Source organism: Equus caballus, chromosome 10, assembly GCF_041296265.1.
Source record: "Equus caballus isolate H_3958 breed thoroughbred chromosome 10, TB-T2T, whole genome shotgun sequence".
In the NCBI taxonomy this organism is placed as follows: domain Eukaryota; kingdom Metazoa; phylum Chordata; class Mammalia; order Perissodactyla; family Equidae; genus Equus; species Equus caballus.
Window position 1 is genome coordinate 78392610 of NC_091693.1, and position 1050296 is coordinate 79442905.

At 37.1% G+C, this 1050296-nt stretch overlaps 1 protein-coding gene, 4 long non-coding RNA genes and 1 pseudogene across 11 annotated transcripts; 4 read left to right on the forward strand and 2 right to left on the reverse strand.

The window, feature by feature from the left end:
- Positions 1–23301: 23301 nt before the first annotated feature.
- On the forward strand, positions 23302–27572 carry LOC138915841 (uncharacterized). The gene is made up of 3 exons (XR_011422196.1): positions 23302–23375; positions 26612–26741; positions 27238–27572. It is a non-coding gene; the product is annotated as an uncharacterized lncRNA (long non-coding RNA).
- A 1088-nt stretch (positions 27573–28660) lies between these two features.
- On the forward strand, positions 28661–950421 carry NKAIN2 (sodium/potassium transporting ATPase interacting 2). 7 transcript variants are annotated; one of them, XR_001379336.3, is made up of 8 exons: positions 28742–28932; positions 456924–457061; positions 529937–530017; positions 788994–789194; positions 923123–923183; positions 943682–943763; positions 944409–944497; positions 947964–950421. XR_001379336.3 is itself a non-coding variant. In XM_001504216.7 (7 exons), the coding sequence occupies exons 1-7, from the start codon at positions 28879–28881 to the stop codon at positions 947971–947973; spliced, it is 627 nt and encodes a 208-aa protein (XP_001504266.1). In that variant the 5' UTR covers positions 28661–28878; the 3' UTR covers positions 947974–950421. The 7 variants fall into 7 exon arrangements, 3 of the variants coding, with proteins under 3 accessions (XP_001504266.1, XP_070079837.1, XP_070079836.1); XR_011422191.1 differs by lacking the exon at positions 28742–28932 and adding an exon at positions 455637–455729; XM_001504216.7 differs by lacking the exon at positions 944409–944497 and having other exon boundaries at positions 28661–28932.
- Positions 65776–97781, forward strand: LOC138915838 (uncharacterized). Its single transcript, XR_011422193.1, has 3 exons — positions 65776–65916; positions 95376–95487; positions 97651–97781. It is a non-coding gene; the product is annotated as an uncharacterized lncRNA (long non-coding RNA).
- LOC138915840 (uncharacterized) lies at positions 295500–297614 on the reverse strand. Its single transcript, XR_011422195.1, has 5 exons — positions 297532–297614; positions 297200–297228; positions 297055–297110; positions 296238–296329; positions 295500–295774 (listed from the first exon to the last, which is right to left on the reverse strand). It is a non-coding gene; the product is annotated as an uncharacterized lncRNA (long non-coding RNA).
- Positions 788786–869008, reverse strand: LOC138915839 (uncharacterized). Its single transcript, XR_011422194.1, has 3 exons — positions 868933–869008; positions 792057–792151; positions 788786–788873 (listed from the first exon to the last, which is right to left on the reverse strand). It is a non-coding gene; the product is annotated as an uncharacterized lncRNA (long non-coding RNA).
- An 11204-nt stretch (positions 950422–961625) lies between the features above and the next one.
- On the forward strand, positions 961626–962391 carry LOC100073004 (protein lin-28 homolog A pseudogene; annotated as a pseudogene).
- The last annotated feature ends 87905 nt before the right edge of the window (positions 962392–1050296 follow it).

Below are 1050296 nucleotides of genomic sequence, written 5' to 3' on the forward strand. Positions count from 1 at the left end.
CACCATGGCTACATCTTTCATGTACCCATTGTATCAGCACTGGGGTGGCCAATGACAAAGGCTGGTTGATGTCAACTGGCTGAATTATTTTGTCACATTGGATATTTAATATTTTCTCTAACGTGGGTGCTCTCTGGAGGGCTTAAATAAGTGATACAAAACACTTCAGTCCACTCCCACAGGCCCATCCACATGCCTCTTCCCCAGACCTCATTGTCCCTGATCTCCAAATCTTTCTCCTTCCTGACAAGTTATACCCAACTGGTCATAGTTCCGTAGATTCTAAAGTCGGACCAATTCTCTTTCCTTGCAAGGGGGATGACCAAGTGTACCATCAATCTGCCTAATCGGAAGATTTTCCTTCACTGTTGTCTTTCTGCCCCTCCCCTGAGCAGAGCTGGACTGTAGCTACTGCTCATTTTCAGCTTGTAGACGTATAACAAGCCCACCCATCCTTATAAGAGCTCAGTAATTTTCCTCCTGTTATTTGATCTTATAGGAACCGCCCACCCCAAGTGGCCATAGATGTTAGCCAAGGGAGAGGTGCCAGTGTGACAATGGTTGGTGGCATGGGAGTCTGGGCCGCCTCTTTGTACCTTTTACTTTGCCTTGGGGCTCTGCTTATGCCTGATCCTAGATGTACCATTTTTATTTTACAGTGAACTGCTGCTAGGCTAGCTGAACTTATGCCTTCCTCCATCTGACAATATCTAGCTCAAGATAGACCGTTCTTGCAGCATAGTCACTTGACGTCTGATGGTGGGGTGCTTCATCTTAGGATCCAGTAGCAAACCAAGGGCTCTTTTTGAATGGTATATAATTCTTTTCTGTAGATGACATGGCTTTGCTTCAGAACTTTAGGTGTTTACATTGTAATTCTTTACTAGAACTTTCTATACTTCCACATGGTATCTTTTCCCATCACAGATGCCTCTAAAACTATAGATGCTGCTGTGTCATATGGCTCAAATGCCAGGTCTGCTTGTACTCTTACCCGGGTCTACCATAGAAAACTTTCTTGGTCTGGGCCCAACTCAAAGCTGGCAGGCTTCATGTCACCTCTTAGTAAGGCTAGAGAAGAATTCCCAAGTGAAGAATATGCCACCTCCAAACCCAAAGAAACCTACCAGGCATTGTGCCTCCTTCTTATTGGTGGGAATTGCTAGACACCACATTTTTCTTTACTTTGAAAATGATGTCTCAGAATGCCCCAGACCACTTCACTACTAAAAACTTCTCTCATGTGGAAGTCCTCTGATTCCTCATAAGTTCTCCCTCCTGAGTCCATTCCTTTCCCTACATTTGCCCTCAGGGAACTCACTGCTGTCAGCTTTTGTCCCTATCATTCTCCTTATCATAGTCACCTAGACACTAATGAACTCTATATTGCCAAATCCATTGGTCAGTTCTTAGTTCTCATTTTACTCAAACAATCAGCACCATCTAACACACTTATTCGCTTCCCATCTTCTTGAAAATTTTTCCTTACTTGCCTTCAGGACACTCTTTCTTAGTTTAATCATCTATGAGTTTACTGTTCATTCCTTATCAGTCTCTTTTGTCTATTTCTTCTCATCAACCTGATCTCTAAACATTGGGAAGCCCCAGGGCTCCCCAGTCAAAGCACTTTTCTATCTATACTCAATTCCCAGGTGATCTCCTCCAATTGCATGGATTTAAGTACATCAATAATTTGATAACTATCAAATTTTTAAATTCTTTTGGGGAATTCTCCCATAAATCCCAGCCTGAAGTATCCAACTGCCTATTCAACATCTGTACTTGAATATATAAAAGACATCTCAAAGTGAAAGTATTCAAAACTAAATTTTTCATTCTGCTTTCTGAGTCACCACAAAAGGCATTCTCATTCTTCTGGCTGCTCAAGCCAAAGATCTTTGGGCTGTCCTTGAATTCTCTTTTGTCTTACATTCCACATCCAATCCATTAGAAGTTTCTTTAAATTTCTGCTTTGAATCAAACCTGATATATGAATATTTTCTCCCATAAGTATCACAAACATCCTGGCCAAGCCACCATCATCTCTTGCCTGGATCGTTGGGGAAACTTCCTAATTGGTCTCGCATCTTCCTTTCCCCCTGCCTCCATGGCCCATTATGTGCTCTGAAGCCCGAGTGAGCCTTTTACAACATAAGCTAGTTTATGTCCCTGCTCAGATCAAATTCTTAAATGGCTTTGCATATTTGGATCAGAATAAAATTTAAATGTATCACTATAGGTTACAAAGCCTTACAGGATTTGGTGCCCCACTGTGTCTCTGAACTCACCTCCAAACTCTCTTTTCCTTGTTTTCTCTGCTCTAGCCACAGAATTTCTTGCACACAAGTCTGCTTCTACTGCACGGTCTTTACTCTCGTTCTCTCTGCCTGAAATTTTCTTCCTTAAAGCTTCTGAAGTCTTTTTAAATGTGTCTTTATAAGAGATGCCTTTCCTGGCCATCTTACGTAAAATAATACCCCATCTCTCTTTATCGCCTTGTGCTAACTTATTTCTCTTCATCATGACTACTTCCACTTGATGTACATTTATTTATTTACAGCGTTTCCTCCTTATTTACTATTTATTGCTTCTCCTTTCTAGACTGTAAAATCCACAAAATAACTGATCTTCTCCATTCTGTTTACTATGGAGTCATTATGCCAGAAGCAGTGCCTGGCATATAGCAGGATATTAATACATATTTGTTGAATAAATGAACGAAAATAATTTTATGATTATTCAAATAGTGAACTAAACATAAACTTCCTTTCAGGAATGAAAATGAAATGTGCAAAATTCTATATAGGTGTATTTTATTGTGTGATGATACATATTTTTATTTAAGAGTATTTCTTATATTTTGATTTTATTGTTTCTTATATATTGAAGCATCAAGATAAGTAGATGAGAGTTTTAAATTTGTCTTTCACAGAAAAATTTTTCTTTTTTGCTATATTACCCTTTATGCAGTAAGTATAATATTAAACCTAGTCTATCTAATTATAATAAGAAGTCTTTCTAGATTAGCAGTATTTCAGACTAAGGAATTCCATGGCTATTGATATTTTCAAAACACACTTTAACTTCTCAAGGAACAGCTAGGTAGATATAATATATTAGCAAGAATTAACCACACTGTTTGATGTTTCCTTAGACTAAGAGAAAGATAAAGAAAATGAAGCGTAGAAAGATAGAGCATTAGGTTAAAAGTGGTGGAAAAGAGGGGGAGATGATGAACCACACATTATATCTCAATTCTAATTAAGAATGTAGAAATATAGATGAAAAATAAAACTAAAAAATAAAGGAGAAGTTTAATTAAAAATCGTAGCTCAGAATATCAAGCACTTACTATGTGCCAAAAATCTGTGAACTGCTATTTTAGTCCCTTCTGGCTGCTATAACAAAATCTCACAGACTGGGTGACTTATAAACAACAGAAATATATTTCTCACAGTTCTGGAGGCTGGAAATCTGAGATCAGGGCACCAGCATGGTAGATGAAGGCCTCCTTCTGGAGCACAGACTTCTGTGTCTTCACATGGCAGAAGGGTTAGGGAGCTCTCTGGTGTCTCTATAAGGGTACCAGTCCCATTCATGAAGGCTCTATCCTCATGACCTAAGGAACTCCCAAAGGCCCCACTTCTTAATACCATCACATTGGGCATTAGGATTTCAACATATGAATTTGGGGGACATGAACATTCAGACCAAAGAAAATGGTATACATACATACATTTTCTAATCTAAGACTCATGATCACTCCATGAGGTAGATGCTAATACCCTCTCCCATTTCAGAGATGAGTATTCTGAATCTAAGAGAAGACAGTGAATGGCCCAAAGCCAAATCAGTGTTGTCAGGATTCTCAGCCAGATTTTCTCACTCCAGAGTCGTGTTCTTTACCACTGTGCTGGGAGATACAGTGGGAAATTCTGAGCAGAGTCTTGGGAGCAGCAGCCTGTCATGTACTGAATGTCATGTTACTTCAGAATTTACTCTTAATTGGGCATTCCCTAGCTAAGATCTTGCTGGAGCATTAGATGCTTACCTGTGCTCTAACTATAGCAGTTCTTTGAAACTGATGATAAAGGACATTACCCTTGATTATAAAGAAGAGACAGCTGGAATTTATTTTATTTTTAATGCTATGTAATATATTTGAAACTGTTGTTATTCTAGCTGACGATGCAGTAAAATATTTTTGAGCAAATCCTTGAGTGGAAGTCCTGAATATTACCATAGTTCAAGCGGGTTAAGAGAACTGCTCAGAAAGAAAAGAAATACAGCCCTTCCCCCAAAATTAGAAACAGCTGGGTAATGAAGCTCCGATAGTATCTGTTCCATTTAGGCATTTAAATTTCCTAAACTTCCATTTAGGCATCTATTTTTAACAATGGAATACCAGAACAAGAAAGACGAGATTGGAATTAAAACGCCTTTGGAAAGTTCCTTCAATGTGCAAAGACCAACACTGAGGGCTTTGGGCAACACAAAGAAGTAAGATTTGATCCCTGGCCCTCAAGACACCTTATTCCATAATATTAATCTTTGAACAAGCCAACCTTATTACACATGCATAGAGTGAATCCACGCTGGTCCTTGGAAGGGATTGCATTGTGATTCGAGGCCTTATAAAAGAAATGATGTTGTGTGGCATGGGCAGCTCCAATCATTTATGGTGACATAAGTCTTGATGTATAGCACAACCTATTTTGTGTTGTTTTTAGTCTTACAGTTTCAGGCATAAAGCATTAGCCACATGAGGTCACTGTTGTTCATACATGAATTATAACTATGGTATAAATCTTAATTCTCCTGGGTGAGTGGTCTTGGGGTCTATGACTCGAATAAACAATGTGTGTATGGTGAGGGGTGAATAAAATATTGTTCAAAGCATACATTAGAAATTCCTTTAACTTAGTTATACCTCATTAAAATTTAAGGAATTATTTTATGGATAAATCAGCAATTATTTTCAATAAATTCAGAACTAAAAATTTTTAGGGTAGTTTAAGAAAAAAGAAAGAAGATTTAATAATGTGCACAAAAGCTAATTTTGCCCTTAGAGTCATTTTGAAATTATCCACGTAGGAGACTCTCATTTAGTCTTCACTGGTGGTTTTTAAAGAGCCTGCTAAGTTTCATAGTTTTCTATGCGGTCAATTATTGTGGAGTATCTTTAGCAATATAAGAAATAAATTATTTAATATTCAGATAGCATATTTTAAATCCATGGGGCCAAAATATTGATCGTGGAAAAATACTAATTGCTGACATAAGTTGTTACTTCCTCATAGTCTGAGGTCCATTTTGAATTAAGTCACTTCAGAGTTATTGAGTTAAACAGTGGTTACAGAAATGCTAGGCTTTCCAAACAATGAAACATCCTGGAGATAGTGTATATGTACTAGAGGATGTCATAATTGTGTGTGTGTGTGTGTCTGTGTGTTCCTATCTAGTTCTTCCATGGTGCCACCAAAGCTGATCTTGTCAAGGTCACCTACAACCTCAATGATACTAAGTACAATGGACTCTGCTTAGCCCTTTTTAGTTGATCTCTCAGGAATATTAGACAGAATTGACCACACCCTTGTTCTTGAAATTCTCTTTTCTTCTGCTTTCTATAATGCCACCCTCTTCTAATTCTTCTCCTGCAGTAGCTGCTCTCTGTCTGTGATACTCAACATCTAAGTATTGGTATTTTTTAGATCTCCTTTGAATCCTCTCCTTATCTCTCTCAACTATCTCCCCGAAATGATCTTATTCATTTCCATTTACAAAATACCATCAATATGCTGATGACTACCTAATTTATATCTGTAGCCCAGTTCTTTCTTTTCAGCTCCAGACTAGCATATGCAAACCGTCTAGTTAACAGCTCCATGTAGGTGTCATATAGACATTGTACCTCAGCACCTAGAGCATTCCTGGCAAATAGTGGCAGCATAGTGGATATTTCTTGAGTGGATTAGTGTGTGAGTGTGCATGTGCACTCTGTGTGCACCAGCTAGGGTACGAGTTATTTGTGTTGGGGTTACCTTAGTTCACTTATGTATTAAGACTACAAGAAGAACCATATAAAATGAAATTCTAGCATATGCAGAAGAAAAAGTCCCTAACGATCTTCTCTATGTCAATATTTTTTGAAGATCTTTGGTAAATCACAGGAAAGATGCTATCGCATCATGTAAAACATTGAGAGTCGTTGGAACTGTTAATTGAATTTCTTCCCAAACTAGGTCACTTTTTCACATTCCTGTTCAAATTTTCTAACATCCTTTCCCAACTCTGTTTTCTCAGCTGCCTTCTAGAGCTCCGCTGTGAAATGGGGTTCTTTATTCCGTATACCCTCTCTCAAGCTTCAATGAGAAAAAGGGCAAATATTGTCATAGCCTCACTAAGATGCTTGCATTCTTATCACAAATATTTCCATTGAATATTTGACATCTGATTATTTCTTAGGATACTTTTTAAAAACAAATTCTCTGATTTGATTCAGTGGAGACATGAACGATGAGATCTTCGTGAAGATTAGATATATAAAGAAAAAAGGGAAGATTATTTATTAATAAGAGTATCATCCAGTATTTTAATATTAGTATCCTGTGAGATAAAACTAATAGAAATGTGAAATAGAATAAAATGGATCTGTCGCTTCTTCAGGGTATTTTCAATGTTAGAGAGACTACCTACCTATTCATTTCTCTTTTTATGATTGGTAGGCTAATTAATTTGGAAGAGCTATATTTGGCAAGCCCTTATTAAACTAGGAATATGTCGTCTTGATTGTCTCTTTTATGGGACCAGAGATGACTAATGAGAAAAATATACTAACTTCAGATTTTGTTAAAGTTTTTCACCTAATGAGTTCATTCTGGCTGGTTAATTCCAAGACTTATTTCAGTCACTAACTTTTCCACTTCCTGGTACTGTAAATTATGAAATGTTGAGCTCCTTAGCTCTTGCTACTCTTCCACAAGGTTCAATTCCAGCCTCTTTCTATTTTTAAGTTCTAAGCATTAAATTTTCATCTGTTACAACATACACTGAAGTCATGTTTTGTGTAAATACTTGGAAGACTGATTGACACTCAGGGGCAAAAATTATAAAGGCCTCATCATTGACTACTATTTTGTGTTGTTTTAAATACCTACAATATTCCTGGATATAAAGTGAAAAATAACATATAATAAATATTTTGATTTGGAAAATAACTTATTCTTTTCCTGTTGGTTAATAAATCTACTCTCTTACAAAGAGGACCCTTTTTCACCTTTCAAACCAGTGCTGTCAATTAGAGACAGAACATAGAACCTGGCGTCACAGATAACAGCTGTCCTTCATGGCATTTTTTTTTTTTCTTTAGTCTCAGAAATTACTGTTAACCTAACTGGCATCCAATTAAAGGCATTGGAGACAGCAAAACTTAGAATCTTCAGAGGTTCTTGATTATTAACACCAGTGTGTGTATGTGTGTGTGTGTATGTGTGTTTGTGTGTGTGTGTGTGTGTGTGTGTGTATTTGCCAGCGTGTTTTAATGCATATCCATGTCTGTTCATTACAAGTAGAAGAAACAAGCAGATGTTATTCCAACAGAGCTATTTTCTCTCTCTGTGATTTCTAGATCTGAGATGCCTGATTTCTATTTTAGTGTATAATCAAAATTCATATGCTGTGGTTGCTGTGAGATGTATCATATGCACTGCGGTAAATTCTATTATTATTCCCAATTATATGTTGCCCTCCCTGTACGAGGTTCTACCTCCATGCTCTATTGACATTAATTTGGCCACGTGACTTGCTTTGGCAGTGATGTTGCCACATCCTACCAAGAGCTCTGAGAGCCGTCATGTGGTTCTGCCATTGATCTTCTTTTTTGTCCTGCCAGCAAACAAAGAGTATTTAACATTAGTGAGCTTTTATTTAAACTGAAATATTATTGGAATACTAATAACAATACAGTCTGCTCAGAGCCTGACCCTTCAGCCTGGGTCCCAAGTAGAAAGCCTGTGCAATCAGACTGCAGCTGACCTGCAGTGGAGACATAACTGAGTAAGAAATAACCTTTTATTGTTGCAAGCCACTGAGAGTTCCAGGTCATTTGTTAACACACAATAACAGTGAAAGCTGAGCAATGCATGTACATAAACTTCAGCATAGTAGGTTATACCCCAAATAAAGTGTAGTCTACTATATCTGCTTAATTCTCATGACAATAAACATATTAATTAATATATTTTATGGTTTCACATGTTTAATATTAAAACAGAATGTAGTGAACGTGGTAGCACGCAGGAACATTTTATAATTCTTCAGATCCCAACCCTTCTCCCCGAAGCCTTTCAACTGAGAAAAATCATCCAAAAAAGGGAAAAAGTCTTGACTTTTCAAACATTTACATACTTTCCTTTTGTTCCTTAATTAGCCTTGCTCAGTTGCTCTCAAACAACGCTTCAAATAAGAACTACTATAAGAGGCATGTATACAAAAAGTAGTGTAATATTCTTTACGAGTGGTTTAGAGTTTAACTTATAACAATGTTGCAACCTCTCTGTACTACACTGGCACAACTAATATTTTGTATGTTGAGTCAATTTAGTCAGCTTGAGGTAATTCTTATAACATGTTCAATTTAAGAAAGCACATTTTCAGTTCTCAAAAAAACCAAAGTTAGTTAAAACCTAGTATTATATGCTCCAATGAAGCATAGTGTCACATTACGCTTTTTATGTAATTATCTTCCTAAATTATAATTTGATTTCTGGAATTTGAGCCAGAATGTCTCCATTGTCCTTTACCAATTTGACTAAGGTGACACCAGTTGTATGCATCTTAAAATTATTGAAGCAGATTTTCTGTTCATATGCAGAGATATGCTCATTGGTACTACAGAAGGCACAAAGAAGTAGATCTTACATACGTGCCAATCGATGTTCTTTAGAAAGCAATAACTACCAAACACGTCTCCCATATCCCTGCATAGCACTTCAGTTCTGTCAACAGCATTCTGCAGTTGTTTAATATTTAAAATAATAAGAAAGTGAGATATTTGAAGATATATAGAGCTTAATTTTAAAAGAGAGAAAAAATACTACAAAAAATAATCCGTAGGAAATATCATGTGGGTGGCATAAATACACTAATGAGAGATAGCTGAGTGAGAAAAGGAATGAATGAATTCAAAATTGAGCTTTGAAGGCTGGGTTGGACTTCAATAGATGGATATGAAGGGTGAGCAGGAGGGCCCCTGTGTGATAATTGTGCTCTGCCACCTCAGTGGCCTTGGTTTGTCCTCTTTAAATGAAGAAGAGTATGGGATTTGTAGGTATTTGGACTCTATCAATCATTCATAACTTTTTGGGTCAAAGACCTCTAAGTATTGAATGACCATATAACTTGTCAAAACTGAGGTAATTTTGAGAATTAAAGGGGGGGGGTCATTATTAATAATTATCCTGGGATAACAGGCATCAGTTAGATTTGCTTTGGACACACTGAGATTTCTGGCCAACCTCCTTGGATAATCTGATAAAAGCTCTAGATGCTTGATTGGGAATCCTTGATTATTATCTACTCTCAATTCTTTTTTTTTTAATAGGTCTTTTTTTTCCAGGTATATTTAGAAATATACCCCCAATTTTTGAAGAGTTCCCCCCCCCCAAAACTTGCCTTTTCAAATTACAAATTACTCCGTTTTTAGTGGCTTTGAAATCAACCACACAGAACCTTTGAATTCCAGGGCTTTTCTTGTTGATTATATGGGGCTGGTCCTACAGCTAATTATGGTAACAAATGAAACCCCATCCCCTGTTCTAAGAGCATGGAGGATCATGTTGTCTACTGCACCCTTGATTTTAGTCCAATGAGCGTGGACTTTGCAGTCAGAAAGACATGTATTCAGGGCCTAGTCTTCTACTTATCTGCGAGCCTGTGGGTGAATTATTATTTTCTCTAAACCTCAGTTTCTCCGTATATAATATAATGTTCTTGTGAAGATTAAATTAAATGAGAGGTGTTTGGTGCTTAGCATAATGTTAGTGGAACATTTATGTCCATGTGCAATATTTTATATTATTAATCTCATTACTTACCAGCAATTCTCTAACTCATGATGGCAAAGACTAACACATAAAATATCCCCTAGCCCTGACTTTTCTCCTGAGATGCATACTCATATATCCAGCTGCTTACTCAATACCTCAACTTGGTAGTCTAAAAGACACTACAAACATATGGAAATGAACAGAACCATTTGTGTAGGATAAAGCAGAACTTGATCCTCCATCAGTCTTCTCTATCTCTGGGTATTGTTCCCCTGTTCACCCAGGTGTTCAGGATAAAAATGCAGGAGTTATCCTTGATGCCTAGGTCACAACTCTACTCACAGTCTGTAAGCCAGTCATAAATAAGTACTATGGACTAGCTCCCTGGATTTTTCAAATCTGACCACTCCTACTCCCCTACAAGCACAACCTTAAAGCAGCAGTTATCTCATGTCTGAAACACTGCAATTGAGTCTTATCTGCTCTCTCTGCAATCCTTTCAACCAAAGTGGCCAAAGTGAAATTTAAAACTCAATTCATTCCACAACTAGAAGGACCTGCAACTAAGATATACAACTATGTATCTGGGGGTGGGTTGGGAAATAAAGCAGAAAAAAAAAAAGATTGGCAACAGTTAGCCCAGGTGCCAATCCTTAAAAACAAACAAACAAACAAACGAAAAACCTCAATTCAGATCACATTCATTTCCAACTGTAACAATATATTCTCATTTCATTTTGAATAAAATCTTTTTTTTAAAATTTTTTAAAATCATTGCCTACAAGGTCTTCTTTCATGATCCCTGACCTGCCTACCTCTCTTAGCTCACTGTCTCCTGCTTCTTGGTTCTAGAACATTCTTGTCCCACTGCTTGTCTTTCTGCTCTTTGTATTTGTTAAGTGTGTTTCCTCTCAGGACCTTTGAAGTTTCTATTTCTTCTGCCTGGAATCATTTTCTCCCTGGATACTCTCATGACTACCACCTTCACATTTTTAGGTCTCAGGTCAACTTTTATTTCCTTAGAGAGGCCTTCCCTAACCATCCTACCTAAAAAACGATGACCCCATCCTTTGTGAAACATTTTTATTGTGTATTTTCTTATCACTACCAGCTACTAGCCTGTGAATGTGTGTTGCACGTGTTTATACATATGGCTTATTGTTCGTTTTCCCCAGTAGAAAGTAGATGCCATGAAGGCAGGGACTTTGTCTTTTTCACTACTATATTCCCAGTATCCAGAATGTTCTTGGCATAGTGAATGCTCAAAATATAGTTACTGAGTATATGACTCTTTGCTTCCTATTCTGTTTCCCAAGCTTTGCTGGTTATCTTCATGCACATGCATTCACCAAGGCTTCAATAATAGTGTGAAGAATAAAACACAAGCCCTTGCCCATGACACATAGACCAAAGCATAATGCTGGAGAAATAAGCAACTGAATTAATGTCACTTGGTATTGACGTAGGCCTAATAAATAGTGTTTATTGAGAAATAATACAATAAGTAGGGTAACTTAAAGCCAACATAACACCTTTATCAGTGATAAAGTTGATATTGGAGAGTATATGTGCAGGAAGGTGAGATTCCTAATCCTGAATTAGACAGTCTTACTTAACAATCCTCAGGCATGGTTGAGTCATCAGCACCTCCCCATGCAGGAGGCTGTATGTAAAACTGACAGCATGGTGTGTGTGCAGATTGGCTCCTTAGAGTGAGGAATGGCAGGGCTGCATAGGTCCAGTTTCTCCTTTTGAATTTGCCACTCAGATTAAGCCCCTTCTTCTCCCCTGCAGAGAAGTGAATGAGAGGGCAGAGATGGGCAGCAGTGGCATGATCATGGAGCTCTCACCAGTGGACAAAAACATAAGGCGTGGTGAAGAAGAACCCCACAGTCTATGACTACTATTGTAAATTTTTTAATGTACATGGTTTTATTAGATTAATGGTCATACATTACCTTTCCTCATGCTTAACTCTTTTTTTTTTTTTTTTTGCTGAGGAAGTTTCACCCTGAGCTAACATCTGTTGCCAATCTTCTTTTTTTTTTTTTTCGCTTGAGGAAGATTATCCCTGAGCTAACATCTGTGCCAGTCTTCCTCTATTTTGTATGTGGGTCACTGCCACAGCATGGTTGACAAGTGGTGGGTAGGTCTGCACCTGGGACCTGAACCTGCGAACCTGGTTGCTCAAGTGGAGCATGCTGAACTTAACCACTACATCATGGGGCCGGCCCCCATGCTTAACTCTTCAAAATTTTTTCCACTAATCATGAGAGTAAAGGAGATAGACCATAGTGTTTACTATTCTAGACCAAGATGAAATGGCCATAACTTTATAGAAAATTAATAACTATTAATAACTTTTGAAGACATGATCCTTGAGAATTATCATAATGACTAACATTTGCAATGTATTTTGTCAACATTTTAATTCTATAGGCACTTATGTGGCAGCTGAAATGGAGAAATGACCCATTTTTATTGAAAAATTATTGCCTATTATGACTAAATTTGGAAGCTCTGCATTCTTTACCCAGTGTGATAGCAGACATTAAAACGGTCATTACTAAAAGAAGGTCTTAGCTTCAATTTTCTCTCCTCCAAACGTAACAGAATATATTGAACCTGTAGAAGTGTTTTGAGCTCAGTGTGAACCTATGTTATTAGTACTATTCTTCCAAGTTTAAAACTAAATGGTTCCAAAATGTTTTTGGAATTTTATACTACCTTAGTTTTGAAAGATTTTTAGCACCTATAAATGGAGATTATCACTTATGCCTAATGAGTGATTAATAAAGAAATCGGTACAAGGTAAGTTATAGGGAGTAAATGGGGAGTTTGCTGAGAAGAGGCTATGACACATTACCTCAATTTCATCTCTAGAGACAGATCGGTACCATGATGTTGACCCTGCTCTTTTTGGCCATTTTGTGTGTCCCACAGGTGCTCCTCAATATCTCCTTGACTTTATTTCTCTGTCAGATGGCTTCTCCTAAATAAACCTCACATGGTTACATCTCTTTCTCTTTCCAGCCTCATGTTCAGGTCCCATTGTGAGTCTCATCAATTACTTCTGTGATCCCTATTAGCTAGATCAGGAATTATTCCCAGTGTTCTTTACCAAGCAGATGTAGAGCAACCTTCTCTGAGCATGTCTCTCCTCCCCCTCAGATTACAACAAGATGGTGAATTTTCTCACTCTGGGCATACATGATATCCATTTTATCCCTTATTTTATCTAATATTTAAAGTGAGGAAAGTGTGAAACAACAGGACCACCTGCCAACAGATAAATACTAACCTAAATACTAAGTTGGCCAACTAAATACTGACTTGAAGACCCTGGAATTTTTGCTGAAATTCCCCAAGGTACTGGCCACTCTATTTGAATAAAGAGATTGTCACCAGACCGTGAAAGGAACCCTAGAGAATAAAGACTTGTTTAAGAGCACAACGAATCCAGTTCTTGGTGTTCTAGGACTGGAATCCAGTTCTGGTTCCCTAGAGATGACTGCACTGTTTAAAGTCAAGTGGTTTAATGTGGCTACTTACTTAAGAAAAGCCTTAATTACCAACTATCTCAGGAGAAAATCCCAGGTGTCGCAATTAAAATACTAAGTGTTCTGTATGGCAGCCTCTCTAACATAGGCTGTCTATTTTTCTGGATCGGGATTTGAGCACTGAAGCAGTGGAAGTATAAATGATGCAATGACTCTATGCAGACTCAGAACCATGGGAAAAAGCAGCATCTGTTGGCAACACAAATTCTGCCAGAAAGGATCCTGGGTACTAGTGTGAGTTCAGAAAAACATCACCAGTGTGTCTTCAGTTCACAGTGTGTGGTAGGTGTTGGTTTGAATCTGACCTTCTCCACGGACTGTGAGTGAACTTATGAACATCCTTTGTAGGAATGAGGCTCTGTTTATTTGCCTACAGCAAACATTGTGGTGCGGTGTGGTTAGCATGCTTACACGTAGAGGGTAAGTTTCAGCTTGATGGACACTCAGGTGGAACAGTTCTTACAGTTTTCATAGTTTAAAAATAGTTCTCTGGCCTCAGATATCTCAGATGGAGGCTGACATCTGTGGGTCAAGTGAGCTGAATCCACTGTCAAGAGCTGGGAACAGTTAGTACAGCAGATCCCCCTTATCCATGGTTTCGCGTTCCGTGATTTCAGTTACCATGGTCAACCACAGTCTGAAAATGTTAAATAGAAAATTCCAGAAGTAAGCAATTTATAAGTTTTAAATTGCATGTCATTCTGAGTAGTGTGATGAAAATCACGCCATCCTGCTCAGTCCCACCTGCGACGTGACTCATCCCTTTGTCCAGAGCATCCAAGCTGTGTGCACCACCCACCCATTAGTCACTAGTAGCCATCTGGGTTATGAGATCAACTATTGTCGTATTATAGTGCTTATGTTCAAGTAACTCTTATTTTACTTAATAATGTCCCCAAAGCGTAAGAGTAGTGATGCTGCCAATTTGAATATGCCAAAGACAGACCGTAAAGTGCCTCCTTTAAGTGAAAAGGTGAAAGTTCTCGACTTAATAAGGAAAGAAAAAAATCGTATGCTGAGGATGCAAAGATCTATCTAGGGTAACTTTTGTTACAGTATATTGTTATAATTGTTCTATTTTAATAGTGGTTATTGTTATTAATCTCTTACTGTGCCTAATTTATAAATTAAGCTTTATCACAGGTGTGTATGTATAGGAAAAAACATAGTATATATGGGCTTCGGTACTGTAAGGGGGTAAGAGAAAATAGGAATGCAAAAATTTTAAAGGGATATATCTGTTTTGCTATAGTTTATTTTATAGTGCCCCATAATACTGTGCAAATAATTACTACTCTGAGGTCTTGGAACTTTTTACATTATTTCATGTAATTTTTCCAGAAATCATATGATGTACGTACCATGTTATTGTCCCCATGGTATAGATAAAGTTACACACGGCTAGAAAAGTTAAATGAGATGACTGAAGTTGCATAGATTATAAACAGCAATGGGGCATTTGCATGCAAGGCCGGCTGACTCCAAGGTCCCTCTTCTATATGTTACCCCAGTTTGGCATTTGCATTGTTTCCTAGAAGCTCTGTGCTAGAGTCAGAGAACCGGACTTTGAGCCCTACTCTGACTCTTCTAACTCCTTGATCATCTTCAAATTGCTTAATCTCTTTAAACTTCAGTTTCCTGACTTATAGAATGGGGATGATGGTATCTATTTCAGATGCAATTGTGAGAAATGAGTGAGAATGTATGGAAAGTGATTAGCACAGCACTTGGGACCTAATAAGCCCTCAATAAATACTACAAGAAAGAAAGAAAGAAAGAAAGCACTAAAAACTATAAGACTTTGATGAAAGAAATTAAAGAAGGCACAAATAAATGCAAAGATATCCTGTGTTCATGTATCACAAGAATTAACATTGTTAAGATGTCTATACTACTCAAAGCCATCTAAAGATTCAATGCAATCCTGATCAAAATTCCAATGGCATTTTTTATAAAAATACAAAAAACAATACTAAAATTTCTATGGAACCGCAAAGACCCCAAAGAATCAAAGCAATCATGAGAAAGAAGAACAAATCTGGAGACATCAGATTTCCTGATTTTAAACCATACTAAAAAGCTATAGCAATCAAAACAGTATGGAACTGGCATAAACACACAGACCAATGGAACAGAATTAAAAGCCCAGAAATAAATCCTTGCATATATGATCAACTAATATTTGACAAGACAGTGAAGAATACTCAATGGGGAAAGGATAGTCTCTTCGATAAATTGTATTGCGGAAACTAGAAAACCATAAGCAGAAGAATGAAATTGAATCCCTGTCTCACACCACTCTCAAAAATTAACTCTAAGTGCACTAACAACTTAAACATAAGACCTGAAACCATAAAACTTCTAGAAGAAAGCATAGGAGAAATGCTCTTTGACGTTGGTCTTGGCAATGATTTTTCTGGATATGACACCAAAAGCACGAGCAACAAAAGAAAAAATTAATAACTGGGACTACATCAAACTAAAAAGCATCTTCACAGCAAAGGAAATCATCAACAAAATGAAAAGGCAACCTACCAAATGGGAGAAAATATTTGTAAGTCATATATCTGATAAGGGACTAATATATAAAATAGATAAAGAATTCATATAACTCAGTAGCAAAAAATAAAAGAAATAAACAATCAGGTTAAAAATGGGCAAAGGAAGGGCTGGACTGGTGGTGCAGTAGTTAAGTTTGCATATTCCTCTTCAGCAGCCTGGGGTTCGGACACCGGGTGCAGACATGATACTGCTTGGCAAGCCATGCTGTGGTAGGTGTCCTACATATAAAGTAGAGGAAGATGGGCACGTATGTTAGCTCAGGGCCAGTCTTCCTCAGCAAAAAGAGGAGGATTGGCAGCAGACGTTAGCTCAGGGCTAATCTTCCTCAAAAAAAAAAAAAATTGGGCAAAAGAACTGAATAGACATTTTTCTAAAGTAGACGTACAGATGGCCAACAGATATATGAAAAGGTGTTCAACATCACTAATCATCAGAAAAACGCAAATCAAAACCACAATACATCACAGCACACCTGTTAGAATGGTTATCAAAAAGACAAGAGATAGGGGCTGGCCGCATGGCCGAGTGGTTAAGTTGGCGCGCTCCGCTGCCGGCGGCCCAGTGTTTCGTTGCTTTGAATCCTGGGCGCGGACATGGCACTGCTCATCAAACCACAGGCAGCGTCCCACATGCCACAACTAGAAGGACCCACAACGAGGAATATACAACTATGTACTGGGCGGGCTTTGGGGAGAAAAAGGAAAAAATAAAATCTTTAAAAAAAAAAAGAGATAAGTGTTGGTGAGGCTGTGGAGAAAGGGACATGGTACACTGTTGGTGGGAATGTAAACTGGTGCAGCTATTATGGAAAACAGTATGGAGCTTCCTCAAAAAGTTAAAAATAGAACTACCATATGATCCAGCCATTCCACTTCTAGGCATATACCCACAGGAAATGAAATCAGCATCCGGAAGAGATATGTGCACTCCTGAGTTCATTACAGCATTATTCACAAAAGCAAAGCCAAGATATGGAAATAACCTAAGTGTCTGTCAGTGCTTAAATGGAAAAAGAAGATGTGGTGTAAGGGGTCAGCCTGGTGGTATAGTGGTTAACGTCGCGTGCTCTGCTTCAGTGGCCTGGGGTTCACGGGTTCGGATTCCGGGTGTGGACCTAGCACCATTTGTCAAGCCACACTGTGACAGCATCCCAAATAAAACAGAGGAAGACTGGCACAAATGTTAGGTCAGTGACAATCTTCCTCAAGCAAAAAGAGGAAGATTGGCAACAGATGTTAGCTCAGGGCCAATCTTCCTCACACACACACACAAAATTAAAAAATTAAAAAAAGAAGATGTAGTGTGTATATATATACAATGGAATATGATTCAGCCATGAGAAAGAGCAAAATCTTGTCATTTGCAACAACTTGGATAGACTTTGAGGGCACTATACTAAGTGAAATAAATCAGACAGCGAAAGACAAATACTGCAGATCACTTATAACGCAGAATCTAAAAAAGCCGAACTCATAGAAATGAGAGTAGAGTGATGCTTCTGAGGTGCTGGGAGCTGGGGCAAATGAGGATATGTTGGTCAAAGTGTACAAAGTTTCATCTATGAGATGAATACGTTTGGGGGAACTAGTGTACAGCAGGGTGATTAAAGTTAACAATTCTGTAGTATATACTTGAAAGTTGCTAAGAGAGTAGATCTTAGATGTTCTCACCACAAAAACAAAACGGTAATTATGTGTGGTGATGGAGGTGTGTGCTAAGGCTATGGTGGTAATCATTTCACAATATGCAAGTATCAGATCAACACGGTGTGTACTTAAAACTTACACAATGTTATATGTCAATTATATCTCACTATAAAGCTGGAAAGAAAAAGGAAGACAGAAAAGGAAAGAAGGAAGGAAGAAGAAACATAAGATTGGGTATAAATCAAATGATTACTTAATTACAACAAGGAGTTCATCATTCAGAGGAACTCTGGTAATAGTTTTTTCTAAAGCAAATATTACTACCTAATTTTGACTTAAAAATCTGGCTTTTCACTTTTTTTTTGAGTGCCATATTCATTTTCCTTGTTTCACTTAATGTGCTATTGTATTGTTTGGACTCAGAACGTGCAGGAAACTAGAAGCCACCGTAGCTTCTGTGATGCTGGGTCCCTCTGTTTTCAGGGGCGGCTGGTCTTCTCTTCTGTTTGACTCCACAATGGGATCTTAATCAGTAAAAGAGGGAGTGAAACTTGGCGATAGGACACAGGGTGTGGTCTGCTTTCTACAAAATCACAGAAAATAAGACTTGGATGTTCATAATCACAAAATATCTTTATATTAATAACAGTTATGCCAAAACACGTGTTTTTAGTTTATGAATTTTGTGGTAACCTACATATTAAATATTTGAAATAGTGAATATTTTTGTGTAGGTAACCTTGAAAATACTTTGTGACCTGTTGAGAACTATACATTTTTAATTACTACCATTACCCAATTTTACTGACCGTGACTACCATTCTACTTCATTAATCTTTTATCTGTAAAAATATAGTATGACTTTTTCTTCCTGTACTTGAACATCCAAGATACTATAAGCATGTGCTACTTCCTCCCTTCTCAAAGAAGAAAAGAAAACTCTTCCCAAAGTTCATTTTCACTTGTTTAAAATAAAAGTTGTTCCTTTAAGATCTCTTTACAGAAATCACTCTTTAGTTAAAAAGATTTCAAGCATAAGACAATATGACAATTTTGTCACCATGCAAAATGTGAAAACTGTAATTAACATAAGGCATTTCACAAAAGTCTGTGACAGGATAAATGCCACTTGGGCAATCAAATCCTGAAATCCTGTAGGAGAGAGAGGGAAAAAAGCACTTGGCATTCCATCTTCATAGGAACCATGAAATGTCTGTCATAATTTGCTATTACTAATTACTATAATCCTGCTAGAATGAATACAAACAACTCTAAGTACTATAAACTCCCAATAATTTTTATTGTATCTTAAATTAATTATACAAATATTTTGCTGGCTTTGCTCTTTTTCCCACAACATAAACACATTCTTTAGTGCATTATTCTAAAATGGCACTCTTTAGTCCAACATTGATACCTAATTACATATTGTCATTCAAATACACACATTTGATTCGTATCTTTTCTCCAAATAGTCACATTTTTAATGGGAATGTATTAAAAACCAAATAAGTTATGTGTTTAAATATATTCACGTCTTAATACATTTAACCGTAAGGCATCATGAAGTTATTGAGAGACGAAAAATGTGTCCCATATTTTAGTTAGAAATGAAGCTCATGATATATTTGGATCTGAGTATGGTGATACATATGTGACTATAACAATTGATAGGAAAAGTGGGGTTTTGGGGGGTTTTTCTTTAGTGAGGAAGATTGGCCCTGAGCTAACGTCTGTTGCCAATCTTCCTCTTTTTGCTTGAAAAAGATTGTTGCTGAGCCAACATCTGTGCCAATCTTGCTCCACTTTGTATGTGGGATGCTGCCAGAGCATGGCTTGATGAGCGGTATATAGGCCCATACCTGGGATCTGAACCTGCTAACCCTGGGCCGGCGAAGTGGCTTGCACGAAATTAACCACTACACCACCAGGCTCGTCCCAAAAGTGTAGTTTTTAATTCTTAGAATTCAAATATTAAAATATTTGCCAAAGATCTGTAGAACATCAAATCCATCACATACATTTACACTGGCAAAGGGTTGAAAAAAAGAGAGAGAGAAAATGGATTTATCTAATATGTGAGATTAAAAATACTTCTAGATATCCTGGCCTTAGTAAGTCACATGGAGCAATGACTTCTGGCTCCAGTTTTTGGTGGCTGTCTACAGCTATACTCTCTTCTTTCCAATCCATCTCATGGTCAGCTGCTAGGTGAATCTTCCTGGGGCACAGCTCTTGTCATTCCTCTGCTCAGGAACTATAATGGGCTCCTTATTGCCTACGGAATAGAGTCCAAACTCTTCAGACCGACATTCAGTCCTGCCATTCCAGCAGCATTGCCCTCTGTTCTCCTCCAGGCTCCCTACATTGCAGCTAAACTGACTACTTGTGTGATTCTTCTGCCCCTGAGACTTGAGGCAGATTAAATACTCTGTTCCTGATTGACCTGGTGGCAGTAACTTCCCCTTGACAGAACTGCCATAGCCCTCAGTCCTCGCCTCTACTGATCGAAGACTCAATAATTTTTCTTTTTGCTGTGGTAATTTTTAGAATCTCTCCCCACCTTCCCCCCTAAAGGCAATATCTGCGTTTCACCCAACTTGCAGCTGTTAACAGGTATAACGTGTTTGTTCCCTTTCTGCTGGCTGCTCTCTCCCTGCACCCCACTCTCTGTTATTGCCTCCTCTTGGAAGGAAGAAGATATCATTCAGAGGAGGGTTCTGAGCAGGCAGGGAGAAGAAAGGGAAATTCACCACTTTTGGCCACTGGAGGGATGGTGGAAAATAGATGAGTGGCAGAAGAAGGAGGAGCAGACAGAGGGGAAAGGATTTCTTTGTCTCTTCCCAAGCTGCTGGTTGAGGTTGAAATTCTCACATGGTGGGTGTAGACTGAGGGCAAAGTCTAAAGGAGAATTGTTTTTGCCACATTTCCCACCTTCAGGACCCCAACGTGGGGCAGCAGCATCAGAGTAAAATTGGCAAGTTGACGTGGTTGGACAGAGTGAAGGCCTGGGTACAGTTCTCCAGGGTCCTCAGGACTCCTAAGTCCTGTGAACAGCATCCAGAAATTCCCTGTGGCCCCATGGAGGAATCTTGAGTCAGGCTGGCAGGTCTGGCTGGAGACATACAAGGACAATGTTGTGATGCCCAGAGAGGTGGTTATTGGCCTGAACAGTATTATAACTAAAGAGAATTTTATTATGATTTTAAGTTAGCGCTTACATGGTTTTGTTAAAAAGGAATATGTGAAGACAAAAATACTATGGAAAGGGGGAATCAGTGGCCATGCCACCCTCACTATGACCATTATCAGAAGGTATTAAAGGAAGACCCAAACTTACTACAAAATGCCTGGGCAAAGCCCCTGGGAGTATCTCAGAATTCCTGGTTCTTTACTGGAGAGTAAAGAAATGGATGGGCAACAGAGCCTGAACAGATCTACAAAGAAGTGGCTCTATACTCCAGCTCACTGCAAAAGAAGGTAAAGCCGACACACCTGCCTCCTTCATCCGCGCCCTGATTTGAAAAGGATAATTTAAACATGCAGTATCCCACTAAAGAATTCACTCTTTCTCCTTCAACAAAAGAAAACAAACATTTGATTAGAATACCATATTTAAATTACTGAAAGTCTTAACTATAAAAAAAGACACAACTGTGTTTAGGGATTTATTTTTCTTTCCTCCAGAGCTCAAAACATGCCACTGTGTAAGGATTTTGAATTAATCCTATTATAAGTAAGTTCACTGCATCTACTTTCATAACATTTCTCTTTGTCACTTTCTAATATTCTATTAAATTGGTATTTATTAGGGTTGTAGAAGGATAAACTGGGAAAACACAGCAAATACTAAATAAATTTTTCAGTAACTACATTATCTGGAAAGATACTTTGAAGCTGTGTAATAAATTTTAATTACATAGAAAAAAATGTGGAGTACATATTAATATTGCCTCACTAAAAACTAATCATTTGTTTAGTTGCATTCTATTGAATGGCTTAAATACTCTATTCCTCATGTCATAATTGTAGGAAATGAATTCCAACTTTTAACTTGTTCTTGAGAATGTGAACTCGTTTGAATGGATAGAATATATTCTCTCTACTTGCCTTATCCATGTGAAACCCAAAGTCAAATTATTATTATTCTTATTCTGGTTAATTCAGAGCAACACTTTCTTTTATATTCAATCAGCTGGTTTCTCTGAGATACTAGTATAAAGGTAACTTTTTTATTGTGACACAATAGCATTAACTTCTAAATTTTAATTTTTACCGATTTTAATTTTCAGGAAACAGTAAGTTCCTTTTAATTATGATTCAGTTGTTACAATGGAGGTTTGAAAACATGGCCCTCAACTTCGTTGACATTCCAGCATTAAGAGGTGTTGATCTAGGTCTTTCTCCTTCATGTGGGGTGGGTTTGTGTCTACCTTCTAACTAATAGACTGTGGTGAGTGTGGAGCTGGGTGACTGGGTGATAAAAGGCAGTGCAGCCTCTGCCTTGTTTGCTGGAACCTGGTGCTTGGAGCCCTCAGCTGCCATGGAAGAAGTCTGACTACTCATAGGCAGCCATGCTGTGAGGAAGCCAAGCTGCAGGGAGAGGCCCCAGGTAAGTGATCTGCTCGGCAGTCTTGGTCTTCAAGTTCTTCCAGCCTGTATGCCAGACATGTGAGTGAATGAATCCTCAGGCGATCCTTGCTCCCAGCCATGGAGCCATCACCAGCCTTGGAGTCTTCCCGGCAAAAGCCCCAGACAGTGTGGATCAGAGACAAATTCTCCCCACTGTGCCCTCTTCGAATTCCTGACCCACAGAATCCGTGAGCATAATAAAAATCATTGTTTAAAGCCACTGTCATGTTTGGAGTAGGGTGTTACACACCAATAGCAACCAGGACTCTAGGCTTATCCTTACACTTATTTCCCAGTTCGTCATGTTTTAAAAAAAATCAGCATAAATTAGAAGAAAATATAAAGATAAAAATGTGGCTTTTCTAATCTCTGACAAACGTTTTTATTCATAAAATTCCAAGTCTTTCTGTAAGATAATTTGCTAAAATAATGTTTATAACTAGGCCTTACATTTGTAAAATAATTGTATTAATATGCCTTAGAATATCCCATATTAAGTATGATTGAAATGTTACCAATATTCAAGTCAATGTATGCAACATATCACCGGCAAATAGGTAGAAATCTCAGCATATTCATGGCACTTTACTTGATATTGTAGGTAAAACTTACATAAATTACAAATGAAAATAATTTAATTTAGAAGGATATGTCCCAAATGGTATTAAATACAAAAACATGACTGGGTAGGCCTTAATTATACCTACAGCTGTGGTCTCTATCATGGCATAATTTGTCCTCAGCTTATCAACATCTCTTCAATGTTTTCTCTAAAGGCCTGGTTTTTGGTCAAATAGATAAATGGGCTTTTATTGCTAAGGTTCTATATTCTACACTGTAGAATCTGTATATTCTATACTGCAGAATCTGTCAAAGGAGAATATTATTAGAAATGGAATTGAACTTTTGAGAGAAATCATCACAGAAAGGTGAGAGTCAATGTGATATAGTTATAGGCCACGGTCCATGTTAGCACACTTACTATGTATTTAACAAATAACCAGTGCACAAAAAATGCAAATTAAAATGGAAGAGGGGAAAGTTTTTTAAAAAAATGATAATATCCATTACTGATAAAAGCCTAAGGGCAGTGGCAAGCACTTTCCCTACAGATATAAATTGATAGAACCCCTCACAGGAATTTGTTATTATTTATCAAAAGCATCATAATTTTTCTTACTCTTTGACTCAGAAGTTCACTTCTAGGAATTTACCATAAGGAAATTAATGATAACATAGGCAAAAACATACCTATAAATTTAAATATTGTAAAATTTTATAATATTGAAACATTGGAAGCAAACTGTATTGGTTTTCTATTGCTGTTATAACAAATAAGCACAAATTTAGAGGCTTAAAATGCACATATTAATTATCTTACAGTTCTGTAAGTCAGAAGTCTGATGTGGGCTCAGTCAGCTAAAATCAAGCTGTGGGCATGAATGCATTCCTCTGGAGGCTGTAGGAGAATTCCATTTCCTTATCCTTTCTAGCTACTGGAGGATGCCCACATTTCTTGACTCATGCCCCCTGTGTCCATCTACAAATGCAGCAATGGTGGGTTGAACTTCTCACCTTGTATCTCCCTGACCCTTCTTCCACTTCTTCCATTATCCTCTTCCCCTTCCCTACCTCCAGCTGGGAAGGGTTCACGTGATTAGACTGGACCTACTTGGATAATCCAGGCTACTTTCTCCACCTCAAGGCTCTTAATCACATACTCAAAGTCTCTTTTGCCATGTGAGATAATATATTCATAGGTTCCAGGGATTATGGTGTGGACATATCTGAGGGGCCATTCTTCTCCCATTACAAAACCTCTATGTCTAAGAAAAGGATATGAATTAAATAATTGGGATACTTGCTTATGCTGGAATATCATATAGTCTTTAAAGATAGGTTATATGCAGAATAATGATAATTAACAATCTTACATGTTAAATATGTGCTACGCACTTTTCTAAAAGCTTTACATATATTGACATTTACTTAATCCCCCCACCAAGCCTATGATATACATGCATTATTACTTCACTCCCTTTATAAAGGACACTAAGGCACAGACAGCTAAATGATTTGTCTAAGGTTACACGGCAGGTTAAGTGATAGAGCTTGGAATATGAAGTCAATCTGGCTGCAGAATCCATGAGCTTAATAGTTAATGAGTTGGATGTATGTTATTGACCTATTATTAAGTGAAAAAAAGCAGATTAAAATATATTACATATAATCCTATTTTTGTAAAAAAAAACCAAAAGGGTTTGTGGGGAAATGACAGAGAGATTATCCCTAGATGAAAGGATTATGAGTGATTACTTTTTTTCTTAAATTTATTTTTAAAATACTATTATTTTCCAAACAAAAATAAATCCAATTTTTAATAAAGTAGTCACTGAATTAAATTTGTTGGTTTTGCGATTGTGAAGATAATTGGGGCCTTTCTGTTTAAACTACAATGCACGGAGTAAAGCTCAGAGTGAAATTGCTCAGAGGTGTTACAAAGTGAGGCTTGAGATTTGCTCTTGCTGAAGTGATGGAATATTGAGCAGAAGGCCCCTCACTTTGTGGCTGTGTACCTATCGCAGTCCATGAGTTGTTTTGAGAGATAAATGAGATAATAGGTGTGAAATAACCTTGCAAAGTACTTTAAAGCAGGATGCCAAGGTCAGCCAGATGGAGAGGTGTAATATGTAACACATTCTCCCTACAGAAACAAGATAATTAACAATAGTTATGTCACCAGACAGTCAATGAAAGCCTGATGCAGCTGAATAGTGTATGACTTTAATTCTAATAAAGGTGCAGTCGACATTCCAGTCTGAGACATCTCTCTGCATCATGCACTTCTATGGGACAGCTGGGATTCTCTTTATAGTCTTTTCCACTGAGGCTCCAGGGATGATAAGAAATGGATGGGAAGGGCATGGCCAACATAAGGATCTGAACTGCCTCCCTAACTCAGGCACCTTTTCATAAATCAGGCATTGCCTCTCCTGTATCTGAAGGATGTGACATGAATTTAGTTAAGAGATCAAAGAATATCTCAATAAAGCTGGTGGGGAAAAAAGAGAAAAAAAAAATGTGTGGTCATTCTAAATATTTTTAAGTCATCACCTCTGTAGGAATTTCAAAAGAGTGACAGGGAAGTGTAGTAAAATAACAATAAAGGAGTACAGCACCGTGGTTTGGAAAGCAGATTCTGATGTCCCGTGGACGTGCCTTCACACTCTAATTCCGCCACGGAGAACATGTGCACCCGTCATCAAGATACTCGATTTGTCTAAATCTTACTTTCTGTATCTTTGAAACGAACATTGCACCAACTCATCAGCTTTCTATGAGTAATGATGAGACGATGTACGTCTAGCGTAAGGCGGTGGATGCGCACAGGACGTGCTCCACACTGAACCTGTGTCTGGTTCACTGTTCTGAGAATACTGTGCCAGTGACGCCAAATCAGGAATGAAAGCCCTTGCAGACTGGCTGCTGTTGCGATTCTCAAGAGGCAGCCCTGATTTGAGTGAAGGGGTTTGTTTCGGAGGTGAAGGCAGGAAGCACTGGTAAAAGAGAAGGGAAATGAGGCAGGAAGGAAAGGAAGCTATTTCAGAGTGCATGAATGAGCGGGTTACCACTGTGGGCAACTCCGGGCACTATGGGCTCAATCTGGTGAGGAAGTTAATGGTGTAGACGACGGCAGTCTCAGGGTTCCCCATCTCTGCGTTGAGAAAGCTGGCGTATTGATCCACCAGCTCCCATCCATTACTGGGCGAGGGTTGTCTCAGGGCGGCAACTGCACTCTCAGTCAAGCTCCTCCGTGTGGCCAGAAAAGGCTCGTAGACAGATAGTCCCAAGTGCTTGCAGAAAGAAGGTGGGCATGTACTGAAAGGTACCCATCCAGAGACCAGGGACCACTGAGAGTCAGCTACACACAGCATATGCTTTCCTTCTACCTATATGTGTCTAGCCTAAAGACTACTCAGGCTGTTGCTGGTTGCAGGGAAACCACTGCAAGGCTATTGATGGATCCACATAAATGCATTGTTGCTAGTATGAATTTAAAAAAGCAGTACAATGTATTTCACAATATGGCAGCAGCTTCTTCAATATTCAGCATGAACTTACAGTTTTCTTTTTGTTTGGCAATACAAAATACCTGCATCCCTAGCAGCCACTGAACAGCTAACGTGTAAAGACAGCAAGTTAACAACTAAAAGACACATCTGCCACTAGATACCTCTGGCTTCAGTTTCACCAAAGGCTGTGGAGCAGCTATTGCTTGCGAAGCCCTGCTGCGGGTAAGAGCATATACTGGGTTCTTGTAATTTCATTAAACATTGAAAAGCACTTTTCAGAGAAGCCCATTTACAAATGGGGCGAGTAAACGCCAGCATTCTCATTATAGTAATAAAATATCCACATTCCATAAATATAACAAATCAGATTCCTTTTCCGCTATGATTGACAAACCATTTCTGAAAATTCAGTTCCAGGCTTCTAGAGACGCGGATCTCTATGCCCTATTCACTTTCGTTACATTTAGTCATTCTGCTAGGTCGCAATATTTACTCAATGAAAGCAGTCCTTTGGGATCCTTATTTGTGGTTGCCAGGATAATGTTATCCTACACAAATGTCATTTTCTCAGCGGGACCAAACCCCACTTGCTACGGAAAGCTCTTTGCTTGATGTGGTTTCATCAGTCTTAATCTCTTAAGGGGGTGTGGGAAGATGCTTGCTATTTACTTTCCTAAACCGCTCTCTTTTCTTATCAATCTCGGCACTTCACTCCAAGGACACAGTTCCCCGGCGGTTCTCGGCAGAACACCTTCACTTCCTGGGACAGTTAGTCAGGAATGCTGTCACAAGAAGCCCGGGGCTAGAGAGGAAACTTAATGCTCGAATCCTGAATACCGAGGCCCCAGGGGCCGCCACCTGAGTCTGCGGCTCCGCTCTTCAGCTTTCGGCCCGCAGGTGGCAGCAGCGGGCTCCGAAGCGTGTCTCCGCAGGTGACTCGAGCCCGAGCCCAGCTTCTGGCCGGCGCTCCGGCGAGGAGGCTGGAGCATCCACCAGAAGGAATGCGCACCGGACCCGGACGGCCCGTGAGAATGAAGTAATTGAGGGCTAAAATTGCCTTTGATCCTTTAATTTCTTGAGTGAAAACACATAATAGTTTGAAGCTGCAACGGCAACTCCTTGCGTCGCTATCCCCTCCGGTTCCCAGTTTCCCCACCAACTCCAGCAGCCACCCGGTCAGTCCCTTTTCCCGAGCAGGGTCGGCTCCGTGACTCTCCCCGCTCCGGGCCCTGCAGATGCTCGGGAGCCGGGGGCTGGGCTGCTGGAGGAGAGTCGGCCATACGGGCCCCTTCCATCTCTCTTCCGACTGCTCCGCTACGCGGACTCTCCAGCGGGTCGGGACACCTAGGCGGCACCCCTGTTTCATCACCCCATCCCCCTTCCCTAACCCTCCTCTTCGTCCCTTCTCCCCGAACACACACACGCACACATGCGCCTCGCTCGCGCGAGTGCTCCAGGCTCGGCGGCGGGAGCAGGACCCACACGAGCCCAGCAAGCCAGGGCCATGCCGCCCGGACTTCGCGCCCCGCGGTCCCCAGCGCCACCACCGCTACCACCACCACCACCACCACGGCAGCTCCTTGCTGCGCAGACACCTCAGCCCACGGCCCCCTCGGTGGCGGCCTGGGCCGGGCGGGGAGAAGTTGAGAGCAGGGGGGGCGGCGGGGAGCAGGTGGAAGGATTTGTGGCAGGAGGAGGATGGACCCATCTGGGCGAGGGGAGGGGCGGCGGCGCTGCAGGACGCGGCGCGGACCCGGCAGCACCGCGCGCAGCCCCCGCCGCCGCCCGGGACCGCGGAGCCCGGCCGCCCCGCCCGGCCCGCGCCCCGCCCCCGCCCGCCGGGCCCGCCGCGCCGGGCGCAGAGGAGCCGCGGGCGGCGCAGGGAGGCGGGCAGCGGCCCGCGCGCGCTTCTGCCGCCCCCGGAGCCGGCGCGCGGGGAGCGCGGGGCGAGCGCGCGTCGGGCGGCGGCCGCGCTGGGGGGCGTGGGGCGAGCCGGCGCGCCGAGCGGCGGGGGCGCCACTTCGGGGCCCGATGCCCGAGGGCGCGGCGGCGCTGCGAGGCTGCCGCTGCTGCCCCTGCGGGCCCCGGGCGCGTCTCCGCGGGCGGCGCTGGCCGCGGCGCGGCGTGTGCACAGAGCGAGTGAAGGTATGTGTGGCGGGCGCGGCTGGAGCTGCCGCCGCCGCCGCCGCGCCAGCAGGTCCTAATGCCTGTCCCTTCCCAGGACGCTGGCGGCAGCAGCCCGGAGCCCCCGAGCCCTCGGCAGGTTCGCCCGTTCTTCCCCGCGATCTGATTGGATAAAGTGGGGGCTCGACGGTGGCCGACGTGGGACAGTCTGGCTGTGGCAGGGGTCTCGGAAACCATGGGTTATTGCAGTGGCAGGTGCACGCTTATCTTTATCTGTGGCATGCAACTGGTAAGTGACACTTGGGTCCTCTTCTTCTGTAATGTGCCTTTGAGATAGTGGGCAGGGGAGTGCAGTCAAGGGTCTGCCATGGATTGGAATGGAAGGAAAAATAAAAGAGAAAAGGTGACAGATATATTGCCTATATTTAAAATGATTTCGGGGAGACGCACTGTGGGGTACAGGAGAGGTGAGCCTTCCACCTCCACCTATTTCTGTCCGTCTGAAGACAGTTTGGCAGGTGCGGGTTAAACTTGTTGTCGTTAATTTCTTTAAGCAAAGCAAGATTTAGCTCTTGTTCCTGTATGCGTTGCATTCTTAATGTAACAACGTGATTGTCACCTGTAATTTATTATACAGGTGTTAAAGCAGAGAAATATGGAATTTTTGTCTTTTCTTCCATTCAGTAGTTTTTACAGTATCTTTGCTTCTTCGTTGACATGTGTTATTTTTCAAGGTGTACATTGTCTTATAAGTATAATGCTCTAACAAGCCACTATGTAGGGCTGATAGTATCCTTACAGCAGTCTGCTCTAGAAGCCACACTGAGTTTTAAAAGTATGTAGATTGAAGAGAAATTACTTAGATGAACTCAGCAACAGCATCGGCACGGACTGAACCAGTAGCCTTTAAATCACAATTATTACACACAATTCCAAGGAAAATGTGTTATCTATGTAATTGCTCCTAAAATAGATACTGTTGTCTGATCCCATAGGGTGGAGAATTGTATGTACTTTCTGAGGAATGTTGTACAGTTGCAAAGAGGCAAGGAGCCAATAATGGCAAACATCATGTCTCTGAATTTAAATTCCCTAAGGGCAACAGAAGGAGGAACTGAGGGTAGTTTAGAGGTGAAAAATATACCACTGTATGTAGTTCATTGGAGGTGGGAGGTACCTGCTCACTCCTGTTATCAAATAGCTTTCCTTGGAAAGTATAAATTAATCTGAGTAGCCACCCACACTTCCAACAATCCTTTCCTAAAGGATGAAAGGACAACAAGACTGAAGGAGATTTCCGAGAGTCGGATCAGTAAAGTGATCAAAAGAGCAAGGATTTGCTGTTGAAACTGGTAGAAGAATTCCTTAAGTGTTCCTCATTGTTTATCAGTTGTCGTGAAACCCAGGAGAGGTGGTGGTTGTTGTTTGGTTTAATATTTTAGCTGAAGCAGTGCTTTTTTTGCATATTGTCTTAGGATGTTTTTCTTTCCCAGGAAAGTTATCTGATGATGCATAATTTCATCTGTGAATTACTTAAGGCACTTGGTTGTAAGAAAAAGAAAATGGAGCTGTAAATATAATTTTAAGAATATAATATTTTCTCAGTGATGTGTAAACCAGTTTATTTTTCTGCACCACATATTCATTTATGTTTTGGAATAAAGCATTTTTACTCTTAGTGATAAAGCTAACCAGAACAATGAGAGAGTTTACTTTGTTAAACTGCCAGTGAGGCCAAGTATGCCAGATTGTATAAACATTTTCAAAACATTCTTATTTTTATATATGATTCAGAAAAGAATACATTTGCTGATTCACTGTGTAAAAGCATAAAACTGTGAGAATGAGTGGGTGGGTAAGAGCATTCTTATGCTCTTTTCAGTTTTAAATTTTAAAAATGGTTTGACTTTTAATCATTGAACATAGTAGGGCTTTATTGTGGCAATGTAGGCGTTAGCTCTATATGGCATTTTGTGTGAGAAATACAAAGTCCTCAAGAACTTAGACAATTTTAGAAAAACAAATATACAAGTGGGGAAGCTAAATATACAAAGTAGCATGATAAGGCTAAAGATGTGTGGGGTTGTGTGTGTGTGTGTTCGTGTTCGTGTGCATGCATCCATGCAATGATGCATTGGAGAAGTGTTACATCACCTGTGAAACAGGAATTTTGAATCAAGGCTGAGTTCTCCAGGAAAACAGAGGTAGCTGGAACCTAGGAGTGCTCAATCAAAGCAAGTATACATTTGAAGCCTAAGGAGTGTTTTATGCTCTATGAAAATCATGTGATTTTTCCCATTCAGACTTTATGTGCCACCAGGCTAATATAATTAGCAGCCATGTTAATGCAGATGCAGAACAAAAAACAAAGGATAAAGAGCATTCACTTGGTTTGATAGGGTGAAATGATCCCATTTAAAGGGCCTCAGAGATTCCTGGTAATTGTTGCTTCTTAGAAGTATAGTATTTAATTTTAAGTAAAATAATTCTGTTGCAAATTAATAGTTGCAAAGCAATGAACAAAAAGTAGGTAGGTGTATGTATCTTCCTTTGCTCTTGATAGATCTTTAAAAACTTTTTGTGTCTTTGAGCTGTTATGAGTAAAGATTGTTTTATAAGTAACCAAGTTTCCAGAGTAAGTTTTGACTCATGTACCATTCATTGATACAAAAGTTCGCTCAGTTTTGTTTACTTATGAAATGTTTGGTGTGCATTCTTGTAACATTTGGCATGGTTTCTTGCAGCTGTACAGAAAAACCTTAGATTTGTTAAAATTAATTGAAGCCAAAGAGTGTCCAAAATAGAAACTTTAGTTTCTTTATTAAGTAACTTTATTAACTTTCTGGAAATATTTATCTCCAATTCTGTAAGTAGAGTATTTATATTTTAATTGGACATAAAGCAATATTTATACCTCTATCAACTTGCAACTAACCATAGTAGAAGATGAGGTAGCTTTTGGTATTGTGGAGATGGGCGCCTTATTCATCAGGTTACTATCAGAGCAGACACAACGTTTTGATCATTTAGCGAGTAATGGACAGAGATAGAAGCTCTAGAGAAATTTGCCTTTCAGGATTCTATATCTTTGCTTTTAATTTTGTTACATGTGCATTTAATTTAATGTTTGTCAGACTACAAATGTACATAAACATGCATTCTTTTACAAATCAGACAGTGAGTTTCTAAGACAAGACATTAGAGTTTCATCCCCTAGAGATTCAATACAAAACTTCCATTTTCTGAAAAAGTATCTGGCTCTATATATCATAAATTAAAATCTTTGAGTTGTATGGTTACTGTCACTTCAGATTGTATGGTGATTCCTATGAATAAGGGGTGTGATCTTTGGAAACAGATTGCTGCATGTGCAGAGTCCAGAGTTTAAGCTTATAATCTCAAGAAGGTAATTTTCTTTTTACCATTGCTGTCCCTAATACTCAGAAACTGAAGATTTCAGATGGTAACACAAATCTTCGCTCCATCTGCGGTGGTAGATGTGGTGGTATAGGACAAGAACAATTTAACTTCTTATTTGCAACTTTCAGGAGCTTGCAAAAGAATTTTAGGTTTTTTATTCCCCCCAACGTTTGATTGAATCAAAGAGTACTTTATATAAATGTTGAAAAACTTACTCAGATATTTCTCAGTGAAAAATCACTCAGTTATAATAGGGTAGAATGTAGCTTATTTTAGATTGAAAAGACAGCTTTGTTTTCAAGTAAGGAAATTCAAAATCGCCCACATTTTTGTACATCAGACTCCTATGTGGCACAAAGTGTATGTGCCATAAACTAATGAAAGAAAGTGTAGATTTACATTCAACAGATTAACACTTGAAAATGTCATTCTTGCCATGAGCTCTCTGGAAGGCTAACTTGGAGCAGGTGCAAGAAACAATTAGATTAGTACACGTGTGTGCAGCTGTGTGAAGTACATTTGAAACAAGAGTATCAATTGCTTTCTACTGCACAGTTACTAATCATTTTCAGAGGTACACATTTATTAGAGAAGGCTGTGAGTGCACTGATGGGCTAAATAAAAACAACTTTATTATTATGGAGTATTTCAGTGGTGTCAATCATGATTTTATGCAGTGTTCATAGTTACATGCTCTAATTACTTTCCAGAAAATAAAGCATTCACATGAAGTGGCTTGAAAAGTGCAGGTAGATTCTTATGATTTTCCTAGGATTCTTCTGATAAGTTTGAAAGTTCTCCAAAAGCATAGAACTTTACCGATCACAAACCCTCCCTCTCAGAGAATTTAAAATTTTAGATTCAAATGCCATTGATGATAAAATTTTGAGGTTGTTAACTGATCTGATTCATGGAGAAGACTGAAAATTTCCATATAATTTTTCAGAAATTTATGATGCAAGAACATGCTAAGAGTTTGCTAAGTTGTAAAATGCTGATACCTTTGTTCTTTTTAAGTGTTTTCTACTTTTGCACCCCGACATCATCCTGCGTGTCGTTTTTCATTTCCTTGTTCATTGGAATTTCGCACTTCTCGGCTCTAATGTTTACCGAGAAAGGTGGAGACCCTTCTTCCAGTATCCAGCTCTCTTTCTTGGTTCACAAACCAAGTGGCAGCTTCTTATTTTCATACACCCAAAGTTTCAAAGAGCCAGTCTGCGCCGAACTGTTCCCCTGCTTTCTCCAATAAAGGCTTTGATGGGCAGCGTCCCCTGTACAGATTGCCAGAGCCATCTCTGGCTCAGGGCCCATATGTGGACACTGGCCCAGAAATGCCAGTAGGCATTGCCACTTCCTTTTCTCTCTGATGCTGCTTTACTTGGGGTCACATTCTCTACTTGCCCAGTCAAGAATTTCAGAATGGGAGCCAGGGACTCCTTATAATACAAGGTCTTTATTTCTCAGTCTGTTTCTATTTTGTGCATGTGTGTGCTTGTCGAAAATAAAATCTGAGACAGAAGCACATTTTAACACTTCAATTTTTATACTGGAAATAAAAATATTAAAATTATGGCATCAGTTGCATTCAATAATTGTATATGTTACTAATGGCTAAAATTTCAATGGATATATTTCAGTTATGTTATTTGCAGAATTTTGAGCAGCTCAGTGTAATTTTTCCAAAAGTGGTTTTGAAACTAATATTGCTAATAATGAAAATTACTCTTTTTCCATCTCTTGTGACACTCAATTGTCAGAAATCAAACACGCAGGAGAAATAGTTCTATTCTTTTTTCCACCTGTATAATGAACTTGCCCAATTTTGGCACCTTTTTCCCCCATAGAAACTTGATTGATTATTTCCAATATAATAAAATACATAGGCCATCAAGATACGATGTATCTAGCGTTCCTTTCCCCACCCCCTGTAACAACAGTGGAAGCAAGGACTTTGTTTACACCTAGATCATTTCTATAGAGAGGAAATAAAAGTGTATGAAATATTTGTTCCCACCAAGCCCAAGAAATTGAAGGACATTTAAATATTATGAAGCCACAAGATAAAATTATATCATTTTCTTTTCTCCAGATTAGGGTGGAAAGTGAAATTTATAAACTGGTTTTCTTTTCTTTCAATATTTCAGGTGTGTTTAGATTTGAAATCTCTTACTGTTTAAAGAATTACTTCCTTCATCTTCCTGAAAGCAATGTTTTCCTTTTTTTTTTTCTTCAACTCTGAAATAGGCAGTGGGTCTAATTGATAGAAATAATCATAACATTGAATTCTATGCAAGCTGTAGAATTTCTTATTTATATTCAACCTGGGTTAGGAATAGGGTAACTTCTAATGCTAATAATTTTTATCTTTTAAATTACTTATGGATCACATGCTAACTTTGATCCCTGTAAAAACTCTTTTAGAAAAGTTACAATGAAGCTGATTTTAAGTGCACTTTGAAAAAACTAGTTTTTCTATTTTGTGTGTTTTTATACTTAGTTTTCAAGTATTTTATACAGCTAGATTTCAAGAACATAGCAATTTGTATTTACTGAAAGCTTGTTCTGGTCTGTGTGGTAAATGTGAGCTTATTCGCTGATTCCTTTCCAATAATCCTATGAGGTAGGGAAATAAATGTTAGTATCCCCATTACAGAGGAGGAAATGGAGGCTCTCGGAAAGTTTAAGCGACTTTCTTAAGTCACCTTCTAAGGAAGTGGTAGAACTTGGATTCAAACCCAGGTCTGTCCGACTTTCAGCCAGACTGCACCTGTGCTCGTGTGGCTGCACTGCATCCTTCCACATAACATAAAACGTTACTGTTGGTAGCTTATGTTTATTTTACTAACAAAGGCTGTATCTACCTACTGATGTCTGGTTGACGCAGTAATTAACGCCAGACTAAGCAGGCTCAAGAATTTCTGATTCAGTAGGTCTAGGGTGGGGCCTAAACCTAGAATTTGCATTTCTAGTGACTTCCTAGCTGACATTGATGCTGCTGGTCCAGGACCAGGTTTTGAGAACTACTGGCCAAGAACATAGGTGTCTTCACTTAACAGTGTTGCATGAATGCGGGGACCTGTTTTTGAAATTCTTCAACTACATAATTAGCTCCTTTCTTCCTTTGGCCTGTTAGTGATGGGAAAGACAACTTTTCTTCAGGACCAAGTATGCCTATTCTGCCTTCTAGCTTCGTCCTATTTAGAAGTTTAAATAAGGGAGAAGGAAGATCTTTTCACAGCATTTGTGTGTTTGCAATGAATAGAGATATAGAAAAATATGACAGTGATTCCGTGCCTCTAGTCTCTACCCTCTGTGCCTGCTAATGCTGGAGTTGAATTGGCTCCTTCAGCTGCCTCTCTTTACTAGCCTCACTCCTCAATCTAAATTTCTCCCATAGTTTCTCACTGTGCTAAGCACAGCCCTGGGAGATAGAGAGTGGAGGGGAATATGCTGAACAAACACTGAACTAAGTTAGAAGGCAGATTTTTCTATACCTAGTCAAGTGCTTCTGTACTGGACAACTGGATAACTGTGTCTTTGCTCAATCCGTTTATATTCCTGGGTGCCATTTCCTCATTTGAAAAATGGGGCAAATAACCCCTGACCCATTTACCCTATAGGATGCTTAGGAGCATCTGGGGAGAAAATGTGCTTAAAGTTGACATGCAAGAGCTTCATCAACGTGAAGCTTTGTTGTGGTGTTATTTTTGATCTCTGGAAAATCTTTGTAATTACTAATAGTTTAAGGTTTCAGAACTGTTCATCTAGTGAGACTAGGAGTAGTTCTAGGGGTGTTTATATATCATTTGACCACTGGCCCTAGTGGCAATGACTAGTTTCTTTATAGAAACTTTTTTCTTTATCCATCCATCATTTTTGGGGGGGAGGAGGGCTCTATGAATAAGGATGGTGCAAATGGTTTGAAATAGATAAAACAATATGCTTATGTGCCTGATAGACCTACTCTAAATCTTCATTAAGAATTGAACCCAGAATTCACAAATCAGTCAGCATGCTCCTTCAGGCCAGTATTTCGAAAACCATGTTCTGTGGGGGCTTGTTCTGCAAAATTCTCTACTAAACATGAGCTCTGAGGGTAGGTAAGTGGCGGGGTGCTGCAGGCTTTATCCTGTGTCCTTCCCCCTATGGGTCTCAATACGTTAATATATTAGCGGCTCCTAGGTCCTACAATAAAGAACCCCCCCCCCCCAGCTGCTTAATTCCACTTAACTCCACAAATACTTACAAAGTGCCTGCAATGAACTGAGGAGCCTCTTTTTCTGATATCCTTTATTAATCTTCCATGGAACTAGTATTTTCAGGAACACTTTTCAGTGACATATTACTCTAGGCTAATCAGGCAGTCTAAAAGTCAATAATATCAAATCATCTAAACAATATTTTGGCTAAAAATTCCATATGAAAACTCCTATCAAACAGGTGTCAAACAAATAGTAATACATAAAGATGTTTCAGAATATCATATTATTATGACAGTTAAAATAAATGAGGAGAACTTTGTTTTTAGATACAGGACTATTTTTTATGTTTACTTGAGTTTCTTTTTTTTGGTGAGGAAGATTGGCCCTGAGCTAACATCTGTGCCAGTCTTCCTCCATTTTGTATGTAGGACGTTGCCACAGCAAGGCTTGGTAAGCAGTATGTAGGTTCGTACCTGGGATCCAAATCAGTAAACCCCAGGCCACCAAAGCAGAGTGCCGGAATTTAACCACTATGCCACTGGGCCAGCTCTTGAGTTTCTCAAAATTATGTTTCAGCCACTAAAATCACAACTCTTAACTTTGAAATTCAGTCAAGTCCAGTTGCTGATGTTGCAAGGAGGATGCCATGTTGCAATAGGTTTTTAAGCATATTTGGAATTTCAGAACATGGGAGAGGGCATCTGCAGAAGCACTTTCATTTCAAAGCAGTGGATGAGGAGCAATGTCTGTATCCTACATCTAAAATCAAACTTGCTCTTCCAGCATCATACCCTAAATGTTTGCCTTCATCTTCATACTGACTTTTGTTTTCTAATCAATGGGTACACTCCAAAACAGTAACACATTTAAAAACCCCAACAATGTTGCATTCTTTGAAAACAAATGGGTCTTAGTTTGGAATGGAGGAATCAAATCTCTCCTGTTAACAGAAGTCTTTGTGTGCATTTGTATGATGCTTATTACACAACAGAATAAGGAGGTGTTTCAAATCCTGTAACTGACAGCTGTGTGTCAAATGATGGACGGGTCAGTGTGATGTCTGAAATGTTCAGTGGTAGGGAATTCATATGACCCTACTCTATATGGGTGTCCACTCATAGGGAATACAAGGCGGATCTCCCTTTTTATAAAGGACAGTGTCTGATGCCAGTGAGAAACAAAAAATGGGGAGAACCTCTGTAGGCCCCACTGAGAGGAGAACATTATGTCCTGGTGGTGTGCTGCCTTCTGTGGTCTTGGCCCCTGGTGAAAGACTCTGCTGACTGCCTTGGGGTTGAGCCCCTGTTACGGCACCTGCAGTGGTGGGAGGCAGCTTGCTCCTGGAAGTTGTAGTTCGTCCCTGTGGGCGCAGTGATCCTGACCTCAAGCTCTTAATCTGTAAGATGGGGATCATGGACCTTATCGGAGATGGTGTATCCAGGTGCTACCTGTTTGCTCTGCTTGATTACTCTGCGGTGCAGAAGTGAGATGAGGGCCTCTGGATGTGTTAACTCCAGTTATTGGGAGCAATGAGTGAGCTACATATTTGAAAGCTTTAGAAACTATTGTGGATTTGATAATACACAGGTGGTATGTAAAGAACCCCGGTCTCTTTTTCCCTCCCTTCTTTTTTAATAAAGGTTGCTCACAAATTTGATGATAGTGAACCTATAACTTGTGATTTTCTAAAATATTGGAGCTATGTATAGAATTATGTATTTGTTACTGTTATCAACAAGAATTAATGAAGTTTTGTTTTTGTCTGTCTTTTATAAGATGTGGTTCCATTTTATTCAGTCAAGGATACTAGTTAAATTATGGCTGTTTGGTAGCATTTATGAACCAAAGTTTTGCTTTTCTTTTGGCCTAGTATTAAAGACTTCCTTCTTTCTTTTACAGGCTTGGAAAAAGGGACGGGTGGCTCACTCTTGAATATCTTAACAGTTCAAAAGCAAGTAATGCTACTATACATAAAATGATATATATATTTTTAAAGGACATTCTAGTAAAATCTATGAAGTTAACTGTGAATTCATTAGTGAGTTTTCTCAAGAATGTGTTTCTGATTTTATCTAACACATTCCTGAGAAGTTCCACAGGCTCTTAGAAATATGGGACACTGCTTTCCCAGTTTACCATTTTATGGAGAATCTTGGAATAGATTTGTTTTGTTTAAAAAGCAGCCCTAAAACTCAGGCAAATGGCATAAGTTTAGTTTACATTTGGTAAATGTAAATCTTCTAGCAACAGTGTTTGGTGACCTTTAATTACATGCCTCTCTTATTTTAGTCTTTAAAGGGAAACCTCTTGGTTTTCACTTTCGTTTCACAGGAGTAAGGTAAGGGTGATTGCTCTGTTACTGCACCTACTTTGACTCAAGGGTTTTGGTAAATCCCAGAGTGGCCTAAAATCTTAGCTTTTCCCTTAAATTGTGAATAAAAATGTTACATATCAAACTGTAATGGGAATACCTGGATGAGAAATGTTAGCAAAGGCATCGACAGAGGCAGTGGTCTCAGTTTATAGGAGAAATGTCGACTATTAGGTTGAAAAGTCATTCTGTGACATTACAGTCTCTTTTGCAGAATACATCACTCTGAAAGTCTTTCTGATGTAGTTTGAGCGGAGCCAGTGGATGGGCCCATTGCTAGTCATGTGCTGAGACCCAGGTGTGCACAGGGCTCTGCCCTGGGGTGTTGGGAGAGGGAGAAGACCCAGTAAAACTCCAGGAATGAACCTGGAGGTGATTCTGAACCTGCAATGCTGTGTTCCAGTTATGATCGTTTTAAAATGAATGAATGAATGAATGAATAGCGGGAGGAAATTAAGTAATTACTAAATCAGCTTCATCAAGTAGGATTTATGAAATGTCCACACATGAATAGCGTAATGACATGTGCTGAATAAATTAAGTGTATGTTTCTACCCTTTTGGCAATTAGGATATGATCTAACTGAAAGGGATGTCAAGCTGTGTTTCTGTCATAAACTGATCTAATACCTAGTGGTTGTAATAATTGAAGATTAGTTTAAATTGCAACCTGATCCTTATTATTTGTTTATTTACTAAGCCATACTACTTATTTAATATGATAATAGCTAAAAATGCTTTACTGTTCTCTGTTCATTATGTGCTAGAAGATCACATTTAACCTTACCGTAAATAAGATCGGTGTTGGTCAGAAATAAATGTTGTTGTAAACTGGGCCATCCTGGTTCATTTTTTTAAAATGCAAATTCATATAGTTTAAATTCATATCATCTAGCTTTATTTAATGCAATTGATACAACATTATTTAGCTATTCCAAAGGCTCTATTAGATCAGAATATAAATAATAAAGTGAATTCTGTCCTTATATTTCATATCTCCAGAGTAGTAGTTTTTAACTTTTTTGTGTGTCATGGGCTCTTTTGAGAATCTGTTAAAATCTGTGAACTTTCCCACCGGAAAAATACCCATACAACTTGATGGGATTCACAGATTTTTAAACCTAGTCCGTGAAACTTAGATGAAAACTGTTGATAAATTTTTTCTTTACTTTTGGTCTACCATTTCATCAAGAGATTCTGCTTATCAACAATTTTAATTCAGTTACTTTAAATTTGTGGAACATTTGAAGAGATTATATATATATTTGATATACATTATTTCTAATATATTGTAAAGATATTTACACACACATACGTAAGTGCCTGTATATGCGTGTGTAATGCAAGGTGTGAGAAACAGTGTAGAGCTGGATAGCACAAACTTGACCTCTGTCAGGGAGATGAAATGAGATGTGTAGACATCTACAGTATAACACAGACTAATTAGAACTGTAAGAGAAGTAAGAATAAGTATAAGGAGATTTGGAGAAGCTATCAGTTATGTCCTCATAGGCTGATCACACAAGGTAGGAAGGGGTGCTATACGACAGGTAAGATTTCTCTAACTAGAGACTGGAGAAAAGAGAATCCCAGGAGGAAGAGGTGATAGCAGCACTAAGGTGAGAAGGCGAGAGCGGATGTGTGGGACAAGGAAGAGTCAGATGTCCTGGCAAGCAGGGCGGCACTGGGAGGTGAAGCAGAGAATAGAATGGGTAGGGGCACAGTTTGTGGATGGACTTGAGTACCTTTAGAGGGAGTCTAAACTTTATAGGACAGGATATGCCTCTCTGTCGGTGCTAATTCTCAAAGTGAATGGCCCAATTCCCACAGTAGGATAAGAAACATGATGTGAGAAGGAGGGCCCGAGGTTTGGAGCAAGCCCTGTGGGGAATGGAGGGCAAGGCAGCAGTAAATTAAAGGATTGCTAAATTGCATCAGGGGCTTAGAGAAACTGGGTGGCGTGCATTTGTAAAGGAACCAATTACTTCTCCTTCATCCCCCAACCTTCTAAGAATTGGAACGGAAAAGCAGAAAATGGAAGTTTGTTTGTTTTTAGGTTGAACAAAACTGAGGGTTTGTGAGAGCTCTCAGATGTCTTTGAGAATAAAATGTCTGAGTCCAGGTAGGACTGGGTGGGAAGGAGTGATGTCAGAATGGGGAGGGGTAGTTAGGTTACTGGGATGCCATTGCAAACTTCTGAGAAGGAGGAGGTGGGTCCATCAGAAGGGAGATAACAGAAAAGGTGGGAGGTGAGGTGGTTGTGGTGAGAGAGGACAGCTGGAGAAGTTTAGATCTCGGAGGGGAGCACCGCCTGTGTGATGCAGAGGCCCTTGATTAACCACTGAATCAAGTGGAGGGTTTAGCTATCGAGAAGGATGGGAGGCAAAGAGGCCCAGCTGTTAGAAGAACCATTGCTGTGTATTTTGGCTTTGTTAAAGATCAGAAATAAGGGACTGAACAGGAACACAGTCAGGAGGGAACAAGGGTGTTGTGGGGATTGTAGATACTGGGGAGGATTTGTGGAGAATTTGGGTTCAGCTGGAGATTGGAGCTGGAAAAGAAGGATGGTTGGGACAGTCTGGAGGCAGCTGGAGCAGGGAGGATGAAATAGGAGGACTGGAAATGTTTGTTCAATGAGTGTGTGATTGAGTGATCAATGAATGAGAAAGGTAGGCTGCAAGCATAGCACTTCCTCAGCTTCAGCGATACTGCCATTTGGGGCTGGATAATGCTTTGTTGTGGGGGCCTGGCTGTTTTGTGTATTGCAGGATGTTTAGCAGCATCCCTGGCCTTTGCACACTAGATACCAATGACAACCAAAACTGACTCTGGATGGTACCACATTGCAAAATAGCCCCCTTGCTGAGCTAAAGCAAGGTGCTAGAAAGAGCACTTAGAAATAACAGGAGGTTGTCTTCCTAACAGATTTTGAGTTGTCCAGAGGACAGTGGAGGCAATCGTGAAGGGAAGCCTTGAGCTGTGGACCTGTGAGAGTCATGCCCTGCACTCTGTGGTTCTGGGTCTCAGTCATCGGAAGCTTTCTAAAAATCCAACACCAGCACCCCTGCCCCCAGCCCCTTGACCTAGGGAAATAGAATCTTCAGGGAAGCAACCTGGCCATGTAGGCATCTTGAAAACTCTCTAGATGATTTTATTGTGCTTCCAGACAGGTAGGTAGTAAATGAGGAGAGCAGGATGGTGGATTAGCTGCTAAGTAGGCATGGGAAAAACAGGAGGAAGGAAAAAGGGAGTTGAGAGGTAGGTTGAGACCTACATTACGCAAGGAGAGTGCTGAGTAAGCCTTTGTGGGAATATCGACTGGAGAGCCCATGTTGGATCTAGATTTATTTGAAAGCTACTTTTTTATGGTCAATTTTGTGCTCAATCAAGCCTTTACATTCTTGGCTGTTTTGCTTGGTTTAGTTTGAGCCAGGTGGATGTTATCTAAGACTTGGTGAATGTCTTTCCTTTGGTGCCAGTAGATTGTGGATGAATATTTGACTCTTTTAATTTGTCCTCTTCCAAATCTGATAGTCTGCTAAAATGTGTATACAATATATATATCTTAATGAAATGTCTTAATTAAGAAAGATTTCAGATAAGCAATACATATTAATTATGAGATACATGTGTAATTGTTTACATGAAGAGAAAGACATGAGACGTTTTGGATCAAATTATGAGTTTTTAATTCAATAATGGAGTTGGATAAGAGTTAATAACATGATTGTAAGTGAAAAAGTAAATATTTTTTAAGACTAAAAAATTTGGAAACTTTTTCTCTTATGGAAACATACACACACAAATTATAACCATTGCCCTTTAGGAACTTACAATTAAAACATACTTAAGCTATTTAGTATTCCTTAGGTGATTCCCCAAACCCAAGAATATTCAACAGCATTTTAATATTTGATATCCTGATTCACCAGAAGGCTAAGTTATTGCTAAAGAAGTCTAGTAAAACAGCAGAGATTTATCTTTAAAATTATCCTATCTTAGACTGTATGATTTCTCTTGGTCCAACTTGATCTCGTTTGGTAACTCAGTCTTTTGGTGGACTCTGATTTGCATGGTTGGAGGGAGAGGAGTAAATTACATGACTTCTTGAAGGTCCTTTTAGCTCAATGATTTTCTGATTAAATCTTGCATTTTTTTTTCTGGGTGATCCAGGCTAGAAGGTGCATTTGCAGCTTCATATTTGTGTAGAGATCAATTAATAGGTCACACCATACATTTTTCTTTAGCATGGTACAGGGTGAAATAGCAGTAATAGAGGCAAAAAAAAACCCAAAAAACAATGCACACCTTGATAAACTTAGAACCCAAGGCATGTGAAACTTTTCTTCTTTGCAGTTATGTGCAGTCCTCCTCAACGTGAACTTGGGTCCTCTGAGAGTTTTGGTGTGCAGGGTGTGTTTATGTCTGTGTGTGTGTGTTTAGTGGGTGTAGGATGGGAGCAAGGGGCAGAATGACAATGATGCTGTTCCTAGGTGTTCTTAGGTGTTCCGGATATATGTGAGAAGAGGGAAGTGGGTTTTCCTAGAATATACTCTACACTTCTTAGTACATTGTTTTTCTGGTTATGGTAGGTTTTCAGCAGGTCATGTTAACTGGATATCTGTGGCCTTCAGCGTGAAAAGCAGTAGTCCTCATGAAGCATCTCTGCAGAATGGAATAGAGAGTGAAGAAGACTACTGTATTCAGATGAAACCAGTGGAAGTTTAGGTAGACCAGATTTTCAGTTATCCCCCACTGGAATTGAGCCAGGACACACATTAGTGCATGCTACTTTCTGTCTAGCCTAATTAAAGGATTGTTGAAAGCTAACAATGTTGGCCGACTTGCAAAAGTCAGTGCTTGCTGAAATTTGTAAGTTATAAGTGCTTAACAGTATGACCTGATTTTTATGCTGGGGTCATCTTATTAATTAAAGTTTTCCAATCATCTAATTAGAAAATAGAGTCTGAACTGAGTCTGGAGGATTCCCAGTCTTACTTGCTAATTTAAAGAAAAGTGGAAACAAAGAAGACCAGCACTCAATTAAAGCAATGCAGCGGACAGCTAGATTATGGACGTGCCTTCAGAGACGCCCCATACCAGTGGGGTAATTATTTAGGTTGCACTTCCAGTAGAGACATTAAAAGGACACCAGTGAGTTAGCTTTTAAACGTAGAAATCTGTGCCAGCCCCCAAATTAACTCTTGGACTAGAATACGAGTGCATAATGGAAAGCTGGGAGGCATGACCAACGCTACCAATTTAAGCTGAGCAGTTTGCTCATTGACATTATGCCTTATTTTTTTCAGATTGAATAGTACTGTTCAAAGTAGCAGAACGAGAAGGAATAGTCTGATAACATTTTAGATGGTTACCTGACACTTAAAAACATCTTCTCTTAAGAAAAAAAAAAAGATAAAATATTCTGTGTGTTTTCTAAAGGCAAGGTCCTGGAACTGAGATATCATATTTGGGTCCTTAGTAGCCTGGAGTTTAGTTGTCATCTGTGTCTTTATAGTCACACCATGCTGAGAACAGTGCTATATCCAAAATAAAGAAAAAAAGCTTTGAAACATTTTATTAAACATCTGCTATGTATAACCCACTGGACTAAGCAGAAGGTATTAAAAGGAGGAAGGACAAAAAGGATGTGGCCAATGCCAAAGATCTGTGGGTCGGTGGATATCTGGCAATTGAGTAATTAATCGTAGTTTCTCATTCTCCCACTTAAGTAGCCAAAGTTGGCTCGATATTTCTCTGCTGGCGTTAGGCAATGAAGTATTGGTACAAAGAACTTTTTAAAAAAAGAGCATATCTCTTCACAATGAAAGAAAAAGGATAGGAGAGAAATTTTAATTTTTGTTGGAAATTTTAAAATAAGCTGCCTGTGTTCTAGGTGCTCTTGATCAGTTCTCTAGACACGCGTTTACGTATACATTTCCCATTTATGTGGCAGCAGTAGAGTACAGCGTTGTGGGACACGAATGCTCCCTCTGCCTTTCCTTGCTGACCATCCAGATGCTTCACAGCTGAATAAATCATGCCAGCATCCAGGGAGCTGTGCCAAGCCAGAATCTCTCCATGATCGTCCTTTTGTAGACCTGAGTATAGATCATGGGTTGACCAGAGGTACATATTTATTGATGTGTTGTATCTGAATTGAATTTTTAAAAATTTGATACTTGCTTTGAAATTAATTAGGATATTGTTGCTAACCTTTTGCTATTTAGCAGTGCCTCCTCAACAATTTTTATTTTGTTTAAAGCCTATAAGAAGATGCTACCTGACTTAATGTTTAAGACTTAAAATATTATACCCATTCTTCTATCAGAAACTTTTAAATAATACATATCAGATTAAAAATTGCATCTTTAGGCCTTGCTCAAGAAGCAGTTAGAAGGCATGTATTACAAACCATAGAGGGAAAAACATCCTGGCTGTTTCACAATGATCTGGCCTCAAAAACAAAGCAGCTGATGGTTTACACCAGAAACATTGCTCAGGATTCAGTGGGGCCATTGCTGCTGTGTTTTTAATGGGTAATATTACATGCCCACCAATCACGTTTCACTAGATCATTATGTAAATTGACAGTTTACAAGAAAATAAGGAACACTGACCTGAAAGAGAAGTGAGGCATTTATGTAGCCAATGGGTATTCACATATATACACATATATGTACATATATACATATATATCTCATCAGTCTTTCTTTTCATTGAGAAATTAAAAGAACCCTTTCATGCAACATGGCTCCTTCTGTGTTAGATCAGGCATCTTATTTTTAGTTTGGAAGATGAAAGCATCTGGTTCAGGCCAGGTGCTGATAGTACTAATGTTGATGTAAGATGCTGCTTGGATGGATAGTGCAAAGGGAATCATTGTCCCTTGATTTGATCATGCTGGCTCTAAATATATTTTTTGATCTGGCGTTTGACTTTGCATTGTACTCAGTTGGAAATCACAAAGCCGTGCAGCTGCAGAGTATATATAGATAGAGACCCTGTACCATTACTTCACACACCCAGCACTCACAATATTAGCAGTCTTTGTCAATGGAAGATTCTGTTGTGTCACCAAAGCCAGTTATTTTTCTTCATTCTGTAGGAGAGGCCTATAGTTTGAACTCATAGTGGGTTTGGGGAAGGAGGTAGGGGGTGGAGGCCAGAGGCAAGGAGTGGGGCTGTGGGAGGATTAGGGAGCCATCAAATTAAAAAATACTATTTTCTTATAAGCTCTCCTTGACCCTTGAATGTGTATATGGAAAAATGGCTTTTAGAATCTGATTAAGATTTTTAATATTGTTCTTAAAGCTGGTAAGAGTAAAAGGGCTGAGCTATCTGAAAACTAGGGAATACACAACTCAGTTATAGAGTTAATTGAATTTGAATATTTTTTCATTTCTGCCATCCTTTTTTTATATTGATAATCTTTTTTTTTTTTTAGAGACTATATAATTGAAATAAAATAACCCCTTAAGATAAATTAACTCTTTAAAAACCTTATATGGGGGCAGTGGCCTAGTGGTTAAGTTTGGCATGCTCTGCTTCGGCAACCCAGGTTCAGATCCCAGTTGCAGACCTACACCACTCATCTGTTGGTGGCCATACTGTGTTGGCAGCCCATATAAAAAAGAAAAAAAGGGGAAGATTGGCCACGGATGTTAGCTCAGGACAAATCTTCCTCAGCAAAGGAGAAAAAAAAAACCCTATATGGAATTAAACAAATATCGCTCCTGTTACCACATTAGGAGATAATTTACCATATCCAGTCAAGTGATTTGCACAAATGTCCTAATTCTTTGCAGTGGGATAGCTCTGAAAAAAATTGCTCCTAGGCTTCTGACAACTCATTTTTATACCTCTCTTGTCTCCTGATCTTTCTTCCTAACTTTGGGCATTTCTGAAGACCTAGTTCTTTTTGCTGTTCTTTAAGTTTTGCCATTGGAATTATACCTTTTGGAGTTGATAAATCAGTTGGTCAATAAATATTGATTGAATACATACAATGGGACTCATACAGAGCTTGATGTTATGGAATATGTAGGGGACGAAAAGTTTTCTTCCACCCTCTAGGGTCCCTGCCTGGGTCTGGAAATTAAACTGACAAAGACAGGTTAATGGGAAAAAAGCATAGGAATTTATTTTTATGTGAGACAGGAACCTTCATAAGGAAACAAAGCCCCGAAGAAACAGGCCTGAGTGTGTTTCTGCAAGTTTTGATGAAAAGTGGGCAGTGGTGTAGAAAGGTTAAGGAGTACGAGGTAAGCCTAGTAAACTGGGGGACACTTAGCCAGGCCTGTTCATTAGGATTCTTCTTGGGTCTCTTTGTCTTAGGAGATAAGGATGCTCCTTTCCTCCGGGTATAAGGAGGGCATCTCTCACATGAGGGTTTTATGACTTGTTTCAGGGGAGAAGGGTCAGGGCAAGGTCAGAGGGACCTTCCAGCTTCTACTGTTTTCTCAAACTCCTTCAGCTTAAAATATTCAACACGCAAGTGCTCTCTTTAGGAGGTAGCATGTCCTGAAGCCCATCAAATCCAAGGAAGGAAGATAATGATGTGGAGCTTTCCCTCTGGTCAGCGAGATGAGAACGGTGAGATCTTAGGGGAGGTTCACTGATGTGGTAAGTCTACTTGAGTGTTGAAGCATGGATAAAATTTACATGATTCCACATCAAAGTTAAGAAGGGAGGCATGAGGCTGGGTTGATCTGAGACGTGACTCTCCTGTTTAGATTGAAATGTTTATGTAGGTGTAGTGGGGGGTGTGAATGGACAGTTAGAGTTAGTTAAGATGATGGATTCTAGAGTGTAATGTAGTTTTTAAGAGCTTAGCCACTGGAATCAGATTCTCAAATGCTGACTCTACAATTTATGTCACCTTGCACAAGTAACCTCTCTGTGCCTCACTTTCTTAATCTGTACAAGGAGGGTGATAATAGTATTTACCTCATAGAGCAGTTGGAAGAATTAAAATGATTAATACAAGTATAATGCTTAGAACAGTCACTGGCATGTGTTAAAATACTCAATAAATGCAACTTTTGTCATCATGAGGAGTTTTCAAATCTGATAAAGGAGTTTGAATTTTATGCGACAAGTAACATACAGCCAAGGTGGTTGCTTTCTTATGTGGTGACATGTTCAAAACAACATTTAAGGAAAAATAGGTAGAAGATACAGGACCATTTCACATGAAGGAAGGCTCCAGTCGGGGAGGCCACCTCTTAAGCTATTGTAGGAAATCTGAGTTTTAAGATAATGAGAGTCTAGGGTAATAGCTGCAACAAAAATGATGATAACAAAACAAAACCCTGTAGTTTCTTTACAAAACACTTTTGACGTAACTACCTCTGCTGATACAACAATATCTCCAGTTCAGGTGTGAAGAAATGGCAACGTGGTGCTTTCTTCCATCATGCGGTGAGAGTGAAAATGGAGAGTTAAAAAGCTGATATCACAGGATTTCAGGGAAGTAATTGTTGAGCTGGGGTGACAGAGGGGATAGTTGCACAGAGTGGTTTAGAGGGAGCCTGGTCAGAGTACTCAGGGGGGCGGTGGCGGAGTGACGTTGTTGGGAGATAATCAAGCTGGGAGAGGGAACCAGTGAAGTGAGAATGAATAGGAGCTTGGTTTGAATTCTTTTGCACTTGAAGTGACAGTAGTGAGGTGATAGAAATGTCCCCCAGACAGTTGCAGAATTTATTTAGAGGTCAAGCATAGCAACTCAGACTTGGGTCTTTTTTAAAGAGTGGGAAGCAAGAAGAGGGCTGGGGACCATCTTTTCAGAAATGCCACTCATAGGATTGGAAGAGGAAAAGAAAGGAATTATTGAAGAAGAAAGAAAAGAAGTACTTGGAGTGGCTGGAGAGGGCCCAGGTAGTGTTTCATCAAAGGGTGACACCAGGGTAAGGAGAAGGCCTACCTAGAAGGGTAGAGCGTTGAAGAGAAAGCTGAGGAGGAGGAAGCTGGGCATGCATTTGGATTCAAAACTCGGGGAATTTTTGATAAAGCAATTTCATTAGAATGGGGAAAGGCAATGTGAGGGATTTAGGAGGAAATAAGTAATCAGGAAAAGAAGGCAACATATATAGAACATTTCTTTAAGAAGTTTAAAAAATGCTGAACTAGGAGGGAGGATCCTTGGCTTTCATTCTGGATTCGCCATTAACTGCATGACCTTTGACAATTTGTCCGTTACTAATAGAATTTATCTACACATAACTGAAAGCACTTATTTTTAAATTTAGGAAACACTTTTGACCTTTTTGATAGTCTTAATGCATATAGTTATACGACACTGTCAGGATCCTGAAAGGGAGTGAAAGAGGCCTCTGAAAAGCCAAGCAGACGATGTCACGAAGTTCATGCTTTACAGCCCACGTACCATTAAATAAGCTAGAACCACAGGCTTTTACTGAAACTGCCTGTTCTTGGATTGGAACTAATATATGTGAACATGGTTATCTGGTTTTATAAACCACAACAGACCATTTGAAGGGGCAAGGTGAAGAAAGAGCTTCGTGGCAGGTACATTGGTGGCAATAAAGATTGCATTATCTGGTAAAAATCTAAGAGGGCAAAAGAAAAGTCTAGCAAATAGAAGAATTAGAGTGTAGCAGTTTGGGGACATTTTGGGGGGAGTCAGCTCCTATTCAGCTGCCTTGCCTTTGAGGGCATTATGATAGGAGCTTAAAGTAGTCTGCTGTGTAGAAGTTACTGTCCCATAATGCAGTTAGCGGGTGAAGGGTTTGAGTTTCACGACTACATCTCCTGATCTGCAGTCAGGAGAGCAGGCCGGCTGCCTTTCTGCTTTTCTGCCTGAATGAAAAGGTGGGTTGTGCTTTGACTCAGAATGCAAGGAAGTACTTGAGATGCTTTTTGAGAGATTTCCAGTCATTAAGGCTAAACAAAATTGATTTTTAAAGAGGTAATCTTCCATTATCTGGGAAATAGCAATTCTATTCAAAAGGTGTTTCTAGCTTGGAATAGGTGATTGATACTAGGTAATTGATACAGTTTATCTAAAATTCTGTTTTCAAAGTATAATAACATTGACACCTATTTTGACACAAAAATAGGTACCAGTGTAACATCCTAATCTTGAAAGAATGCTCTCACCCAGTCCCAAATCTGCCAACTGTTGCATACCATTCTCATTGTTGACAATGGATAATCTTGTTTTTTGCTTAGATATCATTAAAGGAATGGGTTAAAATGGGCATATTCAACTACCTTAAACCAAAATTTCAAGTGGAGATTTATTTTCAAAATTACTTAAACTTATTTGTTATATTTTTTGGTAACTTTGGTCCTGTCCAAACACCTTATCTTGCCATCTATTAAAATCTCCCACTGTGTGTGTTTCAAGATTTCCTTTGCTTCAAAAACAATGATAAAAACCCTTATGCGGCATTTTGAATGATATGTGTTTTCAAACAGCACCCCATCTCCTTTGGAGAGATGGAATAAGTATCATTAAAATGGTAACTCAAATCAGCCAAAGCACTTTTTTGGAAGATTTAGATTAAAAGTGATTAAGAACTGCTGTGGTTTGCTGATAGATGGTATTTTGTATTACGTTAATTTCCTCATTTAAAAATAGATGACTGCTTTTAGTGCTTGAGGAGAACATTCAGGATCTCTTAAAATGCATGGATTTAGTGGGGTGATCCCATTATATGGTGTCTTTGGCCTGAAAAGAAGGAGAACACTGCTGACACAAGACATCCCAGCAAGGCCACTCTCTCAGCATCAAGAGATCCATGACAAAGCCTGCAGGAGAAGGAGAGATTTGTCAGCTTTTGCCTCCAAAATTGCCAGGAGAAATTTGAAGAATAAAAATATAACTAGTTGAGAATCCCCAAAATGTTGTTTTGAGCAGAACTGGTTCGACGCTTGATATGGAAGAGTGTTCATAATCTTGCCAAGAGATCAGGCAAATTGAACAAATGGTTCCTGGCCTAGATGTCTACTTTGCCCCAGAACAACTCTGGAATAACTTCGGAGCTTTTACTCATTTGCTTAATTTAGGGTTTGCTGGAACATTTCTTGCGTATGTATGTACCAGATTATAAAAAACCAATAAAATTCAACTACTTGAGAGATTGTGTTTTTAATGAAGTTAGTACCAGCCAATCAAAATTATCAAGTTGTTCAGTAGATTAGATAACTTTTTTCAACAAATATGATTTAAAAGAATGTGGAATATAAGAAATTATTTATATGTGCTTTTTAACAAAGATATCCTTTGCATTTGAGCATTTTTTATGAGATAGTGTTATGATTATCGTAGTAAAAACTGGAAATATTAAAAGTATTTCCCAAGGTCTTTCATGGTTTGAAAGGGCAAAGGTTAAATCTAAAGCAAGAAGATGAATATAAAGGAAGAGAAGAGGAAAAAAAACCCAGCATTGTTGCCTGTTAAAAAGTTTTGAATTATAGAATTAGTCTTTGAAAACATCACAGGATAGCAGCCTCATACTTTATGCATTGCAAAGGCCTATTGGAATTGTTACTAGAAATAAAGTTGAAGTAAAAAAAAAAAGGATAAGTTACTAACAACTTTAAAGATATTCTTGAATTTTAAAATATTGATAGGTAACATGTGAGCCTAGTTAATCCCATATGTATTATCTTTAAACTTTGGGGGGGATTTCTGATATTTAGACACTGAGGCAGAACACTGGAGCTCCTGGGGCTTGCCCTCCCAGTCTGCTGGTATGTACTCGACAGTTCCTATTTGTTATTATTGCTGAAGAAACAGCAAATGTTTGTTCTGCTGTTGTAAATTCTGTCGTGTTTCTAGCAAGGAAGTGGGAGAGGTATTTGTGGGGCACAGAAGTGGTAACCTGGAGGATGAGCTGGACATATTCCATCAAAAATCTTTGGGCCCTGACAAGTCAGAGTCGATATATTGCAAGGTTCCCTCTCACAGCCTTATATACTGAACATAGATTGATGCCTCAGCAGTGTGCTTGGCAGTTTGCAAGATGTGGGGAAATCTAAGACAAGTTAACATCCCTAAAGAAGTTAGATATTCATTTAATTCAGTAGTTAGTCATCTGTAGATACCTGGAAAGGCCTTGGGAATTGAAATGGATGACCCACTGTGTTTCTAGCACCTCACCTAAATTATTTAATCTGTGCTTTAGGATAAGCATATGGGGTAGGTATTGTTAACTTCAATAACTTGATAACTCTGAGTTAGTTCTTTATCTTTTTTTAATTTTAAATACCTATTTGGAAAATGATTAAATCTTATATTTACTGATTAATATGATGCTGTATCCTGGTTATACATGGAAGATCGTTCAGACCAGCTCTCTTATTTTACAGTTGAGATTCTGAAGGTGTAGAGGGGTGAAGAGACTTCACCAAGATGATTTTGTTCCTTTATTATCTTATTAATAAACCAAATATGGCTACTGAAGTTGATTATAACAAGAGAGATTAATTTAATGAAAGATTCGAACACTGAAAAGAAGTATTTTCTCATAGCAGCTCTATGGGGCATCTTGCTGTAGCCACCGTGAGGTACATGGTAAATTCCTGCACTGGCCCTGATGCTCCCTGTGGAAAGAGTGGACAGGAAGAGAGATGTTTGCTCTTCGACTTGATGCTCGATGGCCCAGCCTCTTACCCTTAGGTTAGAGATTTGAATTTAGAAGCAATTAAAAAGTAATCTTTATTTTCAAGCTACATATATTATCGGATTATCTCTTATGGGTCTTACTTTTTCCTCTGAACATTTTGTGAAAACCCTTTAAAGTGTAATTTTACTAATGGCTGTTTGCATCAAGAAGCTACAATTATAAGAAAAAGTAAAGTTCTAAGTACTTTATTAGAATTTGTCATTTTCCCTTTTTATTTCAAAATTAATTCCATTAAGATCTTTTAAGTAATACTGTCACAGATGAAAATGATCTAGCCAATATGTGTTGTGTTTTGTGATGGAGATGTCATTAGGGATATTTCTGTAGAAATGTCCAAAAATGTGTGTGAGCGTGACTATCTCTTCAAACTATTAAAGTAAAATGCTCATTTAGTGGATAAAAGGCTAAATAATTGCACGAAGTTTGTAATTTTTACCTCAGATAATTTTTGAATTACCAAAAGAAGAAGCTCAACGTTTTGCTAAATGAAACCTGCCATGTCTCTTCTTTTGTAGCCTAAAAGCAAAGACTTTATTTAATTTTCTGCGAAGTTTTACATTGAACTAAAAGTATGATAGGCAGATGAGGCACTGGGGGAAGGGTGAGGAGATAATTGTGATATGCTGTTATGATTTATAATGGTATAAAATAGAAACTTGCAAACTCTCTTTTCTCTATTTTTTATTTAGAACACCCTGCTTCCTTTTGTAATAAATGTTGCTCAGGGAATCTTAATGCAGGTACCCTCCTGTCTTAAGTGACTGTTGGAAGCTTTCTCTTGTATATGTAAAACTGGAAGGAATCTGAAAAGCAGATGTAACTAATGGCCCATAAATATCCTGTTTTCACCGACTTCTGAAGGTTAGGGGAATAGTGGTAAAACCTTTAGGCTTTAAAAACAATTTAAAATCAAGAGATTTGAGTAGAGGAATAAAACATCCTTTGTTTTTTTAAATCTTCTACCTTCTAAACTTTGGTATGAAAATCTAAGCCAGGGATTTGTAAAATTGTTTTACCCCTGCAATAGTCTTTACTATTTTTTTAAAAAAAGCAGCTTACTTTGAAGGCCACCCCCCAGTCTGCTTAATTAACTTTGTATTTTAGCACTTGCATAAATATGCTTGAATTACTTCAGTAAATCCCTTAAACAATTTCCCATTCTTTGAAGTAACTCTTGATGTTTTGGTATTATATTTCTTCTACTTTTCTCATCTCTCACTCTTATTCTTCCATTAAACTTCCAGAAAAAGGGGTGGAATCATTATTTTTCCTTTGTTCGTTCTTCTTAAGCAGCTCATTTCTTCTTCGCTGAGAAATACCACTATTCTCCTAAGTAATAAAATGAAAAAATTAAATTTAAACCCTTATGTAATAAAGTTGCATAGTACTATTTAATTTTAATTCAATTACAGAAGAACTTAAAAAATGTGTTCACACTCAGACACTTGTGGAATTAGGAGATCAATAGGAAAGATGACATTTCCCTGCCACTTTCAAAAGAAGCAGGATGATAGCAATATTCTGTGAGGTCTAGGATTTGATATCACCCCCTTTACAAGCTAAAGTTACCCTGTTACTCTTTCATGGATGCTATTAGAAGACATGAGACTCCTGGGTCAGAGACAAAGGAATTCGTTATTCACAGCACCCCAGGCAGCATGAGCTTCATTATATGAATTAGATCCCCCAGTGCCCAAGTCCTAAGGTGGGAAGGATGTCTCCATGGGCCTAGATGGATGCTATCCGTGCAATACAACTCCCTTTCCCAGGCTCCCTTTCAGGTAGGAGGAGGCCATGCACCTGGTGATTGGTTCTGGCCAGTAGGTGATATAGGAAAGTTATGTGATTTCTCACCAAGACAGTGGATATGATAACCATGTTTTGAGATGCAGAACGACACAGTGCAGAGAGGCTGAAGGAAAAATTGTGAGAACTTCTGATTATTTTCATCTCTTTTTAAAGGAAATTTCTATTTTGCATGACTTTATCATGTATACATATGTTAGTGTAGTGAATATGGATATAAATAAACCAATTTACATATATGAGATATGAACTCAAGTAGTTTTAACTGATGGGTATGTATAATAAAAACCATTTTGAAGACAGCCTACTCAAAGGGTGATATTTTTCATTAAACATGTTTATTGAGTACTATGTGCTTGGCACTGATCCTAAGTAGTTAGGAAGTAACTAAATTTGATGTACAGAACAGACAAAGATTATTAACTGCCCTGGTGATGGAACTTACTTTCTAATGGGGGAAGACAGGAAATAAACAGTATGTATTATGTAAGTATATACTAGAAGTGTAAGTGCTATGTTAGAAAGAAAATGAGCAAGGTAAAAGAGGTGAAGTTTGCTGTGTTTGCCATTTTACGCAGGGCCATCAGTATGCAAAATTCTTTGCCTGACGTAAAAGACCATTCTAGAGTCAACCTGCCAATTCAGTGTTTACTTCATGTTTGTCGTGAAATTTCATTTCTCCTTTGATTTTGCTTTTCCCCTTCTTTGGGATTTTGCTCTCTTCTGCACGTTCTGTCAAACTTTTTTTTTTAACTTTTGTGGTCCTGTTCAAATATCCCCTCCTCTGTGAACCCTTCCCCGAGGCCACCAGCTTCCCTCTGTACTTATCAAGAACTTAGAACTTATGACACTGGCTTATCATTATTTTCCTGTCTCTATCTCTAAACAGCCTCTTGAGGGTGGACACTAGCTCTTATTTGCCTCTGTATTGCCTGGTCCAGTCTGTGTTTGTTGAACGCACAATTTTTGAGTCAGTGGTTAAACTTAACTGAGGTGCGTAAACAGTACTCCAAAATTGTGTTGGTGAAGTTCTTTTGAAGCTGTAGTGACACTGCTGACTGAAGAGTGTTTATATGGATAATTTATACAGTGCAGAACTACTCAACTAACAAAAAATTTGAGTTAACAACAGCTTACAAGAAAGTGTTTGGCACTCGGGAAGAGTTTTCCCTTAGAAATGAAGCACGGTGGTTAGATTGTTAAACAGCTCATAAAAGCCTGCTTAAAATCACAAACATGGAGCAAAATTCTGATGTTATTATTTCTGTACCTTCCTCTGCTTAAAACCATCAAACTGTTTCTCATCACTTCTGATAAAGTCCAAAACTCTTCATGCAAAACCTCAGGGTTCCTGAATGCCCTGAGCCCTGCTTAACTTTTGGTCCTCCTTTCCACCTTACCACATTGTCACTCTTTCACTTCCTAAAATCTCTCCAGCCTCCTCACATCTCAGGAGCTTCATGCTGACCCCAGGCCAGGAATGGTCTACCTACCCGCCCTCGCTCTAGCCAGCCTAGCTCCTACTAAGCTTTTAAGGCCTCAGCTTGAAAGGTCCTCTGCAAAACTCTCCCTGACTTTCAGGCTTGGTAGGGTCCACTGTTAGAAGTTATCATAGCGATCTTGCTGAGAACTAGATAAACATTGCATCCATGTGCCTCAGACTGTGCCTGGGCATGTAGTAGGCGCTCAATAAATATTCATGGAGTGAAAATAGGAGTGTAGGAAGGCTACTTAACTATCATTGAACAGATGATACTTCTGGATACCAGAAAGCATTTAATTGCTGTACCTCTACGTCTATGAGAAGAAGATAACTTTATCCTTCTGAACCTGCATAAGTGAAGTCTTCTCTACTATGGAACTATCCAAGGGTCTCTCCCTCTAACTGTATTTTCTCCTTAAGCAATGTCATCCATGCCAACAGCTTTAATTACACCATTACCCAGATGACTTGCAAATTAAAATCTTCAGTCCAGAGTTCTCCCTTGAGATCTAGATCTGTTTATCTAATTGTCTACCTAACAGCTTCCCGTGGATGTCTCAAAGGCACGTCAACCTTCATGCGTTAGTTGGGATATTGCTAGCTGTTGTAACAAACGTGGTCCAAAATTCCAATGGTTTAGCGCAATAAAACTTGGTTTCTTCCTCACGTAACAGCCCAATTCAGGGTTTCTGGTGAGCAGGCTGTCTTCTACATGGTGATTTAGAGAAGATGACTCTATCCTTCTTGTAACTTTACTCTCTTTTTAAGGCTTGTAGACTTTTGTATGAGGCCAGTGGATGGGGAATGAGGAGATGGAAAAAGCACACTCACTTCTTAAGCTTTGTGGCCCAATACTATTTTACGTACTCCACTAGTAAGAACCCACCATGTGGCCCCAAGTAGATGCAGAGGTCTGGGAGATTCAGTGCTTGGTAGAACAGCTAATTCCCACAAGAATCCCTACTATGAAATGTCAAGTGCAAATCTTTGGCTGATGACACATTTAATATGACTAAAATTCAACTAATTTCCCAAAGTAGCCAACAAACAAGCAAAGAGACGGGTAAGCCCTGGACCTCTTCCACTGTTCCTTATTTCAGATAAGGCCACATTTCTGCATAGGCTGGAGATGTAGATAGTGTTTTTGCCATCCTCTTTTCCTTAGCGCTTTTATCGAAGAGGTCTATAATTCGTCTACTGCTTTGGTTAGTGACCAAAAGTCTGGGGCAATAAAGACTTTAAAGGTTATTGCCCAGACTTTTGGGCAATAAAGACTTTAAAGGTTAAGGAAATGAGATTCAGAAACCCCAGAATCATCCGTGACTCGTCCCTCCCCGCCATGTGCAGTGATCACCTGGTCCTGTGATTGGGCCCTCTAAATCTAGATATTGACTGGCCATTTCTCTCCTGCACCACCCTTCTTGTCTGGGTCACGACATAGCCTCACTGTTCTTCCCTGTGTCCTCTGGCTCCCCTCTTGTCTTCCTTACACAGCGGCCAAAGCAAACGTTTAAAATGCAGATCTAATCGCGTTATCCCGCTGCTGTTAACACTTTAAAGCCATCCTCTCGCTCTTGGCGTAAAGGCAAAACTCCTTAACATAATTTACGATGACACGCATAGCCTGGCTTCTACCTCGGCTCCCCCTCTGTTGCTATTTTTTCTTTTCTAGCCACAAGGTCTGCTGGTGTTCTCCCTGCTACCCTCTGCCACAGGGCCTCACCTTCACAATGCTTGCCTCTTTTTCTCACCTAGTTAACACTTACCTATCCTTGATATCTTAGTTGTGCGTCACTTCCTCTGGAAAGCTTTTCCCAACCTCCCACATCGGATCAACTTCACCCATTTAAAAATTTTAAAGCAACTTGTGTTTCTCTTTTGTAGCACTTATGACAATTACATTTTCATGTTTCTTTGTGTGATTATTGGATTAATATCTGTGTCTGCCACTGGATTTTATTTTCTTAGTGGGCAAGGACTCTGCTTTGCTCCGTTTTCTCTCACTGGCTATATTCACAGTACCTGACAAATGATCAGTGTTTAATAATTGTTTTTGAATGAATGAATCAGTGAATGACAACTGAATGAATGATTTTGTATATCAGGTGGTGTTATCAGCTCAGGCTTGAATGGGCATTATCTCCGCAGGTATGTAGAGAGATCCATGAAAGAACTGAGACTATCCCTGATATTTTTGTAGCTACATGGTTTTTGTAAGTTGCATATTTAAGATTTCTTTATGGGACAATGCAAGTCTTGCAAAGGTTAGAGAATAAAGACCAGAAATGAATTTGTTCTGCTTAGAGATTTATATTAGATCTTTACGTGCTTAAAACTTTCCTTTTTTTCTTCTTCTCCCTGGGTTTCCTAGCAACATACATTGCCATTACAGTGGACATTCTACAGATAATGATATCCTTAGTGTCTTTTCTGAAGTATTACATTTATCTATCCTAAAATAATGTACTTGCATTTGCATTTCTTAAATGTCTGACTATGTATGTATTATGTATATATGCATATGTATATATACACATATTTTCATATATGCATATACATGCATATTTATAATATTTGCTTAAAATAGTATCATATATGCATATCATGCAATATTTAAATCTTTTGTACCTATGATTCCCAAAAGTCTCCTTGGCAATCACATATTTATTTTTAAATTTCTGGGAGAAGTTATTCCAGTGTCTAAATACTTAATCTTAACTTTTCTTTTGCAAGATAGCCACACTATGTTTTAACTATGGTATCATAAGTATTAGATTTTCGTCTTAAGTCTTCTGATCAAATGTTTGGCTCTGAGGTCTTTATAAAGAATATTTCCAATATCTTGGCCTTTTGACTACATTTCCATGGTGCCTCTCGGACACTATAATGAAACAAAAATCTTTTTCTAGATGTTTAATCATTTTGGGGTTCAGAAAATACAGATTTCCATAGTAATAACATCTTTGGCATTTATATACTCTTTTGCATCTTCCATTCATTTTTATTTTGATACAAAAAGTAAATAAAAGCATGTGGAAGGTGATCACTTGCTTTTTCCCTGTCTCCATAATTGACGTTACGTGTTTATCGTTTGAGTCTGAAAGAATCAATATTGTACAAGGAAGCATGGATAGCCTTTCTCATTAAAAGAATTTTCTTTTAACTTTTCAGGAGAGTTTAGAGATTCAGAATGAACTATAGTACTTGTAAACTCTATTCTTTGTTTTTACAATGTAAAGCTCTTCTTTATTTAGACGGAATTCTATGCTATGTAGAAATATAATCAGAGTACTCCTTTTTGTGTCTGATTCATGTATTCTGAACTTAGAGCACTGAGTGATTGTATTGCTTGCAGTTCTCCGTGACTTGATGCTGTTCACTATGTCTGTAACGTTGGGAAACCCTCTAGCTAACTGTACTCAGAGTAAACTGGGCCCAGACCTGTTTCCTTTACTTAGGGCATCACATGGACTGAGGTAAAGACATCACATGGACTGAGGTAAAGACGTCACATGGACTGAGGTAAAGACATCACATGGACTGAGGTAAAGACGACATCACATGGACTGAGGTAAAGACGACATCACATGGACTGAGGTAAAGACATCACATGGACTGAGGTAAAGACGTCACATGGACTGAGGTAAAGACGTCACATGGACTGAGGTAAAGACGTCACATGGACGGAGGTGAAGACATCACATGGACTGAGGTGAAGTTCTAAGGCAACTGATAGTTTGTTTATATGAAGATAATTTGTAATCGTTGGTAAGAAATAAGGAAGAACTGAAATGTAAGTATTGTTATATGTATATATATATGTACGTGTGAATATGTAAATATATGTTATATATAGCTTCATTTAAACTGGATAAATGAAATAGTAATATTCTATTTTAAATTCATTAAATCATCTCCCTGACTTTTCCCTGTATCCACTTTTATTTAATCAGTTGCCATTAGTTTTGAATCCTAAAACAAAAATAGAGACACTTGAAATTCCGCCCTCCCATGTTTGTTAATCAAACTGATCAATTTATTCAGGCTTAGGTTCTCAACCTAAGTATTTTCTTTTTGTGCATAGTTCTTAAAGCGTCCTGTTCATTATTGTTATTTTTTAATAAATAGGAAATGAGATTAAACCATCTACCTATCTACCTTTCTGTCCATCTGTCAAGAAAGGTTGGCACTTACGTCCATGGATGTGCTTTCCATTTATGGCAAAAGAGTGACCTATTTTTTGTTCTTTTTCACAGATATTTTTCTAGTACATAAGTAAATGTGGTGTTTACTCTTCAATTTGGAAGGGGCTCTCCATTTGTAAGCATAGAAAGACATCATATTGCATAAATGCATATATTCTTTATTTTTTGGGTTATGATCTTGTAGCTGTTTTTTAGGCTTGACTTAAATGGAGTGAACTCACATATAAGTTCACCTATAAGACAGTTGGTTTATCTTCTGCTAGGATTAATGGACATTCTATATCTCTTGAGGTATTATTTCATTATAATTTATTTATTTTTCTGTCCCAGCTACTGAAGTTTCCCATATCTGGCTTCCCCTGAGGTTCTGATTGCTTAACATTCTGTGGTTTGTTTTCACCCTGAATCTCTGTTGTGAATTGTATATATTTATAAGCATTGAGCCATATACTCATCTATAAAATACTGATAAAATATGCATCTTCCCTACTTTATTGCTGGAAGAAGTGAACTGAAATAACACACTATAGCACAAAGAATAAAATAAATATCCATAAGATAATATTAATATTAATAAGTGATTGAATAAATGAATGGAGAGAAGGTACAACTCTAACTTACAGAAAAATGTCATAATATGTCTATAGATACTCCTTGTTCTGGGACATGAAGCTTAATTCCCTCCTCTTGAATGTAGGCTGGATACAGTGACTTGATTACAAAAGGTAAAGTGTGGATAGAGAAAAATAGTAAATTTATAGTAGAGAAACCTCTACTGTAAAGGTAGAGGTACATGATATGTTGATGCCCCCTGATATGATGTGATGAGAAGAGCACTTTACCTCTGTGCTATTTTTCCCCTAAACCCAGAACCCTAGTCTAAGCATGAGAAAAATATCAGACCAATCCATATTGAGGAACTACAAAATACCTAACCTGTAGTCTTCAAAACTGCCATGGTTATGAAAAACAAGGTAAGACTGTTACAGGTTGGAATGACGGTAAGGAGGTATGATGACTGAATGCGGGGAATCCTGGCTTCAATCCTGGGACAGAGAAAGATCAGTAGTGGGAAAACTGGTGAAATCTGAATTGAGTCTATACTTTAGTTAATAGTATTATACTAACATTAGTTTCTTGGTTTTAACAAGTGTCCCATGGTTAAGTAAGATGTTAACATTAAGAGAGGCTTGGTGAAAGGTACACAGGAACTCTCCTATCTTTGCAACTTTCCTGTAAATCTAAAATTCTTCCAAATAAAAAGTTTATATAAAAAAGTAAAATGAACACCTCAAAGAAACAGGACCACCTCTGACTTATTTTTCTGTCCCCACAGAAGACGCATCTTAAAATAATCTTGATAAGTGAATGAATGAATGTTGACATATTAGAAGATGGTGTGAGAATATTAAATATTATATAGATATGATTTATTGTTATATTTACTCATATTATAAAAGTAGTATATGTTCATTATACAGATAGAGAAGAAAAATCATCTTTATTTTGTTTTACCATCTAGAAATAATTACTATTAACTGTCTACACTTAAAAAAATAGTATGTATTCGTATGCATGTTTTAAACATTTGAGTTAACGCTGCAAATTTGAATTTATACCTGATTTTTTTTCATTTAGAATTATGGCATCATTACCATATTCTTGGAGAAAGTGATTTTTAAGAGTGTATAACTGGATGCAAAGTGTCAAAGAGGATGTCTGTTATTTGCTTCCAGATCGAGCGCTCTCGGCAGCCCCCCGCCTGTTTCAGCTGGTGGGGTTCTCCCCTTCCAGTTGTCAGACCAGGCATGTGGGACCCATCCTGGGCAACTCTCATTCTCTTCGACCCACATTCAATCATGGAGAGATTGTGTTTTCTCTACCTTCAAAATATATCAAGAATCCAACTACTTCTCGCTTTTCCTGCTACCACTTTGGTCCAAGCTCATCATCCTTCCCTTAAATGCTTGCTCGATTTCTACCCATGTGACACAGTCTATTCTCAACAGAGCAGTCTGAGTGATTGTGTTACAAAAGGTCATGTCTTTCCTCCATTCACAGTCCTTCGTTGGCCTCGCTTCTCACTCAGAATAACACCAAAATCCTTACTACACTCTTGACATTCTTCTTTCTGAATTTCCCCCCATTTTTAATATTCAGGTTAGTGTTGGACTACTTTCTGCTTAGAGGAAATCTGAGATAGTTTTCATTTCTGTTCCACTGTGAAAAATTCTGTCCTGTGGAAAGTGATGTGAAAACTGCCTTTCAATGTATTCTTCAGTATATTCAATATATTCTTTCAAAGATGTCCTTGTGCTTGGAAATAGTGGCACTGCTTGTGGGAAGTTTTGTAGATGGAATGTGTTTTCGATTTTGAGAAAAAGAAGTGTATGAAAAAAACCAATGCAACTATACATGTTGCATAGGCTCTTGAGAAAGAAGCAAGACTGAAGCAATGGCAGATAATAGGAGAAAAGGTTTACCACAAACAGGACTTTCCAGAAAAGATTGCTAGAGTACCTAATGCAATGATTTGTAGAAATCAAATGCCAAAAGTTTGTTGCATGAATGCAGCAGTGATTTTTAATTTTCCTCTTTATCTCTGAGATGAAGAAAACTGGATTAAAGTAAATATGATGTTTTAATAAACGAATAAGTAGGTGCCAAAGTCCTGGAGTCAACCTTTTTGTTTCTAATATATATGAGAAATTAACTGAAATGATTTTGAATGCTATTTCATAAATTCTCGCCTTTATGCATCTACATTTTTAGGCTTTTATTTTCTCATAAATTCTGAGGGATGATTTATATAATTTAACAGTGTCCTTGTCCTTCCATTGTTGATCAAGAGAGCAGTAAGCCAGTCTTTGATATAAAAGTTATCATCTTATTCATCCTGCTGCTGTCTGAATGAAGTCAGTCATTTTTTATTTGAGCTACGTCAAATTTCAACTCTCAGGAAGGTTTTTGATTTTATATTTGGGAAAAAAAAACCCTCTGCAGTGTAAAATGCCATTTGATAAGAAATAACTAATATATTTATTTCATTTCCTGTACAGAGTAACAATAAGTGTGCCTCAGGCAAAACAGTCTATCAACAGAGACACAGTAAGCAAACACAGCAGCCCAAGGAGGGGTTGTTATGCTAAAGCAGTGTTTTTATTACAGTTGTACTCAAGGGGGCTGAGGATCTGGGAATCTTTTTTAAAGAGGTAATTACCTTTTAAATGTACATTTGAAATCAAGTGTCTTTCAAAGAAAGAGTGAGATTTCTTTGAATCTATGTGCCAGAAAAAGGCAATTTACCTCCCAGGGTTAGATTACAGAATTCATTCTTTCTTCCTTTGCATGCCTAAGGATGCTGCTAGCAATGTACTTCCCTGGATGTGGATGAAGGCCCTGTCTCACAAAGTAACCTGCAGAATTGCTGGTCATGCATGGCTTCCAGCTGCATCTGCGCTACAGTCACTCTTGTCATGCTTCAGGCAGAGCAAAGAAGCTCAGGAACTGAGGGCTGCCACCATCCTCTCCTGCTCAGGGGGAGAGGACTCTGCAGGTCCTCTTTGGTCAGCTCAAGAGACTGGCAGGACAGAGCACACCCTCACATCTTCAAGTTGAAGAAGGCAAAAGGGTCTTGGAAGGCCATAATGATACTTTGAAACCTGAATACTCAAAAAAAGAAAAGGCAATTAAAAGGCCGTTTGAAAGTAAATTTTCCAAGTTGTGAAATTTATAATTAATATAATTCTTTTGTAATTTAAGAGAAATACAAGGAAGTTAAAATACTTAATAGACTCCTCGTGTAAAAGTTCTACTTTTCAATTTGACTTGATTTACAGAATTTCTCCATTTGTGAAAATATTGATGGCCAGCAATCTTTAGATGCTTAAATGTGTCTAGAGAGAGTATGCATGCCAATCCTGTTCTTTTCTGTAGGCTTATACCTAAACAGTACAAAGTGTGCATGTATCTCTTTGTTTTGTTTCATTATTTTAAAGTTCTCAGAGTTCATACTTCCCATTAGCAGACCAATCTTCTAACTGGGTTTTTCTTTTTTTTCTTTTTTTTTTTTTTTTTTTGCTGAGGAAGATTGGCCCTGAGCTAACATCTGTGCCAGTCTTCCTCTATTTTGTATGTTCTGCCATAGCTTGGTTGCCACCGAGTGGTGTAGGTCCGTGCCTGGGAACTGCGCCTGGGCTGCCAAAATGGAGTGCACTGAACTTAACCACTAGGCCACAGGATTGGCCCCATAACTTTTAAGATTTATTTCCACATCGGCTATTAAACTTCACCTTTGCCCTACTTTACTTTTCTCTTAGCACTGCTGTTAGCTAATAATTCTGGTTTTAATAACTGAATAGTTGAAAGTATTTCCAGGGGCTGGCCCCGTGGCCGAGTGGTTAAGTTCGTGTGCTCTGGTGCAGGTGGCCCAGTGTTTCGTTTATTCGAATCCTGGGCGTGGACATGGCACTGCTCATCAAGCCACGCTGAGGCAGCGTCCCACATGCCACAACTAGAAGGACCCACAACGAAGAATATACAACTATGTACTGGGAGGCTTTGTGGAAAATAAGGAAAAAAGTAAAGTCTTTAAAAAAAAAAGTATTTCCAGTCTCATCTTTTATTCACAAGGTATTTACTGAGGGCTTAATAACAGGGAGAATATAGGAATGATTATGAAAAAAGATGTTCCTGGGCTCAAAATATCATTTTTCAAAATGAGAAGACTCTTAAAGGATATAAGCAAATTTGCTTGGAGAAATGTTTCAGATGTCAAGAAAAAAACCACTAAGCATAACCCCCTTAAAAATAAATTGACCACTCAAAAACTTTCCCTGTCACGTGTCCCTGGATGTGATTGAAAATAAATTGGTTTATTACACTTTTGGTTTTTGTTTTCCAAGTTTTCGATTAAATAGAAGTTATTTTTGACATAAACTTTTGGGTAATATAATGGCCTCTAAAACTTGTTTCTTCCGTAGTTTCTTTATAAATTGTAGAATTCAATAAGTATGGCAGGAACTGTAATTGACAAATGCTTGGTGTGTATGTGCATGACTAAGTATGTATGTTTATGTATGTTTAGTTATGACTATGATCCAAAGAGTACTTAGGCAAATGCTGTATTCTTTATATGATTATATTATGTTTCTAAAAATACTGCTTTTTTAAACTATGAAAGTTGTATTTATACAATTGCATATAAATTATATCTCTTGTGCCAAAAAATTATACAACACATAGGAAAAAAATGAAACAGGCAGTTTTTCCTTTTACTCAGAGGTGGATTTTTGAGCTCACAAAAATTTAAGCAAAAAACTCACCTACTTATACCAAAAAGGGATGTTAGATTGAGGGTAAACTTTTAATTGTTTTAGCCTGGTTATATTTTTATAATTCCAACTAATTGCATGTATAATTATTGTCATTCTCAAAATAAAGAACATGTGAGTCATGGATGCCACACATCTAAAATATATTTGAAGTATTTTTCCTGCTTTGAAATATACTTTATTACTTTTATAGTACTTAAAAAATATGAATGCATTATATAGGTTTTTATTAAATATCTGAAATCTACTGGTTTTGGGATTAAAAGGGGAGAAAAAGTGTGCAGTAAGACTTCATTTCGTCATCCTGGGATTTGTATGTGGTAGATCCCTTCATTAATTTTATTTGGTACTTTAATAATTTATGTACTGCTCTTCAATGTTTCCTGTAGGGCTGTTAGGAAAATATTCAAAGTATATTCTAGATAGGATTTTACAGCTTTATGCAAAAGGAAGATGAATTATTTCTTTTAGGTCATTAAAATTGTTACTGTTCTTTCCATTTCACAATTGGCTGAGTTGCATACCAGCAGAACTTCTTCCCTTTGTGTGTTTTAAGTGCAGTGGCAGATCCAGTAACAATCTCCAAATTTGGCCGCCTTTGGACCTTAGCACAACTGCTCTGTTGCATAGGCGCTAAGAAAATTTCCTGGTTTAAGAGATGTGAATAGAGCAGAACATGTCACAAATAGAAGAAACAGAAGAAGAAGAAGAAGGGAAAAAGAAGAAACTTAAAGCTTTTTTTTTTTGGACCAATCTTTGGGAACTTTAATGTCACACTCTCATTGAGACCAATCTGCAGGTAAGATCATCTCATAACAAGGTACTTTAGATTTTCTTAATTAAATTCTCTTGGATAGAGTCCAAAATAAACTGGCCTAATACCAAACCCTGCCCTGTAGTGAATGTTGTGATGGTGAGATGTAAGAGTATAGTGTGTGTTTTTTTAAGTCCTAATAATTAAATGTGAACAAATAAGGCTGAAAGGAGTGGCCTGCCTTACAATGCTGTATAATACAGCTCCTTTGAAAACCAAGCAGGCTTCTGCCCTTATCACTGTAGGGAAGAATTCAGTTGTGATGGGAATTCACACCTCGATAACTTTCTTTTATGACGTCCATCCATCATCAACAGAAAGACTGTACTCAGTCTGAGGAGGTTTCCCAGATGTGACATTCTGGGTAAGGCTCCTTGTCTCCGGAAGACAGTAGTGCAACCAAGAGCCAGAGGAAGCACTTCCCTTCATCAATGGCTGAGACAGTCCTAAATAACCCTGAACAGCCAGGCTGCTGAAGATTTTTAGAACATTTCAATCATTTTCATCACCAAAAGGAAAAACAACAGAACTAACAGTAGCAGTAGCCAAGGGATCCTCTATCATCGTTAAGACCTGGCTTGAGTTTTCTTGGATCACTTATTGTGTAACCTTGTCAGTCATGCATTTTTGGAAGCCACTATAGCGTGACTTTTGCAGAATGAAAGATGCAGGATGTGTTCAGAAAGCATCACTGAGGGCTCAATTTTATTGGCCACTAAACTGTTGGATACTGTTAGCAGATAATGGGCAGATTCCATAATAGATGGAGGGGAAGTCTTAATTAGCCCACTGTGATTTTCGGAGTATCTGTCTACCAACATGAGTAGCCATCCACTTTCGTTTTGTTTCCCTACCTCTAAGATAGTAAAATAATGCTTAGAAGACAAGCAAACCCTATTCAATTAATTTAGAGACATTATACACAAAAATGAATTTTGGTATATGTCTTAGTCTGCTTGGGCTGTCATGACAAAATACCACAGACTGAGTGGCTTAAACAGCAGAATTGATTTTTCGTAGTCCTGGAGGCTGGAAAGTCCAAGATGGAGGTGCCAACAGATTTGCTGCTTGGTGAGGATTTTCCTCCTGATTTGCAGACGGCCTCTCCCTTGCTGTGTCCTCCCGTGGTGGAGACAGCAAGCTTGGGTGTCTCTTCCTCCTCCTATAAGGGCACTGGTGCTAGCAGATTAGGGTGCCAGCCTATGACCTTATTTAACCTTTGTCAGCTCCTCTCAGGCTCTATCTCCAAATGCAGTCACATTGGGAGTTAGGGCTTCGACATAGGAATTTTGGGAGAACACACACTTTCAATCCATAACAGTGTACGATTAATTAGGAGAATATATTCTTTTGGACTTCTTGGGAGTGTCACCACTTCAGTGTCTGGACGTCCTTGGCAGTGATGACTGATTTAATTCTGTTTTTCAATTGTTCTCTCAATTTAACCCCCACCTAGAGGATGGATTAGCCCTGCCCTGTGCTAGAACATCATTCTTGTTCAGAAACTAGGAGCCTCTGGAGACCTGTAGGCTGGTAGTTTAGTGAATCCTTGAGACTGTGTGTCTGGAGTTTTGGGTCTGAATTTCTCCTCCCCTTTAGGAATGAGCCTCCTCCTCTTGTCTGGTCCAGTCCTATATGCGAGACCTAGTAACTAGGTCCTGGTCTTGTGTACTCAGTGTCACAATCCATGCCTGGGTTTACTGGTTTCTTGGGACACAGGTTTTTTATTTTTACTTCTTTATTCTGGTAACAAATATACGTTGTTGTTCTCCTGTGGGCCACTGTGCTAGGGGTGAGAAACACAACTGTGAATAAGAAATTCAGATTTCCCTCCTCAAAATCTCTCTCCTGATGTAACACTAATATCTTATCTGCCTGAACTGATAGCTAACTAGGTAATTTATTTTTGTAGTTACTTTCTGATGTGGAATAGATTTAAATAGGCAATTTTAATATAGTATGCTAAATGTTAAAAAGGAGGAGGTACAGGATGATATAACAAAATGGTAAGATAGCCAGACTTGACTTGGAGAGTTGGACAAAGTTTTTTGGATAAACTGATATTTTGAGTCTTGAGGATGAAGAGGAATTAGACAAAGAGCTGGGAGGCAAGTGATTCTAGCAGAAAGGACTGGATATACAGGACATACTGAGGACCTGCATGTCTGGCTAACACACAGCTTATGAGGGAGGAATCAGTTCTCCTTGGTTTTCACTAAGGTCATCCAGATATTGGAATTATGAATTTGAATCCCCACTTTTGTAGGTTTATTTCTCTCCACTCTGCATCTGTCACCAAAATCCCCTTTAGCTGCTAGTCTCTACCAAAACTCTATTACTTGCTTCCCCTTAATCTTTCCTAGGTGGCTAACACATGTATATGTGTTTTCTGAACAGACAAAATAACTTTCTGGCCATGTAGGCTTAAACTAACACCAGGGCACATGTTTAGGGGGAATGGGACAGCATAATCATTCTGCATGGCCACATATATGCTTACTCATGAATGGCATGTCTGAAGAAAGTAGCCAGTCTAGATTTGATTGCAAAGCTTGCATATTTATTCATACCACACTAGTGGTGTGGAGTCTTAGTATTGGAAGGGAGCTAAGAGGTCATCTGATTCCACCCTTGCTGTGCAAGTCTAACAGATGCAATAATTCCTGGGGTACAGTTTTGAGTTTTTCTGCATCATCCTATGGGTGTCGTATATATACATTCAATGTTAGAGATATGCTCTTTATCAAGAATAATTTCTGAATATTACTCAGACATAAAAAAGGAGGAAATCTGGGGCGCTGGCCTGGTGATGTAGTCGTTAAGTTTGCATGCTCCGCTTCAGCGGCCCAGGGTTCATGGGTTCAGATCCCAGGTGTAGACCTACACCATTCATCAAGCCATGCTGTGGTGGCATCTCACATACAAAATAGAGGAAGACTGGCACAGATGTTAGCTCCAGAACCAATCTTCCTCACCAAAACAAAAAAAAAAAAAAGGAAGGAAATCTTGCCATTTGCAAGAACATGGTTGGACCTTGAAGACATTATGCCAAGTGAAATAAATCAGGCAAAGACAAATGCTGTATGATCTCACTTATATGTGGAATCTGAAAACAAAACAAAACACTCATAGATACAGAGAACAGATTGTTGGTTCCCAGAGGCAAGTGGTGAGGGTAGGGGGCGAAATGGGTGAAGGTGGCCAAAAGGAATGAACTTTCAGTTATAAAATAAATGTCATGGGGATGTAATATACAACTTGGTGATTATAGTTAACAACACTGTATTGTATATTTGAAGGTTGCTAAGAAAGTAGAACTTAGTTCTCATCACGAGAAAAAGAAAATTTGTAACTGTGTGGTGATGGATGCTAACTAGATTTATTGTAGTGATCGTTTCATGATGTATATAAATATCAAATGATTATGTTGTATACCTGAAGCTAATATAATGTTATATGTCAGTTATATCTCAATAAAGAAAAGAAAGAATTCTTTCCAACTAAGGATCCTTTGAGGAGATATTTGCTGTTGTAGGTAGGCCTGTGGTGAAATCTCAACAAGTAAGCTCACCTAGATTACTTACTTTGAGTGACAGAGGGAAGATCGAATGAAGGAATTAAACATTACCCAAGAAGAAATCTGTGTTAAGATGTTAATTGGAAAACAGCTTTAAATCCCAATTGAATAGATACCTTTTGATTTTCGAGGGGTCATTTTAGGCTTTTGAGATAAATAGATGTCTAAGTGGGATATTCTGATTATAGGTTTATATGCTTGAAGTAAAATCAATGTATGTGCCTTTTTTTTTTTTTTTTTTTTGCTGAGGAAGATTGACCCTGAGCTAACATCTGTTGCCAATCTTCCTCTTTTTGTTTGAGGAATATTGTTGCTGAGTTAACATCTGTGCCAGTCTTCCTCTGTTTTGTATGTGGGATGCCGCTATAAAATGGCTTGATGAGCGGTGTGTAGGTCCATACCCGGGATTCAAACCTGCAACCCCTGGGCCACTGAAGTGGAGCCCTCAAGCTTAACCAGTATGCCACTGGGATGGCCCCTGTGCTTTTTAAAAATTTGCTGATAATTAGATCTGAATACAAATACTATCAAATGTGATATCTTCTATGACTTAAAACAATTCAATAATATAAAGAATCCAGTCATCTGTAATCCTTTGAAAAAAGGGATGAAATTCAAATAGCTTAAAAGTCTTTTGACAGGAAAACTATGATAACTTTCAAACATTTCATAAGTAGACATGCAGTCATGGAAAAGAATAATACAAAAGTGGCATGAGAAATTAGAGGTGCAACAGTTTTTGCTTTATGTGATGTATTTTCCTTTTATACTTATGCCAAATACTGTTTTATCTATCTCAAGTGAATTAATTACCTATTTTGTATTTCTCTTCATTTTGTTGATTTTTATTATATACCTTTTACTTCTGTTAGTTACAGAGAATAGGCCATATCTGTGATGATAAAGGTTTTAAATAAAAAAACTAGTTTGACAAAGTTATATAAAACTTTGGTTCCTATTGTTCAACTTATACATGAGCTAGTTTTTGTCTTTTTTCATCAGCCTCTTCCAATATTCTCCTTCTTCCATGAAAGCTTTACCAAGTCTCTCTGACTCATGCTAATCTCTCTCTTTGAATTCTCCCCACTCTAATTTTTTAGCTATGCTTTTGGAAGCTTACATTTTTACTTGAATGTTTTATGTGCACCTTATTTTCCTAACTAGAAAGGAGCTATCGTTTTTTGCCCTGTTAATGTGCTAAACTTAGAGCAGAACTCAACTTGTATATGCTGAGCTGGAATCAGACTTTTAACCCTGTCATTTCCAGGTTTACATACACCTGTGGATGTTTACACACACAGGATGTGGTAGGAAAGGCTGTGAAATTGTCTTGAATGAATGGTTTTCCTGCTGACTTAACTCCTCTTAGGCGAAAGATATTGTCCTCTTCCTGTTTCCCCAACTAGGGTGGTTGTTTGGCCTCATTGCTTAAAAAGTAAGCCCAATGCTTGCTTCTATTCTTACCTGAACATGGAGCCAAGTCAGGGGGAGCTGTATGCAGCTGTGTACTGTTTTTATTTAAAATCTCTACCCCATGGGCTTTTCTTGAAATTCTCTAGTCTAACTTATAGACATCTGTTCTATCTACAGACATCTGTAGACTTCCAATCCTTTGTGGCCTATGTTTTGCCTTTTAGAGGTAATATTATCTCACTTGGATGAAATAAGTGGGATGTTAATAGGAATAAAAAATGATTTTTATAGCAACAGTGCATCAAAGGAAATTAGGTTGATACAGGATGTGAGAGGAGCAAATTCTTCAGCAAAAAAGGTAGCAAGCAGTATTTGCACATGGACTCCTTGTCATTTCAGTATCTTAAACCCATGCTTCCTGGTGAGGGAGCTAATGGAAAATACTGTTGGAAATCTCTTTCCTAGAGGCATTCCAATTCCATTAACACACACACACACACACTTCTGTCTCTTGATTATTCTTTCATTCACAAATATCTATTGAGTGCCCACTCTTGTGCTAGGCACTGTACTGGAGGGGGGCATACAAGGATGAACTTGACCTTATGGATCGTTCAGTCTAGTATTGTGTGGGATGGTTAAGAACCGAGAGAAATTGTTGACTAGTCACAAATTCTTTACCTCAGAGTTCTATACTTTTGGCTAAAAGGCTAATAACTCTAAAATGTGCCTGCATTTCTTTCTAAATCAGCCTGGATCGCCATTATCAATGCATGTTTTATCCACTATAGTGAACAAGTGTACTCTCCCAGGGAACACGTACAAGAGGAAGCATATTCCACAGTCTTTGAAGGCATTTTATCACAAGCTGATTTCGGAGAATTCTCGATATATACTTGCCAATTTGCTGAAAGGTTGTGGAAAGGGATTGAATCTTATGGTAGTAATGATCTCTTTCTCCTTAGCTCATATTAAAACATTTCAACCAGGCAGAAAAAAAAGCAATGTACATAAATAGTTGCACAGTTCAACAAAGCGATCTGAAAGATGTTAGTTTTGTTTACTAGGCAATTTTTTAGAACAGTTTTAGGTTTGCAGCAAAATTGAGAGGAAGATGCAGAGATTTCCCATACACACCCTGCCCGCATTCTTGCATAGCTTTTCCAACTATCAGCATCCCCCACCAGAGTGGTACATTTGTTACAGTTGATGAACTTACATTAACACATAGTAATCACCCAAAGTTCATGGTTTACACTAGGGTTCACTCTTGGTGTTATGCATTCTCTGGGTTTGGACTAAGTTATAATGACATGTATCCACCATTATAGTGTTAAATAGAGTAGTTTCATTGCTTTAAAAATCATCTGTCCTCCACCTATTCATCCTTCCCTCTCCCCTAGGATGTTGTGTTTTGATGCATCAAACCAAGTGGCATGTTTCTTGATGAATGGAACTCTGTGATGGAGTTAGAAGTTGTGTTCTGGTTCTATTATTTATTGTTATGTGACCTTGAGGATAGCACATAAACTTTCTTAGGATTTATTTCCTCTTCTTTAAAATGATTAAAATAAATACCATTTTGTCTCATAGGGATGATATTTTAAAGAATAATTTATAAGCTGGCAGGAATTATACAAATGTATTATTGTTTTTAACTGTTGGACCAATTGTTACTCTAACCTCTATTTTAATGTTAAAATTGATAAATCTTTCATTCAGACCTGTCAGTCTAAAGAGTGGTTCTCTTTACTGGCCACTTTGAGGATCACCGGAAGAGCTTTTAAAAAGATACCATTGGCCCTGTGGCATAGTATTTAAGTTCAGCAGCCCAGGACCATGGGTTTGGATCCTGGGTGCAGACTTACTTGACTTGTCAGCCATGCTGTGGTGGTGACCCACAAATAAAGTGGAGGAAGATTGGCACAGATGTTAGCTCAGGGCTAATCATCCTCAACCCAAAAAAAAAAAAAAATTACCTAGGTAATTCAGATGGGATGGAGCCTGGGAATCTCATACATGTATTTTAACACTCCTCGGTGATTCCACTGTGTAGTCAGGGTAAGAATTGCTGGTTTGAATGTCAAGTCTTTCAAATATAAGGACTTTTATAAATGGCCAAGCAGCAACATACCAGTGCCTAGAGCAATGAACTCCGTCTGTAGCCCAGAAATAAATAGCAAATATTCTTTATCAGACAGCCGTCATAACAGTGGTGCTGTTAGATGGAGGTGAAAATACGGCCTCAAAGAGTATGACACTCTGGTTATGAAACTATATGCATCAGTGCCTGGAAACATTTTACTTTTACCTTGTGGCTAAAAGATGAAAGATGCTTTAGAAACCTGTACTGGAGTATATAGCTTGGATTGATAAATAGCTGAAAAACAGTGGGATACTAAAGAAGAGAGAAGGAATCTGCAGAGTGATGCCAACTTTCATATGACATTAAAGTGTGAACGTTTGCACACTGTCACAGTCCATTTAAGGATGGGGATAATTTACCTGAGACCAGGGGTGTGTGCTCACTTTCAGAGTGCACGTGCATTTCAGAAGAGACAAAATTCCAGAGAGTTAGCAATATTTCTTCAGTATGCTTCATACCAGCATCCATATTTGACGAGAAGGGACTGCAAAGCGCAGCCTCTCTGCTCATGTTGAAGAGGTCCCGCTTATATTACTCTGTAAAGAACAGAAAGGCTCTAGGACTTAGTGACATGTCTACTGAATTATTCAAGCTAAATGTTTAAAATCGTACAACATGGCCTCTCCTGAAGTTATTAAATTATTGAAACCTTTCAATAATTTCCCATTTTCTATCAAATAAGTTACAAGCCCATTTTCTTGACACTTAAGGCCTTTTGAGATTTTGATAAGTTGATTTCCCTTTACTTTGCTGTACTTGTTCAGTGAGTCCTATCATCTTGTGTAACTGTCTCATTCATCTTTGTATCATTTTCAATCACTGTTAGTAATAGTAGAAATAATACTAATAATAGCTACCTGTCTCCAGAAGCTGTTCCTGAGATGAGATTCATGTGAAAATGATATATTAGGAAGTGTTTCTAGAGAAAAACCACTAGCAGGATGGGGAAGTAGACATGGAATGGAAGGAAGATAAGCAAGGGGGAGAGATCCAGGAAGATCCCAAAGCGGGTGAGGGTAACATGACTCAGTCTTACAGGATAGCTGACATCTCAACAGTGTGAGGTGCATCACAGAGTTGTCCCAATTAGGAGGCAAGGGCACTGGATATTTATATGTCTTCATCCCTTTCGTCATTGGCTAAGGGCTGAGGGTAGGAAGGTGGCATAAATTCTTTGGTGCTTGCCTCTGTCAGTGGGTGTAGGCAAAGCAGTCCTGGCAGTCTTGTGCATAGGCTTCCAAGAAGGAGCTGCAGACACTGGTGTTGGAGCTGAGGGTGCACTTGGTGCTGGTGTGCAGGAAGCTGGTAAAGGGATCCAAGGGGATACAGGCAGAGATGCCATATTCTTTTAACTTGTGTGTTACATTACTTCTTGGATTGGAAGCTCCTCGAAAGCAAATCTGTTATATAATTTCTTTTCTATCACTAATCCCTATAACACCTTATCCAAAATATTGAAAAGAGTGCCTTCATAAGTATTTATTCAGTGATTGAATGGATGAGTCAGGGTTTATTTTTCCCTCTTTTTCATTCTTCAAACGCTTCTTTATATCTGTGCCGGTCCTGAACATCAAGTTGCAGAGCATGTGCACTGGGAACTCTATTGGATGTAATCAGAACTGTCTCACGGTACTCATTACAGAACACCTCCCTGGGCTCGGTCAAACAGCAAGGATGGCAGGAATCCAGATTAGCTGTTATTTAGGGAGCTGACTGGAGATGCCTGAGGGTAAAAAGGACTAAATCATATTCCCCTACATAACTGAGAAGGACCAGAAGACAACTGCTGATAACAGCACTTATAAGTTGCACAGTGATTTTTTTTTAAGTTAAGGGCCAATGATGCGTCTGCAAGTTAATGTCACCCACGGAGACGCATTTTGAATTGAGACAATGGGTAATCAAAGGACGTGGTACCCATGTTCATTGTGGGAACACCCTTTTCGCTGCGTAGTTGCTGTAACTCTTCCTTGCATGAAACACTCCCATTGTATTTTAGTAGAAGCTCCTCCTTCCGGGAGTTTGCTTCAAACATTTCTAGTCTATTTCAGAACTTTACTATGCATACACCTTGTCATGGAAAACTCCTACAGGAATTTTGGGTGTGTAGAGTAGATGTGGTGCTCCAGATAACTCTTTGGAATCAAGAATGGAACAAGTCGCATGTGTGCTATTAGACAGTATTAATTAAATTTTAAAAAGTTGCACCATCTTTTAGAGACTTTGAATGATAACACCAGGCATTCTGTAGGCTGGTATCATTATCATCATATTGAGTATCATCATTGATGTATCCTAAATAAGCACTATGAAGAATTCATAGCCCAAATTTCTTTACACTATGCACCACACAGTATGATAAGTAAAATTACATGTTTTAATGTGAATGGCAAAAAAAACTTTTGATCAGTTTCCTACAACTGGTTGGTTTTACTCTGGGAAAAACAAAAAAAGATTTCTATTGTGACGGTGGGAATTTAGTAATTACCCCTGTGAAAAAACATCTTACTTCACCTTAAGCTTACTCAACGTGAATGGATATGTGCCCAAGTTTCGTAAATGCAATGCCCTTTTTATCTGTAATTCACAAATCTACAATAGAAAAACTCCATGGTATCATCAGCCTGCAGGCAGACTACATAGTAAAAAAATTTCTTACTAAGAATCGCTCAGTATTTCTCAAGTGAAGTGGTCACAAAGAAGAAAAAACCTGTAGGAAATTTAATGTTAATAAAAAGGAAAGAAGAGGGTTAGACCTGACATTCCATTCATTCATTCCACAAACATTTATTGTGCTATAATGAAATCTTGGTTATTGCATTATCAGATAAGTGGAAACAAAGCACTATGTTAGAAACACTAGCCTTTTCATTGTATTGCTGAAAACATAAGGAAAAAAATAAATACAAGTGACACTCAAGTACTTGGAGTAATGACAAAAAGGAGAATATTCAGTAGAGAAAAATCAGACTCTTAAAATAATTCATTCATGTGATTTCTAATGTTTATCTGCAGTTTACCTCTGGATGGAATTGTAGAGGAAAATTTTCCTTTTCGTGTTTTTCTCTTAGAGCAGGGTAAAAGGGGTTTAAAGGTGAACCGTGAAGGAAATTTAATTTCAAAGATGTATGGGAATCCATGCTTTCAAAACAAAATTTGAAATATACTTCGCCATGCCTTTTTATGCCGTACGGAATCCATCATTTATAAAGCTACTGATTCTGACAGTGCCTCTCTGCAACATAGGACATAATGCAGAGCAATCAAAAGGCATTTTAATTTTTAAAATGCTCTCATCTGCTTTTCCATTGCCTTTGGTAGCTTATACAATTTTAGAACATATGCTGCATGCCAAGTTGTCTGGCTTTATCTTCTCTATAGAGGAAAAATGTCACACAGCAATGCTTGACTGTTTGCAGGAAATGGAGATTTTCCATGGATCAAACTTTCTATGGATATTAAAGTAGTAAAAATTATTATTATCAGCTAGCAATTGCTATACTTAAGTACTTTTTTTTTTTTTTTTAAGATTTTTTTTTTTTTTTTTTTAATTTTTCCTTTTTCTCCCCAAAGCCCCCTGGTACATAGTTGTATATTCTTCACTGTGGGTCCTTCTAGTTGTGGCACGTGGGACGCTGCCTCAGCGTGGCTTGATGAGCAGTGCCATGTCCGCGCCCAGAATTCGAACCAACGAAACACTGGGCCGCCTGCAGCGGAGCGCGCGAACTTAACCACTCGGCCACGGGGCCAGCCCCTATACTTAAGTACTTTTTATGTGCCAGGTGCTATGCCAAATGCTTTACATACATTATCACATTTTATCCTCAAAGCATCCTTATATAGTAATCATCAATATCCCCATTTTACAGATGAGGAAGGTGACACTCAGAGTGCACAGGTAACTTGCGTGAGGTCCATGATCTTAATCGAGAAGAGCTGCAGGTCCGAGCACCTGGGGGAAGCTTCATGGTCTGGAGAGGGTGTGTGACTTTCCTGCACTTTTCTGGGATAGAATCATAAGGTCATTAACTTCCTTAGATCTTCAAGCACTTCCTCTAAGGATGCTGAACACTGAGGCAGATCTCAAGTAGCTTTGATCTTCCAGACCTTTCCTTGACTGGGCCGGGACCCAGTGACTATTCCTGTTTTCATCCTGGCCTAAACCTGTCACTGAAACAGAAACATTCTTTTTACTGTCTTTGGAGCAGCATTCATACCTTTACTTAGTCCAGAATGTCATTGTAGTCTAAAGTCAAAGTCAGTAGGTAGAGATGAGTTTGGGAAGTGATAGAATAAAGTATGATAATTATATAAGGAAATAGTACAAATGTATCCCTTTACATAAGCAAATTTTATCTTATGCGAAATTTGCATTGTCTGAAATCCTTATTAATTACTCCATTGCTGTAGGTTTTTAGCTTGCTATATTTATGAATTTTCCTAATAGGATTTCATCATTAATTTTGATGAATTAAAGTACTGTAAACAAATATTATTTCCCTTTTATCACAATACATATTGCTGAGGCAAACAGTGGAAAATATTCCTGGATGTTTTAAAGTCTGACATTTAGAAACTGGGTGGCACATAAAAAAATGCTGTCAAGGTGACTTCAGATTTCCTGCTGATTCTGGAAACCAATTCAAATAATAAACATTTAAATTCATATTTTTATATGAGTGTCATTTAAAATGGCTTTGACTAGTGCAAATTGACCCAGACGTGATGTACGGAAAATGATATTATTTAATGCTCGTTCTTTGTGGTTGGAAGTCTCCATACTTCTCAGAGCACCAAATTTGCTACCCATCCTTGTCAGACTTTTACAGACCAGCCAGGGTTACTCCAGTTTCCTGGTTGCCACCTTTATTTTGCTGCACGTGCTACGTCTGAGAATGATGGAAATGAGATAGATATGCTGGTGTTATTGCATTAAGGAGGCAGTTCCTGAGTGACAAGACTATTTGTGTACCAAGCACATAAATAATGCCTGACAATGTCTGAGTTCACATGGATTCACCACAGAAAACCTGCGTAAGTGCCAGGGAATTAATTGCATTGCTTAGACTTATTGTGAGATGATTAAAATGATGGCGATATTTTGAGAAATTTTAGGTTGCCCTTATTAGTTGTGCCCTGCAGGGTGTAAATGTATTTTTAGCAATTATCAGGGTTATGTCACTTTGATGTTTTACAATTAAGTGCATTTTATCCTTGCACAATATATTTCAAGATTTTATAGTTTCAAATGACCTATTATTTAAAGACACCAAATTGGAAATAACGCATAAAATGTTGCCTATAGCCAATGATTTCTTTAGAGGTTTTACTTTTTCACTTATCATAATGAGCTGTCAAATTTATATGGCCTGTTTATTTTAGACGTTGGAATAAAACCTCTCCCTTTTTTTCCCCAGATATGTAAGACTGATAATGTTTGAGAATTAAGTGGAAGTCTCATAATTTTTCTGAAAACTTTGTGATTCTATAACCCCAACATTATAGGGTTATAAAAAATGTCATTGTTAAACTGAAGCACAGTCGGGAGTATAAAATAAATTTTATTTATGTTTTCACCTCCAGTCTCACAGTGCTTGCAATCTAAACTTGTGATTATCTGATTTTCATTTATTCCTGTTTTAGTGAATGGGAGTTAATAAGATGCTCTTTGAGATTATCGTTTGATATCATGAAAATTATTAAAAGTGACATTAACATAGAAGTATTTCTTTTTTCATAGATTTACTCTGTATTATAAAATCTATAAGAACTTCAGCTGTTTTTTAGAAAAAATGCTCATAAACAGAATCTTGCCTCGGGGTGCCTGGCTTACAAACCATTTAGGGAGAAATTGTTCATGCTTTTTGCATATGTGATAATTGTTGGACAGTGCAACCAAGGGCTTTTCAATGTGTATGTTATTTACTTGTAGTCTGTAGTGGTTCCTAAGGAACTATAAGCATGTAAAGTTGTAATTATGAAATGAAAAAATCCATACAGTTCTTTAGATAGTTCATAATAGCACCAATGTGTAACCACGCAATTATATTTTTGTAAGGTTACATTTACTCAATAAGGCCATGGAGATTTCAAAAATTTCTTTTTTAAGTTTACAGGAAGGCTAAACCCAGAGAAAAATTTATGTTGAACCAGAGCATATTGTCAAATTATCATGGATATACCTCATAAGACCTTATGATAAATTTTTACCTGAGTAGACTTTTTTTCAGTTCCTCTGCGTATATACCCAGAAGTGGAATTGGTGGATCACATGGTAGTTATATTTTTAATTCCTTGAGGAATCTTCATACTGTTTTCCACAGCAGATGCACCATTTCACATTCCCACCAACAGTGAGCAAGGGTTCCATTTCCTCCAGAAGTGTTTACAAGTGTCTTTTGGTACATTGATGCATTCCATTTTCTCTGATTCTATAAATGAGATTGATTATGTATTTATATTGCTATTATCAGGTTTTGGTATTATATTTATGCTTACCTTAAAAATAATTTGAGGAATTTTATGTATTTTTCTATAGTCTAGCTACTTTAAATAATTTTGGGATTATCTGCTCTTTAAGGGTTACAATAGAATTCTTCTCTGTAAAAGAAAGACATTTTTTATGTTCAGAAATTGATTTAACACAGGACAAAGCACACATGTATCTATATAGTATAGCTCTTCTGAAAGTTCAACATGCTTAATAAAGACATGTTTAAATAACTGTTTCTTAGGAAAAAAGACCACACATATTGAAGCACAGAGCTATCAGTTGTATTCATCAGACACACTGCAGGCCAGAAGATCAAAGTTTCTGCTTTCATAATTTCATTTAACCACTCCAAAATGTAGTCAGCTGTCCCATATGTCAGTACAATTGTATTTGAAGAGTGAGAATGACATGGATTATTGGCCTGACAAGGCTAAGCTGCTAGACAAAGACACATCAGATTTATCTGATGACTTGGAAAGATAGTGTGAATGTGTTGTTTCTTCTGTCGTTTTGAGAGTGTGTTAGGGAGATATGAAACTGATAAGTGAAAAGTATCCACTCTTGGGGAGAAAGGAACTTAAATGTATTTCCATATATTATGTACTAAAGTGTCCTTTACAGCTTTATCTTTTTAATTTTCTAAACCTACTTTACTCATGAGGAAATTGAGGCCAAGAATATTTAAGGGGAAACATAATTTGCCCAGATACATGTGTACATTTAAGGGAGAGGATAACAGGGAGCTATAGAGGAACTCAGGCCAGATCTCATTAAAGTGTAAAATATCCCATTTAGATCTATGCGGATAATTCTCTCCTTCGTGGTCCAACTCAAGAGTCTAGGCTAATGGACTTCAACTCAGACTGTGTGGATCAAAATCAGACCAGATTGGGCCAATATTGGCAAAAAATGAGCAGGAAATGAGTTGAACACGGTATTGAGGAGGCAGGGTTGTGGAGGCAGCTGACGTCAGTATCAGGAAATTCTGGAAAACAGTGGGTGTTGTGCCAGAAGATTAATTGAGAGCAGGACTGAGTAAGCAACCTTGGTAATGAGAATTACCCTAAGTGCTCAGATAGGCAAACTCATTTTTTTGAAAGACATTCTTACCCAAAGGATAAGATTTTATTGATCTCTCTTTATAAGCATAAATATAAATATATATATGTTGTGTGGATATATATGTGTGTGTAGGCATATATATAGATAGTTACTATTACTTTTAGTTACTAGAATGCTAGTTTACTGTCTTAAATGAAGAATTATCACACAGGACTGATGACATTGTTTAGTATGTGTTGTTGAGTAATATAAGAAATGAAATTGCAAATAGAAGCTTTTCTTTGAATCCCTATAAGAATTCACTGTCATAAGAACAGAAATACAAATTCTGTGTGATAAGTGCGTCATTCCTGTATCTCCACAGGAAACCAAATCATAATCAAAAAGGTATATGATGAGTTGGATAAATCAATGGGAATAGTCATGACAGAAATGCTCCAGTGGGCCCACTGAGTTCAAAGACACACCAAGCAAATTTTCCATGGACCCGTAAGTTGCAGGACCTCATTTTAAAGAGCTAACCCAATTCAGAACTTGACAGATTTCCCCAAGTCTTGCCCAGCAGCATTTTCAAGAGCATACTGAGAAGGACTATTTTTGTAAGTGGCTACCCATTTGTTTTGTGGTCCACACCCTATGTCATCTGTAACACTCTCACATTCATCATGCTAGGAGAACAGTGATCAGCTACATGTTGGCCTGTCTGCTTTTGAGAAGCAAATTTACTTGTCAAAATGACCCCTTGTATTTAGTTATGATCACGGAGTGTCTGATTTAACCTTAGCGCTGTACTGAATGCCCCAGGAGAACATGGTATCTAGTCCTGAGGATCTCACCAAACATCAGCAGAACATTTCCATGCCCACAAGCAGAGGCTGGAGAGAGATTCATGTGAATTAAAAAATGCACCCATCTCCCTCTGCAAATGTTTCTCAAAAATGAAAAATATGCCAGGAGGTATCCAAGAAATGTGTAACCTCCAGAAAAAGTAAACACAGGTTGACAGTGTGGGTTTGATTGAGAAGCAACTACATCAATGTGTTCCAAAAATTTTAAATAGTAGTGTACGTAATAATCTGTAGCAAACATCCCAGAGCTTTCCATGTATGAAACATGATCTTTCTCTCCTGGCTCTCGCTCACACACTCTCCTCTCTCTCTTCCACTTCTCTTCTTATGTAATGTCTCTTTGCTTCTAATTCAATCCGGTGAATGTTTGCTTCCTTGAGGAAGCCTAACAGAAATAATAGCATTTTTGGAGTGCCTGCAGTGCGCCAGGCACATCGCCAGGTGCCTTCCCGACGTCTCCACTCCTCACGCCAGCACTACCAAGCGGGTATTCTTCACAGATGGCCGGTGTGGGGAATGGGTGGCTTAGAGAGGCTAGGTGGATCCACACCGACCAGCTCTCAAATCTGTTCTTTCCGCAGTATGTCACCACCTGTACCTATTAAAGTGCTTGGGACAGATGATGATTTCCTTGTAAGTGCTCAGTTCACAGCACCAGAGCTAAATTTTCTGCGTACTTTTCATAAATACTTCTAATAAATCGTGACCAGAAAAAGCAAAGGAAATGTAAACTGAAGTCAGAAACAAATAAGAGGAAGTCCATTTTATTTCAGTAGCATTTCCTAGACGTCAGGAGCACAGTTTTCTAAATATCTGTTCAGGGTCTAATATTATATTGTTTGTGTGTCTAAAATTAAACCAATCTATAAAGGGCAGTCATGTAAAATGTTTTCACGTATTTCAGGTTAAAATTTTTGATGTGCCATAATATGATGATGTTTCATTAGTTTATAGCTCTGTTGATACACTATTGGAAGACATTTGGAAGTGATAAAAGGCAGATTTGTCATTCTCTTATAGAAATAATAACCCAAAAGTCAAAATGAATTTTATTGAGATTCTATCCATAGGTAACATTAAAATAAGTATTTCTGTCTCTAATCCTGTCATTTTAGGAGGAAAATTTAGAAAATATGTCAAATAATTGAATAGTTAGATAATTCATTTCATTGTTTATCTATGTAGGAAACACCAGAGTATGAAATGTAACTTCTAAGTTTTTCATCTCTGTATTGTCCTCCTAACTGGACTTTAAGCATTATTATATCACATATTTTGGGTTAAATTTCCCCTTTTTAAATTTCTCTTTATTTTATTTATTTATTTATTTATTTTTGAGGAAGATTAGCCCCAAGCTAACAATTGCTGCCAATCCTCCTCTTTTTGCTGAGGAAGGCTGGCCCTGAGCTAACATCCATGCCCATCTTCCTCTGCTTTATATGTGGGACACCTGCCACAGCATGGCTTGACAGGTGATGCACAGGTCTGCACCTGGGATCTGAACAGATGAACCCCAGGCCGTGAAAGCAGAATGTGCGAACTTAACCTCTGCACCACTGGGTTGACCTCTTTCTTTATTTTGATACCTGATAGGCATCAAAATCTTATTTGTACTATAACATTTCCAATTAACTGTGTATTACAGAAGTGAGGAAAATTAAATAAATAAGGCTAATAGATTAAAAATGCATGCATTTGATAATTTTATGTCCCTTATAAATCTGTATATCTGGGAACAACCATGGAAATATGGTTCTATTAGGAGTAATATTACTACCTGTGTTCTCCTAGAAGTTGTAATAAAATCAAGCAGTTTTTGATCCAGATTCCAGCTCGATCACTTACTACAATGCCAGTTGTCCATCTTCTGGAAGCCTCAGTTTCCTCACCTGTAAATGGGAGGATATTTAGCCATTCGTTACAGTGAGGAGTGAATGACATACATAAAGTGCTTAGGAGGGTGCCTAGTTCTCCTGCCTGTCAATGGAGCTCAGTATCTCAGAATTGTCATTAACATGCCTTTCTCCAGTGTCCCTGTAGCTAATTCTTTGCAAATCCAATTTTCTAATCTATCTTAATTCTCTCTCTCTAGCCCACTTTGATTATCATTAGTTTATTTCAGACCCTTATCACAGCTTGCCTGGACTTTGGTAACTGCATCCTAATGAGCCGTCCTATCTCCTGACTCCCCCATCTCAGTTCATCGTCATTGCTGTTAGATTACTATTCATAATGGGTAAACACCAATACCCTTACCTTGTTCAGATTCTTTCTGATACAGTCATGTGCCCCATGACAATGTTTTGGTCAATGATGGACTGCATATACAATGGTGGTCCCATAAGACTAGTACCATGTAGTCTAGGTATGTAGTAGGCCATACCATCTAGGTTTGTGTAAGTACACTCTGTGATGTTCACACAATGACAAAGTTGCCTAAGGATACATTTCTCAGAACATGTCCCCATTTTTAGGCGATGCGTGACTGTACTGTCTTTTGCCTATTGAGCTCAAAGGTAGTATTTTAGCATCTGTGGCCCTCTACAGTATGACCTTCCAGTCTGTTCTCTACTGCTCCACTGCATATACCCTATGGTCTAATAAACTGAGATTTTTTCTATTCCTGCCTATTCTTCCTATTCCTTCTGTTTTCTCCTGTGGTTCTTTCTGCTCACAACATCCCTTCTTGCAATCCACTTCTCATGACCTATTTCCATATTGAATCCCACAAGTGCATGCAATATCATCATCTTTGAACCCTCAGAGTCTTTGGCTTCCTTTCCCTCATGGTATGTATCTTATCTTTTTCTAGTGTGTATTGTAGTCCATCATGTGTCTCTCTTTTCCTCTTATTATACTGTAAAGCCTTTGTTGGATAAAGTCTTAGTCTTATTTACCATTGAGTCTCTGGGAGCTTCTGAGGCAGTACACATAGCAGGTGGCCAATGAGTAACTGTACAATTGAATAGCTGTATCCTCAAATTCTCTCTTTTCCTGTTATTAGTCCTGTGGGTTTCTATAGGTGTACAAATCATGATTAAAAAAAGCTTTCAAAATGGTCATTTTCTAATGCCACCTGGCCTCCGCAGGAATCCACAGGGACAAAGATATAAAGTCAGAGCTCTGTGGAGATGGAGGGGGAGGAGTTATATTGAAAGAGCTCCTAAGGTGGGAGTATATATTAAAATTGAATAATGTGGATTTTTATTTTCTAACTGGCTTGGAATAGTTTGGAGGCTGTCTGCCGTGGTTTGCCCTCGTTAGGTTTACAGGTAACTGTAACAATTAATACCATAGTTTGGACTTCAAACTTACTTACTTATTCCCCCTTACTTTTTATTTTTACTTCCAAGTGAAGTTTCATTTTGTACCACCTTATTTTTATAGACAATATTTATGAACTTTCCATTTGTACTAACAAATTGGAGAATTAAGGTAAAGAGGGATGAAGAAGTCTTCTGACCCCTTCCTGGAGTTTCTGGTGTATCGTTAGTTAAGTTGCGATCAAATGATCTCATTACTTAGAAGATTGTTCATGGCTGGGGCATTAACTGACAGAGAAGCGGATTTGTGTTCAGGCCCTCTTGGCCTCTGGGCGGTGCTTGGGGTGGAGTTGGTACATTCCTCAGCACCTTTCCTACCTGTTCCTCATGGGCCTGGAAGACCAGCGTCTCTGCCCCTGCTCTGTGCTAAGGGCAACAGTGCTGTGTGCAGAAGGCAAAAACTCTCTCTCCATCTCATAAATGCGGGCCTATCTTCCTGTCCTGTCTACCTTCACCTTTTCCATCTGAGCCAGGGAGAATGATGCTAATTCACTAAAGCCCAATTATTCCTGCCATAAGAATAAAGCTGTCCTAAATCAAATCACATAGTTATGAAAGATATACTTAAATGAAGAAAAGATAGTTTATGTATTACATTTTGTACACATTTTTTCCTTCTTTCAGCTATGAAGATCAAAATATGAAAGAACGTTTGATAATCTTTTGAAGACCGATATTACCTCCTCCAATCTAAATTTTCTTTTTTTGGGGTTGTTGTTGTTTGCTTGTTTTGTTTTTCTTTTGTTCCTCTTGTTGAAAGCCTGAGGAAGGCATAAAAGAAAGTTTTGGGATCTGTCAGTCAGTATCTCTCAGATCACTACATTCTTGTTTTAAATTTTATAAATGATGAGACTATAATTGGTTCCTGTGTTATGAGCTTTATATTGTAAATAAATAGGCAGGACAACATGAATAACTTACAGAGTGAAATTCAATGGTCCTGATTTCTCTGTTTCAAAATCAAATAAATCGTCTTTTCATCTCTGGATTCTTGAATTCATTCATTCACAGATGTTTATTAATTGTCTTCCACATACTAAATACTGTTGTAGGGCCTGGAGATATAGTAGTTTAATAAACTAGGTCCCCACTCTTACGGAGCTGTCTTACTCCGTTTGGGATGCTATGACAAAACACCATAGACTGGGTGGCTTATAAACAACAGAAATTTATTTCTCACAGTTCTGGATGCTAGGAAGTCTAAGATCAGGGCACCAGCAGATTCAATGTCTGGTAAGGGCCCTTGTCCTAGTGACCATTTTTTTCTCTGTCCTCATGTGTTGGAAGGGACAAGGGAGCTCTTTGGGGTCGCTTTTGTAAGGGCACTAATCTCTTTCATGAGCCTCCATCTTCATGACCTAATCACCTCCCAAAGGTCCCACCTCCTAATACCATCACGTTGGGCATTAGATTTCAATATATTCGCTTTGGATGGACACAAACATTCAGACCATAGCAGGAGCTTACACCTTGTTGGGCAGAGAAGCCATAAATAAATATGTAACATGGCAAGAGGATAGAAAGAGACTTGGAGGAGGGGAGCTGCAATTTCATTTCAAGTGGTCAAGGCAACTGTTTCTGATAAGGTGACATTTGAGCAAATCCTGAGTGAAATGAAGGAAGGAACCATCCGGATATCTGGATGTTAGCAGAGGGAGTGATAAATGCAAAGGCCCTGAGGTAGGAGTGTGCATGGATAAATTAAAGTTTTTAAAATATAACAAGAATAAAGATTAGATAAATTGAGCGTATTCGCTATTTGAGTGCTCTATATTTGCCCCTGAAACTAAAAAATATGAAAGCTGAATCTCAGTTAACCTCCTGAAAATTAATTGGTTATGTAGAACAATTAGTAAAAGCGTTATATCAACCTTTAATAATTAAACTTTTGCGCAGCAATATCCTGGTTAATTATCCTTGCTTTTGTTGAGGCTTTGTTGCATTTTTATGGTCATCTGTGCTCCAAGAATGCTTTCACATTTTCTCTGTTCCTTTTAAAATTAAATTAAATGAACTGTCCTAGAAAAGATCAAATATTCTTAGGACCCTTTTTGTCAAAAAAAGAAAAATATTCTTAATAATCTCTTAAGGTCTAACGCGGCTTCTTTCAATGTGAGCAATGCATGCTATTGACAAATTAATATATAAATTGTCTATTGTATCATTTATGAAATAAGTCTCTTGGAAATTTTGGTAATTTAATCTTGTTGCTTGAACTTTTTTCAAAGTGATAAATATTGCAAAAGTTTGCAGAAAATCATTAAATGTTAATAAAAAGCTGTATCTGAAACTATATCAAGATAAGATGTCTTTAATTTCAGTTCATTCTGAAAGAGTCCTGATGGAAAGACAACTGTAGAATGGCATTTATTCCGGTCATAAACATTTTTACACTGTCTACTTCTTAAGCTATATGGAAGTCTCTTCCTCTTTAGCTCTTTCTTATAACCATGCTTTATTTTTTATGGTTGATTCATAACAAGAGTTAGAGGAGAGACAGATACATTCTATTTCACTTATTTTTGTTATATATTTTATTCTATGTAAAATGTTTCCAAATCTTTAATGTAATAAGTCCACAATTTGCTTTTAAAAATAATAATAATACCAATACTCTTAGGAATGAACTTCAGAATTTCATATGCCTTAATATGTATCAGTTAGGTAGCTTCCCAGGGACCATGTGGTTCCATGATTCTATGTTCCAAGGTCAAGAGTGGTTGAGACAATCAAACAAAGAGAAGAATGGCTTTGTTGAATATTGAGGAAACAAAAATGCCTGAATAAGTTATAGTGAGGGAACATTTACAGTGTGCAAATCACTTGAAAAGCAGAATTATGCAAGGCAAGATTTTCAAAATTTTTAATTGTACAATGTTCCAAAATGTTTTATGAGATAAATAATCTAGCTCTCTTTGCAAAATAGTAGAAAATGAATTGCTCTCAAGGGTACCTAAGAAGGATTCTATAGGCGGTTTTGGAGTCTTGTTTCCCTAGAATAACCCAACAGTTTGATTTATTGCTTGGGTAAAGCTGACTTTCCCCATGGCAGATATAACTAGAAGTAAATTTCCCCCCGGGCGTTTCACTCAAGGCCTTTGCTCATTCAGTTTCCCATTTCTCCTGTACCCTCTACTTCTCTATCATATTGACTCTTTTCTTTCTTCGCTCAAACTCTATCCTCATCTGACTGTTACCCTGTCTCTCTCCTATCCTTAGCAGCCAAATTCCTAAAATAATAATTTACACTCATTGTTCTACTTCTTCAAGTCCCTTTTCCTTCTTCAACCTATCATAATCTCCTTCTTCCCAGACACTCCAAAGAAATGTTCTAAGGAAACAAGCTAGGACCTTAATTAGCAAACATGGTGTGTGTACTTGTAGTAGTTGGCTCTCTTAGTGTCTGGGCAGCCTTTGAGCATGGACTTCTCATGTTAAAAGTTGCTCTTCTCCCTTAGTTATTATAGCATTACTTTCTTTCTCTTGTTTGCTCCAGCCTCTCTAGGTTGCTTCCTTTTAGCTTTGTTAAAAAATTAATTCGTCAGCCCATAAATTTGGTATTCCTTTGACTTCCACTTTTACCACCCCACCTTCCCTATTTATAAAATTGTCATACTATCCCATGGTGATTTTTTTTCATAATTATACTTTCCTTCATACCCTATACATAACTAACTCCCCCATTCCTCTCTAGACCTTTCATTGTGAATGCTAGAGTGTCATCTACCTATTGCCCAAGCCGGAACCCAAGGAGACATCTCAGTTGTCTTTCACCATCTATATCTAGTCAACTGTGAAATCTTCTTGACCCTGCCTCCTGTAGATCTCTTGACATTAGTTATCTCTCATCTTTCCTCTCCCCTGTTACCCTTGGATCTTATTTATTCCTGCTTGGAATATTATACTAATTTTTCTTCATATATAATTCCCTATCTTAAAATCTGTTAATGGCTATTTATGCCGGTAGGAACAAGTCCATGCTTCTCAGCAGAGTATTACGTCATTATTTGGCTATGTTGATTCTTGTCTTTAGTCACTTTACTTTGATTAACCTTTAGAAAGTCCAGTGTATTGGTTGATCAATTAAGAGTAAAAGTTGTGAAATCAGATTACTTAGTTCAAGTCTGAATTATGGGAATTGTAGAAGTTGTGTAGTCCTTCCAAGCCTTGGTTTCCTTATAAAAAAAATCTGAGAATTAAAAATATTTACTTCACCTCTTGTTAAATGAATGCTTATTAGTATGCTTGGTACATAAATACTCAAAAATGTTAGCTATTGTTAATTATTTGTGGTTTCCAGGTTGTTTTATACTATTTCAAAATGTGTGCCTTTGCGTAAACCATTCCCCATTCAGGAATGCACTTTCTCATCTTCACTTTATTATTCAAGATTTAGCTCAAGCATTTCCATTTCTCTGAAGCTTTTTCTAAGCACCCTCCATCCCAGTTCCTTTCCCCTGCCCCACGCTGTAGTTCAAATGAGACCTTTTGTGGTATTTGAGCATCCTTCTGTTATTCATTGTTATACTGAGTTCTAGCTGTTGGCGTACTCCAGTCGTCTTCTCTGAGGTTGTAAGCTCCTTGGGGGCAGATGTCACATGCATTTCTTGCTCTCCAGCAGCGTTGCTCAGAGTCTGCTGGTACTGAGTAGATTCTCAATAAAGATTTGAAAAAACAATGACTAACTGATGGAATAAATTAATGAAAGTTTAGGTGATATATACCTACACACACACACATATATATATATATGTCAGGAACATCGTTTCCTTGTTGGTTTGCCATTAGAAGTGTTTTAATATTTATTAATTGTTTTTTTAAGTTATCAAACCATTTATGATATTTTTCACAAATACAATGTAGTCACGAGTTGAGATTTTCCGTAAAACATACACAGGGTTTGCTAACAGTATCACTTTTTTGATTAATGAGAAAAGATGATTAGAATGGTGTAGAAATTAATCAATTTCAAAGTTATTTATAAATCTCTGCCTTTACTTTGTATTACATGAATATAAGTAGGGAAAAGTTTATTACAAACCAAATTACCCCGTTGGTTTCTTCGTTTAGGGTCTTTCACATTTTATGTAGAAATAGTTGCTTCACCAAATGTTCTACTGTACCTTGTACTCAGAACTCTGAGTAATATTAGGAAATAATAATAATGATAGAAAACATCTGGTCAGTTCTTGTTTGATTTTGTAGATAGTGAATAGTTAAAAAAAAAAAAAGAAAGAAAGAAAAGATAGGATAAAAAGAAAAGAAAACTACCTGCTAACCAAGTATCACAATTTATCAGGAGAAGTTTTCTGTTTTCTTGTCCCAAATAAAGTCTGTTATTGATTGGTCTTTAAATCCTAAATGTCCAAAGAACTAGAAGATCCTGAAGAATTAGTTCATTTGATCCTAAATCTAAAGCACTTTAAAGACAAATTGAAAAACAGGAATATGTGCTTTCAACAAAAGGGAAACAAGACACCATGGAAAATGAAATTTGCTTTCAGTGGCTTTGTCATTAAAATCAGTGACTGTACCTGCTAAATAGCCCTAAACTTGCCCATTCCTAACCCTTAACTGACCTTATCAGAAAGCATTCATTATGTTCAAGTCTGAAAAGATAGTCTTGCTCCACTGAGGTTATTGCATTGGTCACTAGCTGTTTACAGCTGTAAAATCTGGAAAAGGTGATAGATTTGTCGTCCTTTAGTCTAATCAACAAAAAAATGAGTGGGTTCCCTTCTTCAGCCCTTATAAAAGCCCCTTCCAGAATGCTAAGTTCATGCAGTTGTGAACTGGTTTGAAAGCTGAGTTATTACCTTGTTACACTTGCATCAGTCCTGAGTTACAGTTTGTATACAGAAGGAGTAGGAAGAACCCCTGTCATTAACGGGGAGCTGAACAAATTGCATAGTTCAGCATCTACAGGAACCCATTTTAAGTCACCCAGTTTGATTCATATTCCCCCAAGTCCTCCCAACAGAAAGCACTCTGCAATATTTTCTGTTTATTTTACCTACAAAAAACTCCCCCGACAAGGGACTTGTTCTCTACTCATGGCACCCACTTAGCACAACAAGGCATTTGCTTATGGTTGCTTATCAGCAAAAGTCAATACTTCAAAAGATAACCCTGGTAAAAGCAAAAGTATAGACACTAGCTTTTAAGACACTGCTGTAAGCCATTCTTTTGCATAGGAAGAAGAGATATTATATTTATGGACTAGTGTTTTGACAAAACTTGATAATCTCTACAACATTTTGCAGTGAGTAACTAGAGTTGGCAATATAATATGGTAGTGGTAAAGAGCTCAGATTCTAGATTCATCAATTTTCAGTGAATTCAACAATTATTTTTTGACTCTGTTATGTGCTAGATGCTCATCTGAGCACTGAGGATATGACAGATAAAGAAAAGAGACAAAAATCCTTGTTCTTGTGGAACTTACGTTTAATTGATGAGACAGACAATAAATAATAGAAATAAATGAACTGTGTAGTGTTTGATGGAGAAGTGCTATGGAGAAAATTAAGGACCCAGGAATTAGGGAATGCTGGTGTGTGTGTCAGGGAGAGAGAATTATTTTCCATTTCAAGTGAGGTGGTCAGGGAAACCCTCCTATGATGGTAAAATTTGTACAAAGACGTGAAGGAGCTGGGACATTGAGCTAACTGTATTTCTGGGGAACAAGCATTCCCACCAGAGACAACAGAGATCTCGCCGCCGTACTTTCTGGGTGTGAGATTTTGAGCAAAGATTGACGTTTTCTAAACCTTAGTTTCCTCTTCTGTAAAATGGGGACAATTGTAGTACCTGCCTCAAAGGGATATTGTGAAAATTAAATACTATATGCGTTCCAGCTACATAAGAAACACTGGATGAATGTTAGGCACATTATGTTGTTATTTGGAAATCTAGAGTTTCTCTTTCAGATCACTTTATTCAAAGCTTTTATCTATTGATTAGTGCCCTGTAGGGTTCCTTGTTTGAATTAATCAGCTATAATAGAAAATATTTTACTCTTTCCAGTAGATGTAAATAAATATTAAATGCTCAAATGTTAGATGAGGGAGAAATTGCCCAAAGCTCTTTTTTCTCTTTTTTTAATATTTCATTTTACCAGTTATATATGTACATAAATGCAAGTCTTTTTTTCTCAATTACTGTCCCATTTCCCAATCTTTAGAAGCAACTACTTTCAACTCTTTTAGCTATTTCTTTTGATACTTACTTTCATATATTTAAAGAACATGCTTATGTTGCTGCTTCTTGATTTTTCAATTTCATACATTATTTATTAATTTCCCACTATAATTAATGAGGATTTGGCTCCTTTATGCCGTCGTATGTGTACAATTTTGATCTCTCCATCTTACCAATATAGTTATATTATGCTTTCGGTTAGATAAGTATTTAGTAGCTATATTATTGTGTATAAATTGCTGTTCATAGCTGTTCAGTGAATATTTTTTGTTTTTTTATGCTTTCTGTTCCTTTTAGTTAATAATTGTCTTTTTCGTTATTGATTTATATCGTTTGTTTACCACTTCACCGCATGTGCTTCTTCAGAAATAGAAGTTTCTTGCAATATGTCCCAACACTTTGGGTATCCCCTCAGTTTCTTCTTGGAGAGACATTCCAACTGGCTATAGTCAGCCTCAGAGCCAACCTTGGTCGCCATCACCTTCTGGAGATCCTCTTTGCCTCCTTTGTTCAGTCAGATTGTTTCTGGAATCCCAAATATTCCTTCTCCTTATTTTATCCTCTTGTTTTAATGGAGTATACCTCCAAAAGCTTCCTGGGAAAAGGTGCATGAAAGATATATTTTGATACTTTTCATGTCTGAGTGTCTGTTCCACTCACAGTTAATAGTTGCCTGAGTATAGAATTATGGTATGGAAATAATTTCCCCTTAGGATTTTGAAAATATTTTTTACTGCCTTCTGGCTCATAATATTGCTGTTCAAATGTCTGATGTCATTCTGATTTTTGAAAAATTAAACATTTTGTTTAATTTAAAACATATAAATGTCCATTCATTTGCCAGTATTTTTCTTTGAATAGGAATCCCTGATTGAATTTCTTTGTCATAGTCTCATATGAAACACACTTATAATGAATCATCTATAATTTGTTTCCTTTTCTTTAAAGTGGAGTGAATCCTAGATTTTCTATGTTTCCCTTTCCCGCCACCTTCTACCGTTGACGTGTCCATTCCCAATTTGATGTGTTTTTAAGCTATGCATGTTGTTACTCCCGACATGCCCACCGTGCTGTGTGGTTTTGGTAGCATCACCAACATTCCCAGCCATGTTTAATATTAATCTGTTTCATTTTCCATTTTGCTTTTATTATTTGTCTTAGGTTGAGTTCTCCTGAAGCAGACCCTGGGATGAGAATTCCTGTGAAAGCAATTTATTAGGAAGTGTTCCCAGGGAAAACTAGTAGAAAATTAAAGAAGTGGGCCTGGAGAGGAAAGGGGGCCAAGAAGGGTGTGATATTGCCTAGGGAGTCCCCTGAGGAAGCTGTGGAGAGAGTGCAGTGCACATCTCGGAGTTATTCTAGTCATTAGACAGGGAGCCATATTGTTTACATCCACATCCTTTGGTCAGTACTTGAGGACAGCCCCAGGAGGACACGAATTCCCAGGGCTGAGGCAAGGTGTGATCTTGAAGCCTGAAGTAACCCTGCTGTGAAAAGCCGTGAGTGGTGATGTTGAGACTGAAAGTATACCAGGAACTGGTGTTCACAAAAATGGTCTAGGGATGCGAGGACATGTGGTCAGACCTCTGACTGCATCTGCTGCATTATTTTATTAAAAATAGGTGATAAGAAGCATAGGTCTTATGACCCCAGTACCTCTGACACAAAGATGGTATTCTTTGAGCATGCTGAACGTGAGATTGCTTCAGTCTCAATCAGACATTCATTGCCCCTAAATCACTTGACTTCTATATTCAATTATGGAGGAATAAAACAAACTAAGACAGTTTATCAGTGCTTGCTACATTATCAAAATTGCCTAAAAGTTGCATGTAAATAATTACAAGACTCTAATATTTTTAGCTTTCCAGGAAGTGAACCCTTATACCATCTAACATTATTATTGGCTAGTCATATATTCTTCTATCATCCATCTTCTCAGGACCATCTTATTAATTCTCTCAAGTATTTGTTGAGGACTTACCTTGTGCTAGGCGCTCTTTGGTGCCAAGTTAACACTTTGAACAAGATGGAAGAGGCCTCTGCTCTGCAGGTGCATACATTCTAGTGGGGAAAGACAATAAATAATGAGTAAAATGAGAATATTAGATAATGATAAGAACTGTGAAGAAAATAAAGTGGAGTCAAGTGATTATTAATAGAGTACCAAAGAATTAGTTGGATGTTCGAGAGACCTCTTATGCTAAGGCATGAATGATAAGAATGAGTCAGGCATGGGAGATTCTGGGGAGAATCCGGGGAGAGGGAGTTCAGGTGTTAAGGGAGGAGTGAGCTTGGTTGTTAGAGGATCTGAAAGAAGGCAGTGTGCTGAGTGTCAGAGCAAACGGAAGAGATGAGGCTCACAGTTACGCAGGGCCAAATCATGAAAGCCATGGGGATGGGTTTTGTGTTTATCACTTTGCTTTAAGAGTCATGCAAAGCCACTGGAGGGTTTTTAAGCAGGGCAGTGGCATGATCTGCTTTATATTTTTGAAGATTCCCCTGAACATTTTATGGAAAGTGGGGACAAGACTAGAGAGAGGGAGAATGTGTATAAGGGCATCTCTTTAGTCTAGACTGAGAGATGCTATTGAAGTTGGAGATAAATAGGCAGATTCTGAAAATGATTTTGGAGTAGAGTTGACCAATCATATTGATGGGGACTAGATAAGGGGCTGAGGAAAGGGTGACATTAATAATGACTCCTAGGTGTTTGGCAGGAGAGACTGAGTGGATGCTTGGGCCGTTTTTTGACCTTTCCTCATGTCTTTACTTATCAAGTACAAGTGGTTATAAGCAGTGTTGTTTTACTCTTCATAATGCCCAGTGTTTAACTGTAGGTAAATGTACGCTATTCATCCCTGTCCTCTTTGTATTTTGTGACTAGTGATTTTTGCCTTTTTCCTGTTTTACATTTTGTTTGGTTAAAGTAATTTTTTATATGAAGGAGGAACAAGAAAAAATACGTTCATATCCTGCCATCTGCTCCTTTTTAATGCCTCTCAAGAAAATTCTCCAAGGGAATGCATTGTCTCATTGTTGCCAATTTCATTGTCAGACAGACCATTAAGATCCTAGGTTTTAACGCTGACCTATGGTGTGGCCATCAGAAGTGGCTTATTAGATACTTCTTTTTCCACTGTGGAGAACATCTAACTGTGCATCCTGCTGGGCCTTAAGGAGAGAAATGCTCTCCTTCTCTCTTTTGATGCGGCTAAAACTTGGACGGAATTCCTGAATCCTAGTTTGTTACACAATTGTATTGTATTGTATTGTATCTGTAATTCACTAGCTTCATAAACCATTTCTGATATAAAAATCACGTTACAAACATCCCAGATTGTCTGGTTTATCTAAGTAATGTCTTGTCTTTGAATGCTAGACCCTGATTTCAGAAGCACACCTATCTGTTTACAGTCCTGACTGGGAAAAGTCATGGTTAGGGGAAAACGGAGATTGTACACCAACATTTCTGAATGCACTTCAGCAGCCATGTGAGTTAGCATAGTTCTTAATACAGAGCCTGAAGGCGCTTATTTTGGCACTCAGTGAAATAATTTCTTAGAAACCAAAAAATATTAATGCAATTTAAAAGTGTAACTCATTGCTCTAGAAATGTATTTTTTCAGAGTTATTGATTCTTGTTACAATGAGATACAACAACATTATACTGAAAATGGTTCATAAAAATTGAGTGGGTGTATAAAAATATTTTTGTTTCTTTTGATTATAAAAACATGTCTACTGTAGAAAACTGGAAAAATATGTAAAGTTGTGAAGAAGAAAATAAAAACAATTTGTAATCCTGCTGTTAGAAAACAACTACTTTGACCATTATTGGGTAATTCTTTGATCTTTTCTCTCTATACATATATATACGTGGGTACACACACACATCTATATAAAATATATGAAAAGTATTTATGACTACATATAGAGTTTAAGAATTTGAGATCATAGTGTTTACATTATTGATCCCACTTTTCCATGTAATTATAGATACATGGGAAAATTTGATGACTGCATTTTGTCTTATATGTCAGAATACATTTCATCAATTTCTCTATTTGGGGCATTTAGGTTGTTTCCATTATTTTTAGAAATTCAGATTTTTCTACTATAATAAATGAATGCTGAAATGAATACTTTTATGAATACATAATTAATAGCATTTCTGATTATTCCTTAGCATAAATTCCTAAAATGTAATTATTTGATTAAAATGTATGAACATTTTAAAGGTTCTTTTTACATATTGTTGAATAACTTGTATATGTATGAAAACATAATATATTTTGTTAATTTTTGCCAATTGATGTTTTTTAAAATATGATTTGCTTGTTTCAATTTTCCTTGCTTTGATTATTGGTGAGGTTGAACATTTTATTATATAAACATATGTATTTCTTCTGTGAATTGCCCATGGATGTTCTTATCCATATTTTTTATTGGTGTTTTTAATGGAATATAAATGTTTTAATTATTGATTTGTAAGGAGAGTATACCTTTCTCATATTTATTTTAAAATTATTTCCTAATTGAACTTTGCTTTAAATTTTTTTTTTTTTTTTTAAAGATTTTATTTTTTCCTTTTTCTCCCCAAAGCCCCCCGGTACATAGTTGTATATTCTTTGTTGTGGGTCCTTCTAGTTGTGGCATGTGGGACGCTGCCTCAGCGTGGTTTGATGAGCAGTGTCATGTCCGTGCCCAGGATTCGAACCAACGAAACACTGGGCCGCCTGCAGCGGAGCGCGCGAACTTAACCGCTCGGCCACGGGGCCAGCCCCAACTTTGCTTTAAATTTTGTCCAAAATATTCTTGATATGTATACATTTTAAGGTATATGTAATTAAACCTATTTGCCCTTTCTTTTGTGATTTTACTCCATATTTTTATTCTTAGGAGACTTCGAAGTATGAAAAATATTTACTGGTCTTCTATAGCTGTATTTAAAATTTTAATCCATCTAGAATTGATCTGATTTATAATTTTGGGAACTCAAAAACAGTATTTTATTTATTTTAATTAGCAAACTTCCCAGCATCATTTGTTGAATGATCTAACCCTTTGTGAAATTGTTTTTATTGTTGTTGTTACTGTATACCAAGTTCATATATATTCCCAGGAAGTTCAGGGCAGTCACTTTTGTTCTCCTCTTCTGTTAATTCTTACATATGACCATATTGTTTGAATTATTTCAGTGTAGACATATGCACCCTCCAGTCATTTTTTCTGATATGTTTAGCTATTCTTTGTGAATTTAGTCTACCAGGTAAATGCTGCTGAGATTCTTATTTTTCTCACTGAAATTTCATTAGATTTTACTGGAAATCATTAGTATATTCCCAGAAGTCTGCCTGCTTATACATGTTTTCCACCCCCAAATATGAGATATTTCTCCATTCTTGCAAAATTATTTTTAGATTCCTCTGTAAAATTATATTTTATTCAAATATATGTATCCCATTATTTTTTGCTAGAAAATTTTAGGTTACTTGTGACTTTATAGCTATTTGTATTAGGAATAATTCGATTACTTCTTTAATTGATTTTGCGTATATATAGGGTAAACATAAAGTTTTGTAATTTTAACTTGTTCTATTTTCTTGCTGATTTAAATATATGATTTTTTTCATTTGTTTTTCTTGTATTTACAGGTGTAAAAATTAACTGAAGATACCAGTAATGTTATCTTCTCATTTCCAGTACTTCTTATTTCTGTTTCATGTCTCATCGCATTGGCTAAAATTTCTAGAAAATTATCAAATGATGACAACAAGAAAAGTACTTTTATTTTGTTCTTGATTTTATGGAAATGCATATTTTGTTTTCTCTTTTAGTATGCTACGGGCCTACAACTTGTTTAAAATATAATAAATTATTTCTTTTGTTTCTTTTTTCCTAGGTAGTATTTTTAAAATCAAGAATGCATATTGAGTTATTCAATGCCTTTTTAGATTGTACTAATTTGTCACTTTTTCTTTGAATTGTAACTGTGTTGTATTTGATTAGCAGATTTTTAAATGTTACATCATCCTTGTGTTGCTAGGATATTACTTACCAGGTCATGGTAGCTGTTGATTTTAACGTATTATTGAATTTTGGATTGCTTATATTTTATCCACATATTCATTTATAATCAGAATTTAGATGGGCATATAAAGTGTATGAGAAATAGTTTTCAGGCCAACTACCATCCATTTTTAGTGGTAACAGGTGTTACCATGTTGAGGAGTATTATGAGGTTGCAGTTTTGGTTCCATGGACTCTGTAGACAGTGATAGAATGGTGGTGGGTTGTGACAGAATACTCTGTAGACTGAGTTCTGAATTTGCCTTCTGTTTTCCATTCATGTTCTGCCCCTCCTACTTCTCCTTCTCCTCTCCCTCTTTTCCCTCTTCCTGGACCTTTAATGCCCCTCTTCCATCCTTCCTCCCCATGCTCTCCCCTCTCCTCCCCATGCCAAGCACACATAATGTGCCCTTGCCTACCTAGCAAACCATTATTCCAGATTTCATTTCAAAACAGCTTCTCCATGGAAGCTTTTCTTGACCTCACTAATAGGGATGCTTTTTTCTACATTCTCCAATTGTGCCTTTGTTTTTTTTCCATTGCACTGCTGAAGTTTGAGTGGCTTATTATTATTTTTTTCTAGAAGACTCGATTGTTTTCGTCTTTTAACCTGTAAAGCCTAGAAAAGCCTAGTATATACTATTACATGCAGGTAATTTTATTGTGAATTCATATTAAATGCATTTTTCTTCTAGGCATTGGCTTGCTTCTTGGGCACTGAATTGAACTGTTGGTACTAGAAAGTCATTATAGTTATGCCATCAATTCAATATCAAATGGAACTCAGTAAAAATAATCCAGACTGTTTTTCTGAATATGCTTCATGTCTGTTGCTCAAACAGATGTGTTGTCTCTTTATGAAGTCTGGTTATCTTTTAACAAATACATAGAAGCAAAGGACATAGTTAATCCAAAATGCAGAATTTCCTGTTTTATCCTTCATGCTTTGTGTCACCCTTATCTTGTTAGGGTGAAGGCTAAGCTGTAACAAAGAAACCCTGAAGTACAATGGCTTTAAGAGCATGTAAATTCTTATTGCTCATCTAATATTCTTCAAGGGAGTGGTCCAGGTTGTTGACACAGCTCTGCTCCTTGTGATCATTCAGAAACTCCAGGTTCCTTCTACCTTGTCTTTCCACCATCACCTCAGGGTATGGTCCCAGCTGGAGTATGAGCACCTCAATATTCTGGCTAAAAGGAACAGGAGAGACAAGAGGGGGAGCAACATAGGTCCAGAAATGGCACACACTTCTGCTTCATTCCTTTAAGTAAGATGGGGGCACTTGCAAAGAGGACTTCACAATATAGCTGGGCAGCTGTAACGCCATTGCTGGTGAAGAAGAGAATGGAATTCGATGATCCTCTATCAAACCCCATCGCACATCTCTTCTCAAAGACTGAATATTTGACAAGGAGAGTGTGGACCTTAGTGTATTAAAAAGAAATCTAAAGAGATGGAAGCATAGAAAGTTTATCATTGACTTTCTTGCAAGAATAAAAATTATGCTTATATAATCTATCTTGGTATGCTTTTTATGAATCACAATAAAAGTTGAAGTGCTGGTTTACAGAAAGTATAACTTTGGGCAATAAAGATAATTAGTTTACATTTTTTTCACCTCATTTTGCATCTTCAATCCCTATTTTAACGTAGAAAGTTATCTTTGACAGAATGGTAAATATTTCCTGAAAAGCATCTAATTTGAAGTGGTTCTTTAGTCAGCTTTAGTGTGAATGGAAAGAATTACCAGATGTGATTCTGCAGATTTCCATCAAAGTCACGTTAAGGGATGGCAGGGCTGTGAACAAGAAAAAACCCCAACAGGGACTGCTAATGGTGTGCTGAGTTGGCTGTGGCTAGGGATTTCATTCTAAAAAATGAGTCAAAAAAATAGAAACAAGTTTTTGTATATGAAGAATAGTTTCATCTCTTCTGACCACTGAATGGGAACGCAATGAGGGCAAAAGGAGAAGCAATATAGTATGTGAAATGAAATGAAGCTGTTTATGGTGAAACCTGATGTAGTGTATCTAGTGTCAGAATTTGGATTACTCAGTAGGGAACTAGCTTGCCTCTAACTCTATGAAGAGATATTTGCCAACCAATTGCATAGAAAATGCATCATCTTTCTTTCTTAAGGAACTGTTTCTAGAGTCTGTTTTGTGCGTTTGCCCATTTTAAAATATTTCCTATTTGTGCATTTCGTAAGAATGCTTCACTGTGATAATAAAAAAAATTTGCAGTTCAAAGTATGAAATCATATTAGGATAGTCCTCTAGTAACTAATATGACAGAAATATGAGACTGATGTTTAATTCTGTAAACCGCTTTCATGATATACATATATATATGAAACAAAAACATAGACATGTTAGATTGTATATAGACCTTCTGTCATACACAAGGGAGCTAGAATAAGCAGGATACTTTTAAACTTATTCTGTAGATCTTTAATAAGATTTTGTGCTTAAATTCAGTATTACCGTTACTGTTATTATTTATAATGATATTATTAAAATTCAATATACCATATTATTAAAATAGAATCTACCATATTTTAAATTTTGGATTAGCTTTTATCTGATGAACTGTATTTGAATTCACACACAAAATGCATAGACTAAATATCTATGCAGTTTTTTTCAGAACTTAGATTATTAAAACTTTTCATGTTGCTGACATACATAATTGGTAATTTCTACCATCAGTAAAGACTAATCTCTTCATATTATTGAATGTTAACTTTTAGTTCAAGTTTTTGCATAGTAAAATATATCAATTACATACATTTAAAAAATAAGATTATATGTATGTATTGTCATAATTTGGTTAAACTCAGGTATAAGGCATTCTGGGACTTAGGGCATTAATTATGAAAGAAATCGCTACTTTGGATACAGTATTAAAATAGATGACTTGTGTGTCCTTTTTCATCCTGAAAAAAATGTTCTCTCAAACTACTTTAAGATAGGGGAAATAATTTCCTTTTAGTTTTTAAGGATCATTTGTGAATCTTTATGTAAAATGAATAGAAGTAAGTAATTTACAGGTGCTGTCAATGAATTTGAATGCAAAATATTTTGTATATTATTGTGAACTGACTTTAATAATATACTGTCTTAATTAAATGAAACTTTGTTTTTATTCAATATTCAGACCAAATTTTGTGATGTGTGTATGTTTGGTGGATGTCTTTAGAAGCTTACTTTTGTGTTTAAAAAAATGCAGAAATCATTCCTCCAATTAAAAAAGTCAATTTTCTGTCATATTCCTAAAGTAATTGTGTAATTGGTGGTTTGATAAGTGGAATCTTATAGCCCAAATTTGTTGTTCGTTAATCATGATGATTTGTTTAATGATATTCAAAAAGAGCTCCCCAAAGCCTTGTGAAAGTTAAAATGAAAACTTTTGTTTAAGGAAGGAGAAAATCAAAACGAAACCAAATATGTAGGTGTAGTTCCACTCTACATGTCTGTGTCTCATGTTCATTAAATTTAAAATACTTTAAAATCAGTCAGAAACTAAGCCAGTGAAACTGAGCCTTTTTTGTGTTGTCTGGGTTGTGTGCATGTGCATGTGCATGTGTATGAGCATATATAAACACACACATATGTATTCCTTCCTTGTAAGGAAACAAACATAGGAATTAAGAAATAATTGTAAAGACTGAATGTAGATAGTGAAAAGATTTTTTAAACCAACTGTGTGTGTGTGTGTGTGTGTGTGTGTTGTCTGTAAGCTATGGGCTAACAACTTTCCTGAAAGAATCTTTTACACTTTTGGTTACAGTTCAATTAATACTCTAGGGATTTGGCTTGAGTGAGAGAAATTTAGCCATGAAAAGGTAATGACAAAATTGGTGGCCATTTCTACATTCCTGTAATTCTGATAATCTGTCTCCATGCTTTCTAGGTTAACTATGAACAGACAATAAAAGTAATTCATTACAAACGGTTCATGCTGGTCATAATATTAGAGAAGGCATTTATTCAACTCAGTGTAGAGACAGGTGACTAAGTCTGTGACAAAATTAACGTGGTATTCTCTTGTACTTTAGATTACTATTATAGCTGAGTAACAGACATTATCTTGATTATCCCCTGATCATTTCAGTTGTTTTAACAGTGTCTACATTTCTATAAAGTTGATTGTATTAAAAGTACAGCTTATTCTGTTGATTATCTATCCTTGTTCCGTATGCCTATTAGACTTCTCTTTATCTCAGGTGCAGATAAGAAGCAATGGTAACCTACTCAATTCACAAAGCTTGGTCCAATTTTTTTTTTTTTAAAGATTTTATTTTTCCTTTTTCTCAGAAAGCCCCCAGTACATAGTCGTGTATTTTCAGTTGTGGGTCCTTCTAGTTGTGGCATGTGGGACACCGCCTCAGCATGGCTTGATGAGTGGTGCCATGTCCACACCCAGGATTTGAACCAGTGAAACCCTGGGCCATTGAAGCAAAGGGCACAAACTTAACCACTCGGCCACAGGGCCGGCCCAGCTTGGTCCTATTTTAAGTGACAAAACGAAGTGATGATGTACTCATAAATCATATTTTTAAAAACCTCTGTTTTATTTTGTGTCTCTTAATAGATTTACTCACATAGCAATGTGTTACCATTTTTCTTATGCATGTTTACCCCAAGCCCTGTATTCTGGATGTCTTTCTTTCTGAACAATGTCAAAAGGTTCTAGTCTGATTTCACTTTTTAATCAGGCTGCAAGGACAGTTGGCTCCTGATAGGATTACAGGGTAGCCCTGTATCAAATTTGCTTCTGATTAGCAGATACACAATTTGGCCTCCTACAGCTCTGGTGTTTATCTCATATCAGTTATTCCGATAGTCCCTCTGCAAAACTATATTTTAATCATTTCTGACATATTGGTATTGAAAAGGGCAAACAAGATGTTTAGGTGGAAATTGCTGATCAGATTTTGTATGTTTTAATTTTCTCAGAAAGTTTTAGTGTGGAAATAGGTAATATTGAACTTGAAAATACTCAAGTATAAATAATATGTTAGGAAAATGACCATAGGTACCAAGTTTTAAGAGCAGTTAGCAATGAATCTCTAATTTCTAAATTCGAGGCAAATATATTTTCTCTGATATAAGTACAGCCACTGTCCAAAGGAAGTAGAAGAAAGAGACGTTTGGATTGCTGAGTTATACAATATTGTCTTCTATTAGTTTTATAGACTAAGTTGGCCAGCCAATCAGAGGTCCTTTTAGTTTATCATTGCATCTTATTTTCTACGAATGTTGCATTTTGCAAATGAAAACAAGAATGGCAACCAAAAAATTGGTACTTTTTTCAGTTTGTCCAGGGCAGAGTACTTTCCTGGATTCTTAATCTGTGGTGCTGTAGCCACATCAGCCAATGACGAGTGGAAAACCCAGCTGAGAAAGAGCAAAGGTCAAAAGAAAAAAAAATAAAACTCCCAGTAAAAAAAAAATGTCTAGGATTCAGGAAGTTGAAAGAAGAGACAGTAAAATGATTAGTAAACAGATGAAAATGTTTAAATTCACTCATAATAAGACAGGCAGGTTAAATCTTTTTTACCCATAAAATTAGCCAAGATGAAAACATACTCTTCGGTGATGGTGAAGAACATATTTAGCAGCTGGTGAAAGTAAATGTCCACATAACCTTCAAGTTGACAGTTTGGCGGAAATTAATATAATCTTTTAAGATGTTCACAGTTTTTGATAAAGGTGTTTTATTTTTAGACACCTTTATTTATTTATGTGATCATAAGAGGTTTTTGTTTTTTGAAGATTGGCCCTGAGCTAACATCTGTTGCCAATCTTCCTCTTTTTCTTTTTTCTCCCCAAAGCCCCAGTGCATAGTTGTATATCCTAGTGGTAGATCATTTTATGTGGGATGCCGTCACAGCATGGCTTGATGAGCAGTGTGTAGGTCTGCAGCCGGGATCCAAACCAGTGAACCCCAGGCTGCCAAAGCAGAGCATGCTAACTTAACCACTTGGCCATGGGGCTGGCCCCTAGAAACCTTTCTAATGAAAAAATACAGATAATTATTTGTTTATAAATGTATGTCAATAGAGTACTATATTATTTCCACATGACAACATAGTTTGCAGCCATTAAAATGATATTTTGGAAGAATATTGAAGAATTGAAATATGCCCAGTATATAATGTTAGATGAAACAAAGGCATCAAATATACATACTTTAGGGGGCCAGCCCAGTGGCGTAGTGTTTAATTTCATGTGCTCAGCTTCAGCTGCCCAGGGTTCACAGGTTCAGATTCTGGGCATGAACCTACACACCACTCATCAAGCCATGCTGTGGTGGCATCCCACATCCAAAAACAGAGGAAAATTGACACAGATGTTAGCTCAGTGACAATCCCTCTCAAGCAAAAAGAGGAAGATTGGCAACAGATGTTAGCTCAGGGCCAATCATGCTTACCAAAAAAAATTATATATATGTATATGTATGTACATATATTAAATATATACACACGTTAGGATCTAAAGCCTGTACAAATACATGTACATAGGAAAAATATGGAAGGAGGGGCTGGCCTGGTGGCATAGTGGCTAAGTTCACAAGCTCCACTTCGGCAGCCTGGGGTTTGCAGGTTCAGATCCTGGGCATGGTCCTGGCACTGCTCATCAAACCATGCTGTGGCAGCATCCCACATAAAGTACAGGAAGATTGGCACAGGTGTTTGCTCAGGGCCAGTCTTCCTTACACACACACACACACACACACAGAAAATGTGGAAGGAAAATAGAGAATGTTGACAGGCCTATGTTTGTGTTTGGGGTTATGAATTTCCTGCAATAAATGTGTTAATTATAGTATAATAATGAAAATTGCATATAGAAAGAAAAGTGAAAACTCAAGCAAATAAATAGCTATTTTTCCACCTAGAACATATTGAATAGAAAAAAAGAGGAAGTATATAAAGTTAATTTTTGATGGAATTATCAACAAAAATAGCCAATCAATGTAATAAAAAGCAAAATCAATCAGTTGGTCAGTTCTTTCAGAACAGTAAAATATTTTGTCAGTTGACCCAATGAAATTATTCCTCAATTGACTATATCGACTAGCTGTTTTGCAGTTGTGTAGACATGTTTTTGGAGACAAAAATATTGCTGGAAAATACTTAGTCAGTGAAAGTTAATAACAGGCCACAGGAGAGAACTTTAAAATGAATCCTTGTGCTTCAGTGAGGTGATATATTGTAATGCAGATTATATTGATTTACTGCAGATATCCATATCAAATTGGTGTTCCCTTCAAGTGAGCTTATATATTAATATCTGTATATTATAAAAGTCAGAATGCGAGTTTGTTTGATGTCATTTTCACAAACAACCAAGTGAAGTTAGACTGTCATTGGATCTTTAGATTTTTTCCTAGCATTACACAGAAATTCATTAACTAATTACATTCTCTCAATTTTTTATCTCTAGTGTGCACTTAAAAGAAGAATAGGAAGTTCAGGACTTCTGACTCTAAGCTACTTGCAATGATGATTCTGTGCTTGTGACATTTAGTGCAAGTATATTATCCATTCACAGGGTCTGTACTCAGAGGTGACATGCTGTAGTTCCCCGTAGTTACAAAGAAGCTCGCTCTTGTCCTCTCTGGCTTTAGAGTTTGGCTCATTCACATAGTTTCTTTACACTGACACTGTTTTAGGACGCTTATCTTTATGTTGAGTAGCCATTTTCAACCCTAAAACCAAATGGAAAAATCAGGAATAATTACTGGAAAACTGAAATTCTTAAAGGGCATTAATTCTAAAGCAGATCATGCTCTGTCCTTGTCTGTGTATCTTCCGCTTTTGGTGTCTTCAGTCTACATGCCCAGGCTTTTGGCACTCTGTTGCTCATGTTCTTAACTGTTGTAAATATATTGAAGGTCAACAGCTCTGAATTATAGAATTTTAGAGGAAGAAGAGATCTTAATGAAGACCTTTCATTTCCTTAATGAGGAATAAGAGCTCCAGAGGATTTATGGAAGTTGCCTAAGGTGAGATAGAGGTAGTGACGAAAGCAGAATTAGGCCTTTGTTCTGTTGCCCTGTTATCCATCATTTCCTTCTTTGAGAGGCTGCAAATGAAGCGTCTCAATAGCATAGTGATTAAGACCCTGGAATCTGGAGCCAGGCTTTCTTGATAAAACTCTGGCTCTATTCCTTGCTAGCTTTGTGACTTTGGGAAAATTACTTAACCTGGCTGTCCATCTCATTTGTACAATGAGAATAAGAATACTACTCATTTCGTAGGAGTAATTATGAAGATTAAATGAGTTAATATTTGTAAGGTGAATAAAATAGTGCCTGGGATAAACTAAGTGCTCTATAAATGTTTTTTAATACTAATACCAAGAGGGAAACCAGTCTAGACAGAGAGGACACATTATCCCTGATGCATATATTTCACTTTCAATATTGTAGCCAATGTTTTAATAATACTAGTTTAACATAAAGGAAATATAGGCATCATATAACAAGTTATAAAGATTAATGGAGATCATGTATGATATCTTTACCTCATATCTTCAGCTCTTACGTTTTTCAAACACATCCTCTATTTTTCTATTGCTTAGAAATACTTTTCTATTGGGCCTTTTTTGAATTGACAGTTTTTGATAACAAAGATAAAATGTTAAGTCTTACCAGAAAATGTACACAGGGACCATAGGGAAAAAATGCTGAGCTGTGTCTAAAAATTGATGATGCTTAAATTTTGGTCTTTTATAAATCAGCATTTGAAAATATTGTATTTTAGTCTTTAGTCTTTCCTTTCAATAATTCCTGAGAGATATGGACATAGCTATTAACAATATGCAGTCAATACTAAAGTTCTTATCTAATACCTTAAATTTATCTAAGAATGTTCTTGTTTGAATAAAAAAATCCCTGATCTTTGTTTCCTTTGGTTTGAGGACTTTCTACCTAATTAGAAGCCAAATGATCCCTCTATATTAACTCTTTTTTTTAATGATCTCTATTTGCAGAGAATATTTTAGGGGGAAGTTTTCACTGTTTTTCTTAGCGACTGTCTACACTTGAGAAAAATAGCTTCAGGCTTAACATTTTCAGTGCGTGTTTGAAATGGTAACTGCACCGTCATGCAGCCTTTGCATTCGTGAGCTATTTTCAGCTCTGGCTGCTTTTAAAACAGAGTGGAGAGTGTAACAGCAGCTACCAAAGGGCGAGCTGGATCGTGCACTTTCAAGTGTAGACCTGGCCTTAGAGAACAACGTGCCGACTGGCATTGGAAGGATAAGACACAGAAGAGATATTCTTTTCTGTATTTTAATGCTTTCTCAGCGCCTTGAAAGTGATACTTGACCTGTATATCATAAATCCAAACCAGAACGTTTTAGAAGAGTCATTTATCTCTCAGCATTTCATGCTTCCATTGCATCTCATGATAGTGCATATCATCAAGTTATTAGTTAGACTAAGTGCTTCCTAGAGGGCACTGTGAGTTGACATATGTGAAGCTAGTTGATCTGAATGGCATATTCTAAATGAGGTGTTTTGCTTAAGTGACTAAGAATGGTTTCAGGGTGACCATTACATTTTGCCCTTTTCTACCCCAGAATGACCTGAAATGGAAGACAACGGGGTTCATTCTGTTGAGAATGAACCTCTTGCTCTGCCCAAATTTAGGTTTGCTGGCATTTATTCCAAGGACCAGAGAGAGGAAAGAAGAGTCAAATATACAGCTCATTTGCTAAAGGTGATGTGAGCAGGCTGTCTCTATGTGGATAAAATACTGAGAGGATGCAAGGAAGAAGAAGAGGAAAAAAGAATTTTGGGATGGTGAGGAAATACTTTTGTCCTACATCTTAACTGTGTGTCCTGTATACCTCAAGTAAAAAGGACTCAAAGGAAAGGCTTATTTCAGGCTTCTCTTTGAAAGAATAGTGTGCACAAAGGAGAACATGGTTAAATAAAACACTGATTAAGTCATTAAGTTTAAAGTTACGTCAACTCATGAGAGTTGAGAATGTATTAGAGGTTAGAAGGCATATGATTCACGCTGCCTCACTGCCATGGTTTCACCTGTTTTAAAATGAATTCTGTTTCATTCTTGAATTTTTAAACAAACCTGGACATAGAATTAACACAATAAGGATTTTAGTTTCCTCTTAATTTTGAGATTGGTTCCTGCTATTTTTCTTCTCATTTGTAAGCCACAAAGATGACATCATTTTTATGTCACATAGATATATATATGGCTGCCACTCATCTATATCCCTTCATTGATAAAAATCTTGCCACTCTTCTGTGGTTCAGCCCATTTTCTGGTCCATATTTAAAGTCCCCTGCTATGATTACTGCAGATCAGTTGGATGTTTTTGGCCTCAGATACCAGAAGCTGCATCTCACAATGTCTTAAAAAATAGAGCAGTTTATTACCTCACATGAAAAGACATTCACAGGTAGAGTGGGTTTTTTGGTTGAGTGATTTTGGTTTGAGTATATCCTCAAGGATTCAGGTTTTTACTTTCTTTCTGCACTGTCGTCTTTGGGGTTTGTCTTGTCCTCAGAGGGAGGCTCCTCTTGTAGTTATAGGACTACTCCAGCAAAAACTACGACAGTGTATTCTCTGTTTATAGTGTGGGGTGGTGAAGTGGAAAGAGAGAGAGATCATGGAGCATCTTTCAGGCCCTTAAGAGCCTTTCATTTTGTCTGATTGCATCCATCCTGGACCAAAATCATGGTCCAGGGAAATGGGGAAAACCATGGGCCAAGTGTCTGACTAGTCAGCATCACCACTGAGAGCTGTGAATTTAGCTAGGATTTGAGTAAAATGGAATTCTTTAGAAAAGAAGAAAGAAATAGATGTTGGGTAAGTAATCATCAGTGTCCATCTTAATTAGAAATCTTATGTAAAAAACAATGTAGACCACTTCATACCCATGGATGGGTTATGAAAAAAAATTGGTAAATAACAAGTGTTGGCAAGGATTTGAAGACATTCAAACCCTCATGCATTACTGATGGGAATGTGGTGTAGCCAGTGTGGAACATTTTGGCAGTTTCTCAGAAAAGTTAAACATAGCATTACCATGTGATTCAATAGTTCCACTGCTAAGTATATACCTAAAAGAATTGAAAGCAGGGACTTAAACAGATACTTGTACATCAATGTTTGTAGCAGCATTATTCACAAAAGTTAAAAGATGGAAATAACGCAAGCGTTCATCAGCAGATGAATGGATAAACAAGATGTGGTGTATAATACATTGGGATGTTATTCAGCCATGAAAAGGAATGAAAGTCTGAGACAAGCTCTAACATGGCTGAACCTTGAAAATGTTATGCTATGTGAAATACACCAGACACAAATGGACAATGGATGGTTCCACTTACATAAAGTACGTAGAATGGGCAAATTCATGAAGCGGGAAGTAGAATAGAGGCTCTTAGGAGCTGGGGGAAGGGACAAATGGAGAGCTGTTTAATGGGTACAGAGTTTCTGTTTGAGATGATGAAAAAATTCTGGAAATGGTGGTGATGGTTACACAATATTGTGAATGTACTTAATGCCACCGAATAGTACATGTATAAATGGTTAAAATGGTAAATTTTGTACTATGGATATTTCACCACATGAGAAAGGTGTACAGAACCAATGTGAGATCATGTATTGGTCACTTCAAGAGCTTATGAATAAGCATCAGAAATCAAGAAATTAGTTTCTTCAAGAAATTAGTTCTCCTTATCCCTGCATACCAAGATAAAGAGCAACAAAATTTGGAATATTGGTCTAATGTCCCTCAATGCTTGGTGCTGATTTCCAAAGACCAGCCCTCAAAAGTTGGTGTTTGTTCCCCATGAGAATCTTGGTTTCTTGAGGCTGGCCCCGTGGCCAAGTGGTTAAAGTTCTGCATGCTTCGCTTTGGTGGCCTGGGTTTGTGGGTTTAGATCCTGGGTGCAGACCTACTCCACTGATCAAGCCATGCTGTGCTGGCGAACCACATAAAAAATGGAGGAATCTTGGCACAAATGTTAGCTCAGGGCTAGTCTTCCTTAAGTTAAAAAAAATAAAAGGAGGGAATTGGCAGCAGATGCTAGCTCAGGGAGAATCTTCTGCAGCAAAAAAAAACTTGGTTTCCTTAGCCATGTAAGGTTCTGATAAACTTTCTAACTTCAGGCATTCCTATAAAACAAATGTAACCACAATAATAAACTTCAACAATAAACACAGGGCAAATTAAGCTGCGTCTTTCCATGAGTTTCTAGACTAGTATTTATTCTCTTAGTCATTTATTAGTATTTATTTCTTAGTCATCATACCGATAAGTTAGAAGTTGAGATATAGAGGAAAATGCCCAGTCTCTCTTTCTTGCTTTGTATTTTGAATGAAATAAGGAATAGGTAAAAAAATAAAATGGAGATGAAAGTAAAAGCCTTATTGTTGGTTGTCAGGACCTACTTTCTCCCATAAAGTAGGACTCTGGTAAACTGTATGATACAGTGAGGCTTCCACCCCAAATCCAGGTGGCCTATTAGCTGCTTTGGAACAGATTTGTGGGCCAGCCCAGCTTTTCAGGCCAGGTTTAACCTGACGCACCCAACCGGCCTCAGGAAACTTGGAAGGCAGAGAGAATGGTGTTCTTTCTTTTTTCACAACAGGAGGTCCTGCCCAGGTGCGCCTAAAAGGTAAAGAAAAATAATGAGTGGCCTGTTAGACCTGAACACAGGCAGGTCAAACTGCTTTCTGTACCTGATCCTAGCTACGCGTGAGCAGTGGCCTTTAACACATGAATGCCGTCTACCAATAGAATCTGATTTGGTGACTGTCAGACTCTTTCCAATCAGATTAGCTGCTAATCCTTTCTTGGGGAGGAACATGCTTCTTTTTACACTCATGGAGTGAGCATGGAAACAAGTCTAGATTTTCATCTCTCAGATGAAACTTGCACTTTGTTGGGGTGCACGAGCATGTGCAGACCTTGTAAGTGTATGTAGCTAGTAGGCTCTCCACCCCAATATTAATTCTCATGCAACACTATCCTAAGAGTGAGGGTTCCAGATGTCATTTACTTCCAATTTATCTCCTTGGTGTTGATGGAGCTCAGTCTTCTCGTATTGTTTCTGAAATAAAGTTGGACAACAAGCCGAAGGCGAAACAAACTGAAATTCTGTGAGCTAAATACGAAATCACTAAATGAATTTTGATTCTTTATATTGGATTTAGGACGTCCTTATCTGTCTCTGTTTTCAAACAATTTGTATACAAAAATGTCTAGCTCTTATAGCTCTTTCACTGAAGCTCATTAATATAGGACAGTAGCTTCTAAAAGATTCCCTCGACTCAGACTTCTTTTTCTTATTGTATTGAAAACCAAAGACATGTATATTATAGAATCTTAAAGCTCTAAGTGATATCAGTTATCTGGTCGATCCACTTATTTTAAAGGATTAATCAACTGATGCCTACAGCTTGTGGGTGACTCGTAAGCCCAGTGTCATGTGGCTGGTTGGTTGTAGGGCAAATCCTGGGATGTGGGTTATTTGTCCCTTTTAATTAGGATTTATTCAAATATTCAAATAAAGGAGAGCGGTGATACCCTTAGAAATATAGAGCTGTAAGGTAAGATCATCCCCATATCTTGGCTCTCAGGCCATTATCTTCTCTACAAGTGTAGATTTCTGGCAGAGATTATCTCAGAGGGAGGACACCCATGTGGCCAGGGCCTCACTTTACAGAAGGCCTAGGATCTTAAATTTAATTTTCACCTTAATTTTCTTTGGGTAGCACAAGAATGTTGCCTGACATTTTTAGGTCAAAAGTGTTAATTTGTTATATATTTAATTTGTCCACCTTTATTTTGGCATTTTTTTTCAGTTTTTCTTATCCCAGTTATCTCAAATACGGGCATAGCTGGAGTCTCTGGGGAGCCCTGAGTGGTTCTGTCCATGGCTGTTGGCCACGTAGCCCACATGACCAGGCGCGTGTTGCTCACTGGGGGAGAGCAAGTTGTGCTGTTTGAGTGCCCTCACTATCAGAAATTCCAGCTGTTCAAACCCTAGCTTTCTGAATCATAAGAGGCTTTCAGAATCACTCAGGACTCAAGAATAACTGAACAAAAGCTAGAAACCATTACCTTGGCAGTGAAACAGCAGAAATGGAAACAGCAGAGAAGAGCACAGGTTGTGAAGGTTAGAGGAGGTTCGCTGGATGCTGGATGTTGCACAGATTGGCTGTCTGTGTTTTCAAAGGACCTGTGAAACCTGAGAAGCATTCAGGGATGGGGTGAGGCAGAAGCTACCGAGAAAAGAAAAGCAGAGGGGAAAAAGGGAAGAGAGTGTGTGAGGAAGAGCAGCAGTGGTGGAGAAAGAACCAGTGGGAGGGATAGCAAAGAGTGGGCTCTCTGAGGAGATGAACTCCGAACACCAGAAAATTAGCCATTTATTCCCCAGGACTCTGTAAAGGAATACCATGTGTCTACAATGGGATATATGGAGGGGGGAGGGGAGCGGGGGATGGAGAAAGAGATTCACCCGAACTTAATCTCTAAGGTCAATCAAAAGCCATGGCAACCATAGGAATTCTGCACATTACACAAGGTGAACTTGACTGAGGCATTGTAAGTTGTGTTTTGATACCATTGTAATGTATCAATCAGGCTAAATTGATTGGAAAAAAAAGATCCTCTTAAGTTACCTGGGCGGGGTTGGGGGGGGCGGTGAGGAAAGAGGCAGTGTATTTTAAAGAAAAATGCAGAGTGGAAGTGGATCTTTAAAGTCCTTGGGGCTCAGGGCATCTTTCCTCCTCAATGTGTTTCTCCTCCTCAGGCCTGGCCTTTTCTCCTCCCCTCTCCTCCTCCTCCTTTTCTTCTCCAGCCTCTGTCCCACTACCTCCCTCCGCTGTTCTGTTGCCTCCTTCTCTTTTTCTTCCCCCTTTCCCTTCTTCTCTCTTGGCAGTTCTGCCTCTCTCTCTGCACATCTAATTCATTCTGTTTACCACCAGGTGACTTCCTCCCCCTCCTCTCCGTATCTTTACTGGTCCCTCCAAACTTTGGATTACACGTGGCATTGTTCCACCATTAGCTCACTGCTGACTGGCACAATTTCTTGGTGTTTCCCTTTATTCATTTTGAAAACAAAGAATCCCAATGGCTTAGCTCACCCTTTCAGATCTACCCACAGGCTGTGTCATGTGCTAGACTTTGAATCAGCTGTCCATGCCTCTGGTGCTGATTTTTGGGCCACTCATCTAGGGGCAGGGTCAGGGCAGGGTCACAGTGGTGTGAAATGTGGATGCTTAGGCAAAGGAGACTGTGATTGGGATGAGGAGTTAGGAGAGATCCTTTGACATCTCTGTTGCAGGCTTCAGCTCAAAAGTGTTGTAAGATGATGAACATAAATGCAGTAGAACAGAGCTGTGCTATAGTGTTATAGAATACAGTGTGGGACAACACAGATTCCATACTTCATCTATCAGAGACAAGCCCAGACGCATAAGGAAGTTGTGTTAGCTGTAAAAGAGCAAACAATCGTTGGACTTGAGAGGTTGATGAATCACTATAACATTCGTTCATCTCGCTTATATGATATCAAATCTTAGAAAGGCAGCTGTTCACATTTTTTGGTGCCTGGTAAATCATCTCAAGCTGCTGCTGATTCAATATCATGCATATGACAAAATTAGGCAAGTCAACTGTGTGTTACACGAGTGGCTCATTTCGCCTGATGTTCTATTAAATTTTCAGCTGCATCTCCATCTCAGACACGTAACATTAACTGATGTTCATAATGATAACCCTGAGTCATTAAGGAAATGTTGTATTATGTCTGGTACAGTACACTTGAGACATAAAGAGATACAATGGAGAAAGAACTAAGGCTTACTGCATACCTGCTGAATTACAGACACAGAGAGAGGTGAGCTGCTTACGCTGTTGCCCCAAAACAGCAGAATCCTGGGATGCAGGTACAGTTTTCCCTATTTCACAGCCAAGAAAACGTGTTCAGATAGATCAAATTGTCCCAAGTCGGGTGAGGAATCCAAATCTGTCTTACTCCAGAACTTGTGCTCTCCCCCTTATGCACCACAAATTTGTTCAATTTTTTTAATAAGAAATTTTCAAGTTGGAATTTAAGTGTGTTACTCTTAGCTAGCTGCCGTCAGCTAGTCGATGAATCAGACCCGAAATACCCACAAAAGAAAGAAGAGAACTAACGTTTGGGGACATGACCATGCACGATGATTTATTACTCTGTGAGCTATGTACTATTATCCCTGAGTTATGAGTTGAGGAAATTGAAGTTCATTGAGGCAAAATGCCTTGCCCAAGGCAGCACATTTAGAAAGCTATGGCTTTAGTCTCCTTTACTGGCTTCTCTTTCTCAATCCACTACTTAAATGTTAGGTTTTTTTAATTCTGACCTCAGCTCTTTTTTCTTCTCCTTCAATATACTTTTTTGGGGCAGTTTTAGATGTAAAAAGTTGGAAACATATAACTGTAGACCCCACCTCTCTCAAGTTCCCTACCTAACTTAATACTTCCTCCTTCAAATCCTATGGGACACTCAAACTCACAATATGTAATTCATTATTTTCAAGTCTCCAGATGTGTCTCCCACCCCACATTCCTTGTATCAGTGAATGGTCCCAGTTTACCAAGCAAGAAGTCTATGCATCTTCCTGCTTGAGTCAACAAATGCTGAGTGACTACCCACTGTTATCTTTGATATTCATCTCCCCTTTTCCTATGCCATTTCTTTAGTTTAGGCCAATCCTAAATGGCTGCAGTAGTCTTATGAGTTTGTCTTTCTCAGTGCCATTAGAGTGATCTTTCTGTTGAAGAATTTTGATCATCTTGCTTTTTGCTGACAGTTCTTCACTGGCTCCCTGTAGCCCAAAGGATAGCATCCATACGTCTTTGCATAGTACACATGATCCTTCATAACCTGGTCTCTGTTTGTGTTTCTCATCTTACCACCTGCCACTCACTCCAGCCTTCATGATGGTGTAATAATTTTCAGATATTTATGGTTCTCTGGACATAACAAATATTGTTGCAGTTTTCCAACTTTTCCTTTGTTATTCCCTTCACCTTCTGGTTCACTTTGCTATTCAGTAAGCTCTCTTTCAAATGCTATTTGATTTTTAAGCCATTCCGTTTCTTTTCAGGACTGCTACTACTCTTCATTACACTTCCAAAAAGCGGATATCTTAGTGTAGTGTAATTACATATGGACCTTGCATCCTTGCCTGATAATAGTGAACTGAGATGCAGTATGGACTGGGGTGGTCCTACTGTTCTTTGTGGCAGGCATGCTTTCTGATTGATCAGGCATCTGTTCTGAATGGTTGGTGGTCATGCCAGAGAGTTGTTAAATATTTTAAATGTCAACTCCAACTTACCGCCAAGCAGTATGTGGCATAAAGAGGGTGATCAGTAATACCTGTTGATTCTTGAATTATGAATAGTTGAATGCCTGACTTACGGCTAGCTGCAAAGCCCCATCTCACCCCCTTCCTCTCACTATCTCTGGTTGTACTGCACCGAACCAAACGGGTCCTTCTAACATATCCACCTGAGCTGGTTCTGTACTTTAGCAAAACAAAGAACAAATGTATCTCATGTCAAGCTCTCACTTATTTGGAGAAAGTTTGCGTGTCTTGTGGAGGCTTCATTCTTAACAAACTAATATACTCATTTCCCTCAGTTATTTCTCAAAAAATTTTAAGACCTCATACTGACCATAGATTGTCCTCTAATTATCCGAATTTCCACTTACAGCACAGGAATGAGAACTAAGAATAGTAAATCATTGCAGGATGAAGTAAGATGATTGGTTCCCGTGAGTTGGAAGGGCACTGGCTGATATTGATGCAGGCTTGAGGACTCCGGCTCCCTTCACAACTGTATCACATTGACTTGTGATCGCTTAAAGCCTGGGGTTGTATTTTATTTTTTTCATATGAACAGCTGTCAGATCAGGTGATTTTACTCCCATGCTTATACAATTGAGTCTTAAAATCCAAAATGCACCACTTTAATTGTGTCCCTGCCCATTTTAATAAATAAATTGATACTTCTGATGATCTCATCCTGCATACACCTGTGCTCTCCCTCCTGGTTTGACATTATCTGCAGTTTGACAAGTGTGTTTTCTATATCTTTCTTACAAATCACTGATGAAAATACAAATAGCTAAGTAAAACACAGAGCCCTATGTTACAGCACTTTTTCTCCAACTTCAGATGATTTATTAATTAATATTGTTTGCGTACAAAATGTTTGAGTAGATTCCTGACTCTTGGGGTGTTTTTTATTTCTCCCTGTCTCATTCCTCTACCTTGGCAACAAGATATAATTAGAGACTTAATTCAATGCCTTGTGTAGAATAGAGAGTACCAGGTCTGCAAGTTTACTTAATCTCTCAGTTTACCTGCCCTTATTGGATAAGCATCGTCGTCGTCGTCGTCATCATCATCATTCATCTTTTGCAATCGATTTACATATGTAAACCCCAGTCTTAGTTGTTATCTGGGCCCCAGTGCTACATCTCAGAGTGATTTTTCACTTAGATTAACCTTCAATTCCATGACCTGGAAGGTGCAAGTTCTCTCCAGCTTCCTCTTGAGTCCCAGAGGAGCCCACTCCTATGGCCTCCTCTGCCTGTCTCCTCTCAGCTACCTTAATAAACTCAGATGCAAACTAATTTCAACAAGATATACTCTTATTATTCTGAGATTTCTGTCATTGCCACAAAGTTTCCTTATGGGTCAGAAATAAATTTATGGTAGACATTTCTTTTCCTGCTGCCTCTACATATCAATCATTTTTCTGCAAAGAAAGTGAAAATGTATTGAATGGGAAACTTTGAAACATCACACAATTCTGTTTCTGTGTTGTGGGCATATTTCATGTCTTTGAATGGCTACTTTTGTTCATTCCCGTGTTAGGAACAATGAACTGTTATTATAACTGGTGTAAAGCAAGAGTTTCCAAGATACAGTTAATTGGTAATTTTAGAGAATTGAGAAAAAGAGAGGTTAAATTGATCTTCACTTGGGTACCATCCTTTCTTTGCCCTGAGAAATGAAGAACTTTAGCGTATCAGGAGGCTGATACTACTTTTCTTGATATGGCCTTAGTTATGATAAATAAGGCTTTATTTTAGTGGGTTGTTAAATTTTAGGAAAGTAAAACTGTATAGAATAGTGTTTGTAGAAGCATAGCCTCACGTTTATCGTCTGGAAATGTAAAAAGGTGGTAGGTAATTTAAATACTGAAGGACGCAGTTTATCAAATGGTAAGTTAGGTGCAAAAATGACCTTGTGAAAAGATGACTCTGTTAATGGAAGCCTTTTAGTAAAGCCACTACACCCATGTGGAAATAGATCAAACTACACAAAACTACCTTACTTGGGACGAGATGGATTTGATAGTGGACATGAGTGGCCCTTAGGAATGGAAGCTTTTGTGTTTGTACTGCCTCTGTGCATCAGTTGGTCTTACCCAACATAACCAAAGTAAAAAAGGCCACTAAAAATGTTTCATTTTATTTTGCCTTTAAACAGGAATTCCTACGTCTAGTGTAAGATAGATGCTTCAACTACTTCAATCTATATATTGTTGATATTAATATATTGCCTTGCTATTTTCATTTTAAATGTCATTCTAAAGAGTATAACCTCTGTAATATTGATATTGAAACATCGCTATTTCCAGTCATGCAATTAATCCTAATTAAACATTAGTACAAAACCTGGCAGATCAGGAAGTTTTTAGTTCCATCTTGAATATTATGATTGCAGAATTAATTTAACAAGCCTGTTTGGGGATAATACATTCCAAGAAGAGATTTAAAGAAGCATCAATTTATTCAAAGGGGTTATATCTGCTTCATATGCATTCTTCAGTGGTATTCAGGAAACAGCTGTCAGATAAATTATAAAAATACATGATAAACAAAACCAACTCATCTTTTTAATTGATTTTAATCTGGCTTCATCTAGGCAGCATAATGCTCTTCACTCACTGATAGTAGGGTGAATAATACGTGTGCAATTACTTTGCAATTCACCACGACTTAAAAATACGCAGAACCTTCATCTATTACTAATATGGTCTAATGTCCATAGTGGCAAATTATTGGTGGGAGCTATTGAAGATCAACTGATAGTCATACTGCTTTGTTCAAATTTAATTTCAAGAAACAAAGGAAGATACTTGATGACTGGTAGTAATAGCAATGACTTATGGGAAATTGCAACTGAATAATTTATTGATTGATTGTGACTGAAAGTCATTATCCTCTGATGGCTGTTCGAACAGCTAATGTGAAACAATGCAACTGATGTCTATCATGAAACCTCTGCCATATTAGCTCTTTCCTAATTGTTGCTTTTATTCCTTGCAGCTGAAAATGGAACATAAATGGAAGAGTCATGACTGTAAACTTGGTTTTTTGCTGATGGAGGAAGTGCTTTTCAGTTTTCAATGCCTGCAAATTAAGAAGGAAAAGATTTTATTTAGTTACCGAAGAGATATTCAATATTAAATAATGAGGAATATCAAGGTTCCTTGGTCTGACGATGTGCTTTGTGATATTCAACATCAGAGGTTAGCACAGTCTCTTCTATATAGGACGTAATTGAGAGTGGCCCGTGGTATTGCTATGTGCCACATAAAAAGAGAGAAAGTTGACTCTGGCAGCTCTCATTATCATTTATTTATCTGTCTTTCAAACTTAGTCCTCTCCCTCACTTCATAGCAATTGGCTAGATTTCTCTTGAATTTTGTACCGCTTACTGCAAACTATCAGGAATACAGTAAAGCTTCAGGGTAGGATTCATAAGGTCGACCTAATTATCTTGTTATATCAGATATTGGAAATATGCACAGGATATAATCAATGTGTAGTAATGTCATTTACCTACTTAATTTTAAACACAGTTTATAAACACTAATTTAGTTACATTCTATCAATGTGATAAGAACTCATGCATTAAAAATTGTCCACTGATGATTTTTGCTATTAAACTGTACAAAGCTATTTTAATCCATTATGGAATTTTCTATAAAGACAGCAAGAAACAATACATTAAATGTGTCAAATTTAGGAAGTGAATGTTGACAATTTTTGTTTTCTAACAGATTTGGTCCATAATGGAAGTTTATCAAAATGTCAACATATCAGGGTGCAATGGCAGGTTAGTTTTGTATTCCTGTCATCTTGAAATTGATCAAATGTTTATTGCCTGCCTGTCTTGTGTGTAGAACTTGACCATTATCATAAGCATAATATAGGAGACTCAACTATTAGGTCTAATTGGCTGTTTCTCAGGTTGCCCTCCTCACATCCTTGCAGTTTTCAGCCTTACTTTAATGATTTCTCACAATGCACAAGTACATCTTGAATATGACACTTCTGCAAAAGGGTTTTATAGGGAGTATATGGGGGAAGAGTGTGTGATTAAATAGTTAATAGGCTTTTCACTCAGTGAACATGTCCATGAACCTGATATGCATTTGTTTTGACATCTCAGAAATGACGTGCTAAATGACTTCTCTTGGTTGTTGATTAGCAAGACTCCATCTAAAATTTTCCATCAGATTTTTCTCCCCCTCATTTGGATGTAAGCCTAACTAGCTGCTGAACTGGAGATGAGAAGGAGAGAATGGGTTGGTGGGGGCAACCTGGTTTGACCTGTTGTTGGGGTGAGTACTGTAAATCCTAATCCATCTGGGCTCAAATGACCAGCAATTCTATTTTTTTGGAAATCAGTAGTCATGAAATGAATCATAATATGTATATATTTATGAATAATTACTGGAGGGGCAAATTACTATTTTATACTCTTAAAAATCCAAAAAATGGGAAAATTGCTAGGAAAATTTATCCACTCCTTTTATGAGAAATGTTTGGATTCCTATCAAGAATGTAAGGTTCTGAGATTTTTGTCCTACTTTCAGGCCAACAATTTAGCCTGCAACAGTTTCATGGCACTTGCCAGCAAGAGACATGACTCTCCTGGATCAGAGACAAAGAGTTTATTACTCACAACACAGTCAGCAACAGGAAAGTTATTATCCTTCCAGGTGCTTTGGGGATGATGTGAATAGGTCCAGTGTACATAGTTGATTTGTGTTACATCTGAGGAAACTTGAGTTTAGGGAACCTGAATCTTTTATAATGGATACTAAGCAAATCTGCCTCCACTTTTTCTGGAGAGAGCCATTGTCTTGACTATACTGGGCAGTAAGGAAACTTGCCTTCTGTTCTCGTGGGAGACACTTAAGTGCATCTTCTCAAGCCATTTGCTCTGCTCTCAATATGTACAGAAATGAGAGAGACCTGTAGAGATCTAGCTCCTCATGTACTTGCTATGCACTAGTGATTGTGCAATCTTATGGCAAGATGATGACCAGGACTGATAAGGCTCTTGATAAGCTTGCATAAGGTATATGTTTCTGACTCAGATAAAATAAAAAGAATATATGGTATGGAAAACAACACCAGTGGAGATGAATGTGAGCCAGTTTTACCAATAAAATTTTCTAAATAGTGTAACTAAGGCAAGAATATCTTTAACTCCAGGTTGAATTAGTATGTACTGCCATACATCAAATTTAAGAGTGCTCTTAATCTTTGACTATACATGGAATATATATTTTGATCTCATATTGTTAGTTTAACATGTATATCATACATATACAAATTAAGATTGCTTTTGGAATTGTTTTCTACCTTTCAAACAATGTAAAATTTTTTTTTAAATTCCTGCTACAAATGGTTGTGATTTTCCTTTAACAGTCTGTGTTAAAACTAAAAGTGCTGAAATTCAAATTGTTATAAGAAAGGATCATTGTCAAATATTTTTTGAATTTTATAGTAATAATTTTGTCTGTATAAAATTTCCCTTGATCTTATTTTTTCTGAATTATTTTAAAAAAGTTTGTTTGGCCTCCCATACCTTTGCATAAACCTTCAGTGACTTTGGTAAATTATATCCTAGTGAAATTATCCACCTTAATTATCACCACTTTCCAACCACAGATTAAAAAGCTTACCTGCACCTAAAATATCTCCATTACCACATTCCTTTAACCTCATCAGACTTTTATCATCTCTCAGGAACTGTCTGTGTTAAATGAGGTTTTATAGTCAAATTTGATACATGCCCTTTGGTAGGTTATTCTGGAAATTTTTATTGTATTTTATGGTAAGATTTTATATCAAACTGTAATAACTTCTCATTTACTCAAAATTTTTGGATAATATAGTATTCAGGTTAAATAAATGTCCTGGTGGGCTGAAAATTGTTGACACGTATAGCACAACATTTGCAATACATTCATAACAAATTTTAAAAGGACTCAAAGAAAATTAAGTACATTTCCTCTTCCATTGCTTCTAGTCTCTTATTATGAAGAATGGTAATTTCTAAATAGTTTTGAAGATTTAAAGTATTTGACAAAATCTGCACCCACCCAGTATTCTATTTACTATTAGCTCTTTTTTCCTATGAGTATGGTTACTGTCATGTTTTACTTTGAAATGCCTGAATACAAAATTCATGGGAAAAAATACTGGTTACTTCTATTTTGTGTTTATTAGGGTTTTGCATGAATAGGACTTTTAGTGAACCAGATTTTCCTGTATATATTTTAAGATAAATTTGTTGCAAGTATTTAAAATTAATAGAAATGTATAATGTCATAGAACTAGAAGAGACTTTAGCAATGATCTAGCCCAACATCTTCATTTTACAAGTGAGGAATTTGGGACCCAAATAAATTAACAGACTGACTCATCGTTTTCCAGATTGTTGTTTAAAGAACTGATGCTAGAATCTCTCAGTTCATTGCTCTTTCGTAACCATATTACGCTGAATCTAATATGACATTAATTATAAGATGTACCATCATTTCACATATCGCTAAGAAAGAAAAAAGCACTTTCGATAAAATTATGACAGTTTCATCAGTGATAGTCCCACTCAAATCGTGAAAACATCACCTCTGTTCCTCATTGTTTTGAAACCTTTTTTCACGTATTTGAAGGGATTGGGCAAATTTGTCCTTCCTTGAACTGCACTGAATGGTGTGTGAGGCAATCCTTTTGCACAAGTATCAGTAACAAAATATAACACAGCTTCCTGTAACTATAGCTACCTTTCTTTCTCATGTTTCATAGAGCACATGTTTGTTGCCTTGCAGGAAAATCAGTAATTGTGGTCATCCATCCAATGAAGAATATTTTACTAAGACCAAATTTATGTCCTGTCCTTTGTTGCCATGCATTTCAGAAAAAAAACAGTAAATTTTTGTTTCAGTGATGAATCATGCTATAAACATTTTTAAGATATTTTAAATAGCAATTAAACTCAACACATTGTACCAAATGCACGTGGCTCCATTAGGAGGAAGACACTTTGCTTAGTTGTGACCAAGAGCAGGTAATTGCAACTATGTAATACCTGTCCCTTGTGTTTGTCCTCCCAGCATTTGAAAGACAGTATCAATTGTAAGCAGCATCTTGATTTTCAGAGATGTTAAAATGTAAAATAATAATAAAAAAAATCTGAGTCTTAGAATTGGTGAAATATAATACCTCCTTAAGATTTGCTAGAAGGATACTTTAGAATATTTCTTCTTAAATAGTATTTGTGCAGAAGACTGTGATTATTTATCTGTAAAGGCTCTTTATCTCTTGGTAGCACATCCAAACAGAGAAACACATATGGGACTCTTGATTACATGCATATTCCATTATATTTTTATACTTTGCAAAATCTAATAGGTTGCTTAGTAAATGCTCCTTAATATACATGTTCAAAGTTCTGACTTAGTGTTTGGTAGGGTGCTCTTATCTTAGAAAACTTATTTACATGTAATGAATGTCATAAATGGCCATGGATTTTTAAAATTGCGAGTGGTTTATTTGCCATTATTTTTCAAAATTGAAATATATTTCAAATGAACATAATTTCAAAATCATTAAACCATTCAAAGTGGTTCCTAGTTATATACTGTTTATCTGAATCATGTTGTTAAATATTCAGTAATAAAGGGTTTGATTAGTTTTTTTTTTTTTAATTCCTTGGTTTGGAATGTACTGAGTCTATATAGAGGACAGGAATTTAATTTCAAATAAGTTTTCAGACTGTTTCTGGCTCACCAAGTCGTAATTACTATTTTGACAGTTATGTCTCATAGACATTTATTTTAATTGCATATGTTAGCAATTCATTTTGGCATGACAGTCTCTGCCATTGTTGTGTTGTCGAATATGCTTACAGAAACTATGTCAGAAATTCAACATGTGGAGAACAGTAATTAACCTGAATCATCAATTAGCTTTTGTGAATACAGATGTCCTATGTTGTTTTTTTCTTTTTTAATTAAGTAAAATCTCACTAATCCCGACTGTCTTTCCTCACTCCCTGTTTCCAGCCCTCACAAAGTCGTCTTAATTTACCTCCTAAATACGTTTTGAACCTGTCCTCCTTTTGTCTCCACAATCACTAGTGTATCTTAACATTACCTCTCATCTGGGTTCTGCTTGTAGCCTGCTGTCTCCCCCACAGCCACTCTTGCTCCCTCCAGTTCATTTTCCACCTTGCAAACAGAGAAATGTTTATAAATGTAGGTCATACCTGGCCATACCTACTTGCTTGAAGTGATTTGGGGGCTACTCCATAGGAAAAGACTAGCATCCTTAAGAGAGGCTACAAGACTGTGCACGGTCTATTCTGCTACCCTCTCTGAGTCTTATCATGTGCCCTTGTCTCTGTCTGCTAGGCAGAGTGACCTGCATCCCGTACCTTGAACGTAGACATGCTTCCTCCTCCACAAGGCCTTTACACATGCATTTGTTTCTCCTGCCTAGAGTAATCTTTTCACCCTGCCTCACTTTTCTTGGCTGGCTCCCTTAGCTTGCACGTCAGGTCATTTCAAACATTACCTTCTCTGACCACCCAGACCAGAATAGGTCTTTTTGTTGTGTTCTAGTAGAGAATTGAACATGTCCTACATCATTCTCATCACAGAGTGTGAACATATATTTTTTGTGTTTATTTTAATAGAGTGTCTGTGCTGGACTATAGTGAGCTTTACAAGGGTACGGATTCTGTCTGTCTTTTTACCACAACATTCCCAAGCCATTGGCACAACAACTGGCAGACAGTGTGTGCAATAGTTACTTGTAAAAAAAAAAAAAAATGAATAGCTCTCCTATAATGGAATGATAATGGGTGATTATTAAGTCTGGGCTAAAGTGAAGTTGACATTTTTAAAGAAAAGCTCCCCACGAAAAATAACATGACCAATGCAGTGGTCCTTTTAAATGGTCTTTGAGGAGTTTAACAGTACATAATTTGGAAATGCTCTGAAGTAAAAAAATGTATCTTATCATTTGTGAGTCAGACTCCTTATATATTTGGTTGGGCACTGCCACTTCCTGGCTGTGTGAAGTTGAGCAATTAATTGCCTTTCTGAATCTGCTTCCTGCTCTATCTGCTCTAAATATTTCTCTGGCTTGTTGTAAAGAGAAAGCAAGTGGGGTGGGGTGTGAACAATAAAGTACTGCTTATAAGGTTTAACTATTTGAGTATGCCAAGTAGATTCGCTGGCAGCCATTAATTTGATTTTTACAATGTCCTTGAAAATAATTTCTAAAATGCCTTTAAAATGTTCTGCACTTTGGATTTTCCGCTAATTAAAAGTAGCCTCCTTTTAAGTAGTCTAAATTCTTAGGTACTTTAGTATATCATGTGTATTTGTTGTATTAACCATCGTTTGTATTGAGGGCAATACATTCAATGCATACTTTCAAATTTAGAAGTTTCAGCTCACCTGAAGAAGAGTTCATAATATAAAATAACTTTTAAGTCGAGGCTCTTTTTGCTGTCATAAAAAATTCTTGTTTATACTTTTTAGCTCGCTCTTGTAGTTAAACGGTAGTCTTGTCAGTAGATTACAAAGGACATTATTAAACTTAATACAGTGACCATTTTAATAACATATGTATTCAGCCCATATGTTGATCAGACTTTTAGGTAGGTTGCCATTTTTATACATATGTACCCATAATATACATATTTTCATATATCTGTATTTAAGTGTAAGGGGTATATACATACTTTTATTTTAAAACTTTAAACACTTTTGAGAAGCTGCTTCTGATTCTTTCCATGCTGTGCCATTATCTTATATACAAATTTGGAGAACAACCATTTGGAGTGTAATGGTCAAGCCTATCTTTGATTAATGTTTATCTTTAGGTGTTTTTTTTTTTTTTTTCTTGTTTTTGGTAAGAAAGGTTGGCCCTAAGCTAACATCTGTTGCCCATCTTCCTCTTTTTGCTTGAGGAAGATTGTCACTGAGCTAACATCTGTGCCAGTCTTCCTCTATTTTGTGTGTGGGACACTGCCACAGCATGGCTTGACACGCAGTGCATAAGTCCGTGCCTGAGATCCAAGTCTGTGAACCCTGGGCCACAGAAGCAGAGCACATGAACTTAACCATATGCCACCAGGCCAGCCCCTTTATCTTTAGGTTTTACAATAGTATTTTACAGCTGTAAGCACTGTCTTACATCTGTATTGCATAGAATAGTCATATATATATTCTCCTCCTCCCTGTCCAAGGGCAAATTTTTCCAACAGAGCATCAAACAACCAATTTGGTAGACACTTTTCACTAAGTTCAGTCTGTGTTTTGGACTAAAGTTTATAGCCCAAATTATGAAACAGCAATTTAGATGCTACGTAAGATTAGCTATGCTTCTCACCTCGTGGATGGTCTGTATTCATTACAGCTCAGTGACTCTTCTCCAAAATATAGGGAGATAGGTACTTTTCTTGCTTAGTAAACCACCTCCCATATTTTATCTCTAATTATAATAATTAGAGTGATTATAGGGCTTTTTATTGCTGAAATTAGTAATCTTTTTCCTATGTCAAAGATGTTCTTAAAAGAAATATGGGACTAATGACTGGAATTCAGACATAACACATATTTTGTAATACATAATGGTTTATGTATTTGAAATTTGTATGTATGTAATAATGTAATTTATGATACTTTAGTACATGATAGCATTTAATCCTGAGTTCATTTCAATTTTAGTGAGTTTCTAACAGGTTTCCAGCCTAAATTTTGCATCAGAAATGCATTTGCTTTGCTCCAAATAGGATGTATTCTTGTTTTTGATAAGATATTAAGTTCAAATGTGTCTCTTTTAATTAATGTTGTATTGACTTTTGCACATTCTCTCATGAATGTCTGTTAAAAAATCCAGTAACTAGTGTGCTTTAGCTTAAGGCTACTTATTAAAGACGTTGTGCTCTTATTTGTTTTTATTATCCCTAAGGTGAAACCTGTAGGTTTCTTAGTCATTGCATTCAAGTCTTCTGAAACTGCTGAATCCAATTTTATAACACCCTGCCAATGCAGACCGGTATGCATTGTTCCTTTTCCGGTCATGGTGGTTAATTTCATGAAAATATTATTGGAGAAGCTAAGGGTTGGGGGAACCTCACATGTTCACCTGGGTTGAATTGCTTCCCAATTCATCCAACATAACTTCCTAACATGCCAGGCGTGGTTGAGAATGGGGTGCTCTATAGAGATTGATTAGAACCGTGAAACATGAAAACTAGTAGTGCCTAAAGTCAACCATTTAATTCAGAAATGATCAGAGAACCATATTTTTATTGACCATACTGGAAATAATTCAGGGAACATTTTGTTCTTTTACAGGTGGTTGGAGTTCCTGGAAGAGTAGAGAAAGTAGTTTTGTTTCACTTGTATGATTGACAATTTTATATGATTATAGATTAATCTTCATAAATATAATTAATATCACAATTCTGCCTGCCTCTAAAATGAAGATTTTGTAAGACATAGTATTAGTCAACAAGTAATATTTGCTATTCTAAATGCTTTTACATATATATTTCATTTCATCTTTATAATAACCCTCTGTATTAGTCTGCTTAGGCTCCCATAACAAAATACCACAGACTGGGTGGCTTAAACAACAGAAATTTATTTCCTCACAGTTCTGGAGTTTCCGATATCAGAATGCCAGCATGATGAATTTCTGGTGAGGACTCTCTGGCTTGCAGATGGCCACCTTTTTGCTGTGTCTTCACGTGGCCTCTTCTTTGTGCACACATGGAGAGAGACAGTGAGGTCTGTGGTGTCTCTTCTCATAAGGACAGCAATCCTATTGGACTAGGGCCTTACCCATGTGACCTCAACCTCAATTACTTCCTTAGAGGCCCAGTCTCCAAACAACCACACTGGGAGTTAGGGCTTCAACATATGAATTTGGGGGGGACACAACCATGCATTCTATAACATCCTCCAAATGAGGCTCTATTATAAGCATCTCCAGTTTACGGAAAAGGCAATTGAGACGCAGAGAATTTGGTGATTTGCCAAGTGTCATACAGTAGCAATTGGTAGAACTAGGATTCAAATCCAGGCCAGCTCATTCAAGCCTCATGCCCTTATCTGCAACTCTATCCTCTGCATTAGCCCGAGATCACATAGAAAAGGTAAAAAGAGTAAAGATATTCTGTGATGTGAATACCAGATTAAAAAGAAGACTTGGAAGACAGATTTCCTACTTAGAGTTATAGGGCTTGTGAAATTTCTCTAATCTAGAATGAGCTTGATCATGCTTTCTTAGTTTTTTGTGTGTTCCATCTCTTTTGGTTAGTTTTAAATCAGCCTTCCTCAAAGTAGAGCCTGTTAACAGATTCTCAAACCCAGCTCACACGCACTGAATCAAAATTTCTTGGGGAGTGGCAGCTTGAGCCTGCGTTTGTGAAGAGTTCCCCAAATGCTTCATATGTGTTCTAAGGTTTGTGAGTCACTGCTCCTCAAAGAGACATCCAGTTTGGGTAGGTGACATGTTCGAAGATTGACCCACGTTTGGGTGAGGGACTGGTCATGTTGAAGCTCTTGCTCAGCAAAGAAAGGTTGACACTCACCAAGCTCTTTAAAGACAGCTCTCCAAGAAAACGTATTCTGCTTTTAGGTAATCTAAACACTGCCAGCATTTGCTCCTCATGTCTCTTTCACTGTTTGGCTTGAATATTTTCCCAGTTCCATAATTTGGCTCCATTTCCTGGTAGCCATCTAGATATATGCATTGTCTGCCATGCCTTGATGGCACCCACTCCCATCTCCCTGTAAAGTCCACTCACTTTACCATATGACATCTTTTCTTTCTTACAAGGATATCATGCACTGCTTCACTCAGGACAGACTCCCTTGTCCTCTTCTTTCTAGCTTTGCTCTTCCTTATGACCTAGAGAGTGGTAAGTTGAGGAGCCCTGACAGGCTGACCTCACTCAACATTATTTGAAAGCCGAATTCCGACACTAGGTTACATATGGATTGCTTACACTGCATGGAGCGCTTATTCTAAGATACACTCTAAACAAAGTTCCACAGTCAGTTTTGATTGGGAAACACTTCACTTGGGTCTCCATCTTGGAGATAAACAGTGCCCTTTTAGCATAGTAAACATTCCAAAAAGAAAATAACTAATTCAACGTAGTTTAACCCACCAATCTCCAAACTTATTTGATCTCAAACTCATATTTTCTGCATAATTTTGTTGATGTTCTGAGGAACTAATGTGAACGCAGTTTAGGAATAGTTCACTGCACTGGTGTGCATTGGTTCACTGGGGGAGGCTTATTTCCCAAACGTATTTTTTTTAAATTCCCAGAGCTTACCTGGGGCAGAGGGTTGGGGTGATCTCTAAACAGCTCTGGAAAATGTTACCGCAGCGAGTTTAATAGATTAGCTAACAGAGTACAGAGCAATGAGAACTTTCCCCAGGGCACATATGTTTTGAGGTGAGAAGGGTAGCATGAAAGAACTTGAACTGAAATTTTGGGTGTAGCTGGGATGATTGTGGATGTTCTGCGTTAATGCCAGTATACTTGGGAGGGAAGAGATGAATGTAGGATTCAGAAGATTGGAGAAGATGAAAGAAAACATGGATATGAAGATAGGGGATTTAAAGGCAGATTTTATGTCCTTCACAAATTCTGTTAGCTGCTAACCTTGTCAGGAAGGTAGAGAATAGATATGTACGTATAGTGGTGTGTGTGTGTATGTGTATATGCATGCACACATGTGTCTATCTATAGATTTTTAATTTACTAAAATGAATCATCTCAGGGCTCTAAACTTAAGATATAATATCAATGTCATAGTCTTCTCTAAAGTGTTTTAAAATTGTGAAGTTACTGAAGAAGAAATGGCCTGTTACCCTGCTGTGTGTGAAGACAAGAACCCGGTCATAAATTAGAACAGGTGGGGCTTTTATTTTTACTTTTACTTTCAAGTCTGTCATTTTTATTAGTGTTCTTAGAACCTCTTTCTCTGAAGACAGACTTTGAAACTTTCTGTAAAGTTTTTTAAGAGACAGACTCTTTAATAAATTGAATAAAAGCAGGTAAGCTTGGTTTTCATCCCTTTTTCGTTTTTCCATTAGCATAAATATAATATACTAGTAAAATCATGTGTGCCTCAGGTTGGGACTATAATGCTTGCATCCTCTATAGGCAAATGTAGTTTTTTGAAGTAGACATAAAAGTATGTGTCCTAAGTACACTCCCTGAATTTTAGCTTAAAATCACAAATCATCTGTAGAATGTGTACTTTAGGCAAAAACTCTAATAAATTAATTTGTATCCTATCTAAAAGTTTATAGTAAAACTGAGCAGAAATTTCTCCATATTTGCATTTGTGTCATACCAATGTGTAACTATATAAGAAAACCCAATACTAACCTAAATGTTCCATTTGGCACATTTCCCTTCTGTGAGAGTCTCCTCCTACGTCTATTTCCTTGTCCACTTATATTCCTTTCCACCTTCCTCCACGTGTCTCCACACTATCACTCTGCTCATCAAAGCCTGACCTCAGGAAAGGAGCTGATAGGCGAGTCATAATAGGTGTTAATATCTGATAAGGCTGAGCACATTACAGGAGGAGTTCATTATATTTTATTAATGTTAATCCTTGATTCCGAGTGAATTAAGTTCTCTTTGTAAAATTTCATCCACCAGCCATGTTGAGGAAAAGTAAGCCTGCAGTGGTTTGATGGAGCCAGTTTATACCATCTCACAAGAACTGATGGTTAAATTTTGTGGAGTTATTATAGCTGGCTGTTAAGTACAGCCATTATTAATCATAATTAAATTATATAAACTTATAATTAGGTAAATATATATTAAAAGCAAAGATGATACTCAAAGCTTATTATGTCCTAATTATGCTACTATGTTTCAATACTATCTATGCTCTTGAGGATATTTTCGTCTATTGTATGAGTGGTATGTGTAACTGCACAGCTTGTCCAAACTCCGCTCAAGTGACTTTATATTGGTAGCTTGAAACTGGCCGTGCTAGGTATATTTACACTATGGAAATTAGCAAATACTCCAAATCAGAGTTTGGTTTATTGTTGTGCTGATTGTCTAGACTTCAGATAGTCCTGGAGAAAATGTTAACCGTGTAGACTAAACTTCAAAGTGTCCTATAGCTATAGGTTTTACATTATTTAATAGCACAAAAATTGAAGAAATATTCTTTTAGTATCGGTAAACTATTAACCAATTCAGCCAAGAAGTTGCTCATGTCATTGTGACACAAATTTTCTTCATTTCACTTTCTCAGTATTCCTTAAAATAAGAGAAAATATCAACCAGCATTCATGACGGAAATACCCTGTTCATCCATTGCAACCATAGGTTGGCTCCTGTGATGGTTAATTTCATGTGTCAGATAGGCTAGGCCATGGTATGCAGATATTTGGTCAAACATTATTCTAGATGTTTCTATGAAGTTATTTATTAGATGAGCTTAACATTTAAATCAGTAGACTCTGAGTAGCAGATTGCTCTCCACATCAGATAGAGGTCACCCGTTAGATGAAGGTCTTAATAGAAAAAGACTGACCATTCCTGAAAAAGAGAGAATTCTACCAGCAGACTGACTTCAGACTGTGACATCAACTCTTCCCTGGGTCTCCAGCCTCTTGGTCTACCCTGCAGATTTTGGGTTTGCCAGCCTACACAATTGGGTGAGCCAATTCCTTGCAATAACTCTCTCTCTCTCTCTCATATATCTCATATATATTTTATACAAATATATGTATATATATTTCTCTGGAGAACTCTAATAGAGCTACTGATTCAAGACTTTGGCAAAAACCAACAAAATAATTGTGTGAAAATCAATTGGCAATATGGAATTTGCATTAAATATTAGTCTTTTTAAATTATTTGTGAATTGTGTGCTACACATTCTGTATATAACTAACATTTATTGTAAACTTACATATGTATATATATGCACACATATTTCTTTCTCAGAGATCCAGGTATTGAATATTTATCTGTAAACCACTGATAAGGGTGTGCATGAATCTTCTTAATCCGATTGTCTCTGTGTATGTGAGATTTGCTAAAAGCTGCTTACTTTTCATGTTTCCCCAAATGTTTATCAAACATATTTAATATAGGGAAAGAAAAACCATCCTTATCCATTATTAACATTAATTGAAGGACAGATTTGAAGTTTTTGTTTATTAAATGTAGAACGGCTAATAGTAACTGCATCGTATCTTTTCATGCAAACCTCTAAAAGTGTTTAGCCATGGTTTAATAAATATAATATTTTCACGAACAATGCTATTGGGATTCTTCTACAAAGGCAAGGTTCATGTGTAAGTAACTGCAGGTATTCAGTTTTCAAAGCCTCTAAAAACACTTGAACATTGAAACCAACATGGCATTTTATCTCCTGAAAGAGACAGAGTTGAGTGGATTCCACAGTTGTTTGAAGTATGCAGTTTCATAATGCCCCAGCATTTCAAATTCAAGATTTAATAATCTCTCACCTGCTAAATCATCATATGCCCTTTCATAACAGGATGCTGTAGTACCATTCATTTCAATGGCAGCCGTGGGATAATATGGTCTTAAGCCATTGAGATTGATAAAGAACCAGCAGAGCATCAGGGGGAAAAAAAAAAAGGAAGATTCTGCCTGGACTTAATATGTTTTTGCTCCTTCAAAAGGCAGGAGAATATTAACTTTAATTTATTCAGTTATGCGTTTTTTCCCAACCTGCAGCATTACATAATGTGGAAAATAAAATAAAAAGAATAGGTATGCAAAATAGTAGTAAGCCCTTTGTATGAACAGTGCTTCCTTAATGTTCAGTTATTGATTTTCTGTGTGTGACTTGACTTTGCAATTAATTTGATAGAAAGACAAAATCAATGTGACATAAGATTTACATAAGGGCTGTTTCCTGTTTGATACAGATTTTATACATTTCCAGAGTAGGTAGGTTTGTCTTTGCAAAGCAGTTTAAACAGAAATATATGAAATCAGTGGCAATAACAATGTGGCAGAATAGGTACTTTATTTCTAAAATGGTGATAATACAGTCCTGTTTTCTAATTGCTACTTTCTAGCAACTGACAGGTTTTAAATTGGGCTGATTTTGGGTGCATACTCCTGAAACCCTGTATGGATCTTAAACCCATACCTAGGGCCAGTGCTACTTGAGATCTGTGTGAAGTGCTGTGAACAAAATGTTTCCATTGCTATTATTTCATTTTAGATGCACAGAAACCTAGGATGCAGGAGAGGATAAGTAGCTGTCACCATTCCCTATTTTACATTTGAGAAAGCTGGCATAGAGTGATGAGATGACAGTCTGAAACTAAGGTTTCTTAATTCTCAGTCTTACCCCAACCACCCAGTCCACATCATCACCGTTTTCTCCTCTACATCCCAATGAAGAATAAGAGAACAATTTGGATTTTTTAAATCTTCCTGTAGTACCTACATTCACATTTTGGCTACATCTATGCAATTGTGACCAGGTTCGGATAAGACTAAAGTATTTGGTTTCATTAACCCCATCTGTCTATCAAGATGACGATAATGAACAAAGGCAGGAAGTTAGCCACATCTGTGTCATTACTCAATTACTCACCTTTAGAAGTTGTAAAAAATGTGATAATATCATTGAAAAATAAACCAGAGAATAAAAATATATATCTACAATGGATGGTGTTTGTAATCTAAGAGCACTTTGGTTCTTTTCCACTCCTGCTCACCAGGACTTGGAACAGGACTGTGTGGTGAAGAGGTAGGAAGAAATGAATGGGCAGCTCAAGATTTGTTCTGTTGTAATAGTATTTGCTCATAGATGAGGATAGAAATAAGAACGGATTTTCAAGACAGAAGGAAAACATCAGAAATTATTAGCTTAAACGAGAAATGAGGGTACATAGGAGAGAAACTCAAAGAGGAAAGGAAGTCACAGCATCATAGGGATTTTTAAAAGTCAACCAGACTTCGGAATGCCCATCTGCAGAGCACTCCCTTCTGTAACAGCCAAGGGACATGCACGTAGCTTTGGGGCACGCTCTACCTTTGGAGACAGCCCCTTCCATTGTTGGACAGCTATAATTTGTAATAGTTTTCATACATTAAAGAAAAACTCTTCCTTCCTATAACTTGCACTTAATTCTCTGATTTTAGAGTAACTTTCTGGCTCTGGAAATAATCAGCAAATGATTTGTGTATTTGATTCATCCCCTCAGTCATAGTTAGTATTTAATGAATACCTATAACATGTTAGGTATTATGCAGGTGTTGAATGTACCTTGCTCTGGTTCCAGAGGACAATCTTTCACATATTTGAAGTCCTATAGCCCCGAAATTATTTATTTTGTTTCTCATGTGACAGAACTCCACGTCTTTCACTGTTCTGGTCTCTCTTTTCTGCTTGCATCTAGTTTGTCACTAGTTTGTGGAAAGGGGAAAATGGGGAAATTCCTTATTTCATTAACTACTGTATGTCTTCTTACTGCAGGTGGCCACATAATGTGTATCACATATGAGAGACTCAAATTCTATTATCTCTTTGTGGCCATTATTCCATTGTTTTGTTTGTAAAATTGCCAAATATTGACGAGGTTTAATGGTTTATAAATTATTGAGTGCTTTTGTTTCAAGGTGTATGACTATTATTCAGTGCCCATTAATTTATCTCAGAGTTTCTGACCTTTGATCTTCATTACAGAGACACCTGTATAAATGTTTTCTTCTTTTTTTAAAATCAGAATGAACTTGTCCAGCAAATTACTTCTTTTTTATTTCTTAAGAGGCTGCATATTTGAAAAATTTAAATATTCTTAGCTGTCAGGCAGCTTATTTAAATAGTTAAATAAGTTTCCAAACTCCTCAGCTATTGAGTATTATTTTATTTAAATTCACACTACGTGGATTCTACAAAAGAATATCTGTGGAAATGAGACACGGAGAGCTTACAGTCAGGCTATGAGAATAAATCCTTACCTGGATTAAGTCTCATCTGTGTGAGTTGTCAATTGTCGGGGAATGCACTGTTTTACATATGACAGTTCCATTGGGCTGTGATAACTTCTTGGTGCTTATCGATTTTTGTAAAACTCTATCCAGATCTAAAAGCCCATAGACAGTAAACTTTTAGATTAATATTTTAAACTCGTTATAATTTTTTCAATCTTCCCCTTGCTGGGTGCCTAGTTTTAGCATTTCCCTATATACAGCTTTTGGTCAGTTTTGGGGCAGGGAAAGAGCAACCCAGATTTTAGGATAATGCGCTACAGTCATAAGGTTGGTGGGGCTCCCTTTTCTCACCTTATATAGATTATAGTGTGTAGGAGTCCAGTCTTTGTTGTTTGCTCATTCATGTTTTTAAATTATCCCCTTGTTTTGAGAATATGTGTTGGATATAAGAGGTGGTTAGGAGGTAATTAGAAAACTAATACTTTACTGAATTTGTCTCTTCTTACTTTATTGAAATGTAAAGCATAATTTACTTCCTTTTTTTTTTGGTTTTTAATATTGAAGAAATTTACTATGATACAGTTAGAACTCAGCTTACTTGCTGTAGATTTCAGATCAAATATTGTATAATTATTTTTTGTCCTACGTTGGGTTTATTCTTAGAACGTGCTTAGCTTCTTTCTGTCAGTGGTGTCTAACTGGAGAGGAAGTGTAGCTTTATGGCTAAATGTGTGGGCTCTGGAGTCAGAATACTTGAGGGTCTTCCCTGCTGGGTGATCAAGTCAAGCTTAATGCCTTTTGTATTTCATTTTCCTCTTCTGTTAATGGGGTCTATAAGATTAATTTATAGGGTCATAGAGTTATTGAAGGGATTAACTGAAATAATAGATATAAATAGCCATGTTAATGTTAGCTACCATTATTACTTTGAGGAAACAACTTAATTTTGGTTATGGGAAAAATAAACAAAGTAGATAACTCTGACAATTAAATAAAGCCTGTGGATATTTTGGTTTGTATTAGAGTTGACAGTTGTAACTTTTACTATAAGCTTTTTTTTTTCCCCTAAATGATTCTGAAGATGCTGTTTGCTTGCTTTGTAGGAAATGAGTTTTGTTTTTGTTTTTGGCATTCATCATATTACTGTCTCTAAAGAAAGCCTTTGGTGCATTTAACAGATCAGATTTTTAATGTCTATTCATGGCAGGCAGACATATCCACATAAATCTGACCGTATCTGAGAAAAAGAATTTGCTAAAGCTGGTACCATGTTGATTTTCAATATCAGGAATCTTTTCAAATGTGAACCTTATTTTGATGGTTTTAAATATATAAATGCTTAAGATTAAGTGTAGCTTTGACAATTAAAAATTTTCCTGTCAGGCATCTTTCCATTCCTTTACAAGTGAATTGGAGAAATGCTTTTGACAATGTTTTAGGCCATTGGGTAGGTGAGGGTAGACTCAACCTTGACTCTGTGTGTGAGAACAGGCTGAAAGTAAGCTAGCTTTCTGATAGCCAACTCACCTTGTAAAATTCCATCAGAGTAGTAGTATTGTCATTGAGTCTTTGCTCTCTGCCCTGACTTCACTTTCATGATTTGGTGGTGTAAACATCCATTTTATATTTAATTTTGCATATATGTGTATAGAATATCAGAAAGAATGTGGAATTCACTATCTGTGTGGCTTTGAGTAAGTCACTTAACCATTCTGAGCCTGTTTTCTCTTCTATAAAAGAGAAATAATCTTTCCCTTGTCACATATCATAGATTTTACCGTAGAGATCAGAGCTTTATAATTTATAAGAAGTGATGTGTTTATAAAATGATGTTATTCTGTAGAACTCGTAGTCTTCTGCAGAATTAGTTTACTGCGCAAGGACTGACTTTTTGCTGTAATGGAGATTTAGCATCACAGCAGAAAGAGAATTGGGATGAGAGTAAGGAGGACTGGATCATTTACTTAAGTTTTGTGTCTCCCTTTCTTCCTCTGTTGAATGAATGGATTGAACTTGATGATGTCTAAAGGTTCCGTCTAGCTTTAAGTTTTAAATATAACATAATTTCATGGTATCTTCTTAATTTTTTCTGGGAATTGTTTTTTGTATAAAATCATAAAAATGAAGGAAATGCTTTTGCTCTTTGTACGTACTTCAAAAAGGAAAGAAACTAGGAGGTAATGTGGTATATTTGAAGATGATTTTAAGTTTATATATATGTGTATATATAGCAAATGTATATGTTTTATACATATGTTAATAAGCTTAATAATTAGCTTTGATTAATAAGTAAAATATAATTATTATATTATTTTCTAATTGAATAAAGTATAACTAAGGCTAAAAGAAAGTATGTTTAAAACAGAATATAAAATTTCAACAGTATTTCATTCAGAAGGGGATTTTCTTTGATTTTCTAATTACTTGTGTGAGTGACCATAATTTCTATTTTTGGTGTTACAATGGGTGTGTTTATTTAAAGCTGTAACTTTCGTCGTAAGTATAATGTAATTTGTTAACTGAGTGAATTATTTGACCTGCAGAAGAAAGAAAAGAAACAGTTGGCTCATGTTTTTATACCCAGTGCAAATTTTGAATATAAAACATTGTTATAAATAATCTGTATTCAAGAAAAGAACCTCAGGATCAAGCCCCAAATAAAAAGGCACTGGATCCAGAAACACTAGTGATATCTTAGGAATGTCCAAAAGCTATACAAAAACGTGGATTTGACTAGAACTGTTTCCAATTTGCACTTGCCTCCTAGGTATCTGTTTGGACCTGCTTATGAATAGACTGACAGATTTGTGAAGGGGCATTGGTTTTGTTTCAGAGCAGTGTGGAGCATTTGTGGATAAGCCACACCACTTCCCTGTTCTGTTACACTGCAAGGTGTTCTCTGTAGATTAAAAAAAATGTCGTAAAGATAAAATGCAAACTGGTGTTTATTGCTTTGGTTAGGTTTGCATATGAAATAGTTCTGGAATCATTACTCTGCATTATTGAGAGTGCAGGGGACATTTTTTGGTGACCCTTTTTCTGCTCATATCATTCCTTGTTTTCTTCACAACTATCCAGCTGATCTCTCGTTTTCCTCATTGATTCTTCTTTTCTGTTCTCCTCCAAGCACTGGCAGTACACAGACTATTTATCCTTCGTTCTCTTTGCTTCTTCCTCTGTCCTGCTCAGGCATACTCATGGGTGTAGTCACAGCTGTATGAAATACTGGCTTCGTTATGGAAATCCAGGAAATTATTCACAACTGTCTTTGGGACATTTCTCTTTTAATGGCCCACAATTATCTTTAAGCAGCCTGTGTTAAACCTAGCTCTCTCTTTACTTCCCTGAATTCCTGCTGCACTGTTTCCTAGCTCAGTTTCTTAAGCTAAAACCTTGAGTGAGCTTCGTCACTTCTCTTTCTCCAACCCCTCCACCAACACTCTTTTCGCATTCTCTTTAGAGATAATATTGCCCCAGATTTGCCCCTTGTCTTCATTTTCAAGGTCATTACTTTTCTCCAGATTATATAAAGGTTTTCCTTATCTAAATTAGTGGCCTCCCAAAAGCTCTCCTTACCACCAGTTAATCTCCAGTCAACCTTTAAATATGCAATCAGATCAGTTATAACCTTGGTGCTTAAAAAGTCTGTTTTGTCACTTAGTCTTTAAGGATCTTTATAATCTGACCCAAATCCATTTTTGATGTTCATTTTTTTCCCGCTCTTGGACCTCTCGTTTATCCTAATGTGGAAGAAGCTGCTAAATGGTCTATGAGAATCTATTCTGTTCATCCTGGGCACAAGGCAATACTCTCAGCACTCTTTGCTGTTAAGATGAGGCAACATGATTAAGTTCCTGGTAAAGAAATGAGAGCAAAATGAACATGTAACACCTCTGGGTTTCTACTCTAAGACATTGGATACAATCTCTTTTCCCTTCCTTCTGGCTGGAATCTGAGGCAACCATTTTGACCATGGAGATGACAATGGAAGAAACTGTAGGGGAGGAAGACAATTCCTCTATCCTCTACCTTCTGACTGGTCTAAGAATTAAATTGACATGGGACACAATAACAGGAGAAAATCAAACAAAACTTTATAACATGTCTACATGGGCAAAACCCAGAAAAATGGAGTAACTCAGCCGGAATGACCGAAGCTGCCACCTTAAAGAGACAGAGACATCTTCAGCTAAAGAGAAAGAAGGATGTTGTGGGTAGTGGTTTGGGACTTCAAAGGGGAGGAAGGCAATTCCCATGGAAGTAGAAAAGCAAATGTTTGGTAGACAGAATTTTGGTGAGAATGGGCTTAGCAAGGACCCACACGGTTTACTGATACCCAGAGTTATCTATGGTGATGGCCTGTCCTGGGGACACACCTTCTACTGTAAATGTGTTTAGGCAGTTAGAGGGGAAGGTCAAAGTTTCTTTCAGTCTCCTGTCCTTAAGCAAAGAGATTCTGATTCCTTGCAGAACCTAATTGCCTCAACGATTTCTTGGGACCGAGCTGCTTTCCCCAACCTTAACTCTCTACCTTGGGGTGATTATATGGAAGTGAAATAAACTCTTTCTTTAAGCCACTAAGTTCTTTGTAGTCTGATGTAGTCTGTGGTCTCCAAACAGTATTTCTTAATGTTTCATATAAACATTCTGTTTTGTCCCTGGGAATTCCAAATCTTTGCAGAATGGAGATAATCAAAAAGCTTCATAATAGTCAATGAAACTATCTCCAAGTACAGTAAATCTCTTTTTGTAGATATGCTTATCTTATATTCTGGTCAAGAATTACCTCTATTTCCATGGTGGGAGGATTGAAACTTTAACCTGGCTCCTGGGATGCTGAATTATGTTAAACATCTCCAGCTCTATGTTCCATGTGTTAGGATATCATTTAGTATATGTGATGCTGAAATAAGCACATTAGAATATCATTTAAATTGTTTTAATAGACCAAAAGGGGATATGGTTTAAGCAAGAAAGATGCTTATTTCTTGAGTAGAAGTCTAAAACAATATACAGGAGGATAGAGCAACTCTGTTCTACAAGCTACTTCTTCAGTCTTGTGGGTCTGCTCCTCTTGAGTATATTGCTGTTGTTCGCATGGCAAAAATGTGTCATCACCACTACATTCTGTATTCAGTTAATGAGAGGGGACGAGGAATTGGAGGGACCCAAGAATTCTTACTAAGGCCATGACCCATAACTTGTAGAATAACATCTGTCCAAATCCCATTGTTCAGAACTTAATCACAGGGCCACACCTACCTGCAAGGGATCCTGGGAAATGTAGTCTTTAATTATGAGACCATGGGCCCAGTTGAAACTTGGCTCATTCCATAATTAAAAGGAAAAAAAGGATGATGGGTATTGGGGGAAAACTAATGGTATCTGACACACTGCGTGGCTGTGTATAATCTGTAGAATTACCTGCTAGATCTCTCCAAAATGGAAATTATTTTGTTTTCTTCTAAATATCCCTTTCCTATGGTCCACTTGATCTTGAGAAGCAGCACCAACATCCACCTAGTCAACAAAATAAAAAGCCCATAATACTCTCTTATGCCTCATACCCACATCTAAGCCGTGGAACGTCCTGTTGATTCTATCGGTCAACATCGTCTTCACTCATTTCCTTTCCCTTCCTCTCTGCAAAGATTGCAGTATAAGCCATCATCACCGTCTTTCTCTTTGACTATTACAGTGGATCTCTACGTAGTGTCGGTCTTTTATTATTGTGTTCCTCGAGTCCATCCTTCAAAACCATAATGATCTTTCTGAAATTCAAGTGTGATCATTTTACTCCTCTGCTAAAAGCCCTTTGATGGTTCCTCATTGTCTATGAATTAGAGTCCAGAATCCTTAGCCCAGCACTTACTGCACTCCATGGTCTTACCCCTTATTCTGGAATATTTTCATCCTTAGCACTTGTAATCTACACTTTAGTCCTCCTGTGGCAGTTTTATAACTGGCATGCTGATAAAAGCTTTGATGACTTCGCTCACAAATTTTTCCCTCCCTGAAAGTCCTTTCTTCCTTGGTATCCCTGGCAGAAAACCATCTTTTAAGGCCAATCTTAACATTGTCACTTTTTTGAAGACTTTTCTGACTCCTGTGTGCAACTAGATTTAACCAGTCACTCATTAATGCCTATGCTGTCTCTTATACTTTACAGCTAGGATGAGTATTGATCACATGCATGTCATGGAGGCAGAAACAAGATTAAGGTTGTACAGATATTTCTGTTATAATATTTTTATATCATACAGGTATTAATATAAACAAAGGATTTTTTTATATGTCTGTCACCTGTGTTTGACTGAAAATTCCTCGTGAGAAGATTCTGTCCCTTAATCATATTTGTGGGCTCAGAAATTAACATAGTTTCTGGAATATAGTAGATATACAATAAATGCTTCTTTAAAGATTTAAGAATATACTCTTAAATAATAATGCTGGGAAAGTGAATTAGTGCAACCAACTTGTTAAAACAGGTTGGCAGTGTTTGCTAAAGTAGAACATAGTCTACCATATGACCCAGCATTTCATTTCCACTCGTGTATCCAACATAAATGCTTGACCATGTGTGCCAAGAGACATGGACTTAAGTGTTCATAGCAACATTGTTTCTAATAGCTGAAAAATGAAGAATAAAGCCCAAATATCTATCAATATTATAATGGATAAAAGAAATTGGGGGATGTTTATACTATAAAATTTTATACAGCAAAGGAAATGATTAAACTACAGCTACATGCAGTAACTTGGGTGACATTCCCAAACACAAAAAAGGCAGAAACAAACAAAAATGCCTACACTGTATGACCCTATTTGTATAAAATTATAAAACAGAAAGTACAATGTTAGAATCAGGGTAATAGTTTCTTTATCATAAAAAAGAGAGGGCAGTGACCAGGAAGGAGCATGAAGATGTGGTTCTGGTTTACTGACAATGTTATATATGTCCTGACCTGGTAGTTGGTTGCATGTACACTTTGTGATAATTCGTTGAACTGTATTTTATACTTTAGCAAAAAAGTTGGAAAATGAATGACTGAAAGATTGATATGCTACAGTGAGAAAAGATCTAGACTGAGTCGGTTATAATTTGTTGCCATGGCTCTTTGGATGGGTGTCCTGGGATAGCCCCTCTGAACTTCACCTTCTCTTGCAGAGGATGAAGATTGATCTCTAGTCTCTAAGGTTCATTCCAGCTCTGGCATTCTATGCAGAAATTAGAAAGAGATGAAAGGACTCTATTTCATGTCTTTTTTGAGAATGCCTTATGCATTAGCTCAGGTCAGATTAAAAGAAAAAAATTCCAATTTTTTGCTATGTCCATACTTAAATCAAGTCAAAGTTCTGAGACACTTTGGCGATACGCAGCCTAAATGAGAAATCCATTATAAAGTATTTACACTGCTATTACTTTGATTATACTGCAGATCAAATAAGGTTCCCAGCTGGCACAGTGAAAGATGTGCACATCCTTCACTGTAGCATGTAGAGCACACATTGTGTGGATCTTTATCACTTGTAGTCTACAAGTGATTGTCTGTGAGGAATTTTATGATGAGAATCTACTATAAGTAGAAATCGTCAACCTCAGTAATTTCAGTCCATCCAGTGTTTAAAATCAAGACCAATGTACAACTCCCCAAAATTCAAATGAAAGTGAAATAATTGTCCTGTGACTCTGGGTCATGATGACAGTCAACCCGGTTAAATCAGTTCCAAATTTCACCTCATATTTTCAAATAAAATGCAAGTTGAGATAATTTTACTAATTAAGAAAACATTCTCAATTATTGGATATTTTAGAAACATCAATTTTTGGCCAGAATTATTTCTATAATTATTTTATTCATAATATTTTTTTTTTAAGATTGGCACCTGAGCTAACAACTTGCCAATCTTTTTTTTTGCTTTTTCTGCCCAAATACCCCAGTAGATAGCTGTATACTTTTAGCTGTGTGTCCTTCCAGTTGTGGCATGTGGGATACCGCCTCAACATGGCCCGATGAGCGGTGCCATGTCCGCGCCCAGGATCCGAATCAGCGAAACCCTGGGCCGCCAAAGCGGAGCACAGGAACTTAACCACTCGGCCACAGGGCCGGCCCCATATTCATAATATTTTAAAGAATAGATTTAGCCAGAGTGTATTTTGGTTTGAATTATCCAGATTACATAGTTATTCAGTCTACTTTTTCTCAACTTTCCATAGTCCTTTGTCCTCATAGACCTTGTCCATGTCCTTTGTCCCCAATTCCTTGTTTTTAAATTTTATTTTAAATATTTAATATCATCTAATACCCCATTCAATTACACATCTCCAAATGTTTGTCCTCAATTCTAATTGGGGGTAGAATGTGTAATAATCCTGCTCTTTTGGTTATAATGTACACTGAGTGATTAGACCTGGTCTGCTCCTATAATCTAGACTATATCTTAAAGGAAAATGTTCTTTAAAATTCTTGAACACTAGTCAGGTGAAAAAATTACTTTTTCTTTGTTAAAGATTTTATTTTTTTCCTTTGTCTCCCCAAAGCCCCCCGGTACATGGTTGTAAATTCTTCGTTGTGGGTCCTTCTAGTTGTGGCATGTGGGACGCTGCCTCAGCGTGGTTTGATGAGCAGTGTGATGTCTGTGCCCAGGATTCGAACCAACGAAACACTGGGCCGCCTGCAACAGAGCGTGCGAACTTAACCACTCAGCCAGGGGGCTAGCCCGTGAAAGAATTACTTTTAACTTTGAAGTCTGTGTTTTGAATCCTGCAAACATTGCTTCTGTGGTATCTTGTTTTGTACAAGTCATGTATTAGATACACAATTTAGTATTATAAATCCCCTAGACTAATAGAGAAGAGAGGAATCTTCCCTTTGTATATGTTTGTAATACTTCCTTCCTCTTTCAGTCAGTCAGGAAACATTTATTGAAAAACTTCTCTGCAGACACTGGGAAGGACAGATCAAGAATAAGGTGTGTCTCCCTGTCTTTGAGGAGCCTCTAGTCAGGCACAGATAAGACTTAGAATCAAAACAACTAGAGAGCGGAGCAGCAGAGTATGCAGTAACATGAGGAAGAAAATATAAGGATAATAGAAATTCAGGAAGGAGTATGATTATTGGGTATGGTTACAGTCTTAAATCTTAGGTGATTTTAAGAGGAAAACACGTTCTTAAAAATAACTCCATGTATTCTGCCTGAGAGGTGGGGTGGGTGTTACAGGCAGTGTGAACACACGGAGGTGGTCAGAAGTCCTATTGATCTTTTCTTTGTAGAGGCTCTCACAGATGTTGTTCCTTTCTCTCTCAGCAGGCGAGGTTACCTGTTAACGCACTGAGACCATCAAAGCTTTCTGGTCTGACTTCCCTCATCTAAAACAGTTCAATACAGCATCTTCTCCTCATTTACATCGCTCTGTAGCCTCACATGGTCTTCTCTCTTTCCTGCTGGTCTTTGAGGAAGAGGTATTAGTATTTTAATTCTTGGTCCCTTTTCTCTCCATTCTAATACTATCCCTGAGTAACCTTTCCAGATTCTTCCCTTTCTCACTCTCCACTGAAGTATTTACATGACACTTTGGGATTTCAAGAAACAGTTTGGTTTATTTATTGGCTCATTTCATTTTGACCTTTACTAGACTGTTTGATATTTAGCTAACAGTGGATTGTAAATATATCCTTAATATAAGCTCCCTGAGGGCAACATTTATGTTTTCATTCTTGTTTTCCCTTATGTACCTTGCACATAGCAGATACATTTTGTTGGATTAATAAGAGACTACACGTTTGTTTGTGCTTCATCATTTTTTTCTTTTATCTTTCTTTCCATCCATCCATCTGTCCCCCGATTATTCAAAGGATTGTAGGTGGTCAAAAAAATAAATAAAACTTTAAGATACTGATAAAAACAAATACATTTTTAAATTTATCCTTATTTATCTTGAAAAAATTTTTTCACTTGATTCTACTAACCCAGCTCACCTCTGTTCTATTTAACTTCACTGCTACCAAGAACATCTTAAAAATGAGCAGTACAATTGCAACCTCATTTTATCACTGCCCATTCAATCTTTAAACTCTCTCTAGTGTGACAATTTCTGAAAAGCTACTCTCTGGAAACTGCTTCCTCCAAGGTCACTTATGATATATACTTAAGAATTTAAAACACTTTTATCCAATCGCACTCTCTTGGCATAAGACACCATTCTACTCAATTCTTCTTAAATACATCATCTTCTAGCTTGGTTTCACTGAGAGTTGCTCTCCGAGCTCTTCCCATACCTTTGGTGCCTCCATCTGTCTCAAGTACTAGCTGTTCTTTTCCTCCTGCTTCCTAAGCAGTGATGTCAGAGAAGGCTTAGGCATTTGTGCTTGCCTTCTTCATCTGCTTTCTTGCCTTTGTTTAATTCCATACAGAACCTCCATGTCCACAATGGTAGCCAGATTTCCCTTCAGTTCCAGTGTACGACTGTCCAACAGGACAATGAACCATTACTCTGCAATGTCTCACTCCCTTTAAAAGTCAACACACACATTGAAGAGACTCTCCTTTCTCCATTGTATGTTCTTGGCTTCCTTGTCAAAAATTAACTGTCCATAGACGTGTGGGTTTATTTTGGGGCTCTCGATTCTGTTCTATTGATCTGTGTGTCTGTTTTTGTGCCAGTACCATGCAGTTTTGATTACTGTAGTTTTGGAATGTATTTTGAAATCAAGGAGTGTGATACCTCCAACTTTGTTCTTTTTTGTCAGGATTCCTTTGGCTATTTGGCGTCTTTTCTTATTCCGTACAAATTTTGGGATTCTTTTTTCTATTTCTGTGAAAAATATCATTGGGACTTTGATAGGGATTGCACTGAATCTGTAGATTACTTCAGGAAGTATGGACATTTTAACTATGTTAATTCTTCCAATCCATGAGCATGGAATGTCTTTCCATTTCTTTATATCTTCTTCGATTTCTTTCAACAATGTTTTATAGTTTTCAGTGTATAGGTCTTTCACCTCTTTGGTTAAATTTATTCCTAGGTATTTGATTCTTTTTGTTGCAATTGTAAATGGGATTGTATTCTTAATTTCTCTTTCTATTTTGTTGTTAGTGTATAGAATTGAAACTGATTTTCAATAAATTGTTCTGGGAAAACTGGACAGCCACATGCAAAAAATGAAAGTAAAGGGGCTGGCCCAGTGGCGCAGTGGTTAAGTTCGCACGTTTTGCTTCGGCAGCCCGGGGTTTGCCAGTTAGGATCACAGGTGCAGACATGGCACCACTTAGCAAGCCATGCTCTGGCAGGTGTCCCACATATAAAGTAGAGGAAGATGGGCACAGATGTTAGCTCAGGGCCAGTATTCCTCAGCAAAAAGAGGAGGATTGGTGGCAGATGTTAGCTCAAGGCTAATCTTCCTCAAAAAAAAAAAAAAAGTAAGTAGGTTATTATCTTACTCCATACACAAAAATTAAGTCAAAATGGATTAAAGACTTGAATGTAAAATCTGAAACAATAAAACTTCTAGAAGAAAACATATACAGAGGCTTTTCAACATCGGTCTTAGCAGCATCTTTTCAAATACCATGTCTCACCAGGCAAGGGAAACAAAAGAAAAAGTAAACAAAGGGGACCGCGTCAAACTAAAAAGCTTCTGCACAACAAGGGAAACCATCGACACAATAAAAAGACAATTGGCAGGAGATATTTGCAAACCATCTGTCTGATAAAGGCTTAATATCCAAAATATATAAAGGACTTATACTTCTCAACAACAAGGAAACAAACAACCCAAGTAAAAAATTAGGCAAGATATATGAACATTTTTCCAAAGAAGATTTACAGATGGCCAACAGGCACATGAAAAGATGTTCAACTTCACTAATTATTAGGGAATTGCAAATCAGAACTATAAGGAGATAGCAACTCACACTGTCAAAATGGCTGTAATTAATAAGACAAGAAGTAACAAGTGTTGGAAAGGATGTGGAGAAAAGGGAACTCTCATATACTGCTCGTGGGAATGTAAACTGGTAGAGCCACTATGGAAAACAGTATGAAGATTCCTCCAAAAATTAAGAATATAAATACCATATGAGAATACCATAGAGCTATTCCATAGAAATACCACAATAGAATACCATAAATAGAATACCATTTCTAGGTATTTATCCAAAGAACATGAAAACATGAGTGTGTAAAGATATATGCACCCCTATGTTCATTGCAGCGTTATTCATAATAGTGAAAACTTAGAAACAACCTAAGTGACCGTCAGTGGTTGAATGGATAAAGAAGATGTGGTATAAATGCACAATGAAATACTACTCATCTATGACAAAGATGAAATCTCACCATTTGTGACAACGTGGATGGACCTTGAGAGTATTATGCTGAGTGAAATCAGTCAGATGGAGAAAGTCAAATACTGTATGATTTCACTTATAAGTAGAAGATAAAAACAACAACAACAACAAAACAGATAGATACAGAGATTAGATTGGTGGTTGCCAGTGGGGAAGGGAGGAGGGAAGGGGGTAAAAGGGGTGATAGGGCATATATGTACAGTGATGGAGGATAATTAGTCTTTGGGTGGTGAATATGATATAGTCTACACAGAAATTGAAATGTAATGATGTACACCCGAAATTTATGTTATAAATCAATGTTACCTGAATACAAAAAAAAAAGTCAGCATGTGTAGAGTGGAGACCTTTGACTTTATGTTTCCTTTGATAGCATTGTTGTTAGCCAGTCACAGAGGTTTAAACATTTGGAGACATTTTTTATTTCTCCCTTCCTTTCCCTGCCATTTTGAGTCACTAGTGCTTTCTTTAGATTCCCTCTTCCTTTAATTACTTCCTTTCTTCTCTCTTCCCTTTGCACTCACCCGATGAAGGGGCTTGTTCCTCACCTGTCTGGGATAAACATCTCCAATGGACTCCCTACATTTCTCTTACTCCTGTCAGGCCTCTACAGATTAAACCTCATGAAATATCTCCCTCTTTAGAATTCTTTCCTGTCTGTCCGTTACCTACATCCAGCAGTTTTCAGCTCTGATCACAATTATCTGTGCAGGGCCATCTACATAATATCCAGGACCCAGTGCAAACCGAAAATGTGGAGCCACTTGTTCAAAAGCAGAGAAAAAGTAAAGGAATTAGAATATAAAATTTCTTCTGCTCTTCCATGGTCTCTCTCTCAACTTGACATGGTGTTTTTTAATTTCTATTTAATGTTCTGCCAAAGAAAGAAAAATTAAAAATTAAAATTATTAGCATGGGTTTTATTGTTCATCTTTATATTGCACAGTAACAGTTTTAAATGCAAATATAAGACCATTTAACTCATATGCAGAAACTTTGACAATACAGAGTTTGTATTTTGTACATGCATATATATTTCTTTCCCACCAGGACAATGGAAATGCTGCACAAAACTAACTGAAATGTTTTTAATTAACTTTGATACATTCACATTTTGGTACCACTCTCACTTGGTTTACAGATGAAGAAGGAAAAACTGAAAGGGAAAGAAACTGTGGGTTGCCCTATTTTTCTTTTTCCTTCTGTGTCATCATTTTCAGTGTAAATGGTTGGCCAATACAGAGAAGTAGCACAAGGAAGAAAGGATGTGACAGGATCCCTTGGTCGTTTCTGTTGCTTAGAATACCATTGCTTTTTTTCTGCCTTCAGTGCAAACTCTGGTTCCAGCAGAAAGCATGGCCCCTGGGGAGCTGTCAGCACCCCCATTTCCTCACTCAGTCATAGACATAATGAGCTTGCCTTGTATTCCCTTTGAGTCTTACTGTGTTCCACACATTTTGGGTCCACTGGAATTCTGTGCTCGTGGGCCACTGTGAATACTATCTATGAATGGAGTGACAAGGCATGGCAGCAGAAAAAAGGTTAATGATAAAATTATTAAGAATTTCATGATGGCTACAGCAGAGTATTAAACTCAGTACGGGGCCCTGAGACTGCATAGGGCCCATGAGGCCAGTACTGTATCTGTGGATTGTTTTAAAAATAGTCTCCTGTCTCAGCCTCTGTGAATCAGAATCTCTAGAGTGGATCCTAAACTTGTATATTTGAAATTCACAACAACAACAACTTTGCAAGTGATTTTTGTGAGCCTATGTAAAAGCCAACATTCCCTTAGGCTAGTATTCAAGATCTTTATAATCAGTTTCTTAAATACTTGCTTAACTTTTTCAAAAACACTACTTTGAGCCCTTGTGTGTGACCCAGTGGGACTATTTGATGTCTCTGATTGTATGTCCTGTTTTGGTTTAGCCTGTATTGCTCACACTATTATCCTCTATTTCAGTGCTCACTCTCTCCTCACTAATCATGGGAGTTGTACCATCCTTTCTCTCAGACACATATCAGAGCCTAACTTCTCTGCTGAATCTTCCTCTACCACTCCAGCCCATGGCGAACACTCCTTTTCCTTGTTTTTTGTAGGTCTTATGTTTTAGGCCATTTATTTTATGTGCAATATTCTACAGTGTGCTATTACTCACCCTCTTATGTGCATGTTCTTTCTTCTTCACCAGCTTCAGTGTGCCCTGGCTTGTGGTCTTCTACTGAGGTTGAAAATGGCCATGCTGGGGTCTAAGAAGTATGATTGTTCTTAGAAAATCTTAGAGAATAAGTAAGTAATAAATAAGCTAGCTTCTGTTTCTAAATTTGATTGGACCATAATACTTTTCAGAAAGGGATTTCCATTCAGAATTTATTTTTGTCAGTCACCATATCAGTGCTTTAAGATTAACTATTTTCTGAAATTTAAATAAAATCATTGAAACTCATCTGAAATGTGATGCCATAGCTGTGCTGTCACAAGTCTCTGTATGAGTTGTTAAATCTATTTTCTACAATTTTTCCCCCTCTGAATCACATTTGAGCTAAAAGACAGAATTTTTAAACAAAATTACAAAGCTCTTTTCAATGAATTAAAAAGGTAACTTTATCAGGCTTGTTTCTGTAAAGTTGATTTGGAACGAGAAAGAAGCTGGTATAATTGGAAGAGTTTTCTTTTATCTTGGTCATTTGCTGAAAACAAGTGGTAATACAGAGAAACTGTATGCAGTGATGTCTTCCCTGGGAAAGAAATACGAAATTATGAGGCTGTGTCCAAGTGGTTGGCTTATGATTTCTGTGTGTTATCAAAGCCATTATTTTATGAAGTGAATTTGAAATGTAAGATCTGTTTCTCTCAAACACACACACCTATGTGCATGTGATATTCTTATGATAAATTGACCAAAGTCATCACATTTTTTGATAAACTATCAGTAGATCTAGATAATTTCTAAGGCCATTTTCCAGTTTAAAAAGTTATTGATGATTCTATAATTATGTAAGTATATGAGTAGATTTTTTAAAACTTAATCCAAATGAAAATCTTATTACATGTCATTAGAGGAAAGGATTCTTTTTCAAAAATCACAGTTAGAAAAATAAGTTGGATCTTTATGTATCAGTTATCTAATGTCATTTAATCATATAAATAAAATATCTCAGAGTTTTAGCAGAGTTAATACAGGGTCCTCCTGTAATCCAAATATTAAATTTAATTGTCTAACTATGTAAGTTGTGCTGCATTTATAATCATCAGAAGCATCCTGCAGATTCTGTCCTGCTATTTTCTTTGGCCATTTCAGAAGATTGGTGGATAGCCATTCTTGCCATGGCTGTGCTTTTGTTCATCCATTTTTTTAGGGGGGGAAACAGATAAGAAAAAGAATAAAAAGAAATACATCCTTGCCGTGGCATTTCATGACATTTCTACATTTGAACATCTGGAAAGCCTAGTGTGACAGTGACAACCACATTGAGAAAGCTGCCGACTGCGTCCCCTATCACAAAAAAATAGAGTCACTAAAAGCACCACTGTAATTCTGAAAAAGCTCCATACATTTCCTCCCCACTTTGGCCTTAAAGAGGGAAAGAGAAGCCACATTTATTTGGAAGATGCATTCTGAGTATTGTACATCACACACATTGGAAAACAACAGTTACAAAGAAAAAAACATGCATTATAGGAAAAGAAGAGAACAGCTGCAGAACTGGGTCTAATTGCAGATCCTGGGTGGATTTGATCATCAAATGATGACTCTGCATAAACTAGGAGTAAAATAACAGAACATTAATTACTCTTATTATTGCTTTTATACATTGAGATGTGGGACAAAATAAATGCATAAAACATTTTAAGAACAGAAAGCTAAAGGAAAATAAGATTTCCTAATTGGATATCTGCAGTGGTGATGAAAAGATGTCACAGGAAGAAATGAGTCCTAAAATAATATGCTGACAGAAATAAAAAGTGATATATCTACAACGTGCATTCATTTAAAGAAGTTACAAAGTGAGTGGAAGTAATGATGTAAAGATAATCTATTAAATGTTTGAAAGAAGACAACATTCACAATGGGTCTTAGTCTGTTGGGGCTGGTATAACAAAATGCCACAGACTGGGTAGCTTATAAACAACAGAAATTTATTCCTCCCAGTCCTAGAGGCTGGGAAGTCCAAGATCAGAGTGCCAGCATGATCGCCTTCTGGTGAGGACTCTCTTCCTCCTTGATAGCGCTCACCTTTTTGCTGTGTCCTCACCAAGTGGAAGGGGCTGGGGAGATCTGTGGGATCTCTTTCATAAGAGCACTAATCCCATTCATGAGTTCTCCGCCCTCGTGACCTAACAAACACCACTGAAAGGCTTCACTTTCTAACACCAACCATCACATTGGGCATTGGGATTCCAGCATGTGAATTTGGGGGGACAGTAGGCGGACACAAATATTCAGACATCGCACAGGGAAATAATTTGGTTAATTGGCAGGAATTAAGACTTCTTCTTTTAGGGCTAATTATGCTAAAGTATTGTTAATTGTGTTCCAATAAGTTTTATGATTTACCTCAATAAATTGTGCCAGAAATTTAAGGCTCTATGATTCAGTGAGCAATGAGAGGGAAACAAAATGAATTGATATTCTAGAACATGGTCTTTCATATTATTATTCTAGAGGAAATAACTCCTCAATCCATCAGTTTTTCTGAAATTAAAATCTCTTCGTTGAAAATGAGCATCCTTGTATCATTCCTAGAAGCTGGAGATGGGTTCCAGTTAAGTACTGGAGAAATCATGACTAGCTCAGTGACCACTATACTCTGCTATCACCCCTGTAAAGCAGCCAGTTCTGATGTCAAGGAGCAACAAGCCACCATCACCGTCACCGTCATTACCACAAAAGGCTTTGCTATTCTGACACTAGGATCACGAAGATGGCTGTTACGTTGATTTTTCAGTAAGGGTGTTTTAACGTGATGGCTATATGGACCTTGAGAAGCCCCAAGTCTAGTCTCTGCCTCATACCTCAAGAATCATCTTTGAAACTATTCTAGAAAGTTAAAATCATTCTTTGAGCTAGAGCAAATTTATTATTAAATGTAACTTCGCTATGACCGGAACTGTTTTGGTTTCCAGAACAGGTTTTGACTTCTAGGAAAGGTTGGGAGTTGTCCAGGATTTCTCTATTGATAGGGGGCACAACTGGATCTTGAATCTAGGTATTCCAATACCAAGTAAAGTAATCTTTCATTTACTTTTCTAATTAAATTTGAATACTTTCTTTTAGAACTTGACACATAGACTGCTCTTGGGGAATCAATTATTCCAGTTTATATAATGAAAACATTGAGAGTATACCATTGCATATGAAAACAAGAATGACATTTCCTAGGAGTCATTTAGTCCCCACCTAAGGACCAAGAAATATTTGGTGGTTTCTTACATTTCACATTATAAAGACACAGCTATTCATGAATATAGACAGAAAATATCTACACTTCTTTGACCCATTGACTTTGTAGCTGGAGATGGCATGAAGTGGTAAACTCTGTTAATTGCTAACTTGATACTCATTTCCACTGTCCTCATTCTTAATAGAACTCAATTTGTTTTGGGTGGCAATGTGCCCAGCACAAGCAATGGATTATTATCTGTTTCAGTTAATCTTGACAGTTCTTTTTCTGATTTGTACAGCGTTATTTGCAGCTAGAGGCGTCCATGTGATCCTGTCTGGTTGCTGTAATGGTTTCTCAAAACAGTGTTTTTCTATATGAAAGGGATCAGATAGGGCCAACACTGTCCTTTATGCTCCCCAATTTTGTGTCTTGAGCATGAGTCTGATGCACAGAGCTTCACGAAGAGACAGCATGTGGAAAGGCCAAGAGAATCCTGGAAATCTCAGCCTTGATGCCTTTTGAGTTGGTGAACGAGAAACAGCAGCCATCTCCTTCCTCCTAGTCTTCTTTTGTGAGAAAAATAAACCCTGATTTGTTTAAGCTCCTGTTAGCTGGAGTTTCTGTTGCTTATAGCCAAAAGCATTCCTGTCTAAAATCACATGGCTGAGAATTGAATAAGCTCATTTCCGATATGAGGGGCAGAGATAAAAGGGAAAGGTTAAATACCATGAAAACACACTCCAAAGACTGTTTTTGATTTCTTACAAGTTTATTGGAGCATTGTGTGCTTCACTGTGATTGCCTTTACAGTTCTTCAGTCAAGTGCACAGAGATGGAACAATCTGCAGTTGCCATGAGACCAGAACTCATGTAAAACAGCAACTCTTAAAGGCTATAGCTCCTTTTTTAAGGTGGACTCCGAGGATGGCCTGCATTTACTAACTTTTGCAGACCTACCTGATACCAGGAAGCTGGGAGAAAGAGTCCATGTATGGAATCATGGAAAGTTAGCATGGAAGTTGTCTCAACTCAGACAGGCACTGCTGAATATATTAGAATTTGTGTTAGTGAAGTTAGTAAAGGAAGACTGAGCATTGGCTGTGCAGAACTGACTCATATGGAGGGGTAGTTCTCAGAGAAACAGTCAGTGATCTCTCTAAATTATCCAAAGAACACAGTAAAGTTCAGACTTATCTGTCAGGAAATAAAATTTTGGTGGCTAGGATAAGGCAGAAGGAGGTTCCAAGAAGCAGGCAATGCTTCTAGAATGTCAGGTGGGCATTGTAGCTGCAGTTCATTTTCAGAGAAGATCACCTGGTAGACTTTGAAAGTTTGGACAAAAGCTTCTCTGTCATGGGAGGAAGAGTCTGGAAGGATCTAGGCAGGATGTTAAGGCTTGGACCAAGAGAGTTTGGGATCTGGATCAGTCTCCAGTCTTGATGAAGTCATAGAGTGCCAATCAGGAAACTGAACCAGAATCGAAAGATCAGTTATCTGAGGAGGTAGTGGTGGTGGGTGGCACTTACCACACAGGTGCCCAGTGTTCAACATGGTGTAGGTGGTATTAGTACACAGAAGCAAATAAATTCCTTACCCTGTGCTCTCCTCGAGCTGAGAATTGTAACACCAGAGGGGCCATTTCTGGGTCCTCATAGCCCATTTCCTGGGGGGAGTACATTTCATGAAATAGAGATGCTAACTCAGCACTACTTGTGGTCATTTATGCTTAGACTTTTGGCTTTCATATATTTTAAAATGTGACCCATGGACAGACCTTATATGACATGCCAAGACATAAATTAGAAGTGAAGCGAAAATCATATGGCCAATAGCTAACTTTCCTGCGAATGCTACACTGTGATGTTTTTATTTTATTTAATTTTACCCTATTATTACATGGGGAAAAAAAAGATCTTGATCTGCAAAATTGATTCTATGACTCACTAATAGATCAGGTCCTGCAGTTTGAAAGCCCTGGCTTGGTTCCCCGAAGATTCGTTATTCATATTCAGTTTTGGTGTTCTCTCTTCGGGTTTCTTTAGTTCCTCAAGTCAGGATTCCTCCAGCAGCAGTTCCTTCCACCTACCATTCATGCAAGTGTTGTCCCAACCTTTTGGGCTCCAGTGAAGTCAGTGGTGTATTTCATAATGCCAGAAGGCTTTCACCAATCCTGAATGTCCTGAAGATCATTGTCTAATGTTTGCCAACTGTTTTCTGCAAGGCACTGGGAGCCATCTTAACACAGGCATGTTGCCAACCAGCGTTGTGTACTTTGTTTTCTGCTGGAAGGTCTAGCCTGTATTTGTCAGTCATTATTGGCCTGAACTGCTTTCAGAACAGAAAATAAGTAGTAGAAAGAGACACAACAGTGAGAGAAACATACACTGAAGAAAATATTCCACCCAAGATAAAGTTGTAAACCGCTGTTGGCTGAGAGTGTTAGCTGCCTACTGCTCATGGGCCGAAACCTACAGATTTAGTCCACCAGGCTAACTGCCATTGGCTGAAATCGTGCAAAAACACTTAAAGCACGAGAAACATTCACATAAGCTGTGTACTACGTGGATTACGTGTATACACACATAGATGGTTTTTTAGGAAGGAATTTCAGAGGCAAATATTAAAATTAACCAGCACAGCAGCATTAAGCAGAATGTTTATTTGATCTGCCCTGCTGTTCCATAACTTCTGGGAACAACATCTCCAGGCACTTCTTAGTCGCTTCAGAATGCACAGAGGAGTCTGGATAAGGAAATAGTATGAGAAATTCTCTTGCACTTTTCTTTTTTCTGTCATATTTTAGGCATGCACCCATGAAATGTTGCTGTGTGCCTTGTCTTCTTTCCTCAAACCCTTTGCAGATTCTATCCTCAGGCTTCAGCGTCAGCCTGAAGCTGCACTTTACCCTGGTTCTGCAAACCAGCCCCAAAGGATCAGAATAAGATGTAGCACTGTAAAATAGCTAGTTGACTTTTGCTAACATCATCATTTTATGTCTGTGTATAAAATTAGATCACTTTATTTTTTACATATTGCTGATGAGTCCTTAGAGCAGTTGTCCCAATGGTTTCATAGTCTGAAATTTGTTACTGATCAGCACACTAGAAATTATTTTTCCTTTTATGAAATGAAACGAAAACTGAGCATGTTGGAATAGAATGTTCATTTACCTTCTAAATCAGTGCAGTAGGAATAACCAAACTGCTCACTAAGATTAATAGAAGACATACTATTAATGAGATTTTATAACTAAATGAAAACCAATAAAAAAGCGATAGTTTTCTTGTATGTAGTTCTAGACAGTGAAGAATTCCTTAAAGAGCCAGATAAAATAAGATTAAAATAAATATTTAAAAAATATTTGTCACTGGAGTAAAGTTCTGAATTATACTAATGAGATACTGTTTAGGGATTTCATATTCTAAAGTTGTATTCTTTGATTTTTACCGTGACACAAGACTGAATTTTACCCTGGAGCTCAGTATTATTTCTGCCATGTGTTCATTTCTTGCATGAATGCCTCGTTTACCTTCATGGAGACTCTGCTGCAGGTGGAATGAGAGCAGTACCTGTTGCTGATATTTTTGTTGGCCGAAGCTGAAGGACAGCTCAGGGTCTTGCATAGCTCTAGGGTTTTATGACTACGAAGGCGATTTCGAGGTGTGATTTGTCATCCTGGCTTCTTAAACATTATCCTATGAGCCATGATTTACATTAAGAAACTTTCTCAATATCTTTGGAACAGTCGACGTCTGTTGTAAAGGCCTCACTTTTTATTTGAGACTTCATTGTAACCACTACTGAGTTCATTCCTGTAGGAATACTTGTTTATATAATAATTGAGTCAAGTACTCTTACTAAACTATTGCTAGGTTTTAGCTGCTGTGTTATAAACTATTTTTTCTCTCTTAAAGCAGCTGACTTATTACATCTTATTCAATCCCCTGTGCATTACAAACCTTATGGCCATAGAATTTACAATGTGGTTTCTTTCATTCAAATGCATTTACTTTGATAGTTTTAATAATTACACATTTCCATCAGGGGTATTTGGAAAGGAATACAGTTGACAAACTATTGTAATAGGATGATAGTCACTGGGCTTACAAAAAAAATCCATGGTTATACCTGAGCTATAATTAGTAAGTGTGTACAATACATCTAGAACTTTCTAAGGTGCTTATCACCTATTAAATACACCTATTCTTTCTTCAAATACTTGTAAATTGGGACAGATATGTATGGCTTGCTTTCTCCCTAAATAGTAAATCAGTGCTTAAAAATATGTTTCTTATGACTTGCATTATTATTTGAGTCCTCCAGGAAAAAATATTGATGCAAAGATACGATAAAACCATCTTTAAAAATCCTAATATTCCTCTGGAGGTGATTCTTACTTTGTCCCCTTATAGAAAGGGGACATATTTTGGAGTAGGCATTCTTGGGCTCAATTCTTTTGTTTTTTTTTTCCTGGCTTTATTGAGAAATAATTGACATATAATATTGTGTAACTTTAAGGTTTGCAGTGTGTTGATTTGATACATTTATATCTTGGAAAATGATAGCATTAGCTACTACCTCCATTCTGTCACAGGGTTACCATTTCTTTTTTTGTGATGAGAACATTTAAGATCTTCTCTCTGCAGTATTATTAGCTGTAATCTCTATGCTATACATAGATCTCTAGAACTTGTTAATCTTATAACTGGAGTTTTGTAACCTTGGACCGATATCTCCCTGTTTCTCCCAACCCCCAGCCCCTGGTAACTACTACTCTACTCTGTTTCTCTGAGTTTGGCTGTTTTAGATTTCATGTATAGTGAGATCATACCATGTTTGTCTTTCTCTGCCTGACTTATTCAGTTAGTGTAGGTGCCCTCAAGGTTCATCCAAGTTGTTGGAAATGGCAGGGTTTCCTTCTTTCTCATGGCTGAATAATATTCCATGGTATATATATACCAAATCTTCTTTATCTGTTCATCCGTTGACTGACACTTAGGTGGTTTCCATATCTTGTCTATTGTGAATAATGCTGCAATGAACATGAGAGTGCATATATCTCTATAAGATCCTGATTTCAGTTGCTTTGGATATATGTTGGGCTCAATTATTGACTCTGCTCTAAACTCACCCTCAGTATTACAGTTTGAAAAATGAAAATAATGCCCACCTCACTGGGTTGTTGGGAAGATTTTAGAAGAAAATTTGTGAAGTATCTGACTCACAGTAGGTGTGCAATAACTATTAGTCTTTCCCCATGAAAAGAGTCAATAGAATTTTAATAGTTATTTCTACTTCATTGAAAATTAGACTTTAATGTAACTGAGCCTCTTTGGTTATTCCATTGTTCTAGGTATTCAGCTGAATTGAATAGCTGGAAGAGCAATTTGGAAATGCTTTATGGAGGTCAAAACACTTTAGCTGGATAATACCATTTTCTTTCACTTATCAAATGCTTAGTTTTGTTGTAATAGCTTTAAAAAACAAAAAACAAACACAAACACTCTGTTCACAGGGCTATGTTTTTGGACCTTGTTGAATTTAAGTATTAACCTGTCAAATATCTTTGAGTGGCTCCTTGGATAAATATTTGTAGGCACTAATTGATTCCAAGGGGATTCTTTGAAGTTCGCTCTATAGTCCTGGGGGATAACTCCAGTTTCTTTCAAAATTTGCTGGGCCTGAAGCAAGAGAAAAAAAGGCAAATGTCAGCCCTTTCTTCTTTTCCCATACTTGTGCCTTCCTCTTGTTTTTCATTTATGGGGTGCCTTTTGCCCAGTTTCTAATTCAAGCAGCAAATTACCAGCCTTATCACCAGCCCCCATTCCAGTTCATCCCCGCCCTGGTAAGATTTTGACTGAAATCACTCTTCCAGAATGGTAGATACTGTGGCTTATCCCGTGAGGATTATGAAATTCCCACTTGAACCCCTAATCAGACCTTAGACTTTAGAATCTGTCCCTCTACCTCAAAGGAAAACCCCCAAGCCAGCTTTCTTCTAGAATCCCAGCTCTGTCCTTTTGGCACTCTACCCCCTCCCCACAATGAAGCCTTATGTTTTGGTCCCTCATTCCTTAACTAGTTCAGGAAGTTGCCTAGAGTCATGTCTTCATAGTGGTAAAGCCTTACTACCAGCCGTCCTTGGGGCTAATATCACCCCCATAATTCTAGCCTTATCCCATGTCCTCCTCTTACTGACACCTAATAGAGAACCATGCGCCTACCCTACCTCCGCTCAGTCTCGGTTGCAAACAATTTGATAAGGAAAAACATAAAACCTGAGAAATCAGTCTCTTGTTTAATAAGAGAATGTTCTTTTGGATAAAGAGAAACCATGAAGCAACCACTTGGACATTCTGTTTATGCAGATACAGGGCGGTAGATAGCAACTTCTCAGGATTATTTACCACACCTTGGTGTCTTCAGAACTCTTTCACTGAACTCCGTAGCTCAAGGTCATAGTGCTAGATTTGGATAGATTTTTGATTTACCTTGTTGGGTTTGTTATGTTTATGTTTCCATCACCTTGTATCTTAGGGATAAGAGCAATATCATATGTGTTTTAGAAAATGTCAGATCATGCACACACACATATGCATATATAAATTTGTATGTGGAAACTTCAAGGTTTGTGAGCCATATTTTAGATATTTGCACAGAGTTATAAAGGAATGGTCAAATAGTATTAGTTCATAAATTGAAGCTATTAGTAATGCTGAAGATGATAAAGCACTCACATTGGACTCTACGTTTTTCTTCCTCGCTTATTTTGTCCTGGATCAGTGTGAGAAAACAATTACTTTGCTAAAATCCCTTGTTTTGTTGGTCAGTACTATTAAACTTCCTAATAATGGTATTTATGACAGTATCCTAAAGCTAGCACAATGTAGAGCTTTATCTTCAATATCTGCAATTTTCTGTTACTGGGTTTACCAGGGACTCTCGGAGGTAAAAACTGGTCCAGCCCCTTCCATTGTGGAGGCTCCTGGTGTATTAGAAAATAAGGAAATATCCAGTATTCTTATGAAAATTTTGGTGTATTGGCAATTTTAGTATGAACACCTCTTTCATTCAATTCATTTCAGTATATCTGTGACTCTATGGTGAATCTCAAATAGAGGTGACATCAAAATCTAAATCTGAGGTCCTTCGAGAAGGTGAAGCCCAAACTCAGTGGCCCTTTGGCCCCTCAGTGTTAGGCCTAGCACCCTAACTTCTTCCTCAGTGATTGTGTGACTGTTAACATGTACCCTCTGGTCTCTTCAGTTGTTCCCCAAATCTGTCTGTACCTCTGAGGTCAGGTTGGTGACTGTGCAACTGCCACCAGTGTGTGGTACGCCCTGTTTTAGTGTGTGACTCACTGCCTGCCTTCTTCCTCTCCTTGTGTCTCAGCAAGTAAAACTTCATGAGTTGTGTTGCCATGAGTTGTTCTACACAACAAGTGAATTTCTCAGATAATTAATCAATTATGTCAGATAGAAACTTTTAATAACATATACTTCAAGGGAGAGTAAACCGTATTTAGAAAGTTTCACCCTGACTCTTGTTGCGTAAGTCATAAAGAAATTCACCATGGATGACTGAGCCTTCAGCACAATTTCACCCTTAAATTATTAGACTGTAATTTATGGTAACATCTGTTTCGGATACCATATCATTTCCTTAAAGTGCATATTTTCCTTATGTCAATATCAAGTTCATTCAATTTTTATTATGGTGTTGGAGAATAATGTATAATTAGTAACAGTTATTTCAAAATCTGTAACCACCTGTATGGTCTTATTTGCATAATAAAAAGGGAGGGTTGTCAGCTGCACAACAACATTGCTGTATTCTGGTAGGTTAATGAGGAATTTAGTTGGTGAGTAGAGAAAAGTAAAGTATTTCTCATGGAATTAAAAAGAATCTTACATTTAAGTAATGATTTTAAGAATGAATGCCTGTAATTTCAGTGGCACACGTCACTAATTTCCCTGAAATTGTATTTATTGTCTATATTTCTCCCTTAAATGTTGACTATATAAAATATTATTAAAATATATTTCTTGGAAATACTTTTCTCTAATATGCATGATGAGGTAGATGTGCTTTAAGTGAAATTTACACTTTAATTTTTAAATCTAATTTTACAGGGAGCTTCAAACTCTCGCTGCGTTAATGAAATTATCACCGTGGAAATTTTACAACATGTTTCCCTTAAGGAACTTGAAGTCTTTTCACCATTTTCAGATTATTTGCCTTAAAAATTATATAATGTGACTATGTATCACATATCTGACGGTTATATCATTGATTGTATTGTGCAAAGGAAAACCAACTGGAATTTGGGGCAACCTGCTGAATTGCTGCCAGCCCTAAATGACAAACTAACTGTGATAGAGTGAAAACCTGTAAATTCTGTAAGCCAAATTGTCTAGATCCCTGAGAAATCTCTATGTTGATTTCCTTTTTCAGTTCCCCATTTCTCGATGTTTGGTAAAGTGTGAAAGTTCAAGCCCGCTGCGCCTATGTTCTGAGTGTCAAAGGGAGAGTGGTGTCATTAGTCAAAACCATTGATTGGCAGTCCCTCCCTGCTGGGAAATGATTATTCAGGTGCCAATCTTGGAGCTTCTAGATGTCATCATACCCAGGAAAGATGAGCTTTCCTGTGGAGTCTTTACAAAGCTGTTGTATATCCGTTCCCTCCAAGCTTGTCTTCCTACACTCAAGAACAGGGTGGAGTCTGAGACCTTGGGAGTCACCTTCACCTTGACCAAGTGCCTTTAGGGGTCAGTACCCTGATTGAAGTGGCTCCATACTCAGTTATTCTAGCCCTTCATCTTCAAGGTCAGAGCTCTGACCTAGAAAGCATGTTATAGCTAATATATATCAAATGTATACAGTCTTTGGACTTCTTCTTGATCTGACTATGACCCCGTCAAGCTTAAACTGAACATATGTGTCCATGTTTATCCATGAAAAGCCAGATTATGTGAAAAGAACTTTCACTTGGGGAGAGAGAAGGACCTTTTAAATGTTATATTTGTGTAAAATTAACTTGTGTTCATTCCTCTCAAATACTATTTCATGTATCTTTTTCATCTTCTCTCTGTATGTTACCAGAATATTATTTAGATCCTGTGTTGCAGGAAGCTTTAATCCAAAACACTGTTAAGGACTTAAGAGCATACATCTGGTGTTGTCTACTTCCTTTAGCCATAGCCAGAGAACCACAGACACGGGTTGTTAAGGCTTTAAGGGTCCTTTATCTACTCTCTCCCGTTCCCCTTCCTGATCCGCCACAGCTGCCTCAGCCCCAGAACCTCCCAGACGCTGAGTCCAGGGTCTCCAGGGCCTGCCTTTGGCTTGTGTGCTTTGTTGGACATCACACTGCTTTGTCCTTTTCTGACCTTGCATCTCAGCATTTGAGCCCTTTTGTACCCAGGAGCCGAACTTTCTGACCAGGGAACAGGGAGCAGGAGAGTGCATTAGGAACTTTCCAGTGAAAGAAGCTGGAAGCAGAGAAGAAAATAGTGATTTCTGGAAGTCTGATCCAGGACCTATGTGCTATGATCTGTGGGGTATACTGAGGGGGAAAAAGCATAGGTGGGGAGAGGACAGAGAGAGAAAAAGAAAGAAGAGAGGAGAGAGAGGTATATGTAGAGCTGATAAAACACACCGATATTAATTCAATTGGCATTTGAGAGCAAACATTCATTGTGTGACACCTTTGTGGTTATAGGTAGAAGAGTATACAGCTGACTCTCAAGGAGATACTGAAGAACTGAAGAAAAGTCAAAAACTTTGTATGGCTATGTAATTGTAGAGCTGAATATATTGATTAATGAGAACCGTTCATCATTTGTGGCTAATTGTCATGCCTCAGACTAAGGATTATGTATATCATGAATGCACTTTATTTCATTGTTACACTAAACTCTGTTCATATATACTCAATCTACTTCAACTTTCGTGTTCCATTGTTCAGAACTTAAATATGTAGGGCATTTTGCATGAGGCACCATTCATTCTTTCAAATTCATTACTAAAGTAACTAGGTAAAGAGTACTGGTGAAAGCTACAATAATTCAACTATGTATTCATGTTTTCCCTTTAAAATTACTGTGAGGTTAAATTTAAACATTTGTACTTAAAAGCATTATTTCATTCATAAAGTTGATTATACTTAAATATGAAATGCTTATGTATTTCTTTAAATATACTGGGATGCTTGGCTTGGAAGGAAGGAAGGAAGACAGGGAGGCAACAAGAGAAAGACAGTGTGAGAGGGAGGAAGGGGAAGAGGGAAGAGAGAGGAAGGAGGAAGGAAGGAAGGAAGATTGATGAGTTCGAACATGGGAATATCCCCTCTCTTGCTGCCTCTTCCTTCCAGCTCTGACTCATCAGATTCTCTGAATTTCCTGGGAGTACCTACAATTCCGTCCAAGTTGCAAGTTGAATCAGGAGAAAGAAAAGAGTGCACTTCAGATCTGATATGACATTTATTAGTGTTTCACTGAAGAGATCAGGCTACCGTATCTGTGGGTCAGTGCTGAAAGAATAAAAAGGAATTCAGCTAAAGATTTTTATGACTCTGTTGTCAAGTCTTTGTAATCAATTATTTTTTAATAGATAAAACTTGGGGTCACATTTGACTGTGGAAGCATAGCATACTATACAAACATATTATCAGCCTATAGACAAATAAAGTTATTTAAAATGTTCAACTTAAAAATAAATAAGTAAATATCACAATACTGAATCACTAACTCTCCTTTATCTTTTCAAAAAATGTCACACTAGAGCTGCTTCTTTAGAAGGTGTCTCAGCCTTAATTTTTGTATCATCAGCACCTGGCACAGTGCTGGTTCCATCATGGAAACTCAAGAAAAGTACATTGAATAAATGAATGCAATTACATGATGTATACCTATGTTTTTCAATAAATAGGGCATTTTTGGTTAATGTTATATTTAACAGGTCTAGATCAAACTAATTACTTTTGAAAAATTATTTAATTGTAAGGAGTGATTATATATCTAATAATTATCAAGGGTCTTCAACTCTTCAACATCAGTTCTTATTTCCCTGATGTAATGTGTGTTTTCAGTTTAGATGTTTACAAGAGTGTCCATGTGGTATGTACTTGAATTGCACAAGAGGTATGATGTAGTTTGTGTTACAATTTATTCTTAGAGGAATTGTGTCTTTAAGATGACATTATTTGTTAGTATCTCAAAAAGACAGTTTATTTCTTAAAATAAGAAGAAGATAAGACGTTAAAATGCAATTTAAGGGGCAGTCCCCGAGGCTGAGTGGTTAAGTTCTCGCTCTGCTTCGATGGCCCAGGGTTTCACTGGTTGGAATCCTGAGAGTGGACATGGCACCGCTCATCAGGTCATGCTGGGGCGGCATCCCACATGCCACAGCTAGGAGGACCTGCAACTAAAAAATACACAACTATGTACTGGGGGGCTTTGGGAGAAAAAGGAAAAAAATGAAATCTTTGAAAAAAAAAACAATTTTAAAATTTAAAGTTTTTTCTTTACATTAAACCTGAGTATTTTTATTACATGATTCTTTTCACTGAAATTCTAGTCATTTAAAATATTCAGTGTGGGCATAATGCTGTTATGGTTCAGTTGGATTGACTGTTTTATAGAAGAAAAAAATATAGGTAATATTTGCAATGTACAATGTGTCATGATACTGGTAGTATTTTTAGAAGTGAAAGGGATATTTGCTGCTAGTATGTCTTCCTTTAATCATAGCTATTTTCTTTCTAAACTTCTGACCTTGAAAAGGCAGAAAGAAGAGAGGTTTTAGGGTCTCAGCTTCCCAATAGGAAGAGAGGTTTTCGGGTCTCAGCTGCCAGTAGCTGGGAAACGGGCCAGTGTAGGAAGGTACTCTTATGTAGGAAGGCACTTTTAGGCCCCTCTGAGTCCTGCTGTACCTGTGACCTGGGAAGTTGAAAGAGAGCTTTTGTAGGGAAAAAAAAAATAATTTGCGAGTCATTAAAAGAAGAAATAGGTTTACCAAATCTGAAACTGTGTACTGTCCCATCCATTGTGCTCATCCTCATGAAAGGTGTGAGCAACTCTTGTGAGGTGAGACCCCCCCAGGGACAGCAATATCTATTCTGTTCACCTCTCTCCCACAGAGCCATCTCTCACTTCCTGGCCATCAGTGCCCTGGTGGAGTACTTGATATCTGAGTTTCCCTGAATTTTGGATTTAAAGTTCCTCAAGTGGGAGTCAAAGTTCTTTCAGAGTAGCTCCCTTCTCTGTCCAGTTATCTTTCTCTCCTGACCAGCTGATGTAAGACATACCAGATTTAAATAGTGGCCCCATAGAAATTAAACTCATATTTTTCCCATGGCTTGTGAGGATTTACTTGGCTTTGCCTGGCCCACCAGCTCCTCCCCCAGTGCCACCTCCAGTTCTTACTATGACCCAGCAAGAAATCATTGAATAAAAATAGGAAATCTACTAATAATATTACATTGTACAAATTTATTTGATGACAACTCTAAACTCCCTTCATCTATTGATCAGCATATCCTATTGGCTCTACCTTTAAAATATTTCCCTCATCCAACTGCTGCTTTCTATATGCACAGCACTTATCTTGGTCCAAGCCATTCTCATTGTCTTTCTCCTGGACTTCTGCAGTAGCCACTCTTTCCATGCCCTCTTCCTACTGCCTGTCTTCCACAGTGTAGAACAAGTGATCTTTTAGAAACATAATCAGATCATGGCATGCATTTGATGAGTATCCCTTGGTGGCTTCTAATTATACATAACTCTTTTCTGTGGCCTACAAGATCTTTGAAGACTCCGCCTCTGCCTTCTGATCTCACCTCTTAACACTCCCTGTCACTCATTCTAGTCCAGCCGGGTGATACTGCCATTCTTGCCATAGGAACATTCCAGTTGTTGTTCCCTTGAACTAGAATATTCTTACCCTAGACCTTCACTTTGACTCTATTCTCTACTCAAGCTTTCCCAAACCACCCTATCTAAAAATAGCACCCTGTGTTCCATCAGCCTATATCACTTACCCTATTTTAGTTTTGTTTAAAGCACTTGCCTCTAGCTGATATTATCTATTTCGTCATCTATGTAATTCTCTTGAATGCAAGAGTGTGGGATGAATTGTTTTCCTTACCCTTAGAGCTTACAAGAGCGCCCTTCATGTAATCAGAGCATCAGTAAATATTGTTGAGTGAATGAATGAGTGCTTATTCTTCATAAAGTGGAAGAAAAGAAACTATTACACATGAGAAAAGGAATTCCACATGGCCAATAATTTCCTTGGCAATTATTGGTCATTGTTGTTGAATATGTGCCTTACATTAATGAGGCATTTTCTTTGAGACCAACCCCAGTAAAGCTTTGACTCCTAGGTAATTGACAGATTTAGTCAAGTTATCAGTGTGAATATTTGGGGGCTAGGGACTGGGAAGAGAAGATGATATAGGAAAGGAAGAGTTTATGAGAGGGAGTTTATATATACAGTAAGTCTCTGGGTCTAGAAAATGAACCAAGCTTTGCCAGGTATCTACATGAAAGAAAGAATTAGATAGAGGATGGCATTCTTCCTTTGGGACCATTTAATGCGTTGATGCTGCAAGCTCCTGAGTTTGCCATGGCTAAGGAGTGAACCTATCTCTATAAATGTCTCCTTTAAGATGAAGTTGTCCTCTAGCACACAGCGGATTCAGAAGGCACTGAGCCACAGGCCTGTGGCTTCCTGCATTTGCCAGCCTGCACTGCCAGGAGCCAGTGACTGAGGAAAAAAGGAAGAGAAATGAGAAGCAGAGACTTAATACTGGTAACCACTGTACTCACTTTTCAGTGCTTATTTCGAGAAAGTGGGTGTTGTAAAAACAATTTCTCATATGTCCCTGAACGCAATATTCCTTCAGTTTCTATTGTGATTGCCAAATGGGTATATTTATACTCCTTTCTAAATGAAGAAATGGATTCTCCAGCTCAGATTGGGTTTTGTGTTTCTTAAATCTGTTAACATCAGGCATAGAGCAGAAATATATTAATTGAACTATGAAATTACTTGCTAAATCATTATCTAATTCAGGTTTCAAATGACTACAGTGGCTAGGGAAATGAGACTTTTTCCCCCCAAAAGACATATTATCTTAGCTCAGGCAGCTATAACAAAATACCATAAACTGAGTGGCTTATAAACAACGGAATTTACTTCTTACAGTTCTGGAGGCTGGGAAGTCTAAGATCAAGGTGCCACTGATTTGGTGTCACTTCCTGGTTCACAGATGGCCATCTTCTCAGATGGTTGTGCTCTTACATGGTTGAAGGGGCAAGACAGCTCTCGGGGGTCTTTTTTATAGGCACTAATCTCATTCATGAGGGCTCTACCCAGATGACCTAATTACCTCCCAAAGGCCCTACCTCCTAATACCATCACACTGGGGGTTAGGATTTCAACATAAGAAATCTGGTGGTGGGGGGGAGGTGATAGAAATTTTCAGTCTACAGCACATTTCTCTCCTGATCTATCCCCCCCTCCTTCACCTTTTATGTTATAGGCATGGATAAAAAGTAATTCATAGTCAGGAGCTGTGGAAATTCAGGAACTGAGAACATGTGCCTTTCTAAAGAGATAAACACTACAAGCCCCAGCTGATTATTGTCATGTGGGTTTACTGTGATGAAAGATTATATAATTTTTAACATAAACCGGAAATATTATGTAAAAATTCTATATTTTAATATAGGCATCTAGTTATTCTTTTAAAAGACATTTGCAGGTCAATACTAGGCAGCTAATCAAAATAAAGACACCTGTGAACTGCGATTGGCTTATGGTCATCATTTTGCTATCTCTAATGGAAATCTAATGGCATCCGTCTTTTGTGTTGGTCCCATCCACCTGCCCACCACCGCTTATGCACTCCCTAGGCCCTTGCTGTTGTCATTCACCTTGTTGAGGGACCATTCCTCCCCCAGATTTTCTCTGTTGCATCTCCCTGAAGTATTCAGCGAGGTTTGCATCAATAAGCAGGCTTTCGTAGGAACTCTTTCTATCCAGATAGTTCCTCCTACAGAGTGCTCAGCTGGATCTGGTGAGCACAAACCGAGGCCCTTCCTCAGGTATGTACTTCCTTGAACCATTCTTGAAATGAGATCTTCTCATGATTTCAACTCCAAGATCCTCGTAGGGTGGCCTTTTGAGTAGCTCTTCTCTTCCCAACCCTGACCCCTCCATGTGCTCTCACGTGCTCCTGTGCCTGGGCCACAGGCATTTGCCATGTTTATTTATTAGGTGGAAGCAGGAGCCCAGCCTTCAAGGTGAAAGTTTGTATATGGTCAGAGGCCCACGCTAGGTGCTATAGACCCTCTTGCTGCAATGAGCATTCTTTAGACTCTCTAGATGAGTGAGAGGCCTATAAACAAAGGTGAGAAGTGGTGAGGAGAGGGTTACTACAGCCCTTAATGGTTGTTTTTAGAGATTACCAGCCTAAGCGATACTGACAAGATCTTTTGGAGTCAAGGCAGAGAGAAATGTCTTCAACTGTAGTTCATAATTCAAAAATGAAAAAAAAATGTTCTGAGTGGCATTACCTAGATTGACGATCTTTTCCAAACACTGCGCTGGTGGTGTTAGAGCCACATGCTGTGGCAGATGCAAAGCAGGAGATGCGTGTGTCTTTCCCCTCGTGCAGTTCTGTAGCCTACAGTCGTAGCTGTTCCTCACGGTGATCAGAAATGCACGTTAGCCACTGTAAATCTGCAGTGACATTCTAGTAAAGACAAAGCAGAAGGAAAAAAACCATAGTGCTGTAAACGCACTGACTTCCCTCCTGTGTCCCATTTTCTACAACAAGAACAACAAAATAAGTCTTAAAACTGTACATAAAGGCTTCTTTTTCGTATACTGCTATTCTTGATTCATTAAATACTTTTGCGGCTGTAATCAAACTTGTTTAAAGCCCACGTGCTCATGGACGAGAAAAACACTTTAGAAGAAATGTGAACAATCAAAGCACAATTGCCAGCATATTATTATTGGCATTTTTCAGCATAATGCAGTTTCTGTTCTAGTCTACTCCCCTTTCTGAACATTTTATGGCTGTAGGCATATGCAAACACAAATCCCTAATAGAATTCTTTTTATCTCAGTGTTTGGGCTATATGTACTTATCAGAATATTCATAATATTGGATGCTTTGTAAAAACCATTTTATTTTTATGGCTGAGGTTATATTCAGAGATGATGGTTTGGACTAAGAATGACCGCTGCAACTTACCATTTGTGAGATGGTATAATCTGTTTTCTCCTTTTGAGAAGAGAGGATCTATTTTTAACATCTACTAATAAAGCTTTTCCCATTTTCTAAAACTTCTTATATTATTGTGTTGATCTTGATTAGTGTTGATGTTGAACTTCTGTAGTGAAAGATTGAAATAATACTTCACAAATTTTAGCTTTACACCAACCCAAATATCAGGAAAAAATAAAGGTGGTTATAAACCATCCTCCTGCCCCTCCTTACCACATAGTATCCTATCCTATCCTACTCCATTCCATTCTCTGTACAAACATACACACACACACATACACATGAGAGTATGAACCCTTGAAAAAACTGTTTGCATAATTCTGAAATAAAACTTCTACAAGATCAGTTGTTCAAGAAGAAACTGGTTCTTGAAAGTTTACACTAAATTAAGGATCCCATTTAAGTACATGTTCAAACTCTTTAACACTTGTTGGACCAGCAGGCAAACTTATTCTAAAGTTCTGTGTGTCACAACCAGTTCTATATGTAAGAGTAATATATATTCTTAGAGAAATACAAAGGAAGAAAGAGTATGAACGTAGGGTGTGATTTAATTTTAAGTAGGTAGTAAATACAAGAAAATAATGGGAGTGATCTTGATGAAAGTATGATCAGATTTATAATTTGCTTAAAGTTATAGCGGCAAAAATGAAACATGTTAAAAGATTCCTATTCTTTATAGTTACATTATGTCTCAGCAACAGGAGGGTCAGACAATGGGTTATTACGCAGTAAAAAGACAAAATGAAAAGAAAAAATGCTTGCCTTTTATTGGTTATCTCAGGAGCTATAAACTTTTTGTCTTTATTCAGTGCTATGTATATTGAAGACTATTACTCTTGTATTTAAAATGAGGGGTTTAGTTATTTTTCCAATAAAAATAAGACGCTTATGGATATTTATTGTACGTGTGTTTGTGTATATGAAATTGGTAGATACAGTGTAGCTCTTTTTCCTGTTAATTAGAAACTTATCTATTTCAGAAATTGGCTAATATAAATAATGAATTTTATGTTAATATCATTGCCCAGCATTCAATCACTATATTATATATCCATATGATATATATGTGATTATTATATATAACCACAAAGTTATACTAATATGCATGTGTGTATATATGATATGTATATATATACACACACACACGTGCGTATATGTAACTTAGCAAAACATGGTCTAAAGACACCATTATTTGACCCACATTATTCAAAAACCGTTAGTGACTAGAGATTCAATTATTTTAAGAATATATAATCAGATGATTAAAGTATAATTTTATAACATAGTTGAAGTATGTCAGTATGAGCTTTGTTAAAATTAGTACTTTATTGAGACAGTAAAAGATAATAAAATGAAGAAAAACATTAAATCTCATCAACAGCTGAGATGTTCATATTGTTACTTTATCCCATTTTATCTTGGGATGTTAGTAAAAACAAAAAGATAAAATTATTTTCGTATGCAACCTAACCATTTTATAATTAATCTTAAGACAACTTGAAAATAAACATCTTATTTAGTTTCTATGCATGAAAATCTATAACAATATCACATCAATCAAAAACTTAATGTTTATTTTCAAACCCTATTTACTCTCAAAGAATATCTGGTTTTTCATTTGAGCGTTTTGAAACACATATTGCTGTAATGGTATATTTGATGCTGAGTCTCACCGGTCATCACTCTACTCTGGAATTAATGTCTGAAGAAAAGTCTCTGATGGAGGCATTAATGAATTTTGGGAGAAAACATCATCTTTTCAAAGTCAGATATGTTCCCGTTTTCTTCTCTCTCCGTATAAAGCTGTTTAGGAGCAATGATTTTTTTCCTGAGTCCTTTATAACCTTATTTATATTTTCGGGTTCTACTGTCTTAGACTTACAGATTCTCTAAGACGATAATCGCTTGTGCATAAACACTTCTACTTTTATCATTTTTCAATCTCCTCCTTTATTGCTGGCTGACAGATACTGAATTTCACTTTTTGTCACGTATATTGGCTTACTGTTATTTTATTCTTGGTGGTTGAAGCTTACAGTGGTGGGTGGCCTTTACTTTATTCAGGAAGACATTGTAGAAAGGGAGGAAAAATAATGATGTGACTGATAGCATCGAAGGCCTAGGCTCACACACGTACCCCAGTGCCGTCCTCCTCAGGCCTGAGGCCTTGCGCAGCCTAATCCACCGCTTATTAAACACACTCCTTAGGTCACCTTTTGTCTCTCCCTTTTGTCTTCCAGGTAATGTTTAATGTTTTTTTGGAGTGAGGAAATAAAAGGGGAAAAGGTGAACTAGAAAACCAAAGGTTAAATTCTCCCCTGCAAATCCTCACAAGAGAAGTTGAAGTGACTTTTTGAAACGAATGGTGCCCCCTTTGAACACACCTCAAATGTTATTGGAATGTTTCTACTTGTTACAGGGAAGTTTCGAGAGAAAAAGCAATTGTCCAGAGAGGTATCATAGTGTGGTTTGGATCCTGGTTCTGACTCCTCGCTCCATCCCATCCCTTAGCACTGTGACCTTAGGCAAGTTTATTCACCTCTCTGTTATAATATGAGCATAATAATTAGACCAATATTACAGTGTTGTTATGAGGATTAAATAAATTAGTACTAATAAAATGCTTAGAAGATATCCTGCAACATAGTAATCATCATAGATAGATAGATAGATGGATGGATGGATGGATGGATATGAATAGAAAGTAAAAAAGGAAGCAGATATTCAAGGAAACTTCTAGCATACCAATTTTGAAGTTCCAATACTAGCTTCCCCAAATAGTCCATCTGAATTCTAAGAAGGCACTCAATATTGTTGATTAAATATTTAAATTATGTTTATTATAGTTAGTATATTCATTTTCAGATAGGTCAAATTTATAAGGCAACTGAGTTGTAGTGTTATGTGTGGTGTGTACAATTTATAGTGCATTTGGGCCCCTTGTATAATCAACATGTACTATTCATTTATGCCCATTTTGTAGGACTAGGAATATAATGATATTTTAAATTATTATACAGGTAACATTGTTCTATCTTTGCCTTTATAGCATATTGTTGATCATATCTCTGATTTATTTGAAAAATGAATCTTTGTTCAGGAACACAATATCCAATTACAAAATTACTCCTCGGGGAAAATACAAGCTGTTTTATGGTGTGATTTCCAAGAATGCATTGTGGTGCGAAGTAGAAATTACCTACATCAATTTTGTTTTCTTTTATTTATTTGAAAACCATCTCTGCCGTCAAGTTTTACCTTCTTTGTTCGAGTAGCCTAGAATTTAGTACTTAAGTCAGCGTTTCATCATTCTTATACAGCTGTCCATTCATCCCTTGATCCTTCTGTTGCCTTTTCTTGAACCTCCTCTAGTTTCATTAGACTTAATATCAATTTCCGGTGTCAGCACCAGTGGATTGCTTTAGAAGCCTGTATGAATGGCCTCTGATGGCTTTAATGTAAATCCTAGTCATCTCAGCTCAGATGTAGAAAATCTTTGCTTAAAAGTGATCTCTGCTGTAAAGACATAAGTTCCCTCTCATCTCTATATCGTATCTCAATTTCCTCATTTCATACAGAAATGACATGGGGATGTAGAAAGGGTGTATAGAAGAGTTCCAAAAATGATTAAAGGTTTGAAAAATAATTTTTAAGTGAAAATGTCAAATGGATTTGGAGTGGTGCCCAGCCACTTCCCTGTACCCACATTTATCCATCTCCATCTAGCTCTCCTTACCCCATCTGGAAGCTCAGCTTCACTCCTGTTCCTGGAACCAGGCCAGCCCACATTGAAAACTAAATGAGCCCTGCAGCCATTTCTTACCTAACAGACCCAAGCTAGACATGTTTCCTGGTCAGGTCCTATTATCTGGGCTCTTGTTTTATTCCTTTTGCTCATGTTCTCGCCTTGTACCCATCACCAGTCTCCTATCTTTTTGTCTGAATTTGAGTCCTTGCCTAAATTTTTTGCCCAGATAACCATTTTTCCCTGGATTTTATGGTTTATTGTTACTTCTTCCCTGTTTTCTGCTGCCGGTCTTCCGTTTATGCAGCGTATCTGTGTGTCTTTAGCTTCCACTTCACTCAGTGTTTGCAATGTTGTGATAGCATGTGTGGTCTTTTTTTGAGAGATGCCTCCACCCCCTGCCCCTGGAACTCCCTGATGTGAGATCCTCCTCAGTCCTATCCTGGTCACCTATGTCATTACTGAATCCAGAAATGTCCTAAGATAACCAGAGATGCAGAAAATCAAAGCTGCACTCGGATAACTTGGTTATCAAGAAGTAGGGAAGACAAACTTTTCAGCAATAGGTGACTTTTAATTTATAGTGAAATGCAAGATTGGAAGTGTTCTTACAGCATTTGTAGGTCTAGTTTAAGAGAGTAGAACTAGAAATTTTGGCTTGAGAATCGTCACTCTTATCCTATCACGTTAAGCCTCCTCGCTCCGTGCTCAGAAACCTCTGTCGTCTCCCCATGTTGTCAAGATTATGCTCATAGTTCTTGTCAGAGTATTTGAGACTCTGTGTGATCAGTATAAATTCCTTGAAATCCTTCCATGCTTCATTCCTCTCCTCATATCCTGTGATCCAGCCAAACTTGACTTCTGCTTTCTTTCACGATCTCCCACAACAGCCACTTTCGTGCTTTTGTTCATTTTGTTGCTTATGCTTAGAATTATCCCCTTATTTCTGTCTATCAGAATACCAGAATACTAGCTTTTGAGGCAGATTCCAAACGCTGCTTTGTCCATGATTCATTTCCTCTTTTCTCCAATCAGGGGTGAGCTCTTTTCCTTTGAATTCACATTGTAATTTGTCTTGGCATCTCTTGTTGAATCTATTCTTAAATTTTGTCTTGTATAATTGATATACAATAAAACCCAGTCTAATTCATTAGAGGGGCTCAAAACATTCATAAATGCTAAAATGTTTAAAATGTCAGCACACGTTATTGTGAGATTAGTACAATAAGTGTAGGCAAACCTGAGTGTAGCTAGCTGGCTGGCTCATAATTTCCAAGGAAGTGCTGGCTCTTAAAACCCACTCATCCCATCTTGGCTGTGGTTTGGTGCCACCTGCTGGTCAGGGTCCATGAACGCTTAAATATCAGTGGGGATGATTCTGGGTCCACTGATTGGCTGGAACTTCCAGGACAATGGTGGCAAATTCAGGAATCTTCTCTTTGGTTAATGCCCCTTTTGTCAGCCTGACCCAGGGACCTCTGCCTGGGAGAAGCCTGGGAATGCATGGGCCCTCCTCTACTTTCCCATTTTCTGAGACTCAGTTGCTTGCCATCTGTGACCTAGTCTTCTCCTTGCCCTCCGCATTTATGCAGTCACCCCTTCCAAAAGAGAAAAAGTTTAATTCTAAGCATGTCCTTCCCTCACTAGTTTGAGGAAGGAGCTCAGGCAATGTGTAGGAGCCAATTGCCAATTATTTAACATCCTAATTTGCTTTCCCACCGAGGTACCTTTTCGTAGGATTTTACTGCATATGTATTATATGTTTCACCGGGGCAGAGGGTTATTTTTGTGATCCATCAGTAGGTAGCACAGTGAATTGATACACTTTGTGCTCAATAGTTTGCTACTTGGATTGAAGTTGAGACTGACTGAGCTCTCTAAGCAAAAGAGTTTATAGGTGTTGGGTTTTCTTAGGAAGAAGTATAGGAAAAGCTAGTGATGTCAAAGAAGCAAGATATCACAGTTCATTTGTTTGTGTAGCAAAAATACTAAATATACTTGAGAAAGTCACATAACTTTTAGCCTCAAGATCATCATCTTTAAAATGCTAATGTTAACGCCTACCACAGAAGGCTATTTTCCACTCAACAAATATTTATTGATCACCTATCATGTACCAAGTGCCGGGTATTAGGAATACTTCCGTGAATACCACAGACATGGTTCTAGATCTCATGACGCACTTCAGTTTGAAATAGGATTATTTTTTACTTTAACCATTAAAATGTTAAGGACATCATTTACATACAAATTATAAAAATCCTTGTAGTTGGAAATAATAAAAAGAATCCTCTAGCTTTTAGGAGTGCTCATTATAGTAGTATCTATACTTATATTCCCTTTCACTAACCCCCAAAAAGTATTTGTCCAGATAGACATAAACACAGGGCTGCTCTTATGAGTAACTGGAATAGGCAACACTTTGCTGTATATTTTGAGAAGCACTGGGGTACCTTTCACGTAATTTCCCTCGAAAAGCTGCCTTATCTACCTACTCTGTTAGCTCAGACTTCACTATCAGAAATACACTGTGTGTTTGAGTGTGTACATGTGTATATTTTAAACCACTGCAACTCTGAGAGTTTTCTTTGAAATAGCAAATACTCTTCAGAGGATAAAACACATTAAATTATTATTAGTTATGAACATAATTAATTTCTCTCTTTCTTCTCTTTGAGGCACCTAGCTGAGACCACTGGGCAGCCAGCTAGTTATGGGCTAAGCACTGGGGCAAACACCATTTCTGTTCTTAAGAAACTTAAAAATTACTCTCTTTTTACTCTGTTTTATTTTTTGTTTCATTGTCCTATCAGTAATTTCACTTTTCATGCCCTAATTCATGTTTGAAATATACTTGGTCAAAAATGGTACTGGGAGAATCTTAACTGTCACTTTTCACCTCCACTTAAAAGTCTATGTGGGGCACAGAAGTTTAATGTGGCCAATGTGTCATCACCCAATGTTAACATGACAAAAAAGTCTCTCTTTCTCTCTCTCTGTAGACACACACACACAACACACACATATATACACACACACATACATAAATATATATATATATACACATATATATGAAGACAATATTACGTCCTAGCACATATGTTCTACTTATAAGCAAGATGTAGGATTGAGATTCCTCTCTCTTGTATCAAGCCCACTCTCTCAATATGAACAAACCATTCTGAGATATTGAAAGTGCTGTGAGGAATCGGTGTGCTTGATCTCCCTCACATCACAACGCTTAACTAATGCGACTGTAAAGTAACGCTCTGAGGGTTCACGCAGGAAGAGAAGAGGGTTCAGGTGCCTCTCAGGATGTGAAATGATGAATCCTGGATGTGCATTTTCAACAGATGGACAGGCATTAAGAAGGCAGCCCCGAAAGGCAGCAGGTGGGGAGGCAGTGGGAGAGCAATGCCACTTGCAGGAGCACTTGACATTAATTACACCTGTTGGAATCCTTGCCCAACCTTTTGTTTTCAAATGTGTTCTCAGTGTAATCACTGTGAGGAGAGGCAGAAAAGAAAAGCAGCTGAGGGTTGTAAATAGGAAATGGAGCCTCTATACTGTAGGAACAAGAAAAAGGAGGGAGGGGTCTTCTCTGGCTTCTGTCCTCCTTTTGCACACAGTCACCTGTGCAAAAAAAGGAGCCAGGGGTGCGATTACTTGTAGTGATCCCGATGATTCCATCTTGGGCTGAGCAGGACAATTTAAAAGTTGAAAGTTTGAAGCTGGAGTGTGCATGTAGTACTTCAGAAATTAGACATGTTTCTCTGTATCTGAAGATTCAATAAATACATTTTTCATTTTGTATCATCTGAACACATTTTAAAAATACTTCTTTGGGACATTTGATGATTTTTTTAATGCTTAGGATTCTTCATTATTTGTGCCTGTAGAATTGGATCCTGATTTCCCCTGGCCTGTGTCCTTGTCCGCCAGCACAGCCTGTATCTTCTGCTACAGCACAGCTCACACTTAGGCTCCGTTCAGAATACACTGCATTTGACCGTTGCCTGATACTGCCTGGGTGCTTCTTGTCTTGGCTCAGGCCCTCCTTTCTCTCTGAAATGTCTTTGTCTGCCTTGCAAATTTCTGCTTATCGTTAAGTGTCAACTCAAGGGTTAAATCCGGGGTGAAGTGTTCAGTGATTGTCCCAGGCTGACCCAAGCCTTCATCCTCCCCAAAGTCAGAAGACCTACATTTGCCTGTAAAGTATCTGGCCCCTTGCCGTGTCCTGGGGCTGCCTCTCGCCTTCTCCCTTGGGCTGTGAACTCTACAAGGAGAGTCCTATTTCTCCTCTTCTGTAAGTCTCCTTGCTACCTCCCTCCCAGCTCTTCATCTCCCACTTCATAGTGTCTGAATAATTCTGACTTGAGTAAAGATTAGATTGCCTTCACCTATAGGTATAGGCCCCACCCTCACAAAATAATATTAGGAGTATCTCAGTATCTTCTGAAAAAATAAGATATGGCTTTCTAAATTATCAACCGTCTTCAGGTTTTTGCTCACTTTTCAAAAAGGCTTACCGTGACTACTGCTCTATTAAAAGTGGCAACCACCGCCTTCCTCCTTATGTTAAAGATTTATACATGGTGAGAGTTTTGCTCATTATGGTATGAAATGATGTGAAAAAGAGTGTATTTTCCTAAGGAGGATGGGGCAGAGTTAAAAAGAGAGATCTACTGAAATGAAGGAAAAAGGTAATGGAATGGAAATAAATATAATTGTGAAGAAATGAGTATCGGTTAGCAACACATTCAGCTGCGAGTAAACAGAAACTTAACTAATGCTAGAGGTTGAGCATTCTCGCCAACAAGAAGACTGGCGCACGTTTATGCACACATAAATGATGGCCTAGTTGCACCAGCTCAGTAATGTCAAAGCCAGCATCTGTGCCCCTTTTTTTGGTTATTCCCTCATTGTTTCAAGATGCCTGCCAGAGCTCCAGATAGCGTGCCCGTATTCGAAAGGTAATGGAAGATGGCGAATTACACAGGGACCTTTCACCTTTCTCAGGAAAACAAAAGCCTTACCAGAATCCACTTTGCAGACAGCGGCCAATGTCTAGAGGGGCAGATGTGTGTCCTGTGGCCTCCGATGGATGCAAGGGAAGCTAAAGAAAAGGAAGATTTTGCTTTCCCAGGCTCTGTAGTGGAGCGAAGAAAAAGAAAATGGGATTTGGAATGGGCTTGGGGCTACCCAAGCAGCAGTGTCTGCCACAAGAATAACAGGTATGTAAAATGAGTTGAGCAAAGTAAATAAATTGAAAGAAGATGTTAATTTATAGAAGGATATGTGAGAAAAATGAATAATTCTATCATAGGATGAAATAATGTGCATGGATAAAAATGCATAGACTAGATAAATATATATATGTGTGTGTCATAATACATAATATCATAACAAATATATCATAAATACATAATATCAAAAACAATGTAGAGTGATAAGAAAGCAGACATATACAACATTATACTACTCATATAATTGAAAACACAAAACAATACTGATTTTTTAATGAGTATGTTTAGGTATAAAAGTATAAAAACAGACTGGAAGCTACATACCAACTTCAGCCTGATTATTGCCTTCATTGGGAAAGAAGAAGATAATGGGGAGAGACACAAATGGGACTTCATCTTTATTTGCAAATTTACATCTATCATAAAAAAGTGCATGGCTGGTGTGTATGTGGGAGTTCTTGTATATGCTACCTTTTCATGTATTGTTAAGAAAAACCGTCAAAGGAACTGAGTTGAAATTTAGTTATATTAATGAGAAGAAATTCAAAGGAACATAAAATGAAAACACAGGTGGAGTCTCATTGCCACATAGACCTTGGACATTGAGGCACAATTTAACATAGGAAGCAGTATGAGTGAGCAAAAAGACCCAGAGACAGCTCTTGACTTACATTTGAACTTATTCTTTATGAGAGATAAGGATTTTGTGTGAGATTTATTTTTTCTCCATTCTTTAGCAATCTTGATCTTTTAAGAATATTAGCCGTTTTGTAATAAGACATGGTTTAAAAAAACCTTTACTGTTTGAGTAACAAGCTGTGGTGATCATATGTTTTTTGAAGTATTAAAATTATTCATATATTTGATTCATGTTTATTAAATGCCTACTATAGGCCAGAAGCTGTTTTAGCTTTGGGACTATGGTATAAACAAAGCAAAAGTCCTTGTTCTGAGGAAGATGATATTCTTGTTGATGGAGATGGATAATAAGGGTATACATAGTGCATAAGTGGTAATAAATCCATGAAGCGAAATATAGTGGGTTATATGAAAGTAAAATATTTTCCCAAGTAATAATTGTCAAGAATGATTTTAATTATATATGTGTGTTATCTAAAATATATGTTAATTATAATAATTTTAACTGCCATATCTTAATACGGGTTTGTATGTGCTTCAGTGGAGTTAGCTCTTTCTGATTGCACACACAGTGCTTGTTCTGGAAGTACTCCTGTCCTGTTGAGATGAACACATTCTTTGCTTTCTGGTCAACCTCTTTGTGTTAGTTTGGATGGAAACCTGTGCTTTGATTCCTACACGTTTAATATTCTAGGCTGATATTCCTGAAGTACTGTGGTAAGAGCATCTCCCTTAGGAAAACTCATTGTCCTCATCATATTTGTATTAAACAGTCATTGGATAGAAAGTGCTAGTTGATTTGGGGAGAGCTCACAGGATTTTCTTATCAATTGTCTCCTGCCTCCTGGACGAGTGAAATGTAATGCGATCCAGACAGGTTATGTGTCCATTTTTCCACTAAGTTTAGCTCTGCTGTGTGAAGATTAATATGGTTGAACGTTTACATATTCCTGTAAAGGCTTTAAAAAGGTTAAAAAAGGGCTTTAAAAGTTAATTGTATTCTGGAGTGGTCTGGACAACTAATCTACATTATTATCCAGATTTGATCAATGTGAATTTTCAGTATGTCTTTGATTTTAGGTCATCACAGAACTCAAGGGGTTCTTGTGACAAATAGCATAGTAGAAGGTTAATTGCAAAATGAAAAGGTCTTAATTCACTGTGAAAATTGGCACTAGAAACTAAGGTTTAGCATCTGAGTAACTGAGAATACTGCCACTTAGCCCAGTGTCTGGAACAGGGATATTATTGAATGAAAAAAATACATAATTGAACTGTGGGACTCTTTGGGTACTATAGAAAGTTCTATCAGATATCAGCACAATGTTAGCTTGGAGAAGTCCCTCTTGACCCATTAATATTGGTACAACTTTGTTCCTACTCAGAAAATATCCATCAGTGTTAAAAACCCACAGACGTTTTCCTAAGCCCTTAGGATATTTCCTGCTATTTAGGCCTATATCATTTAATCTTTGACTTCCAGATACAGATCTTTTTCCCTGTAGATCATAGGACTGTAGATTTTGGCCTATCATAGATAGATATACAGTTATTGTGAGGTCTATATAGGTTATAGAACGCACATACGGTGCTCAGAATAGTGCCTGATACATGGGCAGGACACAGTATCTATAAAATTAATATTATTAATCAAATACTTAATACTATCAAGATCAGAGATCAATATATTTTATAACTGTTATATTTGCTGCCAGATTTTCTTGTTCCCCAGATACCAAAATAAATATTGTCTCTTTGAAAAATCTAACATTTAAAAAATTGCCCCAGGAGAGTTCCGGCTTCATCTTTAAGCAGTCTTCTCTGTGCTGTAGTGTGATCTGGGCAGAGGAATGTTCTCTCCCAAATACATCATTTCTGTTGGAAATCATGATGTCTGATTTCACCATCAGAACTTATTGTTTTCTATCTCTGCATGCCCATAGTTAAACTAGACATACCCCCGAAAGCTAACAGCTTGTTATTGGTAGTTAAAGACAGCAAGTTAAATAAAATATTTCTGCAAGAATGAGAGAGAGAGGGTAGTATTTGAGATATGATTTGAATTTGGCGTGGGAAAGAAATGGGGGAAGATAACAGGAGAGAGGGAAGAGACATTAAAAGGGCAGAAGGGAAGGCACAGAGCCTTATATAGCCTCCATCTTTCTTGTGTCTGGGGAAGGCCCTGGCATGTCTATATAGAGGAGAAGAAGATTACTGGTTACCAATGGATGATTCAAGTTGAAGATTCCTAGACGTCACATTCAAGGGTAAATATCAGAGTTTATCACCATAGCAGGAGTACAGTTTGATTCCTGGGTTCCTATCTATTCATAACTCTAGATTCACAGTTTTTATTCATGGGATACTATGAGTTGGTTTACCATATTTACGAATCCAGCTATTCTGTTAGATTCTTAGCCAGAAATATTTGGAGAATTGTTAAAAGATAGAATTTTCCTTATATAGTTCAATGTTGTGATAGATTCAGAGCCCTAAAAGTAAAATAAAATTGTTCAGAAAGAAGTCCCTGAAACCTAATTGTTTTTTTTAAGGAAGAGGCTAATCCTAAAAAGTTAGGAAAGAAAAAATTTCATGGAAATGTTTGATATTATAGCTAATAGACATGAAACTTTTACATTGTGAGAAAAAAAAAGAAAAGTGAAAGTAGAAGTGTTTTCATATAAATGATGAAATGAATCTGTAGTGCCTATCCATTCATCTATAGATCTATTAGATCAGAATGAGAACACCCTGATAGAGACAGGAAATTGAATAGGTACGTTATGAAGCATTATAGGATGCACAAAAATTGGTTTGGATCTTCTACAGCTACTGAGGTGAATGCCATTATAACTTCCAAAATTAGTGATGCTGAAATTCTTCTAAAAAGGATATTTTTCCTTAAAGATGGGAAAAAGTCAAGAAATAACATCTTTTTCACATGAAACTTTGAAATAAGGAAAGCAGTAGGCTTTATGGATTCCTGCTGTGTTTCTTTTTCCTTTAGATTATGTATGTTCAAGGGGAAATGACTGTACCAGTTTAAAATCTACATGGTTTTTCCAAGCATCTTCTTTTAGTGGCTTCGGTAGAGGCTGTGAAGTTTTCAATGGAGACTGTAGACTGTACATTACATGTGAGTACAGTAATGCAGCACTCAATGACAATTCAGTCATGATGGACCACATATATGACGGTGGTCCCCTAAGATTGGTACCATATCGCCTGGATGTGTAATAGACTATACCATCTAGGTTTGTGTAAGTACAATCTATGATGTTCACAGAATGATAAACTTGCCTAACGATGCATTTCTCAGAACATATCCCCATCATTAAATGATGCATCATTGTATTAGATTCTGTGAATAACAGGAGACCAAAAAACAATGTCAAAATGTAAGTCTACTGTATGGGCACATTGGTTTGGGACTTTTCTGCTTGTGTAGGGAAAAGATTGGCCATTTGAATTGAAGAATGTGCTTTTCAGAATAATCACTTCTTTCCAAGGAAAAGTTAGTTGATGCAGAGGTAAAGATTATGCAATTGAGGTAGAGTGCATCAGTGGGGACCCCTAAAAGGGAATTGATATTATGGCAGACGTTATCTTCTGTTTTCTAAGTTCTAACAAAAAATTCTCGTAGAACTTAGAGAAGACTAAGTCCGTTGCCTGTACACCTCTTACTAACATTTGTCTTGCTTTTCAGAGAGTGTGTCCTGCGGAAGGTAAGAGAAAATGAAGCATTCGTAATGTGTATAATAATGAAATGTTGGTGTGCTGGACCTCTGCAGCTCCCCATCATTAAAGAATTAATCTTCTGGACCTGAATCCATTTATTTTTTCATTTTAGCTTATGTTTAGTTATTAAGAGGAAAACTTTAAAAAAGGAAGTAGAAAATAAACTTATTAACCTTTCTTGCCATCAACTCATTCCAAGTAATAGGGAAAACATTGACCTACTCCTTAGGTAATCTTTCTGTAAGGTTAAACAAAAATAACATAACATAGCATAACATAAATAAAATAACAAAACAAAGTGAAATACTTTTAAGAAGTAACAAGTGGTGAATAAACTAGGTTTTGAAGATATATTATAATATATTTTTAAAGGGAACATAAATGCTCATGGAATCCACTGTTCAATTTATGTTTCCTTTTTCTCCCCTGAATATGAAAGAAAAAGTACAAAATTTTCTTATTGCATGTGAGTAAGAAACTGCATAAATGAATCACACCATGACTAAAAGATCTTCTCACGTACCGAGAGAGCTTTCTGAAGCACTATAACTTAATTATGGATTAAAAAGTACCCTTTTATAGAAAGAATTTTTACAAAAGTTACTGGTCTAGACACCATTTATTAGTCAGGTTTTTCCAGAGAAACAGAATCAATAGGATGTGTGTATAAATCTGTATAGAAAGAGATGCATTATAGGGAATTGACTCATATGATTATGGGGGCTGCTAAGTTCAAAATCTGCAGTGTGGGCTGGCAGGCTGGAGGCCCAAGATTGCAATGGTGTAGTTATAGTCCACAGGCAGTTTGCTGGAGAATTCCCTCTTGCTCCAGGAAGCTAATCCTTTTGTTCTATTCAGACCTTAAGCTGATTGGATGAGGCCCTCCCACATTACCTAGGAGAACAATCTGTGTTACCCAAAGTGTGATGATTTAAATGTTAATCTCATCCAAAAACATCCTCCAAGTTGACAGCTAAAATTAACCATCACACACCGTATATTCACAAATGGTCGAACATTAGGATGCAGTACCTATATATGCAACTTTATTGGAAGCAAAATTTTATACAACAAGAATGAGTTTTAAAAGCAAATTATACTGGCCCGGTGGCACAGCGTTTAAGTGCACACATTCCACTTTGGTGGTCCGGGATTCGCTGGTTCGGATCCCGGGTATGGACATGGCACCGCTTGGCAAGCCATGCTGTGGTAGGTGTCCCACATGTAAAGTAGAGGAAGATGGGCACGGATGTTAGCTCAGGGCCAGTCTTCTTCAGCAAAAAGAGGAGGATTGGCAATGGATGTTAGCTCAGGACTAATCTTCCAAAAAAAACCCCAAAATAAATATAACAGCAAATTGAACTAAGTATATAAAGTTGTAAAACTTTTCCCCTTCTGTTATTTCAGTGTCTTTACTAGTGCATTTCAGTATCTAAGGATTTAGAAGAACAGATAAGAAGGTGGCAAAGACAGTGGTGATGTTCACTGTCCTCCATCTACTTGACCATTCTCGTCTGACTTTCTCCAGTTTAGAACAATCAGAAAAGAGATATGGCTCCAGAATATTAATATTCTATTCATAGGTGTCTCTTAACGTTAACGTTAATATTGACTTAAAATGACGGCAGTCAGCTTTCTATTAGTGATTTAAAAATTGAAAAGAGATGAAACTAGTTCAGGCTTATGAGGACTGTATATGTAAGGGTTACATTTTAATCAAATGATTCTCTTTTTCGAGAGGAAGGCTAAAAGTCAGTGGTGGAGTTGTGAGATGTATCTCATTTAGGAAAAATGTGCTAACTAACATGTAAGATGAATTTTCTTGCTAATTACCTCTATCCTAGCCAAAGCCTTTTCTCCAGCAGTTGATTTAATGAATGTCAGAGTCTTTCTTCTGTAATCCTGGTCATGTTTGCACTCAGACATCCTTGGGCAGTCAGAGCAGGAATAACAATGGGTTATGTAGATAACCTAAATTCAGAATGTACTTTCCTTGAATAGAAAAAAAAGTGCATCATTTATATTTCTTTGTCAAACACTTGATTTATTTGTCTTTCTTTTATCTTGATTCCCATTGGATGAAAGCACATATTCATATTTGAATTTATTTGAACAAACTCTTAAATTTCACAGATGGGCAATATATTGAAGGGAACTTTTAAAGAATGTAGCTCATGTATTTTGAGGAGGAGCATTCCATACTAGATGAGCATGATAAGCAAATACAAAAATGTCTGTGTCAATTTAAAATAGTAAAATGCTGCTTTTCACTTACTGATATTTACCCTTTTTTGTATTATCATTAAAACAACCTTTGCCTTTGCTTAACTCTCCACTATACGTTTATTTAAAAAGCTTATCTTGTAGGAATTGGTGATTTTTGTTTGTTTACATTAGATGCATACCAAATAAGATCTTGAATTTACTTGTTCAATTGCAATTAGACTCCGTTGGTTTTCTCACATTATATTCAGATCAATACAATGAAGAATTCCAGAGGCTTGTTGGATTCCAAAGAATTTGTTTTTCAATGATGATTAAAGTATAAATTAAACAAATTGCTAGTCCGTGTAGCATTTTTTCCTCGTGAATTATGAGTCTGTAAAGGCATTCAAATTTGCAACTTTAAATCATGTTAGAGTTGTCAAACTTCATACTTTGGGGCAAAATGTAAACAGAGTGTGTCCTGTTAACAATTATTAATATGATTTCAATGCAAATTCAAGGGTCTGAACAGTGAACGTTAGTCCTAACCACCTGTGTTGATACGTAGTATCGAATATGCAATTTGTCTTTATATTGTCTCCCAGAAAACAAATGCATTATTAAACAACTTAATCAAAAACAAAAACTAGCACTAAGGGTTTTTTCCTGTTTGGTTTTTAATTTCTAACGTCCAAATATGCATGTGTTTGTGTATGAGTGAGTAAACACACACACGCGTTACGCATACACATATATGTTGTGAAGGCTTGTTCACAACTGATTGACTTGCTTCTACAGGGCAAAGTATACTGACAGTAAATTCAAGAGTTCAGTACTTATCAGGCCAATTAGCTTCATGGTTAAATAGCTATGGACTGACTGCTTTCTCATTCAAAGATGGCACATTTTTGTTTTTTAAACTTTATCACAAAGCATTTCTATGTAACTGAGTAGGACTTTATGCTATGGGTACAGGGAATCATTGTGTTTAAGCAAGGGTTTGAATATGGACTGAACCTTACCGTCTCCTTAGGAGATATACTTAGATAAAACAAATATAATTATTTATCCTTTCCAGGCATAAATTCTGAACAATCTTGTTTGTGCTATTGCCTAATATTGCTACATAAAAAGTAGTACATATTTTGCATCTCTCTCTCTCTTTTTTTTTTTTAAAGAAGGATCAAACATCCATTCTGATTTGAGCTGGGCAATGCTTAACTCTCAGAAAAGCTTACTTATTTTTTAAAAATATTATTTTTAATACCAACTTAAAACCTTGTCATTAGAAAACCATAATTTTAAATTATATTTTGTAGGTGCTGGCAAGGTGATTATGTTTATTATCAAATGACTGAGCTCCAGTCTTTCAGGGCAGTGTATTTGGGGCGTGTGGGTGTACACATGTGTGAACAAACATTATGAATTTCTTGCCTAAATTATCTACTACGCTACAGGACAGGCCCTAAGACTTCTTGGGCTTCATCAGAATTCTGAGATGTCTAAAAGTCTTTAGTTCTGTTAGACACTAAATGATGGCAGTGCTCAAATCCTCTGTAAATGCAGTAGTTTATACCATCCAGCGTTCCAGAAAATTATCTCTTTAGCTGTTTCTTTAGTTTTCATTGAAGATAGCCAGCTTACCTGACTAGGACCAAATGCAACTATTATTAAAACAATAAAATCCCATTGCACTGCATTGTTTTGCTCTTCGTCTGTTCTATGGGTTGAGCTATGATCCTCATTTCCTTTTGGAAATTTCAGTTAATTCAAAGAAATGCTTAACAGAATGAGGTTTTAGTTTGCTGTACCTCCTTAAAACCCTTCTGAGCTCAGCCTGGTTTGAATGGGTAATGAGGACAAGACAGTAAAACCTGAGAAGAGGAAATACCTCCTTTGTGTTTATACATATATATATATTTTTCTCTCTGTAACGTAAATGTCATCCAGTTATCTCCTGCAACTATCTACAGAACTGTTAGTCAGTCAGCATCATGATATAGGTCTTAGATAGTGATTGGTCTATTTAGTTTTGTGAATATTTACATATTCAGAAAGCTTTTAATAAATTGGGAATATTTTTTAATTTGATGTTCAGATAGACTTTTTGTATCCTTGGAGATGCTTTGATAAATGCTGTTAGGTTTTTGATATGTTTCATTATAGAAGCCAGAATACTTCTTGCTTATCATAACATAATAATAATAATAATAAAATATCAATAATAACACCTGCAAGAGTAAAGCAGATTTTCCAGGCATCCCCTGAAATGAATGTCTCTTTTGAAGATTGGAGGCTGTGAAGCTGCTAATGAGATATGGAAAGGGCATTTTGTAAAAGTGACAGCTTATTTTAATCAAAAAGGTCATGCATGTCCGATAGCATTATTGTTTTCTGAAGTGGCTTGACTCTGCCTCAGTCAGTGAGAATTAAGATTTCAATTATACATCACTAATGGCTAGGACAGAGGGTGAGCGAGGTAGAGGTTTAAAACCTAAGCGTTTCTGAAACGTCGTCTTGATTTACTCGTATCACTGCTAAGTACTCTAAATGCCTGCAGTTTCTACCATGTCACTAATGCCCAAGAGTAATGACACGTTAGAATTACAAAACAGAAGGCATTCTGCAATTCGGGAAGCAGAGTTGACTTCCACACAAGACTTGAATACTAAAATGAGTGTCATCTTTGAGAAGGAAAGGCTTTTGAAGGATCAAGTTGATTCTGTTTAATTATTTAAGTGATGCTTAAGGGATGTTTATTCTCTGTTGGACTTCTGATCTCTCAGTGGACTTTCATAGTGTGGAATTAGGATCCAAGAAGAATGAAGTGAAAGAGAGATCCTGGGATTAAGTGGGATGTTCTATGCTTCTGTATCTTTTTTGTCTGCTTATCCTTCCCTTCATATCTCTGTTCATACAACTGCTGAACAGGGTATAGTCTAATGGTGAAGAACCCTTTATTATATGCATCTGATAATATGTATGCAAAAGTTTTAATTTATGTAGACCATTTAACCAGTGCTAAAGGTATGGTGTCATCTAGTACTGGGCATTATATCTACACCAGAATAGTCCTGATCATCTAGAAATGCAAATCAAAACTACATTGAGTTGTCACCTCACTCCGGTAAGTATGGCTGTCATTAACAAGACAGGAAACAACAAATGTTGGAGAGGATGTGGAGAGAAGAGAACCCTTGTACCCTTCTGGTGGGAGTGCAAACTGGTGCAGCCACTGTGGAAAGCAGTATGGAGTATCCTCAGAAAATTAAGGATAGATCTACCATAGGATCTAGCTATCCCACTGCTGAGTATTTATCCAAAGAACTTGAAAACGAAAAGGCATAAAGATACATGCACCCCTATGTTCATTGCAGCCTTATACGCAATAGCCAAACTTGGAAGCAACCTAGGTGCCCATGAAGGGACTAATGGATAAAGAAGATGTGGTATGTATACACAATGGAATACTACTTAGCCATAAGAAATGATGAAATCCGGCCATTTGTGACAACATGGATAGTCTTTGAGGGTGTTATGCTGAGTGAAATTAATCAGAGGGAGAAAGTCAAATACCGTATGATCTCACTCATAAGTAAAAGATAAAAGCAACGACAAGCAAACACATAGAAACAGAGATTGGATTCGTGGTTACCACAGGGGAAGGAGGGGGAGGGCAAAAGGGGTGATTAGGCTCACATGTGAGCGGATGGTATATAATTAGTTTTTGGGTGGTGAACATGATGTAATCTAAACAGAATTCGAAATATATTATGATGTACATCCGAAAGCTACATAATGTTATAATCCAATGTTACTGCAATTAAAAACATTAAAAAATAAAGCATAAGGTAAAAAATGACGAAATGTTAAAAGGAAACAAAAAACAAAAAACAGAATAGTCTGATCATCTAGAGAGCCTTTCGGGCCAGGAAAAACAAGATATTTTCCAGGTGGGCTCATGTTCTTCCACCTGCCCCCAAATACTGAATTCTGGTTTAGCTTGGGTCCTCGCTAAATGCATACCTTCCTATTGGCCACTATCTGGTCCCAGTCACTTTGGCTCTTTCCAATGTGGGAATCAAGCTTAATGTCCTCGGGAGAGGGAGAAGAAGTATACTCTGCTCTACAGCCTGTGGAGTTCTAGCTCATAATATACTTCTCTTCTAGGACTTGGCTGGTGCTTCTTCTAATGGCAGAAGGACTAAAGTCACAGGAGGGTGAAATATTGTCAAAATCTGCTTCATTGATAGAAGAGCACTATGCGTTGAGAGAGTACTGAACCAAATAAGAGGGTTAAGTCCAAAACACCATGATTTTCCTGTGATATGTGTATGTGTGTGTGTGTGAGACAGAGAGAGAGGGAGGGAGGGATGGAAGGATAGAGCAAGCAGGCAGGAAGAAGAAGGTAGGGAGGGGATGTTTTAGGGGTCAAGATCAGCATGTCTTACTAGGTTAGTATTCATTGAAGTCGGTCAGTATCAGCATGGTCTGGGGGTACCGATTACAAATATGAGGAGCACTGGAGCACTGCAGTATTGTGTGAAAGGTGAAGTTAAAACTATGTAACCTTTTTGATAAACTTGAGACATTTTCTTCAGGTTAGGTCTATCAAAAATGTTAATGGTATGTGACTTAATTTCTTTTTCTAAAACAAACTTCCAGGTTACTGTCCTCTAAGTTTCCTGACATTTGCAAAGCTATTGGCTCTGATTTGGGTGCTGGAGATGCAGAGATGCATAAGTGGCAGACCCTGGTCAACCCTCAGAGGAGCTGATACCCAGGGATTCCTGGACTATAAAATTATATCCTTAGATTAATATTGTATTTGTTGGTTTCAGACTACAATGGATACTGTTATAAAAAACAAAATTTTGTAGATGCACAAAGAGGGTAGAGTTGAAAGTATCAAAGAAGGATTTAGAGAGGTGACTTTTAGGTTGACTGTTAGGATAGATTTAACTGTATAGGGTTTATATGAGGAAGAATCAGGTTATGATAGTTCAGTTTGTGAACACAGCGTGAGGAAACATGGAAAGGATGCCAATTCCATTTCAGTTGTGCCTGTGTATGACCTTGGTGTAAATGGGAGTAGGAAGGGGGTTGGGTCTGGGGCTACCAGAAGATGGAAATATGAAAGCATACTAAGAATAGGATTTTAAGGGCCCAAAGTAAGCTAAGGCATTTGAACGTGGTGTATAAATAGTGGGATCTATTAAACATATTTTTAAACCAGAGGTGACCATTACTGTAAATGAGAGAGAACGTGCAAGAATGATAAATTTAATAGCAAGATAACGGTTTTGAGATGAGAGAATGGTGGCCAGTGGCAGGAGACAAGTTAGAAGGCTATTGTAACAACTCAATAAGAAAAAATAGAAGTGTCTGGTCAAGGGTCATCAATGTGGAAATTGATGCATTTTGGCCTCTGATGCATATAGTCCATCCCCTCACAGAAAGAATGCATTTGGGCCCCCATTTAACCCCCAAAATGAAAGAAACTTCCTCCTTCCCATTGTCTCTTGTTCTCTCCCTCTCCTGTTCTTCCCCTTCTTCTTTTCCTCCATTTTTTCATTTTTTTATTTTCATTTACATATTGTCACTTAGTGCCTGCTATGTGCCAGGCTCTGGGCATGGGGAAGGGAGTGGATTAAAGGTAATGCCAGAAGGTCTAGCTTGGTGAAGTAGTGGGGCTGTTAACTGTGACAGGGAACATTCTAGGAAAAGTAACAGTTCTGCAGCAGGGAATGACATGACTTTGAATCTGGACAGGTTGATTTGGAAATGCCTGTGGGACTTTGTTATTGAGATGTCCAGCAAGGAGCTGAAAGAGCTCCCTGACATCACTGTGGCTGTGTGGGATGACGGTCTGCCTGGTGAGCCCATGAACTCCTGTCACAAGGAAGGGACATGACTTGGAAAGATGACCTTAGGTCAGACATGTTAGATGCAACTCTGATGGGGGGTTATTAGTGATCTTGAACCAAATGAGATACAGTGTCCTTCTAACCATACAAGTCTATAAGTCTACAGACTCGAGTGTGTGTGTGAGAGAGAGACAGACAGACAGACAAACACACATACTGTGGCTTCTTTTTCTTGTTTTTGACCATACCTCATAAGCATTATTACATCCACTGATGTTTTCTGTATCATTTTCTTAACTTCTTAGCCTCTAAAATGAATCATGTCTGGACTACTAAGGATATCCTAATACTCCCTATTTCTGCACGACCCATTGACTTCTTTTCTAATTAGCAGATATTTGCAGTATTTGCAAAACCTAAGTATCATTTGGGACTTCATATTCTCAACCAAATGGGGGCAAATAGTTGAGGATAAATTTTCTATTCACAATATTATGTGTTAAGATATTCTGTAATAATGAAAACGCTGAACATTTTATGCACATATTCTTAATGATTTTGTTTTTTGGTAAATTTGCCACTAGTAAGAAACAAGAGTGAACCTATATTTTGTCAGAGACTCTCGATTCTTTAAAGTGAAGGCTCAGGTGGTTTAATTGTTATTAATGTTGTTACTCCTATTAATTCTTTAGCTCCTGCTTTTAAAATAGTAATTATACTCAAATTTTTGTGTATACTCCTATGGATCTCCAAGGCTTTGGAAAATGTGTGAAGTTGTATGCTATTTATAACTTCAACATATGTATAAGTACAATTCGCAACTTATGTAAGATTCTAAAATGTGGCGCTGACCTACGCTGTAATATCAAAAAGAAAAAAATGGTGTTGGATCTGCCATCTTATTTTTAATTTGTACATGTACTTCTGAAACTGTGTGCCTCCCACTCATGAAAATTAATTTTAGATCCTGTGAGGTTTTTCACTAGATTAGGTTCGAGTTAAGCAGTATAAATGCCTTGGAAAGCTGTCACTACCATTCAGTTAGCTTTCATGAACTCGGCAGGTGGGTTAAGATGTAAAATTATGAATATTTTACACTATTCAATTCTCATAGTTCTGTGAAATGAATCACTTTGGTCATTACTGAGTGATTCATAGCAGTTGATATATGTATTGATTAAGATAAATATAAATGGCTTTTTATAATAGTAAATAAAAGAAAATGAGTTAGTGTTTCATAAATAAAATAAAAAGATAAAAATTAAAATAACCCTATTGATGGAAGTATAAATTGGAAGGAAAACTTTTGGAGAAAAATGGAATTCTATAAAGTTAAAAAATGAGTTAGATCTATATGTACTGACCTGGAAAAGTTTATGACGTCCTATTGGTGAAAATAACCACAACATATATGGTGCAATCCCACTTATAAATATATTTATATGCATCCAAAATCTGGAAAGTCACACAGGTACCACACTGTTAGCATTCTTTCATTCAATAAATAGTTAGTGAGTCCTAATTAAATACTAAGTATGTAACGTAGTGGCAAAGGGATCTATTAAACAGTTAATAAAAATAGACTGTGCTGGGTTCTAATATGTTTGGTTTTTGTTTTTTTGCTGAGGAAGATTCACCCTGAGCTAACATCCATTGTCAATCTTCCTCTTTTTGTGTGTGAGCTGCCACTACAGATTGGCTACTGACAGACGGGTGGTATAGTTCCGAGCCCAGGAACCCAACCCAGGCTGTCAAAGTGGAGCATGCCGAGCTTAACCACTAGGCCACTGGGGCAGGCCCTCTGGTATGTTTGGTTTTAGTTGAGATTGCAAGGGTTGCATATGGGAGGGACATTAGTAGTTTAGACACCTGAGAAGACATTCCTGAAAAACTGATGTTGAACTGAAACCAGCAAGGAAAGGAAGAATTAACCAGGGATAAATTATTTAAGCAGAGGGAATAACATCTAAGAAAGCCTACAGGCCAGAGAGATTTAATGTATTCAAGGAACTAAAAAACTTAGGTACAAGTGGATTGTAGAGTGTAAGAGAGGTTTACCTTTGAGATTGGCGTTATACACGCAAATTTACTTCCTATTTTGTAAATTTCTAATTTTTTTAATGAAGATGTTTCCATTACAGCATAAAGAATTGAGAAACTAGCTAAAACTATCACAGAGAAAAAAATGAAACACATTAAATGGGATACAGAAAAATAATAAAAGACAAAAGAAGTTGCAAACAATTAAGTCGAAGAGTAAAACAAAGGATAACATTATGTATTACACTGAATTGAAGCAAACGGTGATTTTAGAAGATGAAGATACTCCTGTTAAATAGACTTAAGTAGAAATATTAAATAAAGCAACGATGCAAATCTTTTAAAATTAGACTCCTATTGTAGAAAGGCCACAGGCATATTTGTGTCAACGTAGCTGTGAAATATTTAGCGGAGCTTCCTTTCATTGATTGTTTTAAGGCTTCAGCTGCACAGGTAGAAATCTTGGGGCAAAAGCAGGACCCTATAGTCTAGTTAGTGTTTCGCTTCCTCCATCACTTCCAGTCAATATTCCCTGTAATCCCTTCCAAAGATACAAGCCAGCTCTAGATCAGTGGCTCTAAACCTTGGCTCCATCTTAGAATAACAGAGATTTTAAAAATTTCCACACTCAGTCCCCACTTCAGGCATTGGGATCCAGGAAGCAGATGTTTTTATGCTCCCAGGTGGTACTCCTGTGCAACGGGGACTGAAAAATCACTGCTCTAGGAAGGTTTAGCCTCTTAACACCTTCATTGTATAAACAAAGTTGCCTAACAGCAAATTCAAGGGACAGCATCACTCCAGTGGATGACTCCAAAGAGCTGAGTCGGAACTAAGAATGAGGGACCAGCCCAGTGGCTGAGTGGTTGAGTTCGCGCTTGGCTTCGGTGGCCCAGGGTTTTGCTGATTAGTTCCTGGGCACGGACATGGCACCTCTCATCGGGCCACGTTGAGGCGGCGTCCCACATGCCACAACTAGAAGGACCCACAACTAAAATGTACAACTATGTATTGGGGAAATTTGGGGAGAAAAAGCAGAAAAAAAGAAGAACTAAGAATGAGAGGTCTCAACATTCATTGACCAGTTTGGTGGTGAGGTTGTCTGGGGTGTGGCCATTTGAAAGATGTTATATGCTGAATGAAGATACAGTCTTTGGCGGAGAGACATTTTCACTATAAAATAGAGGAGAGGTGTAAGGTTAAGATAATATTAAGTATATTAAACTTAAATTCTTTGGACTCTCAGTTTTCTCTTTTGTGAAATAAGACTGTGAAGACTTTATCATGAAGTTGTGGCAGTTAAATTAGAATGTTTATATAGTCATGTGTTGTCCGATAACAGGACTACCTTCTGAGAAATGCATTGTTAGGTGATTTTGTCATTTTGTGAACACCACAGAGTGTGATTACCCAAACCTAGATAGTATAGCCTACTCCACACCTGGGCTATATGGTACTAATCTTATGGGACCACCATCGTACCTGTGGTCTGTCGTTGACTGAATCATTATGTAGCACATGGTTGTATAAGCAAAGTGCAGAGTGTAGTTTACTTGTAGTTCAGAGGCTCATAAATAGAATGAGAAATAGAGAAGTAGAGAATGTCTTTTGCATATCTTATTTGTCAAATGTATTATAGCTTTAATTTGTGGTTTCCTTCAAGTAAGTTTATTTTCCTTTTAGTGGACACTAGTGGGCTTTTGTTCACAGTATAGAGCCAAAAACAATAGATAAATAGACAATGTACATATTATCCCGAACAAGTAGAGGAGTAGTGCCCTTTTATACTTTTTTGAGGGGATTTGAATTTCCCTAATGATCTGTCTGTAGGATGCATTTATATTAGTTTTCTATTGCTGTATAACAAGTTGCCACAAACAGTGCCTGTAGGAGGAGGTCATAGAGGAGGTGACCACAAAGTGACTCCTGAGCTGGATCTGGAAAATCGGAGGATTTTCACCCACTTTCCTGTCCTTGGAATGTACATTCTGCCCACAGTTCCCACACTGGGAGCTGTTCCAAGGACGTAGTCTTGAGAGAGTAATGTGTTGCTAAGACCATCTGGATGGTGTATGTGACTGCACCCAGTTGAGGCCTCTATATAAGCTTCTAAGATTCTGGCAGCAGTTGTGGAAATCTACTCAGCTTGTGGCTGCTCAAGACAAGCCTCGTACGTAAGTTTCCTTGCGTATTATAACTGCTACTGACCAATCTGGAGTGGTCTGCCTCTTTCTTCGGTCTCCCCTTCTCCCACCTTCCCACCCCCATATTCAGGGGCCAGTTTGCAAAACAACAGTGTCTTAAAATACCTGTTTAGGGGCTGGCCCATGACATAGTGGTTAACTCCATGTGCTCCACTTCAGCAGCCTGGGTTTGTGGGTTCGGATCCCAGGCATGGACCTATACTACTCATCAAGCCATGCTGTGGTGGCAACTCCCTTACAAAATAGATGAAGAATGTCACTGATGTTAGCTCAGAGAGAATCTTCCTCACCAAACCAAACAAAACAAAAAAAACACCCCTGTTTATTATCTCACAGTTCTGTAGGTAAGAAGACTGGACTGTGAGGCTGGTTTCCCTTCTTAGGATCTCACAAGGCTAAAATCAAGGTGTCGGCTGGGTGGCATCATCATCTGGAACTCAAGGTCCTTTTCCGAGCCCATGTGATTGTGACTGAGTTCAGTTCCTGGCAGTTATAGGGCTGAGATTTTTGTTTCTTTTCCAGCTGTTAGCTGGGGCTGCTCTCAGAGGCAACCTGCATTCCTTGTCAGGTGGCCCCCTCCAGCTTCAAAGCCTGTGACTGAAAATTTCTCTTTCATGCTTCAAATCTCCAACTTCTCTCTTTCTCTCTGATGTCTACACCTAGATTTAAAGAGCTCATGTAATTGGCTAAGACCCACTGAAGAGAGTGGCACTTTCTTAAAGTGAGCTGTACCAAATAACCTAATCATGGGAGTGGTGGCCCATCATATTCACAGGTGTCTGTCATAACAAGGATGGAGGTGATGATTAAGGGTTGGGTTGTTGAGGATCATCTTAGAAGCCTGCCCACCCCCTGCGTATAAAGCTGAGTGGACTGTATCACATGGTAAGGTGATTTTAAAGCAAGGAATGAGAAGAATATCACTAGTTCATTTTATCACTGAGTATCACAGTCATTTGGTATGGTATATAGAGGTATCGTTGGAGACGGGAGATCAGCATTGATTTAGTTCCTGTAGGAAAAATAGGGAAAAAAGCATAGAAAGATATTTATTCATAAATTAAAAGTATAAACTTTTTTCCATTATGATTTTGGTACCTAGCAAAGGCTATGTGCTCTCATATTTTTTATTTTCTTCTCTTTCATTCTTAATAAGTAAAATTTCTCATACAGTTTAATCTCATGACAAATACATGCTAAAAGTACAAACTGAGAATAAGCGTACCTAAAGGAGCTTCATCCCACAGATAAAAATCGACACACATTTGTTGTTTTCTTGTAGATTGTGTTGTTTGATATAAGAGACCAACAATAACTTGTTGGTATGCTCAGATACGTGGAGTGTATCTCGTGGAGTGAGTTTCTGGATTTAACAGAACAAGGAAAGCCTCAGCTTGCCGCCTCCTAAAGCTGGGAAACCGCTCAGCACTTGCTTTAGGTACTTGGCTGCTTTCTTAATTCCCTGTAACTCTTTGAGAAATGATGGTGTTCGTAGCCAGGACACAGTGTTTAGATCTGAGCCAATTTTCTGTTTCTCAGAATCCAACTAAGGAAATAAACCTTGTAGTTGTCTTCCAAACAGTATAAATGAGTGAATTAATGGGTATTACTAGTAATGTATTGCCTTGTTTGGCTAATGCAGTCTTGCTGTGTAAAATAAAACAAATCATGGTATTCTATGGAAGATTTCTGCATAATCTGTATTAAACCTGAATAAATTGCCATAGATATTTGAAACATTACTGTATATATGTGTGTATAGAGGGTGTGCGTGTGTTTATTTACTGATGATAATAGGAATTTCCTTGGGAGATCTTTCATTGAAAGCTATTTGATTCAGATCTACTGTGTCTTCTATTTTTACTTACTAGTATACTTTTAGGAGAATTGAGCATATCTAAATGTAATATAAATTGCCATCATGCTATTGTGCAGTGGACTTTAAACTAGAGTGTGCATAACTCCAGGGTTATTTGAGGATTTCCCACTGGTATCTAGACTCAGAGAGCTTTGAGGTTACCAAAAAAAAATAGAGAGAGGGAGAGAGAATTTGTTTGTTTGCGGTATTGACAGTATTGCAAATCCATTTGCAAATCAAATGGTTTACAGTTCTCTACTTTAAGCAAAATTGCAGAAGGGTCTAATTGAGTTGTCAGCCAATATATGATTAAAATAATTTTTGATGAAAGATCACTGACTTTTGATATTTCACTGAGAAGGAGTTCAAGGAATTGAGTGACATTGTTATATGGAAGGAGTTTCTTTCATTTCTATTTATTTATTTATGTGAACAAAGAATCTCCACAGTTACAGTAATGAAAACAAAACAAACCAAAAAAAAGGAAAAGTGGGAGAAAATTGACGCTGGGTGCTGTCTTCTTTTAGCAATAAGTAATAGTCCCTCATGGAATACATGAAATTAATGGGAAAAAAGCCAAATCTGTCCAACTCAGTAGGAGATTCTTTTCCAGTAATTGTGATCTCTGTTTAATAATTATTCACCACAATTTTAAGTGTTTTTGTTTTAATAATTGTACTCTTCAAATAATTATAATTCAACACAAGAAATTTTTTTTACACTTAGTCATATGGTCACAGGGAATCTTTTTAAAGCCATTTTTATAGATATACGTTTGTCACAGAGAACTGTGATCAATAGAGAGACTTTCAAGCATAAAACTTCTTATATTAGCATAAAATTCAGTGGGGATGGAAATATGAGTTCAAAAAGAAGTAGGAATGATAGGAAGTTTCCAGCTGTAAATAAGATCCTGTTCATATAGTTCTCGCTAGCATTTACATTACTCTGGATTCATTAAAAGAATTGTGTCAGTTTTATTCCAAAACATCAATAGTTTTCAGATACTATGACTTATATCCCTTGCTATTTAAACTTACCATGAAAAAATTAAATGTCAACCTTGAAGTGTATGAGGGGTACATAGTTTTATAAAATTATTTTAGAAGGGTGCATTGGGTTTGAAGACTAGTGCTTTTGTGGAAAGGACTGTCCATGGGCCCATTGGTTCTCTCAATGCTCCAATATGGGGTTTGTATATAGGCTAAGGCCCCAACTGGCTCCGACATTGACAGTAACTCTCGTTCCTCTGAACTCCTATGGCCCTCTCTGATCATCCCAAACATTTGATGCTTTTTGTGTGTCTGATATTGTTGCTTCAAAGTTTTGGTCATATGTTAGACTGGATATTGGCCACACCTTGGGCGAGCTCTTAATACACCATCAATACAATGTCACAGTTGGTTTCAATGAAATAATTAACCAGCTGGATTTCAAATAGTAAAATAACATGTTTCATTAAATGTAAATACAATGTCTTACGAGTCATAAACTTAAGGTAATGATAATAGATATCCAGAATGTGGTCATCTATATACATATTGTATGTTTTAATAACAAAGTTAAAATACATGGTACAAATAATAGTAGTGAAGAAAGCAAAGTTCTTCATTATTCTTAATGAGACAGAAGACTAATTTGAGGTGGTTTTTATTTGAGGAATATTAATTTGTTTTCTTTAATGCAGTTTAAAATTACAATTATAATATTGATGAACGGATGCCTAATGGGTACCTAAACACTTGATTCCTGTGTTTCCTGAAGGGTTCTGCAGTTTAGAACTCATCCTGCTATTTGAAGTCAATTACATAGAGATGGCCTTTGAAGTCACGGGCAGGAATGAAATGGGGTAGGTAGTGTACTGTGAGAACAGACGTTAGGTCTTCTGGTATTAAATAATGGTGGGGGAGGAGAAAAGAGTCCTGGAAGGATCCTGAGAAGGATACTTAGAGAAGAAAACCTGGAGCATGTGGGGACTGACAACAATAGGAAGAGATGGTGCCATGTTATGTTTAGCAGTTAAATGAAATGAGGAATGAAAAATGAAATGAAATGAATGAAAAATGTCCACTGGCATTTTTTTAACTTAAAATATTTCCAGGGGCCGCCCAGTGGCATAGTGGTTAAGTTCATGTGCTCTGCTTCAGTGGCCCAGGGTTCTCCAGTTCAGATCCTGGGCATGGACCTACACACTGCTCATCAAGCCATGCTGTGGCAGCATCCCACGTACAAAATAAAGGAAGACTGGCACAAATGTTAGCTCAGGGACAATCTTCCTCAGGCAAAAAGAGGAAGATTGACAACACATATTAGCTCAGGGCCAATCTTCCTCAACACACACGCAGAATATATATATATATATTTCCAAAGACATAAAAAAATTCAAAGGAGGAGGAAAACTCATTTTCTGTAGGTTGGATAGATTAAGAAAAAGGATTTAGGGATAGTCTTTTGTGGTCAGTTTTGTTCTTTTATGTCATACTTCTAGTGAGAAAGAATCAAAAAAAGATCTTTTTGTTTTTGAGGAAGATTAGCCCTGAGCTAACATCTGCCACTAATCCTCCTCTTTTTGCTGAGGAAGACTGGCCCTGAGCTAACATCCATGCCCATCTTCCTCTATTTTATGTGGGACACCTGCCACAGGGTGGCTTGACAGGCAGTGCATAGGTCTGCATCCAGGAGCTGAACCAGTGAACCCCGGGCCACCGAAGCAGAACGTGTGAACTTAACCGCTGCACCCAAAAAAGATCTTTTTAAATGGTGTCTGGTATGAGCTGTATTTCTGGGTGGAGGAGTGGTGATGGTGAAAGTGGAGGTGGAGGCATGGAAGGGAGAGGGTAGAGAAGAGGCTGAGATCTTTTCCATTGACCTTGCTTCTGCATCCTTTTGTTTTCTTCTCTCTTCTCCCAAGAGAGAGAATGATGTCCATGAGAGAGAGGGGACAACATACTTTCCATGGGCAAAGGAACCTATCATAACAGGTGGAAGCAAGAAGGGATAGGTAAAGGCGTAGGCAATACTGTGTGGCTGGAAGAAAGAAATTTCCTCTATTTTCCTGTGAAAATGGATAGTTCTATTTTCTTATGAAGTATGAAGGAACTTCTGCTGAAAATGAAGGGCGGGGGCATTCCAGGGAGTCAGAGGTTGAAGACAGTAGAAAATTTTGGAAAACGTCTGCAAAGTGGGGGAATGCATTGATCAGAAAATATAGCAGGGCTGCTGGACTTAATGGATAAAAATATTAAAATTTTAATCCAAATCTTGAATCTTCCTTGAGGAGTAAGTAAATTAACTTAAAGGCATATACTAATATTCAATCAAATCTGAACAGATATTTATTGAATTTAAGATATTATTGAATGTTATGATTTGAAGGGATAAGATTAACTCATGAAAAGGTACATAGAAAACACAGTGATTGCCTTTATGAACAAAAATCGCTTAAAGCAGATCAACTATGAAACATTTAATGACAGGCAAATCTGGGACTGGAAGAAACAAAGCTTAGAACAGGTCAAATGACCAAAGAAGGTGATCTTTATTAAGGAGAGCTAAGTGGAATTACTTCCAGATACATTGTGTCCCTTGTTTCTATGTTGTTCCTCTGTGGTACCTAATTAAAGGCCTGTTACTTTTGTCTGCCTCTAAAATAAGCTGTGTAACAAAATTATTACAAGACCATAAATCTTAGTCATACTAACGGGCTGTGAGGCCCAGGTCTATAGCTTACCAGCTCTGAGAACCCAGACAAATTGCATCAACTCTCTAAGCCTTTTTTCCCCATCTAGTAAAAGAGGGGTAATCGTATACCTATCTGATTGGGTTGTGAGGATTAAAGAGGATAAATTACATAACAAGCTTAGTCTACTCCATAGCATATGAAAGCACTCAATAGTTGTAACATGTTGTTATTAACTTGCTTCATAGGGTTCTTAAGGCACAGCGGTATTCACCTATCTCTGTGCAAATCATTTTCTGTCATTGTTACACTGTGCTAATTAATCTAATTCATTTTGTTATAATTAATAAGTGATAATACAACTGGGGTATGAAAAACTCATCTTGATAGTTGCAAGGGACTCAACATGGTAACAGCTATTCACTTCAGCTGTCTGACCAGCTCTAGATGAAGATCAACAGTAGTCTATAAATTTTAAAATTTTATAAAACATGTTAATGAATTTAACGTTTTGTTCCTTAGTATATTGAAGAGGACACTTTCTTTTCAGGCCTCAAGATATGTGTGGGCATAACCCATAATATGTCTTTCATTGGCATCTAATTTGCTTACTTATCATCCTTAAATAAAACACTTAAATATTTGACCCTTGCTGTTGACAATATAAACACCACGGATTAAATGAGAGCCAAACAGGCAGTTATTTTGACAATCAGTGCTTCGGGGTGATCCACGTCTACTGTGCCTTCTCCTCAGAGTTACATTGCTTGTAAATTTTATTTATGATTCATATAACGTTTTATGTTCCAATATTTTTCGAAAGGACATCCTTTATGTCCATGTGCCTGCCCTCAGTTATACTGCTAACTGTCCATTTTGTATTAAGGATCACACTGAAAGTAGTTTTTATGATATTTCTGAATTATGAAAGAATTTCATTCCTTTTCCTATGGGGCTGTGCTGTAACTGAAATATATTATGGCTGTGCAGTATGCTAAGTGTAGTAAAAATCATAATTGGGGTGGCCTTCCATGGTATTGAAATGGCTAATAAAACTCACTTTGTCTTGGCCAAGTGGAGATTACAGGTTTAGAACCAGAATGCCCACAGTCACCTCGGCTACTTCCCCAGAGAGAGTTCAGATTGTTGGAAGGTTTTCTATTGAGACTAGAATTTGTTTGTCCTTGGGTAACAGTGGCTCTAAATCTGGTTGTTCTGCCCACAGGGCTCCTTGAGATAAATCTCAGTTTGATGAAGGGAGAGGGATACAGAAACCAGGATTTTTGTTCAGATTCTGAGATACATCACCGACCTGCTCAGTGTACCTCTGGGGACACTGAATAGTGCATAGAAAGGCTGTTTTGTTTTTGTTTGTTTTAAAAATCAATTTGCTCCTAAACTTCCTCAAATATTTACCTCTGTGGGTGGAAGGGAAGAATTTTTATCCTCTCAATGTTGCCTTGGGGAGGAAACATGTCTGGGCTCTCTCTAGCCCGAAAGGGAAAGTAGGATTAGAGTGTTGAATCTAGACGTAATTTAGCACTTTACTGGAGGTTGTGCTCAGCTGCTCTGTACGCAAATAGTAAGGCTCTCACGACACTCTCCCCAGGGGTCAGTGAGCTCTCCACTTACACCAGGGAGAGAAGCATAATCCAGTTACAACTGCTGTCCTCTCACAACCTCCCCGCCCAACACCCAGTAGGCTGCCCCCACATCAGCTACAGGTGTCTTTCTCCTGCCTCATCTTCTCTATTGCCTTAATTAAGAACAGTGTATTGGGTGTTTTTTCTTTTTAAAAAGAATTAACGTTTGATTGTTAAATGTGATATCTGTTCGTACATATGTTAAAGAGATACACCTTTTACAAAGGTGTGTGCTAGTGTGTTACATGTAGAAATAATTTGAAACTGGTGAACTGCATTAGTCTGCTTTGTTATAACAAGGTCCCTAGAAACTACACTTTGCTGTTACTTTGTATTATAGCATATTGAATGAGAACTAAATGTTATGCCTACTTTTTAAAGGTGAAAGCCAAACATAATGAAGGACCAGTTTGACAAAGAGAGTTCAAATTCTGTTGTTTTGGTTTTTTAGCTCTCTAAATGAAAAGCTCAAGATAGGGAAGGGAGTTTTGTTAGTTCTGTTAACATTTGGTGAATATTTACCATGTGTCAGGCAATGTTGACAAGACTGGGAACCCAAAGAGAAGAAAGACAAGAATCCTATCCTTGAGGATTAATGATTCTTGTCTACTTAAGGGGTTTCCTGAAGGATAAGTAGAATAATTTATGTAAGGCACCAAGCCTGGTATGTGGGGTTGCTCAAAAAAAAGTAAGTTCTCTTTTATCCCTTTACACTACAAGCTCCTTAATAGCAAACTCACTGTTTTAAAGATGATGCAATTTAAATATGATCAGAAATGAGTGAGTAGTCACATGAATTGGCCCTTTTTGATGTAGTCAGCTCCATCAGATAGAGGTCAAAATAACCATCTTTGCTATAAAGTAACTCTTGTAAATTTACAGAAACATTGCTAACTCTTTTGTAAATTTATAGAAAGATTTTGTTTATAAGTCTATTGAGGAATTTCTTGCTTGATGCTTTAATAGTTACTAAATACTCCAGAAGTTGGTGATTTAAAAAAAAAAATTGAATGTCTCTAATACAATCAGTTGGCTGAGTGTACCTTATATTTCTGTATTCATTATTATTGTTGTCATTGTTCTAATTTTTACAAAGCATTAATAAGATTTATGGTTGAAGTCAAGTACCAAACATACTCAAATGAATTTATTTTGATTTTTCAACAAATTAGTTTGTAATCTTGATAAATGGGAAGGTTTCACTTTTAATTATAATCTTCATGGATCAGTGAGATCTAGGTATAAAATCTAAAAGCTTGTATCTTGACAATATTTGAAGCAACAGAAGAGTGTATCAAAAGGGAGAACAATCAACATGTATAAATAGGTCAATATAGATGGATGCCTGTCATTAAATGTTTATTTATTTTGAGGAAGATTGGCCCTGAGGTAATATCCAATGCCAATCTTCCTCTTTTTGCTGAGGAAGATTGGCCCTGAGCTAACATCTGTGCCCATCTTCCTCTATTTTATACGTGGGACGCCTGTCACAGCGTGGTTTGATGAGCGGTGAATAGGTGCCTGGGATCTAAACCAGAGAACCCTGTGCTGCCTAAGCAGAGTGCACAAACTTAACCTCTGTGCCACCAGGCCAGCCCAATGTTCAGTTATTTTTAATCCCTCCTTTTGTCTTTCCTTCCTTCTTTCTTTTCATCTTTCTTTCTTGCCTGCATTGGCTTCTACTGAAAGATAGAATAAATCTCAGATCAGTTATTAAGGGTAAACAGTAAACAAAGCTTTTTTTTTTCCTACTAAGGCCTTCAAGACTTGCTCATTAATGTTGACTGTAGCCTGCTAGTCTCAAAAAATTTCAAGTAAATATTATGCCATTGTACTCTTACATAATAGATTATTTTCCAATCGAGAAAATGGTTTCCTTGGTAGTTGGAAATTGAAAGTTAGCTAACAATCTTGTAATATGTCATACAGTCATGCGCCACGTAAAGTCAATGATGGACCACATATATGGTGGTGGTCCCATAAGATTAGTAGCATATAGCCAAAGTGTGCAGTAGGTTATACCATCTAGGTTTGTGTAAACACTCTCGGTGACATTCATATGATGACAAAATCACCTAACAATGCGGTTCTCTGAACATAGCCCTGTCGTTCAGTGATGCATGCCTATAGTAGGATTAATGTGCAAAGAAGAACACGTGATGGCAAACTTGATGTTCCAATTTGAATGCTTAAAGTTCAAAAGTAACATTTTCTTAAAGAATTTCAAATTATCAATTAGTAAACAAAGTCTTAAATATGATCTTTCCAGTATTTCAGTGCTAAATGCCTTTGCCTCATTTGTGTCTGGGGCATCTGAAAATGGTTTGCTCTTATTGACATTATGGGTTATGGAGTCTTTCTCTTTAAATCTAAACTCGATTATTTGAGATTAGCACATGTGAGAAATTTCTTAAAATGTATAGCTTGTCAAATCTTTGAAACTCTTTTTTTCTTAAAAGAAAGATATTTATTATTCTGATTAAGAGACCCTTTGAGCTTCATTTCAGTGTATGACTACTTAGTGTGACAGATGATTTTATCTTACTAACGTAGTAAAATTCAATTGAACCATTTATGAATGGAGACAGAGCATTTTGTTTGTGAATGCATTTTTATACTGTCATTTGAAATAGTTGTTTAGAAGTGCTGACTTCTATTTTGTTTAAAAGTATGTATATTTTTCCTTGAAAGAATATTGGAGATTTGACATAATTGAGCTACGCATATCTGATGCATAGCAACTTTCAGCACACAGCAACCATTTTATCAACCGTATCAGTAAATCTAATATACTGTGTGATCAGAAGATAAAGGTATTATATTAAGGCATTTGAATAAACTTCGATTTATTTTAGGCTATGTGTTTTCAATAACTAACTCTAGCTTTCACAGATATCATGCATTAAATACAATCTATTTCAAGCATTTTCTCGTGCAATATTCCTGTGACTATTCTCTATAAACATGGCCAAATGGAACTAGCCTATAAAATGTGTTTCGTTTAATTCATTGCTACCCATTTATGGCTGCACCATGTGGTAGGAATCCAGAAACATCAGGTCTGCTGTTCTTGTAACATTCAAGTGGCCTCCAGGTGATAGGCAGGGCCAACTGTCTTGGCCTCCTGCCAATTCACAATGGTCCTTTCGACCAGCACCACTTAGCAAATTACTTGGAGGCAGTGAATGATCTTATGTGGAACAAGAAAGGATTTTACAAAGGGGATATTTTCAAGTTCTTCTGTCTTTGAACCAGGATGTGTCCCTAGCTGGAGTCTGTTCTTTGTTGAAACAATAATTTGCCTTTTGGCGTCTCTTGATTTTTTCACATGGAATGATGAACAGTTGTGTACACTTGTGTGTCCCAGTCCTTCATCCCAGTTCCCTCTACACTCCACACCTGAGTTAAATTTCGTTTTGTTTTTTTACTATTTATTTTTTGATCAAGTGCATTTTATGTTAATTAGAATTGTGGATTTTGCTCCTTAAATAATGCACATTAGTTTGGCTTTGATTTTTCAGTATAACAAAAGCAGGGGGGAGAAAAGATGACTTACCAAAAAATATAATTTGATAGTATAAACAGATTATTTAATACTGAGTTTCTCAGTTATACATTCTCCTTTTACTCAGAAGAAATCCCCCAAGGGAAGGATATGTATCGGTATATTCTTATTAAGAATCTTTATGTACTAAGATAGTAAAGATTAATAAGCATATATAGGCAATGTCAAATTAAACAATGAAAAATATGTCCTCTTTTTGAGGTGGAGGAATTTGGCTCTTGCCAATTTGGTTCCCTAAAGCAATTAGAACTGGAGAAAGCTATGCTGTGTTGTATGCTTTAAAATGAAAAACTGGAAAAAATGATTACTTCAGCAATTTCAAAATTAGGGGCAAATCTAGATCCTGAAATCAAGATGTATTTGGTAAGAGTAGCGTCCAATAAGATAAGAATAAGTTGAAATTACACTGCGTTGAGAGAGCGATATGGGAAGTTCCACAGAATTATCATGGGTAAAATCGTCAAATGTAAGGTTAATTCTTACGGGGTGTTGGCAGTGACATCTATTGGGAAGCATTTTAAAGAGTCATGGTCAAATTAGACAGTTCTTGTCTTTGAGGAATTTATAGTCAAAATTGATAAAACGTAAAAATTTTTATATGACAAGGCACTTATAATCAGGGCTATAAAAATGGCAACAGGTAATGTCACTAATTAAAGGCAGTTATAAAAATTTGGTCATCTGTGGCCTAAGCCCTAGATCCTTTGAACTAGCGGTATTCTTGGTTGGTTTGAGTTATTAGATTTCCTCCTGAACTCTATAGTGGTCCAGAATCAGACTATATTTTGGTGGGGGTAGGGGTGATGACATCAAAACGATGAGATGAACGCTCCACAATTATTTCTGACGTCTGCTTTCAGTTTACATTTTTCAAAATTAAATCCCTCTGATTTTTGACACTGTCTTCATGATTTAAGACTTCATAGCTTTAATTTTATTTTAATAAACGTAAGCTTTTCTTTGATTTTAAAAGCTAGGCATAGGCTCCTAAAGTAAATAGTTCATTAATTTTTATGTCAGTCCTGGTGCTATTTACATGCATACAAATGAAACTAAACTACCTCAGGGAACTTGTAGAGGGTCGGTTTCAAATCCATGAATTAATGCAAGTGGTAAGGTTACATCATTTGGGTATAAGCTATCAGCTTTGGAGAATAGAGAATAAGCAATCAAGGTAAAGTAGCCTGAGTGCCTGCATTATTTATGAAAATGAGATCCTGATATTTATATTCTAGGGTGCTGTTCTAGGAGATGGAGCTACTTATTTTGTGCAGGTGCAGTATAAAGGTCAGTGTGTGTCTAGGATCGGCCTGACATGTGGGCAGAGAAGCTATTCTGCTTCATTTTTGTTCAGAGGAAATCCACAGTGCTTTCTTCTGGCTCACTATATTTCTAATGTTTATTGCTACCGTATCTGAAACCCCTGCAAGTCGAGAGCAATCATATTTCATCCATTTTAAGGTGTCATCAATTCAAAGATGCATTATGTTCACTATACCACTAAGAAAGGAAGCGTACTTCCAATTAGAATATGACTTTTTATAAACTAAAAGATCCATCCCAATTTCAACGATGTTAAAATGTGAAAAAAAAGTCACCTTAGTGCTGATGAAATACAATATGCTTTTATTTTGTCAAGACTGCTGCTGGCTTGGAGGTAAAGAGGTAAAACTTAAGTACTACTTCTAGAAAGCTGTTTCTTGTGGACGGGGACATTACCTTCCAGGAATGAGCGGTCAGAGACTATCTCTCTCCCATTAGCATGTTAGAGAGAGAAATGTGGGAATATTAGAGCTTTTTCTGGTAGGGTGCTTGGGATTTCTGCCTGTCTATCTGTGTCTTCCTATATTTTATTTAACTGCTGCCACTGAGTTTTGGTGTGATCCAGATAGGCATAAGAACACTTAAGCAGGATCTCACATACTCACTTTATTAACATAATGTTTCTTTAATTCAAAATTTATTTAAATTAGAAGATAATAGTGCAGGCATTCTTAGTAGAATACCATAATAAGATGGATTTCTAGGAACCTAGTTAATAAAGAAAACCAGCAAAAACCCTGATCTCATTAACATTTCATCCTGTTCTAAAAACCGCTTTCTTAGCAACCTCAAAGTGACAACTGGTGGCTTGGTAAGGATATAGTAACGAGGAATAACTTCTCTATCCTTAAGAGACTCAGAATTCCGATTCTTGCCACACGTATGTCTGCTTTGTTAATTAAAGCAGAAAGTCCACAGACAAACTGTAGTGCCCGGAACTTGAATTTTAACAAATGTAAATGAGCCCAAAGTGAGAATAATCAGCTGAAGTTCCAGGATAGAATATTTGTCTTGTACTTACCTTGGAATTCATCAGCTTTTACTCAGCTATAACAGAGCCTCAGGAGTAAAGATGAATAGAATAAAATTATGCCAGGAAGTTGGGAACTAGCAAATCTATTCCATAAATACTTTGGATTTTAGTGTAGTGAACAATATAAATTCCATGAAGCCAGAGGAAAGAAGACAGCCTTGTCATCTCTTTTCCATTTTATTTCAACCCCGTGGGTACTAGGTTTTTTTCCCCTATGTGTGTCTAGGAATCTGAATTCTTAAATTATCTCCTAAAAACATACTCTGTAGGATTTATAGCCTTTAAATATAAAGATAGATTGTGAGCATGTTATTCTCACTAGGTGATGGGTTGCATCTTTTTAACCTAAACATCCCTGAATTGCCAGTAGATTTCTTTCACATTGGCGGGCCAAATCCTGTTATTTGTTGTTTTTGTTGTTCATTAGGAAAGGAGTTCAAAATTGCACCAAAAGGACAGTATGATTATTGTTAGTTAGTGGCATTACTACAAGGTGTGCCTTCTCTCATCATTGTGATTCCTTGGTTAATTGTCTCTCTGCTCCACTAAACTGTAAAATCCATAAAGGTAAGTACTTGTTCATTGTTGAAGTAAACACTGAATCACCATCACATAGCACAAAACCTAGCACATAGTGGATGATCAGAATATTAAAACGTCACGTGACTTGGTTTTAATAGCATTGGCATATGACAGAACCTCTCTTTAGAATGGTCTAGAGCAGGCCAAATTGGAGAGGCCATCTAGTGGTGCTGACAAACTCCCATTATAATCTGTTTTTTCATTGCTTTTAGTGGAACTTTGTTTCATAAATTTTATTTTTCCTTCACTTCCCATTCACTAAAGGGAATAGCTTTGGAGTGTCAGATTAGAAATTGCACTATTTAAAGAACTAATCAATTCTGAAAACTGACTGACTAACGCTGTGTGTACGTAGAGAAAGTGAAAAATGAGATGAGCAATTTTGTAGTAGATCTGAGCTAGTAAGATCAATTATATGAAAATTGCAGTTATCTAGGACTGTTGATAGTTGATCTAACTTCATTTTCATATGAATACTCTCAACAGTAGCAAAGAGGGCAAAGTAGTATACTATTTCTTAAAAAACTGACACCTTCCTACGTAGAATCTCACACACTGCTTTTCATTTACAGACATCTTGGTTTTTTTTTTTTTAAAGTCATAATGAATCAATGTATTTTCTAAAATACTCTACTAATGTTCCAACTAAATAAAAATATATGGACTTATGGATAATGGTGTCAACTCTTATGAAGTAAATGAGAATTTATTTAGGTACTAAATTGATATGTCTCAAGGAACTGTTGCTTAGAACGGTGAACAGTGAGTCATGCACATAAAAATCAAGTGAATTGTGAAAGGAAGAGTGATACAAATCAGTATTTATACCACTTTCTAAACAGAATGTATAAGATGTTCTCTTAGGTGCTGATTTTACTATATATGCAAGCATAAATGCACATTGCAAATACGGGTTAGTTACTCAAAGGAAAACATTATTTTCCGTGTATTAATTAAGATTGTATTGGTATTGCTACATTGAATCATAGTCATTGTTAGTTTGAATACAATTGGATGCAATTTATTCATTCAATAAACATTTATTGGACCCCAGTATCAGAGTGCTACACAGCAGTCATACAGAGGCAAATTCATGTCCTGAAAGAGCCTCTAGTTAAAGAAGGATATATTTTCATATTTGACTTCCAATAAAAATGTTAGTCTATAACAGTAATAACCAACTTCTGTCTCTCATTATTTGTACATTCTGCCTCCAAAATAGACACTTTTTGGGGGCACCTTCTAATTGAGTAAGATACTCCAGGTTTATATGTTGCCTGAGTATTGTTGGACATTCCAAGACTGTAATACATGATTGGGGGTAGAGGACAAACACTAAAAAAGGTGATAACAATATAAAGTGGCATATATTTAAAAAACAAATAAATAGTTAAAGAAGAAAGAGACAAGAAAACTTTGTGCTGGTGCTGGATCACTGAAAAAATCACAAAGATCCAGGTCCTCCTATTTATTTTTTAAACTCATTGTCCTATCTGTCTCTTTTCTTTTTCCCCACCATCTACCTAATCAGACTTTCATTTTCTTCCTGAATTATTTCAGTAGAGTGTTATCCTAATCGTTAATCCACTCTGCGTATCATTGTCAAATGAGTCTTCCATGGCTCTGCCTTACGCTGGAGCGTAGGCTCTACCTGCTTTACTTTGGCATTTAAGGTAATTCAAACCTGGCCTGGCTACATGCTCATTCTCATTTACCTTTGCTCCATCCGGAAGAAAGTGCCAAATTTCTTTTCTGCTTATTGCAAAAAAGAATTAAGAGTAATCATGAAAAGTTTAGTGAGAGAGAATTGACAACCCTTGCAGTATTATACTGTATTTGAATTTGCAAATCCCCTGAGGATGAGAAGGGGCCTCATAAGGATTATAAATAGACTTTGGCAAGCTTTGAACTGCCCACACTGTGCTCTAAGCTTTGAGCAAAGCTCTGCTGGCATGATGAACCAGCTTCAGCTCTGATGTGAGTTATAAAGACGCAAGGATGAGACAGAAGTTTGGAGCATTGTGTTAGCCAAGTAGGTACAATGAATTCATGATTAGACTTTCTCCCCACACCACTTTCATTCCTCAGAGGATAATTCTGATATTCTTTCTTGACCCAAAGCAGACAAATTCAACTGATCTTCTTTAGGGAAATGATGTTTTATTATTTAAAGGAACAAAATTAGGCACAAGGATTCATTTCATTGTCAGCCATTTTTCAGAAAGTGGTAACAGCAGGGATGTAGATAGAGATCCAGAATCACATTTTCATAGGCTTACTAATTGATGACCTAAGTGTGAACACTTACATGTGTTATATTTTTCTGAAAAGCACTCCTGATAGTCTGGGACTATCTTATATATTCCAAATTAATATTTTATTCGTGCCATGGCTATAGATGCATACAGATGATATTAATATGTACTCAAGATTAAAAAACCCACATTTCACCTTTGATAGCATCATCATCTTCTACCACTTGATGTTCTTGTCTTTGGTAATGCTAGACTGTTTGGAACATTCTGATGGAATGTGATTGTTCACCAAATACTTTTCTAAGGAGTACTTAGCATGTCTGCTACTGTTTTACTAACTGGGTGTCCTATCTGCCAGGGACATTGATAAGACATGGGATTTTGTGCATACCAAGACAGGGCAGGTGTAGCAAAGTGAGTGGGAATCGCCCAAAATATACCCAGTAGGGCCAAGTAGATTGGCTGTTGGGGGACGATAACTGCCCGCAGCCTCTGCCCGCTGAGCTCAGAGGTACAGAGAGGTGCAGTAGACAGTGTACAAGGGACACAGTGTTCTCAGAGCAGCAACACAGCTGCAGGGGCTCCAAATGGGGCAGCTGGGATCCCAGTGGGAGAATGAGCTCAGCAATGGGAAATACAGTATTAGATCCTTCTCCATCAGTGAGGCAGACCATCACCATCAGGCTTTGGCCAGAGCTCCAGACTTCAAAGGCAGCATGCAGAAACCAGACTGGAAATTGAGACAGGAAATTCTAATACTGATTAGAGCTGAATGTGCACAGAGAAAATGTGTGGATTTTTGTGTGCATGTCCATAATTTGTGTGGACTAAAACACTGAGCTAATTCCAAAGCAGGTAATAACATCTGCTAATTATTTTCTTAGTCACTAACTTTATTAGATAAATGATTTTCCAAACTGGGTAATGAGCCAATCTTGGAAAACATTATTTGGATGCTATGCCCATCTCGAGTCTCCTTCGGGGGCCTGTTGTAGCCATCTGGATAGTATAGTTGTGGTACTGTTCCGCTGAATGAAGAACCAATCAGAATCATGTCCTTTTATTCTAAAATGTCTGGTTATATGATTGATCTTCAGTGAAGAGAAATGAAGCCCAAGAGGACTCAGGTACGTTTCTGAGAGAGAAAATAACTTATTTGAGTAACTGCCAGCAATAAAATTCTGAGAAGGAGGGAAGTTCCAAAGAAAAAAGGAGGAAAAAGAAGGAAAAGGGAAGCTCGGCAGAAAAGAGAGAGGAAGTGAAATAACTGAATTTTCAAGATTTTTTTTCAACCTCTTTTTTCCAAAAGTAAACTAAAGACTGAAAGAATGTTCAGGAAAACAGAATAACCTATTTTCACTTATCTAATTCAGACAAATGAATTCTTCCCTAAATTCCTCTTAATATTTTTTGCAAAAAAAACGTATAGAACAACTACAAATATTTACAAATATCTAAAACATACTACTATAAATGAATTCTTAGAATCCATTTAACATATGTTTAAAATCTATTTAAATTGATATATCTTTTTATGTATACCATATGCTATGTTATAGTATTTAATGTAATATGTCTCCTAGGTATGAAATATTTAATATTTGTGTTCGTGTCTTAAATATCTGTCCTTTTTATGATTTTTGCATCAATTCTGGCAAAATGCCTACTTTATTTGGAGATAGCATAGTCATTTAAGTAACAAAAATAAAACTGTAGACCTATGTATTTCTATTGCTGACTCCAATCATTTGTTTCCTTGAGGGAAATTCCTAATTTAGTGTCCATCAACATGTGAAAAATAATTTTAGTTCTGATTGTGGGGGATCATAATTTACCATCACCAAATGTGTCCCTTTAGCTTGATTATTTTTAAGAACAAAAGACTCAGAAAGAAACTTTGACCTGCCCCGTAACTGCCTAAAAGAATTTAAGATAGAAGGTCTGTTCAGGAAGGAACTAATACCATAAGATAATTATCATATAATATAAAATAGGTGTGATAGACAGAAAGGCATAAGCAAGTCCATTTTTATCAAAGTTCTGTCTCTCAGATCTAATTGTCTATAGATGGCCCAACAAACACTTATCAAACATTTGCAGTTCCATCTCCATGTGAATTGCCTTCCTCCCATTTGAAGTCCCAAACCAGTATCCTGAACATCCTCCTTTGTCTCTAGCTGAAGATAGTATTTAAGGTGGTGATTTTGGCTGAGTTACTCAGTTTTCCTGGGTTTCTCCCATGTGTATGTGTTGTTAAACTTGGTTTGACTTTCTCCGTTATTCTCTCTCACGTCAGTTTAATTCTTAGACCAGCCAGAGGACCTAGAGAGTAGAGGACTAAGTCTGCCTCCCCTACCTGATAGTGTGGTGTGGTTATACCAGGGTGGCAATGCAACAAGATTCAGGAGACCTAGTTTTTGGTATTGTATCTTTATTAAGATTTCAACGACTTGGGCAATCTGTCACCAATCTCATCAATCCCTCCTCAATCATAACTGTTCCTTCTTTTCATTCCTACTGTCGCCCTTGAGACAGACCTCTGTCACCTCACCATGGGATTCCTACCAGAGACTTATAGACTCCTACCAGTTCCTCTGCATCTTTTTCTTTCCCTGCTCATCCATCCTTATAGTCCAACAAGGTTAGTCTGTTCAAAGCACCGCTGTTTTATGTTGTTGGTATAGAATTGACTTTAAATAGTATTCTGTCTGTATACCATAAAAGCCTCACAGGGTTTAAGAAAGAAACTCGGAGGTGCTACCAAGAGGAGGATGGTTAAGAAGATTTTAAAAAAGAAGTGTACTTTTCACAGGGTCTTTAAGAACAAGTAGAATTCACACAGGAACATATTCCAGGGAAGAGCAATGTCATGAACAAGGTTTTAATACTTCTGGCTTTTCCCAGCTATGGTGAGCAAACGGAGATTGAGGTCCCAGCATTTGTGGGAGATAAAGTTGTCACGTGGCTCTAATCTAGATGGTGCAGGGAAAGGGCTGTCGTGCTGAATTGGAATTTCATTTTGTAAGCCTTAGGGAGTAGAGTCCAGGAGGGATGTCTTAGTTAGTACTCTTTTACCTTCCAGTGATAGAAACACAACTCAAATCTAGCTTAAAATGTAAAAGGGGGAATTTTTATTAACTTACCTAATTGAGAAGTTTAGGGGAGCATTGGCATTAGGGCCTGCTGAACCAAAATGGCTACATGTGAGAACACTGGAAGTCAAGCTCTCCCTTTCCTCTACTCCCCTTTCCTCTGGGACCCAGCAGAGTTAGGCCCTTAGTGCTTGCCATACTGAGCTGCTGTTTTCTAACTATTCTAGCAAAACCCCAAAGGTTGCATCTAACTGGATCTGGCAGGATGTAGGGCTCCAATGGTTGTGTGCACAGAACCTGAAGTTTCGGGTGGGGTCTGGACATAACAGTCAAATGGGCTAAGAGGAGAGCAGGTCTGGGCTCCTCCAAAGGAAAGAGAGCTTTTATGAGAAGAGCAGTGTGAACAGTGAAAATCAACAGAAGTCATTCTAGGTTTCTCTGCTGAATTCTGTAGTAAAATAGCTGTGGTTAACTGACCAAACGGTGATCTAGTGGTTAAGATCTGGTGCTCCCACCCCCGTGGCGCCAGGTTCGTTTCCCCATCAGGGAACCGCACCACCCATCTTTCGGTTGTCATACTGTGGCGGCTGCATGTTGCTGTGATGCTGAAAGCTATGCCACTAGTTTTTAAATACCCGCAGGGTCAGCCACAGTGGACGGGTTTCAGCAGAGCTTCCAGACTAAGATGGAGTAGGAGGAAGGACTTGACCACCCACCTCTGGAAAAACGGGCCATGAGAACTCAGAATAGCAGAGGAGCATTGTGGGATACAGCACTTGAAGGTTAGAGGATGGTGCAAAAAGTCTGGGCAGAGTTCTGCTCTGCCCTACACAGGGTTGCTAGGGGTTGGAATCCACTCGATGGCACCACCAACAGCTGCCCTAAGTAAATTTGGCCATTTAGTAATAGTTAGATTCTTCTGGTAAATTTCTGTAGTCTTGGTTGGTTAGAGATAAGTGGGCTATATGCTTCCCACACCTCTGCAACTGCGGGGTTGCAACCAGCGAAGCTTCACAATGAAAGCAACCCTCAGATTAAATTCTGCTAAATGTACAAATATTTATTGTCAAGCCGTCACAAAACTGTGTTGCAGTCCTTTGTCCTAGCTCAGGGACAGCTGCACTCTCTGCCCACAGGCGCCTGGCTAGCACCCTGCACTGAAGGTTTTCTCTGAGGCAGATGCAGTGATGTCTTTAGGGCAGGATTAACCAGACTTCTAGCTGTCTGTTGTGTGCCAGTCTCAGCCTATTGACAACCAGTGTTGTGACTGGACCGGCCCTTGCGGTTCTCATTATGACTGCAAAATGCCCTCAGCAATAACCATCAGGAAACTTTGGGGGGAAAAAAGGGTTTATTACTTACAAGTCCTGGAAATTACATGGCACACCTGGGGCCTCACAGTGAGAGGGAGAGAGGGGGAGAACAGAGCCTGAGGTTCTGCTTTAATTGGGGTCGAGGGTGGGGGGCCTAGGGTTACACAGACTCACTCTCTATTGTTAGATTTAAAATGTAAGAGTGAGAATTTAAAGCCTGGGAAGAGAAAAAACAAGTGGCTCAGTCAGTTATGGAAATCAACCAAGATGTCTAGAACAAAGGAGCCTGGGAGTGGAAGGAGGCTTGCTGGTGAGGCCTGGCTCTATCTAGTCCTGTGGCTGGCTTTGTGTTTATTGAGATAGCCATCTTTGAAATGGATGCCTGTGGCAATCAAAGCACTTGTATTGCAAAAAGAAAGCCAGTTGTCAGGGTTTATACTACACTGGGTCAGGTGACAATGGCATTGTGAAAGTGGAAGGGTGCAGGACTAAAGGGGCTCCATAGCTCAACTTGTGGTAATATTTATTACGTGGGAGTTTGTCAGACTGGTGGAAGGGCAGATCATTCTAACCAACTGCTTATATTGGACACCTCTTATATCACCAATAAAACGCATTTTTTTGCATCCTTTATACTCTCTGGTGTAGTTGTTGGTAATGATATTTGAAGTCTTTAGTTTTACTATCTTAGAGTTTATTCCTGTTCAGGCCATGACAAATGCTAACCACCCTTAGACTATGGATTAAAGATCATTAAAATACACACATCACAGTTTAACTCTATTTTATCAAATTGTGGTTAGTTGATCATGATATCAATTCAGTGGCTCATAACCACCTTTTTGAAAATAAAACTATAGAAAAAATCAAAATAGAACAGAATAGGATTTTTAAAACTAAAACGTTTAACCAGTGTAAGGATTGTTTTGTGAAACTTTAGTTTCATGTTTCAAAAATCTTGTTTGTCGTAAATATATTTTTGGTGAGTTACTGTTAAAAATGTTGTGAAAACCACTAATTTAAAGCATGTAGGCATTTTATTCCCCTGTTTTGTTACTGCGATAGCTGCTGGGTGGAGTTTAGTAAATACTTATATTTTATCACAGTTATTTTACAATATGTGTTTTTTTGGTTAGATCTCAGTGTGTTTGTATTGTATCTATAGATTATTTTTACACAAAGTGCATCTCTGAATTTATCATAGAATACATAGGGAATTGAATTTACTTAAAAATTATGTTTAAAAGCCGTTTTGCTGGAAGGCACCTGTTTCCTCTCCTCTCTCTCTCGCTATACCTGTGCCTCTTCCTCCTCCTCTCCTTTCTTTCTTCACTAATAATTATTGAGTGCTGAGCAATTTACATATATTACCTCATTTAATCCTCTTTCCCTGAAGTGGTTATTATCCCCATTTCACAGATGGGGATGTTAAGGCACAGAGACGTGATAGTAGCTTTCCCAAGGTCACCCAGTTAGTATATGAACCAGCTGAAAGTTGAACCAGGCAGTTGGACTCTATGGACTGTTATCTTTATTGACTTTTCTTCAGATTCAAAAGACCAAGTTGGATTATTGTGTCAATGCTTTTCGAATCTATTTACCCTGAACACAGAAAACACAGGGAAGGAGAGTGAGAGCGCTGGGGTGTCTCCATTCCACTGAGCTGTACTCTACCCTGCCAACTCCTTGTCCTCATGTCTCTGAGGCTTTGAGTTTGGGGATTATAGGGGAAAAGGCAAAGAAATGAAAAGGAGATAAAAGATTGAAAGAGTTGTGCACCTGATAATTCAATAAAGAGCAAATAGACAGTGGCATCTAGGACCATGTCCTGTTTAAAGCCCCTGTCGACCGTCCCCTGGTGGCCGTGCTGACCCAGATATGACCCGTGAGTCAATTTAGGGCGGAGGGTACAGTCAGGATGAAGAACACTGGCTTTTGTTGTTTTTTAAACTTGAGCTCTCCGATGGCTCTGCTTCGGTCAGATGCTTTACAATGATGTCAAAAAGGGAATGTGATCTTTCATCTCGCCTGTACTCGTCTTACCTCCACTCTGCATTCCCACTGCCTGCCAGCCAATGGTGTGTTTACAGCTTAGTTCCTTTTTTCTTAACAGCTAAAGAGCAGAATTGTTGTCCAAACCAAACAAAATGTAAACACTTTTGTTCAAAGGGAGCCAGATAATTGTAGGTCATGAGCTCTTTTATAAAAATAGAACTCTAGTGTACTTCTCTTTGTAAAATGTTTGAGAATCATTAGTTCAGTAAGTGTGTGGATGTGAAAGGCATTGTTGTATCTTTTCTTCCCTAAAGAACTCAATCTGCCCCAGAGTCCCATGGGTCGGAGAGGAAATGACATGTGTGAAGCAGTTGCAGAGAATCAGAACAAATCCCATTACGAGGCCTTAGAGAAGACCAGCTGTAAGTCAGTAATTCAGCAGTAGCAGGGACCGTGGCAAAGTGTGTTCGCTTGGAGGCATGTTTGTGAAAACTTCTGCTGATCCCCTTGCTTCTAAAGGAGACGTTCAATAACTAGAAACTGGGTCAAGCTTTAAATCTCATGTTTGTCATCCTGAAAAGTGACCCTGATAAATGGCTGTCTTGGCAACAGACAGCATGTTGAAACTGACACTTGACCGGCCAGATCAGGTAAACTTGTTAATGCACCTGGGTGAACAATAGCATGGTTGATCCTTACATGGACCCTATGGGGGTCTAACCAAGATGTGTCACTGCTAAGAAATAGGCACATCAGTGTGTTGCCAGTCTCTGTGGCTAGTCTTGGAAAAAAGGTGATAAACCTCTCATGAGATTTGGGTATGTGCTTTAAGATGATTTTTCATGTTTCTGCATGTAAAAGAAAATTTTATATTAAAATTAAAAAGAAACAAAATAGATTGCTGGACTCCATTTGATACGTCAAAATTAATATTGATCACATTGAACAATGGTAACCCTGAAATACAAAACTCTGTTCTTTCCCTCTCTGGTTTAATTTGAGGTGCCTGTTTCTCATATTCACTCTCTTCAGTTTCTCTCTCTTCTTTATCTATCTCTATCTCTATCTGTCGCTCTGTCTGTGTTTCTGTCTGTCTCTGTCTGTGTCTGCCTCTTCTCTCTATCTGTCTCTGTCTCTCTGAAGAGGAAGACTGCCCAATCTACTTATTTATTTAGCTATCTGGCTGGCTCATATTTTCGATTGATATTGAGAACTTAAGTACATATAAATGGCAGGCAGTCCTCAGAGCTGATTATTGCATGCTAAGGAAGATTCTAAGTTGTGAGTAGTCTGCTTTATTGCTTATGCTACCAAGAAAATGGCACTCCCTTCACAAATGCACAGAAATAATGCTGAACGGCAACTTAAGAGGACCTGTCACCCCTGCCACTCGACACCTTGCAGCGCCTTGCCCCCCTCCCTCAGGACTGAGATCTGCAGATTGTTCTTTTCCCAAATGGGCACTTCTGACTTTCACTGTTTACATTTCCACTTGTCTTTACACCTCTGGAAACAGAAATTAGCTTATGGTTAGGTGTAGCCATTTTATATGCAGACTTTTCTAATTCTAAAGTTAATTGTTCTGGTTTTTTAATAAAACAAATAATAGGATCAATGTGAACGAACCCAGGCAATGTGTGGTACTGAGTAGTGTTTAAAAACTATTCCTGATGGTTTTTTGAAAGTGTCCATTTTGTTGTGTATGGTGTCTGTCTTTCTCACACACACACAAACACACACACACACGCACACGCAATATGGGAGCGTTTGCCCATAAGTCTTGCTAACAACAGTCAATGTGTCCTAACATAAATAGGCATGTGTAATTTAAAGGGGGATGGTGTGCCTTTTCTATGTTTTCTCAATATTCAAGAATTTAAGATCGGAATCATAGGGGCTGGCCCCATGGCCGAGTGGTTAAGTTCACGCGCTCCGCTTCAGCGGTCCAGGGTTTCGCCAGTTCAGATCCTGTGCGCGGACATGGCACCACTTGTCAGGCCATGCTGAGACGGCGTCCCACACAGCACAACCAGACGGACACACGACTAGAATATACAGCTTTGGGGAGAGGAAGAAAAAAAAAATCAGAATCATAATAGTAGTAGTACTATATAAATATATACTCATTTACTTGTTATTGTCTAATGGCAGTTCTCAAAGTATGATTTGTGGAGCTTTCAGAGAGTCAGGAAGGTCAAACTGTTTTCCTCATTATACTGAGACATCGTGTACTTTATTCACCTTGTTGAGCTTTGTGCTCACAGCACAAAAAGTAATGACGTTACAGTCCCCTTAGGGTGAATCAAGGCGATGGCACTAAACAATGCTAGTCGTTCTGTTCTTTACCACCCATGCACTCACAGTGTGTGTTAAAACAAAAAAAGCAAGCTTCATTTAAAATCCTTGATGAAGCAGTAAAAGCTATTAATTTTGTAAATTTTTAACCCTTGAGTGAACATCTTTTTAATATCTGTGTGACGAGATGGGAAGCATGCACAGAGCACGCTGGCTGTGCACTGAAGTATGATCGTTGTCTGGAGGAACAGCACTTGTGTGGTGTCTGAATTACAAGCTGAACTGGACATTTTTTTCCGGGCAACACCACTCTTACTTAAAAAACAATGACAAACCATGATTGTTTAGAGTTGGATATTTTCAGACAGTTTCTTGAAAATGGATAAAGTGAGATTCTCACTTCAAGGAAGAAAACTGATTGTAGTCAATGATAAAATTCGAGTTTTCAGTTTTCAAGTTTTAGAAAACTTGTCTCTGCCATCGTGAGTCTGACAGGTTCCCAAAACTTGAGGACTTTTCTGATGAGACAGACAGTAATATTAATGAATATGACTTTTAAATATTGTTTAACAAAATGAGTCAACGTTTGGAAAATCTGCATAATTCAGCAAACTATTGTTTTCAAATTACCAATGCAGGATATTACAAAATTATTTATGGGCAAAAAATCCATTCAAAGTGCAAGATACATGAATTGATTTTAATATTGAAAAAATTGTATTGATAATGGTTTCAGATGTACATTACAACTTAACTTTTAAACTACAACTTTCATTTTTTGGTGTAGTATAAAAAATAATGAAAGGTTATTATAATTCTCCTCCCTTTCCCAACTATTTACATATCTGAATGAAACTAGATTTTCTGCATATTCTTCAACCAAAATGGCACATGGAATGGAGAACGAATATGAGAATCAGACATTCTTTCATTAAAGCCTACCATTTTAAGATATACAAAAAAAATATAAAAATGTAACTCTTTTGTCATTTTTTTAAATTTTGGAAAACAGTGTTGTTTTTCATAAATATATTTTAACGTATAATAGGTTTATTTTTGTTATTTTAAAATAAATACATATTTAAAATTTTCTAACTTCTGATGTAAATATCAATGTATATAACTTACATAAACGTCTTTTGGATCCTCAGCAATTTTTTACACTGTAAAAGGCTTCTGAGACCATAATTTTGAGAACAGTGGTCTAATATATCATATTGAAGTAATTGATTTTTTAAATAATATAACAAAGAAATTAAGTTGATTTAACAGGAATATACGAAGTCAGATAATCTTCTATAGAAAGTGATATTGATACCAGCCCTGATATCAGTTCCCCTACATTAGACCCAGCATTTATGGGGTCAAAACCAAAGCACTCATCCCCTTTCCCCGCTTACTCCTTAGCTTCCTGGCACCAGAATCCACCATCCACCACAGAGGCAGACAACCAACGACATTCACATGCAGAGTCCCTTATCTTGCCATCCTCCTCTCTTCAAGCAGCCTTACAAGACCAAACCCTGGTTGGTGGGAAAGCTCCAACTAGCAAGGCCATAGGCTCCCCATCTCTACAAGCAGCCACATTCTTCACAACGTTTAAAACCCCTTGCCTCCTATTTTTCGAGGAGATGAGATAAATTTGAGGGCTCACTCTCATCTCCTGGCTGACGTCACCTGAAATAAAAACTCTTTCCTTCCCATAAGCCTGGCATTCTGGTTTTTATTTGGCCCCTCGTGTGTGATGGGTACCTATGTTTTTAGCCAGTAGCAGTATCTTGCCATAGCTTGATTATGCAAAATTTCTTCAAAACAATTTCATCATCAGTCAAAATGTCTAGAGCACCAGTCTCTTAATTCTGCTTCTCTCTTTTTCGAACCAAAGTCAGAGTGCATCAAATAAATAAGATTGGCATCTATAGGATACTGTGGTCTTGATTTTAAATGAATATCCCAGGTTTTGATTTAGCCTCTTATGGAGCCCAAACTACAAAATCTGTTCGTTTAAAATTTCAAGGAAGTACAATTTCTTAGGTGAGAGACAGACATTCCCCTCTGAACAGGGTGGACCACTGCACTTCTAATTGAGAGGTTGCTGTCTGAAGAATTGAAGGAATCAAAGGGACTTTGTAAGATGACCTTCCTCTCCCCTGAGAACAGATCAAAGTTAGCCCTGGACATTTTTTAACTGACAAGGGTCCTACCTACTCTGAATACTGGTGGTCAGTTAAAGTAAAAGAAAGTTGTAATAGTAACTGCGTGATCATCACTTCAGTAGTTCATAACTATGGCCTTGGTGAATTTTTACACTTTTTTTCTCCATATTTTAAGTGGTAGGTAATATAATTATTTTGTATGCTTTCCTTGCAGATTTAAAAGATGGTGCCAGGGACAAATTGTTGAGAAAGTTGGGTGTGTCATAATAGATTCCTTTAGAGTCATATTTATACCATAGTGTTGTAGACAAGAGTCTTACCTAGACTCAGACACCAGTTATGTCACGTACTAACCATGGGCAAGTTGCTTAAACTTTCTTTGCTTCAATTCCTTCACCTGTAAAATAGGGATAATAATAGTTATTCAGAAGAGTGGCTTTTTGGAAATTAAAGTATATGTCTGTATGCTGAGAGTAGTGACTGGAATGTAATAAGGATCAGTCAAATTAGCTTGTGCAGTTATTGGTATAGAGGAAGCATTTATTATCTTATGATTCTTTGTGTTCTTAGAAACTATTTGAAAACAATGGAAAATGACTGCAAATGTTTTTTTTTTTTCTATTTTCTGTAGTATAGTTTTAAATCTTCAGGATGATAGATATCACCATTTCTTTCTTTACTCTCATATAATTTTTATTGACCCACTTACTGATAAATTTTTAAGGAGTAATCCCTAATTACTAGCTCCACTTTTTTTCTCTTTTAACTCTGATTCATTGGTTAAACTATTTTTGACTAGATTCTGCTCATAAAACTGTATGGCTACTGCACTTACTAAGGTCTTTAATGACCACCTATTTGCTGAATCCAAAAACTACTTTGACATTGGTTCAGAACTGTTTGGCTTCTCTCTGCTCCTCATTGAGCATCTCCTCCTCCTTTGGTTCTCCTGTGTGTCTCTCTTCCTTCTTAGTGTTGAATGGAGTCTTTCTCCACTCCACCCACCCACCTTGATGATCTAGAGGCCCAACTGAAGTCATCTTTCATTTCTGTTTTATATATTCCTCCTGAATGATACTGTCCATCCTTTACTTTTTGAACTATCCTAGTCAAAGTGTTTACTCTCTGTCTACACTTCTGTCCCAACTTCCTTTTTTAAGCTCCAGACTCGTATTTCCAACTGATTCCTGGTCTCTGTCTGAATATCATCCATGTACCTCCTAGTCAACATGTCCAAAACCTAAATCATTATTTTCCTTTCTCAACTTTGTTTTATACCTCAGTCTTACTGACATCATCATGTACTGAGCCTCCTAAACTTGGTTCGTCTTTTTTCTAACACTCTGCAAATGCCCTCACATTTAGTGGGTCATTGATTCTCATAGATGGAATTTATACTTTACAGCTTTATTTCAAATCAGTCTCCTCCTCTTTTTCATTGGCCCTGCTTAGCTTAAGCCTTCATCAAATTCTGATTAAAGAACTTTCTAACTAGTATGTTCCTATCACCAGACTCTTGCCTTTCAAGTTCAAAATCCACATTGCTTACATCAGGGTGTGTTCCTTAACCGTCTGCTCAGATCACTCCCATTTTATCAATCTCAGTTGGCTGGCTTCTCATTACATACAGGACAGAATTCAAACTGTGACAAGTTGTATGACAGCCTGAGCCCTAGCTTATCTGTTCAGCTTCATTTCTTACTCTTCCTTCTTTTTATACAGGTAACTTATCTTTTTAAAAAAGAAAAATATTGAAGTATAATTGACATGGAATGAAGTGTACATAATTAAAATATATTATCTAAGTTTTAATATATATATGCAGCATTAGAACCATGACCATAATCAGGATATGGAACTTACCCATCACCTCAAAAAGTACCTTCCTTTGTGTGTGTTTGTTTTCCTATCCTCTCATCTCTCCAATCCCCACCCTTGGATAGTGACTGAGATCCTTTCTGTTACTATAGAGTAGTTTCTTTCTATAGAATTTATGTAAATGGAATCATATAGTATTGCTTGTTCTTTTGCCTGGCTTCTTTCACTCAGCATAATGATTTTGAGAGCTGTTCTTATATTGTACCTATTAACAGTTCATTCTTTTTTATTGTTGAATAATATTCTATTTTATGGATATACCACAATTCGTCTATCCATTCATCTGTTGATAAACATTTCACTTATTTTTAGTTTGGGGATTTCAAAAAATAAGCTTTTATGGATATTTGTGTACAATTCTTTTATGGATGTATGCTTTCCTTACTCTTGAGTAAATACCTAGGGATGGCAGGCTGGGTCATATGGTAGATGTATGTTTTACTTTTCTATGAAACTATCACGCTGCTTTTCAAAATGGTTGTAGCATTTTACATTCCCATCAGCAGTGCATGAGAGTTCTAGTTACTCTGCCTCTTTGTTGACACTTGAGATGTTCAGTCTTCTTAATTTTAGCCATTTAAATAGGTGTGTAGTGGTACCTTATTGTGGTTTCATTTGCATTTCTCTAGTGACTAATGATATTGAACATCTTTTGTGTGTTACTTGCTGTATACTTTGTTTGGTGAATTGTCTAATCAAATCTTTTCTCCATTTTTCATTGGAAATTTTAGTCTAAAATTTTTACTGTTTTTCGTATATTCTGCATACCAGTCTTTTGCAAATATTATATCTTTTCATTCTCTGAATGATGTTTATAAAGAAAAAGTATCGGGGCTGGCCCAGTGGCCATAGTGGTTAAGTTTACATGCTGTGCACTGGTGGCCCAGGGTTTGTAGATTTGGATCCTGGGTGCAGACCTACACACCACTCATCATGCCGTGCTCTGATGGCATCCTGCATACAAAGTGGAGGAAGATTGGCACAGATGTGAGCTTGAGGGCAATCTTCCTCAAGCAAAAAGAGGCAAATGAGCAACAGATATTAACTCAGGACCAATCTTCCACACCAAAAAAAAAAAAAAAAAATTAATTTGAAGTACAGTTATCACTTTTTTCTTTTATAGATTGTGCTTTTGTTGTACTATTCAGGAAATCTTGGCCTAACCCAGAATTGCAAAGATTTTATCCCAAGTTTTTGTCTAGAAATCTTTATAGTTCTAAGATTTAAATAGATATGCACATCATTTTTTGTATCAAGATATGAGAAATCTAAGGTGAGGTGAGTTGTTAGTAAATGGGGTTTTTTTTTGTAAATTAAAGTTTCATTAGTAAAGAACATATTTAAAACAGGCATCCCGGATAATTTGTGTGGTAGGCAGAATAATAGTGCTCCAAAGGTTGGCCATTCCCTAATGTCCAGAATCTGTGAATATGTTACCTTCCAGGCAAGGGGGAATTTGCAGACAGGATGAGATTCTGGACCTTGAGATGGGAAAATGATCCAGGTGGGCCGAGTCTAATCACATGAGTCCTTAAGAGCAGAGAACCTTTTTCTTCTTAGGTGAGGGAGAGATGCAATCACGGAAGAAGGATTAGAGAGATAGGACCTTGCTGGCTTTGAAGACAGAAGAAGGGTCTTAAGCCAATGAATGCAGGTGGCTTCTAGAAGCTGAAAAAGGCATGGAAAGGGATTCTCCCCTAGTCTCCAGAAAGAAGTACAGCCCTACTGACACCTGGATTATAGTCTGTGGGATCTTGTCGTGGTTCTAACCTATAGAAATGTAAAATAATAAGCTTTATGTTTTTTAAGTCACTAAATTTGTGGTAATTTGCGACAGCAGCAATAGAAAACATAAAATTTACATATTCTCATTTTTAGTCTTTGTTCCTTCTATTAAACAGACAAAAACCTACTTTTACTTAGCAAGTTTTTTCTGTTTCAATGAATAATAGAGTAGTCTGAAATGAATATTCATTGTATTAAAATTAGAGAACAAGGATAAAAGCTTAAACAGTAAAATAGACCTCATAGAAATCCTACCACATAGAGATAATGTCTACCTACAAATATATATATATATATATATATATATATATATTTAAGTGAAAATGGCAACATATAGAATATACAGTATTGTAACCAGTTCTTTTTATTCAATAATGTGTTGAGACCATCTTTCTATGTCAGCCAACACAGCCAACATAGTTCTGCAAGTTTCCTCAACAATGCTTCTAATGTTGGGTATTGTTGTCAACATTGTTGTCAATATTCTGCTATTATAAAAAGTATGTAAATTTATTACCTTTAATGTTTAGAAGTTTCTTTTTTTCTCTTCCTTCCTTCCTATAGTTTGTTTTTACCTGATTAAAAATACATATTTATTAAAATGCTCTAGAAAAAATTTCAAATTTATAAATAAGAAAATAGTTACCTTTGGCTGTTGTTAACATTTTGGTATCAAATATTTTGAGTTTTTGTTTTCGAGCATATATTTACATAAGAAAGTTTTAGTATGATTGCTTAACAAACTGTCATCAGTATTTGTATGTCATTATTTTGAAAGGCTACATATTACCAGCCATCTAAACATTCCATTATTTGTTTAACGTATCTCCTGCAAATGGATAATTTTTTCCATTATATTCGATATTTTAAATATTTCTGAAATCAGTAGTCTTGTGTGCATAAAAGTATACATACTTTATACTTTATCTGATTTTCTTATGATAAAATTTTTAGAGGTAAATTTTCTATTTCAGTGGGGTGCATAATTGGAAGGACTTGGATTCACATTACCGAATTGTCTTCAAGGCAGTTTTAATTCAGATCATAACTAGCAGAGTATGAAGGGCGGGCGTATGCTGTCTGCCTGCTCAAATACCATTTCTCTCACTTTCTTTGCCTATAGAATGCATATTATATTTGGGTTTTGACAACTCAGGGAAAAGGATGCTTTCCCTTTCTTGAGGATAAATTCTGATTGGTGTAAGTCAACCATGGTCAATCCTCTTCTCTTTGTCAGTGAATGTTTTAGAGATGGGACCATAACCTCGTTGTGCCCAACTCTTCTTTGGGGGGGCGGGGGGGGGGGAGATTTCTTTGCTTTTCAAAAGGGAAACAGTGAGCTCCTCTTTCCCTCTCCAAATCTTATTATATTTATCTGTATGTGTGATAGTTTTTGTAGGGTTTTTAAGTTTAATTCCTCATTCCTGTAAATTTTCAAATTGAGTCCCAGCTTCTTCAATCTCATCACCATGAAGTCAGAGCATGCCTCATGCTTGAGAGGAGCTTATTGGGTCATTTCATAGTTCATTAAAAGAACCACATTTTTAATGGTTCAGCTGAGAATAAAAACCACCATGAGGTGCTGCAAAGCCCTTCTGTAGGTTTAGCCTAACTACTTAGGCCTCTGATTGCTCATAAAATCATTAGCTGTGACTGGGCCATTAGTAATGATAACATCTCCTTTCATATGTACATCAGTCCAGAGAAGTTCAGTTCATTTTCCTCTCTGCACCTCCTACAAGAGTCAGTATCTATGAGCTCTTCTCTTGAGAAAGTACTGTTCCAGGTGTGCTTTTAATCAACCGCCTAAGTACACCGGGGGATGGTCCACCATCTATAGTGACCAGCACTATGGACTGATGTGATTACCCAGTTTCTCTCCTGGAATGCGCTGTGTAGCCCTGTGGGTGCACCTGGGCCCTCTCTCTCTCTCTCTCTGTGTCTCTCTCTGTGTCTCTGTCTCTCTGTCTCTCTCTCTCTGTCTCTCTCTGTCTCTCTGTCTCTCTCTCATCTTCCCCACCTCTCAGGGTGAGGTCGATCTACACTGCTGAACTTCCTCTCGTCCACATTTCCTACCTTTCCAGTTGTTTTATAAATCTAAGACTTTTTTCTTTCCATCCAGATATTTTCAATTTTGATCTGTGTGTTCAGTGATCAATTTATAGAACAACTTGCAAATTAAAAAAAAAATCTGCATGAAAATTATTTAGATCTTTCCCAATTTTTACGTTTTAAATTTTATTTTAAATTTTATAACAAAACTTTTTAAGGTAACAGTTTAGGGAATATTATTTACCATTTAATAAATGGGGTAAAAACTGCCAATATTAAACCTCTCTTGGCAAATGTCACATGTGCAAAAGACCCCAAATATTCCTTTATGATTATTAATGAAAGGCCAGGGAATCGTGGGCAGGTTTTGTTGTAAAATTTGCAAGATTAAAACTCATGAGGAAATTTGTTAAAGCCTCCAGAAATTGTACTGTCAAGAACTAGTTAAGCATAAATATAATAATGTGAATTGCTGGATTAAAAAAAAAAAATGCATTTATATGCAATGCTTGACGTACCTTGATTAACTTGGAAGTTTAGCGCATGCCTTCCCTGAAAGCAGTGATCAGTTTTTGCTCAAAATAGATTGAACTGCCTTATGAATTCATGCCACAGTCCACAATGCTAATCGGTTTTGAAGAAGCTGAGATTGTATTTTTAAGTTGCCTTTGAAATACAATTTCTTTGCCAAACTTTCTTCCTTCAAATAATTTCACTTTCTCTGAGGCTCCTTCCCTGGACTGCAGGCGTCTTCTGTATACGTAAATTAGCCACCCCAACAACAGCAACAACCATCCCTCTACTATAGGGACGACTTTTTTTAAATTTTTTATTCGCCATCTCTTTTGTTGCCGGCATAGTTTTAAATCTTTCTCACGCTTTTTCTCATAGTCCTTACAGCAGCTATGTAAGGTTAGTTCTTTTGTTTCTATTTTACAAATTAAGAAAAATACCCAAAGACCAGAGATTCTGATTAATTAGGCTGCCTAAGGTCTGCATTGGAGTCAGTATTTGAATGCAGGTGCGCACTGCTGCAAATGCCCACTGCTTGTGTTAGGGTTAGATGACGCCCCAGGACTGTAACGTGTCCATCGAAACATCACACCCACCCAGTCTCGTACAGTTTTCCACCATAAAATGTAGCTGATTAGTGACATGTGTTTTTCCCTTAAGATTCCTGCCTTTGTCTACAGCTCTTAAAATGTTAATTTGTAGTGGGAGTGCTTGATTTTTCGGAACATAATTCCTGCCTCCCTCACTATGAGAGTGGAAAGAAAGCATATTGAAGAAAAATGGAATCGTTTTTGGCATCTGAATCATGAAAAGCTCTGAAATTTTGTTGTCTTAAAGGTGTTTGATCTTGCAGTTTCATTTAGATTGTCAGGTTTGAAAACATAAGATTTTTTTCTCAATTCTCATGAGTCTATTTTCAAGAGTAATAAACTGTTCTTGGTCACCGGTACCTAATGTATCATTTTTGTAGGGAAAATAAGGTATCTTAGTAAAAATTAGTAAATATCATGGCTTATCTTATAGAAAAAATAAAGCTTTTAGATCAATTTCAACATAAACATATCTGTTTGGAGGGAACTGTGCATCTAAAGTATGAAAATTCAGTTGTTTTTTTCATCTGCAGTTAGATAAATTCATACATTAATGTTATCAAACTGTAACATTCTTGGTATGATCACAGTAAAAAGTTAATTGTCCTCCCACCCCTGGTTGAGATAACCTCTTTTGTCCATTGTAACTTAACAAACTTTTTTTTCATGTTAAAGATATTACACCTAGAAATTCATTCTGGTGAAAAACAATGTTCAGTGGAAGCTATTAAAATATGATTTATTAGTGGCTATTTTTTTAGTAAACTTGTGTAGTCTAGGTGCTGTGGAAGATAGGCATCTTATTGCTTATTCATTCTCTTAATACTATTGTTCACTTCAGCTTGAAATAATATCATTTTGAGTGATCTATTCTTCTTCAAAACATTTGAACAGAGAAGACAGCAAGAAGCAGAGATGACTTTTTTCCCTGAGACCCTGTGAAGTGTACATCTATGCTCTGCTCTCCATGCTTGTTCTTCTTTGTATTTCCAAAAGGCAATGTGAAAATGGGTCATTCTTTCTTGGTGAAGAAGTAATATTTTTCCTGCCAAAATGAATGGATATCCTATCATTGATCAATGTCCTTTTTATATTAATATTAGAACAGAGTTTTGAGACATTTTTATTGGGTCCATTCTCTTAGCATCATTTCTCCCTATGGAGGTTATCCAAAATTGGAGATCGGGGACAACACTTGCTGGTGTGCTAACTTCTATGTGTATCTTCAGTATAGGCTGAAATAGAAGTAACGTAAAATCGGAATTTCCTGCCTCAACCTCTATATATTTCAGGAAAGGGCTCGGTATATATTACGTTGCAATATTTAATCTTTTGAAGGAGGATGAAAAGCAACATAAAGGCTCATCTTATATTGACTATTAAGTGAATTAATGAATTGAGTTCATTCAGGAAATGCTTCTTGAACACCTGCATTCTGGATACAGTTGTAAGTTTTGAAGATAGAGCATTTAAAAAAAAGGAGATGACAATCTTTCCTCTCATAAGCTTAAAGCCTAGTAGGATTGTTACCCATATTATGTCATTTCAATTTGTATAACCGATTTCCCATGTTACTTCTCTCAATATTTCAATGTTATACACCATAAATACTATTCTCTCAAATCATCAGAAAGTTTCTCTTCTAAAAGTGACCCAGGAAGTCAAGTTTTCTGTTCTTTTACCTTGCATTTTTATAGAATTTTGGGCCACAGAAAGATTTATTTTAAAAAGAAAAAGCAGGGTCTGGCCTGGTGGCATAGTGGTTAAGTTTGCACGCTCTGCTTTGGCGGCCCAGGGTTTGCTGGTTCGGATCCTTGGTGCTGACCTAACACAGGCTGTGTGGCGGTGTCCCACGTACAAAATAGAGGAAGATTGGCACAGATTTTTGCTCAGCGACAATCCCCCTCAAGCAAGAACAGGAAGATAGGCAGCAGATATTAGCTCAGGACCAATCTTCCTCACCATAATGAAAAAAACCCAATTTTTAAAATTTTTTGCTTTGTAGGTTTGCTCTATAGGCATGTATCTTGCATGCTTATGCTGGGAAATTTATTCAGGAATTGTCCTCCACTCCCCATTTTACTGCCTTAAATTATATCATCTAGATTTGCCTGAGATTTCTTCGAAAGTAAATTGAGCATACGTAAAATATAGTCATTTCCTGATCGTACTCTTTAACAGGGTAGATATAAAACAACTGAGTTCCAATTCTAGTGGGTCTAGACATTTTGACCATGTATTTATTTTCAAAATGAAAAAGAGATAAATGACAACTTATTCCGTTCTTTTCCAATTACAAGCAAGGGTTAGAGAAGCCAGGTTCAGTCAGCTAAAGATGAGTTATCTACAAATGAGCCTACTTGGAAACAGATTAGCAATTTAAATGACTAAGTTAATGAGATCCAATTATAGCTAATTTGCCCATCCCTTTCTTTCCCTTGCCCTCCCACAGGCTTCAGAGTGTGAGTGCCTTGCATGAATTCCTGGGAGCAGGCGGGGAAGTTTGCAGGCCAGGGGAGTTTGAAAGGAAAACAAATACAGTCACATTATTACACCTGCTGCAGCTGTATGGGCTCTGCTACGCATACATACATATATGTATATACACATATATTTCAGTTAAAATATGTGTATATATACACATACACATGTGTGTATGTATATATGTGTGTACTTGTGTGTATTATATAATGTATATTTACATGTGTATGTATGTGTATGTTAGGTATGATGGGTATATACACATACACAGTCATACTCCAAATGATACTCTGCTTGTTTTCCTTTCTCATCTGTCTGGCTCACCTTTTCCTAACTATTCCTTCAGTTTACACGTTTCCAAGTCTGTTGGCATACTGCCCATTCTCCTTAATTTTCAAAGCTTTTCCCCCTTATTTAATTTAGCAATCCCCTTCCACTTTTCAAATACTATATAATCCTGCTTTGTGCCTTATTGTTTTTTACTTTTTTGGTGAAGAAGATTGGCCCTGAGCTAATGTCCATTGCCAACCTTCCTCTTTTTGGTTGAGGAAGATTGTTCCTGAGCTAACATCTCTGCCAATCTTCCTTTATTTTGTATGTAGGATGCCACCACAGCATGGCTTGATGAGTGGTGTGTAGGTCCACACCCAGAATCCAAACCCATGAACCCCAGGCCACTGAAGTGAAGTGTGCAAACTTGACCACTACACCACTGGACTGTCCCCCTTTTGTTCGTTCTTATATCAACATATATATTTCTGAAGTGTTGCTCATTGATGTTAACAACATATCATTGTTACATTATTTAAGAAATGGTGTTTCATTAATAATATATTTAAAAGAATGTATGAGATTCTAGAGAATTTCTCATTATTGCAGGATAGATTAACTTTACATTGAATTTTCTCATTATTTCTGCTAAAATACAGATACTATTTTGCCAAGCACTATGTTGCTCAAAAAAAGATACTTGTATGCTCGTATCACATTTTCGAAACTGAAAAGTTCCAGGATATGGAGCCAAATAGTTAAGGGATTTGGGCTAGCCGTTACCGAGGAAAATTAACCAATTTGGCTTTTAGAATTTAGAAGTAACTTCTATAAGCAGAGTACCAGATGGGATACGGACAGGAAAGGATTGATACGGAAAAGCCATCTGAAATTGATGTTTAGAGATGTAGTAGAACAAAGTATAATATCCTTAAGAATTGTTAGGAAACAATTAAAATATATTTCAGATTAAAACATAAAGAATGGGATTACGGGGTACAATTAATTTTTAAAAATGAGATAGTGATTATTTGTCAATGAAAGAAACTATGTCCTGTACTCAAACAGTGTCCAGATGACTTTTAGTACAAGAAGAGAGTTTCAAGCTTTCTGATTTTGTAATGTGAAGTATCATTTGATTCAGTCAATAGGTTATATTCCCGATTCAGGAAGTGATAAACACATCATTTAATTGTGTTGTATATTCCATCGCTTGTATATTAAATCAAGCCTAACAGCTTAGCCCTCCAAAAGTTTACTAGATAGAATAGTTTATACATCTAGATCACTTATATTTAACGTTATTGAGTGGCGTTTATAGAACGATGTGTAATGAATTAGAACGCACAGAGAGTGAATTGTAGAAAAACATAACTGCTGAATGTGGGGGTTTCCCCTTCTATGTTGCATAGTCAAAACAAGCCCTCTCACACTGGAGAATACATTTTTAAAAATAAGGAAGGGGGAAAATTAAAATGGATACTAAACAAATTAATGCAAGGAGATATATGAAGTAACATATGGAATTTAATATACACTCATTGACTTATTTTTATGCTTAAATTACCAATTTTAGATAAAGCAGGCTTTAAGATGGTCAGTTGTTTATGTGACATTGTACATGATTATCAAACAATAATTAGGAAACTTAAAGAAAATCACAACTCTGCCACTTCAACAGCGTACTTTTCCTAATTAAATTATTCAAGTATATTTTATGATAATTCCTTACTAGTACGCATCCATTTTCTAGATGGCTCGTGTTAAGGATAAGCTGTCTTGCAGCTGTGTGGATAGTAGAGCTAGAGTACAAGGAAATGCATTTTCTGTTTTTTAAGGAAGATTAGCCTTGAGCTACCATCTGCTGCCAATCCTCCTCTTTTTGCTGAGGGAGACTGGCCCTGATATGTGCCCATCTTCCTCTACTTTATAAGTGGGACACCTGCTGTGGCATGGCTTGACAAGTGTGTAGATCCGCACCTGGGCTCTGAACTGGCGAACCTTGGGCCACCGAAGCGGAACATGCGAACTTAGCTACTGTTCCACCAGGCCCATTCCAGGTGCATTTTGCTTTAACTAATCCAAGGCCAGTTACTTGGTAGAGATTTTGTTCCAAACTCAATAATACAGTCTCATTTTTCTCTCCATCTGTCTCTTCGGTTTGTTTCTGGGGTTAAGGATTGGAGGTAGCCATTATTTTTCCATTACCCATTTCACAGATCCTACTATGTATTGATCACCTGGGACGTGCAATAGATGCCATAGGAGATTCGGGTCTGTGATTCATGAGGATCTGTTCTTGTCCCAACCTAATGTAGCCACAACTCTAGAGAAACAGTGATGTCACAACAGCATAAAGGCCCCCTCCCAGCTTCTTAGCAGCAAAGTCTAGATAAGAAGCAATACATGTATAAAACAAACAAAAAACAGAAAAAATGAATACCCTAAATAAGTGACCCTATTCTCTTTCTTTTTTTAAAGCAAGGCTTTTTCTTTTTAAAAAGGTCAGTCAAACACATCATTAATTAGGAAAATGATGTCTTCATATTTGTGTCTCTCTGACATTTGAGTAACCAATATAATGGATCCTAGGGAAGCTTTTTTCCATAGTATGTCAGTTGATTGTTCACAGTAACTCGTTCCCAAGATTACCTTGTTCTTCAATTTTACTTGCCTTTTATAATCAGAAAGCTTTGATGCTTACCACCATGTCATCTGTGGATAACCCTAGATATTTGGTGTAAGCCTATAAAGGAATGGCAAATCTGGGACCTCCATGCAACTGCTCCCGTCTCGTGCTCGTAGCAGACCTCACCATCAATCATTGCTTTTACCCCCAATGAACTGTACAGGTGCCGCCGTTGTTCCTGACCTTGTGTTCAGACAGCCACTACTGATCCGTGTTAGTGCACACACACACTAAAACCTGTTTCATATCCCTTTTCTGTAAACTTGTTAAACTTTCTCATCCTAAAATTAAACCAAACCCTAACCCCACCTTGTATTTCAGTTACTTCATGTCTCCTTTCCTTAGCTAAACTTCTGGAAAGAATGTCTATACCAGCTCTCCCAACTCCTTCACTTCACATTCACTGCTCAAGCCATGGTGGCCTACCTTCTGTGTCCATGGCTCCACTGAAACTGTGCTGGCAAGTCTCAGGTAATCCTGAGACTGGGCTCCCGTTCAGCTCTTATCTTGCTGCTGTTGTGTTTATCCCTCAAACTCTCTTCCTCAGCTCCCTCCCACTGTCACTTCTGTTTTTCTTCCTGCTTGTCTTCTGGCAACTCGTGAGCTGCCCACTTCTTAACAGTTGTTTCCCTGGGATGTCCTTGACCCATGGTGGATCTCACTTTTCACATGTCCTCTGTGAATCTCTCTGAGGGTTTTAATTATTACTCATAGTTTGAAGACTCTCAAGTCTACATCCTCTACCTTAGCCTCTTCTCAGATATTTTTTTTGTCTTGTTTATCAAAATTCCTGGTGGCCGTATCTTCTCAGAGAACGCACAGGAAACTCACATGTAACATTTACACCTCCTGTAGTCTCCCTTTCAGAGAACACCGTCATCATCCGGTCAAGCCTGGGTTGCTACAGTGGCCATCACTCTTTCACACATTATTCTTCACCTCAACTGAATCAGCTGTTAAGTTTCAAATGAGTTTCAATTTTCTTAATTCTGTTCCCTCTCTCCATTTCTTGTCGGCACTGCCCTAAATCCTATAAACCTCCTAACTTGTCTCTTAATTTATCATTCTATCACCCTTATATTTGCTAGTGCAGCTAAAGAAAAAATACATGTATCTTCAATGAAAACCCAAACATGCCATTTACCTAATCAAAATCTTTAAATGCCTCCTTTACACCTATAATCTAAAGGCCAATCTCCTTAGCATAGAACACACAGCCCTCAATGATTCACTTCTTACCTAACTATATCTTTGGGTCTTTAGGTAAAATGGCCCTGGAAGGTGTGGTGTTCTCTGCACAAACCATGATGTTTCATGACTGTATTTTTACACATAGCACTATCCAGAATACCCTCTCCTGTTTTGCCAGTCTAACTTCCACATCCTTTAGGATTCTCTATATGCCTCGTCTACTCTATAAAACTTTCACTGAGGTCTCGATTTAGACTAAAGTCCTCTTCTCTGAACCTACATAGCATTTTTTGCAGCGGGTTACGTCATACTCATATTCAAAATTTATATTGAAAAAATATTCAAAATTTAAGGTGCCGATTTCTTAATCTGATTCCCAATGAGGAGTGAAATAATAGGACTTGCTCTGTCACATCCAGGATTTAAGAGCCGGAGAGGGATGGTTATTAAGTAGGACAGCGGTAAGTGACACTTTGGAAAGACAAAGAAGCACATGGCCAGTTCTTCATATTATTCAAAGTTGTAGATCTGGTAAAGATTTAGATCAAATCTAGCAAACCTTTTTTGGTACATACTGTGTGCTGGACCGTAAGTTAGATACTTTTAAATATATTGTCATGTTTAAACCTCACAAAAGCAAAATCAACCTTTGTTTAGGTTAAAGAAGTGAGATTTTATATTAAATTGAATCAAGTAAGCAGGCAACTAGGGATTCTTTAAAATCTTTTACCATCTCCCCATTCACTTAATAATTATGAACAGAAACTGCGGACTATCCAGTTACCTCCACAAAACTTGTTTTTGGATCTTCCTTGAATCTTACTCAGTGGTTCTCAAGATGTTGAATGCAAAATCATTAGGACCGCAATGGTGTCCAAGATGTTGTATATTGGATTTCATGGATGATTTAAGGAATTTACAATGATAATTTTGTATCTAGGTACCAAATGTGCTTTCTTTAGAAACTGATCTCACTTAAGATGAGATGCTAATGAACACGTTAACTCTGCTAACTGTCAAAACTAGCTTTGGGGCAGACAACTTCAAATATGTTATATAGGATGTTCCTGGAGTATGTGAACATATTCTTGTTATTTTTTGAGGAAGATTAGTTCTGAGCTAACATCTGCTGCCAATCCTCCTCTTTTTTTCCTGAGGAAGATTGGCACTGAGCTAACATCTGTGCCCAGCTTCCTCTACTTTATATGTGGGATGCATGTCACAGCATGGCTTGACAAGCGGTGCATAGATCCACACCTGGGATCCAAACCAGTTAACCTCTGGCCACCAAAGTGGAACATATGAACTTAACCACTGTGCCACCAGGCCAGCACCATGAACATATTCTTATGTAGTTCTGTATCCTCAGAGCCCGGCTGAGTGCCTGAAATGAATTAAGTCTTTGTTCAACTGAACTAAACTGGAGGTCAACACTACATGTATCTGAAATGGAAAAAAACCACCTGCTCTCTTTTAGTGATTGTTAACCAGATAATGATTCTTTGGCTGTTTCTAGTTGAGTGGTGGTTCTTAATCCTCTAGAGGAACCAACCAGGTTCTCTGGTGTGTGTGGTGACAGAGCTGGCTGAGGGCTGGAATGAAAAGAAGTAGGACTTTTTAAATCATCTTCTGGAAGAAAGAAACAAGCCGAAACAAAAGTTGAAGCTGAACCATGTGTAGGTGTTACGTTGGGTGAATGGAGTGGCGGTAGGGGTGGGTGAGTTTAAAGCTAGAGGACAAATACTACTATACTGGTATGTATGTTTCAGTACAATAGGACAGGTCCAGGAAGTAATCATTCCGCTATGATCTTCACTGGTCTGTCTCTGGAGTTTTGAGCCCATCTTTTTAAAGATCTTTAGGAAGAAATTGACGCTTATCTGCCAGTGGAGTTTTAGAACTTTATCTAGTGAAAGTAATATCTTTCTATCTACCTTTTAATTTGTTGTCATTTTTACTATTATTTGATAAAAGTAAGTAGGTCGGCAGGTATGTAGATAATTCATTTATATTGGCACGTTTATTAAAAGCCTGGGGGAAAGGCACTAATAATATTAAATTTTCAAGGGCAGAGACTACAAAGAAATGTAAAAATAATCAAGATTGCCATGTTAGTGTAAGAGTGGAATAACAACATTTTTAACATCATTTGATTTTTCCCAATTGAAATATCATAAAAATTTAAAAAATAGAACATTCAAAGTGGAGATATTTTTCCTGAAAGGTATCCTATTTAATGATTCCTTCATTGTATTGTCATGGCTGCAAACCAATGAATGTTATATTGCAATAGTATAACGATATTTCCTTCAGGGAGTGTCTGTTTGCCTAGTGCCTTATTTTTGTATATAATACTTTGTGTTAGTTTGATCTCTAGAAAAAATCAATAAAATGCCATTGACTAACAACACCCAGCCTGCATGTTTTAGTAAACGGAACCACTTTGCCTATTGCTGGCGTGATAGACACTCTTTAATGTAAAATGCTGAGCCAAAGGAAAGAGAGCTTGCTTCTCTTTCTTTTAGCAAAAATGTAGAGAATACAAAGTCAAGTGATTCACAATATGAAAAGTTGAAAAAAAACATTCAAAATTACTGGATGCATTAGCCATTTACAAGTATGCAAGAGTAGCATATTGTCTGGTTCTTGGGGAGTTTAAAATGGATGAAAATTAGTGTTCTATTATGTAGAGTTAAATGTGTTCCATTAAAGCCTTAAAACAACTTGGATGATTATGTAAAAACCAGGTTAGTTTTTAAGTACCTGATAGAACGTATCTCAGTAAAGATTATTTTGCCCTTGTCTTGTTAGTTATAACCTTTAGTAGGTAATCCTTAAAATAAATTAGTGATATACGAAAAGATGGAAGAAAGCCAACCATTGTGTTTCAAGCGGCTACTTATTCAGAGCCCTTGGACATCAATTGTATCACGTTATAAATGTACATTCTAACTAGCATCCAGTGTAACATAATCTGAGAATTGGTTAACAAAGGTTGAATCACATTTGGGATATTGAAAGGAAAATTGATGAACAGATTGTTGATGTGTGATTCCATTCTCACTAAGAGAACATCATCTCATCAAAAGAAAGAAAGCCCTTTGCATTATTAAAAGCCTGTTCTGTAACACTGTTGGGAATTTCATTGGGTCATGAATGCTGGCAGGTTGTCAGGGAAACAGGAATAATGCAACTGAATGCATAGTCTTCTTGCGAAATGGTTTTAGCATTGCTCCTTTTGATTGTCTTATGGCCAATCTGGAATTTCTAAAAGTAACGTTAATGGTGAAGAACATATTTTCTAGTTTAACTTACGTATACCTCTCTGTTGATTTTGTAGTAGTAAAGATATTTCTCTAGGTTTAGAGTATTATGCTTATAATCCAAAAGGAAAATATTTTTTCACAACTGAAATTTGAAATTTGTGTTTTGATAACTAACAGGATGTGCTACTTACTCATTTTTGATAATGTGTTACTGACCCATTATCATATAGTGATTAAGTTTCCTAGTAGTTGAAAGTTTCTGTTAAAGTCAGGCACATTCACATTCTCATGACCCCTTTTTCTAGTCACTGCTGTTTAAAAAGACGCCTGGGGCGGGGCGGGGGTGCGGGCCGGCTCCGTGGCCGAGGGGTTAAGTTCGAGTGCTCCGCTGCAGTGGCCCAGGGTTCGGATCCTGGGCGCTGATATGGCACTGCGGCGTCCCATATCCGACAACCAGAAGGACGTGCAACTAAGATATACAACTGTGTACGGGGGGGTTTGGGGAGATAAAAGCAGAAAAAAAAAAAAGAAGATTGGCAACAGTTGTTAGCCCAGGTGCCAATCTTTAAAAAAAAATAAAAAATAAAAAGAAGCCTGGGAGAATCTACATCCAATGTATTTTCTCTGAGAAAAGCTGACTTTCTGACAGCAGGATTGGACCCCCAGTAGTAACCATAAATATGTGAAGACAAACATCCAATAATGCTTTACCACAGATGTTTATAATGATTCAAATCAACAGAATGACAAGAAAATAGAGAAATTAGGCCTCTCCTGCAAGAAACTAATAAACTTGAAGTGGAAGAGGGCTATAAAATGGTGGTTCATAAATTAGGATTTGATCTTTCCAAAACAAAACCAATAGTCTGACTATAAATAGTTAAATGCTTAAAATATGGGTCTAAGAGCATTGCATGTGAACTAAGAAAGCCTTGACATTGAGTTATATCACGTTTTGTGGATATAGCAAATTTATCTTGAGGAATACTTTTTTCCTCAGCTTGCTTAAGCAAACCTTTAGCATCCCTTTAATATATGGAGGATGAAAGAATTATCTTCATCTTCTGGCATTCAGAACCCTGCATCAGCTCCCCTCAGAGTCATCCGCATCTCTCTCCTCCAGTTTCCCTGGACCTTGTTTTTTCAGAGATGCTCTGCTCTTTCCCAGCTACTCTGCTTACTGTGTGATTCTCTGCAAGTTCCTGCTTCATCCCTATGTCCCTTTGCTTCATCCTTGACTTGGTCTAAATAATAGTGGCTGATATACAGAAGTGATTAATAACTACTAGCCAGTGTTTTTATTATCATTCTTAACTCTGAATTGATTCATGCTGCTTCTGCCCTAGATGCCCCACATCCCTTTTGCCACCATTCAAAGCAATATCCTTTTAAGTAGTGAGTAGAACATTTTTATTTAACATTGTGCACAAGAAATTCAAGACTGTATTTTTGATAATGGTATTCATCAAGACTGTAAATTCACTGTGTTTTAGGACTGCTTATGAGTTGGAAATAATGTGTGAGGTTCCCCTGTGATAGCAGAAAGGGCAGACCAGGTGTCACAAAGGAACTTGTCAATCAGGAATATTTGATGACATAATGGGAGGGAAAATAACAAGGAGGCTAGAAATGTGTTTTTAAAAGCATGCCATTGTGATAATGTAAAAACAGCTTAGAATTACTTGGTATTAAAAGAATAAATAATGGATATTGTCTCTTCCTTAAGACTGATATCACGTGGATACTGTGTAATTAGGAATTCTCTATTACACCTCAGCCCACACATTATATCCGTAATATCATTGATCTGATAGCCACAAAAGCCACATTGTATCTGGCAGGCAGGAGTTTTCTAGAGGCCTGATCTTCTGGTAGGAAATCTCAGAGTACAGGTGTTGGGAACATGATCTTGACTTTATTTTCTTGTTTACAAACTTGTATGACCTTTGAATTTTTATTTTGGTTTGATACACACTTATTTTCCTGTTAGACTCAGTTAACAATATTTTTCCTGGTTTTCCTCACCTCTCTCCTTTGCTGAAGTTTAAGGGAGATTGTAGATTTTCCTAGTTGTCATTCCCATTTCGTCTTCTCTATAGTCTAGTCCAAATATTTTTATACTGTGTTTGTTTAAAAGTGAAAATAGTGGCTTTACACCCAGCCTAAGCGGATAGTTTCTTGAGAAAGAAGAACCTTTCATCTCCTTTTTCACTCTGCATATAACAGACACTTATCTTTTATTGAGGGGATTAAATGAGCAGTTCCTCAGCTAATCTCTCTCTTATATATGTATTTTGATTCCTTTACAAACAAAATATTTTACAAGCCCAACAGCAGTAAAAGAAATTCCTGACCTTGCCTGTTTTTGAAAGACTGGGAAGTTAAACTACACCCCATAGCAATCAGGCGTCAAAATCATTTCTTTTCTACTTCAAAAGTGTGTATGTGGTTTTTTTAAACTGCTAATGAAAGCATTACAAAGATTAGCTTTTGAAGTGGCAAGCAGCTTTCATTTATTTTCCTTCTGGTATTCCCTCTGCCTCCAGCTAAAATTTAGAACCTTAAAAATGTTGCTCTTTGGTGCTAAATTCAGTTGATGTTCTATCAAAGTGCATTTGGATTATCAAAGCTTCCTTCTTATCTTGCAGCTCAGTATTCCTGAGAGAACACGAGTCAGGTTAGAATTGACAAGCCTGTGTCTGGTACTTTCAAACTAGGATGTGCTCCCTTCCCTGCCGCGGCCCTGCCCACCTGCGCTGGTTAACTCTTTCTCCTATTGCCAGGCGGAGAGATGGGCGCCCACATTGTGATGGTCAGGGAGGCAGTCTTCACTTCCAGAAGGCCCAACAACAGCTTCAGCCCTTGTTAGAATGGGAGAGAGTTGCACAGAAATTACCAGCAGGAAGAGATACACGATGAGATGAATAGATCCATAAAACTCAGGAAATTCGGAAACTTTTTGCTGTGTTGTCAAGAAGGAGGCTTACTTTTCTGGTCCCTGTTATGACTTCTGAAATGGAAGAATTTGGACCCTGATCATTCCAGTGATGATTTTATATCAATTGTCTTTCTCTTCTTGAATCTCATAAATTAGCAGCAGTGAAATTTTTCATACTGTTTCATATATTATTTCATAATATTTCACAAATGTCATTTTTTTCTGAATCCCCATAGTTATTAGCTCCTAAAAACCTGTGTAATTTAGGGTTTCCCAGATGCTGTCTCCTTCTAAAAAAATTTCTAACACACTAAATTTAATCATAGAGCGAAATCAGATTAAACCAGTGTGGGGACCTGAGGTTGGCCACCCCAAGATATGTCTCTTTGGCATCAGGATTATTTGAGGCTGATTGCTTTTGATAAACTGGGACAGGGAAAGAGGCTCTGAGGAATGAAACTTGCCCTTTGTTAGGACACGTTTACATCTGTAAGGTAAATCTCTATCTGTAAAAGGTGCCTCCCTCTCTGTACCAGGAAGAAGAAAGGAGATGACCTTCTCTCTAAAAACTCTTAATCAATACCAAAGGCAAGGACTTAAATCTGCATTTTATTGTGCTTGTCTGGTAACCTCCTGTAACTGACTTCCCTCCCCCTGCCAACGTTGGCCTCTCCTTAAAGATTAAGCATCTTTCTTTGGGCTGGGAACCAATTGCAGTGCTCATCTGTGACCCCACCCCAGCCTGAGGCAACACACCTGGGACAGCAGACCTATCTGCCGTTTCCATCAAGAGCTGTGCTGACAGAGCAACCTCGTGACTGTTGTAAAAGGGACATTTCAATCATATGTGAAACACCCTGTTTGGGGGTATATAACCACTATGTGCACCCCACTTCTTCGGTGCCCTTTCTTCCTTCGGGAAGAAAGGCCTCGGGCCATGGCTCCTCATAAAGCTTTGTTTAATTTTCTCTTGCTATTCTGTCTCATGTGAATTTAATTCGTTCTCCGGCCAGACGAACCCACATTTGGGAAGAGGAAATGTCTTCCTCCCCTACACCGGTCTTATGTCCCACATGCATCAAAGAGCATCTTGAGGCTGATTTGGAAACCACATGCTCTTCCTTGGAGGTTTTGGTGATCTTTGGGTGTCACATTATAGTAACATTTATCCAAAGACTAGAATAGCCGACTGGGCTTTGGAATTCTGAAACTTTCTGGGTGTGTGATAAGATGGGTAAATTTCTGTAGAATAATGGGAGCAAAAGTCAACTTTAAAGGTGTGCTGAATGTATGAAAGGTCCTCAGTTGGGCAGAAGTTAGAAGGGCCAGCAAGACCAAACGGATGTACTTGAAAGCAGAGCTATTTTGTGAAAGTCAGAATCATGATTTTCGTGAGTTTTCTGGTGAGGCCTGAGTCTTGGATGTGTGTGTCCTCTGCAGGGGTAAGAATCATGGGCTTGGTTGTATTGACACTGAAAATGAGGGTTGAAAAGATCCCTCCTCTTTATGATCTTGAAATCAACCAAGCTGACCACAGATTTCACATTAATTTAGGTGAGGCTGAAACACGATGGTTAGTTTAGTGAGATAGCCCGCAATTCAGCTGATGTGTGAAGTTTCATTTTTATTTGGTTGTTGATCATTATAGACTCCAGCTTCCACTTGGAACTGACCAAGACACTTAAACTACATACTCTTAAGCGGAAATATGAGATCCAAGAAGGACTGTATCTAAATACTGGCATATTTAATAACTTTATGTTTTGTACTGTAAGATTTGAGGTAAAATTCAAGAAATCACTAGTGGATGCAGAATCCTGATTTTTAGCAGAATATCTTGGTAATGCATTTTCTACTTTCCCCACTCCCTCTTCACCTCCCCCATACTCTCCTCTTCTTCTCACACATGTGTCACCTCCTATTGATGTGGGATCGGTGAGCCGAGGAGTCGAAAGAAAGATTTCTTAGACTCTCAAGATCTGGCATCTGGCAGTAGTGCTCTTTTATTTAGAGAATAGTGTGGAATAGCATGGGGACAGGACCCATGGGCAGTCAGAGCTTCTGCTGCCGCCGCTTCTGCTGCCCCCACTGGCATGGGGACAGGGCCCATGGGCAGGCAGAGCAGCTGCTGCTGTCCCCGCTGGCATGGGGACAGGACCCATGGGCAGGCAGAGCTGGTGCGTGGGGACAGGACCCACGGGCAGTCAGAGCTCCTGCTGCTGCCCCGAGTTGAGGGTTAGGGCTAATTTTATAAGGCATGGGTACGTGACTTATTTTTACTGGAGAAAAGAAAAGATTATGTAAAAAGTCATTAAATGATTTCAGTGCAGATGGGATCTGGTTATTGTGCAGTCATATAACTTTAGATACGAATCTGGCCATATAGATCGGCATGTAGGTGAGGATGCCCTGGGCTTCTCTCCCTGGGGCAGTCCTAATTCATACCATAAAAAATGTCCACTGGGTCATATAGTTTGGCATGTAGGCCAGGTCACCTTGGGCTTCTCTAGCTGGGGCAGCCTTAATCCACATCACTATGAATTTAGTTTACAGTTCCTGTACCATAACTGACTTAGATAAGAATAGATTCAAAGGCAGTTTCTGTGGTATATAACTTTAATGAAATGCACCCAAGAAGTTTCATTTTAATGGGTAGGTACATAAGATCTTGGCACCTTTATTTAGGACTATGTACACATTGATACTTTTTTAGTTCCATCAAAAGCAAATTAACAGAAGGGTTCAATATTTTATAAGTTGTTGCACTTAGAATCAAGGGTGTTTAACCAGCACTGTCTTCCCTCCCTCAGGAGATCTCTGACAAGTCTGACAATTTTAAATTGAAGACTTCTTTCAGACAGGTTTTCATGGTCATGAATAATAGTTGGGATCCTTTTTATTCTCACATATGTTGTGTTTCTCATTTAAAAAGGACATTCTTTCATAAGTTTTTAAACATCTGTTAATTTTAAAGTATTAATGCATGCTTTTTTAAAAAATACAAGCAAGTTGGCTAAATATTACCAATAAAAATAAAAAAAAAAATTGGAAATACCAGCACCTAGAGATAACTCTCTATATAGGCCATTATGTAGGTTCTGTTGCAGCACACGATCATACTGTTTTAATTATTGTGACTTTATAGTATTAGTTAATATGTGATAGGGCAAGTAGCTTGCAGCAATCTTCTATTTCAGATATTAAGGCTGATTTCAAGGGTTTTTAGAATTACCAAAAAAACGATTTCTGTTGATTACTGGGAATGTGTTATACAGTCATATATGTATGTGTGTAAATATGTATATATATTTATATTTTGTATACTTATAATATTGAACCTGGTCATTCATTCATTCATTCTTTTACATCTTACATCTTCATATACACTAGATACATTTATTCTTAAGTTAATCCTATGTATTTGCTGTTTTAGGTTGCTATCATTAACTGAAAAATATTTTTTGGTTTTACTTATATTTAACCATTCGCTTATTTATTTATTCAATTAATATCTATTGAGTGCTTTCCAGAAATTGGGCATTTAATTGTAGAGAAGAGGCAATTCTCTCTATTTTTTTTTTTAATTGCAGTAACATTGGATTATAATATTATATAGCTTTCGGATGTACATCGTAATATATTTCGAATTCTGTGTAGATTACATCATGTTCACCACCAAAAAACTAATTATAGTCCATCCCCTCACATGTGAGCCTAATCACCCCGTTTGCCCTCCACACCCTTCCCCTGTGGTAATTGTAATTGCTTTTTATATATTAGTTGTAAAACCTGCCCGTTGCTGAAATTACATCGTTTTAAAAATAGGCTTTTGGTTGTTTCTCTTAAGCTGTATATTTACCTACACTCATAGCTTCTACAAAAAAGAAAGAAAGAAAGAAAGAAAAAATGATAAATTTGTCTTTCTTTTTCAATTGTCTTTATCTTTTATTTCTTTCTATAGCCTGATTGCAATGACGACTACTTCCCAAACAACTGTAATATTAGTGGATATCCTGACTTTAAAAAGAATGCTTCCTGTTATTCACAAGGCGTGACCGTGGGTTTTGTTTTGAGATACACACATATACATCTCCAGCCTTACCCTGTCCTACAACACGTGCACATATAGTGTAAGCGTGTGTTTGTGATCTAGGTCAGGTATCCATTTGTTCCTACTTTGTGAGAGGTTTGTTTCTTCTCTTTATCAGGACCTAGGCTAATACATGCCATTTCTTAACAGGTTTCCTAATGGGGAATCATCCTTAAATTTTTTAAATGAGCCTGACTTGATCACATTTTATTAGTCTTTTAATATATTGTGCGATTATATTTGCTAATATTTTGTTTATGAGTTTCATTAATATTCATAAGTGTGATTTATTTATGGTTTTCCAATTCCTTACTGTTTGCCTTTATCTTTATTATATGTCCTTTCTGCTTTCCTGAGGTTCATTTTGTAGTTCTTTTTAAAATTGTCACATTATATACATTATACAGCTATTTTAATTTTTATTAGTTTAATAAATGTGTTTAAGGCTATGAACTTTCTTCTGTATGCTGCTTTAGCTGTATCTCACAGGTTTTTGTATTGGGGTGTTTTTTTGATTTCCTCTTTGCCAGACTTATCTCCGACATAATTTTTATATTGCAGACATTCTGATTTTTCTTGTTTTTTGTTGATTCCTGATTTATCGTTAGTTATTTTTATTATTATTTGTTAATTTTTTAGCATACATTTGCTAAATATTTACCAAGCCCAAAATTCTGTGCTAAGCCTTTGCTTGATGATATCACTGAATGCTCCCCAGACATCTGGGATATAGGTGTTTTCAGAAAGAAACTCTGGGACTTACTCTATGGCATTTGTGGTTAAGCGCGTGGCTCTATCTAGGTTTAAGCTTCCTCGGTTCAGATCTTTAAAGCCATATAACCTGGAACAAGTTACTTAACATCTTTAATCTCAGTGTTCTCATCTCTGAAAAAGGGACAAAAGTGGTACTTATTTTAATGAGATGAAAATTAAATGATGTAATGTAGGTAAATAATTACCATAGAAAGTGTTAGCCATTATTATTCTGGTTAATGATATATAATTACAATTATAATAATACATAACAAAATAATTTATAATAATAATAATATGTATTTGTCCAAGGTCATAGTCAATGAGTAGTAGAGAGAACCAGAGCCTGATTGCAATGTTCAGGGTCTTACGGTCTGTGTTGTACTATTACTGCTGGGCTTCACTCCCAGTTTGCTATTTTGTGTACTTTTATTCATTTGGATAGTTCACAGATTAGGAGGTGAATTTGTAATTCTGTGTAAATAAGGCCACATGGTAGGAAGTCATGTGAATATACTTTTGATTGAGCTATTGTTATAGAGCATCCTCTACTTTATTGTTATTTCCATATCTGTTGTGCCTTCGTTAGACTTTGACTCATAAGTGTAAGCACCACTCCTGTCAATATTATGAACTGAATGGCTAATGCTTTTCATGATAATTATCTGCGTATCATCTTATACTGTTGTGAGGACATTGAGACCTTATGGGTATAGAAACTGAAACAATAAAGGAGACTTCCACCTTTTAGATTTGTGTTGGATAAGCAGAAATCCTGAAAACATAAGGCAAATTGAGTTTGTTCAAACTAAAGCAAATACTTACATTTTGTTAATTTTGTTGTATTGACATTCTTTGGGATTTGCTATCATTCAACATTTTAGCTCTGCTTTCCTGCTTTGAAATACAAACATTATTGCAGATAGATTAGGTTCATATCAGCTAAAGTGAAGTGAGATTCTGTTACAATTCAGAGGCTGAATTTCTATATTTGTGGTGAGTTTGTTCATTTTGCTAGTTTTGCTATAAAGTATTTACACTGAACAATATAAAATGGCGTTTTTGTTGCTATTAATGAAGAAGAAATATTGGCTGTCAGATCTATGCAGAGAATGAATAAAAAGGAAAAGGAAACAATTTAGGACTTTGTTCTTCACTTTTCACAATCTTTCAAATTGGGTAAAGATGAAGTCATTGAAGTATAATAAATGAAGTGTAAGTATATATATTTTAAATTAATAAAACTTTAAATTATTTAATAAAACCAAGTTAATTTTTTATCTAATCAATAGGTATTCATTGATACGATTCCTCTAAGGAATAATTTGTTTCCTGAAAATTGGCTCTTTTTTAGTTAGTTAAATCATTTGCAGGAATAAATAAGGAGTCCATGCTTTTCCTGACTTGGACAAACTAAAAAATGTATTCTTCTTTTTATGTTTTTTTGAGGAAGATTAACTTCAAGCTGACATCTGCTGCCAATCTTCCTCTACTTTATATGTGGGACGCCTGCCACAGCATGGCCTGACAAGCAGTGCATAGGTCTGCACTCGGGATCTGAACTGGTGAACCCTGGGCAGCCAAAGCTGAGCTTGTGAACTTAACTGCTGCGCTACTGGGCTGGCCCTCCAAAAATATATTCTTGCTACTTCTCAATTCTAAAAAAAAATGGAATAAATGAAAAGATTCCTTTGTTTTCACCATCTGAAGGATGTTGAGGAATCCCATAGTGATAATGGAAGGGACTGGTGTTGATTACATTGGGCTTACTGCTAGAAAAGAAAGCTTAGATCCAAAGTGTGGCTTAATTATTGCTCATAGGCTAGAGTGTATGTTAAATGAAACAGAAGGGTCCTTCACTTTTCCCCAATATCCTCTTGTGTCCTTGCTTATGTACTCTGTATACAGTGAGTCAATAGTCACCTGCTTGTTGGCCACGGCATTTGAAGCCCGAATAGAAAGAAGCATGTTCAGAGGAACTTACAAGGATAGCGCTTGGCAGAAGTATTAATACCTCTCCTGACTGGGCATATGGTTCCTAAAGCTCCATAGCATATGACAACAGAGTCATGTTAATGGGTGGCCCAGCCACTAGCTGCCCAAGCCTCCAAAACATAGTTACATTAATTAGAAAATAGAAGCCCAGTTAATTCATGTTTCCTCATTCTAGTCCTTACATAACTCGGGAAATGTAAATTGGGTTCAGTGTTCACTTCACTTGTGGTAGGGGTAGAAAAGATCCACAAACTGATCTCTGAAGCATATATTTACTCCCTGTCTATCCCTGCAAATTTGGTGCTGCGTCTGTAGGGCTTGCCCTAATTCTGGGACCTGAAAGTTCACAGGGAGCAGAAATTGACAGTTATAGCCCACAGAAATCTTGTGCATGGTGTAGAGCTGGTTAACAGGAATAAACTGTGTGCTCTCTTTTTCTAAATTTTTGAGCATTTAGAAAACTATTGAGAATCAGAGTAAATTTTAAAAGTAAACTGAAATACCTACAGTGTCCAAGTGAAAGCTAGAAAAACTATGTTTTGAAAAAGACTTTTGCAGTCATGTCTACATATATTAGACTTTTCCTTCTGAGAGGAATTTCTCATTCTGTTTGGATGAGTGGAGAAAAGCCTGTGAAATGAAGTTAACTCCAAGTAGAATAACTTGCTTGGATATATGTAGCACATGTAATAATTCTCTTATTTTGATGGAGAATTAAACATTTTTAATAGAAAAGTCTCTTTTTTACCTGTCTCTACTAAAACATTAAGTAAATAGCTAAAGGATATTAATTTGACCAGGTGCTAATTTAGAAACTTTTCAGTGGTCCACCATCTAAGTTCTACCCTATATGACAGCAACTAATCTAAAATTTGTATTTCCTACAGATATCAAAGCTCTTTTAAAAAGGTGAAAAAGTAGGAGGGCCTGGTGGTATAGTGGCTAAGTTTGTGTGCTCTCCTTCTGCAGCCCAGGGTTTGCAGGTTCAGATCCTGGGCACCGACCTACACACCACTCATCAAGCCATGCTGTGGTGGTATCCCATATACGAAATAGAGGAGGATTGGCAACAGATATTAGCTCAGGGATAATCTTCCTCACCACAAAAAAAAAGAAAGAGGTAAAAAAAAAAATTAACTTTGCCTATAAACTCACAATAAACAAGATGTCCTGTAGCCTTTTGACAGTCAAGATCCACTTTGAGAATATTTAAAATAATACCTCTTAAAACAGAACATGCTGAGACACCTGGCAGACCAAACAACCAGATGGTAGCTGAGATCATATGTCTTTAGAATTATGGTTTTTAAATATTATAGAGTTTGGAGAAGATTTTTAGCAGATTGTCTTATATTCCTTAAATGTTCAACTCTCACAAATCTGTTTTGAGTACCTAGGCTGAACAGGACAGTGTATCAGGCACTGACAATATAAGGAAGAATGAGGTGTTCTTTTCTTGAAGATGGAGCATTTGGAGTGTTGTCCAACCATGGACCATATACATCATTAAACACTGACTTCCCTGGTGAATGGAAACATAGTTTACTGCAAAAGGCAGGAAATGTAACTAGTTCTCTGCCCATTATTGTCTAGACAAATATTCTAGATGTAAAACTACTGAGCCACCGTGGTATGGTGGAAAGACACTTGGATTGGCAGTCGAGCCCCTGCTTTCAGTCCTTTATCCGTTACCTGTGACCCTTAGCAAATTACTTAATATTTTTCAGCCGTAGTTAGATTACAAAGGAAGAAGTTAATATCTCTGGGATTCCTTGTAAAACGTTCAGGTTCTGATTTTTTTTGCCTTATAATTGCATTAACCAGCAGGGCTGCAACTCCTCCTTATTACATAGTAGGCTTATACAACATGGTCCAGGTATTTTAAGGAGTCACTATTTATGATGAAATTAGTTTTGGAACAAAAGCAAAAGTAGTCATTTTCAACTATGGCAAAGTTCTAAGGCTACTACGAAAGAGGACAGAAAAATTCCCCAAATATAAAATCTGTAGAAACAACTTCCACAGAAATCACATTGGGATTATTCTGATCTGCACCCTTATTGCTCTCCCATCTCAGAAAATGCTCACCTCAGGAGTGTCAGGACCTGCCTTTTGCAGTAGTTTTCCCCTCAGTAGCTGCTGCCGCTTGGCTGTGGACATTTCTTTTAGTACTGGACCTATGAGTGACCAGTCAGGAAGACTGGAAATTCCCTCTGAGTACTGGACCCCATTCATCGCACTGCTGTGTTGGATCCATGTCTGTTGTGATGCCCCAAACACTGCTGAAGCTCCAGGCTCCATTAGGGCTCTCTCAGTGCTCTTTCTCTCCTATTGCTTGTGCATTAAACAAGGTCATTCACTAGACAGAATTTAAATGGTGTGTTTTGACCTCCTACTTTGCAGGTCAATTGCTTTGGCAGAATACTAACCTTTCTCCTGAGTGCTGATCAGTTATCTGTATTTTCTGCAACATCCTCAAATTATCGCTGAAAGATGTTAAGGCTGGAATTTTCTCACCTGCAATAGAGAAATGAAATCAGCAGTAAACTTCATTTCAATATGTAGAGCTGGAGTTGAGAACACAGTCACTGCAAGGAAAAGAATAAGTCTTTTGCTCTTCACCCCACTTTGACTCCCTCAAGCAGCCTGAACTGGGTTTTCTGATTCTTGGCAAGAGTAGAGACTTTGCTTTCATGCTGGGAATAATGCAGCTGAGTTAATTTTGTAGGTTCATCAAAAAGCTGTCTCTCCATTAATGAAGCTCTCTCTTTTATGGCACCATTCAGCTTTAGATATAGTTATTTCTTTAAGTCAAAACCATCCTGTTAGAATATATGATATATATATATATATATATATATATATATATATATATATATATATAGTATATTCTTTGGTGTATGTTTCTGATTTTTTTGTTCTTGTTGTTCTCTGGTCTGGTATCATCTTATGCATATCTTTGGAGCTGAATAAATACTGAGTGAACGAATGAATGAATTAATGAAAGAAGGCATGCCCCCTTGCCATGGAAAAATGGAAAGGTTTTGTGGAATTTATGTAATGACATATAAATAAATAAGAACTTGTTTATTTTCCACTTCCAGTTTAATATTAAACACATTTGTATGGAGAGGAAATCTTTACAGATTTGGTTATAAATACAGTTTTTACTCTCGTTTAGAAAACAGTTGGTGTCTGCCCTTGTATAAGAGATCAGTGAAATCCTCAAAATTAAACACTTAATGCTCATCAAAGAGAAAACAAGGACTGTAGCCTAGTAACCTTTGTCTGCATCGGAGGATTAGAAATGAGGCTAAGTGGTGATTCGTGGGGACAGTGATTATGTGTTTCAGCTTATTCCAATGTATAAATGACATTTAAACCATGTTCTGTAATTTGAAATTGATACATTATGGTTTTAAAAGGTTACTAACAGTAATCCTTATCAATCTCTGGCCCTTTCAGTAAATATCCAATGTTTAGCTTAATAGCTTAATGATCTTTTGATACAGTATTAGAGACATGTGTGAGTTTAAATGGAAATAATTATGAAATCCACAAATTTTATTTAAGAATTGGATCTGTCTGGAAATTGAAACTTGTAAGTCTTTTGTGAATCTCTGGTTTAGCCATCAGGTACAGAATAAATTAACTAATTAAACATTCTAATAATAACTACCTCAGTTCCAAAGAGGGAAAAGAACAATGTATTTCACAATTTTTTTTCTGCAGATTTTCAGGAATTTGGATTCCATAATAGGTCTGATAAAACCTGATTTCATTTGTGGGATTAAATGTATTGGAGTAAAGTTTTCTTAAAAATGAATCAATCTGTTTACACATGTATGCAGTATCCTAATATATAAATAATACCTTTCTTTTTGAAGTGAATTAAGAGAAAAATGATCCTACCTAGTTTAAGTCAGTCAGTTATCTGAGTCCTTGGTTAAAATGATGCTATTTCACAAATTATATTCCCAGAACACTAGTATTCCACCCAAAAACGATTCCATAATGAAACAAATTCTGTAAGTGAAGAATAATGTTACTACTTCTTGGAGAGTCCCAATGCACATTAACTCATTTAACACTCTAACAAGTTCTCCATTAAAGAAAGTTATTCCCCTTGCTTAACCCAGAGTTTCTCGAACTGTCTTGAGCTCTTGACCCTTCTTGATCCTTCCTAAGCCCTTTTAACATTTCTCATTACAGTAGGTTTCAGAGGAGGAGAGTTTGAATTAAATGATAAAGAACAGGTCTTACACATTTGCTTAGTTTGTTCTTTCCTACACATTTGGTAAAGAAAAAGTGCTCTTCAAATATAAGAAAGGTGTTTTTGTTTTTCTTTGAAAATTTTATTTTTTGGAGCAATTTTAGGTTTACAACAAAATTTAGAGACTGTACAGAGATTTCCCATGCATGCCCTGCCCCCTCCATATATGCAGAGTCTCCTCCATTATCAACATCCCTCACTAGAATGGTACATTTGTTACAACTAATGAGCCTACACTGACACATCATTATCATCCAAAGTCCGTAGTGTACCTTAGGGTTCACTCTTGTACATTCTGTGAGTTTGGACAAATGTATAATGACATGTATCCAACAATATGGTATCATACAGAGTATTTTCCCTGCCCTGAAAATAGAAGGGTGTTTTTTTATTCAACTTTGTGCCATGAACACAGCTTCCAAATCAAAAATATTTTATGGAAAGGGAGAGAGAAGAGAGAAAGACAAAAGGAGGGAGACATGGAGGTAAAAGTAATGTGCGGGTCAGGTAGTCACTGAACCAAGAAAGAAATTTCAGAGCCCTGTCTATAGCAGTGTTTCTCAAGATATGATCCCTGGACTAGCAACATGAGCATCACCTGGGATCTTGTTAAAAATGCAAAATCCCAGACCTACTGAATCCAAAACTCTGAGGGTGGTACCCAGCAAGCTGAGTTTCAATCAGTTGTCTAGGTGATTCTGATGGATGCTAGATGTTGGAGCCCACTGGCCTACGGGTGTAATGCTATGAGAAAAGATTCTGCTACCTGGCCTGAGAGTGCAGACTGTTAGCTCTCTACTCTCTCCATGTGATGAGTGGCTCTACAACCCGATCTCTGAAGTGCTTGCTGGAAAGCTGGCAAGGAGTAGAGTAGGGTAGTCCTGTGGTGTCTGTCATGATGACAGAGAATATATCAAGCTATTCCAAATGCCACCCCTGCTTTATAAAAAGCACATTCTTTATGTCAGACAAGACAGAGCTCATATGACCAATCTTAGGTTTGCAACAAAACGCCAACACCTATACTCCTTCTATTTCCTCGAGAGATACTTTCTGGTTAACCCTTTACAATCTGATTACTGTCGTGGAAGACCGTCAAGATAAGTTCAATTTGTGAGGTAGGAGGTCTTTGAATTTGCCTGGAGACGAATTTTCCTTCTTATAGAACTGTGACTGCACTGCTCAATGTGGTACCTCCCATATCGCTGCCCTTTCCTTAAAACAGGCTGTATTTGCAAAACAGACTCTATAGATCATCTCCAAATCCCATGTATTGGACCCTTTGTTGAAAGGCGATCTAAGCTTACTTTTCCTGTATCTGCAATAATGTGGAGAGAGTGAAATATAGAGGAGAATAAAGAAATGGGGAAAATTCACTCTATAAATGAGTAGTTAAAGAGCAAGCTCCATGATCTTAATGATGTAAGAGAGTTGTCACGGGCCACACAGTACCACACTGAGGAAAGCAATGTTATAGGACACAGAGCTTCTCCTCTGCCTGCCAGGATGTGCTTTAAGAGGCTCTGCTGTAAATCCAGGCAACCCGTTTGTCATCCACTCTTAAAGACTCAATGAATGATACCAGCTCTGGCGCCCAAGATATTTTGGAGAGTGACCAATTCCTTCTTTCAGCAGACAGCAGAAGCAGTGTGTATAATACCCAACTAACTCTTGGCACTAGATTTAACAGGGATAAAGAAAAAGTGAAGACCTTTGATCAGCCTGTCTTCTGGCATCTAGCAATATTTACCTTATTGCTGTATAAATTATCACAGCAGTGGCTTGCCTAGGAAGAGGTGTTACTTCTCATTTTCGTAGACCCAGAACACCTCCCTGGGTTCTCAGGATCCCAGGCCTGTGAAGCAATTACTCACTAGGTCCAGCTGGACTTAACTTTGTGCTTTCGATGTATTTGAGCACTTTCAGAGTAATATGGCCATGAATATCAATTATATAGCTTTAGTCGTGGGCATCCTTCATATCTTTGTAGGATTAAACCTCAGACTTTCTGATACACTTGCCTCAATAGCTTCCAGTCTCCTCTCTGACCTTCCTACCCCCATCAGAGCACTTCCACACCATCCATCTGTGCATGCTTTCTTCCTGCTTCTGAACAGGGATATTTCCCAATATACTCACAAGCATATCAAGTCACATTCTAACTGTAGGAATCAAACTATTTTTGTAGCCTATACTAAGTTCTTACTTTTGCCTCTTTTATTTTCATAAACAAACCTGTTGCTCGAATGGCTTCTTTTGTAGAATTGAAGAAAACTTATTTCATAGACTCCACTGCCATTACCCAGAGATTACTATTATTTAAGTTGTTTTCCTATCATTTTTTTCTGCATACACACTCACATACATTACATGTTTGAATGTGATGTTTAGATTGGTATGCTGCTTGTTTAGCTTAATATTATGCATTGCCTGTTTTCTCATATATCAAAAAATCTTGGTGAATAGACTTTTAATGTCTCTGTTTCCATCATATGGATGCATTTCAATGTTGATTGAAGTTCCTGAAGATGTCTCTGAAGTGCTGATCCTAAAGACCCTGATGAATCATCAAGGAAAGATTAGATTAGATTTAGTAGTATTTGTGTTTATAATATCTCTTTTTAAACCACCAATTAATATATGGTGTGTAAGTCATATCAAATATGTTAAAAAGCATATTTAGGGGCTGGCCCGGTGGCATAGTGGTTAAGTTTGTACATCTTGCTTTGGTGGCCTGGGGTTCGCAGGTTCGGATCCTGGGTGCAGACCTACACACTGCTCATCAAACCGTGCTGTGGTGGCATCCCATATACAAAGCAGAGGAAGACTGGTATGGATGTTAGCTCAGGGACCATCTTCCTCAAGCAAAAGCAAAGAGGAAGATTGGCAACAGATGTTAATTCAGGGCCAGTCTTCCTCACACACACACACACACACATAAATCATATTTAAATAGCATTTTTGGTAACTTAACAATATGACCATACAAAATTAGAGTCTTGGCAGAATCATCAATTTCTATCAATGTTCAAAACATTTTGTGGATTTGTGCTGGTTTGGTGATTGCTTGGATTATAAATGTTTCAAAGGTAAATATTTAAGAAACAACAATAATAAAGCTATTTTCTTAAAATAAAATTAAGCACATTTTTGACATTTTGTAATTCCAGAAAATGAGGTGTTTTTTTCACTGAAGAGAATATCTAAGATTAATTAGAGATATTTCAAGGAAACTTTACAGAGTGAATCTTTGCACTGATTGAAAGGGACAAGGAAAAAAGGACAGTCTAGAATTGTGGTAATTAATTCATTGTTACTTTACAGAAAAAACGAAAGATACTAAGTATAGACAATTAAATATAGATGTCTACTATTAACTTACATCCTCAACAGAAGTAATGAGTGTTCATTAAGTTACGAAGACAAGAATAAAAAAAAATATATTTAGGTAGCAGTAGGAACACAAAGACTGTTAAGTGTCTAAAACTTAGGAAAGCATCAAAAGAAGGATCAGAAATGACATGAGAAATATTCAGATTAGACACCTGTCTTTCTGTAGCTGAAGAATACAAATCTTTATGACTTTTCTAATTATGTGAAAATAGGATTTCCAAATCAAGGAAAATATAATGGAACAGTCGTTCAAAATATTGTATAAAGAGAAAATGATTTACAGTTTGATTGGGAACTTGAGTTTTTGGTAAAAAATGAATTGACCCTTTCATCATCCCTGACACATATTTTGAATTCTAATGGGCCCAACTTCCATCACAACCTTTTCTTCAAGCCCTTTTACTTCATAACACTTTAAAATTCATTTTAAACAAGGAGAGTTGAAGGAATGTAAGAAAGATATAGGAGTAAAGGGTGAAAATAGTATCGTTCAAGATATATCTTCTCAGATGCAGGAATGTGAAACCGAAAGGGAAAAGAGAGCCCTGAAGCAGGAAGTATGATGAATGAGAATGCTTGTATTATCTGGTATTTGACAAAGATAAAAGAAAAATTGACTATTTGAGTTACAGATTCTATCTTGATATGATCACAAGGAGACACTCCTTAGAAAGCGAAATAACTCTTTAAGATGAGTATGTGGTTGCCAGTTAGATGGGGTGGGAGAAGACATTCCAGGAGGGGACAATACATGAGAGAAGGAGAGAGACAGAAGCAGCCTGTGATGTACAGGATTTGAGGCAGCTGAAATACCTAGAGTTGGTAATATAATGTAGGCATAGTGGTTACGCCACAGAAAAGTCTGAGCTCCGATTGTAAAGGCTTTTGTGTGACATAATATGGACTTGGGACTTTCCAATCTTCAGTGGGGAGCCATTGTAGGCTTTAGAATAGGGAAAACATATGATGAGGTTTATGTTTGGGGAAAATTACTCTGATAGAATCATTCAGGGAAGGGAAAGAGATCTGGGTTAGAGTTACAGCATTGGAAGTAATCATTATCTAGATGGTAAAAGAAGCTATGAGGGTGGCTGAGATGGTTCCATGAATGTACTAAATCAGAAACGAAAAGCAAGACAGAGCCCTGGAGATCACCTGCTTTGTGTGTACACAATTATAACAGGCTTCTGTATAACTGGTATAAAGAGAATGAGGAAGACTTCAATATTTCAGGAAGAATTTTCTGCACTGACTGCTGTTCAGACAGTATGAGTAAACATTTCTTTCTGACTGATCAATCTTTCCTTCCAGGAGTGGAAAATATGCCAGCATCTACAGAAGACTGACAGTTACTTTGAGAATGCACAAGAGAATAAAATGCCTTGTGGGCTCTAAATTCTTACGGATATTTTTGAGTCTCTGTGATGTTTATCAATTGATTGTAAGCTATTTTAATTTTTAATGTAAAGAATTATTGGAAAGTTCAACTATCAATAGGAAAGTAAATGCAATGTTTTTTTAGACACACGGCAAACTACTTAATGCTGTTACACTAATTTTCCTAAGTGCATCTCTCAATCATGTTAGGTATGTATACTGGACTCTAGTGATCATTAAAGGCTGGAATACTTAATGAATTGAACGTGACTTATGGTATGAATTTATCAAATGTTCTTGAAGAGAGTATATAGGAGCTGTTTGAAAACATATTTTTATTGTGCTTATTGTTTTAGACTCCAGTTCTTTTTATAAGAATCTATAATTATTTATTTATTTATTTGCTGAGGATGATTAGCTTTGAGCTAACATCTGTTGCCAATCTTATGCTTTTCTTTTCTTTTTTTTTGCTTGAGTAAGACTGGCCCTGAGCTAACATGTGTGCCAGTCTTCCTCTACTTTTATATGTGGGTCACCACCACAGCATGGCTGACGAGTGGTGTAGGTATGCACCCAGGATCTGAACCCACAAACTCAGGCTGCCAAAGCGGAACACGCTGAACTTAACCACTATGCCATGGAGCTGGCTCCTATAAGATCATGTAATTTTTAAAGCACACTTTATTATAGTCAATAATGATTTCTAAATTGTAATGGCCTTGGCAATTTTTGAGTCAAGTCTCTGTATTTTATTTTCATAATTATAGAAATACTAATATTTAGAATTATAAGGAAGAACTTTTACACAGAACTCTTTTTGAGTTATATGCTTGTTTGCACATGGCCTAGCATAGTTTCTTGCATATAGCAGATGTTAAAAAATGAATACTAAGGGGCCAGCCTGGTGGCATAGTGGTTAAGTTTGCATGCTCAGCTTCAGTGGCTTGGGGTTCACAGGTTTGGATCCTGGGTGTAGACCTAGCTCTGCTCATTGAGCCTTGCTTTGGTGACATCCTCCATAAAATAGAGGAAGATTGGGGCTGACCCGGTGGTGCAGCAGTTATGTGCACACGTTCCACTTTGGTGACCCAGGGTTCACCAGTTTGGTTCCCAGATGCGGACATGGCACCGCTTGGCAAGCCATGCTGTGGTAGGCGTCCCACATAAAAACTAGAGGAAGATGGGCACGGATGTTATCTCAGGGCGAGTCTTCCTCAGCAAAAAGAGGAGCATTGATTGGCAGCAGTTAGCTCAGGGCTAATCTTCCTCAAAAAAAAGAAAAAAAAGAGGAAGATTGGCACAGATGTTAGCTCAGTGACACTCTTCTTCAAGCAAAAAGAGGAAGATTGGCAACAAATGTTAGCTCAGGGCCAATCTTCCTGAAACACACAGATGCAAAAATGAATACTAAATGATTATGAGAAGTAGGGCCTTATACATTCTCAACTGGAAACAATGTATGGAAATATTCCCCAATATATACCCGAGGTGCAAGGAAGGCTCTGGAAGTTCCTGTGACCCCTCCTCTCAGACTCTTCCAGATCTCTCCCAACCATTGCAAAACTCCCCTGGGCTTCTGAAGAGTACCTGGTGGCAAAGTCAATAAATGTGGCCGCTTTATCTATCTATCCATCAAAACCTCCATCCACCCTTCAGTCAGAGTGTATTCAATACTATGCCAAACAGTGTGCTAGTCGGGATCTGAAGAGTGAAATGTTGCCCTTGACTGCATGGACTTCATAGCTTTTGGAACATTTATACATTGAAGGAGTAATTATAAGGATGATGAGTCTTGCCAAAGAAGAAATTCATGGGGGTAGTTTATTAACAAACATATAACAAGGGGATTTTACTTAGTCTGAATGATCAGGGCACTGGATGAGGTGTCTACAGAAGGAGTAAACTATATGATCTTGCGTTCAGTGAACTTAAAGAGAACACCCTGGGGCACATCCTCCAGTGGCATAATAAGCAGGGTCAGTATCTGCATCACTCTTCCCCAGTCTTGATATGTTTGCTCCATTACTAAGAAATGTACGTTACTGGGTCAGCAGGCTCCCTTCAGCCTGGCTTGAGGCTCAGTGGGTTTCCCTGGAAAACTCTGCTGTACACAGAGATTGGCAAATGGAGTTCATTTTGTGTTCTATAACCTGACTTTCCCCAGTCAGTGTGGTTAACTAAGTTAAATTGTGGTCAATTTGTGCCCTTGCCCTTAGCACAAAGCTAAATTTACTTATTTTTACAATCATCTTTATTCCTTAGTTTAAGTAGGGCTATTCATCCACTTTTTCATTCAACACTTCTTAAATATAATTCATTCGAAAGCATTTTAAGTTTCCCTATCTTTCTACAACTTGAGTGGTTCAAATGATGCAAAGTCTAAAAGTTAGGACCAAGACTGTGCAAAGCCAATTGTACCTATTGACTCAGTGAGAGGTTTTAGGAATTTTTGAGATGATTAAGATCTTTATATACTTATTCTTTTGTCCCTTTGTAGTGGGAAGAAGAAATACATGTCAGTCAACATATCTTAAATATCAGGGATATTCATTTTAAATAATTTGTTTTACCAGGTTAAATGTATAGCATATAATAGTTGTGAATAGAAATCCATTTTATTTTACAAGCTATTTAAATTACTTTAAGCAAATTCTTGTGGCTAAAGCCTTGTGTTTTGTACATGCATTTGAACAGTACTATTTTAATGTTAGTATGGTGAGCTTTATAGACATTTTTGTCTTCCTAAACACCACCTCGGAGCCTCTCTGTGTGCATTAGGATTAATTAGGTAATGTCTCCCTGGTGGTTAGAGCTTTGTGGAGGAAGGGAATGAGCATTGTGTTAAAAATGATTATCATTGACTTCAAAGACAGCTATGTGAGAGTTCAGAAAGAGCAATTTTTTATTAATAGCGACTCATAAATGCCATTGAGAAATAGCATTGTATGATGTTACAAATGGTCGTTTATTCATTTGGCCTGTTAACAATTCTGTTAATAGGACAGTCTCCTTCTTTTCTTTCTCCATTAAATATCTTGGGGAAGAAACTAGGACTTTGTGGTACCAAGATTCAGGTTGAGGTGCTATGAAGGGGACCAAAATAATTTGATCAAATTGGTTAAGTTCATTTAGGAGAATGGAATGACTTTAGCCTTGTCCTCCCTGGAAGCATTGGTTTAGTGGTATCCAATAAAAGGCCAAAAACAGATAAAGCTTATAGAATTGATCTTCTTACAGGTCTAGGGGAAGTGGAAGTGGTGTCACTAAAGTAGGAAGCTCAAAGCAGTCAAAAGTGGCACATGATAATGTCACTCCCAGCCCCTACTGACTGCCTGGTGGTGGTGGGGAGAGCAGACCACCAGAGTAGGTGGTGAATTATAGTCCATATCTCTCTAAGGTATATTTAAAATGAGGCAATAATGACAATTAATTTCAATAACAACTTTCTTTCTATAGCACTTTGAATTTTACAGAAGTTTCACACATATATCATTTGACACTCAGAATAACTCTGTGAGGTGGGTACTATTATGCCCATTTTAAAGATGAATTATCTGAGGCTCAAATAATTGAATGATCTTTCCACATATATCTGTATCCACAATCTGTAAAAGGCACAGGTGGGATGGGAACCCCACTTTTGTAAATCCAGTTGGGTGCTCATTCCAGTACACAGTTCAACGATAGCGCTCACACTTGTAGAAGCTAGAGCAAGTGGTAATGTGAGCCTATGGCACAACGTATTTGATCTAGTGACATCTTCATGTTTATTATCTCTTTGTTTTCACTGACTTCTTCTTTATAGCAGCCCCCAAAGCTTGAGTTTATAAGAAAGCCTTCCTTTCCAAGTGTAATTCAACTACCCTTGAGACATACTGACTCAGTAGTCCTCCATTGTTCTATTCTGCAACTCATTCATTAAAAAATAAGTAGCTGTAAGTTTATTGTGTTATTATTTTATCTTGAAGACACTGCAGGAATTGCTTAATTATATGTGTCGTATGTCCTAACTGATTTATATACTTTCCCTAGGTAGAAGATGGTGTCAGCTTCTCTTTGAAGTGACTGTTAAGTTTACAATGTCTTTTCAGTGAAAAACAATATAATATTTTTCCCTCATGTATTTTCAGATGTTAAATCCTTTAAACACCAGGTGTATATTAATAATGGATAAAATAGAGCAGTGTATTATTTTCATAGTTTAATTTGTTTGAACATTTGGTCCTTTAGAGCATGAAATATTATAAGGAAAATGACCCTCACAAATAAAAAAATGTTCAAAAGGGAAAAATGAATAAAATTTCACAAATAAAACAATGTACACAAAGAAACCTATGCCGTGAATGTTCACTTCAGTATTGTCTGTAACAGTGAAACATCCACCTTGCATGTCCATTAGTTGATGAATGGATTGGTAAAACATGGTAAAATCATATAATAAAATAAGATACAAAAATAAAAAGGGATTAATGACATCCATATTTTATCAACATGCGTGGAGATTATGTGAGTTTTAGTAAAAATAGCGAATTTCACAAGAATACATAAACTGCTAAACTCTGTAGATTCAAAGTTATATATAAAACAAACATACACAAAAATATCACATATACAAACCAGTAGTATATTTTTCATAGGTAAATATAGATATACAAAGTAGGCAGTTTGGGGGGGTGTATATTAAATACATAAAGTAACTGTCCATGGAACGTGGAATTGAGGATGGAGAGATAAAGGGAATACGCAAGAAAGTCCTTATTTTGACATCTGGTGATACAGTGTCACTAACTGAGGCTTATACTTGATTGAATCAATACAGTTTTGTGTACATAATTTGTAGGCAATACTCAAAATCTAAAAATGGATATTTGATTCATAAACAGTAAGGCTGAGTCTATGTAACCATACTAATAGCAGCTTAGGTAGCTATTTTTATCATCATCACTTAAAATAACAAGTCTTAAGCAAATGTCACAAGCCATGGCTGTATTGATCTCAGAAGAAAGGGTTAGAATTACATGCTGATACTTTGTACCTGACCCCAAAAGGCTACTTTCTTTGTGACTCCTGCGGTAAGATGGAATAAATCCAGGCCCTTTTGCAAGTATTACACAAATGTGAAGAAACATGCCCCATTAGGAAAACAATGTCCAGGAGCATAGCTTTTATATATACACATATATATGTATATTTCTAAGCACTTGCTTGAGTGCTTTTTTAATGTTTCTATTGGAAAGCAAAAGTTACTGGAAAGTAGAAACTAGACAGGATTTTTATTAAACAATTAACCAAAAGAAACTTCAATTATTGGTAAAGGACAGCCTAATGCAAAAGTTAAAAAAATTAATAAAACATACAAATTAATACATACAAATTAAAACATACAAATTACCTTTTCCCAAAAGTACAAAAATGCAAGCTTTACAAGATAAGCTGTACAGAAAGGATAAGCTATTTGTCGAGAATCTCTAACAGATAGGAGAATATGGTAAGTGTCCAAAATGATTCACCAAAAAGTACTTAATGATATTCAAAGAATGCCAAAGATCATTTTCAGTTAACGTGAGGATGAGGAAAGGCAGGAAAAAACATCTCATAATAGAACCATGTGTGAGATAGGCCTTTATATATGGGGCTTAAATTCGTTGATTCATCTCTGATTCCAGTGGTGTGAATGTGGGAAATAGAGAAGAGTGAGCCAGTGAAGGCTCAGAAATTAGAATGGAGGCAAACTGAAGAGAAGGGGAGGGGGAGGGGTGGACAAAAGCGGGTGGGAGTCAGGGACCAGGAGAGAAGGGAGAGGGAAAAGTGGAATGAATGAGGTGAGAGAAGGAGCAAAAATGATTGACTTGTTAAATTTAACATCTGGGGCACTGGCCAACATGTATATGATATACAGTAAGCAGGTAAAAACGCCAAACAAGAGGAGAAAGCTCACAGCTCAAAATGTGAGGTGGAATAATGGTTGAAAGCAAGAGACTGCACACTTTTAGTTATACTTTCTTTGTTTCTGACGTCAGCATTTCACTGACCATTAAATACCACCTGTCTTAGACCAGAACCCTGGGCAATGGGCTGTTTGCTACACCTTGATAGGTGTAGGGAGAATCCTTGCATTATTAAATTCCTGTGTCCTTGACATAGACAAGTTATGATCCTGGCAATCCCCCAAGGAGAGGCAGTGTGATGTTGTTTAACCAGTGCTCACTGCTTGATCATTTGTGTGCATCTAAGCCACAATGAAGGCCAGGTTCTTCAGCAGTAGATTTGGTCCAATGAGTAATTAGATCATTTTTGTTCTAGAAGATGGTTTCCTCTCTGTAGTAAAGTTTGGAATGGATGCACGGATGAGCATATGAAAGTGTTTCTAAAAGGCTTGAGGAGGAAAATATGTCCAAGAATCATGAAATGTTTAATCTGGATTAGTCTGGCAGTTATGAGATTCTAGGAACGGTGAGTTCAGTATGTTAGAATTGTTATTCTTCCAGATTTCAAGCCCCTGAGGATGGAGAAAACAACAGGAAGACATGCTTACAAACGTAAGGGTATTGGAGATGGTACAGCCTGTTTATAAGGAAGGAAAGAAAGCATTATAATCAATTGATGGCATGAATAGAAAGAATTAATATGTGTATTTGGTAAAGCATTTTAGATATATTATTTATGTTGTCATCACAAGAGCACTCAAAAGGGAAGTCAAGCTGAGAAAATCATTGGGGTTTGGATAAGGGCACATCGGATACAGGTGTGGGGATAGGTTTCAAGACACAGGTCTGCTGAGTCAAAGCCTTGTTTTTCCTGTAACTTCACATTACCTCTTAAGGAAACGTTGCTGAAAGAATACAGATGAGAGATCTTGTAGGGAATTCTGCTATGTCATTGGCCTGGAACACGGGTAGAAGAGGCCTGGGGGTGGAAGATAGGACAGAGCTGGATGAAAAGAAGTGGTGGGAAATGGTAGGATTTGTGCCGAAGGCTATGGTAACAGTAGACATGGAAAACAGTATTGAGAATTCGACAGAGCGGGCTTTGTGGTAGAGGAAGAACTTGTCCAGGCAAACAAATTTCATTGTGAAAGTTTTACTCAGACAGTAGCTATTAGAAATTGGTGAATATATTGCAGGAGTATTTCTGAGTTCTTCTAATCATGTCATAATGTTATGGGATAAATGATCAAACTATAATAGTTAGCCTGGATAGAGAAGAAACCTAACATACCAATATCCACTGCCTTTAGTCCATTGGTAACATTCAACAAACATGTCACCTAGTGCCTTCTCTGCCCAGGGTTCTGAGAATAGCATTTTGTGAGTTTTGGACAACTTCTTCCCTTCCCCCTTCCATTAGCCAAAGGGTCAGACTTGGGGATTTTGCCTCTCAGTAAACCTGATTCCCTGTGACTCAGATCCCTGGGCACAGATCAAGGAAGGAATGGGCTCTTTATCTACAGTGGACACCTCTTTACATAAAGAATATGTCAATGTTCCTTATTAATTTGCCATTGGATATTAATTTTCAGGTAGAATGAATAATTTACAAATTTTGCTTAAATTCAGGTGAAATGTATTTCAAATATTATTTCATCTAGAAGGTCTTCTATATTGCCCATTTAAAAAAATCCTGCCATCTGAACAGAATTATAGTTTTCTTTCATTATAAGGAGGTGAGAGAAGCAACTTGCATTCTAAATTCCGCAAAGGTTTTAGTATCTCTTTCCCCTAAAATAAATACCACTGCATTTAGTTGCTCTCTCATGAAATTACAAAAGGCAGCATTGAACAAATGCATAGTTTAAAATATAATAACACCATGGCACTACTGAATGAGTAATATTTTCTTTTCAGATACTAGTGCCCTGGGAATCTTTTAAATAAGAAAAACAATAATTGTATCAGAGACTGAAAAATCTATTAGTTTTATGAGGTTGAAATAAAAAATGGGCAGATGATTTGAGAATTAGATGGAGGATATTTCATGGTTGCTTATTTTTTTCTAATTATCCACTGCTTTTTTAAACTCAGCAAGACAGTTCACCTTTGAATGAACTCCTGTCTTTCGTCCTCAGAGACTAGACATTTAGGAAAACTGGGAACAAGGGTCCCCTTAGTCAAGTCATGGCAGCTCTGGGTGGAACCCCTGATTATTGGATAACTGTGCAACTCTAGCATGATAGAGCACAGTTAATCACCATGACCTTCAGGCCCAGGAAGAATGTGAAAAATTTAGTGGAGTATGGGGCATTTTCTCTCATTTAGACTGATTTTTAGAAAATCACTTTGCTATTCTCTCCTTCGTTGAAATTAACAAAAATGTGCATCATTTTCATCTATTCTAGAATATAAATGCCAGGAAATGGGATATTCAAAAACGAAAGGCAATGTGAATAGCCTAAAATACCTTAAACTAGATGATCTAACATGTCAAGATTTGACTATTATGGTTGAAATTGTCTTCCATTTTTCTATTAACTCTCTCCCTGGTTAATACCTTTCCTCCTATCTGCATAAAGCAGGATAACTGTCTGAATATAACATTTGCTGTGCTCTGATTTTGCGTGTTTGTTCCACTGATTTCAGGTAAGCTGATCCATTGCCCACATTTCTGCAAGTACGCGACAGATTTTATGCCGAAACACAACCTTGCAGTAGATTTGGCTGAGCAATGCAGGGTAATAAAAGTAATGATGCCATTGAAATCCCTTTAGCTTTGTGCTGATGCCTGGAAACTCTCATTTATTTTGTAGTGCCTTTAATTGAGAAGGTTTTTTTTTTTAATTTCCACACAGTAATTGGTACTACAGTTTTTTTCTCACATTAAAAAAATAATAAAGCTATGTATCTTGTTTCTTGATTCTTAACACGGATTGATAGTTTGTGATTTACATAAAGTTTTATTTTTATCCATTTATTTTGGTATTATTGTCACAAGAAACTTCAAGATCCTCTTTGAGATAGCCAAGGAAAAGATAAAGGCCAGTTCTGGTGACATTTATATGTATGCAAGATTGAGAACTCACCTTCTGCAATTCAGGGATGTTTCTTTCCCTCTTTGCAGTGCATAATACAGACTCTCTAAATATAGGTGAATAATAAATGTGTATCATTAATAATTAATAGTATTGTAACAAAACATAGTATCAGCATAGTCCTCTAAGACATCGATGGGTACACGTTGCCACTTTAAATAATGGCATGAAAGGCAGCGATGCTCTCTGAGATGGATTTGCCATAGTAAATGAGTTAGTGTTACTGTATATATTGTGTTCTACATATCCAGTTATCAATAATCATCTTCAGGCCTCTCAAAGGGCAGCACAAGCAGGAAAAGAATAATTGCCACTCTTCATGGAGCCAGCTTATTGATGAGGTGGACACAAGTAATATTTTTAGCCTGCTGGCTGTCCATCTGTAAGCAGTTTCCTGAAGCTGTCACTTCTCCTTTCTCTGGGAACTGTTATGGCTTTGTCTGCCCAAGGAAAATAATGAGATCCATCTATCAAGAAAAAATAAACAATAAACCCTATACCTTCCAATTAATTTGTTTTCACCTGTGTTTACGTATGTGCATTCAGTTAACTATCCATCATGTTATATGCATGTCAAGAAGTACCTTTTTCAAAAGGTTGAATCCATTAACCCTTTTGCTAACTAAATATATAGGCACCCCTTCCAGCTAAATCAGAAACTTGTAAAAATCAATCCTTTTCGAGAGCTCATAAACACTCACTCTGTCTTTCCCTTGTGCGCCCAGTGTTGATAAATCTGCGAGCTTAAAATGAACCAAGCAGGTTGTTCTCATTCATCCGTCCAAACTAAGTGCATGTTTTTCCTTAAGTGCATCTTTGATTTTAATGCCCCCCTAACATTTTCAGAAATTGGTATGGAATGAGCAACTTAAATCAACGGCTTCAACTTGATTTGGTTTTTTATTTGTTAACAACAATTTAGTGGAAAATGGAAGTGTATGTCAACAATCAAATGGCATCTTTTTTCTCCTCTCTTAAAAAGTATATGTTTTTCCAAATAAGACACTTAAAAAAATGACTCAGGCAGTAATTTGTTCATGGGATTTTGTTGACATTTATAAACTGTTTGAGCTCCACTGCTGCCTTGTTGCTGGCAAGAAGCTTCAAGAGTGAAAGTGGTCCTGGAATTAAGTACACTCCTTTTTTATCCATCTGTACTATCAAAATAGACAGCCACCATTAAATAAACACTTGTCAAATGCTTTAAACTGTGAAGGATTGTGGCAGAGTATACTGAAAGCCCCCAATTTAAGAACAACCTGTGTTCCAAGAATTCATTTGTAAAGAGAGATGTTTGAAATATAGAACCTCAGCTCTTCAATATGGTGGTAAAATTCCCACTTTAATGCACCAGCACTATAGAACATCGTAGATATAAGAATGTAGAGTAAGTTATCTGGATCTCGTTTAACCTGGCACCATTTCATTATAGATAGGAGGAGAGTGAGAGAGAGAATTAGGAGTTTTCTCACAAGACAATTGCAAAGAAAACAACTGTTCTTCTGGTTGTTAAAAGAGAAATACAATGAAATAAGAGAATAGGTACATTTCTACCTAGAAAGCCAGTGCTTAGGGGAAAAAAAGAGATTTGATTTGAGGAATATGAAGGGAATAATTATGTTTAGAAATTCTAAAGAAAAGTAGAAATATTTGGTAATTATAGAGGTTGAAAGCACTGTTCTTTATTCTGTGCAATCTAATTTTGGGTTTGTTTGTTTCTGGTCCTAGGCATATAACCAGGTTATAATTATAATTTTGATAGAGGATGGGAGAAGAGGGCATGACAAAAGAAAGCAGAAGGGAGTAACGAAGAAAGAAAGAGAGACTAAAAATATGTAAGAATTAGAAAAATGATGAGAAGGAAGAATGCCCATTGGGAGGGTGAGAATGAAGTGTATTGTGGTATTACTTAGCAATGTGGTTAAGATGGTGGACTCTACAAGTAGACTTTCTAGCATGGATATCTTGGGTAGTGAGTTCCTTACACTTGCTTCTGTTTATAACTCTATTTATTCATTGCAAAACACACATAATACTAGTATATACTTCATAGGCTTGTTGTGAGGATTGACTGACACATAGGAAGTCCTCAGTAAACGTGAGTGACTGTAAGGGTCACCATCTAATTTATCATCTAAATGGGAGATTCATCAACCTACAATCCATGGACCAAATCCAGCCACCTGTTTTCCTAAGGCCCATGGGCCAAGAATGGTTTTTATGTTTTTAAATGATTGGAAACAATCAAAAGAAGAATAATATTTTGTGATACATTAAAATTATATGAAATTCAATTTTGGTATCCATAAATAAAGCTTTATTGGAACGCAGCCACATCCATTAGTTTATGTATTGTCTGTGGCTGCTTTTGTGCTGTAGTGGCAGAATTTCATTGCCATCTGGCCTACAAAACCTACAATACTTGCTCTCTGGCCCTTTACAGAAAAAATTGGGCAACCCTAGTCTAAACCAGAACATAGGTGTGAGTGAGTGAGGGTACTATTGATAATTTGTGGTAACAGGTATAAACTGAGAATATCCTGAGCGAGCCAGTAAGTACGGTCACCTTCAATATAGTTATTATGCACAGCAAGAGAGAAACATGTTAGAGTTATGGGTGGTGAAAAAACTGATGAATCATTTCATGTAAATGATTGCAGCTAGAGTAATTTATTAAAGTGTAAATCTTACTGTTTGTCTCCTTGTGTTAAATTTTTACAAGTGCTGGTAGAGTAATGTGCAAATTCATTCTATACAAGGCCTTATGTAATCTGCTCTCTACTTAGCTTCTCCAAAACCTTCCTCCTTTGTTCACAGTGGTCTACTTACACTCACTTTTCTGTTCCAGCCAAATATCAAGCTAGGCACTATCTTAGGGCCTTTGCAATGCTCTCTGCCTGGAATGCTCTGCTCCAGACTTTTGCAAGTCTGGCCCTTCAGTCTGTTTAACCCTATTCAACCTGGCATCCTCCTCCATTCCATTATTCCATTTTATTAGCTCCTTATAACTGCCACTATCAGAAACCTAGAACTCAAGCTGCACAATAGCAGGGATTTTTCCTGTCTTCCTGGCCTTTGTGGCTAGGTCCAGGGCCTGCCACAGTTCCTGACATGGAGTGAAAGCTCAGTCTATGTGAATGCATCCTCCTGACTCCGTTGCATTGTTGTCACTCCTTCTGTGCTGAGCACATAGGTGGTTCCACCCACTGCTCTTCTCATCCTGCACTTCCAACAGGTCTTTGGCTCTAGACGGGTAGTTTGGCATTCACACAAGTCTAGGTGTTTAGTCTGGGTGGATTCTGGGCACAGACTATCTTTTTGATTGCTTTGTTCTTACCATTTTCATATTTTGCTTTGTGTTTTTTTTTAAGTCACCTGCGCTTTTTGTGTATAAATCTTAGCAACCCTTCTCTGTCATGGTGCTTCCAGAGCAGGCCTCATTTATTCATCATGTACATCCCTCAAAGAATAAAGAGGAGCACAGCACCTTATAATACAAGTAGCTTCCTTTGAGCTTATGCTTCATTGTTTTTAATTATTAGGGCTATCAGAGGTTCCAAGGTTAGGGTATAATCTACTTGTGGGCAGAGGCCATAACTTTTAAACTGTTTTTCCCTTTTTTAAATTTTTATTTATTGATTGATTTTTTTTGAGGAAGTTTAGCCCTGAGCTAACATCTGCCACCAATCCTCTTCTTTTTGCTGAGGAAGACCGGCCCTGAGCTAACATCCGTGCCCATCTTCCTCTGCTTTATATGTGGGATGCCTGCCACAGCATGGCTTGATAAGCGGTGTGTAGGTCCGCACCCGGGATCCAAACTGGTGAACCCTGGGCCGCTGAAGTGGAATGTGGGAACTTAACTGCTGCGCCACTGGGCTGGCCCTTGATCTGTTTTCCTTTGTATCCAGCACAGCACTGGAGCAGACAGGGACATGTGCTCAAGGAATATATATGAATGAAGAATATGATTAACTCTCTATTACACTCCGTGTTAACAGAATAAGTGTCAGGAAAAACAATCATAATTGCTGATAATGTTAAAATCGTTTGGCTTTCAGAAACATCCTTTAATCCTGGCACCCCAGCCCTGTGCCCATCACAGGCTTCTCTTCTTTGCATTTTTGTTAGGTTGGTAATCAAGTTAAGAAGAGTTACATCATCTCAGCCTCTTTGTGGTTGTTAGCAATCAATGGTGGAACTTGAGAAAAGAGGAAAAAAAAGTTTCTCCTGTTTGTTGGTTTGCAAACTGGCCCTCGTACATGGAGAGCAAGGAGAGGCTGAAGAGGCAGACCACTCCAGATTGGTGAGTGGCAGGTTTAATGAGCAAGCGAACTTCCATAGGAGCCTTGTCTTGGGTGGCCACAAGACGAGTAGATCTCTACATCTGCCTGCCAGCATCTCGAAAGTTTATGTAGAGGCCCTAACTGGGTGCCGTCACATGGACCGTCCAGATGGTCTCAGCACCACCTTACTCTCTACAGACTATGAAAACAGCTCCTAGTATGGGAATGGTGGGTGGAATTCACATTCCAAGGACAGAGGAGGGGATGAGGAACCTCTGATTGCCTGGTCCAGCTCACGGGTCAACCGGAGGTCAAGTCCTCTCGATGACCTCCTCCAACACTGCTCTATGTGTCCCCTTGCCCTCCAAATTGAGGCTACATAGAAGAGCAGACAGAAAGGCAGGATGGAACGATGAAGTCTCCTCCAACTCTGGCAGAGGTAAGAAGAAATCCTGTGGTCTGTTTTCTACACATTTGGAAATACACCTAACCTTAGAGCTTCCAAAAGAGAACTGGAAACCATTCAACAGAATGTAAGTTGCATGAGAGGGAGTATGTCTACCTTGTTTAACAAATTGTTTGCTATAAATCTGGTGCCTAGAACAGTAGGGAGTCGATAAATATGTATTGCATGAAAGAATGACTTTCACACTTGCTTCTTTGCTTACTTACTCATCCAATAAAGTTTAGCAGGTTCTGTAGGTAAAAATTAAAATTTCATCTTCAATGTTTAATTATAAAACTCTTCAAAGCAGAGCTTTAAAAAATATGAAACTTAGCAAGAGAAGAATTAGGAAATATGCAGCACAAGGTTTTCTCTGGGATGTTGTCAAATGCTTTGGCATGAAAAAATTCATCCACTAAAAACAAAATGTCATCCAGCAATGGAAAAATACCTCACTGCAAGAAAAACTTGGTTGAAAAAAAGAGCATTGCTATAATGATTAATGAAAATATGGCTTTTTATTGTAAGTACATGCAGTTTAGGAGAAAGCTTTCGGTATATATAACACATTGAAAATAAAAGTTCATGTGATTTGATTAAAGAGCTCCAACCTTTGAAAGATGGTAAATAATACAGTGTTTAGGAAATTGCTTTAAATATTTATTTCTCTGATTGGCTAAGATTGCTCGCAAATTACTGCACATTTTAGGTATTGAAAGAACAAGGCTGAATAACACATGCTTCTTCAAGACAAGTAGAAATCCAACACCATTTTTATGCTAGAGATAGGGGGAAATCTTCTTAATAGTGATAACATTCTCTAGATGTTTATAACGATTGGTTCCTAAACAGTTTAGAATGTTATTACATAATCTTTTTCGTTAACGTTCAAGCTATTTTATGGGGAAGGTAGAAGCGAGGCATCTTTTCAAAACTTTCTCAAAAGGTCTTTAGTCTTTCTCTTTGCTAAAAATTAGATAATGCATGTGATTCTGTAGTGGGGATTCCATTAACTGAGATATAACCTAAATGAAGAAAACCTTCTTACACGATTAGTGTCTTTTATGAAAAGGCAAGCAGGCTGTGTATTGAAAGAAAGTAAAAGGAGAATTGTTCAAATATTCCTTCCCTTCCTACTCTTTGGATGCTTTTATGTTTTAATAATTTTTTTAAAAGGTAATTTAAATATTGGGAGATGTGCTGTCCCCAAGCACTATCTACAAACCCTTCATGCTGCTCACCCTACTTAGCAGCCTTAGACTATGAACGCTGTGGCGAAAGAAGAAATGTAGAATAAAAATCTCAGAAGATTATTTTCAAATATTTTACAAATAATACTCATTCAGTTAAGAAAAATTTAGAAATGATGTTTGTATTAATCCCAGCCTTTTCAAAAAACATTTTTCATTGGTTTTTCAGGATTAAGCTGAGTGAAGTGGGGTTGGAGACAAGAGGGTGGAGAAAATCACAAAGTATGACTACGGGTGTGTTTCAACATAAACAGTGCGGAAACTGGAACACTTTTGCTAATGGAAAACAAACAGTCCACTCATCCTTTCACTGGAGGGGAGGAAAACCTCTCCTTTCTTTCCTTCTAGGTTCTTTGGCTGGCCTAATAATTAAATTGACGTAAGACAGATTGATTATCAGCAGAAAAACAGATTTAATTTTGTATGTACAGGAGTTCATAAAAATATGAGACTCAAAGAAGTGGCCAAAGCAGGCAGCTTTTATATCTTGTAGACAACAAAACAATAAATTTGTGAAGAATTGACAAAGCAAAGGGGTTTGGGCTTGGGGTAGTTGGTGAAGAAGCAGCAAGTTTTGTTCACACAGTCTTCCTGCTCCTGAAGTCCCTGTCTCTGGCAATAGGTGCATGGAGGTCACTCTCCACATGAAGAATTTATTTCCTGCTTTCAGGCGGACAAAGGAGGATTAGAATGTCCTTCTTACGCTGGCTATATCTTAAGTAACTTTTATTCAAAATAATTAATATGCCAAAATGACATATTTGGAGGTAGTATGTACTGCTCCCCCTCACTTCCATCCAAATAAAACCACCATTATAATTTTAAAAGTTTCCTTCAATCATTTATCCAAAGTAGCTTTGTCCATTATAATGATATGTAAATAAAAATATAAACATACATGTGAAATTTGCTAGCCTGTGTTTTTCAGTTAAGATTATGGCCTAAATTATTTTTCATACTTTCCATGAAATATGATCTAAAGACCAAGACTTTTGGATCAAGATCAAGGTCACTATTGGTGTTAGCTTATCTTTCTAATGAGGAAAGACCATATATTATTATGTAATCCTTCTAGTGTAGGGTATTTCCTTTTCACCACTTTTTATCACTGTTATAAATACTGTGACAATGAATGGCTTTCTGTTTGTGCACATGTGTATTTCTCCAAAATATTGTATATTTTCCTTAGGACAGAGTGATTTGCAGGAATGGGTTGTTGTTAATGACCTCTTTAAGGCTTTTGATACATAATTCCAATTTATATTCCAAAATTTCTGTTATCAGCAGTGTAGGATAGTTAACTTATTGGGTTCTTATGTGCCAGGCACTCTTGTGAATAAACTTTTACATTAATTAGCATATTTAATTCTCACAATAGTCCTTAAGATATATGGCATTATTGCTCTCATTATATAAAAAGAAATTGAAGAATTGAATTTGAAGAAATTGTACCCCAGAGACGTTAATTAACTTGCCCAAGGATGCACAGTTAATAAGTGGTAATAAAAGTACCAGTTTCCATGTCTTCCTTAATAGTAGACAAAATATATTACAATTTATTTTTGCAAAGGTAATGGGAAAAATAAAAGCTTTATGTTGTTTAACTATCATTTATTTGATTAGTGACAGGTGTTTTTCTTTTTTTCTTCCACTTCTTTTCTCCTACTGGATCAGTTACTTATGGCATAAGATTGTTATGTTGATATTGTTAAATTGTGATTGTTAAATTGATATTGTTAAATTGATATCTGTGAAGGCTAGCAAGTGTTAAGCATGGTCACAGCCATTTAGTGAATGGTGGCTTTTAATGTTATTTTTAGCTAGCCACTGAGAGAATTAAGACAAAAATCCAGAACCATGTATCTAGTTCACTATCTTTTCTGTTACACCACTCTTTTTCTTATTAAAAGAAAATCAGTCTTAGTTCAGTATATTTATTTTGTATCTAATTGCTCCTGAAAGTAAGATAAAGGAACATGTAGTGAAATGTAATTTCTGGAATGGAATAGAGTATTGTAAACTTTTTTGATCTCTCATCCCTAGCAATAAAATATAGTCTAGCACACACTACAAATATATGTATAGTTACTTATACTGTGCTAACATATTATGTACTTATAAAACATAATATTTACTTATAAACAGATTATATATGAAATATGTAGAATTTCATGTGTGAAATAATATTTTAAATAATCATTTTATATGATTGGCAAATGTTACAAAATATTTATGTTTTTGCTAAAAATTATGCATATATTTCATAAGAGTCATATAAGGTAAGATTTTATAATTTTTACCTTGTATTCTGATAGACAAGGAACTCCTACTACCTCTGGGTTTTTTTTTTCTTCTTTTTCATTATTTGCTGTCACTGGCTTTATTCATATTGCTTTCAATCTGTGAAGTTTTTTGCAGAAATATTTGAGGCCATTTTTGAGGGTGGGGTTAGTCAAAACTAGAAAATGAAATCTCCAAATCCACTTCTCTCAGCATCAATAAACTAAAAAATTCACAATAGTCTAGACTTTAAGAAATTCACTCTTCTCTCAAGATATTTCTAGGAAGATGATGTTGGACATCTGGACCAAGTGAGAATGCCAATTTGGGTATAAATATTTTAGATATAAATAAATAGTAAATGGTGGGGACCATGGGAGAAATGTGTGGTATTTAAACACATGTGGTTTAATAAAGTATGGGTATATCTTATTTCATGAATTTAAACACATGAGCTTAGCATATATATGGTTGGGGTGGCAGAATTATTTGAATGGTCTGAGAGCCCAACGTGGGGCCACGTACTCTAAGGGAGATGTCAGCAGTCCGTGTCAAGGTACAGAGGAGGGATGCTGATAGAGCTTATGGAAGGACTGGGGCCTTCTCTCGCCAGGTGGTCCTTGGGCATTTCTCAGACCTGGGTTTCAGTCCAATCTCTGGCATTTAGAAGATTATTACCTTGGCAGATTTTAAGCCTCAGTTTTCATATATGCACAAGTGGAGGTATCTTCCTCATGGGGCTGCAAGAAAATATTACATTATATAAGTAGATTGTTTAGAGCAGATTCTAATGCATAGTAAGCCCTGAACCATTGTTGTTGTTGCTGTGGGCAACATGGCATGGAGTCAGACTACCAGGGGGTTCAAATCGCCACTCCACAAGGATCACGTGTGAACCTTGAACCCAGCACTTAACCTCTCTGTGCTTTGTTTTCCTCACCTGTAAAAAGGCGATAATAATGATACCTACTTCACAGGATTATTTTGAGGGTAAAATTCAACAATTTCCTGTATTTGGGAGTGCTTACAAGTGCCTGCCACTCGCCTCGTCAACACTAAATGTTTGCTGTTACTATTATTATTGTTTTAAACGTCAGTCACTAGGATCTTCAGATAGCTTCCAGTAGTAACAGCCTAGGAAGAAAAACAGTCTTTTTAAATGTGGTTTATCATATTCTCTCCTCTCCCTCTCTGGTTACACAGGATGGTACTCATAACGTTGCACCTGGAACTTTGGTGGTTTATATTCGATTATCTGCCTGCTTTGGACCAATTTTCTGTCTTCAGGCTTTACTCTGGAGGTTGGTCCCTAACTTCAGTGCTTAGCAGTCCCTGATCCTGAGTTAATTGTTCTTTTCAATGAGCAGAAAGTGAGACAGATTTAGAAAGTGAACTGTGAAAACCCCATAGACTAACTTCTATGTGTTTTTATTTTCTGTCTTCCCTTAAGCACTTTTAATCACAGCCTTACACAGAGTCCAGCCTTTCATCATTTCTACAAAAGTAAAGATCTTCACAGTATTTCCTTTAACTTTCTAATCTTCTCCGCCAGTTGCTTTTGCTTTTCTTTGTCTCTCATCTTCATGCCTGTCAGGGGAACACGCATGCACACACACACACGAGACACTTAGAAACAGAAGAGCTCCCATGGCTTCCACGTGGTTTACTCTGACTACACGCTAACTAGCTTCCTTCCACATACAACATCCACATGCACCAGCTCCCCGTACCCTGCCCTAGTAATTGCCAAGCCTGTCTCTTCTATCTTACTCACACGTCATATTATATACAGTTGCATATTATTGATTTGAATTCATTCACTTTTAAGTTCTTAAACACCAACTGCATAGTATAAATAGCTTTCATAGTTTCCATTAATAGAATAAAGTCAATGTGTATATGTATCCATGTGTGTATTTGTAAATACATAAACATGTATCTGTATATATCTAACTGCATATATGTAACCTCTCGAGTGTATTTGGAAGTGAGACTATAGGTGAATGTCTAGATGGGAGGAATACAGTGTAGGATGTGAGGAACAACGTAACCTAAGTTACATACGGCTTGGCTTTGTACTATTAGCATTCCGAACCATCTCACCTTTCTAACTGCCTTCTCTGGCTCTCAGTACCCAGGAGTATGAAATATTTGTCCCAATGAGAACGATGCATAAGGGTGTGACCTCTTTCTCTGTCCCCATCACTTTATTAGAATGTTATTTTTCTGAATTATAGGTATATTTGGGGCCTACAGATAATTATTTTTATCTTTCTGTGTCCTGAGCCATGTTATCAACATGGCACCCTTTGGCTCTCCTCTCTTGTCACTACATCTCCCTCCTTGTCTGGCTGTGGCTCCTGATTGCACGGGCAGGAGTATGCACATCTTTCGCTAATTAATTGCTTCGGCAGAGCAGTAAAGTGTACTTACCTAGAGTGCACTTCCAGCAGGCGCTATAGATTTATTAGAAAAGAGTTACGGATCTTGATTCATAGCTCATATATGCATATGCATAGTAGAATTAGAATTGAGTCTTTATAAATAGAATGTTAATGACCTCTCAGTAATAACAGGTCCTAAGACTATTATAAATTTGAGGACTAGAGACAGCAGGGCTTAATTGTAAAAATAAAATTGTAACATATGATTTAGCCATATGTGTTTATACGTGAAAAGCTTGTTATTTAGAATGGTTTCCTTTTGCTTCTGTATCCACTTTAATAAGCAGGAAAGCATATAATCCTTGGAGTGCAGAGCATATTGTAAGGATCCTATCTCAGAACACATTGATGCAACTTGAAAGTGTATTTCAACTGTGCTGCATTTTTGTTTGTGTTAACAGCAGCAAATACACTCCTGGCTTGAGAATATCTTAAATGCAATATGCCCCTTTTTTGTCAGTCTAAGCCAACTTTCGTAGGCCAGAAGAGTATCCTCTCTTTGGCTGATGTGTGAAACGTGACAGAGGCATCTCGTAATGGGCATTTTCCACAAGCATCACATGCCAGGTTTCTCCCAATATTTTTAATCTGTTTTCTTCTCAGCTACTCAGCTCCTTTCAGCCTCTTCCAAGATCTCTCTAGAGTCTGAGGCAGACTGACAGAGCAGGTTGGACTTTAGTGCTACAGCTGGGCATTCCTCCTAGAACAGACCCAGCAGGGATAATATTACTTTTGAATCATATCTCTTATGCTCAACCCTCTCGAAGGAAAACATTGATGTAGGTAGCATCATATCTCACTGCTTTGTGAAGACCATTCTCCTAAGTCTGTCTATATTTATGCCTCCTTTTGTTCCTTCCCTTCCTTTTCACTCTGCAGTCTTTCCTATTTTTTTTTTTTTAATACCACAGTCCGTTATGAGAAATCCTGATTCTCACTGTACTTCACTTGGATGTACTCATTATAGCAACAGAACAAATGCTAGAAATAGAAGTCTGAGGATGAGATACCTAATTACTGAATTACAATAAGAATCTCTAAAATGAAACAACACAAAAACGCTTTGTACTGAACTGTGTTTGTTGGACATTTCCCCAACTGAAGTTTTCATGCGGTTGTTTTGGAATAGCAAGGCCTTCCATTGTGATCAAATTCTCTGTGTGGCACAGTGGGAAAGCGTGAACTCTTGGCTTCAGATTTCCAGTCTCCTATCTAGCTGCACTTATTTTTTTTTTTTTTGATATATAACTTTGTATTAGTGTAAGGTGTACAATATAATGATTTGATATATGTATATATTGCAAAATGATCACAATAAGTTTAGTTAACATCTATCACTACACATAGCTATAATTTTGGGGGAGGATAAGAACTTTTAAGATCTGTTCTCTTGGCAACTTGCAAATATACAATACAATATTGGTAACTGTACTCACCATGCTGTTGTGTTACATCCCCAGAATACTTATCGATCTTGTACCTGGGAGTTTTGACCTATTGACCACCTTCACCCATTTCCCACCCCCCAACCTCTGGAAACACCAATATGTTTTATTTCTATGAATTCATTTTTTTTAGATTCCACATTTAACTGAGATTGTACAGTATTTGTCTTTGTCTGACTTATTTCACTTAGCATAATGCCTTCGAAATCCATCCATTTTGTTGGAGATGGCAGAATTTCCATCTTTTTTATGGCTGAATAATATTCCATCGTGTATATATATATATATATATATATATATATATATATATATACACACACTGCATTTTCTTTGTCCATTTATCTCTTGATGGACACTTAGGTTGTTTCCTTGTCTTAGCTATTGTAAATGATGCTGCAGTGAACATGGAGTACAGATATCTCTTTGATTTCATTTCCTTCTGTTATATACCCAGAAGTAGAGTTGCTAGATCATATGGTAGTCCTATTTTTAATTTTTTGAGGAACCTCCACGCTGTTTTCCATACGCATTTCTTCTTGAAAAGACAAGTTCTTCAGGTGTAATCCCAAAATGATGATATCCACCTCACAGAGCCAGTGTGTGCATTAAATCAAATCCATTCATTTATCCAGATATTTATTAGGCACCTATTTTTTTTGGCAAGTATATAAGTGTGAGAGGTCACAATCAGGAAAAAAACAAAATCTAGTTGGGAAAATGGACATATAAAGGGAGAATAATAGAAGTGTGTGCCACTCACTGTTATAAACACTTTACATTTACTAACTCATGCAATCCATAATACAACTTTATAAAATAGGCACTGTTATTATTCTCAATTCATATGTTGGAAAACTGAGGTTTATGGAGTTTTAGTGACTTACTCAAGGTTATGTAGTTAATAAGTGGAAGATTAAGGATACAAACCTAAGTGGTCTGGCTCCACCACCCAATCTCTTGAATATTCTGTTAATAATAGTTACACTAGAACAAAATGAGTAAGAGAAATGCAGTTTCTTACAGCAGCGCTTGAGTTAAGGAAGATGATATAATTTGCAAGATACATAGTGTATGTTAATAATTCTTAGTCTCTTTTCCTGATTTTTGGTAGCCTGAGTTTGAGATAAAATATAACATTTTGTGTGTCAATGGAACTTAGACTTAAAATAATTTAGCAACTCTAGCTCAGCCAATGATTATGAAAGACTATTCAACGAGCCTGGCTTTCAGTTTTTCCTCGTATTGGTGGTTGTATTTCACATGTCAGTAATGTCCTCCAGGAAGGTGCATATTCCATCTTTGCTCATTTTGGGAGAGCCATAGGAGAGCCCAGCTGTATCTAATAGGGCAGTTAGTTGGTGGATGTGGGCAGCATTAAGGAATATTTTTCAACAGGAGGAAAAACATTTTCTTGCCCACTCAGCTTTTGAACTTACTTTTGAAGGATGATTTAATTCTAAATTTGGGGGACGGGGACCAACATAACCAACCCATTTATTGTTTTCCAAGGGGCAACACGGCTGGCATTCCGAGGGGAGGAAAGGAGGAAGCCTTCCTTGAGAAGGGACCTTCTGCGAGATGAGGAGTCAAGTGTGAACACTCTAACCCATGTCATCTGGTCCATGGGCCTGGGTGGGAAGTGACACAACTTGGAATATCACAGACTGGAGTCAGTAGTGTTAGTCATGCTTTGCTACCGCAGTGACTCCTCAAAATTATTCTAGCTCCTCTCAACAGAGACCACGACTTTTTTTTTTTTCTGTTTCCTTTTAAAATTCTGTTTTTTGTACAGCAAGCACTACATTTTGAAAACATCCTTGGTTGCCTGTTTCTTGCATTTCAGGAATTCTGTGTCACCATTCTGCAAACACAGTTGACCACCCAATCAGCTGTCACTGTTTTATTGTGTATGGAATTTCATCTTTATCATTTAAGTTCTTTTGCATTTTATTATCTCTTTTTTAACGTTTCCTCGTAGAAATTGCTCACAGTCAACTCAATTCCATGGAGCAATGGCCTAGCAAAATTTTCACATGTGAACATACCTTCATTTGAATTGTATGCTAAAATCCCTGAGCTTCGGGAGAAGTTTGAGTGAGAGGCTGTGAGTCTGGCTGCCTCGGCTACCAGGGTCATCCACCTGGGGCAGCTGGCCGGTTAGTCTGGCTTCTGTAGTCACGCCAATCAAGAGCATGCAAAATAAACCTGGATTCAAGTCATTCAGGAAAGCAACCCCATTCCATTTTTATAACTGGGTGTGAATTTTCAATTGTGTAGTCCAGAGGAGCACAGTGGGAAGATGGCTCTAGCACAGAAGCAGCTCCTGGCGTCTAATTAGACAGGTGACCTGCAGCATGTCCAGATTGGGTCTGTGGTTTGCCCAGTCCCAGCCTGTGGAGATATGGCTCAATTGTTGATGAATGGAGGAGAGCCATGCATAGAGGTGACGTCGCTATTTTTACTCTCTGAGTCCCGCTAGCAGGTGCCACCTGCCTCAACCAAGGGCATCACTGATGGCAGTGGTAGCTCAGCAGCCAGCCAGGAGGCATCCTGCCCCTTCTGACACTCATACCAAATTCCAGATGGTCTCTTGTGAAGCTGACCTCAGATTCCATGCCAGGGTAAGCTGTGGCCAGACATGGTTGTGTCTGTCATTTATGACATTTTCTACATACTTGTCAATTTCCTGCTACAAAATGTTATTGAGTCCAGGATTAGGAAACAGGAGAGCAATTATTGACATTATTTTAACCTAACAAATCAGTATCTACTTACATTTTACCTTCGGCCACACCAGTCGGCTCATGTCTTTCTTTTGAGGGCAGAAGCCTACATTTCATTTATATCTTCTCACCTGTAGCAGCCACAATGCTCACTGCTTTCCTTCGGCTAGACCACTTGTGAGCTTTCGTTCTATTGATTGTACACACATTTTAGGAAACTAATAAATCTGTTTTTGTCCAGAGCATGACCCCAGGCCTTCAACCCTTTCTAATTCTTCCAAGCAGTCATTACTGTTCTGGCCATGCTCAGTCTCTTACCATCAGCCAGAGGCTTGTATAGTTCTCTATATAATGGATTGACTTCCAACTGGCTCTAAACTCCTTGAACTTGTTTTTACTCCTGCTTTTTATTCTTCGAACTTAGATGTGTTTCTTCATTCTGGATGTGAGAATGATTTGATAGAGACGTCACTAACCAGTGTGGATTGGTTTTCCTCCCATGCCTTACTCTAGCTTATTGTTAGCCATTCTAAGAATCTTTGGCATTTAATTCTTAGCCTCCTGTCCTGAGTGGCAGTTCTGGAGTGGATTAGAACTGGAGAAGACTCTAGAGCCATGTTGCTGAGATTTGGCTTCCAGCTTTGTCCATTCCTCTGAGCCCAATCTGAATATATCACACCTATGTTCAAACACCTACCAATGACTCCCATTGCTTATTAGAAATTTCATTTTCCCATAGCATTCACAAGCCTCCACAATTTGGCCATTACCTTCCTTCCCAGCCATATATACTATTTCTTCCCTCTATCTACCCCATATACCAGACCTCTTGGCCATTCGCTTTGTTCCCACTGTCCTTCCTGCCCGAATGGCAAAGACTCACTCTATAAAAATGCCAATAATTTCAGATTTTCAAGGAATATTTCAAAATCTACCTTCTCAGTGAAGTATTTTTTTATTCACCAAACCATGTTTTATTTCTTCCTCCTTTGACCTGTGCCCTCCTGTTGTTGTACTTACCATGGTCTACTTAGTATGTTTTTATTTATTCATTTTTCGTTGATCCCTGGTTTCATGGAATGGACATTCTTGCCTTACCTCAAATCCCAATTAAATTCTAAATTCCTTAAGCACGGGAACAATGTCTACATCATTTTTAGTCCATCTGTACTGATCGTACTAGGTCATTTTCCTCAGGAAATACCCTCTGAAATGGAGATTTGTTTGCAGGTAGATTATTGACTAGTCCTCTTGGAAACAACACTTGTGAGGGAGTGAGGAAAGCAGAATTGAGCACAGGGAACAGTTGAACAAAAGTTCAAGTGATGAAGTTGCAGTAAAGGTTCAGCCAATCCCAGCGGAGCTCTCCAGCATGGATGATACTTCATTTTCCCCACACTGAGACCAGGAGGCTAGACTCTTCTCCTCCCACCTTGGCCAGTCATTGGATGAAGCAGGCATCCAGGAAGGAGTTGTAACACTGGAGAAAGCAGCTCCCTTCGGACCAGGCCATTTCTAAGAAGGACGCAGCTCTTAGCTCTCAGCTGCCAAAACTCCCAGCAGCAGCTAGGGGGATGAGCATTTCAGTCCTGAAGGTGGGCCAGTGCAGCTCACCCACAGCCTCCACTGCACAGGGACCAAGACTTACAGATGGCCAAGGCTCAGTGAATATTTTACCAAACTGTATTTAATGTGATTCGGAAATGTCTTACAACTTCTAAGACTTTATGAAGCAATCTTCGTATACACAAGTTTGGCCATGACCTATAGAGGCCACAAAAAACCTCTTGTTGCTCTGCCATCCCCTCTTTCAGCTATTCGCCTACAGGAAGTATTCCATTATTTTTAATTTAAAAACAACAGTTCCTTATTTTAACTTATGCCCCAAATCATGTAGATAAATTTACTGAAAAAGTGATACTTACCTCTTTCTACCGTGTGTTTTGATCTTTGCAATGGCTGTCATGCTGTGTATGTCTCCAATTTAATGTCTTATTATACATCCCAGTGGAACTACTATCCTCTACCCCACCCAGTCAGAGAAGGATCCAGATTTTGTGGGGCTAAAAGACTAGATGATTTGGTATCCCTCTTTAAGAAAAGGAATACATGGGGCCTGCCCGGTGGCGCAGCGGTTAAGTGTGCATGTTCTGCTTCTCAGCGGCCTGGGGTTCACTGGTTCGGATCCCGGGTGAGGACATGGCACCGCTTGGCATGCCATGCTGTGGGAGGCATCCTACATATGAAGTAGAGGAAGATGGGCACGGATGTTAGCTCAGGGCCAGGCTTCTTCAGCAAAAAGAGGAGGACTGGCAGTAGTTAGCTCAGGGCTAATCTTCCTCAGAAAAGAAAAAAAAAAAAATGAAAAGGAATACAAAGCTATTTTGCCTTTGGACATTTTATAAAATATTGTGTTGGGGTCTCCAAGGATTCCTAGGTTTGATGATATGCTTGGAAGACTCATAGGACATCAGCATTTAATTGTACTCCTGCCTTCATGGCTAGGATATGTTACAGTGAAAGGACACAAGGCAAAATCCACAAAAGGAAAAGGTTCATGGGACAAAGTCCAGAGGAAGCCAGGCACAAACTTCCAGGAGTCCTCTCCTAGGGGAGTCACATAGGATGTGCTTAACTCTTCAAGCAACGGATTGCAATAAGTGTGAAATGTTGCCCACCAGGAAAATTCATTAGACTCGGTGCCCAGGTCTTTTATTGGGAGGCTGGTCACACAGACACACTCTGCCTAGCACGTGCCAAAATTCCAAACTCCCAGAAGGAAAGCAAGTGTTCAGCATAAAGCATTTTGTTTGTACAAACAGTTTAGGTGCAGTTGAGCCACTCTTATCATTTATGGAATTGTGGGAGCCCTCCCCAAATCTAAATTCCCGGGTGCCAGCCAGTGGCCAACCTTGCAAGCAAGTCTTCCCAAGGCTAGCAGTCCCAGGCCTGCCAGGTTAACTCTTTCCTGTACATGTCAACATTTGAGCCCATTGCTGGGCCTCCTCCTATGGCCCTGGAATGGGCTGGTGCAAGTGAGGGGCCCTGAAGCTGAAGCTTTATTGGCTTCAGTGTAAGTGCCTCTCTGGTTCCAGCCATCTTGGGACCTTATGTTACCTAAACTCACTAAGTTCTTGCTCACCTCTGGCTTTTGTGTGTGCTGGTCTCTTATCCTGAACCACTCTTGCTCCTTTCCTCACTAAACCCTTATTCCTCATTTAGCTTTCACCTTGGGTGTCACATCCTCTTGGAAGTCTGTGGATCTGTGTTTCTGATGTACTTTGCCTTCCACTGCGAACCCATAGTGAACTGAGCTCTCCTTAGTATAGTGCTTTGCATTGTGCATAGTAGTCACTTAATCACCTCCCTCTGTGCCCCGTGAGACTGGAGCTCCTTGAGAGCAAAACCTGTTTATCCTTCACTTGTGTGCTCCCATGTCTAACACTGTACCTGGCTTAGAGTAGACTTACATTAATATTTGTTGAATGATGTAGTTGCTAATATTGACCAGGGTTACCAAAGCGCTGCAATTAGTCCTCCAATAGATATTAACTTAAATATTTGGGTTATATTCTGAGACGTGTTACATACCTGTGTTAACAGTGCAATGAGGAAACCTTCCGCTCCAGTCCTCAAGGCTTTAACTCTATTGGAAAACCTCTAGGCAGTCTCCCTTAGCAGCAAGTCATCAATTAAAAAACACAACAGAGTCACAAGGGAATTATGTGACCCATATAGACTTGCTGATGAAAGGCTTGGGTAGATTTTCATGCATCGATGTATGCCATGAGAAGGAAGCTGTTTGATGTTTCCCTTTTTTGGTAACATTTATTTTTCATGTCTGTGCATAAAGCATGATATCTTAATTGGCGTTAACCAAAGTTAGATTCATTTTATTATATTTTCAGAAAGCTCTGAAACCTGTTGTTAAAATAGGCATTATTAACTTTGTTGTTGTAATTTTCAGATGCATTTCAAGATCTGCTGTAACTCAAGCCAACCTGCTGAGAATTCTGTGACTCAGCGATGTGTCATGAATTGCTTCTATAAAACTTGAGGAAGTATAGCTGTTTAAAACTTCCAGTCTTGGCACATGGAATACATACACACACTTGTGTCTGTCTATATTTGTTCATACACACAACAGATAGAAGTGGAGGGAGCCGGCTCTGTGGCCGAGTGGTTAAGTTTGCACGCTCTGCTCCGGCGGCCCACTGTTTCGCTGGTTCGGATCCTGGGCATGGACATGACGTGGCTCATTAGGCCATGTTGAGGTGGCATCCTACATATCACAACTAGAAGGATCCACAACTAAAATATAAAACTATGTACTGGGGGGATTGAGGGAGAAAAAAAAGCAGGGGGAAGAAAAAAAGATTGGCAATGGTTGTTAGCTCAGGTGCCAATCTTAAAAAAAAAAAGAAGTGGAGAGACCATCCATATATTGTATATCCCACAGGCAGGCTGTATGTGGGATTAACATAAAAGATGCCGGTTGAAGTTGCAGGTGGGAGTATCTCTGTAACTCCCAGAATTAGCTGCCAACAAACAGTAGAATTGAAAACATATTTCTTGAATCTAGTGTTCATAGTTTGGGTTAGAAACAGTTCATTCTGAAACAATTTATAACTGGAGGAGATGAGAGGATGAGGATTCAGCAGCAACAAGAAAGTTTCCCAGGAGAAAGAGTATTAAAAAGTAGAGGCAGATGTCAATCCTCTGAGCTGGAAACCGCGACTCAACAAATGGAGCGATAAGATGCTTGGCTGGAGAGGAATGGGAAGGAGAGTTGAGAGTGATTGACATTCCCAAGGGCTCTTTTCATTTGTTTGTTTCAAAGGCCTTTTCTGGTGGCATAGATAATTACTGGATTGAAGGTCTCTGTCTTGCGAGGCTGTTTATGAGCAGATTACTAAACAAAGGAGAAAGTCAAGAGGAGGTGGAGAGGAAATCCACGCTATGGTGCTGTCTGCACGTATGCTTCGGACAGAACATCTGAAGGTGAAAACTGGATTGTGTAACATAGTGGACGTTTATAATATAGAAATAATGGAAGTTTTTCTTTTATAAAAATTTCTTAAATGCCTTAAGACCTCACTGATATGGAGTATTCTTGCATGTGAGATGGTAATCAAGAAAACTGAGCCTTCTGCATTTGGGCTTAATCCTTGAAAAATCTCTTAAATGTAAGCACAGACCTGGACCACAGGGGTCTGGATTCACATGCTGACTCTACTGTCCAGCGGCTTTGTGACCTCACACAGGTTTCAAACTCTCTTACCCTTGATTGTCTCCTTCATAAATAGGAGATTAGAAACCCATTCTCAGATACGGCCAGGCAAAGACTCAATGAAATCAGTAGTTAGTACGCACCTTATAACTGTTTATTAAATGAATGTATATAAAGCACTTACCGCATAAGGCACTTAGTACTAAATAACGTTAAGTTGTCATTTGCCTTGTTAAGTGAATTATACTTGAGACATCTTCGCTTTTTCTTGATAACTCAAAGCCATCACTCTGAGCATCAGTTACTGTTTTGTGCTGCAACGATCAAGAGCCTCCTGTGTGGTTGGAATACATTAGGACAATTTGCGTGTAAGCAGGCACATGTGTACGTGCCCACACATACCCGGTGGCCTTTTGAGTCTTTGGATCTTTTCAGTGATTATTCTTTCACACAGGCATTTTATTTTTGTCAAGGTTTTTGTATCCATCTTCTCATTATTCTATTTTGCTGCTTAGAAGCTGCCGTTAGCTTGGAAATCATAGAAGAGACTTGAGAGAAATGTGTATATGCTGAGAATGAGCACTTTCACAGGAGGTGAGTGAGAGGTTCAGTTCTGATTCAGGTGGGTGAGGTTTTCTGCATAGTCCACAAGATAACTGTTTGATCTTCTCCGTGGCCTTTTATTTATTTATTTATTGGCCCTGAGCTAACATCTGTTGCCAATCCTCTTCTTTTTTTTTTTTCCTCCCCAAAGCCCCAGTGCATAGTTGTATATCCTAGTTGTAAGTCACTCTAGTTCTTCTATGTGGGATGCCACCACAGCATGGCTTGATGAGCGGTGTGTAGGTTCACACCCAGGATCTGAACTGATAAAATGCCAGCTGCCAAAGTAGAGTGTGTGAACTTAACCACTTGGACATGGAGCCGTTTGTGGCCTTTTAAAATGACTGATTCCTGGGTTTAGAAAATTTCATCAGTGCAGTAGCCAAAGGAAGCAATTTAAAAGTTTAGTTTTCTTTCTATTAGTGCAATGAATATCATATGCCAAATTTTTAAATTCTTAATTCAATTATATATCATTAGGAAAAACAGAAAGTTTAATTATGGGAAATACCTTACCATTGAGGTTAATTTTTCTTTTATCTTGCATTTTACTCTTTGTGACCATTAATTCCATTTTTGCCTCAGTCCTCTTAATCCCATTTTCATCTAGGATATTTATTGTGGGAATAGAATATAGTTCATTTCTTATCAGGTTTGTAGAGTAGTACCTTTATAAAAGGGGCTGGGGACCAGACCTTGAAGATGTGAATTAATCAAGTATTCCCATTAAAAAACCAGCCATTTTAGTGTAATTTGTCTGCATGAATGGGCTATTTTCTGTATTTTTGGACTTTTGCATTTATTACTTTTGATGAAGATTTGGCCTAGCTGAAAATAATCTCCTAAGGATTCACTGTGCAGCAGTAGAAGTTAAATCTATTTTTAAATCAAGAACTTATTAACATGCTAACTATGTGCCAGCCACTGTTTTTAACTCTTTACCAATATTAACCCATTGAATCTTAGAACAACCCTTTGAGACAGATGCTAGTACTGAACCCATTTTATAGATGAGGAAATTACAGCACAGAAAAGTTAAGTACTTTGACCAAGGTCACAGTTAATAAATGGCAAAGCTGAGTTTGAACCCAGATAGTCTAACACCACAGTCCACGCACTTAATCAAACCTGAGAACTATCTATATGGAAAAGCAAATTGAAGACCTCTTATCTTCCTCATGTCATAATCTTAGTCTAAAGAAATTCTCTTGATCGTTTTTTGAAATTCCTATGATATTAAATATTTTCACCAGTTTCGAAAATAGCATATTTATTTTACCTATGACACATTAAATGAACAAACTGAAGATAAGCACATATTATTTCTGTGTGTTTGCAATTATAAACCAAGTAAAATGGAGATTTTATATATTTTGAAATAGTAGTAGATTATAGGTTTAAATCTTGTATTCCTAGTATAATTATCATTTCTTAAGTTAATGAAAATGTTGAAGTTATTTGTGCTGGCAATTTTAACAAAAATGTATCCTGGATTACTTTCCTTCTTCCTTCTACTATCTGTGTTGTTATTTTTTGTTACTTGTATGTCTTTAGCAGGCATCAGCAGTGGGGGCAAAGAAAGTGGTCAAACTTCAGAGTACTCAATTTTGACAAAACTCAGTGGAATTGGTGATAGATTTTTCAGTATGAGGTAGAAATCACTAGCAAAACATATTTTGGTTTTTTATTTTGAATTCTATTCTGTCCTCCATGTGAAAGTATAGAGTTTTTTTGTTTTCCCTCTGTGTGTGTGAGAGGCAGAGAGAAAGAGGGATACATATAGTCAGATAATAATGTGATCGCTTGAAAAAATTAACTGTGTTCTAATTTTTCATATAGCTGTAGCAAGATATAGTTTACTGACTTGTAACCATCCTCAATTTTTTTTCTTTTCTGCATAGCAGTCCCCCTAAGTTGGCATATAAATAGATAACAGGCTATTTCAGTTTAAAACTTCTTGTTCTGGGCATGCTAGTTATTTTGCTCAGCTTATAGCACTGGGGAGGATTAATAAAAGCATAATTTACCCTAAAGTGACAGCCTCCTGAGACACAGGAAACCTGCCTTTCTCCTGTCGCTGAGAGAAGAAAATACTCCAGGCAAAATTAAAGGTAGTGGGCTGAGAGGAAGGAACTGCGATTCAGATGGAAAAAAACACACAAAAATTTGTCCTCAGAGAGAAATACTGGGAGGAACAGGATTACAGACCTAGAGGGGAAAGGAAGCTTGGGCACTAAAGGATTAAAGAAGCGTGAATGAGACATTAACGCCCATAGGGAACCTGTCTGATAGAAAAGCTGAGACAGGAGGTTTGCTCAGCAGTCTTCCGAGACTCCACGGCCGTTCCCCACACTGGGCATCTTATCTGAGTCAACCTAGGCTGAGGTATTTTTCCCATCCTTCCTTGTAGTTCTACATCTGTAAGTCGAAGATACTGCTGAGATTTGCCACAGGTATTTGCTGAGTTCTTCAAGGTCTGACTTAAAAGGCTGTCTTGTTCCTAGAAGACTGGAACTGGGTTAGTTGGTCTCTTGCCATTTCTTCTAGATCTACCAGTCTAAATCCACTCAAGTTACACCTTTCATTATTTTTTGCTTAAATACTTCTCACGGTCAGTGATACTTTGAAAAATTTGAATATCACTTTTTACATTTTCTTCCTTTGTATCTTAAATATTTGTCTGTTTTTTTGTTTGTGTTTGTGTTTTTTTGGTGAGGAAGATTGGCCCTGAGCTAACATCTGTTGCCAGTGTTCCTCTTTTTGTTTGAGGAAGATTGTCACTGAGCTAACATCAGTGCTAATTTTCCTGTATTTCGTGTGTGGGACGCCACCACAGCTTGACTTGATGATTGGTATGTAGGTCTATGCCTGGGATCCGAACACATGAACCCCAAGATGCTGAAGCAAGCATGAACTTAACCACTATGCCACCAGGCTGGCCCCTTAAGTATTTGTTTTATCAATTTCCAATTTATGTATATTATGCATATAGACTGTTAGTGATGATGTTTGTAATAATCTTCCAACAGCTATAAAATTACTTCCATTGAGTTTATACCAAAAATCATTGTAACAACTAAATTCCTCAATAAAAAAAGAAAGAAAAAGGAAGAAAATAAACTGAAGATAATTCACACTTTAATTTAATGACCCTTCTTGTACACAAGCACACACACACAACTACTAGCAAAAACATTTTTCCCAGCTCATTATAGGAGGCTGTTTATACACTTTCCCTTCTTCCTTATATTTCTTTTCTTTTTTTTTTTTTTTGAGGAAGATTAGCCCTGAGCTAACTACTGCCAATCCTCCTCTTTTTGCTGCGAAAGACTGGCCCTGAGCTAACATCCATGCCCATCTTCCTCTACTTTATATGTGGGATGCCTACCACAGCACGGCTTGCCAAGCAGCGCCATGTCCGCACCCAGCATCTGAACTCGCAAACCCTGGGCCACCAAAGCGGAATGTGCGCACTTAACCACTGCGCCACCGGGCAGGCCCCTCTTCCTTATATTTCTGTAAATGAGAAAAATATTTTTGAAATAAACGTTCTGGGAATATGAATTCTTGACATTTTTTCTAATACCATATTGCCAGATATGTCATATTGTTGGAAACTTCAGAACTATAATACCATGTCCTATTGTCACAAACATCAGAAAAATCGGGAGGACTTGTAGACTGAATTTTTGATCATAAACTTATTTCATCAGTGTAAATATCACCACAGTAATGAAACTGGATTGCAGGGCAGTTGGTTTCAAAGATACATTTTATTCATTGGCATGTGATAGTGTTGGTAAAATAAAACATAAATTTCCTGGTCTTAAGAAAGAACCATTTAGTTTGATCTTAAATGATTTGTGTTGCATATTGATGTTCTTATATGTCACTTTTACTTGGAACTCTATTTCAAACATTTTTATCTGCCAAGGAACCCTTGGTGACTGAGGAAGTTATTTTATTTACCAACATAACTGCAGAAAATATAAGGTACGGTGTTTCTCTATAGTAATGAAATCCATTTTGTGTGTAATTGGTGGAATCAGAAGTAGGGTTATATTGCTAGTTTACTAAAATGTTCATATTTCATTCATTTAGATTTTAGGTAAGATTTGCATTTGTTTTTATATAAGAGACTCTGTTTCTGCTCTTTACTCAAATTGAATGGTGTTATCTTTAGAGTGTCTAAGTATAGTCCTTATGTATAGAACTTGCTAATTACTCATAAATTCTGTTTTCTTTTGCAGATACATTTTGCAAAAGGAACTTAAGGAGAAAAATACTTATTACTTTTAGTAAAACATGCTATAATTTAGTCAACTTGAGTTGAATCTTCTAGCAGAGTCATAAATTTTTAAATATACTGTGACGGTTATTGAAAATACTGAGAATCAAAATTGTGACTCTTCAAGGCCAGTTTGCAGTATCAGTAGACTTTGAGGCATTTACTTTAGAAAATCCAGTTAAAACATGTCCTATTACAAGATGCGGAATATAAGGCCCCAAAATGTTGAATGATGTTTTTGTTGAATGATAATGCTAGTTGGATCAAATACAATTACTTTTATGTTAAATGTCTTTAGCCATTATCAGTAAATTAAAAACCTGAGCTAATCAGCATCTTGAGTAGCTCTATGAAGATTATAACTAGGCAAATAGAACATAGAGGTAAGTATGATCCAGCTCCTGACCCCGTGCGGGAGAGAGAGAGAAAGCCAAGGCTAAGTGTGAGTAGGTTATGAGAAAAGTGTTTTAGGAACTCACAGAAAGAGGCAGATAATCCAGCTTTAGATGCTGGGATGGCATGGCCGACACCTTGGCCATGAGTGGTGAGAGAGACAAAGGGAACCCCAAACTGGATTCTGGATTTTGAGTTAGAGGCAAGGACTGGATCTGAAGCATTAGTCCTCTAACTCTGACATTAGTAATCTTTCCACTATATTTCTATGCTAAAAATCAATGAGAATCAAAGTATTATCATTTGAGATATTTACTAGTTCCTTTTTTCCCAGTTACTTAACATTACAAGATATTGATATGTGTACAATTTTCTTTGATTTTGAGAGTCATTTAAATGTGGACAGGTCCTATTGCATGTGAACATAATATAAAGATATGATAATTGCTTCCTAATATGGACTTGTATACACTTCAAATTGATGAATCCATGGCATTTTGCTTGTTTGTTTTGTTTTCCCCTATGGACTCCTTTTATTATTCATTCATTGAGAAATAGAACTTTAGATAAAAAAGCTATTTTATTAGAACTCAAAACATTTAGAAAGATAAGTTACGCACCTGTTCCAAATATTTGCTTTTATTAAATGGCCAATATAAACAAATAAGATATTCATTAGAATTCTTCCAAGTTTAGGGCGCCAGTGTCACAAGTTTTTAGAATCCAAATTTCAAATGACTTCTTCTTATAAGCCAGCGTCTACAGATTTTCTGTATGATATTTGTATCTGAATAGGATCTTATAAAATAGACACCCACCTAATGGTGTTGAGAATTGAACAAGCCACACCCCCCAGATATGCTATTTATACAGTCCATATTAACAAGTAGCTATTTGTGCAAGTGAAAATACTTAAGATTATTATTTAGTGTTTATTATTGTAACAAATGACCATGGTGCCTTTCATATGTATCGACTATTTATCTTAAAGAAAAGGTCTTGTGAACGTGAAAGAAATATATTTGGAAGAAAATTAGATTGCTTTTTGATTTTGATTCCTGATAAACTCATACTAGAACACACACCTCTTTATGAGAACTTATATCCAAAAAGGAAGTTAATATTATATATTACATACATTATATATAATAATATATGATATATATTTGTTTTAATTAATTTGGATTATAATAAGTTGAATTCAGATTTTTATTAGTGTGTGACTTTGGGCAAATTACTTAACATCTCTGAACATCAATGTACTCATCTATAAAATCATATATTTATAGAATTTATTCATAGGGCTGTTTCTAGAATTAAACTAAATAATTTATGCACGACATCTAGTAGAGTACTTGGCACGCAATTGTGCTCAACAAGTGTTAACTAGTCTTTCTATCATTGTTATCATTTTCATCATTACCTTTTTAAACATAAAAATATCAGTAAATACTATCCGTGTATCTATTTTATTTTTCTTTTGGTGGAAGATGATAATGGCTGTTTTAGTTTTTCTCTATATCTCAGATTTCCATGATATAAAATTTATATTTAGCAATGGATTCCTTCCTCAATTCTTATCCTCCTTATATGCTCATAAGAATTTTTAATTGATATTCATATGTAGGAATTCCAAATCAATCTATTAATCTTTACCAAAGTGTTTGACTCTTCCCTTCCTGTTCTATGCAAAAGTTTGGTTGGGACCAATTCTCAATTAGAATATTTGCAAAAAAGGCAAAAGTCTTTTCTCAAATGTGCTAATGCTCCTTCAGTCTAAGAGAGACTGTGATGACAGTCAGATCTCAACTGACATGAGTGTAACGGCATTTTTAAAGGCCCCAAGGGTATAGGGAGCAGGATGTTTTCACAGAATTGCAAGTTCCAGCATCACTGTATCCTAGAGTGAAAAGCAGGGCACTACAGAGGGGCCAGATCCAAAATGACCTCAGAAAACATAAGAAAGGGTTTGAACTTGATCCTGAGAGCAACAGAGACCAATTGAAGGCTTTAAGCAATGAAGTGACAGAATTAGATTTTCCATTTAGGAAAGCAATTTTTGCTGCCCTAGGATACCGAACTAAAGGGGCAAGGATCCCAGTGAGTAGATTATTACAATCATCTGCGTGAGAAGTGATGAAGGCAAGGATTAAAGTGGTGACTGTAAAGATATAGAGGGGTAGAGAGTTGCTAGCTGGTTAGGGTAGTTACATTTGGGGTGAAGTAGGTGTAGTGGATTTAGATGATCTCAGGTTTCTGGCTTGCGTAATTTGGTGGGTATGTCCTATACAAGAGAGGTAAAAGGATATGGAACCAACTGGAGTGGCTGGAGGGAATGAATGCTCTCAGTTTGGGATATTATGTCTCTCATATCTCTGAACAAGAATGTATATTCTCATGTGCAACTTTTGTGGACAGTATTAACCTTATATTTTGATAGAGCCTGAGAGTTTCCAGAGAGCTTTCACACGTGCTACCTCATCTCATCCATGAGATACTATGAGAAAAGGGGGAGAGAATGCTCTCCATCCACTTGTAGAAATCAAGGCTCAGAGATCAAACACATACCATCAGTGTCTAGAACTGAAGTCTAGGTAACTGTACTATAATCACACAAGAATTTTTTGGGACAAAAAGAAAGCTTACTTAAAGAGAATGTAACATGATTTACAAAGCTCTTCTGTCTTCCTAGCAAAATAAAAGAAAAAATAGTTCTATGCTTAAAAACTTGCTAATCTTTCTGGGAAACCCAAAGAGAATTTTTCACCAAAAAGCAGTGCACAGCAGGTAAATGCTATGATTATATTTGCTCAAAGAGTTTAAAATTTGTTAAAGGGAGGCTCACACCAGGATCTTACATGTCAATTTTCTGCATGCGTTTTATAAGTGAATTAGAAATGCTGTAAATAGTGTATTTTGTAGTGAAAAACTGACACAGTGTCATCCTCAATGATGAGAAAGCAAACTCATAAAAAGATTCTTTTTTTTACTAGATTATGATTATAGTTCAGTAAATTATTTTATGCTCATCAGCTGGAACTCGCATTTATGTGTCAATGTGTCTATGTATAGCTCTGATGCAGAACTGGATGGGGCGTAGGCACGTTTGAAGAATAGGCAGCAGTGGCCTTTGCATCTGGCAGATGCAGACTTAGGCTCAAATCCCAGATCTGCCCATGTCTGGCTTGCTATCCTCGGCGTATGTTTCACTTTTGTTGGCCTCCATTCTTCACGTGTAAAGTGGAGATAATAATACTTTATATGGTTCTAAGAGGATTAAATACTATACATTTTCATGCGTGTCACCACTATATATTGAGGGACAACTATGTGCCAGGCACTACTTTAGATGCTTATGATGCTTAAGTGGATAAACCAGGATACCTGCCCTTCTCAGGGCTTACATGTCAAGAGCTCCACAAAGTGTCCAGCATGAATGCTTAATATATTTTAGTTGTGAATTAGAGGTTGTGAAGATTTAGCCAATCTGCTTTTACTTACATGGAGAGAAACAGTTATTTTTAAAAATCTCGTCCATCTCCTATATCTCCCAATGACAAGAATTTTTTTCTAGATGCAAGTACAAAACTAAAGCCATTGTGTTCTTTCTCCTGGGTAATCTGCTTTCACACTAAACACTGTCAGTGTTCTTGCATTTTAAAGGTAAAGTGGCTTTCAGATCCCTCAGTTTTCAAATAGGATAAGGATTTTTATTATTACAGGTCATTACTGTTATACTGATCCAATCACCACTTCAGATTTAAAGAACTATTTCATTCTCAAAAGGCCCTATAGATTTCTAATTATCCATTATCATAGGTATTTTCACATCTGCTCCAAGTGTTGCCTTACCCCTCTGTAGCACCCAGCTGATATAAAAATTTCTTGATGATAATAGTTGGACTTTTGTGTTTGAAATATGACTTATTACTGTACTGTGCAGTCATTTGGCAAAATAAACTATATAAATTTCAGATGACATTTTCTGTATTTATATTGCTGTCTGGCTCTCTGATTTTCTGGAGAAACCAGTGGCATTAGACATGACAGTAAGTTGCTGGTGAGAGCTAAGTAACTTTAAAACATATTGCAAGCAGTATACCTTTTTGGTATAGATATTTCTTTCCTCTTCTTGTTTTTCTTCATGTGGATATTGTATATATTTTCCTTGTTTGTTTTTTTGTGGACTAACTATTACCAAGTGTGTGTAGGACAATTTAAACTCTTCAAAGTAACTCCAAGGAATATAGTTAAAATACATTTGCTGAACATCTGTGCAGATCCTGTGGACAAGGGATAAGAAATGAATACTATGAACAACTCTGTGCCCCAAAATTTGGTAACCTAGATGAAACAGACCAATTCTTTGAATGACGCAATTTACTAAAACTCCTGCAAGAAGAAATAGACAACCTGAACAGTCCTATATCTTTGAAAGAAATTGAATCAGTAATTAATAACTCTCCAAAACAGAAAGCATCAGGCCCAGATGGGTTCACTGGTGAATCAACCAAACATTTAAGGAAGAAATTATACCAATTCTCTGCAATCTCTTTCAGAAGATAGAAGCAGAGGGAATACGTCTATTAAAAACCAAAATTACAACCAAGTAAATTTGAAGATCTAACTAACTTTATTCAACTGTTTCATGAATTGAGCAGCATCCGGTCTACTTAGTAGAGAGTTACTCCCAGGAGCTGTACAAAATGGAAGGCTCTCTAGGTAGAAGGAGGGTTGCATAGGAAGTTATTAGCAAAAGAAAATAAGAGATTGTTTCAGGCCAGGACATCTTCTTTTAGGGGGAAGAGAAGGCCGGGGTTTTATCATGCAGATTACCTTTCTAGTGCTAATCAGGAAATTTCAGATTGGCTGTTAAAAATGTCACATTCCTGGAATAAATTAAAACTGTAATTAAATCCCGGTTTGCTGTTATTGTGGGGGTGACTGATTTCGTGTGGGTCCTATTACTTCTTTTTTAACACTTCCTAACTCATTCTATGGGGCCAGCATCACTCTAATACTAAAACCGAAGGGATTATAAGAAAACTACAGACCAATATCTCTCATGAACATAGATGCAAAAATCCTCAACAAAATATTAGCAAATCAAATCTAACAATGTATTAAAAGTATTATACACCACAACCACGTGGAATTTATCCCAGATATGCAAGAATAGTTGAACATTTGAAAATTAATTAATGTAATCTATCACATTAACAAGCCAAAGAAGAAAAAACACATCATCATATCAGTAGATGTAATAAAAGTATTCCAAAATAGGAATAGAGGGGAACTTTCTCAACTTGATAATGAACATCTGCAAAATCCTACAGCTAGCATCATACTTACTGGTGAGGGCCTCAAAGCTTTCCCACTAAGATCAGAAACAAGGCAAGGATGTCCCTTCTCTCCACTTCTCAACATCATACTGGACGTTCTACCTAATGCAACGAGATTAGCAAAACAAAAGGTTTACAGACTGGGCAGTAAGAAGTAAAACTGTCTTTGCTCACAGATCTCCTGATTGTCTATGTAGAAAATCCAAAAGAAATGGCAAAAACAAACAAACAAACAAGCAAAAAAAACCCTGGAACTAACAAGCAGTTACAGCAAGCTTGCAGGATACGAAGTTAATATACAAAGGTCGATCACTTTCCTATATACCAACAGTGAACAAGTAGAATTTGAAATTAAAAACACAATACCATTTATATTAGCACACTCTAAAGTGAAATACTTAGGTATAAATCTAATAAAACATACGTCTATTTATATGAGGAAAACTACAAAACTCTGATGAAAAATATCAAAGAACCAAATAAGTAGAGAAATATTTAATGTTCATGGATAGGAAGACTCAATATTGTTAAGATATTAGTTCTTCCCAACTTGATGTATAGATTCAATACCATGTCAATGAAAACCCAGCAAATTATTTTTTGGATATCAACAAACTGATTTTAAAGCTTATATGTGGAGACAGATGATCCAGAATAGCCAATATAATATCGAAGAGAACAAAATCGGAGGACTGATGCTTACTTCAAGACTTACTATAAAGCTATAGTAATCAAGACAGTGTGATATGGGTGAACAAATAGCAAAATAGATCAATGGAACAGAAGAGAGAGCCCAGAAATAGACCCACGTAAATATAGTAACTGACCTTTGATAAAGGAGCAGAGGCAGTTCAGTGGAGAAAGTGTTTTTCAACAAATGTTGCTGAAACAACAGGGCATCCACATGTGAAAAAATGAATCTGGACATAGACCTTACACTTCACAAAAAGTAACTCAAAATAGATCACATACCTTAATGTAAGACACAAACTGTAAAACTCCTAGAAGATAAGATAGGAAAAAATCTAGATGACCTTGGAATAGTAATGATAACTTTTTAGAAATGATACGAAAGGTAAGATCCATGAAAAAAATGTTTCATGAGCTGGACTTCACAAAAATTAAAAACTTTTGCTCTGTGAAAGATAATGTGGAGAAAATGAGAAGAAAGGCCACAGACTGGGAGAAAATATTGGCAAAAGACATATCTGATAAAGGACTATCATCCAAAATATGAAAAGAACTCTTATAACTCAACAATAAGAAAATGAAAACTCTGATTAAAAGAGGGGCAAAGATCTTACCAGACACCTTGTTAAAGAAGATGTACTGATAGCAAATAAGCATATGCAGGGAAGCTCCACATCATATGTCATCAGCGAAATGCAAATTAGAAAGCAATGAGATATGACTATACCTCTATAAGAATGGCCAAAATCCAGAACACTGAGATCGCGAAATTCTGGTGAGGATGCGGAACAATGAGAATTCTTATTCATTTGCTGGTGGGGATGCAAAATGGTATGAGTTTGGAAGGCAGTTTTATTATTTCTTACAAAACTAAAACATGCTTTTACCATACACTCCAGCAATTGTATTCCTTGGTATTTACCTAAAGAAGTTGAAAATATGTGTCCATACAAAATCTGCACCTGGATGCTTATACCAGCTTTATTCATAATTAACAAAACTTGGAAGCAACCAAGAGGTTCTTCAGTAGGTGATGGATAAAAAACTATCGTACATCCAGACAATGGAATATTGTTGTGTTAAAAAGAAGTAAGCTATCAGGCCATGAAAAGGAAACTTAAATGTATATTACCAAGTGAAAGCAGCTGATCTGAAAAGACTATACAGTGTATGATTCCAACTCTATGACATTCTGAAAAAGGCAAGACCATAGAGATGGTAAAAAGATTAGTGGTTTCCAGGGGTTGAGGGAAGGCAGGGGTGAATTGGCAGAGCAGAGAGGGTTTTTGGGGTAGTGAAACTATTCTGCATGACTATAATGATGTACACATGTCATTCTACGTTCGTCCAAATCTGTAGAATGTATGACACTAAGAATGAACCCTAGTGTAAACCATGGACTTTGAGTGACAGTGATCTGTCCATGTAGGTTCAGTTACTGGGACAAATATACCACTGTCGTTGGGGATATTGGTAATGTTGGAGGTGTGCGTGTGGGACTAGGTGGATATGAGAACTCTGTATTTTCAGTTCAGTTTTTCTGTGAACCTAAAACTGCTCTAAAAACATAAAGTCTATTAAAAAAATAAGAAAAAAATCTCCCACGGTTGCTTATGTAATAGTAGTGAAAGAGTTCCACATAAAAATCTTGTATACTGTATTCACCTCTAGTATCTTAACCAAATTAGTATACCTCACTAGCCGTGGTAGACATGAATAGTTGGCATACAACTTCCTTTGGGGGAAAATGTTTTAGCTGTACTCTGAGAGCATACACAGCTGAGAATGTTAGTTAACACTCTGAAGATTTTATTACAGTGGAATCACTCAATTATCATATCCCAGTGGAATCCAAAACTACCCAGCTTAAGTATTTACCACAATTATTAGAGAGTGTTTATATTACATGCATTCTCATTTTTGCTTTCAGGATTTCTTTCAGAATCAGCAGTATATATTAGAGTCCCACATTGTTAAAAGCAATTGTAGTAAAGCAGACGAGTAACGTAAAGATGTGAAAGGTCTGTATGGTGCAAAAATGTGTCTTGTAGAAAAATAAATCCGGTTATTTGCGGAAGACAATCTTTCAGATGTCTCTGCCACAGAAATAACAATTCAAAACACTGACAAGTAGCTCAATTTAGGGAAATGGAAAATTGGCATTGATCTGAGAACTCTCTTTATCAGTCACCTGTTAACTCACTCACCAGTTTGGTTTCTAAAAAGTTTTTCATTGTTCTTAAAACATGATTTAGCTCTCACCTGTTCAATACACTCATCTCTGGTTACCATTGTTTCCTTTAGCAAGTAATGGAACCTGATCAAAACAGAAATCTAGAAAATGCTCACTGGATTTAATGATTTAAGGAGAGTCTATAGGAAGAAAACAATATTGATGTATTGATTGGCCACATAAGATAGTGAGTTGATTTACATATGGTACATTATTTATTACCATTTGTTTGTGTTGAACAAAAGCATCTAGTAGGATTTGTGTACTAAAATCTTCTGAATTCTTGAGTTTATAAAATTCACAAATAAGCACCTAAATACGTTGTCTATTTTGTTCGTTAGTATTAGAGAACTTTATTCTCATATAACTTCATCTTAGCGAAATGGTGAGAAATGTTGGTGTAGATTTTATCTATAAGCCGTTTGTAAATGCTTTAACCTTTTGAAAAATATCCTCTTCTTCCTCAAGAAATGTGTAAAATCATGATGAAAATGCTTGAAGTTGGTTGTGATATAATTTGGATTGAGTATAAAAGAAAGTCAGTCGATCACCATTGACTTAATTGAATATATCACCTATTTTGGGACTAATTTCTTTTGAAATTAGACACTCAGGTTAGTTTCTCTCAGCTTAATTGGTAATGTGTACTATGCTTGATTGAATTAACTGCAGTGCGTCCTTGTAGCCCACTTCTTCAAAACCGGCTGTAGATAACCATATGAATTACCTTGAAGTCACCATGCTAATGCAGAGGGGCAGAGTTAATTTAAGACAGTGTATGTTATTTTTATTTTTAAACAAATGGTGTGCTTTTTATGTTGAATTTTAGCAGAAATATTTGTTGCTTAACTATTTGAGTAGATAAGTTGAGATTAAAGAAGCAATCTGAAAACTTTCATATGAAATGTGTTAACTCTCTCCGTCTTTAAATGGAGGGTATTTGAAAAAAATGCCCATGACGTACTCTATGTTGATCCAATGAAAGTATTAATTTATGTGCTTCTTGTAGAATTGTGAAGTTAGTGACAAAATTTATCAAATAAAGGCGAGCTATTATCACTAAGTTGTTGCTTACAGAATATATTCAGCAGGAGCTACAAAACAAGTTAGATCAGTTGGTGGTTATCTTATTTTGCTTTATTCATCAATTGTGTTCAACAAGCATTTACTGAGAACTTAATTTGAACAAACCACAATTCTACCTAGCAAATTAGGGCCAGTACTATGAGTGAGCCTGAGAGTTGTGGACTTTCCCCTTGAATTGTTTAGCATCTAGTAATTCAGTTGACATTCGAGGGTCCCTGCTGACAGACATTGCTGTCTTGTTTCTTTGAATTTGTTCTATGTCTTTGTAATCTGTCTCTTAGCACTTGTTTCATTTACCTTTGTAACCCTAGCGTTTTAATCCAAACCCTATGCTCCACCACATTGGAGCACCACCACTTCACCAGTAGATCACGCATCTCTATTTCTCTATGCTCTTATTTAAGTAGTCCCCTCTCTTTATACTCCTGCTCCCTTCTCCATGCAACCAAATCAAGGCACAGGGTTAATGAAGGTAAAACTCTGCAAAGAATTCCCTAACACGAGCTGCCTGCCTTTCCCCCTAGAAAGAATAGATTGGCCATTTGTCTGGGTTTCTGTATGACTTTATCCATACACGTTTAGCACATTCCATGATAATAAATAACACATATACCTATATACTAATTATCAGCCACTAGTGTTATCTTGGCTAATTTTCAGTATCGCCTAACGCAGTAAATGCTTTTATCTTCTTTTTATGGATTTGAAATCTGAATTACATAGAGTTTATGTAAGTTTCTCAGTCTTATCCAGCTGGTAAAGTAGTTGATCATCATTCAAACCCAAGAACTTGCTTTCAGACTCGTCCCTCTTAACCAGCTTGCTATTGTACATCTAGAGACTATATTATAGGTAGTCACATATGTATACACCATTACGTCTTTCTTCCCCCATCTCAATATTGATTTTCATGAGTTCAGAGACTGTATTTATATCCCTGGTATTCACAGTACTAACCAGCATTTAATAGATGCTTTGCAAATACAGAATGATTGTTGAATTGAGACGTTCCAAGTTTGCCACGTCTTCTAAGAATGCTTTAGTAATCTTGTTCTGAGACACTTATAAATATTTTGCATGTACCTTCAGCTCTTCTAAACATAACTTGTTTTAGAACTTCTGGTTGAAGTCAAAGTTTTGGTATAAGGACACAGAAAGAGGTCAGATGACCTCTAATATAAAAGAAAGTGACTTCAGGGTATTATATCCTAACAGGAAACAGTTAGCATGTGCGTGCGGTGAGGTATAAACTTTCTGACTAAAATAATTTTGATGTAGGGGCTGGCCCCATGGCCGAGTGTTTAAGTTCTCGTGCTCCGATTTCGTGGCCCAGGGTTTCACCCGATCGGATCCTGGGTGCGGACATGGCACCACTCCTCGAGCCATGCTGAGGCGCCGTCCCACATGCCACAACTAGAAGGATGCACAACTAAAAATACACAACTATGACCAGAGGGGCTTTGGGGAGAAAAAGGAAAAATAAAACCTTAAAAAAGAAAATAATAATTTTCATGTAATTGGATGATAGTTATAGGAAGTTATAACACCTCTTGAATAAATTAATAATGAAGCTTTCACTCTCTTCTGGATGGTGTGAAAATTGTCCATCTGGAGGCAGGAGTCAGATTAAGTGACAATTGCTCTAGTGGTTGAGACCAGAGCCTCCAAGTCAGCATGCATCTTTTTCAATCTAAGCTCAGTTGTATATTCAGAAACTCACTTAACTTCCTTGAGCCAGGACCTGGCACTTATTAACTATGCAACTTACTTAATTCTCTTAATGTCAGTGAAACCAGGATAAAGATACATCCTATCTCAGGTTTTTTTTGTCAAGATTAAGTCACGGAACACTCATAATGTGCTCAGCATATTGCCTGCTCATATTACTTGCTGAACTATAATAATTATTCAGTGTATTTACCTATAAGATATAAATAATAACAATATATACCTCATAGAGTTAGTTGAAGAATTAAGTAAGATAATGAACATAAGACTAATGAACATAAGACCTATAACACTATAGCTGATGTGTACCAAGCTATAAATAAATGGTAGCTATAAACCATTATATTAGCAGATAAACATCCATAAGTTCTTCCAATTGCACACTCCTTTAAATCTAAGTCATAACAACTTAATAGCCTATTACATTTTAAATACAGTTTTGAATTGGAAATTAGTATAGCACATTACTATGGCTGTTGATATGGTCTATGTGACCAAGACTCAAAGTAAAAAGACTAACAAATTGAATGTGAAATAGGCATTAAATGGATTTTTAGTAAAGCATTGTGAGGTCTGGGAAAGCTGTATGCTACATAAAAGATTGAGACCACATTATAATCCACCAGGCCAAAGTGGCAACCCAAGGCTATAAATTAGGAAGATTATGAAAGCAGCAGGCATAAACACTTGACTTTCTACTTGGACAACATAAGATTTGATGGCAAGACTTTTCTTTTATTGGCATATTATAACTTATCCATATGCTTATATCCATATGTTTATATCAAACAATGTGAATGTGTAAGTCAAAGAGATGGGATTTGAGAAAGTAAAATATAACCATTGGTAGAGCTACCTATATACAGATAATGAGAAAACTGAGTTTCATATGGATATAGTCTCCAAACATTGGTTTTCCATCAAAGACAATGGGGAATCTGAAAATAATATTTTTTCCCACAAATTGGCTGAATGTTTGGAATCGAATATCATTATCAAATTCTGAATCATTTACTGCAAGCCCATCAGCTGCTCTCCTTACAGAATAGGACTGGCTGAAGCATTGTTTTCCCCTTACTAATAAGTAGTCTCCATACTTGGGCTCTCTTCTCATTTGGGTGGTCCATTTAATATCAGGCTGCTGCCTCTCACAAATAATGTTTACATCACGATGCTTATTTCAGTGGTTCCCTTTTTCTGGTGCTTTGAAGTCCATCTTTTCTACCTTTTGCATTTCCATCCCTTTATTCTTTCTTTCCCATATCATAGCCAAATCTTCCATTCCTTCTCACCTTGACTTTCTGCTTCATTCAACAATCTCACATGCAAACTCATTCAGGGCATTTTATTCCCTTCCACCTAACACTCTTCACATCTTTGCATTTTAATTTTAAATTTCACTCTTTGGCTTTTAAAATCCTTTAGTCTTCTTCATGTCTGTACGCCATATGCCCTTTCACTCCAAGTACTTTTGAAGGAGTCAAAATTGCATTTAAAAGCTTAAAATTCTGATTGCCCATATTTTATATTTTATGTCTTGCCCATGGTGTGAGAAATTGAGAAGAACATCTTTGTGGTTGGTTTCATCTCCAGATATAATGAGAACATGCAGAGACCGTCAGAGTTTAGAAAATATATAAGGAAAAATTTTCTGTAAAAGTATTTTTAATGATCATTATAATTTAACATCTTTTATCTTTGCTGCTGATTTCAAAAGGATTTAAAGGTAATATTAAGGAGATTTTTTCTGTAGTCCTTTTCTTTATGGAACACTACGTTAGATTTTTTTTTTTAATTTCACTCTAGACTGCCACTATATAACTATCTTACTCAAGCTTACATTAATCAACTTTCGAGTGACCTTGAATAAGCTTAATTAACCTCTTTTGGTCTCACTTTTTTTCCTGATAGGGTTGGATGGTGTATAAATTCCTTTTTAGCTCTCAAATTGTCAGCCTATTTAAATGAAATTCTTCCTGCATGTGGAGTTCATCTCAGTCCTGGGAGTCTGCATATTCTTGGCTTACCAGCGTGAGTTATCAAGAACTAGAAGAACTGAAATAATCACCTGAATAGGGCTGATCTGAGTAGATAAACTATTAACCATTTCCACATCATCAGCCTCTATTGTCTTCAGCACAGCAGCTTGATTAAAGATCCTCCCCCACCCCCCACTGATTCTTCTGTCTATTTAATGCACTTAAACTTGCATCATTTTGTTTTCTTTTATCCTCACTGCTTGCGGCTTCCTGCCAGTATGAATTTTAAAGTCTTATAGTCCCTAATTCTCATCTGTTTAAATGTTATAAATGTTGTGCACATTTTAGCTGCATGATTCCCTCTGGGCATTTTTTTAAACCATTGAATTCCTCCTCCCTCAAATCTAAAAATTCAAGTTTGCTTTGCTATATGTGTCTATGGAAACATGGATAAATATAAGATAGAAAAATACATGTACAGTCCAGGTCAAGAGGAATCTGATCCTTATCCACCTTCAGATGAGCTGCTTATTGTTGTAATGATGCTACCAAGAGAATTGGGGTAAATATGATAGTGTGAGAGTGTGAGCTCTAAAGCCACACTAGCTGGGTTCCTGTCCAGGATCCACTACCTACTAGCTATGTAACCTTGAGCAAGATGCTTAACCTCTATCTCATAAGATTGTGTTGAGGGTTAAATAAACATGTGGTAACGCAACTAAAGTAACACCTAGTACATAGTCAGCCTTCAACAAATGTTAGTTATTATTATTAACATATTCACAGATATTTTTAGAGTAATCCTTTAAATAGACAGTGAGGAGAAGATAGCATCTTTATTTCTCCAAGATTCAAAAATATGTATACTTTGATGTACCTAATATATGAGTTTTAATAAATGAAATTTCACACAAAATTCATGGTTCTAGCAAAATTTATAAATGAGAATATTGAATTTATTATTTCTTTTAATCTATAAGCACCCTAAAGAATAGGGCCATGTAAAACTCTATAAAGGAGACTCCTATAGCTATTAAGATGAGAACACCCGCAGCCTCACACCTGCAGCCTCATTCCTGCTCCATCGAATAATGCATCTCATGGACCATATCAACAGGAAAGAACATCAAGGAAAAGGATTGTTTTCAGCATCATCTGTTTTTGTGAGATGTTTCTTATCTTAAAGAAAGGAATTTAAATATAAAAATCAATGTTTATGTGATTTTAAGGACCTGACTTTAACTGACATGCAAGTCATTTGATACATGGAACTGAGCTGTTGTCTTTCTCATGCTTTACGCTGTCTGGACGAAAGTCTCGATGATCTCAGTCCATCCCAGAAAAACAATGATGCAAGTCTGTCATGTGGCACCCAATACCAACGTGGCTTTAAGAAGTATTTATCTTCTCCTCTTGTGAATATTTACAGTACTTCTTATTTCTACTAACTCTCTGCCACTGAACACTCTGTCTAAGAACTAGAGACTTATTCGCTAGTGGTTTCACATACTTAAGGTGCATTCCCTCATATAGATTAAAATTGAGGACCACAGCCTTATCTTATATCTCCTTTCAATCTCTCTTATTTCTGATCCCAATTCTGGAACATTTTTAAGTTGATATTTGATGTGAAAGATTGACCCAGTAATTGTGTCTTTGATGTTTCTTACTCCCCAGACCTTCTGTCTTTGCGTTAGTGCCTAGGACAATCACAGGGTAAGAAATCTACAAACTCTACACTTTAGATGTTTTTCTTTGTGTTTTTTTTTTTTTTTTTTTATGAAGACTAAAAATGAGAGCAGAAGGGTTAAAAAGATCACAGATCAGCTTTGAGAGCTTTCTGAGATTTTCAGTTTTTATTGGGCAGGAACTACTGGGACTGGTTTCCGATCACATAGTTGAACGTCTCATGCTTTCTGTCATTTGGCCTTCAGTTCTTTGGGCACCATAACTCAAAGGACTCACTGCCTGCTGATGTCCCCCATGCCAGTCTATGTCAATGTGGTTTACATAGTGAGGCAGTTAGGAGCTCAGTTTCTGGAATCAAACAGACCTAGGTCAAATTCTTATACCTTTTTACATCCTTCACTAGAGGAACCACCTCATTCCTCTATAACATGCCAATCTTCCTTACTTGTTATAAAATTGTGATCCATATGTTTATGAAAGATTTGAGATTTACTTTTTGTTACATATAGTTAGGATTATTGAGTTCCAGACTCTTGTCTCCGCTTATTGTCTGTGCAAGTATGACTGGGGTGCTTCACTTCCTTAAGTTTCAATTTACTTCTCTGAAAAATTGAGACATTAAAAAACCTACTTAAGAGTTGTCCTAGTCGGTTCAGGCTGCTATAACAGAATACCATAGACTGGGTGTCTTAACAACAAACATTTATTTCTCACAGAAGGAGCCTGGAAGTCTGAGATCAGAGGACCAGCATGGTCAGGTTCTTAGTAGGGGCCCTCTTTTTGATTTATGGACAGCTACTTTCTTGCTGTACCCTCACATGGTGGAGAGAGAGTGAGGGAGGGAGTGAGCCCTCTGGTCCCTTCATCCCGTTATAGCAACACCAGTCCCATCATGGGGACTCCGCCCTCAAGACCTCATTCAAACACAGTTATCTTCCAAAGGCCCCACTTCAGAATCACATCACATTGGTGATCAGAGCTTCGACATATGAATTTTGGGGGGACACAAGCATTCAGCTGATAGCAGTAGCATTATCATAACAAGTGTGGTGAAGAAGTTAGAGATTCTTCTTCAGAAGTACTCTTAGGTGATCAATGTGGTTGAAAAATGACTGACCTAGATGATGTCATGTTAACCCAACAGTTCCATGAATAACTGAGTCATGATAGAGTAAACAAACATGGTGGCTAGATGCTTTTGAACTTTTTAACCTATTTAGATAATGTTCAGACTGACATAATTCATTTCATCTAATGCTACAAATATTGGCAGTTTTTCTTGTTTCAAGCATACACTTGTGAATAAGACCTATTCAGGTCATAGCGGAGCAGGAGACCTACATACATAGAATCTTGTGATGTGTTCTGAATCCATATAAGGCTTAGAGTTCTCACCTAAAAATTTATACATGGCTTACATGTATTTACTTTTAATGAAATGTTAGTATGTTATTGTAAACATCTATATATACCACATTTCAAAAGTATACATATATAGAATAATTTAAACAGAATATGGATTTTGTTCTTCTTTGCAGCCTAACTTTAATATGATATGTATTCATGTTATACTCAAATGTATTTCATATTCTACATAATTTTGATGGAAATACCAGGCCTAGAATTTTTCTCATACTATATTCCACTTACCTTAATAAGTATACAACCCCTATAAGATAAACTCTATGAATATACATTAGATATCTCCCTGGGGCCTCCTTTTTATTTTATTGCTTTGTAATACAATATGAAGTGATCATATTTTTCAACAAGCTGGTTTGCAGTAAACATCAACCTAACTCATTCCCCTGGGTACTGTTAAATATACTGTTATAACAACTGGGATAATTGTTGGAAATCAGAATCTAAAGTTGCATTGTCTTTGTAGCCGTGCATGCAGGTGATAGTGTATATGTGTGTATCTCTGGGCCCAGGGATGTCTTTGCTGTGACTGATTTGAGAGAATATCTTATTAACCTAGGAAGATCAGGAAAATTATTCTTCTGTGAGCAAGGAGCAAAGAGTGGAAAGCAAGACCGTAGGAAAACCTGGGAACAAGGAAACATTGATCTAATGAAGTGAATAGTAGTTTTCTCATGAATAAGTAATTACGGCATCTATTTGCTACTCTTTTTGATTGCGAGAACTGAGGTGAAATATTACAATTCCAGGATTTTCTTTGCATTTCCTATAATGTGATATTCTCCAAAATATTGTACACAATGGCCTAATATTATCAATCAAATGGAATTGTCAAAGAGTAGCCATTTCCTTCGCTTCCACTAGCTTGTTGAAATCCATCTGGTCATTCTGTGGCCTAATTGGAAAAGTTACTTCTCAAAGTGATACACATCTGGAAAGCATGCTGTTTTGATGTTTTAATGAACAAGTCCATGAATGGCTCTATAAACCACTGTTCTGGGATCCTCACTCCTCACATTTCAGCTCTCCTAATTCTAAATCATTTTTACTTACAGTTAAATACCATCCTGTTCTACAACTTTGATCATATTATTTCTGAAAATCCTTCTTATCTTTTGAAAAATTCTTCCTCATCTTTTAAGGCTTACTGCATGTTCGTCTTCCCCAGGAATCCTTCACTGAACTGCAGACTGGGCTGTAGATACCTTTTTTTTTCCTTTACATTTTACATAATATTAAAATGATCTATTATTATGTGTTTGTTTTCTACACTAGGCTTTTTAGCCCAGCACCCAGAGCAGTTTTTTACTCATATTTAGTTTCAAAAAATGTTTCTTGAGCTGAATATTATTTAGGAAAATAGATGAACTCCCTGACAGAACAACTAATAAAAAAGCATGTTTTGTTACTGATAATTAATTATACTTGAGATCAAGATCAAGGTTAACACAAGAAATTTCAGTAAAGTTATCTTTAGTTTTTCTTCTAGAATGTAAGTAGTAATTAAACTCAAACTGAAATAAATGTAAATTTCATTTTTAGGTAGCAAACTAGAGCATTTTCCAAATTAGATTATCCTAGTAGATAAAAACTAGCCTATCATTTCTGCTATTTGCTGGCGTTTTTTATTCATAAGTGACCTGATTGCTCAGTTGTTATCTGTGTACAGGTAGCAAGTGTATTTCCTTAAAGCAGAACTGTGGGCAGTGATGAGGCCAACAGCCTGGCTAAACTTCAGAATAAATGAGAAGTTGATAATCCTACACATGGAAATGCTGACCCATGAATTGGCCATAGCCTTAGGCTTTGGGCACTAATTTTTAGAATATTAGCATATTATATTTCATTTGTGCAAAGTTTCCACAGGAAAATTGTAGAGTGAAAGAAACCTTACTGCAGAAGGAACTAACCTGGTCTGGTTGGCAAGGTCAGGGAAGAGTATCCTGCAAAGCTAATAGTGAAGCTGAGTCCTAATACCTTGGATATTACTTGACAGGATCTCAATCTGGCTGAAGGATGGACTATGCTATCATATTTTTCCTGGGTTAGTCACCTGTGAGAGAGGAATGATTTGGCTAGGTCCATGAATCCTTGCAAAGGATGAGACCAAGGGGATCTGGAGCATGTTAGCCTGGTGAAAGGAGAAAGGAATGTTTTAGCCACGTGAGAAGATCATGTATCCTGGACAGGATGACTGTGTTATCTATATTGTTTCTACTTTGGTTAATTGCTTCCTGATAATATGCATTTATTAGAGTATCATTTTTGTGATGCAAATAAAGAATTGCAAAGCATAAGTTTCCACGTTACTTAGTATGTAATAAGTGTAAGCTTCTTGAGGACAGGATCATACCTTATTTGAATTTCTCATATGTGAGGAATGCCTCAACAGGTTCAACTGTTGTAGACAAAATAGAGTGTGCCCTATGTGATTCCCATTGGAGTATAATACTGAGTGATATATCACATTCAATATCTAGTTAATAATACGTGTTTCATTGGTGTTAAACAACTGCTTAGGACTGGATTTCAGGATGGTTTTGTAAGAAATGGCAATCCAATTAATTCTTTAGTGCAGTTAAAGAAGTCGTGTCAACAGAAAAAAAAATAGAATGTTTCCCCGTTAATTACTATGTTTGAAATAAACCAGATTCTTTTTTTTTTCATTGAGTTATTGATAGGTTACAATCTTGTGAAATTTCAGTCGTACATTAATGTTTGTCAGTCATGTTGTAGGTGCACCACTTCACCCTTTCTGCCCACCCCCTACCCCACCTTTCCCCTGGTATCCACTAAACTGTTCTTGGTCCATAGTTTTAAATTCCTCATATGAGTGGAGTCATACACAGATTATCTTTCTCTTGCTGGCTTATGAAATAAACCAGATTCTTTTTGATGAAAGATGAAACTGCTAAAGTTATGCCTTGTTTTATCATAAAAGCAACATGAAATAAATGTCAATTTCAGTTTAGAGGATATTCCAAATAATATACTCCTAGTTTAGTTATTAAAAAGCTAGAAGAGGGGCCAGCCTGGTGGTACAGTGGTTAAGTTTGCATGTTCCACTTTGGCGGCCCTGGGGTTCACCAGTTTGGATCCTGGGTGTGGACCTATGCACTGCTTCTCAGGCCATGCTGTGGCAGCATCCCACATATAAAGTAGAGGAAGATGGGCATGAATGTTAGCTCAGGGCCAGTCTTCCTCAGCAAAAAGAGGAGGATTGGTGGCAGATGTTAGTTAGCTCAGGGCTAATCATTCTCAAAAACATTTTAAAAAGCTAGAAGAAAAAATATGCTATTTCAAATAAAAAACAGAACACATATACAATAAGTGATATTTTTATACTTTTATGATTATGAGCATAAGATAATTAATTGATTATCTAATATATAGCATGGCCTTTAGGGATGTTATCCCATTTAATTCTTATAATAATGTGAAATAGAAATATTATTGTTATCTGCCTTTTTAATATGAAGACTAGAGATGTCAGGAATTTAAGCAACTTAGTCACGACTACACAGCTTCTAAATGTTAAAGATGAAATCTGAATTTAGGTTTTCTGACCCCCAAAGCACAGGCATTCCTTTAATCACCAAATTATACTCTCCCTAGATGGGAAGAACTCAAAAAGCATACATTGATTGGATTTGACACATTTTTTAGTTTTAGATACCAATATAAAGACATTATTCAGTCTTTGCACCTTGTTATTTTTATAAGCATTAAAAGTCAAATCCTTTCTTGCCCAATAAACAGCTATATGGAGGTAATGCCACTGAGAAACTAGCTAGAAGGGAATGAGATAGGGGTGGGGTGAAGGGTGGGGCAGGAATTTTGCCTCCCAGGAGACATTTGACAGCGTCTGGAAACATTATTGACTGTCACAATGTGTGGGAGGAGGGGGAAAAAGGGAGGGGAGATGCTACTGGCCTCTAGTGGGTAAATCCCAGGGATGCTGCTGAACATCCTATAATGCACATTATAGGCCACGACAACAAAGAATTATCCAACCCAATATGTCAATAGTGCTGAGGCTGAAAAACTGGGTTAAAGCCTTCGTATGGAAACTACACTTCACTGGATTCTTTCTGTCTTGTTTGTTCTGATTTGAATTTCCATTGGGTTAAAAGATCAATTACTACCAGGATTGGTGCCTTCTAAGATACTGATCGTCTTCTAGAAGAGACATCTTAATTTTTAAAGACCGTCGTTCTTGTGATTGGATTTTAAATCAAGAGCAAGTTAAAGAAATGTTCTTTTACATGTTAAAATTGAACAGGGTTTATTCCTTACTGCAGAAATTTCTTCCTCATTCACTACCTGACAAAGCCACTTATTGTTTCTCATAAGATTTCCTGATCCTTGAGACATAAAGGGATGCTTGAGTGCTTCCCTTGAATTAGCAGATTTTTGAGTGTGTGCAAGACAAGAAATGAAGTTAGAAAGTAATTTAAATCTAAAAAGAGCACTATTAATGAAGTTTATGTAGAAGGAAGATGGTTTGGGAGATACTATTCTTTAGAAAAAAATTAGTTTTATCGTGTTTAAAAAGTAGATACAGATATATAAAATTTACTTTTGCCTTCCAAACGTATATGTGTAATTCTTATCATTGATATATATTGAATTTAACAAACATTTATTTAGTACCTAGTGTTTATAAAGACTCAACAGACACATATTTGACAACATCTTCAAATGGCAACATCTTCAGCAGCAAATAGAATAGTTTATGTGAATATTAATCTCAATCTGTAATTCAGACATGACTCTTTTTAAGATGTGATTGTATCAATGTTAATATGAAAGAAGAGGTTTTCTCTCATGCATTTACCTCATGTGATAATCCCAAAAAGTATAAATAAAAATCTGTTGTTGCTGCATGGATGTTAATGTCACAACGTGACAATTTAAAGTAGGCAGTTCTGCTTTTTTAGAAGGAACCAGTAAATTGAGCTGCGGGCTTCTGATAGTTATGGGGTCCCTGGACTTCTGGCCCCTCCTTTGTCTTATAGAATCTTTCCCCTAACTGCCCTGACCAACACCATCCCCCCACCATGCACGTGCACACACACACACACACACACACACACACACACACTCACTATTCTCTGACATATTGATTACAACTTCTGCTTCCTGCCCCGTGTCACAAACCTTCCCTGAGGCAAGGGAGCACAAAGAGGCTGGTTGTCTTCTTGGAATTTAGGATGGGGACAAAATATGAAAAGAAGACGACAAGGTTTTATCTGAATGAATTATTCTGCCGTAGGTGATATATTTACTGGTGTAGTAGGATTGCTCATATTTTATCAGTGTTTTCCCCCATTGATATAATGATCTATCCTGATGCCATCCATTCATTGTGTAGTACCCAAAAAAATGCATAGTAAATCCATATGTAGTATTTCAAAAGCAGTGAGTAGACAGTGCCAATGTGTGAGAGAACTGATCTAAGAGACTTTAAGGTTTGACATTTTAGGCCCCCTAAGATGGCCACTTAGACATTAAAGTATGCAGGACTAATGCAGCCCTCTGGAGTCTGGAAAAAAAAAGAAAAATGATGGTTTGTCCTGAAAGTTGGTGATCTCTGAAAACCTGCCAGATGCCTGAGGAAAAGTGCTGGGAGAATCTGGCCTCCAGCGTAGACCCCGCCAGGATGTGTCGGTGACCATTCTGCTTTAGGCAGCAAGCTGGCAGGAGGAAAGACTATCATTTAGGGATAATAGCTCTAAGAGTAAATCCTCCAGGAAATCACAAACATCCAATTAGCTAGACCATTGCTGAGCACAGAATGTCAGGAGTCATCATTTCTATTAATTTCTTGTTATGCTTCTTGACAGAGTAGTTTTTTCTCTCTACTTCACTCTATTGGGACTAAGAACCAACCTGCCTTTCAGTTTGTTGTGAGATAGCTAAAATGCGTATGAGCATCATGAAACGAGAGCACTTGGGATGGGGTGTAAACCAAGATGTAACTCAGTGTTCTTGCCAATAACTTACTGAGTGCTACAGTGACGGGTTCGTGTATCAAAAAGTCAGTGACCAACTTAGGGTGAGTCAAGCAGCCGTGGGTTTAAGGCCTGGTGAGCCCTCAAGCACAGGTCCCAAATGTGGACAAATAAGCAGAGAAGAAACGTACTTGCAAGGCAGGGCAAGGACTGAAGGAAGAGCATTTGGCCACCAGGCAGTCTTGGTACAGGTTCTGTAGAGCAAAACTTACTGAGTCCCTGTTCCGGAAGCTGTCAGTACCAAGATATTGAAGTAAACAAGGAGAGTATTCAAGTTCAGCTAGGCACTCAGGATCTGGGCAGGTGATATGACTTTTTCTAGGAGATTTGACAATTTTTGCACAGGATCCAACTTCAAGGAAGAAATTGGCGTGTGCCAGGCCGACTCTTATCTGAGAGGAGGTAGTGGATGGAATGGAGAAGGAAGCGAGCCCTCAGAACCTGGGGAGTGGAGCTGCTCAGGTACAGGGTCAGGAAAACACAACGTGGTGTGGAGGAGGGCTGCCGTTTCAGTGGTGCAGGCCATCTGGGTCACCTTAGCCTCAGCTGGCCATGGAGAAGCCTAGGCCTAAGCTTGGTGCCAGTCCCTGTGGCTGAGCACATCAGGCCTGGATCTGGAAATCTAACTCCATTCCAGGCTCCAGTTTCCATCAGAAATGAGGGCCAGGAGTTTGGATGTGGAGGGGTGCAGGAGGTGTTAGCCTTTCTTGGAAACTGGGAATGATTTGATCCAAAGGAAAATGAAGGTGAGGTGCTGAAGCAGACACAGTCTGGAGGTGGGCTGACTCTCCGGGTGAGTGGTGACAGGATACCCCAAGAGGGAAGATTGTGATTACAACACAAGGCACTTCTGATGTGCGTTGGTGGGTGTGTGTTTCTGTATTGATCGACTGATGCTCAAACGAAGCGTGTGACTGTGCACAGAATTCCCCGAAGCCTGTCCTCTTTTGTGAGTGTATTGTGCTTCTTCAAAGAGCCTTTTAGAACTCTTCCACATCGCATCGATTGCTTCCTTTTAAAAAATCCTGTAATGCAACTGGAAAAATGTAATTGAACATTTAAACAGTCCTTGCTTAATAGTCTTTCATTGTTTCAAATGTGTAACTCTTGTTTTCCTAGAACATTGGGAGGGAGGACTGTCCTGTTGCTTTTGTTTTTCTTGTGAGAGCCCTAACACAGTACTACGGCTAGTTGTGATCAAAACCTCCTTGTTTTTTTGTCCATCAGTTATCTGAAGAATTCTGCACATTGCCTGAGAACTGTTATTAAGTATGTGACATTGTACTCAGAAAACAGTAGTTTGGAAATCTGTGAACTGAAAGTTTTGATCCTAAAACTGTATAAATTTCTGTATGACTTGAACAAATGATGATTACTAGGTTATTTAGCTGTAAAATAAAAATGCTGTAAAGTGTTTGTGGTCAAAATTGCTCCTTTGGGGCCGGCCTGGTGGTGCAGTGGTTAAGTGCGCATGTTCCGCTTTGGCGGCTTGGGGTTTTGCTGGTTCAGATCCCGGGTGCAGACATGGCACCACGTGGCAAGCTATGCTGTGGTAGGCGTCCGACATATAAAGTGGGGGAAGATGGGCATGGATGTTAGCTCAGGGCCAGTCTTCCTCAGAAAAAAGAGGAGGATTGGAAGATGTTAGCTCAGGGCTAATCTTCCTCAAAAAGAAAGAAAAAAAAATTGCTCCTGTATAGAACAGAACTTATTCAGGTATCTAGATAGACTGAAACGAGAGGAAGCCAGACTTTGCTTCCAGTCCCACTTTGAGTAATGTCATGTAATATACTCTACACAGCAATTTGATTGCATGAAAAATATACTGTGAATCCAAATAAAAGGACTTTTTTTAAATATTACCAACATATGAGATTTATTTTGAAGAGTTTATACGTATTCATATTCACTTTTCCAGAAAACCAATGAAAGAGTGAGCTACATCGCTGTCCTGTGCAGTATGAAAACCTATGTCTGCATTGTCTTCTAGGGTCTATTAATTTAACACTTCACAGCATTTTACTATAGTATCTTTAGTAATATAAGCTCATTAGAACTATCTGGTGACAGATATTATAGAGCTAAAGAATGTCTTACCCTGTCATTCACGGCATTATTTTTCTAATAATGACTGAATTTATTTGAATGGCAACTATTAAATGGTATAATTTTAGAATTAGTGAAATCATTATATTACATCGTAAAACAAGCATTTGTTGACAGTGAGGCATAAAAATGTTTCCTTATTTTTAAAATGGTAAATAATGGAATAATAAAGAAAGTAGAAGTGACCTAAGCCATTTTCTCCTTTTTTAGTCATATGATGATTTTTTTAAAAAATCTGAACTCTGTGGTTTTCCTTTTCACTCTCCTCTTTTCTTCAGATGCAGTAATATGAAGCAGTGAAGGAATGCTTCTCATTCTAATGTATATCCTTTTTTTTCTTTTGCCTAAGTTTTGGATTGATTATCTTCATGGAAAAAAATTTGAATTCAGCTTGAACTCTGATATGCTCATTTCAAATGTCCTGAAGTTTTCAGAGAAGTGCTCTCTTTGTGTTGCCAAGATTGTTGAAGATAATGATATACTGGTGTCCTAAAAGTTAAAATGAAATGCTCATTTTAATGTTTTTCCTCATCAAGAATGGCATGTTTTTATGTTTCTATAATTTTTCATTTCAAGTTAAGAATGAAAAATCTTTTCTAGTGATAATATATGAATTAGGAAATTATGGATATTTTATGATTTCTTCTTTAGGATTTATATACAGTTTTTAAATTTCCACAATTCATGTATATGCATATATGGATGTAATATACGTATATTGGATGTAATATCCATATATATTGCATTAATGTTAAGAAAAATAAAATTTACTTGAGCTCTTTTGAAAAGCTTCTGAAATACACGGAAGAAAATATAGTATTGGAGATTCGTGAATAACTATAGGGCTCATACTAATGATTAACCCAAGAAATTAATTTTGTTGTAAATGAGATTATTTCTTATCTTTGCTCAGTTTTATAATTACTGCACAGCATTAATCTACAATAGCCGAGGGATGCCACTAGCAGTTTTTCTGTTGTAACGGGATACCCGCTGGCCTGAGCTATGACATATGTGGCTAGTGTGTAGGGTAAAGCAACAGTCTCTCCTCAAAATCCATTTAGATGCACTGATTCACCTGGAGAGTGAGACCCCTCTGGCAGTGGAGGAGACTTGACTTCTATCCACAGTTGGAGTTTGTTATATACAAACATATCTGATGCACTGTGGTTGTGAAGTACTGTGAGAAAAGCAGGGTTGCAGATGGGGGAACATTCTCTGGAAAGAAAGAGGTCTGACCTCGTCAGCAGGATGGTATAGCTTGTGTGGCCACAGGTGCAACCATCGAGACAGGTCTAAGTGTGTGAGCAAGAAAAAAATTTCCACACTTTCTGCATATGAATCCAAGCAAATCTGCTTAATCCTAGCACGGTCGCAGAAAGTGTTTACGTTTCAGAGGGGCTCTTGGCACGGGAGCAGTTGACAGAGGTTTGCCTGGTCTAATAGGTAGAGATCTGCACTTTGGTGGGTATAGGGGCTCAAATAGAGCCATGGGGGCAAGACGGAGTTCTGGTTTGGCTAGAAAGAGAGAATGGCAGCATCAGTATCTTTGCATTAACAGTGATGGAAAACCAGTGGGGGCAAAGGTCTGTGCATCAGTGGTTGTCTAGCATTGTGCTAGCAGAGAAGGGTCAACAAGACTCATAGTCAGCCCAATGTAGTTGGGCAGAAAGAGACACGTGCTAGAGTCTTGAATCTCTGATCTCTGGAGAGGCACAAAGACTTCTGTATTTCAGGGTAGACTGATGTTTTATGAAAAGAGGGATTTCAGGCACTCAGACTCCAACCTCTTCACTGTCAACCCTGGCAACCAACTATTTAATTCAAGTATAACCCAATCCCATCAAGAGTTATTTAACTTAGACGTGTACAAGGTTTTCTTATTTATTTTCTTATTCTATTTTTTACTTTCTTATTTTAGTATTTCATAAAACCAAGTCATCAGATTGCAAGGGGAATTCATAAGGACAGAAAACATAATTACTTCCCTTACAATTACATCTGTCATAATGGCAAACTCTGTTGAATACTTGAGATTCGTTATCTTACTTTATCATTTCCACAGCCTATGGGCAAGGTCTTATTTTATGTATGTTTTATAAATGAGGAAACTAAGGCAGAGGAAAGTTAATAACTTGCCCAAGATCCCACAGTTAGTAAATGGTAGAACAGGGATTTGAACCCAGGTGTTGCATGTGCTCAGCCACATTAAGCTCACTACTGGGAGAAATATGTGACACTAGGACATGTTATATGATTATCACATGGCATATTTCTTTGAGCTTTAGTAACAAATATACTGCTGTACTCCTTGAATATGTTAAAGTGATTTATTTAAATCGAACTTCCGTCTGAAATTCCCTGTTCTATAAGCTGGTGCCAAATTACAGTGACATTAGTTAACATGATTGAATAGTTGGTGGATTTTAATAGCTGTGGATTGATCATATGACAACCTGGAATGAGTGGAGAGGTTGAAAACACTGAGAAAATCTTTCTTCTTTAAGAGTTTATGATTTTTTGTTGTTGTAGTTGTTGGGGAAATTCCTATATTTATTATTGCAGTATGCTTTAATTAAAGGGCAAATGAGACCACTTACAATTTGTATCTGAGATATACTGAGATAAATTCATTTAATAGTATCAATACAGCAATTGATGAATGCTTTGACTTTATACTGTGCTGAAAATCCTACTTTGATAAAAACTTATAGGGTTGATTTTGTACTGTAGGAAAGGCAGAATGATTTAAGCTTAGCAAATAAATCCAAAGCAAATTTTGATTATTCTATCTAGATATTTCTGAGAGATTATTCTCTCTCAGAAGTAAAGCCAACATTCCTTCATGATTTACAAGGTTCTGCAAAATCTGGTTCCACCCCATCCCTCTCTGATCTCACATCTAACTAATTCCTTGCTTACTCAGCTCCAGCCACACCTGATGTTGCTTGCTTCAGGCCTTTGTTTTATGTTTTATGACTGCCCTTCGCTCTGTCCACATCAACATTTTAATAAGTAATAGAAGAACACATTGGAGGGAGAGTGATCCTATTTATAGATCCATTCATTCATTCACTTACGCATTAATTCATTTTTACTGAGTACTTCTTAGGTGTCAGACATTATTTTAGGCCACGGAATACAGCAGTGAACAAAATGCAAAACGTCATTGCATACATGAATTTTTACACTAAAATGTGAGACAAGAGCTACCAAAACCCACAAAATGAACAAATAAACTATATAGCACGTTAGGGATAGGTACTATGGGAAAAGCAAAGGAAGTGGGATAGAAAGGGCTGAGGGTTTAAAATTTTGTGTATAGTTGTCAGGTAGAGCAAAGAGTAGGTGACATGTGATGAAGACTTCACAGGTGAGGGAGTATATTATTCAGATACGTGGGGGAAGAGCAGAGGGAAAATTCAAAGGCCTGAAGCAAGCAACATCAGGTGTGGCTGGAGCTGAGTAAGCAAGGAATTAGTTAGATGTGAGATCAGAGAGGGATGGGGTGGAACCAGATTTTGCAGAACCTTGTAAATCATGAAGGAATGTTGGCTTTACTTCTGAGAGAGAAGAGTCAATGAAGGGTTTGAAGCAGAGGTGTTATGTGACTTGTTTTTTAAAGGATATGATTCCGGTTGATAGGTAGAAAGCAGTGTAGGAAAAATAGCTTGTAGAAGCACAGAGATCTATTACAATAATTCAGGTAAGAGGTGACGGTAGCAGTAATTATGCTCAATTTATGGATATTTGTTGGCTTATTATTAAGGTAAAATTTACATACAATGTAGTTCACAAATTTTAATTGTATAATTGGGTGAGCTTTGGCAAATATGTACACTCATCCAGGCAACTGCCCAATCTGGTTATAGAAGATTACCATGATTACCATGGCTGCAAAGGCCCCTCATTCCCCTTTCCTGTCAATCTCCATGCCACCATAAACAACTACTGTTATGATTTCTTACTCCATAGATTAATCTGGCCCATTCCTTTGTGTGTGTGTATGTGTGTGTGTGGTAGGATCCTACACTTTGTAATCTCTTATGTCTGGCTTCTTCTTTCAGCATCATGTTTTTGAGACTCATCTACATTGCTGTGGATACCAGTAGTTCTATCTTTTATTGCTGAGTAGTATTCCATTGCATGGATATACTACAATTTGTTTATTCATTCTCCTGCTGGTGTACATTTAGATTATTCTTCATTTGTATTTTCTATGAATAAAGCTATTACAAACATTCTTGTATGATTGTTTTTGTGGGTATATATTTTTCTTTCTCTTGGGTAAATACTAAGCATATAATTGCTGGTACACAGGATAGGTATATATTTAATATTTTAAGAATCTTCCAGTTTTTCAAAATGTATTAACATTTATACTCTTACCAGCAATTTATGAGATTTCCAGTTGCTATGTATCCTTGTAACATGTTGTGTTTCTCACTCTTTTTAATTTTAGCAATTATAATATGTGTAGATTAGAGTTTCTTTGGGGTTTTAATTAGCCTCTTCCAAATATAATTTTATGGAGGAGTGAATAGGATCTTATGATGGGTTAGGTGTGGTTATGAGAGAAAGAGTAGGGTGAAAAATGACTCTAAGGATTTTTGGCCTGATTAAATGAAAGTTGTCTTGTCTGTTAACTGAGATGGGAATGATAGAAATAGGAGAAGATGGGAGGAGGGAAGGAATATCAAAAATCTAGTTTGGAGTATGTTAAGTTGATATTCCTGTTAGGTAAATTCAGGTGGAGATGTCAAGTAGGAAGTTGGTGATAAAAGTTTAAGTTCAGGAGAGATGTCTCTTTGGACGTCATCAACATCTAGGTGATACTTAAAGCCATGTAATTTGATGACGTTGCTAAAGGAGTTAAATGTGAGTGGAAAAGAAATGAATTCTAAGTACTAAGCTGTGGAGACCTCCATAATTGAATCTGTTAAAAGACACCAGGAAAGACTTTGAGATGAGGTAGCAGAGAGGAAGCAGGAAAACCTATGAGAGTGTGGTATTCTTAAACCAAGAAAGGAGAGTTTTAAATAAGAAGGGAGTGATGGACTGTGACCAGTGCTGCCTAAAGGAATGACAGTTGCAGCTATGGTATTAGGGGGACAGGAGATAATGGTCAGAGAGTGAGAAGCTTGAACTGATAGTATATAGGGTTCCGTTTATTAATAATGGAAATGTCTGGGCAATGACCATTAGAACAATTATTCTGTTAGGATGAAGGACACGATCGCAGGAAGAAAGGATCTTAAGGGACAGAAAGGCCAGTGTGTTTGGAACAAATGATACATGGTTTGAAAAAGTTTAAGTATAAACAAATTAATGACAAGCTAGAATAATAGGTTAAATCTATCAACATGTCATTTAACAAGAGTAAAAAGAGTAAGTTCTGAGTTTAGGTCTAATATACTAAATGCACAAGGAAAGTCATACTTTAATATTAGACTGTATCTACAGAACTTAATGATTTAGTTGACCACATACTTACTTTGGTTTGCCAATTAGATTATCAATGTTTTCCAGTAAAGTTTCTCAGAAACAATTTGCCAAAAATGTAGTTAATCCTAATCTGCATTAAATAATAGCAACCAAAATAAAGAAGACTGCTCCACTTTAGCAAAGGTAAGCAACACTTAAATACCATGTTCCTTCACATATTCTGCATAGAGCATATACATCAAAGGAAGAGAGACTAGAATTATGAGAGAATTCCAAACCTCGTCGCGTGATTGTAGTGTTGCCAAACAGACATTTCCATATACTTCCCTTAAGAAAAAGAAAGACATTAAGGAAAAACAAATGAGTGGCATTTAATAGTCCCACTTGAACAGTAGTGATGAGACAATGTAGCACTGCTTCAACAGCAGAGTAATCCGGGAAAAAGGTTTGAAATTGAAAAGACTGGAGTTAATTTACAGTGAAGGCTTATATTTCATGGATTCTAAGATACCATCAATTATCAAATATACCATTATTTTAGATAGCAAGCTGCCATTAAAACTATGAATGCCTTAACTTTCAAGACCCATCCTGATTTTAGAAATGTTAAAATATGCAAAATATGCAAAAAATGATTTATAGTAACTAAAAACTGTAGTCTCTCAACTTCTTGTTTTTAACAATGTTGGTGTCTTAGTGGGCTGTGTATCTTTAAAATATCCCATATTGGCAGATAACTGTATTATTGAAAGCACAGACTTTTCTATGGAATATCAAATTTTTTTTTCATACAAAAGCTATATTTTGGGGGCCAGCCCGGTGGCACAGCGGTTAAGTTCACACACTCCACTTCAGCGGCCCTGGGTTCACCAATTAGGATCCTGGGTGCGGACCTATGTGCTGTTTATCAAGCCATGCTGTGCAAGGTATCCCACATGTAAAGTAGAGGAAGATGGGCATGCATGTTAGCTCAGGGTCAGTCTTCCTCAGCAAAAAAAGAGGAGGATTGGCAGTGGATGTTAGTTTAGGGCTAATCTTCCTGAAAAAAATTAAAAATTTAAAAATTTAAAATTAAAAAAATAAAATAAAAGTTTTATTTTTATTACAGTCTGAAGGATAGCTATATGTTTTCCCTACATAATTTTTCAAAACCTTTAGCTCCTTGAGATCAGTAACAAATAGCTTATTGGGCTGATATCAATTATCCAGGCAAAATTTTATTCCTCACTTTTTGCACTGAGGCCATTTCTTTTGACCGTTAGTAAGAAAATGGAGAGTATATAAAGAGTATGTTAGAGAATACCGTGTGTCCTTAATACTCCATCTGCAGTGCCCTCAACAAGTTTGCACTGAGAAGTCCTTCTGGCTGTTGTAAAGGAGTTCACACACTTCTTGTACCTTCTGGTTTATGGATGGATTTTGTCAGTGCATTCCATCTTTATTATCAAAAGATCTGCCTTCAGGTCATATTAGACTGTCATGGGAACAGCACACTTCTGAGAGGTTAGTGTAATGTTGATTAATGTGGTATCGTGTTGTGACTTATGTGATGATAGTGCATTATCTCTTAAAAATAGCTGAGTTAAGGATGTTTTAGCTTTAATTCAGGCTCTCTTATGAAAAACTGTAAAAACTTGGCTGTAAAAATGCAGTTGAATGAACACTGTTTTTGTGTGAACATCTAGTGGAAAGCTGGATTGGAGCCGTAAGTAATTTCAGTGGAGAAGAAGGAAGTAGCACTTCAAGAAGTAGCTGTGAAGCTACTAACAAAAGCTAACACCAAAACACGTGGTGACTTGTAAGCTTGATGGTTTTCCAATTACTGAATGCCAGCTCCATGTCATCATAGCAGCACCCATCCAGTGGAAAGATTGGACTAAAGGAAAATGGTGAAGATCCAGGGATTACTTAATCTCAGTAGTCACTACTTCTTAATTATTACTTCTAGTGAGTGAAGCAGACAGGTATTCTTTCTGAAAAAACACTAAGTAGGACTTAAATACAGACTGCCACATGGAAGTATTTCCGTAGGAGAATGTGGGAGCGACATGAAGCTCTGTTTCATTTCTTAAAGTGTTTAGTATAAAATGCTTTCTTGATGTGAACTATTTACCTTTCTAATTCTTCTTCTTCTTCTGCTTCTTCTTCTTTTTTTTTTTTTTTTTTTTTTGGTGAAATGAGTCGGTGTATTTATTATGTGAGGTAAAAACAGTGAAAAAGTAACAGAAAATTCCATGGCCACTCTCTTCCTGACCCCAAGTTAACGATGTGTGGCTTACAGGGCTGGCAGTTGTTCACACTGCAGTAAACTCTGCTAGAGCAGAGATACCATACCGTCTCTGAGCATAAGGTTGGGTGGTTCATTTCTATTCCAGGCTGGGTCAGAACATGTATAATGATATCGATGATGTTAGCTGCTTTGAGAGACAAGAGCTGCATTTTGTGTTACAGACATATTTTGTAGATGAGAAAACAGAATTGGGGAAGTCTTGCCAGAGGTTACGTATCTAGTAAATGTCATAGCATTACATTTTCCTGCCTTTCTACCTCTCCACGTTTTTTTCAGTTTTTTTTCTTTTTACCTTTTTACCCCCTTCACCCATTTCTTCCCACCCTCTCTGACTCTGGCAACTCCAGTCTGTTTTCTGTATCTGAGTTTGTTTTTTTAGATTCCACATATAAGAGAAATCATATGGCATTTGTCTTTCTCTGACTTATTTCACTTGGCATAATGCCCTTGTGGTCCATTCATGTTGTCACAATGGCAAGATTTTTATGTCTGAATAATAATCTATTCTGTATATATACCACCATTTCTTTATTCATTCATCCTTTGATGGACACAGGTTGTTTCCATGTCCTGGCTATCGTAAATAATGTTTCAGTGAACATAGAGGTGCATATATCTTTTCAAGTTAAATGTTTCCATTTTCTTTGGATAAATACCCAGAAGTAGAATTGCTAGATCATATGGTAGTTCTATTTTTAATATTTTGAAGAATCTTCATACTGTTTTCCGTAGTGACTGCACCAATTAATGTTCTCACCAATAGTGCATAAAGATTTCCTTTTCTCCACATCCTCACCAACACTTGTTATTTCTTATAAGAGCCATTCTAACAGATGTTGAGGTAATGTCTCTTTGTGGTTTTGACTTGCATTTTCCTAATGATTATTGATTTTCAACATCTTTTCATGTACCTGTTGCCCATCTGTTTGGCTTCTTTGGATCTTTCTGCCCACTTTTTAACTGGATTGTTGGGAGTCTTTTTCCTCTTGAGCTGTGTGAGTTCTTTATATATTTTGGATATTAGTCCCTTATCAGATATGTGATTTGCAAATATTTTCTTCCATTCAGTAGGTTGCCTTTTCATTTTCTTGACAGTTTCCTTTGCTATGCAGAAGCTTTTTATTTATTTTTTATCTTTTTAATTGTTTTTGCTTTGGAAGATTAGCCCTGGGCTAACATCTGTGCCAATTTCTATTTTGTATTGTGGATGACTGCCACAGCATGGCTGACAAGTGGTGCAGGTCTGCACCCAGCATCCAAACCTGTGAACCCAGGCCACTGATGCAGAGAGTGCTGAACTTAACTACTACTCCACAGGGCCAGCTCCCAGAAGCGTTTTTTTTTTTGATGTAATCCCACTTATTTATTTTTGCTTTTGTTGCTTGTGCTTTTGGTCAGATTAAAAAAATCATCACCTAGAGCAATGTCAAGGAACTTACCATTTATGTTTTCTTCTAAGAGTGTTACGGTTTCAGGTCTTAAGTTCAAGTTTTTAATCCATTTTGAGTTAATTTTTGGGTATGGGTAAGATAGTAGTCAAATTTCATTTACCTTTCTAATTTCAATTTTCCCATCATGGTAAAGATGAGATGGGAGGTGGGGGTAAGTCAGCTGTTTTTTTCCAATGCTGGATTAGCAGTGAATTCAGTTTGGGTTAAGGTAAGAAAATGTTTCATAGAAAAATTCTCCGGGTAGGTACAGTAGAATAACTAATGCCAATGTATTTGTATACTATAGTGAGGCTTCCAGAATGAAGTTCAGCAGTACCAGATTACTTACATCTAAGCAAAAGTCGAATCAGTTCCTCCCAGCTAATCTCTCTGAGGCATTTGATGGTCTCTCTCTCAACACTTCAGATTGCCTAGGAAGCAAGCCACAGGGCTAAATGGTCAGCACCATCCTGCGTAATTTATTTGGCAGTAAGACAGAGAGCTGACCTGAACATCTGCCTGTGCCGTAGTCTATTCTGATTTTAGTATCATCAGTATAATTCTGTATTGGCACCATCTTCCCTTCCACTTTGTGTTGCAGTGCCATATAAAGCTGCCACTATCGCAGGTACTCAGTCCTAAATCTCATTGGATCTCGATAGAAAAGTCCTTAAAACCATCAGGACAAGATGACCATGGCTTAGAGGTATTCTAACTAACTTAAGGAATGTGATTCTCTTTCTCCTCAAGATACAGCCCTGTGAGAACAGAGCTGCAGATTTTTCCAGCTGAGGTCTTTGTGGGGTCAGAGTATTTTCTTTCCTTCTTGTTTTCTGGAGGCTTACACTGAACCCTGGGGATGGGGCCTGATGCAATCATAGGAATCGATTCCTGTGACGGGGCAGAAGGGCCAAGCATCTTTTCTTTCAGGTCTTTTTCTATATAACTGATACTCTTGTTTATTTATGTCCAATCTTAATTTAAAAAAACATGAGGTATGGCTAAAATAATGCGCACATTGCAATAACACATAGTGAATGAAGAAATAACATAAAGTGAATAAAGAAATCAGGCAAAAAGGAAACTACCCTAGGAAGTTAAAATGAAACCAAGGGTAAATTTGGTAAGTTGAAAGGTGTGCTCAGTAATGTGAGTTAGAAGATGGCAGTTTTAGCTTTAGAATTTCCAGCTTCTAAAAGGAAAGAGAAAACAAATTATTTGCAAGATTTGAAGCGATCAGGCTATTAATGCTTACTAATTCCTCATGAGGAAAAATAAAAAACACCTTTTCCTGTACTCCAACTATAGATATATTGTCCTCCTAGGGAGCATTGTGATAAGGTTAACATTCTCAACAATACCTCTCCAGTGATTACAGTAAAAATTATTACAGGCGTTTTTCTTATTATCTATATTTAATGTGAGCCTGTGGGTGACAGGAACATGGAACTCAGTAAAAAGTAATTGTCTGAGGGTCTGTAAAGAGTGATCTCTAAGGACAAAGGGCTATGATTCTATGATTTTGTTCCCAGGATAAAAAATTAAAACATCTAGAGCAGAAGTTGGCAAATTTGTCCTATACAGGCGGGAGTAAATATTTTTGGTCTTGTGGGTCATATGGTCTCCATCACAACCATTCAGCTCTGCTGTGGTAGCATGAAAGCAGCCACAGATTATGTGAAAATGAATGGGTGTAGCTGTGTATCAATAAAACCCGATTTACTGAATCAGACAGTGAACCAGATTTGGTTCATGAACATAGTTTGCCAACTCCTGATGTAGAGAAATAAGGACTTTATTCATTTCAGAGTTTCCTCTATGTCTGTGATTCGTCAGAACAAAATTTTAAGAAGCATTAGAAAGCAAGGATTAGAAATTAAAGTATGTATGTCTTTCAAGTTGAGGACCTGAGACAAAAATTCTGTTACCACGTAAAGGTAACATAGGGTGTAGTCTCCCGACCAGAAGGCTGGTTGACATTTTCACTTGAAAAGTAAATCATTTAACCAGAGCCACCTCACGCTTGAATAAGGGAGGTTGAGTGAGTACAAGCAATCAGGGTTAACATTCCCTGCCCCGTCCTTAATTTTACATCTTACAGAAGAACAAATGTGTACTCATTCCTGGGACATTGAAAGTGTACTAATAAATACAGTGCACCCAGGAGTGGCCAGGTGTGGACCTTGGTTCTGCCACCAGCCAGTTCTGTGACTTGAGCAAGTTACTTTGCCTGTCTATAACTTGACCACCTTATCAGGAAACTGGGTGTAACCATTCCTTCCTCACAGGGTTGCTATGAAGCAAAATAATTAGCCATTAGCTGAGTGATTCATATGCATTAATAGATAATAGTTTGGGCCCTGAAGTCTATGTCTGAAATTGTTGGCCAGGGGACTGTATCCAACATATAGATGCTTGATTGGAAATGCTTAATTGACCCTGCAAAACATGGGCCATATAAGCATCTGAAATGCAAATATGAAAAAAAATGGTGACTGTACATGAAAATATGGATTTTAGGGAAAAGAAAAAGAAGTAGAGAATCTGGCTGCCTCAGGCCTGCAGTATGAGATGGAAAGGGTCAACTGCCCATGTTAGCAGGGGGTGTGGCCTCCATTTGCACAGCCCCCACCAGCACGCCTTGTCTCCCTGATGCTCAGGCTGGGCTCTGCTGCCGTTCGTAATCCACATTGTCCTGCTGCTTTCCTTTTGCAATGCCCAGAAGAAATAAAACTTCTTCTTGGTACCATGTCTACATCTTTTCTTTTCCTTGTCTACACCTGGTCCACTTCATTTTTTACATTACTTGCATGGTTCTCATTAGGACCCCAGAGACTGCTGTCTTAGAGAGAATGTAAATCAAGTAGTAGGAGTTCTGTGATAAAAGAGGTCTATGGTTAACTAAGTTTAGGGTGGCTGAAAGAAGCCAAGAAATAGGTGTCTTTCCTGTGGGCCTCTCATTATCCTTTCGTATATTAAAGTGTAGTTTCAGTCTCTGAGATAGGAGGGTATGCTACAGATTTCTCGAATTCATTTAACAAATAAAAAATTTTAAAACGATCATCTTTAGTTTTAATGCTCCATGCAGTTGAGGCCACTTAGCCATTACCCACACTCTTCCCATAGAAGAAGGTTTGAGAAACACTCCCGTTAACATTCTAACTTGTAATTTTAAGACAAACATTCTAGATAAATTTGTTGCAAATAGTATCCACTGATTGCCTGATGACTGAACCTTCTCTATAGCATTGCTAGATAACAATAGTATCAAGAGTAATATACATAAGATCAATGGAATACTTATAGGCAATGGATAAGTACTTTGCTGGATTATCTCATTTAACCCTCACAGAAATCCTTTGAAGTGGTTTGTCTTATCCCTATCCTGCAAAGGATGAAAATGAGGCACAGAGAGGCTAAACAACTTGCTGAAGGTCACATAGCTGCTAAGTAAGGCAACCAAGACCCTTAGCCCTCATTCTTAGCTGATGGACTCCAATGTCTTGGCTAAATGCAGTAAAAGTTGGAGCATATGTGCCCCAAATTATATCAAAGTTAGTTTGATCTTGGGCCATGTTTCTTTCACTCAATAATTATGTATAAAGGTAAATTGCCTATTGAGAATAACTCGAGCTTTAAGTATAAAACTTTAATAAAAGTAGAGAAGTATATGTTATTTTTCATGTCCTTTTTTCCAGGACATGTATCTGGCTAATTCAGTAGATTCACAGAATTGTGATAAAATTTAAAAAGAGGTTGTGAAACAAAGCTACATTACAATTTTGACATGTGAAAACAATGAGATTGTTTCTAAAGACACTGATACGCCGGACCTCTTAAGGCACGGATATCTTATATCAGTCCCTGAAGGTCCTGATTAGCCTCAAACTGCTCCTTATTTAAAGCAATAAAGGCCAAGAAACATCAATAAAAGTTACACATAATTTCATGTTTCTGAAATCTTCTCTGCAAAGTGATAGAAATTTAGCAGTGCTTAATAAAGAAATAGATATGCCTTAATTCCCCTTGTCCCCATGTCATTGTTGTCCACATTTCCCTGGAGTCTCGTGTATAGTTTTGCCCCAAGAAGTACCGACTATCAATTTACTACTGGAAAAAATATGACAGAGCATTGGGAAAATGTTCAATGAGATCTAACAATGGTCAATAAGTTAGAAGAAGACATTTGTTATTCAGTAGATTGACGGAGAACAAATACACAAAATAATTATACTAAAATATTATCACCTATAACTGATGATTAGTACTGTGTATGGATATATACACGAATGTAAATATATACGTATATACATACTGCATTTCATTGATACTGGGATGCTGTTAATTATAATATGCACCACTGATGCAATCAAAGATTTTGGTAGAGAAGATAAATATTGTATCCAACATGCCAAATTTTGTAAGATGCATTCAGATTCCAGAAACTATAAGAATTCAAGTGTATCTTAAGATGGAGTGTGGCTGAGATGGAATTGATGGACTGTTGACTAATCAGATGTGGGGGTTGGTCAATGAGAGAAAAGTTAAGGTTCGTTCCAGGTGGCTGGGTGTAGGTCAGGGACTGGTGGATCTGGGAAGCAAATTGAGGTCGTAGTATGCTGTGAAGTTTGTTTAAGATGTTCTTAGTAAGTCTCAAGTTCAAAGCCTTGTTGAATTAGTTGGGGTTTCCTTTAAATGGGTCACCCTCTAATCGTGCCCTATTTGTCCCTCTGGTGTATTTACAGGTACTGAAGATGGATGGGCATCATTAGGTATCTCTTATTATATTATCCCACAAATATCTTAACTGTGAGTTTTTCAGAGTAATATTTTTCCATTCATGTCTTCAGGGTGATATCTATTTGAAGAATTCATCACCATGCCTAAATGTTCACGTTTCACTAATATTATTCCATTAAATCAAAATATGATTTTCTTCTAGAAAAAAAGGTTTTTTTCTTAAATAACATGTGTTTTTCTGGTTTTGAAAATGATTCATGGTGGGGCTGGCCCCGTGGCCGAGTGGTTAAGTTCGCGCGCTCCGCTGCAGGCGGCCCAGTGTTTCGTTGGTTCGAATCCTGGGCGCGGACATGGCACTGCTCATCAGACCACGCTGAGGCAGCGTCCCACATGCCACAACTAGAAGAACCCACAACAAAGAATACACAACTATGTACCGGGGGGGTTTGGGGAGAAAAAGGAAAAAATAAAATCTTTAAAAAAAAAAAAAAAAAAAAGAAAATGATTCATGATAATTGAAGACAATTTGGAAAATTTTGTATAAAAAATATGACCTAAAATCACCTTAATTACATGTATATTTTTAACTACTTAACTTGAAATGTTTCTACCCTTTTTTCTTTACAATTTTTTTCATATAAAATTGAAATTGTGTAGTATATATAGTTTTCAATTCTTTCCCACTTAGAATGGACACCATTAACATGTCATTATTTTAAAAACAAGGTATTTAATCTGGATAGATAAGAAAGCACATATGCAATAGTTTTATCAATAAAATAATTGTTTATTTCACATAACTTAGACTCATGTATCCATCTTATTAGACTGACTTCAGAGAGGAGAGTTTTATAGTCTGTAGTTTTAAGGAAAATGTATTGTTATATATAACTCAGCAAGAGGAAAGAAGACCTAATTATCATACCTCTAACCTTTCACTATATTGCGTAATGTATTATAACATCACAAAGGACAAACTTAAACTCTAATACTTATATCGCTCCTTCTATTTATTGACTCCACAAGCTACTAGGCCTTTTATAATACCATGAGCTCAGGTGGCTCCAGATATTTGCACATTTGAACAAGTTAAATTGTACAAATTACAACTGACAATAACACTCCAAAATTCTGTAGTGTTTCTTAAAAAACTGGTGATTCCCTACAGCTTCAAATCATTTTCAGAAATCTCCTTAAACTTAGGTTTTCCAGACCATCTTGGGCCATTAACAATCAATAAGAATATTCCGAATTGATAAAACTCTTCAAGTCATAAGTCTCTGCCCTTGATTGAAGAAGTTTTCATAGCATCATAATTCATTATTCTCTTCCTGAATGTATCCAATATCCATATTCATGTTTAAAAAAAGAAAGAAAATAGGTGAGTTGCATAGAACTTTTCTAAATGAATTTTATTAAGGTGATTTATAGTACTGATCATTGAGCCCATGATTTTAAACTCTATTTTCATAAAAAAGCAGGCAACATATTTCAAAATAAGCTTCCTTTTTTTGAGCTTGACCATTTAGAGCTATCTCTAGTATAAATGTATACTGTAGTCCACTGGCTTATCGGGATGCCTTGAAATCTACGGTCTTCAATCATTGGATTAATATGTTAAAGTTCACCTTAAAATTTGTGATGCTGGGCAAGAAATAGCTTCCCAGTGAACGCATGACTGACTACCTGCTGGAAGGCTGCTATGACAGGCTCCAAAAACGCCGAGTGGGGAGATGGGCATTGTAGAGCATGGAAGGGTAGAAACAAGGAAGGCTCTTAGGGAAACATGGTTATGTTGGTGACAGAGAAAGTAGATGTAAATAACTAGGGAGACTCAAAAGGAGCCAGAAAGAAATTCCGGTATGTAAAGATTAGCTAATTTTTGTTTTTCCTAGAAAAAATATTCTTTAAAATACTCTTTTCTTGTGGTTTTCCATTTTCTGGTGTTATGCCCTAGATATATTATGGAAATCAAGAGATTTTTGCATAGATGTGTCTTTGTTGCACATTTATAACAAAATCTAAGACTGTCATTTCAGAGATTATGGATCAATCATCACACAATTGATGAGAAAAACTATCTAGGATCCATTTTTGAGATTGGATGGTGATAAATTAAAGGGAAGAGTTTCTCATTTTAGTTCGGATAATGACTTTGTGGTCCTAGTTATGCTATAATGAGGTTATGCTATAAGTATGCTATAAGTAAAAGTTGATCTCTTGCATTATATACTACCTAATAGCAGGGACTGTGCTCTTGAGCATGTGTTATCCTTTCTTGTCTGTAGTTGGTAACTCAAAAACACTCAAAACTACAAGGAGATGCCATTGTATTTTAAGATGAAATTGATTACCTAATCAATGTTAAGAGATGTTGAGAGAGAGAAATCTAAGACTTGACTTCAGTTAATTGGATTCTCTAGTTGGTCTCACGATGCAGGATACTGATTCATCAATATCACTAGCCACTTAGGACGAACTGTCACAGCCCTCCATGCGTATTACTTTATTACTGTCTTTCACGTTTAGAGGATGCAGTTATGATGCTGCCCTACTTGATCGGCCTGAAAATGTTCACAATTTATTGATTTTTTAAAAAAATTCACAGAATCTATTAATCTCATTTTTATTCATTTCCAATTGCAAGAAGGATGGATTTAATTAAAATATTACACTGGAAGGTGCTTTATTTTTGTTTATAGTTGGGAAAGAGGAGATTTTACAGCATCCCCATTTGTCTATCAATATATACAGCTACATTGTCTTTTTCTTTATTCCAGTAGTTACATCAATAAATCACTTATTTTTAATGTCATTTATAAAGATTATGTAAGTTATTGCATGTCCAGTTACAAAGCAGAATTAATGGAAAATTGTTCATGGAAACTTGAATCATCTAAAGTATATCCAGAATTTGAAAATGACAAATCTATTATTTATTCTGAATAATAGTCATGCACTTTAATATAGCTACAATATTTTTTTCTTCAAGATGTAGTCATTCAGCCTGATTGTTTGCCCAGTGGAAAGGGAGACAGATCTTAACCAAGACAAGAATGTGGATTTTCAGAGATGCCTTCTATTCAGTTCTGCATATAGGCTAATTTCTTGCCTTGTGAACCATTACATAAAATAGAATTGAAATAATTTTCACTTTGGTGTCTGTCTTTGTATAGTATTTTTCTCCTTCAATTCCCATATGCATCACTGCGTGATTTAGTAAATATTGTTCTTCTGAGTCACGACGTGCAGCTGATATCTGCTTTGAAAGTATTGTGGAGGTGGAAGCTGATAGCTCTCGACTTCTTTATCCTTGTCCACAGTTTGCTGTCTTTTTCAGTGTTGCCACTATCACCTTCCTCTCTGTACTTCCATCATAAATAGAGCTAACATGGAGTCAGGTTCTGCACTATTCAAATAACAGATGATAGGCACCTTGTATCTATTCCCTTGTGTTGCTAAAACATTCCTTTTCATTTAGGTTGATCTTTGAGACTGGGAGCTTCTACTCATTTGAAGATCATCTATAGCTAAGTCATTCCATCTTTTAGCTGTAACGATGTTCTACCTGCCTGTTTGTCACTTCTAAATATTTTTAAATAGCAGTGCCTGTAAAACATATAGAAAAAGGTTCTTTCCGTAAAAAGACAAGTTATGTGTAACAGTATATTTGATTATTTTGTGAGGGTTTTACAGCAACTTCCTATAATTGAGTCACATGTCAGTTTTCTGTGTGGGCACATGCACACACACGTGCATCCAGCTGCGCACTGTGTGTTTGGCTTATTTTATTTTACCTGTGTGATAGCATTACCCACAATGGGCCTTTGTCTATTCCTCTTTATTCTCTTCTATAAATCTCAGACTACTCTTTAATCTGTGTTTACGAGCTATCAATTTTTATTCCCTCCATATTTTAAGAAGGCCAACATAGTTAAGTCAAGATGACTAGTGGCGTGGTGGGAAGCAGTATGGGCTGGAAGAATTAAATCGGGAATAAATGATTCCCCTTCAGAGCCATCTTTTTAAAATAGCCGGTTATTATGAATAAAAACCAGAATTATTAAACATTTCTTTAAATTTTGTAATACAGATATGTACCCTTCTACTTTCTAATTCACAAGTTGTCTATAGTATACTTCAGCATGCATCAGCAATTTGAGAGAATATTTAAATTCTAGAACCTTTGACAGAAAGGTGGGAGTCTTATTTCATATGCTGTACAGTGTTCGATTTAGTTTTTACAAAAAATACAAAAGAAAATCATTAGGAAAAATCTATGTCTTCTTCCTCTTCTGGGAACATTCTTTCCCCTTCCTACTCTCTTCTGATAGCACTGCATTCTCAGGAGCGTTCACTGTGGTGGCGGCTCTTTGCTCTCCTGCCTCCCGTACTGCTGGGCATCAGGTGGGGGTTGGTATACTCCTATCCTCCATTGCCATTGCCTCTTCCAGACATTCCTCTCTCACTCCTCCACAAAAGTATGCAGCTGTGGGTGACCTACTGTCATATGAAACCACCCAGTTTCCTTCTTTTTCACCCCGAGGTCACATTCCTCCATAGTCCCTGCAGAGTATAGCTGTTGGCTCACTATCTGTCTTTTCAGCGCTACTCGTGTCATAATTATTGGTGATTTCAGCATTCAGAGAAATGACCCGTGCAATTATCTAGCTTCACAGGTAGACCTCACTGACCCACTCTCCTCCGATATCTTGTCCTTATCCAAACTCAGGAACTCACTTCATGATCATATCCTGCAACTACTCTGTATTCTCAATTCCAAACTGCCTAATCTCCCAGCCACAATACTATCTTTCCATCTGCTCCCTCTAGGACTCCATCTCCAGAATGCTTCCATCACACCAAGAATCTGAACCCACAGACTTTTTACTTCTCTCTTCATCTTCTTGTCCTGCCTTTGCAGCAAAGATGCAAGTTTCCTAGTCCATTCTATTTCCTACTTACTCAAAAGATTTACATTTTTTCCTGATTTTTCAAAACTCAACCATCTCTTCCTCCATCTACCATCCCACCAGGCCAACTTGTTCTTGCCTCACTGAGAAAATTGAGGCTATCACAAGCTTCTATAAGCTCTGTCATCATATTTAAACACCTGTCTGTGATTGAGCTGTATCTACTATTGACGAATTGTCCACACTCCCTCCAGAAGTCTACTAGAACTCACCTTGCCTACTCAAGGACACTGCTCTAGCAATTAATTATTGCCCAGTCCTCCTTTACAACAGATGAATTCAGTGCATTACAATGTTAGTTTTTAAAAATCAAGATCAGTTTACCTACTATGGAGGATGAAATAAGGTATATGTTTTTAAGTGAGAGGAATATGTATGTTATGTATATGTATATGAGAATATGTATTATATAAATAAAATCTAAATTACTTGTTATAGACATATTGCTTAGCATCAGTGATGTGAGAACTATTCAGAAATGGCTTCAAGAAAATAAGACTTGATCTGGACATTTATGGATGGAGAGATTTGGATATATGGAGAGAGAATTAAAGCAGCCATTCCAAGCAAGAGACACAGCTTGAGCAAATGTGCAGAGGTGTGAATGAGCTTGTGTTACCAGGGGTCAGAAAGGAAGCCTGACTAACTAGAATAGAGGCTTCATGAAAGAGTTCAAAAGGAGACATGATAGGAAAGGAAACTTGGATTCTGCTTAATGATGGCCTTGAATTCCTGGATGAATTAAATACGAGATGATAGTAGAACGTCCACATGTAAATATCTACTAATGAATTTGGTGTTTTTTGAGCTGAGATTGGAGAATAGGATACACTTAGATGCATATCTCCTTTGGATTTCTACTTAATACTACCTGAACTGAGTTCATGCATCGTATCTCAGGATTAAGGAAAAAGACATGTCAGCGGCATGGAGGCAGGTGGCTTGGTGAACAGTGGGTAGGGCCTGATACACCAAACTTCTACTCACTCATTAAGTGAGATGCAGGAGGGACAGACCTAGTTGGCACAGGAGGCGGCCCCGGTGAATGGCCCAGAGCTCCAGTTCAGTTTACATTTCAGCCTACCTGGGCTTCAGGGTCCCAGGAGGAGACCACAAGCCCTGTGAGAAGGGACTCGGCCTTGTAATTGAAGAGGTTGATGGTTACCATTTCATGTGATGATAGCATGCAGACCTGAGAGTCATTTTTCACCTAACAAACCAGGTCCCTTAACTCACCTTCTGTGGCTCTATCATTAGCATAAAAATCTCACAGCCTAGAGCACTGTTGTCCAGTAGAACTTTCTTTGATGATGAAAATGTTCTATAATGTATGTGGTTGTTGAGCACTTGAAATGTGGGTAATGAAACATTTTAATTTACTCAAATTTATATCTAAATTGTCTCATGTATGTATTGGTTCCTCAATATGGTAAGGCAACTCTAGAACTAAAGTCTAGCTAACATTTAATGAGCAGGTATCATGTGCCTGGCCTAATCTAAGAACATCACCCATACTAACTCATGTAATCCCCATAAGAATCATAAGCCATTATTGTTTTCCCCATTATAGAACTGAGAGAACCGGGGCAGAGAGAGGTTTAGCATAGGGAGGAAATGGCAAAATTGGGATTTAAGCCTGGACAGCATATGCACAGAGCTTAAACAACTATGTCTTCTTGTCTTTAAACCCTAAATTGATCTTGCTCTTTTTCCTTTCTTGCTCACATTCATTCATTTATTTGTGTATGTTTATTACCGTGTCTGTTTATCCATAAAATATGTTAGTTATTCCTCTTGAGGCTTTATATTCTTCCCACTTCCCACAGCCTCTAAAATAGCACAGGCTCACTGAATGTGTAAATCACTGCATAGCTTCCTGATCCTCATACCACTTGTCCAAAGCCGTGCTTCTAGACTTTAGTGTGGACCAGAAGCACATGGGATGCAGGAGGTTGTTTGATAAAGGAGGTCCGCGGTGGGGCCTGATAATTTGCATTTCTACAAGGCTCCAGGAGATGCTGATACTGCTTGTGGCCTAGTGGCCACACTTGGAGATCCACTGCCCTAAACCACTTTGCAAGTCTGCTGCTAGGCTAATTGACTTTCAAATAGAATTGTTAATACTTCTCAAATTCTTTCAATGAAAGACATAGTCTTTCATCATTATTTTCTTGCCGTGTATGTTACACAAATAGTATATGAATTCTCTTGTTGCCAAGAGGTAAAAATCCAATGAAAAATAATGAAGGAAAGGACAGAAAAAAGGAAGAAAGGAGGGAGGGAGGGGAGAGGGAAGAGAAAGGGAAGGCAGCAAGAAAAATAAAGAAAAAAGAAAATGGATTTATGTCACCACAAGTTCAGATAGAGATCATCTCAACCCCTCTAGGATTCATGCAGAAGTCACAACTGGTACCTGCCAGGACAGATCTGGCTACAAAGTTATTGTGATCAGAATAATATTTGAAAAAATCAAACTTAATTGTTCGTGTTTGGCGTATGTCTTCATTCTCCCCACATATCCCACCAGTCCATTTTGTTTTACATGTATTGCTTTGCACTTTTATATCACCTCCTTGTCAGTTAAAGTCTTTGAAGTTTGCTACTCCAGACTTAGAACAACAAAAAAATGGCATCAAGACTTGGCCACTCCCCATCTCTTGGTTTTTCCTTCTTCCGAGTAAATTTTATTTTCACATAGGCTATCTGGATATGGTGATGATTATGGCCTTTTTCAGCTTTAGGCTTACATGAATTTTAGTCTCTGCAATCTCAGTGAAAAGAGCATCACTTTTTTCTAATAGACCTAGCAAAGGTCCATGATGAATTCTGATTGGCCCGGCTTTAGACACGTACTCACCCCTCTAGGATGACTGTTGCTGGGGGAGAGGTGTAGACCCTAGAGGGAGAGTGTAGGAAAGCTGGTACCCAAAGTAGGATTAGGGTGCTGTTACCCACGCAAGGGGAGCAGGACTCTGGATAAACAAATGCACCAGGTGTCCACTCTAAAGGATATGAACCTAAACCATATTTTGAACTGTAACTTTGATGATGTTATTCTTTTCACCTGAAATACAATGACCATATACTAAGCTCATCAGATAAACCTATCCACCATTCATGGTATATCTCAAAGTCTTCATCGATAAAAACTTTTACAACCCCTGAGTGAAATTGATGTTTCTTACTCTTTCAACCACTAAATACTTTCTTTTAAAATCTCTCTCATGTGGACCAGATATAAAAATAAATTTGTATTTATATATTTGCTTTCTCGTGCTGTATTTCCAAGCATTTGTAAATAGGAACAGCTTTAATGCATTACTGCATGGTATAAGTGTAATAGGTGAATTAAATATTTGCATTTGTTTTTCATTCAGTTTTTGTAGAATGTTGATCTCTTGTGTGTAAATCCAGCACCTAAGATCAATCTCCTTGCCCATTTTTACTTTCTTTGAGTTATTGAGGGCAATAATCACCTGTCTTTTAGAATGACATTTTCTAAAATGATTGTGATTGCGTTTATATCAAAATGTATAAAATAATTATTTGGAGAACAGAAAACAGTTTAATTTGTGTGTTCCAGGAAATGATGGCTAGAGACTGGTAATAGGTGATCTTATCTGGGATGTAAAATGGGACAGTTCACACACTGCTAAACCAAGCTGCTTGTTCAGTTAGCAACAAGGACACTTGCACACCAGCACTTGTGCAAGGGTCCTATCTTGGCCTGATTGATGTCTGCCAGGTCTTATTACAGTTTGCTGAAGACTATCAGTGCTGACAAAAGCATACTAAGAGCTGTGCTAGTTATTATGTTCAATGAATTTTAGAACATCTTAAAATTATGAACCAGAATTCCGTTACCCTCCACAAGAAAGCCTTATCTGAGTTCTGTTTTAAAATTAGATCCTCCACCAAACCATAAGTTAGTAAAAGTAGCAGCTGTGTGAGATAACGATTTGTTGCTTAAAAGCTAGTTTATATTACTCAGTATCCTTTGTGTAAGGATTCACATGATGGATCACTTTTAGAAATTAACAGGCATAGAGAAGATGATCTCTCCAAATTAACTGGGATAGATCTTTAATTGGAAAAATAAAATTTTACCATCATAGTTGATAAAAAGTTCAAAACTGAATTTAATGTGTAAATAAAATCACTAAATCACTCTGAGATTTGTGAATAAAAATCTTCTCCTTTATGATTTTTTTAATCAACTGTTTAAGGGTCTTATTGTAATTTTTTTTCTGAGAATTACCTTGAATCATATTCATCTCATTCTTCCTTAAATAGACTGAAGAAATCAAGAGAAGAGTGGAGAACAACAGTGTTTGGGAGAAGCAGGGTATTAACACACCCTTCCCTTCCTCTTGAAAAATAAAAGTTGAGGCCCCAAGTAAAGTTTATTAAAATAAAAATTTTACAGCCAAAAATATGGCTTAGTTTTAAGATCTGTGATTCATAAGCTGACATAATTTCAAGAAGTTAAGATCTCACTAATGTCTATTTTAATCACTGGAAAACCGAATCTGGGAGAGTATCAACTGTGAGCTTCAGCTAACACTTCCTAGCTAATGTCACAAGTAAAATTCATTGAAATAAGAAGTAGGAACTTCAGAAGGAAACTGGCGATACTGAAAGTCTTTAAACTGAAACTAGTTATAATGGAATATTAGAATGATGAAACACAGCAAAAGCGTCACATGTTACTATCAGACATCAATCTTTACCCTGGAGATCTTCCTTTTGCATAATCTGAAATGTTGCTATGGTTTCAAGTATAATATCTTTATTTTGGCATCAAGAATAATGCAAAATACACAGTATGTAGATTGCAAAGTTAACGACAGTTCTCTGAATAACTGAAAAGCATAAATTCACAATACGCATCACATTTATTCATCATTTGAAATGTTGGCAATTCTCTTGGTGTGAGACAATTTTCTATCCATTATCAGATGCAGGTAAAAACATTAAAAAAAACATGATCTCTGCAGTGAGTTTTATGAGCTCAGTTATTGCAAGAATGATCCAAATAGTGTGCCACCTTTTTTACTCTACCAGTTCCTATCTAGAGTGGGTTAATGGAAACAGCATTTGGGAATGACCGCCATCTTTTTCGCAACCAGCTGTGTGACGTAGGGCCAGGACACTCTCTGGACCTTAATTAGCTGGCCTCTAAAATGAGGCGTTTGAACTAGCTGACTATTACATTCCTATCCAGCTCTAAAATATAAGGTTTATTTCTGTATTATATTTTTATTACCCAAATAATTTACATTCATTGTAGAAACATTTTTAAATTCCAAAATACAAAATTAACAAATAAGGGAAGGTTATCTATAGTTCCATTTGGCAATATAAAATGTTTTGATTGTATCATCCTTCTAGCTTGACTACAATTATAAAGCATTCCTGTAATGAATTTGCTTCTGCAAATCAGAGACTCAACTCTAGTCATTAACAATACTTTTAAAAATGTGGAGACGAGAGTATGGCAGTTCAACCTAAGATCTTCAGCTTTTTTATTTTTTTTTTATTTTTTTTTAAAGATTTTATTTTTTTCCTTTTTCTCCCCAAAGCCCCCCGGTACACAGTTACATATTCTTAGTTGTGGGTCCTTCTAGTTGTGGCATGTGGGACGCTGCCTCAGCGTGGCTTGACGAGCAGTGCCATGTCCGCGCCCAGGACTCGAACTGACGAAACACTGGGCCGCCTGCAGCGGAGCGCGCGAACTTAACCACTCGGCCACGGGGCCGGCCCCTAAGACCTTCAGCTTTTATAATTTTTCCTACAGAATATATTTCTTCAGTTAGGACAAAACTTGTAGTGACCACGGCTGTGTGAGATTACTGGTTATGTTGGACTGAGTTGACTGAGCAAGAGATCATTGGAAATTAAGCCACTAGGGAGACTGTCCTTAGCATTTATCATTCGAAGATATCAGAAGGCATTTACCTTTATTGAATCAGAAATAGGAAAAAAAATCAAGATGTATGACTTTAGTTTCCTGGGGTGAGTGAAGATTGCCTGTGCTTATTTCAGGGAGATTTACAACGAAAAGAAAATACTTTTGCTCTAAACTTCTTGGACTGTTAGCTTAAAATGTTTCAGCCAGTCTAGCCCAAGAAAAACAAAGAAGTAGTCTTCATAAAAGTTTATTTCATTTTGTAGTGGATTTGAATTTTACACAGTTATAAAAAAATCAAATATGGGAAAAATAAAATATTAACTGTCAGGAAGCACAGTTTAGCTTGAGTCTGCTTTGCTACTCTGAGAAGGAAAGCCTAATCTTGCCATTGATAGTAACTTAGTTGCTTCTGGTTGAAAATTCAGTCAATTTTGGAATAACATGGTCAGTTCATATTCTACTTTCTTGCTCATTCTCCCCTACCTGCCCTAGGAGCTTCTGAGTTCCAGAGAGTTTTACTACACAATATAGGTGTGGAAACTCAGTTTTGCAATTGATTCTTGGCTATCTTCTCTTCACTGCTGGCTTCTGCTGAGGTGTGATTCATACTATCAGATCAAGGATGGTTCCTTATGTTCCTGATGCATCTATTACTGAGATGCAGTTCTCACCATAGCATCCATTTCTCAGGTCCATATGCACCATGTCTTCTTGGACCCAACCTCAATGTCTCTTCAGATAATTTTGGTATCTCAACCAGTTCACAACTCCCCTGACATCTCAAAATTCTCGGCTTTTCTCCCTACAGTACGTTGGTTTGTACAGGACATGGTAAGGCTATGTTTGGGCCCTATCTAGGCACTTTCCTCAGGCAATGATTTTCCACCTTGTAGGTGCCATGTTAGTTGCACGTTCTCTGTAAGACTTCCAGATCTCACACAGCATCCTGGATGACTATTCTATGCTGAGATTACCCCAAAACTTATTGAGACATATACTGGAGTTTCAGTAGTCCTGCCTCACCTCTCTGTTGGGATTCTGCAGTGGATGGGGCCCTGGGATCCAACATCAGAAATCATATATATCCTGTAAACATCACTATATATTCTTTTCCTACTCACTGGTGAAATTATTATCACCTTTTTCTTAGGTAATCATGAAGTCCTTCCCATCCTATGTTTTGGCTGTGATTACCATATTTTAAGTCTTACAGCATAAATAATACAAAAACAAAACACTTTTTTCTCTCAAGTTGTTTTCTTATAATTGAAAACCATAGCCTTTAAGAATATTTGGCACTTCTACTAAATACTTTCCCAAGTCCTTTAAAGAGTGAAAAAGCCCAAAGTGTGTTTATTGTTCTCATTTTATCAGCTCTTCCTGAATGTGGTGTCTCTATTGACAGAGGATGAGGGAAGGGAAAAATTAATGGGAAAACCCACACAGTTGGATATCAAAATGTTATGCTGCTGGAGGTAAATTTACATATTCAATAAACGTTTGAAATAATATCTTTGCGTTTTAATTTGACTTATTTTCATAAAGAATTTAGATTTTATGATTCTTATTTTCAAGAATGGAAACCCAATTTATTATGTTGTGCCTAAAGGGAGAAAGAAAAATAATTAGATCATAAATTAGGGGGTGCCTATTTTCTAATTATAGCAAATCTTATCATTTATAGAGCATTCATTTTTTTCTCAATTACTATTTTTTCATTTTATAAACATTATAACAATTAAATAAAGCAGATAATTCCCTCTTCCATTTTATCAATGAAAAAATTTTGGAAAAAGAGATGAAAGAGTTAGCCAAGATGAGTCAACACATAAATGGGAAAACAAGGATCCAAATCCAGACCTCTTGACTCCAAAATCCATGGACTTAACAGTTATGCTGTGTTCTGAGAGAGTGACTCAACCTACTTCCTTTTATCTCATTATGGAGTTTCCATGAATCTGAGGAGCAAGGACAACATCTTACATCTTTAAAATCTCCATAGCACTTATCAAAGACCTAAGCACATAAGTAAATACAAATATATGTTTAAGCAGTTCCAGAATGCAGTGTTTTTAAGTTAAAAAAAAAAAAAAGTATTAACAACCGCTCATGATTAAAATAAATTCTTAAGTTAAAATAAATAAATATACTCTTTACGTAGAGGAATCTCACAGAGAACGTTGAGGAAAAATACAAATTGAAAATATGATTCCACTTCAGAAATTTCAAAGCTGGTGAAACTAACCATATATTATTTAGGAATGCCTACATAAGTGGAAAGAAAACTATCGAGGAAAGCAAGGGAATGACTAATTATTGAATTCGGGAATATGCTCTGTGACCGGGGAGGGGGTGGGGAGGACTCAAAGATATTGTTAATGTCCCATTTCTTCAATCGGATGATGGTTACAGTGGCATTAGACTTCTTTTACCTTTTAAACACCAAATATATATTACATATGTTCTTTTTATGAATGATGTATTTCACAATAGAAGGTACCATTACCACCCAATTACTTGTTTACTAGAAATACCTTTCAAGATTTTGTAGGATGGTGGTAGCACTTGCTAGGCTCTTTGGCTACACTCTCAGTTGGGGTTTCTCGACCTTGGTACTAATGGTATTTTGGGTTGGATACCTTTTTGTTCTGGGAGGCTATCCTGTGCATTGTCCTATGGTTGGCAGCACCTTTACTGACTAGATGCCAATAGCATCCCTTCCCAAGACTTAAAATCCAAAAATGTCTGCAGATATTGCCAAATGCGTCTATGGGGCGGGGTGGGGGGGTGGTTTAGGGGCAAAATTACCCCTGGTTGAGAACCACTGCTTTAAAGTCTTGTCTTCCCTGGTAATATTGTATTTTCACTGATTTCAGTATGTTTGTAATGCACTCTTTCACCCCCCTTCATTATGTGGTCGTTCTATGTTAGCAAGGATGGAACATGCTGGGGATTTTTAGAAAACACTCTCTCTAACCTTTTCCAGCACAATGTGTATTCATCCAGGATCCACTGAAAAGTGTGACCTTCAGATCCATCATCATGAGTGTTGAGGTCATCCTCACTGACCTGAGAACAGTAAACAATAACAAGTGATTGCACGGATGGGTGTCTGCAGTTTCCCTTCTGACCCGTGGTAGTGAAGGGTCACTTCTAGAAACCAAGCTCCCTCATACATGAACAGGTTGCAAATTCAGAAGTGGAAGCCAAAAATACTACACAGAATAGTGCTAAGACCCAATTTCTGCCTAGAACAAAAGAGATAAAAAGACTAAAATAAATGCTCAGATGAAAGGTTTCTTTTCCAATAAGATTCTAAAAAAAAACCTTGAGAGTTGATTACACAACCTTATATATTTTGAGATTTAATTAGGTAATGTCTGGGAAAAAAAAAAAAAAGCTGAGCTCCACAAAGAAAGATGCTATGAAAGTGACTTTTTTATTAACTCTGGTAATTTTGAAACATCTCAGTGATTCGTGTTTTCTGTTGAAGCTTGTTCATTTTGCCTCCACAAGCTAGTGCTTTTAATCCTTCAGTTTAATTGGCCATTGCTTGCACTAGTAAAGCTATCAGTAGGAAGATATTTTGAAGTAATGAAACACTTAAATTTCAGGGTTTTTTTTTTTTTCATATAAAGGGCCATGAATATTTACATGTATACGTAAATCCCCCTCCCATCTCAGAATAACAGAACACAGGCCCAAAATACCTACCCTGGACATAGCTTTTCTCCTCTCTGTAGTTTCTACTGCAGCTTCCTCATATTAGCTAAGATTACAATATTTGATACAGATATTCTATAATCATTCCTTTTTAATTTTTAATTTCTGCTCTCTGAATAAGTGTCCTTCTGCCTGGATATATTTGAGTAAAGACCTTTATTTGTTCATTCAAGTCCTTTAAACATTCAACAAACCTCTGCTAGACATTTAGTTTCTGCAAAGAAATATGAGATAGATGTAACGTTAGAGAAATTGCATTTGTGTGATTAACATTTACATGTTTTATTGAGATATAATTCACATACCATGAACTTCATCCTTTTTGTCATACAATTCAGTGGTTCTTAGTATATTCACAGAGCTCTTCAACCATCGCCACAATCTAAGTTTAGAACATTTTCATCACACTGAAAAGAAACCCCATGTCTGTTAGCATTCATTCCCCATTTCTCTTCCTCTATCCACTGGCAACCATTGATCTACATTTCTGTCTCTAGAGATTTGTCTATCCTGGACATTTCATATAGTTGTAGTCATATAATATTTGGTCTTTTCAACTGAATTCTTTCATTTAGCACAATGTTTTTAAGGTCCATACATGTTAAAGCATGCCTCAGTACTTCACTTTATTTTTCATGGTAGACTAATATTCCACTGTATGAATGTGCCACATTTTGTTTATCCATTCATCAATTGATGGATGTCTTGTTTTTTTCCACTTTTTAGCAATTATGAATAATGCTGTTATGCATATTTATGTACAAACTTTTATATTAGTATGTTTTCATTTCTTTTGGATATATAACTTGAGTGGAATTGCTATGGTAACTGTGTTTAACGATTTGGGGAACTGCTGAACTGTTTTCCAAAGTGACTGCGTCATATTAGATTCCCACTAGCAACATTGAGATTGACGCTTGCTGTTTTTCTACATCCTTACCAACAGTTATCATGTTTATTTTGATTATAGTGGTGCTAGTGGGTGAGAAGTGGTATCTCACTCTTGGTTTGGTTTGCATTTCCCTGACAATAGATCTAGACCATCCTTTCATGTTCATATAGGCCATTTGTATATCTTCTTTGAAGAAGTGTTTATTTAGATCTTTTCCCATTAAAAAAAAATGACTGTCTTTTTATCGTTGAATTTTAAATATTCTTTATCTATTCTGGAAGCAAGTCCTTTATTAGCTATGTGATTTGAAAATATTTCCTCCCATTCCGTGGATCGTCTTTTCGTTTTCTTGATGGGAACATTTATAACACAAAAGCTTTGTTCTTTCTTTTATCACTTGTGCTTTTGGTGTTATACCTAAAAAACCATTGCCTAATCCGAGATCACAAAGTTTTCTTCCTGTGCTTTCTTCTGAGAGATTATAATTTTAGCTCTATGATCCATTTTGAGTTAATCTTTTGTGTATGGTGTAAAATAGCAATCCAGCTTCATTCTTTTGCATGTGAATATCCAGTTGTTCCAGAACCATTTGTTAAAGACTATTCTTTTCCCATTGAGTTTTCTTGGCACCCTGGTCAAAAATAAGTTTGCCATAAATGGAAGGGTTTATTTCTAGACTCTTGATTTCTTTCCATTGATCTGTATATTTATCGTTATGCCAGTACCACAGCACCTTGATTACTGTAGCTTTATAGTAAGTTTGGAAATCAGGGTATGTCAATTTTGTTCTTCTTTTTCAAAGCTCTTTTGGCTATTCTGGGCCCCTTGCAGAGAAGTATTCTTTTCATGAGTTTCCATTATATTTATACTTGGGGAAAGTCTATGATTTAAAAAAAAAAAAATCCAGGACTACAAAACATAATGGATTAAAAAGTGAAAGTCTCCTCACTCCAGTCACTCAGACGTGGCTGTTCACTGGAAACCACTAACAAACAGTGTATCATTCCACAAATTATAAATGCATGTATTATTTTATAAATGTTTTATTGTACAAACTTTTCTGTAGTTTGCTTTGTGAGTTAACAATATAACCTGGGGCTTATGCCACATCCCAATCATTACTCTATTTAAATGGTTGTATGGAATTCCATTATAATGATGAATTACAGTTTGTTTAACCAGTTCCCTAATGATTGATATTTAGATTAATTATGGTTTTGTTTTTTATGTTTCCTTTTTTTGTTGTTGCTATTACAATCAATGCTGTAGTGAATATGTTTAGTGCAAATATCTGTAAATTTGTACAAGCTTATCAGTAAGATCAATTACTAGAAACTGAATTCCCAGATCAAATATATGGGCGTTTTACTTTTGTAGAGATGCAGGCTAGTAACACTCGTGCAAGCTTTCAAAAATTTACACAGTTTCTCTATACCTTCACTAACCCTATATATTATCAAATTTTGTTGGTAATTGTAAATTTGTAGGTAAAAAAAATTTTCATTTTTGTCTGGATATACATTTAATAGAATATAAGACAGAGCATTTTAAATTTGTGTCATTTGTAATTATTTTTCTGTGTAATCTCTATTCTTGTTCTCTTTCTGTATTTCTATTGGATTAATGAAATTATTGATTTACAACTGTTTTTGTATATTATTGAAATTAGCCCTTTTTCAGGTGTTTCTTTTGCTTTGGAAAAATAGTAATTACTAATTTACTCCTATCAACAACTCTGTCAAGTAAATATTATTCCCATCCTATTAAAAATGAGCAACCTGAGTGTTAACCTACATGTGCTTCTATAAATGAAGGAAATCTACTCAGAATCTCAAACTTTGGGTAGGACACTGCATTCCACAGTAATATGTATGTCGACTTTTACTTTCACGAGCACTATTGTCTCTTACTCTTGAATTTGAAAAGCAATATCATGTTGTGAAACATAATTCATTTTTGTGAGACAAATTAAAGATGATATGTATCTCAGAATATGTTTCTGAGAATCTTTTCCTTTAAATTTCTCCTCATGGTCTTTTTTATTATGGAATAAACAAAGAGTAATTGGGCTGCTCAGGTAATGTAAATAAAGAAAAGTATAGGGAGAACCAATCTGTTAGAAAATGAAGAATAAAATCTATCACTTAATCAGCGTAACTTCTCTAATGGAATCTTCAGATCATCCCAAACAGAAAATTGATTACCCATGTACATTTGGCCAGGGTTGTAGTGAAGGAGGGAGGAGGAAAACTTTGTCAACCATTATAAGTAGCCAGTAGTTACAAAATTCAAATATATTCTTTCAATATTAACATTAATCAATTTTACCTGATTTTTAGTTTTTTCATTGAGGTATAACTTACATATAGTATTGAATACAGATCAGAGGTTTCCAACTGATAATTTTTACTTATGTATATGTCCCAATATACATATCCCAATAAGATTCACCACCTTTCCAGATCCCTCCTTCACCCTCACAGGTATATTGCTAATGGACATTTGGATTATTTTCAGTTTAGGGCTATGATGTTGGGACATCTGTACTATTTCTGATGGGTATCCGTGTAGTAGTGTAATTGCTGGGTCACAGGGGTAAATATATTTAGCTCTAGGTGATAGTGCCAAAGAATTTCCCACAGTACTCTCCCAACAGCAATGTATGAGATTTCCAGTTAGACTGCATTCTTGCAAACATTTGATATTGTCTACCCTTCTCATTTTAGCCATTTTAAATGATGTGTCACATTATCATATTGTATTTTTATTTATTTCCCTGATGATTTCTGATGTAAGTGCTTTTTAATATGCTTATTGGCCATCTGGATATTGTATTTCATGAAGTATTTGATCAAGATTTGCTGACCTTTAAAAATATGGTTGACTGCCTATATATTGATTCATCGGAATTTTTAAATACATTCATATATGTGAGATATGCATCATTTATTTACATATTTTTCCTGTATTGATGTTTGCTTTTTTACATGACAACTCTTAGATAACAGAAATTTTTAATTTTAATAAAGTCCAATTAATCATCTTTTATTGTAGTTAGTGTTTTATCTATTCTGTTTATGAAATCTTTGTTTGTCCAAGACCATGCAGATAGTTCCCTATGGTTTCTTCTAGAAAACTTATTATTTTATCTTTCACATTTCAGTTTATGATCTGTCTCACTTATTTTTGTGTGTATGTGGTGTGAGATAGACTTTATTTTTTTCCCAACAGATCTTGACTGATCCAACACCTTATATTAAAAAGACCCTTTGTCACTGAATTACTATGACACTTTTGTCATAATTACAGGTGACTATAAACATAAAAGTCAACTTCTAGTTTCTCTATTCTGTTCCATTGGTCTAATTGTCAGTCCTTGCACCAACACCGCATGATTTAGCGTAGCTTCCCAGTAAGTCTTGAAACCTGGCAGTATATGTCCTGCATCTTTGGATCTCTCTTTAAAGGTTGCAATGGAATTCTAGATCCTTTAACTTTCCACATGCATTTTAGAATTGGATTTTCAATTTCCACAATAACAAGAACTGCAATTTCAGTAAAAGTGAAACAACTGGTATTTTGATTGAGACTTCATTGAATTTATGTATAGCTATAGTAAGAGAGAAGTAACTTAACATTATTGAGTATCCCAATCCATGAGCAGGTTATATTCCTCATTGTCTTTTTCAATTTCCTTCAGCAAGCATTTTGTAATTTTCATTTTTGCAGTCTTATACATATTCCATTTCACTTATTCTTCAATTATTTAGCACTTGTGTTGTCTTTTATTTTGGAATATTAAAAAATTTCCCAATAATTTGTTTCTGGAACATAGATATGCTCTTTATTTTTGTATATTTATTTTGTTTCCAATGACCTCATTAAATTCACTTAATTCTAGTTATTTATAGATTCTCTTGCAAATAAAGCTAGTCTTGCTTTTTCAAATCCATTTGCCTTAAATTTCTTCTTCTTAACTTATTGCACTGGCTAGAAACTGCAGCATAATATTAAATAGATATGGTGTTAGTGTGCATTCTTGTCTTATTTCCAACCTCAAGGGGAAGGTTTAATATTTCACTTTTAAATAGAATATTATCTCTACATGTTTTTGTAGATATCCTATATCACATTTAAGAAGTTCCCTTATATTCCTAGTATTTTTAAACTTTTTAGCATGATTGAGTGTTGAATTTTATCGAATGATTTTTTTGTACCTATTGAAATAATAATATGATTGTTCACTTTTATTCTGATGATCTGGCAAATTGTCTTGATTAATTTTCAAGTGTTAAATTTTGTAGTTAGGGAATAAGACTCTCTTGGTCATAATGTATTATCCATTTTCCAGCTAAGTTCCATGAAATATAAAATGTTTACTTTGATAATAAATATTAATACTTCATTTGAATGTTATTACTGGGCATTCTTTAAAAAAAGTCTCTCAAATTAGGAGAGTGCAAAACTTATCTGTCACTCAATTCTGTTCATACTCACACTTTCTTACTTCTTCCTATAAGCAAGGTGATTCTTATGCTCATTTTTAAGGCTTAAAGTAATTCCTAATCTCCACTGACAAATGTTTCTTGGGATTGCAGTCCAGACCATGCAATTACGTTCTTTGGATTTAATGCCAAATTCTAGGACCTGCTTGGAAATCACATTCTTAACTGAAAAGATTATCTGACAGATTATAATGTACAAATAATATTAATATCTGTCAGATAATAATATACAAAAAGGGAAATGTTGTAAATTCACATAAAAATAAATATTCCAAATTATTTGTGACAGTTTTTTGGTCATAAAAGAAGTAATTGGGAGAGATTTGTACCATTGTGATCTTTAATAATAACTGTAAATAACTTATACATAATACTTTGTCACGTGGCAGGCAAGAGATTGTTTCAGACATAAAAATGTGGAAACTACATGATGAGTTATGTATTCTGGCATTTCAAAATTCTTGATAGCTTCAGATTAGAGGCCATTGGAATTTAAGTCACTAGGATGTGAGATATTCTTGAAAATATGGATTTTTTTGTTTGTTTTCTTTGTCTTGGCTATCCCAACATCCAGCAAGTGTCCAGAAGATTGCTCAAGAAATGTTGAATGAATGATAGAATGAAAAGATTGGTGAAGGAGGAGCTTGGAATTTATAATTTGGGAAATCAGGAAATGGCAATAATGAAAGTCTCCTTCTAAATCAATGATGAAAGCATATACGTATAATGTCTGCTGTCTTTTTTGCTATGCGGTGTCAGAGAGGCACTTCTGATATGATTTAACAATTGTATGATATGGAGATAAATGGAAAAAACAATTTGAAGGAAAATAAAAAGCAGATTTATGCTACTGACTTCTGAATTGGGAGAACTGACATATGATGATAACAGAGAAACAGATAATTGATGCATAGTGAGTGGAAGATTACTAAAGCTGATATTTTTAAGTGTACAAGGCAATGGGCATAAATGAAAAGATAAAATGGCATGAACTCATTTCATATCCCCTCCTGTGCCTTTGGTTTTAAATCACTCCTTGAGGTCCTTTGAACAAGGCCTTAGTAACAATGAGAAGCCCAGAAACACAGATATTGAGAGGACGTGGATGGGAAGAAAAGGAATAATAGGTCTCACTTTTCCTAAACCTTATGTCAAATCTGGTGAGTGAAGTGAAGGGAGGTTGAGTTGCTTCTGAATAGGAGTAAAAGGTTATTTTTGACAAGATGTGCATTGTGAGCCAGAAGTGCTTTCTATTTGGGAGAAATATTTTAGAATTTTAGATGCACTGGGGCAGGGACCAGAGAAGAGGAAGTAGATCACTATGCACTAATAGATGACTAAGTTGTAAAGGAGATCATTAAACGGAATGGGCTTCGTGTTTCTTTCCAATTTATGCAGCTTTTTACCAGGGTAGAGGAGGCAGGTTTGAGGGTTTGTATCCATGATGCATGCATGCATAAATATTTATTGAACACCTCCTCTGTGCCAGGAACTGTCCTAGGTACCAGAATTTCAGGAGTGAGGAAGACACACAAGGTCTCTCGTTTTAGAGAAAAGATAAAATAAATCATCCAGGATAAATACATGAGCAAGATAATTTCTGAGAGTGAAACATGCTAGGAACAAAATTAACAGAGTGATGCCATAGAGACTGACAGTTAGGGACTACTCTAGCTTGGGTACTCAAGGGAGTCTTTTTCTGAAGATGTGACTTTAATAATGAAGCATGAATAGTCAACCACATAGTGATCTGGGGTAAGAGTGTGCCAGACAAAGGAAATAGCAAGTTCAAGAGCACCAAGGTGTTGTTTAGGGACCGAGAGAAATCCAGTGTATCTGGAAAAATATGGAGTGGGAGAATCATAGCCCTGCTTGAGTTTGCAAGGTAGGCAAAGTACAGAAAGATCCCAGAGGGCCTTGTGACCACTGGGAAGAGTTGGAATTCTACCTTAAATCAAAGAGAAAATTATTGGAAGACTCTCAACAAGAAAGTGAAAAATTTCCAGCCTACAGTTTTAAGGATCATCTGATTGCCTTGTAGAGAAGAATGCAGAAGCGGAAGTGGGGAACCCAGACAGTCACAGTAGTACACATGAGAAATAATGATGGACTGACCAGAGTGGTAACAGAAAATGTGGAGCTCTTCCTGGGATGTATATTAGAGAAGCAGCAACCAACAATTGAACTTTTAAGCCACTTAAGAAAGTTAACCAAAAAAATCAAACAACCCGATCAAAAAATGGGATGGAGACATGAACAGACATTTCTCCAAAGAAGATATATGGATGGCCAATAGGCAAATGAAAAGATGTTCATCATTGCTGATCATCAGGGAAATGCAAAGCAAAACTACACTAAGATATCACCTTACACCCATTAGAATGACAAAAAATATCTAATAGTAACAAAAGTTGCAGAGGTTGTGGAGAAAAAGGAACCCTCATACACTGCTGGTGGGAATGCAAACTGGTGCAGCCACTATGGAAAACAGTATGGAGATTCCTCAAAAAATTAAAAATAGAACTACCAAACGACTCAGCTATTCCACTACTGGGTATCTATCCAAAGAGCTTGAAGTCAGCCATTCCGAAAGTCCCATGCACCCCAATGTTCATTGCAGCATTATTTACAATAGCCAAGACATGGAAGCAACCTAAGTGCCCATCAACAGGTGAATGGATAAAGAAGATGTGGTACATATATACAATGGAATACTACTCAGCTGCAAAACAGAGCAAAATCATTCCATTTGCAATAACATGGATGGACCTTGAGGGAATTACGTTAAGTGAAATAAGCCAGCTAGAGAAGGATAATCTCTGTATGACTCCACTCATATGAGGAATTTAAAAATGTGGACAAAGAGAACAGATTAGTGGCTACCAGGGGAAAGGTGGGGTGGGGGGTGGGCACAAAGGGTGAAGTGGTGCACCTACAACACGACTGACAAACATTAATGTACAACTGAAATTTCACAAGATTGTAACCTATCATTAACTCAATAAAAAAAAGAAAAGAGAAAAAAAAAGAAAGTTAACCAATTAGTTTTACTTTGCTCTTTGTTTTTTTGTGTGTAATAATTTTTATATCTGACACTGTTCACAAATGAAAAGAGTAATCCTATCAGAGATAGAACTATTGTTTTCTTTTTGAGGGGTCGGTGAGGTTGTTTTCACCTTGACCTAGGGAGCCATTGTTGAAATTAAAATCCTCATTCTCTCATAAGTGTCATCTCGGTGAAGGGCCAAGCATCCCTGACACGTGACTGCATGAGGTTATCAACTATTTTCCCCTTAGCATCTTATTTACTCTGTTCTTGATCATATATGTTTGCTTTCTAAACTTTCCCATTAGTGGCTCTAACACTCAGCCTCTTGAGTTTTTTATTTTTATTTTTAACAATCTAGCTAAAAGGGTTGTGGCTCTCTCAGATTGTTTATGTTGATCTCATTAACGTAAATGGAAATTGAACTAATAGGGGCGTGGGGGATTGTTCCGTTTCTTTTAAAGCTGTGATTCCTTCTGGTAGTTGCTTTTTTTTATGTTAATGGATACCACCTGCTTACCGTTTTAAAGTGGGCTAAGCACTGAGAACAATTTAATTAGAGATCAAAGTGATCCATTTGTGTCCACTTTTGTTCAACCTGCCTACATTTGTAGTTTTGTGCAAAAGCCTGAATATTAAAATTCCTGTACAGACGCCTATATGAAGAATCTATCTAGCTATTTTTTTCTACTTGTATTAGTTTGCTAGAGCTTCTGTAACAAAATAGCAAAATGGGTGGCTTAAACAGCAGAAATTTATTTTCAAACAGTTCTGGAGGCTAGAAGTTCAAGATCAAGGTGCAGATGGCACCTGGTCTTTTCTCTGTGCACAGGTATCCCTGGCGTCTCTCTTTGTGCCTGATTTCCTCTTTTTGTAAAGATACCAGTCAGATTGGAATAGGGCCCACCCTAACAGCCTCATTTTAACTGAGTCATCTCTCCAAAGGCCCTGTTCCTAAGATAGTCACATTCTGAGATGTAGGGTTAGGACTTCAAAATATGAATTGGAGGGGACACAATTTAGCCCATAACCCCACTTAAAAATGGAGTGAAACAAGTTAAAGGTGTGATAGCTTGCAGGAAAATTTTGTTCAATCAAAATGGGTTGACCAATCCCAGAATGCTATTTTTCAATCCAAATAATGAAAATCTCTAAAGATTTTGATGAATAGGGTGAAGTTATGCACTCAACTTTAACTGATAACATTCACTATTTTATTCCCTCTCTATTCAGACATGCAGAGCACCTTGGGATTTAACTCTAAGACTAGCTCACTTACTATTCAACTCCCCTTGACTACTGAAGACCATGCAATATCCTGTTGGACAAAACAAATCTTAATCTCACTGTATTTATAGTCCAGAACCTTTCCTACTTGCCAGATTCTCACATTGCATAGAACCAGGTCATCAGATACAACTGTAGTAGCTATTACAGAAGTACCCAACACGTGTCCTGTGTTTGAAAGAAGCATAAACTTTGGGGGTCAGAGAGACCTAAGTTTATATACCAACTGTGCCACTTGATCTTAGGCATCAGTTTGCTCATCTGTTAAATAGGCTTGTTGGTACATATCTCAAAGGGTTTCGTGAGGATTAGTTAAGATGCTGTTAATGTCAATCCTGGCACAGGTGTGTATTCTCCCTCGATTTTAGAGCAAATAGAATGAAAGGATATGATAGACTACCTTCTTCTACTCAATTAATCACTCACTTCTGATACAATTTCCCCTGTAGATGTTTCCATATTTGTTTATCCATTTGACTTACAATAATATAAAAGGACCTCACGTTTTTGCTAGGCAATTCAGCAGGGTTCAGTGTCCCAGAGACCTCCAGAGACCTTTATCTTTCAAGTTTGTCCTAATTCCACTGTATACAAACACTGTATACAAAATCCTTATGTGTTAATCATTTATTGCGTTACCCTAAGGAAAAATTTCTTGATTGTGACAGGATGTGGTAAAACCACTCAGGAACACTCAAACCCAAATCAACTAATATTTGTCTAGTGTCTTATACTGTACATTTTTTTTGCCTATTCTCAGAAATGCCTGCCCTCAGAGAGTTGCAAGTCCTTGGCAAAGCAAAAACAGAAGGATGGGAGAAAGTGGATCATGTCCAATTTGAATAGTGAACTCACCTGTTGGTCTCAGAAGAGTAGAATTGTCAAAATTGAGGAACCAAGAATCATAAGATTTGAAATGGCCTCAGAAACCCAAGAGCAAGAGGCTGTTCTTACCTGTCAAGTTTTAGTTATTTAGGCATATCTAAATTATGCCTATGGAAGAAAAATGTAAATAAAGCTGACCATGTAATACAGCTGTCCAGCCTCTGAAGCTGCAAATCCTAAACCAGGACCGGGCAATGGGGGAAGAGTGTTCCTTTTCCACAGTCAGCCAGGGTTTGCCCTCCCCTCTGTCTCTCTTACTGCTTCTTTTTGAAGCCTTCCTGAGAGTTGGGACTTGGCAAGGGTGTTTCTTCTGAGTAAAACATTGAGACTCGTTTGGCAGGGGGAAGGGTGAGGCCATAAACACTAGCTTGCATATCCCATCAGAGTACGATTAGGAAAAGTCTTCCTTCAACGTAATATACCTAGTGGGAAATCTATTCAGTTGGGTGAGGTGATCTGCAGCGAAAACAGGACAGAGCCGTAGAGGAGGAAAAATAAGCCCTCACTTTACACAGCAGTCTCTTCTCTTTCACACTAAATGCTAAAAGCAGCAATCTATTCTCAATGCCACTCTGGCGCTCAAGCCAAGACCCAATTGCTCCCAAGTGCGCTTGTATATTGCAAGCTATCAAGAGGGTACAAGAGTAATTCTACCCGTCAAATATATTCAGGTTTTCTTTTGGAACAGCTGTATTTGGGAACAACTCTATTTCCCACATTAAATATATGCATTATTATATGTTACATACTGTATATATGCATATATTAAACTAGGCCTCTGAATACATTTCTAATTTATGTACGAGATCAACGTTCATTTAAAACCAATGTTTTTGCATACATTCCAGTTACCAGAATAACCAATTTGAGTAATTAAAACAAAGGATAGCAATGTTATTATAACCTACCTAATCTAGAAATTTCAGATTTAGGAGAAGAGTGGTTTATGTAAGTATATCTATGCATGTATATGAATGTTTTTATAGAATTTTGGGGAAATATCTGAAATTTCAATTTTATAATCAAACTGCAATGAAATTTTAGTTTTATCTCTAAGGTATTTTCTTTTCCATAGGAGTTTTACATGAACAGATAGAAATTCCTTTATTTGAATTTCAAGATCCAATTATTGTCTGGTAAAAGTCATTCAGTAAGGACTTTCTTAGGTATTAAAATTTCTATATAATGATTATTAATTGAAAAATTTGGGGGGGGATGGTCACCTCCCCTCTGAACTATTATATTTGCACTAAATGAGATTGTCTTTGAAAGGACAGTTGAAAGTTGTCTGTATATTATTAAGTTGCAGACTATCACATTAATAGAAAGTCAGTCCAAAAACAAGCTGACTTTATTTTGTAAAATTTCTGCAATGCATTTTAATGATAATACTCATACCATAATAGCAATGACACGAAGGTTTCACCTTTATAAACTGAAACCCTAAAGTTTATAATAATTGAAATATTGAGAAAAAAAAGCATTGACATGGACATGTTGTATAAGAACTTTGAGAACGTGGCTCTGTGTTTTAGATTTTAAAATTATTTGAAGCTTAACAGGGACTCCAAGTGTGTTGGGCTAGCCTTAGAAAATGAAAATTAAAGTGTATTTTAAATTGCTTTTCTTTTCGGGAGAGGTCAGAGAGATCTGGTGTTAGATCCCGCTTGATTCTTTACTTAGTTTCAAGCAAGTCAGATAAGTCTTTAAGCATCAGTGTCTGTGGTGAGGTGGTGATGTTAGTAGATACTTCCTCGGTTTGTGTGGGGATTAGTTGAGATGGTCTATATGTGAGTACTGACACACATGGTATGCACTCTGTAGGAATAAGAGCAATTAGAATGGGTGAGAGAGAACTACTATCCTCTATCTGATTTATCATCCATTTATAATCTAATGTCCTCTAGATTTTTCTATTTTTGTGACATCAAGAAATAGATACTCACTGAATGATGTAGTATTCAACATGAATGGATGAAAATTGTTGTTGTTATTTTTACCCTGTTGAGGATAAAAATTGGTACAGATACAGTACAGCGTAGAGGAATTGAACTATGCATGTGCATAACAGAAAGGAGCAGAAATTACACTGGATGGTAGCTGCAAATAACATCTCACTTTTTCACAACTGCTCAGGCATTCCAGGTGCAGAATGTCTATGATACTTGGCAATGTAGACTTCATTTCAAAGTGGGGTTGGTGAGGCACGTTGATCACAAACTCAAAATTGCCTTGGGCCAGACAGGTCACAGAAAGAAGAGTCGTCCTAATGAAAAGAGCAATAGGAAGTTAAGGCCAAACACTGAGTGCCAGATATTGTAGCCTGTCAATTTACAGCCCCTGGAGTAACACTTAGGGCTATTAGTAGTGTGGTACCTTTTTAGGAATTCCTAAGTTTAAGCACTTAGTACGGTAATATGCCCAGACATGAAGTCCTTTTAGGCAGAGTCCTAATGCACATAGATTTACTATTTAAATAAGAATACTCTTATTCCAGTAGAAATAAATTTTGCTGTCCAAGTCTGTGTTGCGGTTGAATACTGTCTAGCTTGCAGTATCCTGGTTTTCTGATTCTACCCTTGTTACACAGTTGATTTCTAAAATGATGATCACATTTATACATCAAACAAAATACACTGTCTTTGATCTTTGCACTGTTAATATTGGAACACTAGTTTGTGCTTCAAAATCACATACTCGTTGATACAAAATGCTTCTTAATCTATGTGAATTAGAATAAGTTAGACATTTGACTTCTAAATATATATATTAAAAAAAAGCAAGCAAGTGATTCTTTTGTTTTCAAGGAAAGAAATATACTATAGGTAGAAAACAAACATATAAAAATTCCTGGTAAACATGCTCAGAGTATAAGGAATAATGCTGCTTGATATCTGTTAGTGAGTCTAAAACATGTCCATAAGAAATGTATTAAACAGTTAAAATCAGTTTTGTAAAAGGCCAACGAGAATGTCTCATTGGTATTCTTTTTATTTACTATTCTATATTTTTATGGGAAATATTTTTAAAAAGCAAGAATTTTCACACCTATACTCCTAATCTGGGATCCTCTAAAATTTTCCCATATGATTATGTTTCTGAACAGCAAAATATCCTGACATCACATTGAAGAAATTTGATGATATTGAAGGTACTCTAAAGAGGAGAAATAGAGATAATTAAAGGAATGAAAAGTGGAACCTGTGTGTGAAGATTAAAGGGAAATTGGGTCATTTAGTTTGGAAAGAGATAAAAGTGAGGTTCAGTTACAGGATGGCGTTAATATTGAAGAGAAAGAACAGTTAGGCTCCATTTATACAAATGATAGATTAAGACAAAATGAACTGGAAATTGAAGGAAGACAAATGGAATGAGCAGGCTATTATAAACAACCTTGAAGTCATTTAGAATGAACCGAATCCTTATTTCTACTTTGACTCAGTCAACGTTGGGTGGTATTTGGACATGTTTTTCCCCCTACTATCAGTTTGTACAAAGTAATGTATGTAAAAGGTTTTGTAAATTGTAAAAGAGTTTTGTGAAAACTCATAGAGACAGAATTGTAGAGGAGATTATAAGAGATATTTTGGTGCACTTATTTCAGCACTTCAAATCAACTTTTCAAGTAAACTCTTGATATATGTTCATATTATGCCATGGAAATTAGAAACCCTACAGCTAAATGACGTATGTATTGAGGCACACCAGGACACCATAGAGAACTCACAGAAGCAACAGGGATTTTTTTAAAAAAATTAAGGAAAATAGTGAAGCTCGACATCTGTTAGACACCACACAAACTACCACCTCCGGGTAGTTTACAGATTTAATATAAGAACACAATAATTCCTTTTGATGCTATCGTAGTTTTGAGAAGCTGGGTTTTCAGTCATTTCTGAGATAAAAATCCAAGTACCATGGGAAAATCAATGTGGAACAGGGTATAAGGGTGGTCGTGTCTAATCTGAGTCCAAGGTTTAAGAAGTCCCACAGCGCCCCATAGGCACATGCATACTGTTAGTGAGTAAGTGTGGTTAAGAATGAAGTAGAGCATATTGTTTTTTCTCTCATGTACGTGCGTTACTTTTTCAAATGGCCACTAAGGTGTTAGATTATAATTATTCATTAAGTTGTTTGGACTTTACTTATTAAACTGAGCTGTTATGTTTTTTTATTTATGTGAAAAAATTATAAAGCACAAAGGTCACTGTGAAACCACAAAATTGAGAATCTCTATTATTTTCTTGTTTTTGTTTTAAAGCAAAATGCGCAACTCATACTCTTTATAATATGCCTACATTGATGAAAGTATGGTTTGAACTTAATCATTGTAAATTTGTGACAGAATCTGAGATTTAAGGCCATAATTTAATTGCTTGCTTAAACTACTTCTATGATCAGACAGTGCCCTTTCTAGTCAATTCTGTGGGATTTTGGAGACATTTCTTATTAATTATAGTTAATACCTTGCAAAATCTAGATGCCTTTATTACTTCTTTAAGGCCAAGAATTTCATAGGTGATAAGAATACTTTAGTTATAGCCTATGTCTTATATCCATGCTGTTATCTTTGTGGTATTAGCAAAAAGCATTTATTATGCTGTTATCTTTGTGGTATTAGCAAAAAGCATTTATTAGGACCTTATAAAGAAATGTAAACATTTTGAGATATATAAATATGCTTTGAGATATATCAAGACACTTTCTTTAATAATAGCTCTTTCAATTAGGAATGGAATGTCCCTTGAGGAAAAACTAGAATCACTAATTATAGGCTTAATAAAATGTTGCCAATAGGCAGGAATATTTAACTCTGAATTAAAACTTCCAGTGGTGAGAAAATAAGAAAGGATGTAATTCTACAGTTTATTTAATTTCCTCTTTTGTTACGTATTCCCAATATGCTGGGTTGTTAGTAAAATGTAGCCTCTAACTCTCAAAGTCAGTTTATGTGTTTTGACTTTAATGATACATCACAGATTCATTTATTTTTATTTAATTAGTTGGGCTCAATTTTGAGTTTCTAAAATATTTCAATGTAATGTTTCTCAAAGTACATGTGACCACAGGGATGTACTCCTAACCATTTCCTTCGCTTTTAAGAATCCAAATCCCATGTGTTGCTCACAGGAAAATCAGACATTTATTCTGCTTCGATATCAAATTACTTGTCATTACATTTGAATCAGAGGTGAAGAGTTTGAAGCAAAATCTAATTAGTATCTGTCCTGCCTTATAATATTTTTTCAAATTGAACATTTAAAATTTTTAATAATAGCAGGTAAGATCCTATTACATCACTGTCACTTTGAGTTCTTATTGCCATATATGCTGGCCGTAACGCTCTGTAAATCCTTATAGGGTAACTGGGAGACTAATGGCTTAAAATGGGTCGTGTGCAGCTGCCCAGTAAAGATGCTGTCAGAGTAACCATACTTTAAATTTCTAAAAATGGTTTGGCATTTCAGGGTGTTGTGACTGTAATAGAATTATTTGAAATTTCATTTATCCTAGCTTAAGTAATGGTTCAGAATTATGTAACAGTTGAACAGGAATACTGTTGTGTGTATACTGAATTTCAAAGAGAACTTTTTTGGCTATACGTGGAATATTAAAAGTCATTAAATTACAATTACCTATGGGTTATAGATCATTTCTCCTTATGTAAAAAATATTAAATAAAGTATGTAAGGAATAAAAATCTGTTACATTTGTTTTTATTTTTTTAATTTGTGGTTGCACTCTAGGAATTACTTATCTATCATAAACCATTCTTTGAATAATATTAAGTTCGTAGACATTCTCTGTTTGTTGATATTTAGGTATAGTGAAATCAGCCCTGCCACCAACACTTTATTTTGAAATGAGAATCAAGCAGAATAATTATAGTGAATAATAATAGCCTCTTGTAAATTTTATCAAATGTATTAAAAATAATTTCCTTAGCAGCCTTGTCATTTAAGGGTTAAAGGGTGGAAGGACTTCCTAGAAGAAACCAAATTAGTTTCCACATTCAGGCTTCTCGCTTTTCCTCTCGTGGACTCTCCCTTCCTGTAAATCCTAACCTGGTTTGCTTCCTCATTTTATTCAGATCTCAGCCCTAATATGACCTTATCATCTAATAGTTTCCACTCTCCTCTCTACACTCCATCACTTTACTCTGCTTTATCATTTCCTCACAGCAGTATTTGGCAATTATTTAAGTGTTCCTTTGTTTATTTTCTATTGTGTGGTCCTCCGTAATCTCCAGGACAGGAATTTGTCTTGTTCAGTCCCTGGCATATAGTAGGTATTCTAGAAATATTTGGTGAGTGAATGATTAAAAGAGGACGCTGTGTCATTTCCATATATAGCTGTCTTTACTTAACCTAGCTTGGATTTATCTTCACTAGGTGGAAAGCGTGCAGGGGCAGATATCCCTGGTATGTGGCAAAAGGTGTCCCACCAAGACAAAACCATTAAATTTAATAGCTAGAGTTGGACAAGGAAAGCTTGCAGTAACTCATTATACAACGTTTCTCTCTATCACACCCTGCTCACACAGAGAACTGATTTTATCTTACACACGCAGATCTATGGCTTCTTGGATTCGATAAAATCCTTTGGTGTTTTCTGTAAGTACAGTGAATTTTTTCTTGAAGAAGCCACAATTTATGAGCAATATGTGCATTTAGACCATAAAAATATAATTGCAAAGAGAGCAGTGTGTTTTAGTTCCATGGATGTTCTTTATACACATTTGATAGTATGTAGAGTCTGGATACCTAGCTAAGCTGACTAGCTAATCCAGTGACATCTTTTGTCTTTTTCAGTAAGCTGATTATTTGCTGATAGAATTATTCATAATTAAGTCATAAATTCTTCATAAGCTTTCCCTAACTCAGAGTGGACCTATTGACCGTGGTGAAGGAAATCTGATGTAATTTCTTCAAGAGCTTTGTCACTGTCTTTAAAAAAACACATCTTCCACAACTAGAAGGACCTGCAACTAAGATATACAACTATGTACCAGGGGTGATTTGGGGAGATAAAGCAGAAAAAAAAAAAAAAAATTGGCCACAGTTGTTAGCTCAGGTGCCAATCTTTAAAAAGAAAAAAAAAAAAAAAAAGCACATCTTGGGCTGGCCTAGTGATTAAGTTTAGTGCACTCTGCTTTGGCATCCCAGGTTCCATTCCCGGGCATGGACCTACCTACACTGCTCAGAGGTAGCCATGCTGTGGTGGCAAACCGCATGTAAAATAGGGGAAGACTGGCACAGATGTTAGCTCAGGGCAAATTTTTTCAGCAGAAACAAAAGCAAGAAAACCTACATCTTCATAATGCCAGACTTTTTTTCTTGGACAATCTGACTTTAGATATGTCAGAGAGAAAAATAATAAAATAATGACTATCACTTGATTAGCATTTTCCACTAAATATGTTTTAGCACAATTCCCATAGCCTTGTCCATGTCATTGAATATTATGCCTGTTTGTAGATATATTGTCCAGGAACTTTATTTTCTGTCTTGAGAGCTAATTCTGGTGTCAGAAACCCACTGAGATTTTTCCCTGGGTTTTGCTCTCTAGCGTATCATTCCAATTTTAAAATTTTAGGACCTAGAGATTTTCATCTCTTCAGTTTGGTCATAGTAATTTGAAGTGAAATGGCAAGGTTTGACATAAGAATGAAATATATAGGTTAGAGAATTTATTTCTAGAGTTTATTGAGGTCTTGTCTAGAATAATTTCTTTCCTAATATGAGGGGTTTTGCGGGCAATTAGAAAACTAAGATATTTGCCATAGTACTACTAATAAAACAATGTTAGTTTTTCCTAGGATAGGACCAGTTTTATTAGAGAAATTGACCAAGTCTTTTTTGCCTTATGAAACACTGATTTTAATATTTTAGCTTTTGAATTCTTTAAATGATCTGTACGAGGTTTTAAAAAACTGTTTTATGGAATACACTACTGGATTTTGAAATAAATGTATCAAAACCTGTATTTTCTTAGGTGAAATGGAATGGAATAGGATAAGACAGAATAGAAGAGAACAGAACATGGAGAAGGGGAAATAGGATAGAATATCCTGGCTGCAATCTAAACTGTATTTCTTCTTGTGAGTAGAAGTCAAAAAAGGTCAAAAGCCTAGGCGAATCTGTCTAAGATGGAGAATCATTGCTTGGTTCCTTTCCGTGCTTTAGATTTGCCTTGAATTCAGTCCAAGTTTAACTTTGATATGTGAATTATATGTGTATACAGCAATTTATTTTCACTTGCTAGAGTTCAAGTCAATTATAAAAATCACCTTGATTTTCACATTCAGAATTCAGTTTCTGTTGTTTAATATGTCGTATGGGAATAATTTGGAAACAGCAGAATTTGGCTGAAGCTTTGATTTCTTATGTTATACCACATGAGCAAGATGGCTTCTTCTAAAGATATTTTTGGCATTACATACATATACTTTCAGAACTTTTCATTTAAATGGCTAAGTGACAATTATATTAGCTCAACCATCAGTTGATTTTATAACTAAAGTGGAATATGATTGGGACTTATCTTAACATCTCCTCTAAAACTCTGTTTAAATGGATGCCAGTCTAGTCTCAAATAATGACATATTTCCTATTCTCTAGTTGCATGATATAAAATGCAGATACAATTATATTAGGCACTCTCTTGCTTTTATAAAAGCGTGACTAGCCTTTAAATGTAAATTGAAAGTGATTGGGTTGATTCTTAACATTCCTTGACATCAACCTTGTTCTGTGCCTTCATTTTAACATACATTAGTGTAACATACATAACATTCACTTAACATATATTTAGCATGCAATATGTATGTATTAGCATACATAACAGACATTACATATATTACTTTTGATACATGATTGTGAGTTTGGCTGGAAATGCTTTTGTCTTCCACTCTCCAGCAACTTTAGGCTACTACTCCAATTACAGTTATAAAGTGAGCTAACCTATCCCTATCTCAAAAACTTGTGCTCTCAAAGCTTAAATGTCATAAAAAATTGAGCCTTAAAGAAGCAACAAAAAAAGTTATGCATACAAAATACCAAATTGATTCTTAGCAAAATGGTCATAGGCCCTTTGGAGAAATTTCAAATAGAAAGCTGCAAAGGCACAAAAGGAGGGATATATCTTGCTAACACTGCTACAAATCCATTTCTTTCTAAAATTATACTTAAAGTTGAATTTCAGTAAATATTGATTTTATGATAGCCATAGCAAGTATTATTTTATCATGTTTTCTTGGAAAGTATAGGGAAAATGAAATAATTTGAATATTTTCCTTCCTTATGATATAATAATAATTATTATTATTTTAGCTTCTCAAGGCTAATGCAATAGAGTAGAGCAAGCAATATTAGCTTCCCATTCCTCAGTTCTTTAAACTTCTTCTGAGAATGACATCATGATAATTGATTATTGGTTTCTAAGGTGATAGCTATTCTTATAAAAGTATGGTATTAAGATGTTCAGGCGGAAGGATTTGATTCTGTTCGTTTTTATTTCTAGCATGCAATAGAGATTTTGTTTATCTGGACATTTTAAGGCCAGAAGGGATATTATGCTGAAGTATTTATGTCTTATTTCTACATTCTGGTATCATTGCAGCCTAATATGTATTAAACAGAGGGAAATTGAGCATGGGTGTTTATAGAATTTAAAGAAATGTTTCATATGTGCAAAATGACATCTATGCTAAACAAATAAATAAGTATACTTAGCAAAGCTTCTTTAAAAGAGCTCCTACAAAAGAGAGGTAATTCTACTCCTCAACTCATGAAATGTCACAGAATGTTGGCTTTGGAAGGAAACTCACAGTTTGTCCATCCCAACTTCACACCAAAAGCAGATTTCAGCTCAAAGGATTAGTCATCATTTTAAACCAAACTTCATCAAGTACGTTCTTAAATCCAAGGCAAACTTCTAGATTCATGGAAAACAAAGTAAAAAAGACACACTCCCTACTTTGCAGTAGTGTACTGGGCAGGATAGGCTAACTACTATAAAAGGCAACCCCATAATTTCAGTGAGTTAACACAATAAATGTTTATTTCTTGTTACATTGGATCGGATGTAGTAAACTGCTCTACAGAGTTCTGGGAGCCAGCATCTCTATGCCTTTATCTGATTCCTATAATTCTAGTCCTTTCCACTAGGGGATGGGCAAGAAGAGAGAGAGGAGGATTGCATTAGGAGGTGTTTAAAGGCCAGACTTAGAATTAGCTACCACTTCTGCCCACATTTGATTGGCCTGAATGTTGTCATGTGATCATACCAACTAGCAAGGGAAGCAGAGAAATGTAGGTAAGCTTGGTACCCAGGAGGAAGGAAAATGTGTGTGGTGATAAATTAGTCTCTCCTCCAGGGACTTTACAGATTACTGCTATCACTGAAAGATTATCCCTCTAGTTTTGTTTTGACCACGTACATGTCACCACTTAAGTTAAGAATGAAGAGCCATTTATGTGTGGATTTGCAATTAAATCTGAGGATTTTAATAAGAATTCCAACTACTTAAATGATTCTTCTCTTGCTTCGTCAGTACCTGTATCTGACTTATTAAAATAAGGCCATTTTCAGTTGAAACGATAAATAGGAAATGTTTTCTTAAGTGTCGTTATAACTTGGGTTATTAAAATGTGGGTGCTGAATGGTATTCACACAGCTGCTTTTCTTTGCTCTTTGAATTCTACTAAGAAGCAGTTATTGTGTGACTCTCATCTGATAGACAACTATGAAGTGCTTGTATAAACCTGTAGTTCACCCTGGGTGGCAGATAAGCACTCTCCCTACTGGACAGCACATCTGTAAAGGCGTGTTATCATTTGTCAAAAGAAAAACCAAACAATATTATGCTTCAGGCTAGGAATGTTATAATAGCCAAAGTCAATATTAAGACAGTTGAGATAATATTCCAAAAAGATTTGCTTAATTCATCTGGCATAAACTTAAATAGTTGAACTCTCCAAACGTATTCAAAAGTTAAAACAATTGCGTAAAATGTATCACAGAAGCTCCAACTAATACAGATTGCCTGTGCCTAAAGGGAAAATGAGAATTGCATGCATTTGGGATCTGATCGGTTCACACATTTCAGTGACCACCCGCTTAATAGATACAAGTAACGTTACCTTTATTCAATGGGAAGTTAATAATAGAAGTATTTCCATACCCTCAATCTTTCACTGTTTCCCTTCTGTTTACAGAATGAACTCCAAACTCTTTAGTTTTTCATTCCAGATTTTCTTCAATCTGGCCTCACTGGCTTTTCAACATTATTTTCCAATCTGCTAAATAAACTTGTTACTCTACAAAAACTGTTTTCCCAGTGTATTTATATTCTCTCTATTTTATCACATGGATATATTTATGTTATCATAATCTGTTTTTTAAAATTTCTTGTAAGTATTAAGGCTACTGCTTCATGATCCTCTCTCACCAGAAATTCTGTAGTTCATAGCTTAGGTTTCAGAAATAGTCAATCTTTAACAACTAGCTCAACAAGTTTTTGTGTGTGTGTGTGTGAATTCTTTGGGATTTACTGTATATAGGATCATGTCTTCTAAAAGAAGGGATCATTTTATTTCTTCCTGCCCAATTTACTTCTTATTTCTTTTTCTTGCTTCATTGTTTTGGCTACAACTTCAATACAACGTTCAATAACAATGGTGAGCACAGACATCCTCTTCGTGTTTCTGATCTTTATGAAAGATGTAATGCTTTTAAATAGTTTTGTCAACTGAAGTATTTTCCCTTGTTCTAGATTTAGTAAAAATAAACAAAAAATAATAGCAGCTTTATAGAAGATAGGATAAGCATAAAGATTTTGGGCATGTTAATACATAATTTAAAAACAAATTATGTCTGTGTCAACATGATATAATAGAGGAAAAATATTGCATTCTAATTTAACTAGAATTTGATTATTAGTGAGGGTGAATATCTTTCATATGTTTCCTTATGTATTCTTTGGTCAGTTTATTATTCATATATTTGTCTATTTTTCATTTTTCTGTTTGTCTTTTTTCGTTAATATGTAGCTTATAATATTAAGACTATTACCCTTTGTGTATCCTATATCTTGTAAAGGTGTTTTTTAGTGTGGTTTATATTTTAGTCATTTTTTCTTTTTAATGCTTTTCCATATAGTTTTTAAACTCTGTGTCATCAAATTTATCCTTCACTTTATTGTTTTGGCTTCACATCCTGTGTTAAAGTTTCTATCTTGGTAAAATAAAAAATGAGTGATATTAGGTTATTCTCCAAAATATTTTTGGAAATTTTACAAACCCTTACAAGAGAATGCAGGAGAATTTTAGACCAATTACACATCATAAATTGTCAGTAACATTAAAAAAAAATTGAACAGTTTTGGTGATCTTGGAGATAAGTAAATTCAAGAATAGACAGAAGCAACACAAATTTTATTTCATATGTAAGGTTTAGACATTTCCTTATAAGGGAAAAACAGAAAATGTTGAGCATGAACTGGGCAATTGTGGGTTTAGAGTATGGCAGCTCCTGACTCAATGTGATTTCCTTAAGACTGACACTTCTGGTGTAATCCTGACACAGTTCTGGAAATGGCTACCATTGGTATCCTTCATTGTGGCTCAGATATTGATTTTCAGAACTCTCATTAAAACAAAGAGTTATGACATGAACATATTATCACTCATATAACATACATCACCAATATATCATACATTATTACAGTTATCCTGAGAAAATAGAACATATAATAAAAGCTATTCCTTGTTTAGAGACTGCTGCATACCAGACACGATTTTAAGTGTTTTACACATTAACTTTTTAATTGTCACATCATCCTTATGAAGCAGATATTATTAAATACCCCTGTTTTATGGATGAGGAAACTAAGGCAGAGTGTGGCTGAGTAACTTTCTCAAGATCACAGAGCTAGTCCTCTAAAGAACCAATATTCACAGTGGGCAGTCTGGCTCTAGACTTTACGCTCTCCACATGACTAGCTAGTTTGGATTGGAAGAGTAATTCGGAAAATATTTTTAGCACAATGTGCTCAAAAAGAAAAGATCCAATTCTGACTAGAATACAATAATTTGAAATTCAAATTTCAAATATAGTACAAAACCAAGACCTTTAAATAACCTGTACCAGGTATAGTGCTATGTTTGGTGAGGGAATGCACATTTGCTTCAGATGGTGGCCGTTGACCCAACGCAGTTAAAATTAGCAAAGACCGTAATAGTGTTGACTTGCAAATAAAAATAAAATAATAACATAAAAAATTCCAAGATCAAGAATTCAAAACCAAGATGAGAGATTAAGGTACTAAGCTCTCAGGCCACCTTACATCTCTCGTTTAAATCTGAACATTTTGGCTGAACATGTGTAAGCAGTGAGGGATTTGAAATCAGGAAGATGTGAACTCAAACACAATGACTTTAAGTTGGCTAATGTCTTAAAGTGTTATAGCACCTGTCTTTTGCTGTAGGATCAAATAACAGAAAGGCATGCAAAAATGTTGTACAGAAATGCAAAGCTCTATGCAAGTGTAATTACTTTGGTAATTAAAGTTTAAATCAAGAACCGGAGAAGTTACAAGAGTATTGTTGAGGGGAAAGGGAGGGAGGAAGGAAGTAGAAAAACAGTGACCAGACAGCAGAGGGACCACAGGGAGTAGAATGATTCAAGGTGCATTTTCTCCATTTCATAGATTACCCAAGGGTAGGCCCTGGATATTAGGTCTTTTATCCAAAGTATTACTTTCTGAGGGGAATTGTTACTGTGACTGTTGTATTTGTTTCTTTTCCTGTGAAGCATTGTGCAAACATCAGAGAATTTTCTATTAGAATCAAAGTACTCCTCCATTGGAAATGTTCTTAAATAATGGATGGCACTTGAAGATGTTGGTTGTCATTTTTAACAATTAGCTATGTCTAATTTTGGCAGTAACTGAACTTTTATTTTCTATGAGAGCTTGAAACACTACTCGATTTAGAGCAATAAGAGATTTAAATATTGCACGGTGCTTAGAGCCACAGATTCTGAATAAATTTCCTACTGCCCTGGATGACACTTTTTTCAGATGGATTTTTCTCCTTTCATAGATATGTAGGCAGATATATAAGTAGGTATGTAGATAGATTGATTGATTTTAGGTAGATCAATCCAAGTAAGATATAAATATCCAATTGAGCTTTATAATAGCAAATCACTTTATAATCACAAATATTTAAAATTCACTGCTTCATTATGAATTACAACAAACAGCCCATAATAGTTACTGTACTGCACCACAGAAAGGGACTTTATCTTATTCAACTGTGTATTCTTTGAAGTTACCTGTAAAATATTTTTAACACAGTAGGTCCTCAATAAACATGTGCGGAATTGGATTGATTTGTTTTTTACTGTTATTATCCAAGTGATTTTTATGAAATTAAATTTACTTACATTTTTTATTTGGGAAATTTAAATTCTGAGTGGTTTTCTTTATAAATTATCACCAACTTTTCTCACTGTAAGATCAGAGAGGAGACATCTATATCCAGATTTTAATATTTTGGACTTGAAACTAATAGGCCTGCTTGAGAAGATAATACAAAGGGCAGATGGTAATTATATTTTATTTAGCAAACATTTATAATGGACACTTATGCCAGGCACTGTTTTAAGCGCTTTAAAAATTACTGGAAAAATGTAGATCAGGCAAATACATGTAGAAAAGCATTCAGCGTATGAGAAATCTGAAAGTATCCTCGATTATCTTAGTGTTTATAGAATATACCTATTAGTAGATTCTGTGTTATTTATTACAACGATGAAGTCTAGACATTACTGGAATCAAAATGTTAAATATGTGAAAGAGATATTTTTGCGAGATGGGGAATTAATCATTATCATTTTGTTTTAACACCAGTGCACTTATTCATGACCTTTATCTGCCTTTGGAAAATATAGATCGACAGTTATGACTGTCTACCCTATGGGAAATGTCAAGGTAGGAATCTCCTGGGTGGCTTTCACACTGGATTTAAGTGATCAGAGATCCTGTTTCTATAGGTTTTGGCATAAAAGGGGCTGAATGGGTATACAATAATGGAAGGGGAAAATAGACATCAGAACTTGCAGTCATAAGGAAAGTGTGAATTTAGGAGTGAAGTAGTGATTACACCCCCATGATCTTATTCAAATTCACACACACACAAATATAAATATTTTTGTTTATATTTATTACTAATTTAGTACTTGTATATTTTGTTTGTTCTCTACTTGTTATTACTAATAAAAGTATTGCAACAAGTTGAGATAATTTATGTCAGAAATATTATCAGTATCAGAGTAAATTATTAGACTTACTATAGTCTCTGTATTGAGCATGTTAATTACAGTTGAAAACTTAATCCTTGAGTGTATGTTTCTTTCTTCTTTTTTCTTTTTTCTTTTTTGGGGAAGATTAGCCCTGAGCTAACATCCACCACCAATCCTCTTCTTTTTACTGAGGAAGATTGGCCCTGAGCTAACATCCGTGCCCAGCTCCCTCTACTTTATATGTGGGATGCCTGCCACAGCATGGCTTGATAAGCCGTGCATAGGTCTGCACCTGAGATCTGAACTGGTGAACCCTGGGCTGCCGAAGTGGAACGTGAGAACTTAACTGCTGTGCTACCAGGCTGGCCCTGAATGTATCTTTTTTGCATGGCAAAATTATCTCCTGTTATGTTCTACAAAATAGGCTCATTATTTTCTCGAGATATAAGTTTATATTTAGTAATTGATGGATAATCATTAATTTTCATGTTAATGTTTTTTAGAATTTTCTCCTAAAGTTCTTTTCTTAAACACTTTCTCTTTTTCCTTTGAAACTGTAAATTATTGATGTAGCATCTTTTGATGGTTTTCAAGAGTTCATTTTATATCCATCCTAATTAACTGAGATGCTAGGTTTCATCTAGGAAGTTGCATGTCCGACAACTTTTTCCACATAACCATAAAATATCAGAATGTGGTAGATTATTTCATTTGCAGGTTCCTGTATCTCATTAGAAAACCCTGTTAGTTTTTTGAGATTGAGATTTTACACTGTCACCTTCAGTACAGAAAATGTTTTTTAAAAATGCATGTTTGATTGTCATTTAAAACTGCAGAAATAGTGATGAATACAGACATCTGCCAACACACATACAGATTGATAATGACTTTATTTGTACTTTGGCCTAATGCATATCCTGTCAGATCATCACAACAAGAAAAGGAAGAGCTCATCAGACAGTAAGAAATGGCCAGATGCTCACAGAATGATGAAAAGCCATTGTCTCTTATCGTTTCATGTTCAAACTATGCAAAGACACTATTTTACTACAAACTTTAAAAAGAATCTAACTTAGTAGACTTAACTGCTGCTTCAGGGATATGCCAAGCATCCTGGTCTCAAAATGTCTGCGTCTCTTCAATTTCCATGTTCATCTCCTCTTTTCTGTCAGCCTTCCTGCCACAAACAAGGGGCTATCTCTTCCTCGGAATCCTGAAGCTCTCAAAGGCTCCCAAAGCATTTTTGTGACCATTTCCTCACATTTCATTTTCTGCCCATGTTTACAAATCTCATCAATAAATTCATGATTTTTAAACCCTTCCTTATGTTTTAGTCTATCAAGCTCCTTCTATCAACGTTTTGTTTTTATGTCATCCTGGGCATCATCATCAGCCAGTTAGCTTTGCTTTACCACCACCTGAAGACTTTCTTCATCCCTTGATCCTCCACCACTGGTATCTTAGTTGACAACTCCGAGTATCCTTCACTGTCTATACTCTCCTTCCGCGAGGCAGGCTGCCCTCCTTGAGTGTTAAGAGAAGTGAGAAGACTTTACTAATGAAGTCACCGTGAACTCACTTGTTTTCATGATGGATTGATTTAATTCTGAGGAGAGAAACAACTTATATAGGTTTATACTTCAACAGTCCAGCCTAAAGAGATGTCCTTTTAATTCTGGAAAAAAATCTAAGCTCAAACAACACGTTTTTATTTAGTACTAAAATTAAAGGGATTGGACAAATCTAGAGTAAATCCTTGTTAAATATAGACTTACATAATTATATTTCTTCAACAACTGTTAACCACGGATTTTAATGGACGGAGCAGTAGACTGGGGACAAGGGAATTAATTAGTAGAAAATTGAATTAATTATTACACAATGTACATCTATTTCTATCATTGGTTAGAAGAACAAATGAAAGTATTTTCTTCTTATTAAAATTTATGACATACTAATTCCCCTATCTTGAAATACATCATTTACTCCATGTGTTCATTAGCTTCCAATATAACAATTTAAATGTAAAACATATCTATATTTTGGCTATTCCAGGCCTTTTACTTTGGAAATGAAAATTCATAGCAAAATGCTACTATATTTAATATCTTCACCTTGAATTGAACCATTTCACATTGTGGAACTCTCAGATATATTATTATCCTACAGTAGTTTTGTGCAAGTAAATTATTCGTTTAATTAGTACTGTATCTAAAACAAAACATTTTCAATTTTCACATAATGCAGTTTTAAACGATGAGCTCTGGTTCTCTGGGGAATTCGTCAAATTGTAGAAGTCACAGAAGTACTATGGGTCAGCTAGAAAGCCCTAGGGATCTTAACAGAAAAACCGTCTCCCATCGAATCATAAAAATAAACGCTGATACAAAGAATATCCTTTATGCTCAAAGAAAGATGAGCTTCATATAATGAGCAATAAAAGATTGTATCTAGTGTCTGTTATGTTTTTTCTGCACTAATTGCTGCTATAAGAAATCTGAAAAGTCTAATCTGTATGATTATTCCAATGAGCACATTTGCTTAGGAAGTTATTCTAGAAAATTCAAGAATGTTGGAGTTCTTCTCCCTTCATATATTTCAAAACATAGGCATTTTGCATGTGTAAATATGCCTGTTATTTGTATACAATATATGAAAGCTCTTAATGATAGTCCAAAGTCGTCCAGCTTCTTCTTTATATGGTTAAAAGTAGCAGTTTGTTTCTTGAGGCTCCTCTTGTTTGGAGTTAAGTTTTATGAGTTCCTTGTATGACAATATTAGATACTATACAGAAATGATACCAACGTCAAATAATTTAGCGAAGACATATGAAAATGCAAATGGCAAACATTTCTCCTTGGATTATAATTCTCTGTTGAAAGACAAATAACACTTACTACTATGTTGTTATTTAAAGCATTTGTGTGTTGCCTAAAATAAGTACAGTAGAAGCTCAGAAAAAGAGGATTGGAAAAGTACCCCTCCATCATGAATGTGAGGGTGTGTCAGGGAGCCAGTGGTGGAGGGAGGGAACAGTGAGGCAGCCTCTGAAGGACCTGACACTTGACCTATGGAGATGGCTGGGAAAGAACAGAATGATATTTTCATGTATGTAGATTATATGTGTACTGTTAAGTGTATACAGACCTGAAGACAAAAATGATAAAATTATTAAAGTCTGTGACAGTCCTTATCAAGCAAATTAAGCGTTTGAAAGTACGCACCTATCTTTAGGAAATCTAACTGTCAGATATAAATATATGTGTTTACTACCCCACAATATTACTTCATTGAATTTACTGTGCTAAAAAAGGTTTATTTAGTGTTAAATTAATGTGCGTCCTGTGGAGAATCTATGTATCTATTTTTAATTAGGTAGGTAAAAGCTTCAAGGAGACTTTACAATAAAAAATATTTGACTCTGTGGAAACAATATGAACAATGTTAACTGTTGGGGGCACTGACTCAGGGCTGTGCATTTCCGAGCTGTTCTGTTAAATGTTATTGAGGCTGACTTTTTTTTATCCTTTCAAGATATGTTAAAGAAAAAAAAAGCATTTTGACTGATGAGAAAAGTACTGAAGTTTCCCTTTAATTGTTATGTTGTTGTTATTACTTAAACTGCGCTCTGTAGATTTACTGACGAAACAATGGTTTCTGGGAGCTGTCTGGGATTTATCTATTCTATACCCTTCCATGTAGCTTTATTAGAGCATAGATGACTAGAAAAGCCTTAAGAATTGTCTTCTTTTACTTTGTTTTAGTCTTCCTTTGTTTAGTGGAGTCCTTTAATCTCTTTCTTCATGTAGACTTTACTGATAATGCTCAGTAACCTACCGTGGATGGATGAGAGATGACTTCACGACCTCCCTTGGCATTTTCTTTGATTTTTATACCTGCTAGTCATTCAAAGATGATTCAGAAAAAAACAACATGATTTGTAAAGGTGCTCCTTTTTATTATGGATCCTTCAATATTGTGCTGTTTTAAATTTATGGATAGGTAAAACCTTGATGTCTCTTCATTAAGTGTTTACCCCATTCTATAGCACTCTTGTTTATTGCAGTGACTATAATCAAAATGGGTAGACTGGGAAGTTTATGATGAGATGAAAAAGTATGTTCCTAGGAAGTGAAGGAATGTGAGGGGCTGGCTCGGTTGCACAGTGGTTAAGTTCGTATGTTCCACTTCTCGGCAGCCCCGGGTTCGCTGGTGCGGATCCCGGGTGCGGACATGGCACTGCTTGGCAAGCCATGCTGTCGTAGGCATCCCACATATAAAAAGTGGAGGAAGATAGGCATGGATGTTAGCTCAGGGCCAGTCTTCCTCAACAAAAAGAGGAGGACTGGCAGCAGTTAGCTCAGGGCTAATCTTCCTCAAAAAAAAAAAAAAAGGAATGTGAAAATAATGATCAAGGGTAATAAAACTTGTGTGAAAAAACTAAGTGAAATCTGCAGGCTTTTCCTTAGAAAGGCCTAGAATTGCTGAGAAATAAAAGCAGAAACCATGAAGCTGTGATTCTTCAAGTATAATCATTCTGCCACTTGCATCAGAATCATCAAGGGCATTTGCTTAAAAACTGAGGATTTTGGGGCCCTACTGCAGGTGTACTGAACCAGAATTTCTGAAGGCAGGGCGCAGGAAACTGTAGTTTTAACACCCTTTCCAACTAAAGTTTGAAGAACACTTTTCAAAAAGCATATTTTTTCACATCAAACAGCTTAATCCCACTTTCTGTTTCACTGTCATCCATCTCACTGCCTGCCTCTCTTTTTTAACCTCAATTTGCCATCCATAGTACTTGCATGTGGAATATCCCACACAACTCTCCTTATCAAGTTCAGTTTTCCTCTGCCCAAACCATCTCTCTCCTCTTGACCCTCCTTCTAAGAATTTTCACTAAACCATTTTGAATTTTTGCTCTGTCAAGGAATATCCACAGATCCTTAACGACTTTCCAGATTGTTTTAGTTATGTGCTTTCCTTAACCAAGAGGTTATTCCATGAGAATAATACCATTTGATCTCAATCATACTCAAAATGAAGTTGCATATTCTTACCTGTCTCCTGTGTCATGGAACCAATAGAGAGCCATGGCTTTCCTTGTCTCCCCACCATAGATTCAATAACCTTATTCTTCTACCTTACTTCAAATAATGTACAAGTAATATGCAGCCATTGCAGAAAATAAAATTTCTTCATAATTCTAAGGTTAAGAGTTAAAAACATGTTAAAAACTTGATTCTACACTTTGCCTGAATTTGGTCCTTATAGCCTTGAATCAGGATTGAACCAGAGAAGCAACATCAGTAGGAGAAACATCTTGAGAGATTTACTCCAAAGAATTGGCTCACCTGATTGTGAGAGCTGGTTAGGCAATCAGAATCTATAGGGCATGCTGTCAGGAAGGGCAGACTAGAGCTCTTGGGCACTGACTGAAGCCTCTGTCCACAGGGGAAATTTCTTAAGGAATCCTCAGTTCCGCCTTTCAGCTGATTGAATCAGGCTCACCTAGATTATCCAAAATAATCTCCCTACTCAAAGTCAACTGATTATGGACTTTAATCACATCTATGCAATGCCTTCATAGCAGCACCTAGATTAGTGTTTGATTGAGTAACTAGAGACTGCAGCCCGGCCAAATTAGCACGTGGAAAAGACCATGGCAAACAACATGTACATTTTTATTTGATATAGTGCTTTCTGTATTGGTGTTTGTAGTAAATTGTTTCCTAAATAGAAGTTTTTATGTGTCTGAGATACCTGCTTAAGTTTATCCTTTTTCTGGGAACTATTCCCCCAGAGAATACTGTAAGCCTAAGATATACTGGTGAGCCTATTGGTCAATAGTTGATAAAATTTATAGCTGTGTTTTCAGTCTTTTAATGGCTCTCTCAAAGTCATCAAAATCCATACTTAAATGCCATGTTCAATATAATTAAATATTTAACAGTTATAGAAAATCTCTTAAGCTTTGTCCTGATTCCTCCCATCACAGCTTGGTTAGGGAAACGTGACTACTTACAAAGAGCTTTGGACAAATTTTAAAAAGCATTCTTCCTGAAGGATTTATAATAACTTGGAGAAACATTTTAACTAAACATCAGATTTCCTTGTACATAACTGATTTAAAGGACAACCTCATTATCATTTTTATTGTCAACTGAAAGCATACACACTTAGGAATTTTTTTTTGTATTAACGTGCTCACGTGAAGGAGAAAAAAACATATTTTGTGCTATCAGAAATCACCCGAGTAACAAAACATGAGATTGTCGAGAGGAATATAATAAATTAGTAATATATACGTATAACATGATTTTGCTGTGAAAAATAGGAATGGTTTTTCAAGGGGTTGTGCTCTGAACCAGCTGTGTCCTTTGACAATTTAAATAAACAGAAACCCATAGAAATGGAACTCCATATTGGACCAAGATTCTTTTTCTTAATATTGCAAAAACAATTGCTAACTGTGCAAATGTGATTATCCATTTTAAAAAAGAATGCAAAACACTTGGTACAAAACTGTCCTGGGACAAATGAATAATGGCAAAATGCCAGAAACAAGTGCGTCTTTCCTCTTTTGTGGTAATTACTGCCCTCCGAATGTGGCACACGGAGAGAGGGAAGCTTTTCATCATTGTTCCCCCAACTCAGACATAGCAAAACAGAATGTCAGGCACACAATGAGCGTTCACATTATGGACACTTGGTACTTTGATGTCTATATTATCTTTTGGAGATTATTCCTTTTACTAAAAACAAAAGAGGATTGGAGGGCAGGTTTCCTAAAAGCGGTAATTATGCAAAATGTATTAACTCTTGTCTCCTTGTTCTAAAACTCCCTGCACATGCACACAGAAACATAAAAGTGTGTCTTTGGTGGAACTGGTAAACCATTAAGAACTTCCCCTGTAGACGCAGGTGAGCTCTACCTCTGGTGGCTTTTTCTTCAAGGAAACCACTCCAATTCCTAATGTGATGTGGAGTTAGCCAACCCACCTGTTCGTTCTAAGCTTCAGTTTGTTTATTCAGGAAATATGCTTAATTGTTAGATATCACAGTGTTATCTGAGGCTCAAATGAGAAGAGACGTGGAAAGCACTTTGTGAATTATAAAACACAACACAAATGTTAGTCATTATGTTAAGTAATTTTAACCGTTCAGATGAAAAGGGAGGTATTCAGAGTTGTATGCAGATGTTTGGCATCATGTAGACAAACAATTTGAATGATTAAATTTCTCACTCTTCCTTGGAAACTTGACATCATGTAACTGTTTTGAACATACTGGAACATCTTGTCAAATAGTAACTAGTCTGGCAGGTTGTTCTGTGAAGACATTTGTTGAAAGATACGTTCTTTTTTTTCCGGTGGCTCTATAATTGACATTTTTGAATTTCCGCTTGCATTAAATATCTTCAGTATGGCAATGTTTTTGGAACTGCAAATTGTTAATAAGTGTATACCCAGATTGTTAATAAGCATATATGGCGTTAAGTGATTCACTGTAAATTCAACCAGAAAATATCTATCTTCTCAGATGACAGGGCGCCAGACAAGAAAAATTGCATGTAAGATTAAGACATTAAGAGAGTTCATTTTTGGCGCTTCCTACCCTGCCAGTTCCACCCCACTGTTAGTTAGATATGTGGTCAATTTTTTAAATTCTTTTCTTAACAGACTTTATTTTTTTAGAGCAGTTTTTAGCAATTTTTTAGCACAGCAAAATGGAGCAGAGAATAAAGAGAGACCCTGTGTACCCTCTTTCTACTCAACGTGAACAGCTTCCCCCACCATCAATATCCCACACCACAGTGGTACATCTGTTACAGTTGAACCAACACTGACATATCATCATCACCCAAAGTCCATAGTTTACATTAAGGTTCACTCTTGATGTTGTACATTCTGAGTTTGGAGAAATGAGTACTAACATTTATCCACCATTATAGTATAACACAGAATAGTTACACTGCCCTAAAAATCCTTTGTGCTCCACCTATCTTCCCTCCCCCTTTGCCCCTGGCAACCTCTGACCTTTTTACTGTCTCCATAGTTTTGCCTTTATCAGAATGTCCTATAGTTGGAATCATACTAGCCTCTTGGAATCACGTACCTTCGCAGATTGGCTTCTTTCACTTGGCAATATGCAGTTAAGATTCTTCCATTTTTTTCATGGCTTGATAGTCTATTTCTTTTTAGTACTAAATAATATTCCATTACCTGGATGGACCACAGTTTATCCGTTCACCTAGTGAAGGACATCTTGATTGCTTCCAAGTTTTGGCAATTACAAATAGATCTGCTATAAACATCAATGTGCATATTTTTCTGTGACATAAGTTTTCAATGCCTTTTCGTAAATACCAAGGAGTGTAATTGCTGAATCAAATGATAAGAGTATGTTTAATTTTGTAAGAAACTGATAAACTGTCTTCCAAAGTGGCCACATCACTGTGCATTCCCACTAGCAATGAATGACAGTCCTTGTTCCTCGCCAGCATTTGGAGTTGTCACTGTTCTGGATTTGGGCCATTCTAATAGGTATGTAGTGGTATCTCATTGTCATTTTAATTTTCATTTCCCTGATGACATATGATGTGGAGCATCTTTACACATGATTGTCATCTGTATGTATCTTCTTAGGTGTCTATTAAGTGTGAGGTGTGAAGTATTTGCTAAGATCTTTGGCCCATTTTTTAATGGGATTGTTTGTTTTCTTATTGTTGAGTTTTAATTGTTATTTTTCTATTTTGGATAACAGTACTTTATCAGATATACCTTTTGCAAATATTTTTTTCCCATCCATGGCTTGTCTTCTCATTTTCTTGACATAGTCTTTCACAGAGCAGAAATTTTTGATGTTATCAATTCTTTCTTTCATGGATCCTGCCTTGGGTGTTGTATCTAGAGTCATAGCCATGCTTAAGGTCATCTAGATTTTCTCCTGTGATATATTCTAGGAGTTTTGTAGTTTTGCATTTACATTTCGGTCTGCAACCCATTTTGATTTAATTTTTGTGAAGAGGGTAATGTCTCTGTCTAGATTTATTTTCTTGCATGTGGATGTCTAGTTGTTCCAGTACCATTTGTTGAAGAACAATCTTTGCTCCACTGTATTGCCTTTGCTCTTTTGTCAAAGAACAGTTTACCGTATTTATGTGAGTCTGTTTCTGGGCTCTCTGTTCTGTTCCACTGATCTATTTGTCTGTTCTTTTACCAATATCACACAGTCTTGGTTACTGTAGCTTAATAGTAAGTCTTGAAGTTGCATATTGTCAGCCCTGCAACTTAGTTCTTCTCCTTTAATATTTTATTAACTCTGCATCTTCTGCCTCTCCATATACTACGATCTGAATGTTTGTGTACCCTCAAATCTGTATGTTAAAACCTAACCCCCAAGGTAATAGTATAAGGAGGTGGGACCTTTGAGAGGTGATTTAGTAATGAGGGTGGAGCCCTAATGAATGGAATTAGTGCCCTTTTAAAGGAGGTCTTAGAGATCTCTCTTGTCCCTTCCACCACATGAAGATATGAGAAGTCTGCAACCTAGAAGCGGGCCCTTACCCGACCATGCTCGTCCACTGACCTTGGACTACCAGCCCCCAGAACTGTGAGAAATAAATTTTTGTTGTTTGTAAGCCACCCAGTTTAATGGTATTTTGTTATGGTGGCCCAAAGGGACTGAGACACCATATAAACTTTACAATCAGTTTGTCGATATCCACAAAATAACTTGGTGAGACTTTGATTGGGATTGCATTGAATTTATAGATCAAGATGGGCAGGACTGACATCTTGACAATATTGAGTCTTCTTATCCACGAACATGGAATGAATATCTCTCCATTTATGTAGTCCTTCTTTGAGTTATTTCATCAGAGTTTTGTAGTTTTTCTCACACAGATCTTGTAGCTGTGTCCATTTTTAAAGTGGATATAAAACTTTCCAAAAATAAATTTGTATCTAAGTTAATGCAAAAAGATTTGAAAGCTTACTTAATTTTCTATATAGAGTTATGTATATTAGCAATTTCACAAAATCTGGAGCAATATGTAATGTTATACTTTGAGCATTCAGGTAAATGTCTAAAATGAGTTTTTAAATCTCTTTCAGTCTGTGTGTGGATTATTGTGTTATATTATATTTGTTGTTTTTCACTTAGTCTAATTTATCATTTTCTTTTTTTATGATTATTGTTTTTGCTGTCATTTCTAAAAATTTTTGCCTATTTTAAGACTCAAACACTTTGTTTAGGTCTGTGATGTGTTTCGTATATGGAAAATTTTGGATTAGAGATTGAAGTTCTTCTTTTTTATCCCCCCATTGACTTACCCTGAGATTTCTATTGAAAACCAATTGGCTGTGTATGTGTAGGTCTATTTCTGCACTATTTATTCTTCTCCATTGACCTTAGATTAATCCTTGTGCACATACTGTATACTAGTATTACGGTAAATTTTAAAGTCAAGAAGACTAAGTCTTCTAATTTTTTTCTTTTTCAAAATTATTTTTTCTATTTAACGTCCTTTGGATTTTAATATGAATTTTAGAATCTGCTTGTGATTTACAAAAAATCTTATAGAAATTCTAACTAGAATTGCATAGAATATATAGTCTTCCAGTCCATGAACATGGGGTAGGTAAGTCTTCATTTATTTCGGTCTGTTAAAATTTCTGTCAGCAATGTTTTGTAGTTTTCTTAGTACAGATTTTTCATATCTTTTGTTAAATTTATCATAAGCATTTCTTTGGTGTTACCATAACTGATGCTTTTTACTCATTTTAAAATTTTATGTTGCTAATTTATAGGAAGGTAATTGGTTTTTGCATATCAGCTTTGTATTCTGCAACCTTGTAAACTTACTGGTTAATTCTAGTTGTTATGTTTTTAGTATTAGGCTTCTTTACAAAGGTGGTCATGTCTTCGGAGAATAGAATTTTGTGTTTTCCTTTGCAATATTTATGCTTTTTTCCCCCTTGCCTTACTACTCTGGCTAGGATCTCCAGTATAGTATTGAGTAGACATTGTGAGAGCAGATGTCCTTCTGTTGATCTTAGGAATGCATTCAGTCTTTCACCATTAAATAAGAGGTTAGCCTCTATAAATAATAAGAGGTTATTTATTTCAGATGGCTTTTGTAAAATTGAAGAACTTCATTCACATCTATTCATTAGTAGTTTGCTGAGATTTATTCATGCATAGTTTTGAATTTTGTCAAATGCTTCTCTTGCATCCATGAAGATGATTATGTTATTTTTCTATCATTTGGCTATTTTGGTAAATTGCGTTGATTTTTTTTCCATTTTTAAGCCAACTTTGCATTCATAGAATAAACCACACTTGGACCTGATGCTTTATCCTTTTTGAATATTGCTGGATTCTATTTGACAATATTTTGTTGAGAATATTTGTGTCTTGTTCATGAGAGATATTCATCTGTAATTTTCTTTTCTTGTAACATTTTAACAGATTATGGTGTTAGGGTCAATCTACATATCTCCTACTCTTTTCTGTAAGAGTTTGTGTAAGAATGATATTGTTTTTCCTTAAATGTTGTGTGGAATTCACAAGAGAGACAATCTGTGCTTTGAGTTTTCTTTGTGTAAAGATTTGTGATTACAAATCAAATTTTTGTAATATGTAAGGCTGAGATTTTCTATTTCTTCTTAGTTTTGGTAATTTGTCTTTTTTCCCCCCAGGTGATCTTCCATTTTATCTAAATTATCACATTCATTGACCTAAAGCTGTTCATAATATCCTCTTATTGTCCTTCTGATATCTGTAAGATCTGAAGTGGTATTCCCTCCTTTCTTCTCATATTAGTAATTTTTGTTTTCACTCTTTTCTTAATTAGTCTTGCTACAAATTTATCAAATTTGTTAATATTTTCAAAGGACTCACTTTTGCTATGTTAATTTTCTCTATTATTTGTCTGCTTTCTCTTTCAAATGAAGCTCTTAATCAGTTCTTTCTGTCCACCTACTTTGGGCTACTTTGCTCTTCTGACTTTCCTCTTGGAGTAGAAAATTGGTCATTGCTTTAAATTTTTCTTCTTTTCTGCGTTAGTCTTTTAAGGCTGTAACTTCCTTCTAAGCACTTTCACAGCATCCTAGAATCATTGATATGTTGTATTTTTATTATCGTTCCATTGGAAGATTTTCTAGTATTTCCTTGGGATTCCCTCCTTGATTCATGCATTATTTAATAGTATTTTATTTGTAAATTATATGATGGTTTTCTAGATATCTTATTGTTAATGAGTTCTAATTAAATTCTGTTTTGATCAAAGAACACATCAGTCTTTTGAAATTTATTGTGAATTATTTTATGGCCAGGCATATGGTCTATTTTGGTGAATATTTTCTTTGTACTTGAAAAGAATGTGTATCCTGCTCTTGTTGCATGTAGTGTTCTATAAAAGTTAATTAGGTCAAGCTGATCGATATTCTTGTTTGGATGTTATATATCCTTACTGATTTTTTGTCTACGTATTCTATCAATTGCTGAGAGAGGAATTTTAATATCTCTAACTGTAATTGTGATTTTGTCTGTTTTTCTCATTAGTGCTATCAGTTTTTGCTTAATGCATTCTGAAGCTCTGTTATTAGGCCTATGCACATTTAGGGTTGTTACATCTTGATTAAGTGCCACTTTTTTTCATTTTTTCCTTATTCTCTGATAATATTTTTTGACTTGATTCTAAATATTAATATAGCTGCACCATTTTCTTATGCTTACTGTTTACATACTTTATCTTTTTTCTGTTCAACATATCTGTTTATTTGTATTTAATGGGCTTTTCTTGTATACAGGTTGCAGTGTTATCTTCCTTTTTTATCTAGTCTGTCAATATTTCCCTTTTAATTAGAGTATTGCTACATTTACATTTAATTGATGCAGTTGGATTTAAATCTGCCATGTTATCATTTGATTTTCATACATCTCCTTTGGTCTTTTATTTTGTTGCTCCTTTCCTGCCTTTTGGGTTAATCAATACTTATTCATATTTTATTTTATGTTCTCTATGTTCTAGGTCACAAATGGCTTGAGTATTGATTGAGATTTCCGTAACACACCATGTTATCTTAGGTCTTTTTATTTCTGCATGCACTATTATTAGATCAATTTACAAGATATAATTAATAGGGCTTCCATTTTCCTACATATAATGTAAGGGAAGGAGAGGAGTTAAGAATTACTTTCAAATTTTTGGTAAGCTCTCATGCCATTTCCTGGAATAGGGCATAGTGGAGAATAAGAAGCAAGCATTCTTGGACTTAATTTTTTACATACACGGTTTGAGATGCCTGTAAAATATTGGAAACAATGGGGTACCTATGTATAAGGCTGTGGAAATGAGAAGTGAAAGTTTCATGTTATTTGTCTTATAATTTTATTGGACTTTTTCATTTTGCACTTTTATGTGTGATAATATTAAAAAAGGTAATAAATTTTTATTATTCATGTCTTATTCTCAGTGTTAAATATTTATAAAAATTAATTTATAATTAATGTTGAACAATAATAATAGGTGTTTGCTGTATTTATAATTTTCGTCTTTATCTTTCTCTGAGAACATTTTTAAGGGTAAATCAGCCTCTACAAATAACGTGCCCCTGTTCCATAATGACTTTAGAGCAAATCAGTTCCATTTTAATTGTGTTCAATTTTGTGAGATCTCATTAAAACCAGATCAATTTCTATAGAATGCATCCATTCTTAAGATTACTTTGTCAGGCTTAAACACAACAACTTGCATTATTTTCTTAAAACTAGTTAACTCAATGGAGTGGATACAAGTTTGAATCTCTTTACAATGAGAAAGAAATTCAGTGCTGTTTTCACTCCTATTCACTATCTTGCCCAAGTGATAAAGCAAATGTTCATGCAAACACTTGCTCAGCATTTGATTTGAGTTGCACATGCAAACATATATTTCTTGAAAGGAATCCTGAAGGCTTCTCATTTGCATAGGAGTAAACCAGATCTCAGAGTTGAGAGATTTTCCAAAGACAGAGAATCACTGATAGTGCGAGACTTGGGTCAAGCGAGGCTTTTGCACTCTCCCTCTTCTATTTTATTTTCATAAGTTTCTCAATGGAAAGGTTAATTTTTGCCTGGTCTCAAAAAGCTGTGATGGATCCATGAGCTATTGAGTTATTGGAGTTAATTTGCTCCTTCATTAAATAACTTTGAATGACTATTATTTGTGTTTGTGCGTGTGCTTTATATTCAACTCCCAGTGCCTTCCCTCTCGGCCTCATTTCTTGCTCCTATCTAAATGCTGCCTCCAGGACCTACTCCCCTTTCCTCTCTTCTAATTTGCTTCTTCCAGTTTGCTTGAGAAACATTAATATTAACCCTATTCCCCCAATATATGATCTTCCTTTAAACTTGTATCATAATTTCTTTAGTCTTTAATGAAGAGACATACATATCTGTCACTAAGAACAATTATGGACTTAAGAAAAGCTGTTGCTTTCTAACAAACTGATGATTAAACTTGGCATTCCCTGATTTGAGATTCCAGTCTTGTTATATTCAAACATATTTTTAAAATACCACCTCATTCTCATTTATTAGTGACTATTTAAAACAAGCAAAGGGTTATCTTGATCAAATAGTTATCTTATCCAAGTAAGTGAAACTTGAAATGCAGTGCTTGATTGTCTCTATATGTTAACAAAACATTAGTCATAAATAACACAACAACAGCAACAATTAACATATGTTGAATGCTTTCCAGGTGGCAAGTACTGTATTTATTCATCATAACAACTCTATAAACCAGAAGAGTACTATTATAGTCCCCCTTTTATAGATCTAGAAACTGATGCTTGCAGAGATTTTAGAAATTATCGTTGTAATTCATATAGTATATAATACAGTCATTATTTAAATCGATTTGGTCTTACTTTTGAGCCTGAGCCTTCAACTGCCATGTGCTACTCCCTATTAACCTTGGAAAAGGTTTCAACTTGTGTGTTTATACTGTATGCCCAAATTCTCTCTGCTTTGTATCATTGACCTTGACCTTGAATGGTCAAGGTGATAGGAGATATAAGCTTTGAGTAGGTGTAGGATCTTAGATCCATGACAGTTTACTGCCCTTCCCATAAGCTTGTTACCAAAATCAAAGTGGGTTCACCTCGGGGTGAGTTAAACAAGACCCTCCACCAGAAGTAGTTTTCTCACAAGGTAAAGTATATTTGCAGCAAATAGGAGACCATGCAGAATCATTTCTAGAGCGATGGCATCCCCAAAGGGAAGCAAGGACCTTTTATTTCTCATGGGGAATGAATATTTAAAAGCAAGAGGTGGGTATGCGCTTGCTCAGGCTCAGTTGGAGAACATGCTTCCACATACACTGCAGGTTACAGTAAGAAGATCTAAGCTCCTCCTGGAGAGATTTTAGCATTAAAAATAAAGCAAAGGTCATAGGCATAGCTCTTGTGGTGAGGCTTGATCTGGTTTAGGGTGGTTGATGATTGCATCTCCTTAATGTAACAAAAGGGAAAAAGACAATTTGGAAAAACACTTACATGCTTCCAAACCCCCACGAGTTCCTCAGGGCAAGTAGTTGGTAATGAGCCTAGTGGGGTTTTTTTTTGGCTACCCTTTACCCAGCCACAGTGCATTTTCGTTGTCTCTCCCCTGTGTCTTAAGGCTTTTTGGTTTGCATGAGAGAAGAGTCCAGAGAACTGCAAGGCATTTAGTGCCTGCACCCACAGCTGCTGAAGACCTCCTCCAGCCTGCCTGCCCACCCAAGGGGTCTCTGCAGACTCCTGTCCTGCCCTGAGGCTTTCTACTTAGCACCAGGTGCACACTACTGGAGAGAGCCTGCAAATGATGTTTGAACTCCCCTGGTGTCTTGTGTCTCCAGTTATTCCAAATGGATATGTTAGCTCAGACTTCTTGGACTCTGTTCAAATTTTAGCTCGTTTTTTCAGTCTCACTTTTGTGGGAGCCCCTGCCTCTTCCTTCCGTACTTTTTGACAGGCAAGGTAGTTTGTGAGTCCTGTATCTCCTTGGAGGGCCTTGTCCCTCTTTGGAATTCATTTTTCTTCATTGCATTATGAGTACAGCTTTCTGATGGACTCAAGAAAATTTATCATTTTCTAGTATATCTGCCCTATTTTCGTTGTTTAGGTGGGAGGCACACTTTTACAACTTTTTATCTCCTAAGTGGAAGTCTACATCCCCCCTTTTTGTAATATGCTCTTTGCTTATAAATATATTCTAAGCAACATTCCTTTATAATAATGAAGTGGAGTGTCCCACAACTTATTTCATCAGCATGGTATTTTTAGATTTACTTTTCAAAGCCTCCTACTAAAATTTTAGTTAGATGACAGGATTATACTTTGCACAAATAGCAGCAATGACAGTACCTCTTCTAAAAAGTGGCTGTATATAATCAAAAAAAAAAGGAAGGAAAAGAAAAATCCATTCCACTAGTAATAAGCCTCCTTCCAAATGAGTTGGTACAGTGTGGTCCTTTAAAGAATTGTGAAAGGCCAATGTAAGATCTGGCTGTGGTCCCATCCTCGCCCTCTGCAGTAGATTTCTCGTCTGGAATTCACATTAAGCTTTCTGCTTCAAGGATGACCGGTGCTCAGGGCTCGCATTCATTCTCACTCCTAAATTATGTGATGCTTCCTTTCCTCGTTTGACATCTTCAAAGTGAAAAGTGTCATTGCCAGGGAAGCATGAAGATATAGTCAGTCCCAAAGGCTGTCTTGGAAAACTTACAGAAAGGTCTGGTCTTGTTGGAGCAAAAAATAAATGTAAGGGAAAAAGTGTTGATATGCGTTTCTACATAAAGAATTTGATTTTCTTAATTGTTTCATAATGTTAGTGACGATTCAACCAAACCAAATATGTCTTTACGGAGAAATATAGTCTTGAAATAAATATTCTTTATTACAAATCTTGTTTAAATATTATTGTTTCACATTCTCTAATCCTCTTTTAAGTGATTTTAAAAATGTAAGTAAGGATAGAATATGTGAGGAAAGTTAGTTAAAAAAAATCAATAAAGAGACCCTGTTCACAATTAACCAAGATTTGAATGTTGCATGTTTTATATAAGCTCTGTCAGATTTTCAATATTCACCTCCAGACGACAATTGAATAAAGTGAATTATAAAATAATTTGTCAATGAACGCTCACTAACTCCTTATTTACTTTCATTTGCCTAAGGCAGCTGATGCTCAGGAGAAGCCTTCTGAAACCATATCTACAGTCATTTCCTTAAACTCAGGAATATTTTTTATAAGAGCATAAATATTTAAACTTTTCAAAGCCATTCATCAATTTGAGGGGAAATCCCATCTATCTCGGATATGGAGTAAGAAACAAAGAATGTATTGCTCTAGGCAAAGGATTTCAGCTCTGTTTTGTTCAGTCTCAGTCCTTCACAATGAAACCTCTCTGATTGAAGTGCTGTGAGTTCATCATCAGACATTTATATTGAACAAAGCCCTCAACATGCATTCCTAAAACAAGTATATATGGCATTTCTCCACTTTTCCTTTAAAACATGCTATATTTGTGTCGCCCGTCAATTCATAGGTATCTTAGATAAATTTCGTATGTACATTTCCTTTTCCAAGAATTAAATTATAAGAACAGCACAATAAATTGTGCCTCGTCTTTTCTCAATGGAGCTTGTCCAATTATTTGAGTGCACTGTACTTTGAAGTTCATAATCATTACCTTCTTTTTTATTCTAACTTTCAAAAGTGAAGACCTGATTACTGCCATACGACTTGTGCAAATATTCCACTTTGCAATATGTGCTGCATATAAATGTGCGGTTTGTATAGTAGGGGGTAAAATGGGCAGCCTCCCTGCCATCTGTGTGCTAATTAACCAGTGTCGAACACAGTCTTGTCATAGGATAAAGTCATCTTCATTTCTACAGGGTGCAAATTATGTTGCCAAGAGGATCACAAGGACAGGGTCAAAGTTGGCTGTCAGCAGTGGTTCTTGGTTTAGTTTGTGCTTTGAAAATTTATGGGAATTTTCGAACAAAACATAGATTAAACTGTACTTCCATATCTAATTACACACCTACATAATAAAGTTGCAAGCATAAAAAAATAGAAAATACACAGCCTTTTCATGTTACTAGTACATATTTTTAACTGGATTCTTTCCTTTGGTGTCTTATTTACTCTAAGACTTACATATGTGGGGGAGGGGCTAAATATTACATTAAATGTACATAGAATCATAATTAAAATGTCTGTATCAATGGTTCTTTTGCTTTTTGACATGGAAAATATATGAACCAAAGGCTCAATCAAATAGAGTTACCTTTATAAAAAGAAGGTATTTGTAATTTTAAATATAGTGACCCATGAATTGACTCTTTAGTAAGACAAAGAATAAAACTTAAACACTTTAAGACATATATTAGTGTTAAAATTCAAGTCAGCTTCAATAATTCTAATTAGTAGGAATCCTAGCAGGAGAAGTACTTAAGGGAAATTAGTTACCTATTGTTGTTAACTATAATTTAAAAATTTAGTAATGTTTGGCAATGGAACACAAATGTATGCACATCTCTAACTTATGCCCTAGTCTGCCAATAGTACTAAATAATTGAAAATGAAATATCGCAACATTTTGCACATTATGTCAACATAATTACTCTCATAATTAAAACCTCAGAAGAGTTGGAAGGATAACACTTTACTCCTGTGGGCATACATAGAGATGCAATATTATTGCTCACGTCTTTTCAAGCATGTGCTACAAAGACGGGAAAAATAAAAGAATAATCTTCAAATGGTAGCTAAGTGGTCTGCCTATATTCTTAGGTGATTTCTTTGAACCAAAGTGTTCTCAGTTTGGAACTAAAAGTTTATTGCCTTAACCTTATTGGTTGTATTTTATCAACAAATGTGGTTAGCTGTAATTTTCATCTTACTTGTAAGAAATACTCAAGACTATGTCTACTCATGGGCAAAGTGGCAGTGGTATGACTGGAGAAGCACACAATAGGTGCTCAACAAATGATTCATTCTTTAATGAATGAAAAATATTTCCAGATCCAGCAAGAATCACAAGAGCTTCAGGAGAAACTTATGAGGTAGTTACATGTAGTGTTCTTGTAGGCTTTATATAGATTTTCTTAGCTGAAGACACGGAAAGGAATAAAAGAAAGAAAGAATTGTTGGTAGTGATTTTGGCATCTAGAAGATGAATAAAGATTCCTGTGGAATGTCTAAAATAACATTATAGGCATGTGATGTATTTGTTAGCTGAAATTTTAAGTTGACTCTGTCATATATTATATCTCTGTCATGTAATGTGTCATGTCTGTTTAAATGTTCAAAATAGAATATGAAAACAGAATTTTAGGTTTTATTTAAAACTTCACTTCCAGCTCCAGTCATCTATTTGGTACCTTAAGAGTTAGTAAAATACTTCCCCTACAGAATATAAGTATTATCATTATCATTAGAATTGTATAGATGGCTAATTTGGTTTGTGGAGGGGTCACATGGTATTGGAGCATTATTTATTATTCCAGCCCTTCTACCCATGAAATTATCAGTGATATCTGTTGTCTGATTTGAGAATAGAGAATAGCTGAAGAAGGAAAAACCATACATGGCCTTAACAGGCTGTTGTCCTTGAGAGAGCCATGTTAAAACTATGTTTTTCTGCTGTTTCATGGGAGTCTTGAGTAGGCCATCATAGGCGCCAAAATGCACCGCACCCCCAGACTTGTGCTCTCTAGGGGCTAACTCTCAGGTGAAATTCAAAGTATTAATTATGAAATATTCTAATTTTCTTATCTTTTCTTCGGAGAATTTTAAGGCAAATTTTGCCCATCATAGCCCTGATAGCTAAGTCTAAATAAGGATGTACAAATTGAAAGGGCAGTAGAGCGTAGGAGTGATGTGCCATGGCTGAAAGAGTGCTTTGGTTCCAAGGATACATCTGGAAATTTCTATTACAGAATATCCAAGTTATGCCCGCTAACAGCAGTGGGGCAAGCATTTTCTGAAAAGGTCATAGTGAGAATTAGAGAGAGGATACAGTATGAAATCTGAGCAAGTTATAACTATTCACAACATTATACACATCCTTTTTTTTTTGAAGTACCAATTTAGTAGGTTTGAGCACCATGAAAAATGAGATATCCAAAAAATAATAAATTGAGCCAACTTTTAAGATGACAATAAGATCATTTAATAGACGTGTAACACTGCCAACTGTTTTTGCAAAAGGATTGCCTCACTTCTGAGTGAATACTAAACTCACAAGTAAGCATCCAACAGGAGATCAATACTATTTTGTGGTGTGCGTACTTTTGCAGCATCTGTTCCAATACAAAGATAAATCCAGTGCAAACCATGTATTTAACTTTCTGGCCTGGCATCCTATCCCACTGCTCTTATTGCACCTGCACTACAGACTTCAACAATCTTGTGCCTGATTAAAGAGAAATCAGTTGCTGATGCACACATTATCTATATTTGTCTCAAGACTAATGAAAGCATAAGACTAAACACTAGTTCTAAAGAGACATTCTGCCTGTTGTAAAAGTTTACTGTAGTAACTCACTGAAATTTAGTGTAGGAGAAAAATCATGGAAAAAGAGGTAAATAAAAATAGCTTCATATTAAGACATGATATGTTGAAGAAATTATTTCGGTAGAGAAGGGAATAAATCGCACACATAACCAAGTACTATTGAAGTTATAGCTACCCTTAGTTTTTCCATATTGATAATTTGCCCTCACTTAAAAGCAAATATATCATTTAAAACTGAAAGTTATCTTCAATAGCATCCTTCATACCTCTGAACTTATCAGACACCAAAGCATAGAATAGGTAGGAAAGGACAGAAAAGGCCAACATATAAATTATTACCATTTATTAAGTGAACTCTGTTTGCCAGCAATTATAAATATCAGCTTATTTAATAATCATGCTAGCCCAGTTACACGGATATTATTAAGAAACATGAAGGGAAAAATAAAACAAAAACAGAAAACAAAGTAAGTCGAACAAATATATCTGGTTATACGTTAAAATTTTTTATTAAAAGTCAAAGATGTAGAGGTGGGGACAAAATATATGCTATTTATGCTATTTTCAAGACATTTACCTAGTAAAATGACAAATGTTAAATTTAAATGATACATGTATATCAAGCAAGCACAAATACAAAATGAAAGGTGGACATATTAATATCAGATAAAAGAATTCAAAGAGAACGGTATTAATTATAATAAAGAGGATAATTCTGTATTGACAAAGGAACCATCTACACTGGAGAACAGTTACAAATTTTTGCACACTGAATAATATGGTATTGCAATAACTGGTTTTAAAAATAAGATAGAAATAAAAATGGAAATTCTCAGAACCGTAATGGTAGAGGGAGTTTCAAAGGCTCCACAACTTGAAAGATCAAGTTGACAAAAGAAATGAAATAAAATACTTAAATAATTTTAAATATATAGTGAATAAGGTTGAATACATAAATACATTTTAAACTGTGTGTGTTAAGAATAATTCTATTTTTTTTTTTTTTTTTTCAAGATTGGCACCTGGGCTAACAACTGTTGCCAATCTTTTTTTTTTTTTTTTTTCTGCTTTATCTTCCCAAATCCCCCCTGTACATAGTTGTATATCTTAGTTGCAGGTCCTTCTAGTTGCAGGATGTGGGACGCCGTCTCAACGTGGCCTGACGAGCGGTGCCATGTCCGCGCCCAGGATCGAACCCTGGGCCGCCGCAGCGGAGCGCGCGAACTTAACCACTCGGCCACGGAGCCGGCCCCAAGAATAATTCTTTTTTTAAAAGAATTGTCAGTGGAAAAAAAAAAACAAAGATGTATCTATTAATGGAAGATAAGAACACCTCAAAAGTTACGTCAGAATGAAAATTGTATAATCACACATCACTGGCAACCATAAATTAAAACTGAAAATTTAAAAAGTAGCTTCAAAATAAGTTGCATCCAATAATGTAAAAAATAAAAAGAGCACTTTATTAACTAATATTTATCTTCAAGAATTATTAAAATCTAACAAACCCTCTGATATTAAATTAAGCATTTTTATATGTCAAGAATGGTCAAATATTCACAATTGTTTATAGTTTAACTCAATCCAAATCGGATATTTAAATTTTTTAATATGCAATATTTTTAAAACACAGAAAAGTCTAAAACATAATAGCATAATGTTATCACAAACTTACCACTCAGATTTATATAGTGACATTTGGACATATTTGCTTCAGGTAGCTTTATTTTTAAGAAATAAAAGATTAAAGATACATCTAACATCCCCTGCTTAACCTCTTTCCCTTCCCTCACTCCCCTATAGCTAAAGCAGAGTAGTGTTGGCACGCAGTGCAACAAATAGACCAATGACAGTCAATATAGCATCTAGAAATAAACCATTTACATGTGGGGGCCAGGAACATGGCAGATCTCTTAGGTTTTTCAATCAGATGGACTCTTTTAATGATTCACTTTAAAGCCATAATTAACAAGAGAAATAAGGATCAAAGAGATTATTCCTTCTTTTGAATAGCATATTAAGTGTAATTATTATTAAAAGTGGACAATAATGATGAGTGTTATTTACACATACATGTACCTAAAAGCAGACCTGATTCTTATCTTGCCTTATTTGGACTACGTGGTTAATGTAAGAAATGGGACAACTGTCCTAACAACAGGATGTGATGAAACTGTCAGAGTGCAGTTATTAATCAGGAGATATGCTCTAATATCAGATTGGGTGTCTAATGTGACTTTGAAATTGTTCGTGATTAGATTACCGGCATATTCCAGTTATCAAAATGAAATTTCACTTGGACAAGTATGATATGGAAATCATGAAATTCAAATCCAGGTTATATCTAGTGATTACCAATCGCAACTAATATAGAGTGTTTCTTAATCCTTTGGAGAATAGAGTTCCTTAGTATAACATTATAATAATGCAGACTCCTTGCTAAACAACTGTAGGAAATTCTCTGAAAGAGGTTTTTTTATGTCAATACATTTACTCATATCAAGCACATCAAGCAGTTATCTTTTATACCTAAAAAAGAGTCCCAAATGCCTGTACATCAAATTTTAGAGCTTTAGTTAAATCATTATTATTGTGATGTTGATTCATTATATAGACAGCAAAAACAAAAAGAAAGAAACATCCTAAGTAACTGTTTTACAATTACATATTGTATTTTATTAGTCAATTCATTTGAACATTCCCCAAAGGATATTTTGAAAATAGACCGTAGACCAGATACCATGCTAGATGGCGGTAGTTATGAAGATAAGTAAGATATGGACTATATCTGAAGAAGGTCACAATTTATTTTGTTCTATCCGGTGATTTGATTTTATGGGAATTTTCAAAATCTGTAGTAGCCAGTTTTTAAAATGTTACACAGCAGTTATAGGATACTCTGAGTTATTCTGTACTTTTCTGTTGCTAAGAAACAAGGTCCTTAAATTGGCATCTCTTTGGTAAAGTCTTACATAATTCTTATGTAGTGCATTGATGGTTCCCTATCTCATCCTTCTGCATCTTCCTCATGCATTTCAGAATCCTTATTCTATCAAAACTTCAAGCTACTCACTTCATGTTTATCTCTCCAAAAAGCATCTCAAGCATTTGATTTTTTTTCCCTAATTCATCTATATCTTTTAACCCAATCATCAAAATAGACCGTTCCTTTCAATTTAATAGTCTATGTATAAATCTATAAACCAAGCTAATATCCTTTTTCACATTGAGTGGCTACTAGGTTAACTTGTAACACTTCTAAAGATATTTACATTTAAAGAGTATTCTTTGTGACATCATGAATTAACTCAAGAGCATGGATCTCCACAACAGAAAGTAAAGAGGGAAAGCCATTAGGAAGATATCTTTGGGCTGAAGTCTGACAATCTCTTCAGAACGCAGTCCTCTTTCATGTATGAATATATCCAAGCTTGCTCTACAAATTTGTTTAAGTAAATACAAATACCTGCTCTGCTTAACAAAAAGTGCCTTTCATGTTCCATACATTTCTTTTTTAAAGAACAGACATAAATTTATCTATAATATACTTTAGTATGCATGTAAAAGAATTCTACAAAAAACATAAATGTTTTGCACTAGAGCAAAACACATATTGCTCTTCTAACTCTGATTTTCTTGGGGCAAGTGGTCATAAATAGTCGTGGCCTATAAACTCTTCTGGAAACCTGCACACAAACCTACAATTCTTTCTCAATTACGGTAATTGGGTGATTAAGACATTTCCAGTGGTGTCTGAGCACCTCCAGCACTCCTGTCGCTAAGGTTCAAGTGTAGTTTTCGATGTGTTGCTCCTTCATTGTTAAGCACAAGCCCATGCCCAAGGAGTTTACCATATACTATACTAGTGGTTTTTTTGTATATTTGTTTGTTTCTTTTTTAATACGGTCAGCTTTGATCTCACTGTTGTAAGGAACAAAATATAAAAAATAAAATAAAGATTAAGAGTATGAAACAAGCTTGAGAGTAGTTCTTTACTTAGAGAACACAGATACTTTAATAAACTAGAAGATTTTCCGATTGGAATACACCAACTTTCAAGAATGCCAAGTGTCAGAGATTGTTCTTTAATATACTACACTCTACCTACATACATTGTGGTGTAGGCTTCCAATAGACTTGAAAACAATTTAAACACTATTGAGTATTGTGTTTATTTTTAGTTTCATATTATCATTCTTTTTTTCCTGAACTTAAATCATCATCCACAGTAGCAGAAAAAATATTTACGTGGATTCATATCCCCTACCTTCCTCTCTTCAGTCATATTCCTACTTCTGCTCACAATTCATATTTTTCTAATTTTTGTGCCTTTTATCTTTAGCTCTTTTTCTAACATACCCTTTTAATGATGATCTAAAGAAGCTAAGTTTAAATGATAAAAAATAGAAATCCATAAAAATAGCATCTTTTTGTTTTTACTAATAGTCATTTGGCCAGATTGGCTTTTGGCCTCAAAAATATTAGATTGGATCTCTACATGATATGGTGATAATATTTCACCTAGGCTCAAAATATGGGATTAGCATCTACCATCCTCTCTCTTCATTAAGAAAAATTGTGAATTTGGGACTAACACTCAATAGATATGTCAAATATATGTGGTCAGGGAGCACATTTCCGATTAAACTAAACACATTGAATTAACATATAACCTAGCTCATACAAGTGCCCGGAAAATGTTCTCAGAATAAATGAATAAGCAAAGATCACTTAAAAATAATAAGGAACTTTATTATAAATCTATTAAAGGCAATCTATCAAGGAGCTCTCATCTCAATCTCTTCTTAATTTTAAGGATGCTTAAAATTTGTTTAAGGATTCTAAACTTTATTTGTTCCTTGGAAACTGGTGACTATTTAGAGAAATAAATAAAGTGTGTGTTTCTAAACAATTTCTCTCAATTACACTCCATACGGGTAGTTACATCCTTCTCTGTGTTGCCACATAATTTTCATATTTGTGCTGTAGCGTTCATTTCATTGTTCCATTTATTTTCTTAGGAGTACTTCCTGGACAGGCCCTCTATTTTATTTATTTTTTTTTCATGCCTTCTACAATGCTTGGCATATAACTGTGCTCAACAAATATTTTAGGAATGAATGAATGAATAAATGAATTAAAAAACATTGATTCTTCCTAATTGCATAATTTACCATGTTTTTGTTTTGGAAAGACAATAGTGAAAGGACTATCTGTTTTACACTAAATAAAAGAAACCCTATTGTGTTTTGATTTTAGTAAAGTCAATAAATATTTGTTACCAAGACAACAATGTAAACAGAATACTACAGAATAGGGTACAAATAATTTTGCATTAATTGCCCAATTGCAGTTGTAAACAATGAAAAAGTTAATTATGTTGAAGTAACAATTATCTTATTCCATACAGTTGTTTTCTACAGAGTGACTCAGCGGCCAGTGAACATTAGACTTGTCTTGGATACTTGCTTTTGGATAATTTACTTAATTTATGTTTAAAATATCAGAAAAACCTGTGTAGAGTTTTTGTCTTGATGGCTGTTCCTATGTTAACTGTGGAGGGTACAACATGGAGAACAGGAGCTCAAGCGGTAGACTGCAATAGGCTTGCTTCATATTCTCACTCCGTTGCTAGGCTGCTTGCTGTGAGATCTTGGGTAGCTTATTTAGCATCTCAGACTCAATTTCTTGGTCTGTAAAACTTAATATTAATAATACATTATGAAGTAGTTGTGTGGGTCCAAGATGTAGTCCAGTCCCTGGCTCGTGTTAAGCACCTGATATAACTCAGCTAGTAGTACAGTATTTGTTGTTGTTAATACGTTAAACTGCATTAGCAAACAAATACCCCACATTCTTCAATAGAAATTTAGGTTATCCACCTGATGCCCACTGATGCGGTGAAATCTGAACAATAGAATACAAGTTTTTATTTAGTGTGCCAGAAAAGTGAATGATCCATAGCTTGGTCTTCTTTTCATACACTGATAGGTTTGCTTGGGATTTTTTTTTTTTTTGAGGTTTATACAAATTTTCCAATGTCTTAGTGACATGTCTATGTACGTTACATATTAAAAAGATTTTATATAATTTCAATGAGTAGATAATTAAATTGCAACAACACAATATATCATATTATGTTTGTTATACTATATTTTTAGCCTACATAAAATTTAATTAAAATATATCTTTATTTCTGTAAATTTTTTTGTGGTTTTCTGAAGAAGTGTGTTTGAATGGAAACGCCAATATATATTATTCCCCTGCATGCATGGGGAAAATAATTTAGAATATGATTAGAAGGTGTTACCTTGGTAAATATGATTAGAATAATAGAAATGTTAGAAGCTGATCAATATTTATTGAAATTTTCTTGACTCTTCTCCAAAATAACAAAATTTTGCCAATAAAATGATCTGATTTCTCACAGGATATAATATCCTCCCTCATGGGAAATATATTTAAAAAGAGCTTTGCACATAGAAAGTATTCAGAAAATGTGACAGAACTGAAATAGATTTGATCTTTCAAGTCATTAAAATATCTCCTAACAAATTGCTGTTTTCCTGACCCCATGTAGTTCTGTTCTGGAATAATAGAAATGATCGACATGTCAGAGTGCTTAATATTTGCTAGACGCTATCAAACACTGAGTTTGGCAGTGAGTAAGATAAGGTTTTATTTTAAATTAATTCATTTAAATATTTGGTAGGATGATTCTGGTAGATCTTGGAAATGTCTGGGAGTTCTTTGTCCCCTGCACACATAACCAAGAGCCTCTTTGAGGTCTTGGGGGTACAATAGCCTGTTGCCAACAAGATGATTCACCAGCAAATAGATTAAAATTTGAGTTTAGATAGAAAATCTAATACATTCAATCAGTGAAAAGAGAGGATGGCTATTAATACTTGAAACTGTGGTTGATCTTTGGCTTTTTGTCTGCACACTGACAAAATATTTTATGGAAAATATAAAAAGTCAAGAAATTGTGGGGGCTGGCTCTGTGCGCTCCGCTGCAGCAGCCCAGGGTTCCGATCCTTGGCGTGGACATGGCACAGCTCATCAAGCCTCGTTGAGGTGGTGTCCCACATCCCACAACTAGAAGGACCTGCAACTAAGATATACAACTGTGTACCGGCAGGGTTTGGGGAGATAAAGCAGAAAAAGAAAAAAAAAAAAAAAAGAAATCATGAGCTTTGCTTAAGTAATGCCGAATATGCACGTGTTTCATTTCCAAATATCAATTTGATATGTTCACTTTTCTTTGGATGATGGGTATTGTTCAAATATAGTCTTAGTCAATCTTAAAACTGCTTGACATAATGAGTGGGCTTTCTTCTATTATGGATTATTTTGTGTTAGTTTAACTTGGTTTTGTGGGATTTACAGTTTATTAGATGAGAAAATACTATAAGCATTTGTTTTAATAAGATATGAAAAATAAACATGAGAATACATTGCTTTTAAAAAGTAAATGTAAATTCAAATGAGTTTTTAGACCTAGTGTAGCTCTCTGGTGACATTTGCAATGACTTGCCTAAACCATTCATTATAATCACTTTATCATTACTTTTGGTTTTATTTTAAGCACAGTTTTTTTTTCTTAATTGCCCTGACTATTTTTGTTTAAAAAGTAATATATGCTTCTCTTTTAAATTATTTTAATGCTTTCAACTGAAACCTTCAAATAAAGGGGAAAAAAAGGGATGCCTTTACAATGTAGTTTATGAAGCAGAAGCCTTCGTAAACAATAGTCATTATAGATCACACTCAGTATCATTTGGTCGGTCTTGAATCGCATCTCAGTAATACTAGTTAATGGAGCCTTAGAGGGGTTTGCTTTCTGGCATTCTCTCCTAGGGAGTGGTCCTGTGCAGCTACCGGGAGGACAATATCACAGTGCAGCCCTCTGCAGATCTGTTCAGTATCAACGAAACACAGTGGGTATCTGTAACAAACCATTTGTAGACTCTCATAGGCATCATTTTAGATCTCCACAATTCTAAATCTGAAAATCTTGTCTTGTTACATTACAATAGTTCAGAATTCAAATATATTTTTTAAAAAAAGATTTAGTGTGAATATTGAGTCAATTGATCATTAATTTCTCTGACAAATCTCTTTTTAATATAATGAAAGGCATTGGGCCATGAATTAAAATTGCCCTTACAGTGTTTGAAGTTATACTTAATTTCGTGATTATTTTACTCAATATTCATTTGCTTTAATTATTAGACTCAAAATCATGAAACTTCAACTTTAGCTTTTCGTTAAAGTAGTAAAGACTTCAGGAATGGTATTCGTGAATTATCAAGGAAAGAAGAGAACAAAAATCAGTTTACTAATAGCTCTCCTCTAGGCATATTCTTGAAAGAAACTGAACTACTCCACATTTAATTCACTAGATATCCTTGCATTTTTCTTTTCTTTTATTCAGCCTCCTTCAAACAATAATGCCTCTGCCAGTGGGTCTTCTCTCGTCCCATCCAAGTCCTATCTATCTTTTCAAATTCAGATCTCAAATCACATCATTCTCAATGAGACAGTTAGTGATCTCCCCAGCTGTTGATAATCACCTTCTCTGACTTTCTCATGGCGCAGTATCGAGATTGCTCATGGCATGTACACATTTTACCTTTCATTATAGTAATTTACATAGCTCTTTCCTTTCTCTATTTTGGATTTCTTGAGGGCAGATTCCTTATTTTATAAATCTACTTTGGATATTCAATAAATAACTGTTGAGTTCTGAATAAATGAACGAATGGAGCTGTATTAAAATTAAATTTGTTACAGGACTCTTAGTTAAATACAGCTGTATACAGACTTTTTTTTTTTTAAAGATTTTATTTTTTTCCGTCTTCTCCCCAAAGCCCCCCAGTACATAGTTGTATATTCTTCGTTGTGGCATGTGGGACGCTGCCTCAGCGTGGTTTGACGAGCAGTGCCATGTCCGCGCCAGGATTCGAACCAAGGAAACACTGGGCCGCCTGCAGCAGAGCGCATGAACTTAACCACTCAGCCACGGGGCCAGCACCTGTATACAGACATTTTTATTTTTATCCTCCCTCAAAAAACTCCATTAAAATTAGAGTAAAGAAATGAGAATCCTAACATTAAAACCACACCCACCAGAACAAAGACAATAGATAAGAAATGAAAGCAGAGGAGAGAGAAACAGATTTTTGAACATGGAGTTTATAGAAATCATAATAGATTATCAGAGGAAGAAACCTTCAAAGTAAGTGCCAATATTGCTATTAAGTATTTAACAACTGACTGTCTAAAAAGTTTGTGCATGTGTATGTGTGCTTAAGTTTATTATCGGTACAGTTTACAAATAACAAAACAATATACAATAATAAGTAGTAATAAATAATAATAAATATATAATATACTTTTTGTAAAATCCATATAATAATTCGATTCTCACAGAACATCTTTGTTGATTTTCATAAGATTCTGGTATCTATAGTCAATCTATTGTTACAAATGGTATACTGGTCTACTTCTGATAAGAATGGGGTTGACATATATGTTTAGATGAATGAGTAACATGAAAGTTAAATAATGAATGTGTTTGTGGGAACTTGACTGTTTTAATAATAAAGTGAGCAAGTTCTTTGTTGAATTGGATAATAACTTTTAAATACTAGAAGAATATTTCCTCAATTTGTTGTACTAGCCACAACGTAATGCTACAGATATGCTAACATTTTAAGTTTAATCTGCATTATTAACATTTTCTCCATCACATTTTTAAATCTAGACGATTGACAAAACAATAAATCAAGCCCAGTTTCTAGCATTTGCCAATTTCCATGTTGTAAATACTCCCATCATGGCCAATTTCAAGCTCTGATGTCACTGAATGTGAATTTGGGAAGAGATATGAAGTAGCTCGCCGTTATGTAGCATTCTCCACCATACGGATGCACAGATGTAAATAATAGTAGTAAAATGTTAGTAAAATAATTGTGATGAGTTTAGAATATATATTTATTCGAATGTGTACTTACGTTTTAATATAATGTATTTAATAGTACATTATATAATTTGATTTGTAATAATTGCTGTGTTTAGCAATGAACTTGCAAAATTAATGAAAAATTAACAATTAGATCTCACAAAAGATCAAAACGTAAACATATTTGATCTCAAAGTAAATGGGCTTGAGGGTGGGAAATAAACAAGCCAATGTTTTGAAAGTCCTTTCAAAATTCTCTTCCCCTACCCCAATACCCGACCCCAGTGGCCACAGGCAGACATTTATCCATGCCCTCCTTGCGGAAGCAGGCCCTTGCCTATGTACATTAAGTTTTCTAGAGCTTCTCTCTTAAGTATAAAGACTCAACCAAACGCAGGCAGTTTTAAAGAAAAGCATTCAATATGTGAGACAGAGATAAAGATAAATGACAAACAAAAAACAAACTCACAGGTAAGAGAAAGAAGGGAGAAAACTCAGGAAAGAGAGATAGATGTGTTTGCATGACACAAGAGAATGATGGTGTTGAAAAAGCACTAATCATAGCACATAAAGAAATTTTTTTTTTGAGGAAGATTGGCCCTGAGCTAACATCTGTGCCCATCTTCCTGTACTTTATATGTGGGATGCCTGCCACAGAGTGGTTTGATAAGCAGTAGGTAGGTCTGCGCCCAGGATCCAAACCTGCAAACCCGGAGCCACCAAAGCAGAACGTGCAAACTTAACCACTGTACCACCCGGCCAGCCCCACCAAAATTTTTGTTACTAAGAAAATAGGAAAAACATTTTGGAACTCAAATATTATCACCATTTATTTTTTAAAGATAAGTAGAATCTTTGAAAAATAAATCAAATCTCTTGGAAAATGTAACCAAGTGAGATGAAAAATCGATAAAACATAATTTAAATTAGAAGACCAATCAAGAAGATCCAACATCTAGTTTACGGGAATTTTATACAGATCAGACAGAACAGAGAGAGTGATTTTCACACAAATAACACACAAAAGAATTCATGATTTGAAGAATAAGATTCTGCCTTATGAAGAACCCAATCTCCATGTGCTGCATATTACTGATTTAAAAATTGTACACATCGTGCATCATTTTGAAAATTCAGAGCCACCAAATCTTAAAGATGTCCATAGGAAAAAGCAAAGACAAAAACAAAAACAGGTGTGATTGGAAATAAGAAAGCATTAGGTTTTCCACTGAATGCTACAAGTCAACAAAACGAAATTTTTAAGCTTCTAAAGAAAGATTATTTCAATGCAGAATCTTATACCAGTTTAACTGTCATTAAGAGTGAGAGTGTAATAAAGATCATATTTAGGGTCTTAAAATTTTACCTATATCACGTCCTTTCTTAAGAATGCACTGGAGGATCCCAACAAAATCATGTAAAAGAACTAGAGATCAAGGATCTAGAAGAACACTCCCAGAAGGCTGGTTAAAGATAGTCCCCAGACCCCACCAGAAGTACCCAGTCTAGATAAAGAGCATGAGTGGGAGTAGGGGTGTTTAGAGATGTGTGCCAAAGTTTGAAAAGAATTAGGTAGTGGAAGCCAAGGAGCAAAAAGCAATGAACTCCAGGGAGAAAAGAAAAAGTTTCCCTGGAGGAAGTATAATTATAATATATTCTCCTTATTCACTATTCTATATTTGCAAATTTGCCTACTCGCTACAATTTATTTGTAACTCCAAAATCAATACGTCCTTCATAGACATATGCAGAGCAGCAAATTTGAGTTGCCCGCCATGCACATTCCCAGCCGAGGTCAAACAAGGTGACACTCTGCCTGTCACCTTCTTTCTGCTCTCATACCATGCATGTGTCCTTTTCACTGTCTAGTTAGTGCCGCACTGTTTGCATTTTATACCTTTTGTTTGTGATTTCACTATTTCAAATGGCCTCCAAATGCAGTGCGGAAGTGCTATCTAGTGTTCCTGAGGGCAAGAAGGCTGGGTGTGACTCATGGAGAAAATGCAGGTGTTAGATAAGCTTCATTTAAGCACAGGCTATAGCACTGTTGGACATGATTTCAATGTTAATGATTCAAAAATATTATTAAATAAGGTGTCTTTAAACAGAAACACACATAAACAAGGTATGTGTTGATTGATTGATGAATATATTGTGAAGAGAGGCTCACAGGAACCTAAGGCTGTATTGCACCTCGGAGCACTGGTTCAGTATTCACTCAGCAGTGTTTGCAGCTAGTTTATAGAACATAATTGTCATCAATGATAAGAATTCACTGTATATGACTCTGTTTGGCCTGGCAATGAAGAATTTTTGTTAATAAATTTAAAATTTATAAGTTTAACATTAATATGATCAAAGTTTGTTATATAACCATATTGGTAAAATTTTACGAGGGGAGGCAAAATAGGAAGTAACTGAGAATGTCTAAAATTAATATCAGGAATAAAACAATATAAGTATATTCTTTATGATTATGTAGTTAAATACTAGCAGAAACAACTGAAGACTCCAACATGATGGTTTATGGAAGCAAACTGGGTGGTGAGCAAGAATCAGTAATATAAAAATATAAGAATCTGTAACAGAAATTTTGATATTGCATGTGATTTTAAATCATGATGAAGTGTTTACTTATCTTAAATTAATTAATATTTTAAAAATTAGCAGTTTTGATAATAGAATTAAAACTTAAAGGCCAACTACACAGGTAAAACACTTTAGATTTTAAAATAAAGATTCTTTTTTAATCCATGATAGAAAAGAAAAATCGTTCAGGGTTTGTGTGTGTGTGTGAGACTAAAAACCATCTGTACGATGTTATATGATTGCATTTTTATTTTATTGGAGATTAAATATTGATTAAAAATGCGTGTTTCTGGATTTCTTGTATTTTCTTTATTAACCCAAAAGTATGTTAGACATTTGCTACTGTGAAAGCATGACTAGTTAGATCACTTTCTTGTCTTAGAATTTCAATTTACATTCTCAAATGCATGAATAAATGATTCTACTGAATTTAGTCTTTCATTGCGTCATGTATTACAAGGCAATGTTGCATCTTGGCTGGCAGATACATATATAAAGCTCACATTTACACTAAGATATTCTTCTTGCCCGTAGTTTCTAAGATATACATAAAACTAACTCAATTGAGCTTTACGTAATACCACTAACACTATTTCTATGGAATAAGAATAGAGAAATAGCTTGGTTGAAGCTTCTGAAAGCTACATATCCAGAGGAGCAAAAGGGAAAAGAGGAAATTTTCTAGTAAAAGATAATTGGCAAAATAATATATAAAAAACCAGAAAAGGCATTATGGACTTGCAGAATGTTCTAAAAATACCTCATTCAATAGTACATCTTGCTAGTTGACACACAATTATGTTAATGTAGTAGAAGTTGAAGAGTAATTTAAATATAATTAGGGCTTAAAAGATAAATGGCAAAGAACATGGAACTTGTTATCCTGTTTGTGAAGTTTTTTTTTTTCCTAAAATGAAAAATAAAAATAAAAGTAATCTGCAAATGAAAATCCTTGCTGTATTTTCAATTTACTTTGAGTTTATACTTGCATGGCTGATAAAGATGATGAAACAAATGAGTTTCATTATGAATTTATTCTCTAATAAATGACACTTTTCAACATCTTGTTTTGCAAAAAAGAATGAAAAACATTTCTTTATTCTTACCAGAACACCTTTTCATTGCACATTCATTTTCATCCAATGTTTACAGCACGTCTGGAAAACAACAAAATAACTTATTAAATAAGGAGAAATTTGGTCTATCAACCACTAATTGTTAAAAAATAGTATAAAAAATCACTTAGTTGATATTTATTTATTTTCACTGGGTTTATTGACTGCTTTTTAGGGAATTGACTTGTTTTGACATAATCTGTGGTCAATTTTAATATGTCATAGAAAAATTGAATTAGTCAGATCTATGAAAAATCATCTACTCTGACTTTTATTTCTTCAAGGTACAGGGAGATCAAGTGTAACTCCTGGTGATAGCTGTAAATTGGATATGCCAACTAATCCTTTTCTAGAACTCTATTTTAGATTTTTAAAACTATTTTAGACCAGGGGCTGGCCCCGTGGCTGAGTGGTTAAGTTTGCACACTCCGCTGCAGGCGGCCCAGTGTTTTGTTGGTTCGAATCCTGGGTACGGACATGGCACTGCTCATCAAGCCACACTGAGGCAGCGTCGCACATGCCACAACTAGAAGGACCCACAACGAAGAATATACAATATGTACTGGGGGGCTTTGGGGAGGAAAAGGAAAAAAGTAAAATCTTTAAAAAAAAAAAACTTAGACCAATTTATTAACTCATTCAGCAAACGTTTATTGAATATGCACTATAATTCAAGAATCTGCTAGGTGTAGAGGATATAAGCAGAAGATAAAGAAAATCATGAGTACTACTGTGTTAATCGTGCTATGATGGGGTACTATGGGAACTTATAGGAAGGAAACTGCCTGAGTCCTAAAGGCTGACTTTCAAGTAGAGAAGATTTTGAGGTTTTAAAAACAATAACAGTGAAATGATTCAGGGACAGGATATTCCTATTTATTCATACGTCCTTATTTACGATCTAAATTGAACAAGAGATACTTGAACAAATTAAAGAACATTGTAAAACGTGAGGAAATACAGAATAAATTGTAAATACAAAAGATAAAGGAATGCAAAAAAATAGTATATATTATCTTTTGTTTCCTAAGCATCTTTCCATGACTTTAGGTATGTACAGCACCAATTTTAATGGCTCTCTACTATAACATCCTGTTTTGTATGCCTCTTCATTTATTTTATCTTCCTTTTTTGTTGGCTATGTAAGTTATTTATAAAATTGTACTAATATAAATATTTTTGTGATGATTAACATATGTATATGTATACATATGTACAATACATATCTTTTTGTACATTCTTGATATTTCTCTAAAAGAAATTCATAGAATATTAATGATGTCACCAAGGAATGTTTGGTGCCTGTTTAATATCTTGGCATATTTAAGGCTCTTCATATATATTGATGAATTGCTTCTAGTAGGTTTGTTGCAAATTACATATAAAGGAATTTTAGCGATATATGTATGTGTTGTATTTTTATGACTGATCTATAAAATAAATAATCTTTCTTAGTGAGAAACCAAAATAATTAACATAAATTTCCTTTAAACAAATGTGTCTGGGTATGATTCCAACCAAGTGCTAAGACCAGAAGCTGTTCCTGGGAAGAAAATTAGCTTTTACGTAAAAAGATAGATAATGAAAATAAAGAGTTGCCAATGCAAGTTTTTGTTACTTAGCAAAACTGACTGGTATAGAGCACTCTATATTAATATCACAAAACAGGCTGTTGGGTGTAAAGCGCCATAAATAAAGCCAGAAAGTGGATCACAGAATTCCGTGACCCTCAGTTTCATATGTGTAGAGGCTGTAACCATCTGGAATTATGACGCCATCTTTATCTTATTTGCTCTCTCTTATGTTAAGACACTCATAGAAAGAAGCCATTCTGAGGAAAATACATGTTATAAAAATGCCACTGTATGTGGTTAGAATTAAGTAGATTTTCATAGTTAGAAAGAGTGAGCATTCACTCTAGCTTGCACTGGTTGGCTGAGGTTACTCTATTTTCTCCATATTGTCTTTATATCAAAAAACTGTTTTCTGTGAAAAATGTACTCAGGGACAGGAGTCAATCAGATCTCTTTTTGTACCTTTTCACTGAGGAATTAATATCTCCTTGAGCAACATTTGTTCCCTTTCACTCTGTCTAAGTCTGGAAGGGAGACAAACCTCAGTTTCTGTTTTAGCATTATATATTTTCATCAGACAACTAACTTCTACCTGTCCCATAAAGAATTATATGGATAGGCAGCTGGTGATGGATAATATAGGTCCAGGAAGTTAAAATAAACTTGTTAGAAAACCTGTATTACGATGCAAGAGCAACAAGCAAAGGCAAGTGTTTGTTAAGGGGCGAATTCCTTAGGGAGAAGCCAGTACAGAGGCAGTCTGAATATAGAAATTTGCCGAGCTGCCAAAGTTGAATATCAGTTAGGCCTTTGAAACAAATAAAGATGTTCTACCCTCATTAAATATGGAAAGCATGTTAGGTACAGAAGAGTAGTTATCCCTGATTGCCACGAAACTCCTTTTCTAATAAGGAAAAGGCAAATACACTCCTATGGGATAAATCACTGGTGTTTTTGTGTTATTTCCTTCTTCTGTTAAGTTCCATATTGTTCCATGTGGAAAGAGACAAGGACAAGATTTCTGTACTGTCCGGATGGGGTGGGTTTGCAATCATGACTTATCTATGTCATTGCCTCATTTAATTCAATATTAGTTGCATCAGTCAATAAAAAGAAGCATAAAATATTGGCCTCATGGAGATTACACTCTGGTTTGGGGAAAACAGACAATAAAGTACCTAAAAACTGAATAAATCATTAAATCATTGACTAGATTCAATACATACGTACACACACACATACATAATAAGAGAAAATGTGCCAGATGGTAACTAGTGATGACAAATAAAAATGGCAAGCAATAGGATATATTGGAGAATATGAGGAAGCCATTTGGTATAAACCTAATTTGGCCTGACCTTGTCTTTCCAAAAGGGCCTGACCGTGGCTGTTGAGCATGCATTGTATATCTGCTTTAGATATTCCCTATGGCAAGAACAAACCCTTGAGATAAAGGTGCAACTTCCCTCCCCCTCCCAACGTTGGCATCTTCTTAAGGATTAAGCATCTTTCCTTAGGCTAGAAACTGATTGCTGTGCTCACCTGTGAACACCCAGCTGGAGACAACAGACTTGCCTCCTGCTACGCCCTCTGAGATAGCAGACCCACTACATGCTGTGTCCATCAAGCGCTGTGCTGACAGGGCAATCTTGTGACTATTGTGGGAGGGACATTTCAATCATATGTGAAACGTCCTGCTTGGGGGTATATAACCACTCTGTACACCTCACTTCTTTGGTGCCCTTTCTTCCTTTGGGAAGAAAGGCCCTGGACCATGGTCCTCAGATTTCAGCTCAGAATAAACTCACCCAAATTTTCATTTATTGATTGGTTATGGATTATTTTCATCGACAGTGTTATGGATAAAAGTAAAACCGAGAAGAGTTGCAAGAATTGGTGGGAATGGATGCAAATTCAAATTGAGTAATGGAGATGGGGACATTTGGGTAAAGACCTGAAGGAGAACAGGGAACGAGGCAAGTGAACACCTAGGGAAAGTGTGTTACAGGCGAAGGAAATAGTAGGACCACAGACCCAGACCTGGAGGTCCGGTGAGAGCTCTTAGAACTGAGCTCTGCTTACTCCCACTTTACGAGGTCAAGTTGATGAGATAGAACCAGCAAAGGAGACTGATGTGGAGAGGCCACTGAGGTAGGAAGAGACCCAGATGAGTGAGTTGTACAGAAAGTCAGGTGAAGGAGGTGCTACAAGGCAGAGTCATCATGTCACTTGCTGCTCAGTCTTGTAAAATATGGACTGAGAATTGACCATTCTGCCATGTGGCAATCATTGATGATGACAAGAGCACTTTTATTCCATGGTGGGAGTGAAAGCCTGACTGATACATGTCCAAAAGAGAATCGAAAGAAAGGAATGGGAGAGAGTGAATATAAACAATTTTGAGAAATTTTACACCATAGAGAAAGAGAATAATTAAGTTGTAATTGGAGGGGGAAATGAGGACAAGAGTGAGTTTTTATTGTTGTTCTTTTTTAGAGGAGAAATACGGGCATGTTTGTATGCTAATGGGAAAGGTCCAGAAAGAGGAATACTGTTGATGATGCAAGAGAGAGGGCAAGAACTGCTAAAGCAAAGTCCCGGAATAAGTGAAAGAGAGGAGACCTGAGGGTGCGCATCTTTCTACCAGTTGGATATCCCTTCCCCACCCTTCCTTCACTCTTTGCTTTTGTTCTCTTATTTACACAAGATATTACTATTGTAAAACCATGTGCAAGAATTTCATTAAGTATTTTTCTGAGATTTAATTCTTCTTAGGGCTTGATATTGACAGATAAACAGACAAAGCAATCTTCTGTTTGGGCCATTTTGAGGGTTCTGTACAAAATATAAAGTTAACTTCAGTTTCTTGGTTTGTTTCTTTTGGCAACTCGCATGGACGAATTAAACTCAATAGTGTTTTATTTTTGTAACTCCCATTTAGACATTCTTCCCAGTGAGATTTAGTTAGAACATTTGCTTCCAGTGAATCATCTGCTGACTTGGGATAGTTACCACCTTTCACTTGATATCAAAGACAATGAAAATATTAAGATCTATAGAGGAATACAGAATGAGAATGTTTACTGGCTGTATAGATTTATGTGCAGAAAAGAATGCAGAGGGAAAGTGTTTAAAATGAGATGGTACATAGGGAGGGTATAGTGTTGTTAGTCTAATTTAGATATATAACTATAATTTTAGGAGTATGGGATTTTGGAGGGTTTTTTCCTGTTTGTTTTGTGAGGAATATTGTACCTGAACTAACATCTGTTGCCAGTCTTCCTCTTTTTTCTTGAGGAAGATTGTCCCTGAGCTAACATCTATGCCAAACTTCCTGTATTTTATATGTGGGATGCTGCCACAGCATGGCTTGATGAGCAGTGTGTAGGTCTGCACCTGGGATCCAAACTCGTGAACCATGAGCCACCGAAGCAGAGCGTACAAACCCAATTACTCTGCCATAGGGCCAGCCCCTGCAGTTTGTTGTTTTGTTGTTTGTTTGTTCGTTTTGAGGAAGTTTAGCCCTGAGCTAACTACTGCCAATCCTCCTCTTTTTGCTGAGGAAAACTGGCCCTGAGCTAACATCCATGCCCATCTTCCTCTACTTTATACATGGGACACCTACCACAGCATGGCTTTTGCCCAGTGGTGCCATGTCCACACCTGGGATCCAAACTGGTGAACCCTGGGCCACTGAGAAGCAGAACATGCGCACTTAACCACTGTGCCACTGGGCCAGCCCCTGGAGTTTGTTTTTAGTTAATACTCCAATCTGTCGTAGTCAAGAATAAGAGACTGTTGGAAAACTAACACTTCTTTTTGTGCGTCTGTGTGTATGCATACATGCACTGCCACATACATGCATACATTATTGTGCATACATTCATATGTATGTGCACATACATGTGTATATAGCTGTATTTATATTTTGAGTGGGAGACTACTGATTATTCCTATTGGTTGAACTAATTAAGTGTGGTTCGTAGATAACTCTCTGTTCCATAATTGAAGCTAGTGATGCCAAACATTATAATTGTACCAAAGCATAGTCATACCACAAATAAATTATTTGAGCCAAAGTCGCTATGAGAATGGTTCTGCTAATGTATATAAGAGACAAGTAATTTAAACATATATTGATTAATGAAGACTGTTTTTGTGTTTTTTCAAGACGTAAGTTTAGGAAGCCTAAGACAATAAAATTGTCTGTCTGAAAATTGCATGTTTTCTCATTCTTGTGTTGTTTCTAGGTGCTGCTAAGCAATCTGTAACTTCCCAGAAATAGCCTAGATTCATTTACTTGGGAAATATTGTTCTGGAAAAAAAGTCATTGCAATTCTGATTGATGACAAGCGTAACAAGCAGTCTCTCAGATGCCTCCTTTTTGGCCCTGAATAAACATACCTCGAGAATGATTTTTTAATTTCTTCTCTGTCCAAAGGTTTTAAGGGATCTTGGTTTTTTTTCACATTGTATGAAAATTGTTTCCCTAAGACGTGGATCACTGGCATTAATAGAAGTGGTATCTTTCTCACTTTTCTGAAATCTCTATAAGCCTTCAAACCATTTTGGATATTTAGGTTTGAACAATTCCATTTTAGTGTTTGTGACTATTGGGTATAGTATTTTAGGATGTGGTCATTCCTTGAGCAGGAATAAAGGCTAACTTGGGAGTAGAAGCTGTTTTTCTCATAATCCTCAGTCAAATACTACAGTCAAGTATTATGGTGGCCCCTGAGGTAACTAAGATGGTGAAATTAATCTTCTAGGCTGATATGTGTGTCCTGTAGCTACAACTATCTGATCATCCATTCATTTTCATTCTATACATGTTTATTGGGCATTCACTATGGATTGCTTTGTGTTAAGAGCTGTCTATTCACAAAAATTAGAGGTGAAATTATAAGATGTTCAACTAAAATATTTCTGTTTGTTGTAATAAATTTTCTCTAATTAAAGCTTGTAACTTTGAAAACTTTTAATTTACTTTGCAGAGGCCAAGCTTCTTCAGGAAAGGATTTTTAAATTATCCTAATGTTACTTTTTATTTTTTAAGATGGTATAAAATGGCAACAAATTTTTATTTTTTGAGAAAGATTAGCCCTGAGCTAACTGCTGCCAATCCTCCTCTTTTTGCTGAGGAAGGCTGGCCCTGAGCTAACATCCATGCCCATCTTCCTCTACTTTATACGTGGGATGCCTACCACAGCATGACGTGCCAAGGGGTGCCATGTCTGCACCCAGGATCAGAACTGGCGAACCCCACTGAGCGGAACATGCACACTTAACTGCTGTGCCACCAGGACGGCCCTGGCAGAAAAATTTTAATTCCATATCTGTGTTTGTCTGTTTTTCTTTCCTAGTCATTTCTGATCCCATGTCTTTATAAACGTTTCATATTAAGCTATTTTTCTTGATTGTCTGAAATCATAAGAATGTTTCTGTCCTACTTCACTGCTACTGTCTGCCCTCATTTTCTAAAGAAATCCATTTTAAACTTTATTTTTCTCTCAGGTATCCCTGCCCTTCAAGCAGTCTTTTAGAATTATTGTTAATTTCAACTTGAGTTAAGGATCAGAAAGTAAATTATTCCTCTTTAGTCCTTGTCATTTGGAATCTTTATGACATTACAAAGCATATGATATTGTCAAAAGCCATAGGAATTTTTTAAAAATAAAATTGAATATGAAAATATATGTATAAATGTATAAAAACTTAAGTTAAACTTATTTTTATTGGTTATTTTCAAATGTGTATAACATCCCTATAAAAATATAAGCATCTCTAGTTTGCAGAGATTTTTTTTTTTTGTATTTCAGTTGAAGAATTTCTTGTCCAGATGCCCAAATACCCCCAAGACACAGGAAGAATTATGTCACACCATCCAGAAAATCCTTATCAAAACAAAGCTCTTTTCTCTGGTGGCATGAGATATGTGGTATGATGAGTGGTTCTATTTTGCTGTTTGTACACTGGTCATTCTAGCAGAGGCCATTTATTAAGGAAACAGATGGGGAGACATCAGTTATATTTTGTGCTTTCTATTTACTATAAAATGTTGAGACTTGGAAAGCAGAATTTAAAGTAATTGAACGTGTCAAAGAATAAGTCAGGTAAGATAGGAGAAAATGGCGCTCTTAATTCCAGTAGAGGTAAAATTTGTTTTCCTACTAATAGCTTTGGAATAACCTTTAATTTGTGTTTTTTCCTATGTAAGTTATTAGGTCTGTGTCTATTTTGTGAAGTTTTTAAAAATTTCTTTGATATGAGCTTAACAGTTGGTGGTCTTCCAGGAGCCAACTGTTTATTTGTTGGATGTATTGATAGGTTGTAAAAGAACTCCCAAACTAAGATGTCTTTGAGTAGTAAATCAGTGGAATTTGACATCACTTATGATCAGAATCTTTTTGGTTGTTGTTGTTGATAGCAGTTTGTATACTATACAAATTTCCAAGAAGTACATTTTTTTTAAATGTTTTATCCCCTGCAAAAGTGCTCCAATTTCAGTGTTGAACATTTCTTCTCTCAGCTTTTCAAGACCTGTATTCCCCTGTTAAGAGTTCTATTGTTGAGTCATTAACAGCAGATAATGGGTAAGTGCTATTGTGAAAGGCACAGTTTTTCCCCAATGTTTAGATCTAATTCCTGCCCATTATTATTTTGAGCCTCTGTTTTCTCTTCTTCCTCTCCCTCCTCTTCTTCTTCATATTCTATATTTATTTTATTATTTTTTGACTTGAAGTGTTCCTGCATCTCCTTATCTGACAAACGGTTGTCAGAGAGTCTAGACGTTGGTAAGGCAAAGAGCCAATCTCTTTCCTTTCTTGACCACGAGAATGTGCGGTGTCTTCTTTTAACAAATACGAATTGTTTTCAGTAATGCTAATAAATCTGCCAGGAAAGATTTTAGGAGGTATTGGGGTGGTATTTCAATTTTATTTATTGTGTTATTACTTACGATGAATTTAGCACTTACACACGAGTCTTTTTGTAAGAAGCACTTTACAAATATCTTTGAGTTCTCAGAATGACCCTGTAAGAAATAGAAATAGAGAATTTATGACCTCCGTTTCACAGGTGAAGGTACTGAAACCACACATTTTTATTCTTGTGTGTTTAGCTCTTTCAGAGAAATGTCTCTCCAAGTTTGGGAGATGCACCATTGCTGCTCTCCTAAAGACCCAAAACAAAGGCTAATACTCCTCTGAATCGGGTGGCCTAGAGTTAAACCTCCTTTCTGAGTGTATTTATGCCACTAGGAGAGACTCAATCACACATTTCTAGTCAGATCCTTTTCATGCTGATGGTGGGCTGACTTTCCCTGCATTTTAGATCCTGTATAGCTGATGCTTTTTCTATGAGATGGTCAATGTGTTTGATTTAAAAGAAAGTAGAGCTATAACTTTGCTGTTTTGCAAAACCACTCTAATATTGAAGCTGACATTTACATTTACACACACTTCTCCAAGGATTTCAGTGCCTGTGTGTTTCTGTAAGCTTTGTGACTATTTTATCTTTTAATCTGTTTTTTATTGTAAAACATTTAGAATATTTGCAGATCCAAGCACTCTTAAATTAAAGGAGTGGTATTAATATTAATGTTATGATTTTAGATTTAGAGAGCATTCTTCTCTCTAATAAATAGTCATAAACTACCCAATTTTCCAAAAATGCCACAAATTTCACTGATATCCTCTTTTCTTTAAGGACTTGCTATTTTGGGGTAGACTCAGTTTCCCATGCACCTTTCCCAATCCATCCCTGTAGTGAGGAATTCAGGCTCAGTTCTGACTTCTTAGATCACGGAAGGTAATGCCTCATAGTCGAGAGAAGGGGGACCTTCTGAGCCAACATGGAATACACAAGTGGAGGGAGACAAATAAAATAGATATGAGACTAGCCATGGTGGTGGCCAATTACCTGGCTCCCACTTGCTGAAATCTGTACTATAGTCTTTTATAAGCCTGTTATATACTCAACAGTACTATTGAGTGTGAGCTCCTGCATTCTAGAAAGCAAGTCTCCTGCCCACTGTGTGTTTACTACAGGTCTAATGCCAGCCTTTACTTTGTTTCACTAAAGTCAATCTTTAATATGCAACAAAATAATTTTAACATTAAATGGCATTTAAAAACTATTCACCAATGCCAAGTAATATACAATAGAAAAAAATATATAGTGTCTATTGGCTAATATCATTCATTCTACGATGGATGACTTTTTATCACAAGAACATAGTAGGCAAAGACATTCTAATAAGCAAACCCCTTATATTACAAGATGAGAGATCATATTATACTATTAGTCAAGTAATAAATAGAGCACAGTTGAAAAGGTGTTTCTTAAGTCACTGTGGGCACAAAGTTAGGGAAAGATATGCACTGATAGGGAGGTATCCAGAATATTTCAAACTATTTTCTACACTAGCCTAGCTCAGATGAGGGTATTTAAAGATACGAATCTTCTGACTGGCAGAGAAGATGGAAGAAAAGTAACAAAAGGTAAAAGAAATGGGAGAATGCAAGCATGACATGAGTTAATAACTCACAAATAAAAATGAACTTATATGACCATGGCAGGCAGCTATTTAGTATCAATTCAATCCAAACGAATTGAAAATTTATTTTACCTGGTCTTCATAGTGTATGGACCACCTGCAGGACAATCTCTAGTCTGGGGCCTTAATTCTAAGTTTATCATGAAGATGTTTTGTCATAATGTATAAAATCATATAATTTGTTTTCTAATAGTATATTATATTCACATTATTTCCAAGTATTTTCAAAAATATATAAATAAGCATGTATCTGGAAAGAATATTCAAAAATACATAAAGAAAGACATTTATTCATTTCTTAGACTCTACCTTCTCTGTCTTCCCTCTTTTATCCTCCATAACTAGTTACAACAGAGCATTTTAGATATCAAAATTCCTTAACTCCATTTTTTATAGGCAAACATGATTTAAAGAAGAATTCCGGGGTTCTTTAAATGTCAGCATTCAAATATTTTCTGCCCTTTCCCACCTAATTTCTCAGCTTGGTATTAGACATGCCAACCATAGAGCCGGCTGATTTCCCATCCCAGTCCTTCCAAGCAGCCTCGTGACCCAGCTTTTCCTCTGGGTGTGATTGACTAGACTTCAGTGGAAATATAGCTCAAGGGTGTTTCATCCATGGATTGCTCAGTGACCTATAAAATGGCCTGGTCTGAAAGATTTGTTGAATGAACTAGAAAATGCCAAGTGAATGAAATGGTTATTAGTGGGAATTGAGGTTGAAAGGAACGATATAGAGAAGAGCCATAATAGAGCATCAGCCATGAAAAATCATGACAAGCCTAAGTGCTAAGGAACTAAAGAACTAAAAATAAGCAGAATATTTGGGATAAAGAAAAAAATATATAAATTCAGAGTAAAGAATAAGGCAATTGGAATTGAGAGAAAAGAGCAGATTCTTAAAGAGAAGCTGAGGCACGCGGCACTAGAAGCTATGTGATGATTACGAGAAGATACTGGTCCTTAATCCAAGTTTGTGTTTATCCTTACAATAGTTCCCCCTTCTCCTGGTTAAATCTACATTTTTCTCTCTGAAATTTGCTTACATAAAATATTCTCCGATAGCCCTGCTTGTAATTGCATGACTGGCATGATTTTCGAGGAAAACTAATCCTGTTTTGAGAAGACTGGAAAAACTGTCTTGTCATAAATTCTGTTCCTCCCAGTACTTCTCTCAGTCTCCTTCTTGTACAAATTTAGCCTCGTAGACCACTCCCCCAACCTTGTAACTAATTTTTGACAGTTGATGTCATTTGTGTTATGTCTGTGTGTTATACATCGCCTATTAAACTGTAATATTGGTCCTTCTTGAGCTAATCATAGAGGACAAAGGTGTCTGAAGAGAAAACAGAAGTTCTCACTATATTTAATTTTGAGAATTCTACACAAACCATCATTATGTAACATCATAACATTTTCTGCACTAGCATTAAAACACAATTGGCTGAGTCCACTGACTCCTTGACAGGATGACGCATTTGCCCTCTCCCACCTGTGTATCCAGGTGTCCCAGCTCTGCAGTTCTGTTCCCTGCAGTGAGCCCTGATGGTGACTGTGATGCTGCCAAGGCAAGATGAGTGAAATCTTGCCTGTGACCCATCTTCCCATTCGAAGGCTTTAGAAGGAGCTGGCAATATGCTTGTTTCCTTTTCTTTGTCTCCCTTTCCTCCGAATTCTCTCTTACATATAAGAAAACGTGGTGAAAATGGGTCCAAAAAAGCTATCTTTACTCTCTTCAAATTTTAAGATATGATATACTTTGACTCTGTATAGATTTTATTCTCCATGCCCTCAGGAACTTTGTAACTTATGAGCTTGTTATTTTTATACGATGTCTAATCTAATGCCCAGGAAAAGTATAGGGATCTCCAAAAATTTCAAAATAACCTAAATGAGATCTTCTAAAGCCTACCTGTTTATACACTAAATTATGCTCGCTCCCTGTACTACGTGAACACCCCCAAATCTTTCAAATAGAGCACTGTTTATTTTTAAAGTATTTTCCTCAACTATTTATCAATACAAGCTTTACTTTGAGTGGTTGGTTCTTAATATCATTCACCTTTCCCTCTGTGCCTTCGGCTCTGTAGACCATTCCCTTCTTCAAAGTTATCCTGGAATTTAGATCATGTCTGTATGCATCCCAGGACTTCATCAGGCCAACCTAACTTGCCCACATTCTCTAGCTCTTCCTCTTGTCTGGTTCTTTCTTACTTTTCAGCATCAGATTTGTCTAACCATTTCTGTCTCTAAAGCATCATTGAATCTGAACATGACATTCCAGGGCTATAATTCCCCAAAACCTAGTTCTTCCTCCCTTCATGTAAATCTTTCCTAATATGCTATTTTTTAATTTTTTTTTTTTTTCTGAGTAAGATTCGCCCTGAGCTAACATCTGTTACCAATCTTCCTCTATTTTATATGTGGGTCACCACCACAGCATGGCCACTGATGAGTGGTATGGGTCCATGACCAGGAACTGAACCCAGGCCACCAAAGTAGAGTAGGCTGAACTTAACCACTAGGTATTGGGGCCAGCTCCTAAAATGCTATTTCTTTCACAGTCCTTTTTCAAGCAATTAAGAATTTAATTGGACATGAACTTTATTAATCATCTGTTTGGGTTCAGCATGATGTTAGTTGTGTCCTTAAAGTCATTGATGTGTGCCCTTAATAATCAGAAGGATTTAGTAGGGAAAAAAGAAGAATTCCAAATTAAGCAACCAAAGAGCCCAATTAGAGGTACGTTATCAAGTGCTAAATTCTACTGTACATTTCATATGTTCCTTAAAAAGTAAGTACTATATCCTCCTTTACCTCTTCCTGTTTAACCTATTGCCCATCATGACTGTAGCCTTGGAGCCAACGCACGATCTGGATGTAATGCATGTTTCTGTATGTACTGATGCAATGTTAATCATTCACATACTTCATGTTCATTTTTGTTAAACGTTTTTCTTCATCTTCCATCAGTGTTGTCTGCCTGAGGTAATAAGCTTATATGGGGTCTGGCCACATAAGTTTTAGTAACTGTGTAGACACACTTAGCTCAGTGCCCCCCACAAATTCTAAATCATATTCTGTAACTATCAAAACAGTGATACAGATTTTAGATTTTATTGATTAAATGAGAAATGTTTGATTGCCAAGTTTTCATTGCAAGTGCAGACTGTATTTTTACACGTATTATAAGCTTTAAGTAGCATTAACTTCAAGAAGAGTAGTTCCCCGGTAATGCCAGTCTTTCCGTCATGCCACTTAATAAGGCAGAGTTGTGATGCTGGCTACCATTCAGATGGTGACAGCTGGCTGAGAAAGCACACAATGGAATTTTCCATCTGTTCTCTACTTTCTATCCAAGGCTTAAAGGGCAGAGTGGGTTTTGTTATATACTCTTCAAACACTTTTCTCCATTTAAACACTATTTAAAAAAAACTTTATACTTTAGCTTACAGGAGGCTTACAAATCTCGCAGGTCAAAACCACGTGCTCATCTTTCCTCACCTTTTTTAAGAAAGCACACCGGTTTATTCCTTCTGAACAGCTGAATTCTGGCTTGGGCTTTTATACTTTATCTATGGAAAATATCTCACCTCTGACAGTTTTACAAAAAGCAGAATGTAATAAAGAATAATACATATAAAGAGGACCAGTATACTTCATACTCATTGAATTGTTAAATGCATTAAAGACAGCCTCTCTTTGTTATTATTAATAGTTTGAAAGGTTTAGATTTTGATGGTACTCATTGTGGAAGCAAGATTATAATACTAATAAATAACATAATTTGTGATAAATAGAGGGCTGCCAGTTTTAAATTTTGCATGCAAGGGAAAATATTGTATATTGTGGATGGAAATGGTGACTTTTTGAATTAACATTTTAGTTTTTTTCTATTTACTTTTCCATAAGTATTTTGTCATACAGCCTATTCTGTGCCATTATAATGCAGTAATGTTTAAGAACCATACAAGAGGCAAAAAGTATGTAATTATAAAATTTTTGTAAGGAAATTGCCCTCCTTTCCCTGAGTATTTGAGAACTACTCCTGACTGGCAAATAGTAAGGACTATTTTTTTTTTCCCACCCTCTACATTTTTTTAAATTTTTTTTTATTGAGGTTATGATAGTTTACAACATTGTGAAATTTCAGTTGTATGTTATTATTTGTCAGTCACCATAAAGGTGTGCCCCTTCACTCTTTGTGCCCACTCCTTGCCCCCAAACCCCCTTCCCCCTGGTAACCACTAGACAGTTCTCTTTGAGGTAAGGACTATATTTTAACATATTTAATAGCAAGTGACTTTTTCTGAGTGAATGAGTTAAATCTAGTAATTCCATTTTTCTTCAATATTTATTATATACTTAATATATACAAGGCAATGTCCTATTTGTGATATAATATGCAAAGTTAAATATGTCTCTGTGTTTGAGGAGCTCACAGAGTTTCTAGAATGGAGGCATGAATAAGAAAATAATGCAAATAAGGCAGAGCAGACAAGTCGGAGTTAAACTATGTCCTAATGGTTCCCAAACCTGGATGCCCAGAATGATCAGCTGGGGAGCTTATTAAACATACAGATGTCTTGGTTTTGTCAAAGGCAACTCTGATTCTGAAAGTCAGGATTTGATGAGGTTAGTTTAAAAGGTGGCCCAGATGATTCTGAACAGAGGTCCATACAAAGTTTTTGAGAGAGCCAGAATGCTAGGGTAAGAAGTAAAAATTCTGTTCTTGATTTGGTGAGCACTGGGAAGACACTAAAGGTTTTTGAAAAGATAAATGATATAATAACATATGAGTGCTTTTAGAAGATTCCTCTGGTGTGAGGAAAGATAGGTTGTGGAGCTGAAAATGCAATGGAAAAGAGGGACATGTGACATAAATATTGGACAAGTCAAATTCTTAGGGCTTCGCAAGAAGTTGAGTGTGTGGGACCAAGGAAAATTGGGGTATAGTTGACAACAGTTTCTACTGGAAAAATAAAGGTGTTGGAATGGGCAGTGGAATAATAGACATAGGTAGTCAATTGGCTACTAGATTTGACCTAGAACATAAAATTGGTTTTGCATATGTGGAATTTAAAGTTCTAAAAGGCCACCTGGACAGAAGTGTCTATTAGGTATTTGTGATCACAACTCTGACACTTAAAAGTGAGAAAGATTTTGGATGATCCACCTGTTTTCTAGTTTAAAATATAGAAACAAATGATCTCTGAGAGGAAATACAGAAAGAGAAAAAATTCAAATGAAGAACTTTGCCACTATCTCCATTTTGCAGTAGGAGGGGGTAATGCATGAAGAAGGAGATATTAACCTGGTGGAACCAGCAGGGAAGTGCTATGGTGGAGGTAGGTCATGGAAATTAGGAAACTGGGTATAATTGGCAATGTGAAACACTGAAGACTGATCAAGGAAGATGAGACTTAGAAAAGTTCACACTTGCTGTTCTAGAAGTCGGTAATAATTAGAGGAAGGACATTTTTCATTTGAGAGCCTGGAACAAAAATTGCATTTGATTAAGGAATGAGTGACTAGTTAGCAAGCAGAGGCAAAGGTGTAGACAGCATTTATCTTCTGTTGTATTTTGTTGTGGAAGGGAACAGTAGGACAAGAAATAAATGAAATGCTAGTGAGAGAAAATATAACTGAAGGAACTATACCCGTGAAGGCTAGATATATGTGATTGTGTGTGCGTGTGTGTGTATTTTAAGGACAGCTTTCCAATGGAATAGAGTATTGGAAATGTGGGAGGGATACTTCCACAGAAACAGCACTGAGTGAAGAAAGGAAATAAAAATACTAGAAAAGTTTGACTAAACTACATTAAACATTATGGGGCTTGATTGACAATACAGCAGTGTCCTGAATGTATGGGACAAGAAGTAGATTCTTAGGTGATATTTTGAGCTTCATAACTAACTGAAAGATGATGCTCTCTTAAGAGTAAGGAGCATAGAAGAGGATTGCATGGAAGAGAAAGATGATGTGATGCCTTGAGTGGTGGGGTTTTTGAGGTTCCGTGAGGGCTTCTGTAAGTTATATCCAGGAGACAATTAAATGTACTGCTCCAGGGAATCAACATGCTGGCAGAGACTATTTAACAGTCGTTTGCAAAGAGGTATGATAAAACAAAGCAACAGAGCAGCAGGAAAGAGAGACAGGGGAAAAGGTTAGTAGCATCTCATTGTTTTCTGACATCTGAGGGGTAAATGGTTGAAGGCGAGGCAGAGGAGAAACTGGCAAGGAGCAGGAATAGCAAAGAGGAAATCCTGGAGATGCGGAAGAGAGCTGAGAGAGGAGAGATTTTAAAAAGATGACAGTTTTTCATTATAACAAACATAGCTAAGACATTAAGAATAAAGGAAAATTTAAAAATATATAATCTTATGGTTTTTAATGGGTACCTTCACGAAAGTTGTTTTAATTAAGTAGGAAAAAAGGAAAGAAGACTAAAATAGATTACAGGATGAGTGTTAGGCAAATAGTAAATGTGGAAGCCAGTTAATATTATAGAGTATTTTTTGAAATTTTGATTGTGAAAAAATAGAGAGTAACATGAAAAAGGAAGGCTTTGAAATATAAAAAATATATGTTAAAGAAAAGTTTAGAATATAGCGAAAAATCTTCAATAATTCTACTACTGCGATGACATCTTCCAACTCTATTAAATGTTACGTTTGCTTGTATGTGTCAGATACATTTTCATTTTTATTATAGTAGTGCTTTTTAAAAGATGGTATTAAGTAGGTTTCACAAAGGAAGATATCTTACAAGGAGAAATTTATAGTAATTTCTCCATGGAAAGATTTTCTCAAATATAGGAAAGATGAGAAGGAAAAACTGAGAATGAGAAATAAAAGATAAGAGTGCGGAGACGGACAAAGTTCCCTGAAGAGATTTGATGAGAGGTCCAAGGAGAGAAGCGGGAGAAGTAAGCTTGCTAACAATTAGGATGTGTTCTGAAACACAAGGTAAAGAAAACACGAAGGGGAAGATGTTGGAATTGAGAAATATGAGCAGTTCGGCAATCAGGATATTGGGAATGTCATCCACATGGGTCTTGAAATCACCAAGATTGCCGCCACCACAGCCTTCCATAAATGTTGTTATTGTTTGATAATAATTGTTTGTGTGGGAAGAACTACAAGAATCCTCCGATCAAACTCAGTGTTTTATTGATTTGGCTTTCCTACAATTACTCTGCTGCAGAAGAACAGAATCCTAGATTATTGGATAAGGTAAAGCTTTCAGCAATTTTAGCTTGACTGTTTTTGCTTTTCTTATCTATAGTAGACTTTGTCCATAGAGTAACCAAGTTATGTACAGGGAATTTTACAATCACATGTCAGATTTTGGTCTCAAAGTATTATTCATTTCTCAAAATATTACTATAAGTCTTTGTGAGAAACAGCATATCTTGTTATTTACAATGGTGATAATATGAAAATAGTTTTAGTAGGCCATAAGCATATCCATTGCCTGCAAAAGTTCCCTCCCAACCTCTTTATTTATTGTTATTTATATGTGTGTTTGTGTGTGTGTGTGAGATAAGATCTACTCTCTTAGCAAATTTCTAAGTATTTAATACAGTATTGTTAAGTATAGGCTTTATATAGGACAGTAGATGTCTAGGAATTACTCATCTTGTACAACTGAAACTGTGTACCCTTTGACTAATACCTCCCTGGTCTTCCTTCTCCCTCTGCCCCTAGCAATCATCATTTTACTCTCTGCTTCTATGAGTTTGACTATTTTAGAGTCCTCATATAAGTGATATCATATAGTATTTGGCCTTCTGTGTCTGTCTTATTTCACTTACCATAATGCCCTCCAGCCTCATCCACGTTGTTGGAAATGTTGAAGTTTCCTTCTTTTTTAATCATGAACAATATTCCATTCTATGCGTACATCACATTTTCTTTATCCATCATCCTTCAATAGATGTTTAGTTTGCTCCCCTGTCTTGGCTATTGTGAACAATGCTGCAATGAACGTGGTAGTGTGGATGTCTCTTCGAGATCCTGATTTCAGTTCCTTTTGGATATATATCCAGAAGTACTGCATATAGACCAATGAAACAGAATACAGAGTCCAGAAATAAACCCACGTATTAATCGTCAGCTAATCTTCTACAAGGGTGCCAAGAACACACAATAGAAAAAGGATAATCCTTCCAATAAATGGTATTGGGAAAACTGGATATCCACATGTGGAAGAGTGAAATTGGACTTCATCTTCCACCATACACAAAAATCAACTCAAAATGGATTAAAGACTAAATTTAAGACCTGAAACCATAAAACTCCTAGCAGAAAACATAGGGGAAAAGCTCCTTGACATTAGTCTTGACAGTGATTTCTTGGGTATGATGTCAAAAGCACAGACAACAAAAGCAAAAATAGACAAGTGGGACTGCATCAAACTAAAAAGCTTCTACACACCAAAGGAAACTATCAACAAAGTGAAAAGACAACCTACAGAATGAGAGAAAATGATTGCAAGCCATATATTTGACAAAGGGTTAATATCCAAAATATGTAAGAAACTCCTACAACTCAATAGCAAAAAAACAAAAGCAAATAACTTTTTAATTTAAAAATGGGTGAAAGGATTAAATGGACATTTCCCCAAAGAAGACATACAATGACCAACAGGTATATGAAAAGATGCTTAGCATCTCTAATTATCACTAATTATCAGGGAGATGCAAATCAAAACCATAGTGGGATATCACCTCACACCTGTTGGGACGGCTGTTATCAAAACAACAAAAGATAAGTGTTGGAGAGAATGAAAGCCTGGTACACTGTTAGTGGGAATGTAAACTGGTGCAGCCACTATGGAAAACAGTATGGAGGTTCCTCAAAAAATTAAAACTATAATTACTCAGTTTTTTAAATCCATGGTGCAAACATTCTGTATCCATTCCTGCTTCATATTGGCTTCATCTCAAAGTGTGTTTTAATTAAAGTTCTAATTCTTGGAGCATTAATTAGATGGAGATAAGCTAGCGCATTTTCAGTTTGGAAACGTCTCAAGCTCTTTTTCCTCTGTTTGTTCTTGGTCAATCCTAGTGACATTTTCCTGTGTTCTTTTTCTCATCTAAGTGTGTTCCTCTTATCTTTGAAACCTGTTAGTATTTTGAGAGACATTTAATCCATGTGGTTTATTACCTTAGCTCTTACACATCCCATTTTATCACTTCGGTGTATCGTAAAAGTTCTTTGATTCCAAAGATACTAAGCAGCTTAGTGAGTATTTAAAGAATCTTACTCTGGGAGAAATAAAATTTGGCAATTTATGCCAATTCCGTAATTTTAGCATTTTGACTTAATTTAGTACAGAATTTAGAATCCACAGGAGTGGTATATATGTATTTATGGTTTCATTAGCTTCAGATCTTGCAGTTTAGCTACTACAAGTTACTAGGCTATTTTCATTTGCTAAGAATAAAGAGATTCTTAGTATTCTCAGCTTCAACTTGTGTTTGCCATTAGTTGGCAGGTTAACCAAAGTAAAAAATATCTTTGATGCTTCAGTAACTGATATTCAGAAAAATAAAATTAGCTTCCTCTGAAATCCAAACATTTACCAAAGTGTAATACAACATTGTGTCAGGAATTGGAAGAACATGTCTACGGTTTAATGGTTGCGACTTTCAACTCACATAGCTCTGAGTTTGAATCCCGTCTGTGTTATTTGCTAGTTTTGTGATCATTAGCGTGCTTTGTGTCCTTTCTGTACCTCCATATCAAGATCTGTGAAAGAGGCATGTTAAGAGTACCTCTCTCATAAATTTGTTGTGAGGTGAATATGAGATGATATATTTATTTAAAGCAGAGTTCAGAACATAGGGCTTAACGAATGTTAACTACTGATAGAATTTATATTAGCTGCTTAAAAGAGTACTCGCAAAATGATGGTTGGTAAAAGTCCGAGATTATGAAATGCCGTTTCCCCATGCATCTTGCATTCAGCACTCCTCCTCAAACCATTTTTTGTTGTTATTGTTTTGTTTTTTGGTATCTCAAAACTGCTGTTTCCTCTGCTTTAGTCATCATTTCAGTTTTCATCGCACTTCCTTGGAGCTAATAATAACACTATTTTGTGTTCCAATAATTTAGGGGTTTCTTATTTGTGGTCTGTTCCTACTGCAGTTCTTTCTCCACAGTGTCACTAGCTTGATCATTTTAGTGCACATATTTGATAAGTCACATTCTTGTTCAAAAGCCACTGATGCCCCTCCATTTTCTGTTGAATGCAGTGTCTATGTTTACCATGGCATTCAGTATCACCCAACCTGACTCACATCACCATGACCCATCCCCCCTGACTGTTTCTCAAGGGCCAGTCACACTGGATCTCCAGGCATTCCTCCAAATCAGGATGACTTTTGACACCTCTGAGCCTATGCCCAGCCTGCCTCCCCAACCCGTCATTCACTTATCCTCATACCTGCGTCTTATCACCTCCTTGTCTTTGTGACTAGTGTTTTGGAGTAATCTACACTAGTCAGCATAGCCTCAACTCCTCTTCTCTAAAGGGATGAGTTTGAGGGGCTGCGTGGTGGATTTGGAGGAGGATTAGAAGGATTTAGGATTTTGGAGGCAGCATTTTGCATCCTGGCACAACTGCCCATTTGCAGATGGATCTTTGGGAAACTAGAGCACTAGTTCTCTCCACTGTAAAAGGGAGACATCAACTTTTTTTCCCCACCTTATGAGGTTGTTCTGGGGATGTGGTGCTGAATTAATTTTCTGCAGGCCTTTTTTTTTTTGAAGAGGAAGATTGGCCCTGAACTAACATCTGTTGCCAATCTTCCTCTTTTTTTTTTTTTTTTTTTTCTGCCCAAAGCCCCAGTAAATAGTTGTAAGTCCTTCTAGTTCTTCTTTGTGGGATGCTGCCACAGCACGGCTTGACTAGCAGTGCATAGGACCTTGCCCAGGATCCGGACCAGCAAACAACGGGCTGCCAAAGCAGAGCGTGCAGACTCAACCACTATGCCACTGGGCCAGCCCTTGAATTAATTTTCCTTTGCTGCTCTAACAAATAACACAAACTTAATGACTTCAAACAACATAAATTTGTTATTTTATAGTTCTGTAGGTCAGCATTTCAACAGGGGTCTCACTTGGCAGGGCCAAGTTCCTTTCTGGAGGATCAAAGGAACCATCCATTTCTTTGCCTTTTTTAGCTTCTAAAGGCCTCTCTGAGGTCCTTGCACATAGTTCCCATATTTCAGAACCGGCAAGAATGTTTTGTCGTGTCATTCTCATGCTGCCATCTCTTCCTGACCACAACCGGGAATGGTTTTCCACATTTAAAGACTCATGTGATTAGCTTGAGCCCGCACAGAATCCAGAAGAACCTCCCCATCTTGAGGTCCTTAACATTAATTACATCTGCAAAGTTACTTTTGTGATGTGTGGCAGTATATTCACAGGTTGCAAGGGTTGGGTCATGGACATCTTTGGGAGCCATTATTCTAGCTACCATAGGTGCTAAATGATGCATCAGCATGAGCAATTATTAATGACATAATGAGGAGCGAAAATGTTTGCTGTTTCTTGCCATGCTGCAGGATGTTTTCTTCTTTTGAGGAATATAAGAGTTCGGAATTCTGTGTTTGTCTGTTTGTGCTTAGACATTTAAAAAACATGATTTTTCTCTGAAAATAAACCAACAGATATTAACTAATAACAAGAAATAATAATGAAGCTAAAAAGCTATTGTTATTGTTCTCTTTTCTAGGACTTCTATTCAACCCCATAAACTACAGAGTTTAGCTTAGTTCCTTTAACATATAAAATAATTTGAATGAGCAAGTGCTCAGATCTGTGTGATATTGTTCGATCAGTATGTGAAATCACTTGGGTTTATACTCATGTGAAAAGAGGATTCTTCTGAAGACATGCCATGGGTGAGTGGAGGATGGCCCCGCAGTATGGAAGCAACAAGAGTGGGATGTTTCTCTTGTGTGTAACAACACTCCCTGCGGATAGAATCTAAAATGTACACTTATGTGATGGGCCCACTATTCCCCCTTTTTTGTGGATTAAATTATATATTAATTTCAAACTATCATAAGCATGTTTTGTATGCATTCAGTAGACTAAATTTTATCACATCAGTTTTCCTTTGCTATAATGCAAGCATCTTTAAATTAAGGGTTTACTATGCCATTAATTTTATTGAAGTAAGTTGGAATATTCTTCTAAGGTAAATTAAAGAAGTATAAGTTGTTATAATTGAAATAATGCACAGAGCACTTGAAAAAAATTACCCCTTTTTATGATACCACTTTTTCTATAGACTTGGCTTCATTAGAGTGATGAAGAATTTCCTGTGAATATATGTAAGAGAGAGAAAAAGAAGAAGAAATGAGCTCCAGAATACATTTTAGTTTATGGACCATTATGTTTATAAAATCCTAACAAGGAGGTTTTTTTCTTACAATTTTGGTGCTCAAATGATAGATTAGGGTTCAGGTAAATTTTTTCACTTATCTTCTCTTGGCCTTAGTTTCTTTATCTTTAAAATGGAGTGATGAGAAGAATGGTTTTTGAATTGCTCTTCCACTTAGATCTGATGTCTGGTACTTGGGCAGAGCTCACTCAGAGCAGTTTTCGCGCATGGATGTCTCCTACTGTTACGTGGTTAATTAGTACACCTGTGGGTTTTTAAATTAATCTTGCTATTCCCCCTTTTATCTCATAAGTACTTTGCTCTTATAGTTCAAAAGTGAGTTAAGTAATTATGCTTATGATTTATTAAGCCCTAAGGATTTTAAAAAAGCTGCTTCTAAGGCATGTCTTTATGCTTCAAACACCATCACAAATTCCTTAGACTCTGTTGAATATTTATTATTAAACTATAAACTACTTTATGTTTAGCTATAATTTTATACATGTAGACGTAATTTGCCTATAGTAGATTGAAGGGTCAAACTATATGGCTATCCTAGTGTAACGCCACTGAACATCTAACAAGCACATCCTAAATCCTTATTGACAATGCAGTGCTCGGCTGTACAGGCATGCTTCTTGTCATATGCGCTTGTGATTTAAATTCTAGAGATAAATTAATGAACTGAGTCTGTTTACAGACGTCAATGTGCTAACACTGGACAAGGAAAGGGAAAAAATTATAGGAAACTTCCTCTTGCGCTTGACATTATATAACCTCAGAGCACAACCATCCCTTCAGAGCATCCTATTCTGTATTCAGATGTTGGGAAATAAAGTGAGAATGGCAGGCAAATAGATTAAATGCTCTAAAGACAAGATGAGGTACAAACTCAGGTTCTAATTTCCAGTAAATAGTGAAGGAGGAACCGTTTGGTCTAGTTCTTAAGGCAAGGTATTGTGAAGTGTATCAGGTAAAGCCAGAGCCCATCAATACACAATTAGCTACAATTTTTGAGAATCTACTATGTAGCTGTAACACCTCTATAAATGAGTTAGTCTAATCTGAGAAAAGTGTGTTTCAGACACTAAATGATGGTTTCAGGCTATAAGGTTTGCCTGACATCAAAGTACCTGCTCCCTCCTTTTTCAAAGTAAATGGATTCTGCAAAACAGAGGTCATTACATATATCAAAGGATGTCCTTGATACTCAGGATGGAAGAGACTGCTGGTAGGTCAAAAGACAAGACTCTCTTTAGGGAGAGGTATGGGGGTTTAGTCACATGAATCCCACTGTGTTGGATCATTAAAGCAATGTTTTATGCATGTCTGTTCATGTTCCAGGTCCTCCTGCTAAGAAGGTAGCATGTGGCTTCCATTTCCACTAGTATGATGGATTAGATTACCCAGACAACTCTTCTTATCGAAATAATAAGATGCTAGATGTAAATATTTCTAAAAATCCATTCAAAAATGCACTGCTGTGACAACACACACACATACACACATACACACACACACAAGAAAGAATCCAAGAGTATTGAAATAAATTAATTGGAACTTAGAACTCTGGGAGTTGAGTGAGCACCAACATTGCTTTCATCCTGAAAGTTTGTGCTGGACTCTCAAGAACTGGGATTTCTATTTTAGAGGCTGCCTGGGGCACAGAGGGCAGGAGTTAAAACCTAGAGCTGGCCAAATGTAGGGGATCTAATATGAGATCTCAACAAAAAGCTGGGAGCCCAAAAGACTGCCCCTTGTATGAGAGTGATTGAGTACCAAGCCCTGTCACATAGAAGGAGATAGCAAAGAAACTTTCCAGTCTTGACCTTGATACAGGATAAGCAGAACAGGTGCACTTTGAGAATCATAACCACAAACTTTGTGGGGCTGAGAATTCATAATAAAACAAAGTTTTATGTCACTTTTAATCCAAATAATTATCTGTTTGTGTGGGAGGGTAAATCTCAGGAGAGAATTTAAAGTTATTCTTGGTTTGTTATTTCCCAAGCCAACAAGAATAAAACATACAATTCCTTTAACAGTGATTCAACTTTACCCAGGTTTCAAAGAATTTCCATAGATCCAGTTAAAAGAATAAGAGCAGTTTATAGAAAACACCAAGTAAACAAGATAATAGAGAATGTACAGAAACAAGCAAGAGAAGAAGACCCATAGAGAATTCAGATATTGGAAACCACGAAATATGAAATACATACATTTACTTTGTTTAACAAGGGACACGAGACTCTGAAGAACAACCCAGCAGACTGAAAGAGAATCAAATAGAATAAAATTCAGATATAATATTGAAGTTAAAAACACAATAATGAATTACAGCAGGTTAGACAAAGGTAAAGATCTAAAATGGTGCCCAGGAAAATTGATTCAAAGTAATAATGCAGAAAGAAGTCTACAGACACATGAAAAGATGAAAAATAGGAAAGAAAGATAAAAAAATAGGCAGGATCAAGTGAGAGGTTCTCATTTATGACTATTCAGAGTTTCAAAGGCACTAATAGAGAGAAAGGGGAATAATGGGTAAACATTTAACTGAATTTTTGAAAGACCCCAATCCTAAAATACACAATCCAAAGAATTCCAAGTATAAAAAGATATTACAGCTAGACATATCATAGTAAAACTGTAGAATCCAGAAGATGTTTAAAACCTCCAGAAAAAAAGCATATCATGTAAAAGAATCAGTAACTTAATTGATGTCAGACTTTTCGATAGCAACAATTAAACAAGAAGATAGTGAAATAGCATTTTCAATCTACTGAGAGAGAATCGTTATGAACCTGGAATTCCATACCCAGCAAAATGATCCTGCTGGCATTAGGTCAACATGAAGTTCTTTTAAACAACAAGGACATGAGAATATCTCAATAAATTATACTCACTGAAGGAAGGTCTGAAGGAAGTACTCAGAGAGAAGGAATACAACTGCTGTTGGATAGTCTGAGATTGAAGAAGGTGGTGTGAGTAACGCTATGGGGAAATATCTGAGTAAATCTAAGCAAACGTTGAATGAATAATCCATAACTCATGAAGGGGAAAAAGAGTAGAATAATGGACAAAAATAGGACATATGTTGGAAAGAGGTGATAGGAGGTCTTGGATTCTAGGGGCTTGGTAACATCTAAAGGAAAGTAAAGATATTCAATTTAAATAATGATAAATAAAGGATGCATTCTAAAACAGCTAAGGTAATTATTAAAAGTATAGACACAGGGGTAAACTTTCGAAACAAGTAGAAATAAAAAAATGGAATGAGGAAAATTCTAGTGTTTCAAAATAGGGCAATAAATTTAAAAAGAGAGAAATTGAAAATATAAAACAACTTTGTGGAAATAATAACAACAGCAAGTTTTTAGAAATAATAATGTACAGAAGTTGACTAAACCCTCTAGTTAATAGAAAAATATTGTTAGATCAGATTTTTTTTAAAATTCAGCTATTCTAGCCCAACTTCATATATAAAGAGACAGAGATGGAAAGTCAAAGGATAGAAAAACGTATACCATATAAATTGTGTCCAAAAGAACAGTGACATATCTGTATTCTTAGCAGAAAAATATATTTCTATTTGGCAGAAGACTTATAAAAAGAAAAGGCATGTCAAACCTAGAAAAAGTTATTTCAATAACGTCATCGCCACCACAACAAAAATATTAATTTCCCAAATATGTTAACATCTTCTATGAAAATACTAACACCCTGTAGAAAAATGAGCTAAAGAAATGAACAAGCATTTCACAAAAGAGGAAATTAAAATTGTTAATAACCACCTGCACGGATATTAAATGGAACCCTTTGGAAAAATGTGTGCCATTACCTGAAAAATATTGAAGGTTTGTATGTCTTATTGCCTAACAATTCTACCCTTAAATTTAAAGCCTATAGGAATTCTTGCACCTATGAAGAAGGTATGTTTAATAATATTTATGACAGTAACATTTGTAACAGTGTGTGTGCATATCTGCTCATGCATGCTTATACACACTCACACAAATTTACACCAAAAACTGGAAACAACTCAGAAATCCATTAGTAGGAGAAAGGAAAAATAAATGTCATGTTCATCAGTGAAAATGGATGGAAAAAAACTACAGCTAAATGCATCATATGACCAATATAGAAAGCATAATTTCAAGCAAAAAGAACACATCGTAGAAGAATATCTAAACTATAAATCATTTTTATAATGTACAATACAAGGTTAAACTAAAATATATTGTTTAGTGATATAAACATAAGTGGTAAAACTATTTAAAAAGGCAATGGAATCATTATCATAAATTTTAGGATGCTTGTTACCTGAAGCAGGAAGACGAAATAATAATATGGGAGAAGGGTAGGCACATGGGGATTCCTGAATTACTGTCTATATTCAATTTATTAGTCTTGATAGGCATTTTTATTATTTAAAATATATATGTACATGTATACTTTATATTCATGCATAGCATAAACTTCTACGTGTAATTCACAATTAAACATGTACTAAAAAGTGTGAGATGTCTAGTACGTTCCACATTTATCAGAGAGTAGGATGGAAGGAGATTCAGTTGCTTCTCTTCATTCTTCACTGTGGTGCCATGGTTAAAAACAGAATCTCAGAGACCCTGGGTTCATTATACTACCTTTATGACTTTCGGCAATGACTTAGCTTTTCTGTGCTTCATAACCTTATCTCTCAATTAGGGATAATTGTAATACCCAATTCATGAGGTTGTTATGAGGATTACATGAATTTATATTCGTAAAGCATTCAAAATAATGCCTCAGACAGAGCAACAACTCTGTAAGTGTTGGTTAAATAAAATGTATGAAAGTAAATTCCTTTGTCTTCCTTCCAGCAACTGTAACTATATGCATCTCAGAATCCATAGGATCACAAAGATAGGGAAAATAGTGACAAATATTTTAATTAGTTTTGTATTGAATGTATAATCAATTTGGGGAGAATTGACATCTTTACAATATTTACTTTTTACAGTTCATGAACATGGTCTATCCCTGTATTTATTTAGAATGGTCATTTCTCTCAGTTATGTTTAGGAATTTCAGTGTAGAGGTCTTGCACAATTTTTCATTACATTTCTTTCTAATTATTTGATAAAGTCATTGCTATTGAGAATATATCTTTTACCAAAATGCCATTTTTAAATGTTGCTGAATATAAATACCATTTGCTTTTGTATACAGCAAATTTGCTAACTTCATGTTCTAAATCTAGTAATTATCATAGATTCTTTTTTATTTTCTGCATAAGAAATCATGTCTTCTGCAAATAGTGATAATGTTATTTTTCTCCAAATAAAGAGATTGGAAAAATAAGATGGGGAAGGGGTTACATTTTTAGAGCATTCCTTGCAGCATGAAGATTCAGTATTAGCCCATCTCGGGTAGTTTGTTAGTCTGGAGTCTGCTTTAACTCCTCCCTAATCCAATAGTACTCTACTCCTTAGGGTGAGGGGGGTGTGTTTGTGTGTGTGTGTGTTCAGATCATTACTGTTATTTACTCTGAAAATCAGAAGAAAGCCTTCTCTACTCCCTGGTTAGCATTTCTTATAAAATTTGCATGATGAACCATGGACACTATTTGAAAGGCTGCCATAACATACCTGTTTTCTTCTAGCATATGTTAACTCACTCTGTGACTCTGAAATTGTTTCTTCTGTATCATCTTTTCTTTAATGTTAGTTGTTCATGTGCAGCTGTTATTTTATTAAGCATTCTACTTTCAATTGAAGTAATTTTCCCAGTCTAGCAAATTCGCACTCCTGTTTTGTCATATATAGCTGATGTTGGAGGGCAGCCCTAAGAGACAGACATCTGCCAAACATTGTACTTTGGTTTCTACAGACTCCTTTTAGGAAATGGTGAATTGCTTTCTTCCTGTTTTTTTTAGGGGACTGGAGAGTGCTGCGGTGCTGTGTATATTGATTTGTAGTTCTTCCTTTTCTTCTGTAGTTGGTTTTTATTTCACTGTAAAAGCCAAAATAATGGGAGTTTCCAAAAAAAAATGATAAGTATGATAAGTATAGCTATGGTGCAACCCAAGATAATGATTTTCACTCTGAAGATGTCCTCTGTGAAGGATTTGGAAGTCTTACAACATTACTTCATCGTTAAAAGGACACTGCAATTTGATGCAGTTTCCCACCAAGCACTGCGTCTCAATCCTTAGCTTTAAATATTGATATTAGAAAGATTAAAAGTGAATAGTGAAATGCTTTAATAAAAAATATTACAGGGGCCAGCCCCGTGGTCGAGTGGTTAAGTTCGTGTGCTCCGCTGTGGTGGCCCAGGGTTTCGCTGGTTTGGATCCTGGGCGCGGACATGGCACCACTCGTCAGGCCACATTGAGGCAGCGTCCCACATTACCACAGCTAAAAGGACCTGCAGCTAAGATATACAACTATGTACCAGGGGGGATTTGGGGAGATGAAGCAGAAAAAAAATTACAAAACAATAGTACAACCTAACATACATCTCATCTCTTCACGACCATCTAATTATTCCTCTAATGTGGTCACCTCTATTTATGGTCATCTTTTTATTGTACTTAATAGACTTTCTCATTAAGTCCCTTGACTGCTTTAGTCCTCACACTGAATGGAATTCTCCTAAAATTGAGGCCAGATGATGAATTAGGCCCCTTGGCTCTGATAGTGTACTAGTAGAATCTAGTTGTCTAAACAGCTATTCCTGTCCAGGTGCATCATTGTGCTCCCCTCCAGGGTGATAATTGCTCGGACCACATTGTGGCTCAATTCTTTATAATGCCCATAACGGTGCTTTTTCAAGGAAAGGATTGCATATTTTAGTGCTGTGATAAAATGCAAGAAGGCATGCTGCTGTAATGTTGTTGGCCCCATCTTGCGTACAGCTATGAACATTTGTATTTATGACAGCCATTTCACACTTGTATTTTTGTGAAATGATGAAATGTTTATGTGCTCATATACCAGGATTTGTGAATCTTCCACAGTCTGCTAAGAATAAAGAATACTTGTCTAATTTCAAATATTTGTTTGAACAGTGTCAACTTGTGGGTCTAAGAAACAGAGGGGTTGTCTGCAGCCTCACTCTGTAAAGATAATATGCATGTTAATTCATGCTGATGTTTTGAACGAGGCACAGCTGCTGGATAACCATGTAATCCTATCTCGCAGAGGATGCTGCATTTTCATGCAGCCAGTCATGGAGCAATAAAAGGAAAGTCTCCATTTTATATATTTGTTGCAAACAGAAAATAAGAGAAAGGGAGGCTCACCTGTAAATACTAAATGAGAGAAATCCCATCACAGTCAGTGATCAGAATGTTCAGAGTTCTTTGTGTTGCTCACTGATACCCAAACAGACCACATGAAGCTCTATTTGCTCAAACCGTAATTGAAACCATCACCCTAGCCATAGTGAGTTATAGGATGCTTGCAATAAAAGATACTCTTATTTGTCCTTTGGTTTAGAAATCCCACTCTCTGTTCTGTTTTCCCTTTTTCTACCCAAGTCATAGACACTGTGTGGTGCTGGTGTCTTCTGGGCATCATTTTCTTGCTCCATCTGCTGCTCTTCAAAACCTTTAATAATCATAAAGGAGCAGCATCCCGTTTCTTTGGAAGCCCCTCTCTATTGAACAAATGGATATGGAATGGAAAGTTCATTTTAGCTATCTAATTAAATCACCTTTTACAAGAGTAATTACCCCGTGGAGTATTGACATGCTACTCTATTTTCAGCAAGTAAGTTGGCAAAAAGGAAAGTTTAATCATTAAGCTCTGAGATCATCATTTGGGCAAAATACTTTGAAGGTACGGAAATGCAGCAAAAATCCAAAAGGTCTTCACCCACAGATACAGGTCACAGATTTGTCTTAGGAAAACTGCATTGGTTGCTGATGAAGGGTGGTTTTCTTTCACGTATTTCTGTGAAAAATGAGATAGTGCAGAGAGCCCTTACATGCCTATGTATAATTCATACCCTTGCTAAAGAATGTGAGGCTGTCTGATCCGTCTTAAATGTAACCACCCATCTTTGCCATTTCTGAGCCCTTAGAAAGGTAACCCAGGAACTAGAGGGAAACTGACAATCATTGATAATTTCGTGTAACTTCAATACCACCACCAGAAAAAGAGAAAAAAGGAAAAGAAAAACCATATCCTAAATCTAACAGCTCCATCCCACAAACATTTTGTTTTCTCTAATAGCTTAGCATGACTATCAAGAGTATATAGTTTTGGGAACTAGAAAATCTTGGTTTTAAATCTCTCCTTAATGTTTGGTCCTGTGCAATTTACTTAAAATATCTGTACTTCAGTTTCTTCATGTGTGCAACAAGTTAATAGCCTATCTTTTAGGATTCTTGAGGAGTAAAGTGGAGGTAAGATATTCCAAGGTTTATGTGTGGCCATGTCAAGAGGATAGAATTCATCTTCACATTATTTTTTCCATAATGTCTTTCCTCCTGGGATAAACCGTGTCTCAATTAGCATTTTTCTTCTGGATAAAGAGTTACATGAGAAACAATACTCAGCAACATACAAAATCAATAAATTCTTTTAGAAGTAAGAGGAAAATAATCTTGTGCTGGAGATTGCCAATGCTTTTCTCTTAGGCTGTGTCACTGAATGGATTTCTTTTCTAGAGGATCAATTTCCACATCCCTGATCAGGGTGGTCATCCAAAAACTCCAGTCCATTGTCAAGATGGATGAAAGCAGATGACCAATGAATTTAGAGCTAATGTTTTTTATCGCCTCCTTTATGCTATAGTCAACTAACCAAAGGGTAAAACACTCTCCGCGAATCTCGACCCTCAAGCCTTGGTTGCTCTTGTGTGCTCTTTTTGAAAATGCTCCTTTGACAGAAACTCCTAATGATGGAGCCAGGTTCCAGGTCTGTGGTTTAAGATTTGCTTCAGGGATCAAGCTGCCCAAACTTCCACAGCTCTTATGGGCTCAGAGTATGGAATTCATCCTTCACATCACCTAGAACTAATTTATTCACCCAGTATTTTCAGAAAACTGAATTTTCTCTTGGAGTATACCATATTATTTAATTAGAATTTTCATAATTATAAAATTAGAAATTATTAGTGTCAATGAAAATTCCTTAATTTTCCTGAACCATTTATGGAAGTCCATTTGAAATACAACATGACCAAATGTGATTTACCTAAGACCTAGAAAGTTCTACTCTTGTTTCCCACATATGAGAGAGAGTAACAATATGAAATAGTGTCTGTGTTAAAACCTAGCAATCACTTTAAAGCACTCGCTAGGTGCCAGCACTCCCCTGTCCACCTGACATTTAATTCTCAAACTGTCACATGAAGTAGGTGCTACTGTGATATTCTTTTCAAAGATTATAAAAACTGAGGTATAGACAGAGGAATTACAGAGGTCAAAGTGACACAGTTGCTAGACGGTGAAGCTAGGTTTAGAAGCCAGGCAATATGCCTCCAAAGTCAGCCTCACACAGCCCTGTACATTTGTATATTTTAATTATTTGGTTGTTTCATTATGCCCTACTTCAAAAGGAGGTGAAAGGTCAGAACTTGCCTTGTGGAAGGGATCTTTCTTCATTCACTCTTCCATTTTTTTTCAGTGCAAGCATTAGATTAATGTAAAAATAGTCCAACTATCAAAGTCATGATTTTATAAAAGGCTTTATTTTCTTAGTTTCTTGTTTCACTACATCCAGGGAACTACAGAAATCAAAATAATAACTTGAAACTATGTAATATATAATAGCATAAAATTGACAACACTTGAATCTGTACAATGCAGAAGTTAAGAACATAACTTTGGAACCAGTCAGGCCTTTAGGCAAGTTACTTTACCTCTCTGGGCACCAATTTTCTCAACTGTAAACTGGGGAAAAAATAGTTCTCCCTACATGGGATTGTTTCAAAGAAGAAATAAAGTAGTGTACATGTAGCATGTATGAGTCTCAGATGAGCAAGAGATACTTTCTTCACTTTCTGCAGAAACCCCTGAATTTCCATTGCATATTTATACAATTCCATTGTATATATATACTCAGCCATAAAAAATGACAAATCGTGCCATTTGCAACAATATAGATGGAACTTGAAGGTATCATGCTAAGTGAAATGTCAGAGAAAGAAAAATACCATATGATTTCACTTATGTGTGGAAGATAAACAAACACGTAGATAAGAAGAACAGATTGGTGGTTCCCAGAGGGTAGGGGGTAGGAGTAGGGCAAAAGGGTACAGGGGTACATATGTACAGTGACGGGTAAAACCTAGACTGTTGGTGATAAACACAATGCAGTCTGTACAGAAGCTGGAATATAAACAATATTATAAGCCAATAAGACCTCAATAAAAAAAACTCTGAATTTCTTTTTTTGAACTTTCGTTCTTCCCAACTGGTGAAAAATTTAATCTTAGTCATTTGGGGAGAGCTCCCCTCCATGCATCCTGGTCAAGCTTTCAGTAAGTTCTGTAGGGCCAAGGCATTGTGAGAGCAATGGAATTTCCTCTAATATGTATGATGTCATTAGTATAATTGGATAATTTAAGTTTTCTCAATCTTCCGTAAAGTACTTTGCAAACCCAGATTACAGCCCATGCCTGAGGTGGGGTGCTTTTTCTGGACACTTCTGTCTTCTTCTCTTTCATAATTCCTCAAGCTTATACACAAAAATAAAGTTTTGTGGGTCCATTCTGTGAGTTAGACATCCTAATGCAGGCATATTTCTGCCTTCTGACAAAGTATAATAGATGAGATTAATGATTGATATTCTTTATTGATTCTCATTGGTAATGATTTTGTTGAAAATAGTGAACAAAGTGATTAGTAATGATCAGATAGCTAGTGAAGAATTAGAACAGCATCTACATATCACTATAGTAGCAAGCAAATACCCTTCCTAATTTTTAACACTTGTTATTATAAAAAATATTTTGTTAATATTATTGAGATTTATCCAGACCTTCAGCAGTCTATATCAAACAATTGCAATATCTCAAGCACTGTTCTAGGCACTGGGTATATGTTAGTAAACCAAAGAGAAAAATCTCAGCCCTCATGCAGCTCACATTCTAGTGGGGAACACGGGAAATAAACAAGATAAAATGGGAACATACATAGTATGTTAGAGGGTGGTAAGTACTAAGGAGACATCATAAAGCAGAAGTGGGAGGTTTGGAACACGTGACGGGGTGCGATTATAAATTTAGATAAGGTGACTAGAAAGGTCTCAATGAGGAGATGAACTTTGAGTGAATAACTGAAGGAAATAAGGGAGTGAGTCACACAGGTAAGGGGAAAATAGTTTTTCAGGTAGGGAAGACAGAACATGTAAAAGCATTGAGGCAGGAGAATGCCTGCTGTGTTCAAGAATCAGCAAGGAGCCCAGTGTGCCTGCAGTGGAGTGAGTCCAGGGAGAGTCACAAGAGATGAAGTCAAAGAGGTGAGAAGCAGGTGGTGAGGCAGATAATGCAAGGACTCAGGCCAGTACATTTATTCTGAGATGGAAAGCCACTGGAGAATTTTGAGCAAAGGGGTGACATGATCTGAGTATATTTTAAGAGGAGCATGCTGGCTTTTGTCTTGAAAATAGACTGCAAGGGAACAAGGGCATGTAGAATTTCTCTAATTGATGAGCTATTACAGAGAAAATTTTAATGTAGTCAAGACTCATTGAATTATAATTCTATAAATTCTCCTTTTGTTTTACTGCAATCTGAGAATTTTGCAAAATGAAATTCTAACTTTTACGTTTCTAATTATATCCACTCAACACTCAATAATTGTGCTGAGGGTAATATGTGTGAGATGCATTTTTTGGCACCAACAGTGATACCCTGATGAACCAGAGAGAGGTTCAAGAAATTCATCTTTCAGAAGCCATGGTAGAACATGTCAGTATGTAGACTTCTAGAACATTGACAGTGAAGGGCAATGTAAAGGATTGGCTATGGTGCTGTGGTTTCCAGGTCTCTGATGAAAACTCTTAGGCCAGAAATCTCATCCATAAATATTTCAGATGTGAGAAATAACCAAATAAATCTGTGGCCCAATATGGTCTTGTTTTATTTCTCTTTATTTTTTCTTCTCTCCCTCTCTTTTTACTATCAGAGGAAGCTAAGCATGTTGATGTCTATTGTTGGCAGCTTTAATTGCAGAGTTTGCCAAATTGCTAAATTTGCAAATGACTAGCCACATTCCAATTTGGATTATCAGGGAATGAACACTTCAATAGGACTAGTTACAACTGCCTTACATCTTTGCATCCTTAGAATCATATGGAACTACCTAAGTAGCAACCTAGCTGAAGGTCAGGGTTATCAAGATGTGGAAGCACCGCAGCTGCTAAGTGGCAAGCATTCTACTTCAGTAGTAATTAAGGTTTAAATGGCAATTTGTGGGGAAACAGCCTTAATATCCACGCTCTCTTCTTCCCTACTCAGCTGGGCTAAGTGTCTCGCTTCTGTGCTCACCTAACCCCTCTGTGTATAACCATGTTGGTGGAATGTATCAAAATTAACTGAGAATGTGTCTGTGCCACTCTGCCACCTCCTTGAGGGCAGGGCCATGTGTGGCTCACACCTGTTCACACTCACCGTAGTGCCTGACAGATGTTAGTGTTCCATAAATGTTTATTTGCTTAAACTGTTGAACTGGCTGCTCACATGGTACTTAAATGAGTTTCAAATGGAAAACAAATAGACATTGAGTAAATGCTTTCGAGACCCAAATATTTACCAGATTTCAGGCACTTATCACCTAAGGATATATCAAACTCCATTCTCATCATGGAGGATGTCACAGTCCAGTGAGGGAGAGAGAGCTGAAAACTCATAGTTGCGACACAGTGGGATGTGACTATAAGAAGTTTAAGAGAAATGGCCAGCCCAGAGGAGGGCTACTCAGCTCTGTCAAAGCCATGATGGGATTCACTGGAAAAGTTTGATCAGGATCTTGAAGAGTGGATATTCTTTGTCTGGTAAAGAGGAGAAAGTTTGTTACAGAAAATGTGCACAGGATATAGAAAGCTGTAGAGATTTGAGATAAAATGTGTTGTCAGTTCTTAAGATAAAATTTAGGCTGTGTTTGTGAGCTTATTAAGTGAGCGAGATGAGAACTTCAGCTGGAAGCTAAAAGAGTGAAATGTGAGAAAGAATTTGATTGTATAGATTTAGTGAAACCAGATTAAAAGTTATAAAGAAATAATGAATGAAGATTGCATTTTAGAAAGGTCATTTTGGTGCCATATGGAGGAGAGATTAGAAAAGGAAGAGACCAAATGCTGGGAGGCTAGATAAGTTAATAACAAGCTGGGATGGATATCACATAGTGTGGTGTTGTGGCTGGAAATATGGACTCTGGATCCAGACTGTCTGGACTGGACTTTTGGTCTCCATAACTTTGTACAAGTTACTTAACTACTAAGTGCTTCAGTTTCTTCATCTATAAAACGGGTATAATAATGAAACCTACATATGGGGGGATTGTAAGTATTAAATTAAGTAATGCATGTAAAGAACATGACACATAGTAACCACTTCAGTGTTGTTTATTATCATTAATATCTCATTCAAGCATCATAAAAACCATACAAGGGAGATGCGTTATTTATACCCATTTTACAGATATGAATACTAAGTCTTCTAGGGTATAAGTTGGTATGATGACTAATTAGTGCATTTCATATATTTGCATATTAAATACACATGCAACAGGTCATAAGACAATGGGGAAACACTGGTTTCCTATCTATTAATGGATTTTGAATTTACTAGACTTATTAAAATCATGCAATTGTGAAGCTCTCATTCTCTTTAGTTTTGTTCTGAATTCAGAAGATTAGGATAGAACTGAAGCAACCACATGGCACATATAGAAAATAACATTTGGCATTATAAAGCCGGAAAGTATAAATAACATTTGTTCATTGTCCGGGCTCTGCAGGGCCAACCCTCATCCGCCAGACGCAGTACCTATATTTCACCTATTGATGGAAGTGGCACTCTGTATGTACTCGTAGTTTCATAATATGGTAATGTTGAAACATTTTACAAAGTTACCTTCTTGTCGAGAAGAAAATAAAATTCATCATGTCGTTAATTTCTAGGCTTCTATCAAAGTAAAAGCCCAGATAAGGTCAACATTACAACTGGTTTATAAATCATATCACCTATCTTACAGTATCTGTTTGTTTTCCATTTGTTTATAATAACAGGTGTCAACACCATCTGCCAGCTTAACAAATGTTCTGTGTTCGCCATGGTTCTTTAAGACATGTAGATCTTTGTCATACTACTCCTCAGACATGCACAGTATCACTTGGTCAATAACGAAATTCGAATTCGAGAAGCATCTATGCTTTATCAAGTAGTTCATGATGGGTGAAGTTTATTGTTTCTGATGTGCGGGCAATAGAAGACAGCAATTTTGAAGCAGCTATCAGATGCATTTTCAGGAATGTTAAGAAGGAGCTGATAAAAATATGTCTTTGTACACAATGAAGGAAATAGATCACCTTGTGGATTGTTCCTAACTACCTGTTAGTATTTCTCCTAGCCTTTGACGTTACAAGTTCAATCTACTGCATTTCCTCAGCTCATATGGGCTCAAGATGTCACAGCTTCACAGAGTAAAAGTTTCTTTTAATTTTCAGAAAGTCAATTTATGTGTATAGCAAAGAGGAAGTAGAATGTCAAAATTTTCAAAATTGGAGAATTATATTAAAAATTAGACATTCATTTGGGCCCGCCCAGTGGCATAGTGGTTAAGTTCACACACTCTGCTTTGGCAGCCCAGGGTTGGCAGGTTCAGATCCTGGGTGTGGACCTAGCACCACTCGTCAAGCCATGCTGTGGTGGCATACCACATGAAATAGAGGAAAATTGGCATAGATGTTAGTTCAGCGACAATCTTCCTCACACACACACAAAAATTACACATTCAAGTTTTATTTAATAGCAACTGGTTTAAACTCTCCTTTTAGATCATGAATCTCATAGCTTCTAGAATGCAGATGCCTCACTTCCTCAACCATTTCTATATTCACCTTTGTCAGGGCCCAATCTGGGAGATGTCTTACTCAAGTCAAGCGCTAAAATGCTGAACACTGTGTACAATGATAAGCCATAGTTGGCAAATATACATCAAACTTTAAATATTGATTAAAAATTATTAACTTTTTACTTATACATTTCCAAATCTCAGTTTGATTTGTGAGAGCAATCATGTTACTTTTCTAATCAAAAGTAAGCCTAATGTGGAAAAAATCTATCGTTAGTTATTCCAACTGGCCATTTACTTCTGATGAAATTGCTCTATAAAATAGATATAAAACCTCCAAGATCACAAAATCTCGATTACTGTGGAATGCAAAAACTGATGCTACTCAGTAACCCTAGAATGGTATGGAACCCTCAGTGAGGATAGACGCTGAATAGCAGGTTGGGATGACTTACCATTTTTGTACTTTTTGAATGTTAATAAATTCCTTTTATGTTTTTATTTATTTCTAGCTTTATCAAGATATGATTGACAAAAAATTGAATATATTTAAGTTATTCACCATGGTATTTTGATATAAATACACCTTTTGTAATGATTACCACATCAAGCTAGTTAGCATATCCATTGCATCACAGAGGTAGCACTTCACTTCACAGTTGCTATTTGGTAGATTCTTGAATAGGTCCAGCATCAAAGTATAGTTTTCAATTTTCAGTTGCTATTGCTATTTTAAAAATGTACATCTTCTTTAGTGTTGACTAATATTTAATAGCAATAATATTTGTACTTTCGTGTGCCAGCTACATAAAGTGGTGAATAAAACACAGTTCCAACCTTTAATATGTTTAGATTCTAAATGCAAATCATGTCACAATTTATACCTTATAATTTGCATGATCTATTTGTTGATAGAAGTCACTGTGGAAATGTCACTTTTTTATACAGACAGGTCCACATGCAAAATATGTGGACATATAAACTGCATGTATATTATATAATAGGTAGATAGAGACATAGACATTGATATAGAAATGTAGATAATAGAAATAAATCTGTACATATAAATTTCCAGAATTCATTGAAACCTATGGTGTTTGGTTCTCTTTTAGTAAATGTATTCAAATATGCTAAAATTAAGAGAAAGATAGCACATAATTTTCATTATGTTAGTTAAACTTTACATCATGTTTATGTTTTAGGTTTATATTTGTGAATTCTCAAGAAATAACTTGATCCATGATTATTTCCAAAAATACAAACAACCTCTGGAACATTTTATAATTTTAAAATTATCATAGCCTTAGATATATTAGACTCTAAATATATCATTTTCTTATAGTTTATTTCCAATACTATTGTATACCAAATTAGTCAAAGTGACATCAATGCAGGCTTTGTAGCATATATCATTATTGTAAACATACCCAATTTTAAAGTATAATTCAAACTTAGAACTTTCAGAATGGATACATTGAAAGAGATAGCCTAAAATTGTCAACTTATTTTGTAATAAGATTATAGAAGGGGGTTGAGAATAATTTTATTTGCCTTTTATGAAAAGACCCATGGTTATTTTCTTACAGAAAACCCATCTGTACAAGTAATTAGTAGATTGCGCTTTACTGACCAGGCTGCTTCTAATTCCCACCATGATGCTTCTTGATTCTCTGTGCATTTATAGGACTCTAACTACATGTGAGAGTGTAGACTTTGCAGGGCCAGCAAGGAGATCAGTGCCTTGGAACAACTGGGAATGGGAAAGTGCAGGAGAGTGCAGCACCTTGGTGACATCCTGCTGGTAAAAGCTGAGTGACTCATGGTGGGCGTGGCAGAGCTCAGCTGGAGCTCAGGTGCTGGAGTCTGGGACTGACATTGTTTTCTTCAAAACAAAATGTGAAATGTGATTGTCAGTGAAGCAAATAAAGCCAATCAGAGAGAATGAACAAAACAAACAGCGACGATAAACCTTGAGATGAAAAAGGAAAAGTGGTAGTAAATGCCATGCTTTTGAGACTCGGCCACATTTGTTATTGTTGACTTGATTGTTCAGAGTGAAGCACAATATCTTTTGCATAGTTTAATGTAATAGCTTTTTTGACTCTAAGTCATAATCTGTGACCCATAATACCCGTAATGATACTTTGCATAAAGGAACAGTTTAAAGATTTTTATTGACAAATAATTTCTTATAAATTTTCTCTAGCACTTTTGAGTATGATCTCTCTGTTAGGTAAAATTCTATGTATATGTCTGGCTTCTTACTGTATTTATGTAAGGGATGCTATTATATCTATATCTATATCTATACAAACATGTACATTTTTTTTTTTACTTACTCTGGTATTTTCTCCTAACTCTGTTAAATTTGGTGGTATCTTTAGACTGTTTTTCAAGAGTTTGAAATATACAACAAATTTAATTGAACTTTTGCCAATAACATTTTACTACTTGGCCAATCTCTTTCCAAGATATATGGTTAGTTTGAAAAAGAGAAGACATTTTCAAGGTATCGAAGGCTTTTATACAGACTCAAGTTACTTAAACACTGTTTAGCTCAGTAAGGTGAAATAACATAAGGGAGAGAGTATGGCCTTCAGTCATCAGATATAATTTAAAATCCCGTCTCCATTACTTACTTTCCTTAAATAAGTTATTTAATTTTCAGATTAATCAGTTTCTCATCCATCAAATAGGGATTCTAAGATCTACCTTTCATGATTGGACAATTAAATGAGATACCAACTATGGTGTCTGATAAACACGTATATATTTGTATGTGTATATGTCTAAGTATAGACACACACACAATTTTTGGTCTTAATTACCATATCTTTAAAATAAAAGGGAACAAGCTACTTACTTGTCCTTTTCAAGCCCTTATTTCTCTTCCATGATTAGCATACTTGAAGATTTAAGAAACTTCGACCTAATTAAAAGGGAATTATGTAAAGACCACATGGACATTTCAGCATTCTTTAACTCTTCCAACTCTAGGAAAAGAAAATATTAAATCCCAAGAAACCTTGCTACCAAATGAGTCTTTATGGCATATTTTGAAATAATCAGATTGTCAGAACTTGGAAAACAATACAGCCCTAAAACCTGATAGTTATTCCTGCTGAGGTTATCAAACACAGAGCAAATGGATGTAAAGTCCTGATTAATTGTTTATCTATGGATCCAAGGAAAATAATTGACAACTTTCAAAAAGTTAAAGTCATTTTCATGAAGGAAGCCAAGAATGCTGACTTACTACTTTTCTGGCTTCTATTTGCTCCAGGGTATGAGATGTTGGTCAGAGTTTATCTTTCCTGAACACTGTCGTGAATTAGGATCTACAGAATCATTTGAATCCTCTAGATTATGGTGTAATGCAGTGGATATGTTACTTATTTTATATGTAGAATTGCAGAAATGTGTTGGGTCCAGAAAAATGATACAGTTCTGTCTTTAGACATTGGGCCAATTAATCCAAAATATTTTTTTAAAGCAGTGAATTATAGAAGTAATACTTGACACATTTTACTTTAACTCAAACTGTAAAAGACTCTTCTTTTGATCTAGGACTAAGGACTCTTCTTTGTGCGTGGAATCAGTGGCTGGAGTTTGACATTTTCCTTTTTTTCATTAAAAAATCCATAATTTATTGTCTGTGGATTTTTATGTGTTGATTTCTTTACAGTGTAATAAGAACTTAAGGACTTTAAAATCATTTGGAAAAAGAGTCCTTTTAGATTTTTATCATTGTTTTTCCGACTATCGTTTAGAAACTCACTTTTGTCCCTTTATATAGTCTTTCCAATATGTTAAACTTAGATTTTATTTTTTAAAAAATTATATTTTTGCACTCATAAGTTAATTGCATATGTAATAATTGAATTATGTAGTGATACATGTTACAAGTACAAGTGACGTGACCAGGTTTGAGTTTGTGTTTACAGCAAGCAGTGTATAAAATATATACTTCAAGTGATGGGAACAGATACATGTAGACTTACTCTACATAAGCGTGCAATTCAACTAACAGAGCAAGAGCATATGAGAGTAGTCTGGGAAGCCTACTGCTTATGAGCAAGTTTTACGGAACTTCTACTGCTTGATGTTGAACTCAAGACATCAGTAGAATATTCACATTTGTAAGTAGTTCTGTGTTTGGGACAGCTCATAAGTAAAATGGACCACTGAAACATATTTAGCGTCCTAAATTTCTCTCCAGATAATAGCATCACTTCAGAGGTATTATCTAGTTTTTTCCACATTGCCAGTGGCATGAAACTGCATGTCATTGGGAGATAGAAGACTGATAACCTTGCAGCAATGTGGGTACCATACTAAGGGCTACATAAAGTGGGAAAAATTCCATTACTTAAAAATTTGTATCAGGTGATGTTTTGTGTGGTTTCATCAACTTTATATCAATGAATCTACTGCAAAGAAAATGTTTGATGAGTTAATGAAACTAAGGAGAAAAAATCGTTCTTGAAACAAAGTATAACTAAGTATGTATGTATACATTTGTATCTATAATGACATTAGTACAACATATATACACATATATTCTATATATATATGTATTATGTATGTATACATATTTTAATATCACCTGAGATGTGATATAATTTGGTTCAAAACTTGGATTCTTGACAAATCATTTTTATCTATAAACAGTCATATAACCTTGAGCAAATTAATCTCTCTCTTGCTTCAGTTTTCTAATCTTTAAAAAGAAGATGAGGGGCTGGCCCTGTGGCCGAGTGGTTAAGTTCGCACACTCCGCTTCGGTGGCCCAGGGTTTCCCCGGTTCAGGTCCTGGGGGCAGACATGGCACTGCTCGTCAGGCCACGCTAAGGCGGCGTCCCACATGCCACAACTAGAAGGACCCACAACTAAAATATACAACTATGTACTGGGGGAATTTGGGGAGAAAAAATAAAATAAAATAAAATGGGGATAATAATATTGCCTACTTCATTAATAAGCTATCTGTAAAATGCTTAAATTGCACTATAAATAGTAATAGTAGTATATAAAATATGTGTGCGTGCACACAGAGAAACCATGTGTGTGATATAAGAGTGCTTGTAATGCTTTGAATTTTCAAGTTTAAGGTATGAAATACATTTCGTAGCTTGACAGAATTTATCGTTTTGAGCCTGTACCAGTTATCTATGCTACATTAATGTAGTCTCTGGTAAAACTCCTAAAGCTGATAGAGAAATATCATCTCTTATTACATTCACCCACGGACAGACACAGACATCTTCTGTCAACAGGAAAACAAATATTATGACTGCCTCTTTTCAGAACATCTCCATATCTGTGTTGAATTCAATAATATGGTTACATGAAAGGGCACAGACCACATGGTATTCACCATGCCAGAAATAGCATACCTCATGACAAATTCTAAAATGTTCCTGTAGCCATCTGAAATGGTATTCTCTAGTATTCTTAGTTGCAATTTCTGATAAAACCTACTGCCACAGTGACTGCCAGTACATGGTAGTAGTCTTGATAACATTTCTGCTTTCATTTCAACTCTTGATTGGCCGTTAGCAGTCACAGTAAGTGAGGCTGTCATTCCATCTCCTGTACTTATGAAACTGAATTTTATGAAAGAGATGTAACTTAGAGTTTGAGAGGTTTGATTGACATCTTCCATATGGCTGCCTTACTGTAGTCAAAGAGACAGTGCCCTGACATCTCCTCTGGGGCCTTCATGCAAGGAGGGGAAGAGGAGATGGGGGGGAAGGCGACAGGAAAGACCCCAGAGTGCAGGACACTGTGCACCCACTTCTGGGCATGCTTCCACCTTCAATCCTGTTAAATATACAGTGTCTGCTAAACAGGGAACATCAACCATGGTAATGACGTTATTAATTCACTGCCTTAGATGAGGGGAGGCCAGGAGGATTGGAGTGACATTTTACCTTGCTTTGAATTCACAAAATAAATATCTATATCGAGATACACCGTATTTATTAAGATCCACACTGAAAACTGCCTAGACACTGCTTCTCTGATAATGATATATGAGGAATGTTTTTGGACTCTTTGTCAGTTTTTCAGAAAAAAAAATCTGCATTTTTACCTAGTTGACAAATTTCAAATTCTCCAGATGGCAGCTTTAATATGTTTAATATGATTGTGCTGTTAAAAAATAGCAATAGAGTTTTCTCTAGAGAAAAGCCATTTTCTATGAGAAAGCAATACCATATGATACATGAAAATAAGAATATTGCAAGCTATTTTTGTTTTTTGGCTTTTACTGAGCTCTCGATGAATAAAAAATCAGTACTGAACAAGTAGATACTGCTGCTGATGAACTTAAGCAGTTTATTCTACCCAATTCCTAGAGTCCCTTATTAAAATATAGTCAGCTCACCCTCATCTGCTTTTCTGTATATTGGTAATATTAGCCACATCATGATGTTTTTTGTGTAACACTTGCTGCGTGAGCAGTTGGAGGTTTGGAAATGGATCAGAGCCAAATATATAGATCCACAGCAGGCATGTCATTTGAACAACTACACCTGGGCCCCCTTGAGAGTTTTGAGAATTTCTGCCCTAAGAACGATTTCAGATATTAGCATATCTCATAGTGTAGGACTGATTCTCTCAATGTGAAAATTGTCTGATTCATGTCATCACTTCTTCCCAATCCCGCACCTCACTACAGCCTCAGACAGTGCTTTGCATTGCTCAATACTTACAATATATTATCAGTGCTTGTAGAATGCCTGGTTTAAAAGTCATGCATGGCTGGGGCTGGCATAGTGGTTATGTTCTCGTGCTCCACTTTGGTGGCCCAGCGTTTGCCGGTTCAGATCCTGGGCACGGTTCTGTGCACTGCTCAAGCCATGCTATGGTGGTGCCCCACATATAAAATAGAGGAAGATTGGCATGGATGTTGCCTCAGGGCCAGTATTTCTCAGCAGAAGGAGGAGGATTGGCTGAGGATGTTAGCTCAGGGTTAATCTTCCTCAAAAAAAAAAAAAATCCATAGCCACAGTCTTCTCAACATTAAACATTTTCTTCCTGTGTTATGAATACTTAACCTATTTGTGTATTGAGTTGACCTCGAATCAGTTAAGACTTGGTTATGGGGATACTGGAAATTCAAGGTCAAATGGACACATTAAACTTCCTAGCTCATGCCTGTCATGTGCCTTGAGTGAGCCGTGAAAACTGCCCAAAACAGCTGTCATTTTGATGTGTTCTGATTCTTCTGGAAAGTTAGATTTCCACTGAGTAAAATTAGAGACTCTGTGGAAAAATCAAAACAGTGATCCATCTACCAAGAGGACCTGGACTGTGATCTTTTTAGCTCATTTCAGACGAGTACAGGGAGACTTTAAACAAATGAAAGTTTGCCTACTAAGGTATGAAACTATTTCGCGGCACAACTGATAAATGTCATTTTGTTGTGACTTTGCTGGATTGTTAGTCTATTAACTGCATCAATAGCATAAACTTTCAGTTTATTTTATTTTCAAAAAAGCTCTGTCCTAACTGTAAACTTGTCTGTAGAGTGAATTGCACAATTTGTAGTAATAGAGTAATAGCAATAATAATGATTATTTTAATGGGTTATTGTAATGATTGTGACTTTTCAAACCATACAGCTATATATAAAAATAGTTAGTGTATCTTTTTGATCTTTTATCTTGTGCTGAGACCAATGACCTGTTTGTTTACTTGCTTATTGAATTAAGGAAATATTTGGTAATAAAGTAGAAATAATGCCCTTAAAACTTTTGAAAAAACACCATAAGGTCCTAGTATGTTTAGGTGTGAATTGTTTGTGGTTGCAAATATGGACATTGAAGTTAGAATACTAGCGTTTGATCCCAGCTCTACAGTCATGATCTTGGTCATGGCATCAATTTCCTCATCTGTCCAGTAAAGGAAGCGACAGATAATCCTTGTAGAATGTGTGATTTAAAAGTAAGCATTAGCTTAAGTAACATTTTAAAGTGCTTATCATAGTGCCTGGGATATAATAAGCACTCAATCAATTCTTAATTATTATTATATCAGAATCCAGACTCACTGTCTATTCAGTCAGAGGGCACAGATTTGTGTATAATAAAGAGATAAGTAAAAATTTTTTAAATCCCCACTACTAAAAATCAAATAACATTTAGTGATTACACACACACACACACACAATTTGGCATAAGCACAACATGTCAAAAAATCGTATGACTGGGTAAGTTCAGTTCAACAACAGTCAAAAAACATTTTTATTTTTGCTCTAGTGTTAACTTATTGTGCTACTTTTTTAGAAGGCTATTTTCTATTTCTTAAATCTAGTATAATATGCTAGTCATCAACTTGTCTTTTGATAGCATGAGTATTAACTATGAAATGGTTATAAATTGCTCTGCAGAATGAACAGCTGTGAGAATAATAAATGATTCTGTTATCACAACAACTATAATATTAGCTGGCATATTTAGAGTTATATATAAGTGGAATTATTACACAAAATAGTGGGAAATGTCTTAAAATACTCTATTATGTGGGTCAATTACATAACTCCATTAAATTCAACCTCAGAAATATGTGACTGACCTCATTTCAATAAAGATCTGTTAAGAAATACCATGTACGCTGTTGCAGTAATGTAGCTAGTAAGAAAATGTACTTTTGTAAGAAATGCAAATACTTGTTTTTATTTAGTTCCTTTGACTTTATACCAAATGTTCTCTAGTATTTTCTTGAAAATCTTTACTGTGCTTATATATATGGAGACAGAGTTTTTCAAATAAATGTTGATTTTTGTCACATTTGAAAGGTGTAAAGAGTGAAGGAAATTCACAGAGGAAATAATGATGTTTGAATTCTGTTCTTTTACAATAGTACTAGGATAGGTTAGACACATGAGGTGTTAAATCAGACAGCAAAACATTCGTTAAGAAAGACCCCCTCTGAATAATTGAGGTTATCTATGTCTGCCATGTTATTATTTGCATTTGTGACCTGTAGAATAAGAAACATTCAATCATCATTAAATGAAATATGCTGACAAAGGTATAAATATAGAATAATATTTGTTCTAAAATACCGGTGTCCAAACTTGTTATGCATTGTTGAAATATGAATCAATAACGGCAGCCATCTTAGGATGCAACCTAGGCATTTAAACAAATACTCCATGTACATTAATGCATTAATCTTCACAAAAATCTTAGGAGCTATGTACCACAATATCCTCATTGTATAGAGGAAGAAAATGAGATTCATAGAGATTAGGTGACCTACTATGGTCACATGGTGTGTTAGAATCAAACATGATTTTCTAATTCCAAAACTTGAGTTCTGAATCACGATGACGTGTTGACTTCTGTTATAATCAGAGCCATTAGGGCCAAATCTCTTTTTGGTGGTGTTTTTGTTGTTTGTTATTGTGGTTTATTTCTTTGTTTTGCTTTTAAAGAAAAGCAGTTATGTGGAAGGAGATAGAAAATCCTTGGTTGTGTGCTTGTGCTTGGTTTCCTCCATATCTTCCGTGTATAATCATTGCAGACCCTACTTCGAGTTTATTCTCTTCATTTCATGTATGAATCAGTCTCTTGGTGAGATGAAGAAATTTATCTCTAGTATATCTCCTGCATATAATGTTTAAAAGCTGGCATGTATGTTCTCAATTATTTTGTCCACTATGAACAACACAGAGAATCTTAAGGGGGAACATCATCAATCCTATTTATAGAGAATTTTACTTTGTGATATCATCATATTTTAGACAGTATCATAAACACATCAGCACCTCAGCAATATTGTAAAAGCCCAAAATACCTCTAAAGTCTTTACAGCTTTCCTGAAGATTGGCTTAAAAGTAAGAGAAATCAACAGGGTGTATCTTTACTGATTCTGGAGCAGACAGGTCCAGAGTATGCTCAAGATTACAGTCCATGCTAGGAGACTGCAGAGAGGAGTAGTAACCAGACTGTGGATGAGATCTAGCATGGTAAGATCCAGCAAAGGGGCAGAATAAACACACACATAAGAATTAGCAGCTTTACCAAAGTGAGCAGACAACCAAGAAACAGAAAATACTGCACCTGGGAGTCGGGCAGGGGAGAAACCTGAGTCCAAGGCAAGATCTCAGGGCAAGAACATCTCGCTGAAGGAGCAGAGTCCTTGAATGGATCAAGGAGACAGGACCAGAACTGTTTCCTTCTCTCCTGCAGTATTAAGTTCCTTATGGAACAGGAAACAAAGAGTGCGTACAACTGGGAACAAGAAATTGACCATGCTTGACTGGAATGTGGGGAAAAAGGTCAGCAGCAATTTCTATTGACAAAATTCTGACAAACAGGTGGCCATACTGTAGGTCTGCCTGGAAGTTTATCTAAATTTTCATGGTCCCTACAGAAGAAATAAGAATTTCAGACCCATTCTGGGAACTGTTATGCCCATTTCAATTTTCATCTTGATTTTCCTTTGTATTTCCTACTTTTCATGTATAACAAAGCTAATTTTAGTTGTCAGGTAAGTTATCTTCGCCTACAAACAACTAAAATGCAAATCATTTCTTTATTGATTCCTGGAACCCCACAGTGTATATTTTATTACTTTTGGCGAGATTTGTCATTTCCCTGAAGTCCACTTGGACGAGGCAAATGGACTTTGGATGGGAGCATTCCACTCGACTAGCGTCCAAATCTAAGTCTATCTTACATCTTTCCGCAGAGACTTGAGAGTTGAGACAATCTGGAAGCTCAGGTTTCTGAAGGAGAGAGTGGAAAGTACAGGAGGAGGACAGGGGGTGCCCATTGATAAGTTCAATTTCAATTTATAGGTTAGCACTAGAAACTTAATTTGGTTGTTGCTAGCCTTTAATAACACACTCATTTTATTTTTTTAATCAAGGAACCCATGTTCCACCATGATAGAATAGAAAGCCTATTTTTTTCCTCTCAAAGGCCATATAAAAGTTTTATTTTGTATTATTTGTAATAACTCACAAGCTAAATTTTAAGCATATAAAATTATAGTAATATTTGGGAGGAAAATTTAAGACTAAGAAATCTTAGTTTTTATTTGCAAAACGCAATGTCTCAAAGAAATCTATTCTGGGTTCCACCAGTCGAAAACAACTAGCTGTAAACATGCCATTTTGGCTTTTTATTAAAAAGTATTTTAATGTGTTTATGTACATGTGACTTCCTTGTTAATAAAGTTAAATGGCAATGGCTACCTAGGAAACCCATGTAGGATTCCCACTTGCCATGCAAACACTTGAAGCAAATGTGTTTCAGACTGAATACTCTCCTATTAAGAGGTCAAATTTAGTTTCACAAATTATTAACTTAATTGGGCTCAGATTTCTCGGGTGTAGATTGAAGAGTATGGATTGAGTCTCTTCCAGTTTGAAAGTCAATAAATTTATTTATCTTGGAAATTTCACAGGAGTTCTTTATGAAATTTGTTGTCATCGAAAGTAAGATAAACTTTACCTAATGGTAATTATCAGAAAGGTATTTGAAAACATCTTTAGCTTAAGCATACTCTACTAGATGAACAATAACTATTAGAATTCACATTTACTATAACGCAAAAGAGAAGGGTAATTTTGGTGTTTTACCAGTACGAACATAGATATCAAAGAATAATTAACACTTGTTATAGTATTTGGGATTTTGCAAACAGAATTTGACCCAGAATTCCACTTTGTGGGGTTTAGCCTATGGATATGTCAACACTATATACAAAGTGGTTTAACACACTTATGTGTGTTATAGCCAAAATTGGAAACAAATTAAATATCTGTTAAAATGGAATTTTTTATTAGGATATAATGAGGTAGATCTATAAATGCAGGATGTGCTAAGTGAGAAGTGCAAGGTGAAAAGCCATATCTACATTACAATCCCATTTATGTAGATAAAATGATGTGAAAAGAATTTACATATGCGTGTATGTGACAGATATTTGCCTATATGCTGGCGTCTTATTTTCCTGATAATATTTTCCTGAAGAGCTATGCACTTAACACTGCTTCCCCGGGTTGACGCAAGTTTCTTTTGGGGAAAGTGAGTGGGACTGGATGGTTTCTTCAAAGTTTAAGTGTTTAAATAAATGTTGCACCTTATGTTTTAAGGCCAGAGCAACCTTCAAAACAGAGTCAGACAAGAGAGAAAAAGAAAATTTACTTATAGGTCAGTTTATAGATATAAAACTCTTAAATAAAATTTTATTTAACCCAAACTGAAATTATGATAAAAATAATATTCCAAGTAGAGATTTTCCCAGGGGGAAAACAAAAAGCACAATTGAACATGGCAAAACCTGTCAATATAATCAATCACATTGATCTACAAGGAAAGAAAGTGATTATCTCAATAGACACAGAAATAGTAATTGATAAAGATTAGCCCCTGTTTATGTTAAAAAGTAAATACCTCATAAAACATAGTAAGAGAAGCAAATAGAATTCTTTATGGAAAGCAACAAGTTATGCATTTATAATTAGCCACTGTGCAGAAGCCAAACACAAAGAACCAAAATTTATATAGAGTAAAATAGATAAGAGTGAAAGAAGCTCATACCATAAGAATTTTTAGTGAAAATGACATACAACAGCAGTGTATGGTTTTCAAGGCCATATACATATGTTTGTATGTCAGGTGATTGAAAGGACATAAAGTAAATACATTATGGGGGTCCAATGAGCAAAAAGGGAGTAACACTGAGAACATGGGTTGAAGGAGGCAAATAAGAAAATAAAACAAAACAAAATAAAAAAGAGCTTGCCTTGACCAATGCTGATATAATGTCGTAAACTGACAAGTATTATCAAAGAGATTCTCTACACCATTCCAAAATAAATAAATGAGGCAGGTAAAAGGTAACCTATATCCTCTCACCAGCATAGGCCTGCAGAATGAACCGTGAAAGCTTTTGTTTTTGGACCAGGTGTAACTCAAGTCCATAAGTAGGGACATAGTGCAGGGGCTCTGCACAGAGGCCTGAATTCCTGTTTCGGCACCTCTGAGATCTCAGGAGAATCACTTAGCCATACTACACCTTAGATTTCTTAATCTGAAAATAAGACAATAGTACTTACCTCCCTGGGTTTTGTGCAGAATCAATGAGATAATATATGACTGGGGAATGGTATGAATGCTCAGCACATCGTTAAGTGTTTTAACAGATATTCATTCTCTTCTCTCCAACCCTGCAGAAATTTCATAGTTAATATACTTCCTATTGGAAGGAATTCGTAGGAAAGGATCGTAACTACTTCTATAAATTATCATTCTGTTTATACTCACTGAATTTTTCAGAAAATCTTCTATTCTTCAGTCCTAGCTCTAAATTACAGAACCTGTGATACAGCTAATAGGGCCAATCAAAAAGAGGTAAAAAAAAAAAAAAAAGCAGAAATACGCTAAGTGAAGGATTGTACATTAACATATTGTCTGCATGAGCTTCTAAGTACTGTTTGATGGAACTGTTAGTTCTGTCATGAAACAGGCTGATACATGTGATGTAACTTCATTTTAGCACTGCAGACTTAGAAAGTATGTTATCATCTATATATTTTTTTATAATTAACAGCATTACTGCTATTTTCTTCCATAATTGGTGTGTTTATGGAGAGATTTCCCACTGTTTGACGGATGCACTTCATCCTCTATACTTTTTCCCTGCTGCGTTCCCACAATTATGGTGCTCAAAATTTATGGAGTTTAGAGTCGTCTTGCTGCTGTTTTCCATTCCTACTTACTGTTTATTCATGGGATAAAGATAAGATGTTTCTATGTTGGAGTGAGCTTTATATAGATGATTAGCGATGCTATTCTGAGAACAAGCACTTACTTTTTGGTACCATTGATGGATTCAAAAACAAGGCGTATGTGATACTGCCTAACATCACAAATGGGTCTCCTTTATATGAAGTGTTGACTGCATGATAACAGTTGAAGGAATGTTTCAACAGAAGGCAGGTTAAGGTTTATGAGGCTGGGGTCATAACGCAAGTTCAATGACGATCTGTTTATTTATCAATTGGAATATTGCATTCCACTCTGGGACTCTAGTGGGTATTGTAGATTTTGGAATATGCAGAGTAGAACAGAAGTAGATTCTCTCTTTTTTAAAAGTCACTGCCCACATTAAGAGAAAATGAAGATTTGATGAGGCTGGACTGTTATTGTTAAAGCTACTCCATGGTACCCAGTGTGTCTTAGGAAACAGAGGTGTTATGCAAACAGTTGTCATGAGTTTATTTTCTCTTTCAATGCCTGATGGGAAAATGTGCTGCTCAGCTAAAGAAGTACAGTGGGGATAATGCTCATTCAAGAAATCTTCAAACTGAGCTACAGGTATTTAATTTAAAAGCACACTGTTTCAAGAGTTAGTATGTCTTTCTGACAAGAAATATCATTAAAGCATAATGATGTTAGTAACTTAGGGGTTTTAAAATCATTTTCATTTAAAATCTGGCTGAAAAAAATTGTTGAATCTTTGTGCAAAACATCTGATCCTCTTACAATGTTTTACTCTGAGCAGATAGTTTATTATCATTCCACCTGAGGACAGGCAGGAAGAATACAGCTGGGTTTAACACACACTATCCCCTTAGTGTTGTTAGATCTGATGAGAGACTTGCCAGCTATCCAGGTTTCATTTTTCAGTATAAAGTGGCACTTCTGGACTACCGGCCAATCTCGGGTTTGGGTTGTCTGGTTGGTTGTTTAGTTAGTTGGTTGATTGGTTTTGGTATTTTGCTCTCACTGCTTAGATTTTTACATATGTCTTAATTGTGAAGTTGTCAGCACAGATGAACGTAGGATAATTTGAAATGACTTCAGTTCCTTGCTTGTATAATAGTGATGCTTTATTATTGTTTTCTGTGTTTTAATTGCCTTCTGGGCCTTTCTTTGACCTAGTTAGTTTAGGTAACCGGCTATGACAAAAAGTCATGTTTGATATATAATCTTATGATATTAGGGTTAGAAGGACCCTAGATACTAGTCAAAGTCCTGCATTTTACAAATGAGGAATCAGACCCTCGGAGAATGGAAATGATGTGCCTGGGGCACTACAGCTGCTCAGGGACAGGCCTATATCCAGAATCCGGGTCTCTTGACTTTGCTGAAGAATTCTTTTTCCTCTACATCAACCTCCTTTGCTCTAGTCCCAACTTCTACAAGGACATTTGAGCAGATCCTAACAACAGACCCTTCTTGTAGACTTCCCGAACTTGCTGGTTGATGACTTCAAGTGTTTGACAGCGCATATGACAATATAATTTACCCTGTGACTACACAGTGACATCCTGTGAATACTGCTTGATGCCTCCACAAAATCTTCTCTGAAAGGATTGTATCCGTCTATGGATCCACAGCTTCCGTAGTCTTCCTTTGAAATATCCCTGAAAATGTCATTCTCACTGTTAGATATAAAGACAAGTGCCAGATATGGTAACACAGTTGTAATTGCTAATTATGCATCCATGTGATCCTTTTTTTCTCTCACCACTATGCTCATCTGTATCTCCTGTTTTGCTGTTCCAGGTTTGTGTGCTGGAGAGGCAAATATTTGACTTCCTTGGATATCAGTGGGCACCTATCCTGGCAAATTTTGTACATATTATTATCGTCATTCTTGGTTTATTTGGAACAATTCAATATAGACCTCGGTACATAACAGGAGTAAGTACCTTTCCTGCCTTTTAAAAATTTTGTTGAAATAGAGAAAGATATGAAAACCACAGTGTCTTGAAAAATTATATGTATATCCTCTCCTTAAAGTACCATGTGTTTCTTTTGATATTTTCAGGTTACATCTACTGTCACTGAAAATGTCGAGCTTAAAGCACATGACAGTGAATTTAATCAGATTGTATTTTCATAAATTGTACTTTCAGCAAATATTCTCTTGTAATTAGAAGCAGAACTGTGCCCCTTTATTTTCAAATTATAAAGTCATAGTCTCTGATTTAAGGGATTTTAATGGGAATTTTTCCCATTTTAAATAATCATATTTTATAAATTGAATAAGGATAGTATAAAATCAATACAAATGAGCATATACTATTGATGTGAAAATATCAATATATATTTGGGTTAATATTTAACCTACTTGAAAGCCAGAGTAGTCTGGCCCGCAGTCTCTGTGTTCTCCATAATTCTCTTTTTGGCTCAGAGGAAGTATTTTGCATTCCCACTCAAGTTAAACTTACTTATCATAAAGTGAAATGTGACTGTTGCAGTTGCTATGGGAACCATAATTTAGGATTTTTTTATTTTTGTATGTGCCTCAGATCTCAGCTATAGTTCTTCATTAATGTAGTTTTTTTTTTTTTTAGTTTCATCATTTTTTCTATTTCTTCTATTTTTGACAAAGGAAAAGTCCATAGGCATTTGTTTAAAATTATAAAGCAAGTTTGTGGCCAAGGCATGTGTATAAGATAGTGCAATAAAAGCTCTGCCTTATTCAACACAAACCCAACAGGCCTTCTGAGGTTTCACGGGGCCTCCTTCGCATAAAAGATGCCCTCCTATGACCTGTTTTCTCTGTCATCTGGAACCCAGATAAAGCTCATTGGTACTGAAACAAGCAATAAGGTGGGTGCTGGAACCAAGGGATCCACTGTCTGGCTAAGGATCAGGGAAAAGCCCATAGTCTTCTCCTCCAGGCGCATGCTCAGAAGTGAGTGTGTGTCACCTCTGAGGGTATGGAGATGCATAAATCTTGTAAAAAGTAAGATGGGTTCTGTTGCAGAGTGAAGTTTTTCAATGCACAAGATATAATAGCGTTGTTCATTATCTTATATAAATTTTAATTTCACCCAGTATAGGAGGGTAGTACAGGCTTTGGGAGTGAGTCTTCCAAAGTTGTAGTACCAGGATTGAAATCTTGCATCGACCAAATTCTTTGTGATTTTGGACAGCATAACCTCACCAATCCTTAGTTTTCCCACCTTTAAAATGAAAGTAATAACTCGATTAACTCATATGCTTGAATTCATTGCTGCTGGCGATGCTGTAAATGTGAAAGTTCTATAAGCCATTATATGAAAGATTATAGACTATTTATGAAAAATTCTCAACTTTCTTCTTTCACTAGACTTTGAGGCTCCTCCATGATTTTATTCTTATAAATAATGTCCTTCTGAGTATCATCATACAAATATGTCATCTCCATTTCTGATGAAGTTCTTGTAGTCGGAGGTTAGTTTTGAGGTGGAAGTGGGATATTCTATAAAATGTCTTTAACACACTGCTTAGTGTTTAAGAAGTGCAAAATAAATGTTCGCCATAATATTCTTTCCCTGTTGTTATTATTATCATTTGAAAATAAGACTAAACTGTACAGACTAGCAATAGGCTGACAGGCAATTTAAAATAGATCAAGGTCTTCCAAGCTATTCGTTGAACTCTTTCTGTCCCTGTTATTCCAAGCTATTTCTCAAAAATATTTTGTGGGATTTCTATGTATTAAATTATACTGCCATCACTTTAGATGAAAGACACACCCACAAATCTTTTCAAGACAGGCTGCTACCTCTAGCATTACTTAAGAGTTAAGGTGCCTTGGGACACATTTAAGATTGTTAGAAGTTTTGTAGAGCTGAGTCTCTGAAATCTTTCAGAGGTCTTAACAATGTGTCTTAGAGCTACATCTTTGATTTGATGTTGACTTGCAGACAGCATTCTGAATTTGATCTTTTCCTTGAGACAATGTCTTTCTTGGAAAACCTTTTGCTGGCTGGAGATCTGTAAATGTGAGACTCTTATTTTTCAACTCAGAAAGTCTTGAGCTGGAAATATGTTCTCTAAATTCTGCTTGAAAACTGAATTGTCCCTTCTTCAGCTCATCTCTCTCTTACAATATCATGTTATGTATGGCTAAAAGACGACAACACCGTCAACTGTTTGCTTGGAAATCCCCTGAGCCAGATCCACAAGTTTATAGGTATATTTTCTATCTTTGCATTATTAACAGGCAATAGTCAAGCTACTTGTTCTGAAAGTATTTATCGTGAATCCTCTTTTCTGCAGTCCTCAAAAACAACTTCCTGATGGTTCTTCCTGTCTTCGCTGATAGTCTCCTCACTTGCCTCAAAACCAACATTGTGTGTTTTAGGTTTGTGTTACAGTATCACTCAGGCTTTGGTTCTAATTTCTATTCTAGTTATCTATTTCTGTGTAATTTTTCCCTAATGAACTATTTCTGTATAACGAAATTCATGATATCTAATGACTGTAACGCCATGTTGAAGGTCGAAAGTGGATTCAGGAAAATAGAGAATTTGCCATAAAAATGGAATTAAGATTTTTCAGTTTGCCCAAGGATGGCAAAGGGAATTACAATTAAAAGAAACTTGAATGGAATCATAGATAACAGAAATGCTGGTCAATGAAGGATCTGAGTTTAGCAGAAAAATGCATAATTGGGGGCAAGCTGTAACTAACAATAATGTATTGAGGCACTTAAGAAATATCTACGGATATCTACGGGCTCTCTGCACTGGAGAAATAGATATTAACAAGGAAATTTATTTTCCTCTCCCCTAAAAATGTAGGCCTTTATGATTTCTACATTTATCATTTTATATTTTTGAATTATAAAAAATTTGGTATCAAAATAGAGACAATTTCACATGCTGAAAGCTACTCATATTTCATAATTTCACAACTTAAAATTATTATTAATATTTTTCCATATTTCCTTCCTGTGTGAGCAAATGAAACATCTGATTGTGCTATATCTCAAATATGTGTCTTAATTTCTTTATTTAAGGTTATATCAAACAATTTTGAAATTCATATGACTATTCCATTGTCCATTTAACCTTTTACACTATGGGTATATATTATGCTATATAACATATATAACATTTATGTTGTAAATTATGATGTTATATATTACTGTACATTATTGTTCCCATATTTTTTATGATAAATAATTCCCTATAATCATCTCCATAAAAAATACCCTCATCTTCATTTGTGATTTCATTCCTTAGGAGAAACACCTAGGTATAATTAAATAATATGAACAATTTGAAAGCTCTTAGTATATAATTGACAATTACCTATCCAAAATTATTCTACTGAATTATCCTCCCACCAATGCACAGCAGAGTCTATTTCATTGCACCCTCGCGAATCCTGAGTATTATCTGTTCTCATATTTGCTAATCTGATAGGAGAAAACATGTCATTTTTGTTTCGAATTGCATTTCTTTACTGAGTTGGACTTTTTCATATGTTTATTAACCATTTTTATTTGCTTTCTGGGGGATTGTCTTTAGGTGTTCTTTGCCCATTTTTTCCCTGGAGTCTTAGTGTTTATCACAACAATTTTTATATACGGATTACACAGTAAAGATATTTACCCTTTAAATGTCATAAATTTTCATTTTGATGTTTATTATTTTTCTCTTATTAAAATTAACTCCCTTTCCCTTTGTGATAACTTCTATTGCTTTAAAAATCATAAAATTTAAATATCATCTTGAAAAGTGTAAACGTGAGGCCTTGTTATTGTTAGGTCTAATTTTGCTAAAACAAAAAGGCAGATGCCCTGAAATAGAGTTTAAGGAAAAAGCGTCCCTTTCCACATTTGCTAGTTGTAAAGAGTTTCGAATTATTGATGAGACATTTTGATTTAAAAAATGCAAAAAAAAAAAGTATATGGACATCCTCTGCAACACTGAGAATGATAGCAATGAATAAAATTTAGAGAGTATTGGTAATGACTTTTGTTTCTTTTACTAATCTTCTCTTTCATAAGAGCAAAGAAGAAAAATTGAAAACTGTTAATTAGAACAAGAACTCATTAGTACCCTTTGAGGGCCTCTGGCGTTTCAAGGAATGTAGTATGTTAAAGGAAAATGAAATTGATGATTTCAATTCCAAGCAAAGGAAATCTGAAGCCAGAATCCATAGAAAGCATCTATATTCTATAATTCTTGATAGCATCAAATCTCAAAGAAATGCCAGATTAACTCGGGTGGAATAATTTATAAATCAATACATAAAAATGGCTTCCATGAAAGCATTACCTTGTATTGTAAATGGAATTGGCCAGTGCATCTTCATTTAGGCTAAAGACACCAGCAAGCAGAATGTGATTTGGGATATCCAGTGTTTATTAGTTAATGACAAACAACTGTTAATGAGTTGTACTGCTTTACATTGTCTAAAATAATCTGAGGAGTGTGTAGGTTCCTAAATGCTAAAGACACAGCAATTTTCTTGGTGATATTGCCAAAGGACATGTTGCCATAACACTCAAAAAGATTTATTCCTTTTTCCTCCCACCTCCCTTCTTCCCTATCCTCCTCTTTTCTTCCTTCCTCCCAACCTCCATCCCTTTCTTTATTTCTTTCTATTTAACTCAGTTATTTTGAAAGAAAAAAGAATAACTTACAGAGTTTGGACCCACTGGCTTAACCAAAGAAATCTAGTCCCAAAACTAGAAACACATTCAAAATAGCTAAAAATCCATTACTCAAATTTCATGAAGACAGAGAAGAGGACAGTAATATTTGTTAACAATCATGATTCTTTATGTTTGTTACCATTTCTGTTACCCTCCACAGAGGAGCCTACATTACCTTCCTCTACAAATCCTGGAAATCTCGTCGTAACTTCGCAAAACTTTTGTCCAAACTCATAATGACTAGGCAATCACAGAGTTAGGATGTGGACCCAGGTCCTCCTGAGTGCCAAAATCATGCTACTACCAAAGGCATTGAACTGCCTGTGAGGAGCTCACTTCAGAGAGCCACAATCTAACTGACAAATGAAAACGGGACTTGTAAGTTGTTGGCAAATTAAAAATCTACCATGGCATTCTCAATTTGAAAAGCATTTAGGTTTTAAATTGTGGTCTGCCATTTCCGTATCAAGGATTACGTTTTTAGCTCTACATTTAATGAGGAAATGATCTCATGTCTCAAGAATTAAGAAGAGAAAATCCTTGGTGATGGACATTTTATTCTTGTGTAAGAACAATACCACAGAATTGTCAGAAATAGTGAATTAAAATGGTGTTTTTTATTTTCTGATACTAATCAGCATTTTGATTATGGTAGTTCATATATATGCATATATGTCATATAATTTTTACCTAATATACATTATTCTATATTAATTAATGACAAAATATCTCTTTCCACATTTGTTACTTATAAAGAGCTTCAAATAACTGATGGAGGAATTTGTTTCTATGTAATTGAAAAAATACCCATATTATGTACCAAAAATATGTATGTACGTATATTATCACACCTATTGCAGAGTTTTCCATGACATCAGTTTAGACTACAATAACTAATCTAAAATTGAATGAGTGGGGAAGATAGAGATTGATTTTCTGTTTTGTTACTGAAAAATCAAGAGATTAAAATAATGTAGTTAAAGCTAATTTGACAAAGCAGGGCAGTGATGATTAGAAAGAGAAGCCAATATTCATGAATCTTCATTCCTTGTGTTTCAAGGATATTAAACGATTAGACTATGTTATTACAGTGGTCCCTCCTTATCTTCAGTTTCACTTTCCATGGTGTCAGTTACTCTCAGTCAACCGAGGTCTGAAAATATCAAATGGAAAATTCCAGAAATAAACAATGCATTAGTTTTCAACTGTGTGCCGCACTGAATAGTGTGATAAATTCTCACACCATCCCAATCCATCCTGCCTGGGACATGAATCATCGTTTAGTGCAGTGTTTCCAGGCTGTACACGCTACCTGCCTGTTGGTTATCAGATAGACTGTCGCGGTATCACAGTGGTTGTATTGAAGTCACCCTCATTTTACTTAATAATGGCCCAAAAGCACATGAGTAGTGATGCTAGCAATTTGGATATGCCAAAGAGCAGCTGTAAAGTGCTTTCCTTAAGTGAGAAGGTGAAAGTTCTTGACTTAATAAGGAAAGAAAAAATAATTGTTTGCTGAGGTTTCTAAGATCTATGGTAACTTTTATTACAGTATATTGTTATACTTGTTCTATTTTATTATTATTGTTGTTGATCTCTTACTGTGCCTAGTTTATAAATTAACCGGTATCATAGGTATGTGTGTATAGGAAAAAACATAGTATATGTAGGGTTGGGTACGATCTGCAGTTTCAGGCATCCACTGGGGTCTTGGAATGTATCCCCCTTGGATAAGGGTGGACCAGTGTATAACCCTGTCCATTCTTCAAAAATAGTAAAGAAAAGAATTGAATACTCCTTTTAGTTTACATAGTAAAATACATAGTATTAAATTTCGGTTTCTCAATTTAGCCCACTCTGGGTTATTTTACTACTTTTTAAAAAATGTATTATATGTACTTGACAATGAGTGTTGCTGTAAATTGACACACATTCTTCTCCCGGTTGAGGGAGGGCACAGAATAGAAAGACAATAATGAAGCAGTTTCTGATAAGGCATCGCCTCATTTGGCTTCCTTAATTTTGCCTTTCCATGAGCCCACATACTGAAGACAAGGATTCCCATGTCATCCTGGGTAAGGCTTAGCGGCCGCATGGTGACTGGAACACCAAAAGACAACGCTAAGACCTGTTTTGTAAAAACATGATATGGCAGTTTGAGAAATGTATAGATACCTCAGAGTAGAATAGTCACATACTCAATATGTGTGGAAAAGAGAACTTCTCTAAATTTCTAGAATTTACTATTTACTGAAGATTGGCCATGATTTGAATTTTAATTGTTCATGGAGGTCAGGTCCCCATAGAGAATGTACCAACAACAATAAATGAGAAGCACTTCCTATGTCCTATTTCCAGGTCATATGCTTCTTTCATTCTAATAATGTTACTCCCTAAAAGTTTATGTATTCCTTATGGTCACTTCTAGGAAGTCATTAATCTAAGTTCAAGCAGTTGTTTTGCCTTTTTTATTCAATTTTTCTAGGAGAAAAAAATATCCAAAAGAAAACTTATTGCCACTAAAGCATTAAAAATGTGCACTTTCTGTGTTCAGGACAGAAAATCAATGCAGATTAGAGATGAAGAGACTTGAGATAGTAGTAAATTAACAATGCTCCTAATGACTTAGAGTGGTTGTGAAAATAAGTCTGTTACCATAAGCCTGGGAGGGGAAAAGAAAATATCATTACAGTTTTATGGATTTAGCCTGTAGTCCTAAAATAAATGTAATAATGCAACATGGTGAATGCAATTTATTCTCAAAAGGATGTGCTCCCTTGGGGAAATGTGGGCCATTTATTCTACAAGAAGATGCTTTGTGTTCACATTTTGGCGTTAGGCTGTGACTAAAGATTTATAGAATGTGGTAAATATAAGTAATTATATTTTGACAGTCTAAATCCATGTTTGTAAATCATACGATAATTTTTGGAAAAAATTTTGAAAAAGGGACATGTTGTGATATATATGTGTATGTACTAGTTTCTTTTCTAAAATAAAATGTCAAATTAAGTCATGTAGATATTTTTAAAAAGTCAAAAAGTAAAATTTGACTTGTGGTAAAATAAAGTCCTTTTACTTACCCCTCTCTAGCTGGTCCTAATCTCTTCATAGTTCTTCCGGAGTGTATATATAGTCTAATAGAGAGAAATCCGCCCCCCTTATTTTTATAGTCCCCTCTACCCCACACGGGAGTTTCTGGTTGTCTTTTATTCTTTTAATAGAGAAAACTGGCCTTTTTAAAAAAACTGTATTTTAAATATACTTCCAATTCTTACTCATTAAAACTATTGCTTGGTATTCATTCTGTTGTTATTTTGGAAACCTGTTGCTCTCCTGTTGGCATTTAGATTTGACCATGATTTTATCTGCATCTTTTTGTTTTATTGAGATGCTCTTCTCCCTGGAGATTGCTCTCCTGGTACTCTATCCTGCTGTCCTATCTAAATCGGTCGCTCTCTAGACTGCTAGACTTCTGTCTTCCCCGCTCTGCTGTCCTGAGTTAGAGTCATGCTTTCTTCCATCCTCTGTGTTTTCTTTCTGATATTCTTCTCACAACTTCCTGGGTTTATTTTATCTATACTCTTGAGCAATAATTTTGCTCGATGCAGAATTCAAAGTTGAGAACTGTTTTTCCTTAGAGCACTGAAGTAATTGTTCAGTTTCATTCTAGGAAGCAGTGTTACTGATATGAAATTTATCAATGGGTTCTTCATTCTTTTGTACATAACTTTTTAAAAAGTTCTTGAAATATTCATCTTAGGTCCACACTTAGACTGTGTGGACCTAATTTAAAATTTCATAGGCTCTTTTGATTTGAAAACATGAATGTCTTCAGCTTTGGACTTTGCGTGCATCCTTTTCATGATTCTCTGTGTTTTTGAACATTTGTCTTTGTTAGCCACAGATAATTTCATTTAACAGTTTTTATGTATTATAGCTGTTTGTTTGTTAACTTATTATTATTATTTTCTTTCCTCCAGAGAGTTAAATGTGTGGCTGGTTCCAAAAGTGGTAGAAGCATTATCCTGGTTTTCTGGCCCACTTTTTATACTCACCTTTGTTCACAGGCTCCCCCCGCCCCCCAAGTCTCCAGAGTGTAAATAACTCTGCCTAGCCGTGCAGCTTCCTTTGTGTCTGTTGCCCATCCACACATATCGGAGACTGTCAACCGCTCCACTCTGCTTGTTAATCAATACTTATAGTCTAGTGTTCCTCTTCCAGCAATTGGTTGAAATACCTCTGCTGCTGATGTTTTACTGCTAATAGTTACAGGACTGTACAAGTTGCGTGCTCAGTTTGCCTTCTTGAATCAAAAGTGGAACAATAACTATTAAAGTGCATATTTTACTTTGGAGTCATTTCCTTTTCTCAATGACATCTGAGAAAATGACATTGTCATACAATGTGGACATCCGATGACTATTAGCATCTCTTCACCTTTTAAAAAGCCATTAATTGGCCTCCTGTTATATGATAAGTGCTATGCCATGCAGGAGGTATACCATAATAACAAAGCCTCAAAATGTTTATATTTTGACAGAGGTGAAAACAAATATGTAACCAAGTAAATCCAATACTTTTCATAATATCAAAGAGAGAAGTAGGGATAGGATATAACAGGGTCTGGAGAACAGGTTGGGCAAGTCAACCTGGGAGCTGGAAAGTTTCAGGAGATGCTTTATAGAGGAAATGACACCTGGGCTAAGGCTTACAGTATGAGTGGTATATCACTGGGAAGACAGGAAAAGGGGAGAATTTCAGGTGGAGATAACAGAAGCAAAAGCACGGAGGGGAGATGTTTAATTGTTGCATTTTTATTAATTTATATTAGATCCACATGGCCGCTACACCAGGGCTGGTTGAAAGTAAAGCTCAAAATGTAGACAGGGAACAGATGGTGAAGAAAATAATTGGCTGTGCTAAATTGATTGTATAGGACACATTCTTTAGATAATTTGGGGTTGTATGTAGAGAATGGTCCCAAGCTACTAGTAACATGGGAGAAAGGAGAGATGAAAAGACAGATAGGTTTGTAGATGTTTTTAGAGGAGGTTGGGTAATGCTGGAGCCATTCATCAAGGCAAGGATTAAAGCAAGAGTAACAATTTGCGGGAAAAGTTTAAGAATTCAGTTTTGAACTTTTCAACTTCTTATTAGTTATATAGGCATGACCAAATAGGAATGTGTCCTACACCCTCTGTAGACTATTTCCTAATAACTTGATATCACTTTTAGATAAAAATAGTAAATGCTCTATTATATGTAGATGACACGATTTTATTATCCAAAACTAAGAGTGTCTTACTGAGTGTCTTTATTAGACACCTGGTATGTTAAGTATTTAATATCAAAAATGAATAGTTCTATTTTTCTAAAATGACAGTGAGCATATGGGGAGAAGCCTCCGAACATTTCACTAGCCTATATTTAGTCATCCTATACACAGTTTTATATAATGTAATTACTTAGGTTTGCATTTTGCAACCAGATTATTTTATAAGGTACACCAGGCAGTGTCTTGGCATTCTTTTTATGACTAAAGGAGGAGTTTGGGTGCATGCACCCAAAACAATGGTCTAGTTTAAAATCAATTGCGGCAAATTTTTAGGGTGGGGATTTTGTGGGACGTAAATTGTCCCTTTGTCTGTGAAGGTAAACCCAATGTTTTCTCTAGAAAAGAACCATGATTCTGCTGTGGTACTTCATTACCTTGGTTGTGAGCCAGAGTAGGTGGATTTTTGGTCACTTACAATCTTGTCTGACTCCTCAACTTCCTGATATCGTTCCAACCACCAGGTGACTGCCAGTTAAAGCACATGGGCATCCAGTTAACCAGTATTAGACTATCTGCATTCCTAGCACTTTTCAGTAAAACCTCAAATCACTGCCCCTCAATACTTACCAAAAATTCAGTTAAGAAAGATGATACTTATGGAGGATAGCCTAAAGGATAAGTGGTCCATGTGCTCTTCCAGACCCTCTATAATGCAAACAGCACTCCATACTGATACTGCATCAGTTTACCTCGTGCAGGATAGTTTTTACTCCTGAATTGCATTTTAGCAATATGTCAGTTAACCTACATTAAGTGATTCTATAAGAAACAGACTTATGTCATTTATTTATTGTAAAGATTTTGGTGAAAGCATTGCTTTAAACAGACTCACAAGAAAAATCTATCTCATGTCTCAATCCTGACATACTGTTGCTTTCCTTGTGCCTTAGATTGTTTTCTCTTGAGGTTCTGATGAATTTAAACGTTGGCCACTAGTAATCTTAAGACTAAATATGTGAACTGCCAGAGTTTTTCCGAAGAAACACATAAAAAAGCTTTATAGATTTGTTTTCTGATAAAAGTAATACTTTATACTTTTACTGTACAAATATTTATTTAGCACTTACTGTATCTAGATACTCTTTTCGGCACTGCATTCAACAGTGAAGAGACCAAATCCGAGCTCTTATGGGGAAGACAGACAAGCCACAGGCAGTAAATATTTAATAGGTCATGCGATGATGGCACAATATATCTATATCTATACTTTATATATTTAGTAAGTTCTCTTTACTGAGCTGACAATTATTTTTCCTTTACACTTAAATAATAGCAAGTGGTAGACTGTAATTGCCAGTTGTTAACCTGGGGAAGACAGAAGAAAGATAAGGGCATTTGGGTACAAAAAAGAAATTGAGAAATGTATAAAAATGAAACCACAACATTCAAAACCCTCATAACCGGACATAATTGTATTATCATTTTAAAAAAAACATTTCTCTATTTATTCAATTTTTTTATTTTTTAATTTTTTATTTTTAAAACTCTTATCTTGTTATACATGCTATTTTGTTACCTGCTTTTCACTTATCATGAACGTTTTCTGTTTAATAATAATGCCAGATTGCTCTTTGGATATGTTAAATCAATTTACAGTCTGTAAAATGTCCAAATCTTTGTCCATTTTTTGAGGTGGTTATCTTTTTCTTGTTAGTTTATATTTATAGATATTAAACTGTTTTGATATTATAGAAATTAACCTGTCATCCCTCAATATGTATTAAAAATTTCCTCAAATCTCTCTTATGTTATATGTTTTTATTTTGGTCACTTTGGCCAAAATAATTTTTATTTTAATTTTTATCTAATAAAATATTTATAGTGTCTGTGTCCTATATACATCTAGTCTCCTATATTTTCTTCTAAGATATTTATTGTTTAATTTTTTTAGTAAAATTTTAATTCATCTGGAATGCATTTCAATATTTAATATTAAATAGAGCACAGGCACTATTTTCTTCCATATGGGTAACCATTTGTGCCACCATTTATTTTCCCAAATAATTGAAATATCTTAATTGTTATATTAAGTTGCCGTATATACTGGATTTTTTTTCCTCAATTCTCCATTCAATACTGATTCATTTGTCTCCTATGTCACAAATTGGTGATTTCAGTGGGTTTACATTATGGTCCATCAGATGGTAAAACAAGTCTGCTCAATATTTCACTTGTTCATACTTTCATTGGCTGTTCTCCAGCATTTATTTCTTAATGTTAATTTTAAAATCATTCTATTCAATTCAAAACAAAACCAAACCTATTAGGATTATAATTGAAATTGCTTTTTCAAAAAATGAGTTTGACGAAAGGGATACTGTATGAGTTTTAGGCTCCCTGTCCAAGAACTTAGTGTGTCAGTTCATGCTAATATCTTTTGCTTCATTTTGATCTTTAATAAGACATAGTAGACTTTTTTCATATATATTTTATGCTTTTTTTGTTAAATTTATTCCTATATATTTTGTAGGCTTTATAACAATTGTGAATGGAATATTTTTCCCTTGCTAAGTGCTTATTATTAAAATGGACATATATATTGCTTTGGCATATTTATCATGTCCGAATTCACTTATTAATACAGTGAGATTTTTCTAGCATCTCTTTTTTTCAAGTAATATTGTTAAAGAAAAACTGTCATCGTTTTTGTCTAATATTACTAGTATTTATTTTATATTCTAATTGCATTCACAAGACTCTCCAAGAAAATCTTAAATATAAATGACAAAAGCAAGAATCTCAGTCAAGATCCTGAATTTAAATGTAAAGTTTTTATTATTTTGCTATTTATTGTGTAATTGCTATTGGTATTAAGTTAATAGCCTTTGGCCATATTTAAGTAGTTTCCTTCAATTGTCAAGAATGGCAATGTATGGCATTAAATGTTTTTGACCTATATTACTGTGATAATATATCTTTTTAAAATTTTGTATGTATTCAATTAGGTTGATAAATGTTCTGATGTTAACGCAACCTTGCTTTACTAGACTATACCTTGTCTGTTATATTATTCTTTGCTTCAACTGCTGTATTCTACTTCCAATATGTTTATTTCCAGTTTTTTACATCTTTATTTAAAAATGAGATTGATTCATAGCTTTTCACTCGTAATATTTTGCAAATTATTCAAGCTTCATAAAATAAATTGGGAGATTTCCTTCTGTGATCTGGAGTAGTTCGAATAGGATTGGAGCTATTAATATTTCCTAGAACTCTTCTATGAAATTATCTAGTCCTAGTACTTTCATGAATGGTAGCTATTTAATCATCTTTCCAATCTATTCTACAATAATTGATCTTTTCAAGTTTTCCACTTCTTGCGTGATTTTGGTAGCATAAATTTTGACAGAGCATCTATTTTCTGGAGCTTTGTGTTATGTTATTGGCATAAAGTCCAGTAATATTTGATTTCTTTCTTTGTAAAAATCTCTTCTTTATCCCTGGGTTGATCTCTTTTCTCATTCCTTTTTGTTCTCGTTCCATTTTTATTGTCTCTGAATCAAGAGAAAAGTGAAAACAAATAAGATCAAAGGAATCTCATGCCTGCTTTTGCCCTCCTCCCTCAATCCACAGTGACAGAAAGAAGCAAGCAAGATTGTGACATGCCATGGGCACCATCTCCAGGATGTTTGCTAATTTTTAAGTCAATGGAGCTAGCAAACTGATGATGTAGATTTGTGACTTTTCTTGGTTTGAATTTTCTTACCATAGTCTATGTGTCAAATAACAATTACAAATAATCAGTTTTTTAAAAAGGTTCTGACTGAACAATGAATTTCCTATTCAAGTTATTTAATTCTGAAATTCATTAACAATTTCCATTTTACCATGCCTGCCAATAAATGAAGAAACGGTCTTTGGGAGCAGTAATTACCACAAAACCACCTTTGTGTAATATTTTCTATACTGCTTATTTCAAAATAAATCTTTCTCTGCAGCAATATCAGAAAATATTCTGGAGTTGCCCCTTCAGAAGCCTTGTGAACAGTTTTAGTTGCAGGACGCTTTTTGACTGCCCAGCTGTCTCCTTAATGGAATAGTTGTCATTTTCCTGGTCATGTCTGTGTTGTATTTGTAGACATCTTGTCAGTGGTTTTTGGAAATGTTGACTCATCTGGGAACTCGATGCACAAGAACATGTTATGTAAACTCCACAGTTAAACCTCTGTCTGCCTAGACTGGCATTTTTTGGAACACAATGGAATCAATTTTCTCTTTCCTTCTCTTTTTTTTCACTTAAATGTACCACTCATGTTTAAGGAATTTTGTAAAAGAAATGTTTTACTGCATGTATTAAACTCATTTAGTCTAGAATTTATTTTTTATGGGGCTGTCATGGAGTGAAAAATTGGTATGTGTGTACAAGAAGATGCCCCTTGGACGGGAAGCTGCTATTTTCTAAATAATTTCATTTCACAGAACAGCAAAATTGGAACCACAAGCTGTCTTATTTTAATTCTCTTGTCATTGTTTTGAAAGATTATTGTTTGATGGAGGGGTTAAATGCTTACATTTACATTGAAAGTTACACTTTCAGAGTAGTCTGTGTCTAAAAATTTATAAGGAGGCAGAATTAAAATTTGGCACATTTCTCTTTATGTCTTCTAAAACCTTTGTTTCTTTTTCCTTCTCTTCCTCTTTTTCTTGTTCTTCTTATTACTATTACTATTTTATTCTTATTATTTTAATGCAGAACATTTAATCAAAAGCACGGGAGAGTGCGCGGACTTTTTGAAAGGTTTCTAGCACAGTGATGTTCAGCTGACAAGTTTGTAAAATTAAGATAGACTTAGCCCCATAGCTTTAGGTCAGTCTAGAACAATGTCTTGGACCTGCTTTTGTGTGTTGCTTGTGTACAACAATATAGAGTGACTGCTAACACTGGCCGCTGTGGGTATGTGACTCCCTGATGAAGAAGAGGTTAAGAAATGTAGCAGTCAGGTTTTTTTTTTTTTTAATTAGCACCTGAGCTAACAACTGTTGCCAATCTTCTTTTTTTGTTTTGTTTTTCCTGCTTTATCTCCCCAAACCTTCCCTGTACATAGTTGTATATCTTAGTTGCAGGTCCTTCTAGTTGTGGCATGTGGGACGCCACCTCACCATGGCCTGATGAGCGGTGCCATGTTCATGCCCAGGATCCAAACCAGCGAAACCTTGGGCCGCCACAGCACAGCGCACGACCTTAACCACTCAGCCATGGGGCCGACCCCATAGCAGTCAATTTTAGCAAGCCTAATACAGTTGTATTCAAGGAGAAATTCGTGGCATTTGTAGTTTTCTATACCCCTGCTACTATTGATGCATTGAGGTTGAAAGTGAATGAATTTCAGTAAACCAGATAGAACACTTGCTTTTAGGTATCTGATACTAACACCTCTTCCCAAGGCTTAATATGATTAAGGCTTTTCTGAACTAAAAATATAAAACAAACTTGGAAAAATGTTGAAAAATTGTATCTCTTTTCCACCAAAGGCAATTTTTCATTTTGAACTCACTTTCACTGTTTTTCATAAAATACTAAAATAAACAAGACCTCAAGGAACTTTTGTTGTTTATCTGATGATGCTTTCACCCCTGTACCACAGCCACCCCCTTCATTATGGTAAGAAGGCTATCTATTATTGTAGCACTCACCTCATTTTCAATATGTAACATCACTGTTAATATTCAAAGAATAGCATAATTCCTTTTTACAAATTTTAAATTTTAGCTTTTCACTATTACTTAGGTAAAGTATCCTTCTCCCCAAATTACTTTTTCTTTTACACTAATCAGTTTGGATTCAAATTTGTTCATGATTGAACCTCTATTTAGCTGTCACTTCTTGTATACCAGAGCATGATGAACTCAATTTTTTAGTGCTAGTTTACTTTCAGTCATAATATGATACGTACTGAATAGAAGTATAAGTTTTAAATTTATAAAGCAAGAAACAGGGACCTAAATGAAGTTGCTAGATCAAAAAATTTCGGTTATCTTTTCTTTTAAAATGTATTTGATGATCTTATTTTATTTGATAGTTCTTGAAAACATTTTATATTATTGCTTCTAATGTTTTCCTCATTTTTATGCAGCTAGGTGTATATAAATAAATGGTTAAGCAGAAATTATTTATATCATAATTTGGTTCATAGGAGTGTACAAGAGTTTGGATTTTCTCATGAAACGTGCAAGAATTTCATAAAATTGTTGCAAAAACGATGCAAATAAAATTGCATTAAAATCAGGTTACATAAAAGTTGAGGGAAGGTGTACAAAACAATGGCAATTTTTCTACAAAAATAAAAGAGTATAAAGACTCTCTATCCAAAGGACCACATCAAAATACCAATTTTTGCAATGTGACCTGTGAATAAATTAAAGCAGTGAAACAAATTTAAATAAATTTAAGCTTTCCTACAAATATTAGAAGCAATTAATAAAATCAGGAAAATAAAAATTGATTAGGAGAAAAGCATTGAACTAAGATCCATGACCCTTTTGGGGTGTCTATCTATCTTCTCTTCTATTCTTCTATGTATCATCTGCTTTGGTATTAGATGTGCTATTTGCACACCCACAAAGAGGAATACTCTCTACTTAGGCGAAGTCCTTCATAGTATGCATCTGTTAAAAGACAAACTGAGGCATATTAAAAATTTTAAGAGTTTATATGAGCAAAAATCCATTCAATCACACAGCTTCCAATCTAGTAGATAGAAGGGAGCTCTGAGGAGCTGTACAAAATGAAAGGCTTTTATAGGCAGAAGGGAGCAGGAACATGTATGTTGTACTGGCAAAAAAGTGGGTTAGTTACTGCAAGGTTACTTTCCTTTAAGGGATGACAGGGGTCTATCAGGCAGATTACCTAACTAGTGCTGATCAGGTGATTCCTGAGTGACTGGTTTAAGATTCCATTTCTGGGAGAGCTGAAACTGTAATTAAGTCAAGCTCAGTTTGGTGACGTGGAGCTTAGCATAAACAACTCCATTTTGGGCCTGTTGTATTGGTTTTTGTTTGTTTGTTTGTTTTTTGATGAGGAAGATGATTGTCCCTGATCTAACATCTGTGCCAATGTTCCTTTATTCTGTATGTGGGACGCCACCACAGCATGGCTTGATGAGCGGTATATAGGTCCACGCCCGGGATCTGAAACCATGAACCCTGGGCCACCGAAGCAAGATGTGCAAACCTAACCACTATTCCATCAGGCTGGCCCCCTCTTGTCTTGTTTTTAACACATTTTAAGAGGTCAGTCAAACCTGCACTAAGACAGCTTCTTTCTGTCTCTCTGTGTCTCTCTCTCTTACAGACACTGCGTAAGTTTTACTAGACAATGATTAAAACCTGAAATGATGATAATAACAATTGCCAAGTTGCCTAATATGTGCTAATATTTACCATAATGGAAACTTTCATATATATAAATTGTCGTATAAGTCTTTCAGGTCATCACTCAAGGTGGAATGGTAGAATTTTGATTTTACAGAGGACAGCTAATGCTTAGTGAAGTTAAGTAACTCTCCCAGTATATCATGTTGCTATAACCTAGACTCTTTGGATTGGTCACGCATCCATCTGTCTTCAAAGTTCTCACCTTTTCTTCTAAGTTTACCTGGCCTCTCCAAGGAGTGAAAGGGCACACAACAGCAAATCGCATACAGGTTATGACACAGAACACACACACGAACTACAAATGACATACTAAAGTCACTAGTGTAGTTCTAGGGTTAATTATCAGTTCCTACAATCTAACACGTCCCCTGAAACCTTGAACCACAAATGGTATCTGACCAGATTCTGCCTTCTGACTTCTGCATTCCACGTTTCTGCATTCTATGCTTCTGTTCACATGCTGCCGAATATCAGACTGATTACTTCTGATTTCAGAGCCCAAAGGACAACAGTAAAGAATTTCTAGCATTTAAATTTCCAATTCCTTAAAGTCTAGGAAAAATCCTTAAGAGACAGGTTCACGAACTCTATTTATACTGCTCTGTTGCTGCTCCCATTTCCCCTTGAACAGATCTTTGTGGGTCTGTAACACTGTTGTGTCACCCACCTCCAGTGTAGACAAATTCAGCTAATACCTAATACACAATGCAGCTTTTGCAGAATTGCTGCGGTGTGGATTTGAAAAGTCTCGCTGGCTCTGAAGGTAGGAAAAGAACCCCCTGCTGAGGATTTCCCTGTTGCTTAGAAAGCTTTTACTCTCTGTGTCCCATTGCTAGGTCCTGTCAGCAGCCCCAACTATGGTTAAAATAGCTGGTCTTCCCTCTTTGAGAATTGTATTCATTCATGTACACTTAGGTGTGGGTTCCACTGGGGCAATTACTTTAATTTCTTTGAGTTTCCTAAGCTGTAAAATGGGGATACTAATGATTACTCTGTCTACCAAAAGTAGGCAGAAAAAAGATTTAGAAAGCATAAAGCACAAATATTCGGAATGATACCATCAGGAGGCTGATGCTAGTATGATTTATAAATATCACGTCTATTAAGAAATGCATGTTTTTATGCATAATCTAAATCCAGGTGAATCAGCAAACAATTTCCTGGGGTGAGAACCTGCAAATACTGCTAAATGACTAGCCAAAGAACTATTTTAAGTTCCATGTATTGTTTTGGTTTGATATTCAAAATGCAAGTTAAACACTACTTAAGACATTTTTTTCTTCAGTGTCTTTCCACGTAGCAAATAATTTCTTCTTTCCTCTTTTACTCACAGAATTGTTTCCTGAGCTTCAACCACTTCACTGTACTATCTGAACATTTTCAACTTCTTCAATTATATTAAAGTTGAAGGGCTGCAAGGTCTATTAAAAACATGAAAGTTAAGTGTAAATTATGTTATAACGCTCATCTGCCATTTATCCCTTAAACTTCTACTCTCTGAATAGCCTGTTCTTCTTTTAATGATGCTCTTCCTTTATATCACACTAATATATTTGATTTCACAACTTATTTTTAGTGCTCCTGCAGCCTATTGTTAGTCATTGGAAAGTTAGAGGGTTTTGGTAATTATAGCCTTACATGGAGAAGAATAATTTTAAAAAGCACATCTTACAAGCTCTTTTGTAGAGGTATGTAAGAATATAAAGGTGACATTCATCAAATGTATTTGAAAATTTGGGAAATAATTAAATGGATGCTAAATTGGCTACAGATTCGTGTATCAGCATATTTATAGCTCTGATATCTGGACAAAACAAATCATAATAAATAAAGAAGAAAGAAATGGAGATTGCTCCCAGAGGAATCAGGATAGATGAATGAGCTCTTGTATGTTATATATAATACATTTTTCTTCTTTCATAAATGGCTATGCATATTTTTTCAAAATGTATTCAATGGATCTGTTTTCCAAAGTTTGTCTTGATTTGGGTTGTAAAGTAATGAGAGGTAGGGTAGCAGCTTTTTTTTTTTTTTAAATGAAATCAGTTTAGGATTGCTGAACTGTACATATTTTTGAGTTATTTTTGGAAGTAGAAAAATTATTATTTCATTTATGTTATTTAACACAATAAAATTTCAATTTTTAGAAAGTTTAATATGAAAAGCACTTTTAATATTTAGATGATTTTTCGCAGTGCAAAGTTTCATTTATGAGATATTGGTGACCAGTTAACTGTTAAGTATGTGAAAGCATTCAAGCCCCCCTACTGATTTTATTTTGTCTTTTAATAATCAACAGTCAAGGAAACCCTGACATTTCTGTTATTATACTTAGGTTTTCATCTAGCTCACCCATTTGATACATTTATGGTTGTGATATATAGTGAATATGAACTCTTATTTTAATTCAATTTCATATTCCAGGAAATAGCTGAGTCAAAATACACTTTTTTTGGAAGAGATAGTCTGCCAATTTATCACCTTAAAAACAATAAAACTAGTTCTTCCAATTTTTATTCCCCTCTCTTCCCTAAAGATACCTATCAAGTCTTTTCCAGTTCATCATCAATCGTCATCATCAGCAGCATCACCTAGTGGGCCCATTATAACCACAATATCACAGTAAGTCAGCGCACTTAATCCCTTAGGCAACAGCGTTCCTATTGCTTTCGTGGTTACTTGTACTCGTTTTCTGTTTTGGCTTTGGAAGATATAGATCTGTATCTTTCTTAATTTCTTGGTAAAGCAAGAGGCTGTGAAGCTTATGGTGTGGAAAAAGACTGCAAATAAATGAAAGAACACGATTTTTTTATAAAGGGAAAATTTAAGTTCCTTTCTAAGCAAGATGATTTAGTAGTGAACCATTTTCTTTTCTGTCTTTATACGTTTATTTTTCTCAGAGATTTTTTGTGTGTGTACTTTTTTTTTAAAGATTAGCACCTGAGCTAACAACTGTTGCCCACCTTTTTTTTTTTCCTGCTTTTTCTCCCCAAATCCTCCCAGTACATAGCCATATATTTCAGTTGTGGGTCCTTCTAGTTGTTGCCTATGTACTTTTAATTCTTTTTTCAATTCCAGCATTGTTTTGGTATTTATTTACATACATATAACAATACTTATACCCTTACTCTGTTCCAAAATTAATTAAGATGACTTTCACAGTACAAACCAATCTTACCAATTAACTTGTCTTCTTTGAATCCCTCTGAGACTGGGAGTATGTGTCGACCTTGAAAGACAGCTTTTTTAAGTGAGTGGCTCTCAGGCATCCAGCTAACAAATGATGAGTCAGTAGATAAGTGTTTTTCCAGAATAGATTTTCCTAACTCTCCAAGTTGCTGGGCAAAGTTATCATCCCTCAGGTAAACGAATCAAGATTTTTTAAAGCAGTGGTTCTCAAAACATTCCCTGGCAACTGTTAGAAATGCAAATTATCCATAGACCCCACCTGCTGAATTAGTAGCTGGGAGTGGGAGCCAGCCATCAGCTTGAAACAAGCCCTCCAGGTACATCTGATATGTCAAGACTGATGACATCTTTTAGCGGGGGTGACTTACAAGAGGTTTTTGTTTGTTTGCTTTGCTTTGTTTTATTTTCCTGCAGTGTAATTTAGGAAAATAGGTTATTTTTAATCTGTAAATTGATCAATCATTTGGTTATTTTTATTTATGGTCATACTGTTTTAGGTGTATTGGCTAAAAGCAAGGCTCTTGTTTGCTTTTCTATAACGCAAGTACTGAGTATTTTCTCTACTTTCTTCATGAGGGAAAGGAGGAGACTGCCACACTGCCAGCCTGTGGGAACATCCTTTAGGATCATAGCCTTAGGAGTAGGTTATACCTAAAAACAGCGAACTTGGGTTTTATTTGATTTTGCCATTTAAAAATTTAGTGTCATCACAGAAAAATTTTCAGTCCTAGAAATGAAATTATATAAAAACTAAAACAGCTCTTGATAATTTTGAAGGACCAAATAAAAGGGAAGAGCCTTCAGATGAAGCCATTCCTTACCACCCTATCGTGGCTCAGTCCTCCTCTGTTTCACTCTCAGCTCTGTAGGCCTGTGGGCTGCCCAGGCACAGGGGATAAACTTGGGCTCCTGCATTTAGAATTTCAGTTACAATTTAGCAGAATTCAGTCAATCATGGTTACCCTGACTTTGGTAATTTGATTTCTACATTTTTTGTCAAGAGCAACACACTACCATCTGCAACAAATCTTCTCACTCTGACTCCACAGGCAGACAATATATTTTCTGTTTTAGGGAGAATAGTTGTACGAAATTGAAGTATTGTGACTATTTATATTCCCATGGCAGTAAACTGATGTTGTTTCATTATTTAAATTGACTCCTTTTGATATTTTGATTTACTCTTTTGTCACTAGGATTTGTAATTTCAATCAGAAAGTGAATATTCTGAAAAATATGTAGTTTACTGTCACTGTCATATTGAAAGGCATGTCTCTGTGACTTTGCTCTTTACATTTGGCACAGGAACAATAATTTGTGACTGGTGTTCCAGAGGAATAATTTATTGAGACATTAACACATCATAAAAAATAATCTATGTCAAAGTATACTAAAAATGTTCACTGCTTTTGGTTATAACCAGCCCTTGATTTTGATCCAGGTTATGGGGATATAACTAAATAGGAAGGTGATTATCTGTCTTGATTCTATCTAGTGATCTAATTTCTAAAATGTTGGTGATGAGTCTGTTAGAGGCACCCTCTGTGTTGGTGCTATTTTCAACTTGATTTTTAAAAAATTCCCCGTTACTTATTTCCTTGCTTTCAAAACGAATTATGCTGAACCAAGTCTTGTTGACATAACAAGGCAGCTTGTAGGGTTAAATCATAATCCTTTAAATATGGAACGTTCCTGGGACCTCTGCCACCTACCAATGAACAGAATTGTCATGGCTTCAAGTTTACTTACTTTAAGTTGGGATGTAGATGTCCCTAGACCTCATCAGCTTGCAACAAAATAAAAGCATATGTCCTTTCATAAAAAACATTATATAGACTCCAAATTCATATCTTCCCAGATTAGCATAGAGAGCAGTTTCCTCCACTCCATCACCCCCTTGCTTGTTGTGTCCCAGTCTGCCCAGCACTGCTTATCCATGTCCAGGAAGTTAGTCCTGATTATTTTACCTTACTGATGAAGTCAGTACTCAAATAATACTCCCCTTTCGCTGAAGGACCACAGCATATCTCCCAAGAGTGTTGGGTGCTCCATAAAATGCCACCACCTGCTGTAATAGAAAGACTGCACCCACACAAGCTGGTTAATTTGCCCTTTTCCATCTTTGTTGCTGCCACTGCCGGGGCCGGAGATTAGTGTCCCCAATACCTGCTGTCACACTATTACTCCAGCCTCCACAGCCACTAATGTAGGTCTCTGCTGACCCATCCACGCTTTGATGGCAACTCATCCTCAAAGGGACCCTTCCAGGTCTGCCATACCCCATCTGTGCTGGACTTATCACTTACCTTGTCCCAAGTGGGACAACTGCTACTATTCACTCAGCTTCCTAAAGCGCCTCCGGTGTGCCTGAGTTTGGCAGGGTTAGAACATCAGGTATACCTCATTCTTTTTTTTTTTTTTAAAGATTGGCACCTGAGCTAACAACTGTTGCCAATCTTCTTTATATCTTAGCTGCAGGTCCTTCTAGTTGTGGCATGTGGGACGCTGCCTCAACGTAGCCTGACGAGCAGTGCCGTGTCGGCGAACATGAACCAGCAAAACCCTGGGCTGCTGCAGCGGAGCGGGCGACCTTAACCACTTGGCCACGGGGCTGGCCCCAAATATACCTTATTCTTAAACCCAGCACTTCCTTCTGATTTCCTAAGCCCTAGTATTACACTTGGGTCACTAGTCCACATTTTCCTTGTGTTGAGGTTCTTCTAGGGACCCCTGTTTTTCTTCCTGTCATCTAGTATTACTTGGGGCTATCCTAGTAGATCAGACATGTTCAAACAATGATGATTCTCAAATGGAAAGGAAGTGGGTTGGGGACCCTTTTAATCTCCATCCTCATAGGAATTGTTTTAGTCTGTGTCAGTGAAGATATTCTTGTAGATTCCTGCGGGACGGCTATTGAATAATTTACATGCTAGCCAACAACCTGTAAGCACTTGCCTTTGCCTGACCAAAGTAGATCTTGCTATAGTTGCACTTTCTCCACTGACCTTAAGTGAGCTTAAGTGTGTACTTGCCTTATACAACTAAACACAGTGTAAATAGAACTAGTAGAGTTTGCACTAATGGTGTAAACAGAGACCTCCTCTCCATCCAAACAGACGCTTTCATTCTTCAGCAATTTTAATGCCTAGCCTGCCCTGGACAGTCTGTAACACAGTGGAGAGATCCTGCAGAACATCTGAACACTAAGCACATATCTACTGAATAGAGTTTTATTGGTCAGTAATTTTTGAAGCCATATTTTTCTTCCCATTGTTATATGGGACATTAGACATTTGGCTGGAAATTGCCAGTTGCTCATAATTTAATATATTTTTTCTCTAAAAATCATAAAATTTAGTAAGAAACGAGATTCTGGAATAGGATGACCAGGATCTGGCTCTATCATTTCTGAAATGTGTTGACTTGTCCATTCTTATGCAAATCAAATAAACTCGTTAAGCCTCAGTTTGTTCTTCATATCAATTATCAGTCACTGCAAGTCTGGAATGAACGATTAATATAAAATATTGAGCCTCTGCCTGGCATGAGTAAGCACAAATGATCATCAAATGATCATCAAATGATCATCTCATAATCATCTACTGCATTAAAAAGTTTCACTTCTTTGTATATTTCCACATCATCTTTGGGCACGTTTTTCTGAGACTTAGACAGTAGCAGAGACAGATCACTAGGAGTGAAAAACTTTCTGAACTAAGAGATAATCAAAATTATTTTAGTCCTTTTCTGACCAGGCTTCCAATACTCTTCTTCTAGAATTTTATTTAAAAATGTTCTTCATGTCTCTCCTTGTCACAAGTCTACAACAAAACTTTGAGTAGCAATAGAACTGCTTTTCTCCTAGTCTTTATCTCTTTCCGTTTTTAATGTTTCCATTATGATTTCCAACATTCAAGGCTCAGCAGAAAAAGGGCCACCACTTTTTCAAAGCTTGCTTGTTGTCATGAGTACCATTACCAGGAATGAAACATTTTCAATCTGACACTGAAAAGCAAGATAAACAACATGTATGATCATAAACTGCCGCACTAAAGATGTTCCAAAATGTCCATTGTTCACTATTTCCATAATTTATCTGTCAACAGCACTATTTATTTGGGGATTGTTTTTATGGGTTATTGTCTATACCCAGTCATAGATAGTAAGGCCACACACATTCATCTGGGATAAACAGAACTATAAATAATATATAATTTTAAAATATAGAATGATAAAGATCTCACAAAAGCAGTTTCTATGTTTTCCGTGAACTCAGCAGATAATGCATGAATTGGCAATGCTTGGAAGTGTCATCGAAGGCAATGTGACAATGTATCTGTTATCAGTAGAGATGCTATTATTAAACCATTTTAGAATAGTGCAGCAGAGGGTTTTGTGTAATCCAAAGGAATTTAGTGAAATTCTCAAAGAGTAATGTAGTTTTAAGATGCCCGGGGCCTAATGATGTATCAGGGGTCTCTCCAGAGTAATCATGTGTGTAACTTATGGATGGGCCTTGTGGTCAGTAAAGAAATAATCTTCCCATTTGCTAAATTCGATGAATAAGCATCTTTATCCTCTTGAATGTTTTTAGATCTAATTATTTCTGAAGGTAAGGAGTCCACTGCCCTGCCAGGCACAAAGAGGCGTTGGTGCTCTGTTACTTTTGGAAAATGCCTACAGAGAGTTGGCTACTGCTTGGAGAATACAAGGCTTCTTTATGAAGGACCTTGATTACATTAATAGTAATAGTAATAGTAAGCACAAAAGAGCTCTGAATATCAGTCCTTAGGAGATGTAAATGAGGAAATTAGGGAAACAAAATTGTAGTAAGTACAATTTCTGAAATTCTTTTTGGGAATTACATAGATTTCTGTGAATTGCCTATCACCTTTAGTTTGAGCATTGAAACTGATAAAACACAGACCTTTTAAACTATTACTGGATTCTAGAGTATCATTTTTCTATGTAGGTATATTTTCTTATATTTTTTCGAAATCAGACCATTGCTCTGAAAAGAAAAATGACATTTTTAAAAGAGTGAGATTTCTAAATGTAGCATTTCCAAGGATAATTCATGATGTACATTGTATTTTGACAGTAGTGAAGATGAGCAAATTTCTTTGAATAAGGAAAACATTGTTTTTATGTCATAAAAATGAGATCATCATAGATATCAGTGTGTATATATTCAAAATTCCATGCCCTTTCTTCAACTTTTCCCATGCTAGTGTACATTATCACTTATTTTCTAGTTTCATTTCTCTTTTCTATTATCTCCTATTTTTTTATTCTGAATAAAGACTGAAGTTAAATTAAATTATTAAATTAAATTAAATTGGGTTAAATTATTCACTAAAAAGTTTCTTAAAGTTGTCTACTAAAATATATAGAAAATATATCATTTGGAAGTATAACTTGCCAATCAAGTATTTTGTTAAATGATTTGTTTCACATTTCTTCACAGTATGTGTGATGTTTCACCTTATTTCACATGAGAGAGAATTCTGAAACCTGTCCTGATCTCACTCTATGCTTGATTGTGGCATTTCTCGGATCAACCGCCAAGGGCAAGAGTGGGGGAACCTAGCATTGCCCAATGTTCACTTGGAAGAAATGTAGGATACAGGATTTACAACTGGCAGGATTGTTGGAAGAGATGATATTTAATATTCCTTCCAGCCCCCAAATCCTCTGATTCCTAGATTTCTAGACTTTATGACAGCTTTTTACAAATACTGAAAGTTTTCTTCCATGACACAGACAATAGATTGTAAATATTTTAATGAAGACATGTCTTAATTATTCCTCATTGATAATATGTTTTTATAATTTTGAATATGCTAATATGTCAATATGGATGACATTTTAAAATGTTGTTTTATATGTGGAATAGCCATTTCATTCAAACTAAGAAACTCTATCTTTGATTTTTGCATAGTAAGTCTCTACTATTATCATCAGGTGAAAATTAATTAAAACAATACAAAAAATGATGTTCTACTATAATCCAGGTACATACTTTACTATATACAAGATATGCAGCACCTAAAATATCATTTTCAACTTCAAGGAGCTTACACAACAAATAAACAGTAATGTGATGTACCATGTTAGAGAAACACGGGAAGAGGAAACATCCCTATCTGTGTGAGGAAGTTAATGAAGACTCTGTAAAGAAGGTAAAATTTGGGCTGAAATAGGAGAACGAGTGGTATTTTGCCAGGCAGAAAAGAATCTAAGAAGGGGATCAGACTATGCAGAGGCAAAGAGGCAAGAAACAGCTTATCATTTTTACAAGGTTAAAAGGGCTCCTGCCCAGGGCTTCGGAATGAAAGTAACAGGAGTTCTATGGACTTTCCTCTTTTCCTCCCTCCCTTGCTTCCTCCCTTCTTTCCTCCTTCCTTTCTTTTTATCATCCCTTCAGTAGTCTTGGGACCTCTGTTTTATATTTAGTTCCTCCCAGTTGCCTTGCTCTTCCGGGTACCAAGAGATGATGTCTACCATCATTACCTCCACCGTCACTAGCAACTCCAGATTAGTTTACTTGATTTTCACAATCAAAGTCCACAAACATTTATTGAGCAGAAACATTTTTGAAATAGATTATTGGATATTTTCAGGAAGGAGGTCTCTTTAGTCTTCTAATATGGTAAATTACTCCTTGCTTATAAAGCAAGAGATTTCGCCAGAGGGCCTTTGAAAAAGAAGTGTCTGCTCTATGGTGGCTTCCAAGTTGCAGTTTCCACAGGCCCAGGAAAGACTAGGTGACTAGGTAACATTTCAATAGCCATTATAACCATAAATAGGAAGAAATAGGTGACTGGTAACATCTCAATAACCTTTATACCTGTGAACTGTAAATAGCCTTTATAACTTGCTCCTATGTGAAGATGTGTATTTAATGTATATGAGAGAAGGATTGTGAAAATCAGTGCAAGAGTATTTTACCATCTAAAAAACAAAATATGAACCTTTACTCCTCATCCATAAACTAGATGTTTCAGGAATTTTAATGTGAACAAGTGTTATTTTAATCTAAGCAAGTGATGATTAAAGAAAACCATATCTGCCATGACTCAGCACTTTTATTTATCAATATAGTAACCTGCCTTTGAAATTTATATGCTGAGGGTTTAAATGTGCAAATGAAATAGGCACCAGATCATTCTAATGCCCAGTCATGTCATATGTATTCTTTTTTATTACTATTATTGCAACTTCCATTTATTCCATGTCTAACAAGTGTCAGAAGTTTTATATATTATTATCATTTTAATATGCTGAGTTCTGTTATCACACAGTCGGGAAACGGATGTCTCCTACTCTTAACTAGCTCAAAATCACAGGATTAATAAGTATTGACTATGATTATAAATACTGGAACAAGTCATTTTTTTTCTCAAGATGTTTGTGAAAATGAGAGGCCCAAGGTTCTGACATCATGTAAATAAAAGTTTGTCTCGTACCAGGTGACTTGATGGCCACATGAGATTATTTTGAGTCTTTTGATAGCTAGGAATGCACTCAGATCTCAACCCAAGGTCAAGTCCATGTCCTGATGTATATGAACTTTTATGGGAAGTACTTTTTTCTTCTTATCTTTTTCATCTTTCAATATCAACTTATATTTAAATAATACTTTAGTGAATATATTACATATATTAACATGAATATATGTACACACATAATAATATGCATATACATATGTGTATATAGATGTCAGACTTTTGCTGCTAAATTTAATTTAATCTAATCTTTGTCATTAAATAGAAAATAAAAGTCAACGCATATTTTGTTTCAAAAGCTCTAACATATGGAAAGCCTCTATATGAAAATAGTTTTTCTGACATAAATTCAGTATATATCTTAGTTATGATGGATAGGATTATTCCTCTGATAGCAAATTATATAATAGATAGGAGAAAAGCAAATGAGTTAGGTCTGTCCATGCTTCTATTAATACAACCAGGAGATATTTTAACAATTCACTGATCAAAGTAAGCTGTGAGATGTTCTGGCTAAATAAAGGTAAAGAAAAATATAATTTCTTGAACAACTCAGTTGTGTCAGGATATGTAAAGTAATTAATATGGTTATGTTTAAATCATTGTTCATCACTTTATTTCTTATTCCCCAAGGAACTATTTCCAGAAATCTCTGGGGAAGAGTGGTAGGTGGGTGAATGGGATTGGATGTTGTTAATGGTTATTTAACAGTTTGAAGGTTTGATGAACTTGGGTTGAAATATTTATATTTACAGGAGAAGAAACCATTAATCCATCCTGTACAAATAGCCTAGAATCAATAGCCATGCATATCCTGTGGTCGTCACTGATGGAAGTGGAAAGCTTTTAATATATATAAAGGCTGACAATTACAATTGAATTTCTTGCTCTTTATTACCATAATCCATAGGAAAATATCCTCTTAAAGCAATGTAAGTTACTATATCTTGGAATTATTTATTAAAATATGCTAGTTTTGTTGTACTTTTAAAAATGAGTGTGTCAGATAAAGAATTATTCAAAATGAGCACTTCTCAGAAATGTTGTATTAGTCTAACAAATTTAACAAGTTTGTTGGAACTAAATAAAGATATTCTTTCTAAATATAATAAATTGCCAGAATTTATCATTTCAACATATAAAATGTAAGCGTGGTAGGAAATGTATTTATAATTCTAAATGAAAACTATAAGCAACTAGTTCTCCGTATCATTAGTTATCCACCCTTTGTGTCACTTGATGGAGGATTCACCAAACCCCATAACCACAATTTTTATGTGACTTGGGAATGATATGTATTTTATCCGCTAAAGACAGCCAAGTTTACATGAGATCTAAATATAATCAAAATTAATATTTAGTAAACAGATATACAAGTTCACAGCTGAAATGTTTCCTGAGTAATTATTGACCTGAGGTTTTTTTTTTCTCCCACAACAGAAAACATTGGAATGAAAAATGCAGGCTAGTTCTACTTTAGAAAGAGGTTCAGACCCAGTTATTTAATCTTAGTACTCTCTTGCCTATTTTAGCAAAAGATATCTACATTTTCTTCTTAACTGTTTTCACCTATTTTATGGTCATGGCTGGGCATTAAGAGTGATCTGGTACCTGTTTAATTTGTACATTTAAATTTATTTAGGGTTGCGATGGTGGAAATATGAATCCTGAGACACAATCTTCTAGAAAAAGGACCACACTTGAGTTTTCCATTCCAGTCACTAAGGATTTAACATATGGTACAGTAGAATCCACTATATCAACTCAATCTTTTATGTGGAGAGTTGAACAGAAAGATGATTCCAGAATAATACCTTTTAATTTGGAAAATGGCTAAGATCAGAGAACTTGAGAAAAGGCACCCTTCATGTTATATTTTAGATTTGAAGTTTAACTTTTTTTCTGGAAAGAAGAAATTTATTAAATCTGGAAGAAACTGAAGCTTACTTACATTCTAATTTAATTTACAGCAAGTTAAAGTGGACAAGGAATTTAGGAGTCCTCAAATCCAAACTGCTAATTTTAAATGAATTACTGGAAGCTGAGAAAGGGTAAATCCTTTGCTGAAAGTTGTACAGATCTTGTAAAAGACTGAAGCCTAGAATTAGGTGTCTGGTAGTGTTTCAGTCACACCATACTATTGAATATAAGTCACACCAAAAGTATTTTCTAAATAGAAAATCTGTTTTGGCTAATTTATTAGTTTGAAATAATAGCATGTCTATCTCTGAGATCAAATTGGAATTTTATTATTTATTTATTTATTGAGGAAGATTAGTCCTGAACTAACATCTACTGCCAATTCTCCTCTTTTTGCTGAGGAAGACTGGCCCTGAGGTAACATCGGTGCCCATCTTCCTCTACTTTATATGTGGGACGCCCTCCATAGCATGGCTTGCCAAGCGGTGCGATGTCCACACCCGGGATTCGAACTGGCAAACCCCAGGCCACCGATGGGGAACAGGCGAACTTAACTGCTGCGCCACTGGGCTGACCCCAAATTGGCATTTTAATGAATAATGAACTTATGACTATGTTGTAGACATTTCTCTCATTGGGGTTTTAAATAGCCTATACCTGCTAATTTTTTGTTTCCTTAATACTTCCAACTATTATTCTGACAGCTTACTTTAGCATATTTGTTTAAATAATTCATTATTACTTGCAGCTCTTCTCTTTATATTTCTTGTTCAGTTAAGAACCTTGGGCTAGACACCAAGAATTTAGAGCTCCCAGCTCTGCTGCTTAGTGACTGTGTGACTGCAAGACCGCTCTTCTCAGGCTCTTTGTTGTCTCAACTGTGAAATGACTGACTTGAACAGTGTGATCCTATAGACTCATTCCAGTCACAATATTCTACACAATATCCTATCGTTCTTTGGCATTTTTATTGGACTCTTTTAAAGACATGCACCAGTCTTCCTTGATCCATACATTTTACCCCAACTGCTGATAAAACAACATCCCTTCTGACTTTCTTTTCTTTCTTTTTCTCAACTTCTGATGCCTCTTCTCACCTTCGTTGTCGCTCCTGGGATTTACAATCTCAACAATAGTGAAAGAGATCAATCTGCTTAGTTAAGTTTATTTGGATACATATGTCAGACTTAAACTACCTGTGCTTCGTAGAAACTTTAAGTTCTTTCAGATGGCTAGGGCTTGCTGGAGAGAGTATTCCCAGTGTGTTCATTACAGAATCATGCAACCAATTAAATGCTAAAATGAAATCAAACCACTAAGCCAAATGAAGAAAAATGCATTGAAAGGCACATATCTGTTTCACTAGGGTTAACGTGGCAACAGAAGGTGATTTATATAGTTAAGTTAGCACTTTTACTTATATAACTTTTATTGTGATTTTAATTTTATTATTTGTGCGGCGGCATTGGATGTGCCTTGAATTGCCATCCCTGCTTACAATGGTATTGCTGACATATCACTGGTGATAAGACTTTTAAATTGCATAAGACAAATATTTTACACTCTTTCTGAAATCATGATTGGAAAGTTAATATTCGAAATGCATTCGATGTTTTAACAAACAGCATGTTGGCTATAGATTATTTTTTGTTGTTATATCTGCAACTCATGAAACACCAAATATAGCTCCCTGAGTTATGATTTGTTAGGATTGACTACAAAATATTATTGTCTCTTAGGAGACATTATGAACCTACAGTGCAACTGGAACATAGGCATATAATTCTCACAGTATGAGTGGATTCATTAGGAAATTGACTGAAGGCTGAAAGTAGCTATTCTACCCAAGATAACCAAAATCTCTACTAAAATTTAGAGTTGATGTTAGTAAGCAACTATGGTCTTGACTCCTAAATTATCCTGGCACACCTCTCTCAATTTTTTTGACTGGAAATATTCAGAATCCCAGGACTTGAAAGATAGAAATGATACTAACAAGGAAGTTAGCCACAAAAGGGAGGCAGTGTGGTAAAGTGAAACACCCTGGCCTGAGAAGGAAATGCTTGACCGGGGTTGGTTACACCGCAACGTTTGGACAGAATTCTTTGAATAAATCACTCGTTAATAATCAAACAAACAAAAACTAATTTCGTTTTCTCATTCCTAAAATAAAGTTGTTTGGTAATAAAACTTTCAAATGTCCTTCCATAAAAATTTGAACAGTTGATTCCCTTTTTCATTGACTTATTAGAAGAGGGTTCAATATATAGAACCAAGAAAAGTGGAGATACTCAAGAGAAAGCAGTGGGAGGGGAAAGAGCCCACTCTACCAGTGTGACCACCCCCACCCTAATCAATCCATAGCAACAGCATGACATGGCACCTCTTCAGAGTCCGAGAATACTGAGAAGCCCCGATTTTTGACAAGATCTCATACTAACACTCATAGACAGATAAAACTGTATCCTATTTGAAAAATATTACAGAGAAGAAAATGCCACAAACTCCCTTTAGAAATCCACTTTAACAGAATTAAGGCCCAGGAAAAAAGATTCCCCACTCCTACAACCATGTGGCTGTCACTTTGTGCTCACATACTTCCAAGGTGGTTACACTTCTGGGCTCTCTGGAAATGTTTATATATCCACTGCCACCATGGAAAATCCTAGATTTGTTTTTCATGTTTTAAAAATTGGGAATTGCTGATTAACCAGTCTCCAAACACTGCATCTACTACACCAACTTACGTGAAAACAGATGTAAGCAGGAAGCAAAAAGCAGAGTTAATAAAGTGTCAGGCATGGTTTCTTATTGGATTTGCTTTTATATGCTCAACAGAGCCCATTCTTAATTGGTATCTCTAGTGGTTATAAAGTCATGACATCTTCACAAATGTTTGAAGAGACCCAGATGCAGATAAGAGACCATTGCCTGCCTGGTGAATCTATTTCTTTATTTTCCTGTTTTTAAAAAATATATAATTTTTTTACTTTCAAAAGTTAAATGTATGTGTTATAAAAAATATAAATAATACAAATAAAACAATAATTCAGTCTTGCTTTCCTCCCAAGTAACGCTACTAACTCCTGTTAACCTCTAGTTTTAACCTTTGGAGAGACAGAGAGATATAAATATAGAAAACATGTACGAACATATAATCATTTACTTTTAATTTGCCTAAATAAGATAATTTCTTTGTGGATTTCTCTTTTTCACCCAAAGTTATGCTATGGACACACTTCCTTCCATGTAAGTATATGAAGATTTTAAAATAAAAATAAAGATGCCTAGCTGACTTCTTTAGTAAACAGAAAATTTGTCCTTCAGTTGGTGTCTCTGCTCAAGTAGAAGAGTGGATGTTTTTAATTTAATCATTCTTCTCCAATGAAATTGGCTAACATTCTCCTATCTTTATTGAAATGCAATGCAACTGGTTCCTACACAGTCTTAACCCAATGGCTGGAAATAACATTATTTTTCTTCAATCATTACCTTTGACTGTGTTTTATCTGATCCCTATTTCCCATTTCTTAAAAACGTCTCAGGAAGATCTCATAAATTCCCAATGTTTCGGATATTAATATTCTTCTTCAGGCCGGTTGAAAACTTCAGTCACTTATCCAGTTTGTCACTTATCCTCTCCATCAGCTTCCCTTCCCAATTCATCAAGCTGCACTCAGAAGAGGCCCTGACCCACTTTTCTATGCTTTCTTTATGCCTCTGTTCACTTCCTTCCTCTTCTGGGATTCCTTCTTCTCCAGCGTACTGGTGACCAGAGGGGAGATGGGGAGAAAGGAGTAAATATCTCTTACTTAATTGATGGTGTCAAAGTTCTCCCATGTTGATTATTGCAATTTCTCCAGTTATACCCTCTGTGTGGCTGGTGACCCCATTCTGGCTCTTTGCTAGCGTATGTGTCATTTCCTTGAAGGGTCCTTCAGCAGTCTTCCATGACGCAAATCAATCTTCAATGCAGAAAATCCACTCTGGTTCAACTTCTTTTAACCTCTCCCTCTCCCCCAACCACAACTTCAAGGCACTGAGGACCCATTAGTGATTCTACTACCAAAATATCCTATTGAATGAAATACCAGCCTCTCTTCCTTTTTGAGAATCTCAGATATCTACAAGGGATTCTCTTGGATCTCCTGGGGAAGGCAGAAGGTTGGGAAAAGCTGTGACATTCTCTCACTTATCCAAGGCCTGCTCTTCAGACCTTCCATTTTCTGCCTAAATAGGCTGGAATGGGAGGGTTGAGGGAGCAGAGGTGGATTGGCTGCCAGAGGTGTAGAAACCCATTGCTTTTATCCTTTTTAGAATGTGAAGTACTTTCTCCACGTCTTTGTTTCCCAGCAGCGTCAGACAATTCTACAGTATTGGACAAGTCTTCCTCAACATCCATACAGAAGCATAAATTAAAGAATGTCACAGAGGGATTTGCCTTACCTTTTAAATCAGAACAAATCATTAATGGAAAGAGAGCAAAACATTCAGGACTTTTTGTTTGGTACTTTTGTGTTTGATGCTCTCTTTGAATTAATTTCCGCTAAATGTTACTCCTAGGAAGTTTTGCAAAAGGAAAAGATTTAGAACTTTTCTTTGATTATGCTACTTGGAAACACTCTGAGATGTGGAGGACTTATTGGGAAGAGCTCTTGGAGATATAACAAGGAATTGAGGGAGGAAATAGAGGGCAGAGGGAGAAGCTGCAATCCTATCGCAAGTGAGGCCTCAGCTCATCCTACAGAGAGTTCTGGAGCAGGCATAGCCCTTCAGAGTGGTGCCACATTGAGGCAATGCAAGGGCAGGGGATGTTCTATCCCTACATCAGCCACTCAGTAGCTGAAGTCCATCCTCTGGAAAGAGCTACACCCTCTGGCAAGGCAGTTGCCTGAGACCCAGGGCAATGCCCAGTGAGAGACTCAGCTGTGAGAAAAGCATATGAATTCATTCTAATATTCCATTAGAGTAGGCTGCTTCTGTTTGAACATACATTCATCAAATATCTCATGAATGCCTGGCACAAAGTATGAACATTTCAATTTATATAAAGAGACTTTGCCTCAATTTCTCTGAGTGTGAAATGAAAATTCAAATGTGGAATATTTAATATAATAATCATGTAAGTTCTTTATATGGTATATGATTAGTATTGGCCAGAAGTGGTAGTTTGCATATTATTTTCACTATATTATTATTAATGAAAATCCATAGAACCTATATTTTAGGAAGAGCTGCATTTCTGATTTAGATGATGAGGTAGGTGTATCTACATTGATAAGATCTTTAGTGCGTCCACAATCAACGTTTGGCATTTGGTGCTTGTAACTAATCGATAAGGCCATCTAAGCTTCCCAGGCACATGGCTACAAAGTGACAGGAATTCAGAGATAAAGCTATGGATTTTTTCCAATAGGATATTGCAAAAAGCAAATGAGCAGGAATCATTTATAGAGAGAAATAGTAACAATGTCAGAGAAGGCAGTGAAAGCACTAAAAAATGATTTCTCTCAGGATAGCAACACAAAAAAGAAAACCTCATAAAACTGAAGAAACTCTTACAATTTTGGATGCAATTGACATGTGTAAAATTATTCATGGATCAAAAGTTGCTAAGAGCCTAAAATCTTTTCTGGTTTCCAGGGAATCAACATATTGAAGACATGACTTCAAGTGTAAGGACTTAGCATATGAATAGACTTGGCAGAGGATTAATGTTCCAAAGTGTTGAATCTCCTCATATAAATTATACTGCACTGGTCCTTTGTTCTCTGAATGCAGTGGAAAAAGATGCTATCCTGTTAGATGTCCTTGCTTTTGCCTCCCAAAATACTCGTTTAGAGCAATGTCCAGTTCTTTCTGTACTCCAGTGAGAAATGAGAAAATGTGCAGACATATTACCATTAACTCGTTTGCTTATAACTCTTCTTATTTCCCTGTTAAAATAAAAACAGCTGTTAGAAACTCAGAGGATTAATGGGATCAACTTAAAATATTTCTGTCATAAGATGGGTGAATTTTTTTCTAGAGCATTGCGTCTAAGAAGCTCAGCATCAAGAAAGAAAAATTAACGGAGTTATTGTAATCAAATGAATGGTCATTAAATTTCTTATTCTCTCTCATAACTGGATGTATGTCTGTGTGACACAGAAATGAACATCAACATATAGAAAGAGATGATTGCTAGGTGGTTGAATGAAGTCAGTGTAATCAGTGTAAATAAAGCCGACTATATGATGTATACCATCTGATTAATATACACAATAATTTGCATAGTCACATTTTATATACTGAATCTCTGATAATCGTAAGATTAGAAAAGTAATTTTGTAATCTGAATGAACATTATAAAAATAAATAAAAGTGAAAATGAGGGATATTAATGAGTTTTATAAAAATTACAAGAGAAAGTTAAGAAAATGAAAAGTTAGGAATTTCAGGTACAACTTCTCAATGCAATTGTAATATTCTGGAAAAGTTTCTAAACGTTAGTAGCAGATGTGCTATGAGAGAGGCTACATTAAAGTGCAATAAAATGACTTACTCCACTCAAAATACCCTCCAGAATTTAAAGATTCGTGTGAGTTGGGAAAGCACCATTGTATGTTAAATGTGTTGTGTTGCTTGGTGTTCTTCTGTTGGTGGCCATGGGAGGTAAAGAGACGCTGTCATTCATTGGCAGCAGAGCTCTACCAGAAGCACAGTGAAGGAGACTTCTGCTGGGCTCTTGAGGTGATAGATTTCAGGAGTGATGCATGTGACTAGAGAAGGCTGGGCCCTAGTTAGCATTTTTCCAAAGCTTGTTCAAATAATGCACTGTGATCCTTTCTCAAGTTTTAATGCTAATTTCCATATCAAAGCATTGAGTAGCTCTTCTGGTTCAACTCTATACTTTATCCTGAACATGGAGTGTAGGGAAGAATTTTCTCTGTTTTTCAAAAAATTTTGGAGGGGCCAGTTTAGACCCTAGGTACTGATTTAGTGTTTCTAAACGACTTCTTGCATTTCTGCTACTTTGATGACATTCATAAGAGGACAAGAGAAATGGGTTGTGCAGTGTGAAGCATGCTGCGCTCGTGGCTTTGAATACATGAGATGGTTTGCTGTTCCTTTTAGTTTTACTGGGGTAACTGAGTTAGGTTACAGTAAAAATCATTCCTTATCATCTTAGTAGATACTATTTTAGCACAAACTAAGAAGGAGGGAGGAAAAAATCAGATTAATTTTAAGTTACAGGGCTCTAAAATGTATACATTTCATCATGGTCAGAGAAATACTAGAGCGAAATATTCTTTCAATTGTTTTGATCTTCAAAGTACTTGGTTATTCACAACTCGTAAAGCTTTAGTTGAGGAATTTCCAACATTCGGTTCATGATTAGATTCAATATATTTATAACCACCAAATATGCCTAATATGTAGACCATTTCTTATAACACTAGTAAATAGTGCCTTTTACTTTTCCTGTAACTTTCTTGGCTAATGAAGTTTGCTGGCTCTGATCATCCTTAAATCCTTCCATGCTGATCGTTTTAATTAAAAGAAGAAATTCCAATCATTTCTCTAATGCCAGAGAAATGCTAAGTACAAATCATTTCTATTCAGAATTTCAGTACCATTTCCTCTGCTAAAGCCTCATGAAATAGTTTTGGCATTTATGGGGTTTTCATAGATTACATAGTAAATGTGAGAAATACTACTTTGCTTCTTGTAAAAAAAAAATGTTATCCAGGACCTAAAGAGATTACAAATGTATAAATCAGTATAAATTAGTACTGATATTTTGCTGTTTTATCCTTATTATGGGTTTAGGCCCCTCCCCCCAACAATTTTAAAATTTTGTCAGACTTTGGCATGCTTTCCTTCAGAAATCAAAATAATAATTCATCTTGTTTGGTGAGTTTTATGTCTGTTTCTGACGTTTACTCCAGATCATCTTTGGAGAGAGTGAAGCAAATTATGGATTTTTATGTTAGCAACATTTTCCTCATCTATGTATAATAAATCATTCTTGATAATTCTTAAGACAAGGTTGGCCTCTTGATAGAATTTTGGGTGTTTTTTACATTCAGATAATACCTTATTATGCTAATATATAGTAATATCTTATTATTCACCCCTTTCTATCATTGATTTTCTTTTTAAATTTTCCCCTGTCCTCTTCACATTTATTTTCTTTACTTCAACTTATTTTTTTCTTTGACTTAAAACTTTTCAATTAACTGAGAATCTGAATACCCAAGATGTACTTCTGGACCAGATAAGGCAGTTATACTGAGACTAAAAGGACAGAAGCATAATGCTAAATATAAAAACATAGAGTGCAGTCCATCAGGGGAGCAAGTATTTTAGCCCCGTGTCCTGACCCTAAAATGAAGAGGCAGATCATTGCCCCTCATTCTCAGATCTCAAGGAGAAAGATTCTTAAGCTCACTGAGTAAACAACTCTGGGGCTTACACTAAACCAAGTGGCATTAATGAACATTTCCCTCATTAGAGTTTATTCTCATTTACTATTATTACACATATTTAGCAAAGATTGTGGTTAGAGGTACTTTGTTTGTTTACTATGAGCAATGATAGGTTATCCAGTCTATTTCTAGACTACAGGTCCTAATTACGCCCCTGTGCCCTATTGAGTTAACGTACAAAGATAAAGCTGCTGTCTGTCTGCCCAGTTCCCAGGAGTAAGTGATAAGCTCGTTAAACCCATTTTATAAATAGCAAAACTATGGCCCATAGAATCTGTGACTCTCAGAAAATTATGAAAATAGTACACAGAAGAGGATACATTTAAATCAAGATCTAGCTGGAAGCCTACCTTTCTTTCTAGTGATCATCAATATTCATCATGTTCCATTTTGATGTTCCAATGCTGATTCCATACCCACTTTGTCCCCCAAAATATAGGGACATATTTTATCAGCTAACAAATTAGACAGCTCTGGTTACCTCTTCACTCAGCAATAGAAAATTCCAAAGACTTCAAATACATGTAGAGAACACTGCTTGCATTTCATTGGTGATGGGGTGATTTCTGTTGGATGATTTATTTAGTGCTCCCTGAAGTATGGCAATATAATTAACTATGCCATTATCTTTGCTATAAATGTTTTCATTACTTAGAAAATTATTCTGTTCTTTTTGAATCCTAGGTATTTTTATTTGTTTTCAATGACCTCTAGTAACTGTGGGTGTTAAAATGTTATTATACATGCTGGGCAAATAAATATGTCCATTCATTTTAAATATCTTGCCCTTTAATTTCATTGAGTTTGTCCCCTCAATCTCTTATTATGCATCGGGGTACAAGGGCACAACAAATTCATTTTCATTCTGCCCTTTGTTATTTTGAAAAACAGTCAACTCTCTTATCTTCCATTTTTCTGAATTGCTAATTCTATATTTTTCACATTTAATTTTAAGTTTTTAATTAGTAGCAGCCAGATCGTTAGGTAGAGAAATTAGCAGCCATAAATTAAGCCACAGTTTAAAAATGGGCTTTAAGAAATATGTTGAAAGGTGACCAGATCTAGGATGTTACACTTTCGCTGTGGGGTTGGTGGAGGATCCATTTGGCTCATGATCCTCCTGCCCTTGACTTGATATCTGGGTTAATTGAGGCAAAGCTGAACTTGCTCTTTTGTGAAATGTGTGGAAGGCTACTGCTCTTTTAATTGCTAAAATCATCAATATTGCCTCGACATTTGGATATACTCCCGTTTTATTTAAAGTGTCAGCTGTTTGCTCTCATTTAGTTGCCTCTTGCCCTATCAGGTTTTTTATTTAAATTTTTATCCCAAATGGCATTTATCTCTAACGTTCTAAGAAACACATTCTAGTAATTTCGGTCCAGTTCCACAAAACCAAGAGCCTCGCTCAAATGAGAGAATTTTAAAAATGCGTTTCCTCTTTGGAAAGTCTTTAAAATAAAAAGAGATAAAAGGCAGTTGAGTGATGATATTCTGCAACCCTCCAAGGGTTCCCAAGTTTCCCAAGATGAATTCCAAGATTCATCCTAAGCCGAGAGAGCTACCCCTTATTCCCCGGAACGTGTTTGAACACATGAAAATCATTCACTCGCTTGCCCATCTCCCCAAAAAGACTGAGATCTTTGAAGGTAAATTGTTTTTTATTTCTCGTTATATCCACAGCTCCCAATCCAATTTAGGAGCTCAGTAAATGTTTGTTATGAGAACAAATAGCCAGAATGCTGAGAATATAGTAAAAGTAGTTGACCTTTTTGATTTAGAAAGCTTCAACTGGAACCGGCCCGTTGCCAAGTGGTTAAGTTCATGGGTTCCGCTTCCGCAGCCCAGGGTTTCACCAGTTCGGATCCTGGGCGTGGACATGCCACCACTCGTCAGGCCGTGCTGAGGCGATGTCCCACATAGGCACTCACAACTAGAATATACAACTATGTACTGGGGGGCTTTGAAGAGAAGAAAAAAAAAAAAAAAGATTGGCAACAGATGTTAGCTCAGGCGCCAATCTTTAAAAAAAAAAAAGCCATCTTCATCTGTGATACTCAGTGAATACCCCGAGGTACCTGAGTGCCTAATCTATTGTTTGAAGTGGTGATCTTGATGGAGCTGTGATGACTTTTAGGGTGCTTGTGAGTTCCAAAACAACTAATAGTTTCTTTCATAAACCAGAACTTCTTTAGTGCAGAGAATGACAAATGAGGACATTAAAGGCAGCTTTAGCTAGGGAAATAGAGATTTGTCGGCTCACTGATTTTTGAGGTGATCTGAGTGAATCTTCTCTCCCGAGCAAGACAAAGTTAGGGCCCTGTTGAGTGTTCCTGGTGCCCCTTGAGCTAGCTTCCATCACACTAATCTAAGTAATCACATTAACTACTAAATAATCTGCAACTAGCTGGCATTTTCATGCCTGTGGCCTGTGAGGGCACTGAGGCAGTGGTATGGGGATTTGTCCCAAAGTTAGTACCTGCCAGAGTGGCTAACACAACTAAGTGTTTAATAATTCAGCATTTCCTGGGCACTTCATGAAGTAGAAATAGATTGGAATAGATATTTCACTGAAATCATCCAAACCATGTCAATCTTGCCTTTCATGGATTGCTCTAAATTTCCAGCGACTCTTTTACTCTTTTCCTAAGAAACTCATAAAGCTGTCTCGCTATTCTCACAAACATATAGGTAGTTGTATTTAAGAGTTTTGTTAAAATCATAAATAAAGCATTGCATTTACAAGACAAGTAGTTAATGGAGTAAGCTTCTTCAAAAGTATAATAGCTTAATTTTACATAGTGACACATTTCTGCAGGCTCCTAGTGCTTTGGTGGGCTTTATTGACGTTTGCAACAAACATTGCTGAAGAGCCAGGATAGAGCTTGTCATATTGCCTCCACTCTCTAAAGGAACAGTCTGGGCTCGAGATTGCTAAGTGATTCTCTCAAGGGCGTGCACTGCATCCCTGGACTTCGAGGCCCCACCCTGCAAACTCTGTGGTACAGCCACTCGGAAGCGATGAAAACATTGGCTTGGCTGCTCAGAAAATGCTGCTCAGAAAATGCTGGGCTGAAGTCTTACAAGCAGATAAGATAATCTGATTATATCAATATGGGCTTAACATTTTAACAACTATTACTTGAAATGGAAATAATCAAAAAATGTGTAGAAATATAATACATTTCACTTTTTTTTGTTTGTTGAGGAAAATTAGCCCTGAACTAACATCTGCTGCCAATCCTCCTCTTTTTGCTGAGGAAGACTGGCCCTGAGCTAACATCCGTGCCCATCTTCCTCTACTTTACGTGTGAGACGCCTACCACAGCATGGCTTGATTAGTGGTGCCATGTCCACACCCAGGAGCCAAACCAGCAAACCCCGAGCCGCCAAAGCAGAACACGCACACTTAAGTGCTGTGCCACTGGGCCAGCCCCGACGCTTCGCTTTTAAATGCTCACTTTAATAGTTACTTATGCGTTATAGGAATTCTGTAATTTTTAGTAAATGAAGGTCCACAATAATCTAAACATAGCCATCACATGATAAAATGGTTTGTCACATAGAGCCACATATTAATAACTCCCACCAAGAAATAAGCACCTTATATATGAACAAAGACATATTTCACTAAATAGATTTGTAAATCAGGTTTATTAGAATACACATGTGTCTTTGCTTATTAATATAAAAATACTTATTTAGAAAAAAATTTTCAAACATTACACTTGAGGCTGATTATTTTGTAAGTAACACTAGCTATAGTTAGTAAACATCAATGACTAACAAAAAATAATAAAATAGATTTTAATTTTATATTTTGAAATAATTATGCATTCCAGGAAGTTTCAAAGATAGTCTAGAGGTCTCCTGCACCCTTCACCCAGTTTCCCCTAGTGCTTATAGCCTATAAAACTAAGCCACAATATCAAAAACAAGAAATTGACATTGGCACACTATGTGTGCGGTTCTATGCCATTTTATCACAGGCACAGATTTGTGTAACCACTGCTGTAATCAACATGCAGAACCATTCCATCCCCATAAAAATCTCACTCATGGTAATTGCTTTATAGTCACATCCTGTTCTCCACCATCCCTTAACCCCTAGCAATCACTAATTTGTTCTTCATCTCTATAAGTGTGTCATTTCTAGAATATTGTGTAGATAGAATCATATACTATGTCACTTTTTGATAATGATTTCTTTTCACTCAGTTTAATGCCTTTGAGATTTATCCAAGTAGTTGTGTGTATCAATAATTTGTTCCTTGTTGTTGCATCAATAATTTGTTCCTTTTTATTGCTAAGTAGTATTCCATGGTATGTTATGTACCACACTTTGTTAACCATTCCCCCATTGTAGGACATTTAGATTGATTCCAATTTCAGGCTGTTACAAATCAAGTTGCTATGAAAAATCATATACAGGTGTTTATTGGACATAGTTCTTATTTCTCTGGGATGAAGATCCAGGAGTGTGATTCTTGTATCATATGGTAGTAGGGTTTTTTGGTTTGTGTTTTTTAAGAAACTGCCAAACTGCTTTCAGAGTGGCTGTACAATTTTGTATTCTCAGCAGGAATGTATGAGAGATCCAGTTTGTCCACATCCTCACCAGCATTGAGTGTGGCCATGAGTTTTATTTTTATTTTTTATTGTTAGCTATACTAATATGGCTGTAGTAATATCTCATCGTGTTCTTCATCTGCATTTTCCTAATGTCTGGTGATGCTGGAAATGTTTTTTATGTGCTTATTTCCTGTCTATATATCCTCTTTGGTGAAATGCCTCTCACGTCTTTGCCCATTTTCTAATTGAGTTGTTTTTTTTTACTTTTGAATTTTGAGGGTTGTTTATATTTTCTAAATATGAGTTCTTTGTCATACATGTGTTTTGCAAATACTTTCTCACACTATGCAGCTTATCTTTTCATCCCTTTGTCAGGATCTTTCACAGAACAAAAGATCTAATTCTGGTGAAGTCCAATTTATCCATTTTTTGTTTATGGATCATGCTTTTGGTGTCATCTAGGAACTCTCAGGACCAAGTCCTTCTTCCTGAAGATTTTCTCCTACAACATCTTCTAAAACTTTTAGGTTTTATATTTAAATCCATGACCCATTTTGAATTTTTATTTGAATAATGTGTAAGGTTTAGATCAAGGTTTATTTTTTACCTATGGATATTTAATTGCTCCCATAACATTTGTTAAAAAGACTCTCCTTCCCCAAATTAACTGGTTTTGTACCCTTGTCAAAAAATGGACATGTTTGTGTGGGCTGTTTCTGAGTTCATTATTATGATCCATTGATCTATATGTTTATCTCTCTACCAATACTACACGGTCTTGATGACTGTAGCTGTAATATCAGGACAGTCATTCCTCTAGCTATTTTAGCTCCTTTACGTTTCCATGTAAATTTTATAATAATCTTGTCTATATCTGTAAAAGGTCTTGCTGGGATTGGGGCAGTGATTACTTTAAACCTGCATATCAAACGTATGACGAGGATAATTGACATCTTTACTATGTTGAGTCTTCCCATCCACAAACATGGTAGGTCTTTCCTTTCATTTAGATCATCTTTGATTTCTCTCATCAGCACTTTATAGTTTTCACCATACAAATCATGTACATGCTTTTTTGGACTTACACCTAAATATTTTGGGTTTTTTGAGTGATGGGTATTGTATTTTTAATTCTATGTTTATTGCTGATATACAGAAATATGGCATGTTGATCTTGTAGCCTGTGACCTACCTTAACTCACTTATTAGTTCTAGGAGGATTTTTGTAGATTCCTTGTGAGTTATGCATATACAATCATGTCATCTACAGATAGGGACAATTGTCTTCACTCCTTTCTACTCTTTATTCCTTTTATTTGCTTTTCTTGTGTTATTGTGCTGACTAGAATTTCCAATTCTATGTTTAATAGGAATGGTGGGAACAAACACCCTTGCCATATTCCCAGTCTTAGGGGAAAAGCATTCAGTCTTTCACCATAAAGTATGATTTTAGTTGTAGGTGTTTTTTAGATGATCTTTATCACATGGAGGAAGTTCACCTCTATTCTTATTTTTCAAAGACTTTTAAAACCTTGAATTAGTGATGAATTTTGTCAAATGCTTTTTTGCATCAATTGATATAATCATGCAATTGTTTTCTTCTTTAACCTCTTGGTATAATGGATTATATTGATCAATTTTGAATATTGCATAAGCTTTGAATTCTTTGAGTAAACACTGCTTGGTCATAGTTGATTATTATATTTACATATTGCTGAGTTTCATGGACTAATATTTTGTTAAAAATTTTTGCATCTCTATTCATGAGGGATATTCACATGTAATTCTTTTTTTTTTTTTTTTTACTGACTTTATAACACGAATTGGAAAGTGTTCCCGCATCTTCTGTTTTCTGGAAGAGATTTTGTAGTCAGTGTTAAATCATCTTTCAACCTTTAGAAGAATTTTCCCATGTAGCCATCCGGGCTTAGAATCTCCTTTTGGAAGTTGTTAAATTATGAATGTAATTTCTTTAATAATGATAAGGCTATTCAAATTATTTCATATGGGGTGAGTTGGTAGTTTGTGCATTTCAAGAAATTGGTCCATTTTGTTAAACTTCTCAAATTTATATACATAGAATTGTATGTAGTATTTTCATATTAGCCTTTTAATGTCTGCAGATGTCTGAATATCAGAAATGGAGTCCTTGTTCATTTATGATATTGGCACTTTCCTCACTTTTTTTTCTTTGTTACTCTTGTCAATTTCATTGATCTTTTCAAGACTTCAGATTTTGTTTCATTGAGAATATGTGGCCAATTAAGCACATGAAAAGAAAAGTTCAACTTTAGGGAAATGCAAATTAAAACTCTCTAAGATTCTTCTTCACAAACTAGAATAACTAAAATTAAAAAGATTGACAATACCAATTGCTGGAGAGAATATAGAGCAAGCAGAATTCTCATGCATTGCTAGCGGGAATGTAAAATGGTTCAAACACTGTGGAAAATAATTTGGCAATTTCTTTTAATGATATACTCTATGACCCAACAATCCCACTCCAAGTATTTACCCAAGAGAAATTGAAAATTATGTCCACAAAAAATCTTCTACATGAATATTAATAGCAACTTTATTTATAATAGCTTAAAAGCAGGGGGAAAAACAAATATCCATCAACAGATGAATGGGTAAACACAATGGATGTATTCATAAAATGTAACGCAATAAAAGAGAACAAGCTACTGACACATGCGGTAACATTGATTAATCTCAGAAACACTATGTCAAGTGAAAGAAGGCAGACACTGTATACTTTATGATTCCATTTACATGAGGTTCTAGAAGAGGGAAAATTAAGCTTTACTGATAAAATCAAAACAGTAGAACCTTAGGTTGGGGGTGTTTCTTGGGGTGCTAGAGATGTTTATCTTAATTGGGGTGATACTTACATGGGTTTATATAATTGTTAAAGCTAATACAACTGCACACTTAAAATTTATGCATTTTATCATATATAAATTATACTTGAATTTAAAAAATCAATACTTTTACTGGCATATATCCCCTTTATGTTTTAAGTTGATTTTAGTTTTCAATGTGTGGAATTGAGTTCTCTTTTACTTCAAGAAAGTTTTACTGAATTAGGGGCTTAAATATTTTTCTATTTTATTCTTTGGTGATTCCTGTTTTCTATGTGTGTGTGTTCATATATGCATATCATATTTCCTTGGCTCCTTCTTACCTCTTTCCTTATTTCTGTTTTATCCTTTAGACTTTCTATGCACCATTTATTTGCCTTACGGACTATTTTTCTGTGGTTGTGCACTTTTTAAATCCATCATAATTTCTGAATATTTTTTTCTAAATCTTTCTTGAGAACTGGCAGTTCTTGTCTCACATCTTCCCATTGTCTAACCATCTAATTTCCAAGCTTTTCTATTTATAATTTCTTTCTTATAATTTCAGTGCCCTGCTTTCTTAATTTCTTTTAGCTCATTTAGAAATATTAGAATTTAGTTTTCATTTTTTGAGCCCACATATTTTTTATGGTGATTTTATTTTATTTTATTTTTTTCCCGCGAGTTTGAATAAAATAGAATTTCCAGGACTTTTAGGAAGAGGTTCCTGTGGAGAAAGCAGAGATGGATCAACATAGCTTCCACTGCATCACCACTCCAGGGGTGCCTCCTCCATGTTACCATGAGTGACTCAGATTATGGCCTTTCTGTGTAGCCTTGTCTCTGTCTCTCAGAGCTAAGCTAATTCAGGAAGGTTATCTTCTCAAGTCTTGGGTGTCAAGACAGTGCTCCCATGTTTAGATGGTGCATTGAGTAGTTATGGGACTTTCTGGGATCTTCTATCGCTGGACCCATTCCCTCTAGTATTTCTCTCTCCCTTATCCCCAGTGTACTTGCTCAGCTCATTTTGGTTTGACTTCCAGTACTGTTCCTTCAGGGTGAGGCTCTATACTTATAGACATTTCTGAGATCCTGGAGGTAGAGTTGCCAGATAAAATATAGACGCCTAGTACAATTTGGTATTCCAATGAATAACAAACAGATTTTTTCAGTGTTAACGTGTCCCATGTAAGATTTTTTTTGCTGAATCAGGTAATTCTTCCTGGAGGGCACATATGACCACAGCTGTGTCCATTTTCTCCATCTGCTCCCCTCCCCTCATTTAGTGACCTGAGACACTCAGTTTTTGTACCTACACATGACTCTCCCCCTCTTACTGACCTTTTCAAGAACCTGAAGCCCAGGATTCTGTTTAATGAGAGGTCCTTGCCTTGTAGAGGTGAGTTTTACGTATTTTTCTGAGGTTCTGTGGCTCATGAACTCATCAGAAATTCCCTTTTATTTCCTGTAAGTTTCATTGCTCAGTTCTGGTAGTGGTTTGGCCACATCCACCCAAATTCTGGTGTTTATATATGGTGATTCCCTGTCAGCAAGTATTGTTGAAGATACTAGTCGTTTTCTTTGCCTACATTTGTTGATATATTTGATTTCTATAGAAATTTTGGAAAGAGTGAAAAACTACATAGCTATATCTCGAATATAAACCAGAAGTCCAGAACCAATAGCTTTAAAATGGTATTTTCTTGCTATTTTTACTTGTGTATAGGAACCCAATTGATTTTCTATGTTGATCATCCTGCATTATCACTTAATTAGTTCTCATAATTTGTCTACCAATTCTCTTGTAAATAATCATATCATCTATGAATAATGAAATTTTAACTTCTTCCTTCCCAGCTTTTTATTTCCTGCATTCTCCTCTGCTGCCTAGGATATCTAGTGTAAAGTTGACTAGAAGAGGTGATAGCAAGCATTCTAGTCTTGTATCTATTCACCCAATTGTATAGTGGGAATAATAATAACATCTACTTGATAGGTTGGTTTAAAAATTGAATGAGGCAATCATGTAAAGTTATTTTAGCAGTATTTAGTACATATTGAATTGGTAATAAATGATAGCTATTATTAAATGTCAGTAAAATCATTCCATGCTATATTCACAGAAGTATAAAATGGCAGAAATAAATTAAACATCTTAGAAAATAATAGTTAGAATGTATATGTGGATGCCTTCACAAATAACCATATCACTTTGGGCTACTCTGCACTAAGAAAGAGATTATGTTTGAAATAAAAAAGAGATATCTAGTCTCCTGGTTTTCCATATCATTCTCTTCAAAAATAAAAAGGCTAGTTAAGTTTAAATATTTAAAATAATAGCTAATTTGTAAAGCACAGGATATCATCATTTCCCCTACAGTATGGGGAAAGCATATGATTTTGTAAGTGTGTATGGGGAGCGAAAGAACAAGGAAGGGGAAAAACAATCTAAATAGAAAAGAAGATCCAACTGAAGAAGCCAGAAGGGAATGCAAGGATATATTATTTAGGAAAAGTCTGTGTGTACTACACTCTGGGGGCCAGCTTCATTGAGATTATGGTACAGATATTACTAATATATTATTGGACATTTGGACTGAATACCCTTTAAAATAGTCATAACCTGTGTGACTTTAACAAAAAATCTATAATGTATTTGTAAAATAATAGAATGTTTCAGATATTGATCCTGGCTTATAAATTTTCACATGTAATTGAGCCCTGTTCTTGCTTATTTCTTATGGTGTTATTATTTCATTTATGTTTATGGTCTTTTTATCAAAGTGATTTATGAAATATCTCTCTTTTTTTCCACGGGAGAAATTCAGGGGCTTCCTCTTTGCTATAACCTGTAGTGATTTCCACACACAGGTCAGCTTCCCTGGGATACCAGCACAGAGACTGAGATCTACATGCAGCAAGTTTGTTGTAGAATGCTCTTAAGAGCAAAAACAGGATTGGGTAGAGGAAAAACTGGAACTGCACTGCAGTTGCAACACAGGCACCATTTGGGTTATGGGGTTCTCTAAAGCCATGATGATCTTTTATATATGTCCAAAATTGGGGCACTGATGGGCCAGCCTCTGTATTCCCCCATGGACCTGTTATTGGATGTAGGCTGCCTGGAGGAGCAGGACGTAACCTTGAGTGAAGCAACTGTCATTGACCAGGGGGCAACTCCTTGAGAGGGACTCAGCTGTGAGACATCAGCAGGCCACACTGGAAGAATAAGTGCTAATGCTAAAGGGGAGATCTAGGGGGCACACGATAGGATTCTCTTCAGTCACTACCTTGCACTCCATAGATCCACTTGCTTGAGATGATACTCTCATCCCATCTGGAAACAGCCTCCCCAGGTTAGTACTTTTTCAAGTTTCTTTTTGGTTTCTTTCCCAAGGTGAACTTACAAGATTAGTTGGACAAACCACAGCCCCACTGCTGCAGTTGGTCTTGGGGCAACAATTGATACACATCATCTTCAACCTCAACCATCCATTTTATCTATATTCTCTGGACCATCAGCTACCTGTCTAAGGTGGCTTATCCACCGGGGTCATCCAGACCCTCAACCCTGAGGGGTCTAAGACACTGTTCACCACACCTGTCAAGCCGTGGCTACTCCTCCAATACATTGCCATCAAAACTGTGGTAGGGATTAGCAAGAGATGTCCCACCATTTCACCTGGATGCCAAACACTTTCTTCCCTGACCCCACTGACAATCAGGGTCTATTATCCCTTCCAGGAGAGTGATTCTTTCTCCTCATTGTTTGTCTCTTGGATTAAAAAGTCTAAAGTGACTGAGTGGCAGCTATAGCTTAAATTTAGTGGAACTCTGGCTTTATCCCCTAGTGGAAGCATCTTCCTCTGGAACCTAAGATTTCTAGATCCACAGAGCCTAATTTGTCGGGACAGGGGGCACAAATTCCCCGAGTATGTCACTGGGAATGATGGTGAGCAGGGCTACTCCTACTTCTACTGCTCCATTCCAAGACCCATGGATTCTACCTATCGGAGACCCGACCATATACCATTCACTCATGTAGGGCATTTACTGCATCCTGGAGGAAGACACCTAACCTTGCACAGTAGCATCTCCAAGTTATTAGCACCTCATCTGCATCTCAAAAGCCAGATGGGTCTGTCAGACTGACAGCTGCTAGGTGCCATGGGGCCAATGTTCCCATAGGCATTTGTTGACTTCCCCCCTTCCTTAACTATAAAGTAGGTCCCTTATAGGCACCAATACAATGTTTTATGGGATCTTGTGTTGGTGAATCAAACATTCTCTAAGCCTTTAGTTAGTGGTTTTTCCATGCCTATAAGTTGGAGATGCAGTCCACACTCAGAATGTTTCAATTTCTGCCTAGATGAATCCCTCCCACTTTTACAGTGGAAGGGGTCCAGTGTAATCATCTATTACAGACTGGCTGTTACTCTTCTCAAGGAGTGATGCCATTCTGGCGGCTTAGCTTTGCCCTGTTCCTGACAGGTTAGTTATTCAGCTATGGCTAAATAAGCCATCCCAGTTCACCACCAGTAAAAATATTAATAGTTTCCGTGCTACTACATGCCTAAGAGCTATCATTACACCATCTGTTCCAAGTGCTGAGGTCCTCATTGCCAGCCATCAAGAGGTGAGCTAGGTCAAAAGTCCTCTTTTAATGTCTGCTTTTCAGGACTACTGCTGATTTTAGTGATTGTTAGTCGGGTTCCTCTAATAGTAGACTCTGGGATGGAGATTCACATGCAGGTGATTTACTGGGAAGTGTTCTCAGGAACACATCTGTAACGGAGTGAGGAAGTAGGAGAGGTCAGAAGGAGAAGGTGAACTGCAATACAGTAGCAACAGAAGCCTCAGCCGAGCCTATGCGGAGCGCTGAAGCTGGGTTGGTCTTTCATGAGTATCCAGAATTTTGACAAGGGCCTGGGAGCTTTGTACTTCATCATCAACCAGTCATGAGAGAAGGCTTGCTCCTGAAGGTGTACATAATCATAAGCAAAGCAGCTCACTTTGACCAAGAGTAATTCCTGAGAAGGGACTTGGCTGTAAACTATCAACAGGCAACACTTCTGGCAGCTGGATGATGATTAGTACCTTGGTGCTAAAGGGTCGCCTGGGCAGTGCCCACAGCATCCATACAGTCTGAGTTCTAGAGTTCTTTCTTTGAATTCTGTTTCTTTTAAATACCTGTTTATCACCCTGAAATTTTATGTAGAAATAAATATCTACTGAAATAAGTTGATAAATTTTTTTTCAATTTACATGTAGGATCCATTAGAAAAAATATCATTTTTACATGAATATGGCACTGGTAATGCACCAACAATAAATATGTCACATGATTTTACAAGTTGTTGGGGTGGATTTTCGCCAGTCCTCACGTTTGCTTACTTTATACGTTGCAGCCTTGCCTCTGCAAGACATATGTCTCTGCTACAACTTACGTTCTGTGGACAATGAGCAGGAAACACTCTAAGGGGTCTTCATGGGCATCTAATCCAAAACCTTGGCCTCTTTAGTAGGGTATTCTAAACACCTGGGCGAAATGGTCAGACTTGCATTGTAATTTGACGAAGATAAAGTAACTATTTCTAGAGCCAAATGTAAACTTGATTTCTTATGCTGATTTGGACTAAGCTCTATTTTAGCCTTGAGTAGGGAAAACATTTTTAAGAGGAAGATAGATTTTAAATTTTTTATCCTTGATTCTATGTGTAAGCTGTGAATTAGTAATTTTAGGTTTAGGGTGATTTAAAAAAAAGACAAACTAAAGACTGGAAGAAACTAATATGTGTGATGAAACATAACTGGCTATTATTGGTATCTGCAGTTCATTATTTGACTTTCTTTTCACCTTTTGTAAAAATTAATATATATTGAGCGTTCATTCAAAAGTCATTTTAGTACTAGACGTACATTAGAACTTACACACTTTGGGCATTATTTTAACATATTCTACGAGGTCCTATCTACTGACAACAACACGTTTGATCAAATAGTTTTGGTTTGGCAAAGAAGTGTCTACTTGATGGCTATTAGAAGATCCGATGGGTTTTTTTTCAAGATATATTCCTTAAGAAATTGTGAATACATCCTTTATGAAAGAGTTCTTGTATAATGATACAAAAAATGATTGCCAGTGCTAATACTTTTGGTTGATATTATTCTGCAATCATTATTTCCAATAAAAATGATTGACTGTCTAAGTGGCTGACATAGGAATGAAACATTCTGTTTATTGCTATCGCCATTGTTGGACTAGCCCATGGGCACTGCAGCTAATGCTTGTTATATGAGAAAAGATATACTTCTCCAGAAAAATAGCAATAAAATCACCTTGCATTCATCCAGGAATTTTTTTTAAAAAGTAGATAGAAATACAAATATTTTCCAGATTATAGAGGTAGATTCATTATGGAGTTAGGATTTAAACCCAGGTCTCCTATCTTCTTGACATAACTTTCTAATAAGTAACGAATTTAAATAAATAATATTAACAGTTGTATTTCTGGAAATCTGTATAGGCAAGTTAGTGTACTATATCAAAATATCTTAGAATTCAAAAGGAAATATGTATACCAAAGTCAGTGTGAAAGATTCTATTAAATCTAGTCTACTTCATATGCAATGTATTTATAGCACTTGGCCCTTGTGCGAAATTACTTGACAGTTAAAAATCTTTTTAAAAAATTGAAAACCTCAAAATTAATGAATTAGTTTCCTATTGCTGCTTGACAAATACCATAAACTTAGAGGCTTAAAATAACACCTGTTTATTCTCTCAGTGTTCTGTAGGTCAGAGTTCCAGGTGGACTTGGCTGAGTACTGTGCTTAGGGTCTAATGAGACAGAAATTAAAATAGTGACTGTCCTAGGCTCTTGTCAGTGGCCGGTGGGGTACAGTTAGCTTCCAGCTCATTCAGGTTGTTGGTGGAATTCAGTTCTATTTGGTTGTAGGCCTGAAGTCTTCATTTCCTTGCTGGCTGTTGGCTGGGGATGGTTTTCATCTACTCTAAAGGCCACCTGCATTCCTTCTCAAGTGGACTCCTCCATCTCCAAAACCAGCAAGAGCACATCAAGTCCTTCAGGTCCTTCAGATTGTCTGACTTGCCCTCTGCAATGAACCGGAAACTTATCTACTTTCAAAGACTTGTGCAATCAGACTAGGCTCGCCCGGATGATCTCCCTACTTTGGGTCACCTCTGCCTATGGCATAACACAATCCCAGGAGTGGTAGCTCGCCATATTCACAGGTTCTGGGGATTAGGGTGGGACACATTTAGGGAACCATCAATCTGCCTACCACAATTAAAATAAGAAATAAAATTAAATGAATTTAAGAAAAATGCGAAATCAATTTTCAAAATCACACTTGGTTGATTAATATTTCATTTATGAATCAAAGTTTGCACTTAAAACCAAAGGCCTTAATTAATAAGATAAGTCTATCACTTTACCTTTTTATCCTCAAAAACTAGAAATGAAATCAAGAGGACATTTTTATTGGAAACTAACTTTTTTCAGAATATCTTTTGCATAGCCAAAAGATGCATAGCTTAAAACTAATTATGCTCTGTATTGGACCAAATGCTTCTAAGAGATTTTTTTCCTTTTAAACTGACTGATTAAAAGAATAGTTCCTCTGTTTGTTGATGATTTATGTTAGCTCTTCTGACGGTAAGCTTTCTACATTCATTGCTTCTTTTTATATAGTGTGCATTTAAACACAGATATTTAATTAATTAAAAGTCTGGGGATTTTAAGTTTTCCTGTCTAATGTTGAATTAATAACATTTAGATTTGAATATATGGTGATCTCTTTGAGAGGTTTCATTTCTCTGGGCTTCTTAGCACATCAGAACTCTTGAGTGCAAAATACCAGCATAGCACGCAGTATTCACCAGATATGCTATGACTAAGCTTTTACTGTTGACAGTATCTAACCAAGAAGACAGATATTCAGAAGACACATATCATGTGAAATATTGGTAAATGTCTATCCTGTCACTTATGTAGGCAGAAAAAAAATGCACCCAGTAAAAGTTTTGATGGAAATCTCCTTATCCAAAAGCGAGTTAGGAAATTGTATTGTTGTAGCAATTTTAAATGTTTGAGAGAACTTTATACTCAGTCCACGCTTACAATATAATGTTATATAAAGGACCCAAAAGGAATGAAGTTTCCTTAATGTGTCAGCCTAAAATAAGACCAATATATATAGACCTATATCTGTATTTGGGTGTTTTTAAACCAAGAACAGCAAGTAGGCATTTTTAAAGGTCATATCGATGGATTTACTATATCCCCCAATTACAATAATTTACATATTTTAGAAGGCTGCTTGCCTTACTATTAAAATTGCCTTCAATTTGAAATGAAGGCCAGGTGGATAGAAAAGGTAAAGATTAAAACCGTTCTGATTGAAGGAGACCAGTTATTTTTCTAATTCCAAAAGGAAAAACTAGTAGACTGTGCTTACTCAATCAAAATTCTCAACCACCACACATCTATTACATCTTAGTGAAGCATATTTATATAAATTTTGAAAGTGTCATTGTGAACTTTTGACTTTTGGAAAGCCCCTGCTTTCCTTATTTTAATATTCTTAATATTTCTCATAATATTTTTCTTCCTCCTCATGACAGAGATGTTGTACATTTCCAATGAGACATCCAATACTATAAATGATATTTTCCTCTTTGTATGCCCCTCAATGGAATCTTGTAGATTGTAAGACGCTCCATCTGATCATGCTCTTCCACCATGGATCATCTGAAATCTTGTCCTTACTTTGGGTCTGATACTAAATTACCTTTTCTTTTAGTTGAATATATACAGTCGTACTGAAGTAAAGAGTTGGGCATTTCTCTAGAAAACAAATAAGACTCATAAGAAATTTTAAATAGAAATTATTTCCTTTTTCATATTTAAAAAAATTAGGATGTGCATAGGTTGCAGTGGTAGAAAACCCTGCCCCCGACCCCCACCCCATTCTCTGCTAATAGAATCTCAATTTTGTTCAGATATTTGGATCATCAGCAAAGCTCACAGGGAAGTCTATCATCTCTCAGGTCCAGAGGATGGATTGCAATTGATTTAAGACAACCATGATAATCCTAAACCTCTTTGCCAGTGATTGGGTTCAAGAAAGTAGGCATGTGACACATTATTACCATATGAGATGTAAGGAAGTCTGCTGAGTGCCTCAGGGAAAATTTTTCTTTCCTGAAAGAATTAAGTGTTACAGAAAGAAGTGGCTTTTCCTGCCCAGCACCTTTCTGCCTGCAGAGTGTGTTAACTGTGTGAGAATTTGAAAGAAATTGCCAGAGCTATAGATCTAGAGCCATGGCAGCGTTGAGCCACTGAACGAACAGCAGCCTACTTCCAGATTTCATGTATGAGAAAAGATTTTAAAAACCCTAGTATTGAAACCAACTGTAGTTCAATATTTTGTTACTTGCAGCCAAAAGTCTTCCTAACTGAAATTGTTGTTTTACATTTTGCTTACATTTTTATCCATTTTCCAAAGTAATCCTGAAGGTAGTAGATTTGAACTCTGCTTTTGAGATAATAAATGGAAAGCTATTTGGTAAAATAAAAAAAAAAAGTGTTTCTAAGATGGGGAAAACACTATGTAGTTTTAGTTCATTATTAATCATTTACAGATGTATTAGCATCTGTAAATTTTGAACTTCACTCTCCAAAGGAATATTTGCAATCTAAAAAGTACCCAGCCCCTAGTTTAGAATAGGATAGAAGAGCTATATATTTATGTTTACTTGTGGCCACTGAGTTGAAAATTGACTCATTGATTTGTCCAGGTGAGTTACAATTGCTGCACAATTAATTGGATCAGATATGTGATATTCAAAAGCATCCTTTAGCTGACTGTATAGAATATCAAGACTTGTGGGGAAACTCGATACCCTATTGAGCAGATTGAGCAGACAGACTTTACTTTTGATGCATTAGCAAGCAATCTTTTTGAAAAGAAATTGTGTATTATGTATGTTTTTCTGAGCAGAACTTGCCAACAGTGTCACAGCTAATAGTTTGCAGATGTGCTGGCTTGAAGACCCCTTCAGGAACCTCGGGTGGCCAGAGCTCCTGAGTCAGTTGCTTTCAGCTGCAAGACATCTCCTTTGTTTATGATAATGCGCATTACAAATAGTACCATTGTCTATATGTGCCATGAATTCTTTCATGAAACACAGTTTAAGGGCTACAATTCAAGAAATAGGTAATAATACTTCTTGTTCAAATTACTTACTTGTCATAAGAAAAGAGGACAACATTTTTAGGTATTCTACTGTACTTTAGTCAATTAGAATCATAGATGCCTTCAGAGTAGTCAAAATGGTCATAAAAATATATGCATATAGCTAAAACTAATGCTTTTCACTCAATCCACTGGGCCATATATGGCAGTATTCACTTGGTGTTAAATATCTGCTAAAAAAGGGATACCAAAGAATATTTGGTATTAACACTGGATTGACAGATATTAAATAATGAGTAATTTAACACCTCTTCAAACTTTCAAGGTAACTATGATGGCTAATAAATTTATGACTGCTATTTACTAGAATTTTTAATATTTTGAATATCATGTAATACATTTTTCCAACTAAAGAGTGTTATTTTATCATATTGATAATGATTATCACTTGCTCTTCCCTTCCTTGCTTTCAAAATTAGTTACAATAAAAAGTTACTTGAAATTGTATCTTTTTCCACGTACTTAACTCATTTTGACAATTTTTACAAGTCTGGAAATATTCATGACTTTAAATTTATTGATTCTGCATCCTAGAACTTTACACAATAAATTCTGAAAATAATAAACAGTCTTGTATTGTTAGAATATTGGAAATATACTAAGAAATGGTTGAGATGCTTATAAAACAAGAGTACCTCCTTTCTTATCATAGACTTTCACAGCAATTACATGAGGCAAATAAGTAAAAAAAAAAATGATATTTCTGTTTGCATGCCATTCAAAGATTGGCACTGGACTGATTCTGAAACAGTAACATGATTGCCTAAAAGGAGTGGATCCCAATTTTGAAGATAACTACACATGTCCACAGTATTTAGATATTATACCCTTCAGGGTTACATTTCGTTAACAGAGACATTTTGGAGGAGAGAAGAGAAGAGTTGGGTGGGTGTATTAGTTTCCTGTGGCTGCTGTAATGAATTACCATAAACTTGGTGACTTTTTTCCGCCAAAATATTTTTCTTCTTTTTAGAAAGCAATATGAACCAGGAAATTAACTTTATTATTTTTTAAATTTATTTTTGTTTATTGCAGTAACATTGATTATAACATTATATAGCTTTCAGGTGTGCATCTTAATATATTTTGAATTCTGTGTAGATTACATGATGTTCACCACCCAAAGACTAGTTACAATCCATCACCACACACATGTGCCTAACCACCACTTTGGCCCTCATCCCTCCCCCATTCCCTTCTGGTGACCACTAATCCAATCTCCATTGCTATGTGTTTGTAGTTGTTTTTATCTTCTACTTATGAGTGTGATCATACGGTATTTGACTTCTCCCTCTAATTTATTTCACTTGGCATAATAATCTCAAGGTCCGTCGATCTTGTCACAAATGGCTGGATTTCATCATTTCTTATGGCTGAGTTGTATTCCATTGTGTATGTATACCACATCTTCTTTATCCATTCGTCCCTTGATGGGCACCTAGGTTGCTTCCAAGTCTTGATTATTGTGAATAATGCTACCATGAACATAGGGGTGCATGTATCTTCATGCATTTTCAAGTTCTTTGGATAAATACCCAGCGTGGAATAACTGGGTTATATGGTACATCTATTCTTAATTTTCTGGGGAAACTCCACACTGTTTTCCATAGTGGCTGCACCAGTTTACACTCCCACTAGCAGTGTACAAGTGTTCTCTTCTCTCCACATCCTCTCCAACACTTATTGTTTTCTGTCTTGTTAATTATAGCCATTCTGACAGGAGTGAGGTGATATCTCATTGTAGTTTTGATTTGCATTTCCCTGATAGTTAATGACGTTGAACACCTTTTCATGTGCCTGTTGGCCATCTGTATATCTTCTTTGGAGAAACGTCTGTTCAGATCTTTTGCCTATTTTCTAATTGTGTTGTTAGTTCTGTTGTTGTTGAGATGTATGATTTCTTTGTACATTTTGGATATTAACCCCTTATCTGATATATAGTTTGTAAATATCTTCTCCCACCTGTTAGATTGTCTTTTCATTTTGGTGATGATTTCCTTCGCTGTACAGAAGATTTTTAGTTTGATGGAGTCCCATTTGTTTATTCTTTCTATTGTTTCCTTTGCCCGATCAGACATGGTATTTGAAAAAATACTGCTAAGACAATGTCCAAGAGTGTACTGCCTATGTTTTCTTCTAGAAGTTTCATGCTTTCAGATCTTACATTCAAGTCTTAAATCCATTTTTAGTTGATTTTTGTGCGTGGTGTAAGATAATGGTCTACTTTCATTCTTTTGCATGTGGTTATCCAGTTTTCCCAACACCATTTATTGAAGAGACTGTCCTTTCTCCGTTGTATGTTCTTGGCTCCCTTGTCGAATATTAGCTGTCCATAAATGTGTGGGTTTATTTCTGGGCTCTTGATTTGTTCCATTGATCTGTGTGTCTGTTTTTGTGCCAGTACCATGCTGTTTTGGTTAGTATAGCTTTGTAGTATAGTTTGAAATCAGGGAGAGTGATACTTCTAGCTTTGTTCTTTTTTTTCAGGATTCCTTTGGCTATTTGAAATCTTTTGTTTTTCCATATAAATTTTGGGATCTTAGTTTTATTTCTGTGAAAAATGTTGTTGGAATTTTGATAGGGATTGCATTGAATCTGCAGATTGCTTTAAGAAAGATGGGCATTTTAACTATGTGAATTCTTCCAATCCAAGAGCACGGAGTAGCTTTCCATTTCTTTGTGTCTTCTTCAATTTCTTTCAACAATGTTTTATAGTTTTCACTGTACAGATCTTTCACCTCTTTAGTTTAGTTTATTCCTAGGTATTTTATTCTTTTTGTTGCAATTGTAAATGGGGTTGTATTCTTAATTTCTTTTTCTGCTACTTTGTTTTTAGCATATAGAAATGCAACCGATTTTTGTATGTTGATTTGGTATCCTGAAAGTTGACTGTATTCATTTAATTATTTCTAAAAGTTTTTAAGTGGGTTCTTTAGGGTTTTCTATACATAAAATCATGTCATCTGCAAATAGTGACTGTTTCACTTCTTCTTTTCCAATTTGAATCCCTTTTATTTCTTTTACTTGCCTGATTTCTGCAGCTGGGGCTTCCAATACTATCTTAAATAAGAGTAGTGAAAGTGGGCATCCTTGTCTGGTTCCTGTTCTTAGAGGGATAGCTTTCAGTTTTTCTCCATTGAGAATGATCTTAGCTGTGCGTTTGTCATATATGGCCTTTATTATGTTGAGATATTTTCCTTCTATATCCATTTTATTTAGAGTTTTACCATAAATAGATGCTGTATGTTGTCAAATGCTTTCTCTGCATCTATCGAGATGATCAGTGATTTTTATTCCTCATTTTGTTAATGTGGTGTATCACATTGATTGATTTTCAGATGTTGAACCATCGCTGCATCCCTGGAATGAATCCTGGGGAAAGAATTGATCATGGTGTATGATCTTTTTAATGTATTGTTGTATTTGATTTGCTAGTATTTTGTTGAGAATTTTTGCATCAATGTTCATCAATGATTTTGGCCTGTGATTTTGTTTTTTTGTGTTTTCCTTGTCTGGTTTTGGTATCAGGATATTGTTGGCTTTGTAGAATGAGTTAGGAAACTTCCCCTCCTCTTCAATTTATTGGAAGAGTTTGAGAAGGATAGGTATTAAGTCTTTGAATCTTTGGTAGAATTTACCAGGGAAGCTGTCTCGTCCTGGAATTTTATTTTTTGGGAGGTTTTTGATTATTGTTTTGATCTCTTTACTGGTAATTGGTCTATTCAAATTCTCTACTTCTTGATTCAGTTTTGGAATGTTGTTTGATTCTAAGAATTTATCCATTTCTTCTAGATTATCCAATTTGTTGGCCTATAGCTTTTCCCAGTATTCTCTTATAATCTTTTGCATTTCTGAGGTGTCCATTGTAATTTCTCCTCTTTCATTTCTGATTTTATTTATTTGAGCCTTCTTTCTTTTTTCTTGGTGAGTCTAGCTATAGGTTTGTCAATTTTGTTTATCTTTTCAAAGAACCACCTCTTGGTTTCATTGAGTTTTTCTGGGTTTTTTTTTTTTTTTTTTTTTTTTTTTTTTTTTTAGTGTCTGTTTCATTTATTTCTGCTCTGATTTTTATTATTTCCTTCCTTCTGCTGATTTGGGGCTTTGTTCTTCTTTTTCCAGTTCCTTTAGGTGGACCATTAGATTGTTTATTTGGAATTTTTCTTGTTTGATGAGGTCGGCCTGAATTGCTATGAACTTCCCTCTTAGAACCACTTTTGCTGCATCCCACAGGTTCTGGCATGTCGTATTTTCATTTTCATTTGTCTCCAGGAATTTTTTGATTTCTCCTTTGATTTCTGAATTGATCCACTTGTTTTTCAATGGCATTTTGTTTAATCTCCACATTTTTGTGGCTTTTCTGATTTTCTTCCTGTGGTTGACTTCTAGTTTCATACCTTTGTGGTCAGAAAAGATGCTTGGTATTATTTTGATCTTGTTAAATTTATTGAGACTTCTTTTGTGGCCTAATATGTGATCGACCCTGGAGAATGTTGCATGTGATTCAAAAAGAATACGTATTCTGTGGATTTTGGACAGAATGTTCTATATATATCTACTAAGTCCGTCTGATCTAATATGTCATTTAAAGCCAATGTTTCCTTATTGATCTTCTGTTTGGATGATCTATCCATTGGTGTAAGTGGAGTATTAGAGTCTCCTATTATTGTTGTGTTGCTGTCTATTTCTCCTTTTCTGTCTGTTAATAATTTCTTTTTATATATCTATGTGCTCCTATCTTGGTTGCATAGATATCTACAAGTGTTATATCCTCTTCTGGGATTGTTCCCTTTGTCATTATGTATTGCCCTTCTTTGTCTCTTGTTACAGTTTTTATTTTAAAGTCTATTTTGTCTCATATAAGTATTTCTACCCCAGCTTTCTTTTCTTTGCCATTTGCATGGATTATCATTTTCCATCCTTTTACTTTCAGTTTGTGAGTGTCTTTAGGTCTGAAGTGTGTCTCTTGTATGCAGCATATGCATGAGTCTTGTGTTTTTATCCAGTTGGCCACCCTATGACTTTTGATTGGAGCATTTAGTCCATTGACATTTAAAGTAGCTATTGATAAATATGTATTTATTGCCATTTTGTTACTTTTTTTCCTGGTGTTTTAGTAGTTCTTCTTGTTCCTTTCTTCTTCTCTTGCTCTCTTCCCTTGTGATTTGAGAGCTTTCTTTAGTAATATGTTTGATTTTCTTTCTCTTACTTATTTGTTTATTTATTATAGGTTTCTAGTTTGTGGTTAACATGAGGTTTATATGTAATATTTAACATATATAGCAATCTATATTGAGTTGATAGGCTCTTTAGTTTGGTTTCTAAAAGCTCTACTCTTTTACTTCCCTCCTCCCATACTTTATTTTTGAAATCATATCTAATCTCTTATTTTGTGTGTGTCTATCCATTACCCTCTTATCATTGAAATAGATAATTTTAGTACTTTTGTCTTTTAACGTTCATATTGTCTTCATAGGTGGGTGATCTGCTACCTTTACTGTATTTTTGCCTTTACCAGTGATTTTATTGCCTGCTTTATATATATATATATATATATATATAATTTTCATATCCCTGTTTGTGGTCTTCTCTTTCCCACTTAAATAAGTCCCTTCAGCACTTCAGCATTTCTTGATGATAAACTCCTTTAATTTTTGCTTATCTGTGAAACTCTTTATCTCTCCTTCCATTCTGAGTGATAACCTTGCTGAATAGAATATTCTTGCTTGTAGGCTTTTTCATTTCAGCACTTTAAATATGTCATGCCACTCTCTTCTTGCCTATAGGGTTTCAGTTGAGAAGTCTGCTGATTGCCTTATGGGCTTTCCCTGGTGTGTCACTTGTTGCCTTTCTCTTGCAGTTTTTAGGATTCTCTCCTTATCTTTAATTTTGGACATTTTAATTATAATACGTCTCAGTGTGGGCCTCTTCGGGTTTATCTTGTTTGGTATTCTCTGTGCTTCCTGTACTTGGATGTCTGTTTCCTTCCTTAGATTAGGAAAGTTTTCATATAGTATTTCTTCAAGTAGATTCTCTTTCCCTTTGTCTCTCTCTTCTCTTTCTGGAACACCTACAATGTGAATGTTGGTGTGCTTGATGTTGTCCCAGAGGTCCCTTAGATTGTTGTTATTCTTTTTAATTCTCTTTTCTTTTATCTGTTCAACTTGGGTGATTTCCTGTAGTCTTTCATCCAGCTCGCTGATCCATTCCTCTGTATCTTCTACTCTGCTATCAAGTCCCTCTAGTGCATTTTTCATTTCCAGTATAATATTCTGCATTTCTGATTGGTTCTTTTTTATATTTTCCAAGTCTTTGTTGATGTTCTCACTGTGTTCATCCAATCTTCTCCCAAGATCAGTGAGCATCCTTATGAGTTTTTGTTTGAACTCTTTGTCAGGTAGATTGCTTATTTCTGTTTCATTTAGTTCTTTTTCTTGGATTTTGTCCTGTTACCTTGTTTGGAACATATTCCTTTGCCTCCTAATTATGCTTCTTTCTGTGCTTATATCTATGTCAGCTATGACTCCTGATCTTGGAGAAGTGGCCTTTTGTAAGAGACTCCTTTTGAGGCCCAGCAGTGTGCTTCCCTCTTGTAACCAGTCCACTTGTTCCAGGAGTGACCCCTGTGTGGGCTACGTGTGACCCTCTTCTGTGGCAGGGTTTCTCTTACTGCAGGTACCCAGGGAGTCTAGTCTTTCCCTCCCTGGCTGGCTGTTTGTAAATTGGGTTTGGGGATCCCCGGGACCCTTGGCTGCAAGGTCTAATAGCACACTTCTGTTGCAGTTTTTCTGTTAAGTGAGTAGGCACCCAGTGTGGCTGGTTGCTAGACTCAGGGGCTTACAGTTGCTCTAGGCCTCAGGCCTGCAAGGCTGTTGTCAGCTGTGTTAGGATCGCAGCTGAGTGGGGCCAGCCCCAGGCACAGGAGTACCCAATTATTTCAGGCAGTGGAAGGCAGGGCTGATCCCCTTTGTGGCTGTTTCTGAAGCATGGGTCTTCTGCCACTAATAAACCCCACCCCCCACAGGTCCACACACACCATCAACACAGTTCTGGCCTGTGCACACTTCCTGATCCCCTGGAGCATACCCAGTCACCTCACTGCAGAGGCCCCCACACTCTCCACCAATGCTTCCCACAGTTCACCTGTTCCTCACACAGGCCCTGCCCCATGAGGTGGACACACTTATCTGCCTGTAGAGGATGAAGGCACCCAGTCTATGCAGGCCAAAAAGTAGCCTGAGGGCTTGCTGTTGGGTGAGCCCAGTCCGTAGGGCAGGCTGCCTGCCCTGGCTGTACTGGATTAAGTCTGTGCCCCAGTGGGTCTGGCAGACCCCTGGGCTAATAAGCCAGGTGAAGAACTCCAATGGCATCTGCTATTGTGTCAGCACACCTGTACTAGGTCAAAACAGTGGCTGGCACCAATGTTTCAGTCTCCACAGAAGTCTCACCTCTCACCAAGATGCACCCAGAGCCTACCAGATGAGTCTCCTTCCACCAAAGGACTGTTAAAATTTCTTTCAGGTGATTTTAGGTTTCTCTGTGAGTTGAGTGAATTTGTGTGTGGGCCTTTTAGAAGCTGGCTTTTTTTGCTTTACGTCCAATAGATTTTCTGGGGTATCTCCCATTGCATTTAATAGCTAGCAAAGCCGTGTATTATGAGACTTGTCTCACTTGTGCTGAGTCTGAAGGATCTTTATAGTGGTAATATGCCCCCGCTAAGGTCCCCACTACTTCAGGGAAGGCTGCATACCTTATAGTGTCTCCCGCTGGCCAGCTGTGAAGCTCCACAGCTCACAGAGGTGGCTTTTTTCCTCTCCAGAGTGAATTTTGCCTCTTCAGCCTCAGTCAGGACTGTCCCTTGTTGTGGTTGGTTCTTTTTATCCAGTTTTCAGTTGTCTCTCTGAGGTAATTTTTCTAAGAATAGTTGTAAGCTAGTTGTTTTCATGGGAGGAGGTGAGTTCAGTGTCTACCTATGCTGCCATCTTGATGAGATCTCCCACCTTGGTGGCTTAAAACAACACAAATTCATTCTCTCATAGTTCTAGAGTCCAGAAGTCTGAAATTTGTATCCCTGAGTCAAAAACGGAGCTCATACTACCTCCAGAAGCTCGAGGGGAAACTTTCATCATTGCTTCTTCCAGCTTCTAGTAACTGCTGCATCTTGTGACCACATCACTACGGTCTTCAAGCCTAGCATCTTTAAATATCATTCTGCTCTGTTCACATTGCCTATTTATATGTATAAAATATCCATCTGCCTCCCACTTATAAGGATACATGCAATTATTTGAGCCCACCCAGATAATCCAGGATAATCTCCCCATCTCAAAATCTTTAATCACATCTGCAAAGACTTTAAAAATTGTTTTTTCTATATAAAATAATATTCATAGGTTCCATGGATTATCTTTGGGAGGACCATTTCTCAGTCTTCCATTTTATGTGTGGGGAGTGAAGGAACAGCAAAGTAATGAAATAAAGACAGTATTAGATATATGATATAAAATTTTTCAAATTCATGTGATATTAGTTTTGTAAAAATGCATAATAATATCTTCTTGATTGTGATCTTCAAAGACCCAAAACACTAACCAGAGGCAATTTCATTTTCTTTAGTGCTATTGGGCTCGTCCAAGAAAGCTCAACACAGGGAAAACGACTCTTATTTAACTTTTGTAACAGTGATTACAAACACCAAAGAGATCAGTATGAATGACTTTTAGATTATTCACTTACTGGCAAAAATAAATACTGTTTTTTGATGTCACTTGTAAGCACAAGTGATGATCAATATGTGACCGTAAAACAGAAGTTGCCTTTTCAACAGTTTGAACGAGATTCTTTTCTCATCACTTATCACTTTCAGATCTGCATTGTATAATCTGCATCCTAAAACACTGCTATACAAAAAAAAAATGTGAAGAAAAAATCACTATTTAATTCTTAGACTGTCAAGTTTCAGCTTTTAAAAGTATAGATTGGAATTTTATACTAGTTCTTATGTTTTATTAGCCTTTCAAATTCCTTATTTGCATACATAAATTAGAATGTTCCTATATAACTTGATTTATTATTATTTAGTATCAAAAGTCCTTTCAGTCTATCCTCCCGGCCTTAGGGCTGTAAATATCTTCCTATGAAATATTTTCCATGAGTTAAAAGGAAAGAAATCAGTCATATACAAGTGTCTTCATGCCAAATGAGTATCATTGTTTTTTCAATCAAAGGGAATTATTTTCTACTTTTTTTGCTTCGAGAAGAATAGAACACCTTGAGGGATACTAGGTTTATTCAGAGTTGCAAAAAATTTAATAGGCATGTTTATATGTTCATTAAAATAATGCCCGTTGGGTATTCTAACATTTATAGTCTTAGAAATAGTCTGCTTAAGCAAAATATTTTCAAGTATGATTGAATATGTCAAATTAAACTAAACATTTTAAACAAAATCCAAATTTATAAGAATTGATCAAAATAGAATAAGAAAAGTACAAAAAGTTAAATAATAGAAAATTAATTGAGTAACTCATAGTGCATCATTTGTTTGACATGTATGTTGCAGAATACTCTGTGAGACTTTTTAACCAAGTGAAAAAAATCAGGTAACAATATGGAGCAAGATTCCTATTTAACAAAACATGTATTCATAGAAAAAAGAATGGCAACATATACACTAATGTGATACCAGTGATTATATCTAAGTATGGTATTTTCTGTTTCCCTTTTCTGATGTTTGAAATTTTGAATATTTTTTACGATAAGAAATTTTTGTAATTGGGAGGAAAGCATAATAAATCTTATTTTAAAATGAACTAAAGGTTAAGCAATCTTTAAAATGTTTAAGTAAATATAAAAATCACAGGCAGGGCTGCCTCGCTGGCATAGTGGTTAAGTTCACACACTCCGCTTTGGTGGCCTGGGGTTCACGGATTTGGATCCTGGGTGCAGACCTACACACTGCTCATCATGCCATGCTATGGCAGTGTCCCACATACAAAATAGAGGAAGATTGGCACAGATGTTAGCTCAGGGTCAGTCTTCCTCACACATACACAAAAATAAATAAAAATAAAATAAAATAATTTTTAAAAATCACAAGAAACCTTCATCATATGACAGCAGCATTGGTAAAACATAAGAAGGTAGAAATTGGCCTTCCTTTATGGTCTCCCACATCATCTACGATTAGAATTGGATTTCTATCACATTCTGGCTAATTAACTGATCAGGCCTTCATCCCTGGTCAAACTAGAAGTTGTAATAATAGTGTATTTTTATGTAGGTATGGTCCTTAAGGGACAAGTTTTTATAGCACGAAGTAGATACAACAGGATTTATGAAGTGGGAGACGGGATTTAAATCATAAAGCACAGTGTTACTTGTTACTAATGATAAAGTGATCAAGAACTAGGAAATAAGCTGCTTTATTTGGGCCATTTTTGCTCTTTTTCTTTTAATCATAACAATGGATGAGAAAAGGATGAGAATGCCTAGGCAGATTAAATGATACCACTGTTGAAGATGAGCAAATTAAGCTGAAATATAATTAAGTCTGAGCAAAAGATGAATATAGTCTAATCGTTTTGGCCAATGACATTTGTTTTTTGAGTATACATTTATATATATTAAAACACCTCATTGTTAATAATTCGAAATGCTTGCTTAAAGGAGTTGCTTTTAAGACATGATTTGCTAATACAATGCTTCTTAAGGATGCTTCTATCACAATGCATTAGAACTGATTACATTATTACTTTTGTATTAGCAGCATGATATCACTGGTGATGGTGAGCTGATAGGAGTTTTGCTTCCTAGTAAAAATAATCATTCTTGAAAACCTTCCCACAGATTACATCGAGAGCATATCAATGACAAATAAAAATCATTTTAAGGGAGTAAGTGACTCAGTCATATCCTGTAATGTTTCTCTATAGCATCTATTTTAGTCACTTGCATCCAACTGGTGCTTAATAAATGTGGACTGATTCACTGGCCCAACTTTTCTAATGAAGCACTTATGGCATCATGCGGCCATTATTGAGTTGTACTACCCTCTTCATCTTCTAATAATTATTTTAAGATTACTGAATAGTGGTTTTCTAAATTATGGTAATTTTAAAGAAAGCACTAATATAATTTAGTCCATTCATATATATATATTTATATATGTCTGCACACACTCTCTCTCTCTCTTCTACATATGTACACACTGTACCAGGCATTTTTCTGGTAAACAAAAAATGTTGTCTCTGCCCTCCTGGAGTTTACAATCCAACTGCAACCTAAATATTTGAAAGGAGGCAAAGGAAGGAAAGGAAGGAAGGAAGGGAGGAAGGAGAAAGATAGAAAACAAATAATGAAATAGTTTGCAAGAAAGATGCTTCCTTGAGGGTCTGAGAAAAATCATTTTTATACATAAAATTTTTAAAAATGTAAGTTAAAGTGAAACATAATTAGAAAATGGATATAGTTATTATTCAATATTTCACTTAGTAACATCTTGCATGAGAAGTCTTCTGGTATCAAAAAAGGCACAAGTAAGCAAACATAGAAATATTTCCTTTGAAAAGTTGAATATTCTTTACTAATACATTATTCCAATATGTATCTCTCTCCCCAAACACTAGAGAAAAAGAAATAAGAAATTAGAAGCCAGATAAAACAGAAATTTAAATCTCCATTTCAAGTAATGCTTGCTTCTGAACTTTAATGAGTAACCCCATTTTTCCCTAAAATTCATTCTAGAATCATTGTGAATTTGTGAGAAAGATAGGAAAATTCACTTGTCTTAAATAATAGTCTTCCTTTTCCAGAATTTTTCCAGCAGAGGAAGTCATTTTGTAAATACAATGCCATCAAGCTTCCAGCTTTTCTCAAAATAATTTCTAAATTGAATATAATTCGAATAAAAATTAAAAAGTTGTATCTGTGTATATGTGTACATGAAAACCTGAAAAACTGATGCTAAAATTTATATGCTTTGTGTATATTAAATGTACTTTAGAATTAAAAAAATACAGAGTTTAGTTTTAGGTAGCTTTATTGTAAAACAGAAAGGTGGAAAAACACTGGCAGTCATTAAGATGTGACATTATTTTCCAATAAAATGTTTATCAGCCTTTTATTTTGAGGCTCTGCCTTTCTAATTATTATGTAACCATGCATATAAAAGCACTGTGTCTCTGAACTTTGCCAACATTTTGGCCTATCATGATTGATAGCCTTAACTAATTTTTATTTTCTACAGCTAATTTGATTTTATCATTAGAGCCACAAATACAACAGGGAAACCATGATTATTCAATTACCTTTTTCAACTGATAATTTTTACCATTTAGCTGGAGACTCAAGTTCAATCTACCTCTCAAATGGTCCACTTAGTGCTGCAAAAATCAACCCTTAAAGAGTGAATTTCACCATAAAATGGGATTTGTCTATCATCACAGATAATATCTCGTAATTTTTACTGAAACATAAAATATCAGGGTTTTTTTTTTTTTTCCACAAGAAAAGATGAGGCTAAAGAAAAATAGTTTTTTTAGCAGAAAACAAGTTAGGTGATAGCTGGCAACTATGATACTCGTTATCCTGTTAGTTTCTTTCTCCTGGGCAGGATATCACTTTCAATGATATTCAAACTGAGCAATTGTCAATTATATTCCATCAACTTGCTGTAGCAACTAGCAAGACGTTAGTACAGATCTTTACATTCTTAAATAATTATGACAAGTAATTTTAAGAACAGTGTGAAAGATAGGGTTTATTGACAAGAAACATTCATAGGCCAAATTACAAGGGAGAACAAAATGGTCAATGTTTAGGCAACTAGGCGAAACCTAATTGGAAAAGATTTGATTTTGATAAATGCCAGCTACTAAATAAAAAAGAAAATATGAAAAAGAATAAAGAAAAGAGGAGAATGAAGAAAGGAGGTATAAGGTACAGGAGAGAGAGTTAATGAGTAAAGTTAAAAGACATGAAGCTGGATTAGGTAAAGGCCCGCCTTTGGATAATAACGCAAAGCAGGGCTGAGCCTCCTGAGCAGGAGTGTGGGTTTCTGTGTTGATTAAAGTTGCCACACCAGTAAAAGTGATAATTCTCTTTTGTAAATCTTTAATGAAGTAAAGTGTATTGTGAGGCTAACTGGTTTGTAATGAAGTATACAATAAAATGATAAGTAAGTGCAAAGATATGGAAGGCAGATTTATTATGTTCCTTCTGGACATGTCCTTCTGGATTACTCTGGGAGAAAAGGGATAAAAATGAAAACAAAATCCTTACTAATAAATACTGTAAAAAAGTAACTCACAAAAGAAGATATAGAAAATGCTTCATACGCACTTATGTAGTTTGCTAAACCAGAAATAAAAACTTTTTGTTTTAATTATCTAAGTGAAGAAAGGTTTGTTTTATAAAATGCCATCCATATATCAATGTTGTCATTAATGTTTCAAAAGAGAAAATATTCTAGGGAAGACTATGTGGCATTCAGGAAACAAGTCTAGATTGCAGGTTCAATTAGATGGAGGAGTGTTTTACATGGGTTATTGTAGAAAGTATATTTTGTAATGTCCTAAGGAGATGAAAATTTGGGAATTACTGCTGTACTACTTAAAAAAGGAGAAGTAATGACATAACATAATCATCGTAATAAAATGGCAACACGTAGTAAGAACTCAAACAGTGACCCCTTTCAAACATTCTGGTGCTCCATCTTCATATAGATTATGTGAACGTGCTACTATTGCTAAGACTATTTTGCATTGGAGGAAACTGGAGTGTAGTGAGACACGTGCCTTCAACGTAGCCACAGAGCTCCTCAGTGACAGAGCCAGACTTTAGGTCCCAAGTTCTTAATCTTTATATGCTATTTATTTGCATGTGACCCATTATCTTACCTATCCTTCCATAAAATTATTAATTTTGGAGACTAAAACATAAATTTTTCAACTTGATATTTTTAACTATTTAAAATATAAACATAACTTTTTAACTATTTAAATATAGCATAATTTATATTTACACATACCCATAAATGCAAGTAACTAAGTGTGAGGGAGAGCTAAATTAACCTGGATGAAAATTCCAAATTCTTATCATGTATTCAATATATAATATTGGAAAAGTGACTATGCTATGTAGACCTCATGGATGCAGGTAACATTTTTAATATTTAATGAGCTTAAAATATAATTTCAGTTGGGAAATAGAGAAGCCGCAGCATTGACCTTCTTTAATGCCCCATCAGGATGCACGCCTGCCAGTGACAAATTTTCAGGCATATTTAGTATACGTCCTACAGTTTGTTCCCTCAGCTCTTAACAAATATTTCACTCATGCTACTCTTTTGGCTTTTAGTAAATAGTGCTTATTTGGCTCTCCATTTTAAATAAGGTGGGCAAAGTATGTCACTATGAACACAGGACATGATAAAACACTTCAATCAGTCATTGCTTCATTCTATCTTACAGTCACAAACCAAGGCACTGGAGATGGTAGGCATTCTTTATTTTTTTCTCACCTTGTTACCCTTAAAGTGGGCCCTAGCACTTCACTACATTTCTAGAACTAAAATCCAAATCTGCTAAACAGTTGCTAGGTCTAGATTTTTAGTTTTTTAAAAAAGTTTTGTGAAATGAATTCACATTTCATAATACTGAGCAAACCTGGATGTCTCATTAGATCTCTGTTCTAGAACTGCAGTTCTCTGCTGCAGCCTGCTCAGCTTCCTGACCCCGTTTCCAGTCCCCAGCCCTGATACAGTCTCTCAAATCCTTTCTGTTGTCTTGGACTCTTTAGTTTTGCCCTCACTGTATTCTCACTGAGCAATGCACATATTCAGCAGTTAGATAAACTCATCCCCTGGAAACCAGCTGAGTCACTATTATTACATTATTATGCATTGTGTCAGTGGGCTCTACTCCTCATACTACATGAATGAGCATAGTGTTCTCATATAAACCAGGTCTTGGAGGGGGGAAAGTGTTCTGCATCCAAAAATGGTAAAATTATCTCCATATTGCTCTTCATTCATTCACTGATTTACAAAATAATTTCTGAGTACCTATTTTGTGTAAGTGCTAAGTTAGCAATTTAGGGATATAAGCATAAATTTTAAAAAGCTCCTTTTCTCAAACACCTTGTCATTGGGTGCTGGATGAAAATATACAAATAATTGGATATAAGATATTTGGAATGATATTAGGGCAAGCAAGGTCTATTGGAGTACTAATCGGGGCTAGGAAGATTCTGATTGGATATCACTCAGAAGGTGATATTTAAATTGACCTGGAAGAAAAATAAAATGTTGCTAGGTGGTCAGAGGAGTACCTAGGGGAAAGAAAAATTATTAAGTGATAAAGGATAACATACAAAATGGCACAGAAGTGAGAAATAGCTTTCCATGTCTGTGGAACAGCAAGTAATCGGATGTGTCTGTAATCCATAATGACTTGAGATGAACTGAAACATGTGTCCGAAAAGGTAACACGGTACAAGATCAAGGAGGTCCTTGAACTATAAAATAAAGATTTGGGAATTCACTAGATAAAAAAATAAGAGCCATTGGTATTTATTTCGCAGAGAAATGACATAATAGCCTCTTGTCCCATTTTAAAAAATTTCCACCTGATGTTTTCTTTGTTTACAGCTCCTCCCACCATAGCCCTTCCAACCCCCCCCCCCCCCCCCCCCGCCAATTCTATTTGGTAAAGGCCATAAATTAGCTTGCTTCACCTCTTATGGAAGGTGTTTCACCTCTTGTATTAAGCTTTGCAGGACTACTTTTCCTCGGGGTAGTTTAAATACTTCCATCTTCCTTTCTTGTGCTCAGACTATAAATCTTTTGATGATTCTTGTATAATAATCATCTTTTTTCTTATCTCTCTCTCTCACTTGACTTGAATTCAGGAAGAATTTACAATTGGTCTTTGTATCCTTAATGTCTTCCTAGTCTGTTGCCGTCTAGATGCTTAATAAATTTCAGTTGACCAAATGCTCAGAAATGTCTTGGTGAGAAGAATTTGTTGTCCGTGAAGAAAGCACACTGAATAGACAACAGAATAAAATTAGGGATAGTAACTAGATGGTCACTGTGACGGGACATCAGAAGAGGATAAAATAAGAAGGTAAAGAGAGAAATGAAAAAAAAAGACACTAAAGAAAAGAAAGCTGATTAGATAGGACAAAAACATGGGGACGGATTTGAAGATGACCCTGGATAAACTTGGAGAAAGGTCGTATGTTATCAAACATGAGGTTGATTTTGCTCAAGGCAGATATGAGTTGTTTTTTGATGAGTTTTATTTGATCTATCTATTGGAGCATCCACTTTTTTTAGCTGTCTAGAAACTGTAATCATTCCCCTTTAAAACAGAAATGTGGGCTGCTACTTCTTTTGTCTAGAAACCTAAAAACTATCCCTAAGTAAGTTTGAGCTGTAATACTCTAAGAGTCCGTAACGGTGAGAAAAAAATCAACAGAGAGAGAAATCTACATCTCATCCTGTTCCTTAGAAAGAAGCAATATCTAATATTTCCCACTAATCTTAAGATTTGGGTGTTCACAAGTTCAAATCTATTTAAATCCTACTCAGCTGATTCAAAATTAATTATATGTTATTTCTCTCTTGCTTTTCTACAGTATGCTGTCTGGCTAGTCCTCTGGGTTACGTGGAATGTGTTTGTTATCTGCTTCTATTTGGAGGCTGGGGACCTCTCAAAGGTAATTTGCCATCTGATTTGCCTGAGTCATCAGTAGTGTGTTAACAAGCCCCTTGCTAAGTCAGGCAGAGTCCCACCCTGCTCTTGTCACTTAGATGCACCTCGAATGAAGGTAAATTGAAAGATGTCCTCGTCTCAGTCTCTGCATTTCTACTGTCAAAAGTATGTTTTAGTGTGTCACCAAAATGTGCTTTTATTTTTTTAAACAAAACCAGTGTACATATTGATCATTACAGTGACCATGCTGCTGAGTACTTTTAACATATTGACTGCTGAGAGATTTCTGAAGCAGAATAGGCATTTTTTCAAAGATAAAATCCTGAAGATTTTTGAAATCACTTAGTTTGCTTATTACTCTACTAAAGATTTTCCTGACTGGACCCAAATAGCCATGCAATAATTCAAACAATTAATTGATTTTAGTTGAATAAAATTGTTACCAGAGGAATGCTGTTTATTACATAAATGGATAAAGTAAACATTTGATTCTAAAATAGTTTAGGAAAGACTTAAAATACTTGCTTTTTCATTCAGTTTCTATTGTGTGCTGTCTTCCTGTGACTGTGTGTATATTTGTGTGTTTCTGTGTGTGTATTGCTATTAGAATGCCATTACTGTTGAAATAATGTAGTTTTTAGATCTCTAAAATGAGCATCCTTCTTTTACTGGAATGCAGTTAACAGCAAATGAATCAAATGAGACAATGCATTCAAAGCAGTAGGAAATCTTGCTTGAAACGTGAGAGAGTTGCAAGCTTGAAGTAACTTTAAAAAACAGAGATTGCAAAATGTTCTTTTATCTGTCCCTTATTAGAGCAAAATGACCCTGCAAAGACGTTGTCATTTTTAAAACTCAGAGATGATAATCTGCTTTAAAAGAGCTAAAAACTCTCCAGGAACTACTTTGCAGGGCTATATATTTGAAGGGGTGGGGGATGGGAGTCATACAGGAGCTTCATAAAGCACTCCGAGTATTTTCAAGGATGTTTATTTATTATTTAACTGTGCTATGTGGCTCTATATAAAGTATTAAAAATCTTGATTTGTTGTGTTCAATGGCAAATGGTGAAAGATAAAATAAGAGGGTGACATTACAGCAAGAAATAAAGTCTGTGATTTCATGATCAGATTTTGGGCAAGTCCTCACTGTGGCCTTCTGCAAAATCTGCCCTGGTGGATGGCAGATTTTTGTGACTTTTGCAGGGCCTTGTCCTCCACACTCTTGGCAACAGGAAGATGCCGTGATCAATGAAAAGGAATTGTTCAGGTGGCTCTAGAAGGACGCAGACAGGATTGCTGCTTAAAACTCACGTTCCCTCCATGCCAGAAAAGCATACGTGCTTCCCAGGATTTGAATTACTTACCCAATTTATACACCTTGGCTTCTCTATAATCCACTTTGTTCAAAGCAATTCCACAGTACAATGTCTTTTAATGATATTTTCTGTTTTAAATAATCACCTTTAAAATTGGAAGGCAGTTGTTCAGGCATATTGAGTAAAATGATCTAACAGATCAGAGTTTACCTAATATAGATAAAAAAAGAGAGAGGTTTGAACCAAGCTGGCTGCACCGATGTTCTGTAATTGTGCTCATTGCTTCACGTGTGGACTGCAGGCACAGAATAAAGCTTGTGATCTCATGGCAGTGGACATGGGCATTGAAACCACAGTGAGGGAACATCCTAAAACATTATAGTTCAAGACAGTTGCAACCCAAATGACTAATTCTTCTTCTAATGGACTCAGGCAGGTAATGACTGTCCTTTGGCAATGAAGCAGTTAAAAATATTTCCTTTTCTTTTCATCTTATAAACCAAGGTTAGGCTCTGCAGAGCACATGAAAATTTAATAATTTCCTTTTAACAAATAATCTAAAGGAAAACCATAAAGGGCAAAGTTATATAGTTTTCCGTATGGGGTTTTTCCTCCCTTACCCATTCAAAGGGTTTGAGAAAGCTGTATTTAAACTTTTTATTTCTTTAGCTTCTGCAACTGTCTCACATTCTTCAAGTAATACAGTGCCAGAAGGAAGCAATGGTGATTGAAAAGCACACAGATATGTGAAAACTCAAAAATAGAACTCCTGAAACTGCTGATAATACTTAGATTACAGAATATAAACTGATTTTTTCTCATCCCACCAAAAAAAATAAAATAGTTTGACCATATGAATGGGTCAGTTTGTTTGAGGTTGAAGGAGAAATATGGGAAATAGAATCAGGGAGGAAAATTCAGTGGTCTTCATCTATGTGAAAGAAAGGTTTATTTCCATAAAACATTTTGTAAAGAGGTGATTCCTTCATATTGAATACTGGCCAGAAGTGATAAACAGTGGTAAAATATTAAGGCAAAGTCTAGTTACATGTTAGAGTTTAGAATTTTGTGTTGTCATTTTTCAGTGTCTTTTCTGCTTTTGCTGCTAAGCTCTCCGCCATGTAGTTATGAATGAAAGAGATTAGAGTCATTAACCAGCTCAGTGTGTACGTTCAGTGATGAAATGGCTTAATTACTATAATATGATACAGAGGACCGAACTGTGTGATGTTCAGTTTTCTTTAAACCCATAGTTGTATAGATCATGTTTTGTTCATCAAAAATTCTGTGTAAATCCAACATTATTATTAAAATATCAATTAATATATTTTAATTATTATACACATGAAAGTAAAGGAAATTAAAACTAATCAACCAGAGAAACTGCTTTTTAAAAATTTTATGTCAGTGAAATTAACATAATGGGAATGTAATATAAAATGGTACATAATGTGATAGCAACAAATAAACATATACGTTGCATTATAATGTTTTCCACATTATTTACATTAATGGTGTAGATATTAGTGTTGTAACTAAAGATCCTAAGGCATCCTACAGTGTGTTACTTCCTGGGTTGATATTTTAATACATACCCTGCTAAGGAAACAGAGATGACATTAGTCTGTAACCAAAAGTGTCTGCTAACTTTCTAACAGTTGCCTTTTAGCATTAAATGTGACCAGGACTATTGGATTAATCGTTTTGAGAATTCATCACATAAATAGTGTTATTGTTCTGTTGTATTATTCTAGGAAGTTGTGATTCCCTTGCTCATATCAAACACAGAGAAATGGGAACTAATCCCAGCTATCAACTGAGTTGAGTTATTTTGAAAAAGAATAGATCTGCTGTTTGTTCTGTAGTAATTTTTAACTTCAAAGTGCATAGCAGAAGGAAAACACATAATATGGTAATTCACCTATTAGGTTCATCACCTGGGAAAATGAAATTTATGAAGTAGTTTTTGAATAGTAATGCACAAGGAAAACATTTGTAGTCTTTTGGTTACCTGCAAAAACCTGTATTTTATTGGATGTGACATAATTGTAAATTACTCTTGGGCTGAAATATTCGAACACTTTTCTTTGTATGACTATTTTGATATCTCAGTTTCTACTTTTGTAATTTGTGGGGCACCATTAGTGAGTGATGCACTTATTTTTAGAGATAAAACAATAAACTTACAGATCATGAAAGAGTAACCAAGAGATTATTTTACACTCAAAACAAGCCAATTTGTTTGTATTTAACCCTTTGAGTCTAGGGTTGCAGATAGATATCCCTCAGGCTTCATTCTATTATCAGAAACCTGTCTAGTTAAACACAGCTAGCCTAAAGCAATTAATTATACTTAGTGATATGTATGTTTTACAATGAACATTTTTAATAGCAATATCTAGAAAGCTGTCATATTTTAATAATTTTGTTGGTTGCTTCTGAGATCTAGATATAAGTCTTCATTTAAAAAATTTGATATATAAAAATGCCATGTAAGAATGTGGCCTATTTAAGCTTTGGGGAATAAAATTGCACTCTTGCAAATGTAAGAGACAGGAAGAAGATAAAACCTGTCATTCACTCTAGGCAATAGGGAAGAAATCCTTAAAACCAGATGCGAGTGCTGTGTAGAATAATGTACTATTGCAACAATCCCAGGTTTATTCTTTCTATTAAAAAAATGTATTATTCATTTAAAAAGAGGTATCCTATACTTGGATATTTTCTGCTCAATGAAATCAGTGCTTGTATCGAAATTTGCTTTTATGATTTCATATGGAAAAAGGTGGTGTGGAGAGACACCTGTTATAATCATTTTTTATTTGAAATAATGCTGTTCTTCAAGAAGTAAAAATATTTATGCTAGTACTAATAAACAAAGAATCCTTCTGTAATTGATTTAAGACTAAATTTAACAAATATCAAGAGGACAGTTGATTGGATTCACATATTTTATTTTGCTTTTCTCACTGTAAAATGTATATAGTCTAAGAAAACTGCAATTAACTGTTACTAAACTAATTAGAAAAATTTTCCTTTCTCAACCATCAAAATAGATTTTGTTTTAGGATGTAGAATAAAGTGTCCTACGTATTATTAATAATTAAATATAAAGTAATTTTTCCCCAAAATAGAAATGAACCAACCTATTGTAATTTGGTCAAACTGTCATGGCCTCTCTTCTCTTGTTTTCTTTAATAATGAATTAAATTAAACTGCTATGTTTTTACTTCTTCAATTCTCTTTCATTTGCTTACTCTTTCCACTTATTTTTAATACTCCTAAAGTGAGGATTAGGGTCCTTGAAACTTCTTACTTCTCTGTTTACATTCTTTCACTTGAAAATACCATCCACTGTCATAATTTCATCTCTTCACATGTGTCCACCAGATTTACATCTCCAATCCTGAGCTTGTTGCTAAGTTAAAGTCCTATATCTCTAACTTTCCGATGGTGTCATGTCAATCCCATTGTCACCTTAAATTCAGCATATCCAAAAGGATCTATCATTATCCCCAAAGAATCCAGCTTCCTTAATTCACTTCTTACTCAGAGAAGAAAAAAATGCAAAATTCATTTTCAAAAAATGCATAAAAGAGGAAAAAATTATTAAGGGGGGGTGTAGGTTATAGAAATCTTTATATATGGACAATGAGATGAAGCAAGGAATGTATATTTTTATTATTTACATAGTGCTTGTGTGTGTGTGTGTGTGTGTGTGCATTGTAAACTTCAGACACCAATACATCAAAAACAGTAAAGATCTTCCAAAGTAATGGTACTCTGGAAAACTAAGTATCTCAAAGGATGAGTTGACCTTTTGAAGATGCTATACCCTGGGGGCATTTACTGATTCCGGTTGGGGCAGAAAGCTAAGAATCCAGGCTTTGAACCCTTAGAAGGCTATTTCTGGGTATGTATAAATCAGCATAGCTTTAAGGGAGAGGGCCTCAAGCATATGGACAATTTTCTTGTTAGACATTTGATGAATTACGTGTAAGGCTAAAAATATAAATGGAAAGACTGAAAAGCAGAGTGAAAATTTCTTGGCAGTCTTGCAAACTGGAGATTGAAGATAAGAGGCAGCCTCTACAGAATAAACTAGACTTACAGTTGAGGAACCTGGAGAGTCAGCCAGGAGCAAAGGAAATATACACTAAACATTACCAGGGCTAAAATCCAGGCTCAACTCAGCACAGTCCTTGATTGAAATAAGCTGGTCAGCCATCACTTTACCTGCCTAGTTGAGAGAAAAGGGAGACATCTCAAGAGAAAGATATTATGATCTCAGACCTTTACAATGTATTTATGTCCATGATATCAGGCAATTGAAAATTCCTACACATGCTAACAGAGACAACCACATTACTGAAAGTGAAGAAAAAAATAGACAATTGAGAAAGACCAACAGATGATTCAGATATCAGTAATTACCTGATAAGGACTTAAAAAAAAACAGTATAATGAAGAAAATAATGGGAAACACTGAAGATAATATATTGAAAGATGAAAAATTTACTGTCAGAGAGTTTGGATCTACATAAAGAATCAAATGAAAATTCCAGAAGTGAAAAATATAGTATTTAAAAATAAGAACTCATTAAGGGTGTTTGATAGTAGATTTAAAAGATTAGAAACCAAGATTGGTGAACTGAAGGATGAGTCAATAAAAAGTATCCCAACTGAAGCATATAGATAGGTTAACAAGTACAAAGAGGAAAGAATAAAAATATAGAAAAGAATGTCAGAAACACATGGGGCTCAGCTTAAGATTCTATACACAACAATTGAGTTCCCAGAAGAAGAAAGATAGAATTGGACAGAAGCAATGTCTGAAGCGATAATGACAGAGAATTTTCCAAAACTGATTAAATACATCAACCCATAGATTTAAGAAGACTTTCAGATCTCAAGCGGACTAAATACCAAGAAAACCACATCCAGGTATAAATTAGTAGCACTGTTGAATATCAAAGAGAAAATCTTAAAAGCCACCAAAGATAAAAGACCCTTTGCCTTTAAAAGAATAGCAAATTTTTTAAAGGATAGCAAACATGTATTTGACTCATATATATGTGAGTAAAAAAATACAAAACCATAGTTTTAAAGTTTTTTGGAATTTAAATGTACGTAGAACTAAAATGGATGACAACAATAACACAAAAGGTAGAAGAGAGTTTGCGTTCTAGGTTGCTAGTATTATCATGGAAATGGTAAAGGTAATATTTATATTTAGGTTATGATATTCCAAGGGTTAATAATTTCTAGTGTATGACTAAAAGAAAGCATAGCTACCAAATAGCAACTATAGATGAAAAAATTAAATAATAGAAATAATCGATTAATCCAAATGAAACAAGGAAAGGAGAAAAACAACAAAAAGCAGAGAGGTCAACAAGAAAAAAATACCAAGATGGATGCTATAATCCCAAATATATCAATAATTACACTAAATGTAAGTAAACTAAATACTCCAGTTAAAAGACTAAGATTGTCAGTCTGGATAAAGACACAAAACCCAATCATATGCTGGCTATAAGAGATACACCTTAAATATAAGGATTTAGATTAAAAAGTTAAGAAAAAGTAGAAAATATTTGTCATGTAAACATACACCCAAAAAATGATGTAATAATTCTATATCAGTCAAGGTAGTATTTAAGGCAAGAAGCATTATGAAAAATAAAAATGGTATGCCACAATGAGAAAAAAGTCAACCCATATGAAGATACTGCAATCAGTACTGCCTGAATAAAATAATATAACTTTGATGTATATAAAGCAAAAATTAACAGAATTAAGGGGAGAAATAGCCATATCCACAATCACAGTGGGAGATTTTTAACACTCCTCTCTGAATACATCAATCAGATCAAAATTCAAAAAGGATATAGAGTATCTACACAACACAATTGCAAATTTAATCTAATTGACTTACGTAGAACGTTACACCAAACAATAAAAGAATACATATTATTTTCAAAGGCATATAGAACGTTCAATCATAAAATGATTCAAAACATAGAATGGTCAAAATATAGACTGATTTGCAATCTGACCACTATGGAATTAAGCTAGAAAACCAGCAGCATCTTAGAAATTAAGCAATACAATTCTACATAGCCTCTGGCCCCAATAGGTTGTAATAATCAGAATATATTTTGAAGTGATAAAATCTTGGGAGCATGAAGCTAAAGAGGTGCTTAGAGTAAAATATATGACCTTACATGGAGATATCAAAAGAGAAAGAAGTGCTGAAAATCAATGATCTAAGTTTCCGTATCCAGAAATTAGCAAAGGAACAGCAAATGAAACCTCCCCCCCTCAAAAAAATAGAAGGATTGAAATAGTGAAGATAAAAGTAGAACTCAATGAACGTACAACAGGAAAAAAAAAAATCAATAAAGCCAAATTTTTCTTTAAAAATGTTAATAAAATTGATAAAAACTCTATCAAGAGAGATCAAGGGAAAAAATAAGAAAAAAATACATTTTACTAATATCACAAAGGACCCTACAGATTAGCTAGTGAGACAAAGAGTATATTATAAACAAGATTAAGCCAATATATTTGATAATCAAGATGGCACGGACAAATTCTTTGGAAAATACAACTTGAAATAAATTAAAAACCTGAATAGTCTTTTATTCATTAAATATATTGAATCATTAATCAAAACCTTTAACAGGAAAAAAAAAATCACCTCATCTCCACATGGCTTCACTAGTGAATTCTTAAAAATATTTAAGAATGTTGTAATACAAATCTTACACAAACTCTTTCAAAGAGTAAAGTGGGAATGCCTCCATCTCATTTTATGAGACCAGAAAACATTGCTTTTTGGAGGTAGGTGTGATTGTCAAATGACCTACAGATTACTGAATTAAAATCTAATAATGTAAACAAGAATAAAGAAAAAATGCTAAATATCTCCCCATAACTATATAATTGTATATTATTTCCAGACTACATTGTAATATTTATTTATATTTCCATCTCTCCTACTAAACTTCAGTTTGCTAAAAGGTCATATGTTATCATTATTCAGGAGACTGTCACTGAGCTGCCGTACAGCAGCAAGGAATTATAGAATCAAGAGCATTTTTAGATATTTATAAATAAGCCCATTTGATACATCATGAAACAAATGCAACAAGTTGCTCTTATCGATATATTCTAATAATTTCTTTAGTTAACTGTCCCTTCTCCAATGTGCGATAATGTTTTATTCATTCCCAAGAGTGAAGGAAATGTCAGACATGCGAACGATACCACTGGAATGAAATCAAATCCTAACAGAGTGGATTTCAGTAACTGAATAGCTCCACCAAAGAAAGTTGCTAGAGGCATTCCCTTCTACTCCGCTAGCGCATGCATAACAGAATCTACATCTCTCAGGGCTGGCCCAGTGCTCTGTGGTGGTAGCAAGCACAAAGAAAGTAATCCAAGCAGCTGGCTACCTAGATCAGTCCTTTTCAAGATTCATTTCACAGTTCTCCTGTATCCTCTAATAGTTGAGTGGCTTTCTCTGTATCTATAAGAATTAGACGGCACATATAGTTTCCATGGCTCTAGTAAATTAACTGCTCTAATTTGTACTTTGTTACTTTCATGTCTTTCCCTCGTGCTGGTTCCCCCTCCAAATGTCCCTCTGAGTGTCAAGAATCCTATCCTTTCTTTTGTGGGGCTTAAAGTAGTCTTGGACATTGAAAGGAGGAGCTTCCACATAGAATAATCCCCATGAGCATTAGCAAAATGTTGGGCATGAGCAAGCATTATTTCTGCTGTGTGATTCTGAGGCATCATGCATGTAAAATATTGGCAGAAGGTCCTCCCAGAGAGCAATGAGAACAGGCATTCTGAGAAGCTCCCTGGAATAGCAGAATGGTCTTCAGGTATTGATTGACTCCTTTGGGTCTCTAGGCTGCTGGCAAAGTTCAATATGACAGCCTCAGAATGCTGACTCAGCTGCTCTCCACACTGACCAGTCCCTGCTCCCCATTCAAAGGCATACCCTGTCCCAGGACTCCAACTTCTCCTACTCCATTCTCTCTACCTTCGGACTTGTATGGTCTTATCTATCCTCTTTCCAATCTGTTATTAACAATTACACTATGTGCCGTTTTCCTTACCCAATCTTTCTTTTGCAGTAACCTTTTATTTCCTCTTATAAATCAAAAGCTTTGCTTTCAAAGCTATTATTTCTGACGTGGACTTTGAGAGTCTCTTTTGGAAGACAAAAATAAAAAATCAAGCACTAACCACTAGTTTTTGCATTTCTACTAAAACAACGGTAATTCTCTGAGCAATAAGGATGCCGCTGACTCACTAGACAAAGTATGCAAAAAGTGAGCCTGAAAAATAAAGGCACAGAGATTAATATTCCAGGATCATATCCTGCTGGAAATTTTAAAAAAGCAGATAGAAACATAGTCTAAGCAATTGCCATACCTGTTCTCTAAAGCCTGGTTTGTAGAGATCATCCTAAAACAGCAATTTTTACTGTGTGCCAAATTAAAACAGCCATGCTTATTATTTGCAGAGTCATGTAGAAATACAAGAATAAGTTTGCATTAAGAGTTCCATGGCTTTAAATTTAGAAACACTTGAATTTTTTAAAAAATTGAAAACCACTACATTTTTTTTACAACCTTGGAATAGTTGGTCCAGATTAGAATAATCTCATATTAACTGGGCCCTAAATTCCTGAAGTAGTTGCAGAAGTTACTTGAAAATTATATCCCATCCAGCATAGTCCACCCCAGCCTGTAGTGTTCCCTCAGTCCGTGTTAACCTTGTCAAAATCACCCCCTTCACTGTAGGCCATCACCCTACCATGACTCCTGGAACTCATTTGGAAACTAAATTGGGATTGGCACTTGCCAAATTAGCTTTGGAGGGCAGAATGTCAATCTCTTTGAGGAATCACTCAGGGATAGTTGGTGCTTTGATGAACTATGGGAAATTGCATAAAAATACAACTCAAGGGATATTAAATAGTGAAATAAATCCATTTTCTCTCCTTCTAGCATCCAGGGTTATTTGGCCAGAAAGAGCAAATAAGTGATATTTTCCACGCCTTTCATATGATAGCAAACTTCTCTATTCCCACCTATGCTTAAAATTTACGTTACAAATGCAGCTGGACCCTTGGATTAGCAGTTCAGTACACTATAGGTAACCAGGGAACACTGTTCAGTAAATACTTTTGTTAGACGTAAAGCAATGCCAAAAAAATGAGACTTTCTAAATTTCTCTGCTGATTGAGAATTGTATGAGGAAATTTTGAAATATTTAAGTTGTTTTACTTTCCAACATAGCACTTAAAGTGTTACTCCCCTCCTCCTCTTTAAAGATTTATTTCTGACATTTAATTAAGCAAAATGTGTACACAGCCTGATGCAACCAAAAAAGCAGCTTAGAAGGGTCAAAAGAGGAGGAGGACTCACTAATAAACAGCCATTTATAGAATTATAATTAGTTTTCTTTTCCTTCGTTAGCTCATGTAACCTGCTAGAGGAATGAGTCGAATGGTAATTGCAGAACTCCAGGGTTTTCACACTCATAGGTAGTATAACATATAAAACTGAAGTAATTAGGAGATATTTCAAGAAATGTCATCTTTTTCATAGTGTAAAATCTAGGCATTTTGTAGCAAAGTAGCTGCATTGATACCATAGGGGCACTCTGTCCCTTTTCCACTCTGAAAGAAAAATCTCTAGTGACAGGTCCTCAAATCTTTTATTTGAATCACAAGTGAAAATGAGTTTGGTGCTCTCAATTAGTCCCAAGAGGGGAACCAATATCACACAATTTGGCACACTCTACAATTGCTCCTGAAGAGATAGGTAGCTAGCTACACACTCGGAAGGATTGTGACCCTCCTGGGGGTGTACCGCATACACTAGATTCATCAGGAAGCCCGTAAAATGTATGGACTCAAGCTTTTGCACTCCGATTTTATGAGCACTAAAATTAATCCATTAAGCATTTTGTACACCCAGACCCCCACTACTTACTTTTTAATGCGTTTATAGTCTGTTAACTGTGGCATCATAGTGTGCAGCGTAATAAGTCCAATTCTTCTTGTCTTTTTGCTTCCTGTTTCCTTCTTCTCAATGGAAACAAAAAAAGATAGCTAAGTTTAATATTGCCAAATAGCCAAATAATTAATGCTACTGGATATTTTTTTCTCTTTGAATTAATGCCTCAGAAAATGGAAAGCCAGAAGCACAGTTTTGAAAACAAGGATAGCAAAATATTATTTAATAGATATAACGATGTAAATGTACTGTGCAAACACCATAAAGTATTAACTGCTTATGGAATAATGAGAAAAGAGTATTTCAGAGGAATCTTCTAATTCTGGAAAGATATCTAGGCCCTCAGTCTGTGACTAATGCCGTCATTTATTAAGAATGCAAGTTGTAATAGCTTTATGGGTTTCTTTTAGGGAAATGAAAAAAAAGAACATTGTAAATGTGATTTATAAGGGTTATAACATTTTCCAGGTTTAGATCACTTTCCTGATTGTAACCATTTTATTTTCTGAATGATTCCATTCTCTTGAGTATTGCATGAGATCAAAATCTCTCTTCAGGGGCACAAGTAACATGATCCCATTTGGAAAACACTATCAAACAATCAAGCTGAAATGCAAAGGAAAAACAAACCCTAGTATTTTCCCTGACGACTATAGAATTACTAAATCTGAAGACATATGAAGATTGAAAAAGGAGGGGAATAAAATAATTGCATATTCAGAAAAACGGAGAAACTGGAATGGTTTGGCTGATAAACTTATTGGTACAGAAAGCTCTCATGACACAATAATATAAATGATCACACAAAGTATTATTAATGGGGGAAATTTGGCTTCAGAGTTTCATGTTCTCACAGGATATTTTGTAATCTAAGTCATTATTTGAGCATGTTTTTGGCCAAATTTCAAGTAGTATTCTCCTGGAATGTGTTAAAAGGAAAAACAACATGAAAAGACAATACTTTGAGCAGCCAAGGCAGGCCCTCTGTCTGTGAGGTCTGTCACTCCTCAGATCTCCAGGGTCTGTTCAATCTGCGTTTAATTTTCCTGCAGCTGTCCACTGATGTGAGGAGGTTGCCCTTCCCCGAGAGAGGAAAGCCACTCTTTCAAACTCACTCGGATTACTGTCCTCAGGATTTTTAATGATTTTTCATTTGTTTATTTTAATTAATAAACTGCCTTAAAAGTAAGGAAACTCAAGTTTACTTCAGGCTGATATGTTCTCTCTAGGAAAACGTATTTACACATTTTGGAAAACATTAAAAAGTAGGTTAACGTTAATAAAAACAAATCACCATAATTGGTGACTTTACATTTAATTTTCCTGTATTTTCAAAGTATATCCTTAGTTTATGTGTCAAAATTATATCCATCTTAATCATTGGCAAATACTATTCTTCATCATCATTCTAATTCTTGTTCAGTTTTTTATTTATATATCTTATAAATATGCTTCACTAAAAACCTAAATTTTAACTTTGTTAACAATATTTGAACAGTATAGATTGATGTTCATATTTAAAGTTCACTTAAAACCATGTAAAATAACTCCTAATTTTTCTCAGCTGTCTGAAAATATATGGAATTTGGACATTATTTTAAGCATAATAAGACTTGGAATAGGGTAAGAATGATACAGTGTAATTTCTATTTATAAAATATCACCATGACTGTTGTGAATATATTCTGTAGAGGGACAGGAGTAGAACAAAGAAAATCCGTTTGGATACTTTTGCGTCTAAATGATGGATGCTTTTGGCTTGGATTGAGGAGATAGCAGTGGAGATAGTAGAAACTATGTATGTGGATGCCATTTAAGATTATATCTAGTTATATTTTCCATATTGTATGAGGTTAGGGCAACAGGATTTGCTAATGTCCTGGATGTGGGATGTAGGAAGAGAATGATCAGGTTTCCTTCTAGGCTAATAGCCTGAGCCATTAGGAGAATTAGCTGTTTACATTTATTGAGCTGGGAGCAGACATGGGACAGATTTGGGAAAGGAGGAGGGGTATGTGAGCAGAACCAGTTGCTCTATTTTGTCCACATCCTATCTGAGCTGCCCATTAGACATCCCAAGCAATTCTGTCAAATAGACAGTAAGATATGTGAGTCTTGCATTCCATTCAAAAGAGCTTTTGAGCAGTAGACATAAATTTGGGTCCTCAGTATCTAAATGGAGTTTAAAGGCACACGAAAGACTGAGATCTCTTAGGGAAGACACAGAGAGAAAGGAAGAGAGTTGAGAACTGTGCCTTGGGATCTACAAGGTCTGGAAGAAGAGGGCCAGGAAAGGAGGCTAAGGACCATAATGGACTGTGAAGCAGGAAGAGAGCCAGGAGACTAGCGTCTGAGAGCTTAGGTTAAAAAGACTTACGGTGGAGGGATGATAAATTGTGACAAGAATGAGGACTGAAAACTTAATATCAAATATGACAAAGTGGAAGTTATTGTTGACTTTGAAAAAAGTGATTTCAATGGAGAAATAGTAAAGAAAGCTTTATTAAATGAGCTGAAGTACAAAAATGAAGACAGTGAATAAAGTCAGCTTCTTCAAGGACTGTTGCTGTAAAAAGCAGAGAAATAATGCTGTAGCAAAAGAGACTTAGGGAAGTATAGGGAGGTTGGTTTGTTTTTATATGTTGTGTTGAAGGCAGGCATTGGAGCATGTCAGTACGGTGGTGGAAGCAATCTAGTGAGAGGAAGAAACTCATGGTGTAGGAGCAAAGTTCCTGGGTGAAGACGGGGTCTGGTGCTGAAGTGGAGGGCTTGACCTTGGATAGGAACAGTTTATCTGTTGTAAGGAGAAAATGCAGAACCAATGGGTATAAATGCAGGCAGACTGGTAGATTTAGTGGTGAGACAATAAAGAACCCCTCTTTTAAATGCTCCAATATGCTTCCATAAAATAAGGAGCATGAGTCATCAGTTTGAGTGGTAAAAGGATAAAGAGTCAGGGTTTTGAAAAAAAAAAAGAGGAAAGTGTATATGAATGGAGTGACCCACGAGAATGAACTTAACATTGATTTTCTAATAACAGTGATACAAGTGTGCTGAGCCATCAACATGCTTGCCAAGTGTGACTTATGACCTATGGAACTCATGGATGCCTGCTAGTTAGGTTGAGCCGCAGGGCTGTAAGCCAACACAGCCATTCTCCTGTAACTGTGACCACATTAGCATTCATGCTCTTTCGAACCAGTTAAGCAAATCAGACTCAGACAACTGACTACTGAATAAGGTTATTTAGCATCAGTTTTCTTTGTTGGTTCCTTATATGCAAGGTTTTAAGTTTTGTTTGTTTTTACACAAGTTATTAGTAATTAAAAGGCAACTTTAAAGTGTCCTGTCATAGATGTAATTAGAAATTGGGAGAAAGTGTTACAAGCAAAGATGTAAAAGCATTATATATTAGGGGAAAATATCTGGTAATGACCTAAATATCTAACAGTAAGAGAATAGTTAAATAAGTTATGATATATTCATATGTAGCTTATTTTACAGTCCTTTTAAAATCAGAAAAATAATTCTAAAACTGTAGTAATAAAGATAAACTGTAAGAAAGCATTTACCCAATGGCACGCAGGGCACTGAGATGATTTCTGCCAGCCTCCCCAGATCCTTCCTGCCCCTCTTCACCTTGCAGACTTCTCTCCAGCCTGCTCCCTTCTGCTACCTCTCGACCCTCCGACGCCTTTCTTGTCTCAGTTCCCTGTTACATGTGATTTCCTCTGCCTGGACCCTTGTTCCTCAGACATTCTCATGCCCACAACTCCTCTTCATGTAGATCTCCAGTTAAGGGTTACCTCTTCAAAAGGTTCTTCTTAGAGTATTCTATCTGAAATGACTGCTCCAGCTTTCACTCCTGTTACCTATCTCTACTTCTAATCATAGCACTTATCATAGTCTGGCCTTACTTTTTACATTCATTTGTTCACTTGTATAATGTCTGTCTCTCCTGTGAAAGCAGGGGCTTTGTTCTTTATCTGTTTCTTCTAAGCACTGACAACAGTGTCAGCAGGTGCTCACCATATATCTGTTACATAAACAGATTAATGAATTGATTAATTGTATGAATGAATGCCTTAAATGAATATTTCATTAAAATGAACTAATGAAGTAATAACGTTTTAATAACTTCTATAAAGATATAGCTGTGCTTTGAGATCTGCTTTTGCTCATCCAGAAAGATTTCGCTTCATTTAGGTATTAGTAACTACCCCGAAAGAACCAGCACAGACTCGACACAACAGATGAAGACTCAAACCAGAAAAATATTGAGGTAGAGCAGATGGAAATCAGAAAAGTGGCTCCCCATTCAGCCAGAGTAATTATATTCTCTTTTAGCTTCTAAGTATCATTCATGGGAAGCTCATGAGAAGAGGTAGTTGATACCATTGTCTTCTCCAGGAAGTGAAAAGGATACAGAATTTAGAAAGAAAGGGGAGAAGGACATTTCTAAATGAAGATGCAGAGAAATTTCCAGTCAGAATAAACACATCTATTGACAGAGTATGACTCCCAGACCTCCCTCAAGAACCAGATGGCTCAAAAACGCTAACCCAGGCCTGCCTTATATTTTGTCTAGAGCATAATCTCTAGGTTAAGCCTTTGCTGTTGGTTCAAATATACACCCCTGAGAGATATAATATCTGAGGGCGCCTGTGTGGAGCTTCCACTGGAGTAGCAATGTAGAATGTAAGGGAAGATTCCAATTGTAGGTAGCCAGAAAGGCCATAGGAGCAAGGAACAGTTTTGAGATTTGAAGTTTTTGGATGGGAAGGACACTGCAGAAGAATTGAGATTTGAGAGGCCCCTATTTAGACATATAATGCTGCTTAAAAGAAAAAAGTTACAAATTGACAACTCTGACTGAAACCAGCCCTGCTAAAACACATCCATAACCAGTTCCTTTTAGCCCCATGCACACATGCGAAGACACAGAAAATGATTTCTTTTCAGCCGAGTGTGAGTGAATGAGATTTGTAAAATGGCTGCTTGGTGAGATTATTGTAGTGCACTTGATTCACAATTTTTACAGTAAAGACCATAAGTTGTTTTTGCTCTATGTTTATTTTTCAGTTTGAATAATGCAAAATGTTTTTATTAAAAAAAAATAGGCAAATGTTAAGCAGACAGAACCCCATAGCGTGAAATACATTAGTACATTAAAGATTGCATTAAATCTGTCCTACAGGGAGAATTAGCCCTGAATGTATGCACCATATTTCCCCAAGGCAACTTTAATTTGATCCGTATTTCTAAATTTAAAAGTTTTCTCTCTTTACTAAATCGGAGAACATATGACAGGATTAAACTTTCTCGTATCAGTGCCTTTGTTTAACTTTACCCCACACTTCGATGTCTTCTTCACACCCAGCCCCAATCTTCCCAAAATAAGACAGAATAATGTGATGCTTCTTAGAACCATGTGAGTTTTTTTTAATTATTTTTCTAATGTTAGTAAATAAAATTTATCTTACTTTGACTTTTAGTCCTTCATGGGAAAATGACATAAAAATCTATGCTATTAATGATGTTTGTTTTTATTAGAAGTGTCCTAATTTATAAAAGAAGACATTTTGCCTTTAAAATGGATCTGTTGGTTAAATTTGACCATACTTCCCGACAAATTAACTTCTTGATCAACAAATTGTTCTCAGTGAAGGAACTTTGGTATTGCCAGCACTGTTGATGGATGCTTGGTACACAACATTATAATATGTTATCCATTTAATATGGATTCTGGATTACAAATAAAGTTTCCTGATCTATGGAACCAGCAAAATGTTGTTTTAATGAGGAGTTTAATACCATACCTTCTAGATGGAAAAATATAGTATCACTAAAAACAGGTGTCATTCAATGTCAGTGCAGTCTTTGACATTGGATACTTTAAAACAGTATTCTAAAAATCTTCGGATTTTGTCATTTACCAGTATTCAATCATCGCTATCCTCCTTTCTTCCATTCTTCTTTCCTTCCTTTCTTTCTTTCAGCAAATATTTTTGAGCATCAATTGTCTGCCCTGGGCCAAGGGTCACGGCAGTGAGCAAGCCAGACTTAGGTCTTCTGCACATGCTTTCTAAAGTCTAGCAGCGAAGACAGGGAGTTAAAACGTATTTGCAATGATGTGCGATGAGTATAATGATAAAGCATGTGCAAGAAGGAAATTGCTTTGGGACCTCACTGAAGTTCAGGGAAAGATGCTAAGATCTCTTCCTTTGAGGCTCCAGCCTCCTCTCTTTTACATATCTGGAGTTGCCAGTGCCTTCTAGAATCTCAAGAGGGAAGAGTCGGGCTTATTTGAACCCTGCCACATGTATCAACTATGCTGGCTGGTGGATATGATCTGAATCCCAGAAGTTGAGTGAAATTTCCAGTCCCTGTGGACACTATCAGTGCCAATGTGACTTCTTGCTCCAATAGCAGTTAGTTACCCTTACTAAAGGGCATCCAGCTACACTGGCCAAACCCTTCAGGATAATTTTTTAGTTCATAACCAAGCTTCTTGCACAAGCCCTGGAACCCTCTTGGACGGTGGGGAAGGAAATGGTGAGGCAGCTGCAATTTGGATTGTGGTGCTACAGAGCTGCGGGGTTTTGGAGTCCTGTTCAGTTAAAGAATGAGGCAGCGATGAGCCTCTCCAACTAGGGGTGCAGGCTGTGGGGCAGTGAGGCCCTCCTCATGAGGTGAGAGAGCTTATGAGTCCTTCTCCAGAAAGTGTGAAACCCTTCGTGAACCCAGCGACAGCTGAGTCACTCTGATTTAGTACAAGCTACAGGGAAGGAATGTGTTACCAGGCTTGCAGGGCTGCCCCTCAAGGTCAATTCTGGAGTGCAGTGGGGAAGGCTGAGACCTCTAGTCTGCCTGCCAGCATGGGTACTGGAGTAGACAAACTGATTCTACAGGGAAAGCAATATCTCAGCTATGCTTGGTGGAAATTCCTCACACTCTAATAGGCCCAAGACCCAAACAATAGAAGGCCTACCAAACATCTTTTTGCTAGTGGAGGCTGGACTTAGGAGGTCTAGATTCTATCACTTCTGATACTTAGATCCACTTCCTCCATTTTCTTTTTTTTTTTTTTTTTTCTTTTCACTCTGTGTCCTTTCTTTCCAGCCTCATCGAATTTTATGTCAATGGCCTTGTACCCTTTGCCAACGACTGGGCATTAACTGATTAACTGGACTCATGCTCGTCTGCCCTGACAGATCTCCTGTCATTGAGGCTCTGAGAACCAGGAATAGGACCCCGCGATATTAATGCTCTGCTCTAAATCTCAAGAGGGCCAATCCATTCAGGCTCCATGTCATCTGGCTTCTAAGCTTAGCCAATGACAGGTACTCAAGACTGGAGGAAAGTTGGCAAAAAGAAATGAGAATCTAGATATTTCTTTTCCTCTCACTGTGTGCCAGAGATCTCAGCCATGACTACATCTCCTCTGTGGTTCCAGATTCTAACAGCAGCTTCCAGTCATTGAGAATGGGAGATGTGAAACGCTTGTTCACAGCAACCCAAGGGGCTCCCTTAGCACTGTCTGCCTCCAGCCTAGGATTGGGAGTAGCTTTCTGCTGCTGCTAGTCTCTGTTTGTCCTCAACATCCTCAGTTTGGCTTCTCAGTTTTTTCACCCTTTATATGATCAATTCCCTGCTTTATCGATTCAATGTCCAATTCTTAAAGTACTATCCGTGTTTCTGATTGGACGCTAACTGGTTTTATATACAGTAAAGATAATGGCACAACAGTTCCATGTAGGAAAAAGGCAGGATATTACTTGTAGGCTTGAAAAAAGTCTAGGAGTATCGAAACTTAATTCTCTGATTGCAGAATCAGTACTGTACTTGATTATCATTTCTATAATGAGAAAATACCTCTAACAGAAGAAAGCACATCAGATATCCTTTTGAAAAATCCATCAAGAAGTTTGTGTTAGAGCTGCAGTGTCACTTACACATCAGGAAAGACATTATCAAAGAAATTTGTCTTATCTTTGTGAAATATTGTTATAGCCTCTTTATCTTTTAAAATCTCACTGTCCCTTACCAGAGTAATTTCTCTGCTGGCATGACTTTTTTAGTTTTGAGGAAATAAATAAAACTTCTGGAAGAAAATGCCAGAATTTTTACTGAATTTACCAAGGAGAAGTATGGGGGACCAAGTACTGGACAGGAGGGAGAATTGTACTTTTCAATTTATATATCCTTTGAAACTATTTTTACACATTTTGACTACATGCACTTATTACTTTTCTCAAAAAGTTGCAAGAAAGAAACCCTGAGAATTTTGTTCCGTTGTTGGGTGGTTAATGTAAGGATGAACAGAAATAAAGCAGAGCTGCTGTGGCCATTTGTGTCCCAGTGATTCAGTGATGCCGCAGAATTACGGCTGCATCTCATTTGTGAGGACCTACCTTCTCTTTGTTCACTCACATTTAGATCTTCCTGAAGAAGTAACTATGGGCTTGTCAAGCCACTAAGGTTGAAAGACTTCCTCCTGCAGCCCAACACATAGATAGCTGTGATATGAGAACATTTTAGCAACAAGATGAGAAGATATTTCCCAGGGGTGACATTTCTTGCCCACCCGCCTTACATTTAGATGTGACCACATAAATAGTTCACTAATGGAATACAAGCAGAAATAATGTGTGTCACTTCAGGGAAATGGATTTTTAAGAATCAGGTGTGCTACCTAACCTCTTTCTCTGTCTACTGGGTCTACATGGACAAAATGATGAGCCTTAAGGAGCATGGTGAAGCCACAAACTAGAAGGATCCAGGTCTCTGAATCCTTGCAGGGAGCAGTGGTGCATTGAGTATCATTGGGGAACTCTTGGGGGTCCCAGAGACCCTTTCCAGAGATCTTTGAACTCAAAATTATGTTTATAATAACACTGAAGAAAACATCAGTGATATTAGTAAATGTGACTTTTTGATATTGTGTAATGAAATAAATTAACATTTGGGAGATCTGCATAACTCAGATACCAATAATTTCCAAATGACCCACACATGATGTTAGAAATCATCCAGGGGTAAAAGATCCATTCAAGTGCGAGACACACCAATAGATTTTAATATGAAAGAGTAGGAAAGTTCACTGATATGGTCTAGATTCTACACTGCAACTAACCTTTAAAAAACTACCGCCTGTCAAGTTTGGGTATAATATCAAAGAAGAATATCCAGTGTTATTTGGAATATTTACAGATATCTGAATGGGCTATGAAATCATTCTTTCCTTTGTTTAGTACATTTTATTTTGTGAGACTATATTTTTTAAACTATGTTACAACCAAAACATCATGTCATGAGAGATTAAATAAAGAAGCAGATATGAAGTCCAGCTGTCTTCTATTAAGTCAGATATGAAAGAGATTCACAAAAACATAAAACAATGTCACTCTTCTCACCAAATTTTTGTTTGGGAAAATATAGTTTTTTTTGTAAAAATATATTTTTTATGTTAACATGTAATGAGTTTAATATTACTTTAATGAATTAATATGTATTTTTAATTTTCCTCAGTTTTAATTTTTAAATCTGTAATATTGATAGATATAACACAGGTAAACGAAAGCACTTTAGGGCCCTCAGTAATATTTAAGACTATAAATATGTCTTACGACAAAAAACTTTGAGAACCAGTGTTGTGGAAGAAAGCTACCTGCTGATCAGGAACTGCTATGGTACAAGAAATAAACTCTATTGAGTTTGAGGCATTATGTATTATGAGGTCTATGTGTTACATCACTTAACTATATTCAAACTAATGCACACCCTTGGGATCGCTAGCCCATGCCAAGAGTGAGATGTCATATATTTAACTGAACTTCTCTGTAGCACCTGTAGCATCAAGTTAATACAGATTTGACTATCTTCACGTCTAATATTAAGGAGAGTAGGTTGATGGTTGCCAAATAGTAAAGATCAGCCAAACAGAAAGGTTTTGAGAACTTTGAAAAATGCTAGTTGCTTGTATTCTTTAGGGACAAAAAATAATTTAATTTTTACTTAACACTGGTCAGGAATCTTCATCTGTAAATGTTACTTTTAAGCCAGACATGAGTATTTGCATACATTAACATTTGCATTATTTGATTCTGAGCCTCTCAGTACTTTAGTATAAAAGCACACATTTTGTGCTTATCATCTAACAGAAAGGCAATGAAAATATGTCTTCTCTTTGTTTTCAGACACGTCAAACTAATTGATCGCTTTATTTTCCATATTAAACAGTGCAACCAAAATGGTGTATCTGAATTTAGAGGTATCTTGGACTGTAGATAGTTTCTAGGAATAGTATTTCTTTTTCTCTCTTTGTCAGATTTATGATTGAAATAAAGCAGTTTCCTAATTCTTCTTGCATTCAAATAAAAGGTGTAAGACAAATGCTTTACTGTAATCCTATATCAAATCAATACGTTACTTGAAAGACTACTGACTGTTGGAAGACGAAAGCACCGTTTATATTGTTTATATCCTTGATGCAAGCTTTCTCTCCACAAGGAAAAAAGGAAAAATTAATTTATGGCAATCTATATTTTATTCATTTTTCAACTGTCTCTTTCTATCTGTTGTAACTGAAATCATCTGCAGACAGACACCTGGCCAAATTGGAACAAATGTGGGCTAAAACTCTGCTCTGTCTGAGGGGCCCAGGCCCATTCTGGTGTGAAGATTTAGCTTGAAGATATTCCCTGATAGGTCTTTTCACGTCTTCTCAAGCTACCCAATATTGCACTAGTTCTTGTCATGCGATTCTCTGTCAGAAACTCAGAGCTGATGGCAGAGAATGTAAAGCAGGGAAGTCTGGTGGAGCTTTGGAATTTCTCCGTCCTCAACCATGTCCCACATATAGAGTCCACAGAAGAAAACCATGGCTGGTTTTCTGTTAACGGGACTAAAACATGCTATATGTCCCACGGAGAGCAACAACATTTGTTTCCTGTTACAAATTTCAGATTTCTTTGTTTAAATTCATATTACTAACTTCAGTTTATTTGGGGTGATAACTTAATTGTGACTACGTATCCTTAACCATTGTGGGAAAAAGAGAGTGAGCAGTAATCTTATGTAAGATCTGTTGCTTGTAGCATTAAAATAGTTAATGGTTTTCTGGCATGTACCCAAAATTGTCCTAAATGGTATAGATATTTTACAGTTCATTAGTTCTCATTACTGTCAATGAGGTGAATACTAGTTTTCTCCTCATTTTGCAGATGAGGAAACTGAAGCCTCATAGTTAGCAATTTACCTGAGTGACTTTGCCCAATTCTGTTGTTCCTCCAATTGTATCACCATTCACCTAGCCTCTCAAGCCAGAAACTAGAATCCACCAGCACTTCTCTCTCAGGCTCCTTTTCCCTCACAGTCAACAAGTCATATAATTTTGCCTCCTATATCATTGCTAGAGATAATATCCATCCCCACAGTTGCTGGCAGACATAAATCATCAACTGTTGGCTGATCCACAGATAACTTTTCCAAACTGTTTTCCTGATGGCCTGACTCTCTCCAATCCATTTTCGACACTGGCAACAGGGTGATCTTTCTAAAAGGGCAAATCCTATAAGGTCATTTACCTTCTTGAAACACTTCAGTGGCTCCCTGTTAGCTACAGAATAAAATCAAACTCTGTAGCATGGTGTAAAGGCCCTTCACAGTTTGACCTCTGCTTACTTCTGTTTCTCTTACTCCCCGACCTCCCCCACCTCCTGCAGCTCCTCGTCCCTATACTCTTGTCACACTGGATCTGATGGCCATGCTCTTGCGCCACTCCATGCTGTTTCCCCGGCCTTCAGTGCCCCTTCATCCTTATTTCTCTTGGCTAAACTCTATTTAACCACACACTTGGCTCCAATGCCAGTCTCCAGGAAAGATTTTCTGATCCTCCTTTCTTACGTTCCCACCCCTCTCCACTTCCATACTTCTAGCCACTTATCATATACTTCTCTCTCAGTTGTTTTGTTTTCATTGCTCTGTCTTCCATACATGGACTTGCAGTGAAAAGCTTGGACCATCAGCAACCTTGGCTTTAAATCTTGGCCCTTCCCCTTACTACTCGAATGACCTTAAGCAAGTGACTCTATTTCTCTAACTCTTAGTCTCCCCATTAGTAAAATAAGAATACTAATTAAACTAACATCAGAAAGTAATGTAAACATGAGATGATTTCATGGGAGTAACATTCTTACTTATGGGCTTATAAGTGAAAGTATTCAATAAACATGAATTATGAGAATTAGCTATTCTCTGAGAACATAATAGAAATACTTTTATCCCAATGAATTTTCTACATAGTACAATTATCTTGCACAATTGATTCTCTGCAATTATCTTGTTTATATGTATTAAGTATCTGTCTCCCCAGACCTAGAAACTAAAATTCATAAGAACAGTGAACTTCGTAAACTTGTTTCCTATTGTGATCTTATCACCTAGCATGCCAGCTGCAATCAATATATGTTATCTGAATAAATGAAAAGAAAAGCAGAATATGGCAGCAACCTGAAAAAGCTGGCATGAGCAGGGAATTGAGAAGTATTCAAGTAGGATTTAAAATATTTCACGGAGTTACTCTGGGTCATCTTCATCAAGAATAAATGGTGCTATATAAGACTACATAAGATTATATTGATAATTCAATGTCACTTAATAATTTAATGACATGAGTCTTTATCAAGGTACAATTGATAGTCCATACTAATCACAAAAATTATTGAGATGAATGAGGGCTAATGTGTGGCAGGAGTATTTGCTTGTAACACACAATTGCTTAGAGTAGTTTGATGTTTTTACTCACTTTTTAAATTTCCTTTCCCTTGATTTCTAACTCTAAGCCACTGATGTTACTGAGTGGCCAAGACTCATTAATTTCACTTTTGCTGACCGTTTAAAATTATATCCCTGAAATTGCAAGAATAGAGTCCAAAGGAGATAATTGCTGTAGAAAATAACATCATGGTGCCAAAAGTCTAGCCAAATGAGACTTGTCACAAGTGGAAAAGGCTCGACACCAGAATATGTTTTCCTGTAGCCGGCTAGGAGGTGTAAAAGGTTCTGTGGGGCGTTTTACAAGGCCAGCTGCGGGACAAGGCGATCAGCAGGACTGGGCATGTCAGGGAGATGGACGAGGTGCTCTGAGAAGCTGTGAAAGGAGAAATAGGAGTCCCTTAGCCACTGACAGCACTCTCACAATTCCTTCAGGCTGTTTATTGACCTGCGTGTCTAATGCCGCTCTCTACCAATGCAGTCAGTCTGTCTCAGCAATGCACGATTATAACCACTTTTAGATCTTTTTAAACATAAAAATTCTCAGACTCCTGGCCAGACTCAACTGAATCAGTGTCTCCTGAAACGGCAAATTTGAACTTTTAATTCTCTATAGCTAAAGTGATCGTAAATCCTTGTTTGCCCAGGTCAGTCTTGATCTTCCCTTGTTATTCTGCTGTAATTCACTCCAACAATGTCCTACTTTAAATAATAAATTACATATTTACCCTGTGTATAGGTAATTGTGTCAGGAGGCCAAGATCAAGACCTCCTCTCAGACCAGCCCGCGGCTGAGTGGTTAAGTTCACGCACTCCTCTTTGGCGGCCCAGGGTTTCACCAGTTCGAATGCTGGTCATAGACGTAGCACCTCCCATCAGGCCATGCTGAGGTGGTGTCCCACATAGCACAACCAAAAGGACCTACAACTAGAATATACAACTATGCACTTAGGGGTTTGGGGCAGAAGAAAATAAAAAAAGAAGATTGGCAACAGTTGTTAGCTTAGGGCCAATCTTAAAAAAAAAAAAAAAGACTTTCTGTCAACTACTGTTTCTCATATTTAAGCTCCATATTTATGGACCTCTTGCTAAAAATGTTCTTTGTGTATGTGTGTGTATATATATACAAAATATGCGTGTGTGACATACATGTATACAAACACGTACATACTTTTTTAAAAAAAAAAAACTTAGATTCCACAGTAGAGAAATGTTAAGTGAGCAGTCACATCCTGGGTCCTTAGTCTTCTATGCTGTAAAATGAAGTTTTGGCCTAACTAAAGTTTTCTTCAATCACTGAGATTCTTACAGAGTATATGAAAGAACCCCCCTGCGCCCTCCATGAGACTGCATGCAGAACGTAACGAGTTCAGAATGTTTTCGCACCTGCCCCTCGTCATTTTAATAAACTCACAGGCAAAGGAATAGTATGCCAGTGTCTGGCTGATTACTTCCCATCCTGTTTAGCCATTGCTTTGTGTTCAGTGATAGCACAAATTAGATGAAGCTTGAAATGACAAAACTGACCACACAAAAACCAAAGTGTATCCGTAAAAAAGTTCCAGTCTAACATTTGTGGACAGCCCTGTGGTTTCAAAATTGGATTTTTCTCACTTCCCAGAGTGCCAACAACTAAATCTATAGGTTGATGGCTTAATCTATACAATCAGAATAAGAATACTTATTTCCCACCTTTTAAAGATGGGTTAATTGGTTTCTAAAATTTAAGACCTCAGAGAAAAGTCAATATAAACTGTTCCTTGTTTATTTCTGCATCCCTACCCGGAGCCCAGTCCAAGACCTAATTGGTGGTTAATAAGTACTAGCTGAATTAAGCTGAATACATTAATAAACAAATAAAAACAGTTTTACTCTAGGTCAGTGGTTCTCAATAAGGGGCAGTTGGCCTCCCAGGGGAGATTTGGTAATATCTGGAAACATGTTTCGTTGTCACAGTTGAGGGGACGTGTGACCAGCACTTAGTGGGTGGAGTCTTGAGATGCTCTAAATATCGCACAATGCACAGAACAGCCCCTAACAACACAAACATTTCCAGCCCAAGATGTCACTCGTGCCGAGACTGACAGATTCTGCTCTGGATCATTACTGTAGATCTGTATTATTTCCAATTTTTTTAACATTAATTATCAATTTGACAAACTTAGTTTCCTTCTGTAAAGCAAAAAAAAAAAAGAAAAAGTTCACCTTCTTATTAGTGTTGGATGAAGGCCAGTTTCAGTGACTTGGCCATCAGGACATTGATAAATCTTATTATACCCTTCCTCCCTACCCTTATTTCCTATTATTACTCTTCAGCTAGAACCATAGAGACGAGTGGTCCTCTATGTCACACTCACCTTGATGGCTTGTTAAAACACAGATTGTTGAGTCCTTTCCCTAGAGATTTTGCAGGCTTGGAGGGGGCCCAAGAATTTGCCTTTCTAACAAGTCTCCTTGTTGTGCTGATGCTGCTGGTCCAGGCAACACACTTTGGAAAACACCATTCTATAGCAACATGACCCACCTCTTCACAAATTCCTGAAATTGCAATGCTTCTCTCCCTCTCCCAGGTCATTTTTAATGAAGACTGTCTGCAACCCTTTATAAATTCAATCAATCTTCATCATTAATGGGTTCCATATTTTCAAATTCTCCTACTTGCTAAAATTTCTTTTTAACCTAAAAATCAATACTCACACTGCTTCCATGGTCATTCATGCACATGTGCAGAGAACAGCAAAATATTTGAGTCACCCAATGCATGCATTCTTAGCTCAGTTTGAACAAGGCAATGCTCTCTGCCTTCTTGCTTGGGCTCTTATACCATAAACCAGTGTCCTTTTCACAGGCTATTTAGAGCCACGTTTTCTGCATTTGTTTGCTTTTATTGGTGGTTTTGTTAGTCAAAACGGCCCCCAAACATGGTGCTGAAATGCTGACTAGAGTTGCTAAGCACAAGAATGCTGTGATGTTCCTTGTGGAGAAAATATGTGTATTAGATAAGTTTCCTTCAGGCAATAGTGTTGAACACTGTGAGTTCAATGTTAATGAATACAAAATACATGTATGACAAAAGATGTCTTTAAACAGAAACACACGTAAAACAAGAGTTGAGTTGATGGAAATGTTGTGACCAGAAGCTCACAGGAACCCAACCCTATTTTCCTGTAGGAGCAATGATTCAGTAGTCACTAACTCAATGTTTGCAGTGACTTTATAGAACACAACTACTGCAAGTAATAAGAATTGACCATAAACAGATCTTTCTCACCCACCTTCCCCGCTACTTTTCCCAATTGTCCTGTACACAGAGCTTCCTTTCTTTGCATTCAAACAGCTCCTCCTGTCCACAAGACATTTTAAGTAATAAAAAAACTCTGCCACAAGGTTGCTGCTGCTATTTTGTATTGCCCTGCTGGGCTGGGTTTGTATTTTATATTCATTTGGTTTCTCTTTTGTTAAGCATAGTGGTGGGTACTCAATGAGTGTTTACAAAATATTACTAAATAAATGTATTCAAATGCAAATATGTTGTCTCTGTGGAGGGACGTTGCCATCTTAGCATGGATTAGTTTGAGTATTCTCTGGAACCTAATAAAACCCTGAGAAAAGGGGTCTCTTCACAAGTCAGTGTTAAGAAAAGATAAGTTACAGAATGATTTTTTTTTGGCAAAAGGTCAAATCCATTAAATCCTATTTTTCTCTGAGTGTGTGCATATGTGTATGTGTGTGTGCATGTGTGTGTGTCTATGAGTTTGAACCAATTATAATGGTTCAACTGAATTAAGTGTTTTTGAACCAGTGAACCCAAGGGAGAAAATAAAAGCCGACTTATTGGCATGTCAGAAAAAGGGGAAAAAATGACATGACACCACTGCCAAACAATGATACATTTCCATTCCCTATCCATTTCTAGATTCCGATTCTGTTGGAGCTTCACTTTTGGCCCCAGAGTAGAAAACTCTCATAGGTGGATATTGCTTACGGAAGAGATCATGGTAATGGATATTCCTGGATCATGGACAAGCTGTGTGTGGGTCCCCATCTCTCACTCCATGAAGACATTTGAAGGCTTAGGTTATGTTGGTAGAGTCAGCCTGAGGGGATAGAGGTTAAGGTCAACTGCAGTAGACCCCGTAAATATCCCAAAGGTCTGAAAACAGATCTTGTTCTCTCATCTTTTCCACCAGTGCAAAGGTTTTTCTCTAGTCCTTTCCCTCAAAAGCCCTCGTATCAAAAACTCAGAAGTAGATGGATGGGAAGCTATCTTTTGTTAATTTGTTCTCACCTATGACTAAAGCAGGGGATTTTAACTATTTTTTCTTACTTGAGATAAGTAGAGTTAACATTCAAAACGTATAAACATGGATACTTCTTGAGCACAAACCCATCAGAACTGAAGCCAAACACAGAGTGAGCAGAGTCTCAGAAGCCCTTCCTTGTGCTATGTGTGAAATTTCCGTTGCTGGGTCTTTAGGAGAATCGGGGGGAGACAGCTTAGAAGAGGAGCCAGGACTGTGGCACAGCACTCAGAGAGCTTGGGTCAGTAACTGTTCAGAAGTATTCAATATTCTAACAATTAGACAGGCTGAATCCAGCTATGAATACAAATTTACTGAATCAGAACATTATTCTGTCTGAGGAGTGCTAACCGGTAGAAGACTTACATTTTTTTATTTTATTTTTTTGAGGAAGATTAGCCCTGAGCTGACATCTGCTGCCAATCCTCCACTTTTTGCTGAGGAAGACTGGCCCTGAGCTAACATCCATGCCCTCTTCCTCTACTTTATATGTGGGCTGCCTGCCACAGCATAGCTTGATAAGCTGTGTGTAAGTCCACACTCGGGATCCGAAGCGGCGAAACCAGGGCCGCTAAAGCGGAACGTGCGAACTTCACTGCTGTGCCACTGGGCTGGCCCCCTGACTTATTTTTTAAGATGCTATATCTGAATGCTAGATTTGACTTCTGTCTTTTCCAAAGGAAGAAATAACATCTGCAGATGAAAATTTTCTAACAGACAGAAACCTGCTTTGTATTTTCTCTCCCAGTCCCAAGGTTAGATATGCATGAACAGAACTTTAAGAAATATTCCCTAAAAAATAGATTAGGACAGGCCAAGTACTGTAAATTGAAAGGAGGGTGAACGTATTAGAATCACTTAAGGACCTTTTTCATCTTCCCTTCCCCAGAAGATGGTGATGTGCTCCTCCCTCTGTTTCATGGCCTCTGAACTGGTAGGAGCAGTCGTATCCATGGGACTGAGGGCGTGAAGAAAGCACGAGAGCTGCACATCCAGAATTTAAGTCTATGGAGTAAGGAAGGGACTAGTCTGGTCCTGGGTCTATTATTATAGGCTAGGAAGCCAGAGGATATGACAAAGGCCATTACAAGTACTGGGGGGAACTGGCAAAGAGAAATAAAGAGGCATCTGAAAAACAGATTAAAAGGCCAAACTTCTAGGACTGTTTGGACATTTTGATGGAAAATTCTTCTTAGTTGATACAGAATATTTGAAGGAAATTTTCACTTTGTGGCTCTGGTTTCCATGAGATAAATAACTATATTCCAATAACCCAGTATTGTGTTATGCATAGGTATAGATGATCATTAAATACACATTGAGTGATCAAAGCCTTGCTATCCAGAATAAAACAATCCAAACATGAATGCTTACTGAGTACTCTCGGCTAAAGCTCCAAGTCAGAAGCAGACAGCAATGACGGTTGATGTTCTGAGAATTATTCTTGTCACAAACATACCTGTCGGCTGATGATGTGATCTGTATATGTGTGGGCAAGAGGGGTTAGCAGGTATCTGTAGTCATTCTGTCCTTTTGGCCTTTTGTTTTCTTAATCTGTCAATGGCAATTTGGCATGATGTGACCTTCTACCGTCCAGGACTGTGCCTGTCTTGTTCACCAGGGCCTGACACAGAGTAGCTACTCGATAAATATTTGTTCAGTGAATGAGGAGCCCGTAACAGGTGAGAGCATATACCTCTGCAGAGCAATAGACTCTAAGCCATTCTGAAGTCACTTCGGCTTCCTGGCCTCTTCAAATCCAAAAGAGAACACACAGAGGGACCTCTCCACCAAGTAAAAATTGCCCAGTGACTACAGAGTCTAAGGTTAAATATAATTTTTTCAAGTTATCGTCTAGGCTTCAGAGTTCCTAGTTTCAACTGAGTGTTCCCAGAGGAAGCTCAAAGAGCAAGAAAAGAGTATGAAGAGACTGAGTCTATTTATAAATTACTCTTGGTGCTATACAGAACATGGTCAAAACTTGAACTTGTGGTGATCTTTTGAACCCTTCAAACTCCCTGTCCCCAACCCTGTCATCCTTCCTGCTGCCTAAGCTAGAGAGTGGATTTAATGAATTCTGTTGGTTACTAAACTCTATTTAGCAATCCAGCACTATGGTCATTTCTATGAAACTGGAATCTCCAGGTAAAAAGTAATTTATCTGGTGCTTAGATGCCAAATAACCAATTCACCTGATATATCCAGTTCTTTGAACACCTGTGCTTCTTCATATAGGCAGAAATCAGGGCAGTGTGTCTATTATATAAATGGTGTTTATGTCTCCTTTTCTAATACCACTATTGCATCTTTTTTCCCCCTGAATTGAAAGTACTTTAAAAACTGGAAAATACACTTTGGTATCTTTTTAATTTCTAATTATTTTTAAAATATTAGACTTCATTCAGAGCAACTGAATTCTTAGAATAATAGTTCACACAGACTATAAGCTTTGTGGGGCCCCTATTTTTTGATTTACCATAGTATCTATCACGTAATATAATGCTGTGTTCATAGTAGGTAATAAATATTGCTAAATTAAGAAATGAATGCTCTTTGTGATGCTTTTTGTTTCTTCCATTACTTCCTAGCTATAGACACAGAAGAATAAATTGGACAGAAGTGACTCTTAAGGTTTTGAAATCTTGAGCAAAGCAGAAAGACCAGATGAGATCTTTCCAGCAGAGGGCACAGTGAGAAATACTTCTTTTGCCCTGAGCTGAAGAATTTAGGGCTGCACTTGATTGCAGCAGTCTCCATTGGAAAAGCTGTCAGAACATGCTCACTGTAGTTGGTTATTTCAGGGCTTTGTTCCAAACACATGAAAAAATAAAAAGTGTACTTATCATAGAAGAGAATACAATTCTTCCTTCTATTGATTTTTGAAGGGTAGGACAATTTAAAAGTTGCTACATTTAACAGAAATCTCAGAATTTAGTGGAATTTTAAAACTATTCAGTGAAAGCCTGGAGGTCTTATCTCAGACAAAATACGTTCATTGGTATATAGTTAGTCACCTAGCTAGGACACTATGCTCTTAGTCTTTCCTTATTTCCTCCTTCTCTAAAAAGTGTGATGTTTCCCTTTTTTGGGGGGCCTTGCTTCCTGTCAGATTATCAATAAGTAAACAAAACTGTGAAGCTGGAAATAGCTATGACTTAGTAGAATGTTGTTGGGGCAAAGAGTAATGAAATCCAGATTTAGTTTGTCTCTCTCACTTGAGCAATAGGAAAAACTCAAATAAGTTAAGGGATGTGAAATTAATTTATACCTATAAATTAACTTAGACACATAAAGCACCACACAGATATTCATTAGCATCGTTGTCACACAATGGTCCAAAACATGGGATGCAACTATGAAATGATGAGAATAATTCTTCATGTCACTTATAGGATGTGTTTCATTTCATTATGGAAAAATCTCATGCAATCTCTCTGAAGTGATATTTATATATTACCAAGAATGTGGGTAGTGGGAAGAGTTGGAATCAGAAGACCTGGTTTCTAATCTTAGCTATACCATTTGCTAGGTTTATGATGTGGAGAAGTCATTTTCCTTTCCAAAGTTACAGATTCTTTTATAATTCTTACATAAGGCAAAAATAATACTCAGATCATTGCTGAAATTTCAAATATGAAACTGAGTGATGGCTAAAAAGAATTCTATAACGATAAGTGATTAAAGAAATGAATTATGATGGAATGACACGTACTTGTAGACACTGGTGAGAAGTCACATCTCCAAAGCTCACCCTACGCCATATCCACCTATAGTAGGACACTAAGTTCCACCCCGGAGCCCAGTGTTAGTCACACATACATAATAGGCCTACAAATACAGTTGCATAATAGCAACAGGGACCATGCTTTATGTGCCTATTATATGCCACTCAGTGACAATTTTGTGTATTATCTCTTTTCGTCCTCACTATACACCTAAAAAGTAGATGTTATTTCCCCAATGAAAATGAAAGCCAAAAGAGGTAAAGACAGAGGTTAGGTAATTTTTAGGCAGCAGAGAAAGACGAAGCACAGGCTTATTAAGTCTGAAGTCTATGATGTTACCTAGTATACTCAGGGCCTAAGCACCTAAGCATGCCTACCATGTTCTGGGCATAACACGTATGTCACCCAATATTTCATGGCCTATATCTTAATATGTAGGTTTTCTCTCTATTTTTCTTATTATAATGTTTCGTTACTCTCCACAAATGACTTTGGACAAACCATATGAAGAAGTTGGGCTCCATGAGGTCATCTGTAAAATGACTTGGCTGTGTCCTCTCCAGCTTTTATAGTTCTGTAATTCTGGTAAGGGAATTTTAAAGGCACGCTTTCTCTATCAATTACTGCACTCTTTTTCTTGGCTTCCTTTAACAATATTATATTATAGGGTCAAAAAGAAAAAAAAGTAATCTATGACCTCCTAATAATAAATGCCCCCTGTATTAGTCAGGGTTCTCCTGAGAAATGGAACCAATAGGAGATATATCTTTATGTATTTCTGTCTGTGTATCTATCTCTCTGTTTATTTATCTGTCTGAAAAGTGATTTATTGTGAGGAATTGGCTCATGAGATTATGGAGTCTGAAGTGTCAAGATCTGCAGTTGACAAACTGGAGACCTCGGAGAGCTGATGAGTAGTTCCAGTCTGGATCTGGAGGCCTCAGAACCAGGAGACCTTATGGTGTAAGTTCCAGTCCAAATGCCAGCAGGCTTGAGACCCAAGAAGAGCGAATATTTCAATCCTAGTCCAAAGGCCAGGAAAGACTAATATCCCAGCTCAATCAGTCAGGCAGGAGGAGTACCCTCTAACTCAGCCTTTTTGTCATATTCCAGCCTTCAATAGATCAATGAGGCCCAACTACAATAAGGAGGGCCATCTGTGTTACTCAGTCTCCTGACTCAAATGTTATTCTCATCCAGAAACACTGTCACAGAAACACTCAGAGTAATGTTTGACCCACTGTCTGGGCACCTCGTGGCCCAGTCAAGTTGACACATAAAACTACCTACCACACCCCCAGATTGCTCAGGGAAGCTGTCTCTGGCCATGGCTTTGAAGGCATCAGGAAAGAGTAGCAATAAGGGCTTGGACTTCTTGAACATCAGCTGGATCTCTCCAACCTCTCACCAGAGGGCCAGAATAAGACCTTTAAGTGAATGAACATTAAAGATGATTTATAATACCTCTTTGTTATGTAATTAAAAATAAAAAGAATACTAAACCATAAAAGAAGTACAAAGAAATCGAAAGAAATCTGATCGTCTTATGAAGATCATTTCAATGCTTAAAATCTGAGAATGCCCCCATTTTGCTGATATTCTCAATATGCTTAGTCTGTCCTTAGTTCCCACAAAATGACCACCCAGATCCAATTCAAGACATAGATGAGTGAAGGCAGAAATCTTTGTGAAATGCTTTCATCTGTTGTTTGTTGAATTTAATATTTTTATGAAAAATCTTCCTCTGGTTAATTATCAAATAGTGTGTGCTTTATTTGTGGTTAAAAACTGATATATTTACAATTTATTTGTTTCTAATAAGTTACTGACAAAATTAAACCCACAAATTCACCTGATGCAGTAATGAACACATAATGTTGCATTCTAATGTTCCAGAAAGAAAGAAAAAAGATTAATAAAATCATGATGCTCATGGGTGTCTCTAATACTAGCCAACCTGGAAAGATAAATATCTTGGCCATAACTGATATTTGGCATACTTATATGACTTATAGAAATTTGGAATTAAATCCTTCTCCCAAACCCTTCAAATAATTATTCCCATTCCATTTCTAGGTTAAAGCAACATCAGCAAGTTTTTTTCATTTGGTTATTCCCTTGATTACTGCTAATTTTGGAATCCCTCCAAAATTCATGTGTTGAAATCTAATCCCCAGTGTGATAGTGTTAGTAGGTAGGGCCTTTTGGGGTGTTTAGATCATGAGGGCAGAGCGCCTCATGAATGAGATTAGTGCCTTATAAAAGAGGCCTTAGAGAACTCCCCTGCTCCCCTCCGCCTTGTGAGCACACAGCAAAAAAAATCAGCCATCTACGAACCAGGAAGTGGGCCTTCACTGGACACTGAATCTGCTGGAGCCTTGATCTTGGACTTTCCAGCCTCCAGTACTGTGAGAAATAAATTTCTGTTGGTTATAAGTCACCCAGTCTAGGGTATTCTGTTAGAGCAGCTTGAGCAGATTAAGACAATTACTTTCATATATAGAATGATATATGTAATGTGCAAGTATCTGGATAAATAGTTGCTGAGCTTGCATCACAGGAAAATAGGTAGAGTTACATTGCATGCGGAGAATACTGTCATGTGTTCTGTGGAGAGTCTCTACATAGGAAGTATGGATCAATCACGTGGGGATATGCTTGTTGATTTATTCATTCAGTGTATTCAAGAAGTATTTATCCAGTGACTACTATATTCTAAGCCTACAGGTTCTGGGCCTCTAGCAGTGAAGAAAGAAGACAAAACGCCAGCCCTAAGGAGCTTATGTTCTAGTGTGGTGGTCACGGTATTTTGTGTTTGCCTACATCTTCACGTGCTCCAGTCCAGGCAGAAAGTGCTATTGTTTTGCACTCTAGAACTTCATCTCATTAAATACAGAAGGGTAGAGGTACTTTACCATTCTAAAGAAGGCAGTGTATATCTCACAATACTTTGTAAGATATGCCGCATTCACCATGTAGGAATAGGATGAAAATTTAATAATAAATTGAGAATACTAGAATGGAATATGAGAAAAGGAAAGATAATACCAAGATATAAAGAATATTTTTTGGAGCAAGGAGAGTGGCTTGAAATGAAAAAGGAATTGGAAAAAAATGATGCAATGAGGTTTGGATAAGGGTTGTTATGTGAATTTGATGAAAGGGTGTTGGCTAACTAGTGGAGAAATTTAAGGGGCATGGTTTTAATGGAATACAGTAGTGAATCAGAAATGTGATTTCAGTCGTGTCGTTTGCCTTAATTAGAGGGGAGAAGGTTTAGAAGCAGAGCTGCTGACAGGGAATATGTTTCAGCGATTTGGGTCAGAGATTGTGAAGAACTTGTAAAGATGGAAAGGAAGAAATAACTCTTAGAGATGTTGTTGAATTAGAATTCCATGTGGGGGGAGTATGAGGAATCAGAGATAAGTTAGAAAGTTGCTTGGCTTGAGGACATGATAGATGGTAGCATCTTCCACAGTCATGGAATGTTACATAGGAAACAGAGGAATTTCACTTTTTAACATCTATTTTTGGCTTTAAGACAGTCAGACATCATTTAGCTTTTCTTATGAGTAGTAGTGGTTGTCATTAGAACGTTAGAACTTTATGTTTTTATGTTTATGAAAATACTGAAATGCGTTATAGAATAATTTCATTCCCCATCTAGAACAGCAGCAGTTGACCATATTATTAACACCACTGTTTGATATTTCAACAGGTCAATAAAGGGGATTGTGATGATGGCTTTCACATTCATAGCATAGTGTCCCTACTTTGAAATTTTGTTCAAGGGAGTTAATTTAGAAAGAGTTTGGATAAATTGCAATGTGATTTAAATAATATAAATAAAAATGTAATTTTTTAGCAACTAATAATAATTATTTTCTTTTTTCTAAAGCACTTGATGGTAGAATTCAATTCAAGCATTGTTCAGTGCTTACCGGTAATAATGATCTCTAAGAGCAACAAGGATAAAAAATAACTCATTAACAGCTAACAACTGTTGAGCATTCACTGTTTACCTGCCATTGGGCTAAATGCTTTGTCTCATTTAAAATAGATACTGCTGTCGTTCCTGTTTTATGGACTAAGATACTGAGACACAGACAGGTTATTTTTTTGCAACCAGGTTTTGCATCCAAGGATTTGAACCAATATATTATATAATACTAGGCTAGGTGCTGAAATGAGGAAGAAAAGAATAGAAAAATTCAAGTTGTGTACCTTTCAAATTGTTTTCTCATGGAAATTTTTTTTCATCGATCCGTGTAACAAGCATGTCAGGTAGACAGGTGTTATTATCTCCCTTTCAAACCAGAAAACTTGGCTCAGGAAGATTAATCAACTGTCAGAGTCAAAACTGTTTTGAAGTGGCAGAGTGAGAGTTTACACGCTGTTTTATTTTTTATTTTTTAAATTATATTAGTTTTATTAGAAGAAGAAAGTCCTGAACTGCTCCTAAAGCCAAGTTCGACGAATTTATTGTGCTCAAAATTTCAGGGGAATTTCTTTAAAATAAAGATACCTGACCAGCACCTCAAATCCCAGGTGATTCTGATGAAGATGGGTCTCCATTTAGCTTTCGACAAAATACCCACTGATAGATAGAACTTGGGAGGGCTGACATGAGGGGAGGATTTGATCAAAGGCGCCTACGTGGGAAATCTAAGGTAAGTCACAGAGATCAGATAAGTTGATGGACAGGTTGTGCAGAGGTGAGAATGAAAAGTAGCGTGGAAAATAAGCTGTGATAAGTTATGCAGATCCAGATTGCAAGCTCACCTTCATATCTCAAGCGTCTATACTTCACTCTTGGGCCTGGAGAGGCCTTAAAGAGTTTTGCGCATCTAAGAGTGTTACGACAATTAAATCAGGCAGTGTTATGGAGAATAGCTTATGGAGATTTATGGCTTATTTTAAATTGTGCAGATTTAAGTGGGATGTTATGAACCTGAATTAGGGTGTTAGAAATTGTAATGGATGGAATGGAAAAGACATAATCAAGTCTACTAGTTGACTAGTCAGAAAGGAAGTACAGAAAATGTGGAAAGACAAATATAATGGGCTTTTAAGTTTTTATCAGTGAGTATGTGCTCCTAAGGGGAAGATGTTTAAAATTTATTCTGGCAGATTTTTTCAAATTTCTGAAAAGTATCAACAGCTATTTCTTTTGACATTCTTAAAAAATGTGCGATTTTAGGTTATACGTATCTTTACGATGTTTATGAGGCCTGGCAGATTTCTATTTTAGGATGGGTGGAGGTTCACCTAGCGGTTTTAGAATCTCCTTTAAGAGTTGAAGGTCAATTACTTGGGATTCGTGGATTATCTTCCTTTGGGACCAAGTGGCATTATCCAAATCTACAGGGTGCATTAAGAAATAAGGGTCATAAGGTTTGCAGAGAAAGTTACAGCACCCCATGGAGCCTTTGTGTGAAATTAAACTTGGGTGAAACCACTCAGCTTTTGGACAGGTGAAAGCCCTCCTGAAGCCTACAGACAGGTATTCAGCGGGTAGAATAAGGGTTGGGGTTTTGGGGAGAAGGGTCAGGCAAGCACAGCATTTCAGAAATACACTGCAAACCTTGCCAAACTTTGCCTCTCTTAGTATATGTCTAAGTGCCACCAACAGATGGGGATTTCTTAGTGAAGTAGAGGGCAGCATTAAAGGGAACAGCTTTGGCAAAGTATTAGGTACAATTAATGGTTCCTTCTTTATAAATACGGTTCTTGACAAATGCAGGTGGACTACATCATTGGAAAGATTCAAACAGCATGCTGGGGCCGAAGTACAGTAGTCCCCACTTATCTGAGTTTTCAATTTCCACAGTTTCAGTTACCTTCGGTCAACCGTGGTCCAAAATTATTTAATGGAAAATTCCAGAAATAAACAATTCAAAAATTTTAAACTGCGCATCCTTCTGAGTGGTGCGATGATGTCTCACTGCTGTCCCACTCACTCCCACCCAGAATGTGTATCATCCCTTTGTCCAGCGTATCCACTCTACACCCTACCCACCCATTAGTCACTTAGTAGCCCTCTAAGTTATCAGATTGACTGTCAAGGTATTGCAGGTCTTTGAGTTCAAGTCACTCTTACTTTACTTAATATTGGCCCCAAAGCACAAGAGTAATGATGCTGGCAATTCAGATAGGCCAAAGAGAAGCCGTAAAGTACTTCCATTAGGGGAAAGGTTGAAAGTTCTCAACTTAATAAGGAAAGAAACAAAATCATATGCTGAGGGTGCTAAAGATCTATAACTTTTATTACAGTATATTGTTATAATTGTTCTATTTTATTATTAATTATCATTAATCTCTTACTGTGCCTAATTTATAAATTAAACTTTATCGTAAGTATGTACGTATAGAAAAAACATAGTATACACGGGGTTCGGTAATCTGCTGTTTCAGGCATCCACTGGGGGTCTTGAAATGTACCCTCCGTCAATAAGGGCTATTTCTACAATAAAAATCTGGACCAGTGAATTCTTTTTATTTTATTTTTTTTACAATTTTTATGAATGAATGCTAAATATTCAGAAAGGAGAGAACTATATATATATATATTTTAATTTGTAAGCTTTTAAAAAAAGGAATGCCTTCTCATATTTGATAAAAATAGACTGGAGGCTATGTGAGATATCTTGGCATTTACCAAAACCATTATTTTTTCCTTCCTAATTGACTACATTGAGGCAGGTTGAACAGTCTGACTTAATTATACATTCTTCTGAGGGGGGCATCAGATGGATCAGTGGTTCTCAAACCTGCCATGCATTAGAATCTCCTGCGAACCTTTAAAAACACTTGGGCCGCACCTCAAGAGGGCCTGATTTAATTAGTCTGAGCTAGATTTAGGCCATGGTCTGTTTTTTTTTTTAAGTTGCCAGCTGATTTTAATATGCGGCCAGGGCTCAGAAGCCCTGAGATAGATAAATGTCAGCACTTCACCGCTCGCTGGTACAAAACCGTGTTTTTCGTAGGACCAGTGACTCCTCCAAGTATTGAGCAAAATGCATAGTAAGGTTGGAAAAATTGGGAAAATGATCTACATTATAAATTTTTTATTTGTAAGATTCTGTTACTTGGCTTGATATAGTCACAAGAAAAGAGAAATACTTGGCATGCTGTGGATTTGGCCCAGGCTGCCGCACTTGTAGGAGAAGAATCTTCCTAATTTGGGCGTCTGTTATAATCCAAGTCTGCCTTACATGGATATTCATATTCCTTCTCTTTTTCCAAAAAATAAAAAGGGGGAATTCTAAAATTTCAATTTTTTTTTAAAAAACTCCTTTTATTTTAGATATAGCACTCAAACAAAAATGTGCATATGTGCATGAAACAAAGCAAATTCTTCTGTAAACACCATTCAGATCAAGAAATAGAATACAGGGGGCTGGCCCCGTGGCGGAGTGGTTAAGTTCGCGCGCTCCGCTGCAGGCGGCCCAGTGTTTCGTCGGTTCGAATCCTGGGCGCGGACATGGCACTGCTCGTCAGACCACGCTGAGGCAGCGTCCCACATGCCACAACTAGAGGAACCCACAACGAAGAATACACAACTATGTACCGGGGGGCTTTGGGGAGAAAAAGGAAAAAATAAAATCTTTAAAAAAAAAAAAAAGAAATAGAATACAGGGCACATCTCAGAACACTTCGATGTGCCTTCTTCCAGTCTTAGACCAATATCCTGACTTCTGTGGTAATACTTATTTCATTTAATTAATGTTTTTATATAAACTTAGCTTTTCTAAACACTATAGTTTTACTAAACACATTAATATAATTTTTTTTAAGTATGAAAGATAAGATTCTGATGACAGCTTATGAAAAATTAAATCAAAGAGTACAGTTGGTACTCTTTTTCTGTCTTGTTTCAAACATCATTATGCTTGTTTGAGTCAACTCATTGGTCCATTGATTTTGTTGCTATAAAATAGTTCGTTTTAAATATATTACAGTATATGTGTCCATTTTGTTGTTAATAGATGTATGAGATACTTCTACTCCTTTTTATTATCAAAAATAGCGCCAGCAATTCCTTGTCCCTATCTCTGAGTACATATTTGCTTACATCTCTGAGGAGTATATAAACTGAGTGAAATTGCTGAGAAGGCATGGGTAAATTGGAAGATATCTAGTTTAGAAGATAATGACAAACTGTTTTCCAAGTTTCATGTACCAATTTACACTCCCACAAGCAGCAGATGAGCATTCCTGTTGGGCTACACCAGAAGCCAGCAAACATGGCTGGCTGTCCAAATCTGGCCTGCCACTGATATTTAAAAATGAGACTTTTCTGGAACTCAGCCATTTCCATTCATTTACCCGTTGTCTGGGGCTGCTTTTGTGGTACAAACGGCAGAGCTGAGTACCTGCGACAGAGACCACATTGCCTGCAATACCTAGAACATTTACTGTCCATCTCTTTCTAGTAAAAGTTTGTTAACCCCTGCTCTACATCCTTGCTCATTCTTGGTGTTTTCAGGCTTCTCCATTTCACCATTTCTGGTGGAGATGAAGAATTTTCTTTTGATTTGTTTGCATTTCCCTGATTACTAGTGATTCCGAACAGTTTCCCATGTGTTTCTTTGTCATTTGGATATCTTCATTTTGTGAAGTCTTGGTCACATTTCTATTAAGTTTTTGTGTTTTCTTTTCTTTTCTTTTTTTTTTGTTAAGGAAGACTAGCCCTGAGCTAACATCTATTGCCAATTTTCCTCTATTTTGTATGTGGAACACTGCCACAATATGGCTTGATGAGCGGTGTGTAGGTGTGTGCCTGGGATCTAAATCTGCAAGCCCTGGGCCGCAGAAGTGGAGCACGCAAACTTAACCACTACACCACTGGGCCAGCCGCATCTTTTGTATTTTCTTATTGAGTTCTTTATAAAATTGGGCTATGAGCCTCTTGCTGGTAAGAATGCTATTATTTTCTCCTACTCTGATGATGTCTTTTGATGAATAGTATTTCTTATATTTTAATGTGGTCAAATTTAACAGTTTTTACTTTTGGTTAGAGCATTTCATGTCCTGTTTAGAAAGTTGTACATTATGCTAAATAAATTTTCTTCTACATTATCTCCTGGACAAGAAGTTCTCAACTGAAGGCAAATTTTGCACCAGGGGACGTTTGTCAACGTCTGGAGACATTTTTGGTTGTCACAACTGAGGGTGTGCTACTGGCATCCAGTGAGTAGAGGCCAGGGATGCTGCTAAACATAGCACAATGCACGGGACACCTCTCCCCCCCACCACCACCAAACAAAGAATTCTCTGACCCAAATAATACTAGTGCTGCTATTGAGAAACCTGATCCCAAAAGATGTGTTGACTTACCTTTCACTTTAAGATCCATAATCTACAAAAGAATTGATTTTATGAAGGATGTGGAGTTTAAGTTTCACTTTTTTCCATATATGTATCTGATTGTCCTAGCACCGTTTACTCAAAGGACTTTCCTTTCCCATCACATCTGCTTTGTGACAAGTCATGTGTTGCGTCCATGTGTGGAGAGTTCCTTGGGCTTGCCATACTATTGCTTTGGTCTGTTTGTCTAATCTTGTACCAGTCAACCTCTCTTAAATATCACAGCTTTATATAAAGTCTGCATATAAGTAGACCATTTTCTTTCAATATGCTCTTCCTATTAAAGAACTTATTTCCTTTTTTATACCTTTCTGTTGAGTAGTCTACACGTCTATGTTCATATTTTTTCACAGACATTTTACATTTTTATGCTATTGTGTTCTCTCTTTTAAAATTCCATATCTTAATTATTTTTAGTATAGATATATGAATTTGATTTTTTTGTCTCTTGATCTTAAATCCAGCAACTTTCTGAATTCACTTACTAATTCTAATAATTTATATGTAGACCATTTTGGATAGCATACATTGACAATCATATTATCTTTCAATAACAATAATGGTTAATTTATATCTTTCTCTCTCCTCCCACCCTCTCTTTCCTCATCAATTCTAATACCTTTTATTTCCTTTTTCCCCCTTCCTTCATTATGATTATTATTGTAGAAAATTATTTATTCTAGAATTATTCTAGAAAATTATTTTTGTATAGTCAACCAGATTTAATCAGCATACATGCTGTCAAAAGTATTGCAGTGGCAATTGTTACAGAAATTTTCTATGTGCTAAGGATTCTACTAGGCACCAGTGAAGCCACAGTGAGCAAGAGATGATCCCAGGACTCAGGGGATTTATGTTATAGTGGGAGGAGGTAGACTAAAAACAAATGGGAGAAATAAATTCCTTCATTCTGTGTATATGCTTCTGCCTTAGCTGTTAGTCTCCTAAGTTTTATTTCTATTGTGTATAATGTGCTGTTAAAATATCCTTTGAGTTCTTAAGTTTTGTAACCATAATTTTCAGTTCTAGAATTTCAGTTTGGTTCTTTTCAAATCTATTCTTTCTTTTCTTTAATAGTTTCCATTTCTTTGCTAAAATTCTTAATCCTATTTTATTTCTTGAATTCTTATAAAGTGTAGGTAACTTTACTCCAATATCTAGAGCACCTATGGGTATGCTTTTATTTTTTATTGTTTCTATTAATTCATGTTGCATCCTTGTATATTTGGTATATTTCTTTTATTTTTTATTAAATCTTTATTATTTTAGAGTAATTTTAGGTTCACAACAAAATTAAGGAGAAGGTGCAGAAATTCCCAATATACCCTCTGCCCCCAAACAGGCATACCCTCCACGATTATCACCATTCCCCACCAGAGTGATACATTTGTTACAATTGATGAACCACACTGACACATCATAATCACCCAAAGTCCATAGTTGACATGACTATTCACTGTTGGTATACATATTATGGGTTTAGATAAATGTATAATGACATGTAGTCATCATTATGATATCACATCTGGTTGTTTTATACTATATACAAAATATTGAATCTGGAAGTACTTTGTAGAAATAAGTTAGGGTGTAGGATGGTTTTGTCATCTTCTGTAGAGGATCTACATTTGCTTCTGTTAGTTGCCTTCTGTTAGTCAGATTGCCCTAGCAATCCTGGATCACCTTTATCCATCTTCAGGAGTAGAGATGATTAGAAGGTAAGTTGCTGTAGTTGGAAGGATTTCTCTACTTCTAACCTTTATTCCTGGAGGGGGATCCGTTGAGGTCAGAATCCAAAGGATGGAGGATTCCCTAGGGAAGACTTCTGAACATCATTCACTGTACCATAGCCAAAAGAGGCTGCAAAAATTTCCCCTCAGCAGCCCTCTCAGGAATCAGCAAATATTCCCAAGGGAAGAGTGGCACCTCCTCCCTGAGTCTTTCTCTTCTCCAGATCCTGAGCTAGTAAATCCTCCCTCATCCTGTCAGAGCCCTAATTCCGTTAGATGCTTTTACAATTTATTCTGCTTTTCTAGATGTTTTTGGTCGGAGAATTGGTCAGAATTACCTAGTTCACTATTACTGGAAGGGAAGTCTTCAAGAATTATTTGTTTATATAAAATACAAAGGGTTATGGAATTAAAATATCTCAAAAAGATTATTTTTAAAATAATTTATGTATACTTTCAAAAAGTTATGTTATGCACATATACATACTTTTAACCTTGTTAAATTTACATTGATATAAATTAGAATTTAAGATGTTTACTTTTTTACTATACAGTTAAAATGTAAATCCCGTCTTCAAATTATCAAGATATTTTTCATTAATTTCATTCCCAAATTAAGTTTACTTAGTACAGAAAATTATTATTTAGTCTATATCCTCCCATTGCAATGTTAACACCATAAAGCCCAGGATCATGTCTTTCTTGTTGACTATTACACCCCGATACCCAGTGAAATGCCTGGTCTGCATTGGAAACTCAAATGAATATTTGTTGAATAAATGACTGCTGTATTCAGACTATTTGTTTCTATAATCATGCCCACTCCAATACTTTTGACAGGTTGCATGCTCAATAAAAATGGTTGATGATCATACTGGAAGAATTTTCTAGCATAAATTATAAATATAGTTGAGTATAAGGCCATTTTTCTTGATTTACTGGGTTCTAAATTTATGCAAATATATCTTTTTTTTAGCCTAAGGTTTGCAAAGTATGGTAAAAACCACAGGTAATCTCAACAATACTTGGATTCTTGATAGAAACTAATAAAAATGTTTCCAGAAAATTTATGGATGCTTATCAAGAGTCTAAGGAACCTAGAGAAATGTTTTGTGGGACAATTTTCAGGCTGTAGATCTTATTCTTTTCTTCATCCAAATATGCAGGAAAGAATAGTTATTTTTAAGCCTCAGTATAGAAGCTGTTTCCACTGATGATATTTTGAAAATCTTATGAATTTACACTACCAACATAACATAGAAACTTTTTGTTATCCTAAAATATTAGGAAACCCAAATTAATTATCCCACTAGAAAAATAATATAGAATCTCCCTGAAAATGTTACTTTAAATTCAAACAACATAAAGGTTAATGCGTTTTGCAGTGCCAAGACTGAAAATTCTAAGACAAAGTCAAACAATGCAACAGCAGAAAAATCAAGTAACATTACTTCGTTATTAGGTCTTTGAATGAAATTGTAGCTGTCTAAAATTAGTATTTTTCTTAAATTAAATTTAAATAATTTTTCTTTAAAAATTTAAGTATTTTTCTTAAATTAAATCTAGCCTCAAACTAGCTGGATTCATTGTAAACCTGTCCTCTTTACTCCATTCACTCATTACTGCCACTGTTTGTGTGTGTGTGTGTGTGTGTGTGTGATTTTGTTGAAATAGGTTAGGGTTTTTCTAAATATTGAGGCATAATTAACATGCAATGAATTGCCATATCTAACGTATACCATTTGATATGTTTTGACGTATGTTTAGACCTGAGAAACCATCACCACGCTCAAGATAATGAATATATCCATCACCACTGAATGGTTTCCACATCCCCCTTTGTAATTCTTCACTCCTGTTCCTCCCAGCACCACCTGAGCTGTCTCAAAGCAATCATTAATCTTTTTCCTGTCACTCTAAATTAGTTTGCATTTTCCATAATGTTATGTAAATTAAAACATACAGTATGTACTCTTTTATTTTTCCTGGCTTCTTTGACTCAATGTGTTTATTTTGAGATTTATTTATGTTGAAGCATATACTGATAGTTAATTTCTCTGTATTTCTGACTAGAGTTCCACCATATGAATATACAACAATTTGTTTATCCATTCATCTATTGATGGACTTCTGGGTGGTTTCTATGTTGAGAGCATCCAGATGAAGACTTGAACACAAAGATGCTAAAAATGTGTGTACAGGTCTTTGTATGGACATAAGCTTTCATTTCTCTTGGGTTAATTCCTAGGGATGGAATGGCTGGATCATATGAACCATTGTATGTTTACTATTTACTGAAACTGCCAGATGGTTTTACAAAATGATTATACCTTTTTATATTCCCACAGCAGTGAATAAGAATTAGATTTCCTCTACATCCTTTCTTCTACCATACTTCTTGTGGTCAGTCTTTTTTGTTTTAGCCATTCTAATAGGTGTGTAGTGCTATATCATTGTGGTTTCAATAGGCATTTTGCTATTAACTAATGATGTTTACCATCTTTTCATGTGCCTTTTTGCCCTCTGTATCTTCTTTCATGAAACTTTTGGTCAAATATTTTACCCATTTTTTTTCTTATTGAGTGTTTACAGTTTTTATGTATATTGGATACAGTTACTTTATCAGATATATGATTTGCCAGTATTTTTCCCTGTCAATGGCTTATCTTTGTATTCTATGAACAATGTTTTTAATGATGAAATCAAATTTGTTAATTATTTCTTTTATGCATCATTCTTTTGGTGTCACTTTTACAAAACTCAAGGTCACAAAACTTTTATCCTATATTTTCTTCCAGAAGTTTTATAGTTTTAGAATTTACATTCAGATTTATGCTTAACTTTGCATTAATTTTTTGTACATGTTGTGATGTACGACTTGACATTTATTCTTTTCTGCATGTAGATACCCAATTCCTCCAGCATTATTTGTTAAAAAGATTATTTTTTCTTCACTGGTTTGTGCCTTTGTCTAAAATCAATTGTCCAGATATGTGTGTGTATATTTCTGGAATCTATTTGGTTACGTTGACATATCTATCTTTATACCAGTACTTCACTGTTTTGATTTCTGTAATTTTAATTATTGAAATCAGGTAGTATTTATCCTCCAACTTTGTTCTTTTTCAAAGATGTTTTAAGCTATTCTAGATCTCTTTTATTTCTGTTTGAGTTTCAGAATTAGTCAGTTTCTCCAAAATATTTTCCTGGAATTGGGATAGAGATTGTGCTAAATCTGTAGATCAAGTCTGGGGGAATTGACATTCTAATATTATTGAGTGTTCTGAACTATACAGGCAGTGTACCTCTCTGTTTACTTAGGTCATCAATTTCTCTCAGCAGTGTTTTGCACCTCTGAGTGTGTAGGTTTTTCACATCATTTGTCAAATTCATCCCTAAGTATTTCATATTTTTGCTCATATTGTAAATGGTATTTTTATTTCAATGTCTGTTCATTCTAATATATAGAAATTCAGTTGATTTTTTTATATTTATTTTGTATCCTATAACCACAATAAACTCAGGTATTAGATCTAGTAACTATGTTTTGCAGATTCTGTGGGGTTTTCTACACAGATGATCATGCCATCTATAAAAACAACAGTTTTTCTTCTTCCTCTTCAATCTGCTTGCCTTGTTGTTATTGTTGCTTGTGTCTGTTACTGAACTGCAGTGCTGAAGGAAAGTGCTGAGAGTAGATATCCTTGTCATATTCCTGATTTTAAGGGGAAAGTATTCAGTCCGTTACCATTGAATATGATGTTAACTGTAGGTTTTTGGTAAATGTTTTTTATCAGGTTGAGAAATTTTCCTTCTATTTCTCCTTTAACAAGAGTTTTTATCAGAATGGATAAATAGATTTTGTCAAATCATCTATTGAGATGATCATATGACTTTTTTTAAGTTTGATAACATCATGAATTACATTGATTGATTTTAAAATTTTAAACAAATCCTGCATTCCTGGGATATCATTCATTGTATGTAGTTTTGGATTCTATTTGCTAAAATTTTGTTTAGACTTTTTCTGTGTTCATGAGGGATAATGATATATAGCATTCTTTTCTTGTATTGCCCTTTATCCAGTGTGATATCAGAACAGTGCTGGCCTCAGAATGAATTAGTAGGTATTGCTTCTTACATTTTCTGAAAGAATCTTTATGAGATTGGTATTATTTTTCTCCTTAAATATTTGGTAGAAATCACCAATGAAGCCATTTAGGCTTGCAGTTTCTTTTTGGGAGATTAGTTTTAAAACTTTTGGGAGATTACTTAGTAGATATAGAGTTATTTGGTTTTCTATTTCTTCTTGAGTAAGTTTTGGTAATTTGTATCTTTAAAGGTGTTGGTGCATTTTACCTAAGGGTTTGAATGTATTGGTGTAAAGTTGTTTGTAATATTCCCTTATTATCATTTTAATAGCTGCAGGATCTGTAGTGATGACGCCTCTCTCATTTCTGATGTTGGTCAGCTGTGTCTTTCTTTATTATTCATGATTAGTCTGGCTAGAGATTTACCAAAATTATTGGTCTTCTCAAAGAACCAAATTTATGTTTGATTTATTTTTCTTTATTGTTTTTCTCTTTTCTGTTTCATTAATTTCCACCATGATCTTTATTATTTCCTTTGTCTGCTTTCTTTGCATTTAATTTGCTCTTCTTTTCCTAGTTTCTTATAGTATAAGGAAAAGTCTAATCCTCTCCCTCTGGGACTCCAGCGACACAAATATTCGATCTTTGGCTGTAGTCCCACATGGCCGTGAGGCTCTGTTCATTTTTTCAGTCTATTTGTACAGGACTTCTACTTCTGGAAAGATAGAGTAGACACACTTTTCCCTATTCCTCCCACTAAAGAAAACTAAAATCCATGGACATAATATAAACAAACATAAGAAAAGTCTGAATAGTGGAGAGAAGAGACAGACCACTTCATGTCCCCAAGAACAGGATGGCCAGCATGGCAGTGAGTATCCTGGGTTTTCTTTTTGCTTTATATATCCCAAACTAGGTACCAAAAACAGTTTATCTAGATCCTGGAAAGAGATAGGAATCTCTTCGCCCAAACTGTGTGTGCATTTTATTCCATGAAATTTGGAATTCAGTAGCACCTCACTAAGGTGGTGTCGTAGGAGGCTCAGTGGAGAGTCATGACTCTCACCGCCACTCAGCAGTGAAAAGGTGGGCAACACGTCCATTCCCATCCCTTGTCCATAGAGGACACATTGGAAGAGTAATGAGGTACTCCCCCCACCTTCCAGCCAAGTGGCCTCAGTGGAGATCTAGTAGGCATCCTGAACTCCTGCCCTCACCCAACAGATACAAGGAAGCCTGCCCCCTCCTCCTCAACAGCCCAGAATGTCAACATGGGCTAAATGGAAAAACTATACTTTTTATCCCACCTAGCAGTAGTGAGATGGTGCCATTCTTCACCCAATGGAGCAGTGTCAGAGGAGGCCTGCTGAAAGGCAACATATATAAGAGCCAGTATTTTATAACATAATAGCAAGTAGAACATATTTCAATAAAAAATCACTTGTCATAATAAGAATCAGGAATATATCAAACTGAATGAGAAAAGACAATAAATAAATGCCAATACCCAGATGACATAGGAGTTAGAGTTATCTGGCAGGGTTTTTAAAACAGCCATCATAAAGCGCTTCAACAAGCACTTACAAACACCTTTGAAACAAGTGAAAACACAGAAAGTCTTAGCAAAGATATAAAGAAGAATCAGATAGAAATTTTAGAACTAAAAAGTCCTTTTTGAAATTCAAGTGGATGGCCTCAAAAGCAGAATAGAGAAAACAGATGGAAGAATTGGTGAACTTGAAGAGAAAATAATAGAAATTACCCCATCTGAACAAGAGAGAAAATAGACTATATCTGATATTTTTTTAAAAAATATTTGTATATATGTCTGTTCTCTCCCAAATTAGCTTATACATTTATTTCTTTTATGGTTTTTTTATTTATTTTTTTTTTTTGAGGAAGATTAGCCCTGAGCTAACATCTACTGCCAATCCTCCTCTTTTTGCTGAGGAAGACTGGGCCTGAGCTGACATCTGTGCCCATCTTCCTCTACTTTATGTGTGGGACGCCTGCCACAGCATGGCTTGCCAAGGAGTACGTAGGTCTGCACCTGGGATCCAAACTGGCAAAGCCCGGACCACGAAAGCAGAACGTGAGAACTTAACTGCTGCACCACTGAGTCGGCCCCTACATTTCTTTCTTAACATTAAAGCATTTGATATTTTTATTTTGGCTATAGGTGTTCTTTTCCCCTTAAAATATCATAGGTGCTGTAGACCAGATGTCCTGATATCATGATGAAGACTTTGTAGCTATTGGAAAAGTCTAAGTATCATAGGTCTTCTTCTCTCTGTTTTGTGACTTGTCCCTGAGGACACTCTAAGTAGAACTGATGAGTATACCCGATACTTGAAGGTAATCAGAGTGGACAATTCCTTTGTCTCAGGCTTACTTTGGCCCTGGAGTTGTCAAATAGCAATTCCAGAACCTCTTTCCCATTCTCTATTTTACTCCCTCCTCCAATGCTGGTCTGTGACTGCCTGATAGGTAGCAGGGACTTAAAAGACACTTAGATGGACAACGGCCAGATTCCCCTTCCTTTATCAATTATTTTTGGAGGAAATACAAAATGATAGTCAAGGGAATGAGATTCAGAATCAGACAGTCAGAGTTTGAATTCTACCACTCCCACTCCCTGTGTGACATTGGACAAGGTACTTAACTGCTTGCTCATGACCCAGTCTCCCCCATACATAAAATTTTAGCGAAGTGAGAGACATATTAGTCATTTTGTAAATGTCAGCTCCATTTTCTGTCTTATGGAAAGTAAAAAACAAAAACGTTATGAACTTGAAAAGCCAGAATAGCTTAACGCAACACCAGTTTGAAGCCAGGTTAAGACAAAATACTTTAAGGGACTATTTGCCTAGTTTTTCTTTCTTTGAACAGGAAATAATATTTTATTATAAAAAAATCAGTAGGACCTTCCAAGACTACTTTTATACACCAATACCATGGGAGTCTCTGAGGATGACAGAGCATTTTGTTAGAGTAACTGAACCCATTACTGGAGTTTTACCATTTAGTTAGATTAACTTTCAAAATGGGAAATATATATATTACTATGTAGTTAACTTGGGCATATAATACACAACAAACTAGAAAGATTATGTAGGTCGTGCTATTAACCTATGCTTTCTCCTCATTCAGAAACTGAAAAGATTACTTATCCCTTGTGTCCAAGATAATGAGATATTCTGTTTCTTTGAATTCCCCCTAACAATGTGTTATCCAAGTACTGATCATTGATGTGTGTGCCTTCAGCCCTCTTATCCCATGTTGTCCTGGCTAGAATGATAGATAATTTGATTTGGTTCTTTTACTAGTGCTTAATCTTTTGCACATTTGAATGATTCACATTACACCTCGTCTACATCAAATGATTTCTGAGGAGGCTTTCCATTCTTCTTAGACTCTTTCTAAAATTCTTCCTCTGTATTTTTGTTTTAACCAAGGAATGATTCTCTCTGAAATGAAAATCCATTATCTGTGTGTCTGCTTTCCATTCTGTGATTAGCGCTCACTCTGCCCATTTCACTGTTTTCTCTCAAACTGGGATAAAGTAAATTTAATCTCCCACCTTTGAAAGCAGCTGTGTCTCATGAAGGAATACAACCAATCCTCACTCACTTTCTCTCTCTCTCTTCTCAGCATTTCTCTGTGCATCTATTTTATTCTTTATTCTTCTTTGTCTTTCGGCATACTCCAACCTTCCTTGCTCTTGTTATTTGTAAAGTTACCTCTATTAATCTATAAAAGTTTTTCCTATCATGAGTACTACTGGTATATAACCAATGACTTGGAAGTCACATCTGATCACCTGCCATAGTATTTTACACCTCTATTAGCAGGTCAGTGTCAGGAGGAAAAATTATTTCCTCTATCCTCTTATATTCTGGACAAAGGGATATACAAATTAAACTAATAAACGAAAGATTAACAGGAGAAAAGGCACACAAGTTTTTAAAAAATATTTATGTGCATGGGAATTCACAGAAAAGAAGTGAAACTCAAAGAAATGGTGAGACTTAGGGCTTTATATATCCTTTTAAGAAAGGAAAGAGGTTAGGCTTCAAGGGAGGGTAAGTTGTGGAGAAGTGACTAGGAAGTATGTGGGGGAATTAATGGAAGATAAGGGCCATTTTAGTTAAGTCTGTTTATGCAAACTCATCTTGGTGTCAACTCCCTGTCTTCAGTGATAAGAATCACTCTTCTCTCCCTAGTACAAGGTGGGGCATCTTCCTCAAAGGAAAATTTATGCCCTGTGCTTAGGCAGATAAAGGGGCAGGGAGAATTCCTTCTGCATCTGTTGACTCTCAATTGCCATCAGCACAAAATAATCCTTATGTGAAAGTGGCATTTGGGGTTAGCATATTCTGATCCCCTTCGTCAGTCATGACAAGTTCTCTAAAATTCCTGTGTGAAATGAAACTCAATAGCTAAAGGATTTTGTTCATTGCAGTTTAGTAGGACTATTATAACCAAGGTGCTCTGCTGCTGGGGAGTAGAAACTGTGTTTTGGTTCAGTTAAACAGACATTAAACAGAGCAGACACATAGTTGCCTAAGACTGAAGGCTGCTGAATTCCAAATTTCATACTAGAAAAATACGTCTACATTTTGGCTGAGACTCTTATCTCTTTCCGTGATCAAGATTAACTGATATTGTTACTCGGAAAGCAGCAAGTTCATAGTTCTAAAATGACCCTTTGATTCAGAAGTAGTAGAAGACGTAAGATAGTATTTTATTGCAAATAGTAATCTGCATTCCCTCCTTGTTCCTTCCTGAATTGCTTTCCAGGTCTGGCAATGCTTTAACCTTTCTGTGGCACAAATTAGTTTTTAAAAGTCCCTTTACTAGAGAAAGGAGCAAAAAATGACCTTAATTGTGATCTCCCTGTATTTATGATACCTTTAATTGCAAATACGATATTCGGATGCACTGCCGATAGTGTGAGAAGGTTTCACACTGTCTTGTCAGTAAGATGTCTTCCTATTCATCCTGATTATTCTGGAATATGATCGTTTGAACAGTGTTTGTATAAAGGGAAGATGAACTGATGAGGAAGAATTAGGAAAGCACTACTGGGAAGTTAGCCAGGGTGAATTAAAGATCATTAAAATCGGCGGTATACTGTTCAAAAAAAAGGAAAAGAAAAAATCAAACAATAACTTCAGAAAAATAGTTATTTGAAAAGACAGGTTTTTGATGACAGCTTATGAAAAATTAAATCAAATACTCCACCAGTTCTATGGCCATTAATGCATTATGAAGGAATCCCTTTGTTCTGACAGTTGAAGTAAGGAACCATTTCCTTTGTCTTGGCCTTCATCTCTTTATTGTTGCCTAGAAACCCAGTCTCCTAAAGGCATTTGAGCGTCAAAGTGCACGTAAGGTAACACATTGAGTTTTCAGATGGAGAAGGTAAAAAAAAAAATGGAATGAGGTGAGTTAAACAAAATGGGTTGCTATTAACATCTCTTCATTGTTATGTACTAGAGAGATGATTACTTGTGGTTCCGTGTTGTATCGCATACCAGGGTTAAAGATGTACTGTGAACCAGCACCTTGAGTGAGTTCACTTTAATGGACTATCATTTGTTGTCCTCCTCATAGATCTCTTTTGTTTTGTAGTATGAAGTCTTAGCTATTTTCCATTATCATATATAGTCCTCAATGCGTATTGAGCAAACACATGCAACTCAGAAGACATTTCCCTAGTTACAGAGATGGAATTAGTAGATCAAAAGATAATACAATAGCAATAGTCAAAGAGGACTGTTTACTGCAGAATGGGAACTGTAAATTGTGGTTAACATAATGCCTAGTACTTAATAGTAAATTATTTTAAGTAAATGGATGAATTGGATTACGGGAAGACGTTGAATCAAGATGCAAATGAAATAGCCTATAGAGTGACAGGAAAAAGAGAAGTATGAGTTGGTGTGGTAGGATTAAATAGTTCATAATGCCAAATATTAAATAATCTTATAGTGGTTTATTATTCATTTGGTTTCCTTTGATTCTGTTATTTGGCCTAAGACACTAATTTAATTTGAACTTTTTATCTAATGGCAGCTGAATAGGACATACTGATGATGGACTTCTTTGGGGGCTGTTTTAAACATGTTTTACCAAATTGAAAAGACAGCAGTAAATAAGCTACATACTTTCAGGGCCAAAATAGAAAGGCTATGAAAACCTGGAATGTGTTTCTAAAGATAGAACGTATAAAGAAAGATGTATATCGTTGTCTGCATGGCCTAACCATGGGTAGCTTGTTTGGCTGTTAATTCCCCTGTACAAATTATTGCTATGTGCTACCTCAGAAAAACAATTTTTTTTTGGTCTTTGTTTTGAATTTGGAAGTGAGTTTAGCACACTTAAATTTGCCTCACTAGGTTGTTCATGCCCAACTAATGAATGAACTGGATTTTGTCTTTGGCCTTTGCCTGCAAAGAAAACTAAAAGACAAAACAACTGACAAAAAACAACAACAAAAACAGCTCACTTGCGACCTGGGTCAAATATCCTCTTTATTTTACTATTCTCAGCAGGGTTGGAATTGCATTGAGCCAAGACATAGCGATGCCGTCTTGAAGTTGTTTGTCTTTTAAGGTTCAATGAAAATCCTGTGAGGGTCTGACCTTTCCTACAGACAGCCTGTGTTTGGGGCTGTTTCAGTATTTGCTATGTGTTCCTCAGGATCCTATTATAAATGGTTGAGTAAATCCTCAGACTCAACTTCATGGCATACGAAAGAAAATCCTTTTCAAAGTAATAAATAATTCCCAAAGTGAACATGAGAAAACATGCATATTTTAGCAATGCACTCAAGAAAAATAGTTAGATTTAAATGCATTTTTTAAAAATCTAAATAGTTTAAACATTTCTATTGCTGATGTTGACGGTCAGGTACAAATGCAGACTTGTGCTCTTTTCTCTGAACATTCAAAGTGATGAAGCAGTGCTGGAAACTGAATTTTCTACTTTTTTTCATTTTTCAATGACTAAAATGATTAAATAGTTGGATGGGCTATTACTGTAAATATCAGTCGATAAATAATAAAGAGAAGGAGAATTTACAAGCATTGATCTTATAGCCAATCAAGCATACAGGGAAAAGTGGGAGCTCTGGAGTCAGAAAGACCTAGACTCTGAAATGAGCACTGTTATTAATTATGTGTTTGGACAATATTTGTAAACTTTGTGAGACTCAGGCTCCCCGTATGTAAAATGTACTTAATAATAATACCGACATCATAAAAGTTTCAAAGTGCGTATTTATGTACTTAGCACAACACAGCCTCAAAAATTGTATTTATTTCAGTATTACAATAAAGACAAAATAATTGAACTCTTGTAATATGTTTTATTCTGTTGTAAACACTTTTGACTTATTATTCAAAATATTCTCATGCTTTTATAATTTTTTGTTTTTGTATAATTTATTTTTATTTATATGCTACTGTAACTAACAAGGATAAAATTGCTCAGACCAAATATGCCAATGAAAACTTAATGGCCAAATACAATTGTCAATTTTCAGTGTTCATCTTATCTAGGTTTTCTGTAGTAGTAATTACTGCTTGTGACTTTTATTATTTTTTCTTCTTAAACCTGTCTCCTCCCTTGGACTATGTGGCAGATTATATTTTCCAAAGATGGTTGCATTAAGAGCTCCCATCTCTCATGCCTTTTTTTTTTTTTTAACTATTTTATTGAGGTTGTACTGGCTTACAACATTATGTAAATTCAGGTGTACATCACTATATTTCAGTTTCAGTATAGACTGCATCATTTTACCACCAATAGTCTAGTTTTTATCCATCATCATATGTATATATCTGCCCCTTTACCACTTTCACCCTCTCCCCACCCCCTTCTCCTCTGGTAACCGCCAATCTGTTCTCTTTATCCGTATGTTTGTTTGTCTATCTTCCACATGTGAGTGAAATCATATGGTATTTGTCTTTCTCTGTCTGATTTATTTTGCTCAGCATAATACCCTTAAGGGCAATCCATATTGTCACAAATGGCACAATTTCATCTTTTCATTGCTGAGTAGTATTCCATTGTGTGTATATATATATACACACATACATATATATAAATAACACATCTTCTTTATCCATTTATCCATTGATGGGCACTTGGGTTGCTTCAACGTCTCAGCTATTGTGAATAATGCTGCTATGAACATGCCAGTGCATATGTCTTTTTGAATTATTGATTTCATGTCCTTTGGATAAATACCCAGTAGTGGAATAGTTGGATCATATGGTATTTCTATTTTTAATTTTTTGAGAAATCTTCATACTGTTTTCCATAGTGACCCCACCAGTTTGCATTCCCACCAGCAGTGTATGAGGGTTCCCTTTTCTCCACATCCTCTCTAACAATTGTTATTTCTTGTCTTGTTAATTATAGCCCTTCTGATGGGTGTTAGGTGATATTTCATTTTAGTTTTGATTTGCATCTCCCTAATATACAATATGACTTTATAATTGCTGCATGGAGAGGTGATATCCATTCCCCTTGAAATGGGAGGGCTGTTGCGATTGTTTTGACCAATAGAGTAGAGCAGCAGCATGCTGTGTGATTTCCAAGGCAATATAGCTTCCACCTTGCTCTGTGGAATAAGTGATCTTAAAGCTTTCAGCCAAGATTGATGCTATGACGTACCTAAAACTGCTATGCTGTGCAGAAGCTCAGACTACCCCATGTGGAGAAACTATGTGGAAGGGACCTGAGATTCTTTGAAAAGAGAGACTCAGCTAGCTCCAGCTACCTCAACTCCCATCTGTGCAAGCTCCAGCTACTGTCTGACTGCAAACTCATGAGTGATGCTAAACCAGAACCATACAGCTCATCCTTCCTTGAATTCCTGGACCACAGAACCTGTAAGGGATTGCAAAATAATTTTGTTACTTTAAGCTACTAAGTTTGGAGTGATTTCTTACGCAAAAGTATAACCAGAACTGACTATCTGTTGTAAGAGCTCTTCGTCTCCCCCTTGTCTCTGGCATTCCTTCTCCATCACCATCACAGGCTCCATTTCCTCCTGCTGCCCTTTAAATATTGACGCCCAGAATGATTTTATTCACAGCCTTTTTCTCTATGCTTTCTATGTATTTTTCTGCACATATTTTGTTTGCTGTCATGACTGGAAATATTACCTAAATTTTATTAACACAAGGAGGAGAAAGGGTAGACAGAAAAAATATGTGAATAAATCATGGCAGAAAATTTTCCAACTTTGATGAAAACTGTGAGCGCAAAGAGTCACAAAGCTCAAGAACATGAAAGATGAAGCAAAGAAACGTGAGTAAAACTATACCACAGTACATCATAATAAAATTGGGTAAAATCAGTGATTTTAAAAGACAATCTTAAAGGCAGCCGCAGACAAAAAGACACTTTAGATCCAGAGGAACGAAAATAAGCGTGACAGTAGTTTTTTCACTGGAAACAACGCAAATGAGGGGTGGAGCAGCACCATCTTTAGAGGATGGAAAGAAAATAATCTGTCAACCTAGATTCTCCACCCAGTGAAAACGTCTTTCGAAACTAAAAGCAAATTAAGATTTTGTTTAATAAATTAGAAAGCTGAAGGAATTAGTCGCTTGGCAGACGTGCACTACAGGAAATGTTAAAGAAAGTCCTTCAGACCAAACTGAAATTATTTCAGATGGAAACCTGGATCTGCATAACAGACTGAAGAGCCCTGGAAATGGTAACTACATGGCCAATTATAAAATAATGTTTTTCTTATTTTTTAAAATCTCTTTAAAAGGTAATTGACTATTTAAAGCATAAATGATAATAATATATTGTGAAGTCTATAGTATATTTGAAATAAAAAGTATGACAACACAAAGGCTGGCAGTTACCCTGGTGTAATGTGTAGATCTTATACCATATATGAAATAGTACAATATCACATGAAGATATAATCTAATAGGTTACAGATGCGTAGTAAACCCTAAAGCAAACTGGAGTAGCTATATTAATATCTGCCAAAGTGTATTTCAGAGCAAAAAAATATCAGTAGAGATAAAGAAGTTCATTTCGTAATGATCAAGGAGTCAGTTCATCAAGAAAATCTAAAAGTCATGAATGTTTATAGATAAATAGCAAAGCTTCAAAATATATAAAGCAAAAACCAGTAGAATTGAAAAGAGAAAAATGCAAATCTACAAATATAGTTTGAGATTTCAACACCTCTTTTTTTTTTTTTTAAAAGATTGGCACCTGAGCTAACAACTGTTGCCAATTTTCTTCTTCTTTTTTTTTTTTTTTCTTTTCTGCTTCTTCTCCACCAATCCCCCCAGTACATAGTTGTATATCCCAGCTGTGGGTCCTTCTAGTTGTGGCATGTGGGACGCTGCATAACGTGGCCTGGTGAGCGCTGCCATGTCCGCACCTAGGATCTGAACCAGCTAAACCCCAGGCCCCCGAAGCGGAGCACACGAACTTAACCACTCAGACACGGGGCCAACCCCAACACCTATCTCTTAATAGTATAAAGAATATCAGTAATTATATAGAAGACTTGAACAGCCCTGTATACACTCCTAATTAATAGTTATGTAGTATAACAACCAGCAGTATCAAGGTACAAATTATTTCTAGGTACACATGGAACATTTATCAAGACAGATCATTTATGGACCCTAAAAATTCTTAACAAATTTAAAAGCATTCATGTCATATAAAGTGTATTCTTAGGATCCTAGCATAAGGATTCTAAGTACAATGGAATTAAATTCAACATAAATATCAGAAAAATATTTGGAAAAACCTCAATGTCTGTAACCAAAATAACACACTTCAGGAATGAAGATTATCTATGAGAAAAAACAAAAACAAACTACATTTAACAGCACAATTATTGTGAAAGACTAATTGCTTTGTTACTAAAATCAAGAACAAGGCACAGACGTCTGGTCTTCCCATGTCTAATCAGCATGGCACTAGAAGTTCTGAACAGTGTAACCTGGATCTACACAAAGGACTGAAGAGCACCAGAAATGGCAAGTACATTAAGCAAGATTTAAAAAAAATCCAGTTTGGAAAGAAAGAAATAAAACTGTGTACATTTGCACCTGACGTGTCTTCTATGCAGAAAGTCCTATGGAATCTACAAAAAGCCACTAGAACTAATAACTGTGTTGAGCAAGGTAGAATACAAGAGTGATCTACAAAAACAAGTGTATTTTATATACTAGCAACAGACAACCAGGAAATGAAATTTTTAAAACAATACTGTATACAATATGAAATAATTGAAATAATTAAAGATAATGTCATAAAATATATTAAATATTTGTACTCTGAAAAACAAAAACTACTGCTGAGAGAAATTAAAGAGAACTTAGTAAATGGAGAGATATGTAATTTTCATGATTCAGAAGGCAAAATATCGTTAAAATATCAGTTCTCCCAATTTTATCTATAGATACAAAAAAGTCCTAAACAAAATCTCAACAGCTTTTTTAAAGAAATTGAGAAGCTGCTTCTAAAATGTATATGGAAATGCAAAGGACCTCGAATAAACAAAACAAATTTGAAAAGAATAAAGTTGGATGACTTATGGTGCCAGACTTCAAGCCTCATTATGAAGCTATAGTAATCAAGGGGAGTGTGGTATTGTCATCCAAATCATAGATAATGATGTCATGTCATCAAAACAGACAAATCATTAGAACAGAATATAGGGTCCAGAATAGACCCAAACATATATGGTCGGTATTTTTTTAAACATATATGGGCAACTCAGTGGAGAAGGGATTACCTTTTCAATAAATAGTGTTCAAATAATTGATAACCATATACAAAAAAAAACCCTTCAATCTATACCTCATACTACATATAAAAATTATTTTAAAATGGATCACAGATCTAAATATAAAGGCTGAAACTGTTGAACTTCTAGAAGAAAACATGGGAGAAAATTTTTGTGATGTTAAATTAGAGATAAATTTTTTCATGACACTAAAAGCATGATCCACAGGAAAAAAGACTTGATAAATCTGACCTTATTAATGTTAAAACTTGTTCTTCAGAAGAGACAGGAGAATGAAAATATAATCCACAGAATGGGAGGAAATATTGCCAATCATATATCTGATAAGTGACTTCTATCCAGAATAAGTAAAGATCTCTAAAAATTTAAGAATTAAAGAAGAAAGAAAATAAAAACAAGAGCAAGAGATTTGGACAGACTCTCTGCCAAAGAAGATATACAGATGAAAAATAAGCACCTGATTTAGTCATCAGGAAAATGCAACACACAACTACAAGACACCACTACACATGGCTGAAATTAAAAAAAGTGACCACACCAAATGTTGACAAGGATGTTGGAGGAACAGGGACTGTCATACACTTCTAGTGAGACTCTGAAATGTTACAAATATTTCAAAAATAATTCATTAGTTTCGTTAAAAGTTAAATACATACCTATGTTATAACACAGCTGTTCCACTCCTAGATGTTTACCCAAGAAATGAAAGTCAATGTCAAATCAAAGAATTGTACATAAATGTTCATAGCACTTTATTTGTTATAGCCAAGGATGGAAGTGACCAAAACGTCTAACAGCACATGAATCGATAAACAGATTGTGATATTTCCATACAATAGAATACTATTCAACAATGAAAAGAATGAATGATTGATACATACAACAACAGGGATAAATCCCCAAATAATTAGCCTAGGTGAAATAAGATAGGCAAAAAATGAATACAAATTGCGTGATTTCATTTGTACAGTATTCCAGAAAATTCAAATCAATCTATAATGACAGGAATCAGATGAGTGGTTGCTAGAGGCGTGGCTATACTAGAAGGATTACAGAGTGTTACAGAAGACCGCAAGTAAACTTTTTGGGATGATGGATATGTTCGTTATGTTGATTATGCTGATTTCACACTTGTATACATATGCCCAAACTTATCAAATTGTACATTTTAAACATAAGCAGTATTGTATGTCAGTTATACCCCAGGAAATCTGCTTTTAAAAAAAGCAAAAAATTCTTGGAGAATCACATTCTGATATGCTACTTAACTAACTTATGACTTTTTAGCAGTTTATTTGATCTCTGTGTCCCTGTTTCCTTACCTATAAACTTAGATAATTATAGTGTTAACTACAAAGCTTGTCATGGTTGTCTGTTTATTAAGTGAGTTAATCTCTGTAAATCTCTTAGGGTGCCTGGAACACAGTATAAGAATTAGTTACTAGAATATGTAGGAGGAGGCAGCAGGTTCCTCACTGGCCTCATGGAACACATCTCTCCCTGATTTAATGGAAATCTACTCCTTTCTGCAGTCGCATGGAACAAAGAAAAAGATCCTGTCTTGGGCTACAAAAATTTGTATCTGGCATAGCTACCTGCTTGCAATTTAAGCATTTTTTTAGAATGGGGCTGGCCCCATGGCCTGGTGGTTAAATTCAGTGTGCTCCACTTCAGCGGCCTGGGTTCAGTTCCTGGGCAGGGACCTTCACCACTTGTTGGTGGCTAGGCTGAAGCAGCAACTCACATTCAAAATAGAGGAAGATTGGCACAGATGTTAGCTCAGGTTGAATCTTCCTCAGCAAAAAGAAAAAAGAAAAAATTATTTAGAATGATGTATTATTTAGATTTTACCTCAAGAGAATAGAAGGCTAAAGACAGATTTTTTTTGAACCCTTCTAAAGACATTTTCCATATTTCTCATTTACTTTGTGTCTAGATTCTATGCCACTATAGTGCTTTTCAGCTAAGCAGAATGTCTCCTCTATATTCCTACACATAATGGATCCAGCAGTTTTTCCATTGCTGGTTATTACTCAGCAATTTTACTGCTTTTAAGAATCTTTCATTCTGGAATTCCTTCCAATCCTATCATCTCCTAAGTACCATAACTAAGTGTATAAACATGTTTCCATGGATTGAGTACTTCTTACAAAACAGAAAATACTATCAAAGATGTGGGAACATGTTTCACCCCAACCGCAGGTTGCTGGGATGCTTCCATACCATACACAACTCTATTAACAACATCACTGGACCAAGATGACATATCCGAGAGAGCAAACTAAGTAGGCTTGGTTTTTTATTTAGTTGAACTGAAAGCAGCTGCATTTCTGTTTGAATTGCTCCCTGAGCTCTCCTGCAAATATATAAAAGGATGTTATAAATAAGTTAGGAGTTGATGATTCTCATTTGTCAGTGAGGGCAGCCGAAGTGAAAGCTGAGCAGGGAAGTAGGGAAGCAAAATATTAGGAAATCCTTCATAATTGTAGAGTGAGTTAATCATTCAAAGGATGTTCTCAGGGAACCTGAGGAAATATTTAAGGCTAAGAATAATATCTTTTCTTTGAGAGAGAGAGGAAGAAGGAAATACATCTTTTCCAATATTGGGTGCAGGATTTTACAACTTGAATCTCCGGTATTACTAAACCAATTTTAATGCCAAATGACACTTTGGGTCTAAAAGTCTGTGCATCTGTGAGTGAGCACACGTGCCCATGTGCCAGTGTGGGTTTGTATATTATATTATATAAGAGAAGTGGAGACTGTGCACAGCATGCAAGGCTTTTACCACCCAGCCTTACTCACTTGTTCTCCCAGCACATGACTCCATCTTCTCATAGCCTGTATCCTCCCGAGCCCTTCAGTTTCAATAGAACCAGCTACTTTTTATTTCCTGAGCAGAACCAGCTACATTCTATTTCTATTTTTTTGACATCCATCTTATTCTCATGCATGTGAACTCATATTCTTTCTTTTTGACTTTCCATTCTTTAATGATCACTTCCAGTCTCATATTATCTGATTCATCTTCTCCAATCTCCCTAGGCTGACTGGGGAACTCCCTTCGCTGTGTTCCCAAAGCACTTTACGCATACTTCCTTTTGACCAACCGTTCATCAGAATCACTGGGGTTGACACTTTCCAGAAGGAAGCTTTTGAAGACACAGGTCACATTTTATTTTCCTTTGTGTCATTGATGCTAAGCCAGTATTTGGCATTGTAGTTGGTGTTCTTTACAGGCTTTTGGAATGAATGACTAAATAAGTCAGTGAACAACCCCGGGACCTCAAGAGGCCGAAGACAAGTGCAATACTCTAGGGGTTTTAAGGAGCTGGCACTGGCATCTCAGATGTCAGTGTACCATTTGGTCACTGGCCCTACTATTATCCTTGTTGCCAGGGCTCCTTGCATCCATCGGCCAATCCTGAATTACTGGGGAGTCTGCCCGGGTAATCATTTGAACGTGTTAAAAAAAAAAAGTGCTTGATGCTAGAAAGAATCAGCAGCAGGGTCTGAACTGAACTAAGATGATTCACATGGTCAAAGAGACATTAAAATTAGGCAGATGAAATGAGGCAAAGACGTATTCAAGAGGAAAGATCTAAGAAACATTTCAAAGGCAAAGACTGTGCCATAAAGACAACTATTTCAATCTTTTGGTAAACCTAAGAGATAAAATATATCATGTAAGTTACCAAGTTCAATTAGTTTTTAAAAAAATAAACTATTGGTATGATTCTTTGATGAAACTTATAGAGAATTGACCCATTCTAGTTAAAAAAAAAAAAAAAGCCTTCTTTTATGCTCTATTCCAGAAAATTGCCCAAATTATTTTGATAAAGGATAAAAGGTTCTTTGGAAATATATGAGCATCATGGAATCACTGTCACTGGTATGTGTGATCATGTTCCCATTATCTATCGCTGTACAGCAAACTATCCCCAAACTCCATCATTCGGAGATTTACAACAGCAAAGGAGGTTGATGGGACTCACGTAGGCTGTCCTCACTTGAGTCTTTCATGTGGTTGCAGTCAGAGGGTGGCTGGGGCTTCAGTCTTCTAAGGCACACTCACTCATGTGTGGCACTTGGCTGGTAAGACACAAACAGCTGAGGGCCAGAACGACCTGGGCTCTCTTGCATCTCTTTCTGTCTCTTTGTAGAATCTCCATGTGGTTTATCCAACACCGTGGCTTCAGACTAGATTCTTAAATTATGGCTCAGAGCTCCAAAGTTGAGTATCCCCAAAAAGATGGAAGTGCATTTTCTTTATGGTTTCAGAAATCATACACTGTCACTTCCACCACATCTGTTTATCCAGACCATCACAAAGACTCTCTCAGGTTTAAGGAGAAGTGACATAGACTCCTCCTCTTGTTGGGTGGACTTTTGAAATCATCATACACATTTTCAAGTACAGATCTAAACACACACACATTCTCCCAATTCTTTACAAGCTTTCAATTACTTGGGTGTCATGAATTTTCAGTGTGATTCAGACATGCTTTTAGAACTGCTCACGTCTTGCTAATATGCATGACCTCCATAGACGTTTAAATGGAACTTTATCAAGTGAAAATGGCAATAAATTAGAATGAGATAATAACTTCTTCATTGCCTATTTTTAGAAAGACTGATTCCTAGAGGGATTATATAAAGTGCATATGATTGCAGTGGGACTGAGATACTCATTCGAATACTCTATCACAGGCAAAGGTTTCTTGGGAAACAGAAACTGCCAACTGTTTTGCATCCAGGGGCTTGTTTGACGGGATAACTGATTTTTCCCAGTCCCTATTCTCTATTTAGTCACTGCAATATCTCTGGCAAGATTCCCACATGTAGACTTTCTATTTATGCCTTATTTTCGGTTCTCTTCAGAAAAATGACTGCTGCTGCTATCACTCCACAGCAAATCAAAATAAAACCTTGAAAGCCAAAGCAGTCACCAGGATTACTTTATTTAAAAATATTTTTGAGGGGCTGGCCCGGTGGTGCAGCAGTTAAGTTCACACATTCTACTTCGGCAGCCCAGGGTTTGCCGGTTCGGATCCTGGGTGTGGACATGGCACTGCTTGGCAAGCCATGCTGTGGTTGGCATCCCGCATATAAAGTAGAGGAAGATGGGCATGGATGTTAGCTCAGGGCCAGTCTTCCTCAGCAAAAAGAGGAGGATTGGCAGCAGATGTTAGCTCAGGGCTAATCTTCCTCAAAAATATAAATACATATGTGTTTGTATATATATATATATATATATATATATATATATATATATATATATGTTTTAAAGCAGTTACTTGCTATTCATGGCAGTGGTCTCAATCTTTTTGTTTTTTCCATTTTTGTTCCCTAAGGATTCCCCCACCTATGAGGTTTAATACCACAGATATACTAAATATCTGTTTATATTGTATATATGTCTGTGTTTCATACATAAGAAGAAGAATTTTTCATCCCCCCAAGAACTAATTTTTCTTACTTGGGGGTGAGGTCACCTCTGTTGCAACACACCTCCTATAGGTACATATTTAATCTAATGATTTATTTAATTAAAACAGAAGATCAGAGGTACCACTGCCATTTGAGAGATGCATATTTAAATATCAACATCTTCCAAGTATTTGTGTCTAGCACATCTATATAGTTGTGTTCATGTGTTTAAATATCTATGTGTAACACCTAGAGATATTCCTACTGCCAGCCAAAGAAAACAAGAGGAATAAGGGGTAAATTTACATAGTTCAGACACTGAAATAATCAGTGAAGGGCAGAATCAATGTTCAGAAAGAGAACTTTGAGAAACGTGGCAAATAAAAGCCATTGTTTGGACATAAGAACATACAAACTCCTTTAAACTCCCTTATCAATCTGAATAGTGATCTTTGAAAAGAGCAAATTTCAAGAAGGATATCTAGTAGATTTCACAACTTTGATTATGTCTTCAATATTAAAACAGTGTATTTATTGCCATGCTTCAGATCCACCCATGCTATAGTCATGTGGAGCCGCGTTCCAGGTCAGATGGTCAAAGAGTCCAAGTCAGAACGTTCACGATGTACTGTTAGCAGTGAAGGAGAGTTTCATCTAGGCTTTCTCTCTCTTGCAAGGAATGTGAGTTCTGGCGTGTGATTGCCAAACCACACTTATGTAGTGTTTTCTGTCCCCTAACTGGATGTTCAGATGTGTGAAATGATAGATCCTCAGCATATAAATATATACATGTTCAATCAAGTTGTGCTGAACATTTTTGGAGGACTCTATTTAAAATTATGTAAAGTTTGAGTGAACCATTGAGCAGAGAAAGGCTTGTGTTTAGATTAAAATGAAGGTGAAATAAGGTGACTAGACTTCCAGCTTCACTGGGCCACTTGGTGGAAACACTGAATTATCTTCCCAGTTTGGACTTCATGGTCCTCCCACTGAGAGATCTTTCCTGACCCCTTCCTTCCTCACCCCAACAAGTGACCATCCTTCCTGTGTCTCAAATGCACCAGTATACCCTGTGCATGCAGCTACTCTGAGAGCCATCTTCCTTGTAGGTTGGCTTTCCTGGCTACCCCCTACACACCAATGAAATTGGGAGCCTCTGAATATTCAGGATATCTCAATTGTTTTTGTATCCCTGGTTGGCAGCAGAGTGATGTACTTGTAAAATACTTTTGAAGAAAGAAAGGCATACTGGCAGGTTATTCTAAATTAGTTTAACAGATTTTCTTCAGGGCAAACCTGGTAAGGCCTCAATATCAGCTCCTGACTCTGACCATTCTCACTCTGGAGACACCAGTGCTGAAATTAGGTAGTAGAAGCATTAAACTGGACTGGGCCACTTTTCCTTGCGTATTAGAACAAAGGCATAATTATATTTCATAACTCCACTCTCCCCATATTTGTTATGCAGAAAACTCTGGAGAAAAGAAAGCTGATGGGGTGTCTGTCAAAAGGGGAGAGAATCTGTATTTAACTGAATCCCAATTGTATTTTTATGGCTGCATTAATGCCTTTGGAAAGGCAGTCCTCTTCTGCTACAGGATAGAAGTTGTCTCATTTGCTATCACCAGTCCCTATGACTTCATATAGAATTTCAGAATTCTGATAAACTGTCATGTGGAAAAATGATAAAGTGATTTATGCTCAATTTTGCTGGAAGGGAGAAATGCAAGGGCTGTCAGTCTGGGTCTTGAGAACAAATGAGTTACAGTTCATGAGGCAGCTCAATAAGACTATCATTTCCCATCAGCTCCCATCACTGACAGCCAAGATTTACTAGCTGGAGAATGGGAAGGGGGCTGAGATTTGGTGCCAGGTGAATCGGCACTGTTATTCTATCAACCAGGCTCATATAGACATGAGGCTACCATGAATATTTGATGGTAGCGTCTTCCCAGAAATGCTGGTAAAACATAGCATTACTTTTCTTCCATTTCTTAAGAGCCTCTCCACTCTATCCATGTGCATCTCTTTGAAAAATGACCACTTGTAAACCACGAAGACATTTGGGATTGTTTGTTTTTGCTGCTCCAGCTAGTGGCGTGTTCCTCTTGGCAGTCTGTGTATGCAGTATGCTAATTCATTGCCCTCTGTCCTTATAGGATGAAGCGAAAAATCCCTCATCTACTGAGATGCTATATACATTGCATCTGTCATTATCCATCTGACACAGTGGCAGTGAGGGGACAGCCTTCAAGCCCCCTATGTGCTCAGAGAAAACAGACTTTGATGTATGGCATTTGCTTGTGTTCTCCAGGAAAACAAAAGGTGGAGAGGTGGGGATGGATTTAGATTAGGCCTAAAAATAGTTCCTGTTGATTTCCTTTGAAGTAGGAATATATAACTTTGTAAATTCTAAACTATTATGGGCTCTTTTCCTTGAGACATTGGGTTTTAGTGGGAGGGGGTCTTACCTCCATACATTTCATATGGGTAGGGTTATTTTTAAAAAGAAAACGCACATTTAACCTTTGCTCTCTAGAGCTAGGAAAATGTATTTCTAAAATCTCTAGGGTGAAGTTTAGTGTTTATTTTCTATTCAAATTCGTCTCTAGATGATTTCACATAAGCCTTATCTATTTCCTCATTTTCCCAATTGTAATCTTTGGTGTACTGGTTCAAAAAGATGATAGGTGTTTTGTGAACATATGGGAAATTTGGGGCATACAATCAGGGGGAGATGTGGGAGCTGCTGGATATTTTATTTGCCTTTCTACAGGCAATACGTAGGCAGATTGCTTCAATGAATGATGAAATTTTAACCTTTCTTAAGAAATTAAACATTCAGTCCAGTGAAGTATGGAACAAAAATATGTTCCTCTACATGCATGCATATGATGCTGGTTGCTGACCACCAGTCATTTCTGCACTGTGAGTTCTTTAATCTGTTAGCAGTATAGGTTTGAGGCTGCCCAAGCCAGGCACTTACGTGGGACAATGTGAGTCTGTGAGATTGTGCATAGAGTCAGGTATGCAAAGGATGGGCAGAACATTTGAAACTAAGGAAATAAAAACTTTGAGATTTAACTTGTTTGTTCATTCATTCTACAAATATTTATTCAGCAAATATTTTGTACAGGAACTGCTCTTGCTTCTCTGAATAGTTTTGAGTCCTGTCGCTTACAAGTTAATCAGGGGAGACAGAAATAAAAACAAATTACCAAGAAAAGTTTCAGATAGTCACTAATATTTTGAAAGAACTAATCAGAGTGAGGTAAAATAGAGTGACCGGTTATTGATTTTAGTTTGGGACTCAAGGACGTGTCTCTGAGGCAATGACTTTTAAACTGAAATCTGAAGGACTGGAAGGAATATGGTATACAAACCTCTCCAGGAAGAGCATTCCCAGAGGAGGAAATGCCTAGTACAGTAGCTCTGGGATAGGAACTGATTAGTATGTTTGAGAAATCAAAAGAAAGCTGGAGGCCAGACCATAGAGATCTCAGTAAAGCATTCAGTTGGCCTAGAGTGGACGCCCTCAAGTTCTCTTCCTGGCCCCTGGGAGTCAGATACACTTAATAAGATTCTTTTAAAGAGGAAAAGGAATGTTCTGTTGATGAGCATTCTCAACAATTATAGTTAATGTTAAGGGAGTTTTATTATGAGCCAAACATGGTTCTAAATACTTTATATACATGTGAAATATTTCAATCTTCACAGTAGCCCTATGATGTCAGTGTTTTTATTAACCCTGTAATGTCATGGACTTGGAGGAAATCTTTCCTGGACATTTTTTCTGAGTGGCAGTGGACAGCTTATGCCACTGAGATCAAATAGTAACAAAGTGTTATGTTTTTCTCAACTGCTGCTTTCGTAGGCTTAACGAATCCTTTATCTTAGAAAGTTTCCAAGCCTAATATTATGTAGTCCAGGGAGACCCAATATTATCTGCTTCTTGGTAGTCTAGTCTTCAGAAATATAAATTCTAAAATGAAATTCTAGATTCAATATAGGTAATTTCTTCATAATTCTTGAATTCAAAAGCCCCAATGTAAAGTTCTCTGTGGAAGAAATACTCAATTTTATCACTTTTTACACTTAAGCTAACCACGATATTGAGTCAAACGACAGGTGCTAACCATGCCAGTTTTTATTTTTAATACATGTAGTTTTGTCTTTCTGCTTTATCAACAGCTGAAATATTTTATTCCTTAAGTGCTTCCGTTTGGGACATTGATGGAAATTATATGCTGAAGTGTTGTGTGGATTTATAATCTATATACTTTGATTTAACGACAAAATTCCATTTATTAAAATTAGCCCAAAAACAAACCCTCTATAGTGTCCGTTATTCCTTCCCTACGATCACTTCAGATGATTTTCTGAACCTCTTCTCAGAAGAAGCTCGAGAAAGAAATACCAGAAATGAGGACTTTGCTAATTAAATGCAGTCTTCCAAATTCACAAACGCTTATTTTTCTATTGTTATAATTTCTTGAAACACAGTATACCTTTTATTCATTAAATTCAGTACTGATCTAATTCATAATACTCAATAATAGGTGGCAAGAAAAAGGATTTCAAGTTTGTGTCCATTCCTTTAAACACATGACCGCTTTTGAGAAACAGAAACAAGTTTGAGCAAAACTTTCATCCCCCAAATTGGAATTCAGTAAGAATGAGGTTTCTCTCAATGCTTCTTTCTCCCACAGCCTGCTTCCATCCTACCCTCAGGGTATATCCAGCATCCCACCACTTCTCCCACCTCCACTGCTGCCACCCTGGTCCAGGCCACCATTACGTCCTGCCTGTCCTCTCCCTGGTCCCCTGCTTCTATCCTCAGTGCGGCAGCCAGAGCCATCCTTTTAACGTGTAAGCCAGATCCTCTTGCTCCGCTGCTAAACACCCTCAGACGGCTCCCAACCCCTTCAAGGAAATGTCTACAGTGACTCCAAGGCTCCCCATGATCCGCTGTGTCTCTCCATCACCTATGTCACCTTATCTCCTCATTCTCTCCGCTCCGCACTCTACTTGAGCCATGCTGGCTTCCAACATTGCAGCCACACCCTGTCTCCAGGCTTTTCTGCTTACTCTTCTCTCTCCTTGGGATACCCTTCCTCTAGGAAATATGCACGACCTGACACTCTAAATCAAGTATCTTTCCAGAGAATCTTACCCTGATCACCCATTTTAAAATTTGCAGCCCCACACCTTTGCACTCCCAGTTCGGATTGCTCTGTTCTATTTTTTCCTGTAGTATTTAACACATTCTGTCATACTCTATGATACTACACTATATAGTATACTATATCCTATATGACGTATTAAGATTACTTACCCTGGGGGCCGGCCAGATAGCGCAGTGGTTAAGTGCCCATGTTCCACTTTGGCGGCCCGGGGTTCGCCAGTTTGGATCTCGGGTGCAGACATGGCACCACTTGGTGTGCGATGCTGTGGCAGGCGTCCCACATATAAAGTAGAGGAAGATGGGCATGGATGTTAGCTCAGGGCCAGTCTTCCTCAGCAAAAAGAGGAGGATTGGCAGTAGTTAGCTCAGGGCTAATCTTCCAAAAAAAAAAAAAAAACAGATTACTTACCCTAGACTGTGGAATCCAAAGGGGAGGGAACATTTTCTATTAATAAGATAGCCTCCAGTGGCCTCAGGCTTGATACAAAATAGGTGGTCAATGAATACTGGGCATTTTTTCTTTGCCTTTTCTTTTAGAACATTTGTTAGTTTTATCAAGTATATAATTACTAGTTTTGACCTTGTATTTTTTGCCAGTTAATTGATCACTAGCCATTCTGTCCTGTGATGCTACTTAACTATTTTTTCCTTCTATTCTTTCTCCACTTCCCTTGCCCCTATGTCTCCTCTCCTCCTCCTCCCTTTTGCCCCTGCCCTTCCTTCTTTCCTTCCTTCCTTCTTTCCTTTCTTCCTTTCTCCCTCTCCTGCTCCTCTTTCTTCTGTGTCTCCTCCTCCTCCTTTTCTCTCTCTCTCATTCAAGAACATGGAACAAGAGTTGAGTGCTGTGACTATGCACAGACGAGTCAAAAGCTGTGCTTCCCCTCATAGAGCTCACAGTGTCATCTTAGAAACTTAAAATAAAAATTTCCAGTACCTTGGGTTAAGTGCCACGGAAGAGGTATGTGCCTTGTGCACAGTTGGGGGTGGGGATGGGAAGTGTTCTAGTGTCATAAGTTTTGAGCCGGGTTTTGGAGAACAAGTAAGAATTTCCCCAATTGATAACATATGGTGGCTAAATTATAAGGATTACTTGCTGATCTATAGGTTTTTTTTCTTAACCATAATTAATAGTCCAAAGGGAAGTTCTGATTTTCCAGTAGTTATTATTTGTGTAGTTTTCCCTGGCAGCCCATCAGATCTGGAAACACAGGCATGTGGGTTTCACAAGAAGACCCATTGGCATCATATTTAGTGAGTACATTTAGGCCTGGCTTCATATATGATTATCTAGTGAGTGACAATTTACAGGTGTAGCTTTCCATATGCATAACTTGTCATCGTTTATATCCTTATTGTAAAATTGATACAATTCAAAGTTTTAGATGGAAAGAAAACAAAGATAGAACTTGCTAATGAACATCGAGCTGCAATAATTGTCTGAAAATCTCTAGAATTTTATTTTTATTTCTGATTCTATAGTTTATCTTTTTTTTTCAAATACTTCACCTTACAATCACTACACCCACTCAGTTTTATAAAAGAAAGAACAGGTCATTTGTACCAATGCTATTTTCTACCATGTGGCAGATAAAAGGTCACTCTAGCTAATTCAGGATGCTTATATTATCAATTATTCCTTTTTTCTTTTGTATAATTCAATCTCTAGCTCTAAATTCATGTCTCCTATTGGCTCTTAAATATACTTATTTCTCTTGAGAGAGAGAAAATGTTATGGGCTGAATGTCTGTGTCTCCCATATGTGGAGGCCCTCACCTCCAATGTGATGGTATTGGAGGTGGGGCTTTTGGGAAGTAATTAGATTTAGATGAGGTCATGACTGAGGGCTTCATGATGGAATCAGTGTCCCTATAAGAAGGAGAAGAGAGATAAGAGCTTTCTTTCCCTCTGCCATATGAGGAAGAAAGGCATATGGCAGTCGTCTGCAAGCCAGGAAGACGGTTCTCACCAGGCACCAAATCAGCCGGTACCTCTTCTTGGACGTCCCAGCTCCAGAACTGTGAGAAATAAATTCCTGCTGTTTAAGCCACTCAGTCTACAGTATTTTGTTATGACAGCCTGTGCTAAGACAAAAAAGAAAGAAAAGGAATCATGACAAACAAAACAAAAATGCTTTTATAAATGCATTTCTATTACCCAGTTGCTAAATCCTGGGGTTAGTAGAGGCTTGGTCGTAGGCTGCCTTTTGTTTTTTTCCACACTGTCCCGTATGATCTTGTCCATCTCTGCAGCTTTAACTACCACATTCTGATCTACCAAGATGTTTTTCTAAAACTGCATCTCTAGCACACACTTCTCTGAACCTTAGAATTTTAAAACGTTTTACTGGACATCTCTTCTCAAATGGCTAATGAGATCTCCAAAGTTGAAGTGTTTAGTGAACAACTCCTGATTCTCACATATACATTTCCCTTCTAAAGAAACTTCACATGATTTCGCTCCAGTGGTCTTGCTCTCGTAAATGGTGCCACCAATCACCTGGTTGCTAATCCAGGAGCCAGAGTCACTGCCTCCTCCTCATGTTTACCTGGAATCTAAGTACTGTAGATTTCACCTGCTGAATATCTCTCAAATTTATCTGTCCATCCACTTGTCTTTATCTCTGACATCACCACTGTCATCTGTTTTATTCATGGACTACTACAGAAGACCAGCTCATGAGCTTACGGTCCCTTATTTCTTCATACAGTAGACCCTAATGTTTTTTCAGAAACACATCTTATAATGTCAAGCTTTCCTGCTTAAATATCTCTCCACTGCTCTTAGCATCTGTACTAAGCCCTTTAAAATTCCTCCAAACTCCAGCAAGTCTGGATTCTAAATCCCTCCTCCCTTGTTTTATTTTGTTTTGTTTTTAAACAAATCTACTGTGTGTTGGCTGTAAGACAAATCATTAATTAATATACTATGTTGGGGAGGGAAAACTTCCTTTTACCTCTTAAGTTCTTTTGGCTGTGCCTGAGAATTAAACTGACATAAGATTAACGGGAGAAAAGCATACAGATTTTATTTAATATTTTTACATGCACGTGGGAGTTTTCATAAGGAAAACGGAGATCAAAGAAGCAGTTAGTACCAAGAACTTATATAGTTTTTAAGCAAAAACATGATAAATTTGTGGAGAAATGACAAAACAGAGGGGTTTGGACTAGGGTCAGTAAATTGTGGGACAGTGACTAGGAAATACATGGAGAGAAAGGTAAAGATTATTTTAGTGGGTTTGTTTGTACAGATCCATTGGGGCATGGACTCCCAGTCTCAGGGATAAGAATGTTCTTCTTTTCCTGGTACAGGGAGGGCACCTTTCTCACAGGAAATTTTATGCCCTGCCTTTACGTAGAAAAGGGAGGTCAGAGAGCTCTTCATGCATCTGCTCTTTCTCAAGTGCCTTCAGCTCAAAATTATCAAGATGCCAAGGCAGTGTATTTTAGGGTGACACGTTCTGATGCCCTTCAACTACTACAGAAGAAAGACTATAACACAGTGTTGTTTATCATAAGGATTATAAACCACATTCCAATTTTAGTGATGTAAACCTGAGCAGAAAGGATGTTCACCTTCCAAATGATGAAATAGTATGATTTATCTTCAGATTCCCTATGCTCTGTCTCTGGTTTTGTCTTTTTGCTTTCAAAAATCCGCAAATCTCCATAATACTGAATTGTTACAAACAAATCGTATGTGCATGTAAGAGAATATATGCAACATTTTGTTGTATTGCATTTTGAAGACTATGAGGTCATTATAAAGAATACAGTAGATATTTAAGTTACAACATGGAAAACTCAGCAACATATGTTTTTAAGTGAAAAAGCAAGATGTCGAGTAACGCTATGTAGGAATGTTCCTTCTGTGCGAATGAAACTTTCTGGAAGGATATACAAAAAATTGTTATTGCTTCCTGGGGAAAGGGTTTAGGAGTTGGAGGGGAGAAGATACCATTCACTTTTTATTTTTTGCCTGTCTTTACTGTATAAGCTCTTATTTGTACATGTATTACTTTATTGCAAAAATTAATTTAATTTAAAAAATACTTATTATTCCATTACTTCAGGAAATAAATATTTTAATTTTACCTATATGTGGTGAGGCATGAGGTTCTAGAGTATTATCTGAAAATACCTTTTATTTTATATTTCACTTCTCAGATCATTTAATATTTTATCTCCTCTGGAAGAGCAACTCTCCAAAAGAATCAAGAACATTCCACCATTATTTCAATATTGAACATGCAACCCAAATTTCTCCCAGTTCTCATCCCACTGTTGGATCAGGTTTCAGAATCTCATGGAACAGCACTCTGTTGGTGATTAACACCTATAATCTTTTACCATAGCAACAATGATATAATAAATGCTTAAAGAAACATTGACTGAAAACCAAATATTATTGCCAAGCAGTGGGACGTTAAAAAAACAAAAAACCAGGAGCTACTGCCCAGGCTTGGCATGCCATGAAAAGGTGCCATGTGGCCTCTTCACTGCCTTTGCAAGAAATATGTATAAAATTACCAGTGGGTCATTCATTTGGCTAATTCTTGCTATCCATATTAGTACATTTTTTGCTTTGTAAGAGTTCATCAAATCAAAACAAAGAAGTGTCATTTTCATTCAATTTTATATGCATTCAAAATGAGGGAGAAAAAATCCCTTGCACGATATAATTGCTTACCTAATTACAGAGTAACTGCACGGCATTGGTCTTGCTGGCTGTCTTGCTCTGCCAGGAATGCTGCTCACTGAGACGTGGCAGGACCCACGTCCTATTTATTATTTTACTCGATTGTCTTGAAAGCAAACACTATGTTATTCTTTGTTCTATATGTTCTTTTGTTTCTCTGTGCTGCCTCTATAAGAATGTTGCATAAATGAGGAATATTCAATAATTAGAACCATTTCTAGTGGTTCACGTTAGTTTAGGAATTTGGATCACTTTTGAAAAGGGCAAAGCTCAAGTCTCTCTCTCCAAAACTGCATATATTCAAAATATATGAGTTTTTTAAAATTTTATAAAATGTCAAGTGTTATAAATACTTGTACTCTAAAGGCGATGGGATCTCTGTGACATCTTGGCATCTCATTGACTATGTATGGGATAGCATAATAAATTCCTTTGCATGGCATATGCGACCTTTGGTGATCTAGCTTCTACCAATTGTCTGATGGTTTTCAACTAGGAATGACTCTTCCCACCAAAAGACATATGGAAAAGTCTGGGGATACTTTTATTCTCATGACTATGGTGTGGGGGTGGGGAGTGTGTGCAACTGGCATCCAGTGGGTGGATACCAAGGATTCTGCTAAATATCTGCTAAAAATGCACACGATAGTCCCAACAACAAAATTATCAGGTCCAAATGTCAATAGTGCCAAGGTTGAGACATCCTGGACTGCTTTTAACTCTTGCTACTTTCAATATCTGACTCAGACCCCTATCCACACAAAACCACTTACCATTCCCAGGAAAATTCCTCTTTCTACAATGATTCCCTCTTGACCACACGGTCACTTATGTTTAAAGTATTTCCTTTTGACTGACTCCTCATCAGTGTTTGCATAGAACTCTGCTGTGGATGCCTCCATTGTAATATTGTATTGTCATATTTAGTAGCATATATATCTTGCCACCAGACCTTGAGCTCCTTCAAGCAACTGTACCCCTAGTGCCTGGTTGGTAGCCACTCAATAATTATTTCTTAAACACTAACTGAATAAAGACAAATTTTTAAAGGTTAAAATATGTTTGAATTTTGTTTGATGTTTTTATGAAAGAAGGATGCAAATGCCTTCAATCAGTTATTCTTGAAATGGATCCAGGAGGTTGACGATTATGAAATTGGGAGGAGGAGGGAGATGACCTATTATAGGAAATAAAATTCCAATCACAACAAAGCAGTACTCTGTTTGCAAGTTAAATCAGAGCCTATGCAGATGCAGGTGTTTTCATTATGCAGAAGATGTAGAATACAGTGATTGAATGGCACTTGGGTAGCACAGAGATGATACAAGACTAGGTCGTAGCATCTTAATTGCCTTCAACTCTTTTAAGCATTCTACTATCCTGTAGTCATTTCAGCCCGACTTCTGTTTAATTGCCTCCTATCTCTTCAGGGCACAGTAATGCTGGGAGCTTCTTCTCTAGGACTGAAAGTTTTTAGACGTCAATGAGTTTGTGGAGATGTAACTGAAACTCATTCTCTCCCTTCCTTGCCCTCATGGCACGCATTAACACTCTGACCCCTGTTTCCACATTGCTCTGTGAAGTGCCATCACCCCTTCAAGCCGTTAGCTTGCCCTTTGCACTAGAGAAAATTTGCTCATATGATGTGTGAAGTGATGCAGTGCATCACACTCTCCAGTTTCTCTTGGGCAGGGATCAATTTTCAGTTTCCATTGCAATGCTGTGTACACTGGACTTTCTAGAATACCTGGTCTGAGTTCAGGCTCTGCTATTTGTCAACTGAGTGGCACTTTGCATAGTACTGAGTGTCAAGTTAATAGTACCTTGCTACCGTGGGCTTCAGTTTCTTTATCTGTAAAGTGAGGCATTGGAATAAATGATCTCTAAGGTTACTCATAGGTCTCATCTCCTTTAACTCTACGACTGTCGTCAATAAGGGAAATCTCTGCTCCAATTTTGCATGTGCCCGTAAGGGGTTGATCAGGTAGGCAGAACTAGGCTAATTTTATGTCCACGCAGATGATTTGCACTCAAATAATGACCACACCAAGAGAGATTTGTCAGTCCCCTTTGATATACATACATGTATACTTTTGAGGGACAGGGAATTGTTAATTAAATAACATCTTAAATAAGTGAAAATAGATATATAAGGCTACCTTACTGAATATGCTCCATAATTCTCAAAGGCGGCCACATAAATATTTAGGGAACTCTCTTAATGAATATTTTTATATTTAGGTAGGTCCCTTAAAAAACTCATAGGAATTCAGATGATACCTAGTTTTAATATGAGAAGTATTTGAGTGCTTCCTAGTGGCAATTTATAGTTTTATAAAGTGGCTATCTACGTAAGGTGTCTTTTCGATCTTGTTTTTCATAAAATGTAATTTAATCTGACTTTAATATTTTGGTTTTTATAATGACTACATTTTGAGAAAGAATGGTTTGAGACATTAAGCCATATCTAAGCAGGAATCAGCAGGCATCCTTAGGGATGACAAATGTGCACCAGCCAGAACCCAGGATATCTTTCAGATCACCAAGCGATATGATTAAGTAGAAAGCAATAGAGAACCATGCACCATTCTTACACATGACCAAAAATAGGGATAAATGACAAATCTAGAGATCACAAAGTCAACAGGTCATCTTTCAAGTCTGTCAAAGGATGCACACAAGTTAGTGCTGATGAAGATTAAGTATTGCGGGACTTGGGAGGGCAATTTTATGCTTAGACCTTGTGAGCAATGCATCCTTCAATTTCAAGAAAATTTTAAATGCACACACACATCAAATTTCAGAGTTGTGAATCATTATGAAGTTTTATTGAAGATATCCTATAACTGAAATAATTATTGGTATTGTCATGGTAGTTTAGAATACTTATATGACCAAGTATGTGGAGCTGTAGATTATATCAGGAAATGATCTTTGGATTTAGACTATAAATTGTCCCTCAGTAGCAGATTCACCAAATAGCTGTCACTTGCTGGTTAGATTGTTTTATTTGCTTTGATTTTCAGTCCAGTATAGCCAAAGATGGAGGTAATTTAAATTGAATAAATTTGACTTTAAGTAGGTACAATCAGTAAATTATATTCTCCAAAATGAGTCATTAGCTTGCAATGCTAATTTTGGATTTTCTTATTGTAACTGGAAGGAAGAGCTGCATCTTCAAATAGGAAGGAGAAAATGATATTTTCCAATATCACTGTATAGTCAGTTTTAGCTGTTTTCTCCCTCTCAAGTTTATCCTCATTATCACATCTCTCAAAATATGGCATTTAGTTTTTATGATCCACTGAACCGACTAGTTGGAAGACTACCAAATATTAATAGAATAAATGTCTGACCTAATTTTCATTTCTGTATCATCCTGCATCATATGGAAAATTTCAGAATGTGTCTATATGTATATATGATATTTTATGTTCCCTAAGTATCAGAAGTAGGCCATTTGCAATTCTTAAAACCTCGCTATTTTAATCTGAAAACTCCCTTCTTATGTGTGTAAGTATGATAAATTTTTGATGTCCAAGTTTTGTATGATTAAAGGTATTAATCTAAACATTAATAATCCACATCAACAGTGTCATATAACAAGACAATCATATTAATAATGTAAGCCTACAGTTAAAATTTTAACTCTCACTTCTGTAAGGATGATTTTTTTTTCATAACAAAAATAAATTCTTCACAATGGAAAGCAAAAGAAGAGACACTTCCATTTAATAGACTCAGCATATCTTGATAAGAATATTGATTCGGAGATTGGCCAAACATTTAAATACAGTAGAAATATCAAACTATCAATTTACTCCTTACATTTGAACATGAGGTGGTTAGATTGAATATTGTTTTTACAATGCATAATTTTAAGTTAATTTTGACCAAAATAACTTCACATTTCCAGTCAAGAAATGATTTCTTTGTTTGTTTGAATTCCACTAGTTGCTTACCTCCGTGTAGTTTAAAAATTTAAACATATATCATTCAAATTGCTTAAGGTTTATAAATCTACTACCTGGGAAGATACTGTAAAAGTCAGTAATGATGCATAAAAAATACTAACTCAGCTATGCAAGAATGCAAAAAAAGAGACTAAATCATACATATCAGTGAAACCAGAAATGGGAAGAATCAGCTAAAATAATTGAACCTTTTAGCCCAAGCACCCTTTCTGTAAAGTAATTTTATCATGATTATTCTAGGTCCCTCCACATGAAATAATTTATCTATATTCATTGAACGAAAAGCCAACTGCATTATCTGTAGGGCCCTAGTGGATTCATATTTATTCTTCCATTTTATTTTAGGTCCTTTGATTTTTATTCCTTGGAAGTAGGATTTTTGTTTTTAATACCATACCACAGCAGATGTTTAAAATACAACATTGTGATGAAATGAATTTTCTTTTTGCCTTTAAAACTTATGAAGACAAATAATTATATTCCCAAAGAAGAAGTATTTGTTTAATTTAACTGTATAAAATGAGTTATTGATCGATGGAGGTTATACTTCTCTAAATCCAAAGGAGTTGTCAGACCTATCTAGAGTGCTCTTTGCATTTCTTGGTTTCCTCTTTTCAGATATATACTCACAAGCTAGCGATACTCAAAGAAGGGGAGAGAGAGCAACTGTGGCTTAGAAAACATACCTCATAAAGGATAGTTGAAGCAAGTGAATATTTGTAACTTGGAGACAATATATGAGGAGGCTTAGATAGATTTTCTTCAAATATGTGAAAGGCTACCCTGGAAGAGCGAACAGATTTGTTTCTTCATAAATGACCAAACCTGTGGTCACTAAATGGACATAGATCCACTGATCTATAGGGATAGATATCTATCCTATCTATAGGGATAGGTTTCTTCTTGTTTGTTTATGTCTTTTTCCCCCCACTTTATTGAGATGTAATTGACAAGTAAAAATTGTATATATTTATGGTATACAATGTGATGTTTTGATATATGTATACATCATAAAATGATTAAAACATCAAGTTAATTAACGTATCTATCACCTCACATAGTTATAATTTGTGTGTGTGTGTGTAGTGAGAACATTTGAGATCTACTCTCTCAGCAAATTTCAAGTATACAATACAGTAAGTACGTCTTGTACTGAATTTCCGTCTGTCACGGATGTGGTAAATGAGTTTTTCTGGATGAACCCTTAAAATCTCTTCCAACTCTTAATTTTATACATCTGGAGTTGTACTCAGATAAAAAAAATCAGTGTGTGCAGAATTGATCTTCTTGTCAGCCTCACTTTGTGGACCAGACCATTGATCTGCAAAGAGAAGTGGCCCCACCCCAAGGGATGTGCAAGACGATCCATAGCGATGGAACAAGAAAGCCTTAGAACTCTTATCAGGGTTTATTTTATCTACTTTACTATTTTCATATATTTTAATGATCAATATAATATTAGTACCGTTATGCATGATTATGATTTATAGATACATGTTTATAATTTATAAATATCAAAAAAAATAATACATTTTTATTGATAAGGATGTGACATCAAAAAAAATTGGGGGGACCACTGAAATGAAGACAGGAAGATATGGAGGAAAGTTAGTTTAGAATAATTGCACTGGAATTTCATATATCTGTGACGGAAATGGAGGATAACTCAAAGACAACTTAACCTTTAGCTTTTTATGTTTCTCAAGTTCATGCCAATAATGCAATGCTGGGATTAAACACTGAGAGTATACTGGAAGGACAGGCCTTGTTAGCCATATTAATGTTAATAAGTTCATACGTTGTCAGAAAATTAATTGTGTATGTAAATTGGATTGCAGTTATAATGGCATCATAGATGAAGCACTGCCCTTTCACATCTAGGGTCATTCTACATCTAACCCAAGGTTTTAACCACAATTAGTTTAGTGGTTTGGGGTTATTACCTGCTAGGCAGTGGTTCTCCATTAGAATGAATATAAAGCACATAATTTATCACAATTAGGCTTAATTGGCTATCTTAGTCTCTGTTCCATAGATGCCAAGAAGGGAGACAACAATTCTCATCTCAGTACCCAAAAAGGGCAGTTTTAGGTCATCTCCTGCCAAGTTCTGTGATGGATGTGGTATTATTTCACTTTCAGGTACTCCAACAGAGTATACCCACATCTCACAATACCATACCTAATTTCATCTTCCTGAGAGTTATTTACTTAATTTTCTTACCTGGCTTGTTTTCTCCCTCATCCTTATTCAGTAGCATTCTCTCCATCTCCATCTGTGTCTCTCTTTCCCTCTGTCTTCCTCTCCTCTCTTCCTCACCACTTGCCCCAACCACACACACGTAGTTTCTGATGTCAGTCAGGAGATTCCAATCAAGCAATGAATATACAAGAAAGACTATGAATAATAAGTGTGATATACAATTTACATAACTAAATGTCACTCTTGCTTTTATATTGGATTCTGAAAGAATTTCTATATGCTGAGGACAAAAAAGTGAATATTTTTAGCTAAATGTTTCAAAATATACTTTCCAATATTCAGCATTCTTTAACTAGAGACTATTAAAAGAGAGAAAAAAACAATCATTTTAGTTTTTAATATTAAGAGCTCTTGCTAGAAGTGCTGTGATCTACAGTGCAAATGATGCTGAAATTTTGTACCTTTATGATCACCAAGTGTTTCTAGACTACTTAAAATCAAGAGAAAACAATGAAACAAATTATTGGATGAGGGCTATGGATTTTCCTCATCCAGAGGGAAGCAGATTTTTTTAAATCCCACATTGATTAATAGATCTAGCACCATCATAGTTAAAGAAAATGTTGATTTCTCATTCAGGCATACATAAGACAAAGTTCAGTATATAAAAGTAAATTTTAACATTGTGTATAAAAGTAAATCTATTGGGAATAAGCTGAGAAATAAAGGGCTAAATAACTTCAAAGCCAGAAAATCTGGATTAATATTATCCAGTAAATATGTTATCCAGTGGCTGTGGCAAAGATTTTTCCTAAATGGAACCAGAAGAGCTTAATTATGTCAAAATACTTAGCTCTTCCATATGTTTCTTTTGAAGTTACTGTTTTATGTGCTGACTTTCATGGACTGGACTAGACTAGCGACTAGACTGTGCCGTTGAACTAGATTCTGTTGAGACCTGTGTGTGTTATGCATATGATATATGCTTCTAGTTTTCATCATAAAAATAATTTTATTCACTTGTGTCTTAAGACTTAAATTCTATGACTATAAATATGGCAGAAATATAGATAAGATTGTAGAATGCAAAGTGAATTGGCAAATGCAGTGTCAAATGCTATAACATGTAAGCATGTAAGAGTCTCAATTTCATTTGTGATATGTGATAATTTTTACATTACTTGAGGTGAATGACGTTACCTAGGTAAACCCAAACTCTGGTTTCTGGTTGAAACTTAAAAGCTGAAAATCTATTGATGTAGGCTAAAATAAGTTGTCTTCTCTTTTAAAAGAGAAAATTTTATGAATAGCAGCACATTTTTCTGTTAGGTAAAAATCAGTGTAGTGAGGGGGCTAGCCTGGTTTCATAGTGATTAGGTTCACACGCTTCACTTTGGCGGCCTGGGGTTTGTGGGTTTGGATCCCAGGCGTGGACCTACACACTGCTCGTCAAGCCATGCTGTGGCAGCATCCCACAGACAAAGTGGAGCTAGACTGGCACAGATGTTGGCTCAGCGACAATCTTCCTCAAGCAAAAAGAGGAAGATTGGCAATAGATGTTAGCTCAGGGCCAATCTTCCTCATGCACACACACACACACACACACACAAATCAGTGTAGTGAGGATCTTATCTTCTGAAAACATGCTCAGAGAATTATTGAATTATTGTTATCGAATTGTTCTTCCGGTAGGACTAATGAGCACATGAGTAGAAAGGGGAGGGTTGTCTTGTCATGAATTGGAATGTATCTGAATGAAACTGAGAATTCTATTACCATTCGCCTTCTTTCAGGGCTACTTAATAGCACTTACAACAAATGGTGTTCTCTTTAATTATTGGATATGTATTTAAATATCTCTATAAATACAACCACGCAAACTTCCGACAACCCACAAGTTACCTGAAGAAGAGAATGAAACATAAGCAGTCCAATTTTGTCTATTTATCAATCTATCTCTATCAACCTGTAACTATTTAGATTGTTTTTGTATTAAAATCAAACATACAAGGTCATCTTAACAATGTCATGTGTGTTGAAGTGACATTTATGAGGTTTTGAACTTTACCTCTGCAGGTTGCTCAGTCACGTTCTGAAACATGCGCATCAGATATTCATGTCGGACATCACTAAGAAACAATGAATATTTAATTTTAATGAGGATGAATGCCTTTATTGTCTGGAAATAGTCATGCTAAAGATGTTGAGTGCCTGCAAATTGGCTTGACCTTCAGAATGAACTGCTCAGCGCTCACATATGTGTACTGGCGTTTGTCAGTTAAAAAAGAGAATTTGAGATGAAACACTTGAAACAAAGGTACAGCCAGCTGAAGTGTAAACACATTAGGAAATACAACTAGTGTTGTTCAGGTTTTTGAAATGATATCGAGCACTTAGAGAAAATGAGTAAGTGGAAAATGAATAGTTTATACTTCAGAGAAGCCCTGACAATGGTAAACAGTATTTGAAGAAAACACATCAGTGGAAAACCACTAGGATGACATTGGCGAAAAGCCCCAGAGTTCCCTTTTAGTATTTCTGGTTTTATTTCTTTTAGAAATTAGTAATATTTCTCTTAATTACAAAAACAATAAGTTTACTATAAAAACCAAATAGAGGAAATAATGTTTAGTTAGTGTGTATTCTTGCAGACTTTTGTATATATCTATATAAACATATCCACAAACATATAAACAAACATATAGTGTAACAGGTAGCCCTTCCACCTGATTGGCCCCATGGCTAAAAGCCTTCTGACATTGCCTTAATAGTCCCAAAATAAAATTAAAGCCCCATTTCCTACAGTGTGGACAGACTACTCACCAGATTTTCAATTTTTTTTGTTTTTTTAAGTGAGATGCAGCATAGTGGAGTGGTGAAGGATAGTGATGGGGTGGAGACACTTTATCAGAAGCAGCATCAGGGATTGCGTTAAGTGGCCAATGTTTTTTTCTTTTAGGTGTACCCATATACACACCATAAGCCTCACTAGACATACACACACACTTTTGAAATAACAGTGCCTATCTACTTCTGCTTCTTGCTTAGCGCCCTCAATACATTTTGAACAGTTTTAATGTCAATATATATAAAGCTCTTCCTCGCCCTCTCACCAATGTATAATATTCCATCTGCCTTAATGCACCAAAATTTATTTTCACTTTCCCTCTTTGGTGATCATTCCATTATTCCTGGATTTTTGTTATTGAATACCATTCTGAAAACAAAATATCTATCTCCCCATGAATATATAATTATAACTCTTTACCAACTCATTCTCATAACTCTGCAGAGTAGATTCCTCATGTGGGGTTTGGCTGTCATGGCGTATGCACAAGGTAAATTTTTTTAGGTATGAAGAGTGTCATTTATGTGTGCACTTGCCAACCCTGGATTCTATCAATCTAATTGATGTAACACATGGAGATATTAGTGTCACTTTAGATTTCACAGTGAATATCTTTGAATATGATTATTGATCTTTTGCCTGCTTGTATTTCCTGCCCATTTCTCCTATAGATTGTCTGGTTTATTGATTTGTGGAACTATTTTATACATTATTAATATTAGACCTTTGTTGATTCTAAATTTTGTTTGATTTAAACACTGGTATTTTTACCATAAATTTTGTGATATTTTATACATTTATGTTAAGAAGTCAGTCCACTTAAATACATAGGAAAATTTCTCCTCTGTTTACATAGTGTTTAACTGGTTTGTTGGTTAATTCTCAGATCCTTAATCTCTCTTCTTTATTGTGGTATATGGTATTAAATGGAGATTTACTTGAGTCAGTATATTTAAAGCGTTTAGAAAAATACCTGGGACATTGGAAGCTCTCCATGAATTTACTTTAATTTTTATTTTTTACCTTTTGGATTAGGTTAAGTTGCAACTCCTGGTAGTAGTGCCTGCCCTGTCTATACTGCCTCCACAGGAAGTGGGGCTATATAGCAGAATGAACACTGACAAGTTAAGAGCCTAGATTCTAGATCTTTCTCTGCCAGTGGATAGTTAATTAGTAACCCCACTAAAGTAACTTGATGTTTAAGGCTTCAGTTTTCTGCCTGAGAAGCCAAGAATCAATCACCTTGTCATTTCTCAAATTGTCTTCTCACAAGCACTGGTTGTATAAGATGTTTAAGAAAATAAAAGTGAAATAAATTAGAGAAGTACTGGATTAAAGAAAAATAAACAAGTAGTGTGTGTGAGAGTTTTGCTTTGCTTTTTACCATAGGCCTTCTCAAAGCCATTACAATAATGTGTGTTGTGAATGTACGTGTGTTGTGCAGTATTTTCTAGACTTATCTAACCACACATCCTTTTTTTTCCCTCAGAGAATTTCACAAAAAATGATAATTTGTGAAAAGCTGGGTTAGATGATCTCTGAGTCCCCTTTCTTCTCTAATGTTCTAGAAACGTCAGATGTTCTGAGACTAAGCCGTGCTATGATACGCAGATCTGGATTTCTCAAGTTATTCCACAGGATACACACTATGAATACCCACTTTCAACTATGACAGTGTTTCTTACTATGGCCCCACATACCCATGTATTAATTAATAGTGTTAATTACTCCCATTGCCCAGTGCCAAGCAAGGTGCTGAGCATACGGACTCATAAGATCTGGCGCCTTCCTTTCCAGTCCCGAGTCCTGAGTCCCTCTGCAATGTGTAAAGAACACAATTTTTTCTTAATTTTAGAATCAAATCCACTTTGCTGAATCTGTTACTCAGTAACCTGTATGCAGGAAAGGTGCATAATTTTTTAATGTTAAGAGATACCTAAAAGATCGAGTTTGTTGCTTTTTAGGAAATTACTTTTTTTTAGTATAAGAAGTATTTGTGCTTTGTCTTCTGATAGCCTTTACATTGGGATAGAAGTTGCTTCCTTGTCATGTTTGCTTAAAAGAGTTCTATTTTCAGAGCTCTGTGTTTAGTATGGCTTATTTAGATTTACTGCATACATTTCTGTAGAAGTTTATTGCAAAAAGAAAGCATACAATTTATTGAAATATTACAGAATCATTTAAAAAGTAAATAAGCCATATGATCAAGGAACTATTCTGTAGAGCTATTTTCTGACTTAATTGGTTTAAGGTAGAATATAAAATAATCAAAGTAAATCTAAATAAATTGGTGTCACAGGTTTAACATTCTTTTTTTGTTGACACTCTGGCAGGATATTTAAAAGTTGTAGAGATCGAAAAGGGTACCATTATTTTGTGCATTCTCAAAGGAAACTGAAGCAGTGTATCTGATGGAAGGAGTGATGTAGGACTGCAGCTTTTAATCTGCTGTGGGGTCTGCATATCATTAATTGCAAACAAAATGACCCATTGAGGGAATACTGTACATATTTGTACCTATGTACATATCTGTATCATACCATTATCATTACTGGGACTTAAGTGTGCTTACATTTAAAATGAACTACTCTTCGAGAAGAAAAAGGAAAAGTAAGCACAACTTAAATCCTGATATTGTCCGGTAGCATGAGAAAAACTACAGGACTGTAATGTTTTGAGATGACCTCCTTTTGAGACTATTTCTTTTTTTTTCTTTTTATTGAGTTAATGATAGTTTACAATCTTGTGAAATTTCAGTTGTACATTAATGTTTGTCATTTGTGTTGTAGGTGCACCACTTCACCCTTTGTGCCCACCCCCCACCCCACCTTTCCCCTGGTAGCCACTAAACTGCCCTTAGTCCACATTTTTAAATTCTTCATATGAGTGGAGTCATACACAGATTATCCTTCTCTAGCTGGCTTATTTCACTTAACATACTTCCCTCAAGTTATTGCAAATGGAATGATTTTGTTCTGTTTTGCAGCTGAGTAGTATTCCATTGTATATATGTACCACATCTTCTTTATCCATTCATCTGTTGATAGGCACTTAGGTTGCTTCCATGTCTTGGCTATTGTAAATAATGCTGCAATGAACATTGGGGTACATAGGACTTTTGGGATTGCTGACTTCAAGCTCTTTGGATAAATACCCAGTAGTGGGATGGTTGGATCGTATGGTAGTTCTATTTTTAATCTTTTGAGAAATCTCCATACTGTTTTCCATAGTGGCTGCACCAGTTTGCATTCCCACCAGCAGTGTATGAGGGTTCCTTTTTCTCCACAACCTCTCCAACATTTGTTACTATTAGTTTTAGATATTTTTGTCATTCTAATGGGTGTAAGGTGATATCTTAGTGTAGTTTTGATTTGCATTTCCCTGATGATCAGTGATGATGAGCATCTTTTCATGTGCCTATTGGCCATCCATATATCTTCTTTGGAGAAACGTCTGTTCATGTTTCCAGCCCAGTTTTTGATTGGGTTGTTTGATTTTTTGTTGTTGAGTTGTGAGAGTTCTTTATATATTATGGATATTAAGCCTTTGTCAGATATATGACTTGCAAATATTTTTTCCCAGTTAGTGGGTTGTTTTTTTGTTTCAATCCTGTTTTCATTTGCCTTGAAGAAGCTCTTTAGTCTGATGAAGTCCCATTTGTTTATTCTTTCTATTGTTTCCCTTCTCTGAGAAGGCATGGTGTCCGAAAAGATCCTTTTAATACTGATGTCAAAGAGTGTACTGCCTACTCTTTCTTCTAGAAACCTTATGGTTTCAGGTCTCACCTTTAGGTCTTTGATCCATTTTGAGTTTATTTTGGTGAATGTTGAAAAGGAATGGTCAATTTTCATTCTTTTACATGTGGCTTTCCAGTTTTCCCAGCACCATTTGTTGAAAAGACTTTCTTTTCTCCATTGTATGCCCTCAGCTCCTTTGTCGAAGATAAGCTGTCCATAGATGTGTGGTTTTATTTCTGGGCTTTCAATTCTGTTCCATTGATCTGTGCACCTGTTTTTGTACCAGTACCATGCTGTTTTGATTACTGTAGCTTTGTAGTATGTTTTGAAGTCAGGGATTGTGATGCCTCCTGTTTTGTTCTTTTTTCTCAGGATTGCTTTAGAAATTCGGGGTCTTTTGTTGCCCCATATGAATTTTAGGATTCTTTGTTCTAATTCTGTAAAGAATGTCTTTGGGATTCTGATTGGGATGGCATTGAATCTGTAGATTGCTTTAGGTAGAAGGGACATTTTACCTATGTTTATTCTTCCAATCCATGCACATGGAATGTCTTTCCATCTCCTTAGGTCATCATCCAATTCTTTCAGAAAGGCCTTGTAATTTTCATTATATAGGTCCTTCACTTCCTTAGTTAAATTTACCCCAAGGTATTTTATTCTTTTTGTTGCGATTGTGAATGGTATTGTGTTCTTGAGTTCTTTTTCTGTTAGTTCGTTATTGGAGTACAGAAATCCTACTGATTTATGCAAATTGATTTTGTACCCTGCAACTTTGCTGTAGTTGTTGATTACTTCTAAGAGTTTTCCAATGGATTCTTTGGGGTTTTCTATATATAAGATCATGTCGTCTGCAAACAGCGAGAGTTTCACTTCTTCCTCCCTATTTGGATTCCTTATATTCCTTTTTCTTGCCTGATTGCTCTGGCCAGGACCTCCAGTACTATGTTGAATAAGAGTGGTGATAGAGGGCATCCTTGTCTCATTCCTGTTTTCAGGGGGATGGCGTTCAGTTTTTGCCCATTGAGTATGATGTTGGCTATGGGTTTGTCATATATGGCCTTTATTATGTTGAGGTAGTTTCCTTCTATGCCCATTTTTTTCAGAGTTTTTATCATAAATGGCTGTTGGATCTTGTCAAATGCCTTCTCTGCATCTATTGAGATGATCATGTGGTTTTTATTCCTCAGTTTGTTGATGTGGTGTATCACGTTGATTGATTTGCGGATGTTGAACCATCCCTGTGTCCCTGGTATGAATCCCACCTGATCATGATGTATGATCCTTTTGATGAATTGCTGAATTCTGGTTGCCAAAATTTCGTTTAGAATTTTTGCATCTATGTTCATCACTGATATTGGCCTGTAGTTCTCTTTTTTCGTTGCGTCCTTGTCAGGTTTTGGTATCAGCGTGATATTGGCCTCATAGAATGTGTTAGGAAGTGTTCCATCTTCCCTAATTTTTTGGAATAGCTTGGAAAGGATAGGTATTAAATCCTTTTTGAAAGTTTGGTAGAATTCCCCGGGAAAGCCATCTGGTCCTGGGGTTTTATTCTTTGGGATGTATTTGGTTGCTGTTTCAGTCTCTTTCCTTGTGATTGGTCTGTTCAAATTGTCTGCCTCTTCTTGAGTGAGCTTTGGGAGATTGTAGGAGTCCAAGAATTTATCCATTTCCTGTAGGTTATCCATTCTGTTGGCATATAGTTTTTCATAGTATTGTCTTATAATCCGTTGTATTTCTGCAGAGTCTGTTGTTATTTCTCCTCTTTCATTTCTGATTTTGCTTATTTGAGCTTTCTCCCTTTTTTTCTTTGTAAGTCTGGCTAGGGGTTTGTCAATTTTATTTATCTTCTCAAAAAACCAGCTCTTTGTTTCATTGATCTTTTCTACTGCCTTTTTCGTTTCAATAGTATTTATTTCTGCTCTGATTTTTATTATTTCTCTCCTTCTACTGACTTTGGGCTTTATTTGTTCTTTTTTCTCTAGTTCAGTTAGGTGTAGTTTAAGATTGCTTGTTTGGGATTTTTCTTGTTTGTTAAGATGTGCCTGTATTGTGATGAATTTTCCTCTTAATACAGCTTTTGCTGTATCCCATATGAGTTGGTATGGCATGCTATCATTTTCATTTGTTTCCAGGTATTTTTTGATTTTTTCTTTAATTTCTTCAATGATCCATGGCTTGTTCAGTAGTGTGTTGTTTAGTCTCCACATCTTTGTGCCTTTCTCAGCTTTTTTCTTGTAATTAATTTCTATCCTTATAGCATTATGATCGGAGAAGATGCTTGTTATTATTTCAATTTTATTAAATTGTAGAGGCTTGCCTTGTTTCCCAACATATGTTCTATCCTTGAGATGTTCCTTGTGCACTTGAGAAGAATGTGTATTCAGCTCTTTTAGGATGAAGTGATCTATATATGTCTATTAAGTCCAATTGTTTTAGTTTTTCATTTAGCTCCACTATTTCCTTGTTGATTTTCTGTCTGGATGATTTGTCAATTGATGTGAGTGGGGTGTTGAGGTCCCCTACTATTATTGTGTTGTTTTTAACATCTTCCTTTAGGTCTGTTAATAGTTGCTTTATGAATCTTGGTGCTCCTGTGTTGGGTGCATAGATATTTATAAGCGTTATTTCTTCTTGATGAAGTGTCCCTTTGATCATTATATATTGTCCCTCTGTGTCTCTCTTTACCTGTCTTATTTTGAAATCCACTTTGTCTGATATAAGAATTGCAACACCTGCCTTTTTTTTCTTGCTATTAGCTTGAAGTATTGTCCTCCACCCCTTCACCCTGAGCCTGTATTTGTCCTTGGGACTGAGGTGTGTTTCTTGGAGTCAACAAATTGTTGGATCTTGTTCTTTAATCCATTTTGCCACTCTGTATCGTTTTATTGGAGAGTTCAATCTGTTTACATTGAGAGTGATTATTGATGCATGTGGACTTAATGCTGTCAATCTGTCGCTCATTATCTTGTTTTCCTGTGTTTCTTTTCCTGCGTGCTTTAGCCTACCCATTTAATACTGCAATTTCTTCTACTGGGTTTCTTAGATTTTTCCTTATTTATGATTTGTGACTCTGTTCTGTATTTTATTTTAGTGTCTACCCTGAAGTTTGTATTTAGAATCTCGTGTATAATATAGTCTATTCTCTCTCTATATATTATCTATTATATAGTCTATAATATAGTCTCTTACTTGCTTGGCCAATACTGATTTAGACCCTTTGTTCTTCCCCAGCTAAATAATTATTTTCATTTCTTATTCCAACTCATGTTATGAATTTGTAGTTAGAGTGATAAGATCGTCCTTGCTTTGGTAGTTTCCTTACCTTTACCCTAATGCTATATTGAATATTTGCTATCCTGTTCTGGTTCTATCCATCGGTCTCCCTAGTCTGTGGATTGTGACCCCTTTTTCCCTTTTCTCTTTTTTCAGATATGAGAGCCTTCTTGAGGATTTCTTGAGTGGAGAGCTTTTAGTTACAAATTCCCTTAACTTTTGTTTTTCTGGAAAAGATTTAATTTCTCCCTCATATCTGAAGGAAATTCTTGCTGGATAGAGTATTCTTTGCTGAAGATTTTTATCTTTTAAAGCTTTGAATATGTCACTCCATTCTCTCCTAGCTTGTAAGGTTTCTGTAGAAAAATCCGCTGAAAGTCTGATAGGGGCTCCTTTATAGGTTATTCTCTTCTTTTTTCTTACTTCCCTGAGTATTCCTTCTTTATCTTTCCTTCTTTCCAATTGTACTACTATTTGCCTTGCAGTAGGTCTTTTTACATTGACAAATCTAGGAGATCTGAAAACTTCTTCTACACACGTTTCTCCATCAATCCCTAGATTTGGGAAGTTCTCTCCAATAATTTCATTAAGCACACTTTCTGCTCCATTTTCCTTTTCCACGTTCTCGGGAATTCCTATGATCCTTAAGTTCTTACTCCTCATTGAATCCACTCTCTCTCAGAGATTTTCCTTGTTTTTTTAAATTCTTAGTTCTCTTTCTTCCTCTGTCTGGAGCCATTCAGCCTGTCTATCTTCAGTTATGCTAATTTGCTCTTCAGTGGTGTCTACACGGGCATTCAGGGAATCCGTATTCTGTTTTATCTGGTCCATTGTGTTTTTCATCTCTAGTAATTCTGTTTGATTCTTCTTTATGATTTCAATCTCTTTTGTGAAGTAACTCCAGAACTCATTGGCTTGTTTCTCTATCTTTCTCTCTACCTCATTGAGTTTTTTAATTATAGCTGCTCTGAACTCATTATCACTTAGTTTACCTAATTCCAAGTCCTCACGACTTAATTCTATGTTTTTATTGTTTTCCTTCTGGTCTGGGGCTTTTATGAATTGCTGGATGGTAGAGGAGAGGTTTTTTCTCATGGTGGTAGAATTCGGTTGCAGTTACAGCCTGTCGCCACTAGATGGGGGTTGAGAACCGTGTGTCCTGAGCTCTCCACCTGCGGGCAGGATGGCGGTGCCCAGTGGCTTTGCTGGGAGGGAGGGGCTGCTATTCTCGTACGCCGATCTGGACTCAGATCAGTTCTGTTCTCTGGTCTCCCGAGGCCCTGGGTTTATGGGGTCCCCGCCCACGGAGGCTTTCCCCCCCTCAGCGGGTTTCCACTGAACCAGCAGCAGGGGTCCTGGATGATCCCCCGGTCACACGGCCCCTCCCCCGCTCCTTCCTGGACCCGCGCAGCAGCGATCGCAGACTCTAGGGGAGGGAGCGATGTTCTCTCCTACTGTTCCAGCGCCTCCGAGGCCGTCAGCAAGGTTTATGATCTCCGCCTTCTTGGTATTGTAGGTCTCTAACGTGTTGGCATTAGATTTATTCTCTGAAATTCAGTTTTTCCAATCCTTTGTTGTATTTTGGAGGGGAGAGAGTCCCGGGTCAGCTCACCCCGCCATTTTCCTCCACCCCTTCCTCTTGAGACTATTTCATGACAACACAATATATCCTGTAACACTGGAGATTTGCATGGGACTTGGTCATACCACCCTCAAAGCTGAGGACCAGCAACAAGTGTGTAAACTTGACCTTCACAGCTGCCTAATGGGAGCGTGTGTTGAAGTCTGTGCATGGTCTCAAGTGATCGAATGCAGAGAAGGGGCCAAGCAGAGCCTCCATTCCTGCCATCAGGTTCCAACCATTGCAGGGACTAAATGACTTTCTTCTGTAAGTCCCTGTAACTTCTGACTAAGACCTTTGGGTCAGGCCACCAGACTACTGATCTCTGCAATTTAATGATCTGTAGTGAATGTTGACTGATGTTCTAGTTTTTGATCTCCAAAGACAAGTATAACACCAACAAATTAATATTCCTTTGCTAATACATTTTACAAAATTTATTCCAGACATTATTGCTTTCTAGATCCATGAAATGAAGGGAGAGGGAGTCCCCAGCGACTAATAGAAGAATAAATCAACGTAGACACTGGGGGACTGATTCTTTCATACAGTCCTGTGTTTGTGAATTCAACGGCCAAAGTCCACAAAAAAGCCAAGTAGCTGGCTCTGCAGCTTACCTGTGTCCTTGAACAAAGCAGCTTGCTGATGCATTGTAACATGAATTGCATTAGCACATTTACTTTAAAAAGTGACAATGATATCAAAAGATTATAAGATTGCAAATCTTGGCATACTATCCGGAAAAAAAACTGTGGATAAGTGTCATGTTAAAAATCCTATTCTGTCATGATTATAAGTAGACTAGTAATCGCAAATGACAGCTTAAAGAGGATAGAAAAAACCATCTTGACACCCAAGTGATGATATTGTTATCTGTATTCTGAATAATTTTACTTATAACAGATATTGCTCTGTAAGTTTGTCTTATGATCCATGTTTTCATTATGAAAAGAGAGCAATTGAGTCAAATTTCATGTTCCTTAAAATTTATTTACCCTGATGTTAATATTGCCTCATCAGCTTTCATTCAATTGGTATAATATAACTTATTTTCCTCTCTATAATGTAAAATTCCCTAGGTCATTTTGCTAAAGTGTATCTTCTACACATTGTAGCTGGATTTTATTTTATTATTATTTTGAAGACTTTCTATCTTTCAAGAGGCAAGTTTAATCTGTTTAGATTTATTATCATTACTAATATAAATGACAATTTATTTTATGTGCATGTGTATGTAGATGTGTGTGTTTATGCACTGTGCTCTTTTCTTATTTGCTTTATCTCCCATCCTATTTTATATTGGATTTACAAAGCGTCTTAATTCTCCCTTTTCCTCTTCAGTGGTTTGGAAGCTTATATTCTATTTCTAGTCTTTCCAGGTTGACACAAAACATTTACTTACTTAACAGACCTTTGATTGATCAGTATCACTATGTTCCTCCCAAATAATGTGAGGAATGTTAGAGTTCTCCAAATTTGACCTTCACACATCCAACCTTATGTTATTTAGTTTTCTAGGTTCACTTTTTTAAAAAAGCTCCCATAATAGTAATTGTTTCTTTTGACAATATTTATTACATTAATCAAGAAGTTGAATGATTTAATTGCTCACAGTTGCTTCTTGCATCCTATCTCTTCACTCTGAGTTCAATTTTCTTCTTACTATAGTACATCCTTTAGAAGTTCCTTAAGGGAGGTTGTATAAATGGAAACACGTTTTTGGTTTTGATAATGTTAGCCCTTTAGTTAGTCCTCATTCTTTTCAATGCTAACTGTGCAGGGTATGGATTCAGAATTGATAGTTAGGTAAAAAACTCTTTTCATGAGCCAGTCTGGTTGCGTAGTGGTTAAGTTTGCACGCTTTGCTTCTGCGCCCCAGAGTTTGTGGGTTCAGACTCTGGGCATGGACATGACGCACTGCTCATCAAGCCATGCTGTGGTGGCATCCCACATACAAAATAGAGGAAGATTGGCACAGATGTTAGCTTAGCAACAATCATCCTCAAGTAAAAAGAAAGATGGGCAAAAGATTTTAGCGCAGGGCCAATCTTCCTCACACACACATACAAAACCTCTTTTCACTCTGAACTATTAAGATATTATTTCATTGTATTTCTCTCTTATTATTGTTGATGAGAAACCTACTGTCAGTCTGTTGAACATTCCTTCATAGACGATGTGCTTTTCTTTTCTATTGCTTTTAAGGCTATTCCTTTTGTTCTAAAATTTCACCATATTCTCAAAAATTTTGTTACGCTCCTTGAAAGTTGGCATGCTACTTCAACTTGAAGACTCATGTCTTTCTTCAGTCAGGAAAATAATGAATCATTTTCTGTATGATTACTGCCTCCCTTTCATTCTATATATTCTCACCATCTGGAATTCTTATTCAGTGTAGATTGAATCTATTTTTATAGCTTCTATTTCATTTATCTACACTTTCTTATTTTTCCTCGATTTAATTTTTCTTGCTGCATTCTGAGTGGTTCCCTCAGGTTTCTAGTACCTGGAACTTTCCCTTTCTTTCTCAACAATTTGTCTTTTTAAATTTTAAAATTCAAATTGTGTTCAACATTTCTAGGTACTGGTAACAGGAGATAGGCCATTTATATTAGCTCAGCCTGCAGTCATTTATATTAGACTTAGTTGAATTCTCTATACTAAATAGTCACACAAGATGTGACTTCATGCTATGCTGAGACAATGTCCAAAGCTTCTGAGAAACAGCAAAACGCTTCCCATTCTTTGATCCACCAAAATCAACCTGACTTAGAAAACTGCTGAAAGTAGAAGATGATCCTACAAAATTAGTGGGCACACACTGAATTTTCTCTGTAGTGTAGCTTAATTGTAGCCATTTGCGTCCTCTGTGTGTGTGTGTGTGCACGCATTTGTGCACGTGTGTAAACACATGAAAATATATGGAAAGTTCCATTTCCTTCCAAACTCCCAATCAATTGTGGAGACACAGATTATGCTGCTCCATCTCCGACTTCTCTGGTAAGCACATTTTTCTTTTTCCTGAACTTTAAATTCAAAGCTATTAGTTAAATATTAGACTATTTTCTTAATCTCTTTTGTATTTTGTCTCTTCCTTAATTATTTTTAGAACATTTCTCTTTCTCACTCTCTTTTGGCCGGCCTCTCCACTCAAGTTATAAAACAAAGGTTTCCTAAATTATGGCTTTTTGTACTTAAAACAATTATTTGTACATTTGAAAACTAGCACAACAATAAAAAACAGTGCTGTCATCATCAAAACCCTTCAAAATGCCTTGAAATTCCCTTTAGAATATTGACAATGCTTAAGTGGCCTGTGCGATTGTTGAACAAGGCCTATTTTCACCAAAGTATTTTACCGGGAGCTGTGGGAGAAGTAAAGATAGATTCGACCTGCCGCTTGGCATCTAGGTTTTATAAACTAATAGGAAAGAAGCATTAGAAATAAAACCAGAAAATTAGAAATAGAATTAAGGGAAAAAATTATATAGATTTCAACTTTTACTCACTTAGAAATGCTCATAAGTCCCCTTTGGTTTTATTGAGTATTTCTAGTTGCTTCTTTATTCCTTATTAACCTCAGTCATTTGAATTCAAGACTTTTTGAGATTTTCTATTTCTTTCTTCCTTTTTTTCATTTTGTTTTGCTTAGCTGGTGATATTACAGCAATACTAAGTTCTATCAAAAAGGCATAATATTTCAGCTACAGTGTAAATTTTAAAGATTTTCAATATGCTCATTGAGATAGATCTGTCATTTACAATCTTAGCTCCCTGAGAAGGTGCATTGACTTCTCAAAAAATGACTTGCAAGTTTTGGAGCAAAATAAATTTAGAGAATGGTGGGAGGGAAAAGAAGGGAAGAGAGAGAGAGAGAGATAATATATGTGGTGGGAGCCAATATATTGTTTCAAGAAACTAAAAGCATCATAATTCAACAAAACTCTGTCATTTAATCATTTAAGCTTCACTACAGAGAGTGGACTTATTTTGTTGATAATTTGAGGGAGTTTTTTAACCAATAGATTTACTAATTTAAATATGAGTACTTAGCAAAAAAATATTTAATAGGCTATCCACATTTACTTCAAGGTAGAAATCTCTCACCATTTTCCCAAGTAAGAACCTTTACCATGGGGCAAAAAGCACCACGCTCCCCATAAAGATCCCTCATTTTTATTTCTTCTTGAGATCTTTATATTAGAACTTCCAAATATGAAAACAGTAATAAACATAGAATAGGTAATACCACTTTTATAAAGCTCAGGTTGACTGACTCCAGTAGTCTAGAACAGGTAATCAACAACTAGCATTTTGACAGCTCAATATCAGAAGTTCCTTTCACATCAGATTTTTGAAATCTTTCTTTGACTTTGTAATACTGTGCACTTATTTAGGATTCTATAGCAGAGGACTTGATTTACAAAACATTTCTTAAGAAATATTTGCCATACGTACATCTGTATGTACATCTATGTATATCTTTACTGAGTACTACATCAGAGAAAATACAGAACATGAATATTATGACTTGCAGAGATCACACAATACTCTGACTTATGATTGAAATCTGCCTAATGGAAGTAAAGCGAATCTTAAGAAGAAAATCTTGAGCATTTATTCTACAACTCTGCAAAAAACAGTTTCACACGGAACCTCTGAGCCAGAAATGTGAGAAAATAATGAGATTGAAGCCTGTCAGCAGAGAAAATCAGCCAGCAGAGTGATGTTCCCCAAAAAAGGGAATTGAATCAAGGATCTATACGGAATTAAACCTAAATCATTTGCCAATCTAAAAGATGGAATTTTGGAAAAGCTGAGATATAAATGAATAAAATAAAAGTATGTGTGCACGCGCACATGTGTGTGTTCCATGTGCTTATCTGATAACCTAAGTTTAAAGAATAATTCATTATTGAGTAACATAAAATAGCCCACTAAAGTACAATAAAAGAGAATGTTTAATTGTTGCTGCCGCTAACTAGAAACGTTGCTATTTATTTCTACCAATTATGTACATATATATACACACAATTACTGTAACACACCAGGTCTTGTTTCCCTTTGGATCTTCCCAGATCCAAGATAAATTCTAAACTTCTTAACCTGACAATAAAGGTCTTCTACCATCAGGTCCTGTTATATCGCTCCCATCTTATCTCCTACTTATTCCCCACCACATAAAATCCACTCCAGCCGCCATTCTTCCCATTTTGTCCTTTAAACTTTTGGCCGTCTTCCATCTCCATGTGCTTGTGCACCTCCCTTATTACCTCCGGCAATGCCTTCCTCTTACCTCATCTTTTATCTGAATTCTTCCAATTCTTTAAAAAGCCAACTTTGTGCCATCTCTCTGCCATGATGCCTTCTTTAACCTCTTTTGCCCCAAATGAATACTCCTTTTTATAAATTCCCATAGCATTTAACTATAAAATTATATATATATATATATTATTAAATGCACTATTTAATTTGTGTTTTGGTTGCTGTTCAACATGTTATTTCTTTTCCAAGTCATTTAAACATAGTTATTTTTATTGTGCTTGAATCCTGAGAGGTTTCAATCTAAAATACAATCTTTAGAAATACATAAAACATCAATTTAGCTATTTGTAAGCTGTACAGATAGTAAGGTTGGTACAGGAAACCGTTTAGATGGCACCCTTAAATTGATGATCCCAGAGTCCTTGACAAAATAAAATCTCACATTCTCTATTACATGTTTGGGACGGCGTTAGGCAGTCATTATTGCCATTCTACTTTCATGGCAAAAATAGTGATGAACTGTGAACTTTTTTTTTCCAAACTAAACTGTTACTTAGTGGAAGTGCAACTGATGACCCTCAATTTATTACTTCTCTCCTCCCACTGAGGTATATTTATCCCCAAATTGGCTTAATGTCCATTGTATACATTCCACCTTTATTAGACTATTAATTAATTACCTAATGAGAGCAGTTTGTATGTTGTAAAAAAACACCCTCAAGAAACTCCTTTGATACTGATGATTCTCGGTTTCCTTGTCTATACAAGATAGTGGTACAGAAACTACATGGTCACATCCGTTTCCAAATTGCTGTAATTTTATTATTCAATAAACCTCACAGCCTTAAGAGGGCATTTGCCTAACTAGAAAGGGTTATATGCAAAAAAGGACAATATATTGCATCAATAGTTAGAATATTTTGCACTACTAGAAAATGATTCCATGCAAATAGCATTTATAATTTTGTGTATAGATGAGTTAATGAAATTCTAAATATGTGAAGATTTGCTAAAAAATATTTCATCTGTGCTCCAGTCAAGGAAAGAGTTCTATGAAACCAAACTCGCAGATAGACACATATCAATATTTCCTATACATTCCTTTTTGTTTACATTATAAATCGTACGTCTTTAATAGGTTTGTTTGGCAGCTTTAGTGATGGGATCAGTGTAATGTTTTACACAGTGTTTGGCTGACAGTAATTGGCAGTTGGATTCAAAATCCTCGTTTAAGCACAAATCCCTGGATGGCACCAGGGAGCTCTGATCCTTGATCAAAGGCAAATAAATTCTACTCCAAGTTTTATAAAAGGGAGTCGCTTATAGCTAACCATGACATTGTAAATTTCACAGTATGGTGTTCAGTGAGACAACAAGCTACTCTAAATGACAAAAGGGTTGAAAACTGAAGACCTTTATATGAAATATAAGCTACTTTAAGTATGCAATGACAAGGAGCTTGAAAAATTTAGAAAGACACCAGTAATTGAACTTTAAAATGATAGTGTTCAGTTGTTACAAGATCCCCTGCCCTTGGCCTCATTTCAGCTTAATTGGGACAGGTTAATCATTTTTTCTGTTGTTCTTTCAATTTGGAATGAAACTAGGATCTCTGTTAGTACTCCTCATCCATCAAATCCTGTGACCTTGAAAGAAGACGGCCGCTCTCCTTCTCAGGAGAGAGTCTGAAAATGAGAATTAAAATAGGTCTTCTCAGTGGAGACCCACAGCAACATATAATAAGACATGTAAAAAAAGATACTGTCACTGCAGGCATTCTGTAATATTTCTCAAAGTAACATATGGAGTCAAAAAGAGAATTCATTTAAGCTCAGAGTTAAAAAAAAATCAGTAAAAGATGTTAGATCTTCTAAAAATCAACTAAAATCATTTATGAAAAATTTCAATGGAAGTCAATAATTTTACAATTTGTTTCCTTTCAACTCTCATGAAAAGTTCCACGACTCAAAGTATGAAACATTTTTAACTCTGACTCTCTAGAAAGAATTCCCAAAAAGAAGAGTAGTGATACTAACAAAATGTATGAGTAATGATGTAGTTTTCATTACTACAAAAAATGTTTATTTTACAAAAGTGAGAAGACATTTCTAAGTAACCACAGGGTGGGCTGCTTTTATGAGAATAAATGAAAAATTAAGAAGAATATATGATGAGCACTACTATAGCAGCAATATTCAGTATCTAAGAGTCAGCATTATTTCACTATTTTTCAGTGTATTGAGGAAAATTCCCATGATCCCTGACTACTATGGAAAGTTGATGGAAGTATCAGGTGTGATGCTTCCTTTTATAAGAGTGCATGCAAATTACCTGGTAAATTCCCATTCCTCTTCTAGAATTAGCCAAGAAAATAATATCAGGAATAAGAATGAGTGTGGCAAGTTTAAGACTAAAGGGCTTTTAACACAATTTAGGACTACAGAGATTTTACTCTGGCTGAATAAAAATCATCCTCTGTATTATTGTGATTTATTTAATACCAATGCCGGGCAAGGCCATCATCTGTAAATAAAAGACAAGACTCCACTACAGGCATATGTATAAAGGTATATGCTTCCGATAACTAAAGCTGTGCAATAGCATGCCCTCATCTCCAAAGTAAGTGCTGTTGTCTATTTACCAGTTGCTCCATTTACAAGCAAAAGCCAGACAGTGCTCTCTAAAAACAACTCAAGGTCCAGGGAAATTTCATGATCATCCATTGCAAAAATTATCATTTTTACATTAATTTCTAGGATAACCAATCTCATACACATGGATTTAGTATTAACTATAAAAGGGTCTGTGAAGAACAAGTATATTCTTAACATCTGGTACAAATAAAACATCAAAAGGATAGTAATTATAACATTTCATGTTTTATTCATTTTAAAAGAAAATGTTTACTGTGAAAATACTATTGGAAATTTAATTGATCAAAGCTCAAGCTGAGCCAACTCAGAAAGAATGTGTATTCCAATTTCACTACTTAACTGGCTGGTGGCCTTGGGGGAATTATTTGACCTCGTTAAGCTTCAGTTTCCTCATGGATAAGCTTGGGGGAACCGAACCTCCTCATTGTCTGGCAACTGTAAAGACCAAATGTAAAATACTGCTTAAAGTAAATAACATAGTGCCACTTTGTAGTTAGTGCTCAATAAATGTAAGTTGAAATTTTTCCAACTTTATTTTAACACCTATGTGGAATAACATGAGTAAGTCTTATGAACGCAAAATACAGATTTTTTTTTTTTTTAAAGGAATGCTATGCTGGCCTAGCCACCTTTTTTTTTTTTTTTTTTTTAAAGATTGGCACCTGAGCTAACATCTGTTGCCAATAATTTTTTTTCTTCTTCTTCTTCTCCCCAATGTCTCCCAGAACATAGCTGTGTATTCTAGTTGTAGGTCCTTCTGGCTGTGCTATGTGGGACGCCGCCTCAGCATGGCTTGTCAAGCCGTGCCATGTCCGCGCCCAGGATCCGAACTGGCAAAACCTTGGGCCGCCAAAGCGAAGCACGCCAACTTAACCACTCGGCCAAAGGCCTGCTCCATATACACAGATTTTATATCTTCCAATGTTGATAAAGTAAGCAACCTATTTTATATTCTTTAAAGCCTCAGTAAAATTTTCAAGATAAATTTGAGCAGCATGATGTGGTTGTACTGGATGATCTTATACCCAGGCCAATTAAACATTGTAAATATCAACCAAAGGAAATGTAAGGATAGCAAAATTCTTAAATCTTGATTTACAAGATCCCCTAACTAGCAGACACTACTATGATAGTGAAAGAAAAGAATGGGAGGGTGTGTAATGATGAGCATCATATTCCAGAATCGAGGAAATGATAACAAAATAGAAAAATCATAACTAAATTTATTGAGCAATTCTACTATGCTCCAGGAATTATGCTAAGTGCCTTATACATATTACCTTATTTAACCCTTCCAATAATCCTACCCTTTATTTCAGAGGAAAATGACATTAGATGGTTAGTTTATGTTCCTCAAGGAGAATTCTTATGCTGATTACTTTAAGACACTTATTGAGAGTCTAATATGTGTCAAATACCCAGTGAGATGTTAAAATGGATCCATGTAAGTGTTGATCCACATGGCACTACCTATCCAGCCCTGAATATTGAGGTCCATAATATTATTGCTTACCTTAGCTAATGTTTGCAATTCAAACTCTTCTCATGTTTTGTTCTACAGGTACACTTCTCTAAATTCATGGTGAAATATGATGGTAAAACAGAAATGTCTTTACATAAGTTATTTTAGCTCAGATTGCATAAAATTTCTATTACACACAGTTATTACTCAACCCTCTTTAGCTGTGTATGTTTACAGGATGCACATATAGTTAGACTTTTGCTCCACTGACTTCATAATTTGAAAGAAAAATAAAAATATGATAGCTCTATTAATTATTTACATTTTGCATTTGGTTCTACCAGATGCTGAAAAAGAGTATAAGAAACACTGACCAATGAAACTTATGGGGGCAAAGTTGCTGTTGGAGAGTGGCACTTGCTTCTTGAGGCAGAGTACAATTGTACTGTAGCAAGCAAGTACACTGGTGTCTTGAACTAAACTAAAAATGAGACTGGAAAGTGCTATGACATAGGAGCAGAGAGTTTTAATAAAGTTCCTGTGAAAGGTGGCTTATTTTTCTTTTGAAAGTTTAATTTTTATCTTGTAATTATATAAAAGCTCAAGATGAAGCTCTGTCTGCTTCACAGCATTGATCTAACCTACTGATAACAATTGTGCCCTTCAGGGCTGCCCACATTGCATAGCACCAGGGACCAATATTCCCCCAGGGCTGGCTCTGGAATTGCTCAATACAGCAGCCCTGTTGTGTCCAGGTGCCCTGAATACTTGATTGAATTGTTTCCATGATCCTAGTTATATCTCAGAGTAACTCTTGCTTACAAAGCATTCCCTTAGGTGATTGTTTTCTTTCCTTCTTCATTTTTCTTTTATGGAGGAATGTGCAGAGTTATGGTGTTACAAAGTTATTATATTTTGGCAATAAATTTTAGAACAAAAAGATAAAACAACGTAAAAATCAACTAGCCTATGAAAAATCATTCTGCTCAGCAAGGTTTTCTTTTTCAAGATATCCAAGATCTTCTCGACGGAATGGGTACATTAATAGACCATGGTCGATATAATTATATGACCCTTTAAAGAAATCAAATTATCTCTTCAAGTAGTTCATTTTAATTGGTTAATACATATTTCTCCTTGCGTGTTTGGACACTTTATTCCAAGACCAGACGGTGGACTTTGCAATTGCTGCCAAAATATAAGGGTTTGAGGGGTGCATGTGTGTGTGTAGTATGTAGATGAGTACATTCAATCTGTACATATTCAGGAAATGAAAAACTCTCCAGTTCTAATTTGTGCCAGTTTTTTCCAGCGTTATCTTGATGATCACTGAATGTAACAAAGGCCTATTATGATCCTTTTTAATATTTTTTCCTAATGTAAACAATGATGCTATATACCTGCTTATAAATGTGTTTAAAATTGAGAAGTGTTTCATTTAAAAATATTTAAAAATCACATTCCATTCAAATTCCCTACAGAACTCTCCTTTAGATCTTATTTTGTCAGTTTTACAGGGACAGTTTTTCACGATAAGGATCCCAGAGACCCACAACAGGACATAAAGTGTAGGCTTAAAAAGAAGAATGATACATGTGTCTCATCCCCTCATGTGGCCCCTGAACTGGCCTGGAATTACACAGTGATTAGACGGTTGCTCTCTGGCACCTCTTCTTACCTCCCTGAAGACAATAACCCCATATTCCCAGGGCGCTGAGCATGAGAACAACCTTAGTGCCTCACTTCCCTCACCCCAGCACAAGCCCAAATATGCGAAGAGTCCCAATAGCAGAGGTGTGAGCCAGTCAGTGAAGTCAGGGAGAGATTCGCTGGGGAAGTGAAGCTTAAGATAAGCTCTGAAAGATGGGTAGGAGTTAAGTAGGTAAGGGGAAGTAGAGGAGACAGTTCCAGGTAGAATAGCATGTGCAAACGTCCTGTGCTGGCAACAAGTATGACAAGTATGAGGAACCCAGAGGAAGCCACTGTGACTGAAGCCCAAAGCATGATAAAGCTCAGGAGAGAGACCAGACAGAAGAGGATTGCAGGAACCTGGACAGGCAGAGCTGTGGGGGCCTCGTGAAGGACTTTGCTTCCTGTATTAAATAAAGGAAAGGAATTTAAGCAGAGTGGCTTTGCCTTTTGAAAGTAGACTGGGGCTGCAGTGTCCAGGAAGGATGGGGATTGGGTTCCAAATTGGCAACTTTGCAGGAGTCTAAACAAGAAGTGACAGAGGTGAAAATAGTAAGAGCTTTAAGGGAGTAAATCAACTGGAGGCCTAGTCTGTATAAGAAGGCGAAGGAGGTGTCAAGAGTAACTTCCAGGTTTTGCTGTAATTGCACTTACGAGAAACAATTAGGTCACCACATTGAACACACATACAGAAATAGAAAATCTTTGGTTAGAGAACGGTCATCGAGATGCTCATATTTGTAATTAGGAGAATAGAAACTCAATGAGCCCCAAACTTAGAAGAAAGTGAAGATATTCTCCGTGATACACAGTAAATATTCTCGTAATTTAGAATCATTAAGATAATATTAGTCTAATGGAGAAATAGGTGAATTTTGTCATTGTAAAATTCTATCCTTCAATTTAATTGATTTAAGCTTACTCATTTAGTTTTACTAAACTTTTATTTGCTCTTTTTTATTTAAAACAGAGGTTGGTGAAATACAGCCCAAGGGTCAAATCTGGTCCTCAGGCTGTTTTTGTAAGTAAGGTTTTATGGGAACGCAGCCACACCCATTCATTAATCTGTTGTCTATGGCTTCTTTTAGGCTACTAGGGCAGAATGGATAGTTGTAACAGAAAATGTAAGCCCACAAAATCTAAAATATTTACTATCTTGCCCTTTATAGAAAGAGCTTGATGACTTCTGGTTGAAAGACTTTTCTTTACCTTTGGTCTCTCTTCCTTGAATGTTGTTTGATAAGATCATTTATTTCCTTCCATTCAAATAAAATTTGATGTATTTTGTATTTGCAATTTGACCATGTGCATGAGGCTCCAAAACAGTAAATTGTAAATACATAATAACAAAGCATATTTTTGAAAAACTCTGTCTTCTGCCTTATATGAGTTTCTTGTTTCTTTAAAACAAACGTAATTTTATATGTAATTTTTGGGGCCCTGGAATAAATAGCACTCTACTCCACTGTTTTTAAATTATGCTATCTGGTGTTTTGTTTTTTTCTAATGTGTACCTCATTAGTCAATCTCTGGCATATTCAAAGTCAGACTTAGTCCCAAGATGATTACATGTATAACTCTCAATTTTTACTGCACACTTTCCATGTCAATACATCAGCTGCTTTATTAAAACATTAGGAAAATATTGATGCACCAAAATGTGTGCTGAGTCTAAATGCTTTACTGAGGAATAAATTACAAGGTTTCATCTCAAAGGTAATAATAAAGCATTGATATTGTTGAAAGCCTACTCTCTTATACAAAGTAGTCTAATAATCTGTTGATCTAAGGGACTCAATAAGAACTTCTGTTCAATAATTTAAGTACAAATATTTAGGTATAGGTAAGCTCATATATATGTTTTCTATCATATTTTTGTGTGCATGTTTTATATTTTTCGTGCCATTACTTTTATAAGGCAATGGTAACTTATCAGAGGAAAGTAATCAAAATAATACATTATTTTACATTTTGAGAATTTTTAATGGACGTATATAGTTAGTATTTTTCAATTATTCTTCCTACCTAGAATTTTTTTTTTGAGGAAGATTAGCCCTGAGCTAACATCTGGTGCCAATTCTCCTCTTTTTGCTGAGGAAGACTGGCCCTGAGCTAACATCCATGCCCATCTTCCTCTACTGTATATCTGAGACGCCTGCCACAGCATGGCTTGCCAAGCAGTACTTATGTCCGCGCCCAGGATGTGAACCGGTGAACCCCCAGCCTCTGAAGCAGAACGTGTGCACTTAACTGCTGCGCCACAGGGCTGGCCCCCTACCTAGAATTTTTTTAATGATCAAATCATTCTTAAAGTAGATTTTACTATATGGAATGATCAGTAGGCAATTACAAAGATCCTCAATTTCTTTTCATCCCTTTGATATAGTTAGAGCATCGAAATGAGTGGCAAATCAGATTAGAAGTATTGTCTCCCCTGTCATTGCCACATTTTATTTAATTAAATTACACTATACATGATTTACTGATAACATGCCAAAACATCTATAGTTAGCACTTAAGAGTTGCTTATGCTCTAGAAATAAAGGTCTTCCTGAGAGTATGTGCTAGTCCAATCCCTGGGGAAAAAAAACCCAATGGATTTTATTCATGCACGAATGATTTGTTTAGCACCTAATTTGAATAAGGCATAGTGATAGTATCCAAAATATTAAAATAGAAGGTAAAACCCTGTCCTCAAGGAGTGCACAGTATATAGAGAGCAAATAACTGATGTTCAAGAAATACTTATAAGATGAATGCAAAAAATTACGACGCAGTGTGAAGAATGCTGCATGCTCATCTGTACGTAAGCCATCTGCTGCAGTAGATACACCAGGCTTTGGGAGCACAGACAAGGATGCTTCACCAGAGAGCAGGGCAGGAGGACTCGGGGAGCTGAGGCTTGGAGGGTCAGAGGAAGTTTTCTGTGCAGACAAGGACCGGGATGGAGAATAGGGAACAGCACGATTGTTGATATAGGCCTAGGTGAACAGGAGAGGGTTTAGAAAATAGCATCAGTTCATTATGATTTTTGTGGGAGAGGATGGGGAGGATAGGATGGGCAGAAGCACCTTAATTATTTTTTTAAAGACTAGATTTTTTAAGATTTTTTTTCTTTTAAATTTTAGATTTTTGGATTGCATGGTTAAGTCTAGTGGATATGTATGTATACACACATATACTATACACACAAGCACATACACGTATACACATATCCGTGTATATACATATATATTTGTTTATAGAGAGAGAGGGGATGAATGTGTCTTATCTAGACACAGAAATAGAACTCGTTCGAGAGGAGCTGTATGGTGAACTGGGATACTTAGGCTTGCAATCCCATTCCCGCTGCCTCCTGTCCCTGTTACAGCCCTTGCTGGAGAGCAGCAGGACTCACCATCGAGACTTAGAATCTGAGAAAAAGCAAAGCCCTCCCTTAGACAAACCACCAGTTAAAACACCCAGACTTAAAATAGTGCTTTTAAAATAACTAATTTCTGTTAGCACAGGATGATAAAAACAATTTGCACTAAAAAGGCTCTGGGAGTATCAATTACTTTAATGACTGTTCAGTTGCATTTTTGCAGGTCATCTCTCTCAAACACTATCACTGTCTTTTAGAGGTGCTCACTGGGACTCTAGGCTTTAATAAACGAGGTGGGAGCTGCCCAGGAGGTGAGCAGGATGAGGTGGCCCAGCTTCCATGAGAGCAGTTTCACAAGTCAAACTGGAGTAAGGTTCTTAGTAAGACTGACTTTAATATAAAGTACTCCTTTGCTTTAGAATTTGAAAAGTACTGCATTATTTAATAAGATACACAGATTGCAGTTCCTAAATTCAAGAACATTTGTGGCTTTGAGATTTATTTCATTCATTGAAATAACCAGGGGTTTTTTTGGGATTTATGTGGGCAAATTCTTTTTTTCCTTTTTATACAATTTTTTTTTTTTTTGAGGAAGATTAGCCCTGAGCTAACATCTACTGCCAATCCTCCTCTTTTTGCTGAGGAAAATTGGCCCTGAGCTAACATCTGTGCCCATCGTCCTCTACTTTGTATGTGGAATGCCTGTCACAGCATGGCTTGACAGACGGTGCATACGTCCACACTTGGGATCTAAACCGGCAAACCCCGGGCCACCAAAGCCAAACATGTGAATTTCACTGCGGTGCCCCCAGGCCAACCCCCTTTTTCTTTTCTTTTCTTTTCTTTTCTTTTCTAAAAGATTGGCACCTGAGCTAACATCTGTTGCCAACCTTTTTTTCTTTTTCCTTCTCCTCAAGGCCCCCCAGTACATAGTTGTATGTTCTAGCTATGGGTGCTTCTGGCTGTGCTGGGCAAATTCGCATAAGAGTAAATTCTCATATTTGTTGGCAAATTTTTAGTATAAGATCATTCCTTTACAGTAATGCTCCACAAATGCTCTAGACTAAATAAGACAGTCAAAATGCCGTTGGAAACGTCCGTGACAATTTCATGGCCTGTATGCTTCACTGCTGACGAGTTAGGTGGCTCTTCCTAAAAAGAGATTCTGTAGACCTTCTGTCTAAGGCTGGGGACTTGTAAGATGCAGATCCAGCATCATCCTCACATCTAACCGTCCATCTGGAACTCACTGAATGCACTGGTTCCAGATCACTTCCGCTAAACCATGTGTTAAAACCTAGGGAAAAGTAGGGGCCGGCCCGGTGGCGCAGCGGTTAAGTTCGCACGTTCCGCTTCTCGGCAGCCCGGGGTTCGCTGGTTCGGATCCCGGGTGCGGACACGGCACTGCTTGGCAGCCATGCTGTGGTAGGCGTCCCACGTATAAACTAGAGGAAGATGGGCACGGATGTTAGCTCAGAGCCAGGCTTCCTCAGTAAAAAGAGGAGGACTGGCAGTAGTTAGCTGAGGGCTAATCTTCCTCCAAAACAAACAAACAAACAAAAAAAACTTTCTAAAAAAAAAAAACCTAGGGAAAAGCAAAACAAAACAAAAGTCCTCGTGACACAGTGTGCAGAGCCATTAAAAGCAGCAATTATAACCACAAATAAAAGGACAGTCTTCAGGTGCTAACCAATAATAGCTCTTTTCAGCAAATGCACATATATGAGGAAACATGAAAGGCAGCCTTATCAGCTACTAATTCAAATCACTGCTGCGCGACGGTGGGAGCCAAAGTGTAATATCAGTAAATATTTATGCTTTAGATGTTCTTAGAGTTGTATTTAAAGGAAAAAAACTTTCCACCTGTTCAAGGTAGTATCTGCCAAATTTCATCATTTTAAAGCTGCCCTTTCCCTTTTGTAAGCCATTTTAAGTTCTTTATCACAAAGAAGGAAAAGGAAATAAAGAAATTGAGCGGAATCAGCACAGATGAAGCTAAAACAAACACCCTCTGAGCATCTTCCCCTGGGATTTGGCTATAGTCTCCATGAACATGCCATCCAAGCTGACTGATGCATCTCTGGTCCCATTTGGGAGAGTAAAGTGATTCTTCAAACAGAGCCACCTCCTGCACTCAAAAAGGTCTCTGATCATTGTGCTCAGGATGTTTGTTCTAGCAGTGTGTGTGTGTGCAGGCGCATGCAAACACTTTTTATAGACACATATACCCTTTCAACTAAAAAAATGAAAAAGTTACATATTTTAAAGAAGGCAAAAAGAACACCATGACTAGCACATACTAGGTGTTAAGTATTTGATAAATGTTGTAGGTGTCAAAGTAACTTTCTTTGATGTAACTTTGGTCAATAACCATGCCTACAAATTATAAGCAATAGAATTGTTTGGGAGCCTCTCTGTGACATATATTTTCTCTATCTGTCTAGAAGAAGATTTTTTTTATCCCTGTACAGATACATAATTTTCTCAAGAGTAGATCCATGGGTTTTTTTTTTTTCACCCAGTTAGACATCAAGAAATACATTGGTCTAGGGGCTGGCCCGGTGGCGCAGCAGTTAAGTTCCCACGTTTCGCTTCTCGTGGCCCGGGGTTTGCTGGTTCGGATCCCGGGTGCGGACATGGCACCACTTGGCAAGCCATGCTGAGGTAGGCGTCCCACATATAATGTAGAGGAAGATGGGCACGATGTTAGCTCAGGGCCAGGCTTTCTCAGTAAAAAGAGGAAGACTGGCAGTAGTCAGCTCAGGGCTAATCGTCCTCAAAAAAAAAAAAAAAAGAAAAGAAAAGAAATACATTGGTCTAGACTAGAGCATTCTAGAGCTATCCCAAAATAGGCTCTTTGAAAGTCTGTGGACAGACTTCTCAAGCCATAAGAAGTGAGTCTTAGACGTGCAACCCAACTGACTTGGACACTATCAGAAATCATCAAAATCAGAAGATGGATTTCAGTTAACATATGCATCTCTCGTTTGTGGGCCTGAGCAGGATGGCCTCACTTGATCTGTCTTCTAATTGTGAGTTGTTTTCAGGACCAGGCATTTAGAGCACATATCTCTAGATTCTGCTAAAAATCGGTCTAACAGTTGCAACCTTGGTACTTATGATACCGCATATTAGCACTTTCTAAAACAACATAGCAGTTTTTTTAAGCCAAGCAAAATGATTAAGCTTGAAAATTTAACAAAACCTAAAGATAAAAAATGTAAAAGACCTGTGGATTTTCTTCCATGAGTAGATGTAAATCTAATGAAATGTTCCTTAAAACACATTTAAATTAAACCGCGAGCTACCTTCAACAGCTGTATGAAAGTTCAAGAAGGATTGGAAACGTAACTGCCATTATGATAAGACAGAGTCCGGACGTGCTGAGGGCCCAGTCACAGCGCTGTAACTGGGCTGAAGGTAGTTCTCCTCTTCCTGCATATTAATAACGACAGGTGGTGCTGGAGATAATTTTAACCAGATTATGGTGAGCTGTAGTTCTGATTCAAAGACTTTTTTTTTGCTGCTTTGCTTGAATAGAGTATGACTGAACACACTTTAAAATTCATTTCTTTCCCAAAAGCATTTGAAGATTTTTGTGAGAGAACTGATGAGGTACTTGCTTTTTTTCAAAAATAAATAAATAAATCTTTGAAAAACTTAAAGCACTGATTTTTAAAGGGCTTCTCAGACATTTATGTGAAGATAGCTTTTTCCAATTCTTGAATATGAAGAGATGCCTGTGCATAAAGCTTCCAAACACTGAAGTGTGTGTGTGTTTGGGGGCGGGGGGGGTGCGGTGCGTGTGTGTTTCTGGGCAAAGAATGCACAGGAAAAGAATTTCTTATCCTTGGACTTTAAAACAAAGCTCCTTCTAATTGGCAAGATATGGAAGTCATTTCAGCCAAGAAGTAAACACTTATATCTCTTTCGTGTTTACGTCTTTCAAGAAAAAACATTTTTCTAAACAAGCTAAGCTTTTACTAGCATCTGCCTCTTGGTCAAATTCTGAGGCATTTGAATCTCTTTCAAAAGGCTTGAAAGAAGCTTTAAATCAATCACACCTGTTTATTTTACTGAAATCAGATATGTGTGTGCGTGTATGCATGTGTGAGAGCATAAGAAAAAATATACTTTTCTGATTTTTGACAGACATTTTTAAGGCATAGTCTCATTTGCTAAAGCAATCAGAAGCAAAAAAATATAATCAAAATTCTCAGATACCAAGTTTAGAAACCAAATCAATATGGTCAGAGCTGGGACTTCAACTTGCTCAGACAGCAGTTTCCTTTTCTAAAGCAATGCTATATGCACTGTCATAACAAAAGAAGTGTATCTGAAGACAGCACCAAATCTTTATAGCACAAATAATTTATTTTTATTTAACAATCACTGATATCCTGCTTACTGTATTCTAACTCTTTGCAAATATGAACTCAGTTAGTCCTCTTCCCAAAACTGTGAGGTAGGAACTGTTGGGGCCCCTATGTGTTTCTCTCATGCATGTGACTCTGAGGCACAGACAACCCAAGGTCCCCCAGCTCGTGAACGTGGGGGACCCTGGATATAAATTTAAGCACTCTTCTGTTTACCACAATTATTTTGACCACATCAGAATCTGTGTACTTAACCACCATATTCAACTGCCTTAATCAGTGTCGTCCTTTTAACTGAAAGCACTTTATAAATACCGGGTCTTGGACTTCCAACCCCAATTAGATAATCCTGAAGAAGAAAGGAGAAAGCTATACCACTCTGTATTAATTCTTTCATCAGAGATCCAGAGTACTTAAAAGGCATCCTGTATAAAGCTCTTTCAAGAGGTGGTGGATTTGCTCTAATCCTTCATCAGAGTAAGGAGACTCTCAGAGGTATTGTGGGTATGAGTCTTAGTCCACAAACACAAATGAACTAGAAATATGTTTTAGTGCCCTGTAACTGAACTGTGTTTCTAGCTCTCAGCTTCCCTTTGTGGCCAGCACGAGGTTTCTGCTCTATCCTTGGAGTCCTCCAGTGTTAGGAGATTGGGGAGGAGGCGGAAGATATGCTGTCTCCTCTAGTCAGTGGCCCACACAGGTTACCAATGAGATGCCTATTTTCCAGTTCTGAAAGCTTCTTCAGGTCCTGCTAGCTTTCTGCTACTTTGTGCTACCTGTGAGAGCTGAGAATTTTCTGAAAGGCTGTACATAATCCTGTCTGCTTGGATGTACCTGTCCGATGCTTCCCCAGTAGCACTCCCCCTGCCTCATCCCTAATCCTCCAAAATAATTTCTCCCTCTCTCTCCTTCTCTTTTGACGTGTAAGAGAGAATCCCGGGGTTTTCTCTCCTGATCTTGTCAAAACTCCCTGTAAATTTCAATGAACATCCTTTTACAAAAAGCTTCAGTGCTTTGAACACAAACCCGGGGAGACTGGTTGGTTATTTGGGGTTTTTGCCCTGCCACGTTTCTCCTTTGAGGCAGTAAGCACAAAGCCAATTATCTGCTAACATGGGTGAGAGACGAAAAGGAAAATTCTCACCCACGCACGTTTTCTCTTATAAATATTGTGGTCGTCTTAGAATGATTACCCTTTTCTTCAACAAAGCACAAAGAATTTTTTCTCTAAGACAAGTTTTTAAGAGTTAAGTTGAATGTGTTCTATATTAATAGGCTTAAGGAAATGGCTTTTAAAAGAAAATTATTTATCTTAATATTAGTTGCAATGTCAGATCAGAAAAAAATGCTATTTCAAAACTACTGTATTTGTCAAATAAAAATTCAATAGTACACGCAGCATGCAGATCTGTCTTTTTAAAATGCCATTCTCAAATAAAAGGATCCAGGATTCCTCGGAGAAATGACTAATTCTCGGGCTGCAGCAGGGCATGTACAAGATGAGGCTGGAGCATCTTCTAGCACCAGAAAGTAAGACAGTGATAAAACACACACAACGATGAAGGTATGTCAAAGGGACATGGGAGCCAACAGAAAGAGCTCCACATGGTCAAAGCTGGAACAATTTGAGTGACAAAATAGGTAATGTAGTGTTGGACTATAACTCAAAGTGAAGTACGTATCTATGAGTCTATACCAATATAAATAAATAATTCAATAGCTTGAAGAGCATAGACAAATCTCTTGTGCAGAAGATTCCCAAATAACATTTGTAGATACTCTGCTGTCATGGAGGTGGAACATAAGTATCCATTCCTTAAGTGGAGGCTGCCCGTAGTGATTTCCTTCCAGAGTAAAGTAGGGAAATGGGGAAAAAGCAACTTTATGGTGGAGAAAACTGCCAAACACCGTCTCAGTCAGGTGATCAAGGTTAATATCGACAGTGATATATCATGGTGATAGCATGTACCCTTGATATGATGCGATGAGAATGGCACTTTTCCTCTGTGCTCTTCCTCCCCAGAACATATTACCCAAATGTAATCATAAGGAAAATAGACAAACACAGACTGAGGGACATGCTACGAAATGTCTGACTAGTACTCCTCAAAACTGTGAAGGCCGTCAAAAACAAGGAAAGTCTGAGAAACTGTCACAGTCTAGAAGAGTATGTGGAAATAAGATGACTAAATGTCACGTGGTCCCTTGGGTGAGATCCTGGAACAGAAAAAGGATATTAGGTAAAAGAAAAGGGTATCTGAATAAAGTATGAATATTGTTAATAATAATGTATCGATATTCATTCACTAGTTATGACAAATGTACCACACTAATGTAAGACGCTAACAATAGGGGAACTGACTGTGGGGTATATAGGAATTCTTTGTACTATCTTCACAACCTTTCTGTAAATTTAAAAGTTTTCTCAAATAAAAGTTTATTTTAAGAATTCAAATGGTAACCAACTAATCTACAGGATGGAATAAGTCACCTCATTGAGCTTGCCCCACCCCGTTGTTTCAGCTACGGTAAGCCCGACTCAGGCCTTTACACAGTGGTGTGATGGAAAGAATTCTGTCAGTGGCAAAAATCATGACATGGGAGAGCGTTAAGAATTGAAAGCTTTAAATTTTAAAGTTTCTGATTGAAACTTTTGCTTGCTCAGAGTAATATATAGCAAGAAATTAAGAGAAAACCTGGAAGCAGCATGTTTTCTAAAATGGTAATTTTGCGTCTTCAATTTTTTTGCTTGTTTGATTGAGAGTCAGTACTGGAATACAATTTGAGAGCTTACGGAGAACTTGTAACTACTATTAATATATATTTTTTTCAGTTCAAGCATGTAAAGGGATGCTAGTACGCAGTTGTTTTTTTAAAAAAGAAAAAGAAAAAGAAAACATAGTAGCAGATTGAATTTAGATAAATGTACTAAACCCAATTCGAAGGAACCTTAAAAAACAAAACCAACACCCACAAATGACAAAGAAGACAAAACCCTGAGAGCAGACCTTTCTCTCCTTGGATGGAATCACAGCTGTGTAAGGCTGAGACACTAATGCATTCTGCATCAAACAGATTGCAGAGAAAAAGGCACTCTTATTTTGGACGCAATTCAGACTTTGGCACCATCTCTAGCTTCTGAGGTTACTTGCTTTTCGTTCATTACAATGCACAGACGTTGCTCAGACCTTGTTAAATGCCGCTTCAGTGTAAGGGAGGTAATGAAGTTCTTTTTTTATTTATTTTTTATTTTTTGGAATGTCTGTACAGCATATTGAGAGGCTTTTCATTCCAGGGATTAAAATATTTAGTGAGCAGGTGGCTTACTGCCAGCTACAACTTACCACTCATCAGCTATAAAGAGAAAAAGTTGAAAGGAGTTCAACGTTGGCTACTCTTACAGCCCCTCCAGGCCAAAGTTTGTAGGTTTGCAAGCACATTAGGAAAAGCCTACAGTGTGGGAGAAGAAAAGAGCATGTGAGACAGAAAGGAGCAGATATTGTTAAGATATATACCAGTGTTTGACCTTTTGGCTTATACTTTTCCTTTTCTTGATGATTACTAGAATTTATATCATCTTGTAACTGGAAATGCAACTCTAGACTCGATTTACTTTCAAGATGTTGAGGTGTTATTATTGTTTATTATTATTAGTTCATTTTTATCATCAGCTTTACTAGAAGTAGGACTTTGAGGTCCTCCATTTGAATTTACTTTGAAAAATTGACTCGAGATATTTTTACTCAATATTTTCTGGCATTCTACTTATTATTATTGACGTATTAATAGAAAACTAATTTCTAAAATTGCTTCATTGTGTATGAAAGGGTTATCAATAACAAACTTCTGAAACCCAGTAACTTCAGGGAATCTAAAAAGAATAAAGCCTTAAGTTCCCTTGTAAATCATCAGTTGAAACGAGACTAACACATGTCAAGAAGAGACTATGCAACTGAAAGGGGCTTTATAGATGCTTGTGAACTCTTAGTAGAGGTGACACTGGACTCTTAGAAGATGACATCCTCATCCTGAAAACGTAGACTCAGATTCCTGAATTTCATGCCAAGTTCTACTCCACCTTACGTTGAGAAATCATGTTTCTGGAACGGGGGAGAACTATCTTAAAATAGCATCTTAATTAAACTGTTTATTAGTGATTTATTTCCTGGCATGTTAGAGTTACTGACTTTTTGTACAGTGGGACACCCCAAAGGAAAGAAATTATCTTAAGAATTATGATAACTTCTCTGGGCTGGAAAGAAGAAAATCTTATTCCCAGCCTTCAGCTGGCGTTATATGACTCTGAAATATCCTTGGGTCTCAGATTCTGCATCATTTAAAAAGAATAGACTACAAGATCTCTTCCAACTCTAAAATTATTTTATCCTATAAACACAGATATTCTTATTCTTTACAAAATGATCAGTACTATATATCATTTTGTAAAAGTAATCAGCCTGCTAATAAAGCAATTGTTCTTAATTTTATTTTCCAAATCTTTGATACAAACTTTTGTTAGTTTGGAAATTTAGGTACAAAGTTTTCCCTATTTCAAAGATCTAATGAAATGCTACTTTTAAAGGTTCTTTTTACCAGGTTTTTTATATCAAAGCAAGTCATAACTGAACTTGCATTCTTACATAATTTACTCTGACTTTGAGAAATTTCTTTATATATTCATTAATAAGTAGAAAAATCTTGAAAGCTGTGGATCCCAAGAGACCTGTAGCGTTTGTATGTATCATGCCTGTTCAAAGGGGCTGCTATTTTCTCCCAGGAGAGCAAAGTTTATTTTTTGGGGGGGTAGGATAAAAAAATTAGCTATTGTAATGGTTTGAGGCCTTCCAAAGAGCCTTAGAACATAAACAAATAGGAGTATATTTGTGATATTAAAATTTTATGAGAAGTGATTAGGAAAAAAATATCTAAAATGGTTTGTTAGGGCAGCAATCGTGAAGAAAAATTCAAATCACTGAAAAGCTAAAGCGATTTAGATATATATTTTTAAGCCCTCAAAAATGTATCTGGGTTAGAAAGCAGAGTGCCAGGTCTCTTCCCAAAGCAAATTAAACTGGCTGAGTTATAAACCTTTCAAAAATTAGACTTGTAATGAACATGCCGACGGATCTTTAACTATAGTGATTCCTTCCAGGACTGAGCTCCTCTAACATTCTTCACGAGCCTAATTGACACTGATGATAGTTGGCACCTCATAATAGACTTTAGTTTAAATGATTCCTTTTTTCACTCTAAAAACAGTGTCAGTCCCATGTATTTCTAAAATGTACAATAAAATTCCTTTATAATATAATAAAGACATGACGTTGAAGTTCTAAAAATATATCCAACTGCCTTTTAAGCCATGAACCGAAGTGTTGGTCTCACGCGTCGTGCTTCTCTATCTTCCCTTCGGGTTTGTGTGGACTAGTGTGAACTCCTGGGAGTTTTACTTTCTGACAAGCTAGATCTTTGAGAGGATCTGTTTCTTTAATTCTATGTTTAAGGAAAACCTTTAACAGTTGCCATCCTCAGAACTGATTCCATTTTGTAAGTATGTTCAAGAAAACAAAGAATTTTCTTATATTTAAAGACTGGTTTCTTTGATTCCTAATTACCAAGGAAGATGCACAATTTTGATGTAATATTTGATTCTGTTGAAAATACATGTGTGTGGGATATGATCAAATAGTTTCATGTGGCAGCAGTTTACCTTTATGTTATTTATTTTAAATTTTTTTGCTAATAACAATGGTAAGCAACTACGCTCTATAAGAAATGCAGTATGCAAACTATAATACCAATCATACTAACAAAGCATAGATTATAACTGCATCATTGTAAAATGCTTGTATTGCAGTGGATCTGTCAAGTTTTGATCATGTGAATGTTCTTTTGCCATCACTTCATATGCCACAGCTGTGAAAGAATGAGAGGAAAGAAAATATGTTTTGCATCCATGTGTCATGCATTTCACTAAGAGATAATCACATTTAAGAAATGTGGATGTTGAGTCCCAAAACGGTAAGTGCAGGTAATAGAGTAAATCAAATCAGAAAATATGGTGAAAATAGCATTACAGCTTATCTTTCCAACTTTCAGCCTTAAGACATATCTTAGCACTCATATTTCTAATTTAAATGAAGGTAAATATACTTTAAACTTTGACTTCTTAATTCGGACCTGGAAAAAAAGAGGAACCTGTTTTGTCTGTGCTCATGACTAGAAAAAACTGTCATGCAGTAGAATAAAGAAAATAAATATATATGAATAATAAGATAAACTGTGAATAAGAATATAGACTATATTCTATCACAGTTTATAAAATTGGATTCTAAATCTAAGGACAAAGTTGGAAACCGCATGAGAATCTTGATTCTTTAGAATCTCCAAGGAAATAAAAATTGTGTACAGTAACAAAAATATAACAACCAGTATTACAAATAAGTGATTTTCTAAAATACTGTAATTAATATTTTATGTAAATCAACTAAAATTAGATGACATAGCTTTTTAACATTTTGTAATCAATTGCCATGTTTAAAAAAACCAAAATAGTGATTAAAACTACAGATAATTCCCCAGCATTTTGCTATGAAATCTTCAGCAGCTCAAGAGCTTAGCACAAGGTATAGCCATTTTAGATTGGAGGTAGCTTAGGGGTGTCAAGAGCACCAGACTAGAGTCGCTGGGGGTAAAGTGCTCTTGATAACTACCTGAGTGACATCTCTGGGTACATTTCCTTTTTTTTTTAAGGAAGTAGTTGGACTGGATGCTTGTGTCTGAAATCTTTAGATCATGGCCAACTTTAAGAAAATGATAAAAGCTATGAAATAGCTCCTCAGAAAAATCCACATATTCCAAAATATTTCCATTTCTGGAAGATTCTGTGTGTCCTTCAAGCCACTTTGTGGAACCCTCAGGACCCATTGGTCTCATGAACTCAGGGTTCAGGAACCTTGAATTGGGATTATTTTAAATATTCCTTTCCTCTATGATATTTATGTTCTGTATTTCTGAGTACCAAGTTCATTCTGAGTACCATGGATCATCTGAACTTGTATTTTGAAGCAGAATTCAAATGGAATCTTTTTACTTGATTACACTTGTGAAATACAAATAGGTCCAAACTTACTCAAGGACAAATCAACCAACCAAATTCAAAGGGAAACTTATATGTAACTAGTCAAACCCTGAAGCTCTTGAGTGATCTAGGATCACAAGTCTGTTCCTAAACCAGTCACTACTACAGACGGCCAGATTATTGTTTAGTGCTTTTATTGCTGTTATCTCTACTCCACAGACAGAATTTCTGGGCTTCCATCCACCTTGTGGAGGTGGAAAAGACAAATTACTAATAACTGGTAGCAATACCTGGGGATTTTTGTGGCAGTCAAAAGACTTGGATCAGAATTCCATTGCTTCTTTTTACTGGTTGGGTGATTACAGCAATTTAATTTCTGGCTCCAAACTTTCATTTTCTTTATTTGTAAAACAGGGTATAAAACCTCCAAGACAGGATTCTTGTGACATAGACTACACACATGCACATACACATTTATACGTATTTTAAAAATCCTCCAAGGCAGGGTTTTTCAAAGATAAGAGAACATATACATAAATACACATGTATATGCATACATGTGTGAATAAATATACATATGTGTGTCCATGAATACACATGCATATGTGTGAACATGTGCTCTATGTGTGTGTGTTTGTGTGTGTTCTAACAGAGTGTTTGGCATAGAGAAATACCTTAAACAAGATAGCTTCTTTTGTTTTCAGCATGGCCTCTGCCAGCATAGAAAGCACCTTGAGCAGGATAAAAAAGGAACTCCTTCTGAATGAGTACATTCTCAAAAGATGCCTGTTCCTCCTGGCTAACCCAAGCCAGACCAGGGCTCAGGACTAGATTTCTGCCATTACTGATTCCTTGAGGTGGGCATCAAAAATCGCTCTGCTACACATTAAGCTGCTCTTGGTCTGGTTCTCGCCATGCCCTACACCAGTAATTCTCAAAGGATGCTCCCAAGACCAGCAGCATCATCACTTGGAAACTTGTTAGAAATATACATTCTCAGGCCCCACACCTGACCTGCTGAATCAGAAACTCTTGGATAGAGCCCAGCAATCTGTGTTTAACCAGCCCTCCAAGCTTGCTGAAGTACCACTGCCCTACACCACGTTCCACTCCCCGTTACACTAACAAGTGATAAGTAGTTAGTGAGAACAGACTCCCTCCTCCTCCTGCTTCTGTTCTTCCTCCTCCCTATGTTTCTCAACCAAAGAGAATTTACCATGACATGCTGAAGAGATGTGAGGACATTCATGCGTTATAAAGAGTAAAAAGTTTCTTCAGCCTGATGTTATTCATTTAATTTCTTCCAAGTGTTACATCTGCTACTGACCACTTCAGAGAAGTGACGCTGGGTTATGCTTTCCTGGGGTTCCCTCAGATGACCTCCTAACCCTGTGATCTCCATTTACTTCTGCCTGAGCCCTCCTGTAAGAAAGCCCTACCTGTGAGCAGGTCAGGTAACTCAAATCCCCACCCACAGAATGAGGCATTTCGGCAGGACCATATCTTCAAGTTGATGTCAGAGCTCCTCTTCCACGGTCTCCCGTCCTGTAAGTTGTACTGGCAGCTAGGTTAGTGCCATGAAGATCCACAAGATGTGTGATCACCTGGACGATGACTCTGACTTTAAGACTTAGAAGTGTGGATTTCTTTCAGAAACCTGAGTGGAAGAGTGTTGCCTTGGTTATTGACTCTGTGCCACCTTCATCTTTAACAAGCTGATGCTAAAGATTTCTGAGTTTCGATTTTCATTCTTATGTTAGCTCTTAACCCAGGGCTATTCTCACTCATCCTTTACTTGTTATAAGGAATAGAGAGTCCTAAGAGAGTATGGACTTCAATAATACAAAATGAAACAGATTGAAACACAGGGAGTGTGCTGAATATTTCCTAAAACTCTTTTGCTAGTCAGTTGAAAGAAATATAAAGTTTGTCTCCTCAACATCAGAATATTTCATAAGAACTCATTTATGAAATATTTTATATAATAAAAAAGGGATCGTTTGTAAATAGAAATGAGAAGTAGATAAATGCCTCTAATAGAGAAATAATGAAAAAACCATTACTCCTTTATTTTAGATGTGTGCAATGTATCTGGTTTTGTTTGTTTTCAATAAGAGTTTTTCACATTTCTTTGCTCTTCTCCTGTATGTTTGAATATTGATCTTGGCTTTCCCAATTCTCTCACTGCTTTATACGAAAATCACATTTTTAAAAGCCAGGAAATTCTCTGATATGAGAAAGCAATCTATAGGTTGAGTGTGATCCATTCTTAATAACGTCAAACATGCTAGAAATTTCTGATTTTTTTACTATCATCAGTAAACTTCTGTTTAAAAGGATTTGGGGACCAGTTTTTATAGAATGTGAAAAGGGAAAGTTTTTTCTTAACTTCATTGCCTTTCTTATTTCCCTATGTACCCATCCCCTTCAGGCTCTTTCTTAGTTCCTCAGAGAACCAATTGGGACACCTCACTGGATATGGCCATCAAGTTCAATCCTTGCTTTGCCCACTCTCTGAAGCTACCATTTTCTTATCCCATGTGTATTTCTTCCCAAATCTTATTTCTGACTACTATGATAATCTAATTTAAGCTGAGACAGTGGTTTAAATGTATCAGCTTTCCCCAGGTGATTGATAAGGCTTTGGTAGGTTAAGCATCAAGTCAGTAGGCTCAAGACTGGAATCAAATTGAGGACGAGGAGGTTTTCTGGGCACCTCAAAGTAACTTTCAAGCAGTGTGCCTTGTCATAACTTGGGACTTAAAGAGATGCTAAACTATTTGACAAAATAAATCATCATAGAAAAAATTAATGTCCCTTCCCATTAGTCAACAGTATTATTGGTCACTGTGCCCAGAGGTGTCTAAATTTCTCACTTAGATTATTGATATATTTAGATGCTCTACTTCCTATGATTCTGTTCACTCAGGGTCTCTACTCTAGGAACTGATGGTCTTATTTACCAAGGTCCCTTCGATACATGAAAACCGTAATACCTTGCAAGAAGATGAGACTCTGATCTTATTAGAATAGCCTTTATCTAATTATAAGAGACTCAGCTATTTGGGCCAAGAAAATCCTCCTTTTAGAAAATTTCTGAACGATGCAAATATGCCCACTCTTAAAATTCCATCAGTTTAATTTACTAAGAACTTCAATATATTAATCTTCCCAAATGACATGTCCTTTTAACAAGGGACTTCAAAGGAGTGACTAATATGAGAATTGCAGACCATGTGGCAAGACCATGAGGAATATCTATTTGAACAATTGGATTGCTCATTTTCCAACACTCACAGCAGTAATTCTTAGACATTTAATATACCATTTTTTTTCCTTTTTCTCCCCAAAGCCCCCCGGTACATAGTTGTATATTCTTCGTTGTGGGTCCTTCTAGTTGTGGCATGTTAATACACCTTTTTATAGAAGAGAACTAGCAGTATCCTTGTATATCATACATCATGCTCTGCTCACCTTTGTGTTTCTATTTTATATTTAGAAGCAAGTGAGAGATTACTTTTATAAGGTAATGGCTTTATGGTATTTTGGAGTAATAAGAGAGAGCTCAGAGAATATCTGTTTCAAGAGTACTGAGTCCCAGAAAGTGTACTTGCCCAAGGTTACGGAGGAAATTAAGACTGTGCCAACATAGGACCTCTCCCTGGGTCCAGTTCTCTCACCTTTATAATGTGGCCCCTTTCATGTGTTCTTGTATAAAAATGAAAAGCTGAGTTATTTTGTTCTCCTGTCTTCCAAGAGTAATTCAGAGTGATGTTTGCTTATATTCTTGGCGTCAATGACAATGTCAGCTAATACACTGGAAATTTCCTCAAGTAACTTGACAGCCATACACGCTGCATTGTACATCACTTAAACTGAGAGAAAAGTGTGACTAATACAGCATGCATCAAAATTAATTCTGTCGTGAACCACTCTGTATGAGTCATAGAAGCCACAATACTGTATTTAGAATAATAATAAGACAAGGAATAATGGCATCCTAAAATTTAATGAGGTAGTTTAGTTTAAATGTACATTGTTAGTTTGTGTCAACCTACTGCCCATTGCAAGCAGCACATTTTTTAACAACCTTGTGCAATGGGGCTGTAAATTACTATAATTAAATTAAGCCATAACCTTATCCAGGCAATATGAGGTATTTGTACTTTGATTCTGTAATCACATTATCTGCTCAGAACAGAAACCACAGTGGAAAAAAGAATCAAACAGCACAACCAACTATCTCATTAGTAAGTTTTCAAAAGGAAAATAAAGCTACTTGGGATTATCTACCCATTTATCCAGGTATGTCCATCACAAATGCCTTAAGTAATTACCGATTAATTCATCTTTGTTAACTGGTTGTTACATTTGAAAGCAGAGCACAGTGTAGGATAAGAATGTTTGCCTCAAATAAGCATATCTACATGGCTTTAGGTTTATTTCCAATCTCACTTTAAGAGGATAGGCAGATGAAGAGAGATTACTAGTTTGATTATACAGGATGGTAAAGATTCTGATAGAGACAACCATGAATCCTGGAAGCAATATAATAAAATTACCTTTTTTTGGTTATTGTTCCATTATGGTTTTCATAAAATTTGTGTTATGCTAGGACTATTTTGTGTGGATTATTTTGTTGTATATGTACTAATTTCCATGAGCATGGTAAATGGAGTTAGAAGGAGATGCTTGTTAATAAAATGGGAAGAGGGATTAATCATTTGCTCCTCTCCGTTTTAATCATTTGTAACCCGATGGCACTTGTTTTGTATTATAACCAATATTATTTTCAGGCCCCACTTCCCTCTAGACGGTAAGTTCTGTAAGTTGGAACTATGATTTATTCCAAGACTGCACCAAATGCCTAGCATAGTACACAGTACAAAATAGGGGTTCAATAAACGTTTAGTGAAAGAATTAAAAATTAATGAAAAGAAGTGAGATGTGTTTTGTTCAGATATCATGGTTTACAAACTCTAAATTTCAATTTTTCACTTTTCAGTTTCCCGAAAGCATCCTTGTATGGGTTAAAAGGCTCGGTGGTGGAAACTGAGCAGTCATATCATGTCATATCACTTGTAGCTTCCACAGCCTCTTTTAGTGTTAAAAAAATTTGGATCTCAAATTATAACTTTCAAGCTCTGGTTTCTGACTTCATCGCTGTTGTCTTGTCTAATGCACTCATAGCCCCAAAGTACTGAAAACATGTGGATGGAGTCACCAAATATATTCATAACATATTCACATTTCTTTATCATGGGATATAACCATACTGTGTTGCTGACCCTCTTTCTCTATGAGAGATACCAAAATGGGGCACAGGTCAGATATTTCAGGACCTCACCATCTTTGCACTTCACTCTTTAAAGCTGCATGTACTGTTACAATCATACAAGAGCTGGACGTGACAACATAAAATAGGAGGTGAACAGGTGTTTCTAGAAAGATCGAATGTGTGTGTATGGGATTGTGAGGGTTTTGGTCTATTAATATATACTGCTCTTAGGGCCAAGGTTAGATTGGCTTTATTACTTGGCCCTGGCTACACTTTGATCTTGCTCAATGCTTAAATGCTTAGTGGTGGTTGTAAAAAAAAAAAGAAAATCAACCAAAGTGTTTATAAGTCAATCATGTTCCTTAGAGCATCCTGGAAAAAAACAAAAACAAAATAAGACAGAACAAAAAAGAAAATAAGCCAGTTCTCAGTAGAGTATACGTTGATATGTCATCAGCACCCATGAAAGAGAGTGAAGCCAAGTGAGTAGTTTTGAAATGGAATACATGCATGTGGCAAGGGATTGTGGGATTTCTCTCAGAGGAAAAAGAATATGTAGAATCTTAAATTTGTTCTTTTAATAATCCTTGCTCATGGTTCACCACATCTTTGTTATCGCATTGATAGCTAATGGTTTAAAATGTGAAAAAAAATTGCATTTAAATAGAAATAATCAAGTGTTCAGTAGTGGAGTTATGTTGCTTTGTAGATTATTCTCGTATGTGGTAAAGTAGCAAGTAGTAATACCATTAATTTCAGTCATGTGAGTTTAAATGAATCACGATGTACTGTTTATTTTTCTTGTTGCTGAGTATGTCAGCCAGGAGACTAATTAGTTTGAAAATCTCATTTAGAATACCTTCTACATTATAACCCCTGAGCATGGAAATTGACAGTATTTAGTAAAAGAGAACACAGTGCAATACCAGTAGAAAAAAATGTGATCTTATATTCATCTTACTGTGAATGAGAGCAAAGGACTAGCGCCCATTTTGTCTAATTGGTATATTATTCAAAGTTGTTGGTGATGTTTCTTAAGTCTTAGAGATCGTATCTAATATTTAGCTGAAGCTCTAGGATGGAAGATATTTCCTAGAGAGAACTCATTTATTTTGGAAGCAATTTACCTATTTTCTGTTGTTATCATGAAGCATATGGCAAGTTGTAATACATAATTTTCTGTTTAGAAATTTCTGGTTTCAATGCCTAGATTAAAATTTGTTCAAATTAATGTCTTCAGAGACAATAAATATCAATTTTTAGAAAATGATGAGCCCTCGTTCTGTGAACCAAGCATTAGATAAGTGCTACACGTGTGTTATCTACTTACTTTTCAAAGTAACTTGTAAGTAGTTACTGTTATGCCCATTTTACAGATGAGGAGATGAGGGTCACACACAATGAGTGGCAGGGGAGGGATGAGAACCCATTAGTATGGCTCAAGAGCTTGAGCTGGGTTGTATGGTACTGCAGTTTAGCCCCGAGTGCTGTGTTTTGTTCCCATATCTGTCTGTCTATCTATGATCTTATCCACTGATGATGAAAAATAATTTAATCTTTATGAATTTCAGTTCTCTGATTGATAAGTGGGTATTTTCACTCCTGCCACCTCAGAAAATAAATGCTATTGAATAATGCTGAGAATGCTGTGAGAAAGGCACTATCATGTCCTGTGTTTGGAGTGCAAATGGGCATGATCTTTGGAAGCAATTTGGCAACGTGAATCAAGGGCCTTAAAAGTTTTGTACCCTCTTTTTACCTTGTATTCCCATAGCTAGTAACATCCTCAAGGAATAATCAGAGATATGGATAATGATTTATGTCTAGCCTTTGAAGTGAATGTTCAACAATATCAATAAATCTAAAATTTGCACATTACTAAGTAAGTCGATTTGGTAGAAAATGTTCTCAATTCCAAAATATGTAAGTAATAAAATCTGTAATTGAGATTAATGACAACATATGAAAGTCAACAAGAGTTGGATATTTTAGTTGGTTGTATGCAGTAAACTTAAAATGTTAAAGAACAGAACCAAAAGAGTAGCATCTTCTTGAGGACATGCTTACATTTGTCTGAGAAAATCCTCTAGAACTTAGATTAAATTTGCAATAGAGAAGTGGCAGCCAAGAGTCATGGTGTCTGGGGACCAAGGAGGCTAATGATAATGACAAATTAAAAAAAATAAGATTCATATCAATAAAAATATAAGAGAATAAAAGTGAAAGAAAAACCTTTGAATTTGACTGTGATCGCTAACCTGTTACATTTATAGTTTACAAAGTATTTTAATACGTTTTCATGATCTTCACATAACTTTGTGCAGTGGGTATTATTTCTAAAAAAACAATTTCATTAGAGTCATTGAGACAGGAGTCAGATTTCTGAGGGCTAGGTAGATCATTTAACTTGATAAATAATATTTCTGTTCATATGTCTTGCTATTATGCTTTAGTCCATATCCTAGATTTTAAATTAATTTATTGTATATAATTCCTTTGATTCTTACAACAAGTTGTCTTTATAACTTGGTTGATATTTAATGTAAAATAACCTTATTTCACAGATGCCAGAATCAAATTTAAGACATACTTTTAACACACACATACACACACACACACACATCAAATGTAACTTGAAACTTCCAACAAGATCAACTTGAATAAAAAAAAACATACTGAAAGTTTTTGCATCTAGTCAATTCCTGAAAATTCAGTCCTTCTGGTTTCCTGGGGACAGTACACCACGGTGTTCAAGGAGCAATCTTGCACACCAGGTAAATGAGTTCAGGCAAGACACTAGCCTCTGTCAGCCTATTTCTTCATCAATAAAATGGAATTAATTATGATCCCTATTTATAGGGTTGTTACAGTGATTAAATTAGTAAATAAATGTAAAGGATTTAGCACTATGCCTAGTACATAGTTAACACACTCATAAAATATTAGCTATTATTATTATTATTGAGAATATTTGAGGGAGAATTGAATCCATTACATATTATTTGATTACAGTGGAGCTTTATTAAAGCATAATGAGCTAAATCAGAAGTACATAAACACATATTTAGCCTAAGTATAATGCTTGGCACATACTAAGCATTCAGATGAATTAAAGAAGTCAGTGAATATGACAACTTTAACCTATAGAAATGTCATAGAGTTATTTCTGCATTATAGAAATGATAAGAAGAAGAAATACGTTTTGAGCATTATCTCAGTTGGGAAATACTCCTGTGGATTCAAAGTAATATAAATTGAAATAGGTTTTGTCATGAACATTCAAACCGTATTAGACGTGCTATCATATAATTGACTGATAATGATCAGGAAGCATGTCCTCTGGGTTTAGCCTGCAACATTACACGAACTAATTTCTATAGTTAAGAGCTAATTGTCAGTTGGAACGATCTTTGCTCCGTACTTTTTGGAAATCCCTTGACCATTACATATATTATTTCATATCTCTGCATCTCTCCACCTTATACTATCACATTTGCTAGATGTGTCTTCTTTTTATTTCCTGATAAACTCTAACATTACCAATCCTGCTCATCCTCCTGGGGAGAACCTTGCCACCATGTCCTTCACCCCCACTAACCCGAAACCAATGATGGGGTGACCCAGCCCCTCACTGCAGGGGGAATAAATACAAAATCCTCCTCTGAGACCAGGCTGAAACTGATCTTCAGCTGAGACCACATCCGTCTTCAGCTTTGCCCCTCCTAGTCTTCTTTTCCCATCCCCTTCCCCTGAGAGCACTCTTCCTAGAAATCACTTTCTCAAGAATCCCTGTCTCAGGCTCTACTTCCAAAAATCCAACCCCTGATAACTTCCCTGATTTCTCTAGACCAGTCTTCAGACAGCAAACTGCATCATGGATACACCTAATCCATTACCTCCATGATAATGCAGACTGCCTGGTGTTGCATTGGTTTAGCTGTCTTTTCTTCCTGGAAGACTAAATTCCTTGAGAGAAGGGATATTGTCTTATTCTCTTTGGATTCTTAAGGCCTTGCAGAGTGCCTGGCACATATCAGTTACTAAATGAATATTTATTAAGTGAGTAACTCAAAATATGCTCCTCCATATTAGCCTAAGATTGAATCTTTTTTTATATACTCATTCAAATGCACAAGAATATTCACAGAAAAGTGCCTTTATATGTAAGCAGCAAGTATAATAAGATTCTAATTTTCCAAAAAACATCTTACACAGCATTTTAAAATCAGAATACTTGGCATTTATTAAACCTATGACCCTTTAATAAGGATTCTCATGAACTTAGCATGATTCTTTTTATTTTTTCTTCTTAAAGATTGGCACCTGAGCTAACAACTGTTACCAATCTTCCTTTTTTTTTTCCTGCTTTTTTCTCCCCAAATCCCCCCAGTACATAGTTGTATATTTTTTCAGTTATGGATCCTTCTAGTTGTGATGTGGGATGCCACCTCAACATGGCCTAATGAGCAGTGCCATGTCCACACCCAGGATGCAAACCCTGGGCTGCCGAAGCAGAGCACGTGAACTTAACCACTCAGTCCCCTTAGCATGATTCTTAATGGGAGAATACCACACATACAGTTTGATAAACTATAACATGTAAATCTCTGTAAGTAGATCTAAAATAATGGCAGACAAATCATAATGAAGTGAATTGTGAATTCAGTTTAGGTCTAAATACAATGAGGAAAGCAAAATATATTTGATTTTGAATTGAACTCCAAACAACACAAACAATGTTAGTACCTAAAAGTCATTTCATTTGTCACTTTTGTATATTGTTAAGTGGGCACATGTTTATTTCTGTGAATGTTGCCTTGATTAAGGAAAACCCTAGCTTTTCAATCCATATTTGAACTTTCTTCAGAAGATAAAAACAGGCATTAGTGTTAGTAAAATGAGAAAGCAGGAACTCATCATCTGAATGTTTTTCCAAAGCCATTTTGTTCTTACTAATATTATGAAGAATACTGTACTTATGATTTTAAATATTTCTCTATAATTGCAATGGAATTAATATTCTATAGTCATTGGTTAATTCTATGCTTTATGATAACGTTATAATAAATGCCTATTAACTATAATTGACTAGAAAGGAGCAGACAGCCAGCATATCTAATGACTAATTTAGGATGTTCTCTGCAAGTACTTATATATTTTCAGTAATTCTATATCCAGATGACAACATTTTGGAAAGGAAATGAAGTACTTTGGATTATCACAAGCAATGTCTTATGGTAGGGGTTTATTTCCCCCTTTGTTTTCATCTTAATTATACAGCTTTATTTTCTTTAGTTTTGAAAGGTATTTTTAAATAAAAAATATCTTCATTAGATGAATTCAATGGGAAATTTTCGCCTCTGTATTTTTTAAACCTTTCGCAATTGCAATGAGGTATAAAAATTGCTGAGTTTTTTTCCTTGACCATCTTGTCTTAGAGTGGTGCCTCTCAAAGTCTAACGTGAGTATGAAGCACTCAGGTTCTTGTTAAAATGCAGGTTCTCACTGAGTAAATGGGGACAGTGACCTGAGAGCCTGCATTTCTAAGTAGCCCCAGGGTGATGCCGAGGCTGCTGGTCTGCAGACCACACTTCGAGGGGCAAGGTCTGAGTTACTTATGCTTTGTGGTCCCAGAATTAGTCTTTACATGAATTCTTTTCAAACAAAGGAAATTTTGAATGATTCCAAGACACAATGCCTCTGCAGCGTTATTGTGACCTTCTACCTGGCTTGGGCCTTCATTCCAGACCGTCAGCATCAGCTTTTCAGAATCCATCTCTGATTCCTTTGACATTCCACCAGGCATGGTGCCAAACCATAGATGACTTCAGCAATGACACTCTAACACATTGGCTTGCTGCAGTGGCTTTATCAAACTTTGGTGAAATTTCTTGGCTACCAAGAAAGTAGAGTTGGCACAACGTATAGAAACTTAGCTATGACAAGAAGGCAAGATAGTTAGTGGCAGTTTGACAAGTCTCTCTGCATGAAAACAAACTGAGACGCCTTGACAGCTCTGAAAAAGCTGTTCTTTTTGGCATTTTATATCTTCCAGTGTTCTCCAAGCACGTTATCTCAACTTTTCGTAAAGCTACACTTAGGCCCAAGAATTTCTTTAGTAGCCAAGTCACACCTCGGAGTTCTGTCAGTTGTGAATAACCCTCAAGGAGTTTTATTCCCTTGTCAAATGTGCCTGTATGGTATTCCAGCCATCAGGCCTTTCATTTCAATAAAACTTTTACTTTCCCAAGGCTTTCACATCTCTGATCTTATATCATCTTATCTTGCTATTGAGTAAAATAGTATAGATAACCTTTTTTTTTAATTCATTGACACAATAAACGTTAATTAAATTCCTGCTACAGGCAAGTCTATGGTAGCTACCAAGGAAGATATAAAGATTAATAAGTGATGGCACTGCCCTCAGAGAAGCTATAACGTAGCAGAGAGATAAGAACAAGTGCATGAATTGCAAGGGAGAAAGGAATAAGTGCTTTAGTGAGTTGTAGATCCCATACTGGGAGAAGTTATCAAAACAAGCGATGATTTCCAGCCCAGAGCAGCGTCGGGGAGGTATAGAAGGCACCACCGCACAGTAGCTTCATAGCTGGACGTTGAAAATGAACAGAATTTGGAGGTGGGCATGGGGAGCTATAGCAACACCTCTGGAGTTGGAAAACAAGGGATGCTGCATGGGGAATAACATATTGTCTTTTTGTTGTGGTTCTGACATTGTATTTAAAGTATGAAGAAAGTGGCTTCACACTAGAATATGGAGAGGTTATATTGGAAAGTTGAGGGTTTAGACTTGTACTCACATCCCTCAAAATCTTCTTTTACAGCTGAATAAAATGAGGCACGGGGAGATGACATGACTCATAAATGGCACTATTGTGTTCTCAACCTAGTTTCCTGGCTCCCAGTTCTACCCTCAAGCATAGTGATGGTTGGATCCTAGCTCCACCCCTTCTGTACAGCCAGAAGGCTCCTAGCCACTCCTGGGTGCTCAGAGGGAGAGGGAATCACTTCGTACCCCAGGGACAAGAGGGTAAAAGGAAACAGATTTTTATCTGAAAAAACGATAAAAGGTATCATTTAACACTCATTTGGTTTTGCTTTAGGGATTTTTTTGTACTAAAATATCTGGATTTTGTGCAACTTTTTTTTACATATTTTTATTTTTATAACCTACAAACTTTTTTTCTCTACTCATGCTTCAGGTGCATCCCTTTTTACAAGATATACGCCTTGCCACCAAAAAATGCAAATGTGTAAATTGCATTTGGCTAGCCATCATATTTAATTTTTTTCTTAAACTGTGTTATTACCTCCTAGGCACTTTCTGCAGCATGTTTGTTCAAAATAGATAATACATCATCCTGGCTTTTCACAGCAAAGAAGAGGATTTTAATGAAAATGCCACTTTTAATAAGAAACCTCAATAATATGTGGTCTTGGTTGTTCCAGCTGAGGTATTAATGTCTGGTACTTTTTTCTAGAATTCAGTAACAAAAAGGTGGAAGGAGTTGGTTTGAAACACAATGCTAAAGATGTTGGAAAAATAATTGTCTTGAGATAAAACATATAGTGTATATAACGAAAAATTCTCAACATTTACTGAATGTTATATACTATTTCTCCTAAGTGTTTTCTTTTCTTGTTGCTGACAAGCTTCAAAGTTAAAAAGGAAAAGATGCAGATCCAACCAGTAATTAAGTCAGGCAAATTCTAATTAATATATTTCTAATTTTTCAAATTTCATGGTTTTAGATTTGTTTCAAGAAAAAATAGACAAAAAGATTCAAAAATCTTCAGCGTTCTGCCCCAAAGGGGTGTTGTCCCCACATTAAGGGAAACCTGAGCTTCTCTAAATTTATAAGAAATTCTCAGAATCTATGTTTCCACATTCTTTTCTCCCCAACCCAACCAAGTGGCCATATCAACTGTTCGTGGAGACTTTATATAGTTGAGAAGGACAGGATGGGTAATATATCTTCCCATTTTTTTAAAGCCTAAATGGGGAAGAAAAGCGAGAAAATTTGAAATAGGGGAAAGTTACAAAACAGTCATTTGTTCATTCATGCAATGTTGAGTGTGTCAGGTGATGTACAGCACAGGGACGAGATGGAAAGATGGATTGTGACCATACATGAAGGGCTTTGTAACCAAGCAAGCAGATTGGATTGTCTTCTCAGTCTAGAGCCCTCAAATGCCCTTTGACTTTGGTGAACGGAAGGACCTGGCAGGAAACAATTGGGCAGAAGTGAGCATGATATGATATGCCGTAAAAACTAGCAAAACTGAAGTACATAGCTCAGCAAATACTTGGCCTGCTAATTGCTGGTCTACAGAAAGATTGTGAGTTTCACAGGATAGGGTCTATGCCTGTTTCATTTACTTAGCTCTATCCCCAGTGAAGCACATGGAGATCTGGCATATACTAGGCACTTTTTTATTGACTGCTTTCAACCTGATAATCGGCTAATAGTTATTCTAAAGCTTTTCATAAACTTTTTACAAAAACAGCCTGAATTCCTTAAACATACTTTGTGCTGCATTTGATGGTGGTTATTACCAATTGTAAATGAGTTATACTAAATTACTACTAAATTACACCAATTAAAACAAAAAACAGGCAAAGCTGTTAAAAGAAGAGAGCAAGTAGGAAGTCTAATATTACTTCCATTAAAGTCACGCATCATAAATTCTCAAAAACATACTTCTCCTAGGAGGGCTGAAGTAGGATTGTTTTGAATGGTAGAACTTATATAGCATCTCAAAATAATGACCCAAAAAAGGGAATAATTATATTGGCTGGAATATGATAGAACCCTCAAAAGTGCATGGAACCAGACACATACATTGTGAAACAGAGATCAAACTTGTTACTGATAGTGAAAACATAAATTTTTCATCAAGATAAAAATCAAAGAATATTTGAATGTCTTCTTGGGAAAAGATTTTTCTATCATGTGTGAGATTATTTTATCCATTCTTATTATTCTCTTTTTCATCTTGTATTTCCCATGCCATAGGGAGTACTTCGGACATTTCTGGTAATGAATATATGTTTTAAATTCATGGCTTCATCAGTTAAAGTACTGCCAAAACCAATTGCTATTAAAAGCTCACTGGATAAACAGCAAGGAAAACAATATTTATACCTATCCCATCTACTAACTGGCCATGTCATTAGGTAAAATCTTCACATAATAAAAGACTGGAATAGATGATTGCTACAAATCCTTTTAGATGTAACATTTTTATAATCTTAGTCATCAATAGATTCACTGTATTTCTGAACTCTTAGAATTTTTGGCTTTCCGTTTTACAGGTAGATATACGCCCCTAACACTTGTAGACAGACCTTATTGGAAACTATGGATCTTGTAGCCCATGCAAAGATAAGAGAGAAAAAAAAAAATTCACAAGTTTAGAGAGCTCCATATGCTAAGTAGTCTCTCTGGGCTTAATAAAGTCAAAAGCTGACAAATTATTAAATTACCAAGTTATTGAAATTATTTTTCCCTTATTATGATCCCAGTTATATGATTTCTCTTGTGTTTCTGGCTGAAATGAAGACCATATTATCTTCGGAACAATTCATCTCAGAAACATAGGCCAACTCACAACTATCAGAGCCAATAGTTTTGTCCATCCGGGAAAGGTGGACAGCTAGGCTAAAGCCCGAAGAAAACCTTTGTGCCCATTCTCAAGGCTTTGAGATCCCAGAGGATAAACAAGGTTAAAAAGTGGAAAGACCCTTGGTCTCAGTTAGATTTAAAAGTCTTTGTGATCATATCCAAAGCTCTGTGAAGGATTTACACGGCATTAGATATCTGGAAGGAAGAAAGGCTCTCAGAGCCAGGAATTCCCAAAACTGCAATTTATTTAAAAATAAACTCTGCTTTCAAGTTTTGGGGCATTAATGATTCTCCACATTCTACTTACTTGGACTTGGACACAAAGAGTATGCAAATAGAAATCATAACCTGAGTGCCTTTATGAATGCATCTGGATGAGGTTTTTCCAAGCCACCTTTCTGGAGGGAGTAGAATTCCAAGAGATATAAACAGTACTCAGTGAGGTGATGCACGGCAAGGGCACAGTCTCAGAAATATAGTCCATGTGCAATAAATGTCACCAGTCTTTATTGCTATTGTTATATTGTGCCTTTTAAAAGGTGAGGGAGCTTTGTGGTAAAACCAAACACAATTTAGTCTAACTCCCTTTCATTACTAGCATATGAAAGTTTCTGAAAACCTGTTAAAATTTGTTTAACTAGTTTTTTTCCAAATGTAAACAGACTTGTTTTCATGGAATGAGTGGAGAACCAAGTTTGGGAAATATCAGTCTAGCAATAGCTCATGAGTAAAGACATTTCAGTTAACTGTGTCTGTACTGACTTCCTGCTGCATGTCCCATGTCCACATTGCATTAAGGGCTGAAGCACATACAAAGAAGTGAGACAGAAATGCTATTTAAAGGAAAAAAATCTAAAATGGGGAGGTAGGACGAATGCACACAAAATAAGTCAAGATAACATATAATCACAGACTGGAGTACACAGTGCTGAATGCGGTAGTTTATGGGAGATGGGAGAAAAAAATAGACTAAAAATCTAATTTTCATGATTTCATGAAAGGAGAGGTTGAATTTGAGTATGCCTAAAAGACTAGGAGGCCCACCAGAGGCAAAGATATGGACATAGGAAAGATGCTAAATAGCTGAAGAAAACTTCAGTGATGAGCAATAGGGAGCTACTCTACAATACAAAGCAGAAAAGTGATGTGATGAAAGCAGTGCTTTGTGCAGATAACGCTGGAAAGCGTGTGGTCAGTTGGGTTGAAATTGGAAGTCATGGGAGTCAGCCAAGACCTTCATGTTGGCATCACAGAAGTCTTGGCCCACGGAGAACCACTGCAGCCTAGTAGTGGAATATAGTGGTTCTGGATCCAAGTGCTGGCTCACACTCCACTTCCATCACTTACTGTGGGAACTTGGGCATGTTCCTGAGCCCTCAGTGATAGCTTTCCATCCACCGCATGGGGATAGGAATGTTATCTGTGCTATGAGGTTGTTGCGAAGTATAAATGAAGTGCATGAAATAGTATAAGAACAGTGACTGCCGCATAATTAGTGTGCAGTAAATAAGTTAGCTCTAATTAACTGTGATGGAAGAGAAAACATTTCAAGGTGTTAATTAAACAGACTTTTTAACCTACTGTAGTACGGGAGATAGTGTAGTCCACCGTCCAGCAGCCCATTACTGCCTGATATTGCCACCTTCTCACCCCCTCCACACAATCAGTTTTCTACACTGAAGCCAGAGTTATCATCCTAAAATGCAAATCAGATGACAGCATTCCCCCTTTCAATGGCTCTCCACAGCCCCCAGGATCAAGTCCAGTCCCCTTGACATAGATTACAGAGCCCTGCAAGTCCTGCCTGTCCTGACGTCTCTAGCTTTTTCACCCACCACTCCCTTTCCCTTAGTCTGCACTTCTGAAAGTGCCATGAACTTCCACCCCTGGGCCATGTCACATGGGGGAATATCCTCCTTCCCTTCTTTGTCTGGTAGTACGTATGAACACGGGTCGTATTATATAAATGTAAAGATGTGGAGACCTCTTTAGTTATGGGTGAAGACACCAAGAGGCAACTGAAAGAGTGGTGCTTAGCAGCACGCCAAGAAGGAAGTTTTTCTTTCAGACCTGGGTTGTCTTGGTTACACTGCAGTTTAAAGATGCAGTCATTCCATGCTATTTTGGAGTTGTATGTGCATTTTCTCTTATGTTACAGACTTCTTAAATAATAAGTGCTATGTATTCAAAGGATAAATGAATGCATGGTGAAATCTCATGCCACATGTTGAGTGTCCCACAGCCACTTGTTATCAGTTTATTATGAGTTCTTCCAGATATAGTTTGTGCATTTTGAGAGAACTATATGCATATGCAAATCCTCTTCTTACAGAAATGTGTAACTTATTATGCTATCAAATTTGTCTGTTTTCTGAGTTACATTTCATGCTTGGACTTTACTTACCTAAGGTATTAAGAAAAAAATTCTCATTTCAGCTAGTACACTTATGGGTTATTTTTTATATTTAATTTTTTGATACTTGGCAGATAACATATGAGATGTTGATCTAACTTAATTTTTTTCAGAAGTTTTTTTCTGTTTCTTTAGCAACCCATCATTTTACTGCTAATTTGAAATGCTCCCTGAATCTCAAACTTTAGTCTTATATGGACTTTATTTGCTGTTACATTGATCTGTTTTTCTATTCGTGTGCATCATCATTCTCTCTATGATTTATCCATGCTAAAATGTTTTAATATCTGCTAAGGATAGTCACTCCTTATTACTAGCCTTTTCCAGAATTTTCCTGGCAATTCTTGCTTCTTATTTTTCTACATGAATTTTAGAATCATCTTGCCTGGATTAGAAAAAAATCATATGATGTTATTAGAATGGCATTAAATGTATGGATTAATTCTGGGACAGTTAACACCTTAATGATGTTGAGTCTTCCTATGCAAGAAAATAGTATGTCTTCCTATTTTTTCAGTGTTCATTTAAGGTTTTCTACAAGTAGATGTTGCACATTCCTAGATAGTTTGTCTTGTCACTGATTTTAATGAGGCATTTAGTCAATTATAACTTTTAACTAGTGTTTGTACATTACAATGAATTCTCTAACCCTGCCCAAAAAGCAACCAGTCAAGCAAAGACTAAAAGGAAAATTACAGAGATTCAGTTCAAGACTGCCGCTTTCAGAAAGTACCTTGGAAATGCTCCTCCAGATACATTCATGGAGACCTTCAGGCTATGATTTCTGTTGGGCACACTCTTTTTTTTATAAGTGTAAATTAGAGTGATAAAATTACTTGTGCAGAGGTGAAAATAGCCCCAAAGTACCCCCAAATATTTTCATAATTTTCACAAAATAAAGATAAGGCAAGTGAAGCAGTCCATATAGATAAAAAGAGTGTTAGGCAGTATACAGTATTAGGGATACACTAATATTCAAATGTCTTCCTGTAGAGTTTTATGTCGATTGGAAGTTCCCTTCCTCCATGTATGAATTAGTAGTTCTTGACTAGAGCAGTAGTCGTCAAATACATTCTATATTCCAGTCACTCTCCTAGGTGCTGAAGACATAAAAATAAATCTGATTCAGTTATTGCCAATGAACATTTCGTATTTGTAAGAACAATAGTCTAAGTCTTGAAATTAGGCTAAAAGATTTCTGTGTGCCCTTTCAATGTCATAGCAGAGCATTTTGACTGAAGAAAATTTGACACTCTAAACGGAAAGATAATTTTGTTTGATTTACTATTTCCTACTGAGTAGGGCACAGACTCTATAAATCACACATTAATTTGAGAAGATTGATAAATAGTGAGGGATTTTGTGCAGTAGAAATGTAATGATTTCTAATGGAATCATAGAGGTTGTGGTGTTATTGCTCGGTGGAACATTAACCTATTTTATATTTAATTTAACAAGCCTATTCCAACATTCTTTATTTTCCACTGAATATTTATAAACATATATGCATATAAACAATATATAACGGTATATGAGTCATTATCAGTTTCTCCTCTCCTCCTTTGAGCCAGCTGTACCATTCTACTGGTTCCCTCATTAATAAACTAAATAACCTTTCACATGAGCTCATTATATTTTTGGATGAGAATGATGTTTTTAACTTTACTAAAATTATACTTTGACAACATTGATAAAGCTTCATTTGTTTTTCCTTCTCATACTTGAGCTGATTTCCAGTACCATTGTGAGAGAATGATGGCATGTTATTTGAAAAAACTTGGCTTTAACTTTTGCTTTATAACGATTATAAAACCCTTTAAAATTACTTCACTGTTTTTTGAATACAAATAGATAGCAGAAGAATAACTCATCAACGGCATACTCATATTATTGTTTCTCAACACTGAATTCTAAATTTTAAAACAAGAACATTTTAAATTATTTTGAGCAGAAGCTAGTCATTTTTCAAATAATCAACTATGCCTCATCATATTACAATAGAAAAAATAAAATTGAAGTGAAGTGAATTGAAAGTATCAGCAGGCATTGCACACAGTAAGAGTAAGGATTTATACCTACAGTATGCATTAGATCTTTTATACTGGTATTGCAATCAAAAAAGTTTGAAAGCCAGTGGTTTGAACATCCTTTGCTCCAGGTTATTACAAAATAAGTGGTTTTAGGCATACAAGTTGACTCTGGAAAGTAGTAACTAAATGATCATGCCTAGTTTAACATCGGAGTACTCAGGAGGACCACATATTTGAAGTAGCAGCCGAGGCAATTATACTTTTGCCTACATCCTTGCATGTCCTTTATGGAGACACATTTCTCTACAAGGTGAGCATCTTACTGAAGGACTCGCTCACCAACTCTGCTTTCCAACCCTGGTAGTTATGATGCATTCATCACAGAAGTGGAAGGAAAGGTTTATAAATCCATTCCTAAACTCTATCATTACATATCAGAATACAGCTCACACAAGGTGAGAATTAGATCTAAACTGAAAATGCAACTTATGCCAAAGGGTTCTGAAATATGCATTCAAGAAATAAAAACTAAAAGAAATCCCATTTCATATTTGAGAAGAAAAACTATGCTCATGCTTCTCTCTATTTTATATTCAGTGAGCGTAGTGTGTAATACTCTGCCTTATTTCACTTTCCTAACGTATCCTTGAAGTTCAAGTGGTATTTGGCCCTCTTCAATATGGAGAGCTCCGGGTAGCTAGTCTAACAAATTCAATGGATTTAAATGAAAATATGTTATAAAGCCGACCAGGAAAAAGACATCAAATGTATTTTAATATCGAAACCTCTTCCACCAAATTGCCATTCATAATTGTGGAACGGAGCTTTAGTCTTGTGTAGAAAGAAGAAGGTTTGCTGAAATAATTCCATGCTGAGATAGCTCTTTAATTGGCAACTTCTACTAGGTTAGAAAATGTGTTCAAAGGCCAACACAGGGTTCGGCATGGTAAATGATCTGCATTTTTGTAAGTGACTAAGTTCTATCACCATATTGAATCTGTCAAACATGTTGAAATCCAAAAAAAAGAGGCATAACTTTGGATGCTCTTTTAACACAAAATGCAATTTTCATTCTGTTGTCTCTCTTTGGAATAACAACTCAGGACCCACAGGGAAGCATTGTGGCTGCAAGTGGGTGGGGGGCATGTCCAAATCACTTGAGGTATTTTTTGAAATATTTTGGTCTTCTCCCCAAATTTCTACAGGCTCTTCCTTTAGCTAACTGCCCACCCACAACACTCAACACCTCTAATGACAACCTTAGTGAGCCACTATGAGGGTTGTTACCTCCAGGTATGTTTAGTATAAAAGAGTCAGAATCTTCCATTTCTCTAGGATGGAAGGTGTTGTATTCAAAGTTATTCTTGCTTTTTATATCGCTATATACCTGAACTACATCCTCGTCAAGTTCAAATTTGGAGGTGGTCAAAGGAAGTGTCTATGAAGCTTTGCTGTTCAGAGTGCAGAGCTGTAAGGCTGATCAAGGCCACCTCAATGTGCAGTCTCTCCACAGGAGTGATAGTGATTCGGCTCATCCCAAAAGGGTCAGTGAATTGAAGAGCTGTTAAATTTGCTGGAATGGCCCCAATTGAGCTTTTCATGCCTTTCTCCTTTCTCAGACAGTAAAGTTCCACTCAGTGATGGGACCCAGGTTTCAGAATGTGTTTAGGGCAATTGCAAGTGGGAACTTTCCCAGGGAAAGAAATAATGAGTTCTAAAGCCCAGCGGACATTGTTTTAGTGGAACTATTTTCTCTGTAAACTACTGATATCAGAGTTTCATGTAGGAGGAAGAAAGAGGGAAAAGGTTAGGAAATAAATGTTCTTCACTAGCTATTGAGACTCCATACGCATGTGTCTGAAGGTGTAACTTGGGCCTTTGCAGGGCATTTTTGGCAATAATCTAAAATGCGTTGCTACTCAAGATGTGCACCCTGCCCCTCCACTACATGCATAGGCATCACCTGGGAGCTAGACAGAAATGCAGAATCTCCAGCCCCACCCCAGGGCTCCTCAACAAGAATCTGCAATCTTAATAAGATCACCAGGTGACTCGTGTGCACATTAAATCTGGATAGCTATGGTTGAGGTGACATCGCTCTCCTGCTACTAGAATACTTACTAAGGTTAATAGCTCCAAAGATATAATAAGTGAAGAAGAAAAGACAAGCATCTTAAAAGTTCTTTCCACACATTACCAGATTGCACCTCAGGAAGGTCGTACCAGTTTTTATTTGCACCAGCAGAGTATGAAAGAGTCTGTTTCAATTACACTCTTGTCAGTGTTGGGCATTACTATTTTTTAAATGGTGAAATTTGCATAGTTAATTCACATGATGTGGTATGAAGTAAGGATCTAGCTTTCATAATTCTTAGATACTTAACCAATTTTCCCAGAATTAGTAAATGAATAACTTTCTTTGTCTGAATTGAATTGAAATGCTACCTTTATGTTGTATTTGTATTACAGAGCTTCTGAACTTTGCATTTTTTCCATGGGTAGTCTTTCTATTCTGACATCAGTACCATATCTTAATCATGGTTGCCTTTTGCTAAGTTTAAATATATGCTTCTGGTGGATATCTTGAATTATATGTAAGCATTTCTCTCTATCAAATTCTCAACTATAATACAAATTCTTACATCATTCTATGTATATTTTCATAATAAATATAGATGTAAAAGAGATTCAACTTTCCATATCACTTATTTTATAGGCATATGATAAGGAAAGAGGACTTGATCTTAACACTCAAAATATTAGCATATTAGCATTTTTCTGTCATTCCACCCTATTCTGGTTTCTCTTTACCACATTTGTAATATGAAGTTCAGTAAGACAACAAAATCTATTGAATCCCTGCATTCCACATGGTACCACGCCTAGTGGCATGGTCCAAAGGGATTCAAAGTGAGGAAAAATGAAGGAAATAGAATTCATGTGCTCTCCTCTTAGGGAGATTGCAACAAAACTGAAAATTTAAGTTAGATTTAAGAAGCAGACTCAGATACATGTTTCCCAATTATAGAAAATTAAATGAACTTGTATTCATTTTCCAGGACTTCTGTAACACAGGATCAGAAACTTAAACAACAGAAAATTATTCTTGCACAGTTCTAGAAACTAGAAGTCTGAGATCAGCATCTTGGGAGAGCCATGTTCTGTCTCCTAGCTTCTGGGTGTTACAGGCAACCCCTGGCGTTCCTTGGCTTGCAGCCGCACGACTGCAACCTCTGCCTCCGTCATCATATGACTGTCTTCTCTCTGAGCCTGTCTCTTCATGCAGGATGCTCCTCTGTATGTCTCTTCTCTTTTTATAAGGACACCAGTCTTGTTGGATTAAGGACCTGCCCTACTCAAGTATGACCTCATCTTAACTAATTACATCTGCAATGACTCTATTTCTAAGTAAAGTCACGTTCTCAAGTACTGGTGGTAGTACTTCAACATATCTGTTTGGGAGACACAATTCAACCCATAACAGAGCTCTTGAAGGCAGAGATGACTCAGATGAGATTAAAGTTGGAGTTGGTGGTCACTTTGATTCCTTAACAGGACAATTACATGCTCTTACCACTGGCAAATAACACAATGGAAACCATTCAAGAAGGACTTCTACACCCTTTCCTACCCCAGCAGATAAGTGCACATTCAGTTTAATGATAGAGGGAATATCTTTTACTGTGGGATCAGCTTGGAGACCGTTCCATTGGTGATTAAGATTCAGGAGAGTGTGATGTTATCAAAAGGGTTTAGAAATAGTGGAGGAAGGAAATAACTCAGGAATTACTGCAAAGTTTATGATCCTAGAGAACTAAAAGAAGGCAATGCCCACTATATGGATGAGTGGTAAACTTTACCCATGACTTTGCTGGATATATGTTTTGTTTTTCTATCAGCATAATTAATAAACTACTTTATTATAGGTCATTGTTAGGCTATTGTTAATTATTTTTCCTGTGGCTTATCTTGCTAGTTAGAACTCTATTTTGTTCCACTACCACACTTACATTTCTGAACAAAAGTGTTTTCTGAGCCTGTGACTTGACTAACCATCTGCCACTCATTCAGGAAATTACTTCATTTACACACATATACCCACCCAGTAATTTGTGAGCAAGAAGCCAAGGTGTTTGATTAAAGTAATTAGTTTTCTCACATCGTCCTTAAAATGAGCAAGATGCAGAGCCAGGTGGTTTGGCTGATGTCTTCTAAGTCTACCCTCACTTATTTTGTTTTCATCGTGTGATTGAACCCAATTCTAAAAAGCAGCATATTAGGAAGACTACATTATAAAAATTGGACTTGGAGAGGATATAGCCAAATAATTGAAGATATTAGTTTTATGCTCATTTTGAAATGAAGATCCAGGTAAATAGAGATTTGGGATTTGAAATTGTTCTTTGGAACAAATATCAGAAGAAACATTACCTAACTACTGAGACATACACAAAGTGATGTCATTCTAAATCTATTCAAACCGAAAGCCTCTTTAACACATGAACAATCCATTTAATCGTTGTCATTTTCCTGTTAGAGAACAACTAAGGACAATGTCCTCGGAGGAATAATAACCGTGATTTTTGAAATTTGGTAAAATCCTTAGTGCTTTGGTGAAAGAAATAACATTTATAATTATATGGAATGCTGGATCTCATACAACTTTAGAAATGACCATGTCTAACACTTACCTTTTGAAATTGTGGAACCAAGTTCCTTTAATTTATTGTAAAAATAGAATTTCACTTGTTATCTAGGAGAATTTGAATAGGCTCTTATTTTCAATGCTATTTGAAATTACTTTGAGAAGTCATTTGAGTCTTTTCTTTACCAAGACCTTTAACATCATGGTAGAATCAGATGTATGACATTTTGACATCTATATAATTGATTAAGAGGGGTCCAGTGTAATGCTTAAATGCATGCTTCCTCATAAATGTTAGTAAGTAACTTAATTTTCCCAAAATGTTAGAGTCTGCATGCCATCTTTATAAAGTTAAGAGATTCATGCTGTCCTTTATGTATTTGATATTTACAGTTGAAAGGCCTGCATCGTAAGCAATCTGGTTCACAGTTAGGCGTTTAACTTGACATTTTATAAAGCATGGACATTTGAGTCCTCAATTATTTCAGCTTCTTTTGAGCTAATTTTGAATTAAATGGTGATTATAGGGGCTATGCATGATATTTTAATTAATAGCTCGTCTGGTCATAATTCTTTTATCTTACTGCTCAAAAAAGACATTTTATTGAACATTTATATGTTTACCCACATGTAGAAGATATTTCAGGTGATTCCTTCCCACAAATTATTGAGGGAGAATTCTAGCTGCATTTTTCCAGCATTACTATTAATAAACATATACAAAATACATTTTTAAAGTGTACTTTTTTTGATGATGAAACAATAACTTTATCTCAACATACATCTAATATGTTCTAGGGAGGCCTGGAAGCAAACTGCTGCATATATTCTGATACCCATATGCTGCCAAGAACAGAATTAACAGTACTGGTTTCAAATGAGTCGCACCAGCCGTGAGAAGATTGAAAAAAGAGAGATTAATGATATATCCTAAGTCCACAGCAGGAAAAAATGTAGTTGACTTATGGGTTATTTCCAGACCAGAGATTGATTTTAAAAACCTGCAAACTTATATCTATTACACATCTTCAGTATCTTAATTTAGAGACTATAAATACTGCTTTAGATCAAATAGAGAGAAAAACAGGCTAAAGCCATGTTTTAACCTTAACTCTGGTAAAAATGTGATGAGTTCTACCCTAGAGCAATTCTTAGAGCTGACTGTGCCCTGAGTTCAGAATGTTTTTTTTCTAATAGGACAGAAAATCATAGGTCACTTTGTTCTTTCTTCCAGAGACGACCCACACAAGAGCCCAAGGCAATTAAAAATAGAAAAAAGGACTCCCTCCAGCCAGTTTACTCGATTTCTCCTTTCTGCACATTTCTAACCCTTCCCCAGTCAAACCTGTCTTCATATTTTCTTTAGCTACCATATTTCTAAAAACTGTTCTCAGAAAATATCTGACAAAAATAATTCAAAACTAATAATAACGATAACTAAATAACTAAAAATAATTCAAACTAATACATAAGTGAGTCATCACTTTTCCAGGTGGTACTTTAATAAGAGTAAATCCTCTGGGTCTTGCGTGATTTCAGGTATTGGCATTCCAATGGAGGAAGTATTGGGGGTGATTAAGTGTTCATCCTTGTGCTCCCCAGATCCCACTAAGTCAATTTACTTGTCAAAAAAAAAAGCCAACAAGCAAGGAATTCACCCTGCTGAACCCCCTTCCAAGCTGCTGTTACTCATAACCCAGCAGCCAAATACAGTGAAAGGAGAAGTGGAAAACCTTCCCTCATTTGACAGACCCTGCATGGTGACACACACACCCTTGCTGACCCTCAAGGGGGCTCACCACTTTGGAAAGAATTTTTCAGATGTATTTATAAAACCATTCATATATATGAAAAAGTGATAGAGTTCAGAAATAATTTCCTTTTGCTCCCCTCACTGATTTTATTCTTGAGGTTGCTCTAGAGATGATTTATGCCAAGTTTTACTTTACTATAAATGTGGCCTAAGTGACCTTTTGGTTAACGCAGGTACATAAAAGCATTTTTTATACAGATCAGTTGCTGTAGTCATCCTTTGGAGAATCACAGAAAGGATATATATTTGATAACATCCACAAGTCTCACCACCTATTGCAGCTCACAGGAAGCAGAATTGCCTCCAAACACCCCATGGGGTGAGGATCTTCCTATTTTATCTCTCCAAGAGGCTCCACTTCCTTCCACAGGGTTTTCAAATCCCTGTCTCTCATTGGCAGATCAGAGAAGAGTTTAACCAAGAGGGCATGTCCTTGATGTTGCACTAAGACTAAAAATAAATGTAAATGGCTGAAAGGCGAGGCCCGAATAAACTTATGTTGAATGATTCTCAGTTGCTTAAATTATCTGAATTTTAGAAAGTAGTCAGAAAGAACAGAAGGCCAACGGTGAGTCACAGAGAAGTAGCCATGAGGAAAATTAAAATAGCTCTAAGAACATAAACACTCAAAGAACATCCTCCCACCCGGTAACAGGTGCAAGACTCAACACAAAAAGTCAGCCTGCTGCCATATGATCTCTGCTTTGAGCCACAGCCTGTCTGACCGCGCTGCAGTGCACAGCCTCGTGCACCTGGACCTCTGCCACAAATGTGGTCTGTGTCTCATTTTGGTGGAAATCTGGGGAGGACTGTCAGACGGAAGTTGCTGGGTCCCCTCTGAGAATTTTGCTGCAGTTTGTAGGTTGTTGTGTTGTTGTTACTGGTAGGAAGGACAATTAGAAGTGCAGAGAAATGGTAGTTCCAGACTTGTTAAAAAAAATCAAGGTGTTACCAAGATCCAAATTAGAAAGAAAGAAAATATAGCATCCTGAGTCTGTTGGAAAAATGAGCACAATGGCAGGGTTTTTTCCAGCCATGGTTCATTACCTGAGAATGCAGAAATGTCCTCCAGGAGATAAAAGCAATATGAATCAATGAAAAAGAATTGTGGACTCTACTGTGGTAGTGGAGCCACGTAAACTTCTTGTCAATAGCAAAATATTATGAAAAATACTAAACTGCAATTACGTGAAAAGTTTCTAATGTATGACTAAAGCTATGTTGGTTCACATTTATAGAGATGTATGGAATTTTGATCTCATGTTAATATTGCTTGCATTAGCTAGTATTGGAAAACAACTAGAATTTTTACCACACAAAAATCTTCTCCTGAATTTTTCCCTTCCAACACACTTACTAGGAAAGCAGGTAATTTAGCAAAAGTTCAAATAAATAGCAAGTGACAAAGCCTCATCCTTGTACACACTACTATTTAGTGGCAATGTGATATCAGGAGGCTATTTTAATAGTGTTCCTGGGAATTCCTTTAACTCTTCTGTTTAGTCCCAGATAGAAATTCCCCTTTTTTTCTGCTTTAAGTAATAGTCTTATTCAAGACCATTCTGTGTTAAGGAGAAATGTAATCCCATATGGATCTAGAACCATGATTAACAATGGAAGTATTTGGGCAAACCACTTTGTATCCCCCACCAATATTTTTGTGTGGGTTAAATAAAGTTATAAAGATGATAGAGGAAATATTTAATAGGAACAGAATCACAAAGGGTCACTCTGACAGGTGTGTGGAAGGCTGAGAACCATTTTTGCCTCAGTGAGCTATTGAGCTGATTGTATAAATAGTAATTCTTTTGTTTTGTTTTGTTTTTTTAAAGATTGGCACATGGGCTAACAACTGTTGCCAATCTTTTTTTTTTTTCTGGTTTATCTCCCCAACCCGCCCCCCCCACCCCCGCCACCGTACACAGTTGTGTATCTTAGTTGCAGGTCCTTCTAGTTGTGGGATGTGGGACGCCGCCTCAACATGGCCTGACGAGCAGTGCCATGTCCGCGCCCAGGATCTGAACCCTGGGCCGCCGCAGCGGAGCAGGTGAACTTAACCACTCGGCCACGGAGCCGGCCCCTAAATAGTTATTGTTTTAACCAGTGCTAGTTCTATATCCTTGTACCTCACCAGCTCACGTGGAATCATTACCCAAACTGTGGGAACCAAGAATATTGCCGTGAAGAATCCTGTAGACATATAATGTGTGCTTGTTGTTCTGCTAGGTGGGATTTTGAAGATGAACACAGCAGGCCCTTCTCCAAGCAGCGCAAAGTCTAGCAAGGGTTAGAGGTACTAACTATGCTGTATTCGTGAGGTGCCTGAAGAGAGACATTCATGAATCAAAGGTTACTGAAACGTAGAGAGGACAAGCGTTCAGAAACATATCACAGAAGTTGGAAATACATCACACATGTGCATGTGACTGACACAGGAGATGGCTGTATCTGTTACGCATAAGGGATTGTGGACTGTTCCAGCCTACGGTTCTTTCAAAGCATCCATTTTAGACCTGGGCCATTTTGAAGATTTTTAGTCACCTAGGATTTTGAAAGTCCATTGTTGAGGTTCACTGGAGATCCAGAATAAGAAGATTGGAGTGGGGATATGATAATACTCCCCACTGGATTTCTTCCAGCACTATCCCAGCAGGCCTGATGAGCTTCTATCCCAAAATGCCCTTTCTCTAGGGCCATGGCTTTCAGAGTCTAGTTTGCAGATGAATCAGCTGGAAACTCATTAGAAGGAAAATTTTCAGGCCCTACCCCAGACCTACTGAATCAGAATCTCTAGAGGTGAGGCACAGGAATCCACATTTCAGTAGCTCTCCAGTCATTCTAAGGTATGCTAAAGTTAGAGGAGTGTTTGCTCATGCAGTCTCAGCTTGGGGTAGATGCTTGATTAGCCCTAAGATAATGTTTAGTCCCCAGGATCAGAAGATTCTCCAGGAAATGGAATTTCAAGGATTGACAAACCTTCATGCAGTAAGTCAATGCTGCATATTGGCATAGGAAATTTTCAGTGGTTGTCAAACTTGACTGCATATTGGAATCACCTGGGTTGCTTAAAAAAACACCCATGCCTGCATCTCACCGCCAGAGTTCTCATTTAACTAGTCAGGCTCTTTTAGAAGCTCCCCAAATCATTCCAATCTGCAGTCAAGTTTGAAACTATTGCATCAGAAAGTGGTTCACCTACCTTTCCGCTAAGAGCCTGTGGGAGCTGGCAACGGAAACAATTTTGACAGCAAAAGAAAACAAAGGGAAATATATTTTTAAAATATATCTAACTTTATTCTTAGGTTACATGGCATTTTTGAAATTCTATCTAGAAAGACAATCCTAAAGAATCTTATTCTGTAATGACTGAGGAGCATAGGTATTTCAGAGAGATTAAGGGTCAGAATCTAGGATCATTATTCACGTCATATTCCAGTATTTCAAAACCTTGAAGCATCTCATTAAACTGTTCTCTCTTTCCTTCAAGACACTCCTACTTTTTATTTTCTTCATTTTTTCTTTTATTCCTTTGTTGCCATTTTCCAACCTCTGATTGTCTCCTACTCCACCTTCGGCACGTGATAACCTTCTTCGACCATCAAAAAATGCTTTCTTTTAGAGACCTCGATGTTCAGTTATTGTACTTAAATATTTACGGAGCTACCTTTTTTTTTTAAAGGTTTTTTTAAATTCTTTTTCCTTTTTCTCCCCAAAGCCCCTCGGTACATAGTTGTATATTCTTTGTTGTGGGTCCTTCTAGTTGTGGCATGTGGGACGCTGCCTCAGCGTGGTTTGATGAGCAGTGCCATGTCTGCGCCCAGGATTCGAACCAACAAAACACTGGGCCGCCTGCAGCAGAGCACGCGAACTTAACCACTCGGCCACGGGGCCAGCCCCATACAGAGATACCTTTTTGAGGGTCATGGCAGTTTTCATAGTTCTGTGATGATTTCTTCAAACATTTTTATTGCATTCCTATTACATTCCAGGCATTGTCCTAGGAGCTTAGGACACACCAGGAAACAAAGCATCCAAGCGTCTTGCCCATGAGGGAGCTTAATCCCAGTGGGCCGAGTGACAGACACTAAGCAATATACGAGACAGTATAGATATGTTAGAAAAGTACAGACTTGGATAAGTGCAATAAAAGGAGAAAGTGAAGGGGCTGACCCTGTGGCCAAGTGGTTGGAGTTCGGCACGCTCGGCTTCAGTGGCCTAGGTTCATGGGTTCAGATCCCAGGCGTAGACCTACTCCATTCATCAGCCATCCTGTGGAGGCATCCTGCATACAAAATAGAGGAAGATTGTCAACAGATGTTAGCTCAGGGCAAATCTTCCTCACCAAAAAAGAGAAAGTGGAATAGAGTAAGGAAGATTGATACTACAGGGATGGGAATGAGAATTTTAAATAGCTGCTTAGGGAGGGTGGCATAGAGAAGGGAAAATTTGAGTCAAGACTTGAGAAGGAAGTGCAATGATTTGAGGGAAGAACATATCAGATAATATATTTCATGAAAGATTGGATAACAAGTAAAAGAAAAGGTATTTCATTTTGTTTATTACAGTACAGAAAAAAAGCAATGCTTTCCCAATCACTCTGGACTGCTTCACTCCCACCTTTCAACATGTTCCATGTTAACAGATTTTTTAAGCTAATAATTAATTCCTGCCTTAGGATATTCGTGCTTGTTCATTTTCCGTGGAGCATTATGAAATCACAAAGTTCACATGGTAATTATTGTGTTGTCATTGGCAGTATCTTGGCAGGCTTTTGCATTTGCCTTTCACCAACCATATTTATGTTTTTTTGCATCCAAAGGTTGTGTGTATGTGTGTCTTTATGACACTGTGCCCCACCAGTGCTCTTCTCCTCTGTTCATTAAAGAATTCAAACCCAATCACCTTACATCAAGTCAATGAGCTTTTTTTTCTTTCTTTCTTCCTTTCTTTTTGGTGAGGAAGAGTGGCTGTGAGCTAACATCTATTGCCAATCTTCCTCTTTTTGTTTGAGGAAGGTTCCTCTTGAGCTAACATCTGTGCCAATCTTCCTCTATTTTATGTGGCATGCCCCCACAGCCTGGTTTGACGAGTGGCGCTATGTCTGCACCTGGGATCTGAACTTGTGAACCATGGGTCTCTGAAGCAGAGTGTGCAAACTTAACCACAATGTCATGGGGCCAGGCCCTCAATGAGCTTTTTGACTAGAATCTCAGAGTTGCACGAGGGTAAGGGCTTTACTCTGGCTCAAACCAATTTTTGTTAATGTTGGGTACATAAAGACATCTTCAAACATAAAATTTAATTAATTAATTAACCCCACAGCTATGTATTGAGTCTACTCTGTGAAGGGCATTTTGCTGGATTTTGCCGCACATGGGGTGGGATCTGTGATGAGTTCCTTTGCCTCTACTCTGAAGAACAGCTCCCACCCTCAGTTTTAGATGTGTCTTGGGAGGCTTATCATGATTAGATTTCCACATTAGATTTTTCTAGTAATTATATCTTAAAGCCCTTAAGTTCAAGTGAAATTCACAGAAGTCACAGGTGATGCAACTAAATTATTGGCCATGAGTGTATATATAACATTCGAAATAAATCTTGCTATATCTTCAGTAATTAGAAGTGGTTCTTTAGGGAGTCACTCCAAAACTAAACAGGGAGCAATAATATAAACCATCTTTAGGGCAGAAGAATAGTTCAATTTATAGTTCTTTTTCTTTGATACAGTAGCTGATGAGCTCCAAATCTCACACACAAAAAAATCTGATCTTTGTTCCCAAAACTGACTTATTTTTGGTTTCCCACATTGGTTTCCCAGATTGCCCAAAGTACTCCAAACAGTGACTTCCATAGCAATGTCCTTCATTGACAGTGATAATCAGTTTTGTTATTTCGCTTTGAGGGAGCCTGGCAGGTGGCAGAGGAAGGGCAAGGCCCAGGCTAGGCCCCTGCCCCCTCGGCCATCTGTCCTTCGCCTCCTTGGCAGCCCCACCTTATTTTGTACTGTTCACCCAAAGAGCTTATGTAACTGTAAATTTCTATGAAACAAATATTCAGAAGAAAAATAATCATATTGTATTTGATGCTGGATTTTAAGTACAAATAAGTGTTAAATTAATTCTGCTTTATTATTTTCTATGGTATTTACAACAGAGAGGTAATTCTAAAATTTACTATCTTCTATTTAGAAACTTTTTTTTTGAATAAAGCTTTCTAAGATATGTAAATAACACTTTATTTGAAATAATTTAAACTTTCTTGTTAAATTGACTACATTTTTGTATTGTAAATATTTTAAGGGAGGAATATAGAGATAAATACACTGAGATAAAATTTATTTTAGATTTTCAATGAATACAATCTAAGAAATAGTTTAGGTTTTTATTTTTCTACAAAACTTGCATTGTATCATGAAAGGTAAGGTTTATTTTTAAGAAGCAGTTTATTTTATTATGATGTTACATTCATTACACTCGCTGTGCAAGCAGGCAAAAATGTTCTCTGCATGTTTTATTGAGCTGACCATATTTGTAAAATTGGCAATATAAGAATTCATAAAGCCTAGGTCATTAAGGTAGAAATCAGTGCAGACTCTAGTAAAAAAAATAAAAGGGAAAAGAAAAAAAGAGGCTCAGTACTTCAGATTCTAATGCAAATGGAGCTGAGGTTAGCCCCAGCAGTGTTGCGTGTATATGCTTCTTTCTGCCACTGATCATCTTGACAGTATTGATTCGCTTGAAGGGGAGAGAAAGACTGAGGGGACGTTGAGAGATTATCGCTTGACTTAATTGATATAATGACGTGTACATCTTTGTGATCTTAGGCACTTTAGAATGTGTTCTTTATGGAACACCGTTCATTCAACCAACATTTAGGAATTCCTAAAAGAAAGTGAATTCTTCTTGGACCCAGAAGAATTAGAAGAACCAGAACCAGGATGGAATTAGCTGACGAGGGGAAGAGGTCATCAAGACAGACGCAGCCAGGCAATTGGCTGGAAGGCCTTGGGACAAACAGAGCAGAGACTGAGTGAAGTAAAGTTATTTGTGAGATCAGTGAAACAAAATCAGAAAATTAATTCAATTTCTTGACCAAAATGAGCTAAAGGTGGGGGAAAAAAAACTCACAACGAAACACAGAGAACAAACATAACAGAAATATAAGCAAAGCAGAACCAGACCAAAAAACACATATAACAAAGAACCAACATAAGTACAGGAGTTATTAAGATGGTTGGTGCATGAACAAGGACGAGAACTGGCTAGAATGTCTGTTAGTAGGCCATGGTTCCCGGCTGGCAGTCAAGAAGAACTGCCCATGAATTGGTGGAAATTTGTGTGGGCTCAACAATTGGAGTTAGGATTCCAGAAAATGAAAACAGCACACGAGAATTCCTCTGTTAGAGAGAATTTGTGAGATTTGTAGGTGTAAAAACTATGAGTCAGAATCTCATATTTGAGATGTAGAAATCATAACCTTACTTTCTCCAGCACGCTTAGAACAAGATTACTGTAGCTAAGCAACTCAAAATTTCCAAGTAAGCATAATCACCCCTGCAGATTTTCAAAGCTTAATGCAAGTTTCTAGAGTCTGAATTAAATTAAGAACGACTGGCTGCAATACTGAAGAATTAACAAAAGCGCCTATACAGAGGAGGAATTCCAGACCTACTCTACAAATAGAGTATTTAAGAATTTTAAAAGAACTTAGGTAGCAGATTTCAACATCAGCCGTTCTAGTTTACAAAAGACATATAAGAACAGACCTACATTTATATCTCAATACATATCTTATTACTTAGATGTAGACTGTCAAAAGAGGAGACGTAATATATAAAATATTGTGAGCTGTTATTATGTACCCAGTACCATACCCGGCTCTTTACTGGCATGACCTCATTTAATCCATATGACGCCTCTATTGGGGTAACTACTGCTACACACTTTAGAAACAAGAAAACTGAGGCTAGAAGGTTCACTCAAGGTCAGGGGTAGTAAGTATCAGAGCGCACATGCAAACCTGTCTGGCTGGCTCTAGGCTTTATGTTTTTAACCCTTACAATAAATCGTCTAGCAAGATAGAAAAACAGAAAGGCCAACAAGAAAAGGAGCCTTCCCTATGTATTATCAAAATGTGCAATTTAGTTTCTAGAAAGGTATGGGAAAAGAGGCTAAAAGGCATAATGAGTTCGTCTTTATTTTTGTTTGTTTTTCCTCAGTGATGCTGGTGATCTTGTTACCATCACACTTGATTAAGATGTTTCTTCTAATGTCATTTATGTTCAGTGAAAGATAAATTTCTTCCCATTGACTTTTGAGAGGTGTCCAAAAGCTACTGCACAGAGAATTTTCTTACGAAGAATTATGGGTAGGGGGCCGGCTCCGTGGCCGAGTGGTTAATTTCGCGCGCTCCGCTGCGGCGGCCCAGGGTCCCGATCCTGCGCGCGGAAATGGCACCGCTCGTCTGGCCACGTTCAGGTGGCGTCCCACATCCCACAACTGGAAGGACCTGCAACTAAGATATACAACTATGTACCGGGGCCGGGGGGGTGGGGGGGGGGGGTGGTGGTTGGGAAATAAAGCAGAAAAAAAAAAAGGTTGGCAACAGTTGTTAGCCCAGGTGCCAATCTTTAAAAAAAAAAACAAATTGCAAGTATTTAAAAAGAAAAAGAATTATGGGTAGACTGTTCATAATTTCTAGTAATTATAAAATTGTTTAACGTTAATAACATTTAGGATTTTGTTTTAAAATTGCAATACTTTCATCAACACCAACAACCACTTTCACAGTTATTTTTAAAAGGTGACCATGAAGAAGACCTAAAATGTATCGCCACTTGGTTTTCACATCAGCATATTTGCCAGCGTTAACAGGAGTCATCAGAAGGGGAAACATCCCAAATAAGTTAGAGACTCAAAAAAACAAAATAGTGGTCTAGACTCTGGCACTAATTATGTGGGTTTGCTAAGTCGCTTTACCTCTCTGAATTCTTATTCATTATTTACATAAATGGAAATCTCTTCCTGCTCCAAATTTCTGTGACCTGATTATCTTATTTCAACAAACAGGACACTGGAAATTACATAGTCTGAGCAAAGAAGATACACCCTTTGTTGATTTGATCTGAGTGAAATTGCTTCAGAATCTCAGGAGAAGAAAAAGAGTTCTTTAAACCCTAACTCTTAAATATTCCATTTCCAATTGTTCATTACTAGTACAAAGAAAAACAATTGATTTTGTATATGAACTTGTATTTTGGTTTGGTAACTTGGTTCTTGCTTACCTGTTTCTAGTAGCCTTTTTTTGTAGATTCTTTGGGATTTCTATCTTGACAAATCATGGAGTATATAGATAGAGTTTTTTTCTCCCTTTTCAATTTCTGTGACTTTTATTTCTTTCTCTTGCCTTATTACACTGGCTAGAACAACTAGTGCAATATCAAACAGGAGTGGTGAGAGCAGACATCCTTGCCTTGTTCCTCATCTTAAGAGAAAAGCATTCAGTGTTTTACCGTTAAGTATGATGTTGGCTGTAGGTTCTTTCTAAATATACTTTATTAGGTTAAGGGAGGGTTTTTCTGTTCCTAGTTTTCAGTGAATTGTTTTTATGAAGGATGTATATTTTTTCAAATGCTTTTTCTTCATTTAGTGAGATGATCATATAGTTTTTATTCTTTAGTCATCATATTGTATTTTAATTATTCATCTGCAGTTATCTCCCTCAGTGTTCCTTTGTCATCTACCCTGCCATTTAGCACAGTACCTGGAATATAGTAGGCAATTAATAAATACCTATTCGGTGACTAATACAAGAATGCTGGGCACTGTGCTAGGTGCTCAGAGTTCTCTAGGTTATATGCTTCGCTTCCCTTCTCTGTAAGTACAATTCTTGTTTATGCAATGCATTTTAGGTTGCAAATATACAAAAAGGATTAATTATATGCATAGGTAATTGATGGTATGATTTTTCTCCCTATAAGCTTAAAATCAAGACTAGGTAAAATATTTTATATATGGAGCCAATTATTCCCTTAAAATGTTCAGTTATAATAAGTGAATTATGGACAGAGAGTATGTGCTGTACAAAAAACAAAATAAGCATAGAGATATAATGCTCATTTTTAGCAAATGAATTATTTAGAGGTACGTGTGTGTCTCAATGTGTATATATACTTTTTCCTATCCCTAAAATCGTTTTTGCCCCTTCAGTGATCCCCCTTAAGTTTAATTTCCTAATCGTTAATAGACAATGGAAACATATCTTGCTTAGTGAACGTTTCTCAATACTAAGCCCAGCAGATGTTTCAACTGCTTCTTGGCCTTCTACTCTCTATATTTTTCCCTCTCCCATACAACTCACATGCTTATAGTGGCTTTTATTAGGGATAATGAATTGTTTTGTAGAATTGCTATAAACCATTAAATGATACTTTTCTAACCCAGAGTTCAATACATAAAGTCACTACCACATAGAATGGAGTATTTATAAAGTTATGTCATATTCTCTAGTAAGAATGGTGCTAAACTAATGCAAAACTGCTTTTATATAATGTAAAATATAAGATGCTACTACTCAATCACATATATGCTCTTTATTGTACACAGCAAGCCGTTTAGTGTAGTTGTAAGGGCTTCTCAGAGGAGAATTTGAAGAAATATGATTCCTGAAATAGTGAGCATTCTTTTTGGGGTAGATGTATTAATAATAGGTTTTCGATGAGGCTGTGCATGGCAAGAGATACAAATGCTTCAGTGAGTGGAGCATTGCCATTCAGTTTATTCTCCAGCTGGGTACTATGATTTTCTTGTCAGCTTATAGTGTCACCTGCTTAAGTGACAGAAAACCTGTGGTTTTCTCTTATTTTCTATTACAAATAGAAACCTAGAAAAACATAAACTGTCTACAGATTTCATCTTATGAATTTGCAGTTCTGTAGGAACTCTAAGGTTGATCCATGTGCAGAGTTTCCTCTAAGTCCATTACTTTAAAATAGATGATTCCATTTAAATCAAGATGGAAAATCTATATTGATAAAACTCTTTTCCTATTACTATTTCAGGGGAGAAAGAGCATATCAGTTTTATGAGGTTTTTCTCTAGGTTAAAAAAAAGATTTTTAAGCAAACATTGTTTTTCGTTATATTACTCTTCATTTCCATAATCCTCTCTTTCGTTAAGAATAACCAGCTTCTATATTACAAAATGAGTATAGGACTATGTTCATATATTTTATCTGCCTCATAGAAATGAATGGAATGGGTCCTTTCATATTGTCAAGTGCATGGAGATGGTTATCATTATACTCCTTTGTTTCTTAAACCATGATTTTTTGGCAACATCATGGAAGAGGTGATAATATGTATAAAGGGGCACAACACATATTGAGTGTGGCTATACGTATCAGGTATTATTCTGTAAAAGATACCATTTCCACACTTTTCCCCAAGGATTCACTGATAATGAGAAACAAAGGTGAGTTATAATGGAAAGTTAGGGTAGAAAGAAAATAAATATGGTGGACATAATGATGCTTTCTAATCGTCTTATCAACGCAAGATGATTATAGTCATTCGGAACTTGGCAGTTAAAAACACTTTAATAAAACTTTGTCACGTTGATGTATAAAAGAGAGACTACCACAGGGACATATGTGAAGAGGAGAAACTATACTTCTGTCTTCTCTAAACCATGGCCAACTACCAAAACCATGGCCAGAAAGGAAAGGAAATGAAGAGGAGTAAAACAGTGTTCATAAGGTTTTAAACACGGATTATGAAAGTGTTATCATGATCAGGAGGTCTTTAAAGAAGACACAAATCTTCGCTCATTACTTGTGTTTAAGAAACTCCTAATATAGTGTTCCTGTAATATTGTAAGTCATAGCAGGCAATAGTCTGGTTATTAATGAATTAATTTCTCAGCTCCATAGTAAACTAGTCTAGAATAAGTGGATCAAATAGAACTGTATGTATTGAGAGTCTGAGAATGGCATGTTTTGTTTTGAATGTTATGTAAATGATTACTCATTTAAAATAACTTAATAATATTTCCACTCATCAGTTAATACTTTTTCAGATGTTGTGTATGGAAAAACTGAAAATCTGTCTTGACAATGTGGTATTGATCTAGATGAAACAACATAAATGTATATTATAGTTACTCAGTGACTAGGTTATTAGAAAAATAAATTTGGAATTATCCTATGGCAAATAAGCACAAATTTTATAAGAAATGCCCAAATTTGTTTACATGTTATAGCGTATTTATTGTTCATCTGCAAATACAAATAAGCCTTTACGAATGTTGTAAACATTATTTATTTATCAAATGCTAGATTATGTATTTTCTTGAAGAAATTTTACTGGCCTACACAAGGAGCTTTATATAATTAATTTACTATAACTTAAAACACTGCTTAACATCAAAGTTCACTCTATCATTTTAACAAAAATAGCAAAAATAGTAGTGTATTAATACTACCATTTTTATGTAAAGCTCACTATACATACATGTCTCTCTCTACAAATATATATTTTTCCAATATTTTCACATACGTTGTTGTATTTGTGCCCTAGAAAAACCTCAAGAAAAAAGTAGAACATGTGTTCTTATCCCCTTGTCTGATGAGTACATTTGGGTGACAAAAATTCAAGGAAATTCCTCAAACTGACTGAGCCAGTTGGTGACAGAAGTAGACTCATGAATCAATTTCTTGCGTTTGCATGTGCTCGCCAGACACCCTAGCTTTTAACGTGCACCTTCACCCAAGATGCTTCTCTGTGCTTCATTGAATAAGGATACTTTTTTCACATAGTGAGTTACCATAGAAATTTTGACATTATTACAGGCGGTCTGTAGTGTAAGATGGTAAGGAACCAGAGTCTGAGGTTCCACCAGTGAGGAACTTTTGGAAGTATTATGCCTATCCCCAGTCCTCACATCGTCCATACATAGACGCCAGGTGAAATCTCCACGGAAGGGCACCTGCGCTAGTGAACACCAGCACAGCCTGCAGACATTCCTCAGAGTGGAATTTGCCAGATTTCTAGACTGGGAGGGTGAGAGCTGCAGTTAAGTGACACAGTTGGTTTCTGAAGAGAAAGGCTGAGCTTCTTTTCAGGCTCTGTGGGTATCTTTTGTAGCCCAGTGAACCACTGACGAAATGAGACAGCAGCTTAGAGAGAGACAGCAAGGAGAATGTGATGGGAATATCTGAAAGGTCACAATAGGACCTTATACACTGTATGTGTGTCTCTCTCCGGACTCAGAATTGATTTTTCCATTAATTAGAACTGTCTACTTATCTCATTTAGGCAGTGGGAGTTTAACCTTTTTTTCTTATATATTGTAAAAAAAATCCCAAATGAGGTATTTTCTGATAAAATTCTTTTCTATTATTAATGGCAGAAAAGATTTATGAGTTGCTGTTTTTCTTGTAACATCGTAAACAAAGCAAGACTAGCCAGGATGTGAAATTGGCTCTTCGTACAACTTTTAATTTCGTGGTTCTAGCAACCTCATGTGAGTCATAATGTGATGAGAGGCAGAAAGAGCAATGGAAATAGCCTTACACGGCCCCAGACATCCTCCTTTGCATCATATAGTGTTTCCGGCATGGATGAGGATGTTATCCTCTGTCATAATAATGTATACCTAGAGGTCAACTTTAATTTCTCTACCATAATATGGAGGTATAAAAGGAATATAAGAGTTTTTATAGTTGTTGTTTTGTTTTAAAATATTAAGTTATGTATGCAGGAAATATAGGCTTAAGAGTGAGGACTTCAGAAAATGCTACATTATTGGAAGTGCTCTGAGGGTAAAAGATACTAAGAACCTGAAATGTGTGGCTCCAAACCTGAGAAGCTTTCAAAAAACGTATATTGAGAAGATAAAATAAACACATAGGAAAGGGCTTAAGAAAACTTACCAAGTTCCCTATCAGTAAGTGCAAGTCAACATAGCATAACATGAGTTCCAGGGTGCTCAGAACATGTAGAGATAGAGCAATAAAAAAGAAAAGATTGATGGTGAGATGGGTCAGGCTTACAGGAGAGGTAAGTTTCAATTCAAATGTCGAGGTAGGTGTTGCACATGAAGTAGAATGTGTAGTGGGTGCATTCTAGATAGAAGGAATGATAATATGTAGAAAGGGGCAAAATATATAAAAAAGTGTAAAACCAGTACATGGTAAGCAACATGAATGAGATCGTCAAGAGAAGCTGGGATGGAAGAGTGATCCTCAGATGAGGTTAAAAATCCATAAGGCAAGTGCACATAGCAGGACAAGAGGTGGGGAGAGTAGCCACAGATGACATAGGAGGTTAGGTAAGGAGTTTAGAGTTACTATGATAGGCAAAAGGGAGCCCTTGAAAAGCCTTGAACATGACAATTACATGGGTTAAACATATCTTACAGGTGAAACAAAATACTGGATAAACTGAAGACCACATGAGGTTCCTTGTTTCTGCCAAATGGAAGAGGTGAATGCCCCCAGGCCTTTTACATGATAATTGCTGTAAGGGTATAAGAGGGCTCCAAAGAAATAGAAAGACATATGTCTCAGAGACATTCCCAGGAAAAAGATAATAGAACCTAATAATGGGTTATCTCTGATCAAGTCAGAGAAAAGAGTACTGTTAAAAAATGAATCCATGATATTTGAGCCCAAGGAATGAGGAGGATGATGCAACTGAACATGACCAGAATTTATGATTCTCTCAACTAATCAGTTTTTGTTGAGCACCATCTTGTAGAAGGCACAGTTCTAATCATTATGCATGAGTCAAAGAAGTATAGGGGCTAGTACCATTTTCTTGCATGACTATTGGGGCAGTTGGGGAGGGGTGGTGTGTGTGATGAGTTTCTATGTTAATGCGTAATACTCAACTGTCAATACAATACCCAAAAAGATAGATCTTCAGGACCAGGCTTCTGGTTTGATTATTTTTTCCTTATGAACTTCAGCTGTTGTAGAAAAGGTTTTGTGTACCTTGCATATTTAATTAAGTACTGCAGCACTAACTCCCATGTTACCTAGAAACCTGGAAAGTAATACTACAGCGTTTGTTCCTTTAGAAAACTGGAAATAAGTACGCTACCCAGAACTATCTACTGTATAACCTACACTTTAGTGTAATTAGAACAAACAGGCACGTCAATACGAGGTCTTGTATTTACAAAATCACTGGATGCATAGTCAATATGGTTCCATGTGCAATCAGGGCAAGCCGCAATGACTTTAGTTGAATGTTTTTTTGGTATAACTTGAATTATTATCCTTTTGTGCTTACTGTGGCAAAAACATCACATAACATTTAAGAATGTCAGAAAAAATATGATTTCCACCTTGCCATTGTGTTCTTACTCTAAGCCCTGTTCAAAACAACCGCTCTGAAATATCTGAAGGACTAAAGTGTCACAAGCTCTACTTTCAACAGCACAGTCTACTTTTCCTCAACTTCTCTCGATGGCAAACATTTCTGAAGGTGTATCATTAATACTAAAATTTGTTCCTGACTTCTGTTTCATATTATAGACTTTTTTGTTGTGGGCGTCCAAACGATGGCTTCCACATTCATTTGTTCTGTGAACAACTTGCTAAGATAAAATTATTCATTTGCTCCTAAATTGAGCTAATGGTTATTGAGTACATACAATAAATCACATAATACACAGTCAGGTCGTCATTCAGGGAAGGCAGACATGATAGATCATGGTCAATGTTATGATTTGGGTCAATAGAAAGCTATTGGGACACTACAGAGATGTAAATCACCCAGTCTGAGTGTTGCAGGGTGGGTGGGAATATGCCAGGAAAGGCTTCACACATCCCTGAAATGGGTCATGCAGGATGAGTAGAGGTTGCACAGGTGAAGGGAGGTGGAGAGACTTTACTGGCAAAAAGCAAAGTTGGAGAGTTCAACAGCCACCCAATTATTAACTATCTTGTATCTCATGCCAAGGAGTTTAAACTCCACCCAAAGGGAACTTGGTAAGGAGGAGTGTGATGTGATTAGCTTCACACTGGGGAAGATCGGCAGCAATGTGAGATTCGCTTGGAGGAAATAAAGGCTGGAATAGCGGGATCCATTAAGAGGCTGTTAAAGCAACCCATAGAGAGATGCTGAGAGCCTCAACAAAGATAGTTTCAATGGGATGGTGGCAGAAAGATGTATTCAACAGCTGTGAAGAAATGAGAATCAAAGGGAATTAAGATGCTTCTGCTACGGAAAACACAGTGTTCATCATTTTATCTCATCACTTTGTTTTGCCCTCTATTTCCCTGAGATTCTTTTATATATACTGATGGACATATTTTCTGTTTTTATTAAACAATGGGTCAAATATTGTAGTATAGTATTTTGTCTTTTTAAGTAAACATTCACAAGAGGTTTGACACCTTGTGCAAATGTGTTAAGTATTTGCTTACCCAATGCAGTCTTTAAATATAATTGACTGTCATTGGATCATTTTAGCCCATTGTTCTAAAAAAACCTGCTACCCTGTAATAGTTTCAATAACTGAGATCACCACGTATACAGAAATATTATCAAGTGCTTGGTGTAGTAATTTTCTCCAAAATCAGTGCCTAAGGGACTGTGATACTATCTAATTTTTCAGAGGTTTAATAACTTTCTGTATCCTTTAAAGAAACCAAGTATGGAGAAATCCTCAAAGGGAAACAATAAATTAGAAAAAAAAATCCTTTCAACTGCACCTACCACTTAATTGGGTAAAAAGGTAAGCTATTCTTCACTATGCAGCACCTAGCAATAAAAATCAACATCCAAAAATGATTATTTTTAAATCAATTAAAGATACCATACAGGATAAACTCAGAGTACAGATTTAAAGAATTTTAGAGTAAGAAAGGACTACTGAAATCAAGTTTTCAGATAGAAATATTTATTAGGAATAAAGCTAGAGCTTGTTTGAATTTAAAGGTCCAGACAACTGAAAAGACATATGCCCTCTGTGCTCAAGAATGTGATTTGGGGTGTATTTCATTGAAAGATTATATTCCTGTAAGACTCAATATAGTGATTGATTACCATGGCAATAGTCAATTACATGTTTCTTTGGGGTAAAGAAATCATCTCTTACACCTTGGTACTAATCTTAGTGCCTATCATCAGCTTCTCTCTTAACATTTGCTACTAATGTTTATGTAACAGAAACTCAACTCAAACTAGGATGAGCAACCAAACAAAATCAGGGGCAGGGGGATGAAGGGGATGCTCATGTTGCCAAAAGTCCGGGGCCCAACTGGATCTAGAGGCTCAAACAATGTTACCCAGACTTCACTTCTCTTCATCTCTCTGCACTGGCTTCACTCTCAGACAGGTTTTCCCTTCAGTCAATCAGCTCAATAACTCAGCAAATAAAGCCCAGCTTCTCTTACCCAGTAGTGACAGAAAACACTCAGAATTTGGTCTCACTGGACTACCTGGGGCCACTAGAGTCGGATTTAGTTTCCCTTTATCCCTCTACATGCATGCCCCTACATATCCCTCCCATCCACCCTGCATAATGGTACCATGTCTGAGGGAGGGAAAACTCTGAATGGCCAGGCTCAGATCACATGCATATTCCTGGACAGCAGACTAGAACCACTTAGACTAAGACTGATGACAAGGTGGCCCCCTAAGGGAAAACAGTGGTGATCTCAGCAGAAAAAGAAGGAGCAATGGATAATGGTCCGGTAAAAACAGCAGATGTTCTCTACATTGCAGTTTTGTGATTCTCTTTCTTTACCACTCACATCACAATTTTTCCTTGTCTCTGTGCCAACTCTTATCACTAAGCCCCCAAACAGGCTTTTTTGTGTTAGGTCCTTTTTTCTATCTCAAACTTATTCCTTATTAGGAAATGGCCCTCTTGTTCTAATCCAAACAGGCACTTCTGTTTTGTTCTACATGCAATCCCCAAATCCTTGGGTAGCCAGATTTGGAGATTATTAGAGACAGCATGAAAGAGTGCTGACTCTTGACACTCTCCGTGAGAGTGGAGACATCATGAGGCAATGGCCACTGCACTGATTCAGATTCCAGAGATCAGCATGCTAGTTCTAGCATTCACCACCATGGGTGTCCTCTTGCCCACAATGAAGAGGCTGGGATTGCCAGGAACTCTTCCAGTTCTCACGCTTCATGATTCCTTCTGAGAAGATAGGTGTCCTTCTACAAGGTGAGAGTTGGAATCATATTAGATTTTTCCCTTGGTGCAAGTGTTCCTTACCCCTAACCTGACCGCTTCCTTAATAAATGGCCCTCCCTTCTGGGGTCTCTTCTTGCTTTGTGCTCAGCCTAGGTACCCCTCAAATGCAAAAAGTGAACAAAGACTTATATGCGAGTAGTTGTTGGGGAAGTGATCCCAAGGAGCAGGAATGAGAGACCAGAAAAATTAAATAAAGAAGGAGAAAAGCTAATAAGCAGGTGAATTATTGTGTTCACAAGGCAACCGGGGCAAGATTTCACCAGGACCTTCTGAGGAATCTTTAGAATGCCTGAGGATGACAGGGAGTAGCTTGTCGCTATGGGTCCCTCCACCATTGTAGATGATTTTCATTTGGGGCACAGACATTCCTGCTTTCCCAAGAGACCCCAAACCAGAAAGCAAAGGACAGTAATGCATATTTGAGACAAGGTGATGTCAGCTCACAGTGAAGCTGTATTGGAACTGTCTGCTGCAGCCAGAGATGGAGTCAGAAATGAGGCCAAGAGGATGTGAGGCGGAGACAATAGGTGTCTGGTATACCTGCCTTGTTCCTGGTTTTTTCAAAGCTCTCCCTCACATGCGTGAAGATCTAATGGAGATTGTCTGCTGCACGTCAACGTGTCCCTAGCCCCGGACACTTAGCTCTTTAGCGACTGGTGGCCTCTGGCTCTGCTGCCTTGTCTCACTGCTTGTCTTTTTATAGTTTCTCCTGGCTTAGCCAATCCCTTGCACTTAAAATTTGATGCCACTCTTGAAACATGTGACTTGTCCCAAGCTTCCCTCCACTTTGATTAGTCTTGAAACACGTAACTTGTCCCAAGCGAACAAATTCCCTCCACTTTGATTAATCTGGGTTACTTGTAGTCTACAAGTAATAATGATTATTCCAATAAAATGTCATATGAACATTAGATGCTCATATTGTCTCCTGCTTCTCTTGGTCTTTCCACTGAAGTGCCTGTCTCAATCAGCTCTCCAACTATACACATCCTCTGAAGCTTAAGTCATCCAAGTTTTTTCTCACCTACTGGAACCCATATTGCTTCTCTCAGAGTTCCTTCAAAACCTTCTGCCTGCCCCCGTGACTAACATATATTTTATCACTAGCTTTCTCATATGTACATTTTAACTCAGGTAAATAAGTGGCACAAGGCATAGTAAGGTACAATATATTTTGTATCCACTAGTGCACCTAAGGCAGTGTTGGGCAGATAATGGCAATTGAAAAGTTCCTGCTGATTAGTTGACATTCCTTCCATGGGTGGCAAGAGAGGGTTAGTGGCCAGGATTTATATCTTCTTCCACCATTCAGTGTCTGTATGACACCTGTCAGTACCTCAGGTTCTTTTTCTGTAAGTGGATCTAATAAGAATACCTAACTCAGAGTGTGAAGAATAAATAATGTATGTGAAGTAGTTGGCCCAGTGTTCAGCACAGAGACGCTCGGTCCTGCATTTTTGGGCCAGTATAATTGCCCGGAAATAACGGCCATCAGTGCTTCTGCGCTGCATGTGTGTTTTTGTCTTTTCCACCTAATTAAGTTGAAATTAGCCCAATCCTTCGTGGAGAATAGCTGGTTACTGAAAGCATGTGATACCAAAAATTGATAGCTATTTCTGAGAAAGACAGGTAGTTGGTTTGGATTTCAGGATAGCTTAGTGTTTGTCCTAGGAAGCAGACTTTGGAATGTGTAAGAAAGATGCTTGGACTTCATTCACATTCTTACTTCTGCCCAGCATCCCCCACCTTCTCTCCCTCCCTTGTCCCACTTCACCAGTCCTTTAGTAGCAACTGCCTTCATGAAACTTTCTCTTTTCCCCAGCCCACCCTAACGGCGCTCAACTCTTATTGCATTTGAAAATCTTCCCGTAACAGTTGGCTCTTATCTTTTTCCACTAAGGCTTTACCTGTACTAATTGTATGTTTTCAACTAGATTTTAAGCTGCCTCAGGGCAAGGACCACATCCAATCCATTCTTTATCTAGGACAGTAGTTAGCACACTGCTGAGTTCACAGGAGGCTCTGAGCAAAGACGGGTTTACTAATTAAATCACATTGAATTTCTAAATTTGTAGCTCAATTTACTAGTTTATTTGTAGTCAGTACTCAAGTCAGTAGTTATATTTTGCAATGCTCTACCACTGGCCTTTAAAGCATGACGGTTATGTTGCAGAGTGTCAGCTGTGGTGCAGAACCTCTGAATTGTTTATTGGAGTGAAAAAGTAAACCAAGCCAACGACTTCCTTTAATTAGAAAGCCTTTGAAATTACAGTGTGTGAATCACCAGGTTGCCCTTAAGAAGTACTGGATTTTTGCTGTTTAAATCCTCCAAAACCAATAGTTCATTAGACTTACTGTCACTTCCATGTGCCTATTTACACTGAAGAATACAATGATAATACCAGTGACCTGAAATAATTGTCACGTAAGTTTGCTTCTGATGAAAGTTCAATTTTTGCTGAAAGATGCCTGGAGCTCAAATTGCTACACTGCCAGCAGCCGGCAAGTTTCCCTTTTGCTGGCCTAGTCAAGAAGCAGCAGGAGCAGTTCAGGAAGACAGGCCTGTGAATTCTCTCTCTTCCTCCTTGCTGCTTCCCTCAGGCAGGAAGCAACAGTTCTGGCTGAGGAAGAAATGAATCATTATTTTACGTTTGTGATAAGGCATAAGATGCTGATGCGCAACCTGCTGATGGGCGGCTGGTCATGGCAGGTCAGAGAGCAGGCCTGGAAGACTGCCCTTCCACGGATCGATGCAGCAGAGGGCAACGCTGGACTTTGCAAGTGAAAGAGAACTACTGAACTAGAAATTGCTCAATAAAAAATTCAAACTCCCAAGTAATAACTATTGAACGCAAGAAACAGAAGAAACAAGGGCAATGAGGAAGAATTATAAAACTGTGAACATGAAATCGTTTCTCTTTGTCAAGTCTTCGTAAATATTTTCTGCCCTGGAGCTCTTTGCAACTGTCTTTATTGTATATGATTTATTTATTTGTTTACACCTTCAGCAGGTCAACTCTGGGCAAAACTTCTCAAGTAGAAATGACAACCTCCAATGTCCTCCTGGTCCTCTAGCTGGGTTCATCTTAAGCCTCCTCAGTGCCCTTGTGCTGCCCGCTGAACCCCCATGTCCTGCGTGGGGATGCTCCATAGCTGTGTCCGGTGTCTTGTGCCCTGAACCCTTCCTGTCTCCCGACCCCTGCCAAGCATGCCAGCCCCATTCTTTTTGAATCTTGCCTGAATCGTTAGGACTCTCTGGATTGCTACTAACAGAAAAATGCATGAGCTGGCTAACCCAAAAGGAGAATTTATCACAAGGATGCAGGGGTGTTTCATGCACTTCAAGAGCTAGGAGGCTGCTAGGCTTCAAAGACTGGAATTGCAGACCCTCAGACTCTCTCTCAGGCTCCTTTGCTGCATCTCACAAGATTTTGGTTTCATCTTTTTCTGTCTCCATGAAATATCTTCCTCTAGGGATCCATGTGGCAAACAAACAAATACACAAAAAAGGCAAAACAAATTCAAAACAAAAGCAAATAAGCATGACTCTCAGTGAAGTGTGCATTACATAGCTAGCAACCAGGGGTGAGAGCCACTTATTTGAATCTTCAGCTTTATGAGAAAAGGCCACTGTTTGGACGCACTTTAATAATAATGGCTGCCCCTGCCCCAACTAATGTTACCTCAGCTGCCACTTCTGTGAATGTGTGGAAGGGGAGAGACAGTTCCTATAAAATGGAGACAAACGGCCCATAGGTGTTGTACTTTTGTCTGCAAAGCCACTGTGCTATTGTCTCCCCATGCATGGACACCAGGAGCTCGCTACTGCTTCATTCCTATTGACAAACCGGGTCTCAGAAAGAATGTTGGAAAATTCTCCTAAATTGAGGATTAGAGCTGGTGGAAGAGGAAATTAAAATTCCTCAAATCATAGCGTGTAGCTGGAGTGTTAATCTATTGATCCTGATTTAGTCTGTTCTACATGTGATAAAATTGACAAATAATAACTTAATGTTCACAGACTCAGTATTGTCCTCTCCTTTTTTTTTTTTTTTTTTTTGAGGAAGATTAGCCCTGAGCTAACATCTGCTGCCAATCCTCCTCTTTTTGCTGGGGAAGATTGGCCCTGAGTTAACATCCGTGCCCATCTTCCTCTACTTTATATGTGGGACACCTGCTACAGCATGGCTTGACAAGCGGACCTACATACCCAGGATCTGAACTGGCAAACCCCATGCCACCAAAGCTGAATGTGTGAACTTAACTGCTGCACCACTGGGCCAGCCCCTGTGCTTTCCTGCTTCAAATCTGGGGTCAGTGTCCCCCATTATGACCCCACAAATTTTCTTTTTTCTGTGAACTCTGTTGCTTGCTTTACTAAATATTTTATTTATGCTTTCAAAAATGCACATTTTCACTTTATTGGGTGAAATAATTTTATGCCCACACAGGTATATATGTGTACATCTCCGTGGGTGTTAAAACAGGTTTGTTGTTCAAATCTATATGTTTACTATCTTTTGTGTGTGCTTTCTTTTTCACTTTCTGACATTATAATTGTGGATTTGTCAATTGTTTTATCAAATTCTGCTGGATTCTTTCTTCCTACCTATTTCTTTCTCTCTCTCATACACATGCAAACATCTATCTATATTAGGCTATGCATTAGATACAAGTTTATCATGATTATATCTCTCTTGTAAATATTTCCTTTTATTCATATGTAGTATGCCTTTTTATCCCTACTGATGCTTTTTGCTTAAATTCTGTAATGACTGAGAATAATGCTGCTGCATCTTGGTGGTGGCTGTCATTGTTATCACTAGTGTTTGCCTGGTAAATCTTTTTAATTGCTTTATTTTTAATATTTTCATGCAATTTGGGGTTTTTACATATATGTTTTCTAAGCAATGAGTATAATAATAAATAATATCTTGTTGATTTATTCACTTTTATAATTCTGCTTTTAAATGTAAGCCAAATTGACTTAGTTTATTGTCATTATGGCTGTATTTTCAGCTATTTCAAATAGTTTAATTAATGTCCTCTTTTCCCATCCTTTTATAGACCCTAGTTAATTACATTTAGCAAGTTTTATAAGTCTGCTTTTGTATGTGCTCTCTTTTTTCTTATGGTCCATTTTCTCTTCTGCGTCTACTTTTCTTCTTGGTAAGTTCATCTTCTAATAATTGATTTTTCAGGGGAGGGTCTGTAGGACCAGTGCTTCAGTTCTTTTCTGAGAGTGTCTCTATTTTACGTTGATCCCAATGATAGTTTAGCTAGGTAAAGACGTCTAAGGTTGCTTAGCAGGGTGAAGATACTACTCTGTTCTCTTTTGGCATCAATTGTTGCATGTGAAAAAAATCTGTTCTTGGTCTGCTTGTCATTGCTTTGCAAATAATCTTTCCTTTCTATCTTGTAGTTTGCTTGTTTCTTTTTTCACCCTGAATGTCATTATGGTATATTTAGATGTAGCATCCACCTAATGTTTGAAAAACACTTTTCGATTTGAGAACATACTCATTTGGAAAATCCTCAGTTGTTATTCTTCAGATGTTGTTTCTCTGCCGTTGCCTCCATTCTCTTTATTGGGAATTCATTTTTGCCTTTGGAAAAACTCTCAGACCATTAATTGTGTCTCAACTACTTTTTAGTATAATTTTAACGATTGTATCTTTTCATGCTGTGTTCTGAATAAATTCTGCAGTGCTATATTCTAATATATTTGTTACATATTTAGTTCCTTTTTATTCAATTACTATATTTTTAAATTTCAAAATATTTAATTGTATATTTCATAGTCAATTTTTCTTGTTTTGTTTCTACTTGTTTTTCTTTTATAATATTGCTTTTGCTCTTTATTTTTTTTTGGGGGGTGAGGAATGTTTGCCCTGAGCTAACATCTGTTGCCAATCCTCCTCTTTTTTTTTTGCTTGAGGAAGATTGGCCCTGAGCTAACATCTGTGCCAATCTTCCTCCATTTTTCATATGTGGGATGCCTCCACAGTATGGCTGGTGAGTGGAGTAGGTCCATACCTGGAATCTGAACCCGTGAACCCAGCGCAATGAAGCAGAGTGCATGGAACTTTAACCACTCAGCCAGGGTGCTGGCCCCAGTATTGCTCTTTCTTCATGAAAGCTATTCCTTCATTTATCACATGGAGCTTCTTAATATACTTTTACATAAACTGTTAGACTTTTCCATGAAATTTCATTTGGAATGACAGGTAAGGTGAGGGTCATATCTTACATCTCTACATTTCTGCTGCATAGCACACGTTGGCACTTAGTAGAGATTCAGAAAAATGTTTCATGAATAAATATATCAATGTTCTCTTTTTGAATAATCAGAGATACGTAATGTTCATCTAGAGTTTAGAGAGCACATAGTCTGCTACTGCTCTTGTTCAGTGATGAGAGCACTGACACTCAGCTTAATTCCCTCACTTTCTCAGTTAAACAGATACTCTGGGTCAGAGCTATGAGTGAAGCAAATGCCTCTCCAGCTGCCTTTACTCTATTCTGCCTGAAAATACTCCTTTTTCAGGGCTGGCCCTGTGGTCGAGTGGTTAAGTTCACACGCTCTGCTTCAGGCAGCCCAGTGTTTCATCGGTTTGAATCCTGGGCATGGACATGGCACCGCTCATCAAGGCACACTGAGGTGGCGTCCCACATGCGACAACTAGAAGGACCCACAACAAAGAATATACAACTGTATACTGGGGGTCTTTGGGGAGAAAAAGGAAAAAAGTAAAATCTTCTTTAAAAAAAAATACTCTTTTTTCATTCAGTCCTTCATTTATTCATACGTGCGTGTATGCTTTCCTTCATTTTTAGGATTTTCCTTTTGCATGCATACAAAATAATCAAATTAATTATCTGGAATAAATTCTCCGCATAGCATCATATTTTATAACTTGAAGTAAATTTTAGTAATGTGTTTGTTACTTTAAAATAAATATTTTGTTAAAATTCAACAAGAAAAATTGTATGTTTTGATTAATTTATTTGTTTTAATAAATAGGTTTAACAGTGATTAAAGAAAGAAAATGGCAAGATCCATTATGAATTTGCAAGCCATATTCTAGTCAACCTTAAATTTGTTATTTAAACACCCAGGTTTTAAAATATTTATGTATTAAACATGCTCAGTGTCTTCTGTAGCAGAAAGGATGTGGATTTTACATTTGATTTCTAAGCAAATTAATGATGTAGCCAGAAAGCATAACAGGATATAGTGGGCTATAAAGAAACCAATTTAAGTAATTTGTGCAAATACTTAAAAGTTTCATGAATTAAATTTCAGACAAATTTCCAATGACAAGGCAACTTCCTCACAGAGCACAGCTCCAGTTATTTTGATGTACTGATAGGCAATTAAAAAATTCAAATTAAGAAATTAAGGCTCATAGGTCTAAATCAGCTGGTTTTGTAATTTACTTTTTTCTTGGAAAATGGTTTCCTTCAATTACATATGCCAGCACTTAGAAAGCTGTCTTTCTCTCTCCTTGTTATCACTAATAATTTTTGCACGTCTGTAATGATCCGTGCTCCTTTTCTTTTAAGGAAATAGAGTTCACCAGAGTGATTGAGAACGAAGTATTGCAGTCGAGCAGATCTAGGTTTCAATCCTAGCTTGGCATGTGTTAACTATGCCATAGCATCTAAGTTACCCCGCTCCTTTAAGCCTCGGTTAACAAGTCTGTGAAACTGGGATAAGAATAAATGCTCCATAGTGTTTTTATGAAGAGAAAATGAGATGTGTAGTATTTAGTATTCCGTAAATATTACCTAGCTCTTTCTAGAGTTATTTCCACTTTTACACACACACGTAGACACCCTTGTCTTAACCTGTATTTCTAAAACATGTATGCTCTTACTAATGATTGTTTAAAATACTTTGCTTATTGACTCCTTACAATCCTTTCCAGACGAGAATGATGCAACTGTTAGCCTGGCAGGCAGTGTACCATAGAGGTTAGCACCTTGATAATTTCAGTCAGATACATAAGGGTGAGATAGACGGCAGCATGAGCAACTAAACTTCTCTAAACCCCAATTTCCTCATTCTTACAATGAAAAAGATAACGGAACTCTATAAGTTGCTGAGTGGATTAATCCATATGAAGGGCTACCCCGATGTATGGAACATACTAAGTACTCAGTTAACAGTATCTCCTATAATTATGACCATTCTTATAAGATAAACATTGCAAACTTGTCTATAGAAAGATGCATTTGAGAGAAAGTATAGGCTTTGCTTGGTGTGAGTGCTAATACATTGGCAAATGTCTTCAATACTGTGACATTCAACTGTGAAAACCAATTATTACACAATTAGAAGCCTCCTCAATTAGGGAAAGATTAGGTCATGTTTTTAAAACACCCACCAATATTTTCTGCCAATCCCATCTGGAACACAAATTAGAGAGACCCCAGTTAGCAGTTGGTTAAGTCATTTTTCTAACGCTGGCATCCGTCTCCTTGGAGACATCCGTCAGAGTCTTGTGTTAACATCTTTCAAGTTGCATCTGGATGGGACCAATATGTGATCAGCCTATTGCTAAATTTCATTGACAGACAATACAACATTTGCTTTTCATTCTACCTTTAAGCTTGTTTATAATAAATAATGCTTCATGGGATATATGCCCCTTTTTTAATGATATAAGCATAAGGACTGAGCATGTTGACTATCTAGACAGGAGACAACTATAAATTTAGCAATTTGTCTTCTGAATATAAGAAATTTATTTAAAAACTAAATTTTAGATATAAATAAAATTGACTATGAATTTCAAAACATAAGAAAAATTGATAAACACTGATATAAATTTAAGGTAAAAGGAAAATGAGATGTTTGCAAAAAATACGTGTTGTCCACCTTTAGGGGCAGCCTTATTTTCATGATTTAAATATATAGCATGTTTTATAGCTATGCCATTCATTTTTGGTTAAATAAAACTAGAGTTTAAAAGTCAAAATACTCTAGAATCTCTTGTTTTCTCTTAGGTTCAAGGAAGAGAAATTGTGGTGGTAAGCAAAGCGAAAAAATAAAAATACTTAACATTGGCATAATATTTTATAGTTTTTGTTTGTATAAATTATTTCCTGTCTCTGAAAGTTTGCTATTTTTAGCCTCACTTAAACGAAGAAACACAGATAGGTGTCTTGGCCAACTGGTAAAAGGTAGAGCAGAAACACAAACCCAGGTCTTCTGATTCCAGGTTCTTTTGAACATCTTCACAATTGCCTAACAAACAATGAAAAACAAGATACAGACTACAAGTTTAGATTAGATAAAGGCCCTTCTCAGTCTTAAAATCCTCAGTGCAATAAGAACATTGCTTGTTTAAAATGGCAAAGATGTGAGAAGAGATTGGATGACTACAAAAGAGTCTTTACAGGCCCCAATCCAATATAGTAGCCTCTTACCTTCCACTTTGTTTATCGTAAGTGCACGGTCATCAGTATAATGCAACAGCTACTACAGTTCTTATCTTGTCATCAATAAAATACAGAAAGAGGTGGCTGTAAAAACATAATATTCATAATAGTCAAACTTGAAAAAGAATGAAATGAGAAGTAATAAAAAAAGAAAACTATGTGTTCACCAAACATTTTGATGAATAGATAGTCTGAATTTCAAAATACGATAATATTAGATTGGTCCCCTTTATTTAAGTACTTCACAGCACTTGATAAACATTAAATTAGAGCTTTGCTCAGCATGTCTGCTCGGTGGATATTAAATAATAATAAAAAATAATCAAAACACCACTGTGAAGTCAAAGGAATATTTCTTTTTACTAGATATTTTCCCCCATGTTTACAATTTTAACAGAATTTAAATGGTATACACTATGCATACCAACTGTTCTAAAAATTAAGAAATGTGGTTGATGTTTTGTCATCTTAATCAAAATTGCATTCCATTTTCCTTGGGAAACCCTACATGCTGTTATACAACTGATCCTTTCACTACCTAACCAAATAATTAATACCTTTACAAGTGCATCATAAAATATAGATTAGTAAATGACTCATTATGCACTTAATTTCAATACTAATTGCCTACATGTTTGATGAGCTCTTCATTGTAATAAGAAAACTGATGTTTATTTTTATCAGATATAACTTCAAAACAAAATACAGTTTACCAATCTATGACCCCAATTGATGTTTAATAAAAATTCTTAAGGGGAAAAGTCTTCTGTTGACTAGCATTAGATGATTTAAATAAATAGTGTAATACAGTGTTAAATTAGAAATTTTGTCTGATGCGCCAAAACACAAAAGATGCTGAATTCTGAAATGGTACAAGACCATATGTAGACTTAGAAAAGTAGTACAAAAACTCTAGTCTACATTAAGCAGATGGGGGTGAGATTATGGGAGTTGAGAGCAGACAGTGAAGAGGGTTTCAATGGAGACATGTAGGAGGAAAGTCCCGCACCCCCAAGGAAAGGGATGTGGTACTTCTGAAGATTAGAAGGGTCTTCCACTGGGCCACTTGGAAAACTTGAGCTATGAGCTCTGCAATTAGTGGGCACATTGGGCTAGTATCTGACCCCTGCCTAGAAGTGTCTAAGACAAAGACAAAGCAAGGACTGCTGACCCAACAGCGAGAAGAGCTGCTTCTGCATTGGGATCAGCCTGTTCCCAGTGTTTCTTGAGATAAAGATGCATGTTTGTTTTCCAAGGAGCAGATGCAGGTCACCCCTAAGAGTGAGAACCAGCCAAGCATCACATTAAATTCTATCAAATGATGACTCCTAGAGGTGAAGCGTTCTTGATAGAGAAGGAACTGCAAGTAGGCCATTAGAATCCTGGGGTGGAATAGAGTGCATTTGCACTGGTCAAATAAACTGCATGGTGAGAGACCCACCAGGGATTGGGGTCCTTGAAGAACCCTCAGAGACCCAGCTCCAAATAGCTATCAGGCCCAGAGAGCAGGAAGCCAGCCCGTGACACTGCAGTCAAGTAAGAACTTTTCAGCGTCCTTGCTTCTCTTTCCACTCTTCACCGCTCAGCTAGATCTCCAACCTCAGAAGGGTCAGGAATCTCTCTCTGCCAGATGGAGGATAAGGATCTGTACAGTAGAGAATGGCAGCCCCCACCCCCCTCTTCATCTGCCCCAGGTTTTCTCCTTTAGCAGGTACAGCTGTGGAAAGTGCAGCAACAGCAATTTGGGATCAATATAAAGCTTTTGAAAATTGTATGGAACTGGGCATTCTAATTATAGAATGGAATTTGTGTTTCACCACTTAAAGAGTGAGCTTTTTAGTAACTAACAGAGAGCAGAAATGTCACAGAACAGCCTGTGTTCTAATCCAGGCGCAGGGAATATTTTCCTCACCTCAATAAATTGGAAGTGAAAGGAGGAGGAAAAAATTAGATGGTGTCTGATTAAATTCAATGGGTCCTACGTTTTCAACGTACCAGTTACAATTCTTATAGTTAAACAAAAAATGGGTTACTGATAATTTCAAAACTTCCTAAACTCAAGATTTCTAGCTTTTAAATTAAGGACTATGAAGCGATAGAATCAACATTTTAAAGTGCACTTTAAATCCTAGTACCGTTCAAAAGTGCTTTTGTGTGTCTCTAGATGAAGATGAATATAATTTGATGACAAACAATTGCATGAGTAGATCCCTTTAAGTCTGTGACAAATCAAGCGAATTATGGAAGAATCAATAATTTTCCTTCTCTGGGCAGTGACTTAAAACTCTTCTATTAGGATATTGTAAGCCCTTCTCACTTCATTTAAAAAGGAGAGGAAAATTATCCAAAATTTACATCAATTGAATTGCCTCCAGAGGTCTGGGACTGAATTCGATTTACTAAGGTGCATCTTGTGTACACAGCACTGCTCCAATGCCTGCCCTGAAAATAGCTTAACTTTGAGTCACTTGCTCTTTAAGTGGAAACCGGAAGCTGTTTGACTTGAAAATAATTTCAAACGCTTAGGAAGGGAGCTACCGTCTTTTCATTAGAAACAATGAAAAATAATTCAAGAATGTTATTCTCTTCTCCTGGCTAAAGCTATAACCTCTTCCCATAAAGACAAGCAATGGATTAAATCCATGCAAGAGAGAAGATCATTGGTGGGGTAACATCAAAGACGTGTCAGCAACCCAGCTAGCTTATAGCAGCAAATCTTATAGTGAGATACTTTAGATGACTGAGACTATTTACAGCACAGGTAATTTTTGTCCTTTCTACATGTTTATTATTTGACAAACATAATTTAAGTCAACTTTTTAACTATTTTCTCCATTTCCATGTTTACAATGAATAATCTGCAGAGTATATATCTAGGAGATACATATATATATATATATATATAATTATTTTTATTATTAGAGCTGATTCCCTACCTTTGTGTGCACCCATCATATGCTAACCACTTTACTTGATGACACTGATATAGTTGTTTATGTGCAATGTTCTAAATGATGGTAATATAATTGGTAAAATTGGCTTTCACTTACCCGCAAAACAACTACAAAATGAAATGACACAAACATTAGTCTCAGGAATTCTGCCATGAAATTTGATTATTTGATTCTGTGTTAGTGACAGATACTGTATACTCTAATGACACATTAGAAGTAAACAGCAGAATTCAAAGACTGCTCTCTCTTCTCCGACTATTTTTAATGTTCTATTTTGAACCAGCTCTCCCAGAAAAAAAAATAATAATAGTGCAGAAAAACACAAGTTTGTTGCTTCCTGATTTCTTTTTCATCCTTATTTCTGATCAAAGTTCTGGTGTTGTATATAAAATGAAAGAACAGTATGGATAAGGAATAATATATGGATCAAGGTGCAAGTGATATTGTTGAGCTCCCACATGCATCAAATTTCTGGTTTGTTGAGCCGAGGATACAGAACTTGGTAGAAGCAGGAGAAGAGGAGCATATTGGTGTGGCTTTTGTTCTCTCAGTTTGTTCCCTTAATGCCCCAGTGTGGTTCCTCAGTTGCCAAACATGGAAAGCAGTTACTGGTGATACTCTCCATGCAGATATTATCCACCTTGAGTTAAGAAAACTGCTGAGCACTTGTAGAGTAACTGCTTTTTATATATCACCAGCAAGCCACATTCTCCAGCAAAGTCAGAACTCGTGTCCTTGAATAAGAATCTCAAATTATCTAGCATAATATATAATCTCCATCCTATCTCACCTAATATAATCTGAGTACATCTTTCTTTATTGAACTTGTTGAGAGACTACAAAGATGTATAGAAGTAAATATGATTCCACCCTGTCTTAGACAGTTCAGGCTGCTATAACAAATATACCCTAGACTGAAGGGTTTAGACAACAAATATTTATATCTCATGGTTATGGAAGCTAGGAAGTCCAAGACCAAGGTGCTGGCAGATCTGGTGTCTGGTGAGAACCTGCTTCCTGGTTTGCAGCGTTAGTCTTCTCATTATAGCCTCACATGGCAGAAAGCAGAGAGACTGGAAGTAAGCTCTCTGGTGTCTCTCCTTATAAAAGGCATTCATTTACAAGGGCTCCACTCTCATGACCCAATCACCTCCCAGAGGCCCCACCTCCAAATACCACAACCTTGGGGGTTAGGCTTCAACAGCTGAGTTTTCAGGGGACACAAACATCCAGTCCATAGCACACCCTCAAGACATTTGCAACCTGATTGAATAAAGTCTTAGGGGAGACTAGAGAGAACTCGTGGCTTGACAACTCAAGTCACCAATGAGCAGGAAATATTTAAATTGGGCTTTAAAGAAGAAATAATGCTTTTGGTTGGGAAAGTGGGGGTGCAGACAGGGGAGGCAGTAGCGAGTAGAAGAATATTCCAGGTGGAGAAGCGACTAAGAGAAAGTGGATGACTCATTTTGAAAGCATCTAAAGGGACGTTCTCAGTGTCACAGTTCTGAGATGAGGATCACTGAAGTTTCTGAATGTGAAGTGCACAGCAATGTTTCCTTTCCTAATGGACAAGCCAGGTGAACTCATCACACCAAATACCTGAACATGAATGAACCTCTGGCAAGTCATAGGGCTATTCTACATGAACATTAAGATCTTGTTTCACATTTTCTTCTGGACACAGGCTACGTGGTTCTTTTTAGTTAATCATATGAAAACAATTTTTTTTTTTACATTGTAAAGGGAAACAAAGTAAGAAATTGTTATTCATTGCAAAACATATTCGAGAAAGCTAAATGCTTAAAATGGACAAGGAAACCATAAACTGTTAAAATATGACCAGGTTTTTGTGGGGTTTTTTTGCTTTTGCTAAAATCCTTGATTTATTAGTAGCTTAAATAAAGTAGAAAAAGAGCATTCTATTGCTTTTTGATGGAATTATCCAATACACAAAAACTAATTGAATGATATGAAGTATTCAGAGTCTCTAAATTATGTTTTGCTATAACATTTTGGGTATGTAATAACATTTGGAAGAATTGACCATTCAATTATAAATACATACAGAAATTTTTTAAAGTCTGGAACATTACAAAACAATTATCCTTTACATTTGTTCAGCCAGTATCTTAAGAACAAACCTATTTGGAACAGCTGGAGCCTAAAACTGACATTTGTAATACACAGAGGCAGTAGTTTAAAAATTGCACTTAAACCCCAGTAGTACATTATTTCTTTGTCAGATGTCTTGGTATATGTTTTTGTCTCCTGAAAATGGTGTTCAAAAGTTTTCTGTAAGAATCAAGTAAGGGGCGGAGATCAGTCTGGGTGCTTGATAACCTGGTAAGAGTAAGGTCTAATGTGTCTGTAGCGTCTGTGCCTCTCTTTTCACTTACAGTGCTGCTGGTTCAATTCTAACACCATTGCCTGAACTAAAGCCCAAGAGCCTGACTAATTGCTTCCCATTCCCCTTTCCTCTTCCACCCTCCCCCCCGCCCCCCGCCGACATCAACACAAGCAAACTGATAGCAATTCAGGTCAGTGGAAAATCATGAATTTCTTTTTGATAATGTTACAAATTTGCTCCTAGTATTTCTTGGATTCAACGTTATTTTTATATGAAATTTGCAGTAAAATCTCAAAATGAACCCTCAAAGGCCTATGATGCTAACCATGTGTTGTTTCCTCTTTCTTACGGCAGCAGAGCCTATTACCATATTGCCACGTTTTCTAAGCAAAACATGCCAAGAAATTGATCCAGTCCAGTCCAAATCATCATTTGGGGAATAAAACATAAATAATCTCATCCCTGAAGTAGAAATGCATCTGTATAGGAATCCTACTAACTTGTGCTTTTAGTATATGTGTCCTCCTGTTTCTTTGAATTACAAATGAAGCAACTAGAAGAAAGGATCAGATTTCATGGGTGCAAGTCCTAAATGGATTGGGCAAAGAATGCAATTAAGTTTTTCCAATGGCATATGATATTCATCCTAGAAAATACTGAAAGGATCAGCTCTTCCCTTCCCCTTCCCTGAAAAGGAAGCTTGGAGAATATTCCAGAGATACAGCCACAAAACTCAGGTGCCCACTCTTTCCTCATCCATATCTCATTGCTGAAGAAGAAAGTCAGCATCCTTCAGGCATTCAAAGATTGTTCCCTTCGTATAGGGAGAGGGAAGGTCAGGGCTGGAGATATAAGCATATATACAGCTTTTCAAACCATGGGAGTGGATAAATAACGGAGAGAGGGAGCACAGAGAAGAGGAGAGAGCCAAGGACTAAACTTTGGAAACTCCTGCATTTACAGAGGAGGAGACTGAATCAGAGAGATGGAGAAGGAGCCCCTAGTAAGCCAGATAGGAACCCAGGAATGCGTGGAGACATGAAAGCTCAGAGAGGATAGCTTTTCAAGGAGGAGGATGTTACCAACTTTGTAAACTACTGAGGCTGAAATACAGAGTAGGTGAGGCTAAAGACGGAACCATCAGTTTTGCCAAAGATGGAACTGATTGATAACAGTTTTAGACAATGGGTCCAACCAAAGCCTGACAGAAGTGTGGGAAATGGGAGGTGAGGAGACAGAGACAGGAGACACGCCCTGCTCTTTCAAGGAGCTTTGCTAAATGGTATCTGGAAGGAGATTTTAGTTTAAGGGTGGCTTTTTTTAAGAAAATTTTAGATTTACCGAAGAATTACAAAAATAGTACAGAGGTCCTGTATACCATTTACCCATCTTCTTCCTATGTTAATATCTGATATAACTATAGGGCATTTCTCAAAACTAAAAAATTACCCTCGGTACAATATTATTAACTAACGTGCATAACTAATACAGTGTGTCCACCAACGTTTTTTCTGTTCCAGGATCAGATTCAGGATCCCATATCACATTTAGTTGTCATGCCTCCTTAGTCTGTTCCCATCTGTGACAGTTCCTCAGTCTTTCCTTGCATTTCTTGACTTTAACACTTTTGAAGAGTCCAAGTTGGTTATTTTATACAATGTCCCTCGGTTTGGGTTTCTCTGATGTTTTCTCATGTTTGGATTGAGGGTACATATTACTGAAAAGGATACCACAAAGGTGATGTGCCCTTCTCAGTGCATTAAATCAGGAAGACATGATGTCAAACTGTATTCCTGGTGATGTTGACCATGACTACTCGACTAAGGTGGTGTCTTCCATGATTTTCCTCTGTGAAGTCACTATTTTTCCTTTCATAATCACTAAATGTTTTGGTGGAGATTCTTTGAGAGCATGCAAGGATCTCCTTTCTCCTTAAACTTTTGCTCATTAAGTTTACCTCCACTGGTGGATCTTGCCTGTGGCAAATATTACTGTAGCGTTCTAATGGTAATTTTTGTTTTCCTCACTGATTCTACACTTATTACTTGAAATTCCTCTGTAGGGAAGAGATGTCGCTTCTTCCTCATTTGTTTAGTTAGCTCATTAGTTATTTCATTATTAATTTATATCAGTATGAACTCTTGGGTATTTATTATATTCTTTTGCTTATAATCCGTTACTATCAATATTTATTCTGTTGTTCAGGTTGTTCAACTCTACCCATTGGAGACTCTTTCAGGTTGCCTCCTGTGACCTTTTTATATGCCCCAATTCTTTTCATTTTTCTTCTTATCTTTTCTTTTCTATGTGTGTGTGTGTGTGTACTTGTATGTATGTACATTTTCTTACTTTCTGGCACCATAAAATGCTCATCATCTATTTCCCCAACTCAGCCCTGGAATCAACCAATTCTCCAAGGAGCCCTGGTTCCCTTACTGGAGAAAAGTATTTAGAAACTGCCTTCTGGCCCTAGGTGTGCTCATTACTACCATAGTGTCATTGCTTCTGGTCTCAAGGGGGATGTTTAAGATGAAAGATAAAAAAGTTTTTGTATCTACCTTTTTTATCCAAAAGAAAGTGAGAGATTGATTATGAGGAGTAGTAATACTTTTAGGAAAAAACTCCTTGAGAAGGAAATGATGGTGAGCTCCAGAGCACAAGTGGAGAGGTTGGCCTTTGATAAAAACTGGGTCACTGTTCATTCTAACAGAGGAAAAGAGAGACTATTGGCTTAGATTCAAATAGATTTGAATTTTGGTAGAAAGTGAGAAAGTTCCTATTTATTGTCTGGTGTTGTTAATGAATTATTAGGCAAGGTCATCGGCTAAAAGTGAAGGAGGAAAGTGATGGAAATTTGAGGAGAGAAAAGGTGTTGGAGAGCATGAAACCTAATATATTAAGGAATTAAGGTAGAACTGTTGGGCCTCATGGATTGCCATTTTGGGATTTATGGTCATAAATGTAAAATGTCACAGTATGTTTGTCTGATGCAGGCGTGGAGTAGGCAGATAAATTTGATTAACCTAGAACTGAGGTTTTTCCAGATAACCGTAATTGAGAAGGAAGTGGGCAAGAGAGAGAAAGGTATTTGTAAGTCATTGTTTCGGTGTTGTAATGGTGAACCATGGAATTAAACTGGATAAAGGAATAAGGGAATAGACGGGATAAAATGGTGGTATGTTATCAGTCTGTTGTCATAGGAAAAAAAATTGGTTTTGTTTATAGCTAAGAATTCATGTATATAATTTAGGTGAGGACTGTGTATCTGCAATTGAGAATGGTAGAGAATCTCTATCAGGTTCTTTCTTTTCCCTTTAAATAGAGTCCATACCAGCAGTGCTACCATCTTCCCTATGTTTTCATCCCTTGACCTTATCAGTTGACCTCCTATCTCTTATTTGTCTTAGTCTCTGACATTTCTTTTCTTTCATCACCCTTTTTTTCTACCAAATCTCAATACTTCAAGACCATTTCTCAGGTGAGAGCACAATCATTTCCTAAGCAGTTGAAGCAAGCAAAAGAAAAAATGGTATACCTGCTTGCAAAGTCACAGACATCTCACTCAAGTCTTTGTCAGGGAGAAGGTGATATTAAGCTTGGGAAATCATGGTGAGCTTCCACAAGGTCATCAGAATAACAAGTTTGAGAATCACTGACAGCATCATTGCCAATCTTCTATCTGAATACATTTCCTCTATTTCCAATCAAGGTCATATAAATAAAGCCAGAAAAGTAAAAATAAAACCTATTCTGTAGAAGACTCCATTAACGGATGTGAAAACAAATTGATGAGAGGATGTGGTTTAATTTTTCACTGGTCAGAGTCATTACTTTGTGAGACATGTTTGGTCACCTTTGATGTGTCAGCTAAATGGCTGTTTCTAAAATTACCTTGACCATTATTCATGAGAGTGCTAGTAATTACTCAGTGGTTAATGAAGTTGGTTTCCAGTTTGATGATCGTTAGAAACTGAGCATGACCCACTGCACAATAGCATAGTGAGCAGAAGTCTCAGTCTTATCCACCCTCTTCTCACTGGACTTGGTCCTGACCTGAAAACACTATTAACAGCTCTGAAAAGAGAAAATTTGCTAAAAGAAACATTCCTTGACATGCAGAAACTCTAATTTCAATTATCTATCAGGGATGCTACAGGTATTATTCTCACGCTCTCTCTGTGCTCTAACTAAATCATATACTTACCTTAGGGTACGTGTTAGTTTTATATCTGCCTCTCTCAACTAAACTTCAAAGCCCAAGACTGTTTTCCTTGGATTCTCAGAGTCTGGCAGATGCTGACCGCATGGCAGTCACTTAAATCAGAATGAGTCAGACAAGCACTTCTCTGATATCCAAAGTTAAAGAAGTTGGAACAATCTTTATTTCACATTCTTTTGAATCTAAGTTAGTTGCCAACTCAGACCACTTCTTTCTACACACAGATAGGTCTACACAGATTCACAGTATTTTAGATGTGGAAGAAACATTGAAGACTGTCTAGTCTGGCATATTCTTTTATATAAAGGGATAAAAAATTATCCAAAGAGAGTTAAATGAATTTCCCAATAATATACAGCTAGTGAAGCCCAGCCAGTGAAGCCACTGAGTTGAATTTTCAGAGAGAAAACAATCTTCTTGATGCTCACTTGGCCAACAAAAGGAAAGAGAATCTCAGAATCACAGTCTAAGGGTCAAGCAATTAGCTTTCTGAAAAACAAATTAATCACTCATTTCCCAATCTGCAGATCAGAGCCTGAACATCCCAGTGGATTAAGTTTAGGCATAATACTTGGTCCAAAACATATTTATCCAACTAGTAATTCATAACAATTTAAAAGAAATGCTGCTCTGGGGCCATTATTTAAATAATTTTATATTTCACAGTCATTTTCTTCAAACTGCTCAAATAAAGAATGTACTCTACAAGGCAAAGAGAAGGGTAAAAAAAAATCTAATTCTTTTCCTCTCCTTGACTGAAAAACAAAACCAAAAACTTCCCTCTGAAACTTTTTTGTTTTTTTGGTGAGGAAGATTGTCCCTGAGCTATCATCTGTGCCAATCTTCCTCTATTTTGTATGTGGGACACCACCACAGCATGACTTGTGAGTCCACACCCCAGATCCAAGCCATGAGCCCCAGGCCACTGAAGCGGAGCACACGAACTTGACCACTACACCACTGGGCCAGCCTTGAAATTTTTTAAGGAAACAGAAATGCTATGTATTTCCTAGTCCTTTCTTTGTGCTCAAATATGTTTAATAACAAGTAGAGGGGAAATTTCAAAATCAGAGTTCCTTTGGCAAAATGCTTTGAAATTCAGCAACGAATCCTTATTGGGCAGAACTTCAAATGATTTCTGATTGGTTGTCAGAATTTTGGGCAAGGTTATATTCTAGTAGATAAGAGGGACAGAACGTTTATGCTGTGCCAGACACTTGGGAATCTTATACACTTATCTCACTTGATCTTCACAGAAACCCAATGAAAGATATGTTATTGGAACATTAGCCCCATTATTCAGCTGCATTTACATCAGGGAAGTAACTTGGCCGATGTCACACAGCACAGTTTATCTTAATCCCTAGTCTATCCAACTCCAAAGGTTTTACCTGCATCTAGTAGAAAGTATTTTGATTCAGCAAACAGTTTTCCTGGGAAAGGTTGTGAAGGAGGACAGGAGAGTATATCTTGACAGGTACAGGTACCTCTTAAAACATTATTCCATTAAATCACTGAACGACCATCCTCTCTTTATCATATACTTTTAATAAACTGGCATTGTTTTTAAGACGGGAGTATGCCCTTTCACAACAGGAAAATGGGAAGATAAGTCATCTCCTTTATGCCAATGACAAAACTTTGCTATCTTAAACAGGAGCATCCCCCGGAGGCAGTTGATTATGGTAAAAAACCACAGACAGAACTGATAGCTCAACTTTAATTATGCCAAAACTAAAATTATTGTTTTTGCTAAAACTTTCTTCAGAATTCAATTGGTCAGTTCCAAATAACTCTACCAAGCAAGTGAACCTTCCTTTCCTGGGGGTGCGTTTCACAGCTAACTGCTCCTGGCTGGCATACTGAGAATCAGGGCTGCTCTAAATCAGACATTTCTGAGAAGCCCTGCTGCCGCTTTTCTGCTGCCAGTGTCGGGGAGAGTTCTCCCAGTGTGAAGCGCTTTTCAGCCAAAACCATTTCTGCTGTGTTCTCTGAAGGGAATGTGGCGTTTCAGTCATATGTTTATCTAAGAGCCCAAACCGATCTAAACTTTTCCTCCTGCAGAAGGACCCTAGGCTGCCTCTAGGTAGCCTGGCTATGTGCTCCTGCCCAGAAGAGCACCAGAATCCAAAAGGCACTGTTTAGTCTTCTTGAATTTTCTGTCGATATTTTATCCACACAACCCAGATGTTGTAGGAAAACGTAAATTTATTATTTTCCATACCTGATGCTAGTTTTTCCTCATGAGCCCCACCACAATGGGAAGGAAAGGCACTTAATTTAAAATTGCCAGTTACTGGTATCTCTTTTTGGTTAAAAATAGGTTCAATTTGCTACAATTTTTGCCAGTTCAAAATTCCACTCAGGACCAGCCCTGTTTCCCCTTTCTTCTTCCTTCTTCCCCAGATGGTCTCTGAGCTTCAGGAAGGGCCAGTGCAGGGTCCTCGGGCTTAAAGGCAGGCAAAGGAGGAGCCTCTAATTTCGCAGTGGTCTGCCTGCTGGTCTCATCTGCAAGCCCAGGAGGTGGTCTTTCTGTGCATCCTGCTGGCATCTGCTGCTGAGTCCCTCAGGCTGCTATAACTCAGAGCCCAGTCTCTGCCTTGAAACTTTGGCCATCACTTCTTGTTATCGGTGCTCCAAATGCCCCCTGGGTCTGGTTCTTATTAGGCTCCTTGAACAGCCCACAGTGAAACCTTCAGATCTGGGACCGCTTCTCCTGCAGGCCCTCGGCGCATTCCTCACCTGGAATCCCAGCTTCTTTCCAGGTCCCTCTTAGGCTCCATAGCAACCTCACAATCACTTCCATGCTGTGAACAGGATTTCGGTGCAGGACTACCCCCGGTGGGGTGGCTGTTGGTCCCTGGATGCCAAACAGAGAACATGGCAAGAGTCCCCCCCTGCTTTTAGCTTTCCATGAAGCCTCTCAAACACCTGTTGCCTCTGGGACTTTGGATGTGACTGACAGCCTGTCTCTCTTGCCTCTGTCGCACAGTCCCCAGAGGTAAAGAAGTAGACTTTATCTCCCTATACTCTGTGGCAAGGACTTACCAAAGTTCTCTCCACCTCTGATAGGCAATAAAATTCCATGATGTACTCTCTACCCCTCCATGTAAAAGTCTACAATGTCCTTGGCAAAGCCTGACTCTTAACATAGAAACAGATGATGGAAAAAATCGAAAATCATGTTCTCTTTCCCTAAACCATGGATTTCAAAATGATGTATTCCTGTGACTCAGAATTCTCTTTCGTATGTCAAACACTTACTTCTGTCTTTTTGTTTTTCTTTGCATTTCTGCTTCAAGTATCCTAATTTTCCCAAAGGCAAATGGATGATCCTGGCTGAAGAGAAGGCAAATACGTTAATAGACCAAAAAACGTACTAAGGTGGTCAAAACATATTACACTTGATTGTCAATCCAGACAACCTACCTAAGCTGGCTTCTGAATTACACAAATTATTTGGTCCAATCTGCTCTCACTAAAGGATCTGGAGGGACTAAAGGAACGAAAACTGTCTTCTACGTAGCTCCTATCAAAACTAGACCAAGAAAGGAAATTTTTATCGAAGTTAAGTGAAGGTTGATGTCACCATGCTTTAGCCTTTCGCCTATGTGTTAAGTCACCAGCAAGTTGAATGATACTCAGTTTGACCTTTAGTGAGTTTTTTAAATGGTGCCCTTGGCTTTTATCAATAGGAAAGTCATATAAAAACTTCTTCCAATTTTGCTTCAATTATATTTTCCATTATATTATTGAGCTTTCTATGTGAAAATATAGAATCTATTAATAGGAAAACATCTGCATCTTTTGAGAAATTAGCCTACTTTTAGCCTACATCCTCCTTGTTCTATTAGTCTGTGTATTTCTCCTATTTCCACTTTTATCTTGATGTGCAGGAAGCTCAAAGACCAATGTGATGCTTAATCATTTCCATTTCCTGTTTTGTTTGCCTTAATCAGAAGTTACTCGAATCCGAAGGGAGTCAAAGAAAGAAACAAAGAGTCAAAACAAAGACACCAGGTTAGAAATTAATATTGTTCCATGTATGTCCTTCTTAGCCACTGCAAACTTGAGGGAGAGGTAGGGTAGAATTAATGTAAAATTAACCTCCACAAGGTAGGTATTATATGTGTTACAGATGAGGGAACTGAAATTTATAAAGTTTCTTAGTTTGTTAAGGTCCTGTAGCCAGTAATTGGTAAGGCTGGGGTTAAGAATCCAGCTTTCAAACTCTGTGTCGAGTACTCCTTCAGCTCCACCATGAGTGTTCCCATTTTAAAGCAAACAAAAATCCCCACTTAGTCAACCAAAACTTAACTGTTCAATTTATAACTTAAAAAAATTTACAGTTGAGAAACTGTTTTGAAAATATGCTTATATATGTTTGAAAAATCTTATTCTTTTCTTTTTATCATTGTTTCAAAGCATCTTGCATGATATAAAGCTATCTAAGCTAATACATTAGTTAATAATTGACTTTGATAAACAACAGAACAGAGATCTGGTCACTATTGTTTCTGACACTAATACCACATACATATTGCACAGTAAGATATAGAAGATTCACGCATAACATTAACATTGGCAAATATTGATGACTTTCTTGTGGTTTTATAGATTGGCTGCAGTAACTCATGGTGAGCACAGTCCCATTATGGAGAAATGCCTCTACTCCTTGATTCATCAAACAGTTCATAGTGGAAATGTGATCTTACCATCTGAGAATTTAATATTCAGGGTACAAAGAAATAGAGATTTTTCTAAAGATGGCTTGCCTTTCCCTAGAAAAAACTCTTTGAGTTACATTTTGCTTGATAACCTCACGCTAAAGGCACAATTTTCCCTTTTCAAGGTAATCCTACTATTCTGACTGCGTGGACAAAGACTCCCTTTTGATTCAAGTAATTGTGCTGATTAAGCCAAAGAAAACAGACCAGAACAAAAGCCCCCAAACTACTCTAACTGATTTTTTAACGGATTAGTACTGTCCCCATAGACAATGTGAACCTTGATGGGGAAAAAAAGAGGACTCAAGGTGCACTATCAGTGACTTTTTTCCACCTTGGTACTTTCTGCAGGATTGTGTGTAACCTGAGTTTTTTAATGTTTATTTAACTTATCCTCTGAGATAATTCTGCTCTATTTGAGGTCAGACATGAAACATAATTTACGATGCCTGACTGCTTACGAAAACTAGAAGCTTCCTATCTTGTTCTTTTATATAGGGTTGGTTTAAAGAAAAGGCTTTCTTATTAGAAAAGCTTTTTCCCCCTCTGTTATTAACAGTGCATCACTTTCACTTAATACTATTAGATTTCTAAAGTGACTTATTCTGATGAAAATGAAGGTGCTATGATTTTAAATTATCATAGAAATCTGAGTTTAAATATTAGTAATCACCCTAAATTTGCACATGGCCTAGTAACCCATGTATTACACGACATGGAATGCATTGCTTTTTTGGATCAAAAAAAAAAGACAGTGTGTTACGCTTTGTGCTCCAAAATCCATTAACTCTTCTTTCCCAGGAGAACTTCGTCTAGATCTGAACCTTTCTCTGCGCAGTTTATGACGGTGATGGGGCTGGGTGGCGGAAAGCAACAGGTGGCGATGTTATTGAAAAAGGCCAGACATACTGCTTTTGTTTCTTTGCATCAGGTTCCAGTCTTGCTCATGATTTATGTGTAGCGCCTAAAATTCCCATGAAGGTATTCAGACACTGCATGAAATAGGAAATTATAATTACATTTTAATTGAGACGTAATGGAAGATGCTTGGTTGAATAGGTGAAGTTAAGCTGAGGCTTATGGCAACATTTAAAATTCCAAATTAGTCTTCTACCTCCAGACTCTTTTTTCTAATTTTTTCTTCTTTCTTTTTTCTATCAAACCGGGAAAAGAATTACTTTGATTGTAGTTCATGTTGATAAGTTAACTCTCCTAGATATTTGCACCTTTATTCCTTTAAGCTCTATTTGTGGAAGGAAAAACCTGGTATCCTGTTCAAGATGGCCTAAGGAGTGGTGGGCAGAAAGAAAAGAACCTTCTCTTTGTCTCAGAAATTATGCTAAGATTTAGACTGGCCAACTGAGAGGATGGGTCTGTTTAATCATTTAAGGTACTTAAGTGAAACTGGCTTACGAAGTCAGCGTGTGCCAGGCACAGATTCCTTTTCTTGTTTACTCTTCTGAGCTTAATACATATTTACTGGTTTAATAAATATTTATTGGGCTGATTTGAATCTTGAAGTATCAGGGTTGAGTGGAAGGTGGCTGCATGCAACAATGACTAGTACAAATTCATTCCCTGCCTTCATGGAGCTTATATAAAATCTTCCACAGAAGTGAATAAATAATGAGAAATATGATGAGAGCTATCAAAGAGGAAGCAGGTGTTGTGAGAGTGTATAACAGGGCATCTAACCTAGTTTTGAGTAGTCATAAAAGCTGTCCCAAAGAAGTGACTAGCCGAGACTAAGGTGACTCTCAAGTGTCACGGATCAATGTTCCCAGGCCTTGGTGAAAGACTATCCTTTGCTGTCTCAACTCACCCCTCTTCAACATGGTGACTCTGCTATGATATTCCTTACATATATCCCAACTTTCTTTCCTTCTGGGCACGTGAGAAGATTATACTTCCTCTCAGAGTTAAGTGGGGTAATATGATTCTCTTAGGCCAATATGACATAAGGAAAAAAGACATACAAGTCCTCCAGGCAGCAGCTTTAATAGTTGGCAAATGCTTTGTCACATTCTTTCTTCCCCCAACCGTGCTACAATGGTGTGGATGCCAAGTCCAGGGTCATCCCATGTTCTGGTGTGAGGACAATGGCACTGTGGAGCAGAGCTCCCGGCCAGCCTATGATAGACATGCAACACAAGTGAGCAATAAATCTTTGATGCCTTAGGCTATCGAGATAATGGGGCTGTTTATTACCACAGCATAACTTAGCCTATTGTGACTCATACGTCTGCCCACACTTCAATTTGTGCTGCCTCAAGTCCTGTAACAGAATATTAGCATCCATTCAAGGGACCTTTAGGTCAGAAGATGAGATTAGTGAATATATATCATATTACAAATGCGGCATTATGTTTTTGACTATTGTATTATTTATTGACAAGGCAGTACAGCATGATAATTAAAAGCATGCACTCTTTGCCAGTCTGAGCTTGAATCTTGACTCTCATACTCATTAGCTGTGTGACCTTGGTAAAGATATTTACCTTTTCCATGTCTCAGTTTCCTCATGTTTAAAGTGAATATAACAATGAGGCTACCCATGTGTATAATGTAAGGATTAAACGAGAACTGTGCCTGACACATAGTAATCATGATACAACGATTAGCTATTATTGTCATAACACTAAATTCTGTATGCAAAAATTCCAACATCAAACTAATGTAATGAAAGAGAATGAGCATATCATTTAATGCCAAGATCATTTAAATACTTTCACATCCTGAATGTGACTGCTTCTTGGAAGAAGTTACAGAAGTAAGCAGATGATTAAGGCATCAGACATTCTAAACCAGGCCTAGCAACATTCTAGACACAGAGGTGATAGGAAAGCAAGATTCTGGGCAGGTCACCTGGAAGCAAAGGCTAAGTTCTCAACAGTGCCCTCATCAGCCTGGATGTGAGTCACTGTCTTGCTTCGGGGCACAGAGCAACATAGATGCAAACAGAGCAATTACTAGAGAAAAGTAAAACCATCCTACCCTAGGAGACCTTAGGTTCCTAAATGCCTGCAATCCAGAAACCATTTTTGGTCCAAACCTGTAACTGAAATAATTGGTTTTAACAGATTTTCTTGAAGCAGTTTAGCCAACATATCTATATAGTGTATATAAATACCCCACAGACATTCATCATCTCTTTCCTGTGACATTTGCAATCTCATGTTTCACGCAGGCAACTATTATGTTAAACCTGGCCAATTTTGCATTTAGGCAGCATTGTAAAGTGTCATAGCATTTGATGGAATGGCAAGGTTGTAAATTGCAATCTGGTCTGTAGAAAAAAATATTTTAAAAAAGTAAAATTTGTTTTTGTTGCTTAGCTGAGTGTCTCTCTCATTTTCTCTCTCTCTCTCTCTCTCATTCTCTCCCTCTCTCTCCATACCATTCTCTATGTAACAAGATTTAATAAGGTGTACTGTTAACAAGATGTGCTGTTTTGTATTTTTGTTGATGTCTGACTGGAAAAAGAAGAGTAACAGATTTACCCTACAAACTGGGGCAGGTAGGTGGGAGACAGTTTTTTGTGTAGTTCCATTGTATTATTTTCCTAGTAAATATATCCTAAAAGGACACAAGTCTCATACTGTTTTCTGCTGAAATAGCCCATGTTTTTAAAACATGCTGGGTGACTCCTCTGCACTTTGCACTATTAACAACAAGAAGATCCATCCGCAGCCGTCGGCTCTCTGGACAGCAGTCAGCAAATGCATGGCCGTGAATTCTTCACATAATAAGTCAAAGCAATGCACACAGCGCCTTACATTCAAGTGAGCTGACTTCAATCTGGGCAGATCTCATATTTTATCTCTGCAGCGTTTTAGTATCTGTCATTGGGGAGAAATTTACCATTAAGATTTAAGTCTCTGGAATCTGGTGCCCTTGGGAGTTTTCTGAAAGCTCGGTTCATAGTCATGTAAATGTGTAGTGAGTTTTCAAGTTAGTTCTGAGGGTCTAACAATCAACACAAATTCCTTTTAAATTTCAGCGCTTGGAAATTCACATAATACTGTGGAATGGATGCTGGATATGCTAAGTCATCAAAAAGGGAAATTTACCATTGTGCGAAGAGTAAAAAGGTTTTTTCCTCCATGCTAGTGCCATTGAGACACCATTTTATTCAAGTAAAAAATGAAGTGCAAACTCGCCAATACCTTTAGACTCTCTTAGATCAACAACTACAATAGCTAAGGCACACACATGAAACTGATTTTTCCCCCCATGGTTTAGTTTATTTAATATAGAAGAAAATAAATAGATAATGTCAAATATTGAAAGCTTTATTTGACTGTACTGGAGGTTCTCAAACTTTTTGTTCTCAAGACCTCTTTGCTCTCTTAAAAATTATTGAGGACCTCAGCCTTTATCAGTTACCATATTAACAATTAAAACTAAAAATATTTTAAAATGTTATCTATCAATTTATTTAAAAAGATCAAAAATAAACCCATTATAGTTTACTATAAGCAACACATTTCATGAAAAATAATTTTCTAGAACAATAACATTCATGAAAAGAGTGTTGTTGTTTTACCTTTTGCAAATCTCTTTATTGTCTGGTTTAATAGAAGATTCCTCATTTTGATATCTGTTTCTGCATTCACTTTGTAATGTTTGATATCTGCAGTATCACACATCAGGTAGTTTCTGGAAAACTCCTCTATGCATTTAGGAGAAAACAGAAAAGGCAAGTGAAGTCAAAGTATTATTATGAAAATTGTTTTGAAGAAAGCGTCCCTGGATCACACTTTTAGATCTCCGCACTTGATTCTGTAGAGATTTCCCAGATTTGAATCCCTGGATAATTTGTGATCATTAGTATTATTTTGATTAGTTGCAAGCTGACACCTAAAACAACAGTAGCACTAATCGAGTCCCTTGACATATTTTGTTTCAAGGTAATCTTTCTATTTTTAAAACGTACTTCACCTTAAAATTGTACTTCACTTCTCTGAACCTCTTCTTGGATTGCATTCTCTCTGGTCCATACCCTCCTCTCATCCTTTCCAGGATGAAAGCAAGATTGATGTGTTTATAATTAGCAAAATAGTTGCAAAAAGGCAAGACATGAATCTTCTTAGAGACTGTTTCTCCATGTTAAATATATGTGAAGGAAATAGAACCGAAATATTATCACTCCAGTTACTCTTTCTCCCCCAATTTTCTCAGACTGACTTTTATTGCTTAAAAGACTACCAACTTCTCAAATTTGACCACTCAGATCCCACCAGTCTCTATAAAGGTTCCCACATTTTCCCATTTTTCCAACTGTTACCCTAAGGGCAAGTGATTTATCTGGGAGTAGAGGCAGGGAGTGTCGCTGAACTCAGGCTCAGGGAGGGTCTCCCAGGGCACTGCAGGGACTGTTTCAAAGGTTCTGACCCTCCACTTTGCTTGCACAGAAACTTGATTCTCTGAGTGCAGGTGGAATTGACCAGACTCCGTGGAATGTTTGATATTAAGCTCCCCAAAGAGACTGCACATAAACCAGAATGCAAGTGCATTACCTTTTGCTGAGTACTCTGACTTCCAAAGAGACTTCAATAATTGCGTTAACTGGTTAGTACATTCGCTTACCTTAATACAATCTACATGGGAAGCCAACATATAATCAAAGCAAAGGAAATCAACGGGATCATCTAAATGGGTGTTTTATCAGGCTACAGTAACCTGATGCATCTATTGCCATTCTAAAAAGATATTATATCTCAATATCTGATTAAGACCTAATTTTCCGGGGATAGTGCTAGAGACTTAATCTCTCCCTCTTTCAATTCACTTCCTCCTTCATTCTGTGTGAAACTACTTAGAGTTCCTTGCCTTTATAGTGCTGTTTCATTCTTCTGCATCTTTACAGAATTTGTTAGGCACCGATCCCCCGTGATTTGGCCTTAGCTAGGTTTCTTTTTGGTGGGTTAGGGTAGTGGATAAAGAAGCTTGAGGTGAGTGAGACAGGAAATCTTATAATGATGACTGGATACAGGATTTCTATGGGAAGGTGTTGGCAGTTTGATTGCAAGGGGTAAATTCTTCAGATCTCAAATAAAAACGTATTTACTATGCTAAGCAGTAAAGACTGCTGATCTGGAACTACAAGATCTGGATAATGGAAGACTTAGTAGTCACCTCTACTGGAGCCACTTCTGGAGCGTCCCTTTGCAATAAAACTAGCTACTAACTACTGCCGGAGTGAGGATGCTCACCGATACTGATTGCTCCCAAAATGCAAACTTAAACCAACCAGCACTTAGTATCACCTTGCCCATATTCAAGCATTTTAAAGTAAATCACAGATATGGCAGCCTAATTCAAGTCTTGCCTCCTCCTAAAGGCATTTTCTTATCATTCAGCCCCAACCACCCAGAGGCATAGGTCCTCTTCCTGGAGAGAACTCAGCATAAACCTTTTTTAGTGCTCCCTATTCTTTGTGGCAATTCTTTTTGTTAGTTTGTGTCTCTATCTCTCTAATTAGATTGAGAGTAGAGGCAAAGTTGTATTCCTTGTGTTCCATGGGGAATGGCATATAACAGGGGCTCAGAAAATATTGAATGGGTGAATCAGTAAATGAATTGCTCCAGGGTGCCTCTTTTTGACTCCGCGAATCCCTCTTTCCTCCAGTTGACACAATATTTCCTCAGCTACTTTAATACAATTGATTAACTGACACCATTGTTTACTAAAATGTTTTCCTGTGCAGGATATTAGTGGGCATTAAGCAATAGAAGATTTTAGTAGTCAAAAAAGTCTGTGAAATGCTGAGTTAAACAAACCTTTACAAGACTCTCTACTGCAGGACTTCCTAGAATTTAATATACTAATATGTATTTTAAATCTTCAAGAATTAAACTAGGGTGAACTCTTAGGGAGGCAAAATTGAATATAAAGAAAGCTGTAATTTAGTGTTTCACACACACACACACAAATTCTTCCAAGAAGAATAGTTCTGTGATGTTCAGAAAGAAAAAGGAAGAAAAAAAGAGGAAGGAGGAAGAAAAGAAGGAAGAAAGGAAGGGAGGGAGAGAGGAAGGAGGGTAGGAAGGAAGGAAGGAAGGAAGGAAGGAGGGAAGGAAGGAAGGAATTTCCATGATTAATTGTAAAAATGTACAATCCACAGTCATCAATGGAAACGTGTATTCTAACCACAAACTCTTGTTCTTTGGCTTCATTGTGAGCTGTACTCATTCAATCTGTTCTTTAAATTCTTCACTGCCTTTAAGCCACTGACCTCTCAGGATTTTCCCAATCCATCAGCCCTCTTCTTGGGGCTCAGATTCCATTCTCATTTCAATAATCTTGACTAAGTTCCTATATATTCTGGCTCTGTTATCAAACCCTGGTTGGAAAACCCAATCCTGGATGAAACCAGTAATGTGCTGTAGACCATTTATCCCCCACCCCAAAAAGCTGAACAATGGGACACAATGCAGATGGGTATCACTCTAAATTCATAATCACCAGTTAGTTGGGCCTTCAATGCTATCCAGCAATCCTACTGTGCATCTCTGATCATTTCACTCTCCATTCACTTCAGTGACTATTTCAAACACGCACTTTCCATTTTCAAACCTCCAATCTCTCACATTTCTGTTCATAACATTTATCAAATTTATGCTCCTGTGTTTGTTCTTGTCAATATTTAATAGCTATCTCCCTAACCAAAACATGAGCTCCATGAGGGTAGAGTCCATGCATATTTTCATTTCTACCACTTAGCATTTGTCACAATAATGCTGCCAAACAATTAGCCATGGTGAGAGACAACCACAAGCATTTGCTTCTCTCATAACTGGAATTTGGCAGGGGCAGCTGTGCTGATCTCATGGGGATCACTTTTTCTTTTAGAGGTCAGGTAGTAAATATGCTAGGCTTTCCAAGCCAACCATGGTCTCTGTCACATATTTAACTTTTTTTTTTTTTTTAACAACTCTTTAAAAATACAAAAAACATTCTTAGCTTGTGAGTCATACAACAACAAGCCTCAGGCTGGATTGGACCCTGGGCCATCCTTTGCCATCCCCTGATCTAGACTGTTTGCTTGGGCACCTCTGCTTCCAGCTGTTTGTCTAGTTGAGCTTGACTGTTTGCTGCAGGTGAGGCTCTGGTTCATTTCATAAGTGTGCATTCTGGGGCCCCGGGGATGCTCTTCTCATGGCAATGTTGAAAGCAGAAGGGAGCGAGTAAAAACACATGATGCCTCTTAAGGCCTAAGCTTGGAACTGGGTCACTGAGACTTCAACCCTTACTCTTAGCCAAAGTAAGTCACTTGACTGAGCCCACGTTCTCCTTGTGGGAGGCTCACTTTGCCTGTAGTAGAAGGACAGAAAAACGTGTAGCAAAGGGTATGGATACAGCAAGTGGTAAAGAATTGGGACTAATAATCAATCCCCCCACATCATTGTATACTGAGTATTGAGAAGAGCAACTGACACACAGTAGGTCCTTAATAAGTATTTAACAAATGAAGGAAGGAATTCTGCAATAACTATAAAATTAACCATGGTCAAGATACAGCAAACAGGAGCCATGGTAAACATTTTACATCTATTATCTTTTCCAATTCTTATAACAACTGTTTGGGATGGCTAATATTATTTCCACTTACGGGTGAGAAAACTGAGTCTCACAGAGTTTAAGTAATTTTCTGGGGTCAATTAATATTAAGTTAGACTTCTGTCACTTTCCAAAATCTGGGTTCAGTTCTTCTCACCCCTGATAATACTGAATTTATCATTCTCAATACACATCATTTCCATCGCTCCTGGTTGGCTTCCATGAAATCAATCTGTGTAGCCTCCTACAAAGGCAGGGTGGTCACCTAGTGGTGAAAGAGGGATTCTGTAGGCTATTTACTAAGGATGATGTCAACAGAAAGGGGGAAAAAAGATCTTTGTTCAGCTTTTGTTTTCTGATATTATTGCCAGAAATGTGTCAAAAAAAGAAGGAACTTCCTGGAAAGGCTTTATTAAAATAAATCCATAAATACTTAAGCACATTTAAAAGGGGTGAATAAACACCCAACACTCATTATTCCTGACCACAAGCTCTTAATCTGTTCTCTCTTCCATTTCCTAACATTTACGCAATTTCCCATTTGGGCCTTATTCCATCTCCATCAGGTTTGGAATCCAGGCTTAATCCTGTCGATACTGCCCTCACTTACCATCTAGAATCTCACACTCATTTGATCATCTATGCTACCCAGGATGACAAAAAGTGCTGGAGACTTTCAATAAACCCTATCTGAGACCACAAATGATTCACACTAATGACACTTATGTTGGCCCTCATTGCTGCATTTCATCTTGCCCTTCTTTTCTTACTGATTGCTTCTAAGCCCACGCCTACCCCCTGGCTGTTGTAAATTCTGTATTCTGCAGACCCCAATTCCACTCCACCAACTCCACCCCAGGAGATGGCTTCACTCCTAATTCACTGAGATAGATACCATCTGATGCCAACTCTCACAGATTTCTTTCTACCTGAAAACCCAAAGAAAGTTTCTACTTCCCTATTTAGCTTTATTTTGACTTAGAAAAAATTTAATGTGTTCTCCTTGCATCTTGTGTTCACCTTCTCCTCACATTTGTTTAATCTCATCTCCTCCTCTCCAGCTCCATCACTTTCCATCAATTATCCATTTTTCTTACATTTCATTCTCTCTTTTTTCTCCTTTTCTTTTGCGTGTAAACATATACATGTATTCTTAATCTAGAACAAAAGAATTCTCAACCTCATAACTCCCACAAGCTACTGACTCAGAATCTCTCTTTCTTCTAACCACAGTGCTTTTCAAAAATAGGCTATCTTCTCCTTATTTCTCTCCTCTTCTCTCACTCACTCTGCCCTTGGCAGTATGGTTTCTGTCTCCATCACTGTTTGATCTGCTACTTTGAAACTGATTAGTGACCAGCCCACTACCAACGCCAGTGATATTTTCCTAGTCCTCATTCTCTGACAACACTCAGTATTTCACCTTGCATGTTTCAGCTCAAGCCCTTTTCCTCTCTTTTTTTTTTTTTTTCCTGAGGAAGATTAGCCCTGAGCTAACATCTGCTGCCAATCCTCCTCTTTTTGCTGAGGAAGGCTGGCCCTGAGCTAACATCCATGCCCATCTTCCTCTACTTTATATGTGGGACACCTACCACAGCATGGCTTGCCAAGCAGTGCCGTGTCTGCACCCAGGATCTGAACCTCCAAACCCCGGGCCACCGAAGTGGAACATGAGCACTTAACTGCTGCGCCACCAGGCCGCCCCACTTTTCCTCCCTTGATTCTTGCACTCTGCTGCTTCTTCTGTTACCTTCTAGGACTCTCTATTCTATCTCTGGTGGCTTCTCTTCTTCCTGCCAACATACAAGCATTTTCTCCCCTCTTCTCTCTGCATGCTTTCTCTAAGTAATGCATAGGGATTTTCAATACAGCACCATTTGTTGAGTACCTACTTGGTCCCAGCCACTGCATACCATGATGAACAAAATATTACCCAACCCTGGCAGACTTATAGTCTGGCAGGAGTGGCAGAAAGTAAACAGTTGCTGAATTCCACTTGATAACTGCAGTAAAGAAATAAATAACCCACAAAGTTTGGAGGAATTGCAGAGAAGTAATGACTTAGCTAGATTCTATACGGAATGGGAGTAGCAGGGGTAGGAAGGAAGCAGTTTGAGGTGAAAAATGTTCAGGGAAAGCTTCCAAAGAAATGATCAAGAAATGAGTCAAACTTAAAACTCAATAATGTGGCTGTGAAGAAGAAATGGATTCTAAAATATAAATGTATTTTTCTGTCCCATTCCAGAATCCCTAAAGGCAATCAGTCCTCCCCCAAATATGTGCCAGAAAGAGACATTCTCAGCTGAGATATTTACCCAGCAAAATTCTCCTTCTGATTTACTCTTGTTGGCTGAACTTTCTGGCTCTCGGGATGTGCATTTCGGCCTCCTTATTTTGACAGCTCACTCAACTACCTTTTCTGGATTTCCATCCTGCACCACTGGAAGGCCACTGATTCAGAGGGATGCCTACAAAGCTAGTGGGAGTCATGGCTTCTCAGTCTAGACCAGCATAGACTAGGCACACATTTCACACACTCTTTCATCATCCCAGATAGGGTGTGAGGTGTTGAAATCAGATTACTATCTGATTCCAGATAGGAAAGGCAACTCTTGATCTCACACAGATGAAATGACTGCTTTGACTGTGAACACAAAAGTAGTCAAAGAAATCTAGAAACTGAAAATTTAATTTTTCAAATGGGATTTCTGATCCCAAAATAAATAGAGACCAGACAAAGGAAAACGGAATAGCGAAGGTAAAATAGTTAAACTCTTCATCTTCTACAAATGGAATTCTTCAGCTATTGTTTTATTTTCAAATTTTAGAATTAAATAAATATTGATTTAATAAGATTTAGTAACACAATACGTTACAACCAAAAATTTTTTAAAAGACTGTCTAATTTCCAAATCTTTGCAGAATAGGAAGTAAACCTGTATTTTTTTTAAAAAAGACAAAACATAAAAATAGAACTAAAACATTATTTAAATCAAAGATGGAGAAGTCAGACCAACTTTCATGTATTGACAGTAAATATAAGCAAGTTAAACTGCCTTATCAAAGAGTAATAAATCTTTTGGTTTTAATCTAATCTGTTCTTTACAAGAGATATAATTAATAAAAAATGTACAAAAATGCTATAAACAACCTAGGAAATTGTATTTCAATAAAACATGGACAAAAAGAAAAAAAGGGCTACCAATAGTTCTATCAAACACAGAAGAATTTAAGACTTATAGAAGAATTGGGCATTTTTAAATTGAAAAGATATATTTTTGTGGAGTATAAATTTACCAAATTAATACAAGAGGAAGTAAAATAAGTGATAATTAAACAAGAAATCCAGAAAATAATTGAAGAAATACTTCTCAGAAAATGTGGGATCCCAGATAATCTTACTGGTAAATTATTTCTTATTTTCAAAGAGCAGCTAATCCCAATTTCCTTTACAAAGACAGAGTTTGAACATCCAAAGTGATAAAAATGGCATGCACAAAAAGAGAAACTGCTCCACTTATGAATAGCTGCACTAAAAATGTCTATAAAGCCCTATGAAATGTAATCTGATTATAAGAATTCATCATTTATCTTGACTATGTAAGGTTTATCTCAGGAATGTAAGGTTAGATCAATATCGAGATATTTTATAATATGAGCTTCAATTATATAATTATATCAATTAATTTAATAAAAGTATTTAATAAGATTTCATACCCAATTCTGCAAAAAGCTCTTTGGACCGTAATGCCAAGAATACTGTGAATAATTTTGGATGCAACGAATACTTCTGAACTGTGAATACTTTTGAATACTGTGAATACTTTTGAACTATGAATACTTTTGGATACTCTGAATACTTTTGAATACTATGAATACTTTTGAACTATTAACAGAAAGCATATCTGTTTAACTCGAGTCAATGGCACACCATAGACACAAAGACGTGGGACAATGCGTTGCGTGTGATTTCACTGTTATCCAATGTTGTTTGGGATGTTCTGGCTCCAGCATATGCCCTTCCTTCAGTATTTCCTATTGGAGTTGGTGGAACCAAGAACTAGAAGGCCAGGAAGTCCTCCTCGTTATTTCTTCCATTCCACGCACTGAGACCTGCTAATTCCTCTCTCCTGACTTTCTCACTCTTCACTTCCCTCTTCTGCCTTCTTGTTCAACTGTTGAAACTAACTCCTCATATCTTACCTCTTTTTCCAGATTCTTGAAGTGGTTTTCTTGCCTTTAACCTTATCTCTGTCTAATTATCATTTTAAATTCTTGACAAAATGATACTTCTAGAATGCAAAACTGCTCCTGTTTTTCGTCCTGTTTTGAATTTTTTTATAGCTTCGCATCAAAAGAATTTTAAGATGCATTTTAAGGCAGAATAATCCAGCGCCATCCCCTCTCGCATATGAAGCTGAGGCCTGACATAATGCATAGAGCACCCAGCATAGTATTACATATACTAAATTTGTAGATGATGTACAGCACAGTGTGTGATATATAGAAGGGGATTGCACTAACGTTAAATCCTCCTTCTAGGTAAAATGCTCCACTCAAATCCTCCTGACCGTGCAACTAATATTATTCTGAGTTAGGCTGGGTGGAAAAGCCATTGTGTATTCCAGTTTGGATAACAAAGAGGTAAAGGCTTATTTGCTCTGCTAACAGAAGCTTTTTTACTCATGTTCAGTTAAGCTACAAAAGGTAGATTTAACCAGAAGCAGTTCCTTCAGCTTGGATATAAATTGGAAAAGCTCCATGCATTGGCATGAACAATCTTAGGCGTTGGGGGCGATTTAAAAAAGAGAGAGAGAGAGAGGTGAAAAAAACAAGTAGCAGATGTTAAACTAGAGACAGCACGTAGTGTAGGCAGCTGCGGGGCAGCTGTTTTCTATGTGGAGAGCCCTTTGGAAGTGCTTTTGAGGTTCTTTAAATATTTGATTAGAATTTCATGGATGCTGATGCTATATAAGGAAGTTGAACATTTTAGTGTTCTGCTTAAAGTTTTATTTTTTAAAAATTGTCCGCTAAAACAAACAAAAAATACGTTGAAAAATACTGGTGAAAATGGAAAATTTGTGAGCTTTGCGGTCTGACAGATCTGGGTTTAATTACAATTAAATTAAATTGGAAGTGGCATCTTGAGCTACTTAACCTCTCTAAGCCCAGTCTCCTCATCTATGAAATTCAACCCAGCTCATGTGGTTACTGGAATTACTACTTTCTTTTTAAAGTACTCAAATGCCTAGTACGTAGTGAAGGGTGGATTAATGCTGCTTTTCACTACTCATCTGCCTGTCAGCATTGTAAGATACATTGAGTTACAGATTTATTCAGAATGTCTCTCAAGGGCTGAAGGATTAGAGTTTCTTCTGTGAACGTCGCAGTATGGAGCACCTCCACATTAGTGTATAAAAATCTGCCATAGGTGTATATTAGAGATACCAGATATAAAACCAAACTATTTCCCTGCTTAAATCATCTAGAGTTAAACTGCAAAGTTCTTTGTCTAAAAAAAATGAAGGCAAACAACTTCCTTTTGTAAGCTTATTGTTTAAAACTGGGCCGCTAGACCTTAGGGAAGATGGCCATTCTGAATCTGTCCTGCCTCCGAGATCTACAGATCTCACAGTGCCAGGGGCATCAAAACCTCAACTCTTCCATTGTTTATTTTCTTAGATCTCTGAAAATCCCATCTTTCCACTGTATGTTGTTTCAGGTGTCATACCCTGGATTTAAAAATAAATTCATCCATGCAAACTGTCTTTTCTCTTTGAGTGGTATTTGCAAAATCGCTGCCTTGTTGCAATGTCTAGAATCCAGGAATGGTAGGAACTCAGTCCTCAGGCCACTTCTAAGGTGGTTGCTTGCCTTCTGAAACTTCCTGACTTTCCATTTTCCCTTTCAGCCATGACTTTCTGGCACCCTGCTTCTGCACTGAGTGTGTGCTCTGTCTAGTGACATGGCTCTGCTCTCTCTTGTGAGCAGCCATTTCAGGCCTGTGCCACCAGGCCTGCTTCATATGCCTCCTGCAAAGGAATTGCTAATGCCTATGAAACTTGCCTTCTAAGGAAGATTCTTTCGTCATCTGTATTTCTTTCAGTAGATTCCTGAAAGAAGCTTCAGTTGATGTTTCTCAAGCTGGTGCTGCTTCTGTCTTATTCTCCTCCTCTTTTCAATATCCTAGACCAGTGGTTCTCAAAGTGTGGTCCGTGAACCCCTGGGAGTCCCAAGACTCTTTTAGGGGGCTTATGAGGTACAAATTATTTTCTTTTTAATGCTAAGATGTTATTTACCTTTTTCACAGTGTTAACATGTGCATTGAAGGGGCAAAAGCAATGGTATATTAAACTACTGGCACCTTCGCACAAGTAGACAGTGGTTCTAGTAGAAATTGTGTTCTTTACCAACATGCATTCACAGAAGAGAAAAAGAAAGCCAGTTTCGTTTAGTAATATCCTAAGCAGCAAAAGCAGTAAAAATTGTTAATCTTTATTAAATTTCAACACCCGATGACACATCTTTTTAATATTCTATGTCAGAAAATGGTAATTATGCATAAAACACTCCTATTGGATATGGGAGTGTGACGGTTGTCTGGAAGGAAAAGCATTTGTGTGATTGAGTTGCAAACTGAACTAAGGACTTTTTTCACCGAACATGATATTTACTGTAGAGAACAACTGACAGATAAAATATGTTATACAAACTTAGATATTTGGCAGACATTTTTGAGAAAATGAACAAAAGCACATGTCATTTCAAGGCAAAAAACAAATTTCATGCCAATGATAACATCCGAACTTTCAAGCAAAAATTAGAACTTACATCAACCGCAGTAAGCCTGACAGCTTGGAAATATGCAAAGACATTTTTGATGAGATTCTTGGTAATATTAAAATATATGATTTTTTGATATTTTGCAATTAAGTGTGTCAAGATTTTGAAAAATTTAAATAGTTCAGTGAACCAATATTTTCCAAATGAGCAATATATAATTTCACAAAATCATGGATGGTAAAAGATTCATGTAAGTGTAAGATAAACCAACAAATTTTATTGTAACAAACAATGAAAAGTTCATTGGTAGTGTTGCAAATATTTGTACATTGCAAATAACTTTTAAGAAATTAATAATTATTGAATATAGTAGTGAGTCAAAGAAGATCCATTCCTCAAAACATATACAAAAAATAAGTCAAAATGGATTATAGCCCTAAATGTAAAACCCAGAACTATAAAACTCTTAGAATAAAACATGGGAGAAGAGCTTCATGACCTTTGGTTAGGCAAATATTTCTTAGATAAGACACCAAAAGCACTGTCCATAAAAGAAAACTATCATAAATTGAACTTTGTCGAAATTTAAACCTCTGTTCTTCTCCAAACACGGGTAAGCAAATGAAGAAATATTCTCAAATCATATATTTGATAAAGAACTTATAGCCAGACTATATCAAGAATTCTCAGAACTAAAAAATAAGAAAACAAATACTCAGTTAAAAAAATGAGCAGGGCCAGCCCCATGGCCGAGTGGTTAAGTTCGTGCGCTCTGCTTCGGCAGCTCAGGGTTTCGCTGGTTCAAATCCTGGGCACGGAGATGGCACCACTCATCAAGCCACGTTGAGGCGGCATCCCACATGCCACAACTAGAAGGACCCACAACTGAAAATACACAACTATGTACCGGGGGGCTTTGGGGAGAAAAAGGAAAAATAAAATCTTTAAAAAAAAAAAAGAGCAAAATATTGATCAGACACTTGATTAAAGAAGGTATACATGTGGCAAATTAGGATATGAAAGCTGTCCAAAATTATTAATCACTAGGGAAACACAAATTAGAAGCACAGTAAGCTATCACTACACAGTTGTTAAAATGGCTAGAATGTTTAAAATGGAGAAAAACAACAATATCAAGTACTGGCAAGGATGCAAAGTGATTGGAACTCTCACACACTGCTCATCAGAATGCAAATTGGTACAGCCACTTTGGAACACAGTTTGGCAGTTTCTTATAAAGTTCAATATACAGTTACTGTAAGACCCAGCAACTGCACTCCTAGATATTTACCTAAGTGAAATAAGAACTTATGGTCATGCAAAAATCTGTATGTAAATATTTATAGCAACTTTATTCATAGTCATCAAAAACTGGGAAAACCCAAATTTCCTTTCACTGTTGAAGGGATAAACTTCCATACTTCCATACAATGGAATATTGCTCAGCAATAAAATGGGACAAATTACTGATACATGCAACAGCATGGAGGACTCTCAAATGTATTATGCCCGGTGAAAGAAGCCACACTAAAAAGGGTACGATTCCATTGACGTGATTGCACTTAGATGATATTCTGGAAAAAGCACACTGCAGAGGCGAAAACAGATCCGTGGTTTGCAGGGCCTGGGGTGGAGGAGAAGTTGACCACAAAGGGGCACAGGGGAATTTTGGGGATGATGGAACTTTTCTATCAATTGACTTGACTGCAGTGCTTTTAAAAAGGGCATGTTGCAGCAAGTGCCCAATCCTCCTAATAGCACTATCTCTAGGAAACTCTTTTTCCTGTAAGAAATCACTAAATGAGCATGCTCCATTGCTTATTCATGGCCCGAGTAAATGATGTAGGTTCCAATGCAATATCCACTTGACTGCGTGTCATTTAAGTCTCGGTGATTTCGCATAGGTACAAATTTTATAGCAGCCAGGGATCATGTCTATTTAATTATCTATGAATAGTGTTTAATACAGTATCATGAAGGGATAATTAATTAAAAATTGCTTCTATTAAAATGATGATGTGTACTATAGCTGTAAATATGAATTTCCTGTAGTTTGATTTTCTTCACCCATCACATCCCTCTGCTCCCAAGAATTTGCTAAGATTCTTAAAATTTAAGAAAACCTTTTATTTGAAAATATTTATGGACAATGAGAACTTGAGAAAAATTGACCATAGGAATTTAAAAATCTGAAACCTAAATTAATAATTGTTACAGTAATCACCATACACCTATTCACTGAACATACTTATGTTTTCTTTGGATTCACTATTTTTGAATTTTTGCCGCCATTTTAAATGATATTTCAGGTTCAAAAATGAACCTGTAGGACGGGTCAGCTCAATAAATGCAATTCCCTTTCAATTATGTATACTAATAATTGAGTGAGCTATGGTAAGTTACTTGGGACTTGGGGCCCATATATCCTTCTCAAGAAAGTGAGCCCAGAGATACTCAGAGGTGCTTCCAATTTGGGATTGTAATGGAGCTCTTGATTCTATTACATGCATCACAGACTTTCTAGTGTACCCCCAGCTGAAAGCTCCTTTAAAATAAGCCTCGGGAACCATAGAGAGATTGATCATTTATCTGAAATAATGTTATTTCTGTGGTTTAGTCTGTTTGTGCAGCCTCTGGAAAATATTTCCTATCTTGACTTATAATAAAAAAGTATGGTTCACAATTGGGAAAATCTACTTCAGTGACCTATTTTGGGTATTTTCTCATTATGGTAAATAATACATTATACTTCCTTAATGTCATTTTATAGTGATGCTGTGTTCCTTGTTCATCTGTATATAGAATACAAACATCTCTCTGGTATATAATCCTTTAAAAGCAAAAGGCAAAAGATAAACTCATAATCAGAGAAATATGTGTTTTTGTGGTTAAATATGGCATGCTAATCTTTTATAAATCAGTATTGAAAGGAACAGAAATTGCGCAGAAATGCTTTGAAACAATACAGGTCGTTTTGCAGAGTGTTTTCTTTTCACTTGTTAAAGGAGAACAAACGCTAAAGCAAAGGTTTTTTTCAGCATAAAGCTTCACTTTTCTGCTCCTGCTGCAGAATTCCATAAGTGAATTTTCCAGATATCTGAACTATAATTTCAATAATCTTCAAAACTACTTGTTTAATGTCTTTCCCCTGTGGGAGATATTCTAATATTTTTTTAAATATTGTAAGATCTTCCTAAGTAAAAATTTTGACCACAATTTAAACTTTTCTTGGTACTTTGGGGTCACTATTAATACCATATTTTCTCCACGGGGTGACTTCTTCGTATTAGGAAGTACCGTTGCTGCAAAAACAAGTCTTCCAAGAAAACCAAATACAGCAATATTAAATACACTCATTGACAAGATGCATACGTGTCCATTTCAAAGCATTAAAACGTGTGAGGAAATTACATCTTCAAATGCAGAAACCCTGTATTAATTCTTAAAATGTTCTCCAATATGCAGCAAATTGCTCTTTCTTTGGGTCCTCTCCTCACTGGTCACTGGATTCTCGGTTGTCACTTCTCACTCATTACGCCTCCAGTGTAAACTCCTGTCCATTCCCTTCTATTTTGCTTCTTCCCTGAGCAGCTGGCTGTAAGTTGGGAAAGGCAGATAGCAAACTAATCAATAATTATGTGCTAAATTGTAGCAGCCAGAGTCTTCTTCCATTAGACCCTAAGGTCATCATTCAGTGCTGAAGTTCTGTGACAACTGCTTCTCTGCTCAAAGGTTTTGCATCATACCCAGTGTCAGGACTACATTCCAATGGACTAGGATTGCCAGGAACTTGCACCCTGGATGAATGGCGTTAACTACATTAGGGTTTCTGAAGGCATTTTATGTAGACTCCTGAAGTCTGCACAGTCCTGTGCTCTCATTGCTTGAAAGAAATATGCGAAATGTCGACACTCTATACCTTCATTTCAGAGCTGGCTCTGTCAGGAGATACACTGGGATCACAGGGACAAGGATATGTGGGAAACAGGAACTAGGGAGAAGGAGGGACGGGATGTCTCTTTCACCTTGCCACCAGGACCAGTGGCCTTGAGGTCCCTGGAACAGTGCCCCATATCTGTGGCAAGTATTACAGTGGTGTTTCCAGGGAGTGAGAGACAGTGAGAAACGAAGTCCGAGGTGACTCTGAAAGTTATGAAGAAAGCATTGGCATGGGTTCTTCATGACAAGACTTCAGCCAGTGGCTTCACAGGGGATTTAAGAAAGGAGGGAACATGGTGCCAGACCCATGGTGTAGTGGTTAATTTTGGCGCATTCTGCTTCGGCAGCCTGGGTTTACAGGTTTGGATCCCAGGTACAGACCTACACCACTCATCAGCCATGCTGTGGCAACAACCCATATATAAAGTAGAGGAAGATTGGCAGAGATGTTAGCTCAGGGCAAATCTTCCTCAAGTAAAAAAGTAAGGAAGATTGGCAATTGATGCTAGCTCAAAGCTAATCTTCCTCAGCAAAAAATAAATAAATAAATAAAGGAGGGAACTTCCATCACCCCAAGTAGATGACAATGCTGGCCAACGTCTTCAAGCTCCAGAGAAGCAGGGTGGGGTTCCACTTAGGTGGCAAGGTTCTAGCTGGTAACTGGAGTGCCTGAAGGGAAATTTTGGAAAGGCCTAGATTTTCTAACTGGATCAACAAGATAACAGTAGAGAATGTAATCACTCAAGGGTTACATGGTGTCTGGATTTATCCCTTATTTCAGCAAGAAGGAGCAATCCCAGCCATCACCAAGAGTGGGGAGGGAGATAAAGACGTCTTGATTTGCTTTTTCATAAGGATCTCTTGAGTCTGAGCCCATTTGTGCCCACTTCTCTTGTAAGAACTTGGGAAATTCTAGAAGGGTTGAGAAATGACAAGCACAGGATTGTTTTCAAAGTCCATGGTGTCACAACCTGGAATGTACCATCTTTGTAAGGAAAAACACGGATTTAGCCAAAGGTCTATTTATAAGTCAATTGTTTACAACTCCTGGGACAAGAAACTCTTGAGAGAAGGATGACAGAAATGTCCATATGACAGACTGAAAAGAACTGATCTGACTGGGTGTGAGGTCTGGAGACAAAAACTCTAGGGAGAGTGTGAAATTCAATATGAAGAAGGCAGGAGGATGAAGGAGTGCTGAACTGTGAGAGGCAAGCCTTCGAGACCGTATGTTCTTTTGGGATGTTTCACGGCCTTGAGATATTTCCAGCCATACTCTGTCCTTTCTTCAGTCGAGATTGGTTTATCTGCTCCCTTTCCCTATCAATCCTTGCCACTACCCATTGCCCATACAATTTGCTGCCTCTCTTCAAAGCAATTTGAAAGGGTTTTATTTTTCCTGTTGTTTTTGATGCTGCTGTTGTTGAGGATATCAATAAAAATAATAGAGAACCAGGCAGGTAATAAATATTTTTCCTCTTCTTTCTCTTCCCCTCTGTCCTTGTATATTCCACTGTTATTTCACATATTCCATGAATAAGGAACTCTGCCAAGCTCTGAAGCTAAAAAAAAGGAAAAGTGATTGCAGTGTCCTCTTGGAGCGGACCGTCTAGGGGAGAGATATGCACAGAATCACAATGAAAATGCATAATTGTTACAATATTAAGTCTATTCCAAGTACATCAGAAATCTAGAAGAAAGAGCACTGGTCAAGGTCTGGGAATCAGCCAAGTGTTCACAGAAAAGGACATTCTTAGCTAAAAACCAAGTCAAAGCAAAGTCCCCACCACCATCACCAACACTAACAGTAAAACAAGAGTGGGAGTGCGCCAAGTGTCTTAGGCCAAGTTCCCTAGAAGTAGAGTCTGGGACAAAGATTTAATGTGTGGGGTTTATCAGGGAGTACATTCCAAGGAAAGCCTGTCACAGGGGTTGCGAAGCAGGAGAGGGAAGGGTAAAGAACTAAGCAAGGATGTCTTCTCTATTAAAGTCCTAACCACTTAAGGAATCACAGCTTAGAATTTGAGTGACCTGCCTAAGGTCACATAGTTTCACATAGTTAGTAAAGTGTAAAGCTAAGGTTAGGTCTTGATGAATAAAAATCCATACACTTTCCACTAGACCAACCTTTCTTCTACAGAGAATAGACCCAAAAGAGTCAAGGCCTTATGCTTCTGCAACTTTGATGAGGATGAAAAAAGTCCACTCTAATGAAAATGTCCTTGACTATAGAGTTTGCGTTAAATTTGGAGTCTCATAGAGGTTAGACTCATTTTCCTTAAGGGAAAAACAAAACAACAACAACAAAAATATTTTAGGTATGGGCCAGTTTTCAGAGTTTTAGATAATTGTTTTTGTATTATCATGTACTTATATACATAATATTTTCTTCACTATCTGTTACATGTAAGAAAATGTTTCAGTGGCAGTTTACATTAATACACAGCTACTGTCATTGGCAAAATGCAAGAATTGAGGAACCTCTTAACCCCGGAAATATACAGGTCATTATTTAAACCATACTAGAGTCATTTTGCAAACTCTTTTGCATAATTATTGTGATTCCTAACACTTAACTATTGGAAGGGCATAGACCGACTATGAGGAAAGCTAAAGTTTGCCTGAGCTATGAAGCTTTGGAAACCTCTACTTTATAGAATTTTAAAGAGATCTAATTCACCTTCTATTTCACCCAGAGTTAAGTTGCAGAGGCAATGAAAGTATTTATTCACCAATACTTGGGCCCAAACCATGCGAGCAATATGCTCACCTCACAATACACTTCTCTTATCATACAGTGGTCAGGTTTGGATCTGGAGTTGCCACGTTGCAGTGGTGTAAACTTAGGCATGGGCCTCTGCTTTAGTTTTCTCACCTGGAAAATGAAAGCATAATATTTTATGTAAAGTGCTTGGGCAAGTACTGGACATGTAGTAAGAACTCAAAAATGCTAGATATCATAATTACTTTGAACTTTAAACTAGCTATTCCTCCGCCAAAGTCCAACTGAAAGTCCCTCCAAAGATCCCTACTTTCTTATATTCTATCAGCAAACCATTGTATTCTTCACTCTGCTAACACCCTCCCTTTGCTGCCCATTGTCCACATCCTATTCTCTGTGCCCTCTGGAACTTCACTTTCATTGTAAACAAACTCTTCAAAACCCCTAGTCTCTTCCCAAAACAATTCTTCTACCTCAATTTCTTAACTGAAATTTAGTTTTACTCTAAGTACAATGCTTTCTGCTCAGCTGTCCAAAGAAGATGATGAGGTATTTTGTGCCTCACCTATCAATAGGCCAAAAAGATGAAGAAAGATTAAAGGATTTTCAGCATTCTTATTCTTCGTGACCCTGCTCTTTTACCCTCTTGTCTAAAAGCTTTGCTTTCCCCAAGATTTATGTCATCAGGCAGTACCACTCTGCGTATATCCTAATTATTAATTCCTACTAACCTTTTCCCCAGTCTTATTACTTAGTTTGAGAAAGGGAAAGGAGGAAGTGGGCAGTGTAGGCAGAAGGCAGAAGCTTCCATTCTGTCACCTCCCAAAGGGCTGGAGTTCACAGTTTATGCACCCCTAGGGAAGTAGAAAGAGGGAGAGAGACTTTCTTCCAAAGTGAGAAAATTGGCAGAAAAATAGGAAGAGATCAGTTCATGAAGAGTCGTCTAAGCTGAGAAATTTGAACTTTATTCTCAAAGCTATAGGGAGCTACTCAAGGATTTTGAACACTGGGGAGAAGTAATCAAATTTGAATTTTAGATCACTATGACTACATTGTGGAAGGTTCCAGAAACTGTTGCTACACATGACTTAAGGCTATACCCAATTAGACTGGAGATAAAGGGAGAATTTGAGAGATATTATGGAAGTAGATTAACAAAGACTTGGGGAATGTCTAGGGTGTTGATGGGAGAGGAGCCCAAAGTAACCTCCAGGTTTCTGTTTTGAGCAAGTAGGTAAATACTGATGCTATTATATTTTGTCATAATTAGAGCTCCTAAGTCATAGGGTTATTATAAGGATTAAATGAGTTAGTACATTTAAAGTGCCTTAAACCATTCCTGGTATGAAGTCTTTTATTTGCAGAAATACTGACTGTACCTGGGGTTAAGGTCAGTGTGAGGGAGCAAGGAAAGGTGAACACAGATGATCAATTGAGTTTTGGATTTGCTGAGTTAGACTTGGGGCCCCTGCAGGACGTCCAGTCAGATATGCAGAACTCAACACTCAACAAAATGTGTTAGCCTGGAACCACGGATTGAAGAGTCTCAAGTACAGTGAAAGTCTTGAATTTAAGTCCTTAAATCTACTTAAATGTAAACACAGTTAAGTAGAGTTTAAGTAAATGGAATGAAATGATAACTGAACCAAAAACAAAGCCATGAGCAAATCAACATTTAGGGAGGAGGCAGAGAGAGGAGCCTAAGAAAGATGAAACATGGTAGATAGAAATTCAGACAATAACCACTGGCATTAAGAGAAAAGAGTTTAAAAAAGGAGGGAATGAATGTCAGCACTGTAAAATGTGGCAGAAAGTTCAATTAGAATAAGGATTGAAGTGTGTGTACTTTATCAGGTCAAAAAGAGGAGGTTGATATAGCCAGGGATATTTCCATGGAGTAGTAGGATTTCATACCTGATTTAGGCATGTTGAGGTCTGCAGAGAAGAGGAAATAAGAAAATAAGAGCTGCACGTTTTTGTTGGGAGGGGAATAAGAGAGTGTAGCTGGATGGAAATGTGAGTTCTTTTCTTTTTAAGTAGAGGGACTTAAGTATACTTGCTTGTAGCAGAGCAAGAGAGGGTAGAGTGGAGGAGCCTGGGAATAGAGGAGAGGATGGAGATTCAGAGACAAGGAGGGATTACATCAGACAGGAAGAAGAGCACCTCCTCCTTTGTCACAAGAAGGAAGGAGAGAAGATAAGCACAGGGAGGGATATAAATATTGTTGATAAGGAAGAAAATCGAGATACTTTTCTCCTGATGAGCTCAGTGAAGTGAGAGTTGGAGTCATCAACTGAGAGACAGGTGAAAAGTAGTTGTGTTGAAAATGTAAAGAGAAATCTGAAAGTTTGAAATAAAAGCAGAGTAAAAGAAGAGCTGTGTAGGTTTATGTAAGAAGATTTTGGGGTCATCCTAAGGACCCAACTAAAATTAGAAATCATCAATTTGCGGTGGCTTCTTTCCACAGCGTCAATTGTTATTCAGGATGACTCTTTCTTCTGACTGCTGATGCCCATGGTACTCATTTGGACTGCTAGTCTAGGTTCTGATCTCTGCTTTTCCCCTTTACCTGGACCACTCACCTTTGACCCCAGCCTCGCAAGTCTGCACGCCTCTTCAGCACTTCTTCAAACTGCAACTCCAGACCTCTTATCTGGCCATGTCCACAGAACCTGCCTGCTCCTTCCTGGTTGTGTTAACATTGTAGGACCTGACTTCTGATCCCCCTGACATTCTGACAACTGCTGGAAAGCTCTTGTTTGGTTGTCAGGCCCCCAGCCGAGACCTACTTGAGGATATGAAAGAACAACCATTTTCTGAGCAAGCGATCACCAATCCTGGTTCGATGAAACCCAAGGTATCTCCAGATATCTCCGGGAACTTCTTGGCGTTATTTTTTCCCCAAAACAATGTTAAATTCACTTTAACATATAAACTTTGGGAAAAGGGAAGGGAAAATAAAAACAAAATTAAACATTAATAGGGAATTCACCTTCCAATAAAATTTAACCTCTTTTTGGTGCTACCACATTGTCTGTTACTTATTGATGTCTTTCCCACCCAGGTAAGAAGTGAGTAGTGCAGATTTTACACCAGAGCATCAAGAATGATGTTACTGAGTTCGCCAGGGCCAATTTCACACCAGGCCTATTTTTTAAGGTGTAACTACCAGGGTTCCCAGCAACTAGAGAAACCAAACTGATTTAGCAGCCTTGACCATAATAGATTTAAAGTTAGGGGAAGGGAGTGAGGGGAGTGCAAAGACTTCTCCGTTTGGGAAAGCACAATATCCATAAAATCTCCTCTCACCTCTAGCAGTGACCTCCTAGAGGCTGGATTAGTTGTTCTCCTTAGAGAAAAAATAAATAAATAAATGGGAACCACAACAGTTATTGAGAATACTTAGATTTTCTGCAAGAAGAAAAGATTGATGCCTTGGTCCTCCAACTGGTGTCTGCTTAGCCTGGTCCTTGATGACTTGCCCAGTTACTATCTAAATATGGGGAGGAACATTGGTGAGGCAGGTGGAGGACATCAAATATTACCCCCTAGACTTCCCAGTGCCCAACATGTCTGTGAGGTGAATCTTGCCATGCTTGCCCAGAATTGGGTCCTAGCTGAGATTGGGAGTTGTGGACTTGCAGGATGGGGAGAAAGACTTACACATCAGAAGAATGCTGTGGAGAACGCCAGGTGGTAGTAGGCTGCTAGTTGTGGCTGTGAGTCAGAAGACACAACCTATGCTTAGGAAAGTTCTTTGAGACTGAGTCCTCCCAGCAGCAGACCATACAGAGGTCTCCACCCACCCACAACGAGGCCATACACAGTAAGTGAGATCAGTGGAGCAGACCAATACAGGGTATAGCAACTTTGCTATCATCAATTATACAAAGAATGGGTATTTCTTTTCTTCTTTTTCTCATTTCTATTAGTCAGTGTTCTCCAAAGAAACAGAACCAATAGGATGTATATATATAAAGAGATTGATTATGAAGAATTGGCTTACACGAATATGGAGGCTGACAAGTCCAGACCCAGGAGAGCCACTGATGGTATAGCTTCAGTTGAGTCCAAAGGCCTGAGAACTAGGAGAACCAATGGTGTGAGCTCCAGTCCTAGTCTGAGTCTAAAGGCAGGAGAAAAACCGATGACCCAGCTCTAAGATCGTCAGGCAGAGAGTGAATTCTCCCTTACTCAGCCTTTTGGTTCTATTCAGGTCTTCAGCAGATTGGATGAAGCCCACCCACATTGCAGAGGGCAACCTGCTTTACTCAGTTTACTGATTCAAATGTTGATCTCACCCAGAAACACTCCCACAGACACACCCCAAAATAATTTTAACCAAATATCTGGCACCTTGTGGCCCAGTCAAGTTGACACATAAAATTAACTATCACACAATCCCAATGTCAGAATGAACAGAATTTGTCTTCGTAATTAGATTAAGACTCTTAAAAGCTGACAATGCCTGAAAACCTATTTAATCAGACCAAGATGTTAAGGGAGCCATGCAATATTTGAGGCATACTAACACTAAAATATTATTATTATTTATCTAAAAGTCAAATTTAATTGGGCATCCTTTACTTTATCTGGCAACCCTACTACCATTCCCTATACCAAAATGAGTAATAATTTGAGTTAGGAAATGAGACAGACGTGCTTTTTTCATTCATTTGACACACTATATACAAAAAATAATTGTATTTCTTTCGTTTGTTCCAATGGAAACATATTGGGAATAGCAAGCAATAATGCATGTTGTTTACGTGTTAACATTTGAGAAGGAAGTTATAATATTATTTAATTCTCCACCTCAGAGCCACCATCAGAATTTTAAGGGAGTTAGGATATCTGGACTTCCAGTGCAGAGTGAATAACAGAACTGAAATTCTGGCTTCTTCTAACCCCGAACAAATGGTTTGAGCTCATAAAATCATAGAGTTTTAGAGCTATAAGGATATTAGGGATCATCATTTGATTAAAACTACTCCTGTGATTTTAATGAAAAATCACTGCTTTTAAAGAGGAGAAGTTATTCGGCTGATCTTTCAGCTCTGCTGCCTGACATTCAATAAAGCAGAACATCTAACTCTTGCTGTCAAACGCTATAACCATGCTGTCAAGTACGACTTTTTAAACCTGTCAAGCAGTCATTAGTTCTGCCTTCTTAAAACATCTAACTTTGAAGCTGTCTAACCTTTTCTGAGAAAATTCAAAGTGTAAGTTCACTTTATGAAAAATTACCTAGATAGAGTGACTTCTTCCTTCAAAAGTGCTTCTGAGAAACTACCATTGAAACCATTTTAATTACTACATTTCCAGGAAAAACTAGTTGTGAATCTTGCCAATTGAAATATCTCTATGTTTACTAGGAAATCTCCCTAAATAACTGAACACTTAAAATTGTAATTATCAACTTTTTCTTTCAGAAGGAATCAAGAGCATAAAACTTCTTTGGTTTTATCATGATCCATAAAAGTGTCAGCTCTACATCACTTCATGAATTAATCGGTGTCCAAACTACCATTAGGCTTAACACTCTTGAGACAAATGGGCTTTGTTGGCATCTTTTCTCTTCATATTTAATATCCCGTTACTGGGATGTATGGTTCTTGATGCAGAGGAAAAAGGAGTAATGGTGAACCACGTGATGGGTCTAAAGTTTTTGCTTGGATGTGGCGTATGTGGCTTCAACTCACATTTCATTGCCCACAGCAAGTCCACAGCCACAGCTGACCTCAATGGGATTGGAAGTATACTCCTTACACAGGGAGGGGTACCCAGGAGGGCTCTGTAGGGATGAGCCCAACAGAGTAGTCAGTGAGTATTTTAAAGAAAAAAAAAAAAGTCATGCTATTTAATATAGGAAATTAAAGCCCAAAGCAAGTAAGAAACTAAACCACATGACCGAATTCACAAGTAGGTTATTAATAAAGCCATGATTGGAACACAGCTTCCTAATTATCTGTTCATAGATTTTCTTTTCATTTGTACTTGACCCCATCTTATGAATATAGGCAGACATGCTCCTAAATACTGTAGCTTCTCAAATTCCTCTCTTACAGATGTTACCCCCTTCTATCTCTTTGTTCAGGAAGAAAATGAATCAAATATTTCTAGAATCACTTTAAGGGGACTAATACAGTCATGCATTACTTAATGACAGGGATTTGCTCTGGGAAGTGCATCGTTAGGTGACTTTGTCTTTGTGCAACCATCATAGAGTGTACTTATACCAACCCAGATGGTAATGCCTACCACACACCTAGGCTGCATGGTGCTAATCTTAAGAGACCACCGTCATACATGCAGTTGGTTGTTGACTGAAGCATCGCTATGTGGCGCATGAATGTTCAAATTCATGGACCAGTAAAGAAAAGGAGTTACACAAACTTATTGATTGAACAACAATCAACCTAAACCTAAAACCTAACATGAAAGAGAACCTAAAATTTCATCACAGGGAGTACAAACAGCCTCTTGCCAACCAGCGATGTCTTCCTGGAAAAGCTAATGATTACTTCCTGTCTTTAACTCCCACCAAACCCCTATAGTCCTGGACATTTGATCTTACATTTTTTATCTTAATACGAATAATATTTAAAAATAATAACTCTAACTAAAAAAGGTGATGAGGAGTAAGAAAAACCAAGGGTAAATCAGGTAAAATAGATTGATGTATGGAAGATAAAAACTGACTGAATCATGGAGATTTTTTGTAAAAAAAAATCATCTGTTCACAGCTTGAAGTGAGTGTGGATTTTAGCAAAACATTTTTAATTGGTGCAAGACGTCATACTTCCATTTAGTCTCTTCTCTTAGCCGTGCTATGAGATTCCACAGAAATACCCTGCTGAAAAGGAGTACATGGTACTACAGCTCAGAATAGAAATTACCTTTAATCTATGTGTGAGGGCAGAGACACAGCCATGAACCTTGTACCCTGAGCACCCTTCGAAACTGAGCCTCTCTTAGGATGGTGGATACTTCTTGGATGAGGCGTAGAAATCAGAAAAGATAGAGTCGTTGAAATATCATTTTTATAAAAGGTGCTCTTTGTTCTTCTTAGAATATCATCGAATGGCTAAGAAATGGTCCACAATGTGTCAAGTAGCTTTCTTTTGCAGCCAAAAGGGACCAGCTGTGAATGGCAGAGCACATCTACCTCTCCTGTTCTTTCAGCTCTATGTGACCAACGGTGATGATAAGTGACACCCTTGGAGTATGATGAAACAGAACACAAGGCTCTGGAATATGTGAGGCATGCCCTGTTTGTGTCAGAGGCTCTGTCTAAATAAAAAGTGGGGCAGAGCATCAAATACCCTGTTAAGGGGTCTGGCAGCATGTCTTCTTGAATCTATGCTGGTTAAGGTTCCCAGGGGTCCCAAATGGATTTCATTATCTTGGAGAATATATGTGAAAGCAGAAGGATTGGGCCACTCTTTAAGTCAGAACCATGTTACAGTGAGTGAAGGAGAGTGTTAATACTCACTTCAGTGAAGCAGGCAGCTGTGATGTGACTGCACACCATGACTGCAGTTATGGATATTGTTTATAGAAGGATGTAACACGTTACTGCTTATGGACACCCACAGGTTAGTGAACATTTAGAGGTTAGCATTCAGCTAAGTTCTAAATGCCATCCATATATGTAGCTTTTTCAAGTGGAAACAGCTATTTTTCAAGCCAACCTGTAAAAGCATCTGAAACCAATGGCATATTTATGTGCTCTTATAATATAAAAGCAGTCAACCTTATTGAACTTAAATTTTATTTTTACAAAGGAAATTTATTTTTGAATCATGATTTATGTCATATGAAACATTTTATGTGACAGTGAGCTGCCCCAGAACCCTACTAAATATATTTATTTTCAGGAATCCATGTTTACAGTTCATTTTTTGTATTCTCATTTTTATGTTTGGTCTTTTAAAAGAAGATAATTTACTTTGAAATTATTTCAGTGTTTGAAGAATCCATGGGTAGCTGCAGATGAAATCCAAAGGGTTAAAATTCTCTAGAGTGTTTTTGATATTTGAATTTTTACAATAGCAGAATATTTTGATTAACTCCCTTTTCATAATTTACTCAAGAAAAAAATTTATGTAAATCCTTTGTAGATAATAATTCAGTTACACTTTTGGAAAGCAAACATTTTCATAAGTAGAAGAGTCAGAGATAGTCTCTCAATTTTGACCAGTAGTATTTTTGTTAATAAATAATGGTGCTCTGTGCTTAATAGGCCTTCTCTATATTTTTATTAAATGAATCAGTGAGGGAGAAACACCACCAGACAAAATGATGATCTAAATATAATTTCCCAAATGACATTTCTACTGCTATATGAATCATATATTAGAAACATAGACCTCCTGCTGCAGGCGGTATTTTTTGAATCCCCATTGTGTTCCATTCCGAAGGTCCAAATCATTATCACATAGGTAGGGAGGATCATATGGTACTCGGTTTATACAAGAGGAAAGAGAAGAAATTTAAGTCACTGATCAATTCAAGCTCTGTGCATAATGCTCTGTCAATAGACGCACCATGAGGCAGCTCCAGTTGAATGCTAATCCTTCCATTTTAAAAAGGTTACATGGCATGTTATCTTCATGACTTCCATTAAAGCCAGTGGGAGTTATACCATTACTATGCTTTGAAAAGAATGCCCTCTAATGCTATCGATTTTGATCTTTTGAACTGAAGCTCTGATGCCTGTGTCCATTGACAACTATCCTGCCTAGTTCTTACACGATTCTGGGCTACTGAAGTGCTGGATTAGCCAGTAAACTCTTTGTTCAAATTAATCAGCTTGTCCATCTGAGACAAATGTTTTTATCTTAATACTCTTAGAAATACCACATTTCAAGCTTATTTCCCATGGTTAGAGTGTACAATTCAGAAGCGCCAACCACGGACTTTGCAGAAGTAAATAGAAGGCCCAGTTCAGGAAGAGGGGAGCCATTATAAAGTGTCAGATTTTCATTATAGGAAGTGCAGTGTGTCTGAAGAGTAGCTACTTGGTTAGGAAATGTGGGTCTCTGGTGGGGAAAGAGTGAAAGCAGAGGTACCAGTTAGAAGGCTGCTGAAGATATCCAATCTGCAGATAACGGCGCTTTGGACTAGGGCACAGGCAATGGAGATGTATGGAAAATGAAGGAATTCCAGTGATGCTTAGATTGTAGAATTGACATGGGCCAGGCTTGTAAAGCAAATGAGTGACAAGTGTGTCCTTAACAGTCTCCTAATGAGGATTGGTGCTATAGAAACCTGGAGAGTCTAACCAATGGGAGCAGCAGCAGCTCAAGTCCAGCCATTTGTTCCCAAGTAGGAGTTTAGAACTAGTGCTGTCATTCCTTCTAATTAGAAAAAAAAGTGTACATTTGGATATTGATGTGAATCTCCCAATTTCTAGGTATTGGGACCATTGTGTAGGCATCATAGAACATGCCTGGAGGCTGAATGTGCCCATGCGCTGTGTTTGGGGTCCTCTACCTGTGTCCCTAGCATGTGATGGGCACTCGATAAATCTGAAGGTACATTGGATTGATGAATGGATAAATGCATGAGTGGAGTACAGTGGCTCTAAGGTTTTATGTGGTCTCAGGTATTTGTAATTTTAAAACTGAGCTATATCAGTAGATGTTTCATACTAACTGCATTTGAGAAAAGAATTCCTATTTGATATCGTGAAGGCTAAACAGTCTTAAAGATTTCTTTGCATAAAAATTATGTTTGTATTTTATATTTAACATCTTTTTATTCTGGTTCATTTTTGTACCAGAATTTATACCTATTTGTAACAGGTATAAGTGATGATTACTGAACAGCTACTTACCAGGGTTCGCTTAGAAATAGCTTTTTTTGATAGCACATCTCAAGCCACTTTTAGAACTTTGAAGGTTGAAATAAAGGCATGGCTATAGTACTCTGCATAAGAAAAGGAGAAAAGAAGACAAGATATGAAAAGGAAAAAGAAAAGAAAAAGCTAAGGAAAAGTCCCAAAACTATGATGGTGAAGGAATTTTTGTTTTCTTTTGTTTTTATTTTCTTCAGGATTACACTTTTATTCTTTGTTCTGCTTTTAACTCCCTACTTTGGAAACTCAGGCTTTGTTGATCTGCGTTTTTTTTTCTAATATATGTATTTGAGGATAAAAATGGCCCCGATAGTTCTTTACCCGCATCCCCCACATTCTGGTATGTAGCGCTTTCATTGTCCACAAGCTCATCGAAACCAAGCCCCTTCGCATCCCCTCTGTCTCCACACTGTCGTCATCATGGAATAATAGTTTGCTGCTAATGATATTTGATCTAAAATCAGTACACTTGAAAAGAACTTTCAACTGCTGTCATACCTCATTAAGGAGTCTAGTGACAAAACACTGCACAATGGACATAACAGACCGTGAAGATTAGAAAGACTTGTGCTTTGCAACCAGAATTTATAGAGCATTTATGATCTATGCTACTTTATTTCACCTTCAAAATTTAATCGTCACAACAACCCTGTTAGGACACATGGTCCCGATTATACAGAAGAAGAAAAGGACCGTCACAAAGATTAAATGAATGCAAACCCACAAGAGCCACATAGCTTTTATTTCACAAGATCTAATAACTCCATGTATCCTGATATTTTCTCTCTTCCACACTACTGACAATGATTCTGCATGGTAGCATGTCATGACTGCCTTCAAAGCAAAATGGTGCTCTTATGGAAATATATATATACTCAAATTATGACTGTCATTTGCAATGGTTTTCTTGATAGTCAATTTTGATAACTGATTTTCCTTAAGTTTCTGCACATCCATTTTAATTACATATATTTTGGTTAACAATACTTAATTCTCTTAAGAGAATTAAATCAAGAATTACTCATTTCAACTGTCAGGATCTCATGTATATAAAATTAAGAAATTAATTCCTTAATTTAACGCATTCTGTGTTTATATGTCAGCTCAAAATGATATAAAATGATAGAACATTTGATGAATTAAACTGCCTCAAAATTTACTATTCCTCATTGAGTTGTTCTACAAATTAGAGTTTTCACAGTTTTAGTTTCCTCTCCTTTCTATTTACATAGGGTGACCATATAACTTATTGTCCAAACTGGTGCACTTTGACAGTGAAAGGGACAAGAAAATGGGAGAACAAGGCTAAGCAGACTGTCCTGGGAAAACCAAGACACGTGGTCACTGTAGACCGATGTCACATTAGACCAAATGAATGTGATTGTGTCCCCTTACCTATGCTTGGAAAGATCAGTCCAGGAGAGTTCTCCACAATGCTGGTCTCAGGAGATGCAGTACCACAAAACTGCACCTTCACAGGGGCTTAGTCGCTTTCTCAAGACAGCCTCGGCTATTGGTTTTGCTGCCCTCAGAGGACAGCAATGTTACAGTTGTAGGCCTGAGATATAAAGAGTGTGAAGGATGCATTTTTTTCTTGGAGGATCAAGATGAGAGCTTTCTCCCCAAGGATGAAAGCAGAACAGGCTCATAACATTGTTTCTTGTAGTTCTCATAGCTGAGGACCACTGGGTGAGTCCCAGACTCCATCCGTAAGTGATTCATATTCATATTGCATGTTGAGAACCGCTGATTTAAATTAAATACAAATACTAAAATAATATAGTGTAATCCCTAACTGCTCCTTCTTAGCCCTTTCCTTGGCTTATCTGTGCTCTTAACAAGTGTCAAAACCTTCCATTAATTTGCATTTTACCCATAAATTTGAGTTGAATTAAAGCATTTTCAGGCTTTCTAAAATTCATTCTTTCCTAGTGTTTCTGTCTCTCCCTTTCCCTCCCTTCTTTTCTGTTCTCCTTTTCTTTCTTTTTTCTGTCTTCTTCCTCTTCTCATAAGAAATAGATGGATCATCACTAGATCTTTCTCTCCATCCCTGATCCTTTTCCCTCGTTCTCTCTGCCAGAAAAATATAAAACGTGTTTTTAATAAATATTAATAAAAATATAAAATGGAAAAGTGTCAATATATACTCCTTTCCCCAACTAAAAGGTACTCCTCTAAGCATTTTATCTATTTGAATTGAAAAATGAAATCTGCTCTCCCAGTCACTTTATTCATTTGCATGTAATACTGTAGGAAATCTGTGGGTTACAGATTTCAGGCCTCGAGGCTCAGTGGCCTTGCTACCTGGCTTTGACAGTACTCCTTACAACAAAGCATCATGAGACTTGAGGGCAAGATCTCTGCTGATCCATCATTGTATCCTGAATAGCTCCTAGCAGAATGTCTTGTACAGGGAAGACACCCATTAATATTTGTCAAATGAATGAACAGAGGAGAAGGGAAACCTGAGCTTCCTGTTAACTTGACACACTGGGCTCAAGAGCGAATCAAAAGCATAAAGAGACCCTTTCACGGTACAAAGGAGAAGAATAATGACTGCTCTGTGTGGCTTTGTAACAATATTTTTAACAACTAGGCTCAACCTTTGTAGGTGTTATGACTTTGAAAATAAAAGAGAATGTTTTGTAGAAACAAATAATTTGAAGTATTGCCAGGAAACGTACAGATTTGTTATTATTTTTATTCCCTGAGACTGTGAGAAGATTGGCGGTATAGTTACAAAGCTCTGAGAGGCATGTTACTAAGCATTTATTAAGCCCTTACTGTTTGCATGGTACTATTTAAAAATGGCATAGCTGATTTGAAAGAGATAAAGTACATGACGTATTCCCTTCCTCTGCAGCATGCAACCTTGATGGAAGGCAAGATTCAGAGCACAATTAAGGAACAATATAAGACTGTGTACAGCAAATTGCTAAATTGGGTATAATTAAGCACATTTTCCATTAATAATTCCAAACTACTAGAAGTCAGAGGGGGAAAGATTGATATTGGCTGCCAGTATAATGAAGCATGCCAAAATTAATTGAAGATGGAATACACAAGATTTCAAATTCTATTACGGGGAATATCCTGGGGGTATTTCCCCAATAGATTTATTAGCTCAACATGATGAGAAAATGTGATTCTGTATCAGAGTTTTTCTTTGTAGATTATTTTGAAGAATCCTCTATTTCATGAATTTAGGACAGGCTACCACAGCTACCTAAAAGAAAAAAAAAACAACTTTGTATTATACAACATGATTTCCTTTAAAAATATTTGTGTTTGCTGACGATGTCTGTACCAAATCCCTTTAGTTTAAAGATATTGCAGGACAGGGACAGTCTGTTTAGTGGAGTTGCTACAGCAGGGAGTCCAAGGCGACCCTCGCCTCCAGTGGTTTTGTTGCTGGGCACTGTTCCCACTGTCCACATCTTTCCTTGTGATGAACTCTTTTGGGATGCCAAAGCTTTTGAAACATAATGATTTGGACTTGAGGAAAGAATTTCTCAAAGCAAAGATCTCAATTTAGGTTGGTCCTATTTTTCACCACTTCGGTTTTATACATATTTAAAATTTCCGCTCGGCCTCTATTATAAATCTTCCCAAAGTGGTAGTACCTCCCCTCACCTCCTACAACTCTGTATTCATAAATATTTGATTTCTTGGAAATACCATGATCTCAGAGCAAAGAAAAGCAGATAGCATCCCAGGATGACTTTTCCCAAGAGACTTCTGCTTTTTTTAAAAAAATTTCCTGCCAACCTCATTTCCTGTCCAAAGGAAAGTTATTTTTTACAGAGGGAAGGAACAGAAGCAAAAGGTTGAATAAGTTCAAAATCACAGGTCTACTTGCTCTTTGCTTTTAGTTAGTAAAAATAGTTGTGTAAAAACACAACTATTAAGGGATTTTTACATTGAAGTATTGAACAGCTTCATAAAACTTATGAAAAACCTTCTTTCTTGTACACCTATTAGACATATCCAAATGGAAGAGAACTTTGCACTGAGGAAAAAAATCAAAATTTTGAAATTTCTAGCATTTAATGTAAGTGATAAATGCATAACAATAATAGAAATAATAATATGTTCTTTCAAAAATACACTTTAATAGCAAGATACATGAAATGAAGAAAAGTGGAGAAGTAAAAAGAAAGAGAATTCATAATAGTTTTATCTTCATGAAGTCAGTCAGTAATGGTAAGAGCAAATCACTAAGAGTAATAGTCAATAGAATTAGTAAGAGTAAATCAGTGACCTTGTCATCTGTGTCATTCTATTTACATCACCAGCCCCATTCTTGCTCCTTCCAAAGAAGGGGTTTAGAATCCGTGCTTATAATTTTGAACTACATTTCGAGAAAGGACCCTGGTTAAATTGGTTAACAATTACATAGGACAACAGTTGGCTCACATAAATGGGGAATTATCATTTCCTAGGCTACTAGGCAGATGGCACTGTCAGGTCCTTCATCAATGCGAGTTGGGATGAGCTGTCAGCAACAGAGAAAAGTGAAATCGTGGCAGGAAAGTTTGAAGCTTGTTGGACTTAGAGTTATCCTGGAAAATAAAAATGAAGTGGAATAGAGAGAAATGAACTTGAAATGCTATAAAAACCTGTTGTAACTTATAATGTATATTAGTTTTGGAATGATTCAGTCAGTTTCTTTAAAGACACTAGACCCTAATGCTCATTTCAAATGCTGATAAAGTATGATTTTACTGTGTATCTATGATCTTCAACTTACTAAAGTTAATCTTTGTTGTACACACATGTATATGTACATATGTGTTTGTATATGAACAAATACATGTATAGTATATATACTTATATATATATAAAGATAAATAGATGTATAGATATAGATGTCTTTCTCACAAGCATAAGCTGAAGAAGTAACTGCTTAAGGAACGACCTGGGATAACATTCATGTTTTCATTACCAAATGAATCAAACTTTTCGGCTTTACCATGATCTCTCGTCAATATTGTTTGTTTCCCTTCTACTATTAGTCTATAAGCTCTTTAAGGATAAAAATTACATTTTTCTCATGTCAAGTTCCCCCTGTCTTTAGCACTTAAAATATTACTGCCACAAACCAGGCACTCAGTAAATGTTTCATGAATTGAACTGAATTGTCTCCCTTATCATCCCCTTCAAAAAGATGGAGACAATAGAAGGTAATATATTTGGAGGGGAGGGAGATATAGCCATCTGAAGTAGCAGAACAACCGAGGGCAATAGTTCAAAGATCTGCCAGAGCTCAGCAGGCAACCTGGCCATGAAGGGGGCTGGTGATGAGAATGGAGCCAGTATGCTTGGCCTAAATGCGGCTAGGGCCACTCAGTTCCGATTGATTTCCTGCAGAACCCCATGTTGCCAAATCTTCCCAGGGTTCCAAAGAGCTAGGCCTTCCAATGTTTATGTGGAAACTTCTGATTTTTCTTCTTGGCAAACAATTTGAAATACTTTTAAAAACGCTGCCCCTGACAAAATATTTCTCGGGCTCACAGCCAGTCCCGGGGCTGACAGTTTTCGACCTCACTTAGGGGAATGGAAAAGCCCACCAAGAGGGTCAGTGTGTTTATTAGGCAGCACTGCTGGCCACAGGCAGGTGCCCATCGACTCTAATTCTTCACCTTGCTGTCACCTGGGTATAGGGTAGTAGCATTAATGACATTCGAGTCAGGAAATGCACATGTCCATGAAGATCCGTCAGTCTGTGGTATATTCTCATAATGGCTGAAAAACAGCTGACTCTTATTTGTCGTTGTGGTTTGTTTGGTGAAACTCTGGGTTAGGAGTATTTGTGGGTTAAGAGCTTGCAAACCTTAATGTAAGTGAATATAAGAATTGTTCAGGGAGGAGAGGTACGGGTGAGTCAGGAAACCAGAATGCCACTTCTAATTTCAGTTGTTGTCTGGAACACAAACAATACTCCTAGTTACTTGACCAATATTTCCCTTCAATTTAAGTGATTTGATGAAGAAAAACAAATACTGTTTCTCACAGCTCCAAGAGAAGGCAAAACTCCTCTTATGGCCATATTTAGAGAGTATAAATTAGAAAAGAAAAGAAAAGAAAGACAGCCAAAACAATCTTACAAAGCTGGAGGCTAAAGTCAGTTTTACTTTATTCTTTCATCATTCACCCTAGGATGGTTTTACAGGATGATTTGAAAGAATCCGGAATGAAGAGAAATCATAGAATCTTCAAATGTTGGAAATTTTTTAATAGAATATTTCTAAAACTCACTTGGTTGTCAGTTGCCTAGAAGTTATGATATAGGGGAAATTTTAAAAAGACACCTGGAAAGTTTGGTATGGGGGGTGGGAGCACGAGGGAAGACGATGAACCTGCGTCTCCTGTTCCGTCCCCCACTCGCCTCCTGCCTCCTCTCCTGCTCTCTCACTAATGTGCCGCCAGCCTCCACAAGTCCCACATTTCTTACTTTTCCATGAACACAACACACCCTTTTTGAACTCAGATTTTGCATCCACGTGTCTGAGACTCTTCTCTACCTGAAAACTCCTTTGTTCATCTTTCAAAATCCATCTCCAAAAGGCATTAAAAGAGACAAAATGAGGTAATGGTTGAGGCTCAGACTCTGGGGCCAGACTGCCTTGGGTTTTTCCTCTGTCTCCATCCCTTCCTCCCCATGTGACCTTGTACCTCAGGCTCCTGTCTTTAAATGAAGACAATAGTAGTACCTACCTGCAGGATAGGCTTTGGAGCTTAAATTAATTAGTAGACATAAAGCGCTTGGAAGAGTTCTAGCCTGGTAGTAAACAGAGTGTAGTGCCAAGACTTCTTATTATCTCTCACATCCCCTTCTCTGTGAAGCTAGTCCTGAGTCCTAAGCCAAAGTTGGTTGTAGCACTGTCAGGCACCTGTCATCTAAAAGAAACTGCTATATTTGACCTTTTACTCACAAATGCTGAAGATGATGTATTATAATATTTACTTACACATCCTCCTAAACTGTAGGCTACTCAGAGAACAAACAAGATTACATCCTTTTGGTGTATTATCCAGAACTTATCCCAGTGCCTAACACATAACAGACCCTCAAAATATGTCAGTTTGATGAATGAATGAGTAAGGACCTGCGTGGGGAGTTTGAGTCTCACGCTATTTCGTGCCTTGCATTTAGATTAAATGTACATTGGAACCCATACTGTGTTTTTGTGGTTTTGACTTGATATTTGTCATAGCAAAAGGTGCTCTGATATCTTTTCCACAGTAATATTATCTGTACTGGGTAAAATAATGGTTTATATTACCATTTCTCTCCCTTTCATTAGTAAACTCTAACTTTTCCAATTTTAAATAGAATCTATTCACATGCTCTGCTATAAGTTCATAATATTGCTGCGTTTGACACTAGCTTTCTGGACTACTAAAGTCGCATTAGGGCCTTATCTCCCATTCATAACCTTGTTCTCTCTAGATTCACATTGAAAGAGGAAGCACATAGCAACTTTACTTACTTCACTCTCACAAGATCAGTAAATTTGACCACATCGTAGATGAAATAAAAAATGAGTAAAACTCTAAGTGGCACTTCTCCTGATGCAGTATATTTTATGACTTTTTTTCAAAGAAAGATGCTTGACCATCAATAGAATATTTATATATCAAAAAAGCTGACTCAGAGTAAGTTCCACTGTAACCTATGCATCATTATTGGCCTATTTTAATAAATATACACATAAAGGATAGAATTTTCTTGTCATAGTTGAATTCCTGACTTCAATCTAAAACGCTCTGACTTGCATTTAACCAAAGGCCACTCAGAAAAGTTTATAAAACACTGTTTCATGCCGGAAAAACTTCAACCAAGCATCTTTAACTCTATTTTTTAAATTGGAACTAGTTCATTTAAATATTATTCTACTTCTAAAATAATATTTCTTTAGTTTACTACTGTTGTTATTAGTTTGGTCATCCTTTTTTAGTGACATTAGTGCATCAGGACTATAGGGCTGGAAATTTGGCCTAAGACATTAGTTAAAGGAATGGGAATCACTTACTTTGGAGCAGAAAGAGATAAAGAAAATAAAGAGCATTAAAAACAAGTTAGGTGAACATTCTGTTTTAAATTACAGACAGAATAGGTAGGGCAGAATGAAATAATTGTGTGTGTGTGTGGATATATGTAACCAAAGAGATATGTAGACATATATACTAAAAGAAATTTTGGTCTCCCTTATCCCTGGCTGTTTATGATATAATGAGCTTTGCTAAGATTACTTAAGTGTGACTCTCTTGAGGCATCTGTATGGGCTAAACTAGACATGCCATTCTCTCCTGAGATCTCCAGAGTGTGACAAGGACTCAAGGTGGGAGAAATTTTGAGTGCTTTACTCTCAGTATAATTTAGAAGATAAATTATTTCTTTTATTAACTTTAAATTCTACAGTGTATGTAGACATCAATTGAATTTCAATCTCACACCTGGAGAGACAAGTAGTGGGTATTTCCACTGTTTTTTTCATTTCTTCTTACTTCTTAGAACTACCATTCATTTTCAAAGTTCGTGTGAAGATTGCCATTTATATTTTAAATAAATATTCATCTTCTTCCCATAATTTATAGGCATTTTGGTTTGACTATATAATTTGTGTTGAGTTTTCGTTTGAATCACTCCATGTTTTTGGAATAGATGAAGGTCTTATTTATAGGAACACAGTTTTTATGTGAAAACTGCCAGGAAAAAATTCCAGAGTCAAGTAACACAGGTTGCTTTGCATTAATTAAAAGAGAAATTCTCCCCTTCCTTATGTTTTGTGATACAGCAGCAATTTATTTTAGAGAAATTAAATTCACATAACTGACAAATATTGACTAGCTTGAACTTACTTCCTTTTATGGTAGAGGTATTAAGAAACACAAATATTCAAAAGATGGAGTTACCAGCCTAAAGAATACAGGAGAAATCTCTGTGGAAATCTAATTCTTGAAGTCTTATGCCCCTAAGGCAGCAGAGAATAGGGGAGGCTGTAAGTCAGTGGACCCTGACTTTAGTTTCCACTATGTACACCTTACATATTGTATGGCTTAAAAATCTCTGGAGCAGCACTTTTCTTTCTTATAAAGAGAAGTTGTTGAGTCAGATGATCTCCAAGGTCACTTTTAAGCTTTATGAATATATGGATTAAAAGAAAAAAATAAAAGTCCAGGAAAGATATAATCACAAGGCCCCAAATGAGTAGAAATCCTAAAGAGCGTATAGCTTCAAATCATTTCCAGCTATGTAACTCTGATGATGATTACTGATATGGTTTATTATCTGTTATTTCCACGGGAGAGTCTGGAGCAACATCTGACTGCTGGGAGAACCAACTACAAAAATGAAGGAAATAGGATAATCTTTTGGGAATTACACTGTCAAATCAACATGTTCAAGAGCTGAGAAATACAAAGTCACCTAAAGGAGAGCAGGTGGCTCTCATGCCAGCGGGATGGCAGTGTAACTTTTTGAATGTTTCAATATATCCAAAGCATGAATGTGCAGTAGTGGAATTAATCAGCCATGGAAGAATAGAAAAAGGAGAGTTAGGGCACAAATGGTGGCAGGGCCCATGCAAGCATAATCCAGTGGGAAGTGAGAAGAGTGCTTTAAGTAATTCCATGTCAATAACAAGCCCATTGTGAGATGAATACATCAGGTTATCTTACCCTGATGCTATTAGACTTTCCATTCATCCGACTCCCCTTACTCTGACTTCCAGCTCACCAAGCTACTTTCTGATCATAAGCTAGCGTTTCATGCATGACTGCCTACTGGGAGAAAGTGCACTGAGGATATGCACTTTGAATATTTCCTGTCCCTATCACCATAATTTCTTGTGGAAAATTAAAATGGGTTTCTGATTATGATTTGGCTTCCCATGTGCTTGATCACAGGGAGGACATCAGGCCAGGAGATCAGACTGTTCTATATGTAAGTATATTGCTCATTATAAATTAATAAATAAATACTCCAATCTTATACGACATTTAGTTAACAAAATCGACACTCAGGGCGTGAGAAGTGATGGATACCAAGAAATGTCCGATCATTCAAAGCACTGGGCCAGATTTTTGGATGAGGCAGTTAATCAAGGCACTGCCCAGTGAGTTCTTACTCAGATTCAACTGACTTTTCTTTACATAACACTTCATTTATCAAGCTTTTTATAAGTGCAGAGAGAAATTCCACCAAGAGAATCTAAATAATCTTATTTTATATAGGTAGGGGCCCAGTTAAATTTGGAGTAGGAGGATGCCCAAATATGATGACACAATGAGTATCTTTCAAGCTATACTGACCCAATATATGTCAGGACTTCAAGCAGAATTACTAAATAATAATTTTTTTTTTTTATCTCCCACAAGAATGTAAGATTCAGAAAGGCAAAGACTTGTTTTTATTCATCACTCTTTGTCCGGTACTTAGTACAGTGCCTGAAACATAGAAGATGCCATTAAATACATGTGGAATAAATGGGCTTGTTCACACTTGCTACCACTTCAGTCTTTCAATTTCATTGCTGTGCTACTATTAAGCAAGTCATCTCAATTCCATTGTTTCTGATGCAAAGTATGTCATGAGAAATCTCTTTATCTTTGCTTTTTAGCAGCTTATCTATGCAGTGCTTAGATATGGTTTTCTTTGTATTTATGCTGCTTGAATTTGTATGTCTTTCCCCAGATTTGGGAATTTTCAACTATAACATCTTCAAGTATTTTTTTCCCATGCAATCTATTTTACCTCTCCTTTTGGGATTGCAATAACATGGACATTACCTTTTGATATTGTAGCATAAATTCCTAAGATTCTGGTCATTTCTATTTTAATTCTCTTTGTTCTTCAGTTTAGAAACTTTTTTTTGGCTCTATCTTCATGATCACTGAGTTGTTTCTCTGCCATCCTTGATCTGCTATTAAGCCTGTCCAGTGGGTATTTTTTTCACCACATATTGTTTTTTTTGATTCCAGAATTTCCATTTGGAAACTTTTTTTACGGTTTCTACTTCTCTGCTGATATTTTCTATCTTTTCCTTCACTATGAGCATATTTTCATTTCTATCATTAATCATATTTATAATAACTGCTTTAAAATCCTGCCACTAATTCCAAAATCTGAGTTACCAGAGGGCTGATTTAAGTTGATGATGTTCCTCTTCAGAATGAGTGATATTTTCTTGAATCTTAATGTGTGGGTTTACTAGGGACTTTAACCTGGATGTTGTCATTTTTATATTGTAGAAACTTGGGGTTCTGTTATCTTACTCCGAGGATGTTGACTTTTCATTGTTTATTAGTTTTGGAGGGCAATTAACTTGGTTGGGTTCAAACTGCAAATCAAATTCTGTTCCTTGAGCAGTAGATCAAATGTCCATTTAGTTCTTCAATTCTTCATCTTACTGCTTGGACTCTGCCCTGTGCATGTGTGGTTCAAGGCACAGCCAGAGATTTGGGCAGATATGCACACAGAAATTAGGGGTATACCTCTCTGGCTGTCTCCTTTTTTATATTTATTTCCTGCATCTGTAGTTGCCCTGAGCCCTGTCATCTGGTTCTTCCACCCAAAAACTCTATGAGTTTTTATTAGAATTTTATATACTGCATGCAGTATGCCATTCCCTTCTTCCAAGTGTCAACTTTTCTCCACTTTTACCTGCATTTTTTCACTCTCCAGTTCTTTTATGCTTTTTGTATTTTGCCTAAAGTTTATAGTTGTTCTTGAAGGAGTGTTGGTCGGGTAGGAACTTATTTGACTATATCAGAAACTAAATCAATCTCTCTTGTTTTAATTGAAAGTATTCATTGCCTAAATCCTATTTTTCATAAATTCTCATTTCCTCTAGAACTTATTCCTTCCTGCCAACTTTTGGAGTAAAATTCTCCTTACCTCGTGCATATGTTTATTTAAGACACTTGCTCCTCATCCAACATACCACTGGCAGAATATCCTCTTTGGTGCATAGCTATGGTCATGTTATTTTTTAAAGATTGTGCAAGAGAATGGCTCTGGTCATGATACGCCCTTCTTCAGAAGTGTTCAACAGCTCTCCATTTCCTAAAGAATAAATTCCAAGAGTGTGGTTGTATGGAAAGGACGTAGCCTTTTGAATCAAGTAAATCTGGGTTTGAGTTCAAGATCTGCCACCAACTAGCTTCACAACCTTGGGCAAAATGTTCACCTGTGTATTAATTTTATCACATTAAATAGGGAGAATAATGTCTATTTCAAAGAATCTTTATGAGAATTGACAGATATGTTACAAATAAAGTGGCTCTCTTAGTTCCTGGTATATAGTCAGTGCCTAGTAACTGGCAGCTATTTTTAAATAGAAGACACAAAAACAAAACTCTTCCTCCTAGATTCAAGGTCTTCCTTGATTTGGTCCCAAATTAATTTCCTATCTATTCTGATACTTTTCTTATTCATCTACACAATTCAAATCACACAGTTCTCTATAACTAAAACATGTCTCTCACACTTGCCCAGCACAATAGCGTTGTTCAAACCATTCTTTGTTTTCCTCAATTCTGCTTGATCAATTCCTAAATATCCCTCAAGGACCAGCTTAAATATTATATCCACGCCGAATCCTTCTATGATCTTCCTTCCCTGTGAATCTCTTCAACATAATTTTATGTTATGTTCCTATTAGGTTCTAGGTCATGTTATAATACTTTATAGGCATAGGTTAGCTGCCTTATTTGCTGAATTACCAGCTCCTTCAGTGCAAGGACTCACTCACATCAAATCTGTTCAGTGGATGAATGAACAAATAGTATACATGCTGCTTATAAAAATCGTGATTGGGATTATGAATTCTAAAACCTTTGTATGGTCACAAATGGTAACTATGACAACGCTCTATGATTTGAGTACCACAAATTAGAAGAATTATATTGAGGAAGTATATTAATAAGTATGGGCTTAATAAAAGATTAATTTTTTCTTATTTATAACTATCTGTGGATGATTCAATTAGCCAGCTGAACCTAAACATCCAAATGAGAAAATTCTAAGGGTTACTTTGGCTTAAAGAACAATCTAATTAAGACAGCTCTGGAGTAGAGAAGGCAAAGGATGAAGGATTTGTTTCTTGCAGTTGGACAAATGAATGCAAAAGCAAATATTTTATTCAAAAAATGAATATAATGAATCACAGAGCACAATTTCTGCCCAAGTTCATATCAGCAATTGCACCTGTTTAAAAGTCAGCAATTCTTCACTAATTTTCACTGAGTGATTCCAGTAGTAAGGTTATTAATATCTTATTTTGGATTATTTGAATAAAGAACAGCTTCTTTTTTTGCATTTCCCTACAAATTCCTTTCCTTATCCATAGCTAGATACTTAGAAGTTCCTGCCATTATAAAGTTGTTCTCCACATAAGGCAAGAGCCAATAAGTCTGGAATTCTCTTAACGATGAATCTAAATTTTGACAGGAACAATATATAGTACAACTCCACAAGACAGAGATAAATAGAAGAAGGGGAACATTGTGGCTATGAGAAGCAATTCGTTTATTATTTTAATGCCTTGATGAGCAGGGCGGAAAAAGCAGCTAATGAAAAGATACTTTTGAGACTGTGGCATGTCAAGATTGTGGGCCCACTAAATGTGAAGGAGACAGAGATAAAAGTGGTTCATATGTTATATTCATAAACCACTTCTTCTGAGTAGTTTGTTGTGACCTTATTGATATGTTAATCATCTTCCGGGCCAGGCATTTCTGTGTAAATGAGTTTTTAAAATAAAAACCTGGTCTCCTTTAGATGAATTTAAAATAAGAAAGCACTATATATAAGATTTCTACAAAACTTCCTAAAAATGGAAAAAACTTCCTCTTCTCCCAAAAGTTCCTGGAAAGGTTTCCACGTTAATCATCACATTAAAGGAAGAGAATCACATTGCGTAATTAGAACATGAAGACCAAATTATATACAATTTTGATTCATTACCGGAAGATCAAATTGATACAATAGGGCCCTGAGCTCAAGGGTGGGTATGCATGTGGGGAAACCACATTTCCTTAGGTTTGCAGAGGTGCTCAGTCTGTGCCATGTTATCATTATAATTCCATTCCTGTTAAAATGGAAGAGGAGGTTTTCTACCAAATAAATCATTTTTCTATACTCCTTGGGAGCCAACAGGATTATTTCTGGATTGTGGGTAAAGAAATGGTTTTAACTGGTTCTGAGATATGTTTCTTCCATTTCTGCAAATTTCTAAGCCTCAAATCTTTGTTGTGAAACTGAGATAATAAAATATTTCATTTTCACAGTATGGTCTCTAAAACAAGTTCAACACATATTAAAAGCATTCAGTTCTTTGACCTGGTAATTCCACTTCACTTGAGGGGGAAAAGCCCAAAATTCCTAAAAGAACATTTGGACTTAGAAACTAGCATGCCTACAGTTTGTAAAATCGTGTCCTTTTACAGAGGCCAGTGTCTCTGAAAAGCATTACCACTTTGGTGATAAGAGCATCAGAGATGCTAAGATGACAAACGAAAATCTGACAAGTGGTTTGGATTTGGGACCAAGAAATCTCAACCAGCACATTTTCTGCATTGAATTCTACCTTCTAAACTTGAAGTATAAAAAATAATTGGTAGGAAAAAAATGTGTGATAATGTGTGTCAGTGTTTCCTAGCCCTTTTTTAGGTGAAACTGTCTATGTGCTAGAACTGAGAATTAGTGTGACATCACTGCGAGCAAATGCCTATGGAGTTAGAACTGATTTTAAATTCCAGTTCTGCCATTTACTTGCAATATAACCCTGTGTTTCTTCACATCCCTGGGCCTTGAGTTCCTCACCTGCTTGTTGTGAGGATTAAATGGGACAGTGTCTGGTATGTGTCAGGTACTCAAATAAATAATGTTGAACCAATAAATGATGTTTTCAAACTTCCTGGCTCATTATAGATGCCCACAGAGATTGGAGTCCTTTTCCCTTTGACGTGGCTGACATTGAACAGAAACATGTGGCCAACACCATAGACCCAGATAATCTCTGCAGGTTTCCGATTCTTCTCTGATCCATGAGGCACAATTTTTGGGAAAGTATTACTTTCGCATTTATTAAGCCATCTTTATTCTTCAAATCATACAGGCAAAACTCACATGTACGGTAATCCTATTTTTCAAAAAATTCTAGCATATTTTATCCTTATTTTTTGGTTTACAAACCTCCTCCATGCAAATAATTACATTTTATTTATCTTGTAAGATTAATGGGTGAAATATTATTCACTTCATTTTAAAAATGAAAAAAACTGAAGCTCAGAATGGCAAACACAGCTCCTCAGTGGTAAAAAGACTTGTCTTACGACTCTAAATCCAGTGCTCTTTCTTTTGCCACATGCTAGCTTCAAATTTCCACTGTTCTAGAAGTTTCCAAGGTTTATCCTAAGTGATCTTCAGTACAATATGCTCATAGAGGCTGGGACTTAAGGAATCCATAACTTGCCTACAATTTGACATCGGCTATTAGTGTAACAACAATATCTTTTTGTAAACTAAGCTGAAGAGTTTAAAGATAACACAGTCTGTTGGCCTGCCTCACATGAAACACTAAGGTTTTGGGCAGTGTGTATGGTCAAGTTAAATTTATTAGTCCCTAATAAAATAACAAGCTCAAAAGCTTGGAGGGGTTGTCAAAGAATAAAAATAAATGAGCGTAGCCTACCGAGGCTAAAAAGATATTCCCTTAACTCCTGCGAAAGCAAACGAGCCACAGTTTGCCAGAGGGGAAAAAACAAGATTAGAAGCTGTCTCCACAGAGGTAGTGAACTTCAAAACCTTGACACAATGAATAGGCAATACTTAGGGTTGCTATTTAAAGTAAAAGCCTTCTTTTTCTTTTTCTTTTCCTACAAATCCTTTTTGCGAGCTAGCCGCCAAACAGTGGTTCTCAGCTGTGGCTGCACACTGAAATCACCTGGGAAACTTGAAGAACATAGTGAGGCCTGAACCTCCCTCCCAGAAACTCTGTTTTTCTTCAGATTATATTTTTATTTATTTTTATTTGTTACTTTTCCTTCTTCTCCCCAGAGACCCCCCAGTACATCGTTGTACATTTTAATTGTGGGTCCTTCTAGCTGTGGCATGTGGGACGCCGCCTCAGCATGGCTTGATGAGCCGTGCTAGGTTGGCTCCCAGGATCCGGACCAGCTTAACCCTGGGCCGGCGAAGCAGAGCACATGAACTTAACCACTCGGCCACGGGGCCAGCACCAGAAACTCTGTTTTAATGGGTATAGAATGCTATTGGGATTCAGAATTTTTAAAAACTGTTCAGGTGATTCTATTGCACAGCCAAGGCTGAAACACCGCCGCTCTAAGACAACTTCTTTGGCAAGACGTCGATGGAATTCCATGCTAATAGGATACTAATATGTATATACTACATTTCAGGGATTATATTAAGTGGCTTTACATAGTATAGCAATGCTCTTTGGGTTGTGTCTTGAACAAAATGTAGTTTGTTGGGTCTTGTAACTAAAAAGTCTGGGGGACATAGCAGAACCGAACTTGAAATCTTAAATCATATAACTGATGTCTCCCTTCTCTCCGAATCTGTTCCAATTTTCCTGGTTGGCTCCATTCTAAGACAATATGTCCCTTCAGAGTCAGAAGATAAGTTAGCAACTCTCGACACTCATTCTTCTCATGTTCAAATCCGTAAAAGGAGCCAGGGTTTCTTTCTCAGACTCTGATCAGAAGTCTCCTGTGCTCTGATTGGATCAGACACTTCAAGATCTCAGAGTGGAGGCTGGAGCTGTAATTTGCACTCAGACCTGTCTGGTTAAGTGTTCAGCCACCTTTTATTATATAGCACTGCCTCCAGAAAATATTACCAGTTTGACCGGAAAAAAACGTTTCTTTCCTAATGAAGAATTTAGGAAATAAAGAGATCCCTAAAAAAGACTTTGCTTATATTTGAAACCTCTGCCAACTTTGTGGCTGCAGTCACTTCCCTTCCTCACTGCTTCGCAACCACTTGCCCTTCCCTCTTTTTGCTCCAGAGCCAGCTCTGTCCAAGGGCAGGCCAGGGCTGTGTCCCAGGCTGGGAACTTCAGTGACAAAAATAACAACCTGTACGTTCATTGGTTCTGAAATAATTGATTTTCACCTTTATGTTTTATAATGCCTGTATTCGTTTCCTGTGGCTGCTGTAAAAAATTACCACAAACAACAGAAATTTATTTTCTCACAATTCTGGAGGTCAGAAGTCTGAAACGAAGGTGTGCTCATTGGGAGGGCCATGCTCCCTCTGGGGTTCTGGGGAAGAATGCTTCTTTTCCTCTTCCAGCTCTGGTGGCTGCAGGCATTCCTTGGCATTCATAACTCCAGTCTCGGCCCCTGTCTTCACATGATCTTCTCCTCTGTGTCTGTGTCTTCTCCCCATTTGGCTCTTATAAGGACATTTGTCATTGGATTTAGAGTGTACCTGAATAACCCAGGATGATCTCGTCTTGAGTTCCTTAACTTAATTACATCTGCAAAGATCCTTCTTCCAAATAAGATCACATTTGCAGATTCTAGGGGTTCAAATATGGATATAGGGGGAGAGGCCACCATTTAACCCACTACAATGCTCATTGCCCTTCAGCTTCTGGCCGTTTTATCCTGGGAAATGAGACACATTTTAGGTTTTCACTTTAGAACTGTTCTTTGGCTAGTCACATGCATGAGCGGGCTGCAACAGAAGGAGTAGCATAGACATCTCAACTGTAGAGAAAGGGAACACTCAACTGTGAGAACAGGAAGCTCCCTGAGCATGTGCAGCTCCTCTGTGGAAAACTAAAAGTAATTCCTCAGGGCACCACATACAACACTGAACTTTAAAATGTAAGAGGAAAAGGAAACACAAAAGAAGTGACATAGTTCCTTAGTTCTTAAAGTTGTAGAGAATGAGGATTGCGTGTAATAACAAGTACAATTAGCTGTAGAAAATTTGAGGTTGTAAAGAAAGAATAATATTGCATTAAAATTCTTGAAACCAAAGTAAAACAACCCAATTCAAACTGGCTTAGGAGAAAAAGAGTGAAGGTATTGATTCATGAACTGGAAAAGTCTAAGGAGGTGGTGCTAACTTCAGGATCAGCAGAATCTAAAGATATGAGGGGTGTGAATCCCTAAGAATTTGTCTTTCCTTCTCTTCATTGTGTTTCTGGTTTGTTTGCCCCTGTGTTATTGCTTCACTCCCAGACGTGCCTCCTAATGTGGTGGGAGAGATGGCACCAGGCCTCTGCAGGCTTTCTCAGTCTTTAGTATTTTCCATCTCAGGAGAGACTCTCTTTCTTCCGAGGTCCGTTTCAGTCCCCCAAATAAACTCTGATTGACTCTACTTGAAACAGGGCCTTTCCTTTTTACAAATCATTGTGTTTAGGAAGATGAAGCACTTTGGTCAACTTAACATCACGTGGAAAGGCAGTTCTCAAAACAACATAGTATTCCTGTTATTGGGAAAAAGAAAAATGGGTGTCAAGTGAGTAATAGTAACCCATACACAGTTACATGCTCGTAAGAAGAGCAAGCCTCCTGGACTCTTATGTTAAGTGAAGACATCAGTCTAAGGGATCAATAGAAGTGATTAGTGAGCTTACTTACAGATAGCAAATTCCAGCCGTTGAAGAAAGGAAGAGAAAAGGGAGGGCATTTTGCTTCAGTGATGATCTCTGTAAAGGCAATAGGATAAGAATGCGTATTTGTCCACTCCAGAAGAATCGAAGTATAAAAAGGAATACTGGATTAAGACCTAGGAGATTTGGGACTTGCCTTTGGTTCTGCTACTTACAGCAGATAACATAATTTCGGAGGTCCTTTGTGACTTTAAGACCAAGGATTACACAAATCGGAGAAGATGGAAATAAAGTGAGCTTAGTTCTAGTGCTTAAATAGCAATTTTCTTATCCTACCATGAGATGGTGGGATGGTTTGAAGTGAAAGGATATAAGTTTAGCAAAAGATCTTCTCATAGTTACACCTAAATTTTTTTTAAAAATCCCAAATCTGAGGAAACCTTACAAATTATGGCCAGAATATTACTTATTTTTCACACTTATACTTTCGCACAGGATTACACATTGTAGAGCCAGCCCTGATGGTCTAGTGGTTAACGTTTGCCACACTCTGCTTCAGCGGCCTGGGTATGGTTTCTGGGCGTGGACCTACACTCGTCTGTCAGTAGCCAAGCTATGGCGGCAGCTCACACAGAACTAGAGGGACTTACAACTAGAATATGCAACTATGTACTGGGGCTTTGGGGAGAAAAAAAAGAGGGAGAGATTGGTGACAGAAGTTAGCTCAAGGCAAGTGCTTCCTGGCCAAAAAAAAAAAAAAAAGAATTACACTTTTTAAGATAGAACTTTTAGTTCTGGCAATATATTGTCCTCAAGAAGTTTGAGTCTATTTGTGGTATGTGTTTGTCTTGAACCAGAGTATGTACCTGTTAAAACTGAAGGTTTGGATCTGAAAATATCACTTGAGCAAATGGTTATGAGTTATTTAAATAAAAAATGAAATCCATCATTGTATTTTCTCATTTCTTTTAAATAGACTAAAGTGGCTCATTTGTATTGCTTAGTTTCTGAAAATTTTCCATCTTAACTTATAGCTTTCTCAAATCCAGTTTTTCTCTATTGGCTATGTTCTAAACTAAGAGAATTAAATTGCTAAGATGCATCATTCATGTATCAAAAATACCAAGTAGGAAGAAAAGTCATTTCCTTGAGCATCCCCTGCAATATTGATCTGCGTTTGCCTCTTCTATCTTCCTGACACTAGAGTTTCCTTCATTCCACTTATGCACTAAATACAATCATCAAAAAGGCTAAACATAAATCATGAAGCCCTAGTTGAGCATAATTTCTTTCTTTCCCTGGGACATATCTTCTCTTAAAAATCTAATCTTTAAACCACACAGGGAGCAGCTGGATGGAAGATTTGACTACATGTTGGTTTCTTGAGTAAAGGTTCCACCCCTGCCACAGCAAGGGAGCGAGGTGCCCAAGCACGTGCTGCTCTTTGCTGGGGCTGTGACTCTAGTGACCGGGGAAGGAAAATGCTAGAACTTACAATTCAGGAATGTGAAATCATAGTCCTTTGTTTGATTTTTTGTCGGGTGAGTAGTTTGTTGAAATGATAGCAAGTGGGAAATATCCGGTTAGTTTAATAATGCCAAATAGTCAGATATGAACCAGTGGTACAGCAAAAGTATTTTTCAAAATTCTTGAATAACTTACTTCACTTTTACAACGTAAAGTTGTTATAAAAGGAGAAAAGACCTTATTTGCATTGAGGACCTACTTTGTGCTGCAGATACTTTGTTTTTTGGTCTCACAGAAAAACTTAAAAGTGTCATCCACATTTTAAAGAGGAGGACAGAAAGGTTAATTAACTTGGCTAAGGTTACACAGTTAGAAACCACCAAATGCCTGATTCAAAGTGTCTTTTTCTAAAGTCCCTACTCTTTCTACTGTAATACATTGTCTTCTTAAAAAAAAACAAAAGAACGTGGATTTACTTTGTGTTACCACTTGAAAATAGAAAAAAAGAATATTCTTTGCGTCTTGCATGAAGCAAGGGTCTGATTCCAACAGTCCCCTTCAAAAAGCTTTCTCCTGAGTTTGTGGGAGTGTTGAGATCAACTCTGAATTGAGGAATTTCTGAAACTTCTGATAAAATATATAGTAAATCAGTCACAGTCATGATGTAGTCATATTAGGGGGCAGGTCCAAGGATACCTGTGCCATCATCGACATAATACAGTGGAGATTCATGGACCAAAGAAGCAGCGTTTACATATCCAAGTGTCTAAATCCATCTATTTAACACACATTTAAAGATGCGTTAAACATCCAGGAAATCCATTTTGTGAAATGACTCATGCATCATTAAATGCTTCCCGTATGTAAGTAGTAGTCTAAATGAGTTCACAGATATCAAAACAACTGACAGACCCCCATTATTCTGTGAAATGCAGTATTTCCGAAAGCGTGCTAGATTATATCATGGGGTACATGGCCAGGCTGGCTTTTTGTTTTTGCTTTTTTCAGTTATTCAGGGTCACCTCCTCCAGCTGTGCGGGTTGTATGATACCCCAAGGCACCTGCCTGAAGGGACAAGGGGAGGCTGAAATACGGTCTTAGTTTTGCTCAGCAAGCCCTATATCTTTAGTCCGAGCTAAGCCAGGCCAGCATCCTTGGGAGTGGGAGCTTTTTAATGCAAAAGATACCTTATGTGCTAGCTGCAGGCTGCCATGTTATACTAGAATGTTCAGTTTGTATTAGAAAAGCGTAAACAGCACATCAAATAGTGATCTGAATTTCCTTTTCCAAATAAATTAATTAAATTATGTGTGATTTAATTACAAGAAAAATATTAAGAAACTAGTGCAACTGGTAGAAAGGCAAACCAAGGAAGATATTACGTAAACAATTAAAATTCGACAGTCACTGGTATTGGGAAACCATTGCCTATGTCAAAAGATGAATATGAGTTCAGTCCAGGTCCTAGTTGTCCTTTTGCAAGTCACTTCATAGCTCAGCTCCAATTTTCTCTCGCTCTATGTAACAATGTTTTATCTAAAGGACTGTAGTAAGAATGGAATGAGATTATGTCTATAAAGTTGTCAACAGATGTTAGTTTCCATCCATCACCTTTCCTGATGCAATGCAAGTCTAAATCCTCAGTCGTCCAAGCTGGCTTCTAGATTGTGCAAACTCAAAGTGCTGGGTTCATGTGGGTAACATCCAAAAGGATACTCCATCGATCCCAAGGTACTTGTTCATCTTAGGTTTAGTTTCTACTTTAGTGCCCCATGATTCTCATCTTCCCCATAGCACTCCCCACTTGCTACCTCACCGCCCCACAGTAACTGTCCCGGGGGCACGTACATACACACACACACTCATGCACTCACACTCACATGCATACCCTCACTCACATACATTTACACACTCATGCCCATAGACACTCACACACATACAAAAGCAAACCACTGTTGCCCCAAAGACCAACTTACCATTTCTTAAGTAATTCATTTTGTAACTTCTTTTGTTCATTGTGTACTTTTGCTCACAATTCCATCTTACATCCCTTCCTACTTAAATCTTCTCTGTTCCTTAAGGCCTGGTTAAAACATCAACTTCCCTATTAAGCCTTTCATGATAACGTAAAGGGATATGACCTTAACTTCAAAAGTGGGGGGTAGGGGTGTCTAAATCTTTCCTCAGGTTATAGCCATATTCTACCGTATGATGGAGTTACTCATGTTGTTTGCCTGCATATCAGACTGCACAGTCTTTGAAGGCTAGAATCAGGTCTTATTTATATTTTATCCTTCACAGTGATGGCCTTCATTACCTTGAAGAACTATAATCTTAGTTAATTTTCATGAAATAGTTAGGTCCTTTAGGTCCCCAGGAACCAAGACATGTTTAGAATACCTTAAATGACTTGGAGATGTATGCTTTAATGATATACAGATAATTGCATCTGAATGTACTATATTCAACCTGGACAAGAGCTAACATTCTGTTGGTTTTTGTACTATAAGGTTTACATGCATAATCCAATAGCTGTAGGCAGGGATTTGGGATCCGAAACTCAGCATTCCTTGACAGGGGCTGTGGGTATGGCGGGCCCTTTGAGTATTACAGATTTCTCTCCAATACTTTCCTTGGGCCTCCTGTTTCCATGCCCCATTCTCCAGTTCAGTATTGTTCAGGTTCCAGGCATAAATTTAGTTGAGCTGCATTTTTTATAAAGGATGACAATATAAAAATATGAATATATCTTTTTTAAATATCCATATGAATTTTACTCAAAAATGGTATAGCATATGCCTCTGATGTCACCCCATGAAGTTATAAAAATTGTGTGCGTTCTACAGATAGGCTGGCTCCAAGTAAGAGGAGGGGGTGACTGAACTGAGCATGCTCAGTCTGTTTCCCAAACTTATCCATCAAATAAGTCACTCTGCATGGCAGTGTTGGAGCTAAGGGAGAGGAAAGAGAGACGTGGGAGGTATATTCTCCCAACCTTTTCCCTGAGGAGGAATGAAATGGAAATTCTTTTTCATCTCTGAAAAGCTGAAAAGTGGGCCGTTAGTACCTTTTCTTTCCGGCTAATCTTTTGTGTCTAAGAAGGGGTTATAATAATCTGCAGAAGGGAGAGGATCAGAAGTTGACCAGAACAGTCCTCCCACATTCAGGGGGCTTTTGACCCCAAACCTAACTTTTGCAATTTTAGGTGTTTTCCTCAGACACTGATAGTTTATCTTTTGCCTCTAGAAGGCTCTGAAATGATTTCTGTCAGACTCCTCCAGCTCCAAAATTCATACTCAATTCTATTTCCCATCTCAAATTGTGCCCCCCAAAAAAACTAGTGTATCAAGATTTTTTTTCTTATTTATTTTCCCCATGGGAAGGAATAATTTACTCCTGTGCACATGAGAAATATTGTTTTCTGCTTATGTTGAGGAAGAAAATAAGTACCCTGGAGCTTAAGAGAGGTAAAGACACACCTATTGGTAGTCATTAATCTAATTGAACACAAGTTTCTTGTTCAATTCCTTCAGCCTCTTTTTGTTTATGGCTTAAATCTGATACACATAAAGCTTTTTCCAACATTAAGATATTGCAAAAAAAATGATATACTTTCCAGAAATCCATTTTAGTCAAAAAGAATTGTTAAACCAAGTCTTAAAGAGACAGAGTTCGCACGACCACAATACATTCATTGCACGTACATGAGACACATTGACTCGATGTTTAGACTCTAGGTTCTAAGCTGGTGTGCATTGTGTCTTGGAAAGCAGTTGGTGAAGGACTGTCAGGCCCAGGATCTGAAGACAACCTTGATGGCAGGAAGTTACAGGCAGGAATACAAGCAGCATAGGAAGAGTCGTCATGGCAGTACTGCAGTTCCCCATATGGAGTCTGGGGTGTTAGGTTAGAGTGGAGAGAAGAAGGTTTAGAGCAACGCAGAGAAGCCAATATTCTGTTTAGAAACATACGCAGGCAAATATAGCTTCTTGCACTTAGGCAGGGGTCAGGATAGGGGTGCGGGGAGCACTGTGGACAAAGAGACCAAGTAGAGTAGCCAGGGAACAGGATCTGGGCAGCAATACTGACAAAAGCATGTCAAGACTGTCCTATACTGTAGTAGGAAGTGTCTTCAAGTGATGGGAAGAAGTTCTCAAGCTCTGTGCTAATCCTCATTTGAAGGTAGAATTCTTCAGATGAAAATGGTTAACTATTACAAATCATCAGATATCTCATTATTTCAATATCCTACAGAGCTTTCCCGCCAAGACCAAATTCATCCTGATTAAAGGTAACGATCCACATTTGACTTCTCTGGTACTCAATTACCTGGAAAGGGATTGTCATTATCTCCTTTGCATTACTGAATGAGGAAGCAATATAGAGAACGATGCCGTTGGTCATTAGCTCATGTCTTCTCATTCAGTCCCTTACTTGTCTCACGAGCCCTACTCTCTTAGTTTCCACTGGCAAACAGAGCAGAGAAATTACATAATTACCTGGATAATTTCGACTAGGGAAAAAACGTGATTACTATGAATTACACGAGCTCTTTCAAAATTTTCCTGAACATGAAATACTTTTACTCTTTCCTTTTCTCTTATTCTCAATGATCTCAGTCAGGTGCATACATCTCTCTTTATGGAGAATGATTAACACGGACTCAACTAGGGAGAAATCAAATTATGCAGTGAATAAAAACTAAAGCCTCAGTCCATGCTAAGTGACAATATAGCACGATGGAAAATTAATTACTGCATTTTAGAGTAAAAGGAGTCAGATATGGCAGGTTTGACTTTAGCCTTAGGATCTGCAGTAAATTTCAGTTCTTTTGTGACTGAACTTTTTAAAGTGCAAAGTTACTCAAAATCATGTAGCCGTATTCTATAACAGGAACTTTTAAAATTTTCTAACTAGATTAATTCTTAAATTGCTTGAATTTTTGTAGGAATCTTCTCATATTCATTGTGTAAATTTGAGTGGATCCCGTGGTTCTAGCTGTGAGCAATCACTGATTGGTGAAAATTTAGTGAAATTGTTCCTTTTCACAAGAGTGTTTGTGTTTTTGATACTCCTAAAGAGATTCCTTAAGTGCCCCAAGGCTGAGAATTTATGTATAATTGTTGTCAAATACAGCATAGTGCAGTATTTAAGAGCGAAGAGCAGGAGTTGTCAGTGGAAGCAGATTATTAACAGCTGGACATACACTGGTCCTTTGTAGACTTAAAATTATGTGAGCTTTTTCTAACTTATTTCACATGAACTGGACAGAGTGATCACCTCAGAAGTTTACATTCCCCTATTTAAGTAGTACTGAATAAACCTAGGCAACAGGAAATCATGTTATTTACAATCTTTAGTCTCTCTCTACTCATATAATCACAGAATCATTTTGGGAAGAGATTGTACACGTTTTGAGTGCAGCCTTCTCTCTTAAAGGGCCATCCAACCTTTGTTTGAATACCACTCGCTACAGGAATTCGTTACTCGGAGAACCACCCATTCTATTTGGGGGCACTTGTAATCCTTTGGGATCGTCTGCTTTACCTTCTAGATTCAGCTTGAATCTTTGACTGCCTCCCTGGAGTTAACTATAAATAACGAGTCTGATCCCCCCGACTTTTGATATTTCTTTAAATGTTTTAAGGTAATTATGAAGATCCCTCTTGTTCCTTTCTTTTCCAGACAATTCAAACAAAATTCTCTCAAAGTTCCTCATATGATATTGTTTTTAGCTCCCACAACCGCCCTGCACACAGAATCAGTATGTAATTTCATGAGGGTCAGATGCAAACCCCAAAACAACGTCTGCTCCGAAACCTATAAAAGATCTCTTAGGTATATGACAAGATGAGATGTCACACAGTTCCTATGCCCCTGTAGGAAAAGAGCTGGTTATTTTATTGTTCCTTTATTGAAGCAGCTTAACAAAATCTACCTACAACTTAAAATCATATCACAATGTTTTTCTTCATGTGATTTCCAATTTCATATTGGATATGCTAACATATATGGTGTAAATTCAAATGGCTCCTTGGCTTATGGCTAGGAACAACCACTTTTGGATGAGGAATTATTAAGCTATTCCTTTTCATAAGACTTCTCAAGTCATTTTTGAACTCTTAAGAAGAGAATCATCAGGGCCAGACTAGTGGCATAGTGGTTAATTTTGCATACTCCGTTGTGGCAGCCCTGGGTTTGTGGGTTCAGATCCTGGGTGCAAACCTATGCACTGCTCATCAAGCTGTGCTGTGGCAGCATCCCACATAAAATAAAGGAAGATTGGCACAGATGCTAGGTCAGGGCCAATCTTCCTCACGAAAAAAAAAGAAGAATAAAAGTCATCAATAAATAGAAAAGAATATTTTGATAAATAATGATGATTTCTGTAAGCAAAATGAATCAAAAAAGGAGTTGGAAGGAAGCACATTTTTAAAATAAGAAGGACTAAGTTGTGGCTGATGCTCCTGCAATATCAGCACCAATTCTAGAATGAACTACTGTCTTGCTTACCATCCCCATCCACCTTTATCTTTCCACCACTGCAACAAAATGATTGAATTGTTTCTTTCCTCATATTTGTACCCCCAATTTCCACTTCTGTCTCCTTCTGTACTGCTAGGGAAAATATCCTCTCTTCCTGAAGGAGACTAGGGAACTACGCGTTCTCTCCATATAAAAGTGATGAGGAATATTTTTCTTTGTTTCTTAATGTTTTTTCTAGAAAGTGACCTTTCCACCAGTAGCCTCTCGGCCTTATGTGTTACAAAAGCTGCAAAGAGCTCTTTGGAAGCAATCCAAATAAAATAGGTACATATACTTAAAGTTGTTTTATTTAGACTTAGAGGTTTATTTATATTTGTCTCCACAAACTCTAAGCAATATTGATCTATGTACTTGCCAGGATAAAACAAGACAAGAGACAAATCTTACCACTTAAAAAAATTCTCTCATGAGAATAAAGTACAACTAAAATATCTTTAAAAGCTTCTTCATCTGAATGCGTGGCAAATATAACTCTCCTGTAAATGCAGGGTACAATGAATTTTGGATTTGAGTTGGCAAAACATCTAGGAGGACACGCAAAGGTCTTTTATAGTGCTGAGAAGAGTTTTGAATAGTATTTGGAAATTTTTGAAATAAGTTGTATGAATTATCTGTCCACTATTTTTTATTCCAGTCCATTTCACTAAAGAGTAACGAATATGGTGTCTTGGCAATGATTGATTGGGTGGCCAAGAGAATTTCCTTAAGAAGCAACAAGGTTCTGTGGGAAGGCATGAAGTCAGACAAAAATAGGTTTGAAACCCAGTCTCATCCCTAATAAAAATAACTTGATGAAGTTATATATGCACTCTCAGCCTTGTTTTCTCTTCTGTTGAATAGGGATAGTAATTCCTACTTCTAAATGTTGTATTATATACGAAGTAGTGAATACATAAATTTTATTTCCTTTCTTTTTGGTGGTATATATTTCCTCGAATTTAACAATAAGTTGCAGAATTTATATGAACTAGGAGATACACTTATCTTCAAAACAAAAAGATTTATAGAGATTTTACAGAGAAATTTTCTGTTAATTAGTATTTCATTGCATCTCCAATTATGGCCATTCTCACTAACTAAAAAATGACTATGATGTCTATCATCAATTATATTAACACTTCACTCTTCTCTATCTTGCTATCATTTTTGGTCATCTTCCCGTGAATTGTTGTCTTCCAGAAAATGAATGAAGAAAGGGAAGGACATACAACTTTATTAGCATCTCTGTTAAAAAATTTAACCAAGAGACATTTTGAACTACGGATCAAAATGAGATCAGCTTCCCGATTCTATTGTGTTGATAAGTTGAAATCCTTGGAGACAAGCACAGATGCTAGTCGAGTCAGAATGCCTGACTTTGGGAAAATGATAATGTCAGTACCAGGTGTAGGCTGCGCATGTAGGTGGGATAATGACTTGCAGTAATGGTGGGGGACTATTGAGGAGGACATATCAGTGCTCCTTAAATGTCTCCAAGTCTTCAATATCATCAATGCATCTATGCCTCCCTACCAATTAAAAATCCACATAAATGTGCTTTAAAAACAAATGAAATGGTGGCCTTCAGAAGATTGCTAAAATGGCGGTAACATCTTCTCTTGGAATAGCCAACATGTTCTTTGCCTCCCTGAGATCCCAGAGTGAATGCAGATCACTTTTCAAAGCTCTTACACGGGAAAGGGACACTCAAGACAGGGAACAATACCTGCAGGGAGGGAACGAATGGGAAAGTGAGAGAACAGCAGGAAAAGCTGCCTGAAGAGGTTTCAGTACATCGAAAACTATAAAGTCAGTGAGAAGTTGATCTTTCACTATTGTAACCAGCTGAGAAAATTCTGCCTCTAGCATCTGTTAGGAAGGGTGTGAAAGAGAGAAGACTCATTTTGCCAAACTTAGATCCCACTCGTAGCTGATGAGTCCTAACTTTAGAGGTAAAATAAATTAAGAGTTTTGAGGATGGAGATTCAATTAACTTTAACAAAGCATGGAGGCTTCCTTATTGAATTCTTTCTTTCTTTTCCTCCCCTTTTCCTTCCTTATCTTCTTTCCTTCCTTCCCTTTCAGAACATTACAAGGATCACCATAAAATAAAATTCTTTATGTTCCAGATGCAGACTTTCTTCTCCATCTGAGAGTTAATCTGCATTTCTTGAGCAGGAACAGGGACTATATTGTGCTTAACATACTCCATTACAGATAAGAAGAAAGCAATTGACCAAGATAATACCGCCATTCATATAAATACAAAGAAGTACTAGGTATAACATTATGATGTTGAAAAAAGAGTGGAATTAATTGAAAAGCTTCCTAGGAGGGGTAGCCCAAAGTATTAATTTAAATTCAGAGAGATATACAAGGTGTTAATAGGAGGTATTCAGGAGAATTTTATTAAAATGCGATTTTTGCAGCAATGTTCTGGATGCAGAAGTTACAGATCAAGCATGGAATAACATAAAACATTTGTCTGGGCTAAGAAGGCAGTCAGGATAAGATCTAGAAAAGTGAAATAACAGGCTTTGTTGGAACACAGACAAGAGAAACCTTGTTTTCAGCAAAGAAACAATGAAAACGCTTAATAGCAATGAACCCTAAACGTTTTATATTAAATCTTTAGTGAATCTTTCTACATAGTGGGGAGAAAGACATTTTGTTTTAAGACTTTAGATTTTAGAAATTCAAATACCATTGGACTTTCCTCATCTGTTTTTAAAGCAATCCTTGTAATGTTTTCCATGCTGACACAAACAGTTTTTCAAATATTTTCTTGAATAACTAACAATGGGAACCAGGGACTTGAGTTAACACTAGCTATGGGGTAGTATTGAATTATGATTCATAATTCAATAATTCAGCCAAATCCCAAAGTTGTCCGTGGTTAAAGACTCTAGAAAAAAGTAGGAGCATGAATGTATGTGACATGCTCCATCTACTCCTCTTAAGTTCTTGATCTAGTAGGATGAATCACATCTTTGGATTTGGGAGTTGGTAGATATGAACTTCCTTAAGTCATGGGCCGTATTCCAGCATAAGCAACATTCATTCAACCTGTTAAATGAAGTGCATTTGTAATTTTGCTTATCTTCTCAAAACCATATTTTCTCAGCTCCTTCCTCCTAGCATCTTGGACAATATGATTTGCTTTCACTGATTCTCATGTTACTAAGATAAATTTAGCATTGGGGTTTTTATGTGTATAAGCAGGTTTGCATAGATCTATGCATACATTAATGAAAAAAGGTGGTGTTTGGGTTTAGAGTATTAAGTTCATGAACAAGAAACAAACCATGAATGATAATTTTTAAGGATTTTTCAGTTTCCTATGAATTAGTACCTATATGTAGATAGTGGCAATGAGATATAGCACAATGCTTCCTGATGATATTTTAAACTTTAACCCAGTGTATATTGGTTGTAAATAAATAAGAGTTCATTGAAAACAGTGATTCTTAGTGTCAAATAAATACAGCCTTCTCCACTATGTCAACTCCTGCATCCTCAGCTAATTACAGGATGTCATTTAATCACAGAGTTTCCTAACTACTTCTCCTAGTCCTAATGACTAAATATACACTCTTTTATTAATATAAACATTTTGACCTCCAAGGGTATTTTTGCTGTTGTTAAAATTTGCTTCTTTCCATTAACTGTGCTTGGCATTCCTCTAATATCATCACAAGAAGTATGTTTTAAGGTAAGGAGAATGCTGACTTGTTCTTGTTCTTACTCTGAAAGTGTTGAAAGCAATGGTCCTGGTCCTACCTCCCTGGACCCTTGTGGAACTCAGGACAATAGTCTGGGAAGATTCAGGTCAAGCTTTTGGATTTTATAGCATCGGTGTCCTCACCTCCCTAATGACTGTTGTTCAATACTGCACCTGCACTAGTCTTACCACACGCTTACGGCATTGTGGATCCAGTCCTGAAAGAGACTCGATTGTGTTTATTGTAATACCTCTTGGTTCATGTTTGACAGTGCCAATGTCTGCTCCTGGTCAAAAATCCTTCAATAAGCCAAGATTTTTGGTCTGGCATTTAGGTCTCTCCCCAACCTAGCCCCAAATCATTTTTTCAAAACTCTTTTATACTATTCCTTCTTCCAAACTCTCATCGCATAAAAATAAGGCACTTACTGGTCCTTAAATATACAAGTTGTCACAGCTCTACAATTTTGATAAGTTGGTCCCCTCTACTTAAAATGGTCTTTTTCTCCCAGCCTGTGGGCCTATTTAAGCCTGACCCTTCTTTCAGGCCCTAGCTAGAGTTCCCATCCTTCGGAGGCTGTCCCACCAGAGTCCACAAGCATCCCAGCCTCTGAATTCCTCTGAATAGCTTGTTCACACCTCTCGTTAGCTACCTATCAAATGCTTCCTTGTCTTGTTACATTTTCTCTTCATACCTTGTCCCCCAAAAGAGACAACAAGTCCCATAATGTTAGAGATCACATCATATATCTCTTCACCTCATTATGGCCTGGTAGAGTGCTTTGCATGTGGTGTATCAATAATTAATACTTGTTAGTAACTATACCAATAACTATAACCTGATTTCCATTTACTAAGAAGTACAGTTTCTAGCCTTTCAGGTAGTAAGCAAGCGTAGGGGAGGAAGACATTTTCTCTTCCCAAATGTGGCTTCGTCTGGCCGGAGAACGAATTAAATTCACATGAGACAGAATAGCGAGAGAAAATTAAACAAAGCTTTATGAGGAGCCATGGCCCGGGGCCTTTCTTCCTGAAGGAAGAAAGGGCACCAAAGAAGTGGGGTGCACAGAGTGGTTATATACCCCCAAACAGGGTGTTTCACATGTGATTGAAATGTCCCTCCCACAATAGTCACAAGATTGCTCTGTCGGCACAGTGCTTAATGGACACAGCAGGTAGTGGTCAGCTATCTCGGTGGGCGTAGCAGGAGGCTAGTCGATTGTCTGGAGCTGGGCGGTCACAGGTGAGCGCAGCAATCACTTCCTTCCCTAAGGAAAGGTGCTTAATCCTTAAAGAAATGCCAACGTTGGGAGGGGCAGGGAAGTCAGTTACAGGAGGTTACCAGACAAGCACAATAAAATGCAGATTTAAGTCCTTGCCTTTGGTATTGATTAAGAGTTTCTAGAGAGAAGGTCATCTCCTTTCTTCTTCCTGGTACAGAGAGGGAGGCACCTTTTACAGATAGAGATTTACCTTACAGATGTAAATGTGTCCTAACAAAGGGCAAGTTCCATTCCTCAGAGCCTCCTTCCCTGTCCCAGTTTATCACAAGCACTCAGCCTCAAATAATACTGATTCCAAAGAGACATATCTTGGGGTGGCCAATTCCAGGTCCCCACACAAGCAGTCCAGAAATGAGAAGTACCTATTTTCAATATTGTTATTCCAAAAGAAGAATTAAGTAATAGAAAAGTCTAGAAATCTAAGAAAATATTTCAGGTTTTTGAATTGCAACTCAAAACTTCTCTCTCTCACCCTCTACATTCTCATCTCTGCAATACAGCCTCCACTGCTTACTAGCACAACAAATAAATGCATGTGTGCTTTAATTCAAATGCCATAAAACTGGGAAAGTAAATTTTAGATTTTTATTGAAATTCTGAGATGTTACTAGTGTTATTTTCTCATTTACTTGTCAACTTTTTTTTTATTAAACACATTATTTGTTGAACAATTAGGCTTCTTCTGTTGACCTGAATACACACAGCCCCGTCAGAAACAACTTTTTAGTGCTAATAACAGCTTTCATGTAACACATCAGACCCCGTTATTTTGAAAAACGACATGACGAATGATGGGGTCCTTTTATCTGAACTTTTTGAAGACTTACTAAGAGAGGTGAATGACTATATTGATACAAAGATTTTTTTTTTGTCACTATACTGATCTGAACATATAATTAAGTAAATTTATTTTAGATTTACAAGTTTTTGAATCTTACAGTTTGGAACCCATTTGGTAATTTCTTTCAATATGAATTCATCCATAACATACAAGATTTGGTTCGTGGTTTTCTGCCTTATTTTGTGCTATCAAGACTTGTTCTTTGTCTCAAAAGTCCTTATAATTTTTAGCTCAAAATTACACAATATATGGGAGTTACATAACCTATTGATTCTGCATGGAGCAGATCACACTCAGGAATTCCTGTTGTATTTAAAAGAGGACTCGAAGCAGACCTTTCTACTGTCAGTTTTACAACCAAGAATTTATATTTTATGATTAAAATGATGCCATATGCACGTACATGAAGAGACTTTTTGTTTAAATGTCTACAAGAATGAATGAATGAAAATAGAAGATAATGCCAGGAATCTTGCAGTTAATGATTGCTGGGTGAAGATAGGTGCTTACAGTTCATCCTGAAACCCCACCAAGTGATACTAAGAATAGAAAATGATAAACCCACAGGACAAAGAGAATGAGAGAGGGACAAATTGGACAAGAAGTGTCAACAATTTTGGGAAGAAAGAAAGTAGATGGAGGATTGGTTAATGACAGCAAAGTGGAAAAACCTAAAATGTACGAACATGCAGAGGAGGGTTCCAATGTGCAGATTTGACCCATAAAACCCTCCAAAAATCAGAATTTAGAAGTGGAAGAAGGGTGTGAGGTAGAGTACGGAAAACAAGAATGAATGGAACAATCTCCGAGGAGCAGTCAGACTGCCGCAGGCTCTTCTCTTGGTCTACACAGCCAGGCTTCTCCTCTGGACAGACAAGACTCTTGAGGCACAGGTAGGCATGAGCTAAGTTTCTGAACTCATGAAGATTAATTTGGAGACTGCATACTGAAAAAAAAATCTGCTTACTATGTAGCAAAAGCACCAGCTCCTTCCGAGTTCAGCCCAAGGATGAGGGGGTCTGGTGTCTACCCCATAAATAAACTGGAAGACACAGAACAAAGTCCCACATTTGCTTACAGATCTAACATTTGGAAGGCACTGCTCAGTCATCATATGTGAAGAATATCAGTTGACCAGTCCACTAACACATAACAAACTGCCAATCAAGTTTTAATTTTTCCTCTTTGATATGAAAAGACAACCAGGGATCACCAGACTTTTAAAGAAAGGCTCCAACAGAAAAGTCAAACACAAAAATAAACATAATAGAAAATATTCATGACATTCCCACTGGCTGCTGAAAATTTCTTCCCAATCTTTGCTCTATTTACTCTTATACTTCATTCAGGAATTTGTTCAAGTACAAAATAATGAGGTATATTTTCTTACCATTTTATCTAAAATTTTGTTACATTCCCCCACTACACAATTCTAGGTCATTCCATTTCCTTACTTGAATTTATTTTTCTCTGTATACTAATCACTTCACAGATATTTTGATATGTTTACATATTTATTACTCATTTCCCACATCCCAAAATGAACACTCATAAGGTCAGGAATGTTGCCTATGGTACATAGTAGACCCTTGATAATTATTTTAAATATTATTTACTCATTTATATACTTATTTGTTTATTGAAAATGTGTAACTTGAGTAAAGCAAAAACAAAGTAGGAAACACAATTTAAAAACAATAATAATTCAGAGAACTAAAAAAAGGTATAGTCCAGAAACAATTCAAAAATATTAACTATACAAAAACAACAATTGGAAAAGAATAATTAACATTTATATGTTCAAAATATTAAAAATAAAGGATATGGTTCAATATAAGATTGGCAAGACTTGGTAAAGATAATCGCCAAGAGAATAAAAAGAAATGTAAGATATGAATAATAGAAAAGATAAGAACATAAGAGGTCGATCCTGGAAGTCCAATGTCTGACTAATAGGAGTTCCTGTAGTAACAGAAAAAGTATAGAGGAAAAAAAAATTAAAGACATAAGAGAGGATATTTCCAAGATTGGAGGGAAAGGACTCTTGCATTGAAAAGCCCGCCAGAAACACTACAAACCAAATGAAAAAAAAAACGCATCAAGGAACTGTCTTACAGAATTTCAGAACCTGAAGCTGAAAAGATTTTCTACATAGATATACCTCAAAAAATATAATATGAAACCAAAAAAATTTATGGAGTATATATAAATTTTAAAACCAACAAAAACAGCATTTTATATTATTAATGAATATGTAAATATTTAGTAAAACTACAAAACACTTTCATGAGAATGTTAATACCAAAATCATGATAGTCTTTATCTGTGGAGAGGGAGAGAGAGAAATATTTTATAGGAGGAGACATCATTTATATGTATAAAATTTTATTTAAAAAGTGACTTCAAATATAAGATTTAATGAAGCTGAGTGGTAGGTGTGATGACGTTTTCATAATATCCTCTACACTTTTCACTGTTTTTGAAATATTTCACTATTTAAAACAAAAAGATGCAAGAGACCAAAAGAAAGAAAACATGTTACATAAAAAATTGCAGGAAACAAAATTACATCAGATTTCTTAATTGTAATAATGCAAACTAGAAGATAATGGAAAAATGTCCACCCAGTTCTAAAAGAAAATGATCTCCAACCAAGAAGCATAAATCCAGCCCAAATATCAGTCATTTAATATAAAAGTAGGATGAAAACATGTCAAACTTAAAATCATTCACCTCTTCTTAAGAAACTAGTGAATTATGTACTCTGGAAAACAAGAGAGCAAACTAAGTAAGAGAAAGACATGAGAGCTGTTAAGAAAAAATTGCATTGGACTTTTGTTAAAAATGGCAAGACAGATTTTATTTTAACTGTTGCAGTAGGGAAGAGAGACTTCAGTATAGAACTGAGCTCAACTCCAAGTTGTACCGGCAAGGAAGAATTTATTTGAGACCATTGCAATAGGGGAGAGAAATTGAACTCAACTCCAGTGAAACAAAAGTTGGGAGGATTTTTGAGCACTGGGGTGAGCTAATGGAAAAATACTAGAGGACATTAGAGGGGAAGTTAGTCAATGTGATTAGACCATCCATGTTTGTTAATTGTTGCTTATCAATCTTAGGTTCTTACCCAACCACAGAAACTGAGAGATGGATGCTATCTTTCTTGACAATTACATTTCAAAGGAATAGCTCCCAGGGCCTTAAGAAAAACATTCTTGAGTTTTAGAAAATTTACGTCTCGAAAGAGAAGAGAAAGAATTTACAATTACGAGTTTTCTAAAGTAAATGCTCGAAGGAAAGTGAGGTCAGAGTTCTATACTAAAGAAGAAACCTGTTTAGTCAAACCAAAGGGAACATTAAGCTCATCTTAGTCAAGCAGGAAACTGAGGATCCAGCATAAGAGAAAACTAATGATGTTAGTGAAGTCCCATGTCCAATTCCATCCATCAAGCACATAGAGCTTGATGGGAACAGAAGCTTGTAGGATTCTAGGTCAGTGGTCCCCAGGAAAAGAACAAACAAATAAAAAAGGAATTGATTGATTCTAAAGTGCTAAACCATGTAGAAATTAATATTGAATGAGTCTTTACAATTCTATTGATCAGTTTAAAAAGAATTAGTGATAGATATGCTACAGACACATGGTAAAAAATATCCACAAAAATGTGAAGAAATCAATAACAGAAAGAGAGCTGGAAAAATCCCAAAATTCTTGGAGATTAAGTAATACATTTCAAAATAACACATGGGTCAAAGAAGAAATCTCAAGAGAGTAAAACTTATAAAAATTATTTAAACTAAGCAAAAATGAAAATACAATGTACCAAATTTTGTGGGATGCAGTGAAAGCAGAGCTTAGAGGGAAATGTATAGAGTTGAATGGACATATTAGAAAAGAAGAAAGATCTAAAATCAATAATCGGAACTTCCATCTTAATATACTAGAAAAAGAAGAGCAAATTAAATCCAAATAAAGCAGAAGAAAAGAAACAATAAAAATTAGAGCATAAATAAATGAAATTGAAAACAGGAAATAAATAGGGAAAATCAATGAAACCAAAATGTAGTTCTTTGAAAAGATCAATAAAATTGATGAGCCCCTAGCTAGGCTCACTAAGAAAAAATTATTAGAGAAGACACAAATTACTAACATCAGAAATGAAAGAGGGGGCGTCATTCTGGAAGCCAGGACATTGAAAGGACAATAAAGAAATACTATTAATAGCTCTATGCCCACAAATTTCATAATCTAGATGAAATAGACAAATTATTTAAAGACACAATGTGCCAAAACTCATACAAAAAGAAATAGACAGTTTGAATAGAACTACATCTATTAAAGCAATTAAATCAATCATTAATAACTTTCCAAAATAGAAAACACCAGGCCCAGATGGGTTCACTGGTGAATTCTACCAAACACTTAAGAAAGAAAATATACCAATTCTATGCTATCTCTTCCATAAGATAAAAGCAAGTGGAAAACTTCCTAACTCATTCTGTGAGGCAGGCATTAATCTAATACCAAAGCCAGACAAAGACATTACAGGAAAACAAAACTACAGACCAAAACTTTTTATGAATATAGATATCAAAATTCTCAAAAAAAATTATCAAAATGAATCCAATAATGTACAAAGAGAATTATACACCACAACCAAGTGAGACTTATCTCAAGTATATAGGACTGGTTCAATATTCAAAAATTCATTAATGTAATCCATCACCTCAACAAATTAAACAAGAAAAATCACATGACCATATCAATAGATGCAGAGAAAGTATTTGACAAAATCTAACACCCATTCATGATAAAAACTCTAGGAATGAAGGGGAACTTCCTCAACTGGATAAAGAATACTTACAAAAATTCTATACCTAACATAATACTTAGTGATGATAAATTAGAAGTTTTCCTGATAAAATCAAGAACAAGGCAAGGATGTCCCCTCTTACCTCTCCTCCATAACAATGATATACCACTGCACACCTAATAGAGTGGTCAAAATTTAGAACATGGACAACACCAAATGCTGGCAAGGATGTGGAGCAACAGGAACTCTCATTCACTGTTAGTGGGAATGGAAGATGATACAGACACTTTGGAAGAGAGTTTGGAGATTTCTTACAAAACTCAACATACTCTTACTATGCAATCCAGCTGGAAATATATGTCCACACAAAAACCTGCACACAATGTTCATAGCAGGTTTATTCATAATTGTCCAAACTTGGAAGCAATCCAGATGTCTTTCAGTAGATGAATGGATAAACTGTGGTATATCCAGACAATGGAATATTATTCAGTGCTAAAAAGAAATGAGCCATCAAGCCATGAAAAGACATGGAGGAATATTACATGCATGTTACTACGTGAAGAAAGTCAATCTGAAAAGGCAAATTATATTTCATTCTGGAAAAGGCTATGGATACAGTAAAGAGATTAGTGATTGCCAGAGTTTAGGGGACAGGGAGTGATGAACAGTGAAAACAGAGGATTTTTAGGTCAGTGAAACTGTTCTGAATGACATTGCAATGGTGGATACACGTCATTATACATTTGTCAAGAACCTATGGAATGCACATCACCAAGAGTGAACCCTAATGTTAACTATGGACTTTGAGTGATAATGATGTGTCGATGACAGCTCATTAATTGACAAATGTACCATTCTTAGGCTGGATATGGATGGGGAGGCTGTGCATACATGGCAGGGAGAGGGTATATGAGAAATCTCTGTGCCTTCTGCTCAGTTTTGCTGTGACCATAAAACAGCTCTAAAAAAGTTTACTTTTTAAAAATATGAAGGAATTATTAACTCTAGGGAAAACAAAAAGTTATGCGAAAAAGGAATTGCTGTCATAACTCACTTCTTGGCTCAGCCATAAAAATACTTATATAGTCATAAATATTACATTGATAGAACCAAATTTTTGAGAAAGTTGTACAGCACAATGGGGGAGAGAAAGAGAAGTATGCGATATAAGAATACTACTTACACCTTCCGTAGTAGAAATCAGTAAATAACATTTAAATGATAAATGAATAATGTCAAATGAGCATAATATTTATAAAATGAAAATAAGTACTTAAAGAAACAGTTTTAAAATGTGAAACTGTTTGCCTTATCAACAGAGTGCCAGGAGATGGACAAAACCATGGAAAAGGAATGCTTTATGGTAATTAGAGTTTTTTAAACTATGTATAATTAGTATTCTAGATAAAAAAATAAACAATAAAGAGAGCAAATAAATAAATATATGAAGTAATAAAATATAGTATTTGTCATCCAAACATTAAAGCCCAAATGATCTTTAGAAATTAGAGGTCCGTGTTATAGGTTGAATTGCGTCTGCCTCATTGAAGCCCTAATCCCCAGTACCTCAGAATGTGACCTTGATTTGGAAATAGTGTCATTTCAGATGTAATTATTTAAGATGAGATCATTAGAGGAGGCTCTAGTTCAGTCTGACTGGCTTCCTTATAAAAAGAGGAAATTAGGACACAGAAATGTACACAAGAAGAATGCCATGTGAGATGAAGTCAGAGTTCCGAGTGATGACTCTACAAGCTGTTACTTCGAAACCTGGCCTCCATACATGGTGGGCAAGGAATGACTGAAGAGAGAGGCAGACCTCTTCAGATTGGTAGGTGGCAAGTTTAATAAGTAAGGGAATTTACATATGAGGCTTGTCTTGGGCATCCTATGAGAGAGGGAGGTTTGCTGAGACCTTGAGGAATGTATGTTAAATATCACTAGTCATTAGGAACCAGACTGTGTTCTTGCTGGACTGTCCAAGCCCGGCTGTCTTCACAACTTAGTCTCTTGTTGGTCGTCATTTAGAACCGTCTTCTTCTTTCTCTTAGACCCTGTGACTTATCCAGTTTGCTTTAGTAACCAACACATTAAATGATCAAGATTCTGAGAAAGAAACAAACACTATTCCTTTCTCACGATTGCCCCTGCAAGCCTACCTATGGGCCTGCTTCTTCTGCTGCCACTGGATAAAATACATGGCAGGGCTCCTCTTTTTGTGATTACTCTCAGATGAAGTCATCCAAAGTCACTGTGGTCCCCCAAATAGTCTCTGTTCAGAAATTAATGTGGCTGTTGGCATTATAATTTAAAAAAGTCCAAAATTCACTCAAAATTAAACTTCTCCTTTCCTAGAAGAAAGAGTCGTATGCTCGGTGTTTGACTTCTTCTGTCTTTACTAACCTACTCCCTCCCTATCTCGCAATTATTATCTGAGATTTAAGCTTCCTCCCTACTTGGAGTAATGGAGAGGAGATAAGGGACAGGAAAGTTCTTACCTGAATGGGTACTACCAGAATGATGGGTGGAGAAATTGATTCTTTCTCAAGACTTTTTTCTGAGTTTTTCAGAGACCCTGAATTACTTTAAATATCTCACCGGTAGGTTGGTACATCCTCCCTTCTTACTCTATTACACTTCCTTCCTTAGACCCTGGGGATGTGTGCAGTACAGATTTGCCCATTATCACATCATCCTCTAGTCTTCTTGACAGCATTGAGAAAAAGCCCATATTAGCTCTCTCTCATGATGGCCCACATCTGCTCCCAAGGATCATAGCAATGCAGTTTCCTGCCAGACATAGCCTACTTTTTATTTGGCCACCGAGCAAGTAACTCCTGCCACAGGCTTTATTTTGAGATGCATCAGGCCTGAGTCAGATACTAGTCCACTGTCTCTCCCAGGTTCCAAGGGATACTTGAAGCCTTTCTCAATAGGCTTGAGGAGAAGAGAAATTACCCCATCCACCACCACCTCCCTAAGGAGATGATAAGACTCATCACGCAGCTCTCTCCCAAGGAATCCTCCTTCCAGTCTCCAAATTCCCTGGCCACTTCAGCTCAACTCTTTCATATGTCCAGTGTGAGGGAGCAGTTCGAGGTCACAAAACTTGCCGTAAGATATTTTCTATGCAGGATCTTCCTTGTCAGCCTAGCACCTCATTTTGGAGTGAGAGTAGTTGGCATCTATTATGTTGCAGCTCTATCACTGAGGCTAAAATAATTCCATTTTCCACCCCTGACCCTCCCTATTAGAATTCATCTTCCCTCATGACTTGCTGAGTAATAGAATGTGCTTCATACATTCCTTCTAGCCATTCTCTTCCTGAAAACAACATTAGTCCCTGTGCTATTGATAGCTCCACATTTGTGGATATGATTGCAAGCTCTCTAAGTGCCAACACTCTACCTTTTATTTCATTTATCGTGCAGACCACACGCCATGCTGATCCTAATCTAAAGATTTATTGATTTACTATCTCCACCTGGCAAGATGTTGCTAACGATATTTCTAGGCAATATTATGACTACTTTCACAGTAGGAGCTGGCAAGTTGAAAAGACCCTGATTTGCTCAAATAATAGGAAGGGGCTGGGGACAAGTAATACTGTGTTTTATAAATTATGGTCTTCCAAATTTTAGCATTAGCCACAACATTATGTTAAATCTTGCTAAACTGAAGTATAACTATAATATTTAAAATATGCAAAAAGTAAATATTCTGAGGCAGAGGAAAATAGCAGATTTAAAATAAGATGAACTTCACTTGATAAAATAGTGTAAATCACTCCCTTTGTAGTATTTACAAGTCCTAAAAGGCAAGGAATCTTCACTGTTACAATTAATGTAAATCATTTATAATTTTATGAATAAAACGTTTTATTTATTTTATTGTAGGCAGAAAAACCTTCCTAGCTGGAGTCCATAGATATAATTTTCAGGTGGAACTGATAGCTCTTCTTCAGATGCTTCATTTCTGCCTGTAAAATACAGTAAAGGAAGGGAAAAATAACCACATTTCCAATGAAAGCAAGTCAGTCCAAATAAAGTAACGAACATTTATAAAGTAATTCTCATCCTTATAAATTGCCTTCTTGCAGGAAACAGACCTTATCCTGACTTTTAATATTTCAATGCACCGATCTTGGTGGATGGAGAATGGACCAGGATGTACGGTGACATCAGTGACACCCGCCCCAGACTGGGCCCCAGAAGACCATCGCTACATCACGGTCTCAGGGTGTTTTCTGGAGTACCAGTACATAGAAGTGGCTCATAGTTCCCTGCAGATTGTCCTCGCAGTAAGTGTTGACAGCCAACCACTCCTTCTAGTGCTTCCGGAATTGCTTTATTTCTGTGCAAACTCAGTGCACACAAATGGAATCTGCGGGTAAAGTATGGCTATTTGCTTTTTCCTAATTAATGCCACTTTTAGTAGGGATTTGTCAGGCTACACCAGGCCAGGCCCTGGACTGAGTGTGCCGAATTTTGTCAGCAATCAGTAAATAGACTGGCCTCTTCAGCATTTTAAGTAAGAAATCCAACCACTCAAGGTTTGATTATTTGGCTTTTGGTAGAGTTTTCCAAAGATTCTGGAAGGAAGATCAGAGAGATTTCACAACTAACATGCTACAGTCCCCAATTTATAAGATTTCAGTAGATATTTTCTCCCCCAATGCTTCTTTCTGGCTGTGCTGCTGGTCCTGGGGAATTCTCGTCTCCATTTGCCCTATCTACTTCTTCCTAAATTTCCCTAAGGTACCATCCGTCACCTTCTATTGTCTCTCACTTTTTCAAAACAATTCAGCTTTTCTAACAATTCTACTTCTAGACTATCATGGCCTTATTTTGCATGGTATTATGCTGATAAAGATTTCTCCCTCTACCAGGAGTCAGTAGGAGTTATAAATAACTCCTTTGTATTTGTGTATTTGTAAAGCATATTTGTATAATATATGCCTATGTTACATAAAACATAATATTTTACATTGTATCACTATGACAGAGAGGTAAATAACACACCTTTTTCTCAAGAAGAACTTTTACTAAGGTTAAGTGCATAATTTTGTGGAATTTATAAAGTGAAGGCAACTTTATTGTATATGTCTCCATTTATTTATTGCAGATACTATATGTACAGATCTACCTATATTTTTCTTAGAAGGTATGTAGATCTGCAATTGATGTGCATAGTCTTAAAATTGTTGAGAACAAATAATGCAAGTAAAATCTGCTTTTTACTTCTTTCTTCATTTAATTACTTTGGGAATGATACTAACTCACAGTTCTTAAACAACAAAACATAACAGGTTATAGGTAGAATGGTTCCAATTAGTTCAAATAAAATTCTTCTGTAATTAAAAAAAAAACTATGCAAGTATGTGTTTATTAGATTAGATAACTAATATATAGTTATTAGATTTTTTTAAGTGAGGAATATATATACACCTAGACACACACATATTTAAATAAATTACAATAGGCTAAGTATGAGATTCTGGTAAATACTTCCCAAATCCCTGTAACTAAAAACCACAAAGGTTTCTTCTTGTGGACTAGCAGAAAATTCTACCAATCAGTGTCACCACTGCCACTAAGGAAACAAGGCCAGTGGAGCAGCAACCATCTCAATTATCATCGGTTGCCATACCAGAGAGCAAAGATAGATGTGGAGTGTCTCCATTGGCCCAAAAGTGCTCCTCCTTGGGAGGAATAGCTCATTGCTCACAGTTCATTGTCCAGAACTAGTCACACAGCCCCACCCAATCACAAAATGGCAGGAAGATGGGGAACTGTAAATGCTTAGAGATCAGCATAAATTATTTCCACAATATTTGAATTACGTTTTTGCCTAAAGCACCGAATGATCTCTCTTGAATACGTGCAAGCTGCATGGCTGTCCTTTGATGGTCACCACTAGCTCAGCCTTCATTCTGGCCTTCGTGCCTTGTCTGCTCTGCCCAGGGTCAACTGAGAGGGGATCTACTCTTCCCATGGGATAGGGAGGACCTGTCCATGGTGCTGACCCAGGCCCCGTGCTCTAGAAGGTTCACAGAGTGAGAAAGGTGTTGCTGAGATCCTGTGTTCTCAAGACTACTCAACTCACCTGAGACACTTAATAAATAATTTTTTCTATATACTTTTAAACTGTAAAACTGTTCATTTTGATTATCTTGAAATAAAGATAGGTTGCATTTGATGGGATGGAAGTAGCCATTTCAGTATTTAAAATCCATTTAAATGAAGGATTCATTCTCACATAGGAAAAGTAAAATATTTCTGGGATTTGGGGCAGATAATATGTCTTCATATATGTGTTAGACAGGGGTTTTAGAGAAAATATTCCTTTGTTGGAACTCCCTTTTTTATTGCACCCACACTTTTTGGAAAACTTCCACTTATATGTCAAGGATGATATAAAGATATAGTTTATGTGCATGGATGGTTATGTGTGACTATTTCAGAGAGATATTTGAATTGATGTGTGTATGTATAAACTATATTCACAGATTTATTAAACCCCACATAAGATTTTGTCGCATAGGTAATTTGCTAAAAAATACATTTGGACACAGAAGCATATGTTGAGGCTGTCACACCACCCAAATAAAAAATATTTTTACATAAGTAAAAACCATCTATAAAAGCAAATAGGCTAGAGTGCAAAGAAGATGGATGGAGTGTCCCTAAGAGCAGATGTGACCAATATTTCAATCTACTGGCTCTCACTTCTGTCTACATTGCCCCCAACTGAGTGGAGAAATGGTTTGAGCAAACCATCCCAGGATGTGGCATCTTTACCTCTCCCCTTGCCACCTGTTCTTCCTTTCAGGGTCATTCTTCTTTTGCAATGTCAAGGTTGGATCACCTGAGAGTAAGTTAGCAACATCGTACCCCAGCCAGTTATTTGGAGAAGTTTCAACCCCCTGTCTGTCTTTGGGCTGGTATTGTCTAGCCAGCCTTGGGCTGAAGGCATCTGCTGTGCAGAAAACATAGCAAATCTTAACTAGAGTTTCAGAATACATACCAAAATGGGGCTTATCTTGAACAATTTGCTCCACCTAGTTGTTGGAAAATTTCCAATTACATTTTCCCATAGTCATTCCGACCACTTCTGCTGTCATTATTGAGATGAAATAGTGTCTTGAATCTCTGCTCCTCACCTTTTCATGTTGCCCAAATTATCCCCCTGACAATCCAATGTTCAGTTCAGTCCAGTCCAGTGAATACTTCCTGAGTGCTGGTCTCCTGCTGGCACCTAGAGAAACAAATGACAGGATCCCTGACCTTGAGGATGTCACAGTCAAAAATGGGGCGAGGTTCCTCAGGATACAGACCAGGTGCAAACAGGCACATTCCAGGGAGGTAATAGACAGAGAATATAGTTTGTGCAGTTTAAGGCATAATGTTGGCTTCTTAGTTCTATCCTGCTTTTTGTCAAGTCAGCTAAACTCTCGCTCTTCTCATTGTTTTTACCATTCTTTGAAGCTGCCGTCTCTTCCAGGATATCTGTCTTAGATCTGCTTTCATAAACTGCTGCTCTCCCAGCTGCTGCTCTTGATTAACTCCAAATCTCTCTAGCTCTTTTTCTCCACCTTCACTCAGCGTTTCTTTCACAGATTCCTGACCCCTGGCACGCCTGTCACCCTATTGTTCAGTTTTGTGTCAATCACCTCCTAGCTGATTTTGAAATTAGCATTCACAAAGCCCACATTTGCATGGCACATACATAAGATATCTTCCATCTACAGCCAAAGGAAGACGAGCATAATATCCATATAATTGGGAAGAGGGGTGATTAATCACACAGCCTCCAACCAAGCAGAAAGGACTGCCAGAACCCCATAATGATGAGCCAGGTGTGAGATTTCCAGCTTTTTCCTTCTCCAGCAGCTTTTTCTTTTAGTTAGTATCAGATATCACATTCAAAAGGAATACAGGTGTGCAGAGTTTTAATAAAACCAAAAATTTAAAAAATCCACACTTACTAAATGTGTTCACAGGAATTAAATCTTTGACTTGTTTAACAATCCAGGGAGGACAGCAGAACAGGTTAAAAACCTTTCCCATGATTTCTTAGCGAGTAAATAGGGAGGATGGACCTGATGCCCTAAGTCTTTCTCTGGTACCAAGAATAGGAAATAGGCTTCAACCTGCATGCCAGCACCAGCTCATGAGTAACAGATTCCTGAAACCCAAAAATTCGGAGTTCTTCAGTGGCAAAGAAGGTCAAGATTGAATAGCTGTGTCGGCCATGAGTGAGGGGAATGGAGGTGTGTGTGCCTTGTATTTGTTATGCACACATTATACGTCACTTCCTGTAACCAACACAATGAAAAGGGAGGCTGTTTCACAAAGGAATGTAAATAAATGAAGCTTTAAGGGAAGACATTTATTACAAAGGCTGAAGTAACTTTATATTTTAGAAAATATGTTAAAATTCCAAATAATTCATTGGAAAAGACCAAAAGCAATACTTAATCCCTCTTATCTCTAGCTACCTCCAGAGGACCAATATCTCTAAATTTAATATAAGGCTCTCCAACCCAAATTGCTGGGTTTTGTTATTCTTTATTTCTTTTGCTTCCAACACACTTTTAAGTTCATAGCAGATTGCCTGTTAATATTTTTAGGAGACCAGCAGAGGATATTGGTAAAAACGTAAATAAGCTTACTATTTCCCGCAGCTGTTAAAATTGGCTTAGAAACCATATACAGATTAGCAGGAAAGTCGTAGAAGACTTTAGAAAAGGTTCTAATACCTGGTACACTGTTAGTAGCTAAAAATAGGTTCATGGTCAAGTTCACCCTTCAATTGTGTCTATTCCCTATTCATAAAACTTTGTACTGTTTTTTCTTTTTCTTTTTATTGAGTTCATAATAGTTTACATTGATGTGAGATTTCAGTTGTACATTATTTCTTGTCTGTCACCACCTAAGTGCTCCCATTCACCCTCTGTGCCCACCTCCTACCTCCTTTCCCCTGGTAACCACTGAACTGTTTTCTTTGTTCATGTGTTTGTTTATATTCCACATATGAGTAAAATCATCTGGTGTTTGTCTTTCTCAGTCTGGCTTATTTCGCTAAGCAAAATTCCCTCCAGTTCCTTCTATGTTATTGCAAATGGGATGAATTTGTCTTTTTATGGCTGAGTAGTATTCCATTGTATATATATACCACATCTTCTTTATCCAGTCATCAGTCAATGGATATCCAGTAGTGGGATAGCTGGGTCGTATGGTAGTTCCATTTTTAGTTTTTGCAGGAATCTCCATACTGTTTTCCATAGTGGCTGCACCAGTTTGCATTCCCACCAGCAGTGCATGAGGGTTCCCTTTTCTCCACACCCTCTCCAACATTTGTTATTTTTAATCTTAGTGATTATAGCCATTTTAATAGGCATAAGGTGGTATGTTAGTGTAGTTTTGATTTGCATTTCCATGATGATTAGTGATGTTGAACATTTTTTCATGTGTTTATTGGCCATCTGTATCTCTTCTTTGGAAAAATGTCTGTTCATATCCTCTACCCATTTTTTGATTAGGTTGTTTGTTTTTTTGTTGTTCAGTTGTGTCAGTTCCTTATATATTATGGAGATTAACCCCTTGTCAGATATATGATTTGCAAATATTTTCTCCCACTTAGGGGGTTGTCTCTTTGTTTTCAGTCTAGTTTCTTTTGCCTTGCAGAAGCTCTTTAGTCTGATGAACCCCCACTTGTTTATTTTTTCATTTGTTTCCCTTGTCTGAGAAGACATGGTATTCAAAAAGATCCAGTTTAGTTCAATGTCAAAGAGTGTACTACCTATATTATCTTCCAGGAGTTTTATATTTTCAGGACTTATCTTCAAGTCTTTGATCCATTTTGAGATTATTTTTGTGTATGGCAGGAGATAATGGTCTACTTTCATTCTTTTTCATGTGGCTGTCCAGTTTTCCCAACACCATTTATTGAAGAGACTATCTTTTCTCCATTGTATGTTCTTGGCACCTTTGTTGAAGATTAGCTGTCCGTAGATATTCAGTTTTATTTCTGGGCTTTCAGTTCTGTTCCATTGAGCTGCATGCCTGTTTTTATACCAGTACCATGCCGTTTTGATCACTATGGCTTTGTAGTACATTTTGAAGTCAGGGATTGTGATACCTCCAGCTTTGTTCTTTTTTCTCAGGATTGCCTTAGCAATTCGGGGTCTTTGGTTGCCTGATATGAATTTTAGGATTCTTTGCTCTATTTCCATGAAGAATGTCATTGGGATTCTGATTGGGATTGCATTGAATCTGTAGATTGCTTTGGATAGTATGGACATTTTAACTATGTTTATGCTTCCAATCCATGAGCAAGGAATCTCTTTCCATCTCTTTATGTCATTATCAATTTCTTTCAGTAATGTCTTATAGTTTTCATTGTATAAGTCCTTCACCTCCTTGGTTAAATTAATTCCTAGGTCCTTTATTCTTTTAGTTGTAATTGCAAATGGAATTGTATTCTTGAGTTCTCTTTCTGTAAGTTCATTATTGGGGTATAGAAAAGCAACTGATTTTTGTAAGTTGATTTTGTACCCTGCAACTTTACTGTGGTTGTTAATTATTTCTGTTAGTTTTCCTATGTATTCTTTGGGAGAAAACTTTGTACTTTTTAGAGTGCATGGAAATTATTGTTCAACAGATTATGGTAAAAATATATATTTCTTTTAAGATTGGCACCTGAGCTAAGATCTGTTGCCAATCTTCTTTTTCTTTCCTCTTCTTCTTCTTCCCAAAGCCCCTCAGTACGTGGCTGTATGTTCTAGTTGTAGGACCTTCTGGTTGTGCTATATGAGATGCCATCTCAGCATGGCCTCATGAGTGGCGTCATGTCCGTGCCCAGGATCTGAACCAGCAAAACCCTGGGCCACTGAAGCAGAGCGCGCAAACTTAACCACTCAGCCACGGGGCCAGCCCCATGGTAAAAATTTTTTGAAGGTAAAATATATGCCTTCACATGGATGGGGTCACAGAAGTTTCCACTTATTCCCAGTTAACGATATATATTTGCCACTTGGCTTACTAAGACTTGCCTAGGAACACCAATGGTGAAGAAATTTTCAAAACTGTGAATGCCTTTATCCCAGTTGTTTTGGGGTTGTGTTGGGAGTGAGATGACATGAGGATTTCTTTGGATGTTGCTGAGGTGTGTGGTGCATGGATGACAGTGAATGGCCTTATTACTCATGCTGCATTTTGACTCCTCCTTTAATCTGGAAACACATTCACAAAGATTTGATTGTCAAAGATTTGAGTCCTGATTTTCAAGTAGCCTAGGACATTGCTCTTAAAGTGGTAAACAGTAAATCTAAGTTGTGAACTTGCATTGTTTTAAAGGGATGAGTGGGGCAGTGGTATGAGCTGATGACCCTCTACTGCTGCCTTCAGAAGTGACGTAGTTGCCAGCTGAATATTCTTCGTCACATTTATTTGAATTGAAAAAACTGACAGATTTTTTAAGAAAAAAATGTTTGATTTATTTCACAATGAAAAATTATTTAGCCATTTAATTTATAAGTTATTGGTTTTGGCACTTTTTATAAACTAAATTAGCCAGATCTGCAGCTCCACAGTTTAATGAAAAAATATTCTCAAAGCACATGATTTTTTAAAAATTGACAAAAAATATTATGTCAACAAATAGATTGAAATTAAATAATATTTCTGTATTTCCCATGCTTTTTTTTATATATATCAGATTAACTTAGGTGCCTTTAAGAGAAAGAGTTAGGAGCATAATTAATGGTTGTTTATTATGTCTTGATAGTGTTTTGGGCATATTTTCCAGAAATTGTTTTTGCAAACTGGGCAATTTCCAATTCTTTGCTTTCATTAAAATTGAAGGAAAACCTAATAGATTTGTCAGTTGGTAGATTATTTGAAATAATTTTTATGATAGATAATTATGTAAATTGTGGCACCCAACTCAGAAGTTGCAGGAGTTGAGTGAGGTTATTATCACAAAATGTCTCTAATACTTCCCTTTTTTTTAGAGGATAAGGTTTTTCCATGCTTAAATTGAAAAATTTAAAGAAATTCTTTAAAAACCTAGAATAGAATTCATGCTGAACTCTGCTTCATTATAGTACTGATAAGAAATGCATTTCAAATAAAATTTTATTTTGGTACCAAGTGCTTTTGATCAACATTTGTAGTAGCCTACGTTGTGTTGATCAAGTGTGTAAAATCTTAATTGTGACGATAACTCAAATAAGAATGTGTTTTTATGTTCTCAATGACGACCAAGACAAATATGTGAGATGATAGATGTGTTATTGAACTATATGATGGGAATCCTTTCACAATGTATGTATATCAACTCACCACAGTATATACTTCAAATATCTTACAATTTTGTCAGTTATACCTAAATAAAGCTGAAACAAACTTAAAATTTCAAAAAGAAAGAATGCATTTTTAACACAATGCCTTATGACATGGGAAAGAAAAATCAAATTTAAATTTATACCTACTTAATTTAACACATATACAAATTTGCATATCTGCATATATAATTGTTGCAGAAAATTATGATAGAATGATCAATATAAAGCTTTCAAGTAAATAAACATTAGGAGAAATTTCTGTGGAAGCAGTCACATGGAAATACAAGTTCAAAAAGAAAAGCAACTACATACAATTTATGATCATAAGAGAATAATATGTACATGTGTTTTTAAATGAAAGAAGGTGAATTTCAAATCACAGTGGTATTCAAATTTCAGCAGATATATTTAAAAGAGTAACTAATATATCTCTTTAAAATGTATTAATAATTATAATGTGCTCAAATAAACAGCCCTTTTGCAGCCACTTAAACTAATGATGAAAAATATCAAACATCAATTTCAAATGTTCACTGTTTTCAAGTGAATTTTTAAAAATTCTTTCAGGACATAGGGAGTAGAAATGCTTCAAGGCCACCACTCTGAAGCAGTGGTTCTTAATGCCAGCTCAGAAAAGAAATTACTTTCTCACTTGTTTAAAGAATTGCCATACATGTGACCTATTTCTGGAAATTTTGTGTCCTTAAGCCTGAGGTAGGGCCTAAGTTGGTGTAATTTTCAACATTTTCACCTGAAATGTTAGTGCCTTCCCCTTCTTTTCACTACTGATCCCTCTATTGTCCTGAATTCCTCAGGAACACATGGTGTTTGGCCAGGAAGATGTATAATACCAAAATGGTCCCTCACCTCCGGTTGCTCTATCAACTCGTTTCTTGAGTCATTCAGGGCCTTCAGAGTCATTTCCCTTCCAGTACTGCAGGGTCAAGCCTGTCACAGAACTAGCCTGTTATCGAATACTGAATCCGTGTACGTACATTGTGTCTACTGTACCTCCACACTACAGAGTGAATTGAACTGATTACTGAGCTGGAACTGAAAACTGAGTCTTCTGATTTCTAGTCCAGTGTCCAAGACTGTACAACAGTTTTCTTCTTAGGACAAAACTGCTTGCTCCTGTGATGGAAATGGGCAGAATGACAAGCACTCGGCTTCTTTCTTGGCTCCCACGATGGTTGAATAGCTTTACTGCTTGGCTTTGAATACTATACATGCCGCCCCAACTCTAGTTCTCCTGGGTACTCAGATATGCAGACCTACTTGTCAAAAAGTAATAACCCAATAAGCAAAATAAATGTGATTCGTTCTTCTGTAATCAGAATAGTTTACTCAAATAATCACGAAAATGTAAGAACCAAATCACAATTGTGAACAGGGGATTTTTCCAACGACAAAGTTTCTGAAATTGGAGAATGAAGATGGTAAATAGAATCGTGAAAGGACACTTCTTGGCACAATTGAGTGCTGTAAAACATATAAAAAAAAGGTCCACAAACTAATTTTAGAACCCCAACTGGACTTATCCCCGAATAGTAAGAAATATCAAGACCTATTGCTACTTCTGAAATGGGTACATGTTTAACTTTGTACCTATTCTCAATTCCTCTAGACAACAACAAAGTCATTTGAACACTATATCTTCAGAGCATAACACCCCCATGTGTTACCCACAGATGTCAATCAAGCTTTGGCAAAAATAAACCCTGAAGAATCAGTTCTCATGCCCTTTATTTATTTTGTTTTAATCCTGAAAGGTGTCCTTGTAAATTGGTGACTAGTTCTGTGAGCCCATGAACAAGCAGAGTGCAAGAACTTGAACAGCCTCTAAAGTCAAATTAAGTCTAAGAGTTTTTTGCCTTTAATATTCTCTGGTATTCCCTACATGCAAATTCAGAAATATAAGGTAAAATATTCACAGTTTGGGAGTAACAATCCTTAAATCTTACACCCAGCTGTATAATAAACTATTTTGTAATTATGAACTAAATGAGATAATGTTTAAGAAACTGCCTTGAAAACAATAAAGGTGGTGGTATTATTTATTTTCTCCTTAGCTCAGTTTCTTCCACTGCTCATTGAGAATACTATTATTTTTTCAGGCTAACTCCTGGTGATGTGCAAAAATGAACTAAATCCTACTAAATTTACTTACTCCCCAGAAAGAACGGTGATTCTTAAGGCCAGTATGATACTATTTAGAGAACCGACACACTAGTCTACCCAGAGCCCAGTTTATCCCATGTCAACCATTATCATCAGTGTGCAATATCTGCTTCTATATGTAATATTTGAAGCTCTGGCTTGCCCCTGAAGCATAATATCATTTGACCTATGAGAATGCTTGGAGACATCATGGAATAAAAATATCAATACAGTTAAGATGGTGGTGAGGATTATAGGCTACAATAAATCATCAGTAATTGGGTTTTCTTTAATAATATGAGATTTAAATTGAAATTGTCTACATAGAATATTATGCAATGAACCATGTGCAAACTCACTTCTTATATTGAATTTTATAATTATAAAATTATTTCAGAATGAAATAGTAAAATATATTAAATCATAAGTTATTTCAGAAAGAAAGGAATAAAATATATGTAAATATGCTGAAATAGAGTATTTTTTGAAAAATATGACAAGCTGTTGGGCTTGAACAAAAGGTTACCATCTTCCTTTGTAATATATATCATTGTCTTTTAGAATGTCTTTCCAGTCATGATCAATTACTATGATAAAATTTTTTTAAGAGATAAGTCTTTGATGGCAATTTCCTCTTCAAAGGAACTTCTAAATGCAGTGATAGATAGAATCATAATAGTAAAAGGTGTTAATGTTTTCAGATAACAGCAAGGCATTCTCAAAGGAAGGATGTAAAGATGATGTATAATGACAGCTATAATATGAGGGATAATTTATTGTTTAGCATGTTATACTTGAGTGAAAAAGAATAAAAATATGGGCAAACACACTTAAACTAACTAGTGCTTACACAGTAGAAAAAGAGCCATCTGTAATATGCCTTCTGTACCTTTGCTTTACTGATCCTGTAAATAGCATTTTAAATTCTATTTGCAATCCACACATTCTTCAACACAACTGAGTATATGATTCCTAGTCTGATCATTCTCTTGCCTATTCCCATCCTGTGGCATCCTGGCTGCCTTTGTGCTCTGTTCCTGCCATTTGTTCCTCTCTGACCTCTCTCCTGCCTCTCACGCAATGTTAAATTCGTTTAAAGCGGTAACTCTGAGAGTCAAGATCACAACTTTTTACACACATATGTTTATCACTTGTAATCTCCTAAGTAATTCACGATATTTTATTTTATTGTACTTAATTAAGCAGCTTTTTGTCCCATGATTAGCTTGGTTAATGCTAATTGCAAATATGGCTCCAAAGTTGAGATCTGAATTAGAGGGTATCATGGCTCCAAGGATATTTTGGGTTTCTTTATCTCTTCTTTTATTCCAAAGTGTCTGCATTGCTTTACTCTCCTTATTGATTCTCAATCTCTCCACCTTTTAAGTTTCATCAGCTTCTTATCAGCAACTTTATAAATACAGTTTGTTCCTTTTACCTCTCACCATAAGTGTCTTCTAGTCACTTATCTTCACTTTTCCTACCCCTTTTCCATAACTTACTGATTTCTTCATCACAGAATTATGGGTAGATTCTCCCTCTTTTTTGAATTTCTCAATCTTACAAATAATTTTTGTTGTAATTTCACGCCATCCTATTAGTCACATGCCATGTTTAATTTGATTTCAACTAATATACTATGTATGTTACAATGTAAACCAATTTTAAGTGAAATTATACCATGAGGTATAGAAAAGTTCCATGTCAGAGATTCAATAGATGTTCATGCATTCATTTTCACCAATGTATTTATTTCACAAATTTAGGAAATTCTGTGTTGCTTGCAAATTAAAATATTAAAGACAAGTTATCAAAGGAAGCTGGATACTAAAAAGATAGTAAAGGACTGGCCAAAACTAGATGAGAAAATGTGTTTGGCCACTCTTTTATTGTCCTTTAACGGTCAGTCTGGGATCTGAATTGGAATGACATAGCCAGGAAGTGCCCACATTTCCTTTGTTTCAAATTTATGGTCTAAAACCTTCGGAGTTGCTGTGGTACTTAATGAGGGACTGAGTTGGAGGAACCATACTCCAGAAGTGGAATGGATTCATCTACTAGCAAAATATTGTAGCTATATAATAGGATCCCCATGACAACTTATTGCCAGGATAGCATGTGTAGTAATGGGTCATAATTGCTATCTTCTAATACATTCAGGAGCTTCATCAGAGACTGGATTTAGGGTGACCAATGGTTCTGAGCAAATCCAGATGATTGGTCATCCCGCATGTTCTCAAATTTCTATTCCTTTCCCAGTGGTCGTAACTGAGCTCTGTGCAAAATGCACCTTTCCTTCAGTTATTAACCCTACACACATATTTCATTTATATGGAATTGACACATAGACTCACACCCATAGAGAAAGATAATTTCCTTTTCTCATTTCAATTCGTCACCTGTTGGGCTCTGTATTGCAGGCCAAAGAGCTCTCCCCTGACATACTGCGCCTGGGAGAGAGGCCAAACTGAAATGACACAAAGCCAAGCTAATCATTCAATTAAAAAATACAGTCCGTAATTCAGTGAAGTCTGTTAGACACCATGCCTTACCAGTGGGTAGAAGTTTGAGGTTTTTAAGTGGTAGTTTAAGGTTGTGCAGATTCAATCTAAAGACTCAAATTTAAAAGGATTTTATTCCTCCGTACTTTCAACTGCTTGGAGCGAAAAACAGCTTTGCATTCATTCAGTCACTAAGCAAATATTTGCTGAATGCCTCCCCCTAGTCTCATAGAGCTTAAATTCTTACCAGGAGGGATTAATGAATATATATAGTATGCCCCATACAAGTGCTCTCCTGAAGAGTAAAGCAGGGTAGGATAAAAGAGAGCTGCCAGAGGTGGCCAGGGAAGGACACTCTGGTAGGTGATTTTTGAGCCAAGTTCTGAGGGCTGTGAGAGCTGGGCCACGTAGATATTTGGGAGAAGAACATTCCAGGTAAGAGAAAAGTAAAGAGAGTGATCTCTGCTCATGAGAGTGTATCTGGAGCTCTGACTATGTGTAACCTAGTCACCAACCTACAGTCAGTAAAGCCAGGTCACCATCCTCAAAAGTAGGTTGGCTTATCTGTATCTCTCTTTTTTCCTCTCTCTGCCTTCAGTCTATTTAAATTTTTCTCTTTCTTTAAAATGCTCAACACTTTTCCTTCAGAATCTGGTCATTCTCCCACTTTCTATTTCCCACATTTGCATCGGCCTTAGATTGATTGATTGATTGATTGATTGATTGATTTTTGGTGAGGAAGATTGTCCCTAAGCTAACATCTGTGGCAATCTTCCTCTGTTTTGTATATGGGATGCCACCACAGCATGGCTTGATGAGCAGTGTGTAGGTCCATGCCTGGGATCTGAACCCATGAACCCTGGGCTGCCAAAGCAGCGCATGAACTTAACCACTATACCACCAGGTCAGCCCTCTTAGATTTATTTTTTAAACTATTTTTACACTCCATGTCTTCTTCCATTTATCTGTCTCTGTCTGCCTGACAATCCTGACGGTGATCTTATTACGCCCCAACTCAAGTGTTCACCCTCTATCCTTCTCTCCATCACTGTCATGATAAACAATATCATCCCTGTTTCTGAAGGTTGGAATCATGACATCATCTTCACTCTTCTGGTGCTCTCTCTCCTCCCATAGTAATAATTCAAATGCATTTCCCTCACTAAATTTTAGAGTAACATTAGTTATTTGCTTGTTAGAAGTCAATATTTTTCAAGGTTTTTCTGGAAAATCCCTCTTAGTATTCCATTTTACTTATTCATCTATTAGATTGTAAAATCCATTCATCACAATTCCCTTAATGTTAAGTAAGATTTTACAGTAAACGATGCTTGCCAAAGATTGATTGACATGACTCATTATCATCAGTGATCCCTCTGTACCAATGAATTTATATAAACCTTGAAATTTGGGGGAGGAAGGGGTTTTTTAAAGGTTCATCAATCAGACAAGTCTAGAATAGTATTCATGAAAATCTAAATCATGTGTGATTATTTTAACTATAGTATATAAAATATTTTTGCATATGTTACTGTGTTGTGTTCAACAACTCTGTGAGGTAAACAGTATTAACTCTGAGAATCCTGCCAGTGTGGCTGAAAAAAGTATTTGACCATTTAAGTTATAAATAAAAAAATCATTGAAAGCTCTATTTAAATATATCTGCATGAACATTTACCTGAGATTAACCTCCACTTTTATTTTTTTGTGATCCGTTAGCGATTCTTTTTCCCTTTAAACCCCCTATGCTTATGGATGTTAATCTCCAGGGAAGCACAATGATTCCCCAACAAAGGTGGTTTGTTGCTTGGCTCTGCTTCGCTGAAACCCAGTCCGAGCTCTGATGACAGATAGTCTGCTTGTCAGCTTTGCTTCAAGAATCCAAAGAAAATGGAACTTATCGGGAGCTGAGGCTGGAGAGCTACCTGGGCCTCTTATTCAGGCCCTTTCATGCTAGGTTTGGCAGAGGTCTCCATCTTTCATCATTGGGTTCACTGACAGAAAAAGAAGAGAGCTGGAGCACTTCTAGGTACCACTCTGCAGACTGCTATCTTGCAAAATAAACAAACAATATATTTTTAGGGCACCACCTGCAGCAAGCAGCTGTACCAAACAGAGCAGAACCACGAAGGATGTGATTTGTTCCATTGAACATGAAGACTTGAGGTCTGAGAAGAGAGGGAGCAGAAGGTTCTATGTATACAACCCGCACATCTGCAATTTAAGCTGAAGCTGATTTTCGTTCTTTTTTAGATTGGAATTGAGGTATCATTATATCTCTCCTCCTTTCCCACCCTGCAACCTCTGGTTGAAAACAATTCTATTATTGGGGTTATGACTGTTAACTGAGAAAATCATTTTTCTTTGCCAGTAAACTTCCTCTTCCATTCAAGGGCAATTTTCTCTCATAGCAACCTATACTTAAATGCTAACATCTGCTATATCTAAGCCGTGCATAAAATGGTGTCTGGCATTTTCATGATGCCAATGACATGATTAGAGAAATGCATACACTTGGCTTACATAGAATTTTCTTCTTATCTTATGGCTTTCGTCTATTTCAGTCCTTCTTCAGGATCTGTCTGCCTCTCTAAATGTGCCGCAGAAGTCCAAAATACTCTGAAAGCTGAACTTTTAGCTTTTATTCTGATTGACAGTCAGTTCTTTCATTAACTCCTACCTTTCCAGGCATTAAAGCTGGATCATGCACCATGATAAAATTCCATCATATCTGCTTTGTCTGAGTGCCCAGAATTTTGAAGCTGATGCAAGGGATATTTTAAGTACTTGCTGTTTTCCTAGATTTAAAAATCTCCTCATTCTCTTAATAGCTATTGATTCTGACCTCACAAACCAAAGTCACCATTTCATTTTGAGTTCTTCTAGGTGAGCTGGGATAAATATAATCAAATTATAGATGACTCTGGATGCAATCCAGGTGCTTACAAATTGAGGTCATTTTAAGTACAGAGAGGGACAGTTACCTTTAATATTAGATTGGCCACCAAGAACTAGACAATATTTTGCTTTTTCCTGACAATGAACATACTTGAAAAAGTGAGAGGAAACTGGTCTAAATATGTAAGGGGTGAACAAGAATGCCATTCTTAACTCCTCTACCACTGACTAGATTCTTAGCCTGAAGGAGAAAAGTCCACTGACCATCTTTTCGTGCCTCATTAACACTCTTTGGTGAGGCTTGTAGATATTGCTGTAAGACTCAGAGAGGTGATATGAAGGACTTTCAAATCTTGAGCAGTGATGCATGCCTCCAGCGAATAGAGGAAATCAAATCCTGTGAGCCAGGAAACTAAATTTCCTCCCTTATCTTCACCTTCAGCATTACGATGATGATTTTCAAGAATATTGGGTACAAAATAAATTCCTGCCAGAGTAGTCTCCAGGAATGTTGAATGTGAGCATTGTTCCATCTCTTTCACCTTTCTAACATATGAAAGGGAATTTTTTGGAAAAACAAACCCTGGACTGGGTTTTGCTAAATTATGTCTGCTTCTGAATCCTTGTCAATCAGTCAGATTTCTATTTTATGACTGTGGGACAGTGCTTGTAACATTATGTCATTGAAACTATGGAAGGAATGGGAATATCCCAAGAACAAGAGGACCTTTAGTTGAAGTGTCTTTATTTTCTGCAAGTCAGTTAGATGAACTTTAACGAGTAATTATACCAAATATTCTTCAGGGCTCTCTGGGGAATGTTAAAAGAAAAGAGAAACAGTAAGTCTTTGACCATGAGCCTTACTGAGCGTGGAATGAGGGAGAGGACTGAGTGAGGTAGGTGTAACTGGATATTGAATAAGGTAAAAAATTATGTATACTGATGGCAAAGGAGAGGAGTCACCATTTCAGATGACTGAAACTGTGTGTGAACGGCACAGAGACAGACATTAGGCATCTTCTCTAAGCCTCAGTGTCCTCATCCACAACAGGCATAGCAAGAGTGTCTACGTCATTGGGTTTTTGTTATTATTATAGTAAAAAACACATAACATGAAACCTACCCTCTTAAAAAAATTTTAATTGTACAAATACAGTATTGTTAACTATATGTACATGGTTGTATAGCAGGCCTCTAGAAGCGTTTCATTTTGCTTGACTGAAATTCTATCCCTGCTGGACAGCAACTCCCAGTTCCCGCCTCCTCCCAGCTCCTGGCAGCACCACTCTGCTTTCTGCTTCTGTAGGTTTGACAGTTTTAAATACCTCATATAAGTGAAATCAGGCAGTATTTGTCTTTCTGTGACTTACTTATTTCACTTAGCATGATGTCTCAAAGTTTATTCGTGTTGTCACATATGACAGGATTTTCTCCTCTTTTAAGGCTGAATAATTCCACTGTATGTATATCCCACATTTTCTTTATCCATACGTTCATCAATGAACATTTAGGTTGTGTCCACCTGTCAGCTGTTGTGAACACAGAATGACAGATAACTCTTTGAGATCCTGTTTTAAATTCTTTTGGATAAATACCCAAAGTGAGATTTCTGGATCATATGGGGTTGATTCTATTTTTAATTTTTTTGAGAAACTTCCATAGTATTTTCCATTATGGCTGCACCATTTCACCTTTTCAACAACAGTGAACAAGTGTTCCAATTTATTGTCTTTTTTGTTTTTTAATAATTGTTGTGAGGTGATCCCAACAGTTGTGAGGTGATATCTCATTTTGGTTTTGATTTAAATTTCCCTATGATTACAGACATTGAGCATTTTTTCATATACCTGTTGACCATTTGTATGTCTTCTTTGAAGAAATGTTTATTCAAATATTTTACCTTTTTCTTTTTTGGGGAGGAAAATTGGCTTTGAGCTAACATCTGTGCCATCTTCCTCTATTGTACGTGGGATGCCACTACAGCATGGTTTGATGAACGATGTATAGGCCCATGCCCAGGATTCAAAACTGTGAACCCTGGGCCACTGAAGAGGAGCACACAAAGTTAACCACTACTCCACCAGGCAGGCCCAATATTTTACCTTTTTTTCATTGGATTATTAGTATGTTTTGCTATTGAATTATAGGTGTTCCTTAAATATTTTAGAGATTAACCCCTTATCAAATATATGGCTTAAAAATATTTTCTTCCATTCTGTATGTTGCTTTTTTACTCTGTAGATTGTTTCCTTTGCTGTGCAGAAGCCTTTTAGTTTAATGTAGACCCACTTGTCTCTTTTGCTTTTTTGTCTATGCTGTCAATGTCATTTCCAAGAAATTGTTGCCACGACCAGTGTTTCAAAGCATTTCCCCTGTGTTTTCTTCTATGAGTTTTATAGTTTCAGGTCTTATGTTTAAGTCTCTAATCCATTTTGAGTTGATTTTTGTGTATAGTCTAAGAAGTGAGTCCTATTTCATTCTTTTGCATGTGGATATCCAGTTTTGCCAACATCATTTGTTGAAGAGACTATCCTTTCCCCATTATGTATTCTTGACACCCTAATTGAAGATCAGTTCATTGTATATGCATCAATTTATTTCTGGATTCTCTACTCTGTTTCATTGTTTTATATGTCTGTCCTTATGCCAGTATCACACTGTTTTGATTATTGTAGCTTTGTAATATGTTAGGAAGTCAGGAAGTGTGAGGCCTCCAGCTTTCTCTTCTTTCTCAAGATTGCTTTGGCTATTCAGGGTCTTTTGTGGTTCCATACAGCTTTTAGAGTGTTTTTTCTATTTCTGCAAAAAATACCAGAGTCATGGGCCGCATGATGACCTTTTGGTCAACGACAGACCACACATATGACAGTGGTCCCATAAGATTAGTACCACACAGCCTAGATGTGTAGCAGGCTATACCATCTAGGTTTGTGTAAGTATACTCTAGGATGTTTGTGCAATGACAAAAATCACCTAATAACACATTTCTCAGAATGTATCCCTGTCGTTAAGTGACCCGTAACTCTATCAGGATTTTGATAGGGATTGCACTGAATCTGTAGATTACTTCAGGTACTATGGACATTTTAACAATATTAAGTCTTTCGGTTTAAAACACAGGATGTCTTTCCTTTTATTTGTGTCTTTTTAAATTTCTTTCAACAATGTTTGTAGTTTCCAGTATACAACACTTTTGCCTCATGCATTGAGTTTATTCTTAAGTATTTTATTCTTTTTCATAGTATTTTAAATGGGATTTTCTTTTCTTTTAAGTATTTCATGGCAGACAGATCTGCACTGGTGGTCTCTTCTCCCACTTTGTCTGCTTTGGGCTTCCTCACCTGCCTCAGTGAGCCACTTTGGTCTGCTCAGTGGCCACTGCCATCCCCAGATTTGGAATTGTTTTCTTAATTTCCTTTTCAGATAATTCACTGTTAGTGTATAGAAAAGCAAATGATTTTTGTATGTCTATTTTGTATCTTTTAATTTTGCTGAATGCATTTATTAGTTATGACAGTATTTTTGTAGAATCTTTAGAATTTTCTACACATAAGAACATATTCGTCTGTGAGCAGAGATAATTCTACTTCTTCTTTTCTTATTTGGATGCCTTTTATTTCTTGTTCTTAGCTAATTGCTGTAGCTGGAACTTCCAGTACTATGTTGAATAGAAATGGCAAGAGTGGGCTTCCTTGCCTTGTTCCTGGTCTTTGAGGTAAACCTTTCAGTTTTTCACCATTGAATATGATGTTAGCTGTGGGCTTTTCAAAACTGGCCTTTATTACGTTGGGATAATTTCCTTCTATTCCTAGTTTGTTGAACGTTTTTATCACAAAAGTGTGTTGAATTCTGTCATATGTTTTTTCTGCATCTATTGAGATGATCATATGATTTTTGTCCTTCATTCTGTTATTGTGTTGTATAACGTTGTTGATTTTCACGTTGAACCATCCTTGTATCCCACTTGGTCAAGGTGTATGATACTTTTCATGTGTTGTTGAATTCAGTTTGCTAGTGTTTTGTTGAGGACTTTTGCATATGTTCCTCTGGGATATTGGCCTGTAGTTTTCTTTTCTTATAGTGTCTTTGTCTGACTTTGTATCATGGATTAAATGTTTATGTCCCTCCAGCACCAAATTTGATGTGTTGAAATCCTAACCCCCAATGTAATAGTATTTGGAGATGGTACCTTTGGGAGGTGGTTAGGTCATAAAGGTGGAACCCTCATGACTTGGATTAGTGCCTTTATAAAAGAGACATCAGAGGGGCCAGCCCAGTGGTGTAGTGGTTAAACTAGTGCGCTCCACTTTGGTAGCCCGGGGTTCACCAGTTCAGATCCCAGGTGTGGACCTATGCACCACTTATTAAGCCATGTGCTGTGACAGTCATTCCACATAGAAATTAGAGGAAGATGGGCACAGACGTTAGCTCAGGGCCAATATTCCTCATCAAAAAGAGGACTATTTGCAGTGGATGTTAGCTCAGGGCTAATCTTCCTCAAAAACAGAAAAAAATAGACACCAGAGAGCTCTTTTAGCCTGTCTGCCATATGAGGACTCAGAGAAGTCAGCAATTTGCAAACAAGAAACAGGCCCTCACCAGACGCCAAATCTGTGGGCACCTTGATTTTGGATTTCCAGCCTCCAGAACTATGTAAATTTCTGTCGTTTGTAAGCCACACATCAATGGCATTTTGTTATAGCAGCATGAACTGACTAAGACAGAAATTGCTACTGAAAAATGGGTGCTGCTGTAACAAATATCTGAAAATGTAGAAGTGGCTTTGGAACTGGGCAATGGGTAGAGGCTGGAAGAGTTTTGAGGTACATGCTGGAAAAAAACCTAAATAACCATGAACAGAATTTTAAAGGCATTTTGGAAGTACGTAACTCTTTACTTTCAGAGGTTTTTAATATTTGCCTCAGGATGAATTGTTCCTTAAGTCTCAGCCATATCTGATTTATTTGATTTTTAGATAAGACTTTAAGCTTTAGACTGTAGAGTTGATGCTGGAATGAATAAAAACTTTTATGGCTGGGGATAGAATGAATGTATTTTTCATGTGGGAAAGACATGAATTTTGAGGAACCAGAGTGGCATGTTATGGACTGAATGTTTGTGTACCCCCAAAATTGGTATATTGAAATATTACCCCCCAATGTGTTGTTATTAGGAGACAGGGTCATTGGGATGTGATTAGGTCCTGAGGGTGAAGCCCTCGTGAATGAAACTAGTGCCCTTATAAAAGAGACAGCAGAGAGCTCTCTCACCCTCTCTGTCATTGAGGACATAGGGAGCGGTCAGCAATCTGCACCCAGCAACTGCGCTCTCACCAGACACTAAATCTTCTGATGTATTGATCTGGTACTTCTAACCTCCAGAACAGTGAGAAATACATTTCTGTTGCTTGTAAGCCACTCAACCTGTTGTATTCATTTATAACCACCCAAAGTGTTTAAGACACTTTGGTGTCACGATAATTATGACCTCATAAACTGCATTTAGAAGTGCTCTCTCTTCTTCAATTTTTTGGAAGATTAGAGAAGGATTGGCATTCTTCTTTAAATGTATGATAGAATTCTCCAGTGAAGCCATCTGGTCCTGGGCTCTCCTTTGTTGGGAGGTTTTTGATTAATGACTCAATCATCTTAACAGTTATATGTCTGTTAAGATTTTCTGTCTCTTCATGATTCAACCTGGGTAGGCTGTATGTTTCTAGGAATTAATCCATTTCTTCAAGGTTGTATAATTTTTTGGCATATAATTTTTTTTTCCTGAGGAAGATTAGCCCCTGAGCTAACATCTGCCGCCAATCCTCCTCTTTTTGCAGAGGAAGACTGGCCCGAGCTAACATCCATGCCCATCTTCCTCTATTTTATGTAGGATGCCTGCCACAGTATGGCTTGACAAGTGGTGCCTAGGTCCGTACCCAGTATCCAAACCGGCAAACCCTGGGCTACCGAAGGAGAACATGTGAACTTAACCACTGTGCACCAGGCCGACCCCCTATAATTTTTCACAATAGTGTCATGATCTTTTTTATTTCTGTGGCATCGGTTGTAGTGTCTCCTCTTTCATTTCTGATTTTATTTGAGCACTATCTTTTCTTCTTGGTTAGTCGAACTAAAATGAGCTAAAATTTTGTTGATGTTTTTAAAAATCCAACTCTTAGTTTTATTGATTTTTTCTCTTATTTTTCTGTCTATTATTTTGTTTATTTCTGCTCTAATCTTTATTATTTCTTTCCTATACTAAGTTTTGGCTTAGTTTATTCTTTTTTTCCTAGTTTCTTAAGGTGTAAGTTAGGTTGTTTAGTTGAGATCTTTCTTCTCTTTTTTTAAGGAAGATTAGCCCTGTGCTAACATCTGCTGCCAATCCTCCTCTTTTTGCTGCGGAAGACTGGCCCTGTGCTAACATCTGTGCCCATCTTCCTCTACTTTATATGTGGGACACCTGCCATAGCATGGCTTGCTAAGCAGTGCCATGTCTGCACCCAGGATCCAAACCGGTGAACCCCAGGCCACCAAAGCAGAACATGTGAACTTAACTGCTGCACCACTGGGCCAGGCTTCAGATCTTGCTTCTCTTTTAATGTGGACCTTTACTTCTATAAACTTTCCTCTAAGTATTGCTTTTGCTGCATCCCATATGTTTTGGTGTATTGTGGTTTTATTTTCATTTGTCTCAACGTATTTTCTAATTTCCCTTTAGATTTCTTCTTTGACACATTAGTCATTCAAGAATATGTTGTTTAATTTCCACATGTTGCCAATTTTCCAGTTTTACTTCTGCTGTTGAATTCTAATTTCATTCCATTGTGGGCAGAAAAGACACTTCATATGACATAAGTCTTCCTAAATTTGTTAAGACTTGTTTTGTGACCGAACATGTGATCTATCCTGGAGATTACACGTGCACTTGAGAACAATGAACATTCTGCTGCTCTCGGATGGAATATTTTGTATATGTCTGTTAGGACCATTTGGTCTATAGCATTTTTGAAGTTCTCTGTTTCCTTATTACTCTTGTGTTGTTGAATTGGTATGTCTCTGAAGGGGAGGACGGTCTGGGGCTTCCTATTCCACCATCTTGCTGACATCTCTGACATCACCTGACAACCCTACCTCTTTGGGTTTTGTGTGTAAGAATAAAATAAGATAATGAATGTTTTAAAAACATCTCCATTTCCTTCACAGAATATGTATTCAGTAAAAATTAGCTATTATTGTTGTTGTCATTATTAATGTGTGAAAAGAAGCAGACAGGGTTATTTGGAAAAAGCAAAAATAGTGACCATTAGGGATTTTCACAAGGGAGTTAAGAAATTCGAGGGTGTCATTTGATAAAGGAATCTGAAAGTTAGGCAAAATGCTTAGATGTGATTTTAAAGATGAGAGAAATTGCTGTAAGCTCCTGAACAGATAAGGAGACAAGAGATATCTTTGTTTATTCATTATCCTGAGCCACCAAATTTTTTATCATTCTCTTACTTACCTACCTTATTTTCTATTAAGTGATAATAGTTAATTTTTTCCTCTATTATACTAAAGCTTCCTCCATAATATTCCAGTTATAAAATGACCTAAGTAAAACCCAAAACTCAATGACTATTCGAATATGGGACTTTAAAAAAGGAAAAATTAGTGATAGCATTCACCATTTATAGAATGTTTCTCCTTAAAGAAAGTTTATCACAGACATTTCAAGACGTGTTGATTCCTTCAAATTTCCAAAAGGAGAGGCAAACAGATGTTATCCTGGTTGCTGGTGACTTGGCCAGAGTCAAAGACAGAATCAGTGTATGTCTGAGAGTGGAATTTCAATTTAGTTAATGGTGAATAATTAGCTTGAAACCTGGTTGCGAGCCTTTTCAAAGTAGAGCACTCACGTATGAAAAGTTTACATCAGAGCCAATCACACTTTCGAGTCCACACGGTATACTGGCACGGATGCCAACGTGCCCACAAGCGGGTACCAAATTCTTAGATTTTACTTCTCAGGGGTACTTGGCACTCAGATGACTCTCCTTGAATGATCACACAAATTGAAATATGTTTATAAATTCAAATACTGAACACATACAGACAAAACATCATCCACACAGGTAGGCAAAGGAAGTACAAGACAGCCCAGGATTTGGCATATTTGTTTTTTCTTGTTTTTACTTCATACTTCCACAGGAAGAAATAAGGAGTTTTATAGAACACATAATACTCTGCAATACTCTGCAAATAATACTTGTGCTGAATTAGGACTGAAAGCAAATTTCAAAGTGATTGTCCTCTCCCTTAGAAGTGCAGTAAGATGTTTTACCTGACTTCAATTATAAAATAGTAATAAAATAAAATAAGAAAAGAAACTGACAAATGGGTATATTTAAGATATACTTTCATTTCATACTTGAAAAAAAAGTAAACCAAAATATGCAACTAGATGGCAATATAAGACAAATGATTCCAGTTAATCTCATTCTAAACACCACTCTAAAGCATCAAAAACTGGAACAGACCATAGAGATCATTTAGTGTAATTTCTTTGTTTCCGGGATGAGAACACTGAGTCATACAGCTGAGTGGTTCCAGGGTTGGGACTACAAGCATGGTCTTCTGTGCCACAAGACACATTCCTTCCATTCTTACTTTGAAATTCCAAAGGTTATTTCCTTAGTCAACAATTTCTTTTATCTTTCATATAGAAAAAATATCTTTTGAAAAATTTTATGACTTCTGTTTATAAAACCAAAGAGTTGAAAACCATGTTGACTATAGGAGAAAAGAGAAGATGAACACAAATTGCTTTCAGAAGCTTCCTTCAGGTCTCTTTCCCCTCCTTGGGGGGTGCCGCTGAGCCCTTCCCTCTCCTAAACCCAGATGTTCATTCTGCTTCCTGCTCTCCTTCCAGATGAAATGGTGGATAGAGCATCTTTATATCGCTTATACCTAGCTACTACTTAGAATTGATTAGTACTTAATAAATATTTATTTTAAAATACAGAATACTATCAGCCAGCTATGACATCGGGAACATATGCTAGCCAACTTCTCACAGGGGCAAAAAATTTGCAAATCAATATAGGATTCTAGAATGAACAAAATTCTTTAGAAGTCAGAAGAATGAATTTTGATAGTAGAATTGAGTTACCATGGCAGGAAATAAGGATGTTGCTTCTGGCTGGAGAATGTTTTCAAGGCATTCTTTAATCATTCACTGTGGCTGACTACCTTTTTCTCACAATTGGAAACACTACTCAACAACAATAATATTCAGCATTATTATCACCACCTTCGACTGAAATTTCATGATGCCAGATACTTCCCAAATCCCTTTTCATTAAATATTTCATTTATTAAAATGAGGATAATAGTGGGACTGACTTTACAAGATTATTGTGAAGTTCAAATTACTTAATACCTGTAAAGGGCCTTAAATAGTTCTTGGCTAATAGAAAGCATCCAGTAAACGTAGCTGCTCTAGGTACTATTATATCCCTGTATCTTTCCCTTTCTACCAAGGCTCTCTTCTCCAAGCTAACTGCCCTTCAGTTTATCCATTATCCCTGAGGGAGTGTGGTTTTGGGCCTTCATAACTATGGAGTCTTATCCCTGTAGAGTCAGCAATTTAACGTTAGCAGCCTTGTCCAAAAACAAACCCAGCTCAGCAAATGTTGTCCAACTAACTGGTTTGTAATCTGCCATCTTGAAAAGGCCACTCTGCTCTGAGCTAGACAATACTTTCATTATTTAATTGGAAATTGATGGACATTTCATAGCACCAAAAACAGAGACTGGCAGAAGAGTTCAACACATTTGATGATTAGTTTTTTACCCAAACAACTTTCACATCTCAGGCTGAAGTTGGGAATCTCCAGCGGGTTGAGGGATTTGCTCCTGTATCCCAGAGGTGGCATTGTTCACTCTGGCTGGAAGCAGAAGGAAGATCATGTTCTCAAACCCCTGTCTCAGAGTGTTGCCCAGGCTCCAGTCCAGCCAAAGGGAAGTCTATCCCGCCCTTTTGTATCCTCTGTCTGGGGTAAGATTGCAGGCCCATGAGGCATTTTGATTACAAATTTCACCCATGATGAAATTCTATTTCACTTTTATTTTGCTTTTTTATTTTGTAATCAAAGAGTGAGTCTCTAAATGATAAGAACACATGTTGAGGGAGATTAAATAAAGGGGTCTCCAACTGGAGCTGTGTGTATCAGTCATTTATTACCAGTATATAGGGATCCTATGAAGAGTTCAGCAAGATTTGATTACCTTTATTAAAAACATTGGTCATTCTTCAGGTCCTTTCAGAAGGAAAAAATTTTTTCCACATCTGGTGCCAACTTCCTATCATGCCCGCTTTGGAGATTTTTACCCAAACAATAGGCCAGCACTTGGCAATTTTCTTTCCCAAGCTCTGGGCATATCCACCGCTCACCACCACAATCTTTTTCCATTCGTCATTTCCTGTTACCACCCACCCTGTTGTGCAGCTGGCTGATGCCTCTGAATGCTGACAGGTCAATTAGGAAATGATTAAAACCAAGACAAATGCTAATGTAGCTCTCGTCCTCTCAAGGGCCTTAAAAGCTCAGAAATGTTAGACTTTTAAATTTCTTGGCAGTCTACAGTTGTGCATTGTTATCTTGTTTCAATCTGTGTTTCTTTGATTACTAGGAAAGATAAGGATCTTTTTGTATGCTTTGTAGAAATTTACATTTCTGTTAACTCGCTAGTCATACCTTTGTTCATTTTCCAGTTGGTTTGTTTACTTTTTGTGTGTGCAAGGGTGTGAGGAAGATCGGCCCTGAGCTAACATCTGTTGCCAATCTTCTTTTTTTGCTTGAGGAAGATTGTCACTGAGCTAACATCTGTGCCAATCTTCCTCTACTTGGTGTGAGATGCCACCATAGCATGACTTGACAACCAATGCTACGTCCGTGCCCTGGATCCCAACTTGTGAACCCCAGGACTCCAAAAGGGAGCATGCCAACTTAATTGCTATGCCACTGGGCTGGCCCTATGTTTACTTTTTTAATATTTATTTGTTAGTTTTAAATACATATTCTGAAATCTCATCTTTTTGAGGTTATTATTCCAGTCTTTCTCTGGTCTTTTAGCCTTGTTATGTTGTCTTCCATTGTGCAAAATATTTTCTCTTGATGTAGTCAAATTTATCAAACATATCCATTAAGGCATGTGATTTTTAAGTCTTATTTAAGGAATATTTTACCACCTAGATATCTAAAAAATACACTCATATTTGTCCTAAAACAAACGTTCTAAATATTTGCTTGTCACATTTACATCTTTAATTTATCTCGAATTTACTTTTTTTATTAGTATGATATTTGAACAATACCTAATTGATTTTTCTCCTGTAAGACTAGACATCATTTAGTGAAAAATCTTTTATTTCTCAACTGATTGGTAATTCTATTTCTGTAATAAACCATATTTACCTGTATGCTTGGGTTTGTTTCCAGGCTCTCTCCTCTGTTCCACCTATCTGTTTAGCCATCCCTGTACTTATGACTAAATCCTTTAATTACTAGCCTTAGAATATATTTTGATATCTGATAGAGGAAGTCCTCATTTCTAGTTTTTTTCTTCCAGATCATTTGCCTCTTCATAGGCTTTCATGCCTCTGTATGAATTTGAAATTAGTGCATCAAGTTCTGTGAAAATCACTGTTGGAAGTTTCACTAAATATACAGATTGATTAGAGGATAAATAACATCTTACAATGTTGAGTAGAAAAGAATTTGTGTCATTATATAATTATTTCCAACTATGAATGTTACATCTCTACAATTTTCAAATCTTCGTTTATGTAATTCAACAAATTAAATAATTATTTCTATAAAAGACTAGCACAGCTCTTATTATACCTAGGAAAAATCTCTAGATAACTGAAATTTTATTAGAACTATGAATTTGATTTTTAAAACTTCTATTGCTTTTTCTAACTGAAAATATTGGGATTTAGGAATAATTTTGATTTTGTGTCCAGCAACCTTGATGAACTCTAAGTTCTAAAAGTACACCTGTAGATTTTCTTGGATTTTCAATGTAGGTGGACACATGCAAATAATGATAATATGGTTCCTTCCTTGCTTTTCCTTTGACCTTATATTTTTGTGTGGTCTTATATCTGCCAGAAAGATAATGAATTATAAAACTAATAGTAGGAATCTGGCATGCTTGTCTTGTTCTGGCCTTTATTGGAAATGCTCTAAAATTTAGTGTTAAGGAAGATGTTTGCTGGGATTTTTTGCTTTTTTTTTTTTTGTATTATATTCTTTATCAAGTCAAGTTCCCTTCTCTTCCTTCTTTGCTAAGAGTATTTGTGAAACTTATTAAACATTTTTCCATTTATCTTGATGATCATATAATTTATCTCCTTGAATCTTTAGTGTGGTTAATCATGATAAATTTTCTAACTTGAACTATCCTTCATTCCTTGGATAAATCATACATTTTCATGTTGTTGTTGTTGTCTTGGTATCGATAAATAGTTAGATTAAATATGATAATATTCTATTTGGGATATTTAATCTGTATTTATAAATTAAATTGTCTTACGATTTTCTATTTACAATCTGTCACTACTATTGGTATTAGGGCCGTACTAGAGTCTCAAAAACATTGGATTATATTTCCTCTCTTTCAACATCCTGGAAGAGGTCATATAGCATAGATATTTTCTGTATATTCAAAGTTCATTAAAATTGCCAGAAAAAAAATACTGGCCTCCTCCCTTTGTGGAAGTGAAATGAGGGTGCAGATTTCTTACCATGAATTTAATATACCTAATTGTTATACACTCATGAACCATATAATGACTTTTGGGTCAACGGTGGACCCGATAAGCAGTTCCACAAGATGTATACCATACAGCCTAGGTGTGTAGTAGGTAATAGCATCTAGGTTTGTGTGAGTACACTCTATGATGTTCGCACAACAATGAAATTGCCTAACAATGCATTTCTCAGAATGTATCCCCATCATTAAGTGAGGCATGACTATATATATCTCTTCGTATTTTCTATTGCTTCTTGAGACTACAGAAATTGACAATTTATACCTTTCTAAAAATTCTTCACTTTATTTAAATTCTGAAAAGATTTGGCAAAATATTTCGTACTATCTTATTTTTGTAAATATGCGTTTCATAAATGATGTCCTCTTTTTATAATGCTATGTGTTTTGACTTCAATTTATTTTTCTTTATTAATCTCTCCAGAAGTTTGTCTATTATTCTTTCTAAAGAATCACCTTTTGTCTATTTTTTAAAAACTTCAGGAAATCTTCTTTTATCATTATTTACTTTAACTTTTATTGGATTTTTTTCTGCCATTATTTTTCCAGCTCTTTGAGTTATAACTTTGCCCTATTATCTGCATTGTTTTCTAATTCAAAAATTTTGAGGATACTTTTAGCTGCTTTACTGAAGACTTGCAATATAATATTTTGTCATTCAGTTCTAAACAATTAGTAATTTACATTAATTCAGGCATTAATTTGAAGTTTTGTGCTTTGGTTTTCAAAAATAAAGAGGGTTTTATTTTATTTCAAAATTTGCTCCATTTTGATCAGATAATTTTTCCTTAGGTATTTTTGTTCAGCTTACATGGTACCCTACTGGATCGTCAATCCTTGTAAATGTACTATTTTTTTTTTAAATATACTCTCTTTATATTAGATGCAGGCTTCTGTACCATAGCTATCATATAAATTTGCTTATTGTATTGTTTAAAGCTTTTATATCCTAACTATTTTTTTTAGTTTTCTTAGTATATCAAATGTTGATAATTTGTTAAACTCTTATTATGTTTATGAATATGTTGATTTTTTTTATTTTTCTTTACAATTGAGTCAGTATTTACTTTATATGTTTTGGGTTTATTTTAAAATTCTAAACACCTAATAATTTTTTATGGATTATTCTTTTATCATTATATAGTGGTTCCTTACCTCTGTTAATTCTTTCATATTTAATTCTTTGGGGCCAAGAATTATTATTGCCACATCAGCTTTTTCTTAATCTTTGCTTACAAATCTAATTCTATTACTTTATTTTCAGTACCATGACATTATGTAAACAGTATACAGCAGGATTAAAAACACCTCTGAGGAATTACTGAGATGTTTACCCTACTTACTATCTCCTTTCATGTTTTTTATTTACCATGTTATGGGAGTTTTTATTTTACTTTTTTTCTTTTTTGAGGAAGATTAGCCATGAGCTAACATCTGCCACCAATCCTCCTCTTTTTTTTTTGCTGAGGAAGACTGGCCCTGAGCTAACATTTGTGCTCATCTTCCTCTACTTTATATGTGGGACACCTGCCACAGCAAGGCTTGACAAGCAGTGTATAGGTCTTCACCCAGGATCCAAACCTGTGAACCCTGCGCCGCCAAAGCGGAACATGCAAACTTAACCGCCGTGCCACCGGGCCAGCCCCTTTTATTTTACTTTTTTTTTGACTGCCTTATTTTGGATTTTTGAATTTTACATTCTTCTTTTATTCTGTACTTCATAGGAAGTTCTATTTTCTATTTTGCTTTTAGCAGTGGTTAGCCCTACGTTTTACCCTACATCCTTAACAAAACTGTATATGATCAGTATCTTTAGCATCCTCCTGAATCATGCAAGGCATTTATAATGCTCTAAGTTCCCCCAAACACCCTAACTTTCTGTATCCCATGATTTGTCATCTATTATTTTACATCTGCTTTATTTTTATAACTCTCCTGATTCACTATTACTTTTTTATTTTAAATGTTTATGTTGTCCCACATTTTTGAAGAACTCTCTGTCTTCTCTTGTTTCTAGTGTTCCCTTCTATTCTTCTACAAGCAATGTTCTTGTTGCTAGTATGTCATTTCTCTCTTAAACAAGCTTCTGTGTGTAATGAATGTTCAGTTTTCATATATCAAACCAATGTTTATTTTATCCTTACCTCTTAATAATAATTTATTTGGTATAGAATTCTAGGTTGATAGCTATTTTTCCTAAGCACTTTGGAACTATTATTCTATTGTCTTCTAGAATCAATTGTTCCTAAGGAGAAGTTGGCTCTGAGTCCACTTGTCATTGCATTGTTGGTAATGTGTCTATTTCTTTTAAAAATTTTGTCTTTCTCTTTAATGTTCTGAACTATCACTGAAGGACATAATTAGATGTGGGTATTTAAAAATTATTTCCTACTCAACCCTCAGCACTTGCCTCTTCACATCCTTCTTTAATTCAGGAAAATGCTCTACCATTTTCTTTTCAAATATTGTTTTATCTTCTGGAAATCTAACTCTGTGTTGAAGCTTCTTGTTCTTAAGTTTTATTTCATGTTTATATCTTTTTTCTCTCTGTGATGAACTTTTAAAATTTTAATGAATATATATATTTTTGTAATTTCTTCTTAGTTCTTTTAAAAATCTGCTCTATTTCTCAAATATTTCTCTTTTTCTTTTGGTTTTTATTCCTTTATCTTTTTTGCATATTTTAACCATATTGGTTTTAAAGTATAATTTAGTTGCTCCATCATCTGCAGTTCCTGGACTGGGAATCTTTGCTACATCTGCTATCTGTTCTGTAGCTGAGGGTTACCTTACACACGCTGTAGTCACTATCTGTGAGCATCTCTTTATCAGGAGTTGTCTTGAGTAAAGCTCTACCATTGCTCTAAGCTGGGAAGGCAGTTTTGCATTTCCCTAGCCTAATATCCCACAGCCACACATGCAGTCCAAATCTAGACCCCACTTTCATGCACAGCTGAAGCATAGGGCTTCCGTTTTCATGATGACTGACTCCATGAACTTCTGATTCAGGGGCCACTCCTTGGGTCAGTCCACATTCAGGATCAAAACTATCACTTTCTGTTTCCCCTCTTGTTCTGGAAGAAAGCATATTTCCATTTCCTCATTGTACCTGGGTCTTTTGATCCCAATTCCCATGGCATAATAAAACTATTCTATACCCTAGGGGGCATATTTAATCTCTATACCCCTAAAAATTACAATTTTAGCACCATGCACGTCTTGCCTCTAAAGATCCCACTTTGTGCATTGGACTTAAAGCTTTCCTTTTTTTTTTTTTTTTTTGGCCTTTCTTTCCTTTTAAACTTAGCTGTGACTTTCATTTTTTTTTTTTATAGATTGCCCCTGAGCTAACATCTGTTGCCAATCCTTTTTCTTCTTCTTCTTCTTCTCCCCAAAGCCCCCCAGTACATAGTTGTATATTCTAGTTGTGGGTCCTTCTGGTTCTGCTATGTGGGACGCCACCTCAGCATGGCTTGATGAGCAATGCTAGGTCCACGCCCAGGATCTGAACCTGCGAAACCCTGGACCACCAAAGCAGAGCACGCAAGCTCAACCACTCGGCCATGGGTCAGCACCTATGGCTTTCATTTTGATTATATTTTATCTGAGGGAATTCCTGTATATGTTCCATTCACCATATTGACTAGGAGTCTCTTATAAATGACGGTAATGATTTTGGTAGAAGTTGTTCTATAATATATTATATATCTTCATGATTTATTAAACAGACAAAAATGGATATAATTCTATCCTTTTTAAAAATCATTTTCCAAACCAGATATAAGAAAGAGTACTGTTGTCATGGAATATTAGGTCCAGCTCTGCCACTTGCTCTTGCCACTTGAGCAAATAACCATTCAGTTTCCAGTTTCTCCATATGCAAAATGAATATTATATTATTTACCTTAAAATATTTTTAGATACTATTACAAACATTATTTTCAAGATTTTGAAAAGGTTATTTAAAAATTAAAAGTAACATCTGTTAAGCAACTAACATACTACACCATAGACCTTCAGTAAAGATATCCGTTATTTGATGAAGCATTTTGAAATACGACGGCATATTCAAGGCCAATTGGAAATGTGTTGGGATGTTTTTCTTAAATCACATAGCTATAGATAGGAATTTTTGTGTCCTTATATATGCTATCTATATTTTTGTCTGTTCTCTTACAATGAGTTGATCATAAGTCATTTTTGTTGAGTTACATCTGCCTCATTTGACCAAAATTATCTTTTTCCTCTTTTTCAGCTTCTATATGTTTCTTATTTTTAGTCTTCTGTGGAATTGAAAACTGAGATTATTTGAATTATTAAAAAAAAACCATAATTCATTTTTGAGTCACGGAGGGCCTCCCCTTGAATAAAATGCACAGGATTGGTGAAATGTTTTAGATGCTCAGTGTCTTTTTGCACATTTCTTGACTTGTGACCACATTCTAGTTAATGACCTTAGTTAAGAAGCAATTTAAGATAAGTAAGGTGTTTATATAGAGAAATAAAACCCCAACAGTACATATTTCCCTGTTACATGTCTATGAAAACCCTATTTTGCTGACCAGTCCATTAGTTAGTTCGAGACTGAGCTAGAACTCAGTCCTATTCTGCAGCCCTATATTCTTTGCAAATCCTTCTATCGATTTTAAAATTCACATACTATTTTGTTAACACCATAAGAAATATGACCTAGGGCTCTATTGACATATTATCTATTTCCAAGTTCAACCATAAAGCAGTGGAAATTTGTTTTAACATCCTTTTTCCATCCTTTCTCCCTCCCACTAAGAATATTACCTTGTTTGATATAGATCACATCACTTAACTGTCTTCCACTTATTCTTTGGGAAAACATTATTTAGAAAAAAGAACATCTCAGAATGAATATAGATTATGTGTAGTTCAAATATCTAAGTTTGTAGAACAATAATTTGATGCAGTATGTTGGTATACTGTTAACCTAGTAATTTATTTGGTATTTTCAGATAAATGTCTCTGTGGCCTTTGACTTATGCTTGCTGTAGAATGATGTAGTTTTCAGAGGGGGTAATTTTTTTATGTTGTTTCACCCTCGTTACTTTGCATATGGCCAAAGAATATGCACAGTATTTATGCTGTGCTGCTATAGATAGCAACGAAGAGTGGAGATTGAGACATATGGGGATGGAGAAAATGAATGCTTGGAAAATCTATAATTGGATGTAATTTAGAATCCCTCTGGTTTCCTTTCCATGTGAGAAAATCTTCTGTATTTCTTGTAAGTCTATCGTTCTAAGCACCCTCACCTGTAAACAGGTGAGAAGCCAGAAGTAGAAATAAAGGCTTAAGAGATCGTTGAAATTCAGACTTGATATCTGGAGCATCAGTGAAGCAGACAAACTTGCAGGAAAGAGAAACATTGTGAAAGAAAAGAACAGAAGGAGGAAACAATGGCATAGGAAAGGCAAGGAAAATGTCAGAGAAACGTAAAGAAGAAAGCCAGCACTGGAAAAGGATACAATGCACGTATCCTTCAAAGAAGCTAAGATTTACTTCAAATTCCAAAAACATTCTTAATCCAAGCTTTTCTTTTAGGAATAAAAATTATCAGTAACACACTTAAATGAAATGGTGAACAGATTCAGAGGGCAAATTATCATGAAATGGATAATCATTAAAGAGCCAGAGAGCTATGATCAGAGAGCTCCCAAGTTTTAATGACTAGTATCTGGCGCAGGAAGGAGAACCTTGTGGTCATAAGTTAGAAAACTTCAAAAAGCCTCTTTGAGATGCTGACACCATATACTTGAAAGTGGTCACAATATTAATTTGTTAAAACATTTATGATATATAAAAAGGTTACAATGTTTGACTAGGGGTATAAACATTAAAAATCTTTTATTAGCTGAAATTTTAACTTTTAGATTACGTGACATAAAGTTCTGCTGGTAGAGGCCAATATCTTTCTCAGAACTCACAACCATAGGATATTATTATATCAACTTAATATTAAGTCTCAAAAAGGATTGTGTAAGCAAAATAGTATTGGAAGTCACGTCAGTCCAGAGGGAGAAATACTCCCAGTACCTTTGATAAAATATAAACAAAATTTGCTGACTTGAATAAAATTTTTCCTCTTGATCTACATTTTCAAGGACAGTATAAATCAATGTTTCCTAATATAAAGATTGATATAGTCCAACTTAAAATCATGACCAATTCTCTTCAGAACTATAAACTGGATAAAACAACGCTTTTTAAAAAAAAATTTTATGAAGCAAGATTAATGAAACCTCCCTAGTCACTTCATACATAGGGAAGGCCCAGCTAAAAGGATTACCTCTTTGCTTTACTTAGGTCCTGCGTTTGACATATCAAACCACATCTGCCGAGGGAGCGGCTCCTACAGAGTTCTCCTGTCGTGCTTCTGAAGTTGTGGGAGGTGATAAGTTTTGACTGTGCAGCCAGCATATGTCATGATAAATTTTCAACTCTCTAAGTAGAGAGAAGACACACTGTTCTCTGATCAAGATTAAGCTCGATTTCCCACCCACCCTCTTCCTCAAACACATTTTGGGACAAACATAAGTGAATACTTGACGAGTGAAATATTACCTGTGCCATTCATGGAACCAGAATGAACCATAAGTAGAAAGTATTAATTCAGTACTGAGGTCACATGCCATTAGCAGAAAAAGGATCACACGTTCCCATGGCTTTTAACATAGCCACGGAGAACAGAAACTTCTGTTCCTGTGGGCCGCAGGTTAAGTCTAGGTATTTTAATGTGGGTCCAATGGGGACGTCTTTCCCCCTAAAGCCCCAGAAAATAGTTGCATATCCTAGTTGTAAGTCATTTTAGTTCTTCTATGTGGGATGCCACAACACTATGGCTTGATGAGCAGGGTGGAGGTCAGCGCTCAGGATCCGAACCGGCGAACACCCAGCCACCAAAGCAGAACACGTGAACTTAACCACTCAGCCACAGGACGGCCCCAAATGGGGACTTTTTAAACAAGACTACTTTACATCTCCATATGCTTTCAATTGTCTGTGTTTATCTGAATTTTCTCTTCATCCATCTCTGAACCCTTTGTCATCTCAATCTCCTTGTGCTGTCCACATGTCAGTCCTCAATTCAGAGAAGCTGCTTTCCTTGCGTAGAGTTCACTAAAAAAAGGGAGTTTGGTAATGCATCTACCAAGTAGATTCCACATGAAGGGCTCGGAGAGACAGGAATCGCTTATGGAGGACAGTCTGTGAGGGCTGAGCAGTGGCTCATCACACATCCTAATCAGCCTCGTGGGTGGGCGCTTGACCAGCGTGCATGCACCGCATTTGGTCCCCCTCCTGCTTTAGCACATGAAGAGCCAACATCAGCCTCTATTCAATCACTCAAGCACATGCACTGGCTTCAAAAGCAGAAACAAAAGGGGCAGCTGTTCTTATTCACAGCAAGTGGGAAAAACAGTCACTATGAAAAGAGAGCTGGGACTTGACAGTAAGTGGCGCAGCCCACATGGTTCTGGCTCATCTACGTGGGATTCTGAGAGTACTATGGAAAGTGGGGCTCCCTGCAATCCAGTCAAAATCTCTACCTTCCTAAAGGAAGATTAGTTCTTCACAGGTGAGTCCCCACGTAAGAAACCAATAAGTTTCAAAAATAAAAACACACAAACCCACAAATTAGTGCTGAGCATTTATATCACAAAATATTTTTCTCTCTTGAGGATTCAACTAAAGGTTTGTTTCCTTAGTGATGTAAAATGGAATTCAACGTATGAATAAAGTTGCAGAAATGTACCAATTCCATAAAATTGGTTACACCTGCAATCTGATATCTTCAAAGGTAATAACAAAATAACTATATCTCTGCTCGAAATTTTGTGTTTTCATGGATGTTTTGAAAATATTTTACATTAAAAAAAATATAGAACAGCGGTTAGCCTAACAACTTGGAGCAGTTTCCTCAGCACTGGGTTTCTCAAAGTGTGGCCCCTGGATCAGAAGCATCAGCAGCACCCGGGATCTCGTTAAAATGCAAATTCTCCGGCCCCACCCCAGACTGCTAGATCAGGCACTGTGTGATGGGGCCCAACAATCTGTTTCAACAACTCCTGCAGGTGAGTCTGATGCACACTAAAATTTGACAACCACTGAAACATTTGGGGTGAAAGTGAATAGAGAGAAATTTCCTAAAACATATAAGAACCCATGAAAGAGAATCTAGACAATCTGACAAATTTAATAATTGCAATGGGTTTCTTCTAACCCAGGGATAAAATATAAGTTCCTTAGTCTGACACACAAAGTTCTTCACAGTATGCTCCCCGTCTACGTCCCAGCCTCTTTCATTAGCCAGCCAGTCACTTAACCAATATTTACTGAGTACCTGCTACATTTGGACATAAGCAATAGGGAAGGACAAATAATCATATCCAACTGCCATAACCCCTAAGGACATAAGATCCAGCTTCATGCGTCTCACTCTCTACGCTTTGGTGCTTCTGAAACTTGAACATGCTTTTCCTTATTCTAAAACATTATTCCGCTCGTACTCCTCTTGCTCCATCAAGCAGACTCTTAACCATCCTATAAGATCCAGCTCAAATAGGTCAAGTCTTTCCTCACTTCCTTAGGTGAGACTGGTTACTTCTTGTTCTGGACTTTTGCAAAAATGCACTGGCGTTTTTTTTTTTTCCCCTGCATTTATCACATTGTATTGGAAGTCATTTGTTTACAGATTTAAAATCTGCTAGGTTGAGGGCTTCTAAAGATGAGAGACTGGCAGATTAAGTAAACAATTAGGTACTAGGGATATTTTCATATATCACACAAGTGACTTGAAGTAAACGTGTAGAAGGTACTATAGAGACCTGAGCAATATACAAAAGTTCTGCCTATTTTAGTCTCTGTGGAGAAGTGAAGGATTTTACGTTAAACTAAAAAGGCAGAGAATAATTATAATTAGTAGTAAAAAATACACTAAAGATGAAGTATGATTCTTAATGCAGTGATTTCTCAAAGTTTGATCCATTTGTCATTGTTCAAAACTGACGCTTAAAAATTGCAAATCCTATTATATATGAGATTGCTTGCAAGAAGTTGTGCAAAGTGAATCAAGCTAGTTGTGATACAAACTTAAAACATAGAAACTGGAAGAGATTTTTTTTTTGTCAACCTGCCATGAAAGTGAGGTAACTTCAGAAAGCTTGCTTTAAAAAAAAAGAAAAAGCCAAACATGGAGAACAAACCCAAAACCAGGATCATATAAAGAGTTATTAGACCCTTGACCAGAGAAACTAGAAACTGGTATAAGAGATATGACATACATGTAATGTCCTCAAAGAATTTCTACATTCATGTTTATTGTATGTCAACGTCATAGATCCTATCCCAAGGTCTGCTTGGCCCTGGCTTCCTCAGGAATCCATAAAGACAAAGCTTACTTCTGGCCTACATAGTCCTGGAATCATTGTATCTTCTCAAGGAAGAGGTCCGTTAATAGCATGGGCTTTGTAATTGGACAGATCCACATGCAAATCCTAGTTCCAACACTCACCAGCTCTGTGCATTTGTTAAATAGTTGAATGTCCTCTAACCTTAGCATTCTCATCTTTTAAAATGGGGATAACAATAAAGAGTTTTGGGAAATCAAAGTGAAAATGTATGAAAAGCGATGATCATTGAGCCTGGCACAAGATATAAACGCACAATGTGAAAAGTTCTACATTATAAAATGACTGTATGATAAAAGCTCTTCTTTAGATCATCCTGAGATGATCCTGAGAACCCTTTGTTTAGATCAAACTCAGGCTATACAGGAAATGAGAGTTATTCTGGTCGAACTCCTTCATTTTATGAGTAAGACAAACCATGACTCAGGTAAAGTACCTTGACTACTAAAATACCATTCTCTTCTCACTAGGCCAGAAACTTCTTCGATAAACCTTGGTGTCTGTAATAATTATCTACTGCTGCTATATCAATTTCCCAGAAATTTAGCAGCTTAAAATAATGCAAATTTATTATCTCACAGTTTCTGTGGGAAAGAATTCTGGGCACAGTGTGGCTGAGTCCTCTGCTTCAGAATTTTTCAACAAGGTGACAATCAAGGTTTTGGCCAGGGCTACGGTCTCATCTGAGGATGAGCTGGGGAAAGATTTACTTCCAAGCTCAGTGAGGTTGGTGGCAGAATGCAGTTCTGTGTGGATATAGGACTGAGGGCTTCAGTTTCCCACTGGCTCAGTCAGAGGCCTCAGCTCCTTGAGGCTGCCTGCAATTCATCATCTTGTGGGCCCCCTGGTATGGAGTAAATGTTTGTGTCTCCACAAAATTCATGTGTTGAAATCCTAAACCCCAGTGTCATGGAATTAGGAGGTAAGTTCTTTGGGAGGTAATGAGGTCATGAAGGTAGACCCCACATGATTGGGTTTAGTGCCCTTATAAGAAGAGAGAAGAGAGCTTTCACTAGCTCTCTCTGCTCTCAGCCATGTGAGAATGCCAGTAAGTTGGCAGTCTGCAACCTAGAAAAGAGCTTTCACTAGAACCCAACCATGCTGGCACCCTGAAATAAGACTTCCAACTTGTAGAACTGTGAGAAATACATGTCTGTTGTTTATAAGCTACTAGTCTATGGCACTTTGTTATAGCAACCCAAACTGACAAAGACACCTCCTGACATAGGCATCCTACAATATGGCAGCCAGCAAGCAAGAGTGAGACTCCTGCAAGACAGGCCTTAAGATCTTCTATAGGTAATCATGAACATGTAATCACATACTTCCCATCACCTTTGCTGTATTCTTTTATTCAGAAGCAAGTCTCAGGCCACACTCAAAAACTATGCAGAGCCGTGATCATCAGAAGGGAGGAATCATGGGGACCCTCCTAGAGTCTGTCTGCTATCTGTCTGATAGAACTCCCATTTATTCAATACTCCTGCTCTTTTATCACTGATTAATTATTCTTTTCTTGCTTCTAGCAATCAACTGACTATTACTTTTTTGGAAAACAATTTAGTAACCAACTTTATTCACCACAGGTCAATTTTCCTCTGCTCTAAGTAGGAGGGTCCTCTTGATACAAAACATTTCTAATGTCCCCAATTGAATGATATCACTGATTTTCTGTAAACTTTTTTTTCGCTTTCTGCTATTTACCAAGTTTTAACAAAAATAACGATATCACCAAGTGTTCTTCTTTTATCACATTTGGTGCTTTACTTCAGCTTATTTGACTTTTATATCCTTCTACTCTGCCTTTAAGTTTGAATGTATCTTTTTGAGCCACACCCTTTTCTGGTTTCTCAGGTCTTTTTAACCTCGAGAACTTTTTCTCCTGTCCCTTTTTGCTCCAGCTGGGCTCCTCCTATCTGTTCTTCCTCTACAGTGCATCTTAGGTGGAGCCTTCCTCCCTAGTACCACCATTGCTGTCTCATCGCGTCTCGCCTGGGTGGTTATAACACGCTTCTCCTCGAAAATACTGACTCCACTTCCTCCCTCTTCTGTTCTGTTGTTCTATACATCATAGTCACACTTTTCCTCCTAAGCACTGTGTTCATACTGTCACATGGATTTCTTTTACCTATCATTTCAGAATTAAATATTCAAGACCCTCTATCCATTCTCCCCATCTTACTCTCCCAACTTCTCACTCTGCCTGGAGTAGGTGTTTAAAATGATTTGGAGGCAGACAGGCAGGCAGGCAGGCTGGAAGGAAGGAAGAAAGGGAGGGAGGAAAGGAGGAAAAGGAAAAGGAAAAAGGACACAAGAAAGACAGCAGTTTACCTTGTAATTTTTTATATTTCTCTTTAAATTTCCCCTTTTCCAAATTGCATTATAGGAAACCTTCCTTTTATTCCAAGCATGAAATTAGGCTTGTCTTTACCTCCATATTTTCTTATGCCACATTCAAACTGTCCAAAAATCCCGGACCCCTTCTACCAAAAGTTCTCTAGAAATTGCCTCTCCATCCCCGTTGACCAGATGGTGATCTTCATTCTCATCACTACACTCCTGGACCACTTCAACTTAATTTCCATTTAACCTCACCGCTCTCAGCCTATCTCCTTTCCAATCGGCACAAAATACTGCTGCCAAAGCCAGCTTTATTGCCCGCCAGTTCCTAAACCCCGTTTTTAATCCCTGTCACTTCTGTATAAAATTCAAATTCTTCACAATTCATTTTTCTGGCCTTTCAGATGAGTGCCTCCGTAGGGAGTTCAAGCAAATGAAGGTCCATGGCCTCTTATGTTGCTTCCATCTTTATCCCTTATTTTTGGGTTGTATAGCCACTGGTTCCTGCATCAGTTCGCGACTTTACATTTCTCTTTTTTCTTCTGCATCACCCAAGCTTACTTTTCATGTCTACTCCTTCAGAAAGTTCACCCTGACTCATGCCACCTCCTCTTACAACTGGAACAAGCCCAGTCAGGAAACACACAATGGAAAAAAGCACATGGTAGCAAGCAATGTTCTTCATATCTTCTCTTTTGAATATACGTCTTAAAGGAATCAGATCACTACTTTCAGACCTCTTCCCTGTGTCTGGTGTGCTGTGATTGCCCCATAGTCATCAGATGATCAAAATGCTAAATGTTAGTTTATTTTGATATATATAACTAAAATGTTAGTTATATTTTGATACTTAAAGGTACAGGGTAAAAATCTGGAATGCAATATTTGGGTAAAACTGAGTATTAGCTAACTTTTATCAAAGGGACCTAAAACCACCTCTATTACAAAATGTACTACTACATTTACTAATATATTTTGCCTCTGTTTGAAATACTAGTTTAACTCCTATTGTAACTAGTTAGTTATAATTCACCAATGTATCAGAGAAGTAATATTCCATGAAAGCTTTATTTTTAAATTATTTTCATGAGGCATAAAAGTAGGGTAGAAGGAATAAACAAAATATCCTTCCATTTTTCTCAGATTTTTATGTAAATGACTTCAGGCTTTATAGATGACATAATAGTCATTGACAAAGTATTCATATCCTCATAAAGGTACTATTTGCCCCTCTCCCATATCATAATCTAAAAATAAACATAAAGCTAAGTGAGGTAAGTGGGCATGAAATGAGGTAATTTTTAAAAACTAAGGTGGTTATTTTTCCTTATAAAAACTAAGATTTTTTTCTGATTATGATGAAGACTCTTGGGACCCCACATATTATAATCACTTACTATGAAAAAGCCCGTTATATGGTGCAGGCTCCAGTGTTAACACAAGATAAGCTATGCATTTGATATGAGAACTGTAATTTTTTGTGGTTTTAAATACCCAACCAATTCATTGGAGCAACTGGTATAATTTGAACACATTACAACGAGTGGTCCGTGTCACAGTGCAGGTGTTAGGGAAGCACGATCTAGCTTCTACTGTACTGCAGCGATGTACGCTGTACATTTCTCTCAAGTCACATTCTTAGAAAAGTATCCACTAAGGACAGCATCATTTTGTAAACAAATTCCCTGCCCTTGGGAGTGTATTCCAGATTGAAGAAAAATATTACCGGGTGGTGTGACAAGTAGTGTTATGGAAAAAAGTCAAGACAATATGGGATCAGATAAGGAACACTTACTCTACCCCGGGGGAGATTAGGAAAGCAGAGGTGTGGGTGAGGTACCTGTGACTCAGTCTGGAAGGATGAGAAAGAGTTATCCAGAAGCAGCAGGTGAAGAGGAAAAGGAAAAGGCCAGGCTTTGTGTGACTGGAACATTGCCAGTGCACTGAGGGAGACAACTGGTGGAAGCCAAAGAGGACCAGAGACACTCGATGTGCACATGTGAGCATGTCATTCCTTATCACCCTCATTAATTATACACTTTCTGTGTAAGGACCCATGGGGACAGGACACCCTAAGAATCCAAAGGGACCTGACATGAGAAATAAAGTCCCCTGAGTTGCAGCTGTCTCAATCCTACCTACTTGCTTGTAAACTGTAAGAAAGACAAAGGCATATTTTTTAAGGAATTTTTAAACACATTTTTTTTAAAAAAAGAGGGAAAACAGATACCATTAAAATCAGTAACCCAAAGCAATTACCATAAATCTGTGTCTCATACGCGCCATTCTATCAAGGGTTTTAGGTATTTGCTTAAAAGCACCTCTGTTTGTATATATGAACACTTAATATATGGTATGTAGTTAAACAAGTATATGGGTGTATATATATCTTTATTGAGCATTATCTTTAGCAAAAAATAGAGGAATGCTTTGCACCCTGGCATCCACGATTCTGCTGTTCTGGCACATATGGTGAGTGGGAAAGGTAGTTGAGACTCACTCATGCAATCACTTTAATGAAACCATCACAATCAGGCACTCTGCAAGGCAGTGTTCTATTCTTCTGTCCATTAAATGCATCCCCCATCCTTTTCAACTCTGCATAAATTGCATAGGCAGTGTTATTTACCAATTGGAACCGGCAGCATTAAATTAGCACCAGCTGATTACTAGACTTTTGCCCAGTGAACTTTATGTTCCCCCATTGAGTCTGTTTATTGTTGCCTTTCCTGCTTTGGAACATGACTTCCCTCGAAAGCATTTCTTCATTCAGCCTCTGTGCTGGAAACAAACAACAGCTTGAAGCCAGCAGCTGCTCTGGAACAAAGCAGGTAGAGAGGCAAGAAAGGCGGCTGAATCCGTAACAATAAGCACACCGTGACATAATTACAGTGAAGCTCCAGAGTGACCTGCACACATTCAATGCCATATGGTTATTTTTGGTGCTGGAAACGTGGAGCCCGGAGCCATAGTTTAATCTAGCCACTTTCGACAGTCTTCCAGCTAGCATGAAATTGTTTTTTTATGCAGAAAATTAACATGAATATTTATTGACAAAAGTGAAGACTATATTTGCACAGTCAGCTAAGTGTGCCAGTAGATTTAATAGAAATATTTGAATTTTGTTTTACCTGAAATATATGAATGGGTGAATAGCAGTTTTGTTTTCTTTTTTTGTGGAGTTTTTTTTGTTCGTTTTTACTCTAGCAATACTTTTATCATATGTAATATATACCTTTCAACCTCCTCTCCTTCCCTCTTTGTGGGCAGTGTTTTTTCATCAGTACTTGGAAGGACTGGTTCTCTGTTTCTTTTAATGTCTTCATTTGACTTTGACCAGGTTAATAGGATTTACTGCCTCTGTAGCCAGTTCAGGAAAAACAGATTGTTAATATGCACAGTACCTTGTGGTCTATTAGGAATCAATCAATGCCGTCTCTGCCTCTGCTTCTGAAAATGATTTATTTTGCAGAAAATTTAGATATATACAAATATCAGAGACTTGGACTAGCCCAGAATCCCAGCCTCCTAAACTCACTGACGGGATTCTCAGGGCAAGTCTAGTCTTACCAGGCCAATGGAATGAGTCTCAGAAAAATATAAACATTCCATCACTCTCTTCCAGATATTTTCCATGCAATCCCACTTCTTGATTTGATTTTTGAGAGCTTTAAAAGAGTGAAATATTGTTCTGTGCATTCACAAAGTACAGGAGTTCCACCTTGATAACAGTGCCCTGAGAAACCAAATCCTAGACTGTGTCCATCCTAAACCAAGAGTCCTGGAGGATTCTGGGCAACCTGCCTTGTGACTTGAAAGGACATTTATTCCCAAAAGACAATGATACAAAAAAAAATACGCCATTTTAGAATCACATTAAAAGAAAAGAAAAATTCTGCCAAAGTGGGAGGGCTCAAAGTGGGAGGGTTCATATAGGAATGGGGCCAAACTGCTCTCGCTTCAGAGTTTTCTCCATGCCCTGTGTCCCTGCTACGAGCTACCTCCAGTGCCCTGGGGCCTGTGGGGTTGAAAATACGCCCTCAGGTTTGCTGTCTTTTGGGGTAGGTAATGGGAGTTCCCCTCCCTGCCTGATAGTGTTAGATAGCAGGCCTTTCTTGTGCAGTCCTCATGGGAAGCCAAAGAAATCCCCAGTAACAGAAACAAACACTTAACTCTCTGTGTTCCCCCAACAAGTTAAATTGCTGAAACCACAACCACTTTTAGATCCCTTCTTGAGAACCAAAGCAACTGACACATTGTCTCATGGGTTCGATTGTATCTATATGTACAAAACAGTAAAGGGATCTATCTCATGCAGGAAAATAACTAGCAATGGCTGTATAGGTCAAGATTGAAATAAAACAATTTAGGGAATTTATCCAACAGCTGGCAGGACCAGGACTTATTTAAACTATTGTTATTTGTTTGTCACTTTTATGAATGAGGGTTCCAAAACAGCTCACTCGGGACTTAGTAAGTGAGAGCCTCAGTAAGCAAAGAAGGCTAGAAAAATGGAATCTTTTCTGTTGACTCACTGCATGGCCGTCCATGAGTTGTTTTCACATAGCCTCTGTCATCTCCATTTAAAACCAGAAATCATAATATTAATTGGTTTTCTCCCAGGGTTTTCTTAAGTCTTGAAGGACTTTTTAAAATTCAAGTGCAGTAAAATCATTAGAAGTCTAATAGTCTGAACACATAACCTGAGCTTCTGCAGAATCCCTAGGCCTTAAAGTGGCCAAAAAAATCAACCAGATTTTCAGAATGGAAAGGTAACTGGTCAAAGGCAACAAATAGGACAAATATCGTGACAGAATGAGGTGTGGGAATCGGAAGAAGAATAAGGAAAATACATTTTGTTTTGATAAATATAATTAAGTACATGATAGTATTTCTGAGTTAATCTTTGCTTACTCAATAGGTTTTTAATCTAGTGGCTCATTAGCCGTCTAATACCTAACTTAGATCTTGAGTTTTTAGCTCATAATTTGTTCTATTATATGAAATATTTATTTTTTATATTGAAGTTATAAGTGCACTTATGTGTCCTTATCACACTAGAGCCTTCCTAAATGATAAACAGTGTGACACTTGAACACTTACTCTGCATAAGCAAGGCTTTTATAAACTCCTGCAGAAACTAATGTAGGATTTCAGGTCTGCAAAATCAATGTAGGTTAACAGGCATTTGTTACTTATAGCACTTCAGCTAACTTTTCCTGCCTATATTCTTTCTACCTCAAATTGCAAATTTTATTGTTCCTATAAAGCATACCGATAGTACTATTTCTATTGTATACTAACAAAAATCAGTAAGAGATTATTTCCTAAAACACTTCCTCTAGGAAGAAGCCAGGCATTCCCTTAGTCTTGCCCTTAAAGTTTCTGTATCCCATAAACTGGCAGCGCATGTACTTGTGACCCATCTCTGCAGCTGGTCTATCTAAATGAGCCATAACTGACACGTGTGTGTCCTACACTCAGAAGCTTTAGTTTGGTGGGGTGGTCAAGACATTTCTGATTTGATTAAATATACACCTGTGACCAAACAGGTGAACACATGTGGAGTGAATATACAGAGACAGATGGATTAGGATTGTCATAATTGTAGTTTTACTCGACTGTAATTTTCATAGACTCCAGGCAATGTCTATTTTTTTTGCGGTTTCACTCATCTCAAAAAAGCCCAGTGGACCTTGAAACAGAAGAGAGAGATGCATCCTGGTTTTTGTCCAGACCAGTTTGCAGTGTGGGCACTTCAGAGAGTTGTGCTATGAAAAGGCAATTAGCTTCTCGAGTCTAGGGTGCCATTTAGAATATCTAAGCTACTATGCTTCATCATAAAATTGACCTTTTTAATTTTTTATGTCAGAAATTTCCACTAAATGTGGTAGAATAAAAAAATACAGCTCCAGGGAAAAAAGAAAGGCAATGGAAGGAGTCATGAAAGCCTGTGCTACCCTGAAGCAAAGTTGAAGTCAGCTCCACTTGGATATAATAAATACCATGTCATGAAGTACCCTGTGCTTAATTTTTAAATAATTGGTATCATTAAATAACATAGCAATGACATAGCAACACCAGATCTGCGTGAGAAGTAGGCAGGCAGTGTATCTTAGATTTACAGCCAACTTACAATCATGCAGGATAATTGCTTTGCTCTCTAGAAAAGAGGTCTTTTTCTCATTACTTTTGACTGTCATTCCTGTGCTGTAATCATCTTAATGTGATCGTAATTTATGTACTGTATTTTTCAAAGCTGTATCAGATTTGCCATTTTAATTTCCCTGTCCAACTCCAATGTTTCATCAGGGAAAAAAAGTCACTGTCAATAGAAAACAGGAAGGGAAGTTATTTAGGAGCAGAAGAATTGTCACAGAAGGTCATCAGAGTCATCCATGCAGTCCACAGTTCTGTCACTGCTGGTAACAATATAGAATGTTTTCTAGAAAGATGGAGGGGGAGTGTAGGATAAAGGTTGAGAGTTAAGTTAATTGTGTTCCAGTCCTAGCAATTCCACTTATTAGCTGTGTAACTTTGGGCAAATTTTTCAACTTTTTGGCCCTTCAGCTTCCCTATCTGTAAAAGGGGAATGCAATCCAGTTAATTGTAGTTGTATATTGGCCCTGAAGCTTAGTGGCTTAAAGCAACAATTTATTAATTATCCCTCAGAGTTCTGTTGGTTAACCAGGCTCAGCTGGGTGGTCCTGACTTGATGGCTGAGCCTGGGACTGGAGTCATCTGGAGTGAGCATCCAAGATGGCTCATTCATATGGGTGGCGGCTGACACTAGCGGCTGCTGGAGGCTCAGTTGGGAGGTGAATCAGAGCACCTCCTCATGGCCTCTCCATGTACTTTGGACTTCTCCTTGCATGGAAGCTTAGCTTGGAGAAAGTATCCCAGTGGAGTGTCTTCTAGAGACCCAGGAGGAAGCTGCAAGGCTTTTATGACCTAGAGTTGGAATTCTGATTCATGGGGTGAAGAGTAAGACACCACATTCTCGAGGGAGTGGCAAGATCATGTTGTAGAACAGCATGCAGGATGAAAGAGGTCATTGTAATCATATTTGGAAAATAAAATCTGTCATAGGCTAACAATTATAGTATCTAGTTCATAAAGTTTGGGGAGGATTATATGAGTTATTAATACTAAGCAAATATCTAGAACAGCGCCTGGCATATCTCGAGCCCTCAATAAATATTGGGTATTAATATTCCAGGTACATTCTGGAATATTCTGGACTGTATCCTGATCTCTTTATCATCTCTGCTCTTTGTAACCGTGATCACTTTTTTTCCAGTATTTCAAAATTAACATTTTTAATCTGTGCCTACTCTTGCAGACAGGGGAAAGGAAACATTTCCTGATTTTTTGTGTTTGGGTGAATATGTAATTATTCACTCTCTTCATATTCTTCATAGTTTATAGGTTGTGGAATTCTTCCTCTTAAGGAGCAGCTTTCCTTATTGCTGAATCTCAATACATTCCTTCTGTGCCCCTTCACTAGTACCCCACTGCCTCAACCTGTGAGGACTGGCCATGGTATGTGGAATCTCCAGTCTGTAATGAGTCAGTCCCAATAGTATATATAAAATCTTACAGAAGTAATGAAAAGATTATCTTGTTTTAAAAAATTAAAACAGCTCTTGGGTCAAAGCATAATATTTTTATCTTGAACGTCACATTGCCAGAAAAAGAACTCAATTTGATATGCAAAATCTTATTCTTATAACCAAAAATGCTGCCAAAAAATAGTAAAGATAAACAATGTTGACAAAGTACAGTTTCACCGGTATTCTAACTAAAAACAAATGGAGAGAGATTTAAGTTTTCTTTACGTTTTCTTGCACTGAGGTGGTTAAGGAGGATTTAGAATCTATCAGAATTCTTTGCTCATAGCAAATATTAAAAGAAATGTGTTAAAAGATGATTAATTGAGATATGTTTAATTTCACATTTTGATTGCTTCCAACACACTTCATTGCTAATATTTAGAATAACCTATTTTCACTCTTTAAGTGAGTGATCCTAATCATTGTTCTACAGATGAGCATTATGGGAATTATATGGAAAATCAGGCAAAATCATGGGAGTCACAAGGAAAAATAACCCATGCAGTAAATTTTCAGTAAGATCTCACCCAGAGGTGGGAAAGAACATTTAAAAATATACTTCCTTCTGAATTGATTAGTATTACTTTTGTTCACTCAGAATCTCATTAATGAAAACCCAAGGTGTTGAGTTATATCATTAACCCTCCCAAAAGCAAGAGGTTCGTCACAACTGAGAGATTAAATTATAGTCACGAGATGGAGGACTTGATGTCCCAAACACAGCTCAGCCCCTTGTGAATGTCAGATAACTGACTTGGGCTTCAGTTTGCAAATGGATACATAATTTTATTTTTACCAGCCTTCTTCAAAGATGAACTAATATATGAACACTATATGATAGAAGCCATCACTGACCGAAGATGCTAAAGCATGCCCCCAAAAAACAATTGCAAGTCAGCCCACTGATGTTTACCTAGAAGCTGGCTTGCAGGCATTTAGAGCAAGCAAAATGTAAAATACTTGACAGAAACTAAACTAAGAGAGAAAAATATACCTAAAATAACTGGGTGCCCTAACACGGAAGTTCATTTTCCAAACTCAGACAACAGAATATTAGGGGGCTTTCCTTGGATTTCAAGATAAAGGAATATGCTGGATCAGGCGCTTCCTGGAGAAATCATCGCTTTCCTGATATATAAATACTGAAATTAGAACATTTTAAAATATGCTTTAGAATTTTGTAACTGTGGAGACTAAGTCCCATAAACCTTCAAAACTATGCTTTTTGTAAATTATTTTATTTATTGGTGGAATATTGTCATCTAGAATTCTTAGCATAAAAACTGAAATCCTGGTTGATAAAACTAAAGATATATCCATATGCAAACCAGACCACACACACACACACACACACGCACACACACATATAAAATGGGCCACAAGTTTGGGATTTCGTTTCTTTTTTATAATTTTTTCCCCTTTGTTTCATTTCCTCTGGTCTATGAGAAAGGACATTAAACTGTGTGATCTTAGAAAGTCTTTCTTAAGGACAATTCATTGACCATGACTTTCTTTGAGCTGCTTAACGTCAAACATCTGTGCATATGAGTTTTATACATATTATTGAAAAATACTCAGAAGAATAGTTATGCGTGTATTTATTTACAGTTTGTTCTCTGTCTACGAAAAATTTGAGATAGGTTTATAAAATTAAGCAACATGACATAATACAATCAAAACGTAAACTGAGAAACAACTAATTAAAAGAAGCAGAGAAGCAAGTGGAAGAAATAAGTTAACAGATCTATTATTTATAACACTGATTTAATAACAGTTTCTCAGATGAAAAAGAAACTTGATGATAAATGTAAACAAAATTTTCTTTTTCTAATCAACGGTGACATACATTTACATATGCTACTTTTCTTTGGGTCGTTACCAAAGTTGAGTCTTTGTGTTTTTCACATGAAGAATCTAAAAGCTTTTGGAATTACTTCTGTCCATCACCAGTTCTGCCATGAGGACCAATCACTTGGTTTTTATGTACTTACCAGGATTATTGCATAACCCAGTAGCGCATGTCTTAATAAAGGCATTACATGGTTTTAGGATGCTTTGGGAAGGGGATTAGCTCTGTACTTCCATCCCAAATTGGCCTAGGAATTAGTGCTGACCTCTGGAACTACAGTGAGCCCACACAGGACAGCTTCAGAGACCTCAGACATGGCTACAATTTTAACCATTCATATGTTTAAAACATTCCTCCTCAGAGAATAGTTTAAAACTGGGTTACGTTTAACTGACAGATACAAATAAGTGCAAGTACTGCTATATGTACATATTTGCCTATATACTAAATATGCATGAAGAAAATGGCATAAAATACCAAAATTAGACACAGGAAGCATTCTGAACTGCTTTAGAATTCTTTCTGAATATTTAATATCTATTTTCTGTATGGATAAGTATATCACGTTTTGAATTTCATGGAAATCTTCATCTTACAAATCCTAAATATGAAAGTTCTACTTTTTGGAGTATGACATATTTGCACTTAAAAGGTATTCAGACAAAAAACAAAAAGACCCTTCGTGTTGACTTGAATGATTAGTAAGCATTGAAAATTGTCTTCATGGATCTCATATCTGGCTAATAGGAACAGCCAGCAAATTCTTGCCAACATTGTTTTCATTTTCTTTCACAATGGGGCTTCTTTAGATACATTACAGAGTTAGTAAAGTGTCAGAAAAAGACAATTTGTAGCCAAGAAATGTGGAGAAGGGGGAGAAAAAACAGACTCATGATCCTTCATTCCCACTTCCATATTCATCACACTCCCGGTCCGCCTGCCTGGATGCTAGTTCTGTCCTTTTCCTGTTAAATCGGCAATGCTTATTAGCTTTCTGGGAGCAGCAGAATGAAAAATTTCAAAGGCTGAACTGACAGCACAAATGCCCTGACATTGGTCATTATATATCTGTGCCTCAAAGGTGGTCAGAATCTCTTTAGTCATTAAAAATGCAAACATGGCATTGGAAATACAGTGAGATTATTTCAATGCTATGTGGGTAATTTTCCAAATCGAATATATTCCTTAAATATATGGCTTCATACAGTTAAATTTGGCTCGCTGCTTTACTCACATGATAACATTTTTATTTAAAAACGAATTAAAAATAAGCTCTGTGGGCTTGGAATTCATCTTGAGCTCATGTGCCGAATAGAGTAAATGTTGCATGCAAGAAAAGGACATTACTACTTGTTTCCATCATTCTACTGGGTGTATTTAAATTTAGATTCAGCCAGCATTGTGTCTGTCAGGAAAGTCATAAACCTTTCACAAATGTATTGTCACCGAAAGACAAAAACTCCGATCTGGAACAAACCAATGATCCGTCAAGATTACCTTTGACGGGTTTACTGTGGGGGTCTCCAAAGTGAGAATGGCTTAAAAAATAAAGAGAAAAAGCAATTAATTTGTGGGAAGATTTCTTCTAGAACTCAAAAAATCAGACCTCAAAAAATCGCCGTAATCTTTGAACCATGAGCACTGATTATTCCCTACCATCCTTTCCTTTCTTGGGCAACTTTGGAAGTTGTTTGACTATGATGATTTTTATATAGCAGAAAATTCTGCTCTTTCATTGGCTTATTTAATCCACACATTTCTTTGATTTTCATGTGGTGCTTTAATAGCTACATTAATTCATGCGTTCAACTGTTCCTTAATCTACAGTGTTACTAGCAAGAGGGGAAAAAAGCCCTGTAAGATTGTACAGTCTAAAAACTGGCAGCTCTGTCAAGTGTATGGAAAATAGTTTTTAGTCCCAGGAGCACAAGACTAGCCATGAGGGTTAGTTCCTTTAGCTTAGGAGTAAGGAAATACCCTACACTAGCTCTGCCGTGTCTGTTAGGAGATAAGCTATCTTGCCAGAGTACAAATGTGAGCCATAATTGAGAACTTACCAAGAAACATAAAACTCACTATCAGATATTTACTTCTGCTAGTTTGTGGGTAAATCTGGAATGTGCCAGAAAAGATCTGGAAATAACGTTTAGTAAATTCAATGTCATATAGGAAAGAAAAAGGCTTTGGAGCACCTATGTAGGACTTTTCTCTCTACCATTTGAAAGTAGTGCATATGGACAAAAAGTAGATAAATAACAAGGGAGAAACAAAGTACGGACTATATATATAAAGCTGGAGAGTGGTATTTGTTTTTCTGGACCAAGATTGCAGATACCAAAATGGGAGTTCCTAGAAAATACTCACATTAATCATAAGGATGGCCCAAAAGAATATTGTAAGAAGATGCTCACTAAAGCATTGAAGAGAATTTGAAAGAGAAAAATGCACCCCCTCATTGAACTAAAACCAATGAGAAATATGTCAGAGATTGAAGCATAAAAATTAAAATATTCATTCAATCATTTATTGACATAATCCTATATAGCAGACATTGTGTTAGGAACTTCCTACGAAAACGTTCGGGAAAAAAATCAGAGAAGACTATAGAAAGAAGAAATAAAAAGCATTGGTCACAAATGCTGTGACTACAATATCTATATTCCAATTCATAGAAATTAAAGAAACAATGTAAACTGAAATTTAAATGCAAGATTACAAACGTAATCCCATAGGTATTCTCATGACTGACCAGAATGGCTTGTGACTAGTGAATGGCAAAGGAAGGCTAACTGGTTCCCCAAAAGATCATAATGAGAAGAAGGAGTGTATATCAGAAATATGTAACTATAAGGGCAAACCATAATCCTACTGTGGGAGAATAATGGACAGCATTTGATTGGGAACAAAAGGTGAGAGTGAGACAGAGAGAGAGATTGCAAGAGAAGTGACCCCACGATGAAAGTACGCTACAGTCCTTCTGGTTAGATGGTTAGATTCTCCTAATACCAGATACAAGACAAAATGTCTTCATTCTGACAGACTTTCATTATCTGGACCTCTACTATGGTTTACATCCCGAAAGAACCACAGCATCTAACACACTACTTACCTTCCCAATGATTTTACCTCTCAGCAGGAAGAGGAAGCAACAGGGGGAGTGTTATCTGCACTTCATCCTGACCACCCAAGGACCAATTAATAGTTAAAATGGAAGCATGGCAACTCTCTATGAATGTAATAACATGATCTTAATGTTTATAATAGCCATGGAAAGAAACGCTTGATTTAGTCACAAATATGTCCTCTGCTCTTTGAAAAGTTCTGCTAAAAGATAGATATGAGACAATGGCAAAAGGTCTTAAATGAATATTGCTCAGAAAGGAACTAGATGTTCCCCAGAACAAAATCCTGATCATACAAGGACAAATTTGATAATATCAGGAGTAGTTAGCTTAGTAGGTGAATGATTCTGGATTTATGTTCTCTATGAGCTCTCATGGAAAAGGAATTCAGATAGAAGATTGGAAGCACTTCAGTTGTTATTAAGTAGAGCAAACTGAAGCTTTTGAAAAATAAGTAGAATAGTAAAAATGATTTTTTTTTAGTATGTTTAGAACAAGATGCAAATAAGAGAGGAATAATCTGCTGTTAAGATAGTTGACAAAATGGTATCAGATGACATGGAAAATGCAGACATTTCCAGCTGCTTTCTTGTTCTTATCTGCTTTGTCATGGACTGATGAGGGGAGAAGAGAACATTGGTAAGAGAGAATTGAACCCTAAGTGGAGAAAAGAAGAGTGCCTGGAAACCCTACATGGATCCAAGTCTCTTGCTGAGTAAAAATTGCATCCCAGCATATTGAAAAAGTTTGGGAAGAAGACTGCTGAGATCCTATCAGTAGCTTTGGGGGAATTATAAAGATGTAGGGATTGGAAGACTAGAAACAGGAAATTATGTACTGATTTTCAAAAGCTATAAAAAGAAGATTTCTCAAGGGAGAAAAAGACAAATAAGCTTTTTAGCATCACAGTAAAATCATAAAATATACTATTAAACTCGAGATTTTGAACACCTAATGGAGATGGCAATCACTAAAGCTCAAAATAGTAAGGGCTGGAAAAGAGTTGACGGAAATGACTTAATTAAGCATATGTCATGTATAAGAAAAAAGAGAAAGAAATAGCATTAAAAACTAAGGCAGCAGAGGAAAGCTTAGAGACAATGTGACTCACTAAATTAAGGGACCCACAGATTCCCCTACATGCATTGTTGGTGGCACTGGGTCTTTAGAGAGATTGATGATGACGACAACAAAGACAAGGCAATGAGGACCACTACAACAGCAACAAAGATGATGACGATGATGATGATGATGGTGATGATGATGGTAGGGTCACTGATCCATAAGCTCTTGAGGACAGGAACCATTTTCATTTTGTTCCTTGGTATAGTCCAGTACCTAGTACCTAGTGCCACATCAATATGTTTTAATTTAGTTGAATAATAGCTAATAATAATAACTGATCTAGAATTGTCTAAACATCTTCTAATGCCTTATTTTACTTCATCATCACAACGACCTTCTAAGGTCTAGGTAATTATTATTACCTCTATTTTACAGATAAGAAAATGAGGCTTAGGCAGGTCCTTAGCCAAGGTCACCCCTAATAAATAGGGTAATAAATAGGGAAGTTCTACTTCAAGTCCAAGGCTGTCTGATCCAAAGCCTTAAGCTCTTTACCAGTGTTATTAGATCTTGTACAACAATGAGCAACTTTCCATCTTGACAGAAGCCTGATTCTGTGACAACTGAGATAGTTTTCTTTGCTCTGTGGAGGTCCCAAGAAAAAAGAGTGAATGGCAGGAAATCCAGGCAGAGGTATCAGAAAATCTGGAAATTCCAGGGAATAAAATGAATAAACTGACACATTCAAAGGAATTCAGACCCAAGGAGCTGAATGCAGGAATAAGGGCTAGTGGAAGTAGGTAGAAAACTGCCAAAGAGCATCAAGGCACTCAGTGTGCCCCCCACAACAACATGGCACCAGAACTTTATTTAACCCTAGCACAATACCTGGGACATAATGAGTGTCCAACTGAAAAAAAGAAATTCGTTAAATTAAATTAAATTGATAGGATGGCTGAACTTATTAAAGGGATTTTTCTTTTTTTACACCTGGTTTTATTTTAAGAAATTCTATTTGTTAAACAAAATAGCATTACGTCTAACTATGCACAAAGAGAGGTCAGGTTTCATGGTAGGTAGGAAAAAAAGAGGCTTAGGTCTTTAATTATGGTTTTGGGGGGGTTTGCTCAGTTATATTCAACATATTTATCTCTGCCTTACATAAATAAATAGTAGAGATAGAAGGAGAAAAAACCAATGTGATGCATGACAGAGTGAACATTTAAAATAATAACAATAGTGTACATTTATGGAGTGCTTCCTATGTATCAAACACTCCAAAGAAACACTTTACAAAGCTCATTTAATCCTCACAGCAATCCAATGATATAGGTGTTCTTATGATCCTTGTTATGTAAATAAGAAAACCAAGCTTCAGCAAGGTTAAGTTCCCTATATCTGGTCAAGGCTGTTAAGTAGAAGAGCATACTGTCAAATCCAGAAAACTCTTTCTCTTAATCACCGTAATAAACTGGCATTAAGCTTGGTTCCTTCCTTAAAAAGCTTGTAAGAATAGCCTCAAATACAGTAGGGGTAGGGTATATATGGTTTAACAGATCACAGGAAAATGCCTTGTAAATTTTTAGTTGAAAACCAGCCCAATATGAGTAACCAATGTGACTAAAATTTTCAAACAAAGATAAAACAGGCTTAAGGTGCATTAAAAGATCTCAGATTTTCAAACAGTGGAGGTGGTTAGAGCTCACTCCTTCACATTTAGAGTATGGTGGTCACTTCTGGACATCACGTGTTAGGTGAAACTTGAGGAAATGGAAATGCATCTAAAAATGGAGATGCGGAAGAGACTTGAGAGCCGTCATGCGTGAAAAATCGTGTCCTTGAGCCCAGTGAACTCTGGAGACTAGGACGGCTGTCTTTGAATATTAGAAAGGCTGTCACCTGGAAGAAGTGTAAGTTCACTGTGTAGTTCCAAGGGTAGGAGGCAAAATATTACACTGACTAAGAAATAATTCTGATAATCAAAACCATTCCAAAATATAATGGAAGTAAGCACTCCATCAATATAAAGATTCAAGGAGATGTTGTCTGGTCACCTGTCAGAGATGCTATAAGGAGGATGGGTAAGTGACCTTGAGTAGTTTAAACCTCCAAGAAGCCTATTTACTCAACTAGCAACTTTAAAATTGACTTGGACAAGATCTAGCTGCTCCTGAGGCCCAGCTGCATTGTCCTCAAGACATTCTCCTGAATAGGTCCTTTCTGTCAATGCCATTTCTGCCCCTGAAGAACATATATCTGACCCTGACACGTTGTTTGCAGCCCTTTTAAATGTCTACTTTGTGAGCCCCTTCTATTGCTGTGGTGGCTCTAACATCAAGAAACTGAGATGTAATCTACGTAACGACACACTGAAACTGAGGGATCTAAATTAAGCTAAATCCTCTTGGTTTCCTTTAGAAAACCAGCGTTATGAATAGAGCCATAAGCACAGTCATGAGTTATTCAACCAGGGGTAGCTATTTGATTGATAAGTCAATTTGCAGGAATATATTAAATGATTAATGAATCTGTCACATCAACTAGGACACTTGCTAATTGTTTTCAAGGTTCCAATAAATGTAATGGCAATTAATTGCACCTGCTATAATCCACTTCATGCTTAGAGCTGACGTGGAAGTTTAACTTTCATTTTTCACTAGTGAAAAGCCTTTTGTCTATTCTGGGGCTTTCTCTGCATCTGCCTGATCTAGGAAAACAATATTTGTGTTTGGCAGAATCCTGCTTATTAATGGGTATAAATTTAAAGCTCTTGCAGCCCTCCCTACAAACGAAGGTGAGAAGTTTTGCAAGCCACCCAGAGAAGAAAGTGTGTCCTTACAAATCTAATTTTCATCTGAGTACAGTATATTGTGGTTCCCTGAGGCAGGCCTTGATATCACAAAAGCAATTTCTGGCAGGTTGGAAGGATTACTCCCCTCTGGGTTTCCAGCATCTGACAGGAGATCTGAGTTGAGGTCCTATTCTCAGGGGACTGGCAGCTTCATGAAGCAGATGGGACCTGACAGGCTATTTCCAAGAAACAGAGGCTCCCAAGCAGGAAGCAGAGATGCCTGACTGAGTAATGGGAGGCTCCTCATTTGAACTGGGTGAGCCAGAGCCCAGTGGTGGCAGGCGGCACTTTTTCATGTCAGAGGAGCCTTGCCAGCCGTCCCAGGAACCGTGAGAAGACAGAATGATTCAGAGTGCTGAACACTCAGGCTCCAGAATTCATTAGGCAGTTTAACCCTATTAATGCCATCCACTTCCTACAAATGCTGTGAAAAAGTGGATTTCCCTCCATTCCACCTTGTGGCTCTTCATCCCTGGAACCCTCTAGAGGACAGACAGTTTCCATTTTCTCTTCTCCTGGCCAGGTTACACTTGCTACTTTCCCCAGTTTGTTGCTGTTAAGAATGAGAAGTGTAGGGGCAGCCAGGGAGCATAGTGGTTAAGTTCACATACTCCGCTTCAGCGGCCCAGGGTTCACAGGTCCGGACCCCAAGCATGGACCTAGCACCACTCGTCAAGCCACACTGTGGCAGCGTCCCACATAAAATCGAGGAAGACTGGTGGCAAATGTTAGCTCAGGACCAGTCTTCTTCACACATAAAAAAAAGAATGAGAAGGGGCTGTAGAATCTCCCTCCATACTCCAGAACAAGCTTCAACAAGGCTTGCCATCCCAGACATGGATGCTTGCCCACCTCTCTGAGGAAGGGGGTGGGGTTGGAAGTGAAAGGTGAGAGGGCTGCTCCACCACCTAGTTGCTTCTCTCACTCTGCCCTGCTTCTTCATGTCCTCTTCTCCCTTCCCCTCCCTGTGCTGCCAGAGCTGGAGGATCAGCCTTGAGCTCTGATCACCTTCTATTGCCATGAGCCTCCCACCCTCCCACCACCGGTCACTCTGTAGGCAGATCTAGAAAGAATCCAGGAAGAGGCCTGGGCTGAGGGCCTTGACTATGTCCCTTCTGAAATCAGGCTGTTTTGACACCATTGGGCAATCCCATCCAAGGCAGTCAGCAGCATGATCAGGGAAGAGTCATTGAGGGGCACCGGTTGAGAGAATCATGTCACAATGGGTATTCCTAGTGGCCTATGCAGATTACAGCCCTTGCCCATCAACCTCCGCCCCTTGTCACTGCTCCCACCAGACTTCCAATAACTGCCACCTGGTTTCCTTCCGTCTCTCTCTTCTTCTGCCTTCCCTGCTCTTCCTCTCTTCCACCAACATAACAAAAACCAAAGGCAAAATATAACATCTAGATTCTGGCAAAAGCTATTACGTTCATGCTGCATATTGCCTAGGGCTAAGGAAATATGGTGGTTGGAGGAGCTGTTCCCTGAAATAATTCCAACACACATTTTCCCCCAGAATAACAGCAATGTCTACAAGTAAGACCTCCCATTGGGGCTATTCTTGGTACTTTGCCATCAGCTTGATAAAGTTTCTTTTTGGTCCCTCTTTTCATAGCAATAGGCTCTGAAACCAGGGATTGGAGATCTATTAGCACACAGAAGTTATTTATTAAAACACACACACACACACACACAGATAACGTAAGATGCTAAAAGAATCAGGAGACCTATATAATTGAGATCTCATCTTGCTTTGTGATCAGGGTTCAAGGTTCAGGACATAATTTTTAAATTATGGACATTCCTCTGCCCGTATCTACTGCATCCATCAGATATAGGAATCACAGGGCTGTTTCCACTGTAGGCTCCTTGTGTTCCTGAACAACCTTGTACATACTCCCTACAGCAGCACCCAGAGAAGCTGGGAGAACATTATGAATGGGCAAAGCAAGAGACACCTGGGTCCAAAATGTGGCTTGAGGAGTATTAAAAATGCTGAGTCTGAGAGGCCGCCTGGTGGTGCAGTGGTTAGGTTCGCACGTTCCGCTTCGGCAGCCCAGGGTTCTCTGGTTGGGATCCGGGGTGCTGACCTACGCAGCACTTGTCAAGCCATCCTGTGGCAGGTGTCCCACATATAAAGTAGAGGAAGATGGGCACAGATGTTAGCTCAGAACCAGTCTTCCTCAGCAAAAGGAGGAGGATTGGGAGCAGACGTTAGCTCAGGGCTAATCTTCCTCAAAAAAAAAACCCCAAGTCTGAGAAGATCTTTTGGGATCCAGAGTAATGAGATGAATCCTTAGGAAACATGCCCTTGCTCCACTTCAGTCTAAACACAGCAGCAACAGTCCTTTTAAAGCATGGCTATAATTGTAACACTTGTCTCTTTAAAAGGCTTTCCCCATATCACTTAGTTAAAGCCAAATTCAATGTAGTGTCTACATCTCCTTCATCATCTGGTCCCTGTTGTCCCTCTGACCACCTCTCCTCGAACATGCCAAGAACACTCTGGTCTCAGGGCTGAGCACTGGCTCTTCCCTCGGCCTACACCTCTCTTCCTCTGCTTATCCCACATGGCTTTCTCCCTCACTTCTTGCTTTCTTTTCCTCCATAGCACTTGTGCCATCTAACATGCTGTGGAGTTCACCAATTTATCATGTTTATGGTCGTTTTCTCTGCTAGAGGGTAAACTCCTTGAAAGCAGGGAGTTTTGCTTGTTTTTTCTCTGCTGTTCTTAGCACCTAGAACAGCACCTGACACATAGTAGGCCTTCAATAAATAATTGTTGGATGACTGAATGAATGAGTACCATCATATATGTATAGGTGTATCTAAACAAGTGTCTTATAAAATTGTAGTACAAGATAATATCTCAGTTAAAAAGAAAAGTCCAGAACTGCTGTACACACGTGGTTTTGAGCTTTGCTCTATCACTGTCTCACCACAGTATTTGTACAATTTCCTCACGTTCAATTAAAGCAGGATAAAAAAAATCTTTCAGAGTTTTTGAAGAATTTTTTGAGATGAATTATATAAAATCATTTTATAAATTGTAGTACCAATAAATGTTTATTACTTTTCTATTTTGAGGTCACCTTGTATAACAATACATATTCCCAATGTCTAAGACAATTGTTGATACCTAATAAATATATGTAAAATATCAAGTGAATTACACAGCAATTACCCAAAATAATTGGAAATTCTTCTTTTGGAGAAACTGGATAGATATGGATTTCTGAACCCCAGTGGCATTACTTATTGTGATTACTAGTCATATTCGTTTGCTTTGAGTTCAAATAACTTAGAATATCTCAAAAATAAAATTCAGCCCCAAAGAATTAGTTATTTCCACTATTCAAGAGAAAGTATAAAAACTTTCTAAAACAATTAGAGAGTGGTAATATTGATCATTGTAGCAATAATAAGCATTTAAATCAATAGACATATTTAGAGAATGTACAGACCCTTCCTTGGTTATTATTTTGAAAGGAATAGCACTAATTTAGCCACATTATATTAAAAGGTATCTCTCTCCCAAGATGACTGGAATTCTACCATTTAAGGCCTATTTCTATGAATTAATTGTGTGTTCTGTGGATTCATAAGCATGAGAGGTTAGCACATTCGTATTCTGGCTTTTGGGAGGGTACTCTCCTGGTCTCCTGGAGGACGGTCTACCTTGCATATTTTCTGTAAAACAAGAGAGTAAAGGGGAATGAGAAGGAATGCTGATTTTTTCAGAATTCTAGCACAGGTGTGATTTCCAGGCATATTCACAATTGGTCTCTGAGTTAAACGGTTTCATCTCTGAGGACCCATCTACTTAATACTGTAAAATGAAGAGAAAACATGGGATCATTGTGACGTTTAATAATGGAATTATTTTTTAACATCTTAATGAGATATCTACAACCATAAAATGCATCCATTTAAAGGGTACAATTCAATGATTGTTAGTATAATCACACTTGTGCACTCATCACAACAATCTAAGTTTAGAGCATTTTTATAACTCCAAAAAGAAGCCCCATGCCCATTAGCAGTCACTCCCCATCCCTGCCTCCTCCCAGGGAAGGGGGAACCATAAATCTACTTTCTAATCTGCAACATGTCCTGGCAAAAAGTAAGTACTCAAAAGTGATTTTATGCAGGAAACTCAAAACTCTTCCAAACATTCTAGCCCGTGTCTGTCTTCACAGCTGACTTACAAGATGGCTAGTTGGGAAGTGCTCCCTTTCTGGGTCAATTTAAATAATCTAAATTTTGCAGGAAAAATTTGAGGAATAAAAAATAATAAACTTCACTCCATAGCATTTGTTAATAGAGTAAAAATTCAATTTAACATGCCGTTTTTGACGAATGAAAGTAACTGACTAGTAAAGAAGATTTAAGTAATGCTTATGAGTTTAAGTGTAATTTCACTGAGTTTTTTGTGTGTGCTAATTTATCAATATAGAAGGAAAAAGGAGAAATAGTAGTGTGATTTATCATCTATCATAAGTCAAATAGACCATTTTTTTCGATAACCTTCTTAGGATAAATTGTTAATTTCCATTTTGTGTAAAAATCAATTTTTATGAAACAGTCTTGTCTCAACCTATTCCATAAAAGGAATTTATTCCTTTTCCATAAATACAAATTTATTGTATTCAAGTGTTGACAATGGTTCGAACTTTCATATGAGAATATACAGGGCATATTACTCGTTTTTTTCTAACTATGGTACATTAAGTCTCTAGAGGGGGCCAATGTTTAGCAACATGTTACTTATCACTATGTGACTGCATTACAATCTACTCAGAAATGTCTTTAGCAATCAGCAATGACTTCTTCCGAATTGTTCCTACCAGGCAGACATTAGCAAATTCTGTACCTTTAGAGATAATCTGTAGATAGTTCTCTTTATTTATGGTCTGTTTTATTAGGGTAAAACCAGCCCAAGAGGACATTTTATTGCTTTTCCAAGGACATCATCATTTTTTTTCTCATTTGTACACTAAAAAGCTTTATCTTCCTTGAAAGTAAACACCACATTTGACCTATAAACCGTATATTTCTGTTCATTAAGCCTATCCTGCTAATCAAGAGAAATAGGGAAGTTTGTGTGCACAGGCATGGTATTAGTGGTGGGACTTAGTTCTCCTTGTTCATATCGTAATGGAATTTTTCCCCTATGGTTTATTCATCACTTTAAAAAATTAAGCCAATTTAGAAATATAATTTGACTGTATAATTGAATTTGTCAGTTGATCTTAGCCTTTACAAGTTAATCAAATAACAGAGACTTAAGGAAGTTTCCCACACATGCTCCCATTTATGGGTGGCCAATCATCCTCAAAAGAGAATGTCAAGTTCTTTCAGGATTTTTCGTTGATTAGATCCTCATTCTTTCTTTAAAGGAAGGAACCATTTTTTTCCTAGCAATCAAGATTCATGCTATCAGTCAAACTGAAAGGAAGAAAAATGGCATAATTTTAGCTAAAATATTAGAAATGACAAATAAGTGAAATATGTTAACTGGAGTGGAAAAGAAATGTGTAATTAAGCAGCACAAGAAGCATATGTCAGATTCTTCTATAGTAATAGATGGGAGGGAGTTTAAACTTTTTGCAAAGACCAACGTAGCTGTCAGAAAATTTTAGTCCTCTTTATGATTCACTGGACTCATTGGGGGCATCTCACCTCAACCAAGAATTGACAAGTTAGTTAGTTTGTTTCGTTAAGTATAGGAGAGTAGATCAATTAATTGTAAGCTGTGATAAATTAAGTGGAGCAAATTGTAATGGAAAAAAGAGACATGTATGGTTTAAATGATTTCAACACACGCAAAATTAAGCTTATTTGGAATCTTGAAATATCTGAATTGCTACCTTTCACTGTGTCAAGCATATTTTAAAATTTTTAGGGGAAATACATGCCACGCTTAAAATAGCATCTACTTCACAGTGTTCTAACGGTGCTGTAAGCATAGAGACTTCTTTAGATTTTCTCTAAAAACCTAGGAGGCTGGACATTCAGATCGCTAAGTGGATGTTGTAGTTCAGCATTGTATGGGCAGAGAATGCCTTCAGCACCACATGACCTTGCCTCCCCAAAGCCCAGAGAAGCTTGGGAGGCAGGCTGTTCCATTGCAGAAAAGAATGGCAGGATCTACAAACTTCAGTATAAGAATATTTGTAAACTCTGAAGGAGATAAAATTAAATCTTGATGCCAATATTGGAATTTGTATTTTTTATCTTCAGCAGTATGGTGGAATTGCCAAGATCATTACGTTTTGAAATACTGGTCGCCATTTTATTCATAGAATCAGTATCATTAACTCACTTTATGAATAAGAGTGTGCAGTGCAAGAACAAAGAAGTGAACCTCTTTTCCTGTTTGGCATTTCTGAACATTGTAATAAATTCTGTATTTCAATGCTAGCATGGTTCCAGTAAGATAAGAAGGAAGGACTTTTAACCATGATACCTGCCCACTTTCATTTACATCTTGGAAATATGGAAAGTTAGAGTCCCTGCGACATTTCACCTAATTCACTCTCTGATGCAAAGTGCATGTGGGAGGATTAAGGATACTGAGAGCCTACTAGGTACCAAGTTTTACTTGTGAATTAAAAATGTATTTCACATGTATTATATTATATTTATATTCCTTGCATTATCAACATTTCTCTCTTCATTGAATCCTTTCCTTCATTTTACAGCCTTTTTTAATTCTCTTCCATTCGAAAAAGAAATGTCATCTTTATTCTCCTTCAAACTGCTGCCCATCCCCACTTTCCTGTCACAGACAATATGACATAAAATGTACTTTCTTAACCACTTTTAGGTAACAGTTTAGTAGTGTTAAGTACATTCATATTGTTGTGTAACCAATCTCCAGAACTTATTTAATCTGTAAAGCTCAAACTCTATACCAAATAAACAACAACGCCCCATTCTCCTTCCACCTAGAGCCTGACATCACCATTCTACTTTCTGTCTCTATGAATTGATTGCTCTTGGTACCTCATAACAGTGGAATCAGATAGTATTTGTTTATTTGTGTGGCTTGTTTTACTTAGCATAATGTTCTCAGGGTTCACCTAAGTTGTAGCATGTGTTAGAATTTCCTTTCTTTTTAACACTGAATAATATTCCATTGTATGTGTCTACCATAGTTTGCTTATCTGCTCATCCATTTCATCATCAATGGATACTGGGATGCTTTTATCTTTCAGCTATTGTGAATAAAACTGCTATGAAATGGGTGTACAGATAGGTCTTCAAGACTCTGCTTTCAATTCTTTTAAGTATATACCCAAAACTGGAATTGCTGGATCATATGGTAATTCTATTTTTAATTATTTAAGGAATTGCCATGCTGTTTTTCTTACTGGCTACACCATTTTACATTCCCACAAAGAATGCACAAGCGTTCAAATTTCTCCACATCCTTGTCAATACTCGTTATTCTCTGTCTTTTTGAGAGTAGCCATCCTAAGGGGTGAGAAGCAGCAGCTCATATTTAGACCTACTATTTTAGACAGTCTCTCAAAGTGTGGTTTGCAAATGACATGATTAGAATCACTTCATAAACGTATTAGAAACAGCCAGATTCTGAAATCAGATCTCTGGGGATTGGGCCTGAGCAATATTTTAACAAGTTCCTTAGGTTATTCTTTTAGGGACTTTTGACATGCAACTTACCATATTGGATGGATGTGATGTGAAAGTACCTCAAAGTAGGAGAGAATACACCAGCCAATCCTACAGATACTGTGCAGAGTAGAATAGTTGCTATAAAAACTCTCACTGTTTATCTGGATAAATAAACAGAGCTTATATAGAAACAACTAGCAATTTGTCACCTATATAGATGTGTAATTTCACAAGCATAACTAAGTCCTTGAGCCACACAGTGACAGTTTACTGTGTGTCACTGAATGTTACTGTTATCATCACTGAATTGATGGAAAAATATAAGCACTTCCATCGTGTTCATTTGGGGTATGTTTGTGTGTACGTGTGACCTATATAATGATCTCTGACTTGCTGCACTGGCAAAGATTTTTATTTTTATCCATTTCCCTTCTTTTGAGCAGTAAAAATCAGAGTTGACATTTCAGTTCTTTTATTGTTATTTGAGTACTTCACACTAACTACTGTGCTGGCACTGTTTATTTTCTACAAACAGAGAAGACAGTGCTTTAGACCTTAGCTATTTGGAAGGTGCTTGTTTATCATGAGACAAGACCTGAGGGACCAAAATGAAATTGTGTCCAAAATGACAGTGGGTAGGAACATAGTCCTCACAGGAATAAAATCACTTTTCACTGTAAGTGAAGAATAAGTTAAAAGATGCTTTATGTCAAGATTCGAATTAAGAAGCTTTAGTTTATGCTGAAGAATTTCTAAAAATTTAGCCTACTTCTACTGATTTTGCATCAGCAAAATTACACTTATAAAATCATGTATAAGCAGATCCTTCACTTCCAAGATACTGGGCATCTTTCCAAACCTAGCCTTCAGATTTATTGTTTCTGTAGTTCTGTGCTGGTACTTTTGTGCTTCTGAAACCCTGTCTGCTTTCAGCAATTAATAAAAACGTTATGGGTTTTGATTTGCATCACTGCAGCATATGAACTAAATTACTTTTCGTCTGCAGGTTTAAAGCAGAATAAAATTCTTTGTGATAAAGTTTCGCACTGTTCGGATATGAGTCGCTGAACCGTGGAATCCAATGAGCCAACGCCAAGGCAGCCAGGAAGAGTGGCTGCCTTTTGTTCCAGTTTTATATCATTCCAACTAAACAGTCTGCTGTTCTCGGAGGTTTTAAATGCTAAGCCTCTATGTGGCTTTTAGAAATTGATGAATAATTTTCTGATCAAAAGCAGAATTTAATCTGATGGCACACACTCATAGTTTTTTGGTCACCACAATGTTTAAGCGATAAAAATTTGAGCAACATTTTAAAAAATGGAGAATTTACATTTAAATCTGATTTCTGCCCTCCCTTGAAAAATGGCAAGATCTGTGATCGAGAGCTTTCATTTCAGCACAGCAACATTCAATGAGAATAGAGTGGCACTTGCATAGGGCCAAATCCACTCAATTACTTACCTGACTCACCTCTTGAAGGCATTTGAGTTTGAGTCAGACTTTTCTGAGTCTTGGTTCTGCCAGTTACCAACAGGGTTGATCTAGGCGTATTAGATAAACTCTCTGTACCCCACTCTCCTCAGCTATAAAGTTGGAATAATAATAATCTCTCAACAAAACGGTTATTGTGAAGAATACGTGAAATATTTCTACAAAGTATTCTAGCACACAGTAATCACTCTAGAAATTTTAGTTATTTAAAAACAATGCCATTGTCCTTTTGTTTTGTTAATGCTAACAAAGGTACAGAGTTAAAAATAAAAGTAATGGAATGTTGGAAGAAACAAATAGTAGATTAGTTTTTCTAGGGAGCGTGGTTGTGCTGTTAATATTAGATGCAAGTTAGGAATAAAGGATAGAAAGCCTAAACTATCCTGTTAAAAATCTTTCTTACAATTTCCGTTGTGATCATCACCATCCTGGTCCTAGTATCTGTATAGCCACTTCCTTGGTACCATTTCCTCCACATGTGCCCTAAATATGAATATACCACAGCAGTGATGTGCTGGAACCAGCTCACAAGGAGTCAACTGTAACATTTTTGTGAATTTTGAAAGCCAGTGACATCAGCCATGATGGATGTATTTACAATGTGGAATGCACAAATGCTGGAAATTAGGGCTTTTTTTCTTGGAGAGCATAAACATTTATGAGCACATCACTGGCCCAAGCCTTGACTCTGGTTCTGTGTGAGCTTTCTTCCTTAAGAAACTCATCCATTCTCATGGTTTCCACTCTCACTTAAACTCAAACTTCTCCTATATCTTGAACTAAAAATCTTCTGCACAGCAAAGGAAATAATCAACAAAATGAAAAGGCAACCTACAGAACGGGAGAAAATATTTGCAAGCTATATATGTCATAAAGGGTTAATATCCAAAATATATAAGAAACTCATACAACTCAATAGCAAAAATAATAGTAATCTGATTTTAAAATGGGCAAAGAATCTGAATAAACATTTCTCCAAAGAAGGCATACAGATGGCTCACAGTTATATGAAAAAGTGCTCAATGTTACTAATTATCAAGGAAATGTAAATCAAAACCACAATGAGATATCACCTCACACCTGTTAGGATGGCTATTAATAAAAAAACAGAAGATATGTGTTGGGAAGGATGTGGAGAAAAGGGAACACGTGTACACTGTTGGGGAGAATGTAAATTGGTACAGCTATTATGGAAAAACAGTCTAGAAGCTCCTTAAAAAATTAAAAATAGAACTACCATACAATCCAGTAATCACACCTCTTGGTATATATCTAAAGGAATTGAAATCAGGATCTCAAAGTGATAACTTCATTCTTATGTTCCTTGCAGAATTACATAGCTACGATATGAAATTACCTAAACGTCCATGGATGGATGCATGGAGAAAGAAAATGTGATCTATACATATAATAGAATATTTTTCTTCCTTAAAAAAGCAGGAAATTCTGCCATCTGTGATAACCTGGATAGACCTGCAGGGCATTATGCTAAGTAAAGTGAGCCAGACACAGAAAGACAAATATTCTGTGATCTCATTTCTGTGTGGAATCTAAAATAGTCAAAGTCAGAGAAGCAGAGAGTAGAACGATGGTTACCAGAGGCTGGTGGGGAGGGGGAAATTGGGAAGTGATGGTCAAAGTGTACAAAGTTTCAGTTATACAAGATAAATAAGTTATGGAGATTTACTATAAGATATAGTGCCCATAGCTTATAATACTATATTGTATACTTAAATTTTGTAAGAAGGCAGATCTCATATTGTCTTCTTGTCCATACACATACACAATAATAGTAGTGACCCATTATTAATAATAACAATGGAGGTGAGAGGAAACTTTGGGACATGATAGATATGTCTATAGCCTTGATGGCGGTGATGGTTCCACAGGTGTATATTTATCAAACTTAAGTTGCATACATTAAATATGTACAGCTTTTTATATGTCAATCATACCTCAATGAAGTGGTTTTAAAAAAATTCTAGCCTTAAACCCACTTCTTAACTTCATTGTTGTCTTTAATTACCTGGAAAATATTTCCATGTAGACATCCTGCTATGACCTCAGGCTCAGTATTACTGTATAAGTTTCTTAGGGCTGCCATAACAAAGTGTCACAAGCTGGGATGGCTTAAAACAACAAAAAAATGTATTCTCTCATAGTTCCAGAGCCTAGAAATCTGAAATAAAGGTGTCAGCAGGACCACGCTCCCTCTGAAACCCATAAGGGGGAATCCTTCCTTGCTTCTTCCGAGCTTCTGGTGGTGGCCGTCAATTTTTTGCATTCCTTGGCTTGTAGCTGCCTCACTCCAAGCTCTGCTTCTCCATCATGTGGCATTCTCATCTCTCTGTCCAAATTTCCTTTCTTTTTTAAGGACACCGATCATCATACTGGATCAGGACCCACCCTAATGACCTCATCTTAACTTGATTACATATACAAAACCCTATTTCCTAATAAGGTCACATTCACAGGTATTTGGGGTTAGCACGTCAACATATCTTTTCAACCTGTAACTATTATTGAAATCAAACTTTAATCAAATCATCCCCTCCTCTGGACTTACTCAGTTCTTTAGGTTTAGAATCCTTGCTGACATTTCTGAAACCTTTGTATTCCTGGTTCTCCGTTGTCTGCACCCATTCATCAGGTTCTTTGTGGTGTGCACTGCATGCTAGTGTTTTAACTATTGCCATAATTTACTAAGGGTCTTCACATCTACTCTAGCCTATATTTCCTTCCAAGGCAAACTGCAGTGCATTTTTGCCACTCTGTTCAAAAATTTTTAGTGGCCTCCCATTGCCCAAGGTATAAAATTTAAATGCTATAGCCTGTTTTTAAAAGCTCTCTAACCGAAGTTTTGGTTTATGTTTACTTAGTCCTGGTTTTTCAGAGTCCTTCAAAGCATCTCAGTGGAAAGCGTTAGACTTCCTCCATGAAGCTTCACTGACACCTGCAAACTTCTCACTCCAAATACGTGTGGCACTTGTTTTCGTATTCATTCACTTGGCTCATGTAACATGGAACAATCTGATTATTTATTTTTTATCGTTTATTCTCCCTTTCCTCACACAAAACTATAGGAGCTTTAAGGCAAGGGCTTTACTCCTCTACTCTGGCATATTTCCTTGTTCCTGGTAGACGTTCACAGATGCTTTTCCATTCTGATATCAAGATTGTTGCCAATGAGGATGCTAGTGGGATTAATCTCCCATTTAATCAGGGGTGATACTAAGTTCAAAAAGTTAAATGACCTTATGGGCTATCACAACTAGTTCAAAATGACAAGTTTGAGTACTGCTAAAATGTCATAATGTAGTAATCTTTTTAAAGATAAGATTAAGTAGCTAATCATAGGTAATAATTTATTCATTCATTAAACATTTATTTATCCTACTTTGTGCCTGGTACTATATTAAATATCAGGAATATGGCATGCATCCTTCCCTCAAATATCTCTCGATCTATAGAGAAGCTCAGAATTTATACACACATATGCAAAATATGTATAAATATGTGTTTATATGTGTGTTCATATGTTTGCATGTGTGTACATATTTATGTGTATATGGATATATAGATATGTACATGTAGGTACTATATACAAACACACAGAAGGAGAGAGAGAGCAGATTTTGTTGTTAATTTTTCAAGGAAAGAGGAGTAGATACACTTCTCGTCCTTATATAAGCAATGAAGTTACCATATAGCACTCTTTGAAACATATGCAAATAAAATTTTAGAAAGAGTCAAATCACATAGAAGTTTCACTGTTTGGTAGTACTGAAATTTACAAGAGAACAGACTCATGAGATTCATATTCTATTTCGTCCCCCCCTAGGAAAATACGCAAACATTTTATTGTACTTCAGAGAAAAATATCCCATTCAAGATGAAAATAGTCTAAATTCACAAGCAAAATGAAAGTAAAGCATGAGATTACTTTGTAATAGGCCAAGAAAAACTCTTAGAGCACAATAGAAACATATTTTAGAGGGCATAATTCAGGGTAGAACTGCTGAGAGGTTATTAAAAGTGAACAAAAGATTATAAAAGTGCAAATGTACTGTACAGAATGTATTCACAGAGCATAAAATATACGCTGCTCTAGAAACGTAGTGACTGTGTGAATGGGGAGGTTCCACAGTGCATTCTATTAAAGAAAGATCATAGGACCACAAAGGCACAACAGAAAAGAGATCTACAACATACAACCTTTTAACAACCCTTGGCTCTGTTCATAAATTCAGGGAGAGAACTGCCCAGCAGTGTGAGGAACAGGAGCCCAGGAGCCAAGTTCCTATTCTCTTATCACCAGCCAAAAGTTAGATTGGGTGACCTTAAGCTGACAGCTTTCTGTCCCTCCTGTAGTGAAATTCTTATTTTTAACAATATGCACATTTTGAAAATGACTAGATTACTATCTTCTTCTCTTCCTCAGAGAAAAAAAAAACAAAAATTTACATACACAAAGAACCTGACAGATCTAATTTAATTTTCTCCTAATATAGATGAGGAAACCAAAGCCTAGGAAAGTCAGATGACTTGCCTGGACTCACAGGGCTATTAGTCACAGAGTTAGAGTGATGTGGTGACTGAATCCAGGCTGTGAAATTGAGAGAAAGAGAGAAACTAAGTTACCTTTACTTTATATATATATATGCATGCATACATGCCTAGGTACATACTTCTAGATACATAGTGAATGAACATGTATGTAAGAAAGCATATGTAAATAGCACAAAGTAGAGTTAATATACATTTATACAATTAGATAATGTGACATATGCTTTACTCATTAGAAAAATACAGTGAAAATATATATTTTTTTAAATCCTTATCTTTTTGTGTTTTTAATCATTGTCATTCTTTCTTTCTCACTTATTCTTTTCTATCTTGTGTCTGCACCATATCATCTTGCATCAAAATAACTTTCTTGAAACCTGGGTTTTATTTTAATTGCCCAGCATTTTCTGTCCTTCCTTCTGCAATGGCTCAGAGTTGGAAGCATGAAGTATAGGTTCTTCCCCAACTATCTTCCAATAATTCTGATTATCTCTTGATGCTAACTCCTGTCTGGGCTTGTGCCGAGGTTTCACTGGGAAGAATATCCTCTGCCAAAAGCCTGGCACCCGTTGTAGTTTGGACAGCTTTCTCAAGCTGATCTGTGCCTGCTCTGTTTCTATGCTCACTCATCTCTATTCAGTCTCTCTCTGACCTGCAAAGGGGACCAGCCACCTAATTTGTGAGGCCCAGTGCAAAATGCAAATGTGTAGTCTGTTCAAAAATTATTAAGAATTTCAAGATGAAGACAGCAGCACATTAAATCCAGTACTGGGCCCTCCTGAGCATGAGGTTCTGTGTGCACAGATCTCTCGCCCATGAAACCAGCCCTGCCTGCAAGGGTGAATGGAAGGATTTGAGTGCTGTTATGGTTTTTGGCAGGAATAGAACTGCTTCCAAGCTAAATACAGCCCACTGTGCTGAAGTCATTGACTGAATGATGTTTCCCATCTCCCCCTATTGCACAGCCCCCTGGGTGCCCTGCCATCTGGGATATTGCTCTTCAGCTGTTTCCTTGCATTTTCACATAAGCGTCTCTGGGACCAGAACTGAGGTTGCCTGAATAATTCCATATGCTTTTCAACGCTATTACCTTTCTTCTGATTTTTGTTGACCTTGAGATAATATCTGTAAAAGTCTCTGCCACAGTCCTTGGTGTAGAAAAGGTACTCAATACTCACAGATCCATAGGCAGAACTTAAAGAGATCTAAACCAACCTCCTCATTTCGCAGAGGAACAGAGGTAAATCACAGATGAAGTTACTCGAGATCACAAAGAGTTCCTGGCACAGCCGCCACAGTTCTCTTTCCTTTTGCCAAATGCCCACCTTCGGGGAATTCTGCCCCTGCTTGATGCTCGGCTGGCAGTTTTCTTATCGAAATTATAAACCCATTCTGTTTGGAAGTATGAGATACTTATTTTCTTGTCCATTATTACTTGACTATCTTAAACATAAGAAGTAGCAAACGGTACAATTTGATTTACTGAACGTGTAGTGACAGCAATTTCTAAGCATTATGCTAAGGGATGCCATAAAGACATGAAAAATATGAAAAGGGATCGTGATCTTCAGAAGCGTGATCCAGACATGAAGCAGCTAAGTAACCCTGGGAGGCAGGAGATAATTGCATGCCAAATGCTTGTTAGAGAAAATTATAGGTGTCCATTGATGGAAGAGACCAGACGAGGTGAGATTGACGGGGGGGAGGACCTTATGGACTCCAGAAGAACAGGAAGTACACGTCAGGTGGTGAGGGTGGTGTTAGTTACATAACTAGGGGCCTGGAGATCAGAATTAGCACGATTTTTCATTGACAGCGAAGTTTAGCATTTTTCTCCCATTAAGCTTAAATGTACTTTGCAAACAAGTATAGTGAAGTATTAAAATAAACCAGAATCTTTTGAAGAAAGCAGAATTACAAAACATTCAATAATAAAAATGATTTTATAACATATACTTCCAATTTGTGAGTCCTAACAAATTGCTGCCTTCCAGTCTTGGTGGAAGTTAAGCAAACACATCATTAACCTTGACAAGAAGCATCCAAAATGGTACACCAACACTTTCACAAATACCTTTTCTCAAAATTCAAAAATTGTCAGAACTGTGTGAAAATATATAAGGAAGAGCAGGTAAGAGGAGCCCTCCTGAGAAAAGAATTCTTATTTTCACCTGTAACCCACCTTTATAACAGCAGCAAACCAATTGTTTGAGCTGCACAGCATGATGTAGTCTCAGTTGCAGTTATCCACATGGATCGGCCAACGATAGTTACTCTGTCAGATAGTATCTTCCAGTCTAGGTTAGCCAAAAAGTGATTATAATGTGTTGGCTTGCCATTGTTAAAAATAAACCCTAGGAATTTAGAACTTCATTCAGTTTGTCAGATATATTAAACTGAGTTAAAGAAGCCATTCCAAAGATCAAATCCCAACGGCATTATGACAACATAATAAGTAACAATATGGGCAAACATAGGGGAAGTGCGGGGTAATGCAAATAAATGAGGTCACAAATACTTCAAGGGAAAATAGAGTAAAGTAAAATGTGATTTAAGGTTCAAATGGTCTTTGAGGTCTAAGGAATATTTAAAAAAACGTGGTCTAACCCTGAACTTGGATCCTGTAAAAATAATTCTGGTTTGGGGCCGGCCTGGTGGCACAGTGCTTAAGTTCGCACATTCTGCTTTGGTGGCCCATGGTTTGCCGGTTCGGATCCCGGATGCTTGTCAAGCCATGCTGTGGCAGGCATCCCACATATAAAGTAGGGGAAGATGGGCAGAGATGTTAGCTCGGGGCCAGTCTTCCTCAGCAAAAAGAGGAGGATTGGTGGCAGGTGTTAGCTCAGGGCTAATCTTCCTCAAAAGAAAAAAAGAAAATCCTGGTTTCATATTTATCTCCATCCATATCCAATTTGGTATTAGCATTAGATCAATTTGCATCAAATCTTGAATATTAAAAAAGTGGTAATATTGTTGGCTATAACAAACAGCAAGCTCAACCAATTTTTTAAATATTTTTACTATGTTTAGCAAAATGTCTGTCATTTGAAAAGTTATTACATAAGCAATCTAATTAAATAAGCCAAGATAGTATGAATATAGTTCTTCCCCTTGGATAATAAAATATAACAAGAAAAAAAAAAGAAAAGAACTTTAAAAATAAAATTATTTTTAAATGTCCAACAAGTGTTTCAGTAATGTATAGCCTTTAAACAATATGTTCCCTATCTATATTCCACAAAGCAAAATTAAAATAATACCTTGTAAATGCAATATTTTTGTGTCTAAACGTGGAAAAACAATGGAAATTATTGCTGTATCATTTAGCAATATTTTATACTCTTCTTAATTATCAATCATGAAGTTTTAGTATGCATGCAACTTCTCTTCACCTAGCCTGTGCATCTATGAAGTTACTGGAAGACCTTGGTTGGGGTCCTGGCTCTGAGAGTCATTTTGATAAATTCACTTAATCTCTTTCAATCTCATTTTCTTCATCATAAAATGGAGCTCAGTATCTCCAGTGTAGCATTGTTATAAGAGCTAAAAGATAAATTGTGTGAGAAAATGGTTTGAAACTTGCAATGTACTATGCATGTTAGCAATTATTATATTTCTTTGTTTATTTTTAAAAGAGTATTTTCCCCAGTGATTCCCGATGAGTTTTAACTCAAAGCTATGTTTATTAACTCCAGTTTGTCTATCAGTTTATTTAATACCTTCTCTTTAAGTGATATTTTGACATAATGCTTTGTTGTTAGTGCCGTAGAGTCGATTCTGACTCTTCGTGTCCCTGTGGACAGCGGAGCAGAGCCCTGCTTGGTCTTTTTGTGCCATCTCACCTTCCGGCACTTTATCAGACAATACTCCACTGCTATTCATAGGGTTTTCAAGGTCCATTTTTTTGGAAGTAGGTGGCCACGTCCTTCTTCCTAGTCTTAGTCTGGAAGCTCCACTGAAACCTGTCCACCATGGGTGACCTTGCTGGTATTTGAAGTACTCATGGCGCAGCTTGCAGCATTACAGCAACATGCAGCTGCCACAGTATGACAACCGAGAGATGGATGGTGTGGTTCCCTGACCTGGAAATGAACCTAGGCCACAGTGGTGAGGGTGCCAAATCTTAACCACTAGACCACCCTGGCTGGCTACATACTACATACTACATAATGCTTATGACTACCAAAAGGAATTATTGAAAAATTTATGAAGAATTATCATTGCCTTTCCAGATTTTGATTCTGGAGGCAATGGCAGCCAAGGTCAGCATAGGGAAAATTTAATCATAGGTAAACTCTGTTTTCTTCCCTTTGTGTGTGTCTCTTTGTACTATCCTTCACAAATAACTAGGAAGTGACTTGCAGTGGTGGGTTATGGAGCACTGTGGCCAGTGGCCCTTCCACACTGTGATCATTGAGACATTACTAGTAATCATTGGGGCCAGCTCAGGGCTACACATTCTGTTGTCATCATAGCATGTGTCCTGGCGGTGGTAGGGGAAGGTGGACGACATGTGGCTTAGTTGACTGTGTTAGGAACAATGAAAAGCAATGAAGAGGCACCATACACATCTTGAAGATGGGTTGGCTTATGATATTTTCAACCAGGTCATAAATGGAATCAAAGGGTAAGTACTACAAGCACCCTGATGCTAGGCCACCAGACCAAAACACTTCATGATTCACAAAGAGCCTGTGTGTTCTTGTTGTCTCTTTATGGGATGGTTCAGGTTCCTAAGGAGGCCTCATGGTGTCTGAGAAGCTCCTTCACCTTCAAGCAAGGGAAAGGTGGATAGCAGGTGGACTGCTCCCCGCAGGAAGGAAAGCATGGGGAAGGTTTGAGTGCTCTGTGGTCTTGGGGCTGCCCTCCAGCTTCATTTTGTCTGAGACAAAGTGGCCTAGAGAGGCACTTAGTTAATGGCTGGTGCTTCCATTTGTGCACAGAAGTCAACTGCATTTCCTCTAGTCTTCCCTCAAAGGTTCCCATCCAAAATAACCAAAACTTGGTTATGCCTCTTTTTTCCTTTCCATCATCACATAATTATGATTGAAATGTGCAGTGTAAGTATTATAATAACTAAGGAAGGAAGAGTAATGGTAAGGAGCCAATAGTGAAGACAAGCTTAATTCATAGCCCACATAATCTACACCCAGAGAACTTATGTAGGTAAGTATTTATTCATTTTAACAAATATTTTTCTGAGTGCCTACTAAGTACCAGTCACTGTTTGAGGCCCAAAGAATACCTTAGAGAGTAGGACAGACAAAGACCCTACCCTCATGGAGCTCACTTTCAAATGAAGGAGATAGGAAATAAACATGGACATAATATAATGTCAGGTAACAACAGGTGCTATGAAGAAAAATGGAGCAATGTACAGAAACAAAAGGAAGATGGTGGGAGGGGCTATTCAGATGTGGAAGGGCAGGGAAGTCATCTCTGATGACATCTGAGCAAGGACCTGAATGAAGTGATGAAGTGAACCATGTTACTATCTATGGAAGAAAAGTTCCAAGCTAAGAAAGAGCAAGTCCTGAGATGGCCACGAGTTTGCCATTCTCAAGAAACTGCAAGATAGCCAGTGTCTGCGAAGAGGAATGAGTGAGAAGGAACATAGTAGAAGATAAAATTAGAGAAGAATCCAGATCAAGTGGGACAGTGAAGGCGGTGATTAAGACTTTGGATTTGATCTAATTATCTAATAGGAAGCTTTTTAAAGATTTTGAACCACAGTGCAAAGAATTGATTGTGGGAAGTCAAGAGTGGAATTCCACAGAGAGACCCATTTGGATGCAATTAAAGTAATTTAGCTGAGAAAAGATGGTTTCTGAGACCAGGATGGTAGGGCAGAGGAGGTGGCAAAAAAGGTTCAGATTCTGGCTATATATTGAAATCTGCCCAAAACATGCACATGAAAAGGAGAGAAATCACAAATAACTTGTAAATGGGCGACAGTTGAATAGTGACGTCGTTTACTGAGACAGGAAAGATGTGAAGGAGTAGAGTCAGAAGAAGAAAAATCAGAATGCTCTGCTGAACGTCTCAAGTTAAATGTCTATGATACAACCAAGCAGAGGGGCTGAGCAGGCAGGTGACTATATTAAGCTGAGCTCAGTGGAAAGGTCAGTGCTGGAAATAGAAATTTGGAATTCATCAGTATTTGGATATTGTTTGGATCCATGAGATTGAATATTAAAAGATAATGACTCAAATTTTCTTCATTAAAGTTCATTCAAAATGAAAGTAGAAATTCTAGTTCTAGAATTTCTAGTCTAGAAATTGTTCCCTGATTTTACAGGACTTACAACTCAAGATTTTTAAGTATTGGAGATGAAGGCTGAAAATAATACCAGTGTGAATCGCAAATACTGCTCCCCAGGCTCTGACTAATCCGCTATCAAAATACGCAGCCCCTCAGATAGAAATGCAATGTGTGCTTATCTCTGCCTAGAAACACTAAGTCAGGTGAGAATAGAAAATGAGGAGCTGAACTTCCACTGAACCTCAGGGCAAAAGCAGCTGAAGACGGCTATTGTTATTATTTACTGTGATTATGATTCTGTATTGTACCCTTACATTGCAATTTGTAAAAGCAAACTGCTTTATAATTGATTTTACTAATCCATCACAGTCTACTCTATTTATATGCCTTTCGGTCTTTTTTTATTGTTCTAATTCACATGTATTTTAACATGTAAGCCACTTTGATCCTCCTTAGAACACAAATCAAAACAACAATGTTTTATAATGAGCAAGTTGAGTCAGTTAATAGGTAAATGGTACAAGTTTAACTTTATCAGCAGAGAGTAGAGGCCTTGGAGGATCATCGACTTGTCCTTTGATATCCAGCAAGCCAACAACAAGAGCAGAGGGTTCATATTCTGACAGGGTCAATGTCAAGGCTGGGATATTGCCCTCACTGACTCCTCACTTCTCATACCCCAAGCCATAGCTACCCTATAAAACGCAGCAAATGATGCCTTCTCTGGATTACAAGTGTCTCTTGCTCTGATTTTATAGTTTAGGTCGATTGTCTTAACCTGACTGCTATCACCAATGCAGTGTGTCTTCAGGAAACAGCCTCGCCCTAGCAGTTTCCGCTGCAGAGCTCCAGCAAGCACCTCTTCACCTGCTCCATTACACCCCCGCCCAGGACATCATCCCAGCCCCTGCCCGTGTGTGTCTGAGGTTCTGCTTCCTGGAAGGTGGTCAGATTTTAAAAGCACAGGGCTATTATTTTCAAAAAAGATAATGGGGGGCCCAGCTCTGTGGCTGAGTGGTGAAGTCCGCGTGCTCCACTTCGGCGGCCCAGGGTTTTGCTGGTTCAGATTCTGGGTGCAGACGTGGCACTGCTCATCAGGCCATGCTGAGGCGGCATCCCACATGCCACAACTAGAAGGACCCACAACCAAAATACACAACTATGTACTGAGGGCTTTAGGGAGAAGAAGGAAAAAAAAATAGAGGAAGATGGGCACAGATATCACCTCAGGGCTCATCTTCCCCAAAAAAAGAATTTAAAAGAAAAGATAATGGAGATTTTGTAACATAACATGATCAAAACAGTAAAATTATAATTCAAAAATTAATTCCTTCAGAATTCAGAAGTGTTAACTTGAGCCTAAGAGTAGAGATCCTGTCAGTCTTGTTCACCGCTTCATACTCAACATCTGGCATTAGGCCCTGCGCATTGTAGACCATCAATAAATAGACACCTAGACACCGTGGCATCTTGCAGGCAGGGTATAGTGGTTGAAAGTACATACTGTGGTGTCAGAGCCACTGGGACAAACCATCCGTCTGCCCCTTACTAGCCATGTGACCTTAGCAAATTACCTAACCTCTCTATACTTCAATATCGTGGTCTGTGAAAACAGATAGTACCTGCGCCAGATTTTTGCTAGATTCAGTATATCACCACACAAATAAAACTTAAAATGTTGTGAGATCTCAATGTGTTTTAGATATTGATGGTGAATTATTTATGAATTGAGAATGTTATGTATGTGATGAGTTAAAATCACTGCCTCCACATTTATTCCATCTTTCAAAATGGTGCACCCGAGCTAAGATTTAGGCAGCTGCTTCTGCTGTCTATCCTGTTTCTCCCATTCCATGAATTCCGTGTCCCTTAGAGGCAGTGTTGAAATTAGAGGTTTTGTTGGTAAATTCACTGCCCCTCCAACCCAAAGAAGGGGATATTATCTGTTACCATCACAGTCCGCTATTTAGCTCAGGCTTCAAGGTTCTCAGACATTCAAGTTTGCCAGAGGAAATCAGAGTCAGGAGACTCACTAAATTCATTGACGTAAACCACAGCTGGAAGAGTTTGCTGTAAAACCAAAGGTAATTTATTAATTTATAAAAATGTTAATAATGATGAATTTATTAATTTATAATGAAAACTAAAACTACACAGAAGACAAGATCATTGTGATCAGCTGTTGTTTTTTTTTAAAGATGTTTAGCTTGTTTTTTTTTGAAGGTATGCTTTTTGGTGAGGAAGATTGGCCCTGAGCTAAAATCTGTTGCCAATTTTCCTCTTTTTTTTCTCCCCAAAGCCCCAGTGCATAGTTGTACATCCTAGTTGTAAGTCCTTCTAGTTCTTCTATGTGGGACACCACCACAGCATGGCTTGATGAGCAGTGTGTAGGTCTGTGCCCAGGATCTGAACTGGCAAATCCCGGGATGCCAAAGTGGAGTGTGCAAACTTAGCCAATCACTTAACCTTGGGGCCAGCCCCCAATTAGCTGGTTTTATTAGAAAAATCTACATTAAAGAGCAGGTTATAGCAAGAAAAATTCTTGTTTCCTTTTTTTTCTGTTTTCTTTGAGGATGAGCTTAGAAACAGAGTATAATGGTTACTTTGATTAGTGGCTGATGGAATTAAAACAAGGTAGCCCTAGGGCTGGCCCCATGGTGCAGTGGTTAAGTTCTGCTCCTCTTCAGCAGCCCAGGTTTGTGGGTTCAAATCCCAGGCATGCACCTACACCACTCATCAGTGACCATGCTGTGGCAGCCACCCACATACAAACTAGAGGAAGATCGACAACAGATGTTAGCTCAGGATGAATCTTCTTCACCAAAAACAAAAACAAATAATACCAGGGTAGTCTAAACACCCCTTGCTACTGTAGGGATAAACTAGAATAACATTTTTAGTTCCACTGCACACACATTCCCCTGGCTTATGTACTTATGTACTGAAGGAACACAGACAAATCCTTACTCTCTGTCCTTTTATTATTTTTTTTATTTGGTGGGAGAGGGGTGGATCTGGATTACAAGAAGACCTCTGAGTCACTTATGATAGTGATTATGTATAACTTTTCTGGTTACTCACATTGTAGTGCCTCCTTCATATTTCATCCAAATGACTTGATTGAACTTGTGACTTCCCAAATTTCCTCTGCTACTCTGTTAAAAAAAACAAAAAAACAAAATTAGTAGGCCTGCATCTATTTATTTTTTCTGTTTTCTCTCAAACTTTGGGGGTGGGGAGAGGCCTCACTTTATACTCATGTAGTGACCATCAGACATTTCCAGAAAGTTTATAACTTATAAATTAATTCCAAACCACTTTAAAAGCAAGTAACATTACATCTATTTTATTTGTGCCTTTGGGGTCACATAGGGGCCCCATCAATTGATGAATGATGGTGTAAATCCTTTCTACCAGGATAAAAATTGTCATGATTGTGGAATACACAGATTTTAGCAGAGATGTTTTCCGACACATCTTTCTATCAGCACTTCTTATCAGCACTAAAGAGATAGATGCTATCCATTTAGAAACATAAAACTAAAATGTTTTCCAAGAAACGTCCTTAAGATGGTCAAGTTCAAACAGGGAAGATGTCATCCTTGGCTACATGTTAACTCCATTTTCCAGTAAAGGGCAAATGTCACACAATTAACAAAGATTCCATCAGCCCATAAAATGCCTGGCTTGAGCGCCAACCACTTTCAAATTGCTGGCGATCTTTGGATTCTCTTCTGATTTTTTTCCCATTTAATTTCCTTCAGACACCTCATACTGTAGCAGAGAAGATAAATTAGTCTAATGCAGGATACTGTAAAATGTTCAATTACTGCAAAAGATATGGCCAGTTCCCAAAGGAAGGAATTTAATAGAAACAAGATCAAACTGGGAAAGTGAATGACAGAATATGCAAATATTCTCACATACTTAAAGTTAAAAATGATCTTACAAAAAGGCTTAAAAAATGAATATATCAGAGAAGATGTACAAACACTTTGAGGCATTCAATTTGTCCATCTCCTGATGGTATTTTAACATTTAATATGACAGAATTTCTGAAATTTAAATTTAAAGATGAATCTAATATTTAGGATATTTCCCATTAGTGGAAATTTTATGGGTATCAGAATTTTCCTGAAATCTCCTTATATTTTGAAATATGAATCTGTAATAATATTTAAATTGTCTTTATTTTTCAAAACAAAAATTGTTATGGAATAAAAACATGATAACATCACAAATTTTCAAATTTCTGTACACGTCCTTTCTTTTAAATATTATTTTTAAAACTGTTTTCTGAGATCTGTGACAAAATATCAAATTTAGTACAATCATAGATACTGAAATAAGAAAAACATTCATGTCTCCAAAAAGGTATGAATGGTACCATTATTTCTCAATTGTATTTCTGTATATTCTTAATCTAGACATTGCTGTGTTCCAAAGATCAGACAAATCATTAGTGCACAAATCGTATAAAATTGCCCACTTATCAAAATAATAATAACAAATATGTCATTAAGTTGTTCATTAATCTTGAGACATTGTATGGCATTAACGGAAAATAAAAGTTAAGAGTTATTAACTGAATGCCAATCTCAAGATTGAACAGTATGGGGATGTTTTCAGTTCCGGGAATCAAAGAGAATTAAAATGAAAAGTAAAAACAAGATATTGACTTGCCAGTTACTTCTTGTCAGAATGGTTTACCAGTTGTCTTGTAGAACTTTCAGTAGCTGTCTAGCAATTTGGGTAGAAGCCCTACCTTAGATCTCAGCTGTACGGAAAAGCGGTGTTGTGTGGCAAGAAGCGCTAGGTTTTGGCGTGACTGTTGCTCTTCAGTGACAGGTCTGCCTCTTAGCTGTATGATCTCAGCAAGTTACTTACCTGTCATAGAGCCTGTGGTAAGAGCTGAAATTCAAAACCGTGACCCTGAGTCATAAGACAAATTAAAACGTTCTAATACTCTCTTTATGAAGTTGGGAGAAAAGAGAATTATCCTTAATAGGTAAAGAACATTTATAAATCACTGAGAAAGAATTACATGATCAAAAACAAGCAAAATAGACAAAGGAAAAAACAGACTAGTTTTAAAAAAAGTACAAGGAGCTAAAAGCCTTCCCTTCACTAGTGACCAAAGATATTTATACTTATTGGACCACGCTGACAAAGAGTATTGTTCAGTTATTAAAAACAGGCTAGAGAGTTTTTTGATGACTGTGAAAAAAGTTTTGACAGATTAACGTTGAGTGAAAGAGGAGGATACCAAACTATGCAATTAAATCTCAATTTTAGAGGAAAAGTTTATATCTATACCTACACACAGTAAGAAATCATTCAGGATGCTTAGCTCCAAATTGTGGAATTATGCAGGATTTTCATTTATTTTTATACCTTTTGTAGGTCCCAAGTTTTCTACAAGGAGTATGTACCACTTTTATAAGCACACAAAGAAAATTTTCAAGGCCAAGAAATAGGAAAACTTCTAGACTTGGTTCTACCGTTAATAAGTAAGTGACCTAGGAGAAGTCACTTAATCTCATTGAGTCTCAGCTTTCTTATCCATAAAAGGAGCAAATTGAACTACGTCACCTCCTAAGGTCACTTTCACTCTATAATCCTATGAATTTATAATGTATTACTAACCACGTGATACCCAAAGAAAACAAAGACTAGTTGAAGTATTAGTAGCAACAAGAGTTATCACATATGCTTTAAGCATATGCGTTAAGGCGATTATAGCAAACCACGATTCACTGGCCATTTCTCTCTATTCATAATAATATGAAATTTCCAAAACAATTTCAAAGACGGTATTCAATATTTTTAATAATAGCCCCGTAAGATTTGTAGACAACACCACCCAAGGTGGAGAGATGCTGCATAAGGTCTGAGCTGGGGGAACACACGTGCCCTGATCCCTGACTTCCATCTGCCCTTTCTCACTTCTAACAATCCCGTCAGGTTGTGGCTTGCAGTTTTTTGTGTGTGCCATTTTCCTTACCAGTTAATCAGAAAACACTGTTTTTCTATGATTTGGGGATTCTTCCAGTAATGACTTTGCAGCCATAATTAAGAAATATGTTAAGCCCTCTGTCAATTAACTTAACTGATGTGAAAACCTGACTGGTCCAGAGAGCAACGGATTTCCCCAGCTGCACCTTATCAGAGAATAGCTTAGTGTGAAGGAGAGAAGTTATGCTGAAGCCAGGGGTGTGAAAGTGCCAGGAAGATTAGCACAAGCTCCTAGTACAGAAGGCGAAGAGGAAAACATGCTCAGCTAGTGTGTGGGTGTTGCTTAAACAGGAATTACTTGAAAATCTTTAATTGATGGGATGAATAGTTGCATAAATTTTTGCTATATGAAAGCTTCTCCAAAGAACTGGGCCAACAGGACGAATAAAGGAGAGAGAGCCCCTACGCTAACAGAGAAGAAGTGTTGCTTCTGCAAAATTTTCCATAACGTGACCTCGTGAAAATATGTAAAATGCAGGCCAAAGCAAAAGCTGAGACAGGACAGCCCTGACCTCCCTTCTTTCCCTCTATTTCCACCCAGTCTTGATACCTATTTTAAATGCTAGACCAGTGCTTCTCAAACTCTCTGTGGGTTTTTTATTTTCTCAATCAATCCCAATGGATGTTTTTATAAAGCATAGGAAAAATAAATTACTACAAAAATTAAATTTAAAAAAACATAAAAATAAGCCCATTTTTGTTATTAGATTCAGCAGACATGAAATCACTCTGTCAATTTGCTATCAAGTTTCTTAACGTTTAGCTCTGCACGTTGCCATCGCAGACCAATAACACACAACATCCAGACAGGCACTTTTGAATAGCACTGTGATCAACAGTTACCACAAAAGAACTTCTCTCTGCTTTTTCTACTCTGTAGCTGTTTGTTTATAGTTCTATACACCCCCCCCCCCCCCACCTTAGACTGGGAGTTCTGTAAAGGGAGAGCCAACACCTGACACTCAGAGGTCCTCAGCAGGTATTTATTGAATGAATGAGTGGATGGATGCATGAATGAATGAAGCACAAAGGGACGTAAGCATTTCCGCGTTTAAGGCCTCTGAGCACCTGTCTAACGCCTGGACCAGCTCCCATGCTCTCCTCACTTCCTTTAAGAGATTCCAGAATAAAGCATAGACTTGGCCTCTTGGTTCCTGTTGTTTGGAGATCATAAAAACTCTGGGGTCCTGTACCTTTATTTTCCCCCATTTGGTTTACTGCACCTCTGTGAAAATGCTTCTTAAATCTTTTCCTGGAGCCATTTGTTGCTTTCCTCAGCTCTGACATTAAGTATACAAGTGTATTAATTTTCTATTACTTCTGTAACAAGTTATCGTAAACTTGACGGTTTAAAACAACAAAAATTTATTATCTCACAACTTCTCTGGGTCAGAAGTCCAACACGGTCTGACTGAGCTGAACTCATAGTGTCAGCAGGGCTGCATTCTTCTCTCGAGGCTCTGGGGGAGAATCCGTGTCTTTGCTCATTCAGGTTGCTGGAAGTATCCAGTTCTTTGAGGTTGTATGGCTGAGGGCCCCCTTCCCTGGCTGTCAGCGGACGGCTCCTCCCGGCTTCTAAATGCCACCAGTTCCCTTGGCGTGTGGTCTCCTTCCCTCATCTTCAAATCCAGCAGAGGTGGATGCTGTCCTTCTCATGCTGCATCTCTCTAACCCTCACTGGGAAAGGCTTTTACGGACTCATGTGCTTAAACTGGGCCCACCTGGATAATACAGGTTACTTAACTCCCCATCTCAAGATCTGCAACTTTAATCATATCTGCAAAGTTCCTTTAGGCATGTAATGTAGCATTCACAGGCTCCAGGCAATATGAGGTGACATCTTTAGGGATCTAACTCTGCCTAACATAACAAGAAGTCCATGAATTTATGCTGGGTAAAAAAGAATATTAAAAATATGTTATTAAATTTCATCCTTGGATAAGGTGCTAATCTTATATGAGGACTTCCAGTAAGGTTCTAAGAGCTTTTAGCGTGGGGTCTATGCTGTGTTTGTACACCTGGTCTATTGAATTCTTCCCCAAATGTTCTCCCAGTTCCAATGCAACCTCCAGATAGCAGCCATAGTTAACTCACACCCTAGACCTCTGCCTAAAATTATTTATTATAGATCCAAATTCCACACTATAAACTCCAATTTATTTCGTCCGTCAAATCTGATTCTTCACAATTTTGGCCCATTTCTTACTCAATAGCCCCATTTCTTACAATTTCCTACTCATCACCTACAACGTACCAAAATATTGCAAAATTCTGTGTCTTTTGATGCTTCCCTTTGCTCATGCTCTTCTTTCTGTTTGGACGGAACTTCCTCTGCCCTTCTCTGTGAGGACGTGTGGTATAACCAAAATAGCATGAGCTTGGAAGCCACTTTGATTTGCATTTGAACTACTCACTCTACTACTTACCAGACCTGAAGCCGCTGAAAGCCTCCTTTGCCTGGGGAATAAATGGGATTATTAAAACCTACTTCCCAGGGATGTTTTGAGGCTTGGAAACAATGTACATAAAAGCATATAACACAATATCTGTAATATTTAGGCCTTGACTAAATGTTAGTTCTTGTTTTCCCCCAAAAAACCTCATTTTTACTGCAGATCTCAGCTCACTGCCTCTTCTGTCAAGTTGTCCTCAGATATACTCCTCAGATATAGTTAAGCTTCAGCGTTTGCTCTTCCATGAGCATGTGTAGTTAGTACTATCATATTTTAGTGGTAATGTCTACACCTATCTGTGCCCTCTAGTACATTTTGAACTTCTTGAGTGCAAGAATGTCTCATTTGTCATTTGACCACTGCCCCCAGCAAAAGGTACAAATTAGTCACTTCATAAAAGTTTTGGATGGATCGAAAGAAGGATGGATGAATGGATGGATGGATGCATGAATGAATATAGAACCTAGCACAGTAACTAATACGAAGTACATATTTAATAAATATATGCTGAATTGAAATTAAATATACCTATCTTGTAAGTACACCACTCTGACTATGTGTTATTTTATCTTTCTATCTCTTTGGCTGTCTTGCTTACCAAATGTCAATGTCTGTGTCTTTGTATTTTTATCCCTGTAACCATAGTAAATTTCTAGAAGCCTGTGTCTTTCATTTCTTTGTTACCTTCATTCAAACAAGGCTCTGTGTTCTATACATGGTGGGTGTTCAGTGCAGTTTGACAGAGTGATCAAAAAAGATGCTATGATTTAAAAGAGAACACAGCTAATATTTAGGATTTCTAGATAGGCAGGAGCTGATTCTTAGAAAGCCAGATGAGTACACAGGAAAGCGTCAAGAGCTCACCTAAACATAATAAATATTTGGAGAGTTCGTAGCATCAAAGCTACCCATGTTTGCTAATTGGCCTTAGCCAAAGGAAAAGTAAACTTTCTACGACACAAGATAGTTTTACAACTTGGTGGAAGATGCCCAGGAAGGTAAGCTCCTATCCTCCCACAGAAACTAGGAGATAGGGGTACTACTTCTTTGATGATTTTATTTCAAAGAGATGGCTCCCCAGGACCTTGAGAAAGACATTCCTGAGTTGTCAAACTGGCAAGAAGCTTTTAAAAAGATTTACATCCTAAAGGGGCAGAGAAAGAATTTACAAATACAAATTTTGTGAAGTAAGTGCCCTAAGGAAAGGGAGGTCAGAGTCTGGAAGAAGTGTATCTAAACTTTAGTCAAGCTGAGGGGAATGTTAAGGCCCTCTTGGTGAGCAGAAACCTAAATGTTTATTTCTGGATCAGGGGGGATGAGTTAGAAATGTCCCTTGAAAAACAGGATAGGCATGGGTGAGTAAATTCCTTAATGGAATCTACCCATCATGGTGCACCTCAGTAGGTCCGTTGACAAGCAAATTGATCCAAGCAAGCCCTTGGCTGAGCTGGTGTAGGTATATGCCCAAATCCTTAGGTGTAAAGAAATACTGGGGTTAAAAAATAGAGTTTTAAATCTGATTTCATATGAACATATATGCAGAAGTGTCTATATATCAGAAAATGTTATTGCTTCAGAAAATATATACCTTTGCTTTTCGACTCCCATTTTCAACTAAAAGGCAGTGGAGGTCATAGTCTCACTAGATGGTCCATGTCCTCACTTCCTTTCTGTTCTTCCAGTTACAGAAGCGAGTGATATAGAAGGGAAAGCTCAGATACTGCTCTTGAGAGAGCATTGCAATTAACCTCAGGCATCTTCCAGAAGAATTTTCAAATCCTAATATTTTAAGGTTTTTTTCTTTGCTCTTCACATTTAGTCAAAGTTCTTGAGTCTACAATTTCCTGAAACATACCCCAGGCATTAAGTAAAAAGTGGGAAGTACGGGGAGAAAAGTTATTTGCTTCTCTTCTTCCCAGTGTATCTTCTTTTATTTTCCTCTGGTTTTCTTTTATTTTTCTCTCCATTCATACTCCCATCTGCTCCTTGTTATTTCTTCCATTCTGAACGTGATCAAACTTTCTGGTTATCAAATGATATATTGGTACGTGTGTGTGTGTGCATTCATGCCCGTATGTTTGGAAAGTGTGAGGGTTTATAATAACCAACTAATTTTATATAGGGAAACAATCCCACGATTACCTGTCTGCTACTTAATGACCACTTGGCAGAGCTTGACTAGAGCTCTGGTTAGGTCAGCAGAGCTCATACACACCTTCCTATGCTCATTATACAATGACAGATTAAACAAAAGACTATATGTCTAAGCACGTATTCTATAAAGGGAGAAATGAATTCTGCTTATGAAATGAATAAATTCTTTTTATGAAATAAATGCTATTAATGAAATTATACTTGTGAAATGAATTCTGACATATATGCTAAGAATATTTCAAGTATCTCATAGACTACACATCAACAAAATGAACACGAAAATATCTAAATTTTGGATTACTCTTCCCTCTTTTTCTTGCTGTCTTTGCTCTTAATGCTAATGTTCAGGCATAATTTTTTTTAACCAGTTCTCAGTGAAGAGGTCAGGTGAGGTTAGGGTCTTTACAGTAAGTCACACTCTATCAGTGTGAAATTTTGTCGCATTCGTCATTTCTCAGTTAATTAAGCTGGATATCTCCTTAGAGATCTTTCTCATGTGAAATTGGAAACTGGCTTCATGTTAGCGATTGTACTAAAATGGGCTTTAAAATGTAAAAGTCTCTAATCCTCTTTTAGAAGGGCAAGTGTTTTATGTCACCTTGTCTGTAGAGCAAAATCTCTTTCCGAATGAAGCGTGTGGCTTTGCTAAATAGCACACTCTGATTATAAATCAACCAGTACAATAACAGTACTGCAGACACAACCTCCTAAAATAATCTCTTTAGCATAAAATTGTATTCAGCAAGATGAAAATCCTAACAAGAATGTGATTTCTGTCAGTTTAGTTTTTCATTCATGCCATTTACACTAAGATATTTTTTACACTCCTATTACCAATTCAACCTGGAGAAAAATGGCTTATTATATGATCAGGGTTCATATGCACGGACCACAATGGATATAAAGTATATGAGGATTTATACCAAGAGTCAAAATGCCTAGAGATTATAGGGCATTCAAAGAAAAGAAGTAAAAGTGATTAGAAGCCCACAATTGGCTCATGAACACAGAATCAAGGAACCAAGGTGCACAGCCAGGCTGCATGATGCCAGGAAGGAATGAGGAATCTCTGCAGAGTGTAACTTCAGAGAGAAGCTGATATTGTTTATTGTTGCCCCAGGGAGGTGTAATTGGGGTTAATGGGATGAAATTAAGCAAAGAAAAATTCAGGATATATATCAGGAAACACTTCTTAACAATGAGATCTTTTATAATATTGTCCCAATGGAAGAATTAGAAGGCCTTTTGTTTGAGTCATTCAAACTTCAAGTAGGAAAATATATGGAAAAATAGGCTGTAAAAGACAATCTCATACCAGTCCTCATGGGATGAATTACATAGCACACTCAGATCTTTCTCAGCTCTAATTTCCACGACTCTTTCAGTAAGTTCCTCAAAGGCTCAATTTTCAAAACGCTTGTTCAATTGCTTCTACTATGCACCTGCATCAGTAGCAGGTTCCAATTAATTGAGCTTGCAGTGTGCACTGCAACTATTGAGAGTTTTGCCCGAGAACCTTGGGAACCAGAAGTCATTTGGGATGAGCTCAGTCGGTATTTATGGTGGTAAATGTAGTTAATACAAAATTCAGTATAATAAACAGTTCTGAAGAATGCTAACAGCAAACTGGTCTAATTGCTACACTGAATTCCTTGTCTCATTTGATTTCTCGTCACATCCTTTAATTCATTACATTAGAATTTAATCAGAATCTCCTATCTGCTGGTCACCAAGTAATTGCTGGAAATAAAAAATGAAAATACTAAATAAGGTCTGATTTTCTATCCTCTTTGAAATGCTTTCTGGCTAAAGATTATGTATTTTCTTTCATTTCATGCTCTGATACCTAAACCAATGTCTGGCACATATATATATATTTATTGAATGAATTAACTGATGGATGAATGTCCATGCTAGAGACTAACACATTCAGTAGGTTGCCTTAGTTTCCATAAGCTCACTTTGTGCCTTTGCTTCAAGGTACTCATTACAAAAGATATATTTTTAAATAAAATAAGTAGATAAATACGCAAACAAGCAAAAGAAGTGATGGTTTCGATGTGTTACCCAAGCTCTTCCACCTTGTTGTATTCCAGAGTTTCTGGATAGAAAGCCTAAATTAACTAAAAGCCAGGGCTGATTTCCTGGGGCCCCTTCCTCATTCTTAAGTGCGAGAGTGAGGCCATAGTGTGAGGAAAGAGTCCTTCCTCTGCTTTCAACGCTAGACTTTCTAAAAGCACTGGAGTAAACTCATTGGTGTTTTCTTTGGAAAAGGGGGAAAGATTCTTATCTAGGACTTTCCCTACTCTCCCTCTATGACCAACCTCTGCAAATACCCAAACTCAAGAGTGCTATCCCTCTATACCAGTGGATACTAAAAGAATATTTAAATGGAGAAAAGGCAACTTACAGTAAAGAAAATCAAGAAATAAAGTGGTGGAATTTGCAGTAGATCAGAGAAGTGGCCGTAATTAAACCATAAGCTCTGGAATTTTCAGACTCTTGAAAGTTTTTCTTTCCTTTTCTTTATCTTTGTTTCCTTTCATGTCATTGGTCTTCCTTCATGTTATATACTATAGAAGCATTTCATTTATTTTTATTTCTTTGATATTTGGTAGGAAATGTTTAAATGTTTTAAAAATATTTGCTTATTTTTTAGTATTTATATTGTTCTCACATAGTTTTCAATATTTTTCTACATATGTTCGAAAATAAATTATTTGCTTCATTTTTGTTTTTCCTACTTTGCATTCATGTTTTGTATAAAATCAGTGTGAAGAAAATTTTAGAGACATTGTTAGAACTCTATGTATTTATTTGTCATTTTTTTTCTATTCCTTCTACCTTCCTCCTTTTTATTGGCAAAGAACAACTCTGTTGCTAACAAATTGGAATTTTATATCAGAGGTCATTTCATCCCTTACTAGCTTTAAAATATGTATTTGAAACATCATTTATTTATCTGACCTCTGATGCTATCTTCCTTTCATTTTCCACATTTGTTTTTCCTGCATCTTCTTTTGTTAGAGTATAGATTTGTTTGGCCATTTAGGGACCTCATTTGCCTTGCTATTATTTTGCACACCTCAACCTTCCTGTCACAATCATATATTGATTCATATTGTTATGTACTAGGATCCGTGTTCTCATTTTTTTCCCAAATTTCCAAGATGCATGTACCTTGTGAAGGATTCACAAGATACCTTTTACATTTTATTCAAGTAAACATGATCAGAAATGAAACCAGATACATCCACTTGTAAATTGTAGTTCATCAGAGACAAGAGTAAGTATGACAGTGATAGGATGTTTCATCTAAGTTTAGACCAACCTGTATACTGATGTATGTCTGTAGAATTAAAACAGGCTTCTCTAGGATACATGTTACATTTTCCAAAGCAGTAAAGCATGACAGGCTATAGTCATTAAAAGATAATGGTTCCCATGGAAGTAGAGCATCCTGGGGCATACAAGTTTGTGTTGGGTTATCCAGAAATGAGCTACTCTAATGAGGAGTGACTTGTTATCTTGGAAATATAAAATATGCCAGCACACTAAATTAAATAGAGCCAAATAGTCTTAAACAGCATGGGCTCAAATTGAAATGTTAAAGAAAAGTCACTGTTATTGAAGTTTAGCATAAAATAATCCACACTTCAATATAAGTGTCAATACCATATTTATTGAGTTTTGAACAAATAAAGTATTGTTGCTTTATGAGATTCTCTTTATTAAGGGAAGATAGAATAATATAAAAGAGAGCAAAGTGTGAATACCTACAGTCTCTGAATTTCTTTTTATGGTTGTAAGCATTCCAGTTCCGTAAGTAAATTGGCAAATGAACAGTAGGGTGATATATCCCCAAATTTCATTTATTGTGTTGTGAGTGCATTATCCAAGGCTTACATTTTTTTAGCGTTTTGAAAGAAGACTCAGGTTCAAACTCTAGTTCTAACTGCCAACTATCCAAATGGCTGTCAACAATTCCACCCAGCACCTGCCCCCTTTCCGCCATTGCACAATGGCCTCCCCTCTAATTTTCCTTGTTACCAACAAAGGCATTCCAGAAGCTGCACCTTGATAAGACCCCAGTATCTACCTCACCCCCATGGCAGAGGCTCACTGCTTAATCTCTCTGTTCTCTGCACCGTCCAATGTGCCAGAAAATTCTGCTTAAATTACAGCTCAGATTGTCTTATTTTTCTCTCTTTTCAAAAACGTTCAATGGCTCCCCATTTCTGTTGAATTAACTACAAATGTCTCAACCCAGAACTCCAAGCCTTATACAATATGGCTCCAACCTATCTCCTCAGCATATCACTTTCAACTCTCTCACTCAAACTCTGTATTCCAGCAAATTGAGCAGTTTGTATTATATCACATTTTCCAGTATTTTTCTCTGCTCCAGGGCATTATTTTTATTTGGCTCTGTCAGGAGCCTATCCTTCAACAAGAGTTTAAATACTACCTCTGTAAAAGCAAGTTTTCTAATTTTTCAATCATATATTCCTTTCTTAACATACCGATCATTTTTTCTTCTTGTATTGTACTTTGTGTCCTGGTTGTTTTCTATTTGCCATGTCCCTGGTGTCCGCACTTCTGCTCTGGGGGAGTAGATATAGCATCTAACTCTAGAGTACATCTCCCACAGTAACCAGGACAGTGCCAGGCAAACAGTGGCTGATCATCTGTTTATTTGTGTATTCAACAAAGACTTGTCAAATAGTCAATATGTGCCAAGCACAATGCTACTGACATTACAATAGAATTTCAGAAGTTAAGTCCAAAAAAATTCTTCAATCTCATATTATAACATAGTTTGGATAAAAAATTTGTATACCACCAAGTCCTAGCAAGAATCCACAAAATTATTTTAATTTAATAAATGTTAACTAATGAATCTAGACTATAAATATATAAAGTGTTAATTTAACATTTAGTCTTTCAAGTGATCTATGCCTGGAATGCTTATCCTTCTTGCAGAAATTCCCTTAATTCTCTCCTCACTTCTTTCAGGTCTTTGCCCACATGACACTTTCTTAACGAGGTCTGCTCCAGCCATCCTAGTTAATATTGCAACACACACACGCGCGCGCCCTATTTCCCTTTCCTGCTCTATTTTCCTCCTTAGCACTTACCACTATCCAACATACAAATATTTTGCTTACTTATGTTTTTATTGTCTATTTCCCCCACCAGAATGTAAATTCCACGAGAACAGTTACATCCAAAGAGTATATTTACACAAATAGAGCACCATAGTAAATGTAATATAGTACTTATTGAAAAGGAAATTTACAAGCAGAGAAGTGACAGAATAAACATGATCCCATGCGCCCTCATTAGCCCACAGAGAGGCAAGCTTAGGCAAACCTGGACTGAATGCACAAACTAAAAAGGAACATTACCCTTGAGCTATTTTACATAATCTCAGGAGATGCGGAGGGAACAGGGAACACCTAGTTGACTGTTAACAATGAGAGCTCCTGATCAGAGAATGGCCTTGTTAGAAATAGGCAGCTTCCATTAAGCTAGATTCCTATTACTCTCTCTAAAAGGAAGAGCCTTCGGGACCATCCCAATTGGACTTTCTCAGTCCACCCTCGGGTCTGTGGGAGTTCAGTGTATATAAGTCTATTAATCAACTGTGACTGACACTAAATTACTCTGTTTTGTGGGAGTTGCGTGTTAATAAGTTTCCCCTGCAGCTGAGTCAGGTAAAGAATGATATATCCAATATTACAATGAGTTCGTATAAGAGCCAATGCTTGGGACAATCTTAGAAAGGTGTTTGAGGCTATCTGTCCACATTTGCAATAGAAATGAGTTGTTCAAACCACACCACCCCCCCAAATCTTCATTCACTTCCTAATATTCTATGAGTTTACAGCCTATCAAATGGGGGCTGTCAACAAACCTTGGGAATGAACCAGAATTTTTCTCCACTTTCTTCACTGTTGCATCCAAGTACGTAGGATGGCTCCTGGCACATGGTAGGCACTCAATAAATGTTTATTGTGTGAATGAATAAACGAAAGATTGCCAATCGATGAAACGTCTTGCCCTCAGTTGTTTCTCTCATGTCTGTATCATCAGTAAAGATACAAGAGTTGTGTACTTTAATATAAGAGTTTATTGCTGATTTAATCATTTATATATTTTGCAGCCATGAGAATGAGCTGATAATAATAATAAAATTCCTTATAATAATCACCTTTCAAAATCCCTTTTTAAAATTATAGTATGAAATATCTTGCTATCACTTTATTGATTTGTTGTTGCAGATTCAGAATAAATAGTTATTACACATGATGAGCTGGCTACGTGCTTCTCTTTTGCTTCATACGCTTGGCCCTACCTGACCTTATGTGACCCTATTTATAGATGACATCATGCTTTCACACTGAGGTTCTTCTTAACTTCTTGCTATTTCTAAGGTACTCTGCCACTAGTGGAAAGATGCCATTCATCTGTTTTCTAATAATCTTTTCTGACCCTCATCAACAGGCTTTCACTCATCAGCTCTCAAGGATGTCTTTTCTTCCTATTGCATAATATTACGTATTTTTGCACAACAAAGCCTTTCTTTCTCTCTTATGTCAAATAGTCCCTTAATTCTCCTTTAAATTACCTTCTGAGAAATATTTTTTCAAACATGTTAGCACTTTCTTACTTTGTTTTCTTTAATTGGCACTCTCTAACATGACTTCTCTTTTCATTATAGCATTTCTATTTATAAGTGCAATATAATTTATCAAACTAGTATGTTGCAACATACATCTTTGTGATGATAACCACACAATGTCTATTAGCAATCTGAATGAGAAAAAAGGGAGTTAGAATTTTATATTAATAATCAATTCTGCAGTATTTTTATTATAAATCCATTTGACTAAGGCATCTTGAATTCTGGAGAAACAGAAATGGGAAGGATGTCTTCAAAATGTGCAGATACACACTTTATCTGACTTCAGGGTCATTCAGCTCTTCTCTCTCTCTCTCACTCTCCCTCCTCCTCTCTGCCTTCTCTCTATTTTTGTCTTTAGAAAGAATCAACAGGTATTCAATGTTTAAGCGTTTATAGCTTGTATTAGTTTACTAGGACTGCAATAACAAAATACTATAGACTAGGTAGCTTAAACAACAGAAATGTGTTTTCTCACAGTTCTGGATTCTAGAAATCCAAGATCAAGGTGCCAGCAGGCCTCTTTTCTCCTGAGGTCTCTCTCCTTGGCTGGCAGATTATGGCCCTCTCACTTGTCCTCACATCATCTTTCTTCTGTGCACTTACACCTCTGGTGTCTCTTTCTGTGCCCAAACTTCCTCTTCTTATAAAGACACCAGTTAGATTGGATTAGGGCCTGCCCTAAGGGCCTCATTTTAACATAATCACCTATTTAAAGGTCTTCTCTCCAAATCTGATCGCATTCTGAGGTACCGGGAGTAGGACCTCAACATGTGAATTTTGAAAGGACACAATTCAGCTCATAACAGCTCATTTTAGAGAACAATACAATCACAGAAGTATATAATTCAATGTATGTTATGATAAATATGGTGAATAATACGTATGGCACGTTCTTGTCTTGATTGGTTAGATGTTTGGTTGTCATTTCTTATTGGAAAGTAGTGGGATATGAGTTAGACCACAGGAGGATACAATTTGGCTTAAAGGATAGGACTACACAGTAGAATGGGAGAAGAGATGAAGGGAATAAATTGCACACATCCCCAATGACAGGAAAGCGTAGGATAAAGAATAGAGAATTGGTCTGTCTGGAACGTTGAATATTGGAGAGCGGTGATTTGCAAGAGCAGGAGCAGGGGTGCCCCTTGGGTAGGAAGAAGTGTAGAGGGATAAAGACTGGAAAAGCTGGCTAGGGCTTCACTCTCTTGCTGAGGAATTTGGATTTTACTCTGCCAGTAACAGGAAAGTATTAAGGTCAAAGTACTCTTGCTGGTTCTGTTATTTACATGTATCATTCATATTTTGAAACTCTGTATTAATGAAATCTAAATCATAAAACATTTGGCTCCCCCCAAATGTTTGAACATTTCCTATTTCATAATAGCACCCCAAACTCAGTTGAAATTTTCCTATTCTGATCCTTAAGAGCCCAAACCAATGATTTACTTTAGTCACATGATCGCCTTTCACAAATTTTAACACCCTTGGGTCCCTTCTATCAGTGTTTCCTAAACTATGGCCTTTAGTTCCCTAGGCATCCATGGAGTTATTCTCAGGAGTTGAAGAAAATAATTTTTCTTTAGCTTATAGATTCTTAATGTGGAGTTCTTAAAGACAGAAGAGAAAATAATTACATATTTTATTTTCACTAATTTCTAACTGAAAGATGACATTTCTTTCTAAAATGAATGTTGATGACAAAATAGGCAGATAACTTGATAGGGCATTACAATTACTGTGAAAACCTTGGATATTTTTTGTGCTCATCACTAATTCAAAACTATAGAAGTTGTCAAACCTGATGCTAGGTCTTATTATTTATTGAGTTAATAAAAATGCACTTATATTAAATATTATGATTTTTTAAATATTTTGATTATTATAATTCTGTATAGTTGGGTTTCTCTGTAAGCCTTTAAGTTTAATTTTTATGCTTTTAAAAACATTATTGGGAGAAGAGTTTCGTAAGATACACCAGAATGCCAAAGGTGTCTATGGGATAAAAATGATTAAGAACCGATGCTTTAGAAGGAGTCTATATATTAATCAGGTATTGGGAGAGGGAGAGACCTTCCTTGTATTATTGCTCCTCCTTGCTGTAAGAAACCTGTATTGAGGTTTTTGCTTTGACTACTAAACCATGTATTTCTGTATTTATCAGACTTCTTTGAGTCGATCCCTCTGAGCCTTCCTAGACAGCTTCTTATCACTTGAAAGTTGACTGTAAATGGATTCTTTTATTTAGTTTACCCTGGAGTCAGAACAGGCAGGAAGAAATCAGGTTGAGAGGAGTAAAGCACACTAAGGAAAATTCCATCAATTAAATGTTAATGCAAAGAAACACTTTATTTATTCTCTTGGTTTTTATTACTTTGAAGTGAAATTCAGCATATTGAATGAACTTATCACAAGGTTGCCTGAACGCTTGCAACTCTGTGGCACATCTTTTCACTGAGTTCCACTAGGGATAAAATGTAAATATATAGCTTCCACTTAACCGGCCTCCAGATAATATTTTTAAAGGTAATGAAATAATGTCTGAGCTCCTCAGATGGAAGCTGCTATGTAAGTACAAACTACAATCATTATTACTTTCGCAAATAGTTGGATGTTCGGATCTCACCGAAACATTTGACATTCTTTTCAAATTACTGGAACATAGGAAAATGCAATCAAAGCGTGTTGCAGTGGAAATGCCTGCTCCTCTTCCTTTGCGTGAGAAGTCATAAAGTCTCAGTGAGGAGTTTGCTAAAATTCCAACGGCTCTATCAAATGAGCCCTTGACTAGTGTGTCCAACACTATTCAAAGCCTTCCTTAGTGATTTCACTGCATTGACAGAGAGACCTCAACAATCAAGAAGGAAATGTGTGTTTTGCTGTTTCTTGGCTCACTTTAGTGCCTGGTTTTATCAAGCTGCTGCACAGCACTTCTGGGCTGAAAGACGCCTGTGTGACTTGGATACCATTTCACAGAGTCACACTGGATCCTCTTATGTCTTGCCAATTAAATTATCTTCTCCAGCCTTTATTCCTGCCAAAGAGGTTCGGGCTGAGATTAGGTCACACTCCTCTTAAGCTCTTCTTTGAAATTGTGTGGAAGGCCTCATGGAGAATATGAGCGTGCACAAGCATTAATGCCTGGTCTTGCCAGCCTCTGCCGTAGATAACTGAATTTCTTTGCATAAGTTCCTCCCTTTGTGTACTATTACCTGAATCTCTAAAAACTGAGGAGTCCTCTTTAATCTTATTAAATTAAATTATAGCACTACCAAAAACATGTTAAAGGCGAGATTCCCGTATCACTGTGCCAGCTGAATTTCAGATCAGGCATACAGGAGCTGAACGGAGGCTCTTAAATTGGTCCTCTTAGGGGGCTCTGAGGACCAATAATTGATTCTATCTTGTGTTTGTATAAAATGGTCTCTATCCTGCTACACATCTAAATTAAAATTAAATTTTTGTGAGCCATCTAAATATTTGCTATTTGGCATGTTTTGCATCCTGCACTCTGCCTCAACATTTCTTTCCCCACCAGAATGTTTCATAGGACACAACTAAGATAATGGGCCTTTATTTTAAAGAAAACGTTAGGTATAATAACCGAGCTTTTGGTGGGTTCCGTATTATCACCAAGTTACTAGCTTTCCATGAAACGCCAGCTGCACCCTCAGCCTCTACGCTCGCAGGAGACTGCGTGCGGGGCCTTCTCTAAAACACTTGTTTAAAGTGCCTCTTCAGACGGTTGAGGTTGTCAAGATGAATTTTACTTTTGTTGCCCCATTGAGAGGAAGAGGACCTAAGGTTGCCTTGTAAGAGTGGGCACAAGGACAAGATGCCCTGGTTGTGTGGTGCTCAGTTCCACTCACACACACACCAACTTCTGAGGCCTCCTCGTTCTCAGCCACTTGTCCCTCCCACACATGCTCTCCTCTGCCTACCAACAGAATCATAGTCTCGTATTGGGTAAGGGCCGACGTTCCTTTCTGTTTCTGCTGAAACGTTCATTCGGACACTTAGTGCTCCAGTCCCCCACCCCTGAGGTGATTTCACACTTAGAGAACGTTGCCCATATTGCAGAGACTGTAAAAGTACAGGCAGCCCTTGCTTCATGTTTGCTGACGCAGTTTCTGACGTAGTAAAATATTAACATGCAGGAAGATAGGCTCTAGACTATATGCTTTTCCAACTAACTCTCTTGATTAAGTGTTCTCAATCCAAAGATTGAGATTTTAACAGATTTAACAGAAGGAAGAGTTTAAAACTTTTAGGCAAAGGAATGGAAAACAGAGACGATTGAGAAGCCTTCCTCATCTTTGAGTATTTTCCTCTGAGGCGCCTTTTTTGTGAAGTACAGGACACACTTTGTATTCCACGTGTCTCAAACTGTGCCTCATGCCAACTTCCTGTGTTACTTCAGGTTTAATGAGGGAGAAGAAGGAAAAGAAGCAACACTGTTCCCTTTCCTGTTTTTTGACAATGCTGTTCTAAAACACTACTCAATGTAACATAGATTTTGCTTTGCGATTCCATATGGTCTTATCCACCCAAGAAGTACTCATAGCAAGAAGGCAATGGAATGTGCTCTTGCTTTCATGGTTAAGGACAATGTCACATTCAAACTCCACATGAATATTCTGTTTGTTGTACTTGTAAATATTGGAGGAAGGGTATGTAAGATGTCAAGTGCTCAAAGATGCTTCCTTCTTCCCCGTGCTCGTCCTCCCTCTCTCTCTCACTCACTCATACACCACTTGTAGAAGATTCTGCAATGCTTTTCTTCTCACCCGGTTCTTCTCAAGTGCCATCTTTCTGCCATGTGCTCCCTTTCCTTCCTCCTCCATCTTTTCTCTCTATTCTGCCATTCTAGCCAACTAGACAGCTTCACACAGTTTCTCTTTATATAGGTTCCAAGAGTTCATCTGCTAATTTTAATTATGCCAGGTAAAAATGTTATATGAACCCTTAGCTGTGTTCAGATATGTAAAAAGTAGATGGCCAATTGCTGATATAATTAAGTACTGATATCCTCCTATAGACTTAAAATAGCATTTTAAATTCACATTCTTATATTTAAGGCTTTTAAAAAAATTCCTAACTAGTCCTTGCTTCCCCTTTCAACCTCAGCTCCCACCACACTTCAGGAAGAAGTGCTAACTCCACTGATTTTTTTTCTGGTGTCAAATAATGCCAGAATTTTTCCTACCTTGGGGCCTTTACACTTGCTTGGCCCTATACCTAGAAAGCTCTGTCACCAGATCTTCCCATGGCTGGTTTTTGTTGCCAGTTAGGTCTCAGTTCAAATGCTACCTTCTCGGAAAAGACTTCAGTGACACCCAACCCAAATCTAATTCTTCCCACACATACAGTCAACCTTTATCACACTGGCCCCTTGTATTTTCTCATAATATTTATCACTATCTGAAATATTGCGTCTATTTATATTTATTCTTTTAATTAGGGTATAATTTAGATAAAATAGAATGGACATATTTTGTGCACTCTTTCTAATTAATCTTTGTTAGCCCACCACCAGAGGCAACTGCTGTTCTTATTTCTGTCAGTATAACTTCATTTGCCAATGCTAACACCTTGATAGAAATGCAATCATACCATACGTATTCTTCCACATTTGCCTTCTCTTGCTCAGCGTAGTTGCGTTAGTCTTGGTACGTTGCTCTTGTGTTTTTCAAGGAATTTTTTCCTTTTTATCTAAGTTGTCAAATTTATTAGCATAATGTTCTTTTATTAGTCTTTCAATAAATACAGGGACTGTAGTGATGTTTCCTGTATCATTTGTAATACTGGCAATATTTTTCTTTGATTTTCTTTCTTGATACATTTTTCTGGAGGTGTGTCAAATTTATTAATAATTATTTCATTAATCTTTCCAGCCAACATTTGGCTTAATGGATATTGTCCATTTTTTTGCTGTTTTCCAGTTCACTAATTGTCATTCTTATCTATACTACTTCTTTTCTTCTATTTTCTTTGGGTTTGTCTTTTTTGAAAAATTTTTAGTGAAAACCTAGATTATTGATTTTAAATCTCTCTTCTTTGAAAGCTAGAAAAGTAACTTTAATCGCAACTCTAGCTGCATCTCATAAATTTTATCATTTTGTGATTTCATTGACATTAATTTTAAAATATTTGCTGGTTTACCTTGTGATTTTTCTCGACCCATGGGCTATTTTGAAGTGTGGTGTTAAATTTCTAAAGATCTAATAATTCTGTAAATATCTTATTATTAATTCATAATTTAATTATGTTGTGGTCAGAGAACATACTCTGTATAATTTAAATACTTAAGAATTTGACACTTTTATGTTTAGATTTTCCATTCTCTGTCCTCTACTGCTTCTTAGCTATGCCATTTTGTATGATATAAGGATTACTGTAAAGATACAATGCATCCTTAATTTGCCACAGTCTAACATAAATTAAAATTATACTATTTCACATATATTATAAAAATCTTTAAAGAAAAACACAATCCCATTTAAATAATTCCCATTTTTTGGATAGGAATTATTCATCAACATGTCGATTATTAATCAACACATTATAATTTCACAATATATATTTTTAAGAGAAAAACCGTTTATTAAATAACAAGTTGATAGCTGGATAATAATTTGAGAAACCAGTAATTTATGTGCAATACACACTAAATTCATATCTCTCACCAAAATGAATTCCAGAAGAATAAATGAGTAAACACTTAATAAAGTCAAATCATAAAATACCCAGATAAAAATTATTCAGATGTTTGCATGAGCAAGATTCTTTTAAAGATTTGTCATAGAAACAAAATAAGCTCAAGATAAGACCGTTTTTTTACACTTGAGGTATAATTGACAAGATTATATTAGTTTCAAGTGTACAATGTAATGATTTGATATTTGTATGTATTGCAAAATGATCACCACAATAAATACAGTTAACATCCATCACCATACACAGTTACAAAAACTTAGCTTGTTTCCATGTCTTGACTATTGTAAATAATGCTGTAATGAAGATGCAGGTGCATATATCTTTTCAAATTAGTGTTTTCATTTCCTTTGGATGAATACCCAAAAGTAGAATTGCTGGACCATATGGTAGTTTTATTTGTAATTTTTTGAGGAAACTTCGTACTATTTTCCATGGTGGCTGCACCAGTTTACATTCCCACCAACAGTACACAAGGGTTCCCTTTTCTCCACATCATTGCCAACATGTTATTTCTTGTCTTTTTGATAATAGCCATTCTAAGAGATGTGAGGTGATAGTTAATTGTCGTTTTGATTTGCATTTCGCTGATTATTAGTGATGCTGAGCATCTTTTCTTGTACTTTTGGCCATTTGTATGTCTTCTTTGGAAAAATGTCTATTCAGATCCTCTGCCCATTTTTTAATCAGATTGTTTGGTTTATTTGCTATTGAATTGTATGAGTTCTTTATTTGTTTTGGATATTAACCTCTTATCAGTTATATGATTTGCAAATATTTTCTCCAATTCTGTAGGTTGCCTTTTCATTTTGTTGTTTCTTTTGCTGTGCAAAAGTTTTCAAGTTTAATGTAATCCCGTTTGTTGAGTTTTGTTTTTGTTGTTTCTGCTTTTGGTGTCATCCAAAAGATCATTGCCAAGACCAATGTGGAGGAGATTCTTCCCTGTGTTTTCTTCTAGGAGTTTTATAGTATCAGGTTTTATGTTTAAATCTTTGATCCATTTAAGTTAATTTTGTGACTGGTGTAAGATGGGGGTCATTTTCATTGTTCTGCCTGTGTTAACCAATTGTCTTTTAAAGGATGGAGGAAAAGAGAGAAAAATAACATTTTATGTTTATCTACATGTCTAACATTTCCAGTGCTCTTTCTTCTTTAATGTACATCCTAGTATCATTTCTCTTCAAGTGGAAAAACTCCTGTTAACAATTTTAATAGTGAAGATCTGCTGGCAACAATTTTACTCAAAATTTATCACCTTCTTTATTGGTAAAAAAATTTTCCCTTGACATAAAAATAGAAAATTCTAGATCAACAAATATTTTTTTTTCCTTCGGTACTTTAAATATGACATTCTATTGTCTTCTAGCCTCTATTGTTTCTGATGAAAAGTCAATGACATTTCTTATCATTTTCCCCCTGGATGTTTTTAAGATTTCCTCTTTATCTTTAGTTTTTAGCAGTTTGACTCGCCTGTATTTAGGCTTAATTTTAATTGCATGTCTTTGTATTGAATATTCACTGAGTTTATTTGATTTGTGAATTTTTTTAAACAAATTTAAGAATATTTAGCAACATTTGTTTGTTTTCTTTCTGTCCCGTCCTCCGTCTCTTTTCTTTCTCAGACTTCAATAATATCTAGGTAAGACAGTTTGATACTATCTCAAACATCACTGAATCTCTCTTTTAATTGTTTTCATTTTATTCTCTCTGTGCTTCAATTTGAATGGTATATATATTGTACTGTCTACAAGTATAATGATCCTTTCTTCTGTTTTTACATAGAGTGCATTTAGTCTCATCCAACAAATATTTGATTTCAGATATTGCATTTTTTGGTTCTAAGGTTTCTATTTGGCTCTTGTTAAAAACCTTTCCTGGAATTCCCTTATCTCTTCATCTATTATAACAATCTTTTTATATAGATTCTTTAACATATTACTAATAGTAATTTTTAATTATTACAAAATTCCAAAATCTGGGCTATTTTTAATTCTGTTTCTATTTTCCTCTTTCTCACATTTTCTGTTTCTTCACATGCCTAGTAATTCCTGGTGTATACTAGACATTGAAAATAATGTGTTGTAAAATCTTAGGATTTTTTCAATTTCCCCTAAAGATTGATGCATTCTTTTCTACCAAGGACTTAAATGACTGGCAGATTATACTAAATCTGTAGAGGTTTGGTTTTCTTCTTTGTTAGAGTGAGACTATATTGATTTGTCTCCTAATCCAAGTTAATCACCTAGTCCTAGGATGGATTCCTCATTCTGAATGGAAAGTCTGAGTATTTACCAAGCCCCATCAGCTTGGCTGGACTTGAACTCCAAATTTTCTTACTTCTGCAGTTGAACTCTCTGCGCAGCTCTTTCAGCTGGAAGAGCTAAAAATAATGGAAGCAACCATTATTTTCTCCCTGGGCAACTTGGAACATCATATGTACATATGCAGGAAAGGAGTTAGCCAAGGATTTGAAAGAGTTTTATAAGTAGACTTTGGTATCCTTCACTGTTTCTCTCTCCTTTCCAACACTCTGGAGGTCCTGAACCCATCCTCTGACCCCTGAGGCAAAAATGGCTTTGGTTTTCTTCTTCAGTTTTAGCTGATCCACACTGTGCTTGCCCATTTACTTATTGGATAGTTCATAGTTTACTTATATCTTTGCCTGGCTTCTCTGGAAAAACAAATTCCTTATCTGGCACCACTGTATTTGAATACATGATGCCATGAATAGCAAATAGTAGATTTTCAGGAGTAGTTACTAACTATTAACATTTTAGATCATGTCATGTGACAATGGCTTTATATTAGTTAAAATTATAATCAAATTAATCTTTGCAATACATTAAAAGTAAAATAGAATGTTTGTGTCCCCATTCTACAGATAGAAAAAAAGCCTAAGACATTTAAAATAAAAATTCTAATCATTAGATTCAAAAGAATGTCTTAAAAAACTAAGTGTAAGTATGTCATTTTTGGATGGTGTATTACCATAATGTGTGACAGTACTGAATATAACAGATCAGGATGGAATAAATTAACTCTTTATTAAGCTTCTATATCCAACCTTATTGCAAAGGAAAGCATGTACAAACTCGACTTTTCTGTCAGTGTGGAGAAATAATAAATTTTCCCTCCGAGAATGCTGAACAGTCATCTTGGCTAAGTTCTTTCCTCTCTATCAAGACATCAATCTAATCTGTCATCTCAGCAGCGCTCACTGGCCATTCTATGAAGCGTCCTTCTGTCTTAGCCATTTGAGAGCCCAGACTCCTAACCTTCACTATCAGAAATATAACAAACCAGACTGTCCTGATCCTACAGTGCTCCTTAAGCTAAAAAGCAATATCAAAATCTTCATATGTAACACTTTCGAGGCAACTATAAACAAATGTCAATCACCAAGTAAACCTTGTCAATCATTTCCTAGATATAGGAATTGTCTAATAACTCAGACTACAAAATTTTCCTACCTAGAGGGAAAAAACCTTTTGTGTTATTTTCTCTGCCTTATTTGCAGCATTTTAATAATTGGCATGTTATATGAAATAAAAATTTATATCTTGTCCTTTACTGGCCTGTGCTTCTTTCCAGAGATAGAAATATTGATGCAATTGCCATTTAAATACCCGTGTTACACTGTCACATTTACTAAGATGTTTTGGGTCACTTCAATCATTGGAATTCACTCACCTCTCAGAAAATATTTCATTCTGGTCATAACATTCTTTTTTTCCTCTCATGCAAAATGAACCCTCCACAGTCATATGTTGCTTCTTTCTTTAAGCCGCAGTTTCTAAATTGAGTGTCTAGCATTTATAATCAACTGCTTCATTTAATTCAGGTCAATTTTAAATGCTAGGCATTCATTTGGTGGGCAGTGAACAGCCTGTGGTTTGGTTAGATCTACAGCATAAAGAAACAATTTTTCTTGTCCTGATCCTATAGCTGTCTGGGAAAGGTGACACACGGTGAGACATAATGATAAGAAAGCCTACAGCTGCCCCAGGCAGTCAGATACCAAAGCCAAATGATTAAACTATTCTGTAGCATTCTCCAAAGACAAAGTAGACAAAAAAATGTTTAGAATGCTTAGTGCTGAAAAACCCTTCAGAACAGAACTCTCACATGCTGTGTGTGCTCTTGTCCCTCAAGCCCCGACCCTCTGCCTCTATAGTTTTTCATATTAATAAAGAATTCAGAAAGGGAAGAACGATAATTTTTAAATATCTATTTACTGGGAATTCTTTTCTTTGTCTGCTGTGTGGAAATATCAACTTGATTAACTTTGAAAGATTATAAAAGGGCTTAGAATTTTCCACATCTCCCCATGAGGAAGCTTGTTTTCCCTATTTCAAGCAACATGCCTAAAAGACACACTCATTCATTTTATTAATTCATGTTATTTATTGTTCTCATTCCTGCACATTAAACAGTAAAGGAATTGAAATATATTCAGGACAGTTGAGATTGCTAGATTAATTACAAGTGATTGATGGGTTGATCTGGCAACTTCAAGACCTATTTGCTTTTAAACAGCAAACCCTTAATCCTGAACCTAACATGGTGATTCATAACTTGGGTAGACAGTTTTGAGGTCCCTGGAGCACACTCTATATTGACACTCTTGTTTTAGGTAGAGGAGCAGGGAAGGAGGACGGATGGTGTATATAATCTTATACTTCACCTTCTTTGGGGAATTCAGGAGTTAACTCCTTTCCTTTATTACATTCAACTTGGTTGAAGGCAGGTAGGCTTCCTCTCTGGAGACCAGATCTGTCAACACTTCAATAGCTCCCTCAAATGAGAGCAGTCACATTCAATAGGGGTGAGAGAAAACAGAGTATATATTTGCTTTAGCAGAAAAAGAGGAAAACAGGAACAAACTAAGCACGTTCTTTTAAATATAGGAAAGCATCAAGTTGTAAAGTTAAAAATGCCTAACTAAATCTTGCAACATGATGTTGGTGTCACCTACCTAGGCATGACTCCAACCCTTCCCCCACTGGGGTTGGCTTCTCTCCTGCCAGTCTTCCCCTTGAGAATTTTCTGTTTCCTGCCTATTGGTCTCCATTCACACCCTGAAACTCATTTTCGTCTTTCAGGGAAAGGAGGTGATAAAACCTCAGGAATCTCGTAGCAAAATTCTAGCTGTGTATCTCTGAACAATGTGCTGACAAACACCTTAAAATCTCATCCCATTTCCCTGCAGAATTGGACTTCCTGGAGTGAGATATTAAGTGGTTTGGCTTCCATTTTTCAGGATGACAGTATCTTTTATTTTAACTGCCTCTGAATGTCATCTATTTCAAGATTTCATTTGTAATTTACACATTTTAATTTCCTTTCCTTTCTTCTCTTCTTTTTATTTTTTTCCCCTATTCTCTTTACTGCCAAAAGCCTTCCTTCTCTTGTTAACTGCTCTCTGATTCATTATTTCACTTCTTATCATCTGACTGTTTTAAGTCCATCAGAGGCTACTTAAAAGACTATTAAACCTCCAGAGAACTGATGGGTACTCTCACATTAGCCCTGTGATTCTCACTTGTCTTCTATCTGATGCCCTCATTAAGGTTTTCTTTCCAAGCATATACTATATCATCCCTGTTATTAAAATAATACCAAAAAAATATTATCCACAGTTCATCTTCCTTTTGCTACATCAGGAGGACTATTCAGTTGTGAAGAAAAGAGAGCAATAGGAAATCTAAGAATGGCTCTTCTCACCGTAAGTCAACAGCTACTGATAATTCTGAGTTTCTGTTTTTAATACTTCTAGAATCCCCTAAGGCTCCTCTGAAGGTCCTGACTCCGTGAGCATCTTGACCAGTCTGAGAGTTCTTGCCCCTCATTTCCTCAAGAACTAACAGAAAAATGAATGGTGTCTAAGACAGTTTCTTCACCCACAGGCATTTTGGAGAACTTGTGCCTTTGAAGTAGTTCTAAAAGTGTTATGATCTATTTTATCACGTTTAAGCTATGTTTAAAATGGAGTTTGAAATTGTTTATAGAAGGATCAAGTGAAATTTTGCTAAAGGTGTGAAATGTATTAGTGTCCATGATTCAGCAATTCCATTCTGCATGTGTCCCAAAGAAATAATTTGATAATTGAACCAACATGTGTGTTTTAATAGGATGTCTTTAATCAAAAAAATTAAAGCTACCCGAAAATAATAGGAAACTGAGTGAATTATGCTCCATTTATATAATGAAATATATGTGACCATTACAAAGAAATGATCAAGAGTTCCATTTGGTGTCATTGAAAGATTTTCACAATGTTTTGCTGAAGGAAAAGGATGGGTTTCAAATAGCATATATAATACAAAAGTATTTAACATTTTTGAAAAATTGAGGTTTTATGTGGATATCAGAAAAGCGTTTTATTAGATAGATAAGATAGACAAAACTATGTTAACAGGGATTAAGTAAATGGCAGAATTATGAATAATTTCTATTTTTCTCTTTCTGGTTTTTTTGGAGTGAGCATAACTTAATTTTGAACTTAATGAAATTTAAACCAATTTTAAAAAGAAAGGTTTGTCAGGTCGGTCCAGTGGTGTAGCAGTTAGGTTCATGCACTCTACTTCAGTGTCCCGGGGCTTGTTGCTTCAGATCCCAGACATGGACCTAAACACAGCTCATCAAGCCATGCTGTGCCAGGCATCCCACATATAAAAAATAGAGGAAGATGGGCACAGATGTTAGCTCAAGGCCAATCATCCTCAGCAAAAAGAGGAGGATTGGCAGTGGACGTTAGTTCAAGGCTAATCTTCCTCAAAAACAAAAAAAGTTTTGTGTCATTAAGTAAGGACCTCATACAAAGACTGAGGAGGCAACATCTAAGCAGAGCTTTGAAGAAACAGGAAGAGTTCTCAAGGTAAATGCAGTCATTCCCTTTCTGGCAGAAGGAACAGCAGGGGCGAGGCTGTTAGATGTTGGGGACATTGTTAGCATGATCTTTGTGAACAACTGCAAGTAGCTCAGTGTGGCTAGAACAAACAGTGCAATGGAAATAAAACTGCTGTGACAGGCAGGAGACAAATCTTGAAATACAACATATGCCAGGTGAAAGAGTTTGAATTTTGTCCTGAAGGAATGTGAAGGATTTTTTTAAAGGAAGACTGACATGATAGGATTGCATTTTTGCAGCACTGTGGAAAATAAATTGGCAACCTATTACAGTACACTGGGCAAGAAACAGCGAGATCCTAGATGAATGCAGTGGCGATGTGGTTGGAAAAATGAGAGTGTATAGATCTTTTGTAAGTACAAACTCGGGACTTCATAGGTTGGAGGAGAGGGTGCAAGTGTCAGTGATAATTTCTGGGATTCAGGCTAATACAGTGAAATAGATTAATGCTATTCCTGAGACGGGGAGCAAAAGAGGAGGGCTAGAGTTGAGGGCAAAGAGGGCCCAGTGCTGAATAGGATGAATCTGAGATAGCCCCAACTCAGGAAAATGGTGGTGCCATGGAAAGCTGCACATCAGAGTCTGTAGCCTTGGTGGTAGACCTGGGCAGCAGATGTGAACTTGCACATAGGCAGTGCAAGTTGTGAGAGTGAACGTATGAGAGTATGTGAAGTGATAGCAAAGAGGGCCCAGGAGATAACTTTGGATCGTAATTACTTAATGTTCTGTTAAGAGAAAAAGAACCCAGAAAGGAGAATGAAATTTACCAATAGATGGGAAAAAATCCATCCATTAAGGCTAAGAGATGTGAGAATTTCAACACACAGTGGGGTTTTCAACAATGTTGTACTAAAGCCAAGCCAAGTAAAATAAGGTCTGAGTACTGTCCATGAGATTAGTATCCTGAAAGTCATTGGATATCATCTTAGTGTGGAAAGTTTTAATATACAGCAGAAAGTGAAAGCCTGACTGTTCTGGGTTGTGGAATGAAAGACATATGAAGAGCAGTGTAGAATAAACCTTCAGAAAGCCTGGCTATAAATGGGAAGAGGAGAGAGAGAGATCAATGGAGAGATTTTTAAAATTTCAGTGTTTTTTCCAACAGTGGATTGGGAACATTTAAAGGTAGAGGTGGAGGTAAAGGTAGTTGATGAAGAAAAGAAGCAAGAAGATGCAACATCTGAACCATGGTAAAAGGATCAACTATGGCCCAGAGGATGAAGATGGAATGGAAATGGGATCATGGGCCTTCAGCATGAACAGGGTTGGAGGTAACTTTGAATGTGGAAGAAATTCTGGAGTGTTTTCTCTAAGTAGGATAACAGGACTAAACTACAACTTATATCCAGTTTCCCCAACAGGGCCCAGACCAAGAAATTTCTATCCACACTATTAGTGCCAAAATAACCCAGATTAACCACATAATTAACTTTAGAAAAGAAATAAAAAAGACTTGTTCATGCAGCAGATGAAATTACTATGAAAAAATAACAGAAAAGGGTTAGAGGTATTGAGAGTGCCAAGGAGAGATTAGTTTAAAATAGAGCAGAGAGGTAAGTCTCACTGAGAAGGCAACACTTGAACAAAACCTGAAAAGAGGTATAGAGAGAATATCCAGTGCCTAAAGGCTGCCATGGGTCTGTTTGTTCAAGTAATAGCAAGAAAACTCATGATGGCTAGAGAAGAGTGAGCAAGGGAAACAAGAGGTGAAGATCCCATCAGAGAGTTAATGAGGGGACAGATCTGGTGACTTTGGCCTTTAATCTGAGTAAACTGGAGACCCAAAGAGGGTTTTGAACAGAGAATCTAACTTAGATTCTTAAACAATCACACTGGCTACTGTGTTGCAAGTAGATTATAGGTGGAAGGGAATGGTTGGAAGTGGGGAGAAGATGAGTTAGGAGGCTGTGGCATTAATACAGGTGAAAGAAATGTCAGCTTGGACCTAGGAGACAGCAGTGGTTAAAAGTGGTCAGATTCTGGATACCTTTGAAGGCAAAACCTACAGTATTTCCTGACAGATTGGTTCTGTGATGTGAAAGAAGCCTCAAGGATGAGTCCACAGGTTTGGGATTTAACATCTGGAAAGACGGCATTGTCATCACTGGAAACAGAAAGGCCGTGGGTACACTCAAGTATTAGGGAGAAGAGCAGGAGTTTATTCTGGGACATGGTAAATTTGCAAAGTCTAAGACACCAAAGGGGAGATGCGTGCTGGGCAGTTGGAAACACAACTATGAAGCTCCAGAGATACTGTCAAGGAATTTGATGACCACTTTTAAGAGTTAAGTTTCCAATTCTACAGGGAACAGAAGAGGAAGGTTTTGTTTCCTGACCCCTCAATCTTTCGTACGCCCACTACACTTGAACATAGCATGTGGAAGGGGCTCAGTCAATATTTGATAATCAAATAATTCGAGACTGTTCTTTACTTCCCTGAAGGGAACATGCTTCATCTCTTCTAACTACAGGATTTGGGAATATTAAGTATTCAATGGGTTGAGCGGTAAAGGCAAGAGCATGTGTTCAGATGATTTTTGACACAGGCAAAAATGGAACTCAGAAGCTAGTTCTGCATATACCCATTTCTCAGGAGACTAATTGGGCCAAGTCATTCTGAACCTTCTTTTGCAGCTGTCTTGGGATGAAGCCAGCCTTTAGTCTCAAAGGAACTTCTATTTTCATCCATTGGATTACTGGTTTTAAGTAAGAAGTTCATACATGACAGATTTTTAAAAACCTACATTATAAATTGAGATTATCTTCAAATAATATATTTACATTCTAAATTATTTAGGAAACTTTGACCAGCCAGAAAACATTATTTCTGTTTATTTAATCCCACTTCATTTTTCCCCAAGAGCTCTTTGAATAGGACGGAGTTGTATACAGGTAAAACTTTGCGATTTATTTTGAAAGAATGTATTATAATTCCATGTGAACATAAAGAGATTATCTCTAAAGTAGGAAAACGCCCTTAGCTTCAATCTTTCGTTCAACGTGAGCAGCGACCCTGCCATTTCAGCTGTGATAATGCTGCGAGGAACCAAACCCTGTCAATCAGGGTTATTGCACGGGGCGGCTTCAGAATCCTCTTGACACCGGTTTAATTGAAATAAAGGCTTTTTTTTTTCTTTTACTATCCCGAACATTTCTGTACTCTTAGAGAGGTCAAGCTGCTGAAGTACCAAGAGCATTCAAAGAGTCAGGGCCAAGAGGACCAAAAGAGAAATTTAAAGTGGTCCAGCCTGGGAAGATTCCATAGTGTGAAAATGCCCCAACTTGCTGTGCCAGCTTCAATATTCTGCTCCTTTTGAGTGAGGCTGGCATCTCTGGCAGAGAAGAAAATCAAACCTCATCCTCCCATCCTCCCATTTGCAGTTTTGTTTTGCGGAATTTTTGTTGTGAAACCTTATGCAGAGGTCCGTGTTCACACTCAGTCCATCCTGTGAGAAATGATTACATCTAATTTGCCTTGATTGTTCATTCAGCCTCCACAGATATATTTGCGTTAACTATGGACTTCATAGTTCTACCCGAAAGTATAACATCAGAGTTTCTCTGATAATTCCAGTGCCCTCGAGTTTATTGTACCCAATTCTCCGTTTTTACTGAAGACACCATACTTGAGGCTGACATTATTCAGTTTGAAAAAGAATGGAAATTCTAGGCTAGAAGAACTGAGAATAAGTAGACTGTTTCACTTCTGCTCTTCATTCACCCTCCAATTACTCAATACACCCCCTAGAGTGGGAGAAGGAATCACAGCCACACAAAGGTAAGGGGGAAAGTGCACCTTCAAGTTATAGGAACTCTATGTTAACAATTATTTATGTATTTTTGTGCCATGTCGTTTTTTCTGAGTTACTTCACCTTTAGGAAAATTAAAAGTTCTCTTTTTTCTCCTGTTGAATGTCTATGTTTCACCTTTATCATAGATTATTTCATCTTACTTGTAGATAATGCCATTTAGGTTAGAGGCTTAGCTGTTTGTTCCATTAATTGTCACTCGTAAGTAGAAATAGTTGATGTGAACTTGAAGTTTTTACCTCTACAAAATAAAATGTAGTCAAGAAAATATATTGTCATGTGGTCAGATTTTTTTTTAATTGCCTGGAGATTTAAATATAAGAAAATATATTGTCTTTAATTCAGGATTTTTTTTTTTCCGTGAGGAAGATTTGCCCTGAGCTAATGTCTATTGCCAATCTTCCTCTTCTTGCTTGAGGAAGATTGTCCCTGAGCTAACATCTGTACCAATATTCTTCTATTTTGTATGTGGGATGCCGCCACCACATGGCTTGATGAGTGGTGCCTAAGTCTGTGCCTGGGGTTGGAACCTATGAACCCCAGGCCACTGAAGGAAAGTGCATGAACTTAACCACCACACCACTGGGCTGGGCCCTAATTCAGGATTTTTAATAAAAAAATAATGTTAAAGCCCAGAAAGAAATTTATGCTTTTTGGTATTTATTTATGTTTGCTTTTATTGCCAGCTGCATTTCAAAGGACAAATTTTAATACATGAAGTAGATATTCTAAAAAGCCATTGTGCCAGGGAGAATGCAGCCTTTGGGCTCTCGGCTGGGTTGGCAGCATAGTGTAGTGGGTAAGAGCGTGGATTCTGAAGCTAGCCAGCCTGGCTTTGAATTCCAGCTCTATTACTTGCTAGCAGGTGGCATCTAAGAAGTTATTTAACCCCCCATGCCCCAAATTCTTCATCTATAAAGTGAGTATAACAATTATACTTACCTCATAGGGTGATTGTGAGTAAAAGAGTTTATGTGTGAACATTGCCTGGCACAAACTGAGTGCTATATAAATGTTAATTATTGTTAGTCACTAGTACTCAGATTGACTCTGTTCATCAGAGACAAGGAAGCAAAATCCACCTGCTTTTCAGGAAGCTGTAAAGATTGAACATGTCATGTGACAGGGATAGTGACATTGCAAGTAGTTGGGAATCAGCTTTCTGAAGAAAGGGATTTAAAAGGAATCACACTTAGTCACAAACCAATTCTAGATGGGGACTTTTGAAGTGGAGGGGAGAAGTGAGGTGTAGAAAAATATCTCTTAGACTTAATTTTAGGAAATTGAGCTGCAAAAGCAGATGGAGGCTAATTTTAGAAGAACTCAGTCAACCTTCACAAGAGACCATGAACATCAACAGAATGTCATCTCTCTCTCAGTATTTCTTGCTTTCTTAAGACCCACATTGACGCACACATGTGCACACGTACACACAGGCACACAGCAATGACATTCAGCCCTGAGGTTTCAGCAGTTTTGACGTCATTAAGGTAAAGTGTAGAGATGGATTGTCCCAAAGCCTTACTTTTTTGGGAGAACAACTGATAACGACAACAGATAATGAGATAACGACAGCATCTTTAAGTACAGGACGAAAGCAGATGGCTTTCTCTCCCTCTGAGTTCTGATGCTGTGGCTAAGATGAGCATGCTCTTTTGTATCTTTTCAAATGTAATAAAAATATATATAATGGGATAAAAAAACATATTTTCCTGGATTAGGGTGAAAAAAACTACAAGTCAGTGTAAATACTAATATGCTCAATTAAAGGAATGAAAACGTGGGTCTTACAGCATCTGGATCACAATTTTTAAAAAATGAATTTTTTTTTTAATCCCTGCATGGGAGCCATTCCCAGCAGTTTCTTTTTTGTTTTTTTTAATATCTTTACATACTTATGAAATCCTTTTCTTTCTCTTTTGTTTTCTCCTCCCTTCTTATTTCTTTAATGGAGTCATCAATGTTGAAATCTCTTTGATGATTTTTGACAAGTATATATTGAAAAACCAGTGATAAAGTTTTATCACTAAAATAAGAACTGATAATCCATATAGAATTAATTTGACATGAGTATAGAAAGAATTAAAGCTATTAAACCTTAGAAATATGAATGACATTTACCAATAAATAATAAGTGAATACATATTCATATTCACTTATTATTATTTAAAGGACTTTTAAAATCTGGGGGGTAAGAGAAACAATTCTAAATCTCACATTTAAACTTCAATTGTAGAAGGTGTTTCCCTAAAAATCTCTAAATTAGCTGACAGTTCTCAATTTCTACACCCTTAAAGTTAAAAAAAAAAAAGCAAATCATTTGAGACAATTAACAAATGCCGAAGACAAAAAGGAAATAAAGGGACCACCTTTCTTTTTGGGGAGATGGCTGCACAGAGTCTAGTGTGATGAACATTTAGCGATGAGGAGAATGACTAGATCATACGGTGTTTCCCCTAGGAGCTCAAAGTACATTCATAGTTAAGATTTCATTTATCTTCACATGGACCTGTAAACTATGTGGAACATATCTTCCTCTCACTATTTAATCAGGAATTCTAAAATATGGTTATTTAAATGAATTAGAGCAAGATACAAGATTGGAACTAGCTGGAAACAGGAACTAGTTGATCCTTGCTTGAGAGCTCACTAAATGTTAGGCATTATGCTTATGATGTATTTGTCAGCAAAAGCCTTCCATCCACTGGGATCAACTTGTTCTTTGGGATTAAAAAAGAGTTCAAACTCCCATCTCGTACACAAAGTATTCTGGAGTACCCCTGGAGGATTCCTGGGACCTTTCTTGACTCCCCTAACTCCACTCTTTCAACTGAATTCTCGATTGTCTCTTTACATTTCATCTGTGTACATTGCCACTTTGATTCCTTCAGCTCCACAAAGTGCTGCTCACACAAGAATGCATGGCAAAACTTAACTGAAATTTCGAGTGTGATGAGATGGTGGAAAGATGATCACATTGTATAAACATACCAAAAATTTAAAATAAAATTTGGACAATAGCAATTTATATTCCTGAAGAATCTACTGTTTATTCTCTCTACTAATTATCTCCAGAAGCCCAGACCACTTCTGTCCAGCCAGGTTCCTACCCTGCAATGACCCAGCAATTCCACTAGTAGGCATTTCTTTAAGAGAAACGAACATATATGTTCATGAAAAGATCCATAGATAATATTTAAAGCAGTTTTATTCATAGTAGCCCAAACCTGGCGGCAACCCCAAGGTCCTTCAATAGATAGATAGATAAATAAATTGAGATATCATGGGAGAATTTTGCTGTAGTGCTCACCCATTCATTTTGACATTGGGATGATAGCAAAGATAATATAGAGACTTGAAAAATTCAACCTACTATTACTGCTCTTGCAAACTGCCACATCAATTTGAGTAAGCCAGAATGCCCTGATGGATGATTAAATATGTGAGACCACAAATATGTGGTCCATTTGTCTTCATCACCTCAACTAACAATCGGCCAACACAGAGGAAAAGGGCTGCCTAGATGATTGACAGTCAACCACAGATGCATGAGTGAAATCAACCTAGTCTAGCAAAAGAATTGCCCATCTGAACTCAGCCCAAATTGCCAACCCACAGAACAATGAACAAAACATGAATGGCTGTTGTTTCAAATCCTAAATTTTGGGGTGGTTTGTTATGTAGCAAAAGTTAACTGATATATGAATATTCATACAATGGAATGCCAGTTGAAAATAATACAGAATAAATTACTGATACATGCAATATCTTGGATTAATGTCAAAAACAGTATGCTCAATGAAAGAATCCAGACAAAAAGCATTATTCTATTTTTATGAAGTTCAAGACCCAGCAAAATTATTCTATGGTTATTAAAATCAGAATAGTGGTTGCCTGGTGGCTGGGGTGAGGATGGAGGAATGGTGATGAAAAAGGGTCAAGGGCGAACTTTCTGAGATAATGGACATATTCTTGGGGATTCTTAAGAATGTTCATAGCCCAGTTTAAGAGTTAATATGCAGAAAATGAATCATAATAAAATAAATTAAGTTGTATAATATAGGTATTTAACAGGGTGCTATATGAGTACAGAGCGAAGAGTACCTATCTGTGCCTTTTGACATTTAGGAAACACTTCCCTGAAAAGTAGTCTTGAAATAGCCCATGTGCATGTAGGCACTCACTAAATGTTGTTAAATTTTGTTTGTTGGATAGAGAAATGCCATATTCAAAAGCATGATGGTATCAAACAGCATGGCATGTATATTGGGGCAACTTCCTGGAGATTTAATGTGGGAAATTCAAGGGGAGCCACGAGAGTTGGGGCTAGAAGGGTAGGCTTGAGCCAAATCACATATATTCTTAGATGCTTTGTTATCAGTTCTTTATCTCGTGAGCAGGGGGAGCCATTGATTAGATTTTCAGGCTCTTAGAACCATACCACTCCTGTGACTATCCACCTAATGTGAGGCTCGCCTTGCTCACCAGTAGTAAACTGAAGGTAATTAGTGGCTCACCAATATATTTCTAATAAAAGAAGCCCACTCTGGTGTTTAGGAGCACATATAAACAATTCAGAGGAGGACTATAAAATCATGATGAGTTGGAACCACTGAGACAGAAGTGAAATGATAATTAAATGAGCAGGAGGAACTGGCCAGTTCTTCTACAAGCTCCAGGTTTCCCAAGAGCGGCATTCAAGTCCTCTGTGGTTTGTCTGGTAGCTGAGCCAGTTTGTTTGTTGCTGATTTCCAAATTCTGCTCACCCAAAGCTCAATACGATCCTCTGTATTCAAATTTTCAGCCTGGAAAACTAGGTGAAATTAATTTTAGGATTTTTTAAATCTATTTTTTATTGAGGTAACGTTGGTTTATAACATTATATACATTTCAGGTGTATATCCTTATGTTTTGACTTCTGTATAGACTACATCATGTTCACCGCCGAAAGTCTAATTTCCATCTGACATGGTACAAATGTGCCCCTTTTCCCCTTTTCTCCTCCCCGCAACCCTCTTCCCCTCTGGTAACCACCAATCTGTTCTCTGTATCTATGTGTTTATTATTTTTTTTATCTTCCACGTATGAGTGAAGTCAGATGATATTTCTCTTTCTCTGTCTGACTTATTTCACTCAGCTTAATACCCTCAAGTTCCATCCATGTTGTCACAAATGGCAAGATTTCATCTTTTTTTTATGCTGAGTCATAGTCCACTGTGTGTGTATATATACATACCACATTTCCTTTATTCATTCATCCGTTGATGGGCACTTGGATGATTTCCAAGTCCTGGCTTTTGTAAATAATGCTACAATGAACATAGGGGTGCATATGTCTTTTTGAATTAGTGTTTTTGTGTTCTTTGGGTAAATACCCAGAAGTGGAATAGCTGGATCATATGGTAATATTATTTTTAATTTTTGGAGGAATCTCCATACTGATTTCCATAGTGGCTGTACCAATTTACATTCTCACCAGCAATGTATAACGGCTCTTTTTACTCCACAGCCTCTCCAATAGATGTTATTTCTGTCTTTTTAATAATGCCATCCTGCTGTGTGTGAGGTGATATCTCATTGTGGTTTTGATTTACATTTCCCTGATGTTGAACTCTTTTTATGTGCCTGTTGGCTGTGTGTATATCTTCTTTGCTAAAATGTCAGTTCAGATCCTGTGTCCATTTTTTTAATGGTTTTTTGTTGTTGTTGTTGAGTTGTATGAGTTCTTTTTATATTTTGGATATTAACCCTTTATTGGATATACAATTTGAAAATATTTGCTGCTGGTTTTCTTTGCTGTGCAGAAGCTTTTTAATTTGATGTAGTTCCGTTTGTTTATTTTTTCTTTGATTTTCCTTGCCTGAGGAGACATATCCTAAAAGATATTGCTAAGACCAATGTCAAAGAGCATACTGCCTATGTTTTCTTCTAGGAGTTTTATGGTTTCAGGTCTTACATTCAGGTGTTTAATCCGTTCTGAGTTAAATTTTGTGTGTGGTGTGTAAGATAGTGGTCTAGTTTCATTCTTTTGCACATGGCTGTCCAGTTTTCCCAACATCATTTATTGAAGAGACATTTTTTTCTCCATTATATGTTCTTGGCTCCTTTGTCAAAAATTAGCTGTCCATAAATGTATGAGTTTATTTCTGGGCTCTTGATTCTGTTGCATTGGTCTGTGTGTCTGTTTTTCTGCAGTAGCATGCTGTTCTGATTACTATCGCTTTATAGCATTCATTGAAATCAGGGAGTGTGACACCTTCAGCTTTGTTCTTTTTTCTCAGAATTGCTTTGGCTATTTGAGGTCTTTTGTTGCCCATATAGATTTTAGGATTCTCTGTTCTATTTCTGTGAAAAATGTCATTTGGATTTTAATAGGGATTACATTGAATCTATAGATTGCTTTAGGTAATATGGACATTTTAACTATGTTAATTCTTTCAATACATGAACATGGGATATCTTTCCATTTCTTTGTATCTTCTTTGATTTCTTTCAACAGTCTCATAGTTTTCAGCATACAGGTTTTTCACCTCCTGGGTTATATATATTCCTACGTATTTTATTCTTTTTGTCACAGCTGTAAATGGGATTGTATTCTTGATTTCTCTTTCTGCTAGTTTGCTGTTAGTGTGTAGACGCACAACTGACTTTGTATGCTTATTTTTAACCTGCAACTTTACTGTATTTATTATTTCTAATAGTTTTTTGGTGTATTCTTTAGGATTTTCTATATATAAAATCATGTCATCTGCAAACATTGACAGTTTTCCTTCTTTCTTTCCAATTTTGATCTCTTTTATTTCTTTTTCTTGCCTAGTTGCTCTGGCTGGGAATTCCAACAGTATGCCAAACAAGAGTGACAGAAATGGGCATCCTTGTCTTGTTCCTGTTATTAGAGAGAAAGCTTTCAATTTGTCACTTGAGTATGATGTTAGCTGTGGGTTTGTGATATGTGGCCTTTATTACACTGAGGTGTATACCCATTACATTGAGCGTTTTTATTATAAATGAACGCTGAATCTTGTCAAATGCTTTCTCTCCATTTATCAAGATGATTATATGATTTTTTATTCTTCATTTGTTAATGTGGTGTACATTTTGATTGATTTGTGAATGCTGAACCATCCTTGCATCCCTGGAATAAATCCCACTTTTTCATGGTGTATAATCCCTTTAACGTATTGTTGTATTTATCTGATAATATTTTGTTGAAGATTTTTGCATCTATGTCCATTGGCAATACAGGCCTGTAGTTTTCTTTTTTGTATCATCATCCTTGTCTGGTTTTTGTATCAGGGTAATGTTGGCCTCATTAAATGAGCTAGGAAGCATGCCCTCATCTTCAATTTTTTGGAAGAGTTTGGGAAGGATAGGTGTTAAGTCTTCTTTGAATGTTTTGTAGAATTCACCGGAGAAGCCATCTGGTCCTGGACTTTTGTTCTTTGGGAGGTTTTTGATTACAGTTTCAATCTCCTTACTAGTGATCAATCTATTCAGATTCTCCATTTCTTCCTGATTCAGTTTTGGAAACTTATATTCTTCTAAAAATTTATCCATTTCTTCTAGGTTATCTAATTTGTTAGTGGATAGCTTCTCATAGGATTCTTTTATAATCCTTGGTATTTCTGTGGTATCTGTTGTAATTTCTCATCTTTTGTTATTGATTTTATTTATTTGAGTCTTTCTTTTTTTCCTTGGTGAGTCTGGCTAAAGGTTTGTCCATTTTGTTTATCTTTTCAAAGAACCAGCTCTCAGTTTCATTGTTCTTTTTTATTGTCTTTTCAGTCTCTGTTTCATTTATTTCTGCTGATTTTTATTATTTCCTTCCTTCTACTGACTTTGGGCTTCATTTGTCCTTTTTCTAGTTCCTTTAGGTGTAGCGTCAGATTGTTTACTTGAGATTTTTTTTGTTTCTTAAGCAACAAGCAACAAAAAATTTATAGTGTATTACTATAAACTTCTTTCTTAGTACTCCTTTTCCTGCATCTGCTATATTTTGGTGTGTTGTGTTTTCATGTTTATTTGTCTTCAGATAGTTTTTGATTTCTCCTTTGATTTCTTTGTTGATCCAATAGTTGTTCAGTAGCATGTTGTATGGTCCCCACATGTCTGTGACTTTTCCAGCTTTCTTCTTGTAGTTGATTTCTAGTCTTATACCATTGTGGTCAGAAAAGATGCTTGATATGTTTTCAATCTTCTTAAATTTTTTTTGCCTTGTTTTGTTTCCCAACACATGGTCTTTCTTTGAGAACGTCCTATGTGAACTTGAGAAGAATGTGTTTTCTGCTGTTTCTACATGGAATATTCTATGTATATCTACTAATTCTATCTGGAGTAGTGCTTCATTTAAGGCCAATGTTTTCTTGTTGGCTTTCTGTCTGTATGATCTACCCATTGATGTAAGTGGGGTAGTAAAGTCCCGTACTCTTACTGTGTTGAGGTCAATTTCTCCCTTTAGTTCTGTTAATAATTGCTTTATATATTTTGGTGCTTCTATGTTAGCTGCATATATGTTAATAAATGTTATATCTTCTTGATGGATCACCCCTTTTATCATTATATAATGACCATCTTTGTCTCAGGTTAACTTTTTGGCTTGAAGCCTATTTTGTGTGATATAAGTATGACTACATCCACATTCTTTTGATTGCCATTTGCTTGGAGTATCATCTTCCATCCTTTCACTTTGAACCTATGAGCTGAGATGGGTCTGCTAGAGGCGGCATATTGTTGGGTCTTGTTTTTTAATCTATCCAGGCACTCTGTCTTTTGATTGGCAAGTTCAATCCATTTACTTTTAGGGTGATTGTTGATATATGAGGACTTAATACTGCCATTTTATCTTTCCTTTTTTCACTTTTTCCTTGTTTTTTTGTTTGCCACTTCAGTGTGGTGGTTTTCTGTGATATGTATCTCGTTTTCCTCTTTTTTATGTTCTGTGTCTCTGCTCTGAATTTTTGTTTTTTGGTTACCATAGGGTTTGTATAAAAGCTCTCATAGATAAATAGTTCTTTTTCTGCTGATAGCATCATAGTATCAGTTGCCTTTGCAGGTTCTGTAGTTTTCCTCTTCCCTTTCTATGTGTTTGTTGTTGTAAATTATCCCTTTTTGTATTGTGAATTCATTATCAAATTGAAGTGGTTATAGTTATTTTTAATGCTTCTTTTCCCTTTGGCTTCTATGTTATAATTGTTTACTAACCTATTCTGATACAGAGTCTCAATTTTCTGATTCTGTCTATTTATCACTTTGCTCAAAGCTTTGTAAACCTTTGCCTTTTTGTTTCAGGGAGGAGAGCTCTTTTCAACATTTTTTGTAAATCAGATCTAGTGGCAATGAGTTCCCTAGCTTTTGTTTGTCTGGGAAAGTCTTTATTTCTCCTTCATATATGAAAGGCAACTTTGCTGGATAGGATATTCTTGGGTGACAGTTTTTATATTTCAATATTCTGAGTATTTCATTCCACTCTCTCCTGGCCTATAGTGTATCTGCTGAGAAACCTCTTGATAGTCTAATGGGAGTTCCGTTGCAGATTATTGTTCTTTTTTTCTTGGCTGACTTTAATATTCTTTCTTTGTCATTGATTTTTGGCAATTTTATTATCATGTGTCTTGGAGAAGGTCTTTTTGAATTAAGATAACTGGGTGTTCTATTAGCTTCCTGGATTTGTATAACCAGTTCTTTCCCCAGGTTTGAGAAGTTCTCAGATATTATTTCTTTAGTTAAGTTCTCTGTTCTCTTCTCTCTCTCTTCTCCTTCTGGGACACCCATTCTCCTAATGTTTCCTTTTCTAGTAGAGTCAGATAATTCCCATAGAATTTCTACATTTTATTAAGTCTTAGTTCTCTCTCCTTTTCCACCTGAATCATTTCTGGTTTTCCATTTCAAGCTCATTAATTCCCTATTCCATATGATCTACTCTATTTCCAATGCTTTCTGCTGCATTATTCATCTCATTTATTGAGTTCTTCAGCTCCAGAATTTGTTTGGTTCTTTTGTTAAGAGTTTTAATCTCTTTAGTAAACTGTTCCTTCTGTTCATTGGTTTTATTTCTGAGCTCATTGAACTGCCTTTCTGAGTTTTCTTGTAACTAGTTGAGTTTCTTCACAACAGCTATTTTGAATTCTTTATCAGTTAGATAACAATCTTCCATGATTTTATGTTTGGTTTCTGGAGAGCTATTATTTTCTTTTTGAGATCCCATGTTACTGGGGCTTTTTGTGGTGCTTGCTGAGCTATTCCTCTGCCAACACTTTTGTTGTAGCAAACACATTTCTTATTTAGGTATAGCTTTGTTTGTTTTGTGTTTTTTAAACAACAAAAAAATTTTAATTTTTTTCAGTAACATTGGATTATAACATTATATAAGTGTCAGATGTACATCATAATATATTTCAAATTCTGTGTAGATTACATCATGTTCACTACCCAAAGACTAATTATAAATCATCACCTCACATATGAGCCTAATCACCACTTTCACCCTCCTCCCTCCCCCTGCTTCCCCATGGTAACCACCAGTCCAATCTCCATTGCTATATGTTTGTTTGTCATTTTTTATCTCCTACTTATGAATGGGATCATATGGTATTTGACTCTCTCCCTCTGACCTATTTCACTTAGCATAATACCCTCAAGATCCATCTATGTTTTCACAAATGGCCAGATTTCATCATTTCTTATGTCTGAGTAGTATTCCATTGTGTATATATACCACATCTTCTTTATCCATTCGTCCCTTGATGGGCACCTAGGTTGCTTCCAAGTCTTAGCTATTGTGCATAATGCTGCGATGAATGTAAGGATGCGTGTATCTTTACGCATTTGTTTTCATGTTCTTTCGATAAATACCCAGCAGTGGAATAGCTGGATCATATGGTAGATCTGTTCTTAGTTTTCTGAGGAAACTCCATACTGTTTTCCACAGTGGCTGCACCAGTTTGCATTCTCACCAACAGTGTACGAGGATTCCCTTCTCTCCACATCCTCTCCAACACTTGTTGTTCCCTGTCTTGTTAATTATTAGCTTTGTTTGTTTTGATTCAAACTTTTCAACCACTTGGAGGTTACAAGACTTTCTTTTATTTTTCAATAGATGGCGCTATAGCACTAGCTTTTGGTTTCTCTTAACTGAGCTGCCTCTGGCTATATTTGAGGATCTACACATTCCACCCTCCACTCCCTCTATTTGGGTTGCCACTAGCACTCTCCTCATTACTCCCTTCACCTCTTGGGGTCACTGATGGGTTGCTGTTGCTGGTCTTGCAGCAGTCACCGGTTTTGCTGCCAGGGGCACGGGGATGGCTGATGCATCCAGGATCACCGGGTTAGAGGCTTCCACACCATGGTGGGGCGGTGTTGGGGGTGGTGGAGAGGGAGCCACATTCTGCAGGCACTGCCTCAGCTATTGCCCCTTACCACAGACACCACTGCTGTTGGGATAGCAAAATCTTGTGCATACCTCCACTGCTAACACTAGGCTATGAATTATGGCCAGGCCAGGAGCATGGGCTTTGCCTCCACTGCTGCTCCATTTCCCATGGCCACAGGTGCCACTGTGGCTTTCTGGCTGGAGTCACACGTGTGCCCTCTGATGATGCCCACTAAGTCCTCTATAGCTAGAGGCAGCTGGGTCAGCTACTGCAGCTGGGGATCCAGGATCCTGGGCTCTGTCTCTGCTATTCCTCCATTTAGCCTCCTCTATGTGCTTTAATTCACCCACCATTTTGTGTACCAATGTGTGGATCTCTCCAGTATCCTGGTGTGTTGTGCAATGTAGCCTTTGTTGGGTTATAGATGTTCTACTTGTTATAGATTGAAGGGGATAGACAAAAAGAATCCTCTCAGCCACCATGATAATGAAGTCTCTAAGATTTTTTTTCTGAATGTGAATCCATTCAGATTTTTAGAATCTCAAGTTCCCTTCATTTAAGAGTGTTGTCAGTTTTGCCTGTTGGATAAGTTAACAATGCCATGTAAGAGTGAAAAATACAGGATTTCAAGTTTGTAGACATGGATTCAAGTCCTCTCCTAACTATCTCTTTATCTTGGGACATCACTTAATTCCAGTAAGTGTCGGTTTTCTCATTTATAAATCATGGGTGATGACAGAAACTCTCTCCTTTTTTCTGGAAAGAATTGATAGGGCAATAGCTATAAAGTTGTTAGTATGTGCCCAGAACATAGTGAGCACTTCAGCGATGCTAACTATTACCTTGACTGTTAATCATTAGCCTTTCCTTTCCTACTTCCTGGGAAGTGAGTGGTTAGTTAGATGGCTGGTTGTTTTGAGATTTAAACGTGGAAAATAAAAAAGTAAAACATACAAATATGGTTACAGTTTTTCCTAGTTTATTCCCAAATGGTAATGATCATGTTACCAGTAACTGATGAAATCTTTTCATTCTGAGGTAGTTGATGCATTGTCTTTCACCCTCCTATTGGTTATGAGTTATGTAGAAAGAAGATAATCTAGGATTTATGTTCAAAAGAAGGTAACTCAGATAGAAGGGAAGAAAGAGTCAGTGAAGAACACCAATCATAGCCAAGTTCTGACTCCAAAGTTATTCAGTCTACCTAGATTACTGCTACACATGGGAAGGGTTGACAGGCCTTTTAAGTGACACTTTGATTCAGTTTCGTGCCTTTTAAAATTGCTTTGAGAAAAAAATAGTCTTCAGATTTGTGTCTTCCCCAATGCACATCTTATTCCCCTTGGGGGATCTTTTTCTGTTACTCTCTTCACTCCCATTCATCTTCCTCTACCACATATTGCAGCAAGTACTTTGCTTCAGAAGCCAGCTTCATTGAATGCAACATAAAATACCTTTTCATAGTTCATAAAGCTTATTCCCACAGATGTCATGGTAAAGAGACCAATTGCTCTAAGGTTCCTACTTAACTATATTTTCCAAGCCCTAATAATACATCTAAGTGTACTATAACATTTTGAAGCAACTTTTCTCTCTAGCTGGTATGTTCTGATGTTTTCTTTTCATTTAGTTTTTTCTTTTTAGAACAGTGAGAATACTATTTTTGTTGGCACTATTTTTATATAATGTTAATCAATAAACTATTTTTTATAATGATGAGTTTGTCATTTAACACCTCTTCTGGCACACAGTATCTGCCAAAGGAAAAGATGCTTTATGAAGATTCGTCAAAGTTGGGTAACTAACTCTTTCTTACATCCTACCACATAACCAAACAGCCTGGACCAAGGATTCTGAACTATGAGAGAACAACATGTGCTTCTAAGCCATAGGGACATCCCAGCTGTCCATGCCAAAAATCCATAGAGCCAGCAAGGAGCTTTAGGGCAGACTTATAGTTTAAGAGATTTATGAATCTCCGCTATATTTCTTGACTCAGCCCTTTTTTATATAAAGAAACACTTAAATGGAGGTCAACTTCTAGTCTGGAAGATGACAACTAGTCAATTCCAGAAAGATTTCTATTGAATCTACTTAATATCTTCAGACGAAATTGGAAGGAATGACTTCTACCCAAACAGGGGCCTTTTGCTCACATATATACATCTCTGTTATTCTAGGGATCCTAGATGGCCCCAGATTCCTCTAGAAATGTGGACAAGACAGAATCTTAGAGACCAAATATAGTGTCTTATTTATCATGCCCAAAATGTTAACTAGCCTGCTGTATTTCATCATTGTTACTTTAACATGGAGGAATAAGAGATATTTACTAATCTAGCATGGGTGGAGGTGTTCATTTCATTTTGTTCAAAATTTCGGCCAGACATATTCATTGTTTACATTTTACAGAACATTTTAAAATTGCACTTTCTTTCTCTAATGCTTCATTATAAATAAATCAGGATCCAAATATGTGAAATATATATAATCTTAAACTTAGTTTTACTATTAAAATAGTAGGATGTTGTCAATAAGTTGCTTTTTGCATTTCCCAATCATTTTCTCTTTTTGTTGAGATATAATTGACATATAACATTGTATTAGTTTTAGGTGTACAACATAATGCCAATTATTTTCAATGAGCAGTTTTAGTTAAGGATTCCCCTTATGGCTCCTATCTCAAAAACTGAATGCATCTTGTGGCTGTTCTGTTGCACTAGATCAGCTATTTGTTTGATCACTTCCCAACTGACATATGTATAGAATCGTTGAACTACTGCTGTCAATACAGTTTTTAAAATTAATCAGATATTTAAACTCTGAGAGAGGTGTTAACCATGATGACATTTGAATTTTATTAGCTGTCTTTCACCCTGCCTGAATACCTTCTGCTCTGCTGGCTTGACTAATACATTAGACTCATTTGAACTCGGGTAACTTTTTGGTGGGTTTGGCCTGAAGAAATCTCCCAGTCTCCAGAGGGCAATTTATAACGGGAATTATTGGTTAAGCCAGTGTTGGCATTTGGTTCAGTCCATTTCCCAGCCTTAAGTAGATAATACAAGTTTGCATGTACGTCTACTTTTATTAAATCTTTTAAAAAGTGTTTAATACAGTCATGCTCGATGATGCGGCGCAATACCTAAAGGCTAGGGTTAAGATATGTTTCTGATCCTCTGAAAAGCTTTTCTGACTCAGTAGGCTGTGAACATTCACAATAGCCCTAAAGGCAATCCTCCATGAGTTATAGTAGGTTGATAACTGCACCTGGATTATTCGTAGCAAAGAAAATTTGCAACATGCTCCCTGAGAGTCCAGCCAGTGGAATAGTATGGGATAAAAATCATCTGGTGGACCACAGAGATGATACACCAGCCCACATAAAAAACATTTCACATAAAAGACCTTCATTAATAACACTGATATAATCATATTAGAATCCTTTGCTGAAGCTCTCTCAAATTATGGAAATAGAATAAGGTGCAAAAGAGCAAGTAAAATCGTTTGCAACTTAAAAGTATATTTTGTGAGGGCATAATATCCTTCTGTTCAAATTCATATTACAAAAAGCATGGGCTTATAGCATCTGATATGAATTCAGAACAAAAATAGATGATTTAATTTAAATGAAATATAGAACTAATTTATATGAGAATGAGATAATTGCAGATAAAAACTGGTGTTTGCTATTCCCCATCTCCACTCCCAGCCAAAAAAGATTGTTGAATAAGGATTCCACATTGTATCAACATCAAAAACTATTGTGGACTTCTATGCTGGTCTAAGGACTCAGAATTAAAATGTGTCTTTGTACTTAAGAAAACAAGTGTATCCACCTTGTTTAAATATATTTGCAAATTTAGAACTCATAATACAAAATATTTTTAACATAACTAATAGTACCCTAAAATGTAGTATTTTTACATTAAACTTTTTATGTGAGATAATTGTATTTTATCATACAAAATGCAATTGTATGAAATAATACAGAAAGATCCTATATACTCTTTACCCAGTTTCACTGGCACCCACTAATCTGTAATGACTATAGTTGTGTCATGTCAAGAATGTTATTATGTAAGTGGAGTTGTGCAATCCTTTTGGGATTGGCTTTTTTCACTTGGTGTAGTTCTATGGAAATTCGTGCAGGTTGTTGCATATATTAATAGTTCCTTCCTTTTATTGCTTGTATTCCATGATATGAATATACCACAGTTTGTTTCACCATTCACCCACTGAAGGACAGCTAGGTTGTGTCCAGTCTTTGGCTATTATGGATAAAGCTGCTATAAACATCTGTGTACAGTTTTTTGTGTAAACATGTCTTCATTTCTCTGTGACAAATGACCCAGAGCCCAATTGCTGGGTTGTATTGTAGTTGTATATGTAGTTTTTTTATAAAAAACCTCAAAACTCTTTTCCAAAGTGGCTGTACATAAATCTTTCCCTCTTTCTGTTTTCAAGATTTTTGTCTTTGGTTTTCCAAATTTTGAACATCATGTATCTTGGTGTGAATTTCTTTGGGTTTATGCTGTTTGGGTTTCACTCAGCTTCTTGAATATGTAAGTTCAGGTCTTTTGTCAAATTTAGGCAGTTTTGATTTCTTCGAGTACTTTTTCTGTACTGCTCTCTTTTTCCTCTCCTTTCAGGACTCCAGTGACATAAATGTTAGATGTTTTATTGTAGTCCCACAAGTCCCTGAGTCTCTATTCATTTTTCTTCAGTCTACTTTTTTCTCTCTTGTCCATATTGTGTTATTTCTATTGTTCTGTCTTCAAGTTCTCTCATTCTTTCCTCTGTATCCTCCATTCTGCAGTTGTTTCTTTTATTTTGGTTATTGCATCTTTTCAGTTCTAAATTTTCAATTTGGTTTTTCTTTATATCCTCTATTTCTTTGCTACGACTGTTTATTTTTTATTTATTTCAAGCACGTTCATAATTGCTTTGTTGAAGCATTTTTGCGATTGCTACTTTAAAATATTTGTCAGGAAATTCTGACATCTCTGTCCTGCAGCTTTGTGTTAGCTTCCCTTCATTGTCTTTTTTCATTCGGGCTGAGATCTTCATCCTTATTGGTGTGATGAGTAATTTTAAATTGAAACATGGACATTTTGGGTATTGTGTCATGAGACTAGATTTTCCCTAAACCTTCTGCTTTAGTTGGCTTCCTTTGATACCACTTTGAAACGGGAAGGAGAGACACGGACTCATTTCTGCCAAGTGGAGTTTAGAAGTCCAGGATCCCCACTCAGACTTTGTTGAGACCCAAGGAGGGAAGGGCTTCTCATTAAGGCTGAGATGGAGTGGAAATTCCTGCTCTCTACTCAGCTTTCACTGATACCACTAAGGCTAGGAGGGGTAGAAGTGCCTTGTTCCTGCTCGTCTGACACCATAGGGGCATGAGATTGGCCTTAATACTGCTCGGCATTAATACAAGTTCTGATTCTCCAGTAGGGCTCCTCTGACACCACCAGAGTTAGGAGGGGAGGAGTGCCTTCTTACTACAGGATGAGGCTAGAAGTCTAGATGCCCCATGTGGTGCCTACTGACACTAGAGAGGGGGACTTCCTCCTTCCTGGCAAGAACAAAAGTCTAGGCTTCCTGCCTGACTTCTCAGCACCACAGCCTGGCCTGACGGGGAGTCTTTGCTCTCCACTATTTGCTGCTGTGCTTGGGGAGGGGGGGCTGCAGTTTTTTCCATGTTGTTGGCTAAAGAAGACCTGTTATTATCTTAAAAATTTTTCGTCTTGCTAAGCTATCCCTTTCCTGATTCTCTGGCTACAGAGAGCAGGCTTTTGTTTCAGCTTTTTTATCTGTGCCCATTGGCATGTCTGGGTTGTGGGCTTCTTGAGCTCCAAGTCTAGTATATATGAGACAAAAGAAAAATAGAAAACTCAGTCCCATGTCCTTCCTTTGGTCCCAAGATTCCTAAACAGTCTACCTTCTTTCCACCTTTCGGGGTCTTCCTTTGTGTGTTTTATCTACATATACATATACGTGTGTGTGTGTGTGTGTGTGTGTGTATGTAATGTCCAGGGGATTTAGTCGTACTTATTGGGAGGGTTGGGGAAAAAGATGTCTACTCCAACTTCCTGGAAACAAAAGTCCAAAAGATACTATTTTAGAAACTAAGGTTGTTATATTTTCAATTACTACAATTGAATCTTTTTAAATACTTACCAAAAGGCTTTGGTTTCCCCTTATCTATTAGCTTCTAAGTGAATTTCTGGGACATACAATCATAATATGGTTTGTAGATACGAAAAAGAATTTTAACCTGATTTAGTTATAGAGAGAAAATATCCTTTCTTTCAGCCGGTAATGATATCAAGATGATAGTAATTCCCCATCAGGTGAATTAGAAGTGAACAAATCATATTATATGTATTGAGGTGAAAAGATGAATAAAAATAAAAAGATTTAGGTTTAGCTCTGCTTTGAATGCCAAAGACTAAGACAACTGTAATATTTTGGTTTTCTTACACGTGGATAATTGTATGTTTGCCTAGTGTAATACCTCTGGTACCTTTCATTGTTATTCTATCTTTAAAATAAATAATTTTATTTTAATTCCAGGTACTCAGATCTATTTTGACAACATGGGTCACTGTTCTCTGCTTTGGCACCGTTACTCCCTTCACTTCACCCAGCTCCTCTGACCTGGGGCCACTTGTTCCTCTCTGAACATAATCCACGTCTTCCCAGAGCTGTCCTGAGTTCTGCTTGGAACGTGTCCTCTGCTTTCCCCTTGTCATTCCCTCTCAAAGCCCTCCCACCTCTCGAGGTCCGTCTCCAAAGTGCAACCTACAACCTACCCCGGGAACGACTTGCCAGTTCTTGGGGAGACAACACGTCAATTCAGTCTTAGAGGATGAGTTCCAGTTACTCAAAGGTGCAAGGCTGAGCAAGGAGGGGAGGGAGCAGGTGTAGAGCATTCGCAAGCTTTGTTGGCAGAATATGTTAATGAATTAAAGAACAGAGGAGGGAAACCACTTTATATTTGTTAACAAACCACCAACAGCTTAATATTGGCATTGTAGGGGAGGAAGACATTTCCTCTTCCCAAATGGGGGTTCGTCTGGCTGGAGAACGAATTAAATTCACATGAGACAGAATAGCAAGAGAAAATTAAACAAAGCTTTATGAGGAACCATGGCCCGGGGCCTTTCTTCCCGAAGGAAGAAAGGGCACCGAAGAAGTGGGGTGCACATAGTGGTTATATACCCCCAAACAGGATGTTTCACATGTGATTGAAATGTCCCTCCCACAATAGTCACAAGATCGCCCTGTCGGCACAGTGCCTGATGGACACAGCAGGTAGTGGTCGGCTATCTCAGAGGGCATAGCCGGAGGCAAGTCTATTGTCTGGAGCTGGGCGGTCACAGGTGAGCGCAGCAATCAGTTCCTAGCCTAAGGAAAGATGCTTAATCCTTAAAGAAATGCCAACGTTGGGAGGGGGAGGGAAGTCAGTTACGTTACCAGACTAGCACAATAAAATGCAGATTTAAGTCCTTGCCTTTAGTATTGATTAAGAGTTTTTAGAGAGAAGGTCATCTCCTTTCTTCTTTCTGGTACAGAGAGGGAGGCACCTTTTACAGATAGAGATTACCTTACAAATGTAAAGGTGTCCTAACAAAGGGCAAGTTCCATTCCTCAGAGCCTCCTTGCCTGTCCCAGTTTATCAAAAGCAATCAGCTTCAAATAATCCTGATGCCAAAGAGACATATCTTGGGGTGGCCAATTCCAGGTCCCCACAGCATCAATTCTGAGACCGGGAGTGATGGGGAGTGAGGCTAGAAAAGGAGCTAAGGATCACGTTAGGAAGGATGTTTATTTCATGAAAACTTTTACACTTTTTCAGTAGAAGACAGGGTGCTCCTTAAGTATATTGTGTAGAAAATGACAGATTTGCAATTTGATACATACTCAAAGCTCTCCAATTATAGCCCAAATGTGCCTTCACAGCTTTTATTTCTGTTGCTCTAGTATGAGGTCCCCAAACTCTCAGATGGAACTACTGGCTCTTCCCTGAACACAACCCATAGCTTTCCCACTTGAACTCACTCTGGAAAAGCAAGAGCCATTTTACCTCTCCTCTGCAAAAACGTATAGCATCCTTCCAAGAGTGGTTGTGAGAATTAATGAGCTAATGTGTGAAAACCCCCAGTTTACTGTTTGTCACTTACTAGACAATCAATTTCTTCCTTCCTCCTGGTGCTTATCTTAATCTACTTCGAATTACAATCACACACATATCCCTGCTATGAAATTGCAAATTCCATCAGGATAGGACTGTGTCTAAAGCAGTGGCTCTAACCTGTGGTAATTTTGCCTTTTAGAAGACATATGGGAATGTCTGCAGACACTTTTGTTGTCTCAGTTGTCAACTGTCTTGTTTGTAGGATGCTACTAGTTAAACATCCTATAATGCAGAACAGACCCCACGAAAAAAGAATTACTCAACCCAAAATGTCGATGGTGCCAAGGTTAAGAAACCTTGGCTTAGCTCATCTTTACAGCCCAGGTAGCAAATAGCAGAGTTGCACATCACAGGAGGCATTCAGAGTTGTTAAAAATGATTGGAAACCCCTTTTCTGTAGGCAAATTTTATAAATGCTATAAGGAAGTAAAAATTAAATAGAAATTTATATGATGTAGGAAAATTGGAAGATAACAGAGGTTTATGAATCTTGATTAATTTTGGAGGAATAAATTTCCATTTGTCTTTAGAAGCAACCAGTTTAAAAGCTAAAGTGCCCTTAATCAGCAAGCTTTTGTAATGAAATGCAGTAGGATTTCCTTTTATATCAAAGGAGGTCCCCTGATAGTTAAAGAATGCAACCAAATACAATGAAAAGGTCTCTGGTGAGCAGAATACAGTGTCTGGGCTGCATCTGGGAGAGTAGTTCAGTTAATAATCTAGAAACTAGTAACACTTCAATGAGGAATCTAAACTTATTGGTCCTGAATCTCGGAATTCATCAATGCTCTTTACCTAGATTTTTATTTCAAAGGAATGAAGTGATGAGTAAGAATCAAAAAAAAAAAAATCGTGATTGGGGAAAAATTGCTTTATAGATAATGCAAGTAACAAGTACCTAAAACGGAAAATAAGAGCTAAACTACTGATAAATCCTCAGCACTGAACCATGATGGCGAGGACTTCATGTGGAGGAAGGGCAGGAGCTATAGACAGCACCCAGGGGACTGAACAAAATGCATAGCCTCTTCACCTAGCCATAGCCAGATCCAGGTACCAATGACAGAGTACCCATTGGACTGGGTCACTCAGTGATTAGAGCATTTTCATGGGTCTTTGTGGATAAAAAATTAAGAAGTGTTAGCCTAGTCTATTTTTCTAGTACCCATAAAAATGCCCAAATCACAAAAATGTGGTTAACTAGTCTGTTTTCTTTTTATAAATCGTGATTTTGTTTGAGCAAATCAAAATCTTTTCTAAAGCCAAATGGGAGACACTGGTTTTTAATAGTACTCTGTATTCTAAAGATAAAAACAATGATCCTGATGATCCTCTTATATAAGGAAAGAGTTCTTATTATCACTATTTTATTGCCAACAGCAACATATAAGTCAAAGTGAAAAACGCTAATTTGATATTTTTTTAAAAAAGAAAACTAACTGCTAATATAGCATCAGCGCTGTTTTCATTTCTCTCTCTGTCATGTGCACAGGGTCAGATACTACACGGGGGGAGAGGGGGAGTGCGCACTCCCTCTTCTCCCAGATCTGAAAGGAAAGGCCATTGAGGAATGTGTTACGCAGGTCTTCTGTTCCATCATTTCCTCCCCCAAGTAAGGTCGCCGCTTCTGTTCCAGGAGCCACTGTTTGATCCTATGCTAGTTCTCTTTGGAAGAGAGCTAGAATCTGCCAGAACATGCTTTCTCCTTCAAACCCCAATGAAGATTTTCTGAAGTTCCTTTTAACTGGATCTCTTTTTGTCTCCAAACAGTTCTGTGCTCATGAAATAGCTATCAGTGTACTCTCTGACGTAAAATGTTCTGCTCATACCTTCCAAAAAGATCGTTATCTCTCAGCTGATGAAAAACAGCTTCATTAGGCTTCCTTAGGCCATCAGGGCAGCTCCTTTTTTCTCTGTGCCTTAACCTCCTGATGGAAGACTGCAGCCTTTCCTAACAGCCCCTTCCCCACACGAAATACTACCGCGTAGGGTCAATACTCAGCCGGAGCAATGCCTTTCTGAACTGTCATCATGAATAATCTTCATCACTGTTCTGATCATCATTCTGATGAAACTGGCATATCTTTAAAGATTTTCCCCCAAACTGTATTATTTTGGGGAAAAAACGTTTTTTTCTGCTTATCAGGAAATTGTGTTAGTTTCCTTCTTTCCATCAACACTCATATTGACTAAATAAATATTATACTGATATGAAGGAATACAAAACCGCTCAATCTGAGGGGATGGATATTAAAAGCCTTCGCTGTGCTCCTTTACAGGTACCAATTTCCCTGAGCAAAGACTTCCCTGACCATAGGGACCTTTCTGTAAGGATGTTTCAGAAAAGATGATTTGATGTGTGCAATCCCAATTCAATGTGTTGTGATGCTCCTTACCCACAGGGTCCACCGCAGTGCTTCTCTGTAGCATGTTGTCCTAATTACCCTTGGATGCTTTGGTTCCTGGTCCAAGTCTAAATAAGATTTTTTTTTTTACTTACAGAGTGTCCATGCAACATACCATGGAACCTCCTTAATATTTTTCCCTCAAAACATTTTTCTGATGGTCAGTGAGAGTCCAATTTTAGAATCTAAGGCTCTTGGCAAATGAAGGGAAATTAGAAGTTTATTGGCACAAATGTAAATGCTATTACATTAACGAATGACCATAATTCTTTTTTCTTCATGCACCTCAAATAACTTATTTTAGATTGCTTGGCAATTAACAAATCTTACACAAAAATTCAGGTCAGAGAAAAACAGAGCAACATGTTTGTTTATAAGGCAGAGACGTCACTTGGATCAAGAATCCACACTGGAGTCAAGATCCAGCCTGATAAAACATTTTGGACGCAGAATCTAGTCGTAAACTGCATGCCTTTGAAAAGCCACCCCGCAGTGAGGTCCGGTACTGTTGCCTTTGCCTCACGTCTAAAGCGTCTTTGTTTTGTTTCAGCTGGCAGGGTTCATCTACGCCTGTTATGTTGTGAAATGTATAACTGAAGAAGAGGACAGCTGTGAGTATTAAAGCTCTATTCTGTTTCTTTCAAGTTCAAAGCATCTTCTTTTCTGCCTGCTACCAAGTCTTCCTACCTCTCAAACAATACTCCCCAACACAGCATTAGAACAGGGGATAAGCCATTTGTACCCGTCGGGCTGAAATGTTTTTCATAAAAGTATCCAGCATATTGAAGAGATGGAGAAACACCCGTTTGGAAAACATATTCCTTTCTTTTCATTGAAAAATATTTTTAGTCTATTCCTCTTATGACAATGCTAGTGGAGAATATAGAGAGGAAATTGGAGACAGAAGCGATGTTTAAATGTGGTTAACCTGTTTTCTTTTTTATAACTCATTTATTAGGTATTGATAACTAATCAGTTTCACCCAGGGCTACAAATTTCAATAATCAACCATTTGCAATAGTTACTAAAATTCTCCAAAGAACGGACTTCAGATTAATTCAAGAAATTTGTCTTCAGGAAACCAAATGTTCGTTATTTCTTTTTTGTTCCTACAATTTGATACACATGGCCAGAACTCTATGTCCGAGTTTCAGCATTTAGGACTATTGCTTGATCCAGGGTGTCGACGGCGATACTCTCTTACAAGCCTCCAAGTGGCTCCCTTGTCCTCTCCTCTTCTAAAAGTGGCAGGTAGAAGGTTTCATCCTTCCTTGCCCCCTGAGGATGTGAAATAGAAGGACTGGAAGCAGTAATTCTGTTCTCTGGGTATATCAAGCATACTTACCCGTGCAGCTATATTTACTCTGAGGAAAAATCAGAGTTGGGAATCATTTTTCTTGGTTTCCAAAAATATTCCTAACAATTGGGGTTTCGACAGTGGGGAAAAAGACAAGAGTCCACTGCTCTGACACAGGATGATTTGAGGAAAAGACCCAAAGAGAAATGTGTGTTTCTTTTTCACTTTCCAATCACACTAGAAAGGAGGAGGCAGTCTCAAGTGATGAATTAGAAGAGGCTCTTTTTCAATCACACTCAATTTGATGGAAAATCAGGAATATACAATGCATAGTTTACATTATTTTGTGTGTAAAAGGAAATGATGGTCCTTTAGATAAACATTTGTAAAATACTCCTCAATGTGTCAAGTGCTGTGTCAGGCTTTGGAGATTTTAAGATTAGTAATACACAATCTTTCACCTCTAGGAATTTGCCATCTAGTAGGGAAAAGCAAACACGTGAACAAATAAGTACAATAAAACTCCATGGAGTGCATACTCAGGGGAGACAGGAAAGGGACTAGGAAAGATTTCAGAGGGAAGGACACTCTTGAGCTTGCTCTTGAAAGATGAATAGGCATTTGTTGGGTACCTGATATGGGAGTAAGGGAACCCAGGCAAAAAGTGAAAAAGCACCAAGGCATATCACAGCCTGCCATGTTGGGGGCAGAGCAGCCAGATAATATGACTGGATTGTATCCTGTGCTAGAGGTGGGCACCCAGAGAAGATTGGAAAAGAGAGCATGGATGAGATAGTAGAAAATGGTTATGACAGAGTGAAGAGTTTGGATTTTATTTTGTATAACATGCTGGCAAATCAATTAGCAGGTAGCTTATAAAAAGAGAGTAATATAATCAGAAATGTTCTTTAGAAAAATCACATTGGTATCAGTATGAAGGGAAGACTTTGGGATGGGGGCAAGATTAGGGCAAGAGAGTCTACTTAGACACCATGAAAATGACTAAGGTACAAGATGATGAGGTTCTGGACTAAGACCAGTACTGGAGATGGAGAGGACAGATATGATATGAGACATGCTAAAATAAAGTGATTAAGGGGCTATGGATGGGTACCATGTAAGGGACAGGGAAGAGACTGATAAGATTCCTGGGTTTCTGGTATGAGTGAGTGGGTAAGTGGAAGTGCTCTTGAGGAAAATAGAATGGGGATGTGATAATTGGTTCAGTTTGAACAAGTTGAGGTTGAGGTGCCTTATGAATATACAAGACAAGGCATCTAGTAAGCACTTGTCTTGTGCACAAAAGATTTAGTCAAAGGTTAGGAAGGGTAATAGATATATGGATTTTATAATGTGTGGACTGCACAAACTATGTAAGTTCATTCAGATTTCACCATTCAGTGTCTTTGTTGTGACAAATCCTTGATGAAGGGAAAGTCTACAGATTAAATTTTATATAGGAATTGAGCTTTCCTTAGACTATATAGTTTGATTTCATTTCACAATGATACCCATGCATTTTTGTCTTCAGAAAATACTGACACACCAAGTCTCCTAGACAGATAATCAGTATCTCTCTAGAATAGTGCCTCCCCAAGGGGATCTCAGTAAAGCTAGATCCATAAGATATACCGTTCAAAAGAGATTCCAAAGCCAAGTAAGTTTATCAGTGAAAATTTAGAATGCACATTTACGTATTAACATCTCTGAGAGTCCTGCAGTAAAGAAATATGTTTGATTTTTCCTAATTCACAGTTTTGTTTTAACCATATTATGTGGGTGAGGTAGAGAGAAGCCAATGCAGATGAAAGAGAGAAACCAGAAAGAGTTTTCCAGTTTCATTATACTCACAGTTCCCTGGGGAGAACATAACATGCCACGCGGGGCCACTCAGGAAGCACTAGGGTTGGTGACAAGGCAGAGAGAGAGCAGAACTGTGGGCAAGTGCCTTTATTGTGGTTTCCAGGGAAAGGAATGCAGAGTAAGTGGGTTTAGGATTGGCCAGCAGTTTGAAAGGGGCACCCCATGAAACTCGTGTTCCCTCAACTGTTAGAGAATATGGCTTGGGGCTATCTAAAGTCGCCAGAGGTTTTAGGTGAGCTAAGTTTAGTTGGGAAACAGCCAGTGGTCATTTTGTAGCTGCTAAGGCATCAATTTATAGAAATCAAAAGTTTGGTTAATATCCCAAACATGGAAACACAAAACTCTTTTTCACAAGAAATCTTCATGTTCCAGAGAATAAGGGAATTATTTTAGGGAATTCTGCTCTAGATCAAATGTTGACCAAAGCCGTGTAAATCCAAGGGTTTGTGAAATCACAAATACCTTTTGGAAGGTCAGTTTTATCTTTAAAGCATCTAATAAACTATTTTCCCAAAAACTCCAAAAAATAATGCTTATGTCTTTATATATATTTTGACCGCAACCCCTTATCTGCCTTTGTTAATCTAAAACATAAGCAGACTTCTCATAGATAATTTTTCTAATTTTAGTCTTTTTGCTCAGTGGGTAAGATAGGAACTACTTTTATTTTTACATGCAAGTAGACTGAAGCTTACCTAAGACATTCCTGGGGCCACTAACCAGCCTGAAGGACATACTCCTTTGGGCCAAATCTCTGTCCAGTTAGGTACATTTACTTGTGGTCATTCACACAAGACAGTTATGAGTATTCGTTGAGAACAATGCTGTGGACTGATATTTCCCATGTATTATCATTGTCTTGGTCACTTGTCTGTATGTTCACCTCCAGACACTGCCTAGAACATATGGCTTCCAATGCTCAAGAGTATAAAAAAGGTTTGAAATTTCTAATTTTGGGTCATTATATTATAAAGAAAATTATTTTAATCCTTTGAAAGCATTCTGGCAAAATGAAAGTAAAATACACACAAATGCTCCCAGACAGTAAGCCCTAAAGTATGGGGAAAGTTCAGTGTCTATGTGAACAGGGAAGGGATCTCTGTGTATCTATTCAGACCTGCTGTGGATTTGAGTGAAGCATCTAGATGGCAGTGGAGTGCAGGGGCAGGGGCTAGCTTTCCGCTTGCCTAATTAGTTCAGTTTTCGTTCCTCAGAGTCTCGTGAGGAACAGAGAACAGTTTTGGTTCTGCATCTGTGCTGAGAAAGGATTGTGGAGATAAGGGCCCAATTATGGCAACTGAAAGAGTAAAGTATTCTTGATGTTAATAGGAAGCTGACCAGCGATGTGCTCTGTTCTGATACTTCAGGCCTCAGCAGCAAGTGTAGCCAGGTAGCTTCAGAGGAGAAACTTCTGGGGAGCAGTGGAGAGGGTTCAGGCTCCATCAGCAAAGATTCAAACCGGGACTCCACGAAACAGCAATGACTCATCGTTGACCTATAGGGAGTAAGACTGCCGGCACAGCAAATGCCTGAGAAGTTTCTTTTTCTTGTTTCTCCTTTTAAAAAGTATCACACTTACCTTTCTAGAGCACAGTTTGATTAATATTTATATAGATACTTTAATGCAAAGTTGTTGTTTTTACAATGAAAAAGCCTGGACCTTGAAGTTTCCATCTCTGGCCCTTTCATTATCTAAGCCACAGCCGCAGCCTGATAGCTGGCCAATGTGCAAGCTCACAGACCACCACTGCCCTCTGCTGTGCCTGCCAGGAGACAACAACCACCTTCGGGGCAGAGGTGCCAAATAGGAAGATGGGGGCACGCCTGCCCCCATGTATTAGTTACCTGGGGCTGGAATAACAAAATTCAACAGACTAGGGGGCAACAACAGAAATTCAACAGACTAGGGGGCAATAAACAACAGAAATTTATTTCTCACCATTCTGGAGGCTAGAAGGCCAAGATCAAAGTGTCAGCAGGTTTGGTTTCTTCTGAAGCCTCTCTCCTTGGTTTATAAACAGCTGCCTTCTCGTTGTGTCCTCATACGGCCTTTTCTCCGTCTGTGCATGCCCTCAGTGTCTCTTCTCTTCTTATAAGGACACCAGTCCAGGTCCCCACCCTTACGGCATCATTTAACCTTAATTACCTCTTTAAAGGCCCCATCTCCAAATGCATCATGTCGGGAGGTGGTCAGGCATTCAACATATAAATATGGGGGGACACAATTCAATCCATAACATCCCATATCCAAACACACACACACACACACACACATACACCATGTGACTCCTGGATATTTGAAAATACTTGTGGGGAACAGAGTGGACTAGGTGTGGCTCTCTGGCTCATCAAATGCCTGTGGATAAGAGGCTCCAGGCTGTAATGCTACCCTCCTCCCAGGCTCCACGCTCATGGCCACCAGGCAGGAGTTTCCGGTCAGCATCTCCCGCTGTAGGGTGGGGTGATCTGTCTTCAGATGAGTAACTCCTCACCAGTAAAAAAGCAGGGACCCTGCTCCAGAAGGTGTGCCTGGACACTTGAACCCTATTTGAGTGGGACAACCATCACAACATACTTTGATATATTTGTTCATGAAAAGGCAGTGATATGTCTTAAGAGAAAAGGCTTTCTCCAGGAGAGCGGGCGTCCCTCGCTGAGCTTCTTTGTGGATGGCTCTTCACTGTATCATGTTACCAGCCAAGCTGTTCTCCTTCTGACCTCCAGCCTTTTCCATTTCCCTCTACTTGTTCTCTTTTACAATATTCTCCACTGTGCCTTTTATTATATACGTGGCTCTTCTCTCACTCAATTCTTAGCTCTTCAGCACCACAGTTGGATGTCCACTTAAAGTGATAGAACTAAGAATCTATCTCTCTGCTTCATCATCATTGTTAGACGTGACAGTTAAAAGGAACATAGGCAGGGGCCAGCCCCATGGCCGAGTAGTTAAGTTCACAAGATCCACTTTGGCGGCCCAGGCTTTCGCTGGTTCAGATCCTGGGTGCAGACCTAGCACCGCTCATCGTGCCATGCTGAGGTGGTGTCCCACGTAGCAGAACTAGAAGGACCTACAACTAGCTTATCCAACTATGTACTGGGGGGCTTTGGGGAGAAGAAGCAAAAAAGAAAATTGGCAACAGATGTTAGCTTAGGGCCAATCTTAGGAAAACAAAAACGAAGACATGCAGGACCAGCCCTGTGGCGTACTGGTTAAGTTCATGTGCTCTGCATCAGCAGGCCAGGGTTTCCAGGTTCAGATCCTGGGCACAGACATAGCGCCACTCATCAAGGCATGCTGTGGTGGCATCCCACATAAAACAGAGGAAGATTGGCAACAGATGTTAGCTCAGGGCCAATCTTCCTCACACAAAAAAAAGAAGGAAAGAAAGAAAGGAAGACATGCAGCCATGGAAAACATCACTAATCCAGAACAGAAAAAATCATCATATGAATTCTCAATTTTTATTATGTTTTCTCATAAACCTTTGGCTTAATAGTTAAACTAAAACTGAATACTGGTCCTCTGGAAAATGAGTCCATTTTTCTAAGTAGTCACTATCTTTACTAAAAGAAATTCAACGTATTTGCAAATGTTATTAAATATTCAAATCATCTGGGGAAAGATACAGAATGTTATTTTAAAAAAAATAATATCCTAAGGGGACCTACTTTGAAAAAAAAACATTAAAAAATGAACTCTGGATGTTTATACTTGTAGATACACACATGCACAAACCCGTCAACCAAGCACAAATGCACAAAAACCTGTCCTGAATTCTCCAAAATCAACTGGCCTGGGGATAAAAGTCTCGATCGATTGATAGACTCTTTCATTTGAAAAGCAAACCACAGGAAATTATTCACTTCTCTGAGGCTAATAATTTTCTGTTATTTTTGTTTGATTTTTCCTCTAAAGCCTGCTGGCCTACACTTCTGTGTATTGAACTCCACGCTCTATGTTTTGATCATTTTTCCAGTCTGTCATGATCTTGGAGTTTGGATGCGATTCTCTGAGCACAGTCACACACACTCTCACTTGTGGGGGAAGGAGGAGGACGCCCCACTTAAAAATACTTGTTTCTCTCTGCTTATAAAGGAATGCAAGTTTACTGCAGAATATAGAGAAAATACAGACAAACAAAAACAACTCAAAGAAAATTAGAATGACCCGTAATTCTGAATTCTGGTTCTCAGGTAACATTTCAGCGTATTATATTTCTCCTAGTCTTCCTTCCTTCTTCCCTTCCTTCCTTCCTTCCTTCTTACCTTCCCCTCCGGCTCCTTCCTCCCTCCCACCCTCCCTCCTTCCCTGTCTATCTATCTATCTATCTGTCTGTCTATCTATCTATCTATCTACCACTCTATCTGGTTGTTAGGGCCATACTACACATTCTGTTTGGTAACTTGAGCTTTCTTTCTTGTTATTTATAAATCGCTCTTCAAAGGTAACCTTAGGGACAGGCAATTAGCAGTTCAAAAAAGGTGCCAAGGTCTTGGGTGCCAGGATGATAGGTAGAGTTGTAAGAATGATGTGTCTATTTTACTTTTCAAGTATCATACTCAAGCAATCAAATGAAAGAGTGATATATCGTTAGTATGTTATTGTTTCATGATCTCTTTATAACATTTGTGTTGTGATTTTGAAGGTGACTGAATAAAATCATCTTATCTGCATCTGCCAGCCTCCCACAAAACCTGAACTTGCCATTTCTTTCCCCATCACTCAACAGAAACGCATACTATTAGAGCCTGGAGCCCCAGACTTTGAACACTACTAATCTCTAGCTATGCTCTACAGAATTTTAGTGGGGCCAAGATAGAAAGTGCCACCTTGCTCCTTCCCAAAACCCCCAAAGCACAGGAGCTCTGCATTTATTTAATTTTACAACTTTTTATTCTGCTTAAGATTTCTTTTGGACTAAGATACTGCAGAGTTTTAGATGATGGAATACTGCCCACTGCTCTATTTCAACACCTTAATTTTATAGACCCATAAAGATTCAGTGACTTTCCCAAGGTCACTGAGCTTATCCGTGAGCTTCTGACACGAATACAGCACCTATTGACTCCCTCAGGATGAGAGAGTTTGAGGGAAGGCCGTCAGGGACCACACCTGTCTTGACCACAGCTATATCCTCAGCGTCTAGCATATCCCCAACCTGGAACCGAGCTCAATAAGTATCTGGGAAATAAATGCATCAATCCATCAGCTCTCCACGAAGATTTCTTGGACTATATGGAAACTGCTGAACAAATGTGACGTGTCCTTAGACCCCAGTTTATTCTAAGTAAATCAATAACCAATTATAATAAAGCACCTTTTGTCATTTTCTAAACAAATGAAAGAAAAGGAAAAAAAAAATGTCACATGTGAAAATAAAAGCCTGAATAAATGATCAACACCTGAAACAAACCCCTACATACACATTTGCCGCCTGTCAATCACACGCAGGATCCCACCGGTGACAAGAGCATTGCCTAACAGGGAGACGCGTAGTTTTCCCATTGTTTTCAAAATTAGCTTGCACTGGTCTCTTTTTCAGCCTGCTGTTAAATTACTCCCCCTTGTGGTACTAAGGAGAAAATATATGAGCTTTATTTTTAAATTTAGATATTCGGGTCAAAGTTGAGTCTGATTCCTCAGCACCCACTCATTCTTATTTTCTCATAATTTCTTCTCCATTATACTATACTGCTTTTCACTCATACACACACACACACACACACACACACACATTATCATCATCTTTAAGTAAATCTAATATTCCTAAGTCAAAAATATGGGTGAAAGAAATTGATTCATTTTCTATCCTCTGTTGATTCAGAACAATCAGGACCTTGTTTCTAGATCAATGTTGAGGTAACACAATTCAGACTAACAAAGAAGGACCTTTAACTAGGGTGTAATAACGGAGTTATTTTATGCAGAAAATATTTCTGTCCGGATTGAACAGAAGTTATCCAGTTGATGAAGACCACCCAAGTTGTTTTAATCAGCCTCAACAGAAAAGAAAGCCAGAGCATGTGAATGGAACAAGTGGTGAAATTTACAGAAACGATTAGAAGAAAAATCTTCCATTTTGATTATTCTGCTGCTTATTCCAATTCTGCAGATACCCAGGCCACCTGTAATGGGTGCTCTCTGCTCATTTCCCCTCCATCTCTCTCTAGACTCACACTGATAACAACATGAGAAAGGAAGCAGCTAAGTGGCAAAAGAATAGGATGCTTTTAGCACCCGAATGTAGATATACATGCTCACAAAATAAAGTTTCTGGGATCCCTTAGTCCCATCTTAAAAGAATAAATGAGAACAAGACAAAGAGCTGGCACAGGAAACAACTCTGAGAGCCCTCCATGGCAGAGACATGCTGAGAAAGAAGACTGCACATTCAAAGTTAGTCTGTTGATAAATGATGCTGGCACGTGTCCACTTCATTACGTCCAGTTGTGCTTTAGTTTTGCAAGTGACATCTAATAGAAACAGAAGGCTGGGCTTAGCTATCTCCTTAACAGGAGAACTGAAACACACTGCATCGCTAAGGATGGCCGCTAGGTATGCAGAACGAAAACATCTGAGCTGAGCAGCATTCATGTAGCGCTGAACGAGACCCTCGTAAACCAGCGAGCACGGGGCAAACCCTACATCCTGTGTGACATTTAAATGAGGCTGCTCTAGCGGCAGAGACTCAGGGAAGCCTTTGCTAGGGTTGGTTGGCATTGTGTGGCTGGGAATGAAAGAGAAACAAACTTAAAGCTCACAGGAGGTGAGGTTTGCTTAAATAATAGAAAGTAATTAGGCTGAAGACAAAAATCAGCGATGGCATTTTATAATTACAATTAATTTAAAGGTTAATTTCCTTTGGTGCTAAACTCTTATTTAAAACATTTACCAGAAAGGAAATTAGGATGTTGCTATCAAGAGGCATAGAGAGCTTCTGGGAATGCATGTCTATTATCACTTGAAAATTAGGTTAGGCCCAAAGTGGGACTTTCAGTTCGTTTTTGTGTATAATAGATGGTGGTCAGGCCTTAGAGTCCTTGGGGTTGGCTGGGGCAGGCAGTGCAAGATTTGCATTTTTTGTTTGTTGGTTTATAGGATTAATTGCAAATGTTTCCAACAAAGGAGACTAGTTTATACATGAACAGTCCTGACAAAAAGAAAATTGGATATGGATTGCTGCCTTTGTAACTAATGAAGTTGATGGTAAAGGAATTCCCAAGAGGAGAGAGGCAAAGGGAAGCATAGAGTCACACATCCACACACCTTCCTCACGGAGGGAAATTGAATGGGGGGCAGTATTTCTGTTGGCTCCAAACCTGTCAATCCTACTCCCCTCTCCCAGAATCCACTGTTTACATCACTGTTTTCCAATTGGGAATTGCCATGTCTCTGGTTCCAAATGCCATATATTTATGTATCCTATTCATCAGCTCCTCTCCCTGGAAACTTGCTTACCAAAGTCAGTGCATAATAGTAGTGACAGCCAGAGGGAATTAACTCCTCTGTATTAATTTTTCCCATTCACTATGCCTTTGGGTGGTTTGCTCATTTTAAATATTTTATTGCCACCTTTGGTATATAAACCAATCCCAGAAATATGGAATTGCGCAGAAGCATAGAGCTATGAACAGTATTAGCAATTACCTCCTTTAATCTCCTGATCTTACAATTGAGGAAAGGAACTCTCGAATTGACTTGCTCCAAGTCAGTTATGTAGAGAAAGAACCGGGAGTGGAACTTAAATCTCCTAAGGTTACTTCCCCCATCACTTCACTGTGGTACTTGAAATAGATGCTTTCAACACATATTTATGGAGTAACCACTCTCTGGTACGCTGGGTGTTAGTCACTAGAGGAGCAGGAAACCAAACAGATGCTGCCTTTGCCTTCATGGTGCTTACGGTCCAGCACACAACTCACACGAGGAATTATACTAAGGTGTACTAAGAGCTTGGACAAGGAGAAGGAAGAGGTGAGGTGGACATGCACCCCAGGGGCACCTCGTCCAATTAAGAAGACCAGGAAATTCTTCTCTGAGGGAGTGACATTTCAGCTGAAACCTCTGAGATAAATCAGAGGCATACATAGAATTTAACAAAAATAAGTGTACCTTTTTTAAAGGGACTACTTTTTCGATCTATACATATTGACCAAATGTACACCGTAATTCACACAGGAATATTCTTAAGTGTTTTTAATGAGCTCAACATAGCAAATCTAGTTTCAACTTTCCCAAATATCAATAAAAATGTTAGCGTAACCACTGGACATTCTCTTTCCTGAAACTGCAACTGTTGTTCTAAAAAGATGATTAATTTAGGCTCAGGAGTTTTGTAATTTTCCTTTCTGGAGGCTGCAAAATGGTGCAAAGATTATGGCAGCAAAAACCACAAGGCGAGAAATATTTCTCCACTGGGTGATTATAGCATGCATGCATTATTTTTTATTTCCCAAAATATGCATACATGGATATGCCCACACCCTAATTAAAACCACTGTATTAAAATATATTCTAAATACATCCTGGATGTCAGCTGAGAAGACTTACCCAGTCATGTCTACCTAGCTCACCTATAGCTTGTAATAAATGCTCTCTCCAATTTCAGCTGAAAGGCATGTCATATATAATTGACAGCAATTCTAATGGGGAAAGAACAAAACAAAGACTGGTGAGTCTAGGGGCCAGCCTAGTGGCTGAATGGGTAAAGTTCCACCCGGTCCACTTTGGTGGCCTGGGTTCGTGGGTTTGGATCCCAGGCGCGGACCTACTCCACTCATCAGCCATGCTGTGGCGGCATCCCACATACAAAACAGAGAAAGATTGGCACAGATGTTAACTCAGGGCAAATCTTCCTCACCAAAAAAAGAAAGGACTGGTGAATCTAATCCACCCAAATGGCATTGGCAAGAAGTGAGCCCAGGCATCTCTAAGGTGAAGTTTGCTTAGTTATTTCATCATATTCTGCATGCTTCTCCACATCTATCCAAAGTGTTAAAGATACCTGGATACATGATTTTCTGACTCTCACTTTACAATTTCTTGGCCTTCTCAATTCTTACCACCCTCATCACCACTCCCTTCATCTACCTGTTTGATTTCCTTCATCAGGGAGGCTCATTTGGATTTCCTTCATTATGGAGAAGGGAGACTTCCCCAAAATCACCAATTCTAAATTCTCTGCCTGACTGTACGCTTCTATCTTTTCTCCCACCTTGCTTTCCTGCTGCCCTCCTGGAGAAATTTTTCTTCACCTTTATTTAGGAGCTTCCTCCACTGGAACCTTTGTTTTTCTCATACTTGGGCTCTTTCGACTCATCCTCTATCTCCAGGATTAGTAATTGCCGTGATGCTTTCTCTAGCACCCTTGGTTTCCTTCCCTGCCTGCACTTGCGTCATGCTTGGATTTCCGACATCCGTGCCTGACGAGGCTCAGGTTCAGTTTCCCCACTTCTAATTCTGGCTTGCTGCATATTGCTGGAGAAAGTCAGCAAACTCTGCTGGATACTTTCTCCTGCTCAACAATGCTTTCACTCCTCTGTTGTTGACAATGCTTTCACTCCTCTCCCATTGACTTGCCACAAGACCTGATCCAAACCTTTCTGGGCTCCATAAGCCTAGTGCTCAAACCTGAGAACATCAAAGCTATCAAACATAAAGTCCTTCTGTTTTTCCCCCAGATCTTCAACAATTCTCTGTACTGGAATTATCCTTTTGTCTCCTCACAGCCCTGCCCGAGTCTGAGAGGAACAGTTAAGCTTTTCCTCTCCAAGTGGTCCTTCCACCGAGCGCTGACCTCATCCCCTCTGCCTAAACCAGGAGGACGGGCTCTCAGCGTCTTTATTCTCACCCACTCCATTGGACACAGACGGGTCAAACCTCATGGACCACAAACCACTCTGGTCCCAGTCTCTCTGTCTCTGTCCTTTCAAATAATATAAGAGGTAGTTTCCAAAAACATTGAAAATATGGAAACTCAGTTCTACGTAGTTTTTTTTTTAATATAAAATATCTTCCCTTTTTTTCTGCATGTGTCACGCAGGCTCTTCCTGTTTCTTCTCAGACGCCAGTCCTCTCAACCAACTAAATGGACGTGTCAAGGGTTTCCGCAGCCTTAGCTCAGCTCTCCGCAGCTTCTGCTGATGCCTTCTGTGCTTATGTCATTCTACACAAAATTCTAGTAAATTCTAATACAAAGTTCTCATCCTCTCAGTAAAGAAACTCAATATGCATTTTAAAGCATAATTCAAATCATTCTCTTTGTATAAATCCCTTTCAAAAAGAAATGAGATCCCAAATCTATCCATAGCGTATCTTGAATATACGAGCATCTAAGTACGGCACACATATGCTTCTCTCAGTAACCCTGTGAAGTTGAAGGTGTTTTATTATCCCCACTTTATGGAGGAAGAAAGGAAGGCTCAGAGCAGTTGTGATCTGTTTATGGGTACGACGCTGCTAAGAAGTGCACGCACAACATGAGCCCAGGTCTTCTGACTCCAAAGCCCTCAATCTTTACGCCACGTCACAGCTTCCCTGTGATGTATCCAGTGGTGGCTTCAATTATTAGAAAACTATCAGATGCCGGGATCCTGGTCTCAGCAGAATACAAGTATGTGTTTCACCAAATCTCACCTAAGGCATTGCCCTCCCTGAGAATTGGCAGAAACGGGCAAGAATTAAAAAAAAAAAAACAGCTTATCAAGTAGAAGTTATATTTCATTTTGAAGTTTTTAGGCCCAAAAACTTAAAGTGATTACTCAAACTAGTTCTAACTAAAGAAATATTTTATTTATTCGGATACCATTGTAGTCATTGCTTTTCACTTTCATTTTTTAGCGTATGTAAATGTGTCACCAAGTTTAAAATATTGAAGATCTGTTTCTGATACAACTCAGAGGGAGCCTAAGACCCTGAGGAAATGTATTTGCTGAACCAGGTTAGGAAGTGAAGCATGGGCAGCGATTTCGCTAATAAGTCTCATTTCATTCACCACATGCTTCACCTGCCAGAAGCTCTCTGTAGCGAAACAATTTAGTGACCTTTCAGGCAACAACCGGATAAAGTACCCCTACAAAGGGCTGTGTTTTCCTAATTAGAAAAAAAAAATAGTTCAGAGTCCACTCAGGGCATTTAGCCCAGACCGAATACCTCAGGCTCACACAATAAGCTGAATTGCCATCACCAAATAAGTCTGCACGGGGGGAAGGTGCTTCTTTTGAATTTGGCCTACAGTTGGTTATGCTCTAAGTTCTTTTTGTGCAACTGGAGATAAGTACCCCTAAAATTCTTACCTGCAGAGATAATGGATATACGCTCCATTTTCATAGGCACACACAAACTCTTTCATGTCTTTCAATGAGTTCTTCTAAATATTTAGGCTTAGCTTTCTGTGAACTGCCTTTTAAAGTTTCCCCTCATGGTCTTTTCCAGCTCTGTCTCCAAAACAGAGTATGTTGACTAGTGGCTTTGTCATTAACAACCAACGTACAATTTTCTATTACAATACCTCGCTGCCAACATGTATTTAAAAAGGCAGTTTTAGGTTCACTGAACTCAGTGTTCGTGATCAAAAGGTTTATATAAAAGGGAAATTCACAACAGGGAATATATTTTAGTGAAGCATATTTATTCAAAAAGCATTTTTCTCTTACTAGGTAATTTCTAAATTCCATTATTATTAATGTTATTAGATCATAGTTATTAAACTGATATGGCACTTTGCTAATTTAAAATAATTGGACCACCCTGTGCCTCTATAGGTCAGTAGATATAAACATACCCATATTGCAGATAAGAAAACTAAGGTAAAGAGAAAACACTGTCACAATTGCAAAGAAAATGATAACGTTCTTGAGTTGTCTTCAGAGAACCAAAGGCAAATCTTCCCAGTGAGGCAAAGATTAAGCAAGTTCCAATTTTATTTTGTTTTGTCACCTTCTGCTCACTTGTGTACCTCTGTTTACAATACTCTGAACTGGCCAGAGAACGAACAATGTTTTTCCTACTAATTTTATCAACATTTGTGACACTTGATAGCATTCGTCAATGAATGACCCTCTCACTCCAGCCATTTTCATGCTAAAGGATGTCCTAGCCTCTTTCCTTCCATTCCTCCAGGCCAAAGAGACTACAGTGGTGGCTTCTTTCCATTGGTATAAAAGAGTTTCTTTTATCTCACAGGACCCAGGCCACAACTAACATTCTAGATCTTCTATAAAAGGTCTTCTTTTTGTTATTATTCAAGGCTTTATGGAGGAAAAGGTAAAAGCACTCAGATTTCCCTTAGAAATTTTACCAGCATCTTCCATGCTCTAATTGATTTCCTCCTTTTTCTTTACAGCCTACAGGGTCTACAGAGTTCATTCAGTAAAGACATATTGAGGGTCTCCCATGAGCCAGACACTGTCCTGGGTTCTGGGGCTACTGTAGTAAACGGTAGTATACAGTAAATCCCATGCAGCTGACATTGTCGTGATGGAATCAGCAAAGAAACAAGTAGACTTATAATAGGTCAGGTGGAGATAGGTTGCAATGAAGCACAACAAAGCTGAATGAGGAGAAAGAAGTTCATCTCTAAAATCCCGGCGTGTCCCCGATTCACCTTGCACCAATCACAGTTACATTTCCCTTTTTCAAGTGTTTCCTGGTCCTTGCCACTTGTATGTGCCACTTATAACTCACCTACTACATTTCCAAATGAAGTCAAACCCCAACTCCCTCCTGACATTCTTTTTTGTCCTGTTAAAGGCAGCAACATTCCCCTAGCCAACAAATTTCTAAGAGCCAGCTTTAAATCCTGCCTTTTCCATCCCTTCATCCATATTCAAAAACTTGGCATGTCCTCTGTTTTCTACCTCTTTCTCCATTTATCTTGCGCTCATTGTTATCTTTCCTTTCTCATTCTCCTAATTCTAATTCAGGCCTTCAGTAATTCCTCCGTCTTTCACATTTTCTGATAAGCATTGAAATAACATAGACAATAGCCAAGTGGCTGTAAAGAAAACATCCCTCCTTACTTTGAAAAACATCACTGTAATCAGAGTTATGCAAGATGGGGCTGAGAATATAAATAATTTTCAGAAGAAAGGATTGCTTAAATGTTTATATGGTGTCCTGCAGAAGTTATCAGACTCAAAAGAAATGAACTAAACCTTAAAGGATGCTGGCCTCATCCCCTCTTAAAGATATGTTACAGAAAACCAAAGCATCTTGTTAGTAACCACCACCTGCAAATCCAGCACAGGTGGTTTTGCATGGATTACTGTTCCCGTGGGGATACACCTAGCGTATTAGATTGGAGATGAGACGAAGATGGAAGAGTAAATTTTCTAGAGAGAACAGAGGAAAGATGCTGGAGAATAAAGAACAAAGGGAGGCATCTACAGCCAATAAAAGACTCAAAGCAAAAACTCAAAAACTTTTATTAAATGAATAATATTAAAAGAAAACAAAAGCCTGAAGATTTTAGACTGAATCCAAAATGTGATGCAAAACCTTTGATAACCTTCCAGGAATTTACTGGAATGGCATGGATAAAAAGCAGAAATCACTTTTTCAATATACTTAGGAGGGAAAGAGACTACCTGGCTTCTAATCCCATCCTCAGCTGTTGTGTATCCCCAAGCGATCAGGTAAATCTGTATTTATCTGTAAAGTGAAGATAATTGTTGCTACCCACCTCACAGTACTATCATAAAGATAAATGATGTCACCTGAAAAGGCTTAGGAACTATTAAGTATTTTGCAATTGTCAGGAATTTATTTTGTTTTTATTTTCAGGAATTAAGGAGATTCCTGATTAATAAAAAGTATTTTTTTCTAAATAATACAGAGATAAGCTATGAGCCGAACATCTAGTGCCATCACAATTACTTGCAGAAGGACCGGTCAGATGTTTCATGACCCCTGTTGCTCAGAAGTTTTACAGGATGCAGTAACCTCTTCAGGCCTAAATAAATATGATTATATAAAAGAAATAGAAAACAGACCAAAGTCGCATTAAGGGTATTTCAAAAATTTAAGCTCACCCTAGTAATTCAGTTTTTTGAGAGAGAAAAAAATAGCTTCTCCTACTTCTGCTCTTCACCCACATGGTACCCCAAAGATTTCCAGATGGAGTTAAAGCCCCTTTCTGCAAAAGGCACTAGGAATCAAGTCTATCTACTCTGACCACCATAATCCTAACTGTAGTGGTCAGTTGGAGCCAACGTATTCCTATTTCTCTCCCCGAGGTCTTTAGGAAGACATCTAAGCAGTTTCTGAGGATGAATGAATGTGGAAATGGACCTTACGCATTTCCTTGGCTGTGAACTCAGGCATGTATGTAAAATATGCTACAGAAAATATGCCCTTTGATTCTGGTATAAATTTGAATGTCCCCTCATGGGTGAAATGGTAAAAATCCACCCTGGTTACATTCAGATCCTCCTCTTTCCTCATCTTGGTTCTGAGTGTCCTGCTGCTGGATCCTCTTCCACAGCCCGGGCTAATCTAAATGATCAGAATGATCAAAACAATCACAATCCTTCCATCAGAGCTTTAGAGCTATTCTCTCCAATTGGGCAGTTGTAGCCAGCTCTACCAACCCACACACGAGACAGAACATGGCTAATAAGAGCAAGCCTCAGACAACTCAAGCTCCATCACAACCCATGTTCAAGACACACCTCATTTCCCTTCTGGCCTTTTCTCATGTCTTAGGAAAGTATTCTTTGCTCCTGACTCAAGCTTTGTTTCCCATTTTTGGTCCTGGTTCTATCCATTGGTCTTGAAGATTCATCTTGGTTTCTTCAGGTTTTTCCTTAGCTCACTCTACAGTTGTCGGCTTGTAATTACCATCTGGCTTTTTCTGCCATCCATCTCAAACCTCTGGGAAATAAGCTAAGGAGATATTTCAAAACAACAACACTGATAAACCTGAGCTTGACTTGGATCTCAATTTCAGTGCAGGAGACCTTACTGTTTACATTCGCCCTGATCTTGATCTAACGCCCTTTATTCTCCAGCACCAAGGTGGGACCACGCTACTGAAAGGGAACCTCAGAACAAGGAAACTCTAATGCTGTGAATACTTTTCATCAAGCTAGTCCTTAATTAAGTCTCAATGTTGACAAGAGCAAAACCAAATGAATGGGAATTTAAGCACTATCTGCAACGAATCCCCAGTCAATATTTTCTCAATATGTCTCAATATTGGACAACATTTTCTCAAAACACCAACTTTAAATATAGTCACCATTCAATTATTGTATAACTCTTCTGGTACCATTTACATTAGCTAATTAGCAAATGTGGGCAATTCAGAAAATAAAAGAGATTCACTCTCTTTTAATTCATCCTCTATAAAATATTCTTGTATAGTTCTATAGTTGTCTCAAATTAAACATTTTCTGTCTGTCTTTCTCCTACAATGTGTGGCTTAGAAGAATTATTAAAGAAAATCCTGAATTTTTTCAGAGGCTTTTAATTTTCTCCTTCCATACAATATGTCTCACCCAGAGCTCTACATTCCTTATCCTTTTTATCCTCACACTAATTGTATGAGATAAGTATTACAATTCCTGTTTTAAGAGATGTTAAGTGATTTGTTTAAGGTCACACAGCTGGCAAGTGGTCAAAGCGGTATTTGAACTCTGATCCTTCTAATATCATGGTCTCTGTTCTTTTCATGATACTCACTTTTGATGAGAAGAGAAATTCTGCTTCGATAAAAGCATTTTCATGCTAAGAAGAAATGAGATATTAAACCATAAAAAGACATGGAGGCACCTTAAATGCATAGTACTGAGTGAAAGAAGCCAATCAGAAAAGGCTACATACTGTATGATTCCAACTGTATGACATTCTGGAAAAGGCAAAACTATGGAGACAGTAAAAAGATCAGTGATTGCTGGAGGTTAAGGGGGGGTGGATAAAAAGCGAGAGCACAGAGAGTTTTTAGGGCAGTGAAACTACTCTGTATGATACTAAAATTGTGGACACATATTATTATACATTTGTCAAAGCCCATAGAATTTAAAACACCAGAAGTCAACTCCAATGTAAATGGACTTTGGGTGACGATGTCATCTCTGTGTAGGTTCACTGATTGTAACAAATGCACCTCTCTGGTGTGGGATGTTGGTAGTAGGGGAGGTTGTGCCTGTGTGAAGATGGGAGGGTATATAGGACTCTCTGTACTTTCTGCTCAATTTTACTGTGAACCTAAAACTGCTCTAAAAAATAAAATCTAATAAAAAAATTCCCTACTAAACAAACAAATAGACATCATGGACTTTACGTTACTTCATTCCTCGCTCTAATTCCTACCTGTAGCACTTAGGATGTTAAAAAGAGAACAGAAACTAGTCAAAGCTAAGCCCAAGTAAAAGTAAGGTTATCCTCTGGCATCCTAATTCAGCCTCTACTTCCATTTCTTTCTCCCGCCTGTCATCTATCTTGTCAGCCTTCTGTTGTCTTGCCTCTTTTATCCCCATCACACAAGCTCTATATCCAGGAGGAAAAGAAAAAACAAAAGCAAAACTTTTTCACTCTACCTCTTAGTATTCAGTGTCCCAGCTACTATTGCTTCCACAACTTAGTGATGTAAACCATTTATTATGCTCCTGGATTCTGTGGGTGAAGAACCCAGACAGGGCACAGTGAAAATGGCTTGTTTCTTCTTCTTTTTTTCTTCTTCTTCTCCCCAAAGCCCGCCAGTACATAGGTGTATATTCTAGTTTTGAGTGTCTTTGGCTGTGCTATGTGGGATGCCGCCTGATGAGCGGTGCCACGTCCACGCCCAGGATCCGAACCACGGAAACCCTGGGCCACCAAGTGGAGCACGCAAACTTAACCACTTGGCCACGGGACGGCAGCAAGAATGGTTTGTTCCTGATCCCTGATGTCAGGGGCCTCAGCCAGGAAGACTCCAAGTCTGGACTGACTCAACAGCTTGGAGCTGGAATCATTTGGAGGCACTTTTTCTCATACGTCTGAGGGTAGACGCTATCAGCTGGGACCTCAGCTACCCTGTCAGCCAAAATACATATCCACGGATTCTCCATTCATCTCTCCACCTGGGCTAGTATGGGATTCCTAGTTTGGGCATGGGGGCTGTGTTCCAAAAGAGAACATCCCAAAAGAGCAAAGGGAAGTGCATGACATATGATCTAGCATCGGAAGTCACATGGCATCACTTCTACCATACTCTACTGGTGATCAAAACAGGCACAAAGGTCTACCTAGGTTCAAGGGGAAGGGACATAGGCCCAAACCACCAGATGGAAAGAGTGTCAAGGTCACATCGCAAGCAGATATGGAATAGGAGATATTGTTGCAGCCATTTTGGATAGTAAAATCTACCACAGTAACTCTCGTTATATGTTATTTACTTTAAATATCTAGGTATGTTTTGCATTTGAATGTTTGGTTAGACTTTGCTCCACATCTTTATTTCTGATTGTCTATTTCAGATTATAAACCACATAATGGCAGGGACAGCTGTGTTGAGTGAATTTACATGAGCTCCATCGCAGCACCTTGTACTTTGACAATCATAGTACATAATATTGTTACTAGCACTGCAATTGATGATAGATACATGCATTTGAGCGATCATTATTTTTTACATTTGTAATGTTTTGCAGAAAATTTCCATGCTAACGAAAAAGACATACAGCATCTTTAATGTGCAAGTGAATTTCTGCTCCAATTATGTCCTGGATGCTTGAGAGGAGTACATAATTCCTTCTCCCAAGTAAATAGATTCTTGGAAAGCAATAGTTGAATCTAACAGTTGGGGAGGGGGGGAATCACTATCTTGAAGGATTTTTTTCTGCACAATTAGTCACTTTGAGTTTAATAGATTATTAAAAGGTTTATATTAGTAACCTGTGTGAGATCTTGAACGTACATGTTTATCTCTTCTGAAAAGTTAACTAATGAAGGCAATTGTCCCTTTTCAGTTGATTTCATAGGTGGCTTTGACTCTTATGGCTATCAAGGCCCTCAGAAGACATCTCATTTACAACTACAGCCTATGTACATGTAAGTGCTTTACTTTGGAGGTGTTCTTCTGGGATACTGAAAGAGGATTAAGTAAACGTCATTGTGCACAAAATAGATGCATGCGGCTTTCCTTCAGTTGTTTACTTCCAGTATTTTCCCTTCTATTAATATTGTTTTGATTGGGATAATTCTAATAACATTTCCTTCATAATTTTCTTAAAATTTAACTTACCAGAAATGCCATCTCTAAAATAACCTTTAGTCATGGTATTGACTCTATGGCTAAAAAACCTATATAATATATGGCTTCTTTGCGTTAACCCAAAGTTATATATTTTGAAAATGTTACAACATTGTAGGTGGTTATATGTAACTATATAAACCATATGTTCTGGTTTTCTCAAGATAGTCTCAGTTTACGTGGGGTGCCCTGGTATATTATTACCAGCACTCATTACTCCCGAAAATGTTCTCGTTTGGATGATAAGTGATAGGTTATCACCCTAGTTATACAGTGTTAAAAATATCAAAAACTGAGCAATAATACTCTTTCTCTAGCATTTTTCTGCTGAGAAAAGTGAAAATGAAACCAGAATATTAACCCTGAAACTTATCAGACCCTTAACTCTAGCACTCAAGAGAGCAGACAAACAATCAAAGCCTGATTTTTATATCTGTGTTTAGGCAAATTCCCTTGGATAACAACTGATAACAAATTCTATATATCAGCATCAAGTGATATGCTGAATTGCAAGCGAAGATCAAAATAGAAAGTAAGATTCCAATTCATTTTGAAATGTGAGCTTCTCTCTTTGAAGATATGTGTTTGTCGTCGTTGTCCTCCACCATTGAATCATTTTACCTTTAGATATTGTTAGTGTGTAGGATAATAAATGGATTTTTGGAGTATTTCTCCTCCAGAGAGATTAAAGTAATCTTTATATACTGCTTTTAAGCTTCTCTTTAAAAAGGGAATAATCGATGCATCATGCCTGCATTTTTCTTTGTGTCCCTTGTGGTTCCCTGGAAGCATTTGGTAACACCACTCATAAAAAAGACTTTATCAGTTCAGAAATCAGCCAATACTGTGTGTCATTCAAAGCATTCCCTCTGTAAACGGTACCCATACATGCCCTCTTTTACACCCCCACAACCAGTACCTTAATTTGGGCATTCATTGCCTTAAGTTTTTCAGTCTCTTTCTTACTTTGGAAACCCTATCCCATTTTCCATGTGGCTGCCAAATTAATCTTCCTGAAATACCACTCTGATAATTTGACTCCCCTGCCCCAAAACTATCAATGACTCCCTATTACCTACTGAACAATGTCCAAACTCCTTAGCATAGCCTGCAAGTCTACTGTGATCCAGCCCCAATGTTCTGTTGAAATATTATCCTTCTCTTCAACTCTTAATAACTTTTGAGTCCCAACCATACGCAGATAATGCTGGGAAACACTAGGAAAATGTAATGATGAATAAGAATTGGCACCCGTCCTCCTGAAGCTTCAAATCTACTGAGGACATAAATAGTCTAATTTCTCCCCTTAGCCATTTTTTTTTCCAGACAAGCTAGAATTCTTGCCTTTTGCAAGTATTATATGTATTTTTCCAATTGTCCATGCTGTTCTCTTGACACCAAACATCTCTTTTTCCAAATTCTACTCTGAAACCATACTGTCGTTCAGATTGTATCTTAAAATATATTTCCCGTATAAAACATCTCTTTTTCCTCTGATATTTCTCTTTTTTCCTTTGCCCTGTACTACAGTTGTTTTCTATTTATACCGTATGTTTCCTATCCTCCCAGAAAGACTTGACAGCTTAAACAAAAATTAAAAGTTATAAATCCTTTAAATTCTTTACCATTCTTCTCAGTATTGTATCATAGCCTTGTGTAAAGTGTTCTATTAAAAAGCAAAGGCAAAGCAGTAAGGAGTAGTGGTTAAGACGACCTACTGAAGGCAGACTGCCTGAGCAAAAATCCTTCATGACCTTGGACATATACCTTTATTTGAATAACTTTATTTATTCTTGCCAAGTCTAAGTGTCCTCGCCTGCAAAGTAGAGATGACAGCATATGTACTTCATATAGTTGTTCTGAATTTATATGAAATAATGCATGTAAAGCATATAAAACATAAAACCTGTCACATAGTAAGAGCTTACTAAACAATTTATCATTAGTTGGAACAATGCTTATTTTAACCAATATTACTCATGGAAAGACTATCAAGTCAGAAATCAAACATATGCTATATTTCATTCCCAAAGGATTTTCTCTGTAAACAGTATACTACATACGAATCAGCCCAATAACATGTCACAATATGTTTGTGCTCAAGAGTAGATCAGAACATCTACAAGGCTTGCAATTGCTCGCTTCAGACAATATCACATAACATTTTTATCACATAGTATTTCATTATGTTGGTCAATAGGAATGATCGGTGAATATGATCAAGCTATAATAAATTAGATGTAACCCCTTATGTAAGGACCAGCTATGATAAAAACCTGAGAATGCTATTTATAATCAAGTATATGGTTTCAAATCCGGCATTTATAATTCTAGTGTCTTTAAAGAGGGGACTCTGCAAACTTAATATCCAGCATTGAATTCCTGGAGGACAAACCTTCCCACGATTGCATTAAATAGAATCCTTTAAATGCCAAACCAAAAATAATAAAAATACTTTTTTTCTGCTTACTGTCTGGGAATGGTAAAACTATATGAGAGCTTCCCAGTTTCACTGCCCATAAAATAAGTTAAATGTTTAGTGGAATTCAAATTTAGGAAGCTAGAAATACTTAAGGTATATATCAAATCAGCCAAAATACCACTACCATCCCTTCCACAAAGCACCCCCCTTCAAATACTAGAACAGTAAGGTTTTATTTTACAGTTGAGGAAAATGAACCAAGAGAAAGAAAAACAGTCACACAATTTGATTATTAACCAGTTTTCCTGACCCCTTGGTTCAATGTTTCTTCCAAATTCTCAGACGGACTGTGAGTGTGCGCTGGCATTACATCCCCCGATTTTTAATTTATTTATTTGTCCTTCTCCACGCTAACGTAGCTGCCATGCTTCCATACCTGCCTGCACCCCTCCCCTTTTTCTGCATTCCCTTTCTTCCCTTTTCATAGGATTTCATGTGAATTTCATGGGATATAACGTGAAAACATTATACAGTGCGGAATGAAGGGCTCTTTCAACTTTGGAGCCCTCAAAACCTATTATTGGAGAGCCACTGCCTACTCAAATCCTATGAAAAACCAAAACTGATTCACACATAACCCTCATCCGCTGCTGAAAGGCAGAGACCTGAGCGTCTCCCGTGTCTTTGTCCTTTGGGGTGTACCTCCTCCTGTCAACCTACCATAAATAAGTGTTGTAAATTAAGAGTAATTGAACATCATGGGCCAGTTCAAGCACTCTAACGATATTGTATAGCAACTGGAAATAAAAGCTGTTCCTTAGAAGGAAGCAAACACTTAAAAGCAATGTGCACTTTTAGCTGTGGGGGTTCCATTATCCCCAGCAAATCTTCTGTGGCCGAGAGCTTGGACAAAGCTTTGAAAACACTGCCCTTACTGATTTCCATTCACAGCTATGTTTCAGTTCCTGTAGTCAATCAATAGACGGTCCTCTTTTTTTTTTTTTTTTCCGTTAAGTTGAGTGAATGTTCTTGGCCTGTAATTCTTTAGATGATCTATAATCCATCTAAAAAGGAAAGGTTTTCACTCGTTTTTTTCTTATAGTTTGGTAAGCCTCTTAGAAACAAATAATAGCTACGAAGTTGCTGCACAAAAACATTCTCGTGTCCACAGGTTAATTTTCTAACAAAGTAGCTGCTTTGACGACCTCTGACCTGTGTGCCATGGCTCGTGTGGGTCTGTCTGGGCTCCCTGCAGCATCAACTGTGAGAATGTCTCATGGTCTGTTAGACAACATTTGAAAACATCACATTCTTTTTGGTAGCCTAATTGTACAGCAATACATATTCATTTCATTTGTCCCCAGAAGTGGATTTTAAATTACCATGAGTGGCCTTTCTATCCAGGAGGTCACACTGAGAAAAAAAGAAAAGGAGAGGAAAATTGTCTATTTTAAGCACAATTGGGGCTTGGACTTCATTTTTCGGGGGCGGGGTCTTGTTCTTGTGCTTGGCGGTGGGGCGGAAAGGTGCTGAGCTCTCCCCCTCAACTAAAACCTCTCTTCTCTCCCTCTCTTAGGTCGAAATAATACAGATGGCTTCAGTACGTCGGCTCCTGGACCTTTCAAAGAACTTGTTTCGCAGTGGCCTCCTGCATTTTATGAAGAGCAAGAAGCAATTGAGTTTAAATATACATACATATTTACAAAACAAACATAAAGCTTCCATACTGGGACACACACACACGCACACACACACACAGATACAAACACAGGCACACACCAATTCCTCTTGGCCTCCTCTTTCTAACTGAAACAGACAAATATGCAGGACAGGCCCATTTTGGATTTCCTGAAAGCAGGCTTCTTTCTCCCAGGCCTTTGGAAAGTTCCTAAGGAGACATGTTGGTGCCCTCTGCTGGCCGTCACTAACTCCTCCGCAGCCCAGCCCGTCGGCCTCTGTGAGCTGTGAAGTCATCCAGGGCACATTAGTTTGAGAGCCCTGTCTTCTGCACTCCATACGTCTTGATAGCACCATGGTTATGTAGGCAAGGTAATTGCAAAAACCACAAACAAAACACGCCATGATGCCCTTGTCACCCAAGTCCGAATGGCAGGTTGTTGGCCCTAAAGGCTGTACCGTACATACTTGCCTTAACCCACCTACGTTGTGCGCCCAAGAATCTCAGTGCAGACATCCCCGAGTCACTTCCTTTAGGCTAACACACTGCTATTAATTCCGAGTGGGTTCCAGTCTGTGTGTTTCATGTCGAGGAACAAGACTGCTTAGCTCAGCAGCTCCAGTGTGTCTGTGTACGAAACCGCCAGCTGTCAGCAAAGTGCTTTCCCATTGAGCCTCCGTGGTGGCCAAAAAGAGACAAGTAACAATAACCACAACAACAATAATCGTCATCTTTATAATCCTTAACCATGGTCTTCTGATGGGGTTGAGTGGGACAAAGTAAAACTTATTACTCTACTAAACTCCTTAATCTACTGGAAGCAGAGAGCAGCAATGGCTTAACTCACTGATTGTATTTATCGCACTCTAGGTGCTTTTAAAAGTATCTACAAATGTCTTTTACTAACAGAAACAGCTGTGGATTTCTATCGACAGAGGCCAACTGAATATGTATTAGCTATGTTTACTCTTTTATATCTAATTCAAATTGAAGACCCTATGTAGGTGAACTTTTTTTCCTAACTTCAGCGTACGAGATTATTTTTTGGGTGGGCGGGGGGAGCAATAGTTACCTTGGTGAAATATTTGAGATCTCTTTGTGGTATTCGGGGGATCTGTTGCGTGTTAGAGTGTATTTTAATCCTCCTGTATTATTGTGGCAGAAAAACTGTGCTGTTAACGTAGTTGGCAACAAGATGCCTTTGGAAACTTAATAGTAGATCAATGTGTTTATGGAATATTCTGGATTCCTGGGAAATTTTGTTCTATATATTCAAGCATTATTTGGTTTTCACTAGTGGGAAACATAATTAGCTCAGGCTTGTCAGGAACTCAGATGAGTCATGGTTTTTCTTGGATCCACCTGAGACACTAAAATCAATTTTTTTTTTAACTAATACATCATCCTTAAATGCGGTGAAATTCAGACTTGAAAAGTTACAAATTGGCATGGAGCAACGTTTTCTCTTGGTTTCTATGAAGTTTAAGTTATTGGGTTAACCTACCTTGGACCTTAACCCATCCAGATCCACATAAACCAGTCCCATTACTGTGTTTGCATGGATGTCTGTGATATACACACATATACATTTGAAAATGATAAAGGAACAAAGGTTACTACTGGAACATAAACTACGAAAAAAGGTTCCAGCTCTTGTGCTTGAATTTTCTCAGTGGTTTGTATATGTTTGTCCATACATACACTTATAAAATATCCAATTAAATCATGTCAGTGAAACCTCATATGATAATTTTATAGTGACATGCATGTTTAACGTATGAGAAAACTATTTACCAATGTATTGTCCTTTGATTCTTAAAATATAAATACTATACATGCCAGAAACTATTCTAACGTGACTATTAATGTGACTATTAAAATGAGGTTTCACTGTACATTCATGCTGTGATGAGATTCCACCTTCTAGGACGTGTATATGGATAGAGAGTTCGGTGCACAAAGATTTAGCCCTCATATTCCTGCTTTGAGTTGCAGCCAAGTTACCACCGAATCACTCCGATCATCACCACCAAAATTTTCAAAAACAGTTGTTGACTACTAAAAAGTAATCAGTGGACAGGTCTTTTTTTGAGAGCAGTGAGCACAGTAGCGTGATTATATCTGGAAAAACACCTAAGTTGTACGGCTGTATCCTCCTCAAAATCCGGTGAAGAATGCTATTTTTCTAGGCTGAGCTTTTGTTATAAACCTAATATTCAGAAGGCAAGAGTTACAATCCTGATGTGTCTTTTTTTTCATTTTTGCGTTTGTTAATTCTGAATGTATTTTTAACAGAGTGATTTTTTTGACTTACTAGTGTAATTTGCATTTTAAAAATAAATGGAAAAACCGTAAAGTTTCCGAGCCATCCCTGAAAGCCCCTGCTCCTTCCCACTGTGTATTTGATTATGTCATTGACAGAGAAACCTTATTAAATTGACATGAAGGCAATGCTGATGTCCTATGCTGTGCAGGGATGTGACAGCAGTAAAAAGAAATTGCCGGGTCACGGCACCATTTGAGCTCAGTCACAGGTAACACGTGCTTTCATTATCTCCTGACACTAAGGGTTCTTCTACAAGACTGCCTGGAATATACTCGCTGTCATTTGGAGAACGTTTTTTTCCATCTCTCTGGAATTTAGAGTTAGCATCAGGCTAATAGCTGACAGAGGTGTTAGGGCAGTCTGTTAAAACCTTTGTTTAACCTAGGTAGGGTTTTTCGCTTTTTATAGGTGAAATTATGAAAAATAAAACAATTTAAGATCCTCATTTATTGCTCTTTGATGACATAGTCTTTGATGACACCTCTAGTGAAACATGTTGGGGTAGGATAGACAAATAGAAAAGGTTAACCCCTGGCATTTTACAACCATAATGTCAGCTGAGGTTCACTATATGGACTAAAGGGATGGAGGGCAGCAGAGTTGGGCTGCTGGTGGGGTCGTGCCCTTCCTCTCACTGCACACAGACACACGTCCGCCCCCAGAAGCCAAAATGCTGAAGTTGATTGAAAACAAGGAAGGTTTTGAGGCAGCATTCCAAGAAGTTGAAGATCACCCTGTAGTATTTGACTTCTTGGCCACATGGTGAGAGCCTTGTAAATGATCAAGGCTGTTTTCACTTTTGTTCCCTGTGTGACAGTTTGCTGATGTGGGTTCACTGAAGAAGATGTGGATGGTTGTCAGGAGGTCTCTTCATACTGTGAGATCAAATGCATACATCTCAGTTGCATATAACGAGACCAAAGTTAATAGAGCAATGATTTATATACCCTGAAGAAAAGATTCCTTCTTCTGGAGTTCTCAGTTAAATAGGGTGTGCAGTCAGTAAATAACAGGTGTTACCTAGCAAGATCTTGATCTGAAAACTATTAAAAAACATAATCTCTGATACAGTGAAGCGAATAGCCAACATTCCACTGTACTATAATAAGTGGACCCTTTAAACTCAGAAATACAAATTCATTTTAAATAGGTCACATTGTAGAACAAACTTGTGAGATCCAAGCCCATTCATTATAGAGACAATAAACTAAGGAACACAGAGGTTAAGAAATTACTCAAGATTACCATATACACTGAAAATGCAAATAACTCACCATTCTACGACAAATTCTAGTATGTGTACTCTGATCAGAATAGAGGAAAATAAATCCCAGACACTATTAACTGGCCCGGGACTGTGTAAATCAGAATGAACTCTGACATGGAAGACCCTAAAACAACATAAGATCATAAAATGCTTCTGAATTATTGCGTACTCAGTTCAGTATAGTCTCAATGTTAAATATGGTTTGTTACGTTATAGTTCTTTTAAAAACCAACTCATACCCATATGTAAACATATACATGATATATTTTTGTATATTAATGCATCAATTATGTTCAGTTTCAGGGTTAGAGGTTTTTCTACTTCTTTTATAATACATTTACGAACAGCTAATATTTGAGAGCTAGATCTTGATGTCAAGATCCTTAAATTATAAAAAATGAAGCCCCCGTTTTTCTCACCACCTGTGAGTCTTTGCTTAGGATCCATGTTCAATCCTGTTTACATTGCATTACATCTACCTTGCATCCACTCCCAAGAAAAGAGAGAACAAAATCTGTGATTGATACATTATGTCCAATTTCAATAGGGTAGCATCTCGAAACAATCACTTTTGCTAGCTATGAGAGTAAAATCTCTAAGACTTTTATATATTCTATGTCTTTTAATTCAACAAAAACTTCAACTAGATAATACCTTCAAGGGTCTCATTTACCACCAAAATCTGCAGAAGTGTCATGAGTCGTGATTGCCAATGACAACAAAGAAAACAAAGTGAGTTCCTCCTGAAAGAAATAAAGGCAGATCTTTTCACATTCTCTAGAATCATAGTGAAGGTTGTTTTTAAAAATTCCTTAAACATTATGGAGTTTAGAAGCAGATGAGCTTAAAATTTTCATGGGTAATCAAAGTTGATTTCTGAAGATAAATTCAGAGAGGAAAACTCCTTTTAGAAGCCACATGTTGATGCTCTGACACAGTCTAAACGGTTATTAAAATTAATGTGAGCCTTTTCTGTAATGAGAGCACAGAATTGTAGCACCTTAATAATAAAACAGGTATATTTTTTAACCTCTCATTCTACACTCCTACGAATTTAAACTGTTGCAGCAATGGAATAAAACAACTTCCAAAAAAAGATTGCAAATTGATGCTGTCACCCCCAAGGATGATGGATTGATTCATTTAATCAGTAAGTCTTTTCTAAGAGTCCTTCAGGGAGTTATTTACCAGAAGCATACCCTGTTTATTCCCCTTCCATGCGCCTGTCATTTTTCTTCATTATTCTCCTAGTTTTACTCGTGATATCCTTTGGGGATATGTTGATCTCCATGTGCAGAGAGGTTTTGCACACAGCTGTCTAGACATAAATCTTCCAAGCTTCGAACTGGAGGCCACCAGAACACCTGAGCCTCTTGTCATTGTTATCTCCAGCTGACCAAGACTCTCTCAGGACGAAGTCAAACAACCGGACACTGAGTAATGAATGGCAAGTCAACAGGCAAGTATCAAATTGAGAGAAGACCACAAAAAATCCTCCATGGGTAAGAATGTAACAACCTTGCGCTCCAAATACCCGGGAACAAGCCTTCCCATCTCCAAAAGCAGGTAGGTAGGACAGAGCCAGAGGGCTGAGAGGCTGGGGGCTATGCTAATAATCCAAAAGAAAACAAAACATATTTGGTGATTACGTTGTTTTGGGTGCTGAAAGGCAAATGTTCTGAAACGTGGAACATTCCTATTTCTACTGGGCCTGTCAGTTTAAGTTGTAAAAAGCAAGGATTCAAGGAGAAGATGCCTGGAAAGGAACATCAACATTAAATCTTGCTTTCAGCGTTGGCTACATCGTTTGTGAGGCTTCGTGCAAAATGAAAATGTAGGGCCACTTGTTCAAAGAGTAGGGAAAAGTGCTGCTGAAGGTACGAAAATATAAAGATTTTTCTTTAAAAATAGTTTATTACTGTAAAATAAAGTAATAGTAACACAAATAATATAAAATATGCTATAAAAATAATATTTTGGTGTTATAATTTTAAGTAATTCAATAAATGAATACTTTATTAATGAGATATCTTGATTGATCATAAGATTTTTAACTAACCTTTCTACAACTTTATTTATGAATTCATCAAAATGTATACTTTAGCCAATTCATTTTCAATCAATATAAGTGAATATGATGTCCATCAGTTTTGACAAATGCATCACAATTGATTTTCAATAATTTTTAATTTTGAGAAGAATCCTTCTGGAGCTGTGAAGCATATTTTGTAAACAGTGATAACATTGGGATAAATTTCTGACAGATTATTTTCAAATACAAATTTTAGTCATTTGAGTTAATAGTTCACAGAGCAATTTTTCTAAAAAGATTTAACTCTTCTTAAAAATAAGTTTTGTGTGGGGGCCGGCCTGGTGGCGCAGCGGTTAAGTTTGCACATTCCGCTTCAGCAGCCAGGGGTTCGCCAGTTTGGATCCCGGGTGTGGACATGGCATCGCTTGGCAAGCCATGCTGTGGTGGGCGTCCCACATATAAAGTAGAGGAAGACGGGCATGGATCTTAGCTCAGGGCCAGTCTTCCTCAGCAAAAAGAGGAGGATTGGCAACAGATGGTAGCTCAGGGCTAGTCTTCCTCAAAAAAAATAAATAAATAAGTTTTGTGTGAGTCTGAATTTAATTTTAAATAAAAATTATACTGTGGCATTTTAGTATTTTCTCTGACATTTTCTGTAACTCATAGGAGTTATTCAGGAAGTTCAAAATGGCTTCATGGCTTCTCCATAACTGAAAACACCTACTTATGTATTCTATTGTTATATCTTCAATTACAAGAAAATAATTTAAAAATCATCTTCCTTGTTAATAATTTGTTCATCTGAAGCTTCATATGAAAATAGGGTTTTCTGTCTACTGCTAATGCTACAGTCTTTAAGTTTAATTGCTTTTGGCAAGCCTATGGATGTTTGTTTCACAATATTGTGGCAGTTTTCAAAACCAGAGACTCAAACTCTTTGACTAATTCTAATGACTTTCTGATTTGCTTCATTGCAATGTCCACGCGTATGTTTTATCTTGTAATAATTTACCAGCAAAGGTTACTGCCTGAGCACCAGCAGTTCCTGTCCCAGCGCTAAACCATGGTTAATATTTGGCAGAAGCTTCAGGGACCAGCTCTCCTGGGAAATGAATGGACACGCTGGCCTCCCGCAGTTCCTGGGGCTGCCAGGGCCCTCTGCTTTCCCCTGGAGTGCAGCTGCCACTTCTGCTGTTGCTGCCACTATCAACACTGCCAGTCTGGTTCCAAGTCTTTCCCTAGTCACCCACTCAGCCCAGTGGCTCCTTGGATTGCCCTGAGGCCAGGCCAGTTGCTTTGCATGCTGCACACTGTGCCCACGGGCCTGAGCCAGAACCATGGGGTACTGCTGGTAGATCACAAACATTCACAAGGGCTGTCACCCCGGGATATCTCCTCTGCTCACCACATGCTCAAAAATAATATATTAAGAATTTCATCAAGAGGATAGTAGAGCTTAAAACCAAGCACCAAACTCCTCTGAGCATGGGAACCAGGTGCGATGACACAAGTCACAAGCCCATAAAGCCAGCCCTGCTTGCTATAGCAGCCAAGAGTAAAAAATTCTTTTACCTCTACCCCCACTTCAAACTTACCCCCATTTTGTAACTGGAATAAGTGGAATCAGGACATATTTTACTTATTATTAAAAACAGTACTGGGATGGGGGCTGGCCCCGTGGCCGAGAGGTTAGGTTCGCACGCTCAGCTGCAGGCGGCCCAGTGTTTCGTTGGTTCGAATCCTGGGCGCGGACATGACACTGCTCATCAAACCACGCTGAGGCAGCATCCCACATGCCACAACTAGAAGGACCCACAGCGAAGAATATACAACTATGTACCGGGGGGCTTTGAGGAGAAAAAGGAAAAAAATTTAAAAATCTTTAAAAAAGAAAAACAGTACTGGGATGTTTTTTCTAAGAATGAAAGAATGATTATGTTTCAAAAAAGAATAAAATACAAAAAGAATAGGTTGGATACCTTGGATATCCAGGCTGGTCAGTATCTTCAGACTTTCCAATGAAGTGGATCAAATATCTGGTTATATGCATAATTAGCCAGGTTTTTACTACACTTCTCTTTAAAATCTCTTAAAGAAAGAGATTTTGTTTGGATAACTGAAACCCATTACAGTGCATGGGCACCAACATTTCATGGCTATAATTCAATCTAGTAACGCAAGTTTAAGAATAAATTTCAAGAATAACAGCAATGGTTGTTTCTCAATCCTTCCCACGAAAATTCTAAAATAAGAAGTGTCAAGGTTAGCGATATCCAATATGTTTAAAATAAGATGGATTTATTGTTAAAATGCATTTAGACACTGAAAACATACCTAATTACAATGCATCATGAGTCAAAACACTATGCGTCAAAAGAGTGAATTGAAATGACTGTATTTTATGTAATTGAGGGATAGTTTCTTCCTTTATATTTCTCGATGTGGGCATATATTGGAAGCACTAGTATGGCGAAGTCCCCTCCCTTACTCCTTTTTCTATTTTTCAACATTCTGCAATGAAAGATAATATTAAAGATATGGTAAGTGTCATGCAATACTCTACATGGTCACAGCATGTAAGTGACAGATCGAAATCTCAAACACAGTCTGTCTGCAGAGCCCACAGTTTTAACCTCTAATAAACAAAATCTCCAGAGGGCAGTATGCAGATGTGTGTAGGTATGTTTTCCTTTGACATCGAAGAAGATCTGTCTCTCTGGTTATAGTCGATCCTTTTTCATTCACTGACAGAATATGTAGTCTGATCCTGTTCAAGGAACTTGCTTCCTCCCATCCACTCCACCTCCTCACATACCCTCCATTAAGACATGAAATGGGATTTCTTGACAACAAAGGCCATTAGGCAGAGGGTGGACTTAAGGGAAAGACTCTGGAATTATCCCTCCCTAAGAGTCACCTTGGCTTAAATACGGTCCTATCAAGACCATTGAGACCTCTCTCACCAACGTTCTCTCCCTGTCTGTGCAGCGAGAAATAAAAGCACAGTAAATCTTGGTAAACTTGGTCAACTCTGAAGGAAAACAAGACACTTGTAATATATTGTGTTTATAGATTCCTTTCTCCATAAGTCCCACTTTGGTTGTGCCTGACACATAAAATTGAAACTAACAGAGAAGTGCTGAGCCAGAGTAAAAAGGGCTATGGTTGGGCAGTAAACCAGGACTTGTTAAGTATTTGTTGCCAGTGTCATTCATTCTTACAGAAAGGATATAATATCACTAAAAATGTCATATCTTCCTAAAGGACTACTTATACTAGAAGGCTAGACAGAAACTGAAACAATTCCCTAAAGTTTTCCACCATTCACAGCAAGCATAATTGAATTTCTTCATTCTTAGTCTCATCAAATACCTATTGCAATTTCTCCTTCTTAAATAGTGTACATTTACAATTAAAAGCCAGGCATCTGAACTAAAATAAAAATATATACATATTTCTTAAAAATACTTACCTACTGATGGATCTTTTCTTATAGCTTGCCCATAAAAGTCAACAGCATTTTATGTATATTATTGATTGTTAGTGGGTGGCCACAAATTTTCTTCAGTTTTGCTTTGGCTGACAATTTCTATTTGTATTAAAGGAGATGAAAACACATACAATTTATATGACCCTCAAATTTTAATTCTACATATAAATCACTGTGTTCATTTCCCATTGCTGTTGTAACAAATTACCACAACTTGGTGATTTAAAAGAACATAACCTTATCAAGATATTAAGATACTCTTGTGGAGATCAGAAGTCCAAAATGGGTTTCGCTGGGCTAAAATCAAGATATCAGGGTTTTTTTCTTTTGGAGGCTCAAGAAAAGAATCCATTTCTTTGCCTTTTCCAGATTCTAGAGGGCGCCTGCATTCCTTGGCCAGAGGCCCTTTTGTCCATCTTCAAAGTCAGAAGTATTGCATCTTCAAATCTCTCTCTGACTCTATGACCTCTGATTTCGCGGTCACATCTCCCTCTCTGACACTGACCGTCCTGCCTCCCTCTTCGGAGGACCCTTGTGATTACATGGGGTAATCCAAGATAATCTTCCCATCTCAAAATCCCTAAATTAGTCACATCTGCAAAAAGGAATATGAAAGTCCACTTGTCACGTAAGGTAACATATTCAGTTTTCAGGGATGAAGACACGAACATCATTGGAGGCCATCGTTCTCCTGACCATAATCATCTAAGTCTCTACTTAGGTACTGCTCAACACACCTTGGAGTACAATGTTCCTACTGAGAGTCAGCATTCCTAATTGCTGACATGTAATATCATGCAGGACATTAAAAACTTAAAGGGTTCACAGAACTGCTTAAATTAGCATCAAATCCTCTGCTTTCTAGCAATAGGAGTTAGGATCCTGGAATTCTAAGGTGGGACAGAATCTTAAAGATGAATTAGTCACCCCCTTCCTTTAATATAGGAGCTTGTCCTCTCTTAGGCTAAAGGCGCCCAAGTGGAAGAGCCACAGGGAGACTCCCAGGCCACTGCTATTTCCACCTCATCATATTGCTGCTAATAATTTGTAAAATCCAACCCATTTTTTATAAATTATTTCTACAGACTATGACTGAAAAAAAGAAAAGAAAAAGAAGGTCTCTAGAATGGATTAGCTATCTATCTCCTTGAGAAAATTTTACAGAAATTTTCTATTATATGACTCATCCATTTGGATTAAGATCAGCTTAGGAAAATATGGAATATGACATTGAACATTTTTCGCAGAAGCATGACAAATTAACTTTTAAGTGTTCACTAAATAAAAATAATATATACACATATTAAAAATACAAATATTACAGAAATGTATAAAATGACAAATAAAAGTCATCCTCCCCATACATTCACTTTATTTCCTCTCCCTAAGGGTAATCCCTATTTATCCTTTCATGTGTGCTTTTCTAGAAAAGAACATTAATGTATAGAATAGCAAATGTACATAATGTTCTTTGTGTGAACTTTAAAAATGCACAGAAAGAAAGTGTACAAACTGTGCTTTTCTTTTGATCACTTACTAATTTATCTATGCCCATCTACCTCATTTTCTTGAAGAAGAAGAAGATTAACCCTGAGCTAAAATCTGCCACCAATCCTCCTCTTTTTGCTGAGGAATGTTGGCCCTGCACTAACATCGGTGCCCATCTTCCTCTACTTTATATGTGGGACGCCTGCCACAGCATGGCTTGCCAAGCAGTGTGTAAGTCCACACTCGGGATCTGAACTGAATCCTTTGTAATAGATGCAGAGTATATTCCATTATATAGAGCACAATAATTTATCTAACTATTCCCCTATTGGTCAACATTAGATGGATTCAGGGTTGTGGTTTTTTCCTGTTGGTGGTTTTTTTTAGTATTTTTAAAAAATTTTTTCATTTTCATTTATTTCAGAATAGGTAATATATGCACTTGGTTCAAAATCAAATAAGTCTCTCTCACAACCCTGTCCTTTAACACCCCACTTCTCTTTTTGAAGCAGCCGTAGTTATACATCCCCTGGGTGCGTCTTGCTTTTTTTTTACTTAACACAATACCTTGATGATCTTTCCATGGCAGCCCTCACAGTCTTCGATGAAATCTGCTCTACACGATTTGATTATCACCAGCTCCAGGAAGAACTGAGGCCTTTTAAAGAAGGACATTTTGGTGATAATTTTTTGCTTTTTTTTTTACTTCCAAAATATGAGAAATGTACTTTTGTCTAAGATAATTCAGATTTTATTAAGGAAGCCAGCCAAGATTTATTAATAAAAATCTATTCTGAGTCGACCTACCAATTACGCCAGCCATCCGAGGGCCCAGCCACATGCTCTGCAGAGAAACTCTTCTTTATGCCAATTCTAAGTGCACTTTCCGGCAACTTAAGCATATGGACAATGGCTTTGTCTTCAGTGAGGACAGAATGGCTGCTTATCATTCCAAAAGGGGTGACAAATATTTCTTTAAGAAATCTCTGCCATATGGGTTTCCATTTGTTTCTTAATATTTCAAAATAACCCCAATCTTTGATGTAACAGATAAGCAAGAGAAACATTTATGTCCAGAAACAAGGCAAAGAAAATCATATATGGGTACTTTCTAGGATGGGGCACACAGAAGAGAAATACAGTGTGACTGACAGACACAGTAAGGGTAAAAGCTGAGGTCCACAAAGGAGGCAGCAACTGCTCTGTCTTCATCAACAAGGAGAAATTGACAGGAGCTGCTGGCCCAGTGGCATAGTGGTTAAGTTTGGCATACTCTGCTTCAGTGGCCTGGGTTTGGGTGTTCATATCCTGGGCACGGACCTACACCACTTGTCAGCCATGCTGCAGAGGCAACCCACATATAAAGCGGAGGAAGATTTGCACAGATGTTAGCTCAGGGCTACTCTTCCTCAGAAAAATAACTAAATAAACAAGGAGAAATTGATAGCAAAAGGTCTCTGCAGAGTATAGATGTATGCAAATTGCAATAAAGAGTGTAGTCAAACACATATTTGATTCCAAAAAGGATTCATAATAGATATTTTTTTCTCTAACTTTGGAAAATGCTTAAAAGTACAAATCTTATACTTTGCAATATATCATTATTCTTTTGTAAATTTGTTGTGTGAATAACTGCCCACTTTTCAGAAATCCTTTTTTTTTGCTGGAATATTCTCACATTATCTCACATTATTCACCAGACATTTCACTTATAAATGCTCATTAACCTAGCCATGTGCAGTGAACAGATCTCAAATTTTCCAACTGGGATTATCAATGAATTTGAACCCATCCTATTGTTCGTAGCTGCACAAATCGACTCATACATATTGAGGATCTATGTACTATGAACTCCGATGGAATACAAAGGAGTTTTAAGACTGAGATATCTGCCTTAGTGAACATAAAGAATTAATAATGCGTAGTAAATATGCACTGAGTGCAATAGATGTGAGTTCTCATGAGAGCCACTTATGGCTAAAAACAAGTGGTCTAAATTTCAATGATTTGTTTTTTATGCATGTTACTGAGATTTAGCTAAACAAGAGTGAATGGTCTTAGTGAGGAAAAATAAAACACCTCAAAATACCTCTGATGAAGACAGGCACTTACATTATGAAAAAACTTAGAAATTGCTCATAATCTAGTATCATTAAACAGTAGAAAGAACAAAGCAGTCAACTGTAGAAAATGTAAAACTCATTTTTCTCTCATTTTTTTCCTATCCCTTCTTGTCTCTCTCCTCTAGCCTACTACAAAGAGAGAGAGAGAGAGAAAGAGAGAGAAGCATAGAGCAAAATAATTTGCAATTAAGCAATGGTTTTCTATCTTTTTGTATTGTTTTGTCTTACTTTCAAAATAGCTGGAGAATCAGAAACCCCTGTGCTGGTTCTATTTATTTCACACCAGAGGGCTCGACACCAACATGTGTAAACTGACTAGTTCTAGAGGATTCAGACCGAAGGGGGCTCAAAATTAAAAATGAAATGTTCTCTATTTCAGATATTAGAAAAAATACATTAGTTTTCATGTTAGACACACTTGAAGATGAAAACCCGAGAAGCTGAATGGCATGTTTTTCTTCAGGTAATAAAAACTTCAATTAGGTGCCACTGCAATGAGACCTGGGTGGGAGCCAGTAGATCTACCGTTATGACCTGATCTTGAATGAAGTGTGTTTTTCACAGCTAACTGCCATCTTATTCTGATCTGAAACATTTCAGACATGTGGACTCTAATGGTTGTTAGTGAGATTCTTCCCAAGTGCCTTGGGCCCAAGTCCGCCCTCCCAGAGCCGTCCCAGAGTCCAGATGCTAAATATCTATGTCCTGCCCATCACCCCATCTGACCTCCAACCCATTCCCCCTCCCCTCCCCGGACCCCATACAGTATGCACTCTGGAATCCACAGGTCTATCATAGGCAAACTCTCCTATATCCTCATAGGCTTCTCTAAACATGCTCCTCACCCTCTTGTTCTCCGTCGTGGTTTTCAAATGGTTGCATCATAAGCATCACCTGGAGTGCTGGAGAAGCTGCCACAGCCTCTTCTCCCGCCACCCTTTTGCCTCCGGACTTCTCAGGGGCCAGCAGCTGCTTGACCAGGGGCCCAGGACCACGGGCTCAGCTGACTGCCGTAGGCTCCGTGTCCCGTCAGCAGTTTGCAGGTGGGAGCGCCAAGGCTGCGGAGGGTGCAAGGAGCCGCAGCTGCAGCATGGTGCAGCAATCTGTAAGCAGGTCACGGTGTGCGTGGGGTTGGGCTTCCTGTCCACGGCCACCGGCTCAGGGGCCAGATTGGACCCTCGGGTGGACGTCTTTGTGCCCAGAGTAAACTGCACATGGAGGGCTTCCAGAGCCTGAAGGAGGTGAGGCAGTGGAGTCCACCTTTAAGAAGCAGGCTAAGGTCTACAGTCTCTCTGGTTCTCTGGCTCTGAACCTAGTGGTGTTCTGTTTTGGGAGTGCGAGGCGTCCAAAAGGGAAGAATATGCAGAAGCACAAATCAAAGAAAGACAGATGCTACAATCATGGAGGACTAGACCATCGCCAAGAAACGCAAGCTGCCACCCCAGCCCCAGAAGTGCCCCTTCTGCAGGAGAATCCGCCACCTGGTGGCCTCGTGTCCACTGAAGGCCCACTGGCCCCCAGCTCCCAGGGAAAGCCAGTCTACTTTTGGGAGGAAGAAGAGATTCACAGCCCTGCCCTGCTCCCAGAGGCCCAAAAATGAGCTGCAGCAGACAGGGGCTATGCTTTTGGGATCAGGAAGTTTCAAGGGACCAGTATCCATTGGCAGAAGGGAGAAAGTAGGTACAGGGTGGATAGGGGGCAGCTGGCACTGATTCCTGCCTCAGGCCAGTGTCCGCATCACCCCCTCTTCCCTCTTTGTGGGATTGAGGCAAAGTTACTCCATCCGTGCTCTAACCAAAAACACATGCGAGGGCTTTGGGCCAATTCCTCCCTGCATGCTTTATCTGAGTCTCCAGCCCCAGAATCTCCAGGTTCTGAAAGTGGCCTGGATAGGGAAGCTGTTTTCCTTTTAAAGCAGGATGTGTTATAATATTTCCCATAGCAGAGTGAAAAGATTAAGCCTGACGCCTGATTGATGGGAACAAGCCACCACCTCCTGTGGGAGGGACTCTCTCAGGGGTAAGGCAGGGGTTTTCCACGTCTTGTTCCATCATAACCGTCTTGTCCTTTCATAACCCACCCTTGGCCTAGGGCACCAAGAACAGAGCCAAGCACTGGGTTGTGACGATAGGCAATGGGGTGGTTGTGGGAAGAGTTGCAGATGGCTGCTCCTAAGCTCACTCCCACCCCCTTCTGGGCCAATGCGATTTGTGCATTTGCTCCTTTGAATAACTGCACCTCGGGTCCCACTTTCTCAGCGGGCCAACTGCACTTGGCCTCTGCGAGTGGTGCATCTTGCGCATTTTAACCTTTTTTTCTAATATAAACATTCTGGTTTAGTATTTTTGTGCATTTCAATCTAAGGCCCTCGTTCCCACACTGTGTTCTCAGCCACATGAGGCATCTCAGGGATAAGTGGGAGCAGCTCTGGTCTGCACAGCAGGAATACTTCCTGTGGTTGTATCACCACAGAGATAACTGTTCGGAGTGTGTAGCCTCTGGAACTACCTCATTTTTGCCAGCTAGAGCTGGATATTCTGCCATAGTGTGCTTGAAACCCCTTCCCCTTCAGTGTTTCATAGGAGACTAGGTTTAAACTGGGTTTCCCCATGACTTGTCTCCTACTGGAAGACTGGAAATTAGTCTGACCAGGAAAGCTGGTACAGAGAGGTTAGGAGAGCCTGGGCCAAGTGGACGGTGCAGAGGGGAAGCCAAGATTGGGTGAAGGGTGTCTACATCCTTAATAATGGCTTCCTGTTCCAGACCTCCAATCCCAGGGCCCAGGACTCACTGTACATAGAATATCCATCCTTCACTGGATTGGGCCAGGCCTACCATGCACAAAGGGTGTGTGTGTGTGTTTTTGTAAAAAATGTGAATTGGTAAGGATAGGTTTTAAGAAGGATACCTCTGTACTCATCTTGTGCTGCCCAGGGATGGACACGTGAAGTAAGGTCTAAAATCCTTAACCTTTTCAAATTCTAGGCTTTTCTTCCTTCGCTTCCAGAGTGACCATAAGCGATGGCTTCTTTGTGGTGCCCAGAGCCAGGGTCCTGCCTTGCTGCAACAGTGATTAATGTCCTGAGAGCTAAAGGAGAAAACGGGGTTTCATTTACACTCTGTGAGATCACCGCAAACCCACCTCACTGTGTCGGAACAGGGAGAATGGAATAGAAAACAATCAGTGACGTGTGTCTGATCCTGGGTTCTTGTCTCCCTCATCTGCTGCCCCCTCTGGATATTGTATTCCTCTGAGCTTTGTAGGACTTCACAAGTCGTTGATTTGGTGATTGCTAGGTGGCCTACTTTGTGTAAATATATTTGGTCTTTCTCCACGTTCTTTTAGGGTTTTATTGTTTACAGACTTCCTTTTGTATTGAGAGAAAAATGGCCAAAGCATCTTTGACAAAAGCTTCTGCACTAGGCAAAGGATCTGAAATACAAGGGTGGGGGCTCCTTTCCTTGAAGTGCGGATCTTGAACCATCCTTTCTTTGGTCTTCTCCTCCCCCTAGTTTCTATTTTTGACCAGCTCTTCTGTCCTAAAAACTTGAATCCTACTCTACTCCCTTCTCCATCTCCTCCCAAAAAGCCCAGACACCCACACACATGCACATTTAATTTGTGGGATGTCTTCACAACTCAATGATTTGCACAAAAATCCTGAAGAAGTTAGAAACACTCTATCTCTTGTTCCAACCTCATGAGTCAAGACCATTCCTTGACATGATTCATTCCAAACACTTACTCTGCTTTATTTGGATGGATCAACTCTCCTTTAATCTCTAATCATAGAGTAGAGAGAAGCAAAGGAGGGGAGAGGGGCTTCCATGTAGAAAGTGGGGATAGAAGACCAAGAAAGGGAAAATGAATGTATATTCAAGTCACTCAGGAACTTTCATACAAGTGTAAGAAACATGTCAAAGTGGCCACAAGATTTTTTCATAGGAGAGAGATGGCTGTAACTCCTTGTTTATTGCTAGAAACCAAAGCTTTGTGTGATATCCTGAATTTATGGGGAGGGAGGGAGGGTAGGAAAACATATGCCTCTCTGTTCTTTCCCTGACCCCGTCCTCTCATTTCTGAACTGCAGGAGACTGAGCGCCCTTGTTTTTGGTGACCTCATCACTGGGGAGTGTTTATTTGATGGTTGATTTCCAAGTGTTTCCTTTCCCATTTGCTATCATTTTGTAACACACATGCTGACCCTTCTCCCTTCCCCTCTCTTTCCCTGGGAAAATACAATGAATAAATAAAGACTTAGTGGTACTGAAAAAAAGAATCACCTGAAGAGCTTGTTAGAACATTGTGCCAGGCCCCGTTCTCAGAGATTCTGGTTCAGTAGGTGGGGATGAAGCGATGAATTTTCACAGAGTATGCCAATGCTACTTATCCAAGGACCACATTTTAAGAACCACTCCCTATGAAAATGTCTGAGGGCTCACTTTCCTTTCACATGTGAAGGCTCTTTCTCTCCCATACCTCCCATTTCTTAGGGCATACTGGTTGAGTGTATCCTTTCTCACCAACAACACTCCATTCCTTTCCTCGTCATTCTTATTTCGAAAGCCCCAGATCATCTGAAGTGCTCATTAGTTAGACTTTACCACACCCCACTCTTGTAGGTATGTACTTATCATCTTGTATGTCCTAGTCTCTTTCCGTCTTTTAGTGTTGACTTCAGTCTCTCTCTCCAGCCCAATTCCACCCTTATTCCTGAAGACTTCAACATCCATGTAGATGATCCATCCATCACCCTGGTTTCTTCCTTCATTGACTTCTGAGGCCATCAGTTTCTCCTAAGGTCATATTCCTGCTAGTTGCCTTGAGATCCAGTACCTCTTGATCTCTGCTGCCCAGTCATCCTCCTGCCAAGGCCAGCTCTCAGACTGTGAAGCCTGGTTCATCGCACTGTAGCTCAGACTTTATTTCCTATATTCCTTCTGGGTCTCTTCTGATTCACCTGCTCTAAATTGATCTTCCTTTTGCTACCATCCAGCTACTTGCTGCAATGTACCCTAACCCCTCCATCCTTTGCTGAGGGCTAGCTCTGACAGGGTTTAACGTACAGAATGACCATGGGGATGCCCTAGCATATACACTGTACAACTGAGATTACACACTAACAAGCTGTGTGGTCACAGATAAGTCTTTGAATCCTTTACCTATTCTCTGTGTCAGTTTCTATGTTTATAAAATGAAGGGGTAGATAATGTGAATTACATTATCTTTCATGTCACTCCAAGTTCCAACATAAATTATCTGGTATTGATACCCAAGCTTAAGAGGAAGAATCAAGCTACATCCCACAACCTATAGTCCAAAGAAAAAAATGAATCAAAATACATTTATAAATAGAAAATAAAATTATGTGATTTTCATAGGAAGTGATTACACAAGGATAAATGGAACCGGGGCAAAGGAGCAATTGGCATTGGGAGGATGTTGTCAGCAATGCCTTCCTGGAGAAGGTAAATCTGAAGAAAACGTTAACTGTGGATTGCAAAGGTGAGAGCAAAGGTCTTCAAGTTAACCTGTTCACTTTCCTAAACCTCACGATAAAGTGAAGCTTGTCCAGAAGACCCAATTAGGCCAATAGTCCCCTGGAGGTTAAAGCCAACTCCAATAATTATAAATACATATATGTGCAGAAAGCATACAATAATAAAGTTGGAACCACCAAAATGTCCTGTATTTCTGGTATCCCTATTCCGTATCCTTTCTCAGGCCTATCTTTATGGAAGAAACCAGAGAAATAGAAAAATCATTCTGGCGATTTGAATAAAACTTCCTGCCATCCAGAGGTATACTATCTCAAGGGGGATAAAAATTAAATTACAAGAAACAGTTTAAAAGTCATTTTATGTATATATGCATATAATGTATATAATTAAATGCTAACTTGAAGTCATATAAAATTTTCAAGAGTTGTAGAAGGAAAGAGCAAGCAATTTAACAACCTTTTTAAAGAATTCATTTCTTCAAATATTAAGAGGGATTAGCTTTCAGATTACTAGTTTTCTTGCGTTAGAGACCTCTCACCACCAAACTGTACACATTCTTCTCCACAAGTCTCAGGGAAGTTCTGGCAGCAATCAGAACTCTTTCTATACATCCAAACACCAGAAGTGATGGTCCCACCTAGAGTAGAGCTGTCACCTCCATTTCTACTCCAGCTACTCTCAGGCTACCTCCTAGATTTTGTCATAACCAGGATCTGCTCCATCCCAGAAACATTAAACCTCAGTTGTCCACTCTGACCACACTTTCTTGTCATTGCTGTCCTCTCATGTCCCCAAGACCACTATGCAGCCTTTCATCTCAGAGAGATGAGACTAGAAGTCCACTGATCCTTCCATTATCTCCTAGACTATCAATTCCTTATTGAGCTTTCTTAATTCCCTAGTTATCATGGGCTCCCAGACCCTTAGCTGTGCCTTGAATTATTCAGCATACTTAGCTTCCAGTCACTCTCATGGAGCAAAACTTTTCTCTACTACTTTTTGTTAAATACTGCTAAAGATTTTTTTAAAAGAAAAAGAAAAAATTCTAGGATCTTGCTGACTGGTGCCACTAAAAACTCATACTCATTAATCTCAGATGGGTCTATGTCACTGCCCATCAATGGTTTTACTTCAATGCTTATGTCACTCTTGCATTTATGTGGCCACGGGAGTGTGGGTGGCTAAGTTGGAGTGGGTGCAGACAGAAGTCATTGAAAGTAAGGTAGTCAAGGAACCAAGCAGCTAGGTTATTTGATGGGATATTTACATGGAAGCTTGAGTTACTGAGGATGACCTGTGGACTCTGTATATTAAAGAAGATCATGATCCAGAGGCCCATAATTGAGCTGAGGTCATTGATGAAGGAGGAACTGATGTGAGCCTAGCAGATTAGCATAAAACTGAAGCTGGGGTGGGAGAAATCAAGGTCTATGAAGCAACAATTCCTGGGAAATAAGGAGGGCATTTAACCACATCCCAGCCGTGAAGTTAATGTAATGTATGAGAACATAGCACCTAGTTCAATTCGTAACATTTCCTTTTTCCTTACGTCATCTTTGATGACTTTATATCCATGTGAATAATCTGTCCAACCCTCTGGCCTCTCGATTCTCTGATTGCCTGATCTTTAGGGATCTTTCCCACCCTTCTCTTTAGCTAGCTCCTGGCCAACCCTAGACTATCAGCTGTGGGGGGATGCTGTGGCACACTATCCTGAATCTCCCTTCAGGGCTGCAGCACTCATTCCTCCAGAACCTGACAGCACTGGTGGCTCACAGCTTTCTACCAACACCTTCCCTGGGACATCTCCTTGGCTGAAGAAAGCCACCAAACCCAAGATCACACCACTTTCCCCTCACCAAAGCCCATAATCAATGACTGCTCAGTATGGAAACATAAAAGCCCAGCCCCCTTGCCTCAGCTTTGAAGCATCATACTAACCTCATAGCTCCGTGTGGAGTCAACTGAGGCTTTTGTTTTGTTTGCGTCACAGGTCAACTTCTCTCTCTGCCCAGTCCTGCTCCTTCACTCTCTCTTAGATGTTAATTCCCAGAGCCCTCCTCAGTAAATTTCCTGCACTCTACTCTCTCTCTCTCAGACACTGCTTCCTAGGAAAATTGACCTGTGACCATATTAATAACTAAAACTGTTGCGTATTTGAAATACCAGTTTAGCCAAATCTCTCTCTTACTACAGCTCTCTCACTTCAGCCCTCTCATGAAGATATTCCCTTTACGCTTGTTTAGTGATTACATAAATCATCAGCTCCTTGACTCTTCTGCCTCATCACTGCCATCATTCTCCCCTGTCTTTACCGCTTTTCTTGTCCAGGGAAACTCCAAGGTGCAGAATTCTAACCCCTCTATTGCAAATATCTGATATTCACTCCAAAATGTTTCCCCACTAAGTCTATCTGAGATTCAATTATGTACCATCTCTAGACTTATACCAAAGGCACTGAGAGAACTCCTGTAAAAATCTATGATTTTCAACTGCACTGGGCTCTCGATGGCCCTTCTTTGTTTTGGTTAGCTTACTCTCTCAGTCTTCACAGTAACTATTTCAAATATACTGCGTATGTCTCAAAGCCTCCTCTTTTGCTACTCCCCTCCCATTCTCAGTAGATGATCTTTTGAATTAAAGTATAACTTACGTAGTATAAACTATAAAAATCTGTAGTGTTTAGCTCAAAAGGTTTTTATGCGGATTACACCTGTGTAATAGCCACCCAGATCAAGATATACATTTCCAGCAGGCTCCCTCATGTCCCATCTGTGTGTCATGCCCCTTACTTATCCCTCCAAATAAACCACTACTCCAGTCTCAATCATCATAAATTAGTTTTGCCTATTCTTGAACTTCATGTAAATGGGATCACACAGCATACACTCTTTTGTGCCAGCATTCTTTTGCTCGATATTATGTCTGTGATTATCCGGGTTGTTTCCAAAGGCTGTATTTGATTATTTTTCTTGCTGTTTAACACAGCATTGTGTGAATGTACCACAATGTATTCATTCCTTCCGCTACTGAAGGTACTTGGGTAGTTTCCAGATTGAAGCTGTTATGAATAACACTGCTACAAAGATTCATGGATACATATTCAGGAGTGGAATTGCTCAAATATTGGAGATAGATAGATAGAGATAGATAGATAGATAGATAGATAGATAGATAGATAGATAGATAGACACCAAATATTGGATACATATATAAACACAAATTGGTTCTTTTGAAAACTGCTTGGCAGTATCTATCTATCTATCTATCATCTATCGGTCTATCCTTTCTCTATCTATCATCTATCTATCTATCTATCTGTCACTGTCTATCTTTTTTTTGTTTGTTTTTGAGGAAGATTAGCCCTGAGCTAACTACTGCCAAACTTCCTCTTTTTGCTGAGGAAGACTAGCCCTGAGCTAACATCCATGCCCATCTTCCTCTATTTTATACGTGGGACACCTACCATAGCATGGCTTTTGCCAAGCGGTGCCATGTCCGCACCCAGGATCCAGACTGGCGAAACCTGGGCCGCTGAGAAGTGGAACATGCGAACTTAACTGCCGCGCCACCAGGCTGGCCCCTATCTTTCTATTCCCAGAAGATACTGCCAAATGGTTTTCCAAGCTTTTGTACCAATTTACTCTCCAATCAGCAAAGATACTCGACCTCCTCCCCAAGAGTTATTATTGTTCACAAGCCCTTATAATTTTAGTCATTCTGGTGGATATGTAGTGTGTCTAAATATGGTTTTTATTAGTATTTCCCTGATGACTAGTGATGTTGAGCACCTTTTCAGTTGCCTCTTGGTAATCTGGATATCTTCTTCTGCAAAGTCTTTACTTTATTTTTTTATTTTGTTCTGTGCTTTATATATTTCTGTTTCAAATCTTTTTAATATGTATATTGCAAATATCTTGTCCTACTCTGTGATTTGGCTTGTCTTTTTCTCTTTCCATTGTCTTTTAATGAAAAGAAATTCTTAAATTAATGAAGTCCAGTTTATCAATCTTTCCTTTTAGGGTTAGTGCTTTTCATATCTGTTTAAGAACTCTTTGCCTACCTCAACGTCGTAAACGTATTCTCCTATGTTTCCTTCCAAAGCTTCATTCTTTTTCGTCTAATATTTAGGTTTACGAGACATTTTGAATTGGTTTTTTTGTGTGGCGTGAGGTAAGAGTAAGGAATCATTTTTTTCCAAGTGAATATTTAATTGCTCTGGTATCAATTTATTAAAAAAGCCATTCTTCTCCCACTAAATTGCAGTTGCCCCTTTATTTTAAGCCAGTTGACTGTATATATCTGGATCTACTTCCGGGCTCTGCATTCTGTCCCCTTGGTCTGTTTGTCTATCCTTGCAGCAACAGTACATCATCCTAAATATTCCAAGTTTATCAAAAGCTTTGATGTTTGGTAGCACGTGTCCTACGGTTTTGTTCTTCATCGAGGTTACCTAAGCTAATCTAGGTCCCTTTCATTCCCACATAAAATGCAGAAGCAGCATACCAATTTCTTTAAAAAAATCAAAATAAAATCCACTTGATGCTGATTGGTATGATGTTGAATCTATACATGAATTTGGGGAAAATTGAGTCTTCCAGTCAATGTATCTGAATATCTCCCCATTTATTTGAATTTTCTTTCATTTCTCTCAGAAATACTTCAGTTTTCGGTGTATAATCCGTACATCTTTCTTTTGATTTATTACAAAGTATTTGATAGTTTTTGTGTACTATTTTACATATGTGTGTATATACACAAATAAATATACAAAAGCAAAATATATAGAAATTAATATGTAGAAATAAAATTGGTCTTTGTATATTGACTTTGTATTCAGAAATCTTGCTAAACTTATTAACCTATCTGTAGGTTTTCTTGTATTTTCTATGTACACAACCATATCTTCCGCAACACAGTGATTTTATTTCCTTCTTTCAATATCAATACCTTTTTTTGACTTTTTAAGTAAAGGTACTGACTCGTAACTTTAATGCAGTCTAGAGTAGAAATCTTGATAGTGGGTATTCTTTGTTTTTTCCCCAATTTCAAGGGAAAAGTGATGAATATTTCAACATTGAGTAGGACATTAGCTATAAGGTTTTTGTAGATTCCTTTTATCGTTTTTAATAATTTCCGTTTTTTCCTAGTTTGCTGAGAGTTTACATAAGTGTTGAAGTTCAGCGAATTCTCTGAACTTTATCTGGGTTTACCTTACAGATTAGTGATCCTTAACCTTGGCTCTACATGAGAAACTACTCACAAGAGGGCGCTGTGTGCTGCTGGCCACCCAGCAAAGACCAAAAAAAGAACACGCTGCAGGAAGCTGTTGAGAGGAGCACACTGGAACCAGAGAGAGAATCTCCTTGTTCCTGCAAGGTCCCCCAGCACCCTCTATTGCGAAGCTTAATATCAGGCTTGTTGCAGAGGAGACATGCTTAAAGGCTCCAACCCCTTATCGCAAAGTGGGTAATGAAGGGTGGATTTGGAAAGAAGGGGCAATAAATTGGTTAATGGCACAGACGGAGCCCACAGCTTTCATCACATATGTTACCAACTGTTTTATTTTCTCTGTTTCCTACCCCACTGCCTGCACTTGTGCTTGATGGGATCACCCTCCAATTCAACTATCTACACTCCAGCCTGTGTTTCAGAGTTGCTTTAAGAGGAAGCCAGAGTAAAACAATGATCTGCATGTGAAGTTTCTTGTAGCAATAATTTATATTCCCTTGTATAAAATAATAGAAATGTATTGAAGTAAAAGATTAAATACAATCATATGTCGCTTAACAATGGGGATACCTTCTGAGAAAGGTGTCATTAGGCAATTTAGTCATTGTATGAACATCATACTTGCACAAACCTAGAAGGTACAGCCTACTGTACACCTAGGCTGTATGGTACTAATCCCATAGGACGACTGTCATATATGTGGTCCATATCATTACGTGCACATGAGTGTAGGTTCTGTATCTTAAGCCATCGTTACCAGATATTTAATATTATTTACTAAATATAAGTAATTATATAGCTTTACATAAACATCAGCAAGTCACCTCTTTCTTCTATCATCAACCTTTCATACTGTACTGGATCATTACTCATTTGCATATAAAACTTGTTATTTCTCCTATCTAAAAATTCCTCCTCTTGTCCCTATTTTTCCTCTACCTAACGCTCGATTTTTATCCTTCCCTTTAGAGAAAGACTCTTTGAAAGAGTTGTACATACTTACTCTTTCCACAGTTGTCCCTTTAATTCATTTTAAACAAGTTTTTGCCCTTAACATTACACCAAAATTGTTCTGGTCAAAGTTACTAAACTTCTACATTGCTAAACCACCTCTCAGTCTTCCTCTTACTTGCCCTGTTAGAAGCATTTGAAACACTGCCTTCTCTCCTATTGAACCATTCTCTTCATTTGGCTTTTAGGACATGACACTCAACTGACTTTCCTCCTACCTTTCTAAATATCCCTTCTCAGTGTCATTTGTTAGTTATTCTTTATTTTTCCAGGTTCCAAATGTCAGAGTGCCCCAGTGCTCAGTCCCTGGATTTTTTCTTGTCAATTTATGCCATCGCCTTTAGGGTTTTACCCAGTCTCGTGACTGGCAACTCAAATTTACATCTCCTGCCCGGCCATCTCACTGAAGTCCAGAACAGTATATTCATTTCACTGCCTGGTAGATATCCACAACTAAGTATGTGTAAACTTAGCTCCTGATATCCATTCCCAAACAAGCTCCTTCTACAGTTTTCCTCACCTCAGTTGAAGACATATCCATTCTACCAATTGCTGAAGCCTAAAGCTATGATGTCAGTTTTGTCTCCTTTCTTTCTCTCAGGCCCCAAATTTGATCCATCAGAACATTCTACGTTGATTCTACCCTACGTATTCTACCTTCAAAACGTATCCACAGACTGACAGCTTCTCATCACCCTACTGCCCATACTCTAGTCCAAACCACCAATATCTCTCACCTGGTGCAGTGGATGCAGTGATGCACCACCCAGATCCCCTTCAGGATTGAAGGACTAGTTTCCCCAGCCACTGGGAGTACTTCTGGCAGACAGAAACTCAGCTGCCGGCCCTCTTTGGAAATTGCCTTCACTGAAGAAAGCTATTTCACTCAAGGTCATATTCTCTTTTGGGGGCATCCCACATCCAGTCACTAGCCAACACGGGAGGACAGAGGCCCGGTCCTCTTACCTTAAGGCAGGACAAGTCTGAGTGGCCATCCCCTTCTGGGTTGGCTGAGAATTTGCGGACATTACATGACAACACAACCCTTGCCATTGTCCAATCCTGCTTTCTTCCCTTCCCTTCCACAGTTGTCAGTTTCAAAAGAACTAATAAACCTCTCACACTAATCTCAGAGGCTGCTTCCCGGGAAGCCTAAATTAAACAACAGGATTAATTGGAGTAGCCTTCTAACAGGTCTTCCTCTTTCTATCCTTTCTCCCCTAGTTCTCAACACAGCAGTCAGAGCAAGTCTCTTAAAATCTAAGTTTGATAATGTTCCTTTTCTCTGCACAAAACTCTCCAGAGGATCCCTCTCTCATTCAGAACAAAGCCAGAGTTCTTACTATGACCTACAAGACCCAACAAGAGCTGGCCCCCTTGCCTTTTCTCTGACCTCGTCCCTAATCCTCTCAGTTTTGTACACTCTGTTCCTGTCACACTGGCCTCTTTGTTATTCCTTAAATATGTTAGGCATCTTTTCTCCGTTTTTGGTTGCCTTTCTGCCTGGAATGCTCTTCGCCCATATATTCACATGGCTGTCTCCCATACTTTCTTCGTTTCTTTACTGAAGAGTCACTGTTTTAGTGGAATCTTCCTTCAACATTTCATATCTTCCTACTCTCTTAATTTTTCTCCCTAGGACATATAATTAACATATCATAAATCTATTTCTTGATCTCATTTCCCATCTATTACTCCAACTAGAACATAAACTCCATTAGGGCAGAGACTTTTTTTTTATTATTTATTATGTTATTTCCAGAGTCTAGAATAGACCTGGCATATCAAAGCTATTAAATTAAATATTAAATGAATGAACAAACCCTCTATCATTAAATTATTCCTCTTGATTTAATTATGAATAATATTAATGAAGAGAATGCATTTTCTGGAATCTTTATTTCCCTTCAAATACAGTCATGCAGCACTTAACTACAGGGATACATTTTAAGAAATGCATGATTAGTAATTTCATCATTGTGCGAACATCATAGCGTATACTTACACAAACCTAGATGGTATAGCCTACTGTGCACCTAGGCTTTATGGTACTAATTTTGTGGGACTGTCGTCATATATGTGGTCTGTCATGAACCGGAATGTCAGTCTGTGGCACTTGACTGTATTAAATAAGTAAGTTGAATATAAGTTGTAAAATGGATTGGGTACGGAAAGAGTCAGGGAATCTAGTCAAAATACTCAGTATCACACAAGTGTGGAATCATTTTGATTTGGACCAAGATGCTAGCAAAGATATTGGGGAAACCTTTGTTTCACTGCGGGAGATGATGAGATGTTATGAAAGAAGGAAGCCAGAGACAGGACCGAGATAACACTTTGAGTTTTAATTACTAAGAAAATGACAGAATTAGGAGGTTCCTGAGTGGCAAGATAGTTGAATTTATACATTCTAGTTGGCATTTACAGTTGTGGAGCTGAAATTAAGGAAAAAGAGATATAGAAATAAAAGGTTGAGGATCATTTACAGAGGGATACAAGCTGAAATTACGAAAAGAGAAGAGCTCTCTAGGAATGAGAATAAATTGAGAAACATAAGACCAGCTTTGAGGCTTGTGATACATTGATAGTTTCAGGGAAAGAAGAAGAGGCAAAAGGCCACGTAGGTAAGGATCATCCACGAGGTGGATGGAGATGACAAAAGTGCAACATCAAAGAAGCCAAGAGAGTGTTTGGAGAAGGCGGAGAATGTCAACAGTGATAAAAGTTTTAGGGAAATCATAAAAAATAAGGTCTAAGACAGCTGGTTGGATTTTTAAACTGAGTGCTCAGGAGCCAATTTTTAGAGCACTAAGTTAAGATATATAAGAAGAAACAGATTCTTTCAGTGTATATATATAACAATCTGGTGTCAGCTTTCTTTCTATTGCATTTATTTACAAATATGTATAAGTTTATAACACACTAGTTCATTAACACTATAGGAAAGGGTATATTTCATGTTAATGTACTCATGGTTTGGCTATGAGTACATCATCTATTTTAGGGGAGATGGTACAACTTTATCCATTTCCAAAAGGCCTAAGAAAAATCCGGTGAATTATTTCAGGATTTACGTCTGGATTCCATTAAGAGAAATTAACCCTGATTTAAAGCCAAAATTGAGCAAAGAGAAACAAAAACGCTAGCATACCCCACTTCCTTCTCCTTTTTCTGTGGAACAATTCCTGCTCTCCAATGGGGTGTCTATGCACCAACAGAACACTAGCCTCTCACTCTGAAAACATGAAAGATCGAAAAATGAAATTGTAGTAATTCTCTCATTCCCCACTGATTTTTTTTTAAAGAAAACTTTTTGGGCTCTTTTTACCCGTCATCTGGCTACCTAGTGGTACCAAAAAGATTTAGACCAGGGGTCAGCAAAATTTTTTTACTAAAATGCTAGACAGTAAAGATTTTAGGCTTGCTCACTATACTTGCTCTCTGAGACTTCTGTCTTAACTACTCAACTCTGCTGTTGTAGCTTGAAATTGGCCATACACAGGACAAAAATGAATGGGTGTAGCTGTGTTTCAATAAAACTTTATTTACATAAACAGGCAGCTGGTTGGACTTAGCCTGTGGGCTGTAGTTTGCTGAGTCCTGATAGAGATTAAAAATATGGTAGAAGAGGTGACTATGGTCTGGTAAAGTTGTCTATATCGAGATAGGGCCATGTTTTCCTGTAAACTTAGAAGAATACACCCTTCCTTATTTTCTCCATGACTCTCTGGTTGTTACATATAAGCAGCCGCTAAGGTCAAAGTACTGAAAGTTCAAGTAAGCAGGTGGAGAAAAACATACGCTGTGACTCTTAGATCAGACAGTGTTCACGCATTCATTAATTTGTATTACACCTATTTGTGGATTGCCCGTGATGAATAAGTTACTGTGCTAGGTACCATAAGGGATGCAAATATGGGGAAGATTTAGACTCTTTCACCAGGAAGCTAAGAGCCCAATAAGGAAAATAACATATATTCAAAAATATATATAATGCAAGGTATTCAAGGAATGTGTCCCAAAAGAAATAAGGATCCATTTTTCTAGATGAGGGAGAAATTACTCTTGACTGGCTTGAGAAAATATGGGGATTTGGGAGAGAGATCAGAGCCCCTTTTGTGAAGGAAATAATATATGAACGAGGTCTTGTAGACCTCAGCAAGTAGAAATTAGAGAGGCAATATGAAGAGAGAGGGCATCAAAAACAAAGAGAACAAGATAAGCAAAAGTCCAATAAGAGAAAAAAGGCATAGACTGTGTGGAATACAACGAATAATTACCTGTTATGGGAACACAAGGTTAGGGCTGAATGTAGATAAGACCAGAGAGTGAAGTAGGACCAAGGCATTAGCAGGACTTAAAAGGGGTTGGAGCAGAGTGGATCCAGGTTTGCACAGCCTGAAGTCTACACAGTTTTTCTGAGCCCTATTTAAGAAAAAGAATGCAAAATTACACAGAAAAATGAATATGCATTTGGAATGAGAAAATAAGTTACAACAAATTAGACACTTTTAAAAGCAGTCAAATACTACAAATATCACAAGATCCCGAAACTGTGGAAGCACTTGGATTGTGTTGCTGTCTGACGCACCTCTCCCCGTTGACAGGCCACACTCTTCAGTCGCGTCTCCGGATGACACTGAAGGCAACAGCCTTTCCTCTGTCACAAATGACCAAAATTTGTTTATTATCAATAGTATCTAAAAGTTTCTTTCAGTTTCACAAAATATTATTGATGATGAGTCAATTTTTAGGGCGACTATCAAATTTCGGAAACCCTCTAAAATGTGAGATTTCAGGTCATTTCAAAGTATTCTATGCAGTGACTAATTGTAAATATTCCTTGGATTGATGACAAATTAATCACGGGTCACTGATGTCCTCATGTAGTGGTGTTATCTTTGTGGAGGAAGCTTTGCATGTCAAGAATTTAAATCTTTTATCAGTATGTTCATATGACTCATACCTTTGTTAATCGGATTATCAGACAGTTCAAGCACCTATACATTCTTTCCATTTGCAGCATATTTCTTTCTTTTAGTGAACTTGGAGGGAGCAATTTCATATGATGAAGAAGCTTGTGATAAGGCATTGTCTGTGGGCCACTGAGATAACACTTAGAATAATTGTAATTATGAATTATGTATTTCCACCATTTGGAAATCTGATTAGCTATTTCAGTGATCAATTGCCCTAGTAGCACTTACTTAAACTGTTTTAAATATTTGAAAAAATATAAACAAAGAATGCATCATCTTATGAGATCATAAAATTATTAGTCCCATCTGATGAATGACAGAATTTATCATGATATATTTTTAGTGCCATCTAGTGTTTAAAAGACGTCAAAGGTATAATAAATAAACACACAATTTAGTTTTAATTATTTGTCAACATCTATTCTTTGGTTCTAAATCTACATCCAAGATTTTACGTTAAATATTGACAATAAAATAATTATTGTAAACCCACATAAGCTTCTAGGAATTAAATTAAATTAATTCTCATGCAATAGGAGAAATTCTCTCACTACTCTGACAGGAGATGTCAGTTGGAACCTCAGGTGCCATAAGACAAAGAGATTAGTTCTCATGGAAATGCCCAACCAGATACCCTTTCTTCATAGACTCTTTTTTTGTTTTTTAAAGATTGTCACTGAGCTAACATCTATCGCCAATCTTTTTTGTTTTCTTCTTCACCCCAAAGCCCCCCAGTACACAGTTGTATGTTCTAGTTTCAGGTCCTTCTCGCTCTGCTATGTGGGACGCTGCCTGAGCATAGCCTGACGAGCGGTGCTCGGTCCGCACCCAGGATCCAAACCGGCGAAACCCCAGACCACAGAAGCTGAACACCTGAACGTAACCACTTGGCCACGGGGAAGCCCCTCTTCATAGACTCTTAGGTCTAGAAGGATATGTTTTATTCAAATATAGTTGAATTTAAGCTGCATATGACATCTTTTTAGATAATAATTTATTGTTGATGACTAACTTTATAACTCTATTAAAAGCAAAAATATTGTTCAGTAAATCAGTAGATTTATTATCGTCGTCACCAAAAACAGATGCTTAAGTTCTTTAATTTTATCAAAATAACATAGCTTGTTTGGCTTTCCCATTTTTATCCTCTAACAAACAATACTAGGTTAACAAAACAAGGGTTTATTTGAACTAATTATTGTTATATGTGAAACATAAAACTAAAAATGAAAACATTTCTTTAAAGTCAACATGAGAAATAACAGATAGGCAACAGACTCATGCTTTCGCCTCCTTTATTATTAATTCATTGGCCATATAAAACAGCTGAATTCACATGCTACTGAACTCATATTACACTTATATTCAGAGGATTTAGACTAAGAAACAAAATCAAAACAAATTACAAATTTTTTAAAAGCAACACGTGCTACAAACGCCACAAAAGATCCCGAAGACATCATGGTGTTTTTACTCCAGGTTAATGTTTTAAAACTTAGAGTAACACACTGCGCTCCCTTCGGCTCACAGAGGCTTTTTTCAGGATGCAGCAGTGGCACGGAGCGATGACTCTCACTGGACACTGGTCCTCTTGAGCCCAGCCGATGCTCACTCTTCAGTCCCTAGGAGACCTGGTCACACAGTCACCCACCTCTCAGTTTGTCTGTCTCTCCAGGGGCAACCACTCCCAGACTGCTCAGTCCACTCCAGGCCTGCACAGGCCAGCAGCCACTATACCAGGTATTATAGAACTAAATCTTTACCGTCCACCTGGAAGTCATGGAAATATTGGACAAGTTATTTCAAGAAGTTATCAGTCAACAGTGTGGCCTGCTGAACTCCAGGTAACCCCAGGGAAGGAGAACAGAAAGTTCAAGCAAGTGAGTAGTGCCTGGCTGGAAATTTCCTTGATTCAAACCGAATATCAGATAGCATCAGTAGCAGCAGGTGTGTGGGGGTGTATGCGAGAATCAGTGTATTTTAAGTGACAAGCAACACAGATAAGCCTCTCTGACTAGAACCCAAAAGAGTGCATTTTTCAGTGAATTCATCTCTGATCCATAAGTACGCATCTTTTCTTCCTACTATTTTGCTAGACATTCTAGATTCTCAATAAATTCACTCTGAGTGATTTCTCCCTTTAAAAAGAGCCACTGCAAATGAGAAAACTGTTATGTAGAGAGAGGAAGCAATTTTTACCTCATTAGTTTCTGCTTTATCAGGTGCTATTAAATTCCACCTGCTGATTAGAGTTGCAATATTAAAAGAGCTTGTGGAAATATTTCTTGAATTATTCATCTTTGGCCCTAAATTATTTTCTGGTTTTAGTGGATGGTTGAATCTAGGCTGTCAATTTTTACTTATAGTCAATTAGAACACTAGTCCTCAAGCTTTATAGAGACAATAAGAGAGAAAAAGAATCATAATTTTGACTAGATATTGTGTCTTGCTCATCAGTCATAATTTTTTCCTTTAAACCTCCCATTAAAAATTGCTTCAAGGGGCCACCCCCATGGCCGAGTGGTTAAAATTGTGCGCGCTCTGCTTCGATGGCCCAAGTTCGCTGGTTGGAATCCTGGGCTCAGACCTAGCCGCGTTATCAGCCACATTGTTGCCGCCACCCACATACAAAATAGGGGAAGACTGGCACAAATGTTAGCTCAGGACAGATCTTCCTCAGGCAAGAAAAGTACGATTGGCAATAGATGTTAGCTCAGAAAAAATCTTCCTCAAAAAAAGAAAAAGAAAAAAAATTGCTTCAAATGTGATATAATGCTATTACATACCAAAATTTTTATCATTGGAACATTTTGAAACTGTATGTTATTTTTTTATTTTTCCAAAAATAAATTGGAAAGTCACATGTTAATTACATCTTTCATTTGTAAAAATCATTTTTATTTAGCCCATCTATTCTATGTTCTTTTCCACAAAGAATTGCAATCAAGTAGTGTCAAGCAGATGAAAACAACTTATTTTAAAGAATCTTCTAAAAAGTCCCAATCACAACTACCTTCCTTAATCCTTTCCAATATTTTGCAATTTTCTCTGTACAGAAATTCTTCCTAACAAATACCTCTTCTATTCTTGGGTATTTATAATAAACACCTGGGATCATTTTCTGAGGCCCTGTGTTCAAAGAAAATCAATATTAGGCTTTACTCCCTTTCATGTACATGAAAAACAAGCTTTAAGATGCCTCGTGAAGGTTTCTTCTGTAAGGTAAATAATTATTTCTTTCTTCTAGGTCTTCGCTGCAAAGCCTGTAAGGCAAAGTAGTTTATTTACTTGGATATTCATTGTTCATTCATTTAATATTGAAGTCATTTCTTGATTCCAACAATCCTTGGGGCATTTTATAGATTTAAAGGACAATTTTTCAGAATAAAGCACAAAGGAAGGCAAAGACAAGGAGAACATTTGAATATTAAATAAATGAGTGCCATTATGAGAGGAGGAGCAAATACTTTCAGATATGAGACAGGGAATCTTTCATTGTGCAATTCACGATAAGCCAGTTTTATTTTTTAAAGTTCTAAGATTCCTACAATTTTGAAAATAATTAACAAATATACCAGAACTTAAAGATAACTATACCACACAGATTCTCAGTGTTCTCTTGCCCACACCACCTCAGCTGGCTCTTGGGGAGGAGGCTGTCACTGGATAGTGTCCCAACATGACACATTCAGGACTGCCTGGAGAGCAGAGGGGTGGGATCAACAGGGTCTTTTTGCTTGAGAGACCAAGGAGCACCCTTGGGAGAAAAATCACTCTAGAGAAACACAGAGTCAGGGCACACATGCTGGGGCCGGCACCCCGAGTCATGTCTGAGGGGCCGGAATTATGTTCTCCCTGCTTCAGGGAGGCAACATATGATGTGACGGGAGGTGGCATTTTATGAACCAAGGGAGCAGCATGAGATGAGCATAGTGGCCTGCGAAGCAATTAAAACGAGCTCGTTTGGGGTGGTAAATGTGAGTGGGGTGAGATAGAAACAACGATATGGCTCATGATGACCAGAAAGAGCCTTCTTTGTAGGTTTCACCTCCAAACTGTACCCCAAATCTGACTGTTCTCAGCATCTCTGCCTCCATCACTCTGGTCCAAGCCACTATTTCTCTTCCTGGATCACGGCAGTAAACTCCTAACCAGCTTCCTTGGTCCCATTCTTGGTGCTTCTAGATTGTTCTCACACAGCAGCCAAATGGATCCATTTTAAATCTCACTCTTTGACCTAAAACTTTTTGATAGATTCCTATTACACTTAGGATAAGAACAACCTTCCTTCCCATGCCTTAAAAGTCCCTCCATGAGCTGATCCCTGGATCCAGCGACAACTTCAGTCCCTACCACTTTCTCTCCAGTCATCCTGGCCCCTTGATCTTTCTCGAATATTTAGGAATCTCCTGACAGCTGCTTTTCCCTTTGCCCTGAACATTGTGTCCCCAGATATTTGCAGGCTGGCACTCTCACTTCAATCAAGTCATCACCATTTGATGTATGTGCTTGGCTGAGGAGCCAAGGGGACAAAGCTACCATCTGTGGGATTATGACTGAACACCTCTAAACAGAGTCCTGCCCAGGTGAGATGATGCAGCAGTGCCCTTGGGCCTCCGTTGGCCTTGGTTAGCTCATCCCCCATGATCCCTGTCAGCGGATTGCCCTTAAAGATCATCTTATTAAAGATGTCCTCCCTCAAGGTCTAAAATGACTGCCATCTGTCATTGTCTGCTACTGTACCTGCCTTACCCGTTCTCTTCATAGCACTTACAATCATAATTTATATTTATTGGCCTGTGGATTGAATGTCTCCATCACTGGAATGTAAGTTCCACCTGGACAGGAACTTTGATTTCTTCCCAACAGTTAACCCTTGTGCTTACAACAGTGACTGGTATATATTGTGCTCAACGTATACTTGTTAGATAAAGGAATGATTAGATGTCTTGATATGACAGACAGTAATGTAATGAAGGCTGCAGTGTACAGTTCTTAAATGGGGACCGAACCACAGAAAATCTATCTGATATATTCTGAAGAAATATATTGAGCTCCTGGCACTGCAAACTGTTGTTTGCATTTGATGTTTGAAAGGCACCTTCAACCCAAGATCTATACTTGATCTTCGCCCAAAACTAGTGTTTCCTGTCTCATTAAATAGTACCACTCTTCCCTCCAGGTGTGCAAATCAGAAACCTAAGAGTCATTCCTGAATGTTCTTGCTTCTTTACCCTGTAAAACAAGTAAATCAAACATTGCTGACAGTCTCATCTTCTGACCACACTCAAGCTACTCTATTTATTTCCATCTCTCTCATTACTTCTCAGGTCTGAGTTACCAAAGGTCCATCACACTTGCCTATTAACATGCCACCCATCCTTATCTGCCTGCACTCCACACTCCACTGTAACCAAAGTGATATCTTAAAAATGCCAATCAGATCAGCCACATTATCCCCTCCTCCACCACAACATCCCGCACATGCACATGCTCACTTCCACTTAGAATGCTTCTAGGCTTCTCATTTCTTTTATAATGAAGGCAAAATCCTTAACATGGTCTACAAGGTCCTACATGGCCTGGCTTTGCCTACCTGATAATCTTGCCTCCTTTACTGGTTCCCTGCTTTAAAACTATGCAGCCCTCACGTACAGCCTGGGATCCACTTTTCTTCTATTAGAATGGTCTTACTCCTCATCCCATCTCTCTCCCTCCTTCTTAGTTCAGTTAATTTTCACTTATTCTTCAGATCTGTGGAGGGTTGTTCTTCACAAAAATGGCCACAACAATACTTCCTGTTCCACATGAGCTTCCCCAGAACCTTGCCTTTCTCCCATAAAGAGGTGGAGTCTATTTCCCCTTCCTTGAACCTGGGCTGACCTTTGTGACTGCCTTGAGCACAGAATGTAATAGAAGCAACACCATGATACAGCTTTCTGTCTGGCTTTTTCTCCCTCAACATGCTTGCACTTGGAAACCAGCCATTGTGCTATGAGGAAGTCCAGGCTTTATGAAGAGGCCGCATGTGGTTGCTCTGGTCAAGACTCCCAACTGAAGTCCCAGCCTTCAGCCGGCTGAGTGCTGAGCACTTGATGATTCCAGATTCCAGGCTAAAAACTCATTCACCTCACCACACCCACCCACTCCCACACACCAGCCTTAAAGTCTTCCATTTGGGGTTCCAGACATCGTGGAGCAGAGACAAAAATCTCTAGTGTATTCTGACCAAATTCATGACCCACAGAATTTATGAGCATAATAAATGGTTGTTTTATGCCACCAAATTGTGCTAATTTGTTACCCGATGTTAGATACTAAAGGGATCTTGCTCAAAGTCCTCATCCCACAGGAAGCTCCCTCAAAGCTGGGGCAGAGCCCTCTCTCCCACAGGAAATTTTTATGTCCATTTGTGTGATTATTTGACTCTAAATTCTCAGGTATGGTGAGTCTGTCTTTTACTCACTGATTTTCGTCCATCCTTTAAATCAAATAAAATCAGAAAGCAAAATACTGAGTTTTTTGTTATTTTAATGTGGGTGACAATCCCAGATGACTTATTGCCCAGGATCTCTGACTCTTCTCTGGGTGAAAGTCTACCATTAATTTACTATTTCTCTACTTTTGTTAGCAAATTTGCAGTATGATTTAATCTCCCTGAATGACTCTAGGTAAAATTTTAAAAGCCACTTAACATGTTAATATATACTGTTATTATCTAATATCTTGTTATTAATATATTCAATACCATCAACTATGTAGTGATGGTTAAATAAAATATTCAATAATCTCTTATTTCTCATCCATCTCCAAAATTTTGTTTCTATGATTGCTCTGATTATGTTAGGAAATATTAGGTCTGATTATACCTATTCCAGGCATGATAAACATTCATTTTAGGGTTTCCTAATAATGTCTTTTAAGATATAATAAGAATACGGACACTGGAGACAGAAATGCCTAGACTTAAATTCTGTCTCAGCCACTTAACAGCTATGTGATCTTAGGAAAGAAACTTACCTTTTCTAAGGCACATTATCTTCATAAAAATAAATCTAGAAATTAATAATATCTACCCAGTTTATAAAGTAATTATGAGAAAATATCCAGTAAAATGTAATTGTTTAAAAAGTGATAAGTAGCCACCTTATCATGAGTCACATACACAAATATGCTCTTCAAGTTGCATACATCACCAAAAAAGTATAAAAGTCCTGTGCAGATTTACTGTCTGCAACTTCAGAGATACTAATAATATTAAGAGAACTAAAGTCAAACTGTTGTCGTGTAGAAGACCTTCCCAAAAGATACATTATTTAGTCACACATTTTGAAAGATACACGCATAAACTGAAATATGCAAATAGGAGTTACCCTTCAAATTCATCTTCTGGTGAATTCCAGCATTGGTGTCGTTACTTTTCTGCTACATTTGCTTTCTGAAAGAGTTCAAGGGCTTGGAAGCTGGCTGTTTATTGGGACGTTCATCCCAGGAAGCAGGAAGGAAACAAAAGCTGTTGGCAATAGGGACTGGGTTCTCACCTCTGATCCTCTGAGATGGGTAGAGAACACCTTCCTAAAACTACCACTTGGAGAACTGGAATCTGGAGGATTTGTCCTCTGGTTCCCATCATCACCTTTTAGATGAGTGTTGCCCCGGGGGTACTCTAAATCCCCCTGCACTGCTGAGCTTCACTTACCCATGCACCAAGTAGGATCTCATGGCATTGGAGAAAACCCTGACAGTGCAAAGGTACACATTACACCCTTAAGATGGAACAGCACCAGTTGAGCATGAGCTCATATAGAGTTGCCCACCTCCCAATGACTGAAATCAGACGTAGACCGAGGAGACGTGGCAAGGGGCAAAAGAGCATCTGCTGTAATAGACCTTTTGCAGCACTCAGATCTCTTCACGCCCCACACTGAGTCCTCTCTATCACAGATTTGCTTTAACCTAAAGAACAGGGTATCGGGATTTTTTTGTGTGTATGAAGAAACAAGTGAAATGTTTCTTCCCCCGTCTCCCAAATAATTTTGGTCTACTCCCAGCCACAACAACCTATCTATCACTTTGAACCTGCTGGGGGAAGAGGGGAATAAACATGACAAGAGGAGAGGAAAAAAGGGGGCATGTGGGAGCATAAGCGCTCTGAGAAGGGCCCTCTAGAAACGGACAAGGCTTCTCTTTCTCTCCCTCTGCTTGCAAGTGTGTGAGCAACAGCAAGAAAATTAATGATACCGATAAAGGAGGAAGATAGCAATGATGAAACAGTGGATGGGGGCAAGGAAAGAGGAAGAAAAGGAAAGACATCTATTAGTCATTCCTTTGTGTCTGTATTAGTTTTCTGTTCCTCCCATCATAAATTACCACAAATTTAGCTGCTTAAAACAATACAAGTTTATTTCCCATGGTTCTGGAGGTCAGAAGTCCTACAAGTTCAGATAGTTTCTCTGGGTCCCACGATGCTCAAATCAAGGTGTTAGCAGGGCTGCATTCCATTCCAGAGCGGAATCTGCTTCCAAGGTCACTTAGGTTGTTGCTGGAATTCAGTTCCACCCAGTTGTGCCACTGGAATACCTGTTTCCATGCTGGCTGTTGTCCAGGATTTGTTCTTAGCTTCTAGAGGCCACCCACATTCTCTCGGCTCACAGCAATGCTGGACTGAGTCTTTCTCGTGCTTCAAATATCTCTGACTTCTTCTTTTGCCTCCTCTGTGGCTGACATTTCTGCCTTCCTCTTCTGCTTTGAAGGGCTCATAAGATTACAGTGGGTCCAACTGGATAATCCAGGACAATCTCTCTATTTTAGGGTCAGCTGATTAGTAACCTTAATTACATCTGTAGATCCTCTTCACAGAAATGTGGAGACAAGGGTTTGGTTGAATAATGAGAGGATGGGAATCTTAAGGCAACAGCTTTAGAAATCTGCCTACAACATGGTTAAAAGCCATGCTGAATGCTTTTCATACATTGTGGTATTTAATTATCCTAAAATAATATAACCAGGGGATAGGTACTGTCATCGCTAACAGCAATAACAACAAAAACCCCCATACTCTTTGTTCCCAGACTAGCCAACTATAGCTATTCCGGCTACTTTAATAAATCTACAATAGGATTTTATTTTTTTAAGTTATATATAAAAAATAAACTCTTTAAAGGACATGTCTATTGCATAAGCAGGGAACAAGTATAACTGGGGTTATTTTGGATCCTTTTAAAGAAAATCTCAAGTTGCCTTCTCTCTATGCTCATTTCCATAGTGTGGCCAAAAATCCTAATGCTGAATCAGTGATCATGGCATTTCCATGGCAACACACCAGGGTGCCTCCAGGATAAGGCCGTCTTCCCATAACTGCAGCATAAACAATTCACCTGATTATGGGCTATTAAGAGGCTAGACACAGGACATGCGGGTAGAAAAAGAAAGGGAGGCTTCTTTTAATGTACGTTGGAAGACATTTTGACAATCCGTAAAAGAAGATGCTGATAAAATGGTAGAGGAATTTTTCCAGTTGGATTTTGCAAAAATCGGACAGGTTTTCAGCTAGCTGACTTTGTAGAAGTGCTTTTGCAAAATTCAGGATGGTTTTTCTCCATACGAGGTACAGATTTTGAAATATTTCTCTCTCCTCTCCCTCATTATCCACAAAAACGTCCTTTTCCCACCACATAAAATACAAAAGTGTTTCTCACACGAAAGAAAGAAAGTTTATGATATACCTGTGTTATGTATATGTTATTTTCAGCCAAGAGAGAAAAGAAAATGAGTATATGATTTGGATTCTTATGTCACGAGCGAAACCCAGAAAGAGGGCAGCTTTTTAAAATCGTCATTCACAATGTTTCTTCCAGGCTATCTAAATGCACAGCGCTGTCCTGGGAGGCGCCCAGCAATTGTCAGAGTAGCTAGCCCTCACCTTGGAATTGAGACTTTCCAGGCAGATCCCTCACTGAAATACACACATATCGTTGTCTAGGCTGTCAGCCAGTGCTCAGAGTTCTGTCTCCCATATCATTTTTTAAAATTCAAATATTCTTGGGAGAAGAAAAGTGTTGTCACATTACAGTCAATGAGTTTTATCAAGTAGAGAATCTTACCATCCGACTGCTCGGAGCTCCCCACTGTCTTTAAGAAAAAGGAGGTGAAACTGCTTCTCATCAGGCACACACCTCTTATATGCCCCCTAGGCTGCCTTTTCATGAGCTCTTTCCCCAAAGGGGCCCTCCCCATCCTCCACCAATGACCCTCTTTTCATACAGTCTGTTTCAGCCCTGCACAGTTTTCCTGAGGGTTAATTTCAAGGATCTATCCATTTGATGACCCCAGCCTTGAAAGTTTTAATACAAAAGACTCTCACCTCTCTGACAATGACACAATTTTACCAGGAGCTCATTCATAGAATTATTATTCAACACCTTGAAGTGATAGATCTCTCCAGAAAGGGCAGGATACTAAATACAGATTACACAGCCTGTTAATATCCTAAGAGCCTTTTGATACAACCTAGTAAAGCATTGTATGGTGATCACTCTTCAAAGAAACCAAATGCAGCTGGTAAAAAAGCTGTTAGCCTTCATGAGTAGTCATATCAGCAAGATCTGTGTTTCATTTTGAAAATGGAATTCTATTTTATGTGGAAAGTTTAATCACAGTTACAACTTCGCCTATAACACCTGCAAGATAAGTGATAAATCATATGCCTCATGGGCAAGGGAGAGCCAAAAACGCCCTGAAGAAATCCTGAAGGTGTTTCGACAGATGCAACCTCGTTCCAGCAGGAAGAGTATGGCCTTTAGGATCAGGTAGGATTCTCTCCTGGTCCTTAGTTGGCAATTCACCAACTGGTCACCTTGTGCAAGTTGCTCAACTTCTCTGGGCCTCGCCTCCCACAAATATAAAACATGGATAATTAGAAGGACAGATAACACATTGTCCAAAATGGGATATTTTGAAGGGTGAAATTTGGTGCTATTGATAATTACCTCCAGGATACCAGGAGTAAACCAAGACTGTCTGACAAGCCAGGATGTATGGTTATCTTGTCAGCATAATTAAAAATCAATTCCTCACACCACAGGATTGTTGAGAAAATTTAAAATAAAATACATAAAAGGCTTAGCATCTAGTCAGCGTTACGTAAAAATCAGTGTCTTTCTATCCATTCTATCTTTTTCTTTCTCTCTCCCCTGAGGGATAAGAAAAAAAACAATTTTTTGTGTTAAAAATAAGAAGAACACAATTTGTTAGGACTTATAATGAAGACATTATCTGACATCCAACAATATTTATAACTCAATCTATCTTCCCACTAAAATATTACAAATTAAAATATATTTAAATTATTTTAATAATATATACTCTACAATCTACCAATCTAATCATGCAGTAAAATGAGTAATTGAATAAATGAGGCACAAACTCTTCTCTGTCGTACATCACTCTCTTTCTGCTTCTCTCTCTACCCTTTGTCATGTATTAGTGGAGAGAGGACAGGATTTGGACCAAGAAGGCCTTGTGATCTTGGGAAAGTGGTTTTAACTCTTTGCACGTCAGTTTCCTTTTTGTCAAACCAGTAGCCATTGAACTCTTTGAGATAATGGCTACAGAATACCTAGTTCTTTGCCTGGCGTATACTAACTGCCAAATTATATCAGTTTTCTTCCTTTTTTCTTCTTCTTCCCTTATGGTGTTCCCCTTTGACCTCTGAAATTCAAAGCATCTTGGTCCCAGATATAAGCCTCTTAGAGTTTCCTGGTGCATACAGATGGTGCCTGGTCATCACACACTGGATTTCAGGTAAACCGGTCAATCACTAACTATAAAAACTAGTGATTTGCAGTCACATTTCAAAAGTTTAATTATAAAAATATGGAAATAGAAATTCTAACACAAATTTTGGAATTCATTGATAAAATTCGGAAATTCTCCTATCTACCAGTAACCAGACGAGGGCGCTCTAAGATTGGAATACAAACTCCAGCCACCCTAAAGCTAAAACTTTATTAACTTTTCCAAATAAGCAAATTCTGAACCACAAATACCTAAATTATAAAATAAAGACAGCAAAAGAATTCTGAGTCTACATTCAAAGATTTAAATATGGAATAATTTATTTTTTGTTCCAAATGCAATATAAACTCTCATTTTATTAACATGAATGTTTCTTCCAATGCATGTTTATAAACAGCATGTCCACTCATATATCTGAATATACACAAGTATTTAAAAGATTTCCCAGTGTATTACGATATGTCATTTTTGATTTATAAAAATGTTTGAGAACTGTGAAGGGAGGTGTCATTTTTCCCTCTGTCACACCCTTCTATAATTTCCCCTGTTGCTAAAGTTTAGGGGCACGTTCCTATGGCTTTACAAATGCCCAAATTCTGTGACCCTCTGTGTGTTTTATGCTATTTACACATATAAATATATATATTTAGTTTTATAGATTTATCTTTTACATTTAAGGCCATTTTGAGTCACATTTCATATGAAATGTGAGATTTATGTGAATGTTCATTTTTTTGCCTGTGAATGTCCAATTGTGCTGGCACCATTTGTTGAAAAGACTAGCCTTCCTCTGTTGAATTGTTTTGTACCTTTGTCAAAAATCAGTTGAGCACATTTGAGTGAGTCTACTTCTGGTTTCTCTATTCTGTTCTATTGGTCTGTGTGTACCCCTCTGCCAACCACACGGTCTTGATTACTGTAGCGCTGTGGTGAGCCTTATCAATAGCTTGTAAAGATTGTTTTAGCTATTCAAGGTCCTGTACCCTTCTGCATAATTTTTAAAATAAACTTGTCTATATCTGGAATTTTGATAAGAATTGCATTGAATCAATACGTCAATTTAAGGAGAACTGACATCTTTATCGTGTTGAATCTTTCAACCCATGAACGAGGTATGTCCATTTGTTTAGGTCTTCTTTGATTTCTTTCATCAGCATTTTTTAATTTTCAGCATATAGATACTGTACCTGTTTTGTTAAGTGTATATGTAAGTATTTAATTTTTTTAAATGTTTATAAATGTTCTTTCCTTTTTAATTTCTGCATCCACATCTTCATTGTTCAAATATAGAAATACCATTGATTCTTGTATCATACAACCCTCTGCTGAACTCACTTATTAGTGATAGGAGTTTTTCTGTAAATTCCTTGGCATATTCTACATAGACAATAATTTTATCTTCAAATAGAGACAGTTTTATTTCTTCATTTCTAGCCTGCGTGCATTTTATTTCTTTTTTCTTGCCTTATTACCATCTCTAGAACTTCCAGGACTATGCTGAATTAAGATTGGCGATAGTGGACGTTCTTGCCTTATTCTCTATCTTATTCAGTCTTTCAACTCAGATATGAAATTAGGTATGGATTTTTTGTATTTATTCTTTAACCAGTTGAGGTAAATTTCCTCTGTTCCTAATGAGCTAAGTTTTTTTCATCATAAATAGTTGTTAGATTTTGTCAAATGCCTTTTTCTGTGTCAACTGATGTGATCATATGATTTTTATTCTCTAGTCTGTTAGATTGCATTAATTGATCTTCAAATGTTGAACTAGCCTTGCATACATGAAACAAATCCCACTTTGTCATAGTGTATAATTTTTTTATACATTGTTAGATTTCATTTGCTAATGTTTTTTGCATCTAGGTTCATAAGAGAAATTGATCTGTAGTTTTATGTTTTTGTACCATATTTGTCTGGTTTTACTATCAGAGTAACACTGGCCTCATAAAAATAATTGTCAAGTGTTCTATCCTCCTCTATTTTCTGAAAGAGATTGTATAAAATTGGTGTTAATTTTTCTTTAAATATTTGGTAGAATTCACCAGTGAACCACCTGGGCCTAGAGATCTTTCCTTTTTTTTGCAAGAAAGATTGACCCTTAACTAACATTGTTGCCAACCTTCTTCTTTTTGCTTGAGGAAGATTGTCCCTGAGCTAACACCTGTGCCAGTCTTCCTCTATTTTATGTGGGATGCTGCCACAATGTGGCTTAATGAGCAGTGTATATGTCCACACCCAGGATTTGAACCTGAGAACCCTGGGCCGCCAAAGCAGAGAGCACAAACTTAACCACTACACCACCGGGCTGGCTCCTAGATATCTTCCTATAAGAGCTTTTTAATTATAAATTCCATTTCTTTACTCATTATGGGACTACTCAGATTAACTATTTCTTTTTTTTTTTTTTTTTTTTTTTAAGGATTGGCACCTGGGCTAACAACTGTTGCCAATTTTTTTTTCTGCTTTATCTCCCCAAACCCCCCTCGTACACAGTTGTATATCTTAGCTGCAGGTCCTTCTAGTTGTGGGATGTGGGACACTGCCTCAACGTGGCCCAATGAGCGGTGCCATGTCCACACCCAGGATCCGAACCCTGGGCCACTGCAGCAGAGCGCGAGAACTTAACCACTCGGCCACGGAGCCGGCTCCCTAACTATTTCTTCATGGTTGAGTTGTACTAGTTTGTTTTTAAAGAATTCGAAAGAAATTGTTCTTTCAAACTGTTGAATTTATGAGCATAATATTGTTTGCAATATTCTCTTATTATCCATTTAATGGTTGCAGCATAAGAAGTGCTGTTACCTATTTCAGTCTTGATATTGTTGATTTCTGTTTTTCACTTTTTATTTTTACCAGTCTTGCTAGAGGTTTGTCAATGTTATTGTTTTTGTTTTGAAAAGCCCACTTTTTGTTTCATTAAATTTCTCTATTGTTTTTCTATTTTCAGCTTTGTTGATTTCTTTTCTTTATTATTTTCTTTCTTCTGCTTGCTTTGGATTATTTTGCTCTTCTTTTCCTAGTTTCTTGAGGTAAAAACTTACCTTACTGATTTGACAATTTCCCTCATTCTCATGTCAGCGTTTAATGCTGCAATCTCCCTCTCAGCACTGCTTTAACTACATCCCACACATTTTGATGTGCTGCATTTTCGTTTATCGTTCTGTTCTTCGCCGTTGTTTTCTCCTTTTGGACTTACTCTTTGGCCCCTGGATTAGCAGAAGTGTGTTGTTTAATTTATAACCGTCTGAAGGTATTCCTACTGTATTTCTGTTACTACTTTCTGTTTGATTTCGTTATGGTCAGAGAATACAGAATCCAGATGATTTCAGTTCTTCATGTTATGGCCCAGAGTATGGCCCATCTTGGTTCGTCTTTTCCATGAAGGCTTAAAAAAAAGTGTATTCTGCTGTCACTGAGTGAAGTGCTGTGTAGATGTCAACCACTCCCACGGGTTGATTGTATTGTTTAGATCTTCTATATCCCAGATAACTATAATTTAGGATGTGTCTACTTCCCTTTCCAATTCTATCATTTTTGCTTCTTTGTTCTTCATATATGCTGTTTGGTGTGCATACAATGAGGTTTATTAAGTCTTGTTGGCGAGTCGGTCCGTTTATCTTCATGTAATATCCTTCCTTTGCGCTAGTAATTTTCATTGCTCCGAAGTCTACTTTATCAGATATTAATAGAACAATTCCTTCTTTTTGGTTAACATTGGCACGGTATATCTTTTTCCATCTTTTTGCTTTCAATATCCACATCTTTGAATTTGAAGTGTGTTTCTTATAAATAGCATACAGTTGAGTTGTTCAGGAAAAGTTTTTATGTTCATTTTATTGGCTTAAAATCTCCATACATTGTGGCAATATTAATTAGGATCCCATAGCTGCTTTGCATACCTATTTTTTTGCAGGTGACACTTTTCCATTTATGGAACTGTACAAAATAAAGATGTTTTTGTCACATGTCCCAGGCCAATACATAAAGGTTTTCTGGCACCATTTTCATAGCTTGAGTAGCTCTTCACTGCGTCTAGATTTATACAGATAGCTTAATTTCAGCTCTCTATGTGCCCATGTCTTGGAGCTTGGCTTTTCCATCTCTTGCTGGTCCCAGTCCTAAGCAAGAGGACCCAGATTTGTTTGGATCCTCCTATGCGTTTTTGTATATTTGCACCCACTCACTGATGGTTTCACGCTCATTTGTGTTTTAAGAAACATTGTGTTTTATTCAGATTTTTCTATGTTTTGGACCAGAGAAATTTCCTTCTGCATTACTTCAATCCACCAAAATTACTGTCAATCCTAGACCTGCTTTTCACCTGGTCCATTGGAAATCCTTTCATCTGAGTTTTGCCTTCATGCTACGCACATTCTACTTTATATAATTATTTAAGCAACACTTATATATGACACTTATTATGTGCCTGCTACTGTTCTAACCATAGGTAAATCATTTAAACTACACAATAACTTTATGAGGTATGATTTTTCTGCTATCCCCATTTTACAGATGGGGAAACTGAGGCACAGAGAGTTGCAGTAACTTGCCCTAAATTCATAAACTAGTAAACAGCCAAGGCAAGATTTTAACCCAAGCACTCTGGCTCTAGAATGCATCCTTTTAATTACTATGCTAGCATCCACATTCCCTCCTGAGCTAATTTCCTAAAACAAAGATCTAATGACAGAAAATCAAATCGAATTCCTTGGGGTACCTTACATACAAGTACATACAAGTTCTTTCACAACCTATCTGCAACAAACTTTCCCCACTTCTTCAACCACAGCTCCCTAACCACCACTGTCTGAATCCTCATTGAAGTTCTAGTTACTCTGAACTTCTATTTTATGAACATCCCATATAGCAAGTCTTCGCGAATCTGTTTCCACTGCCCACAATGACCCTTTTAATTTTCTTTGCCTGGCACGCTTATACCCATTCTTCAAGTCTGAAGTCAAAATTCCCACGCTCTGGGAAGTCTTGGTGGAATAGCCCTGATGAAGTTCATCGCTAAATGCCTAAGAACTTATTTATTTCTTATTATCACATAGTTGTGTTGTGATTCAATCATTTAAGTGCTGGGACGGTTACCGCTTGAGAGTAAAGTCAATGTGTTTTTCACTTTAGTATCTCTGGCATATCCCAATATCCCAATATCCCACATAGTAATCCCATATAATACTAATAATTGGCAACTTTGAGCAGAGTACTTATAATGTGCAGGAGTTTTAGTGTTTTTATATGGGCTGACTTGAATACTGCTAACTCTTCAGAAGGTAAATATTATCCCCATTTTATACCTGAGGAAACTGAGAGTCAGAAAAAGACACATGACACTGAAGCTGGAAAGAAAAAAATAAATATATACACAGGAAAAATTTACTAATGCCCATGTAAAATAAGTTCAATGGTAAAGGAACTTTTTGAGAATGCTCTAAGCATCCTTATTTGGCAGAAAGTGATCAAACAGCTATTTATACTAAGTGGAAATATTATTATAGCTTTCTTTAAAAATATGCTTTTGAAATTTAATAATTCAGCTCAACCATAATACTAATAGAACACCAAATATGTATAAGGAATTAGAGCTGCAGGAAACCCCACAGTGAGAAACAATGACGCAAACCACAAAGTTCACGTTCTGAGTCTTGGGAACAGCATAGGAGAACACTTACTGGGAATGCCCGAGGACTTGCAGCTCGCCGTCTGAATCAGTAGCTGTTATGTAAATGGCTCAAGGGAAGCAACCTTATCTTAGCCCCTCTCCTGCAGGCAACATACATTTACGCTATTAAAGATGAGGAAAAAAGAAATGGCTGGAAGAGTTTTCCCAGTCTTCTTCCTTTCTCTTCCCAGATTAACATCAAATGCTCCTCATGAATGTCTGCAATTTATTCATTTGCTTATTCATTCGTTCATTCTTTCTTTCAATAAATATTAGATAGTCCCTACTTTATGCCAGGAGCTGTTCTATGTGCCAGAGATACAGGAGAACAAGGCACGCAGCATCCTTGTTTATGCAACACGCTCACGTCTTCTCCTTAGAGATAAACTCTTCCTGTAGGGAGGTTCATCACATTAGGACTTTTTGCTGAATGAAAATCCTTATTAGCTGATCAAAGAATTCAACTAAGTTTCAAAAATATCATATACCACTCAGGTTGAGGGTCAAGATACTCGGTCAATAAAGCAAGGAAGCATGATGGCCTTCTTAAATGGTCAGGCTCACACTTTCTAAAGTGACAAAAACAGCAAACTTTGAAACAGCTATGGAAGGAGAGAATCTGATCAGGAGAGAACAAAGTCTGCTTTCTTTACAAAGAAAGGGGATTTGAGAGTGAGTGCCATTTGAATGCCCAATAACCACCAGAAACAAATATATATAACATAAAAGTCACAATTTTCTGTCTTTGGATCACGTAATAATGTTTCCTTCCAAATAAAATTTTTCTAGAGCAATTGATTTAACTTGCTAATTCTTCATTCCCAGGTGGTAATAATAAATGGCCCCCATCCTTCCCAACAATAGAATATGTTATAGGTAGAACACAAATGGATGAAAGTTATGGGAGAATAGATGTGCCACCGGATTACCATTTATAGAAGTGACTCACCGAGTGTCCTTAGACATGCTGGGTAGTTTTCCTATTTATAACACGGGATTCACAGAACTTGTCAGTAAGAATGTGTGAACCCTCATGTGAAATTTAGTACATGGCACCTAGTGCTCAAGAGCGATCATATTATTGCCCAAATTGGAATTGGCTTTGTGACAGATTTCAAACACCAGAATCCTGCAAAGCAACTGCAACAAGTCTGTACATTCCTAGCAAACCTGGGAACACGTTCAAAATATTGGTGCATCTGGTTTTCCCTAAGGCAGCAGCTGCAGCTGCTCAAGTTGCTGTGGAATCTGAAGTGACAGCCCCCTCCTGGCTGGCAGTGTCACTGTCATTCAGGAGAGAGATCACAGACTCTGTATCCTTTCTGCCTTTGACGTGCAGCTCACGGACGTCAGCAGGAGACCTGATGGTGTGTCAGGCAAGAGATTAAAAATCTGCAAAACAGGAATGGCCTTGCCTGCACATGGAGATCCAGCCATCCCTGTTGGGACTGGACACACCAGGAAGGAGAAAAAAACACTACTGAAATCTCCACCTTCTTAGGTTTTTATCCACAAGAGACAAGCAAACCCAGAAATATGAGCCTTGGTACTGACATCTATGGTTAGAAAACAAAAAACAGTGAGACTTTATTTTAAATCGCTCCAGGGGTGGGGCAGGAGAAGTTTAAGAAAACATAAGCAGGCTACATTTTTTTCCTCCTTTTTCTGCAACGTTTTTCTACACAGGATTTCCTGGTCACATCATGAGGAACTATGTAAATACACCCCCTTTGACTTAGTGGCAAGAATCATTTCCTGTCAGATTCGTTCAAGGAAGAAAAAGACCCCCCAAACAGCCCAAAATAGAAAGGTACAAATTGTCCTGTGAAATTTGATCAGGAAAATTTTATTAGAGAGACAAGCATTATTCCACAATAATATTCTCGTTCTTAACGTGGTTGCTTTTGTATTGTACTGTTCTTTTGGTCAAATACTCTACTTATGTTGTGAAATACACTGGCATTTCCATCTTGCAACCATTGCTCAAAATAAATTTCACTTCTGGAAAGGTTTACACCTTCTATCAAGTCCAGGGTGATTTATTGTTAAAAAAACATTCCTTTTTCTCTCCATTCTCATCCCTACCTTGTTTTGTTTATTGCGAAAGTAGGAAATCTTCAGTTGACACAGATGTGGGTGTTTAGTTTAAGAAAGAAAATGTTCTAAAATGTTCTTCCACACCAGAACTGAAAAAAATAAATTCATACAACTAGATGGATCCTTTGCCTTATTATCTAGATGATTCTCTCGCTCTTACTCTATCTCTAATTTACAATATTTAATACTTCCATATCAGGGCTATTCAAATCCTTTGAGCAGTAGCCTGAAAGTCTCAGCTATTTCTGCCTACTCAAAGTGTTCTTGGTATGTCCCAAGCCCCAGAATTCCTTAAAATTGTTGACTTGTTCACTGCTTCTTTAGTCAAATGATGTCTCTCCTTCTATCTCTCATAATACATCTAGAGGGTTCTACCGTTGAATAAAACACTCTTTGGGAAATGCTCTTCTAAATTAAAAGCTTTATAAGAATTTAGTTCCCTACAACTACAACACATAAACACATATTATACCAGTTGTAACATTTTGTCTCAAGCAAACATGTATAAACACTACTATCCAGCCTCCAGCTTCTCACTTCTGCTGACGAGGCCAAGAATGATTACAGTTCAAAGGACATCTCTTAAAAATCCCACGGCATCATGTAATGTCAATTTGCTTACATCTTTTTCTTTTTTTCCTTTTAAATCAGGGGAAGACAGAAGAGTAAATGCCTCTACAATTTATATCCAAATGAGCACCCATAACAGACAGCTTTCTGGGATGTTCAAATGCTATGATCTGAACGTTCGTGTCCGCCTAAAATTCATATGTTGAGATCCTAATTCCCCAAAATGACGGGAGTGGGAGATGAGGACTCAGGAGGTGCTTAGGTCATGAGGGTGGAGCCCGCAGGAGTGGGATTAGTACCTTACAAAAGAGGACACATCTTCTGCCATGTGAGGACACATCGAGAAAGTGCCATCTACGAACCAGGAAGAGAGCCCTCACCAGAACGTGACCGTACTGGCACCTTGATCTTAAACTTCCAGCCTCCAGAGCTGTGAGAAATAAATTTCTGTTGTTCATAAACCCCCCCGTCTGTGGTATCTTGTTATAGCAGCTGAACGGACTAAGACATCAAGTCACATTAAAGAGAGAAAAAGAGAGAGAGGTCTGTTGTGAAGAAAATGTAAAGCTACAGTACCCCACATACATCTTTTGGAGATTCATAACACATCGAGTATTAAAAACAATAGTAGAGAAACCACCGTCATTCCTTTTAACCCAATGTTTCCCAAAGTTGACCATGAACTTTTTTAAAAAGCGTAATACTTATTAATACTCTACAGAGGCTGTGTTCTTTAAAACACTCTTTAGAAGTCACAAATTTAGAGCATACCTAAACTGCACTAGAAGAAAAATTATCATCAAATTAAAAGCATTTGGCATTAATTTTCAAATTAAAAATTACTTTTGTTTTTTTTTAATTAGCCCACTACATTGGGCCGCTATGCTTTGGCTGCTGCAACACTTGCCACCACTTTAAAGTATGTTTTCAAGTTCGGCCCAAGAGGCTTTGTTATTCTTCCATGTGAGTTCTTCCACTGAAGCGACTGAGCGATTCCACCACCACCATAGGTGCCTTCTTCAAGTGACCCAAAACACAAGGCCTAGGCCTTATCAGAATGAGACACCAATTAAAATTCCGTTCAAATTGAACTATTTATGAAGTCAACTGCATGTGAACTATTTAAAAATGGAAATACTAGAGCAAATTTTTCACAGACATCAACACTGCTATCTCCCTTACAATTCCTTGACATGACTGTTCTCTTTCAAATTCACTCAACAACTATCATAGTGTCATGGCTCTCTTCAGTGCACACCTAGTTTATAAATCAAATGATGTTTGGTATTAAAATATTTTGGGGCTGTCATTTAGCCACAAAAGTTATTAAGGCAGGATCCTTTGCCTCCATGAGTCAAAAACTAGAGATGGAGAAAATGCATAAACAAATAGTGACTGAATGGAGTAATAAACACTGGAGAAGTAGTCCATAGGAAGCTCTGTGTGAGCATAATGGAGAAAGACTCAGCCTCAGGGAGTTCTGGAAGATTCACAGAGGAAATGATATGTGAGGTGGATCTTGAAGACAGAGGCACAAAACACGGTTGTGTGTTTGTGGTTTTCTGTGTGGTTGAGATGCAGAGTAAAGATTAAAACTGACAGGAGATGGGACTGGAAAGAGAGGTTGGGAGCAACATCCCAAGCTAAGAGATCTAAATCTTTCCCTGTAGGAGATAAGAGTCCCAGGAATGTTTTAACCGGAGAAGTGACGTGATGAGGTGCTGTTCATCTTCTTTAAACTGCTAGTGATAATTAACGGTTTTCCCTTAGTTAGTCTTTTGAAACCCTTAAATCAGATTTACTGCCTCTGACTCTCTTTCACCTCTCTTATGCTCACAGCAGAAACAGAAATAAAAGCACAAGTTTCAAGTCCTGTGTTTAATGAGAGAACTAGTCTTGATTAACGCTTTCGAATGAAAATTGCTGCTCTATTTTGCTCTTAAAGAAATATACTTTGTTCTCAATAGTTTTTATGCAGGAGTTACCAGGAAGGTGTGGCTTCGTCCAGCTGTAAGTTTCCTTTATTATTCCAAAGTCTGTTGCTGCCAGTAGGGGTCCAAACCCTTCCTCTCTTTCTATGACAAAACAGCCTCATTAAGATCAGAAAGATAGAAAATCTACACCAGGCCTAAGGCACTCCCAATAGGTTTGAGCCAAAATATAAACCACTTTTGTGACACAAGAACACAGTCAGGAAAGCAACTTTGAAAACTCTTTTCTTTCTACATTTTCCTGGCAAAGGGTGAATTTTTAAAGCATTACATAGTCCTGCGGCAGTTAGATTCAATTCAGCAGGTTCAAAAAAGCAGACAGGTGGAATGTTGTTATTACAAGGGAAATATGTTACAAACCCTTAAATGCAGCCTTAGGAATGTGGAAGGAAGAACCAGAAGGGCCACAAAGATAGAATTGATAGTCCCAAACAAATAATCATCTTATCTCAGTTACTTTATTATCTATGCACAAAATGGGTGTAATAATGCCTTTTTTACAGGATGCATGATGAAACTTAGATAACATGTTCAAGAAGAGCACTCTAGAAACAATACAGTGTTTTGCAAGTTTTAGTTGTTCTTACTAAATAACCGCAATCATAGCCTCCACTCTTTTAAACACTGGCTTACAGAAGCATATCCCCTCTGCTCTCACCCCATGAATCAATGCTCATGTCCTTGTTGCGACGAAAAGTCCTGATTCCAGAATTTTCTATGTGGTCCATCATGCCCTAGGGCCAAGGCATTTTCTTGCCTCATAGTCAAGCACTATGAGAAAGGTTTTCAGCGGTGTAATTGTAAGTATAAGTCTATTCATTTTCTATTCTAATCTCAAAGTTTTTTCTACCTATGGTTCACTATGTCAGTCCTTTTCCCTAAGACCTTCCTACTGGCTTTCGGAACTGCTCCTCTTCTGGACTCTTCACCCTCACTGACCTTTCCTATGCTTTCCTTTTGGCATTGCTTTTCCTTCCTCTCACCAAGCAGAGCACCCTCCGACCAAGAATTGTGGGTTATTTTCTTCCTTCCTTGAGAAAGCCCATCTGTTTCAGGTCTTTAACCATCGTCTTTTGTGAATGATCTACCCACTAACCCCTGACCCCATCAAGTCCCACATTTCTTCCTGTTTTCTGAATGGTGACACCCTCTAAGCACCCTCTCCATTGAAAAGGATAAACACTAAAGTCTCCATTTCCTCCCAAGATTTGTCCAGTCTCACAAACAGGACTCTTCTCAATTGTGCCAACTCTATAGAACCAGCTCTCCATTCTCTTCAGTCTCCTGAAAGCTTTTTATCCCCTCATCACACTTAATCTGTTGCCAAATTCTGCTGCTATTTCCTCTGTATTATCTCCAAGATCTGCTCCTTCCTCTCAGTGCAGCAGACAGATACCTGAATCAGATTTTCTGGTCTTTGACTAAATGGGCTCTCATTTTCCTATGTGTCACAAGTTCTCATTTTCAGTCTTGAATTTTTCTTCATTGTCTGTTAATATCACTTTTTCCACTCACTTATTTGTTCATATTTCCCTTCAGCCTTTCTTTTCATTCTGGACTCGGTTCTACGTCATTTGCACTTGGTTTGGAGACCATCCTCCAAAGCATTCTACAAACATTGTCTGTCTTCTTCACACGCTTTTCTGTTACAATCCAGTTGAGAGAACTTTGAATACTTATAACTAACTTAATTTCTAGTCTACAGATAGCATGAGTGTCTGTACTTCCAGGGCTAATATTTGCCTAGATCAGTACTGTCCAATAAAACTGTCTATGATGATGGAAATGTTCTATACTTGTATTCCTCAATATGGTAGCCATTAAACCCACGTGACTATTGGACATGACATGTGGCTAATGCATTTGAGGAAATGAACTTTAAATTTTACTTAATTTTAATTTAAATAGCCACATGTAGTTAGTCTAAGTCTGGGCCCTAGGCTATCAAATGATGTTATGAGGGTTCAACCCATTAAACACAACAAGATTTTCAAGGACCTGGAAAAATATATGAGGCCTGAAAAAATATTATTACAAGATAACAACAAACCTCAAAATCAAAATTAATACATGTTTAAATATTGAAAACATATTTTGCCCGTTTTTAAAAATTATTTAAGAACTCAGGAAAATTACATTATGTTTCCAAATAATTTGTTGTTTATATTTTTCCTCTTCACAAGAATTCCAAGTACACACGATAATTGCCAAAAAATCAAATCATAGCCAATTGTAAATTGAGTGAGTTTCTTATGGCCAAATTCTATTAAAAAGCAAAACTATAAGGGGCTGGCCTGGTGGCATAGCAGTTAAAATCGTATGCTCGACTTCAGTGGCCCAGGGTTAGCCAGTTCAGATCCAGGACATGGACCTACACACCCTTTATGGAGCCATGCTGTGGCTGGCATCTCACATATAAAATAGAGGAAGATGGGCACAGATGTTAGCTCAGGGGCAATCTTCCTCAGCGAAAGGAGAAGGATTGGCGGTAGATGGTAGCTCAGGGCTAATCTTCCTCAAAAAAAAAAAACTATTAAAATTAATATAAAATGTGTACGTTTTTGATACATTTGATGTGATGTGAGATGGGGCCCCTACAAGAGGGTCTGGTCTATCTTCACATGTAACCTACTGATCTACGTAACTAAAAGCAGGTTCCAAACCACATACCCAGTCTCTCTATCCCTTTACTTGGGACCATCCTCAACATTTACAGGACAAGGCAGAGTATAAATGGAGCCTCTTGCCCAATGCTCACTTTCTTTCCCATTCCACTTCATCCTGTACCAAGAAAGACCCCACGCTCTTACCTATGGACAGCTCAGTCCACCCTCCGTGCTTCCAGAAATCATCCTAGGAATGTGCACACCTGTAGAGCACACCCTTTAGAATACAAACACCATTAGGAGGCCCCAGGAGTGGGAAATTCTGGGACTGCTGATGTGGGGTGGACATGATCCTTGGCCCCAGGGACTTCTTGCTTTGTGGGCAGAGGTAAGGCTGGAGGGCCATCGTCGAGTCCTTTAAAGTAAGGGGTCTTGGTGGTACTGTTCTAACTTTCCTACACTCCAATCATAGACTTTAACACTATCTGAGATAATATTTTGTTTCTGGTTTTAATCTACTTGTTTTTTTTAATATCGCTACCACTGGTCAAACAGTAAGACTTTGCCTGTTTTGATACCTAGAATAATAGGAATCCTGATAATAGAATAACATCTGGCTTACAGCAGGTACTAAATAAATATTTTTTGAAAAAGTAAATGATTATTTTTTCACAGCATTTTCCTTTGAAAGAATGGCATTTATATTGGAAAAAAATATGGTCTTTTAAATTGGGTAAACTTAAATTGAATTTCTTCTCATCCAATTATTTGCCATGACCCGGTTGGTGGGGATAAAACTAAAGTCTAGTTCAATTATGTTTCTTTCATTTCCTCTAAATTTCTATATTTTTTTATTTTCCTGCCTTGGTGTGTTCTCTATGTCAAAGTATGGTTTGCTACTTGCTAGTGGGTTGCCAAGCCAATTTAGCACTGGTGTTCCCAAAATGTGGTCTGTGGAACCCTGGGCAAGGAAGTCCCAAGATATTTTCAGGGGATCCATGAGGTCAAAACCACTTTCATAATAATCCTAAGATGTTCTTTGCCTTTCCCACTGTGTTGACACGTAACACAGTGTATGATATTCCAAAACCATGGTGCAGAAGAAACAGTGGGTAAAACTGCATGCCCTTAGCAAAAATCAAAGGAGTAGCACCAACCTCTGCTAGGAGCCACTATATTCTTCACTGCAATGCACAGACAGTTAAAAAAAAATTGCCAATTTCCTTTAGGGATGTCCTTGATGAAACGGTAAAAGTATTAATTTTATTAAATCTCAACCTTAAGTGTGCATCCTTTCAATATTCTCAGTGACAATATGGCAATAGCGAAGGAAAATGCTGTCTCAAGGAAAATTCTTGTGCAGTTGCACTATGAGATGAACCACATCCTTTTTAAATGACACACCATTTTTACCTGAAAGAACAACTGAGAAACTATTGTCACTCAGACCAGGGTATTTGACCACCACTGTCTTGAATTTGAACAAATCATTGTTGCCATTATAAAAATTCAAAATTTCTAGCAAAAGTTGGAATTTTTGAAAACTTGTCTTCAATACTGTGAGCTTGACAACTTCCTGCTACTTAATGGCTTTTCTGATGAGATGGATGGTGATACTAAGAAATGTAATTTTTTGATATTTTATAATGAAATGTATAAACATAAAATGTATAAAAATTTTCTTAACTTAGCGAATCAATATTTTCCAAATGACCAATGCATGATATTCCAAAATCTTGCATGGGTAAAAGATCCATTGCAAATGCAAGACAGACCAACGGATTTTAATAAAAGTGGACTGAAAGTTCATTGACACAGTTTCAGATTTCATGCTGCAAGTAACCTTTAAGAAACTAACACTCATCAAATTTTGGTGTAATGAGGGATATCTCCAATTATCTTCGAGAGGGTAGTAAAATGCGCCACCCCCCTTTTCTAACTACACATCTGTGTAAGGCCAGACTTTCTTCACATCCTTCAGTCTAAATAACACATCTCAGCTGACTGAGCAGAGAAGCAGGTATGAGAATCTAGCTGTCTTAGATGTTAAAGGGATTTGAAAATGTAAAATAAGGTCCCTTCTCACCATTTTTTGTGTGGCTTTCCTTAAAAATATTTTTCTTTAAAAATAAGCAATGCTGGGGGTGGCCTGGCTGCATGGTGGTTAAGTTCACGCACTCAGCTTTGGCAGCCCAGGGTTCGAGGGTTTGGATCCTGGGGGTGGATAGACATACCACTCATCAAGCCATGCTGTGGTGGCATCCCACACGCAAAATAGGGGAAGATTGGCATAGATGTTAGCTCAGGGACAATCTTCCTCAGGCAAAAAGAGGAAAATTGGCAACAGATGTTCACTCAGGGCCAATTTTCCTCACCAAAAAAAAATAAATAAGTAATGTTAACATATAACGGGTTTATTATTGTCATTTTTAGATAAATTAAATTTTTTAGTTACTCATTTTAATTGATAATATAGTAAATATTAAGAGGTATAACACACATACATGAAAACTTTTTAGAGTCCTTAACCATTTTTAAGAGTACAAAGAGTTCTTAAGACCAAAATGTTTGAGAACCACTGATCTAATGGATTGTGACCAGCATTTTTTAAATGAAATAGAATATAAAACAATATTATATTTTTATATTACTAAAATCTTATTTTACATTAATTTTCTGTTTTATATTATGTGGGTAAATATAGTTTCTTGAAACCTTTGTTTCAGTTATGCAGATATATGTACGTGCATACTCAGTCGTAAGATAAAATTTATTTTTTACTGTTTCAGTCAAAAAGTTTGAAAAAAAAAAGTGCTAGGTCATCTGCTCCTTAAAAGGAGGGACTGTGCTTTTTTATCTTTCTAGGCCAAGGTACTTTGCACAATGTCTGACACATATACTGACTCAATAAGTATAGAATGGATCCTGTCTTGCTCTCAATTTCCGCATCTTATGTATCAGCAAGTCCTGTTGACTCCTTTGAAACCCACCCAGTATCTGACCACTTACCACTGAATCTGTGTCACTCTCATTTCTACACGGGCTTATCGTAATGGCCTCCTACCTGTTCATCTTTGATTCTACTTTTTTGCCTCTTGTCCTTTCTTAACACAGATGCTAGAGTGATCCTGTTACCTATCTCTGATGTAAACTCCTATTATCCGTCCCCTTCACTCATTCCCCTCCAGCTACTCTGGCCTCCATCTTGTTCTAGAACAAGCAAGCCTACCACTAGGAGAGAGATTTCATTATCATAAAATCTCCGTTTGTATCAAGGACAAATAATTAGCAGCCCTTCCGTAGGTGCCTTTTGCCACCTGCTTCCACCCATCACATTCTCCATGTCCTTGGATGAGTTCCTCCACTATTCCCTTGAACGCTATATTGCCGACTGCACTCATCTCCTTGGTGAGTAGATGCCCATGCTCGTCACTGAATCACCTTAACTAAATGCTAGTGAAACCTTGGCAGAGAGTAGTTGGGAAACTAGCAGCCCTTATATCTGGATATTGCCCCTAAACCTGATGTCAGCATGCACTGAAAGGGGAGCTTCATGGAGGTAACGTGAAATTCAGTAATAACTCAAGTAGCACTTTCTGGAATGAAAAACGAAATTCTTCAGATGGACCAGTTCTAAAATAGACATTGGGAAAGTTAGAAAACAGAAACGTGAGCCAATATTTTCAGGAGATAATTTCAGTGACTGAATCCACTTCTGAATTACGAGAGGGCTGTGAGGTTATTGATAATGTGGTGCTCGAGAAAGACATCGCGAGGGGCACGGAGGTCCTGACACTCTCTGCTTTCCTTCCCATCAACCAAATTCCTAAAGTTCTTCTTATTTTAAAAGTAAAAGAGTTCAGATATGAAATTGTTTAGCCGACTAGGCTTTTAGAAATTTCTTATTTAATTATGCCTCTATATTTTCTGAACATTTATACATACTTCTGTCAAATGGAGATAATAATTATTTTTCCTAGCAGTGATATATGACCACAAATTTAGTTTCTGTGATGACAGTAATCCCTTTCTTGGAAAAGTTTCAGGAGAATCATAGAGAACAGTAGACTTAGTAGTTGTTTCCCAGACAGCAGCAAACACAATGTTTTCTTTTCTCTACATGACTAGCTCTGGGTCCTGCTCCAGCTCCAAAACGATTGTAAATCACATTAGATTTCTGCAACATTTCTTTCACAAAGTAATTGCACTTTGTGAATGTTCTTATAGGCTTTGAGGAACAGAAGATGGTGCTAGAAGGAAATTTTATCTTTTTTATGATAAAGGAAATGACCGAAAACAGAAAGTGAGGAGGAAAAGAAAAAATTGACAATCAGACTAATATAAATTAATGTAAAAAAGTGTATCGATTAGGATGGCTAAAGACATAAAAGAAAGCACGTTCATGATAGAAAGAAAACCAGTTGGCAATTTTTTCAGACCAGTCCGCATGGGTATCTGACCCTCACTGATGTCACCAGATGCCTGGGACCTAGTCCTGCATACCTAAAAAATTCATTGTTTCACTTCATTCTGGGATGTCCTGCTCTTTTGCCAACTTCAATCCCTGGGATGACCCAAAATGTTGTTAATCGACACAGGATACAGGATTGTGGTTAGGATTCATCTGTTCCCATAGAACAGAGATATTGAGCCTGGGGTTAAAGGATGCCCAGTATTGTGGCAATATTGCCTTAACTAATTTTTTAATGAAAGAACTTAATCAAAATGCTAGTACATAAAAGATGCCTGGGAGATGTGCAATAGAAAAAATAATCAAGGCTCTATCAATATTAATAAGGAATGAACAGGCAGATCATTATTTTTCTATTCATCCTTTTATTTATTTGACCATCAACAACATCTATTGTTGGCATACAACTACTATGAGAGATGGATGAGATGATATTCTTTTCTTTAAAGATCTTACAGTCCACTCTTGGGTTGCACCTGCAAACCTCAAGTTACCATGGCTAGTTAGTTTCTAATAGGTATAAGTATTATGAATAAGCTTGCTATTTAATACTTCAAGTCTTTCAATCACTTCAGAGAATATCTAAGAATGATATCTCTTAGCACAATCTCCCAGACATTTAAGGCAGCAATTTGGTGAACAAAATCCATAAATAAGAAAAAAGAGAAGTGGAGATGGCAGCACAATAATGTCACAGTGTTAAGGTTATGATATCATAGCTTTTCTATGAATTTGGGTTGCTCCATTGTCAGAATAAAAGAATCAGAAACAGCAATAATGGGTCATTCCACAGGGCCATCTAAAAGAAGAAACCGGCTCAGGAGAAGGCAAACCTAATTCCATTTGTTGTTCAGCATAACCCAGGGCGTGTCTCCTGTGAGAGCCTTTGACATTCCCTAAACTTTTACTCCTCTTCAACATCTTATTTTGTTTTTCTTTAGTGAACAGTAATGAAACCCTTCAAATGAAAAGGGCTTGCATGCTTGTTTAGTGACCACCAAGAAAGGGGCATCTGAGATATGATGTCTTCTTGCCTGGCTGGCCCATGGGAGAGAGGAGCCACAGGAAGCTTGTCACAGTGTTGACGGGAAGGAAGCTGCAAGGTCCTGAGGTCGATCAGAAAACAAAAGGTAAGGGGCCAGTTTAAAGGAGGCTTTACCCAAAGTTCCAGTTCCTGTGCTCCTGGCCATTTCCTCTTACATGAGTCTGACCTGATCTCCCAGGGGAAAATAGTTTTACTCTTCAAGAATGTATTTCCATTAAATAATTCCCTTATGTTCTGATGATTTATGAAAAGCAAACAAAAGATCCAGCTCATTTTTTCCTTATGAAATAGATAACTGGATTATATATAGCAAAGGCTAACATTAACAGGGTGTACATTCCATGCCAGACACTCTATATGCCCTATCTCAGTTTACCTCGTGGGAGCGCCATGATGATGCCCGGCAGTTAAACTCAGTTTGCAGCAGACGGAAGTGAGCAGTTTAGAGCCCTTGGTCTTGCAACTGCTGAGGGCTGAGACTGGGGATCAAAGACTGAAATCATAAAACGTGCTGCCTTGAGGCTTCTTTGAGCCCTTTCCTAATCCTGTTTTCCTAATGGCTGTTTTGTTTACTGAATTCGTAAGTACTTCGTTTTCCTAGCTAATATGATTTGCACCACAAGTAATACACAGCCTGTAAACCTCCTGGCTTCTGTTAAAGCAGGAACGCCAGTGGATCCACAGCATCAGAGAGCAGCTGTGTTATCTCCTCAAGTCATGAAATCCCTGAGGTCTCAGCATCTCTGTCTGTAAACCTCAGAGTTAGATTCAATTACCTTTGAGCTCAAGGATTCTGTTGCTGATTTTCCGTTCTGGGAAAAATTATAGACATCACAGATGCTTCCAGAGTGTAATTGATTAAATCTCACTAGATCATCTTTGTTCAAGGACAAGGTCCAGAAGATGCTAGTGAACAAAAAGATAAGGAGAAAAAATTTCTCTTTACTTCTCATCAAATCTACTTTTAGACATCAGGGAAAATAAAGCATATAAGACTGAACAGCAAAAATGAAATTTTTGTGGTAAAATATACATAACATAAAATTTGCAAGTTGGCTGTTTTTAAGTCTACAGTTCTGTGGCATTAAGTATAGTCATATTATTGTGAAAACGTCACCACCATTCATCTTCTTCCATCTTCCTTCCCAACTGAAATTCTTTAGTCCCTCCTCCGGTTCCTGGCAGCCATCATTCTTCTTTGTGTCTCTAAGAATGTAACTACTCTAGGAAGCTCATATAAGTGAAATCATACAGCATTTATATTTCTGTGATTGGCTTTATCACTTAAAATGTTTTCAAGGCTCATCCACATTGTAAGATGTATCAGAATTGCCTTCCGTTTTGAGACTGAATATTCCATTGTATGTATATATACCACATTTTGTTTATTCATTCATCTGTCAATGAACACTTGGGCTGCTTCCACCTTTTGGCTATTGTGAATAATGCTGCTATTAATAAGAGTGTACAAATATCAATATGAGTTTTACTTCTTTGAGGAATATACCCAGAAACCGAATTGCTGGATCATATGGCAATTCTATGTCTAATTCGTTGAGGAATTGCCACACTGTTTTCCACAGCAGCTGAGCCATTTTATAGTCCCACCGGCAATACACAAAGGTTCTAATTTCTTCACATCCTTCCTAACACTTGTTATTTTCTGTTTCTTTCATAATAGTTATTCTAATGGGTGTGAAGTGGTATCTCACTGTGGTTTTAATTTTCGTGTCCCTAATGACAAGTGATGAGCATCTTTTCATGGGCTTGTTGGCTATTCATATATCTTCTTTGGAGAAATGTCTATTCAAGTCCTTTGCCCATTTTTCAATCAGATGGTTTGGCTTTTTGTTTGTTTGTTTGCTTTTTTAAAGATTGTCACCTGAGCTAACAACTGTTGCCAATCTTCAATTTTTTTTCCCTGCTTTTTTTTTCTCCCCCAATCCCCCCAATACATAGTTGTATATTTTAGTTGTGGGTCCTTCTAGTTGTGGTATGTGGGACGCCGCCTCAACATGGCCTAATGAGCGGTGCCATGTCTGTGCCCAGGATCCAAACCCTGGGCCGCCGAAGCGGAGTGCGAGAACTTAACCACTTGGCCACAGGGCCGGCCCCTGGTTTGCTTTTTTTGTTGTTGAGTTGTATCAGTTCTTCACATATCCTCATGTCAATCTCTTATCAGCTACAGGATTTGCAATTTTTTTCTCCCATTCTGTGGGTTATGTTTTCACTCTCTTGCTAGTGTCCTTTGATCCATAAAAGTTTTTAATTTTGATGAGGTCTAACATATTTATGTTTTTCTTTTGTTTCTTATGCTTTTAGTATCATATTTAAGAAATCATCATCAAATCCAATGTCATGAAGATCTTTCCCTGTGTTTCCTTCTAAGAGATTTATAATTTTAGCTCTTATGTTTAGGTTTTTATTCATCTTGTGTTAATTTTTGTAGATGGTGTAAGGTAGGAGTCCAACTTCATTTTTTTGCACGTATATATCCAGTTTTCCTAACACTGTTTGTTGAAAAAACTGCCCTTTCCCCATTAAGTGGTCTTGGCACTCTTTTCCAAAATCTTTTGACCATGTACACGAGGATTTATTTCTGGGCTTTCTATTCTGTTCCAATGATCCATCCAGCTGTCGTTATGCCAGTGCCACTCTGCTTTGATTACTGTGGCTTTGCAGTAAATTTTGAAATCAGAAAGTGTGAGACTTCCAAATTTCTTCTTCTTTTTAAATATTATTTCGGTTATTAGGGAAAAAATAATTTGTTAATGCAGAAGTAAACATACTTAAAGGTAAGATTAAGGTAAGCATTTTATCATAGACATACAATAGAATATTCTATTCATGAATGAATAGGAACTTGTTCTCAAGAAGCTAGTTCTCTGGTGAGGAAAATGTATTCTAAATGAGAAACAAAGTAAAAGTACAATGAAAGAAACTAATAACTAGTAGATTTCAGAGAAATGAGAAATTATTTCTAAGGAAGGCTAACAAGGAAGATTTCCTTGAGGAAGTACAATTTGAACTAAGTCTAAAAAAATAGGAAACCAAAATGAGGAGAGGTATATTTGTTGATGAATTGGTTCTTCTGCCTTCTACTTCTACCTTTGTTCTATATGCGAGATAGGATATTTCTAATCTGCTTTTACATTATTTTAAAAGCTGCAATTAAAAAAGGAAACATAAATAACTGCTTAGATAATATTCTATATTTTGTCTCATTGTGTGCTTTCCCATCTTTGAGGAAGAACTTCATAAATTTTTTCAACATGCTTTCTGAATTACTGATTAAAAACAAAATTCTTATTAAAATGTTTAACACATTGTTTGCACTGTTGACATTGTTACATTGTTATACAATGTTAACTCTATTTTAACACATCATCAAAGAAGATATACAGATGGCAAATAAGCATATGAAAAGATGCTCCACACCATGTCATCGGGGAAATGCAAATTTAAACAATGAGATATCACTACACACTCATTAGAATGGCCAAAATTCCAAACACTGGCAACATCAAATTCTGTCAAGGATATGGAGCAACAAGAACTCTCATTCATTGTCAACAGGACTGCAAAATGGTACAGCCACTTTGGAAGATAGTTTGGCAGTTTCTTACAAAACCAAACAAATTCTTGCCATATGATTCAGTAATCATGCTCCTTGGTATTTACCCAAAATTGCTGAAAACCTATGTCCACACAAAAACCTGTGCATGGATGTTTATAGAAACTTTATTCATAATTACTGAAACTTGGAAGCAATCAAGATATCCTTCAATAGGTGGATGAATAAACTGTGGTATATCCAGACAATGGAATATTATTCAACACTGAAAAGAAATGAGCTATCAAGCGGTGAAAAGACATGGAGGAACCTAAAATGTATATGACATAGTGAAGGAAGCCAAGCTGAAAAGGATACATTTTATATGACTTCTACTATATGACATTCTGGAAAAGGCAAACCGATAGAGACAGTGAAAAGATCAGTGGTTGCCAGGGGCTAGGGGGAGGGAGGAACAAATAGGCAGAGCACAGAGGATTTTTAGGGGAGTGAAAATACTCTGCATGATACCATAATGATGGATACATGTCATTATACATTTGTGCAAACCCACAGAATGTACAACACCAACAGTGAACCATAATGTAAACTATGGACTCTGGCTAATGTGTCAATGTAGGTTCATCACTTGTAACAAATGTGCCTCTCTGGTGGGAGAGGTTGATAATGGGGGAGGCTATGCGTGTGTGTCACCGACTAGTTACCCCCAGGAACTCAAAGGTGGGTTGGGTTTGGATATTTTAATTGTTTTCCCAAATTGTTCTTTTCCCTTTTGTTATGTTAAGGAGATGCAATCACCAATCTCCCTGAACCAGACCAGGCCTCACCACAAGAGAAATGCCTATGACCTTTGCCTTATTTTTAATGCTGAGATCTCTCCAGGAGGAGTTTATGCTTTATTACCATAACCTTCACTGTATGTGGAAACATGATTTCCAACTGAGCCTGCACAAGCTAATACCCACTTCTCCCCTTTGAATATTCATTCCCCATCCAAAATAAAAGTCCCTGCTTCCCTTTGTTTGGGGACACCATGACTCTGGAAGTGATTCCTCATGGTCTCCGATTTTCTGCAAAAATATTTCACTTTGTGAGACAACTACAGCTGGTGGAGAGTCTGATTTAACTCACCAGGAGGGAATCCATTTCGATTTTGGTAACTTGCGGGGGCATTAGGTATATGGGAAATCTCTGTACTTTTTACTCAACTTTACAGTGAACCTAAAACTGCTCTAAAAAATAAAATCTGCTAAACAAAAAAAAAGAAAACAAAAGCTGTTTTGAGTTTCTGTTTGGAATGATGGAAAAGTTCTGGAAATAGGTAGTGGTGATGGTGACATGACATTATGAATGTACTTAACGCCACTGAATTGTACACTTAGAAGTGATTAAGGGGCCGGCCCGGTAGTGCAGAGGTTAAGTTTGCAAGTTCCACTTCTCGGTGGCCCGGGGTTTGCCGGTTTGGATCCTAGGTGTGGACACGGCACTGCTTGGTAAGCAGTGCTGAGGCAGGCGTCCTACATATAAAGTAGAGGAAGATGGGCATGGATGGTAGCTCCGGGCCAGTCTTCCTCAGCCAAAAGAGGAAGATTGGCGGCAGATGTTAGCTCAGGGCTAATCTTCCTCAAAAAAAAAAAAGAAGAAGAAGAAAAATACAGAAATGATTAAAATGGTAAGATTTACATTATGTATATTTTACCACTAATTTTTTAAAAGCCCTTTTTATTGTCTCAAATATAATAATATTTTACTAAATGGAAACTTCTACATATGTTGTGTAGAATAAAAAATTACATGTAATTGAAGGCTTCTGGGGCATATGGAGGCTATGATAGGGGATCTAGAAATATTGGTAATTGTTGCTTGTATCAGTGGGTTTATGCTCCAGGGTAGGTAAACAGATGATGTGGCACTAGGAAGAAACAAAAGGGCTTCTAGGAAATTCTGGAAAATCAACTAGAAGATTTTAATATAAATAATATGTTGAAAACCAGTTAATTCCTTGGGATAAATCCCAAGGGCTATGTACCCAGACTGGAAAGCTAGTTAACTAGAGCAATCTTTAAAATGAAAATAAAGAGATAGTGCCTTCTGTTCAGTCAAGATTTTTTTCTCCAAGAATCCGGAAGAGTATAGGAGAGAACTGAATCCAAGCCTGGAGATCAACCAAAAGGACCCAGAGACCTTTGGCTTTTTCTCAACTGTCAATGAATCCTCTCTCCCCTGTGGCTTCTCTCAAAGATGAGTCATTTGTCTGGGCATCAGCTCCCCCTTCCTTTGTAGTCCTCAAACATTCTAAATACAAAATTTCACAAGGAGCTGGAAAGGACTCTTTGGTGTTTTAAAATGATGACATCCTGCCTGAGAAAAATGAGGCTATGAGGCTCTCATTCTATCCCAAATAGGGCTTAGAATGTACTCCTTCAGATTCCTTCCCACTGAAGTAAAGATTAGCTCTGGGCCTGACTAGATTAGGAGCATGCTTAAAACCAATGTCTACCAAGTATTGGTTAAGACCCACTTTGTGTGATGACCGGAGGAAAACGGACAAGGAAGCGACTATCTTCAAGGAGCTTTCGGCATGAAAGGAACTTGACATAATCTTTGCAAAGCAGCTTAGTATGTATTAGACTTTTGGTGTGTTCATTCACTCAGCAATCACTGATTAAGCATCTTCCCTGAGCTGTGGGCAATTCCAGGATTTAGGAAGCTGTAGGTGAGTTACATAGGCTTGTGCAACCCCGGAACCCTGGAAGTGATGTGCAACCAGAGAAGAGAAAGTGAGCAAGGTCTGTGGATAACATTCAGTATTTATTGAGCTCTTTCTATATTTGAGTCTCTCTGCCAACCGTTCTGCTTTTGTTAACTCATCAAATCCTCATCAAACTTCTTTGAAATAGGAATTAACATCCCCTTTTAAAGTTGAGGGCCCCAAGGCTTGGAGAAGTTAAATAATCCACCCACAAAATTACATAAATTTTCAGTAGAAGTATTTCTGTCAGGTAAATGAAATTCCCTTTTTTGTTTTAAAAAAAATAGCATCCATGTGATAGAAAAAGGATGTATATAGAAAAAGGTCCCTATGGTCGTACTGTAAATATGGTTTCCTCTAGACCGTAAGAGTGAAAGACAAAAAGAAATTATGAATTTTTACTCTATATTTGTTAGATGTGATCTGTAAGGCATTGTTTTGTAGCAGAAATGTTTTGCTTAAAAGAAAAAGGGAGAGATCTCCAAGGTCAAACAGCAAGAGTAGTTCAGGTCCTGAATTCTCTTACTGCAAATGTTACACGCTTAGGCATCCTATTGTCTTGTATCCCAACTCCAGTGTAAAATATGCAGAAGAGAAGTCTTTACCTCCTCCACCCTCTTTTGACTAATTCATCAGAAAAAGTTCTTGAGCCCCTGTGTGACCATAATGAAACCCTGATTATTGAAAGAAACGTGAAAAATTCCTATCTGTAATAAAACATGTTCCAATGCTCCTGCTGGGCCTTCTGAGACCGGTGCTGACAGTCCCTGAGGAACCTGGGCTGCATGGGAAGATCTTGCTTCGTGACAGACACAGTGGGGAAATTATGCTCTGAGAGGCACAAGTTGAACATCTGCACCATTCTTGCCTTGTTTGTTTGGTTTGGGTTTTATTTTCTTGAAAGTTGGAAGCAGTTCACCTATATAATTCCTTAAGAATTATTTACTACCACTTCAGTAATAAAAGAGAGCTACGGAAGAAGAAAGCAAATACGGCGAGTCTTTACATTGGCAGAATTATTTTCTCTGCACAAAAACAGAAGGCCATTTCTTTTGTCTCCTCCATCTAAGCTAGGTTAGAATTATCTTCCCTTACAAATCAGAATACTGGAAAAAAATGAAAAAATTGGCATATGATTTAAGAGCAAAAGAACTACATAAATATAAAATTTGGGAAGCCCATTCATTGGTTCCAACCATGAAGTCATTCTCTTTCTATATTTGGTTGTCAGAAGAAGGATTTTCAGAGGACACACCCATTAAAAAAAGCTTTTTACAGAAAAAGCCAAACTAGAGGTTTCGGGGAATTGAGATGTGACTTCAGAATAGCAGTAATCATAGTTCTTACATGGTAAATGTTTAATGCATTAATAAGTTGGAATTAGAATATTGTAGTCTGACTTCCCGTGAGTATCCTTGCTCTGCTTAAATAAAAGTCAGCATCACAGGATCCATTTCCTTTTCCCCTGAGCTTGCCTTCTCTAATTAAGGAAGATAGTAATGACACTTAGTTTTCATCTAATCTGGCTTCAGGTAATTATGGTTCATTGTAGCAATTACAAGTTACATTTATAATGAACAATAAAAGGAAAAACCTTTCAAATTCAGTTTATTAGGGTCTGAAAACCTGCTACAGAATGAGCAGTCAAGATATATTTACTGGACAGTCAAATACTTTGGTGAGAATGTTGAATTAAGTCTAAGAAATTCAAACCAAAGGCTCTCTTTAAACTGTAACTCTAAACCCAGTTCCTCTACAATCCTCCCAGAAGTTACCCCAGAATGTCGCTGCCATCTTAAGGCTTCCTCAGCAGTGTAGAGAGCCCACAATATTAATTTGCATTGTCCATAAAATATGGTTCTTTTAAATATTTCATGGGATTTTTTCTGTACACATAGTCTTTCAGTTACATGTAAGTTCCATGAGGGCAGAAATCACCATCTTTATTTCTATTTTTTTTGCAGATCCTATGCAGTCTTCTCTTGTCCACGTCTCACTTGAATTCCTTCACTGGGTCGGGGGGAGGGGCCCTCAGTCATCTCAAGATCCAACTGGAACCCTCATTCTTTGCATAAGTTCTTCTTGATCATTCTACAATTAGATCCTCCTCTCTATGGATCACCCCCTACTGAACTCCTCTACTGACTATACGACATTCCCCACATCTACCATTTACTTGACTCCTTAGGGTATATTGTCTCGTATTATTAAGGATTGTTAGTTCCTTAAAAAGAGAAATGTATTGGATCATCTGCCTATCATGTATTATCAAGCTTTCTCCATGCATTCAAAGAGTATTTGTTAATTTTATTTTTAAAAAGATCATCGCACAGAACAATAGCCATGATAAGTGTATTTATCTAAGCATTGCCACTTTTTAGACAATTTATACACATCTTCAAATTTTCTATGGATAGATGGAAGATTGATTGTGTGTGAATGATTTTTTACAAAGTTGTCTCTAAGTCCTGAGATTTCAAATAAACGTTTGAGTCATGATTGTAAACTGGAAGTGAAGCACACATTAATAGGAATTCCTTTGAATGTTTCTCTTATTTTTCAGATACCTCTTATAATTGATATGGTAAACTTTTACATTTATTCTCTAAATTTATTCTGCAATATATTTAAGTTGTCGTGCTATCATGAAATGTGTAATTTAGTAAATTCTACCTCTGCTATAAGTTCCATTGCCAAGATATTCTGTTTGTCTGTTTTCAACATTTTGCAACCTTTAAGAAACAATGTATGAGGTCCCATCTGTTTGGGGAAAAAATCTGGTTATGATCTTGGAATTTGAAAATAAGATTATTATCTTTTTCCACCCTTACATGCCAGGAACTCACCAAAATATTCTCTTGGTATAAAGGTTATCACCACTTTTCAAAGAATTAAATTACTGCTTAAAATATAGTCCTATTATGGCAGCTGGTTACAGAGCTAAATTGTACATTCCCAAATAATAAAATAAAACAATGGACTCGTAATCATGCTGACCTTTAAATCCTTGCAATGTATCTGCCTTTTGGGAGAAATCACTTGAAAACCAAATTAATCTCTTTGATACATCTACCTAGTACTTTCTTGGACAAGGCCCAATACAGATCAGTGACACCAGAGACTATTCTGTAGGGAGTGGCATTCCAAGATCCATTGTCTCTTTTAGAAATATAATGCTGAGTTTAGGACACTTTCCATGTTGACCAGGCTCATGCCGCTACTAAGGGAATCTGCCTGGCCAGCAGCCCCTACTGTTAAAGCCGCCCATGGCCAGGCATGTTTTTGTTATGTTTGGCCACCCTCCAGACACACCTTCAAATGTACTATAGCCATTCTCATCTACATATATTCTTTTACATGTTTAGGGTCTTGCAGACACAATCCCAGAGACTTAACAAATGAAATGTACCTTTCATATGTGTTTGATTTTCAACTCGTCTGGGCTATACGGGTAGATTAACAGTGTCAAGGATTTGACAAATGGATCAGAGAGATTTTCTTTCCAGTTCTAGGTTGAGTTTCCCACTTTCTTCCTGTCTGAGAGGGAAAATTTGTAACAATAAACAACATTAGCTTGTTCTTTTTGCTTAGGTCTTTTTCACTCTATGAAATTAGTGCTTCAAACACTAAGAATTTGGGTTTAAAAATAGCTTGATGGTTCCAGTTCAAGAAGACTACATAGGAAGATCCTGAACTCACCTCCTCTCACCTGTGCACCAAATCTACAGCTATATATGGGACAATTTTCTCTGAAAGAAACCTACAAACTGGCAGAGCAATGTCTTCACATCAGGCAAATGAGAGGGAAACCACATTGAAGCAGCTGCTGCAGAGGATACTTCTACATCTCCTGGCTCTAGTGGCTGGCGGATCCTACAGGACTGTAACCAATGGAGAAAGAGTTCTCAAACAGCTACCACCTCCAGGGCACAGCAAGAGGCAACAAACCCAGGAGCTCAGTCATTCTGAGAAAGAGATCTATTAGCTTATCATCATAGCTGCAGCCTGAGGGGCTAGCTTCTAATTAAACACACATCTAAGGGCTGACTGTAAACCTTTCCTGAGACCTTGGAGGACAGGCACTATCTTCAAGCTTTATTCTGCAGTGCTCCAGAGCACCAGCTTCTCTGAGAGGGGAGCTCTTATATATGTCTTCTACTCCAGTTTTTATGTCTGGTGCCCTGGTTTTTGTGGCTGTCACCCAGGGAATACCCCTTTATCACCTGGCTCTGGTGGCCAGGTAAGCTTGCATTGCTGGGTCCCACAGGACTGTAACAATCAGAGAGACAGTTCTTGGCAGGCTACCATCCCAGGGCATTGCACCGACAGCAGAGTGAAACACCTCCCCAGACTTTCTATGAAAGAAGCATACTTGCTTGTTCTGAGGCTTCAGCTTTAAGGACAGACTTCAGGCAGACTTCAGGTTTGGCACATATCTAGAAGCTGCAGAGCTGATCTCAGGGAACACAGGCTGAGGGATCCTATCTTTGCGCTCTCCCTCAGCCTTACTACAGCTCACCAATATCTCCCAGAAAAGTGCTTATGCACTCACCTGGAGTCCCAATTTTTGTGACTATCACCCAGAAGTCACCTCCAGATCACCTGGTTCTGGTGGCCAGTGGGGCTTACACTTATGATCCCATCTGACTGTATATATTTGCATTCTTTAGAAGTTGCTCCCTGAAGGTCTGGCTTCTAATCAGTCTGAATCTTGGTGCTGGTTGAGATCCTCCCCTTTGGAACACTGACTGATCTTGGCACACCCTCAACTGCTGGGAGTCATTAAAAATAAAATAGGCTGCTTGGACAACCACAAAGGTCTGAGAGACAACCAAGAGCTAAGGGAGGGTTGAACAATAAAATGCATCCCCGACACAAGGCCAATGCTTCAAGACGGGGGAAGTGGCTGCTTTACTTAATGCATAAAAACCAACACAGAAAGTCAAGCAATATGAAGAAACACAGAAATATGTTTCAAAGGAAACAAGAAGATGAAAACCTCAGAAAAACCCTTAATGAAATAAAAATAAGTAATTTACCTGATAAGGAGTTCAAAGTAATGGTGATAAAGATGCTCACTGAACTTTGCAGAAGAAGGAATGAACACAGTGAGAATTTCAACAAAGAGATAGAAAACGTAAGAAAGTACCAAACAGAAGTCACAGAGCTGAAGAATACAATAACTGAACTGAAAAATACACTAGAGAGGTTCAACAACAGACTAGATGAAGCAGATGAGAGGATCAGTAAACTAGAAGACAGAGCAGAGGAACTCACCCCAATCAGAGTAGCAAAAAAAGAAAAGAGAATTTAAAAAGTGAAAATATCTTAAGGGACTTATAGGACAACAGGTAGAGACTAACATTCATGTTATAGGAGTCCCAAAAGGAGAAGAGAGAGAGAAAGGGGTAGAAAACTTATTTGAAGAAATAATTACTGAAGACTTCCATAACCTGGGGAAGGAAATAGATATACAGATCCAGGAAGCCTAGAGACTTCTAAATAAGATGAACCCAAAGAGACTCACACCAAGACACATTATAATTAATATGTCAAAAATTAAAGACAAGGAGAGAATCTTAAAAGCAATAAGACAAAAAGAACTTGTTACATACAAGGGAACCCTCATAAGACTGTCATCAGATTTTTAAGCAGAAATGTTGCAAGCCAGAAAAGAGTGGCAAGATATATTCAAAGTGCTGAAAGAAAAAACTTCCAAACAAGAATACTCTACCCAGAAAAGATATCATTCAGAATTGAAGGAAAAATAAAAATTTTCCAGACAAGTGAAGGCTAAAGAAGTTCATCACCACTAAACTGACCTCACAAGAAATATTAAAGGGACTTCTTTAAGTTGAAAAGAAAGAGCACTAATTGGTAACAGGAAAACATTTGAAAATCTAAATCTCACTGATAAAGGTAAATATATAGTAAAAGTAGTGGATTCATAACTTATAAAACTAGTATGAAGGTTAAAAGACAAAAGTAGTGAAAATAACTGCAACTACAAAAATTAAGTGAGGGATATACAAGATAAAAAGATGAAAAATGTGACATCAAAAACACAAAACAGGGGGATAGTAAAAATGCAGAGCTTTAGAATGTGTTCAAACTTAAGTTGTTATCAACTTAAAATAGACTGTTACAAATATAGGTTGTTAAATGTAAGCCACATTGTAATCACAAAGAAAAAAACCTATAGTAGATACACAAAAGATAATAAGAAAGGAATCTAAGCATGCTACCAAAGAGAATTATCAAACCACAAAGGAAGAAAGCAAAAGCAGAAGAAAGGAACAGAGGAATCCAAAACCAACAGCGACAAATGTTGGAGAGGTTGTGGAGAAAAAGGAACCCTCATACACTGTTGGTGGGAATGCAAACTGGTACAGCCACTATGGAAAACAGTATGGAGATTTCTCAAAAAGTTAAAAATAGAAATACCCTATGACCCAGCCATCCCATTACTGGGTATCTATCCTAAGAACCTGAAATCAGAAATCCCAAGAGTCCCTTGCACCCCTATGTTCATCACAGCATTATTTACCATAGCCAAGACGTGGAACCAACCTACATGCCCAGAAACTGATGATTGGATAAAGAAGATGTGGTATATATACACAATGGAATACTACTCAGCCATAAAAAAAGACAAAATTGGCCCATTCACAGCAACGTGGATGGACCTCGAGAGTATTATGTTAAGCGAAATAAGCCAGTCAGAGAAAGATGAACTCTATATGACTCAACTCATAGGTGGAAGTTAGTATATTGACAAGGAGATCTGATCGGTGGTTACCAGGGAAAAGGGGGGGTGGGGGGAGGGCACAAAGGGGGAAGTGGTGTACCCACAACATGACTAACAAAAATGTACAACTGAAATCTCACAAGGTTGTAATCTATCATAACATAAAAAAAAATAAAAAAGGAACAGAGGAAATACCAAACAGCCAGAAAATAATTAACAAAATGGTGATATATTCGTTCCTATCAATAATGACTTTAAATGTAAATGGACTAAATTCTCCAATCAAAAGACATACAGTGGTTGAATGGATTAAAAAAAACAAGACCCATCTATATGCTGCTTACAAGAGACTCACTTAAGGTGTAAGGACACACACAAATTGAAAGTAAAATGATGGAAAAAATATTCCACCCAAATGGAAACCAAAAGAAAGCTGGAGTAGCTATATTTATATCAGGCAAAATAGACTTTAAAACAAAGACTGTAATAGGAGACAAAGAAAGACTTACATAATGACAAAGGAGTCAATCCAACAAGAAGCTATAATATTTGTAAATATTTATGCACTCAGTATAGGAGCACCTAAATATATAAAGCAAATATTAATAGACCTAAAGGGAGAAATAGACAGAAATACAATAATAGTAGGAAACTTTAATACCCCACTTACATCAATGGATAGATCATCCAGACAGAAAATCAATAGGAAAACATTGACCTTAAATGACATATTAGACCAGATGGAAAATAGCTTGATTTGTAATATTAAAGGGGCAAAAACAAAATTAAGTGTGAGAAGTTTACTAAACACAGAGCTCCTGAAGAGCAACATGAACAAGTCTTGTCCCATTAAACTCCAACAATGCAGTAGTTGTAGTAATGGTTTGAAACTGTAGCTGTGATATGACTCCAATAGGACTCACTTGATAAACAAATTATGTTAAAGGACACAAATAAGTCATTTTAATAAATGGTACATCACTTAAACCTTTTAGCTGCTTGTGAAATTTAAAATTAATTTAAAATCAAAATTCAGTTTTAGGATTATGAGTAATTATTTCAAGAAAATTGAAGATATTTATCTGATCAGTATCATTTTACTTACAACAGAGCTCCTAGTATTGAGAATCATTCCTTAAGGGCCTGACTCTGGTCCTACGTCGAGAGTCCCTAAATTGAAGGATGTAGCTCAATCTTGACCATCCCATTCCTTTCCTCATCCCCAGTGTTCCCCATAAATTAAGGTCCCCAGAAATAGTCATTAGTCATCCTACGCTCTCACATGCACCTTGCCGGACATTGTTGCACAGTCCACTCTGGAAGACACTCTGGTTTCTATAAAACCCCATCTTATCTAACTTAGGACACATCAGCATGATACACTTACATATACATTTAAATCCATTGGCTTTATAATTCCTTTTTGTGTGTGTCAGGAAGATTGGCCCTCAGTTAACATCTGTGCCGATCTTCCTCTATTTTATGTGGGATGCTGCCATAGTGTGATTTGATGACTGGTGCTAGGTCCATGCCCAGGATCTGAACCTGTGAACCCCGGGCCACAGAAGCCAACCACTACACCACTGGTCCCGCCCCTATAATTCCTTTTAAAAGCAATGGAATTGAGACCTTTTAAACATAGTGTGCCTGCAGTAAATGATAGGAGTAAAATAAGTGGGCCACACACTTAATTGCCTGCATTCTACAATGTAGAACAGTGAAGGACAGCATTCCTGGCAGTGCTAAGGTACAGCTAAGCTCACAATGGAGTTTCTTTTGAAAATGTGTGGGCTGTTTCTTGCTTGGCACTGTAAATACCCTGCAGAAGGTCAGGATTTAATTTGCCAGGCTTCCATTTCAGGGTAATTTGAAGCATGTTTCTTATAGTTCTCCCCTCCCCCGTATGATGAAATTTACCTCAAAGAGCATATTTCCAGGAGAAAGAGACATCTGTAGTTCTGCCATTACACAGGCGTCACCTCAGCATTCCTTTCTACCTACCAAAAACTTTTTGAAAAAGGGATTCATTTAATCTCCTTTTTAATGTGAACCAATAAGTTTTCACAAATGGGAGATTTTCTCAAATGTGGCATTCATGACAGTCTGTGTGGGTTCATGCGGCATGGGTAAATCAAACAGCCAACCTCACCATTTGGACAGTCTGATTTCACTGGACCATTTTAAAGCACTCTGAGCAGCAAGAGCAAATACAGACAAACCAACCAAGGAATTTGTAAGCCAGTCCAATTGAACCACATGTTTATTCACACAGACAACCTCAATCATCTGAAAAACTCTGAATTAATTATATTCCATGCTTTTAGGGATTTCATGAGAGATTTTAAAGACAAGAATTACTCTATGCTCTATGAAAAGAAATATTTACGGTTAGCAAAGATGTGCCTGCATGGTCTAGCTCCATTGCTCCCATTCTTAATCACTATGTCATTTACTCAAAAATTCCTGAGAGCATGTCTGGGCCAGTACTAGATGTAATTGTTTGGCTAATTCTATAGGATGCATGATTCACTGAAGTTAGTTTGAACGAATCTACACTATTGGTTTTCCATTTGAGCATCAAAAGGCAAATGAGCAAGTTGTGTTTCATGTAGAATAATTAGCTCATAATTTGTGCATTTAAACAGAAGGCTGACTTGGAGGGACTAGTTTTGACCAGACTTATTCAACCAAAATGTATTCATCTTCCATTCCAGTCCTATAATTTGATGACTTTGGTAGCTGATGCTGCAGTTTTTGTGCTGCCAAGAAGTCTTCTGATGATGTACCAGGGATACTTGAGAATCTCAAAGGGATAACCAAGAAACTATGCTTACTCCAGAAACCAGTGTGCAGTTTCGCACCTGCTTCACTGATAAGAGATACTCTCGCACACCGGGCAGGCAGCTCTTAAGCTATATGGTTCATGAAAAGGGAGGAATTAGTTACTGAGCAGTCAAAGAGTCTCTTTACTGCCAGTAGAAGTGGATCGAAGTTCTACTAGATAGAAGTACATCTATGACCAAGATGAGTTATGATGGGGAAACACAGATCTGTTGTTCTCCCAACTCCACAAAAACGCTCATCCAAAGAAAGAAACTTTGTTCAGAAAAGTTAAGTACAAGTTAAAAGAGGGTAGAATTTATTCGATTAAAAGGAAGAAAGGAAAAATCTACTCCAGGAATATTTAATATACGAAAGCAGTCTGTCTATAATATTTTAGATGTTAGCCTCAATGATGTAGGAAGCCAGAGCATGAGGAGATCTTAAAACACTGTCCACTTCTAAGAGTCTATAACTCTGTATTCAGACATGATGGTATAATTGACGTGATAATAGCATGAATAATTTTTTGCATCAAGGAAGCAACTATTTTCTGCCAGCTTACTATGTGTTCAGCTCTGTTTATCTTAGATGATGTAATACATCTTTTTTTAGTAGTCTATGTAAAATTTCTCTTTGTGATCCTATTGCCTGAGAGTCTTACACCTACATTCTGCTTTAAGATCTACCACTTTGTATATTATATAAGGGTGATTATGTCACTTGCCTGCCTTGAAACCCCATTTCTCTCATTTTCAGCTCAGGGTCTAAAGCCAAAAAGACCTACGTGTGACTCCTGTCCCAAATATTTAATATCTGTGTGACTTAAAGCAAATTTTTTAAGGTCTACAAGCTGTAGTTTTGCCATCTGTCAATCATGATGATAATAGTATTTTTCTAGTAAGCTTATTATGAAGATAAACTGAGAAAACGAATGGAAAGCACTTATCATGCAGGGATTACAGTAAATGCAAAAGAAATCTCACTATTCTCATATAAGCAAAAGCATATATGTTCTCATAAAGTATTCGTTTTCTCCCCTTAGGGAGGTTATATTCTCATGAGAGATACAGGCAACAGATAAGCTAATTCCAAGTAGCAATAAGTGCTGGGCAGTAAAATAAAACAGGATAAAGACGGATAGAGTTGTGTGGGAAGGATGTTCTAGACAAGGAAGTGAGCTCTGCAAGGGCAACACCTGTGGAGAGACCTTACTGGTGTGCAGGAGTCAGCCATGCTGATGTCTGGGGGCAAAGCATGAAAGGCAGCAGGAAGAGAAGTAGGTAGGCCCCAAGGAGGAAATGACTTGGGGGGAAAGCCCAGGTGTCCACAGTGGAGCAGGAGGGGAGAAGGGTCATCTTAGAGGAGGCAGACTGACCTTACAGGCCATGGTAAAGACTTCTTGTTTTACTTACTTAGCTTCAGAAAGCCAATGAATAATTTTGAGCAAGAGCAAGACTTGATCTGATTTGTTTTTAAAAACTACTTTATTTTAAAAAACAGTAGCTTTCTTAAACTACTAGTTTACAAAGGATAACTGTGTGTTTCTTTGTTTTTTTCTTTCTATCTTTTCTATGGCTTTCTGTGCCTATCTTTTCTATGTGCCTTTTCCCAAGCACCTATCTTCTTTCTGAAAAGACCGCTGTTTCTGTCTTAAAACACCTGCAAGAGAAAATAACTCAAATTGTTGACAGGGAAATAGTCTCAGCTTCAGTATGTCTTAGGATGATGTGGCATTTTTTGCAATTGAATATGCTACATTAATATTTTTTAATGAAACCAATCATTTTAGTTACGCCAGTGTTTTTTATGTGTTTTCTCCATATTATTATCAGTATTTACAAGTTTGCTTAAAAACTCATATGAATGTATTGATTAGGATGTCATTGGGAACTAATTACTACAAACATGTAAAACATATGTTTTCTAATCAAAATGCTTCAAATTTATAACTATTTAACATTATTAGTTGAATAATTTGTTTTTTGGGTTTTTCTTCCCAAAGATTTGCTCTGAGCTAGCATCTGTTGTCAATCTTTCTCTCTATTTCTTTTTCTCCCCAAAGCCCCAGTACACAGCTGTGTACTTTAGTTGTCAGTCCTTCTAGTCCCTTTATGTGAGCCACCACCACAGCATGGCTACTGACAGACAAGTGATGTGGTTCTATGCCCAGGAACCAAACCTGGGCCACTGAAGCAGAGCATGCCAAATTTAACTGCTAGGCCATCAGGGCTGGCTCAAGAATTTATTTTTTAATGCATAACTTTTTATGGTCTGGTCTACATAGCATTAGATCAGGAGCCAAGAAGTCAGTTCAACCATGCCAGCTGTGTGACAGCAAGTGAATCTCTGACCCATCTCCTCCTAGGTTTCCTCATCTACAAAATGAAGATGCTAGATAGAAAATGATAGGTGTTTTTCTAGAAATATTGTATCTAGATAGGTTGTAAACACTCAACTTAGCATTTATATAGCATGTCATTTACTCATTTAGTCTTTTAGTCTGACTTTCCAATGTGTCCCTTAACTTATTGGTTTTGTAACATTTTATGTCAGGTCTTCTTTCATAGGTAACACCTGATTAGCCCCATGGAGAGTGAAAATGAATTTTTAAAATTAATATTATTTGTTTATTCATCCTTACTACATTCCTCTAAAATTAAACTTTCTTGATTTTTCTATACGACAATTTATTTGTTTTAAATTCTCAGTGGAAAATTACATCTTCAACAAGTCTCTGGAAAATGATACAATTTTATTATATCACCATTGAACAAACAAATTTCACCTGAACTTAAGAATTTCTTTATATGCTGTATTATGTACCCCAACCAAAGTGTTTCTTATTTCAAACTGCAAAAGGGCTTATATTTAAAAGTTAAAACTTATTTCTACTCCTCACATTATAAGCATATATTAAACATCTAAATAATGTCTCTTGAAACCTTGGGCCTGGAAAATTCTTGCTGCTCAATTTCTTCTCCTGGAAATCTGGCCTTAATTTGCATTGAATTTCAATGACTTCCTTAAGCAAACACCTGGAGGTCCTCCAGTCTAATGGAAATGTGGGTCCACAGACACAATTCTGCAAAAACAGTGAGCTCTTTGGCAGTTTTAGAAAGGCTGAAGGTTGGCCATCATCCAGACCTCAAGCTGTTCACACTGTTATTTCCAGACAGGCAGTGCAAGCAAGGTACAATATCGCCCTTGCTTGAGTGAAAGGGTTAGAGCCCAGATAGTGCTGAAAACTGGTATTTGTACAGTGGAGCGGTTTCTTTGTTATGATGAGTCATGCTCGTGACGCAGGAGACCCCGTAACACTGTGGTTTTGGACCTTGGTTTGCCAAGTCTCCTGGCGCCTAAATGCCACTCCCTCCAGAGCCACTCGGATGGTCTAGATTTTAGACTATGTCAGGAATGGAAAAGAAGAGCATACCCCAAATACCAATATGTCTCTCTGCCCCTATAAGAGGAGCCTAGATCCAAAGATTTCTTAATCTCCCTTCTACCTCTATTAGACACCAACTACAAAAGTTGGAATTAGTCCAAAGAAAAGTAATCATCTGTAGTGGATTTAGAAAAAGGAGAATTAAAAAGGCTGACTGCTCAACAGCAACAAGAAAGAGGAAATGAAGCAAAGTTCACTACATGTCTGGAAAATATTAATTGATGCAGAAGAATAGGAAATTTAGATAAAGCACAAAAGCACAAATCAGGAGAAAAGGAAACCGGCACATAAGCAGATTAGATTCTCCAAGAGTGTTTCTCAACCATACGTGCTGTGATCCACAGTGTTACTGAGAACTTCAAAGTGCTTTGTAGAGTACTGTGAAATGCTTTACGGTGTGAAAAAGTCAGTTCTGTTGGAAATGAAGCTACATAATATTACAATGTGAGCACTTAGAGGAGTAGGTTTGATAAAATGAGATAGAGCTGGCTCTAAGGAAAAGATAAGAAAGCTTAATGTAATGTCCAACTGATGTTAAAGAAAAATCACGTATTTACATGGATAGCCATGAAATTTGCTTTGTGAGTGTACGACAGAGCTTAGAACAGTAAAGAATTTTTATCAAAGGCATATTTCAGAAAGCCATCAAATAAATAATGAGGTTTTTATACATGCTTTTCTAAACTCTGTGGGATCTTGTTATATGCAGGATGTTTTTATTGTCAGTTTTGCTGACTTATTTGAGCCTTTTAATGGTTCCAAATTTTCAACAACATTTTTGTATTCAAATGGGTGTCTCAAATACAAAATTGTGAAGCAATGACGTAGAAGAGTGATTTTAATTTGGGGTGGGGGAGATATACATCACCCCAGCTCCAGTTTGTGGTCCATCCCAGCGGACCAGGCCACTAAGCCCTTCCCCAGAATTGCTTACATGTGCTAGGGCATAAAAAGAAATTGAGAAAAATTCAATCTAAAAATCATTTCTAACATTGTGATTAATCTGACTATGGTTACCTGGTCAGTTTTTAAAGACATTATTGACTTATTTAAAATGAAATGTAAAAGATATGTAGACTATATGTCCTGGAGATTAAGCTATTCAAAAGAAATAAGAGTGAGTCCGTAAACTACAATTTTTACCTCATTATTCAAAGATAATATAATTTTTGGACTTATATCACATGAGGAATTAACTTTAAATTTGTTTAAATTTAGCTGCTAACTCATTAGTTGAAGATTCATACTATAATTAACAAAGAAGCATTGCAGAAGAAAGTAAATTTCTTTAGGAAACAGATTATATGTATTCAGGTGATGAAGGAAGTTTTAGTTCAGCCATTCATGTAAATATAAGGAATTTTTTTTTTTCATCTAATTCTGAAATTTTTGCCTGAAGGAGAAGAGAAATATAATTAAAAGGCAAATTTGAGCCATCCCATGTAATCATACAGATTGATCATATTTAATTGCTTAATTTGATTATCTTCTAGAATATTTTTAAATTATTAATATTGTGAAACTCATGTTCTGAATGATGAAATGGGGTTTTGTAATGTTATTACTCTAAATGAATTTTTTACAAATGTTCGGTGCTTAATAAGGCTTCAAGTAAGAAAAAAAAGAAATAAAAGAGGGAAATGATAAGCTGTTCTGTTGAGAATTACACAAGATCTAATTTGGATAATACAGTGACTTATTCTTAATTTATTCCAACATTCACTTGTATATTAGAATGAACAGCTGGTTAATTTAATGATTTCTGTTATAATTCGTTTGCTTCTTGGTTACAGTTTTTGTCTGCCTGCTGTTTATCATGTAATACTATGGAAGTATTACATTTTTAATTTCAATATAGAATAAAAAACTATTGCCCAATGGTTCTTTCTTTATAAAACAAAAAATTGTTCTTAGTGTGTGGATTTTTTCATGTGATTGCAGCTCTCAGTAAATTAGATCACAACCTTAGATTTCTCTAAAACCTTTTCCAAAGAACATAAAATTGGGCAAAATCTATTCATTCTGATTCTACAATTCTACTTCTAAAACTATGTTCTCGTTTTGCTGGACTATTTGAGTGGTGACATAAAGTCAAGATAATTCATCTATCGTAGTCTCTTCCATTTCTTTGCCCTCATTGCCAACAATGGTTCCTCTCTTTCCTTTTCTTTTTTCAGGTCCTTGTTGAAATTCTGGCAATTTTAATACTTTCAAATTCTTGAAGGATAAAGTCCTGCATGCTGGGGAGTATTCATAGAATAAGTATAACACATCAAACACAGGTATTTGGGAAGGGGCCATGAGGCATAGAGAGGCAGTAGAGGCCAGCTTAACTGGATTTGCAGTGAAAGCACTGTGCTATAATCCTGCCAGTCTGAGTTAGTAATGGGAGAGCTTGAAAACTATAGCTTATTAAAAAGTGCATGTGAGACCTGTAGAGATATTTCCTATGACTACTGACCTACAGCCTGAAATCTGATTTCTTGCAAGGATAAAATCATGAATGCCTTCAAGAGACAATTAGTGAATAAAATAAAATGTGATTGGCTATCATTAAATTGCTGCTGTACAAAGCAAATTAATATATTAGACAACAGGTTTTATACATATAGACAACAGGTTATATCTTTAAGATACATAAATCAATAAATGGAAAAATGACTAAAGATTATGATAGGAAAACTACAAAGAGTGAATAAAGATATGCCAAGACGTTCGATGTTGCTAGCAATCAAAGAATACAAGCTACTTGGGAAAGGGAGGAGGGGTTCAGTAAATTCAAAGGATAGGTTTATGGACTAGACAGGAGGAGCATGTGTCTCTCTACATTGTTGCATCATTCTTGGAAACTTTTTTCCTTTTATCTTTACAGGAACCAAAATCATTGCCTCAACTCCCCCTTTTGTTTTGACTGTGAAGTTTTAGTCTTTAACAATAAACATAATTTAGTAAAAACCTGAGTTGGGAACTTTGTATTTGCCATTTATCTTCTCCATTAGTTTTTTTTTTTTTTTAAGATTTTATTTTTTCCTTTTTTTTTTCTCCCCAGAGCCCCCCGGTACATAGTTGTATATTCTTCATTGTGGGTCCTTCTAGTTGTGTCTTCTCCATTAGTTTTTAAGAATTCTTTTTAGTGTGTTATGTGTTTTATTTATCTAGCAGTAAAGAGAAGAAATTTAAAATTTCTCAATGAAAATAATTGAAAAATTAAGAAATGATTAAGGGATCTAGAAATGTGGAAACTTTAAAAAAAGAAAGATTGTTCAGTGGACTCTCTATCTACATAGGAAAGCTAACAGGCTGATTTGTCCAGCTGTTTATTTTATTATTGATTTTGCCATGTTCAAACTTTCTTCTCCAAGGAATCACAGAATGTTAGATGTCAATGAGACCTTAGTGATTGCTGTGCCCAACAGCTCTCACTCATACATGAGAACTAAAGACACGAAAGCTAAATGACTTGTCTAAATCATATAACCAGTTCATGACAGATTTGGTACTAGACCACTATGACCTGCTAAACCTCAACTTGAAAGGATTGACAAATTAATTGCTTTGAAAAGAGGTACAATTCTACCTGTTTTTTCACATTCATTCCAAGGGTCAAATGTTCCCGGAAAGATATTCTCTCCACCCAGGCATTTTCTCAAGGGCATCCCAACATACCTTGGGTAGCTCTTCAGTAGACACATCCTTCTTCCTTTCTTAAGGGCAGAATGGAGCTATGTTATCTACTGTAGCTCACTTCCTTCTCTATGGACATTAAGTGTCTTCTCTGAGATCTCTTCAGTATTTCTCAAGGAACTGTCAACTCCACTGGGTGTTTTAAAATGACTTCGGGAGTGGTGTAGAGGCAGGACTACAGCAAAAGGGAAGGCATTAAAGAGTATGAAGTTATCAAAAAAAGGAAATGAGTAAAAGCGCAGATAAATGGAGAACATCCAGATACAATTACATTTGGAACCAATAAATCCAAGGCAACAGAAATACATTTGTGTGGATATTCATTCTGGAAAATCAGATCAGACAACTTAGTATATTAAGTCACAATAATTTATTCAATATTTTGCTTGCTAAGGAAGTAAAGAAGGAGTTTTTAATGCCAAATATTTGGCTGAACACTCACCCTCTTCCAGAACTCTTTGTAGCCATGTTTTGATTCCACGGCTTTAGAGAAACTATTTCTTCTAGTCAAATCCACTGCTATTCATCACTCTTTAAAATTCTATCCTCTTTTATACATTACTTCCCCACTCCCACATTTTCTCTTCCACCAAGTGGGTATGCTCCTATTTTCCTTCTTATCTCTTGTACTTTTCCTCCACAGTGTTCTTGGCTAGGATTCTCTGCTCTTTTCCCTCTGAACTCAACTGCCCAAGAGAGTTTTGCCCCATGGCTTCATCCCTATCTCAATAATCCCAATCTGAATGCCCCGTTCCTTACCACAGAGTAGTTCCATATTTCCAGCTGTCCAGAGGGCATCCCCTTCATGGACCACCATCAAACAATAAACACACATTCACTACTGGAGAGACAATAGTGCAGACTTAAAAAGAAGACCTAAACCTCAAAGTACTTACAATTACCCAGAGATAACAATGGATGGACTGGCAGAGGAGCTAGGAATAAATTGAAGAGATTAGTGGGTGTAAAAAAGGTAAGGAGGTTGTATGCTGAAAATGTTCCTAGGACTACAAAAGCCAGTCTAAATGTCAACAGGTGATGGGAGGAAGCAGACTTTTATCTTTAGTCATTCATTTAACAAATTTTTTGAGGTCTGCTATATGTCAGATGATTTTCTAAGCACTGGAGCTGGCTTTGTGGCATTGAAGAAAATACATGAGGTCCTACTGCTTACGGAGTTTGCATTCAAAAGGAAAAGTCAGCAAATAAATAAAAAAGATAATTTCATCTGGAAGTAAGTGCTATGAAGAAAGTGACTCTGGGTGATGTGATGGAGAATGACTGAGGTGGTTACATGTGGGCTGAAACTTGAATGTGGAGAAGAAAATAGCCACGCATAGATGGGTGTTGGAGGAGCACATTTTAAGCAGACAAATAGCAAGTGCAAAAGCCCTGAGCTAGGAATAAGCTCAGCATTTTAGGAGACTAGAAGGCCCATAGGATTGGAGCACAGTGTGGGAAGGAGAGGACATTGTGAGATGAAGTTGAAAGAGTGGACAAGAGCCAGACCACGTGGGTCTTTGTCAAAATCAGAGATCTGAATCTTTGCACTAACTGTTTATGATACTAATGCTTCATTCCACAACATAAACACATTTACTGAATGTGTCATTAGAAACTGGATGATTAGCAAAAGGGACACATTCAGAAACACAATATCTGTCAAGGCTTAGCCAGTATTGCTTAAAGCTCAGAGACAACGGATCTGAGGGTCATGAAGATGATCACTGGAGAAATGTGTTCTTTACAGACGAGGGGTGCCTCTGCAGAGGCTAGATTAAATATATACCCAAGCCATCTCCAGATTGAAGCTTCAGCTTTCCCGGTACTTGATACAAGGAAGGGAGGTGCCCTAGGGAGGGACCTCAGCAAACTGGTGCATTAGTTGGGACTCCTGGAATTTCATCTTTGGATCAAACTATAAATTAATATTTACTTTGTTTGCCTTTTTTGCAACACCACTGTGACTTTTCTTAGCTTTACATCATCATGTAAGAGCTTAGTTAAATTTGAGTGAATTAACAAACTATTCATTTATTCATCAACAAACATTTATTGAGTTTCTGACTATCCAACTGATTCTATGCTATGAACTGGTGATGAAAAATGTCTAAGTGATGGCCCTTCATTCAAGGAGCTTATGGTATGTTGGGGAAGAGAGATGAGCCAACAAATAATTACAAGACAGTGAAACAATTGCTGAGTTAGAGGTAAGCACTGAGCAGTGAAAGTGAACATGGATGCAACCCAAGAACAACTTCAAATCAAGCCAGAGAGGATGTGAAAAATGACAGGACTCTTTGTTTAAAGACACAATTATTCCAACTAACTAAATTTTTCTTTTCCTAAAACTGAGAACGTGGTGCTGTTGATAGGTAATAAAATACAATGCAATAGAACTTTCATTAGAAAATATATATTTGGAGAAAAAGAAAAGTATCTAAAATCAGTAGCATCATAGTGTTACTTAAAATATTTCACTGAAAACGCTCCGTGAGGAAGGCCATACATCCTGTGATCGCTCAGGCATAGGAGACATGTTGTAAACGTATGCCAACTGCTTAGTAGATCATTTATTGTCTTCTGGTTCAAGGCTAATCATAAGATGGTTTAGTAATAGCTGGAAAATTCCTTTTCTAAGTGATCAAAGGAGCTGCACAGATGCAATTATTACAACATTTATATTTTAAAAAAACAAAATATATTCCATGCTTTTATGTCTAAATTCCTGTAGACAGCCAGATAGAGAAAGAAGACATTTGTTATTGCACAATGCCTTTCAGGGGCCCTGAGCTTTCTCTTCATACGAGAACCTGTCTGGTCACATTTCTCCCAGAGCCCATCTTCTCAAGTTTTCACTCTGGATTAAACCTGAACTTCTATATAAAGCAATTAGGCCTAGTGTCCTAGTTCATTCAGGCCGCTATAGCAGAATACCATACACTGGGTGGCTTATAAACAGAAATTTACTTCTCACAGTTCTGGAGACTTAGAAGTCCAAGATCGAGCCACCAGCAGATTTGGTGTTCATGAGAGCCTGTTTCCTTGTTTCCATGGCTGTCTTCTCACTGTAATCTCACACAGTGGAAGGGACAAAGCAGCTCTCCGGAGTCTCCTTTATAAGGGTACTAATCCCACTCATGAGGGCTCCCAAAAGCCCTACCTCCAAATACTCTCACACTGAGGGAATAGATTTCAACATATGAATTTTGGGGAGACACAAACATTCAGCTTATAGTAACTTGTTCGTACGTTTTTCTCCCGTTTATAAAGAATTCGTTTTGTTTTAACTGTAAATTACTAAGGGGGTTGTTTGTAATTTTAGAATAATATCATTAGAATTAACTTTAAGATTCTATAGATTAATATGGAATTGAATTTTCCTTCAAGTACTTATAGATGCATAGGTTTTAAAGAGACTTTCCAAAATGCCTTTTAAGTAAACTCAAGATTTTTTTTTAAAGATTTTATTTTTCCCTTTTTTTCCCCAAAGCCCCCCGGTACAGAGTTGTGTATTTTTAGCTGTAAGTCCTTCTAGTTGTGAAGATTTTAAAATAAGATGACGTTTCGGTCATTCCCACAATATAATTCCTTAACATTTATACGCTTGTTGTGTCACATATTTATCCATCCATTCAATTTTCCATCTATCGATCGCTCTTATGTTTTTGATACAATTTTAAGTAAATTACTGACATCTGTACCTTTCCGTCAAGTATTTGAGCTTGCATATTTATCGTGTGATATTTATTTACCATTATTGTTTTATTTCTGAGCTTTGACAAATGAACATATTGGTATAATCCAACCCTTTACCAAGACAGTACCATCCCATCAGAAAATTTCTTCATGTTCCTTTCCTAGCAATCCCTTCCTCCATCCCCAAAGGCAACCACTGCTCTGATTTCCTTCCTACTGTGTATTAGATTTGCCTGTTGTAGGACTTCATATAAACAGCATAATACAGTAGGTACTCTTGTGTAAGGTGTCTCTCAGCATATTTTTAAAAATCTTATCTATGTTAATGTGTGTACCAATAGTTCATTCTTTTTTTAAATTTTTATTATTTATATTATATAAATATACCATAGATTTTTAAATGCATTTCCTTATACTTCCAGCTTTTGGTTATTATGAATAAAACTCTTACAACCAATCTTGTACTGGTCTTTTTGTAGACCTATGTTTTTGTTTCTCTTGGGTAAATACTTAGATTGGAATTACTGGGTAGGATAGGTATATGTTTAGTTTTATAGTAAATTGTTATATATAACTTTTTATGAAGTATTTATACCCTTTCACACTACCAGCAAGTATGTATGAGAATTCCACTTGCTCAACTTCCTCACCAACATTTGATGGTTATGCAGAGGCATCTCCTTGAGGCTTTGATCTGCATTTCTCTGACAACTAATGACGGACACACTTTTTCTTGAGCTTATTAGTCATTCACGTATCTTCTTTTATGAAATTTTCTATTTGCTTGTTTTTTCTTGGTGATTTGACTTTTTTATCATCAAGTCAGAGAAGTTACTTATAGAACTTGGATACCAGTCTTTTATTATTACACACGTTTTTAAAATATATTCTCCCAGACATCAATTTGCTGGTTAACGTGTGTCTTTTGATGAGAAATATTTAAATTTGGTAAATTGATAATCTACTATTTGTTTTTCATAGTTATTGTGTTCCATAATCTTTCTAAGAAGTTTTTACTTATGCTCAAGTCACAAAAATATCCTCCCATGATTTCCTTAAAAGCCCAATGATTAAAGATTTTACAGTTAAGTCTAAGAGCCAACTCCAATTAATTATCATGTGTAGTATGAGAGTAAGGGTCAAAGTTCGTTTTTTTCCCAATATATATCCAGTTGTTCCAGCACAATTTATTGAAAATACCTTTTTTCTTCATTATATCCATTGGGACTTTTGTAAAAAGTCAAATGACTGTTTAAAGAGTGGGTTTATTTCTGAGATATTCATTCTGTTCCATTACTCTATTGGTTGGTCTTTATGCCAATACCACACTGTCTTAATTTATGAAGAGTCACGAAGTTATATGAGTCAGGAAGTCGGGTAACGTATGTCCTCCAACTTTGTTTTTCTTCTCCAAAATTGCTTTGGATGCTCAGGTCCTTTGCATTTCCATATAATTTTTTAATTAATTTGTTAATTTTTACCAAAACAAAAAGCCTTTGGGTTAATGATTGGAATTGTATTAAAGCTATAGATGAACTGAGCAGAATTAACTTCTTTATAATACTGAGGCTTTCAATCCACAAACATGGTCTCTCTCTTCATTTATTTAGCTTTTCTTTAATTTCTCTAAGCAATATTTTGTAATTTTCAATGTGGAGACCTTTGACATCTTTTGTTAAATTTCCTACCAAGTATTTTATGGTTTTGACACTATGATTTTTCAATTTCATTTTATAATTATTCACAGCTAATACATAAAAATATAATACATTTTTATATAGTAAGTTTGTATGCTATGACATTCTACATATACTTGTTATTTCTAAAGACTTTTTTGTAGATTTTGTCGGATTTTCTTTGTAAAAAATCATGTAATCTGTGAATAAAGGCAGGTGAGCTTCTTTTTCTCTAATATCCCTTTCTTTGCTTACTGAACTAACTATGACTTTCTATATAATGATGTCTGGAAAGGTGAAAGTGGACACTCTTGTCTTGTAAGAAAGAAAATTTAAAAATGAAAAATAAGAGAGAACAAACTCAAAAGAGATTTCTCAGAAATCAATGTTAAAATTTTTGCTTTAAACATTTGTGCATAGTCTAAAGAAATTAAAAAGCAAAATATTTTATACTTAAATTATATAATGCTTCACATTTCTGACGCTCTTAATTTCCTCATTAGTATAGGGATTTCTTTCTAGTATCCTTTCTCTTCAGCCTGAAGAACTTTCTTTAGCATTACTTATACTATAGGTAGCTTTGCTGGTAATGACTTCTCTTCCTTCTTTTACCTGAAATGTCTTTATTTCACCTTTATTCTTGAAGGATGTTTTCACTGACTATATGATTCTGGGTTGACAGGGGTTTTTTTGTTGTTGTTGCTGTTATTTTTGTTTTACACTTTAGTGTTAGTGTTCTTAACACTTTAAACATGTTGTTCCAGTATCTTCTGGCCTCCATAGTTTCAGATAAGTCAGTGATCATTTGAAGTAGTGTTCTCCTGTATGTAACGTCATTTTTCTCCGGTTGTTTTAAATTTTTTCTCTTATATTTGGTTTTCAACAATTTGACTATAATGAGCAGAAGTTCTTATTTATTCTGCTTAAAGTTTGCTGAAATATTTGATTACTAAGTTAAGAAAATTGGGTTTTTTGAGGAAGATTAGCCCTGAGCTAACATCCGCCACCAATCCTCCTCTTTTTTCTGAGGAAGACTGGCCCTGAGCTAACATCCATGCCCATCTTCCTCTGCTTTATACATGGGACGCCTGCCACAGCACGGCTTGACAAGCGATGCCATGTCCGCACCCAGGATCCGAACCGATGGACCCCGGGCCGCTGAAGCGGAAAGTGCAAACTTAACCGCTGCACCACCAGGCCGGCCCCTAAGTTAAGAAAATTTTTGACATTATTTTCTTAAATATTTTTTATCCCCAAACCTTTCTCCTCTCCTTCTAAGACTTCAGTCACATGAAAATTAGATATTTTGCTATTGTCCTACAGGTAGCTGGAGCTCTTGCTGTTTTTTAAAAATTATTTTCCTCTTTTTCAGATTAAACAATTTTTATTCATTTATCTTCAAGTCTTATTGACTCTTTCCACTGTCATCTCTATGCAGTTTTATGCTCATACAGTGTAATTTAAAATTTCAGATATTGTATTTTTCAGCTAGAATTTTCATTTGGTTCTGATTTACAGCTTCTGTGCTTTTGCTGAGATTTTAAAATTCATTATAATGTCTGCTTTAATTATAATTTCTGCTTTAAAGTTCTTGTCTGCTAATTCCAACATCTGGGTTATCTTGTATTTGGTCTCTGTTGATTGTTTAGTCTTCTGAAAATGAGTCATTTTTCCTTGGTGTTCAAATCAAGGAAATTTGGATTGCATCCTGGACATTGGGAATGATATTTTGTAGAAATTCTCAATTCTTCATATTTCTCCAAATTGATATTTTGAGATATTTGGATTTGAATGTTTATTAATTGCTCGTGGATTTTGTTTTAGCAAACACTTCACTTGGCTGGATTCAAACTATAAATGCTGTCTCTTTGTAGCAGCTTCCATCTCAGTTTAATGATTTTACCCTTAGCTGGGCTGCTTACAGTCTGCCCCATACATGTGTGTTTCAGGGTCACTCAGAGATTTTGGTAGAATTAGTACATAGAATTTGTGGCTTTCCCCTCTGACTCTCTCTTTATGGGATTTCTCTCTCACTTTCTGGAAGCTGACGTTGCCCTAAACTGTCCTCTGGTCTTTCAAACCTCTGAGTTTTCTAACAGGTTTTCTGCCACCCTGTGTAGCACAGACCATAGGTCTGTCCTCAGCTTGAAGCCACAGTAACAAAAGACTCATCATGAGCCAGCTCCTTCTTTCAATGTCAACTCTCTTCCAGAATCTGCCTGCTTTGCTCACTGCCTAGAGTTTTCAAGTAGCTGTTTGAGGGTTTTTTGGTCTAATGCTGTTGTTTTGTTTTTGGTTTTGACTCAGAGTTTATAGCTGTTTTACATGGGGGGGTCAGTCCACTAGGAACTTACATGGCTAGGGAAGCAGAACTTGGTTGTCAGTTTCTGAAATTTTAAAAACATGTAGAACTGTTATGTCTCAAGGAGAAAAAGTTCAACTATACTGTCTAAGATGTCAAGGAAAGTAGATGTGAATTTTGAAATTTGTATTTTCTATTGAACTTGATCCCAGTTTACTTTTATACCTTCAAGAGAGTCAAAGTGATGATACAACCCCCTTACAACATTTTATTTTCTTAACTCCTGGTATATTTTAGACTTGGAAGGATGTAATTATCTACAGTTTAGCCCATGGTGGCATTTCAGACTTAGAGCCCTTAGAGATGGAGTAGATTCAAGTGATCCAGGTAAACCCGCTAATTTGCAGTTGAGAAATTGAAGACCAAACGATTATGTTAATTTAAAGATTAGCACAGATGGGAATTAGACAGTTTCCTGATGTTGCATGTCCAATAAGAGCGATTTGGATCACATCCTAGGGATTTTGCTTCTGCAGTATATCACTACATATTTCTAACTCTGTGTACCCTATCTTTCTGTTGGATGTCTTTAGGACCATATTCATGAGCTGCTAAGAATCAAAGAACATTCCTGAGTAGTTGATATGCATAGGATAATACTGGTATGAATTAAGAATTAAGTTAGATAATGTTTCTAAAAGCACATCCTCAAGTTCTTGGTACAAGGTCAGTGTTCAATAATACCCATTCTTCATCTTCTTCCCACTTCTCATCCTTCTTTTTAATCGCTCGTACTCTCAGGACACAGCCGAATTCAGGGAGAACGAGAGAAAGTAGCACTCCTGTTCTTTTTCGGAATCTTTTATTTTATTCTTGTTCTCAAATAGTACAATTCTTTCATACTCCTATCCTTTCTTTTCCTCTTGTCTTGTTTATCTCTGCTATTCCATTGCCTTCTCCCTAATACAGCTTCAAAGAGACAGATAAGTAAGCAGGATAAGGTCAGAAGGGGCTCAGGCTATGGATAATGAGAAGAGAGCAGTTGCTCTCACTCCTTTCTAAGCAAAAGAAACTTGGGGAGACAGAGAGATGGAGGGAGAGAGAGAGAAAGAAAGCGAGCACACTAGTTTCTTGGCATTGTTAATAGATTTAAAATCAAAAGACTTCTTGCTCTTGAGCTATATGTAGCTTTGCCTCTGTTTAAGCATCTTTTAATAAATATTACAGTACTAATCCAGAGATAGGGAAACTTTATCTATAAAGTGGCAGACAGTAAATATTTTAGACTTTGTGGGCAACATTCTGTTCCATATTCTCTCTCTCTCTTTTTTTTAACAGTGCCTTAAAAATGTACAAACCATTCTTAGCTTAAGGGCTATACACAAACAGGAGGGGGGCTATAGTTTGCTGATTTCTGTATATTAGACATTCCTATTGTATAATGTTGGAGAATCAGATGAGACAATGCATGTGAAAATACATTGTAAATCATGCTATAGATATGCATGATACTATTATTAATGATGATAATTACCCCTTGTCAATTGAAGGGCAGTACAAATGCCTGAGAGAACTGAACATGGGTGAGGTAATTTTTGATGGAGGGAATGAATGATGAAGGAAAATTCTGAGTCTCGCCAGATTAACGTGGTGTGCGACACTATTTTCTAAGTACCAGTATAAGATCCCAGCACTTATACCATGAGCAAGGCAAGGTAGAGGAAACACCAACACACACATTGCCTACTTCACAATATTCTTCCAAAGCTAACCTTAGTAAAAATAATCTAGCTGCTTTGGAGTTAGAGAAACACGGCACAAAACCAACAGTCGTAATCCTCCCTAGCCAGGAAGGTGCCATCATTTGACTTTTTAAACAATTTTATTTTAACATAATCTTTCAATAAAAAATTGAATTTCTCTATAAGTTTGTACTTTTAACTTTTGTTTAATAGTCTTTCAAAGGAGTGTTGTAAATAATAAAATGAATGATCATACATTCTGAGTCTTCACTGCTGCATTTTAATGAATATAAAAAGTAAGAATTAAGGGGCTGGCCCCATGGCGTAACAGGTAAGTTCGGTGTGCTCTCTTTTGGTGGCCCAGGTTCACAGGCTCGGATCCAGGGTGGGGACCTACACCATTTGTCAGCATGCTGTGGTGGTGACCCATATATAAAGTGGAGGAAGATTGGCACAGATGTCAACTCAGGGCTAATCTTCCTCAAGCAAAAAAAGAGGAAGATTGGCAACAGATATTAGCTCAGGACTAATCTTCCTCAGCAAAAAAAGAAATAAATAAGTAAGAATTATATCTAGACTTTAAAATGCTTTATTAATCATAATATTTTCTGGGGGAAATGAAGAAGGCAGTTTTCCCAAGAGTCAAGTCTTGTTTGATTCAAGTTCACTGACAGTTATTTATCACTGGTAACATTAAACATTATCCTAATTTTATTACTTAATTTTCCCTATGACTTTAAATGGATTATTCTTAAAATAATAAAATTAATGCTTTCTAGATTACAAGGTCTGAGAGGTTTTGCAGATCCCTGACTCACTATGACAACTGGAGGTCAGTTGATTGTGTGCCCATATGCCCATAGAATTTTATCCACAGATGCCATTTTGAGAAATGCTGGCACCATGCCGGACGGTTTCTTAGGTGTGGGAAAGCCTGTGCCATAGAGCATTGTTGTGTGGTAATTTCACAACGTCTCTTACTCATGCCTAAAATTGGAAGCAAGTAATTAAATAACAAATATCATGCATCACCGAACAAGCTGGATAATCATCATAAACACATTGACTGATTCTCTAACTTAACTATCTGATGTAGAGGGGGAAGCATAGAGTCAACTGATGAAGCATAGGCATAATAAGACTGTTACATGAAGTTAAGAGAAAGAAAAAAAAAGCCCTAGAACTCTCAGCCACAACCCACAGATAGAACAGTATCAATAGGATCTGTTAATAGAATACAAATCAGAAGCACAATCTTAAAAATGCATTTATGACTCACACCCTACTCACATTTCTCATAGGAATTACTGATTTCTATGACTAACTTTAGGATTTTTAAAATGACGTTGGAAATGAAAGAAACTTTTTTAAATGTAAAATGCAAAGTAATTAAACTGGGTTAGCAAATCTTGTTTTAGAAAGGCATAAAAATTACTTGTATGAAATCGGGTTTACGTAAGAGGAAAAAAATCCCTTGGAGCCATATTTAATGCCTTTTCTGTCATCCTTGTCACCATATTGCACTTCCCACCACATCCCACAGACTCTATCTCTAATGGTGATGGTCATTTAACAAATGTTTACTGAGTACCTACTACGTGCCAGGGCATAGTTCCACCCACTGGGGACAGAAGAGCAGACAAAACAGAAAAAGTCCCTGTTCTCATGGAGCTTAAAATCTAAGATGGGGGAGTCAAATAACAAATAAAGAAATAAATATATACTATGTCACTTGGTGAGTACTATAAGGAAAAATAAAGGATTAGAAATGACTGGGGATGAGGTATTGGGGTATGGCAGTTATCGAGGTTGGTTAAGGAGGGTCTCTGTAATAAAGGGACATTTTGAACAGAGATCAGAAGAAAGTGAGGGGGGGCCCTGCATATGACAGAAGCAAGAACACTCCAGGGGCCAGCCTGGTGGCTGAGTGGTTAAGTCTGCATGCTCCACTTTGGTGGCCCAGGGGTTTTGCCAGTTCGGATCGTGGGTGCGGACCCAGCACCACTCCTCAGGCCACGCTGAGGTGGCGTCCCACATAGCACAACCGGAAGGACCCACAACTAGAATATACAACTATGTATGGGGGGCTTTGGGGAGAAGAAAAAAAAGAGGAAGATTGGCAACAGATGTTAGCTCAGGTGTCAATCTTTAAAAAAAAAGAACGCTCCAAGCAGAGGGAACATGGATCAAGACCCTGGGTAGGAGCATGATTGGGACATTTGAGGAAGAGCAAAGGACCCGTAAGTCTGCATGGTGAGTGAGGGCGGGGGGTGGGAAAAGGGGGCACCATACAAAAGGCTTTAAGGAGTCTTGGATTTTACTCTGCGGTACAGGAAGCCATTGGTGCCCCTTCCCACTTCAGATCCCATGATGTCTCAACATAACAAAAGGCTACTATCTCATATCTTGCCTCCTGTGTCTATTTCCCCTAATGCATATTGTACTTTGTCACAATATCTGTCTTTCTTAAGACCAGAACTGATCATTACTCTTCTACTAAATATAGCCCAGTATCTGAAACAAAACAAACACCTGGTCAAATCAGTCAAGGCAATCAAATCTACAGCATCAGAATCTCTGAAGAAAACGGACGGTACAAACAAACTGGGTAACATAGGAAAGCTTAGTAATGGGACGAACTACAGAGGTGTGGACAGGGTTTAGGACTTGCATAAGAGATAGAGGGGTACCCTGGGATTAGAAACTGTGAGGAGCCTTACCTCTTGTTATGAGTTGAATTGTGTCCCCCAAACAGACAGGTGAATTCCTAACCCTCAGTACTTTAGAATGTTACCTTGTTTGGAAGTAGGGTCATTACAGATGTGATTACTTAATATAAGGTCATATCAGAGTAGGGTGGGCCCTTAATCCATTATGACTGATGTCCATATAAGAAGAGGAGAAGAAACAGAGAGAGACACGATGGAGAAGATGACCATGTGATGACAGTGGCAAAGATCGGAATGATGCTCCTACAAGCCAAGGAATGCCAATGAGTGCTAGCAAACACAGAAAGCTAGAAGAGGCAAGGAAGGATCCTCCCCTACAGATTTCTGAGGGAGGATGGCCCCGCTGACACCTTGATTTAGACTTCTAGGTTCCAGAACTACAAGATAATAAATTTTTGTTGTTTTAAGCCATGCAGTTTGCATATTCTGTTACAGCAACCCTAGGAAAGGAATATGCCTCCCTTTGGCGTGAAGGGAGGAACTCTCAGAAGCCAGAGATGATAGTCCCTATGCCTTTGATAGAGGGGCACAGACAGAACACAGGGACCTGGCAGGTTGAAAGTCAGAAAAATAAACACCCCAACCCTCTGATGACTTGCCAGTGCCTTCCCCTGGTTGAACTGCATTGGAAGGCAGAGGGCAATTGAGGCCACTGATGTGTGCCCCTATGGGTCAAGCCTCTAGGGGCACCGAGGGCAGACAAAAGCAGAAAGGGATCTAAAGGAACAAATAGAACTATCTAGCACAAAATCTCTAAACAATTCTGTGTCAACTTATCTTTCCTGCCTCATCGCCTGTCCTTTCTCCACATTGCATATGATCAGACACCCAGGACCATTAGTTGCCACTCATGGCACCACACATGTTCTGCCATCATGAATTTGCTCTTATAGTGCCCCTACTGAAATGTTTACTATCCTTACCACCTTCTCCATCTGTAAAAATCGAACTCATCTTCCAGGCTCCCCATGACACTTTCTACAAGCCACCTAGGCAGAGATCCTCCCTACATTACAACTCTCATAGTCCTGAGTTTATAGTCCTACGATAGCATCCACCAAAATCTGTCTGATATTGTAGTTAGGCATCTGTCTTCACTATTTATTGCAAGATTCCTCAGGGCATGGAATGAGTTATATTCACCATGTATAAGCCCTATACATTTTAGAACAGTCGGCACAAAATAGGGATTAATACCTATTGGTTAAATTGAAAATAGTAATTTTAGTATTGAAATGAAACTTAGAGTCACCCAGTTCAATCTTCCCATTTACAGAAGTAAAAACTGAGGCCAAGAAATAGATAATTAATGGAAATAGAATGAGGATACAGACATTAATTTGCCCAGTCTGGTGCTTTACCCATTATATAATTATGGAATAAAGCATTATTCTTACAAAGCTCATAACTCCAAAGTGTTATAAAGATAAGAAAGAATAAAATGGAAATGAGTTAGGAATATGTGAATAGAAAGCTTTTCAAGATACTTGCAATTTGAGAAATTTTTTAAAAGTATTTGAGAAAATATTTTGAGCTTTATTGATTCCACAATGTTTGAGAAACAGCTTGTGGTATTTAACATCCCCCAAAGGCAGCTGGGTTCTCCCATTCCAACTTGGTAGCAAGTGTGTTAAGAGACAAATAGATCAAATTATTTGCCATAATTTAAAAAGAAATATAACTGAATGACTTCAGCTATCAGCTGAGAAAATTTCACAATCATTTAATCCTCAGCTGGATTTTGTCAAGCAAAATGCCAAAACCAATTTCAAGCAGCCCATAAATCAAAAGAGCCAGTTAGTTATCTATATTATCTGAGGATCAACTTTCTTGTGCCACAAGAACAAGGTGACGCATTTTCTCTGATTCTCTTTTTATATTCAACTTGCCTTATTGTTGCAAGAGTGGATACCATACCTTCTCAATGACATCTTTCTACTTGGGAAAACAAGAAAAATGAAAACCTATAAAAGTTAATGAACTTCCATTTTTGCAGTGGTATAGTTCAGGAAGTTCCCAAGGCCACCCTCAGGTTCGATAATTCTCTAGAAGGACTTTCAGAACTCAGCAAAGCTGTCTGCTCACAGTGATGGTTTATTACAGTGAAAGGACACAGATTAAAATCAGCATCAGGCAGAGGTACATGGGGCAGGGGCCCGGAGAGACTAGGAATGGACCTCCTCTCCCAGTAGAGTTGAGCAGACAGCACTTACTTCCCCCAGCAACTAAGCGTGACAATATGCATGGAATATTGCCCACTACAGAAGTTCACCAAGCCTTGGTGTCCAATGTTTTTATTGGAAGTCAGTGATGTGGACATGGCTGACCACTCATGTGGCTGACCTTAGTTTTCAGCCCCTCCAGAGGTCAATCTGATATGATGTGACCCAAGGCCCCCACCATAAATCACATTGTTAACATTGACTATGTCACATGGCCTAAGGACCCCAAGTAAACAAAGAGACTCACCTGCAATCAGGATCTAGAAGTTACCTCCCAGGAGCTGGAGACGCGGACCAACTTTTCTTTAGTCAAGGTTAATCCTTTACTATACAAGTGTCTCTTATAAATTTAAAATATAAATTTCTAAGAAATTAGGGTCTCTATCCTGTTGTTTCTGTCCTATACCTGAAGTTTGCAATCTGAGGGTCCCAACTTTCTTGGTTTATGGCACCCTTGTGTCTCAGTTATTTTTCATGGTGCCCTTTAGGCCAAAAGAAATTCCTAATAGTAATTAGGTCCAAACAACTGAAGAGCAGTAGTTTGCATGATGTCCAACAGATGATGCTGTGATTCCTTGCAGGATTTTAAATATCCTATCGTATTTAGGGGTATGTGCCTCAGGGCACCTTGGCACATAGCTTGAGAACCACAGTTCTATATAATGCTGAAGTTACTACAGAGGACCATTTTTCGGTGTTTCTGTCCTTTAAAAATGCTTTGTTGAGAACTAAATATGTTCTAAATAAATATGATAAAATAAAAAAATATATAATTATATATAAAAATAAATATAAATAAACTAAATATGCAGAATGCTAGCAACTAGGCTTCCACCTGTAGGTGAGATATGCTCTGGTCAGCTTAAAGTTTTTCATAGAGGTTATAAAGTTAATAGTAAAGGAAAATTTGGGGAGAGGATTATTTTCTTCATTGAATAAATTAGTAAACTGAATTTTCCAGAGCTTGACACAGGATCTAATAGATAGTCAGGAAATGCTTGTCAAATTGAATTGTAACACAAATAGGAGGACTTGCTGACCTAAACTGTCATGAGTGTGCATGCAAATAGCATCTATTAACATATTTCTCTGCTCATTAGGATGAAAACTGTTTCACTCGAAAACAAAAAAATCTTCCTTTTCTCTCTTGTCCATTATAAAAGCAACACAATATTTTAGAAATTTTAGGAAGTGGAGAAGAGAATCATAACCACGTCACCCTTATACAATAACTCTTATTACTTTTGTCCTTATTTTATCATATGCATGCCTACGCAGCTGTAATCATATTGTACGTTATATTGGTCCTGCCTTGTTTCGCTTAAAGTAGTTTTGTAAGCATTTCTCCACTGTTCTAAATAAATCTTCTCTAAATCACCTTTTACTTCTTCCCTAATTTGGAAGAGATGTACTTTTCCTTTGCTAAGAATATCTCTACTATTTTCAGAAGTAAAAGTGTCGTTTCACACAAGCGCATCTTCAGCGCTGTTACTTTGATGTTACTTTGATCCTTTCTTTTCTTCACTGTGATTGCCAAGCAAGGATGGCGCTGAGGGCTATGCAAGAAGAGACTGAGCTTGCTCTTGCTTACTGAACCAATGAGGGATTCCAGTCTCCGGGCCAGGGTGGAGGCAGGCTGTAAATTTTTCTGACTCCTGCTATAAACAAAGCCTGTCACAGGGAGGCTGTGACTTAACAGCACTTTCAGAAAGGGAAGCTGAGGAACAGAGAGAACGTGCCTGTGTCCATGTCACTATGTGTGTTGAGGAAACTGGGGATTTCTAAAAGCAGAGCCAGGCTGACATCTTTCTGGTAAACGAAAGCCACTGGAGTGGAAACTCTGAGTTGCCTTTAAACTGCAAGGTCTTGGTGACTCCATCAGGGAAGAGGGAACTGGTTCTCTCAGGTCAGGAAGGGTCAATTTGGCACTGTTCCTGGACCTCCTCTCGTCTTAATTCAAAGAGCTTCCACAGGGCAGGTTGAAAGATGAGATTTCCTTGGCCCAGTATTCATGTGGGAATGAGTTTGGGGCACTCGAATAAACGCACCTGTATTTTGGAAATGAGGGATTGGTATCATGGACTGAGAAATATCAACTGAGTTTATCACTGAACATTTTTGAGCATTATTGTCCCTGCAAGAGGTAAGGAGGAAATTCAAACCAAGAGGAGGAAGGGAAGCTGTCAGAACCATAACCTCAGGAACAGAGATCCATAACATGTAGTGCTAATCGTAAATATCGAAAGGGGAATCAACAGTTCATATTTGATTTTGTCCTTTTGGCTTAAAAGAATGTGCTCATTAATTAAAAACTGAGATGTTATTTATAGCATCTTTAATTTTTAAAAATCTCCTTAGAATGATTAGGAAGGTAGACTCTCTCCTCTCCTCACTATGGATGGGATTATAAGCTGGTGCTAAGTTTCTCTGATAATGTGTGCCGAAAGCCTCGAAATTACAGCTACCCTTTTCTGCAGCAATTTAATTTTTAGGACTTTATGCCACGGTACATTAGGAATGTACACAAAGGTTATGTTATATGTTACTATAACATATAGTAACATATATTGTGTTATTTTCTTAAAATCATAAAGGATCTAATTTTTAAAAATAAAATGGAATTGGTTAAATATATTATGATCATTTATACAATAAAATTCTACGTGGTCACAAATCATGACATACAGATGTTTTGATAGTATGAAAAACGTTCAGAATAAATTATTAAGTAAAAAAAGGCAGAAAAAAGAGCATATACCATTTAACATATTTTTTATACACACAAATGCAAACACTAGAATGAAGTATAACTGTAGGTTAAAGTAGTTTAAGTGTTTATTTTGGGTAGTGGGTAATGAAGTTCCTCCCTTCCTTTCCTCTCTCCCTTCCTCCCTCCCTCCTTCGTTCCTTCCTTCCATCCTGCCTTCCTTCCTTTCTTTCTTTTTACCCCTTCCTCATCCTCCTTATTCTTGGCTTTCTAAGCATTTGGGCTTTTATTTTATAATTTGAAGGAATACACTGTTTTATTTTATCTTTAACTTTACTTCATAAAAGTATGCTATATGGATTTTCCTGAGGAAATTTTAGGTGGAAAAAGAAAGTGAAACAATTGTCTTCCTTTCTTTTCTACTTGATGCCCTTTGTCCCTAATGATTCTGAGTTCTCTTCCTCCGGGTGAAGAGGAGAGAAAAGGAAGGTGAGGCCCACCATTCCACTCTGTCTTTCTGAAACAGACCTAGAAAACCAGAGCTCATTCCTCTTCAGGAAGTGAACTTTTAAAAAAATAAATGATTTCTATTTCTTTTTACCTGTTTTGATAGTTGAAGGACAGGTAGAAAAACAAGTCAGGTATTTGCTGTATAATTATTTCATGGTATTTAAACATTATGTATTTCTTCTCCACAACAGTTAAGAGGAAATTAGTTTTACCTTTAACATGTAAAATTAAAATGATTCACAGCTTTTTTGATGTCTCATAACATTTTTCTAACAAGTTAATATATCTAGGCTCTTTCAGTTTTGAATTAACATCTGAATAAAAATTTCCAGGTAACCAAAAACAAGTCACGTTTAAAGGCCAGGATGGCGAAGGTGGTAATAGCAAAGATAACGTTTACTAATGACTAAAGCAGTTGACTATGTCAGTTCTTGAAAGTTGTCTCCTGATACTGGTTTTGGCTTTAGGGACTGTGCAAAGCTCACTGCAGGTGAGGAGATACTCAGAGTTGAAACTGGTAGTGGGAGATAGTGCTCATGTTGTATTAACAACTGTTTATAGCTTACATGGAACAGATGGTTTGAGTTTTGAGAATATTCAGCTTGTGGTAGATAAGTGAAATTTTTGCTATGGTAGCTATACATTCAACCAATCGTTTAAAGAAATGAACCCTATCAGCAAATCATCATAGACGCTTCATGAATTTCATTTCAGGGGAACTGATAGAAGCATCATATTCTACCCTTGCATTTTAACTCATCTCCATGCTGTTGGGGTTCCATGGGTCCCAGATTGAACACCAGGGGTACTAGGCCCAGGATTCAGGCAAGTCTGTGTCTCTCTGGGTGAAGATATGGCATGCCATGGTTCTATTTTCACAAAGGCCAATGAATCCCCTAGGAAGGAAGTCACAGCAAGAAGGGCACAGAGCTGTGGGCAGCCTTCAGGAGTTCTAGCAGTGACTTCTAGTTGGTTCTGTGGCAAGGAAAGCCACTGCCAGTGAACAGGAATCTGAAGGATGAGGAATAAAATGGTGGGCACTGCAGGAACAAGTTCTGGGAACACCTATGACAACTTAATGTGGGGGAGGGATCCCCCAAACTAAGGGAGGACCTTGAGGGGTTTGATTCCTGTAGATTCCTACGTGGAGATATACTTGTTTGTACCCATTCTTGCTACCCTGGTCTTACTTTAGGCCTGCTGTCACCTAGAAAACACAGATCTTTTATATCTGTTCTTTTGAAAAAACAAAGGAGTTGTTTTCAGATGGCATACACAAAAGGCACACTCATGTGGGCTTCTTGTCCCTGCCTTTAAAACAACAAACATTAGCAGTATCATTTGGAGAAAACAGCAGTTACCAGTAAATCAATTAGCCAAGATCAAAAAAATCCCTGAATGACAGTAATCTTCCAAATAGGAATTCTTCATTCTTGGGTCAGACTGATAAATGAGGTGGCATTTAGACTGATTGATCCAACTCATCCCTTTGGGGTGCAACTGAGCACAAAACGCACCTGATGGAGATGCTTTTCCGTGTTACGCTGCTTTCTTAGGACCACATAGCTAGTCCCCTTTTTGATTTGAAAACTATTTTAGAACAACCCAATAACAACTTCAAGATAAAAAAATTCTACACACTTCACAGCTCCTTCCTATTACATGAATGTGTAAATTGAATTCCCTTCGAGATGAAAAAACAAGGGTTGGCTTCCCAAAAATGTTTTCATTGGCTTTAGGGAACTAAAACACACCAGTCTGGGTGACTAATACTTCCTGTAAAATACAGATCAACACATAATTAAGTTCTGGCTCAAATAAATTGTTGTCTTGGAAACAGTTTGGGGGATAAATATGGTTATGCTAATGAAACGCCTCACGAGTTCTACCAACGACTCAGCTTATTAATTAGGCCAGATCATCT

Coding starts and splice junctions, on each gene's coding strand:
- NKAIN2 (XM_070223735.1), top strand. CDS start 455,652: ATGGGAAAATGTGCTGCTCAGCTAAAGAAGTACAGTGGGGATAATGCT. Junction 455,730..456,923: donor ATCTTCAAACTGAGCTACAG/GTATTTAATTTA, acceptor TTGCTGTTCCAG/GTTTGTGTGCTGGAGAGGCA. Junction 789,195..923,122: donor CCCTGCAGATTGTCCTCGCA/GTAAGTGTTGAC, acceptor GTTTTGTTTCAG/CTGGCAGGGTTCATCTACGC.